Consider the following 1,153,433-nt stretch of genomic DNA (forward strand, 5'->3'; position numbering starts at 1 on the left):
ATTGATTGTGCGCTGCTTGTGCGCTGTCTCTCAAATAAATATATAAAATCTTAAAAAAAATTGGTTCCTTTAGCAACTTTCAAATATACAATATAGTATTGTTAACTATAGTCTCCATGTTGTACATTATATCCACAGGACTTATAACTGGATGTTTGTTTGAACTTTTTGATCACCTCATCCATTCCTCCTTCCCCCCTTTGGCAACCACCAATTCCTTCTCTGTATCCATGAGTTTTTTTTAGATTCCACATATAAGTGAGATCATACAGTATTTATCTTTCTCTGAGTTATTTCACTTAGCATAATGCACACAAGGTCCAGCCATGTTGTTGCAAATGGCAAGATTTCCTTCTTTTTATGGCTAAATAATAGTCCTCTGTGTGTGTGCACATGTCTGTGCATGCGTGCCACATTTTCTTTATCCATTCATCTATTAATGGACACTTAGGTTGTTTCCATGTCTTGGCTATTTTAAGTAATGGTGCAATGAACATGGGGGGGTGGACACAGAGCAGTTTGCAAAAAATCAATTATTCATTCCAACTGCCCAAAGATTCATGTATTTATCATAAATATTACATGAACGTTTCATTTAACTCATTTTTATACTTATTGGTAAACTAGTAAGTTTGCATTTGACAACAAACACAGAAAAGCATTACTCTTTTACTCCAGCTAAAACATCACTGGTGTATAGCGTGCACTTCGGATTGTGCCGGGGACGCCAGAGGAAATGGCCTTGAACAAACTTAACGCTAAACTGAGTAACTTGAGTCTTATCTTGTACAAGTTTCTAGCTCTCTTGTTGAGTTTCCTCTGATGACTACAAGATGCAAGATCCGTTCTAACAGGACTCTCCTGCCGCCCCCCCAACCCCCCGTTGACGTGGGCTACACTCCCCAGAGCCCCCTGCTCTCTTAGCTGCTGTGCCTCCTGGTTTCTTCCTCGCAGAATCTTCCAGAATTGCTCTCTTTCCTGGGCACGCTGGCCAGGGGTGGGGAGGGGTGTTCCAGGCTTCCAAGCCATTCTCCCGGGCCTCAGGTCACTAAGATCCTTCTCGGCTGTCCCTGAAATGCTTCAACCTCCATCAGTTCCTCCTACTCTACTGAGCTCCGGCTTCTGACCGTTTCTCGGGCACTCTTCAGTGGAGGCTGTACTCCTTCCGAGACGCTCGGCTTGGCGGTAGCAGGCTCTGTGAAGCGTGCTGTTCACCGGTCCATTCCGAGACCTCCACTCCAGGCGCTCGGGCTTCCTGGGACGACGCTTGGCCCTTTATTCGCGGACGCGGCGGCTTCACCTGCCTCTCTAAACAGCACACGGAAAACCTCCTCCTCGCTAACCTACAGCTCCGGGAGCAACCCGAAAAGGCATCCGCGGCCTGCGCATGCGGACTCGGCGGCCACCGCACAGACGCCCCGGGGCCTCCTCCCTCCGACCGGCCACGGCCGTTTGGAGCTCCCTGACAGCTCCACGACCAGCGGACGCAGCCTCGTCCCGTGCCTCCACGTTACCCTATCAGAGATGGGGCGGGGCGGCGGCCCCCGCAGCCTATCAACGCGAACCACGACCCCGGCGAGCCCAGTAGGAGAGCGGCCGGGAAGAAGGCGATTGGGCGGCGGCTGCGCTCGGGGCGTAGCGTCGCCCGGGCCCCGCCCACCGCTGCCTTCCTTCGTTGGGCGCCAGCTGCCGCTTAGGCCTGAGCGAGAGCCGACGGCGGGCGGGCGCAGCTGCAGCCTTAGCGCCGGCGGGGCTGGTGGGCCCCGCACCTTCTCTCCCTCTCGCCGCCCGCGCCCTCGGACATGGTGGCCCCCGGCTCTGTGACCAGCCGGCTGGGCTCGGTGTTCCCCTTCCTGCTGGTCTTGGTGGACCTGCAGTACGAAGGTGAGTCCTGTCCTGCCCTGGCCGGGGGAGGTGGGCGCCTGGGCCAGGCCCCCTGGCGCCTCCCCGCCTGCATCCGGGCGCGAGTCTCGGGGCGGCTGGGCGGGAGCCGGGGAGTCCGCGCGGCCCGGCTGGGCCTGAGACCGCCCCTGGGCGGGGGCCGGCACCCGGTTCCGGGTTTGTCTGGGGAAGAGGCGGTGGGACCGGCGGGCCGCCCGGCGGGGACGGACGGGTTCCGAGTGAGGAGCGGGACCGAAGGAGGTCGAGGGGGTGCGGGGGAGCGGGGCACCCGGCAGCGACTCCTAAGAGTCGTGGGACGCGGAGACCGGAGCAGCCGTCGGGTCCCAGCCTTGCTTGGGACCCTCTGTGGACACTTGTCGGTGGTGCTAGAGGAGGCAGTAAAGGTGGCCAAAGGGGAGGCCTCTTTCGCTTTGGAGTTCCGGGGAGGGGGGGGGCAGTGTGTCCGACTGCGCTCAGTGGAGGGGACAGTGTTGACTGTTAAAAGTTGAGTAACCCTCGCATTAGTGTGTATCGTGGATAGAAGTTGTTGGGTTGGTGCGTTAAGGATCGGGTGCTGGAATTCAAGCTCCCGGAGGGCGAGGCACGAAGTTTGTGGTTTTACTACTCCCAGCATGGTGCCCTTCAACTTACGGCTGGCTTTCCTTTTCCGAGTTCTCTGAAAAAAGGTCCCCTTGAAAGGCACGGAACGCTTAAATTAAGCTTGAGTCCTACAGATTGAATTGTTGGCTACTCTAACAGAATAGCAAAAGCAGAGGGCTGTCCCATCATAGATGTCAGCGAGAGCAGTAAGAATTAAAGCTGAAAGTGCCAGTTGAACTAATGCTTCCAGCCTGGGGACTGCAAGAAATACACGAGTGTAATGTCGTATCACATGCACTGATCTGCTTTCATTCCTATGAAAAGGACTAGTTAGTCAAGGGGGTCACGTATTTCAATATGAGACTTAATGTTAGATTTGGAGGGACTGAGGAACCACAGTTGGGAATTGTTTATGGTAAAATCCCCTCAAAATTCCAAACTTAAAAAAAAAAAAGTAGGGCGCCTGGGTGGCTCAGATGGTTAGGCATCTGCCTTCGGCTCAGGTCATGATCCCGGGGTCCTGGGATCGAGTTCCGCATCAGGCTCCCTGCTCCTTGGGGAGCCTGCTTCTCCCTCTGCCTCTCTCTCTCTGTGTGTCTCTCATGAATAAATAAATAAAATCTTTTAAAAAAATAAAAAAGAAATAAAAAGAAATACATTCTCCACATTTTAGGTCTCATTCATGGCAGTGCTAATATTGTTCTCCTGGTGACCCCATATCAGAACATATAATCGTGACAACATTGGGACAAAGAAGTTGTCTAGGTTGCCCTAGACAATCTAGGGAATTGAACTTTGAATGCCCGGACCACTTTAATATGGGCCATGTATTCCAGTTCTCTTGCATTTTCTAATGTTAACACCCTCTCCGCCCAAGTGTCACATTTTGTCCAGTTACGACAAGTGCTTTATTTTGACCACTTAAGAGAAAGTTGCCTATGTTCTGTTTTATGCTTTTTAAGTTATGAAAGTGCACACTTTTATATGACTTGCTTTTCCTACTGGCTTTTGGACTACCTTTTTGGAATGGCTGTTCTGTAGGACTCAGTACTTCATTTCCCTCCTAGAGTATTTTCCATAAGAAAAACTTCATTAGAGAGTTTTTCTGTGTAGAAGGCATTCTCAGAGGAGTGCCAGAGTGCTGTTCTTGAGGAGCATTGCCTGTATGAAGTATCAGGGAACCTGGTACAGGTAGTAGGAAAAAAAGGAAAAAGATGTTAAATTCATTAAAGGTCTTCTGTGTGCCAGGCGTCTTTCTATAAGTGAGCTCTCATTCATGGAGGTATGTGATACTATTTCTACTTTACAGATGAGGGAACTTTAGCTATAATGTCACAGAGCTGTTAAATCCAACAACCATAAGTTAAACTCAGTTATTTGACTCTAAAGTTCATCTTGTGTATCATGTGGGCCCCAGCATTTGTAAGTGGTAGCAGCTGAGAGAAATCAGCATTTTTTTTTTTTTTTTGGTTTGTTTGCCACTGGGGGTAATGAGATGATTTCCTGTCATGTTAATACAGTGGTTCTCAAACTTGAGTGTGTATCAGAATCTTAACTGGAGGGCTTTTTAAAGCAGAGTGCTGGGTTCCCCTCTCAGCATTTCTGGTTCAGTAGGTCTGGGTGGGACCTGAAATTTCACATTTCTAAAAAGTAATCACTGGTGAGAATCACTGGTCTAATAAGTCATATAGAGGAGTAAAGTTAGGTGTCTGCATATACTAGACACTAAATTTGGTGATGAGGATATAAAGGTAAGAAAGAACCTTTGACCTGAATTGACAAACTGTTAACTCCTGTTTTCCAAAGTAAGTTGTGTTTGGTTTCAGTAGCCTCAGAGTTCTCCAGGGGGATATAGGTCTGAGGTTCAGAGGGAGAGGAGATGAAGGAGAAGGGTGTGAGAATAGTGAGTGTGAAACACAGAGTTGCATGCGACAGAGAGGATCACCAGTAATTAGCTTAGTTGGCCTAGTTTTTTTCTGATTTAAAAATATTCGTCTTTGTAGCCCCCCGCCAGGCTTTTCTGTTAATTGTGATCCAAAGAAAGAAGACTATGTAATAGTCTTATGAATTCAAAGATTACGTCTTTTAGCACTGTCTTTCAAAAAGGCCTTTGAAAGAAGTCCAAAGCACTAGGTTAGGAATAGAATTTTTGGAGCAGAAAGAAAACTTTAGTAGTATCTAGTATTCTCATGTTACAGATAACATAGCTATTTTAATTCTTTGCTAATGGTTTGTTCTGTGTGGTGCCTTGAGTAGGAACACAGCCTTTTATCTTTTTTTTCTTCCTTAACATGCTTCCTGGACCCAGTTTTTCTGTATTTCACTGAACTGACCTGACTAAACCATTTATTTGGCCATAGGTAAAGGATAGTTGGAAATCTGTAGGTATAAATGATATTGAAATTTTTATATTCATTTAACCTACTTAAAATACGCTTTGTTTCTCTAGGTTTTTCTGGCATTATTTAAATTTGTAAAGAAACATAAAGTAGGGAAAATGAATGACTTTTAAGTAATTTATACACACTGAGTATTTTAGTAGATGGTCAGATGGCTTCTAGAGTTCTTTTAATGTGATAGGCTATAGATAGTAGTGTAAAAGTTCCAGTTCACTTGACTAGCTAGCATTTGCTGAGCAAGGCCCTGAAATGCAGTAAAATTTTTTCTGTGGGACAGGGGTGGTTGTTCTGAGATGGGATTCCCTGCAGTAATTATTAGGCTTTATTTTCTCATATGAAGTGAATTAATTGTGTTTAAGTTTAATTTATTTTGTCATGGTTTTCCTTTGATTAATGTCCAGCAGTTTATCTTTGTTTATATGGAAATATGGGAACCCAATCACCTGCTCTTTAGAACTAAGACATTTCAACTGTAGATTTATTTTTCTTTCAAGATCTTTAGAAAGCTGGTTTAAAAAAAATGTTTTGTACATCTGATAAGTTTGTGTCATTTGGGGTTCTGGAATATGGGAATCAGCGGAGGCTTACACTGTAGTGCTTTCTGGTGAGATATAGTATTGAACTCATGGTTTTGCCATTGAGTTTACAGACCACTCAAGGGTATAAGACATGCTTTGTGAAGTATGCATGTCCTCTTCCCTCTTCTCAATTTAGATTTATTGGTCCACCTTATAGTCACTCCACTGCAAACATCTTTTAGTTTCCTTGCCCCTGTATTTTGTTTTACTCATGTGGCAAAATTTGACACCTGTGAAACCCAACTTGGCCAACTTGTTTGTTGTACCTCAGAGTTGAACATGGCTGGAGAAAAATGGAAATAACCTTGCTGACTGGTCTCACTGTAAGCATATAATCTCAATTTCAAATGCACACTCAATATTGCCAGCATTCCTACAATTCCCTAATATGTCCATTCCTGAAAAGCAGCATTTCAGACCTTTTCTTTTCCTTAAATCTCCAATGTAACCCCCCCTTTCCTCCCTCTGTACCTACCTCATTCTTTTAGACCTTGTCTTTATTTGAGAAACTGAAAGCCACCACAGGGCAGTTTCCTTTTCTTTCTTCCACTAAAGTCACCAGCCTACCTATATTTATACCCAGTCTGCTACTTTTCTTATATTAAAATGGATAAAGCATCTCTATTCCTGGCAAAATCCAATTCCTATACTTATGCCCCGGATTCCATTTCCTCTCATCTTCTGAAAGTACTGCTCCTAGAGTTAGTGTGTCTCTCCTGGGTCATCACTTTGTTTCTCTCTGTGGGATCTTTAACATCAGCACTCCAACGTGTTGTAGTGTTTCCATCCTAAACTGTTCTTTGATGTCATGTGTCCCTTCAGCTACTGAACTGTGTCTTTGCTTCTGTAGACAGTAGGACTTTGAAGAGCTGCTGATAGTCTCTATTTCCTCATCTTCTGTTCTCTCTTCAACACGTTCCCGCAGGATAACTGCAGAGCCTTACTGTCTGACTCCTGCTTACTTACACCGCTTATCGTAATCTTCCCCTCATCATTAGGCTCTCACCACACCAACTTCTTTAATTTATTTTATATATATATATATATATATTTTTTTTTTTTTAGAGAGGGAGAGAGCAGGGATGGTGTGGGTGGGTTGGGGAGGGGCCTAGAGAGAGAGGGAGAGAGAGAATCTCAAGCAGGCTCCATGCCCAGCACGGAACCTTTTGCAGGGCTCAGTCTCACGACCCCAAGATCATGACAAGAGCCGAAATCAAGGGTCGGATGCTTAGCCGGCTGAGCCATCTGGGCGCCCCCACACCAGCTTCTTTTACTTTCAAGTGCCAACCTCATTTCTGACTGATTCTTGCTGTCCCCACCATCTGGAAAGCCTCACTTGAGGTCTTCAAATGAACATTCATATTTCAGAGAGGCCTATCCTGACACACTGTAAAAAGGACTCTCTTCTTCAGTTAATAGTTTCTGTTTACCTTTTTGAATTTACTTCTTAAAACTTCACATTGTCTGAATTACCACATTTACTTTTCTTTCCTGCCTGTTCTCTCTAGAATATAAGCTTTGTGGAAAGGGCTCTTGTCTCTACCTGAAACACATTGACATGAAGTAGATGTGCAATAAATATTTTTTAAATGGATGAGTGAAGTTGACTATTTAAGCTCGTTTTTTTTTTTTTTTTTTGCATGGACTCTTCTAAACTTATTTTCTAAGTTGAAACTCAAGGGATACTGTCAAAACGTTTGTGTTCACAGTTAACTGAAGCAAAGACAAGTAATGTCCATTGAAATTGAGCAAACCTGGTTACAACAGATTTTATTTTCCTAGTTCACTTAGGAAGATTTTAGTGCATTTAGTTCAGATGTACCGCACAACTACTCAGTCTTTTCTTCCTTTCAATTTGGCTCAACCACTTTTTGGGTCATAGTGACTGGAAAGAGATGTTTAGGGTTTCCGCCTCAGTGTATTTTTATTGAAACTGTTATGTCATCAGTCCTTAGTTGTACTTAGTTGCACTTATTGCTCTTTCTGTGGCCAATTTCCACTTTTTCTGTGTTTTTGCCATGAGACTTCTTTTAGACTCTACCCCATCTTGCTTGAATCTTGGATTCAGATCAGATCTATTTCAAACAGTATTTTGTCTTTTTTGCCTCATGTGCCTTTGTAGGATGACCTTTGTGTTTTCCTCATCCATCACATACTTTTTTTTTAAAGATTTTATTTTTAGTAATCTCTGCACCCAACATGGGGCTCGAACCCACAACCCCAGGATCAGGAGTCACACATTCTATTGACTGAGCCAGCCAGGAGCCCCTCTTGTCCTTCTCATTCTGAGTGCTCCAATCTGAATAACCACACTGGGCTTGCTACCTGCTATGTCACTTGGCCTTAGCTCGAACCTTAGTAATTTGACCACTAGTTCTTGCCTTTTTCATTCTTGTTCTTGAACTCTTGATTGTGACTCTCACCACGTCATATTCTTAACCCCTCATCTTTACATTTTTTTTTTTTTAAGATTTTATTTATTTATATGCCAGAGAGAGAGAGAGCACAGGCAGGGGGAGCAGCAGAGGCAGAGGGAGAAGGAGGCTCCCCACTGAGCAAAGAGCCCAGTGCGGACTCAATCCCAGGATTCTGGGATCATGACCCAAGCCGAAGGCAGACACTTAACCAACTGAGCCACCCAGGTGTCCCTCAACTTTACATTTCTTAAAATTCTTTATTTCTTGCCAAAATATGATGATTCTAACACTAACTTCCTAAAAAGACTTAGCTACTCTACCTTTTTCCTTACACTTTCTGTATATTTTGCTGACCTATGGTTATGCTCATCTAAGGAGAAACTTACTGTTTAATGCCGATTAGGCATGATGTTTGGTTGCTTTATCTCTTAGAAAGTAGGAGACTGCTCTTGTCCCTGTCTCCTAGTATGTGGCAAAGGCATAGAAAAGTACCCATGGCTCAAAATAGGGTTGAGATACTACAGAAACAGCCACAACTTACAAATAATTTTTTCTTTTTACGTATTAATGTCTTTATGAATGTTTGGTAGTATCAGTTTGATTTGATGATTGTTATTATGTACCTTGGATTCTCTTCTTTTTTTTTTTTAAACTTTTACACTAAGTATTTTATTGTATGCCTCTGTCAGTGTATATAAAATAATTACCCTTGTGAAATAGAAATTTATGAAAATTTAGAGAAGTAGATTTAAGGACTGATAAAGGTAGAAGTTTCATGTGGCACCTGTTTAGGGATAAGTTTTTGTACAGGCTTCAAATTTAGTTCTCCTTTGAATATTCACCGGTTCATGAAAAGTGGTTTAGAAAACCATCCAAAGATTCATTTTACTACAAAAAAGAACAGACTTTCTGGGGTCTGAAGGGATTCCTACTTGAAGTTACTCCAGTCAGCAGGGGGTTGTGTTGAATAATCTGCAGACAGAATTGTTTCAAATCTGCAGCTGCCTGGGAAACCTTCAGGTGGTTGAGCCCATGCTGGAGGAACTAAACCAGACATCAATTCTATTGATTGGATGACTTGTGATACTTTTAAGTCAGAAGGAAGATAGGTACACTCACTCAGTGAATATTGAGTGTCCAGTTGTGCAAGGTATTGAACTGGGTGATATAAAGAAGAAAAGATGGTTTCTTCTCTCAAACTCACTTTTTATCTGGATTGGGGTATCAGGGGTTATGAGAGGCTGGCAAACTGTGAAGGTCAATATATTGAGATGGTGGTATTGCAAAGTGAAGTCATGTACTTTTGAGTGTGGTGATGTCATAGGAGCATAGAAGGGGCTTTCGCCACCCTCTCACTGCAGTAGTTAGAGGGGGTCTCACAGAGGAGCCAGCATTTGAGGGCGGAGTCCTGTTGGAGGAGGAGCAATTTCCCAGGGGGCAAGTGGGAAAGGTCTTTTCGTGGAACAGCAAATGCAAACTGATGTGGCATGAGAATATAGTCTGTTCAAGGAAGTACAACCAGTTCATTATGGCCTAGGGGTGTAAAGTAAGAGGTGGAGGAGTGAGGGATGGTGAGGCTGGACCCACATCATGGGATCCGATCATGAAGGGTCTTGTCTGCCTTTAGATCTGAAGGGGTTTAGACTGAATCTAGCCAGTGATGTGAAAATACTGCATAATTTTTATTAGGAGTGCATTTTGGAAGGATTGCTCTGGCAGCAGCATGGGGGCTGGATTTGGTGGAAGGTCAGGGGAAGATCCCAGTTAGGAGGCACACCATCTTTTGCAGGGAGAAAGGAGCCTACACAACAACACTTACACTGCGGCAGAATCTGTTATGGAAATGTGACCGAGATGCACTGAAGGAATAATAATTCTGGATGATTGGGGTAGGCCATGGAAGATTTTCTTAGAGGAAGTTGTATTTACTTACACAATATAAATGGAAATTATATTGGATAAAATTATAACGTAATAAAGATCCGAGTTTTATTCAGAAGGGAGAGAAATCTGGAAACCTCTTTTAATCCTAGAAGGTGAGAGAAATTTAGTTTGAAGAGTAATTTAACTTTTGGGGTGACAGAATGACCTAACGTTTTTGGAGGGCATACCAAATTTTATTTGAAGGACTAGTACAAATGAAATAACTTTAAGTGGATGTTTTGGTACAATTTAGAGAAAAGGTAAAGGTCACCCCTGCATGCATGCCTGGCCTTGGTGACCAAGGAAGTCAGCCCCATGGCTATCAGAAGCCAGCCTAAGGCTTAGCTCTTATTGTCCTGTCTCCCAGGATACACTTACCAAAGCGATACTCTGCCATACCAGATTCCAGGGTCCCCATTCTTTGATGGATTTCACCTGCTCATTCAAGTAATGAATGTCAATGAAGTCACATTAATAGGGGTCATTTTTGTCAGTGACCAGTTGGTGCAGTTCCAGTAGTGACAGATTTATGCTTTTTTTCATGCGTAACATTTGCACACTCCATTGCATTTAGACAGCTCTCCCAGTTAACTATGGTTTGGTTTCTTGATATCCTGAAGAATTTGGGATTTGGCCACCTTGTTGAGCATGTTCCCTCTATTGAGGTTGGTGAAGAAAATATTTGGCAAAGTTCTTCAAAGTCACACCATTGGGGTCAGAGCAGTAAGACATGGGCAGGTAGACATAGGCATAGAGCTCCAGGTTGATCTGGCAGTTGATGGTGTCTCTGATTCCTGGTTATAGTTTTGGCACATCTGTAAGAGGAATGCATAATTGTGATGGGTGGCCAAGAAGGGGTCCTCTGAGGGCACTTTGAGGAGGTGGTAGAGAGCCGGTGGGTTGAGCTCTGGTTCCTTCCAAGCACTGTGAAAGCAGGAAACCACAATGACTCTCAGTGAGGAATGTCTATCTTGAAATAGCTTGATATAACAGTTCAAAGAACATTGCAAATGCATTCTTGCCTCCCACTAAACTTAGGTTCAGATCAACCTTGGAGGTTGCAAACCATTCTGCTGAAATGTTATATTAAATGATGGGTTGCATGAGTGAAGCATCCAGGGCTTAGTAACCGTGGAGCACCTAGCCTGGATTATAGGGGAAAGGATCATGGGCTGTGCTGAAAAGAAAGCTGGACTTTGGAATTGAATTGTTTTGACAGTTACTGTGAGTCTTCCAGCAGGATGAGTTGGAGCCTAGTTTCCTGAGTTATAAGAGTATGAAAGATGTTCACTTTCTATGGTCATTGTGAAAATTAAGTGAAATTATGACACCGAAAGTATCTAGCGCATAATAGGTTCTTAATTCTTTCTGTTACATCTTTCGTGTTAAACGTTTTCATAGTTGGATAAGGAAGGCATTTTGACTAATAGTTTATCTCATACCCAAATTTCTTCCTTCCTCAAGTAATGGAATCCTCTATTCAGTGCGTTGATCTGATCTTTCCTTTGAGAAAATGTGATAGGGAAATGTTTGAAAGCTTATGCTATTTTGACTACCCCCTTCCTACCCCCTGCGTTTTGAGAATACACAGAGTCCCGTCAACGTGCCCCTATAATTACTTGTACCCCCTGTAATAGGCTGAATTGTTCCAGAGTTCATATACAGAGCTTTCATCATTCTTATTTGATTCTCAGTCATTTGCTCGTGTAATTTACCTTGGTTTCTATATACCTGTTTCTCAACATGAGTGATGCACAGATTTTTGTTTTTACACTAGGAACTATAAATGTTTATGGATGGGTAGTTCATATTAGAAATTATATTTAAAAAATGAAAATGAGCTATCTTTAACTTTTTTTTTTTTAAGATTTTATTTATTTATTTGACAGAGAGAGACACAGCGAGAGAGGGAACACAGGCAGGCAGGGGGAGCGGGAGAGGGAGGAGCAGGGAGCCCGATACGGGGCTCCATCCCAGGACCCCGGGATCATGACCTGAGCCGAAAGCAGACGCTTAACGACTGAGCCACCCAGGTACCGCTTTAACTGTTTTAATATCCCCGCCCCTAGTCCCTTAAAGAGATTGAATATAAAACTTTATTATGGAAAATTTGACACATTTACAAAAGGAGGGAATGGTATATGAACCCCCAGGTACCCATCTCCTAGCTTTAACAATTACCAACTCATGACTGATCTTATTTTATCTATACCCATGGATTATTTTGAAACCTATCATACATGCCATCATTTCATTCATAAATATTTTAGAATCTATAAAGGCTAAGTACTGTTTTAAGTGTTAGGATCTATCTCACCTATATTCTCGGCAGTATCTGATTACAGTGCTGTCCCTTTGAACTATAGTTTAACAAAAACATTTGAGGTTGGGTTTTGTTGTTTTGGGGGAATCAAACCATTTTATTGAGATGCTTTGGGGAAAGGTCAAAGGGTAGGAGGACAGTGACATCTGGACCGGAATCTCCCCAGCTTCACAGTCGCTGAAAGGAGGATAGGTTATTTTGCTTTTCTTTCTTGAGTTAATTACCTGCTTAATTGTAAAATATGTCTGTAGTGTTTACAAATATTCTTTTAAGAGTTTTCAGTTGCAAGTGATTATTCAATCAGGATCATCTTTAACAAACACGTTCCTCAGTTCACACTATTAAATTTTTACTGTATTAGTAGTACATTAATACATTTTTACTGGAAAAAAATATAGAATTACATGTTATATATATATTTTATTTTTTAAATTTATTTATTTGACAGAGAGAGAGAGAGCACAAGTAGGCAGAGCAGCAGGCAGAGGGAAAGGGAGAAGCAGGCTCTCTGCTGAGCAGGGAGCCCGATGCGGGGCTTGATCCCAGGACCCTGGGATCATGACCTGAGCCGAAGCCAGCCGCTTAACCGACTGAGCCACCCAGGCACCCGTATATATATATTTTAAAGCATAAAATCAGAGTACATGTACTGTTAGGCAACTTGCTATCCTTAGTTCACACTCCCACACTTCTTTCCATCCTGGCTTGCTTTGAATCTCTTCCACCCTGTGGCCACACAGCCCTGGATGGGATCTTTTTAAAATGTAAATCACATAATGAGTTTCTTGATAAAACCCATTCTAATGACGTCTCTTTTTACTTAGAATAAACTGTAAATTTCTTACCAGGGCCTGAAAGGCCCAGTGTGATCTACCTTGCCTGTATTCTCTGTCCTTCCTGATATGCTTGAGCCTCCTTTTGGTTCCTTGAAGGTGTGTTCCCCCATCATAACACTAAGCCCTTTGCACTTGCTCTGTGCTCCTTGCCTGGTCATATTTTGGCTTGCTGGAGGCATTTGTCATTCAGGATCCTCCCCCCACCCCCCAGCTCCATTGCCTTTTAACTCAAACATTATCTTCTCAGGGGAGACTTATTTGACCCCTTTGTCTATATTAAGTCTTCCTCCTTTCCTCTGGCAGCTTGTCAGGGCATTTAGAAATGGGTTTATCTGTCTTTTTATCCACTGCAAGAGCAGTAAGTGCAAAAATACTTGGTCTGGTTTTTATGAATGCTGCATCTTTTGAAGTTGTAAGAATGTCAATTATATTCATTTTTAGAAATTTTTTTCCTGTTTGTCCCACTTATTTTTTCCCCTTAAATCTCTTATTTGGTGTTAGTTTCTTAAAGATTGATTTTATCATCTTTGTAAATTTCAGAATTGCTCATTGCCAATCTGTGAATACTGATTGTGGGAGAAGACTCATTGCCTGGCTGGAGGCCGGGAAATCCAAGGGTTCCTTCCTTTTCCTTGTGTCAGAGTTTGGAGCACTCAAAGAACCGCATCCACCTCCATGGCACCCTTCCCTCCGGAAGGTGTTTGGATGTGATTTTGCCCACTAACCCTATCCTCTCCTTTCCGTGTGTTTTTTTTTTTGTCCCCTAAAATGTCTGTTTTTCTGATGGCCATCCACTTTTAGAAGTCCCCGCCACCCCCTGGAAAGGTTATGCATGTATTCTTTAAATAACTTCTGTCATTTCTGGAATTTGAGCACGTTGGGAGATAGGCTCGTGTTCTCAGTTGGCTGTCCTGATCTAGTCCCTGTGGTCCACTTCAGAACATTTTTTTTTTAATGTATGAGATTTTTATCTGCTGGTTTTCTCTTTATTGAAGGGATTTAAATTTTTTAAAAAACTTGGTTTGGGAAAATCTTAAAAAGTAGGGAGAATAATATTGTGTACCCTGGTGTACTTTGCCCAGCTTCAAAAATTATCAGCGTATGGCCGATCTTGTTTCACCTGTACTTTCATTTTCCTTTCAAGATTACTTTGAAGTCAGTCCCATTCTTCGTATTATGTATTCTATAAAGACTTCAGTATGTTGCAGAGATGCCAGTGTAATGCTCAGAAGCAGCCTGTCTTCCTGCAGTCACTGCTGGAAACCCTGCTGCCTAGAGCATTCTCACAAATGGCTGAAGCCTGGCGGAATTTCCTCATTGCCTCTTCGGAAAAGACCACCCTATTCATCTCTGTTATGGCCACAGTTTGACACATAGTGTATATTCAGTATCATTTGTTGAATGAAATATAGTCGTTTCTGTAATCTTCATTATGAAAAGCAGGTTATATTTTTGGATATGGTATGGAATTAGGTGGAACTACAGGTGACCTGTCAGAGTAGAACTGGTTTCTGAATCTTTATTGCATAGTGAATTTTCAGAGCAAGAGTCTATATTCTCATTTTAAAAGGGAGAGCAAATGCTTTCCTAGCCCATTGAAAACTCCAACTAATTTCTCTAAGTGTTACCCATACAGTCTTAAATGGTTTAGACATCTTTATGTTGTTGCCCCAGACAAACAGGGCTCTTCAGGACCCTAAGTTTTTGAGGCCATCAAGTTAAGGTTCCCTCCTTGCCTCCCTCCCCTTCTTCCCTTTCTTCCTTGCCTGGAGGGGTCCATCAGGGACCCAGGGAAATAAGATACCGTACAGGAACTAGGAACACTGAAAGCTGAAAAAGCTACTTTGTTCAGTAGGGCAAATAGCAAGATAAAGTGAATTTCTTTCCGCTCTTTGCTGTAGCAGAGGAAAAGAGTTCAGTTGCTTTTGCTGATTAAATGGCAGGCACACATAGTTGCTCTCACATAGTTGCCGTGGGCATCCTGGACTCTTGTTCTTTCTTCACTTGGCTTCCACATCCAGTCGCTGTAAGCCATGTGTAGTCTTCTTTCTCTCTTTTTCTCTGAGCAGTCTGTTCTTCTCTATTTCCATGGCTACTCCACAGTCAGATCACCATCACGTCACCTGGATTATTGTAACATACCTTATGGTTTCCCTCTCCCTCCGGCTATTTATGAGACTTACCTAGCACCTGAAGCGACCCACTCCAGAATAATGAAATCATGACGGAGAGGACAGCTACCCGAAATGTAGGACTTTAATTTCTCTGAAAGCCTCCTTAATTCTCTTACTTATGGGCATTTAAATGCAATGTTCTTTGTGTTTGGAATGTTGGTTTTTTTTCCCTGTTAAGACCTTTTGGTCTTATTGGTGGTATTCCCATTTTTCCTTCAGGTTTCAGGTAAGACCTCAGGAAACCCCCCCTCAGTGTTGTCCAATAGAACTTTCTATGATGATAGGAAATGTTCTGTATTGTTTGCAGTGTTTCCTGTACTATCACTAGCTTTCCAGCACTTAAGCTGTGACTAGTGTGACTGAGAAATTGCATTTTAAATTTCTTTTAACTATAGGTGTTAGGTGCCTTAACTTGTGTCCTTACAGAATCCAGTGTGTGTTCCCCTAACACTATATATTTTCCTAAATTTTTATTATTAAACATTTCACAAAGTTGAAAGAATTTTTTAGTGTACATTCCTGTATCTGTCACCTAGATTCTACCATTAATACAAGTACCATACTTGGTTTTAACACATATCCATCTGGGCCTTTCTCTATCCATCCATTAATTCTTTTTTAAAAATACATTTCAAAATAATACCAGTACTCATTCCCCTAAATACTTTTTTTTTTTTTAAGATTTTATTTTTTTATTTGACAGAGACAACGAGAGAGGAAACACAAGCAGGGGGAGTGGGGGAGGGAGAAGCGGACTCCCCGCTGAGCAGGGAGCCTGATGCAGACCTCCATCCCAGGACCTTGGGATCATAACCTGAGCCAATGGCAGATGCTTAACGACTGAGCCACCCAGGCACTCCTCCCCTAAATACTTTAACATGCATATCATCAACAGCTTTTTTGGATGTAAAGTTTATGTGTAATTGTCCATATTTTAAGTATCTATTTGCTAAGTTTTGATAATTGCACATCCCAGTGTACCCCATACCTCTATCAAAATTAGAACATTATCATCACCCCAGGAGGTTCTCTCTTGCCCCTTCCCAGTGTGTCCTTTCTCTCACTTTCCCAAGAGATGACTGTTCCAAAGATTTTTTTTTTTTTTCTGCAGTGTCCATTTAACACCCTGAATAGCTTAACATCATGCTCACTGTAAAAGAGAAATGCTTGGCTTCTTAGTTTCCATATGCACCCTTCTATACACATTCAATTAAATTTTGTGTTTGATTTTCAGCTAGATCAGCTCTGTGGCTACCCAAAATAGATTGTTTTAGGGCTGCCGTGGAAGCTCATGGAGACTTTGAGCTGAGGGTTCAAGCTAGCAGGTTCTTTCTCTCTGTTAAGTGCTCTAGTACACTTGAAAGACCCCACCCCCCCTGCTCCTGCACCACAGTCCTTACCTTCCTCACTATTGTCATTGGGGTCAAGTGCAGCAGCCTTGGTTTTCCAGTTAGCTTGGTTTTCCAGTTAGCATGTGATTACTGTGCACCACAAATGGTATCGTGATTAATTCTGATTCTAATACCTGCTATGGATTACTGACATCTTATTTCTCATTGACAGTGAGCTCAGCACTGCACTCAAGAGGCTCAAGGGCATGACCAAACCAGTTCTCAAAACCTATCTTTGGGGCGTCTGGGTGGCTCAGTCGGTTAAGCGACTGCCTTCGGCTCAGGTCATGGTCCCAGGGTCCTGGGATCGAGTCCTGCATCGGGCTCGCTGCTCGGCGGGGAGCCTGCTTCTCCCTCTCCCTCTGCCTGCCACTCCCCCTGCTTGTGCTCTCTATCTCTCCGACAAATAAATAAATAAAATCTTTAAAAAAAAACAACAACCCTATCTTTGTGGGTCTGTCTGCTAGGACCACTCCCCAGTGCCAACAGTACATAAGTCTGGGTCCATTCAGGAGACCAAGACCACAGAGTACTTTAAAAGAGGGAAGTTTAATATAAAGAATTGTTAAGTTATGATAGGAGAATAACTATAAAGATGTAAACAAAGCTCTACAGGATATTCCCCAAAGAAGGGCCAACTGAGAGAGGATCCCCCTACTCAAGTCTGGGGTTTAGATTTTATTGGAAAAGTTACAGGTGCAACCTAAAGTTGCTGATAGAAAAATTTGCTGAGTTGCTGGGACTAGAGCTGGTCCACTGTAGCTGAGCAAGCAGGAAATAACCTTCTCAGGTATAGGTGAGCCTAGGTTGGTTGGCCTGTGAGTATGGGAAGTTGGGGTGCTGTTGTGGGCATGCAGCCTGGAGTGTATGATGTCCTCATTGGGAGATAGTGCCCAGTCAAGCCAGCCAGGTTGCTGAGGGACTGGACCTGTGGGCACATGGCTAGGATAGGGCACCACTGGATATCCTCCCATTTGCACCATGCAGCAGGAGCCAGAAAAAAATAAAGACAGCAACAAGATCCAGAAAGCGTCCTTCCTGCAATGCCCCTTTGGTACATTTTACTGTGACAGAGTGTAATATTGTGCTCAGTATAAAGAAGAAATGCTTAAAAACCAGTCCATTTTTAAAGCCAGGTACTGATGGATGAATTGAGAGCAGAGAAAGTAGCACACTGATAATTGTCATAGACAGATCATGTTATTCTACTCAGAATTCCTCAGTAGCTCCCCATTTTACCCAGAGTGAAACCAAAGCCATACAGTCAGGCCCTCATCTTACAGTACTGTCTTCCTGTTGCTCTGGGGTAGCCATCCTGGTCTCCCTGCTGTTTCTGGACATAACCTGCCATGCTCCTGACGTAGGGCCCTTGCACTAGCTGCTCCTTCTTGGAAAGCTCTTTTTCTACGTATCTGCATGGTGAGTTCCTTACTTTCCTTCAAGTAAGTCTTTGCTCAGATGTCAGTTTCTCAGTGAGGCCCACCCTTGACCACCTTGTTTAATACTGAAAGCCCCAGCACTCCTGATGTCCTCACATGGCTTGACTTTTTCCGTGATACTTTTTACCTACCATGCTTTGTAATTTATGTATTTCTAAAGCCTGTCTCCTCCCTCCATAATGTCCAGTGCTATGAGTGGCAGAGGTTTTTGTTTGTTTTGCTCACTTATCCCAAATACCTAGAATAGTGCCCGGTGCATTGTAAATGCTCAATAAATACATGAATATTAGAGTGGACTCGATATACTCATTAAAATGGAATTCTAAGGGAGCCTGGGTGGCTCATTTGGTTAAGCGTCTGTCTTCAGTTCTGGTCGTGATCCTGGGGTGCTGGGATCGAGCCCCCACGTCTGGCTCTCTGCTCAGTGGGGAGCCTGATTCTCCCTCTCCCTCTGCCTGCCACTCCCCCTACTTGTGCTCTCTTTCTGTCAAATAAATACTTTTTTTTAAAAAAGATTTTATTTATTTATTTGACAGAGAGAGACACAGCGAGAGAGGGAACACAAGCAGGGGAAGTGGGAGAGGGAGAAGCAGGCTGCCTGCAGAGCAGGGAGCCTGATGCGGGGCTCGATCCCAGGACTCTGGGATCATGACCTGAGCCGAAGGCAGACGCTCAACCGACTGAGCCACCCAGGCGCCCCAATAAATAAAATCTTTTTTAAAAAATGAAATTCTAGTTTAACAAAGCAATTATGATTTTGTTGTTTGACACATTTTAACTACTCTGTGTTATGCAGTTTCCCTTATATTTTGGAGACTGGTTACATTCTTCTGATTGACCAGGGTGATAAGGCGTATATTTTGGGGTCACTTGTACTTCGTAAAACGAAGCACTGTGCTTTTTTGTTACCTTTTCTATGTCACTCTTTAGCTTCTGTGACTCTTCTTATCTGAGCAGATTCCTGAAGCAGATAACTATACATATATATTTTAAAGATTTTATTTATTTATTTGAGAGATGGGGAGACAGTGCGGATGATTGGGGGGTGGGGCAGAGGGAGAGGAAGAAGCAGATTCCCTGCTGAGCAGGGAGCCCAACACAGGGTGATCCCAGGACCCTAGGATCATTGACCTGAGCTGAAGGCAGATGCTTAACCAACTAAGCCACTCAGGTGCCCCATATTTTTAGCATTTTATTCTTCTGAATTAAATCTTGGTCATGGAAAGTTAACTTATTTTTGTTGTTGTTTTTAGGTGCTGAATGTGGAGTAAATGCAGATGTTGAGAAACATCTTGAATTGGGCAAGAAATTACTTGCAGCTGGACAGCTAGCTGATGCTTTATCTCAGTTTCATGCTGCAGTAGGTTTGTATCTTGGAACCAAAACCCTCAGGGGCCATTCTAGTGAATTATAATTAACAGCTCCTTCTTTGGATAGCATTTAAAATAAACATTATTTGATGTTTAAAGAAAACATTTAAAAATATTTGCAGGATTCTGGGTGAAATAGATTAATAAAATAAATGCACAGCACTTAAATGCATATGTATCTAACACGAGAGAATTATCCAGGTAACTTAAGACTTTTTACTGTAAGTACCAAGAATAATTCAAGGTAATTTTGACAGAAAGCTTTTCTCACTGTATTATATAGTTTTTTGCCCCCCTAGAAGATTTCACTGAAGACGGTTTAATTTTCTTGATGACTTGAGAACATTGGTATAGTTATTTTACTTTGAGGCCTTTGGGGGATCCTGTTGTCCATTGCCTCTTCCGTGTTGGCCAAACTTCCTCCATCTCTTAGGCTGTTCTGTTGCTCACTTGTATTTGTCTGTAGTGTCAGCTGTCTTTGCACCTTTCAGTCTGTTGGGATCGAGAGAAACGAGATGGCCACAATGAATAGGTTCTAAGTGAGGGCTTACAGGATTTTCTTATGAGTCACTGCATACACTTTTGTGCTAGGACTTTTTGACATTGACTTTCTGAATCCTTTTTTAAATTTATACATTCTCACCTTTATTTGGGATGGTTAAGAGTGACAAGTTAACTGCGGGGTAATGAGGTGGGGTTTTTTTGTTTTTTGTATATTTTTACTAAGGTACAGTTCTCACCAGAAAAATTATCATCCTACTCTTATAATTTACTTTGTAAACAGAACATGATTAGATTTTGGTTTGGCAATATTTTTCTTCATGCTGTTTTGAAAACTCAGATTTTTATTACTGATGTTATTAACTCTCTGGAATAATAGGAAACCTAAATTTTAATCTTGGCTATGCCACTTGATAATCCTATGATTATTGGTCAAGTTATGTAAGTAAATTTTGGCTTAAACAAGTTACCTGCATATTCCTAGCAGTTTTCACTGTGCTACCCAAAAAAGGATTTCTTTGTGAAGGTTAGGTTGAGAATAATGTATATAAAGATTTTTTTGAAAATAGGGTACAATCACACATGTAAGGTATGTAGAAATAAAATTTTTATGTCTCTGAAAATTAAGACTTTTAAAAAACAGACTTGATGTGTTAATAGGATTTTCTTAATTATGTGAAGTTTCTATTAGGAAATTTTTTCATTTTGGCTATTAGCTCACCTTGGGAAGTGGTAGGTAATTGGCACAACAATTCACACAAGTTACTTTTCAATAGAGACCATATACCATGTGACCATGTCATTACTGAGGCCACACTTTTCTGGTGATTTGAACTGCCTTCAGTGCTGCAGCATAGTAATGAAAAAAGATTTCCATTATTGTCTTAGATAAAGCAAGTCTTAAAAAAATATTGATTCTTCCCTAGTAGTGCAAGAATATTTGCAGAAACTTATACCTCCTACCTACTTTATACTTTATTATTTGCTTTCTTTACTATCACATTTAGCCGAAACATTAGGGCCATGTAATATTGTTACAGTAGTTTAAAATGACTACCTGTTGTTCTTTAGCTTCAGTGCCATACAAGAATTCTTGAGATGTCTCTTTCCCAAAATACCCAATAAAATATTGTTGTAGTCACCAAAAGATAAATTAGTAAAGCTAGAATATGGTAATTGATTTATGGAATTCATTGAAGGTAGAAAGCGAAGCACTACTGTGTATTCAGAGCTCAGAGCAGTGTCCTTCTGTCTGTCATGATTTGGCGGGTTGCAGCCATTCTCAGATGGTGCCCATGTCATAATTTCTGAGGAGGACCTGTGTAGTTTGGGACATTCATCATTTTAGTTTGTGTAAAACACTGATCATAACTAACTTTAGAAAATAAAGTTTAAATTGTATATGATGACACTATGTGAGAGATAGTGATGGGGGTGGTGTCATGGTCCATTGAATCTCTTATGAGATGTGTATGTGTGTTTATCAGAAAAGAGCTTTGGAGCCTCCATTTCAGTGGTCTCCTTTACCAAACATCAGATTTTATAATGACCCCTCTGGCTGCTTCGGGCAGCGCAGTGAGTTAGTGAGTGCCTCTCCCCAGCAGTGAGCGCATCCTGGCTCCTGCCTGGTAGACCCTGCCAAGGGTGCGCTCACTGCTGCAGGTCGAGGAGCTCTGCTGCAGTGGGGAAATGGCATTCGTGTCTTCACACGTTGCTTTACTTTACACTGACTGTATAAAGAGATCATTAAATGTTTACTCATTTATTATACTTCCCAACTGCTCAGTTTTGTGATGTACTTTATTTCTTTAACTTCTGTGATTAGAAATTGACGGTAGGGTTTGTAATAGAATTTGGCTAGCAGCCTTGTGAGTTATCGACGGATTGTTTTTTATTATAATGCTATAGTTGACATTATTTATGGTTGTGGCACCCTTCCATTTTCATTTTTGAAAAATTACTAGGTGCATTTTGAAAATTGGGCTTGGTATGTTTTATGATTACATTTTTAACACAGTAAAAGGTTTATGTATTAAAACTCAGTAGCAACACAAATGGTTTCTACAGTATGGTACAGATCTATCAGTGATTTGATCTGAAGTTTTTTTGTATCTGGCAAATGAATATTTTTTGGCAGGAGTTTTAAAATTTGGAAGTGATGGAAACATTCTTGATCTCTTGGAAACTGTGATTTAAGGAAGAATGTTGATTACCACTTTCTAATTAGTCTTCTGAAACAGTTGCACTTACCTCCGTGTTTTGAAGCAGACACAAGTTTTGTTTAGAGATTTATCATTAGAGGGACTGCAGTGCAGTGTGAAAAATGCCCTTTTATTCCTGCAGCATGATCTTACGGAGACAGTGAATTCTAGGATCTGAAATCCCTTTTTTGACAGACTTAAAAGAATGTCTTAGCTATCTGTATCTGGCAGGAATGAATGTCTAATGCGGTGGATTAAGTGGTGGGCATTTCTGAAATGATAGGTTTCCCCATTTGCTTGGGAAGGAAATCAGCATCCCATTTATAATTTGCTAAATCAAAAAACAAAATCCATGTCTACATTTATTTGTCACTTAAACATATCATGATGCTTTCTCATCACATTTGTACCTCATTTGTGAAATGGGGATGGGCATTACTAGTCACATCTAGACAGAAGGGAACAAAGAGTACTTAGTAACTTTCCAGACGTCACATTCTAATTCAAAAGATCGTGAACTTCCTAGGGATAGGTAGAATCTTAGTATTATTGTTATTATCATCATTATTATTTGTATTGAAGTATAATTAGCATACAGTGTTATATTAGTTTCCATTGTACAACATTGATTTCACAGTTCTGCACATGATCCAGTGCTCACCACAATACGTGTAGTCATCTGTCCCCATACAGTGTTATACAGTATTGTTGACGATCTCCCCATGCTGTACATTTCATCGCTGACTTATTTACAACATGACTAAGTTTGTGCCTCTTAATCTCCTTTCTCTCTTTTACCCATCTCTTCACACCACCCCCAGAACCACCAGTTCTCTGGATCGAAGAGTCTGTTTTTTTGCTTGTCCTGTTTTTTAGATTCCACATATAAGTGAAGTCATATGGAGGGCGGCTGGCTGGCTCAGGTGGTAGAGCGTGTGACTCCTGATCTTGGGGTTGTAAGTTCACGTTCCATGTTGGGTGTAGAGAGTACTTAAAAATAAAATCTTTAAAAATGAAATAGATGAAGTGGCGCCTGACTGGCTCAGTCAGTGGAGCATGCAACTCTTCATCTTGAGCCCCACATTGGGTGTAGAGATTACTTAAAAAAAAAAAAAATCTTAAAAAAAATAAAATAAGTGAAATCATATGGTATTTGTCTTTTCTGACTTATTTCACTTAGCATAATACCCTCTAGGTCTACCCATGTTGTTGCAATGGCAAGCTCTCATTCTTTTTTATGGCTGAGTAATATTCCTCTGTGTGCGCACTTGTGTGTATCAGCCACCATCTTAAGGATAGGTAGTATCCTATTTAGTCATTATTTTATTTTTTATTTTTTTATAGATTATTTATTTGACAGAGAGAGACACAGTGAGAGAGGGAACACAAGCAGGGGGAGTGGGAGAGGGAGAAGCAGGCTTCCTGCTGAGCAGGGAGCCCGATGTGGGGCTCGATCCCAGGACCCTGGGACCATGACCTGAGCCAAAGGCAGATGCTTAATGACTGAGCCTCCCAGGTGCCCCTTAGTCATTATTTTAATCTCTGGTAGGTACTCAGTAAAAGTTTGACTGAAGAGGTAGAGTTGGGTTAGCTGGGAGCAAGAATAAACATTTTTTGTATCTAGGCAAGGGTGGTGGTCTTTCTGCTTTCCACTGCCACTGTTTACATCATTTATAATTGGCTTTCTGATGTATTTTCTCCAGATAGTAGTTGTGGGTTTTTTTTATTATGGCTAATTTTCTCATATTTGAGTTGTTTGGTAGTTTGAGGATTAGGATGAACTCTCATGTTCATATTTTTTTTTTAAGATTTTATTCATTTATTTGAGAGAGAGAGAGAGAGAGAGAACACAAGTGGGAGGGAGGGCCAGAGGGAGAGGGGGAAGCAGACTCCTCGCTGAGCAGGGATCCTAGGTGCCCTGAGATCATGACCTGAGCTGAAGGCAGACGCTTAACTGACTGAGCCACCCGGGCACCCCTCATGTTCAAATTTCTAATAAACTACTATAACAATTGGAATGACCTGTTTTCAAATGAAATCTAGTATTTCTATATGTAGACTTGTATTTTAAATAATGAACTGTATTGTGTATTGAATGGATAACAGGATAAGTGATTATTTTCAAGGTTATCAGATTTTGTATTATGAGACACTAAGCATGAATTTCTTAAACCAACCCTTGTTCAGTTGCTACTTCATGCACAGTGATAAAGGAATGGACATGATTTCTAGGAACTGTTGGTATTTTAAGATGAAGCTACAGGGACAGCTATTTTGTTTGGCCATTCAGGTGACCCTATACAGCTAAGAACATTGATTCTTGATTCACACGTTGAGCCATTACCATTTGTTTCCTCATTTTTGTAGGTTTATTGTTATAAATTGGGGTTCTAATTCCCACTTCATGTCTTAAAAAATACCTAAAAACTGAAGAATAAAGCAAATGAAAGTGAATGCTCCAGAATTATTTTATATAGACATTTTGAATATATGTATAATCAAATACTTAATACAAAAGCTGTGTCATATATAATCCTCCTTGGAGGTTTTTCTGCATAGACTGAAATGGTCAGTTTTTTCCCAAAGTGAAGTCCAATGCAATTTTTAGTGGAAGTGCCTTCTTGATAAAATGCCCAACGTTAGCACTAAGCATTCTTCTTTTCTTGAAAGAACTAGATACAGAGTTCAAAATAAGCAACATCTGTGTTTGCAAATCCATTGCTAATTTCATGAGAGAATGATCTGAATATCCTTTAAGAGCTATGTCCATTCTCTGGAATCCCCGAGTGGGGTGGCTGGCAGGGAAAAAGGGAGCCATGTGACCAGATGTTTGCTTTGCCTCCTGAATGGAAAGTACTCCAAATGGAAAACTTTCTCGGGCCAGTGAGGTCAGAATCTATGAGCAGCTCCTCTTCCAAAAGCAAGTGACAGCAGAGTCTGCCAGACCCTCCGCACCAGCTCAGGAAGGCTGCTGGGACCAGAGGGCAGGCGATGGAGCAGAGACCTCAGCCCTCACCCTCTTTGGTCCCCTCTGACAAAAACCTCTTCTGGGCGGAACAGAGTGTGGCAACAAACCATTTGCTCTCCAGGTTTACAGACCTGGCTCTGGAAGGAAGACGGACGGGAAGGGAGCCACATTCATCCGGAGGCTGGGAAATGTTTTCCTTGGTCTGTGGCTGGGCTGATGTTGGTGTGTGCTTCCTTCTTGTCCACAGCAGGATGGCACTAGGGAAAGCAAACAAAATAGAAGCCTTTCTCGATGAGAAGGACCCAGGAATTGAGGCCCGAAGCAAGGGAGGAGCTTCTGGGGGAGGGTAGGGGTGAGGAGAGCCTGTGGGGAAGCTGGCTAGCTCCAGGGACCTGCCAAGTATTATTACAGTGTCCTACGGAAATGAGAGAAAGACCAAACAAGCTGTGTCCATTCTGACTTCTAGTCCCTCGCTTGTCCTAGGCAGGTCTCAGTGTTGGCCTTGATTGTGGTGATCAGGAATTTGTTTCCATTTCCTTTTATTTGAGTCCCTTTGGGCCAGGTGATAGGGAGACACGAAAGTGAATTTACTCAAGGAATTTATTTTCTCTAGCTTGAGGTGTATGTATAAATAATGTCAGAGGGAGTGGTAAGTGTTATGGGCATAGTAAGAGAGGTATACTGTATTACAGAATGCTATGGAAATTTAGGGAATGGAAGGTATATTTTCACATGTGTAATCAAATAGGTCATTTAAGCTGTGTCTCAGAGACTGAGTAGGATTTGGACATACGAAGGTGAGAGTGTGTGATGTAAACTCCAGGTCTTAAATCATGTCGTTTCTAGTATTTATTTTTTGCTTAGTGTAAGTAAGTCATGAAAGTACTCCATGTTCATTGTGACACATTTTGGAGTATGTAGATACAGTATAAAGAAGAAAACCCGATCTGTCTGCCCAGGTAACTGCTGTTGACCAGTGGTGAATTTCTTTTTCCGTTCAGAGGCAGTCACTTAAGTGTCAGAAATCCTTAGGTATCAAATCATTCTTATGGCCAGACCCACATGTTTAATTTATTGCACACTCTTAAGTTGAATATGAACTGAACCTAAAAATAATTTATATCATGTATGCTCTAAATGTAGTAACTCTGTTTCTTACTTTTTCTTCAGGCTAATTACAGTCTTTTGTAGGAAATACCCTATATACAGCCGCTGACAGTGCTCTTTTTCCCTTGTTTTCTAAGCAAAATTGACCAGGAAAGAAATTTCAGTGATGCTTATCTGTGGTATATGGGTTGTTTTTGGTTTTTGTTTTAGATTTGAGAAAAAGATTAAGTTTTTTTTAATTAAAATGCCCAGTTCTCTTAGTTTTTCAAAAATATAACTACAATAAAATATGTAGTACAATAAAATGCATATTTCAAAATTTACCATTTTGACCATTTGTGAGTGTATGAAGTTAGTGGCATTCAGCGCATTCACATTGTTGTACAACCCGCAACCCCATCCGTCTCCAGAGCTTTTTCATCATCCCAAACTGAAACTCTGTACCCATCAAGCAATTGTTCCCCATTTCTCTGTCTGCGTTTCTCTCCTTCCCTCTTTTTTCTTTTCTTTTTATAATAGCCATCCTAATGGATGTGAAGTGGTATCTTGGTGTGGTTTTGATTTGCATTTCCCTAATGATTAGTGAAGGTAAACACCTTTTCGTGTGCTTTTGGCCATTTGTACACCTCTTTCATACATGGTGTATAGCCTACTCTCTCCTCCTGTTCCACCTTTGCCCAGCAGTACTTCAGGTAGTTTAACGCCATTAACAACTTCTCAAAACCAGGATTTTGAATGATTATATACTATCCTGCCATACAGATTCCCATTTGTCATGTTTTTCAAATGATAAGACCTTCAGGGGTAGAACTTTCAGAGAGTTTTAGTTGTAAATTTTATAATGATGGAACATCTGTGTGCATAAATAAATGTTTATTTGTTTAAGACACATGGCTGGATTTGGTCAAGAACATATATGTTTCAAAATTGCTTTCTAGAAGGACTGTTTGACAGCACGAGGTTTGCTTCTAATTGTAGGCACTGAGCAGAGTGGAATTAGCTCAAAACCTAACGCGTCCATCTGTTTTCCTTCTTTCAAATATTGTTAATTAGTCCTGCTCTCATTTCCATTCTCCTCCTTTGTCCTAAGATTTGTACCTTTATTTCTTCACTGCCATTTTAGTTGGAATTTGTGAGGGAGCAGAGATTGCACTTTTTTTTTTTTTAAGATTTTATTTATTTGAGAGAGAGTGCGAGTGAGCATGAGCCAGGGGGAGGGGCAGAGGGAGAGGAAGAAGCAGACTCCCCACTGAGCAGGGAGCCCGATGCGGGACTGATGTGGGGCTCTATCCCAGGACCCTGGGATCATGACCTGAGCCGAAGGCAGATGCTTAACCAGCTGAGCCACCCAGTTGCCCCAAGATTGCACATTTACTATGTCAGTTTAATTGGAAGTCTATAATTTTCTAAAGTCCTATGAATAAGGCACAGTCACATTCTCAATCAGTATTTTACTTAAGGAAATTTCAGCAAAGACAAAGACTGAATTGCATACTTACAGAAGTTATGAGTTGAATATAGTTAATATTTTAACCCAGACGTTGGCAAACTTTTTCTTTAAAGAGCCAGATAATGAATTCTTTTCAGATAATGAATATTTAAGCTTTGTAGCCATATAGTCTCTGTGTGCATATTTTTTTATTTTTATTTTTTGGCACCTCTTTAAAAATATAAAAGATACTCTTTTTTTTTTTTTAAAGAATTTATTTATTTGACACAGAGAGAGGGAACACAAGCAGGGGGAGCAGCAGTGGGAGAGTGAGAAGCAGATTCCCCACTGAGCAGGGAGCCTGATGTGGGACTCAATCCCAGGACCCTAGGATCATGACCTGAGCTGCAGGCAGATGCTTAACTGACGGAATCACCCAGGCATCCCATTCCTGTTCTGGCTTTATTTGCAGTGATCTTGCTAGTCAACATGATGCATTATTGATGAAGAAATTCTTTTTTTTTTTTTTAAGACTTTATTTTAGAGAGCACTCAAGCAGGTGCAAGAGAAAGAGCAAGCAGGAGGAGGGGCAGAGAGGGAGGGAGGGAGAAGGGAGAGAATCTCAAGCAGACTCTGTGCTGAGCGCAGAGCCCTATATGGGGCTCAGTCCCACCACCCTGAGATCATGACTGAGCCAAAACCAGGCGTTAGATGCTTAACTGACTGAGCCACATAGGTGCCCCTTCTTAATACCTTTCTTAAGAGAATTGCAAACTCAAGTACTGGTCAGGTTATTTGGGTTTTGAATAAATTACCAAGAGCTAATACTTATTATTTTAATTTTCAGATGGTGACCCAGATAACTATATTGCTTACTATCGGAGAGCTACTGTCTTTTTAGCTATGGGCAAATCAAAAGCAGCACTTCCTGATTTAACTAAAGTGATTGAATTGAAGATGGATTTCACTGCGGTAAGTGCATCTAAACTTCCTTTAAAGGAGAACTTATGGGAATTTGGAAGAGGTAATTTGTCTTTTAAGGTGAGGACCAGCCTGCTAGGCATAGCTGGAGGACGGAGAAAGCAGCTGTGGTGTAGAGGACTGGGCAATAAGAAAAATTCAAAGTTTCTGCAATCAAAGGTCTGTGTGAAAGAGGAACAGCGGGTGCAGCTGCTGATTTTTAGAAGCTTGGCAGTGGTGTTAGCTTTGCGGTTTAGAAAGACCTCTTAATCTCAGGAAACAAACTGAGGGTTGCTGGAGTGGAGGTGAGTGGGAGGGATGGGGTGGCTGGGTGATGGACGTTGGGAAGGGTATGTGCTATGGTGAGCGCTGTGAATTGTGTAAGACTGATGAATCACAGACCTGTACCCCTGAAACAAATAATATATTATGTTAAAAAAAGAAGATAGTAGGAAGGGAAAAATAAAGGGGGGGAAATCAGAGAGGGAGATGAACCATGAGACTGGACTCTGAGAAACAAACTGAGGGTTCTAGAGGGGAGGAGGTGGGGGGATGGGTTAGCCTGGGGATGGGTATTAAAGAGGGCACGTTCTGCATGGAGCACTGGGTGTTATGCACAAACAATGAATCATGGAACACTACATCAAAAACTAATGAAGTAATGTATGGTGATTAACATAACGCAATAACATAAAAAAAAAGCTGTTGAATTAAAAGGCTGTCAGGTGACTGATAATAGTTCCAATTAAGGCTGTAGCAGGAAGAATAAAGAAAAGGAGATAGGTCAGTTAAGCAGTGGTTTGTGGTGAGGACACAGTCATGAATTAGACTGATCCTCCCCTGCATCCAACACAGAAGCTTCAGAAGTGGAGGAATTTATAGTCTAATGGGATATCCTGATGATTGGCAGGTCAGTGTAATGGCTTAAAATAATAGGATAAATTAGATGGTTTCAAAATTAATTTGGTAACTCATTTATTGTTTATATCTTGCCATATTCCAAAAAGGACTAGGGATAACTGATTAGATATGGGTGAATGTTTGGTTTGAAATACTATTTTAGGATGGAATTCCCAAACGTCAGATTTTTTTCTTTAATCTGTTACTTTAACTAGCTAAGCACAACCTTTCACAAAGGTTAAGTAGTTCATTTTCCTAGTATTATAGTAGCTATTAGGTAGTTGAAGTGGCTTTCATTTTGCTTTTTATGTGTGTTGATGCACTTAACAGTGGATTAGGGACATTTTTATGTATTGTAAAAGTTATATATAAGTTTTAGTGGACTATCAATGTGGTTTCTGTCTTATGGTCACATTGGTCATTACAGAATCTTAGAAGAGCAAAGGGTTGTGCAAGCATCACCACTGTCTAGTTCCAGAACACTTTTGTCACCCCCAAAAGAAATCTAGTACCTATTAGCAGCCCCTCCCCATTTATGCCCTGGCCTTTGGCATCCACGTATCTTTCTGTCTGTATGGATTTGCTTATTTGGACACTTCATATAAATGAAATTGTACAGTTTGTGGCCTTTTGTGTCTGATCTTTTTCACTGTGCATATTGTTTTCAAGGTCCATCCATGTTGTAGCATATGTCAACACTTCATTCCTTTTTATGGTTAGATAATATTCCATTGTATGGATAGATCACGTGTGCTTATTGATTTATTAGTTGGTGGGAGTTTGGGTTGTTGCCACTTTTTAGCTATTGCTATGAATATTACATGTACAAGATTTTGTATGGACACCTATTTTCAATTTTGGGGGATATAGCACAAAAAGTATTTTTAAGAAGGCATACTTTAATAAAAGTAATACACATTCAGTGGTTCCAGGAATTGTTCTCAAGAGTCCTTTGTCAAATGGACATTGGAAAAATAAATATTTCATTAATGCTTCATTAGCGCATTTGGTTTTATTCTTTGTGTTTAAAGAAAATTTGGAAATGCATGGTACTCAGAACACTTTTTCTTTTTTCTAGGCAAGATTACAGAGAGGTCACTTACTACTCAAACAAGGAAAACTTGATGAAGCAGAAGATGATTTTAAAAAAGTGGTAAGTTCAGTTTGCATTTGGCTTTATGAAGATGTTGAACATCTTTATGGAGATGAGTGAATATATTGGACTTTTTATAGTAAGACATTTAGCAATAACTTTATAGCTAAAAGGGAAAATCATCTGATTTGTGTATATAAAAATCACAGTTTCTGAATTAATACATAGTGACTGACATGAGGGAATCACTTTAATAGTTGGAAGATAAAATATGTGGAAAGAATGTATAATTTTTTTTAAAAGATTTTATTTATTTATTAGAGAGCATGAGAGAGGAGAGGGTCAGAGGGAGAAGCAGACTCTCACTGAGCAGGGTGCCTGACATGAGGCTTGATTCCAGGACCCTGGGATCCTGACCTGAGCCGAAGGCAGTCACTTAACCAACTGAGCCACTCAGGCGCCCAATAATACATAATTTTAATTCAGTTTATATAGCTCACACGTTCTGCTTTGTTTTCCATGAGAATCTAGAGATGTCAGCTGAACTATTCTAAAAGTGCTTGGGAAACCCTTCATTTGATTTGAAAGGAATAATGAGACATTCTTAAAACAGAATTTTATAATTACCCATATGGCTATTTTACAATGTGTAAAGTGTTTTGGATTTGTTGGGGGATGGTACAGATTACATGTAATTGAAAAATGATTTGGAGAGATAGCCAAAGTCTTCATTCCCTCATGAAGCTTGTTTTAAGACCTGCATTTTTACTCTATCTGGATTTGTTTTTGTAGTGGTCTAGAAAGAGCATATATACAGTGGGCCTTTGAACGAAATGGGTTTGAACTGCACGGGTCCACTTATATGTGGACTGTAGAAGTACTATAAATGTATTTTTTCTTCCTTACGATTTTCTTAATAAAATTTTCTTTTCTGTAGCATACTTTATTGTAAAAATACAGTATATAATACATATAACATTCAAAATATATGTTAATTGACTCTGTTATTGATAAGGCTTCTGGTAAACAGTAGCCTACTAGTAGTTAAGTTTTGGAGGAGTCAAGTTATATGTGGATTTGACTGTATGGGGTGAGTGGTGCCGGTGCCCCTAACCCTAAGGGTCAACTGTATAAACCTCATTGTTCATTATTTGCATTTTTGTACTTTATAAAAATGCTTAGTTATGAGATGATAACCACTATGAATATAAAACTGAAATTTCTACTATTTTCATAACCTTTGTCACAATGCTCAGTCATATGCAGAGAAATCCAAAAAACATTAGACTTAGTTGTATTAAAGTCTAATCAGTAGCTGTCTCATGGTCTCAGTAAAACTGGATGTTCCTTTATGTTTGTCTAATTTTCCTTACTTTTTGGGAAGATGCTTGAAAGCAGGCTGAAGGACAGGTGGTGGGGAGGCCATGGTGTTGGGGTTACCTTTTCCCAGCTCAGTTCTTGTACATAGCAAGTGTTGTGAGAAATTTGTTCAATGGATGGATGAATGATAAAGCATAAGAATGGGTTTCCTTCTTTTTAACAGATGGTTAAATCTATTACTTAGAACTTTTTTCCAATCACAACATTAGAGTAGCCTTTTAGAAATAACACAGTTTAGAATAAAGCTTTAGCAAAAATTAATCCTTACTGGGCAATGGATGTATCCTTTTGGAGAAGTGAGTTCTTGGAACTCTGGGTATGTCTCGATTAATGTCTTTTCTGTGATTGATATTAAAACCTCTCGGAAACAAGAAGGGGGACTTTGATGAGACTTTACACTTTTAGATTGTTTTCTGACAGTCACACTTCCGCTAGTGTATTCTTAAAGCCACCCTTGCTATTATTATTACAGGATTCTTCCATGAGAATGTGCAGCTGTACTGAATGATTTTTTCTTTTTAGTTGAAATTTTTATTGAGATAATTGTAGATTCACATACAGTTGTAATTAATGATACAGAGAGATCCTGTGTACCCTTTACCCAATACCCACTTTTCCCCAATGATAATGTCTTGTAAACCTGTAGTACGATATTACAACCAGGATATTGACATTGATACAATCTACCTGTCTATTCAGTTTTCCTCAGTTTTAGTCGTAGTGTTCACTTCTGTGTGTGTGTTTAATTCAATACCCTTTTTCTTTACACCGCAGTTAACATACTGAGTGCTTCTGTTGCCACAAGGATCCCTCCTGTTGCCCCTTTATAACTACACCCACTTTCCTCACATACTGTTCCGGCCCCTCATCCATAACTTTGGACAACCACTAGTTTGTGATTCATTTCTTAAATTTTGACATTTCAAAATGTTGCATACATGGACTTAAAACATTATATAAACTTTTGGCATTGACTTTTTTTACTCAGTAGAATTCCCTGAAGATTCATCCAGATTGTTGCATATATATCACTTTGCTTGTTTAATTGCTAAGTATTCCATGGTATGTGTATGTCACCTTTTATTTATCCATTCATCAGTGGATGGACCTTTGGATTATTTCTACTTTTTCATTATTATCAAAAAAACTGCGGGGCGCCTGGGTGGCTCAGTCGTTTAGTGTCTGCCTTCGGCTCAGGTCATGATTCTAGGGTTCTGGGATTGAGCCCCACATCGGATTCCCTGCTCAGCAGGAGGCCTGCTTCTCCCTCTCCCACTCCCCCTGCTTGTATTCCTTCTCTCACTGTGTCTCTCTCTGCCAAATAAATAAATAAAATCTTAAAAAAAAAAAACTATGAACATTCTTTTTTCTTTTTCTTTCTTTCTTTTTTTTTTTTTTTTTGCTATGAACATTCTTGTACAGGTTTTAGTGTGAACAGAAGTTTTCATTTTCCTGGGATAAATGCCTAGAAGTACAATTTCTGGGTTGTATCATAATTGTTTAGTTTTAGAATGAACCACCAAATTGCTTTTCAGAGTGACTGTGCCATTTTATGTTCCTCTGCATCCTTGCCAGTATGTAGTTTTGTCACTGTTTTTTGTTTTAGCCATTCGGAGAAGTTTGTAGTGACAGCTCATTGTTTTTTTAATTTGTATTTCCCTAATGTTTAATGATCTATTCTTGTGCTTATTTGTCATCCTTTTTAGTGTAAAGCTGGTTCATGTCTTTTGCCCATGTTCTAATTGGATTGTTTGCTTTTTTACTATTGTGTTTTGGAAGTTCTTCATGTTTTTAAATACTTCATCACATGTGTGGTCTGCAAATGTGCTTGCCCAGACCATGGCTTGTCTTTTCCTCTTCACAGGGTTTGTGAGAGAGCGAATGTTTTTAATTTTGATGATGTCCAATTTATCGGTTTTCTATTTTCTCCTATGTATAGTGTTTTTTGGTGTCCTAAGAACTATTCACCAATCCCTAGGTTCCAAAGTTTTTCTCCTGTGTTTTTTAAATTAAATTAAATTTTATTTAAATTTTTTTTTAAAGATTTTATTTATTTGAGAGAGAGAGAGAGCACATGAGTCGGGGGAGGGTTAGAGGGAGAAGTAGACTCCCCCTGAGCAGGGATCCCGATGCGGGACTCGATCCAGGGACTCCAGGATCATGACCTGAGCCGAAGGCAGTCGCTTAACCAACTGAGCCACCCAGGCGCCCTAAATTTTATTTAATTTTTGAGAGAGAGAGAACATGTGTGCAAATGGCAGGGGAGGGGCAGAGGGAAAGAGAGAGAGAGAGAAAGAGAATCCCTAGTCTGGGTGGCTCAGTTGGTTAAGCGTCTGCCTTCGGCTTGGGTCATGATCCCAGGAAGGGTTCGAGCCCCATGTCAGGCTCCCTGATCAGCCAGAAGCCTGCTTCTCCCTCTCCTCCCTGCTTGTGCTCTCTTTCTTGCTATCTCTTTAATTTTTAGAGATTTGTGATTATAGATGATATATAATAACTTGTTTCCTTTATATGTTTTTACTTAAATGGGCTTTTTGTGGTAGTAAGAGCATTTATCAGTCTATTAGATATAGCAAAGATTTAATCTTACTAATAAAGTGCTATATATACAACCAGGTAAGTATACTCAGCTACATTTTACATAGTGGAATAGAAGTTTGAATATACTTAATCTCTTTTTGGGCTACAGTGAGGATCTTGTTCTTTGTTGTGTGTACAGGTTACTCTGCTGCTGGAGGGTCTCCTGTAAATAAGCATCACCTCAGGTCCATACCAGCTATCATGATCCTAAACAGTGTCTTACATAGTTTAGTTTGTCTTTGAGCGATCACTGACCCCTGCTGTCCCCAGTGCGTTTAGTCGCTTGTTAGTTCAGCGAACACTGAGTGCATATTATTTGCAAGGCAGTGTGGTAGATGTTGGAGAGTTGCTGATGAAGAAAACTAGTCTCTGCCTTGGAAAGATTATACTCGGGTAAGAAATAATCAGGCAAATATGATACCATATAACTAAAGTGTTGTGATTGAGCCCTACAGGAACAGACAGAATGGTCCCCTAACTTGACTGGGATTTGGGGGTCTGGTCAAGAAGGGCTTTCTTAAAGGAGGGGATGTACTGGAAATCTGAATGTTAAGAGGGTGAATGAATCTGTGTTAGCAAAGTGGCTGGGAGGGCCATCCTGTCAGCAGGTAAGCATCCTTGTCACTTAAGAAAATAATGCCTCGAGTATGATGAGAGTAGGAGCTGAGAAAACTGGACAGGGAAGCAGTGGTCTGATTGCAAAGAAGACATATGTAGGCCCAGGAGCTGGGTTTTTTGGTTTTTGTTTTGTTTTTATATGGTCATGGAGGCTTTATGCTGGGAATCAGGGTTTTCTTCCATAAAATCCGGGCTACTCTGGAGAATGGGTTGGAAGAAGACATGAGTGAAAGCAGACAGTCTGATAGTGAAGCTGTTACAGTAAGTAATCCAAGTATGACTTTATGGAGGCCAAAGATTAGGCTAGCGTAGGTGGGGATTGAGAGAAATAGGTAGACATTTAGGAGATTGGATCCAGAGAGATACAATGAATGGGGTAAGGGAGAAGGAAGAATTAGGTATGATGCCCAGGTTTCTGGATTGTTCAGATTGGTTACACGTCCATGAGATAGGAGCTCGGAGAGAAATTATGTAGGGGAGAAGGATGGGTAGAGAAAATACAACTCTCTTATTTCTTTTTCTTTTCTTTTCCTTTCTTTTTTTTTTTTTTTAGAGAGAGAGAGAGAGACTGTGTGTGTGTAGAGCCCCAGAGAGAGAGGGAGAGAGAGAATCTTAAGCAGGCTCCATGCCCCATGCAGACCCTGAACCAGGGCTCGATCTCACAACCCTGAGATCATGACGTGTGCTGAAATCAAGAGGGATGCTTAACCAACTGAGCCACCCAGGCGCCCCTAAAGTTTAATTTCAGTTAACATACAGTGCTAAATTAGTGTCATGTGTACAATATAGTAATTCAGAACTTCCATACATTACTCTGTGTTCATCACCCCAAGTGCAGAAGCTTTTTATTTTGATGTAATTCCAATAGTTTATTTTTTATTTTATTTCCCTTGCCTCAGGAGGCATATCTAGAAAAAAGTTGCTATAGCCAATGGCAGAGGTATTACTGACCGTGCTCTCTTTAAGGACTTTTATGGTTTCAGAGCTCACATTTAGGTCTTTAATCCATCTTGAATTTATTTTTGTGTATGGTGTAAGAAAGTGGTCTGGTTTCATTCTTTTGCATGTGGCTCTCCAGTTTGTTGAAGAGACTCTCTTTTTCCCATCGGATCTTCTGTCTGGCTTTGTCAAAGATTAATTGACCATATGATTGTGGGTGTATTTCTGGGTTTTGTATTGTGTTCCCTTGATCTATGGGTCTGTTTTTTGTGCCTGTACCATACTGGTTTGATTACTACAGCTTTGTAATTAACTTGAAGTCTGGAACTGTGATGCCTCCAGCTTTGCTTTTCTTTTTCAAGATTGCTTTGGCTCTTCGTGGTCTTCTGTGGTTCCATACAAAGGTTAGGATAGTTTGTTCCAGCTCTGTGGAAGATGCTGTTGGTATTTTGAGAGGGATTGCATTAAATGTATAGATTGCTTTGGGTAGTGTAGACGTTTTAACAGTATTTGTTCTTCCAATCCGTGAGCACAGAATGTCTTTCATTTCTTTGTGTCGTCTTTAATTTCTTTCATCCCAGTGTTTTATGGTTTTCAGAGTACAGGTCTTTTACCTCTTTGGTTAGGTTTATTCCTGGGTATCTTACTATTTTTGATGCAGTTGTAAATGGGATTGTTTTCCCAATTTCTCTTTCTGCTGCTTCATTATTGGTGTATAGAAACGCAACAGATTTCTGTAGATTGATTTTGTATCCTGTGACTTTACTGAATTTATCAGTTCTAGCAGCTTTTCGGTGGAGTCTTTTTGGTTTTCTGTGTGTAGTATCATGTCATCTGCAAGTAGTGGAAGTTTTACTTCTTCCTTACTGATTTGGATGCCTTTTATTTCTTTTTGTTGTCTGACTGCTGTGGCTAGGATTTCCAGTGCTATGTTGAGTAGAAGTGTTGAGAGTGGACATCCTTATCTTGTTCTTGACCTTAGAGGAAAGGCTCTCAGTTTTTCCTCATTGAGGATGATGTTAGCTGTGGGTGTTTCATATATGGCCTTTATTATGTTGAAGTATGTTCCCTCTAAACCTACTTTGTTGAGGGTTTTTTTTTTATCATGAATGGATGTTGTACTTTGTCAAATGCTTTTTCTGCATCTATTGAGATGATGATAGGTTCGGCTCCCTCATTCTTATAAAAATCCTGATTCTCAGCAACTCATTTAGTAATTTGTAATCTGTGAATTCTTCCTTCTTATCAACTCCAAGATACTGTAAATGTAGTTTAAACTCCTCTGTTTTTGGTGTTCAGTGTTTTATTTATCTTTTCCTTATTTATCTTTGCTATCCATGCTTTGGGTTTAAATGAAAAGTATTTAGATCGAGGCAGCATTCCATAAGATCCAAATACAATGATCAGTTTAAATGTTTATTTCATATTTTGATATTATTTTGACAAAGCTAGCAACTTGCATTTTTTTGTGGTGAGCAACCATATTATTAGGTAAATATCAGTGCCAGTTCCAATTTAATTTTTAAATCAAGTATAAACCTTTGATAAGATTTTTAAATAAACTCTTCATTGGTAGTTTGTGTTAATTGAAAACAAATCAAACTAACATAAATCCACTATATGCATCAGTATTACTTTTGGCATTGTTTTTTCCATCTTAACCTTTTAGTACAGAAAGGATGCTTGTATTGTCTCAAGATAAGTAAATCAGAAATAACCAGAGTTTTAAAACAATACATATCATGAGCTAGGAAGAAAAGAGAGTAGTACTTTTTGGTTTATTTTATTTTATTTTATTTTATTTTTTAAGATTTTATTTATTTGCCAGAGAGAGAGCGCGCGCGCAAGAGAACACAGCAGGGGGAGGGGCAGAGTGAGAGGGAGAAGCTGACTCCCCACTGAGCAGGGAGCCCGATGCGGGACTCGATCCCAGGACCCTGGGATCATGACCTGAGCCAATGGCAGATGCTTAACTGACTGAGCCACCCAGGCGTCCTGGGAGTAGTACTTTTTAAAGGCAAGAAATAAATTTGGTTATAATTTAATATAAAGATAGCAGTCTGTGCTATAACTCAATACAGTTGCTCTAGTTTTCTTTGAATCAGATGTAATACTGGATCATATACCATAAGTCATCAAATATAAGGAGCCAACAGTTGTAAGACACATTGTTGTTTTATGTCCTATTAAAAGAATAAATGCTGCTGGTTAAATAATGCCTTCTTATTAATATTAATATTTTAACTTAATATTTTTACTTAATAAATTTACTTTGTGCTTATAGAAAGAGCCATTTGAGACTTAGATATACATTTTTATTATCACACTGCTCTATTCATTGCCTTTGTCATGTTAGCTTCTTGGAGACTTTAAACGGTAGTTAAACTCGGTCCGGTCTGTATGGTACCAACAGTGTTAATAACTGGACTGAAGTGGGCCAGACTATTTTTGTGCATATGCAGTCATGTTGATGGGCTAATGGTAAAACTCTATCAATTTTAAGACTCATTCCACTTTGAGAGAAATTGAACTATGCTCTACCACTTTGGTCAGATGTGAGGCAGAGGGGAAGAGGGAGGGATGGGGCTTAAAAGATGTCAGCAGTAAAACAGACTCATAATTACATAAAGAAGAATCTAGCATGACCCTAGGCTTTGTCCTAAATAATAAGAGGAGCCATTGTTTGAACAGGATGGCATGGTGATGGTGGCAATGGGATGGAAATGTGGTGTGGAATTCTGTGTTGGCCTTGTTACTGAGTTGCTGTTAAGATGTCCTGTTGGAGGGCGCCTGGGTGGCTCAGTCGTTAGGCGTCTGCCTTCGCTCAGGTCATGATCCCAGGGTCCTGGGATCGAGTCCCACATCGGGCTCCCTGCTCGGCGGGAAGCCTGCTTCTCCCTCTCCCACTCCCCCTGCTTGTGTTCCCTCTCTCACTGTGTCTCTCTCTGTCAAATAAATGGATAAAATCTTTAAAAAAAAAAGATGTCCTGTTGGAGATGTCAGGTAGGCAGCTTGCATCTTTGGGGTCATTGTACACATAGGAGAGAACAGTTAGGAATGTAGGCTCTGGAAGTGACTTTGAGCCACAGAATCCCCCTGTGTGTAAAAGGAGGATAATCCAAAATGTCCTTTAGGTTTTTTGGTTTAGCTTAGAATAGGGCCTGAAATACAGAAAGCTCTTAGTAAATGTTTTCTCCTGTCATGATTGATCTTCATTACCATCATCCAAAGCAAGATTTCTGGCAAGTTATATAATCATTCAATTTCTTTATCTAAAATTAGAGATCGAACAACCTAGCTCATAGGTTAAGTGAATTAGTATTAAATGAAAAAGAAAAAATAGGCATTCATTTGAGGCATTAAGACATAGATCCTGTTCTTCAGCAGTTTACCCTTTAGTTGGAAGAAATAAGCCCTAAATATGTGAAAAGTTAATAGCACAGAGATATTTATAAAAAGTGACATATAAACTTGTCTAGATAACAAGATAAGATTAAGAATGATACATGAGGGGCGCCTGGGTGGTTCAGTTGTTAAGTATCTGCCTTTGGCTCGGTCAGGATCCCAGGAACCTGGGATTGAGCCCTGTGTCGGGCTCCCTGCTCCACCGGAAGCCTGCTTCTCCCTCTCCCACTCCCCTGCTTGTGTTCCTTCTCTCACTGTGTTTCTCTCTGTCAAATAAATAAATAAAATCTTAAAAGAAAAAAAAGAGAGTGATACATGACTAGAAGTTGGGAGACCCACCCCACTTTTCTCCTGATTAGCTGGTGTGATGTTGGGCAAGTTACCATTTATGAGACTCAGTATTTTCATTTACAAAGTGGGAGTTGGTTGAGCAAGATGATTTCTTAGATTACTTCCTTGTTAAGAGTTTCTTCTTTTTTTTTTTTAAAGATTTTATTTATTTATTTAGTTGACAGAGAGAGACAGAGAGAGACAGCGAGAGAGGGAACACAAGCAGGGGGAGTGGGAGAGGGAGAAGCCAGCTTGCCGCGGAGCAGGGAGCCTGATGTCGGGCTCGATCCCAGGACTCCGGGGTTATGACCCAAGCCAAAGGCAGACGCTTAAGTGACTGAGCCACCCAGGCGCCTCAAGGTTCAGTGACATTCTTGCTCATTTTTCTTATGATGGTGAATCCCTTTAGGGCAGCAGTGCTCAGGATTGGTCTCAGGATCCCATTATACTGTTAAATATTGAGGACTCCAAAGAGCTTTTGTTTATATCAATATTTACAGTACTAGAAGCTAATTTTAGAAATTAAAAAAATACTAATTTAAAAGTAACAAACCCATTATATGATAATATAGATTTTTTTGCATGCAACCTAATTATATTTTCAAAAACAATAAAAAATTTAGGGGTCCCTGGGTGGCTCAGTAGTTAAGTGTCTGCCTTCGGCTCAGAATCCTGGGATTGAGCCCCGTATCCGCATCGGGCTCCCTGCTCCGCGGGAAGCCTGCTTCTCCCTCTCCCACTCCCCCTGCTTGTGTTCCCTCTCTCACTGTCTCTCTCTCTGTCAAATAAATAAAATCTTTTTAAAAAATTAATAAGTGGTATTTTTTACATTTTTGCAAATCTCTTTAATGTCTGGCTTAGTTGAAGACAATCAGGTTCCCAGATCTGATTTATATTTTGGTTGAAGTATTACTGAAGAAAATGTGGCTCACACATTTAAGTGGTTGGAAAAAGGAAGAATGTTTTAATAATCGTTTTTATATAGCTGTGGATATTCTTTGAGGTTATACCAAACTCCAGTAGTTATTCTTGGTTAGTTGCAATGTGGACTCTGAAATCTTATGAGTGAACTTTTAGTACTCTGTCATAATGAAATCCATTGGTTTATCCTGCACTTTGAATGCGTTGTCTTTTATCCATATATACTTTTGTCCCCGCAGACCTCTGAAAGGGTATTAAGGATTCCCAAGGGTCCCTGGATCACACTCCAATTGCTGCTCTAGGGTATATACCTGAGAGGATAATTGCTGCTTTGAAAGTTCCGGGCATTTTTAACCTGGCCAGACAGTTAGGCACTGTCCTGTTAAGTGGTTATCCAAACGTATATTCCCACCAGCGGCGTACGAGGGTTCCATGTGCCCCGTATCTTCAACAACACTTGGTATGAACAGGGTAATTTTTGCTGGCTTGGTTGGTATAAGAAATGCGACTTGACGACTTTTGTGTCTGTTTCTGTTAGATTCTCTTTATCCAACTGTTTCTTTTCTGTCAGTCCACCCTTCTCTTCCTTCCCTCCTGCAACTGATTGAGATTTTTCTTCCTTATTCTGTTCTTTCTGTACTGTTATACATACTGTGTCTTTTTCTCTTAGTCATCACTCAGGAATTTCAACATGCATGCTTAATAAGGTTTATAGGTAATCACTAGCTTCCTCTAGAAAATTACAAGTACCTTAAAACAGTAACTCAATCACCCACCCCTTGACTTGGATACAGTTGCTTTTCAAAAATTGGGTCTTACTTTTTCTCTTTATTGACATTCAAATTAGTTGGTATTATTTTTGTATAGTTCCCTTAACAAAGACTGCAGAAAGAATTTGTGAAGGCAAACTTTAGAAGTCACTGGGGAATGTTCCAATATACCTCAAATATTACATATTTTTCTATGTTATCAATTACTATCAAATGAAAAATGAAATTTGTGCTACTTACCTCTTAAAACCATAATTAAATTTAATAGAGTTGGAAAGATTAATTTCTTGAGCAACAAGCGGTTTGGTGAATGTATTTTATGCCAAAATCTAATTTTATTTTGACCTTGCGTCAAATTAAGCTCTTATTATTCTGAGACTTTTTTTTTTTTTAAGATCTTATTTATTTGAGAGAGAGTACATGGGGTAGAGAAGGGTGGAGGAGCAGAGGGAGAGGGGCAAGCGGACTCTGCACTGAGCACAGAGCCCGAGGCGGGGCTCGATCTCACGACCCTGAGATCACAGCTGAGCCAAAACCATTAGAGTCAGATGCTCAACCGACTGAGCCACCCAGGTGCTATTCTGGGACTTTAATTATGCGAACTTCCATAGAGGGCACCCAGTTTAAGTTGGCTGATATGTAATGCAGTGGGAGGGAAATAAATTGAATAGCCGTTTAAAGTATTGCATTCTGTCCTCATTGTCAATTTATATACTACAGAAAGTTCAAAAAAGGAGCTTGGAATTTTTATTAGCATTTTTTGGAGTACATGCTATGTGTTGCATGAAGTATCTTTTTAATTTCTCAATGACTATTCCTCAGGGTGTAAGCATTATTGATGTAGGAAATGTTGGGGCTCAGAGCCAATGGCCAAGAAAGAATTCTCGAGACATTGGTCCAAAAAAGGTGGTTCTTATTAAAGCATGGCAGTAGGACCCATGGGCAGAAAGCTGCACTGGGGTTGTGATGGGTGACTGATTATATACTTTGAGGTTGGGAGGGGGTTAGGGACAGTACAAACCTCCAAGGTATTTTGGAAACAAGGTTTCCAGGACCTTGAGGGGGCTTGCCATTGTTCCGAAAAGGTCATTTATTACTGTCTAGTGAAATCTTAGTCCTGAGACCCTTTTCAGATATGTATCAGTGGGCCATATACTTGGAGGATGATTGCTAACATGTATCTTGGCAGGGAGGGGGGTTCAGGTAGAGATAAAGGAAGTTGCCAAAGGAATTTTTATATGTTAAAGTAGACTCACAGGATCCTGGGCGTTGGGCTAAGATTGCCTTTTGCCCTTAGCAAAGTATCAACATCGAGGTACTTGAGTTCCTAGAGGAAGGTCACTCTGCTTGTTTCAAGGACTATAAATAGTAAGGAAATTTAGTTTTTTCTTTTGCCTTTGTTTCCCACATCATTATTATCCCGCCCTTTTTGGTGAAGATAATGTAAATAATATACAGATAATAAATGATAAAATCAAGGTTTGGGCTTAGGTTTTTTTTTTTTTTTCCCCATTTAGACTTTGTTTTAAAACATTAATAACACAAAATCTGTTTGGCAATATTCACAATCTAGCCATTGAAAAATAGTAAAACTACTATATTATCTATTGCTGCTAAACAGATTACTCAAAGTTAGCAGCTTAAAGCAACACATAGTTCATGGGGTCAGGAATCGGGGCGGGCTTAGCTGGGTCCTCTGCTTCGGGGCCTCTCCTAGGCCACAGTCAAGGTGTCAGGTAAGCTTGCAGTATTATCTGAAGATTTGGCTGAATGAAACTCATTTCATTGTTGGCAGGATTTAATTCCTCTTGAGCTGTTAGACTTGAGGCCTCTGTCTTTTTCTGAGTGCCGGCTAGAGGCTTCCCTTGGTTCTTTCTTTTGTGGGCCTCTCCATAAAGTATCTCACAGCATGGCGGCTTGCTTCATCACAAGAGATTGCCAGCAAGAGAGAATGAATGCTAGTCAGATGGAAGTCACAGAGTTTTGTACCTAACTAAGGAAGTGACATCCTGTCACCTCTCTCATATTCTGTTTGTTAAAGGGAGTTACCAGCTCTATCCTGTACTCTAGGGGAGGGGATCACACAAAGGTATGAATTCCAGGCGGTGGGGGTCTTTTGGGGCCATCTTAGAAGTCTGCCCACTACAATTATCAACCCATTGTTTTCATGTGAAGTCCCAGAATAGGGGTGTATTTAGATTAGAGAGCAGCTCATCCCTTTTAACAAACCCCCATCCCATAGCTAGTACGGGCTTTTATCCAAAAGCTCAGTGATCACAGTAAATGGTAAGAAATAAGAAATAAATTAATGTCATAGGTAGAGGTTTGTCTGAGAGGGTCAGAAATATGAAACACTAAAGAAAAGAAACATGAAAAAAGGAGAGAGGGAAATGCTAGCAGGGTCCAGTCTCCACATGTACGTATCCTAGGAGGAGTCCCCCACCTGTGGTAAGAGTGAAAATGTTCATCTCCCTTAACTTACTTGGAAACTTCTCAGGGTTATAAGTCCTTAGTTTGTTTTTCAGACTCCTTTCTTACCTCCTTGCAAGAATCCCCTCCTTCTCTCCTAGCTCCCTCTATCCTCAGAGAGGTCCAGAGGACCTGACCTCACTCCCTCTTGCCCATTCCCGTTGTCTGACCACTGAGCGAGGTTGAGCCCTCCATCCTCAACCTCAAGCTTTAGGGCTCTCCCTGCTCTCACCTTCCAACAAGGAAAATCGTGTGGTAGAGATCAGACTCTAAAGTTTGAGGAAAAATGGATGCAAATCCCATCCAGAAGAGGCAGTCTCTAAATCATTCTAATGTATTCTGTTCAAAATGGAGCAGTAATGTACATATAGGAAACAAGTTAATCAACAAATTACCTTTACCCAGAGCAAAGGACCTACACATTTGTCTTTCTTCTGACGTGGTGTGCCAGAAGTGTTCAGGACCATCCTGATGATGACAGAACAGTCATAGGTTAGCATGCCATGGCTTACAGCAACTCCCTTCACCTGGGGAATTCAGTCATGCAGGGACAATTCTCAGAGCAAGCTGAGGTTGCTAATTCCTAGTTACCAGTGAATACTTGGAGCCCTATCCATTCTGTCAAAAGCCAATGGTTAAACAGACAAAACAATACCTAAAGTATCCAAAAACCAAAATGGAGAAATATAGAGCCTCTACTCAGAAATAGTATTCTTGAGGTTTCTCATTTGGAGTGTTCTCTACTACCAGTCAGCTAGTGGGGTGTTTTTTAGCTAAAAAGGGGGAGCAGTATGGTCAGTTGAAGGAGAGACATTTCTAGAAACAATCTACCATTGGCTGCACCTCACCCAAAATAGGAACCTTCCAACTACAATTCCCATCTTTAGTAAGAATATTCGATTTCAGGAATTATTACACAAACTATAATCGCCAGGAAAAAAGTCCCCCTTTGCCCAAGTCAGAGCTTTTTAATGTAGGCACCCAATTTTTCTAAGTCATGAAGCTTAAGATTTTCCATTTGGAGCTAGAAATTATTATTGCTATTTTTTTGTTGTTGTTGTTGGAGCTAGAAATTATTAAGAGTCGCTGTGCCTGAGGCTGGTCTGGGAGTAGGAATGAACTATGAGCAGACACAAGGGATCTTAAAAGGTTGACAGAAATGGTCTAACACTGTGGTAGTGGGTACATACTTGCTAAATATGTTAAAAATCAGAATTGCACACTCAAAATGGATGAGTTTTATGGTATGAATTATACCTTGATAAAGTTATTAAAAAAGAAAATGTGTAGACCTCTTAAAACTCTAAGTCTTCTTAATATAAAGTATTACTCTCTCATTTTTCCCCATAAATTCTTCCTTTCTCATTACACCTTAGCCTCTCTGGTATCAAATCTTCGTCCTATAACCTCTAAAAAACATGCCCTCTCCTCAGTTTCCCTGTTTTTCATTATTTTGGTAAAATTATACTTAAAAATACATATTTAGGAAATAGAGCTAGAAGGCAGAATACACGAAACTCACATGACTCTGCAGAGCTGTACCTAAGAGTGAGGTGAGAGCTCTCCATACTTCGTTCTTCTCTGCTCTTTCGCGTTCCTAAATGTGTTTGTTTGCTTCCTGGTCAGGTTCGGGGGACCCGGGTCTTTTGCCCCCAGCTTCCAGCTTGCGCCTGTGTACTGTCGGCCCGAGTGGAGGCAAAGATGCCCTCCCGCTGGTCAGTGCCAGGGCAAGTCCTGGGAGGAGCCCATGTGGCCAGCGTCTCTTTACCCTTTCCCCCCAGTGAACTTAAGGATTTAAAATGGTCAGATAGTGGTGTGTACTGCAGGTATTAGATTTAAGAGATTAAAAATTTCTCATTAATTTCTCATTCTTACAGCTCAAATCTAACCCAAGTGAAAATGAAGAAAAGGAAGCCCAGTTGCAACTTGTGAAATCTGATGAAATGCAGCGTTTGCGCTCCCAAGCACTTGATGCTTTTGAGAGCTCAGATCATATTGCTGCTATAACCTTCCTTGATAAGATTTTAGAGGTAAGTTTCTCAGACATTGCAGCTGGCAGGCCTGACACACACTGCTTTTTACTCTAAGGCATGTTTATGCACTTTGACATGTTACGTATTACAAGTAAACCTAGACAGGATAAAATCAGATTGGTCTTTGGGCTTTTAGCTCTGACATGAAAAGATGGTGTTTAGATAGAACAAAATTTGGAACTGAAGTTTTCAGTAAATGTACTGAATGTGCTGTGGAGGAGGAGTTACATATTTTTATATATTGATTGCTTTGCTATTTTTGTTTGATTTTACATTTTGTGTTTGGGGGAGAGAACTTGGGGGGTTAGATAATGGGATAAAAGATGAAAGAATTGCTTGAAGGAAAAGAAAAAATAATGTTTGTGGTGAAGAGGAGTGTTGAGAGTCAGTTTCTAGGGAAGAAGCAGATGGAGTTGACAAGATCCAGAGTTCTAGATAGGGAACCTAAGTCTGTAGTTTGCTTGCCTCTGAAGGATTGAATGACACATGGCTTCAGAAGGAAGTCTACTAAAATATTACAGTAGAAGCAATCATAATTCATGTTTATTTATCATTTTCATAGCACTTTGATGTATAGTTTCACTTAATCTTGGCAATGAACTTGGGATGTATGTAGAGTAGGTGCTTCTTTGATGATTTTGTAGAGGAAATCATGTGTGGTCTAGCGGAATTCATGTTTTATTACAGTATTTTGTTAATCCTTTATTAAGGAAATACAAAGTTAAAATTTTTACCTTCCAGTAGCTAAACTCTCCATTTTGACCTAGCTTATTAGTCAAGATATTTAATTAATGTTGACCTAGCTTATTAGTCAAGATATTTAATTAATGTACAGTGTTGATTTTGATATCTTAATATATGTGAAGAGTTGACATGACTTTAGAAAGAACAACTCTGAGAAATATATAAAAGATCCTTCCACAGGCTTTATTGGTGGACTTTTGGGTTTGATTTTATTTATTTATTTATTAAAAAAAACTTTTTAAAAGAGGTTTTATTTATTTATTTGACAGAGAGAGCGAGAGACACAGCTAGAGAGGGACCACAAGCAGGGGGAGTGGGAGAGGGAGAAGCAGGCTTCCTGCTGAGCAGGGAGCCTGATGTGGGGCTCGATCCCAGGACCCTGGGGTCCTGACTTGAGCCGAAGGCAGATGCTCAACAACTGAGCCACCCAGGTGCCCCTGGGCTTAAGTTTTAAAGAATACTAGTCCATTTATGAACGTTGTTGACTTTTTGATAAAGTAGAAATGGTGAAGCCTCAGCCTTCCCACATTGTTTTCCTCTTTTCTTTCTTTTTGTGATATGAGGATTTAATTTCAAAGAGACAACAATTTATAAAAGAATTCTATTTAGTTAGTAGAACAGAAATATTTTGCAGATGTAGAACCTAGATTTTATTTTTTTGAGACTAGAAATTAGAATTGTTAAGTACAAAAATCTGATTATGGAATATTCTTTTCAAAATCAGATATGCTTAACTGGGAACAGCCTTTTAATAGTAATGCCATGTATTCTTATTTTCAAGGTTTTAAAATTTATAATTGAAGGAAGTGGGAAAGGGGCCTCATTAGTATATACTTTATTTAAGATATCCTTGGAGAAATTATTTTGTCACATCTAAATTGTATCAGACTTTTTAATACTGTTTACGAGGTAGAAATCACATTACCTGAAGATGGTTTCATGTTGATAAATATGTAGGCAAAATATGTGGGAGGGAAGCATGAGTATGCATAGTTTACTGTTTCTTAAAGTCTAGTTCTCTTGTTTCTCAAGGTTTGTGTTTGGGATGCAGAACTACGGGAACTTCGAGCTGAATGTTTCATAAAAGAAGGAGAACCTAGGAAAGCGATAAGTGACTTAAAAGCTGCATCAAAGTTGAAGAATGATAATACTGAGGCTTTTTATAAAATTAGCACCCTGTACTATCAACTAGGAGACCATGAGCTGTCCCTCAGGTCAGTTCCATTGACATGCATATCTTATCTTTTTCTTGTTGGCAGTAAGATAATAATCTCATTTTCTTTTTAATTTTAAGTTAAAACTGTGGTTAAGGCTGTTTCTGCGTTCTTCATTTATATATTTTGTGTTATCCCTAAGTTACTCTATTTCCACATAGTTTATTTTCATGAGCTATGCTTATGAAACTAGAGATATTTGCAGAAGCAAAGTGGGGTGTTTTATGTACAACCTACTTAAGTCATTTTAATTTGAATTAATATGTGTGTGTGACAATACCATATGTAAAATGTATGGTAGATTATTAGGTCTGTGTGTTTTGTTTAATTGTTACCAAAAAAATACCTTTTATTGTGATTTCTGTATTTGGTATGGAAAACTACACTCATTGATTATTTTGACTTGGAGTATTTTCCTCTTTTTAAATACATGAGCAGCGAAGTTCGTGAATGTCTTAAACTTGACCAGGATCATAAAAGGTGTTTTGCACACTATAAACAAGTAAAGAAACTGAATAAGCTAATTGAGTCAGCTGAAGAGCTCATCAGAGATGGCAGGTAAGAATACGCTTGTTTGCACTGTACAGCCTCCCTTACACATCTTTTCTGGGCACAAAAAACAGTTGAACTGCTCGCTCTTTTACTCGTTAGCCATTGAGGATAGAATATCCTAGAAAGCACTGGGCCTTGGCAAAACTACTACAACTGTACATTTTTTTAATATGGCAGAATATAAATAATAGTAACTGCATAGTATTCTTACCGGCGGATTTATTTATATTTCACCAAATATTTATTGACTATCTCCTGTGTCAGGCACTGACAGTGTACTAGTGGTGTAGAAATGAATATGACATGGTTTTTGGTCTTAAGCTTCTAGATTAGGGTGGGAGACAGACATAGAAATTGATTATTAAAAGATAATGCGGTATCTAGAGTGATAGAGATGTATACAGAGTATATAGAGATCTTCTTGTGGTGTAGGATTCTGGGCTAACAGCCCTTTTGTTACAGCCCTGAAAAATATTGTACCACTTCTTTGTGACCTCCTTGGTTTCCATTGTCATTCTAATGGTCTTCTCCCTAAAAATAAGGCATTTTCCTCACTGCTTTCAAGGTTTTTTTCTTTGTCTTGAGTGTTCAGAAGTTTAATTGTGGTGTATCTGGGTGTGGATGTCTGTTTTTATCCTGTTTGGAGTTTACTTAGCTTCTGGAACATGTAGGTTTATGTCTTGTCAGATTTGGGAAGTTTCAGCCATTATTTCTTGAGTACTTTTTCAGTCTTCTCTCCTTTCCATCCTAGATTCCAACTGACATAAATGTTGGCTCTTCTGTTACAGCCCCTCATGTCCCTGAGACTCTCCTCATTTTTCTTAGCTCATTTTCTTTCTGATCAGATTTGGTCATTTTTTATCATTCCAATTCACTGATTCTTTTCTCTGTCACCTCCATTCTACTGTTGAAGCACATTCAATGAACTTTCTATTTGGGTTTTTCTATTTTTCAGTTCTAATAAACAGATTCCATTTGGTTATTCTTGTATCTCTTCTGTTACTTTGCCAGGGCTGTCTGTTGCTTTCATTTGCTTTAAGCGTGTTTGTCACTGCTGCTATTTCCATGGCTGCTTTAAGATCTTTGTCAGGTAATTCTAACACCTCTGTCCTTTGAGGGTTGGAAGTGTCTTTTCTCATTCAGTTTGAGATCTTCTTGTTTCTTGGTATGCTGAGTGGTTTTTAATTGAAACCTGGACACTTTGATTTTGTAAGACTTTTTTTTAATTTAAATCTTCCGTTTTGGCTGTTTTTTTCTGACATTGTTCCAGCGAAGCGAGGATGGGCATTGCGTTGTTACTGTCAGGGAGGTAGAAGTTTCCCACTTGACGTTTGTTGATACTTGAGGTGTGGGGCTTCTCACTACTGCTTGGAGCAGGTGAGAGTTTTCGGGACTATTTGTAGCCATGGATGAAAGTCCTGGCTCCCCACTTGGCCTTCTCTGTACCACCTTGGTACAGGTGTGGGCACACCTTGGCAGAGCCTCAGCAGGAAGTCAAGGCTGTCCACTTGACCGGCTGGCATTGGTCGAGGCGGGGTTTTACTCTCTTTCTGTGGTGTTTGGCTGGAGTAGTGCTGTTATTGTCAAAGTTTTCCATCCTGCTAGGCTGCCCTTCCCAGTTTTTTTGGCTTGAGAGAGCAGACTCTTGCTGGGTTTTTGATTTTATTGTCTGCACCCATTGGCATTTCTGGGTTGCTGGCTGCTTTAGCTCCAAATCTGGGGTATAGGAAGAAAAAAAAAATCCAGTAAGTTTACCATAGTATGTTTCCCTCAGGTCCCAAAGTCCCTAGCTGTTGGTTTTGTTTTTTTTTTTTCAAGTTTTACCATCGTTTTAATTAGTGAAACAAAATCAACATAAGTCAAATTATGTGCAACAATGTTTCTAACAGATGTAAGAGGCAAATATGACTTTTATATGACAAAATGTCATACTAGTATTACCATAATAAATTTCCAATAATTTGACAATTATCTTTCAAAAAATTTCCCCCAAATTCTAAGCAAAGTATGCAAATTGGAAGTTAACTCTAAACAGGCATAACTGTCTTCTTATCCAGTTTTGTGTGAAGAGACTGAAGAGTTCAGGTCTGACCAAGATATTGATGGTGAACATGAGAATTCTTCCCACCCCACCTCTAAGCTTCCAGCCCCGCAACTACAGCTACCTGCCCAGACAGGTCAAAAAGAGCAACACAAGTGCCCAATGTAGAATTAACAAGTATATTAGATTTGTATTATCATCTATAGAACTTTATGATTTGTATGCATAAAACATAAAAGCATATCAGCATTAAAAAGAACACAGCATTTGGGATTAATTCAGTCTAAATGTGCCATCCTCAAATGGTCTACCTTCTTCTCTTCTCTCTCTGACTCTTTTCATATTTTTACAAATATGCAATGTCTAGGTATTTTAATTTAATTGTACCTAGTTGGAGGAACTGGGGAAAGTACATCCGTTTCACTTTCTCAGAAGCTAGCTTTTTTTTTTTTTTTAAGTGAAATGCAGTTATTTTCTAATTGAACTTTTTATTTTGAGCTAATTATAGTTTCAAATGTAGTTGTAAGACGTAAAGTGAGGTTTTGTATTCTCTGTACAGTTTCCTACATTTGTTGGACCATCTTGGAAAACTACAGAACAATATCTCAGCTACGATTTTGACATTGATAGCTTCCATGTTAAATGTTATATTTAAGTCTGTGTTTTAATATATCAGCATTTAAATGTGAAGATTGTAATGCATTTTGGGAATAATGTGCCACAATGTTATAAAAATAATATCTTCTGGTTTGCCATTACTAAGGAAAGTAACTTAGTGTATAACATTACTAATACTTTTCACTAGTGTTTTTTTTAAATGCTGAAATAACTTTTATTGTTCTTAGAAAGCTGGGAATTTAAGCAGTTTCCTTCTGCAAGGAACTACATTATACTTAGCTGTGAAGATTGACATTCATTATTTAAAATGGCTTGTAGCTAATGGGCTCTCTTATTTCGTGAAGGTGTGTAGTGACCAAGAAATAAAACCTGATCTCTGTTTTGCTGAAATTGCTTTGTGTGAGTCAGACTTTAACAAGGTGTTTTACTCAGTTTCGAAATTGTGAGCATTTTCCTGTAAAGAAATTCATCACTTTGTTTGGTATTCACAGGTATGCTTTGATTTGTACATACACATTTTCTGTGGTCATGTGTTTTATCTCCCAACTTTTCCTGGCAGAGGTACCTTCTTTGCCACTCTAGATTAATAAGGTAAAAACAGTGTTTGAAGGGACTGGCTCATTCAGGTGAATTGATTAAGTAACATAGTGAAGAGTAGAGGGTCCTTTTCTTTAGCTCTAGGTACTCATCATGATCTGCTCATTCATAGATACTCAGATGCAACCAGCAAATATGAATCTGTCATGAAAACAGAGCCAAGTGTTTCTGAATATACAATTCGTTCAAAAGAAAGGATTTGCCACTGCTTTTCTAAGGTAACAGTTGAATGGTTCCCAGAAATGTAAAAACTTAATATATGGAATAACAACCATAAATCCTTTTCTCACATTTATTTATTATAGGATGAGCAGCCTGTTGAAGCTATTCGAGTATGTTCTGAAGTTTTACAGATGGAACCCGACAATGTGAATGCTCTGAAAGATCGAGCAGAGGCCTATTTAATAGAAGAAATGTATGATGAAGGTAAATCTTTAAGGAATTTGATTTGCAGTATCTAAAAGTTAATGTATATGAAATCAGCACATGTTTAACATCCTTTTGTTTAGAACGAGTTTGCCAGAGTAGCTAGAAATGTTGACAACTGTAGGAAGATGGCAGAGAACTTGAAAATTATTCTTCCTTAGTGGAACTTGAAAGGTATACTGTATGAGGAGAGCGTTCTGCTGTTAAAACCAGTTCAGTGGCATATAAAAATAAAAATTTTAGCCTTATTTGTTGTAGACAAGTTAGAATAGTTGAATAGCAACATAGACAATTTAAGTGTTAGATTTCATATCATCCAGAGGTAATCACTGTTCATCTGGGATTTATATCTTTCAGACTTTTTTTGTGCATGTATATTAGTCTATGTTTTATGCATGTGTATGTATATATATATTCTATGCATATGCATGGTACACGTTACACCTACAACATACAAATATATGTCATATATATGCCTACATATAAAATGATCTCCTGTGACCACTGAGCTGTTGAGTAACATTAGGGTAGTTGCTTATCCTACTTTGTTCAAGTTGAAGTAACAGAGAGAGTTTCCTGTTAGATGTTGTAAGGGCCTTGAATAAACAAGAGCAGTATCCTATTTTTGGAAGAGAACTAAGGCGCATACAGTAATATAAAAAAAAGAATCCTTTCACATTTATTGTTTTGTGACTTTTTCCTGTGACATTATGCTATGAACATTTAAGTATGATGGTTTTTAAAAGAAGTGAGCCTTATAGCCCTTATTGCAAAGTTTTCATTTCAAATCAGGTAAAAGCATTTTAAATTGAAAATGGTAAGAGTATTTTTCTGGTGAAACTTGGCTTGTGGTACTCTTTTTTTTCCCCCCTCCATTTAAGTGCTGAATATTTATATAATAAAACATGCGGCTGTTAATATGTATTAATGTCATGTTAAAGTAATTATATTATGGTAAGTGGTAATCCTGGATAACATTTTAAATGCACTGAGAATGCATCTGGAACAGTGATAATTCAGGTAGGTTTGTGGTACACTTTTTTTTTTTTTTTTTTTGAGAGAGCGAGCATGCAGGTGGGGAGGGGCAGGGGGAGTTGGAGAGAGAGAGAGAGAATCTTAGGCTCCATGCCCAGTGGGGCTCCATCTCACGTTCCTGAGATGGTGACCAGAGCTGAAATCAAGAGTTGGGACACTTAAATGACCGAGCCACCCAGGTGCCTCTCTCTCTTTTTTTTTTTTTTTTTTAAGGCACACTGATCATTCACTTTTTTCCTGTTTTTCACAATTTGAAAAGAATCTTGCTCCTAAGCAGTTTCCTGTGAGTGATGACGGCGCTGGTTACTGTTATTTGTGGGACATTTTGTAGTACAGTCCTTGGTTTGATTGAGGCTTGAAGTGTATGTAATGGAAATGATCTTCAAGAAGATCCTGTTAGCATCCTTTTCTTTTCACTTTTGAGCTACTGTGTCTACTCAGTGAGATTGGCTGTACTCTAGGATTTTTGCATTCCCATTAGTTTTTGGAACTCTTCATCAAAGATACTTTTGTCTTCTGTATTTAAATCCTCAGCTGTAATTGTGAAATTAGAGAATTTGCTGAATATAAAAAGCTTAGCTGTTAAAAGAAGGTTAAATCTTGTAGGCTGCTAAAGATAATTTGAAGATGCTTTTGTAACTTGAATGCTAAACTGACTTGTTTTTTAGGGAAACTTGACAGCTTAATTCTTGAAGAAAAAGATGCTTAGTACTAATTTAATAGAATAGATCTGTCTTCGGAGTCTGTTTTTTCCTTTAAAAATATCTTTTAAATAGGAGTTTATTCTTTGTCTTCGTTGGTATGTTTGGATTATACACTGGGGAATCTTTCTGAATTATTGTTTTAGATAAAATGTTGTTCGAGTCACAAGTATGGCAACTAAGCAACCTCAGGGAGAGATTGAGAATGGGATTGCTAGGGCTCTCAGTTTGGGGGCTGGGGGGTGCCAAGGAGGCCTGTATAACTAACACTGAAGGGTATTACTTGACTTGTTTAGATTTGAGCTGGAGGTTTAGTAAATGAGATAGATGAGTGGTAATCTTACTTAACTAGGCTAAATCATATTTTGAAATCCCGAGCTAAAATATGAGGGCTTTCTATATTCTGTTTACTGGTTTTATCTTTTTTTAAATAAGCAGTTTAAAATGATGATAGGAAGCTAATGAATAAAGAGAAAAAAGGTTTAGGTTAGTGAATAATGGAACATGGAGATTTATTAATTTGGGGATTATGACAGAATTATCAGGAAAGATATTAGGGGATTCCATTCACTAGAAAGTAAGTAAAGTAAGCCTGTTGTTTGAGGATGCCTCTGAGATCATGAAAAATGAAGGAGGCTCTTCAGATCTATACAAGTAATTCTTTTCATAGCTTTTGAGAGGAGCAAACTGACATTGAAGCATTACTAAACAGTAGGTAAAGTTCCTTTGAATATAGGGATGATTCAGGTGTCCTTCTGAGATAAGCAGTTATATTGGCTAGAAGTTAAGCTATGTGAGGACCTGTGTCTATTTTATTAATTGATCCGTCTCTGCTACTTGTGCCTGGCACGTAGCAGGCCCTCATATATTTGCTGAATGAATGAATGTAGTTTATCAAGAAGGGCATAGTGGAAAGAGTATGGGATTTAGAATTAGTCCTGAATTTTAGTCTGACTATACTATTTATTTTATTTTTTATTTTTACTTGTAGGAAAATTCATATAACATAAAATTGGCCATCTTAGCCATTTTTTTAAGTTTTTATTTTTATTTATTATTTACTTATTTTTTAAGGATTTTATTTATTTGTCAGAGAGAAAGAGAGAGCGAGAGCACAAGTAAGGGGAACAACAGGCAGAGGGAGAAGCAGGCTCCCCTGTGAGCAGGGAGCCCGATGCGGGGCTCGATCCCATCATGACCTGAGCCGAAGGCAGACGCTTAACAACTGAGCCACCCAGGCGCCCCCCCCCCCCCAAGTTTTTATTTTAATCACTGGGTGCTCATCGTGACAAGTGCACTCCTTAATCTCCCATCACCTATTTCACTCATCCCCTTTCCCACCTCCCCTCTGGTAACCATCAGTTTGTTCTCTATAGTTAAGAGCCTGAAGGACACCTGGCTGGCTCAGTCGGTAAATCATGTGACTCTTAATCTTGGGGTTGTGAATTTGAGCCCCACTTTGGATGTAGAGATTACTTAAAAAAAAAAAGTGTCAGCTCCTTGATTTGTCTCTTTTTCCTTTTCCTTGTGTTGTTGTATTTCTTAAATTTCAGTGAGTGAAATCATATGGTATTTGCCTTCCTCTGACTGACTCATTTCACTTAGCATTATACTCTCTAGTTCCATCCATGTCATTGCAAATGGCAAGATTTCATTCTTTATTATGGCTGAATAATATTCTATTGCAGATATATACCACATCTTTGTCCATTCATCTGTCCATGGACACTTGGGCTGCTTCCATATCCTGGCTATTGTGAATAATGCTGCTATACACATAGAAGTGCATGTATCCCCTTGAATTAGTGTTTTTGTATTCTTTGGGTAAATATCCAGTAATGCAATTGCTGGATCGTAGGGTAGTTCTAGTTTTAACCTTTTGAGGAACCTCTGTACTGTTTTCCAGAGTGACTGTACCAGTTTGCATTCCCACTAACAGTGTAGGAGGGTTCCTTTTTCTCCACATCCTCACCAACACCTGTTGTTTCTTGTGTTGTTGATTTTAGCCATTCTGACAGCTTTGAGGTGAAGAACTCATTATAGTTTTGATATGCATTTCCCTAATGAGAAGTGGTGATGAGCATCTTTTCAGGTGTCTGTTAGCCATCTGGATGTCTTCTTTGAAGAAATGTCTGTTGATGTCTTCTGCCCATTTTTAAATTGGATTATTTGTTTTTTGGGTGCTGAGTTTTATAAGTTCTTTATATATTTTGGATACTAACCCTTTATTGGATTTGTCATTTACAGATACCTTCTCCCATTCAGTAGGTTACTTTTGAGTTTTGTTGATCCTTTCCTTCATTGTGCAGAAGGTTTTTATTTTGATGTAGCCCCAATAGTTTATTTTTACTTTTGTTTTCCTTGCCTCAGGAGGCATATCTAGAAAAAAGTTGCTATAGCCAATGTCAGAGATATTACTGCCCGTGCTCTCTTTAAGGACTTTAATGGTTTCAGATCTCACATTTAGTTCTTTAACCCATCTTGAATTTATCTTTGTGTATGGTGTAAGAAAGTGGTCTGGTTTAATCTTTTTATTTATTTATTTATTTATTTAAAGATTCTGTTTATTTATTTGACAGAGAGAGACACAGTGAGAGAGGGAACACAAGCAGGGGTAGTGGGAGAGGGAGAAGCAGGCCTCCCGCTGAGCAGGGAGCCCGAGCAGGGCTTGATACCAGGACCCTGGGATCATGACCTGAGCCGAAGGTAGATGCTTAATGACTGAGCCACCCAGGCGCCAGGTTTCATTCTTTTGCACTTGGCTCTCTAGTTTTCCCAACACCATTTGTTGAAGAGACTCTCTTTTTCCCATTGGATCTTCTCTCTGGCTTTGTCAAAGATTAATTGACCATATGATTGTGGGTGTATTTCTGGGTTTTGTATTGTGTTCCCTTGATCTGTGGGTCTGTTTTTGTGCCTGTACCATACTGGTTCGATTACTACAGCTTTGTAATTAACTTGAAGTCTGGAACTGTGATGCCTCCAGCTTTGCTTTTCTTTTTCAAGATTGCTTTGGCTCTTCGTGGTCTTCTGTGGTTCCATACAAAGGTTAAGATAGTTTGTTCCAGCTCTGTGGAAGATGCTGTTGGTATTTTGAGAGGGATTGCATTAAATGTATAGATTGCTTTGGGTAGTGTAGACGTTTTAACAGTATTTGTTCTTCCAATCCGTGAGCACAGAATGTCTTTCATTTCTTTGTGTCGTCTTTAATTTCTTTCATCCCAATGTTTTACGGTTTTCAGAGTACAGGTCTTTTACCTCTTTGGTTAGGTTTATTTCTGGGTATCTTACTATTTTTGATGCAGTTGTAAATGGGATTGTTTTCCCAATTTCTCTTTCTGCTGCTTCATTATTGGTGTATAGAAACGCAACAGATTTCTGTAGATTGATTTTGTATCCTGTGACTTTACTGAATTTATCAGTTCTAGCAGCTTTTCGGTGGAGTCTTTTTGGTTTTCTGTGTGTAGTATCATGTCATCTGCAAGTAGTGGAAGTTTTACTTCTTCCTTACTGATTTGGATGCCTTTTATTTCTTTTTGTTGTCTGACTGCTGTGGCTAGGATTTCCAGTGCTATGTTGAGTAGAAGTGTTGAGAGTGGACATCCTTATCTTGTTCTTGACCTTAGAGGAAAGGCTCTCAGTTTTTCCTCATTGAGGATGATGTTAGCTGTGGGTGTTTCATATATGGCCTTTATTATGTTGAAGTATGTTCCCTCTAAACCTACTTTGTTGAGGGTTTTCTTTTTATCATGAATGGATGTTGTACTTTGTCAAATGCTTTTTCTGCATCTATTGAGATGATCATATGGTTCTTATCCTTTCTCTTATTGATGTGATGTATCATGCTGTGATTTGAACCACACTTGCAACCCAGGAATAGATCCCACTTGATGGTGTTGAATGATCTTTTTAATGTATTGTTGGATTTGGTTTGCTAGTATCTTGTTGAGGATTTTTATATTTATGTTCATCAGAGATATTGGCCGGTAGTTCTGTTTTTTTGTCGTGTTTTTATCTGTTTTGGTATCAGGCAGGGTAATGCTGGCCTCATAGAATGAACTTGAAAGTTTTCCTTGCTTTTCTATTTTTTGGAATACTTTGAGAAGAATAGGTAATAACTCTTCTTTAAATGTTTGGTAGAATTCCCCTGTGAAGACTTCTGGTCCTGGACTTTTTTTTGGGGGAGTTGATTATTGATTCAATTTCTTTGCTGGTAATCCATCTGTTCAAGTTTTCTGTTTCTCCCTGTTTCAGTTTTGGTTGGTTATATGTCTAGGAATTTATTTTTTCTGGGTTGTCCAATTTGTTTCCATATAGTTTTTCATAATATCCTCTTATAACTTTGTATTTTTGTGGTGCTGGTTGTTATTTCTTCTCTCTCATTTGTGGTTTTATTTATTTGCATCCTTTCTCTTTTTTTCTTGATATGTCTGGCTAGAGGTTTATTAATTTTATTGTTTTTTTTTTTTTTTTTTTTCAAAGAACCAGCTCCTGGTTTCATTGCTCTGTTTTATTTTTTTTTTCAGTTTCTATATCATTTATTTCTGCTCTAATCTTTATTCCTTACTTCTGCTAATTTTAGGTTTTGTTTGTTCTTTTTCTAGCTCCTTTAGTTGTAAAGTCAGGCTGTTTGAGATTTTTCTTGCTTCTTGAGGTAGGCCTGTATTGCTATAAACTTCCCTTTTAGAACAGCTTTTGCTCTGTGCAAAGGTTTTGAACTGTTGTGTTTTCATTTTCATTTATTTCCATGTACTTTTAAATTTCTTCTTTTATTTCCTGGTTGACCCATTCATTGTTTAATTGCATGTTATTTAAGTAGCATGTGGTCTTTCCAGATTTTTTCTTGGGGTTGACTTCTAGGTTCATAGTGCTGTGATCAGAAGAGATGCCTGATATGACATCAGCCTTTTTTAAATTTGTTGAGGCTTGTTTTGTGGCCTAATGTATGATCTTTTGTGGGGACGATATTCCATGTGCACTTGAAAAGAATGTGTATTCTTCTTAATGGAATGTTCTTAATATATCTGTTAAATCCAGGGTGCTGGGGTGGCTCAGTCGGTTAAGTGTCTGCCTTCAGCAGCTAGGGTCATGATCCCAGGGTCCTGGGATCCAGCCCCAGGGTGGGCTCTCTGCTCAGCAGGGAGCCTGCTTCTCCCTCTCCCTCTGCCTGCTGCTCCGCCTGCTTGTGTGTTTGTGCCGTCTGTCAAATAAATAAAATCTTAAAAAAATATATATGTATATTATCTGTTAAATCCGTATGTTCCAGTGTGTCATTCAAAGCCATTGTTTCCTTGTTGATTTTCTGTTTAGATGATCTGTACATTGATGTAAGTGGGGTGTTAAAAGTCCTGTACTATTATTGTATTATTATTGATTAGTTCCTTTATGTTTGTTATTAGCTGTTGTATGTATTTGGGTGCTCCTGTGTTGGGTGCATAAATATTTACAATTGTATATGTTCTTGCTGGATTGTTCTCTTTATTATTATTATAGTGTCTTTCTTTGTCTCTTGTTACAGTCTTTGTTTTAAAGTCTAGTTTGTCAGATACAACTATTGCTACTCCAGCTTTCTTTTGATATCCATTTGCGTGATTAATGATTTTTCTGTCTCCTCACTTTCAATCTGCAGGTGTCTTTAGGTCTAAAATGAGGCTCTTGTAGGCAGCATATAGATTGGTCTTGTTTTTTTAATCCATTTTGTCACCCTAGGTCTTTTAATTGGAGTGTTTAATCCACTTACATTCAGTGTAATTATTGATTGATATGTATTTATTGCCATTTTAATTACTTGCTTTGTGATTGTTTCTGAAGATTTTCTGTGATCCTTTCTTGTCTTTCTCTCTTTCATGGCTTGCTGGGGTTTTTTTTAGTGATATATTTGGATTTCTTTCTCTTTATTCTTTGTATATTTATTAGTGGTTTTCGATTTATGGTTACCATTAGATTTGTATATAACCTCTTCTGCATATAGCAATCTCTATTAAGCTGATGGTCATTTAAGTTTAAATCCGTTCTTTTCTCCTCCCCATGTTTTAGGTATATGGTGTCATATTTTATATCCTTTTATTTTGTGAGTTCCTTGACCAATTTTTTACAGAAATATTCATTTTTATTGCTTTTGTGTTTTCTACCTTCATACTGTCACTTTTGGTCTTTCTACTCAGAGTCCCCTTTAATACTTCATGCTGGGTTGGTTTAGTGGTCATGAACTCTAATTTTTGTTTGTTTGGGAAAGTCTGTCTCTCCATCTATACAGATGATAGCCTTGCTGGATAGAGTATTCTTCGATGCAGATTTTTCCCATTTAGCACTTTGAATATGTCATGCCACTCCTTTCTGGCTTGCAAAGGTTTTGCTGAAAAATCCGCTGATGGCCTTATGGGCTTTCCTTTGTATGCAGCTATCTTCTTTTGTCTTGCTGCTTTTAATATTTTTTCTTTATCATGTATATTTGCCATTTTAATTACAATGTATTTGTGTGGATACATTGGTATCTTGGTGTGGATCTTTTGTTGATTTTGTTGGTTCTCTGTGTCTCCTGGATCTGGATGTCTGTTTCCTTCCCCAGATTAGGAAGTTTTCCACTATTATTTCTTCACATAAATTCTCTGTCCCCTCTTCTTTCTTCTTCTGTGACTCCTCTAATATGAACGTTACTACCTTTGATGGAGTCACTGAGTTTCCTAAGTGTATTTTTGTTTTGCGTAATTCTTTTTTTCTCTTTTGTTCAGCTTGATCACTTTCCATTACTCTTCTCTAGGTCATTAATTCCTTCCTCTCCTTTTTCCAGCCTGCTCTTCTTTATATCAGGTGTGTTTCTCATTTTGTTTATTAAGCCCCTTTTCTCTGTTATGTTATTCCTTATCTCTGTGTTAATTATCTCACTGATGTTCTCTGCTCTTTTCTGCAGTCCAGTGAGTAGCCTTATGATCAATCATTGCTTTAAATTCTCCATCAGGCCTGTAACTTAGATCTGTTTCACTTAGATCTGTGGCTGTGGCCTGGTCCTCTTCTTTCATTTGGGAAAGTCTTCTGTCTTCTCATTTGTCTAAGTCTCTGTGCCTGTTTCTCTGTTAGGAAAGTCAGCCCTGTCTCCTGTTCTTGAGGGTGATGGCTTTATGAAGAAGACATGCTGTGGGCCCCTGCCGTGTGCTGTCCCCTGCCCCCCAGGGCCTGGCGCTCCCCGGAGTGTGTCTGGTATGAGCTCTGCTCTTATGTCCTGGCCGCTTTGTCCTTCAGGCCGGTCGTCTGCAGAGGCTCTCTTTGCCTGTCGGGGGCAGTGTGTGGTCCCTGGTCTGAAGACGGCGAGTTTTAACCCCGTGTGCTCTGGTTGGCTTGTAAAACGTGACCTGTTGCTGCTTGGACCAAGGCCTCGAGGTGCACGACTCCCAGAGGGGGAGATGTGGTGCCAGCCAGAGTTTGTGGGGTCTCGGGGAGGCTGCTCACCCTACTGGGACAGAGGCAGGTGTGCCTAGCATGGGTGGTTCTTCTGGAGCACAGCGTTGGGGGGACCTGGTATAAGCATGTTAGGTGGCGAGTGTTGGCGCTGCCGGGTTCCTGCTAGTGGCTCTGTATTTCTGCTGAGCCACGGGGCAGGGAGAGGGCACGGGCCACCAGCGCCTTTGTGCCCCGCATTCTCTCCGGGAACGCGGCCTCTCTGGGACACACTCTGAAATGAGTGAGCAAGCCCCCGGCTGTGTGCCCCAGGCGTCTTCAGACGGGCCATCGCGGTGCTGTGTGCCGGTGGCCGGTTTGCCCCGCACGTTCTCTAGGCACAGCGCCGCGTCTCGCGCTCCTTGGCGCTCCCAGAGCCCAGCAGCCTGAGCCCTACAGCCCCAGGCTTTAAGCACCGCTGGTTGGAAGAACTCACATGGTTTGGGCGCTCTCGCTTTCCCAGCCGATTGTTCTATCAAGCTGCCATTTTTTTCTCTAGGTGCTTTAAACTCTATTTCCATTTCGTTAGGTCCTTCTTTTTTTCCCATATGCTTCTGCTTCCTGGGCTCCTTCTCATTTCATCTGTGCTTCTGTGATCATTTTGGTCTTCTTTTTGAGTATTGACTACTCACGTTTTTATCTCCTCTTTGTCTCTTTGCTGAGTTCTTATTCTGTTTTGTGAGTACCCTTAAAAGAGGTGATTGGATTTTTTTTTTTAAGATTTTATTTATTCATGAGAGACAGAGAGAGAAGCAGAGGGAGAAGCAGGCTCCCCGCCGAGCAGGGAGCCCGATGCGGGACTCGATCCCAGGACCCTGGGATCATGACCCGAGCTGAAGGCAGACGCCCAACCATCTGAGCCACCCAGGCGCCCCGAGGTGATTGGATTTTTAAAAAAATTCATGCCATAATGTCTGCTCAGAATTTTCATGTATTTGGCTTTTGTCCTGATATATGTTCATTAGGTAAGTTTAGGTGCTCTTTTCCTGTTTCAGTTTAAAAATTGGCTTTGAATTGATGCTGTACCATTTTAAAAAAATGACCCTAGAATGACTTGACTTATCCTGCCCTATTTGTGGGAAAGCGCCTTGGCTGTGTGCGTGTGCGCATGCGTGTGTAAGGGAGTGCCAGGCCCGGGGCAGCCTTCTGTGTTTAACAGTTGCGATACTCTCTGCTTCAGTTTCCACAGACATTCTGCCTCCCACTAAAAGGGCCTTTCTCTACGGCCCTGCCCTCTCCGCTTCTCTGAACCAGACCATGTCCAGGAGGTCCTCCGTTGCCAGCCCAGCTCCTCGTCTGCCCACTTCCTTTGCTACACCAAAGGGGGGTAGATCTTTTGCACTTGAGGGTGAACCCCTCACCTTCACAGAGCACATGGTTGCTGGGGGTTCCTGAGATGTGCTGCCCACGGTGATTTGCTCGTCTCTTTGTTCCCCCCTATCTTTTCCCCAGTAAGGCCTCTGCTTTATCTTCACTCTCTGGCTCTGGATTTCATGGTTCTCGTGATATGCAAAGGATAGGGGTTGTCACTCTGGGGTGAGCCCATACACCCGGAAAGTGTATTTTGCTGGCATTTTCTGTGATTTTTTTGCCATTGGGCTTTCTCACTATTTGCTTCCCCCCTCATCTTGGATTCATGGCAGATACTAGCTCATTTTAGCGGGCCTGGTGCAGTTTGTTTTGCATGATATTTTGGATGAGAAGATGAGTGTTCCATGGGCATATTTATACTGGGGTCTGATGTGCTCTTTAAAAGGCTCTCCAAGGCCCCGTACTGAGAACAGACTTTGAGGGAATGAGCATGGAAGCTGGGAGCAGCCGTTCAGGTGTGTTAATGACGGACTGCGGTCCAGTGGTGAGCAGCAGTGCGGTCCTGGGTCTGTTTTGAAGGGCAGCTGACTGGGGATTTGCTCATGGACTGTGCAGTGAAGGAGCCCAGTCATTTGCAGCCATGCACAACTGTCTCTGAAATGCTGCTTTTGCCCTGGGGAGCTGCGGGCGGGCTCTCTGTGGGTAGGACTGGTTCACAGGAAGACTTCCCCTGCGGGCCTTGCCATCTTGCCCAGTTGCCAAAGTGAGCAGCTCCTTACTTACCTGCTGGGGTCCTTTGGTGTATTTAAATTCTGGGTGGAACTGCTTTTCCTTGGTTTGTTCCAGATCCGTTGTGGAGATCTCGAGTGCCCGTGGGCTTCGTTCTGCAGCTCTTCCTGGTCCCAGCAGCCCCCTCCGTGGCCCCTCCGCACACACAGCTGTGATTCAGTCTAGACACTGGTTCTTGGGCCCCCGTGGTGGTGGGGGGGGGGTGCCTTAGCTGCTCCACACCCAAGGGGAGAGCTTTAGTCATCCACAGACTGTCCTGGTGGTTGCCTTTAAGCTGCTCCTGCTAAATGCTGAACTGATGATCCTTGGCCAAAAAGAATGGCTCCCAAATCTGCTAGGGCTTCTACTTGGATGGTGCTTCTCTATACTTAGGTTTATTCATTATTATTAGGATCCTATTTGCTTCCTCTCTTTCAGATTAAGAAAATTTCTGGTCTGCTGTTTTCAGTGCTGCCACAGTTCTATTATTATTTTTATTAATTTTGTCCTTTCAGTGGGGGAGTGGGGTGGAAGGGAGGCACACTCATGCACTTCCCTTGTTTGCATTGTCCCTTCAGAATGAGTGGGGGGAGTATGGAAGAAAAAGTTTTTCTTAGGTTCAGAGGATAGAAAATGAATTGGCTAATACGTAATAGATTTTTTTTTTCAGGGCCTTAATATTTCTGACTTTACTTTTCGTGGATGCTTAATTACAGTATAGGATAAACATAATTGGATGTTACTTAGTTTTTCTTTAAAGATGACTCCTTGGTGGGGCGCCTGGGTGGCTCAGTCGTTAAGCGTCTGCCTTCGGCTCTGGTCATGATCCCAGGGTCCTGGGATCGAGCCCTGCACCGGGCTCCCTGCTCGGCGGGAAGCCTGCTTCTCCCTCTCCCACTCCCCGTGCTTGTGTTCCCTCTCTCGCTGTCTCTCTCTCTGTCAAATAAATAAATAAAATCTTAAAAAAAAAAAAAAAAAAGATGACTCCTTGGAGTGTAGAATCTGAGAAAATATAATTAAAAATGATCTATCTAGTTTATGTCTATGGGAAGTTTTAACATCGCCATATTGTTTCTAATTAAATTACCTACCTGTAATGATGTGAAGTAGGAAACAACCTATAATTTTGTATTTTTTCTGGATTGGGGAAAATGTGTCTACCTTAAATTTTAATAAAAGGGTAGGATATAGAAGACTGCTTTGGGGGAGATACTCTGAACATTTAAGAATGAAAAACATGTTTTAAATGTAGAGTTTGCATAAATAGCAAGATTGCATGTATTGAAACATTTTCCCCTTGTATTACATTCCTTCAAAGTACATTTCCTTACTAGGTTGTGATAATTTAAACCTCACTACTATGATAGTTTTGTGTACTAAATTGGAAAGGTATTTTATGTTGTCACTGTGGGTTGGGTGACTAGTAATGTTTCATATTAATATTTAATATTAATGCATTGAGGCAGGAATTAAGATAAAAGCTTAAAACGTACCCCTCCCTCCCCCCGCCCCCGGACCAGAGGTAGCGTTGGTTCATTTTTCTCTGTAGTGCAGGCTGATTTCAGTCATTCTCCCTTATCTGCAGGGGGTACCTTCCCCCAGTGGATGCCTGAAACTGCTGATCATATCCAACCCGATATATATTGTTTGTTTTTTCTTATACATACATACCCATGATTAACTTATAAATTAGGCATAGTAAGAGATTAATAATAATACTAGAACAATTACAGTATACTGTAATAAAAGTTAGGTGAAAGTGGTCTCTATCAAAATTATCTTATTATGCTGTATTCATCCTTGTTCTTGTGATGGTGGTAAATAAAATGGCTGATGTCTGCGTGATGAGATAAAGTGAAGACATGACCTACGCATTGTGACATGGCATTAGGCTGCTAGTGACCTTCCAGCAGTATGCCAGAAGGATCACGTGCCTTCCTGAATGCCTTCTAGGATTAGCTGTTGCCAAGACAAATCCTCAGACATGTTGTCCAGAGAGAGGTTTTTTGGACTCCAACAGTTCCTTATTTGAGATGTCTGCTTCTCAAGACCACTCCCAGATTTGGTGATTCAGTGGGAGGGCACATAGGACTCAGCACACAGTTGTACCCAGGCTAAGATTTATTCTACTGAAAGGATACAAAGTAACATCAGCAAAGGGAAAAGACACATGGCACAAAATCCAGAGAAAAGCAGGAAGAAGATTCCAAGAGTCTTTCTCTTTGAAATCATAGGACAAGCTGTAATTCCTTAAGACGTGCAAGGTGCTGTCTGCTGGAGAAGCTTGCTAGAGCACCCGTGCCCGGGGCATTCATGAGGGGTTGGTCAGCCAGGCACCTTCTGCCCTGCCAGCACTCAGATTCCCAGAAAGAAAGATGATGTTTAACGTAAACCACGTTGTCTGTACAAACATTGAGGCACAGTGAGCCATTCCTACCAGGAAATGGTGGGAACACTCCTGAAGGCCATCTTCTGATCTGCCAGCCAGGACCAACCTTGCCAGGAGGCCTTTCTAAGGATAACGGTCTCAGGCTTGCTATGTTGACTCTTTTCTACATGACTCTTTTCTACATCAGATATCCTGATGCCTTGTGTTCTAGATAGTCAAGTAAAGTATTCTAAAATAAGGCAAAAACTGTAATATGGATTGTTACCAGACTTCCCATACCAGGACAATGTCATCTGCTTTGATCGATAGCTTAAAAACAGTAGGTTTGTAATAGTTCCTTTTGAAACCCCTAGATGACTTAGACATTCTGATTGCTGATGGTTCTTCTTGCTCCCTTTCTAAGCCTCTGATTCTTCTGAATTGTGGACCTGTAGCTGACCATGCAGATTTTCTTTGCCACGGTCTTATTTTCCTATGTAACGATCAGTTCAGTCGTAGTGATGGAAAGACTGCTTTGTATAAAGTACGGATATGAAGGTGTGGCGGTGGGAAGGTAGGTGAGTAAACAGCAGTGAGTTTTATTGAATGGGAGTAAAAAGCTACCTAAATTCAGCCTTCATTAGGCCTTTTGTAAGTTGGCTAACAAAATCATCACCATCTCCCTTAGGCTCTTAGCAGTAATGGCAAAAGAGTGAAGGGGCTGGGATGGTGATGTGAGTATCAATCTTACGGGATAAGTAGAGTTTATAAATTCCAGTTCCTTTAACAGCATTATCTTAAACGTTTATTTTGACAGCTATTCAGGATTATGAAACTGCGCAGGAACACAATGAAAATGATCAGCAGATTCGGGAAGGTCTAGAGAAGGCACAGAGGCTATTGAAACAGTCGCAGAAACGAGATTATTATAAAATCTTAGGAGTAAAAAGGTGAGTTATTTAAAATTTACATTGTTATTTTTAATCAACTGTTTTAAAGTTTATCATTGCTCTTATTTTTTCTCCTCTGATTCAGTTCCTTGCTTTATATAATTTCAGTCCTGGATTAAACCTAAGCATCTTTTTCACATCGTAACCATCATTTTGTTACAGGTAGATTTCTTTCGACTAGTACTGCAATGATGGGGGAATAAGTAGTTGGTGACAGAGGGATGACACTGTAGCGTGAGTAGGCCCTAGCCTAGATTTTTTGGGAAGGGTAAAGAGGAGTGAGCTTTCTTTTGGTGGGGACAGGAGGGTTTTGGAAAAGCAAACTTCTCTAGGCCAGATTATAAAGTGGTGCTTTGAGAATTAACTTAAAGGCACTGAGATAGACAAAAGCTAGGTAAATTATACAAGATCCACCTTCCCTGAGCAAGGGAACCATCAGTCTTTCAATCAAAAGTCTGAACCAGAACTAAGGAAGCTAACCAGAAGCAAAACAGGAAGTGTGGTTCAGAGTCAGCGTTAGCTCTTAAGACCAAGAATTATATCAGGTAGTTTGGAAATCCAGAACGTTTAAAAATGGGTCTGTGCAGTTCTCTCTCTTAAAAAAAAAAAAATCACCAAGATCAAAAGTAATTTCTTCCCATTGAAATTCGGAAGCCTGACCAGCTTTAATGATCGCCTCGAACCGGACATTAAGCTTTTGGCCTGTGACGACATTGGCACGATTAGGAAAACTAGGCTGCTGATTTGCCAGTGGGATCGTAACTGTCAGTTTTTGGGGGTGGTATGTCTGGCACTTTTTGACTAATGAGCATTAATTTTAATACTGCTCAGAAACGCCAAAAAGCAAGAAATCATTAAAGCATACCGAAAACTAGCACTGCAGTGGCACCCAGATAACTTCCAGAATGAAGAAGAAAAGAAAAAAGCGGAGAAAAAGTTCATTGATATAGCAGCTGCTAAAGAAGTTCTCTCTGATCCAGGTATTGTTTGTCTCTCGAAGTGGCTGAGTCAGTGGTTGGTGACTTACTAGCTCTGTTCCCGGTGTTAGACGTGTGGGGTGGGCAAGCTGCCCCCCAGCCTGGCAGTTCCAGAAGTCCAGTTTCAGGCCTGCCCCTGCCAGACTCAGGGCCCCGTGGGCCTGGCGCAGGGGGACACGAGCAAACACGGAAGCAGGAGGCCTGGTTCGACTCCTCTCTTCTGCACAAGTGACTAGAGCTTGTTGAGTCTCCGCTCGTCCACCTGCGATAGGAAAGCACAACAGTGAGGGGGAGGTCTCAGGTTCTTCCCCCCTCCCCCCCAATGATGAACTCTTCATACCAAACTTGTAGGAGCGTGATTAGGAAACCGGGGTGCCAGGCTGGAATGTACTAGCCTATCCTGTGTTCCCCAGGAATCCTGCCCGAAGTCAAATGTTCATTAGATTTTCCAGTTGCTGGAAATGCTTTTATCATATGCTAAAATAGCCTGGAAAATGAGAGAGAAGGCAAAGAAATTAGGTAATAGTGAACAATGTTGAGAGATTTGCAGAGGGAATTGAATATTAAGCTGATAACTATTCCTTCTGTCTTTCCATGTCAGCAGGAGCTATGACTAGGGCTAGACGAATTCATCAGAAATAGAAGGAAATGACATTTTATGCCCATTTGGCCAATCTTTTTTGAACATCTGCTTATGCTATGGAAGCGAAGCTTTGTGAGCCTCTGTGCTCATTTATGATCCCGCAAGAGAGGTAGAGCCGTACTTACGGAGTAGAGCAGGATGCTCCGTTCTTTTACTCAGCAGCTGAGTGCCGGCCACCCCTTGGTCTGTCCTCCGAGCTCACCCCGTGCACACGGGAGGGGGCGGTCACAGAGGCATCAGGAACTGCAGTTGCCATTACTAAGGGTTCTTTTGTGTTCCGTTGGTTTTTCTTAGCCCCGTTCTTATTTTAAGGATGAAATAGTTCTTTTGGTCTCTGAGGATGTTAGTCTGCTCTCCTGCCCCCCCCCCCCCCCCCCCCCGGACGTGTTCCTCTGTCCCATTAGTCGGCATTAGTGTCGGTCTCATCGGAGACCTTCCTCGGGACTGCTGGGCATGGCAGTCGGGGCGGCCTCCTGAGCTGTACGCCAGGGAACCTTAGTTCTGCTCGGATCGAAGACGGAGGCCCAGAAAGACGCCTGGCGTGTTGGCGAGGTTGGGACTGCATTGCTGGGGCCAGGATGGTGACATGGCTCTTTGAGTGGGACTTTTGGAGGTCTCCTCCACTGCAATTATTTTTTTCCAGAGAAGAATTTCCTTGGGTAGATGCTTGTGAGGTGAGAAGATTCAGGGGGCCTGAATTTCAATGAATTCCCATTGTCAGCCCTGAACGTCAACCCCTTCTCCATGATGGGTCCCCTCTGGGACCTTTCTCCTGAGACCAAACCTCGGGGCTGGGTGGGAACGGGATGTGTATCAGGCACAACCGTTTGGATAAGAGGAGAGGAAGTAGTCCTCCCCTCACCCCCATGCTTAGTCTTAATTTGCTCGTTTCGTTCCTAGAAATGAGGAAGAAGTTTGATGACGGAGAAGATCCGCTGGATGCAGAGAGCCAACAAGGAGGTGGCGGCAACCCTTTCCACAGGAGCTGGAACTCATGGCAGGGGTTCAATCCCTTCAGCTCAGGCGGACCTTTTAGATTTAAATTCCACTTCAATTAAACCAGCTGTTTTTCTGCTCTTCTTCCTTAATTTTTTTTTAAAGATTAAACACAAAGAAACCTTGTTCCGGGATCCTAATGAAAAAGAAAATTCAAATCTTTTAGTTTGTCCCTGACCAAAGAGTTGTTTTAATAGGAAAAATCGTTCTATATCCCTTTTAGACTGGAGGTTGACGGGTGCACGGAGGCAGGGAGGCGAAGACCGGGTGTGTCTCTGACAAAGCAGCCCATGCAGGTGTTTGGAGGGCCTGGAAGAAGGGTCTGCGGTAGGCGCACCTGCGGCAGGGCTCCCGTATGTGTCTGCGCTGGAGCCCGCCGAGACTCTTCTTCCCAGTCTTGCAGAGGGCAGCAGTGCCCACGTGGGCAAGGAGGAGCCAGGAGCTTCATGAGACGGGGTTGTGTTTTAGGATTCTTAAAGAGAATATCAACATTTTGAGTTGTACGTTCTTGGGGACACCTTTGCTTAGGTTCTGGTCAGTCCGGTTGCTTGCAAATACCTGTAAATTACAGAGCCTCGGCCAATCCACATGCATTTCCCTCTCTGCTGGCGTGAGCGTGGCTGTCACAGGAGGAGGGACGGAGCCCATCTTTTAGAAAACTTGCTACCAAATGGTAGTTGCTGTTGCCAGGTGCAGAGTCTGGATGGATGTGAAGCATGTATTTTATGTCGGGTACCTGCGAGAGAACACGGAAGACCACGGACATAGAATTAACCGTAAAAACATATGGGCCCTTTTGTTTAATAACGTGAAACAAATTAAGAGAGACTATGAAACACAGGTTCAGATAATAGAGCAGTGGTGTCACTTAAAACAAGCTTGAAGTGCAGAATGTAGTATTTTAAGAACTGAAGTTGTGAGTTATACAGAATTTCCTGTTAACAGGACTGCCTTAGAAATGTACAACTGCCTCGGTTGACAGAGACAGAATGCCATGTTCCCCACTTTTAATAAAGGCAGTGGGGCAGCAGCTTGTTCATCCTGACCGACCCTCCTGAACCGTAGTCCCTCCGCCCCCCCATGTGGGACTGTCTGAGGTGGGTGCTACACAGGAGACCTGCCCCTTGACCCGACCCTGATGCCTCTGGATGTTTTCCTGCCTAGAAAAAAATACACGTTTACAAATCTAGTCAGCTCTGGCTACATTTCCACCATCGCGATGGCATCTCTTCTTGGGATACCTTCTTACCTTTAAGAAATGAACTTATTCAGTCTTTGTATACTGGATAATTTTTTCCCTAAAAACTGAGTGTTACTTTAATCAAGAACATTAAATATTTATGGAACTATTGATGCTGCATTTAAACTCTGAGAGAATTACTTTAGATAAGAATTACTACCTTCATTCTGGAAAGGTTTTTTTGTTTCGGCCTCAGAGCATTTTGATGAGTATGGGTCTAATATGTTGTTTTTATGAAATCAAGCATTTTAATTTCAGTGGCGGGAGGTGTCCTGACCATGGCAGCCAAGTAAGTGCAGGGCCTTTCCTTCCGCAGTGATCCTGAAACAGACGGGGAGATTTCCTTAAGTGGAGGGGCAAAAATCACATAGTTGAGCTGAGCAAAACGCCTGTGTGCTTTTTGCATCTATTTAGAAGTCTATTTCTTACCAATAAACTTAATGCATTTTGAAAATTAGTGAATAGTTCACAGCTTTCCTTTCGTTTTAAGGTCTCAGAATTCAAGTCAGTGCTGAAAGGATTTCCGAGGGAAATTCAGTTTTGTTTATTCTTTCATCTTAGTAAGCTCATGACTGCATTATATCAGTGATACTGTTTGCCAGCCTGGTTCTTTGGTACATGAGGTCACTGTGACCGTTTTTGCGATCTAGCAATGGCCTCTACCTACTTTTAAAGTAAGAATTTTCACACAAAATCAGAACAAGGAAATATGAAATCACTTGCCTTTCCACGCAGGGAAGACGAGGAGTCGCCCCAAGGAGCCGGAGGGAGTCAGGACGGTGGCGGGCTGGCCGGTGGGCAATGCGTCCGGGTGCTGCCCACACGGCCGTTTGCATGATTCTGTCCGCACTGGTAATGACTCTTAAGTCCTGGTCCTGAAATTTTACCGTGGGTTCAGTTTAGTCACCGTAACTGAAATGCGCAGCTACTTGCTGGTCTTCAGTGAAGAGAGAGGAGCTACGGGGCCAAGTGCCAGCGCCACAGAGAGACTCGAGGAGGACAGTGCAGCCTGTGACTGTGAGCCCCGCGCCGACAGAAGCTGCGTCCCGCCGGCCTGCTGGGCGACGTCCTCACGCTCACACTCCGGAGAGCTCGGGACTGAACATTTGACTTGTTCTTGGCTTCCTTCTACTTGCCAGTCTCCTGGCTCTTGTTTCTGGGGCCTGTAACTGCCCGGTGACCGTGACGGCTGTTTCTGGAAAAGTCAACTCACAAGGCTGCCTAGCCTTCGCTGTAGTAGATTCCTTTCTTAAACTCCTTCCTTCCTTTTTGGTAAGCTCCTGAAATGAAGTAACCCTTGTCTGTACATCGTGGATATTTCCCACAGCAGCAAGTATTAAAACACATCAGCCTATAAACATGAGATGGTTCTAAAAAGAATAAATTTATTGCCCATTTTTGAAACTTTGTGCTTTCTTAGCATGGATAAATGAAAACTGGAAAACGAAAACCAACAGTTTACTACTGTGAATTGGATGGATGTAATGCTAACTTTAAAATATCTTTAGTCAGTATTAAAAATTTATCTTAAATGCCAGTATGAAAACAACTTTCTGGGACTCTGATAATGGAATGTAAAAACTACCCATAGTTGTTTTTTTTTTAAGGGAAAAATACTGACAACCAAGTATGAAAAAAGTTAACAGAATCACAATTTGAAATTGGCAGCATTTCCTATTCATGGTGGAAAATGGAAGACTTCACTTTAAACACAAGAAATTGGTCAGAAGTTGTGACATTTACTGTGGAAAAAATGCATAAGATGGCTTAAGTTAAAACCGGTTCCTCAGTCAGGTTGGGTTAGAGCTGCCTGCCTTAAAGCACAGGGTGCTGGCAACAGGCCTTGCAAAAGCTCTAAGGACCGTGCGTGGTGTGACCTAGAGAAATTCATGCAACTTCGTTGAACGTAGTGGACTTTCCCATATTTATAAAGGGAGGAAGGCAAATGCTAATTTGTCAACAAATAATATCCTTATTCTAAATCAGATCATTCCTTTTGTTAGTAGCAGAGTCTGTTCTGCAATTGCAAATGATATTAATAGGTGGGGATTTTTTTTTTTTTAATGATCGATCTCATTTGCTGAATGATTTAAGAGTACAATTAGCCACTGCGTGGCTTTATGTATAGTGACAGGTGTTGCACTCATCTGTGGTGACCTCTTGCCTGCAGTGGAAAGCAGCTGGAGGAGGAAAAACGTGGAGATGTTTGAGAAGTTAAACTACCACTCCTACTGTAAGGCTGTTACTGGTTCTGAGACAAGACTAATTTAATCCATCTCAGTTTAGTGTTTTAATAAAAACCTGAAAATTAATTGAAATGGATCTCATATGTCTTCAAATATGGGTACTATTTTTATGCCCGTGTATTTTCACATTTAATAAAAATATTTATGGTCAAATCAGTATTTTCTTGCTTTCGATTCATGAGAAGTCTATCTTCCAACTTTGCTTTGCATGTAGTCCAGAGCTGGGGTGACGGGAGGGCGGCCCATGTATGTGGAGCTGAAGGAAAGTCCAAGCACGAAAAGCAGAAATGGTTAAACCTCTTAACCCCAAAAGTCCTAGGACAGCTAGGACTTTAAGTGGACAGTTCTTTGGTTTCAATACTATTAAAATCTAGTATTTAAATTGGCTTTGTTTGAAGCCTTTGGTTTTTATACCATAATTTGCACATTTCTGTAAAAGTCTTTAAAAGGGTTTTGCTTGGGGTGGGGGGAATGCTGTTTATCTCGATCAAAGTTCTTTTTTCTTTTTAAGTAATCTCTACACCCAACATGGGGCTTGAACTCACAACCCCGAGATCAAGAGTCTCATGTTCTACTGACTGAGCCAGCCAGGTGCCCCCGTCACAGATTTCTAACTACAAACCCAAGCAGCTTTCTTCTCAAGTATTCCACACACCCTAAAATTAAAGGACTAAAACACTTATTTAGAACCTTCCCAGAAAGTGCAGTTTCCAAATTCTTAATAATGCTATCTTTGCAATATAGGAGCACTCAGCCTGCGTCTGAGGCTATGAAAATCCCCCCAGGCATGAGGGCTGCCAGAAGAGAGGGAGGGAGGGCAGATCCATTTTCTCTTCCCAGATCCTCAGGACTCTTCCTCACATCTTTCTGTGAAAGATGCTTTAAAGATAGCAAAGGATAGCTCTTCTAAGCGACATTTCACCATGTTAAGTTTTTCTTAGGATTTTATTACCTCTCCCTATCACCTGTTGCAATGTTTTGTTTCCTGTGGTTAAATGCCTTTTATTACCTCAAGTTCATAGGACCTCACGAGAGTGGAAATTGTACAATTTTAGTGCACACAAAACAGCATGTCTTCCTCCTACTGGATGCCCTCTGCTACGCTAACGTGGCGGGGCTGTGGCCTTTACAGCAGGCCAACTTTATGATGGATGCTGTGCGGCGGCGAAGAATGGCATCACCAAATCCCAGATCGGCCTGTCTGTCCCGGTGTCCAAGAGCTGTGGCCCGACAGGCCGCTGTAGAACACACACCCAGCATAAACAGGACCCTCAGGAAACAGTGCAGGCGGAGAGATCCGGAGAGAGCCTCGCCAAGCTCTCCTGGGCAAGTGTTAGCGGATGCCAAAGCCCATGCCGGCACTTTAGGCCCAGAGCACCAAAGCTGTCCACGTGGTTCACAAGCTCCCCTGCAGGACTCTGTGCCTCCCCGCCTCCCCAACCCTCCTGGCTAGCAGGCTTCTCCCACCTCTTCATGCCCAGTGTCACCTCCTGACACTTTCCCTCCATAACCTCTTCATTTGGATATTTATTTAATGCCATTTATGCTGGTCTGGTAAATTCAAAAGGTCACATAGTAGGTACTTAAGTAGTCACTGGATTGGTCCAGGTTTTATGGAGACTTCTATTTTGGCCTTCCTCAGAGGAAGCCTTTTAGAAACATTTTCTGGTAGCCACGGACGGTGGGAAGACAAAGGAAAGGCCACGTGCGGGGGAGCGTTCACGACTTCTGCAGAAAGTCTGTGCTGTTCTGGTCCAGATTCTCCGCCCAATGATGAGTTATGCTGACCTCACAACTCCCCTTCCTCAGCGGGGCTTGTGATGATGCCTTCTCTGCCTTCTCCCCAGTTTCCGAGTAAACATGAGGTTGATCTTTGTCGTTCAAATGTTTTGGTTTTGAACCAGTCTTTCCAAAATTTGAGTAATTTTTATTCCCTCAATTCTAATTAAAAACTTTTCATTTTAAAGTGGAATCATATCAGGTAGGAAACAAGCCTGATACAGTTGGGCATGTCCATGTGATCAAAGAAACATTTTAAAATTCAAGTAATTAAGAACTGTAGGGAACAAGATTATTTCCCAAATCTGGAATCTTAGAACAACGTTGTTAACAGTAACTTTTAAGTCAAGAGGTTCCACTCTGGAATTCTCCAGAGAACAGAAGTTTGTGTTTGATGATCTGAGCTTTATCATCCGCTACAAGACGGGAGCGGCTGTCCCATTTCCAGGATCCCTCCAGACTCGTGAGTAGCGGCAGCCTGGCCCCCACCGCCGGCCGCCCACCGCCGACCGCGCACCGCCGGCCCCGCACCCACGACCGAGCACCCACGACCGCGCACCGCTGGCCGCACCGCGGGCCATGAACCCACGACCAAGCACCGCGGGCCATGCACCCACGACCGCGCACCGCCGGCCCCACACCCACGACCGAGCACCCACGACCAAGCACCCACGACCGCGCACCGCCGGCCGCACCGTGGGCCATGCACCCACGACCGCGCACCGCCGGCCCCGCACCCACGACCGAGCACCCACGACCAAGCACCGCCGGCCCCGCACCCACGACCAAGCACCCACGACCGAGCATCCACGACCAAGCACCGCCGGCCCCGCACCCACGACCAAGCACCCATGACCAAGCACCGCCGGCCCCGCACCCACGACCGAGCACCCACGACCAAGCACCGCCGGCCGCACCGCGAGCCATGCACCCACGACCGAGCACCCACGACCGAGCACCCACGACCAAGCACCGCCGGCCCCGCACCCACGACCAAGCACCCACAACCGTGCACCGCCGGCCCCGCACCCACGACCGAGCACCCACGACCAAGCACCCACGACCGCGCACCGCCGGCCCCGCACCCACGGCCAAGCACCGCCAGGCCACACAGTTTCCTGTAAGCTGAGCTCGGGCTCTCAGAGCCTGGGCCTTCCTGCCGCCCCTCCCTCACTTTGCCATCGACGGTAAGATTTTAACAAATCCCACCGGTTCTTTGGAAGTGAATGGACTGCCTTAAGCCTTCCAAGTCAGGTGAGAGAAGCGGGCAAGACAGGGGTGGGACAGTAGCTTAGACTTTGTGGTCCTGATCCTGATTCCTCGGCGCCTTTCATCGCTGGAGCTGAGACCTGTCCGAGTCCTTTGGTGAATAGTCTTACTTGTTCTAGTGGAAAGTGAAATGTCATTAATTTTTTCCCCCTGCCCCCTAAATGTCACTAACTTCTTGGAGATACAGCAGCAAAGCAGAAAATGGTCTCAGCCACGCTTTAGTCACCGAAGGATACCGAGTCCGTGTCTACCTACTGAAGCCCCTTCTGGGGCAGGGCCAGCAGCCAGGCCGCTTCCCAGGGGCCGGAGTTGGGGCCTGGCTCCCGCTTGTGTCAAACTACATTTTTCCCATCAAAGAAAAGCCTGATTTTATCTATAACTCCAGGCTAAGATGGCCTATGTGTTTTCCAAAGTTCTCTCTCTCTAGAGGCTCCACTGTCCTCTGAACTTGATACCTGGAGCCAAAGGATGGGCACTTCCAAAATCTAACCTTTTGAATGTAAGCTTCCGAGTGGTAGAAGACTGGATGGTCTTCAGTCTCATATTTTGGGTTTACTTTATGCCTAAAGCTTACAGGTCTTTCCATAAGCTCAAAATCTCCTAATTCTTGAATAAACTGTTGACAGTTTCCTTTAAGGAGGGGGAAAGACAAGTGGATTATAACTTCTCATAGAAAGTGTTTCCTTTTTCTTTCAGGATTTGCCTTTTGTTAACGTCTGACAGTGGGCCTGCACCGGGATCCAGAATGGCGCACGCGCCCCAGGCTACGCGTCAGCATTTGCAGCTCAGGGGAGCTGGTGGCTTTCCCTATAAGGGCTGCAGGTCACTTCCCGCCCTGGGCCCCTGAGAAGAGCGGATTTTTGTATCGCACAGCAGTCTATATGCACTTAACGTAGAAATTTAAAAGTGACCCATTTTATAAAAGAATCTGCCTGTAAAGAAGTATCTTATTTATAAATCTGGATTTTTAAAATTTTTTAAATTTATTCTAAGTGGGCTCCACACCCAACATGGGGCTTGAACTCACAATCCTGAGATCAAGAGTCACACGCTCTGCTGACAACCAGCTAGGTGCCCCTTAAATCTGGATTTTTAGATACAAGTTCTCACTCATCTGGAAATGAGACATGGACACTGTGCCCTTTGAATCACAACATACAAACTAGAAGGGGAGCACCAAGACCGTTTACATTATTCTGCAATTTTAGCTTATAGTCCATGAAATAGGAAGTCTGGCATACTGGAGATGGTAGCTAGTCCCGAGCACGGGAATCAGGTGCCTTTGGCTAGCCGATCCTTCTCCCCACAAGATTCTTATGGAAGTGAAATTGAGCTGACAGTAAAGGAAAGCACAGGGCCATCTTACCATCAGGTGGGGATTCTGCCCCAAACCCCATGGCACGCCTCAGTTGACTGGGTCTACACAAGAAGCTTAGAGAGTCTCTTACCTCTCCACAAGCCCAGACAATGGAGGAGTCAGCACCACGGAGCTGGCCACCCCAGGCTAAGTTACCACTCCAGCCTTCCCACAGCATCCTTGAGGATCCTTGGAACTCACTCACAGGAATAATCTAGTTCCATCAGGGCAGGCCACACCTGGAACACTCCATTTTACCACAGAGGGGAACAAGTGACAAAGGGAGAGTGACCAGGAGAGGGAGGGCTCTTGTGACTTCTCACTAGGAATGAAGGAAGCAGCTGGGAACAGGGAGGCTATTTTCAAATACTCTATGGGCTGTGCTGCCGAACAGAGGGCTAGCCCCGTTCCAAAGAGCTCCAGGAACGAGAGAGACCCCAGTAGATAGCTCTGGCTCACTGTGGAGCTCAGATGGACCTGCCTGTCTCCTGGAGCAGACTGCTCCCTGTGGCCTGGCAGGGCTCCCAGGTGTCCCCGGCTCCAGTGGACGGGGCCCGGGAGGGGGCGTGCCGCCGTGGCTGGGGCCAACCTCTGTGAGACATTTCCCACAGCGCACTCGGCAGCAGGTCATAGGGGGCGCTCCGTACACAATCACGATTGCCCGTGCGCAGTCCCGCCCATCGAATCAGCTTCTTCAGGGGATGGGGTTCAAGTGACCCTGAGGTCTCTTCCATTCCCAAGATCCAGATTCTAGAATGGGGGATAGTTTTTGAACATTGACTATTTCTATTCATCTATTATTAATACATAGCAAGAAAACAAACTTCATATGCTTAACTTAGTTTCTATAAAAGTGACTACTTGATACTTCTTTTTATACTCCTTCTTTTAAAAGCATACATACCTCATAAGCCCATGCATATAATTTTGTGAAATAAAAATTAGAAACATTAATACAAATACAGCTCAGAATTGTATATCACTTAAGATAAGTAAACGATTATAGTATAGTATCACACTTCTCTCATTTTAAAGCAAGTTATAAATGGGTTTAAATTTTTTTTATTGTTCAGAGGTAACCATGAGTCCTTTTTCTTTCTTAGAAGAAAAAAACACAAGAGGTTTCTCTAATTTTAAATGCATTTTGCGATTAAAGAAATATGGATGCACAAAGAGGGAATAACACAGACGTAGATGGTCTGATAAATCCCAATGAGGACCAGCTAGTCAGTTATGTTCTTCTACTGGGCAATGTGGCAAAGTATCGCTTTAATGGGTGAAAACCCAGTGTTTCAAGCAATAAAGAAAAAGAAATAATCTAGTTTTAAATACTCGATGGCTGTTTTTTATATAACTTAAACTTATTCAATACATGTATTTTTAAATAATTAATATTATTTAAATTGAAGAATATGTCGCTGATCTTTAATGAAAGTTCCAGAAGTCTTAGCAGTAGTTCCACACTTCCCCAGCAGGTGGCAGATTTCTTGTCATACTTTCCTCTTCTCCTAGAAGCCACTGCTAGAGCTCATCATGAGTCAAAACTGTAGAGGAGGAAAATTTATTTAGTTATTGAAATCTTAAATATCAAATTAGCTTATTAGCATAAATCTCACCAAATTAAGAGATACAGAAAAAGCAGCATAGGTGCTGAGGATCCTTTCATTTGTTTAGTACCTATTTGCTTCCTTATGTGAAATGAGATTAGTTCTTTGTACATTATGGTACTTATTAGATTGTATCACAAGCACTTACATTTTACCACTTAGAGGGGAGTTCTCATGGGTCTAGGAGGGCAAGGACCACATCTTTTTTATCTCTGTTATCTCTATAGCCTAGCACCCTACCTGGCAATGGAAGCCTTGAAAAATACCGATAGGTTACTCACCATGTACAGAGAGCCTATGGTTAACATAATGGAACAACAGAGCAGAAGCCATATGTGGTCCTCTTCTGAGATGGGAGAGACAAGGGCACTCAAACACTGACAGAAGTTGACACAAATGTGAGGATCAGTACTAGCGAAGACTCTTAGACACCAAAATGATTTCTTCTTCTGCATCACTGAGCTGTCACATGCTGGTTTTAAAACTAACATATTTAAAATGACATTTTCAGGCAGAAATGTATTAAAGTACAATTCAGATGCATCCTCTTCTACAATTCGAGATGTTAGACTATGTTTCTCTCTTCACTAAATTCCATTTGAGAGATAATAAAGAAATATAAAAGGGAGTAACAATGAGAATGGGGGAAGTGGTTATGAAACATCTTTGGAGCAGAGTTATGAATGAATTTCTAAAAACTGAAGACAGAACCTGTAGCTGATACAAGAGCATACGGCTGGGAAGAGGAGTTGATTTTCCCGACAGAGGAGAACCTCTTAACAGCAAACACTGGTGGGACGTGAGTGAGAAGGTGAAGCAATAACTGAAACACTGTCAGGAAAATCTGTGCCTCTCGGCTTCCCACTCTCATTCTGTCCATGCATTTCACAGAGAGCTGGTCAGGCTGTTTATTCCAAGACAAAAAGTAGAAGATGATTTTTGAAAAAAAAAAATTGAACAATCTACTTAGAGACAGAGATTGCTTTTCATATGAGTGTCAATGCTATTGAATAAAATGCCCTCATTTTGGCTTTTGGCCAGGCTGGTGTGTAGCATGGACTTTATCTGTTCCATGCCCGTACATCCAGAGAAGTCTGTCAGTTCTGCACATGCTGATGTACCTAGAGCTATTGATTAACCCTCCCACTCGGGGAAGAAGCCTATTGGAAAAACAGACATTTTTAGACAGAGGAAACGCTTGCCAGCTCTCTGTATTGATCAATTTAATCTTTTATTCTTAAAAATATAAAAATAGCCGAGGATCTCCAGGCATTTGAGGAAGACCAATAGCAAAAGAAAAAAGGACCAAATGAACAATCAACATACCCAAAAGAAATAAAGGTAACAAAGAGAACCAAAGAGGTACTTAAGATAATTCTAATATTTTCCAGATTATTCTGAAAATGAAATTCGATGAAACCACAAAACAAGAAGAAACTGAAATTCAAAGGCAGCAGAGAAAAAGATCTGCAAAAATTAAGATGGGATCGCCCCCTTCAAAAAAAAAAAAATCAATAGAAGTAAAAAAAAAAAAAAAAATCCCCTGAACAGAGGAGAAAATTAGGAAATATAAAAAGAAAATATAACTACAGAAATACAAAGGACTGTAAGAGACTACTATGAACAATCATACACCAAGGAACTGGGACAACCTAGAAGAAATGAATAAATTCCTAAAAACATACAACTTACCATGAATATACTGGTTCATGAAGAAACAGAATACCTAAACAAACCAATTACTAGTAAGGAGACTGAATGAGTAATCAAAACCTCCTGAGAAACAAAAGTCCAGGACCAGATGGCTTCACTGGTGAATTCTACCAAACATTTAAGGAATAATTAATACCAATCCTTCTTAAACTTTTCCAAACAATAGATAAGGAAGGAACACATCTGAACTCATTTTATAAGGCCAGCATTAACTTGATCCCCAAACCAGACACTACAAGAAAAGAAAATTACGGACCAATATTCCTGATAAACAAAGATGGAAAAATCCTCAACAAAGTATTAGCAAACCAAATTTAACAATACATTAAAAGGATCACACACCATAATCAAGTGGGATTTTTTTCTAGAGATGCAAGGATGGCTCCACATCCACAAATCAATCAACATGACACACCACATCAACAAAATGAAGGATACAAATATGATCATCTCAATGGATGCAGAAGAAACATTTGAAAAAACTCAACATCCATTTATGATAAAAACTAAGTGGATATAGAGGGGACTCTACCTCAACATAATAAAGGCCATATATGACAAGTCCACAGATAACATCATACTCAATGGCAAAAAGCTAAAAGTTTTCCCCCTGAGATCATGAACAACGTAAGAATGCCTACCCACGCCACTTTTACTCAACATAGTATTGGAAGTACTAGCCATAGCAATTAGGGAAGAAAAAAGGGCATCCAAGTTGAAAAGAAGTAAACTGTCGCTATTTGCAGATGACATGATATTATATATAGGAAACCCTAAAGATTCCACCAAAAAACTGTTAAAACTAATAAATGAATTCAGTAAAGTGGCAGGACACAAAATCAATATACAGAACTCTGTTGTGTTTTTTGTACAGTAATACCAAACTATAAGAAAGAAAAATTAAGAAAGTAATCTATTTACAATTGCATCAAAAATAATACAATACCTAGGAATAAATTTAACCAAGGAGGTGAAAGACCTGTACATTGAAGACTAGGAGATACTGATAAAGACACAAATAAATGGAAAGATACTCCACGATTATGGACTGGAAGGATCATTATTATTAAAATGTCCCTACTATCCTAAGCAATCTACAGGATCAGTGCAATCCGTATCAAAATTCCAACACCATTTTTCACAGAAATAGAACAAACAATCTTAAAACTTATAAAGAACCACAAAAGACCCCAAATAGCCAAAGCAATCTTGAGAAAGAACAAAGCTGGAGGCATCAGGCTCCCCGATTTAAAACTACATCACAAAGCTATAGTAATCAAAACGGTTTGTCACTGGCATAAAAACAGACATACAGTTCACTGGAATAGAATGGAGGGCCAAAAATAAAGTCATACAAATATTGTCAATTAATTTATAACAAAGGAACCAAGACTATGCAATGGGGAAAGTATAGTCTCTTCAATAAATGGTATTGGGAAAACTGGACAGCCGCATGCAAAAGAATGAAACTTTGCTCCATTCTTACACCATACACAAAGATTAACTCAAAATGGATCAAACGGTAAGATCTGAAACCATAAAACTCCAGGACAAAACATAGACAGCAAGCATCTTGAGATCAGTGTTGGCAATATTTTTTGAATTTGCCACCAAAAGCAAAGGCAGCAAAAGCAAGCAAAAGTAAACAAGTAGGACTACATGAAACTAAAAAGCTTCTGCATAGCAAAGAAACCATCAACAAAATGAAAAGGCAACCTATGGCATAGGAAAAAATATTTGCAAATCATATATCTGATAAGGGGTTAATATCCAAACTATATAAAGAACTCATACAACTCAATAGCAAAAAACCAGTCAATCCAATTAAGAAAATGGACAGAGGCTCTGAAGAGACATTTTTCCAAAGATGATATGTAAATGGCCAACAGGTCAACATCACTAATCATCAGGGAGATGAAAATCAAAACCACAATAAGATACCATCTTGTACCTGTTAGAATGGCTATTATCAAAAAGACAAGAAACAACAAGTGTTAGCAAGGATGTGGAGAGAACAAGGAGAACCCTTGTGCACTGCTGAGGGAAATGTAAATTGGTATAGCCACTATGGGAAACATATGGTAGTTCCCCCCCCAAAAATTACAAAAAGAACTACCATATAATCCAGAATTTTACCTCTGGGTATTTATCCAAAGGAAACAAAAACAGTAACCTGAAAAGGTATCTATGTCCTCATGGTCATTGCAGCACTATTTATAATACCCAAGACATGGAAACAACCTAAGTGTCCATTGATGTATGAATGAATGGATAAGGAAAGTGGGGTGTGTGTGTGTGTGTGTGTTTGTGTGTGTATAAAGTGAAATATTATTTGGCCATAAAAAGAAGGAAATCCTGCCATTTGCAAAAGCACGAATGGATCTTGAGGACATTATGCTAAGTGAATGAAGTCAGAAAGAAAAACAAATACTCTATGATCTTGCTTATATGTGGAATCTGAAATAAAACAACACTGAGCTCACAGATACAGAGACTAGATCAGTGGTTGTCAGAGGGGGTGGGGGATGGGCAAAATAGGTTAGGGGGTCAAAAGGCACAAACTTCTAGTTATAAAATAAATGTCATAGAGATATAATGAACAGTGTGGTGACTGTATTTAACAATACTGTATTATATATTTGAAAGTTGCTAAGAGAGACTTTTAAAGTTTTCATCACAAGAAAAAATTTATAACTGTGTAATGAATATTAGACTTATTGTGATCATTTTGCAATACATACCAATAATAAATCATGTTATACACCTGAAACTAATATAACGTTTTATCTGTTAATTATATCTCAACTTAAAAAAAGGAAAAATAAAGAATAATAGGTCATGACCAAGCTGAGTTTAATCCTGGAACACAGGGATGATTCAGTATTAGGAAATATATTAATATAGTTTGACATATTAATAAATCAAATATAAAAACCAGATAGTCACCTCTATTTCTGTTGAAGAAGCAGCCAATCAAATGCAACCCATTCTTTTTATTCTTTTCAAATTCTAGTTAGTTTATATATTGTGCTAAATACAACCCGTTACTGATAAAAACATTTATTAAAATAGAAATCAATGGCTATTTCCTCAACATGATAAATTTTTGTAGTCCAAAGCTATTATCTTACTTAATAGGGAAACACAGAAGGTTGGCCAGGCAAAGTGAGAAAGAGGCCTAGTGCACTACTGTTATTTAACATCATATTAGCAATGTCAGCCAAAGTGATTAGACGAGAAAAAGCAACGTGAGGTATAACGATTAGAAACGAAGAGGAGAAACCATTTTTGTTTGCAGATAATCTTGGGAGGGAAAAAAATCAAGAGAATCAACTTAAATATTACTATAAATGAGAATTCAGTATGATCACAGAAATAAAAATTCATATGCAGAAAATAGTCTTTCTATGTACAAGTAACCACCAGTAAGAAGATACATTGTAAGAGAAAATCCCATTCATAAATAGTAACAAAAAGATGAAATACCTAGGAACAAGCTTAAAAAGATATGTATAAAGCTTAGATGATTAAAATGTTATGATTCTTGACAAACATAAAACTGAACCTGAACATAAAGAATGATGCAACATGTTCTTAAATGGGAAGAACAGTTTTCATGAAGATGTCAATAGTCCCTAACCTAATTAATAAATTTAATGTAATCTTCCCTCCAGCCCCTCACCCCCCAAAAAAACCCTGAAAAATTTTGACCTAGATAAGATGATTCTAAAGCTTATATGGAAAAACGAATAGGAGTACCCGGAAAACAACAACAAAATAGCAATGGGGGGAGAGAAGCCCTACTCAGCATTAAAACATGCTATAAATATTCAATAATTAAAGAAATGTGAAATAGGTACATGTATAGACAGAGATCAATGGAACAGGATAAAAAAATGTGTCAAATGAGAGATAAATAATACAGGAATTTAGTATACGATAAAGGTGGTAACACAAATCTCTGGAATAAACATCACTCATTTTTTTCCAGTGTTGGACAACAATCCTCTAGAAAAAAATGAGCAAAGGAAAAGAATACACAGTTGGAAAACAGAAGAAATTACAAATGGCCCTTAAACATGATAACAGCCTCAACTCCATTGAGGTTAGGAGTTGAACTGTTTCCCTCCAAAATTCATATGGTGGAATCCTAACTTGCAGGACTTCAGAATGTGACCTTATTTGGAAATAGAGTCTTTACAGAGGTAATGAAGTTAAAATGACGCCATTAGGGTACACCCTAATCCAACATGACTGGTGTCCTTGTTGAATGAGGAAATCTGCAGACATATATAGAGAAGACAAGGTAAAGGGAGCCAGAGAGAAAATGGCCACCTACAAGTCAAGACGACTTGGGACAGGTCCTCCCTCACTGCCCTCAAAAGGAACCAACCCTAATGACACCTGGATCTTGGACTTCAAGTTACCAGAACCGTGAGACAAATAATTTCTTTTGTTTAAGCCACCTAGTCTGTGGTACTGTGTTAGAGCAACCCCAGAAAACTAATATAGCTTGCAATAAGAGAAATGCAAAAGTTATAAAATATATACCATAGCCTTAAAAATGATTGCCTCTTTGTGTTTGAGTAAAAGAGGTCTTCCAACTTTATCCTATATACTTCCATGTTGTTTTAATGTTTATAACATACCTTACATTTGTAATTCAAAATTAAGTAAAAAATTCAACAATCTTTCATAAAACTTATTTTTATACAAATATATACATAAACATATACAAACATGCCATTTTTCTTTACGATGGGGTCAATCATATTACAAATATTACTCTATATTTTTAACTTAAAATATTCTGTCAGCAAAACACATTTATCTCAATTCTCTTGAAAGGCTATGCTATAGTTCATTGTTTGTATGTAATGATGTTTATATAATCAATAGTCTATTAATGGATAAATTATTTCTTATTTCTTTTTTTAAAGTAGGCTCCATGCCCAGCATGGAGCCCAACACAGGGCTTGAACTCATGACCCTGAGATCAAGACCTGAGCTGAGTAGATCAAGAGTTGGATGCTTAACCAACTGAGCCACCCAGGTGCCCCATTGGATAAATTAATTCTATCTCACTAAAAACAATGGTAACAATCATGTGTATACATATATCATTTTTTTTAAAGATTTATTTCAGTGAGAGAGAGAGAGAGAGAGAGAGAGTGAGTCTGTGTGTGGGGGGAGGGGCAGAGGGAGAGGAGGAGAGAGAATCTCAAGCAGACTCCTCGCTGAGCATGGAGCCCTATGTGGGGCTTGATCCTGCGGCCCTGACATCATGACCTGAGCTGAAATTAAGAGTCGGCCTAACCGACTGAGCCACCCAAGCACCCTGTCATTTCTCTTTTTTAAATGTAAATTTGTTAAAGTGAATTGCAGAGTCAAAGGGCACACATATTTTAAATTTTTATACATACTGCAGTATTTCCTTAATTTATACAGCTACTGAATGTACGAGTACATGAGAATGCTCACTTGTCATTACCCTTGCTAACACTGGATATTATTAATCCTTTAACTCTTTCTAATAGGATAAGAGAAACATTTCATCTCATGTTCTGTGCATTAAAATTTTTTGAGGTAATTATGTAAAATTTCATTTTTCTCTTCCTTTTACTTTTTTCCTTTTCTCTCCCTTCTCATCTCTTTGCCTTCAAAACAGTTACATCACACCACTTACAGAATCTTCTTCTGCATTGAAATGGTGTCTTAAATTATTTAATTTATTAATTAAAAATACATGAGTGTGTTTTATTTTTTTAAGAAGATTTTATTTATTTTTTGACAGAGACAGCGAGAGAGGGAACACAAGCAGGGGGAGCGGGAGAGGGAGAAGCAGGCTTCCCGCCGAGCAGGGAGCCCGATGTGGGGCTCGATCCCAGGACCCTGGGATCATGACCTGAGCCAAAGGCAGACGCTTAAGGACTGAGCCACCCAGGCAACCCCATGAGTGTGTTTTAAATACTGACCTTCTCAGAAAATAACCACAGTAGTTTTGTTAAGGAATACAGAAAGTCAAGACGAAACACAATTTCATGCTTATGTGAGAAAGTTTATTTATAACATTTTTATGTTTATATTTAACATTTGAACTTCTTGAAAAAATAAAGCTGAGGAAATTAAGAATTTTATTCTGAACCACTGGAAAGAATTATTGTTAAGGATTAATATAACCTGTGAAAGTCTCTAACACGGACTAGAGCTCAGTGCTATTTTTAAAAAAGAGTAAAGAAAAACAGAGAACTAGGCACTGATGAGGGAAGAATTACGAGGCAATCAAGAAGTTTATATCAGCTTTAAAGGCATATTCAACACTTATTTGTTGAAGGTTTATGCTGAGTGATGAAATGCTCAGGTAACCACAGTTTAATCTTGGAAATGGAAGCACGTCGAATCTGTCACGCTCCAGCCCTGACTAAGGCTGCGAGAATCAGGAACACACAGGAAATCCCTATTCTGTAGGAGATTAGTTTAGGAGATAGGAGGTAATATTTCTAGTTACTATGTAAGTCTTTTACTAAATCCCAGGGCTTGGATTTTACCATTTGGGAAATTTGATGTAATCTTAAAGACAAACATTTTTTCTACTTTTATTTTTTACCACTTGTGTCAGGAAGCTAATGCCACAGCACCCGGATCTGTGGTGACATGAACTGAAGTTCTATCCATGGGGGAAGAGATTCTCTATCCATGTTTTTAATTTGGGAGCTTAGTCCATACAAAAAGGAAATCCTTAATAATGTCACAAATTTCTTAAATTCTGATCTAATTTACATTTACATTTAATAAATTCACCAAGAAATGAGTTTGTAATCTATTATAATCTCAGTTAAGGCAACACATGGTTCATACACCACCGCAGAATGATGACTTACTTGCATTTTTCTTCTTGTTCTCAAGATGATCTAACAGTTGTCGGATCTCAGTGTCATACTCCACCCATTCTGGGACAATCCTCGCAGCAGCTTTTAGCTTGGGTTCTTTTGTTTTGGGATTATTGCACTAAAAGTTTAAATAAAGTTTTGTTAATGAAAAACTATTATCCTTGTATGTTAATTATACTTCAATTAAGGAAAGAAGGAAGGGAGGGAGGGAGGGAAGAGGGAAGGAAGGACTGACTGACCATTGTTCAGAAAACATAAAGGAGATGCTTGAGAGCAAACAAAACACATTTTGTAAAAAGCTGAGTCCTAAGTACTAAATATTTAAAGTACTAAAATTAGTTTAACAGGGAAAGGATAAAGTGAAATGACAAATCATACTTTATGTAAGCAAAAAGTGTTTAATGCAAACGCCTCAATCAGAAATTTAAACAAAAATTAATTAAAAACATTCTGATGGTTAACAGTTTGTCAAACAATTCTGCAAACTGTTTTGACAAAAGATCTAATTATATGACCATTTGTAAAAGACCACAGGAGACTACATTAATAAATATTTTCTTATCTTTTCTTTGGACTAAAGTCTGGTTTATATGCTTTATGTTTTCAACAGACAAAAGTATTTTGTTAGCCTTTAGAAATTCCTTGAGTTTCTTTAGGAAAAACATTCATTCCCCTTCTTATGCCTCTGTTCTAATTAGCAACTGTGATGATATTAAAAATCAGTTAACTAGAAAAAAAAATCAGTTAACTGGAACTCATTTGTCAAAATATTGATAGATGTGAAAATTCAGAGTTTATAAATCTCATGTCTAAAAGTATTAACTAGTCTATCTGACAGACACAGTGGGAAACCAGTGGATTCAGATCCTCAGTCACAGTTCCAACTCCACTCTTTCTAGTAGTGAGATCCATACATTTCACCTATATGTCCATGTGTGTTATATGTGTGTGTGTGTGGGGGGGTCTAGTGCTTCATCATAGAGGAGGTAGATAATCTCCAAGGTTCCACTGACACAGGATCCATTTAAACTACTCAGTGAGCAATTGGTCCTACTATGGAGTTCCTTGGGAAAATAAAAGGTTAAAAGGTTAAAAGGCAAAATGTATCATAGGAGAAGGATCTGATTCTGGATGTAGGGGACAGTACAGCTGACAAGGGTCTGCTAATGGGCTGCATGGGAGTTGTGAGGAGAGAGGTCACAGGTGCCCCCAGAGGGTTTGGCTGGAGCCATGTGAAGAATGGAGATGCCACTGACTGAGACATGAAGGACGGTGGGAGGAGCACGAACATCCCCAAGTTCCACAAGCCTCGCCTTCGCTCTCTACAAGGCATTCAGAGAGGGTGCATCTCGAAGCTCGCTCTATGTGACATTCTCTTATAGTTGCCACAGCTTGCTTTCTCCTTAATTCCTTGTGGGAAAGCTATTGGTTATGAGCCATGAACCTGTTATCTTGATCCTTTCCTCACCAAATATTTTCAGTTCATTATGGACTTTTTCGATAGTAATATATTCCTGAAGTAAGTGGGAAAAGAGGATTTTCTTTGCAGAAATTAACGTTACAGACAATATGTTCTATAAAGTGAAGATAATGGAAATATTTTCTTTCATTTTGTGTCAGAAACTGTTAAAAATACTATGTTTTCCTTATTTTTTTTTGTGCTATAATTTTTTTCCCCTATAATCTCTATCAGTGGTACTTAAACAGGGCTATATGCCCCTCAAGGGAGCTCTGACAAGGTCTGGACACATTTTGGGTGTCACTACTCAGGGTGGGGTGGGGGTGGGGTGATACTGCCATCTAGTGGGTAAGGCCAGGGATGCTGCCAAACATCCTACAAAGCGCAGGACGGTCCCCACAATTACGGATTATACGGTCCTAAATGTAAATAATGCCCAGGTTGAGAAACCTGATTATTGAAATGGAGCTGAGACAGTATCATGACATTCATAAATGCTCTCCTTCTCACCTTCAATACCATTAATCATGCTTTCTTCTCTTCATTAGGCCATTTCCTTGGGATTTTTCTGCACTCCCTTAACTTTTTCTCTAAGAAGCTGGCCCAAATTAGCATGTTCTCTCAATGGGAGGGATGGCTAGCTGTCCACCAAAATTTATGCCACCTTTTCTCTATGTAGACCCATCACTAGGAAGTAGCCCATCTGGGAATGCCATTTCTCAGCTCCTCTGACATCTAGATGTGGCCACACAACCAATTCCCACCCAAGGGGCCACGGCTTTTAGGAGTCAGGAAGCATTCCTCACACTTCTTACCTCCCCTCCAGACAACAGAAATATGATGGAAACTACATATGTCATCTTTAATTTTCCAGTAGCCACATATAAAAGGAACAGGTGAAATAAATTTTAATACCGTATTTTATTTAACCAAGTATGTCCAAATTATCAGTCGATACGTAATAAATATAAAAGTTAGTAATATGAGATATTTTTACTTTCTTATTATTGTACCAAGTCTTCAAAATCTGGTATCTTATACTTTACAGCACATCCCAGTTCAGACTAGCAACATTTTAAGTGCTGAATGGACACATGTGGCAAGTGGCCGCCATCCTGGACAGATCAGCTCCAGATAGACATAGATGATGACAGGACCTCAGAGGATGAAGTAGCCCCAGGTGGATGGAGGCTGGTCCCTGAGTCATGATGGACAGGGAAGCTACTCACTGACAGAATACTCACTTAGATCTGTATTCAGGTGAGTGAGAAAACGACTGAAATTTGGGGTTTGTCATAGTTAGCTCATGCTAACTATCTCTAAGTATTAGAGATCCCAAGGAGACCTTCCGTCCCTAATGTACGAGTCACAACCTTTTATATCCCAGCACAACCTTAACAATCTCTTAGGAGTTTCATTCAGTTATGTTCTTGACCTCGCTTTAGAACATTCCCTTGCTTTCTTCTTAACAGTGCCATCTTACTTGTTTCTGCTACATTCTATCACCTTTGACTGCAACCTAACATACCAGCATGCTACTTTTTTTTCTATACATTTCTACACATACCTAGAAAAATGTCTATTTTATTGTCCTTTTTTTGTTCATGCTAATATTTTGACAGCTTATTTTTTACTGAAGATCCTGTAAATAATTATTTAAAACTTAAATTAGCACAAAAAACAAGATGGTCAGAAAAAGAATGACAACATCTCGTAACTACTAAAGACAATAAAGTATTGGAATGTGACTTTGAGACAGCTGGACAATAAATTAGTTTGAACTATTTCATGTTTAGGAGACTTACACTGTGTAGCATAATCTACTTAAAATTAAAATAAAAAAAAATTCTCACAAGGAAGAAAAACAGACATGTATAGGATAATTTAGTAGACACAGAATTATTTCGGTTGTCTTCATTTGGGAAAAATATTGGCAGGGGAACCAAACTGGTTATATATTAAGATGCTAGTTAATCCATGAACACTTCAGGCAGCTCCTGGCCTTTCTTTCAGAAGCCCCTGAAAAGTGCCGAAAAGAGTAACGCAGCAAGCCCGAGATCAGGTCCTTCGAAAGGCCTGCTTGCAAGGATGACCCCTGACTGGCGTCTGAGCACTTGGGTATCAGCAGGGTTCCCACCATCCCTGGTAAGACTGGCTCACAGTGCCTAAACCCTGACAACCCCGTGGTTTATGCTGAACCTGCTTTCCTTTTGGATGTTGGGAATTTTCAGTGTTTTTACGTATTAAGTGCTTGGTCAATGCGACAGGCAAGAGGAGTGCTCGTGCGAGTAGCCCCCCGTAGGAATCCTGGGCCCTGGGTTCCAAACCAGCTGCCCTGGGACACAACACCTCACCAGTGTTGTGGAATTCCTCACAGCTTACGGGGTTAAGCTGCTCCTGTGTGACTGCACAGGGAGAGGGCTCTTGGAAGCTTGCACCTGGCTTGCTCTGCACTTTGCCCCATACACCTCTTCCCTCTGTGGACATGGATTTGTAGCCCCTGGAATACAGCACAGCCATGAGCAGGACAATATCCTGAGTCCTGGGAATCCTCCTAATGATTCCTCAAAGCTGGGGGTGGTCCTGGAGGCCCCTGACACAGCCCCGTACTTGGCCGACCTAAGTAAACAGAATAGTACATAACAGATGAAGCAGCCGGGTGCCACAGGGGTGCCATTCTGTCTATAAGAGAGAAACGATTCTATTGGAACACGTTCACACCTGCCTGCACGCAGAGGACAGCACACACACTCACCAGATCAATGGTTTTGGCTCTCTGTTTGGAGTCATCATCACACCACGTTTCACACCACAACCAGTCTTGAGGAAGAGACTTAATGGCGACTTGGTAAATCATATTATTGGGAAGATCCTATGGAAACAAATGATTTAAACGAGGGCGTACAGAAATTAGTCAGAGGGAACAAGGTTGATGATGTCAATTAGATTAAAAACAGGTTCAAAAACACATTCACAGATCTAAGGTACCAATTTTTAGGCTATTAAATACTTAATATGACCCAATCATCTTGTGTCATGATGAACCTGTGCACTAGAACTACACCCACAGCTGTCCTGGACATCACCCCAGGTGTCAGGGATACAGCGGGAAGCCCAGACACCCACCACCCTACAGCCCCAAACGGACAGCCTCCCTGCCTCTGCCTGCCCCAAAGCAGTGCAACTGGTCACCCGCACCGGGCCTGCTCTTGCCATTGCTGTCAGCCACCACCACACCCTCCAGATTTGGAGGTGACCCTTCATTTCCCTGTTAGGAAACAATGTTCCAGGGATTCTCACATCCCTTCATGCTCCGGGCTTTCTAAGCAAAGACTGCTGGCACCTGAGTTAAAGAAATTTTCTAAGGCTGATGAGCCTCCTAAGTGGCAAGAGAGGTCGGAGTGCTGCCTACAAGCACGTATGTGACCGAGCCCAGTCAAGTCTTGGGAGGAGATGGCCATCCCCGGGTCCACAATGATTCCAGCCTCGTGAGAGACTGTGGAGTAGAACGCCAGCTACGTCAGGCCCAGATTCCTGGCCCACCGAAATTGTGTTATTGCAAGCGGTTATGTTTTCGGGTAAGCCGTTAGGGAGTGATAGATAATGAATATAGGATTGTTGGAGGATTTGGATTTTCCAAATAAAGCTGCTTACAACTATTCATGCACAAATCTTTGTATAGACATAAGCTTTTATTTCCCTTGAAGTAGAGTGACTGGTCATAGGGTAGGTGTAAATTCAAATTCATAAGAAACTGCCAACTGTTTTCCAAAATGGCTACAGCATTTTACCTGCTCATCAGCAGTGTATATAAGTTCTAGTTGCTCTGCATCCTTGTCAACACTTAGTGTGGTCAGTCTTTTTAATATCAAACATTCTAATAGTGTGTGGAACAGTTCATTGTAGTTTTAATTCTCATTTCCCTAATGACTAACGATCTTCAGCATCTTTCCATGGACTTATTGCCACTTGGTCATCATCTTTGGTGAAGGGTCTGTTAAAATCTGATTCTTTTAAATGAGATCGTTTTCTTATTAATGAGTTTTTTTTTTTTAAGATTTTATTTATTTATTTGACAGAGAGAGACACAGCGAGAGAGGGAACACAAGCAGGGGGAGTGGGAGAGGGAGAAGCAGGCTTCCCACTGAGCAGGGAGCCCGATGTGGGGCTCGATCCCAGGACCCTGGGATCATGACCTGAGCCAAAGGCAGACGTTTAACAACTGAGCCACCCAGGTGCCCCTTATTAAGAAGTTTTAAGAGGTCTTTTATATATTTGTCAATTATTTTCTTATGTGAATCATACTTTTAATGGGTCTAGAAAGCATCTGCATAAACAAAGGCCACAGAGATTTATTTTCTCCTGTCTTCTAAAAGTTTTATAGTTTTGGGCGCCTGGGTGGCTCAGTTGGTTAAGCGACTGCCTTCGGTTCAGGTCATGATCCCGGAGTCCTGGGATCGAGTCCCACATCGGGCTCCCGGCTCAGCAGGGAGCCTGCTTCTCCCTCTGACCCTTTCCCCTCTCATGCTGTTTCTCTCTCTCTCTCTCTCTCTCTCAAATAAATAAATAAAATCTTTAAAAAAAATAAAAAAATAAAAGTTTTATAGTTTTACACTTTATCTTTAGATCTATGATGTGTTTTGAGGTAGTTTTTCCATGTGGCATGTGTTATGGATGGGAGTGTTTGTCTTGTACGTGGATGTCTAATTCTTCCAGCACCATTTGTTTAGAAGGCTGTCCTTTCTCCACTGCACTGCCTTCACACCTCTGTCAAAAGTCAACTGTTCACATGTGTGGGTTATTTCTGGAATCTCTATTCCTATTTATGGATTAGAATTATCTATTTTTACACCAAACCACACCGTTTTGATTACAGTGCTTTATATCAAGTCTTGAAATCAGGCAAAACAAGTCTTCAAACTCTGTTCTTCTTCAAAGCTGTTTTGGCTATTTCGGGTCTACTGCATTTCTATATGAACGTAATTTTAAAAATGCTATTAGAAATAGTATCGTCTTTTTAGTTTCAATTTCCAACTGTTGCTAGTAAATAGAAATACAGAACTGATTTTCATATATTGATCTTTTATCTGCAGTACTACTAAATATACTTATTGACTCCATGTAACTTTTTAGTAGATTATAGAGGATTTTCTACATAGATGATTCTGCGGTCTGAAAAAAATTTACTTATTCCTTGCCAATCCAATGCCTTTTATTCTTGCCTTGCTATACTATCTAGTACCTCTACTACAGGCTGAATAGAAATGATGAGTAGATATCTTTTCTTTGTTCCTGATCTTAAGGGGAGAGTATTCAGTATTTCACCATTAAGTATGTTAGCTATAGGTTTTTCATAGGTGTCTTCTTTTTTAAGATTTATTTATTTGAGAGAGAGAGAGAAACAGCGAGCACAATAGGGGGGAAAAGCAGAAGGAGAGGGAGAAAGAATCTGAAGCAGACTCTGCACTGAGCATGGAGCCTAATGTGGGGCTCAATCCCACGACTGCGAGATCATGACCTGAGCCAAAACTAAGAGTTAGATGCTCAACCAACTAAGCCACCCAGGCGCCCCCTCATAGGTGTCCTTGATCAGGCTGAGGAAGTTCCCTTCTTGTCCTAGTTTGCTGAGAGTTTTTATTAGGAATGGATATTGGAATATATCAAATGCTCTTTTGTATTAAGCTGATCATGTGGTTTTTCTTTTTTTTTTTTTTTTTGTCAATATAGTGAATTACACTGACTGGTATTCTATAATGGAACGAACCCAGGGATAAAGTCCATTTAGTTATGATATAGGGTCTTTTTTATATATTGCTGGATTTGGTTTCCTGAGATTTTATTAAGGATTTTTACATCTGTTCACGTGGGATGTTCGTCTATAATTTTCCTTTCTTGTAATGTCTTTGTATGGTCTTAAAGTCAAGGGAATTTTAGCTTTGTAGAATGAGTAGAATTGGTATTATTTCTTTAATGTTTGGTAGAATTCACTAATGAAGGTATCTGGGCATGGAGATTTAAACTAAACTCAGTTTCCTCAACTGACATAGGACTATTCAGACTATTTCATTTTGAGTGCATTTTGGTAGTTTGTGTCTTTTAAGTTGCTGACTAGATTGGACTCTTTCTAACTAACTAGGAACCATAGATTCTTCTGAATTGAAATATACAGATATTTTGTGTATGGGTTTGTCTTTCCTGCTCGCAGAGACTTAGCACCATTATCCAAGGGCTTGTAGAGCTATCCCACTGAGAGAGGATTCCATTTAGTATTGCAGTAGACCAACAGACCTACTTGATAGCAAGGAAAGGAAGCCTGGCAGAGGGCACATGACCAAGAGAGCCCATGGTCCCATCTCATACTACACCACCCAGAAGCTGCTGGCCTGACAAAGCAATAGAATGATTTTTGGAGACAATACCCTGCAAGAGTGGGGTGCAGCATTATATTCTAAATCACCAACCACTATATGGTGCTGTGTCACCACATGGAAGAATGACATGGGTCCAAGGGAGCAAAGTAGAAGTGGTCCTGCTCATCCACATGCCCAGTGACCCGCTTGGGGAAGCTGTGTTTGTTATCCCCATAATTCTGGGAGGTTCATTAGGTTAAGTGACTCTGGAAACTAGTCGGATATGGAGAAAAAAGGTGTTTATCTATTAGGTAAAACAAAATATAAGGCAGTAGCCAGGTGGGATGCAGGACAAAGGGAGTCTGTCTTAAAGATCGGAGACAGAGACATATTTAACTGATGATGGAAGTGAGTAAGAAAAAGGTACAGGAAGTGAGCCAGGGCATGTGGTGGGAGGAAGAGGCCTAAGGATGGAAAAGTGAAGATAAAATATGGTTAGTTTTGAAAATGTTGAGCTGAAAGTGAAAAATTATATGTAAGTCGAGACAGCTGAGATGTCTAATACAAAACTGTACCAAGGGGAGAAAGCGGCTGAAAATGTCAGATTTTGAAGTCTACCAGCAGGGACCTGGAGCAGTCTGGATCCAGGTACTGAAAACGAGTCTATGAACATTATACCTACCTGATCGAGGTTTGAAAGGCTGTTTGGATCTTGACTGAGAGCTTGGTACTGGCCCCGGAGCCTGTCTCCTGCTGCAATTCTCCTGAACTTCTTGAGATCCACCACATACAAGGCGCTGCAAAAGTGAAGAGTCTGTGGTGGCCCATGTTGTTCATGTATTTTTACTTCCCCCCAGTGACGGTCCACAGTAATGGGACTGACTTAGATCTCCCCAGGTCTAATAATAATGGATCCTTTCAAAAGTTTTCTCCCCATGTCCACACTGTTTCCGAGGGGTCTGAAGTTGTTTATAATACTTTAGGATTCATATCCTTGTAGAGTCACCTCAAGTTTTTCCAAGATACCATGAAAGTCATGGCTCTACAAAACAACAGTTTTGAAGACAGTATGCTCATTTTGTTACGTAACAAACCAGTTGATTCTGTAGCGGCGAGGAGCCTCTCACTTGAGTCCTATGACTTGGGTTTAACTGCTGGCTCAGCTATGCACTAACCGTGCAAGCCTGGGGAACTCACATGAGTGCTTCATGCTGTGGTTTCCACATCTGTTAAATGGTGTCCGGATAACAGTATCTCAAAAGGTTGTCATAGAGATTTTATGAGTTAATACATGTAAAGTCTTGTAAGAGTGACTGGCATGCCATAAACACTAACTGGTTGCCATTACTGTCTGATTTCTAAGAAAACTGAGTATTGTGATCCAGTAAGTTATTTAGTTACTAAAAAGTAAGAATACAAATTTTCTTACCTGATATGGTATTTCCTTCTTAAAAGATGTGATGCCCAGTATCCTTTTTTCCAGAAACGATATCCATCCATTTCGGTGCGGCTATCACAAAATGGAGTATACCCATAAGGTGCTCCACCCAGATCGAAATCTCGAAGTTCTTTTAGGTCATGTCTCACAATCTAAATAATTAAAATAGTTTCTCTGATGAAGACTATAAAATAATATTATGTTGTTATAATATAAAAAGCCCTTTTTATGTGAATCTCAAATCATCACCTAATTGTAGAAATAAAGAGAATTGTGTTTTTCTCACAGCTCTTTCAAGTGGTAGGGAGTTTACTAAGTTCCTTTTTCTCTTGTTCTTACAGGTGAACAGAAACCGGGCCGCCTGGGTGGCTCAGGTGGTTAAGCGTCTGCCTTCAGCCCAGGTCATGATCCCGGAGTCCAGGGATAGAGCCCCGAGTTGGGCTCCCTGCTCAGCGGGGAGTCTGCTTCTCTCTCTGCCCCTCCCCCTGCTTGTGCTCTCTCTCTCTCTCTAATAAAATAAAATCTTTAAAAAAAAAAAAGATGAAAAGAAACCTAAAATGTATATGCCTAGTCTATACAACAGTGGTCTTACTCATTAATAAGAATAGTTTATGTCATTTTACTTTTTTTTTTTAAAGATTTTATTTGACAGAGAGAGAATGAGTGGGGGAGGGGCAGAAAGGGAGAGGAACAAGCAGACCCCTTGCCAAGTGCAGAGACCTACACAGAGCTTGATCCCAGGATCCTGAGATCATGACCTGAGCTGAAGTCAGAGCCACCCAGGGGCCCCTTATTACACCACTTTAATCAAGATAGTTTAAACAAAATGTATTTTGGGAAGAAATGAAATATTTCACAAGTACATCACTCTTAGTTTATCAAGATATAGATGAATAATTCAAAATCATTTTATGATAAATCTCTATTATTGTAATATTGGCAAATATTAGTCTGAATGATAAAGAAAACCCTCTTGGTTACCCTCAATGGCTTTAATGAAATAACTAAGTTTTTTTTTTTTTTTTTAGATTTTATTTATTTTAGAGAGAGAGCGAGCACAACAGGGGAAAGGGCAGAGGGGGAGGGAAAGAATCCCAAGCAAACTCCGTGCTGAGCCTGATGCAGGGCTCGATCCCATGACCCTGAAAGCATGACCTGAGCTGAAACCAAGAGTTGGATGCTCAACCAACTGCGCCACCCAGGAGCATTTTTGAACAGATTCAGGCCTGCTGGAAAGTATCACTGTGTAAGTTGCGGGAAGATAGGAGAAATATATTTTATGTTAGATGGTATGTTTGGAAGTGCCTAGTTCATTACCCACATTTGCCTGTTTTCTTAGTTTTTAATTATAATGATTCATATTTATCACTTTGGAAAATACTACAAAAATAATAAAAATTTACAATATAAGTAAATCCTAATATAGGATTTGAAAAATATACTTTTTGTCCTAAATAGAAATTGTACTAACTTGTACACTTAATTTATAGAATGTTACTATTTACATTTTACTGTTCTTAAAAATTCTGTGTATTTTTCAAATATTTTTCCCCATTAATGATTACAAAGGCATGCAAGGGAGGGAAGGGGAAAAGTCATAATTTTTAGATATATAAATTTTGAAAGCTGAGTATTATAATGGCTTTTGGGGGCCAAATTTGGGACTTTTTTTCCCCTTAAGTGGTAGAATGAGGAGGATTTGGCTAATGCCCATGAATACCGTGGGAGGAAGGAAAGATGTCTGTAATCGTTAATTTTTTCAGCAAGAAGAAATAGCTCATTTTAAATAAGCAGCTCATATTCATAGGAACTCAGACAACTACTTTTACTGTGACTAGTATCAGTACTTATTTTTTAATTATCAAAATTAAAAAACTACTATTTCAGAGAGAAAACTGCAATGTCCTAAATAGTGAATGGTACTTCTTGCAATACAACATTTCATTTTCCCCTGGAATTCTGACTTTTTTTTTTTTTAAAGACGCTTTCCTCATGTATGTTGTATATTTTTATGTAGCATGGCAACAAAGATAATAATGAACACCAGCAATATCAGTTGAGTCCCTACACTCAAACAGAAGTGCAGAAAAAGTGTAAGTACTACTAAAAACAACAGTTAATCTCATTACCTGGTCAGCATCAACAAAAATGATTTTGTCCACTGCTAGAGGAAAAAGGACATCGAGGAAAAGAATTTTGTAACCCCAAATAATCCTCTGTTTTTCAGTCTGCTGATGAAGCCAGCTGGGCCATCTATACTGCACTAGTTCATACTGGAATCCATACTCCTCAGCCATGTGAGGAATGACCTCCTAAAAACATACACATACACACAAGTCAAAGAATATGTTCAAGGAAGAGAAAGTAGTTTTTGTTTTAGAGAAAAAAATTAACATTTTAAAAAGCAGAGTTTACTATAAATTGTTACAAATGACTTGGGAAAATGCCTAAACTACTTCTACAACTTATACCTATTAATGAGGAATACGGAAACGCTGACAAATACAAAAATACAAGTATACATGAAACTATATAATCTACTGACATTAAAAAATAGGTACACCATATTGAATAGCAAGTAAAAAAAATGTTCCCCTAGTTTTTACTACCAATGTTTGACTTGAGAAAGCCTGACTATACAAGCAAAAGCGTCTGGATCTTGGAACACCGATGTATCACACAGTTCGTGTATATGTCAACATGCTGGCTGCTCAGACAGACACAATAGGAAGAGGGAGTGCAAAAACCCACAAAATGAGTTGTAAATTGATAAATTAGGTTTTCTACGTGAGTTTCATGTTTGAGATTTATAACCTATTTAATTCAAGAATTAAAAATACAGGGTAGTCATTGTGGTTCTGGATGTTTGGTATTTGGTTCATAGTCTTACAGACTTAGAGTATCTTATTCTGTTTAAAGCAGAGCAGTTAATGAAATGCACTGTTGGCTAAGTTTGGTTCATAACCGAGAGGGAGAGTGGTAAAGGTGGGGGTAGGGAGGGAGATTGGTTAGCAGAGAATTCGCCTTTTCCTCCTCAGTTCTCATTTGTAGCTTGTTGCTGGTTATACACCTAGTTTAATTTTCTTCCTGCTTTTGTAAGAGCAGTGTAGATTTAAATTACGTTCTTTAGTGTAAGCACTGGTTTTATCTGTGAATTGAAACGCTGCAATTATGGCTAGAATGGTTGCTGAGAATCATTGTTTTGATTTCAAAACTAAAAATATATATTAGGAGAAAGCAGAAAAGCTCTCTAATCAGCAAATATGCATTAATATTTTTACTGAGCATGCACTAGGTGCTAGGCACTATTTTAGGGCCTAGGGATACAGAAGTGAACAAAACAAATATAAAATCATGGCCCTCATAAGGCTTACATTTTAGAGGTGGTAGGTAGAAAATAAATGAAAGAGTAAGTCATCTATAGCTCATAGTGCTAGGGGAAAAGTAAAAAGGGGAGGAAAGCAGAGTGAAAAATCAGAAGGGACTGTAACTTCAGACTGTGCAGTCAGGAAAGGATTATTCCCTAAGTAGGTATAATTCATCAAAGATTTGAAGGAAGAGAGATGTTTTGAAAACTGAAGGAAAGGATCTAGGGTACTAGTAATTTCTGTTTAGGACTGCTGGTTTACATAGGTGTTTTAACTTTGTAAAAATTCATCAAAGCTGCACACTTATGATTTGTACACATTGTACTTCACTGAAAAGTTTCAAAAAGATAAACATTTTGAGGGAAAGGAATGAAATTCCCAAAAGAAGAAAAATATTATTTCAGATATGCTATTACTTTTGGCCATGTGGTAGAACAAGAACTTTATGCAGGCACAGCATATATTTCTACTGAATGGTATCACTGCCTGCTAAGAGAATCTTCAGATTGTAGTAGCTCAGTTTATGTAGAAATAATCCCAGCATGTAGTGTTTGCCTAGTAGGATAACATCAAAAATTTGGTAACAAACTAGTATGACTTCTTGTTTGTATTTATAGGTTCTTTTTCAGTTGTTTGTCTTCTGCTAAATGAGCACGCGAGGTGGCACCCTTGGTGGTGGTGGTGGGAGAGGCTGTGACATAGGGTTAAGCACCTGGGCTTTGAGGGCAGGATGCTTGGGATCAGATCTCAGCTATGTTCCTAATTAGCTGTTTGATCTCAGGCCTGGGCTTTCCAGGACAAATCTTGTTCAAAGAAAGGTTGGGCCCTTTGCCCTGCACTCCTGGGAGGTAAACTCTACCCTTGCCCTGTCCTGCCTTGGGCCACACCAAATAGTCTATGCTAACAATGCGACTTACAGCTGGGACTCTGAGCCACAAGGTATCAGCTCAACCTCTGGGGGGCTGTAGGTGAAGGTCAGCCACTGTGACAGTTAGGTGGGTCTATGTGGCCAACCCCCAGTAAAAAGTCTGGACACCAAAGTCTGAGTGAGCTTCCCTAACTGGCAACCCTCCATGTGTATTGTTACATTTACTGGGAGAGATAAGCTCTGTCCGCCAACTCCAACGGGACAGGACAGCTGGAAGCTCTTGGTCCGGTCTCCCCTGCCCTATGCATATGCATCTCTTTGCCTTACTCATTTTAATCTGTATTGTTTTGCTGTAATAAACTGTAACTGGGAGTATAATGGCTATTCTTAGTTCTGTGAGTCCTTCTAGTTAGTCTCTGAACCTAAGGGTGGGCTTGGATACCTTCCAGCTGTATAGGCCGGTTATGTAATTTCTGAGTCTCGGTTTTCTGGGAATAGAACTTTATGAAGAGCAACTAAATAATGTAGGTAAAGCACTTAGCAATGTGCTTGCAATAGGAATAAAAACATGGCTGGCTAGCCTTATTTCTGCTTTTATCACTGGTTTTGGATTAGAAAAAGAGAACTCCTTTGAACTGCTACTGAATGGAGAGCCTAACTTACATGAAATTTGATGAATCTGTCATGAGAATAGGGAGACACATGGTACACTTGGTGGCAGGCGTGTGAGGCTGAGTAAAGGGTAACAGTGGTTGACCATCTGAAAACTTCCCAAGATAAAATGCCTCATTTTAAATGTAGTACCCGAACCACCACCACAGCAATCACCGTGCTGCACAAAGATAAAAGAGCCTCTTTATTCTCAGGACTATCAAACTATTTCCTACGGTACAGTGTTCATATTCTCCAGATACTACTGTTCCAGCCTATCTTTGTAAAATTATGACAGAATCTAAGTCTTTTTATTGACAATCTGTGCATATCTTTCATTGCCAAATTTTATTTAATTATATTATCATGAAATACCACTAATCTTTCTGATTTTGAGTTTAGTTTAAAATAAACCATCTCTTTCTGTCCCTTTAAACACTTCTTTAAATAAAAACAGCACAGAATTTTTCTTTAGATAAAAGAATAGTGAATATCAAAGTTTTAAAAATTGATTAAAAATAGTAATTTCAAGACTCATTCTGAAATTATGTGAACTTACAATGATATAAAGAATTTACTATTCAAACACTGAACCATTCTATAATAAAAAGATTAATGTACTTACTTTAAAAGTTGGTGAGAGATAATTTTTTAGAAACCAGAATTTCACGGGTGTTTTGGTGTTACGTAAAACAGAAAGCATCATAATTCTGTACAAAGGAACGTTAAACCCAGTGAGTTAACGTTAATAGGAGTTCACCCTGCTTTTCCTAAGGCTTTTATTATATATATATATATATATATATATATATATAAAATTAAAGATATTAAGCTTTCACTATGAATTATGGAGAAATAGACTGAGGAACCTTCACAAATTATGGTTCCTCATCAAGTATGTAATGTGTAAGGATATATACATACACACATACACACATATACCATGCAGAATAAACAGATTGCTTTTCATTTCCAATTGATTCTGAAATAATCTTGTTTAGGTGAACTACACTCCAATCTCCACTCTTTTACTACGTCATTAATATCAGGTGTACAAAACTCCAAGAGCTGAAGAACCTGTATTAGTAAATTCATTGGACAGGTCACTTGTCTTGGTATGCTAGGTCTCTGACTAGAGAAGATACAGATGTATCTAAATTTCCATATTAAAATATCAACACATATTCAAGTATTTTTGAGGGATTCTCTGATATCCTTCTATATACAAAGTTAAAAAAATAGCCCTTTGTAGTTTGGAATTTAAGCTTTCCTCCTCTTACTCCACCCATCTTTTTTTATAAAATAAGGAATTTCCTCACCAGAAAAGGGAAATTTACTATATATACTTTTCCTCACATATTATACTGTTATAACATATGTTCATTTCCTAGCCATACAGAACACCAGCATTCTAAATCAATCAAACTCATGAAATGTCACTGTATTTTACTTTTTTAAAAGATTTTACTTATTTGAGAGAGAGCGAGAGAGAGCTTAAGTGGGGAGGAGAGGGAGAAGCAGGCTCCCCATGAGTAGGGAGCCTGAAACGGGGCTCAATCATGATCTGAGCTGAAGGTAGACGCTGAAACAACTGAGCCACCCAGGCGCCCCTCACTGTATTTTAAAAATATACCGCTTGGGGTACCGGGGTAGTGCAGTCGGTTAAGCAGCCAGCTCTTGATTTCAGTGCAGGTCATGATTTTGGGGTCATGGGATCAAGCCCCGCATTGGGCTCCATGCCCAGCCTGAAGCCTGCTTGAGATTCTCTCTTTCCCTCTATGACCCTCCCTCTGCTTGCGCTAAGTGAATAAAATCTTAAAAAATATATATATACTGCTCTTATAATTTTAGGTAATCTCAGGGTCACGAGATCAAGCCCCACGTCTAGTTCCATGCTCAGTGGGGAGTCTGCTTGAGATTCTCTCCCTCTCCGTCTACTCCTCCCCCCACCTGCTCATGCACGCTCGCTCTCTCGCTCTCTCTAATGATCTTTAAAAAGAAAGAAAAAAGCAAGGTGCAGAACAACATAAATTTTGTTACTACTTAAGTAAAAGAAGTTAAAAATGAAGAAAATATATTTGCTTATTTACATATCTTTGGCAAGATATGAAAATAATAGTATTGGTTTCCCATTGGAAGGAGACTGGGTAATAAGAAAACAGGTGGATTTTTTCACCATACATTCTTTTATTCTTCTGAACTTTTGAAATTCTTTTTGAACCATGTATTACTTTTCAAAGCATTAGATGAAAATATATACCTACCTTAAAAAGCGTTCATATAAATGGCCAGAAGCAACTGAAAATATGTTTAGAACATCTGCTTCCTTTTTGTCTTTTTCTTTATTCAAACTTCTTGTGAAACTTGGAATAAGAAAGTAGTGATTGACAGTTTCTTAATATGGATTTACAAATTGTACATACCTAAATACTAAATTTAATATGCAATAAAATTAGGGAGGCCTCTCAAAATAAGCCCCATCTCATATACAAAAGTGACAGAATCTTTTATTTGGGGTATTCATAATGTAAAATTTTTTTTCTTCCTAGGGAAAAATTTTATTCAATTAAAATTTTTATATGCACAGATATTTAGAATGACTAAGATTTGGAACAAAATAAACTTAGAATTCACTACAGATATATTTTGCCAAATAGGAATTGTATGACAGCATTTTTCAAATCTTTTTTTGTAATTTCCCCAATAAGAAAAACACAGTTGATACTCTGAGCTGATTAAACTTAGGATAAAAAAGTGAAAGCATTAAATACTCATGTGACTGGAGGAGTTCCCGTCCCGAAGGTACACCTTCTCCTTTCCTCACACAGCAGTGTCTGCTTCTGGTACCTTCTGTCCAGCTAGTGGCTGTGCTAGAGTTTGATGGTCATCTGTATTCATTCTCGTCTCCACCCTCTGGTTTTAATGGAAACTAATGGACAAATACCCTTTAAAATGCCCCTATTCTGCTTCATTATCCTCTCAAACATACCTACTCTCCAAATGATCTCAAAATGAGGGGGCTTGAGCCCTTCTCAATAACAGTTCAATGCACAAAAAGGAATAGGAACACCATTCTTATCAAACAAGAAGTCAACTACAGAAAGAGGCCTAAACTGGGCACAATCCTAAATGATGGGAGTGCTTCTGATTGGCAAGATAAAATCTGCCTATGTTGTTGAATCTATTTGGCCTAAAGTAAGAATCTATTTCTTACCCTTGATAAAAATGATCACTGGTTCTCCATCATAACTCACAAGAAGCTTAGATCTCTGAAACGGACTCTCAAAGTTCTCTACCATGTGGATCTACAGCACACAGCTTTTGTTTTTGCTCACATAACATCCTTTATACATTTAGTAACAATAACCTGGTATTTGGAGGGGGGCATTCCTCCTCCACTTTCATTCTGTGAGGTCTAGTGCGACAGGCCCTCTCACTGGCTCTGGAGGTAGGCATACGACCCAAGCATGGTCAGAATTACAGTGACCCCCATTTGGGACAAATGGTTAACAACTGGACCTATGAGTCAGCCTGGGACTTTATGGAAAGAACCAATCTCTTCCCACTGGAGATGGTAAACTTTTTCTTCTAAAACTTTATCTGAAAATGAAGGAGGCACAGAGAATAGAACTAAGACATGGAGGAAGAGTTTCTAGACCACATCACCTGAATGCCCAAAGCCGGCATTCAGAGTCCAAAGCTGGACTCTCCACATGCGAGCCAACACAGTCCTGTTTTAACTAATATAGGCCCCAACCTAATTTATAGATTCCCTATTATATTCAATGTTCCAGTGTCTCAGCGAAGCTGGGCTACTTTTTGTTCCTATGAACATACTCAACCTTTTTGACTTCATACCTTCGCTCCATCTCCAACTTCTGAGATCCTATCACTCCTTCAGAGCACATCTTAACCACACACTTGTCTATGGAATCTTTCTGGAGTTTCCTCCTCACTAGAAACGGTCTTTTGCTCCCAGGGTTCACAGAGCACCTTACTCTCAGCTGTCTTACAGTTCTAGTTTCCTGTCCTGTTTTATTAACATTTATGTACCGATCTCATCCCACAAGAGGAGAGGATCTGTGCTTTACTTAGATGTTTACAATCTGCAGGCCTGCCACATACTAGATTCCTGATGGATCTATCGTTATAGGTTAAAACATTCACTAGTAATTACCTTTTAATGGAATCCCACATTCCTTTTTTCTTTTCATCTTTATCAGTAAGGATATCCTCCTTAATTTTGTCTGGTTCTTTTTGCACCTAGATAGCATGGTAAAGGAAAGTCTTAGAACTGTGCAGCTTTAAATATTATGCCACATAGTTAGAAAGTGAAATACACAGGGCAAGGCGACCCCTGTAAATCTAAGACAGGGGCAGTGACAGAGCCAGGGAAGTACATAATAGACACACTCTGGTTTCAATCATCAGGTCAACCTCTTGTTGGTAGTTCTTTTGGTGGTTACCTCCATACTGCTAAATAATGTGCTTATACTTTTAATTACTGATTTATCAACTTCAGACGTTATCTACTAGCATATCTGGAACCACGGGGTTTAGACCTTTTTCATTCTCTGTGATGACAGAGGAGTAAGTCATTTATATCACTCTTCCTCTCTTTGGAAGTTTTGGCAGTAATATCATCATCATTACTGATGGTCTACTGAGGGCCTTTGTAGCTTCAGATAATACATACTTTCTTTTGCTCCAACAACTTCAAGTTTCCCTTGTATACTCTGTAAGATAAGGATACTCATAATATTTCTACCTTTTCCCTCCACCTCCTGCCTTACATTAGCTCAAATTTTACTTTAGCATTCTAAATACAGATAACAACTACATTTACTTTGGTAAAACCTAATTGTAACTTCAGCACTTTGCTATGTTTATTCTACAATTTGAAAGTCAGTAGACAGTGCTTATTGTGACAATGTAAATATTATTCACTGAGAGTCTGCAAGGCCACCAGCACTGGATTACCTCTGTGTAGTGACAGTAACGTGACCACTGTGCCTCTCACGAGAGACTCTTGATATTTCAAATGGATTCTGCTTTCTCACATTCCTCCAAAAGACACTTTTCCTTAGAATTTTATTGCATTTATTTTTTCTTGTGGTGAGATAAATTTCTTCTTTACCATATATCTAATATTTTCCAGTTTATTATTCATGGTCACTGTATGGAATTCCTGTCTTCTTGAAGATATTTTTCTTCGAGCTCAACAATTAACTGCCTAGTTCTTTCAAGGCTTTCTTTGCATTGGTTTTCAGATTAATTTCACAGTTTCTCAAAATACCTATCTTCCTCTTTCTTGGTCTTCACCCTCATTGTGCTGGCAAACACCTTCAAGAAGGGGTGTGTAAAATAATTTTTCTAAATCTTCACTCTTCAGAAAATAACTTTGTCTTTATGTTTAAGAATTTGGCTAAAGAATCCTAGCTTCAAAATAATTCTCAGAACACTAAAGGCTTTGTTTTGCTGTCTTGTAACATCCATCTTGAAAATGAAAAGTCCAATGCTATTGTTGGTGTCATTCTACGGCTGTGACCTGCTTTTCCTCCTTGATAGTTATTAGGATCTCATGGGGGCCATTTTTTACTCATGCTAATCTGTGAGTGAATATATTTCTCTTTTTGACTGATTTTTCTTTTCTTATCTGTGAAATATCTTCCCTCCTCCATTTTCTGTTCTTTCTCTGTGGGAATTCCTATTCATAGGCTGCTGGGGTTGATGGGCTGATCCTTAATGTTATCTTTTCTGCTTTTTTTCTATGTCATTGTGAGAGATGGACAGTGAGGAGATAAAACTGTGTTATTAAAATCAACTGAAAGACCTAGGTGGTTGGGCTGCAGAAGATCTGACGCAGGTAGGGCATGATTATTACCCTTAAAGATTTTGTGGCTATGGTCAAAGAGTTCGACCTGCTCTGTACTACAGACCAACAAGTCAAATTAGAACCAATACCCAGAGTGAAAAAATTCAGCTCAAGAGAACTTAAGCAGGTTTTCAATGGTCAAAATAGCTCAAAGATGGATATGTTCTTTCCTGCCCCCAGCCTGGCAGAAATGGTATTTCTCTCCTGTTTACAGGACGAGGATAAAACTATCTGGAATACTGTTCCTACGGGGCTTGGACCTTAGTATCTTAAGTAGTTGGTCTGGGTTTCATGGGGTTTTTCATCTGAAATGGCCAGAAAGTAATGTATTCAAGGAGAGACTATGTTACTATTGAGAAAGAAAATCAAGGTCAATACAGGAGAAAGAGAATCAAGATAAATGTGAAGCAACATGTATAACTGATCACAGGATAAAGGTGACTAGGAACAGGTTATGATGTGGGATGCAAGGTAAAATTTGGTGATACAGTAGTTTAGAATCCAGGCAATATGTAAGGTGTGAGCTTTGGTAGCCTATTATTATTGGATCTTAGAAATTACAACCACATAGTATTTCCTAGTTATACTTAGAAATTAATTTCTACTTTACCGCATTGTAGATAGAGAATATACTCCGTACGATTTCATTCTTCTGAAATTTACTGAAACTTGCTTTTCAACTAAATGTAAAGCTAATTTTTATCAACATTTCCTGTGTATTTGAAAGACTGCTCATTTGGTGATACTGGGTATTGTGTTCTATGTGTCCAGGTCAGAATTTCTAATCTGTTCACATTTTCTCTATCTCTTGCTTTTTGGTCAGCTTGTTCTATCAGGTATTAAAAATATCCCAGGGGCGCCTGGGTGGCTCAGTCAGTTAAGTGTCTGACTCTTGATTTCAGCTCAGGTCATGATCTCAGAGATTGAGCCCTGCATCAGGCTCCATGCTCAGTGGGGAGTCTGCTTGAGATTCTCTCCCTCTGCCCCTCCCCCCACCATTGCATGTGTGCTCCCTCTCAAATAAAAAAAATTTTAGAAATATCCCAGCATGATAGAAAATTTTAAATTTCTCTTTGTAATTCTATTTCTGCCTCATATATGTAAAATGATCTTCTTTATCTTTAGTAATACTGTCTTGTCTAATTTAATCTCTGGTATTAGTATAGCTATGCAAATTTTCTTTAGCTTAGTATTGGCCTAGAATACTTTTGCCACTCTTGAGTTTTATTTGCATCTTCACCCTAAAGTTGTATTCTTACGTATTAGGTGTTCTTTCTGCAAACAACATATAGTTGTAATTAAAACAAAAACAAACACCCAATATGACAATCTTTGTCTTTTAATTAGAACATATAGTCCATTTACATTTAATGTAATTGAGTTAAATTCTAACTTATTTTGTGCTTCCTTTATATCCCATATATTCTGCTTTCTTTTTTCTTATTCCATTTATATTCATTTGTTTTATTCCATTTTTCGTCTTTATGGCATTATGCTTTCTTTTCATTCTTTTAGTCGTTATCTTAGAAATTAAATTCATATTTGTCCTAAAGTCTAAAAGTAATCATTATCTTTGCTCCAGTCAGTGTAAGAATGTTGTAGGTATTTGAAAAGAACCCTATTTATCTTATGGCTTAAATGCTATTGTTATGTTTTTTAATTCTGTATATTTTTAAAATCCTCCCAAGACTATTGTTTTATATATTCGCTGTTCATAAATTATCCACATATTTACCATTTTCTTCTCTCTTCATTCTTTTAAAACTCAAACATTCCATCTGAGATAATTTTTCTTCTGCCTGAAGTACTTCTTTTAGAACTTCCTTTAGGGTAAGTGTGTTGGTGACAAATGCAGTTTTTTTCATTTGTCTGAAAATACCTTGTTTTATGTTTCCTCTTGAAAGATATCTTTTCAGGGTAAATTATTTTAAGTTGGCAATCCTTTTTTTCATTCAATGCTTTTAAATATCATTCCAGTACCTTCTGGCTTTCATTCTTACTGCTGAGAAATCAATGATCAGACTATCTATAGCTCTTTGAAGGTAATTTTTCCTTTTTTCTGATTACTCTCAAGATTTTTTCCTTTGGTTTTCTGCAGTTTTATCAGAGTATAGGTGTAAATTTTCTTTTAATTATCTTGCTTGGGAATCACTGGACTTCCTGAACATGTAAATTGGTATCTTTCATCAATTCATGAAAATTCTCAGCCATTATTGCTTCAAATATTAAATGTATCTTTTTTTTTTTTTTTGAAGATTTTATTTATCTGACAGAGAGAGACACAGCGAGAGAGGGAACACAAGCAGGGCGAGTGGGAGAGGAAGAAGCAGGCTTCTAAAATATACAGAATTAAAAAGAGGCGCCCCTCTTATTTTTTTTTAATGTGAGTATAGTTGACACACCATGTTACATTTACCTCACACTCTTTCACCTTTGGAACTCCACTTAAAATGATTTTAATTATTCAATACTCACAAAGCGCTTTACAAACTGAACTATCTTATAACAGACATGTAAGGTAGGTTCCATTATTAATCACAATTTATAGATGAAGAAAATGAGATAGAAAGAGGCTAAGCAATCTGTCCAAGGTCACGCAGCTAGAGAGTGGTGGAGCCAGGTTCAGTGCAATCCTGGAATCTTTAATTTCTCAGTCTATTCTCTATGCCTTTTATGCTCTCTGCTGCATTATCCTCTTTTTTGATGTCCCTGTTGCATTAGGAATACTTTTTCTAGTCTATCTTCCAATTCACTAATTCCCTCCTTAGACATGTAAAAGTCATCCATCGAATTCTTAATTGGGGTTATTGTATCATTCAGTTTCAGAAGTTCTACTTTAAAAAAAATCAGATATGAATTTTTTATAGTTTTCTGTTCCCTGCAATTGTTTTCAAGCTTGTCTTTTATTTCTTTAAATATTGTATGAACAGTTGTTTCAGAGTGTCAATAATTCTAATATAGAGAGTGTTTATATGTTTGCTTTCTGTTGTTTCTGCTGGTTTTCTCTATGTATTTGGATACAGTAATCTTATTCCAGAGACGTATAGGAATTTGGCCCTATATATCCTCATCAATCTAGAACTAGTATAGTGCAAATCCAAGGCTCAGAGTTTCCTGGACTACTTGCAGGTAACAAATTTGGGCTAAGACTGTGTGGAATAATTTACTAGGTTCATCCCTACCCTGAAGCTACAGCCAGCTTATTGCTGAAAGGGTCTTCTAATACATTACCCACTTTATATGGGTCCAGGGTTTTACTTTCTGTCCCCATCACCCTGCAAATTAAATCAAAATGATAGTTCAGGTGTACCAGGATGGACAAACGTTCTCAGGACAAGGGAAGATTCTGTGCTTGCTTACTTCATTAGGCTCTTATTTTCCCTTTAATTTTGGTTTTGTAGTTCCTTGTTATCCTTATTATTTTGTTACTGTCAGCTCCTCATTGCTTTTAAGATGTTTCAAAAACACCCAACATTTTTACTAGTTTTAAGTAGATGAGTGGTAAGTTGGTCCAAAGAGATAAATCTGCCATCATTAAAACTCCTCTTCTCTCACTCTCTTCCTTTTTTGGGGGGAGGTGGGGGGTAAAGGAAAGAAACATCACTTTTTCTTTTCAAGGCTAACTTTTAAACCTGTGTTCCTGAGCTCATGTCTAGAGCCTAATTTGGAACACTATCTGGCTGGCTGTGGATACAGCAGATATAACAGACATTCTAACTTAGAAAACGTTGTTCCTTTTCTTTTAACTTCAAGCTCTCTGCCTTCCCTTCATGAACTTAATCCTCTTCTTCCTTTCATGCCAGAATTCCAATATAACATTTTACGTAGTAAAATTGCAAAATTAGTTGTAAAATAATATTAATCAGTTAAGGGCAAAAAAGATAATTCTTAATACTAGGAACAAAACAGCAAGTTTCTGCCTCACACACTTGTACTTCCAGTATTTTGCTCTTGAAGCTGTTTATCACAACAATGACATCTCCCTGGTCTGGTTGAGAGTCAGTTCCTTCATGCCTACAAGCAGAAAAACGTGTAAATGTCCATAATCAGCTCCAGAAAAGACATATAATTATGATGGTATAAATAACAGAATAAATTCATTTTGCAATAAGCATAAACATAAGATCACTGTGTATATTTGCTGTTTCTATAGTCAATTAAGATACACTATAATACACTACAATTTTTTTTTTTAAAGATTTTATTTATTTATTTGAGAGAGAGAGAATGAGAGATGGAGAGCACGAGAGGGAAGAGGGTCAGAGGGAGAAGCAGACTCCCCGCCGAGCAGGGAGCCCGATGCAGGACTCGATCCCGAGACTCCAGGATCATGACCTGAGCCGAAGGCAGTCGCTTAACCAACTGAGCCACCCAGGCGCCCCTACAACTACAATTTTCAAAATTATCCAATTTTAACTTAATACAAATTAAAATTGTACAAAAGCTACTCACTAAATTCAATATTGCCTAATCACTGAGCAAGCTCCAATTATTGCTTATCTTTGCTACTATATACCAAGATTATCACAAAAGTCAAATCTACCATATATCTTTGATATATTACAATAATTAAAATATGAAATGTTTTTGAGACTTTAAAATAAGTTGTTATATATCATAATCTAAGGAATTCTATACCATCCAACAACTTTTCAATATTCAGCAGCCATTTTCAAATACCAAAATTTGAAGTGTACTGTTAAACCTATAAGACTGAAAATGTGTCTATGATGGTCACCTGCATCACTTGAATATTTCTATTTTATATTATAATGTATTTCATTGTCTAATTTTCAAAACTGCTTAATCAAATATGACAGCTCTGACCAATAATTTTTGATACCATTCGATGTATACAAAAATACATAAAATACCGTTAAAAACATTTACAAGAAAGTTGAATTTTGTCAAAGAGGGAATGCAATCAGAGGTCAAATTAGTAGATACTTTGAGTTTAGTCAGATTCACAACACACCTGAATACTTTCCTAAAAGGAAATTCTGAGGGGTTAGAGGACTATGCTGACTATGCCTTTGACCCCCTTTCTTCCAACTCCCCAGCTGAAGTGGTTAAACCAAAGCAGAAGGCATACCCACACCCACCAGTTACCACTAGGAAATAGAAATGGTTCCAACTTATGTACTAGTAATGTCAAATTTCTTAAATTTTTCAAGAGCTTCCAGTCGTAAATGTTGCTCAAGGGCATCAGCAACTTCAGCCATTGAATCCATTGTCTGGCGAGAGCAGGGCAGACCCCCGTCATACACGCTGTAGCTAGACCCACACAAGATCTAAAGCAAACTCCTTCCGTCCAACCAGATGGTAGAGGTAGTAGTGATGAAGACTCTTACTCCATTTCAGGCATCATTTCAAGCACTTTAGAGATGTAGACTCATTTGATCCATATAATCATCCTTTGAGGAGGGTACAATTATTATCCTAGATCCAAACAGCCCAGGTAGCCTGGATCTTCCCAACTGTACTATTTGATCTTCCTAGGTAAAGCTAAGCAACTAAAACTCATTGCATACATGAGTACAGTCAGCAGCTTAAATGAAGGGAACAAGCTAAGCAAGCAAGCAGAAGACATGGACTTCACTTCAGAAAGAATGCAGAAAAAAGGGGAGAATTCAAATAATTTATATACTCAATGAGATTTCAAAGAAGATTGTATCTCAGTAAAAGCCATTTACCTCAAAATGAAAGGATTCACTACATCTCAGGAAGCAATATATTTTTTTATAAAAGGACACATACCTATTTTTCTGGGAATTCTAAATATAAAATATAAAAATCATTTAAATTTTTGTAGAGGAAAAATAAATCACCCTGCTTCTCATTTCTTATCCAAAAGACTAAAAACTTAATTTACACATAAAAACTTTGAAGTGGTTTATATAACTCACCCAACTATTTGATAAATATCTTCAGATTTTCCTTCACGTAATTTCAGTATCCAAGCACCTGGGTTTGCTTTTAATTGAAAATATCCCTTTTAGGATGAGAAAAATATGATGACAGTTATAAGACTAAAAACATCCAATTGCTCAAAAACAATTATACATGAATGACTCAAGAGAGTGTTAACTAGGGGTGCCTGGGTGGCTCAGTCGTTAAGCATCTGCCTTCAGCTCAGGTCATGATCCCAGGGTCCTGGGATCGAGCCCCGCATCGGGCTCCCTGCTCGGCGGGAAGCCTGCTTCTCCCTCTCCCACTCCCCCTGCTTGTGTTCCCTCTCTCGCTATGTCTCTCTGTCAAATAAATAAATAAAATCTTTAAAAAAAAAAGAGAGAGAGTAACTGGAGTGAATAAAATCTATAAATGAATTCCAAAAGGGAGATTCTGCAATACCCTGAATAACACATCATGAAAGTATGATTCCCTTCATTTTTGTTTTATTTAATTACCTTATTTAAGGATTCAATTTTGTTTTCTGGGAGCTGTTCAGCAACAGCAGGACAAAATCGATTTCATCTTATTATTAGGGAAACTTAAGAGGATTTCATCAAAATGTGTAATTAAATACAACTGACTATGTATAATACTTACGAGATTGGCCATCACTATTGTATCAACCACAACAGGTTTGTTTTTTGTGCCCAGTGTAAACTGCAGGCCCCGAGGAGACTGTTCAGTCATTGTATCAAAGCAATGTCCTTCAAGTAGTAGATATTCTAGTTCATATTCTGCTGTAACAGTTCTCTCAATCTGTGGGAAAATAGGTCATTGTTTTGGTATTAGTACTCTCATCATACAAATTTTGTAATAAATAAATGTAATTATTTTAATATCAGCCAATGTATTGTGGGGGCAACGTCAAGTCTTTTATATGAGTGACTTAATAGTTGAATCAATTTCTTAAAGACCAAAACTCATGATGAGTTTTTTTTTTTCCTTTCCCATGACATCAGCTCTACTCCAGCCTCATGATATATGAACTACTATCACAAGCAGGAAAGAGGTCATAAAGTTGTAGTATTTGAAGATCTCTTCAAGGCAGAGTGAGATGGGAAACTCCTCAAAGAATCTGCTTCATTGGTTGTTGCCCTAGAGCTCCTTCAGATCTGGCAAAAAAGCCAACCTATCATCATCCATCATCTTTCTTGTAATTTAAAAAAATTAATGTTTGTGCTCAAAATAGTATATGCTCATCAAAAAAAATTAGCAAATAAAAAATGTGGAAAAGTAGAAAAACAGAAATCACCTACAGACTAAACATTCCTATAAATATCAACACATTGATTTCTTTTTCTCTTTTCCATACATTTTTTTTCTGAAAATGTACAACCTGCTTTTTCATTAATTATAGTTTTCTATGAACATATCCCTGTCTCTACAAAAATCCTTTTGAATGGCTGGGCATTCCAGTTGTTTCCAGCTTTTCCTCTATTGCAAATGTCCTAATATTTTAGAGATAACACTTTTTCTCTACTTCATATGAAAAACATAAGCAAACACAAGAATAAATCCAATGGTAAGTGATTTTTACATAGTTTGGTAATTTTGTTGAACAGACAAGACAGTGATGTTATCTGTATCTTATTTCATTACGAGGTTTTGACAGTTTTTAAATGTGTTTAGGCTATAAAGTATTTGAAAATATTCTATACTGGGTAGCTGTTTTTCTTTGTAATTACCACAGAAATAATTATAACCCCTGTGTATATAGCATTTCTGAGTCCAATTCTTAAGGACAAGAAATAAGTACCTTCTTTGACAACAGTGCTTGTTTCAACTTTAGCTGGGTTCTGAATCAGCTGTTGAACTCTTACTAGCCTAGTAATGAGTTTCATGTACTTCACTGACTCATGTCCCCAGCTCTCACAGCACTGTGCGCATGTGTGGATGGAAACATTCACACGAGACAGTCTCAGAATGTGAGAATATTACAAGTTAGAAAAAAGTTGTAGAGCTCATCTAGTTCAACTCCTTCATTTTAGAGAAGGGAACTATACCCCACAGTGGTCATGAAGCTTACATATTTTTCTTTATAAATTAGATATTAGGGCAGAGCCCAAATATGTTCAATCAGGTTGTGACTAATAAAACCTTTATTTTATATTAATGTGAAACTTTCTCTCATCCCTATAGAATTGTATAACAGACATCAATTCTGTGGATTTACTCAAACCACAACACCAAATAGCCCAATGTGTTTTCCAAAGAGTTCTTTCTAGTGAATATTTAAAGTTTATTGATAATTTCATAAAGGTAATTTAAGTTAAATTCATTCCTATTATCAAGGTTTATTTTTAGCAAGGATGGGAATTTGTGATCTTTTGTGATGTTTACATCTCCTTTATATATTTAATTATCTGTTCTAAATATTAACTGTTGATATGAGGAATGAATTTAATACCTTTCAAGTAGAACTTTGGGTGCATATTAATATCTCTAATAGAAGTGTTTATTGTATTGTTCTGTGGCTAAATAGTAAAGAAGTTAACTTCTTCCTTTAAAAGAAGTGTAAGTTTAATTATAAAGATTATCATTTGGGTTTATTTACAATTATCAATGGTGCTAAAATAGGAGTTTTTTTAAGATTTTATTTATTTATTTATTTGACAGAGAGAGAGAGAGAGAGAGAGAGAGAGAGAGAGAGAGACAGCAAGAGAGGGAACACAAGCAGGGGGAGTGGGAGAGGGAGAAGCAGGCTTCCCGCGGAGCAGGGAGCCCGATGTGGGGCTCGATCCCAGGACCTTGGGATCATGACCTGAGCCGAAGGCAGTCGCTTAACCAACTGAGCCACCCAAGTGCCCCTGAAATAGGAGTTCTTTAACAATTACATTGGCAATGGGTGTCTAAATTACAGCCGACCCTTGAACAGCACGGATTTGAACAGCGCGGGCCCACTTATACGCGAGTTTTTTTTGATACAGGACAGTACTGTAAATGTATTTTCTCTTCTTTACAAGAATTTTCATTATGTCTTCTCTTCTTCAGCTTAAAGAATTTAAAAAATTATTAAGAGTACAATATATAATACATATAACATAAAAAAAGGTATTGATTGCTTATGTTATCAGTAAGACTTCTGTCAACAGTAGGCTATCAGTAGTTAAGTTTTTTGGCGGGGGGTCAAAAATTATATGTGAATTTTTGACTGTTCGACTGTTGGGGGGGTGGTGGGAGGGGTGGGGATGAAGTGAGGTGGGGTGGAGGGTGGTGGGGGTGGAGATGCAGGGGGGTGGGGTGGAGGGGGGCTGGGGCAGAGTGGGGTGGGGGATGCAGAGAAGTGGGGTAGAGGGCGGGTAGGGAGAGCAAGGGTTGGGAAGCAGAGCACCCAGCCTGCAGCTCTGAGTGGGCACTGTTCCCTGCTTTCTACCTTTTCAGGCTGCTTTCTCTGGCCTTGAGTTGTGGGGCAAAACAAGAGCTTGAGACGAAACTGCTCCTTTCAGAATTAAAAACAAGGTATTTCACGGTGTCATTCTAAGTTGCTGTGCATCCATCTCTGTATTCTCTACATTGTTCATCTTAGAGGAGTGCCTGTGAACCAGGGGGCTGAAGCCACAAAGCAGGTGAGAGCATCTAGGAACCTGGGAAACTCGGGAAGCTGAATTTGGAAGTTAGAGCAACTCAAAAATCAAAGGAAAGACTGGATCAGGACCTAGAACCATAAGGAAGACAATCCTGGGAGCAGCCACAGCATGATCACACTCTTGCTGCAGCTACGGGCGCTAAGAATTTTCCCTTTTCCTCTTTCCTGACAGGACTTTCCAGGACCACTTACATCCTTGAGATGAATATTATCAAGGTCACAGTTGCTGTGTACTGTTTCAACCAACCAGCCTTCAGGAGTGATCATGTTGAGGGTTAGAAGGGGTGCTTCAGGGATATCCAAGAATGTTGCCACGGGTCCAGTAATGCCATTAGCCGCTAACACCAGCTCTGGTTCCAGAACAAAACGATAAAAGCTGTCAAAAGAACATAAATAAAAATACATAATGTGACCAAAATTGAGATTTCTTCTGTAAACATGACCAAAAAAAGTCTCACGTTAAAAAAACCAAAACACACTATACTGCAGGAGAGTAAATGCTTATAAACAGTAGACAATCATCTACTATAAGATTATATATATTATATATCCTTGTTAATTATTCCTTGATGAACACGATTAGAATGCCTTTAACATATACTGACTTATGTCAGTTCTGCTAGTTTATGATCTGTATTTGCTCACTGATCCTTCTTCAGATTTGACCATGGCCCATTTTTCAGCCATTTTATTGGATCCTAGCACCACTAATCATATGAAGAGAAATGATAACCACAAAGCAATTAAATGCAAGCAAATTAAAATTCTGGTAAAAGTTCAGTTAAAAACAGGACTGAGTTGAAAACAGCTGCTTATTAACAGAGCTTTAGAGTATTTTGGCCTTATCCCCCAATGAAGAATTAGCTTTATTACTATTAAGAATCATGACTTTCACTATTTGGAGATAGCAGTCAAGGTGTCAGCTGCGCTGTAGTCAGCTCCAGCCCCTCCCCAGTGGAGGGGATCCACATTGAGGCCGGCGCAATGCCCCCCCCCCCCCCAGGGCTGCTGGAAAAAGGACTGCAGCTGGTTACAGCAGCTGTCTGCAGCGTGCCCTCGGGTCCTTGCCACAAGGGCCCCTCCAGCTCGCTTGGTCAGAGAAGCAAGCAAGAAGAGCAAGAGATGGAGAATGCTAGCAAGACACCAGTCACAGCCTTTTATAACCTAGTTGCTGAAGAGACCTTCCATTACTTTCACCTCGTGCTTTCCATGAGAAGCAAATCACTAGCTGCAGCCCAAGCTCAAGGAGAAGCTACAGAGCAGATGAATCCCAGGAGACCATGATCCCTGGCAGCCATGTCCAAAGCTGCCTACTGCAGGCAGGCAGAGTGAAGGAGAAGAGGGTCTGTAAGAGGTGACATGGGAGAGAAGGCAGCCATGAAGAAAATGGACAAAACAAATACTCGGTACCGTCCAATGCAGCGGAAATGTCACTGAGTCGGAAGTATTCCAAGGATGCTGCCAACAGTAACATGTCTGTGATTTAGTAAAAACAATCCAGCAGCAAAGAGGAAGTTAAAGGCAAGCTGCAGGGGGAGGTACGGTGAATGAGAGATGAACGGGGGTATGAGTAATCTGTGAAGAAGCTGTGAAGAGAAAGAATGCAGAAGAGGAGACAAAGTCAGGGCTCCAGGGAGAGGAAATTAAGAGTTTATTTTTCTTTTTAAATTGAGTAACTCTCAGGATGGAAAGAAACAGGCTGGCAGGGAGGTTAAAAACAAAGGGACTATGTGATGAAGGAAGGCTCCAGAACAAGTGGGAAAGCATGGGCTCAAACAGAAAGGGAGGGTTGATGAGAGAGAGCACCCCCTGCCACTGCCTCGGAGGAAGGCTGGACACAGGAGAGATGAGAGACGCAGGAGGAAGCAGCCCATGACCTCTCCCCGCTCTGAGAAGGATGGGGCAGTATACTAAAAAGTAAAGGCCTGCGGATCAATGTGTTATCTTGTTTGCTTGATTGATGCTACTGAGCCAATAATGCTCCTTTGAGTTCACAGTTCCAAACCAGTTTCAGAGTTCTCGCGCTGTGCAGAGTCATTAACCAAAGTATTAAGGGTCATTTCACCGTAGAGAGGTCAAGTTCTTTCCCTCCTAATGGATTATGCTTATGTTCAATATTCCTACTCTTTATTATATAACCCAAAGCTTTATAGAGATACTATGGAGAAGAACTCTACTTATAGGAAGAAAAATTCTCTACTCAGCGAGCTAACAGACCTCTTAGTTAGTGACTAAAATATGATGAGAGCTTTTGTTTGGATTTGGGACATGATAAAATTTGAAATACACAAGATAAATGAGAAGTCGGAGAATAACATGAATGAAACATGAAGACAAGAGTCTCAGGAAAGGAATAAATGTACCCTAGACTTTCATCTAAATTCCCTACATTTCCCATTTTATTGCTTTCCAAGTATTAAAAATATTTGCCATGTTTAAAATATCTGCTCGAGGCAATCCTCTCTGGTATGTTTATCAATTATAACAAATACAATTTTATAAGTAAACAAGGGATTAACTGAATGCAACTTTTCAGTCTTGTGTTTGCATATATTCTTTTAGAGCTACATAATTACATTATACAAAGAAAAGCACATTAACAAGCCCTTTTTCTGCCCCATGACACCTGAAGGATACTGTATATCCCTATCAGTAAAAGTGGCCCAAAATGATACCGATTCTGATCCTGAAAGAGGAGGAAGGGTATATTTCTGTCCCTACTTGAGAGACAATGTTATTTCTTTTCTTTCTTTTTTTTTTTTTTTAAGATTTTATTTGACAGAGAGAGACACACCGAGAGAGGGAACACAAGCAGGGGGAGTGGGAGATGGAGAAGCAGGCTTCCCGCTGAGCAGGAGCCTGACGCGGGGCTTGATTCCAGGACCCCAGGATAATGACCCACGGCGAAGGCAGACGCTCAATGACTGAGCCACCCAGGCGCCCTAAGAGACAATGCTATTTCAATAACACAGTATTAATGTGGAATATCTGCATACAACAATAAACATTTTCTATATTATGGAAAGATTATTCTACACTAATTACATCTCAATACTCCCAAATAATGAGATGATATCCTAAAGATATTATTTTCATAAGTCAGCTCTAAAATATTGAACATATAGCTAAACAGGGGCACCTGGGGGGTTCAGTTGGTTAATCGTCTGCCTTCGGCTCAGGTCATGATCCCAGGGTCCTAGGATCGAGCCCCATGTCAGGCTCCCTGCTCAGTGGGAATCTGCTTCTCCCTCTCCTTCTGCCCTCCCCCCACCCCCCGCTTGTGCTCTCTCTTGCTCTCTCAAATAAATAAAATCTTTACAAACAAAGGAAAATATTGCTAAACCCAAAATGGTTTCATTCAACTTTATTTTCCTCTTGTGTATTTCCAAATAGGTATTCCTAGATCGCATTTTCAAAAATACCCATGGACAAACATAAATCCTTGTAAATTCTGCAATTAGATTAGATCAATTTTACTGCTTAGGTTATTTTAATTTTATATCAATTGAGGTTAGTAAATTATCCTTGATCTTCTGGTCTATTTCAATTAAGCATCTTATGAAGAAAAAACCAAACCCAGTAATTATGGTCCTCTTTTTATTTTTGGTCTTAGCATTTGCAAACCTTTTGAAATGAAATTATGTTCACTTAGACTCACCTCTTTAAAGGGGCTTCTGAAAGCTTACCCCTACAGTTCATGAACAATTTTATCTTCATGTTGATAATCTTGCCAAGTACCTATTAGAAAACAAATTCCCGTATTTGGTATTAAGTAATCTTACTATCTAACATTTATGAAGCATTTACTATGTACCAGGCACTGTGTTCACACTTGATACTCATTATCTCATGTGATCCTCATGACAGCCTTCAGAGGCAGCTACCTTCACATCTGAGACACAGAGAGATGTGGTAATTTGCCCAAGATCACACAGCAAGTCATGGCAGAGGTCAGATTTGAATCCAAACAGCTAATTTCATGGCTCAAGGGTTACGCTGCCTCCCTTTTGCCTAATGTGACTTTCTTTCATGGTATCCAAATTTCTTTAGCATTGACGGACAAAGTAAAGTAATTGCTAGAACCATGACGTGCAAATACAGAGTGGTGGCCTCCCAGAAACAATGGCGAGGGTACCCCCGTCCATTCTGAATTCCACCCACATGGTAGGGATGTAGGAAGTTCCTGGCTACATATGGATGAAAGATTCTCTTTTTATTTCCCTGGGGCGTATGACATAGAAGAGTTATTAATTTTGGAAGTCTCTATCTCTAGGAAGGCAAGTCTGTGCAGATTTGAAAGATATTAGACAACAAAGGACATAGGTAAAGAGAGAAGGGAAAAAACAGGTACATGGAACAGAAAGGACACAGGCTTGAGAAGGAATTAGGACAGAGGATTGAAGAGCTCTGATTCTCATTCTTCACTCTATGTATTTGCTACAATGGAGGTTGCTGAGCCACTGTTTTTCCCAAGTGTTAAATGAGACACTATCTACTTCTAATAAATTAACTTCTGTTTTATAGCATGTTTTCTTTATAGTAAGAAATAATAAATTATGTGAGGTGCTGCGGTGCTCAGGAAGACTGTTATTATTTCCAATCATGTAAACTGAGATCTCATCCCATATTTTATATTTCTGTATAATCTCATATTTCTTATTCCTAAATTCTATCTTTACCTAAAAACTTCAGAGGTAAACAATGTTTTTTTCTGAATAACGACTCTGTAGAAACAGGGTATGTGTAGACTATAATGTATCGTACTAGCTCCACTCCTTACAGGTATGATTACTGATTGCTGTTCTCTAAAGAATAATCTGAGTAATGTGTCTCCAGAAGTTCAAATTTGAAGGTGTACAAATGGTAAAAGAAAGGACGGGGTAAGTAAACCAACTATGGAATTATTTGCCCTGGGTATACACTAAATGAGTGGAATGGCAAAGACTTCCCAAAATTATTTGTCCAATTATAAGAGCTATCGATAATCCCTTTTTCCAGTATGGTTTGGTAGAGCAAACTAATTTGAGAGAAACTGCAGGCTGAAATTTCGCTGGCATGTATACCCATATGACCCAGATTGATCCCTTATAGAGTCCAGCAGACTCAATGTCTAATCACTTTTGCCTGTTTCCAAAAGTGAGGCCAACTGTCAGAGGACAAATGGTTTCCACTTGAGAATGTTTTTTTTTAAATGTGTCTTTAAAAAAACCATGGAGTAATTTCAAATAGGAGTACCCCAAAATTCTGAACATCACTAGAAAAAATACAGATTTCCAGCGTAACTAGCTTATGTGATTTACCCGCTGAAAGCTGCATCACAGTGTGAACCTCTCAAGTTTTCAGTAGAATGAAAAAGCACATGTCCTTTCAGAGTCGGCTAGCTCCCCCCAGTGCTCCTTCTCTCTGCTTTCTCAGTGAATGAATGTTCAGCTTCATGCACAGCTTCTGGCCTCCCTTGTGTCTAGGTGCAGCCGCATGACTTGCTACATTCTGGTCCATGAGATGTGACAGGACGGAGTATGCCATTGTTGCCTCCTTCCTGCTCGCAGAAACAGGAGAGGAGCCTGACGAGTGATCTCAGACCATGAGCTAGGAGGAGTTTCACGAAGATGACTGAACCACCAGACAGAAGTCGCCTGCATCCTCACGCTGTGGACCTGCCTTAGCCACTCCATGCAGCTCACGCTTGGACTGTGAGATGAGAGAAATAAACTCCAGTCTTGAAGCTACTGTTACTGTGGCCAGACTTACTGAACACAACCTTCACTCACCTATTTGGCTATTGTTACTTATTAGATCATCGGCTTCTCCAGAAGCCATTCTTCAGAACTCAAAACAGGATGAAGAGGGGAATTAGGATGAATTAGCTCAAAATGCTATCACAAAATACCACAGACTGGGTGGCTTAAGCAACAGAAATGTATTTATTTTAGATCAAGATGCTGACTGATTTGGTTTCTGATGAGCGCTCTCTGCCTGGCTTGTAGGTAGCCACCATGTTGTGGTGTGCTCCCATGACCTCTTCTTTGTGTGTGTGAGGAGAGAAAGGGATCTCTCTCCCTTCCTCTTCTGTGAGGCTATAAATCCTACTGGATTAGGGCCCAAGCCATAAAACCTCATTTAACCTTAATTACCCTCCCAAAGGCCCCGTTTCCAAATGCAGTCACAGTAGGGGTTAGGGCTCCAACATATCAGGGGAGGCAGGGGACGATAATTAAGTCCACCGCAACACCTAACCTTGGGACTGCCATAACACCCCAGGCACAGCTCTACCATTTCATTTTCTACATTGAAATATGACACGCTAATTAAAAGCTGCACAGAACAAAGCATCAAGAACACAAATACTTGGAAACAGACCTGAAAGATTAATTATAAATTTCAAAATGAAAATATAAAATGATATAGAAAATATATAATAAAAACATTTTATTATCTTACAATCAACAACTGGGCCATCTTCTGTGCTTCTCTTGTCAATGGATCAACAATTGCAATGACATCAAAGAACATGTCATTCTCTTCAGGGTTTATCGTTATTATGCTAGGAAAATAGAAAATAAGATGAGAGATGATCAGTTAAATTTATTTAATTATCTAATAAGTCTTAGTCTCAGCTATACACATTCCTTTTTTTAAGTAATCTCCATATCCAACATGGGGCTCAAACTCACATCCTTGAGATCAAGTCACATGCTCCACCAACTGAACAAGCCAGGCACCCCGAGCTATATGCATTCTTATAAATGGCTTTCTTTTCCTCAAAAAAAAAAAAAAAAAAAAAAATTGCTTTCTTTCTCACTGGATTAAAAAAAATCCTGGTTACTTCACGGATGAAAATGCAAATTTATTTATTTTTAATTCTAAGTTTTTATTTTAATTCCGGTTAGTCAACATATAGTGTAATATTAGTTTCAGGTAGAGAATTGAGAGATAACTTACATACAACGCCTGGTGCTCATCACAGCAAGTGCCCTCCTTAATGTACATCACCTATTTAAACCCATCCCCCCCCCCCCACTTCTACTCTGGAAACCATCAGTGTGTTCTCTATAATTTAGTCTGTCTCTTGGTTTGCCTTTTTTTTTCCCCATGCTATGTTCATCTGTTTCATAAATTCCACATATGAGTGAAATCATACGGTATCTGTCCTTCTCTGACTGCTTTATTTCACTTAGCATAACACCCTCTAGTTCTATCCACATCCTTGCAAATGGCAAGATTTCATTCTTTTTGATGGCTGAGTAACATTCCTGTGTATGTGTGCACGTGTGTACCACTTACAAATCAAGTGACATATGTATATATATATATATCTATATCACTTACAAATCAAAACCACAATGCGATACCACCTCACACCCGTCAGAATGGCTAAAATTAACAACCCAGGAAACAACAGATGTTGGCGAGGATGCAAAGAAAGGGGAACCCTCTTACACCGTAGGTGGGAATGCAAGCTGGTGCAGCCACTCTGGAAAATGCAAATTTAAAAGCCTAATGTTTGTGTTCAATAAATTACAAAACTGGAAAGAATCAGAGAAAATGAAAGATTTTATGAATGAGTGATTTTTAAAAACTCTTCAAAGAACAATACTATTGCAGTGAAAACTCTAATTTTAACCCCCCCAAATTCTCATGGATCATACAATATTAAAAAATAAAGCCAAGATAACTTTTGTGTTTGTTGAATGTATTTTCTCAGATTTGAGAATAAAATTAACTCCTTAGTAGTTTTATTAAATTTAGTATTTAAAAAATGCCAACATATAACAGGAAAGTTCAGGGGAAAAAAGCCCAAATTTATCATACTTACTTTTGACCCCAGTCACCCTCTCCTCTCCTAACCTCCTCCCTTCAGTCTCCTTCCTTGTGTCTTTCACTGAACTGAATTCTAAGTTAGAATATGGAATAGTCTTTACTGAGAAATGTTGGGGAAATTAGTAAAAGCACAGAAAACGCCAGTGGAAGATAATAAATTCGATATTTACTGTAATCAAAAGTTAAAAGTATATATTTGACTAAAAGTACAGAATATTCCAACTGAATTACTATTTTAACACTGTAATACAAGAAGTCAGTTTTTCAAGATGTATGAATTAAATATCTTACATATTACAAAGGGAAAAAGATTTCCAAATCAAAATGTATACCTGTTAAATTACAGGGACATTAGTCTTCTTTGGTGCTCTAGACTTTTTGCAGTGAAGGGATTAATTTTTCAGCAATAAAAGCTAATGTAAAAGTCACTTCAAATATGGGTCCTCCGAGAAAGAAATAAAAGATTTTATTTTATATGCAGTTGACATGATGATTTTGCTAAAATAGGAGGGACAGAATCAGACAACAGGTCCTGCCAGACAACTGCTGCTAGATATTAAAGACTACAAATCAGATGTTTTAAAATTAAAGGGCCTATCTACAATGGTTAATGATGTTAGTGATCTTGGTGAAAATTTCGCAAATTACTTGCATACTTGCAGCATTATTCAAAACTGGTCATTTTCTGCACGCTTTATGAGATGGCGTGGTGGCCAAAGTAGGCACCATTTACTCAGACTGCTGCCAATTCTGTGAGGTTGTATGTATCAGAACCCCAGAGTGCCTATCATCTACCTCTCTGTGCACTGGCAGAGACTCAGGACAATTTTCTGAGCAGAATCCTGAGCCCGTCAGTAGGTATTACATTGATTCACCTAAGAATGGAAGTAGGAGGTCTCTTACCTCACACAATATCAACAAAAAGATGCTAACTCTACTTACACCACCTTTTTAAGGCAATGGATTTGTATTCAGTTGTCAAGAAACTATTGCTGTACTTCATGCCATTAGCCAGGAGGAATAATGTCAGTTACGCTGACAGTCAATAATTATTAAAAGCTTAAGTCAGAGAAAGCCATGAAGGGCAGCTTGAGGTAGGTGCAGTCTGTCAAGTCTTAGAGATAAACTAAGGACATTTCAAACAGGCCAGAGCAATGAGAAGTTGCTACTCAGCCAATATCCTATCCATTCCATGCAGAGTTGTTTTACTGAATTAGATGATCAGTTTTTGTAGAAAGACAGGCCAGACTGTCTATTTTAAAGATGTTGTTGAAAACACTATTCATCCTACAGTATTCCCTCTGTGAAGATTTCTCAGAGAAATTTCTGTGTCCTCCCTCTTCTAAAAACAGTTACATTTCACCTGAACAACTCATTTATTTTCATTTGTGAACTCTGTGAACCGTGTACACCAGAAAACTTACATTAAATTTGGGGTGTGTCATGGCAGGCAGAAAGGCCGGCCACCCCGGCCTTAAAACCTCCTTTCCTGCCTGCCTGCCCTGTGAGCTTCAAGCTCTAGAATCAACAGCCTTAGAGGGACTGCTTCACCAGCTCTCACAACTGTGTAAGGGCAAACCCTACAACAATTCTTGCATAAATAAATCAGTTCTCATCTACACACCCCCATATGCATATGCGTGTGCATGTACGCATACTCACACACATGCACACAACAGCAGCATCTCTGCGGCTCTGACTGAGACCTGACTGGACAGTCCAGCATTGCTAATGTGCTTCTCTCTACTTTTCCTATGGTTCCAACACAAATCAAATCCAACAGTCATTCTTCCTTCATTAAATTAATACCTTCAATTAGGTTATCATTAAGTTTTGCTGGCCTGGATCCTACTTTTAAGGTGGGTATTCACATGTCTCCCCCAAGATTAATGTGAGTTGATTTTATGGTTTAACTTTCAGGTCCAATCTTCTTTCTCTTATTTCCAAGTTTCATTATTTGTCTAACAAATACACATAATAGCTGCAATGCATTAATTATCTATTATATTCAAGGCAGTAGGTCTGAGTCTCATAAAACCCTTGTAGGGTAGGAATCAATACTATATTTTATAGATTAAACTGAAGGAATAAGAGGTCACGGGCTATGGTAACTGGGATTCAAAAACTGGGTGTTTTGGACAAGAAAGTTCATGCTATGTCACACAACCAATGCTGACCTAGATAAACATATCAACATGGGTAAACACATAGAAAAAAAGGCTAAATGCCTAAATTATATCCATGAACGCAGAAAATAGAAAATTACTAACTCTGCATGTTTCAGAAGGCAGGCACTAGATGAGGGTATTATTGTATAAACAGAGAGGCACGCCAATACATACATGCTACATGCCCATTTATAAATACTTATAGCAATGCCCCAGAAATAACAGAAAAAATTGGACAATTGCAGACCACTGTCCCGAAGTCCCATCATACTCTTCCACCTTCCATTTCTATAAAATAAGGCAGTAGGCTTAAAAGCAGTAGATGCATTGACAGATGTGAAAGGTAGAGAAAGTCGAGACTAACCGACAATAAACTATAAAAGATCAAATGTATCAGACATTTAACACAGGCACAAGTTCCAAATGTATCAAAATTCGTAAGTATAATATAGCTTCATGGAACAGTCTAGTGACTAATGTTTACAATGACGATTTTGAGTAATCTGTGTTAAATTATTTCAGCGCATGGTATGCAGAAGTCAAAGATGTTTGTAAGAAGAATTCCAGGAGATGTGTTTAAAAATACAAGTACTGAATCTCAGCTATCTGAAAACAATAAAACTTCCTTTCCAACAGTGCTACTTTCTTTAGAAAGTAATCTTCCCCGAGTTTACTCCTGTGTGTGTGTAAAGACCTCTCTCTAAAGACAGATGTCCTGCGGCTGAAGCCAGTGTTACTGCTGGAGGTACACATGAACAACCTAAGATGGCATCTGCCATAAAACCAGCAAACTTACAAGAGAGTGTCAGCCATTCTGAGTCTGTGCTAAAGTGTTTGTCTCAGTTGAGTTTTATAGGAGCGGTGATTAGAAAAAGATCATATAAGGGGCGCCTGGGTGGCTCAGTCGTAAAGCGTCTGCCTTCGGCTCAGGTCATGATCCCAGGGTCCTGGGATCGAGCCCCGCATTGGGCTCCTTGCTCGGCGGGAAGCCTGCTTCTCCCTCTCCCACTCCCCCTGCTTGTGTTCCCTCTCTCCCTGTCTCTCTCTCTGTCAAATAAATAAATAAAAAATATTAAAAAAAAGATCACATATAATAAAACACGCCTATAGTTTAATTATATGATGTCTGTTTTTTTTCCCAATTCTATGTGGTCCATAATTAAAAACAACAGAAAAGGTTCTCTTCTGGGGACACAGATAATTGTACGTATGTAGACAGAGCTTGGTGAATTTCATTTTGACTATCTTAGAGGAACTGTGTAATATAGTGAAATTACACACTAGCTTATTATCCCAAAACAATATTTCTCTGATGGCTGCTTTCGGAAATCTAATCTTCATGAAATAATAAATTTTTAACCAAAAAGTGTTCCATGGATAAGTTGCACAACTGCTGAATTAACCAAAAATGAACTTTTCACCTTTAAGTAGATCATATCTCTTAACTGTTAATATATTGATGCATACTGAGAATCTCTCCCTATCCCTTCCCAAGAATGCAGTGTTCTCTAAACTTGACCAGAGAACAGTTTTCCTCTCAGAATATATGTGTCAACATCTCAGAGTAGTGTTCCATTGAACACATCTTGGACACGTTATTGTACATGTCTACATTTTATTATTTATTTATTCATTTACGTAATTTCTACACCCAGTGTGGGACTTGAACTCACAACCCTGAGATCAAGAGTCGCATGCTCTTCCGACTGAGCCAGCCAGGCTCCCCCGTGTCTACATTTTATTAATCAGAATTCTTTAGTAACTGAATCTTTTATACGTTGAGAATATAAACGTATTATTTATATATAATGATAATCCCAAGACACTGCAAAAATTCCAAATGATCTTGAACAAGAAAGATAATAAAACAAATTATACTAGATAGAATTTACTTGAAGCTTCAGATCCTTACACATCATCCTTTATTTACTAGAATATATAATTAACTGCAATCTCTTTTCCTAATCTTGTCAAATACGTTTCTTCTCTAACAATTTTTAATTCTACTTTAAATTTTGCTATATTATAAATACAAATGGAAGCCATAATTGAGTATGGGATGCAGTGACAGGAAAAACACAGACATCATGTTCTTACCTGTGATTCTCTCTAAGAAATGTGATATCATGGCGAGATGCACGTTTAGGCAAAGAGGAAAGAAGGGCATCAGCTTTCATAACAAGGTCGCTCATGCTAGATAAACAAGACAATGTGTGAGTTTTTCAGAGAAAGGTCCACATTTCATATCACAATTAATGCCCTGAGAAAAGGAAATTGAATTTGAAATATCTCCAATAGACAAGCTTTATGTAAATAACTTTTCTTCCAAACTTGTTGGAAATTTGTCAGTTTAAAGAGGACTGTTGCTTTAAAAACCAGCCTGCTTTTCCTTATCATTGATATGATCTTTAAACACTTGTAACTGGTGTTCTCAGCAGTGTCCATAAGCATTTGGTGAATCATTCAATTCAAGGCAATATTTGCTGAGTGCTGGTTATGTGTCCAAGCAATGGGGCCCACACAGGAAAGAAAGGGCAGGAAGAACCAAAAAGGGGGAGTTTTTAAAATAATTAAGAAGTCCAGACCATAGAAATGGTTACAAATTAGTTTGAAAACTAATTAAAACCGCATAAAACAAATACCTAGATTACATATAACCAAATTTGAAAATCCATGATGGAGGAAATGTATTATATGTTCATTGATACACTGGGGCAGAAAATGTTGGCTGAACTTTAAGACAAGTTTTTGGAAAGAAAAGGAAAGAGAAAAGAAAAAATAAGCATTTCCATCTTATAAAGAAATTTAGATTCCGAGTGGTTGAGAACCTGTGTCTACTATACCATTTTTCACTGGACTATCAGGTTCTGACATGTAGGACTTTGCTTAATGGCCACTTAATAAACATAAATAAAATGAATGAATTAATCGAAACCAGTCTCTATAATCTCTATTTCTAAACTCCCTCAAAGGTATTTTATCAGCTACATACTCTCTAATATGTAAAGTGGAGGCACAATGCAGGAAATGTGGTCAAACATGCTCCCCATGTTTCAAGGAGACCAGATGCACCGAGAGAAGAAGAAATGAGGAAAAGGAAATTTGGGGCCCAAACAACGTTTTTGTAGATTCTCTGAATATTGTGGTATCCAGGTTGGTTTTTCTCTTTTTGCCAAGAGCTGAAGAGGGGAACAGGCACGAGAAGCTCCACGCCTCCTGTCTGAGGAGTGGGGACCTCTCTGAGAGCCGAGCAAGCAGTAAGCACTCTGCAACAGGAACATGCACCATGTGCTCCTGGGGGTGTTTCCAGGGACTCCGCCTTCTGCATCCAGAGTCTACCTTCCTAAGTCGCCAACTCTTGGAAAGCATGAAAACAAGGCCGCGGATCTTAAGCATATGTTCATATTAAAGCAACTATGAATTTATTCAACCACAGCACGACTTGTTTAGCATTGTGTGTGTGCATGTGACAACTTCAGACAATTAGAGGGGATGTTCTTATAGTTTAATGTTAGTGGTTTTTATTGTTTGGATGGTCGTTTTGGTCTGAAATGCACCTTTAAAAGTAGCTGAAATAGCTTCTCAAGCCTACTTAAAACTGTATTTTTTACCAAATAAGGTTAAAAAATTAGCTCTGAAATGTTAACAATATAGTCACAAAATCTAAAAACTACTGAATTATATACTTTCCAACATATACTAGGACCTAAATTATTTAACTAAAAATTATAACTTTTTTCTTTTTAAAGCTTTAAGTTTTACTCCACTTGAAAATAACTGTGGATTTTTTTTTTTTAAGATTTTATTTATTTATTTGACACAGAGAGAGAGAGTACAAGCAGGGGGAGTGGCAGGCAGAGGGAGAGGGAGAAGCAGGCTCCCTGAGGAGCAGGGAGCCCGATATGGGGCCCGATCCCAGGGCCCCGGGATCATGACCTGAGCCAAAGGCAGACGCTTAACCAACTGAGTCACCCAGGTGCCCTGAAAATAACTGTGGGTATTATCTCTTTACTGTAGAAAAGCCCTTACTTTATGACTTATTTATAATTTTCTATAGTAACATCATTTCCTAGCTGATGAATTACTTCCTAAATGACAGATTAAGTAAGGACATCCATTTCATCTTCATCAGAATTCTGTATTCAAGACTAAGAATCAGAACTTTGAGTTCTGGCAGGAACCACCGCAAAGCCTAGCTGTATGCTACAAGATGCAGTGGTACTCTGAAGTAAAGAACAGAAAAAGATGTAACAGAAAAACATTAACCCAAAAGAACACTGATGTGGCTTAAATATAAGATGCCACAGACTTTAAGACAAAATGAATACTAGGAAAGGAGTAATTCATATAATGATAAAAGGAACAATTCACTAGAAACGTAACAGTTCTAAATCAGGGTATATATGACTATAGCTCAAAATATTTAAACAAAAATTAGCAAAGTTATAAGAATTAAATGATAGATCCATAATTCTAGCAGTGTTTTAACAAACTTCTTTTAGTAACTGACAGATAAAACAAGGTATTCAGTATTTCGATGGCTGGGGGAAAAAACAGCATGTTCAATATAATAGACATGTATAAAATCTTCCACATAATTAGAGAATATGCCTTTAAAAAAATCAAGCATGAGACAATGGTAAGAATGAACCCTGTCTCACAAAATTCAGAGAAATAAATGCTAAATAACTGGTTCATACACCATGTTCGCTAATCACAGTCCAAAACAAACTGGAAATCACACACTGTGCCCTTTAAAAAATTTAAAGCACATCTTATTCATTTATTTATTTGATAAATATTTCCTGGGTACCTAACAAGATCTAGGCAGAATTCTATATAGAGAAGATAAAAACAATAAAATGGACCACGAATTTTGCCTTGATGAAGCCGACAATTTTAAACATTTTAAAACATCCTAAAAAATAAATGTTAAAAAATCAAAACAGAAATTTGAACATATTAGCACTGAATCATAATGAAATATTTATATTTTAAAACTTATGTGATACAACTAAGTAAGTGTTTAGAGAGATGCTTTAAGCTGGTAATTTAAGGATATATAAGGAAAAAATGTGATATTAATAAGCTATGAATTCAACTTGAGAAGTTTATAAAAGAAAATGGATTAAAGAGAAATAACAAAGAACTGAAACTGATAAAAACAAAACAAAAACAATTGGGAGGTTGCCATGTCCTATATCCACATATATGAAAACTAAAAAAATAAATTAGTAAAGTAGTAAGTCTAGTTAAAAAATAGATATATCTTTCACTAAATTAAGCAAACTAAGATAAGAGAGAGGCCAACATAAATGAGATGTTTAAAAGCTGGAAGCTAAGGAACAAAGCTGTTAAAATTCACAAATGACAGGAGTGTCTAATATTAGAAAAAATGTTACAAAAATTGAGAGTCAAGCAAGGAATATCGATATAGAACCTAATATTGTTCCTGTAATTTAGCATTAAACAATCTGAAAATGTAATTTAAAATACACCATTTACAATATGAACTAAAAGCATAAAGTACAAGGGAATAAATCCAAAAATGCATGTGTAAGACCTCATGGGAAATAAATGGAAGCTTCACTGAAGAACCCAAAAGGAACACTAAGTAAGTGTATGTAACTATCTACCTACATATTCTCATATATATGTTTATATATAAATCATATACCACAATTATATACCACATACATCAGTTATATACCTGTTATTTTACATATATTAAATTGTATATACTGTATTATACATTTATATAGCTATATACAAATACATGTCTATATTTAATAGATGGGTAATTTAATATTATATAAAGATGGCAATTCTCCTTAAACTAATCTATAAACTCAAACAAATTCCCACAAAAATTCCAGGAACATTTTTTACGGAACTTGTTATGCTGGTCCTAATCGTATTTATACAGAAAAACAAGTAGCCAAAACCAGTCAACATAATTTTGAAGAAGAGGCAGAAGAGAGAATTTCTGCTCTCCAGTATCACAATTTATCATAAAGCTGTGGTAACTGGAGTGTGGGACTCGCACGAGACAGTATACCAGTGGAACAAAGACCCAAGAAGAATTAAAGATATAAACGAGTAAAAAATGAAAAATTGAAAAATTTTAGAGGAAAATAAAGGAGAATATCCTAATGAACTCAGGCTAGAGAAAACTCTTATACATCCCACACACACAGACACACACACTTGTGTGCGCAGACCACAGACAAACTATGAAGGAAAAATCCTGATAATACTTTGATATTGAAATTAAAAACGTCTATGTATCTGGTAAAAAATTACAATAAAAAAGTAAATAGCCATGTCACAAACTGTAATATAATACATGAGGCACATATAATTGATAAAGATTAGTATACAGAATCACAGAAAATATTTATATATCATTAAAAGAAGAAAATAACCCGATAGCTAAGCAAAAGACATGTATGAGTATTTTATGGAAGAGAAAACATGAATGAAAATAATTGTATGAAAACTCAACTTTACTAAAAGTCAAAGAAAAGCAAATTAAAAAAGACACAATTTCACATCCACCAGATAGAAAAAATTAACAAGTTGGATAACACCAAGTATTGGTAAGAACTTGGGAAAACAGAACTTTCACATTTCTAGTGGAAGTGTTAATTATCGCAACTATTTTAAAGGACAGAATTTAACAGTATCTGGTAAAGCAGAGGACATGCATACCCTACAACCCAATGGTAACACTCCTGTGCTCTAGAGAAACTCACATTGCACAAGGAGACATTTATTTATTTATTTAAAAGATTTATTTATTTGACAGAGAGAGAGAGAGAGAGAGAGAGAGAGAGAGAGAGAGAGAGAGCGCGCGCGCGCGCACAAGCAGGGGGAGCAGCAGGCAGAGGGAGAGGGAGAAGCAGGCTCTCTGCTGAGCAAGGAGCCCGATGCGGGGCTAGAGCCCAATGCAGGGCTTGATCCCAGGACACTGGGATCATGACCTGAGCTGAAGGCAGCCACTTAACTGACTGAGTCACCCAGGCGCCCTGCACAAGGAAACATTTAAAGCTGGTTCATTATAGCATTTCTGTAACAGTAAAAAACTAAAGCCAAGTTAACCGTATCTCAGTATTGGACTTTATAAATGAACTACAGTATATTCATTAAATGAAACACTAAAAAGGAACTAAAATGAAGAAACCAGCTCTACATACATGAACGTAGATAAAGCTCCAGCAGAAGTTGCAAAGGAGCCTACAGTAAATAGCATTTCTCTATAAAAGTCAGGCATTCAACACATCAACACTGATCATGGATATTCACACAAGAAGCAAAAGCATAAACACAAATATGGAATCATGCAGACAACACTTAGGAAGATGGTTACCACTCAGGGAGGATGGAGACTGGCTGGGTGGGTAAGAAACAGAGGACAGGAAGATCCAAGGCAAATAAAACTATTAACATCTATGGTTTGGTGATGGTGAGTATATGGATGCTTTTCGTTATTTAAATATTCTCCACATATCTCTTATTATATCTTATGTACATATTTGAAACATTTTCTAATCTTAAAAAGAAAAAATAAGATGCAAAATTGCACCCCCCCAAATGAATTGCTCTTATGATTTTAAATACTTACTTCTTTGAGCTGATTTCCATATTTTCAACAATGCCTTTAATTTTCTCTACTAGATTAGTAAATGTTATTTTTTCCAAGAAGTAAAAATCTTCTGTATAGAAATTTTCATCTAAAGGTCCTAAGAACTTAAAATGAAAATAGTTTTATTGTATACCTTCTAGAGGATACCAGTTTGAGACAAATATTTTCTCATCAGATATTTAAGCAAAAACCGATTACAGATTAAACAGATGGTGGCTATCAGTCCCACCATTTACTGAATCTACTGGGAAACAAAGAAGAGAAAAATGTTTCTCACTTATGATATTACAAATAACATCTGCATAAACACCAAAATCAAACTGACAAAATAAAAAAGGAGTAAATTATTTCCATTTGGAAGTTTTACTTTGAAACATAATGCTTCCAAAAGCCAAAGGCTTTCCATCCTAAGGTAAATTATGAAAGCAAGTGTCTATATTTTATAAATCTTTTATTTTCAATTTGCTTTTCTATTCACCTATAAATTGTGGTCTACACTATGTCGATACAAATTAGTACATAAGCAAGGCACAAAAGAGCCAAAAACAAGAGACAAATCACATAATTACTTAAACATACCAACCCATCTTCATCGAACTGATGCTGTATAGCGGTTTGGAGCCCAGCAAGGTCATGCAGGTCAGCTTTAAACCAGTAACTCTAGAGGGGCAAGGTGCCAAACTGCCACGTACCCAACTTCGTAGGATGGCTATTCCATCACAGTGACCACCAATTCGACTACCATTAGCACTCCTTAAGGGAACTAGTATGTAGAGTCATCATATTATGAACAGAAGCCCTATGTGGAAGGTGAGCCTGACATAGTCTTAGACATGCACTAAACAACGACACTTAATGACAAACAACTGGAAAGTATATTGTCCAGAGTATTTTTTTTTCTTGGTAAAAAGACCAGAATGAATGGTTGTAGCAGACTTTCTCACTTGCCCTTCCTTCATCAGCATTAGAAAATTAGTATTTTCTAAAAATTGATAAAGTTCTTGAATCTCTTCTCATTTGCACATACCACAGATGATATGAGCTGGGATGTCAGCATTCCAGCTGGACAAATACCATGTTTCACTTTAAACATAAAACACGGGCTCTTAAAGATGCAAAAAATGGGCACAATAAAACCAAAAGTACATATATAAACATTTAATTGCCTTAAGATTTGGTACTCCTTTTAAGATACTTTGAAAGCACTTTCAATGTTGTATTTATGGACTATGACTAGCAGAGGCCTGAAAAAGAACTGAATTTTATCTATACTACCTCTAGTGATTGTAGCACTTTTGTTAATAACTAAGAAAAAGGAAATATAATCTCAAATTCTTTTAAGGGGTTAATTAGATTGGCTATCTTTACTGATTAAATCCACCAGAGAACTGGTTCTATTTCACTTACGTAAGAACAGTGGGAAACAGCTGGGAGAAACTTGATTCTTTTGTGTCTTAATTCTTCTACTTAAAGTTGAACATAATATTTGTGGAATAAGGTAACTTAAATAGTATAAAATTCACATAATGTCCAAGTTGGGAAAAAGGAACATTGAACTTGGAAATCCTGTAAAAACACAATTAAACTGGTGCCTACCCAACCTATCCATCTTCTTTACAACACTTTGGAAATGTGATTTTTCAGTTATACAGAATAACTGTTGTAAGAGAAATGCATTACCTCCTTTGACAGCTCATTAATATTTTAGAAAACTCAAAGTGTTCATCCATATACTGAGCTAAAAATCTCTCTACACTCATGGGGGTCTCAGCAACTGGCCTTGATTCTATTCTCTCATCAAGTGTAATGCAAATCAAGACTACAAAATATATCCATTACTTATGACAGTCTTCAAATACTTAAAGAGAAAACAGGAATATTTATTGAAAATTTACTGCCTGTGGCTGTTTTATGTGCTTTAGGTTTAAAAGTATATTTAATCTCTGATGACTCTGTAAAATAGACTATCATCATTCCCTCTGTCCAAATGACTTTTCCAAACCAAGTCTCATAGAGGTCATATAATTAATGGTGCAACTGGAATTTGAATCCAGACTTGTTTGGCTAAGAAAAAGGCCTTGCTTGTTTCTCTACCCTCTGCTACCCCTCGTCTTTCACCAATTTGTAAACATGTAAATTAATAACAGTAAATTTATTGTAATTATAGTAACAGTTATTTAGCATTTTATTTAATACTAAAAATATATAATTTTTTAATTCTTCAGCATATAGTAAGAAAGTATAGATGATTGCTGCCCCCCAGTTTTAATCATTACATTAAACAATTTGACTTTGAGTCTATACCAATTCTAACAAACATTTGGACAGGTTCAGAATGAAGACTGATTCTAAAATGTCAGATTTCAAGCACTGAACTATGTGTTTCAGAGTTGTAACTATCTGCTACAATTGCTGTGATTATTGTGCTTTCTAAGCATTACTCTGAGACAGAGTAATAAGCTAAGTATTAAATGACAGCTCATAAACCACAGTACTTCTTTTCAGATATACTTTTCAATTTGAATCACCGTTCCATAAATAAAAAATGATAAAATTATAATTTTTCTATGAACACAAAAGTCAACATAATTTGACTTAATATCCATCTCCATCCCCAACCTCTCCCCCGAATTCAACTCATACGTTCAATTGCCAACCCAGCAAGCTTCGGTGGAGGTCCAGACCTGACCACTGAACTCTTCCTACATGCAGAACGAACTCTCTTTCCCTTTCCACTCCTCCTCAACAACCCCACTCTGTCTGCAGACTTCCTCACCTTAATATAGGGCAACTCCATTCTGCCAGTTACACAGTTCTCTCACATCCCACATCAAGTCTGTCAGCAATTCCTGTTCACTCTTCCTCCAAAATATATCCCACAGCCACTCCTCACTACCTCCACGAGAGCCATTCTGGTCCAAGCCACCAGCCTCTCTCCCCTGGAATACTGAAATAGCTCCCAACTGGCTTCCTGATCCCCTACAGTTTATTCTCAACATAACAGCCACTAGAGATTCAAATAAAACATAAGTCAGATGTCAGTCCTCTGTCCAGAACTATGTGCTTCATGACTCATTCAGCATAAAGCAGGAGTTCCTAAATGGTCTATAAAACCCTACATCATCTGGTAGGAAGCTACTTCTCGGAGCTTCTCTTCAGACCACTCTCTTTGTACCTGCTATTCCTAGAACGTACAGCAATCATCTCACCTTGGGACCTTTACCCTTACTTTCCCTCTATCTAGAACATTCTTCTTCCAGATATTCCACATGGCGTGCTCCCTCACCTCCTCTGGTTCTCTCCAAATGACACCTTATCAATAAGGATGCTATTTGTTCTCTGTTGCTGCCCACCAAAATATAAACTTCATGAAAACATGTTTGTTCACTACTATACTCTTGGAACCTAGAAGAATGTTTGGTTCACAGCTGGTGCAAAATTAAGATCTGAATTTTTTTTTTTTAAGATTTTATTTAGAGAGAGAGGGAGAACTCAAGCAGATCCCGAGCTGAGCGTGGAGCCTGACACGGGGCTCAACCTCAGGACCCTGGGATTATGACCTGAGCGGAAATCAGGAGTTGGAGGCTTAACTGATGGAGCCACCCAGGTGCCCTTAGATCTGATTACTTTTGTAAATTTCAAGGAAAATGAGGAGAAACCATTATTCTAGGAAAAATAAACATAACTATAACTAACATTTGTTATCACTAATATTGATAACGTATAAATTACATTAAACAATGACAAAGAAAACATAGGGGAGCTTTTTCATAATGTATTACCAAAAGGCAAGGTACTAGATACATCAGGTGTAATTTTTTACTCTTTATCCCTTAAAATGCCAGACAGAGCCAAAGATAGCCACATACTATAAAACTGTTCTAAAAAGCTACATTTCTTCCCAAAGCAACTGTTAAAAAGAAAAAGCAATGCAATTTCTGGGCTTCCACATACCTCACTATCAAATTCACAAATACCTTGTATTACTGTTATAAGACAACTGTTGTCTCTGATTTGTAAAACAGCACTGCACAAAGATGAACCTTTAGGAGCTAACGCAATTAGCTTGAAAACCGCTACACTGAAGCAGATATATTTGATCTGGGAAGTCTTGCAAATATGAGTCCCTCACTATTCTCTAATTCCTAGTGTTTATAGATTCAAGTAAGAAAGAATAGCATAATTTTAAGGGAAAATGATATGGTAATAAAACATTAGTGAAATGCAGAAAACAGGGAGCTGGGTTGCTCAGTCAGTTAAGCGTCTGCCTTCGGCTCAGGTTGTGATCCCAGGGTCCTGGGATTGAGCCCCACGTTGTGGGGCTCCCTGCTCAGCAGGGAGCCTGCTTCTCCCTCTTCCTCTTCCCCTCCCACCCCTCTGCTCATGAATGCACTCTCTCTCTCAAATAAAACCTTAAAAAAATGTAGAAAACAAAGAAAACGTTAAGAGTGTATTATAGCTTGGAAGACAATTTAGGTACATATAATTTGGTAGTTCAAGCAAAGGTATGTCAAACACATTGCATTAGTTGATATCTTAATAAATCTAAGCACCAGATTCAATTTTTTAAAACTTAAATCATTCCTGAGAAATAAAACCAGATTCTCATACTCAAAAAATAAGTAGATCTCATCATGAATTCTGTGGTTCTATAAAGATTCTCCAATTAATGAGAATAATGTTTCTGATGTACCAAGAGAAAAAAGTGATATAAAATTTTATATACATATATATATATATATATAAATAATAGGATTACAATTATATATTTTTACAAACCAGACATGGCTATGTAGAGTAGAAAAAAAGGGTTAGAAGATAAAACAATAAACTATTAATAAATTTTATTAGGAGGGTAGGAGTAAGAGTGACTTTTCTTATAGATTTTAATGATTACATTAATAACTATTACTTTATACCTCAAAAATAACAATTCAATACTTTTGGAAGTTAACAATTGTAGAGAAAAGCTATAAGAAGAAAAAAGTGTCGGGGGCGCCTGGGTGGCTCAGATGGTTGGGCATCTGCCTTCAGCTCAGGTCATGATCCCAGGGTCCTGGGATCAGTCCCGCATCGGGCTCCCTGCTAGGCGGGGAGCCTGATTCTCCCTCTGCCTCTCTCTCTCTCTCTCTCTGACTCTCATGAATAAATAAAACTTAAAAAAAAAAAGAAGAAAAAAGTGTCACAACGTACTTTCTACCCCCACAGCAACAGCGGTTCTCAGTCTCAGTGTTGTAGTGGATACTAAGTTGTTTGTTCTAACACTTGTATTAGAGCAAAACAAAAGTTATCCCCATGAGGCATTCTTACCCACCACATTCAATGTTGCCGTCACTGGGGGGATGCGGTAGTGTGCCCTTTCATTCATGCTGAGACCTGTGTGGTGTGTCTAGCGTAGGAGCCCAGTCCTCTGCAAGTGCTGCAGCTGGTGTGTTGTGATAGAAACAAATTTGAGACCCCTCTATCATAGGTCCATGAGAAAAGTGAACAACTGCTTTTTCTACTTACTTTCCCATTGCTGACAATACCTATTTCTCCAGGATGCAATTTAAGTACATCTTGACAGAACAGCTGATGAGTTTGGAAAATATTCACTCCAACAGTGTTATATTTTTTCTCAAAAGCATTCTTATCCATCCCCTAAAGCATAGATTAAGAAGGATGTAATTAGTAAGAGAAAATATATTAAATCATTTTCTTAAAGCCTGCTTTAATGTATTAATGCAAAATTTGAAATTATTCTAAATCATGATTTTTCAAAGTACTATTTTCTTCTGCAACACTAAAAAAGAATATTTCTTTGCCAAGTCAATTACAGTATCTGTACATCTTGTTACAAAAGATATCATATGCCATTCATTTTTTGAAAATTTCAGGTGGATTATTGATTAGTAATATGCTAGGGGGCATCAACGTAAATAAAATTTAACATTAAAGAAATGAAACAAATGTTTATAAAATTCTGAACTCAGTACCCCCATTTGGTACACTTGGTAAAAACAACTGTCTAAAATAGAAATACCCTATCTCACCTCATTCTACCAAACTCACAAAACCAATTTAGTAATAATGCATTTTATTTCTGAAATACACAAGTAATCCTTGGTTAAAGTAAACAAATATATGAACATTCACAGAAAATAAACCACGAATAGGTTCTTCACATCTTCACACTAAGACACATTTCTCCCTATCAGTACTTATCAAACTTTAATGTGCTATCACCTGGTGCCTTGTTAAAATGTAGTTCCTACTTTGGAAGATCCAGGGTGAGGCCTTAAATGTTGAATTTCTAACAGGTTCTTGGGTGTTCCCACGATGGTAGGAATGTTCCACTGCACTGTCCAATATGGCAGCCACAGCCATGGATGGTCACTGAGCACTTAACACGTGACTGGGGCACAGAATTTAAATTATTTATTTAATTAAAAAAATTTATTATGTTCAGTTAGCCAGCATATAGTACATCATTAGTTTTTGATGTAGTGCTCAACGATTCATTAGTTGTGTATAACACCCAGTGCTCATCACCACACATGCCAGAATTTAAATTTTAACTTAATTTTAAATTTTAAAGAACCACATTTAGCTAGTGGATACAGTAGTGGACAGTGCGGCCTTAGATCCTGCTTACTTCCAAAATCTCCATCTCAGTCATCCTGTCTCTGACCACAAGCTCCTGAATTTCCAGCTCATGCAACCTAGTGTCACCAGACCAACCATTACCCAACGCTTTCAGTCCTCCGCCCCACCACTTATTTACTGCCCATTGTACCTCCCATAATTTTCCTCCTATATGAATTACACCACAAAGTCCCTTACCACAACAAAAACCTTCCATGCTTAGCCCTTGAATGCTTCCCTGAATTCATATTCACTTGGCAAATCCCCAACTCTGTTTAAACACAACTCTGCTTCCTCTGCAACTAGAACCAAACTGTTAATGCAGCTAGAGAAAAACATGCAACTAATACTGATCTCATTTTCAATTTGGGTCACTAACATCCAGTGGGCCCTCAGAGACCTTCCCATGCTCATATATTTAATTCATTTGCTCACTCTCAGAATAATAAAAAATATGTGGCATTTTCTCCTCTTTCCTCAAACCTCTAATAATACCTACTCTTACTCTAATACTTGGCAATGACCGGAATTTCTTTTGAAAATGAATATAATTAGAAGTACTTCATCCTGCTGTCACCAAATAAATCTACCCTTCTGCAACTGTGCCCATACATTCTGCCTTCCTTCTGGTTAAAACAGATGAACAGTTCTTTAAGACCAACAGTTAACACTTGTCCATTGGACCCTGGCACCTCTTCTCTACTCAAGAACTTTGCTCCTAACTCTGCTCCCCTCTCCCTGTATCATCCTTTCTCATTGTTTGGATGGACTGTGTCCATTAGCATACAAAACAGTGACATCTCCCCAGCTGAGAAATTCTTGACCTCAAGTCCTGTTCTAAATACAAAATATTTCTGTTTGTGGTAAAATTAAAGTTTCTTAAAAGAGCTACCTATACTATCTCTATTTCTTGATTTCCCATTCTCTCTTCAATCTAGCTTACTTTTATACCTACTACTACACTGAAACAATTCTCATCAGTGACCACCTTAACAAGTAAATGGTCAATTATGAAGCCTAATTTCAGGAACGTCTGGCATAGTTGATCATTCCCTCCTTGAAATATTTTCTCCGACTGACTTTCAGGACACTACACACTCCTGGTTATCTTCCTAACTCGTTGGCTGCTCCATCTGTCTCCTTTACTGGATCATCCTTTTCCTGCATACTTCTACATGTTGGAATGTTCCAGGGCTCTGGTTTCAGCCTCTTCTCTCACCCAACTCACTCCTGCGGTATCTGATCTAGTTTCTTGGCTTTAAATTATATAGAATATTGGTAACTCTCAAAGTGTCTGACTCTAAAAATGCCCCAACAACCCTGAAATCATTTCTACACTAACTCAACTGTCAATCCAACATCTCCACTTGAATGTCCAACAGGAATTTCCAACATGTACAGACTTAATTCTTGATCCCTTATGTGTCCAAATCTTCTCTTCATCTAGACTTCCCCATCTCAAAAAAAGACAACACCATCAACTCAAGCCACTCAAGCTAAAATTTAAGGATATTACATTTTGTGTCACATACAATTGATCAGCTAATCCTGTTGACTAGAGTTGTAACAAATATTATGTGCCAACTGCCTCACTATCTCTACCACCAGTACCTAGTCCAAGACACCATTATCTCTTGCCTGGATTACTGCAATAGCATTCTAACTGTTCATCTTATTTCCACTCTTGTCTGCCTGCTACCAAATCTTCACATGGCATCCAGAGTCATCTTTTTAAAGATTATTCACTTCCTCAAGATTCCTCAATGGTTTCCCATTATACTCAGGAAAGACTTCAGTTCCTTACCATGACCGATAGGTGCTTGAGCTAACTGGGTTCTGTTCCTGACCCCATCTCCTTGTACTCTCCATGTCACTGTCTCTATTTGGCTCATAATGATCTTCTGCCTATACCTCAAACCTGGAAAGCTGATCGCTGTAGCAGTCCCTTAGACTTACTGTGCTCCTGAATTTGGTACATTCTTCTCGCAGATTTTCCATGGCTTGATTTCTCATTTCGGACCTCTGCTTAAATGTAAACTCTTTAGAGATGCCTTCCTTGACGGCTCCAGCTAAAAGAGCATCCCTCAAACTGTCTACACTCTTCTTTCTTTGTATTGTTCTAGTACCATTCAGTTTGTCTCTCTTTCCTACTATCATGCAAGCTTCACGAAAGCAGGGACTCAATAAAATCTGCCTTGTTCACAAGTGTATCTCCACCGTCTGGCAGACAATCAGAAAATATTTTTGAAAGGATTAATGAATCTTCCTTCTTGAGGATCATTTTCCATCTTTAGAATTTCCCTCATACTGGATCCCTTCAGGGAAATACCTGAGTATTATTTACATAATCCTTTAACTCCCGTTCTTCATTTAAGTACACGTGCTAACCAGAATGCCATCAACTTCAAGGATCACAAAGTGGTAGTAGTAATATTTGGTTTGCTAAAAGCCTTGACGCAAAGCCATATCATTTAATATTTATCTTTTCTTGTATGAAGGAATGTTTATTATGCCCAACTGATTATACTTATTTATTGATTTTTTCAGGAACATGGTAACACTGGCTTATACTTCTTAAATATGCAACAGATACTTATTATTCCAAACAAATAGCTACTGACCTCAGTAAGAAATGTTTTAATTTTTTCTCCGGAGTAAATAGCTGTAGCAGTTTCTTCCCTTGCCAATTTCCTGAGAAAGTTTCTCAAAAAGCTGTTTTTCTGTGTAAGAAAAGCTGCCAAAACTCCTCTAGAAATAGCTGTGTTCTCTTCATTTATTTTTGAAGTAGGATTATAAATAACCCCCAACCGACTATGAACACTTGTTTTCTGCAAAACACATTTATAGGTGAAAAAGATCAGTATCTCGTGTATCTTTGTACAGCTGAATTTTTTTCTTTCTCATCAAGTTTGTTCAGTTTACCACACAGCATCTTTCACTGTAGATGATTTACCACACAACATCTTTCTATGTGGACTGTCCTGAATGTGCAGCTACTAACATAGCCTAAAAACAGCCATTATAGTAACTCTAAGAGCTTCACCTCTTTGTATAAAGAGTGTTTTAGAATGCAGTGTGGTTTAACCTCTTTTTGTGTGTGAAATAACACATATAAAACAAGACACAAAACGTAAGTGTAGAACCCAATGAAATTAGCCCATAAAACTATAACTCAGGTGGAGAAACAGAGCACTGTAGGCAACCCAAACTCATCTCTCATATACCCTGCCTGTTACTACACCTTCCCACTTTTCTAGAAACAACCACCACCCTGTTATTTATTGGTTGTATCATTCTTGCTTCTTTCTGGTTTATCACCTAAGTTTCATTGTTAAACATTTAATCTATTTTGAACTTCATATAAATATAATCCTACAGTGTGTATTCTTTCCTGCTCTGTTTCCACTTAACATATTGATTGTGAGATTTATCAACATTGTTTTGTGTGGCTGTAGTACTTTATTTTTTAGGACTGTACAGAATTCCAGGATATGAATATACTCTATTTTATCCGTTCTACGGATGCTGGGCATTTGAATTTTTTTTTCATTTTGGTACTCTACAAACAGAGCAAGAAGAATACAGCATCAGCCATGAAATCTTCTTGCCAGAACATGTTGAAGCTGAATCTAATTAAGCTTTAGACATAACTTCCAGTACAGAGGAGATATAAGGGCTAAAGAACAAGTTAAAAATACTACAAGAAAAAAAAAAATCAGTGAAATTCAGAATGTGGGATTTTTCTACAAAGCAACTAGCTTGGTCTCTTTAAAAAGTCACCAGACAAAATGTGGATGTTACTGTTTTACAAGAAAAGAAACTAATGAAATTTAATAATGCAATGCATTGTGGGAAAAATGTTTGGGTCCTGGTTTGAAAAAAGAAAAGGCATCTTTGTGGGAACAATTTAATGAAGACTTAGTACTAACAATGTGAGAGTGGTATTGCAGTTACATAGAAGAATATCCTAATTCTTGGAAAATTCATGTTGAAGTATTAAGGGATGATATATGCTGATTTCTACAACTTTTTTTTTTTTTTTAAGATTTCATTTATTTATTTGACAGAGAGAGACACAGCGAGAGAGGGAACACAAGCAGGGGGAGTGGGAGAGGGAGAAGCAGGCTTCCTGCCGAGCAGGGAGCCTGATGCAGGACTTGATCCCAGAACCCTGGGATCATGACCTGAGCCGAAGGCAGATGCCCAATGACTGAGCCACCCAGGCGCCCCTGATTTCTACAACTTACTTTAAAATTATCTAGACCATTCCTGCCCTTCCCCCCACAAACATAATTAAATAAAGCAAATATGGCAAGATGTTAACAATTTATAGAATCTAGGTGTTAGGTATGTAAGTGTTCATTACATCAGTCTTTTGAACTTTGTGTAGTTTTGAAAGAAAATATGGTCTCCAAAAAACAGACCCAGAGAGCCATAAGGAGAGGCCCCAGTAAGATAAAGGCAGAAGTTGAAAACAAGCTGGCTAAAATGAAATGAAAATGAGAGAGGCTGAAAATATAATACTGGAAAGAGTGAAACTCAGAACTGAGTAATTCAATTAATGAACTAGATTAGGAGTCAGCAAATTACAGCCTGTGGGTGAAACCCCATCTGGAGCCTATTCTTATATGGTCCTCCAGGCAAGAAAATGTTCACTGAAATGATAGAGCTGCCAGAGGTCTAACAGAATCAGAGAGAGAGACAGATGAAAAGAGCTGTCCTGGGATCACACTCATCCCCAAGGGTCTGTAAAACTGCATATATTCTACACTGGCCCCACTTAGGAAAATGAGAATGGGGCATGGGACACACTTGAAGGCATTCCCTGAATAAACACTGCTGAATAAAAAGCTACTCTGAGGGCGCCTGGGTGGCTCAGTTGGCTAAGCATCTGCCTTTGGCTCAGGTCATGATCCCAGGGTTCTGGGATCGAGTCCCGCATCGGGCTCCCTGCTCAGTGGGAAGTCTGCTTCTCCCTCTACACCCTTCCCCTCTGTTCGTGATCTCTCTCTTGCTCTCTCTCCGAAGTAAATAAATAAAACCTTAAAAAAAGAGAAAAAGCTACTTTGACCAGGCAACTCCGAGGAAGGCAGGTTTAAAAATAATTATTAAATCTATTCTGGGCAGTCTGGAAGACTTCATGCCAAAGGTTGGATCTTCTCAGGAGCAATGAGAAAGAGAAATTCCAAGACACTATTCCATGGGTGAATATGGGGCAAAATCATAAAATACCTGAACTGGGAAAGTAGCCTTTAAGTCAAGTACACATCCAACAGTAAAGGGTGAACACCTAACCACTTATGGGGACTTAAGCACAAACTTTGAGCGATAACTGGCTTTTGCTGACTCAGAGGCAGTCTCTAGGAAACCAAGATAAAAGATAAAAACAAGGAAAAAAGTCTAAGCAAGAACATCAGAGATAAACAATGAGAGGGAAACAGACTTAGCTCAGTCACGTCACTAAACAAACGAATGATCAAACAACGGGTAACCCTGGGGATGAGGTGATATTGGTATCCATATGTGCTCTGTATTATCTAAAATGTTTGGTTTTCAATAAAAAATTATGAGACAAGCAGTTAAACAGTAGAGTATGATTTATGCAAAGGAAAAATACCAAGCAGTAGAAACTATCTTTGAGGGGCCTTAGATAATGGACTTAACAAACATATAAATATGTTCAAAGAATTAAAGGGAATCATGTTTAAAGAATTAAAGGAGAGTATGGTAATAATAGTTATTACACGGAGAATAATAACAAAGAGATAGAAATTATAAAAAAGAACCAAATGGAAATTCTGGAGTTGAAAAGTAAAATAACTGAAATGAAAAATTCATTCAGAGGGGTTCAACACATTTGAGTTGGCAGAAGGAAGAATCACTGAGTTTAAAGATAAATCCATAGAACTAGAATCTAAAAAACAGAATGTAAAAAGAATGAACAAAAATGAATAGATCCTCAGAGAAATGTGGTACACCACTGTAACTACTGGGAAAAGGCAGTCTGTCAGCTTCGCAAAGAACACGCCACCAGAAATTCTTGAGAAAGAGAAGGAAGAAGTGACGTACTCCACAGATCCCAAACACCCCTTTTTGGAATGTGCTGGTCTGAAGACCACTTAAAGAAGGCCACAGTGCGTTCTGAGATTATCTAACATGACATGAAAATTCTCCTAATGTTATATTTTGTTTAAAATGTATTAACTATTTTTGATGTGGTAGAGCACCTCCAAGATGGCCCCTAGTAATCCCCACTTCTTTGTACTCATGCTTTGTACTCACTCAGCTGAGTCACTCCTGAATTTTTAAACCCCAGACACTGGGAAAAAGAAATGTTTGTTGTTTTAAGCCACTAAGTTATGGGGTAATTTGTTATCAGCAATAGATTTACACTTAGCTAATACAAAACAATTTCATAAAATATTTTGGTTTATGTTTCTTAGATGTTTATAATCTAAACAGATTTTTATGCTCCCATAGAAACAGAGAAAGTTATAAGAGTTTCTTGGTTTTTCTTACAGAGAATGACATTTGGGAGGGGGAGAGAATTTTAAACAGGCTCCACACCCAGCACAGAGCCCAACCAGGACTCAATCTCATGAACCCTAGGTCATGACCTGAGCTGAAATCAAGAGTCAGATGCTTAACTGACTGAGCCACCCATGTGCTCTATATAGAAATGTATCTTACTGAAGTATATTGGTTTGTAATCTTCTAGTAACAAAAAAATTAAGGTTGATTTAAAAGGCTTAAAATACTCTTCAGTGAGATAAATTTTTTCTTAAATAGAGAAATAAAGTGCTGCCTGATAATGTGATGAAAAATTGCTATTACGAATTGCTATTGGTAAAAAGCAGATTTGGGGTCATCGATGTAATGGTAGGGTCTAGAACCATTCACTCTGATTTAATAGCCTATTTATAACGGCCAAATCTTACTTTTGGCTGCTACAACAAAGTAACCACAAACAGGGTGGCAACAACAGAACTGAAATTTCCTACAGTTCTGGAGACTGGAAACCTGAGATCAGGTGCTAGCCTGGTCAGATTCTGGTGAGGACCCTCTTCCGGGTTACAGACTATTGATTTGTCCTTGTATCTACAGAAGATGGAAAGAAAGTGAGCAAGGCTCTCTGACCTCTTCTTACAAGGGCGCTAATCCGATTCATGAGGGCTCTACCTCATGATCTAATTAATTACCTCCTCAAGGTCCCACTTCCAAATACCATCACACTGCAGATTAGAGTTGAACACAGGAATTTTGAGGGGGAGTTCCTGTCTTAAGTTTCCTTAGCAACAACTTGAGGTACTTAAAATATTACTATGGAGGGGAATAAAGATTTAATGCATGTTCTTCATTTGGCTTTCTCAGAATTAACAAAAAATTAAAATTTTTGTAGTAAGACTATCTAAATACTCACCAGGAACTTTAATGCATTAAACAGTAGTTTTCGCCCAGATGGTTTGTCAAAATCAGCAATAATCCAGAGAGTAACTGAAGAAATTACATCATCCTCTGAAAGTTTCAAATAGTTTAGTCAAACTACCTCTTTTAAAAATCAAACCAAAAGCAGGGAACATTTCTAGTTAACAACATACATTAAAAAGTATTAAAATATTAAACTTAATTTTTAAAAATACGCAAATATTGCTAAAGATTATATACACATGCACATACACTGACATGCATATAAAAATACTAGGAGAGTGTTCTATAGGTTTATAGAAACTCAGATGCCAAAAAGAAAGAATAGTCCCTATGGGACATATCTGTGGAATACTTTTATTAGTAGACAAAAATTGTATTATGCTTATTATGTTTTCAATGTTGGCAAGCAAAACTATCTTCCAGCTGCAGCTACATTCTTTTTAAACTGACACTTATACCCCACTATATGTAAAACTAGATACAATAAAGCTATCAGTAGATATTAAAAACAGCAATATTTTATTAGCTTACAATTCATTTACTTTAAAATGTCTGGCTATCATTAACTTGGTCTAATCCACATCACCTTGTGCCATCAACAGCAATACAATTATTTTCTTCAGAAAAATTTGAAAATTTGGAAGACTTAAAGAGAAACAATTTTTAATTCTGAAGTCAGTTAAATGGGTTTAATTTCACCTAGGCTCAGCATCTGTCACCTGAAATAACACTTTTCTAGCCATCATTAAAACCAAAATAAAAAATAGAAAAATTAGTCCCTCTGATCACATGACCTACTTAAAACAAGTGCAAAAAATCTGCTATACCAAAAACTTACTCCTGAATAGAAGTGAGGCTTACAGTTACTACCATACTCAGTAATATGTATACAACATTATATAAAAACTGTAACAAAAAGGTTAACATTGAGTCCACATTGAAGCAACTTAAGAGTAAGGCAGTAGTGGTACATTCTTTTCAAAGAAGAAAAGTAAAGAATTTTAATGCCTCTTTAACGCCAGCACTTTTACCATCATAGTAAATTAAGAAATATTTCAGAAGTGCTAAGTAAATTTCTCACAACTCCATTATTTTACACATTTACATAATTGCAAGAAAGAGGAAAGTAGGTATTTCTCAGTTAATATTCTTTTAAATTGTTAGAGATTTAACAAAGGGCATTAATTATAGGCTAACTTACTCTGATATCCAGAGACAATTTTCGAAATACATCCCAGAACCTGATAAATAGATTTCTCCTATTTTTTATTCCCTGTTTCTGTTTCCTTTTCTCTTCACTAAACATAGTCAGGACCTTACTCTGCCATAACACAGAATTGCATTATATTTTATTATTTGTTGGATTTCTTGGAGACAGACCACTTTATGAACATAAAATCAAGGATCTGTTAGAAAATAATTCTGCAGCGATGTGGTCCAAACTTGACCCCACAGCATTCTAAAAAACTGGCTGTGTGGCCCCTGTTTAAAACTCTCATATATAAAAATATACCCCTTACTACACAGTTCATCCTATCTTGAGATCACTCTCACTGTTAGATGACTGCTTTATAACCTGAGATAAAAAGCAGCCTTCTCTTATCTTACGTGTATCGGCTCTCATTTTTCTCTCTAAAGCAAAGATGGTCAAACAAAGCAAAACGAAACAAAACCAACCAAACTCTACCTTTGTCTATCTGAATAAGTCACTGTCCTCTAATAAACTTGCGGACGGACCCACTGCAGACTCCCCTGTCCAGGCTAAATCCTATATCGGTCTCCCCTCCTGTTATAATCCTCAACATAAGCAAAAATCCAGATGTTGTTTAATCAGAGTGTGGAACTACTCTCCTCTGATCTGGGAATTATACTCTTACTCATGCAGTATAAAGTATCAGTTAACACAGTCCTGAAAGGGTTTTACCACCTTCTTAAAAAGGTGAAAAATGGAATAGCTTGCTTTTGAGAAAAGGCAAAAAACCAAGATGAATCCCTGTGCATATATGATCCAGTAGGGTCAAAGGCAGTTTCTCAGCACAATGCTTATATCCTAACAAACTACAGACTCTCTCAAAAACCAGACCCCTAGTCAAATAGCAACATACAAATTCATTATGCAACCACTTTACTAAAATCACAAATTTTGCTACTTTAGGAATAAAGTCAGGAAAATAAATGCTTATTACCTTCTTGGGTTAAATAATACATGTTCTCTGCTATTACAGCACTCTTATCTTGTGAATCCAAGAAAAAGAATGTAGAGAAATCTTCAACATCAGCAGTTACTGAAAATTTTCATATTGAATGTTAAATAACCAATAAAACATTCACAACTCAATAAACATTTGTAGAAAGTATATGGAAGGATTATTTTACCTGATGTGGATATTAAATTAAGGTACTGCCATTCTGTGTGCAAAATCAAAGGATTTACACGGGGTACAACATTATTCTTTTCCATAAGGAAATCAATGACATTTGTTTGATCATTTAATGTGCCCTACAACAACAAAAATATTACTTAGGTAATCTAGGCAATTTATATGTATATATTTTAAAGTTTTGCACAGAATACACTTAACAACTACTTCATCTAAAATAATAAATAAATAATGTAGGCAATTAGGATTCATACAATAAATTTTACAACAAATTTGCCTGTAAAAATTTGAATTTTCTTTCCAATAAAGCAGTTTTTGATTCAGTTATGCACAGGTAAACTTAATTAACTAATTACTACTTTTAAAGACACTGCTAAGTGATCAGGATGGAAATTTTTGCCATGAAAAGATGTTTTAATACAAAAAAATCACTTTTAGACATCATTTACCATGCATTTTTCTCATAAATGCTTACCTACCATGAAAACTTCCTTCTGTAAATTTATGGTTGCATCCATCATTCTGTGAAGAACACTTGTTTCCAGCTCCTCAATATTCAGCTGTTCGAGCTCAAAGGGTTCTCCATTATAAAGGGCTTGAGGCAAAGGACCCAGGCCAGTCATCTTATAAAAGTTTGCTCCTTCCTATTTAATTCAAAAATGCCAGAGAGTTAAACTGAATATGGCTGTCTGGAAAAGAAATGCATATGAAAAACAAGGGACAGACACTGCCACATTTTTATATGCCACAGAAAAAAATGTGAACTTTGCTGATTTCACTTGTCCTTTCCAAACATTTTTTAAAGGAAAGTAATTTACCCACATAAAGCAAGAATCAGGTAGCTTTTTCTGTAAAGGGACAGCTAGTACCCATTTCAGACTTTGTAGGCCATCCAGACTCTGTCTCAACGATGCACTTCTGATGCTGTCGTCCAGCTGTGATACCCAACACCTGGATGCATACCCACCGCTAGGTCCCAAGAAAACTGTGTATGTGAAGGCAGGCAGTGGGCGGGCAGGATTTGCTGACCCTTGTATAGAGTGTAACATTTAAAAAAAAACCCAAAACACCATTTACCTGTATCAGAGAGTCATTCATCCCGCATTCACCTGTTTAATAAACATCTGAATTCATGCCATCGGCATGAGGCTAGACACTGAATACAGAGCTGAAAGTCTGCCCTCAAGCGGTTCACACAGACACAAAATAGATGTATGCGCGCGATTCTCTGGGAGCCAAGAAGAAACATCTAGCCAAGCTTGAGTAAGGAGAGGAAGGGATCAGAGAAGCCTCTGGGAAGGAGTGGCATGGAAAGTCTTAAAGGATGAGTAAACGTTTGCCAGGAAGATAAAGTGGAAAAAGATATTCCAGGTGAAGTGAGAAAGCATAGCAAGGAATGGAGGAGAAGAGAGAATACAGCATATTTAGGCAATGGCCAGTAATTTTGTGTGTCTACAGTGGGCAGAGTTACATATGTGGGTGTGGTCAGATACAGGGGCAGAGACCAGATCCTGAAGGTGCTCAACATCTGGATTTTATTTTGTGAGTGATAAAGTGTGACTAAACAATTCATTTGCTATTCAAAACTATGTATTATTATAATTATTATTGCCAACATTCTCACAATTATTCTGTGAAGCTAAGTACTACCATCACATCCATTTCACAGATGATGACATATGACCTCCAGCACCACCCAGCTACTGCGTTTTATTTAAATTTTTTTTATTTTTCATGTTTTTATTTAAATTCTAGTTAGGTAACAGTTAACTGTAATATTAGTTTCTGGTGTAGAATTTAGTGATTTGTCACTTACATACAACACCCAGTGCTCATCACAAGTGCCCTCCTTAAAGCCCATCACCCAGTTAACCCATTCCCCTGCCCACCTCCTCTCCAGCAACCCTGTTTGTTCTGTTGAGAGTCTGTTTCCTGGTTTGCCTCTTTTCTACTCCCATGTTCATCTGTTTTGTTTCTTAAATTCCACATGTGAAATCATATGGCATTTGTCTTTCTCTGACTTACTTCACTTAGCATAATTGCTCTAGCTCCATCCACATCGTTGCAAATGCAAGACTTCATTCTTTTTTATGGCTGAGTAATATTCCATTGTGTGTGTGTGTGTGTGTGTGTGTGTGTGTGTGTGTGTATAAAATATATATATATACACCACATCTTCAGTCGATGAACATTTGGGCTCTTTCCATAATATGGCTATTGTTGATAAAACTGCTATAAACATTGGGGTGCATGTATTCCTTCCAATCAGTATTTTTGTATCCTTTGGGGTAAATACCCAGTAATGCAATTGCTGGATCGTATGGTAGCTCTATTTTCAACTTTTTGAGGACCCTCCATACAGTTTTCCAGAGTGGCTGCACCAGCTTGCATTCCCACCAACAGTGTAGGACGGTTCCCCTTTCTCCGCATCCCCAACACCTGTTTTTTTCTTGTGTTGCTACTACATTTTAGAAACAAAATTTGTACTTAGAGCTCTCTGACCAAGAGTCTGAACCCTTAATCACTATTATCTCTGCAATTATTGGGCACTTACGGTATATTAGGCTTATGAATGCATATAAATAAAATGCAAATTCTAACCTTTAATGTAGATGGGTACATTAAAAACAAGTGTGAATAGAGCATCCAGGGCTACCAAGGAGGGCATGGTCAGTTCCATCTAGGAAAAGGGCAAATAATGGTAAGTAATATGATCAGATTTGCTTATTTTAAAAAAGACCACAGTGGCAATGGTGAGAAAGAAGGGCATGGGAGAGTGTGCCCTGGGAATGTTGGTGAGGGACTCCTGCACTAGTGTGGGAAAGAAAAAGCAAGGGCCAAACAGAAATTCATGGTAATGCGCAAGGGGAGAATGAGGAAGTTTCTGAAACGTTCAGCTGGCAGGATGGACAGAACCTAACAACGTACTGTTTGGGATGGTATGAGAGAAGCAGGATGAGCATGAGACTTCTAGCATCAGTGGCCAGGGTGAATGACGATGCTACCCTCTAGGATAGGGCATAAAGAAGAAAAAAATGTTTGGGGTCCCAAGGAAGATGATGGGCTTGGTTTCGGATTCTTTTAAGATGCTTACGGGCAAGCCCCAGGTAGCTAGCTGCATACACGGGTATAGACCCAAGAAAGAGGTCTCTGCTAGAAATACAGGCCCTCTTCTGATTTACTCTGTGATTTCTAATTAGGCAACCTGTCCATTCCAAAAGCTTTAATTACAACAATTACAATTTAATTGTACAACAATTTAATTACAATTTAAATACCACAAATAAGCCAATGACACTGAATTTTATAATTTTAGCCCTGTTAGACTGAGTTCCTAAACAGGGGCTTAATACCTAATCTAACTGCAGCTTCAGTCTCCCTCAGAAATGTAGTCTTAACCCATCAGTCAGGAGTTTTTCCATCAGATCAGTACCAATGAGTCCACCACATGGGCCCTCTCCATCCCCCAAAGAAAGATGAGGTAGTCTGCCTGGTAAGACCCTTGCTTTTCCCCTAAGGGAAAGCCACCTTGACCAAAACAATCCCTTTTTTTAAAATTTATTTTATTAACATATAATGTATTGTTTCAGGGGTATAGGTCTGTGATTCATCAGTCTTACACAATTCACAGCGCTCACCATAGCACTTACCCTCCCCAGTGTCCATCACCCAGCCACCCCATCCCTCCCACCCCCCACCACTCTAGAAACACTCAGTTTGTTTCCTGAGATAAAGAGTCTCTTAGGGTTTGTCTTTTGCTAATAACATTCCTGCCCCACCCTCTGATAAAACCTTCCACTTGGTTTAACTCCTCAGTGAATCCCTCTATTTGCTAGACGGGATGCCGTCCTAGTCATGAATCATTTTAAAAAGCCAGTTAGATCTTTAAAACTTACTGGGTTGAATTTTTGTAAGGGGAAGCGTGTACTCACACACTTAAAAAAAACGGAACTTAATATTTCTGAGGAGTGTTCAGTATCCTTAATCTTTACAAAGATCCTTAAAATTTGTAACTTTAGTAGACAATGACTGCAGACACCTTAAAATAGTAACACCACAAAAATACTCATTTCACTACTTAACTCTTTAAAAGTGGGTTTCTGATTAAATATGGTAGATTTATCCACACATGTGCTCATCTCTCCTCTCCTCACACATTTCACTGAAGTGAGAATATAATAATAGAAAATATGAGCCCACAAGGGTCAAGAAAAAACAGGAGAAAAGATAAAAAGCAGGTAAGCAAAGTAAAAAGGGAAGTCACATCTGTTTAGACAGAAGAGAACGTGAACATTTTTCAGCATCCCTGGAGACATTCGGTGCCCCAGAGGGAGGATGAGAGCAGAGTGCCCAAATGGCCGAGAGTCTGCACACAGGGTAGTTGTGTCTCAACGCTGCAAAGCCACAGTGTCCTGCTTTTCTTACTCTCTGCAGAAACTGAATCACAAAGGCTAGCTTGGGTGACAGCAGGCGGAGAAAGGGGATGGAGACCAGGCAGGAGATTAAAGGAGAGTGCCCATCCTTCACACCCAGGCGGTGACCACATCTGTTCCCGCACATATCCTGTGCCCTCACCTTCGACACCTGCACCCTCTCCACCCTCTCGTCTGCCACATGTACTCCTTCTAAGAGCAAAATAAATAATTCTTATTTGAAGAATCTGCTTTAATCGAGAAAGTCAGCTCAGCTCCCCGAGTGAGGCTCACCAACTCATAAGAACCATGTATTTGTCATCAGCTTTTTAGGGTTTCATACTGACATGTGGAAAGATAACCAGATATCATAAGACATTTGACAAATGCTTCAAACACAAAAGAGAGAAATCAAAATGAAGAAAAAAAGGGAAGATGTAGAGGGCAGAGGTAATGCAGGGAGAAGAACACATCACAAAATTAACACTCTTAGATAAAAAATATATATATATATATATTGTGTCCATGAAAGAAAAACTGAATGCTATAAAAAAGGAATAGAAGAAAGATCTCCAGAGAATTTTTAAAAATTGAATGAAAAGGACAAAGGAATACAAAAAGAAGAAAAAGCAAACAGAGACTCAACTGAAAAGATTCAGAAAGGACAGAAAAAAATGAAGGAAAACATTAGAGAAATAAAGAAATTCCCAGAATTGATGGACATAAATCTCCAGTAGAAGGAGCTCACCAAATACCCAATACACTGATTGAAAGAGGATCAATACAAAGACATACCGTCATGAAATTTCCAAACACCAGGGAGGAAAAGATTCTAAAAGCTTTCAAACTGGATAAATACATAATTAAATAAAGCAGAAAGACAAAGGAATTAAAATCAGAATGATAACACTGGTCTCCGTAGCCTACTAGAAGACAGGAGATAGTAAAGACAGCCTCCAAAACTTGGAAGAAAAAGGATCATCCAGTCCAACTACCAATAAGATGGAAATGTAGCATAAGATTTTTAACCATAAAAGAGTTAAAGTATTTTTTCTATCATGCATGTTTACCTGGGAGAGGAGTAAAATCAGAAATAAATCATAAATAAATAGGAAAGGCATAGTACTCACAAAACCAGAGATAAAGCAGAGACCTGTAAAATGAAGTGGCAAAGGCAGACCCAGAAAGGAAGGAAGCTGTATTCATTTGTCCAAAACATGACCAGTTCACTTTAGAGAAAGAGTGGGCATGGCTACGGAAGAGCATTCTAGGGGCTGGTGTGAATGAAGAAGGTGCTTGTTTGTTAATTGCTGTGTTTATTTGTAAGAAAATTTCTGGATAGGTTATCTGTCCTACCTACTATCTGGATACATTTGCAATAAAGAAGAATACTATGGAAAATGGGTAATAAAAAATGAAGTAATTCTTAAAGTTAAAAAAAAACCAAGTTGCTACAGTATTTGATTTACTAAGCAAGGAATATTTAAAAAGTCACACACACTAAATATTCACTTAACCAAAATGTGTTAAAAACAGACCTGATAATCAGCTGGTTTGCACTGGACAGGCTTTACCACTTCTTGAGGTATTGAAATATATCTGTACCAGTTGGTAAATAGCTGCTGTCCTGGGATGGTGATTGCCCATGAGAAGCACCTTGACCTCTTTCCCAGACCCTCAAGGTCAACACGATTCAGCCACTACAGGGTGACCGTCAGCACAAGGGCCTAAAGACTCCACTCCAGCTCTGGGATCTGCTTCCGGTTGACTCTCCGACTGGCTGCTCTTGAAGCCACAACATTTTTTTAAATATTTTAAGTAATGCCCCTGGACTTGGAGAGACCAAGTGAAGGTAGGGAGGTAGAAGAGAGCTCAAGCCCCAGTCACTATAACAGGAACTCAGCAAATATATCTAAAACTTAAGACTTGCAAATACAAAACTGGAGGAATACAAAAGAGTAAGACCCCTTTTCTTGAAGTATAGTCCAGCTGGAGACGACATTTATATCCACATATGGTATGAAAGGCAAGAAAGGCAATTAATGGGAAACAATACTATTGGGTTGTGAATTCCAATATTTGATGGTAACATGGTGTTATTCAGATGACATTTTTATGGCATCTGATAATAAGTATCATGTTTTGGCTCTGTAATATCTCAAATTCACTTGTATCACAGCAGACATTACTGTTATATTTACCTACAACAGACACGAGTAAATGAATCCATTTCTTTCCATATACAAGTTAGATTATGAATAATATTTTAAACTTTTTAATATATTACACTGAAATAAACAGCTTCAATATTTCTTGCCAGCTGTTCTTAGGAATGTATTTTATTTTAATGCACTTAACAGCCTCAGGTACACAGGTGTTATAAAAGGCTTTAAATACCATAACTGATTTGAACCAGAGAAGGGTTCTTAAGAAACAAAGCACACACAACTTAGTAAAAAATCAGTAAGTAGTATCAGACTCATTTTAAAAAAGGGCAAATCAATCAGAAAAAAATTTTTACTCTCCCATAAGAAGTGGTTCTTAGTATCACCATTATGCATCTATCGGTCATGCTTAATAGATACGATTCTTGCACAAGCGTCAGTCCCTAAGGAAAGTAAAGTCTGAATAGAAATTGTGCTCTACCAGTGAGTAGCAAGCAGAGAAGAGCCCACTTCTATTAAAAAAGAAGAAAGAAAAAGAAAAGCACAGCATGTAAGGTCTAAGTATGGAATTACTTCCAGGACTCCTATCATTATCACTCACCATCAGCTGATATTAAAACCCAAATGGTGCAACCTTTTGCTTTCAACCTGTGCAAATAGGATCCTTAATATTTAAAAACTCACTGTTTTTCTATTCCATGAGTTTATATAGTCACTACAGGAAATTTGTGTTCCTTCTCCCCATAAGAGTACCTGAAGAGTACGCATAAAAAATAATTTTCTTTCTAAATTTCCTTAGCTTGTGATTATTTTATTATAAGAGATGCCTCCATGCAACTTTGGCCCCAAAAGAAAGTTCATCTTGGTTGCTTTTTAGTTTTGTTTTTCATCATATGAAAATATAGTAATGAAAAATATCAATGAAACTCATTCTCAGGTTAGAAATTATCATTTGGAAAACATTCTTACAGAACTAAAAATAATCCCTAATTCCTACCACACCGGCTTTTCAATTGCACTGGGACCCCCAGACCTCTGGCTTCCTGGCTTCGCTTCCGTTTCTAAGCAGCCTACACATGCCCCAGAGGTCTCCTCACAGGCTTTGGGCTTCTTATGCCAATGCCACATCCAGCTCCTAACATTTCAGCCTCACAGCACTTTATCCAGCTATCTTCCTTCATTCATATGCCTGATATTTTGGACTTTCTTTAAAAAGAAAGAGATTGATGCTCCTGTAAATTTATGGTAGGCAACTCCAGCAGTAATTTGGCATCATAGCCATTTTTATATATGGCTTCACCATACCGCCTTTCCTAGCCCCCAGAGCAGCAATTTCTAAAACCTCACTGCTCTCGTGAAGTTCCATCCTACAACATAACCTTCGTTCTCAGATGGCCCTGCCTCCTCAGTCATGTCACTCAGGAGATGTTTACTGACGACACACTATGTTCCAGTCGCTGGGCCCTGGGCCTGCAAGACCCAGCAGGAGACATGATCCCTGCTCCCAGGGAGGATGCAGTCCAGGGAGAAGGTAGGTAATGAACAGCCCACTGTAACCAGCATTATGCAGGAGTGTGCAGTATTAGCATGTGATGTTAGCACGAGCAACTTAATCTCAGGTGGAGGGTTAGGAAAGGCTTCCCAGAAGTTCTTCCCAAAGTGTTACTTTTCCCCCAAAGTAACATTAAAGCCAGGAGCTACAGAGAAGCACACACAGGCTAGAAGAGAAGGGAGGCAGAGTGCATGAACCAATGGTGGGAAAAAGCACATGAAGGCCCTCTGGTGAGAAGTAGGAACCCACTCGGGAACCTGAACTAGTCTCCCTGCGCAAGAACAAAAGAGCAAGGAAAAGAGTCATGAGAGGTGAGACTAAGGAGTTAAACAGGGGCTGAGTCAGGTGGGACATTACAAAGCCAATGATCCTGACCTTCAATGGTTAGCATGGAGACAGGACCAGATCTGCGGTCTAAAAGCTCTTATAAAATGCAAGAACCCATCTAAAACACTTGAAATCTGTATGGGCATGAGAAATTCAGCCCCAGTGATGCTCCATCTTCCCAAGTTTGGTTCTTGTCCTAGCATTTATCTAAAAAGCCAGCTTTCCATTTCTTCTTAAGAAAGTACAAATTACATTCTTTAAAATTCTACATTCAGGGCACCTGGGTGGCTCCGTAGGTTAAGCGTCTGCCTTTGGCTCAGGTCATGATCTTGGGGTCCTGGGATCGAGCCCCACATCGGCTCCCTGCTCAGCGTAGAGCCTGCTTCTCCCTCTCCCTCTGACCCTCCTCCCCACTTGTGCTCTCTCTCTGCCTCAAATTAAAAAAAGAGTCTACATTCAAGTTTCCTATCCTGTAAATCCTGACAATTCTCGTCTCATACTTTTCGAAAGGTTAATAATGGCAATTTGAGTACTCGTATACAACTTGCATCATTCAGAGGTGTTAAATTTCCCTTCTTTCTGAGGGTCTAAAACCCAAATCATGAGTTAACTATATTGAGATCATTTATTCATGAGATTATAGTGAAAGTTTCTTGGATCATATTTTTGAAAATCTGCATTTCAACTTACCTTTCTGTCATTATCATATTTAGAATGAACTCCCAAAATATCCCAAATATTAGCATCTGGAAATAGATTTAGGAGAACACTCTTCACATTGTCTACAGTGAGCATATTGTCATTCTTCACTTTTTGGTACATCTGTAGAAATAAAGATCTTATAATTAATTTTCATCTTATGGCAATAGTTTTCTTTCTTTCCCTGAGTGTGCAGGTTTATATAAAATAAAAATATACTTTATACTTTGTAAGTTCTAAGTATACCACATATGTACATATATAAACATGTCCCCCACCCACACAGATAAATCATTTTAACCACACAATAGATCATCTCCCAATAAAAATGGTTTTGTGAATATTCTGTAGCTTTCAAAATACCAGAACAAATTTATGTTATGTTCCATTTTGATCAAACTAGACACTGTGATTCCTGGCAAAATAATGGCTCCCTTTATTTTTCTTTAAGATTTTATTTATTCACTTGAGAGAGAGAAAGCACAAGCAGGGGGAGAGGGAGAAGCAGGCTACCTGCTGAGCAGTCTCCAGTGTGGGGCTCGATCCCAGGACCCTGGGATCATGACCTGAGCTGAAGGCAGATGCTTAACCATCTGAGCCACCAAGGTGTCCCAGCTCCTTTCATTTAAAAAGGTATATGTAAAATATATTTTTAAAAGATTTTATTTACTTATTTGAGAGAGAGAGAGACAGAGATAGTGACAGAGAGCACAAGCGGGAGGTGCGGCAGGCAGAGGGAGAAGCAGGCTCCTCGTTGAGCAGGGAGCCGGAAAGACATGGAGCCCAATCCCAGGACCCCGGGATCATGACCTGAACCAAAGGCAGACACCCAACTGACTGAGCCACCCAGGCACCCCTATATAAAATATTTTAAATGGCTTATTTCAGAAAGGCTTTATTTTCATTCCTGATTGCTCTCCAGTAAAGACCTTAACTAGGTTTCCTCTGTACCTCCGTTCTCCCCGCCCCCCACTCAGATGTTGTAAGCACAGTGGCATGATATAAACTGTAGCTCCTTTATTTTCTTGCTTCATTTCTCCCTCATTATAGATCCTCTACTATGCCCCAGGATCTCTGCTAGGCATGGGGTAAGGGACAGCTCTGCATCAGGAGAGAAGGCATCTCTGAGCAGATGCCTCAGCTGAGACATAAATATGAACACTGAGTTAGCATTAAGGCATTCTGGGGGAAAACTTCCCAAGCAGAAGAAACTTGTACTTACAAACACCATCAAGTACCATTTTGATATACAGGTATCTCTCACTTCTCAAAAGATCATGTTAGGCTATTTTTCTTTTAAGAGAGTGACATCAGTATCTGTTTTCACTAACCAAAAGAAATCCAAAGAGGATTTTCATTTTTATGAAAAACGGTAGAAAGTGAAAATAGCATTTAGTGTTTGTTTTGCAGTGTGACTGGCCCCGCCAGCCTCCTTCCCCAGGAACTACAACTCGGGATCCAGAGCTTGAACCGTGTCTGTGAACATCTGTGCTTTCTTTCAATTTATTCTGTGCATATCATTAGCAAGATGTGTCCTAAGATGTCAGAAAAGCCTAAAAGAGGTTATTTTTTGGTTCTGGAGAATGCTCAAAATTTTTTCCATATCAACTGAAGATTACTGCTTTTTTACACCATTTGGGTTTGTTACAGAAGTTTCACAGGAATGCTCTACTCAGAAGCGGGGGAAACCTGCATCAGTTAAGAATGTTATTTTGAAGATGCCTGGGTAGCTCAGTTTGTTAAACATCTGCCTCTGGCTCAGGTCATGATCCCAGGGTCCTGGGATTGAGCCCCAGGAGGGACTCCCTGCTCAGCAGGGAGGCTGCTTCTCCCTCTCCCTCTGCTTGTGCGTGCGCACGCACACACACACACACACACACACACACTCTCTCTCTCTAATGTCAATTAAGTTTTTTTAAAAAAAAAAGAATGTTGAGTCCCCCATTATTGCCAGAGACAGTCCTCATATGAGGCCTGACGGAAGCCCCACACTATTCCTCATGATAACCTTTTCCTTTTCTTACTGTAAACCTAGTGACCTATTCCTTGAAGAAAAGGCTCAGGTCTATAATTAGGTCCCACAGTTTAATTTTACAAGCTTCTCAATTTATAGGCAAGTTTCCTCCTCATAATCAAGCCGAGCATGCTATGATCTTAGTAACTAAAAAAACAAAAAGCAAAAATTTTAGCCTTCTGTAAAACATAAATAAGGATTAGAAAAAATGAGATCTTGAATAAGGCAAAAATTATATATGAAAAGTTACTGATATTAGTCATCTTACAAATTAGTCATTTTCAAATAGTAGATATTCTTAAGCTATCTCAGGCAGCTAGAATGTCTAGCATAAGCCACTTAGATATATAATGATTCAATCTTCTTATACATTTTACAAATTTTAAAACTGTTACATACCTTGGTAAGCAAAAATAGCAATCTGGGGTCTTTACTTCTTCATATAAATTTTATTTTTCTCTTTTTTAGCTTCATTAAGGCATAACTGACAAATAACACAGCAATACATTTAAAGTGTAGAACACGATGGCTTGATAAATGCACACCGTGTGAGGGGACTCCCACCATTGAATTAACTAATATATCCAGCACCTCACACATATTTTTCTTCCTTTTTTGGTGAGAACATTAAAATTCTACTCTTAGCAAATTTCAATTATACAGTACAGCATTATCAACCAGTCCCCATGCTGTACATAAGATCTCCAGAGCTTACTCCTTTTTTTTTTTTTTTTTAAGATTTTATTTATTTGACAAGAGAGAGAGACACAGCGAGAGAGGGAACACAAGCAGGGGGAGTGGGAGAGGGAGAAGCAGGCTTCCCGCTGAGCAGGGAGTTCGATGCGGGGCTCCATCCCAGGACCCTGGGACCATGATCTGAGCCAAAGGCAGACGCTTAACGACTGAGGCACCCAGGTGACCCAACTTATTCCTCTCATAATCGGAAGTTTGTACCTTTGACCAACATTTCCCCATTTCACCCACCCCCCTGACCAATCACTTTTCTACTGTTTCTAAGAGTTCAGCCTTTTTAGAGTCCACATACACGTGATATTATACAGTATTCATCCTTCTTTGTCTGATATATTTCACTTCGCCTTATGCTTTCCAGGTTCATCCATGTTGTCACAAATGGCAGGATTTCCTTCTTTTTAAAGGGTGAATGACATTCTGAGGTATGTATACATACACACCACACATTTTCTTTGTCCATCCACCGATGGATACAAAGTCATTTCCATACCTTGGCGATTGTGAATACTGCTGCAGTAAACATGGGAGTACAGATAACTCTTTGAGATACTGATTTCGTTTATTTCATTTCCTTTGGAAACAGCTGAAATGGGGTTGCTGGTTCATACTGTCATCCTATTTTAAATTTCTTGAGGAAGCTCCAGATTGTTTTCCATAATGGCTATACCAGTTACATTCTCAGAGGGTTCCCTTTTCTCTACAGCGTGCCAGCATTTGTCATCTTGATTGTCTGGTAACAAACCCCCCTATAGGTGTGAGGTGACAGCTCACTGTCGGTTTTGATTTGCATTTCCCTGATGATTAATCAAGTTGAGCACCTTTTCATATACCTGCTGGTCATCTGTAGGTCTTCTCTGGAAAAATGTCCATTCAGATCTATTGCCCATTTTTTAATTGGGTTACTTTTTTTTGCTATTGAGTTATATGTATTCCTTATGTATTTTGGACATTAACTCCTTACTGAATAGGTAGTTTGCAAATATGTTCTCCTGTTCCACAGTTGCCATTTCATTGCATTGATGGTTTCCTTTGCTGTGCAGACACATTTTATTTTGATATAAATCCCCTGTTTATTTTTGCTTTTGTTGCCTTTGATTTTGTCATCAAATCCAAAAAAATCATCACTAAGATCAATGTCAAGGAGCTTACCCCGTGTTTTCTTTCAGGAAACAGTTTCAGGTCTTCAACTTTTTAATCCATTTTGAGTTGACCTTTGTGTATGGTATAAGATAGGGATCCAGTTTCATCATTTTGCTTGTGGATATCCAGTTGTGCCAATTTACTACAATCTACTCCCTCCGAAGGCTAACTTTATGTTGACAAAATATTGAATTTTAAGTTCCAAAATAGATCTATTTAATCCTCTGTTCCTTTGTACAATTACTGTCATATGTATTATATCTATGTTAAAATTTGTTTTATTTAAACTTGTGCAATTTAAATGCAATAGGATATATTCTTATAGCCTTTTGTATGTATCCATATATTTACATTTTATTTACAGCTACCATTTCATTTCTTTCTGTGAGTGTGAGTTACCATCTGGTGTCACTTCCTCTCAGCCTGAAGGATTTCCTTTAGTATTTCTTTTGACGCAGCAAGAATTCTCTCCATCTCTACCTGTGAATATTTTTATTTCGATCTTTTTGCAAGGATCATAGTTCATGTTAGCTCTTGTTCAACTTTTGAAAACCAACTTCTTTCATGTATTTTGTCCAGTTTTATACTTGCTTACTGTGAGATGGTTAATCTGTTGTCAATTACCCCATCATAGACAAATGTTGAAGGCTTAAAGTACTTCTGCATTCTCAAACATGCATTCAACAAATATTCATCAAGTACATAACATACATTTTTTTAAATCTTTTTTTTTTTTAAGATTTTATTTATGTGACAGAGAGAGAGAGAGAGACAGTGAGAGAGGGAACACAAGCAGGGGGAGTGGGAGAGGGAGAAGCAGGCCCCCCCGCTGAACAGGGAGCCTGAAGTGGGGCTCGATCCCAGGACCCTGGGATCATGACCTGAGCTGAAGGCAGATGCTTAATGACTGAGCTACCCAGGCGCCCAACATTTTTTTAAATCTCAATCTTGCAAGGTAGGAAGAGAAAATTAAATTAGTAAGTTCGCATAGCCACTCTGGAGAGCTGAGATACACAGTCTGATTATTTTACCATATAAATACTGTACCTCCTCTATAATTCTCTATCACATGTCAAAAATTTTCATATACTTATAAATTTTGATCTTCTACTACATTCCTCTTTCTCCTGATACCATATTTTCAAATTACCTAACTTAGATACAATAATTTGTTCATTGAAATGAAAAAATATTAAAGAGATTTTATAATTCACATATTTTACTAAAAGACTAGATTTTGCTCAAATTATTCTAAATTAGTAAAGCTAAGTCATCTGAAGGATACAATACAATACACTCCCAATAGGATGTTAGCTCAATCATGTTTTGGTTTTCTATGGGCTACAAAAATTTTAGGGTTGAAGCATACATAGTCTAAATAACCGCCAACATTTGCACACTTCAGACCCTGGTGGATTCTAGTATGCTATAAATATTCCTTCCTCACACATTTTTCCCTCTCTTTCCTCTAATTGCTTAGTACAACTTGTAGGCTATAGCACATATTTAATACTTTCATGCTGCGCTGTATGGAAACCTATGGTTTCAAGTATAATTTGGTCTTCCAAGATATTACAGTATTACGCTAAACATCACAGTAGATAATTCAAAAGGCCAGTGATTGCGAAGTATGAATTCACATGCAAATTTATGTCTGATACAAAGCACTTCCAGAATAGAGAGTCAATAGAGAGAATTAAGATAACTTAGATAAGGAGAATTTCAAAAGGTCTTCAAGGTTCTTAGTTTTGACTATCATACTGATCCTTTCACAATAAGGTGGCCAGACTTCAATAAAAGCTATGTCAGTCTAAGCCCCTTATAAATTCTTACACCAATCAGTTAATAAAAGTAATAGCCTGAGATACAAAAGTGACACGTAATCCACAGCACTATTTTACAGAACAAAGTGTATCCCCAAGTCACTGAGGCTCTGGTAGTTTCTGCGCGGCAGGACACTGAGTTCATGAGGTATTCAGTGGTTTTCCCAGGAGCTATGGAAGCAGGGCAGGGAGTATACAGGGCTTTGGTAATTTCACACGCTCACTTTGAAGAACCATTCCTTGTTATAATAGTGGGTGAAAGCGAAAAGACCAATGAATTTTAAAATGAACAAAAGCTAGTTTTTCAGCTATGGTTTGACTTTCTTAATAACAATACAGTTCTTTAATACATCTGTTTCCAAAATGGGCCATAATAGTTTCAAAACTTCGATTATGAAATAATCTTCCCATTTCTTATTGTTCTTTAAGTTCTTGCCAGTTTCAAACTTTTTTTTTTATACAATCTCTTTGTCAAATTCAGTACCCATCCTGCTATTTCTACCTAATTTGCTGTCATGAAGTGATCTCCTTCTCCTCTGAAATTCTCTAGGAAGGGTCTGCATACCTTGTCATTTAGAATATTTAAGTTTGCAGTAATCTTTTTTATTCATGATTTTTTCAAGACCTGGTTCAGGAATCCTTCCCTGACTCATCATTTTCTCTGAGTATGTTTTCCTCTAAACTTAAATATACAATTTAAATTCCATTAGCAGCTGGAGGAACTCAAGCAAATTCATCTATCTATTTTGGCAGAGTGTCAGTTGCCTAATTTATAAAATGGGGAAAATATGTATTTCAGTTGGGAGTTGCAAGAATCACATTCATCGTCTGTATTAATCCCCATGATTGTTTTTTATAAACTTTGAAAGATAAAAATAATAAATGATAATAATTACAATGCAGAAAAACCCACTGTACAGTCTAAAGAAATTATACCTAGTGCACTCACTTGTACTATGGAAATAAACGCCTGTGATACATCATGTTCTTCTGCAATATAGTTGAAAGCTCGCCAGAGAGCAACGCCAACGTCATCCGCTCCATCAACTTCATCATCTGTGTTAACAATGAACACAAAACCAATTCTGGGAAAAGAAGGTGAATAAGGAATGTCACAACTACCCCTTGAATCACAGTCAACACGATTTTTCAACATTACTAGACTATAACATCTAGATGGACAGAATGTGTTAACTGGGGGGAAGAGGGAGTATTAGATTTGAAAAGGTTTGATTCGTAATGTCTAGTCACCAACATCCGTCTACCTAATGGATTCCTCCAAACTGTCAAACTCTCTCTGGTGATATCAAATGACCATGTTTTTCCAGAAAAATAAAGGGAAAGTATATTCTTAACACAACCTCAGGGAAATGGATCCATCTTTAAGCACCCAAAGTGATCAGATCACTCTCTCAGGAAATGAACAGGGTTAACGAGACTACTAAGCAGCTTTGACTAACAGAGTCTATCATAAAGGTAAATGTTTCATAGCACAATCATGTTGTGTCAGGCGCTAAAGACCACCCACCACTGCTTTGAATTCCACATGAATACTCTGTGCAATACTCTATGGTACAACATGAACATCATGGGATTTCCTTTAGCTGACCGTTTAATGTTATAAATTGACAATTACCTAAGAGGAATTTCATGATAATAGAAAAGTTCAGCAAGTTTTATAAAATCCAAGGTATATTCTTGAGCAGGATCAATAAACAGAACCTAAAAGAAAGTAGATAGTTTATAATCACTATTTTAACATTCTGGAATTTTCATGAAATTCAAGTTTAGTTTCTGTCACTAAAAGTATGAAATTCAAGGTGCAATCTTTTTTAAAAGAAATTTCCGGCAATTCTATTAGCAATATTCGCGCCTCGGATAAACCTCATTGGCTACGATACTGCCACTGCGCAAAGCTAAATTTCCGGCAATTCTAAAGAATTCTATATAAGAAGGAATTTCATAGGTAATGAAGGATTTCTAAAAGCTGCACATCTGAATAATACATGGAATTTAGTATCAGATCACGCATCTTTTTGGAAGCATAGCACAAAGTAAACTTTTAATAACAAGTGAAATACCTTATTCTAAATGTGCATTGGATTGTCTATATACATATATTTTTAAAAGATAGTAATTGAATTTTGAAAAAAATAGCATTAATATAACTGCTTACTCTATACTGCTGTAGGAAATAACATATTCACTTTCTTTGTGGAGAAAAAATAAAGCCCCTGCTAAGTGTTTTCTGCACACTTCACAGTTGTATCAGGTTATTTAATATTATAATAGTGAACTCATATGCATAGATGATAAAGTGATATCCACGTATTTTTCCCTGAAATGTACTAAACTTTAATCTTAATTAGTTCTTTAGAACACAGAAGGAAAAAAAGTTCAATCAAATTCCTTTCAGAAAATGTGAACGTAACTCATCAATTTCACATCGGAACTATAAAAGCACATCTAAATAAGAAGAGGCAGCTTTGCAGCATCGCTGGCTTTGGAGGTCTCGTTGGCCAATGCCACCTCAAGCTTGCTGCATCAGGCAAGTATTTCCCTCTGTATTACACAGACGTCTATTCACCAAGAACAGGCTAATCCAAAAAGAATGCTGATACCTTTATAAAAGATGTATACAAAATGTCATATAAAACTCACCAAATTATGAAAATTACGCCTTACAGAAGGTATAGTTCCAGGGAACACGGGCTTCAGAAGCTCCTGGCAACTTGCAGGCCATGTGACATACAACTCATCATTTTCTAGGTCATTAATCCACTATAGAGAAGAATCCAAAAATCTGTGAATGCTTTAAGCTAATACTTAAGTCATTTTCTTTTTTTTTTTTTTAAGATTTTATTTATTTATTTGACAGAGAGATAGAGAGCACAAGCAGGCAGAGTTACAGGCAGAGGGAGAGGGAGAAGCAGGCTTCCCGCTGAGCAGGGAGCCCAATGCGGGGCTCGATCCCAGGACCCCGGGATCAGGACCTGAGCCGAAGGCAGACGCTCAACCGACTGAGCCACCCAGGCGCCCCACTTAAGTCATTTTCAAAGCCAGTTTTCACTCTTTCAAAGTAAAAATACACAAAGATTTCTATATTTCTGATTAAATATAAGAAGCCAGTTGAATATTCTTTAAATTAAGGAATATATTATGTGCAACAATTTTATATTCCCATGGTCTTTTAGATTAAGCCTGACCCTCCTCCCAGAACTGACTTCTTCTATTCATGTTTTTCATATTAAAAAATAAAATTGTATAGAAATTACTCTCCATAAACCACTTGACAGAGATTAAGTGTTTATCTTGATTATCAGCAGTATAGGAGGCAGTCAGGTCCTCCACCTCCCTTCTCAAATTTTAACCCTTAGACATAAGGAAAATAAAACATGACACTTTGGATGTCTGATTCTAATCAAGAGCTAACGGTTTATACTAGACTAAGCCACCTGCCTGAAAGAATGCTAAGAACTGGGGAAAACATATAATCTACTGTTTAGACGCATGGAGGTAGGGTCAACCAATTATCAAGAGTGAAGGAGTTACAATCCTTGAAGGCAGGAAGGACAGCAGCAGACAAGCTCCATGTTCACCTCAATTCCGTCCCTAGGGATATTTCCCAAATTACAGCTTGGAATAACTCATTCAAACAGCAAGTGACAGTCATATTGGGCTGGAAAGACAGGAGTCAAAATTAGGGTTGCCTAAATGGTAGGAGTTGAAGGGGCGGGGAAATCCAAGAGAGGGGGAAAGTGCAGGAAAGAAACCAACAGTCCTATCTCTCTACAAATTCCTCTCATTTGCTGACTAGGAACCTGCACATACCCATGGCAACACCCTGGCCCCAACACCACCAAAAAAACCAGAAAAAAAAAAAAAACCCACAAAACAAAACCACTACACAGTAAGGAGACAGAAGTTGAAGTCTGAAGTGTTAAGACTTTGGCAAACATTATATTTTAATTTGAGAAACTGACAGGGCTAGCCCCCAGGAGTAAGATACAAAGTGGAAGAGCTCCCACGAAGCCTGGAAACATGCCTCGACAGAGCCACTGAGGTCTGGTACTCAGGCTGCCGCAGCAAACCTGACAAGCATTTGCTTCTGTAACTTTACATAGGCAATTTCAGGCTCTAATCAAAAACTGCCATGCAAAAAAAAAAAAAAAAGGACCAAATACTAAAATGAAAGAGAAAAACCGGACAATACAGAGGGACTTAGACAAGGACTTTAAAATAACTACAATTAATATATATATATATTTTTAAAGAAAAAATAGGGCGCCTGGGTGGCTCAGTTGGTTAAGTGACTGCCTTTGGCTCAGATCATGATCCTGGAGTCCTGGGATCGAGTCCCACATTGGGCTCCCTGCTCAGCGGGGAGTCTGCTTCTCCCTCTGACCCCCTTCCCTCTCATGCTGTCTCTCATTCTCTCTCTCAAAAAAATAAAATCTTTAAAAAAAAAAAATAGATGGAAAATGTTAAGAGAACTAAAAATCCATCATAAGAAGAGCCAAAGGGATATTCTAGATTTTAAAACTCTGTAATTAAGAACTGTAAGAACTTCTAAAGAAGATTTAACTGCAGACTGGACATGGAGGAAGACGGTGATTAGTCACCTGGATGACAGATCAATAGAATGTATATTAACTAAAGTGCACAGAGAAAAGAAATAATGCCAAATCAAAATGAAGGGTAAGAGAGATGCATGACACAGGCACGTGGTCTAGCAAGTGCCGCTCAAAGTCCCGGAGGAGAGGAGAGAGGAGACCAGTGGTGCCCAAGAAACCAGGCGGCCTCTGCAGTGGTCCAGACACGAGGTTCTGGGGAGTGTTTCACCACGTCAGAGGCAGTGGCTTCAGAGAGAAGACTGAAACCGCTTTGCATAGGCCCAGAGACTGAACTGCCCATCTTTTACTCTCAAGTAAATTTATAGAAGCAGCAACAATAACTGGAAGAGTGACCTCACAAAGCTGCATGCACAACTGGCACTGATATTCCAATGATCTATGGCCATTAGTTTTGTTGGCCATAACTCTGGCCTTTGTATCTACTGGGCTACCTACCAAGATACTGAATAAAAGATATTGTCATTAATAGATTAGAACTTATAAGACAATTTCCTCACTGTCCAAGGAGCTACAATAGCTTAGCAAATGGACACAAGATGGGTCATGGTGTTAGAGGATGACTTTCTGAGAGAAGTGAAGAACTTAAAAGACTTAAAATTTACATCTTTTGGGTTTTCTCTAGGGAGTGACATCAGCTAAAATGGCTGAGTAAAGGATTTCAAAACTCCACCCTGACACAAAAGCAACAAGAAATTAGAATATTGGGGGGAACTCAACATTTTAAGAACTATGAAAACTAACCAAAAGCTTGCAGCAACCTTGAGAGTATTTAAGAAAAATGGCTGAATCTCAGTCAGAACCATGAGGTATGTAGTGTGAAAATTGTCCTAGACCCATCTCGTGCTCCCAAGCTTATCAGTAGCCTTGAAAATGACAGCCTGAATTCCAGTATCAATACTGGAGAAAGCAGAACGGACCTCATTCTGACAGAATTTTAATTTTTGTTTGAACTGTCTGGTGACTCCCTAGAAAACCCACTAAAAGGGCTTGTCTTTATCCTGCCTAACTCATAACAGTGTTAGAGCTGCTACCCCGTTTTGTGGAAAACAATTATGGGCAAATGTTTTAGTCGCTCCTGCCTGCAGCAATAGAAAACAGTTGGGACGAAAGCAAAGCAACCAAAATCTAGTGAGGAAAGGTTGGGGAATGAGAGGTTTTGGGAAACAGAACTTTGAGAAGTTCGGACATATTCTTGGGATTCTAAAAGGCCGTGCACAAGCCCAGGGAAGACTGAGAAGCCCCAAGTTCCCTCCTCTGGTTTACTCTGAAGTCTGTGCAAGCGACAAGTGAAGGCTAAGGGGAATGCAAGCTGCCTGGCTGAGGGTCCGACGTGTGCTTCTCCCTCTCCATCTGCCACACACACATAGAGCCCCTGTGCAAGACTGGGATGCTTTTGGGGTCCAGGCATTTAAGTAAAATCTCTGTCTCATACTGAGTAGATGACTAGGTGAACGTAACAGAGACTTCTGTAGCCACACGTAAGAAAGAATACAGGCTTTACAAAATTAGTTCAGAGATGTCACTAAACAAGTAATCAAAACAGCAAACAGCAACAATAAACCCAGGGAAGGTAAGAATCTGACTTTCAGAAGTGCCATACTGTAATATTCGAAATGCCTAGTTTTCAACAAAAAAATTCAGAGGCACTGAAAAATCCTAAAATAAACATAAGAAAAACAATTCTATTTACAATAGCATCCGGAAGGATAAAATACTTAGAAATAGGTTTAACAAGTATGAGACTTGTATACTGAAAGCCACAAAAGCTACATCATTGAAAGATAATAAAGAAGATCTGAATAAATGGAAAGACATCCCATATTCATGGATCAGAAGACTTAATATATTAAAATAGCAACATTCCTTAAATTATCTATGTATTCAATGAAATTTCAATAAAAATTCCAACTTTTTTCCAGAAATGGAAAGCGGATGATGTAATTCATAATGAAAGGCAAGGGTCCTAGGACTGCCAAGATAATCTTGAAAAAGAACAAAGTTGGAGGACTCACAATTCCAAATTTCAGAACTTACTCCAAAGCTACGGTAATCAAATAGTGTGGTGTTTGCATAAGGGGAAGATATAGATCAATGGAACTAAATTGTGAGTCTAGGGATAAACCCAGTATCTGTGGTGAGCTGATTTACATCATTATGGGGCTTGGACGGGAAACTGCTGTTACAGATTATGGGGCTCACTGTCAGTAGCAAGTTACATCCTTAATCTGGATAAAGAATTCCTTTCTTCTGCCTGTGCTAATTGATGTTTATTAGTTTTGAATCTTATCACTGTCATCTTGGTGACAAAAATGAAGAATTAGAATTGTTTTGAGAGAATGACAAATGGCCAGGATGACTTGGGAACTTTAAGGGAATTAAAATGATCATAAGCACCTCAGGAATATGACTACAGCACAGACATCACAGGATAGAAAACAGAAAACTGCAACTAGGGGCAGGGGTAATTTAGGTGGAATATGACCAAAGCCCCCTCCACTGTGGACTGAAAAGGAATTACAATCCAAAGGAGCCAAACATACAATCAGATGGCTGTTTTTACTGACTTAAATGAGATACTAGTGAAACCTGAGGTACCGTGGCAAGGCTAAAAACAGGAAATAAAACTACATAAAATTTAAATTGTGTCTTTTTTTTTTTTTTAAAGATTTTATTTATTTATTTGAGAGAGAGAGAATGAGAGATAGAGAGCACGAGAGGGAAGAGGGTCAGAGGGAGAAGCAGACTCCCTGCCGAGCAGGGAGCCCGATGTGGGACTCGATCCCGGGACTCCAGGATCATGACCTGAGCCGAAGGCAGTCGCTTAACCAACTGAGCCACCCAGGCGCCCTAAATTGTGTCTTCTGATATCTGGGACAGAGAAACCGAGAATGGTTAACCAGGGATGGGAGAATACCCAATGACTCTCTTGAGTTTTTACTCAACTGGTAAGCAAGCAACTTTTAAGAAATAAACTGCCAAGGTTTGTTTTGGGAAGGGTATAAATACAGAGGTCAGAAGTAATGTAATTCAGTTACTCAGCTTTCTCTGTAAAGACAAAAAGTGGAGAGACAGATCCAGGGGGAGAAATAGAATTAAAAGCAAAGTATTGCTTTCATTCTTGAATAGCTCTGTTTTAGCATTAAGATATCCAACAGATTTTCTGAGTGCTTCCTATGTGATAGGACCTGATGGATGTTGAAGATATTTAACAAAGTCCTGGTTTTTGTGGAGCTTACAGTCCACTGGAAGATTATACATAAACTAATAAATGCATAATAAATGCATATCATATTGGGTGGTAGCAAATGCTATGAAGCAAAAATCAAGCTTAAGTGTGAATTAATTTTGCTGTTCTAACAGACCAAGGTGAAAAGAGTGCTCAGAACTCAGGGCTCTGCATTTTGTGCAGTTAATTTTATTTTTTTCAAGTAGGCTCCACGCCCAGTGTGGGGCCCAACACCGGACTTGAACTCATGACCCCGAGATCAAGACCTGAGCTGATATCAAGAATAGGATGCTCAACCGACTGAGCCACCCAGGTGCCCTGTGTCAGTTAATTTTTTTAAAGGAATCTACAGAATAAAGTGTCACAAATAATTATCTACTGAAAGTAGGCACTTTCCAAGTGGAAAAGTAAAAGCATTTAATTAAGACACAGAACTTCCCTTAATAGTATGCAAAAAAAAATATTTAAAAAATTAAGCTATTATTTAGTTTTAACAAGGAATAAAATTCTGATACATGCTACAACATGGATGAACCTTGACAGCAGTAAGCCTAATGAAATACACCAGGCTGAAATGGACAAATAGTGCATAACTCCACTTTTATGAGGCACTTAGAAAAGGCAAATTCATAGGGACAGAAAGTAGAACCGTGGTTACCAGGGAGCTTGAGAGAAGGGAGTGGGGAGTTACTGCTTGATGGGTACAGAGTTTCTGTTTGGAATGATGAAAAGGTTCTGGAAAAATGGATCATGGTGAAGATTTTATGACACTGTGTATGTACTTAATGCCACCATGTCATACACTTAAAAAGGTTAAAAGAGCGTATCTTATATTTTACCTCAATAAAAAATTACTTCCCGACACTCTTAGCGGGAATAGAGAAGAACGACTCCTCAGGCGCCCACGAGCTGGGCCAGAGTCCGAGCCCTCACAGCCCAGCAGTGGTGAAGTGGACCGGGCGTGGGCAATGGGGACAGCAGCAGGGCTGCTCCTCCCTGGTGCTGACGGGCCTCTGCCAACCTGGGGGGACCAGGTAACTTTACGAATGGAGCTGCAAAGTTTCCTTATAGATGCCTTTCTTCTTCAGGGTGGTCTTGAAACTTACGGCCCTCCTTTCCTTACCAGGGCCCATGCTCCCAGTGCTCTTCTACAAATGTTTAAAAGCATAAGGGCTTAAAATAAAAGTCCCAAAGTATTAAGATTACTAACATGGTCATTCCTTTTTCTGATAAAACATTTTTAGAGAACACGTTTGTTAACTGAGCTTAAAGGTATCCAAGTCAAAGTAAAATCCAGCCAATGAGAGAAGATGGTCTAAAGAGCAGGAAAACACAGTAAGGATAGATAAACATTTATAACAACGCACTTAGTGCTCTAGAAAATACAATGGTAACTAATTCAGAACTTATGTAACTTGCCCTGAGTCTCAGGGAATGTACAGCATTTCTTTGGTGCTGTTATCTTTCTGTGATTCTTGGAGGGAGGACCAAATTTGTAGATGGGAAGGCTGGTTGGGTAGGACAAAAGTAACTGTAATAACTGAACATTTCCAAGAAAATCCCTTAAATATTTACATGAGACAATTAGCAAGATGGTCAGAGAGGTTTTTTTTCCCATTTTTTTTTTCTGATCACATAAGTCATACATACCCATTGCTAAAAATTTGGAATTTACAGAAAAGCATGAAAAAAAAACCCCACAACTACCTATTAAACCACATCACCCATTAATAACATTTTATTTCCTCTGGATCTTCTGTCCATCTTTATACATGATAGTATCATGTAAGCCTGTATTTCTTACTTAACATGAGAGCACAGCCATTGTTCCTGGTTGCTGAAGCATGATTATAAGCATGATTCTGAGTCTGAATAAAACACCCGAACACATGGATATACAATTTACAATATTTCTCTGTTATATACTTAACTCATTTCTATTTTGTTTTAAGAATATGCAGCAATGATCATATCTTTGGGAATAAATACTTTCCTCCATTTCCTACTATTTCTTGATGGTACTTTCCAGGGAAATTACTCAGATCAAAATCTATAAACACTGGAAGGATGCCACAGCCACAGCTGCTTCCAAGTCTGCGCCAGTTAATAGTCTGTCCAGGTGTCCTTCTACCCTTCTGCATTTCCTCAGTTAAGCTGTAGTTTTTATTATTGGTTATTAAGATTATTACATAAAGATATTATCAAGGTATCTGAATTTTTATGTTATTATGAATAAATCACCATGTTTTCCAGATGGTTTTTGGAAATACAGCTTTTGACCTGCTTACTGTCACTTCAAACCCATTTTACTAAGGTCTTATTAATTAAAATGCTGTTTTGGGGGAGTTTTAGTTATATAATCTGCCAGGTAATACTTTTATTATCTCATTTCTAATAGTTATACTTTTTTACACTGTTAAATCATGATGATATGGACATATTTATATTGATTGTGCTGTAATTAGAATGTTCTCAGAGTTTCATTGTTACAAATTATGTTTTATGTTGGTTTGAAATATTTACTTATTTTGTTCAAAGAATATTTGTTTATTGAATACCTACTAAAACCAAGGACATAATGGTGAGAAAAAAATGGATAAAATTCCTACTTTCAAGAAGTTTATATAGTCTAGTAAGAAACAAAGACATCAAAGAATCATAGGACAAATTTATAAAATTATAATAATTCACTGTGCAAAGTGTATGGAAGGACTGGTAGTTCTGTAACATAATAAATATGTATATATACAAACACACACATGTGTGTATGTGGGGGGGTAGAAAGGGTTAACTCAGCGGGCCAGCTTGCTTGCACCTTGTACATTCCCTGGAAGGGCCTGTTTCTGTGACAAAGGTTCTCTAGGTTGGCTTCTGAGAACTCACTCTTGAAATGTTCTGATACCGTTCCTCCCATGCTGAGGGTCCTGCTGCATGCTGTAGAGGTTTGTATGGAGTTTCTGTGAACATGAGGATGAATACCCGCTTTTCCTTGGAGGGTCTGGAGCTTCAGTGACTGAGATCAGTCACACAGGCATTACATTCCCACATGACAGACTCCTTTTCGAACCCTGAACTCCCGGGTCAGGCTAGCCCGGCATGGATTGTCACACATGAAATCAAGCATGTTGTCTATGACTCCATGAGGAGCAGCTTCTTGGAAACTCCCGCCTGGTTTCCTCTGGCCTTTGCCTCATGCTCTCTCTCCCTCTGCTGCTCTAATAGCTTGTAATGGAGAGTCTAACAACTGTGAGGCTTCCTGAGTCCCTTTAGCGTATCACTGAGCCTGAAGCTGATCCTGGGGCTCCTCAATACAATGCCTATAATGAAAACATCTTCTAATCTGGGTAACTGAGGTCAGCTTCTCTCAGGAAGTACTGCTTGGAGCAAAGCCTGAAGGAAGAGTGGGAGTCGACTGGATAAAGAGGGGAAGCATTGCTTCCCTGGCAAGAGAGAGAAGGGAAAGTGGTGAAAGGAGTACTTCACAGTCTAAGAAACGAAAGGAGGGAGAAGGCCACTGACAGCCTCACAGGCCACACTGAGGATGGCACAGCACCCTCGCTGCAAGCGGGGTGAGGTGAGCAGAATCCCAATTTCCGCAGGTGGTAGCACAGACCAGACGCTTGGAGGCCCCTGTAAGCTGGCCAGGCAAGGTTCTCACGGTAGTAGGCTGTGTTCTTACATGCCTCAGATTTAACTATTTGATGTTTTGTTGCTGTTGCTCATGGGGTTACTTGGTTGTTCGTGTTTGTTTGTTTTTTTTTTAAAGCTGGAAAGGATCCTGAAGGGGTGAGTTCTTGAGAAGAAATGCAGAGAACAGGAAGAAGGGGAGAAAAGATATGAGAATGAGAGGGGGATGAGTCCGTATTTTCACTTTTCTTCTGAGTTCTGCAACCTCTTTCAAAATGCTTAAATTTATTTGAAAGCCTGCCAATATTTGGTTTTATATTAAGTCTTAAATCTAAAGGTTTTAAAAACAAGGAATTACACGAGCACTTACCATTACAGAAGAATGCCTAATATCTAATGCATAGGTAGGGTCCAAAACATGTGAGTTTAATTTTAAAAATTTGCTAATATCTTCTTTGTTGATCCCAAGATTACGGAGGCCATTCATCATTTTTCCTTCTAGTTTCAGCATATCCAAAAGACTTTTAAAGAAAAAAAATAAGTTTTATTTTGATTCGCCAAATTAAAAAAAAAACCTTTAAAGTTTATAGTTTTCTTAAAGCATCAGAAACGAATTCCACTGGTATTTTTATTAACAGCAGGAAAAAATATTATTAAACTCATTAACAAACAAGACAAGGAGTTCTAATTAGTTACCTAGGGTAAACTCATGTTGACTTTCTGTGTGTGGTGACAAAATCTTATTATTTAAAAGGTAAGGAAACAAGGTATATTTATTACATTCTTTAGCAAAGAAGTGAAGATATGCTCACCCCTGAGTGAGCCAAAAATGAAGGGGAAAATATCCTAGGTCACTATTTTGGTAAATCTACTATTAAAACAAGGTAAGCTCAAATAGGACCTAAAATATAAAATTTTAGCACAGAAAAAGCCATTAAAGCATGAAAGTTCACATCTGTTTGAAATACATATAAAAATTTCTAATCATATATATAATACTCTGAGAGCTCTTAAACATGACAGAAAATACCACTGCTAAAAAATAACAACATCAATAAATAACCCTACTGGCAAAAAGTCTGGGCACTTTGAGTCTTTAAACGCCTACTGATCAAGCTCACACATGTGCAGGTAAGTGCCACGTTCTTTCCTAACACAGTGCCTCTCACAACCCCTCAGGAAGTCCCAAGTGGTGCAGGTGAGGCCCAGACAGGTGGTCTCTCACCCAGGTCCCGCAGCTGGTGCACAGAGTGGGGATATGAAAGTTGTGGGAAGACAGTGCCTCCCTGTAGCTGTAAAGATAAGGCTTTACCAATTGTGGTAAAGCGTACTTATGTTTGAAAAGGTAAAACTTTACCAGGCAAGGAAGAACTTTATTACTTTTTGAAACCAAGTGTTAAAATTCATATTTATAATATTTAACCTAACTGCTTCCTTAAAAAAATCCAATCATGGAAATCACTTTGCTTTTCAGAAATGAACAGAATCAGAATAAAGCAATATATGGATTTTAGTATACCACTCTCAGGGAGGTCTATAGAGATCCACACATTTTTATTTTTAAAGATTTTATTTTATTTAGGAGCACGTGGGTGGCTCAGTCAATTAAGCATCTGCCTTCGGCTCATCTCCCTCTCCCTCTGTCTGCAACTCCCCTTGCCTGTGCTCTATCAAATGAATAAATAAATCCTAAAAAAAAAAAAAAGATTTTACTTATTTGAGAGGGAGAGAGACAGAGATAGCAAGAGAGTAGGAGCGGGGAGGAAAGGGAGAATCGCATGGGCTCCATCCCAGGACCCTGGGATCATGACCCGAGCCAGAGGCAGACGCTTAACCCACTGAGCCACCCAGGCGCCCCTAGAGATCTATATTTAAAAAGTAAAGATCTAACATCTGAACTCTTACAAAAGCAGTTTTGTTTTGTTTTTTTTTTTAAGTATTTCAAGTTGGCCTGGAGGACTTAGCTCTGAACATCTGCATCCTAAGGAGTTCTGACCACTATTTACAGAGCACACTTTTTAGCCTCCCCTCCAATCTATTAGAGGATGAGTGTGGTAAAGAGAGCGCTAGCTTAGATACCACAAATCACCCTTCTAATAATAAGATTTAGTCTGGCTGTAACGCTACTTCATGTGTGGCTTCTTGAAGTTCTTAACCTCTTTGGTCTAAATTCTCTTATTTGTGAAATAAGAATTCTGGATTGCATTGCCAATGTTTTCTCCATTTTTAAAATTTTATGATGCTTACCGATCAGACACTTTCTTGGGGCAACAGAACTGTAATAGTCCCCATAGCTTTTGTATCTACCATCTTTGTAATCTCAACCTAGTTTCCAAGGAAAACCATCAAGAGAAAGACCAGATTGAGTTACAGGGTACACTGGAAAGAGCATGAAGTTTTAAATCCTGCTACTATTTGTCAGCTATGTCCCTATCTTTGTGTGACATTTGAGTCTTCATTTCCCTGTCTAAAAAAGAGAAGGGTGGTAATCACTTTATAAGGCATTAAGATTAAATTAATTCCCTACTGGGCACACAGTTGCCCTCAATAAGCATGTTTCTTCCTTGCTCTTTTCAAATCTTGAATTTTGGCTACCAATTAAAAAAAAAAGGTTCTTTAAATGTGCTAGGTCTGTTTATCAGGAAAACTCCTTATATTTCTGGAGTTTGAAACAATTAATATAATTTATCATGCTTCTCTTTTAAATAGTTACTATCTTTAGATTTGCTCAGAGCCCTTTACCAGCTTCTCCTGCACTAGAGAGGAAACCTGGTTGCACAATCTGCCCCTTGCCCACCTGTGTGACCTCAGCTTCTTCCGGCTCCTCCTCACTCCATAGCCCGGCCACAGGAGTGGATTTTCTTTTTCTCAAATGTGCCACTGTTTGCAGAACCCCCACCCCCCACTTTGCCTGATCTGTCCTTTAAGTGTTAGCTTAAATGATCACTTCCTTGAAGAAATCGGACATTTCTACTGTCCCTATGTTCCATCAAGAACTAGTTTAAATCTCTGGAGTTAGATACTCCCAGAGCACTGCAATTTATCTTTTGTAAACTTACTGCACTATCATTACATATTTACTATCAGTTATCCCACTAGACCACTTATTTCTGTCTTCTTCATCACTACACCCCCAATATCTACCAGTTTCTATAGCATAGTAGGCACTCAGATATTCACTGGATTGAATTTTAATATTGATTTTATAATACCGAATTTTAATGTTACATGCATTCCAAATACATATTTTATCAAGAGCCCCAAAGGATTCTGAGCCAGACAACTTCATTAAGATACAGAGAAAAACCACCCAAGTAGGGATATCAAGACACCTTTCTTATGTCTTTCTTTCTGGTAGGTATACTGTGGGGACACGGCTCAAGCAGAACAGGATGGCTATCAAAATGATTAACATCCACTTTGTACCAGTTTGTCTGCTCAAATCCGTGGTTGAGGTGATTGCTTAGAGAAAAAGATGTGTCAGTGGCTCTAAGGTAGAGATGTGAGACACCATTTATGGACCTCCTCAAATTTACTCAGCCCTACCTGCCTTCCTCCCTGGCCCTGGCCTTCTGCTGCTAACCTCCCCGGGAGATGAGAGCCAAACTTGGACCAGGCCTTGGCTCAACCAGTGCCGACCGGCTGGGCCCACCAAGGCTCGGGCCCCTCCCACTACTTCCAGCGTCCGAAGGCAAGGACCGCATCAGTCCTCTATGACCCACAATGCAGGGAGAGATGGGCAGTGTAGGAAAGAAGCGTAAAATAATTCCTCACTCCCGTTCTTTCCCCAAACGGGTAATTCTGCAATACTAGTCACAGGGGACCTCTCTCTGGATCTAGGATATAACCTCAGGAACATGACATTTTCCTTCCTTCTCCTCTTTCCTGAATCATTGTCTTCCAGGATCCACACTGATTTTATTCTCCATGTTCTGATTTCTTTCTGGGAATTATTTTGTGCTAAAAATGTCAGAAGATATAAACATCCTCACATCTTTTCTTGTCCTCCTTGAAGGGCCTTAGAGGAGATGCAGCTAGTGATCACATCAGTGAGGAACAGAATGTGTCACAAGTTGCACAGATCACTACCCACAAGCTGGAGGAGCTAAGGTGGATCTATTTCCTGAATAACCTGCAGCCTTTCTAAATAACTGGGCAAAGTGTTCCTGCTATGAAAACCTTCCCAAAATCTACCCACCACTTACTCCCTCTCTTAAACCTGTTTTCACCATTCCTGAGCACAGATGGAATTTCTGTCCTGCTGAGGCTTGCAGGCCAGCAGCTAACAACCGCTCTACTCCTGCTGTGGATAGTGCTTACCCTATGTACCTTAGCTATCATTTTCCCCAAGGATCCAACTAAATAAAGAGAAAGCCTCATTTGAGCTACTGTATTTCTCAGTCTTTCGTACATTTTCCTACTCTTCCCAAACTGGTAAGAAAAGGAAATAAACATTTAATCAATTGAAGTTCAATGGAAGTATATCCAATTGAATTAAAATTGAATATCTGAACTAAAGTATTGTGTTTACTAAGTTTATCTTATAAATACGAATTTTTAAAGTAGTTTTATGCTGCTCTACAAAAGTAAAATAAATCCAGTCTGTTTTTTCTTCTATTTGGCTCATGACTAATTTGTGGATCAATGCTCATGACAAATACAAGACTTTCTAATTTTGCCCTACAGCATTTTTTTAAAAGATTTTACTGGGGGGGAGACACATGAGCAGTGGGAGGCACAGAGGGAGAGGAAGAAGCAGGCTCCAGGCTCGCTGCTGAGCAGGAAGAGAACATGGGGCTCGATCCCAGGACCCCGAAATCCGGACCTGAGCCAAAGGCAGACACTTAACTGAATGAGCCACCCAAGTGCCCCTGCTCTACAGCATTTTTGAAGATTTTTTTTTTTGACCTACAAAAACAGACAACACCCTGAACTCTACAATTTCAAATTTCCTTTCTGACAAATACAAGTACTTTAAACTCTTTGTTAATTCCATTCTTCTGGGAAAATGTCCTATGTTCCTTTCAATTCCTTTCTGGAGGGTAGAGTCCCTGGCTGCTCAGTGCAGTCCCATGGAACTTAACTGCTAAAGGACAGACCTACTAAAGAAAGACAGTTTCCAAAAATACAAGTACAGGCGCAAGGTTTAGAAACTTCAGTTTTCACATCTGAGCAAATGTCTCCAAGGTCTCTCCCAGGTCTGCATTCTAAGACACTTGAGAGTATTCTAGCAAAATAACAGAAATGTTTTGCACAAAAACATGTCTTTGCTTTACCTTTAAAGTGATTATTTGCATTTTGGCAAATACTAAATTCAGGACGATATTTTCCCTTATATAAATCATAGTTTATATTAATATAAACTAATATACAGTTTTGTATTAGTAATTTAATACTTACCTAAAAGGATCATAAGCACTCATATCAACACGAAGTCCATTTATGAACAGACAAGCATCACCTGGCTGAATTTCAAATCTCTCATGAAGACCCTTGAAATAGAGCAGGGTAATAGTTAACCAAGTCATAGAACAACAGCGCGATCTATGCCAGGAGTCGGTAAACTTTCTATAGAGTTATACAGTAAATATTTTAGGCTTTGCTGGCCATATCATCTCTGTTGCAACCACTCAGCTCTGTTCTGTAGCACAGAAGCAGCCACACACAACACGTAAACAAACGGGCATGACTGTGCTCCAACAGAACTTGTATTTATGAAGAGGTAGCAGGCCGGATTCGGCCTATACGTGGCTAGTAGCCTGCCCACCCCTAAGCTAAGTGATGGAAATCTCATGATAGGTTAGACACACAAATACCTGAATATTTTGATTCTGCAATAGATATTAAAGTTCTAATTCTAGGGCACTTACCTAATACATCTTACACCGTGTGTGTGTATGTAGGCGCATACATACTTAGAATTTGATCGTTGCCACACTCCTAGTCTTTAATATCCCAAGACTCAAAACTTTGGTGTATTTGTAAATATCTGTTGGAGATCACTCTAAATTCATAAAGGTGAAACACATAATGCAGTGTTTCAATGTTCATCTTTTTTTCATTCAGTAAATGTTCCCTGAGCACCTGCTTTGAGCTAGAAACCAATCCAGGCACTAGGGCAGTAACAAATGTAAAGAATGTAATGTTCTTGCCAGTACAGAATAGTTGTTAAGATAGTGGTGAGGCGGTCATATCAACTTTAAATCCTAGTCTTGCTATTTAGTCATGGTAAGAGTTGGACAAAGTTACTTTGCTTCCATATGTCTCCATTTCCTCATCTGGAAAATGGAGTACTTACTTCTATCTCACAGGTAATAAAGTATAAATGTGATATATATCTGTGTCTGGTCACATAGGCAGCACTCACAAGTGAAGCTTTTATTATCATTATTATTAGGGCAGGCAAATTCATTTAAAAGGAAAAACAACTTCAAAACAGTACATTTCAGTGATGCCACATGGTAACTGACCTAACAGAGGTTAGTATAAATTATTCTAGAAAGGCACATGAAGCAACTAACAAGAAGAGATTCAGAGAAGGTTTGGCAGAGGTGAATTTTTCTGTATGTTATCACTCACTGCAACAGTTTACATAAAGAGGAGAGAAGGAACTAAATTTGTAACAGGACAGAAAATATTTCCACTTGATTTATACAGAATACTAGCAAGAGGTTAAACTCTAACATGAGAAGATTCATAGGTGAAACTCTGATTTATCTTTATCTCTATGCCTTTCTATCAAACACTTATTCTAAGAAATCTGCATTCTAACTTCAAAATCTACAGATGCCTAATGAACTCATCGCTTATTTTTCCAAAACTTGCACTGAACCCTCATACGCATTATGTCAAGCTCTCTCCAGCACTTCATTCATTTTAGGCATCTCAATAAGAAGAAGAAAGCACATCAAGCACACAGATCTATACTAAATTGCAATTCCCTCCAGAATGTTCATGTTGGCTGCAGTGCCTTGAACAAAGATAGTCAAAACAGGGTAACCAATTGAACTCAGTGGATCTGACTGCTTAAATATTGTCAGTCTACTGGAGACTGCTGCTGACAAATTCTTTCTCATTCCCCTCAGAGGAGTAAGCCTTAGTTCCTGGAAAATTACCCTGAGTGTATGATTTAAGGCAGATTTTTGCAAATCAAGAGGTTAAGACTTCAGTTTCCGGCAATATGATTAACAAGAGATCCTGAAATCCTACTAAAAAAAATGCTAGATTAGTTTAAATAATCTATTAAAATAATAGATTAAAATATTAATAATGTCCTCTAAATAGATGCTTTAGTTTTTAAAAGTAAAGACTCCGTTTAAGGGCAGAGAAGAAGTAGGAATATGAGTCCAAGGATAGAGGCCAACACTGAAGGCCTTGTCCCTAGGAAATCTCAAGCTTCCTCAGTGGCCTAAAGCTTGGGGCTTAGAGGGCTGATCTCAGAAGGACGGGAGGCGAAGCTTTGGGCCCACTCATGGCAGGGAGGAGCGTAAGAGATATCCTATGCACACAAATGAGTCTTAAACTCACAGTGAAAGGTGGCCTAGAAAACAAATTGCCCCGCAGAAACAGCATAGAAGCTTGCTGGTCTCACCTTGGTTCTTGGTGAGGGAAGAACAGGTTTTCTTTCTTTGTTTCTTTCAAGATTTTATTTATTTATGTGAGAGAGAGAGAGAGCACGCACAAGCAGGAGAGGCAGAGGGAGAGGGAGAAGCAGACTCCCCCCTGAGCTGGGAGTCCGATGCGGGACTTGATCCCAGGACCGAGATCATGACCTGAGCCAAAGGCAGACGCTTAACCATCTGAGCCACCCAGGCGCCCCAAGAACAGGTTTTCAATAAGAATTCATGACCTCTTTCATCTTCAAAAGAGCTTGAGGCTGATTTCACATTATTTTTAAGGTCCAAAAAATATACACAGACCTTTTATTTGAAGTGGAGTTAAGTTGGGAGGGCTCTTTGGCTTTGAGCAGAAACAAACATAAATTCCCAATGAGACACAGAACTTCATTCAAAAAAAGAGGGACTACATTGCAACATATCCCCCTTTAACAACCGAAGTAGCTGGGCCATTACCTGAAGCTAAAAAATTCCAACTGAGTGGGGATCTCAAGAAGACTGGTTTGAGCTTTCTAATGGTAAATTTTTTTATATATTTGTCTGGAGGCCCTTAAGCTGAAACTGCACCCATCCTGAATTTAAAAATTGAAGTCAGATATATCTTAATGTAGGAGATGTCCTTTTGTTGTTTGTTTTTTCTCCAGGCTGAGTGATGAGAGAAGATAAAATTAAAAAAAAAAAAAAAAAAACATGTTCTACAGAAGAACTTTTGGAAAGGATATTCTAATATAGGGATTTTCTTTAGAATTCTAAAATATTCATATCTTTTAAGTAATTAGTTCACATAATTAGAAAAAGTGTGAGCTTTTATTTGGATTAGGTATAATCCTTTACTTGGATTTTGTATTTAAATACCTGCATTTGGTTTATTACATAATTATGAAATTGAAAGAATGTTTCACAACTACTGAAGTAAAAAAAAAAAAAAAGTTACCAGATTACCCTCTCACATCTCCATTTTATTCCCCTAAACAAAAAAGTGTTATGGAATTACAGTAAACAAAAACACATACACATTGGACTGACATTTAAAATCACCAAAAGTAGGGGCACCTGGGTGGCTCAGTCATTAAGCATCTGCCTTCAGCTCAGGTCATGATCCCAGAGTCCTGGGATTGAGTCCCACATCGGGCTCCCTGCTCCTCGGGAAGCCGGCTTCTCCCTCTCCCTCTCCCACTCCCCCTGCTTGTGTTCCCTCGCTGTGTCTCTGTCAAATAAATAGAAAAAAATTTTTTAAAAAAATAAAATCACCAAAAGTAGATTCTGACCAATATCTGATTAAAATAACAATTCTGAACTTCAAAGGGAAATTTGCTGTATTTTGGAGTGAAAGCAGTTCCCTCCTGAATAAAACCAAACCCAAATTCACTTATATAACTTCAGCATGGTCATATCTTCTGAATAATCTCTGCATGAGTTCAAAGTCAAACCATAAAAAAACCTATACACAAAGAATTCTCATGCTCATTCAAGCACCTTTCACCCTGTCTCACAGCCCCTCTTGGTGGCCCAAAGAGGTGATTGGGGTGTTCTCCCCAGTTTCTTATTCATCCTTCTGGTATTCCTTTATGCAAACACTAACACATACAAATAAATATCTTGTTTTCCCTGTTTTCTTTCACAAAAAAAGAGAGACTTGCTAACTAAGGGCACTATCAAACTTTTGAATTCGTAAAATCTGGTGTCTCAGTTTAACTCTGATCTGTATTTCTTATTATGAGTGAAGACAGATCATCTTATTACATATTAAAGACCACTATTATTTCTTTTTCGTATGTAAAACTTTTATTTATGTGTTGTATGGGAATTGTACTCTTTGTTGTGGATGGATGAGATGCCACAGCAGTGATCTATGTCCAGGGTGTTGGTGGGCCCAGTCCATGCTCAGGAACACTGAAGGGACACCCCAGGATTCCTGGTCTTCCAGTCACCACCACCCTCTCCTCCAAGGTTGGAACTCCAGGTTTTTTTTTTTTTAGGTACCACTCACACTCATATCCTACGTGGTTGTGGGTAACATGGACTTCTAGTCCGATCGCATTTAGCCAAGATTAATAACATGAAATCCATGACCGTCTTTGTCTTTCTCCCGGCATGCTCCGAGAGAGACGGCTAACCAAGATGACCATATACACTATAATTATTTATTTTACTGATTAAATTCAGATTTCTTGCTCTGAACGCAAAGCTATGTCAAAATTATTTCACTGACTCCAAATGGAGGAGAGATGGAGAAGGTGAGGCAGCAGTGGCCCCGGGGACCCTGACCGGACTGGAGCAGCTGGGGGCCACCACAGATGAAGAGTGACAGGGCATGATGGCGCTAATGGGCTGTTGCTGGCGCGCACGTGGGGCAGGTCCCTACTGCTCTTTTAATGTTTCAGAGTATTCCTGGCTAGAATTCCTTGCCTATCTTTTTCACATGAATTTTTAGATTCGTCAAGTATCAGAAAAAAAGAAACTCTTGGTATTTTTGTTAGGTTCTGATTACATCTATAAATTAATTTAGAAGTGACTTTGTTTATTCTTCCAACATAAGAACGCCCATGGGGCGCCTGGGTGGCTCAGTCGTTGAGCGTCTGCCTCGGGCCCAGGACATGGTCCCGGGTCCTGGGATTGAGCCCCGCATCGGGCTCCCCGCTCCGCGGGAGGCTTGCTTCTCCCTCTCGCACTTCCCCTGCTTGTGTTCCCTATCTCACTGTCTCTCTCTGTCAAATAAATAAAATCTTAAAAAAAAAAAAAAAGGGCGCCTGGGTGGCTCAGTCGTTAAGCGTCTGCCTTCAGCTCAGGTCATGATCCCAGGGTCCTAGGATCGAGCCCCGCATCGGGCTCCCTGCTCTGCGGGAAGCCTGCTTCTCCCTCTCCCACTCCCCCTGCTTGTGTTCCTGCTCTTGCTATGTCTCTCTCTGTCAAATAAATAAGATCTTAAAAAAAAAAAAAGAACACCCACAAGGAGTGTTTCAAATTCTTCCTTATATAGGCTTTATACACTTGTTAAGTTTATTACTAGATGCTGTTTCTTTTGCTATTATGAGTCTTTTTCTTTTCTTAAATCTTCCAACTAGCTGTCTACAATACATGGAGCCTATTGGATTTTATATATATATATATATATATATATATATCGTGTAACCTATTACCTTTTGTTGTGGACTAAGGCATGTCCCTCTCCAAATTCAAATACTGCAACTCTAACCCCCATGGCGACTATATTTAGAGACGGGGACTTTAGGGATGTAAATAGGGTGAAATGAGGCCATGAGGGTGGTATACTTCATATGCATAGAGGAAAGGCCATGGGAAGACACAGTGAGAAGGTGGCTGTCTATGAGCCAGGAAGAGCCCTCACCAGAAACAGAATCTGCCAAAACCACCATCTGGTTAGGCTCCCAACCTATGAGAAAATAACTTTTTTTTGCAGCGACCCAGGTCACAGCAGCCTGAGCAGACTAGTACCCCTTTCTATCTCTGGCTTTTGGCTTTTTTAGCGATTTTTTTTTTTAAAGATTTATTTGAGAGAGAGTGAATGAGAGAGAGAGAGAGTACATGAGAGGGGGGAGGGTCAGAGGGAGAAGCAGGCTCCTTTGCTGAGCAGGGAGCCTGATGTGGGACTCGATCCCGGGATTCCGGGATCATGACCCGAGCCGAAGGCAGTCGCCCAACCAACTGAGCCACCCAGGCGCCCTTTAGCGATTCTTTTACACCTCATTTTCCCCCAATGTTTACACTTCAACATATTTCTCTTGAAAAATAACATTGGCTAAGAGCTAATACAATAATAAGTTACAATGACAATAATGAGCCTCATTGTCTTGTTCCTGATTTTGGTGAAAATGCCCCTAGTACTTTTCCACTAGTAAGATACTGGTTTTTAAGCCAAGATATACACAAATACACATGCACACACTTTTAATCATGTTTTAAAAAAGTATCACTGATTCCCATATGAAGTTTTTTTTAATTAATTTTTTTACAATCAGGAATAGGTCTTGAATTGTGTAAAATGCTTTTCCACCTCTATAGAGATAATCATGCTACTTTACAACTAATATCTTTTTTTTTTTCCAAGCTCTGTTATTTATTCATCTTCCACTCAGTCTAAAAAGCCATAAACTTTGCACTGATGGATGTAAATCGTCTCAATTAGTTCCAATTGTGTGCTAGCAAATGTGAACTCTCTGCAGTTTAATAATCAGAAAACCTTGGAACTCGGATGGGAGTGAAGTCAGGGTAAGAAAAGGGGGTGCTGCTTGAGACAAACTGAGGGTTCTAGAGGGGAGGGGGTGGGGGGATGGGTAAGCCTGGTGATGGGTATTAAAGAGGGCACATACTGAATGGAGCACTGGATGTTATACCCAAACAATGAGTCATGGAACACTACATCAAAAACTAATGATGTAATGCATCATGATTAATATAATAAAATAAAATAAAAAAGAAGAAGGGCTGTAAGTTTACCCTGAAGAATGGAAGATTCAAGGACTCACAAGAGCTGTCTTCAAATTTATGAAGGCTGACACAGGCATGGGGCTAGCCATGTTTTCACAGACCCCACAGGTTGGTGCCCTGACCCGTGGGAGAAAGATTTTGTCCCAATGAAATGAATTTTCTAATGCTAAGAGCTTCTCAAATGGGACCAGTCTCTCAGGAGGAAATAAATTTCCCTTTATTTCAGATGTTCAGAATAAGCTGGTTCATGCATGACATGGAGGTACAAGGTGGAGGGTTGAGTATCATGTGTCTGTTTGAGAATGTATGTGGGTGTGTGGCCATGTATGGGTTATTCAGAAAATGGGGGTTTAAAGGATGACCTTCTAGGATTCCTGTGACCCTAGGTGGCTGTAATAATTGTCACAGGCAAATTATTTCTCCAAGTCCTCCTTTTTAACGTATCTAGTACATCCAGGGGTGCCTGGGTGGCTCAGTTGGTTAAGCGACTGCCTTCGGCTCAGGTCATGATCCTGGAGTCCCGGGATCGAGTCCCACATCGGGCTCCCTGCTCAGCAGGGAGTCTGCTTCTCCCTCTGACCCTCTTCCCTCTCGTGCTCTCTCTCAATCTCTAATAAATAAATAAAATCTTTAAAAAAAAACGTATCTAGTACATCCAATCCAGTGCATCCATGGATTCATTTTATTTTTTAATAACCAGTGAGTGCATATGGATAGAAAGAGGCTAGCCTGGGGTTTAGATGTCGGTTTATCCTGATCACTGCCATTACTAGTGGTGTGACCTCTGGCAACTACAACTAATATCTTAATGTTGTTATAATATGAATAGATGTCTTAATATTGAACCATCCTTGCATTCCTCAAACTTCATTTAATTATGATAAATTTTGCCGCTGTCTTTTAATGCATTAATTTTTAGTGTGTATTAATTTCTTCTGCTTTCTTTTGATTATTGCTCTTTTCTTTTTTTTTTTTTTTAAAGATTTTGTCAGAGAGAGAGAGAGAGAGAGAGCACGCGCATAAGCAGGGGGAGCAGCAAAGAGAGAAGCAGGCCCCCTGCTGAGCAAGGAGCCTGACATGGGGCGTAGTCCCAGGACCCTGGGATCATGGCCTGAGCTGAAGGCAGACACTTAACTGACCAAGCCAGGCATCCCATTTTCCTAACCTTTTAGGTCTGGTATTAATTCCTTTATTTTTATTCTTTCATTTTTACTGATGTAAGATTTTAAGGCTTTTCTCTGAACTTTGTTTTGTGCCCCAAAGATTCTAATAGCTTGTGTTTTTAAACATCATTAAGAAATACTGCAGTTTTGGGGCACCTGGGTGGCTCAGTTGGTTAAGTGTCTGACTCGATCTGAGGCCTTGATCTCAAGGTCGGTAGTTCAGGCCCTGTGCTGGGTATGGAGCCTACTTATAAAAAAATACTGCAATTTTGAAGTGTGTTTTGTTTTTCCTTCTACTTAAGAGTAAATAGAGTTTTAATTTCTTGGTAAATAAGCCCTTTCTCCTGATTTTGTTATCAACTTCTAGTTTGACTGCATTGGAATGAGAGAATTCTTTTCTATCGTATCTACTTTCTAGATTTTTTTTTTTTTTTTTTGCCATTTACTCCATAAAAACTTGAGAAGAGGTATATTTTCTCTATTATCAGGATACAAAATCTATTATATATCTAGAAGATTTATCACATTGATAATGTTGCTTGGTTGTCAATTACTTATTTTTTGACTACATCAGTCTTAGGTAAATTCTGCTTTTCCTTCCATCCCTAGTAGTTTCTGTTTTATGAATGTTGCTACAGTGCTTTGATGTATAGCCACTAATACCTGCTATATTTTATTAGTATTATACAGGGCCCTTTTTTGCTCATTAATATTTTTAGGCCTGAATTTGGCTTTATAAGGTATTAAGATCACTACCCCTGCAACACAGCATTTGCTTGGTTCACCTTTGCCCCAACTTTAATTTTTAACATTTCTGAATTAGTTTAAGAGTTTTTATTTCACATACATTTATCTGCCCAATGATTCAAACTGAAAACTTTTCTAATGTTAAGCTTATCTACATTTATTGATATGACAGAGGTTAGCCTCAATGGTCATTCTTTCCTGCTGCATTTACTCTTCCTAGATGTAATTTTTTTTAAGAGATTTTATTTATTTATTTTGAGGGAGAGAGGGAAAGAGAGAATGCAAGCGAGGGAAGGGGCAGAGGCAGAGAATCTCAAGCAGACTCTGTACTGAGCGTGGTGAGTGAGGCGGTGCTCAATCTCACAAGTCTGAGATCATGACCGGACCTCAACTCAAGAGTCAGACACTTAACCGACTAAGCCACCCAGGTGCCCTGTCTTTCTAGATGTTTTTTTTTTTTAATGTCATTCACAAATGGTTTGGTCTGTGTGTATTTCTTTTTTTTTAGGTTCTTTTCCTCCTTGGGTAGATTAGACTTTTGCTCCACTAGTTACTATTACACATGTATCATCATGTAATACGCTCAGTCATCTCTTCTTTAAATGGTATCTAATGATCCTATTACAAAAAATAATAGTCAGTTGCTGACCTCTTCCCGCCGCCTCCCCTACTGCACGGCCCAACCTCACTCAATAGTTTTCTACTCTTTAGTGGTTAACTATGTACTTTTAATATGTTTAGGCTTTGAAGCATTGCTTGACTTTTCAGCTTTAATCCAATTCGCTGATTCCCAAGTATCGAAGGTAGGGCAATCAGCAAGTTTGTTCTATTTTCTACCTCCCTCACTACCTGTATTCGTGGCAATATTGTATCATGTCAGAGCAGGTGCTATTTACATACTACACGATAACTCCTTCCCTGAGGTTTGGCAGTTATTCTGCCGAAGAATCTTCAGTTAGCCCTTGGTTGGAAGAAATTCCTCAGAAGGCACTCTTTCCTTAAGCTCTTGTTGTTCAACGTTTTTGTAGCCTAGATATGCATATCTACCTGAAAGTCAGGTTGAAGGACAGTTTTTCTTTCCAGGAGTACCCCTTAGGTAGAACTTCACTATCTCCTGGGGTTGAATACTGTTTTTGAAAATCTGATGCCAATCAGATTTTCTTTCCTTATAATCCTTATTGCTAAATGTACAAATAATTCCTTTTTTCCCAAAGCCTTTGTTTTGATGATTCCTAGTCAATTTTCCCAGTTACACAGTATACCCTTTTAATAATGTGGGTTCAAGTCTTTTATTTCAGAAAATTGTCTAATTACAGTTTTAAACATTTGCTCTGTCCATTTCAGAGACTCCACTATAGGAATGTTGGATTTCCTTTACCTGCCTTTTACTTATCATTTTTCTTGAATCCTTTCTATTTCTGTTTTAATTTCTTTGCATTTCTTAATTCTATCCACTATGTCTTCTACTGTGTTTTTTATAAGGTCAGTTCTCCTTTGTGCCATTTGTAATTTTGATTGTCATTTATGAAATGGTTACTTTCAAGATCTTTGTAAAGTGCTTCCAGCTCTGGTTTCACACACTCTGGTGATCTGAGCATCACCCCCTCTTCTCGGCCCATCTTTGCTGTGAGTCACTGTCATTCGGCATTATGTGTTGCTTCTCAGTTTCATTAGCTTTTCAAGCACATGTCTGAATGTCGTGTTGCAATCTTTCTCTGCTTACTGAAGTTTCTTCATCTATAGTATAGTTTTGCTCCTCCTCTCCCCCTTTACAGTGAGATCGTTAGATGGATTTAGTAGTTCTACCTTTCTGATTAAGCATATCTGAATTACTTAGATTTTCTTGGAGTAAAAGAAGCAAAATTAGCCTTCCAGGTTTCTGGCCTGAAGTTTCCTTATAGAGATCAGCAGTTTAAGCTGGGTCACCCAATGTAGACAGTCTTCCTTAGATTCTCCAACATTAACCCGGCTCAAAGGCTCTGATCACCAGGCACTTGATCTCTTCACTTTGCCACCAGAGGATGCTGCCCTTATCTCCTGGATGAGCTGTCCCCTTGAACTGGCCAGGTTTTCTTACATCTGCCACTTCCGTGCACTTCACACGACTCCTCTCTCCACCTCCCTCAGCAGACGTGTCCTCTCCTGTTTTAGTCCCACCTGCCCGTAGTGTTCCGACTCAGAGTAGAGTCCTCTCCTCTGACGGTGAGTGCTTGCTGATGCTCTCTGGGGCTGTCATTCTGGGACCCCCTCCATGTTCCACTCTTCCCTCCACGCGACTGTGGCTTTATACTTCAGTTCCACTGGTGCTGGACATTTCCCCCCACACACAAAATTTAGAGTTTTAGGTTTTTGCCTTCTGCTAGTTTTGCTGAAAATGTTGTTTCATTCTTCCTGTTGCTATGTTTGATTTTTAGGAGAATAAATAGGACTATTTTGAATTGGGCTGCAGCCATATTCCTATTGGAACCAATCACTATATTCTTAACAAAATGTCAGCTTAGGCCAGCTTTAACTCAAAATATGACTAAATAAAATTAACCAAAGCCAGCCTCCCTACCTAAGTTGATAATAAAATGCTGAATTATACAAATAATAAAGATACTACAATTTAAAAGATTCAAATAATTCCTAAAGAATGTGGAGATATAGCAAATACTAGGATTGACAGATAATGTTAATCCTAGATAATGTAAATGAAAGATCTTTTTAAATGTGATATTAGAATTAACTCTTTCTGTAATAATTCTAACCTTAAAACTTGTTGCTTTAACTACATTTCCATTATTTCTGCCATCTTGCAGTTGTATATGTTTACAAAATATGCTCACAGAGGATTCTAATCTGAACCATATAATTACATTTTACAGGAGAGGTTTAAAGAAGATGACTTCCTCAAAGCTAGTACCAGGGGCGCCTGGGTGGCTCAGATGGTTAAGCATCTGCCTTCGGCTCAGGTCATGATCCTAGGGTCCTGGGATCGAGCCCCACATCAGCAGGGAGCCCCGCTTCTCCCTCTCCCTCAACTGTTCCCTCTGCTTGTGCTCTCTCGCTCTGTCAAATAAATAAATAAAATCTTTAAAAAAAAAAAAAAAAAAAAGCTAGTACCAGGAACTAAACCCAGAACTTCTGCCTGTTCTTTCTTATTTCCATAGCTACTTTATTCCTTCAGTTCTTCTAATAGCCCTAAAATCATGGTTTCATAGAGCAACAGAAATTATTCTGAGTTTCTTTCAAACATAGAAACATTGTTTTATAGTTTCAAGAGCATAAGATAAAATGCAATTTAACAAATGGAAAAGGAATGTATGAAATTTAACATATTTGATGATATTACTGTAACCAAGTTCTTAATATAAAGAACTCCCAAATCTCAGTGGCTTACTAAAGGAAACATTTACTTCTTGCTCATATCATATATTCACACCTTCAGGTCATCTTCACTTCTACTCCAGGGCCTTTTTCATTTCAGGCGCCAGACCAGGCGAGCAGCCTCTATGTGGGACATGCCTCATGAAAGCAGAAGCAACAAGGCAACTGAACCACAAAGCATCTGCTTGCACAGATGTGGGTATCTGCTCATTTTATATTAGCTAAAGTGACATGGCATCAATCAACATCAGAGGGAAAAGAGTGGCTGTGAACAATAACATAATCCATCTCAATATTTCATGTTTTCCCTCTGCAAAATATCAACCAATGATCTTAAATTTTTAAACAGCCTTTCCCCCTATGACTTTCTATCTACTAGCAATATCAAATCTTTGGTCATAAAGTACTATAGGGAAAATAACACTGTCTCTCCCCACTTTTCTAGCTAGCTACTGTCTACTTCTTGAGTCATCTCTTGCCCTCCTAGAGGGAAATGAGACCACCTATGTCATTACAGCTCAACTACTGGGACTGAGAATGGAGATCACTTGAGCCAATATCACTTAACTATTACAGGAAATTCTTGTCCAGGAAGATAAAGTTATAGATGATTAAATAACCATTTGCTTCAGGAAGTTCTTGCAAACAAATTGTTCCAGGCAAATCTGGAATATATGTGCAAAACAGTCTGGTTTGCAAATCTGAACAGTTACCTAATCTGGGCAAAGAGTTTGCTTGTAAGTTGGCTCATCAAAACCATCACTTTTGTGTTGACCGATCCTAAACTACTATGTTACAAACTCCACGCAATCCCAAATAATTCCCTCCACCTTGAAAGACCCAATCAAACCTCTTGAACAGAAGCTCTAGAACCTATAAATAATCTACCATAACATCCTTCATTTGAGAGTAAGATTCTACCATGGTATTGTTCTCCCTTACTTCAGTAAGTGATTAAACTCAGCGTTGCTTTATCAACAGGTTTTCCTGTTGGTTTTCACAGAGGAGCTGACAGTCTACATTAGACTCCTCCTACCCCACCTGGTTTTATTAAATGCATTTCTCTAAATTTTGTATGTTGTTCTTCTGGAAATAGGAGTCAGTCAAGAATTTTGAGAAAAAACAAAAGTAGATCAAATTTCTTAATCTCCCCAAATATCTTTGTTTTCTCATTACCTGGCAAGATGTTTGGCCCTTGAACAAATTCTAAGTGCTTATGAGATTGATCTGAAATGAACTATGTATCAGAGCATAAATTCTGGTTCTTTTACCAACTCTATGACCTAACAGAAATCACTGGATCTCATTTTATAAATTGGGGTATTAATAACTGCTATAATACACACATAATTTATAAAACTACCTGTTGCTAAGCATTGACTATATTACAGATAACATTTAAACATTGACCAGTTTTTAATTCAACAAATATTTCTGAGGGAAAGCACCACACCAGGCACCATACTCATTCAAGCCTCCAGATTCAGAGTTTCCTGATTTCCTCAATTCTATCACCTTCCACTTCCACTCTGCTTCAGCAACCAGCTTTGGCTGTTACCCTATGATTAGGCCATCGCACTGGTCTACCTGTGAAATTTTCCAGTGCAATGATCTGGTCTTCAGTCCTTCCAATGACCTCTCTTTCATCCCCACTATATTGTTCTTTAACCTCATGAAGTCCTCCAGCCTTTCGACCCTAAGTCACCACTTGGAGCAATGCTCGGATGACCAGAACACCCACTCGGGACTTTTAAATGAGCACAAAAATATACTGGATGAAGCCACTGATACTCTGGCATCCTTTGTTTTTCCTCCCTTTTCTTCGCTACTCTCTCTTCTTTTCCTACTGCAGGTATGTTATTCAAACAAAATTCACTGGAAATACAGCAACTTTCATTAGAAAACAATCCATTCTGTTCCAAGAAGGGTAACAGCAATTAGGAAAATTACAGAAAGGAGTAATACTACAACTAGTTTTGGAGGATAAGCAATAATTTGTTAGGTGGTCAGTGAGGCAAGAATACCCCATACAGGGATGCTGTATGACGGCTCTCAACACCCAGCCTCCAGCCACGGACTAGGCATCTACTTCTTCACTATTACTGTTGGAGTTGTTGGTCGCCATCAGGAGAGCTGACATCTATTGAGAGCTCTGTCTCCATGGGACAGGCACTGTTGGCTGGCTAAGCTAACCCACCTCTCCTCAGCTTGCCTCAATTACAAGAACACGAGTTTTCTAGCCTCCCTTGCAGCAATAGATAGCTTCATGACAAAATTCTGGCCAACATGATGGAAGTAGTCAGCTGAAGTGTTCCAGGAAGGCTTTAGAGAGGATACATGTGGCTAATACCATCCTCCTGCCTCTTTCAGCTTTGAATACAAATAAGAAGCCTAGAGCTGTGGGAGCCACTCTGCAGCCACAGAAGGAGAAAATCTGTAACCACCTACTCTGAGACTTTTTTACGTGAGAAAAACAAACTCCTAGTGTTCAGGGCCCTGTGCATCTGGTTCTATTTCTTAAAGCCAAGGCAGTCCTATGTCATTAAGCTGGGCAGTGTTCTAAGCACTTCACAAATACTACACAGCTAGGGTCATTTGGGTTCTTAAGGTAATTTAAGAGACCACTTGGCAGAATCTTATCAAACTACTGATCAACTGTGCCCTATATGACATATGATTCTAATAATGTTCCTGTGGTCCAAACCTGACTCGGGCCTCACAAGCTTTTAAAGCAAAACCAATTATGAGAAACAGAATCGTTAACTCATAGCTTTATTCTTTATCCTATAAAGAAAACCATACTACGTGGGCAGAAGATCTGGAGTACAGGGTGCATGAAGAAGTAAGATATATGTCAGGAAAGATTGGCTAGGATCACAGACTGTAAGCTATATAGAGTAGACAATCTAAAAATGGAAAAACCTGAACTGTTTTAACAATCAAAAAAGCACAAATTATCATTTTCTTTTTTGCATGAAAATTGGAGATCCAAAGTCTAAAATAGTGATATTAGTGTAGTAAATTAAAAAAAAAAATTCAAACAAACCTTTTGATTTTCCTGTATTTCCTCCCTCATAAGTTGATTTACAGCAATTCTGGTCAGAGATCTGGGAAAATAAATACTGATACAATTAATTTTTTCTTAAATATTTAAGACTAATCTGTAATTCAGTGTAATATAATACTCTGGATAAGAACCTAAAATCTCGAAATGCTTCATAACCGAAAAGTATACATTTCCATGCAGCCTATTTGACAACTGGTACAATGGCTTTCATTTGACAAGGGTGTTTGATGCAGGTGGATTACAGACTGTCAAGAGTTCATGCACACTCTGGGTGATGTATGGAGTTGCTGAATCACTGTACTACACACCTGAAACTAATATAATACTGTTTGTTAATTACACTGGAATTAAAATAAAAACTTAATTTTAAAAAAGGGCTCATGTGTACTAACTGTATGCATTAAGTACTGTCAGAACTTGTTTACTACTAGATACTTATTTTTCAAATATACTTGACTGAAAATGCTATTTTGTGCTATTTGGCCCGTACAGAGAAATTTTGTATGAAATTACCAATATCATCAAATGTGTCAATGCAAACGGGCAATTTTCAGAATACCTGGACATAAAGATTTTGGTTAACCTGGGACCTCTACCAGAGCATGTAAGTTCTAAACGACTAATAAAACTGATTTCATGTATTCACTCTTGAATATCCCCTATAACTTAAAGACAGAGAAGATTTTTTTTAACAAGTCTATTAACTACATTTATTTGACTTGATAACTCCTAGCAAAATTAGTTACATATTTGTCAATTTTATGCAAATAAAATTATTGAAAAATTAAAAGATTGATAATGTAAAGTTCAGCTTTAAAGGAAGGGAAAAATGAAGGGGGGCAATCAGACGGGGAGATGAACCATGAGAGACGATGGACTCTGGGAAACAAACTGAGGGTTTTAGAGGGTAGGGGAGTGGGGGGATACGTTAGCTCAGTGATGGATATTAAGGAGGGCACGTACTGCATGGAGCACTGGGTGTTATACGCAAACAATGAATCAGGGAACACTACATCAAAAACTAATGATGTACCGTATGGTGACTAACATAACATAATAAAAAAAAATAAAGTAAAACACAAGCAGAAAGGGGTATCTTAAAACAACCCACAATAAGTATGCATTATCTCCTAAAATTTGGCAGCATTTGAGAGAAATTACATTAGATAATTTGATAATGCAAATTTTTCATTCATTTAGCGAATATTTTATCATTTATTGATTGTCTATCGAGTGGCTTTACAGATATGCTCAAGCCTATAAATTAGCCACTGAGCAGTGTTACCATAGTTTGCAATTTTTTTTAATGATCAACCACAAACTAAGAGCAGAGTTTAGCAACAGAACCCTGGATTACAACTGACTTACTGTCAACAGAGTGAATAAACGGTCTTCTTAAAACTAGAGTTATTTCACTTAATTTGCATTTGACCTAGTAATTTCAGAAACAGCAGTGCAGCTAAACATTTATGCACATATGCATATTTCTGTTCTAATATATAAATACTGACTTCTCAAATTCTTGAGTGTTTAAACTAAAATGAACACAAAGAGTCACATCAATACATTAATTCTTAATCTGTAAATAAGTTGACAAACCCCTCTATTTCAGGGTCCCCTGGAAAGGTTCTTGTTATCTTGTGGCCAACTCTGTACTACTTATTTATCTTACAAAGGAAAGAATATCTAGATGTAAATTCAGTAATCTGCAGGGTGGACAAATGTACAACCTAGTGTCTGAGACACACAGAGGCACAGCAATCCCCCACAGGCGGAGAGGGCTGTGACCACGGCAGGAATGCTCTCCCCTTCAGGAAAAACAGGGCTGCACTTGTCACGGGCTCTGTATCTTCAAGATAAGCTAACTTATTTTCACTGGTTGCTTATAATTGTAGATCCTGTCATTCCTAACCAGACTACAAATGCATAAGAGTTTTGTTATTTCGTAGAAATACTGATTACTTTTAGACATGCAAATGTATTATCTATTGAACTGCAAGATATGTTTAATGTAAAATCTGTATTTCTGGAAGAAGTTCGATTAGGTATCCTACTGGAAAAAAAGTAAATATTCCATAAGTAAGACATTACTACCTGTTTAGAATCTGAAAGGGTAAGAACATGATCTAGCCATACTCTGGGCATAAATCTATTTAGAATAACACTTTTCATCGCCCCCTACCTAGAAAAGAGAAAAATTACTCCCTCATTATTCATTCCTTAAACAAGTTTACCATATCTGGATTACCATACCACTGTTTATGTTTAAACAATTTTAATAAATTATTTTTCCTTTCTATTTGCCTCTAATTCAGGAATTCTATCTTGCAGTACACACACACGTATACACAACCCAATACTCTCCTCTGATAAGAAAACAACATGCATATGATGAAGAAATATCCTGAGTTCATTAACACTGTATCTATTAGAATTGATATCACCATGTTAAAATGAAATCAGCTATTTTCATAAAATTTATTTAATGGAAAAAGTTCTGGCTATAAATCAAAGTAATAAGCTTTAACATACCTGGCTTTTATGGGGAAGTTCTGTGAAATGTCTTTCATTAATTTTACAGCATCATAAACTGGAGTGGACATTATTTGAGAAGCTGCCTGAAAACTAAGATCTGGAAAAAAAAATTAAGCAATCTAGCATAGTATCAGATCTTTATCAACATCACCATGTAATTTAAATAATTTAGTCAACACTTCTTGCCATGTATGTATATATAGATATTAACACTCTTATATTTTAACATTCTTCAAAAGTTTTAAATGGAAGGCTATCACTTATGTCCAAATAAGGTAAGCTTTACACTTTCATGAAGGACTAATTATCATTTAATACCTATTGTTTTCCACAAATTACAGTATAGCTTCAAAAAGATACAGGGAAAGAAATGTTGATGCAAAACTATTTTTTCTAAGGTTGAAGAAAACATGAAACAAAAGCTTTGGTAAGAATAACAAAAGGAAAAAAGAGCTTTGAGGAGCCAATTCTGGAAAGAACTTTAAAATCCAATGTGTCCAACTGAGTAAATATCAAACACTCACTTTCTCTTTCAACATGTTTTAACTTTATACCACAATGAAAATAAAATCCTAAACTTGGTATTTTCCTCGATACTACAGTTCTATGGAAAGCAAACTGTGGCTTATGTGGTCAGTCTCCAGTACGTCGTAAGTAGTCATTTTTCTTAGTCTCCTTTACTTTGTCAAGATTCAGAAAAGATTTTAAAGCTGAGTTCTGTTCATTACGGAACAGTGAAACATATTGTTTCTCTTTAACATTTCACCACGGGTAGAAACCTAGCTTACCATATGCTAGCAAAATAACCAGTTTAGCATAACAAGGCTAATTTTGTTTCCACGTTCTCAGGGTAGTGAATTGGGTTGGAGTCAAAGCTTAGGAAGAGAGGTTCTTAGCACAGCTTCCCATGGGATGGAGAGCCTAACAACCAAGGTTCAAATTCCACCTATCACTTTCTAGCTGAGTAACTTTAAATAGCATTTCCTCAACCAGCTTCAGCAAGTTTCCAGCTCCAGCAATGCAGTGAAATTGTCAGTGCTCAGTACTATCTCCTGACTGCCAAACGCAATAGCCATTTCTCAATGCTTATCTCACTAAGATCCTTCTGCAAGGGGATCACTTCCTGCAAAGAAGTACTGACTTTCTATTCAATAAATGGTGCTGCGAAAACTGGACATTCACATGCAAAAGAATGAAAATGGACCCCTATCTTACACAATACACAAAAATCAACTCAAAATGGGTTAGACTTAAATTTAAGACCTAAATCCATAAGATCCTGAAAGAAAACATAGGAATAAGCTCCTTGACATTAGTTTTAGCAATGATTTTTTGGATTTGACACCAAAACCAAAGGCAGCAAAGTGAAAATGAACAAGTGGGACTATATCATACTACAAACCTTCTACACAGCAAGGAAATCAACAAAATGAAAAAGCAAGCTACAGAACGGGAGAAAATATTTGCAAATCATCTGATAAGGGGTTAATAACAAAAATATACAAGGAACTCCTGTAAACTGGTATAGCCACTATGGAAAACATTATGGGGATTCCTCAAGAAAGTAAAACTAAAATCACCATGTGATCCAGCAATCCCACTTCTGCATATGTATCCAAAGGAAATGAAATCAGTATCTCAAAGAGCTATCTGTACTCCCATGTTCACTGCAGCAGTATTCACAGCAGACAGGATGGAAACAACCTAAATGTCCACGGATGAGTGACGGTTAGAGAAAATGTGGTACATACATATAGTGGAATATTATTCAGCATTAAATAGAATAGAAATTTTGCCATTTGTAACAACATGGTGAACCTGGAGGACATTATGCTAAGTGAAAACAGCCAGACAGAGAAAGACAAATACTGCACAGTATCACTTATATGTAAAATCTAAAAAAAAAAAAAAAAGTCAAACTCACACAGAGTAGAAAAGTAGCTGCCTGGGACTGGATAGAGGAAAGATGGAGAGGTTGGGAAAAGGGCATACATTTTCAGCTATAAGATGAAGAGGGGATGAGAATCTAACATATACCAGGGTGACAAGAGTTGGTATCACTGTACTGCATAATTGAAATTTGCTAAGGGAGTAGAGAGTAAATGTTCTCACTAAAAAAAGTACCTGATACACAAGGAGGTGCTCACTATTGATGAATGAATGAATAGTAAAATTACAAGATCCTTTATGTTGTTTCTCATTCTATTGTTATTAAAGGCATTTATAAGTAATACAATTTTTAACTGATGTGTATATTTAGGGATATACATATTTTTAGGTGAGAAAACTTAGTCATTGCTTACATGACTGAATGGTGTAACAACTTATAAAAGAGGAAGGTGTATGATCAAAGATCTTGCCTGACAGTATTTGGCTATACAACATTATACTCAAAAAGGCACAATGCTAGGCAGAAGAAAGAATTTAGACTTTATAATGACACAGATCTGCTCATTTTAGGTATCCCTGATTTGTGCTTTATCAGATTTGTGAACTTAGATTCATTATTTTAAGTGTCCATTTCTTAATTTCCTCATCTGGAAAAGTGGAATATATAACTCATATGAGTTTTTAAAAAAGTAATTAGGATAATGTATATAAATAGCCTAACATTTTGCCAGATAGAGTGTTGGCTAATTTTTTTTTTTTTTTAAGATTTTATTTATTTGACAGAGAGAGACAGCGAAAGAGGGAACACAAGCAGGGGGAGTGGGAGAGGGAGAAGCAGGCTCTTGGCCGAGCAGGGAGCCCAACGCAGGGCTTAATCCCAGGACCCTGGGATCATGACCTGAGCCGAAGGCAGACGCTTGACGACTGAGCCACCCAGGCGCCCCTCTGGTTTTCAAAATTTTTATGTTTACTAAGATCCTTTGAAGATATGCAGGGTCTATTTTAGCTCAGTTTATCTTCAGAATCCAGTGTTTTCCAAAATGTCAGTTGGAACCCATTAGTTAGTAGTGAAATCAGATGGATAGGTAATATGAAGTTATTTTTCTAATGAAAATAGGGTAGGAAAAAAAGTTTGTCAGATTGAATAAAATGTAGTAAACATACACATTGTATGCAGAAGCTTTTTTTACTTTTCTTTTTTTTAGTTTTGAGCATATCTATGCATTCTTACATCATACACTTGTATATGGGTCTTGAGGTAAAATAGGTTTCCTACTGTAGCTCTCAGCCAAAAATTATGAAACCATGGATGTACAGACATGGCTGACCTGTAGTAGATATACAATAAATATTTGGTAAATCAATAAAAAAGTAAAAAAGATAGTGCTTACATTCTGTCTTGGAAATCTACTTTGTTTAGCTTCTGTAATGTGCTCCTCCACTTCTTCACGGGCTGTACTTTCCACCTTTCCACATGTGGATGAGCACCACAGCGCCCGCCCTCGTGTACCAACTGGTCACTCTACACCACCAGTCAGCTCCCCCTCCTTTGTAAGCCTTTGTGCTAAGATGTTCAGCTCTTTCAATCTTCTCCTTTTAGCTTACAGACTTTATGCTCTCACCCCATGACTGGACCCTGTCATCTGAATATGTCACAGTCACTTTAAGCAATCCTTTTAACATCAGTCTCGTTATTCCTGAACTCCACCTTCAACCCTGAAACATACTGACATGTTTTATATTCTCCCTATTCAGGCTCAAAGCTGGAAATCTTCAAGCCATCTTTGACTCCTTTCATCTCCTCAGTATTTGCTCAATCCAGCCTTCCTTTCTATGCTGTCTACCAGTGACAGCACAATCTCTCACCACGGGATTTCAAAGATGTCTTAATGGAGTTCCTGGTTCTGGTTCATCCAAATCTATCTTAACATAGTCATTAGCCAGATCCATTAAAACTAAGCTGACTGAGCACATCCTCTGTTTATAAGCCTTCAAAGCACCCCATCACCTCCAATTATCGCCTACAATTATATTTTCTAAATTATGGGTTCCTTGGAGAACATTTTGAAGGAAAAAGTAGAATGCTGTTTGCCTGAAACAGATGGAGAAACTGGAGAGCAGTGGGCAGTGACTGTTAATGGGTATGTTACTTTCCTTTCCGGGTGATGAAAATTACTCTAAAATTGACTGCGGTGACAGTTAAACTCAAAATATACTAAAACCCATCAGATGGTACATTTTAAAGAGATGAACTGTATAGTATGTTATCTCAATAAGCTGTTAACAGAAAGTTGATGGGAGATGTGATAAAGTTATGGATTACACAGCAAAATGATGTTCCCATGAATGACTAAAAATTACAAGTAATAAAAAAGAAAATTAAAAATCGAAAAGAACTTACAGTTCAAACTAAATTCTGATCACAAGATATCTGCTTACGGGAGGTCAGCACAAGGCTGTTCTAAGCTAACACTGAAATATGCAATGGTCTATTAAACTCAAAATTTTAAACAGAAGAAAACTAGTATGATTTAGTTCTGTTTTCCTGACTGACTAGTCAATGTTATAGATTCCTTGAAATGTGATTTAATACTTGAGATGAACCTACAAGATAAATCAGTGTATACTTTAAAAATGATTAGATATCAAAAACTACACTTTGTATAATTTAAACTCTTACAAACATAAAAACATGCTTTGCTTGATGGATAACCTTTTAATTAAATATCAATTTCCACAAAAATTCACATCAGTAATTATTATCTATGAAATAATTTATATCATGTTATATAAAAGCTTATTTATCAGAACAGAGATCAGTTACCAAAATGCTACATTAAAGTAGACCAAAATACTATACCTTGTAGTTCCCAGACTTTCAAAGGCGTCATTTCTTTGTTACTCTCAATCAGGTATTTTTGGAATGCTGTCAGATTATCTCTAAGATCTGAATACCTTTCTCTACATTAGAATATGAAGTAATGTTAATTATCATCACAAGTTATACAAGCAGTATATTTTTTAAATTAACCCTTTCAAATAATTAGACACAAACTGTTCACCAAGATAATACATCATGAGGCAACTATGCCTGCAGAGCTTAAAAATAATGAGAGCTGTGTATGTGCACTTTTTTCAATATATAAAACAAAACAAAACAAAACCTGAAGGGATAGACTCTCGATTGTTAACATGCTAACATTACCTAAAAGGGACCCAAGGGTGAGGGCAGAATTATTAGCTTTCATGCTCTATACTTTTTAACATTTTATAAATTACAGTATTGCTTTTATAATTTAAAACAAAACTATTTTATAAAGAAAACACGAATGCTTCCTATACACTTTTGCCTGACGTTAAACACATCTAGGTATCTTTTTTGAGAGTGCCAAATAATAATGTAATAGGAATGACATTTTACTATACATAGGATCTCAACTGTGGCTTCTTTCTTCTAACTCTTACGAAATCAAGACATGGTGCCATTTTAGATTTTAAATAGTATTCTCTCTTAAAAAAAACTTTACTTCCAACACAACTTACAAAACATATATTTTCAACAGTAAAAAGATTTTAAAAAGTGAAATAAAAAATATACAGAACCATATACACAGAAATGCATTAATCTTATATTTAACAATAAACATAGTGTCGATATCATGCAATTTTATTACAGGGACCAGGTTTTAAAAAAACAAATCAAGACTGACTACAACTGTTCTTACAGTCAAGTGAAAAAGCACCAGAACTTCTCCTAAAAGGAAATTCACTACAAATTAAATTAACCCCTTTCTCAAATATTTTTTTTTTGAAGATTTAATTTATTTTCCTGGTAGGGAGAGTGAGAGAGCACAAGCAGGGGGTGCAGCAGGCAGAGGGAGAGGGAGAAGCAGGCTCCCCGCTGAGCAAGAAGCCTGATGTGGGGCTCGATTCCAGGACCCTGGGATCATGACCCGAGCGGAAGGCAGACGCTTAACTGACTGAGCCACCCAGGGGCCCCTCAAATATTTTAAATCACAGAATATTAAGTTTATAAGAGCCATTATTGTTTTTCATATTTAACCATAATCTTAACAATTTTCACTGCTGAATTTATGTAACTCAGACAAAAATACATTATTCATATAATATCTCAAAGCAAAGGGTTTTGCCTCAATCGAGTAACTGTGTAAGAACTAATTTTGAGTACTTCCTCTCTTAAAAAACTAATATCCCAGGGCTCCAAAAGCTTCTTGTATGTTGTGCAATTTATTCCAATGGAAAGTTACGTTTAAAAAAGAATTAAGAAAAAAAGAACAGAATTGTGGATTCCAAGATGTTGAGACAACTGACAATGAAATAAAAATGTATTGTTATCTACTAAATAAATACCTTACTTAGAATAAATCTGTTTTGGGAGCCTGGGTGGCTCAGATGGTTAAGCGTCTGCCTTCGGCTCAGGTCATGATCCCAGGGTCCTGGGATCGAGTCCCGCATCGGGCTCCCTGCCCGGCGGGAAGCCTGCTTCTCCCTCTGCTTCTCTCTCTCTGTCTCTCATGAATAAATAAATAAAATCTTTAAAAGAAAAAAAGAATCAATCTGTTTTATGCATTAACTTCTTAAGGCCACTAGTATGCCACTGGACCGATATACTTTAGAAATATAACTCCGTCATCTGTATAAATTAGTAGTCTCCAAAAACGTTCCCTTGCTCTGTAACAATATCTGCTCACCAGGAGAACTGATCTTAGTGTCCTTTATAAATACTTAGAATACCAGGCAAAAATTAAAGCTATTAATAAAAACTGTCCTTTACCTTTAATTAATTTTGCCTTTGTAATGAAACCACACACTTTCCCTTTTGTAAATGAGGGAAAGCACATATAAAACAGCAACCCCATTCATGAGGACTCAGAGGGCACTTACCAACCTGTTCCTGGTCTTCAATCAGTGATGCAGGAAAAAAAGGGCGGCCACAACTTTAATTTTTGAATGGTTACTTATCCATGTATATGAAATTAAGACCAGATGTTAAAAGGTTTTTACTATGGCACTCCACACACAGAATATTAAGAAATTAAGAAAATAAATTTCTTAATTAAGAAAATAAATATTTTCTCTTCTTCTGAGGCACAAAAATTTTGATTATTTCATGCTAATGACCCAAAACTAGCCATGATTTTTCTAATCCGGTAGATCTGTAAGAGATTCTATAATGTTTCTTTGACAAAGATAACTTTGATCATTTCCAATTCTTATTTTTCTAATCATACTCATCGTACTATGAAATTCATGATTATTTTTCCATTGTGTTTTGCATTAACCATGTATTACTTCTATAATAAATAAAACCAATTACAGGTATATTTAAAGAACATGAAACATAGGCCAGCATAGCATACTGAGCTCCTTTAAGGACAAAATTAAGAGCACAGCAATGCAACTTCATTTCAATTCAGACTCACTTCAGTTTCTGGAAGAGAAATCCTTGAACTTCATTTGTCTCAATTTCATCCTCTACAGTAGTATTGGTCACTGCTGTTTTGAAAACAAAAACATTTTCAGACTGGGAAAGGAAGAGGTCATCAAAAATTAGAACGCAAACTTAAATTCTTTTTGTTTTACATTTTTTTCTTTCACAGACCAGCTCACTGATACACACGCACGCACACACTTGTATTTCTGAGTGTGCTCTGTTTTTAAACAGGCTTGGGTCATTAAATATTTAACCAATGCTTTACATATTACTTCACAGTCATGTTCTATTTTAGAACCGGAATCATAAACCAAAGTGGTTGCAACAAATCCTTTAGCTCTTAAGCCAGGCAGGAGCTCCAAGCCCTAATAAATATAGGCATGCTTACCTATTTCCAGTGCCTTTAAAGACCATCAAGAAATCTTTAGAAAGACACCAAAACTCATGGTCTCAAAGAGTAAGGATACAACATATTACCATTATTTCCCTTCCCCTTTCCTTCTCCTCTACTCACCAAACAATTATAACATACAGGGTGGCAAATGGTCTATGTGCAGGGTACTTGGGATCACAAGAACTTGTTATGTCTTAGAGCATGGGGCTGCTCTCAGAGTGTGCCTGGGCCCCTCCAGTACCCTCCCGCCCTCTCTCCTGAAGGCCCGCATCCCCTGGACTACAGCTAAAAGCCCTGCGTGCTCTGATCCAGTTTCCTTCTCCTCCCTTTTATTTCTTCATCAGGCCAACATTTATTGGCTGCCTGCTATGCTGTTTCCTGTAAGATACACACCAGGAAGAAGAGAGACAGAAAAGACACAAACTCCACTTGGTAGAAAGGAGAGAGACAAATAGACAATTTTAATACAGTATGTAAACCTTCTATGAAATAAAGCATAGAATATATGGGATATAGAGAAGAGAAAACCACCCTTGACAGAGCAAAAAGACAGTCAGCCATCTCAGAGGTACTGACAGGAGTTTTAAAAGATGAGTAGGCCTTTGATGAAAGAAAAGGGGGGCAAAGGAGGAAGGTTTCAGGCAGCAGGAACAGCATATGCTAAGGGATAAAAGTACTCTATAGAGGTTATGAAGGCTTAGCATGGAGCCAAACATGGAGGTATCCAGGCAACAGAAAATTATTCTGTATAGTAGTTTAGTGTTGCAGAACCAGAGGGTATAAATGAGAGGCTGAGGGAGAGTGATAAGGCGGAAAGAGGCTGGAGTATGAAAAGCTTTCTTTGTAATGCTACAGTACTAGAATTTATGAGGGGGGGTTATGGGGAGCCTCTGAGGGATTTTAACCAGTGGAGTCACAAAGTCAGATTTTCATCATAAGGAATTCAACCCAAAAGCACTGTGAAGAACACTGATTCATCTATTTTGGGGGGTAAGGAGGACTTGGGGCACAGAAGGCCAAAGATCAGAGAGAAGGCCAGTTAGAAATCTGATGTATAGAGGGGAAAAAACAGAACTGAATTAAAGGAGTGGTGACTAAAATGGAGAAAAGATCTATTCCACACATATGTTTAGAGGGTGACAACAGAATTTAGTGTGTAATGTGTAATACAGATCATTCATGTGATCACCTGACTTTTAAATTTTTTTGTCTGACTTTTTAAGGAAAATTCCACAAGCCCAAGGATAGCTAGAAAATGCCTTCTGTTACTATCATGACTATTAATAAGATACTAAAACATCGTAAAGCTACATATAAGCTACATAGAAATACATAAAATATGAATATTACTACTTGCACAATACTTTTCCAGCACTCTAACTGATAGGACTTAACAGTAATACAGATCTTTATTTGAAGCACAATCAGGAGGACTGGCCAGAGCTAGGTCTGTGATCAGAGCAGGGCCTCCAGGACCAGATCCTGAATAGATAGAGTTGAAGCAGAAGCCACATCTGAGAGCATATAAAAGAATGAACTAAAAACGCTTAACCAGGGGTGCCTGAGTGGCTCAGGTGGTTGGACATCTGACTCTTGATTTCAGCTCAGGTCATGGTCTCAGGGTCCCGGGACTGAGCCCCATGTGAGGCTCCACACTCAGCCCGGAGTCTGCTTGAGATTCTCTCCCTCTCCCCCTGCTTGCGCATGCATGTGCTCTTTCTCAAATAAATAAATAAATCTTAAAAAAACTCAACCAAGAATCAGGTATAAGTAAATTTTGGATGATTCAGGTAATAAAAGATTTTCATAAGAATCTGAAAACTACTTTAGCTTCTTCAGGTCTCTAGAGTCCTTTATCTAGAGCATGCAGCTTAGTGCACAACCAGAGATATGAGTTTGTAGATCACAGATCTAATCAAATCTACTTCATCTAAACGAGCAATTCACAGGCCTCTCTCACTCTCCTTCAAGTGCAGCATTATCATGCTAACTTCATTATAAATATGTGAGACAAAGCTTCCTAAGACCGCGTGTTGCCAATGACTTTCAGACTGACTGAGACACTGACTCCTTTAGAGGCCCCCTACCCCCACCCCCAGTCCCACCCTCACTCGGCCCCCAGCCCCTGACTGGCTGGGTACCCCTTTAGATACCCCCCTACCCCCAGCCCCACCTCCAGACCGGGCTGGCTGGCCATATCTGGCTGTCACGACAGCCATGACCAGCCTCATCTACTGCCTCAGACTGCCTTGCATAGGTTACCATTTTTTATATGTTGCTGAAAATGGTTGGGAAGCCACGGGATAAAGCAAAACAAGATGCTTTTTCCAATTTTTAAAGAAGTTTTTGAGAGCACAATATTAAACATATTTCTTTCAGATTAATATCAAATTCTAAACTAAGGAGAAACAGGTCTACCCTATCTCCAGCCTCAAATTAACATGTGTAAGACTATAGTCATTAAATATTTTTGAAAAAGTATTTAAGCCTCCAAATTTTTATTCTACTCAAGTACAGAGAGTAAACTTACTTTTAACTTGGGTATCATCCAAAGTTTTGTATTCTGTACTTTTAATCGCCAGCTCCACACCGTAGCCAGATAGGTACATTTTCTGTGAGACTGGTTTCTGTTCCAATACATTTAGATTTTAAAAAAGAGAAAATATTTAGTCAAACATCTTTTAAATTCAGGATGTTTGTGTATTAGGACATTAGGGTAAATTTACTAATTTTTTAAAGATTTTATTTATTTGTCAGAGAGAGAGAGCAGAAGCAGCAGAGGGAGTGGCAGGTAGAGGGAGAAGAAGGCTTCCCGCTGAGCAGGGAGCCCGATGCGGCACTTGATCCCAGGACCCTGAGATCATGACCTGAGCCAAAGGCAGATGCTTAACCGACTGAGCCACCCAGGCACCCTTACTAATATTGACTTTTTTAAATCACTGTGGAATATTATTATTTAGGGTACATTTATATTCTCTCTCAATAGTATATCAAGGACCCAGAATTTGCTTGATTACCACTTCTTTACTTTCTAAAAGCCTTGTCATGGCTCTAATGTTTTAATTGCTCTTTTACAAAGAAAAAATACCTCATCTTTTTGTGTTATACTATGGTAACTTCCCCATTTCTCCTATGAATTAACAGAGGCTCCAATACAATCAAGTTTCAATAAAACTGTACTCCTTTCAGTGAACTACACAGGATTTGCTAATGCAGCAAATGCTATTCATTTGCTAGTTATCGAGATGTAGGACAGCTAGAGTGTTGCCAAAAGGGATACTACTCTTTAGTAGCAAAAGACACCAAAAAATGCACCATCTTGAACACCCTGATTAAATTTTTATTCACATTTCTCAATGATTAGAATATACCAAATGCCACAAATCAACATCTACTCTTGCAACAATAGGCAAAAGTTGTCTAAAGTGGAGTTGTCTGAAGTACTGATGATCGGAATTTTAATACCTAATCTTCCCCTTTCTGTAAAGGGCAAACACAAAATGTACTTGTAGAGATTACCCCATCAAGGAAGAGAACTCACCATTTTTTCAAAAGGTAAGCAAGCTGGATGAATATACATAACATTTTTAGAAGATGTCTAAAGTTCTTTCTAGCTTCCAGATGGAAATTCTTATCAATTTTGCTACAGTCATCATCATTTGGCACATTCTTTCACAGCTTAGGAAACTAGTTTAACCTAGTGCCCAGCAAACTCCCTAGAACATGCTGTGCATCTCTCTTACTCAAGTTTGCAAGGGGGCAGTTTTGCAATCCTACACATGATAGAGGAAGAGGTGGAGATCAGAGGGAAGGAGAACCTCAATAGTTTTTTTTTTTTCCTTTTATTCTCTTCTTTCCTCCCTAACTCCCCCACCCCCAACCTTAAAATTAAGTATATGACTAGAGGGACTATTCCTAGGCTGTTCTATTTCCAAATAAGATGATATACGAATGAGTTTCAGATATGCAGAGAAATATTTAACACCGCCGCCCACATGAAAATGTAATTTGCTAATTTCTCAGGCACATGCTATACTGAAAGATAGCACGAGGGAACTGAGTTGTTTATAATTATGGTCATCTGAAAAAGTTGAAAATATTTTAAAGAGTTTTCAATTTCATACAGCTCAATTTAAAAATGCATTTGACTTTCCACCAAAAAGACAATCAGCTGGTAGAGAAGCAAATTGAAGCTCCAAGTCTACATATTTTGTTATAGTTCATAAAAGAAATGCAATTTCACATAACCAATTTCCATTATCAATTCTGAAATATTATTAGCTCCTCAGGAATAAAGATATATGCTTATTAAATTCATATTTACTGTCTCCATTTGAAAATGTATTAATATAAAATGTGAACTGTAGTCTAATAAGTTTAGATTTGCAAACCAAAAATGCTCATAGACTAAACTGGTGAGAAGAATCTTTCTTCATTTTTCTATTTCTTCTCTCCCCACAAAAAGGCATCTGTTCCAAAGGCAGCATAAATATGTCCATTTTATTAGAATTACATGTTGACTAGATTTAAAATATAACTACTTTGAGTGTACGATATATCGTTCATTAAAATAAAGGCTCTAATTTGATGTGACAAAGTGCCCAGATAGTTGGCTAGTATGATTTCATAGTACATTTAATGGTCACATTCTCCAAAAAATAACCTGGGACACTGATTCTTGACAGATGAGCATACCCCCCTGTAGGGCACATTAGAATCACTTGGGGGACATTTTTTAAAAAGATAAACAATAATTTGATCTCCCACTTCCATTCCTACTGATATAATTGACATAAACACTGTATTAGTTTAAGGTGTATGATATAATGATTTGATAGAGACAATATGAAATGATTACCACAGTAAGTTTAGTTAATATCCATACCTCAGTATTTTTTCTTGTGATAAGTACTCTTAAGATCTATTCTCTTAGCAACGTTCAAAAACAATATTAAGTATAGTCGCCCCAGAATTTATAACTGGAAGTCTGTACTTTCCAAACCACCTTCACCCATTATCACCACCTCCCGTTTTCTAGAGTCTGTTTTTTTTAGGTTCCACATGTAAGTGACATCATTACAGTATTTGTCTTTCTCTATCTATTTCAATTAACATAATGCCCTCAAAGCTCCATCCATTTTGTCACAAATGGCAGGATTTCTTTCCTTTTTAAGGATGAATATTATTCCACTGTATACATACACCACATTTTCTTTATCCATTCATCCACTGCTGAACACAGGGGTTGTTCCCATGTCTTCAATATGGTAGGTAATGCTGCAACGAACATGGGACGACAGATATCTTTTCAAGTTAGTGTTTTGTTTCCTTTGGATATACACCTAGAAGCAGAAATATAGGATCATATGGTGGTTCTTTTTAAAAATTTGTGAGGAACCTCCATACCGCTTTCCGTAGTGGCTGTAGCAATTTACACTCTCATCAACAGTGCAAAAATATTCCCTTTTCTCCACATCCTCTCACCCTTGTCTTTTTGATAACAGTAATTCTAACAAGTGTGAGGTGGTATCTCATTGTAGTTTCTATTTATGTTTCCTGGTTAGTGATGCTGAATGCCTTTTTATGTACATGCTGGTCATTTGTATGTCTCCTTTGGAAGAATATCTATTCAGATCCTTTGCCCATTTTTTTCATCAGACTGTTTTGTTTTTTTTACTATTGAGTTGTATGAGGTCCTTATATATTTCAGATATTAACCCCTTATCAGATATATGATTTACAAATAGTTTCTCCCATTCCATACACCGCCTTTGATTTTGTTAATGGTTTCCTTTGCTGTGCAGAGGCTTTTTAGTTTGTTGTAGTCCTACTTTATTTTTTCCTTTTATTTTTGATTTTATTGCACTTTATTTTTGCCTTTGTTGTCTTTGCTTTTGGTGTCAAATCCAAAAAAATCACTGCCAAGACCATTGTCCAAGGGGCTTTTTCCTTAGGTTTTCTTCTAGGAGTTTCATGGTTCCATATTTTATGTTTAAATCTTTAATCCAAGTTAATTTTTGTGACTATTGTAAGATAGGGGGGCTAGTTCCATTCTTTTGCATGTACTTATCCAATTTCTCCAGCACCATTTAAATGAGTATGCTTGGCTCCCTTGTTGAATATTAGTTGACCATATATGCATGGGTTTATTTCTTGGCTCTCCGTTCCACTGATCCATATATTTTTATGCCAATACCACACTGTTTTATTACTACAGCTTTGTAACACAGTTTGAAATCAGGAGGCATGATGCCTCTAGCTTTGTCCTTTGTCAAGATTGCTTTAGATTTTAAAGCTTTGCAATTAAAATATATTTGTGTAGAACAGACATCTATATCATTGGAACAGAATAGAGTCTAAAAACAATGCCTATATGAAAACTTGGTATATGATGGCTTAGAATAACTGTTCAATAAATTATGTGGGGACCAATAATTTTCCATATGGAAAAACTAGAATTGTATCTCTACCTTGCAGCATATTCAAATACATTCCAGATGAATTAAAAATCAAAACTTAAAAAATAGCATTTTCATTCTCACAAGAAACTACAGGAGATTGTCCTTATGATGTCGTGAAGCGAACCACTGAAGTTGGATAAATCTGACATCACAATTATTACTTGCACTGAACCAAAGATGTCATAATTTGTTTTAATACCAGAAGACCAGAAATACTATGGAAGATGTTTGCAAAGTATAGAAGAAAAGATTAGTATTCAAAACATATTTTTTAAAATCTACAGATAAGAAAAAGAGAAGCCCAAATAATCCAATATAAAAACAGGTAAAGAATATGGATAGGCAATTAGCAAGTATATCTGTGATGCTTTATTATCTTAAACATTAATACGCAAATCACTAATATTTCAAAATAAAACACTCTTTCCATGTTGGGAATATAGTGGTAAAATAAGCAAAGTGCGGGGCACCTGGGTGGCTCAGTCGTTAAGCATCTGCCTTTGGCTCAGGTCATGATCCCAGGGTCCTGGGATCGAGTCCTGCATCGGGCTCCCTGCTCCGCAGGAAGCCTGCTTCTCCCTCTCCCACTCCCCCTGCTTGTGTTCCCTCTCTCACTCCCTCTGTCAAATAAATTTAAAAAATCTTAAAAAAAAAAAAAAGCAAAGTGCTTCTCTAATGGTCATTCTAGTTTGTGTGAGTTTGGTTGCATGGGGTGGGAGGAATGGTGTGCAGGTACGAAAGAAATAAAACGAGATACGGCAATGGGTCCTCGAATCACTAAACCAGAATACTATAGCAAGAGTGTGACAGCAATGAGAGGTTGCGAGAGTGGGAACACACCATAGTTGATCAGAAACTTCAATAAAACTGTACTCAGCTGTCTAAGAAATAGTTAACAGCATTCCTATACCATGCTTCACACTTTGAACTAATATATACTATGAGTCTATCAATTAAATTAGATTTCCTCATCAGAATACATTTTCATTACAAATAATTGTATTTATGGGGCGCCTGGGCAGCTCACTTAAGCGTCTGCCTTGGGCTCAGGTCATGATCCGGGGGTCCTGGGATGGAGCCCCGCATCAGGCTCTCTGCTCAGCAGGGAGCCTGCTTCTCACTTTCCTCCCTGCTCATGCTCTCTCTTGCTATCTCTCTCTCTCTCTAATAAAATCTTTAAAAATAATAATAATTGTATTTAAAGGGGTGCCTGGATGGCTCAGTTGGCTAATCATCTGACTCTCCATTTCAGCTTTGGTCATGACGTCAGGCTCTGTGCTGAGCATGGCGTCTGCTTAAGATTCTCTCTCCCTCTGCCTTTACTCCTTTTCGCCCATGCTCACACTCTCTCCCTCTCTCTCAAAAAACAAACTATATTTATGAATCCTAGCAAATATTATATACATATGGGTTTTTTTTATCCAAGTTTTAAATCTGTTTCAGATTTAAGAAGAAAGGAGCCTGAAGAGAAAGGAATATCAACAATATACAGAATCCCCATATATTTTTCCACATAAAATTCACATTTGATAGGTGTGTTAATTTAAAAAAATCTTCAAATAATTGTTCAGGTGGAAATTATGTAAAACCCAGTAAGGAAATTATCAAACATAATTTTTATAGACCAAATAATCTTGGATAAAACCATACCTGAATATAATGCCGAAGAACATACAGAATTTCCCCATTTTGAGCTTTATTGGACAATACTTTGTGAAATTTACTAAATGCTCTGGTACCAATTTCAGCATAGAGTATGGTCACCGGTAAGTTCTCTTTGTTTGTAGGAAATTTATGATCGTCTTTAAACAGATAAGGTCTGGGCCTAAAATGGAAACAAAACACAAACATTTATTTATTTATAAAGATTTTAAGTAATCTCTACACAAAACGTGGGGCTCAAACTCACAACCCCAAGATCAAGAGTTGCATGCTCTGCTGACGGAGCCAGATGGCTGCTGCAAAACACAAACTTTTAAAGAGCTCGAAGAACATACTGAAAAAATACCATGACCTTTTAGAATTTCTACTTACCAAACAACTTACAGGAAAAAAAAATACACATACATACACACATGTATATACACATATACGTACATATATATACATATACACACATCCATGTATATATATTTTTATATATATGATCACAGAAAAAGAGTTTGAACTTCCTGTGGTGAATTTTCATCCTGTGTACAGGTTAACGTAGTAATTTCTGTGGGAGAATTGAAAAATGTAAAGACAACATACCTACAAAATAACTTTCCTTACACACAAAACAATATAACATCTAAGAATGTAACACTGAAAATTTTATAGCTATATGTCAGTGAGTAAGAATCCACATTTAGTATATGAAATCTGAGGGAATCAATAGAAAATGACTTCTATTCAAGACAGAAATCTGGTTAACCCAAAATTGTATATTACAAATATTTTTAATGAACAAGGTTTATTATCTTTAAATAACATATAATGGCAATATATTTTTCAATGAAAAATTTTTTTCTTCAATTTGGAAAGGTCTAATTTTTCATAGCTCACATTTCCTGAAAATGGGTTCCAAATAATTAAAAAACAAAAGCATGCTATCATACAAAGATTATCAGTACTTAATATGAACAACTCATGAAATCCTCAAGGATAATCAAAGAACCAGAGAAGTCCTATGGTCTGGCCCTATTGTAAACTTTGATACCTTCTTATTTGCCAGGCACTGTGCTAGATTCTTTATACATATCAGTACAGTCTCTTTTCCCAACAATTCCTTTAGATAGTTACCATCATTTAAACTTTTAAGGTTCCTGAAGCTCAGACAAGTTAAATATCCAGGACAAGATCAAACAAAGCCAGGATTTCAACTCCTGTCTATGGAATCCTAGACCCACATCTTTTAACAATTTACATAGGTAGAAAGAAAAACGAGATAACAAAGTTAATAATAACAAAGGTGTTGAGAAATAAATTTTATTTAGTGAATTCAGATATCTACAACCTTTTAATCATTTACTATCTTTAAATAACAAATATGAAAAAAAGGCGAGAGGGACAGGGACATGAATAACACTACAGCATACTCGTGAAAAGACTGTGGGGTTTGAAAGTAGGCAGAATTGGATTCAAGTTCTAGTTTATTTACTTACTAGCTATGTGACTCTGAGCCAGTGATTTGATCTCTCTTGGGCCTATTCCTTTTTCTGTTCAAGAGAAGGTATTCTCACTACCTGGTAGGAGTGTCCTAAAGATTTACCAAAATGACTTGCAAATCGCCTAGCAGAGCATAAAGCACATGCTTGATGTTCAAGAATCATTCTTCTCTCATTCTTGCAAACCTCCCCTTATTTTAACTATTGATCACGAGTACTGTCAAGGAAAAAAGGAATAAAATGTTGGATGGTAGACCACCATTAATGATCAAAGTAGGGAGGGTGCCTGCGTGGCTCAGTCGCTTAAGCATCTGCCTTCGGCTCAGGTCATGATCCCAGAGTCCCAGGATCAAGTCCCACATCAGGCTCATTGCTGGGGGTGGGGTGGGGATCTGCTTCTCCCTCTGGCCCTCACCCCCTCTCTCTCTCTCAAATAAGTATTTTTTTTTAAATGATGAAAAGTAGGGGGTATTTATCTATGTAATTATGACTATATATACCTTATTTCCAAAAGGATACACAAGAACTTGATAGCATTGGTTGACTCTGGGGAGAAGTTCTGAAAGTCTGGAGTAAAAAAGAATCCTATAATTTGATGTATGCATGCATTGTATTGTTTTAATTTTTAATGTTTAAACTTAATGCATCGGGAACATGTCCTTTTGGTGTAAATTAACATAAAATTCATTAAAAAATTAAAGGGACAAATTCTACACTCAGATGAACATACTGAATTGTTAGTTCACTTTCTACTGAACCCCTCGGGTTTCATATACTAGATGTGTATAGGATTCTTTTTTACTTACTGACATAACCATAAAATTTTACAGCATGTTTATATTACAGTCTATCTTATTATGTTTATTATATTGTTTTATGTGTAAGTTACTTTGTAGGCATATTTTCTTTACATTTTTTTAATTCTCCCACAGTAGTTAATTTAACCTGCACAAGGTAAGGAAAAAAAATTCTCATAAAGTTTAAAATGAAATGGAATCTTTTTTATCAAGAAGTAGGATTTTAAATATGAAAAATTCAAAAATAATATTCTATTACTTATTTGAGCTAAATAGGAACGATAAAATGGTTTGGTGATAACCACTGTTATTTTAGAGAAACATTTCTAGAATATTCATGATAAACTTAGACTTTCTACAATAAACTATGGTAAATAACATAACTAATTTTTCAGTTTTCTGATATGGCTGGGAAATTGTACATGTATAAATTATATCTTCTAAGAGAGAAATTCAAATTTCTATTTTAATTACAGAACAAGGCTTACCAATGAAATAAGTTAACTATTACATTTAAAAACTGGCTAAACTACTTTTTTTTTTTACACTTTATTTATTTGACAGAGAGAGACACAGCGAGAGAGGGAACACAAGCAGAGGGAAGTGGGAGAGGGAGAAGCAGACTTTCCGCGGAGCAGGGAGCCCGATGCGGGGCTCGATCCCAGGACCCTGGGATCATGACCTGAGCTAAAGGCAGACGCTTAATGACTGAGCCACCCAGGCACCCTGGCTAAATTACTGTTGTTCCTGGTTATTGACTTACTTTAAATCAAAATCACTCAAGTGCTCAATACTTCTAACAGAATAATGAAAACTTCCACTAATTACTTGGCTTCAAATGTGTTTTATTTCTGGACAGTAACATGGAATACTGTGTTTGTTTCAGGTTTATAAGATTACATGAGTTTAAGTACCTTTACAGTGATTTATGGTTTGGCTGTCATAGTAAGTATGCACACTCACCCATCTTACTTTAATAAATTTCTTTTGAAATTTTACATTTTTTTTTTTTTTTTTTAAGATTTTGAGAGAGAGAGTATGAGCAGGGAGGGGGATGGTGGCAGTGGGAGAGGGAGAAGCAGACTCCTCACTGAGCAGGGAGCCCGATGCGGGGCTTGATCCCAGGACCCTGGGATCATGACCTGAGCCGAAGGCAGATGCTTAACTGACTGAGCCACCCAGGTGCCCTATCATCCACTTTCATTAATTTAACATAAGATAAGATTTTAAAAATATTACTGTCAATGTTTGGATATTTGAAACATGAAACAAACAAAATTTTATCAGCCCCAAGTAAGAGCTGAGTTCACAATTAATCTCTTCTGCAACAGGTGAAGAGACAAGAATGTGCAAAACAAGAGAAATAGAATTAGTCGCCATTCTTCATAGGATCCTATTAATAAACACTAAAGAATGCTGAAAGCATACTTCATTTAAAAAGTAAAAAGGAATCAAACCAGATGAAATTATTAAAATCATTTCAGTGGTGCAGTCATTAAGCATCTGCCTTCGGCTCAGGTCATGATCCAGGGTCCTGGGATCGAGCCCCGCATCGGGCTCCCTGCTCAGCGGGAAGCTGGCTTCTCCCTCTCCCACTCCCCCTGCTTGTGTTTCCTCTCTCGCTCGGTCTGTCAAATAAATAAATAAAATCTTTAAAAAAATAAAATCATTTCATTAATTTTAATTGATACCTTGGAACTTAAATGGCACTAAGTCAAATGGATTATTAAAATTACTGATTTTTATCAAATCAGTACTGCAGAAGTACATTTCAGAATTTATACAGGATATCTTACATTTTAATATTGTCTGAAAGAAGATGTTTTCAAATAATTTATTATTGCTAGTAATCGGGAAGGCTAATGAAACAATGCTAGTAGATAAATCTTTAAGTGGAAAATAAAAGGAACAATTACAAGAAAGGGGATAGATTTTCCAGAGACAAAGGTCTCCTGAGTGTAGACCCCCCCCCCCTCCAAATTCACATATAAATATGCAGACTGGCACACCTTCATCTTGATGATGCAAACTTGCGTACTTCTGGGCCGGGAGCAGCCTCAGGTGAGGCGGCATGAAGACGGGGACTGCAGCTACCAGGTGCGAGTGAAACAGTTTTGGAACTGGAGTGCCATGTGCCACTTTCGGGGTTTCCGTCTGTATTTGGGGAAAGCAGGCACAGAATGCTTTCCACTGGGGACAGGGCTTACATTTTGGGCCTGTTTATTGTCCCCAGGGAATATCTACAGTGACAGCAAAGATCAGGTAGGTATAAGCTCCCCTGTACAGATTTTAAGGGATAACAGACTGACGTCCGACTACAACCCATCTGTCTGACATAGGACATACTCGTCCCCCTAGGACTTATTCACAGTCGGCTGAATCTGGGACCCTGTGGGCACGGTCGAGGCTAATCCTGCAGATGGAGCTCATCCTGCTGCTTGGAGTCCTGTTGAGAGTAGCCGTCATTAAAGGCTTCCTGAGACAGCAGAATGGCTGATGAGGAGCACAGTCACAGAAATTTTGAGTTTGGTCAAGAATTTGTCAGGCCCAGGGATGGGCTATTGGGAGAGGCCTTCTGCCAGAGCCACTGACTGTTTTTCTGGGGACATCAAGACTATGATAGGCCAGGGGCACCTGGGTGGCTCAGTCCGTTAAGCGTCTGCCTTCGGCTCGGGTTGTGATCCCGGGGTCCTGGGATCGAGCCCCCCATCCGGCTCCCTGCTCGGCTGAGAGCCTGCTTCTCCCTCTCCCTCTGCTGCTCCCCCTGCTTGTGTTCTCTCTCTCTCTCCCTGTCAAATAGATAAAATCTTAAAAAAAAAAAAAAAAAAAAAGACTATGATAGGCCATTTCTCAGGGTTTGCAGCAAGAGATTTTGAGGGGTATGTTAAGGTGTCCCTCTGGCACAAACAGCAGGTTGCTTACTACTTGTTACAAGTCCTAGGGTCCCCAGGCTCCATGTCCCCCAGCTGTGATGCAATCCCAACTGCTCGTGTAGTATTCTTGTGGGCCCACTTTCATGCCTGGGGAATGCAGAGCCATAGGAACTAGTGCAAGCAGGCTAACGCTCACACTGCTCGTGGCCACAAAGAGTATCGTTCTTTGCTTCTGACCCCAGAGCCTCTTGTCTTCTGCCAGAATCCATGAAACAAAGGCAAGCTTATTAGCTTGTAGGTAGGACAAAATCAATTCCCCAGCCTGAGAGAAGCTATATATAGTATTTAGGTTAATACTTTTTTTTTTTCCTTTTGTGAACTTTAGGCACATAATCCTTGGTTTATAACCTATGGATATTTGTCCATAGTGGTTTTTTTTTTCTTTTGTAAGCAAATAACTTATGTATTTGCATATATATTTACAGTAACAAATATTTTAATTTTTTCCCTCTACAGATGTTCCTCGTTCCTAAATTTTCTTCAGTTTTTATTTTTTTTCATGTTTTCCAGGTTAGATTTTTAGTTTTTTTTCTTTAAAGAAATTACTGATTAGAACAGAAAAGAACAATTCTATTACCCTTTACGTTCGTATTATTTTCTTTTCCCTTCCTTTTTTTAAAATCCTAACACATGTAGGGCATCAAAGCTGTCTTTCTTTTCTATGTGGTATTTTCACCATCCCAATTTCCAAAAAAATATTCCTTAATAGTTTTATTTCCTTGTTGGGGGCGGGGGAGCAAGTAATACTAATTTAGGATGGCGATGACTACAGTCACATTCTCCCAAATAATCACATATTTACATATATAATATCTGTCAAGTTTTAGGGCAGATCCAGAGCACAGATCTTTAAACAGGAGGTAGGGAAGAGACAAATGATTCTACCTTTTTTTTTGGCTAGAAAGTTCTTGTGTTTGAAGTAGCAAGGGATTAGGTTTTAAGTGGTAAGCAGCTTGACTTCAGACTAAAAGAATGGGCCTAACGCTGTGTACATTTACAGAAATAACAGACTGGCAGATGGGCGGCCGCAATTTATGTCCACAGCGTACAGCCCCAAAGAGTGTGCCTTTACTCTGCCAGCTGGTGGTCTTCCAAGTGGCCGACCAGACGGGCAGCAGGCCACTGGCAACAGTCCGAGAGTCAGCGTAAATGTACCAACTTTCACCAAGGCGTCAGAGACTAGGCACGAATAGGAGCACTGCCTTGAATTTTGCCCGCTGACTGCAGTGACCACATCTGCCTTCGGTGTTACACAGCTGTGGCCCGACTGAGCAGTAACAGGACCCTGAAGATACCACCAGCTTTAACTTAGCTGAACGTAACAGTAACGCAGCCCAGGCATTAAGGGAAACCACTGTGGACTGAGGGCCCCAATGAGCCAGAAACTTTACCTGAGGTAGTGGAATAGGGCGCAGGGTTTGTCCCAAAGGGTAGCTACCACTTTTCCATGTCAATCTAAGATCATGATAAGGCAAAACAACTATGCACTTGAATATACCATTTTCAATTGACCAGAGACACTTGTTGGGTCCCTCTGTCTTGTTAGTCATTGAATCCTATTTGACCTATGCCAAAATGTAAAACATCAAATGTTAGAGTCACAAGGCTTCCCTGGGTTAGGCCGTCAGTTTCAGTAAGAGCTGAAGAGCCCCTACAAGCTGTGTTTTTAAAAAGGAGTATACTTGATGTCCGAGTCACGCAGGTGGCACTGTTGTACTCGAAACTGCCTCTGGGTATTCCAGCCGCCACTCAGACTGTAACTAAAGTTGGGATGGGATTCTGGCCCAACTTTCTCCTCCTGAGATTCTACGCTGTTCACCTGGGAACAGATGGGACATGTGGCAGTCTCCCCGGAGACTTCGTGAGCATTCACAGCATTCACAGTATAAACAGAAATAGTATCCGTGCCAAACGTAATTCAGTCAGGGAAGCCAAAATAATAAAACTTCATCGAATTGGTCTAGAGATCATTTTAAACCCTTGCCCATCAGGAACACCTTCCAAACGCCATCAGTTGAGTTTGGGTGCCTTTTCCTGTAGGAACATATATCAAGGACCTTTGACTGGGTTATCAGAAAACTGCTCTCACCCAGCCAGGAGCAGAGAGTACAAAATGGCAGGGGGAGAGAGAGGAGAGCAGTAGGGAAAAGTTTTAAGTGTTGAGTTTTTGTTTTCCTCCAACCACGTGGCCCTTGTTCTTCCTCTTCCGGAAAGCCATGTGTCCGTCAACATCTCACCCTTGTTTCTAAAACTGTCAAGAACTGTTAAAGATCTAAGGTTTGACTTTACCCTACGTACAAAACATAAAGTTAGGTTTTTATCATTTCCTGGTGGTGGGGGTGGGATGGGCAAAATATGGACCTAAATGGATACTACATAAATAGTGGGTATACCTTGTAGCTGAGGAACACTATACTTGGGGAACCACTGTTTTATAGCAAGCAGTAAACAAGCCTGCTCTTCTTTCCAAAGGGAAAAATCACCTCATTCCTCTAGGTTGCCTGATACAAACACAACCCTGAGAAAGGTCTCAGGTAAAGAGCAGTCAGGGTCTTCCACTTTCTATTCATCAGACCAAGAACATGCAAGGCTCACAGGGTCCACTGCAGATGGCCTCTCCCAAAAGCTTGATGTTAACCTCCTTTTAATCTTAATTTTATATTTAATACTTAAATATTCAATATTTAAGAAAATTATAAAGTCAGACATCAAAAATTAATAATTTTAAGTGTCATCAAAATTGTTTTAAAAATGCACTAGGAAAAGAAAAAAAATGCACAAGGGCTGACAATTTCACAGTTAGTCTATTAACGCTATACAGGGGAAAAAAGCTATAAAGGAATTGAAGATCTTGCCATTTGTGACGACATGGATGGATCTAGGGGGTGTTATGTTAAGTGAAATAAGAGAAAGAAAGACAAATGTCATATGATTTCACTTATATGTGAAATCTAAAAAGCAAAATAAATGAATAAAAAAAAAACTGATAAATACAGATAACAAACTGGTGGTTCCCAGAGAAGGGCAGGGGATGGGCAAAATAGGTGAAGGGGATTAAGGAGGTACAGACTTCTCGTTATAAAATAAGTCACAGAGATTAAAAAAAAAAAAAGTACAGCATAAAGAATAAAGCCAATAATACTGTAATAATGTTGTATGGTGACAGAGGATAACCACACTTACCATGGCGAGCACTGCAGAAAGAATTGTTGAATTACTATGTTGTGCACTTGAAATGAATATAACGTTGTATATCAACTATACTTAATAAAAGTTCAATGCAGACACCCCTAAAACACAGCAGAGGGTATTTTTCACAGAAGCTTAATGAATCTAAAACTTGCATAAAAGTATTAAAACACCCAATTCAGACTCCTTTGAGAAATAAATTGCTGTATTTAAAAAAAGGAATTGATAATTTCTATGATATACTTTTCTATGACATATATATGTACAAGAACAGAATTTACAGAAATAACATGGTTGCCTAATTCACTATATGAAGCTAAAATGACAGTTTTAAAAAGATAGCATTTATAATAGCTAATCTCATCTATTAAAATAGAAGCATGAATCTTAAAACATAGGCAATCTTAATTTAACAGAAATTAAGATATCCCACACCATTAACAAATGCAAAGATGGTACAATATTTTAATATACATTACCATAATACACAGTATGTCCAATGAAAAAAACTTTGTATTCATCTCAATAAATTGGTAACTTATTTCTAATTTTAAAAACATAAGATTACAAAACTTTAACATTTTAAAAGGTATGAACAAAAAAAGAAGGTATAAACAGAAGACATACCATGTCATCTGTTGAGACATTCAATATAATAAAGACTTAAATTGTTCTTAATCAACAGGTTTAATGTAATTCTAATTAAAATCCTACCGAGGCTTTCTAGAGAGGCAATTTGGCAGGAGAAAAAGGACTCTAATGTTAATTTGAAAGCATCAATAACCTCAAAGAGCTAAAACAATTTGGAGGAAATAAAGCAGCAATGAAATTGTACTGTGAGATATCAGAATATATTATAAAACAATAAATACTAAAATAGCATGGCACTGCTACAAGAAACAGTTAATGTACAGGACAGCTATGAAATAGAGCGTAACATAATATGATGAATATATAGTCAACCAGTCACCTGAAGGGAAAACGATCTGACTGGATCCTTACCTTTGATAACAATAACTTAACATGGATTAAAAGTTTACAGTAAAATGAAAGGAAAAACTTTAGGAAAACTACTGGAAAATAATAGTTAAGATCTCTCAGGTTTGGGGAAAAAACTAAGTATAAGAACACACACATAAAAGAAAATTTGGGCTACATAAAATTAGAGTCTTCTGTATATTAAAAATAATATAAAATGCAAGAAAATATTTTAAAAGGTTTACAACAAAGAAAGTACTGATACGAATTACTAAGTATATATTACTGTTTAATACATAAAGCACTCTTTCAAAATTAGAGAAACAACTTTAAAACTTTCTAAAGTATAAATAAATCAGACAGTAAAACATATACTGGTACTAATAAATTAATAATTTCCTTTTGACTGCCCATCCATATCCATTTGTATTAAATACTTGGAAGAAGTAAAGTTTTTAATAATAAATTATAACAAAGCAACTCTGTACTCTGTATTACTGTATTATTAATTTTTTATTCCCAAGTTATACATTCAGTTTATATTTAAAGAGACAGAGTCCAAATAAATGCAGTTTTGCTTATTTGAAAAAACAATCTATGATTATATAAAACATATTTAATGTATTTTATGGTATTTTGTTATAATTTATATTCTAAAATCAAAAGCTAATGAGATAAAATATTGAAAATACTTGCATATTTTAGAAAAGGACTTGAACTACCAGCTCAGAGAGATTCAGTTTTTCAATACAGAGTACATTAAGAAGCAATATCTTCATTATTAAAAATTTTTATTATAAGAAATTTCTGCTATTTCAACCCTCATCTCTTTTTATAAACCATGTCTTTCACTATAGGTTATCATGAACTTACCTTGAAGTAGCCTTCTTCAGCAGCTTTTTAAGTTCATTAATTTTACAGGTGTGTTTTTTATGGATAACCACAAATGCATCACAGCCATCTGGCGGGGGCTCATCAGCTGCAATCTAAGATTTCAAAGATTATATTTAGCTACAGTAGTTGATAATTACAACATGATCTTTAAAACTCACATATTCCTTTGATTAAAATAACTCATCAACTACTATTAAGCTATTGCTCTAATTAAAGTAAAAAATATCTATACGCAGGCAGAATCAAATACTTGAACAAACTCAACTTTATAGTAGGGACATGCTTCAAAGTCATTGAAAATTGCCATTAAAAAAGAAAAAAATGCCTTCAAATTAAAATTTTAATTATAGTTAATTTCAATAATCATCTGTTCTCATAATTTCCTTATTCCAAATAACTATAAAATTATATAATGTATTCAATTATAATCGATTAACAATAATACAATCAATGACAGGCTATGGAAGCAGGTATAAGTCTATAGGGTTTTTTTTCCCCAAAGATTTTGTCAGAGAGAAAGCGAGTGAGCGAGACAGAGCACGTGCAAGCGCACAAGCAGGAACTACTTTTACATACCTGTTGAAACATCTGAATAGTTGGTGAGTATGCCCTTATAGAGAAAGCAAACTTTAAGAGATTGATATGTAAATTGTCTAAGAATTGTCCAGCTTTCTTCAGGATTAAGTTGTAATGAGAATAAGCTGATTCTATTAAAAAAAATTCAAGAGAAAAGGATGTTATTTTCATTTTCAACACATTGGCACAACTCTACTGTAAAGCTAACTTAATATCCTCAAATTTTAACTTTGGTTATGGGTGGTGTTGGAGAAAAATGGAAAATCAAGATCTGGCTTACTAACTTCATTTGGATATTCCAGTGAAGTACAATCAAGTGACAGGAGTCCAGGTGAAAATAATCCTGCCATTAAAATCTATTTGGAAGATGCCAGCATATCAGATTAATTCACTCAAAGGCCGTGGGATTATAATACAAGGATAAGATGCAGGGCCTACCTACAATTTAAAAGGAGACTAAGAACAGCACAAAAAAAAATATGACTTAAATTTTAAATGACACATATAAATTCTACTCAGATTTAGTACACATAGCCAAAAGCAATTAGTGTGTCCAGAATGCTTTAGAAGACAGAATTTGAAGCAGACCTTAAAGCATACGAGAAACGTCTTCTTGTATACGACAAATAACCTGAACTGCTGTTTCCCTCCTCTAAACCCATCTGCAAAGGTCCTGAACAACCAAAGAGGATGAATCCTAGAGTGTAAGAACTCCTGGACACCCCTGGGGAGATGGAGATCATGTGGCTGGGAGAGGGACCGCAGAATGGAAGCCAAGAGTTGAAGAGGGCCTGGTGACACTCATGGGGTAAGCAGGGAAAGAACCATCTATTTTTGCCCTTTCCTCTTGTCGGCACCACCTGGGGTGTAATATCACCTGCACTGTTGTCCCTGTGCCAGCCAGAGGTGGCAGGGTAACAGCACAACAGCTCTGGAGCGAGCTGACATAGGCCCTGGAAGCTGGCCCCCGGAAGCCTGCCCCTGGACATTCTCTGCTCATTTCCTCGCTCTTTTACTCCCTGGTACTAAGTTACCAACTGACAGAAGAAACTTCCATTAAAAGAGCAGAGTTAAAGTAGACTCAGATCTTTACCTCACCCACAGATCACAGTTCCTGGATGTGAAAAGGGAGGACGAAAGGGATGTGTAACTATAGACACGCTCCTGTGGGGGGTGGGGGGGAGGGTGCTGCATGGAAGGAGAAACTTTGGGGGTGCTGGGGGAGACTGGACCGTTTGCTGACTGCTACAGTGTCTACTACTTGTTCAAAAGGTGCTGGGCTCTTGACCCTTGGCTCCTCTCCTTACTACAACCCATTCATTCAGGTGTCATCTGGCCCTCTATGGGGCCCTGTGGGACTCGGGGCTCAGGGAACCAGCACAGATATGTGGGCATGGTGGGTGCTGCATTTTCTTTGAGTAATAAAGTCCTCCATCTCTCATCCAGGGGTTTCAGGTCTTCTGTGAGCATCCATGAAACTAATCTGTTAGCTTGGAAATGGTAAAAATCTGAGATCCTTCACAGTACTTGACAGATCTGACAACAGAGATGGAATGCTGACAGATACACAGATTTTTGGAGGAGAAAAGACCCAGCCTCATGGGTCAATTGAGAGAATTTGAAGGAAGTCCTTATAAATTGATAGTGAACATACTGATAAAATTGTATGGTCAGACAATCAATGGTCCTTCACTTTGTTGCCTATTATTGAAAAGAAAATAAGGAAGAGGTTACAGATCAAGAACTGGGCAGTAGCTTCAAACGCATTTACCCAAATGAGGTCTTAGTTGTTAACTCCCTTCATGCGAGTGGACTTCCCCACCAGTGGTTCTGTCAGCTTCAAGTCCAACCCATGGTGACAAGTACAAAGACCTATTTTGGATTAGGACAGTTTGACCTTCAGACAAGAGCTACGGACATGCATACCTACACGAAGTGAAAAAGGAAGGAAATCTGTTACCACTATAGACAGAAGGCCGGAAAGTCATTAGAACTTCGGATCGCCTGGCAGAGGAGAGGACGGAGTACATAATGCAGAATTACAACCAACTTACGATTCAACAATTCCTACAGTCTATCATGCCAACCTTAGATCCTTTCAAACAGGACAGTAAAAAGCCTCAAAAGTTACTGTAACGGGTCATGGCTGAGAAGAGAGAGCTGTAGTCCACTTGGGAGATTTCCCTTGGTCAGTTAGAAAGTCTTTCAAGTTCTATCCAGGACTCTCATGTCTCATGTTTTATGTTTGATCCTTGAAACTGTGGGAAGCTAAGTTTTTAGCTTGCAAGTAGGATAAAAACAACAACTCCAGCCCCTTTACAGTTCTTGATAAAAAGCTCAAGAATGAGAGAACTAAAAAACAGGGGGATATGCAAACCATTCTGAAAGAACTAAGGAGAGAACAAGAAAGTATACCAGAAAATATAGACTAAACTGAGGTAACACAAAAGTAAAAAGAATCAGGGAAAACAGAAATAGAGAATATGCAGGGAAGATGTGAAGAAAGTGAAACAGAAATAAAAAGAATAGGAGAAGATGAAAAAGATTTAAAAGTAAATGACAGATCCAGAAGTCCGGCAAAGGGGATCTACGATATGTATAATTGTATCCCTAATGCAGAAAATGAAAATAGAAGAGAATGAACAGAGAACTCTCCAGAATTAAAAGGAACAGTGAGTCTACATATCTAAGAATGAAGACTCAGAATGGTTAGCACTGCAGTATTTTCTAGTAAAACTAAGGGACTCTAAAGTTAAAAATCTGAAGTATATAATTCATGCATACACAGTCCTGTATGTGAGGAACTCAAGGCCATTATTCCTAGGAGTTGTTCATGAGGCATCAACTAGGGAGCAAGCTTTACCTAACCAAGAAATAACTGGAAGAACTATAGCATAAAGTTTGATGGTGAGCTCTGAATATACTTAACTATGGAAACAAGACCAAATGAAGTAGCTGAGATTTACAGAAGACATGTAAATGCTGCACGCCCCAGTGATGCAGAAAAGCATACCACTGACTAACCTGCAACAAAGGGGAAATTAAGTGAAAAGTAAAGTAAGCTCGGTGATTCCCCATAAATGTTAGCTGGGAATAAAAGAATATCACTGAAGCCAACAAAGCAAGCAGTAGAAGCTCATATATACTTAAGAACACAAAGATGAAAACTAAGAATAGTGGTGACCCAAATCAGATGGTGATGAGGATCACTAGTTATCTCGTTACTGCCTCTAGGGGACCAAGAGACCATACCCACAGAGAGAAGAGGCTACCAATGGGCCTTCACACGCCACTCCCCTGGTACGAAATGCAGAAGGGTAATAAGCAGTGCATGTTCAGCCAACTCCTATTCAGCAAACCTCAGCTTAAGAGTCATTTGTTTTGGAAAGAGTTTTCCCTGACTCCCAGTCCAGATCCTGTTATACACGCTGACAGGTCCATACCATCTCTAGATCAAGTCTCAAAACTAATGAAAAATTATTTGTAAATTTGTTAATGCTGTCCCTCCCATTAAGCTATAAGCTGTGAAGGCAGGAATCTTTTCTAGGCTTTCAGTTGTACCTTTCTGCTCCTGGTACACCAAATCAGTCTTCAATACATTTCTGGAATTAATGTTTAAGAAATGTATAGGTCTCTTCCATCTAGGCTGTAAGACATTCCTAATGCAGTAATTTTAAAGAGTTATATAGAATAGGTGTATGCTCACTTTTTTTTTTTAAGATTTTATTTATTTAACAGAGAGAGACACAGCGAGAGAGGGAACACAAGCAGGGGGAGTGGGAGAGGGAGAAGCAGGCTTCCTGCAGAGCAGGGAGCCCGATGCAGGGCTTGATCCCAGGACCCTGGGATCATGACCTAAGCCGAAGGCAGATGCTTAACCGACTTAGCCACCCAGGCGCCCCATCATTCCCTCCTACTTTTTTTTTTCCCCCTCCTACTTCTTAAACTATAGATAATTTCTCAGGAAGTTATGGTGAGTTTCCCTCCAGAATAAAAAAATAATGTATGTAAGACTTACCTTCAATAGTAAAAGCACAGATCAGACAAGAGATTTCATCTTAAAAACTGATCTTAAAAAAGATGTAATAGCTACAGGGCCAACAAAAAAATAGCCAGAATTAGTGTAATAGCCTAAGACTGTATCAGTCAAAAAGGGATCAGTTATCCATGAAAATAGAGTCAACAGAAACAAATATGAGTCATGCCTGACAACAGACATCAAATTTTGTCACCGGTCACTGTTAAGGTCTCTAATGTAGAGATGGATGTAGGGTTCAGGGGTTTAGGTTCTATAATTTAGGCTTAACTTGCAAGATCACCTCAATCACAAGATGGATGCACTGAACTATTTTAGCTGATGTTTTAAAATAATTCAATTCAGGGGCACCTGGGTGGCTTAGTCAGTTAAACATCCAACTCTTGATTCCAGCTCAGGTCATGATCTGAGGGTCATGAGACCAAGCCCCACATGAGGCTCTGCACTGGATGTGGAACCTGCCTGGGATTCTCTCTCTCCCTCTCCCCCTGTTCACTTGAGCTCTCTATAAATAAATTAGATCAAAATAAAAATAAAATAAAACTCAATCCAGGCTCACCCACTAACCTACCAATAAGGACTTTGCCCTTTCAGTATCTTTCCATTTTCTTCAGCCTCAGGTTTTACTTGATTTTTGCCTACTGGCATTTAATATACATAAATCACTCTCACCTTCATGGGGGAAAAAAAGCAGCAGCCTCCAGTCTGCTACTAATTCATCTTATTTGCTTCACAATCTTTTTTTTTTTTTCCTTCAGGTGTAGAATTTAGTGATTCAACACTTACATACAATAGCCGGTGCCCATCACAAGTGCCCTCCTTAATGCCCATCACCCATTTAACCAATCCCCACCAACCTCCCCTCTGGTAACCATCAGCGTGTTCTCTATAATCAAGAGTCTGTTTCTTGGTTTTCCTCCTCCCCCACCCCATGTTCATTTGTATCTTAATTCCACACAGTGAAATCATATGGTATTTGTCTTTCTTTGACTTATTTCACTTAGCTCCATTCAGGTCATTGAAAATGTCAAGATTTCATTCTTTTTTATGGCTGAATAATTTTCCACTGTGTGTGTGTATGTGTGTATACACACACACCACATTACTTCTTTATCCATTATCAGTTGATGGACATTTGGGCTTTTTCCATAATTTGGTTATTGTTGATAGTGCCGCTATAAACATAGGGGTGCATGTAACCCTTCAAATTGGTATTTTTGTATCCTTTGGGTGAGTATCCAATAGTACAACTGCTGGGTCATAGGGTAGTTCTAGTTTTAACTTTTTGAGGAAACTCCATACTGTTTTCCAGAGGGGCTAAACCAGCTTGCATTCCCACCAACAGTGTGGGAGGGTTCCCCTTTCTCCACATCCTCGCCAACACCTGTTGTTTCTTGTGTCATTAATTTTAGCCATTCTGACTGGAGGTGACAACTCATCGTAGTTTTGATTTGTATTTTCCTGATAATGAGGGATGATGAGCATCTTTTCATGCTTCACAGTCCATCCTGAAGGACTTAATACCTTTCTCTGCTTCCAACCTCGACTCATACCTCACCCTACCATAGTTTTGATAACTATACCAGTAAAACTGCTAGCTAAATCACCAATAATTTTTCTGTTGTTAAAACCTTAATATTTGATCTGTCTATAGTATTTGATAACATCCATCACTTACCACTCAATATTCCCTGGCTTTCAGGACATCACACTTTGTAGGTTTTCACCTGCCTCTATGGGTACTCCTAAGTCTCTATTGTGTGTTCTTCCTTTGGTTAGTTCTTAAACATTGATGTTCTTCAGGGTTCTGTCATTGGGACCTGTTTTCTTCTCATTCTATACCCCCTCCCTATAACTTCAATTACCCTCTTAGTGCTGATAACTCCCAAATCCTACCCCTTAGCCTAGATTTTTACCACCTAAATCTCCCACGCATATATCAGCTTACAGAATATCTTCACTTGGATATTCAATAAGCATTTCAAATGTGACACATCCAAACTGCAATCATCCTTCTATCCAAACCCAGTTCTCAGTTATAAGCAACTGAGTTAGAAATGTCATAACATTTTCCAAAAATCTTTCCATTAAAATATGTAAGCAACTTTACTTGTGTAAAAACCATTAAAATCTTCCAAGGATTTTAAGAATGAATTTCTTCTATGTGGAGCACATGGGGAAGTAAAAGTAAACAGGGACTCTGGAATTAGGTAAACCTTGGTTGACATTTCTAACTCACCACACAAAACTCATAGGTTAGCTAATATCATGCCACTTAATCTTGAAGCATCAATAACTACATAACTCCATAGCAGAACCATATAAAATGGTAGAAAAACCAGGCAATTCAATGTTTAAATGGTCTTAATTTGCTGACACATAATATAAAGTGTTCTCACCAAATGGCATGAAACTAGCACCTGAGTTCAAAGTTAAATCTTCAACATTTACAACTTTTTTAGGCAAGTAGATCACCAGAATTATTCTTCAGGAAAGAGTATTTACAGGGTTTCATGGAGATTCAACAACCTAAAAAATTACACGTAACTGAGGATTTAAAATGTTTCCTCTAGGATAATCTTGAAGTAAATTCAGTAAGTCTGACAGTCGACATATTTAACTGCTCCTATACAGCATCCTCTCCTACACCTAACAGTATCAGTGATGATGCAGCATATGCATTTGACCCTTGCCATTATAAATAATTTTAATGGAATTCTATTTTCAGTGTTAGTAATTCTTATTTAATAGAATTTCTTTTAGGTTCAACCCTGAAGTACATACCTCCTATTTTATATGCTTGAAGTAGAGCTTAGGTATTCCTGAGCTTATATTTCAACTTGTTAATAATCATCTGCCATCAGATTGTCCAGACATGTCATTTCATTTAGGGAAAATACGTGGACACATCTAAGCAACTAAAGAGTTCAAAATTTGTAAGAGTAATTTTTGAGAATAGCACTGAATGAGACTATAAAGTATGTACCAAGAACTAAAGATTTGGGAAAGCTACATTTAGGATTTTAGGTGAGAGCCACAAAAGTTGGTGGATTTTTTTTTAACTGTGAGAACCTTACATATTAACCTAGCCTTTTTTATCACAAATACCAAAACTAAAATTATCAGGACAAATACAAAGCCAACCAACAACAGTTTCCCATCAATTTGCAAGTCGACTTTAAGTGGTCAAAATTCCTCTGCTCTTCTGCCTTCCCTATACCTGGCTCCCTCTGCTATCGTCCACACTGAACTCCAACACTCACCACGAGAAAGGCCGTCCTGCTCTCTCTGAAGTACTGACCAGGTGCCCTTTTTTATGCACTTCCTTGTCAGTGCGGCCCATGAAGCTCTCTTACTACCTTAGAGCACAGCTGGCCCTTCCGCTTTCCCCTTCACAGTATTGTGGGGCCCAGGGAGCACTGATCACATTTATTCACCTTTGTATTCCCAGTATCTACAGCAGTGCACAGTATGACTCAAATAATGATAATTAAATAATGAGGCTTTTCAGTAAAAGTTTTTTTTTAAAGAGCAAATTACTTGTTTTGAAAACATTTCAGTTTAAAATATCATGAAAGGCATGTCTGCTCTATTTTTTTTTAACCTATCTCATGAAATCCTAAAATTGCTCAACTTCAAGGCCACCTGAGCCAAATGGAGTCCAGTAAATGAACACTTAAAATAATCAAAACTGTTGTTTCGGTAACATTTACATTCAAGAACAAAATCAAACTAATCACCACAGTAAGTTGTCTCTAAACTATTTAATCTCCATAGTTAAGAAGTTCTCCCCATGTCTACAAGGCTAAAGAAATCCCCCTCGAGGGATTCCATGTTAATACTTATTCTATTCTCTGTAGAGACAGAAAAATAACCTTTCTTTATAATAATTAATAATTAACCTTTTAGCCTCTGCTGCTAAAACCCCATTTCAGTATCTTTAATCTACTGACCTTCTCTCAGAAACATATTAACAAACACTTGTTCATTCTAAAGATATATGCATATATACAGATATGTAATATGTATTCATATATATTTAAAAAGGAGGAATGACTAACTGCATCTTCTAGATAGTGAAATGAAAACACACAGTTTACCTGATTTGTTAAGGGCAAGTATTAAAAAAATCTCTTTAAAAGAATTTTGGCAAAAAAACCCAAAAAAACAAAAAACAACACTACTAGATGCAAAACTAATACTATTTCAAATAAATCTAGGTAAAAGAAAGCCATAATTCAACAATTTCTAGTTCTCTTTGATATAATGCAATCTGCAAACACTGGTAATTATGTGAGAGTTCTTATAATAAAGTATTAAACCTTTATTTTTTGGAAATGGATGCTTAGAATAATTTTCATTAAAACATCTTTTCAAACTTAATATTCAGATTTACTAACCCAATTAAGCATTTACACTTCACCCTTAACATTAAAAACAATAAACATATCTAATGTATGCACATAAATACAAATTTTTTAAGTTATAGTATTCACATCACCTACCTGTTTGCTTATAAATTGCTAATTCTTGTACAGTTTCCAAAAACTGCCAAAATTTTTCATTACTTTCTTCTGCCATAAATTCACTATTAAAATAAAAGTAATCAGTTAATAGACAGAAAGGAAAAATGAAATGCAATGAGAAACTACACCTTAAAACCAAATTATAACTTAGGGTTAAAACAAAAACCTCCAAAAATTAAAGTGACTGATTTCCGTTTACCATGATGCAGAAAGAGAACAAATTAATGATTCTTACATGAGATATCATTCCCAACTTACAAGCATATACTGGTGACTAGAAAAGATAGCTTGAGAAATTACTTCTGGCTTTTCCTCATTAGTAGCTATAACTAAAAAATGGATATTTTGTTTCTATACTATATAACAGTATAGTTAACATACAGTGTTATATTAGTTTCAGGTGTACACTGTAGTGATTCAACAATTCCATACATCGCCCAGTGCTCATCACAAGTGCACTCCTTAATCCCTATCACCTATTTCACCCATCCCATCTTCTCTCTGGTAACCACCAGTTTGTTCTCTATAGTTAAGAGTCTGTTTCTTGGTTTGTGTCTTTTTCCCTTTGCTCATTTGTTTCCTAAATTCTACATGAGTGAAATCATATGGTTTTTGTCTTTCTTTGACTTATTTCACTTAGCATTATACTCTCTAGCTCCATCAATGTCATTGCAAATTACTGAGAATTATAATTTAACAGTAATGGAGTGTTATATAAAGGTTAAAAAAAAAAAGAGACTGCCTATGTTTCACAAACAAAAATTGGTTTTATAAACATTTTTTAAAAATGTTATTGGGGTGCCTGAGTGGCTCAGTTGTTTGGGTGTCCAACTCTTGATTTTGGCTCAGGTCATGATCTCAGGGTCCTGGGATCAAGCCCGGCACTGGGCTCCACGCTGGGTGTGGTGGAGCCTACTTGGGATTCTCTCTCCCTCTGCCCCTCCGCCCCCACTCTCTCCCACGCACTCTCAAAATATAATATTTTTATTTAGCTCTTATTTGTGTAGACAATTTTATTATTTAAAACAGAAAACACCTTAATGAAAAAATTAATAGGAAGTTGGTGAATCGAATTAGGTCTTTGGCCTTGAAGCCCACCTTGATTTTTCCAGAGTGTAGGTCAGAAAAAATGACCAAAGCCATTTAAAACCTTAGGAGATAATGGGAAAAAAATAAATAAAAAAAGAAAACCTTTGGAAATAATTAAGTTAGAGGTTATTCAGTCCTATACAAAACAAAGTGCAAGACACCCAAAGGCAAGTAGATCCAACTATTTTTTTTTTTAAAGATTTTATTTATTTATCTGACAGAGAGAGACACAGCGAGAGAGGGAACACAAGCAGGGGGAGTGGGAGAGGGAGAAGCAGGCTTCCCGCTGAGCAGGGAGCCCGATGCCAGGGCTCCATCCCAGGACCCCGGGATCATGACCTGAGCCGAAGGCAGATGCTTAACGACTGAGCCACCCAGGCGCCCCGAGATCCAACTATTTAAACTAGAAAGGAAACAGCCATCAAACAGATGGTACAGATTTATCACCCATCTTATCTTTCTCTCTAGTCTCGGTAAATTTAAACTAATGCTTAATAAAAATGGAAGGTATGAGGACATCCACGACACATGTAAAGTAATTCTTGTGAGTCTGGTCACTAAAAGGCAAAAGGAGGAGAGAGAAACTGGTTTATCCACATAAATATGACAAGCACAGGCACTGAAAGCAATGCATAAACAACTCTTGCTATTAATGGTGTCCAACTCAATGGCATTTAAAAAAAAAAAAGAGGGGGGAGAGAGAGAGAAGCTAAAAGCAGAAGAAACAATGGGATAAACAGGGTGTGACCTGAAAAGGTCAAGGATGATACAAAATCTTAAGCAAAGCAGGGAGCAACACTTCATACCTAACCAACTTGACAACACCTACAGACACGCTCATATACTGTGCAACCACAGGCAAAACTTTCATATGCCAGAATTTACACATTTAGGTATGATCCTTCCAAGTGTTCACCTTGAGAATGTATTTTCACACTTATTCCCTCAATATACCACTACTCTCAGCACTTTTGGAACTCTTCTGGAATTTACTTTCAGGGGCAATTTGCCAGTAACATTAATTTTAAAAGAGGAAATAAATATCCTTGAGAGATCATCTAAATCAGTTCCTCACCTAAAGTTTAAAAAGGTATGAAAGACACAAAAAACTGGCATTTCCAATTTGTTCACTTGTTTTAAACAATACTTAGCTCCAAATAAGTGTTTCCCAAAAAAGTTCTACCACAGAGGAAAAAAGTGATGTGCACAGAAGATAGGTTTATATGTATGAAAGAGCATGACAGTAGTTATAAGTGAAATTCCAAAAATTATTTTCATCAAAAGCAACACCAGGGGAATAAAATACACTTTTGATGTAGAAGTTATGTTATAAAAATTTAGCCTCATCAGTCTATAATTATCCCTAGCAAATAGTTCTAAATTATAAATTTCTTTAGGTAGGGGACATACCTCATTCATCTTTGCTCCCTACACAGTGCCCATCATAGGGCCATGCACCACTAGATAAAAGCTGTAGTGGGAAAGACTTTATGTAACAAAGGACTTGCTTACAATTTATATTTGTTCACAGGTAAGTGCATGAGAGAACACTAAGCATCCCATCTGGATAATGCCATCAGGACACCAGTTTCCACAGGTCAAGTATATTGTAGAGGTAATTCTGATGGTGGTCTGGAGAAGACAGTACCTAATACAAGGTCCCTTCCGGTGAATCAACATTATTGGGCACCTACTTCTTTTGCACTTGAGAGTACTGAGCCTTGGGAAAACAAGTACGACTAAGAAATACTCTTGGGCCCCTGGGTGGCTCAGGCAGTTGGGCGTCTGACTTGATTTTGGCTCAGGTCATAATCTCAGGGTTGTGAGATCGAGTCCCTCATCAGGCTCTGCACTCAGCAGGGAGTCTGCTTGAGAGTATCTCTCCCTCTCCTCTGCCCCTCCCACTCATGCTCTCTCTCTCAAATAAATCTTTAAAAAAGACTCTTATTGCTTCTACCAAGCAAATACTTATTACTAATACTTACTGAGCACCTATATTTGTACACTGTGCCTTGGCAAAGTAAATATAAATAAGAAATAATCTTATCCCTTGAAGCTCACATTTTAGCAGCAGAGGTTAGCATACATACCTTGCAATAAGAATTATTACAGAAGTATTGACCAAATGCTATGAGAACATACTAGAAAGACATTAGTTTTATCAGGGGATAGGATAAGCCAAAGAGAAAGTAATATGGTAGGTCCATAAATAAGGTGGCAGTGAAGAAAAGACTGTAGCAGAGTATTATATTGCCTTCCTAGGGCTACTATATCAAATTACTACAAACGTAGTGGCTTAAAACAAGAGAAATTTATTCTCACAGTTCTAGAGGCCAAAAGTCTAAATTCCTGGTGTCAGGGCTAACACAACAAGTTCCAGAAGTCAGGATCTAGATTTATCTTTTTTGGGCGGGCCACCATTCAAGCCACTATAGTCCACCCTGGGCTCCCCAGAATCCACATCTGTCTCACATACAAAATGCATATGCCCTATCTCAACAACCCCCAATATAATCTCAACCCATTAGAGCATCATCTCTAAGCCAAAAGTACATGGAAATATCCCCAGAAGTCTCACATCTCATCAAGTAAATCATTTAAGCCAGGTACAAGTGAGACACTGGGCATGCTCATCCTGGGGCAAAATTCTTCTCCATATGTGGACCTGTGAACTAGAAAACAAGTTGTCTGCTTCCAAAATGCAGTGTTGAGACAGGCAATCCAAATTCCAAAGACAGACATTCCAACAGGGAAAAATTAGAAAGAATGAAGGAGTTACCAGTCCCATACGAGTTCGAAACACAGCAGAACAAATTCTATGAGATTTCAAGCCCTGAAGGGTTTCATAACCCTCAGTGGCTTATTGCTCTACTCGCCATGCCGCTTGCCATGGCTCTGCCCTCAGTCTCATCATTCGCTTCTCTTGAACGGTAGCACGTGTTTGCAGCCAAGTGCTGTACCAGCCAATCTCCTGCCTATGGAATTTTGAAAGTCTGACAGCCCCGTCTCATTTCATCCTGTCTCTGTCTCTTTTGCTATGAGCTGGCAATGTTTCTGCTGATACAACATAATAAAAATTCTTGTGAGTCTCTTGTAGGTCTCACGAGGGTCATGCCATTACAGAAAAACCCTCCACAGATCATTCCTGCATAAGCCCACCTCTATTCCTGGCTTCTGCTGTGATGGTTGAGTGGATCCATGAGTCAGATGCCAAACCTAATTAGAAAAAGACTGTCCAGCCCTTTATGTGGTCTTCTTTCCAGAGCATGCATTCCCAACACTGAGTTTCCTCATTTCAACACTCTTTGCAATCTGGACAGGTGGAGAAGCTCCCAAGTTATAAAGTCCTGCCTTCCTTTTTCCTTAACAGCTCCTTCTTCAGTTTCTCTTTCCTCTTGTATTTTACTATAAACAAGGAGAAACCAGGAGACACTTTTACTGCTTTGTTGGAAATCTCCTTAGTTAGCTACCCAAGTTCATCACTTACAAGTTCTGTTTTCCACACAACTATAGAATCCAATTCAGCCAGTTTTCTGCCACTATAAAACAAGGATCATCTTTGTTTCCAATAACAGGTCCCTCATTTCCTTCTGAACTCTTACTAGCAGTACCTTTAATTTTCTTATTTCTACTAACATTCTACTCATGAGGACGTATTTCCTACGACAAAAGCTTCATCCCGATCACACTCCCTGCTTTCCTCTAAGTCCTTAGCAAAATCACCTTTAATGTCCCTATTTCTGCCAACAGCCTCCTTAAGGCAACCTAGGCTTTTTACCGTATTTCTCAAAACTCTTCCAGCTTTTGCTTGACTTACCAGCTACTTCCACATTTTTAGCTATTTGTTACAGCAGCACTCCACATTAAGTTATCAGGTCTGGACTGGTTTCCTAGGGCTGCTGTTAACAAATTACCAAAAACTTGGTAACCTAAAGCAACAGAAACTTATTGCTTCACAGTTCCGGAGGCCAGAAGTCCAAAATCAAGGTAGTGGTGTGGCTACACACCCTCCAAAGAATCTAGGGGAGAATCTTTCCTTGCCTCTTCAAGCTTATGGAGGATACAAGTGTTCCTTGGCTTATGGCTACATCAATCCAATCTCTGCCTCTGTTCACATATGGCCTTTTTCTCTTCTGTCTCTTATAAGGACATTGGACTTAGCACCCATCCAGATCAAGATCCTTAATTACATCTGTAAAAATCCTTTTTCCAAATAAGGTAACATTCATGGGTTCTAGCAGTTAGGATGGAGACATCTTTTTGGGAGCTGCCATTCTCCCATTACAAGTGATTAGGTTGGTACATCACATAGGGGCTAGATTGTGAAGGACCGTAAGGAGCATCTACAAAAGTTCCAGTTCTAAGACTCAAGGGAAATACAAATCAGGACACTGCAACTACAAATCTAAGACTGGAAAAAGTTAGACTGAGTTGGAAGAAGTATGGAATCAGATCCGTGCAAACTCTGGGAGAAACGGGGGAAGAGACAGAGGAAGAGGGCACATGTTAGGCTATAATACTTTATTCAATAAAACTACTTTATTACACCTGATAGCATAAAATACAATGGATTATAACATACTATGGACAATTATGTACCAACAAATCAGACAACCTAAAAGAAATATTCTCTACAAAATGGGATTCCAAACATCAAAATGCTTTGAGCTCCCCACCCTACTCCTGCTTTTGGGACCCCGGTTGTTTTGTGTTTAAAAACTATGGTCCCTCTTCATCCACATTTCTAAATAAATGCACCAACGTAACCAAAAGTAACTTAGAACTGCAATGGCCATTATTTGATCTCCCCTAACACTTTTCTCAAAGCTGAACTGGGCAGCCATGACTCTGAAATTGTCAAAGCTGTGTGGGATGCCTATTTGGATTGATATTTTGAAGTTTTCAAAGGTTATCAGAAATCTAAAATTGCCTCAGCAAAATACGATTTCTAGATTAGCTGAGGCAAACAATTACAAAGACACAAAAGTTTCTGCGGTCTCTCCTTCCCTCCTGCTGTCTTGTCTCAGGATGCGTGGCAGCCACCTTGCCTGCACACTGCACCTCCCATGCCATCATCCTCCTTCCCCTCCGTAATGCCTGCACCTCCTCTATACCCTCATTTCCCTCTTCTTATTCTCTAGCTAAAATTACTTCCCCACCCCACACTTCCCACTCCCTTCTTTCCTGAACCCATTAAAACCTTCCCCTTAAAGTTAAGTCTTCTGAGGATCTAAATAAACCCCAAATTCATTATGTTCCCTGGACTAAGGCTGAATTGTGAGCCACAGAGAGTTTCCTAAAGTGACTGAGGACCTCGATAGGTTTGCTGAAGAATTTAGCACAGCTGTTCCAACTTAGCAGCCTGGTTTCTCAGATTTATATCCATTCGTCCACATGCTTGTTGGTGAGGGTCAGGCCAAACACTGGATAAAATTACTCCAATGAGAAGATCCTGAAAGGGATTTAGAAAAACAGACACCTAGCTTTTGGCAAGATGCTGAAACACTTGGTGGAAATCTCCACTGAGTTAAGTACAGTAGCTTTTCCTAAGCCTGCTGATTGCAACAAAATTTAGGCTGGCACACAAAAGCCTTGTGAACCCATTCATGACTATTACAATCAACTCCAAATTGTTTTTATATTCTGGTGTTCCTTTAGATGCTGAATCTACCTAGGTAGCATTTAATTCTATGTTTATTAATAGGTTCTCATTTAGTTAAAAGGACCCGGGTTGAATGGGAAACTATGTCTACTCCAGATTTAGTCAATTAGGCAGACTAGCTTGCTCAGATCCTAGAAGTGTCACCGCCCTCCAAAAAAAGACCGATAAAATTCTTAAAATTCTTCATTTTCATCTCCAGCAAATGAAGGCCCCTGAACAAAACCAAAAACCTACTAGTTTTTACTATTTGCAAAGAGCCAGGACATTGGGGAAAAAAGCTGTTACTGGGTTAGGAGCTCCTGGCACCTTCAGCCCCCTAGCCAGTATTTCCAGAGTCCTCCTAATTCCCAAGAACAGGGCTCCAAGGAACTACAGAGGCTCTTCCCAGTCTTCCCTCTTAATCGATCAGAGAAACCACTCTCCAGATTGGGAATGAATCTCTGTCCTTATTGACACCAGAGCAACACTTGGTGCTCAACCCCACTACCATGAAGCAGCCCCTGCTCTGGAGCACTAAAGTGTGGGGTCTCCAATAAACCTCAACAGGTTCCTATCTTTGAATCTACTCCCTTTTGTCTAAGCACTCTGATACACATACCTTTCTCCTTAGTTGCTCTGCCACTCTTCATTTATTGGGCTGAGAGTTCTTAGAAAAATACACCAGAATTCCTTTCTCCTAAAAGGGGAAATAATTCTAGAATCTGACCGTAGTAATCAAAATAGGCAGCCAGGTAAATTAAATGACCCTTTGACATCTTTTATTTGCTCTGACTCTGACAGCACTACAGCTGAGTCTGAGGACACTGATCATTTGCGCTATTGGGTCCATCCTCTATGGACAAGATCTTCAACTAATATTGGCAGAATCCACAGTGTGCCTCCCATCAAGACTCAAATAGATTCCTCAAAACTTCTCCCTAGAATTAATGAATATCCTATAAAGAAGCCTTTCAAGGCATCAAGCACTATAATAGAAGATTACAAAGCTCAAGGCCTCATTATCCCTATTATGTGCCTATTTTACCTATGAGGAAATCCAATGGCCAAGGATGGAGGTTTGTCCAGGACCTCTGAGCAATAAATGACACTGTTATCCCTCAGGACTCTGCTGTTCCTAATCCATACACTGATATCCATTCCCACTGGAGCCAAATTTTTCACTGTAATTGATCTACACAATGCATTCTTTAGTATTCCAGTTGATAAAGATAGCCAGTATCTTTTTGCTTTCACTTAGGAAGAATGGAAATACACCTGGACAGCAATGCCCCCCAGTTTCAGAGTCTTTCTTTTCACAAACCTGAGAAGCTGATTTGGATGTTAAGTTTTTTACAGGCTCTACTTGGTTACAATACCTAGATGATTTGCTTCTCTGTTCTCCTTCTCAAACCTCTTCATAGGAAGACAGAAACCACCTGTTAAAACTTTTGGCATTAAAGGGAAATAAACACTCCAAAGAAAAACTTCTCTTTGCTCAAACTCAGGTTTGATACTTAGGGCATCTGCCCTCAGAAAAAGGACATTTGGATCCAGGGAGATTTCATGGCATTCTGAACTTTCCAAAAACCTAAAAATAAGGCCAATTATGAGGTTTTCTTGAACTGGCTAGCTACTGTCAAAACTGGATTCCAGGGGCGCCCGGGTGGATCAGTCGGTTAGGCATCTGCTTTTGGCTCGGGTCAGGATCCCAGGATCAAGCCCCAGGTCGGGCTCCTTGCTCAGCGGGGAGTCTGCTTCTCCCTCTTCCTCTGACTGCTGCTCCCCCTGCTTGTGCTCTAATAAATGAATAAAATCTTAAAAAAAAAAAAAACTGGATTCCAAATTTCTCTTATGGCTCAATCTCTAAATGTTTTACTAAAAAAGGTAAAACCTCACCCTATTATTTGGAAAGATCAGGAAGACATGTCTTTGCATATGAGAGAAGGGAATACCCTTGGGAGTACTCACCCAAAAACATAGGGACCCATAGGGTATTACAGTCAACAATTAGACCCAATGACACAGGGTTATCACCCTGGCCTCAGAAACATTCCTGATGAAATCATCATGGGATCCCTTTTAACCACCCTTGTATTTTGGCTAAGGGCAAAACTGCAAACATTTATACTGATAGCAGGTATGCCTTTGGGGTAGCTCATGACTTTGGATTACGGAAACAAAGTTTTCTTACCTCCAATAGGGCTAAAATTAAAAATGGCTCTTATGTCCAAAATTTGTTAGATGCCACACTTTTGCTGGCTGCTCTGGCTGTTATTATGGCTCCTGAGCATTCCACACTCAACTCCCTGGAGGCCAAAGGAAACCATCTCATTGATATTTCTACCCAAAACACTGCTCTCAAAGAAACCAATAATGTGTCATGGTCCAAAGAGATGTTCTGCCAAATGATAATTCAGAAGGACCACTAGGAGATACCCAACAATCGGGCCACCTGGGTGGCTCAGTCAGTTAAGTGTCTGCCTTCGGCTTGGGTCATGATCTCGTGGTCCTGGTATCGAGCCCCACATCAGGCTCCCTGCTGAGTAGGGAGTCTGCCTCTCCCCTCTGCGTGTATGCATTCTCTTGCTCTCTCAAATAAATAATCTTAAAAAAAAAAAAAGAGATGCCCAACAAATTGCCCCAGAGGGGTAAAAACAATATTGGAAACCTAATAATTGTTGGTTGGTTCAATAAAAAAGACAGAACTCTGGTTTGGACCAAAAACAATCTGGCACTACCAGAAATCTTCAAGTTCCGACTACTTACCACTATACGCGCATTAAACCATTGTGGTCTACTGACACAAGATAATATTCATGAACCAATACTGGTGGGGACATATTAATGAGGTTGCAAGAAGTGCCTACCTCACTTGCCCCACCTGTCAAAAACACAATCCAGGGAAACCTGTTTGTGCAGATGGATTTCACAGCGCTTTCCAATCGCATGGATAGAAACAAGTTTCAGTAATGGTCCATGTTTTCTCACTGGACTGAAGCTTTCCCTTACAGAGAGGCCGCTGTTCTTACTTGGCTAAAAATTGTTAGAAAAAGTGATCCCCACCTGGGGAACCCTCTCAAACTTCATAGTGATTGGGAACCCATTTTAATGATCAGCTGCTTTGACGTCTGTGCTGTTTGCCCAATTTTACGACAGTGTCACGGTGCAGATCATCCTCGATCCTCAGAGTTAGTTGAACATACTAACACTATTAAGACTCAATTGGCAAAATTTGTAGAGATCCTCCAAATACCTTCGCCGAAAGCACTGCCACTGGTTCTTCTAAATCTCAGATCCACCCCTTTGAAACTCAGACTCTCACCCCTTTTTTTTTTTTTAAAGATTTTTATTTATTTAAGAGAGAGAGAGAGTGAGAAACAGCATGAGAGGAGAGAGGGTCAGAGGGAGAAGCAGGCTCCTCCATGCGGGGCTCTATCCCAGGACTCCGGGATCATGACCTGAGCCGAAGGCAGTCGCTCAACCGAGCCACCCAGGCGCCCAGACTCTCACCCTCTGAGATGGTCACAGAGGTCCAATGCACTTGGCCCCTACAGCTCCTCTGACCCACAGTAGATAAAAGGAGATATACTTCAATATTGTTAATAGCCTAATTACTTCTATGAAAAATAACTGTGCTTTGGTAGAGTGATCTTTTTCATTGCCAGGAGACAATGACCTTAAGCATCACATCTTGCAAACTGGAGATTTCACCTACAGAAAAAGGCACCTCCAGAAAGACTATCCAATCTCGCTGGAAAGGCTCTTACCAGGAACTGCTAATCTTTGTGGCACCAAACTCCAAGGGACAGGCTCTTGGATTCACGTGACACATCTAGAGAAATCACCAAACCCTGACTGGACCTGTACACCATGTGGGGACCCGCAAGCAAAGGTTTCCTCGAATGAAAGTAGACCACATCTGACGGTAGAGCTTTCTCAGCTTGCGGGGACCAGGCCTGTATACCTTTCCTGCACCGTTTGCTTCTACTATCTCCTTCTTAGAAAGGAAATGCTCCCGTGCATTTCCCAAGCCCTTGTAAAAGTGAGAAAAACCTCTTGATTACGGCCTTTCAGCAACAGCCTCATCATGATCCCATGACAAATTAAATTTTCACTTGCTTTTTCTGAAGGGTTAGAAGGCTCAGAATTTACAAATGTCTTTCATCTGCACTATTATCTGATTCTGAATTCTTATTCAAATTCATGGTTTTTGAATTTGCAACCTTACAGGCTATATTACTGGATAACATCTGTTTTCAAATGGTTCTTTTGAGATAATACTGTTTTAATACACCTGTGAAGTTTTGCTATTTTTGCAAAAAGTTCATTAGTTATTGCCTCATGTTTATACCTGCATGGATCTCTCAAATGCACGTGGTGAATTCTTTCAGTTTGCTCTTACAGTAGTCACTATTTTGCCTTCATGGCTACTTTATGTGGGGACTTCCAGGAAGCACACGACTCTAGGTTTGCTTCCATAGGGAGAACTTTTCTCCCTTAAGTCGAAATAAGTGCCAATAAATACCTTCAGCTGGAAACTTTCTGACCTAGGGGCCCCGTTTAGAACCATAATACAATTTGGAAGTTATGTTACTTCTTGTTTTTGTATAATTTTTTGTATTTAGTTGCCTGTCAAACTTTTATAAAAATGATGTACTCAATTAGGAGAGGATCTCCAATACTTACTGTCTTGAAATCATACAGACTTTAGGTGGTTAGGAGGGAGAACTCTGAGGCATTTCCTTTCCTTGTTACTCAAATGTGGCTTTCAGTGGCTTCCACCCCCCGTGTACTTTCCATCAATGTAGGACAAGACAATCAGGAAAGATCCTTTCTGGCAGAGGGACAAAACCACTAAATATGAAAAACCTTTTGGTCAGTGATGCTTTCAAGGAAAGATTTTGACCAAAAGGGTGAAATGTAAAAATTATTAAACAGAAACCTCACTAAAGTGGACTGGGGATGGAGAAGGGGTCCCTGTACCACTCCATGTCAATTACAGAAAGAACTGTCAATTAGACTCCTAACAGAAAATTTTCAACAGGAATCATCAATTATAGGCCTAATAGAGAAAGACGTATTTTGCATTTCCTACAAGAAACTGACTAGTCCTGCAACTCAGCCAAAGAGAAACTGTCATCATACTGGCTCTGGCTTTTCTCCAAAGACTTTTGTTCAAAACAACTCCTCCAAACTTTCTCAATCTCCATAAAATAATGTTCCTCTCCTTTGTTTGACTTGCCTATGGCTTTGCCATAGTTTGATGGTTCCTAACTGCAATTCTGTATTATTCCCAAATAAGTCCATTTTTGCTGGTAAAATAACTTATTTTTAAGGTTAACTGGTACACTTTGTTATAAAACAAGTCATGGGTACCTAATGTATAGGATGGTGACTACAGTTAATTGTACTGCATAATTGAAAATTACAAAGAGATGTTAAAAGTTCTCAACATGAGAAAAAAACTTGTACCTATGTTAGGTGATGGATGTTAACTAGACTTACGGCTCTTATCATTTCACAATATATACTGATTATTACACCTGAAACTAGTATGTAATGTTAATTATATCTCAAAAAACTGTGTTAGTATCTTAAATAGGCAATGTAGTGTCAGGTGATACTCTTCTTAGGACCATAAGCTGTTTCTTTGGCGAACTGACAAAACTGGCGTTAAAAATTCATGCTACCAAAGAAAGGAACTTTCAGATTTTGTTTAACTTCTAGAATACTAAGCAAAATCCAACAGCTATAGGTTTTGTTTCTGCAAAGTGATATCTTAGGAACTAATTTCAGTGGAGGACCTCGGGAAACTGCCTTCTCCGCAGGAAGCCTAGAAGCCAAGCCTATCAATGGTGTAGCTATGAAACTAGGGGCTTCCAATACCGTTTCCTAAAAAGAACTGCCTGCATCAAACGCCACACGCCAGCTCCCGTTCATCCTTTTCCGTAAACGCTAATGAAATCCAAGAGTTAAAGGCCCTGAAGTTTGGAAAACCGTGGGTGGGGCAAAGTAGGAACTGCGGGTGAGTGCCGCGCACGGGGTCGCAGGGGATGTGGTGATGCTCCGGCGCCCAGCACGAGGACGCCTGCAGCGGCGGTGCAAGGAGCTGGAGGGCCGGCCGCCGGCTGGACGGGGTCCGAGGGGCCTGCAGGGACCGGCGCGTCCACAGCCCCGCCGCCCCTGCCTCCGCGCTGGGCTCGGCAGAGGGGCCGGGCCGCACCCACCTGGCCTCCAGCAGCAGCGGGGTCTCGGGCCACTTCGCGGCCAAGTGGGCCGTCACCGCCTTGGACGCCGAGGCCGTCCGAGCGCCGAGCAGCGAGAAGCACAGCGCCGTGGAGCCCAGGAGCAGCCGCACCACGTCCGCGGCCCTTGCCATGGCGCGGAGAGGGAAACGCGAGCCCCTCTGACCCGACGCCCACAGCCCGCAGCCGTCACGGTACAGCCGGCTCCTCCCGTCGCGCGGCCGCCCACTTCCGGTGGGGGGAGCTCAAGTCCGTTACTCGGAGCCCGGGGCCTGGCGGGCAGCGAGCGCATGCGCGTCCCGCTCCGGCGCCGTCCTGGGAGCCCCCCGGGGCTGAGTCCTGGAGCCACGTAGGTGCGGGTGGTGCTGGAACGAACCTGGGCGTGGCCGATACTCCGGCGGGTCTGCGATCTCGGCCTCCTGTTCTCGGGCAGAGGATGTGGGACACGGGGAGGGGAGGCTGGCTCCCGGAGACCGAACTGGGATTGCCGCCGACTAAGGCGGGGTGGAGATGCCAAAATTTGGAAGCAAAGGCAGGAACTGTTGTGGATTTTATCCACGTTTACACAGGCGGAAAATAAGGCTCATCGAGGTTCAGTTGTCTACTTTATGGGCTTCTAAATTGCATATTAGAATCATCTGGTAGGGCTTTGAGAGAGCCTGATGCCCAATAGTATTTAACCCACCCCGCCCTTCCCCCCGCCCCCGCCCCCGTGATCAAGAGGGCGGTCAGGTTTGGAAACCAGTGACATCACCTGGAGGGCTTGTTAAAACACTGGGTGTTGGGGGGGCATCTGGGTGGCTCAATCTGTTAAGGGTCTGCCTTCGGCTCAGGTCATGATCCTGGGGTCCTAGGATGGAGCCCCAAGTCAGGCTCCCTGCTCAGTGGGGAGCCTGCTTCCAGCTTGTGCTCTTTCTCTCCCTGTCAAATAAATAAATAAATAAATAAAATCTTTAAAAAAACAACACTGGTTGTTGGGCCTCATCCTAGTGTTTCTGATTGAGTAGATCTGTGTGTGTGTGTGTGTGTTGGGTATGGGGAGGGAGCAAGAATTTGCGTTTCACAGCTATCACGTTCCCAGGCGATACTGATACTGCGGGCTGGAAATCCCGCTTTTAGCCTTTGGACTCAAACGTGGTCCACAAGGTAGCAGCAGCATTATCCATGAGCTCATTAGAAATGCAGAATCTCAGGCCCCACCCTGGACCTACTTAATCGGAATCACCAGGTTAACAGGAACCCCAGGTGGTACTGTGCACATTAAAGTTTCAGAGGATCTGGTTTAGAGGGTGACAGGTGAAAAATGCTTGGGAAAATGATAGTAGCTTATGTCGTTATCGGCCCAAATCACACAGCTTTGACTGAGTCTTGATTTAAACCAAGGACCGTCTGACCCGAAAGCTCCTGCATTTACTACATCAGGCTCAAAGACAAAACCTTGCAACAGAGTTAAGTGGTTTTCCAGTACATATGATTCATCAAATCAAAACATTCAGTTTTATTTAACTGGGCAGAGGTGGAGCCTCGAGATTCTGGCTCCTAGTCAGGAATGATTCTTTTTCTCTTCAGAAGGCTGTTAATTTATTATAAATATTAAAATATATGGTAAAGAGAAGCAGTAGCTGGGAAAAGTATTTGAGAATGCACTGATCCATTCCTTTTTTCCAGTTACTCCCCTGCCTCATAAGGAATCTGGATCTCTTGAAGCTGCTGCTCTTTTTTTTTTTTTTTTTTCATTTCCCTTCATTTGCTTAGTATATGCCTTTCCTTAGAAGACCTTGCTCTGGAAATTCTACTCAGGTGTCACCTTCTAAGTTTAGCCTTCATTCCCGATTTTTCCTACTTGATAAGATCTATCCCTCCTTCAAATTCCCATAAGCTCTTTATTTTCTGGATCATATATCCTTTGTAATTCTCACTTTAGAATTTGAATACAGTACTTATTTCTCCTATTAGAGATGGTGTTTTCCCTCAGGACTCATGCCTTACTTATCTTTAGCATCCGTTGCAATACCTAGCACAATACATGTTATTGGGGCTCAATAAATATTGAACAGTCCTTTTTTTTTTTTTTTTGGGTAAGTAGGCAGAAAGCTAAGGCAGATGAGTAAGGAGCTTCATTTCTATCCACAGAACGTAATGGAAATATATATTATGAATCTTCCACAACTATTTGCTTTAATTAACTCCTCATGTCCACTTATTCTTGGACTGAAATTTTGACTGAAATTGTAAGATGAAGGAAGTAAGATATTTACAGTGAATGTCTTCAGTGAAAGCATATCTGATGTTTGCAAATTTTTAAGAAATGACTTGTGGCATGAAGAGTCACAAAATACACTATTAAAGGACACTACTAAAATATATATTTATATATATTCCAGTATATTTGAGTTCACAGTGGGGAGGAATGCTACATTTCTCTTTTAAAGAATGAAATTAGGGGCGCCTGGGTGGCTCAGTTGGTTAGGCGACTGCCTTCGGCTCAGGTCATGATCCTGGAGTCCCAGGATCGAGTCCCGCATCGGGCTCCCTGCTCAGCGGGGAGTCTGCTTCTCCCTCTGACCCACTTCCCTCTCGTGCTCTCTCTCATTCTCTCTCTCTCAAATAAATAAATAAAATCTTTAAAAAAAAATAAAGAAAGAATGAAATTAATCTAATCCAGGGTCATTTATTTACATAATTATTATACATTTTAGCTTACATAGTATTTTCCTAGAAATTTAAGTGGGTTTGAAATATTCCTTAGACTGACCATCTTTGGGCTTGTTTCCTCATCTGCAGAACAAAAGAATAGGAGTAGGTGATATGTAATCACTGGAGGAGTCATCAAGAGACCTACTAGTTGACCTCAGAGCTGGACTCGGGCAATGGGACTCCTTACTCTCTCTTCTGTCCTTGGAATGTAAGCTCTGCCCACCGTTCCCACATCAGGAGCCGCTTCAAGGAAGCAGCCTTCAGAGAGAAATATTATTGAGACCATCTGCTCTGTATAGGAGACTGAACTCTGGTAAAGCCTCAGTATAAACTCTTAAGCTTCTGGCAGTTGGGTGCACAGATCTACTTGTCTTGCAGTTGTCCCAAACAAGCCTTGTAAGAAAGTTCCTTTCCTTCTTAAAACGGACACCTACCAATGTGGAGTGGTCTGCTTCTTTCTTCGATTTCTCCTTGCCCTCTGAGTATGGCAGCCAGTTTCAAAGTTCACCAAGGGAGCTCTCAAGGTTGAGAGCCAACATTGAAGTCTCTTCTATATGTCATTTCTACGTACAGATAGAAATATTAAAATGCAAAACTTGAATAACTCAGAGAAGGTCACTCAAGTTAGTGGAGCAGCAAAGCATTCTAACATTCATTATCAATAACCCTTTGGCACAGATTGGCTATGAAGTGAATGTAGTTCAGGGACACAATTGTACTTGAATAGTTTTTAGCAAAATGTTATTCAAAGTTATTCACATCAGGGTAATATGAATGAAAATTGATGATGATAGCAGTTTTCATTGTATGTGGAAGAAGTGATTAATGAGTGCTTCATAATAAGAATATTGTGTTTAATAACATAAATCATCTTGAATTTTTTTTAGGTAGGTACAGCATGGACTATATTTATTTAATGAAAATAGTGGTGCCATGTGAGGATAAAGTTACTACCAAATTATTATGTAATATAATAAAACTTTAATTTTCTCTACCTAAAGAAGTCTCACAGCTGAAATGGCTTTTAAAAAATATTACCCTATAGGTCTTCCAGATTTCCTTTACTATAACAAAGACACCTTTCTCATTTTTTTAAAAAAGATTTATTATTTGAGAGAGAGAAAGAGTGCAAGTAGGAGGAGGGGCAGAGGGAGAGAAGCAGACTCCCCACTGAGCACAGAGCCTGACGCTGGGCTCAATCTCATGACCCTGAGATCATGACCTGAGCTGAAATTAAGAGTTGGACACTTAACCCACTGAGCCACCCAGGTGCCCCACTCTTTTCTCATTTTTTATTTGAATATCTTAAGTACAAGAAAATGTCCTACTCTTCATTTCAGTTGGGAAGAATTTGTAGACTTATTTAATTTGTTATATTTCTACTCCCTAGGCAAGATTATACTAAAATCATAATCAAATGAGTTATTGTTAAGTGTCAGTAAGTTTGATTTTTATAATTTTGCATATTTTATTTAACATATATTACAAATGCCTCACAAATTTCTAACTCCAGGTATGTTTGAGGAAATTTTTTACTGTAGTGTATTTACTACAGTGACTTTCAAATACCAAATTAAGTATATGAAATAGATAATCTTTTAATCAATTGGGATGATATAAGAACTTGACATCTACTATTTAACAACATCCTTTTATACTTACATACATGGTCAATATTTTATAATTATGCATTCAAGTTTGCTAAGTCACTATTCTATTGTTTCTATTATTTTGTTTTGTTTCTTTCACAAAACACATAGGATTGTTTCTTTCACAAAACACCTGGGTGGCTCAGTCATTAAGCGTCTGCCTTTGGCTCAGGTCATGATCTCAGGGTCCTGAGATCGAGCCCCGCATTGGGCTCCTTGCTCAGTGGGAGGCCTGCTTTTCTGTCTCCCACTCCCCCTGATTGTGTTCCCTCTCTTGCTGTGTCTCTGTCAAATAAATAAATAAAATCTTAAAAAAAAAATACACATAGGATTGAAACATGTTGGTATCAGACAAACATGTATCCTGTTTTTACATCTTCTAGGAGAGGTTAGTACAGTTATGTGCACCAACTCATCAATTTATTCAAAATATATTGTTTATCATCTATGGGAAGCTGACTGTATCATATGTTGGGGAAGAATACCGAGGTGAATAAAATGGTTAATGTCTTCGAAGGGTTTATGGTGTAGTGAAACATAACAACATATACCAATAAATTACTACAGAGAAAAGTCACTAAAATTCTATGGAAGTCAGAAGAAGATACTTTTTTTAAAAGCTATTATTTATTTGAGAGAGGGAGGGTGTGTGCAGGGGGCAGGGCAGGGGGAGAGAATACTCAAGCCGACTCCTGGCTGAGTGCAGAGCCTGACGGGGGGCTCAAGCCCAGGGCCCTGAGATCATGATCATGACCTGAGCTGAAATCAAGAGCAGGACACTTAACCAACTGAGCCCCTCAGGCACCTCCAGAAGAAGATACTTGTTCAGAAACCTTGTTGAACAAATACACAAATAAAAAGCTTTAGTAAATTTTATCAGTCAAATTATTTCACGGATGTAAATCTAGAACTTTGAGAAGCTGCACAAATCCTTTCAATCCCTAGGGAAGCATCTGAGTCTACATCATGAATATGAACAACACAAATCGGCATTTGTAGAGTAGCTGCTTCACATTTATGTCATGAAATGTGGTCTCAAACCCTAAGTGACTTTGTCACCTGGTTGGGAGGGTAGTACAGTACATAAAAGGTAGATTATAATGAGGAGTTTTATGTGAGAAGATCTAGAGGACTGGTATGTGACAATAAACATGACAGGAATTAAAGGAGGAGACGGTCTCAAGAAACGCCTCACAGAATAGGTGGGGTGACTACAGGCTGAAGGAAGTAGGGATGACCAGTCTGCCATTGTCACATGAATGCAGCCACAGACAATATGTAAACAAATGGATGTGGATATGCTCCAACAAGCTTTATTTAGGGACATATGAAAATCTCCTATTGTCACATACCATGAACTATTCATTTTCTTTTGCCTTTTTTTAAATTTAAAAATGGAGGGGTGCCTGGCTGGCTCAGTCAGAGGAACATGCGACTCTTGATCTTGAGGTCGTGTGCTCAGGCCCCATGATGGGTGTAGAGATTACTTACAAATAAGTCGATAAAACTTTAAAAAATAAAATAAAATTTTAAAATGTAAAACCATTCCTAACTCACAAGCTATACGTATTCGGCCCATGGGCCCTAGAAGACCAAACTTTGCTCTGAAGGAAGTTTTGCAGGAAACTTATACAAGAATTATTTATAGAATTATTGTTTATGATAAAAAAAACTGGATATAGCTGAAATGTCTATTGAAATACAGTGACAAAATGTGGCTTACTCGTTCAATGGAATACTAAACAGCAGTGACAATAAATGAGTCACAGATATGTAGATAAACGTGGATGAACCTCAGAAACACAGTACCAGTGAAAAAGCAAGTCAAAATACATACTCTACGATTCTATTACACAGGGTACAAGGACAGGTAGACTTAACAATATAACCTTTAGAGATACATGCAAACTCTAATGAAAGCAAGGGAATAACTAACACAAAAATTCAGCATATTGATTATCTCTGAGTTAGAAAAAGAAGATGAGATCGAAGATGGGTCTTCAAAGATATTAATAGTCTACTTCTTAAGAAAGGTGGTATAAGTGCACGATTTCACTTGTGTGTGACATAGTTCCTAATGTTTACAAAGTGGAATAAAAAGTCACAAAACAAATTATGTCGAGGTCTTAAAAAATGATGCTTCTCCATTGCCTACAGAATTAAATTGAAATTCCTTACGTATATACTGCTTGACACACTTTTAGATTTTAAATGCTTAATTGAATACTGGCCACGGCTTCTTCATTTCCGGGAAGAGGCTCCACTGGTGTTCTAAGTCCTGTTATGCTGTTTAGAAATCTTCTCTCCAACAGGGCCTGTTAGAGTCAGTTAAGCATCTGCCTTCAGCTCAGGTCATGATCTCAGGGTTGTGGTATCTAGCCCCACATCAGGCTGTCCGCTCAGTGGGGAGCCTGCTTCTCCGTCTGCCCCTAACCCTACTTGTGCTCTCTCTCTCTCAAATAAATAAATAAAATCTTTAAAAAAAAATAGAAATCTCCTCTGCTAGCGTATGTCAGTTTTAAGAGAATCTTTCTATAAATATTTTCTTTTTCCTACATTAAAAAAAACTTTTTTGTTTAACACTCTGACCCCATTATACCCATGACATATGGGTTTGTCCTCAACCTCATTATCATGTTCCTTATTTTTTAAAATTACTTTTCATTTCCAGGTTTTCCAAGGCCTTTGGTGTACTCTTTTATGTGGATGTTGTACCTTTTAGCTAGAATTCACTTTCGTTATTTTTCGCCTGGTCTGACAGCAAAGCCCCTATCTTTTCTATTCTGCCAAGATGTAGAACAAGGTCTTCGTCCACATGGCTCTCTAGTCCTTGCATGGGGTTCAGCTTATAGTAAGTGCTTAACAAATATTTATTGAATATCAAATGATGAATAGAATAGAATAGAATTGTAACTTCTCTAGAATATTTGGGTTTTCTTTTTCTTTTTAGTGTTTTCAGTGGAAAGAATGTACAAAATGACTCAAAAGCAATGAAGTTAATTTTTTAATGACACATTTCAGAATTTACCTATTTTTTATTTTTTTTTTTGAGATTATCTTCTTTTTTTTTTCGAGAGAGAATGCATGCAGGGGTGGGGAGGGGCAGAGGAAGAGGGAGAGAGAATCTGAAGCAGGCTCTGCGCCCAGCGTGGAGCCCAACGTGGGGCTCAATCCCACAACCCTGAGATCATGACCTGAGCTGAAATCAAGAGTTAAATGCTTAAATGACTGAGCCACCCAGGCACCCCCAGAATTTACCTATTTAAACAATATCCCAGGAAGTCCTTTTTCAGGGAATAGGCATTTTATCAGATGTTACAAGTGGCGAAAGTATTTTTACATCGTGGTTAAATGTGTATAACAAAAAATTTACCATCTCAACCATTTTTAAGTATACAGACCAGTAGTATTAAGTATATTCACATTATTGTACAACCAACTTCCAGGACTTTTTCATCTTGCAAAACTGAAACTCTATATCCATTTAACAACAACTCCCCAATTCTCCCTCCTACCAGCCCCTGGCAACCACCCACTCTACTTTCTGTCTTTGTGAATGTGAGTGCTCCAGATACCTCATATAAGTGGAATCATGTGGTATTTGTCTTTTTGTGACTGACTTAGCATAATGTCCTCATATGCTAAGGTTCATGCATGCTACAGCATATGTCAGAATTTCTTTCCTTTTTATGGCTGAATAATACTCTATTTTATGTACACACCACACTTTGTCCTTTCTTCTACTGGTGGGCACTTGTGTTCTTCCATCTGTTGGCTGTTGTAAATAGTGCTGCTATGAACAAAGTATCTCTTGGTGTCCCTGCTTTCAATTCTTTAGTATTAAAATCAGAAGTGGAATTACTGGATCATATGGAAATTCTACTTAAAGTTTCTTGAGGAATTGCCATATTGTTTTCCATAGTGGTTGTGCCATTTCACATTCCCACCAACAGTGCACAAAAATTTCTTTTTCTTTTTCTTTCTTTCTTTTTTTTTTTTTTATGAGTCATCCTGATAGGGGTGAGGTGATATCTCATTGTGGTCTTGATTTTATGTCCCTAACTGGTCAAAGTATTTTTGAAAAACAAGTTTTGGAACTACTTTCAGACCTAATTTATGAGCTATTCAAGTAAATAATTTCTATAAGTTATGTGAGTACAAGATGTTCTTCTTTGTTGTTGTTTTTTTGCCAATACTTAACTCAGATTATCTCTCAACATATCACTTGAGAGATTTAGTAATTCAAAGGGATACATGTGCCCCAGTGTTTATTACAGCACTATTTACAGTAGCCAAATTATGGAAGCAGCCCAAGTATCCATCAATAGATGATGGTATACACGGATAAAGAAGATGTGGTATATATATTTATATATATATACCACATATATATACACCACATATATATATATATAAAATGGAGTATTATTCAGCCATAAGAAAGAATGAAATCTTATCATTTGCAACAACATGGATGGAGCTAGAGAGTATTATGCTAAGCAAAATAAGTCACAGAAAGACAAATACCATATGATTTCACTCATGTGGAATTTAAGAAACAAAACAAAGGAGCAAAGGAAGAGAAAAAAGGGAGAGAAGCACACAAACCAGGAAAGACTCTTAACTATAGAGAACACACTGGTGGTTACCAGAGGGGATGTGGGTGGGGGATGTGTGAAACAGGTGATGGGGATTATGGAGCACACTTATCATGATGAGCACTGAGTAATGCATACAATTGTTGAATCACTACATTGTACCCCTGAAACTAATATAACACTGTATGTTAATGATACTGGAATTAAAATGAAAAACTTCTTAAAAATTAAAAAAAAAGAGAGAGATTGAGTTAGGCTGACATGATCAACACCCCCAAAAAGAGTAGTCTGACCTAGGGAAAGATTATATTTTTTTCTCATGAAACTGTAAAAAAGCAGCCTGAAACTACTTATAACAACTCAAAGGTGCCCAATCTTTTGTGCCTTTCTGTTTTGCCATCTTTAATGTGTGGATTTTAACCTCAGGTTACAGATCACTCCTATATCCCTAGTCATCATCTCTAGATTCCCAGCAGGAGGAAGAGGAAAGAGAAAGGATAATAGGCAAAACCTGGGTGTCTATAGAGTGGGCTCCACTTAATAAACTTTCCCAGAAGCCTGTCCTCTGACCTCATTAACTAGTTCTTTGCCACCTGGCCACGCCTTGCATGAGGAGTCGGGGAAATGTACTTTTATACCAGGCATATTTCCCCTATCTCTCCCAGCAAAATTAGGATTCTGTTGCTGAGGAATCAGGGAGTGATGTGGATTGTGTAGACAACTGGCTGTGTTTGCTGCACCCACGGAATCGCTCTGCTCTCAGTGTTTTATTTTAAGGCAAAGAATTAGCCTGGAAACAAGAGCGGGTGACATTCCAGAAGCCAGAGGACAATTTGTAAGGCAACATCAGGACAAGGATTATACGCCATAACGTAAATATCTTGTAGCCCTATTATAAGTACCATAATTTGTTTAATTGGTTGAAGAATCACTTGAAAGTCAAAATGCAGTACGTTAAGAAGTGCCTTTATTTCAAAACTACTGTAATTCAAAAGTAGCAAAATATCAAAATTTTGTGGCGATTGTTGTCTTGAATCTGTTATATTTGCAGCTGCAAACGCTAAAAATCGCTTTGTCTAAAATTAGTTGTGTCAAGTATCATGAGCCAAGAAAATTTACGTCATTTGTATAATTTTGGTTTAAAAAAATCCTCCTGATCCAGCAACTGATATTAATATAATCAAATAACAATTTGTTTCATTTCAAAAGCCAGAACTTGATTATTCTTGCCTAGCTAAAAAAGAAAGCCAGGGAAATTCACTCTTCCCGCTTACCTTCTCGTCTGCTTCTGAGTGCATATTTCAGCTCTAGAATTAGGAAGGGGGGATTCTAGACAAGAAAGAGGCATGAAGGCTGTTGAAGTAGCACATCAAATAGGGAATTTATTTCTTGTGTATACTGTGTCGGATGGAGATCCTGAGTAGGGCAGAGAGATGAAAGGGAGGGGAGGTTTTACAACGTCAGCAGACTTGGAAAATCTTTTTATTTATTTTCCTTTTTGTGCCCATTCCACTGTGGGGTCCAGTATCATTTTGTTTTCTCTTCCCTCTTCTCCTTTCCCCTTCCACGGTTAATCTGATCTCATTCATTTTTAATTTAGTGTGAATGCATTTCCGAACCTAAGCTAGAGTTGCCAGAGTCCTATTTGCAGGAGTGGCTCTGTCTGTTCAAGGGTCATTCACTTCTCCCAGCTGCAACTACCCTAGAAGTAAAAGGGACATGGACATGACCCAAGGGGGCGCAGGATACGCGGCTTAACAAGGCTCCTGCTTTATCCATCCTTGGCTTCTATACTCTTTTCCACGTAGTTCAGACTTCTCTCCTCACAGCAACCCCTTTAGCTCTGTGATCCTGCTGCCTCCCTCCCACTGAACAACCACTCACTGGACTAGCCCTTTGGTCTCATGCCCCAGAGAGTTTTTATTTTGAATCATTTGGTATCCAGAACATCTGGGGATGCACGTGGATGTACTTCTCAGAAGCGTCATAGTGGGGCTAGGCAATAGGTAAAAACAGATCAGAGGGTACATTATGACCAGGTGGGCAACCTCAGTCATGTGCAGCAAAATTTCCTGGCAGTTGGTTGCTGGGGAGCTGGATTCAGGACTAAGACATTTTAGTGTATTGTGTTCATATATTAACATATGTGACTCTAATTATGAAGATTAACCTGCCAGTGTGGGCACTTCATGGATACCCAAAAAACAACAAAGAGAGGATAAGAACTCTAAGAACAATGGCACTGACTTAGGTGAACGTCTCATTGTTTTTCTACTTCATTGTAATGCATCACAGGAAGCATATGTAAAACTACATTAAATCAAATAATGTATATAAACAATGCCTCGTGTATGCCTAGTACATGGTAGGCACATGAAAAGGCAAATCTATTACTAAATTATATTATTATGTTATACACTTGTCACGTTGTTATTATATTATAATGCAATATATCATTTTTTCATCACTAGGTGCTTTATGAGATTATCTTTGTTTCTTATTATTATAACGTTCATGTTCATGTAGCAGAATTTTCTGTTCATACATTTCCTAAACTGGTGGGAATATTTGTGTGGATTTTTATTAAGTGCTATTGGAAATTATAAGTCATATCTTCACCCAAATTTTGTGTTCCAAGTTTCTATAATTTAAAATGTCAGAACGATTTCTGCCATGGACTCAGAAGGTATTTCTCTGCCTCCCCGTGTCTCTGCTGTTTTGTCTGGATTTATAGTTAAGCATTTGGCTTTCATTTTTATCTCTAATTCAGCCAGGCTGCAAGAGTTGAATAGTAATACCAGCTGGCATAGAGTTGAGCCTGCCTCAGCATATTGATGATAGTGACACCAAAATGTCTCTCTGTCTCACGAAACTGCCTCACACAGGCATTAAACAAGTGTGGTGACAAAGGGGATTAGACAGGACTCATCCCCTAAAGTGGATGAATGATTGCCCATTGAAGAGAGAATGTTTACTGTGAGGTGGTACATTATCATCATGATATGAAACAAATCAGTAGATCCCAGCTCCCCATAATACATATAAGAATGAGTATGTGACTTTCTGCTGGTCATTGAAGACTAACTACTGGGACCAGAATACTTTGGTTCTGAATGTGATTTAAAAAAAAAAAACAACAAAACTCACCATGATGAAGACATTTAGAAAACATTAAAGCTGTTGCTCAGTCCTGATAGGGTGATGACTGGCTTATCAATTATGTTTTTATTTAACTTTGTAATTGAAGAAAAACATATATACGGGAAAGTGTCCATACACTTAAACAATTCAATGAATTTCATATACCTACCACACACATGGAACCTCCATCCAGATAAAAAAGATGGTACATATCGACAATACTCCTCCTGCCTCCTAGCAGTCATCACCCACAGCCTCCTCCCCAGAGCTAACCACTAGCCTGAATTCTTATACAATGAATTAGTTTTATTTAATTTTGAACTATACTTCTATGCTACCTTTGAGAGTGGTTTAAAGTGAGGGAGTGTATTATCAGACAAATGTGATAAAAAGATTATTCTACACCAATATGAAGAGTAAACATGAGCCCACAGAGGCCACATAAGAAATGATTGAAATAGTTCAGATAAGAGAGAGCGAGTCAGTAGAGTAGGGCTGTTGAGTTTTTGATGTACCTACCATATGGCAAGGAGATGGGTAACATTCAAGATATTAGGAAGTCAGAATGCAAAATATCTGTTGGTTGAATGTATGAGGAAAGGACACATTAAAGAAATAAGGGTGTGGGGCACCTGGCTGGCTCAGCTGGAAGAGCATGCTACTCTTGATCTCGGGGTCATGAGTTCAAGCCCCACGTTGGGTGTAGAGATAACATACATATATACATAACTTAAAAAAAAAAGGAAATAAAGGTGTGGTGATGACTCCCAGGACTCTGGCTTGGGCAAGTAGGTGAACATGATGGACATTTACTGAACTAGGAGAATTGATGAGTTTTAGTGAATTTGAGGCACTTGTAAGGAATCTAGATAGAGATAATTAGATAGTTGGATACATGGGTCTGGACTCAAAATATGGATTTTTTTGAAGAAGGTTAAAATAAAATAAGGTATTTCAAAGCACTCTGGAAATTATAAAGTGCTCTGTAGACCACTATTAGCTATTACTTTTTGTTGACTCAGTTTAAAAAGACCCTGATAGTGATATCCAACTAGTCCATGATTAATTGCTGGAAGAAAAACATCATTTGTGGTTTTTGTGGCAGTAAAAGAAGACATTAGCATTTTGTCACTGATAACAATGGCATCATGCCAGTCTTTGAAGCCATTTCAGCCAGGACTCATGAGAAATTATTCACCTAAAGTTTAACTGTGTGGCAATTCAATGCTATAAGAAAGGAAGGTTAATATATTTTTTAAAATGGTTACTATTAATTATGGCATTAAAAATGCCTTTAGTTGGGTGACTGGTTAAAACTGAGGAACCTTCTGTAGTCCAGGGTGGCAAGCCCTGTGATCAAGAAAAGTTCTTTGCTGGGGCACCTGGCTGGTCAGTCGGTAGAGCAGGTGAGTCTTTTTTTTTTTTATGTTATGTTAATCACCATACAGTACATCATTAGTTTTAGATGTAGTGTTCCATGATTCGTTGTTTGTGTATAACACCCAGTGCTCCACGCAGAACGTGCCCTCTTTAATACCCATCCCCAGGCTAACCCATCCCCCCACCCTCCTCCCCTCTAGAACCCTCAGTTTGTTTTTCAGAGTGCATAGTCTCTCATGGTTCATCTCCCCCTCTGATTGAGCAGGTGAGTCTTGATCTCGGGGTTGTGAGATTACTTAAAACAAAGAGATTACTTAAAAACAAAATCTTCAAAAAGAAAAGAAGGAAAAGTTGCTATGACATTGTCATCACCTTCATTTTCAGATCCCCGTGATTCACCTCGGAACCAGGGAAGCACCAGTAAGAAAGTTGCATAGTTCTTGAGTTTCAAGTTCGTGGGACTCCATTGAAAAGACCTGAAAAGGCTCTGTGAGGACATCACTGGATGTTTTAGACAAGCACCATGTCTTTAAAATTCGTGAGGAGGTTATTCTTCCTCTTGCAAGAGAGTGTGGCCCCTTGATGCTTTCGTAAGTATGGAACCAAGACAAGGTAGAAGAAGTATCCACCAACGGATGAATGGATAGAGTAGATGTGGTATATACATACAATGGAATGTTATTCAGCCTTGAGAAAGAAGGAAATCTTGCCATTTCCTGCAAAAAGGATGGATCATGAGGGCATTACGCTAAGTGAGATAAGGCAAACAGAGAAAGGCAATAGAAACGTGGTTGCCAGTGGCTGGAGGCGGGGGCAGTGGTAAATAGAGTTGGTAAAAGGGTAGAAACTTTCAGCTAAAAGATGAACAGGGTCTGAGGATCTAATGTGTACCATGGTGACTATGGTTGATAACATTGAAATTTACTAAGAGAATGGGACTTAAATGTTCTCATACACACCAAAAAGATAAATAGGTGAGGTGATGGATGTGTTAATTAAGTAGCTGGGGGGAGTCCTTTTACAATGGATTCATGTATCAAATCACCATTATGTACACTTTAAATATCTTACAATTCTTTTTTTTTAATTTTATTTATTTGAGAGAGTAAGAGAGCAAGTGCACAAGCAGGGGGAGTGGCAGGCAGAGGGAGAGGGAGAAGCAGACTTCCTGCTGAGCAGGGCGCCCGATGTGGGGCTCGATCCCAGGACCCTGAGATCATGACCTCAGCTGAAGGCAGATGCTTAACTGACTGAGCCACTCAGGCACCCCTGAATATCTTACAAGTCTGTATGTTGATTATACCTCAATAAAACTGAAATAAAAGAAAATGGGGGGGGGAGAAGACCAAAAAAGGAGAACAAATTTGAAGAGGAGTAATAAACTGAACAAGAGAAATCATGGCTTCCTTCCACCAGTCAGAATACATATTCACGGGCGCCTGGGTGGCTCAGTGGGTTAAGCGACTGCCTTCGGCTCAGGTCATGATCCCGGAGTCCCAGGATCGAGTCCCACATCGGGCTCCCTGCTCAGCAGGGAGTCTGCTTCTCCCTCTGACCCTCTTCTCTCTCGTGCTCTCTATCTCTCATTCTCTCTCTCTCAAATAAATAAATAAAATCTTTAAAAAAAAAAAAAAAAAAAGAATACATATTCACCAGTCACTATGCGGAGTGTTGGGGCTATCAAGTATACATATGTGTTTTCTTTCAGGGTTCTTACAGGCGGGTGAAGAGACAAACCTGTAAACAATGATCACGCAAAAGTGTTAATTATGGTCATGGAGATATAAACAACACACAATGGGAGAATAGGGGAAGAGGGCCCCTAACACTCCCCGTAACAAATACTTCACGGAAAAAGTGGTATGAAATAAGAGTAGAGGCATGAGTTGGAATTCAAATAGGTCAGAAAGCTCGAAGAGCCTTCCACTAGCCAAACTGACAATAGCCTGAAATAAAAGATGACAGTAATTAATTATAGTACACTGAGGAAAAAATATCCCTAGATCCATAGTGATATTCAAGAAAGAGGGCAGATGGAGGGATTGTAATGGAAGGGGGTGGGAGAAAGAGAGCGATAAGTATAGAGACAAATGATAACACCTGAAAGTCATCATTTGAAATCCCCAATGTAATGCTTGATTCAGATATGACTCACGAATAGATGCTAAAACCCCTGGGTAAAATGATTTTGGAGACTGTGATACTTGAACAGGACCAAAGTATCACCCCAGAGTTGACTTATTCATTACAAAAGTAAAATTGTATCTTTACAAGAGAATGATCTGGGGACACTGCCTTAACAGAGGACCAAGTGTACTGTCCCTTGGAGTGAGACAAGGTGATGGCAGCCGTCTTCTGATGAGAGGCAGTGAGATGCACCCAACATCACTTATGAAGTATTTTTGGCTAAAATGCGAAACCCGAATCTATTCAAACCTCTAAGCTTAACTTCTACTTTAGAGGAAATACAGGGAAGAGAGGAACAAGTTAAACATTACGAGAAACTGGGAAAAATTCAGAATGTGCAGTCCTTCTACAATAAAACTGCGGCCTGATCTTTTTGTAGGTTAATGTCTTAGGGAAGAAAGTGGTGGTACCGTCCTAGATTAAGAGAGATTCAAGAAACCTAACATCACAATGCAGTGTGTGAGCCTTGACTGGATCCCTGTTTGGAAAAACAAAAACCAAACCAAATAGCTACTAAGGACATTTTGGGGGAAAACTGGGAGGAAATCTGAATAGAAACTGGATATTCAGTTGTGTTGTAGAATTGTTAATTGTCTTTTTTTTGTTGTTGTTTAGAGTTGTTAATTTTCTTAGTTGTGATAAGAAACTGGTTACCCGGGAGAATGGACTTATTCTTAGGAGATGCACGGAGTTTAAGATGTCTGTGACACACTGTCCAATGATTCAACCAAAGAGATGTATATATTTGGCAACCATGTTAACAGCCTTCTTCACGATGGCCCAGGGGATTCTGTGTCAGATCTGTGGCTTGCTTCCTGAGCTTAGCGTCACAGACTCTTGGTGACGGCCTGTTCCGCCTGGCCCGACAACAGATCTTTTGGGGCCTCAGACCGACGTGAATGTGGCCTGTATTACTATATGACAAGATGGTCTGAAGTCCCTCCGAGAGCTGCCTGTTATTGTCTGAGTCCATTCCTGGCTCCAGTTCTGTGTCCACTATGTGACAGTAGGATGCTTCACTTGTCACCACAGAGCATTGTGTCCCAACAGATACCCTCAGACTTTCTGCACTTACTGTAGGAGACAGTGCTTTTCTTGACTTTCTGTAGATGGCTCTCTCATGCCATGTTTAAGTGGAGACTACATCAGACTGAAGCAAAAAGAAGCAGGAACGTTTTTCTCCATTTGCAGCTGTTCCAGAGGGCTTGGGAAAGATGTATCTCCCAGGTTCTAGTATTACACTCAGCTTTAACCAAATGGGGACTGGCAGTCCTACCCCTATTACAATGAAGTCCTCCTGTGTTTTAAGTGCAGTGGAACAAAAACCAAAAACACACTAATAACTAAAACCAAAACATTATCAGGCAATCAGGATATTTGATGCATGCTTTGGGAAATACAATAAACCGCACTCTGATTATAGCATTTCAACATCGGTAGACTAAAGAGTATGAATTGAATACTTTCTTCTCAAAAACACTGAGTCTGTGTAACAGCTCATCATTTTTTTTGATTTCAAACAGAACGTTTAAGTTACGGTCATTCAATCGTTGAGTCTATGCAATCCCTCGTATTGAGTGTAACTATGGTGAACATGTAAAAATTATTTTTCAGTAATGCAAATGAACATCTTATATCTTTTCCCACTAATTTGAATATGTAAAATTTTCAACTCAGTTGATTTACATGGGGTCATAATTATAAAATGTCGAAGAAACAGTTTTAAAATCAATGCAAAATGTAAAAGGCACACATGAATGAATATGTATAAAAAAACTGCAGCCACAAGCTATTGGACATATAATTAAAATGGATTTATTGCTGTTGGCTTTGATTTTCTCCCTCTCTGTTATTGAATCATTATGGGGATCCCTTGAGTTCAATTATAATTACACACATACACATTATAATGTTTCACATATATAAAGTACATATATAGTCTTTAAAGCTGAACTAATATAATAATATATATGCAAATTTAAATGTGTAAAATTCACGTAATTAAAAATTATGATTCCCTAAGCAGCATTAACATACAGGTAGTTATGAATCACTGCATTGTACATTAAATTTATATCACAATACATCTCTCTGGCAAGGTGGATTTATTGGTGTATGTGTGAATTCCTTAAATTTCATAACTTACATTCTTAAAGGATTAGGCATAGATTTCCATGTTTAACAATTTTATTCTATATTTGAAGGCTTTCTCTGTGTCCTGCACAGGGTCCCCTCCTAAGCAAAGTGGCCCTAGAGGACTGCTTAAGGGTAAGTGGCTTAGGGACATTTCACGCCCCTCTTCCAGTGGCCACAGGTGAGGTAATGGGGGGGGTGGGCGTCCTACCAAGTTTTCCCCAATGTGTAGACTTGTCAAAGCCCCGAGTGGGGATCAGAATTAAGGGCTTTGCACAAGAGAGGAGTCGGTCACTCATTAGAATAATCATGTTCTCTCACTGATTGTGAATGTGGGATTCAGAGAAGCTGAGCAGTTGGTAGATGGAACAAAGTCATTAAAAAATGAAAATAAAGATGCTGAAGCATGTCAGTAGGGAATACTGCAACAAAGACTCATAAAATCTGGTTCCCTGAGGGGGGGCAGCAAGGTAAGCTGGTTGCTGAAGCTGATCCCAAACACCCTTGTAGGTCAGACTCGTTGTGGATTGAATTGTGTCCCTGCAAAAGATACGCTGGAGTCCTCACCCCGGTACCCGTGACTGTGACCTTATTTGGAAATTGGGTCTTTGCAGATGTACTCAAGGTAGGATGAGGTCATTAGGGTAGGCCCTAAGCTAATAGGATGGGTGTCCTTATAAGAGGAGAACATCATGTGAAGACAGAGACTGACAGGGAGGAGGTCATGTGATTGCAGGGGCAGAGACTGAGGGAGGCAGCGGCAAGCTGAAAGTGCCAAGAATTGCCAGCAAACGACCCGAAGCTAAGAAGAGGTAAGGAAGGACTCTCTCTTACAAGTTGCGGACACCTTGGGTTCTTCTGACTTCTACCTCCCAGAGGCATGAGATGATGCGCTTCTGTTGTTTTAAGCCACTCAGTTTGTGCTACTTTGACAACACAGCCCTAGGAAGCAAATCACTCATGCAGACCAAGTTTCCTGCTCCCCCACCAGGACCGGCTGTCTGACTTCCGAATTCCAAGATGGCTGAGCTTCACACGCTCCCTATTTCTATCTAATGTGAAGTGAGCTGATTTATGTTCCTCGCCACCAAAATATCAGTATCAGTTGGAACCAGGAGGGGTGCAGTAGGCACATAGGAAATGAAGGACATGTGGAATTGGTTACGGTGATGAGGTCATATTGTCCATGAAGTGCTGGTTGCCTGCACTTTGTGGTGATGGAAAAATTAATTAAGCCACACCTAGTTGTCTCGAGACACCCAGGTAATATATCCATCAAAAGCAAGTCTTTGAGGGCTTTTGTAACTCTAAAGACTAGATCCAAAGGCCTGTCGGGTTGTAGGGTCAGCTGAAATCCCGATTGGTCCATACTTCCACATAAAGATTTAAGATATTGGGGTGCCTGGGTGGCTCAATCAGTTAAGCATCTGACTCTTGATTTGAGCTCAGGTCATGATCTTGGGGTTGTGGGATTGAGCCTCCCGTTGGGCTCCTCGCTGAGCATGGAAACTACTTGGGGTTCTCTCCCTCTCTCTCTGCCCCTCCCTCCCTGCTCACACATGCTCTCTCTCTCCCCACTTTCTCTCTTGAAAAAAAAAAGAGATTTAAGACCTAGATGGCAGCATTTGGAATCCAAATAATGAGCAAATCTGAGAAATAAGAGAAGTTAAGTGACATGCTCAAGGTCATACCAATGCTATGTTATGTGCATTTTATTGCATATAAATAAATAGTAAATAAGTAAAAGCACTCGGCTTATTATGAGTCAGGCAAAAGAAAAAGTAAAGAAAGTTAACTGTATGAAGTGAAAAAAGGATGCATTGAGGATTGTATGTGGGAAAATTTAAGGCTGAATTTGGAACAAGATATGTGCCAAAGGCCTCATATTCTCCACTCAGTGTAATCTGTTGGCCCAATGAAGGGCTTGTCCCTACAGAAGTTTTATTATTTTAAAATAAGTGTTTTGCTGAAATGTCCCTCTAGAGAGTGGAACAAAAAAATTTTAGGATAATCTAATCTTTATGATCTTTGCAGAATAGGTAAAAAATGAAGAGTATCTTACTGCATCTAATACTTTGGAAATATTCATGATATCTTTGGGAGAAATAAAATTATAAAAGACATAAGGATATAATGATACTTCTTTGCTTTAACATTTTAAGTAAATTAAGAACTCGCAGAATTTAGTTCCATACTGTTTACCTGATATATGCAGTCAGTTTCCTCAGGAGAATCTAACTTTTCTAGCCTATATATATATATACATATCTTACATATCTCTGGTGTCAGTCATTCCTTAAATGGAGGATACAAAATAAAGGTGGAAACCTTCAGTGTTGTCACTTACTGTCTTGGTCTCATTCTCTAAGTGATTGAATAGAATTGAATATTAAACCTAATTTTGCTTCTTGTTTAAGGAAAAGAGAAGATAAAGGATCCTCTGGTTTTCTTTCTTTTTTTTTTTTTTTTTTTAGCATTTTATTTTTAAGTAATCTCTCTACCCAACGTGTGGCTTGAACTCACAACCCGGGATCAAGAGTTGCGTGCTCGTGAATTGTGCAAGACTGTTGAATCACAGATCTGTACCTCTGAAACAAATAATGCAATATATGTTAAGAAAAAAAAAAAAGAAGATAGCAGGAGGGGAAGAATGAAGCGGGGGAATCGGAGGGGGAAACGAACCGTGAGGGACAATGGACTCTGAGAAACGAACTGAGGGTTCTAGAGGGGAGGGGGGTGGGGGGTTGGGTTAGCCTGGTGATGGGTATTAAAGAGGGCACGTTCTGCGTGGAGCACTGGGTGTTATGCACAAACAATGAATCATGGAACACTACATCAAAAACTAATGAGTAATGTATGGTGATTAACATAACAATAAAAAATTAAAAGAAAAAAAAAGTTGCGCGCTCTACTGACTGAGCCAGCCAGGCGCCCTGGTTTTCTTTTGGTAGAATACAAATCTTGCCAACCTCTAACCTCACTCCTTTGCCCCCATATCTAGAGCCAACAAACAAGCCAGCAAACACAAATACTCAGACTAAAAGCTTCTGTGCTTCTTGCGCATCTTCCAACATTACACAGGGATTAGTCCCAACCCAGAAAGGAGTTTTTCCCTCTTCACTAAGGAAATGTAAATTTTGGCCATGCTAACTGGTCAAAGACAGGGGAGAGAGAGAAAAAGGAGAACAGACATTTATCAAAGGACAACCCTTCTAACCTGTTCAATCCCACTGAGTTATACAGAGGACTATCTCCATGTTACAGAAGCGAAGATGTTTATTTACTCAATCAAGACCACTCAGCCAGGGGCACCTGGGTGGCTCAGATGGTTAAGCGTCTGCCTTTGGCTCAGGTCATGATCCCAGGGTCCTGGGATCGAGCCCCGCAGAGCAGGGAGCCTGCTTCTCCCTCTCCCTCTCTCTCTCCCCCTGCTCGTGCTCTCTCTCTCTCTCTCTCTGTATCTCTGTGTCTCAAATGAATAAAAATAAATAAATTAAAAAAAAAAAGACCACTCAGCCAGTGGCAGACCCATTCTGATTCCAAGCCAGGTGCTTTTTCTCATACATCACCCAGACTCTCCTATTAAGAGAATATTTGTTCATGGTTAAAGTGGTTTTTGCTTCACACTTTCTACAAATACCCTGTTGTCTTCAGATCTTGCAATAGTTCAGATCCCTTTTCTTAGGATAGTGCATGCACACATTCACTATAAGTCATAAAAGTGATAGCAGTCTGCTAATTGGTGAGTCCCAAATTCCTAGGTGTCTTTGATATTCTTCATTAGTCCACTTTTGCCAAGGAACGCCTCTTTAGGCATAGAGGCTGGATGATTCATGTTTGAAACCATGATGATAACAAATAATGATAAAGGACCCACTAAGCTGTCTAAAATTTGATATTATATAAAGCACCCTCTTTAAATTTGGAAAATCCATATTTCCAAATGGATGTGTAAATTCTTTAGTAAGCTGATCTTAGAAAAGGCTATAGACCATTATTTAATCACCAAATATAATGCACACTTTGCTATTTTAATTTCGCCATTTCTACTTTCTCTTTTACTTATTAATCAAAACTATTCTGTTTCTTGGCTTGGAGGAGATGATGCTAACAAAATGTACTGTAATTGTTTAGAAGTGATTTTCTCCAGAGATCCAGGAAGCTTAAGTAGTTGAGTTTCCTATTACTTTCTGCCCCCTGGGCTTTACATTAGTTCTGCACTGACTTTCTTGTCTTGTGTATTTGTAAGAGTAAACGATTAGGTAGGAGAGGCTCCAGGGGACTGTTCTTGGCAGTAGCAGGTTGTGCTTAACTGCCTTCTACTTGCATGCACCTGATGCTGTCGGTTATTAACAGAGTTTGTGGGAATCAATGGCTACAATATCTCTTTGCTTAATAGGTGCGCGAAAAGGAAGAAAAGATGTAATAACATTTATCTGCAGGTGCATCTGATGGTCTTAATCCAAGAAACAGAATTTTGGAGAGTTGTTGACAGCTGTTTTACTTGTTCTGTGTTTTCATTGCACAGGTTGAGGCATGAATATTCAAAACATGGTCTGCCTGACTATGCCACCCCTGGGAAAAATCATCAAGAAGGCGTGTATGTGGTGGAGAGCAAGGATCGGGGAAGGTTATTGCAAATGGAGTCGTAGGAGGAAGGCATAAACCCACCAGAATGACGGTACAATCAGTAGAGGATTTTAAAAAAGGAAAATGTGATACCAGCGTTGAAGTCATAATACCCAGGGATGCTGTTGGATACTTGGAGGACGCTGATGACCTCCAATCCATCTACACAGTCTGAACCCTAGAGGTTAAATGAAGTTTTGCGACTGTTCAGAGAAAATTTAAAGTGTTAAGTTTTTGCATGCTAGTCCTATCATGTTTCTAGAGAAGAAACTACTCACCTTCCTTTTCTTCCTTTTTTCTTTTTCTTCTCCATCTCTTCCTTTCTCTCTTCCCCTTATCTTCCTCTTTCTCTTTTTTCTCAAGCTACTAGGCTTTCTTTGCTGCTGTGTGGGAAGAAACATTGGAGAAAACAAAAGCCAGATGGCTCTCCATGACGAAAAGGGAAGGGAATGTTCAGAAGGAAAAAAACCTAGTTGAGAGATTGGGGGCTGGAGGGGTGGTGGCCAGCAGGGGGAGAGGGAAGGGGAGGCGAGGTTTAGGTTGGGAAGGTCGGCAGAAGTGTGGAGCCAAATGGCACATGGGACTTCTGGAGAAGAGGAAATGGATAATAAAGATTTGTTGCTATGGGATGCATAATGTAATCCTTACATCTCTATTCCCAACCAAATCCTGGAAAAGGTCAGGTGTGTGTGTGTGTGTGTGTGTGTGTGTGTGCGCGCGTGCGCGCGCGTGTGCACACTATCTGTTATATCAAAACACGTGGCAAGCATTAGGTAAGAACAGAGCTGACCCACTAAGACCCAAAGAAGCAGCAGAGTGAAAAAAAGTATTGAAAAATAGGAATCACTTCCTTTACCGTCCTGTAAATTATCTCCTACAGCCTAATGAAACTACTCACTGCTTCCTGAACTTCTTGCCCCTCCTTACTTCTGCACTTTTGTGCTTGCACTAGCTCAGCCTTAATATCCTCTACCACTTCCGTTCCACTGGCTGTCCAAATCCTACCAATCTTCCACAGTCTAAATGTCATCTTTCCCTTACAGCCTTCTCTGACTCCCTGGCTGGAAATGATTTTCTCTTTGATTCTTGTTCTTGCATTTTGTTTGCAGCTCTTTCAAGTTCCTCATCATCCGCTGCCTTGTATGACAGTCACACAGGCAGGTCTCTCTGGCTGAGAGAGTGTGAGCTCCTGCTACGAAGATAACCTATGTTATTATCCCTGTGTTCCACCTAGACCCCGGGTCAGTACACTTAGCAGATACTCAATCAGCATCGATGGGGGCAATGCATGCCTGGCTCATCAGATAGAGGTGTTTTGTTTTGTTTTTACCTGCATTGTCTCTTATAATTCATGGAGTTTTTTTTTAAAAAGCAATTTTGCAGGTAAAATTCCTGCCCGTGGCACAACACTGAAAGGTAAATTGGTAATAACAAATTGCAACAGTTGATATAGTTCTAAAACAAGCAAGTTGGAAAAGTAATCAAGCAATTCTTTAAAAGATACTACTTGTATTCCAGTAACTATAGTATAATAGATGCCCATCCATTTGGGAAACGTATTTACAAAATAAAACTGTGTGGAAGTGAAAAGCAGCAAAACTGTCATTCTAAAGATTTTTATACAAATGGAAGGGGATCCATGCTGTTACCCATCTTTGTCTTAAATTAAAAGAATTGTAAAATGCAAATTATTTTAGAATCAGAAAATGTAAGTAACCTGAAGTGATAGAGGTAATTTTCATCCTTCGCTGTGGAAAGAATGGATGCTTACGGCAGTACACATTTCTCAGTTTTCATATTGTCCCTGTGCTTGCTGGCAATAAGGAAGAAGAGAAATTCTGATTTGAGAATCTACTTGGAAGAAATAATAGGAACCCAGAAAAAATGAAGGAAAAATAGCCATATAAATCAACATAGATTGATTTAAAAAAACACACACAAACAATGATTAGTGAAAAAGGAAATCACAGAAGAATACATGCAGGGTGAGTCTCCTTACATACAGTTTAAAAAGCCAGGATGAGTCTCCTTACATACAGTTTAAAAAGCCAGGATGAGTCTCCTTACATAAAGTTAAAAAAGCCGATAAAACAAGACAATATGCTGTTGAGAGATAGATGAATAATGTTAACACATAAGGAAAATAGGAAATGTTAGTGCAAAATATAAGAAATGAATTTAAGGGGCGTCTGGGTGGCTCAGTCAGTTAAGTGCTGAACTCTTGATTTCGGCTCAGGTCATAATTTCAGGGTTGAAAGATTGAGCGCTACGTTGGACTAGCGCTGGGCATGGAGTCTCTCTGCCCCCTCCCCGCTCTAAAAACAAGAGTCTCTCTGCCCCTCCCCTTCTAAAAACAAAAAAAAGAAGTGAACTTTATATCTCTTTAAAGAAATGAAAGGAAAAGGAAGTCTAGGAGGGATGAGAGGGTCTCCAAAGATACAAATAATATTTTATTTCTTGAGCTGGGTGGTAGATTTTAAAAACTGTACCTATATGTTACATCACTTTTATGTATGTGATATAATTAACGTTGACAAAGGAATATCTACTGTAACTTCACAGTCCTGCTGCAAAACTGGTATATAAACAGCAGCTTGGTAGAGAGTTATGTCAAGGGTGATGCAAAACTAGCAGATAGACTATTTGAGGCTATCATTTTTTGTCAAAGTGTTTAGGCAAGATATTTTTAAATAAAGCATACTGGAATATTTTATGGAATAAAACAAACCATTTGCATGAAATTTCCAAGATAAAATGCAAGTGTTGCCAAGGAAGTTGCTGTTTGCAGTGAGCCATTTTAGGTGTGACCCCAAACCATTGTCTTCCAAAGTAATGTATGGTGTATGGAAAGAATCTTGGAAGCTCCAAGGAGTCAAGGAGAGGCGTTTGGCCTGAGCCACCAGGGAGAGTAGACTCATGCCTGATCTCAGAACACAGCAAAGGGGGACTTATAAATATAACCCTCTAGCATATGGTGTTAGACAAGCTTGTTTCCTTTTTGCTATTTTAGAGAACACTGAGCAAATTCCTTTCCAGATCTTTGCTGAAATAGCTATTATGTTTGGTGCCCCCTAGAGGTTGTTGGGGATATAGTAATAAATTAGTCTAGCTCACCAGGGACGTTTGTACTAAGCCACTTTTAGAAGAGTGAGTGAGGGATTCTGGAGAGATTATAAGGGCAGAGAACACACACAATAGGCTATCAGAAAAGAAAAGGAGGCTTTAGGACACAACGAACAGGCATCCCTAAAACGCTGGAAGACTTTACTAACTTCCTTTGTCCACATACAAACTGAGTTGTCTCTTGTCAAAAAGGGGAAGTCAGTTTTCCTAATATATGGACATCAAGAAAGAGTAAAAGTTGTCTCTTGAGACAAGCAGGATGAGAATATTAAGAAAGTCTAGATTCCTTCATTCAGCAAATATTTACCGCGTGTCCATTATGTGCCAGGCACTATGATCGTCAATGGAGTGACAGTGATGAGCAAAAGCATTGTCACTGGCCTTTGGGACATATATTGGTAAAAAAGATGGAAATTAATCAAGTGACATACCAATACATGTATAACTGAAGATCGCTAAAATGTTATGGAATGAAAGCACATGTTGCTGGAAAGGAAGTGTTATATAACAGAAGGATTAGATATATCGGAGGAATATATCAGGAAGAACTTCTCTAAAAAAGTGACATTTGAACGAACATCTGATGGATGAGTAGAAATGAACTAGTTGAAATGTGGGAAGGATGTTGTGCTCTAGGACAGAAACAGTATATGCAAAGGTCCTGAGGCAGGATGCAATATTCATGGCATATTCTAGAAATTAAAAGACTAGTGTGACTATAGGCAAAGAATGAGAGGGGCAAGGTGAGCATGAAAAGGCTTTGAGGTCCATGCTAAAGATTTAAGTCGTTATCTTAAAGGCATGAAAAACCAGGGATGTATTGTAAAGAGGGGAGGGGTGCCTGGGTGGCACAGTTGGTTAAGCATCCAACTCTTGGTTTCGGCTCAGGTGGTGATCTCCGGGTTGTGGGAGAGAGCCCTGCATCAGGCTCGGTGTTCAGTGCTCAGTCCGCTTGGGATTCTCTCTCCCTCTCCCTTTGCCTCTCCCCACTGCTCCCTCTCTCTCTTATAAATAAATAAATAAACCCTTAAAAAAATAAAGAGGGGAATAGTATGGTCAGATACATGAAAAGAGGGGCACCTGGGTGGCTCAGTCATTAAGCGTCTGCCTTCGGCTCAGGTCATGATCCCGGGGTCCCGGGATCGAGCCCCGCATTGGGCTCCCTGCTCCGCGGGGGGCCTGCTTCTCCCTCTCTCACTTCCCCTGCTTGTGTTCCCTCTCTCACTTTGTCTCTCTCTGTCAAATAAATAAATAAAATCTTAAAAAAAAGGTACATGAAAAGAATATTATGACTTTAGAGTGTAGAATGAGTTGAAAGATGTGGAAAGAGGGAGACCAGTTGGAATTGTGAGTCAAAGCCGTGGATAATGGTACTTTAGATTATCATCCTAATAGAAAGAAAAATGTTCTAAGAAGTATTCAGAAGGTAAAAATCTGCAGGACTTGAAAAAAAATGGGATATCAGAGGTAAGGAAGAAGACTTGTCAGGGATGACGCTCAGATTTCTGGCTTAAGATAGTTTTGCCATTGGCTTGGGGTACACATAAAGGAAAGATCATGAATTTGGTTATGCACATGTTGAGTTGGAGTCTTAAGGAAGCAACCAAATAGAAGTATTGAGAAGACAAGTTAGCTACAGCTGGAGCTGAAGAGGGGTCAGAAAGTCACTGGTGTACAGGCAGTAGATTAATGCTAGGGCACAGGTGACGCTTTTGGCAGAGGGGGTTTACAGTGAGAAGAGAGGAGGGAGTGGTCATAGAGCTCAAATCACCTCTGGAAATTGTGCACAACCCAGCCTTTATAGCTCCAGTGAAGGAGACGGCACAGGAAAATGAGAAAGACTCAAGTAAAAATCATTCATTCACTCATTCAGTTACACAAGAATCACCTACCGAGTGTCATTGAACTAGGTTCTAGAATTAATCTAAAGAAGAGGAAGGCATAGACTCTGCCCTGAGTAGCCCATAAGCCCATAATCCAGGGGGGAATCAGCTCCCAGTATCCAGCTTCTCAATTTGATGAACACAATATGGGGCCATGGAGAAATTCATGCCCCATCCTCACAGAAACAATCACCCCTTCTTGCTGATCTCTACCACAAACAAGGCTATCACATTGACTCTTTGGGGAATCACCAGTCCACTGGGCAATTAACACCCAGTTGGAGAAGCCTGGGGCTTTTATATGCAAGAAGGGACAGTCCAGAACAGGGTCAAATGGGGAAAAATCTCAATCTTTTGTTTAGAGCAGTGGTCTTCAATCTTGGCTTGGAATCACAGGGGGAATTTAAAACATTCCAAGGCCCATATCCTGATTTTATTGGTCTGGGAAAAGTCTGATATGAGGATTTTCTGAGCTCCCAAGATGATTCTGTTGTTCATCCCAGGTTGAGAATCTCTGGCTTTGAGCAATCAAAACTTAAAAGACTCATCCTCCATGTCCCTACCAGCTTTTTCTTCATGTGCTTACCTGGAACAGACCTGTGATTGTCAATCAAATCTGAGCCTAGCTCACCTACTAATCTTGAGTCCTGTTTATCAGGTAAAACTGATTCTATCATAAGTCTTTATTCTTAGCAAAGCCCATAGCTACAATCTAAGTTTTTCCCCCAGTAATAACGACAACAACAACAACAACAACAACAACAACAATAATGATAGCAATTTATTACACTCCTGCCCTTGGCCTCAATCCAAAACTACATACTTTATATACTCTGGAAGTTAGGAAATTTATGCCCCTTTTACCACCTAGGAACAGTCAAGCAAAGTTTGTGCACAGGGTTTGGGAGAGTTTTAGGGGCTCAGAAATGGGGAAAAAGCAAGGAACCGAATTTGGTCATTTCCCAAATGTGATTCATGATCAGATTAGCTGCAACCCCACTTTGATGCTAGTCACTGCTGTGATAGTCATCTCCTGGTCTCTATCAGACAGGGAACACGAGCTCCTGAAAGCTCACATTTTAGATAAGTTTCAAATGCCCTCAACCTTGGAGAAGAGAGAGGGTTCTTGACTTTTGATACAAACTTTTACACTCAGCTACTTTGAGTTTGACATTCCCCAACAATGAGTCCTTAAACACCTGTGGCAATAGACATCCTCACTTCTGTGGGGGCTCACCAGCTAGAGACCATGAGCATAACACCTATAGTAAAACAAAGATGATTGTATTGCTCGTTGCAGCTAAGGAGACCACACACCATGAACAACAATGACTTGTCTTGAGTTATGAGGGGTTTATTATAAGATTTGGGCATATGTAAAGTAATTTTGGGGAGGGTTCAAAGGAGCAAAGGAATGGATTGGGTTCTGTCAGAAAGCAGGACGATTCGGTGATTGGGTATCTTACTACATTTTATCTAGAGAACAGGAGAAATAGAGGGGAGCTGTAGTCATCATTGGGAAAGGAACACTTGTCATTCATATTTTCTGGGAGAAGGAGACATTAGGTTATTTTGCGGTTGCAAAATGTCTCTGGTTTGACTTCTGTTCAGACGTGTTTATGGAGTGGTCTTGTTGTCTTGTTCATAATCGTGGAGGGTCTTCACCTGATACTGATATTATGTGAAGCTCTTTATATTCAACAGGAAAACACCATGGCCTAGCCAGTATAGACTTGGCCAGCTACCAGCTGACAGGTTGTCAGGGCCCGTTGGGGGTTACCAGACATGTTGGGGTCAGGGTAGGGATGACAAAATGGTCAATGATAACTCAGGGATGAGGAATGGGATGGAAGTTAGGAAACAGAAACAGAAAAAACTAATTTAAGCAGACATAATATGTCTGCCACCTTTGTTCAGCTCGGGTCCATCAATCATTCTAAGAAATCAGCTATTCGTTCTCCAAAACGAATTTGTACTTAAGTGGGGCACAAGAAAAACTCTTGTCCTAAATAGTGTATTTCTTTCTTCCTCCTCTCTTTCTTATTCCTTCCTTCCATAACTTAATTGATTAATCTAAACCATCCACCCAACAAATAACCAGCCAATATTTTATTACGTACCAGGCACTGGGCCAGTGTATTAGTTTTCTATTGCAACACAACAAATAACCATTAACATAGTGGCCTAAAAAGATAGTCTGTGGGTCATAGTTCTGTCGGTCATAGGTCCAGGCTTCTCATGGCTGGGATCTCCACTCAGAGTCTCACCATGCTAAAACCAATGAATCAGATGGTCATTTCCTGTCTGGGGGTGCTGAGGAAGAATCTGCTTCCAAGTGCGTTCCGATTTTGGCAGAATTCATTTTCTTGAGGCTGTGTGATTGAGGTCTTGGTCAGGGGCTGCTTTTAGCTCCCGGAGCCTGCTGGAAGTTCCTTGCCAGGTTGTCCCCATGGACAGTTCACAACGTGATTATTCTCCCGGGTCAGCAGGAATGACTCTCTCTGACTTCTTCCTCTTCAACCAGCTGGAGAAGACGTTCTGCCTTTAAAGAACTCAGGTCAAACCAGGATCATTTCCTTTTTACCATATAACCAGCCAGAATCACAGCTCTGCCCACATTCAACAGAATGGGATTATACAAGGGGTTGGGGTCACTGGGAGTGACCTTGGAATTCTGCCTACCTCAGCTGGATGAATACAGATATCAATAATCAATAGCGCCTGCCCACAAGGAATTCGCAGTCTCGTTTCAGAGTCAGTCATACAGACATAATTTAAATACATAGTATGGTATTAGCGCTGCGTGATTGTAGTGAGGTGGAAGAGAGAAAGGAATAGTTAACTTTACCTGCAATAGATGGATATGGAGTGTCCAAATCGATTTATAGAAGAGGAGATATCTCAGTGGAGTGTGGGAGGGCAAACTGGATCATGAGGTGGACAGGGTGCAGAAAAGCATTCCTTTTTTTTTTTTTTTTAAAGATTATTTATTTATTTGACAGAGAGAGAGAGAGAGAACAAGTAGGCAGAGAGGCAGGCAGAGGGAGAGGGAGAAGCAGGCTCCCTGCTGAGCAGGGAGCCCGATGTGGGGCTCGCTCGATCCCAGGACGCTGGGATCATGACCTGAGGACCTGAGGGGAAGGCAGCCGCTTAACCTACTGAGCCACCCAGGCGCCCTTAGAGAAGAAGCATTCCTGACGGAAGGTCGCCAGGACTAGAAAGTATATGAGTGTGTGTGTGTGCTGTGCACACATGTGCATACACATGTGTGTAGTGGGGACGTATAGGTCTTTGCCACTGGAATGTAGTAGAGTAGAAAGAGGAAGCTGATAGTAGAGTCTAGACTGATAACATACACAGAAAAGTGGTTAAACAGCAGCTGGTAAAGCAGACCCAGGGAAGAGCAGTGGTCAAAGACCCAGTGTTCGTTTTAATTCTCCACGAACAAACCTCCCCAGCCCACTCCTCCATGAGTGGTGCACCTGATTTGTACAAGTAGCCATCATGTGACGCACAAGACCATTTTATCTTGCTCTGCCATTTTGCACTTTTAGCAAATAGAACGTCCCACAACAAAGACCCAGAAAGACATGTTCCAATTTCCCTTTTTCCAGGGAAACGAGATGTTTTTGCATTTGCTACATTAGGACAACACCTTAGTGCTGGACACTTAAATGATGTATCATTGCCTCATAAAATCACAAGAACAACATTTGACTAACAATAGTTGGGAGGAATTAGCATTAAATGCTTGAGAGCAATTCACAGGAAAGAATGATCAGTAGACAGCTATACTCCACGGAGGGAGGAAAAATGAAAGAGCAACAGTTTCAAAATGACTTTTTGTGCAAAAACATATATTGAATTTGGGTGTCTGAACACAATTAAGAATTTGTTGGATTAAAAAACATGCATTTCATTTCACAGCATGATTTTAAAAATGAGTACTTACATTAATTAATTGAATAAAAATGGATACGCATTTCTGGGGTTGTGTGTAGGATCTTGACTTGGGTCTGGGTAGGCAGCTTTACAGCTACATTAAAGTTGTTTTTTTACATTTAGAATATGCTTTCTTGATAAAATAGAAAGCGAGAACAATAATGAGCAGAACAGAAAGCTTTAAGAAAATGCTCTGAGGACAGTAAGTGTTTACTGCCTAATTCCTTGAGGGGAAAAAAAGGAAATAATTACAAAATTTGGAAGACAATAAGATTCTATATAGTAAGCATTAGAAGGTAGCAAAAATAATTTTGTCTGGTAGCTCATATACTTCCATGGCAAGGTGACCAGTCTTTTTGATAAGTGAATACATATATTCATATATGTAAGAGAATTTTGCTTTTGTATGGTATAATTCCTCAGACCATAAGAACATCGGTTGAAATCTTAGCAAAAGGTCATGCTAAAAAGACTATCATCAATAGTAGGAACACAGTTGAATGATTTGCTGAGGGGGGTCAGTGCTTGCTTCACCTTAGAAGGCATGAGTGAGAGCTGTCAGGGATTTGTGATTAGGCACAAGTTAGCAAGGGACTTTGTGGAACTCATTTGGCAATCCAAAATGGGAGCGGATATATTGCTTAACTTATTCAAAGAACATTTATTCAGATGCCTATTAAGTGGAAAGGACTGGGCTTTAAAAAGGAAGAGTCGGAAATTAAAGTCTGCCCTCAGGGAGCTTTCAGATCACCTGTCTTTCTTTCTTGTTGGAAAATGCCATCCCTACTGGAGCAAAGAACAGCTACTTACGCTGTCTCTCAGAACCTGCTTTGGATATTTGATTTCTTATAAAGATAGATCTCTCTCTCTCTCTCTACCTATCTATTGAGAGACAGAGATTGAGAGTGAGATAGAGATGTTGAAAGGAAGGATAAAATTCATTGCCCGTGTGGAGCATTGCATCCTGATTTATCATATGAAACATTAGAAAAGAAAAAATAGTCTTTACAAAATATACTTGTACCTAGACCTACCTACCTTCCCTCCTTTCTTTCTTCCTCTCTTTCTCTCTCTCTCTCTTTCTTTCTTTCTCTCTCTTTCTTTCTTTCTCTCTTCCTTTCTGATTTATTTATTTGAGAGAGAGAGATTGAGAGCAAGCATGAGTTGGGGGGGGCAGAGGGAGAGGGAGAGAATCTCAAGCAGACTCCATGCTGAGTGCGGAGCCCAAGGGGGCGGGGAGGGCTTGACTTCACCCTGAGATCATGGCCTGGGCCGAAATCAAGAGTTGGATGCTTAACTGACTGAGCCATTCAGGCGCCCTTAGATTTTTCTTTCTAGAGCTAATAATAAAACTAAGGTTATCTGTCTAACTACAGAAAAATGAAAGTCTATTTTTAAAGTCCGCTACCTTAAAATGAAATGTAAATGTTTTGAAGCTCAAACCCATTTGAAAAATGCAAACATTTTGATTTGCTGAGAGAACTAGTAATTATCTACATTGATTTTTCACTCCCAGTCCTTCAGCCATTTCTTCTCCCATATTAATGGCATTGCCATCCATGTAGCTTCCCAACTTTGGACACTTGGAGTCATTTTTAACTTCTTCCCTTCCTGCTGCTTCACACGTAGTCACTGGATCTTACTGATTCTACTTCTGGAATATTTCTCAAATTTTTACTCTTTTGTTCTACTGCCATTTCTTTGCGTGCATGTGTTTGTGTTCTCATTTCTTTCTTGTACCATAATTGCTTATTTAGTCTTTCACAGATTTTTTTCAACAAATATTTATAGAGCACTTACTGCTATGTGTTACCTATGTTATTAAAACCACCACCATTTTATCTCCTGTTGTAGCTGAGCTCCAGATCCCATAAACTGCTCTTTATCTGCCATCTCCATTTGGCTGTCTCATTAGTATTTCACACTTAACTTATCCAAAGCAGAACTCGGAGTTCACCCTTCCTGAATCCTCAGACTTCAAATTTCTTTTGCTTTTATTTTCCCCTTTTCAAAAAGTAAATAGAACTGTCAGCCTTCCAGTAGCTCAAATGACAAACCTCAGAACCATCTTTGATTCATCCCTTGTTTACTCCCCATGTCCAATCTTTCAGGAAGTCCTATTGATTTGGCTTCCAACATCTATCTTGATGGAATAGATCTCTCCATCTCTGAATCAGAGCATCTGGTTCAAGTCCAAGTATGTCACTTACTAGCTATGTGACCTTGAGTAATTAATGTCTGAGAGTCTTGGTTTCAAATGCAAAACCAGATTTTTAAAGAAAAAAAAGGTGTCATCAAAAAAAAAAATCTAAAAGTGTGGCTTTTCCTGTCAAGAGCCAAAGCCTCACTGAATGAGGAAATGTGTACTGATTTGGCCTTTGTATCTCCCCCAAACTGATTTATTTTGACAGGAGGAGAAAGAAAGAGGAATATTTAGATTCTCAATGGAAGTGATTCTAATGAATGGGGTGTGTGTGTCTTTACTGGCCTTTATTTGGTGGGGGCAATGCTAGAATTGTCTTGCATTAATGTGACTTCCTAATATTCTACTATGTTCAGAAATCAGATTAACTCTGATGTGTAGTAGGATTTCAAGATAGAGGGTACATTTTTTTGAGATATTTTGCATAATAGAGAAGTATTTTGACCCGACACTTAAAAAAACCTACCTCATTTATGAGAATATCATATTTCCCTGTTTTCTTCAATCCCAATGTCCATCTGGATCATTTGTCTTGGTGTGTGATCTTTGCTTCATTTAGGGTTATTCCCCTCTTTTTCTTATCATATCTATGTATTTATAAGCCAGGTCTATTTTTTTTTTAAATTTTATTTATTTATTTGACAGAGCAACAGAGCGAGAGAGCACAAGCAGAGGGAGCTGCAGAGGGAGAGGGAGAAGCAGGCTCCCCACTGAGCAGGGAGCCAGATTAGGGAGCTTGGGGCTCCCTGCGGTGCTCAGGGCTCTATCCCAAGACCCTGATATCATGACCTGAGCTGAAGGCAGCCGCTTAACTGACTGTACCATGCAGGCGCCCCAAGGAGGTCTATTCTTAATTATCCTACCACCATTTTTAATTCTAGCATCCACTAACACCTTTTGCTCTTTCAGTTTCTTCTTGGAAGGGATGGCCTCCAATCTCACTTCTTTTATATCCAAACAAGATAGTTAAGAGACACAATGTTGTCTTATGTTGTCTCCTGTAGTTGGGTCTGAGCATTTACACAGTGTTCTAGTATTAATTCTTTTAAAAAATATCTCCTTCACTTACAATTGAGGCATTTTATATTAATTTTGCAAAATTGTGTGTAGGTAGGTTCTATTTTCTACGACGTTTAAATTGGGACTTTTAAGAGGGACCATTTCAAATATTTGTTCAACAAGTGCTGGGTCTGATGGAGTTGAAAACCACTGATTTAGATGCAAAAGTGCTCCAGAGAAAAGGCCAGAGAAGAGCTGACGGAGTTGGCCGACTGAAAGGGCCTCAGTTCATCTGAGGAAGTGTAGATTGTACAGACCGGGGCTGTGATGGTTGGGGTTATAAATGGCAGCAGAGGACCCGCAGGAGTCAAGCTCTACTCGTGAGTCCAGGTGAGACTAGCCACACACTGCAGGGGGGGCTGTGGGAGCAGGAAACTCCCCACAGACCGCATCTCCTTCAACCAATGTGAATATGTTACATAAGCTCCCTTAGCTCAGCTCACCCCACTTGAAGGCAAAGAGAACAAGGAGAGGAGACACATGAACTTGAATATTTACGCCAAAGAGATAGAGGTTAACTGAGAAGTGGTGAGCTAACTTAAGTTGGATACTTTTAAAATCCTCCAGTGGCTTCCCATTTCCTTCCCAGTAGATTTCTTATAGTGGCCAACAAGCCTGATGGGACCCGCCTCCCATCATCCCTCTAACTTCTTTCCTACTATTTCACCCTGCTGGCATTTACACTCTTGAGGGCAAAAACTATTGTCTTTCATGTTCGCTAAAGTATGCCAAGTACCTAAAAGCACTTAGTACGTAGTAGTAACTCCATAAATATTTTTGGATTAAATGTATGGATCCTATTGTCCTTATTTATTATTTATTTTTCCACTGTTAGGATGTAAGTCACACGAAGGCAGGGTCCTTTTTGGTCTTGTTTAATATACGGTAAACGCTTAACAAGTTTTTTTTTTTTAAGACTTTATTTATTTATTTATTTTGAGAGAGAGAGAGAGAGAGAGCACACAAGAGGAACAGAGGAAGAGGGAGAAGCAGACTCCCTGTTGAGCAGGGAGCCCAATGCAGGGCTGGATCCCAGGACCCTGAGATCATGACCTGAGCCGAAGGCAGATGCTTAACTGACAGCCACCCAGGCACCCCAATGCTTAACAAGTTCTTATTGGAAGACATATATGAATACCTACTATGAAAAAGTTATTGCCTCTGCTTACGCTATACTGAGTTAATGAATACATTATACACACAGGTGGCATAGCGTGTATCCATCACTCATAGGCAGCTATCTATGGTGGATAAAGAGTGTTATACAATAAGGCAAAGAATGAATTGTTCATATAAATAGTACTTTATGGGAAGCAGAGTATGTAGGGATATGGTTGCCCCAAAGTTACAATCATGTAGTGAACTGGAATACACTCTGTATATAACACTATTTTTTCTGCAGTTTGCCCTGTCTATGCAAACTCTTCTACTCAACTTCCTCAGGAAAAAAAAAAAAAAGCCGCCGCTTTGCTGCTTATTTGCAAAACTGCTTACCCTGGGGGGCTTTTTTTTTTTTTTTTTGGTTTGTTTACAAAAATGGAGAAAAGTCATTTCAGTGTATAGGAGTACTTTGTGTTCTTGAAGGAGAGATTCATGCTGCCAATGACTTACATAATCTGTTTTGTTTTTCATGTGTATTGAAGGGCATTCGCATCTATATATTCCTGTGTGCAAATGTAGGGGATTCAAAACTATTCTCTGTGATTGTTTGGATTGTTAATCTCTCCAGGGTTTCCTCAACATTCTCCAAGGCAGTTTCTGGCACCAAAGGGAAAATGGAGAAGTTGAGATGCAATTTTATCTCCCAATTGAACTTGATTAAATGGGGACTGTTCTAATCAAAAGTTTGAATCCTAGGGGAGTGCAGCGTTGTTAACGGGTTTGAGAATATTCAAGAAGAATAGGGAAGAAGAGTACTAAAGTCACGGTGGAGAAGGAAGCAGGCAAGAAAATAATTGTAGTAAAGCTTATTAAGGCATAAAATTAGGTGAACAAATTGTTTCACAGATAGTGCTAAGCTCATTGCTAGACTGGCAAAGGAAGTGGAAGAAAGCTCTTTGAAAACATTATTTTTATTATTTTAATAATTTGTGTAGGATTCATAGTAGCTGCAATCTGTTAGCCAGAAACAGTTACCAGCTGGTGTCATCATGGAGTAAATGTAGCAGGCTGAATGCAAACATGTTTTTCCTTTTACCTGGAGAGCATTCAATTTTACAAAGTTTCTATTCATTTCCACCTGAATGTGAGGTCCGCCCTTGTAGATAAGGAAACCTGTTTATTGAGCGATTTAAGCGCTTCGATTAGGTTCACACCAAGTTCCACAACTGTAATAGGGAGACCACACCTGGGACAGGTGGTGTTTACACAACTAATATTACCTCTCATTAAAAATGCATACTTGGGGGGCGACTGGGTGGCTCAGTCGGTTAAGCATCCAACTCTTGATTTCAGCTGAGGTCATGATCTCAGGGTCCCGGGAGGGAGCCCCTCATCAAGAGTGGGGAATCTGGGATTCTCTCTCTCCCTCTGCCCCTCCTCACTGTGCTTTCTCTAATAAAAATAATAAATCTTTAAAAAAAAGGAATACGTGGGTACATGCTTGAATTGTCTAATTGCTTGATTCTATGCATTGCTTTCCTTGTGGTTACCTTCAGGAAATGGTGGCACTCCATTAGTTATTTTACTGAAAGCAAAAGCAGATTTCTGGGATAATGTACTTTGAAAAGGGTTAAAGTGCACTTATTTATGGAAATATACATTTTGTTAGTAACGTAACTGTGATATTTGTTTGTTAATCGTATTGTCTTCTGAAATTCTCCTAAATAATGTCTTTTAACAATGACATAATCATGTTAAGAGTGTTACTGTTTTTCCCCTGTTTATCTGGAAACTGACAGAGTAGGTGCCAAAATACTGCAGGATGTAGAGATCACTCAGCTTTGCCTATAAAGCCAGAGGGAGAGGGAAAATAATTTAATTGTTCTTTTGCAATTCCATTGCCCCTTCCTGCCTCTTGACTCAAAGGGTCTCAAGAGGAGAGAGAGGAAATTATGGGCTCTTTTGCAGATGTTCATGGGGTTTCTTCAATGGCGATTTGAATGTATGTCGGGGATGTTAGTGGTTGCTAATCCTGGCTCTGCTTTCTCCTGGTTGTCCTTAGTTCCATCTCCTCATCTCTGAAATGGGATATTATACTTCTCTTATCTCCTTAGAATGTTGTTCTGAGGAGCAAATGAGATAACATCTAGAAAGTGCTTTCCACCCTATAAATTGCCGAAGCACTCACGTTATACATTTGGGTAGCTAACAAGGTTATACTTATCCATGTGATATCAAGCGACTTTATAGGAAATGAGAAACGTCTCAAATAAAGTAATATAAAAAAGTATAATGAATTTCTACTTGGTAAAGCAACGTGTATATTTTTAAAATAAGTAATATCATTAACCAGATGCATTCAGGAAGTGATCTTTGAGTTTTATTTTTATTTTTTTGTCCTATCACAATTTCTTGCTTTGGAGAGTAGTGTGATGCCATTAATAGGATTTTAAACTTCAAGTGAGAGAAAAATAAATAGATTAAGTAAGCTCTAAAGAAGTTGATTCATCTTGCTCAACACCTTTTTTACTAAATATAAGCTCATACAGTATCAGGAAGGGCACTGTTTGTGGTTGTTTATAGAGTTGAAAAGACGAAAGGAAGCAGAGGCAGGGAAGCTTTGTTGAGAAAAATCCCACCTGTCTAGAACAATAAAAATAACTTCCTATGGGAAAGAGTTAGCATCCCTGAAAGAGATCTGGATCTTAACTGATGGCTTGAAGGGGACAGTCTGACAAATGGAAGAGACCAGTACAGTGTCTCAGGAAAAGACAAGTACCGCACAGATCCATAAAGAGGCCCGGTGGGAAGGTTGACTGCTCTGAAGGCATGAGATGCCAGAGTAGCCAGGAGGGACATGATGACCTTGGCAAGGGGATCAAATTGCATTGTTTCCCTCTTCAACACACTGCCACTCTCCACTTGGGTCAAGCAAGTACAGGGATTGTGAAGGGGCAGTTACTGCCATTTGTTGGTACATCCATTCATTACCTGAAAAACAGAAACCATTATTAAACAAAGATTTGATTCTCAGGTAAATGCAAACTTTAGATGTTTGAAAAAGAAAGTTCAAAAAATCTGCACATAAACAAGAGCTTATTTAGCTTATGAAATAGAGGTAAGTGTAGGTCTCTTCATCCACATGGGGGGGTAAGGGGTGAGTCTTGCACATTTCAAAATTCAGGATGCATTTTAAGAGGTGACCCACATCCACATGGGGGGGGGTAAGGGGTGAGTCTTGCACACCTCAAAATTCAGGATGAATTTTAAGAGGTGACCCCTAAGCTCCTCTTGCATTGGAAGTACTGCATGGTTGTGGGCTGGTGGGTATGGTCCTGGAAGAAATGAAGTGTGCGTTCAACAAAGACCCTGATAGCAGGTGCCTTAATGGCTCATGGATGGATGCCGATTGAATAAAATTGTAGAGTTGGACACACGAAGTTTTTAGTTAAGGAGAGACCGGAATAAAACTTGGGCAACAGTTAGAATGTCTTGGGTGGGAATTAAAAGCAGTCTGGAGCCAGTTTCCCCAGCCAGCTCGAGTGCAGTCCTGTCTAGAGTCTGCCCAGCGGTGTGCGAGTGTTATCCTTGCACAGAGGCCGGCCAGATTTGCGTCCATCCTCAGAAGGAGAAAGCTGCGGATGTAAAGGTCTCGGATCCGTGCCGGCGACGCTCTCCTCGGGGCCTCTCTCCTTGCTCCGCCTTTGCTTCTCTCCCAAATATCTCCTCGCTCTAGGCTGAAGGGATTCCCACCCCCTCAGCTGCCTTCTCCGAGCCCCGCGGAGCAGCGGACTCCTCCCCTGGAAACTCCTCCGGGGCTGGGGAAGGCTTTGGCGCATGCTCCGTACCTAGGGCAGGTTTTTGCTGCGGGTAGCAGGGCTCCTGTCACACCGGCTGGCGGGTTGTGGCGGTGCCAGCCAGTGTTTGCGAGTGTGCCTGCGTGCCCGCGCCTGGGCGGACCGACCCGGAGCAGCAGTGCGACTCTTCCCGGGGACGCGGCTCCGCACAGACGCCTCGCGGGCAGCCGCCGCGGGGGCTCCTCTGCAAACTTGCGGCGGGCGCCGTCGGCCCTCGCGGCTCCCGCGCCCAGCGACCTGAGGGCAAAGGCGCCGACCGGGTGCGCGTTCCGGGCGCGGTGCCCGCGGCCGGCCGAGGCGGCGGGGCCGGGCCGCGCCCTCGCCTTTGGCCCGCGCCCTGGCGAGCCTCATGCAGCCCCCGCGCTCGCGGCCGCAGCCGCCCGGCTGCCCCGGGCAGGTGCAGGACCCGAGCCGCGCTCCCCAGCGCCTGAGCGCCTGAGCGCCGGCGGCGGGATGCCCCGCGTGGCTTGAGAGCGCGCGCCGCGCCCTGGCCGGAGCGGGGAGCGGGCCAAGCCGGGCGCCCCCGGGAGCGCAGGGCGCCCCACGCCGCAGCCGTAGCCGCGCGCGCCGGCGCCCGCCTCCCCGCTCGGCTCGCAGGCCCTGACGCTGCCAGCCGGGGAGTGCCGGAGTGCCGCGGGGCCGCCAGCCAGCCGCACGCCTCGGCGTCAGGGGCATGGAGGAGCGGCGGGCTCGGAGCCGCGCCCCGGAGTCCCCGAAACTTCCGAGCGGGCGCCAGTCCGCGCCGCTGCCGCCGCCGCTTCTTCGCCTGCCGGCCTGAGAGCGGGACCATGGATGAAAGGTTCAACAAGTGGCTGCTGACGCCGGTGCTCACTCTCCTCTTCGTGGTCATCATGTACCAGTACGTGTCCCCCTCCTGTACTAGCTCCTGCGCCAACTTCGGGGAGCAGCCCCGCGCGGGGGAGGCCGGCCAGCCGGCCGCCCCGAGTCCCGCCCGCAGGGCACAGGCGCCGCCGGAGGAGTGGGAGCGGCGGCCCCAGTTGCCCCCGCCACCCCGGGGGCCGCCCGAGGGGCCTCGGGGGGCCGCGGCGCCAGAGGACGAGGACGAGGAGCTCGGGGAGCCGGAGGAGGAAGAAGAGGAGGAGGAAGAGGAGCCGGACCCCGAGGCCCCCGAGAACGGCTCTCTGCCCCGGTTCGTGCCGCGCTTTAACTTCACCCTGAAGGACCTGACCCGCTTCGTGGATTTCAATATCAAAGGGCGCGACGTGATCGTGTTCCTGCACATCCAGAAGACCGGGGGCACCACGTTCGGCCGGCACCTGGTGAAGAACATCCGGCTGGAGCAGCCGTGTAGCTGCAAAGCCGGCCAGAAGAAGTGCACCTGTCACCGGCCGGGCAAGAAGGAGACGTGGCTTTTCTCCCGCTTCTCCACCGGCTGGAGCTGCGGGCTGCACGCCGACTGGACGGAGCTCACCAACTGCGTGCCGGCTATCATGGAGAAGAAGGACTGTCCCCGCAACCACAGCCACACCAGGTACTGTCTCCGGCCCCCTCTCGCTTCCTGCCGCCTCCCCGCCCCTCTCCCCTCGGCCCCTACCCTGGGCGGCCCTGCGCTGCCTGAGCGTGCGGGTGGTTCCCTGGCGTCTTCCAGCGATTGGGGCAGAGGCTTCGGGAGTGGAGTAGGGAACCGCTGGATAGCGCCCTGGTCTTGAACTCACTCCTCCCCTCTCCCCTCCCCTTCCTTCTCCCCGCCGCTTCCCGATACCCCCTTTCACCTTCAAAGGTGTCCCGATCAGTCGTGTGTATTCTTCCTTGTGCCTAGGACGGCGTGGCCTGCCGCCCACCGTGCAATGCGGAGGAGGCCTGGGTTAGACTAGCGAGGTCGGATCTTGTACCTAAATTGTGTGAGTGGAAACCCAAACCCGGTAAAAGGCAGGAGGAACTGGGCATGGAGAGGCAGGGCAGGCGTTTTCCAGGCATGCTGAAGCCAGAGGCGAGTCTAATCCCTCTATAAGTGGCTCTTGGGAGGCTCCTCGCTAGCTCAGGAAACAATCCTCTTGGTGTGTCTTTGAAGACACACTTTCAAATTCCCGCTGTACCTCGATAACCCTAATTCTGGAGGTGGTCTTTGTTGCTGAGCAATGCCAGGATTTGGACTCATGCTGTTCTCAGCAAGATTTCCACTCTCCCCCAGACCAATCCATCAACACATTCCAGAAGTACTTGTTAAACGCCTACTGTGGGCCGGGCAACGTGCTACGGGGACAGAAAGATAAAATAAGGAAAATCCCTTCCTTTCAGGTTAGGTGGTTTTCTCTCCCCCCCCCCCCACTTTTAAATAGTAATAATGCTGAGAATTAGGAAAGTTTGAAATCTTAATAGCCAATGAAACTGCTTACATTATTAACATCCTTTGAGAGAGGCATGAGCTTAAGAATTTGGTTGAATGTTCTTTCTGCCCACTGCAATTTGAAGATTAATCTGACATGCTTACTCAAGGGACTAAAATATTAAAAGCTTGGAACACTAGTTTATTGAAGTTTTTATCTCAAAGGTTTCAAACAATTTGGTGTAAGGAAACAGGAATTTAAAAACTCAAGCTCAATATGTTGATATCAGATAGCTTTTGCATTTGACATTATGGAAAGACTTCATTTACTGGAAGCTACCCGGATTCTGAATTCACCACCACTGAAGCATCTAATTCTACTTCATTTCTCCAAGAATGAGCAAAATTTCATTATGGGATTTTTTACTCTGGCAGTTTTTCAAATACTTTCTCTCCTCCCTGCTCCTTTCCCTGTTTAATGGAAATTGGTTAGAATAGGAAACTGGTTGGACTTGGAATGAAGGCATTAGGCTCCTTCCTTAGCATATTTTAAGGACCTTTTACTTTTAAAAATTTCTAATCCTGTAGTGTTTTAGACCCTGCTCCTCTGTTTTAGCTTAAAATAGTTTTTCAATTAATTATTACTTTCAAACTTCCTAACAGACGAGACTATTATTTCAATGAAAGACAAGCTTTGCTGCATCTCACCCCAAATTGTACCTTTTGTGTTTCAGCCTTTACCTATTAATTACTGACTGACCCCAAGGACTTTGCTACTCTGATTCCTAGCTTCCATTTCAATAAAACTAGAGACTTTGATTATCACAGAGGAACATCGACTCTACAGTAGGGATGGGCATTTTATTCTATCAATATATGTATAAAAGTCTCAGTGGATAGATGAAGAGTTTTGGAGAAACTAGAGATTATGGAACCTGAAAATAATTGGATTTTTGCTTAGTGATGAAGTGTTCTTCTGCCACAGACCCTACACGGATTAAGCCGTAAGGTCTCACTCCTATAGGAAATACTCAGTATCTCTCTACTCTGTGATGTGGGAAAATTCCACCTTGGCTATTTGAACATACGGTTTCTACTGTCAAATGCTTTTTTCTGTTTAGTGATGGACCATGAACATTTATTTCTCTTTGAATCACAAGTTATCAGATAATCACCCTGCACTGGGTTGCTTTTTTTTTTTTTTTTTTTTAGTTTTTTAATTTTCACGGTAGGTTTCTTTTTGGGGGGGTGGTTACCACTCTATAATTCCTTTTCCTTTTCTTCTTCACCTTCTCTCCCCTTCTTGGTATTCTAAATTACTTCTTTTGTTCTAGATGTTTTAGGAAGGAATGGTTGTGGGTTATGTGAGGCACCCTGCATCGAAAGTTATAGGAAAAAAGTTGAAGGGATGTCCGGTAGCATCTTCCTCACAGAGAAGATTGAATTACTGGTCTGTCATTGGAATGCCTGTGTACCGCATTCTACAGTCAACTAGATTAGCCTGGATAATGGAGGGTACATTTCCAGAAAGCAAAATGGCAGATAATCTATTGCTACATAATGGGACCAAGGTTCTTCAAATAGGGCTGACTCTAAGCAAACTCAAGAAGTAGATCATGTTGATTTTAGTTCCCTAGTCTTTTTCCTTTTGGTCCTCTTGAGGGTCCCTCTCCCCATTTCTCACAGGGATTAGTGCCTTTGTAAGTCATGTAGTGAGCAAGAGCAAGGATTCTGGATTCAGATAGATATGGCTCCTGTGTAACCAAGAGTGGCCCTTACTAGCTATGTAACCAGGAGTAGGTTACTCCTTCTGAGCCTCAGATTCTTTATCTTTAAAGCACAGGTAGTAATTAGGACTTCTCTTATAGAGGTGTTGTGAGAACTAAATGAACAAATGTGTGCAAAATGCTCACCGCAGTGTCTACATATAGTGTAATGTGCTGGAATATAGTACTTTGCAGGTATATAGTAATAGTTAACATTAGTTGTTAGTTGTAATAACACTGTTTTCCTGAGTCAAGGCCTTCTTTCATGAAAGGATCTGAGGTCAGTTCCTTAGAGCAGCGCATTGTAAATGGGTCACCTTATTTTATAGAGATGCTATTTTGTGATTACTTGTATTGAGACAGAATTCAAATTTAAGAAATAAATGGAAAATTATGGACATCTGAGCATCAATCAATGCAGGGGACCTGATGGAAGACAGGGACACAATATAATTGGGTATATATTCTGTTGGTGATGGAACAAGCAAACAAAAACCAACCTGTCTGGGATGGTGTGAGCAAGTGGGAATATTGAGTACCAAAGGCAGAAGTGGGAAGCCAACTCTGAAAGGAGATGCATGGTTTAGATGAAGGAGCCATCATATGGACTATATGGACCCAGGAAGGGACAAGGCTCTGGGGCTGGCAGTTTGGATTCAGCACAGAGGGCTTTTTTGAGCACAGAGATTAGTTAGAGTAAAATAGGAAGCAAATCAGAAGGTGGCACATATGAATGACCTCTTTGATCCTATCACTGATGATTTCTTCTCGTTCTATTTCTTTTGCTCTCCCCCGCAACTATCTTTTTGGTAGGTTATTCTTATTATTCTTGTGCTGCCTTCTTTATTACTGTTTTTCCTTTTATCTGCATGTTCAGGTCCTTAGAAGACTATTCTTTACCATTGTTGAGTATGGATAGAATCATAGCATTTTATGGCTAAAAAAGACTGAAGAAGTAATCAAGTCCTATAAAATATCTGGCAAAGGAGCAATTTAATTCTAAGGAAGTGAAATGATGTATCTAAGGTTTCTTCAGGGAACTTGAATCTTTATTTTAGTAAGTTGTATTTGATGTTTTGCCTGTTGTTTTCTTCTATACTTCTATATACTTCTATAAAAGTATAGTGGAGAGTGTTTTAAGCACTTATTATGTGCCAGGTACTGTGATAGTTCTGACAATACAGTTTTGAATAGTGTCAGTCCTATGGAGCTTAGGCTATTAGGAAAGAAAGACCTTGATCTTCTTTGGTAGGTGAGTATCACTCTCATTCTTAAATAATGGTAGAAAGAGATTTCTTTAAAAGATTTATTTATTTTAGAGAGAGAGAAAGAGAGAGTGAGAGCATGTGTGGGGGGAGGGGCAGGAGAGCATCTCCAGTAGACTCCACACTGAATGCTGAGCCCCATGTGGGGCTTGATCCCATGACCCATGAGATCATGACCTGAGGCAAAAGCAAGAGTGGGCCACTCAACCAGCTAAGCCACCCAGGCGCCCCATTGCTGGAAGGAGATTCTATTCACACCTTTTGTAGGGGGGGGCGTAGTGATTTTTCCCTTTTATGACCTGTTTTCTTTTGGTTCTAGTAGACTAGTTGGAATCTTATGAATATTGTAGTAGATAGGACCTTCTGTGTTGCCAATGATACAACCCTAACTCAGTTCAGCCAGGGGGGAATTATTGGCTTAATAACCAGAGCATAGGAAACATAGGGGTGGAGTTGGTTCTAAGAACGCCTGGAACTGGAGGTCTGGGGTCTTTCTCCCCATATTCCTTTGGATATTGACCTCATCAGATTGGCTAATTCCATGAAATGGGTAAATGGCTATCATATCTAATAGCTCCACAGGCCAAGCAGGTAGCAAGCTTTCTCCATGTTCCAATTTAAAATCTTGGGGAATGACTCTGATTAGTCCAGCTTGGAACTTGTGACTATCCTTTCTGCCAGTCCATGTGGCCAGGGCGATGAGGTTTTCGGACCCACCTGGTATCACAGTACCATCCGTGGAACTGGTGTGTGTGTGTGTGTGTGTGTGTGTGTGTATGTGTGTGTGTGATGATAAGAAGGGGACCTCACACAGATACAGCTCCCACATAGACCATCGGGTTCTGAATAGTCTTTCTAGTTGTGTCAGTTATATGTGTAAATGAATAAAAAATAAACTTTCAGATCTCCCCTTTGCATTCTTGCATGTAGGAACATTTTCAAGTCAAGCTATAGCTCCAGTTTACTTGCAGCAGCTGGAAACCATGTCATATGAGGAATAATTTGAAGGAACCGGAAGTATGTAATATGGAGGTGGAAAAATTAAGGAAAGATGTAAAAATTGCCTTCTAATAGTCAAAGGAAGAAGGTGTGGAAAATGGAGGAAGCTTGCTCTGTATTTCTCCAAAGGATGGAACTAGGGTACATGGGGTACCAGTGGTAGGATAAGGTTTCAACTCACAGTAAGAAAGAACTTCTTAAAATTTGTAGCTGTCTAGGCGCCTGGGTGGCTCAGTCAGTTGAGCATCTGCCTTTGGCTCAGGTCATGATCCCAGGGGCCTGGGATCGAGCCCCACGTTGGCTCCTGGTTCAGTGGAAAGTCGGCTTGTCCCTCTGTTCCCCACCCCCCGCTAGTGTTCTCTCTCTCTCTCAAATAAATAAATAAATAAAATCTTTAAAAAAATTGTAGCTGTCTAAAATGAGAATGAACTCTTTTGTGCAGCGGCATACTACCTAACAGTGAAAACTTTAAATGTGGCTGATCAACCACTGATGTTGTGAAAGCAGTTCCTCCCCAGGAAGGGCTGAACTTGTATGGCCTTCTATTTTAAGTTTCTGTGTTCTAATCTAAGCTGAATTCAGGGTATCTTTCTTTGTCCCTTTCCTGCCCCATGCAGAGAAAATAAAACCGGAGGAAAAAAAAAAAACCCAAAATGCTTACAAATGAACTACTCATTTCTCAAACATTTGTAGATATTTCTACCAAGGAAACTTTTGGTAGAGCACGGTCTGATGGTATAGACTGTTGTATTCGTTCAGGGCTAAAAGCAATGGATAGGTCCTGTGTCCTAGAACGTTGCTTCTTCATAATAAGTATAAAAAGGTAAGCTGAGAAATATAACTTCCACCGGAAGCCGTTACCACTTTGAAACATCATCTGGGTATTGCTTTTTCCTGTGGACAGCAGGCTAAAATATATAAGGAGGCTACAGAGTTCTGTTTCAGACTGCCTAGAATATTATGGCCCATACTGCTTTCTAAAGCATAATCTTTTTGATGTCTCTTCTAATTAGAAATGTTGAACTGTGAAGAAGGTTAATTTTCACCATCGGGTTTGTGTGCTGTGTGAAACCAAGGAGATAAGAGATTGTTCTGTCTATATGCCATATCCACTTATATGTTCATTACAGAGTCTCTGAAAGTATTGCTTCTGGTCCAAACCACCAATATTTGCTATAAATCAGAAGGAGGCTGAATTAAACCCATTCCATTTTTTTTTTTTTTTTTTTGAGTTGTGAAGATAAAACTGGAACCAGTAAATGGTGATCGATGATTTATTTTTCTGCCTTTTTTGTGCTGGTTACCTTGGGATGTTGGCAAGGGTTGATTTTTTTTTTTAGAGAAATACAAATGCTCATGTGATAATTGGAAGCTAGGTAAATTTAGCCTCTAACAATGTGGATTGGCTTAATCTTAGACTCTTACTTTATTATTCCCCAAAGCTAATTATTATCATCTCATTTTTACTAAGGACAATCAGAAGCTTATGGCATTTGAAAGTTACTTATGCTTGATAAGGAATTAAACAGGTTTAATTGAGACTGCCAAATCTTAATGCGATTTTAAGGCTCATGAAATAAATTATTGAGCCAAGAAATAGGTTTAGTATTAAAACAGTTAAATGGGGAACCCAAATTAATATTTTCCAGCAATCAATTTTCTTGTTTTTGAGTTTGTTAAATTATGGATATCATATATAAATTCTCTGTTGATTTTAATGGGCCAATATAACTTTATTTAAATTATAGCTAAGCATTTAACTGCATTTGGGAAGTGTACTGGACAGTTAACTTAGACAGTGTTATTTGTTTATATCTCCTGTAGCACTTATAGTTGCTCAGTAAAACCCATGTAAAGTTCCCAAGCACAGAGACCGACCTATAAAAAATGCTCAACACATGTCATCTAAAAATCTGTCATATTCTAGTTTACCTTGTAAAAATGTCAGCATAACTTGACCAGATTGTAGTTTTTTATGGAATGATCCAATGTTTTATGTCACGACTCTCTTATTTCAGGTGAAAATTCTAATCATTAGTAATTGCCTTCCATAATTAGCAAGATGTCAACTGCCCTGATTCTCTAGAGGAGGAGTAAAAGTCAGGACAGAGGCCAGGACTTATTGGACCAGTCTAGAAGGTTTTTCCCAGCAGACAGTATGCTACAAGTCAGGAATTCCTTTGGGTACAAGGTTAATCTCATTCATTCTCAGTTAAGGAAAAAAAAAAATCAGCCTAACTAGAGAGAATGGGCTCCCTGATGTAGGTTGGGAGGCTGAGAAAAGCCTAAACAATGTGGCCTGGATTATTACTGATCAAAGTCAGACAGTTGAGGTAGTTGTGGTTGGAGATTGTGATATTGAAGAGCATTGGAAGGAGACCCTTTATTAGGAAAAATGTCCTCAAGGGAAATTGGAAGAAATCAATGACAAAGTTAGCCACTGAAAATCACTGGAAATTGTGCTGATGCCCAGTTTGTGAGTGTCATTTGGGTGATGTTTACAAGCATGGGCTGTGACGTCAAATGAGCTGGATTTTTTTTTTTAATTTAGAATATGTAAGTCTTTCTTTTTTTTTAAATTTAAATTCAAGTTAGTTAACATATAGTGTAGTATTACTTTCAGGAATAGAATTCAGTGATTCATCTCTTACATACAACACCCATCCCAACAAGTGCCCTCCTGAATACCCATCCCCCATCTAGCCCATTCCCCCCACCCATCTCCCGGGCTCAGCCTCTTACTTCCTGATAACCCTGAAGTCAGTTACCTGTTCTGTACTTTGATTTCCTTCTCCGGAAAATGGGAGGAATAGTGGTACTACCCCTGGTGAGTGCCAAGAGTGCACAGAGCCTGACCCGTGTAAGAGTTAGCCATTATTTTGTTCTCATGGGGCTTGTCTTACACAGCCATGCTGTTGTGCGTAAAAAATAAAACGATGAGAGGCAACCTGTACCATCCTTTTTGAAGCTGGAACTTCTCATCCCGAGTGATGCAAAAATGAATTGCAAGCCATGATGCAAAAGAGAAGCCATAAATGGTAAAAGTGAATGTTAATTCGTAAGCCACCGTGGACACTCAGTGGGCACTTAATGAACACTGTTGAATGGAAACTTGCCTTCTTTCTTCAGCATATAATTTTATTTTTTTATGGGAAATTAATGGAACAGCGGCAGAAATGTTTAAAACACACACAATTAAATTCATAAATGGAGCAATCCTGCAGTGAAATTGAATTAGTTGCCTGTGGGCACATAAATATTTGCAGTTCGTTGCAATTATTAATATCTTACCATGCTTTTATTGGTAAGTACTGTACCATTTGTTGTCAGAACCTTGCATTTAACACCGTGTGTTCATGGTTACTGCTGCATTCTAGTTTCTTTAAAAACATAAGAGGGTAGAAATGCTAACGTCCTTGCTGTCCTCCAGATTTATCTGTTAGATTTTGCAGAGTATTTCTTCCGAAGGAATCAAGGTTATGGAAATGTGACTGTAAACCTGGATGATAGCTTCCATATTTTGGGGACTCTAATTATGAACTTGTAGAATTTTATAGGTTTGCTTAAAAAGTGAAAACACAGACCTAGAGAGAAGGGTACACGTGACTTTGAACATATATAGGTGGTAACTTGACCTGTGTGTGGAAGTCTGAAGGAAACATCTGTGGAGTACAGTGAAAAACAAGGTGACATGCCCCGGGAAGAGAGACCAGACACTGATCATGTGGAGTGTAAATTAGCAGGATGCTACCGAGGAGGGAAAGCAGAAGGACAAAAGTAGTCAAGGTGAAGAATGAAATCCTAAAAACCTGAAATCCAAAAGAATATTGAAAGTGGAGGTCAGCAATTTATCTCGTATGCATGGTTGTCTCGTTAGTGCCTTAATGGGGAGTCCTCCTCTACTTAGGTGGCTGTCTGCCTCGGAAAGCTGCTGGGGTTCTTTGATTTACTTACATGTTCTTCTTCTGTATCACGGGGGGCTGTATCAGTCAGCCGCCTGGCAGCAAACAGAGGCCCACTCTGGGACAATGATGGGGCTATTATAGAGGGATGGACTGGTTAAGGTCTAACACTGGACCTGGGGCTCCTTGTCGATCCTAACAAGGGGAAATTCTTATTTCTGAGCCTGAAGTGGCAGAGGGAAAAAAACCCTGTTGTCAGCATCCGTTGTCCACTGGGGCCTGACAGGAGCTACAGTCTCACAGGTAGGAAGGGCTGCCCCATGGGAGCTGCTTGCAGAAAGCAGCCTTACCCCCCCCACCCGCCGCCAGAAATACGGAGTCGAGGCAGAGGGGAGGGGTGGGGAGGAAATCTCTCGATCACTTTCTCCTCCCACCTGTCCTCCGTCTCCATCCATCGTCTTCCACTGGCCGAAGCCACCTGGAAGCTGAATGGCAGGAGAGCTACCTGATACAGTGCATGTGCTTTCCCAAGGCAGAGAAAGGCAGAGAAAGGCAGAGAATGGATTTGGGTTTGGGGTGGGTGGGGGTGGGATGAAAATGGAGAATAACATGCACAGTGCCTTTAAATAGCTTGAAATTTCTTCTCATCCACCTTATGAATGTCCCATTCGGTTCTACAAACGAGACCAATATCCATTCCTTTAATACCTGGACCACATGTTTTCTGTATGGACCATTAGTCTCCACCTTAAGAATGGTGAATGCAGCAAAGGACATTCGACAGCAGAACAGTCACCATAGACAAGGGACTTTTGACCGAATAGTAGAAATGATGCTAACTTGGGGTGTTTTGTCACCATGGTAGCCCAGAATCAGCTGGTAACACATTTGGGCAGTTATAGCTGTATGATGATGCATAGTGGACAACACACATTTTATATTATATCTATGTGGGGTATTTTATGAATTTGAAGTCATATAGCAATATTAGTTAAGACAGGACAAGATCGTTTGCAAAACGGGCTGTGGTTTGCAAAAGCATGCTTGTGAGATGAGCTGCTTCCTGTTGCTTAGATTTTCTTCCAAGAATATTAAGAACGTTAAAAGTAATATGAATGTGGCTTTCAGTCTCTGAAGGTAAAAGGTGAGGAAAGAAAAAAATTGTATCGGATTTGAAACTATTTTAATGTTTTTGGTTTTAATTTTAAGACTTTTGAAACACTATTTCCATATTTGTCTTGGGGGAGATATGACAGCTTGATGTTCTACGTATGTGCAACTCTCTGCAAAACCTTAGGTAGGTGGAATCGCCAAACATTAGATACTGAAAAATAGTTGAAGGTGACATCTGAGAAAACTCAAGTAAGAACTGTCAAGTCACTGCTTTAATTCCAAGAGTCAAAATGTCATGAGTAAAACACTATTCAATGTAAGCATTTGTAGGTGACGAAAACGATATTCAGCCCAGTATTTGTTCCTACTACATCTGTTGAGCTTGGTGCATTATGTGTTAAGTTCATTTCTTTTTTTTTTTAATTTTTAAAAAAGATTTTGTTTATTTATTTGAGAGAGGGAGAGAGTGAGAAAGCTTGTGTTCACGAGCGGGGGTAAGGGCAGAGGGAAAGGGAGAAGAAGCAGACTCCCTGCTGAGCACAGAGCCCATTGCGGGGCTTGATGTGGGGCCTGATCCCAGGACCCTAAGATCATGACCTGAGGGAAAGTCAGATGCTTAATGGACTGAGCCACTTAGGCGCCCCTCCCCAAGTTCATTTCTTCCATCCCTAGGAGGGAATTCCCGGGAACAGTACCATCCATGAAGAATTCACCCACCTCTGACCTCTTTTTGACAGCTTCCCCTACCACACAACACCCTTTTTTTGTTCTCTGGCACCCCATCATGTGACCTTAAACATGAGGATCATCTTCAGGCCCTTGCATCTGTATGAAAGTTACTTGCCATGATAAAATTGCCTTAGGAAATTTTTTCTGCTGGGTATGAGAGTTATTAGCTCTAAGGAGCCTGCACTCCATTCTACTGAATTTAAGTCCAGTTAACTTAAAGATTCCAAGAGAGGTGTTAGAGAAGTTTTTCTTTCCCACATAGCTTCATCGAGTTTGTCATTCTGCCTTCCGTACACTTGATGAAAGAGGTGGATTAATGGATAGTTCTATTTCTAATGTTTCTATTAAGAAACAGTTCTATCAATACTTCTCTTGATAAATAAATATCAAAAGTATTGTGTATAAAAACGCCGGACAACATGAAGGAACTCAGGTACAGTGGAGCTGTCAAATTTATTATCTGATGTGTATTTAATCTAAAAATATTTGTCAGCTCATGGCCCATTCTTTGTCTTTTAAATTCAGACTTAAGCCTGCAGCACCACCGCAGATAAATTTCTTTGCTTTGAAAGTTTTATTCTCCAAGTTCCCTATGTGTGCTATAAAGAATAATTAATGTAATGAAAAAATCAATATTGTGTATAAATTATTTAGACTTTACTATCATTGTAATTTTCTCTTGAACACCTATTGATCGGCGACAATTCATTTGTTAATTTCTTCCCAATAAGATATTCATTGTATTAGGTCTGTAGTAGTGCTGTCCCTGCACCTTCAAAAATAAGTCATGAATTACTGATGATACATGGAGCAAGTTAACCTACTAGTGAGTGCCGTGAGGTGGAAAACTGGCGGAGGGGAGTCATTTGAAATGTGGAAAGCCTATGTAGTCAGACAGCTGCTAATAACTAAATGAGTGGACTCTCATTTGCAGGGTATTAATTTGCACTTTAAAATTTTATGTTAGTGTATTTTTCCAGGTACAAGAATATCATCCCATTGGCAGTAGCATTTTCTAGATCTAGTAAAATAGGCAAAGAACCTATGTTCTGAAACGCAACTGGGGGTTCAAATCCTAACTCTTATTACTTATTATTATGTGACCTGGCACGAATTGTGTAAGTTCTCCAGGCCTCATTTTTTTTGGTCAGTAAGACAGTGATAAAAATATTCCTATTTGGGGCGTGCCTGGGTGGCTCAATCAGTTGAGCGTCTGCCTTTGGCTCAGGTCATGATCTTAGGGTCCTGGGATCAAACCCCACATCTGGCTCCCTGCTCAGCAGGGAGTCTGCTTCTCCCTCTCCCACTCCTGGTCCCTCTCCCCCTGCTCATGCTTTCTCTCTCTCTCTCTCTCTCTCTCTCTCTGAAATAAATAAAATCTTAAAACAAAAAACAGTAAACATTCCTATTTGAGGTTAGTGTTCGTTCGAGACCTCGGGAGCTTCCTGGGTGAAATCTGAAACACCCCTGTACATGGAGGGCAAAGAAAGACTGAAGGAAGAGACAGCCACTCTGGACTGGTAGGTGGGAGGTTGGACGAGCAAGGGAACTTACCTCTGAGGATTGTCTTGGGCAGCCCCAACATGAGTAGCTCTCTGCACCTGCCTGCCAGAGTCTAAAAAGTTTATATAGAGATCTTAACTGAATTCAGTCCAGGCGGTCTCAAGACTTTCCTATCTCAAGGCTGTGTCCTCAAGACTGCTTCTGGCATGGGGATGTAGGCAGAAAGTGCATTCCAAGGACAGGGGAGCAGCGGAGAGAAGCCTCCGAGTGCCTGAGTCCAGCTTGTACCTGGTCAACCAGTGGTCATGTCCTCTAGATGACTTCCTCCAACAGTCTGCAATGATGATCACGTGAGTTAATGCACACACACATTTATAGGTGTGTGTGTTTCTTTTTTAAGTTAATTTTTAAATCCACAATTCTTTTGTTTTGGGGGGGGATGAGGAATAATCTTCTTAACTATCTGTAACAGTGCTCTGAATGCATAGGTTATTAAATGCTGCTTCGATAGTTGTCCACTGAATTTCTTCAGAGGAGTAGGAACAATCTGAGACGTTTTGGAAACCCAAAGAGGTTTGACTCCAAGGAATCAAACTGCCAAAAATTCATGGCAGAGAGAACTATTGTGTCAGCTTATTTGGACCAGGGAGGCATCTAGATTTGCGATTAAGCGACCACGGTTTGAGTCTAGGCTTCTTCATGGACTTGTTTACTTATTTATTGTGTAGCCTACCTGCCAATGTGTAATTTTCCTGAAGCTAGTGACTTATTTTGTTTCCCTCTGCATCCTCAGTGCCTAGAATAGTGTCTGGTCATAATGGCTATCAAATAAATGTGGGCTGAATAAATGAAAGGAAGAAAACAAGCATAAATAAATTTACTAATTTATTGGACAATTTGGATAAGAATATGTGTCTTGTCTTCCTTTTTGGACTTGTTGGAGGTTAAGGAAATGCCAGTGAAAGCACTTTGTAAAGGATAAAGTACTATACAAATTTAAATTTACATTGACGGTGAGAAGCCTTTTGATATAGAATGGAAAAGGAAGGAAAGTTGGATTTTAGAAATGCAATGAATATACAATTCAGCTTTTACAGAGAGTTTAAAAAATCAGGAATTACAAAGATGCATTTGAAAAATATGCAAAATACACATTCAGCTCAACAACTTGTTAGAGTAATGAGCATTTTCCTTTAAAACAGGACATAATATATCATAAAAGGCTTATCGAAATGCTTAAGTTTTTCTCCTTAGACCATCAGGAAACCTTGATTTGGCACAGATCAAGTTATAAAAGTTTTGTATTTTTTTCCCCAATGCTTTACCCCTTTGAGGAAGCTCTCCTAAAACTGGTATTTTTAATTTAATATTCATGACTTTATCATTATTTTCATATGACAGCTGTAAATTATGGCTTTTGGTTAATATGTCCTGAAAGTGAGCTGAGAATGGAACTCATTTTCATTTAAGCTGATTTAGCATGTGATAATCCACTGAGCTGTTCTCTACATGCTTTTGAAGCTAATTACAGAGAGAGCAAAAAGTTACCTTAGAAGAGAAAATAAAATCTAAAATCAAGAGTGTGCATTATAATAAAGATCTATCAGCAGAAGAACTTTGCTTAGTAATGAGCTGGTTTTCATACATGAGGCGTGCCTGGTCACTTCTAGGAGGGTGTATACATTTGCCTGGGTACAGATCTAAAGTACACAAAGCAACTGAGCTGGGCTGGAGTCTTGGAAGAAGTTCAGTAAGCTGATGGAAAACCACAGTTACAAAAGTAATGACCGGCAGTAGGAGGGGATTCAGAAGATTATTTATTGAGCTCTATGTTAACAGCAATAGCCTAAGGCATGGAGAAGCATCCCCATTTTACAGATGAAGAATCTGAGTATATTTATTAGGATCCTATCAGCTGCTTTTAGCAAAAACTCCAATTCAAATTGGCTTAATAGTAAGACATTTAAAATCGTATAACCAGTCCAGAGAGAACTGGTTGATTCTGTCTTGAGAGCATTTTCCAAATCCAATAAAGCAAAGAGGCAAAGAACCTAAGTTTTGGAGCCCAGCTGTGGGTTTAAATCCTGACTTTACCACTTATTGCTATGTGACCTTGCACAGATTACAAGAATTCTTTAGGTCTCAGTTTCTCAATCTGTAAAACAGTGATAAAAAGATTCCTACCTGGGATTAGTGTTGAGGATCATGAGTTAATGCCCACAGACATTTAGAGGAATACCTGAAACATAATAAATATTCCTTAAATGGTAGCTATTGCTATTTTACAGAGGACTCAGGTGTTTTTTTTCACACCTTTACCCTGTACCTTAACCTTGATGACTTGGCCCTTAGGCTGCCTCCCTCCTGGTTGGTTGCAAGGAGGCTGCAGCTGTTCAGCCAGAATTTCCTGGCCAAAGGGCCAGTATTTAGAGCAGAAAGGGTCACGTTCCCATCCCTAAGCCCATCAGGGGCAATGGGAATGGGACCTCCAGGATTTGTCCCTGAAGATGGGGATAGGACAACCCTCCCGCGAATCACGAGTAGATAGCAGAACAAAATCAAGTCTCTATGAGTGAGGGAAAGGGGGGATGGATGCTGGAGAGCCTACCAATAGAATCTCCGTCCTGTCTTAGAGAGACACGTGTAAAACTGTAAATTTGTAAATTGTAAAACTAGACTTCAAATCCAGGCTTCACTTCTAAGTTCTGGGCTGCCGATTATTCTAAAAAAAAAAAAAAAAGTTGCTTTTCTACAATCAGTCAAAGATTACTCATTGATTTTTTTCATTCATTTCTTTGTTGGTTTAGTGAACTTCGACATACATTTATTGAGTGTCTACTACATATCAATCACATGCAGTGCACTTTGGGGGAAATCACAGGATGAAGAAATAGTAATTATTGCTGACACATTTTAATTGCTTACTTTAGGCTAAGTGCTTTATTATGTAAGTACTTGCATTAAGTATTATCATCTTCATTGTACAGATGAGAAAATGAGGTTCAGGAATGTTCAGTGACTTATCCATGGTTGCAGAATTAATCATTGGTGGAGCAGCAAGGTATTTTAACCCAGGTATATCTGATTTCAGAACCATGTCTTTTTTTTTTTTTTTATTTGAGCAGAGGGTAGGAAAGACTTTATTATTTTTTATTCAGGTATACTTAACATGCAGTGTTATATTAGTTTCAGGTGTATAATATAATGATTCAACAATACACTACTCTGTGCTCATCAAGGTAAGTGCTCATCCTCCATGCAGGACCATACCTCTTAATATCTTGACTGTGCTGATATTGTGTAGATATGGCTGCTGTCTAGGCAGGTAGGAAGAATACCAACAGGAGCAAGGCGGGACCAAGGTAGAGCTACGTGGGTTGTTAAAATAACCATGTTTTCTAGTTTTTGTATTTCATGCTTTGACAGCTGGGGCCTTACTGACCCTGGAGGGATTGCCCCTCCCAGAATTAGCTAATTCCTACAGATAAAGTACGGACCAAGTACAGACCAAGTATGGACCAAGTACGGACCGTGACTTTGAGCATGTCTTTCACATGCAAACCAACGAATGAATTCAGAGCCCATTTCCCCAACCATTTCCTTATCAAGCTCTTCTACTCCAGGCCACTGCCCCCGCCCCCCCATCACCTGAGGGCCAGGTACTAGACAGTTTCGCAGAGCCACTATACCCCAGAGCCCGCAGCAATTACTGCAACTAGCCTGTCCTAAACTGGCTTACCCCGCCTCCCTTGTTCCTGCCCTCAGAAACCACAATAAAGGCTCGTCCAAGCTTTCCTCCTTGCTTCCTCTGCCACCTGACATCGGTGCTTTCCCCTGCGGTCTGCTGTGGCATGCTAGGGGTCTGTGAGTATAGAAAACGCCTTCCTTCATGACAGTCATTTCTGTGTCTGCTTTTCTTACCAAACATGATTAAAACAAATCCCCAAGTATCCATAACACAGCTATCAAGAATGGAACTCAAATATAGGACAAGGAATCTGGTTAATCAAAACCACAAAAGTGGTAAAGTCAGTTCAGAAGCAGAGTAAAAACCAGTCCCAAGGTCAAGCTGGGACTGGGTCCTGGATTAGACTAATCAGTGCTCTCACATCCATAGTCAGGACTGGGCATTGGTTGCAGAGGTTGGAGTGGGACCAAGTCTTCAAGTCAGACGGTTCTGAGCTATAGGAGGACAGGAATATAAGAGGTTGGAGGGAGGAAAGGGAAGGGCTATAGAAGCTGTGACATCAAGTGATCCCTTATAATTTAAACAATGTTGTGGAAACATCGACTGGTTGACAAGAGTGATGTAATAATACTTTATTTCATTTAATTTTTTAAAGTTTTTAATTCCAGTTAACATGCGGTGTGATACTAGTTTCAGGTACACAATATAGTGATTCAGCAGTTCCGTGCATCACTCAGTGCTCATCAGGACAAGTGCCCTCCTTCATCCCCATCCCCTATTTCACCCATTCCCCCCCAGCCACCTCCCCTCTGGTAACCATCAGCCTGTTCTCTAGAGTTAAGAGTCTGTTTCTTGGTTTGTCTCTCTTTCCCTCTCTCTCCTCTCTCTTCTTTCCTTTGCTTATTTTGTTTCTTAAATTCCACATACAATTGAAATCATATGGTATTTGTCTTTCTCTGACTGACTTATTTCACTTAGCATTATACACTCTAGCTCCATCCATGTTGTTGCAAATGGCAAGATTTCATTCCTTTTTTGTGACTGAATAATATTCCATTGTGTGTGTATGTGCATGTGTGTACGTGTGAGCACCACATCTTCTTTATTCATTCATCTATCTTTGGACACTTAGGCTGCTTCCATATCTTGGCTATTGTAAATAATGCTGCTATGAACATAGGTGTTTGTGTATCCCTTTGAATTAAGAGTTTTTGTTATTTAATTTAGTTTTGAAGTGGTTTTATTTCTGTAGCTAGCTGGCTAGATTGATTGATTGATTCATGATTGTATGTAGCCCAATACTGGGCACTGTGCAGGACAGAGACTGGGGAGAAGACCTGGTCCTGGCTCTCAAGAGGTGAAATCACGGTTTTGGAAGGCATAGACAAAATGACTTGGAAATATTTACTTCATAACATTTAAGTCAATTCATGGTATTATATTCAGAATTACATATAAAATGTCTGGAGCCCAGGGTGGGGCTTGAACTCATGATCCTGAGATCAAGACCTGAGCTGAGATCAAGAGTCGGATGCTCAACTGACTGAACCACCCAGGCGCCCCAATATATAAAGTTTCTAAAGAACATGTGCATAAGGAAGAGTATGAATATCTTCAGTAATAAACAGGCACATAATAGAGGGTTTGTATTGGCTGAGGAGAGGGTGATATTGGGATGGATGTAGGGTAGTTTATAGGGGGCTCTAAATATATACTGGACTGAGGAGATTATTTTTTATTCAGTATCCCATTTAGAATTACCTTAAGTTTTTTTTTTTAAAGATTTTATTTTTAAGTAATCTCTACACCCAATGTGGGGCTTGAACTCATGACCTTGAGAAAAGAATCGCATACTCTACCAATTGAGCTAGCCAGGTGCCCCTAGAATTACCTCAAGTTCTGAAACAGTGATGGTCTTACAAATCTGTCCGCAAATTCTCTGATACTTGTGCCCAGGATTGACTTCAGTGACTTAATTCTAATGAATAGAACACAACCAAAGGAATGAGATGCCACTTCAGATGTTAGGTTATAAAAGGACCATGGCTTCTGTATTGTTCTCTCTCCTTCTCTCTCTCTCCAGCCCCACTTTACCCCCGCGCCCCAACCCACCACCTCTCATTGCTTGCCCTGGGTAAAGTTGTGTCTGAGCACCCTATGGAGAGGCTTATATGGCAAGGAGCTGAAACCTCCTGCCCACAGCAGTGTGAGCGAGCTTGGCAGGGAATCCTCCAAGCCCCTGTCTAGTCTTCAGAGACTACAACCTTGCAAGAGACCCTGAGCCATGTTTGAATGCTAACGGGAATGATAAAGCAAAGACAGGTGATTGTAGGAGCGATGTTTTAAAGACAATGACAGATGATCCAATCACAGAACACAAGATCTCATCTATCTTCTTCTCTTTTTAACAGAAATGAAGGCAGAGTATTTGAGTATAGATACAGGAAGGTTGGTGAACTTATAGTTGAAAGATGAGGTCGTTCTAATCCGACAGCATCTCTTTTCTCTATGAAGTACAAAGCAAGGTCATTAGCTGAGAGTGGGGCAGAGAGGAAGGAATGTTGGAAACTTGAGGAGAGCAGAGAAGGTGTAAATAATGATCTCAGAAGTTGGGAAAACAAATTTCCTAGGAAGTAAGCTGTCTGGCAGTATTCAGGTCTGTTTTGAGAACTGTGATTATAAATTTGAAACCAGTCCCATCGGCAACGTTCTGTGATTTTCTTCAGCAACAATAGGCTGCTCTGGTGGAAGCATGGAGTAAGTGCATGGGGTATTAACCAGGGTTGAGGTTTTGCCAGTGGAGGAATAGGAGAGTTATGTTTGCAAGGAGGCATTTATAGCGCCTTGTTAATCAAAAGCAGAATGGTTAGGAGATATGTGAAGATATAGAGTGGTAGGGTCAATGGTGTGTGTTAGGGTTGATAACGTAGGTCTGCCTAGGGAGCCGTAGGAGGGAAGCTGGACTGTGGTGGAAGTGTGCTGGACCGTAGGAGATGATGGTCAGAGAACAGGGTGTGTGAGGTTGACATGCTGGAATGGGTGCTGTAACTTGCGTGATCTATGTGAATAGGGGCTGAGCTGGGGCAAGAAGTGATCCCTGGAGTTAAGAAGGTCAAAGAACGCCAGGGACAAGACGTTGGATGGATTATTCATGGGAATGTTGAAGTCAAGAATGATGATAAATGTGGAGTTGAAGAGGAAAGTAAGGAGCCTGGTGCTGGGGGTCGGGAAGTCAGTGGTGACAAAGAATGACCTGTACTCCAGAAGGGCGTGGGCATGCTATTCCTCAAGTCAGGCTTCTATGGTTTGAGAAGCCAAGAAGGAAAGGGACAAAGGAGAGAAGGAAGCAGAACATAGAAATAAAATAAAGAAGAAGTAGCAATAGGAAGTTAAAGAAGGAGATAACAGAATGTGAATATCGCCCTGTGGAAAAGGGCAAAAGCCTTCTGTCCTCCAATATCCCATTAGGGGTATAGGGACTCCCATGTAAGGAGGATGACTTCCACTATCTTTATATTTATCACTCAATCACAGTTATCAAGACACGGTTTTGTTCAACATTCTCTCTTTATGAAAGCAGTAATGGGAATAATATTTGTAAAATTTTTTGTCTAAGAGCATTTAGAAATTTTAAGCCTTGGTATCAAAGGGACCGAGATTCTGTTATCTGCGGACTTCCCTTGTGAGGGACAGCTCTGTCCCTGTATTACCAGATACATGACATTTTCCAGTGGACAGATGACCTCACAGGAAATAAGATCTTGAATATTGGCTGTGAGCTGGGCCCCAGAATCTGGAAACAGTGACTCAGCAGATCATATGTCAGTATGTGAGTAGGTAGGTTTCTGAGAAATAAAGGTTTCTCAAGGAGACAGCTCTCATTTGTAAAGGAGGGTTAGACTGGTTCAAACCACTTGTGGTTTTCATGAGCTGGACTGGGAGAAGGATGCGTTAGGGGATAATTATTATGATTTCCAAAAGATTATGCATTGCTTATATGTGGAAGGGGCCTCATTCATAGATGGATTGGGCTGTGTTTTGTCTAAAGCTTGATACTTTCCACATTGGGAGAGCTACTTGCATTTATTCAGAATCTGATATCCTCTTCTGTTCTGGAGAAGGGCTGAAGGCAGTATAATAAATTATACTGGTGTTCATGACTTTGAGGTATCAGGAAGGTCAGGAGGGACCAGGGACCAAGGAAGGGTTTTGGAATGAAGATCCAACAGTGGCCCAAGAGATGTAGACTAGAAAGGTACACATGGAGGGTGGGCGCACAACTAGTATTCAAGTCCTTATACTTCAAGTTGAGTAATAGAACAAGTTGGGGCATGCAGAGGTGGCTAAGGCTCTGCTGATAAAAAAAAAGTTCTCTTTTTGGATGGGAGAGAACAATCTGTTCAACTAAGATCCAGTGTGAGTAGGTTGGAAGTGCTAGTTGCCGGCTAGGTGCTGGCAATATAAGGTGACTCAGACATCGTCCCTGTTCTCAAGGACCTTACAGACAGACTTAGCACTGGACAGTTTCATGATTGTACCAAGGGATGTGCTGGGACAGGTAAAGTAGGGGTGTGGTAAGGAGAGAGGCGTGGTCTGTGAGGACAGGAAAGACATCCTAGAGGAAACAGAGTAACTAGAAAGGGCGATCAGAACTTAGGATAAGTGGCTAATTTTGCTAAGGGTGTGGTAAAGACCTCAGAAGTTATAATCCAGGAACCATGCACGAGTTACTTAACCTTGTCAGGGGACTCCTCCAAAATCATTTTTCACCATTTCTCACCCATGTGGGTACCGGATGTGTCTCCATGACATGCTGTTTGCTGCACTTTGACCAGTTATTAAGTTGTATCATAAGTGATTTTATTACTAAAAATATCAGAAGTACCAAAGTTTATGAAAAATGATTATATTTTTCTTTTAAATTAAAGAGGACTCAAGGTGACCTGTGGGATCCCTCTCACGTTCTATGATGCTTTCTTTACAGTGTGTCCTGAAGGAAAAGGTTGATTACCTTGTTTTTAGCATATATAATTAGGAACAGATGAACAATACTATTCCATTGTCATATAGCTTAATTACTTGTGAGTGTGCTTATTAAAGTACATAACCTTCCTAGGCTAACTGCCTACCTCCAAAGACAATTTGAGGTGGATTACAGAATTCAAATAGGACAATTAAAAATACAAGTAAAACAAAAACCAATTAAAAGGAAAAGAAAGATATGTGTGCCAGGCATCTAAGTTTAATTCATTTGTGCAGTTAAACATGAACTTAAGCTTTTAATATCTTGGCTGCTAAGACAAAAAAAATAAAATAGTTAGAGAGCCTTTGTCATTGGGTTAAGTTTATCTCAGGAAAAAAAATGGACAACTTGTTTTTTCTGACCTCTGGAAGGAATTTATTGCTTAAAGGGACATGGGATGACATCATGAACAATGTTTTCATGATAGTTTTGCCAGAGATACAGAAACATTCTTCAAAGGGCTGTTACTTACATCAATTCTATCAAACAGAGATTTTGGTGTATCACTAATAAGTGACGGAAGAATATAATGAAAAAAAACTCATTTACCATAGTGACAAAGATATAAAATACTTAGGAATGAGCTTTATTAGAGGATCACTGTGACCCACATAAATGAATGTACAGCACTTCCCTGGAGATACACTCGAAGCATGAATGGACAGAGAAATGTTTCCTGAATGGAAGAATGAATATTGTAAAGATTGTAAACTTTTAGTAAGTTAATTTGTAAGTTTTAAAATTAAAAAACTCTGCGAGACTCTTTCTTGACAAAATCATTCTAAAACATTCTGAAAAAAAAAAAATCACAGGATACCAGAAATAGTACTAAAGAAAAGTGATGAGGTGAAGTTAGTCCCGTATACACACACACACGTTAGAAACAATAATTCATACTATATATATTGATGTGTAGCTAGGAGAAGGAAAAATAGGACTTAAATAGGATGAAAAGCTCCAGAAATTGATATAATTGTTTTTGTGAATTGAATGTGGGATGTAGTAGTTACCAAAGAACAATAGGGAAAAAAATACTCACTTTATAACCAGGTTCCCAACAAACTTTAGAAACACAGCAAACTCTTTAACTCTATGTCTCATATTATACAATAAACTATGTTTCAGATGAACTGAATAGTTAAACATAAAGGTTAATATAAGCTTGAGGATGATATAATATTGGGCATATCTGAGCACCTTGGCAAGAGGGATCCCTTCCAAAATATGAAGAGATAAAAGAAAGCACAAGAAAAAGCCTGAGAGATTTATCTGTATTAAAAATGTGAAATGTGTATCATGAAAGCAACACAAGTGAGGTGAAAGGGGAAGGGAGAGCAGAGTTGCGTGGGTATGGGTCGGCAGGCATACCAGAGATGCACAACTCCACTGTTAGATTAGATGACATTCCTGATTTATTTAATGAAGGATGCAGGGTTTTATTGGGATGAGAAGGTCACACAGAGCTGGAGCAGATGCAGTGGGTCTCCCCACCTCTTCTGTCTGTGGAACTTCTAGTGAGGTGAGTGCATTAGCTCTGTGCCATGGTGCTGTCCCCCTTGGGGTGGGGTCCCTTCCCATCTGAGAAGCTCAAGTCTTATTGCCCCCTCAGCTCTTTTATACTTAGGGCTTAAATCACCATCCAGGGTTCAATCACACAAAAATAGATTCACTTAGATTGAGGGAGATGTTTGCACAACAGATCAGGCTCTCCTGGTTATTGAGCCAAACTCAACCTCTTCAAGGTCACTGCTTCATCTATGGGCAGAAAGTGGACTCAGAGGCCCTTTGTCACCGAGCAGCATCTTCGCTTCTTGCTTTCCAGGACCTTAGAGTGCTCACTCCCCAGTAAACAGACTGAGGAAAAGCATTTGAAGTATGACAGGAAGGGGTTAATGACTTTCTTTCTTTTTTTTTTTAAGATTTTATTTATTTATTTGACAGAGAGAGACACAGCGAGAGAGAGAACACAAGCAGGGGGAGTGGGAGAGGGAGAAGCAGGCTTCCCGCGGAGCAGGGAGCCCGATGCGGGGCTCGATCCCAGGGCCCTGGGATCATGACCCGAGCCGAAGGCAGACTCCTAATGACTGAGCCACCAGGAACCCCGGTTAATGACTTTCTTAAAGGCATTCAAACTGGTAGAGAAACTATTACATTCTCAATAGATAATAGGACAAAACCATGTACAGAGAATTTTCTCATTAAGAACTTCAGTTAGTAGGTAAACAACTAGGAAAATATTAACCTCATCAGTAAGCAGTGCAACTAAAATATAAATTAAAAAACCCCCGTAACTTATACCTACTAAATTAGTAAACATTAAAAAATATACGCATAATATCCAGTGCTCATGAAATTGTAGTGAAACAGGTTCATTGGCGAGTTTGCAACCTTCCATTGCTGATTTTTGGAAAATAATCTGACTATATATCAGGAATTAAAAAACTAGTCATGGATATTTGTACTAGGAATCTCCACTTCGGGAATTTATCTTAAGGAAGTCATTCAAGAGAAGGAGAAAACCTCTACTGACATAGTTCTTCCACCATTATTTAGAATGGCAAAGAAATGGAAAACCAAGGAGTATCTAGGGAATTGGATGGTAGGGGAATGGTAGGTTAGGTTAAGCTATGGTACAACAAATCAATGGAATATTTTGTCCCCAGTAAAATAATTATGAAGATCAGTGTATTACGAAATTTTGAGACATTGTTAAATTAAAGAAGACACAAGATAGTATCTATTCAGGGATCAGCTTTGTATCTCTCCTATAAAGTTTTACAAGGGACTATAATAAAACAAAAAAAGAATTTTGTGAAAAGGTGGGTAATTTTAGTTTTATTTCTAAATTTATTAAAAGTGGCATGGAGTAGTGGTTAAAAATGTGGATCCTTAAATTGCTGGGTACATTTACAAGTTCTACTTACTACCTGTAGAGAAAGTTACTTACCATTTTTGTGCCTCAGTTTGCTCTTCTGTAACATGGGGATAATCATAGTGCCTAATTATAGAATTGTGAAGATTATGTGTTAATATTTCTAAAGTACTTAGAAAAGTACCTGGTACATATAAAACACTATGTCAGTATTAGCAGTTAGTATAATGTTGATTCTGATAAGATATAAAAGGGTGTAAAACCCCCCAAATGAACAAAACTTTATTCTCACAAGACATCATCATCCAAGGCTTAGTAAATGGACATTGACTTCTCATAAGTCCTGTAGAGAGCAAAGCTATTGCCACTGGACCATGATTTCCTTTAATACAAGGACTCCAGTTGTACCCATTTCTACAACATGCTGGTTCATGGTAGGCAATCAGTAATTTTTTTTTTTGACTCATTAGTCAAGCTATATGGCTTTTTGATGATCTGTTTATTAGTTAGCCAGGGTTTAGGGAACCACAGCAGTTGTTCCTCCTTGACTTGTGACTGCCTGAGGCCTTACCTCCCACCCTCCATCTACATGTCTCTGTTCAGTGCACTAGTTTTGCAGGACTCTTTTCAGGTGTGGAGGTTGGATCAGGAGCTCTTGCATAGCACAGACACAGAACCTGTATCTGTTATAGCACTTCTCATATTATAATTATATTTTTGCATTCGTTGGAGCTCACCTACTTCCAAGCGACAGAAGCCAATCTAATTAGCTCACACCAGAAGCGATGTTTATTTCAGATACCGGCAGGCCACAACAATATCTCTGGAAAGTAGTCAGTAGAACAACAGATGTTTGGAAGAGCCTTAAGAATCTGGTCAAATTCCGGAACTGGGCAGCAGGAATGCATGACTACATACTCTCTTCATTCATTGGCTTCTTTTACACTGGTGCTATCTAGCTCACTTCTAATAGGCCTAATCATGCATTTTCTGGCTGAAAAATCTGACTGGCCTGCCTTACCTGATCCAACTCGGCGGGGGGGGGGGGGGGGGGCGGTGGTGGGAAGGAGTATTGTGGTGCTGAAGTGCCCGGGGCTGTCTCCTGATGAGTCAAGATGTAGCCTGTTGTTCTTGAGAAGGGAATAGCAGCATGGCGGACTCCCCAAAACATGTTAGTGTAGAGCAGTCTCCCTTCCCCTCTTGATTCCCAAACCATAAATTTTTCAAAGGCAGATGAGTATCTCATTCATCTATGTATTCTAGGCAACTGGCCTGGTGTCAGGCATGCAGAAAATGCTCAATATACATTTATTGAACTGAGCTTTCTAAATTGCAGTAAATTTTCCAATGAATGTCTGCAAACCACTATTTTAGACCGTTGATTAAAGAGGAGGGCTGGAAAGGTGCAGGTGGCAGAACTACTACCCTGCTGTGATTTTGTGGGTACCTGAATTGTATTCTCACTGTTCTACTTGTGCAGAGAGGCTCAGGGGACTTGAAGGTACGTAAAACTGTATGTAAGGACTGATGGGAGTTAATATGAAGTCATGGGAAAAGCATGAGTTTTGGAGAATACTAATTAATTTTGACCCTCAGGTTTATCATTTATTATATACATGAACTTGAGAACATCCCTAACTTCTCTGAGCCTCAGTTTACTCATCTGTAAAATGAGGTAGAGAATTTAACCCATGTTTTTTAGGATTGAGTATTAAATGAGATTGTGAAATGCTGTTTTTAGGATGCAGTAGGTATTAGTAATGTAATTCCCTTCCCTTTCTCTCTCCTTGCTTTTTACCTCTTTAAGTGCTTTGAGAGTTATTCTGAATGGAGTCCTAAGAGTCCTGATTTTTGTAGCATGAAAGAGACTGTTTGGGCCTGAATATTTCATAAGACAAGAACTTCCAGGAAAATGCTAAATGGATTAACATTGTAAGATGCCCCCTGTGGTTTAAACATATCAAAATAATAGCAGAAGAATTACAAAAATCATAATAAGCATCACAAAGGGAAAATAACCTTTGAAAATAATAAATGAAAATTTAAAGTAAAAAACCAGATCTCATTGTGAAAGTATTTTAACACCGAAGAGGAAGAACATATTTGTAGGACCAGGCTTTTGCACTGGTAGAGGTGGGAAACAAATATCAAGAATCACAAAGAGATAAGATTGAATGATGATATCCACTTGAGAAAGTAGAGAAGAAGACATAATATTTATAAAAATATGCAGTGATGATGAATGACTGCAGTACATGTAAATGCTACAGAAATACCAGAAAACAAGATAGGCTGCAAAGCATAGGTTTAGAGCACCTGACTAAAGATTTATATTAGTTGTAAACTGTAATGCTAAATGATTGAATTAAAAACATGTAATAGCCTGCATGAATACAGAAAATAGATTGAGATAAATCTGTGAAGAATAGGGACCCTATTATGGGTTGGATTGTGTACCCCACCAAAATTCATATATTGAAGTCCTAACCCTGATACCTCAGAATGTGATTGTATTTGGAGATGGAGACTTTAAAGAGGCGATTAAGGTTAAGTGAAGTCATTGGAGTGGGCTCTAATCCAATATGACTGGGATCCTTATAAGAAGCAGAGATTGGGACACAGACACGCTGACACCTTGATCTTGAACATCTGGCCTTCAGAACCATGGGGAAATACATTTTTGTTGTTTAATTCACTTAGTCTGTGGTACTTTGTTATGGCAGCCCTGGAAAACCAATACAGGCACCAAAAATGTTGGAGAATCAACATGAAAACCACAGGAAGGAAGGAAGTAGAGACTTCTATCTATCTATCTATCTATCTATCTATCTATCTATCTATCTATCTATCTTTTTTAAAGATTTTATTTATTTGAGAGAGAGAGAGAATGAGAGAGAGAGCATGAGAGGGGGGAGGGTCAGAGGGAGAAGCAGACTCCCTGCTGAGCAGGGAGCCCGATGTGGGACTCGATCCCGGGACTCCAGGATCATGACCTGAGCCAAAGGCAGTAGCTTAACCAACTGAGCCACAAAAAAGGCACTCCTTTTTTTTTTTTTTAAGAAGATTTTATTTATTTATTTGAGAGAGAGAGAGAGCATGAGCATGAGCGGAATCGGGGGGGGGAGAGCCATGGGGAGAAGCAGATTCGGAGAGGGAGCCTGACTTGGGGCCTGATCATGAGATCATGACCTGAGTGGAAGGCAGACGCTTAACTGATTGAGCCACCCAGGTGCCTCAGGAAGTAGAGACTTCTAACCTAGAAAAGGAGAAATTAAAAAAAAAAAAAAAAGAAAAGGAGAAATTATAAAAGTAGAATTAGGAAAAATGTTGAAATTCTTTCAATCAGTAGTTAACAATGTTAGGGATGCTTGCTGCAGGACTATGAGTGGGAAAAAATATGAACGACTAGATGAATAACTGATGTTACTAAATGCATACATGATTATGTATATAGAAAACCCTAAGAAATCAAATAAAACTATTATAGTAACAGAGTTCTGCAAAATTATAAAACATAAAATATATCCCTAGCCTCTAGTGCTTCATGCACCTATAAAATGTCATAAAAATCAATCTCTTTATAAATAGTAAAATAGCATTAAATAATTGCCAATTAATTTAATGCAGGATATGAAAGCTATTTAAAGGAATTTAAAATAATGGGAGAAAAACTGGAAAAAGAATAATTTTTTTAAATACAACTGGGAAAAAGAGAGTAGTATTTTACTCCAGAATGATCTTACTAAGTATGGAAATGATTTTAGTATCTCTTTATTAAATGAAATGAAATATAATAGATATTGGTGCACTTTATAAATTATAAAGATTTGGATGCTAGATATTGTCTTATTACTAGAGTTAAGGATAGCAAAATTGAGACTCAGGAATTTTAGGGGAAAGTATATTTTAAGATGGTCTAAAATACTTAAGGATTGAGATCAACAAAGAATGCCTGGTTGCTCAGTGATCAATCATTTTGACCCTTGATTTAATGAAATTTGCACTGGATCGCTTCCATTCTCTACTATAGAGTAGGATTAATCTCAAAGACTGTGGAACCAGAGGGCTCCTTCATCTCTTATCTGAGTGTCCTTGGGCAGTTATGTAATCTTCTGCTCAATTTTCACTCTGTAAAATGGGGCTAAGGTTGTTATGAGGACTAATGAGTCCTGAAATACTGCATAAAGATTAAAATTACTTTTGCAGATGGTTTTCAGCATTAAATAGAATAGCAAAAATAAATAAAAAAGTAAAAAGAAAATCTTCCACCATAGGGGACTATTAAAGACTGAATTGTGGCGGCGCCTGGGTGGCTCAGCCAGTTGAGTGTCTGTCTTTTGCTTAGGTCATGATCCTGGGGTCTTGGGATGAAGCCCCAATGTCCCGCTCCCTGCTCTGGGAGGGAGCCTGCTTCTCCCTCTCCCTCTACCCCCCACTCATGCTTGCTCTCTCTCTCTAGTGCTCTCTCTCTCTCTCTCAAATAAATAAATAAAATCTTTAAGAAAAAATAAAGACTGAATTGTGTCCTCTCTACTGGAAAATATGTTGGAGTATTAATTCCTAGGACCTCAGAATGTGACTTTAGTTGGAAAGAATGTGGTTACAGGTGTAATTAGTTTAAGATGAGATCATACTAGAGTCAGGTGGGCCCCCTAATCCAATATAGCTGGTGTCCTTGTGGGAGGATGGCCATGTGAATGAAAACAGAGAGACACACATGACAACAAAGGCAAAGATTGGAGTTACAGAGCTACAAGCAAAGGAACGCCCAATACCCAAACACCAGAAGCTACAAGGAGGGCAAGGAACAATTTTCCCTACAGATTTCAGAGGGAGCAAGGCTCTGCTGACACTTTGGTTTCAGATTCCTGGCCTCCAGGACTGTGAGAGAATAAATTTCTGTTGTTTTTAAGCCACCCCAATTTGCGGTACTTTATTACAAGAGCCCTAGGAAATGAATTCAAGAACTATGCAGTTTTTGTGGAATTTAAGGCATATTTTTGAATATTTTAAGAATATGAAAAATGCTCACAATATATTAATCATTGAAAAATCAGTGTATAAAATATTCTGTATACTCTGACTCCTATTATCTAAAAATACATAAATGTATGTATATATATTCCTCCATTTTTTTCCTATGCATTATATTGTTAAAACTGGTTTCCTCTGGTTAGGGGCATTTTGGACAACTTTTATTTCCTTCATTATATTTTTCTGAATTTTTCAAATTTTGTCAGGACACAAAAATCTATAAATGTTATCTTTTTTGAAGAAAAATGTATTTTACTTGGTACTGTCTTCCTGTGATTTAGATACCTGTGTTCTTCATGAAAAGCACACAATAATAAGCATTTTTTTTCCAATTTAAATTTCTATGCATGGAGCTCAGCAGAACCATTACCAGCTCTGGCACACAAGGGACCTAACATGGACAAATCAGTTAGTTGTGTAAAATATGGAAGGCTGACATATCTAATGGACATATATCATAAAAGCATTAGAAAGTTATACATCAAGACTCATAGCAGTAAAGCCTTACCTGGAAACTGGATAAGGTTTGGGATAAATATAGGAAGTTCCAAAGCTAATGGAGCTCCATTGACCTATAGTGAAATTATCTGGCCTGGGCTGGATGGGAAAAGTGACTAATAAACCTTGGGCACCAAGAATTTCATTACCCAAATCTCAGACCTCCTAAAATAGATGCTGTTAAAACTGGTCACAGAGGATTTAGATTCGTTTGCACGCCTCTCCAAGGAATATTTTAAATTATTTTTAAGTATATTCCCAACTATGCTAGGGTTTTAAAAATGCTTTCATTTCCCTTTAGGTTTTAAAAATATGCAATTTCAGAGTTGCTGATTTACTAATACTTTGACTTTACATGTATTTAATTTAGCTGAATTAAGATATACCCAAGCAGGTAGATTCGTGGGCTTCTTGGTACAGTTTATTAGAGGCTTATTAAAGGGTCAAGCAAATGTAGAGTAAAGCTAGGATTATTTGAAGTGAGGTCACTCTGAGAGGTGTAGAATGGAGATGTCTGCAGAAAATGCATTCTCTTATTGCTATATTTGATTATAATGTGTGTTGACACCTTGTGGCCATTCTTCCTTCTGGGCAGCTAGAATGACTCTGATGCCACTGAGGAGTGGAGAAAGCAAACGGGGCAGCAAATGACCACAAGTGCTAATAGCCCAGGCCAGTTCATAACAGCCACTGAAAGAGTGAGCTCAAATTCCTGCCAGCCCAAGGTCTCTTCCAGTAGCAATGGTTATGAGTGAGACATGACAGACTCATGAACACTTGGCTTATTTTTATTGGTTCTGGTCACTCTATTTGGAGGAGCAGCTGGCTTTGGGCCCCCAAAGTTTTCCAGCTGCTGGACTCTCTGAAACATCTCTTGTTTACTACCTAATCCCTTTCCCAAATGAACTCAGTCTTTGTTTGGTACTTAAGCCCTCCTAAAATCCATCCCAACCTTGATGACGAACCTCTAAGACTCCATGTTACTCCATAGCGATTACTTACTTTTGCTTTATATACTGTGATTTTTATCCTTTATAATGTCATTAGCATGAGAAGAGAGTCTCAATACCATGGAAATGAGGAGTCATGTCTGTACAACCCGCTGTCACCCAAAATTTTCTTCCCTTTGTGTATACTAACTTATACTCTTTCTTTTTCGATAGCTGAAAAATGTAAAGCATTTCCTATCATCTGATTCCAAGAGGTTTACATGCTGGTAATTTCTTTAATCATCAGAATAATCCTTTCAAATATGGTTACTAATATTTTATTACTATTATTATCCCTATTTTGCAGATGAAGAAATAGAGGCACAGAGAAAATTTGCCTGAGGTCACAAAGATAGGAAATGGTGGAGCCAGGATTTGATTTCAGGAGTGCATGTACTTACTTATATGCATTTGCATTTGATCTCAAAATCTCAGACACTTAGCTATATGCATTTGCTTCTTCCCAGTTATGTCTTTTCAGTTATATCTTTAGTTATCACAAGACAACATTCAAAGGCATGTTCTTCTAAATCTATTATGGTGGTGTATTTCTATTAATGTAATCTCATGATTATATTTTGCAAACCCTCTAAAGAAAGGCTCATGGACAAAATTAAGATGCCCCAATCATATGGTTTACTAAATCAATTTAAAATATATAATAAGAATCAAGAGGAGAAATATGGGGTAATTTAAGGCAATTAGGATAGTGTGCAGATGGGTGAAAGGAAACCCACTACTTAAATTCTGAGGTATACAATGTTCATCTATCTTGCCTCTTTCCTGAATCACCCTCCAAATTGGTGGTGTGGTTAAGAGGATGAGAGTGGGGTTTGAGGAAGAAGTCCCAACGGACAGATGGAGGGTGTCTGGGGGGACACACTTGCTCTATCAAGGAGAGGCAAGGGCAAGTACACCTGCCAGTAACTTTAGCTTGCTAATTAGCCTGCCTAACATCTTTGGGTTTTATTTGTGTTCTTTTGGAGAAGAACACTTCTTCAGCCAGAGTTGAACCACATTAAAAAGCTGATTTAAGGATAACATGGTCGTCGCTCGAGAATGGTGTGATTTACCTTAAGACTTAGTCTTTCTCAACCTTCTTCTTCTTCTTTTTTAATATTGATTTATTAATTTGGGGGGGGGGGAGAGCACACAAGCAGGAAGGGCAGAGAGAGAGAGAGAGAGAATCCTAAGCAGACTCCACACTAAGCACAGAGCCTGACGCAGGGCTTAATCTCACGATGCTGAGATCATGACCTGGGCCAAAACCCCGTCGGATGCTCAACTGACTGCACCACTCAGGCACCCCTTTTCTCAACCTTCTAACTGAAAAGTAATATCCTTGCTCATTCCATCATACATTCCATTTATTCCATCTTTAACATGTCTTACAGGTTACTAACTTCCTATTTATATTTAACACATCATCTGCCTATGTCTCACAAGCTACTCTTTATACTTAATGCATCCTAAGAATTTTGCCTTTTTTCTTAAGCTATTAGTTTACTTCTTATCTATGTGTAACAATTTTTTTGAGTTCTGTACATTCTGTTTGTTTTGCTTGCCTATTTTAGAATAATTGAGTGTTCTTAAATGATAGAGCAAGCATATATTACTCAAGTGAAATAGATTTCTTCACCTACCGTCAACTGGTGAGTAAAAAGTATTCGGATCGAACAGAGTGAGCATTGGACAAATGGTCTTGTGATTGGGGGACTTTGGGTGAAAGTATCAGAAAAGGTTTTGGAAAAGGAGAATTGGAGCCAATGCTCAGGCTTTTCACATTGTTTAGTTTGTTTTGAACTGCTTCATGTCAACTATAAGAATATTTTGTCACCCTTACAGAGATATAAATAACTGTCAAAGAAATTTCTCATCTAGTTTCCATTACTGAGGAAAACCATTCCTGGAAATTTGGCATTGAGTATGACTAGAGTACATGTAAATTCTCTTCCCTTGAAGGGGTCTGGAATTATCAACTAGGGTTTATTGCCAAAGGAATTTTGGCATGATATTATTTGTGAAAAGAGCAGGGCTCTTGTGGTTATGATTGTCTTTATACTCAGCTATCTCTTGATTTTCATGAGTGAAGGATGCAGATAAAAGATGTAAAAACCTTTTCGAAGCTTGTTCCAGAAAGCTAGTTTGCTGAGAATTCAAAATAGTGTAGATAAAGATCCTCTATTGGGCCTCCCTCTTGGGAACATTATAGGAAAGGACCACCTGGTTGTTTTTCGAAAATTAAAAGTGCAGAGCTTATTGAAATGTTAGTTGTTGTATGCATGGGCCAGTTAGGAGGTTTGGCTGATAGCATAAGGTTAAGCCTGTTGAAGATCATGGATTTAAGTTCTCCTTTTTGTCATATAGGGACTGAATCATCGCAGATATTAAAAAGAAAAGAAAGTAAAACATTCAGGAGCTTTCCTTAATAGTTTTTTGAAGTGGGGCTTATTGCTCTCTTGATGGCAGTTTCTAGCCCGTTGTTCCAATGCATTGCTAGGAATAGTGATTTTAGGTGTGAAATTATTAACCATCTCAAGAGGGTCATCCTTTAGGACAAGGAGACCATTGGGGACTTGAGTGGAAGAACTGATTCCAGGCATTAAAGGTGGCTAGGGACAAAATTATTTAGCCAAGCTTCTTTGGCAGGCCAGGCCCACCAGTCTACTTCCTTATTTTGGCACTCCTCATTCCTTATTTAATTGAATAGATGTGAAATAAATAACTAAAATAAGATAAAAGGAAAAAAAATAGGTACTGCTTTTTTCACTTTCAGTAATGGAAGATATAAGCAACTTTGACCTAAAAAGCCTGTAAGCATCTAAAGTCAGTGAGAATGGATAATTCTTTGGTATGGTGTTTGGAATTACCTTGGATTTCTACTCTTGAGCTAGGGGCCCATGGGTTGCCTGCTGGGGCATAACTGGACAGACACACATTTTGCTAATCCAGTGAGTCATCCACATTAAAACGTGTTGTATATAAGCAGTTTCCTCATCTAAGCACTCTTGACTTAATGACTGGCTATTAAGGATCCTTGCTTTTGATGACCGATTACAAATAAGTAGTGGTAGGTAGTATAGAGTGATGATAAGTAACACAACTTATAATAGGTTTTATGTACAGTATGTTATCAATGATACTGCATTGCAGAATATCATTTAGACTGATCAATGTAGTGATGTGCCAAATTCATAGAGGATATTTCACTGCATCATATTCTGCCATATGTAAGAAGGTGGGAGAAAACATTATAGGATAACTTGAGAAATTATTATTAGGATTTGAAATTAAGTGTGGAGCTGGCAATTTTAAGTAGAGGTCTAGTGCCTATCTGGATCACTATTAGAAATGAGATTTCTGAATATTTATTTCTAATTTCTGTTGCATCTACTCCAACAGTGTTTGAGGTGGCATGCAATTAAAAATTCCACAAAAATCTATTATATCAAGGATAAAGAGCAAGATATAAATAATGAAGAAAGGTTTGGTTTTAATAGAAAAACCCAGGTTAAGCGTAGTTACTATAATTGGGGAAAATATTTGTTTCCATGTTTATTGGAGTCGAGATCCAAATGGAAATGTAATGAGTTAAATAACTCTTCTTGTTTAAAAGTAGGGAATATACTAGTGAGTTGGGAGAAAACTTTCATCTGGCACCAAATTCTAAGAAGAATTTATTGCATTGATCTTAAGGAGCATTAAGCTTCATAAACCAATCTCAATTCCAGTTCCATCTTATTTGCTTAACTTTATTAACCCATTGCTCCATCTCTCTTACTTACCTTAAATTTATTCCATCATGCTATATTTTTATAACTTTGCAAACTACCCAAATCCGTCGTAGGATAAAGGTGCAGTGTAAACAAAGTAAAATAAGCAAGGTGATGGTACAGCCTTCAATTGCAGTTTTTATAACATATGTGACCTCACTTAATATGGTCATTTATAACCGACTCGATAAAATTACACAAGTAACAGCATGTGGTCACAGTTCTGTTGGGACATTTTAGCCAGTGCCCATGGCTATTTAATTTTAGTTCTGTAAGTGCATGTGCTTCCTTCCTGATGTCTCAAAATTTCACTTCCACTATACCTGTTTGTTGACTTCAAGCAGACCGTTAATCTCTTAGCCTCTCTTTTTTCTCTGCAACTACCAATCAGTCCCCTCTTGACCTCTATTCCTTTCCAGCTGACTAGGGGCCATGTCGTTCATCGTTCAAGCTCTTCCTTCACCAGCACCTTTAGCCGTGCTACACGTATCCTTCTGCTGCACTTCACTTTGCAAAATCTGGAATGGGGTTGGTGCTACAGTTTGCTTCCTCTCACCTGACCCTGTCTGCTGAACCCTGTTGGGGCGCTGGGGTGGCTCAGTCAGTTGAGTGTCTGGCTCTTGACTTCTGCTCAGGTTGTGGTCTCTGGGTCATGGGATCGAGCCCTGTGTCGGGCTCTGTGCTCAGCATGGAGTTGGCTTGTTCCTCTCCCTCCCCTAGCTTGCCCTTGCGTGCTCTCTCTCTTAACTAACTAACTAACTAACTAACTAACTAACTAACTAACTAACTAAATGTCTTAAAACAAAAAAACAAAAACAAACTACACAACTGTGCAGGCTGTTGTCATAACATTATCATGGAATTCTGGCCCGTCCGAGCCTCTAGGCCATCTTTATACTTGTTCTCTCATTAGTCATGAACTCAAAGTTTGACCTCTGCAGGCTCTCCCTTCAACCTCTATCCTACTTTGTTTTCTTCTGCTTCGAGAAAATTGGGTCCATCAAGGTTATTTCTTCCCACTTCCACCTAAAAATTTAACTGCGTCTCACCCACCTTTACCCTATTTTTTCTCCAGTTAAAGACAATGAAATGTCTGGCTCTCCATTTAATAGCAGTCTACCCACCCAAGTCCTTGCTTTGGCCTCCCAACTCCTCTGTGCACTTGCTCCACCAACAGGGACCCTTCTTGAACCGGCCACCCCCGAAGCCCCAATATTTCCTTTCTTTGAAAGGATCTTAAGTGTCTCTCTTCCTTAAAACATGAATAACAACAACAGCTCTTGGCTGAGCGGAAGTCTCACTCTATTCTGGTGCATTCCAACTTCTTTATGCTTCTGCACTTGCTTTCAGTCTTCTTACTATGTTTCTACTCCTCAGTGTACTGCAGGTGGATTTCAGCCTCTGCTACTCTAGTAAAATTGCCCTTGCTAAGGTTGCTGGTGATATCTACTATGCTAACTCCAATAAATACTTGCTATCCTTCTGTGTGATTAATTACTTGTTGAAGCTATCTGTTAAAGTTATCAGGTTTTCCCGATTCTTCTTCTGTCTCTCTGACTATTCCCTTTTTGGTTTTTCCAGAGTTCTCTTTTTCCTTCAGATGCCCTTTAAATGTTGGTGTTATTTAGATGCATGCCCTTAGTTCTGCTCTTATCCTTGACACTTTCCTTGGAGGATTTTACACTTCTTTGTGGTTTCATCAACCCCTTGTGTGCTTGTTGACTGATGGAGAAGCTGAGTCAGGCCACCTTGACGTGCAGTGTTCTGGTGATTTGGACTGTTCTAGAGTGAGAGCATGGGGAAGCAAGAGGTGGTGACCCAGCTAGCATCTTCCTGGAGGTTTTGAAGTAGGTTCCCCACACCTGCTGCAGCAGAATCATTTAAATACATTTACCCAGCCTCATCCCTGAGTTTCCAAGTCAGTATGTTTGGGGTTGGGCCTGGGAACCTGTATTGTCAAAAAGTTCCTGAGTTGCTTCTGATGCACATTTATTGAGTGCTTACTGTATATCAGGTACTGTGCTCTGTTAGGAAAACCAACATTTTATTATGGAAATTAAAGTCTTATCTGTGTTCTCTAGTTAAAGGTAAGCTTTCTGGCTGCAGGAAAACCCAAAGGCAGGATCAGAGCTTTCTACTGGGTATTTACCCCAAAGATACAAATGTAGGGATCCGAAGGGGTATGTGCACCCTGATGTTTATAGCAGCAATGTCCACAATAGCCAAACTGTGGAAAGAGCCAAGATGTCCATCGACAGATGAATGGATAAAGAAGATGTAGTATATATATATAATGGAATATTATGCAGCCATCAAAAGGAATGAAGTCTTGCCATTTGCAATGATGTGGATACAACTGGAGAGTGTTATGCTGAGCGAAATAAGTCAATCAGAGAAAGACATGTATCATATGACCTCACTGATATGAGGAATTCTTAATCTCAGGAAACAAACTGAGGGTTGCTGGACTGGTGGGGGGTGGGAGGGATGGGGCAGCTGGGTGATAGACATTGGGGAGGGTATGTGCTATGGTGAGCGCTGTGAATTGTGCAAGACTGTTGAATCACAGATCTGTACCTCTGAGAGAAATAATACATTATATGTTAAAAAAAAAAAAGAAGAAGAAGATAGCAGGAAGGGAAGAATGAAGGGGGGAATCGGAGGGGGAGATGAACCGTGAGAAAAGATGGACTCTGAGAAACAAACTGAGGGTTCTAGAGGGGAGGGGGGTGGGAGGATGGGTTAGCCTGGTGATGGGTATTAAAGAGGGCACGTTCTGCATGGAGCACTGGGTGTTATACGCAAATAATGAATCATGGAACACTACATCAAAAACTAATGATGTATGGTGATTAACATAATATAATAATAAAAAATAAAAGCAGATTTGAATGTTCTTATAACTAGTAAAGTTTTTTTTTTTAAAGATTTTATTTTTTATTTATTTATTTGAGAGAGAGAGAGAATGAGAGATAGAAAGCACGAGAGGGAAGAGGGTCAGAGGGAGAAGCAGACTCCCCGCTGAGCAGGGAGCCCGATGTGGGACTTGATCCCGGGACTCCAGGATCATGACCTGAGCTGAAGGCAGTCGCTTAACCAACTGAGCCACCCAGGCGCCCATAACTAGTAAAGTTGATTAATTATTAGGTTCTGTCTCATGAAGAGCTAGCAGTGTGGTGGCCCAGAATATTTTGGGGATTTTCTGGTTTTCTGTCCCAGAGATGTCCTCTCATGGACAGTCTCTGACTTTGGGCCGTGCTGTATCGTGATGCGTTCATGGTGTGTTAGCCTTGAAGTGTGTCCTGAAATAACCAGATGGAAGAAGTTATTGCTATAATCCAGATGTCAGCTGAGGTGCTTCTCTCTGCCTGGTTTCTCCAGAAGAGTGCTCAATGGTTTTACCTCACACGGGTGCAAAGCTCAGCTTTTTCAAGTTCCCAAAGCCCCCATTTCCTTTTGTTGATTTCCTGGAGATTGGGGGGTTCAGAGATTGGGGGGAAATTATCTTATACCAGACAGCCTTTCTATGTCTCCAAGTTCTCTCCTTTCCCTGCTTCTTTTCCTTCTCTGTCCTCCCCTCATCCCCATTCCCTCTCTCTGCTAGAAGCTACACACATTCTCCTCCTGATTTGATGTAGAGAGCTTAATAATGGTCATTTTAAAATTTAAATGTACTTGGGATGTTTTCCTTCATTCTAAAAGGTTTATCAAAGTATTTATTTTTTTTATCTTCTTCCTCAGAGGAATTCTGGAAATAAATTTTTTTCTGTCTTACTTTTAAGATGTCTTCTTCAAAACTGTTTCTTAAACATGACAGTTTCGGTGGTTGTTATAGGCAATATTGTGAGTGGTTTTTCTGGCCATGATTGTTCAGTTTCTGAAAGAAGACCATTTCTTGCTTCTTAAGGAGGATTTTATGGCAGGCAAGTATGCATACAGATAATCTAATAACTAAATTACAGAGGGTGGAAATAGCAGCATAGTTTTGCGTGACATAATTTGGAGTTTGATTTGTCGAAACATGGTCTGTTATGATTCTTGTAGTGATATTACAATAAACTCATTGAAAGTCCTTGGGATCAGTATCTTTGTTAGTTTGCATAGAACCAGGAATGGCTGGGAACCAAGAATCAGAGTTATTTTGGAGCAATTCATCTGATCTTTAAAAAATTCATCTGAATTATTATCTTGAGTAGTAGTAATGGTCATATGTAAATAGTACGTATTATGGCTTGAATCGTATCTCCCTCAAATTCATATATTGCAGTTCTAACACTCAGAATGTGACCTTATTTGGAGATGGTCTTTTCCAAGAATGGCCTTTTCCCCATGAGCCCGAAGACAGCCATCTCCAAGCCAACAGGCGAGGGCTGGGACAGATCCTTCCTCACAGGCCTCAGCAGGAACCAGCCCTACCGACACCTTGACCTCACTCAGACTCCTAGCCTAGAGAATGTGACATAATGTACATTTCTGTTGCTGAAGCCCCCCAATGTGTGGTACTCTGTTATGGCAGCCCTAACAAACTAGTACAGTGTGTTTTATTTTATTTTTTATTTTTTTTTAAAGACTTTACTTATTTATTTGACAGAGAGAGACACAGCGAGAGAGGGAACGCAGGCAGGGGGAGTGGGAGAGGGAGAAGCAGGCTTCCCGCTGAGCAGGGAGTCCAATGCGGGGCTTGATCCCAGGACCCTGGGATCATGACCTGAGCCGAAGGCAGACGCTTAACGACTGAGCCACCCAGGTGCCCCGGTACAGTATGTTTTAAATTGCAGTTCCTTATGCAGAATGTCAGACTGACTAATCTAGCTCCACGGTTTGAGGGGACAATAATAGCAAAGAGTTTGAAAAATATTTCCACCAAAAATGAAGGCTATACAATTTTGGGGAGAAGGATGGTAACTTTTTAGTAAACGCAACAACTTATCCTAGGGTTTTCCAAATGTTATTTGTTAGTGAGCTTTTTAAAAAAGAATTTTATTTTTAAATTATTTTTATTTATTTTTAAAGATTTTCTTTATTTATTTGAGAGAAAGAGAGAGAACACAAGTGGTGCGGAGGGGCAGAGGGCAGAGGGGCAAGCAGACTCCCTCCTGAGCAGGGAGCCCAGTGCAGGGCTCCATCCCAGGACCCCAGGATCATCACCTGAGCCGAAGCCCACCCAGTCACCCCTTAAAAAGGAATTTTAAAGGAGGTAATAGCAGAACTGAGCTGCTTTGATTGGAAAAGCATGTGTGTGCCTGGGAACTCTTCCCCTCTTGATGTCACCTACCCCTTTAGGTGGCCTGGAACCCTGGGCCTTTTAAGAGACAGTGGGAATACTCTTGGCAACTAATTTGAATTGACCCAGAAGGAACCATTCCTGAGGGGTTAATTAGGCTCTTTGCGTGGATTAGGATTTGCTACCATTGAAGCAAGTTTTATTGTCCTCTAGGCAAAATATCATTTCTGGGAAAGTCATTAATGATGTATGCTGTCACAGGGAGGGGTTACCAGATCCCAGTTGGGGAAGGCTTTAGGGTCCATGAAACATGGGGTGGATCCCATGGGGAGGAATAAGTTATCTAACCAATCATTGTGAACTTGTCTTTCCTTAATTCCTTTTTCTTGAAGTAATGCCAAGAGCAACTATATCCCCAAATCTGCATTCATTATTGGCCCCATTGGTTAAGCCTTGGGCTTTTCAGTGAGCTCTGTAGTATTGCATTAAAAACTGCTTTATAAAAGGATTTACATTTAATGAATTTCTCTGCAGTTTTCTCTGAGCTCTTTATCCTAGCCTATCTAGTCTGGAACTTCCTCCTTCAATTACCACTGCTCTCAGATTTCCAACTTCCTCCTCTCTGATGCCTCACTCTCTGTAGTTATTGGAAATGTTCAAGCCTTTCCCGGCTTCCCAATCCCTGAAACACACTCCTGTGGCCCCACAGCCTCTCTCAGCTGCGTGCATTTTTAAAAACCATGCCCTCACTTCCCTCTTCCTCCCTGCAAGCAAGGCATTTGAGGGCCAGTGGATGTCAGGGCTTGGGTGAGCATCTGTCATGAGAAGTGTGCTGTTTTGATCTTCCTAGGCTCTCATCAGCTCGATACCTCAGCTTTCCATTAAAACCATCTTGATATCCTTTGCCAGGAAGTGTTAAGTCTTGGGCTAATCTGCAGGGGATCTGCCACGTTTGCACCAAACTCTAAACAAGTTCTTAACTGCATCTAAGAGAAGCATATATCTTACTTTACTATTTAAAGAACCTCTTCTATTCATTTAAACTGTTTTAGTGTATCCTCCTTTAGACTGTTTATCTTGGTTTATGAGCCCAATTAACGCTTAGGATATTTTCCCTTTCAGATTATAAAAACGTTCCTGGTTTAACTTAAAAAATCTTTTTGCCATTTGCTTTTGTTATTCTTTTACTTTCTGTCATATTAATTTATTATTATAATTTTATTTATTTTACTGCAGAAAGAATACTTAACATGAGTTCTCCCCTCTTAAAATGTTAAGTGTCTAATACACGATTGTTGACCATAGTTACAGTATTTCATTGCAAATCTCTAGAGCTTGTTCATCTTGTTTGACCGAAACTATGCCTGTTGACTAGAACCTTCCATTTTCCCCTCCCCCAGTCCCCAGAAACCCTGTTCCACTCGTGGAGTCTATGAATCTTTCTATTTTAAATACCTCATATAAGTGACGCACGCAGCATTTGTCTTTCTGTGATTGCCTTATTTCACTCAGCATGATGTCTTCAAGGTTCGTCCATAATGTCACACACTGCAGAATTTCCTTTTTTTTTTTTTAAAATTCTGAATAGTATTCCATTGTGTGTATATATACATATATTTATGTACAACACACACATGCCAGTTTCTTCATTCATTTGTCTATGGATGGATGTTTATGTTGTTTCCACACCTTGGCTGTCTTGCTATTGTGAATTATGCTGCAATGAACATAGGAGTGCCAATCTGTCTTTGAGATCCTGGTTTCAGTTCTTTTGGACAAATACCCAGAAGTGGGATTGGCAGATCATATGCTAGTTCTATTTTTAATTTTTTTGAGGAAACTTCAGACTGTTGTTTTCCATAGCGGCTGCACCATTTTGCATTCCCACCAGCAGTGTGCAAGTATTCCAGTTTCTCTACATCCTTGCCAACACTTTTTTGTTTTATTATAATAACCACCATACTGACACTTGTGAGGTGACATCTCATTGTGGTTTTGATTTGCACGTCCTTGATGATGAGTGACATTGAGCATTTTTCCATGTATGTCTCAGCTTATAGTTTTATATATTTTTAATGTTTGACTTTCTCTTTCTAATTCTTTTAATATTCTATATAATAATTATTCTTTTTCACTTGTCTTACTTCTTACCCCCTCTTTTTTTTTTTTTTTTTTTTTGGTGCCCTGGTTTTACCTTCATTTATCTTCCATTAATTTTCTATCCTTGATATTTTTTCCTTTGGGTCTTTTTTTTCTGATTATTATTTTTCACCCATTTAAGTTTTAGCCGTGTAATCCTTTTTCTCTTTATTTCTGAGGTTTTGGTTTCATCTTTTTTATAGGTTTTAAATTTACTAATTCTTTGCATTGTAATCTCCCACACACTTTCATGTTATTTATCTATTTCTTATTTTCCTATTACAGTCTATTCCTTTAACTTCTTCAATTATTATTTTTTAAGATTACAGGCCCTAAGCATTTTGCTGGGCTTGAAAATTGCAAAAAATTCTTCTCAGTAATCATGGAGTTTGGATGTTTTTCTCCTGCCTGTCCTTAACAGTTGTTCCTTTGAGTTTGTAGACTATCTCTTCATTTCCCTTCAATGTTGGCTCTCCAAGAAAAATAGTATCATCACTGATACCTGCAGAGTTGCGTATGATATATTTCTTATCCAAGACTGATAGTGGTGCTCTTTATGGAAGAGGCACATTTTATATTAGAATTGGTAAGCTTTTCTCTCCATGTGTCCCATATCGACCAACTGTTTATTAGGAGCTGGATATTCTCACAGCTGTTCTCTCTGACACCAGCACTGGGACCATCAAGTTGTTCACCAGAGTGCCACATTACTCAAAGAAGAGGTCAGCAGGGGAAGGCCACCTCTGAGGCCTGGCTTTGCTGAGGAAACTTCCAGTGAGACCACCAGAGACATGCTTCTGAAATCTGCTGTCTCCATCTGATTTATATGTTGAGTTGGACCTAGCACCTCTCTTGTTAGTTAATGAGAGAATTCCTGGCTGAAACTCTCTTCTTCCTTCATCTCACACTTTGGGGAATAACGTTGGCTGTGATTATCATCAACAGGCTTCCTTTTCTTTTCTTTTCTTTCTTTCTTTTTTTTAAACATCAAATAGAAGTATTGGATGAATGAAAGTATACTTTAAAAATAGAAAGGTAAGGTAACTTAAAAATTGTGCTATATTGAGGAAGAGTTGAGGGAATTGTTCAGTCTAATTATAACAGGAACTGAAAGGAAATTTGCTTGCTATTGGCAGATATCCCTAGAGCTGTCATGGAAGAGGGGGTTGCTAACTAGGGCAGAACTAGTTGCAATGGGTGGAATTTATAGGGAGCCAGCTTTGACTGTGTTTATGGAAGAAAAACAATTCAAATATGAAAACTGTTTAGCTCCAAAATGTGCTGCTTCAAAGTGGACCATGATAGGCCTATTTTATTTATTTATTTATTTATTTATTTAATGATTTCATCCATTTATGGGGGGGAGGGGCAGAGGGAGAGGGTGAAAGAGAATCTCAAGCCGACTCCGTGCTGAGCACGGAGGCTGACATGGGGCTCAGTCTCATGAGCCTGAGATCATGACCTGAGCCAAAGTCAAGAGTCGGGTGCTTAACTGGCTGAGCCACCCAGGCGCCCTGAGAATTTTTTTTGAAAGGTTTTATTTTTTTTTTAAGTAATCTCTACACCAAATGGGGTTCTGGAACTCACAACCCTGAGATCAAGAGTGACATGCTCTACCAACTGAGCCAGCCAGGTGCCCCATGCAATAAGAGAATGTTTAAAAATTATTTTCATAAGCTTTATGAGGCATGGTTGACATTCAGTAACTGTGAATATTTAAAATTTATAAAATTCAATACATTTTGATACGTTTTACTATGAAACTCTCCACAACCAAAATAATGAACATATCTGTCATCTCCAAAAGTTTTCTTGTGCCCCTTTTAAATTTTTTCTCCTGCCCTGTCTTTCCTCTCCATCAGCAATCACTGGTTAGCTTTACTATGTAGGTTAGTTTGCATTTTGTACAGTTTTAGTAAGAAGATATTAAAATAAGTTATGGTACATTTATTTTATGTTAAAATTAAAATGATCCTTTTGAAAAATTTTTTGTTAAAGATTTTATTTGAGAGAGAGAGAGAGAGAGAGAGAGAGCACACAAACGGGGTGGGGGAGGGGCAGAGAGAGAGGGAGAAGCTGACTTCCTGCTGAGGAGTCAGTCCAGTGCAGGACTCGATCCCGGGACCCTGAGATCATGACCTGAGCCAAAGTCAAGAGTTGGATGCTTTTAACCTGCTGAGCCACCCAGGCGCCCCAACTTTTGAAGAATATTTAATTATAGGGAAAGTACTTATGATATAATGTCAGGTAAAAAGTGATTTATAGAAATCTAAATATAGAATAATCTTAAATTTACACACACGAAGTATCTTTAACATGAATAGAAAAAAGATGAAGGAAACCTATTAAAATGATAGGGTTATTTCTAGGTATGTGGGATTATGGGTGATTTTATTTAATTTATACTATTTTCTGTTTTCTAAATTTAGTATAATCAGAATACATTATTTTATAATCAGAAAAAAATCAATCTGTGACCTAGGTGATCTGCATCGACAATGAACTCTTTATATAATGCATTTCTACTTGGCTGAGGAAACTTTCACTTGGGGATTTTAAGTGTAAATAGTAAAGAACATGTTCTCTGTGCTAAAGGAAAAATTCTGATAAAGAAGCATTTCTTTTTCCTGGAAATATTTGGAGTGCCTTGGATATTAATGTAATTTCTCTGAGTAATCATGTTAATAACTATGGTATGTAAAATAATTCCTACAGTATCTGACTGCTTATCCTCTTGGAACTGAACTGAAAGCATTAAATGAGCTCTCTTGGTAATGAAGGTCACAAATCAAAAGAAAGAATACATGAAAAAAGGATTAGAACAAAAAGAGCTGAAGCCATAACTCTATATCCCTGTTATTATGAATCCTATAATTTGACAAATGTCAGTGGGTAAAAAATGGCACTTAATGAATTAAGGATGAGCTGCTGTTCCCTATTGTCTGTTGGGAATAAAAACTTTTTTCCTGAAATACTGGAAGATTCAGCAAAAAAGCACATATAAATTTAAATAATTTGTTAATAAAAAAAAGTCTAAAAAAATAAAAAAATAAAATAATTTGTTAGATGTAAGCAATTTTTTTAAATAAATAATGTTCATAGAAAAGAGTAATTTTTCTTCTTGAGTTTTGCATGGGGCTCACAGCATGTATAACATAAACAAGAATTTACAAAGTGTATGTATTTATTTTTACTTCTTGACTTAACAGAATAGTAATTTCCTAGCATGTGTTAGTAGGACTCTGCTCAATGCTATGAGAAATACAAAAATGAGCAAGTAGTGCCACAGTTCATAAGCCACATAAAGTTTAGTACATTTTTTAGGTGTGGCACTGGGGCCTTAAATCAAGTATCTATTTTGAGCCTGGAGAAATGAATATTTTCAAGTCTTACCATGACGATATTGGGAGAAAACGAAAGTGACAGCATAGATCAATGTATTCTCAATTGCCGTTCAAATTAGTGCTTAGGTCATTTAAAAAGATTGTATTTTATAAAAAAATATGTGAAAATAATCATATTTTTTTCCTCATTTATTTTTGGTAGTATTGTTATTTCCCACTTTTGGATAGGTCATTCTCCTGGAAATCACTTTTTCTAAATAAGTAATAATTTATTATTTTGCATCCAAATACCAGGATTAGTGTAGGGAAAACGAGATTGATCGGAAAGAATCTGGGATCAAGTCAGTACTTCGTAAGGCAGTGATTTAAGTCCTCAACCAGAGGGTAAACCCATGATGTTAACATGCAATAAAATATTCACAAGGACACAGCTGATTCCTCACACAATGAGAAGGCTGTATCTTGCACTTCCATTTATCTGTGGCAAAAAGGTGTATGAATTGTGCTTCAGACAACTCTGAAACCCATGTCCGTGTCTTATCACTCTATTGTTCTAGAAGTTTATAAATGCGGCAAATACATATGTCAGTGACAATGGCATGTCATCAAAGTATAATTAATACAATTAAACATTTTATCCTTCCTTTATGCTTATAGCCTGTTTTTCTTCACACATCCTCCCACTTATTAAAGTGAATTCATTTTCAGAGATGCATTAGAAAATCTAGAAACAGTAATAGGGGATTTCAGTAATGTCTTTAAAAAAGATATTTCAAAGTTAAAATGCTGATGCTTTCTGAGAGCTTAATTATATTTAAAAATAAATGAAACTCTGATGACTTCCATCTTTCACCTCCCCCACCTTTTCTCTAATATAAATGCTATTTCATAGAAAACTCCTTAAGTAGAACTTGACATCTTTTAAAATCATTCACTATCATAACATAGTGTAGTCTACAAATGTTTTTCACTTCATTTGAAATGTCTCTATGGGTGAACACAGATCCTACTGATAGCAGAGATTGAACACGTTGCATAATGAAGCTAATATCCCTATAAAATAAAATAATGAGTTTCAAAATTTACAGAGCTCCAGAAAAACTTTTTCGCAGATCGAAACAAAACTTGGAGTAAAAATAGTGATACGTGAATGTTCCTTAACCACTTTATATTTAGGCAAGTGACCCAATATATATATATATATTAACAGGCAGGGTAATTTCAAGAATAACCTTAAATACTTGTTTACTGCAATTATTTAAATTGAAGAGATATCTAAAAATAGTATACTTTAAGTACTTGAGATCATTTTTCACTGTTAAAAAACGAATGCGGTTTACTGAAAAAATACTAAGGACTGTTCTTTGTAATTGAAAATAAATTATTTTCCCTTTCTAGGCACACACTAAGCAAACCATTTAATTCAGTTGACTCTTGATTGTTTGGGAGATGGTTACCCAAGTTTGTAGATTATTCAGACCTTCTGTGTCTCTTCTTCTCGGGCTGCTATTTACCTCCTGTTCATATGAGTGCTTACCAGCATCTTGATGGCACTGGATGATAGAGGGGAATCACACTAAGAAACAGAAGTGAGATGAGTCAGTGTTTTCCTTATTAATGTTAGGAAAATGTTTTGCCCGAAAGCTGTTAGTTAAAATCAAGTTGTCAATGTACTGTTGATTTTAATTTATGGGATGTGTGTCTTGCACGAATTTAGGGAATCCTAAACTTAATTGAAAACAAAGGCAGCATGATATAGTGAAAAGCTTTGAAATCAGACACAGTGGAGTTCAAATCCCAGCCCTGCCATTACTACCCATATGACTTGGGCAAAGATAGTTTAATTTATTAGCTTCTCTTTCTTCATCAGTTCGTGGAGGATAAAATATCTGTCATACAGAGTTTTATGGGAATGAATAATGATTTATGTTAAAATCTGTTATATAGTGTATTTACACCTTGTACTTGAGCCTGTCTCTCAGTTTATTAGAACATATTCAATACCAGAGACCCATTACTTGATTATTTTAAGATTTCTAAGATTCTGATAACTATGAAGAGCAGTTATCAGAAATATCAGTGGTCAAAGGTTTATTGTATGAATGGAATGATGCATTATTCACATAATTCTGTGAAGCTGGTTATTCTGTCATAGAAAAGCACTTACCACTTTATTTAAATCCTAAGGGTTTCCATCAGAATTAGGAGACCAGCACAGGAGAGAAAGGTGAAAGTGAGAACTCTGGAGACATGTTTTTCTTCAGGTTGTGTTCACTATCGAATAGTCATGTATAAAAAGATCTCAATTTATGTCCTTTATGGACTAGCTGTGATCCTGAAGTTGCTTACAAATAAAATGCTTTCTAAAAAGTAGAAATATAAATAGATTAGAAAACCCTGATGTTCAAAGAAATCGGATGGAAACTCCAGATAGATGCTCCCTGATATATTTTTAGATTTCTTCAAAAATACATTATAAATCATGTCATGGGGATCACGTCTCATTCTTCTCATTCCTGCCTGGCTCTGCTTCCCAGGGCTCTCATGCTAGCCTTGGACAAAAGCAGTTTTATAAAGTAATTGATACCCAGGTGTAGTCACCATATGCATAAGTCTCTTGGAAAATTGTTTTTCAAGTAAGTTATGGTTTATTTAAAGTTGTTTTTAAAAATTCAGAGAACATAAGGCTTAGTGCCTTTAATAAGGAAACCGTTACATTTGCTAGTGTTGAATTATTAAATGGAGTTGAATCATGAATCAGGTGGCATGTGGCATTGACTAGGAGAATCAAGCTGCAAAAGAAGGTGGCTGTACCATTTGTTGTTAACAACACCAGGAAAGTTCATTATATCTTCCAGATGTGGAATTGAGATGCTAAGAGATGCAGCAAAGCCAACAAAGTGACCAAGTATGGTTGAGGGACATTTTATTTTACTTTACTTTTTTAAAGATTTATGTATTTATTTGAGAGAGAGGGAGGGAGAGAGGGAGAGCATGTTTGCCCGCAATCACGTGCATCGTGGCGGGGGGCAGAGGGAGAGGGAAAGAGAATCCCAAGCAGACTTCTGCTGAGCTCAGAGGCCAAGGCGGGCTCAACCTCAGGACCCTGAGATTATGATCTGAGCTGAAACCCAGAGTTGGTCGCTTAACTGGCTGCACCACCCAGGTGCCCCAAGTTGAGGGACATTTTAAAAGCCAAACTTTCATTTTCTCAGATTTCTGTACTTACTCCCACATATTTTAATTGAAAAAAAGGGCAAATGTGTTTTGTCATTCCTGATAGTGATCAGTGAAGCACATAATGAAGGATTAACTTAATTACTAATCACTGTGGGGAATGTCATTCATAAGAAATCTACTTTCATTACTAAGTTCAGGCTGTGTTTTTCCCATTTTACTCTGTATTTTTTTAGACTACTCAGAATCACTCATCAACAGTTAATCTGCCCTTCGACCAGTTTATTAACTATCTCTGACAGATGTTGCCAGGTTTCAGCTGTCTTGATAAGTCATGATGAGATTGAAGACAAACAAACCATCATCCTAAGTGTGTATTGGACACAACTATTTAATGAGAGAATCATAGCACAGTGAGTGGATTAAAGGCAAAAGAGTATATGTGGAACATGGTTGCAGAAACACCTCTGGGTAGGGTCTGGGGAGAGAGAGAGCAAAAAGAGGTGAGATTATGTTGGTATTTATAGCTCCTCTTGACCTTTGGCCTGTCTACTAGAGCTCTTTCTTTAATGAACATTTCATTTAAATAAGAAAATACATTTAAAGATTGGTTGTCTTTGTGTAAACTTCAAAGAAGTGAAAACAGCAATCTAAAGAAAATGGATTTCCAGAAAGTCGACTTCATTAAGCTTAAAGAAATGATAGAAAAGGATCTCTAAGTGGAAGGATCCACGCGCACTGGCTTGCTTCTTAGAACAGCCCTTGAAAGGGTGGCAAGAGGATGAAGAGAAGAGGGCGGAACCTTTGTAACTACACAGACCTGCGGATTTGGAATGGCCAACAGAGTAGAGATTAGAAAAGAGTATTGCACTAGAAATAGGGAAATAGGGCATATCAGTGATGGCAGATGAGGGTAAAACCAGGAAATGAATGGTGAATAGAATGTGAAATGCACCAAAAATGACAAGAAAATATTCTTTAGGTCTGTATGAGATGAAAGGAAGACTGAAAAAGCACTTCTTCTCTGTTAGATGCAAAGAAAAAGAGAATTGGTACCAAAAAAAGAAAAAAAAAGCAGAATCCTGTTGTTCTTTAAGAAAATTTAGCCTTTGTGATAAAATGTAGTGTATTAATTTGGAAAGTGGAATAGGAAACAAGGTGGTTGAAGAGTAGGGACACAAATTAGACTTGGCAGGGAATTGATCAAAATCACTTAAATAAACAGATCCCAACGACTTTCAAATTAGAATGCCAATTATTGATGATTCCAGCTCCAAAGTGCTAAAAATAACACCTTTTTTTTTGTTACAGTAGAAAAATGTTCTTAGTGATTTCTAGATGACTGTGAACTGCTAGTGCCTGCTTCATTATGCTTTATGTCAAAGGACACAGAAATGAAAGTTTATTTTTTTATTATGAAAGTAGTTCATGATCATTTTTTTGAAAATGCCTTCATTTTTATAGCTTTTTTTCCTTTACAACCACAGTCATGTGACTCCCATTTTCCTGTATCAGGATGTGAGGGGGGAAAAGCTCACGTCGTTTTAAAATAACTTGCATTCGTGGTAAGAGGTGTAGGTCTGTCTAGGTGAGGAAAGCCCATCTCTGTGTCCCAAACCTGGCAGGGCATCAGGGAGGAGTGGAGCAAAAGCAGTACCCCATGTCGGCACCCTAGTCGTATTTTTGAAAAGCAAATCTCTTATTTGGGTCAATTAAAGAATATATAATGTATGCTATTTTTTTAAAAAAAATCATCTACTCCTCACCATAAAGACAGCTTTTTATTACGTCCAGATAGAATACAATGTACAACTTTATATATGTATATATATAATATTTATTTATTTATTTTTAAGTTGTGAAAGTAGCTTTATTTTATTATGTTATGTCAGTCACCATACATTACATCATTAGTTTTTGCTGTAGCGTTCCATGATTCACTGTTTGCGTATAACACCCAGTGCTCCATGCAGTACGTGCCCTCCTTAGTACCCATCACCAGGCTAACCCATCCCCCACCCCCTCCCCTCTAGAACCCTCAGTTTGTCTCTCAGAGTCCATCGTCTCTCGTGGTTCGTCTCCCCCTCCGATTTCCCCCCCTTCATTTTTCCCTTCCTTCTCCTGATGTCCTCCGTGCTATTCCTCATGTTCCACAAATAAGTGAAACCATATGATAACTGACTTTCTCTGCTTGACTTATTTCACTTAGCATCATCTCCTCCAGTCCCATCCATGTTGGTGCAAAAGTTGGGTATTCATCCTTTCTGATGGCTGAGTAATATTCCATTGTACATACAGACCGCATCTTTTTTATCCATTCATATTTATTGATTTTAGAGAGAGAGAGTGAGCACCAGCAGAGGGAGGGGTAGAGGGAGAGGGTTAGAATCCTCAGGCAGACTCCTGAGCACAGAGCCCGATGCGGGGCTTGATCCTAGGACCCTGAGATTATGATCTGAGCTGAAGTCAAGAGTCAGGCACTTGATTAACTGACTGAGCCACCCAAGCACCCTGTACTACTTTATATTTTATAGTTACAGGGATTTGAAGAATCTGGCACATTTCCATGAAGATTTGCAAAGATTATTCACCAGTAGCTAAATAATGCTTATACATGCAATTTAATGTGTATTTTCTCTTAAGATGTCTGAGAATGACTGAATCAATCCTGTGGAGATTAAGACATGTTATCTGAAGATAACTAATTCTTTGAAGACTTCTGATTACTGACATCTGACAACTAGTTTCACTAGCAGCCAAACTGGTAGAATTTCAATGGTGTATTTTGAGTTTTAAAAAAATTAGCTGGTAAAACAAATAGATTTCTGGTGAAGGTCTACACTTTGAACCTAAGGAAATAATACGAAGATAAAAAAAAAGATACGTGTAGGAAATTTCCATCACAATTATGTCCATCACAAAATTATGATGGGACTAGAAGCAATATTAATGGCCACCACCATGGAAATGGTTAAAATAGTATTTCAGTTATATATTGTGTAGTCAGCACATGTGTATTACTTACATGTGTATCCATGACTGTGTACCAGTAGAAGTATTAATTGAGAAAAACAATATAAATTATGTGTACACCATAATTAAAGTTTTATAAAAATATGCATGGAAGAAAAAACTTGAAGGAAAAGCCTAAAGAATGGTAGCAACTATTACCTAATAGAGGTGATATCATAAATCTTTTCCCCTTTGTACAGTCTCCAAATTTTCTTTGCTATAGTTAAATTTTATACAAAATATTTTATGAAATAAAAATAGAGATTCTCTCCTCATTGAGCTTCACTATTGAGCTTCACTATTGAGCAAATATATTCTTGTCTTGTGGACAAGTTTATCTTGGTCTCTAGGGCAAAAATTGAATACTTAAGTAGGTATTAATTAGCCCTAGATTTGGTACAAGGGGAGGATGAAGATGTCAGAGGTTAATACAAATTTTGATTGGGATAATTTATACAATGAAAATTCATGTCCATGCTATTCTGGCCAGTTTTTCTTTGAAAAAAGGCTAAGGACTTTTTTTTTAAAGGCTAAGAATGGCAGTAATTTTTAATAATGAAAAACTGATAATAGAAAAAAGATTTCTGTATATACCAAGTACTTCTATCTTCCATGGCCAACAACATAAGTACAGTTATTTTATCTTAGTCTGTAATTTATCATACTATTTTTCTGTCAAAATAAATGAAATAGGATTCCGTTTAATCTTCCAAAAATGTTTCCCTGAATAAAAAGAGAGGAATTATAAACATGCTGCATTGTTGGCTGAATAAGTCAGAGTCATGAAAACTTATTTTTAAGCTCACCGGGGACCTCCTTTTAGTCAAACCCCAAAGTTACTTTTTTGGTGACTGTTATGGACTGAAAATTTTTGCCCTGCCCCCCAAGGCAGAATTCCTAAGTTGGAGCCCAGCTCCCAGTGTGGCTATATTTGCAGATGGGGGCTCCAAGGAAGTAACTAAGTTTAAATGAGGCGTAGGGTGGACCCCTGATCTAATAGTATTAGTGTGCTTTTAAAGGAAGACACAAGAGAGCTCAAACCCTTCCTCCCTGTGTTCACACACTGATCTCTTTGGTGAGAGCTCTCCAAACACCAACCCTGCTGGCGCCTTGTTCTTGGACTTTCAGATTCCAGACTCTGAGAAAGTAAATTTCTGTTGCTTAAGCCGCCTAGTCTGTGGTATTTTGATATAGCAGCCTGAGCAGACTAAGACAGTGACCTCCGAAAGCATCAGGCTTTAGAGAGAGGGAGAGAGCACAAGCAGGGGGAGAGGCAGAGGTAGAGGGAGAGGGAGAGAAAGAATCTCAAGCAGGCTCCACGCTATGTGGGGCTCGATCTCACAACCCTGAGATCATGACCTGAGCTGAAACCAAGAGTCAGACACTCAACTGTCTGAGCCACCCAGGTGCCCTGTGATTTTCCTTTTATTTCTCTCTTCTCACAATATGGACTCTTCTAACCATCTGTGAAATATCTAATATTTATTGGGTTTTATTATATAGGCAGGACTATTCTAAGCACTCTATAGGTATTAATTCACTATAGAATCACGGAAGCCCTTTGAGATAGGTAGGGCCATCTTCCTCATTTTACAGTCAGGTAAATTGAGGCACGGAGAGTTTAAGTGACTTGCCTAAATCACATAGTGAATGGCAGACCTGGGATTGGAACCCAGCAGCCTGGTTTCAGAGCATGAGTGCTTTACAACTGTACCCTTCTGTTTCTTAGAGTGACCCTCAGTGTAAACAGTGGCTGAAAACCCAAAGGTGGCTTGGTGAGGACAAGCATTGCAATGTGAAATTTATTTTATTTTATTTTTTTAAAGATTTTATTTATTTATCTGAGAGAGAATGAGGGAGAAAGAGAGCATGAGAGGGGAGAGGGTCAGAGGGAGAAGCAGACTCCCCGCCGAGCAAGGAGCCCGACGCGGGACTTGATCCCAGGACTCCAGGATCATGACCTGAGCCGAAGGCAGTTGTCTAACCAACTGAGCCACCCAGGCACTCACAATGTGAAATTTAAAGAGGGAAATGTGCATGGCTCTTTGATTAAATGGCATGATAGAAGGGTATGTTTCAGAACATCTTGAAGACCAATAGGATTGAATATGACTTATTATAACTGAATTTCAGAAGAGTAGAGCCAAGTTCCTGGTGATAGTCTCAGGCAAGATCCTGCAGATTTAGGGCAGCATTGGCCATGTTGAGACAGAAGAGTTGACTTTGAGAATACATTTACTCTGTTCCTCTAACTGGGAGATGTTGGGTTTGTTTCTGAACTTCAGGTCCTGAGCTTCATTTCCTCATCTGTAAGGCCATAACTCTGCTCTACCTCATATATAACTCATTCAGTGATTAAATGAAACAAGGGATGAAGGCTCTTAGTAGGGTGCATAGCATAAATGCATGCAGAGGATAGGATTGCTGTTCCCTTATGGTAACAATGGTGATTGACCAGGAACCATATGTCAGTGAGCAGAAAGCAGTAACCTTCAGGCAGGTCAGTTTTTCCTGAGAAAATTACTTCAGGTCATTCCACCATATGGCAAGGGACTAACATTTATTATCTGGGTAACCTTGGGCAATTATTAACCCTCTCTGAACCTTAGTTTATTGATCTGTTAAACAAGGATAGTGACATTTACTTTGATGAAGATTAAAATGTGATAATAATGGTTTTAATTGCTGACCTACTTTCTCATTTCTTTAGTAGTTGATGCCATTTAGTAAATGTTATTACTGGAAAAATCTTTAGCTATGATTTTTCCAGTTTTCACTTTTTAAAAAATATATTATTTTTTTATTTTAGAGAGAGAGAGAGAAGGTGAGCAGGGGGAGGGTCAGATGGAGAGGGAGAGAGAGAATCTCAAGCAAGCTCCACACCCAGCATGGAGCCCAAAATGGGCTCATTCCCATGACCCCGAGATCATGATCTGAGCCAAAATCAAGAGTCAGATGCTCAACCGACTGAGCCACCCAGGTGCCCCTCCAGTTTTCACTTTTATGGCCATCTTACTTGGGACTCAGTTTCTTCTTCCTGGCCTTCAATGGGGTAATGAAATTATTGATATTTTAACTCCCAAAGTTTAGAAATTAGGGGTAGTTTATCAGAGAAATTGTATCCTGAAAAATAACAAAGGGGAAGAAAAGTTTTATAAAACAAAATGTAGGCTGGCAGGAAGAGATATTTCTGTTGGTTTAAAATGAGGCAAAACTGAGGAGGTATAGGCATCAGCATTGACATTTCAAAAAGCAACGAAGTATTTGCCCAGGGACCTGTGAGATAATTTGTCATTTTGGACTTTTAAAGTAGGATTTAAGAAAGCAGAAGTGAGCAGTTGGCTGACTTGCAAAACTGATAGGTGTTCTCAAGAGAATCTGTTTTCTTTGTTCAGTGGAAGCGACCTTCTCCCTACAGGAACCTGAAAGGGTTGTATATTGTGATAACGTATTTATATCAGGAGGAAAAAAAATTAAAATGTTAATTACGTGTGTGTGTGTGTGTGTGTGTGTGTGTGTGTGTGTGTGTCTTACATAATGAATTATCAGTGTTGAAAGGGATTCCGAAAAATCACTTAGCATAAACCCTTACCTCTGAACAGGATTGTATACAAAGCTGACCAGACAGATGGATCAGTTAAATAAAACAGACATTTTTGAAGACCTACAATGAGCCTGGCACTTGTTCGGTGTTACATGAGGTAGAATGGAGAATATAAGCCAGTCCCTTTCTTTAAGGAAAGTTGAAGATGAGCACAGGAATGAGGAGGGACAGGCCCGTACAGAGTTACCATGGTATCAGTGTGGTAAATATTGTAAATTACTGGTATGTACAAAGTGCTTTGGGAGCACTGAGGAGGAACTGAATATTCTTAGGAAGAGTAGAGAAAGCTTCACAAAGACAGTGGAAATCTGAAGGTTAAGGGCTCTATCAAGTGAAGGAAACAATATATATAAAGGCATGAAAGCCATGGGTCTTCCAGGTGAGGACTCTGGTGCACCGCCATGATGACCTGGCTGCATTCAAGAAGTCAGAGGAGGTGGGGCTGCAGAATAAGTTTGGGAAGGGATTTCAAAATGGCAGGGTGATTTTCATTTGGGAGATGGAATGGATCTAAGGGCAAAAAAGGAATGGGTTTGAGGAGAAAAAGCTAACATGGCTTTGAGTATTTTGATGCGGCACGTCCTGGGAATATACTGGGAAGAGTAGAGCAAGAAGAAAAATCAGAAGCTTGAACTCCTGGAAGGAAGGGCCAAGGAAGAGACCTGTGAGTAGGACAGAGAAAGAAGGAAGGCTTGCAGAGGAACAGTCATAGAGGTAGGGAGAGAACCAGGAAAGTTTAGCATTGACGAATCCCAGAGAGAACATCGGAGTGGAAGAGGCAGTATTAGCAGAAGTTGGGGAGAGATCAAGTAGGGCGAGGACCGAGAGACTAGTAATTAGAGGGTCACCGGGACCATTGCTGAGAATGATTTCAGAGAAGTGAGCCAGGCTGCTTTGAGAGGACAGTGGGTGGGAGGTGAGGGAGTAAAGGCAGAATGTCAGGAGTCATTAAATGCATATACTATACAAAAGAAAAAGAAAATAATCCATTTTTAAGGAAGCCAAAGCTACAGATAGAAGATCTTAAGTTCATTCTGTTAGGTTGAACCACTTTACCATTTGTAGTCTACAAAAATAGCAATTTCATACAGTTCAGCATGATGATAATGTCAAACTTATGAGAATATCTGACCAAATATATTCTTCCAGTGGACACTAATGGGGGTCAGTGTCCATAGTGGGGAGGAGCCAGGACTATGACACCAGAAAGGACTAGGAGCTATTCCTACCTCCCTCTCTTCTTAGCTGCATGACCTTGGACATATTATTTCATATCTCTGAGCCCCAGTTCTCATTTTTAAAATGCGGCAGTGATAGTACCTAATTCATGGTATTTTTATGAGGAGTAAATGAGATAATTTACGTAGCTCTTAGTAACATGCCTGGCGTGTAGTAAACACTCAATAAATAGCAAATGAAATGAATAATAAGAGAAATAATAACTTAAAATCTATATATTTATGTGAGGTTTTAGTTCGTAGGAGAGGGTATTGCATGTAATGAAAATGCTGAATTGGTAGAAATTAACATACACTAAATCTGGTGATGTTTATAGCTTTTTAAAGTTCTTCTGAACAGGTTAAATTAACATGGTTGCCCTGGGCACCTAGAAATGGTTATGCTGTGCTGACCAGTGTGTGGAAGCTACTTTGTTTATAATATTAGTTATGTTCTAGAAGTTCTTAGTATTGAGTGAATGGATGAAACAGAACTCTGTAGGTTATTTAAAGGTTGGTTTTTTTCACTACATTATTGTGAGGGTGGTTTCCTTTATGTAAAGAGATCCAAGTTGTCCCATTTGTATATTTCTGATCATGGATGCTTCCTATTATATAGGAGTAAAAAGAAAGGTGGCGATTTATTTCAAGAAGCCCTAAATTCTGCTACCAGGTTCCCTTCCCCTGTGACCAGGAGTTCATTTAACTTCCATTTACTCTGGTTTATCTATTGGAAATGAGAGTAATAACAGCTTTTCTTACAGCTCGAGGCTGTTCTGAGGACAAATAAGGGAAGATGGGGTATTTAAGCATTTATTTAGCCAAGACACTTTTATTTATTCTCTGATAAACACTCTATCTGGTTTCTCCTCTCAGAGGGGATATAATCTAGTGGTGTAGACAGATACACGGGCAGTTGCACTTTAGGGTGGTAAATACAATGAAAGAGGCATGCAGGCATGCGAGAGAGCCCAGAAGACTGGGCTATGACTGTGGGCTTTTTTAGAAAGGGAGGTGGTACTTGGGGCTGGTACACATTCAGAATGTTAAAAAGAAGAAATTTATTTTTCCTCCAGTCTAAAGCTATGATACGGAATCCTAGTTGGAATGTCTTCACTTCCTTCAGTTCCTTAATTCCTTGAATTTAATTTTATAAATATATATTTGCTAAATAGCATTTCTAGTCACTGAAATAAGGGTCACCTTTCATTTTAAAAAGGTTCTTGAGTGCCTGTTATATGCTGACCATTGTGCTAGGTGCTGCTTGAAATAAGGAAAGAAATACTGAGAAACTTTTGTTCTCAAGAAGTTGTGGCCTAGATGGGGATTATTATTATCATTTTTTTTTTTTTTCCAGAGAGAGACTGGGGAGGGGAGGGGCAGAGGGAGAGGGAGAGAGAGAATGTTAAGCAAGCTCCATGTCCAGCATGGAACTGACGCAGGGCTTGATCCCATGACCCTGTGATGACCTGAGCTTAAATCAAGAGTTGGACACTTAACCAAACCAACTTGACCTTTTTAAAAAAAGATTTATTTATTTATTTTAGAGAGAGAGTGGGGTAGGGGCAGAGGTAGAGGGAGAGAGAGACTCCTGAAGAAGACTCCCCACTGAACTTGGAGCGCAAGGTGGGGCTTGATCTCATGACCCTGAGGTCATGACCTGAGCTGAAATCAAGAGCTGGCTGCTTACCTGATGAGCCACCTAGGCGCCCCTAGTTGGGAATTCTAATGCATTATTAATACAGAATGAGATAAGTACACTGATAGGGATATGGGTACTATCTTAGGTAGGTCCTGATCATGAAACGTCCATAACATATGGAAAGTTTCATAGAGGAGATAGCAGGATTTTATCTGGATCTTGGCAAGTGAATGGGACATGGAAGTGAAGTGAAACCACAGCAAAAGCAGGGAAATGTGAAATTGCATAGATTCTCTGAGTAGTTGGGATGGTTAGAGGGTGGTGATTATGAAGAGATGGAGTGGGGAGGTAAGTTAGAAAAGGATATGGGGCTAAAATTAGGGGTTTTACCTTATATGGTCTTTGCTAAGATTCCTACTCTAGAGTACTATTTTCTCTTGAGAGTGAAGGATCTAGAAGCACATTTTACAACACTTTTTTTTTTTTAATTGAAGTAGGCTTTAGGTAGAAAAATAACAATGAACGCAAACATTGGGTTCTTAGAAGAGCTGTTAAAGATGGCAGTGGTTGCCATGTGACTTGAAAGGCTGGGGAGGAGAGATGGGTTAGGAGGTTATTGTCAAACTCCCCCAAACAGGTGATAAAAACCTTTAGTTCAAGACTGATGGAGATATATTGAAATCTCCTCTTCCCATACAAAACTCAGACAAATATGTAAAAGAGAAGATTATAAAACCAAAAAATGCATATCTCTGGTTGAAGGAAAAAGCAGATGGGTTTAAGCGTAATAGCACAAGGGAAAATTTTCTCACATGAAAGAGAAAGCCAGTAGGGAATTACAAAGGGCACCATCATTAAAGAGATCAAAATCACTTAACACACGTAGGGATTTGCTCCCAAGGAAATAGAGACAATAGAATAGTCTGAAAAAGACTTTAAAATGAGAATATTTAGTATCTTCAGGGTGATAAATATCTCCACATTTATAAGACCAAAGCAAGTGTTATAAGAAACCTTGGAAATAATAAAATTCTTAAAATGAAAACATAGCCAATAGGCTAAATAACAGCCTAGAAACATCTGAGTAGTAAACCTGTGATTTGGAAGCTCAACCTAAGGAATTTCCCTGGAATGCAGCAGAGATAAAGATGTGGAAGAAATGATAGAAAATTTTAGAGATGTGGAGAATGGATTCATAAATTCCAACATCCATTTAATGATATGACAGAAGGTAAAAAGACAAAAGGGGTCTTTTTTGGAGTATTGGGAACATAAAAGAAGGAATTGAATTGTTGAATCAAATGGTTGAGCATGTGCAAACCTCAGGGCACTTGTCAAATGTTTGGATATAGAGTGTGAAGATGAGTGAAGAGGATCCTAAGAAGGTAAATAAGTAGGGATGGTGCTACTGAATACAGGAAGAAAAAGAAAGTTGTGGGCAAAGAATTTCAGTTGGTTTTGGACCTTTTGGTTTGGAAATGCAAGAAAAATGGCTATATGGACCTTTTTATCCAGTACTAGAATTTTACGTCTGGAAGCTCAGAGGAGAGGTAGGGAATAGATCACAGAGGTAGTATTTGAAGGAATTCAAATGCATAATATAATGGAAAATAAGATAGAATGTGGTATAAAGAATTCTGTTTGACTTATGATTGTTGTACTATGTGGCTTAGCTTTATCAAATCAAAGTTGATTGCGATACAAAGAGTTCTCACCCATTAAAAATTTATCACAGTTAAGATGAAAGGCATTGCATTTTGTTATCTGGCAGTTCTTTTTCAAATTTCGTGTTGGGATTATGTTGTTTAGTTTATGTTTGATATGCTAATTAACCATTATGTCTGATTATTATTAATGTTTTTCATGTAAAATGTAATAAGACTTTTTTGTCCTACCACACCCCCTTCCCAAAAGAAATGCATAATAAAATCATCATAGCTACTAAATTACTCACCCAAGAGGTCCCCCAAGTGATCTGATGTTAATATATATAAAACCTTATTTTGGGATCTGATCTCAAACTTCTAATAAGACTAGAATCATCACAGTCACCAGTTCTTAAGAAAGGAGGAGAGGTATTGATTTTATAGAGTTGCTCTTTTGTATTTGGAGTAGCTTGTTGCTTTCATAGGGCAGTGGGCATATAAGCACGATATTTTTTTTCTGTGCCATTTTCCATGCATTTTGGTATGTAAGTCTTTCTGAGATAATTTTTTTTAAACCATCCCAGTATGCAGTATTTTCCTTGGTAGGCACCAAGGAAATTTATTTGGTATTGAACTATAGTGCTCTGTTCAGAAAATGCCATCGAAATAATGGTAGAGGATTAATTTGTAATGATATTTAATGTACCCATGCCTTAATAAAAATCCTCTTTCTCCCCCCAGGCTAGGAATATATCATTATTAAACTACTCCTGCATGACATGATATACTTAGATCATTCTGTTGTGGCAAATTCTTCTCAGCAGAAGTTCTGAATCTTCCAGTGCTGACAGTTCTTTATTCAAAAGTGTAGTTGCTAACAGGGTTCTTTTTAGGAGAAGAGTGTAGATATATTACCCATGAATTCTTAAATATGTATAAAACTGGGAAAAAATTTTATGGTTGTGTTGGCAGATATATGATTTGCATTCTGGGGAATGCAATTCTCAGTCCCCCAGTGGTGCTCCAGGAATGGTTCCTGGTGCTTTATTGGAGCTGTGCAGATACCATAGCAGTGAGGAGTTGTCCCCTGGTCTTGGGGAAGAGTCACTGCAAATGGGAGTAGGCTTTCTGCTCAGCCTTGTTTTGTGAGTGCAGAGAGCATCTATGAGAAATAGCCTGCTCATCTGCTTCTTTGTCACACACACACACACACCCAACTGTGTTTTATCTGTATATAAAACATTTTCTTCAAACAGGGCTTGCACACTTTCATGCATGGATAGGCTTAAGGATTTGCAGTAAAATGCTGCTTTCACGATTCTCTACTTCTACATTGGTTCTTTTCTAAAACTGCTTGAGAAACTGTCTGCTTTGCACATTTCTTCCCTCACTTTACAAATAAAGGCCTACTCTTCACTGATCTGAAGTGTTAATATGGTATATTTGTCCCAGGATTAGAAATACCTCATGCACCAAAAAAAGATATGCTGATAAATATGAGTTTTGGAGGAGAGCTCCTTTAATGATTAATCAAGGAAACTTAAACCTGGTAAGTTTCTTGCCTTTCGGTATCTTACATCTATCTCTGATAAGGATGAAGCTGAGCCTTGCAGCGGAAGTTAATGGTGCCAGTTCTTTTAAAACTAACATCTATGTTTTCCAGGACTCACAGAGTTTTAAAGATACATCGGATAAGACTGCAAATACATATTTCATGTGGTTCCTTTTGGATTCAGCGCAGTTTTCAATATGATAGTTAAAATCTATTTTACCAAAGCATGTCACGAAATACTGCTTTCTGTTAAAGTTGATCTCCATCTTATTTTGTCTCATAAAATATTTAACATTTCGTATCTTCTATTAACAAAAAATTAACTTTTAAAATTTAAAACTTTGGGCTGACAAGTAAAAAATATGGAAAGGGAGTGCGTATATATTTTAGGAGGAGTGTGAGCACAGTATTTTGAATAACACTGAAAAAAGGCCTCCTTGAAACATCACCTGGGATCGTCCAAAGGCCTCTGTTGGCCCCTTATTTCTACCAGCTTACCTCTTTAGGTGCAGTACACATGCTGCTTTTAAAGCCCCATGGTTTACCCAGTGTGCCCTGTGGGATGGCTTGACCAGGAGGACTTCTGAAGCTCACTACTAGTTTCCAGAAGGCAGTGTCAGAGGGCGGGTTTCCAGGAGACGCTAGGTTCATTTCAGAGCTTCCCTTCTGTAGTGCCAAATGCCATAAAAGGCATGGGATTAGTTAACCCTGCTAGTTGTGCTGTGGTAACAACTGATACCAATATTTCAGTGGCTCATGACTGCCAAAATGTATTTCTTGTTCGTGGTGCATGTGCACGCAGTGGGTCAGCTGTGATTGTGTTCCTGTTGTCTTCACTTGAGAGTTCAGGTAGATGGATTGGCTTCTGTGTGGGGAAGAGGGAACTGGGCAAACTCTATGCTAGATCCCACAGCTTTGGCCTAGAAGTGGCATATCTCTTCAGCTTACTTTTCATTGGCCAGAGCAAGTCCCTGGGCCAAACCCGGTATCAGGGGTGTAGGTGAGGAATATGGTGGTCCTCTCTCAGGGAGGAGCAGTGAATATTGTCAAAGCCAAATTTACATTGGTCAAAGTTAAAGAGGCAAGGAAGACTTGATTCAAGGACACTGCAATAGAAGAGAGAGACCTGAACAGAGTCTGCTCTCAACTCTACTGAAACAAAGGGCAGGGGAGGTTTTAAGAGCTGGAGTGGAGGGTGGGGGTGGGGGTCATTGGCCATTGACCATTGGTCATTGGTCACAATGACCCCTGTGTTTGCTATTTGGCCTTCCCAAAAGGAAAAGTAAATTTTCTCATATCTTCATGATAGGAGGTAGTTTTAAAATTTGGAGCAAGGCACCCACCTAAGTTAGGTTCCTACTCTCTACCCTCCCACAGAGATGGGAACTAGGAGCCCTCTCTTCTTTGATGATGACATTTCAAAGAGGTGGCTCCCAGATCCTTGAGAAACCATCCCTGGGTTGCAAAACTGGCAAAAGAATTTTAAAAAGGTTTACACATCTCAGAGGGGGCAGAGATAGAATTTACAGCTATAAATTTTTAAAATAAATGCTTCTCAGATATGGCAGGTCAGGGGCCTAGAGTCAGAAAGAAACCTGCGTAGAGTTCGGTCAAGCTGAGGGGAACTTTAAGGACATTTTGGTCAATATTGAAGAACAATAATGCAGTCTGCCACAGGGTAGAGGTATGTGTGTGTGATTTGCTTGATGCCAGCAACAGAAACCAACGCTGGCTGCCTTACGTGGAAAAATGCCTTTGTGAAGACTATTGGACTATTGGGGTGTGGGGAGGGCACAAAACAGATGGGAGCTGAAGAACCAGATTTGAAAAACATACACCACAGGTCCTGACAGACAGTCCCTCATCTTTTGGCAGGGGCGGTATGGTCAGAACTTTGTCACTGCTAGACAAAAATGTGGCTGCCACTAGACACTTCTGCAGCTGCAGTGAATAAAGGCTGGCCATGCCTTCAATTTTGCTCCAGTCAGAGTCTGGGCTGGAATATCTGACTGGTAGAGCCAAGACCACACACCTTGGATCATTAGGAGGACATTATCTCTCTTACACACCCGTGCCCTGGCCCCTGGCGGGTCGGGGAGTGGATGAGCTCCAACTTTGGCTTTGGTAATAGGAAGTGGGGGTCATGAGTTCCAGCAAGACTGAACATAACTAGAATTAACCTCTTACCTACCCATCCAAAGAGAAGGTTGGATAGACAAAGCAAAACAAGACAAAACAAAGAAGTAGCATGCAACCACTAATGTTCACTACTAAAGGATGGAGTGGTTGTGGAGAAAGTTGTAGCAATTGCTTATCTGAGATCTCCTCTGTGGGACCCTTTGATGGCCCTCAATGTTCTGACTACCCAATTCCTGTTGTAACTGCCCAGCTCTCGTTGTAGGGCTCTGAGTGGCTTAATAGTTGGAAACTCCCTGTCCTCTAAGCTCCATGTGGTAAGATGGGGTGTGTGGACAGGCAAGGCTCTCGAAACCCTTCATGTCTATCAGTTAGGAATATGAAAATCTCTCTTAACATAGTATAGATTTCCTAACTTAGTTCCTTCAAAGGAGAGGCAAGGGGGCAGTTGCAAAAACTAGGGTTCAGGACCCTGCCCCTATCTCTCTGAGCTCCAGGTTCCCATCAGATTAAAGGAGTTTTCATGCATCTTTTGCAGGGAGTTTTGGAGAATGTATCAGATAAAGTCTGTAGAGTATACAGAGCTGGCACATTAATATGGTAGCTATTATTAGGAAAAGGGACATCTTTGACTCATCTACTTTCCCCTCTGCCAGACTGATTTTGCCACAGCCTCTCACAGTTCCAGTATTTGTTCAGGAGGAAGGACACAAGTCTATTTTTGAATTGGCTTCTGGGGGCTGCAGAGTGCCATGTGCTCTCACTCTATCTTTCCTTATAGCCTGAGGATCTCCCGTGCGACTCGCCTGGCCTAAATCAAACAGAGTCAGAAGAGGCCTGATGTTGTGCAGAACAGATTGGAGCATTTCTGCCAGGCTTCTGGGTCATTTACTGAGCCTCAGTGCTTTGCAAACATGAAGCATTTTGAGGAAGGGTTTATTAGACAATCCTTACTATGTCCTCACCTTAATGCTGCATTAATTAATTCTCCCGAATCATGCAAGTACCCAAGTGTTTCAGGATTAGGTAATTAATTGAAATGTTTTATGCAAGTGTCATGCATGTGAGTATGTGAAGATTTTTATGGAAATTATTATTATTATTATTTTTAAGATTTTATTTATTTATTTGACACAGAGAGAGAGAGAGACAGCTAGAGAGGGAACACAAGCAGGGGGAGCGGCAGGCAGAGGGAGAAGCAGGCTCCCTGCTGAGCAAGGAGCCTGATGTGGGACTCGATCCCGGGATTCTGGCATCATGACCTGAGCCAAAGGCAGACACTTAACCGACTGAGCCACGCAGGTGTCCCTTTTTATGGATATCTCTGTGGGTATCTCTGATATATAAATATAATGTGCGTGCATGTGCGTGTGTGTGTGTGTGTGTGTGTGTGTGTGTGTGTGTGAAATGCTTGATGATGATTAAGATTTTATTGGTTGTGGGCTTAGATTATAAAGCTGGAAGTTAATCTGAGAATTTTTCCAAGTGTTGTTGAAACTTAGCACCATTTTTTTTTTCCGTTTTAAAGAGTGACTGTCTTACAAAATCGAACAAATCAGAAGATTTTATTGGCAGTAATATTGTTTCTTAAACTCTGGTTGCCTTGGTTACTCTTGGAATATTAAAACAATCTGGGCCTTTAGACATTTGAGGACTAGTCTCCTATTTATTTTGGGCCCACGATAGTGCTAATTAAGCAATCCGTGGGGCATGTGAGGAGGAAATGTATGTGCTATCTAGGGGGAAAGATGGCTGTGGCAGCCCGAAGTTTGGATAATTTCTGAGCCCCCAAGGAAAACAGCATCATTGATATGGAGGATCATTATCTTTAAGCCCCCTTTGTGACCTTTTCTGGATGTTTCTGGTGCACAAAGGCACATCCCTGATCAGTTATTTGAAGTTACTATTTTGGAATAGAGAGCAGGGAGAATCTATGGATCCTAATCCATCTCTGTTACTTTTTTCTTTAGTTATTGTTCTCCACCCCACCCCTTTCTCAGAGGTAAGCAGTGCTGAAAGTGGCAAGGGTCCCAGGGCCCTTCTGAAGAGGGAGCGGCTCTCCCATGTTTGTGTATGACCTGCTGTTGGATCAGGCACTCTGATAGGCTGCAACCCTATCCTAGAATCAGAATGTCACTCTTCAGATGAAACGTACAAGTTTGCTGAGCTCAGCCCACATTTTCTGGATCCAGTGACCGATGATCAGATCAGATTTCAATTCTGAGTTCCTGATTTCCAGAGTGGTGTTTTCCTCTCTTTCTGGTTTCGACTGAGGACAATCCCAATCCCACCTTTTCCATGTAAATCGAAGTCCCGTATTTAAATAACACTGCTGTAGGAAAATTGTTCGGTAGTGTTGGAATTTTTGACGTTGTCTTGGAAGAGTTATGGAATCACAGAGTGGAAAGGAACCTTGAGCAAATATGTCATCATCATGCCACCTCCAGGCTCCAATGGGAGTGTTTTTAATACCACACATGCTCTCTGCAGATCTCGTCCCAACGATGAGCTCTCAAGATGTGTGTGGACACAGTGTGAGGAGAGCAGGGCTCAGAAGCAAGGGTGTTTGTCCAAATAAGCCCATTTTGCTCATTTAGCTTATTTCTCTTAGCCTACCTGGTGAAAATGCTTGCCTATAGTAGTGCTGAAGCATGGAAGCATGGCTAGGGGAACAATGAGATCTAGCTTATGATAAAAACGAAGTTACCTGATTCGTATTTTAGAGTCTCCGCTTGTGGTGTTTCAGGACCATCACATGATCCAACTAACTCCAGTGTTTAACGGATTAGCAGTTAATTGATGTTGAGAGTAAGCAACACAAGAAAGAGGAAGGGAATGATCATGCTTCCTGTGTACTGTGTTCTGTCTGTCCATCACTTACTGTCGATATCATCATCACCATCTTACAGATGAGGACAGTGGGAGTCAGGAAGGTTCTGTGCCCTTCTCAAGGGGACACAGTTAATCAATGGGGATGCTAGCATTTGAATCTGGCCTGCTGCCTCCAACAGAAGAGAAAACTAAGTGGAGAAGAGCAACTCGATATGGTTGCAGTTCAGCCTACTTACACTTACTTCCTCTTGCCTAAAAATAAGCCATTTCATGTGATCTTGGTAGAGCTTCTCCTGCTGGAGCAAAGATGCAGCCAAGGAATTTCCTTATGTCTGCAGTTCTCCTGAAGTTTAAAAATGGTGGGAGAATGTGTGTGTGTGTGTGTGTGTGTGTGTGTGTGCGCGCGTGCGTGTGTGCGTGCGTGTGTTTAAGGCTAGCAACTGGAGGAAAGCTGATGAGTAAGGAGAAATTGAAGACACAGATTGATAAAGGCCTCGTTGGGACTGTCAGGGGGAACTCAGTGCTGTGGAGGAGGGAAATGGGGATGAGGAGCCAGTGAACCCACTTAACTGTGTAACTGATAAACACAGAAGTGGTAGAAATGCTTCCGTATTTCGGAAGCCTAAAAGAATGCAACATGATGAAGTGGGCAGTTGACAGACAGCATGTGAGGCCTCGGCATAGCACAGAAACTAGGCGGAGGGAAATGAGTTGAATCTGAAAATAGGAATGAGAGATTAAGCAAGGGGCTTATTTAGTATGCAGGCATATGCACCTGCGCGTGGTCCAATGAGATTCTATTAAAATCATTAAAAACAGAAAAAGATTGGAAAAGATTTAATGTCAGGACAGGCTGTGGCAAGGGAGATGTTCAGTATATCTACATATAGATTAGATGAGTATCTTTTAATGAAGAAACGTAGACCTTAGATTTTTGGTTAAGACCACTAAATCACCTAGTTTTAGGATCGGCTTATGACAGGAAATGTGCAGATATCAAATTAAAAAGCCAATATTATATCTATTAAGATGAAACCTTAGAGAAGGTGGTTGAGGGCAAAATACCAATGACAGGAAGTGCTGAATTTCCAGCTTTCTTACCAGCCTCCTTCCTCTGCCTTCCTCCATTGACCCCTTCCCATGTCCCGCCTCTTGCATCTGTCCTGCACAGGGTAGCTTCACGGTTCAGAGTTGACATGGTGTGTTCAAAATGCCTTTCCTTCCTTTCTTTGGCCACAGGGAAGCAGGGCCCAAGCTGCGGGTGTTGTTCCCATGGGATCAAACACCCTCCGAGAACTGTATCTCACACTGGGCTTCCACATCCGAGGAGCTTGCTTAAGCCCCTCTGGTTGCAGGAATATCTCTTCTTTGACGATATTCTTCTCTCAGTGGGCCTCCAGGACATCTCCCAATATATCAGGATGTCTTGGCCGGTTATATGAGTTTTGTTTTCTGCGATCATGTGATCATGTGGTTTGTCTCTAGCTTATCCAGCAGAGGTTTCCAAACCTCATTGATTCATGCAGCCCTTAGTTTTCAGTAATTTTTTTCCCTGGGGCCCCAAGGCATAAACCAAACAAATAAACTTAATGGTTCTGCTTATTAAGTGGTTAGGTTCAGACAGTTTAATGAATATTTATGTTCGAACTATTGTAACTGTTAAAAAAAGTTCACACACGGAGGTTGAAAGCAGAACTATTTTAATTCTTCCAGATGGAATGTGCGTACCTGTTGAGCACTGTGCCACTTCACGGACCCTGATATCAGACTGGACAGCATCACTCTCGTTTTCTGTTCCACACTGGTCTTCATGTAATACTTGTGTTTTCTCACGTCAACTGCCCCAAACCCAGCTTTGTAAAGAGACGACATCATCAAAGGTGTATAATGCAATCTCACGTTGAAAGTTGAAACCGTGAACTGTCTCGACTAGTAGCTCATGCAGTGTCTGTCAGATGGTGCTAGTTTTCCTCAAAAATTCAAAATATCTCGTGGTGCCCTGTGAGTTCACTGTAGTGCCCTGGAGTGCATACTTTGAGAACAACCACGTGGCTTTTTGTTTCACTAACTGACCGATTTAGCATAGAGTTCACTTATTAGTTTCCTTTTACTTAATTGCCCTCCACATTATGCTCTACTTTGATTTTATAACAAACATTTGTTACTGCTTTTTACTAGGAACATAGTAACATTTTTATCTGTGTTTATAAATTATTATTATTTGTAATCACTATTATATGTGTTTATTTTAAACTTCCTTGAAATAGTCACTGTGGAGTTCTGTCCACAGATGGCTCAGGTACATCATCTTGCTTCTCATTGTTTGTTTGTTTGTTCATTTATTTATTGACAGAGAGAGAGATAGCGAGAGAGGGAACACAAGTGGGGGTGGGGTGGGGGAGGGAGAAGCAGGCCTCCCGCCGAGCAGGGAGCCCGACGTGGGCCTAGATCCCAGGACCCTGGGATCATGACCTGAGCTGAAGGCAGGTGGCTAACGACTGAGCCACCCAGGTGCCCCTTGCTTCTCATTGTTAAGAGAAGGTCTAAGTGATGAAAAGGAGAAAGCAGAAGGACACAACATTCTTTTTCCTCATCTCTAGAGATATTGCTCCTCTTGTCTTTTAATATTAGGTGAAAAATAGAAAGTATCAACTCAATAGATGCAGATGATTTCATTAGGTGCTTACTTTTTGCCCAAGCACCAAATGTTTTATATACATTATCTCACTTTAATCTTTGAGCAGTGTTCTACATTCAACCATTCATTCTAGAAACATTTATTGAACAGGTGCTATGTGCTAAGCGTTGTTTTAGGGGCTGCAGATAGAGATGTGAAAAAAAAACAAACAGGTGGAGCTCTATCCTCGAAAACCTTGCAGTCTAGGTTCACCTGGTGGCTCAGTTGGTTGTGTCCAACTCTTGATTTCAGCTCAGGTTGTGATCTCAGGGTCGTGAGACTGAGCCCTGCGGCGGGCTCTACGCTTAGCGTGAGTCGGCTTGCGATTCTCTCTCTCCCTCTGCCCCTCCCCCTCCCCTCTAAAAATAAATAAAATCTTTATTTGCCATTTAGTATGGGAGACAGGTAGTAAACAAAGAATAGGTATAATAGAGTGATAGCACACAAAAAGAAATGCCATGATTAAGAAAAGGAGATCAGACAAAGGGGAAAGAGAATGATGAAGATGTCATTTTAGATACGGTGGTCGGGATGTAAGTCTGTGAAACGAATGCTATTATCTCCATTTTGTGGAGGAAGAAACCGAGTCTCACAGAGGTTAAGTGACTTGTCCACCGTAGCACAGTTACAAAGACCTTAGCTGGGATTCAGATCACCCTAATCGAGGAATTAATGCAATGCAACCAAGAGTCTTGAATTAATTCAAGGATAAAGTTATTAACATATTTGTCAAAGTACGTGAGTTGAATATTATCGTGTCTGAGTAGCTGAAATGTTCTAACGTTAATTCCCATCTATAAAATACTTGAGAACTACCGAACGATCAGTCTCATTTATATACTTATCAAGGAGATAAAACCTATTATCACAAGGGTGGAATTATTAAATACACAAACAAACATTGTCCAGTGTGATAGAACAAAATGGTTTCTTTGAGGACAAACAAGACTTTGTTAGAGGTAGATTTTCAGGTTGGGAAAAAAATGGCATTTGGAGGACAATAATATTTATCGAGTTCAAGAAAGAGAGATCATTTTCTTGGTAATTGTTGGCAGGTAAATAAGAGAAAAATCTATTGGGAATTGCATTTCACATTAAACAACCTCATTTCACTTTCTGTGAAAGAAAAGTAAAATATTCCTCTCACCTGAGTTTTATGAACAGAAAAGGGATCATAGAATAAAGACAACGTATAATGGATAGTAATGTACTTTAATTATTATTATTATGACCAGTTCAATGGAAAAAAGAACAAGAGAGTGATGGACAGAAGAAGGAGGCTGAGGAAGCTCCAAGGAGGAATGTGTTAGCTGTAAGTAAGTCATGCTTGTCACACTGTGTTTTGGACATCAGAGTAAATTATCACCTGTTAACATTACTTTTGGAAGGTTTTCAGCAGATAAGAATAGTGTTCAGTTCCTCAGTGCTCTGGGAAACATCTTGCAAGTGAAAGCCTATCAATACCAGCTCACATTTCTTTATTCATTCTCTTATTTTATATTTAATTAAAATATTATTATGAAAAAATTCTAGGTAGGCGTGAAAACGATTTCACAATGCCAGTACCACCCCCAGAGGCAATCACTTCCATATTTCTCTGTTTATACATTAAAATATGAGATAGGTAGATAATTAGATACACACACATAAACATTAACAGGTTACTCATCTATCCCGTGATCAATCAACGTATTTGTTGGACACCAATCACGAAAGAGCAGTTTATTTCACACTTCCTCCAGGGGGTATTTCACTCTTGTTCTCTCATTTTCTCACATTTTTAAGCAGTTTATTCTTATTTTATGAGTGCAGTATCCTCTTGATTCCCTCTGAGGATACCAGTTAGGTTTTTAAGCTATTTTCACTTTCTCTGGAGTCAGTTTCTAATATTCATGCCTCGCAGACTTCTTGCATTGTTTTTTGCTTCCAGAATTTTTGGTGACATATATTTCTCTGTTTACATTTTAAAATGAAGGGCTCCCCACTTGTAGGAAATGACAAAAGTATGGAAACATATATGACCAAAGTTACTGTTTATACCACTATTTGTAGTAGTAAAGGATTGGAAAAAACCCACATGCCCATCAATTGGGGGACTGTTTGAATCAACTGTGGAACATCTTCAGAAGGGAGTTTTGTGGTGCTGTAAAAAAGATATTAGAAAGATGATCTATCTATCTATCTATCTCTCTATCTATCTGAGGCGTGATCTACGGGATATAATGTTAAGTAGAAAAAAAGGTAAGGTGGCGAAAAGTGTATATAGTATGATAGCATTTACTGAGAAAGGGGAGATATAAATATAATATATACACATGTACTTATATTTTAGGACATAGAAGGATAAACATGAAATTTAAAAAAGGTGAGCTTTTGGGGAGGGAGGGAATTGAATTATGCTATTTTGTCAATTTGCCTTTGGAACCATGTACATATTTTACATAATTACAATACAAAGTTGAATTTTAAAGCATAATCCCCTCAAGTCAGTAGTAAAATAAAATAGGTAATTCTGATTGTATATTCCTTTGGCAATGTAACCACACAGGGATGAACCATCCCAAGTGATTTAAAACACAGTCATCTGCACATCCTTAGAAGGATGTGCCCCCAAGGATGAAAATAATTGCAAAAAAATCTCAAACCGTTTTTAGCAATTATATCATTGAAATCAGACTGTTTGTGTGATATACAATAAAGAAAACTAGTAATTATGTTGGTGCTATTGAGGACTGGGATTTTTGGCATGGAGGATGGATGTTAAGAGATATAAGATCAATGAGATTAAGCTAAAGCTCTGTGGTCCCAGTTCTGAATTGGAAGTGTCGTTATGAACTCATGAGGTATTTCGTGTATATGTACGTGCATGTATTTATGTTACCACATGCATGCACATATATATGTATGTTTGTGTGTAATACTACCTTTCTCCACCAAAAAAACTGCAGAAACAGTGACCAACTCAGTAGCAATGAATACCCCTAGCACTAGGTTCTTGTTTCTAGATATCATCTTTAAATGAAAGAATAATAATACAATGAAAGGACTTCTTAAAAAAATGGCTGATTCCTGGTCAGAGGTAAGAAGTATACAGAATGAACTGACAGTATTTTGGTATTCTAGAGAGCAAGGAAGATGTCAAAGATGGGTAGGGTCATGTCAAAAGGACTCAGGAGCCAACTCGTATGGGCTCCTGCTGGATAAAGCTGGAACAGTTTACATATCAAAAAGAATAACTGCAATGAATTTCAACATATCGAATATGTTTAAACCCATGGATTCCTAATAAACAACTCCCCCCCAACTATCCCAAAACTCATGGATCACTTTTATAAGATACAAAACTCAATTTTTTAAAAAAATTGGTGAATAAAGGGAAAAATTAGTATTTATCTTGCCTTTCTTATATGCCCGAGAATAATCAAATATTTGATGAGATGGAACTTATCTTTATAGGAGTATTCCAGATAATAAATGAAGAAGGAATGATTGAATGAGAGTATCATCTTTATGCAACCCTAATGAATTACTTGATTTAGGCAGTGATTATCGATATCAACTTTGTAAAAAGAGAGACAGCCAGATATTATGTCCCTCCTGATGGAAGTATACACGCTATATTTGAAGTGGTATTGCCCTCGACTCCCCAAATTGAACCAGTATCAGACCAAGCTTTCAATAAATCTATCCATGTACAAGAAATGTGGATGGTAGAGGAATTATGTTAAGTGATGCTATGGAGAGGCAGTCAGTAAAATCTAGACTTTGAGACACTCTCCTGAACAATGTGATTTCTTCAACAAATTAAGTTGCAGGGAAGAGAAAAGAGGCAGAAAGAAAATCTATAGACTCTAAGAAATCAAGAAACTTACCAACCAGTCATAATGTATGTTCACTGTTTTGGTACTGATTCAAATAAACAAATGGTAATTTTAAAAAGATCATTTATAGGATAAATCAAGTATATGAACAGTGAATGATGATATCAAGGAATTGTTGATTTTGGGGGGCTGGGACTTAGTTATTAGGGTTATGGTTTGAAAGGGGGCATATTTGTCTTTTAGAGAAATATACCTAATTAATTTATTTATTTATTTTTAAAGATTTTATTTATTTGACAGAGAGAGACACAGTGAGAGAGGGAACACAAGCAGGAGGAGTGGGAGAGGGAGAAGCAGGCTTCCCGCGGAGCAGGGAGCCCGATGCGGGGCTCGATCCCAGGGTACTGGGACCATGACCTGAGCCGAAGGCAGATGCTTAACGACTGAGCCACCCAGGTGCCCCAGAAACATACCTAATTTAATGATGGAGTAGTATAACATCTGGGAATTTCTAAACAATTTTGTGGATTGGGGAAGTAAATTAGGGTATGTAAAGATCAAGACTGGCCATGAATTAATACTTTTGAAGCTGGGTGTTGGGCACATAGGGATGTCTATCTTTGTATATGTTTGGAATTTTCCATAATTAAAAGCACAGAAGAATAAAGAATGAAAAACCAGTTTGGATAGGAAATAGGTAGCCAGCATGTATTTCTTTGGTGATTCAGTGGAACTTTTTAGCTGTAAGACTTCTTTCCTGTAAGGAGGGCTGACTTTGAGCTCCACATACTTAGGTGGGGGAGTTCTAACTGACAGATTTCTCTTGAGGGTGGGCAAGATATGCACTGCTTGTTCAAGTGCAAAAAGAAAGAGGGCTTCTCTTTGGGAGTACCCACCCCTGCTCCAGATTTATATCTGTCTTGGTAAATTCTTTGCAGAGCAGATCTTAAGTTTCATTTCAGAGTAAATGTCCTGGCTGTCAGTCTCTACGAGGGTGGGGAGTGTTCCAAAAATATGTCTTTGAGGAAGTTAGCCTGATTACCATTATGTAGCCCACTGAGGACACATTTACAGGTAGGAGTAGAGAAGATGGACGGTTGGAATTCTCTTCTGGGAAAAGATGCTATTGCCTCATGAAGTACATGTCTGACGAGGTTAAAACTAGAGCCTGATCTTTCATGTAGATTTCTAATAGTTATTGACCAGGTTTTGTATAGAGGACTATGTTGAAAGCTGACATATATTGGCTTTAGGCCAAATACTATGAAATGGAGAGACTGGTTCACACTAAGGAAATGAATGAGTCTTTCAGTGGATGAAGTTAATGGATTAATAAAATAAAACAGTGCAGAGACTGTCAGATTTTTTACTTAGTTAAGTCAGGAGACAGGCTTGAGCAGTGAAATTTCCAGATTGGGAAATGACAAACTCGATTGAGTAGTAAAATATTAGTGGACAGAAAAGGGAGAGTTGAGTGTGACTGAGCCCTGGGCAAAGTGTCTTTAAAATAAGAGATACAGACTGTATCTGTAATTGTATTAATCCCATTTAAACCGGGTTCTTTAACCACACTACGGGGATTGCACTGTGGAAGGCTATTGTTAACTCTGTGTTCTGCAAAAACATGGGCTAACTCATGCATCAGTGACCAAACTCTTTATCTTTCTCCTTCTCCCTGCTGCAAACTAGCATCATCTTTATTTAGCATCTGTTTTTTTCTTTTCTCCTATTGAAGTTCCTGGTAATGCTGTCTTTGCACTCCTTGTGCTCATAATCTCGAAGGCATTATTTATCCAAGGCATTCATTCAACACACATTTATCAGTGCCTACATCCACCAGGCTCTGTCCTAGGTGCTGGGGATACTGTGGTGAATGAGATGATGGTGGTGGTCCTGGCATTCGTGGGGTTAAGAGTCTAGCAGAGATCACTCCCGGCCCCCCTTCTCTCCCTAGGGCTAATGTACGGGGTCAATCCAGTTTCTCTCACCATTATCACCTTTTCCTTGGCATCTCTAAAATCATCCTCAGCACAGTCTGTCTTAGATTATAGTTATGTGTCTATCACTTCCATTGGGTTAGGAACAGAATTCATTTCTTATGTATTTTTCTTTCCCACCTTCTAAACCCTTATAAGTTTTATGTTTTCTGGTTTCAAAATGCAATTATGTGATTTCTGAACGACACACACACACACACACACACACACACACTAGCCAACTTACAAAACCTCTTTGTGTGCAGTGGTGAGGGACTTTAAAGCAGATGACCAGATGCCTTACACAGCACCATGCCTCTCTCAGCGGCAGCTTGACGCCTTCCTCCATATTTGCCAGCTTCCTACCAGGAGGAGAGTGAAAATTACATCTGCCTCCCTTCTCTGATATTGTTATTGTTAGAACTCTTCCACCTCAATTACAGTTTTGGGGGGTGCTTTTGAAAATAAAAAAGTAGCTTATATTCATAAAATTTCAGGGGTTCCTCCCAGAGAAATAGAAATAATGAGCGGCTAATAAATATTTATAAAAACTTTTCAACTATTCTTAGTGATATCAATAGAATTCAAAACCGGGAGAGTAATTGCTGTATAGTAAGCATCTGACATAGAAACAATAAGAATGATTGAGTACTTACAGGTACCTGGCACTGAGCCAAGTCTTTTATATGGAGTAACTTACTTAGTCCTCACAATTGTATGAGGTAGGTATCTTTCCTATCTCTGTTCTACTGCGGATTAAGACCCTGACGCTTGAAGACATTACATAATTTGTTCATAACTATCAAGTGGTAAATACGAGGTTTGGACTAATCATAATTGTATGGAAGTATCAAATAGAAAGCTTCCTTGCTTGCTTTTCCCTCCCTCCCTCCCTCTCCCTTTCTCTCCCTCTTTCTCTTTCTTTCTTTTGTGGATAGCTTATAAGATGGTGTGGTGTTATGGACAGTTCATTTACCATGACATACTTAATTTTTAAAAAAGAATACAGTGCTTCAGGGCACCGGGGTGGCTCAGTCAGTTGAGCATCCAGCTCTTGATTTCACTTTCAGGTCATGCTCTCAGGGTCATGGGATCGAGCCCTGCATTGCTCCATGCTCACCAGGGAGTCTGCTTGAGATTCTTTCTCTCCCTCTGCCCCTCCCCTCAAATAAATAAATAAATCTTCTAAAAAATAGTATTCTGCTTCAGATACTAATATTAATGTCCTAGTATCACATGCTTTTATTATTAGTAAACAGTGGTCACCGAGTGAACTTCAGTTGTTGAATTTTACTCTGCGTGTAGTAGAGAAATACGTTGTTGTCTTATTACATAAATTACTCAATGCAATTGAATTTAGAGATTTTATTTTCTGTAATTCATAGCACTATATTTAAAAAAAATTCCCCAACTCTAAATTCGTGGTATATTACAGAACTTTTTTTTTTTTAACTTGCAACTGTGAGAAACTTTGGAGGCATATTTTCTCAGAAGAGGAGCAATTGGTCTTTGAATGTATGCCCATTTATGTTTCTTGCTGCAAGTCATTTACATTTACATGTTTCACTTATTGAGTCGTGCTTCTAAAATGTCAGATGCAATTATTATAGTCCGCAATGACTGGAAAAACTTCCCTCTAAATATTTCCCTCGGGAAAGAAGAGATTTCTTCTGCCTTGTTTGAGCTCAGTAGCCAGAAGCTTCCAGGTTATCTCACTGTCCTCTGGCCTCTTACAGACCTCCTTCTCCATCAGAGTTGCATACGGTCTGCTTTTTCAGAACCTCTTGCTGGAAATCCCTCTTGTGAAGCTACACGGGAGGCGTGATACGCTCTGGAAGGCTGATCTACACGGAGATGCTCACTTCCATGTCAGGACTCTTGTAGTCACCAAGACCTTCCTAGAACAGAATTCATATCTCCGAACTCCACCCGTTGAAAATTGTCTCTAGACTGAAACAGAGCCTCTGGATTTATATCTGTATCTCTGTGGACTTCTACTTGATGATTCTTTTACCCAGTAGTTATTTTTTACTTAATAATACCTTATAGGTTTACTAATTTCTGATTTTAAAAGCACTCCACACCTACCCTCTTTTGTTTTGTCTGCTCCATAAGCCTAGGACTTAGGAAAAGAACTATTATTAGAAGAGGAACTGCAGCTGGGAAGAAGTTTGGGGACTCATAGAATGACATGGCTAGTTGGCAAAAGGATCAAAACATCAGCTTTGAATTTGTGATTATTGGTCCCCACCTCTTGAGACTAGACCATGCTGCTCATGTAGCACATTTTCAAAATAGCACGCTTCATAAATTGGTCAGTTCAATTAATTTGAGTTTCTGACACTTTGTTGTATTGCTGACCCTTGGCTTTTCCTAAAATGATGTTGAACCCTGCAATTCATTATGACTTCCAGGGCACAGCGATTGCAGGAGCTGCTAAAAGTATGCTGGGACATAAAGGCAATGTCTTAATGATTTAAGACAAGAATCCTTTATTCCTGAAATAATTCTGTTCACTGATGTGATCAGGGAGCTCAATTTCAGTTTGACAAAGGTTTCAAAATAGAACTTCATGAGGGGTAACTGCAATTAGATATTCATGGGTAATATTCTCAAGTTTGTGAAGTAGAATGTTAATGAAGGGGAGTACTGATTTTATTTTAGCTTAATTATACTACATTTGCTGTTATATCTGCTGTAGATTGTAAAGACCTTGATATTATTACTTTGCCTTCTCTTCTTGTTCAGGACCTGTTGTGCTTTAAGGCATAGAACTCTTTAGAATCTGTAGCAGACATAACATTAAATGTAATATACCCATTGTGAGTAAGCAGATAAAATCCTTAACAAAATTTCTTGTACTTAGTTGCAAAATAATGTCATTGTCTTTACCTTCTTATACCGGAAGGTTCTTGTCTGAACTATGGATCTCTGTGAGATTAGGAATCAAATACATAGAATAGCAGAAAAATAGCCAACCCATCATGCCACCCTAAATTATTAGCTTCCTTTTCAGAGTCTTCTGCAATTTCTTTCTTTATCCAGTATTTGGAGATTAAGAATTTCCATTTTGTGGGGGGTAGCTGTTGTCAATAAGCTCCTCCTGGGTGAATTCAAGAAGTGATAGAAGTGATAGAAATTGTTTGAGAGCTGATGCCAGATAGTAGCAGAGACTCACATGAGACATGGCCCTGTTGTTTTTCTGTTACCAAATGTTGTGGATAATAACAATCATTTTGATAACCTCCATTTTCTTGAAAAATGATTGAATTGAAAATATAAGCTTGGAAATTACAGAGTGCTATGTGAAAGCTTTGTGGGGAAAACTTGTATAGAAGTTGATTTTTCTTCACCTTTGCTATTGTCTCGGTCCGGCTTCATGTTCCGTGAGGGGGAGGCTAAAGCAAATCCTGTGGGTTTCCACAGGGTCGCGCCCCAGTGCCAGTGACCCAAGAAACTTGGATGTTTCAGGGTGGGAAAGTCTTTGGATGATCTTCGCTTTACTCACTATGTCTTAGGGGAAATTGCTGTGGGTACCTGGGGGTGTTTATCAATTTTCCTCCCTGGTCCTAAGAGTTACAAACTAACCCCATCCTCTTTCAGTTATTGCCCCATGAGAGAGCTTTGCCGAGCACAGGTCTTCTCTGCCTCTTTCAGTGTGAGGCCTGGATAGACCTTGATTCAGGTTCCATTAGTCCTTCCTTGGCCCCCTCGTAAAAATATCCTCTTCTCAAGGGAATTCGGACACCTGCTACAACATGGATGAATCTTGAGGATATTATGCTCAGTGAAATGAGCCAGACACAAAAGAATACTGTGTGATTCCATTTCTGTGAGTTTCCTAGAACAATCAGATTCATAGGGACAGAGAGTAGAATGGTGGTCTCCAGGGGTTGGGAAGAGGTGGGGGATGGGGAGTTACCACTTAATGAGGACAGAGTTTCAATTTCGCAAGGTGAAGAGAGTTCTAGAGATGGGTGGTGATGATGGTTGCATGACATTGCAAAAGCATTTAATGCCACTGAACTGTGACGCTTAAAAATTGTCAAGATGGTAAAATGTGTTACGTGTATTTTATGAGAAACAATTTCAAAAATCTTCTATCATGCCATTTATTATGTCCAGATTTTCTTGTCTCAACTAGATAATCTCACCTTTTCTAATTGTTACCTATAAAACGTTCACCCGGTACTCAGATGTAGGATTTGTATCCTCCCTTTCCCTCATCCCATACAACCAGTCCATTCCCGAGTCCAGGTGATTTTACTCTCAAAGTATATCTCCATTCTGTATGCTGATTTTGGTCTCTACCACAATGAGTTTAGGCTAGACTACCATCCTCTCTCCCCTGGACTCCTGCGGCACCCTCCTCACGGGTCTCCAACTATGTCTTTCCAGCCTTTTTTTTGCTGTTCCTTCTACATGAAATGTTCTTCCTCCATTATTTCACTAGGCTGGCCTTCTCTTCTTTCAGATCTTCCTGGGAAGGTCCCATCATGCAGAGCACTTCTCATCGTCTGTTCTAACAGGTCCTTCTTCCCTCCCCTTCCATGCTGGCCTCAGGGATTCTCTCTCCGCTCCCTACTTATTTTCTTCAGGACACTTACCATCATGGCCTTTTCTTGTTTACTTGGTTGATTATTGACTATCTTTTCGAGGAGAATACAACCTCCATGAGGTTAGGGATCTCATCTCCTCTGCTAAACCCACAGAACCCAGAGAACATGGTAGATATTCAGTGAATTTATTGAGTGAATGAACAAAAATATATAGTTGTACATTTCTCACTTTCACAGTTTAAAAATAACAAAGTTTTAGATATATTACATAGTTCACTATGATATTGTAAAAGACGGGTTGGAAGAAATTGTATATTTATAGTTTGTTTTGAAGGTATTTAACATATATGATAAGGAGTGCACTTGTCATGATGAGCACAGGGTGATGTATGGAACTGTTGAACCACTATATTGTACACCTGAAACTAATATAGCACTGTATGTTAACTCACTGGAATTTAAATAAAAAATCAAAAAGTCAAAAATATCTATGATCTTAATAGCTAATAGTACAAATGAGGAATTGTGCTTTAAGACAAGTGAGCTAGGATCAGCTGGTCACCAATTTGGATATTGCAGAATGCTGTCTGTCATATGAACACACTGAGTTTCTTAGTGTGAAATTGGGATAACAATAACTATTGGGGGTGCCTGGGTGGATCACCTGCTTGAGCATCCAACTCTTGGTTTCAGCTCAGGTCATGATCTTGGGGTCATGGGATCGAGCCCCGCGTGAGGCTCTGCGCTCAGTGCAGAGTCTGCTCATCCCTCTCTGTCTGCTCTCCCCCCCCCCGCTTGCACGCACTCTCTCTCTCTCACTCTCTCTTTCTCAAATAAATAAATAAAATCTTTAAAAAACAATAATACCTGTCCCATCCATTTAGAGTAGTTAGAAAGATTATGTTTTTTTTTTTTTAATTTCTTATTTGTAGAGTGCTTTAACATTTACAAAGTGTTTTCTTATTTATGCCTCCAAACAACCCGGTGAAGTAGGTATGCTTGTTTGTCTTTTATAGAAGAGGATCTTGATTTCTGATATTCTAGAGCTAGTTAGTGAGGGGCAAAGGTGCAATCAGACTGAGGCCATTGGCTGTGAATTTGTTATTTTGTCTTCGCTGCAGCAGCTGCCTGCTCACTGTACCACAGCCGAGGGACAGAGACCATTCTGAACATTCTACAATGCTACAGAAAACATCTATTCTTACTGTTACAACTTTTAACCTTGCTGAGTTTCACCTATATAAGTTTGCTGCATTTTCTTACATATTAATTGATTAAGCACCTGGGCGGTATACAAAAACACGTAAATCTATGCTGCACATAAAATTTTCAGTAGCACTTGTTCATTCCCCAAATGTTTTATTTTGCTTGAATTTAGAGGTGGTGAAAATAAAGGCACTTGAAATTATTTAGCTTTCTGGATTTGACTCTGTATCTCTGTTTGCTTTTGCTGATCATGCTTTTGGTCATGTGAGGGTATTTGCCATGTGATGTTTGCTTTTGGAAGCACTTGTTCACACATATAGAGTCCATCTGCTCTTCCCAAATTGGGCAGAGGGGATGCTAAAAAAAGCGGAGCCGGTCTAAATGGAGTCATATACAGTATGGATGTGTGTGTGTACTTACATGTGTGTCTATGTCTATGTGTGTGTGTGTGTGTTTTATGTGTGTGAATGGCATGTGTGTATATGTATATAATGTGCACACACACAAATACACATATATGCATGCATGCACACGTGTACATGTATATGTGTTTATGGAATTTTTTTCCTTTTGACAATGAGCAGACAGTCTGGCTATTTTTCTTGAGGCATCACCTTTCATATGTGCACTGTAAACAAACAAGGCTCTTTAAAGTGTGTTCCCTTTGTGCAAAAAGAAAGAAGAAAAGGAAATTGGTTCAGAGCACTAAGAATACCTGCCCCATTGTTTACGTTCCACGCTATAGGGAAGGTGGAGCTTTGGGGATTTCATTAGAATGTGCCCTACTCAGTCTCCTCAACCACAGGAATCCTGAAGGAGACAGTGTATGTGATTGTGGGCAATGACTGAATGGTTCTTTGGCCTGTCTCTAGTGACCTTTCTCCTGCTGAGCCTTACGGCCCACGTACACAAGTCTAAACTTTGACTTGACATTATTATGCACCTGCTGGGTGTTATGTGGATGGGTCTTGAAAGTTTGATGTGATTCTAACTAATGTCCGGATGTCTTCTCACTAAGGAGACCTTTGTGTGTGGGTATAAAACACCCCAGGACTTAAGCCTTATCTAAAGATATTTGAAAATCTAAGTAAAATCTGTACATCAGGGTCACTACTTTTTATTATTTTTGACTCTGTGGGCGAATGTGTAAAACACTTCTCTGAGGGAAGCTATGCTTTTTTTTTTTCCACCCTGAATGTTCCTTCAAGTATCTATTTCTAATCAGACTCTATGATATATAAGCCTCTTTTCCTTGTTTTAGTTCTATGTGTGGATACTCATAACTCTCAGCGTCTGTTCTTCACCTTTACTCACAGCGGATCAGGGGAGCATCTTTTATTTTATTGTCCTTCAGGGGCAGAGGTGATGCCATGAGGGTGGATGGGTGGATGTAATCGAAGAGGCCACTTTGATGAACAGTTTTGGTGATGTAATTTGCTATGAAAACTGTTTCTTGGTTTGTGGCACAGGGCTTTCTGAGCTATGATAGATCTGATTTACTTCCATTCCCACAATCTGTCTACCACCGTCGCTTCCAGGGAGGCATCTCAACATGTTCTCTAGCTACATGGAGTGGCAGCGGCTGCTTATCGGCATTTTGCTGGGAAAAGCACACTCTTTGAGCTCATGCTTCAGCGTGCCTTTAAAGTGCTTTTCTGCTGTCTTTTGTACTTACCTGAATTTGTTCACCTTGAGGCAACCTTTGCGATATCACATTTCTAGCCCCAGTCTGGTAGAGTAAATATACTGCTGAGAACACCATTTCCAAGCCGATCAAATGATTTATAACATAAATAGCTGTCATTTACTGAGCACCGGCTAAGTGTTAGCCACCTCACCAATGCCATCTCATTATTCTTCACCAGAAATAGAAGGCATGATCCCCATTTTTCAGATGAGGAAATCAAGATTCAGGGTGTCGGTTTGCTCAAGATTCCCAGTTAGTAAGTGGGAGAGTCAGTGCAGGACCAATGTCTCTCTGATTCCAAAGCCCAAGTGTTCTGTGATGTGACCATAGTGCTCCACCTTGGGCTGTATCACAGGCTCTGGCACTTGATTTTGGCTCTCTGACTCTCCTTAATGAAGTATGACTCAGTGATTCTTATGACCAGTATTCAGGACTCTAGTTATGGTAGATCTCTACCACCTCGATGCATTGTGGATTTGACACCTTGATCTGCAGATCAGTGCCATGTTGGTGTTCCTTACTGTCTTCCAGCCTGACGAAGGACATGTTGACTTTTCTGATTATGGCTGGCGACTTCTTTATCCGTCAGGCTGCTGTCTAAGAGCTTGCTCCCCAGGTAGCAGAATTTAGTGACAGTTTCTCTTCGTTGATAACGGACACCTGTAAACTGAGTTTCCATTATCCAAAGCAAAGATTGGTATCTCTGCTGATCTGCCTTGGGCAACAACCAACTTTTAGGCATTCAAGTTGTAATAATTTCATTTGTAAAGTGCTGCTGGTGATACACGGAATTACTTAGGTATACGGTATTAAAAACAGGTATATTCCTGTTTTCTGGTGTGCCCCCTTTTCTGTATCAGCACTGGCTCATGGGAATGGCATCTGTTCAGATCTCTGGGTTGGTCACTGAAATCCTGTCAAAAGTGATACTTACCATATATTCTATTTCATTTAACAAACTTTAGAGAACCTGACATACTGTTGTATATAGGGCTATGGATTGAGTAAGTGTGATGCTCATAGTAACTTTTAGATAAAGTTGAATATTAGTCTTCACTATAATTTACATATAACATTGTTTCTGTTTCAAAATCAAAGTAAAATTTCTAGAAAATTAAGTAAAACCTTAGCCAAATTTTTAAATCTTTTCCGAGTCATTCTCCTTGTCAGTAAAACAGAGATAACACACATGCTTCTTATTTAGACATTGTCAATGCAAGGAAATATGTATAAAGTGCCTTGTACAGTGTCTGGCATATTATTATTGCTCTAAATGGCATTTCTCTTCCTCTATAAACTGTGAATCCTGCAAAGTAATCCTTAGCCCATTTTCTTTGTATGTTGACTTTATCATTATAGTTATCAATATGTAATTTCTATTGTATCAGATGACTGCATTTAGGAGACTTATTGTCCTTTAATTGTCATTAAAGAATATGGATGTGAGAGTCTAGGTTACTTTTTATGCTAATTTAAAAGCTTTCTCCCAATATAACTAGTTTATATTTTAATTTTTGATACACATGTTAATATCCATATTGTCACATCATAAAAAAATATGTAGCTATAGCCAGCAAGGATAAACTTCTTAATACAGGTATTTATATTGTCTTACTTGAGGGACTCATTTTGATCAAGCAAGAATGGAAAAAATGTATTTCAGTTCATTTTTCTTCACCTATAATTTTCTATAAATAAAATTCCATGACTTGATTAAATCCATAGGAATTATAGGACTGTAAAGGAAATGAAAATTGATTATTTTTATTATCATTACTTTAATTTTAATGTTCCTTTATGTTTATAGTTTTATTGAGTTTTCTTTCAGAGGAACTTAAGAACTATAGGCTTAAAACTGAAAACATTCAAGACAGAGGTAGTGAGTGGGGGGGCTGAATCCAGGTTGTCAAAGTAGACCAGACAGGTCATAATACAGTCTGTAATAGCAAATTCAATCAAATCTCACTGGATAGTGAATATAAATTCCTGGATTATTCATCCTTTAGTTTTCAGTTGGACATATGCCATTATGTAAGGTGTAAATCACGTCCTTGTGGCTCGAACTCCCTTCTAGGAAGGGTTGTAGGGTTGTCTCTCGAGAGTTGTTTGGTATGGAATTTGTCTAGGAAGACCTTGTCTTTGAGGTCTGCACTCCCTTACTTTCATCCCAGAGGCATTCAGTGTCTTCTGGGGATCCAAAAATCCATCAACTTCTGCAGCAGTGATAACCCTCACATCTTGGTGGCTAACACTAGCAAAGATGTGTTTCTTGCTCCTGTTACTTGTGGCTGTGGTGGATTGCCTGTGGGTCTGTATATCATACCATCTGGATGTCCAGGCTGCTGAATTACTGTGGGTCTGTTCCGCTTGTGTTATCATTCTGGAACACAGACCAAAAGGAGCAGCTCCTATCTGGGACAGCTCCTGGCAGGGAGAGTGAACCCAGGAAGCTGAATTGAGTACATAACTGGATTTAAAGCCATGACCCGATGTGATGTACCTCGTGTCTGCTCACACGCCATTGGCTGAAGCAAATCACATGGCCAATCTCACAGGGCAGGGGTAGGTCAGGGGCAAGAGGGGAAAGTGGATACTTGTGAGCAGTGATGCAGTCCACCCCACAATGACACAGATCTTCTGGACCCTAGACGTTAAGAGATAAATTAGGTGATAAAAATTTATAACATATTGTGAATTCCTTCAGTTGGCATTTATTGAACCATGCAGTAGACTGTAAGTGTTAAAAAGATAAATGGTCCAAACTTGATGTCCAAATGAAACTTATACAGCGTTTTATAGGATCAGATGTGTGTGCAAGTAACTGTAACATATCCATCCATTCATTTGTTGATTTGTGCAATAAATATTTATTAAGTATTTACTGTGTGCCAGGTACTGTTCTAGGTGCTGGCTCCCTTGCCTTCTTTGCTTTGCTCTCTGCCTGGTCATTTTCCTTCAATCCCCAGGCTTCAGTTCCCATCTGTAGATGGATGACTGAATCCGTTCTCAGACACAGACTCTGTTCTGAGCTGCATATTAAGTACCTTCTAGATGGTAACTATGCTTTTATTGGTAATACCCGTCTTGTACCTCATGTCAAAAATTGAACTCTTTGTGGGTCCCAAGCTTCCTGTCCTTTCCCACCCATTCATGCACTCACTTATTTAGTCATTAATTTATTCATTCAGCACATATTTACCGAGTACTTACCATATACTAGGTGCTGCTTGAGCTGTTGGAGATTCAGCAGTGAACAAAGCAAGCTTCTCACTTTCATAAGAGCGTACACTTAGAAGTGGGGAGATAGCAGTTAACAGGTGGTAAATAACAAAGAAACTAAGTGCAGATAATGAGAAGTACTATAAAATAAAAATTTAAAAAAGCCGACTGTGTTGTCAAGGAAGGTCTCTTGAGGAGGTGGCATTTCCGGAGGAACCTGATGGACAAGAAGGAACCAGCAATGTGAATCTGGAGAATGTCTACTTCGGGTACAGGGAGCAGTTGGTGACAAGAGGTGAAGGTGGGGACAAACTTGAGGTATGTAGGGGAGTGCAGCAGGGCAGTCTGGTGAGTGACCCTGGGCTAGGTGGGGCTGGAGAGGTGGCCGGACCCAGACACGATGGGCTTTGAAGGCTGCAGTAGATGTGGTGCAAGGGTGATGAGAAGCCATTGGAGTGGCCTTGCCATCAAGCCAGAAGCCTAAGCCTCATTCTTGATTCCTCTTCTTCATTCCTGTATCCAATTTATGTCTATGACTTTCTCTCTCCCGAAAACTTCTCAGGTCTGTCCACCTCACTACCTCCTACTGCCCTTCCTCCCCAGTCCATGCTGTCATCGTTCAGGGTGGCTTCTGGCTGGTCTTTCTGCTTCTAGACTTGCCCACTTCCAGCCTGGTCTCCATCTCACTGCCAGAGTCATCTTCCCAAAATGCAACTTTGTTCAAGTCAGTCTCAGCATAAAGACATTTGGTACTTCCAATCGCCCTATGCTCCGGCGCCCACCCTGCGTGCACGTGCGTGCGCGCGTGCACACACACACACACACACACACACACACACACACACACGCTAATCTTTCAGCCCTGATGCACTGCAGACCTGTCATCCTCTGAAGGACCAGTTTCCCTCCATGACAAGGCACACTTAGTCCCTGTGCATTCTCTTCCTTCTGTTCCCATTCCCACAGTTGAATGACTTCAGGTCACCTTCCAGGTCCTAGTGTAAGTTTTCCTGACAGCTCTGCCTGGGTTCGTCCCCTGTCTTCTGTGCCCTCACTGTCCCCTGTGTGTTTTCTTCCCATCGTCACATCCTTCCACAGTGTACTCATCTGTCTGCCCATCAGAGAGAGTGTGAGCTCCGTCTTACTCCCTTTATTTCCTGAAGGGCTTAGCACATGCCCAGAACTAGTAGAGGTTAAAAAAAATTTGTTGATTGAACAAATGAATATATATATATAATTTGAGCAGCCAAAAATGTGACTATTTCGTAGAGCACCTTCTATTTGTAAATAGAAGATGCGCTACAAAAGCTAACCGAGTTAGATAAAGCTGGGGGACATGAGTCATTTCTTGTAACAAAAATAGGAGTAGGTGAATGGAAAGAAAAAGGGAGCATCCCTTCAAGATAGTGAGCAAAGGTAACTCAGGGTGGCAGAGAGATTATTGAGCCTGGGGTCAGAATACCAGAGTTGAATCTTTAATATGATTCACTGTGTAACTTTGGTCGAGTAACTTACCCAGCACATTCTCAGGAGCCAGAGAACTGAGTTCAAATCTGGCCCTGGCACTTTCTAATTATGATCTTGGGCAAATTACTTATCCTCTGGAGAATGGGGAAGCCATTGGTATCCACCTTGTAGATAAAATCCTTGTGAGGATTTTTTTTTTTTAAATCCAGCTTACTTGAGGTATAATTGACAAATAAAATGGTAAGATTAATTTAAAGTATACATCATGGTGATCTGATATATATGTATACATTGTATAAAGAGTCTCCTCATCTAGTTAATGAACGCATTCATCACCTCACATGTTTATTTATCTTTTTAATTTTGGGGGGTGGAAATATTGAAATCCTACTCTCAGCAAATTTTCAATTATACAATATAGTGACCATGTTTTGCATTAGGTCAGACCTTACTCATCTTAGAGTTGAAAATATATACCCTTTTACCTGCCTCTCCCTGTTTCCCCTACCCCAGCCCCTGGCAGCTTCTTTTCTACTCTCTGTCCTACGAATCTGACTTTCCCCCCAGCTTCCACATAGAAATGATACCCTGCAGGGGAGCCTGGGTGGCTCAGTCGGTGAGGTGACCCATTCTTGATTTCAGCTCAGGATGTGATCTCAGGGCCATGAGATCGAGCCCTGCATTGGGCTCCATGCTCAGCGAGGAGTCTGCATGAGATTCTCTCTCTCCCTCTCCCTCTGCCCCTACCTCTGTTCTCTCTCTTTCTCATTAAAAAAATCAATCTTAAAAAAAAAAAATGATACCGTGCAGGATTATCTTTCTCTGGCTTATTTCAGTCAGCATTGCTTTCAGGATTAAATGACATAAGGAGTGCTTACAGAAGTGCCTGATAAATATTACTACTGTTATCATCAGTACTAAAATAGAGATAGGAATATTTTCACTAAGAGTTATAATGTTGACCAAGTATGATGATTTTTAAAAGGCAGTATTGATAGCAAGTTAGTATAAAAATATATTCATTTAGAATGAGTGTAATGGTAGGAAGAAGTGAAAAATAGGACAATGTGTGGCAAGGTTGAAGGAAAGAGTTTTTGCGTTCTCTCAGAAGTATTGTGGTGCTCAGGAGTCTTTCGAGAGGTCTCTGAGCATCCTTCTGCGTCCTTCAGGGCTGCTTCACTCCTCTCTCCAGCAGATCACAGAAATGCCAAGTCCATTACCTATTCCATGCCAGCCCTATCTCTAGCCCTTCCTCTGGTGCTCTCATACCTTTCGCTGCAGGCTTCTGTTTAGAGCCACAGGACAGAAATCAAGGTTGCAACGGTCCATAGATCTCTCTTCTTAGGTTTTGGGAGAGATCAGATGAACCCAAAGAATTTTCCGACCTTTACCCTGTTCCTGACCAAACTGCTCATGCATCTATGAGTAGACTCATCCACTCAAAGCTCAAGGAAATCAGAAGGAACTTGGCCTGACAGTTCAATTCCATTCAGCCATCATTTTCACACTCCTATAGGGGACTTCATTCTATGTCTTGCCGATATCATTAAGGGAGTGTAAATAAACTATGGGGAGTGAGTGGTTGAGTAAAGACAGAGGATAAGAAACATGAAGGGAGTTTTGGTGTCAATTTTGTCAGAGAGGTGTGACTCTGGTGACAGGGAATCGGAGAATAAACACAAGTGCTGGACTCTTGGAAAGGCAATTGATTCGAGGAGGTTGGAGGCTGTGTTGTGGATGTCATAAACCTTTAGGATGATACTGATTATGGGTATGCTCTTCCAGACTGGAGATAGTTCAGACTGTAAAAAGAAGTCAGAGGAGAGAGAGAGGGAGTGGGAGAGAGAGAGAGGTAAGGGAGGCTGAAAGCGGTAATGACCTAGCCTCTGGTTTCGAGCTGGCAGGTGCTTGGGTAGTATTTGAGTGTGCATTGTGTAAGTGCACAGGGCATTTAGCAAAAGGGGTAGTGAAGTTTCTTCTGGGATTTCATTAAGCCCCTCTCTAGCCATCTTATTATTTTGGAAATTGAATAAACTCTTTCAGGACACCAGAGCTAATTAATACACTTGGTAATCTGCGACTTCATTAAGTGGAACTCCTTGAGGATCCCGTGAAGCTTCAAAACGTGCGTTCTAGGAATAATTGTGTTGCTTTTCAGTAATAATAACCGTAGATGGGAGCTGTTGGACATTTCTAATGTGCGAGGCACTGTGCTCGGAGGTTTATCTAATTCTCTGTGAATCTGCACAGCCATCCTGGGGGGACGATTGTCCCCAGCCCGTTCTCAAACCCTTTGGACCCCTTATTGGCTGCCATTTCACATATTGCAACTGTGTCCCTGGTGTCCTCATCTCATTATCTATATAATATTGTAGAATGAAGAGGACCCACAAATCTACTCACAGGAAATGTGTCGCCTAAACCTGATTGCCGTGAAGCCAACCCAAAAGTCGATGTGAAAGACATGCAACACACTTGACAATATTTAGTCCTGGTCTCTGAATTTTCAAAATATTTTCTTTGATGCATGTTGTCAGTTTTCACCCCAGGGAAATACGGAGGTCTCTCTTTTCTAGGCTTTGCTTTTTATTTAGAAAATTCATCTTATTATGTTCCTCTTCTTTTTATTACCTTTAGCCTCTCGTGCAATGGTTATCTATCATTCCTATTAGGTAAATTGATCCCATTTCCAAACTTTAATTAGCATTTTGTTATTGATTAAACTTAGAGCATGTGCTATTCATGGAATTAATGAGAATATTATGTGTAATGGTTATTTTAAAAGGCATTTTTATTGATTTCAGATACAAAGCCATTATATCCTTCAAGAGAGCAGTATGTTGTGGGGAGGGGGGAAGTGATGCCTTCGCTGTTACTAGTTCAAGATTTGTCTGCTAGTTTCAAGGATTTTCTTTTTGAAATGTCAAAACTAAAAAGGGAAACAAAAATAACATTAACAGACCCACGTATGAAATTATATTATTTGAGGATGTCAAATTGGAAGATGGAATATGTTTTTTTGCAGACTTCCCTGCTTCCTGAAAATAACAGTGAATAACAGAGACAATCTTTAATGCCATCTTTGAGCTTTTGCTTGATAAAAAGAAATGCTGTGGAGCTTTGAAGGTTTTTTTTTTTTTTAAACAACAACAACAAAAAAAAACCCAACCCTTTGCAGAAATAGTTTATCCTTTCCAGAGCATCTTCTTGTCTCCGTGCATAAGTGCACTCCCAGTGGCATGCTTAATCCATCTTCACAGCCCTACATATCTTCAAGTATGTGCATAAATTCTGTCAGGAAGGAACTACGACCTCGTTGTGAGTAACTGCAGGCAGCGCCGAGCGTGGGGCTCTATTGCTTGATGTAAAACATAGCCTTGGATGATCACTCTCTATGTTGTTCATGAGGGTTATGAGGTTGGATGGGAGCTCCTCGCCCTGGTGGCTGCCATCACCGAGGATCTGTTGCAGAGCCCGTGCCCAAGGAAAGCGTTGCTTTCTGGAAATGGTCACCCACACCCCCCATCACCCCAGGTGTTCAGAATCAGCTTAAAGTCATTTCACCCATCTCTGCCTCAGTTTCCTCCTTTGCCAAAGGGGGGTATTATCGTGTCCCCACCATAAATTCGTTATGTGATGAAATGAAATAGAGCACCCAGAACTTCTCCAGCACCGTGTGGCACATTGTGAAGAAATATGCTCTCGGTAAATGGGAGTTTAAGGCAATTTTTGTCTTGGTTCTTCAAAATAGGCCTGAGTTCATCAATCTCAGGAACCACATGATTTCTTTCTATTTTAGATCTGCTTTTACTGGTGTGCTTTTTCCTGAAGTACAAGGCATAATTTTGTACTCTTCTGGTATGTTCCTGAGAGCACAGATGTGAGTGAACGTGAAGAGCGATTTAGTGTGAAGTGTCACGCTGGGTCAGCCTGTTAACTGCTTCCCCTCTGCAGTGCCTGTAAGAGGGTGGGGCAGCCACACAGGATGGCTGGAGCCAGTCTCCCGTAGAAGTGCCTGCCTTCCAGCCTCCTATTCAGATCTCTCCTCTTAGCGGGTCTCTGCCATCCTTGTCCCTGTCACTCTGGTGGTTTCTTAGCTGCTCTGTCCCTCTCAGTCTCCCCTCCTTGGATTGTGACCCCTGTCTGTTGTTGCCTGTTGGGTTTCTGATTGGCATCTCTTTAAATGCCTCCCCTCAGGATATCCCTTCAGCTCTCTACTATCTGGAAAGTAAATCAGACAGGAAGGGGGGAGGTGCTGTGTTGACTAAAATCCTCACAAGAGCCCTAATACTGTAGGCATTTATTATCCTCTTGTGCAGTTGATGCTCTAAACAGCATAGAGAGAATAAATAACTTCCCAAGGCCATAGGACTAATTCATGATTTTCAGGGTCTTGAGGACCATGGTTGAAGATGGTTGGTGACTTTGGTAACTGTGCAGGGAATTAGGAAGACAGCAGTGTACCTGCTCACCCTATGGCATGGTAGTGCCAGTGGGGGCAAAGCTCTCGTAGGCAGGCGTCAGGGATCTCAGAGGGATCTTTGCAAGAGGATCATGAGTGAAACACAGCTCCACAGATGAGGCAGATGCAGCTGGTTTCCACCCCGTAATCATTTCTCCTTCTGTCTTTCTTTCAGGATCCCGATACTTAGCTACCCCTTTTGCCATGGGACACAGACAGCTTTTTCAGCGTACTTTGCTGCTAGGTATGGCCATGTAGCAATTCTGGTTGGTGGGTCATAAATTACGTGTCGGTGAGGCTTTTGAGACTCGTGCATCCTCAGTAGGATGCCTTTTTCTGTTCTGACTTCCCTTCTCCTGGCCTACGACTCAGACAGGATGACCTTGAGGGTGGAAGCCATGTGCTAGCAAATTGTTTCCCTGATGACACCACGAAGCTGTCACACCAGACCGGAACTGCCTCTTGGGACTATGTTACATAAGAAAGAAAAAAAAACTTCTTTTTCGTCACCAAGTGTGTACAAGAAACACAGTTAAGTCTGTGTTATGTCTACAGTTAAGGAAATTAGCATTTAGAAGAAAACTATAAAAATATAAGATGGGAGAGAAAAGGCACAGGGGGCAGTGTAAACAGGCATGAAGGGCCAAACAAACAGCAGAGAATCTGCCCAAGGATGCAGTTGTCCTGAGGAAAGGACAGAGGAGCTCTTGGTGTTCTAGAATCCAAGGTATAATGGGGATAGGTGAGCCGGCTTTCTGTATCAGCCACCACTGGGTCCAAGATCTAGGAATCAACTCTGGGCTAGTGGCTCGCCCATTCATTGTCTGACCCCCTTCAATCATGAGGCCACTGAGAGTGACAGCAGTGGACCCAGCATTGGGAAGCGCCGACCACATGTGCAAACAACCTACCTTTTGGGCGAAGGACCACGTGGCTTATATTTGCTCATTGCTACCAACCACCACTGCAGTGGACCCTGGGAAAAATCAAACCCCAGCTTTCCCGCCATAGCTGCTGGGCCTCTGGCATGGGCCACAGTTGAGTCCTTTCCAGCCTTATCGTTCATTGCTCCCAAACAGTATGGGGCTAAATTGATTCATGCTCCGCATGCCTGATTTATTTTGGTCAATGCTACAGACCCAAGGCCCTCCGGTCATGCATCACACCCAAACTATTATCTTCATGACCAACCGTCCACTCTTCTCTCTTCCTGTTCTTTTTACAGCTCCAAATATTTTCCCATCTTCTTGACTTGAATTGAAACCTGGCTGGTCCCCAAGGCTGTGGCTTCTCCCATAGTCCTCTCAATGGTCAGCTGTCAGTCTTCTCACAACCTTTGTTTCTCAGGGTTATGAAATGCCTTCCTTGCTCTGAAATGCAACTTTCTGACCAGTGTGTCTACACCATCCTGAGGCTGACGTTGCTGGCTCTATTCCTCTTTCTCCCTGTGACCTCCGGGTGGATCTATGTGATTCCTGGAGGACTGGTTCATTGGCAGTGATCTACATATATTGAATAAGTAGATGATAGGAATTTTCTTTGGCTTGTAGGGCTAAACTAAAGCTAAATGCTAACAAGGTATAAATTAATTTGCTTTATTGAGTTAAAATGGGACTTTAGCAACATGAAATTGTGTTCTCCGTGTATACAGCTGAACAATTATGGTGAAGGCGAGGTTTTGTATATAGGGTATAGATTGCTTTACTTAAAAAAGGAATGACCATAGAGGATCTCTTGATAGTTACATATCTCGATTATATTATTTATAAAATTAATTATAAGGTCATCGGATAGGAATGAGTGGGCTATTATGTGGCCAGGTACCTAGTCAGCATTAATTCATTTTAATAATTGAGTATTAGCTATAAAGAAATGAGAACCATTAAACATCTATTGATTTTTTGGGAGTTCTGATTTCTGCATCACTTCTGTGTATACAATTTCATTTTTAATTTTAGAAGTTAGACTATAACTTGTTCTAAGACAAGACTCAGGCTCTGGCAAATTAGAATATGCTTTATTTTAAAATTTGAAAATAGAAGGTAGGCCTACCAGGATACAACCCATTGGTAATCTTATTTATATTTGGTAAGAAAAGCCTAGGAAAGCCTTTTAGCCAGTGTCGGAGTCAAAAGACAGGCAGATTCTGGTTTCATGTGATTGTTTCAATAGTTTGCTAGCAGCCCCAATGAATACAAGATTAAAATTAAACTTTCTCAGAATAACAGACTGCTATGCCCTTTCCAGGAGTGGAAAAAAAAATATTTCTGACGCTGATAATGAATGACATCTATGTATCTCAGGTCTCCAGGTAATAACCACAGACCATGTTTAGTTCTGTGCTGTCTGTATGATGGTAACTTTCATTCATTCCTAGCCTGATCCCACCTTCCCCTTTTTGTGTGTGTTCTAGTGTTACCCATGGGCCTATTAGGACAAAGCCCAGGTCAGAAAACTTGTGGCTGTGAGTTCATGGCAGGTGGCCACGGTATTCTGCCTGGTTATCTCTGAGATTAGAGACACAGTTGATAAATGCCAGCCTGCCAAGCATTTATTACCACATCCCAGCTGTGTGTGGGGCTGGGTGTGCATCCCTCGGATGGCTGTATGCGGATGCACCTGTTTCACTCTGAGCTCTGGCATGTCTCAGAATTTCTGATGATAGTGGCTAAATAGATGGAGCTATTTGGGGCCTGATGGAAGGGGCAAAATTCCTTGCCTAAAAGGAAGCTTGGCCTGCAAAATGGATCATCAGAAATTCAGATGAGAGCATATCTGCTTTCCAATTAGTTTCCATTTCAAATTTGTAAATCCCTCGCATGGTGGAAACCATCCTAGATGAGGCTGGTTGGAATAATGATATCTTACACCCCAGGTTTCTGTGACTAATATTGGTCTTTACTTGTGAAATCCACAGGAAATTTAACAAAATAGGAAATTTTAGAAATTGATATAGAAAGTGAAAATCCATCATTTTTATGGAGAGTTGTGTTTTGGTGCCATTGCACAAATGATGTTACATTAATTTTTAATTCCTACTGCATAATTTATCTTCCAGTGCTCAAGGTACACAGCTCTATGAACCATATAATATGTTGGTGATAACACTATTCTTAGAGTGTAAGCCTCAGATGTGACTGGAAAGATACCAAGAAATGACCCGATGACTCTCTATATCACTTGCTTTTATAGCCCTCAGCAAGCACCATATGGAAACTACATGAAGGCATTTCATGAAATTGATGAGGGTGGATATTTAATACTTACTAGGTAATAAGAGCAGCATAGTTTCATTATAAAATAGATTTCCATGTATATATTTGAACTTGTTCAGTGTAAATGCACAAAAATACTTGTATGTATATGTGTATACACACACACACACACACACACACACACACACACACACACACACACACACACACACACTCTACAGTGGCTATAAAGATTTTGTCCCCTGAATCCTGTTTTTAATGTCTTTTAAAAAATGAATTGATCTGACACCAATGAAGGGGAAATGTATTTTTCTTATTCGGGTACTTCTCACATCCGTTTGAAATTCCTGATCGAAGGTTTGAATGCTTTCTAGCTACCCCTCTGCAGTCTACTTCCTCTTCATGTAACTGCAGTGATTCCATCAAATGCCTTAGTCTTTACTTCCTACCCTAATCGTCTATGGCCATTCACACTGCTGTACCCTCACAAAGTGGAAATGCAGGTCATATCCTTCATCCCATCCCACCTTGCTGACCACCCTGAGACATGCTGTGTGTCAGGATCCCCTGTACAACCCTAGGACATTGAACCAGAACAGCCAGTCCCCTCCCAGGTTTCCCCAAGAAGGCGGGCGACTCTCTTTCCATCATGTCTATGGTCCCCAGGACCCTCAAGGACTTTTCACGTCTCAAAATTTTAGGAACCGATCTCAAAACCAGTTTTCAAAAGCAGAAAATAATTTACACGAGGAATTAAGGAAGTGATAAATGTAAGCTCAAATATTTCTATTTCAAAGTGTTCTCCTGTTGGTAAACTTTCTAATGTTGAATGTCCTTCACCTAACCTGTGGTTATTAGGAAGAGAAGGGTTTTTTTCTTATAATCTTCCTGGGAGACCCACTTTTCTGCTAGCCACTGTTAGGTCGGGGTCAGTTCTGTCATTTTCGGCATGTCCTGAGGTGTCATCTTGGGTCCCCACAGTATGCAGCGGTCGCCTGCTCACATACCCATAGCGTGAGCAGAAGTTAAGGAGAACAAATGTTGTCTTTCTATATTTTTTCCTTCTATGACACCAACTTCCTCTCCCGTTTATGTCATCATCATTATTGTTGTTATTCTATTTTTATTATTATGGTTATTGTTTGGCTGGCAAGACAAACTTCTGTCCTTTGGGCTTATGCAGACCTTACCACCATCAGTTCCCAGCCAGTCCTGTCTCCCCCACTCACTCCACCCCAAACCACAGTCTACCGCACCCCTGGAGTCGGGTCAGCTGTGATCACCCCAAGTGACTGCACCACGGCCACAATTCTCAGCCTGCTCTCTCCTTTTTACATAAACAGATGTGTAACAGGTGTGTGGAATCCCAGTTCAGTTCTTTCCAGGACTGAATTAGATGCTCCAATTTTTAGAGAACAGAGTTACGTACTGTCTAAATGTCTTTTACATTGTGAGAATGTTGAAACTCTTTAAATATATTGTTTTCTCTTATTTCATTAGATACTTTATTACTCCAAAAATCTTTATTTTCTTCTCTTCTCAGAAAAAGAAAGATAATAGAAAGGATGCTATTTTCTTGGGGAAGTATGGCACCATAAGTGGCTGTCTTTATATTGTGTTTGTAGGAAACTTAAAATTTTACATTCTTCGGGTTGTATGGAAGTCACCTAAATGTCTACACAGTGCGGTGATATACTGCTGCTTTTCTTCCACTTACCCTCTCTTTGTCAAGAAAACACAAAGCCTTTTATAAATATTAACTCTCAACAACCCCAGAGTACAAGATAAATGGCAGCTGGAAAGAAAGTTACAGGATGGATAGATGATTTTCTGGACATCATAGAGGACACCAGAAACAAGAAAGGTCTGTTAATTTCACTATTTCTCAAACGAGGGTATTTTCTGATTAGGATGAGTCTCCTTATTTGTATATATTCCTCTAACTGGAAAACTTACATCAAGAGGAACTTTTATCCAACGGGGCACTTGCTGTCAGGCGCACTAATAGGAAAATACCTCTAGGGTAAAAATTAAAGGAAAGCTTTTTGTAGAATTTTAAAAATATTATAAAAAGAGGAATTGAATTGAAATATTGGCATCGGTTTTAATGCCTGGGTATTATAGCAGTGCATATAAGAAAACATGATTTCTTTATCATTACATATGCTAGGCACATTGTAGGTACTCAATATATATGTCATTGCTTTGAAAGTTTCTATGAAAGCCTATTTCCATTGTGGATTACTTGCCTGCAGTTTAAAAGTTGAAGTCACATTTCACTTAGTTTCTTCAAAAGATGTGTATTAACAGGGTCTGATGAATCTCAGTGCACATCTCTTTCAATAACAATGTCTTCCTACAAAATTTGAGAAAATTAGAAAATTCTCTGGGTCTGTTTGTAGAGCTAGTCCACATGTATTCAAGTTATATAAATGTAGTCAATGTTATATTTTCAAAGAAAAACAAAATATATTCAGGGTTGAATTCGGGTCTCAAATGCTAATTACTTTCTGGAGTTCAGATTATTTTATTCAAGGGAATATTTTATAATATAATGTAATATAAATATCATAAAATATTTTATTTCCTTGAATAAAATAATCTTGCCTTTTTCGGGGGGCAAACAGGGCAAGAAGTTTGGAAGCAGGAGGACCGGGGGAAAGTGTACTGCAAAATAGACGTGATACAGGTTTGCTATTTCAGTGGTGAAGAATTCTATTCCCGAACATGGCCAACTTACATGTTCAAATAATAGTATTTCATTTTTCATTGCTCTATATAGTAAGTGACTAGATTAACTATTGAAAATATATCTTCTTTCTCCAGAATCCAAAGAGAGAAGAAAATTTCACCAGCTAAATTTATTAACTTGCACTGCTAAAGCAGATGGTATGATAGGAAAATATTGATTTTTCTATACTGACAGCGCAGCTGATAACTTATTTTTGGTTTGACTTAATGTATAAACTGTGAGTTAGGTCAAGGGATTTTTATGCTATTTTGTACTGGCTTATCTTGGACTTTACAAATCCAAATATTGACTTTTCAAGGGAAAAAAATTTAATTTAACCCATTGGGGTTTTCACAAGACAGCCACAGATTTCCCTTAAAATTTGGCCTCCTTGGGCAAGCACTTGTCATCTATTTCCCATCATGTAGCCATAAAAAGGGCACCATTCAGGAGGGGAAGATAGCCTGGCTGTGTCCACACATATTACTCTTTTTTGTGGTCCCTGTGTTCCTTTGCTGTCTGAATTTGCTGGGGATAAATTCTTAACTATTTGTTCTGTCCATACCTAAAGATTCTGCATTATGCTTCTGCGGGGTCTCCTTTTTTTCTGTCTGTGACATGGCAGTTGAGGTGAAGACCAAGGTAAGTGAATGAATGTTCCCCACTCTGTGGTTTATAACTGACTCCCGCTTCAGGGCAGGACGTTTTGATGTCTATGAATGGTGAATCTCAGTGCATCTGTCTCACTCACAAACAGTGCCCCTCTACAAAAGAAGGCAAACTTAGGAAGATCCCAGGAGTCACTTTTGTATGTGGACCTATACCTATGTGTTTAGGCTACATACATTTAAGTCATTTTCAGAGATAAGCAAAATACATTAATTTTTGCAAGTGGATCCCAAATGCTAAGTTTGGATATTTTGGTAATGGAATAATATTATAGAGCATGTGTGTCATGGACCTCTGTGTCTTTATTTCATTGATGACACTTACTTCCATTAGTGGGGTTCTTTTATTCTCTATTTTTTTATTATGAAATATTTTTTTTACCTATATAAAAGGACAGAGATTAATGTAAAAATATCCTTAAATCCCCGGTCCAAGGAAAAAAACCCTAACAAATACAGTTGAAGATCCCTGTGGATTCTGCCAGATCTTTAACCTTTCTCCTAGATGCAAACCTAACATAAGGGTAGTGTGATCTTTTTCTGCATGTTTGTATACTTTTACTATGGGTCCCTGCATATCTAAACAAAAAAATGAGATGATAATTTTGCATATTTAAAAAACTATGTAAAAGGCACGATGACACCTGCTACGCTTTCACAGTCTGCTTTTTAGCTTAACATTGTTTTTGGAGATTGAGTACATTAATATGTATAGATGTGGTTTATTCTTGTTGCACTATACTTTTGCATTGTATGAATTTATCTAATCCAATTTTATTTATCCTTCCTCTTGTTGATGGGCATTTTGATTTTCCCAATATAGGCCGTTCATCGATGAAGTCTACATTTCCACACGCCCACATCTGAGATTTTTCTCTAGGGCATCTACCTAGGAGTGGAATTCCTGGGTTGTAGGGCATACGTATCTTTCACTTTACTAGATATTGCCAAATTGCTCTCCAATTTATGCTTGCATCGGCAGTGTATAAGATTTCTAGTTGCTCTATATCCTTGCTAGCAGTGGTATAGTCAGATTTAAAATTTTAATTTTAGTTGTCAGTCTGGTGCATACAAAACAGGATCTCATATGTTTTTATATTTTTATTTATTTTTTTAATTTAGAGAGAGAGCACACACGTGAGCAGTGGGAGTGGAAGGGGGAGAGGGAGGGAGAGAATCCCAAGCAGGCTCCATACCCAGCATGGAGCCTGACGCAGGGCTCGATCTCACAATGCTGAGATCGTGACCTGAGCTGAAATCAAGTGTTGGACGCTTAACCAACTGAGCCACTTAGGTGTTTCGGTATCTTGGATTTTTTATTCACTTTTCCCTGATAACTAATAAGGTTAATCATCTTTTCATATCATTATTGGTCATTTAAGTTTTTTCTTCCATTGAGTTATTTTTTTATAGGCTTTGCTTTTTTTTGGTGGTTTTCTTAGTTCAGGTTGCTGTAACAAATATACCATAGACTGAATGACTTATAAACCATGGAAATTTATTTCTCAGAGTTCTGGAGCCTGGAAGTCTGAGATCAGGGTGCCACATGCTTGGGTTCTGGTGAAGGCCCTCTTCCAGGTTGCAGATGGCTAACTTCTGGTATCCTTACCTGATGGAGAGAGAGGGAGGGAGCTCTCTGAGGTCCCTTCTTTTATTTATTTTATTGTTTTATTTTTTTCCAAGAGGGAGTGGGGGTAGTGATAGAAGGAGAGGGAGCGAGATAAAATCTTAATAAGGCTCCACGCCCAGCAAGGAGCTTGACCTGGGGCTCCATCTAATGATGCTGCAATCATGACCTGAGCCAAAATCAAGAGTCAGATGCTTAACTGACTGAACCACCCAGGTGCCCCTGCTCTGAGGTCCCTTTTTAAGGACCTTTATAATTCCATTTATAAGGACTCCGCCCTGGTGAGCTAATTACCGTCTAAAGGCTCCACCTCCTAATACTGTCACATGGGGCATGAGGATTTCAATGTATGAATTAGGTGGGAAGGCAACAGCATTTTGTCCATAACAGTGGTGATATTTCTTATTGTTTTGTAAGAATGCTTTATATATTCTGGGTTCTAATCCTTTGTTACATGTATGGCAAAGATCTTTTTCCTAATCTGTGACTTCTCTATTCATTTTTTAAAAATCATGTCTTTGGTTGAACTGTAATTTTTACATTTCATTGATCTGTTTCACCAATTTTTTTCCTTTTAGTTTCTTGTTTAAGATATCATTCCCTAACTTCAGGTCATTAAGAAACTCTCCTAGAGTTTTACTGTCTGCCTTTTCATTTTTGTGGTTTGTATTTTCGTGGCTACATTCTACTTTTATAGTCTCATAAACATGTCACTAGTGGATAAGTCTGCACCAGTCAGACCAGGATCCAGAATTCCTCCTGTAGACCATTTCTATGTGACCTCCACTCATACTCAGCATTTTTGTGAGCTAGTCAATTTTGCAGGAGTTCCTTTGGGTGAGTGGGATCCAGGTGAGTGAGGAGGAATTACATGGAGGTACAGTTGCTCACGTATCCCACCAAGCCCCCAGGAAGTATAATCTCACCTCATCTCTGACTATTTCTTTCTTGGGGAGTAGCCCTTCCATGGCGTTCTATTTCCTCCAAACACCTGGAGTTCGGGTAAATAAAATTTCTCATCTCATTACAATGATTTTTTAAAAGCCTTTATTACTTGTAAAGTCTGGATTAACTGGAAAGCCTCTAAGGGTGGGCTGCCTATCCCCCCAGAATGATTATTTTAATGGAGTTCATTAAATACCATGAATGTACATCATTGAGGGCCCAAAATTGGTAGAAATTTACCTGGGGCTGGAGCCGTGAGTATGAGTAGCTAACCTTGTGACCTGAACATCTCTTCAGTTAGCATAATTAGGAGATCTACAGATCATAGAAATATCTATCTCTAAAATTTTAAAAAGGAAATCAAGCAAGGAGTTGTATTATTTGAAAGTAAATGAAGATGACCATTATAACTTTATGAGCAAAATTAGGGATTTGAGGCTGAGACCATTGAAATACAACTGAATTCTCAGAAAAAGAGAAACATGCTGTTTAGCGTGGGAGCTGAGCAGCAGCTGAGAAGGTGCCAGCCTACGTGTAGTTTGTCCAGCGAATCGTTTCTAATCCCCACGCCTTCCCTCACCTTGACTTCTCCTCCAGACCCATTGTCCCGGGGTGGGGAGCAGGTGTTCAGAGATGTAGGAAGGTTTCCAGGTGGGGCGAGGTTGGTGCTAAAGGCAGCTTGCTTCTCACAGCCTTCGTATCTCAGTCCAAATGCCTGCATCACAACAACAGGTTCAAACTATCATGGACCTGCTTTGTCCAATTTACGACGTGGCATATAAGCAACATTCCCCCAAAAGGCAGGAGGCTATTTTTGTGATGTGTCACATGTCTGTCTGTGGCTTTCAGAGCACCCAGTGATTAGTAATTCCTGGTTGCTAATGGGTAATGAGACAGAGCTCGGATAGCTTGGGGAGAGAATCATTGGTCATCCCATTAAGTTGAATTCGAGATGAGAACTGCCAATGGCAGTGGATGTAGCCAAACAATCGTATGGAGAAATGTTACCCTTCCTGAGTGTTGCCAGATGGAATCACTTCTTGGTGATATGAAGTTGCGTGTAGTCTCCTACAGTAATGTGAGAAAGGAATGTGAAAGAAGACTTAATGGAATGCTATAAGATGGGAGTTTAAAATTTGTTTTTTATTTAAAATGTTCTATGACTTTACATTTTTCATTGTGAAAAGTACCTTTTGGACTTTTGTCTTTTTTTTTTTTTTTTTAATTTAAATTCAGGATGCCTGGGTGGCTCAGTCAGTTCAGTGTCTGCCTTTGGCCCAGGTCATGATCCCAAAGTCCTGGGATCAAGTCCCACATTGGGCTTCCTGTTTAGCGGGGAGCCTGCTTCTCCCTCTCCTTCTGCTGCTCCCCCTGCTTGTGCACTCGCTCTCTCTGACAAATAAATAAAAAAAATTTATAAAAAATTAAAAAAATTTAATTAAAGTAATATCTGCTTATTTTAGTAGGTTTAGGAAAGCAAAGAATTAATGTGCACTGTCATGATTAGGACATGGGCTATGATTTCTCAGTCTCTGGCTTTGTGTTTTTGGGTGTATTATGTAGACCTCTCTCTGATGAGTTTTTCATCTTTTTTAATGGGGTTAATAATCTGTACCCACAGGGTTGTTGTGAGGGTTAACTGAGATGACTGCTGGCCTTAACAGTTGGTACCTATTGTGATTATCGGCCTCTTTATGGGAGGTAGGATAGCAGTGTGGTTAAGAGCATCTTCTAGAGTAGACTGCCTAGGCTCAGATCCCATTCCTGCCACTTCCTAGCAGTATATCCTTTGACAAATTCCTTAATTTCTCAGTTCCTCTGTTTTCTCATCCATAAAATGGGGATAATAATAGTTTTTAATCATAGGTTTGTTCTGAGAACTACATAAATTCACATACATAAACAACATAAAATAAAACCTACTATGTACATAATAAGTAAATGTTAATTGTTACCATTGTGCAAGTTCTGCGCAGTCAGTGCTGACTTCTAGCATATTTTGTGTTGCATATACATTTTTTGTTCTGCTTTGTCACACGTGTAAGTAGTCCTTTTAATGACTACATAATATTCCATGGAATGGGCACTCTGTGATTCCCTGAGCCTCAATATTGGCCTCTTAAATTTCTTTCTTTCCCCCCCGATACATAATAGAGAAATATCATTGTGCATACCATTTGTTGAAAATTCTGATGCTTTCCCCAAAGTAGAGATTCATCTTAATTTTTACAGCATTTCACACATACAAAGAAGTATGGAAGGTACTACAAGACACCACAACCAGATTCATACAAACTAACGTGTTACTGTATTTACTTTTGATTTACTCTTTGCTGAGAAATGATGTCATCATGGGGTGGGCAGGGGTAAGAGGTGGTGGTGGGGGGGATGTAATCTGGCATACAGCTCCTCTTAGAAGCACTGAAGGCTGTCTCCGTCAGCAGCAAATAATATCAGATAGCACCCCTCCCTCCTACCACAGAGGTGACCTCTTACTGTACATTATCCTGGCCTAAGCGTGGGGCGTCTGCGGCTTCTGGTTTTCTCTGAGCACACCAAGACAGGTTGACATTTCAGAGGGACTTTGACTAAAAACAAAGGGAAAACAAAAGGGGAAGGAACATACAGGAAGCATAGCAGTCTAATTTTCTGTTAGCACTGGTCTTGCTTTGCCTACCCTCCGCACTCCTGCCCCCTCGGCCCTGACTCCCCTGGTCCCCATAGCCCACAGAGTCGTCTGTGTCTCCACCCTGGTTTCTCTCTAACTCCAGACCCCGCCTGCAACTCCAGGATGCATTTCTGAACCTTGTTTGTCACATTCCCTGAGTGCCTGTCCTCTCCTGCCGTGGGGCCATTGTGGGAAGTCAGGGAGCAAAAGGGAAGCCCGCAGTGTTCCTAGGGTCAGTATAGGCGAAGCTGATTTTGAACATCATATCTAGTCTAAGAGCAAGGAATCTGAAATCACAAAGAAAGGGATAGAAGACAATGAGCCTTTATTGAATGATTCCCTGTACAAGGTGTTTTGCATATAATCTAATTTACATCTTTCTCTAACTGCAAGATAGGGTTTATTTTTCTCACATTAATTAATGGATGAGAAAACTGAATCTTGCATAATTAAAGTGCTATGCTTAAGATCATCATTGCCCATTTATGATATAACTGAGTCTGCTTTATTTTTTTAAGATTTTATTTATTTACTTGAGAGAGAGCGAGCGAGCACGAGCAAGGGGAGGGGCAGAGGGAGAAGCAGGCTGAGCTGAGGAGGGAGCCCAACGTGGGGCTCGATCCCAGGACCCTGAGATCATGATCTGAGCCAAAGGCAGACGTTTAACCCACTGAGCCACCCAGATGCCCTGTGCATTCTGTACTGTTAGTAACTACGTTACAAACACTGCAGAGCAGCAGTATGTGTGTGTGTTTGTGTGTGTGATTATATGTGTGTGTGTGTGTGCATTTCTTTGCCTATCATATTTCTGCTGTATTTCCAGCACATAGAATAATGCCCAGCACGAAGTAGGTGTTTAATAAATAGTAGCTGAATGAATGAATAAATTTATACAAGTCAAGGTCCCAGTGTAAAAGATATGAAGGAGACGGTACTCTAAAATTAAAATAATTCAAGATGAATTTATTGATAAAATGATTCACTATAGAGATACAGGATAGAAGACCCACGGTTAATCCAGTTTCGGGACTGGAAGCAGCCACAGTCTTTACATTTCTGTGTCCACAGAGAGAAGGGACTGGGGTGGGGGGCAGAGTAGCGGAAGTTCCCAGAAGCAGGGGAGAGAGTTGTGTAGAGCAGACCGCTTTGAGAAGACTCTCAGGTGAGGGACACAGCAGCTAGAGGGAGCCCTGTAAAGAGGAAGCCAGAAGAATAAATACCCAGGCCCCACTCTCCTCCCCCACCAACTCTTGTCTCCTGCCAGGGCTCCCCACCCATCTGCCAAACCCAAGCAGAAGCCAAGGAGCAGGGGGCGCCTCACTGTGGTCTATACAGTTGAGCCTTAGGGCCGTCAGCAGGGAGGACAGGGGTGGAGAGAAGACCTGGAAGGGCCAAGGGATGAGATCTGCTGCAGAATGACTGTCTATGATGTCTTCCTCTTTCTAGGAATCTGGCTATTTCCAGAACTTCACATTTCCTGTAGGAACACACCAGTTACCAAACGTCAAATACCCAAGTCACGTAGAGCCATGTGGGGAGAAGGCAAGCATGAGGGATATGTTTAAAGCTTACATCAGGAACTGGCCAGAGATGGAGACTGTAAGGAAGGAATGTGGCCTCGCCCCACTTCATTAAGAAGGCATCTGTTAAAAGACTGGGGTTTAAGGAGTATTTTTGTCTTGTGCTATCTGATATTATTTGCTGCTATCTGTCACTAAACAGATGGGCTTTCCTGGTCCTGAACCAAGCCTGGATGTGCACCATTCTTTCTTCATGGTGGCTTTGCCTGCTCTTGGCAGGGGCAGTCTTTATTACTGCTTTTGTCTTTCCCTCCAGTCCCTAGCTCACACGGCTTGTTGGTGGACATTTTCAGTCAAGAACTGAGAGCTGTTGCTCACAGTTGGGTCTGGTGTGCCAGTTTTTTTTTCCCCGGAAAGGCACCAATGGCTCCCTCAACCATCCCCTTCTAGAGCTGCATCTTTTCACATGGGACAACTGTGACACCTGGAAAGTTCCTGTACATCTTCCTCTTGGATAATTAAGACCTTTACTATAGGTATATGCTTCTAGAACTTCACTCACTCAAGGAGCTTACCTGGCTCCCAGATCATCTTATTCTCATTCACCCCTGCCCGAGGTTCCTATCTTAGACAACTGCCCTGTTAAATTCTTGGCATTTTTCTTTCCTTCTCTTTTGTCCATTTTCCCTTCCAATATAGTTTTATCAGTCTTGTGAAGGTATTTTAAATGTGCAACATCCTCTACATAGTATGAATCAATTGCTGTAAGTCGTAGAGGTTGCATTTCATGAGAACAATATTATGTGGTGATTTTGTCCTGTGACTGTTTTGAGCCTCCTACTTTCAGCATGGCATGTTGATAAAAGAATTTGAATGGTGGAGGTAGGCGGACCTGAGCTCACGTGACCATAGGTACTGAAACTCTAGTAGCATCATTCGTTCATTTGTTGATTCATTCCAAGAACATTTATTGAGTGCTTCCTGATATGAATATCAGGTACTTTTTTAAGCTCTGGCAAAATGGAGATAGACAAAGCTGACTGCAGGTGCCTTTATGAGGTGGTGAAAATAGTGTCTCCTGGAGGGTGGTGCTTAGGATGAGATAAGATGGGGTATGTAAAGTGACCAACAGAGAATTTGGTACATAGTAGTTGTTTATTAAACTGTATTTGTCATTCTTTCCCTGCAGATAATAAACTTGATATTAGACACATTTTTAAGAATTTTGTGAAGGATCATCTGGAGGAAAAATATTTTTGAAAGGCCTTTTTAAGTAGACAAATTTAAAGCATCATTAAAGCTTTAAATTTTCTGATTTGTTTCCTTGGCTTTTAAGTTGTGAGAAAAGACACCTTTTTTTAAGGGTGTAAGGTAGAGCAGGTGTATCTCACAGTCATCTTAAGTCATTTTCCTTTTTTTCTGCCACTTACAGACCTTTAATTAGAAATTGTGGTGATTTTCCTTTTCTCGAAACTATCAGCTTATTTGAGCTAGTTAGGTTCTTTGTGATGATCTGTTTCATATGGACACTTTACCTTAAAAAACTTTTCAAAAACATTTTTTAATAGATTTTATTCATTCATTCAGAGCATGAGCAGGGGTAGGCGCAGAGAAAGAGGGAGAGAGAGAATCTCAAGCAGACTCCCTGCTGAGCGTGGAGCCCAACAGAGGGCTCGATCTCATGATCCTGAAATCATGACCTGAGCCAAAGTTAAGAGTCAGATGCTTCATTGACTGAGTCACCCAGGTGCTCCATCTTAAAAACAAAACAAAACAAAAACACTTTAACTTCTTTTCCTGATAATGGCTTTATATCCCCTAATAAATCTGTGACATTTTATCTGGCCCAGGGCTTCTGTAAATTCACATATTAGATAGCTAAGCCATATGATATAAAATTTTAAGTCTGTTCCATTGGCTTCGTGAATTTAATTATGTAATTGTTGAAATTAATGTGGTTTGCCAATGTCATGATTTTCTCATTTTTTTTGCCTCAGGACTGAAGCATCCTGTTTGGGGTAAATGTACAGATAATGAAACCATGACAGTCTACTACAAAATACTAATCTCATTCAGAAAGTAAATATCAAAAAATATTCTTAAAGCCATAATACTACTGGAGCACAGATGAACATTTGTTTTGCCAACTCCTTTAAAATATTTTACTTGCCTATTAATGGTGTTTGGAAGCTGGCAAAAAAAATTTGAGGAGGCCTTCTATCCTTAGGTGGCTAACAGAAACTCGGTACACAACATATTTAACAATAGCACATTTTCTGACTGAATTAATAATTTAAATATCAACCAGTTCACACTTTGAGCCCTACTATTGATAACTTTTAATTTATGAAAGATATCTGAGCATGCTGAGTATTGTCTGCTTGCCTCCTGAGATCCACTTCCCATCCTTCTCCACCTGCTTTGTTTCATTTTGTATTAGTTGGCTTACGCTGCTATAACAAAATAAAGTAGACCAGGTGATGTAAACGACAGATTTGTTTTCTCACAGTTCAGAAGGTGGGAAAGTTCAGGATCTGGGTCCAGCTGGGGTGGGTGTCTGATGAAGGCTCTTTTCCTGAGTTGTCCTTGGCAGCCTTCTTATTGTAGACTCACGTGGCCTCTTCTTGGTGTGTGTATATGTGTGTGTATGTGTGTGTGTGTGTGTGTGTGCGTGCACACGTGCGTGCACATGTATGTCTATAATACTCCTCCTGCCCTCCCCCAACCATAAAACAAAACAACAAAACAAAACCATTTTTATTTTATATTTATTTGGTTATTTAGGCATGGAGCCCAATATGAGGCTTAGACTCATGACTCTGAGATCAAGACCTGAGCTGAAATCAAAAGTTGGATGCTTAACCAACTGAGCCATCCATGCACCCCTTAAAACATTTTTTTAATGGGGAAAACAGGTGATGCTTTGTCGATGGGGAATAGGTTTGTATCACCCTTACCTTTTTGATTGGTTAGAAAGCAGTTAGGGCTAGGAGAAGTCTTTTTGGGAAATAATAATCAAATTACCTCTATCTGTGTGGGGCAAATAATATTACTCAAATCACTGTGAGGTGATCACCACTCCTCAAATTGTCACTTATTTATTTGCTTCATTGCTTATGGCTTATTCCCATCTGTAGAATTCAAGCTAATGATTGTGATTGTCTTAAATACTACAGTGTTCCAGGCACGAAGAACAATGCCCATGGTAGCTTCCAATAAATACTTGTTGAGTGATTTTTGTTATCCAAATTCTGTTGAACTGTAATAGAATAGAGAGTGGAGAGGCAGGATTTGGGGGGAATGAACTCAAGTTAATGTCCTAAATAAAGTCCATTCAGCAGGCAGCAAACAGAGAGGAAAAACATGGTACAGACGGCAAGGAAGTGGTATGGGTAAACTGATGGCCTCCAGAGTCACTAGCAAGGTGAAAAGTGGTTCCCAAAAGCTCATAGATCAGAGGGAAAGAGGCCATTGACACTTGGCGTCCTGGAACTCTGACAGTTGGAATGTCTATTAGCATGTTGTAAGATGTAAGCTACCTGGCAGATTATGCGGACTGAGGTGCTAAGATACAAAAATGAATAAGATATAGTCCCTGACATTGGGTTATTTGTCTCTTTAGCATGGATGACTGAAAGAAATGATTACATTCTCCCCTTCAAAATGGAAAAAAATCAATCAACTTCAGTTATAACATGAAATTTTCTTTTTGGATGATAAATTAAGTGCTATTTTAAGTTTTATAATTGATTCTAAATGATTGAACAATAAACTGTAGTGTGTTGACTTGAATTTTGCTCATGTTCTGAAATACAGCTGGTGAAATTGACAATACGATTGGATAAAATCAAGGTTATTTTTCCGTGGGTAACCATAAAATACCAATCTCAATTCTTTATTATTTTTTTTTAACTTCATAAGACAATCTAGAGATGCTGGAGTAAATATGATTTTCCTCCTAGCCACTTTATGATGTAACAGGGAATACAATGATTTCCTTTCTAAAAAGGTACAAATCATATAAGCCAGCAAAAGTTAAGGCCTTGAAATGGACTTTAATAATTTCCAGGCCTGAGAAGATGCTACAGATGTCTGTGTGGAAAGGTGATGAGAAACATTTCTTATGGGTCCACATCACCTTCATTTTCCCTAGGCTGAAGATTAATCACAGAGGAAATTCAAGAATGTAGTAAAGCTCAGAGAAAACCAGAGGCAAAATTGCAAGGTCAATTTCCAAGCAAGGAGCTAACAAGATCAGTGAAAGCTAACATGAGTCCCTAACTTTCTTTAATGAAAATTGCCCACTGAACTCATACCAGGTAAATGGGCTTAGTTGCTCTACCTGGTTCTTGAAGGATTTTGCTTCTTGAGCACTACCCTTTAAACAGGAGCATATTATTCAGGCCTAACAACTAGTAGTTGCTCCAATAGCCGAATCAGTAATGGAATAATCAAAAATAAACATATTTACAGAGAATTATTGTGTGTGTGTTAGTGAATTTTAGAGGAATAAACAGGGAGTTAACACTTGGGATCACTAAGCCATTAATTTCTTAGATTTCCATTCCTTTTTTCTTATAAACTAATTTTTCATTTATCTGAAAGCATGTTTTAGCTCACACATTTTAAGGATAAGCTTCTTTTCCTTTTTTTTTTTTTTATGGAGGGGATGACTCTTCTTGCAGCTTGTGTATGTGTATTCCAGTGGCATTTATGGATATCAACTTGGTAAAAGATGTCAAACCAGGAACTTCGTTGCACTGTTATATCTGGAAACTGCAAAACTGAAGATGTTATGTGTTTTGGTTTAGAAATGGAGTATAGCCGGGGAGCCTGGGTGGCTCAGTCATTAAGCGTCTACCTTCAGCTCAGGTCATGGTCCCAGGGTCCTGGGATCGAGCCCCGCATCGGGCTCCCTGCTCGGCGGGAAGCCTGCTTCTCCCTCTCCCACACTCCCCCTGCTTGTGTTCCCTCTCTCGCTGTGTCTCTCTCTGTCAAATAAATAAATAAAAATCTTAAAAAAAAAAAAAAAGGAATGGAGTATAGCCATGTACTATGTCCTAGTATTTGTTGATGATTTGTAAGATGAATTTGTGGGCTAAGTAACCATGCTTGTTTTAGAATATTTTATTTCATCAAAGCAGAAAAAGTAGTATTTTATTTTCTGCTTTGAATTTTCAGTATTAGTATGTCAGTTGTGTAATCCAATCAGGACAAGAATGGATCAGTCAGGAGCAAAGTTGGAGGAGGGACGTAGAGATGGGTAGGATAATGAGTCACCCTTATTTTGCAGTAGGATATGTGATAGTGGCTATTTAGCAAATGGCCCGTTGCTGGGGTGATAACACGTAGGCATTCTTGTTACACTGACAGCACAGCCTCCAACACTAGAGCAAGACAACCTCTTCCAATGCCCTTTGCAATATGGTTGCCCCCACAGTTGCTCAAACCCGCCATTAATGGCATTCAGCTAATTTCCACATTGGTGTTGGCAGGGTTGAGGTACACAGAGTATCTTTCCAATGTCCCAGTCTGGGCCTGAACCCAAGAATCATTTCTAGTACTGACATTCATGGATGGGACCAGAGCAATTGCGTTGGGAACAGATTACCTATACTTTGTGGTGACACAAAATAACCCCTTGGAAGTTCTTTCTGGAATAGATGCAGGGGAAAAAAACCTTTCTGTTTTTCATTTTTTAGGTTATTCCTTGATTTGTGTCTAACTTGGGGAGGGTAAGAGAAAGAAGAAAATTGCTTAGATGTTGCAATAACATATACACTACAGTTTTTGGCAATAACTACAAAACTGACCCTAATAGTTGCTACCATTAAAGGTCAAAAAGGCTATCCTTGGATATCTAGTTGAGAAACTCCAATTTCTCCCTCTAAACTATGGCAATTGCTTTCAGACGGAAGCTAGTTCTTTACAGAAGCTCAAACAGAATATTCCAATTACTTCCATTCTTCCCTTGCCGCCTCTCTCTTCTGCATCCTACCCCTTCCCCCATCTCTTCCTTTCCCCTCTCCTCTCCTCCCCCCTCTCCTCTTTTCCCTTAGCAGAGCGCAAATTAACTGAATATATATGGGCATGACTCAGCCCTGTAGCAGCAAGTTGTCCATCCTAGTGACACACATAACTCCTTTTGCATGTTACCTATGGGTTTTTAAGATGTTCTAATTTCTATGTTAGAATATTAGCCTCTATGGCGCTTTCAGTTATTCTGTGGTTCTTAAGGCTAATGATTGCAAATGGGACTCCAGAGCCCTATCACTGTGAGCACTGCTGGTTTGGACAGGGAAGATAAAATCTTCAAGCTTGCACCAAATTCTAACATGAGAATGAATTTGAGATTAGGAGTTTGGCACCTATTAGAAATTAACAAAACAGCCTTGCATTTTTATATATATATTCATAGTCCTGTGTTCTAGACAGAATATGAATTATCTTTGTTTTAGGATAGGTGAGTATAGGGTTAGAGAAGAAAGTCAGTGCTTGGCCCAAGTTTACAGGCCAGCTAATTGTTTCCTGATTCCCTCGACCAGAGATCTTTGTACGAGTTTCTTTTGGTAAGAATCTTACAGTCTCTTAAAATGAATGTCCTCTCCATCATCCATTACTTAGATTTCTTGTAGGCTGTTCTTAAATAATTTGGGCAGACTTTTATGTTTGTTTAAGGGCAGCATGTTTGCATTGTTACTGAGAGCGTGTTTAATTTTTCCAAAGGGTAATTGAATTATTCTGAAGTTGAATGCTTGGTTTATGCACAGCAATATATTAGCTTGTAAGTTGGCAATTGAGGGAGTCACTAAGAATAAAACATTTCCTCCAAGCATCATAGTATTTTGGTAGCTTAAAATGTAAATTTTAATCACAGACATCCTTTGTAGACAATAGACTTAATTGGTCGTCTATACCTGACAGGTATACCCATATGCCTGACCATTTGAGAAGTAAATGTGCATCAAACTGAGTTTGGCCTAATTAAGTTATCCAGGGGACATAAGTGTGTAGAAATGCTGGTGTTATTACAGATCGCCTACGCTAGGAGGTGCAAACAATGAGTTATTCTGGGAATATTCCTTTTGGAAACCTCTTCATGAATTGTCAAATAATTTCCGAAGCCCATAAATTAAGAAAGAGCAGACTTCAATATTCTGAGTCATGTTTCTTCCCAAAGTGGAACATTTTTACTGGAAATAAACATCATACTTTAAAATATTTTTTTTCACTGCATAGATGGGATTATTTTAGATAATTACACTGAATGTGTCCCTCTTTTATTTTTTTAATGGAAGGGACTATACTGGAAAAGGCAAAGCAGTGTATCTTAAAGTTCTTGTATATCCATCCCTACCTGCATCAGGATGTACCTGGTATAACATTCCGTTTTAATAACTATAATTTCCTGTTTTTATTATTTTTTATTATATATAATTTTTCTACTTCCCTGTTTTTAATAAGTGATCAGTTTACAACCAGTTTGCTACTTTTCTTTCCTATGGTCTCTTTCTCTGGCACTGCTGTTTACCCAGATTTTTTGGTTTTCATGTATGTATTTTCTCTTTGCTATCAACTAAAATTGATGATTACTAAGTATCTTCAGGTTTAAGGAAGAAGAGAAAAATGTACTTCAACCAGGGGAAAAATAAAAGAGAAGCCTAGAAGAGCAAGGAGACTTTGTAGAAAAGTGGATTATAAGCATGGAATCATTTATTATGGTGAGTCCTGGGCAATATGGTAGGAAATTTGGTTTATGGTCTTGCCGTGACCTAGCTAATCTTTGGTAAATAAGTGCTTTTTGAATTGCGTCTCTGGGCCTCTGTACTTCCCTCAGTCGTAGGGGGCAGAACTAAGCAAAGATATGGCCAGAAGTGTCCCTTTAGTGTAGAATGACGAGCTTTGGAGAGGGCATAGTGCTCTTAAAAATGGTTTGATAGACTAACTTAAAGATTTAGAGCATTTAAAAATAACTATCATATGGTTCCACTTATTTGTGGAACGTAAGGAATAGCACAGAGGACATCAGGAGAAGGAAGGGAAAAAATGAAGGGGGGGAAATCGGAGGGAGAGACGAACCACGAGAGACGATGGACCCTGAGAAACAATCTGACGGTTTCAGAGGGGAGGAGGGTGGGGGGAGGGGGTAACAGGGTGATGGGTATTAAGGAGGGCACATGTTGTGAGGAGCACTGGGTGTTATATGCAAACAATGAATCATGGAACACCACACCAAAAACTAATGACGTAATGTATGATGACTAACATAATAAAAAAATAAAAATAAATAAAAATAACTAATAGCAGGATTTATATATATTTCAAAGGAGAAATACCTTGAACAGTTTCAGGATTTAGATGGGGAAATTAAGACCCGACGTGGTCTTTTGTCTTGTCTTTGCTGTTGTTTATATTTTTGTCAAAAAAATGTGAACTCTCTTTTAAACACAAACCATTTAAATGGGACAACACACTCTGTAGTTATAAGCTCTGTCATGTATAGTGTAATGTTTTTCTGTTTAACAAAATATAATGGCACGGTTATGTCCTTGGAGGCCTTAATCTAGGTTAGAGGCCTTGGTGTGAATGCACGTAAATGGCACTTACATACGGTAAAATGAAATGTTAAACCAAGATATGAGAGGATATTTTTGTCAGTTACATTACAGGCAAAGCATTTTAGTGGTGGATGTTATTGATAGGGGCCAGCTCATCTGACATCATCCACATCAGTCTGCTGATCCTTAGACCATCAGGAGCTTCATGATGCTCCATGGTGACTTTTATCGAGTTAGTGTTCTGCATAAATATATTTATGGTATTGAAAATTGTGCCCAGTTAAATCCATGGTTGTTGGGAGTAGTCACTCTATCTTGATGAGCTAGAACTACTTTTAGCCAACCTCTTTGAAAGAGTAAGCCCTAAAACATTGATTTTGCAGGATTCCATCTTTTGTGTGTCCCGTGCAAAAGTCAAAATATGGTCTGACTTTTTCAGCGTGGTTGTTCTTAACATAGGAGATATGTCCCTTCTCATCAACCTACTATATTTACTACCATCTTGGGGATAACTATTTACCCATCTTTTGCTCTAAAAATAGGCACTTAACAGTGTTTGTGGAGATCCAGCAGAACAACAGTAATCAATTTGATCCGGCCTCTAAAACAGGTGTCATTTTGATAAACGGTCCTAATTAAGCTGAGATCTCAGGTAGGAAGCCAATGGAGTTAATGCATTGGCACCTGTAGGGCCAGGGGGGCGCAAGTACAGATGTTACAGTGAGGTAAAGGCGGCGCTTTATTCACTTAGTCAAGTCTCCCAAGTTTTGCATCTCTCATCATTTCATCAAAATAGCTCTGTGTTGTGACACCACTGGCTTCAGCTTTCATCTGCTCACAGTGTTGCAGGAGGCGAGGCAGCTGTGGAAGTCTCAGCTCTTTTAGGTCGTTTTTTACTGATCCCTATCCCGTAGTGAGAGACAAGTGCATAAAAATGATTAATTAGACAAGAAGCCTCATTGTTTCCAATCCATGATTCATATTCCTTCTGCACAACATGGGTTTAAACTGCTGGAAACGAGGCTCTTTTATGTCTTCTTACATTAATTTCGGTGGAGATGGTCTAGGTAAAGAGTGTGCAGGATGCCTGCACTGTGTATTGCTTTGTGTCTAGAGAGACTGTCAGTGCAAAATGATACAGGGACATGACCTTCTCTCCTGGATTAGCGATACTTTGTGATCTCTTATTATCAGATTATGCCATGGACGGCTCTGAAATTGGGTTCTCCAACAGAAGACTTGTGATTTTCTTCTTCATTTTTTTCTACCTACTCATTTTTAAGTGTGTTTTTTTTTTTTTCTTTCTCTTCTTGGCGGGGAGGTATTTTAGGTGAATATTTCAATAGTCTCTGTGAACTTCATTCAGTTGCTTCAATTTATCAGCCAACTTTCTGTAAAGGATTGAATAGTAAGTATTTCCAGCTTTGTGGGCCATATGGTCTCCATTGCAACTACTACATTGCAGTTGGGATGTGGAAGCAGCCACAGACAATGCACACAAGAATAAGTGTGGCTGTGTTTCCACGTAACTGTATAGAGGCTGAAATTTGAATTTAACATAATTTCCTCATGCCATGAATATTCTTCTTCTTTTCTCTTTTTTTCTTTTGCAACCAATTAGAAATGTAAAAAATATTCTTAGCTCCAGGGCCATAGAAGAATAAGCAGTGGGCTGGTTTTGGCCAGTGGGCCACAGTTTGCTAATCCCCATCTAATGCATTTCATGAAATTCTGGGCTATGTAATTAGTGCTGTGTTTAGTGTTAGAGTAGACACACAGAAAATATTAAGTGTTGTCTCTGCCTTCAGGAGTTTTTCATTCAGATGGAGAAAAAGTCAACTGCATAAAGACATCAGTATTAGAAACCAGATTGTAATTAAATGCTAAAACCTAAACCATACTAGTTCCCTAGCTAGCCCAGAGAGAAGGAAGAGGGACCCGGGGAGAGGGAGGGATGAACTTATTTCTCATAGCTCTGGAGGCCAAGATCAAAGTGCTGGCAGATTCAGTTTCTGGTGAGAGGCCTTTTCTTGACTTGCAGACAATCATCTTCTTAGTATCCTCACATGGCAAAGAGAGGGGGAGAGAGAGAGAGATATCTGGTGTCCCTTCTAATAAGATCATTAATCCCATCATGAGGGCCCCACCCTATGACCTTATCTACATCTAATTACCTCCCAAGGACCCCATTTCCAAATACCATCACATTGGGGGCTAGGGCTTCATTCAACATATGAATTTGGGGGGGGCACATTTCAGTGCATAACAGCTGGGTACTGGAAATACAAATAATAGAATAGAACATAATCACAGCTTTCTAAGGGATCATCGTCTCAAGGGGAGACCCCATTTTAGGCTCTTAGTACATTGGAATGATAAGTACTGAAATAAAGGAACATAAAATTTGCAAGGGGGAACACAGGAGAGGTGCTTACTTCTGCCTGGGGGCTTGGGAATGGAAATGATTCATAGAGGGGGCAACATTTGGGCTGATCTCAAAGGATGAGTACAAATGAACAAGGTGGGAGAGAACAGTCTCTGCAGCAGGGGCAGAGTTGGGAAATCATAAGGTATGTTCAGGAAATACAAGTCACTCAACATGGCTAGAGCATGAGAAGAACATGTTGGGTTGGCAGGAAAAGAGTCTAAGAAGGTATCAGAGCTTAGGATTTTGAAAGGTCTTTCAGGTCACGTTAAGGAGTTTGAGCTTTACCCTATGAGTAATAGTGAGTTGTTGAAGGATTCTGAGTGGAGTAGGGATATGACCATGTTGGTCATCTATTTGGGCACAGTGTAGAAGATGGACTGGAGTGGGTATCAGGCTAAAGCAGGGAGACCAGTTAAGAATCCATTGTCTTAACCCATATGAAGTGATACAAAGTTAAATAGACTGTGGGAATGAGAATGAATAGGGTAGCAGGAGGGTATGGGAGAGTCTTAGAAAACTTACAAAGTACTGGTTTGGAAACTGGATAGATGATGTGCTCATCAATACCCCGTCAGATCTGGATCAGTGAATTGATTTGGTGGGAAAGCAAAATTCAGTTTTTGGAGACGTTTCATGTGTAATTGTAATTGTCCAAGTGTAATTGTCCAGCCCTCTGGGTGAAATATGAGTCTGGAGATGCACACTTTGGGAATCAATCAACATGAAGTTATAGTTGAAGCATTTAGACCTGAGAAAATGTGCAGGGAGGGTGAGTCATGTAGAAGATGAGGTCCAAGGAAAGAACTTTGCTGGAGGCCAACATCCAGGGAAGAGCAGAGGAGCTACAGGGAAGCCAAGGGAAGATGGGGCAGGGACAGAGGAATGGAGGCATGAATATAGGTGTCTTCTAAGAAACAGAATTAAAGAGAATGACAAAGTAGAGCTTGTCATGAGAAGCTTTGTAAAAGGTAGGCAGTATCTGAGCATGTTTATAGGCTGAGACAGTGGAGCCCATCAGAGTGAAGACCGATAGGTTCTTGACAATGCAGAGGAAGGGGAAAATTCCTGGAGCAAGATGCTGAAGGGATTAGGAGGGAGAGGAGGGCTTGCCTTGGATAGGAGGGGAATCCAACATGAACAGCAAGAGATGAAGATACTTGTGGAGATTGACAGACTTAGGGGTTGAAGATGAAGAAGCTGAGGGAGCTCCCACCTCATGACCTACCTCTTGTCTATAAAGGAAGAAATAAGACTCCCTACTTCAGGTGAAGTGGAAAAAGAGGTGTAAAGAAAAAGGTGGAAGTAGCCAATTAGGAGAGTGGATAGGGTACTGTCCAGTGAAGCTCCTATAGCTTCTATATAGCGTGTACGTGTGTGTGTGCGCGTGTGTGTGTTGTTGCGGGGGAATTGGACAAAAGGGCAGGTGGGGCCTGGGCTGTGCTTCTCAACCTTTAATGTACTTGTCCATCATTTTGGGTTCTTGTTAATATGGAGATTTTGATTCATTAGGTCTGGGGTGGGGCTTCATATCCTGAATTTCTAACAAGCTGGTAAATCCCAGGTGATGCTGATGTCACATGTCATATCACCAAACTTTGAGTAGCAAGACACCAGGGCATTTTCTAGAAGCTGTTGCATATACTCACTGTTTTTAATTAAATTGTGTGTTTACATGGGGGAAAGACTTTGATGAAGAGTGCTGATACAGAAAGGGGGGTTAAGGACTCCTGAAGCTAGCCTTAGCCCCTTGGCCCATTATAAAGGGCAAATAAAAGCTGTTTTCTCCCCTGAAGTTGGAAATCAAAACATTGATGATACCAGAATGAATGATTGTGTGCTGTTTCCAGCAGTGTTTGTTTTCTTGGGTGTAAGTGGGGTGAACATGGATAGTTGGACCAAAGGGGTGTGGTAGGACTCTCTAAGAAGTATGTCATGTTGATCTAATACTGATTTGGAAAAAGGTAGAGCTCATGGTCTGGGGAGGGAGGTTTAAGGTGTAAGGGTGAGAAAACAGAATGTCAGGAGGTTGTGTTCCGAGAGAGTGAGTTCATAGTCTGATGATGGAGGTCAGGTAGAGCGGGAGATGACCGTGGCTGTTGGAGCTGGTTGCGAAGAGTATTCAGATGGATGTAGACTTGAGGACAGGAGAAAGACAGATGCCAAAGCCTGCCTCCATTGTTGGAGTGATTATAGGATCATAATCTCCAGGTAAGGAAGAGGTTGATGATGTGATAGGCTGATGCCATGAGCCTCTGAGAAATGTGATAAAGAGTGGAAAAGTAATGGTTTAGAAATGCAGACAAAATGCTATGCAAGAATGCTTGTGTATGGAGTGTGTGAGGGTGAGCAGTTTCCTCGAGAGAGGGCTACAAGTAGAAAATGAATCCTTAGAAAATCAGGATCTAGATAGGGTAGGGAAGAATCTGAGAATTTTTGCATTTTTTAAAAAGATTTATTTATTTATTTGAGAGAGAGTGTGTGCGAGCAGGGGGTGGGCAGGGGCCGAGGGAGAGGGAGAGAGAGAATCTCAAACAGACTCCCTGCTGAGCACAGAGCCCATTGTGGGGCTTGATCCCAGGACCCAGAGATCATGACCTGAGCCAAAATCGAGAGTTGGCTGCTTAACTGACTGAGCCACGCAGGTGCCCTTGAATCTGAGCATTCTGAGAAGAGCTTGAGAATACAGGGGTAGAGTTGGGGGGAAAATGGGGACTGGCAGGGCTGTTTCCAGCGAGCCCAGAGAATGGAATTGGAGGGGATTGGCTGTAGAAGGGGCTGGGAGGAAGGAATAACAATGGGAGAAAATGGTTGGTACCTAAGGTGATCCCCCTTGGGCAGTGCTGAAAGATGAGAACAAGGAGAAGGGCAGAGATACTGTTGACCAGTCTTGGGTTCTGGCTGAGGCTTGGGTAAAAGAGGTTTTTACAAGGCTATGGGCAAACCTGTTCCTGGGGAGAATGTGTTGGGGATTTAGGCTCAGTATCTTTCATACTTTGTGTGGTCTTGTCAGCCAAAAAAAGGTCTGCTTATTTTATGCATACCAAATAAGATGTTAAGGGATTCATTCCATAATTTTGATAAGCATGTTATGCATTCTTTTTGAATGACAGTGCAGAACAATTGCTTGATTGATATTATCTCTTTTCCCTTATTAAAACATTGGACTTTTTTTAGATAATGTATTTTCCTCTAATTGTGTGGAAATATTTGTTTCCTACAAATTAGAAAACAGAAAATTACAGTAGAAAGGAGTTCTAACTTCCTTCCCTAAGTGGGACCACTATCAGGCTACCAAGAGTAGAATTTCCATCCAGAAAAAGGCCCTTTTCCTTTTGAAGCTATATAACATAGCACATGCAAAAAGACTTGTCATGTCTATCAGAATGGATAGGATATTACAATATTGCAATATTGGTTTTTTTGTTCTTTTATTCCTTTAGTTTTGTGTAGTAACTGTTACTGTCCTATTGAAAGCAATAGCCAGTGGGAAATGTAATTTTGAACTTGACAAATACAGAGCATTCATTTTATTATAGAGAGTTTGAAATACCTAAGAAAGAAACTATAGTTTGAAGAGCTCCAGCAATATAAATCTGAAATGGAAAGAGATACAGTGATGAAGACTGGAAAAGATACCTAATAAATCAAAATGAAACCAGTTATGAGGAAGAGGGAAAACACAGTAGGAAATTGGGAAAATAATAAGAGATAATGAAACACAGTAGAAAAATATGAAATGATAGCAATTTGTATTTGCCTGGAAGCTCTAATCCAGAAATTAAATTTGATAGGAGTGAAGGCTTAGGAGAGGCTGGGAAGCAAGCTGATAATGACTTGGTTCTAGGAGGTTAGGGATGGGGTCTGAGCAAGTCTGTAAATAGGAAGTAAAAATTGTGAAGGAATTTAAATTTAATCTAGGGAGCTTGGGGGAAATTCTGTGTAAAGGATTGACATGGTCAAATGAGAGCAGGGAAGATAATCAGCATTCAGAATACAGGAGCAGAAAGAAAGGCATCTTAGGGAAAGCGTGTGCAGTGAATGTTTCTTGTTGCATGTTGGAACAGGTGCACCTTGGCACATCAGCACATCCAGGTTCTGGAAAGGTCTGAACAAGACCTTTTCTTTTGGGTCCTCATTTTATCATCTATTAAAAGGGCAGAAAGAAAGGAAACAGAGACTATACCCAACCTTGGCAAAGTCCGAGGGAAATCTTTAGTGCTACTTATACAAACATTTTTTGGAAGATAATTGGATGATATATCTCAAAAACCTTAAGATGATCCACTTCCTGTGACTAAATAATAGTACTTCAAGGCACTTATTATAGGTAATAATAATTAGAGATTCTTCAAAGATTTATGCCTATGGATGTTCACTCTAGCATTTTTTATAATACCCCAAATTTGGAAACCACCTAGACCTAGAACAATAGCACATTGCTTAAATAAGTCTCAGTTGATTTATCGATGTCATAAGATGCATTTATTAAGATCATGTTGAGGAAGAATATCTAATATTGGAAAATCTTTATGATACATTGCTAAGTGGAAAATAAGCAGTTTCACAGGTAGTTGTACAATATGGGAAAATGTATATGTCTGAATGTATGGGTAGATACTGGATAGTCTCTCATTACTTATGGTTACTTATAGAAAAATGTATATTAGAGGACTATCTGGAAATCTGGCTTATAAGAGGTCCTGTGATCGAGCTGCAAGATAACAGGGATTTGTACTAGGTAGAGTAGGCAGTCAACTGGTGTTTGAAGGTAGGCTTCTTTCTAGTCCCATCAAGCAGAACTTTTTTCCACTTAAAGCCTGAGTGCCTCAAATGTAGGACAGGCTGCTTTGGGGCCAAACACAGAGTCAGGAAAGAGAAGGCCACGTACTGGTTCCAGCAGGAGTAAGATGGGATCATCCTTCATGGCAGATAAATTGTTTCTATCCAAAAGACTAAAAAAAAAAAAAAAAATGTAGGAAATAAATTATAAAACTATGGAGAGGCACGGTTGTTTTTCCCCTTGTTCGCTCTTAATCTTTTCAGACCAATTCCTCCCTACATCAAAAACCCTTTGAGTGTTACATCAAATAGTTATAGCACCTTCACCCTCAAATCCCAAGGTCATCTGCTGATCTTCTGGTCATCTTTCTTCATTCATTGAAGATTTTAGCCCCTAGTGCATAGTGTTAGTCCCTTCCCTGAACCCTGTCATTAGTCTCCTCTCAGGGGTGATAACACCCATCCACTCTTCCAGCTTTGTTCCTCTACCTTCTCAAACAATCATCTTTTCTACTTTCCCCTCCTCCCAAACCATTCCCACTGTTCATTCATCACCTCCAGCACCCTCTCTTCATTTTTCTCATTTTCATTTTTCTCAGCTGGGAGTCCATGGTTGTCTAGTATAGTAGCTCCATTAAAATATTCAACTCTCTTACCTTTCTTCTTCTGTTATTTATTTCTAGAAAAACTCTGACACTGAATTTGTCCTTTACTGTTTCTTTGCCAGCACCCAAGCAGCTGAATATTCCTAGAAAAAAAACAACACATACAAGAAGGCTGCCTGGTTTAATTTTAAATGCATGATCACAAACCTAAAAATTGCGATCCCACCATATTTCCCCAGTAGACTCACTTTTCCACCTCCTGTAATGACTATTTCCTGTCATCTGCTCTCCTCAAATCACTCAGACCTCTTCTTCCTACCTCTCTAGTAGCTGGTGACCTTTCTTTTGTCACTGAGAGGATGGAAACCATCAGGAAGATATTATTTGTCTTCTCATTACCAAATCTGTAAACCCACTTGCATTATTATTCTTCCCTCTTAGTACAACTGGGGAAATATCCTTCCTCCTCCAACCAAGCCCGTTCTCGATTCCATCCTACTTTCTGCCTTCTGCAGGACTTCCTTCTCTCACTTACCCCTTCCCTTCTCCCTGGATCACTGATCTCTTCCTCACTACCAGATCAGGGTGTAAAAACAAACTTACCAGCTCTGGCCTGTATTTCTAACATTTGCTCCTTTCCTGTTTTAGTAATTCCCCTCCTTGAAATCAGAAGGAAATGCTAATGCTTTCCTTCTGATGCTGTTTTTCACCCCAACATTCAGTTGTAACTGCTCTTATTAAGGCCACAAATGACCTTCACTTGGTCTAATTCACTGGTCACATCTTTGTTCTTTTTGTTTTCAGACTTCACTCAGCACTAGACTCACTTGGCCACTCCTTTTTGTTTTTTCAAAAATATTTATTTATTTATATTTATTTGGTGGGGGGGGGCAGAGGGAGAGACAGAATCCAAGCAGACTCCCCGCTGATCAAGGCAGGGCTTGATCCCAGGACCCTGAGATCATGACCTGAGCTGAAATCAAGAGTCAGATGCTTAACCGACTGAGCCACCCAGGCACCCTGATCACTCTTTCTTGAAACATCTCATTTTGACTTCTTCAACCTCAGACTCTCCTGGTTTATTCTTATCTCACTTCATAGTTTTTCATTTCTCTGCCTCAGAATCTTGGTATTCCTGTCAACTAAATCTGAACCTTGCCCCAACCCCACACTGTCTCTCTAAATAGGTCTTACTCTCTACCCATGAATCTCATGTGGTCTCCAACTGCCATGTTGATACCTCCAGTTGATTGTCTTATAGGCTTATCAAGCTTATTTCCAAAAATTGAAACTTGGATTCCATCCTCCACATCTCTTCCTGTTTTATTCTTCCCCATGTCAGTGAAGACTACCACCATCTTCTCAGTTGTTTGAAAAAGGACACTGGGAGTTAGCCTTAATTCATCCCTTTCACTTCTCACATCCAATTTACCACCAAAATCATTAGATCTCAAAACCTTCTCCTACTGTCCATTTTTATCATCAACATCCTAAGCAACACCACATGGCCCCTTACTTGGACAACTGCTATAGCCTCCTCAGTTTCCCTTCTCCAGTCTTTCCACCTTCCATCCACTCGTCAGCCAAAAGTGCCTTCTTTTTTTAAGTTAAATCTGATTTTGCCACTTAGATGCTCTATGGGTTCCTTACGACAATTCACAAGGCTCTTTTTTGGAATTTGCTTTTTATTTTTATTGTTTAAAAATTTAGTTCCAGTATAATTAACATACTGTGTTACATTAGTTTCAGGTGTACAATATAGTGGTTCAACAATTCTATGTATTACTCAGTGCTCATCATGATAAGGGTACTTTTAATCCCCATTGCCTATTTCACCCATCTCCCACTCACTTCCCCTCTGGCAACCACCAGTTCTCTGTGGTGAAGAGTTGCCTACAAGGCTCTTTTGTCTATCATTGCATTTGTGCCTCTCTCCCCTTTGCTACTGAGGTGCCATTCTTTAGGTTTCCAGATTAAATGTAGTTAATTCCAAGAGGTTTCCTCAACCTTATGATAAGAGGAGATCTTCTCTCCATCACTAATCTCTAGCACAGAACCATTTTAGTTTTCTTTACAACATTTATGATCTCAAATTATGTATATTTATATGTTTATTGCATTTCCTCAGCTAGGTTGGAGGCCCCTGAAGTCAAAGTTCAAGTCTCTGATCACTGTTTTACCCCAGTACCTAGCACAGTGCTTATGCATCGTAGAGAGCGTGTTTTCAATAGATATCTGTGAAATGAACAAACAGATGAATATTTGCCGAGTGTTGATTTTGTTTGATGCTGATGTGAAGAGAAAGTATAAAAATGACCTGGGTTGAAAGATGATTATCGTGGTGCCTGGGTGACACAGGACAAGTGGGAAGGATTGGCAGCACAGTATAGGGAAATGGGAAATCCAACAGCAAGGTTTAGAACTTGAAAAATGACAAAATGATTATATCTTTGTGGGAATGAGGTTATAGGACAGTGGAACGATCTGAGGAAAGAATGCTAGGAGCTCAGGATTCTCTACATTTTGTAGGAGATCTTCTACTTAAAAAAATCTCTTCAGGCAACCTGCCTCAAAAGTAGAATTTATGAAAGTACTCAGGATGGAATACAGAGTAGAAACCCCGGAGATAATAAAGCTGAGAAAGTGTGCAGATAATGGGTCCTCAGTATTTATATTCGTACTAGTAAGTACATGAATGCAGACCATGGAAATGGTTAATAGGAAGTTTAATTATTTTCATGACTGATGCTTATTGATTATTGAAGAATTCCCTTGGTGATTGTCTTATGCTTTAGAGTGTTGATATGAAAGACATCTCTTCATCTGGCTACACAGATGAAATCAATCATTTAACAGCAATTGGCTTATCATATTGCACTACTTTATATGAAAGATGCTATCTATAAAGGCAATTGTAATGGGTGGCTTAATAAGGCAAACACTTTTAGAGAATACAATTTAACTGGGTTCATAGCAAGTACAGTACTTTTTGCAATGCACTCATTTGTTTTATTAAAGACAATTATACATTTGTTTTTGCTAATTTTTACTGTACAAAAGAAATTTGAAATACTTAATAGTCAATTACTGTGAGCAGGCAGATAAAAATAATGAATGTTATCACACAAAGAGTTTATATATAAGAAGCAAGGCAAACACAAATATGGTATGCAGAAATTTGTCAGAAATTAATAACTTCTATTTTAAACCTCTTCAGAACCTCCGGGGAATGAGACCCTTAAAATTAACATAACTCCTACCTGGGTTCCTGTTGATGACTGACATGATTCTATCTAATTGGAATGCTGGTAAAAGCTACAGTGTCCTTTCATAAGAGCTGGCTTTTTCCCTAAGAGCACCTTTAACACAATAGACAAGCAAACTCTTGGTGCTTAGGTCTCTATATTTAGTTGCTTTGGAGTATTTGATGCTTTTATGAGTCATCAGGAAGGAACTCTGAACTTGCTTTCAAGTGATAATGGAGAATGATATATTTCAAACAAATTTTGTGTTAGAGAATGATAAATATACTGATAATAAAATTATGATTATGTATTAATAAGAATGTTTTCTTAAACAGCAACTATTCGTTTATGTATCATTTATAATATTTCAAGTTCAGTACTATGTATATAAGATATATATGGTCCTGGCAGTACAAAGTTGATAGTCTCAAGGTCAAATGAAACATTAAACAGGTTGCTCCAGTGACACAGGATATGTCCTGTGATAGAGGAATTAAGAGTACCACAGGAGCATTTATCTGTGAGGTCCTAACCTAATTTGGGGATCGGGGAAGGCTTCCTAGAGGTAAGAACAGTTAAACTAATCCTCTCATTTAAGAAGAAAGTAGGCAAAGGGGGCAGAGGAAAAAGCATATATGTATGTAGGAGCCTCTGAAAAATGGAAGAAAGCCCAGAATGGCTGGAGCTTATTGTGTTAAGAAAAGTGGCAGAGATGTGTCCAGGAGAAGGGCTGAGACCAGATTTGGATTGCCTTGTGAGTCATAATACAGAGTTTGTACTTTATTCTAAATGCTGGGACACCACTAAAGATTTTAAGGAGATTCAGAACATGATCCAATTTTATTTTATCCTTTTAACCACTCTCTGTACTGTGGAGAATGGGTGGGAAGGAAATAAGACTGGGGTACAGGGAGATGAGTGAATGAGGTTGTTAAAATGGCATTGCAGGCAAGAAAGTATGGGCCACGGCAGGGGGTAGAGAAAAATAGATGGATTCAGGAAATGTTTGAGTAAGGATGCCCACTAGGTTGGTAGATAGGTGGTTTTGAGTCTTAGGAGAGTGGACTGACCTGATATATATTAGAGAGTTATCAGCACTTAGACATTTGGTAATTGATGTCATGGGAATCAGTGAAAGTCCTATAGCCGTGGTCTTCAAATTGATGTACCTGTACTTCTGGGGATACATAAAGACTCCAAGGTTTATGTGGGCACACAAATAATTTTAAAGAAATCCAACTGCTAGGCTCTCAACTTTCGTATGTTGTCTTTCTAAGATCAGTACTCCTGAGGATCCTTCTGTGGTCAAGTAGATTCTTCTTCCCCACCTTTCCTTTCACAGAGTTCTTTTCCCATTGGCAAAAGAAGGGCAGACCTGCAATTTAGTCCTACTTGACATGGTGCCTTTGTGGGCCCCACACAAAACAATAACATTTATACAGAGAAAATGCATGACCCAAATGGGTAATATATCCTTTTGTAACTCAGGTATCTTCTCTTTTCTTTTCTTTTCTTTTTTTCTTTTCTTTTCTTTTCTTTTCTTCTCTCTTTCTTTCTTTCTTTCTTTCTTTCTTTCTTTCTTTCTTTCTTTCTTTCTTTCTTTCTTTCTCTCTCTCTCTCTCTCTCTCTCTCTCCCTCCCTCCCTCCCTCCCTCCCTCCCTCCCTTCCTTCCTTCCTTCCTTCCTTCCTTCCTTCTTTCTTCTTTCTCTTCCTTCCTTCCTTTTCTTTCTTTTGTATTCTATGAAATGAAAAGAATGCTTAATAGAACTGTCAGCTAATAGATCGTTAAAAATACTATGTGATTCTAGATTACTATTTGATTTTTAGCATACAATCAGAAGGAGTTAAATAATTGAGTGATGTTCCTATAATAAAACTCTTTCCATTTCTATCTACCTAGTATGTAGGAAATGTTTTAGGCACAAAAAATTAAAAACAGGAGTAAACCTGATGCAGAACATTGTTCCATTCTGGCAATATGTTATATTATCCATGGACCCACAAATTAATCGAAAAAGTAAAAACCACCTTAATTAATTAACAGTTCCATCTAAATTCTGTTTTATATAATTAATAAATATCTGTCAAATACAAAATATGTTACATTGTGTTTATCAATTGGATATGATGGTAATTTAATGAGAACTCAATCCAGAAGAAAAATGTTATCACTTAGAAACGTATGGTCCCAGGCGATTAAAAAAAATAAAATTTATCGACATATTTTTTTTCAGAGATGTAGGATAAGGTGATCAATAAAAGACTTCCAAGCATAAAATATATTACATTGGGTTGAAATTTTGTTGGAGAAGTAGAACAGATTTATGAGTTCCAAGAGAAAAAGGAATGATGTAATATTTTCTAATGTTAAAGAAGAGCTTATTCGTGTATTGTTTTTTAATTAGATGAAGGTGGGAATGAAATCCCTATAGTGATTTTATGCGTTTTAAACGTTGGACATGTTTAAAAGAATGAAGTAATGCTTATATTTTTAAATGTTGTTACAGAATTTACAAAATGGAGGGAATTATATCCTTTGCCAATGATATCCTATATGAAGTTATATGGTAATTTTTGGATGTCAACTTGAAAGTGTTAGAGGGGTGTTTCAAAATCATTTTAGTGAGCCTGAGGACCACCAGTCTAGGGAGGGACATAGGCTGAAGCAAGAAAAGGGCATAGATTCAGTCCCTAGAAGCATCATTATTCAAGGATCCTTCTCCCTTCACCCGTGTACAAGAAAGGGAAGCAAGAAAGGTCTTGCTGGTTGTAAGTTTGTAGGTTGTCTCTGTGGGACTGGAGATTAGACCATCAGTGAGATGAGGAAGGATGGGGGAGGATGGCCAAAGAGAGCATAGTGTTTGGACTGACTGTTGTGGAGAGCGGGAACTTCACCTGATGGCTAAGAAGCTGATCTCAAGGTTGGCTGACCATGACCATAGAGTGATACCAATCTGTTTGGTATGTGATGTTCTTCAAGCACTTCTTGGCAGAAAATTCTTTTTATTTTTGTAAAGATTTTATTTATTTATTTGAGAGAGACAGGGTGAGTGAGAGACAGAGACTATGAGCAGGGGGGAGGAGCAGAGGGAGAGGGAGAAGCAGACTGCCCGCTGAGCAGGGAGCCCTACATGGGGCTCTATCCCAGGACCCCGGGATCATGACTTGAGCCAAAGGCAGACACTTAACTGACTGAGCCCTCCAAGCACCCCTTGGCAGAAAATTCTTGAAGTCAATAGATAACTTGGCATTATGAAAAATACTAGAAATTCATAATATTAGGGGACTGTGGGAGATAATCAGAGGCAGAAATGCTAAGTCATTTATACAAGGTTACCTTTGGCAGATAGAATCTCAGCTTCTCACTTTTTTCACTGAAGGTTTTATAAACTTACCTTGTACTTCTCTATGGTATCTCTTACAGTGAGTATGCTTATAAAGTGTGTCAGAAGTGAGAGGAGAAGTTAGAAAAAGGGTATATGTGTGCCCTTCTGTGTGACCCCAAAACTTGGTCTCAACCTAAGTATCCAGACCCCCAAATGCACTTCCTGGCCAATGTCCTCTCTGCCTCTAGAATTTTACATTCCAGTTCTCACCTGGAACATGCCTACTTCCCAGTTCCACCTGTCCAAGTGCTCTGGGTCCATTAAAGGCCAGCCCCTCCCTGAATATTCCCAACTTCACTTGTACTGACCATCTCTATCAGCAGAAGGAAAAGAATAACCCTGAATGTGAATTACACATGTAATTCTTATTTTTCACCTAGGTACATTTACAAAACTAAAAAGAAACAGTTGAAATTCATTTTAATGTTTTTTATTTTATATCCAAGATATTATCACTTTAATGTGTGATCAATACAAAATTATTAATGAGATATTCTATCTATTTTATGTAAGTGTTCAAAGTCAAGTGTGTATTTGACATTTATAGCACATTTCAATTCAGACTGGTCACATTTCAAGGGCTAATTGCCATATGTAGCTAGTGGCTACCATGTCGGACAGTGAAAATTTACATGACAAATACTAGATACTAGTACTAAAAATTCCATTTTGATTTGCTGATTATTTCAGGGTTTGGTTTTGTTTTGTTTTGTTTTGTGTGTGTGTGTGTGTGTGTTTTAGCAGACCTTAAAATCCTTAAGGGCAAGGATTATATTTGAAACTTCTTTGATATTTATAAGGTGAAATATGCTCAATGCTATGGCTGAAGATGAATATGAATATACGATGGCTGACTCATTGTTCAGTCATGGTAAGATAAAATGATCTACTACATTTGTTGAATTATTTTGACTAATGAAACTTTTTGTTAAACCACCTTGATGATACCAGTCTTTTGACTGGCCCTTTGGGAGTAAGGTTGCTCTTTTTGGAACAACAAAGCAGTCAGAGTTTTAAATAATTGACAAGTCTGCTAATAGCTGCTGCTTGTGTGATTAGACCATCATTTAAATTTGTGAGCATCCCGAGGGTGGGACTGTGGTCAGTCCCAGCTGCTTTTATTTTAAGTACAAATATCTTTACGCACAAATTAATAGTTGTTTGGAAGGCATTAGATGCTCTTTAAAAGAAATTATGAGTTTAAAATTTCCCTGGAGTGCTCGTAGAGTTGGTTAATATTATCATACTTCTATTTGACTTATCTGAAAACCTAGGTTGAAAGTAAATTGCCTTAGCCATTCCAACTGGTCTCTTAGAAACTTTTAGCTTTTTTTAGGGGGGCGGAGAGGAGGGGGTTTGCGGAGATTCTGAAAATGTCATTATCTCTTTCTGATAAGCCTTTATGTTGAAAGTGGTGGCCTTCAGGATAAACAAAGTGGAAAAACGGCCCTTGAGAATCTTAATTTGTTCAAATTAAAATGAACATAGGAAGATAATAAAGCTGTTTTAAAAAGCTGGTCTGAACTTTAGCACGGTATTTTAACCATTCCTTTGGGGGGAATGACATCACTTTTAGTTCAGGGTCAATGAAAACGCAGTAATTATTCAGAGTTGCAGGATTTTTTTTCTAGTTTCCACCATTGTGAATGCAATGATATGAATTTGATAGTGCAAATTCTGGAACGGCCACTCTATGGCATTAGAAAACCTCCAGGGTGTCCTGGGTAGGGAGGAGGGTTGACAGAGTGATTATGTTGTTCTAATGACTTTATGCTAAAATAAATTTATCATATCAAAATCAGTTTTGTAATAGATATCCTTGTATCAATTGCAGAATGGAGGTCTTTTGCATGAAAGGAGGTTTTTTTTTCTCTGTAATTATGACCACTATGTTAAAGCAATCAAGAAGGTGTGCTAATTTACTTCTAACTGATGCAGTTGATTTCCTAAAAGCTTTACGGGAATAGGCGATGTCATTGTGATGAATCAGAAATGCTTAATTCTATCACCATACAAAGCAAATTGAGTTGTTATGCATTCCACCTATTTTGGTATTAATCAAAGGAGGAAAAAACCAACTGTATTCTTCCTCTGATTCTAGGTAACTTGCAGATGGGAAGAGGATTATGTAAGCTAGTTTTAAACTATCACCAGAAGACATTGAATTGAAATTTGAAGCCTCTGGTGCTAATTATTGAGGTGTATTCTGCTAGTGACTTAAGTCTATGGGTGGCTCATAACGGAAGTCTGCCAAATATGATCTATTTTGTACATAGACAATGAACTGTTGTCAGTGCTCCCTCAAGGGGGATCTGGATATATTGTATTTTCTTTTTAAGGTTGGTGTAACTGTGTTTGAAAATAAAATTGTTGTTGCTGCTAATTCCTGTTAACTTTAAATGTTACTCACTGTCTATGTTAGGAAGTCACAGCATGTATTGAATATTAATTTTAATCTCTTCCAGCAATAGTGAAATTTTACTTCATAACTCACTTAGATGAGTGTGATCAGCTACAGTGGCACTAATTTTGTGTGCTGTTGCTAAATCATCTCAGATGATGGAAATCAGGCTTCCAGGGCTGATTTGGAATCAACAGATGATGTCACAAACAATGAGGTTATTCTTGAACTCCCTAGTGTTGGCCCCTCAGTCATCATGTCTGGTTTGGACTTTGCCACTTACACAGGATTCAGAGAATTGAGTCAGAGAAGAGTGCAAGAGGTATGGTATTAAGACAACAACCCCAGGGTCTTCACTAGATGTAACTCAATTATTTTTCCATTTTGAGTCTTTCACCAATTCAGGATAGCTGAATTGTTCAGAATTTCTTGATCTGGAAATTCTGTCAGTTCAGAATTTCCTTAGTCAGCTCTTGGCTTCCACTTTCTCACAGGTTCCAACTAATTTGGAGGGACCTTGCAGATGCCAAGGCATGAAGGTCCACACAGATGCTCTTTCTGGTCCCTTATGTGTTGGTCTCCACAGCTTGCTGCAGACCTTCCTTGTTCTGAGGACACGGTCTGCAGGATCTCCCACGGAGCTGCTTCCTTCCCATCTGGTACTCCTGGGCTTGTTGAAGGTGTCTACAACCATGCAAACTGCAGCAGCCTCTTGGTAACTTGGGGAAATAGCATATTCTTCTTCCAGATAAGTTTCTTGCCCATGCTCCATCCTTGGCCTTTTAGTTGCAAAAGTCAGGAATTTGCCTCTTTGGTTCTTCTCTGGGCTCAAAACTCCCAAATGCCTGTCTCCTAGACTGCAGTGACCAGGGAGTGAGGGAGTTTTCTGGTCAAATAGGAAACACAGAGGGAAAAATGAGTTAATATGTTAAATCAGTTGATATGTTAAAAGCATTATTCTCTACAAGAACAAACAAACTGAATAGAGTTTGGGAAATGTCAAAAAGTAGGACTGATCAGTCTGAGTAAAAGAAATCTGTTTAAAGTACTACTGTTATCTGTATTTATACTAAATATATATGTACTGATTATATACATAATGAGTTCACTGTATATGTAAAATGTGTTATATATAACTAATATGTAAATAAAATACAGGATAGTTATGTAATGTACACCATACAATACAATAGTACATACATATACGAATGACTATTTTGTTTGGCTTATGCTCACCAGCTAGTTACTTACTGTTCGAGCTGTTGCCATACCTTAAAGATCAGTAATCTAGTGCAGTAATTTATTTTAACAATGAGGGAACAGAGACCCGTAACTAGCATGACATCACACAGCAAATGAAGCCCATCAGAATGTGAAACCAGGTCCTCTGACTTGCTCGGAATTCTTTGCTTGTTTCCTCCCTCCCTGCCTGAGAATGATAGTATCTTGCAATTGAAGAAAATTAGGTTAGCTCTCCGGATGAACTTTTTGAGGCTGATAGGTCGAAACATTAAAATACATTATCAAGGACATTTGCAGTGGTTATTTTAAAAAATGGTTAGGCAGCTACCTTTTTGCTCTGGCCTGGGGGCAGTCCTGTGGAATCAGGGAAGATACGACTTACTGAAGTCGATTTTTAGATGATATGATTTTAAGGCAGATACTTCAAAAAAGGTTTACAAATATAGACTTGATCGAAATATTTACCGCAGGGTCTGTCCCTATGGCTTCTCTGAATTTACTGTGTTATTTCCTGTGTGTGTGTGTGCACATGTGTGTAGGAAACATCAGTTTGCCCTTTCCAGCAAATGTAAGGATTTTTCAAGATGTTTAAAAACAGAAGAGTGAAACTGTCTTCAGATCCCTAGAGAAGATTGGACTGCATAGAACTTTAGCTTCTTCCTTGCAATGGAATGGATTTCTATTGGGAGAGGATTTATAACTTTATGGGCCAGATAGTGTAAAAGATGTGACAGGTTTCAAAACTAATTTTTCAGTGGGACTATTTCTTGGGAATGGTAATTGATTTTGCTTAGTGTCTGCTAAAAACAAACCTGGAAGACTGTTGCATTAAAAAAAGAAAAAGGTTAAAGCAAAGTATTCACGTTTTTGTGAGGATGTGTGGAGATTTAGACAGATTTTGGAGAGATTATTTTGTATTTCATTTCTCCCTGATGAAGAGAGCTACATTTTGGAAAGCCAATGAGACATTTCCTTTTCCTCTGGTAATATTTAAAATCTTAGCTTTCAAGAAAGATCTTCCAGAAGAACTTTTCTTTCCCAGACTATACCCCAGTGTATAATCCAGTCCTTGGGTCTTTTTCTTTTGGTGGCAGTGTGTCTATTTAGACACACTTTGTGTGTGTCTATTTAGACACGATTTTTGATAGGGGAAACACCTGTTTGAATGCAACCTCTCTTTCCCTCCCTCCCTCCCAGCTTTCCTCCCTCCTTGCCCTTCTGCTTTGTAGGGAATGACTTTGAGCTGCCAAAATCAAATAACATGAAAACATAGCAGAGCCCATTTTCCCCTAGCTTTATTTAGATATAGTTGACATATAACATTGTGTAAGTTTAAGGTGTACAACGGGATGATTTGATGCACATGTATACTGCAACATGATTATTGCTAAAAGGTTAGTTAACACATCCATCACTTTACATAATTACCTGGTGTGTGTGTGTGTGTTGAGAACATTGAAGATCTGCTCTCTTACAACTTCCAAGTATTTACTACAGTATTGTTAACTGTAGTTGCCATGCTGTAACTGAGATCCCCAGGACTTATATGTCTTATAACTTGGAAATCTGTACCCTTTGACCAACATCTCCCCATTCTCCATCCTCCAGCCCCTGCCAACCACCATTCTACTGTTGCTATGAATTTGGCTTCTCCGAGTCTACATATAAGTGAGATCATACAGTTTTTGTCTCTCTGTCTGACTTATTGCACTTAGCATAAAGCCCTCAAGTTCATCCATGTTGTTGCAAATGGCAAGATTTCCTTTCTTTTTTATGGTGGAATAATATTCCATTGTGTGTGTGTGTGTGTGTGTTTGTGTGTGTGTGTGTGTGTGTGTGTGTGTGTGACATTTTCTTCATCCATTCATCGGTAACAAAGGCTATTTTTAATATGGTTGAATGTGAGAATCTAAAGTACATACTTTTAATGAATTTGAGAATTTCAAGTACATACTGCAGAGCACAGTTTCATATATTAGTATATTCAGCTAACCTGAGGGCACTTTTAATTTTATGTAATCTCTTAAGGTTATAATAATAGGGTTAGTTGTGGGGGCGCCTGGGTGGCTCAGATCTTTAAGTGTCTGCCTTCGGCTCAGGTTATGATCCCAGGGTCCTGGGATCGAGCCCCACATTGGGCTCCTGGCTCAGCGGGAAGCCTGCTTCTCCCTCTCCCTCTGCCTCTTCCACTGCTCATGCTCTGTTTGTATCTCTGCGTCTCAGATGAATAAAAAAAAAATAGGGTTAGTTGTGTTTCCAATATACCTTCCAGCTGGGTTCTCACTCTGTGTCAGTTCTGTAACATTAATCCCTTAGAGACAGAAACTAAAATTTGGATTTAATTTAGAATTAATGTAATGTGGGAATATATTAATATAATGTGAGAATAATTCCCTATGGTCTGTTTTTCTTTTAAAATATACAGGTGTATATAAACTCTCATTATTCAAATATTTTTCATAAGGATTTATAGGCACTTTTATCCAAAAGTCACTGGGTGAATCAGCATCTCACCATAATCAATATGCATAGGCGTATAATAAAAAGGTTTGTTGCTATTGAAATCAGGCAAGAGGATATAGAGTGAATGGGATGCAGCCTTCAGCCTGTGCTCAAGTTGTTTGAAAGTGTTTACATAGTCCCTGATGATCTTCCTCATGCTTTGCCCTGAGCATTTGGTCCTTCCTGCATCTTAGTTCCTTTCTGCCAGAATCTGGGAGAACTTCCAATTTAGGCCGAGTTTACATAGGATCTTTAGTATCTCTAACATATTATGGCATTGTTTACTTATATGTTTTTTGCACATGTAAAAGGAAAATATTCCCATTTGGTACTGCAAGGAAGGACTCCACGTATATCTGTGTGCAGATATACCCTCCATATGCTTCATTAGGTATTAAAGAATTAGGTAATTGGTGTTTCGATTATTTAATTTATATCATTCAGAAATCCTGGGTGGATTTGGATTGCTATATAGATGTTTATAAAGTGTTTTATTGATATTTGGGGAAACTGGATGGGTGGATGAATTGGGAACCTATTAATTTTCCCCATTAAAATCATAGAGCAACAGGGTCCCACCACCTGAAAATTGCTACGTAACATACTTGCAGAAAAAGATTGAATTCAGGTGAGGAATGCCTGTCTTTCTTCTCTGAGCACATGCATGCACATATAATTCCTGTAGGAGCTGATACAATGTGGCTACCTGTTCTATCAACCAATACTCCTCCGACTTTTGGTGCATTTCTTGACAGTTTTCTAGATTGCTGGCTCTGTCTTCTGAAGGGTCTTTGTCCTCTGGTCTTCTCTTTCCTCCCTCCGCTGAAGGCCATTTTTGTTCTCCTTTCTCTGCTAAACTCTTCATCTCAAACACTGTTCTCTCCCTCAGCCTCCTGTCCCTCATTTTCAACTAGCTGCTCGTCTACCTTTGTGTCCCAGTGCCACTTCCGATGTCACCGAACAGGGAGGGCCCCAGAGATCCATCTTGAGAGGCAGTGGGCTTTGGCTAGGAAAATGCCCTGTAAGCCAGTCAATGCTACAAATTGGGACCCTGAGAAAAAAGGTTGACAGAAAACAAGGTGAGAAATGGTAGTTGAATGATCCTGGATACATCATGACCAGAAATTTGTGGTTAGAAGGGAAGGTAGGGGCAGGGGAAGGAGTGGGAAGAGGGAGGAAGGAGAGGTAAGGGAGAAAGTGGCCAGAAAACTTACAGAGAAGTAGAAACAGAGTTGGCAGAAAGGGCCAATGGACTTTATAAGGACAGGTTGCTTTGATAATCAAATTTAGGTTGTTGATATTTTTTGCAATATAAATGTCTTCATATCTCCAGTACAATCTACTGCGTTCACAACAGCCTTCCATGGGTGACTTTTTCCACGTCAAAATCTAGAGACAATTAGAATAGAGCAGCGTAATTCACAACAGCCCAAAGGTGGAAGCAGTCCAGATATATATCAACAGATGAATGCGTAAGCAAAATAGAGTATATCCATACAATGGAATATTATTCAGCCTTATAAAGGGATGAAATTCTTGTATCTGCTACCTGATGAATCTTGAGGACATTATACTAAGTGAAAGAAGCCAGACACAAAGGGAAAAATATTGTATGGTTCAACTTATGTGAGGTACCTAAAGTAGTCAAATCTATAGAGACATAATATAGATTAGAGGTTATCAGGAGGTAGAAGGAGGGTGAAATGTGGAATTATTGTTTAAGGAGTACGGATGTTTGAGGAGTTCAGTTTGGGATAATGGAAATGTTCTTGAGGTGCATGGTGGGGATGGTTGTACAGCAGTGTCAATGTTCTTAAGGCCATTGAACTATACACTTGAGAATGGTTAAAATGGTAAATTTTTATGCTATGAGTATTTTACCACAATAAGTTTCTTTTTTAAAAAATGTGGAGATGAGGTGCCTGGGTGGCTCAGTCAGTTAAGTGTCTGCCTTCTGCTCAGGTCATGATGTCAGGGTCCTGAGACTGAGCCTTGCGTTGGGCTCCCTGCTCAGTGGGGAATCTGCTTCTCCTTCTGCCCCCCCTGCTTGTGCTCTCTCTCACATGTTCTCTCTCTCAAATAAATAAATAAAAGCTTTAAAAAAATGTGGAGATTGAGGCTGTGTGCCACGCCTGCACAGTTTGTGCAGGATGGAAGATGATCTAGAAACAGAATAGCTTCAGCAGAGGTTGGGTTATAGAATCAGAGAGAGGGAAAAAAACCCATAAAACCCCTGTAGTGGGTTGAATGGTGGCCCCCTAAAAGATGTGTCTGTGTCCTAACCCCTGGAACCTGTGAATTTGACCTTATTTGAAATAAAAAGGGTCTTTCCAGATGTAATTAAATTTGGATCTCAAGATGAGATCACCCTGGATTACCCAAGTGGGCCCCCAATCTAATGACAGGTATCTTTATAAGAGACAGAGGAGAAGAAACAGAACAACAGGAGAAGACCATGTAAAGATACAGGCTGAGATTGGAGTGATGCCAAGCAGTGCCTAGAGCCACCAGAAGCTGGAAGAGGCAAGCAAGAATCCTTCTCTAGAGCCTTCAGAGGTACATGGCCCTGCCAACACCTTGCTTCTGAACTTCCAGCCTCCAGAACTGTGAGAGAATACATTTCTGTGTTTTAAGCCACCAAGTTTCTGGTAATTTGTATGGAGCTCTAGGAAACTAATACAACCTCTATCTCCTCCATGCTCTGGAAAATCTGACTAGTCACTGGCAGTTCTAAGAGCTCCCACTGCAGAGAAGATTGACTTGTAGCCTATTCCATCAGCATCCTGAAGGCGTCTCTACTGACTTCTAGGTTATAGAAAAATAGAACCACTCTTACTAGGTCTGATTCATGTTCACAAAAACCCAAAGAAGGTAGGCATCATGATGCATGTTTTTAGATGGGGAAACTGAGGCGCCCCCCCCGCCCAGTGTTTATCATAGTGTGTGTGAACTGTGGACCGTGTGCATGAGAATTACCTGTGGTGTTTGCTGGAATGCAGTTTCCTGGACCCTGTCCAAGAACGAGTGAATCAGAAACTATAGGCATATGCTCCAGGAATCTGCATTTTGTGTGATCATCTTTCTGTAATACTCATGCATATTGGATTTTGAGAATCATTGCTCTAAGTAGCAATTTGCTCGATGTGTAGTGGCTGGTAAAAGGTGCAGTGAAGGTTTGAATTCAGCTCTTGTTGTCTAGACAGCATTTGTCCTTTCCAACAGAAACCAGTCAACTTTTTTTTTTTAAAATTTTTTTAAAGATTTTATTTATTTATTAGAGAGAGAGAGAGCGAGCGAGCACGGGAGGGGCAGAGGGAGAGGAAGAAAAAGAGGCAAAGAAGCAGACTCCCCATTGAGTGGGGAACCCGGTGAGGGGCTTGATCCCAGGACCCTGACATCATGACCTGAGCAGAAGGCAGACGCTTAGCTGACTGAGCCACCCAGGGGCCCCTCGTTTTTCTTTTCACTCTAAATTCCTTTAAGGATTCAGTGGCACCAGTGAATAAATTATTTGCTTTCTAAATATTCAATAGCTAATATTATCTACTCTTTTGGTCCCACATCAAAATGATGATAGTATAGCTAATTGCATGTGTGTCCATTTCCCTGCGATCATGAACTGTTCCATGATGGGGCTGCGTTCAATTTATCCTTGTATCTGTGGTCTCTAGGGCAGGGCCTTGCATAAAGAAGGCATTGCATGCTGAAAAAGCCTAACCATTCTTTCATTACAAAAGAAATATGTGCTTATTATTAAAATTTCAAACAATTGCCCAAGTGTAGAAAGTGCAAAGAGTGAGTGTTGCCCTTAATTCCAACATTTGGAATGTATCCTTTCATTCTGTGGGTGTATACAGATTATTATAAATTATATTATAAATAATATATTATTATAAACATAGTTTTTCCACAAAAGGGCATATTGCTCTGTAACATACTTTTTCTTTTTAACAAATACATCATGGACAGCTCCTCTTGATTAGTGCCTCATTATCTACCTTATTATTTCCAAAAAGCATGGCCATTTAAAAGGACAATTTGTTGTTAATCTTCATACTTCTTGTCAGAAGAGCTCAAATGGGATCAGCTGAAGAAAGTGATGTCCTTTTAGGCCTGTAAGGTATAAAGGTGTCGAAAAGCTCAAAGGATGGACAGACTCCAGAGAGAAGCTTAGAAACTGTCTAGCTTAGAGGAACCAAAGAAAGGAGACTTTTTGCCTCAAAGGAAAAGAATTTGCTTTAGAAGAAGGAACTTCAAGTTGTTCCAGAAAAGAGAAGGCTGTATGTTCTGAAAACCCGGAAAAAAAAGCTGACGAGGTTGATTCCTGACCTTGTAGCTTTCTCCGTAGCAGTGAATAGAAAGCCAACATTCAGCGAGAATTATAAGTGGATTTCAGCTGCTTAAAAACCAATTGCGAAAGAGCGAATCAAAGTAAAAATGGCCCAAGTTAGGTTGGAAAAGATTCTATTTTTCTTACTTTTGGAAATATTCTTAACTTTTGGACTCTTTTTTAAAATTTATTCCACAAGCAATTAATATCTGCCACTTCTCACGAACAAGGCCAGGCATGAAGACTCAGAGAAGGCAATCTCCACCCACAGTGAGTTAAGTTAGGTCTGTGGGACCTCCCCTACCACAGGCTTACTGTGAGAGCAAACAGTTTTCATTTTATCCTATTTTATTGCCGAATGTCTTTCTGAAAACAAGGGTGGAAATCAGGTATAAGAACTGAGTTAACACAGACTGGCTGGTTAATAGTATGGAGTTGCGGAGAGACAACCCCATGGAAGTGAAAATGTTATAAAATCCCTAATGATGGCATCCAAGCATGGTATATGGGCCCTAGGTTTTTCTTTGTAAATTCTGCAATGTCTATATGATTGTCAGTGGCACTAAAAGCCATGTTAAGCCTTAAATATATGTAATGTGAATTTATTTTAAAACTAATTTCCTACCTTGGGTTTTAGGTTTCTGAACTTACTTGGGTTGACTTGAGGAGTTGGAAAAAAAGTATTTAAACAGCGGGTGGGCTTTCTGGTGGTAATTTTTCAGGGGACTCAGCAGGCAGGTTTGATGCTGACTTTCATGGGACTGACCAACTTCCATACAAAATTTGTTCAGAAGAGTTGAAACTAGCCTTTGTCTTTCTTCCCTTGATAAGAAATCTGTAGAAAACTTCATCCATATCAACAGCCCTGACGATTTCCGAGTCTCTTTTTGCATCCAGATCACTTAAATCCTTTTCTGATATTGATTCTTAATCTACAAATTTATGAATCTCTCCATTTTCTCTACCCCCACTTCAATTATAGACACAGGGTTTTGACCCCAGTCCATCATTTCATGTATGTCCCTGAAGAATTGCTATTTCCTTCACAAATAAACTCACCATTGACCAGCTCATGTCCCATGAGCTTTTGCTGTCTTGCTTTTGGTATTCTTGATGATAATTTGCATTTCCTAAATTGTATTAGCACCAGTATTAACATTTTCAATTTTCTTTCTTCCACTGTGTTGTATAAAAACAGGAAAGAAAAGGCAATTAAATATTCAAATATTTACACAAATGCTGGTGTGCAGACAATGTCGTGCCCTCAGGTCATACTTTAGCCTGGGGTTTCATGAGCCGAGATGGGCACACAGAATTGGTCCTAGAGAGGGAAGGGGGTTTCATTACATAATAAATGCAAGTAAAGTTTGTGTGAACCTCCAACACTCTTGTCATGTGTATATTAAAACATTCTGTCATCTCAAGAGCGTGGTGGGAATGGGAGCTAAAAATTCCATGTTATTTCAACAGTGTCCGGATTAATTTACTTTCTCAGTTCAACAGTGACCTCCGAGCCTGTTTTTCTTTTTCTGAAAAGAGGGTCCTGATGCTTATCTCACAGTGTTTCTGTGGTTACTGTGAGGATTAACTAGCTGCATGGTGGGGGCCAGCAATGTAACTTCTGTCTCTTATCCAGTGGATGGCGCATACCTGGAGGACAGGGGCCAACGTCTCGTCTTGCATGCCTTTATGGGGCTTTGTACAGGTTGTTACATAGGGATGAAGCATTTTAAAAAAATTTGTTAATCTTTCTCTGGGATGTGGAAGGCGATTTAGCCATTGGGTTTTAGATGAAGGGTTGTGAAACAGATGTGGCAAGTTTGGACATTTTCAGAGAAGCCATATATGCTAATCTGCGGAGATCATTCTTGCCTGGATGTATTAAGAGTTACCACCAATGCTTGGTTGTCCGTGGTGAGGGTTCCAGCATATGTTATCACCCAGATTGGTATGCCTTTGAGAGCGAAAGAGCTGCTCTGTATATTTGCACTTGAATCACAGTTGAAATCTGGAATTCTCCCAGGCAAACAGAGATCAATGGTCACCCTATTAAGGGTTGACGTTCTGCATTTGGGATCTGATTGAATTTAAGGTGGAGCATTTCTCAAAAGGGCTTCCTGTTTCTGTTGAATTAATACCATAACCACATTCTAAGCATGAGTGGACTTCTTCCTGAGGATGGCCTTTCTCAAAATGTTAGGGATCCTTCTGGAGACAGGTGTTTGGCACTGCTTGACCTTAATTGAGCAATGGTACCGGGACCTTGAGATTAATGGGTTTATCAGGAGATCATAGGATTCCCCTCCCTTAATTCTGATACCTCCGGCCCCAGAAGAACCTTCCCATCTACCTACTGTGTATCCACTGGAGATTTTAATTAGTCTTGCAGTAGCACTTGGAATATAAAGCTGTATGATCCAAACTCAATGATTATTCACATATTACTTGCAGTTTTCTAATGACCCATGCTGACATTCCTTTCTAGGATTGCTCTATGGATTATCAAATTTATCTGAGAGACAGATTAGCCTGGTACTTAGAATCAAGACTCTTGCTGCCAGATGGCCTGGATTTGAACCCTTGCTTTACCCACGTCGATTTTGTGACCCTTGACAAGTTATTTAATTTTTTTCCCTTCAATTTCATTAGTAATATGAAGATAGTAATAATACCTACCTCCTAGCAATGTTGCAAGGATTAAATGAATTAATACTTGTGAGATGCGTATCACAGTGTGTGATGCTTAGCAAGAACTATGCAAATGTAAGTAAAAAAATATAAATAAAACTTCTACATATAATTGGGTATTGGTGATATTAAGCTTGAAATGCTCATCACCATAAATATGGAACTAAAGGAAAGAACAGAAGAAAACGTGAGGGCTATGAGGGCTTACAGATAGCACTGGGCTGCTAGAGAGAAGAGTAGGAAGTACATTCTTCAGGAGATTTAAAGATGGAAATCTCTGTGTTACCAGAGCTAGTATTTTATTTGGGTATCATGAACCTGAGAGACAAACATGATTTTTCCCTTGCTTTCTTCTTTGAGCACTGTTGAGTTTTTCTGGGGTGCACTACAATCATTTTAGTCATTTTTAATATTATCATCACTATCATCAATATTTTGATAATTGTATAAAATATTAAATTCCATTTGATTTTGGCAGTTCACTATATTATTTAAAATAGTGGTCCAGCCTCAGGACTTAGAGGTTCTGAAATGGTAGTTTCTTACTGAAGTCTGGATGAGACCTCAGTGGATTCGCTTATGTCTACTGTTGAGTTTTCTGAATGAAACAGAAAAATGGAAACATTCATAGAGCTGATGGCCCAGCAGCTGGCAATGACAGCTTCTATATCCTGCTTAGAGTGGTCTGAGAATCACTGCTTCAGAGTGATGTGAACAAGGTCATCTTATTATCCAGGTCCCAGTTCTCATGTCAGAAGTAAAAAAAAAAAAAAAAAAAAAAATTAACAACAAAGAATCCAAGAAGCTTAAACATTAGAAAAATACAAAGACACAGAGGAAAGGGGTTTTGAATTTGATAGACTTGTATCCAAATTTTGACTCTGGGATCATTTGTATGACCCTCAAGAATTTGTTAAGCTCTCAGATCCTAACTGTGAAATGGGATTAACACTCCCTCATATAGTCAGAGTAAGGATTAAATGAGATCATATATGTCAAAGCAGCTTTTCTTAGTGGCACTCGGTACAGGCAATTTCCTTCTCCCTACCATTTACTAGACTGTTTCTTGGTCTTAGAGATCATGCCTTTACATTTGTATATCCCCAGCACCCAACACAGTGTCTGACGTATAGTAGAGATTGAATGATATTTATTCAATATGGCCTGAATAATGGTCTAATTAAATCCATTCATTCATCAACCAGTAATTAAGGAACCAATCTTCGTCAGTTACTATGCTAAGAAGTTGAGAAACAGATGAACCTGGCATAGTTCCCTCCTCATAGGGGCTTATGGACGGAAAGGAGAATATACCTGATAATGAGTGCATTGTAAAGTCTGTACAAGGCACTATGGCTGCACAAATGAGGAAGTGCCTCACTCTAATTGGGGAAGTCTGGGAAGGCCTTACAGAAGAAGCGATTTTAAGCTAAATCCACTCAGCGGATGTAGTGAGGGGAAGGGCACTCTTCATAAGGGGAATTACCTGTACAAGCCCTCAGGGGGAGGGGAGCACGTGCGTGATCTGGAACTACAAGTGTTTGCACATATCTGGGGAGCAGTGTGCGTGTATGTGTGGGGGTGCTGGTGAAGGAGGGGCTTCGTGGAATCTGGGGTGGAAAGCTAGGCAGGGGTGTGAATCATGACTGGTCTTGAAAGATTTGTTCAGGCCCTTGAACTTTATCGTAAAGGTGATGGAGAGGCTTCAGAGGATTTTAAGCAAGGATGGACAGGACTGATGTAAATAGGGCCCCCTGGCTGCCACATGGAGGGGCAACTAGGTGACTATTGTGGTATTCCAAGTGAGACAGAGGGGGACATGGGAGCACACAGTGGCTCTGGGAAGACCAGTGGCATAGATTCAAAGGGACTTTGGGACTGATTAGATGTAAAATCTAGAGAAATCCAGTCCTGCTTTGAGTTGTATCAGTAGAGTTTCTTCTGTATTTTAAGAACCATAGAAAATAGTTTGTATTGTCATTACATTTTCTGGCTTAACTATAAAGATAGTGTTTTTAATATCTGAAAGCCACCACTCTCGTCCGTCATCCTTTTAAATTTTTCTTTGGTTCTTTCTAGCTCATGTCCTTACAAACAATTAGCTTCGAGCATTTAATTTTGGATTTTTCCATTGGTCTTCTCCCTTTTCTACCTGCAACTGATTAATTGGGGGGAAAAAGAAACCAGTGATTAGCATCTCTGTCAGAGAGGAGCCATAAAGAGCAGGAGTAAAATTTTGTTTATTGTTTATATTAGTTCCAATTAAATTTATATTACAATATGAAGTTTAAACCGATGACTATATCAAACCATGATTTGGATGCATAGCAGTATTTTCCATAAAATTGTTTTCTTGGTTGTGCCCTCACTTGGTGGTGAGTTTCCATCTGAGTTCTGTAGATACACAAAATGAGTTAAGAATCTGAGCCTTTCATGTATTGTATCTTTGTTACTACCACCACAAACAAAGCAAAGTGTTCAATACTCCACTGTATGTGACTATTGTTTGATGTCCTTGCTTAAATCATTTGGTTGCTACTTTGCTAGGTTCCAAGCTCGAATGGCCTTTTAAATATTTTCTTTCCATTGAGCAAATTTTCTTTATAGTGTAGCCTGTTTGCCTTTTATTTTAATCCCCTTTTACAATGGCTGACTTCCTGGGTTTTGGAGTAAAAGCCAAACGGGATTTATTTGTAAGAACAGAAATTCATATATTTGGGGATTTTTTTTTGAGGATTATTCAACTTAACAAATCCAATACTTTCAAAATGTCTTTGAGTTGCACCCTGAAAATTTTATATGTAGTTTCACAGAAATTCATTAGCAAAAAAATAGAACGGGAATTGATTAGTAGTTGGAAAGTACATGCACTTTAAAGCAGTCCAGTTTTGCCGGTATAGAGTGGTATGCACGGTAGGCTTCCAGTTGTTGAGCTGTAATCAGTTATAGTAAAGCACCAATTGAAAAAGGGGATATGGAGCTGTGAATGAAAGAAGAAAATTGGCTGTATGCTGCTGTTTTTAGTTTTTAAAGTGTTAGCAAATATCCTTGATGATCTTATTTTCAGTATTAAATGTCTATGAATACAAGAAAACACAGGGAGGGTGAGGAAGCAGCATGGTGAAATGGAAGAGGCACAGGGAACATGTTTTCCTCAGCTCGGGCAGGTGGATGGGTTTGCGTGAGTCACTCGACCTGCTTAGGTCTTTACCTTTCTATATCTACAAAGTTGGGAGATTGAAACATTTGAACTTTGGCGTCTTTAAAATGGGATTCTTCAAAGCTTGGAAAGTTGTGTGAAGATAGAAATACGTGGAGGCTGCAGATCTATAGGGAAACTGGTCCCTGTTTTTTTTTTTTTTTTGACATTGAAATATCAAAATAGAGGAATTTTGTGGTCCCAGTCTAATCTTCTTCAGCCAGGTCTAGTGAATGTGTTAGGGATTTACAGCAGGTACCACGCAGGTCACCTGAACCAAGTTTCTCATAGAAGAAACTGATCGGAGAATCAGCTGTATTTATAAAGGTACAATGAGACCTGGAATCATTTTAAACATGCAAAGATTTATCCCTTGTGGTGTTTACCTGGGATGAATGAAAGTTGTCAGAACGGTGAATGGTAACTGTCATTCAGGAATTAAAAATAACTTTTTTTTAAGAGAGGGAGAGAGAGGGTGGGGGAGGGGCAGAGGGAAAGAGAGAACCCTGAGATAAATGACCTGAGCCAAAATCATGAGTCAGACACTTAACCCACTGAGCCACCCAGGCGCCCCAGGAATGTTTGTTGAGAAGTTAGATGGCAACAACATCACGACGAGGTACTTTTGTTCCCAGAACACTGAGAAGGACCATGTAACTACATATTTGACTCCCCTGAAATGAAGATAAGGTTCAAAGAGATAGTTATTAGCAGGTGAAAAATATAAAGAAAAATGAGGTGAAAGAAAGTGAATATTTCCTATTAAAAAAAAACCCAAACAAACTGTTAAGGCAGAGGAAACTTTTGTCCTAGTCTGGACTTTTTGGCTGAATAGTCACAGGTGATTAAGTGCCTGGATAAGTCTGAAACCCATGAAGAGCCTAGGTGGATATTTCTGGCCCCTGTAACTTATGTGTCTGAAGATAGCATGTGCTTTTTTGGGGGAAAATCAAAGAAATTATGATCAAACCTTGATTGTAATTGTTCCTTTACACAGTAAATGATTTGATTCTTTTTTTTTTTTTAAGATTTTACTTATTTATTTATTTGTCAGAGAGAGAGAGACAGAGAGCAAGCGCAAGCAGGGGGAGCAGCAGGCAGAGGGAGAAGCAGGCTCCCCGCTGAGCAGGGAGCCCGATGCGGGACTCGATCCCAGGACCCTGGGATCATGACATGAGCCACAGATAGACGCTTAACAGACTGAGCCACTCAGGCGTCCCAAATGATTGGAGTCTTAACCTGATTTAATGAAATGAAAAACCAGGCAGCAAAGAATACAAGAGTAAGATTCTCTGTGAACAGTCTTCACAAACAGCATGCTCAGTTATGTATCCATCTCCCTATTCTGGGTTTATCATGACAGAAATTTACCCTTATCCAACCCATCCGACTCCTATGTCATGCACCTGCCAGAGAGCTGGAAGGGTTCCTTTCTCTTCAACTTTCAAGAGAGGGTACCATTTTGTTTTTTTCATGTTATGTGCAATGTGCTTTGATTATTTATTTTTATTTAAGTATAATTACCACACAGTGGCAGCATAATACCCTCTAGGTCCATCCATGTTGTTGCAAATGGCGAGATCTCATTCTTTTTTATGGCTGAGTAATATTCATGCTTGAATTGCTTCCATATCTTGGCTATTGTAAATAATGCTGCAATAAACATAGGGCGCATATATCGTTTCAAATTAGTGCTTTTCATTTTCTTTGGGATTACTGGATCATATGGTAATTCTATTTTTAATTTTTTGAATAATCTCCATACTGTTTTCCACAGTGGCTGTACCAGTTTGCATTCCCACCAACAGTGCACAAGGTTCCTTTTTTTCTGCATCCTTGCCAACACTTGTCATTTCTTATGTTTTTGAATTTAGCCATTATGACAGGCATAAAGTGACACCTCATTGTGGTTTTAACTTACATTTCCCTGATGGTTAGTGATGTTGAAGATCTTTTCATGTGTCTGTTGGCCATCTATGTATCTTCTTTGGAAAAATGTCTATTCAGGTCCTTTGCCCATTTTTAAATCGGATTATTGGTTTTTTTGGTATTGAGTTGTATAAGTGCTTTATATATTTTAGATATTAACCCCTTATCAGATATACCATTTGCAAATATCTTCTCCCATCCAGTAGTTTGCTTTTTTGTTTTGTTGATGGTTTCCTTTGCCATGCAGAAGCTTTTTATTTTGGTGTAGTCTGAATAGTTTAATTCTACTTTTATTTCCCTTGCCCAGAGGAGATATATCTAGAAAAATGTTTCTACAGCTAATGTCAAAGAAATTACTATCTTTGTCTTCTTGTAGGAATTTTATGGTTTCAGGTCTCACACTTAGATCTTTAATCCATATTGAGTTTATTTTTGTGTAAATGTAAGAAAGTGGTCCAGTTTTATTCTTTTGCATGTAGCTCGTCCCAAATAATACCTAGGAATAAACTTAACCAAGGAGATAAAACACCTGTACTCTGAAAACTATAAAACACTGAATAAAGAAATCGGAGATGACACAAATGGAAAGACATTCCATGCTCATGGATTGGAGGAAACAATATTGTTAAAATGTCCAAAGTATCCAAAGAAATCTACAGATTTAAGGTAATCCATATCAAAATATCAACATTTTTCACAGAACTAGAACAAATAATCCTAAAACTGGTATGGTGTCACAAAAGACCCGAAATAGCCAAAACACTCTTGAGAAAGAAGAACAAAGCTGGAGGTATCACAATCCCAGATTTCAAGATATACTACAAAGCTGTAGTAATCAAAACAGTGTGGTACTGGCACAAGAATAGACACATAGATCAACAGAACAGAACAGAGTCCAGAAATATACCCACATTTATATGGTTAATTAATCTACCATAAAGGAAGCAAGAATATACAATGGAGAAAAGACAGTCTCTTCAACAAATGGCATTGGGAAAACGACAGCCACATAGAAAAAGAAAGGATACCTTTTGAAATGAACTTGAACTAATGAGAATTGAAATCTGTACTTAATTAAAAATGAGTCACATGATATTATCAAATATTATTTATTTAAGCATTTCAGTATAAAAAGCTTTATTTTTATTTACTTTTTAAAGATTTTTTTATTTATTCTTTTGAGAGACAGAGAGAAAGAGCACAAGCTAGGGGGAGGGTCAGAGAGAGAGGGAGAAGCAGACTTTCTGCTAAGCAAGGAGCCTGATGCAGGACTCGATCCCAGGACCCCGGGATCATGGCCTGAGCTGAAGGTAGATGCTTAACCAGCTAAGCCACCCAGGCACCCTGAAGATCTTTTTATTTTTTTGTTCTCTCCCTGTATTTATTTACGTTATTAAATACGAGCACCTAACCAGTGATTCTTAACCTCCTTTGTACCTTGGGCCTCTTTGTTGGTCTGTTGAAGCCTATGGATGACTTCTCAGAATAATGTTTGTAGGTGTATAAAATAAGAGAAAATATGTAGGATTACAAAAAAGTCATTTGCATTAAAACCCTATTTTCAAAGTTGTACAAAATAGGTGACTATAGTTAAGAATATTGTATTGCATACTTGAGAATTGCTAAGACAGTAGATGGTTAAAGTTCTCATCACAAGAAAAGAATTTTGTAACTGTGTGTGGTGACAGATGTGAACTAGACTTACTGTGGTGATCGTTTCACAGTATATACAAATACTGAATCATGTTGTACACCTGAAACTAATGTGGTGTTATATGTCAGTTATACCTCAATAAAAATACAAGTTTTAAAAATCATTTTTTTAAATTAATAAAAAGTTTATAAACAAAAAAAATTGTACCAAATAAAACTGTGATATGGGGTTGGTGTCTTAAGTGCCGTGAGTTTTGATTTTGAAGTAAAGATGAATGTAATTGGTTTTGTGAGACAGCTGTTGCAACCTAATGTGATACGAAAACATATGTGAATTCTATTGGCAACACAGTCACAGGATTGACTAATACTGTGATGATACGTTGTCTACATTCATAATTGAAGGAAATGGTAAATTTTCACTGAAGGTAGAGAAAATAAAGATGCAGGGTTTTGTTTTGTTTTTCCTATCCCAATAATGGATTCCTTGGGTTTTCTCCTTGAAGGTTCCAGGATCCCAGGTTTAGAACCATAGCTAGAATGTTTTCCTGGTCTGTACCCTATAATTAACTTAACATTCACAGAGGAAGGAAAAATGGATATAAATGCCTACATTAATATAATACGTGGAAAATAAAGTAATCCTGTAATATTTATTATAATTGGAATACTAGATACTGATAGAAAATATTGATGTATTTGGAAATTTATTATTATTAAATTATTAAAAAGCTGTGGACAAACTTCCAGAAAATGAGGGATTTCTTAAGTATTTAATGAATCACAAAAGATTCGGTATAGATTATAGGTGGTAGGAGCTAAGATTCAGGCATTTGTTACATGGAGTCAACTATTGGCTTATAAAAACCAGATCTGGACAAGAACAGAGCAGCCCCTGGCCCAGGTCTAGGTCTGGATATTTCTTCTCACTTACAGTGTTATTTTGATTAATACTTTCCCAGGGGGAAAAACATCTTTGACAAAGAGCTTCTAGTTGGTGAGGGGTTGGGGAATTCCCTATGGAGACAGCCACAGGTCTGGACTCAGGGTGGGATGAGAACCATTTCATGGCCCACCTCCTGGGGCTAGGAGCCAGCCAGGATGGGAGATACACCTCCATTTTCCTCCCTACCCCTAGACGGATGAGAATGTTTGGGAGTTAGTGGCTTCATCTGGGTGGTCAGATGGGGTGCAGTTGGGTGGACACAAACCCATGCCTATGATAATTTTTTTTTTTGTTTTAATCTCAAATAATGCAGTTTCTCCTGGTGAAGAATATGAAGAGTCCATCTACCACATTCATACAGATATCACTATGGCTCCCCTAACTGGCTGTGTCAATCGGAAGAGGTGTAGAAGTTAGCAGATAGGTGAAATCTCCAGGATAATGATCATGGAAGGAGAGGTGTCTTTTGTTCAAGTAGAGCCATCTTTAACTAGCTTTCACTGAAAGGTGTTTCTAAGGCTGCACAACAAATTGTCAGCTTCTCCCTAGCTACATAAAATCCTCAAATTTCTAGGGAAGGGTTCTGACTAGTCCTGGCTTGTCCACACTTAAGGGGCAATTCACACAGCACATGGACCACAGGAAATTAGATTATTTATATTTCTGGTACCACCAAACAATGAACAACCTGGTCTGTTTTTAAAGACTCCCTGACTCTCATGGATGGCTGTAAACAGAAAGTAAACTCATCTACTCTGAGTTCAAACCTTTGGAACTCTTAATACAAGCCCCTTTCTCAGCTTTACAGTACAGGGAGGTAAGCTCTGGGGAGATGAGAGGCTTTACAGTTCCCCAAAGCCACCCAGGGTCACTGTGGGTTATTTCGAAAAGGTGAGGGTATAAGGCTTAGTTTGTACAGCTTTTTAGAAATTATTTGCAAGTGTTACAAGTTGACATTTCAAAATGCTGAAATTTGAAAATAACTTTTAAAAAGTTCTAATTAAGCAGTAATAAGTGGGAATTGACATTTTCTACCGTTCACTGAGAAGCTACCCAGCTAATAACCCCTTCTTTTCAAATTTTTAACCCAAAGCCATTATATAGATATAAAATGACGTTGTGGTGCTATGTAGGAAATTGGGGGTCTTAGCATCTAGCCTACTTCCCCTCCCTCTTAGTTCCCCGGCAAAGCACTATTGATATCTCCCTACACAGAAAAAGAGTTTGCTGTTCCTTGGAAATTTTGAATAGAAATTAACTTTATTTAAGCAATCCTAATTTAATTAATATACTACAACATTATTGACTCTAATTCATTTAGAATCCCTTGAAACACTCCAGCTACTTTTATAGTATGCAAAGTGAAAATTTGTACTTAAGAATTTTAAGATGTATAGACACATAGGCTGATCCAAAAATAGCAAATCTTAATGAAGGAGTGATTTAGGATTATGGTGATACAGACATGCTTTGTTAGAGGAAGAGATCAAGGGACAGGACCAGAATGATCTTCCTCAAGTTTTTGCCAGGACAGAGCCAGTTTATGCTTGATGTCATAGTACTTTCATTTTCAAAACGCATCCTCATTTGGTTAATGAAGTAGCTGGTCATCCTGTTTAATTGTCCAGTGAATTCCATGGTTTCTCAAGATATGGAAAATGAATGAAGTAGAATCAAAACATTTGGCTTCAAATCTCTACTAACTGAGGAAGGTTAGGCAGTTGGCTTAATTTCTCTGTGGCTTTTTCTTTATGTCTAAAATGGAGATAACAATCCCTAACTCACAGAATAGCCCGGATGTTTGCATAACAACCATGGATGCAAGAGCACCACAGTAATGCTTGGCCAGTGGTAGACGCAAGGTATTTTAGTTTGATTGGTCTGAATATATAGCCTCTTACTGGGACTCAGGGTACTTATATGTTGATTCATCATATAAGAGGTTCTGGGGAAAATAGAGGTCATTAATTATTCTTCCTTGGACACAGTTCCGGTTGTTTTAATTGACAGGACTTAAAAATGGGAGACCCAAGTTTGAAGTCTGCCACTCTCTCTCTGCTTTGACCATGGGCACATCACTTGGATTTCTAAGATCTCTCTTACTTTCCATAGTTGTGAGAATTGGCTAGAGTGGATACACAATAGTGAACACATTTGACTTCAGATTTTGATTAGACATTCATTCATTCAACAAATATTTATTGAATGTCTATTCAGTAAGGGCCTGTATGCCTGTATGAATACATCCCAGTGACTGATAAATCAAAAGCAGACAAAAGAAATATGGTGCCTGCCCCAAAGGAATTGCCAGTCTGGCTGTCCTGTGATATTTTCTACGTAGTCCTGATAGACAGGCATCTCTTTTCTTACAACAGGAAAGAATATTTTAGATTTCTTCACCTAATCCTATATAACAATTTCTAAATCTTTAAATCTAACTAAACCTCCTCTGGTTTCAACTTGAGCATATTCCTTTCTGTTTTTTCACAGCAGGAAAGGAGAAAATCTGTTCTTCAGACTACATGAATCTTTTATGTTATTAAAAATCTGTCAGACTTTTTCAGAGCACTCTAAAAGTGTGATACCATGTGGTAACCTTAAGTACCATAATGAACTCAACTATTAGGTTGCATTTTTTTCACTTTCTTCATGGTAATACAAACTGTTTTGTAAAGTTTTAGGGTTTTGTGAATGCTATACTGTAACATTTGCAAGGTGGTTCCATTTAGGGTGGGAAATTCTTTTAGATGGATCAAGAATTACGTGTGTGTTGAGGAGGGTACTGGGGCCACATTGTCCCTGCTGGGAGATTGGTTACTTTTATGATGAAAATGTGGGGACCATACTGATAGGAAGGAATGGATATGAAACATATTCTGGGTATTTAGGTCATGAAAGAGCCCCAAAAAGGAATTGGTTTATCAAGGGACAGGCTGGGAGTGGAGAAAGAATCAGGCTTTAAGACAGATAACTAGGTATAGCTGACCTCCCACCATTGACTCAGGAACACAGTCTGGTTGCCTTTGGCTGCATTCTGATGAATCTTGCTGGGAGGAAGGGATTGTGGTGCAGAGCCAGAGACCAACAAGGCTTATCAGGTGGTTCTCCAAGTGGCTGAAGTAGTTGAATAGAGCAGAGGGTTAGGCTCAACAAAAGATAAAATCTAACGTAACTACATTTTGAACTGCCAACAATTACATATATTTATCAGACTGCAAAGGACATCAGATCATCTTGCTTATCCTCTTGCTTCCTGGCAAAATTGCACATTAATGATTCTGGATGGAGGTGTGAATCACATATCAAATGACTTTAAAATGAAAGCTCAGCCAGAGCTAAAGACAACTTTCCTTTGGGTTTAGTGCATCCTATATTATTTTGTCAATTCCATCTTGGTAATACTTCAAGGAAATGGCCACAATTTTTCTACTACAGGTTATTTAAATAATGGCAGAGATGTACATTTCTGAACAGGCAGGAACAAATGGTTCTTGGAAAGCAGCACAATGATCCCCCCACCCTGCCTCTGGGTTTACAAGATGTCCATGCTTCTCAGCTGTATGCATGACGCAGCCACATTTTATGTGAGGAATAGGTTCATAAAGACTTTGCATTTTTCAAAACTCACATAATTCAACACTAATTTTCTTATTGTAATAAATTTTAATGCAGGGGATGCATTCCCAGACCTCATAAATCTACCACACTGTAGTGTAATTTTACTTTTAAATATACTTTTTATGTGTATCAAATAACGTAAAAATAACACATGAATAAGTAAACTATAAAACCTTGACCCTTTTCATAGCTATTTATGTAATTTCACTCCATGGCTTTTGATTTGGGGTGGGTGGCACATTTCACAGCATCACAATTCAATACATTTTGGGATATTGTATGGGATATGAACACAATTATAAATTATAATAGTACTGGATGTTAAAATAACAGTACAGTAGTCACAGAAGCATTCAGGATGTTCCCAGGCTATAAAGCCAAATGTGGTTCATGGGATACTTTCATTTCTGATATTTCTGCTTATCAGCCAAAGTACTGCTGCCTTGTAGGAGTGAGAGATGCTGTCTGTGGTCAACCTACTTGGCTGTCAGCTTTGAAGGGATGTGATTTGTGGATGGTTTTCAAAGTGTGTGTGTGTGTGTGTGTGTGTGTGTAGGGTTGTATTATATAATGTATAAGATGTAGCATGTCCAGTAGTGGCTATTATGATTATTGATGTAGTTTTAGAAAGGATTTCTTTGTATTCTTGCACCAAAATATCTGACATATGTTGTTATATTAACTTATATTAGTATACACTGAATTTTGTCCCCCTTCCCCAATAGTCACATGTTGAAGTCCTAACCCCCTTGTGACTGTATTGGAGATAAGAAATAAGGCCTTTAAAGAGGTGATGAAGATTAAATATGGTCATGAGGGGAATGCCATGATCCAACAGATCTGCTGGTGTCCTTATAAAAGAGGAAGCGATACCAGAGATCTCTCTACCAGAGAGCTCTCTCTCTACACATGTGCACGAAGAAGAGGTCATGTGAGCATAGGGTGAGAAGGCTGCTGCCTACAAGTCATGAGAAGAAGCCTCAAAATGGAACCTACTTTCCAGCACCTTGATCTTGGACTTCCCAACCTCCAGAAATGTGAGAAACACATTTCTGTTGTTTGAGTACCCCTTGTCTGTGGTATTTTGTCATGGCAACTGGAGCAGACGATACACACATCATCTTTTAACACTGAATATGTTTAAATTATTTCAGGTTTGGTTTTTCTCACTCATAGTGCATATACACAGTAAATGTGTGTATTTCACTTAAGACCTATTATTTTTGTTTAATTTAAAAAAGTTGGATTATACATTTTATCTTTATTTCTGGAGAAGGTCATGGAAACAGATGGTTGGGTGCAGTTGACTTGTAGGAACCTATACAGAAGCTGTCTCAGAAAAATCTCCTAGTCTCATGGGAACTGCCACTGCTGATCCTAGGGATTCTTAAGAACTAGACTTTTGTCCATGAGTCTGCCCACAACCTCCCCAGAGATGTCAAAATCCCCTGAAGACTTCTGTCATGGGATGGCTCTAACCTAGTACCATGCTAGGAAGGGCATCCTGAAGAGGCTGGTTTCTGTGTTCTCCTCTGCAAGGCAGAGTATCTGTAGAAGGGAGCAGAGATGATAACAGGTTGGTCATAGACAGTCTATCTCTCTTGCCTACTAACATATCACCAGCACCTAGAATATTCTCTTGTGCCTAGGAGGTGCTCAGTGTATGTTGATTAAATGATTGAAGCCCAGGTGTTGAAAGTATATAACACAGCCATGACAAAGAGTTATTGACTTTAAAGCAAAGGATTTATTTGGACACCTTACTCAGTTATCTTCACCTGCTACGTGGAGCATTTAGTTAAGCCAACGTATGAAATAGTATTCTGAAAGTTAACGTATAATTTTGGTGCTTGGAATTTAAAATGTATTTCTGACTATAAATGGTGGGGAGGTCCCTAGACTGGTCCATAAAAGCCCATTTCACTCATAATATTGCTGAAATATAGCACTTATAATGTAGTAGCTCACCACCTTATAGAATATTCTGCAAAAAAAAAATATACTTCAAGTTCCAGTTCTGATGCCAGATCTACAGTTTCTGCTTTTGCATGTCTGGCAACAATGGTACAAATTCCTCCCCACCCCCCACCCCCAATTCCTGTCCAGGCTTTAAGCAACAGGAATAGGAACATCTTGATGTAGTTTCAGCCTTAGTTTTAACAGGGCAACTTAAGTTCTGAGTGCCCTAGTAGCAGGAGATAGAAAATTCTGGATGGGGGAGGGAGTTCCAGTAGCTATAATGAAAAAGTCAATTCTATGTAAAGGATATTGCAAGCGCTTTATATTAGGATTTTCTGTATTATGCTTATTTAATTAAGATCAGAGTTTTCATTGCATAAGGATATAAGCTATAGAGTTAAAATTAAATTAGGAGAATAAGCTATATTAAATTTGCATAGAGATTTTCCTTAGAGGTCTTACCAGGTGAGTGAACCATACCCTGGGGATATTAACTCTAGCAGTTCTTAAAGGAATCACTTAGTAAATTACTAGTACAATGAACTAAAAGATACTCTAAAGAATATTAAAATTGCTGTAAGTTTCTGGGGGCAGGGATCATGTCTTAATCATTGCATTATCCTTTACGAGTTAGCACTTTATTTAACAAACAGGCAACCAATGAATGTCAAATGAAACGATGCAGGTTGTCAAAGAGATAAATTTATAAAAGGAAACATAAACTAAAATAATCTAATCTTCATCTAAGGACCCACATAATAGTCCATTAGAAAAAAAATGAGTAAGATAGATTTACAAATAGGAAAACCAAGACACAATAAGAGAGAGTTAGAATTTGGAAGTCATGAGTACTGTTCACCAAATAATTTGACTTCTTGGCCCCTTGCAATGAGGTGGAGCTGTGAGTAACTCTGGCCAGTGAGTTGTGAGGAGACATGAGACATCTAGATGATGCTTCTAATTTGGAGCATTTTCATTGCCAGTTTAAGACACCTAGAACTCTCTTTTCCTTCTACTATGTGGAATGGCAGTGTTCCAGATAGTGACCATCCTATCAGCCTGGGCCTCCCGTGACGAATGGGTAAGGTAAGTGAGAAATAGATAGTGTGATCATGTAATTTTTCATTCAAACCAGATCACTTCTGAGACTCAGAGGAGCCTGTACTAATAACTTGGCCAAGATGAGAGGCATAAACCACAACTGTCCTGAGCAAATAGGGACATACGGTCATTTAGAGCTAACTCTTTTTTGTTTTATTCTACTGAGCGTGGAGTTGTTTGTTACTGCAGTGTAACCTCCAGACCGATACATGGAGTCCATGCCAGGGCTAGAACTGACATTCTCTTTTTTGATTCATTGCCTGAAAATGAGTGTGTATGTATCATTTGGATTGCACATGACAGAAACTCACCTCAAACTTATTGAGAGAAACAAAGGGATTTGGCAGTGCTTGGAATCCAAGAAAGGTTAAAAAATAAAACACTGGGAGGGTACAGATGGAGCTGAGCCTCAGGCAAAGCCCAAGCCGTGGGATGGGACTGAATGCTGCCAGCCCCTTTGCCTCCACCTTCTGTCTCTACTCCTCTCTGTGTGGAGGCCTCATTGCTTCTCACTAAAGCCAAATTTCTTCTGCAGGGGCTCAAATTATGGCCACCAGCAGCTCCTAAATTCTAAGTCTGATTGCTTCTGTCATCAAGAAAGACAGACTTACAGATGTTCTTTGAATCCGATTTCAAAAATCCCAGGCAAGGATTTCTGTTTGGCTCAGTTTTGGAAAGGTGTCAACCTCTTAACCAACCAGCCGAGGCCTGGAGGTTGAGTCAGTTAGGACCAAGGCAGTGTCCCTGGAAACTATACTGGGATAGGGGGTGGAGCAGCTTCAAGAAGAATAGGATACTTAACAAGACAAAAACCCTAGGTGTTTATTTCACATGTCCTCATGGATATGGGCAGACATCCTTAATAAGGTACTTGCTTAGAGGTTTTCTGGAGTAACTGTTGGAATTTATAAAAATTTATAACATTCAACCCCTCCCCTACCCCCTGTATTTTCTTTTGTGATTCCTTTTGGATAAAAGCCTCACATTTGAAAATAGCTGGGTGAAAAAATGATGAGTTATGGGGCCAAGAGACTGAGTAAAGCTAACTGACCCACCTGAGCATTGAACCAGAAATTCTGTTCTCTGTAGAATTATATTCTAATCAACTGAGCTGAGCTGTGGGAACATTAATGACATAATGACATTCAAAGTGACTTTTTAAAGCTGACCATAAACTTCCATTATCTGCAATTAGCTAACTTAGTCCTTTAAAACACACACACACACACACACACACACACACACACACACACACACAAACTAGAGAGACTACATCATATTAAACCTGCCTTTGAAGGTTAGACTGTGGGGTTTATGATTCAGTTATAGGCTCCAACACTGGGTTCTTTCCCTATTGTGCTTTCTCCTGCCTCACCTGAGTCTGGTGTCTCACATACTTTCAATGTAAATTTGGGGGATATAGTTCCAACAAGGTTACCAGCCAAACTTGCCTACAGCTCTGAAGGTACCTATGATTAAGCGCTGTGTGGTGATGAAAATAATTGCTTTAATTAGCCATTAAGCAGGCTTCAGGGTCAAGACAATGGGTTTCTTTCTCTGTTTGATTTAGTAGAAGTTAATGATTTTTTTATTATCTTTACCCCCTGCTTCAGAATTATTTACTTAGCACATGGAAGGCAACAGATATTTGTTATTATAAAATCAATTTCATGCCTGACTAGACCATCTCTTCCACCTTTGTCATTACTCTTTGAGCTTTGGGTATTATCTTGGGCTCATTTATGTTGATACAACTATATGGCAATGGACTCTACCGATAGTTATTTGGGGAATTTGTGTCATACAGTAACAGGCAGTGCGTTTTCATTCTCATTCTTAGAGAATTTCCATGTCTTTATTTTTCTCCACTTCTACTGAAATTTCTAATCAATGGAATAATGTTTCTACAGTAGAAGTTTTAGATCATACTTTTCCTAGTTAGCTAGATGATGTTAAGAATGGATTATGTATCTGGAGTAAAAATTCAATCTGTAGAAGGACTGAAACACATATCCATAAGCTATTGTTTTGGTGAAAAGCATTCTTCTCTGAAATCTTTGTTTACTGAAGTTGTGTTCCTTTGTCTTACCTAGCTTTTATGTAAGGCTCAAGGTGACAATCGTGGCTTTTCTGAAATGTCAGTAGCTGTGAAGTTGAATAATCTAAATGCCACCAACATTCTTTTTTTTTTTTTTTTTTTTTTTTGTCGTCGTGGTGATGCTTCTGAATTAATTCCGAAACATACATACAATTAGGGCTGCAAAATCCCTCAGGCCTGTTAATCACAAGCTGGACATAGTCTTGTGGTTGTGGGGTAGGAAAGAGTTGGCCTAGTTCTGTTAGGATTAGCCCACTGTTGCCATCATGCCTTGCTGTTCCTAATTGTGCCTTGATAGTCTCATGCCTGCCCTCAGTTGCTGGCAGGACCCAGAACACTATCCTGACTGGTACCCTGCTTCCGACAGGACAGTTATCTGGACCCATAATGCCACTTTCTGATCCCACTGCCTAATCTTTCCCACTGATTAGCTCTGACCTTCAACACCCTGCAAACATTTATTGAGCATGTATCCAAACCTGGCTGGGAGCACTTCCTGGCTCTGTGAGGCTCAGCAAGTTGCAAACATTCTGAACCTTACTTTCTACATTTAGAAAATGGAACTAATATAAATATTCACCTTACCTACTGCACAGTTGTTGTGAGGATTCAATACAGTAAAGCATGTGAAAATATCTTTTCTAAGTTGCTGTATAGAGGTTAGTTATTTCATTTCATGGGAGGTTTCTGTTGAAGAATAATCTCTGTAATCTCCATTAGTTGATTTCTCCTAGAAAGTTCTAAACTGGTCTTGTAGTTTAACATTGGCATAAGTTATATAGAAGGTTTCTGTGCTTTTAAGCATATCAGAATCATCTGGAGTGCTCTATAGAGGTAGATTTCTGGGTCCCATGCCCAGAGAGTCTGGTTTTAGGTTTGTCTGGAGGACTGGGGAGCATGTGTTTTGAATAAGCACTATGGATTAGTTTCCAGTGGCTGCTATAACAAGGTACCACAAAATGGGTGTTTTGAACAACAGAAATTTATTGTCTCACAGTCTGATGGCTCGAAGTTCAAGATCAAGGTGTTGGCAGGGCTGGTTCCTAATGAGAGCTGTGAGGGAGAATCTGTTCAGGCCTCTCTTCTAGTTTCTGGTGCTTTGTTGGCAGGCTCTGATGTTACTTGGCTGTAGATCTATCACCCTAATCTCTGTCTTCATGTTCACATGGTGTCCTCCCTATGTATGCCTGTCTCCAAATTTCCTCTTTTTATAAGGACATGGTCATATTGGATTAGGGCCCATCCTACTGACATCCTCTTAACTTGATTATCGGCAAAGACCCTATTTCCTACTGACATCATCTTAACTTGATCAACTGCAAAGACCCTATTTCCAAATAATGTTACCTTCTGGGGTACTGGCAGACTTCAGTATATGAACTTTGGACTTCAATATGTAACTGGGGGGACACACAGTTCCACCTATAACATGCCCTAAGTGATTCTGATCCAGATGTGGGTTGTATTCCATTTCGAGAAACACTGGAGAGGAGACTGCAGATTAAGCAAGAGAATGAGGGGCTAGGGCCTGCCCAGTGCTGTGCTTTCTTTATATTTGAGAGAAGCAGTTGAAATGGCATGAAGTGTGGTATGTAGTGTGTCTGGAGAAGAATGCCCCTATAACTAATGGTAGGTGTACAGAGACCTTGGGGATTGCTTCCGAGTAACTTTGGAGGAGATATTACTAACACTCCTGTTAAAAGTAGAAAGCTGTTGGGCCATATCCTCAACCCCGAAATGGGGCTGTGATCCTTTGAAACCTAGCTCAGAGTCCACACTCGAAATCTCAGCTTACTTGGATAGTTCTTCTGAATTATTTGGTAATTCCTCCCACAGACCCATGTTTACTCTAGAACCTGGGGCCACAGTACCTAGGTGTAGACCTTTCCAAAATATTATCTCTCTTCAGAGACGGACTGGTCATGAATACATGGTGACCCATCTAGGGCTTTTCTCATGACATCAGTTATCACCTTACCTGAGCTAAACCTGTGGGAGGGCGTTCTAGAAGATACCTGAAATAAACAAGAGTGCCTCACTCCCAGCTGGTAAGTATTTGGAGAGCACTGCTTTATAATTTGTAATTGATAATGAGTTTACATTTTAGCTCTAATATTGCTGGGCATATTTTCAGGCATATTTCCAATAAAATTAAAAAAGAATATGTATGGGTACTGTGGTCTAATATTTGAAAGTATTCAGGATTTTTTTTTCTTAATGTACCTCCTTATCACCTGTGGCTCTGCCTGGGCCAGGTAACTAGAGCCTTCTAGCCCCATGCCTCAGGAGAGGGCTGTTATAGATGAGGGGAGGTGACACATAGGCATTGGAACATCATGGCAGACATAATTGAGAGACTTGCCCTAAATGTATGAAAGAAACAACCGATTTGCAAAAGTGCATTATGATATAAAACAAAGTTTTGTTTTGTTTTTTTAAAGAGATGTAGGTCCTATAGAGTGTGAAGGGAATTGGGGAAAAATCAAGGTAGATGGGGGCAACTCTCCATGAGAAGGGTTCCCATCCTCTTACCTGTTTCCTTAGGTCAAATCATAATTCAAGATCCAAAGATAATCATTTTTATTTTTTATGTCCATATTTACATTTTACTTTTACTTTATTTTTATGTCCATATTTTGTGGTTTATTTATAATTGTACATTTTGTGTTTTACTTAACAACATTTGATGGCTGTTTTCCATGTCATGATATTCTTCATGTTTTAATGCCTAAAAAATAGAGCAGGTAGTAGCTATACTCTAATTACGTTGTGAGTCACACCTGTGTATTGCAGTGATTGTAATGAAGCTACACAATGAAGGGAAAGACCTAGGGATACATTTGTAAGGGAGGGATTACCTATGAGTCTTTACCTTCTTCCCTACTCTTGTTGGACACACACTGCCAAGGGAGTAGGTTTATTCACCTACCCAGTTCTCTGTCTTTGATCCCCATTGACCCTTACAACCAGAAAGGATGAAATGCCCACTTAAAGGTCCAATCCTGCTTCAGACTAGGACAGATTTCACCACTCTTGCCAAAGCTTCTGTTTTGATATAGTCAAATAACCGTTTCTCCTTCTGGAATGCTCTCCTGACATTTTTCTGCCTATTCAAACACTCTCTCTTCATATTTCCAGGCCCCACACAAGTTTGACCTGCCCAGTGAAAGCTTCCTTAATGAGCTTTCCCCTGAAGTTCTGGTTGAATTTTATCCTCTGTTTATTTTACCTCATCTGCTGTATTGTTAAATTAGTTGCAATCAGGAATCGTGTGTTTTCCTTTTGGGTATTTCTTACCATTTCTATTATAATGTGGAATCTCTAGTTGGCAAATACCATCTTTTAAAAATGGAAGTCTTTGGAAAGGTGACATTTTCCAAAAGTCCCTGGAAAAGAGTGATGGTTACGAATATTGTACAAATTAAATGGAATATATGCATTCATTAAAACCATAACTGTGGTGATTATATATCAACATGAAAATGTCACAAATTCTATTTAATTTTAAGTGAAGAAAATAGAAGATGAAATTATATTTATATTACAATTACAGCTATGGGAAAACATGAATAAAGGCTGGGAGAGAATGTAAATATAAAGACAGCTACATTTAGGTGATAGATCAGTGGGTGAATTGCTTTCTTTTAATACTAGAATACTATTTTTACAATAATTGGGAAACAAAGAGCAATAGTTCAGACTGTGGTCAGCTCTGGAAAAAAGTAGTCAGTTTCTGGGAATGAACAATGAAATGAATTACATAGACACTTCAAGAGCTTTCAGTGCATAAACTAATTCAGATAGTTTGGTGCTTTTAATTTTTATCTAAACAATAATGAATATTCACTTAATACTGGAGATAATTTAAAGACATGGTTACCATGTCTTAGGAGATCCACCTTGGAATCCTGCCATTTATATAATAAGCATCAATTTCACTCCTCCCCCCTCCCCCCGCACAAAAGTAGAATTGCCAGGAGGATTATCTGGAATTCAAGACCTACACTGAACTTCTTTTGTTCAAAATCTACATCTTTTGGCGGCTCTCATATTTTGTTTGCATGAAAGAAACAGTTCTGGTGTTTGAATCATCATGTCCTTTTCCCACATAACAATGTCATGTGGGGTTTTCATCAGGGAAGAAAAGGCAGCATACCGGAGAAGATTTAGCTATGATTATCTCGTCATCTCTTTTCATTTGCTGTGCCACTGGCAAAACTTTTAAAGAAGGTTCAGCAAGATGATTGGCACTCGGTAAGTGGTTGATATTGAATAGGAAAAGCCAAGAGCTAATTTGAAGTCTTTATATAATGTTCTTTGTTTAAAAAAAATGAAGAGAAAAAATCCAAAATTAGAATACTAAGAACCAGAGCAGTCTTGCACCATACTGTTATAATTGGCTGTTGCTCATGAGAAGAATCAATAATTTCTTTTGAAGTTTCACATCAACTGCTTAATTTTATCAAGTCTTATAATTAATCAGCTGTGAACAAAATGAATCAGCTGTAATTTTAACCTTAGGTTTTTAAAAAAATAGCTACAGTGCTATAAGTAATAGGTTATCTAACCTTATTCAAAACCTTATAAATGATTTAGCTGTATTTTGGAGGAACTGCAACTTATCAATTTACTCCTGAATTTCAGCAATCGTGTTTTCAATACCTTTTCAGAACACAGTTATTGAAATGTTAATGTAATTTTGTGTTCTTCAGGTATTTTACCTGTTTTATTTTAACCACTGAGTAATAATATAGGAGTACCTAGTGTATTTCCAACACTGTGCCAGGTACCACGGAGGCAAAGAAGTGAGTCAAAACCAGCATAAGGGATGGATCTTATTCTCAAAGACTTCTCATATAAATGAAGGAACAGACGGACATACATGAAAATATCAAGAATAACAGACTTTCAGTGTCATCTAAACTGATTATAGATCAAGTAATTTCAGAAAAGTAGGAAAGCTTGAGTAGTCTGAGCTCCCTGGAGGACATGGAACTTGGGTGGAGATTTGAAGTGTCGTGTGGCTGAGTCTACTGCTTTTCTCTAAGATCTGTTCTTCCCTTCTTAGATAGGAGTAGAGTTTAGCTGAATCTGCTAAATGTTGCACCTCTCAGTCTTCTTGCATCTATGCGTGATCAAGTTCTGTAGAGTGGATTGTAAGTAGAACTGTGTGTAGCTTCTAGATCATGCCATTATAGCAGGAAGGATGTCTGCCCCTTTTACTTTGAAAGCTATTTATTTATTTATTTATTTATTTATTTATTTATTTATTTGAGAGAGCGGTTGCAAGCACAAGCAGGGGGAGGGCCAGAGGGAGAGAGAGAAAGAAGCAGACTCCCCGCTGAGCAGGGAGTCCGATGCGGGGCTCGGGATCATGACCTGAGCTGAAGGCAGACCCTTAACCGACTGAGGCACTCAGGTACCCCCTGCCTCTTATTACTTTTGTCCATCTTACTGGGTGGGACACAGAAAAGACAGCTAGAAGCTGGAGCAACCCTCTTGGGCCCCCCAGGATACTGGAGTCATGTGAATATGGCAGATAACAAAATCAAAGGAGCTATAGCCCCTGTCAACCCCATCAAACAGAGTTGTTATGCCAGCTAAGAATTTTATACATAAGAGAAATAAACTAACATCTGGCTAAAGCCATTGTTATTTTGAGTGTCCTTCTTACAGCCAACTCTATATCCCAATATAAATGGATAGAATATAGATCAGCAGAAGAGTGGAGGGAAACATTTCATAGAAGGAACTAGCTGGAACAGAAGCGCTGGATAGGAATGATTCTCTCCCTCAGAGTGTCTCCAGCTTAAAGAGTGAGTAGAGTTATAGTTACGACTTATTTAACTTCATCTGGTCAAAGAATACACTTTGTATGATTTGGATCCTTTAAAATTTATGGAGACTTGCTTTATGTCCTAACATATGGTCTGTCCTGAAGAATGTTTCTTGTGGCCTTGGAAAGAATATGTATTCTGCTGTTGTTGTGTGGAATGTTCTATAGATTTCTGTTTGGTCTAGTTTATCGTATTGTTCAAAATTTTCTGTTTATCTTTTGTCTACTTGTTCTCGCCATTATTTGAAAGTAGGATATGGAAACCATCAGCTAGTGTTCTTGCATTGTCTATTTCTCCCTTCATTTCTGTCAGTTTTTGCTTCATTTATTTTGGGGTTCTATTGCTCACATAGGTTTATAATTTCTTATAGTTTTATATATTATAATTTCTCATAATTTTGTATATTTTCTTGAAGGATTGACTTTTTTGTCATTATAAAATATCCTATTTGTCTCTAGTAACAATTTTTGCCTTAAAAATCTATTTTATCTGTTATTATGTAGTCATTCCTGCTTTCTTTTGATGTAAAGCCCACCGTATCAGTATTATATTAAGTGACTGAACACTCCCATTAAAGGCAGAGAATATTTTTAGTCTTTAGTTTTCTATATGTGTTGTCATTTTTGTTTCCATCTTTCTCCATTACTGCCTCCTTTGCCTTAAGTAGATATTTTCTAGAGTGCCATTTTAATTCCCTTGTCATTTCTTCTACTATGTGTTTTTCCATATATTTTTGAATTGATTTTTAGTGGGTGCCCTGGGGATTACAATTAATACCATAATTTATAACCCTCTAGTTTGGATTAATACCAACTTAATTTCAGTATTGTAAAACAACTTTACTCCTATATAGTCCTGTTTTTCCCTCTCTCCTTTACAGAGGTTTTTACTCTGGCATTTTTGCTTAAGTCACTCTGGCATCCACCTTTATGGCTTTTTATAGGTATTAGTTGTTATTGTTTGGGCATTTTTAACGTGATTTTTCACAAATTATTTGAAAGCTCAGTGGGGAAGTTTTACTTTTGCTCTTAGAGTTATATTGGCCCAGAACATGTCATGCTGGTAGTCTGTTATACTTGGGAATACCATATTTGGATTCATGGTTAACATATTTACAAAAATTAAATTCTTATTGTTGACAAATACATGATTTATTGACATTCACATATCATTATTTAACTAATGCTTATATAGTGATTAATATGGGTATTTACTATTCGAACCACTTTATAAATATTGATGTATTTAATTTCGATAACCTTGTGAGAAGAGTGCCATTATTAGCCTCATTTTGAACTGAGGAAACAAAGTCACAGATGGGCTAAGACAGTTGCCAATGTTCGTATAAATAGTGAGTGGCAGAAATAGAATTCAGATCCAGGCAGCAGGCTCCAGTTTTTGCCTTTAGTCATTACGCTTCCTCTCCCAAGGCTTATATTAATGATTATATTTAATTCATTTATTCTAATATTTGTTGAGCATATATATACCATATGCTAGTTACTGTGCATTTGGAGATATAGTCTCTACCGTCACAGAGTTTATAATTGAGCGGCAGGAGAGTATAAACGTTAGACAAAAATTATACAAATTAAGAGTGATACCAAGGGTAAGTTTCAGGGTGTTTGAGAGCACCCTTAAAGTGTCATGAGGAAAACGTCATCTTATTTAGAGGGACCAGAAAAGGTTTGTTTCAAAAGGTAAATGGCAAATTGAGAACTAAAAGCTGAGTAGGATTTATCTGGACCCTACCCAGGCCATCCCTGCCAATGAATTCTACTGCTTCTGTTAGTTGCCAGTCTTTCTTCCCTGCTTTGTTCTCCTTTCTTCTTTCTTGCCTTCTTTATCTCATAACTCCTCTTTGGTCTTTGGAATATCATATAAAAGGGTAGTCATTGGCATTCAATCACTATGTTTCTTTCATTCTGCGTTGGGCATAATTTGGCAGTGGTTGGAAATTTTTAATTGTGTCTGCAGTTGTTTGGTGCTGAGGGATTTCTTCTCCATGTCACCTCATAAAATCATATTTTTGTGCTACTTTAACTTAATTTTTAAAGATTACTCATATTTAATTTTTATAAGAGATCCAATACATTTTGGAAAATGTTTATGGCAGGGAATCACAACTCCCTAAAGTGTTGTGAATTTTTGCCTTTGTGGCTTTAATTGTAGGTGGACATAGCTTCCGAGCTTTGTCAGTTCTTTGCCTTGGTGCCCTCAATCAGTAGTTTGGCAACATATTACACTGGCAGGTTCTTATTGTCTGTCAACACAAAGCTTGTTTTGTGCACAGTATCAGCTCCAGGATGGTTCTGCAAAGGTGATGCGTCACTGAAATTTTCTTTTTTGACATGTCTCTTACCTGGTGGTTAATGGCTACGATGAAATATTTGTTCTTCAAGAAATGAACCATTTTTTTCTTGGCCATATAGTCTAGTTTTTGATGATGTATTTGCCAAAAGATTGCCAAAAGGGAAACCTTCCTTTTTTTTCTGTTCATTTAAAAAATATCTACCATTTCTCCATTTTAGGTTTATTATTCCTATCAGTGAAGTGATGTGAAACGGCAGTCTATCAGGCATTCTATTGTAAACCGATTGATTGATTACCCGCCGCATGAGGGACTCTGTGTAGATAAAGAAGAGATGACAAATTCAGGATGTGTTCTATCCAACAACAAATGAAATAGAAAAGTAGATTTCTCCTAAATTGTTTGAACAATCAGAGAGTTGTGGGAGAGTATATATTTTGTAATCAATATAAAGTGAATTATGTTTTTGTCTGTCTTGTATCACATAACACAGAACCTGCTGGGTGTATTTTCAGCCAGAGAGTAATCTAGAGGATAGGTCTAATGTAGTTTATCTTAAAAGAGGTTTTGTGGCCTAAACAAAATTTCTGCAGGGGTACTTCAGTATGATAGTCATTTCCTGAAATAATAAGCTAATACTGAGATATAATAATGGGTCCATGTGACTGACATTCCAGAGAGATGAACCACACATATTCAGATGTCATATCTTTATAAAACAAATGGTGGTTTTGATATAAGTTTCAAACCAAAGTAACAAGAACAGGTGTTTGAATTGTAGGTATTGGTTTCTGATAGTGTTGCCTCTCTTAAGGGCAGCTCTATTTAGCATATTCTAGCACAACAATAGTACAACAATATGAACAATAGGAACTCCAACAGTGGTTAATGCCTTGATCTTTGGGATGGGAAAAAACCCAGCCAATTTCTCATAAATCTGAGTATTGCTGTAGTGAGGAATAAAAACAAATGTGCATGCTTTTTTTTCAGTTCCAACAAAAGAGAAAAGGTAAAATTGTAATAAGAGTGATTTAGAGACCCATGAAGAGAAAGACCAGTAGGAATATCACTCTAGCACTACAACAGAATTTTGAGGGCCACTGTGGAATTTTTGTCCTGGTGGCTTTAAAAATAGCATAGTGTCACCAGTCTGAAGTAGTTAAATTGACTGCATTCAGAAGTATTACCAGACATCGTAAAATTACTATAATTATTTTTACCCCCCTGAGACTTGGATTCTAGTTCTTATAGTTAGTAGTTAGTTATGTATTTTAATAAATGGAAAACAGGGGAGGTACCTGGGTGGCTCAGTGGGTTGAGTGGCCCACTCTTGATTCCAGCTTAGGTCATGATCTCAGGGTCCTGGGATTGAGTCTGGTGTCGGGCTCCACGCTCTGTGGGGAGTCTGCTTGAGATTTTCCCTCTCCCTCTGCCCCTCCCCCCAACTCATGCTTGCTCTCTCTTCTCTCTCTCTCTCAAATAAATAAATAAATCTTTTAAAAAATGGAAAACAGGGGAGTTCTATTGGATTCTCTTCAAGGTTACCTTACTTAGAGCTGTGAGTTCTTTTGGACTTCCCTCGTGTAGCATTCAGTAATTACGGTCATGTTATTTTGCATAGCTCTCTATTGTTCTCATGGAAATTAAGTTCATATCTAATCAATGCCACAGGAGAAGCTTAAGAAAATTTGCAATAAGAATCTTCCAGTGGGTCTACTTGGTGACATGGCTGGATGTGGGACCTCTGGTTGTGATAATACTTGGGTGAAATTCTAAAATTCTGTCATAGTTGGGAAAATAATACAATCAATTTTATGAGTATTTTTGAAAGGTTAACCTCTGCTGTATTCTAATTTCCCAATTATTCTCCATAACTCTTCCAAACTTTTCAAAATGCCTTCATAGCTTGTGTCTACTTTGGTCTGCAAAAATGGGAATACAGTATGCCATGACTTCTCACTTTGGGGCCAGTCATGCATAGGTGTGGGATAAGCTAGATAGGGGTGGAAGGAAGGATGAGATGACTCTTCTGGAGTCAGTATCCCCTGGGAGAAAGAGAAAGTCAGTGGTCAGGAAGCGTAGCCAAGGTCAAGTGGCTGGAAGAAGTCTAGCTGACCATAAATTTGGCAGAAGCACAAACCAAGAGCCGGTGAAGGTTGATATCCAAGAAGTCAGGACATAGTGGAGTAGGTGAAGATCAGGGAAGATATTTCAGGAGATACATTTGTGCCTAATGAATGTGGGGTCCACGTGTTTAAAAAATCTTGGTTTGCTTAGTTAACCAGTGAGGAATGCATGGGCATTTGTGGGGTGAGCTAACTTACCCAAGGTTTTCTTCCCCAATCAGTGGGATGCCAAGAATCAAACCTATAAGTTTGAGTATGTTATCTGTTTAGTTTCTCCTCTACTTCTCATTGTCAGGATTAGGGTGCTCTATGGATGTTAAAGAATATGTGAATTCTCATATAAAGTTTTAATGAGAAGCATGTCGTCCATGGTTTGAAGATTCACTTTCTCATCAGGCACCAGACATGAGATTAAGTCTGTGACACAATATGCAGGTTAGGATCATGAAAACCTGAGGCTGCATATTTGCACACTCAGGTTGCTTTCCTTTCAAGTGGAGTGTTAGAATTTACGGTTTAGACAGAGTGTTGTTGTGAGCATGAATTTTTAAAATATGTCATTGTTTAATGCAAAATTGCAAATAAGGAACACATGCCTGCTTACCTGAGGGCATCATTGTTGGCTGGAAAATCCATTCACTCCACATCTGTCCCTAGTTCCAAAAGTCCCTGATGGATAACCTGGCTCAGCATCTCTTGAATATCTCTTCCTCTCTGTGCTCCAAGCATCTGCGGCCCCAGACTTACCATTTCCTTCTCATGTTTCAGAGAGATGTTGGTGATGCAGGGTGGGTTTTTTTTTTCTTCGACGAAAAATGCAAACAAATGCTCAATCTCATCAGTTTATTTATGTATTTGTTATTTGTTACCTTTCTACTCTTAAGTAATAAAGCATTTTTTAGTACCCATCTGGATTATTTCATTGTTCTTCTTGCTTAGTCATTCCCTACAAGGCTGCTAAGTCAGTCCTTTTCAATTCTCTATATACTTGGCCTATGCAAAAGCTGTAATTTTATGTCTACAAAACATTATTTTTATTCTAGTTGAGGTTATGTTTCCTCCCTTTTGAAAATGTTTATTATGCAATATTGGAATATACAGAATATATGTAGCATAATAACAGGAACACCTGTGAATCCACACTTTCAATTATGAACTAGGATGATACTTATTGAGTCTTACCTTGTCCTCCTTTCCTATCTGGTCTCTCCCTCTTCTGCCCCCAGAGGTACACAATGCCCTAAATTGCTTTTTAATTTATACTTTTAATCACATAAGTCTGAATCTCTAAACAATATGCCATTTAGTTTTGTTAACTTTGTGATCTTAAAATGGGTATGAGGTATACAATTTTCTATGATTTGCTTCTTTTGAGACAAAATTATGTTTCTAAGAAATTTCTGTGATTTGCTCCTTAAAGAGCAGTGCTTTTTAAACTTCAACGTGCACACAAATCACCTTGGGAGCTTATTAAGATCTGGGTTTTTTGATTCAGGACATCCAAAGTAGGACCTGAGGCTCTGCATTTCTGTTAGGCTCTCAGATGTTGCTCATGTTGCTGGTTTGTGTCACACTTTGACCAGCAAAGTTATGGAGGGCACAGATTATTTACAATTAATGGATGGTGCCTGACTCGAAGATAGTTTATTAAGCTCAGGCATGCCTTCCTGAAAAATACACATTTTCATTACATTTATTTCTTCCCCTAAACCTTAGTGGAAAGATGGAGATTAAGAGAAGAATTATGGGACTGGCTCCCTTTGACCTAAGAGCAAGGATGAGCGATGCCCTTGGCTGAAACCCACTTGGTTAATATTAAACTGGCTTTCCCCCTGCAGATGCATTTGTATCCTAGTTTCTGTAGAGAGAATGCTGGTCTCTCTTTTTTTTTTTAGAAAACTGGGATGTTCGGGCAACGATAATGTATGTCGGCTATGGATATCTTTCTATATGGGGTCTCTAGGACTGAATGTATATTTTCACTTTCTTTGTCTTGCACTTCATCACTTCATGAACCTTTGGCTTTGGGAAGTTTCTAATAGTGTGAGATAACCTGGAAGAAATGGGCAGGAAGCTGTGTGACAGAACTTTGGGCATCTCTTCAGTCTGACTCAGCTGAAAGATGGGCAGCTCTGATATATATGATTTATCATCCTGTGTTCCCCAGCGCATACATTTCAAGGCACCCCTGGCCCTCCAGATCCTCTTAAAGAAACACTACTATACAGCAATCTTTTTGCTTTCAGAGAGACTAAAAGATACTTGTTAGTATTATTTATTCTACTTCTGAATTCAGTGTTAGAGTCTGAAACTACAATCAACTTCCACTTTACGAAGAGCAATTTTGCCTTTGAGAAAATGGAAAATGTGGCCACATATTACACGTTATTTAATAAAGTGGGATAGAAGAGGGAATTGAGCTCTTTGGTTCTAATACTTGTCTGCCTTAGTGAGAGAAATTAGTGTTCTAAGGAGTAAGTCATGAATTCTTTCACCCACTATTTACCATTACTCTAAATAATGATGAATTTGATAGGTGTGTTGTGTATTTGAGAGTCTTCGAGGCTTGTCTGGAGATAGAAGTACTGACGTTTAATTAAAGGACAAAGTGTCTTTTCATTACAAATGACAGGAACTCAGATGATTTTAAGCTGGAAGAGGAATTTCTGTGCTCATATGACTGGCAAATTCTTATGGTTTTCTAGCGTCAGTCTAGGGATAAATCAAGGGCTTAATGAAGTTACCAACTGTCTCTCTGCAGTTCAGTTCTGTTTTCCTTGGTGTGCCCAAGGGAGTGGTCAAGTTAGTCACCTGCAGCCTGAGGCTGATGTCATCTATTAAGTAGCAATCTGGGAGAGCAGAGTGGCTGCTTTTTGGGTAGCTTAACTAGTTAGTTTGCCCCTCTTATCCTTTATTTTAACCTCTCTCTTTTCTCCTTCAGCTGTTTAACTTAATCTTTTAACTCTTCAGTCGATCTCATTGAGAATGTCCTATTTCCTTCTCTAATGTTTCCCCTCTCTTTCTCTCTGTGCCTAAGATGATTAGAAAGCTCTGGGTGTGTGTCTGAGGGTGAGATGGGGTTTGTTGATGTAGCCATTTAAAATAATATAATATTTAACATCATGTAAAAATGTTCACAATACATTAAATAGAAAAGCAGATCCTAAAATAGCTATAGACTGTGGTATCTTTTAAAACACCTATGGGTAGAATATCTAGATATATAGGCATAATAATATATGGGTAATAGCAAAGATATTCAATAGGACATACTCTAAAGAGTTAACATGATTATAACTAAGTCAATTCCAAAACTTTAGCTTAGTATCCTTAAGTCTTTTCTCCTGGGTAGTTCGTTCGTACTCCCAAAAGAAGGCTCCTTCACTCACCTGGTAGGAGATTTGCTTGTATGTGCAAATATATTTGCTTATACATCCATTACCTTGGAAGCTGAGTAGAGCGGGAGACTGGGAGCTCTAACACTGGGTATGCAAACTTTCATTTAGTGCTCCTGAGTTCGGGATGGGACACATGCCTGCCCTTATGCGTGAGGAGAGATGCTGTGTGTGTGTGTGTGTGTGTGACTGTGTGTTGTGAGGAGTTGCCAGGCTGAGCGTGAGAAGCAGAGAAAGAGAGATGGGAGAGAAATCCCCCGGTGAGCTTCTTCTCTGGAAGACCTCGGGACACAAAGAGATCTCTGTTGCCAAGGCACAAAACAGTAGAAATTGACTCCAACAGTCATATTCCCTAACCCCCAGTGTTTTCTCATAAAAGTAAATCAGATGAGCTTCTCTATAACATCCTACAAGTCCCTGTCTAATTCCTAATTAAAATTTTAAATGAATCTTTTTTTTTTATTAAGGTATACTTCCAAATGTTTAACATCTATGAAATAAATCTGAGTTACCTCATTTCAAGATGACTCAACCATAAAAATATACAGGAAAATTTAATCTAATACCTTGAAATATTTTAATATTTGGCTATTTTAAGGACTTTAAGGAGCATTTTCTCTTTAGAGATATTTTAAGATCTTTAAAGAGTATTATCCACATATAGCTCTATATAAGTCGTTACGTAATATCAAGCTATATGCAGGGAGTAACTTAGCAGAAATTTCAAAATGGAATAATACCTAACATCAAATTTAAGGTGACTTTGGTGATTTATTTTTCTTTTCAGGGAATTTAAGAGTCAGGGCTGAAAATCATTACGGTATTTTTTATGCTCACCTTATGCAGGGATGACTATACTCTTCTTAATTCTTCTTGCCATTCATTCATATGTTAGATATTGACACAAAATGGCATTAGTCCACAGGTGTTGGGGGCTGCATTCCTCTTCCTTCTTAGCTCTTGTCCCCTCTCCCTCCTTCCTCTTTATTCTTTAATTCTTTACTTTCCTAGTGAAAAATAACGAACATTTATTTAATGTGTACTAGGTGCCAGGCTCTGTTTAAATGCTTTACGTACACTAGATTGTTTAATCATCATGCCAGTCTTCCGAGGAATGATGGTTTTCTCCTTTTTTCAGAAGTTGAGGCTGAAGCTTCAGAGTGTAAGCAATTAGAAAGTTGAAAGCTTCAAGTGTCATGCTGCCCAGGTTCTCAAAATGTAGCCGCTGGAACTGCAGCAACGTCAGCATCATTTGGGAACTTGTTAGAAATGATGATTCTTAGGCATCACCCTGGATTTACAGAATGAGAAACTGGCGGGGGGGGGGGGGGGAGGGCGCCCACCAGTCCGCATGCTTTAGCAAGTCTGAGGAGTGATTTTGACCCATGCTGATATCTGAGAAGCATTCATTCCATTCTTCTCTGAACTCTGTGTGAAAATTACCTTCTCTATTGTTGACCTTTCCCTTTGGTATAAATGTACTCCTATGAATTTGCTCTTGTAGGGTGTGTCACATTTTATTTTACCTCTTAATATATTGCTGAAAACTCTTGGTTTAAAAAGGTTTCTTATAGTTTATTCTAGGGATTATTTTTTTTTTAATTTTGTATTTTAAACTAGGCTACTCAAAATGTTACCAGGTAGAATCCAGCAATGCAATCATGTATTAAAAAATACGCACTATGACCAACTAGGTTTAATTCTAGGAAGATAAGGATGGATCGGGTATCCAGAAAATTATTAATATAATTTCCTGCATCAACAAACTAAATGAGAAGAATTCATACATTCATTGAAAAAGTTGTTGACAAATTTATCAGCCATCCCTAATAAAAAAAAAAATTAAGCCAAAGAGGAATAAAAGGAAAACACTACATTACGACAAAGACTATTTACTAAGACCAATAGCAAACATCATCCCAAGTTCAGCCTAAATAATAAAACACTAAATTTATAGCAACTGAAGTCAGGATAGAAAAATAGATGTCTTCTATTGCTGTTATTTACTATTGTTTTGTTGGTTGAAGTAAATGCAAAAAGTCAAAACAGAAAATACAGAAAATAGAATAATAGCTATAAATATTTTTAAAAGTAAGGTTATTGAGTTATTTTTGAAGATATTTCTTCTATAGCTAGAAACCCCAAGGTATGTTAGTAAAGTGACTAGAATTGATAAGGGAACTTTATAGAGAGCCTGGTTATTAAAAAAATATATTAAGGGGTACCTGGCTGGCTCATTCAGTGGAGCATGGGACTCTGATCTCCGAGTTGTGAGTTCGAGGCCCACATTGGGTGTAGAGATTACTTAAAAATAGAATCTTAGAAAAAGAGAGAAAAATATTAAATTATTTATATTATTAATAGCCATTTAAAAATGGAAATAGCAAAGATTTCTCAGTCTTGGGAATTACAAAAACCATAAAGTACTTAGGTATAATTTTTAAAAAGGAAGTCACATAATCCATATAAATGAAATTACAAAGTAGTATTGAAAGATATAAAACAAGACATAAAGAAGAGAACTAATATCCTATTCAGAATAATATATAAACTCAGCGCAATTTCATTTAAAATTTCAAATGACTTTTGGAATTTAATGAAAAATTCGAGGTTAGGAAAAGTCAGTGTCTGAGAAAAAATTAAAATATGAAAAAGAGGAATAATGAAGAGCCCTTTTTCTTACCAAATACCAAAACACCAGAAAGCAACTGTAATAACAAGTATATTATTGGGACTAAAGGAGTAAACTAGGACAAGTGCTCTGAAATAGTTCTCAGTATATATGGAAACTTAATATATGATAAAACCAACATTTTATTTCACTATGAAAATGATGATTTATTTAATAAATTGTTCTCACACATCTGGAAATCACAGTAAATGGCTATCTACTACATACATAAAATTAATTTCAGTTGAGTAAAAGACTTAACTTTAAAAATAGAATTCTAGAAGAAAATTAATTGTTCATGTGGTAACACATAGGTTGTGGAGACCTTTCTAACAAAGACAAGAAATCCAGAAGCTATTAAAGAACTTTTGGCTGCACAGCAATGAAAATTTAGAGGATGGCAGGTGCTACAAACACAACAGACAGATAATAGCTTGAGAAGTTATTTCCAATGTATATGATAATGTAAACATCATCATCATCATCATTGTCATCATCATCATCATCATCATCATCAAAGAAGTCTGACAAGTTGATGGCTCCCTTGGCCCACCTTCCCAAGAAAGTAGAGTCTGAGGCAGGATTAAAGTGCTAATGCTTTATTTATGGGGAGGAGCAAACCCAGGTTACAAGGGTGAGGATTAAAGGAAGGGAAACAAGGGAAGATGTGCTGTGATCCAAAGTGATGTGTTACTGCTGCTCAAGACACAGTAAGACACAGCAAGTTTTTAGCAGGTGTATCACTCAGCATATGGAGCTTCTCAGATGAGCTGCAAAGACAACTCAGCTTTAGAGGAGTCCATGGGAGGGAGGCTGGAGGGGAAAAATCTGCCTAGTTCCCTTCTGTGTCTTCTTTCCTATTGGCCAAAGCTTACCCAATGGGCAATTAGTTTTTCAAGTGTGTCATGAGACCAATTTAATGGCTCTATGTGCCAATTCTCATGTCCCTCACTGTTTTATTCGAGTCTGAAAGTAACAAAGCAATCAAAAACTCTGAACATACAGCTGGTCAGCCCAGTACAACAATGACCAAGGGGGAATGGCCTGACACATGCGGGACTGGTGACCACCTGGAACCCAGTGGTGTTAGTGGGGTCTAAGAGACAGATAGTATAACAATGGGGATCTGAGGAGCAAAAGATTTGTATCCAATACAATAGCAGAAAGATATAAAAAAGCATTTCAAAGAAGTTCAAATCTAAATGGGCGATAAGACAAGGTGATTGACCTCAGTAAATATATTATTCAAAGCATCTGCCGCGGTAAGAGTTAAGAATTGCCCAAACCTTGGAGTTATTCCAATGATGCATGGATTAGGAGGAACTAGCCTTTCATTGGCCTCCCTGCTTCTTTCTATTCTCCCTTCAATGAATCTATTCTCACTATAGCAGCCAGAGCAATCCCATTACAATAGAAATAAGGGCACTTTATTTTTGTGCTCAAAACTCACCTCAGAAAGTTAAAAATAGAGCTACGTTACAACCCAGCAATTGCACTACTCTGTATTTATCCAGAGGTTACAAACATAGTGATTCGAAGAGGCACATGCACCCCAGTGTTTATAGCAGCAATGTCCACAATAGCCAAACTATGGAAAGAGCCCAGATGTCCATCGATGAATGGATAAAGAAGATGTGAGATACATACACATATACATATGTATGTCTCCACAACCTATATTCTTTTTGATGGCTCTATCTATCTATCTATCTATCTAATGGAATATTACTCAGCCATCAAAAACAATGAAATCTTGCCATTTGCAACAACATACATGGAGCTAGGTGGTATTATGCTAACGTAGGGGAAGGGAATGAAAAATAAAATGAGATGAAAATTGAAAGGGAGGCAAACCATAAGAGACACTGAACTCTAGGAAACAAACTGAGGGTTGCTGGAGCGTAGGTGGGTGAGGGGATGTGGTGATGGGCATTAAGGAGGGCACTTGATGTAATGAGCACACTTAGAGATGGGGAACTTGGGTGGCTTAGTCAATTAGAAACAAAACAAAAATGCCAAAATTCACTGTGGCTTCCTATCTTCCTTAGTGAATAAGTTAAAGTCCTTGAGATAACTTGTAAATCCCCATGTGACATGGTTTGTTACCTCTCTGATCACATCTTCTACCACAATCCCTTTGTTTTTTTAGCTCTAGTCATTGTTCCTCCCACAGGCCAAGAGTATTCTATCCCAGGGCCTTGGCACTTGCCCTTTCCCTGGCTGTTTGGCTTGTTCCTTTCCTGTCTCATCACTTACGCAAAAGGCACCTTTGCAGTAAAGCTTTTACTGACCACCCTTTAAAAAATTTTCAAATTCCTACCCATGACCTTTTATATCCCTCTACCCTGCTGATTTTTAAAAAATTTCTAACATTTATCAATATAACATTCTGCATTTTTTACTTACTGGATTTTGTTTATTGTCTGTTTCTCTTATTGAATGTGGGCACTATGAGGGCCTGTATGTTTCATTCACTACTGTATCCCTAGGCCTAGAACAGTCTCTGACATATAATAGATGCTCAATAAGTGTTTGTTCGTCAAATGAATACATGGTCATGATACAAGAGTCAGGTCTGAGTGCTGCCAGTCTTAGTCTTATTTAGCGTTGCTGGGGAGGGTTGGTGGTGGCGGGAGGAATTTGAAAGAGGCACTCCTGACTTCTTGGCATCGCTGGTGTGGGCCCTACTTTGAGATATGACAGGAACTGTTGACTTCTTGAGTGTGGATTAGGTAATAAGGGAAATTGATGTGTTGGGGGGGAAGACAGAGGAATCTCATTGGGAAAATGAAGTGATTGGGATTTAATTTGATAATAAACTTTTGTTTTTAATAAAACTTGATGGTCCTGACAAGTGAATAAGATAAATGCCTTTATTCAAAAACTTACATTCTCAGAAGGGAAAAACTTTTCTTGATCTAATGATATGAAGAGCTCCTGAAATATTGTTTTGTGCTATGACAGAGCTTTCTGTCAATGACTTAAAACTGGAAAGAGAAGGGCAGCTTGCAAAACCAAACCAAAACCATGACTGATTTTGAAAAGCTCAGGATTCTAATCAAATGAAGTCAGTGTAAAATAATGAACTAATTCACCATCCAGGAAGATGCCAATGATTGTTTTTGTTTTGTTTTGTTTTGTTTGGCAAAAAGCACATTCTTGTTCATACCATCGAGTATTTATTGAGTAGATACTCTTTGACTCATTTGTCAAACTGGTGTTCCATGGAAAGCAATATTGCAAGATGCTAAGAGCTGGACAGCAAAAAATTTCCTCTGATTAACTATGTTTAGAAAACCTTGACTTCTGAGATTATAAATGTCTAAGAGGGGCTTTGAAATATAATTTCCATATAATGGAATAATTTTATTATCAGACACTTGTTAACTTACTTGAGAATGATATTCTATACAAGCCAATTTAGGACCATTCTACCTAAAAGACAGTAGTCGTCTGGTTATTTTATTTTAGCAAGGTAGGTTTTGGTATAGTCGTTTTAATTTTAATTCTCCTCCAAGCAATAGAGTGATTCATCATGGATTTGGGGGGCTGTGTGTGTTTAAATGTTTGTTACTAAAGTAGCTATTTAAATTAAAAGTGCTTTATTAGAGCCAAACCACTTTTGATTATTCAGGATATTTTTTAATCTATGGAAAGAAATGGATGTATTTCCAATTCTTAATTCTAGTTAAAATTTTATTAAAAGGACAAAATTGTAATAATACATAGTACTTCAGCAAAATGAACAGTCCACTTGACAAATACTTATTGAGCTTGCCACCGTGCCAGGGACTATATAGGCAACTGGGGTGTAGGAGAGAGAAAATCTCTGTCCCCAAGGTGAATTCCTTCTAATGCAGAACTCATCTTGATGAGTAAATAGCAAGATTATTAGAATAACTTTAATCTTCTTCCTAATTATTAACTATAAAAGAAAAACAATTTTTCTGTTTTGTTCCATTTCAAATGATTCCAAATTTTAGACTGAAGATTCTAAATTACTTAAAATGTGTCTTAGACATAATAGTTTATGCTAGTTTATTAGTTGCTGCTTTTATATGCTGTCTTATCACATCTTAATTTTCAAGTCACAGGCTTATTTTATGACTAATGGATGATGACCTTCAGTGATAATGAACCCTGTAGTTTCTCTTTAAAACTGAGAGACTGTAGGGATATTAAGATGGTATGACAGTCTTCCTCGTCAATCAAGATTTATAGTATTAACAAAAGATATTATGGAACAATAGTGCCTTGAAATAGGGCAAGAACAACTTGTAGAATTATTAAACAGTTGGGTTCAGTTAGGAGCTTAAGGACTCATTATATCTCGGGATTTTATTTAACAGTTATTTGATATTCCTTCAGAAAAAAATTGCAACTCTAATAACAGTTTCTGAAGCTCAGGGCTATTGATGGTCTTTCACTTCAGCGTTGGTGCATTTATTTATTTATTATTTTTTTATTTTTGAGAGAGAGAGGGTGGGGAGGGGCAGAGGGAGAGGGGGAGAGAGAATCTTAAGCAGGAGACTCCACACCTAGTGTAGAGCCCAACGTGGGGCTTGATCTCATGACCCTGAGCTGAAATCAAGTCGGACCCTTATCGGACTGAGCCATCCAGGCGCCCCCAGCATTGGTGCTTTTAGAGCTTGTCAGTAATCTTAGACTTTATTTTTGAAGCTCCGAGCAAGGGTCATTGGTAGATTTCAACACTTAATATATCCAGCTTACCTTTTCAGGAACCCCCTTCAGGTACAGAGAGAGCATGATATGCCTGATGTATGTTATAAAGTAATATCTGAACATGGCTGAAGTTACTATAATATCGGGGTTCCCAAATAATACCTTAAGTTAAAGGAAAACAAAACAAAATCCGTCACTTTCTTGTCCCAGTGGGTGGAGTTAACCTAAATAGAACACTATAGATGGGTGAAGAAATTGGTGGCAATTGTGTTCAGATGAGAGTTTGCAAAAAGACACTGCAATTATAACCTCATATTTTTATATAAAATAGGCTAAACAAGGTTTTTCATTCTGTGACCATTTGTAGGGTAAGTTACTTTTTAGATACTTAAAAAGTACTGTATGTTTTAGGTCGTAAAGTGTGGATGTTGGTAATGAAAGTGTTTTTTTCCCCTGAATGAGGAGTGTGTATTTATATAAGTATATTTATAAATATAAATGTAGAATGAAAGCATGTGATAGAAACCCCGCCTGGTCCTTAACAGCATCACTGTGATTCTCTGAAATTTAAATTTTCCTTTGTTAGTTGTATGAATAGAACGAAAGTCATCTTAAAGGATCCATAGCAAGAAACAAAAGGATTGGATTTTTATAATCAGTTGTTTTTTTTTTTTTTAATAAATAGTATGTGGTTAAAACCAGGGTCGGGGAAGCAATCACCAGAGGGTGATCAATGGACAGGCTTTACACTCCAGCTGTTTCACCAGATGGCCATTGGCAGGTATTTTTGTACCTTTTAAACAGGTTACATGTAATAGTGTGAAAATACTTCCATTTAAACCTTACTAACTTGATAATATCTCAAATGTTTTCCTTTTCAACCTTTTTAACAGAGGTGAGATATCTTTAGTACTTGATAGGTTATTAATGCTCACTTAAGTTATTAGATTTTTTTTTTACAAAGAAAAATATTCAATATCAGAACACAGAGGCGCTTTCCTTTTTTTTTTTCCTCCCAAGTATCACTGTGATTTAGAAGTGGTTGCTGAGAAGTCATGTTAACATAACAACAGTTGATGCAGTTGCAAATCTCTCCGTTTTAAAGGCTCAGGATTTTCCCCAGGGAGCAATCTTGGCCTGTCCATGCAGATGTTGAGCTCTCTTTAAAAAAAAAGATAGTGCTGACTGAGCCTGATACAGATGTTCTCACATTGCCCAGCACTTTGATTAACCTCTTATGAAGTATCTGCCTACAGAAATCTGGATTAGTATGTTCCCATGTGTCTTATTAAAAGCCTGCCAGGCTTTATTGAACATGGTGTTTATACTTTTTGTTCTATGGACAGTTTTGGTGTCTCATAAGTATAAAATGGAAAGCGTTAGCCTCCACTAACAAGGATGTCTGATGCTGACTTGACTTTGAAATGGAAACCTTCATGGTTTGATTAGCAGATTGTTATTACAGAATAACTGTAGTAACGCAGATAGGAGGGGCTCTGATTTTCCATAAACAAGTTGCTAGTGGAGGCCCTAATTTTACTTCCTTTGGAGCTATTATCAGATTGTTGGGTTTGGGTTTCCAAGCGTGTGCCATACTCTCCTCTAGACCTGAGCCCTCGATGTAGGAGCCACTAGCCAAATGTAGTTATTTAAATTTAAATTTAAATGAAAATGAAATATAATTCAAAATTCAGTTTCTTAGTCACACTGGCTTCATTTCCAATGCTCCGTAGCTACATGAGGCAAGTGATTACTGTATTGGATAACACAGACTTAGAACATGTCCATTATAGCAGAAAATCCTACTGGACAGCATTGGTCTGATCTTAATTTTATTTTTTAAAATATTGCATTTATTTGAGGTAGAGAGAAAGAGAGAGAGAACACGTGGGGGGAGTGGCAGGCAGAGGGAGAAGCAGGCTCCCCACTGAGCAGGGAGCCGCACGCAGGGCTCTATTCCAGCATCCTGGCTGGGATCATGACCTGAGCTGAAGGCAGACTCTAAACCAACTGAGCCACCCAGGCACCCCCTGGTCTGAGCTTTAAATACTTGAGTGACCGATATGCTATGGGGGTTCCCGTTTATTTGCTACATTCTTTTTTTTTTTTTTAAGATTTTATTTATTTATTTGACAGAGAGAGACACAGTGAGGGAGGGAACACAAGTAGGGGGAGTGGGAGAGGGTCTGCCGAGCAGGGAGCCTGATGCGGGGCTCCATGCCAGGACCCTGGAATCATGACCTGAGCCGAAGGCAGACGCTTAACGACTGAGTCACCCAGGCACCCCTATCTTCTACGTTCTTAAAAAGATTTCTTCAATGGGCTTGTGATTCATTAAAATTTATAGTATTAATGAGCTGGGAGCCTGATGCCGGGCTCGATCCCAGGACCCTGGGATCATGACCTGAGCCACCCAGACGCCCCTATCTTCTATGTTCTTAAAAAGATTTCTTGGGCGCCTGGGTGGCTCAGATGGTTGGGCGTCTGCCTTCGGCTCAGGTCATGATCCCAGGGTCCTGGGATCGAGTCCCACATCGGGCTCCCTGCTCCTTGGGAGCCTGCTTCTCCCTCTGCTTCTCTCTCTCTCTCTCTGTCTCTCATGAATAAATAAATAAAATCTTAAAAAAAAAAGATTTCTTCAATGGGCTTGTGATTCCTTAAAATTTATAGTATTAAAATCAAAAGCATCATCTTTTCCCCAGAGGAATGATCAGTTCCTATTCTTTCTAGCTTAACGTTTCAATCTTTGGGTGATAGTTTATACTTAGAGATTTTAGAATAGATTCTTGGAATAGCTAATTTTTTTCAGAGACTTGGATAACCCTTAGGAAGAGACTCCTGAGAAATAGATGGTGGATGGCGTATCCCTGAACTGTAGAACTATGGGAGAAAAGCTGACACAAAATTGAGTGTTTAGAAAATACCAATTATTTTCCAGGCTATTTAACTTATTTTATTTTAATTTATTCTTTTATTTAAAAGAATAAAATAATTTTTTTCTTTATATAGCTGTTAGAGTAACTTTCAGTGGATAAGATCATGATTACTTTACCCTGAAACTCCCCCCCCTTTTATTTTTTTGCCTATTTTGAGTGAATGGGTTCAAATATTTTCCAGTTTTCCAACTTGCATCTCTTGTAATATGAAATATCTTTTCAAATGACATAGTTTCATTCAGGTGTTTTACAAGGAATGCTTGTGTTAATTTTGTTGGATCTGCCCTTCTCTGTACTCGAAATTGACTATGCTCTGGTTTATTAATCAATCGGATATCCTCATCTCTCTCTTAGTTTATTGGATTGGACTGCAAACTGGTTTTGTCATCTCCAGTTTATCTCCTCTCCTCAATGCTGCTTCTAGCATTGTCTTCTGAAAATGCACCTTGGATTGTGTTCTGTTCTAGTCTCATGGCTTGCTGTATCAGAGCCAGAGACCTTTTGTTCAATGGCTTGTCACAGCCTGGCTCCCATCTCCCTCTAACTATATTTCCAACAACACCCCCCCTTTTTAAAAATATTTTATTTATTTATTTATTTATTTATTTATTTATTTATTTGAGAGAGAGAGAGAGAGAGAGAGAGTGCACATGAGAAGGGGGAGGGTCACAGGGAGGAGCAGACTCCCTGCTGAGCAGGGAGCCTGATACGGGACTCGATCCCAGGACTCCAGGATTATGACCTGAGCCAAAGGCAGTCGCTCAACCAACTGAGCCACCCAGGCGCCCCAGCCCCCCCGTTTTAACTTCCCTCTTATTTTATAACATATTTCTAATAAATCCATAAGCCTTCATAACCAACTTTCGCTTTCTGCATAAATTCCCAGCCTCACCTCTATCTACTTGCTCTCTGCAAGGACCATTTCATTTTATTGTAAGAATTGAGGTGGTTTTTGTGACTTCCCACTTTTCTCTTTCTAGATTTCTCTATATTTCCCCTATGTTCTTTTTCTTCCACCCTTCTTAGAGGAAGAAATACCGCTTCCATTCAAATACCTCAACTAAAGCCAAACTCTGAATCCTTACTCAGAAAACTTCAGTGGTTTCCACTGTAGAGGGTAGATTCAAGTGGATAAAGCTCTTTCCTTGATGTTCAAAGCACACCACGATATGGCCCAAACCCACTTTGCCAGTGTTGTCCTCAGGGTGTCCCCTCCTTCAGTGCTCCGTGCAAATGGGACTAATTCTCTGTGCTTTGCTTTGCTTACTCCCTTGCCTTGCCTAATGCTCTTTCTTCTAAATGTCATGTTCCTCTCTCTTCTCTGTAATGATTTTGGGCATCCAGACAAAAGCTGTGTCCCAGATGAAGACATTTCTGATTCCCCCAGTGTGCAATGCTCATGCCTCATCTGCACTCCTAGGACATTTTATCATCACTTCTGCTGGCATCCATAAGCTCCATACCAGAGGAGGAGCTTCTTGGTAATAATTTATTGCTGATTTGGCTTTTCCTTGTCCCCACAATGCCTACCACACAATCTTGTATTTAGGACATGCTCAAAAAATGGGTGATGGGTATTCAGGAGGGTACTTGTTGTGATGAACATGGGGTGTTATATGTAAGTGATGAATTACTAAATTCTGCACCTGAAACTAATATTACACTGTGTGTCAACCAACTGGAATTTAAATAAAACATGAAATTAAAACAAAAAATAAATTAAAATAACAGTTTAAAAAATGTTTTGAATGAATAAATGAATGGAATCAATTATTTTCAAGCCTCAACATTTTCATTAAACATTATGTACAAAGCTACACCTATTTTAGATGAAAATTTCTTAGAGAACCTATTTACTTGGCTGTTCATTAATGAACTCTGGATTAGGATGGGGAGTGATTAATTTCTTATTTTAGCTGATTGGATATGATGTGTTTAGAGAGGTTCTGAAATGCTCAAGTTGGTTAGATTTAAACATAGGGCGATACCTTGCTTAATAGGGGTTGTTTCATAGATTCCTCTTTGGTGTGCTTAAACACCAAGATGTCAGGATTTTTGATGAGGTAAGCAGAGGTGTGTTTACACTTATGAGACTGTGGTGTTGTATGTGCACACGCAGAGCACATAATGCATAGGGGAAGGCAGTGGAGAGATGGGAAATGGGAAAGGACGAGAAACTATTTACAAGTTTTGAGAAGGTTTGATGCTAAGATGGAGTATTCAAAGTGAGTTTACTCCTTAGGCTCCTTGACAGAGAATATTGGCTCTAAGATTCAGCACACAGGCTTGTATTTGTTCATTTTACTGAGGGTCCTCTAAGGCTGAGCACCTTGCCCTCTTCTTGTGCACCTTCTTTGAATCCAGAGACATCTCTAATCATCTGCTACCTAAATCAAGATAAAGTAGCACCCAGATTGTTCTACAGCAATTGCAAAATTTTTTTTTATTACCGAGCTCCATTTCAACTTTATAGATATTAGTTGACCTGTCACAAGGAACGAGGTTATCATGCTTGACCTTTGTATCCTCTGCCTATTTTAAGGGCAGGAACTAACAGCTCAGCAGAAGTGAAGCCGAGCACCTATTTTTGTCATGGCAACTTTCACTTCTGCCAAACACCTGGAATTAAGTGGAAGAGCTTTCATACTGCAGGGGAAAAAATATGAAGATTAGCAACACTATTGGAGATGAGAGAAAAACAATATTGCAACCTTTTCAACCTGTAAATTCAGTAGTGGTATCACAAGATTGCATGGCAATGGATATTGTAGTTTACTGATGATGGGGATATAAGTTGATCAATCCGCTCAGAAGGGCAATCTAGCAATGTGTATCAAAAGCCACAAAATTAAAACAACAAAAACAACAACTGTCCTTCATGCTTTTTGACTTCACAATTCCTTTTCTAAAAATTTGCCATAGGGAAGTAATCAGATTGTTGTACACAGATCTATGCACAAGGAGATCCATTGTCTACTTATTTATAATAGCATAGCAACTTGAAAGAAATGTCTGGTGTTAAGGGACAGATTAAATAACTTATGGCATATGCAGCTGATGATAAAATTACGTAGCCTTTTAAAAGTATACTCTTGAAGATTATTTAAGGATGTAAGTAAATGCTTTTGAAAAGTTGTTAAATAGATAAATGGCTCACAAAATTGCATAGGTGGTATGATACTTTGCAAGAAAATGCCTATATAATATGAAAAAAAGAAATTTATACATGAAATTTATACATAATGACTACAAGGGTAAGTAGCAAAATGTTAACAGTAGCTATCTCAGCGTCATGAGATTAGAGGGGACTTTTGCTTTCTTCTTGATTAATTTATTTGGAAATCTTCAGTGGAATGCTTATGTATTTTACAAAAGACAATAATTGGTATGTAATACTTTTGATTACAAGACAGTTGCTAAGCTAGATAATTTATAGTGTTAACTCTGGCTCTAAGGGTCTAATAATCCCATGATTTTATCTTAGAACATGGTTTGTTTGGCAAACTACAGCCTTCAGATCTAAATCTGGCCTGCTACCTGATTTTGCAGATGAGGTTTTATTGAAACACGGTCTTGCCCATCCATTTACATATTACTTCTGGCTATTTTCATGCTATAATGGTAGAACCGAGTAGTTGTGATAGAGACCTTATGTCCCACAAAAGCTAAAATATTTATTATCTGGCCCTTTACAGAAAAATGTTTTCTGACCTCTATTCTAGAATGTTGAGTTGGAACTTTCCATCCCTTAAAAAGCTTGCTAATTCGGTTAAAATATAATTTAATATTGTAATTTCAGGTAAATTTTGATGCCTCAAATTCTGTAAAGATGTGTACTTTATTTAAATAATTTTGTGAATATTAAATTCACAGGACCAGGAAAGAGCCAGATTCAGCTTGACTCTCTTATTGAAGAATCAGAGAAGTTTAGACATGTGGGTCTTCTCTCATCCTTCTGTGCCCTGACCTTAGGGGCTGCAAACTGTGATTTCCAGTCTAGTTTTGTGGAGAGGAAAAGGGGCTATGTTTGCTTTTTTGCCAAGTGGTTAGCCCATTATCCAGCTGAAGGTGAAATGCTGTCTGCATTTCAATAACATGCACTTATTGCTTGAGGCCCTCTTTGGGCTTCTGTGGAGGGTGCCTGAAGAGCTCCTGACCTTGAGGAACAGGAACAAAATGGAGAGGGAAGCACGTTCTGGATTAAGGAGAGAATCAAAGTACCTGTAAGGCACCGGAAGGCTATCTGAGAACTGAGGAAATATGATGGTCTGGGGGAAGTTGAAACAGTGAAGGTGAAGTACATGATAAATCTGTGAAAGAATTCAGTGGTTTTATACTTACTTGGCCATGATTTTTTTCTCACTTTGTTTTATAATATTTTAACAGATTCTTTCTTTTTTAAGATTTTATTTATTTATATGAAAGAGAAGAGAGAAAGAAGGCATGAGCATGAGGGGGGTGCAGGGGAAGGGAAAGGGACTAGCACACTCCCTGTTGAGCAGGGAGCCCTGTGTGGGGCTTGATCCCAGGACCCTGAGATCATGACCTGAGCCAAAGTCAGATGCTTAACCAACTGAGCCACCCAGACGCCCCTATTTTATCAGATTCTAATGAATAGAACTAGGAAGATTTTGCTTAAAAATGTCATTTGCAGCTTTTGAAGATATTCAACTTTGAATAGTAATTTTCTGCCTCATATGGATTCCATTCTGATTGACCCTCCTATTACTATGTAGTCATAAGAGGAGTTATATTCGTTGGTGGCTTATTTTGAGGGTGGAGTTGCATCTCCTCCAGAATAAATAGCAAAGAGCGCTAGAGTCTCCCCTGCTTCTAAATATTTTCTTCAAGTGGACATTGATTTGATTAAAATGTGATTGGATACAAGGAGCATGACATTATTTGTTATACATTAGTGTCAGGGTCTCCTCAAGTGACTGTCTAATGGCATCTGCCCTAGTTAATGATGATGATTGGAGGTGGAGGGTTGATTGTTCTGGAGCTGGGGTGTCTTTAGAGGGTACGGTGAACTCCTTGATTACCTGGGGAAGATGACAGAGAATAACATACACAGTTGGGAAGACTTCCAAGCTCAACTACATGAGAGTCATTATTTGGTGTTTGTTTTTGTTTTTTAATTTTTTTATTAACATATAATGTCTTATTTGTTTCAGAGGTACAGGTCTGTGATTCATCAGTCTTACGCAATCCACAGCGCTCACCATAGCACATACCCTCCCCAATGTCCATCACCCAGCCACCCCATCCCTCCCACGTGCCTCCACTCCAGCAGCCCTCCGTTTGTTTCCTGAGATGAAGAGTCTCTTAGGGTTTGTCTCCCTCTCTGGTTTCGTCTTGTTTCATTTTTGATGTTTTTCTAATGATTTTCCTGTCCTGAGTTTTCCATATTTCCATCCTTTCACATTTATTGAATTATCAAAGAGATCGGAGCTATCTAATAATTCCTCCGAAAGTAATTCCCATGTCTAGATTGTGGGCATTGTGTACCTGGATCTTACTATGGCTGGAAAGCCTAAGGGCTTTTGTATTTGGAAACAAAATTATGGGAACACTATTGACAACAATAAACTTGGTTGTCAAATAATATGATTCACATTTGCTTGATATATTTATAAATATTTCTGAAAAATCCATACTTATCCCTGAAGTAAACATTTAGTTTTAAGGTACTTCATGAATGTTTTAATTTTTATATTTGATAGATAATATATTTTGATAGCAAGTTTTTGTTGACATGCGAAGAACACTTAAAATGCATCATTTATAGAGTTTCCTAACTTGTATTCTTTATTCTTCTCATCAAATTTTAGACAGCTCTGTATTTTCACGAATTATACAATTTATGCTGTGGGATCTGTATAGATTCTACTGTGTAGCTATACATATTGCATCCAGAATTTCTCCTATATATGAAAATGAAAATAATGTAAGTTCTTTTACATTACTATATTTGTATAAAAAATATGTAACTGATTTTAGGATCTAATACTGGGTCCTGTGGAAATCATTAATAGTTTAGTATCTTTAGTGATTATTACAAATAAAGGTAATGATTAGCGATCTGTACTGCAATCTACATGTATCCCATTAAACATATGTAATATAACTTAGACATAAATAATTAGTTCAAGATTGGTTTGTTACTTGCCCTGCTGTGAATTGTTATCTGGCTCATGGTTAACTATTCCCTCTTAGTGAAAATGAATCCACATTATTTTTGCTTATATGACCTCTATGAAGGTGAGTTAAATACTGTTTCTCTTAGAACAGAAGAGCTAGTTAGTAGTTTATTGTTTCAGGAGAACCGGACGAGTCCTGTTGACTGAGTCTGTTTCTCCATGTGCTTGCTCTGCACATAGGCTCTGCCTGCTCCACTGTGTAAGTCAATAGCTCCTTTTTGTGTTCCAGGATTTCCATCAGGAAGTGTTTAACCCCATAAATAAGGTCTTCGCTTTTAAGAAAAAAATACATTTCCCTCCCTATAAAACTGGATTCTAGAGGATAAGAAATCTTGACTTTAACAAATAATGTATGTCACCCTCATCATTTGTACCAAACAGCTTTTGAAAGTGCCTTATCTGGAACTGGTCCTAGGTTGGGTGCAAAGTAGACGGGCAGCATTGATTCAAATAAATACAAGGAAGATGCAGACAGCTCAATCAATGTTAAAATAAAAAATGCGTGTGTCAGATAGATGATTTAATAGCATTATAACCCTCAGGGGAATAATTATATAGGAAAGGGTGGTAGTAAGTGGTAGGAAGCCATAAAATTTGTTAGTCTTCTATATTCAATTAGTGTGGAGAGGCTTTAAGAAAGAGGAAGGATTTTAAGATATGCTTCAATGAAAGAAAGTGCTCTTTCTAATAACATATTTTGGATAGGAAATTACTCTTTCAATATTTTGCCTGCATTCATAATCTTGGGCAATTATTTAGACATGTAGACATAGTGAATCTTCAAAACTAAAGGAGCAATATCTCTACATTTCTGCAAATAGGAGTAATTATTACCTGTGGTTTCCTGGAAACATTGGAAAAAACTTATCTTGCTGGAGGTTGGTTAATATCCTAATTGTGGACATTTGGAGACACTATAGACAGGGTTTTTAAAATAGTACTTTTTTTGCTTTTTACACGTGTGTGATGAGTCTGTTAAAAAAAAGAAACTACCAAGGTATACTTATTAATATAATACCTTAGATATGTTTGAGATTATTCCTGAGGATGTGGTGTCCATTAATTTTGTTCCTCTGACTGATTTATTATGACATAGGAAATATTTTAATTTATTGTATTTTGAGTTATTCAAAATTTCTATAATAAGATAACTCCTTCAATGTCCAGTGTTGATATTATGAATCTGAATTTGTGATACAGAATGGGATTTAATAAAATAAAATTTTATTATCACCAAGAACAAACTCCTACTTCATATACATATTTTCTTAATATGCTTTATACGTGCTACTGCAAGAATGCTGTAATTTGCTTTTTGAAATTACAGCTCTTCACGATGAGAGGGAAGCTTGGTTTGATTAATTATGCTTACAAGCTGTTAGAGAGGGGGGAGAAAAGAAAACGGTTTTGACTTCAGTTTTTGCATAATTGCGGCTTTTTGGATTTACATTACTTCCATCAGTTGTTGAGAAATGAAGAACTAATTTATTTTAAAGAAAAGAGATAAGATGAAGAATTGAGGGCATCAACACCGAGAAGTAATGACATTTAACTACTACTTTAATATGGTGATCAGTAAGATGAGAGAAAGCATTTATTAAAATGTTAGTGTTGTACTTTATAGATATTTTTCAGTCTTTAAGAAAATAGTTATTCTTATATTTAGCAGACTGATTCCTTAGATGATTTTCATTTTACTTAACTGACAACATTAGGTGTTACATTAAAAGCAACACAATCGATTCCCTATATATTGCTTCATTGAAAGCATTTGTGATAATCTTCGAATTTGGTATTCATTATCCTACTAGGATGGTAATTGAGATTCATTTCAGTTCTTCTTAGTCAAATAATTATAATTAGACCGAAAATATTTATTGCTGGTACCAAGACAGTGCTGTAGATTGAAGCCATTAGGAAAACAGAAAATATAAGGCACCTGAGTTGTAGACAGTTTAAAAATTAAATCTAAAAGTCATTAAAATAATCAACATTGTTTCCTCTTCTCTGTCTGTAATTAATTAGTAGGTATCGCGTCAGGCAGCAGACTTACGTAAAAGACAGGGCAAGACGCTTAAATACTGTTACTGACTCTGGGAAATTAGAGGCTAAGGTAACTCCTGAGGTGCCATTTTCATTCTTGTTACCAGTTCCATTCCTTTCCATTCCATTCTTATTCCCTTCTTGCTGTACTCTCTTAAGTCTGGAAGCCAGCAAGAACCCCTCTCAACAGCCATGTGTGGTTAAGATTAGCTTGTTCTTTTCAAGTTCACAGCTTCATAAATATGCATGCTATTCTGGGAAGCAAAGATTCTGTCCATGACAATTTGCTGTCTTGTGGCATGCATGATATGTCTCTTACAATGGGGAAATTGCATACACATGTTGACTGAAGAGAGTTTCACTGATAGGAAATTAAGGAATTTCCTGGGAAGATTAGGAAAATTCACCTTTGTCTAGAGGGAAAGAAAGAAAAATTATATTTGGGCATGTTTCTCCTATATTTGTACAAAATATTTACACAGTCTTCCACTATAGGAAAACTAAAATATTTTCTAAGTGAGTTTTCTGATCAAACATGCACTTGGCATAGTTTGCAAATATTTATTTTTCTCAAGTTTTATTCTAAAATTGTTCTGGTGCTGTGATGCCATAGCACTTTGATCTACTCTTAACTTCTCATTTATGACTTTCTGGTTTTATTATTTGTTTTTCTTACATAGTCATACATTTCTGAAGGAGACTGCATTGATTTTAGCATCTGCTTGATTCCATGCTGAGCATGACACATAGCGCTCAGTAAGTACTGTTTAATTGAAAGATGATAGACAACACTAGTGATGCTCAAAATGACTGGACACGTCATTTTTAACTGTGATAAAAATGTCAATGTAACATTTTTAGAGACTGGTGCTAACTTATCTTTTAAAAATATTTCTTTGAATTCCCATTGTAAGTAAAGTTAGTTTCTTTAGCAGCAAAATTTTCACATATACCTGGATACTTAAATCAAGTTCTGTAGTCCACTGGAGTTCCATAGATGGGTTTAATATTGATATAAATTCTTTGAGATAGTTTACACACATGCATGTGAGTTTTTCTGGAGAGAAGATCAAAGCTTTTATTAGATTCTCAAAGAAGTCCTTGACTTGAGATTAAAAATGACTGAGTTAAAGAGTAGTTATTTTGGTGAAAAGTCCAGATTTCATTAGTTATCACATGTTCTTTCTGTGCTTTATCATTTGAATTAAATTTTGATTAAAAAAATGAAATAAGAACATATGTTCCTATTCAACACTGTATTTGATATTTTCAAATTTACAAATGCATTAATGTCCTTATTTTTAACTATCCTAAGAGACTTTAAATGAGAGGAATATTGGTAGAAAAAAATCAATAGTTAAACTATTAGGTGGAAAAGTAGGTTACAAAACATATATAGATGAATAAATTATATTAACTTTGCTATTTTCATTCAAATTGTTTTATTGTCTGTTTTAGTTTACTTGTTGCTGTTGTTGTGTGTCATCACTTAGTTACTGAAAGATCTCTGTTAAAAATTTTCTAAAATTATAATGAATCTTTTAAATTCTCCTCTTAGTTCAGTCAAATATTGCTTTATTTATTTGGACTTTATGTTATTAGCTTTATACAACTTTACAATTATTACTTCTTTGAGGATTCAATCTTAGCATTATGTACTTCTTTTTCACTACAAGTCCTTATTGCCTTCAAATGTAAACACATTTTAAGTTAATGTAAGTTTAATATCACTTTCCTTTTGGGTAATGTTTGCTTATAGACTGCTTATAGACTGCTCTTCATCTCGGTTAGTGGGAACTGGCAAGTACTTTAGGATAGTTGCTGGGTTGAGAGCCTGCTTATCACCTTGGATTCTTGTTCTTGCTTTCTATTATCTTCTTGGGATTTACTTCATTTTCTTATTGTCTTACAAGCCCAGACATGCATGAGAATGGATTTTTTTTTTTTTTTTTTTTTTTTTACAGAGAGAAAGAGAGAGAGAGAGAGAGACAGAGAGAGAGGGAACACAAGTGGGGTGGCGGGGAGAAGCAGGCTTTCTGCAGAGCAGGGAGCCTGATGCGGGGCTCGATCCCAGGACCCTGGGACCATGACCCAAGCCGAAGGCAGATGCTTAACAACTGAGCCACCCAGGTGCCCCGAGAATGGATTTTTTTAAAAAATAATTTTATCCATCATTTTAAGGAAGTTTATTTTATCTTCTATCTTGTGAGAAACAGAAATTCTCCTCCATGGTCTGCCTATTTAGATCCTTATCATTCTTAAATGCTCTAGAGATACCTCTTTAGAGAACTCTTTTGTCAGACAAAATTAATCATCCATTCCTCTGGATTTCCCCATATTATTTATAATTCCACTTAACACTGATTTCATTCGACCATAGTCAATTCTCATTTATATATCTTAGCTCATGCAACTCTTCATGCAACTCTTGCGCCCAACAATGTGTTCCCTCTTTCTGCCCATTTTCCAAAATGCCATAAATTCTTTGTAAGTCTAGCGTAAATTTCATGTCCTGCCTGATGGTTTCAGATATCCTACCCCTCACTGATGTATTCCATTTCTGAACCCCTACTGCTTTCTTACCTAACGTCACAGAAATAACACCTTGTGGTTCATAGTCTTTCCTTGTTCTCTTGTGCTCATCTTGTGATTATCTCAAGTACTGTCCATCATCTTATCCGAATTTTATGATGTTCCCAGATAGAAACCAGGAAGAGGTTAATATATTCTTGTTCTATCACACCCAGATGTCAGCTGGAGTCTCCTTGTCTCTTTAATTGTAGGTAAGTTGACTTGAACTACCACTGCACACTGAGCATGTGTCCTCTCTGAGCCTTTGGGTCTTTTCCAGGCTGGAGTAAAAGCATGGTTCTCAAGGTTACCTCTGTCTCCAGTCTCCTGTTGTCATAGGCTTATCTGTTTATGGGTCATTTTATATGCCATGCTTGCTATTTGTGTTCTCCCCACATCAACTCAGATATGAAATTCAGTCTCTTAATTTCCACAAGAAAACCTACTCACCCATGCAGCTCTTGTCTATAATACACTTTACTAAGCTTCTAGGAAATAGGTATCCAGCAATGCAAGTAAACTTAACTTTATTATTTTCCATATCTTTTCTTAAAAATCACCCATCTATCCTATCATCAGGAATCATGTTCATGAATACCTTTACCCCAAACATTGCTCCAACCTTACCTCAACTTCCTGGCTTCTCTCTTTTCCCCAACTCTTCTCCTAATACCCTCAATTTTTAAAAATGATTTCTAATTTTAAGTATTAGAAAAAAATTTCCCTTCACTTTGGCAGATCCACACTCCCAGGTTCTCATGATGAATCCATCAAGTAACCCATCAAGGTATTTTCCTAAATCCAAATCTCTAGGGCAGCTGTTCATTGACTCCTGTCCTAACTCAAGAATATCTTCTTCCAGCAGCTCAAAACTAACTCTCTTATAAACCCTCTTTTAGCAATGTGGTCACTAGGACGTAAGAACCCAGGTGGCAAGATGCAGCTGGTGTTAGCTATTTCTGGTGGTGTGATGGAGCAGGAGAAAAGAACTATATAACATTTTTTTTTTTTTAGCGTGTTGGGGTTTTTTTTCTAGTTTTCCCCATCTCTTTATTTCTCTCACTCTTTTATTTATCTATTTATTTTTGCTGTAGTGTTCCATGATTCATTGTTTGCATATAACATCCAGTACTCCATTCAATACGTGCCCTCTTTAATACCCATCACCAGGTATTTATTACTTGGCTCTACCTATTTTCCGAACCTGGTGCTGTACCTTTTGTTTTTTTCATAAAGATTTTTTATTTATTTATTTTTGGGAGAGAGAGAGAGAGAGAGAGCACATGCTGTCGGCACCAGGGCCTGCAAGTGCTCAAGCAGGGGGGAGGGGCAGAGGGAGAAGCAGGCTCCCCGCTGAGCAGGGTATACCTTTTGTTTTGTTCTAAGCATTCCAATATAAGAAAAACTGAAATAGCTCTACAAAAAATGGCTTACTTTTTCTTGGAGGGGGCTTGTGAGGGTGGGGTGCAGGGGAAGAGGAAGAATGAGAGAGAGGGAGAACTATATATTTCACATCTTTGAAATCATGGATCTCAACATTGATGGGTTCAACAGACTGGGCCCTTTCATCTAATGCTTATTCTATTTCAAAGAGGCAGATCAGTCTATATGTCTTTGAAGGGGGTAGGTATTTTGTGTGAAAAACAAACCAACGTCATGAACAGTAGCTACACTCATCGACATGGATGAATTTAAAAAAACATATTTTCTCAGAAGAAAAAAGAGCATTATTTCATTTAAATAAAGTATAAAAAACAGGTAAAGCCAAACTATGAATTGCTTTAGGTTGTATACAAAAGTAGTAAAAGTAATTTGAGGATGTATTGGGATGTCCTACTTATTGGTCTGAAAGTCAGGTGCAAGTATTTTATTTAATTACTGTTCTTCATACGGTAGCATTTATATATTTTCATACACTCTTTTGTATGCGTGTTATATTTCAAAGTATAAGTACAAAAATTAGAAAAGAAAAACAAAAAACGAATAAAATACATCAACAGTACACCCATATCACAAAGCAGAATGTTCCAGAAACTGTATTTCCGAAGTCTGCATTAGATCTATCTGTGGATGAACAAATCTTATCTAAATGTATTTGACCTTGGGAAAAAAAATAAAGTACAATTGGTACTAAACAAAAACTCTTTCTTCTTGCTGAATATATCAGCTGTAGAGGAGAAAATCAGTGACTCATATCATACAACACCCAGTGTCTGCACAAAGGATTTAGATTAATTATTCTTGGGAGGTTCAGACATATTTCTCTAAGATCTTGACAACCAATATTGGTTGGTTATGACCCAAGCCATTACTAAGAAACGGAAAGAAACAGACCATCATCATTTCTGTGGAAATAGAAAAGTTTAAATATAGCCAATTTATAGTTGCAGAATAAATAAGAATAAACATAACACATTATTTAACTTGATACTTAGGGATCTGTTATTTGAGGTGCAAGAATCTGCTTTTATTTACATTCAGAACAATCACTGCCACTGTTTACACTCAGGTTTTTAGATAGAATCCTCTTTCAGAGATTAAAAAGGAAAAAAAAAATCCAACAAATCTTTCTATACAAAATGTGTCAAAGCTCACGAGGAAATTAAAGCTTTATATAACATAGAGTGCAGTTTCCCCATTTGTATGCATTAATTTCTGTACTTTTTACTTGATTCTCCTTGTCACCCAATATAACAAATGAAAATGCCATTTTGTTTTTAAAAGACTGTTTGTGTTAATCATACAATTATATGTATTTTCACAGACTTAGTATCTTTCAGCTGAGGTCGTATTCCTCTGCATTTTCAATAGCAAGCTTGCGAGTACTTTGAATAGGTAAAATAGATACCCAAGAGAGATGTGACTTTTTCCAAGTCATATATGAAGTCAGTGGGTTTTCTTTATAATAAGGCCATGTTCCCTTTTTTCCTTTTGTAAGAAAAACAGGAGTTGACACCACTGTGGAGCAAGCCAGTCATACGTTAGTGCTTGGCTTCTTTCCAGAACCCTGGAGTGTTCACTTCTGGTTGTATTTTTTAAATTATCATTATTGTGGTAATATTTACAGTTTGTATTGAACAAATATTTGCAGCACATATTTAAGTGCTGTTTTGTTTTCTTAAATCAGTATTTGTGGACCACTACAGGTATAAGATTACCCATACACACACACACACACACACACACACACAGTCATGTGGGTATGTGTAGTGTTTGTGGGTGTATATGATTGCAAATGTGTGAAAGACTCTTTTTAAGAAAGAACCAAAAAAGAACAGTCAAATAAAGAAAAAATAACCCCATAATTTCCCTAAATTCCAAGCTATCCCAAGGTGCTCATCTCCATTGCCTCATTGGATTTTCTCCAAATACAACTTATTTATCATATATTTGGAATATCTGGGAGGAAGTGTAGTTCTATCGATGGAGAGGGTCTTTGTCCATCCAAAACCATAAGGCCACCCTTCAGGGGAGAAGCCCGCTCTTCTGGAGTTACCATTTGGCCTCTTCTCTCCTAAATGATGAGAAAATTGCAAGTCACATCCAGTTTGTTAGTTTTATTTCAATTATGATAATTTTAGCTGAAAGCTAAATTAGAGCTTAATTTTAGTCACAGCCAGCAGGAGCAGATGCTACTTTTCTGGCTTCTGGACATTTCTTCTCCTCATAGGAACAAACACGCCCACCCCCTTTCTCTTTTTTCCCAACTTTCTGTATTATATATAAAGTAACATGGAAAAAATGGACGGGCATTCTTGAATCACAGAGAATTACTCTTTAGATGTTGCTCACCTGTTAAGTCCAAGTTCTAATGATGACATTCAGAGAAAAAACAGTTTTTTGGCACATAGATATTCATAAAGGAAAATGTTAATTCTGGCTTAATATCTGGACTTAGCTTTCTAAAATAATAGTTTTATTGAGATATAATTAATCTATCATACATTTCATCCATTTAAAGTGTATAACTCAGTGGTTTTTAGCATATTCATAGGATCATACATCCATCACCACAATTAATTTTAGAACATTTTCATTAACCCAGAAAGAATCCCCTTGCTATTAGCAGTTGCAACCTTCCCCAGGCCCTGACAATCACCGGTCTACTTTGTGTCTCTCTGGATTTGCCAATTTTGAACATTTTATATTAAAGAGATAAAAATATACATATAATCTTTTGTAACTGGCTTCTTTGATTTATCAGTGTTTCCAGGGTTCATCCGTGTTACAGCATATACTGATACTTCATTTTATTGTCAAATAATATTCCTCAGTTATGCGCCACAGTTTGTTTTTCCATTCATTCGGTTGATGGAGATTTCAAGTGTTTCCATGTTTCGGCTCTTTATGAATAATGCTAGCATGAACGTTTATGTAGAAGTTTTTGCCTGAGTGTTTGTTGTCGTGACCCTTGGGAATATACCTAAGGTTGGAATTGCTGAGCCACATGGCAATGGTATTTTAACCTTCTGAGGAACTGCCAGTCTGTTTCCCAAAGCTGTTGCACCCTTTTTTGGTTGCTCTTTGTCCTTTGCTTTTCATTGGGTTTTTGTTACTGAGCCGTGCTGGAATAAAACTCTTATACTTAGCTCAACGTGACGGTGTCAACACCAGAGCCAATAAGGATCAAACTTGTTAGGACTTCTGCAGGTGCATCTTAAAGAATTGGTTATATATAAGCATTTGAGAGAGGTCTTTCTATAGCTCTTTGCTAGGAGTCAGAAAATTTACCAATACCAGAGCTCTCTGAACACTGGAAAAACAAGATCGCCGCCCTAGAAATTGCTTTTCTTTGTTCTCTGAGGACATTAGGCCTGGTTTTGGTTTCTGATGAGGTTCGCTCTGAGTGCTTCCTGGATGGTGGGCTTTTCACTTCTCAAATGACTCCTTTTAAAATAGAAAAGAGGGAGAGAGAGAATCTATCAGAGAACCTCTGACATACCGTCTTGGTGCTGTTTACTGGGGGGTTAATGTGCAGCTTCCTGGGGAATTCTGCTCCCTTTGACCTGAAAAGTCATTTGCGTGCCTAAGGGAACACTTGGGTATTTTACTCACAGTTTTCTTAGCAAGATGCTTGTCTTATGTTCTTCCCCTTTTGATTCTGAAAGTGGTGTTTACTTTTCATTCACAGCTCCCAGTACATATGAATGTGTTTCTTGACCCAAAATTGAACCGTTGGAGGAAGAGATCCCAAGCCTTCACAATGCCTCGTGTTCTGTTGTCTCCCACCCTGAAGTTTGCATTGAGATGTGAGAGCATTCTAATAAGTTTTACTCACTCTTCACATTGGGCATCACAGTGTTGTTATGGAAATAGAGTGTGTTGAGGCATAAGTATGTACAGAAAGCTGACAAAGGAACACAGAAGGTTTGAAAATGAGCTTTGTTATCTTTGAGATTGAGTTGAGAGTCACCATAATGCTGATTCCCACTTAAAATTTTCTCTGACCTCAGAGTGTGTATTTATTTATTTTTATTCAGGACCGCATTTCAGCTGACTTCACCTGAAGCAGCCACCAGCCCCACCATGGCCCAGGGGCCGGCTGAACAGCTTTGGGCTGGTTCTCAACATCCCAGGGTCAGAGAAGAGCAAGGATGCTGGGATCCCGATTTCCTGTCACGCATGGGATCTTGAATCCACATGTCGTCTAGAGCTTGTGGTGCCTTGCTGAGCTTGCTTCATTGTGCTGCTGCCTCTGTTTTAAGGCCCATCATGCCTGGTCCCGACCAGACGGACATCTGCCTCACACCCTTGACTATTATAATGTGGGATTTCTGACCCCTTCCTAGGGCTGGTGTATGCAGCAAGGTTGATGTCTTGGGTCCAGGTCCTACCCCTTTTATGATTACTCCTCGTCATCCCTTCCTGGCTATGATGAATAATCGGTATACTTTTCTTTGACTCTGTCTAGTAAATTCAACTTTTAAAAAATGTAACATAGGGTTGTCTTCTTTTGGCTTTCTTACTTAATGCAAGATAATACTAAGGAAAAAAATATTCTCTAATCCCTCTGTTTTGAATCTCATGCTCTTTGACTAAATTACTCATGAGCTCTCCATCATGTTGAAAGCGTCTCCCTATCCTCAGCTCATTCTTCCTCAATATCTGTGAGGATGATCCTTTCTATATTCTTGCCTCTAATTTCCTTTATCACCACTCCTCCTCTGATGATGATGATGATTTTTCCCTCCAGTTTTCCCCAGCTGGTCCAGTCTAGATCTTATTATTACTATTAACTTCAGCTCTTCCACATCTTTATTTCAGGAGTCTCATTCTCTGACTACCATGTCCTATGTTTCTCACTTATTTTCTCTGGAACATAACTCTAGGAATTCTTCAACTTCTCTGTAACTACAATCCACATTGACCACCATGTTTTCATTGTTTCTAACCTCCTCATGCCCTACTTCCCTCCATACTCTGTGTAAATTCCAGTCAGTCATTGTATTCTTTCTTTTGCCTTTGATCTCAATGTCCTGCTCCTGTGTCACTTCACTGGTAATGCTACAGTCCTCAGTAGATTCTATTCTCTGCATCCGTACCGATGCAGGTGAATGGGGCCAGGGAAAAATAGGCAATCAGGCTGATAAGTTTCACTTTCAGTCGTGACCATGAACCTCAAATGCACGTGTACCGTGCTTCCCTAGTCCATTCAATTTGCACTTTCCTAGGCTATTTCGTCCCTTTTCCCCCTCAAAACTCCTAATACCTCTTCTCCCATTTTCATTCTCAGCTGACAACTTTATTTCTACTTCCCTGAAAAAAAAAAAAAAAAAGGCAATCAGAAAAGAACTTCCGGACTCCCATTATCTCATTGATCTATTCGCATACTCTGCCTTTATAACAACTACCATAGACAAACCTTTTAGCCCCTGTAGCAAGCCAGTCCCTCAACCTATTTAGTCATTTCTACTGCTTTGTCTATTCAGGAACTCCAAAAATTTCCCCTTTTCTGAATTGCCTCAGCTATTTTCCCTCTCTATTTGACCATCCCCATCAACATATAAAAATGCTATTTATTTCCCCTATGAAAAAAAAAAGAAACCCTCCCTTGACTCACCGTGTCTTTCAAGATTTCGCTGTTCTTTTTCTCCTTTTCACTTTACAACAAAACTCCTGAAAAGAGGGTCTGAAATTACTGCCTCCATCCCCCTCTTTCCATCCTTTCATGAAGCCTTTATAATCAGGTTTTGTTTTATTAAAAAACAAAATTCACGCAAACAATGAACCATGGAGCACTACATTAAAAAAACTAATGAGGTACTGTATGGTGACTAACATAATAAAAAAAATAAAAAAATAAAAAAACAAACAAAACCAAAATTCAGCCAAGTAAATTTTAAAGATTGAACTGGCTTTACTAAACGATTCATGAATTGGGCAGCATCCCAACTAGCAACTAGAAAGGAGCTTCATCGAACTGCAGAAAAGGAAAGATTTTTAAAGGTAGAGAGGGAGCAGGAAAAAGGAAATTATTAGCAAAGAATCCATTGTTTTAGTCAAGGTTGCCCTCTTAAGGGGAATGGAAGGGGCCTATCAGTAAATTTCCTAGGGCTGACCAGGAAATTCCCATTGTGACTGGTTGAAGGTTACATTCCAGGGAGGTTGAAACTGCAGTTAGGTTATGTATTAAGTCTTGGTTTACTGACTTGGGGCCTTAACCTAAGTGGCTCCATAGTGGCTCTGTGGTTTTCTTGTTAACAGTTCCTACCACCCCATTGAAATTGCTTCGTTCAGGCTATTGAGGACCTCTGTGTAGCTAGATTATTGCAGTCAATTGCCAGTTATCTTGCCCTATCAGCACCCTCGACACAATCCATCGCGTCCGCCATTTTGAAACACTGTCTTCACTTGGCTTCTGGGTTACCAATACTAGCCTGGCTTTCCTCCTGCCTCACAGCTGATTCTTCTCAGTCTCCCTTGCTAATCTCTGTTTACCTCTCTAACCTCCTTTTGTTGGCACATCACAAGTCTCAGTCCTTGGACCTCTCCTCTATTTCCACCACTGGCGGTCTTATCTGGGCTCATGACTCTGAATACCATATATATTTTCCACTTCCAAAGCTGCACCGCCAGACAGCACATCTCCCATCATTCTGCGTCTATCTAATTGCATATGTAGCATCTTCTCTTGGATAACTGCGAGATGATCTTGGTTTAACACATCCAAAACAAACATCTGGACTTCCCTCCAAATCTGCTCTTCCCACCATCTTCCCTTGCTTCATAAACAGAAACTCTTATCTTCCAGTTGCTCAGGCTAAAAGTCTGGAGTCATCTTCAAGCTCCTTTTCTTTCTGAATTTCTCACATTCAATCTTTAAGCCAATCTTTATGCCTATCTACCTTCCAAATGTATCCAGGATATGACTTCTTCTCACAACCCTACCCCCTAGTTGAAGCCAAGAGCTTCCTAGCTGGTCTCACCAAGTCCGCTTTTGCTTCCCTAAAATTTATTCTCAGCATAGCAGCCGTAGTATAACAGAGCATGGCGCTCTTTTGCTCAAGGTCTTCTGGTGGCCCCTTCACTCTGTGTCAGCCACACTGGCCTACTTGTTGTTCCTGGAACACAAACTCTCTTCAGGGCCTTTGCTCTTCCTATTTCTTCTGCCTGGAGGGTTTTTTCCCATATCTTCTTCCCTTCTTTGTTCAGCATCATCTTCCCTGAAGAGCCTATTTAAAGTTGCAATCTGCTGCCTTCTGGTACTTTCTATTTTCCTTCCTTCTTTATTTTGTACAGCATATATAACCATCTAACATGCTATATATTTTACATCTTATTTTGTTTATTTTCTGTCCTTTCGCCCAGCAAAAAAAATAGTCTTCATAAGGGACTTTTGTCCATTTCATTCAGTGCCGACAACAGTGCCTGGCATAATAAGAACTCAATAAATATTTGCCATATGAATACCATGTGGATTTAAATTGGACCTTCTTTCTTATTATAACCTACCTCTTTCCACAAACTGCATGAGGTGACGAGTCTCCCTTAAATGAGCCACACTGAGAAACTGAAGGGTACTTTAACAGTCCTACGTGCCTCTGCACTAGCCATGAAGATTTATAGCAATAGTGGGTAGAAAGCTAGACTCCCGGAGAAAACTTACAGAGGCAGCTGTTTAGCACAAATAGGCGGACGGAAGTTGCAGAAAATCCTTCTCCAGACGTCCTCAAAAGCTTTATTATGTGGCTAACAGCTTCACGGATAGAGTTGATGGCCTCATAGATAGCTCTAGGATAGGGGTGTAAATTACCCTTTTCCTTAATTGTAGAGGATTAAAGAATTCTAAGGGAAGTGATTACCAATGCTACAGGATTTCATGATATTTAGTTAGTACCTCTAATGGGTTGCATTGTGTCCTCCTCCCAAAAGATACATTGGGGTCCTATTCCCTAGTACCTGTGAATGTCACCTTAATTTGGAAATACGTTTTTTTGCAGGTGGTCAGGTTCAGATAAGGTCATTAGGGTGGATCATAATCCGATAAGGACCGGGCCCTTAAAGAAAGGAGAAATTTGGACACAGAGACACACATAGAGGGAAGACAATGTGAAGACACAGAGATAACATCCTCTGCGAGCCAAGGAATGGCTGAGGCTACCAGAAGCTAGAAGAGAGGCATAGACCAGTTACTTCCTCAGTCCTCAGGAGGAGCTAACCCTGCCAACACCTTTGTTTCAGGTTTCTAGGCACCAGAACGGTGGCACAATAAATTTCTGTTGTTTGAACCACCCCGTTTGTGTTACTTTGTTATGGCAGCCTTAGGAAACCAATATACTACCTTATTTTAATTTTATGATTATGTGTGGGTTGGGCATATTATTTTAGATTTTAATTATCTGGAGAAAAGTTTCATTTATTTCTTATTTCCTAGTAAAATTGTGCTATGTATGGTAATATTCTCAGACACTTAATGAAAAGAAGTATAATTTTACTATTTTTTTAATGTGTCATTTAGAGGGAGACTTCACAAATAAAAGGACAGATTATGTTTATTTAATGCTAGACTTTAAGAAGTATTTTTGATAAATACTGCTTTACAAATGCAATTTATATGAGTGATACCCCTTCAGAATTTTCTGAGGTTAAGGTAATATTTTTACATAATCTTAAATATTTAACATTAACTATTGGCACTATGAATGGAGTCTGGGAGTAAGGGTTATTCTTTGAGGTGCTAAAATTGGCCATTTAAATTGGTTGAGAAAGTTTTTAAGACATTTGAAATTCATTTAAATTGACAGACTTTAATGTTAGGAAAAAGTGGCTTTGTATGTTAAAATCTTTTCCCTCCTGTATTCATTATGCATTTTAAGATATGGTAATATATACACAAACTATATTTTTAAAATACTTAATTTAGTTTGAAATTATTATAAGAAAAGAAAGATCTAAGAAGAGATCAGTGGCTTAAAATTCTATAGTGATAATGAACTTGGAGAGAACCTTGTAGCTAAGTGAATTATAGACTTAAGACAGTGGGAAAACTACTCACATAATGATGTTGAATATCATCCAATTTGCTCTATTTATGAAGATCCATAATTTTAAACATATCTGAGATATTTGATTACTTTCTTTCATGTTTCAGGTTTCTTGCCCCCAGATTTCATATCATAGTTTTAAATTTTGTTACACTTAAAGATACATGGCAGTTTTGTACAATCCATAAAAGTACTGAAGGTCTGAGTATATATGGCTCTTGTAGGCCTTGTAAATTTTGGATCTTAGTTGTAGCTCTATTTTACTACCAAGTAACTGGTGACCTTGAGAAAGTCTCTACACCTTTTTGATTTCATTTTTGTCGTCTATAAAACTCTAACAATCTGTTTAATTTGCCTCTTGACAGTCTTTGTGGAGCCTGACAAAGTTTAGATAAGTGATTCTTTCTCCTGAGAATTTAGAGTTGTGGCCCCGTTTGAAATGTTCTCTTGGTTTAGGTGGGCGTTCTGTCTTGCTCTGCTACCAGCTTTCATTTCCTTTAATCATTAGGGACCCTCTTTGGACATCTCATTTGAAAAAGTACTGCTCAATCTGGAAGAATCTGGAGAATGCCAGTATAATTTAAGGGCCTGCAATGGAACAAAATTGAAGGCACTTGACATTTTCTACAGGGGATTGCTTAGTATCGAAAATATGCATTGACTTGTGTAGTGCCCATTGATGTGTTCTGTCAGCATCACATGGGTAAACACTTGTTTGACATCTACTCGAGGAAAGCAAATGGCAATGCGGTCACATTGCTGGGGCTTATTTTAGGTCATAGGTTGATATTTAGGACCTTAACTGCACTAATGTCATCTGAGTCAGACAAAGATTCTGTGTTTGTGATTCAGGGTAGTGGGTGCCTAGAATATTTGTGTCCTTTCTTGGCAGATCATTTACCTATTGTCAGGACCTGTGGTAAGGGTCGGGTGCAAGCAAAGGAAAGGTGACTAGCAGGAGGGAGGCATTCTGGGTGCCAAGTTTCTCCTCTCTTTTTGGAGGTCTGCGGTGCTGGATGTCCTGAGGGTTTTGGAGAAGCCTGTACCTTTCCCCAGGAGCTGACAAGCTTTTGGAGTAACAGTAGTTCTGGGATTTGCAGGAGACATTGGCAGGGGCGGAAGCCCTCGTTGTGTCCAAAGCGAAAGAATACCGTGTGTCACCAAAAACAAATTCTGTAAGATATAGATTTGGGGGGTAGGTGCTTTAAAAGGCTTTTGATGGCAGGACATAGCACACTGACCCTTGGATAGATGAAGGCAGCACTCATTGTTGCCTACAGCTCCCAATTGGAGCAGGCTGACAAGCAGGGCTAACCAGGGGGTTGTTCCCAGGGACAGGGTAACAGCAAGCCAGAGCTGCAGGGGACAGCTTATGTATGGCAAGTGGATGGTGTTAGCTCGGTTTCATGGGTTCTCTGTGGATCTGATAACTTGAATAATTCAGTGGGCTCTGGGGCATAGGGTCTGTTCCTAGTTTTCTGTTACCTGGCCCTGGGGCCATTAGGATAGATGCATTGTAGCCCAAGGTGTGAGAGCCCGATAAGGGAAATGGTTGAGGTATAGACTTAATCAGCTGGGCAAGAAGAGTTGACTGACCTCTATCCAGAGTCAAAAAACTGGATCAAGACCGTAATTAAAAAAACAAACTAACTACGTTAGGTATAAATTCTGTGTAGCTATTCAACTACCTAGCTGATGCTTCTTGACTCTGCCTTGGGTTGGTGAATGGCAGGGGAAGACTAATATGAAAGAAACTCAAAGACCTTAGAGAGCACCCCCAAAAACTTCTGTGCAAATTGGGCCACGTGTGGCTGTTGGGCATCTTGATGTTCCTTGGAGGCTGAGCATCTTGTTGACAGGGAGGGTGTTGGTTGTTGCTAATTGGGGGTGGCTTGTGACGGAGATGTCGTGTACCTATCGAAGGACATCCCCACAGCTGGGAGAGCCTTGGGACTATGCCAATGGTAAGGTAAAAACCATATTCAGGGTAAGCTGTCGCAGGAACACTTGAAGGTTGAAAGGGGTTGAGAAGTCTTTGGAGTCACCCAGGCCTGTTCTCGACCAAGAAGGTGTCCCAAGTGGAGGGGTATTTACCATACATGTCGTGCCAGCCATTCAGTGGTTTGAACGAACCTCAGTGATTAGCCCAGGTCATACTGTGGCCCCAGTGACTTGACTACTGGCTTTGCCAACTGAGCAGCACAATAGCTTGTCCTAATAGCTCCAGCCTCCTTTTCATCCCCTGTGTCTTTGGCTCTCTGGTACCTCCCTTAATAGGGCTCTACTCACTGCCCACAGCAGCAGTCTTCTAGTTATAGCTGCGGAGAAGGTTTCCATGGCAATTCTAACTCCTGGAACGGGGTATCTGGGAGGGGGCAGTTTGGGCAGGCCCACATGGCCCCAGTGGACTAAGTTGCTGCCTATGGAATGTAGTTTTATAAATCAGATGGGAATTGGTGTAATGCTCCTCTCTGGAGTTATTTCCCCCAGCCTTTAGGGTCCTCTTTGATAGGATACTAATGGCTTGCATAATTTCCTCCTTTGTGTTTTCAAAAGATGTATAGAAAACAAAGAAAAATACTCCTTGTGTATGTGTGTCAGTGGTAGAATAATCTCTTCTTTGATCGGGTTTATGATGTCTTATAGACTTGGCCTTTCTTTAGATTATTGGTGCCTGGGAAGTAATAAACCTAAGTGTCTGACACTTTAAAACACTGTGAGTTCTGGTAATTTTATTGCCATTTTTCTTACTTATTTATGCTTTAAGTGTTATAAATTATTGCTCCCCCAAGCATCTGGTAATAAGCTAAAAATTTTGACTAACCGGTAGTGATATATTTTTGGCTATTAGTCACATTTTCATAATTATTTTTATGTTGAAATACTCTAATTTGTTTTTTATTGTATTTAAATATGTGCTTTTTAAAAAGACTAGTTCTATAAGATTTATATCACAAAAGTAATTCCCCTCCATTTTCTGTGCATCTGATGCCCACTCTGCGGAGACAAGTACTTTGAATTCTTTCAGCTATTTTTATTATTTGCCTCCATGTTTCTAATAACATGATTTTTCACTTTTAGATTATTATTTACTGACCTATTGGTTGTTTATGGGCTGGATTGTGTCCTTCAAAATTTTGTGTATTGAAGCCCTCTCACCCCAGCACTTAAGAATGTGACTGTGTTTCAAGAAAGCCTTCAAGGAGGTAAATTAAAATGAGGCCATTAGGGTAGGCCCTCATCAAAACTGAGTGGTATCCTTAGAACTAGAGAAGATTAGGACATGACCATGCATAGGAGGAAGGTCATATGAAGACATCGGAAGAAGATGGTCATCTATAAGCCAAGGAGAGAGGCTTCTGAATGAAACCAATCCGGCTGACATCTTAATCTGAGATTCCTAGCCTCCAGAATGCAGGGGAGATACATTTCTGTTGTTTGGGTTCCCCATACTGTGGTGTTTGTTATGGCAGCCTGAGTAGAAAACACACTTCTCCCGTGTGCCTTCTGTCCTGTTACCACCGCACTTACAACACTCTCACACCAGGTCCGTCAGCTTTTTCCCATCCAAGAATTCTCTGTGACAGTAGCTGGGTGTCCTACAATTCCGTTCAATTCTGACACAGGTTAAATTAGCACTGACCCCGCAGATTAAGGACTCAGTCCCATGAGACTGCTCCCCACTTAAGATACCAATTTCAAGCAGGAGGTCCCCAGATTACTCAACTTCTCTCTGACTTGGCTATGAATTGGGGGTTCTCATGACCCCCCTCCTTAGAATCGATTATTTGCTAGGACATCTCACAGAACTAAAGGGAAGCAAATGCATTTACCAGTTTATTATATAATAAAGGATATGATAAGTGATACAGGTAAACAGCCAAATGAAGAGGTACATAGGGCAAGGTATGGAAGAGTCCTGAGTACAGAAGCTTTTGTCTCATTGGAGTGGGGTGCACCATCCTCCCAGCATATGGATGTGTTCACCAACCCAGAAGCTCTCTGAATCTTGTTACTTTTGGAATTTTTATGGAGACTTCATCCTATAGGTGTGTCCATGTCCCAGTCCTGGATGATAGGGGGCGGGGTGGAAAGTTCTAAGCTTCTTATCATGGTGTGGTCTTTCTGGTGATCAGCCCCTGTCTTGAAGCTTTTCACTAGCCCACCAAGAGTCACCTCATCAGAACAAAAGACACTCCTATTACCCAGGAACTTCCAAGGGATTTGGGGGCACTGTGTCAGGAACCAGAGTCAAAGCCCAAATGTTAGAACAAAAGATGCTCCTAGTGCTCTTATCAGTTAGGAAATTATAAAGATTTTAGGAGCTCTGGCAGGAACCAAGGGCAAGAGGCCAATATATGTATTTCCTATGATTTCACACAGCTCTAGCAAATTAATAATACAGTGGTATGAAAGAAAGATAAAATGTTTTGCTTTCTTAAGCCCCGATAGCTCCATCCTGAATTTATATACACCAACATCTGAAGTTATTATATCCTTGTATTAATAAATCAATCTTTGGGATTGTAATATTATAAAAACTATTACTTACAGGTCAGCCAAGAAATATATCATCATTACATAAACTTTTTGTTCTTCCTGAAATTAATAATTGTCTCATTCTCATTTGGTCAGTTTTCTCTGACCAGTTACTACTGTTAAATAATGGATTCTGATGGAAGTATGAATCTCTTCTCAGTACATCCAAACACATGAAGTAATTAATCAGTTGAGCCACCCAGGTGCCCCCCAAAACATACTGTCTTTGTCTAGGGCCTGAAATTGTTTAAAACACCAAATTCTCTCCCTAATGCAAGAAGAGTTGGATGCTTAATAAGAGATGAAATGGAGCAGTGAACTTGAGGATCTCCCAAGTCCCTCTGCTGGAGCATTTGGATCTGCAAGGTGATCAGGCCTGAGGGGAAAGAAGGAATTATCAGTGGTGCATCCCTGCCCAATGTTATGGTTTCGAATTTCATCAAAGTAGAGGTCTTTAAAATGAAAGCCAAATGATGGTCAGGCCCCCAAAAGCCTGTGGCGGGAAGACGGGAATTCCCAGAAGCAAAAATTATTTAAGAATCAAGCAGATTGGGAGTTTATTAAATAATTGAAGAAGTGGGTTGCCAAAGAAATTCAAACCAGTGAATTAGAGCCTAAAATTGTTCATCTCCTATCATAATCCTCAGGCCACTACCCCCTCTCAATTTGAACTAGCAGTGGGTTACTATTGTTATTCAAAACTTGAGAAAGGGCTTCTTATTATCTCCTGTGTGGATTTGGAGAACAGTGGAAAGGAAGATGCTGCTTGTGGGTATAAGCAAAGACCTTGGAAGACAAAGGATCAAGAAAATCCCCTAGAACAGAAATGAGGTTGATAAGTTTGCTGATGAAGAACCTATTCATGTCCAGAGAGGAGTCCTGGCTCTTTCTGTCCTGCTGAGTATGATTTGTAATGTCAACCAGGGAGCTCTGTGCAATGTTTTCAGGGTTATTTTTTCTGAATTAGGTTTTTCTTTTTAGCTTAAAAAAATTGCTGTTATTGGGTCCTTATTGACTATTGTATGTTAGGTATGTTGGAAATAGATAATTTATCGTTTAGATGTATGTTGCCGAATCAGGGAATCCTCCCAGATTCTGAGAAGTGAACAAGGTGTCACCCAGAGGTCCTGAACTTGGAGCTGGTTGCAGAAATGAATTCAATGTATGAAAACAAGAGCAGCACAATCCACAAGGCACCTTACATGCTAGGAGCAGTTGGTGGTTGATTCAGGGCAGAAAATTTGGAGATGGATGGACCTAGTGCAAACCTGAGCTCTGGCATCTACATTGTGTACCCTTGGGCACGTTGACCTATCTAAACTGCCTTTTTTTCTTTTCTCTCTCTTTTTTTTAAAGAATTTATTTGTTTATTAGAGAGAGAGAAAGAGAGTGAGTAAGCCCACAGAGGGGGAGGAAGAAGCAGACTCCCCGCTGAGCAGGGAGCCTGACCTGGGCCTGGAACCCAGGACCCCAGGATCATGACTTGAGCCAAAAGCAGATGCTTAACTGACTGAGCCACCCAGGCACCCCTAAATTGCCTATTTGTCAAATATAAAGTAGGAATGAAAATAATCCCTACATTGTAGATTGATGCAAAGATCACGGCGGGGGGCGTGGGGTTAGTGTATGTGAAGTATGTAGCAGAGTACCTGGTGTGGAAGGAGTACACTGTCTGTGTTAGCTGTGTTGATCCCGATTCTGATGATGGTCATGCTGCAGAGACAGACATGCTACTGAGCTAGGTACTGAGATGTGCGGAAATAGGTCGCATGGCTGGGGTCCTTGGAATCGGTCTGAGGTTTCCTTAACTTGTCAACACTTTTCCCATGGGGTCATTTCATTTGCGTGTCAGTTTCTCTTATCAAACCCTGTACTGCACCTCCCCATCACAATTCATTTTATAATTCTAGTCTCATGGCTGAACACAGTGTTGTTTAATAGATGCTCAGTAAATGTTTTTAAGTGAATATATGTTTATACATATATGTGTGTGTATATATATATATTTATGTATATATACTTATCACTAATTCTTTTCTTAAGTCAATATTTGTACACACACAGACTTATATTTTAGAGAAATGTTGGATGTTTTATTCTCAGACATAATGGCTAAACTAACAAAGAAAGTCTTTGAAGTTCCATCTTTTCTGGTTGTATGAAGAAAAATCAGCCATTTAGTACCACGTAGGCTTCTCCAGTGTTGTGGGGAAAATGGTATTCTTTTTCTGTGGAATAAAAATAATCTATAAAATATCTTTTCAGTTTAGATCTGTGTGTGTGGTATTTGGCCAGTGTTCAAAATGGGAAGAGAAAAAACTGATCTATTGCTTTCAAAAACATTTACTATGTTTAAACAGTAGTTTAAAATATTAATGGTGTCAATTTCTAGATTGTTTCAATGTATAGATTAAAACAAAAAAATAAAATTTAATCCATTAGGGGCGCCTGGGTGGCTCAGTCATTAAGTGTCTGCCTTCGGCTCAGGTCATGATCCCAGGGTCCTGGGATCGAGCCCCACATCGGGCTCCCTGCTCAGCAGGAGGTCTGCTTCTCCCTCTCCCACTCCCCCTGCTTGTGTTCCCTCTCTTGCTGTCTCTCTCTCTCTGTCAAATAAATAAATAAAATCTTTAAAAAAAAAAAAATTTAATCCATTAAAAAATCACACTACTTTAAACTCGAGGCATGCTTTTGCCTATTAGGAATGGCTCTTATTTCTTTTTGTAGGGCCAGTTTTTCCTTCAGCGTGGCATCTTGCAAGATGAAGCAATTTATAATATATATAAAATGAAGCAATTTATAAATATACGCATGTATATGTAGATAGTTTTCAAATATATCAGATGCAGCCCATATATAAATTTATTATATTTTAGAAATTACATTGTGTACAGATTCCTTTCCACAAAGAGACCATTCTAACAAGTTCTTTATGGTGCTTTTAAAACCGAGATATTCTTATTCTGGGGATATACGGCAATATGCCAGGGGTATTGCATAACCCTAGGGTAAATATGACATTTGGCATACCTACCTGGGGTGTCACTTCTGCTGGATTTTTTTCTCTTTTTTTTGGAGATACACAAGGTTGAGAAATGGAGGTTGGGGGGCTAAGTTAAGGATTTATTAAATGTCAATTAAAACACTTTTTAAATGAAAAAGTAGATATATTATGGAATTGTATAAAAATTCTTACGGAGTTTTTAAAACTAAAAACTGAGACTTTGAGAATATGTCGATTTGGGCTCCCAAGCTCTGTGGGATGCCTCTTCCTGCTCCTTTACCATTACTGCAAAATTTTTTATAAACTTTGCTAAAAGATAATTATTTAGGATGTTTATTTGAATTACCACATGTAGAGGTGATTTGCAATTTACATATCCTCAGTGGATATAAGATGCCTAAATCAAGGGTTCATGTGTAACATCCTGAAATTGAATGCAACCATATGTGAATATGTACTTGGTACCCTCTCTCCACCATCAAACCTTCCTTTTATCTAAAAGGAATTATGTACTGATAGAAGAACTTTCTTATTCTTCAGCATCAATGACAACCAGACTCAGTCTTTCACCCCAAAAAGATCCATGATTTTCATCAGATTCATGAAGGTATCTATGGTGAAAATAGTATTAAGAACTTACTGATTTAAATTTTTTTTTAAAAAGTTTGTCATTCACAGATTGAGGAATCTGTGGGCAAATGGTCACTTTCCAAATTTGGACTCTTACGATTTGAGACTCAATGGCAATTTGTATTTCTTTGCATATTATTTGTTATATTTATTTGTTTGCCACATCTTCTTACTCTAGACTATGAATTTCATGAAAGGTAAGGACGGTGTCCTATTAGCTTTAAAGGCTAAGCATCTGACAGTATGCCTGGCTCAGTAGTAGGTGTTGAGTGGAACTGAATAACAAACATTCATAAAGCTCCCACGAAGCATTGCCCTTGTAACCAATTGAACATTCTGTTGCACATTAGTTTGAACTTAAATGATTCAATTATCATGTTTACTTGCTAATGTCATCCTATCAATTGTATTTTAGAGTTGGATGTTTTGAAGAATAGCTTCTCTTTAACAAGACAGAATCCAGACAAAGCAATAATCTGTCTTTACTCAACCCAGACTTAATATGTTAATTCTGATTTAATTTAATTTTCTTCTGCTCATGGCACTGAAATTTTCAAATGGTTCATTTGGTGCTTAATTATCAGCTAAAAATTTTACCCTATCTAGAGAGAAGCCATGCTGTGTCAAGTGCAGATAATTTATCTGGGCACAATTCTGTTCTTCTCACTATTGTTGGGCTTTGTGTTATTCAAGAAGAAATGCTTCCATTTGTGATTCTAGTTTAGAGATAACTGATATATTTCAGAAAGCATTTCTAAATTTCTGGGGAAAATGCCATGTCTTCAGATTCTATGTCTGTATTCTGTACTTAATATTGTACCGTTTCTCTCTTCTCTTAAAGGGACTTGTCATAACTGCCAAACTGCCAAAGGGTCATGGCATTTTCCTTTCATCCGAAGGAAGTTGTGTACTAAAAGAAGGGGTTTCGGGGCGCCTGGGTGGCTCAGTCGTTAAGCATCTGCCTTCGGCTCAGGCCATCATCCCGGGGTCCTGGGATCGAGCCCCATGTTGGGCTCCCTGCTCTGCGGGAAGCCTGCTTCTCCCTCTCCCACTCCCCCTGCTTGTGTTTCTGCTCTCGCTATGTCCCTCTCTGTCAAATAAATAAATAAAATCTTTAAAAAAAAATAAAAGAAGGGGTTTCTTATTCTTCAGCATCGATGACAGCCACACTCAACAGTCTGTTCCTTTGCTGCTTGAGAGATGTGCTATCTTGCTTTTCCTCACCCTTCCTGTACATTTCCTATTGCTGCTGTAACAAAATACTACAGGCTTAATGGCTTAAAACAAAACAAATGTGTAATCTAGAGGTCCGAAGTCCAACACTTTTCTCACTGGGCTAAAATCAAGGTGCTGACAAGACTGCATTCTTTTCTTAAGGCTCCAGGGGAGGATCTATTTTCTTGTTTTTCCAGCTTCTAGAAACTGCCCACGTTCCTTGGCTTGTGGCCCCCTCCATCTTCAAAGCCAGCAATGGAAGATCCAGTCCTCTGCATCACACTGACCTCCTCTTATGACTCTCTCTTTACCTTTAAGGACCCCCGTGATTACACTGGGTCCACCTACATAATGCAGGATAATTTCTGTTTTAAGGTCAGCTGATTAGCAACCTTAATTCTGCTTTGCCACATCACACGACACATTCATAGGTTTTGGAGATAAGACATTGACATTTTGGGTGGGAAGTGGGGGCAAGGTAATTTTTCTCATGATCACACCTCTCGTTAACTTTTCCTTCTCTTTAAACTTTTAATTATCCTTCCATACCCCTCATTTCCTCTGTGTTACTCCTTATTCATAGTACCCCTTATTCATCCATTTATTATGTTGCATTTACTCTTACTTTCTTTAACATACACTATATGCCTGTGTGTGTGTGTGTGTGTGTGTGTGTGTGTGTGTGTGTGTGCAGGTTCCAGCGGAAGCCTTTTAAAAATATTACTACTTTATAAGAGCTCTATAAGCTTGTCCTAAGATAGGCACCATTTTCATCCTCGTTTTACAGATGAGGAAATTGGGGCTCAGAGAAAATAGTAATTTGTCTCATTCTTCAGCAATCAATATAATCCTTCCTTATTCATACATTTTACTTTTGATTAAAAGAAAAACAACTAAAGAAATAATCAGGAGGGAAGAGATACTTACCTGAATGTCTTCTGTGAGGGAGAGGTAAAATTGTCATCTTTTCCTAGATCGAGTCTCAAAACTGAGAGGACTTGCCCAAGGTCAAACAACTATATTGGAACACCAAAGCTTATGATCTTTGTGTCATAGGACAGTGTCTTGCCCAATGAATATTTATAGATTTGGGTATGCATTGCCATTGTTCTTTCTCTTTGTTACTGATTGGCTGGTTTTTAAACATAGTGAGTGTGTGTATTGCATTTTGGTATGTGTTTATTGAATTTGTATTCACTCTTGTGGTAGTTAGTAGCATATCCCAACCCTGAACTGCCGTTTACTACAAAGAAGTGTTCAGTTTGTATTTCAGTTCCTCCTTTTTATGTTATTTTCATACTGGATGTTTCTGTTTAATGAAGGTCATTGCTTGTGAACAGTGTCATTGGTCTTCTGGAACACCAGTCTAAGAATCAGTATGATGAGCCAGCTGATTGAAGTATTATAAGAACTCCTGTTTTTCCCATAGATAGATGAGGAATTTCATTTTAATTAATTAATTAATTAATTAATTATTTATTTTTAAGATTTTTTTTTTTATTTAGAGAGAGCATATGAGCAGGGGAGGGGCAGAGGGAGAGGGAAAGGGAGAGAATCTTGAGCAGGCCCCACGCTGAGCACAGAGCCCGAAGTGGGGCTCGATCCCACGACCCCAAGTTCATGACCTGAGCCGAAATCAAGAGTCAGATGCTTAACCAACTGAGCTACCCAGGTGCCCCTAGATGAGGAATTTGATGACATGATCTTTTGGCTTTTTCCTTTATTGTTTTCTTGTCCACATGTAAATATTAAGGACAGACAGGAAATTCTTTTTCAATTGTTTGAGGATCAGATTTGAACAAAAGTAATGGAATACAGGTATATTTTCTAGTAAAGTTATCTTCAGGTTTTATATTGAAACTTTTGGGTTAGTAATAATCTCATCCCACAGCATGGATTAAGGTAGCAGTTTAGAAACATACTAGAATGAGGGGTGCTGAGAGACATTTTGCTGTTTTGTTTTAGAGATATATTTGCATTGAAGTAGGCAACCTTTGGAGGAACTCTTCCTTAAAGTGAGCTCATAGTGCCTTGTTTTTCATAAGGCTATCATCAATCCTTGAAAAATGTAATTACTTAGAAAACAAAATAGAGCTTCTAGCAATTTACCTGAAATATTCCTATTCATATTGTTGTTTCAGAGCATTGTTGTTTTCAGGTTAGACAGGTTTTTTTCTTGTGCATGTTTGTCTTATGACTAGATTAATTTTTAAGTGTGTGTGTGTGTGTGTGTGTGTGTGTGTGTGTGTGTGTGTGTATCTGTTTGTGTGTATATCTAGTGCCCAGTAATATTTATTGGAGCAGCATGAGGATATTATATTGCTAATGGATCTCAAAAACCACTAGATGTGCAAGAATTTTATTTGGCCGGTAGAATTCCTTTCCACCACACCCATATTTACCATTCTCATTTCCTACTCTTTCCTTCATGTGTACTAGAGGACAGTATTTACCATAGTGTTCAACCAAGTATATTTGATTCCTTATCTATGATAAAATCCTTTGTTGGAACCAGCTGAGCTTTGAGCATACTAAATATTACTTATAAAAATAAAACCAAGAAAAAACAGGTACTATAATTCTGTGTTCATATATTCTTGCGAGGGGATTGGAAATGTGCTAAAACTTGAGCACATTTTACCCTCATCAGTGACACTGACCATTAGTCAGCAGGTAAGGCAGACAGCCTGTTATATGCCACCCCTCACACCCTTAATCCCAGCCTCTGGGCATTAATGGGCCTTGTGTAATCCCCTTCCCTTGAGTAACTTTCTTCTGACATACAGAATATGGTAACATTGGAGAAATGTCACTTCCATGATTAGGTTACAAGAGATTGTGACTTCTGTCTTGATAGTGGACTCTATTGGCTTTTCTGCTTGTATGCTTTGGTGAAGCAAGCTGTCACATTGGAGAGGTCCCTGTGGCAAGGAAAGGGAGGGAGGGTGGGTTCCAGCGGACAACGAGCAAGGAACTGAATCCTGCAAACAGCTACATAAGCTTCAAGTGGGACCTTCTTAAGTCAGGGCTACAGCTGAGACCCCAGCATTAACACCTTCATTACAGCCTGTGGGAGATCCTGAAGATCCTATGGATTAATAAGCCTCATTGTTTTAAGCTGCTTTAAGTTTTGTGCTAATTTGTTATGTAGAAATAGACAGTTGATATAGCCTGCTTCCCTGGATTTATCTGCCCAAGCTTCCATTCTGTCGTGAAATGTACGATGACATTGCCAACAAAAGCGTGTCATGGTTGACCATTCATCTCAACCATATTCATGCCTCATTATGTTCTTTTGCTGCCTTTATTTTCACCTAAGACCCAGGCTTGATGAAATTATCATTGTTTCATCAGCCATCGTTCAGAAAATTGCCTTTTATAAATCAAACCAGTTGCCTGACAAAAGCATTCCTGTTACCTGTTACAACTTTGCAATTTGGGAGAATTTTTAAATTTTATACTATGGGATCCCCTAACATTTGGAATCTATAGTAAATCCCTTCCTTCTGACTGGATCACAGTTAACATTAATAGAAATTAATAATATAATCAGAAAGGATGCTAGCCAGGGAGACCATGTTGCTTTTGGACTTAGAATTCAGAGGAATGGAATATATTACACAATTCTGTGATTAGGAAAAATTCCACTCCTATCCTCTGTCACCTTTTGCTAGATCTCTTTGTTCCCAGTCACTTTTTAGGTCTCAACTGAATGATACCCTCTCCAGATACTTTGGCGGACTCCCTCCTTCACTTTTCTCTTCCCACCATGAGTAAACTGGGCGCCAGCACTCTGTTCTTTCCATTCCAGAGTTCTTACACTGAAAAGCTATCATTTAATTATTGTTATCTCCCAGTAGGCTTCAGGCCCATTAGGGCAAGGAGTATAAATCTCTTATCCATCCAGTATCTCTAGCACCTAGCGTCCTCTTTGGTATAGAGTAAGCACTCAGTACGTATGTCATTGCAGAAATAAATAAATTTAAATGTCAATAAAATGCAATCAGAGCAGTCTTACCAATGGAGTCAGCAAAAATGTGGGAGATGGTGCTTGCCCCAGAAAATCTACAGGTCGTGGAAAACTACTGACACTTGCTTTTGTGGAAGCATTCTAGCAAGCACCCTATCAGAAAATTTAAGAATGTTGGGTATAGATTGTGCAAAAGAGAAAGCCATCCAGGGAGGTGTAACATTCAAAATCCATTAGAGTCAGGTGGAGGACCTATTGTAGTTCCAGTTACTCAGCATCTGGAGGTGTTGGCTAGTCAAATAACAGTGAAAGCTGTGGGTTGTATCATATTTAGCGGGTCTGAGGGAATGTGCCTCCAAGTACATCAGCATTTGAAATAGTGCTAATCAATGATTAACCATGTAAGATGAAACCTAACTCTGACTGTGACATAATTGGCCAATATGCCTTCCATAGCTCTTTCCCCCAAAGAACTATTTGTCAAGGTTACTGAAACCAATATGTGTACTTGTGGATTCAGTGAAACATCACTAACTGTTAGGCTGTGAAATGTCCCTCAAAGAGCGACTGCAGCTTGTCTTCACTGGATTGCAGGAATGTATTTTGCCACCCGGAGAACAGCCAGGGCAGTTAGAACTGCCCAGCTTCAGAAAGGTATCAACTGATTTCCCAAGGCACTCTTCAGAGTGGTGGGCACTTCTGGGAAAAGCCAATGTCCCGATGTCTAGATCCCTTCAGGCCACACATGTTCTTGAAGATTGGACTTAATTGCTCAAAGAGGAATACAAGCGAAGGAAAGCCTGATAACTAATCAAAGTGTTCTTAGTCACACGTGGCAGTGGGTTTATGTTGCAGATGAAAGCCAGGGATGCTTTTTTTTTTTAAAGTTTTAATTTAAATTCCATTTAGTTAACATACAGTGTAATATTAGTTTCAGGTGTACAATTTAGTGATTCAACACTTAGACCCAACATCCGGTGCTCATCACATGCTTTGAATACAGATCCAACATCCGGTGCTCATCACATGCTTTGAATACAGACAACCTACAGGAAAAGAAATTCAACAAATTTAGAGCTTACAAAAAATTAAAATTTCATGACCATTTGTATCCTGGAACAATCTGTCCTTCACTGATTGTTATGTTGCCCATAAACAGAAATTTATAAACTTAAACAGAAGATTTGATTCCTCTTCGGTCAAATGTTTGACTTTAATTTTCTCCTGAATTTGCAATAATCTTAAAGCATTAGTACAATTTTCAGTGAACATTTTCTGAGTTATTAATGGGGTTTGGACTGCTGAGTTAAAAAGTAGAACAATGGGTTCTTAGGTTTTCAGCTTTTTTTCCATGATTTGAAATACACAAATCAAGTGTGTTTGTGGTGTTCTATATTATATTTCTAAGGAAGGTGTTCCAGTGGTGGTGTTCTGTTTGTTTGTTTTAGGATCATATTGTTCTTTGGTTAAGTTTATTTCTCTCCCTTTCCAAACAACTCTCCCCAAAAGTGCTGCATAACATTTTCAAAAATTTAAATAAAATGTCACAACACCTTCTGAAAAAGGAAATATCCAGGGGTATCATATTTCAACACCATGAAGATTGAGATTCATTCCACTTCTGAAAGTATATTGATGGTGTAGCTTGGTGCAAGTTTTAGCTTGCCAGTCATCTTTCTTTAAAGCAAGTTTATTTTTCAAATATGTGTTGTTGAACTTTATTGCAGCATAAGACAAAAATTTAAACCACCATGTCCATATCACTTCAGCAGAAGTAAAAGAGGAAGAGAAAAATTTACAAAGAAAATTTAGTTTAGTTAATGCCATGACATTGATATGTTTGTTAAGCAGACTAAGGAGAATCTATTCATTTGAAAACCAAATAATGTTGGTGTAAAAGTTGACTGGAGTTGTGATTGGGGTTCAGAAAATCAACAAAGTATATATTTTAAAGGAAACCATTTAACCCCAGCTCAGATGGTACAGGAAGTGAAGATAAAACCCTTCTTAGTTGTTGACTAAGGTGCTACAATAAATCTTATACTGTGCTTCGGAGGAGATTAGTTGGGTATTTGAAAAGAATATTCTGTCATGTCCTAAGCGAAGACCCCAAATCTTCAGAGTCCCGACGATCACAGATTTCCTCGCCCAGATTAGTCTTTCTTGTTCTTGCCATTATTCATGTCAATCCTATAGCTATCACTGAGTCAGGCTGCTGAAATTAGTATTGAAATGAATCCAGTTTCCCAAGTCTATTGTTTTTCATCATGCTCATAACAGATGTTAAGACTTGAAAAGGTTTGAGCTGAACACGTCGGTGGTTCCAAGTTAAGCACAGAAAAAGCCAGCTTACATGTTACTGTCACGGTCTGTACTCTCGTAAATCCTATAATGTTTGGTGTGAGATGATTCTGCTAGTGTTGATCAAACCTGCTTATCAATGTGGCATTGTGATAAGACTTTGGAAAGTCTTGGCATAACATTTGCCTGGGAAGCACAGAAGAGGGTCTTCTCAAGCAGAAATATCATTTATATGCAAGATGATGTTTTTGGAATTAGAATAGGGAAAATGTGGGGTCTCCAGCTTGAAACTTCTATGTTCATTTGCTTTCTGTATGAAGTGCAAGATGTTCTTCTGTTAGACATTGGTAAGGGGAAAATTGACACTAAACAATTCTAGGCAATAATGAACTTTTTATTTGCCTAGGTGTTATTTTGGCTTTCCTTTCCTTCACATGGATATAATAATGAAATTGAAAATCCTTGGAGGGTGTTTTAGCACCTGCTAATGTATTCTCTTAGTGCAGCACAATGAAGAGAGAGGGTTTGCAAGCTTCTAACATTATTAAAAATCAATTTACCAGTTACCCTGTAGTGTTCTCATTTTCCTGGGTCTCAAAGATGTTCCTCATTGCTTCCTCCCTGTCCTGTTTTATCCGGAAATTGTTTTCAACTTAAATATTTCAGAAATTGCATTACTTTGGAAAGTTATTAATAGGAAAATTTATTTGGGAAGATTTTTTTTTCCTCAGCAATCTCCAGATATTGCTCCCTTTTATGTTAACCCTTTTCCTGAGAAACATGTTTTTATTTATTTCTGTAGTTCTGATTTCTACTTCCCGTGGGTTAGGAAGATAATCAGATCTCTTGGTTAGAGGTCAAGTAGGATTAAGGAGAGCAAGTGAAAGATTGTGAACTGTGACAATGACTAGCATCTTTTAATCATTTTTTTTTACATTTTTTATTCATATTACTAAGAACTTGAAAGCAAGGTTTGATTTGATATAATTTTAAAAATTAATTATTAATATTTCTATTAAAATGAGATGTTATAAAATAAAAATGTTAACCATTTCAACACAACTGGGGAAGCTGGCAGTCTTTAACTGCAAGAATGTTCAGAATAATGGGGGCGCCTGGGTGGCTCAGTTGGCTGAGCGTCTGACTTCAGCTCAAGTCGTGATCTCAGGGTCCTGGGATGGAGCCCCTCATCCTGCTCTGAGCTCAGCAGGGAGTCTGCTTCTCCCTCTCCCTCTGCCTCTCTCCCGGCTCATGTTATCTCTCTCAAATAAATAAATAAATAAATACTTTTAAAAAAAGAATGTTCAAAATAATGGAAGAAATCAAACTGATAAATATTAAGGGCTTATAATATCTTTTGCCATAATACATTTTTAGCACTAATATTTATTACTTCAGCCAATGCAATTAAAAAATAATAGCTATAAAATAATAGTAGCTATAAAGAAAAAGCTATAAAAAGGAAAATATAGGGCAATGTTATTATTTGTAGATGATATGATTACCTACCTGAGAAATCCAAAACTATCAATTGTCTAGCTCCTAGAAAAACGACAAAATTCAGCAAGTTGGCTGAATTCAGCAAATTAATAGATTAATAGCATTACAATTGATAGTATCAGCACAATTTAGGGAATAAAAGAGAAGGAAATATAATAGCAACAAAAATTATATGAGAAATGTACCAGGCATAGATGAACAAGACTTACAATATCTACTGGGCTGGCTTGCTTTTTCTTTTCTTTTCTCTTTTCTCTTTTTTCTTTTCTTTTCTTTCTTTCTTTCTTTTCTTTCTTTCTTTCTTTCTTTCTTTCTTTCTTTCTTTCTTTCTTTCTTTCTTTCTTTCTTAAATCTTGATTCAGTGGAAAGACAGAAGTTTTACTTGGATAAGAGTGTTCAATATTGTGAAGAGGTCAGCTCTCTATAAATGAGTCTATAAATTCAGTGCTTTCCCAATAAAATTGCCAATAGGAAGATGTATTAGTTATATATCACTGCATAACAAATTAACCCAAATTTAGTGACTTAGACCAACAATAAGGGGTTATTAATTCACACGGTTTCTGTGTGTCAGGAATTTGGGGGCAGTTTAGGTGGATGGTTTTGGGTTGGAGTCTCTTATGAAGTTGTCGGCAAGACTGCAGTCATGTGCAGGCATGACTTGGGCTGGAAGATCGCTAAAATGATTTGTTCTCATGACCACAGTTGTTGTTAAGAAGCCTCAGTTCCTCCCATGTGAGTCTCTCCGGAGGCTGCTTAAGTGTTTTCAAAACATGGCAGTCACTTCTCCCAGAGCGAGTGATCCAAGAGAGGATAATGTGGAAGAAGCAATGTCTTTTATGACCTAGTTTTGAATGTCACACACTGTTACTTCTGCAGGATACTATTGGCCACACAGATCAGCCTTAGTTAAAGTGAGAGGAGACTACCTAAGGGCAGGAATTCTAGGAGTCATGGATCACTGGGGAACATCTTGGAGGCTGGCTACTACAGAAGGTTAGAATACGGGGAAGTCAATCCTGATAGTCATATAAAGAAATGAAAATCTGAGAATAGCCAGGAAATCTTTTGGAAAGAGAAAAGTTAACATTTATTTAAAAATTACTCTTTACCAGATACAATTATAACCATTCTGTATGAATTATATCAGTTACACCTCCTTATATCCCTACAGGGTGTTTTTATTATTATTATTATCCCTATTACAGATGAGGAAATAGAGGCACAGAATATGTAACTTCGCCAAGGTCTTACAGTAAGTGGCAGAAGCAGGATTTGAACCCAGGCAAGTGTGGCTCTAGAGCTCAAGTCCTTAAGTCTTAAGTGGAAAGGGCAGGTGTGCCTCCGACACCCAGCACATGTTTCAATCTACCTTAATAAAAATAGTTCTGGGATAGAAACAGAGAGAGAAATTAATGGAACCAAACAGAGACATAGGTTCAACTCCATCGGAGAATTTTATGGAATGTGGGTGACATTTCAAAGTAGTGCTGAAAGTTCAGTAAATGGTATTGTGATAGCTTGGCTAGTCATTTGGGAAAACAAAGCTAGCTATAATCATTCTTTATTTTAAACCTCCATGGATAAAGTACTGTGATATAAAAATATGAGGGGTACCTGGGTGGCTCAGTTGGTTAAGCTTGATTTCGGCTCAGGTCATGGTCTCAGGGTTGTGAGATCGAGCCCCATTTCAGGCTCTGTGCTGGGCATGGAGCCTGCGTAGGATTCTCTCTCTCTCTCTGCTCCTCTCCCTCTAAAATAAATAAATAAGTCTTTAAAATGTTATCAAAATTTTTAATAACCAGTAGGGAAAATTCTCTCTTTTCTTTTTTAAGTAGGCTCCATGACCAAGTGAGGCTTGAACTCAAGACCCTGAAATCAAGAGTCGCATGCTCTACTGACTGAACCAGCCAGGTGCCCCAGGAAAACTCTCTTAATCAGTAAATCATATAAAAAGACAGCGATTATTTTGACTACATATGCAAAACATGCCATAAGCAATCAAAAGATAAACAACAAACTAGGGAAAAAGATATGCCTTCTCTTATGCAACTGACAAAGCTCTAATTTCCTCTTTAAAATGAGTTCTTATAAAATGGTAAAGGAAAGACATATAATTCAATGAAAAATCACAAAGATAGTGGCTGACAAAAAATATAAAGTATTCATAAACAAGAAAAATGCTCATCCTCCTGTTTAAAGAAATTAAACTTAATTTTCACTTATCACATTGGGCTATGGCAGAGATTAAAATTTTGCTACTTTTTAGTATCACTAAGGATGTAGGGGAAGAGATAACTTGTATGCACTACGGACAATATCTCTCAGATTAAAAGCCACTCTGATCTTTCGACCTAGTATTTTTATTATTAGATATTTATTCTAAATGGGTGCTCCCATCTGTGTCCATGCACACTTATGTTTATTGCACCATGGCTGGAAATGGTAAAAAACAAGCAAATAAAGGTTTTTTACCAGGTTATAGCTACCTGGTAAAACCCCAAAAAACTAGGCATGTATCTGTTAAAGAGGGTTAGCTACCTGGGATGTGCTGATAGGAAATGAAAAGTTCCTCAGATTCCATATGGGGAACTAGGTAAATGCAGAACACTGGCTGTTATAAATTCCCCTTTCTTTAGCAACAACAACAACAACAAAGGATTTAGCCACACTTACATTTAAGAATTTGAAATTTCTGGAATTCCTTTCTCAAGAAGCTGTGAAAGTGGATGGTTTTGAAGAGGGACAGATAGTCTTGAGTAGAAGGAAAACATGATTTCATTATATTTCATCTTAAACTTTTTGACTTCCTTTTGTCATGTGTCTGAATTGCTTTTATAATAAAAATTAATTAATAATTAAAAGTGTAGGCTGTAGTTAGGGTTTGGTTTTATGATACATGGTCTGAAACTCCATATATCACTGAGTTTTATGTCTGGTTCCTCTGAAAAATTAAATGTTACCATATATTAGGTGAAAACAACAAATAATAATATGTATTATTCTTGCAACAATGTGAAATCTATAGAGGTGACTTAAAATAGACAAGGTGATTTAGAGCTTGTGAGATTCTGGGTAATTTTCAATTTTTAATACCACTTTATCATTAGCATTAGAAGTTTTACTTAAAGTACCCTGAAATAAACCCTACTAAAATGGAATTATAGAACTACTTGCTTTCAAATACACAATCATATTGTATGTCCATATTTCTAAGTATACTAGCCCAGACTATTGTGATTTAAGCTATTTTCAAATGATCACTAACTTACCCATGTACCTAAACCATGTAAATTGTTCCTCATAGAAAATATCAAAATCCACTTAAAGTGAGAGTTCAATGAAAAATTTAAGCAACTCCACAAAAAACTAAAGTAAGAATGTGTCCACCTTTAGGAATTGGCATGAAGTACATTTAACTGGCTAAATTTGGACAATTTGAACATCAAAAAAGAATAAATATGATAAGGGATTATAACACATTAAATAAAAAATAAAAGCATGAGTCTATAGTGGTATATATGTACATTTGTATATGTGTACCTATATATGTATAGAGAGATCCCTTTTCAGAAGAACCCCTTTATTAGAAGATCCTTTTATTAAAAGAATGCTAATAATTATGGAAGAAGAGATAAAATAAGAAAATCACAGTTTTGCAACCCCCAATTCAATATTCAATCCATCAAGGATCATCAGTCAATACTAACCCTTTTGGAGAAAGGTGGTTGGGAACAGGATATTCACATGGTCTCAGAGTATCTCCTTGCAGATTACTTATGTTCTTATAAAGTGAAAAATTTTGTAACTGTACAGTGCAGGTCACCTTATTCATGTGATCAAACTTAGTACCACCAGTAGTAGAACAATCTGATATTACATGTCTCCTGATCTGATGTAATATCACCTAGGTAATATTCTTGCCAAATATGTTAAACTGAATCTAATCATAGGGGACCAATCAGACAAACCCAGAAAGTGGGGTATTGTGACAGACAGCTGGACTAGATTTAATAATAATAATAATAATAATAATAATAATAATAATGACGTGAAACACACACACAAGAGCAGAGGGAATATTTAAATTAAAAAGAATTAGGGGCACCTGGGTGGTACAGTGGTTAAGTGCCCGATTCTTGGTTTCAGCTCAGGTCATGATCTCAGGGTCCTGGGATCAAGCCCATGTTGGGCTCTGTGCTCAGTGTAGAGTCTGCTTGGGATTCTCTCTCTCCCTCTCCCTCTGCCCCTCCTGCTCATCCTGTCTCTCTCTCTCAAGTAAATAAATAAATAAATAAAATCTTAAAAAAATGAAAGAGGAGGCAAAGAGCATTTATATACCAGAAATTTATAAGTGTTTGACTCAGAGATGAAAATATTATTAGAAACACTATCTATGTAAGAGTGTATATTACTTAAATAAAAGTGATAGTATGAATAATTAGGCTATTAATAGCTAATGAGTTGATTATCCCAGTTTGGAAAGTGCTTTGATATACAATATTTGATGTGGTGCCCCTGTGAGTAGTAAGGGACACACTTTTATCCCCATATTGCAAAGGAGGAAGTTGGGGCTAAGAGTAATTACATGACATGACTCATCAGTGGAAGACAATGAATCCAGCCCAGTCTCCTGGGGCCTTACTTTATCACAAGGCTCTGCTGATCCTACTAAAGAAATGTTTTTGGCTTCTTTTAAATCACTTTATTTTCTTTTATTCTGAATAACATGTAATAGAAAAAAAATAAGAAGATATTAAAGATTTCTTTCAAAAACCTGTTAGGGGACACTAAGATGGTTTCATTCTCCCATGTCTGAGTTTGGGTCATAATTCACATGATTTTAAAGTAACACCGAACTAGCCTTTTCCCACCTGACAGCATCAACTCTCTGAAAAAAATGCAAGGGTGAATTACTCATCTCATCTCAGGGAAGTGCTGAACACAGCGGGCTGCTCCCTTGTTTTGGATGTAGAGTTTCTTGCCTTGAGAAGAGGTTTGAGGAAGTAACCTTTAAGTCTGACTGACAAGATTCCATGAGAAGCTGGAAGCAAGTGGAAAACATAAAAAACGCTAACCAGCAAACGATAGCAAAACCCAGTTCCTCCAAGCCAAAGTGGATGCTGTAAAGTCTGGCTAACTAATGCATCTTCCTTGCTCATTAGAGACACACTCAAGTATGTAGGTGTTCAGGGTCTCGCCGCTCTGGTTTGAAAACATTGGAAGTTTATTTTCCTGATTTTCTAGGTCAGCAGTTCTCAACATGTGTCTCCTAGACCAATGGCTTTAGGATCACTCAGGGAAACTCGTTAAAAATGCAAATGGACCAGTAACTCTAGGGGTGGGGCCCCACAGTCTGGTTGTAACAGCCTTCCAGGTGAACCTGGGTGCAGCTTAAGTCTGAGAACCACTGTGTTGGGAATCGGGAGAGGAGTTACATAGGCAGTCTGTTGGGAGAGTCATATTCGAGGAAGGCATGAATGGAATCGAGCCATTGTGTTTGGGGATCACTTAATGTGGGGAATTACCTGCCCAACCCATATTACTGTGGTGATAATGCAGTATGGTGATTTTATTTTACAAATAAGTAAATAACTAAAGTAAATAATGTTTTATAAAGATTTCTACCAAAATAGTTACAATTTTCAAAAATTGTTTTTGAATGTAACTTATTTACAAAAAATCGATTTCATCCTTGGGTTAGAATATATTGTATTCATTGGGCTTCATTTAGTTTGTTAGCTGTTTAGACAAAATAGGCTAAACTTCTGTAAGACCTAGGCCCAATAAAAGTTTATTTCTGGCTACTTACCATCCAAGGTGGGTATTCCTGAGCCATAGGAGGCTCTCCTGCACTCAGTGATTCAGAAACCAGGCTCCTTCCATTTCGTGACTCTCTGTGTCAGCCCCAGTGCCCTGCTCTCCTTTGCGTCCCACTGGTGGAAGGGAGAGAGAGTGGAGGAGGCACACATGCTTATTCAAATGCTTAGCTCATGGGCATTTATGCAAGTGAAATGAAAATGCATGTGCATTCAAAAACTTGCTTATAGCGGCTTTATTACTCATAATAGCCCAGCCTTGGTACCAAACCACATGTCCTTCAGTGGGTTAATAGTTAAACAGTGATATATCCATACTGTGGGATACTACTCAGCAATAAAAAGCAATAAACTATTGATATATGCAACACATTTGATGAATCTCAAAGGCATTATGCAGAGTGAAAACAGCTGATCCCAAAAGATTACATACTGTATGATTCCATTATACGGCATTCTTGAAACAGCAGAATTGTAGATGTGGAGAACAGATTAGTGGTTGGCAGGGGTTAAGGATGAGAGGGAGGTTGTGACTATAAAGGTGCAGCGTGGGTGACAGAACAGCGTGGGTGGCTTGATTGGGGTGGTGCCGTTACCACAGCATGAAGCTACCTAGAGGACAAAATTCCATAGAAAGACACACACACACACACACACACACACACACACACACACACACACACACACACGAGTGCTTGTAAAATATGAATGCACTCTATGGATTATACCAACGTCAATTTCCTCTTTTTAATATTACATTAGAGTTATACAGGATGTTACCAGTAGGAAACGCTGGGTGAAGGGGGCGTGGACTCCTTGTACACCTTTTCTGGCAACTTCCTGTGAATCTAGAGTTATTTTGAAATTAAAAAGTTTAAAGGAAAGGAACTTGACCCAGTGGTGATACCCATCATTCCCTTATTTAAGAAGTATCAGTTGTACTGTCTCTCTTTTTCTGCTCTGTGCTGGCCACTGGGAGTCATGGGTCAAAAATGAATGATCTATAAATAAGGAGTTCAAAATCGTGCCTGTTATATTATTCTGTTTATATTATATGGCTCTCCTTGTGAAAACACTGTCCACTGTAACACGTACTATGCACCATATAGTTGTTATTGTTTCTGAAACTATTTTAAACTGTTTAATGAGGAAGATGAAGGAGAGGCCATGAGTATGAAATGTGAGTATTTTCAAGTTTGGTACCTTTATCAGGGTAGGAACTATGATTTCCTTCTAAGAAATATGGTCGTTGTGTATACCGAAGAAAAAGCAGATATTTCAGGAAGAAATTTGGGATTCTTCTGTTCTGATTTCATGACTTAACTAGCTAATTTCATCTTGGGTGAGTCAAAAGCCCTGAATCTAAATTTGCATTAAATTTAAAATTGGAGTCATAAGACTACCTCACAGAGTTGTGGTCATATTAAATGAGATAAATTACAAAGACAACCTTTGATAACACTAAGGCATTCTAAAGAGTTATTTAAAATGATCATATCTACCATTGAATTAGTTCTCCTTTTCTGGGTGGAGAGACTAAGGTTAGGAGGATACTGGATTTTGTCATACAGTTGAGTATCTTTGAATCCTTTTCAGGTACATGTAAATCAAAAACATTTTTTTATATTCTTATAATTTATTACATTTATGCATCACTTGGGGGACCTGAGGCCTGATAAGATTCTAGGACCCATGTCCAGAAATTCTTCAGTGGGTCTAGAGTACTGATTCTCAATCTTGAATGCACATCAGAATCTTCCAGGAAGTTTTAAAAATTCCCCATCCCCAGGCTGCACCCCAGACCCATTGTATCAGAATCCTGGGGATGAGACTCAAGCATGAGTGTCCTGCATAACTCTGATGAGAGTACTTTAAGAACCATCCCTTAAGAAATATGGCTTTAAAGAATAAGTTGGTAAACTAAGCTGTGAATGCTTACAATTTGCATTTTACTGTTGTATCAGGAAGATACTTGTCATAACATAGATCAGTAGCAATATTTAAAAATATTTTTGTAAAAAAATCTGAAGTAAAACAAGTATCTTATTTCTTTATGGTAAGACTTTATATAACTCTAAGATGATATTCTTAGACAATGGTACTGTTATAAAAACAATACTTATTGAAAAATGAATGATACAAGGATGAGTAGTTTTTTATTATGTTAATCACCATACATTACATCATTAGTTTTTGATGTAGTGTTCCATGATTCATTGTTTGCGTATAACACCCAGTGCTCCATTCAGTACGTGCCCTCTTTAATACCCATCAGCAGGCTAACCCATCCCCCCACCCCCTCCCCTCTAGAACCCTCAGTTTGTTTCTCAGAGTCCATAGTCTCTCATGGTTCATCTCCCCCTCCGATTTCCCCCCTTCACTTTTCCCTTCCTACTCTCTTCTTTTTTTTTTTTTAACATACAATGTATTATTTGTTTCAGAGGTACAGGTCTGTGATTCAACAGTCTTACACAATTCACAGCACTGACCATAGCACATACCCTCCCCAGTGTCTATCACCCAGCCACCCCATCCCTCCCACCCCCCACCACTCCAGCAAAAACTCTGTTTATTTCCTGAGATTAAGAATTCCTCATATCAGTGAGATCATATGATACATGTCTTTCTCTGATTGACTTATTTTGCTCAGCATAATACCCTCCAGTTCCATCCACGTCGTTGCAAATGGCAAGATTTCATTCCTTTTGATGGCTGCATAATATTCCATATATATATATATATATGTATATATATATATACACACACACACACACACACACACACACACACACACACACCACATCTTCTTTATCCATTCATCTCTTGATGGACATCTTGGCTCTTTCCCTAGTTTGGCTATTGTGGACATTGCTGCTATAAACATCGGGGTGCATGTACCCCTTCGGATCCCTACATTTGTATCTTTGGGGTAAATACTCAGTAGTGCAATTGCTGGGTCATAGGGTAGCTCTATTTTCAACCTTTTGAGGAACCTCCATACTGTTTTCCAGAGTGGCTGCACCAGCTTGCATTCCCACCAACAGTGCAGGAGGGTTCCCCTTTCTCTGCATCCCTGCCAACATCTGTCGTTTCCTGACTTGTTAATTTTAGCCATTCTGACTGGTGTGCGGTGGTATCTCATTGAGGTTTTGATTTGGATTTCCCTGATGCCAAGCGATGTTGAGGAGTTTTTCATGTGTCGGCCATTTGGATGTCTTCTTTGCAGAAATGTCTGTTCATGTCTTCTGCCCATTTCTTGATTGGATCATTTGTTCTTTGGGTGTTGAGTTTGATAAGTTCTTTATAGATTTTGGATACTAGTATTTTTAAATCTTAATTACAGGATGATAGGTTTCAAATTTATTTTTGTAAATCTGATGTTTGCGTGTTTTGTTTCCTGTGCATAACATGTTTAATTAAATATTAAGTAAATTAAATATTAAAATTAATAATTAAAAAGATCCACACTTTACTCAAACCATAGTTATTGACTGCGATGCTGGTACAGTCTTACTATGCTTATTGCTTATTTTCTGAGATAAACTTCTAATTTTTTGCTTCTCAGTTCTTACTGGCTCTTTTAAGACTGGTTCACCTCCTAGGTGTTAATAAAGATGAAATCGAAAGGGATGTGAATGTGATAATGTGAGAGCTTTCTTGCAAAATGTAAGAACAAAAACACATGTTTCTCATTATTATTGTTGTTGCAAACAACTCAGATTGTTGTAGAGCTCAATTACATGGAAGTCGCAGAGGAGGAGTGGCTCGCAATATCCAGCTTGATTGGCTGGGCTTGTCTTGAGATTCAGTGTGTTTTATAACCTAATCCCTTTCTCTTCTGGCCACTTCCCTCTTTTTTTCCTTCTGAGGACTCTTCTGACTATACCCCACCAAGCAGGGCTCAGTGTCCATGTTTCTATTGATAATTCAATGCAAACTCATTTCATGATTTTTAGTACCCCCTCCCTCCACCTGTAAATGTTTGAGATCAAAGAGGGAGTTCACAGAGCACAATAATTTAGTCCGAAGAGCCTCCAAAATTTCTTACATCTTGCTCAACATTCCCTATGGTTGTTCACCTTCTCACCACCTCCAGCCCCAGCCCAGCCCCGCCCACATTGCTGGCTACTTCGTTTTTGTTTTCCTCAGACATTCTACGGTTTTCTCTCCTTTATTAGGCACAATAGTTACTAAATTCAGGTCCTGCTTCTACACTTGCAGGCTGAATCCTATTACCCACTCCAAAATAAAGGGCTCTCCTGGCATGGTCCACCCTATTTGAATGGAAGAATAGAATTTTCAGAACTCAGTAATCATAGAACAGCTGCTTTGTATATAAATGCCTATTATATTAAGCCTTTACTGTATTTGAAGAAGACATGTTTTCCATCCAGCTGGTAGACATGTTCAATGAAAAAAGGACTTCTCACATCATAAGCATTAATCCAGGCTCTAGCCAGCAAGCTTGATATTTGGAGCTTTTAAAAAACCATAATTTTCTTCTTTATTTTAAATTACATGGTATAATTCAGGATCTACAGTATAATTCTTCATTTTAACAGAAGCATAATAAAACAGAGTAAAAATTCTATTTTTTGCTTCCATATTTATGCATTTCCTCTTAGTCAACTATCAGTTATTTAGAATTTGTGTGTTGGGGACTATTCCATTTTCCTCTTTCTGTTTTGAGTTTAGACAAAACATTGTGGATCCTCCAGGGAAATGAAAGGAGCCTAAATTCAAGTGAGTGAGTTTTATGATATTGTAAGGGTTGCATAAATGATCACGAGCAGGACACATTGAACTGTTAACACACATGCCAGTGTTTATTATTACTAACACTCCAAGTCTTTGCAAATTTCCTAATGCTTATTTCTTGGTGTAAATGCATAAGGACACGTTTTGCCTTCAGGATACCTTTATCTTAATATCGCTGGGATCTGGGGGAGACATACAGTCCCATCACAGCGTAGTGTGTATGGTCTTAGGATTAAGTTTGTAAGCAAAAATTGGTGGCTCCTTGAGGTTGTGTGTTAGAGAGGGAGCATGGGAGGGGGGTGTGTGCACCCATAATCATGGAAGGATGGTATGGATCCAGTGCCTTTCAGCATGGTTATCCCTTCCCTTAAAGTAAAAACCAAATCCTCCAGAGGGTTAGTGGGGGCTAAGCCTCCTGCAGCATATTAGAGAGAGGAACCAAAGGTGCTTTGGGCCAAACTACCAAGCGACAACTGGTTGACTCCCTGTCAGAACAAACTGCAGGAGAGGCATGCAGAAGGCTTTTTGGTTATTGAATCAAAAGATCACCCCCTCCTTCCCCAGTTTTCTGCATGGTGAAGCAGAAAGCAGATGCCCCAACATACCCAATTGCCTTAGGTATTGTTAACAGCTGTCTGATTAGTTCATGGGAGTGTCATCTGGGATCCCACGATATGGCCACCATTTGAACTGCCCTGCCACCTTTCTGGGTACAGCCCAGGGAAAGAAGATGTTGCAAGTTCTATTTTTAATCTGTGCTCCTTCTAGCAAGCCGTGCACATTTGTCAGTCCCTCCCTGGCCTCTGTCATCTGGGCAGCGGTTGCACAAAAAGACTGATGAGCTCCAGGAAGAGGCTGTTAGACACCTCTTTGGGGTGATTTCTAGGGCTTGACTGCACTTCAATAAGTACAAAGTGGAGCCAAGGATATAAGGCAGGGAGGGTTCCTCCCACCCACTCAAGAAAGGGAGGGAAACATGATGAAGCTTTATGTAATATTTGCCTGGAGAAAATGTGTGAGGAGAACACTGGTGACTATTTTTAGAATGAGATCTTAAAACGTACTCTTTCCACCACTTGTGCTTAGTTTTAGTAAAAGTTGGGTGAAATTTCCTGACAGTATGGTTATATTGGTGACTTAGTGGTTGGTTTCAAGCTTGGGCTTTCCACTCAGCCAGTCACTTCTCTCTGGCCTCAGTTTCTCAACAGATAATAGGAGGTTTGATCTAGATCAGTGATTTGTCACCCTGGCTGCATGTTAGAATCATCTGGCAAATGCTGGAGGCAAACTCCAAAGAAAACAAACATACAAACTGATGACAGGTGTCCTGCCCCGTAAATTTTGATTTATTGAATCTCAGGCAGGATCAAGGCAGTGCTCTTTTAAAAAAATCTCTACCACCCCGAGTGATTCTAATGTACAGCTAGGGTTGAAAGTCGGAGGTCTATAGTTAAAGTTATTTTTAGCAGTAGTATTTTCTGTTCATTTGCAATTTTTCTTTCTTCCCTTAGAACAGTGACATTTCATCAGTTCCTTTGTTTATTCCGACTTCTACTTTAAGAAATTTCCTATGTAATAGTTGTAATATATGAAACATTTATGTAATGTGTATAAGTTTTGAGCATAACAATAATGTGAAAATCCGTGAACATATTATCCAACTTAAGAACTAGAAGTGTTACCCTAACTATTGAACTTGCTTATGTTTTCCTCTAAAATCTCCTGTCTCCTGATTTCCTCAAGGGTTATCAGTGTTAAGGATTTTACCTTCATTTTTGCTGTTTTTAATATATTTATTGCTTTATGCCTGTGTACCAGACAATATGCTATTTAGTTTTGCTGAATTTTGAACATTATAAAAATAATACTGTGCTCTATGTTATCTTATCCAATTTGTTTTTTTTCACTTAATATTATTTCCAAGTCTTTCCTGATGTACATAGCTGTATTTCATTCATTGTCATTGCTCTGTAATATTTTATTTGTGCAAACAAAGCACAGTATGATTTAGTCATCCTCCTGACAATGGAAAGCGGGTTACATGTTACTCTAGTCCATATGATGAACACATGCTGTTGCAAGCCTTCAGGGTTTTTAGTTTTTTGTTCTGTTTTTGGCCAATCTAATGTGAATAAATTGTTATTTCATGGTAATCTCAATTGACATTTCCCTGATTACTAAACATCTCTCAACATGTTTATTTCCTATTTGAGTTTTCATTTCCACGAAAGACAGTTCAGGTTTTTCGCCCATTTTTCTAATGGTTGTTTTTATTTCCTTATCAACATGTAATACTTCTTTATACATTTCTGGTATTAATGCCTAGCAAGCCATATATGTGGAAATATCAATTTTATGTGTTGCAAAGATCACTCTATGATGTCTTGATGGGAAATGATTAATTTTAACATGGTCAAAACTATCAATCTTTTCTTTTTATAACTATGCTTTTGTAGCTCTTGTAAGAGCTTGTTCTGTACCCAGATGTCCTATCCAGCCGTCTTGCTAAAATTCATTCATTCTACAAATTTGTAGATATTTGGGGTATTTCCTGTATAGATGGTCATATCATTTGCAATTATGACAGTTTTCTCTCTCTTTTTTTCAGTCCTGTATTTTCTTCTTATTTTGTGATGCTTTTTGGATTTCTGGTGCAATGTTAGTGGAAGTGGTGACAGATGGTATTGTTTCCTTGTTGCCAATTTCAAAGGAAATGCTCCTAACATTCTACTGATGAAGCTTGATATTTGCTACAGTTTTGAGAGATGCTTCCTATTAAATTAGGGAAATCCATTTCCATTTCTAGTTTGCTAAGAGTTCTTTCTTTGTTGATCAGGCGTATCAATTTGTCATGTTCATAAAATATGTTGACTATGTTTTATCACTTTACCTCTTGGCTATGATATAAACCAAAAGCCTATATACTTTACGTTACTACAGCATTCCTAAGACCTGGAACAGTGCCTGGTACTTAGTAGTTTCAAGAAATACTTGTTGGGTGACTGACTGATGGTTGTGCATAATTCAGCAGTGTTTGCAATGATGCAATATTTGCATCAAAAATATCTAGGACTTGCGTCTGACTGTAGTTCTGTGTCATTTATTAGAATAATATAAGAATCAGTCCAGACCTTCAAAACTTGCAAAATACTTAAGTAATTATATAGTGTATCAATTCAGTGAAATTTATACAGAAATTAAAATACAAAGACCATTATAGACACAGTGAAAATGCTTATGATGTAGTGTTTAGTGGGGAAGGACAGTGAAACATCATGTGTTCAGTTTAAGTACAGCAATGTAAATATATGGGCAAAGAGTCAACAGGAGTATACTAAAATGAAAATGCCTGTTAGATGATTAAACACCTAATGATTTGTCTCGATCTTCTGGTCAAAACTTTCTTTAATGTTTCAATAATGCTTTTGTAGTCATTAAGAAAAAAAGCAGAGGGGCGCCTGGGTGGCTCAGTCAGTTAAGTGTCTGCCTTCGGCTCAGGTCATGATCTCGGGGTCCTGGGATTGAGCCCCACGTCGGGCTCCCTGCTCAGTAAGGAGTCTGCCCCTTCTCCCTCTTCGTGCCATTTCCCCTGCTTGTGCTGTCACTCTCTCTCAAATAAATAAATAAAATCTTAAAAAAAAAAAGAAAAATAGCAGAAAATTGCTGTATTAATTTGCTAGGACTATGTGCTGGCTTAAAACAAGAGAATTTATTCTGTCATGGTTCTGAAGGCTGGAAGTCCAAAATCAAGGCATTGGCAGAGCTGTGTCCCCTCTGAAATGCTTGCCTTCTGCAGCTTCTTGTGGCTCCAGGCATTCCTTGGCTTTTGGCTGCATCATTCCCACCTCTGCCTCCATCCTCCCAAGGCCTTCTCTTCTTTCCATACTTTTTCCTCCGTGAATCTCTTATAAGGATACTTGTCAGTGGATTTAGATCCTTTTTTAAAATAAGATCACACTCATGTTAGGTTCCTGGAGGTTAGGATGTGGACATATTATTCTGAGGGCCACCAATCACCCCCCTAGAAACATCTATCTTGGTGTAACTAAAGTACATGACCTTCAAATATTCCAATATTTGGAGACTATGCAGAGTGTACACTTAAATTGAATAGCACTATATACACATTTTTAAGAAACATACTTTAAAAAGGGATTTGGGCTATGTATTATTTTTATTAAAAGAATTGTTGCTTAAATAATTTATAAATCTAACATTGGAATGAAGCCTCCTGAAGGGTAAGCTTTCTATTTTCTCTGTCTCATTGCTTGCTTTCCTCACCAGTTTGAAAAGAGGGCCATTTAGACAAATATGTGACTTAAGGAGATGTAAGGGGACGCTTTTATGTGAAGCTGTGAGTGTTAAGCAAAATCTTCTTCAAGCATTCTCTGCTTATTTCAATCATGTCTGTTCTCATCAATTTGATTGAAATAAGTGGCTGGGTTTTTCCCAATGTAATCCCAGGGGTATACAAATCATGGTTTGCCTGACACACTGATAGCGGCATTAAAAACACTGCTGTGTCTGACTATCACAATTTCCATGTTGCATTTATCCTATTTTGTCATGATGTTAGTTTAAATCTGCTTTCCTTCTCTCTTATAGGATTCTAACCTTGTTAATCATGCTCTGCATTCAGGGAGAACAAAATGATTCTGTTTGTTATAGGGAGCATTAATTATAAAGTTACTTGGTCTAGCTTCTTGCCCCCAAACAGGTAAACACCTTGACTAGAGCACTCAAAGCTCTCTTTCCAGAAATAGAGGGCCTGTCATAACCCTTATTAGTCTATTCCTCAAGTAAGGATCCTATCGTGTGTCCTGATATTATCATATTATTATTGTACTCTCTATAGTATTTTTATTGGTGTGTGTTGATCAGTTAAAAAAAAGAATGGAGAAGGGTTGCCATTGGGAAGAGAATCCCGAACTAATTGACAATCAATAATTGGAAATTTTTTTGCTAATATTGAAATTTAAAGGTTATTTTTAGTGTGTTTTTATACATTTATTTTATCTCTCTGGCAAACTTTATGTCTTTTCCAACTTTAGCTGTTGGTATCTGCTACTTGAGGCTATTTCACCTGTGGGGTTCCCCATTCTCTGAAATTTCATCAGATTTTTCTGTCTTGTGGCACTTCCTGAGTCTTCATCCCTGTCTATTTCTGTAGATCCTTTAAGAAAGAGTAATTCATGAGGGCCTTAAAGGCATTCCTCCCATGGGCATGCAGTACCGCTCTTTGGTTCTTTTTCATTTCCATCTTCTGAGAAAAGTTTGAGTGGCTTTCTTTAGCTGCTAGATGTTTGCAATGCACGGGGTCTGGTAGAAAGCCATTAGAGTCTTAAGTGGTAAAAATTGTAAGCCTGCAGGTGTCATGAAAAGGTCACTAGACATCAGGGAACCCAGAATTCTGACTCCCCTCCCCACTGGGTCTTCATGGTTCTATGAAACAAGGGGTAGAATAGATAATCCATCAGTTTCCCTCCAATTCTAAAATTTTATTATTATTTTTTTCTTTGAATTCACTAGCAGGCTCAGATAGACAGCATTAATTTTATGTATCAACCAAGTTACAAGGAACTTTACTTATCTTTATCATTTCTAAGTCTTTCATGTCACACAAGGAAGATCTGCCTTCACTCACCTCTCTAGCTGCATCATAGGCCACCCTCCTTGCTAACAACACTCTAGCCACACTGGCACTCCTTGAACATAGAAAGCTCTTTATTGCTTCAGGCTCTTTGCATTTGCACTTCCCTCTGCTCAGCACATGGTTCTTCAGTTCTTCCCTTGCTTTGTTTCTTCTCATTGTTCAAGACTTAGCAAAAATGCCACCTCAGTAAGCGTTGCCTGGCCTCTCTACACAGACCTAAACTCTCATCCACTCACCTCTGACTCCTAGTTGCTTCCCATCACTTTGCTTATTTTCTTTTTTTTTTATAGCTTTTATCATGATCTGTAATGAGACTTCTTTTCTTTTTTTTTTAAGATTTATTTATTTATTTATTTATTTATTTATTTGACAGAGGGAACACAAGCAGGGGGAGTGGGAGAGGTAGAAGCAGGCTTCCCGCGGAGCTGGGAGCCCAATGTGAGGCTCGATCCCAGGACCCTGGGATCATGACCTGAGCCAAAGGCAGACGCTCAACATCCGAGCCACCCAAGCGCCCCCTTATTTTCTTTTTTATTGTCTACTTCCACTCTGCATCCCAGCATAAAAGTACTTTGAGGGTAGCAAAGATTGCTAGAAGATCTCTGGGTTATTTCTGCTGTATCCCAGTGCCTAGAAGGGTATATAGATACATGTCCAAAAAAAAAAAAATCTTTGAATGAATGAATCTTCCTGAGTGGATCACATTGCTCTTCAATAAAACACATTTAATAAATTATCATGATCACTCTAAGAATCTCTATATTCAAGTCTGTGACCTGGGTCAGTGTGTATAGCAGGGTGCTTATTTTGGTTCTCAAGTATTTGTCTTTGTTGCTGATTAATATCTCTCAACATGAGATAAAAGCCAATTAATATGTGCCACCAAAACTCTAGAAAATTGTAATATACCAACTACACTTGACCTTGAAAGAAAATTGATTGCTGGTATTTACTTGATGTGGAAAATATATCCTATGGACTTAAACAACTTAGACGTTCCTGGTGTTTTGTTTTGTTTTTTTTTTTTATGAATATTACTGTTTGTGACACTAACATCTAATTAGTGATGCCAGAGGCCCTGGGAAGATAAAAGCTTCCCTGTGTATATCTTTTTAAGGCCATATTTCAATGATAATTTCAGCCAACACTTCTCTTTGGATTTATTTACATATTTTGTATTCAGTATTTTGAGTTCCTGGCATTTCCTTTCCTTAATAATCTGTTTCCTGAGCTTTGCAAGTCAGGCAATATGGTAACTATGCCCCCAGAAGCATAAGGAACCCTGAATGATCAACATAATCTAAGCTTCCACCAAGTAGGTGATGTGACTTGAGTCGAAGAGCAGACGGAGTGAAAAAGGGGGGATAATAATATCCTAGGGACTAAGCTAAATAAAGAAAAATAAACTTGCCATCATGGCTTAACTAAGATATAAGTATATTTTATCTTTTATAGAACATATGTGCAAATATGCCACAAGTACCATTTGTGCTTTTTATGGATTGATATCAAAAATTGCTTTTGGATTATTAACTACAGATGCTGATTTGTTACTGTAAACTCATTTAAGAGGCTTTTGGTAAATAGACAAATGCTTAGGAGCCATTGTGTTATTCTTCGTGTCAAGCAGACAGAAAAGTATTCAATCTAGAGATAAATCTGGTCTTTAGTGTTGTATTTGCATGACATGGTGTGTCATGATCTGAAAATGGATTGTGATGTTTAGAAAAAATTGTATTGCTTCAAAAATGTCCATTCCTGGTAACATGACAGAGCCTGACATACCAGGGATTGAATCCTTGATCTGCCTTTTACCAGCATCTACAACATGTATTGATTATGACATTATTTATGATCTCCAGCAAGTTCCTTCGCTTTTATGAAGCTCCTCATCTGTAAACTGGAGTGAATAATACCAACATCACAGAATTATTTTCAGGATGTTTTGAGAAATATTGTAAATTTCTGGAGTATAGTGTAGACTCAGTAAGTGCTTATTTATTCCCTCTTTTCTGTTCTCCGTTTCCCTAGAAATGTGGCTTTTGAAAGTTAAGGGGTATTTTTTTTTTAAGAAAATGTAGCTTAACTCTAAAAGCAATCCTCCCCACACACATATAATTATTCGTGGTAGTTCTCAAGTATTTTTGCTGTATTTAATAAATTTAATGTAATTTAATGTCTCCTAGACACAACATTATGAGCACTAACAATTCGTAGGAATTTACAAAAGAAATAAAAACAGTAGTTCTTGAGATGTTCTTTCTAAGTAAAAAAGCTACAATTCCTACAATGGCTGTAAAATATCTGTAAAATAATGAACCAAATGGTACATTAAGTCACAGGCTTAGCATACAGGTGCTGACATCTGTGCTGTTTCCATCTGGTACACAACTTCAGTCAAAACAATTTAAGCACTGTTATAAAAAGAACAAGGAAATTAAATTACTGTAACAACAACAACAAAAAACGACACCATTGAAGAGGGAGAGAAAATCTAGGATAGGTATACAAAGCAACATCTTACAGGACCAGAATTAGTCAAAATCAGACAAATGCTTTATTATAGAATAACCTGCAACTTGGGTCAACAGAAAGGGAGATACAATGAAATGCCTGGTAGAATTTTCCCTCTTTTACAATTGGGAAATCTCCAAAGGAAGCCTATTTTACTTTATTTGCTGAGTTTTGATGGGATTAATAGAATAAATTGCCATTTCTTTTTTTTTCTTTTTTTCAAGTTTTTATTTAAGTTCCAGTTAGTTAACATATAGTGTAATATTATTTTCAGGTGCAGAATTTAGTGATTATCACTTATAAACAACACCCAGTGCTCATCACAAGTACTGTCTTTAATATCAATCACCTCCCCTCCAGGCTAAATTGTCATTTATAAAGTTAGTCTTACTCATGTTATTTTACAGAACTAGGAAAGTAGATAACAGAGAACCCCAAATCATGTTTTCACAAATGAGGTGAAGAAAATCATTGAAGACTGGACTTCAGGCATCATAACAATGTGCTGGGTGCTGGGCATAGAGCCGTGAATGAAACACCATCCCTGCCCTCTTCCGTCTTGTGGTCTGGTGGGAATTACCTGTGGCTGTTACTCTGAATCCCACAGCAAGGACCCCTCCCCTAATTGGGTCCTCATTTCAGTAATATCTGACCTAGTATCCGGCAGGGTGGTGAGGGCTTCCATGAGGTTTGTAGGGGGCCTTTTAGGAAAGCAATCCTAGAAGAATTCATTATGCATGTAGGCAACCCATCCATCAATTTCCCTCACCGTTCCTGAGAGTTGTCCCATTCAGTGAATTTGCCTCCCTTCTGTTCGAACCATCCATTGCCAAGGCCACTTCCTGAATCTCATTAGTGTCCCTCTGGGCCAACTGCACATTATTCTTTACATGAGGACCCTTATTTGAGGGGCAGGTGGGGGCTTAAATCCAGCCTTGGTTACGTTTCCCCAGGTGTGGCTAGCACAAGGCTATGTTTGCTCACAGACTGGAGCACCTTCTAATTTGCCTGAAGGAGTTTCCCACTCACCAAGCTGTGCCTAGAGGTGTACTTCTACATAAAATATGGTGACTTTTCCAAAGTTTTACAGAAATACTCTATGAACTGGCAGTATCCCTGCTGGTTTGTACAAGTCCCAAACTTGACTAATAACCTGTCTTCCTTAGTAGCATCTCCAGCTTGTCCATCTCCAGAGCTTGAATTCTGGAAGTTAATTTGCCTTTCACTCTTCCCAATCTTACCACAACTCTCTTCATCCTGCTTTGCCTAACTACTGAATCACCAAGTCTTATTGATTGAGTGTGTCAATATTGAACCTCTTCAGTGTTTTTCTTACCATCCTCCTTCCATCCTGTACTCTTCTTCAATCCTGCATAAACTTTCTTCTGGATTATGGTAACAGATTTTCTTGACTACAGCCTCCTTCTCCTGAAATCCTTCTCCACATCACTGAAAATAGTCTTGCAAAAATCTTAAATTTAGGTTTGCTATTAAAACTGACTTCACATTTTCTGAAACAATATTTTTCCAAGTATAGTTGATAAAACCCATGAATTAGACAGGACCTGATAAAAATGTAGACTCCTTAGCCACATCCCAGATCTACTGAATTACAACCTCTGGTGTGAGATATGTGTGAGGTTTACTGGGATCTAGGATCTGCATTTTAATAACCTTCCTAGGGGATCTTACAAACTTAGATTTGAGAAATGGGTTAAATATTGCTTCGAATGAGACTGTGCTTTATCATAAAGTTTCTTGCAAGGAAGATTTCTAGAATTTTGGACATAGCCTAGTACATAAAAGAACATTTTTTTTTTTTTTCGGAGCAGAGAATCAAGAGGGAAGAAAAAATACTCTAACACTGTTTAATGTTAGAATAATAGGATATTTGTGGTTTCTGTAAAACCATGTCTTATATAAAAATGCTTTTGACAAAGAGGTTTTTTACGAAGGCAGAAATGTTTGATGAATGGCTACTGAGCACTATTTTCTGTGAGGAGTTCACTGCTTCGTAGAAGTTCTGTTTCAACGCTGATCATCAAAAGTTTCTGTTGGTTGATGGCATGTACACGGGACGTGTGTTTGTGTTCATAAACAACATACGAATTGTGTAACAGATATTAGTTCCAAAGTATCACACTTTTTAAAAAAGATGACAAGTTTTTTAAAAAAATTATTTTTAGGGAACTACTTTATTACTTAGTATGAAAACCATAAATTCTGTTCCAAACATCTGTCAGAATGTTCAGAAAAAAATCTAGCCTCTAAATGAAGAACTAGTTTTGGACAAAAATAAAGTAGCTTCTAACATCTTGACATTTTTTTAGAAATAAGTGGTTCCTTGCTTGGCCTTATTTATTTTATATTCATTTGTTGGCTCATTTTCAAAACCATTGAGGGACTGAGCTAGATTTTGGTGATATAAAAAAGAAATGAGTAAAACCTGGTCACTAATCATAAGCAGATCATAGTCTAGATTGGGGAGAAAGATATGGACACAATGAAGTTAGACTGAGATGTTCAGCAGGCAGATGGATGCATAAAAGCTGGATTCAAGAAATCTGAGGAGAGCTTGCTTGAGCTAGACATATTATTGTGTATAATTATATCTGTGTTTGAAAATGAGTATCGCATAGAAAAAAGGGAGGACCTAAAATATACTAAGCTGTTTTAAAATATTTAATAAAAATGGTGACTCTGGAGGATAATAATATCTGGATTGTGTACTCCTTTTCGCTAACCATGCTTGAGGCAAGTCTTTCCTTCAGTTTGTACACTCAGTAGACACCACTATTTACTTAGTGGTGGTGACAAATCAGACAGACTTTGTAAACAAAACTTTGTACTCATAAACTTACACTTTTCAACTCTATTCATCTGGTGGCAGAGTGTTTCTATAAAATCCATTTACCAGGGCACCTGGTGGCTCGGTTGGTTAGGTGACTGCATTCAGCTCAGGTCATGATCCTGGAGTTCCAGGATCGAGTCCCGCGTCGGGCTCCCAGCTCAGCGGGGAGTCTGCTTCTCCCTTTGACCCTCTCCCCTCTCATGTTCTCTCTCACTCTCTCTCTCAAATAAATAAATAAATAAATAAATAAATAAATAAATAAATAAATAAAATCTTTAAGGAAAAAAGTCCATTTACCAGAGGACTCATCCATTGGAAAGCCAGTAGTTCTTTTGGTAGTGGGGTTTGGCTGTGGCAGGCTATGAGATCTCAGCTCCAGCACCCTCTAGTTGAATGATCAACTTCTTTGTGCTTCAGCCTCATTGTCTGTAAAATGGTAAGAATAATGGTACCTACCTCACAGGATAGTTGTGAGACTTAAATGAGGTAATCCATGTAAAGACCTCGGCACAGAATGTGGCACATAGAAATTTTCTCCTAAGTGCGGACTGTCATCATGTGGTGGGGATAGCTCTGGGGACTGGAATAGCAGAGGTTGTGGGGTCAGAAAGTTTGGCTTGGAACATCCTCTCCGCTGAATGCTTGCTCTATGTTTTGATCACCTCCTCTTCACCCTTTTGGTGAGTGGAGGGATCTTTTGCCCAGGGTTATTGGGATGGCCAAATACAGGACACCTGCCACTAGATACACAAGATGGAGAGCAGTTTTTTATTTTATTTTATTTATTTTATTTATTATTTTTAAGATTTTATTATTTATTCATGAGAGACAGAGAGAGAGAGAGGCAGAGGGAGAGAGAGGCAGAGGGAGAAGCAGGCTCCCCGCCGAGCAGGGAGCCCGATGCAGGACTCGATCCCAGGACCCTGGGATCATGACCTGAGCTGAAGGCAGATGCTTAACCATCTGAGCCACCCAGGCGCCTTGGAGAGCAGTTTTTTGGCTACATGTGCTCACAGCCTGAGGAGGAGGACAGTGTACCATGCAGGGTCACACTGGATTTCACTCAAGAACAGAATGAACAACCAGGAGCTGTGGGTGGCAGGCTTTGTAGTATCAAGTGGGCAGAGTGTTTCCTTGTTCTTGTGGGAGGATGTGATTGGCTTGTATGAATAATTTTGTGGGCTGACAGGGACCTAAACCCTGCTACTCAGGGAGAAGCAAAAACTGGGCTTGGTCCCTTTAATGAGGAGGGCTGTTAGGCTAGAACACTTTTTCAATGGATGCAGTGTAGGGAGGGGGACTTATAGTGAGGCCATTCAAGGCCCACCGATTTTACCAGATGTCAAGGCAGCACATAATGTTGAACCTTCATTACAGGTCGTACCTCACACTCTGATGCTGAAAAGTTCACTTTCATCCTATTGCAACTATGCTTCTTCCTCTGTAAACAAGGTATGACTTAAAACGAATGTCTTACTAACTGCATATTCCACAAATATGCAGTGTTATTAAATAAGCTGTTACTGAATATGATTTAGAAACTGTGGCCTGTATTTTGACTGTAATGTCCTGAAAAAAATATCTTAGTAAACTCTATTGCAAAAGTCAAGGTCTTTCTTAACATCCTTACTAAAACTTCTTTCTTTCTTTTAGAGTCAAAGACTATGTTTCCATATAGAAAATTAATGAGTTTTAGTAAGATTTGTGACAATGTAACTAACATAACTGTCAAACTTAGTCATATCACTTTAGTAATTGAAGCCCAAGGGCCATGCACTTCTAGTAAAGGGTGAACATAATAAAATTTGCCTTGTAGATCGCATACATCAGTTAATGTTTCTGGCTGATCATGCTATTTTACTTCTCAGATCAATATTTGCATTTGACAAATAATGTCAAAGTTATGAAGAACTATATAATTAAGGACATTTTTCTCTTTCCTTATTTACTTCCCTTAATCCAGGATTAATCTATAATTAACTTTGTTCAGTACATTACATTCATGGGAATGAATAGTCAGATGAAAATGAAAGAATGCCTATGTATATTTACATTTTTTTTTTTTTTTTTTGCGGGGCACCTGAGTGGCTCAGTCATTTGAGCATCCAACTCTTGGTTTTGGCTCAGGTCATGATCTCATGGGTAGTGAGATGGAGCCCTGCGTCGGGCTCCACACTCAGTAGGGAGTCTGCTTGGAGTCTTTCCCTGTGCCCCTCTCCCAACTCATGCGTGCTCTCTCTCTCTCTCTCTCTCTCTCTCTCTCAAATAAATAAATCTTATTTTTTTTTCTGTGTGTTTGTGTGTGAGTGTGTATAAAGTATATCCTTGTTGAATCTAAAGCATATCCTTGACTAGGTGTGAAAAGCCAACAATCCACCTCCATACCGTGATGTATATTTTTATCTATTAATTTATATGGGGCTAAGAGGTCTAATGTAGAAAAAAAAAAGGATCAATGATTGAGATTCAGTCATACAAATTGAGATTCAGCTACATAGAGGCAAGGCTGGGAGGCAGTAGATGCTGTGAGGATGGGAGAGAAGAACTCAAGAGAACCCAACTACAAAAGAGATTACAAGGATTCATCCTTGGAGAATCATTTCTGGAACAACAAGGCACACTGGCAGAGGAATCAGCAGCTCAGAGCGAGCTGTGTTTCTGGGTGAGCTATGAGGTTGTTGATTGATCTTGCTGTTTGCCAGTTTGTGTCTGAACCGAGGGATGAACACTCTTGGTGTCAAACCCAAAAGGGTGAAATCCTGGGGGGCCAAATAGTTCAAGGAGTGGAGAACACAGAGGAAAGGGAGCAGATCCCAGTTGGGCCAGAGGTGAATACAAAGTGGTTGAGAGCAGTGAGCTGGTTTCAGGGTGAATGTTGGTGGAGGATAGTGTCAGAGGGAGATCAGAGGTCTGGATGAGGGACCCGAGCCTGTGGGAGCCCTGAGCCTCATGAGGCAGGTCATTACAGCCTGAGAGAGCATCAGCAATCTGGGGTGGAGTTTCTATACCCTAGAGTGGCCTGGGAAGAAACACTGAAAAAAGGAAGGGTCCAGGGCAGATGGTGGCTCACTGCAGTGCAGAGGTGGCACTGAGGTAGTTCCTGGGGGACGAGAGCCCTGACCTCATGGGAGACACCTCTTGAGAACTCTCTAAGCTACCAGAGGCAGAAGCAAGCCATGAAAGGTAGAGGCTATTTGAGACCCTGAAGTTATATTTGTGGAAAAGGTCCTCTGCCTGAGCCATAGTTGGGTCTATTAATATAATATCATATGATGTTACAATGAGGTGTCCTTAGTCTTTCAGCCCGTGACTACAAATAATGTTATATTTATTTTATTTTATCTTATTTTATTATTTTTTAGAAAGAGTTGGGGGAGGGGCAGAGGGAGATGGAGAGAGAGAATATCAAGCAGGCTCCATCCATGTCCAGAGTGTGAGCCCGACATGGGGCTTGATCTCACAACCTTGAGATCATGACCTGAGCCAAAATCAAGAGTGAGACGCTTAACCCGCTTAACTGACTGCACTACCCAGACACCTCACATTATATTTATTTTAATATTCAAATGAGAACTCTGAGTTCCTGCCTTACTTGCAGTAAATGTAATTTTGCTTCTCCTCAGGAACTCCCCCTATCTTATGTCCAAGACTGTCAAGGGTGGCTACTGAAAACCAAAGGCCAGTCCTCCTTGGTCTTGTCTTCTCCTAAGTCCAGGCAGTTAGGGAGTATTGCTTCCTTTGCCAGTGAGAGTTTTTGCTATTGCTGAGCAGCCCCATTGGCTGCTGTGGTTGTGGCAGTGGGTGGGAATGTTTCTTCCCTTCCCTGGTGTTGCCCAGCTGGAGGTGTTCCTCTTTCTTATGGTGAATTTGATGAGGGGCTTCTCTGACTTGGCCTTAGGGCTAACTCAATGAGGTTCAGTAACATTGAGCATCAGAGAAAAGGCTTTGAGTTCTCAATACTTGCCATCCCAGAACACCCCTAAGCTGCAAATGTGTACAACCCCTTTTTAACAACCTCTAATCTGTATATACCAATGGCTGTAGGCAAGGAACAAAGTGATTCCATCCACTTACTAACTCAAGCTTAGATTCTAGTTAAGCTTGTCATGTTGTATATCCCAAAGATAAAACATTGGAAACTTGCTTTGGATTTATGTAATTAAAAAGAGCTCTTAAAGTGTTCTTTTCAGATTAAAAGAAGGTTTCCCTAAGGAGGACTTCTAGTTTCATAATAGAATATGTGTTGGGGCGTCTAGGTGGCTCAGTTGGTTAAGTGCCAGACTCTTGATTGTGGCCCAGTTCATGATCTCAGGGTCGTGAGATTGAGCCCTGCATCTGGCTCTGCGCTCAGCATGGGGTCTGCTTGTCCCTCTCTCTCTGCTTCTATCCCCCCTCCACCCGACTCTTTCTCTCAAATAAATAAATACATAAATAAATAAATAAATATCTTTAAAAAAATGTATGGGTGTCAATATTTGTCAAAAGACATTTCACTGACTTAAAAAAACATCTTTCCCTGTCCTGGCAACTCTTTCATGTACATAAGGCCTCAGTTAACATCCCTCTTTGCTAACTTGTTCACACTGCAGCATAGTATTGGTTGTAGGAATATGTTAAACTCACAGTACACGTTGGTCGTAATTCTAGCTCTTCCCCAGATAGATAGCACTGTGAGAAAGTGGATAAAGCACTCCCTGGCTTAGAAGACAGAAGACCCTGGATGGACTGGATCTCTACCACTTACAAGCTGTGTGATTACAAAGAAGTTACTTAATCTCTATGGATATTTATAGATGAGAGGGACTTGGGCAATGGTCCTCAAATTTAGTCTTTTGAAAATTTTTGTCCATTTCTTAATCTGTAAGTGTATAGTAATGCTATCTTTGGTCATAGGATTATTGTTCTATGTAGTGAAGTACAATTAATACTAATGACAATTATAGTATAACAAGAATTATTTTTTGGATGTTTACTATTTTTCAGATACTGTAATTTGCATGTTACCTTTTTTTAAAAAAAAGATTTATTTATTTGTCGGGGGAGGATGGGTGGGAGGAGGGGCAGAGGGAGAGGGGAGAGAAAAATCCCAAGCAGACTCCATGCTGAGTGGAGAGCCCAACGTGGGGCTCAGTTCCAGGACCCTGAGATCAGGAACTGAGCCGAAATCAAGAGTCAGATACTTAACCAACTATGCCACCTGGGTGCCCCTGAATGAGTTATCTTATTTAATTAAGGTGTGTATAAGGTGTATATTAGTATATCCATTTTATACTTGTTAACTGACCTGTCCAAATCATTTACCTAGTCAGTAGCAGATAAACCCAGGTCTATATGGCTCTTATTATGTACATATATTGCGTGCAGAAAAATACACAAACCAGTGTTCGAGCATAACTGGTCTGTAAGGAAACTGAAATCTAAACAAAAATGAATTAGATAATAAGAAAAAAGAGAAAATAAGAAAAAAAGAGAAAAAAGGAATAAATTGTATAGAAAAGAAAAAAAATCATGGGAGAAAAGGCCCTGGAAAACTTCTTTTTTTTTTTTTTAAGATTCTATTTATTTATTTGACAAAGGGAGAGAGAGAGCACAAGGAGGCAGACAGGCAGGCAGTGGGAAAGGGAGAAGCAGGCTCCCTGCTGAGCACAGAGCCCGATGCGGGGCTCGATCCCAGGGTGCCGGCATCATGACCTGAGCCTAAGGCAGACGCTTAACGGACTGAGCCACCCAGGCGCCCCTGGAAAACTTCTTTATAGTGACACAAATTGACCAAATACCTTCAGGGAAAAAGCAACAAGATTGATTTGTGTGAATAAATATTGATTTGACAGGAAGTTAGACAAACTAATGATGTGAGTGAGTATATCTGCAGTATTTTAAACAAAGCAGCCCCAAAAGCAATCTGGGAAGAAAACTGTGGCTGTAGACAGTTACCGATATAACTTCGTCCCACTAACATACTCTCACCTCTGAAATAACATGGAGAATGACACCTTCCCCTGAAGTAAGCTCTCTTTCTAGATGTTTCCCTGTCTCTCGGCCTCCATGTTAGAAATCTCACAAGCATTTTGACCTCCTTCTCTCCTTTGAATCCTGTTTGTCACTTTCCTTTTTATTTTGTGTGGATGCTGGGCGTTAATGTTGATCCAGGTAGACAATCATTTCTGGAAGCTTGCTGTTTATCGAGGGTGACTTGTTGCTGAGGCTTTGAATCCTGTGAGAACAATCCTAGCCAGTGTGGGATCTTGCTTTGGTCAAACTCTAATGGAATCAGAGCATCATCAGGAGAGATGAAAGGGTCTGCCTTAAGGTTTTAGGGGAGGAAGATGAGAGAAATAATCATAAAGAATTCACATCCGTGTAAGCAGTCCACCCACAATCTGTCTTTCCTACTGGTTCTTGGAATTGTCTTTGTCTTTTCATTCCTCTGCTTCTGTGAAGCCAAAGCTTTTCTTTCAAATGTCCCCTTTGGTTATTATGAGAGACTGTTCTAATCGGCCTTCAAATCATTCCTTTTTTAGTGCTTTCTGCCAAGTGCTGACATATTTATTTCCTGACATATGAAGTCATTGTTTTACTTTTAAGTCAAAGACTGTCCTGTATTCTGTGTCCCTGCTCTTTTTCCAAGTCAAGGCCAAGTTCCTCATTTGACAATCCAAGGGTCTCCATCAGTTGTGCATGCTTTCCCTCTTCACAGATCTTAGCCTCCGTCCCCTCACTTCTCAGTGCCAGCCATCCTCCTAATCTCGTCCCATCTGACTCATTATTTCTCTCCCCGCAACTATTTATTTCTCTGAGATTCACCAAAGCCACATTTGCTTTATCTCTCTTCATGGGTGTGTGTTTATTTATAGATTTGTTTTTTCACTGAACCATTTGAGACTAAGTTGCAGACATGATACGTTACCCCTAAATACTTCAGCTACATCTCTTAAAAATAAGGATGTTCTCCTGCACAACCATTATCACATCCAGTAATTCAGCAATGATTCAGTAATATCTAAAATGCAGTCCATATTCACATTTCTGTGATTTTGGGGGAAGAAGTTCCGTACAGCTGTTTTTCCCCTCTCTAGGATATAATTAAGGAATTGAATTGCATTAGATTGTTATGTTTCTTTAGTATCCTTTAATCTAGAACACTCCTGCATGTTTTATCTTTTGTGACATTTGTATTTTTGAAGTGTTTTGTAAGATGTCCTTCTATTTGTATTTGTCTATTTGTATTTGTCTTACGATTATGTCCTGGTTAAACGTTTTAGCAAAAATCCTATATAGGTGATATTGATTTGTTACTTTCTTTACTTTTTCCTTATGTCATTCTCTTAGCTTGAAAGTTCTTTCACTTCCATTTCATTATTGCAAACCCTATATTCCCTTCAGTTCAATTCAGAAAATTGTTATGTGATCCTTGCACTGTGCCAGGTGATCTGGACATGTAAAGGAAGAGAAGAGTCTCCTTTCAGGGCAGCCCTATGATCCACATCCTCCAAGAAATCTTCTCTGATTAACCCTGCTTAACAGTGATCTTATCTTTCCTGAATTTCTATAGCACTATAGTCTATAAACTGTAAGCTTACTTTGATTAATAATATTTGGCCTTATAAGATGCTGTAATTTTCTTAATGTATGTGAATGTATTGAGTAAGTCTTGTTCAGTAAGACTCTTAAGTTCCCTTATGGCTGATGTGTGTCTTTTACCATTTTTTCTCATTTGTTAAAGAACTCAGCACTGTGGTAGACCAAAGGCAAGTGCTTAAGAAACATTTCTGAGTTGATTCTGTTTTTGTGATGCCTTTTTTGTTTTAAAGTCTTTTGCTTCATTTTCAAATGAAGGTAATTCTTGATAGTCTTCTGCATTGAAAAGAAGCTGTGGCATAGGTAATACATTAATATATAGCTTTGGACTGCATTAGGTGACCTTTGAAAAATCATCCTTTTACATCATCCTTATTATGTTTGTCTAAGACCATGATCAGTTTGTGTTCCTTGAGTATAAACTTGAACACTGTCGAAAGATAACCAGAGGTGTGTTGAGTGATTCAGATTTTTAAATTAACCATGGGTGATCTTCAAAGCAAATAATCCACACCTGCAAAAGTAATCATTTAAACGCTTTGTCCACATATAAGATAAAATGGCTGAACCATTATGCTATTCTGTATAGGAATCGCTCTTCTCATGGAGCTGTTTATCATCCATCTGTGCATGTTGGTTAAAACATTTTCTTTTGGAAATCAAAAAGATGGCTCAGAATGCAGAGAATTATAATACCGTCAAAATCCATGTTGAATAGAATCCACTGAGGAGGCTGGTATTTTATAAAGGGTGCTTAAATTTTGCATTGTACTTTATTATTTTCCATTGGGGAAAAACATGTTGACAGTCATGGACCAACTGGATTACTTCAGCTACCCCAAGATCCCAATTATTGCGTGAATCAATCAATTACTAAAAGTAAAGCTTTCATGTGTTGCTGCTGGTTTGTTTATTCATTTATTTATTTATTTTGGATCCATCAATGCACAGGAGTTTTGCATGACGCTCTCAACAGGGACTTTCGCAAAGCCTGTCTTTTGTCCCACATTGTGCATCAGGAGCCATTTGCAGGTAACTGTGCCAGGTCATTTGATTGCTGGCCATCTGGTGTAGCCTTGGCCTCTGAGTCTTAGAGCCATGGAGCCCCCAGCAGTGGATTTACCACCCATTCTGGTATAGAACAATCATTTGGCCAACTTTGATGGCTTTTAAGCTGTCAAGTGCCCTCTGGTATGCCTTGACTGCCGTGGATTCATCTGTGGTTTGTTTGCTGGTAAATAAACCTCAAGGTATTTAATCATATACTTTTGGTCACATCCAAGTTAGGATGTGTTACATTTGCGTTTATGGAGTTTAATTATAGAGCAAGTGTGAAAGACTTCTATATGGATACCCAGAATGAATCAAAATAGCCATGTTGAGTTAATGCGAGTAAAAGTTAGACATGGTTTTAAGAGCAGTGAGTCCATGGATTGTAATTAGAAGAGTTTAATATTCACAAGGGTGGTGTGATATAGTTTCTGAAGGGTTGCCATCACATTTTTGCCTGAGAAATATATTCTTCATGAATATGCGCCAAGGCAATATTAATTTGCTAAATGAGATGGTAGTTATAAGGAATAATTAACTAAAATGATTTCAGAGGTTTCTGCAAACAAAACAGGTCATGTAAATAAACCTTCAAATTCAAATGGGCCCATTGGTTTAGAGCTCATGAAAATGTGATCATACTTAAAATCTGACAATAGTAAAGGAAAAAATGTCACTCATCCTATACTTTTTGAAAGTTTATGAAACTTCTTACCACTGGCTACACCTCCTGTTCCCTACCCCCCACCCCACCCCCGTTTTACTGAGATGTAATTGACATATATCCCTGTATGAGTTTCGGGTGTACAGCATGAAGGTTTGACCTACATATATTGTGAAATAATTGCCACAATAAGTTTGTTTAACAGGCAGCATCTCATAAAGATACCATAAAAATAAACGGGAAAAAAAGAAAAAATGTTCTTTTTCTTGTAGTGAGAACTTCTAGGATTTACTTTGTTAACTTTCCTGTATATCATAGCGCAGTGATAACTACTGTCATTAAGTTATGCATTCCATCCTTACTACTTATTTATCTTATAACTGGAAGTTTGTGAGTTTGTGCCTTTGACCACCTTCTTCCAATCTCTGCCCTTCTCCCCCTTCACCTCTGGTAACCACAAGTCTGATCTCTTTTTCTAATTGCCTACATCCTTAAGCTAACAGCTGGGAAAGATTTGTGGAAATCCTATTGATTTGTTAAATACTCAATCAACTTATAAGTTAGAAATAAATGTGTATGCCAGATTGATATAAATAACAGTTATTTTAAAAACCTGTCCCAATGTGTATCTATATATTTCTTCTCTGTATGAAACCCATTGATATGCAGGCCTGGCATTTAAAAAATTGAGGCATTTATCTGTAAGGTAATTAGTGCATTCCAGTCCTCTAAACTCACCTTTCCTCTACAAAAAGCACTATATATTGGAATATGAGTATATAACATTTAAGCTCTTAATTAGCACAGTGGATGAAAGACTGTAAGAAATGGATGGATTCTTATAAACCCTCTAGCTGAAATCTTTATTTTATAGATGAGAAGACTCAGGACCAGATAGCGCGCTGGAGGGACCAAGATGTTAACAGTGACAGAGTCAATGTTTGCGCTCTGCTTTCCTCTCTCTCTGGTCATTATTCTTTTCACGTTCCAAGAGAAAACAGAACATTCAAAATAACTTAATGCTGACTGAGGACCAACTCAGCAAGGAGACAGACTGTCACTTTTGAACTGGGCTTGAAATTTCTTGCTTCCTACACTTTTTTTGTAGTGTCAATGACAGTATCTCTCCAGGGCTGAAACGAGTTATTTTTCTTTGCCATTTTAATTTCAATAAAATGTAAAAGTGTCTTTAATATACAAACTAAGCCTTTTAATTTAAAATTATCTTTAATTTTAGTATCATTCGAAATATTGCATAGGATATTTAATTCAGCCCAATAAGCATGAACTGAATGATCTTCTTCCATGAGAGGCTCATAATTCACATCTAAGGACTCTTAGATGTTAAAAAAGTCTTTGTAGATCCTTAAAAGTACCATGTGGTATGCTTAGATCATTCTTCCAGTCTTCAACAAACTCTTCCCTTTCTCTCATCCACCACACTCAATCTGTCACCAAACTTGGTTGACTTTTACCTCTTCTGTATGTGCCTAATGCCTGCTCTCCTCCTTACCTTTTCCCCGTAACTGCGCTGATTCAGATTGTATCGCTTCTGGGATGACTTTTGCAACAGCCTCCTGTCTCTTACCTCTTCTCTTAATCAGCTTTCTTAACATACACGTTTAACAAGTTAAATTGAGCCAGCCAGAGCTTAAACAGGCCGAGATTTCTTCATAGTGGATGAGGTCAGTACGTTAGCATCTCAAATACTAGTAACCGTTTCTAGCCTGTGATGCCAGAAAATTACTTAATAACGGACGTAATGGTGAGGCAGGAATGACCACAGTCCTATGTCATATGAAAATTTTTATAAGGTATCAATTTTAAAGATTAGGCAAATATGGAAACACTGGAGTATTCTTTTAAAAAATATTCTCCTCCAAAAAAAATATATTTTTTTTCCACCTCTCTTGGCAGATTGTAACCTCTGTGTTCTCTTAGCTTCCTCTCTCAAATATATATGTGCTGAGGAAGCCGGGTAAACCAGATGTCTGGTTGTAGCTGTGGCTCCTTTACTGCTTAAATTTCTTCAAGGCTGTTCTTGTGGCCCTTAATGCCTACTGAGAAGAGTGCTTCCGTTGGAGACAGGCTTAGTCAGTTTTCCCAATTTGTTCCAGAATAGAATGGCCACAGCTGGTAATCAAGAGTTCAGTAGTATTTAGGGCTCTAACACTTCTTGGGATAAGGGGTAGGCCACTTTTTTAGGCTCTAGTCAGGGACTAAGCTTCTCTTTCAATCTTTTTTTTTCTTTTTTTTACTGAAAAGTTTTTATTTCCAAGATCAAATATTACAAGACATTTATATGTATTTATAAAAAATGGAGCAGTTGAATTTATAGATCAGAGATTTCCTTGAGTTTGGTCCCTCTCTCAGCATGGTGAGCTGCTGTCTTCAAAAGACTTAGCCAACTCCCCTCCCTCCCCTACCTGATATATCTGTAGATACACATATTCTCTTTCAGTCTTAAGCCTTACCCTGTTTTCATGTTGACTCTCTCGATAGGATAGGGCCTTTTATATCTTTTGTAGTTTTGGTTTAAAATCAGCATAGTATCATTTTTTTAAAGGTACACCTAAAGTTTGATAAATTAACTTTAGAGGTGACATGGTTCATATCTGGTAGCAATATGGTTTGTATGAAATATGTAATCCTTATTGTGTGGGACATTAAGAAAGGCATGAATGTAGCTTTTTGCCTTATTGTTAACAAAACACTCTGAGCTCTTTGTTACAAAGAGCTCAGAGTGTGGTCCTGTTATTTGAATTTTCCCTACCTTATGGTACGTTGTTTAGCACTATGATAGAGAGTAGTTAAGAATACTGCAGATTCAAAATCATTTTTGTACAAAGTGAGGCTTAGATCTTTTAAAGAAAAAAATATACACAAAGGTGAGAGAACTGTAATATCAAACACTCAGAATCATTCAGTTTTATGTACTATGTGAAAAGTAATTGATATGTTTATTTTATTTTATTGACTATAGAAAAACAAGTGGTGAAGGTGGCTAAAACATTAAAATATTGCTGCCTCTATATTTGCACTAAGAAGATCTTCTTGTTAAGTTTTCATTTATTAATTTTTGCTTTGTGGTCTTCTTGAAAGGAAAGCTTTTGGCTAATACGCTTATATTATTTGGAAGAGTTCTGTGTGCTCTAAAGGATGTTGGAAAGACTCTTTCTTTTCCAGCATCTGAGTTAAAAGATAAATTGTTTTTGTAATAATAATAGTATTGTAAAAAATGTTTATGGTATTTCTGGAGAACAACAAAGAGCGGTGTCTAATACAGTATTCCAGCGCAGTTTCTAGCAAGTGTAATTGTTCCTATTTTGTAAAAAAACAAACTATGTTAAGTCAAATTTATCATTAATAGCCGACTAAACTCTACTCTCAATTTTAAGTAAGTGGTCTAGTGCTAAGTCGGCTGTTGCAATATGAATATATTTTCTCTCTCTCAGACCCCATGTGGTTCTTTCTTCCCAGCGTGTCCTGTATGTACTTGGTTCCAGGCACGCTGTCTTGAGCATACCAAACACTAGATGAACATACAGTAAAGGAGGGCGAGTAAGGGGTAAAAGGAGGGAGAGAGGGAAGAAGGAGGGAAGAAGGGAAGGAAAAAGGAAGGAAGAAAAGTAGGGAAGAGTCAAGGAAGGGAGGAAAGAGTGGAAGGACCTGCGCCTTACTAGCTCTGAGGACATTTGCCTGAGCTGCTGTTTTCTTATTTGTAAAATGGGGGAAATGATACTTAACCTTCTGTGGTTAATCAGGGATTACCTGAGAGAACAGTTGTAGAATGTATAGTATGGTTAATTACTTTCTTTTTAATTCTTTCTTTGAAAAATTCTGTACTTCCTCCAGAGATCTTCCCAAGCCCAGTTTGTAAATCCCAAGACCTCAGCATATAGATACATAGGTTACACTACACTAAATTGAATTTTAATATTCTCTCGATGGCTTCCTTTTGATCTTTCACTAGGTCTGTGTGGTGTGCTAGGGAACAATTTCCTACCTCTTGATCATTGACATCCTATTGGTAGCTTGAAATTGGCCATAGAAATTGCCAAACCTATTTTTCCCTCAGCTGTTGTTGAACATTTACCAGCATAGCACTGTCCTATAGAGGCCCTTGGGTATGGGTAATGGGTACCCCATTGCTATCCCCTATGAGAAGTCAACACTTACAGATGGTGGCAACATTGATTTGATTAGTAACAATTTTAGAAATGAAAAACAAGTGTATGGCAAAGATAAGCCAAGGAATTCAAGGAGAAATATATAGTCATCTCTGGTCTCAGAAATAACTGCCTTTTTCGACTAGACAATTAACAATATAGGTATCTAATTTTTAAGCATGTAGATTATAGATTTATTAAGGATGACTTACCTTATGTAATATTCTGTAATGTTCTTACTATATGATTAAATATTTCTGAATATCTTGTTTTTTCTTTGATCCACTCATTCTTTTGAGTAATCCATTTTTGGCTAACTTAATACTTTACATTTTAACAAAGGCTAACTTGAACATTCTTATCAGGCAGATAAGCAGTGTATGTCTTTGACCCGTCAACATGAATTGTTAAAAAAAATGTATTTTACATTTCAATTTATTGGTGGATAAGAGTTTTATTTCTTCTCCTACAGAAGGATAGATGGAATATTTTTTCCTCTTTATTCCTCAAGAGCCTTTTAAGCATAGAAAAGTAGTGGACTGATTAGTAAAAAATTCTAGAAATTCCTTGCCAATTTAAAAAAACCCCACAAATAAGACATAAAAAAAACCCATTAAACTTATCATCCTTACCTATACTTTCATATGTGTAATACCTCAGCATTTACGCAGCACTTATAACTGAACAGCAATGATACCATTTATTAAGCACTTACAGGTGTCAGTTTTTGAGTGAAGCGCTGCACATATCCATTATGTATGTATGTATTTTATCTTCACAACAACCTTAGGAGATTTCTAGATGAAGTATCATAATCTTTCCCATCTTACAGATGAGAAAACTGAGTCTCAAGGTTATTATGATCTGCTGAGTAATCTAGTTACTAGATTTGCAAAACTCCTAGACATTCCCTTTGCTGCTGTACAGAGTTCTGAGCAGGCCCTGCTTTTTTCTAGCTGTGTGGACTTGTGCAAGCCACTTAACCTATCTTTGCTCATTTTACTTACTGTAAGATGAGGATAATAACCCCACTTTACAGATTTATTATGACTGTTAAAAGTCATAACAGGTGTGTAGTGGCCACTGCTTAGAAGTGCTGAACAGAGGCTTTGTACTGTTATTCTTGTCATGGCGACTATTACAAGATGTTTTCCAACAGTAACCTTCCATTCTCATTTTACTTCTTAACTTTCCATTAAAAAATATATTTTAATTGACTGACGGAACTTAGGTGCCTGTAGTAACACAGTTGTTTCACATTTTACATTGTTGAAACACACCCTAAGGTGACCCTCAGTGAGTCATGCCTTTGTATAATCCACCCCCTTGAATGGTGGGTGGAAGTTGTAACTTACTTCCAGCAAATAAGATTTGGCAAAGTGATCAGATGTCCCTCCAGCTGGCCGTTCAGCATCATGGACAGACTGTGATGTTGTGAGAGACCAAAGAAGAAGGCCACATGGCATGCAGACAGCCTCTAGGAGCTGATGGTGGCCACCAGATGACACCCAGCAAGTAGGATAGCAACCTCAGGAATGGGGTATTCCCATACCACATGAGCTTGGAAGAGGACCTCAAGCCCTAGAAATGAATGCAGCCTGGCTGACCCCATAATTATAGCCTTGTGAGAACCTGAGCAGAACACCAATATGCTGTGCCCAAACTCCTGACACCCCCAAATTACCAAATAATAAATGTCTTTTTTTTTAAGCCACATTTATTACCACATTTGTGGTACTTTATTGTACAGCTGTAGGTAACTGATAGATGATGCATCAATTTCTGAATACCTGTCTAACTCTGACCCATTTTTGCCACATTGGTATTAGACATTAAGGTATATCTTAAATTTAATTTGTAATTAGAGCAAAATACAAGCTAGTTTTTTAGGTTTTTAAAGGTCCATTAATAATTTTTAATTATCAACAAATTTAAAATGTAAGTGTGATTACAGAGCTAAAACAAACCCTTTTAGACTCACAGTGATGTTAGAGTTTCTCTAACCCTTTTATTTTATAAATAAGAAAATTGAATCACCTTTACACTACATTCCATTGCTTCTGTGAATTATGAAATTCTCACTGAGATTTTTCTGACCTCACTAAATGAGATTTCCAACAAGGTTTCAAAGGATGTTGAAACGACATTCCTTATATTTTTTATTTATAGGAGGGAAGAAATGCCTAAAGTTGTACTGTACAAAGAAAATACTTTAATGTTAACAAGAGCCCTACCCATTATGGAAGATCACTGATAGTTGCCAGAGTGGAGACAGGACTAGAGGTATCCAAGAGTCATCCATGTCCACTGGCTGGTGCCAACAGTCATGCTCTTCCTCTTCTCATGGGCTATCAGTGGGTTGGCTTCTGATTTAAGATTGGGTGACCCAAATTTAATAAGCTTACTTGTGTGTCTACTGTAGAGAATGCAGTATTTAGTTAAGTCATTGACTCATGATGCCTATAGAAGAGGTAAACACTCTGCATCTTCCCATTTAAGGTCTTTCCTCAGTGATCTGGCCTAATTTACTGCTTCAGTTCTGTGACACTCTGCTCCAGGACTCAAACTTTCTTTTCAAGGGAGACTGGTCTTGTCATTTCCACCTTTGGGTTTTGGGCACGCAACTCACTACAAGTTTGAACTCTGCTTTTCCTTCAGAGGGAAGTTCAAATCTTCCATCTCTTCAATGGGGGCTGCCTCTGCCCATCTCAACACACTGGGATAGTACTGAAATCACACACGCACACACCCGCACGTGCGCACACACGCACACACATGCACACACACGCTCATCCTCGTGGCTCCCTAAACAGACTGTAAATTCTTTGAGTTGAGCAGAGTGTCATATACCAACTTTCATCCCCTGCAGTATCTAGTAATGTGTGTTGATAAGTATTAATTTGATGTTTGTTAACTAATTAATAATTGTTAGTGGGTGATGGACATAATTAGAGGGATGATAAACAGGAACTTATCACAATTGATGGGAACTAGGGATTTGGTAAAGGCTGTAATTGGAGACCTAATAACAGGAGCATATTGGTAAAGGGGTACTGGTGAACAGGAGGCCACCAAGGAGGAGTGACAAGAGAAGAGGCGTTGAAACTGTGGCAGAGGGAAGCTCCCCACAATGGCGTAAGGCTGTGTGGTTTGGGGATTGGGGGTGTAGGATCATTCTTTGACTAGGAGCAGAAAAATATGTTGTAGTTTGTACAGGATATTTTCCTCTTGTCCACGTCGTGTCACTATAATGTCCTTGACTTATACTTCATCACGATTTCAGAGCATTTTCTTTTCTTCCTCCTAAGAGTAAACTTAAACCCTGGTTTCCAGACCCAGAGTGTTAATTTGAAGATAATGAAGATAGACAGTATAGAGAGCTAAAATCTAGAAAAAAGTTTTTTTAAGGCGTACCTTTCTGGAATGAAATGATATGAATGTGAAACTGAGTATCTCTAATTTAAAATGTGTTGATTATTGCATGTTTAATTTAAGCAGGGATTGGGAAGACATGGAAGTAATTAAGTGGTGTGGAGACCAGCTGAGGAGACACAAGAAGCTACACTCTCCTTTAACTGTGCATCTTGTAACAGAAGACTTTCCTTTTCTTTTGTATTTATGGTTTTTTCTTCATTTCCTTAATTGAAAAGATCTATCTTTGTTACTATGGAATATCATTCTGGTTTTAACTCCAACTTGTAGGGGTCATTTGACACAGTGTCTGACCTTCTAAGCCCTCCAAGTTGGGTGTTGATCCAGACTTAATAAGCATCCTTTTTTTAAAAAAAGATTTATTTATTTAAGAGAGAGAGAGAGAGAGAGAGAGAGAGAGAGAGGGAGGGCATGGGGGGAGGGGCAGAGGGAGGAAAGAGAAACTCAAGCAGACTCCATGTGCAGTGGAGAGCCCAATGCGAGTCTTGATCCCAAGACCCTGAGATTATGACCTGAGCCAAAACCAAAAGTCTGATGCTTACACAACTGCACCATCCAGGTGCCCCAGCATCCTTTGTTTTTTCATAATCCAAGTCACAGTTCAACATGCCAGTGGTAGCAGGTCCCAGGTCCCTGGTTCCCTTGCTGGATGTCCCTTAGTAAATTGATAGCTCTCCCAGAGCTGAACACAACCTGTTCTGCTTGTAAGGATTGGAAGTGCCTGAGTGCACTCAATGAATCTTGGTAAAAACTATCCCTTCTCACTTTCATAGAGCTTTATTTGTTGAGTGTTACAGTTGTCATGAGCATACACATTCATGAGTCAGAAATACTCTTTAACACCCTTTTTATTTACTGTGTCAACTTGTGTAATAATAATTCAGTAATTTGTGAGTTAAAGAGCTCATCAGCCCAAGCTCTCCGAACTACTTGGGACTCTTTAAAGTTGATATATGTTTAACTTACTGTCTATATAAGAGACAGATGGATGCACAAGCTATGAGACCTTGGGTCAAGTTATTTAGCTTCTTAGATTTTCATCTATCTAATGAGGACAATACTAACATTCACCTCATAAGATTGTTAGGAGGATTTAGTGAGATAACATACATAAATTGCTTAGAACAGCCTGGAATATATGCATAGCATACACATTTTAGTTGTTGGGTGGTCTGAAATGGTCAGTGTTAATGTGACCATTCTTGGTACTGTATTTGTTAACTGAGGCATAATTTACATGCAATAAAAATGCACAATTTTAATTGTGCAGGTTTTTTTTTTTACTTTTGACATCCATGTACGCTTACATAATTTATACTTCAACTAAGATATCGAACATTTATGTCACCCCAGAAAGTTACTTGTGCCACTTTGCAATCAATCCCCTGTCTCCCAGAGGGAAAAAAAAGATTCTGATTTCTGTCACCAATGCTTAGTTTTGCCTGTTCTAGAACTCCAAATGGGTGAATTCGTAGAATATGTACTCTTTTGTGTCTAGCCTCTTTTCTGCAACATATTTTTGACCTTCACTTATGTTGTTGCAGGTGTCAGTGTGATCCTTTTCCTTGCTAAGGGGTATCCTATTACATGAATATACAATTTGTTTATCCAGTCTCCTTTGGTATATTTCCAGTTTGGGGGTTCTTATGAATGAAACTGCAGTGCATATTCTTATATACATCTTTTTGTGGATATATGTTTTCGTTTCTCTTGGGTAACACCTAAGAGTAGAATCGCTAAGTCAGTAGGTAGGCACGTGTTAGCTGTTTTGTTTGTTTTGTTTTGTTTTGTTTTAGAGAGGCGGAGAAGAAGGGCAGAGAGAGAGAAAATCCTAAGCAGGCTCCACACTCAGCACGGAGCCTGATGTGGAGCTCGATGTCATGACTCTGAGATCATGACCTGAGCAAAATCAAAAGTCAGACATGTAACCGAATGAGCCACCCAGGCAGCCCGGCATGTTTTTGCTTTTTAAGAAGCTGTCCAACAGTTTCCCAAATGGTTTTGCCATTTCTGTATTCTTACCAGCGGTGTATGAGATTTCCAGTTGCTCCATGTTCACACTGATTTCAGCCATTCTAGTGGGTGTAAGAGGATCTCATAGTTTTCATTTCCATTTCCCTGTTGACTAATGATGAGGAGCTTCTTTTCACGGGCTTACTGGCCATTTGCATATCTTCCTTTGTGAAGTGTGTGTTCAGATATTTTGCGAATTTGTAATTGGTTCGTTTGTTTTTATTATTGATTGTGTTTATGCGATTTCAATACTTATTAACAAATTCTTTGTGTACGTACAGGACATTTACTATGTATTTATTCCATTTGTCAAAGGAAGGAAATCACTGCTAGAGTGGTTTACTTGTCCTCAAATAGACTCAGTAAAGTATCAATACCTTTGTTTTAGAGTTTCACACCAAAACCAGAGCCAAAGCAGGTGTTGCTACCATCTGAGAGTGATAATCATTTGCAGATGCTACATATGGTATTTCTACTAACTCAGATCCTACATTATGTAGTTCTCTACATTTTTACACTTTTGTGACTTAATCATTTCCTTCCTACACTTGTTTTAATTGGTCTCTTCAAGGAAACAAAATCCCTTTGAGAATATGAGGATAATTAGTTTCTATGAATTGGGTATATGCAACAAATTTTTTTTAGGTAAGGGGAGCACATGTCTTTTTTGGGGGGGAGACATTGCCTTCTATGTACAATAATGTAGCTGTGAAATTTGAATGCTTTCATTAGCTTATAACAGGGTCATTATAGTAGTGACAGCTAAGAAATGTTAATACGTACTTAGAAAATGTGTTTGTTAATGGTTCTCAGGCAAAGACTGTGACAGAGCTGCCCTTAATTCCATAAACATAAGGCGTATTAATCCCTTTAGTTGACAGGTGCTTAAACGGGCAGATTGGATGAGTAATTGGGTTGTTCTCCTAATCCTTAGCTTTGAATATAAATGAGAAATATCTCGATATTTTTATTTGTCTTCAGTAATGTCTTCTAATTGATTTATTTTAAAGTGAACTGTTTCTGTAGAAGGGTGATTTCTTTTAGCATCTGTTGTTCATAGGACAGGGGTTACAATTATAAAACATTTCTAAAGGAACATACCTTTTAACACTCAACTGTGTTTCTAGGACTGAGGAAGTCATCCTCCAATTATTTCTTTTTTGTTTTTGTTTTTTAGTTTTGTTAAAAAACATTCAGATAATTCAGGAAATAGGGGTTTGGGAGTGGTGGTGATAAAAAAGAGGGAAGTCATGGGGTGGGAGTTGGGGGTCAATTATTTCATTTTAAATAACGTTATTTTCGGGGAAAAACAACTCTTCCCTAGGAATAAGATGAATTCCTTTGGAGGCTGCTCTATGCCTTATATGCCCCCAGGACACAGTTTAGTTATACTCTGTGACCCCAAAATTTTAAGATAGTTTCCAAAAGAGTCTGATGTGCTCTCAGGAGGCAGTGCTTGTCCTGGAAAGACCTGGCTCAATATTCCTTTTCACTTGACGACAAGGAGAGAAATTACTTAACATTTTAAAGAGTGGGCTGGTATATTTTTGAACCTTTTGTTGCAGACTCTCATCTGTCAGCATGATGAAGGATTGGGGAAAAATTTTAGAGTAAGTAAGAATTGTGGCATGAGAGACATTTTGTGGAGCATATAGGAAGCAGTTTGGAAGGAAAAGGTGGGGCCGGCTTCAGTGCCAAATCAGGCTAACAAGCCAAGAAGCTCGCAAAAGGTCAGTACCTTAGCAGCAATGGGGTAGCCAACCCCTCACACCAAAGCCAACGTGAGTCAGGGAAGGACAGTGAAATGCTGGCGAGTGAGGTCAGGTAATGGAATATAGTATATCCAGAGAGACCCAAGGGCAGAAAACATCTGAGTAGCCCAAATTTTGTTTTGTATTTTTTCCCCCAAGTTTAAGTGTCTTTCTATATTTTGCATCCATATACACCACCCTTAGTACAAACATTTGAAAATTTAGTTCATAAAGACATGTAAATTTTTAGTTGGTTAGTATTTGTTATGTTAACAAATGTTGACGTTTTATTTTAGGGGGTGGTGAAAAATATGAAGGTATTACTATATGTAGAAATATGATGTTACCATGTTTGGTCATGGTTGATGGGAACTCCTAGAAGGAAGGATCCATATCTCTTCATTTCTGTACCTTCTGGATCTAACATCACGCTTTGCTTCTAGTAGATTACACAAGGAACATCAATTAATGGAATAAAATCAGATTTATGAGATTTCTACCAGACTTGGGTACTTCTTAATAATGATCTTTTTTGATGGGATGTGACAAACCCCTTTTCTTAAATTGTGTGTACATCCAACAGTGTTGCTACATTTTTTACCTCCTTTGCTGATATAAATTACCTTCCTAATGCAGAAAAAGATTACCTATGGCATAGCAAATCAAGAATCTTTGGAATGATATTTTCCGTTGGTGTTAAAGGCCTGGAACACAGAAAGGGACACGTTTGGAAGAACAATGGGATTTCAGAGGATTATTTACATTTTCTTGCAAGTGCCTTTGGTATGGTGTTTAATTACTTTCTTTTTTTTTTAGAGAAACAGCAGGTATTTATTTTAACACATCCTAGAAAAAGAAATAAAATTAGCACTGCAAAGACATAGGTGCAGTGATATTATTTCTTAGGATGAAACCAAAGCCGGTACAAATTAGATTAAATACTAAAATAAGAATAGTACAGATAAGGAAGGTGAAATATAAATATTAACATTTATAAACAATATATTATACCATGTTGTAGATGTTTATAATCCAGAAAACGGTTAGGACAAGTATGATACCTATAAAACCAGATACCAGTTTAGATAGCATAACTATGACTGCCGATGCTCTCCTTGAGCCACATCCTGGAGGAGGAGCCAGGACATCCGGTCTTTTTTTTTTTTTTTTAATTATTATACCTTTATGTTGTTCTTTTTTTTTAATTTTTATTAACATATAATGTATTATTTGTTTCAGGGGTACAGGTCTGTGATTCATCAGTCTTACACAATTCACAGCGCTCACCATAGCACATACCCTCCCTCCCCAGGGTCCAGCACAAGGCCACCCCATTCCTCCCACCCCCCTCCAATCCAGCAACCCTCAGTTTCTTTCCTGAGATTAAGAGTCTCTTATCGTTTGTCTCCTTATCTGGTTTCATCTTGTTTCATTTTTCCCTCCCTTCCCCTAGGATCCTCTGCCTTCTTTCTCAAATTCCTCATATCAGTAAAATCATATGATACTTGTCTTTCTCTGATTGACTTATTTCACTTAGCATAATACTCTCTAGTTCCCTCCACGTTGTTACAAATGGCAAGATTTCATTTTTGATGGCTGCATAATATTCCTGTGTGTGTGTGTGTGTGTGTGTGTGTGTGTGTGTGTGTGTGTGTGTATACACACATCTTCTTTATCCATTCATCTGCTGATGGACATCTAGGCTCTTTTCATAATTTAGCTATTGTGAACATTGCTGCTATAAACATTGGGGAGCAGGTGCCCCTTCAGATCACTACATTTGTATCTTTGGGGTAAACACCCAGTAGTGCAATTGCTGGGTTATAGGGTAGCTCTATTTTCAACTTTTTGAGGAACCTCTGGATTGTTTTCCAGAGTGGCTGCACCAGCTTGCATTCCCACCAACAGTGTAGGAGTGTTCCGCTTTCTCCGCATCCTCGCCCAACATCTGTTGTTTCCTGACTTGTTAATTTTAGCCATTCTGACTGGTGTGAGATGGTATCCCACTGAGGTTTTGATTTGGATTTCCCTGATGCCGAGCGATGTTGAGTACTTTTTCATGTGTCTGTTGACCATTTGGATGTCTTCTTTGCAGAAATGTCTGTTCATGTCTTCTGCGCATTTCTTGATTGGATTATTTGTTTGAGTTATTTGAGTTTGGTAAGTTCTTTACAGATTTTGGATACTAGCCCTTTATCTGATATGTCATTTGCAAATCTCTTCTCCCATTCTGTCAGTTGTCTTTTGGTTTTGTTGACTGTTTCTTTTGCCGTGCAAAAGTTTTTATCTTGATGAAGTCCCAATGGTTCATTTTTGCCCTTGCTTCCCTTGCCTTTGGTGATGTTTCTAGGAAGAAGTTGCTCCGGATGAGGTCGAAGACGTTGCCGCCTGTGTTCTCCTCAAGGATTTTGAGGGATTCCTGTCTCACATTTAGGTCTTTCATACATTTTGAGTCTATTCTTGTATGTGGTGTAAGGAAACGGTCGAGTTACATTCTTCTGCCTGTGGCTGTCCAATTTTCTCAACACCATTTGTTGAAGAGACTGTCTTTTTTTTTCCATTGGCCATTCTTTCCTGCTTTGTCAAAGATTAGTTGACCATAGAGTTGAGGGTCCATTTCTGGGCTCTCTATTCTGTTCCATTGATCTATGTGTCTGTTTTTGTGCCAGTACCATACTGTATTGATGATGACAGCTTTGTAATAGTGCTTAAAGTCTGGAATTGTGATGCCACCAGCTTTGCTTTGCTTTTTCAACACTCCTCTGGCTATTTGAGGTCTATTCTGGTTCCATACAAATTTTAGGATTATTTGTTCCATTTCTTTGAAAAACGTTGATGGTATTTTGATAGGGATTGCATTAAATGTGTAGATTGCTCTAAGTAGCACAGATATTGTCACAATATTTGTTCTTCCAATCTATGAGCATGGAATGTTTTTCCATTTCTTTGTGTCTTCCTCAATTTCTTTCATGAGTACTCTATAGTTTTCTGAGTACAGATTCTTTGCCTCTTTGGTTAGAGTTATTCCTAGGTATCTTATGGTTTTGGGTGCAATTGTAAATGGGATCGACTCCTTAATTTCTCTTTCTTCTGTCTTGTTGTTGGTGTATATAAATGCAACTGATTTGTGTGCATTGATTTTATATCCTGCCACTTTACTGAATTCCTGTATGAGTTCTAGCAGTTTTGGGGTGGAGTCTTTTGGGTTTTCCACCTAAAGTATCATAGCATCTGCAAAGAGTGAGAGTTTGACTTCTTCACTGATTCGGATGCTTTTTGTTTCTTTTTGTTGTCTGATTGCTGAGGCTAGGACTTCTAGTACTATGTGGAATAGCAGTGGTGATAGTGGACATCCCTGCCGTGCTCCTGATCTTAGGGGAAAAGCTCTCAGTTTCTCCCCATTGAGAATAATATTTGCTGTGGGTTTTTCATAGATGGCTTTTATGATATTGAGGTATGTACCCTCTATCCCTACACTGTGAAGAGTTTTATCAAGAAAGGATGCTGTACTTTGTCAAATGCTTTTTCTGCATCTATTGAGAGAATAAGATGGTTCTTGTTCTTTCTTTTATTAAGGTATTGTATCACATTGACTGATTTGAGGATGTTAAACCGACCTTGCAGCCCAGGAATAAATCCCACTTGGTTGTGGTGAACAATCCTTTTAATGTACTGTTGGATCGTATTGGCTAGTATTTTGGTGAGATTTTTTGCATTCATGTTTATCAGGGATATTGGTCTGTAGTTCTTCTTTTTGATGGTGTCTTTGTCTGGTTTTGGGATCAAGGTAATGTTGGCCTCATAAAATCAGTTTGGAAATTTTCCTTCCGTTTCTATTTTTTGGAACAGTTTCAGAAGAATAGGTATTAATTCTTCTTTAAATGTTTGGTAGAATTCGCCTGGGAAGCCATCTGGCCCTGGGCTCCTGTTTGTTGGGAGATTTTTGATGACTGATTCAATTTCCTTACTGGTTATGGATCTGTTCAGGTTTTCTATTTCTTCCTGGTTCAGTTTTGGTAGTTTATATGTCTCTAGAAATGCATCCATTTCTTTAAGATTTTTTAATTTGCAGGCATATAGTTGCTCATATGTTCTTATAATTGTTTGTATTTCTTTGGTGTTGGTTGTGATCTCTCCTCTTTCATTCATGATTTTATTAATTTGGTTCCTTTCTCTTTTCTTTTTGATAAGTCTGGCCAGGGGTTTATCAATCTTATTAATTCTTTCAAAGAACCAGCTCCTAGTTTTGTTGATCTGTTCTACTGTTCTTTTGGTTTCTATTTCATCGATTGCTGCTCTGATCTTTATTATTTCTCTTCTCCTGCTGAGTTTAGGCTTTATTTGCTGTTCTTTCTCCAGCTTCTTTAGGTGTAGGGTTAGGTTGTATATATGAGGCTTTCTTGTTTCTTGAGAAAGGTTTGTATTGCTATATACTTTCCTCTTAGGACCGCCTTTGCTGCAACCCAAAGATTTTGAACAGTTGTGTTTTCATTTTCATTGGTTTCCATACATTTTATTAATTCTTCTTTAATTTCTTGGTTGACCCATTCATTCTTTAGTAGGATGCTCTTTAGCCTCCATGTATTTGAGTTCTTTCCGATTTTTCTCTTGTGATTGAGTTCTAGTTTCAAAGCATTGTGGTCCAAAAATATGCAGGGAATGATCCCAGTCTTTTGGTACAGTTGAGACCTCATTTGTTACCCAGGATGTGATCTATTCTGGAGAATGTTCCATGTGCACTAGAGAAGAATGTGTATTCTGTTGCTTTGGGATGGAATGTTCTGAATATACCTGTGAAGTCCATTCTGGTCCAGTGTGTCATTTAAAGCCTTTATTTCCTTGTTGATCTTTTGCTTAGATGATCTGTCCATTTCAGTGAGGGGGGTGTTAATGTCCCCTACTATTATTATATTATTGTTGATGTGTTTCTTTGATTTTGTTATTAATTGCCTTATATAATTGGCTGCTCCCATGTTAGGGGCATAGATATTTACAATTGTTAGATCTTCTTGTCGGATAGATCCTTTAAGTATGATGTAGTGTCCTTTCCCATCTCTTTTTATAGTCTTTGGTTTAAAATCTAATTTGTCTGATATAAGGATCACCACCCCAGCTTTCTTTTGATGTCCGTTAGCATGGTAAATGGTTTTCCACCCGCTCACTTTCAATCTGGAGGTGTCTTTGGGTCTAAAATGAGTCTCTTGCAGACAGCATATTGATGGGTCTTTTTTTTAATCCAGTGTTGTACCCTGTGTCTTTTGATTGGGGCATTTAGCCCATTTACATTCAGGGTAACTATTTAAAGATATGAATTTAGTGCCATTGTATTGCCTGTAAGGTGACTGTTACTGTATATTGTCTCTATTCCTTTCTGGTCTATGTTACTTTTAGGCTCTCTCTTTGCTTAGAGGACCCCTTTCAATATTTCTTGTAGGGCTGGTTTGATCTTCGCAAATTCTTTCAGTTTTTGTTGGTCCTGGAAGCTTTTTATCTCTCCTTCTATTTTCAATGACAGCCTAGCTGGATATAGTGTTCTTGACTGCGTATTTTTCTCTTTTAGTGCTCTGAAGATATCATGCCAGTCCTTTCTGGCCTGCCAGGTCTCTGTGGATAGGTCTGCTGCCAATCCAATGTTTCTACCATTGTAGGTTACAGACCTCTTGTCCCGAGCTGCTTTCAGGATTTTCCCTTTGTCCCTGAGATTTGTGAGTTTTACTATTGGATGTCAGGGTGTTGACCTATTTTTATTGATTTTGAGGGGTGTTCTCTGCACCTCCTGGATTTTGATTCCTGTTTCCTTCCCCAAATTAGGGAAGTTCTCTGCTATAATTTGCTGCAATATACTTTCTACCCCTCTCTCTCTTTCTTCTTCTTCTGGGATCCCAATTATTCTAATATTGTTTCGTCTCTTGGTATCACTTATCTCTTGAATTCTCCCCTGGTGATCCAATAGTTGTTTATCTTTTTCTCAGCTTCTTTATTCTTCATCATTTGGTCTTCTATATCACTAATTCTCTCTTCTGCCTCAATTATCCTAGCAGTTAGAGCCTCCATTTTTGATTGCACTAATTAATAGCCTTTTTGACTTCGACTTGGTGAGATTTAGTTTTTTATTTCTCCAGAAAGGGTTTCTCTAGTGTCTTCCATGCTAGTATCTTTATAATTGTCATTCTGAACTCTAGTTCCAACATCTTACTAATGTCCGTATTCATTAGGTCCCTGGCAGTCGGTACTGCCTCTTATTCTTTTTTTTTGAGCTGAGTTTTTCTGTCTTGTCATTTTGTCCAGAGAAGAATAGATGAATGAGAGAACAAAATGCTAAAAGGGTAACAATGACCTCAGAAAAATATACACTAAACAAATCAGAAGAGACCCAAAACTGGGGGGAAAAGAAAGGAAAGAAAGAATATGATCAGGCTGGTGAATAGAACAGAGCCACACACTAGATTTTGGGTGTATTTTGGTCTGTTAGAAGAAACTGCCCCTCAAAATTTTAAAGAAAGAAAAGGTTATATATATATACAAAAATAAAGGTAAATACAATGAAGGGGTGGAATATGACTGTAAAGATGAAAATTAAAAAAGATTTTAAAAAGGGAATTGATAAGAAGTTGGTTGAAAAAACATGAAAAAAAATTTTAAAAAAGGAGAGAATGTCATCAGGCAGGAGACTAGGACAAAGTCAGACACTAGATTTAGGGTATATTTTGGTCTGTTAGAAGAAACTATATCCCAAAATTTTAAAGAAAGAAAAATATACATACAAAAAATAAGGTTAAATACAATGAGGGGATATAATATGACCGTAAAAATGAAAATTAAAAAAGATTTTTAAAAAGGAATTTATAAGATGTTGGTGAAAAAGGAAAGAAGAAAAGTGAAAAAAAATAGAAATACAAAAAAATAGAGAAAATTTTAAAAATTAACTTTGAAAGACTAAAGAATCATGGGAAAAAGCCGTGAATTCTATGTGCTGTATTCCCCTAGCACTGGGGTTTTGCCATTCTCATTGATCGGTAAACTTGGTCTCGGCTGGATGTTCTTGTTGATCTGTGGGAACAGCCTGTTGCAGAGATTCTCAAATGTCTTTGCCAGAGGCGGAATTGCCCCGCCCTTGCCCTGTCCAGGCTAAGTAATCTGCTGGGGTTTGCTCTCAGGAGCTTTTGTTCCCTGCAAGCTCTCCGCACAGCGTTGGAGGACGAGAGTGAAAATGGTGGCCTCCCAATCTCCGCCCGGAGGAGCCGAGAACTCAGGGCCCCGCTCCTCAGTGCACCCCCAGAGAAAAGCAGTCAGTCACTCCCGTCTCCCCTGTCTCCGGCCACACTCCGTGCTCACCTGGCTTGTGACTGAGCGTTTCTATCTCTGGCACCCGACCCTGTGTGGAGTCTCCAAACCCAGCAGATCCCTGCGGTGGGCTCCCACGCTGCTCCTCCCTGGGGAGGAAGGGGAGTCTCCCCGGATCTGCCACTTGTTGGGTCCCTGCTGGAGGAGCAGTGGCCTGACTGTGCCGCGGATCACGGTTTATGGCAACCCTGAGCTGAGAGCCCGCGCCTCGGCTCCGTCTCTGCAGCCGGCTTCCCCGCTCCGATACCCGGGAGCTCTGCCGCAGTCAGGCACCCCCGGTCTTTCTGTGACCCCGAGGGTCCTGAGACCACACTGTCCCACGAGGTTTCCATCCCCTGCTTGGCCACTGGAGCGACGTCCCTCAGCGGAGCCAACTTCTAAAAGTTCCGATTTTGTGCTCCACGGCTCTAGCACTTGTCAGAAGCGGCCGACGGAGGCCCCCTTCCCCGCCGTCTCTCCTCCCGAATATCGCCTCGGATTCACTTCTCCGCACGTCCTACCTTCCAGAAAGTGGTCGCTTTTCTGTTCAGAGAGTTGTTGCTATTCTTTTCTTCGATCTCCTGTTGAGTTTGTAGGTGTTCAGAATGGTTTGACTCTATGTAGCTGAATTCCTGGGACCAGACGAAATTAAGGTCTCCTAATCCTCCGCCATCTTGCTCCTCCCTGTTTAATTACTTTTTAGAGATTCAAATTAGAAACTCTTTATAGCTGAGATTTAGACCACTTTACTTTTCCAACAAGAAAGGGAACCTTCGAACTTTGGAAACTTAGAACTATAGAAAAGAAAATTCTCTTTTGTTCCCTAGACTGGGATTTTATTCACTTTTCAGCTACGTGGTTAATTTAGTTTCCTTGGAAATTTGTTATCCTTTTTGCCCTAGGTGCCACAACTTTTTAAGGAGCTGGAATACTAATGGCATTAAACTGTTGTGTTTATTTTGGATTAGTTCAGTTTAATTACAGTCTTTTCTAATCGGTTTTATATTTTTACTCAGACATTAATCTGGTATCACACACAAGATAATTATGACAGCTTCTTAATATAAAAAAAAAATCAACTAGCACTTCAAAGAGTATAGGACATTGTACCATAATTCTTAGGCTCAGTGATATCGAGTTCTTCCTTCTCAAACCCTGGTGAATACCACCATAACTATTCCTGTACATTTTGCTTAGCTTCATGAAATCATGGTACTTACTTGGCTTTCACATCTGAAAATATCCACACTCTCCACTAATAATAACTGGAACACTAGAGTGCCATGTGTATCCATCTTGCATTGGAACTTTGGAATTAGCAGAATGTTTTGTCTGTCATTTGCATTTCATGACCAGGGCGCAGTTCAACCCAGACAAATCTTATGGGGAGGTAGGAACTGGCTCTGTATTCATTCTCAATTTTCTTTGGAATGACTTGATTTTTTAAAATGCAGCTAGTGTTCTTTTTAGGCAACAGGAATTGTGAACTGTAAAAGAGCAACATCGACAACTTATTTAAGCATAGCATGTCTTCATGCCCTCGGGGGGTGGGTAGAATGTACATCTTTGAGTTAGATAAAGGTACGTGTCAGGGGTTTAGAATCTTCAGTTGGCAGAAGTTACTCTAAATAGCCTTTTGATTTGGCAGAGGCTATCCTCTTTTGCGGGATGTTGTGGAGACATCTCTTCCTCTATTGACTCATTAGGTCAACATTCATTAAACATTTTCTGCAGACAAGATACACATACAACTGTACCTTTGAAACATGGTATTCTTATTTCAGTGGGAGCTTCTACATATTTGTATTAACATTCTACAGTGTAGTCATTTACCAAAAATTGCATTTTTCTTATCGATTTTAAATCCAGGGAATGTCTTTGAAATGAATATATTTGTTAATATCGAAACTTAATGCAATAATTTGTTAATATTGAAACTTAAAATATTCTTTGTGAAATTTTAAGCTTAAAAGGAGAGAACTACTTATATGTTTCTATCAATTTCATCTGATACACTACTTATCTCTTAGGTGATAAAGCCTGTATGTATGTTTACTTCCACAGGCAGTATACATACTGGTTAAGATGTTAAACTTGGCTTTTGGATAGATTGGGACCATATTTTTCTCAGCTCTTCACTGCCTGTTTAAATTTAAGCAGCTTTTTGTTTGTTTTTTGTTTGTTTTGTTTTTACTGATGAAATGGGAACCATGATAATAGTCACCTTATAGAATTGTAATGATAAAATGAGCAAGACCCTGTGAAGGGCCCCATATTGAGTACATATTAGAGGCTCAATAGATGTTCATCTTTTATATCCCATACCTGGGACAGTATGTTGCCCATGCTCAAAATTACTTATTGAATAAACAAGTCAGTGCATTGAAGTTCTGAAAACAAAATTGATTCTGAAACACCTGGCTGGGTAGATTGTATTCACTTTGGTAATCTGTTACACATATCCCTGAGTAAAGTGCTAATTACTTGCATCAGTGAATAAGATTTTTGATGGCCTAGCAAGATCATGAGACTGCGCTAGGTGCTGTGAGACATACAAATAAAAGAAGAAATTGTCCTTGTCCATAAGGAATTTACATTATAATTACATATGGGGGATAAGACCTGAACATTTGAAAAGTTTAAGGATAATATTGAATTTAAGTAACAAGTGAAATGATAAAAGAAAATAAGTCTCTAGTAAGTAATAGAGATAATAAAAATCTTAGGTGTGAATTAGAATTTCAAGTCTCTGGATTTAGGGAAGATTGTTACAACTCAAAACTTTAATATTGAGACTATTTGGGATTTTTAGCAGTTTTTAATACTGATAATGGTAAGTATGTCCTAGTCTCCCCCCAATATTCATATTTCAAAGTAGATAGTGTAAATATAAATTGTAATATTGATGCTTCACCACATGAGGACCAACACGGCCAACAGTTGGATATACAAAAATGGATGAAAAATATTCCCCAATCTTGTAGCACATTGCACAAACATACATGTAGCTATGGTATGACATGCAATATGATAAGGCCATTCAACTAACATATCCTAGATGAGGAAAGAAACTGAGTGTCGGGGCACCTGGGTGGCTCGGTTGGGCGATTGCCTTCGGCTCAGGTCATGATCCTGGAGTCCCGCATGGGGCTCCCTGCTCAGCAGGGAGTCTGCTTCTCCCTCTGACCCTCCTCCCTCTCATGCTCTCTATCATTCTCTGTCTCTCTCAATAAATAAATAAAAATCTTTAATAAAAGAGAAAAGAAACTGAGTGTCATTTGTAGGTGCTCACTATTTTTTTTTTAAAGATTTTATTTATTTATTTGGCAGAGAGAAACACAGTGAGAGAGGGAACACAAGCAGGGGGAGTGGGAGAGGGAGAAGCAGGCTTCCTGCCGAGCAGGGAGCCTGACGTGGGGCTCAATCCTAGGACCCCGGGATCATGACCTGAGCCAAAGGCAGACGCTTAACGACTGAGCCACCCAGGCGCCGCCCCCCTTTTTTAAAGATTTTACTTGTAGGTGCTCACCATTGAAGGTAATGGTTTGCCAAGAATGCAAAGGTGAAAATGATATAGCCCTGACTTTGAGGAGGAGGGAGTCTAAAGGGAGTCTAAAGTAACAGGCATACAGATAAACACAATATCCAGACTAAAATGCCCTAATCGAATTTTGTACGAATGCTCCAGGAGGCCAGAGGGATGTGCCACTTGAGCGGATATAAAAGAAGAATGAAGAGAATCATCAAGAGGGTTCTGAGTAAACAATAATGGCCTCTAGTGGGGAAATCAGGGGAAACTTCATGAAGGAGGTTTTTGACTTGAATATGGAAGGGAAATTATCTCAGTGAATTCTCCAATATTGGTTCATATCTGCTATGTACAGCATCAGGTCTGTGTGGGGAATACTGTGCAAAATATTCCGTGCTTATATTCAGCCCCTAACATTGTATCCAATCATAGCAGGAGCTAATAAATATTTCATTGAATAAATAAATACTGCATTTACATTGTGCACTAACAGAAGAGGCAGGGGTTAGAAAAATGCTGAATAGCACCCCTATTTCTCATTTATCTTTGTATCCCCTACAGGGCCTAATACAGTGTCTTGCACATTGTAGGTGCTGAAATATTTGTTAGATTTATGACCATTGGGTGGGGGTGGGGGGGTACTGATAATTAGGCTTATGTAGTAAGTAAACATGTCAGAGTTCTCCCGTGGCTGATGTGTCAGAGCATATGGTAAATTTCAAAATGTGTTTGTCATTGTGGTACTGGCCCAAGATGAGATACAGATCAATTAAAAAAATGAATAAATAAAACAATAAATAGGAACTTCTGTTTATTGAGTGCTCCCAAGTTTACATGTGCTGTGATAACCATTTCATATAAATCATCCCTAATCTTTAAAATGATCTGCAAGTAGATCCAAGTCTGTTTTGTGGGTAATGGAATCAGACATCAAGAAGTGAACTGATGCATTCAAGGACACAAAATCAGTAAGACCTGAAAATGAGTCTAGAAACGGAAAGCTCCTGAAAGGAGCTATTACACAACAGAAAATAGGCTATGATCATGTGGTCTTAAAAGAAGTACAAAAATAGAGAGATTTATTCAATAAATAGGAATAAGGTCTTAATTTTAGTGGAAAAAGAGTTCCATTTCTACCTGAAATAGTACTTCAGGGTGAATGCCAAATGGAGTACAGAGTTAAATGTAAAAAAAAAAAGAGAGAGAGAAAGAATAAAGAATAAAGAAATTATAAATGTACCATAAGGTTGATATTTTCCTCATATGTGTAGGTAGAAAGACATTCTGAATAGAAAAAGGAGCAACAATGAAAATAATGATGGATTTGACTACACAAATATGTATGGTTCCATAAATCAAAAGAATAAAAGAATACCATGCACAAAGTTGAAAAGCAAATGGTAAATTGTAAAAAACACATAAAATATGCATCAAGATATTAAGATCCATGATATAATAATAAAATATAATACAGTATAATATAATACAGCATAATATAAAAATGTCTTACAAGTAAGAAAAAGATAAACTTCCCATTTAAAAATGGGCAGAAGAAATGAAGAAGCAGTCTTCCAAAGAAGTACACATAAATAAGCATGTAGAAACATGTACGATCAAACTGATACTCAAGAGGTAAAATTTAAAGCCATAATGAGATGCCTCATATTATCTATCAAGTTGATAATGATTTAAAAAACAAACAAAACCTTTGTCCTGGGGAGAAGTTCTGGGAAAAAAACCACAACCCTCTAATATACTGTTTGGGTATTTGTTGATAATGTAACCTCCAGCTGTGAAAAACTGAAAACAAATCTATAATAGAGAAGTGCTAAATTATTGTTTGTTAATCATAATTATTGTTAGCCAAATTATCCCAATTATATCCAGTGGAATATTAGTTAACCACAGTTATAATTTTTAATTATACGAGAAGTGCCTTATATTAAATAAATCGCACATACATAAAGGATAATATCACTTTGTTAAAATAGGAATATAGATAAATAGAAAGATTGGAAGCAATACATTTAAATGGTAACCATGGTGGTCTAACTTTGGAAGATCATATTTTCCAAATTCACTGTAATTAAGGAATGGTAGGAGAATAAAGCAATAATTCTTTTTTAAAAAGTAGTGAGAGATTTTCAGCTACACAGTTTGAAGTTTACTGTGAAGCTTGGTGCTCATAGCTAGTAATGGGGATATTGCATTTCCAGAGTAAAGTCCTTCAACCCCGCTATCAGAGAATACACAAGTGTATTAGGTGATTTGTAAATGTAAATGTCAAATGTGATAGAAACAACAGGACTAGGTGAGAAATGAAGGGGGGGTGTGTGTGAGGAAGAAATAGAGTGACCTGAAGTTTCGGGGTTAGGGCACAGGGGAATGAAGGAGCTCTTTATACAGACAGGAGAAACCATCTGGGACGCAGAGAAGGGTGGTGGTATGCACAGTGCATGTATGAGGCATGTCTAAGAAGGGAGGGCCAGGAGTGCACTGAAAATGTCTTTGGGGCCCCAGAAGAAGATCTAGATTGGAGATAAAGATTCTAAGTCAAGGGCAGGAATGAGATCACATCCTGGGAGAGTTTTTGTGAAGAAAAGAGGGTGGCTGAGATAATGGCGGGCAATGTTGAGATTTAGAAGATGCTCAGAAAGATGCTCAGGTGCAGGGGTGCCTGGGTCGCTCAGTTGGTTAAGCATCTGACTCCTGATTTGGGCTCAGGTCATGATCTCAGGGTCGTGGGATCAACCCCCAAATCAGGTCCTTGCTCAGCTTGGAGTCTGCTTGTCCCTCTCCCTCTGCTCCTCCCCCCCCCCGCCCCCCCTCAAATAAATAAATAAATAAAATCTTTAAAAAAAACACACACACACAGAAAGATGGTCAGGTGCAATGTCCAGACAGCTAAGAGGAGAATCAAGAGAAGCTATTCTAGAATCATAAAAAAGAGAATTTCTGCAATAAGAGAGTGTGAAAAGCCACAGAGAAGATTAGTGAGAAAGATATTGGATGGTTTTGATTGGATCTCTTTCTTTCAGTAATTTACAGGATTTCAATAGAAACGTCTGCAACTCAGTTTGAAATGGTTTTTATAGGGAATAAATCCCATTAAAACCTGCAGATTTCCATTTTGAAATATGTTTTTACATATGTAATATATACACATGCATAGCAATGTAAATATAAGCCTTAGGCATAGTGTTGGATCAGTATTTATGGAATGAACAATTGAACAAAAGTAGAAAAGAAGGAATATAAAGGGACCCCTTGGGCACTATCCCCTCTTCCTACCGTTTTCCAAATCAGTCTGGCCCTCTGTTACTTCCTGTCTGCTCCTGAGGGTGGAAATGGACCGCCTTTGTTTCAGTCACAGAGAACATGACCATCATAACAACGTAGATGCATGGACACATGGCTGTGTTATCTGAGCCCTCTCTCATTGGAAAGGCCTTTTGGGAGGGGTGCTTTCTGTGTTTTACTGTCATTTTCAGCTGGCATTGTTTTTGATTAGAATTTGGGATTCCACCCTCAGACTCAATATTGTTGCACCTCTTCATGAATATTATTCATTGGTTTGTCCGAGTGTTTCTTAAATTTATGAATAATAGTACCTTGAACACATCTGAAAATAATCTAGAAATCAAGTGAGAGGGGGTCACAGTGTAGAGTTTAATTGGTTAAAGCACACAATGTTATCTTTAGAAGAGCAGAAAATACACCGGTACCACTGTGGCATGAAGGATAATATTAGTAAATGTGGCCAGAGAAGAAACTGGGGTAAAAGAGATAGGAAACCAATGCATTATCTTATGTAATATCTCTTAAGAATTTTCAGGTTATCCATTAATTCTTGCAGAATATTAACAGGAGAACTTATAGAGGATATTGTGGCAAAACTTAATTTTTAGAAGAAAACTTTACTATTTGATTTCAGCAGCATCAAAATATCTGCTGCATGTTAGATTTTGTTTTGCTTTTCAAATCCTCCTTGAATTTGCTTAGAAAGGTGGCAGTTGTGCAAATAATATAATATTCGGTGACTATTGAAGGCTTGACTATGTATCATGTGATAATTGTTATGATTTGTGTTTTGGGTCTCTATCTATCTCCTAAGATTTGCAAACATTATCAGTCTTGAACTTACCAGCTGATGATGCCTAATATAATTGTCCTGTGAATAATTTTGATTACCACTGCTCTCTTGCATTTATCTTACCAAGATCCATGGTGGAGTTCCTTTCTTCCTCCAGCTTTTTGATGAGATGAAGAGTAGATCGTTGGAGCTTAGGTTTCAATTATGAATGCATATCATGTCTGCAATTATGTTAAACACAAGCAACAAAGTATTACATAAATTAAACTGGACAATAGCCAAATTTCTTTCAGAGGATGGCAAAGTCAAAACTGAGAAAGAGGCTTTCAGTGCCTCTTCAAACCCATATGGTGAGTTTTGCTGATTTTGTTACAGTTCTAAAATTCTTAACTAATGGCCTTGTCTAGTCGTGTCTTTAAGAAAGAAGGTATTCTAATAATGCACTTTAGGAGATAAATTAAAAAATAAAATAGAATTTTCACATAGATCAGCCCTGCAGAGAGAAAATTTATTTCATTGTGGTTTACCAAGTATTAAATAAAACTGTTGAGTTTTAGTGGTTTTTATTCATATTGCTCCTTAGCTGATTAGAATAATGGAATTAGGGACTTTGAAGAGATCTTAATATCATTTAGCCTGACCTTTTAATTTATATATGCAAAATACGTGGAGTCCAAAGAGGTATATTTACTCAAAGCCAAATTTTAGCTAGCTTTGTGATTTCAACTTCAACTCAGGTTCCTAGATTTATATTCTAGTTCTCTTGCTCAACATAGTGCTATTTCTTGCTAAATAAATATGGGCTTGTTTTCATTTTGGACAAAATTGACACGTAGGTGTTTTAAAAACGGTGGATTTTATAAGAAATGATGGAGCCTTTCTTAGGACACTATGATATTTGAGCAAGAAATTAAAGTCGCTGGCCCTTTAAAAAAGAAAGTACCACCACCAAAACATGTCTTGAGGGTTCAGCATATTTTATTTTCCTAAATTTAGCCTTCTTAGTTATAATAATTAACTCCTCAAAAAGATAGATTTAAAAATAGGGTATTTTCCACATAACTGAAAAAATTCAGCCTAGGATATTGCTGTCTTAGAATTATGGTTCTTTAGGGAATGGAATGACCTGCTCAACCATTCTGAATCTTCTCACTGTGTAACATTAATCAGAAAATTACAGTTCCTGAGGGAACTTGTCTGGGAACATGATGTTCAGTACAGATGGGATGGGAGCAGATGAGGAGCAGGAGGGAGGTAGAGTCATCTTACTCCTTCACCCGGGAAATCTCAGGCATCCGTGAGGAGCCCCTAAGTCGTGTTGATGAAGAGGACACAGTGTAACACAACTCTTAAGCCTCCTCTAGCCCAGTGATGCACTTCCATTATCCTCTTGCTAAGCTATAACAGTTTTCATTGCCTTTTGGTGGGAAGAAAAAATAAAGTGCTCTGCTTTTATTTGGAAAGAGGGGCACACCATTTCCTCACTCTGTCTTTGCTGGTTCTGCCTAATGAAGCAGCTTCGGCACCACGTGACTGGAATAGCCAGAGTTGGGGAAATAAGACCAGCTTGCGTATTGGCACGGAAGACCTTTGATTGGCTTTAGAAAATAATGGTTGATGTTCTCTGTGGATCTTGCAAGGAAATCTTACTGAAAAAGACATGTTTCATTTATGCCACTTCCTTCTGTTCCTGGCAGCCCTGCAAATGGTCTGGAACAGGTGGGCATACCAATAAGCAAAGAATGTGCTTTATAGCCTGTCATCCTCCACTTATCTTATTTTGATGAAGATATATAAAGGGAGGATCACATTTGTACTTGATCTTGTGTTAGTAATCTGTAAAGCACTAACAAAATAAAAGGTACAATTTCTCTTTGGTAAGTTAGTTGACTATTAAAATTGAGAATAATTTTCTTGCAGTTTCACAGTACAGTTTTTCATTGATGGCAGTCATCATTTGGGGCAGGAAAGGGAGAAGCAGTCTATCAAAAACAGATAAAGAAAAGCCCCCCCCACAGCCTGCTGTTTCTGCTATTTTGGATGATCGAGCTTGTGCGCAAATGAAATCATGACAGATTCATTTATATGAAATGGCCATTGCTGATCTCCTTGCCAGAAATGAGATTGCTTTTTTATTTAGGAGATTTGCAGAGCAGTCCTTAGCTTTTTTAGTTAGTGGCAAAATGGCACCTGGCCAGACTGCCTCTTCTCGTTCAGTTGGTGTTGCCAGTATCTTGGGATGCAGGCATTAAAATGTATTTGTAGTCAACTGAAAGAAGAACGTTTCCATTTAAGTTTTTTAATTATTTGCATAGTTGGGTTGGGGGATTCCCCAGTTAGCCCGCTACGAAGATTAATAGCTGCAATGGTATCAATTTTGCAGTCAATGAGCATAGAGTTATGAAGAAAAAGACGACAACACAACCAACCTATGGATGATTTTTCATTAATGGTATTTACTATTATTGATCATGTCAGACATGCTTTAAGTATTTTCATTGTTGGTTGTACAGGCCAAATTTATTGAGCAACCGAACTCAATAAATTGACTGATTGGAGAACATAAAGGTATTTGGTAGCCACAAAGAAGAATCCTTTAGAACACTAAACTAGCCAAGCGTGTTTTTGGATAACTCATTTACCAATTTCCATTGTCCCCTAGAGAGCCTGCCTGCTTGCTTATCATAGGCTAACCTTCTTGCTGCCAGCACACATTCAGAAATTCTTAGCAAAGACAAAGGATTTAGAAGAATTATTATCAGATAAGTGAGTATATTTTGCAGTTTTATTTTTCAGTTTGCTTCTGTTCCCTTTTCTTACTGGTGTTAGCTCTTGGTGTGTTCAGTGGATGAATATATTTATTCATTTATTAGACTCCGCTACTTACAAGGTACCCATGTTAGGAGCTAGGGGTTCAGAGCAAAATTAACAAAGATCCCTGCCCCATTGAGCTCACATTTTAATGCATTGCTCTACTTCATAGCCAGTTGAGGGAGAGAAATCAGTGAAGATAAACACATCAAGTTTGACTACTGATGAAGCTGATTGGAGAATGTGGCTTTGAACTTAGCAGCCCAGAGGGGTTTGCTAATTAATATTTTACTCCTTTTACTAGACTTTAAGGTTCATGAGAGATGAAGCCATATCGGTTTTGTTGACCACCAGCTATATAGAGCCAACATGGTGAAAAGTAATACATCATATAAGTTTTAATATATATATGTATAGATGTATTTTATGTTCATATAAATATATTTATATATGTATATATAGTCAATTTTACCTTATACATAATTTTACATATGGACTATATATATATATATATAGAGAGAGAGAGAGAGGGAGAGTCTTCTCGTTATTTGTGGTAGTTGTGTTCTGTGAAGTTGCTGTGAACACTGAATTAGTGAATACTAATTACTCCTAGGGGAAATGCAAGTTTAGATTCCTGCAAGCCTCTGGTCACACAGCAGTTTCAAATGATCAATACACAGCCTTGTTTTATGTATGTTTCTGTTTAAAGACACATATTTAATATCTGTTGTTTGATTCATTAACATTGAACTCATGGCCAAGTGCGCTGTAACTTCTGCCTGAAAGGAAGTTTATCTACCAAGTGTATTTTCTCCATAAGGCACATCCCAGCCTTCTTGCACTTAGGAACACCAGACAGCACTTGTGCTCTACACTTGGGGACCATTTTAAGCAGCAAAATTACCAAGAAAAAGCACAAAAATGTAAAAAAACATGGCACTAAATAGAGCATGATAAAGACACTTGTTTGCACCATGAGAGCTGGAACAAGAAGGCAGAGCAGAGTGTTGCCTTGTTCAACCTCAGTTGGGAATGTGCCCGTTGGGCAACTCAGAATTGTTGCTGCTCTGAGCACGTGGTCTGAAAGATCACAAAGGCGCTATGAGTGTTGATTTTGGTGTTAACAAATACATTTTAGCAAGTGGGTGATTTTGCACATATGGAATCTGCAAATAATGAGGATTTGCTTTATATGTAGATACAGATTAAATTACACCTTCTGTTTTTCTCAGTGAGTTCTGAGCTGTGGATTTAGCTCTGGACCAGTTGCAATTCAAAGCTGGGAATGCAGTTTCCGGCTCAGGGCAGGGAGGTGAGATAGGCCCCTCTCCCCAAGGGCTGGGCTCTGCAAGCCAGACCTCCTCTCTCTGCCTTTAGCCCGGTAGGCATCGGAAGAGATGGGATGGTGCAATGACTCTGTCAGCCCCAGTGTGCCTCCCGACCGTGTCCCGGGGATGGTGAATACTGAGCTGGAGAAGAAATGGCTGGAACAGAGGACACAGACAGCGATGCGTGTGCGGAAACACAGGGAAAGCAGCTGTCAGAACTCCACCAGGCGGCAGCATGGCCTCGCTCTCTGTTTTGGGCCAGATTCCTGTTTCTGGGCTGTAACTCCAGGCTTTGCTGAGTCACTGCACACTTAGAAGCCTGCCAGCCCTGGCTTCCTGAAGACCACATCCTTCCCAGCTGACTGGCTGTCCTTTCAAGGACACGGGACCTGACCCATTGGCCTGGGAGCCTAAAGTTCAGCACCAATGCATGGAGGCCCCCCCTAAATACCTTTTTTGATTAACTGTCTTCAGGCTTTTTACTGATTTTTAATTTAGACTTTTTTCAAGTATCGGTTGAATAGGGGGATGCCTAAAAATTCCTTTATTGAGGAGGAAAAAAACCCTTTCATTCTGAAATACAGCAGCAAGGAAAAGATCACAAAAATATTCATTTGTAACAATTTAGTTTGAATGCTTTTCCATTAAAATGCAATTAGTCAACAAATGCATGTTATTAATTACGAGTTTCTTTTCTATTTTGATGTGAAACCATCATTCAGACATCTGTAGCAAAAGAACACCTTAATATACTGAAAAGTGTAGGGAGAAAATGGAACAGCCAATTAAAAAAAAAAAAGTAAATTTCACCGGTTTGCATTTGGTGGGGCCTGGACAGAAAATATAACTGAGTCCTGGGGCATAGTATTTACTAAAGCATCATCTCTGCTTGGTGTGATATTTTGATGACGATGATAGATAAGTAGAGAGAGAGGCAGGTAAATAGACGAATTTGTATGAGAACGTGTTTTAGTTTCTTACAGCTGCCATAACAAACTACCACAAACCGGGTGGCTTAAAACAATAGAAGTTTATTGTTATACAGATCTGGAGTCTAGACGTCCATGCTCCCCCTGAAACATGTAGGGGAGAATCCTTCCTTGCCGATTTTAGATTCTGGTGGTTGCCAACAATCCTTGGCTTTTCTTGACTCATAGAGACATTATTCTAACCTCTCTGCCTTTACTGTCGCCTGGCAGTCTTTTGCCCCACATGTCTCTGTGTCCACCTGGCATCTCCCACTTCTTCTGACACCAGTTATTTTGGAATAGGGCCCATTCTAATGATCTCAACTTGATGACATCTTCGAAGACCCTATTTCCAAATAAGGCATACTCCCAGGTCCCAGGAGTTAGGACTTCAACATATCTTTTTGAAGATAAGATTCAGACCCATCACAGCGGGGTGGGGGGACGATTTTCATCATCCATGAAAATCTTGGAATTAACTTTGGGGTGCAACCTTACAATCACAGATTGTCTCTGGGCTTCTCCAATTCTGTCCTGCTCGGGTGTTCCTCAAATTCTCGAGCCAGCAATAGCTGCCATCTGCGTGCCCTGGAGTCATGTATTCTCACCAACTGCATTCTGGCGAGATGGGGGAACAGTGTTGGGAATTACCTGATGAGCACCTGGATTTCTATGAAGGGATTTCCAATACATCTTTGAGGAATAAGAGGTCACGTTTTTTGTGTTTGGAAGCATCCCCGTGTTATATCTACTTTCCTGAAGATCTTTATACATTTCCCTCTTCCTTATCCTCCATCCTTTGTGCCATACAGTTTCTCTGTCAGATTCACGGTTGGCTGAATCTGAATGCACTGTAATGTAACACGCAGAAGGACTCTAGTGGGTGAGAAATTTTCATTTGAAAAATTTATCTTACATGGCTTTACTATTTTGCCAGTGTGGTGAATATATGGGAAAGAGCTATCTTTAGATCAACCAATACACTTATTAAATATTAAAAACAGCTCATAATTGATGATCAAATATGTATGAATATTGGATTTATGACTGTTTTATCACAACAGTGCCCATGTTTGCATTTTTCGTGCCTCCTTATGTTACGTACACTGATAGAGGAGGTCTTTATAACCTAGGTATTTTGTGCTTTTTACTTATAAGCATGTTTTTCATTTGGTTTGGGAAACAGTTCTGCATAGTCAGGGGGTAGTATAGTTATTCCAACTTTGTCTGTAAGGAATAAAATTGAGAGAGTGTGAACTGAGGTTCACCCCCTTAGGGAATGAGAATTTGTTTTTTTGTTTTATTTATTTATTCATTCATTCGAGAGGGTGGGAGAAGGGCAGAGGGAGAGAGAATCTTAAGCAGGCTCCATATCTGGTGTGGAGCTCGACATGGGGCTTAATCTCATGATCCTCAGATCATGACCTGAGCTGAAATCAAGAGCCAGACGCTTAACCGACTGAGCCATTCAGGCACCTTGAGAATGTGTTTTGAATCTTGTTCTCTTAGCTCCAGTTTGGCCTTCTTTCCTACCCCACTATCACTTTCTTTGCAACTTAACCTTTGTTTTTCTCCCACTTTTTAGAAAATTTAGCCACATCTGATTTACTCTTTGTGATGCTTTATTGAGAATTTCTGACCAATACTAGACTCCATTATGTTGACTCCACTGGAGGTTATTTGCAGTGGAAATCAGAGTTGCAGAAGACAGCTAGTCACAAACATTAATATTGATCACCACTGATTTATTAAAACCCCATCTCTTTAGTTGTTGCACAGAGGCGCCCCTTGTGTAGGTTGGCTGTAAAATTAAGATTGTTTTATCATTATCGATAGATGAGAAGAGGGATTAATAAAATATTAAGTCATTCATTCATTCACGACTTTGTCTCTCCTCTAAGGAGAACTTTAGGGTATTGTCAATACCTCAAATTCTCAGGGAAGGGAAAAGGACTGTACTGCTATATAGTCTGTTTTAGTTGGATTGAAAATCTGATCATAATACTCCCTTATTTAAAATATTTCCATTTTACTCAAGATGAAAACCAAGATCCTCCTTAGCGTGGTATTGAAGGCACTTTATGATCTGACCTCTGCTATACTCAATGACATGCAGTCACCTGAATGCACCATTTTCCTTCTCACCTTGGAACATGCTGTTCCTTCTATCTGGAAAGACCTCTTTGCCTGATTCACCAGTCATCTGCAATCATCTCCTTCGGTTCTGTTTTAGTAATCTTTAGTAAAGGTGTTCCTAACGAAACAAGGAGAATTGATGTCTTCCACCTCCATGTTCCCAAAGTATTTTGCACACACCTCTAGTAAAAGAGTCAATGTATTGTTTATTTCTATACAGATTTTTCCATAGTAGATTGCAAGCTCTTTGAGGTCAAGGAATAACATTTTCTCATTGTCATATGTCTAGTTTATAAATCCAGGTATTGGTTGAGTGCCCCCCTATGGCACATAGATACATAAATGTTTATTAAATGAATGCATGCTTTCATGCCTGGGCTCATTTTCTCCACAATTTGGTTTTTCATATTTTTATATAATTGTTTTATCATTCGTGAAATAATTATCACCTCCTTCTGAATATATTGCATGTTTCATGCTTCCCTGAGTAATTCTGTTTCATTTTAGCACTATTTATCATAGAAGTGTTTTTGTAATTAAAACAAAATCACAACACCCTGGATATAGACTCTTTGTCGTGCACTTTCCGCCAGAGAGTGCGATGGCAGGCTGTGCCTTACGCTCCTGGCCAGACTACATTAGCACACAGCCTGCACACTCTCTCAGCCAATGAGCCCACTGCACTATTCTGAGTTGAGTGGGTTCTGCAACACATGTAGTTTGGTCTGGAGTGTTCTCTCTCTTTGTCACACAATTTGTACTTTGGCAAACATCTCTGCAGAGCAACAGTGTCCTTTTTGATGTTGAAATGTGGGTTTTATAGTGGCTTAAAAGTCCTCCAAGTAACGTCCTAGGAAACAGAGGATAATCTTTATCAGGAAATTAGGGATTGGTAGAAGTCCCTTCACATTATGGAGGACATATATACATCACTGTGGACTGCGGAGGATGTTCAACAGAGGATTGGAATCTAGAAGAAACTATGGTGGAAGGTGTGTCATGATTCCAGGTGACTTTGAGGAGGATGAAGGAGCAATTGTCACTGTGTGATGCATCTCCACTGGGGACAAAGATATGACTTCAGGTCATGTGAATCGCACTGGAGCTAATTCTCTTAGGGCTCCGATCAGGAATGCACCTCCCATCCCCCCATCCTCATTCCTATTCTTAAAATGAGATGTGTATTTACTCTTAGAGTTAAATGCAAGATAGCAAGGCATGTGATAGAAAGGATTCAAAATAACAAATTAGCGAGAGGTAATAAAAAAATAAATACTCCCATTTATCTTTTCCTTTTTAAAGCATGTTTTCTCCTTTTTTCTTGCTTTTTAAAGCATTTGGCCCTCCCACCTAGCTTATATAATACTATCATAACATTGTAAGTAATATATCTGTAAGGTGGACATTAAAGGAGGCATGCATATTTAAAAGTGAATAGCACTAAAATGAAACAAATACATAATTGAAACAAAAGTCTTCAGTGGACAATAGAGAAATTGCAACGATTTTTCCTTTCTTATTTTTCAGGACTCTGTATAGTTTCCCAAGGTTTATTGGATTTTGGGAAAGTGGTCCTCCAAATAGAATCCATGAATCTGCAAACCCTGCTTTCTTTAAGGATGAAGGTTCCATCTTCATTCTAACTCTGATATTTCACTTTGCATCAAAATGGACTATTCATTCATGGACAGTCACTCAGTTTTTCAGATTCATTCATTCACTCATTCCAGAATTTTTTAGAGAATGTCTTGGCACTGTTCTGGGTCCTGGGTCCAAAAAAAAAAAAAAGTCCCTTTCCTCAGTGAATTTATTTTCTAGCAGGGAGGACAGGAAACAAGCAAATAAACAGCACATGCTCTCAGGGAATGAAAAGCAAGTGAGAAATAAAATGGGTCAGTTGCCTGGAGAGAATGCTCCAGGGGTGGGATAAGGGTGAGTCTGAGATGCGGTGGATGGCCGAGGCCTCTGGGGACGTGACATCTGAGCACCTGGATGAAGTGAGAGTACCAGCCATTTGAAATTCTTCAGGAAAGCACCGCAGGCAGAAGGAACAGCAAGTGCAAAGGCTCTTTGATGGGGGCCCACGTGGCAAGTGTGAAGCCATTATGACTGGAGCAGAATGAAGGCTGGATCTTGTTGGCCACTGTAAGGATTTTATATTTTATTCTCCCCTACAATGGTACACTTCAGAAGACGAATCTGACATACGTTTGACTGGCTGCTGTGTCGAGAATAGACTACAGGGGGTGAATAACGTGAAGTTAAGGAGGCCAATTAGGAGGCTACTCTGTAGTACTGCACAGTAACACAGACTTACTTCATTCCCCAAACATGTGACAGTATCTTGGCTGCAATAATCCAAATTATTCACATGCATTAAGTACTCTAAGCCTGTTATTCCAATTTTACACTTCATGAAGACTGGATTCAAAACTACCGCAGGGACAGTCATGTTCATATCACATGGGTCTGTTTCCTACAAAGCATCATCGTTCTCCAGCGAGATCAGTATTATGAAATTCAATTACAATGACCACATTTATTAAAGATAAATTTTTTCCCACCGTTGACATTCTCTGACCAATGAATTCTGGCAGTGGAATCTTTCCAATTAAAATTAAGACATTTTGATTTATATTCAATTTGTACTCTTATTTTGATAAAACGGAGTTCAACCAATTCTTGTTTAGTAATTATACCTGTAAATGCTTTCGATTAATTGGTTTCCAAACACAAAACAATAAAATTGTTTAATAAATTAAGAGAATGATACTCTCTAACATTATTTGCTAGCATTCCATTTAGTAATACAGTACACATTCAATGGGCACACCCTCATGTTCTTTTGACAAACATTCTTTTCCACAATGAATTTGAAATAAACCCTGCAGTGATAAACATAATAAAACAAACTTATAATATATGCCTGTCCGGAAGATGATGCCTCTCACTTTGTTTTCATTGAGCAATACGCAAGATTGCTGCTAATAACCTACTCTACAAATCAAAATAATGCACAAGTGGGTTATGTAATTCTGGAATATTATTGTGGTTGCATTGTCGTTTGGCTGGTGTGAGCTACCCACGTGAGGCAGGCGAGTGGCGGGTCTGAGCACCTGCTCTGGTGGGAGAGCCCACAGAAGACAGAGGTCAGGCTCTGCCTTTTAAGAAGCATGTGTCTTTGGTAAAGGACCTACTGAAGCCTCTTGTTTCTCGGCCAAATGGAATAAACATGGTACCAGCCTGTTAAGATCATTGAGAGGATTAAATAGCTAATATGTTTAAAGCACTAGAACAGCAAACATGGCAAGCACCAAATAAATGGGAGCTTTTAATACTATATCCTGCAGTTTGCTGCCCGCAGCCTGGAAGAACTTTGCTGTTCTTCTTTTGAGTGAAACTTCCTATAGAAATCTCTCTTTGGCATATATGAGAAAGATCTGCCGAGTCCATATTTGGCTTTTCAAAGACAAAATGTGTGCCATAGGAATTCACACACAGGTTTTCATTACTAAAAAAAAAAAAAAAAAAAAGTCAGTTAAGAATTGGTTTGTGCCTTTCCTGGGGCTTGCTCTTTTTTCCTAGTTTTTTTCTTATATCTAAAAAAATGAAAGATCAATCATTAGCATTTGTAAATCATGCGTATGTAAAATCGCTCTTTACGTGTGTACACACACACGCGTGTGTGTGTAAATACAGTTGGGGACCTCTAACCCCATTGAGTTTCCAAAGCCCTCTACAAACAAATTGGGAGGGACAGTAAATAAGCATTCTCTAAAAACCCCAGACAGCCGATTTGCAGGTGCAATTTGGTATCTGGGCCAATTACCAGAATGTAATGTTATTTGGTATATATATCACAAATGGTGGTTTCCGGGGCTTCTCAATTTGTTAGATATTAGAAAATATAGCTTTTCTCTATAGGTAGGTGAGTTCTATTCTTTTATTGTATATGCCTTTCCTGAGCTTGCTCTATTATTCACAGCTTTGCGGTTGGTGCTATGGATGTTTCAAAGGCTCTAGAAAAAGAAGTCTGCCCCTGAGAAACCCAAGGGAGATGAAGGAGATCTTCATATTGTAACTCAAAATATGGAATTGCCATTTTTGTAGGACAAATATTGACAGTTCTGTATGATTCACCCTAAATTGTATTTTTTCAAAAGCTAAAATACAAAGGTGGCCCCCTCACTCCAAGGCCCAACAGTGAGGAGGCGCTGTCCCTCAGGCAGGGAGCTTGTCAACCTGTCACAGCTGTGTAATTATGTAAAGCTAATAAGTTCATAACTTCATTTCAGGGTTACTATTGTTTGCATTGCCTCTATTTGTGTTTTTAGACTCCAGCTCATAAACCCTATAATTAGGAAGAAGTATCAAAGTGCCTACTTACACACTTTTTATTTGTTTTCTAGGGTTGTAATTGTCTGTAAGTGCTTGCCTGGCTCACAACTCAGCAGGCAGAATGGTTTCCCAATCCCCACATCGCAGCCTTTCTTGATGGTGCTTTCTGTTTCATTCCTCACCTTGAAGCTATTCAGTTTTCTCCCAGCTTTAATTCCACTCAAAAGTAGGAAAATGTTTATTTTCAATTAGAGTTTTACATAGCTTGATAGTTTCCCTTTGCCATTTTAAAGGGACCAGAGGAAATTAAAATCAAAGACAGTAAGTCATTCGACTTCTACTAGTCAAAAGATTGCTCCTAGATTCCTCTCTGTCTCGAAAGAGTTTTGAGATTTATCTCTTAAGTCAACTGCCTCTAAATTCTTGGCACACATGCAATTGGCTGAGGGCAGCCCTTCTAAAGCTGGTCCCTGTTCTCCATGTGTCTTCGGAAGAATTTCTACTTCTCTTGTTGTTCCCATAAAGAAAATGTTGCACAAGTCAGATTTAATTGATTTGATGATATGTGCTTACTCCCAAACAAATGAGAGATATGATTGTCCTGTCCTTAGGAAGGTTTTAGTTCTGTTCTGTGGGACTCTAACACTGATAAGCTGGTAGAGTTCTCTACATATTGAATCCTCTGGGGAGATTTTTTAAAATCCTGAGATCAGGTTGAACCCTAAAACAATGACATCAGGGTCTTGACTGGGGTGGGATCAGGGCCTCCTGAATTTTTAAAGCTCTTCAGGTGATTCCAGTGTGCAGCCAAGAATGGGAGCCTCAAAGGCAGAACAGATATAATTGGATGAATGTTTAGTTGGTGGAGAGGCCAGTAGAACGAGCGTGTGCATTGGATTTAAATGGACTTAAGTCTGAAATTCAGGCATCATATTTGTTATGTGACCTTGAATGAGTTACTTAAATATTTTTGAGCTTGTCTCATCAGCTGTCACATTTTATGGATGACAGTGTTGTGAGGATTAAGTGCTTGGGTCTATCATCCAGTAGATCTCAATGAATAGTAGCTCCTTCCTTCTCTCCTGCTTTCTTTAATAGTTTATTTCAGAGGATACGCCAGTGTTTAAATATGTGGTTTTTCTCTTCTAGTGGTTATTTATTGGTTCATTTATTTTATTTATTTACATTTTTATTATATTATCTATTGTTTTATAATATATATATTTAGAACAGAGAATATTTGTAATATTCATTTATATTATGATCTGTTATTTATTGCTAGGTATTTATTATTTAGTTTTTGTTTGGAAACAGTCTTGGGTTTCCCAAAGTATTGCAAAGGTAGAACTAAGAGTTTCCATGGACCCTTTGCCCAGCTTTCCCTAATGTCAACATTTTGCATAACAGTAATACTTTCATCAAAATGAAGAGATCAGCATTGGTACACGGCTATTAATTAAGAATAGACTTTCTTATGAATTCACCAGTTTTCCACTAAGGCTCTGTTCCTGTCCCAGGATTCAATTCGGGATCTCCCACTGCATTTAGTTTTCATATTTGCTTAGTTTCTTCCATTCTGTGACAGTTCTTGGTCTTTTCTTGCCTTCATGCCTTTGACACGTGGAAGAGTACTGGTCAGTTATTTTGAAGAATGCCTCACGATTTAGGATTGTCTCACACCTACTTCTGGATAGAGTTGATGTCTTTTTGGCATGAATCCCACAGAAGGGATGTGACCTTTTCAGGGTAGGGGATTTTCAGTATGTGTGGAATTCTTTACATAATTAATAATATAGTTTGTGAAATGAGACTTTTGGGGAGTTGTGCTGGTTTCCCAGTGCTGCCATAATAAGTACCACAGACTGGGCGACTTCAACAGCAGAGACTGATTTTCTCACCATTCTGGAGGCCAGAAGGCTGAGATCAAGGTGTTGGCAGGATTGGTTTCTTTTGAGGCCTCTCTCCTTGACCTATAGGTGACTGGTCTTTTTATTGTGTCTTCACAAGGTCTTAATTCTGTGCATATGTCTGTGTTCTAATCCCTTTTTATAGGGACACCAGTCCCATTGGTTTAGAGCCCACCCCAATGACTTCATTTAGACTTAATTACCTTTAAATGCCCTAATTCCAAACACAGTCACATTGTGAGGAACTGGTGGTTAGGGCTTTAACATATGGATTGGGGGAGCACAATTTAGCATATAACAGGTGCCTCTCGAGTAGATACATACACTGTAACAGAAGAGGCAAAGGATTTTATCAGGATGGCAAATGATCTGCACTGCTCCTTGACAAACAGAGCAGCTTCTTGGCACATTGGAGAAAATGGCCCCGGAAAACATCATGAAACTCAATGAGGACAAAATGCTCAGTCGGGGGAACCAAGCTGCTTAAGCATTAAATAGAAGACAGTTGGTTAAAGAACATGACGGGAGTGGGGGAAGGGTCGGTCCTTGGGGTTAAAAATGACTCCCCCAAAACCCGTGTGCCAGTATTCCAGCTGTAAAAGTCAACACAATATGGGGATGCTGCAGGATATTTAAGGGTACAGAAATCTTTTTAAGGAAACGTCGAAAAGGGCTTATTCAGCCAAAAGAAGAAATCGCTGATGGAGGATTTAATTATCTCCAAGTTCTGTATGTGAGGGAGTTCTTAAACCGAGGACAGTGACCAGCTGTTTCCAAACTTTACAAGAACAGATTTCAAGTAAACAGGCTTAAATGAATGAGGTTTAGAATGGGATAAAAATTTCCTGTTGGAAACAATGGCTAAATACCAGAAAGGTTACAGTTGGAAGAAACATGATATTGTAAAAAAGAATAGCGATGGCGGAGGTAGATACGTTGGTTTTAAATACCAACTCTACCATTCAGCTGTGTGATCTTAGACAATGAACTTAACCCCTATGATAACACTACTGGCCTCATTATTTTTAAGGACTGAATGAGCTACTGGAAGCCATTTTCGCAGAGTTACTGACATCAATTGAGCAGGTTGAGATGGGAACTTGCCACTCAGTAATTGTTAATTTGATTGTTACTTACTTTCCTGTAAAATTTCATTTCTTAGATGTGTCTAAAGAGTACATTGTTCTCTGCTCAACCTGAACTGGTATATATGGTACCATTTGAAGTCCAGGGAAATGATATTTCCAGTCCTCTTTAGCTCGAAGACTTTACATTTTCTATCACAAAGTGGTTTGGGGGCTGAAATTCCTAACCCTCAAAGAATCCAGATAAAGCAGAGATATGCTGTAGGTTCAGTGGAAAATTATAGGGACTAGGTAGACTCTTTTTGCTGTCAGAATAATGCAGGGCTTGTGTTTGGGGAAAAGCACAAATTATTTGACAAATCATAGTTTATAAAATTCAGCTATGGTTAACCACTGTGCATTACTGGATTTCACAGAAATATTTTTCTATTGTCAATTTAAACCCCTTAGTAGATAACAAACCCTGACAGAAAGGCATGGTAAAATCTCGGGGCTCATTCATAGAATCCAAATTGGCGTTGATCACTATGCTTCCGCAATTTGATGTGGTGTGCCTGCTGGGTATGCCCTCTCTCTCTCTCTGAGACAACATTGCCGCCAGTGTCTTTGCGTCGCTGTGGATGTTAGCAGCTTTGGGCTCTAATTTGGGGTATTACCCTTTTTAGTTTGAGGAAATCTCCCAGTCTTTAAATTTCCCATCTATGAAATTGGAATAACCCTAATTTCTGGCTTCAGAGGAGTTTATTTTAAATGGAATGCAGATGTCTCCCGGGTCTCACCAGCATGGAGAATACAAAGGGTGTCACACTGAAGTTAAGTTCAAATCCAGCTACTAGGCGACCTCTCTCCCTTCTGGGTTCTTCAAGGTCACCTCCTTTGGCTAATATTGTTTCCAGGACAGTGCCTCCGAGAACTTCTGATGGCAGACTGGGCCCTGGCTGGCCCTTTGCCCCACTGCAGACAGCTGACTTCACCGTTGCCGTGATGGCAGCCTCCACCCCAAGTATCTGCTTGTGGTGGCACCTGCCCTCTGTGCTAGTCTCAGAGGGCCCTACTCTTCTCTTTACCACCTCAGACTTGCAGTTATTACCTACAGCACAAGCTCAGAGATGGCCCCGGGGGGAACGCACTACCCAGACCAACTTGCCATTGGCCACTAACTCTGGCTCCACTCATAGGTTAGAACCTTCTTCAGCCCTTCCAGCTGAGCTGCTTCCCTGCTCAGGCAAATAAGGTTTCCCTGCTTGACCAGAGGTTGTGCTTTTGCCAGCACTACCCTGCCCATTTTCATCTTTCAGAGGCATATTTCCTCCACTCTTTATGTCTGCCCTTGAGATAGATTCCTTCGGGTCCAGGCCCAAGAAAACAATATCAAGAGAATTTTCCTCTTCCCAGCTTAGTCCCACCCTCCAGGTCTTGCTGTCTCAGTCTCCAAGGTGACTGAGAGTGAGAATGTCCAGTTCCTTTAGATCCTACCCTCTATTCATAGGGCTGTGGCTTTAATTTTTCCCCAAAAAACACAGTCACTCTCTAGAAAGCTGTAGTCTTAAAATACTACACCTCTTTCTCATGTGTTCTCCCTTCTAAATTACAAGGACAAAAGACAAGTCCTTTAATTTAGACATTTCTGGGTGTCTGTGGATTTCATTTTTATACACCATCCTAGGTTGGACTTGTAGGCTGCACTTTGTCAAGCCTGGTCTAGTTCTTTTTCAAAGATCTTCTGTCATCTGAATGTTTTCAGGCTCTGCTTACCTATGAGCAGACAGCTTAAATAAAACATACACTTGCCCACAAGAACGAGCAATGGTTGGCATGCAATATTTCTCCAATTAGAAGATCATGTTCGGAGATGCAAGTCTTGCCTATTACATAATCATCTCCCGCAGACCAACTTAGTTCCTCAAAGCTCCAGCTTCTCAAACTTTCCACTGTACAGTATGTTCTTTGTTTTATATTTGCATAACTCAGTGGTCGACGCTTGTGTCTTTCCCAGAACAAAGGCGTGGTCGGCACTAAGTACATGTCACTCATCCTACTTCATCCCTCCATGGTACATGCTTTGAAATTAGTGGGGTTTTTTTCCCTCTGAAGATTCCAGGTTCTAGTCATGCTACCCAGAAGGGGGTGTTGCTCTACCCCCTCCCCAGCACATGGCCTAAAAATAGGATCTTCTATTTTGTTTTGCCTTTTTTTCCTTTACGTTTGGAACGTAAACATTTGTCAAAACGATACCTACCCTACGTTATCCCTACCTTGGGCCTAATAGTGTGCTCTCTTATGTAAGAATTAATAGATTCACAAAGTCCTTCAAAATTGTGGCTAATGAAGCCTGTAGAAATATGCAAATTGCCTTAGTGGGCATAGATTACATTTACTACATATTTTAAATTGATGACCTAATTCTGAGAAACTTTATTGTATTATATTTAATGATGTATGTCATCTCATCTTTAACAAAAAATGAGAAATTTTATTTTTTCTCTTATCCCTCTGTTCTTTCCTTTTAAATAATATCTTCTCTAGTATACTGTTAATAAAGGAAAAAAAGCATTATACTGAATTATGGTTCATTGGCTAAAAGGGGCTCCATATTATTTGAATTATTTACTGTTTTGTAGCATTAGCATTCTCTTCTGAATTTAAAAGTTTATTTGTAATGCAGTAATATTATAATCAGAGTTATTCTGAAAAAGCTAATGGAGCTAGAAAATAAAAGTTTTCCAGGCCTCAATCAGGATGAAATCATCAGTTTCTTCATGGTAGATGTTCTTTCACAAAAGGTCAGCAAACTCATCTTCATTCTTATAAAATGTGGGCAGAAATGAGAAGAAAGTGAGAGGACAAAAATGAGAGAATCAAAATTACTTATTATATCTCTATGCAGTGATAATGACTTTATTACTATGTTGCATATGTGCTTTGACATTCTAAATGAGCTGTATGAAATTAATACCAATAAAACTACAAAGACAATTATGGGCAATTGTATAAAATAAAAGGTCTTTAAGCTCTTTTTAAAATATTGAAAATCATAAGTGAAGAGAACATGGCAATTTTCCCTCCTCTTTTTGACTTTAAATCCTAAGTAGGCTTATTTAGCTAACAAATAGTAAATGAGAAAAATGAAGCTGGGGACTAGCCAAAGCTGCAGATTATTTAAATTTGTTCCTTTTTTAAAAAGCATTTCCCACTGATTTTCTGTTCTGTGTTTTTATTTGAGGTAAAATGATTGGGTAATAGTAAAGGTCTCAGCTCTGATAAAAAAGAGCCTATAACAAAAGTTGTACTTGGTGTTCTGGGTCCTCACCTGAGCGAGGGTGATATCTTTATAGGGTGGAGAAGGTCATCTGAATACTGCTGTATTTTTCAAGGCTAGGCGAGTATGCCTATGACTACATTTTGACCAGAAAGATTACCTGGTGAATTTTTCAAAGAATCCTATGATTACCAACCGTTATGGGCTGCGTCATTCCTCCCCCTCCCAGGTCATATGTTGAAGTTCTAACATCAGGTGCTTCAGAGCATGACTGTATTTGAAGATAGTCTTTAAAGAAGTGATTAAATTAAAATGAAGTCATTAGGGTGGGCCTTATCCAATATGACTGGTGTCCTTGAAAGAAGGGAAAATTTGAACACACAGACATCCACAGAGGGAAGAGGACGTGAAGGTACAGGTTGAAGGTATCCATCTGCAAAGCCAAGGAGAGAGGTCTCAGAAGAAACCAACCCTACCAATGCCTTGAACTTGGCCTTTCCACCTCTTCAAGTGTGGGAAAGTAAATTCTTATTGTTTAAGCTACTCAGACTGTGGGACTTCGTATGGCAGCTCTAGCAAACTCATACACCACCCAGGTGTTTTCTTCTTATTTTGCTGCATGTCAGCCCTCATTATCACCTGATTGCTTCAGCTCTCTGCCTTCCTTGAGCAGTGGCTGCCTCAGCCTTGGGCTTAGGTGTCCAGATGGCTTTCTCAAGCACCCTTGCTCTCCAGTCAGATGACTGATTGACTTCCTAATACAGGTCAGGTTCACAGCCTTGAAGACTGACTATTCTGAAGGGTGCCAGGCGTGTAACAGATGCATCCATATCACAATCCCTTTTTGCTGCTGGTGGCTTTCCTCTAATCTTGCCAGGTCTTGACCTTGCCAGCTCTACAGAAATCCATGATTTTCTCCCCAAGCTTCTCACACTTTCTTTGGAGTTCTCTTGTTTTGGTTTTGTTTGCTTTTTGGGCGGTGATCTGATCCCTAGATAGGATTAACTCTACTTTGATTGTCTTTATGGGGACTGCACATGTACTTCTCATACTCCAATTTGTACACCAGTATTTTTGGTTCATGTTTAATATTTCCTGTGAGATTGTTTATGCCTTGACTAATTCTCATCGTAAATTATGAGGAGGTTGATTGAAAGAATCTCGTTTTGATGCCTTCTTGCTTGATCAAATAATACCTGTTTGTACGTACAACTGAGCTGTTTGTCTTGACAGACCACACCCTTGTTGTCTGCCTGATTTGAATTTTTTGCCTTTCGCTCTAGGTAAATTCTCAAACCTACCCTCTTATTTCCTTTCTTCAAAGGGTGTCAGTACTTGATGCTAAACTGCCCCTTGAAGCACTTCGGCAGTTTTAAAAGTGAACATTCACAATGTGACTGGTTATATTTGAGCAATAGCTCATGTGGTTTAAGAAGAAAATGGCAAAAATGGGGTCCCTTAGCCATAACGTCCCCTCATTCCCCTCCATTTTCCCCAAACTTGACCATATTGTTTTGCATGTTTTATGTTTTTTCTTCTATGAATTATGGAAGCGTCTCATTCCTTTTCTAGGTGAAGCTCCCTCTGGAGTCTTATCTGTATTCTTCATGATTCTGGTTTTGCATAGACGCTTCTACATGAAATGCCTCATCTCTCCTGTTGACCTGACACACTGCCCATCCTGCAAGCCTCAGCTCCAACTTTCCTTCTTTGAAAGGAAAGGCCTTCTCAGACTCCTGAGGACTCATCAGTGCTCCTTTCCTTGTGGGTCCTCTTCAGTCGGACATACAGCCATGAAAACAAATAACTTAGGGTAACTGTCTCTATCCCCATTAATCTAGAACCCCTTGAGGACAGGAAGTGACAAACACAGTGCTAGGGGGTTCTCAGACATTGCTTAAGGGAACCATTGGAGAATTCCCTCATTCCCTAGTTCCCTCAGTCCTACTTCTAAGCAGGGTCCTTTCTTTAAACCTGTAAACAAGCTCTAGTTTTATCACAAAAGAGAGAGAGAGAGAAGAAAAAGAAAAGAAGGAAGGAAAACCTCCTTTGTTTGGTCTTCCCCTAAGCCACCATGAAATTCTCCAGTGGTCAGACTTAAAAAAATCATGAATTCTCTACACTTTATTTCTCATTCATTTCCCGATCCACTAAATCTGTCTTTAACTGTCTCAACTTTCCTGGCATTGCTCTTGTGAAGGTGGAGTGAATTCTGAAGTGTCTTCTCAGGTCTTGTTTGGCTGATCTGTTCATAGGAAGGGGCTCTGAGTTGACCTCTTCTTCCAATCTTGAATCTCTTTGGCTGCTACAGTGTTCTTTCCTAATTCCTTTATCCTCAGTCTCTTTGGATACCTCTTCTTCTGCCTTAAGCTAGAATCCAGAACACCCAAATCCTAATCCATGGCTCTTCCTACTACATTACTCTGCTTTACAATTTCTCTAGGACAAAGTCCTTTGTTTTTATCAAAAAGCCTTACCACCAAATTATCTTATGAGATATTTGATCAGTCCAGTGGAAGGGAAGTAGAAGGTTGATATTATCATCTCCTGGTCTAAGTTTGTGACTCCCCTGTCTTGCAAGATTTTGGAGTTTAGTTGTTCAAATTGTAATGTATTTATTTGTACTTTTATATAAGTCTGTATTTTTTTTTTTATTTTCTTAAAGCTTTTATTTATTTATTTGAGAGAAAGAGATGGAGAGGGAGAGAGAGAGGGTGGGGAGAGAGAGAGCATGAGTGGGGAGGAGAGGGAGAAGCAGGCTCCCCATGAGCAGGGAGCTTGATGCAGGACTCAATCCCAGGACCCTGGGGTCATGACCTGAGCCGAAGGCAGACGCTTAACCGACTCAGTCACCCAGGTGCCCCTAAATCTGTATTTTTAAATCACATTTCACATTTACAGCAATGTCCACTATATCATGTTGTGTTTACTGTATATAGTTTTCAGTGTCATTCTCTTATGATTAAAAAACATAAAATACATATTATTGGCTGAGTTATTTTTCCTTAAATTCATATGTTGGAGCCATCACCCCCAGTACCTTAGAATGTGACATATTTGGAGATAGGATCTTTAAAGAGCTTATTAAGGCAAAATGAGCCTCTAGGATGGGTCTTAATTCCATCAGACTGGTGTCCTTCTACGAAGAGGACATTTGGACACACACAGGGATACAATGGATATGTGCACAGGGGAAGGACCATCTGAGGACACAGCAAGAAGGCGGCCATCTGCAAGCCAAGGAGAGAAGCCTCAGGAGAAACCAGGGTGCCCGTAAGTTGATTTTGGACTTCCAACCCCCAGAACTGTGACAAAATAAGTTTCTGTAGTGTAAGCCCCCAGTCTGTCCTATTTTGTTGTGGCAGCCTGAGCAGACTCACACAAACTTGTAGCAAAAGCAAACACTCAAATATATTTATTGATAAAGTTCCAAGTGGAGAATATTAAAGGGGGGTAATAAAGGCCGCCTTTTCTTTTCCACTTTTGTCTTTTAACCCTTCCTATTATCCTCACAGATTTACTGTGGAGATAGACCTCAGGGCAGTGGTCTAGAAGGCCATGGTAGTTACCAAATATGTCATCAGAATGTTCCTCAAACAACTTACGATACCTGTGGTTCATTCCATCTTTGTCCCTTTACTAACCTATTCTTAGTTTGGCTTGTTGAACGCTAGTCGAGTGCTGAGTTTACCAACTCAAGATTCCTTCTCACTCCTTCACGCATTTCTAAATCTGGGCCATTCTGCATGACCTTAATTTTCGCTCCTTCCTGGAGATTGTCCTGATTCCCCCAGTCTACACTGATCCCTTCCCTCTCTATCCACAGTTCCTTGCTGTTCGTGTAATTCACTGAGGTTGCTTCCTCGTTGCTGAATGCCATTATCAGCTGTTTTCATTGTTTAGCCTCTTCAATATTTTGTCTTCCTTGTCTTAAAGGAATTTTCTATTTCCTGGATGCAGGGAAAGTGCTATCACTTCTCTTACTTCCATCCTTCCCAACCATCTCTGCTTTGCCCCCATCCCAGATGGGCTTATGTACCACTGAACACATGAGGATGCTTAATTATTGAATTAAATTAAGAGGATTTGACCATACTTTTTTCCCCCCTACGATTTATTTATTTACTTGGGAGAGAGAGAGAGTGAGAGAGCATGAGCGGGAGGGGCAGAGGGAAAGGGAGAGAGAATCTCAAGCCGACCCCACACTGAATGGGACTCAATGTCACAACCCTGAGATCACGACCTGAGCTGAAACCATGAGTCAGTCGCTTAACCGACAGCACCACCCATGCACCCCGGATTTGACAATTCTGATTCCTCATGACTGTTTGGGGTGGAAACCACCAGAATAAGTGTTGGTAGGAACTGTCAACATTTGTTTTCTGAAATAAAGAGAATGTCTGAATGCAAAGAGATTTATCATGCTAGATGAAGTCTTTGCCTTCTTTTGTTTGATATATTTTTGCTGTAGTGAGTTCATGATATGCCAGGGAACAGAGAACTGCTATTGACAGTTTGATACAGCTGATGAAAAGACCCTTGAATTATTTAAGGGGAACTTTTGTTTCCCCAGTAACTCTGCTGGGGATACTTCTCATGTTAAAAAGTATGAGGCTTGGTCTCTCTTCTAATTTTTCTTTCTTGCTTGTGTAAATGCACAATAAATTCCTTTGACGGTCCGAGGCACAGACAGATGTTATTGGAAATCTCCAACCTGTCTTCGGGAGGAATAACACTTTTAACAGTGAACTCACCGGGGGACACTCTGTTATGATGTCATGACTTTTTACTCTTTACAAACGTCAGCAACATTCATCTTTTAAGAGTTTCACTGCTCTAAATATATATTTCTTGCCACTTGTTCATTCATTCAGTATATACTCCGCTGTGTCAAGGGACTGATGTCTGTTTTCAGTTCCAGCTGCTTCTTCTGTCTCAGTACACTCCATTCGTTGTATAACAATTTGATTTCTTTCCTCCTCCACCGTTGGTATATAAAACAAGAGCATTTTGTAGGTTTAATATATACATAAATTTTAACCATATTCTGACAAAAATCTCAGACCGTGACTTAGGATTTCATTAAGCTGTTTATTCTCATATGAAGTTCTTATTTTACAGATAAGGTCCAGAAAGGTGAATCAACTTATTTAAGGTCTCATAGCTGATTAGAGATGGAATGAGGATCCACATCCAGGTCTCCTAACTTCTAGTCTTGTTTTTTCTTTCCTCTCTCTCTTTTTCTAATTTGGCTCCTGTTTGACCGGTATTAGCTCCTAGTGGGCTCCTTGGGCATTCTAATGTTATTCACATTTCTTAAGCAGAGGAGTTGGCTTACCACGAATGGCACTTCAATAAAAATGTATTGACTCCATTGAAAGACCTTGCAAGTGTTTCAGACCAGTGCTGCCTGTAGCTGGGTGACGTTAATGAAGCTTCTTGAGAATCTTAAGAAAGCATCTGTATGGCTGGGTGGTTCAGAATTCTGAGGCCTTTCCTGGTTTGAAATATGATATATGTGGCCTCTACAGCAGTGGAAGCCGCAGTGGTTTGAACTAAAGAACGTTAGCAAGACTATATAGCCTTAAAGGCCATCAGAAGAAGGGGTTGGAAATGAGCAATGAAGCCGCAAACAGGGACCATTAAGTAGATTAATTAATCCTTTCACCACCACCCGCTTTTCTCCAATGCTTATTACTAGGTAGATGAAAATAGAGAGTGAACTTAACAAAAAATTGAACACACTTTTTTTTTGGGAGGGAGATAACCCAGAAAACAAATGGAGGGGTGGTTTTGCCACAAAGTAAAGCTTTCCACGTGGTAGGACTTGGGGAGCCATTGGCTCAGTGACTGTTCCTCACAGGCTCACCCTAAAGTGGAGTTTTCCAGTTGGCGAGGCTTACCCATGAACACAGAGGCCCCATTGTTATTATAAATGAACAACAGAGAAGCCCAAGATAGCTGAGGAAGGTCTTCAAATTAGAGAAAGACCTACGAAAATTATAAGAAAACGGACCCTACAGGAAGCAGGTAATTTAGAGTTCAGAACATGTGGAAAATGAAAAAGTTATAATTGGTCTCCTCACAGAGATTTAAGATGTTACACCCATAAAAGTAAGAATATACTGTGAAAGTGAATAATCAGAGAATGCGAAAGAGCTCCTGAAAATAAAAAATATATATATTATTAATATACAAAATACAGTAGGCGATTTGGAAGTTACATTTTAGGAGGCCTGTAAGAATAGAGAATGAAAAGACAAGAAACATGAGATAAAGGTAAAGGACATAGAATTCAATCTGAAATATCCAGTGTTCAGCTAAGAAGAATTTCAGGAAAAATAATTGATGGGAATCCATTTCGTATAATATAAGAAAGGTTCCAGAGTTAAAGCTTGTCACAGATTTTCACATTGCAAATAGGGCTGAGTAGAGGAACAATGACATTTAAAAATTTTAGGCATCAAGGTTAACAGAGAGAATTAAACTTATTACCTAAAAGAAAACATATCCAATTTTCTTCCCACTGCTCATTAGCACACTGGATCCTAGAAGTCAATGGAACATTCACTTTCAAATCTGAAAGAAAAGATTTTTGGTCAAAATTCTATATTCTGATAAATTATCAATCAGGAAGCCAGGATGAAGTCGTTTTCAGACATGTACTCTTAGGAAGTTACTTGATGATGCACATCAGCAAAAAGAAGGTGAGACTTTTTTTAAAAGGTATGGGTTTTGGGGCACCTGGGTGGCTCAGTTGGTTGAAATCCGACTCTTGATTTTGTTCAGGTCATGATTTCAGGGTCATGGGATCGAGCCCCTTGTCAGGCTCCATGCTAAAGATTCTCTCTCCCCCTCTCCTTCTGCTCTCCCCCCCCAACTCTCTCTCTCTCTCTCTAAATAAAATCTTTTTTTAAAAAAGGTGTGGGTTTCAAAAAGCAATGCATCCAAGGGAGGTGAAAAAATTAAAGGATGACATTTCTGTAGCACACCCCAGGAGATCAGATGGGAGAAGAGAAAAGAAGATCTGAAGGAGGGCGGTTCTGGGAAAACAATGGATTCAATATACTAAAGAGTACAAGGAACATAAGAAAAATATTTGAGAATATAATAAGAAATAGACCATAAAATTAAATTTGAAATTCTAAGAAAAAAATTTAATGAGAAAATCATGGTTCAAATATGAAACAACAGCCCAAGTTAGATTAGGACATATTGTGCTTCGAGAAGATGGAAAAATTTTCAATCAACAGAAAGAATGGGTAAACTGGATGATATTAGGGACAAGGTGAGAAATTATACATCCAACAAGAAGAAAGAAAGGAAACCAATATGAGGAAGCCTTGTGTAAATGTGAAGCACACTAAAATGTTGGCAGATTTTGAGCAATCATAGACTTAAAAAAGAATCATTCTTTGAATGTTTTCCTTCAAAAGTCACAGAGCACAATAGGGGAACCATAATACCAATTTCTATTTAAGATTGTATTGTTTATTTGTTGGTTTATTTATTCTTACTAGAACATAAGCACTGTGTTAGTCTGATTGACCACTCTGTCTCCAGTTTCTAGAAGAGTGTCCAGGTCATAATAAGTATGCTGTTGGAATGGAGAAGTAAACAGTTTCCCCATGGTTCTTTTTTTTTTTTTCAAAGATTTTATTTATTTATTTTGAGAGAGAGAGAGAGAGAGCACAAGCAGGGGGAGCTGCAGAGAGAGAGGGAGCTGCAGACTCCCCACTGAGCAGGGAGCCCGATGTGAGACTCGATCCCTGGACCCTGGGATCATGACTTGAACTGAAGCCAGATGCTTAACCGACTGAGCCACCCGGGTGCTTCCTCCCCACTGTTCTAATAAGTGTCCTTTCCTAGAGTACACTGTACTAGAAAGTGTTCAATTTCTGGAGTTGATCTGTAGGCAAGGAATTAATCCTAGTTATAGGACAGAATATAACTGTTATATTTCTTGATATTGTTGGTCCTGATAATGTAAAAGTAATGATCATCACAAGATTACACTTATATAGTAGATACTATGCTCCTGACACTGCTCCAAGTATTTATATGTATAAACTCATTTACCCCTTACTCTGAACTGCTTGCACTGTTATTATTCCCGTATTAATGGTTTTCATTTATTGCTGGAAGAAGCTGAAGAGAGAGGTGGAGAAAAGTATGGAATGTGGGGCAGGAGCTTCTTTTTACTTTAGATGCTCCTGGACTACTTGCTTTTTAAATCAAATCACTTTGGTCAAAATTTAAAACCAAATTACCTAATGCAGTGGGTACACAGGGTTGAGGTGTATAAAGGGGAGCACTATATAATTTGAAGCAGTTAGCCCTTATGGCTTCTTGGAAATGACCAGAGCCCGTATCACACAGCATGTGGATTTCAAAGCACTAACCAGTTATTCTGCAATGGGTCCTGGTGTGGGAACAAGCCAAAAAGGAAGTAATGAAGACTCACCCCCGCCCCACTAATGGACATTGCCTGTTTAATGAAAATTGACTGAAAGCATTGAGGTCTCACTCTTGTTTTTGTGAGCTGAGCAAGATTTGAACATCAAGAATAGCCCAATAATGAAGTGATTCATCTCAATTTCTTAAGACTAAAATCTTGAAATTTTTATTTTCATATAGAACACAAATGGGTGTGTATGTAATTGACATTTCACATGATGCTTTCTGGGTTCAGTGTGATCCGTAGATGATAGGGTTTCTTACGTAGGAATCTATTTAGTGGAGTTCACCTTTTTATAGGCAATAGAAGGATTTGAACATGATCAAGTATACAATTATATGGTATATAAAACAGATACAGTGACTGTGCTATTTATATGTGACATCTCTCTGGATAGTGATGTGAGACAAGGCTTCATCTGCTAGTTTCTTATAAATAGACTGAGAGGATGGCATCTGCTGAAACAGCATTTTTAGTTTCTTTTCCCCCTCCTTTTCAAACTGCACTTGAAGCTCGTAAACACATTCTTTGAAGATCAGAAGATTTAGAGCATACTATACCCCGTCTAAACTACAGCATAATCTAAATGTAAGGAGAAGTTGTTAAAAAAATGGGGGTATCAAATGTAGTGAATGACCGCAGTGTAGTTAGGGGTTGATTGTAGAGTCAGAAATGAATTACCCTGCATTAGAGATGCTGGATGCTACAATAGGTTGTGGAAATTGGAAAGAAATAGGTAAAAATAATAGGTCAAACCTATTACACTGGCCTTTCTTCGGCGTAATTTTGTGCTGAAAAGCACTGAACCAGATATCACCCAGTGTTTACTGAAGAAGAAAACACTGAAGCTATTACTTTTTTTATGAAATAAAACAATCAGTTGGGCAAAAAGTGTGTCAGAGGCATGCTTGACATCGGTATTGGTAACCTGAGTATATGACAGCCAACTATGTTTGTCCGTTTATAGGTAATATTTATATATATATATTTTTTAAGTACTTTGAAGTCTTATAGATTATGGTTTATTAAACCTAAAATGCCTTCTTGAGAGAGCAAATAAAATCCATTATTACCAAAACATTACCAGAAAAGACTTCAAATAAGCCCCATGAGAGTACACTGTACTATACATTTTCCTCCATTCCACTTTGGTAGAAGTAATAAAAAAAATATAATGTTAAACTTTTTGAAATAAAAATATTTTATTTATGGAATCTGTGCAAGATGGCTGTCAGTCTTAATATCTATATCTTTTTATAAAAGAGGAGCTCCAAAGTAAGTTAATTTTTTTTTTTTTTTATGTGTAGGATTTCTTTGTAGACCGGTGAACTGGGGCTGAATTTAATCAGCAGCATCTTACTGTGCATATTGACCTATCCAACAATAACACCTTCAAATATGTATGCTTTTCTGTGACTGTTTAATAGTGAAAGAATTCTCTACCTCTGAGAAGACTGGTGTGGGGTTGTAAGAGAGTATTTTCCTCCCTTTATTAATGATAAGGGAACATGATTGACAAGGTCTGTGGTGTGACCTCCCTCTTAAAAAAAGAAAACTTGGCACCCCCTAAGGGCCTTGAACTGGGCTTCATTGTTCCTATTCCAGAAGTTTCTTCCCCCCTTTTTTTTTTTTTTTTTTTTGCTGAATTCAGACACAGGTTTGGTAGTGGAAAAGAGAAAGCATGTTGATAGGTCCAGGAGAGCTGTGGGGGTGAGATCCATTAGTTGAAAATGGAATGTTCTTGATGAATTCCTATTTTCAGAGACAGCCAACACTGGCGTGGACGTTAGGGTGCACCAGGACAATGCCCTTGTTCCACGAATGTGAAGAAACTGAGGGCCAGAAAGGCAAGCAGTTTGCCCTCCAAATGTGGTCCTTCTGCCTTCCTTAGTTTGGTTCCTGGGACTAGCATCCGCCTTATTATCCAGTCAGAAATCTGGAATTCCTTCCTTGCCACACCGTTTCTTCTAGGTGTTCCCAGCTTGTCCATTTCCTCACCACAGCCCTCAATATATGGTTCCCAGATAAGGACACTCAGGAAAGCATCAACATCTACGTTAGTCTCACTCAACAACTTTACCCACTGAGGCATTTCGGGAGGTAGAGCTCACTGACATGGCAGGGTATCAGCTGTTGTGTGCTCTCCATTCATAACTGTCCCAAGCCAGTCACTCACTACCTCCAACCCTTCTTCCTCCTTCATTCTTCCCTTTTGCGTCTCGAGTCTCAGCTCCCAGAAGGCCTACCCTTGTGTACTCTCTCCAGAAGCGTTTACTTCATTTCCCTCCTATATAGGCTGAGGAGGTGGTGCTCTTCCTCCTGAGGATGCAGTGGGGTTTTGCCACTGAGGAGACGCTTCAGGTAGTTTTTCTTGGTACAGTAAATGCAGCTGGGTGAAGCCAGGCTACTACTCTGCCCTCCTCCCTTAATCTTTAGTTCTGATCTAAAAACTTGAGGATTGTGCAGTTTGTTTTCTCTCTTGGCACAGAACTTCTGGGTTACTTTTAAAAACCAACCCGCGAAGCATAACATTTTACAGTCTTAAATTCTAGGCTTCTTGCACAGACCCACGTAACCCACGTAGCCCTTAAATAATCAACTGTTGTCATCGTCTTCATATGTGCCATCAAAATGTCTCTTTCCAGTGCAATTATGATTGTATTTTTCCCTTGCCTAAAATTTTTCAGTGTTTTTTAAAATTTTTTTAAATTTTAAATTTTTTATTTATTTTTATTATCAATGTTGTTTTTTTTTTAATCACCTACATGGAAGGCCAGAATATCTTAGAATGGCACCCAGTGCTTGTTCCATTCTGCCTCTGATTTAACTTTCAGTCTCCTGAACACAGCTTTTTTTTTTTTTTTCCCCCTTCTGGATATTTCCAATGTCTATTGTGGTGCCTCAGAAATACTAAGAAATAAAATCGTATCCACCCAGAACCACTTGTGCTTCTAATGAATCGTGTTCTCTTTTGCCACTGTGCCTTTTCCCTTCATCTAAGGCTCCTGTAGTTTCTCTCTCTCCCCATCCACTTGACTTTCTAGATTCAACTCTAGAGAGCGCCTCCTGGGGAGCCTTCCCACCCAATGCCCAAACCCTCCCTAGCAGAAGGCCTTTCTTCTTTACTTCTGTAGCTCTAATGTAGCACTTAGGTTGTATTACAATTAAGTTTAATTGCCTGTCTCCATTAGACTATGAAAATATTTGTTTTGTTCGTCTTTATATGTCATGCCTAGAACTTTAGCAGACATAGATTGAGCATAATGTTTGGATGAGGTATAATTTTATGTCTCCCCCCACCCCCACTTTTGGAATGAATGGCTATAGTCTGGAAACCTTTAGACTGGTTTGAGGGCTAAATATGAACTATTGTCCAAAGTGGCTCCTCTCTTCTCTCCCATCCCAGGAAGAGACTGCTAATGTTCTTTATGACCTCAACCATGCCAACCTTGGAGAAATAAAATTATGTCTCTGCCACAAGTCTGCATGATTCCAGTTCTTGTAGAGTTCCTATAAGAGAGGATGCCTCATGTGACTCAGTCTTAAATCTACCTCATGGACAGTGACTCCACTGTTACCAAATAATACTACTAAACAGATCTCTTTACATACACATATACATGTATTTATCTTGAGAAGATTATACTTCCGTGCATGTGTACGTGTATGCATATATTGACCTATATCTACCCACCTACCTATGTACCTACCTATGTTTAATCCCTCAGAAGGCTGTACCAATCTAGATGTTCTTTACTAAAGACAATGCAGGTATAGTGGGCTATCTAACTATTTATCACAATAGACTTATTACTTAGGAACATGTTCAAAGACATTGAAAAATGTTGGGGGCTTTTGTTGCCTTTCTCCCATATAGAAAGAGATCATAGAATTTGAAAGTGAGAATTTTCTACAGATAAAAGGTGTTATGCATTAACATTATATATCTTGCTAAAACTCTAATTGGACTTATGAAAACCACAGATCAGGTATATAGCTTCGATTTTTTAAAACACTTAATGGAGCTGCCCCAGGTTCGCAAGTGATTTTTATTCCTGTTCTTTCCCCGTGCTTATGCCTTCTGCTCCCAACGACTCAACCAGTCCTTCCACTAGTGGCGCTTGCCTTGCTCTGATTCCAAACAAGTGTTTTGCTCAGAAACTCAGTCTCCGAGAGATGGGTAGTTCTAATAAATGAGTTGGTTCGAAGAAAATCATTTTTTCGGTGGGTGTACGATTGGCTTTTTATCAGTTTTATGAGCCTTTTTGATGGACTGTTACTTTCTTGTTTTCCCAGTGGTATTTGCCCTGGGAACTTTTATGATTTGTTTTGAGACTTATTTAAAAACTTCTCTATTCATCTCAACAGAACATTGGTATTTGTGAAATATCTCACCAAGTTGACTCTTTATAAAATTATTGTTGAGATCTGCTTATTTTTAGGAAAGATGTCTTTAAGCATTTTGTGTTGGCTAGAGACCCCTGTTTGCCTACCTCTATGCTTTTTTTCTTTTCCCCCCTGGCTGGATTGGAATAACTATTAAGTATTTTTTCCATACCCTGGAGACTGGCCATCTATCTTTCATTCTTCAGTATAAATATTTACCAGTCCCACAATAAGTTGAGATGATTGTCTTGAGCATACAAATTGCCCCAGAGGTTTCTGGCTAACTAGTCCTCAGGAACGGTGCTTCTGATTAATACAAAATTATGCTCAGGCCATATTTTTCTCTGCTGAGGGAGAGGCAGTGACTATATGTGCTCATTATGAAGTAGATGTGGCTGAAAGTGCAGTTGTAGTCTGTCACAGAGCATTTGGCATCTCTGCTAAGAGGTGAAATTATGCTGTTGGCAAAACAGTCTGGGTGGGTATCAACTGCACTGGCGCTAGACAAACACTAGCCTGTGGCTTGTGAAGTCATAATGGGGACTCTTCAAACCTCCATGTGAAGATACCCTCTGGAACCAACAAGCCAGTTCTTGCCACATATCGCTTCCCGGCCTTTTGGCTAAGATCAAGTGTAGCCAGTTTTTGCCACATCAGAACACCAACCAATATTATGGAGGCAGATTTAGTCTCCTCTGGTTGCAGCTATACTTTTGTAATTTTATTTGTTTTTTTTTTTCTTGTTTCAGAAGACATTATTTCCTACAACATATTAAAAAAAATCCCCTGACATTAGAGGAGAAAAAAAGAAGGGATAGATGGCAGTCACATTACCCATTTTTCTACAATTAAAAACACTAAAACCCTCGATGATGTTCACATAGGTAACATAACTTCATCCTTAACAAAAAGCCAAAATATGCTTTTATTGTGAATTTCCAGTATCAGAAAGGATCATTTTTCACACTCGTGTTTCTTTCTTTCTTTCTTCTTTTTTTTTTTTAAAGATTTTATTTGACAGACACAGCAAGAGCAGGAACACAAGCAGGGGGAGTGGGAGAGGGAGAAGCAGGCCTCCCGCCGAGCAGGGAGCACAATGTGGGGCTTGCTCCCAGGACCCTGGGATGGTGACCTGAGCTGAAGGCAGACGCTTAACGACTGAGCCACCCAGGTGCCCCTGTGTTTCCTTCTGCTGAGTCTGTGGTCATATCATCCAGCCCCGAGTGTCTAGAAAATGTAAAAAATGCCTCATCTTCGCTTTCCAAGCAATAGTATTGGTTTAATTTAGATGCTGCACTTCAGAATTTTAGCTAAATATTGAAGTTTGAATTCTCAGCTCAAGTTCATTAGTAGTGATTAGCTAACACAAATGCATCTCTGATTTATGCATGTCTAAAAATGATTTTGAAAAGCTGTCTTGTGCAGGGTTGATTGTTATTGTGCACAGTTTTGTCCTTCTAAGAATTAGGCTGTCTTCTTCCAACACTCCCATCAAGTAGGCCACCTTTGGGAAATGACACTGGCAGACTGCGGGTACTCTGCAAATTAATATTATAGATACAGTTCTAGAAATTGAGGAGACTGACATTTTTGTGATAATGAGAGGTTGGGACTAAATTTACAGAAAGGCAAATTTATACTAGGAGTGTTTTTTTTTAAAGAGACTGTAAATTTTCTAAACGAATTTCTGACATTTTGAAATGTTTTGACAGTGCTTCATTTGTATAAAGCTTTATGTGTAGCAGCCTCATTGACTTGTTTCTGTTTAGTCTGGTTTTTATGTGATCATTTTTACCTCTGTTGAATTGGTGAAAAATAATTTAACTTTTTTTCTAGGCTCTAGCTGGCACAAGAAAACTCTGAATCCAGAGAGGGATTTTTCTATGGCCTAATTTGTGCATTGCGATGAGCATAAAATTTGCATCTAGTTTTATTTTTCACTCTCTTTACTGGTATTTATGTAATGCAAAATTAAATGTTGCAGAGCGTTAATTAACCAAGGAGAACCATAATCATCATCAGAATCTATATAGTAAACCTGTGAAATTCATAGAGGCTCAGAACTTGAGGGTAAATAGCCATCTTTTGGAACCATATCATTGAGTTTGTACTCCAACCAAATGACACAGCTAAGCAGTAGAAACCCAAGTGTTGAAGGAGACATTTTTCCATACTCCAGAGAATTATAAAGGTTTCCCGTTCTCCCTTCAAAAGACTGAAAAAAAAGCAGTCATAGGAAAATGATTGAACTTAATATTCATATTTTGTGGGCAGCCAGGAAATTAATATGGGGAAATAAAAAACTTGATTTTTAATGTCATTACAATTTTATTTTTTAAATGAGTTTTAAGGTTTTCTTAGTTTACTGAAGATGTCTTAATTTTATTTGAATTATGAGCTCTTCTAATTCTATCAGGAATCAAAAAAGGAATCTAATGTCTTAAAATAATATACATTTTTCTAATGTACAATAAAAGGAATTATTAGATTACTTGGGGCAATATGACTGCCTCCAAGGTCTTGGGAAAGTTCTTTTCTAGCTGACTAGTTAGTCTTTCGCCATCAGAACTACCTATATGGGGGATCCGCCATCTGCGGTGGAACCGCCGCCGAGATGCAGATTTTCGTGAAAACCCTTACGGGGAAGACCATTACTCTCGAGGTTGAACCCTTGGATACAATAGAAAATGTAAAGGCCAAGATTCAGAATCAAGAAGGAATTCCTCCTGATCAGCAGAGACTGATCTTGCCTGGCAAGCAACTGGAAGATGGACGCACTTTGTCTGACTACAACATTCAAAAGGAGTCCACTCTTCATCTTGTGTTGAGACTTTGTGGTGGTGCTAAGAAAAGGAAGAAGAAGTCTAATACCACTCCCAAGAAGAATAAGCATAAGAGAAAGAAGGTTAAACTGGCCTTCCTGAAATACTATAAGGTGGATGAGAATGGCAAAATCAGTCGCCTTCGTCGGGAGTGCACTTCAGATGAGTGTGGTGCTGGAGTTTTCATGGCTAGCCACTTCGACAGGTATTATTGTGGCAAATGTTGTCTGACTTATTGCTTCAACAAACCAGAAGACAAGTAATTGTATATGGGTTAATAATAAAAGACATGAAATAACAACAACAACAAAAAGAACTACCTATATGGGGATAAGACATATTCCTATATTTTTTTTCTAGGGAGATGGAGAATCCATAGCAACTTTCTACCCTGCTGTCTGGGAGGATAGTCTTACCCTTCCAGGGATTATTCCTTTTTTTTTTTAAAGATTTTTTTTTTTTTTTATCCATTCATGAGAGACAGAGAGAGAGATGCAGAGGCAGAGGGAGAAGCAGGCTCCCCATGGAGCAGGGAGTCCAATACTGGACTCGATCCCAGGACCCTGGGATCATGGCCTGAGCCGAAGGCAGACACTTAACCAACTGAGCCACCCAGGCGTCCCCTTCCAGGGATTACTCTTAAAGGAATGATATTTTACTCTACTTGCACACCAACAAGTTAGCGTGCCACAGTTTGGATGCTGGCAAAAGACATAAGACTCCTGGGTCCCAGACAAAAGACTCACTCATGGCACCACAGATGGTGGGAGCTTCGTGCTTGCCTTTGTTCCCCTTCTTCCCTATTCTCTCCCTTATCCCCAAGTCCCATGGGAGTGATGAGGAATAGCCCAGCTAGATGTTGTGCATCCAGTGGATTTGTGGCACAGCTGAGGACCCCTAAGTATAGGAAACCCAGTATTTTATAATGGACTGTGTGCAACCTGACCAATCCATGCCCTGGAGAGAGACACTATCTTGATATTGTAGGATTGTTTGCCATACAAAAACTCCTGAAAAGTGAGGGCAGAACAAAAGCTGATACAAGATGTGCAGAAACACCTTGGGGATTTGTCTTTCAATGGTGCTGAGTGAAAATGACCGGGCTCTGCCTCAAGCCACTTCTCCACGAATAGCATAATCTGCAGCAGTATGTGGAGGTAGAAGAAAACCGATTCTAGCATATTTTTATTGCAGCCACAAGTCATCTCATTAGATGTTGGTGACTTTGCTCATTTGGAAGGCTGCCTAAGTCATCACACACCTGGAAATCAACAACAGGAAGCTAGGATTGCATCCCAGAACCCCCGGTACATAAAACTTCTTCTTACCCCTATCTCTGAGTAGTCTAGAAAATTTAAATATTTCTCGACCAACTTTTGCTGGTTATAGTTCAGTCAGCCTTAACTGAAACATTGATAAAGAAAACAGTGTCTGTCATAAGGGTAACTGTACTCCCCTTTCTGGGACTCCTTCCCTTAATTTTACTCTCCCTATTTTGCCCTGTTAGATATTAATTGTAAGGAATTGTATAAGATCCTTGAGAGAAGTTAATAGAAAAGGGGAAGCATTTCTCCCTTCCTTCCATACTAGCTCATCCTTAGCCTTCTAAGCTCAAGGTGTCTACTCTCTTGTAGTGTTGGCTCTTTGGCAAGTAAATGCTGTTAAGCATTGAATGTGTTACACTGGGTCCTTTTGTGGGGTCTGTGGATCAGAGTCTGGAGATTAGGGCATGTGTTAGGAAGTAAATATGCCTAAGCTCTGGGCCACTAAGAAAACCATAGTAGGCCTGTGTTGATGTAAGGTGGAAGTGTTCACCAGCCACAAGAGGCTAAGATTTGAAACCTTTGCCTTTTAATTTTTTTTTAATTAAAAAAAAATTTTTTTTAAGATTCTACTCATTTGTTTGAGAAAGAGAATGAGAGAGAGAGAGCACAAGTGGCCTGGGCGGAGCAGAGGGAGAAGGAGAAGCAGGCTCCCCACTGAGCAGGGAACCTATGGTGGGGCTCCATCCCAGGACTCCAGGATCGTGCCCTGAGCCCAAGGCAGACGCTTAACCGACTGAGCCACCCAGGCGCCTCTACCTTTGCCTTTTTAATCAGAGCTACTGGGTATGAGAGCTACTGTATGTGATAGCAGACACTGACTTTGGGGGTAATTTAATGAAAAGTGTAGTATTATGAAAATCTGATTTTGCTGTGTAAACCTACCATTAATTTTTGTCATTTGTGTGAACGACTTAGCATTTATCCCTAATTACCATGCAGCACAATGATTATTCATAATACTAAATTATGTGTCAGATCAATGTTTTTAAGTTGCATTGATTATAACACTAAAATATGCTCATGTGTGATGCTCCATCTTCTTTCGGATGGTCATCTACTAAACTATCAGGGCTTTCTTCTTACAACTTAAAACATTTGGGTTTTTTTTTTTTTTTTAATGAATGGAGAGACTCTTTTGCATTAGAAGAGATAAGTCTGCAGCCAGTTTGACTGTGGGTCACTTATGGGCAATAGAATCCTCATATCTTGAGGACAGTGGTAGGAATAGCAGGAGCACCAGCATTTTAGACTTTGAGTCTAGTAGGTACTTATCTAGTTCTCTTCTTGTTTTATTTCTGCCACTTGTCTTATTACTGAGGAATGATATTATTGAATTCTAAACAATATGATATCTACCTTCAGGCCAACCAAGCAGAGGCATATGCAATATCTCTGATATGCCAAAATAAATTGAAGTTCAGGAATTAGCTGTGTCGGTGTAGGGGTGTGAGGGATAGGTGATATAAATTCCTCCTTTTCCTACTTCATGGATGAGGACTCAGCTTTCTCCTCTACACTTTTGTCTGTCAGTCTGACTTGCTTTCAACACTGTGTATTAACCAAGACCACTTTGCTTTAAACTTTATTCATTTGCATGATGTTAGAATGAAGTAAAACAGAGCAAGACATCTTAACGGGATAAGAGGATCCCCAGTAAGTATTAGCTCTATAAATAATGTTTTCCTCACCTCAAGGGGGTTGCTTGAACATCGGTCTATCAAACACGGATAGAATATCTGCTGTGTAGGCAACACATTTGTGTTCCTAGCCCTTGATAGATGACGTTTAAAAGAAATTAATTGCTTATAAGGTTTGAACTTGAATGACTACTTTTAGTACATTTAGTATTGTTTTTGAAATGATATTTTAGTGATTAGATAATTTATAACTTTGTCTTTATTGTAAACCAGAGTGAACTGTTTATCCACAGTCAAGTGATCCTCCTGGATTTAAGGTCGGTTTAAAACTCGTTAATGCTGGGGTTTATAATGGAAACAGAAAGCCTGTACTTATGTGAAACAGAACTAACCAGGCCAGTGGAACTATTGTAAAACAATATCTTTTAAATGCTGATGATTAGACCTTAGCCTCTTGAGTGAAATATAGCCTCTCAGTTGTTCTTGGCAGAATGATGAAGCTGTGTTATCTTTTGTGGAAGATCCAACCTCTCTTTTTATTACAGATATGTTTAGTTGGACTCTGAGGCTTCATTGGAATACAAAAACTTGGCTCTTGTAGGTAAATTTTTGAAAGAACAAATTTATTTTCTGTCTTATTATCTGGGTGTGGTGAGATGAACACAGTAAGTATACCACGTATAAAGTGACAATGTTTTGATCCTTTTGTCATAATTACCGCTGTGGAAAACTGAAGACGACTAGATTCAGTTAGCTGGATAATCAGCATTTTGACCCTTTGTTGCAAATCATTTCTGTTGTGTAAAAATGAGGATAAATGGGTTAATCAGACCATGTGTTATCCACTTGTAATCTGTTTTCAGATGAGGCAGAGTGGTCCCCTGTATCCAGCTTTGAACGTCCAACAGCTCTCTACTCCAGTTACACAAATTAGTGATGTGTAAAGTCATGTTCCTAAGTGATAAGCAAGCGCATTTTTCTTCGTGATGTGTTATGTATTATTTAATCTTAGTTATATATTCTGTAATATATGTGTCTATTATGTGTATTATCTACTACTATACATATCCTTAACTTTGTCAGTTCTGATAGTCTGAGATTTTGGGTTCCTAGGGGACAATTTTACTTCTGTCTAATTTATTTTAAAGTCATCTGAGAAACTGACTTACGTAATTAGAGACTCGGCGAAAGCTTTTTTCCCCTCAGTGATGGTGGTATTTAAACTGAGATTTTCTTGTTCTAATCTGTTTTTCCCTACAACTTTGTTTATATGAAATTATAAAACTTTACTTATATTTATATCTAATTTTTTTGGCACAAGTCATGGGTTTGACTATGCAGTCCTGACTTTGTAAAATTTTTTCAATTTCAGATTAAAGATTTGGTTTGCTGTCTGGAGGTTTTATTTTTTATTTTTTTGAAAGTGTCGTCATTGTACATATTTATAGTAATTGCATATTTATGAAATAAATTAATCTCTTTGAATTTTTTTTTTTTTTTTTTTTTTGGTGCAGTGTTCCATGATTCATTGTTTGTTCATAACACCCAGTGCTCCATGCAGAACGTGCCCTCCTCAATACCCATCACCAGGCAATCTCTTTGAATTTTTACCATAGCAATCCTTACTTAGTACATGCAAATCATTTTTAATCTCTGGAATTTATAATTGAAATATTTTAATAAAAGAGCAAAATAATAAGCAAAAAATGTTGATGTGTATAACATTAAATTCTATCAGTTACATGGAAGCTGATTACAATTAGTTTAATGACCCTGGTTAGAATTCCTCCTCTTATTTTGTCCTTGCTCTGAAATGTATTTCAGAGGTCAAACACTTAGTTATCCTCTTAGCCGAAATTTCTATCATTTGAATATGGCCAGATTGGCATTTATCTTTAAAACACTTATTGGAAACAGCCTAAATTGAAAAAATGCTTAATGTCACAAGCTTCATCATCCCAAGATGGGCCTCTTTAAAAGAATCTCAAACCTCAAACAATATGAAGTGATTTCCCTTAACTTATAAGGTAGCTGGTAGCTCGGGCAGTAGAAAGAGAAAATGGTTATTTGCTTGGTGACAGTGTGGCAGTTACATAAATTTGATGTACAAAGTGAACACATAAATAGTATTTCAGAAACAGAATCATCTGAGTCCCTGTTGATTATAGTATAGGTGCTAGACATTTTAATGGAATTGTTTCTTAATTACCGAACTCTCTTTGATAGCCATGAAAAAAAATTGGATTGGACAGTATTGATTCCAAGCACTTCTGTTCCTCTTTAGGGATATTCTGAGCTGGCAAAACACATACGGATGGGCAGACAAGACTGCTTAGTTTGCCCTGTGCTGAATTTGATCAATAGGAACCTATTTCTGTATCGAGGAGAAGTAGCTCTGTTAATTTAGCCCTGGAAATCTCATCATTAGATACTCTTGAGTAATAAGATTTAAAATATTTTAGTTAAGATAAAAATTGCATGTTGGCATTTCTCACAGTAAAATTTATTTTTCTTTTAAACATGTCAAGTGTTTCTTTGAGTTGTTTTTTTCCTCCATAAGAAGGCTAAGAGGGCATTCACTAGTAGATAATACCCCTATTGCACCCTATTTTGCTAGCTAAAAGAATTTTTTTTCTGTAGTACAGCATTTTCTACTTTAAGTATTCCACATATAAAGTGACTGTATAATCACTGTTTTGATCCTTTGGTTATAATTACTGCTGTGTAAAACTAAACAAGACTAGATTCAGTTAGCTGTATCAGTCAGCATTTTGACCCCTTTTTTATAAATCATTTAGGAACTGGGGGAAAATAGAATAATAAAAACAGAACCATTTTGGCTAATAGCATGGTAGTGCTTTTTCTTTTATCATTATCTGGGTTAACACAACTCCTGCTTTGTATTCTATGTTCTCTTACTGTGATATTACTTTTATTCATTCAAAAAATATTTACCGAGCCTTAGTATGCTCAAGGGTAACTGGTTGATAACTTGGAATCAAGAATACACTGCATATTAGGAATGCCAAATTTTATTTTCTATTTTAAGCATTTATACATACAATAGCATTTGCAGTAACAAAATTATATAAGGTGTATGGATTGGCTGTGTGACGTCTGATTTCGGTTATTTCCATCTCACAACAAAGCACCCAAAGCAGGTTTTCTTTGATGTTTACTCCTCAGTCCTTCTAATGGAGCCATTTTTCTGAGTGCTAAAATAAAGTTCACACTCACTCAAAGAAGTAGGAAGTAATCGAGAAGGGGCAAAGCCTTGGCAAGCAGCACATTTCAGACTCAAGGTGCTCTGGCTCTGATTTGACTTTCTTTTATATCATTTGGAATAGGTTCTAAGAGACTGTCCTGCCCAATCTGTTACATTTGTCAGGTTCTCAAGACAAAAAAAAAAAAAAAATCTTTGAATTGCAGTTTGAGATTTGAAATTCCCGGATCATATTTCCATTTCCTGCTATATGTATTCTGAGGGAGCTGGGATATTATTAAAACCATCAGGGAAGTGGAGACTGCAGTAGACACTGATAAAAATGAAGCAGTTTGTAAGAAAGAGGTGATGTAAAAAGAGGGAGACAATTCGGATTGCATTTGGTCTTGACAGGAGAGACCCTGCAAGCTGGTGGTAGGCGTTCTCCTGAAATTATATTCATGCTCATTTGAATTTTATTAAATTTTATCATAAATAAGGAAGAAAAAAATAAATTCCTCAAGGAGTCATCAAAACAAACAAGAAAAATACATACGTTTTATCTTGTTCCGAACCAGAATACCTGCATAACCTCAAAAAAGGGATGTCAAGGTCATCATTGAGTTACTTATAAAGGAGGTCATCTTGGTCATTGCATTGGATAAGTCCTACAAACTGTGAGAATCGTACGTATTTCAGGGCAGAGTATAAAGCAATAAGGAGAGGGCGCCTGGGTGGCTCAGTTGGTTGAGCAACTGCCTTCGGCTGAGGTCATGATCCTCTAGTCCCTGGATCGAGTCCCGCATCGGGCTCCCTGCTCGGCAGGGAGTCTGCTTCTCCCTCTGACCCTCTTCCCTCTCGTGCTCTCTATCTCTCTCTCAAATAAATAAATAAAATCTTAAAAAAAATAAAGCAATAAGGAGAATACTGAGTATATCTGGAAATACAGGTACGATGCCAACTAGGTCAGCCTATATCTCTGATATCAGGACTAAGCATGCAGTTTTGGAATAATGGTGGACTCTGCTATTTATACTGTTGTAGTGTTGCAATGTGTTCACTCTTACATATTCACTGGGATTCAGGAGTGACTTTAATTGCGTTCTTGTTTTCAGCAATTCTTGGTACGATTGCATAGTATGTTCCTTTCCTAGCTTTGGGCACACAAATGGCTGTAACTTTTCCCCCAAGAACGATGCCTTCCAAGCTGGAAAGGGATTGATCAGTGTTCACATTTGCTTTTGCAACTTAAAAATGATAAATTGAATAATGGCATAATTAAGATCTGCTTTAATTAACTGGTTACAGTGTGTGCATGTATTTGTAAACTACCTTTTAAAATTCAGTGTTTAAAAGTTGCAGGAGTGATTTGAAGTTTGACCTGAGAAACATTTTGAAAGGTTATTTGCTTGATTCTCTTTGTAACTGTAATGATGATTAATGACCATATTGGTTTACTTTAAATACTTTTCGAGTAGCTAAATTCACTATATTGCAATTATTAAAAGCAAGAGTCTCATTAAATTCTTCTACTTGGAGATCAAGATAAGGCCAAAATATTATACATGACATAACAGCAAAAACATAATTTTGTGAGAGTATTGCTTTCCCCAGGATTGGACCATTGTTCTGTGTGTTTTTAACCCAGCCACTGTGCCATTATCAGTATATGGGAGCAGAAAGCAGACCCGACAATGGACAGAGAATTCTGGCTTCAGACTATCAGACATTTACCAGGAGTTTAAACAAACTAAAGGAGTTGAACTGTGAAAGTAATTTGTTTGTTTGGAATTCTACTTGTTATTTAAGTTTGTGGATGGTTTTATATATAGGAAAGAAATTTCTTTTAATTTGGTAACAAACCTTCATTCCGGAGCACTTTCCTTCTCAGGGCTCATATTTTTTGTAAGACCCTGTAATGTTTTGTAAACATGTATTTAGCTGGTTTATATTTTCTGAGCTCTGGGGTTTGGGAAACACTGATGTTTTCAGACTTTGACCTCAGCAGGGTCACGCAGGCATTGGCCTGGTCCATACAGGCTTTAAGACTAGATGCTTGGTTATTGCAGATGCATTTGTCTTTCTTCAGAGAACTATGTGTGCTTCGGTATTGATTTTTTTACATCTTTATACTTAGCAGTATGGGAGGTAATGTTAGGCCATTTTTACGTCTTTATACTTAGCAGTATGGGAGGTCATTACTTCACATAACAGTGGCTTTAAGAACTAGACAGCTCATATGACTCTAAATTCAATTTGCAGGTAGTTTTCACTTAAGGAAAGAGGTCTGGCAGCATGCCTGCTCGGCACAGGGCTACTTGAATCCCCTCTCTTTCAGTGGTGAGGTCAGAGCATCTTGTCAAGAAGTGTAACTTATGTTCAAATAATGTATGTGAGCTGGACATCTACTGCCAAAAACAAGCTGCCTGGGGGCAGAAACAAGAAAAGCATCATAAGTGCTATTGAACAACTCACTGTAGGCTTTTAATTATCTGAGATTTACTTAAGCAGCTCCACAAAATGGGAGAAACACCCAATTAAATGACAGTAAATTTACTTTGCTGCAGAATTCAATAATTTACATCTTGGTTTCCCTGCATTGCATTAATTACCGATTTGGTAGCAGATTAGAAAGCATCTGGGTAAAATTTAACCTACGTATATTCAAATCAACTACCGTGATTGATTTATCTGTATTTTTATTCACTCATTTATTCAGTATATTTATGTGCTAGTCACTGGGGAGAAGAAGACATATAAACAGATATATACAGCTCCTGTCCTTCAAAAGCTGACCATTCAGCAAGAGTGATAAACATTTAAGTAAAAATTATCATGTACGGGATATCCATTTCTGTCAGTGTGAAAGACCACCTGATCAAATATAGGTGAAAATGTATTTAAAAATGTTTTTTAAATGCATTGCTGACTGAACACAAAATGAAGCAGAGGAAATTAAAGCTGAAGCAAAAGTTGGAATTCTGCAAGGTGGATGAATTACAAAATTGGCTTTCACCCTGAGGGATTTCTGCCAAATCCATGAGACCTTGAACCTTCACATCAGGCCAAGTGACTCTGCCAGATAGCTGGGGAATGGGTAATGCCTATGTTACAGAAAGTCCTTCTGAGAAGAAGGAAGAGGGAGCAGTCTCAAACTTATTATATGAGGCAAGCAAAACGTTGGAGACAAGGAAGCACATAGATTAGAAGAGAGAAAAATTATAGGCTACTCTTCTCATAAATATAGTTGCAAATATCTAGTTAAAGTTGTAGCACATGAAATCCAGACACATCTAAAAACAATAGTCTATAATGTTATTTCAGTAATGCAAAGTTTATTTTATATTAGGAAATTGGTTAATGTAACATATTACCCAAACCCGTGGAGTTTGGTAAAACTTTAAAACTCCCAGTGGAGTTTTAAACTAAATTTGATAAATTTCAGCATCTATTTATGACTTAGAATAATTCTTGGTAACTAGGAGGGTAATGAAATTTCATTATTCAAGTAAAAGGAACTTACACAAAACCTACAGCAAACATCCACCTAAGGTGAAATGCTGAAAGCACTCTTTTTACAATCAAGAACAAGGTAAGAATACAGACTATCACCACTTCTATTCAATGTTACTGGAAGTGTTATCCAATGTAATAAGACAAAAAAAAAATAATTGAAAGGCAGAAACAAAATTGTCATTGTTCAAAGGTTATCTATGTAGGAAACTCAAAAGATCTATAAATGAAATACTGAAGTTAACAAGACAGTTTATAGCAAATTGCTGGATGTAAAATCAAGACATAAAAGTAAGTTGCATTTCTCTATATGAACACCCAGGAAGTCAGTGTAACAATGTATGTAGAGTAACAAGAAATAAATCTAATAAAAATTTTGTAATATTACATTCCTATTTGAATAATGTGTGAGGTTAGAACTAGGGAACTAATATAGAATATCATAAATTATATTGCAAAAGATAAAATCTAAATAAATGGAGAATGATATCATTCTTCTAGTTAGGAAGATGTTAATTTTTCCCAGGTTGGTTCATGCCAGTTTAATAGGGTAGTATGTATTTGTGTAACTAGATAAACTTAAAATTTTTTTGTTTGAAAAAGGAAAGTGCAAAGATTACCAAAGACACCCATGAAGAACAGTAAGGTGAGGCAACCTCTTTCAAATAATCCAGCTTAGTTAACTTTATATTTCAATTTTGCCAGTTTACAGGGTTGGCTATGTAGGACTATGGGGTGAAATATAGAGCACCCCACCTAACTCAGGCATATAAGAAAACTTTATCAAGGTAGCATTGCAGAAAGGGATAAATGTAAATGGTGATAAGGCAACTGATTAATTAAACATATGATAGGATTGAAATTGGATTCCTGTCTTCCTCCAAGAAGTAAATTAAAGTGATTAAACTTTTAGAAGTGAAAGAAAAATATAAAATGTTTAGAAGAAAATGTAGGATTATATTTTTATGACCACAGGGTAGAAAAAGATTTCTTAAACAAAGACACAAACAATGCAAGACACAAAAATGCAAAACCATTAAGTAGGGATTCAATTTTACCATATTAAAATTGAGATATTCTTTATCAGAAGATACTGTAAACAGTGAAAAGACAAAATGCAAAAACATCAAAGTAGCAAAATGTACAACTGGCAAATAACTAGTATCCGGATAAAAGAACTTTCTCAAAAAATTAGAAAAAGAAAAAAAGAGAAAAGAAGAGGAAATTGAAAGACTAACAAACATATGACAGGATGTGCAATAACACTATTTTTCTGGGAAATGAAAATTAAAAACGTGAGATAGCATTACCTACCCACCAAAGCTCCCAAACTAAAAAGTGTCATGAGATTGTGACTGCAGTGAGAACCCTAATTCACTTTTGGGATTTCTTAGTAACTTTAAACACTTACACTTTCATGATTCTAAATACAACTTTGTAATATACATCTTAGAGAAATGCTTGCACACTCTTGTACAAAAATGCTCATAGCATCACGCTTTGTAAGAGCTACTCTTGAGAGATAAGAGTAGAGCATATAGTTGTATATTATTCCACGGAAAGAGAGGAACCACTTTCCTAGTTATGAAGTAGTCTCAGTAGAATTTGATCACCTGCTGGAAGGTAGAGTAACAGAAAGTGAGAGCAGTAGAGTGATTTCTACTTCTAATTTGGCCAGTGATCTCAATAGTGGTGCCATTGATCATGGTACTTTTTCTAATTATTGCCATATATTTTTTAATTTTAAAAGCAGAGATGGCCAGAGAAGTGCTTCTTACCTCTCTCAATTTAAAAACAGCACATAGTTATCCATCGTGTCCATAGTAAATTCAGACAAGACATTGCACATACACACTGTGCACACACACATATGCGCACACACCCACACAAATATACGCAGAGAAACTCAAATGGCAAAGCAGATTGAAAAAGATGCTCCAATTCAATAGATATCAGTGTTAAAACTATATATACCCACCAGATTGGCAAAAACTAAAAAGTTGGAAAACACTAAATGTTAGGTTGTACACAGAGACTCTCATCTACTTCTATTGGGAGTAGAAACTGGAATAAATACTCTGGAAAACACTTTGATATTACCTAGTAAATTTGAACTTGCCCATAACTCGTGAACCTAAAAAATTCATTATTAGGTAGAAACCCTAGAGAACGTTTGCATATTTTCACCAGGAAACTTGCATAAAATTATTTTTAGTGGAAAACATAGAAATACCCCAGATAGCCACTGACAACAGAATCAAAATATACATGGGGGGTTACTCATTCAATGGGATACTACAGAGCAATGAAAATAACTGAAAAGAAATGACACACATCATGTATCATTTTTTAAATTGGAAACAATTATTTGATGGGAGGGTGCACTAGGTATAAAAGCTTCCCGGTCATAGAAGAAAAGGGTGGTGTTAACTGAGTGGAATTTGATTTTTTCATATTTCTTAGCAAGAAATGTTAGGGCAAGAAAGCTAAAAAAAAATATAGTGTCCCTGGAAGCCAGTTTCCTTTGTTTTAATTATTTTGCCTTTATGTATATGTTTGTAGTCTGTTCTTCCTGACTCCTATTTACAAGTTGAATGGGGGACAAACTTATTGGACTCAGAGTAAAATTGGAGTTTTCTGAATTTTTAGCTTTTTCCCCCTTAACTTGACATCACACCCTACTTTTCATTTTGGGTGGAGAAAGAGGTATGATCTGGGTAAATATTAGGGGATCTGTCTAGGGGCTTGTTTGCACATCAGTGGCAGTACTTACCAGTTTTTCTTCTATCTCGAAGTCTACCATGCTTGCTTGAATTCAGTGTGTCACATGCATAGATCTTGTTGTTGTTTATGATAATTTTCAAAATACGATTATACTTTCCAACTCTCCTTGTGTTTTATCTGCCTTTAAATGGGAAGGTCTCTCGGAGCCCCTAGGCGGCTCAGTCAGTTAAGTGTCTGCCTTCAGCTCAGGTCATGATCTCAGGGTCTTGGGATTAATCCCTGCATCGGGCTCTGCTCAGTGGAGAGTCTGTTTCTCCCTCTCCCTCTGATCGCCTTCCCACTCGTGCTCTCTTTCTGTCTCAAATATATACATAAAATCTTTTTTAAAAAAATGGGATGGTCTCAAACATCTCCATTTGATATGATGTTGAAAGAAAAAGATGGCAGGACAACTCACAGGAGCGCCATATTAGCAGCTGTAACCATCTTCTGCTTAAATCTGTCCTTAGTCCTGTTTTTCTTTAATTAGTCTCATAGGAAAAGAGAAGCAAGATCATGCTGCAAAATGGGATATTTTTGGAATTCTCATTATTCTTTTATAATTGTGCCCCTGGTCATTTTTTATCTTTACCTCAGTAGAGTTTCTAATAAAAACCAGAGGCTAGATAGATTTAATTTATTGAGCATCTACCATGTACAAGGTATTGTTTGGACTACACAAATATACAGGGCCTGCACCTTTCTTCAAGGAACCTATAATTCAAAGGGACAGAAAGCCATGTTAATGATAATAAGTCATTGTAAATAATGTGGCAGTGAACATGGATGCACAGATATCTCTTTGAGGTATTGAGTTCATTTCCTTTGGGTATATACCCAGAAGTGAGATTGCTGCATTACTTGGTAGTTCTATTTTAATGTTTTGGAAACTCCATATTGTTTTTCATAATGGCTAATACAAATTTACATTCCCACCAACAGTGTATAAAGGTTCCCTTTTCTCCACATCCTCACCAAGACCAATATTTATTATGTTATCTTTTTGAAAATAGCCATTCAAAGGTGTGAAGTGGTATCTCATTTTGGTTTTGATTTGTATTTCCCTGATGATTAGTGATGTTGAGCATCTTTTCACATACCTGTTGGCCATCTGTCTGTCTTAGGAAAAATGTCTGTTCAAGTCCTTTGTCATTTTTAAATTGGGTTGTTTGGGGGGTTTTTTGCTATATATTTTGGATATATATTTTGAATTAATTGTTTATTAGATATTAGGTTTGCAAATATTTTCTCTTATGGTTGCCTTTTCATTTTGCTGATTGTAATTTTTGCTGTGCAGAAGCTTTTTAGTTTAATGTAGTCCTGCTTGTTCATTTTTGCTTGTTCTGCCTAAACTTTTGGTGCCATTACAGCATTATTCACAATAGCCAAGATATGGAGACAACTAAGTGTCCATTGTCAGATGAACAGATAAAGAAATTATGGTATATATATGGGAATATTATTCAGCCTTGAGAGAGAAAGAGATCCTAACATTTGCAACAATATAGATGAACCTGGAGGGCTTTGTGCTAGGTGAAATAAGCCAGACACAGAAAGAAAAATGCTGCATGATCTCACTTATGTGTATAATCTGAAAAAGTTGAATACATAGAAGCACAGGGTAGAATAGTGGTTACTGAGGGTGAGGAGGTAGGGAAAATGGAGAGATGTTGGTCAAAGGATACAGCTACAGAGGATCCAGTTATGTAGGAAGGTTGCTGTTATAGAAAATGATTAAGTCTAGGGATTTAATGTACAGAGGATGACTATAGTTAATAATCTGCATTATATACTGGAAATTAGCTGAGAGAAGATTTCAGGTTCTCTTACCACATAAGCACAAAAAAGGTAACCGTGTGAGATGGAAATGTTATTTAGTTTGACTGTACTAATCATTTCACTATGTATATGTGTATCAGAATATCATGTTGTACACTTTAAATATGTACAATATTTATTGAAAATAATTGTTATAAGGATAAGCAATACCAACCACAGAATTAATTTGAGCATTTCCTAGATGATAAGCAGTCTCCATATGTTAACTCACCTTGTCTTCCTAAACAACTACATCACATGGGTACTATTTGGCACCATTTTGCAGATGATGAAATTGAGACAGGGAAGTCAAATCATGTGCCCAAACTCATATAACTACTACAAGGTGCAGTCAGAAGTTAAAAAAAGAACAAAAACAGGTAGCCCAATTGAAGACCCACTTTTTTGTACCCACCGCACACATGTCATTTAAGTTCACTGCAAAATAAAGCCAAGAACAAGGTTGGCGCAAGGGCTAGGTATGGATTGAGAACAGCACTAATCATGTTGAGGTTCCACCTGAAACCCAGGAATTTGGAACTGACTTCATTAAAGACTCATTCCTGGAGTGGTGTATTTAGTGTTATTCAGTCCTGTATTTCTTTATGTTGACACCCAAGGGTTGTGTCTTCCTGATGATTAAAACTTCTGTTTTCTTGAAACATACCTTATTGTTGACTTTTCCCAGCAGCTATTTGCATTTTAAAATGTCAGAGATTGCTGCACATGATCCTAAATGAGAACTTCAAGCCTCAAGTTTAGGAAAATGACAAATGAGGCTTAGAAACAAATGTATAAACAATGTATGCCATGATGCGCTAGGCATCTCGAATGGGCATTTTTCCTTATAAATTATGAGAAGGCCCAGAAAGCCAGAATTGGATGTCTTTATATTGAAATAAGTGTGGATAAGAACACAGAAATTGAACTGAAGGAACATTTATTTGGTTACGTGGTCATTTAATTGAATGCTTTTGTGTGGTCATTTGAATTTTATTTTTTAAAAGGCTACACACACACACACACACACACACACACACACACACACACACACACACACACAATGCGATCAATCACATCTCCTTGTCCCGCAAGGAATACAAGGAAATGGAAGGAAAAAGGCATGCCAACACAAGGCTGTGTCTGAGTGGCCCTTCCTATAGCATGTGTCAGTCCACTCAACACACATGCTGGGGCAAGGGGTGATCAGAAACAACAAGGAAAATCTAAGTAAATATACTAAGGAGCCCTGTTTGCAGAGGCTATGGAAACTATAATTGAGAATTTTAGGTGTTTTTAAGAAGTAAAAATATGTATCTTTGGCATTACATGTAAAATATAACCCTTCACAGGAAGATACAACCTGACTGATCTCCTCTCTTTGGTCCAAGACCTGAAAAAGACGATTTCGATTCCTTTTCCACATTGATCTCCTTCAAGTAAGCTAGTAAATAATTTCAGCACCATTGTTTTCTTCTTGTTTATTCATGTCTTTTACTGGAGAAAAGAAATATTTGCTAATGGAAGAAACAAAGCAAAATATTTACACCATGCTGTGCCTTTCTTTTTGACAAGGGCAGTTGTGGTAAGGAAGCTTTCTCTCTCATAAAATTGTTTACACGAAACAGTGGGAAAGAGCTAAAGAATAACAGTTTCCTTTAGCAGCTGGAGGTTGTCTGAATAGAGTCTTCTATTCCCATGCATGTTTTGTAATGCAGATGTCTTTGAAAATGGTCTTGCCAGTGCACCTTAAATACATTTTAGAATTATTTTACCATGAAATTAGTTTTCTCCATCATTGGCTTAGTTGAATCCCTTTTTTTTTTTTTTTTTTTTTGATCAATGCTGGGACATTAAAAATAAAGCCCTGGCTGCACATGCTATTTTTGTAAGTTCCTATCAAAAATCCATCCTGCAGCAGGCCAGTGTACTTTCAGAGTCAGGTCATTATTGCAGCAAGGCTACTTAGAATCCTGCTCCTCCACCTCTCACCCTGAGGCTTAGTTTTCCACTTCTGCCCCAGCCACTGGCCTGCATTTTTATGTTTATTAAGCAAATACAGAAGGAGAGGAATTTCAGGAGAAAAAGCAGCATTGAACTGTATTGTAACTGAATGAGTCTTATCTAAATTGATGATTCAGATTGGTAATTCAGAAACCATTCTTGGAGACTAGCTGGTGGTGATGACGTTGGTAGAGGTGATGGTGCTGATGGTGATGTAGATGGTGGTAAGAATGGTAGTGGAGATGGTTTACTGCTGGTGATGATGGTGGTGATGATGATGGTGATGGTGGTGGTGATGGTATGATGGTGGTGGTGGTGATGGTGATATAGATGCTAGTAGAAATGGTAATGGAGATGGTTTACTGCTGGTGATGATGGTGATGGTGATGGTGGTGATGGTGGTGGTGGTGGTGGTGGTGATGGTATGATAGTGGTTGTGGTGATAGTGATGGTGGTGTTGGTCATAATGGTAGTGATGGTGGTGGTGGGTAGGGGCATAGCAATGGCTTACAAACATCCCAAGTAAGTTTCTAGGAAATGTAATTGGTGCAACACTTTACTTCTATGCTCTGCTCATTTCACAAGTGTTCTCTTTCTCTGCTAATATTTTCCTGTGTCTAAAAATACAACTAATTTCAGTAGGACTAGTCTTTATTGGATATACTGCATACATATAGAAGTTTCTTCAAAGTCAACAAAATTCATTTTCAATTATTTGTTTGGTATGTATTCAGTACCCTTGAGAAATGAAGAGTTGTGAAAAAGGAAACCAATCCTGTAAATTTAGTAGAGTTAGAAATCTCCTCATATTCACTTTTCCAATTGCTATTATACCTGAGATCATTGTCTCTGTGTCATTGCTAGTTGTTACATTATTTTTTCATTCCATACTTTGAACTATGAATCTATTACAGAAAGAGCATTTTGGTGAGGCATTGAGCATGAATAAGTTAGGAATAGTAATTAGTTTTCAGGCACTCCATTGAGGATGGCAATGCATTTTTCCCCAAAATAATTTCCTCCCAAGCAGTTGGTCTATAATAAACTTGCATATTCTGAGTAGACTGTCTTTATCTTCTTGACACATTATTTCCTAATTTCATTGTACCATTCCTTCTGTTCATCTAGCCCTTTCTAGATGTATCAGCCAATATTCCCATGTCTGGGATGTAAAGCTTTTTCCAATTAGACAACAAACAACTTTTCAATTCCATCCCACATATCCCTCTACCTAAACCCTGCCTCTTTCATAGATATGGTTCTGGAAAGTATTGTAAGAGTTGTCTTCCCTTGTTTCTACTTCCCACTCTTCTCTTCAACCCACTGCAGTCTGGCTTCTGTCTTGACCACTCCTCAAAATTCCTCCCAATATTAGCCAGTGGCCTTTTTTTGGCTCAACTGAGAGGCCATTTCTTAGATTCTTACTGGCCACCTAGATGGCATTTGACCTTACCAATTACACCCTCTCCCATAAACTATTCGACTGATATTCAGCTTAAATATAAGTTCCTCCAAGATGACTTTCTGGACCCCTCCATGTGTGGGAAAGTACCCTCCTAACATCTGCGTTTCCAGCATAACTTAGAAATTGTTCGAAAATGTCTATCTTTCCTGTTTCTTTGTACCCCTCATGCCTTGCACATATACGGCACAAAATAGTCACAATTTTCCTCAAGTTTCTTTTGGTTTGAAGTGACAGATCTTTTCTCAAGCTTAAGCAGGTGGAGAATTTATTATTGTGATTCAGAGTCACATTTTGGGTCAAAAGGCAGGAAGTGCAACTAGGCCTTGTGAGGACTGAGAATAAGAGAGACAGCTATGGAAACCAAGGCAATTTATCTTGGATGTCCTCTGCCCTCCGAAGCCAAATAACTACTAGCTTCTGCTGTTTTCTGTGGTTTGGCCCCATTGTTTTCCCTGTCCCTCCTCTGACATCGTCACTTCCTGTCCTCAATGCTGAGGGAGCAGGAAGGAGTGGTAGAGACATGGTGTTCCCTGAGGGGGCGTGGGCTGCTCACTGAGGAGAGGATAGGAGTGGTGCAGGCGCTCCAGCATAGGTCTGTTTCAGTGCTCATTTAAAGAATGTGGCAAAAAATGGCAAAAAGACAGTCTCTTCAACAAATGGTGTTGGGAAAATTGGACAGCCACATGCAGAAGAATGAAACTAGACCATTTCCTTACACCACACACAAAAATAGACTCCAAATGGTTGAAAGACCTAAACGTGAGACAGGAGTCCATCAAAATCCTAAAGGAGGACACAGGTAGCAACCTCTTCAACCTCAGCCGCAGCAACTTCTTCCTAGAAACATCGCCAAAGGCAAGGGAAGCAAGGGCAAAAATGAACTATTGGGATTTCATCAAGATAAAAAGCTTTTGCACAGCAAAAGAAACAGTCCACAAAACCAAAAGACAACCGACAGAATGCAAATGACATATCAGATAAAGGGCTAATATCCAAAATCTATAAAGAACTTATCAAACTCAACACCCAAAAGAACAAATAATCCAATCAAGAAATGGGCAGAAGACAAGAACAGACATTTTTCCAAAGAAGACATCCAAATGGCCAACAGACACATGAAAAAGTGCTGAACATCGCTCGGCATCAGGGAAATCCAAATCAAAACCTCAATGAGATACCACCTCACACCAGTCAGAATGGCTAAAATTAACAAGTCAGGAAACGACAGATGTTAGCGGGGATGTGGAGAAAGGAAAACAGTATGGAGGTTCCTCAAACAGTTGAAAATAGAGCTACCATATGATCCAGCAATTGCACTACTGGGTATTTACCACAAAGATACAAATGTAGGGATCCGAAGGGGTACGTGCACCCCGATGTTTATAGCAGCAATGTCCACAATAGCCAAACTGTGGAAAGAGCCAAGATGTCCATCGACAGATGAATGGATAAAGAAGGTGTGGTATATATACACAATGGAATATTATGCAGCCATCAAAAGGAATGAGATCTTGCCATTTGCAATGACATGGATGGAACTGGAGGGTGTTATGCTGAGTGAAATAAGTCAATCAGAGAAAGACATGTATCATATGACCTCATTGATATGAGGAATTCTTAATCTCAGGAAACAAACTGAGTGTTGCTGGAGTGGTGGGGGTGGGAGGGATGGGGTGGCTGGGTGATAGACATTGGGGAGGGTATGTGCTATGGTGAGCGCTGTGAATTGTGCAAGACTGTTGAATCACAGATCTGTACTTCTGAAACAAATAATGCAACATATGTTAAGAAAAAAGAAAAAGAAGAAGATAGCAGGAGGGGAAGAATGAAGGGGAGTAAGTCAGAGGGGGAGACGAACCAGGAGAGATGATGGACTCTGAAAAACAAACTGAGGGTTCTAGAGGGGAGGAGGGTAGGGGGATGGGTTAGCCTGGTGATGGGTATTAAAGAGGGCACATTCTGCATGGAGCACTGGGTGTTATGCACAAACAATGAATCATGGAACACTACATCAAAAACTAATGATGTAATATATGGTGATTAACATAACAATAAAAAATTAAAAAAAAAAGAATGCGGCAAAAGATTGAGTATGTATTTCTCAGTATTTTCCCATTCCTTTAAGCAATCTAAACTCCCCAAACACCACTATTTCCCACCAACAAGATGATTTTATCCAGGATACTTTCCACATTCCTCTGCACTTTCCTTATTCCCACGCTGGGCTGTATAGCCCTTATCAAAAGGGCTATTTTTATCTGAAGTGTGTGTTCCTTATGGAGTCTGAGTGGACCATCATCTTATTATTTTGGTTAAAAAAGTGGAGAGAGGGGAGCCTGGGTGGCTCAGTCGAGTAAGCATCAGACTCCTGGTTTCATCTCAGGTCATGATCTCAGGGTCATATGATCGAGCTCCTCATGCTCAGTGGGGGTGGGGGGCTGCTTGAGATTCTCTCCCTCTGCCCCTCCTCCTACTTGCACCCTCTCTCTCTTTTTCTCTCTCTAAAACAAATAGATAAATCTTAAAAAAAAGTAGAGAGAATGAGCTCAGTACTTATGTCAGTCAGTTATTGCTACAACAAGGCAGAGTAATAAACGATGGCCCAAGTCTCAGGGGCTCACAAGGAATGCATTTATTTTTCTTGCTCATGGTTCTGTAGGAGCTGAGGTCTGGCTGATTTGGTTGGGTGTGGTGGAATCAGGTTTGGGTCTGTTCATTTTAGGACATGGGCTGAAAAGACCGAGGCGACCGGGGGTTTGCTCCTCCCAGGCAGAATCCTGAGCAGAAATGTGGGGTGTTTCTTTGGGCCTGGGCACAGAAGGGGCAGTTGTCCTATTGTTTAAAGCCAGACACAGCGGCGCCTGGGTGGCTCTCAGTAGGTTAAGCGCCCAACTCTTGGTTTCGGCTCAGGTCATGATCTCAGGGTCGTGGGATTGAGCGTGCGTCAGGCTCTGCGTTCAGTGGGGAGTTCGCTTGAGATTCTCTTCCTCTCCCTCCGCCCCTCCCCCACTCATTCTTGCACTCTCACTCTCTCTGTCTCTAAATAATTCTTTTAAAAAAACAACAAAGCCAGAGACAGGGCAAGCTCAACCACCACAGTCCTTAGATGCCTAATGATTTCAATGAATTTTTAGTTTTTAAGGTAGAGTTCAAGTTCCTTAGCCAGGTGTGCTAGATTGCTGGGTCTCTAACTGCCTCTGGCTGATGTCTGGAGCCTCACTTCTCTTTCATTGGCCCTTCAATTTGTTGAACCTGTCCTTTTGTTTCATACCTTCTCCCATTGCTGTTCTTTTGGACTTTCCTTCCATTCTCTGTCTAGCTAACTTCTCCTTAACCTTGAAAATAAGGTCAAGAAAAGACTTCCTCCCAGAAGCCCTCCGTGATTCCATTAAACTGACATTAATGCCCCTCCACTGCGCTTCTTAGCATCTCGTGTTTACCTTTATCATTGAATGTATCCCTCGGTGCCTCATTGTTGCCTTAACTCTCTGTTCCTCCAGACAGAGCTGAAAGGGCTTGAGGCAGTTATTCCAGGGCTATGGTAACACTTTAGTTGACAGGCATCCCCAGGAACTAGTGCAGCGCCTGACACTTAGAGGCGCTCAATCAATGTTTGTAAAAGGAAAGAATGACAAGGTGAGAGGCTGGAAGGAAGGGAGGGAGGGAGGGAGGACAGAAAGAAGCAAGGAAAGGTGGTAGCCAGTTACCTGTGGGACAGGTCATTCACTGGGTGCAACCAGTAAGCTTAGGCTAGGAGTAATTAAGAGATGCTAGACCTTAACCCGTATACCATTGTATACCATTGTTAGCCCAGTTTTCTAGGCAGTGTTCTTACATGACCCGCATCTAGGCAATTAGTACTGGATACACATGCTCAAATCATACGTCCCTTTCCAAAGCCAAGTTTGTGCCCTTCCCACTTCCCTGCGATTCCTTAGGCTTCTACCTTGCCTAGCGGTGTCTGCATGAATGTGGGCAGGCTTCATTACACAGGAGCACTCTTGTTATTGACTGATATGTAGTTAAGTGCACAGCCTTGTGTAGCCCCTGTAGAATGCTAATAAGGAAACGGGGACTTGGTTGTTATTTCGGTCATTTTCCTTTTGATGAAACGAAGGGCAATGAAGGTGGCCCGGGTTGAGTTCCCCCTTATTCCAGGCAAGTATCAAAAAGAGTTTATCGTTATCTGAGCTTCTCCAGAGCCCAAGTGACTGCGTGACACATCATGGTAAATAACTTCTTGAAAAAGTATATGCTGACTTGTTTTAGAATGCGTGTGCTGTTTAAAAATAGGTAGGGAGTTTGACACACACCTGATCGCCTCAGAGATGGAATCCGAAGCGTCTGGCATTGCAGCCTCTTCCGGGAAGGTTCCCATCAGCTCACCTCTTGTCTCCAGCTGCTCAGCGGCAGTTAGGTTACAGAGGTGGCATCCAATTACTCAGAATATCTGCCCCTGCTCTTGGCAGGGACTTAAACTTCCCGGCGTTGGTGGATGATGGATGGCACTTTTTGTAAAATGTGATTTCTCTAGAATACTAGGAGGTTGAATCTGAAAGAGGGTAGGTCTTGGTTCCCATAGGACAGCAGATCTGAGATGGTGGCCAGATAAAGTCAAGAGGCCATTGAGTGAGGGCCATGGTGTGACTTCTTCAGACTCCAGTGAGGACAGCTTGCTCATGAACATGCTGGCTGCCATTTACTAAGAAAGAATCTCATTTTTCCTCAGTGTGCATTTCTTTCCAGTATGTTGCTGTACCCGGTGGAATGGAAAGGGCCTGGCCAAGTGTTGTGAGCATCCCACGTTGTTGCGTGGCCTCCCTGCAAACTACAAAGAGTAGAAAGTTGCAGAAATGGCTGTCAACATACAATAGGCAGTGAAAATCAATGAGAGGAAAATGGTCCATTTTTGCTTCATTGATTTTCCTGGTCAATGAATCCTCTTCATTTGATGTACCCCCCCTTCGGTGTTTTTTCCCCTGTTGGGCACATCTTAATGTTAGTGCTCTGCATCAGGCACAGAACTGAGAGTGACGGGTTCCTTGAATCATAGAAGGCTCTTAGTGATGGCAACATGGTAGGTTTGAAGGAGAGCTCGGGGAGATGACACCAAAGCTTGGGGAATGTGATGCTTGCTCCTGATGTTGGAGAGAGTATCTGATGCAGGGGGCTGCTGGAGGGGGCTGATGGCATTAGGATTGAGTAGCTTAGCTTAGAGACTGTGGTGATTGTGTCCAAATGGATAAGAAATATTTAAAAGGCAATAAAGGACGGTGACAGATCCCATAGATGAAGAACAAGTGTAGGGCCCTGGGAAGTGAGTGGTGCCAAATTTGTGTGGGCCTAATGATAGGATTTCAGAGGTACCCTTTTGCCAAACACAGTTACGGCATCGATGTTTCTGTGTGAATGTAAAGAAAAAAAGAGCATTTGGTTTCCAGTGATATAAGTTGAACGTAGTAAGTTAATCATGTTTTCAGTCACCACACTAAGTAGAAGAATAACTTGGCTATCCTGGAGAAAAATCAGAAACCCAGAAATCATGACCTCTCTGGAATGTTTGCCCCAGGGAGTCCTGTTCACATTAAAGCAGAAAAGATCAAAAGAAAATTTTAGTAACCCTCAACAATTACTATCTCAAGCTAGAGACTTGTTTTAGTTATTCCTTTCAAATACGCATTGGATGGTTCTTCATATTTTTAATTTTCAGGTGAAACTAAGGCACAGAACATTTTTTTAAAAACTTGTGTACATCAGATAGAAGCTAAATACAATGCTTGGTCGAGAGCTCAAAACCCTAAACATTGAGTCTGTTGATTGGCTATTGAAACTTATTACCTTGTAGGGAAGCAGTTGACAGAGGACTTTCCCCAAGTAGAAAAACCAAGATTCAAGTCTAAATTGCAACTCTCTTCTCACCAGTGAAGCTATGTTTTTGTTCTTAAATAGACCTTTTGTATCTTGCATTTGGAACATCCTGCTCCAGTATTTAACACCAAAGTGTCCTGAACATTCTTGGGTTTAGAACATTTTCAATTCTCTGAGCTATCCTTACTCTTCAGCCTTCTACTTTTTTGACCGGAAAGGTGGGCAATTAATTAAAAGCCTGCTCTCTCTGGTCTAAGCAATGCCTTTTGATGGGACAGTATGTACTTACGTAGCTTCTGGGCACATGAAACAGGGATGACAGGAGGTTGATAGCAGTTTTTAAGACAGGTTCCATGAATGCACGTTTTCCTTCCAGCCTTGGGCAACAATACAAACATAATAGCTTAGTTGCTTGATAATAAATATGTAGTGTGTTCCTTCAGCTAGTCGTCCCAAGTTTTCTTTTATTTCCCTGGAAACCTTTTCCTGCTCTTTGACCATCAGCAGTCCGTGAAGTCACACGTGGGCAGATGCTATTTAGCTACAATATAGCTCTGAGAAAATAGCAGCGTTACCTATCAACCAGCTTTCCAGAGAGAAAATGAAGTCTTGGACTATTCTAAATTTGTTTTGCTAATGGTATGAACTAGTTAATTAGGGACTTTACTCATCCAACAATGGTCACAGAAAAAAAAAATATGAGATGAAATCATTATAACTTTGTCCTTTGGTAAACCTGTTAAGACACAAAGACATCTGTGGTCGTATTCCAAAATGAAGATTTCGGAGTTGAAATGGAACTTATGATAATTAGCTTACCTACATTTAAAAATCTTCATCCAAAAATGGCCAAAAGGAGGAAGGGCAGGAAGAACCATGAAATAAAACATAACTCACCTGCTGAGATGCACAGTGATCTTGGCAACTGGTAGATTTTTACTTGAAGAAAACAAACACCATCTGAAAATAAGAGGGAACTATCCTTTTGTTGGAAGGGATGGATGGTGCTTCTTCATAGCTGGTGAAAGCTCTTAAATTTAAGGAATAAAGCTGACAAACATGAGAAAAAGAGGCAGTTTTCATCTTTGCTGGAGACTGAACACTCCTAGAACACAGATAATTAGGTTAATTTCCTCTGTAACTGCTCAGGATTCCTTGACAAATCCAGTGATGGGTTGACCAAGAAGACAAGGAACTAAGACGTGAATCATTCCATGAGACTGTTTAGTACCTGTGGTGACATTAGATTTTGTGAATGTTGCCAAATGCGGCTCACTGGGATGGGGTATATTTGTGGTGTAGTATCTTGGATCAAACTTTAATCATCAGAAAGGGAAATCTATTCATGCTGTTAATGATGGGAAACCAGTCTCTGAGGAAGAGTTCCTATCAAAGGATGGTGAAGTAGAGCTTATAAGGACACCACCTTGATTTGATGGTGTCCTTGAGTTCCCCTAAATAATTCAGAGCAATTCACACATACTGAGGGTTGGAGTAAGTTGTAAGGAGGAATTTCCTGAAAGGGCTGTTTAATATTGGACATGAGTTAATGAGGAGAGCTAGTAACTTCGTGTGTGTGTGTGTGTGTGTGTGTGTGTGTGTGTGTGTGTGTGTGTATTTAAATCAATTCTTTTTAGTAAAACATTGGTCATATAGCATTTCTTTCCATGTCCTCATGAGGACCCAGAGTCTAATAGAGGCCAGTTTTCCCTCACACACCATGGGAAGGCCAGTCTTTAGAATTCTTGACCAACATCCTGCCCACAATAGTATTGCCTCATTTAGTTTATACAGAAGGCTGTGGGGAGTAGGGGAGAAATAGGGGAAGAAGAAAAAGGTATAAACTGACTTTTCATTTTGGTCATCAGATCTCGGTAGTAATGAGAACCTCAAGTTATACAAAAGGAAGTTAAGAAATCACCATGTCATTTAATCTGTGACCATGCTCTTGCTACACTGACACCCATGAGATTTTTAGGTGAAAAAGATAAATGCATTTATGTATTGACAGGTTCAGGTTCTCCGAGTAGTACAACGAACGTTTCTGCATGCATGCCCTCACATCTGGTTCAATCCAAAGAGTGGCTAATTTTCATGACTAAAATGCAGGTCTCATATATGCCCCAGACCGAATTCTGTGCTACCAACGTGCTATGTGATCCATTAACAACAGCAATACCACCAAAATAGAAACCCTTCCTTCTGCCTGGGTCCTGAGACAGCCTGAGTATGGAAGGGACTGGCTTTTCCTCCAAGAAAGTTTATTCTCATCGCTATGCCCAGCAGTTTGTAACTAATTAATTCTTGTTTAGAGAAAGAAATAGCACCTCGTTCAACGCCCCAGGCCTATATCTGTGGGCACTCGATCAGGGTGTGTGTCCAGTAAATGACTGATGTGGGCTCTGGAACACCTGGAATTAAGACTTAGTATTTTCAGTGAGGATAGATTGCTCTGTCTCATTTGTGTTCATTAACAGCCTGCTTCTTCTTGGCCAGGAATATAAAAAGGGAAATGTGCAGAGAGGAGTCTCAAGGATGACAAGAGTAGAGAACGTGAAGAGGGCAGGGAGGAATGGCAGGAGTCCTAAGAGGCAAACAAGGAAGGAACTTTGGGAGTAGCTTAAACATTAATGTATTGGGGAAAATATAAAGGATGAGGAGGACAGAGAAGCTGGTGGGGGAGGAGAGTAGAAGTCCATTATCCCCCATGTAGTTCCCTAGACTCATTTCTCCTCTAATTCTTTACTCTTTGTTCCTGCTTGAAATGGAAGCTGATCTCACTTTCAAGTAAAGTGCATTTCCATTGCTGCCATCAGACTAGTTTTTATATGATCAATAATAATAAGAACAAGAATAATATTATACCTACCATTTATATGTAGCATTTGCTTTGTGCCTCTCATTCTGTGGCTGCTTTATGTTCACAAGTCCAATTTTTACAACTCTCTAATGGAGGTGCGATTACTCCCCTTTCACAAATGGAGATTTGGGGGCTGAGAAAGATTGGGTTATTTGCCTGGGGTCACACAGTTTCCAAGTGGTAGAGGAATACTTTAAAGCCAAACTGATCATACTTTAAGTCATTTCTCTTTCCTTTGGTTCTGTGCCTGAGCTAACTGAGAAGGGAATGGTCACAGAGAAGGGAAGCTGGGTGAGAGGGGTCTGGGATTTAAGCATTCATTTGACAAATACTTGTTAAAAGGTCTGTTGTGTTCTAGGCCCTTCAGGGAGCTCTCACTCTAGCAGAGGAGTGTCAAGGAAACAGGCGGTTGTATGTCCTGAAGAAGTGACCAGGAGTGAGCAGAGGTTGACTCTGAAACACTCCATTCAGCCTTAAGAAGTCAAAAAAGTTCAGGTGTTGCCTGAACAGGTTCTTGAGGAATCAGTCTAGAGAAAGTTGAGTAAGATGGACAACAGTGTTCTAGGAAGATGGAATAATGAGTCTGTACCTTGGTAATTCCAGGGACATGAGATGTTTATAGGATTGAAACATGGAGAGTGGGATGTCCAGAGATGAGGGTCGAGAGGTAACCAGAGGGCCTTGAGAACTATGGAAAGGAATTTGCGTTTTATTCTCAGAGCAGTCGGTGACATTGAATGGTTTTAGGTAGAGAAACATAAGGCTCCAGTTTGCACTTGAGAATGATGACTCTCGGTATACAGGAAATGGGTTGGGATGGATCAAGCCAAGAAGCAGGAAGGCTTTTTCCACTGATACAGGTAGGAGGGATGTAACCTGATTTAAGGTAGGTGCAGTGGTTAGAATTATTTGGATCTGAGAAATATTGATGAGATGGAATTAAGAGAACTTGATGATTAATAATATAGATGTTGGGACTGAGTCAGATAGAACCAAGTTACACTGCCTATAAAAAAACCAGCACCTGAATCTCTGTAGTATAACAAAAGCTTATTCCTCTCTCATGCAGAGTCCACGTAGGTCCAATTCTCTTTCAGGCAATTATCCTGCATGCTCTGTGATCTAGTTGCTTCAACCTGTGTTAGCTCTTTCTCCACACAAGAACTGCTCTGCCATCACCTCGATGAGGGAGAAGATGACTTGGAGTGTGTGTGTGAGCTTTTCACCGCCTCAGCCCAGAAGTGACCCTCTTTATTCTGCTTCCATCTCATTGGCTAGAATTAGTCACATGGGCCCACCCAACGGCAAGAACTCACTAGTATCGTCTACCACCAGGACTAGCAAGTTCTGCGCTTTAAGAATTATAAGAATGTATGTAGGGACGTGCGGGTGGCCTAGTCAGTTGAGCAACTGACTCTTGGTTTTGGCTCAGGTCGTGGTCTCATGGGTGGTGGGATCGAGCTGCACGTCAGGCTCTGCACTCAGTGAGGAGTCTGCTTGAGATTCTCTCCCGCTGCCCCTCCTCCCACTCACTGTCTCTGATTTTCAATAAATAAATTTAAAGATTTTAAATAAATCTTTAAAAAGAAAAAAGAATGTATGTATGTGTGTGGAGAGCAGAGAGTCTATCCAGTGTGTGTGGCAGCAGATTAACTTCCCAAGTTTTGGGCCGATTCATGAAATGGGGAAGGGCATGCAGGTCTTGGTGGCTTTTATGGATTTGGCTGCTTTGTCCTGAAGACAATCAATGTTTATTAGAGTGTCTATTTGCATATCACTAGGTCCTTTAGGCTTCTGCAGCTTTCCCTCACTACTCCCCACCCCAATTCCTGCCCACCTTCTGCCATCTTGGCATAAGTGGTTATAAATGCTTTATGGGGAAGTTTCCTGCAGTACTGGGAAGTGACTCACCAGAAATCCTCACCTTTGTGTGGAGGGACCCAGACTGTGGGTTAATCTGAGTGTGGTCTCAGTGTCTTCTGGAGCCCACAGTGCCAGGTGCTTATGAAATGTGTACATGCACTTGAAAATGGCAGTGTGCTGAAGAGAAACTAGGTAGGATTCGGACACCTTTGATTTAGATTAAGTCCTAACCATAAACAAGATTGATTAATGACAAAAATATCTGCTCCATCTAAAAACCTTTATTCTCTGTTTTATAACATGGGATTTAGGGTTTTAATAGGGAATGAGAAAATTTTTACTCTCTCAGCATAATAAATTTCAGGATCTGAATAATTAACCACCAAGTGTATCATGGACATCTTCAGCTTATGCTTTAGACACCAATTTAGTCAAAGTCAGACAAACTTTCTGAGACCCAAGAGCCCCTGATTTAGAATTCTTGTCAAGGCTTGTTGAGAAGAGTTTATGATGCAAAGTGAGAAATTAAAACATGTGTTTGTTGATTACAAAGAGCCGTCACAACAAGAACTGTGCTTCCTACTTTTCCTCCTGCGTAAGCAGAGGGAAGTGGTGCATTTTTAGAGAGGGATACAGGGTTCTCTTTTCTCTGGGGTGGGCCCATCCTAGGGGCCCTGCATTCCTAGCCTGCAGGAAACATTTGTAGAATGAGTCAAGAGTAGAAACACAGGACTTAAGGATTTCTGCTTTTCCGGCAGCAGATCTGCAGGCTCACACTCTGCCAACTGCCCTCCGCACGTGCATGCCACGGACAGAAACACTGTGTAGATCCATCCTGCTCCTCACGCACTGGGTCTAGGATTTTGCATCCTCTCTGAGCCTCGGGTGATCAAAACGAGGATGGTGATCCCTGCTCCGCCCGTCTCACAGGCTTGATGTGAGGTGGGGTAAAGTCATGTGTGCAAAGTGCTTTGGAAACTGGAAGACAACTTAAAAGGAACTCTGAAGGGAAACGAATTATTTTTCAGAGTTCTCCTTCTCTGGCCATAGTACTCCCACCTGCCTCTCCTTTGCTTCTTTCTTCCCTTCTTTGTTCTCTCCGCGTCCCACTTGTCTCTTCTTCACAACATGCTGGCTTCCTCGCTCTCAGATCTCCGCCCTCTGTTCTTCATCAACCCACCAGATAAAAGAATACAAGTGGGGAAAACCTGTTGCTACAGCTGAAAGGCTCAGCAAAATGCTCTTTTCTCTTTCTCCCTTCTTGTCCTCAAGTATATTATTCACAGCCCCTCTGCATACTGTGGATGCTTTATAAATATTCCTATTCATAATAACCCACAAAGTTCCCTCTTTCTACACCGGCGATGATATTTACCAATAACCTATAACACTGATCTTCGGGGTCCTTTCTCCAGGGTAAATGCAGGTTCATTATTTTGGCCTGTCAATCTGCTTTCTTTGCCATACCTCCCAGTAGAGACTGATGGGGAGGCTGGTTATGAGACTGCGATCATTAGCTTTCAAATCTGGCTCCTTGAAACCAAAGAGAATGTATTTTCTGCTCATGTGACAATATTTTTCAATATCTTAGGATTCACATTCCTACTCTTGTATTTTCCATAAAGCTCAGCTTGGATATAGCACTGTCCATCCTGCAGGGACTAACTTTATTTGGTCTCTTCGGCAGTGCTTTTAGAAGCCCATAACAATCAAATGATTTGATTAAGGTCATTTCCTAGGCTGAGGCAGCTTAATCTGTCTAGATCCCAAGCCGCATTCAAAATGACTTTCCTTCAGTCCCATATAGCAATGGTCTTTCCCCAGTTCAAGCTCAATCAAACATTAAATATAAGGAAATAGGTAAAATAGGAATCTATAGGAAAGTATAAAACTAAACAGAGATTAGTCTGCATGGCTATGTTCCTTTTGGTTATTGATATCATTATGTTCCAAAAGAAATCCTAGGAAAAACTGTTAAATAGAAAAAACTTACAGTCATGGTCGTGCCTTCAGTACTGATTACCTTTTTCTGGCTTCTCTGATGTCCGCCAACAAATGTTCTTTTTTCCCCTGGTGTTACTTTTAATGCACCATACATACTTAAAGAGGTTCTTAATCCATCAACAGATTTGATATAAACAGTGTTTATAGATCACTTACACTGTACCAGATACTAGCTATGGAAGATCCCATTAATAAGCAAAAGCAGATGCAGTTTCCATCTTCATGGCACATATAGTCATTAATGAGATAATCATACTCACGGAAGTATAAAGGCAAACTGAGATCTTCTGAAGGAAAACTTCTGAAGGAAAGGAATATGGTTTTATGAATGCATTTCAGCCCAGGAAATGACCAGATTTTGAGAGCATGGCAATCAGGGAAGTGATCCTAGAGATGGGAAGAGTGAGTAGGGATTACCCAGATGAAAGATGGAGCTGATAAGGAGAGTATTCCACACAAAGGGAATAGCAGGTGCAAAGGCCCAGTGGTGAAAACTGAAGAACTGAAAGGAGGACCGTGTGTTTGGAACTCAGAGATCAAGGGGGCAGTGGTTTGGGATGAGGTGGGAGACGTAGACAAAGCCAAGACACCTGAGGCCGTATAGACCATCTATGCACGGTCATGTGAAGTGGCTATAGTATTTTCAGTAAAAATTAAAACATAATCAGATTTTTATTTTTAAAAGAGGTGTTCAGCTTCATAGTAAAGAAGTGATAAAATACACTCCCAGAATTAGGAAATATATGGAGAAATTTGGAGTATATGGTTCTTTGGCTTACTGTTAGCACTCATTACATTATATTACTGTGTATCTTTGTGGGCTATTTGTCTGACTCAAGAGATGAGCATTCTTAAGAGGAGAATATTTTTGTCTTGTTTCTTTTTATACATTAGTCCCGAACACAGTGCCTGGAACATATTGGGTGCACATGAAATTGTTTCTGGGTAAATGGATGGAGGGAGAGATATGAACAAAAATGAACGTTAATGTTATGAACACATATGGGATTGTACTGATCTAGTTCATACAGTCTGAGTTACCTCAGAGCTCTCCAATTCTTTTTAGAAATCTATGTATTTCCTTGTTGATTCTCTATACAGTAGGAAACCTTGAATATACAGTTAGAGCATAGAGTGACTAATATCGGTGGCTGGGGAGTCTCCAACTGATCTATGACATTCTCTCTCTCTTTTTTTTTTTAATTTACTTATTTGACAGAGACACAGCGAGAGAGGGAACACAAGCAGGAGGAGTGGGAGAGGGAGAAGCAGGCTTCCTGCGGAGCAGGGAGCCCGATGCGGGGCTCGGTCCCAGGACCCTGGGATCACGACCTGAGCCGAAGGCAGACGCTCAACGACTGAGCCACCCAGGCGCCCCTATGACATTCTCAGCTACAAAGGCAATAGAGTGGGATGACTGTATTTGGGAGCAACAATGCCATTGGGCCAGACTTTACAAATAGGTAAAATTTTTGGTTTAGAGAATGTAAAATCTGGCAAAAGTTGAATAAAGGGATGGGATCACTGGGAACTTTAAGAGGTGAGACATTATTTAAAAAGGATCCATACAGGGGCGCCTGGGTGGCTCAGTCGGTTAAGCGACTGCCTTCGGCTCAGGTCATGGTCCTGGAGTCCCGGGATCGAGTCCCGCATCGGGCTCCCTGCTCAGCGGGGAGTCTGCTTCTCCCTCGGACCCTCCCCCCTCTCATGCTCTCTATCTCATTCTCTCTCTCAAATAAATAAATAAAATCTTTAAAAAAAAAAAAAAGGATCCATATAAGGTGACTAAGGATAAGGTGGATAAAGTTAGACCCTATTCCGTCATGGTCAGTGTGTTGTTAAATATCTCAAATCCAGCGTTGGCATTTTGTTTTGTTTTGTTTGTTCTTAAAGGGAGACCTGACTTCTTTTGTGCGGGTTCTCCTGTCCACCTCCCCCAAACAAAATAAAATGGTTAAGAAAATGGAAAAAAATAAGAAAACCCTAATAGAGCTGTGTTATTTAGAAAAGTAAAATTGCATAGGGTTGTTTGAGGTTTCCTAGAGCACATGTTGTTGGCTTGGGGTTGTGAGCCATTGCCTTAGAGGCTTGATAGGTGACTGATAAATAATCTTAGAAAATATTGGATGCCTAAATTTCATTTCTAAGTGTGATATCCCTGTAAAGTAAACAGACAACAATTGAATTTTAACAGGGACTGATGTTTCTGGGTGGAGCTGGTGTCAGAAGATCCTACTGGTGATCTCAAAATTCAGAATTCATGGATGATCTCTAGTTTATATGATATTTATTTATATGATTTATATGACATTTATATGATATGAACATTTATATGGTATGAACATCACATTCCTATAGAATATTAGATATTAAAGGATAGGGGCTATGCTTAGTGTCTTTATGTTATAGTTCCCAGCACTGGCTCCTAGAATATTTTACAGATACAATCAATATTTTTTAAAAGCAGAGCAAATAATTAGATCCTGGGTCACATTTAAGACCATTCACATTTGGCTTATAATCCCTTTTCAATGTGGTTTTAAACATGACTGCAGAGTTTCTGCAGCTGAGGGCATATAAACTGATACCATGAGGCATGTTCAATGTTTTCTGTATTGCCAAGTTATGTTTAAAATGTGAGACTGGTTATGTACATCTATCATTGTGAGTAGATGCAGCTGTACCACCCAAGAGTGTCTGGTGTGAGAGATCAACCACATTATAAGCAAATTAACTTGAGTTTACTTGGCAGAAAAAAACAAAAACAAAAACAAAACGACTTAACTGAATAAATCCACATAATCAGATGCTTTCTGTATGGGAGGAGTATGATTTTCTTTGCAAAATGTTTCATTTTTATTGTTACCCATACTTTAGTTTTACCCAAAATGATCCTTTCTGTTGTTCTTTCTCCCCCCTTCCGCTTCCTTTCTTTGGATGTGTGTGGACCCCGTGAACTTGACTCCTTCTCTCCCATGACAGGTAAGAAAGGACAATTTTGCTGCTTATATATTCTTCCATGCTTCAGTTATATTTAGTGAGAAACATCACTTGTCTGTTCCACTGCTGTACTTTAATATGCTGAGAATATGCTCCTAAACTTGAAAACTGATACCTTTTAGAATGCCTCTGAGATGAAACCTTTAAATTATTGATGATATATGCTGCATGTTGTTATTTAGATCATGTGTTGGTATTTGTGTATCAAGGCGTTTTAGTAAGAAGGATGGGTTCCTGAAAATCAGACTGTAAATTGATTCATCCTTCCCCGTTGACTCCTGTCGTTAACTTGTGATGGGCAGTGCTGCCTTATGTTTTCAAAGCTGAGCTTCCTTTGTTCTCTAGCTTCATGGCCATCAAGTAGTTGGCTATTTATAAAGATCAGGAAAATGCACTTGGTGAGTAAGGACATGACCATGAAGCCTTTCGTCAATCAAATCATCTTTGATATTATAAATAATCACTACCATCTGTGTGGTACTTTTTTTTTAAGTGGAACATATATGTAATTAAAATAATATTCTTGGTCACTCTGAATGGTCCCACATCAATTTTACTTTTGATATAAGTGAATATGTTTTATATCACTCCCCCAAAATTTTAGAATCCTTAAAAAGCATTTTTTTTAACTTCTTGAGGAAAATAGATTAAAAAAATTTCAAGAACGTGTGCATAATAGTACTATATGTCTAAGACAGCCTGTGTACTCTTTGGGGTATATGTGTCTTATATACTGAGGAGGCAGATTAGCAATATATGGTAATCCTCAGAAGTAGTCATGAGAAATAATACATGATATTACAATGGGCATGTTAACCAAGCCATTCCGTTAGGTTCTCTAAGATATATCTTTATAGTATTGAAGTGAGAGGAAATAGCATTTCTAGCGTCTATTAGCTTTCTTCCCCAAAGAACTGCCTTTGAAGTTATGATTTAATATTACATTTCCAGCTTTTAACCAGGCTTTTTATAGCAAAATGACTATGTACAGAACAAACTACAGTTAGTAAATAGCTCTTCATGTTACTTGATGGCTCTTAATTCATCAAGACACACAATAAACTTACAAGATTTTGTGCCAGGAATTTTTTTTTTTCTGTATATAGACACATGTCTCTTTTTTTCTCAAATTAGGAAAAAAATAAAACAAAATGGATTTCTGTTTTTTACTGCCAACTATGAAACTTAGAATTAAGTTTTGTTTTTGACTATAGTACCTAGTTTATCGTAGTTCCTGGTGAAATTCTTTTTTTTTTTTTTTCAGTATCTTTCCATGTTTTCTAAAAACACCCTCTATTTTAAGAGCACTGCTTATGTTGTGTTATTATGCTATTTACTAACTGTAGTTTGTTCTGTGTGTAGTCATTGTTGTAACATTGTGAGTCTCTGTATTTAGTCAACATTATAAATGATAAGTAATATTAGTATGGACCATAATAAGACCTAACATTCTTTAAGAGTTTCCCAAGTACCACACCCTGGCGTTAACTTGTTTAAATCACACGTGGGTACTCCTGTGCTTTGTATCTGTTTGGAGCAGGTTTTGTTGACGTTTGGGGGAAAGAGTACATTTATATCATAGCATATCAGATAATACTATTCTTAAAGTATCCCCCTCCATATAGCTCAGGCAGTCTTTTTTCTCCCTTCTCACCTCTGTCCCTTCCTTCCTATGTATAAATATAAATTTTCACTCTGTTTTCTTATGTACAGCAAATCCGCTCCATTTGGCCCTTCCACATATACTCAACTCTGAGCCTTCCCTTGCATATTAAAGAAACCTGGAGATGCATTAAATAGGGAGAAGTATTACATTTCTGAGAATTTGGTCTTTCCGTTACATTGGCAGTAATTCTAATCAATGGTACCAATTCTTTTAAAACATAACCTGGACTTGGCAGCAGCTGAACTTAATTCAATAGGAAAACATACATCATTAGTTCAATCCCAGAATCTTAAGTCTAGAACTGTTCCATGTTTGTGACATACAAGAGAAGAAGGACATCTGACATGTGTTTTCATGGTAGAATCCGAACGAAGAAAGTAGAATGTGTGCACCCTAATATAAACCTCAGAGCGTGAACTGAAGTCTGAATTGTCACAGGGAGTTCAACCATAGACAAATATTTCCAATGTGTTTTTAAGGGTCGTACATAGAAATAAACGTGTGAGGCAGAATTTTAGGGATATTAAAATGAATAAAATGAAAACAGTATTACAATGCTGAAAGATTTATGAGATGACTATTTTGCATTGGCCAGACGAAGAATGCATTTAAAATATTAATATGGGTACATATTACAGTACTGAAATGCTGAGGATATTTAAATGACATGGTTATAGACTCTGTCTTTCTGAGGACCAAAGAACTACATTTCATGGCTATGATATCACTTGAGAGACATATTTTATTGGCTCCCCTGTATCATCTGATCTATAAATAGAACTCCCTAAAATACCTACAGAGTGGTAACCTTAACGCTACATCAAAAACTAAGGATGTAATGTGTGGTGATTAACATACCATAATAAAATAAAATAAAAAAAAAATAGGTTTCTTCACAGCATTTATAGGCTAGTAAGCAAACTTGTAGCTAACCCTATGCTCCTGTTCCTATTATTGTGTTAATACAGGCAAAATTGCTTCAAATTTGGGGTCATGTTGTGCTATTTGTTGTCTTAGCAATCAGTATGGAATCACAGCTGGACAGCGTGGGTGAGCCACCCACGGTGAACCGTACAAGGACCCTTATTGCTATTGTGTAGTTAGGACATGAGTGTGTGGCTTGTGACTGCTTGTGAGCTAATTCTGAACACTTATCCTAATGACTTCCTTGATAATCAAGCTGGGGTTACCATAGGGTATAGGTTAGTTCTTAACATAATTTACCTTCTTGGGCCAGTTCTGATGAAGACCCATGTTAATCTGAATATTATACTTCAGCTAATTAAGTTCAAAGAGATTCCATTTATTTGAGTAAATTATCCCATTATCTTTGCTAACTAAATGCATTTTGAAAAGCTTAAAAAAAAAAAAAAGTTGACCATTGCTGGAAGTTATTTCTGAAACCATATGCATGCCATCTGGTATTTATCCTCATGGTTATTGTTTCAGTATTCTGTGGTAGGCCGGAGGGACTCAGGGACACATTTCATACCACCATTAATAAAAGAACAGGAAAAGTGGAGAGATACTTTGTTTTCAAAGGGTAGAAGGGGATTTTCCTGTCACATGGTTATTACTGAATTCACAATTATATTAATGAGCATAAAATATCCAGAACAGTGCAGATGTATGGTTATGAGACTTTGGCAGGGGTATGGTAGAAGTGAGGGTTCCCAGTGGTCTGCCCCTGAATGTGCCATCTTTCGTAAATGGATAATCTGCTATCACCTGCCTGCATCCTCAGCTTGCATACTTATAGGCCTGTGGGCCCCACCGGGCCAGTTATGGTGGTAAGTTATGCTCTAGCTTTTAGCAATATTTCCTGCTAGGCAATCTATAAACACATACCCTCTTCCAGTCTCAGCAGTATGCTAAACTCTTCAGTGAGACCATGGTCATGATACACCTTTGCTCATTTGGCCTCATTTCCAGATCTCTCAATTCCAGCCACTCTTGCTGAAAAGTGTGTCTCAGGGATCTCCTGGACAACTTTGGTATCGCTTGCTTCTTGTTTCCCATCCAGAGCATGAATTCATTGTACAATAGGAATCATAATTAATGTTGATCAATAAATCCTTCCACCGGACTTCCCCAGCTATTCTCCTTCCCCAGGTAATCAATATGAACATGATGAAGTTTTAGAGTATATGTGAGGTTCAGTGGTGTGAGGTCCGGAGCCGACAACCAAGAAAATTCTTGAGACGTCTTTGGTGCAAAATGGTGGTTTATTGAAGTACGGGACAGGACCTGTGGGCAGCAAGAGCTGCGGCACTAGGGTGGGGAGGGGTGGCTGATTATTTACCGTGCGGTTGGGGCAGATAAGGAAATGGGAGGTTTCAAAAGGATTTTCATATGCTAAAGAGGTCCCACAAGATGCTGGAGGCCTTGCCATTGTCAAGTTCAGGTTGTTTACCCCTCTAGTAAGGCATTAACATTAAGATACTTGGGAACTTCCTGGAGGAACGGTACACTCTGCCCGCTTCAATTATCTTTCAATGGGCTGCAGGTTATAAGGGCATTTAATTGTACCTACGTTTCCTTCTGGAAGCTAGGTTATTGATGGTAGGAATGCTTTGTTCTTGTAGATTGCTAAAACATTTGTAAATGAGGGAGTCTCCTGTCTTGCAGGATTGTGATCTCTACAAGTTAACTATTTGTTTTTCCTTTCCTTAGCTTTAGGGCAGCCAGGAGTGCCTGCGGAATGTCACATATATCCCTGTGGTGGCGGGGGGTGGCGGGGGGGGGGGGGGGGGCGGGGTGTCAGCTTCTGCTTTGTACTCGGCTTGCCTTCTGTTCCCTCATCAAACACATACACACCTTCCATTTCCTTAGAGTCATGCCTCATTTTGACTGCTGCCCAAGGATTGGCTGTAGCGCTCAGCGTTCTCCCCAAGCTATGTCTCATCTTGTCTTCCTTTCTTGTCTGTGCCTCCTTTGGAGGTACTTGGTACATAGTTGTTCCCAGCACATCAAAATTGAGTCCACTTGAATAAAAAAATCTCTAAATACAACATCCCCTTCCAGCACTGGAAATCTCACACCTCTCTGATAGTTGCAACTGGACACTCCTGTACTCCTCTGCTTCCCGTGTCATTAGTGTGTGATCCATAGAGACTTGATGGCCCATTGTTAGTTAATATGTCCTATTTAGCAAGCATTTATTTGTGTCAGTCTGGCTACCCAATATCGTGAAGGTATGCTCATGAGAATGAACGTTACTGTCTTGTTGGGTCATTCCTGGCGATCTTTACAGTACCTTCAAAGGTATCATCATCCCCAGTGTTTTTTTTTTCTCCCATGTGTGACAGAAACACTATTAAAGTTTTATTTTCTAAGTCTATACCCAACAGAAAAATTAAAAGCTAGTGTAAGAATTAAGTGGGTAGATCTAGTCTCAACCCAAATTTTGTTACTGGGGCTCCAACTTGGCTCCAACTTGTGACTCTTCTAAAAGGTGTATTTACGTACTAGAGGACGAGAACTCCTGATTTTTCTTTTCCTCTCTTACCTGCAGATTGTAGGTAGGTCAGGTTGCTTTTGTTATTGGGGTCCTGCTCAGTATAGCCGCTGTGTCGCAAGTCCTATTTCCAAACGCTGTCATTATGTTGGTTAGTCCACACTCCCTAGAGATTTGGTTCATTCTTACGGCCTTTCTGCTAAATCCACACTTTCTCCAGGCATTCACACTCTTTCTGTGGCAACTGGACAGAATCTCAGTTCTTTCAATCGCCTTAAGAGAGATTAGCCTCTCACTTTGCTTCAAAACATGTTCTTTTAAGGAACGTGCGCCAGATGTCAAGAAGCTGGGATTAGGGCTAATGTGTGATACTCTTCTATGTCACAGGTATGTCTTCCTCCTTGGTCTTGACTTGGTCCTATGTTAGAGTGAATACCCTTCAATTCCTCCTTAGGAAGTTTGAGGATTTTGCCTTTTGGGGCATTCTGTCTCTCTCTTCTAAGGGAGGTTCCCTTAATGACTGTAGGCATCCCTCTATTCATCCTTCTCAAAGTTTCCCTCAAGGATTTGAAAATAATTCTCTGACACCTCTCTTAATAGACTATTAAAAAACAAAAACAAAAACAACCAGAATAGAGCATTTGGCTATGTGTATACCTAGTAATAATCATCATTGAGGTTTTAGAATGTTTTTCAGGGTTTAAAGTGACTCATTATTGCATTTATTCTTCACAACCATTCTCAAGATCAATGTTACCATATTCCTTTGTGACAATATGTGGCACAGTTGAGGGTGTTGGCACTCATCAGCTCAAATAAATTTTGGTTTTAGTCCTAGTGTCTACAGATAGATGATCAGTCCCAAAATACCTTCACCATTTCTAACAGGGAAATTTAATTTTTTTGAAGGATGGCCTTTGCTGAGATCCTAATACATATATGTGGGCATATAACTGAGTTTGAACTCCTCCATGACTTTTAAGCACAAATTAAAATTGATTTGAGTCTTCTTATATATTGACAAGAAGTACAGTAGCTTCCCTTTTGGGGATCCTCCCTCTCTTAAAATTTCCGTGAAACCTGAAGGCTTATCCGATCCAAATGGGGGCTGGAAGGTCAGTTCAATTTCCATCATAAGAGGGGAGAGATTGAATCCTCTTCAGTTTGCTAATGCTGTTGCTTGAGGCTGCCAAGTTTGGTGGCTGTTGACAAAATCATGCTCCCTGCTCTGACAGATGCTGCTAATTCATGTCTCCACACGGGCCAGGGGCACTCAGCCAATGTTGACTTTTGAGCGAGGACATGATTGCTCAGAACCATGCTCCGAAAAAGTTGCCCTTCACTTGGCTTCCCAAGGTCATCGTTCGTGCCGTTCAGTTCACTTAGTCCCTTTCCAGACCTGGAATCACCGTTTTCTAACTGCCCCTGGAGACCTGTACCGAGAGATTGGGCAACTTTTCTCTTTTTGTTCTTAGAACACAGAAGGTTTCACTGTACCCATTTCCCAGACAGTTCCCCATTCTGAGGGAGGTTCCCTTAAATGACTGTAGGCATCCCTCTATTCATCCTTCTCAAAGTTTCCCTCAAGGATTTCAAAATAATTCTCTGAAATCTCTCTTAATAGAACATTAAAACAAACAAACAAACAAAAAAACCCGAATAGAGCATTTGGCTATGTATATACCTAGTAATAATCATCATTTTTGTTTTAGAATGTTTTTCAGGGTTTAAAGTGGCTCATTATTGCATTTATTCTTCACAACCATTCTCAAGATCAATGTTACCATATTCCTTTGTGACAATATGTGGCACAGTTGAGGGTGTTGGGCACTCATCAGCTCAAATAAATGAATGTTACCCTCTTGACCTTTATAATGATGGGGAAAAGTTAATATCTTAACTTATGAACTGAACTGCATGTTTCCTCAATAGCAAAATATTAATTATACTATGATTTTGCTTTGCCAAGGAGCTCTGAAAAAAGAATAAGTTTTCTTAATCTTTTTTTTTTTTTTTGTGGTCATGTCTTTTTAACTCCAAATGACATGTGCTGGAAATTAGAGTAGAATGATAAAAAGATAAAGGCAAGTATAGAAAGTTATGAGATGTATGATTTATTAAAGAATGAATGTCAGTATCTCCCATTTTGAAACAAATATAAGAATTATTATTATAATTTTTCAGAATGGCTAAGTGAATTACTGAAGATCTCATGGTCCTGCTTAAAAGCCATCAGTTCAGGGTCAGAATTCAAACATACTGTCCTTACTGTCTGGACAAGTCTCTCCACTGTGCCCGTGCCTCTCCATCTTTGTGATGTATCAGAATAACCTCAGGAAACTTTTAGGATTAAAGGTGCCTGGAACTGCCACATATTTAGTAAATCACAATCTATGAAGATAGGTATGGTCCAGGAATCAGTGCTTTTGTCAAGCTCTACTGGAAATTTTGCGACATCATTCTGGAATCACCAAAAATACACACACACACACACACACACACACACACACACACACACACACGAGGGGAAGTGATAAGAAAAGAGAAATGCTTTGGAGTACATGGCCCAGCACATATACTGGAGGAACTCCATTAGTATGGGTATTAACAAAGGGGCAATGGGACGACTGCTCTCTTGCTGCTGGTCTCACTAATAATCTATGCTTCAACGTAACGAGTATTGTTGGGAGACCTTTCTTCGAGATGTCTCTTTGGTACATGCTTCAGGAACATAGCAATATGAAGAATAACTAGAAATATTTTTGCCCCAAGGACAAATCGAGTTTGACCACATATGGTGGGTGTTTCCGGTTGCTTTACTCCGATACTCCATCCTCTCCATTTCTCCCGTCCTCACTCCTTCTTTGTCTCCCCTCACCGACCTGCTACTTCACTTCTCTTATTCTGTGTTGACATCTTTTTCATTCCTCCTGACTGACATTATACTGTTTCCTTTTTCACAATCACCCTGAAGGAGATTTTTATGTTTTCTCCCACATCCCATTTACAACACCCAGTTCTTGTTAAAGGGATTCAAGAATTTATTGGTGCAGAATTCGTTAATGGAATGAGATTCCCTCTCTTCTAGTACTAGCTGAGGATACTATGTATGAGGATTTTTGTTTTGAGGGCGGTTGCCACTGGTAAGAAATATCCCTCCCCTTTTGTGTTTATTTTTATTTTTGGCTAGTTAGCCATTCCCCTATTGTCAATATTTTATTAATTGTCTTCATTACGACAGAGAACCTTAACTCTGCCATTACCTCCTTGGAATTTTAACAGTGCCTTAAACACTGAGCAGTTGCAGTTTTCCATCTTAGGTGGAAAGAGTTGATGAGGAAAATAGCCACAGAATAAGTGGGGAGATTGTTTTTGTTTTGTTGATGGCTTCTTTTAGTCACTTCTTTAGTCTTGCTCGAGCTAAGATTACTAAGAGCTTAATGAAAGAGCATATTGCCTCTTTACTTAAAGAGCCATTTAATGAAGACTCTAATATCATCCCAGCCCGGGGCTGTGGGAATGTAATTGATATGACTTCATAGGACCACATATTGGTAGTCGTGTAAATGTGTGGCCAAGACCTAAATCTTAGTATTTTTGAATCCAAGTCTTTGCATACCACTGATACTAGATTTGTGAGAAATATAAATATAGAACAAAGCATGCTTTTTCTGTTGTAACTCATTAAGGTTTGGACTTACTCTCATGTACCTGCTACCCTTATGAATAGGCCTGTGGTTCCCTTCAGCATGACGCCTGGACGCAAGGCAAGCATGAGCAGCCTGTCCTGAGTCCAAGACATCCTTGGCTGAATTTCCCTGGGTAATTGGGATGTTCAGGGGTCATAGGTGGAGGCAGAAGCACTCATAGTGGGAGGTGGCATCAGGACTGCTTTGCTGTTTGGGCCACATTAGAAGAAGATGGTAGAAGAAAGGGCAGTGACCCAAAGATCACTCACCAAAGCCAAGAGTTCCAAGGACAGGGCTGTGCTCCAATCCATTTCCACCTAAAATCCTTTTTATCCCATTCCTGAAAGCTCCACCCCTGACTCCAGTGGCCACATTCTATTCCTGGTACTTATTTTATCTTTGTCTTTGGGCAAATTTCATTCTTCTTTGAAATGGAGTGAAGACCATGGGGACAGAACATCTGAAGTTCCTAGAAATCATTCTGCTCTGGGAACTTGTTTCCGAAGATGGCCACCATCAACTCCTCCCAACTTGTCTGCATTTGGCTGCTTTATCTATCAAGAGGTGGAGTCTTTATTTCCTGTCCTTGAATGATGGGCTAGCCTTCTAACAGGCTTGAACCAGTATAATTCAGCAGATGTGACATTCTCGGTCTTCTTTTCTCTTGGAAGCTAGCTGTCAAGTAAGAGGTGACAACTTGAGACCAGAATGCCTACATGAGTCTAAGGGAGAGGCCATGTGGGAAGAGGAAGACCTGCCCCACCACCTCTCTCTGACTTGTCCAGCCACCACGGTTGAAATGCCAGACATGTGAATGAAAATGAACTGGGTTGTTCATTTTCTGCTCCATGTGGTGCCTCCTAATGTTGATGGTCTCAATAGATTTGCCTATTCTGGACATTGCATATATTTGGAATCATACAATACGTGATCTTTTGTGACTGGTTTCTTTCATTTAGCAACCATTTTGTGGGTTTTGAAGGTCTCTGCATGTTGTAGCATATATCAGTACTTCATTCCTTTTTATTGCCTAACAGCATTCCACTGTATGGATGTACTGTAGTTTGTTTATTCATTCATTAGTTGATGGACATTTGGGTTGTTTCTGCATTTTGGCTATTATGAGTAATGCTGCTGTGAACATTCATGGACAAGTTTTTGTATGGATGCATGTTTTCAATTTTCTTGGGTATACACTTGTGAATGGAATGACTTCTGTTTTAAAAGTATCACTTTTGTCTGCTATGTTGAGAATAGACTGAAGGGGGTCAAATGTAAAGGTTATTGTGCCAATCCAGATGTGAGAAGATGGCGACTGCAGGTTTTTGACCGATGACAAATCCTGGGATATGACTGAGCTTTGGACCCTGGTGACAGTCACTGCTCAGGATAGTGCCATCACAACATGTCAACATATCAACAAGTCTGCCTGCCATCCTGAAAATGGCATGAAAAGCCCCACATTTAATGTGTTAGCACTCTGTGGCATATGTTTTCTAGAGAGAGTTTCTATTCATAGATCTAATGATATTGTACTGGATCAACATGGAATTTATTAAAAACAACTGTCCGATAATATAAGAGCCATAAAGCATAACTGTAGTAGCTTGCAAAGTATAAGCTTGTGGCCATATTATTTAAATGCTTTCACCAATTGTAGGCTTCCTCAGCTGTGAAATGCATTGCAATTTATGACTCTTGGCAATCTCAATTTCTCTTTGGTAGAATGAAAGTTTGGGAGAAAGGACTTGTGGGAAGAGATGGCTAGGGAGAGAAAAAAATAGATCCCACACATCTGACTCTAACATGTCTTCTGGAGGTGATGAGAGAGAGAGAGAGAGGGAGGGGTGTCACAACCCACATCTGTCCAGTTCTGATGCCCACGGTTGATAACATCCTTGGCACGCTGGGCTTCTGCTGTGGTTTAGAACCTAATGGTCTGTTTGCTTAACAGAGGAGTTTCTATTCTTTGAGCACCCACAGTACACAAAATTGGTTTCTAAATAAGGGAAGGTGGCATTAAATGTATCGAGTGCCTACTAGTGTGTATATTTTTACATGTTAACCTTCATTATACTCTCTGAGCAGATGCTGTGGCTAACAGAATGGATTCTGGAGTCAAACTGCCTGGCTTCCAATTCCGGCTCCTGCCATTTATTAACTGCTGATTCAGGGCATGTTATGTAACTGTGCTGAACTTGTTTCCTTACCTGTAAATGGGGATAATACTGATAACCTACCACCTAGGGCAGGTGTGAGGATTAATATATGCAAAGCATTTAAAGCAGAGCCTGGCCCATAGTGAGTCTTCAATGGCACCAGTGTGAACTGAGTTCTGCCAGAGAGCCTGGCTCATCTCCTTTCATCTTACACGCTGCCTCTTTGCAACCCATATAAGAACAATACATCACACATGATTTATTACTTTCCCAATTTATCTGTTACACTTCTGGTATGCTAAGAAATCCTGATGAATGTAGGGACCTAAAGTCCTCTAAAGCATCACATGAGTCTAGTTGAATTTGTTGGTTGATTAGGATTTGAGCCAATTTGTGAACTTGACCTTTGACACACACCACAAAACTTTTGTAGTCTAGCGTACAATCGTAACGGTGAATGAAGCAAAATTTCATGGAAAACGAGACTTAATTTATGTTGCTTCTGATATTCCTGCTTACATTTGTTCTACCCTTTTCTTTTCTCCTTAGACTTATAACCAAATATAAGGACCATAAATCATGACTGTTTGTTAAGACCCTGTGTGATAGATATCTAACTTTTCCCCTCAAGAAAAGCTGGAATAATAAATAACAGTGTTCTAGCAACTCTCAGGTACCCTAACCTCACTGTGTAGACTGCAGTATTCAGTTAGCCTGCTGTTCCTGACCAGATTGGAGATTTATTTTAGGTGTTATCTGAAATGCCAATTTCTGGTATCTTGCAGTTTCATGGTTCTGGGCACCTAGCAGGCACTCAGTAAATATCAGTTGATTGATTGATTTGACTTCCACAGCTTTCTGGTTAGTAAAGTGCCAGCATATCCTGCCTCGTCCATGTGTGTGCACATTCATATCACATTATTTTCTTTCATTTGTCAGTTTTGGACACTCTAAATGGGAATAGATCACAAATTTCGACATATAGAGGGAAATGGTTCAATGTACTGGTTCCCTCCTGACATTTTCTCACAAATGAGCTTTTTTACTATTATTATTTAAAGAACCTATTTATTAGCAAGCAGGGACAGACAGCTTGCTCTGGAAGTTAGGTGCAGCCCTTGCTCTCCATTCTTTTTAGGGTCTGCAACCATGACCTTGCCAGAAAGAGTCCCTGGAGTTAGATATACAATATCCCAAAGTAAGGATTTTGTAGAAGTTCCTGTAGGTGGCTTTATGCAACCAGAGGTCTTCCAGTGCCAGGTCTGCCTTGCCCCTCAGAGTGTAGGTTATAGGCTTCAGTAGTTCTTATAGCTTGTTCTTTCAAGAATGGGAATATTTCTAAGATATTTAGTCAGACCACATATCTTGAACATACCCTAATGCAGGTGAACAAACCATGAATTTCACCAATGAAAACCCATTTCGGGCATTCATTATACTAATGAGCAAAACTTCTGGTGTTGATTGAAATGCAGATAACAGAGTCTTCTCTATAGGGTTGGTGGATTTGGTATGAGTTCCCTGGATTGGGAATTCCTGATTAGGTCAATTGACTATAACTTGGTTGTAACTCAACTAAATTATATACATGCTATCTACCCACTAATCTCTGCTATTCACAAAAGAACTTTTTATTTTATTTTATTTTATTTAAGATTTTATTTATTTATTTGACAGAGAGAGACACAGCGAGAGAGGGAACACAAGCAGAGGGAGTGGGAGAGGGAGAAGCAGGCTTCCTGCAGAGCAGGGAGCCCGATGCGACGCCCGATCCCAGGACCCTGGGATCACGACCTGAGCCGAAGGCAGATGATTAACGACTGAGCCACCCAGGCACCCAAGAACTTTCTATTTTAAATGTGCTGTTATTAAGCTTCATTTTTGCCACTGTGTGTGTGTGATAATCGGAACCCCTCCTGTGTTTATAAAGCTTGTTTTCTAAATGCTTGGATTGCATAAAATGAAAAGAAAGACAATTGGAAAGCTGCTTTTTCTCCTTCTTCTTCTTTAAATGCCCAGAATACTCCTCTAGGATGTTCACAAGGGAGTGAACTGACACCTATTTGGATCAGCATCTGCCACACAAGGAGGGTCAGGGCAGTGCCGCTACTGGCATTTAGCTAGGAAGGTAACATGAATACATGGAAAACGACTAGAGAACAGCACACTAAAGTGTGTATAATGAAAGGATATGAGAGTGTAGATGACACAGAAGTAGTGGGAGATCCCTGTGACCTGACATACCCCAGGAATAGCTTAAGGTGGAGGTGAGTGTAACAGAAAGGGTAGGATTTATAAATGAAAGAACATGGGGAAAGCATTCTAGATTGATGGGATAAGAGATCATCATGGGGTGAGGGTGGACATGTGGGAGCATGGTGCGTTTCTAGAACAACAAAGAAACCAGTCTGAGTGGGGTAGTAGGGTAGAGGGGTTTGGGCTAATAATAATAGTTCATATTTACTGAGCACTTATTATGTGCCATGTGATATGCTAAGTACTTTATATCTATGAATACATTTAATGATTCCAAAATCTTTGTGAAGTAGGTGCTGCTGTTATTCCTGCTTTACAGAAAATGAACTAAGGTATGGTGAAGTGAAGTAACTTGCCCAGGGATCATACAGCTGGTAAGGGACAGATGTGGGATTTGAATCCAGGCACCGGACTCCAAACATTGCAACACTCACATCTGTAACAACTGTACCATTTTGCCTCTCTGGTGGCCACTGTCTGGGGTAGCTGGTGTATTGTGGGGAGTCTTGGGTACTGCAGATGTTTGAAGCCGATTCTGATCAGGTGTTAGCAATTGCTTAGCTATGAATGTTGGTAGCAGAATTAAGTAAGGCTTAGAATGTAGATAGGAAAAGGAGACCTTGAGTGACACCCAATGACACTTAGTGGCACCCTTGCTCTCCATTCCTTCAACCTAGTCCTAAAGAACCTAACGTAATTAAATAGGACCTTTCCCCTTAGAAAATGAGGCTCTCTCTCTCAATCTCTGTCTCTCTCTCTCTCTTTTTTTTGGCTTTCAATGTATTTCTTATGAGCATGTTGTGATTTAACACAACTTCAAAGAAGTTCAGTAGGTGATAGAATAACTTACAAAAGTGTTAGAAATGTATAAAATTCTGTTGCATAATTCCTACACAACAGGAATAAAGTAATACTAGAATTTCAAGGTGAAACTGAGAAATGTAAAAATAAAATTCAAAATAATAAAAAACCCAAAGTCCAGCTTTCCTGCCTGACACTTTGGGGAAATATTACCCCAATGAGACAACTCTGACCCACAGTACTATATTATATACTCAAAGACTAAATTTTGGTGACATCCTCCCTATGAGGATGTAAATAATGCTTATTCAACAAGATGGAAACATTTCCAAATTTTTCTAAGTGATCTCCCAAAGCAGCTGAAAATATCTTTAACGTGGAACAAATTTATTCCTTTGTAATTGCTATTTTACATCCCGTGTAATCACATGGGAGAATTCCCAAAAGATTGGCAGGCTACAGTTTAAATCCATCAAAAACATGCGAGAAAATATGAACAGGCAGGCTTCCATTAAAATGAAAAAGCGCTAATAAGTACAGCAAGTAGGTCACGAAGTGAATGCCTTTGTAGGACAGCAATGAACCTTCTTAGGTGGAGTTCTATATTTGGAAAATATTTCTAAGACTTCTCAAAGTATAACCCAGGCTGGAAGTTGGAATAGTGACAGGTTAGGTGTGTTGCCCCACTGTGCCGTGGGGCTACCCAATTCACACATGTCTTTAGGCCACACATCACCTCACAGTCCTGTCCATCACCCAGAGAATACTGACTTCTGCAAAGCACTCGGAAAACCCATCAGTGAATTGAGGGAAATACATTGGCAGGAAGATACTTACTTTAACTTCATCTGTTCTAAAAATACATTGCAAATGAAGACAACTTCACAGGGGTAGACCTCTAGTTATTCGATGAAGAAATTGTGCGGGCTTTTAAAAAATGCTGTCATAAGCCCAAAGAGAATGCATACATAGAAGTACGTCTCTCTTGCTTACTCCCAATACAAAATATATGTCACATCAAGAAATCGAACTAAGGAAAAGAGAGAAAAATGGTCTGTGCATGCTTTTTCTGCAAAGGGCTTCTGTAAGATTTTTCCTGGGCTAGTGTTTTTAACTGAGTGTTTTTTAAATGTAAAAGCTGCTGGTTCAGGCTCTGTCTGATATGAATGGTTGCGAGTTTCACTTTGCCACTGTGTGGGACGTGGTGCACAAAATCAATATTTCTGTTTCTTTAGCTGCTCTGCCATTGTGTGATCTTGAGGAAGTTTCTTATTCTTTTTTTTTCCGTATTTTTTTTATTATTATGTTATGTTAATCACCATACATTACATCATTAGTTTTTGATGTAGTGTTCCACGATTCATTGTTTGCATTTAACACGCAGTGCTCCATGCAGAACGTGCCCTCTTTAATACCCATCACCAGGCTAACCCATCCCCCCACCCCCCTCCCCTCTAGAACCCTCAGTTTGTTTCTCAGAGTCCATCGTCTCTCATGGTTCGTCTCCCCCTCCGATTTCCCCTCCTTCATTCTTCCACTCCTGCTTCTTATTCTTCTTAGGTCTCAGTTTACCCGCCTCTAATAAGAAGCTAAATAATGCAGGATTTTTTTGGTAAGATTTGAATAATGATGCCTGAAGAAGCATTTGATTCGGGATTCGAAACCTCTGTATCATTGGCGGTGATAATAATAGTACTAGCTTGGATTCACAGAACTTTTCTTCCAAAGGCTCTAACCACTTTTACATTATTCTTCCATTTGCCCTCAAAATACTCTGTCAAGGTAAGAATGAGGAAGGATCAGCTTCCTTATTTTGCAGATGAAAAAATGAGGCAGAGAGATGGTGGAATGAGTACTAATTTTCAAAGACAGTATTTCTGATTCCAGGAGGTTTTCCTGATTTTAAAATGGCACATGTATTTCTACTACATGTTCTATATGAGCAGAGAAGCGTCCCACGAAGGCTGCCTCTACAAGTTGTGTATGTCATTCATTCATTCCTTAAATCGGATAAGAAATCTTTCTTTGCAGTGACCCCTTATTTTCCTATTGGAATGCTGCCCTTCCATTTAGATGGTGATCATTATTTCAGTGCTCAATGCCATAAGGGAATGGAGAGATCCATGTCATTCCTGCCCCCTGTGAAACTGATTACATTGCCATAGTCCTGAATAAGCACTTGTAGGTTACGTACACATATCATTATGCTGCCATGCAGGTTATCCATATGCTGGCATCACAGTTTTCTGATGACTTCCCCCTGTAACAGTGTGTAACTGAAAACCAATCATTCCTCTCCCGAGAACATCATAATTTCTGCTGCCGAAATGGAAATTGACAGAAGGAGTTAGATACAGCTGTACCTGATCGTCGAGGGATAAATTATTTTGTGTAATTGTTAGAGCCTGGCTAAGACCTAATGGAATGAACATGTTGTTTTCCACACCCGTGGGTATGGATCGTCCTAGCAAATATTGTGTGCTTGGAGTTAAAGATGTGGGAGTCTGTCAGCCTGTTGACAATGAGAAAAATTAATTTGAACTGCTGATAAGGAAGAAAAACATACCCAATGAATTAAGTTTAATAGACTGAAAAAAAAATAGGTTTCTCCCTACTGTTTCCATGTGGGAATATGTCAGACTTCATTTAACTCAAATAACTAAGGATATCAGAGACTGTTACACTGCAACTTTCGTTGGAGAATTCTGGGTGGCAATTTGGTGCATCCATCATGGGCACTATTTTGGTTAACCTTACCTTTTCATGTAAAATGTAATGATGTGTGTCCTGAGCAGAATGGAGCGTGGTTGGCTGTCAATGACAAATCTGACATTGTTTCCATTCACTGTATCCTGTGGTTTTGCCTTTCTAGTCATGAATAGTGGAAGAAGGTCAGACCCTAGCTGGGCCGAGACTTTCTGAGATCCTAAGAAGACAGATCTCATCTCTGGAGGAGGAAGGAAGTTTTTGCAACCAGGAACTCACTCAGAATAACATGTTTGCTCTCAGTTGTCTGCAATTAATATGTGGTCCTGGGAAATCTTGGCACACAGACCTTGGTTTCCTTGCCCTGTATCTCTACTGACTTGTGTCACCCAGCAGCTAATCAGCACGGTTCCTGCCATAGTCCCCACGTACTCACTATTTTCCTCACATTTAATTTGCAATAACTTTATGGTTCCTCTAAAGAAGTTACAAGCATCCTAAAATTTAAACAATTAAAAAAAGACAAGGAAAATGAACAGAAACTTTCAAGTGTAATCATCACTAACATTGGATGAGCATTATTCCAGATGTTGCCCTAAGCAGATAGTTACATGGTTAGGTTTTACATCATTGAGGTTTATCGCATTTACCTGTTGCTGGGTAGCGTCCATCCCAGTGGTTTCGTGATCATAATGGGCATTTAAAGGAATGGAATTCTCAGCTCAAGCCCTCCTACCTCTGGTCTTGCATTTTTAGTTTTGCTTTGATTTATTCCATAATTGGCTGGATCCCTTAGCAGTGGCCATCTCCCCACCCCCATCATTTTGAACTTCCATTCTAGAAGCTGGGTTAATCCTGCTCCTCAGTTCATGGGACACAGTCTCTCGTTTTTAAAAAAAATTATTATGATAATTATTTTGTTATTGTTGTTGTTATTTATTCTTTTAGTCCCCAGTTTCCTTTTCCTGACACTAACCTATAGACAATCATTCTGGTGTGTTTGATGAATATCCCATGTGTTTGATGAATGAGTTTGCTTCCTTATAAAACACGTAGTGTTGTATTTTTACATAAATGACACTGTGCTAAGGAATTCATTGAATTTCTTCTTCACTCAACATGGTATTTTTAGGTTTTATCCATGTTCCTGTGTGTATAATTCGTGGCTTTTCTTTTCTTTTCTTTTTAAAGATTTATTTATTTTTTTGAGAGGGAGAGAGAAAGAGTGATTGGGGGAGGGGCAGAGAGAGTCCCAAGCAGACTCTGTGCTGGGCATGGAGCCTGGCACGGGGCTCAGTCCCACCACCCCCAGATCATGACCTGAGCCAAAACCAAGAGTCAGATGCTCAACCGACTGCACCATCCAGGCACCCCTAGTTCGTGGCTTTTATCTCTGTAAAGCATTATGTGTAATTTATTGTCCAAAATGGAACACTGTTGAGGCTAAAACACTGTATTCATAATTACACCAGGACCTAAGCATACACTGGGGCTGACCCAGGCCCCTGAGGTTCACGGTCACCTTATCCATAGTGTACATTTTCCACATTTTATATTTTCAGGGCTGTATTCATGGAAACTTAGGTTGAGTTCAACTTCCTGCCACCACTAACCACACTGAAATGGATAACCACACTGAAATGGACACACACACTTGTATGTGTCCTCATGCAACCATGTGAGAATTTCCTGGAAATTTATTACCTAGGTGTTGCTGGGTCAGAGGTGTACCTATGATTAATTTGTCTAACTAGCCAGTTTGCACTCCAGAATGACTGCTGCTGTGTAAACTTTATTAGGAAATGGGGATCCTCAGATTCCCACACCCCTCCAAATGCTGACACGAGGCAGCTCTCTAGTTTTGGGCAATCTGATGCTTTAGAGTAATAGCTCAATGCTATTTGAATGTGAATTTCTCTAACTACTAATGAGCTTGAGCTTGCTAGCCTTTGAGTTTCTTCCTCCGTTGAATGGCCTGTACATATACAGAGCCTGTTTTTTTTTTTTTTTTTTTTATTGGGTTTCTTGCTTCAGTTTGTTTGATTTTGACTTGCAGGCATTCTAGATAAGATATCCTTGCTGGTGTTAGATTGCAGGCATCTCTCAGTTCTCTCATTTTATTGTTGTTGTCATTAACTTTGCACATGGTGTCCTTAAACAGAAACTGTTATTTTTATTCAATCAAATCCATCTATGTTGCTTTATCTAAAATGTGCTTTGAGGCTTATATTTAAGAAGTCCTTCTGTATTCCTAGGCTACAACAATCTTCCCCTACATCATTTAGTATTAACTTTATTGTTTTAATTCCCACATTTTCTGAGATATGCTTTTCTATACACTATTATATGGGCATATAGTTTTATTTTTCTCTTCCTAGTAAGTCAATTTTCCTAGCATTACTTTTTATGCAGACTACTATTTGTCAACTGAGTTAAGGTATGAACTTCAGCATATAAAAAGATAAGATTACCTAGCCTCTTTTTCTTGTTCCAGTATCATATGGCATTTATTACTGTAAGTTTGTTTTAATATTTTTAAATTAAAAATTCGTTTGTTTTAAAACTTTTAAATCTCTTTGGGCAAGTCCTCTGTCTTTGCTTTTCTTTTGTGGTGTTGAGCTGGCTATTGGAACTTTTATTTAAATTGTAAAATAAGTTTTAGATTGAGTTTATCTAAATTCAGCTGGAATTCTGATTTTGGTTGCACTGAATTTTAGATTGAAGAGGGAAGGACTGATTTACTATTAAGTGTTCCCACCCAAGAGTTTAAACCATCCATCTGTTATGTCTTCTTTAAGTCCTTCAGGAGATTTACATTTTTTCTTATACAAGGGACTTGCGAATTATTTAAAAATTCCTAGACAACTCTGTATGTCTATTGTTAATGCAAATGCTATCTTAATTCTTAGCTATATTTTCCAGTAGTTCATTGTTGTAGAAAAATGCTGCTGTTCTTATAAGTGGATCTCGTATCTGTCAACCTCATGAAACCCTCTTATTAGTTCTAGTCGTTTGTTGATTCTATAGGTTTTTCTTTGTGGGCAATTACATTGTCTATAAATAATAATGATCGTGTTTTCTCTTTCATTTTTATGATCTTTAACCTCTCCTATTGTACTTAAAGTGTGCACCAATCTTTCTCTAAGGAAGCAGGGATTGTGCTGCTCCCCAGTAGTTGGAAGAAAGCTTCATGAAGTTGCGTTCCCTTCATTCTTGCAAGCTTGAGAATATCTTTCTGTTAACTCTAATTGGATGATTCTAAAATTATGGTAAAACCTTTTGTTTCCCTTGAAATTCTGTGGCCTGCTGCAGGGTGACATCACAGTATGTGTTGCTGTGGGTAAATCTGAGACCAAACTATAATTTTCCCCGTTTACATGCCTCTTCCTTCCCCCTCCCCCACCTTTATTGGATATCCATAGCCTCTCTCTCCTTATCCTTGAAATTCAGTGACTTTCCACAACACATTCTGGCTTTGATCTTTCTGTGCATTTTTTTTTTCCTGGGATAAGATCTAAAGATTCAAGTCTTTATTTTAGGAAAGTTTTTTTCCTATTATTTCACTGAACATTTTTTTCATTTACTTGTTTTTTGTTTGTTTGTTAACCTGTTCTCTACTTTCTAAATACCAATAATACTCATTTAGCGTTTTCTTTGTTTTCATGCCTCTCCTCACTGCCATAAGCATTTAATTTCCCTTTATGTTTTGTGTGATATTCACTGTTATCCTCACTTTTTTATGTGTGTTAATTCTAATTTTTATAACTTTTTATATGCCTTTCCCTTTCACTTCTTGTCTGAGCTCTGCCAGCTTACTTTTCATTTCCTTATGGTGTCTTAAATATTCTTTGAACTCTTGAATCTCTTTCTGGAGCTTTTTTTCTTTAGAGCCATCATGCTGTCAATAATTTCTTTGAGGCAGCAGAGAAGTCTCTCAACTTCACCTCTGGATATTGTTCCCTTGGATATTGGTGCCTCTTATAATATATTTTCCCCGGGTGCCTTTGCTTGAGTTCCTTTGCTTTTCTCTTCTCCTACTAGATTTTATGCATAATTGGGCTACTGGATCTTTTTAGAGGATTACTTACGTAGCAATGGGGACAGCTACTAACTGAAAGAAAGCCCATAAATACAACGAAGGCAGGGTGTTTGGGGAGCTGAAACAGTCTGAAACCCCTTATACTCAATCTCACTGGGGACGGGTCTCTCGATTGGGAGTTCAGAAGGTTGCTAAGGCTCAGGGTCGGACGTCTTACTGTCACCATGTGGCTCTTGTATTTCTGTCTCCTTCATTCCCTCCACTTTGTCGGCCACGGTCTCTCTGAGAAGAAGATAGATGGTAAATAGTAGAAATAGATGAGTGGCATGTTTCTCTCTCTCAGCAATCTCTCCCTGATTCTAATTGTGAATCACAGTATCATCACCGACTCTTCTGGCCCGTGACCATGACTCTAGATCTCATCACTCTGATCCAAGGATCTCTAATTTTTTTTTTCAAGATCCTATAGGTAAATTGGAAAACATCTGTGTCCTGCCTGGGTTCAGAGGAAGTATACACCAGTTCTCAGGTGGTTCCCCCTGCAACTAGGTCTGGGCTCCACATTATATAGTGGATGCATTCATAAAGTCTAGTGGATACTTTATACAAAGTACACTTGTGTAAGTAAGGACACATTGATGCGAAACTGTCAAGAATTATTCATCGTCATATTTGCTGAGCGTTTGTTCATTACAGGTTAGTACAATGGTTCTCAAACATTTTATCTGTGGCCCATGCTCTCAGGTTCTACTTTCCAGTGGAAAAATAACTAAAAAGAAAACAATACAATGATGAAGTAGGAACAAATGTGAAGTGTTATGTTTGCATCTTCAGTTCAAGAGTGAGGAATTGGATGGTTTATATTTGAATCATAGCCCATATGGGCAAATAGGAGACAACTGAGATTAGATGACACCAGCCTGAATTCAGCTGATAAGAGTGCAGCAGTGTAGAATTTACTGGATTTAGGTCCTATATTGAAGGTAGAGCCAGTAGGATTTGGTGATAAATTCAATGTGAGTTATAAAACATTGGAGAGCTTTTCCTTGGCCTGATCATCGGAATGAATGGTGATGCAGTTTACCATAGGTCACTGTTATGGACTGAATTGTATCTGCCCCCAAAATTAATATACTAACTCTCAGCATGACTCAATTTGGAGATAGGGCTTTTAGGAGATAATTAAGGTTAAATGAGATCTTAAGGGTGGGGTTCTGATCTGGTGGCCTTATAAAAATGGAAAGAGAGAGCTCTCTCTATACCGTACAAAGAAGAGGTCATGTGAACACACCACCGTATCGTGGTGTTGACAAGCGAGAAGAGGCCTCAGAAGGAAACCAACCTTGCCAGCACCTTATTTGGACTTCCAGCCTCCAGAACTATGAGAAATACATGTCTGTTTTTAAGCCACCCAGGACCCCTAACCCATGGTATGTTGTTATGGGAGCTCAAGCACCCTAATACAGGAACCCTGAGTGAAATACCTTTATTTAGTTCCTTAGTTCCTTAGTTATTTTGAGGTGGTGTTATTAATCAGAGTTCAGTTTTTGACAAGTTAAATTTGAGATTCTATTAGACATGCAAGTGGTGTTGTCTGGTAACAAGCAGTTCAGGGGAGAAGTGTTAATAATGATGAAAGTAAACTAACAGTAATTTGTAATAAAAAGCCTCAAATAGCAGTTGAAAGTCAGAGCTACCTCAAGGCAACTCCGATTTTGCACTAAAAACAAAGTGTTCTGTCTGAAATTGGAAAGAATTCGATCTATCTTTATGTGCATCTTCGCCTTGGAGGAAGGAGCTTTGCAGTTGGTGTGGGAGCCAGCCGCCTTGCTATGCTCCTTCACCGGAGTCCGAGTTAACTGTAGGGATAATATAATTTTCTATAATAATAATTTTCTATTATGCATACCAAATATTGGTAAACTTGAATAAGTCACTAACATGCAGCTCAAATAAAAATAAGATCTGTTGCGTTTCTTATAATTCAAGAAGGCAATTACATTTATCAAATCAGTATGCAGCTCACCAGGAAGGCTCTCTCGGTCCAAATTGTGGGGAAGCATCGAGCTGGTGAGGCCCTTGCTAGCAGTAGGCCTGAGGGGTTGGCCTCATTTACCTGTTAGTAGAGTCGCTCCTGCCTTATTCATTCTACACATGCTGAGCACATTCATGTTTCAGGCCTTTATATATGCTAGAATGCCTTTCCCCTGCTCTTGTATTTGCAAATTCTTAGGCATCTTCCTACCTTCACCTTAAATGTCTGCCTTCTCTAAGAGACTGTCCAGTCTCCCTACAGTAAATGGAGGCTCTGGTCTGCAAATTCTTATTTCAACTTTGTGCCAAGTTCCATTTTAGTCGTTACTATATTACATCATTATAGTATACTCTATTGTTTGTCTAGGTGATTATGAAGATAGCCACAGCATTAATATTTATATCATACTTACTATGGGGCTGACTCTACCCTATTTAGTTAACCTATACTTCTCATTTGTATATTTTGACATCTATTGAGCACTTACTAGGTGCTCAGTTAATACTCTATTAAATAGCAAAACATTTTCCATCCCTGAAATATTTTGCTGAAATTTAAATGTTCTTAAATTTGCATAATTTTTTGAAGAAGGATTTTTTTTTTTTAAGATTTTACTTATTTATTTGACAGAGAGAGAGACAGTGAAAGAGGGAACACAGCAGGGGGAGTGGGAGAGGAGAAGCAGACTCCCCACTGAGCAGGGAGCCCGATGTGGGGCTCGATTCCAGGACCCTGGGACCATGACCTGAGCCGAAGGCAGACACTTAACGACTGAGCCATGCAGGTGCCCCTTGAATAAGGATTTAATATGTGTTTTCAGTTTTGTTTTCTATGCAGAGGGAAAAATAATGGAAGAACCCTTATTGGTCCAGAGCAATCGTTTGCATTAGAACCTTAATGAGCACACTGAAAAGAATTGCGTTTATTCTATTCTAGGGGTATTGACACCCTAAATAACTTTCAAAGCTATTAGTGTTAACTTTAGCTACTGCCACAATAATGCAGTGTGACAAACTGTCCTAAAATCTAGTGGCATGCAACAGTAAGCATTTTTTGGTCACAGATGGATCTGTGGGGTGTTAGGGATTCAGTGATCAGATGTGGGCTTAGCTCGTCTTCGCTCAAAGCCATGGTGAGGTACAGGTCAGCTCCACATCTTTCTCGTTCTTTTGTGACCAGCAGGCTACCAGAGATATGCTCTTTTTGTGGCCATGGTTGGAAGCTCTCAGAGGGGCAAGAGGACTTGCTCAGAACTGACATATCACTTCCACCTGTGTCCCATTAACCAAAGCGACTATTATGGCCAACCCGACAACAGTGAGGCAGAGAAGAATATGGCCCTAATTTGGGTTCTGGGACCAAATTCCAAATGTGTGGGGGTGGATGGGTTTTTTTCTCCACACAGTCAAGCAATGCTCTGGACACAAGCTGGGTGTCCTAACAATTCACATCAATTCTGACACTATCTATGTGATCCCACAGGTGAAGGGTTCATTTGAACAAGACTTCTTTCCCCTGTCACGTGCATGTTTTCAGTCATCAGTCACAAGCCCGGGCTGTTACCTGTGTTTCTGATCAACTGGCTACAAATGAGAGGTTCCCACAACCCTTTCCTTGGGTTCCATTAATTTGCTAAAATGGCTCACAGAACTCAGAGAAACACTTTACTTGCTAGATCACCAGTTTATTATAAGAGAATATAACTCAGGAATGGCCAGATGGAAGAGCTGTGTAGGGCAAGGTATGGGGAAGGAGTGTGGAGCGGCCATGCCCACTCCAGGGTGCCACTCTCCCAGCACCCCTACCTGTCCACCAACCCGGAAGCTGTGTGAACCCAGTCCTTTTGGATTTTTATGGAGGTTTCACTACATAGGCATGATTGGTTAAATCATTGACAGTTGGAAATCCATCAAACCTCCAGCCCCTCTCTCCTTCCCAGAGGCCAGGGAGTGGGGCTGAAAGTTCCAACCCTCTAATCACTTGATTGGCTCCTCTGGAGGCCTGTCCCCATCCAAAGGTGGGCTCTCAAGTCACCTCATTAACATAACAAAAGACACCTTTGTTGCTCTCTTTCCTTAGGAAAATTCCAGGGTTTTAGGAACTTTTTGCCAGAAATGGGGACATAGACCCAATGTATATTTCTTATTATAAATCATGATATCACAGCCTCCTGTGGAGGTTAGGGTTGGGGACCAGGAAGGGGGGTCAGTAATCAAATCGGTCACATTGGGCTTTTAAGTTTTACTTGACGAAGAAGCTAAGATAATTGCAGTGGCCCATGCACCTTTATTAAACTCTGGTTTTCTTCTGCTCATTTTGGGTTTCCTTGAAATGCTTCCTTTTCCATGGAGGCAACACTATCTCCTAAGCAGATTTTTATTAAAAGAAAAGCAATGGTACCTAGACCATTTTGAATTTCTTTTTCGTTAAGATCATTCAAATGTTAATTAAATATATCTTATATGAGTGGAGGGCATGACTGCAAATTAATTCTTATTCCCCTTTTTATGGGAAGCAGTTGGAATGGTACTAGTTAATTTAGTTGCTTAGAGCATGATATTCATTAAAGCAGTACTATTTATTTGATCTGTGTAGTATGTGAGGTATGTTACATAGCAACTTTGAAATTATTTATAAAAAAAATAGTCAGAGAATATTACGCCATATTCACCACCTGTCCTTTTTCCCCCTTGGGTGGTAAATAAAAAATCAGCAAACGTTCTTTTTTATTACTTGCTTGGTATAAGTAGTTATTTATCTTAAATGAGTAGTTAACCACATATTTCAGTTGTAGGAATTCAGATGTCTGGATTAAGACAGCAGTAATTTAATTATTCATCTATATTATGTCCCTAGTAAAGGCAACTGTCAAGTGAGAAGGAAGTGTCTAACAGCATTTTTGAACTTCTTATTTATTCGGGTACATTTCATAATGCCTATCCTTCGTTCAAAGTCATCTTACAGTTTTCAGGTTGTTTTATGAAGCAGCATTCATGCTAAAATCATTCCACTTATTTCTAAAAAGGACAGATTTCTATGTTCTGGAACATTATCTCTATCCTTTCTAGGTACAAGCCTTTAGAAAACATTTATTTTCACATTTTGGCTGAAAATGACTTTAGAATAGATAGAGAGTTTATGATCCAAATATGTGCATTCTGTTTTATTTTTTTATTGGTAAGTTGTCTAAAATGACAGAACACTTGTTTAAAAGCTATTTACTTAGCACAAGGTAATAGAGTTCATTCTCCCTGGCTTTCAGAAGACGTGTTCCTAGTGGGCAGGATAGAGAAATGCCTAGAGAATCCTCTGGGTCTAAAGCATGGTTAATGCTGCAATTGAATCACTTTGTTAATGACTGGTGGTCTCAGTTCCAATTGACTCCAGCATTTTCCTAATTGGTTGGTAGGTAATTGGTATAGTGTTTGATAATCTGTCTGCTAGAGAAGAACTATGGCTTTACTCAGTGACCTGTATACTTCCCCTAAATTATAGGAGAGAGATGGGCTATTTTGGGATAGGTCTTGTTTCTGTGCTTTGAATGAATGTGTCTAAACTGAACTCTTGGGTGCACTGACCCACCACTGGGAGACAGAGGAGCAAATGAATGAATATTTCTGGGCATGTCCTGCCCGGTAGACATTTATTAGGTTCCAATGATGGGACTGGTAATGAACTGACCACTTAAGAGTATATGAAGATGAGTAACAGATAGCTCTGCCCTTAGGCAGTTTAAACTTACTTGGAGAGACAATGTTTATTGGTCCATTTATAGCTTAGGAGACAATATGGTATAATGACTATAAACGCAAGTCAGTCCAAATGAGTTTATATCCCACTTACGTGATTTATTAGCTGTGAAACTTTAAACAGATTACTTAACCTTGCTGTGCCTGCATTTCCTCCTGTATAAGTAGGCAAAATAATAGCACTTACCCCATTAAGTTGTTTGAAAATGAAGTTCCTGGTTCTGCTGGTGATAATCTCTGTAACGCAAAATTATAAACATATATACTTATATCTTGACTTGGAAAATTTAAATGTTACTTTTTGACCTCTTAATATGAAAAGTGAAGGATTACTTGGTTTCCCCCAGCCTTTCTTCCCTTTACTTCACTAAACTAAGAACTGCTTTAATATCACATTTAGTAATTTTATTGACTACATTTTAATAATCAATTTGAAACTCCATTGCTTGTTGTTCCATTAACTTTAGGCAATATTTCACGATTCCTCACCACAAAAGCTGAAGGAAATGATATCATTACCTTTCTCCACCCCTTCCTCTAACTCCCAAATTCTGTTAGCGCTACCATTATTTTCATATCATCTAGGTTTATAAAATTTACCCCTTCTTCTGAAACCATCATTTAAATATTTTATTTTGTCTGTCAGTACTAAATTATTATAATTTATTAATTATATATTAAATAATATATTAAACTATATTATGATTATGGAAATGTGGCTTATTGAAGAATCAAATGGTGATTGATCCTGGAATCAATCAGAAAATCAATCAATCAATCAGAAGTATGGAAACTGATACCTCTAGTCTTATACTATCCAGGAGAGAACATTTCAGGCTTCAAGATGAAATGCTTGTTTTTGAACATTAAAAGTTCAAAAACATGCTACATTTTATTTCATTTCTTAAGACTTCCTTGATTAACTTTAAATTATTTTTATTATTTTTTTATTTTGGGGGCCTCTCTAATTCCCCTCTTTTTCCCTTACACTTTTTCTTATTACTAAGGTTAAAAATAACACTAGTTCATCCATGTATCTATCATCTATCTATCTGTCTATCTACCTATCACCTATCATCTTCCTGAGTCTCCTTTATATCTTCTTTTTAAAGATTTATTTATTTGAGAGAGAGAGTGTGCAAGTACACATGCGCACAAGGGGGGGTGTGTGGGGGAGGGACAGAGGGAAAGAATCTCAAGCAGGATCACCAATGAACAGGGAGATCAAGGCAGTGCTTGACCTCAGGACCCTGAGGTCATGACCTGAGCCAAAATCAAGTGTCAGACGCTTAACCGACTGAGCCACCCAGGTGCCCCTGAGTCTACTTTGTATCTTAAGATATTCTCTTAAAGCCTGCCCACTTCCTCCCAATGTGGATAGGATTCTTTCTAGGTCTGCAGCCCAACATCAGGCAGGAAACAACTTCTACTGATATCGGGGTCGTGTCTTATATTTCCAGGGATCCCTGTTCTTACTTTTCTTTATAGTTTTTTGGTTTCTTTTACTATGTTCTTATCTTTATTCAACAGGTACTTTTTGAGCACACTATGTGCCACGTACTTTTGATGCGTTTGTGTATAAAGAAGACAAAATCCCTGTCTTTGTGCAGGTTTCCTTGAAGCCAGGAAAACAGAAAATAAACAAAAAAAAATAGGTAAACTAATTCACATGTTTAGCAGGTGATGAGTGAGTGATATAGGAAAACAATAGACAATGTAGATCAGGGTAAAGGAGACCAGCACGGTTGGTGAGGGGCTCGGTTACAATTTGTTTTTCTTTTAAATTAACAAACTTTATATTTTAGAGTAGTTTTAGGATTATAGAAAAACTGAGCAGAAAGTACAGAGAGTTCCCATGTACTACCTCCCACTGACAGTTTCTCTTACTATCATTATCTTGCATTAGTGTGGTTACACTAATTTGTTACAATTGATGAATGAATATTTATACATTATTATAAGCTAAAGTCCACAGTTTACATTAGGGGTCATTCTTTCTATTGAACCTTCTGTGGATTTTGACAAACATGTAATGTCCTGTATCCATCATTATGGTACACATCAAGTAGTTTCACTGTTCCCCAGTACCCTGTGCTCCATCTATTTATCCCTCCATCCCTTGTCCCAAACCCCAGTGATTACTGATCATTTTACTGTCTCTACTGTTTTGCCTTATCCAGAATGCCATAAAATTGGAATCATGTGGACTTGCTTCTTTCAGTTAGAAATATGCATTTTAAGATTCCTCCATGTCTTTTTGTGGCTTAATAGCTCATTTCTTTTTATTGAGGGTTAAAATTGTTAATAAGCCAAGCAACACAGGTTGCTTTGTTGGAGCACACACTCTGGTAACTTCTTATGAAAGGGTTCCTGGGAGGGAGATTTTCTGAGTCCTTGAATGCTTGAGCATGTCAGTGTTTTATCCTCACATAACTGAAAATTTGGGTTGGCACAGCACTCTAGGACAATGGAATGTCCCCTCAGTGTTTTGAATGCATTGTTCCATTGCCTTTTAGAATCTAGGATTGGTAATGAGAAGTCTAACACTCATAACTTTGTAGATAATCTTCATGTTTTATTTTTCCTCTGGACACTTAGGATTTTCTGCTAATCTTCATTGTTCTGAAATTTCACAAGGATGTGCCCCAGAGCTGAATTTTTTATTTTCATTCTGGTCTTAAAATTTTTCTTCTATTATTTATTTGATTATATATTTCCCTCCATGTTGTTTGTTCTCTCATTTTGGAACTCCTATTGGTTCAATATGGACTCCCCTGAATTGAATCTTTTTCTCCCTTAAATTTTATTTCATGTCTTCTGTCTCCTTCTGTTTCAAAGCTACAAAATATTTTAAATTTTGTTTCATGTCTTCTGTCTCCTTCTGTTTCTATGCTACAAAATATTCTAAAAATAATTTGTCTTTATTTGAATTTTTATTTTGCTAATTATATAATTATAATTATAAAAGATAATTATATTCTTTTTTTCACATAGCATTCTTCTTCATAGCATCCTATTTTATGGTGACAATATCTTCTTAAATGGCTACAAGAATAATAATTCATTTTTTGAAAGTTGTGTTTTGTTCTTTGAATTATGTTTCTTTCAGCATGACTTAAATTTAGAGTGTTTGGGTGTGAAATAGGCTAGCAAGTTGACCCTCAGTCCCTCTATCTACTCACACCAGTTTGTCACAGGCAAATTATTTAATTTTTGTTTAAAAAGAGAGGTCTTTCGTTTGTTTTGCCTTGAGGTGAATTTTGATCTGCTCGTTGCTAGGGACTGGTCTATTTCTTAATTACCCACCTCAATATCTGTTTCATTCTCCACCCGTCCTGGTTACCACCAGTGGACTCTGAACTTTGTGGCCACTGTGAGCCTTCATCAGGAGAATTGCTCCTACTTCCAGAACCAACAGGGCTCACCAGCTACTGAAAATATACTGAGACAAAAGCTTTGAACATTTTCTTAATGTTTCAGGTTATATGCGCGCGCACATACACACACACCCTAAACTTAATTTGGGGTCTTAAAAATCTGTTTAACTATCAGTTATTTCAGATGTAATCTGTGACTTTGAATGAACTTCACTTGGAATTATTAGGTGCCTAGTTAGAATGGTTTTGTGTCATTATCAATTTTCTTTTGTAATGTGCCTATTAGTTTTAAGTGTGATGAAAGTCAGTAAATGACAAGCCTAAACATGAATTTGCTTGTTCTATAACTATGTATTGTGTAAATCATGAACCAGGCATTGTGTTAGGCTCTGGTGACAAAGCAATGGAAGACATCATTCTGATCTTGAGGATTTTGCACTTTAGTCAACGAGGCGGACAAGTAGATCTACAATGATAGTGCTATGTATGCATTAATCTAGAGGTTTCCAGGACACAGGGACACATCATTAGGTAAACCAGGGGCAGGGGAAAGGCTTTTACTAAGTCGCTGAGTTGAATTTGGAGACTTTTTGGACTTGGCTTGGAAAGGGGAAGACACAGTATATTCTGGGCAAATGGCATGGCTCAATGAAAGAAGAGAGAGGTTCCTGACCTGGAGAACGTGTTTGGTGTGGTGAAAGAGTGTGATGCAGATGGAGGATGGAGATGAAGGTGAATGAGGAACCAGGGAGGACACAGCTGCTCACCCATAATGAGCCCGTGTGATGTGCTGATGAGCTCAGAATTTCTCTGGAGGATGAAGTGCACGAGTGAAGGATTCTAAAATAAGTGAGTGTCATGATCAGAATTGCATTTTAGAAAGGTTACTCTGGATGCTCTGTGGAAACTTAGAATTATTCCCTTGGATCTTTGTGGTGCTGTGGGGGATGTATTTTATTTCTGCTGAGATCCAGCAGTGATAGTTAAGGGCTGGGCTGCCTGCTTACCGCCTCCTTCTAATCCTCTCCAAATTAGGAGGTATTAGTGAACATTCTCAGCACACTGAGAATTTCTAGGCATCAGAGCTATAGTGGTGAATAAGACAAAGTCCTAGCTCTCATGGAGAATATATTTTGGTGGGCGTGGGAGATGATCAACAGGTAAGCAAATAAATGCCTGATGGAATTCTGGTTAGTGATGAGTCATGTGAAGAACTGGGGCAGGGTAAGGACTAGAGAATTTCCTGAGGCTCTGCTGAAGAAGATGAAGCCCCACATGGGTAGGGGGATTGGGGAAAGCATCTTGGAGGGGATATCACTTCAAGAGAAATGAAGTGATAAGGAGAAGCTGGCTAGGTGAACATTGCGGGTAGGAGCATCACCAACAGAAGGAACCGCAAATACAGAGCTCGCCACCCCTGAGGCAGAAACAAGTTCAGTGTGTTCAAGAAATGGCAAGAAAGCCAGTGTGGCGGGGGCAGAGTGAGGTGGGTAGTAGTAAGGAGGTGGGGTTGTTCTGAAAGTCTGCTGTGCAGACCCCTGGGGATCTCAAGACCTTTCGGGGGCATCTGCAAGGTCAAAACTATTTTACTGTGTTAATATTTGCACTCCTGATGGAAGGGTGGTGGTGGGGCCCTAGTGCTCATCTAGGCGGGGCACCAAACTGTACTAGTCACTGTATTCTTCATTGCCATTCAGGACCAGTACGCATAATGCCGGGTTCACTTTAAGATTGACCTTGCTAAAGCAGTCTAATTATTAATTGCATTAAATCTTGAGCTGTGAGTACACATCTCTTTAACAGTCTTTCTAATGACATGGGAAGTACATATTGAGCAATTCTGCTGCAAGCCCAAATCTGATGGTCATCCCAAGGAAAAGCACTGGCACAATTGATTGTGAGCCCACCTGACAGTGTTTTTGATGGAACATCATTTTCTTTTATTTGAAGTAATGTCTTACACATTATGGTTATTCAGACTCAGGTATTTGGCAGAAATGTTCTCAAAAATGAACCTATCACTTCGAAAGTGAGTCTGGCACTTCAAGGGAAACAAATGACATTACTTGTTGCTAATGATAACATTTGAGCTCTCAAGAGAAAATCAGGATTTTTGGAAGACCTGTATCAGCCTTCATGAGCTTGACAGTTGCCAAGTACTGATGAGATTGGTGGTAATATTAACATATGTAATTTTTAAATACTGTTTAAGGAAATATGTTAACATTTGACAGTTCTGCATACCCATTGAACTAATGACCAATACACAATGTCAGAAATCATGCCTGAATTAAGATTCATTCACATTGCAAGACAGAGCAATGTATCTTACCGCAATACCTTTAAGTGTTTATTGATAAAGCTTCAGATTCCACATTGCAACTCATGAAGACACTACCACTTGTCAAGTTTGCATGTAGTACCAAAGAAAAATATCCACAATTATCTAAAAGTGACTTGACAATATTCCTGTTGTTTCCAACTACATATTAGTGAAAGGCAAATTTTCTCATATGCGTCCACCAAAATAACATATCAAAACAGATCATGTACAGAACAGATATTATAATTTAACTGTCTTATTGATAATTTGTCCCCATATTGTTATTGGTCTCACACCTTTCCCAGCCCTGCTTGAAACATTAGTATCATACTATCATCCCCATTTTTTTTTTTTTTTTTTAGAGAGGGAGAGAGGGGAGTTGGAAGGGGGGGGGTAGACTTTTAAGCAGACTACACACCCAGCGGGGAGCCCAACACGGGGCTCAGTCTCACTACTCTGAGATCATGACCTGAGCCGAAATCAAGAGTCCGATGCTTAACTGACTCAACCACCCAGGCATCCCACTATTATCCCCATTTTTAAAGACATAACCAGCGAGTGCTTCTAAAAGCTTAAGGATCATTAGAATCACCTGGGGTTTTGTTAAAATGCAAATTCTGATTTAGTAGCTCTGATGAGTCTGTGTTTCTAACACGTTTCACATGCATCCTATGCTGCTGGTCCATGGGCCATTCTGAGTAGCAGGGGTTTAGAGCACTCCTCATGGCTTATCAACACCTCACCTTCAGAGCAGCATTCAATGCTGATCAGAAACCGTCCAGTCTATATTGCTAGCCACATCTCAACACTTTCTCCCTCCACTCATCCTCCTCTCTGCCCTCATCATTGTTCTAGTCACTCTCCTAATAAACAGTGAATTTATTTGCGCCAAGTAAAATTTTGCACACCCTCTATCCTCCACCGTGTCCACACAGTCAGGCTTTGAGAGATTCAAATTCTCTTGGCCTTGTGGCAAATTGATATTTGGGAAAAAAAAGGATTTTCCTTGGATTTAGCCATATTCTACAGCCACGTTTTGGACATACCGCAAAAGATTTGATTCTTTTCCAACTCATCACTATAAGATCACTATATGCTCAAGGAAGGGGAATGGTCTGGGAACATCTCACTGCTGACTGGGTGTTAGCATAAATTTCAATTCATGATAATTACGTTAAGCCTTGAACTGTTTCTTACATTTATTGCTCTTTCAGTGAAGGTCAGCAAGGCAGAGGATGGACGGTGATCCATTAGTGCTGTTGTAGCTAGGACGATCCTTCTGGCTATGACAGGGTCATTGGCCAATCTGTGGTCATCTTTAGAGCAAGCATTATGGAAATGCCAGCTTCCCTGAGGTGCAAGTATTTTGGCAACAAGATGCTTTTGAGCAGGGAAAGTAGCACAGTGGTCTGGGGTCATCATGGAAGTTGAAAAAAAACCATACACTGAGAAACCCAAGGGACTTTCAGAACCTGGGGGGGCTGCTGCAGAGATCCCTCCCCTCTCAGACACACGAGAATAAAAAAGCAATGTGTGGTTGTTGAAAGTGCACTTGGGTGGGAATTACAAAGCTTGGTTCTTGTCTTGTATCCTAAGTCTTGTGAACTTGAGCCCATCACCAAACATCTGTGAAACTCAGTTTCCTCATCTGTGAAATGGAGGTTTTATTTGCCTGACTTGCGGACCTGGGGTGTCGTGAAGGCTAGGTGGGACAAGAAACGTCACTCCCATTTTGTATCTCATCGAGTCACTTACTTTTTATGAAAGCCACCAGAAATGGCATCATTGGTATGTCCACTCATCCATGTTGGGGTGATGTGTGTAATAAATAATTCATGCTGCACCTCTCCCTGGTCCTTTCCCCTTTGAGAAATAAACACCACTGTCAGCAGTTTCGTTACCCTGAAAGCTGGGGAGAAGAACACACCATGGACTGGAGGCCAATTATGTGATTCTTTCTCTTTTTCTCCTGAATACAACAGACCCACCTCCAAAAGCCGGTGAAGTAGACATGGAAATGCAGGCCGTTCCAGACATGGCAGCCCCATACTGTCCCACAGAGGTAGGATCTGCCTCAGCTGGATCCAAACAGTAGCTTCATGGTGAGGTCACCCCTTTTCTGACTGTTAAGAAGACTGATAGCTGGTCCCCAAGACTTTTGAGAGAGGGTAATTGCTATCTGATGCATCACAAGTGGGTAACTGATGGAGGGAAAAAAATGGTTTCCTCTACACATACATTATTCCATCCTGGCACCTGAAACTTTGATATCAGCGGTCTTCTTCCAATGAGAAATAGAAGGGTTGAAGAAATAGAAGGGTTAAAGAGCTTAAGAAATGTGCTCAAGTTCCTTCCGCCAGTGTGGATATGCAAGGGCGCTGCCATCTCTCGGCTCCTCAGTGATGCAGAAGGTGTGAGGTCTGTGGCTTCTCTCAGCAAATATATTTCAGGGCGATGCAGGTGGTTGGCAAGGAGTCAGTTCAAAAGGAGAGTGTTGATGGAGGACTCGGATGTTCTAAAAAAGACTCCAGGCAAGGTGAGAAAATGCTTGGTGTGAACTTCTGGAAGTAAAAGAGTACAGAGAACAGGCAGGTCTGAGCTTGGGAGCTGGGCTGGAAGGGGACCCCTGGTGCGAGGGTAACAGAGGACCTTTCCTAATATGGCAATGACCCAGATTTTATACTTAACACCACTGACTGGGGAAAAGAATAAGCATCGACCTCACACTCTTGCCACTTCTGCTTGTCTCTTGAGACAGTCCTCTTCTGTGTTCCCCCAAAGTGGAGGCCTTTTCCAGGCGGCAGTCGGCAAGCAGCCTTTCTAGGCAGGAGGTTAAAAGCTCTAACATTAAGAGGCATACTTAATGTGATTTTCTGCTTCATTCTCCTTTAAAGATAAACTGGGAAGCTAAAGGGGCGCTTGGGTGGCTCAGTCTTTAAGCGTCTGCCTTCGGCTCAGGTCGTGATCCCAGGGTCCTGGGATCGAGCCCCGCATTGGGCTCCCTGCTCAGCGGGGAGTCTGCTTCTCCCTCTCCCACTCCCCCTGCTTGTGTTCCCTCTCTCGCTGTGTCTCTCTCTGGCAAATAAATAAATAAAATCTTTAAAAAAACAAACAAACAAACAAAAAACTGGGAAGCTAAAGTGTCAATGTCTGGAGCTTCCTTCTCCATGTAATTGGATGCTGTTGTTTGCATTTGAAATGGGAGCCAAGTGAAGTGAACCTAAAAGACTTCTTAAATGGTGCTTTGATTCTTCAGGGGAGTGGGGACGTAGAGACAGGTGAGTTATTTGGCGCTTCCTAAGAAAATCCCCCGCCGTTGTCGAGCCCTCCATGTGTATTTACTTAAAAACAAGTTCCCCATTCCTCAGAGTTTCAAAAATGATCCTGCATATTATTGACAAATAATAATTTAATGGACAGCCTGATTAGATGGGCACAATGAATTAGCTATCGGTCTGACAGCCATGTAAGCATTATGTTCTGTATCTGTTTACTCAGCACTAGGTGAAATGCAGAAGTCTATTGAAAATCAGATTTCCATGCTGCTTTGTCAAAGCAAATTTAATCACAGCCAGAACATGTGGCATCCATCATTTCCACTTCAGAAGGCATCAACGGGGACGGATCAGCAACAAGGAGCCCGGCTGCCATGGCTGTCCTCCACTCACAGGAAAATTAAATTTAACTATAGATCCTTGATAAATGAGGCCGCCGAAGCCATCAAACATGATGACGAAGTGCTCAGTATTAAAGTAATCCCCAGAGGCTCCCAAACTGGAAAGAAGCACAGTCTCATTTGATCTGGCCTTGAGGTCTTTGCTCACATTCACACCTCTGCTCTGGACAGATAAATATAGGCTTTAGCACATGGCCCCAGGGATCCAGAGATTATTTTTCTAGAAATCTATATACTTGGTCTTGGCTTTTCCAGAAGTTTTTGCCAGAGCTCTCCCAGTCACTTAGCCAATCTGTCTTTTCCTTATATACCTTTGTCTTTCTCATCATTCTTCACGCCATCAGGCATTGATCATCCAGGCCCCAGAATGACTCTTGGATCTTGATTGCTTTTAAAATGCTCCTTCTCTACCATCCCACACTAATTCCCCCAGGCTCCAAATTATAGGAAATAAGGCTCTAGATATAATTTTGGGGGGAATGCCAAGACTGTGAGCTGTTTGAGGGCAAGGACCATATGTTATTGATTTTCTTTATTCCTAGAATTTAGAAATTAGCATATGGCACATAGAGTTGGCTCAGTTAGTGTCTATTGAATGAACGAGTAAATGGGTGATCATGATACTCAGCTGAATATTCTGATCATAGGATTAAGAGTTATGTATTTCTGATTGTGAGCCAGATGTATATGCTCACTCTATTAGTAAATATCTCAAGGATAATAATATACCTCCCTCTTTGAAATTCATGGTTTTTAAAAAGATTTTATCTATCTATCTATTTATTTATTTATTTAGAGAGAGAGAGAGTGTGTGTGTGTGTGAACAAGGGGAGGGGCAGAGGGAGAGGGAGAGAGAAAATCTGAAGCAGACTCTGCACTGCATGGAGCCCCATGTGTGGCTCCATCTCATGACCCTGAGATCATGACCTGAACTGAAATCAAGAGTCAGACGGTCAACTGAGTCACCCAGGTGCCCCTAAAATTCAGTTTTGATTAACTGACTAGCTAATCAAACTGACCTCATATGCCTCCATTTTCTCATGCTTGAAATAATGTATTTAACCGTATCTCTCCCATGTGGATGTTAAGAGATTTACATGCAATAAATTATTGACGTTGGATAGCATGGGGCCTGCCCCATAAGCAAAGTAGCAATATAATTAGTTGCAACATAGTCACAGTCATCATCATCATGGTTGTCACTGCTTACATGATTTTTGCTCAGCATCAGTCTTGGCGTTGTAGAGGAGGCAAGAGACATCAAATTTGTTCTTTTTGCTGAAGGAATTTCTAAGGGCCTGGGATGACAAGAAAAAAGACACACATACAGGAACAATATACCAGGGAAATGCAGCAAAGACCATAAAAGCAAAGACTTAAAAGTAGGACCTGCTTGGGTATGTATGGAGAAATCTGATGTGGTGGGAAAGTATCTAGGTCTTTGAGGCCAAGTCATCGTAGCACAGAGTCCTGAATGACGTGGGGGATGGAGGTCCACCTGGGAGTGGACCCCAGGGATATTAAGTAGACTAGTCCAACTTGACTAGAAGGTTTGATTGGGGGTGAAAATTAAATTCTGTAGGTGTGGGTGGAGCTAAATTCTGGACAATCTTGAAAGCTAGGTAGGATTTAGACTTGTGGCTTGATACATGTGCCTAGAAATCCATTTTGAATTCTTTAGCAGGAAGTCACATGTAAAAGTGAGGTTCTTGGAAGAGTAATTAATATGGCCTGGGATGAGAGGCCGGGATGGGAGAGATGAGTGAAGCAGTGTTCTGCAGCAATCCCATAGGAGTTAAGGGGAGATGAGTAAAGGACAAGCATGAGTGTCTTTCTGCATCTCTCAGAGGAAGAATCTGTGGGTTTGGGCAACTCTTCACTTTCCATTGCCAGTCAAGGAGAATCACATCACTGGTGAAGAGCAAACTTTTTCATGATGCCAGTAAGAGAAGGGCAGGCTTTAAACTGATTGACTTGCTGGGATCATTTTAAGTGTTAGTAATTGAGAATATCTCTACAGCCTGAGAGCACTCTGACATGGAGGTATATTTATAACTCTTCTTAACCTCATCAAATGTCAATTTAAAAACTTATATAGTCAATAATCAAGCACATTTTAGCTTCCCTGAAAAAATTATATTGCACACTTAAGCATACCCCTGCACTTAAATCTCCAACATGAAGTATTCAAAAGGAGGAGCTGGGACTAAGTAAGTGTACTGTCTACCTTCTTAACAGATTTACACAGAAATTTTTCAAACTTGTTATGAAATTGTTAAAGCATTTTCCTGGTGTCTCTTGGAAACACTTAGAAGCTTTGGCAGAAATCGTTGTCTTTGGTCTAATCACATATTTCCAAAGGCAGTTTACAAACATGTTATTTTTCTATTTGCTAATTATATTTATTTGATACACCAATCACTTAATAGCCTCTGGCTGCATTTACAAATAGTATTGAAAAAGCTCCTGCTGTTACACTTATAATTTATTATAGACAACATAAAAACAAGATGCTCTCTCTCCACATGAATAACACACACAGGGATACTTAGAAAAAAACTGTACAGACCCTGAATGATCATATATAAAGGGCATTCTTAGCTGAGGGCATTAGTTTCTAGACAGCTGGAGATTGTGGCTCTTGTCCATCTGTCCTTAGGGAGAGGAGAGGCAAAGCGATGCCTAGAATGCTGACCTTGGTTGGCCAAAGAAGGTGGAAAACTATGGCCCTTGAGAGACTGGTTGGTGCTTGCCATCTTCTTTTTGGAACAATCTGAGTTAGCCAGGTAGAATGTGGTCCTAGGAGCTCTCGAAGAGTCTGTGATGAGGAATACTTTCTTCCTGGATGATTATTCAAAAAAGAGAAGAAAAATTGTCAGAAAGTGTGGGAAGCTACCTCGGCTGTGTGGTTTCAGAAGGATCAGTAGGCCAATAGTCTACTTTTTTGGGAGAGATTCTCCCATCTACCTGTGTACTTGATGGTCTTCCCTTTTGGACTCTTCTCATTTAAGAAATCATTCTTTAAATGTTTAGTAGGGCCTTAGCTCTGTGTATGATGTGAAAAGCCATTGAGAAGCTCATACTCTTGTAGTTAGACTTCTCTCTTGCCTCCAAGACACGAGGAGGACTCTACAATGGGCCAAGATTGAAAAGGGGTCCCCATTCCTCATTACATCTACTTCCATGTTCATCTTATATTGGGCATTTTATATTTCTGTGCTGGTCCCCCATTCAAAACAGTCATTCTATTACTTGTGTACATTTATTTCTTTCGCTGGAGATCGTAAGATCAAAAACATCTCTGAGGACAAGGGACATATTTCATACACTCCTGTATTATCAACTTCCCTAATGACTAGCAGCGTGCCATTCACATAACTAAATGTTAATTGTAATGCAACAGAAAACAGTTGTCTTAGCTTGGATCAGTTAATTTTATTAACATGTCTCAAAAAGCAAGGGTACTAACAAATAAACCAACGCCAGGACAGATGAAGTTTTGATGGTAGGTTGAATGTCAGAAGTCTGTTTTCTAAAGGAGAGTGAGGGAGAGTCTGCCTCTGTTGGCAGAGGCTTATGGTGAGACACAACTTCAGCGTGGCACGAGGTGCGGGTGGGTCATGGTGCTTTCAAAGGGGAAGGTAGGCACCAGAAAGCATGGAGGAGAGAGAGAGATTCTTCCTTCAACCCCACAGTTCTGCAGAAGCCCTGGTGTATGTACCTTAAAGGTGATGTTCCACAGCTAATGGATGCAGATGAAGTGGATGCTCATGCAAGTGGGTTGCTTACACTGTATACTTCAAGATACGATGAACCAAACACTAATCACAGCTTGAGGTGCCTTGTCTTACGTGTTATCAAAACATTTTAAAGGAACTTGGCTACAGACTCCAAGTAAGTAATATGATTTATGTCAAATGAGATGCTGTTTTATTATTCTAGCAGAACATGTGAATAATTTATGAAGTAATTCTAATCATACTTTGAGGAAAAATAGAGACGATGGTTATGCCCCTCTCTTGCCTTATATGTTAATTATAGAGATCTTTTGCATTGTGCATTTATTAACAATTTGGAAGGAAAATAGTTTTGTTTTAAAATATTGGGAGATATCCTAATGAAATATTTGGGAATTGACTTTAGCAATATTTACATCGTATCAAGAGTTCAAGACTTAAATTAGGAAAAATCTTATTTCTAAATTTTTACCAATTCTGCTTTTTCAGTGGGGTTTTTTATACCAGTTTTACCATTTCTTGGTGAGGTTAGGTTACAGAGGACTTAGGTCAGAGGAGATCCTAAATCTCCAACTGGTCTATAAGTTCTCTTTGGGCAGGTCCCTTGTTCGGTTTTTGTATGATCTCAGCCTTTTTGCATGATCTCAGCATTTTTCCTGCCCCGGTGCCCCTGTAGGTTGTGATGTCATTGTACCGCAGGCATAAAAGTGGTCCACTCCAGGGGCGCCTGGGTGGTCAGTCGTTAAGCATCTGCCTTTGGCTCAGGTCATGATCCCAGGGTCCTAGGATCGAGCCCTGCATTGGGCTCCCTGCTCAGCGGGAAGCCTGCTTCTCCCTTCTCCCTGCCACTCCCCCTGCTTGTGTTCCCTCTCTCTCTATCAAATAAATAAATAAAATATTAAAAAAAAAAAAGTGGTCCACTCCTCCAGGTTTGCTCAGCACAGTATTTCTCAACAGAGAATGATACCCAGGCCATCTAGAAAAGAGTGGTTGGTACAAAGTAGGTGCTTTTCACTTTGGGCAGACATCTTGCAAGATAGGGAAATTATAGATGTAGGAACAGTCCTTCTCAGTTTATGCCCTGTGCTAGTATTCATTGTTTAACTAGTTTTCTCTATAAATTTTAATCTGGGCTCAGATTTGTGTCTATCATATGACTACGACATCCAGCTCAACCAAAGCATCTGCAGGACTCAATTTGAGTGCTCAAGTGAAGGTCTGTTTATCTTCAAGTGGTTCTTCATTGTTTCCATTCTGTTTTAATGTATTCCTGCAATTGAAAAGGAAGCCCTCTACTGGATAATTGGCTGATTAATAACAGGTGTTAAGTCCCCTCACGTAAGCAGGGCCAGGCTCAGAAAGCCACAGTGGTTCCCTTTTGTATCTCGATACATCCACTTGCTCTCCCAGTTCCCTAAATAATATCCTCAACTACTGTTCTGATTTTGCATTTCCCACTTCCCTTATGGCCTATACCATAAACGTGCTTGGTATTTTCCTGTAGTCCAGGGGCTGGATCTTTCCTAAATGAGAATACCTTCTTGATTCCTTCTCTGTCATGGTTTCTTTGCTGGAAAACTAGAGCAGAGTGTTGGGTAGAGGTCATTGACAGGCCTGGCAAGAGGGCAGTGGCTCTCAACTAAAACCCAGTGTCTATGGAGAATGCCTTTATGGTGATGCAACACTGAGAACTTTGGGATGACCGGGCAGAATTCTGAAATTTCCTGGCACGTTGGGTCTTGCCGTGTGGGGAGCATTGCTCTAGACCATCATACATAATGGATTCTTTGGCAAGTTCATCCTGATTGCGTCTCTTCCCCATACTTTCCAATATATGCTTTGTATTTATTTCTTCTAAGCCACTTTCCAAAATAAGGTCTACCTTTCCCCGAATGCCCATTCGGAGGTCTTTATAGCACTTGGTGGATAGCAAACTGATTGCATCTGCAAGATTTCCCAAATATTTATCATGTGCTGTCAGTTCAGACATTCTTTCTTTTTCTTTTTCTTTTTTTAATTTGCCCCTTCCCTAAATGTTTGATTCATTTTATCTGCTAAATTATAAGCACGTGAAGGGCAAGAAACATTTAGGGACATTTTCTGACCTCCTGTATCTACCTCAATATCCCCAGATCCTCCTCAGCCAAAGGGACCTTGTCAGCATTGTTTAAATTTGGTTAATGGATTCCTCATGGAGGATAATCTCTTACATTGATGTTTTAAGCTGTGCCATTAATTACTAACTAACATGCTCTTGTAACTTAATGCCATTTCCTTCCCTTCACTCTGCAAACCATTTTTGTTCTAAAATAAATCTCATGAAGGAATCACTTCTCTTTGCTTAGCTTGGGACATCTAAATTAGCCCTAGGCATTCCTATTTAATTCTGGTTCTGAGTACCTTATGGAATGAGATTTGGCATGGGGTCCTCCACAGGGAGCTGTCAGCTGCAAGGGCCAGGATGGATGATGCACTTAGAGAGTGTAGAGGAAGAGTGACCTCAGGAACAGATTAATCCATATCTATGCACAGATATATGTCAGACACATCTTCCTGAGAGCTCTGATACACAAAACCCGAAAAGCTTAGAGCTGAAGAGGATTTTAGAGGACATGTAGTCCAATCTCAACCTTTTATCCAGTAGTAGACAGAGACCCAGAAAGAGGTAGCAACTTCCCCTAATCACAGAGCCAATCAGGGGACACCCTGGTATTGCAGCCCAGGCCTCCTGGCTCCTGAGAATGTGCACCAGTTTGAGTGCTTAAGAATTTCTGTTCTCCGTGCTGATTTTAGGGCTTAGCGCATAAGGAGATCAGGGAGTTAACTAGCAAAATTGAAATGCCTGTAATAAATTAACAATGTATAGTGCCTGGGAGCTATGATTACAGGTGCTGTAAAAATGCAAAATGTAATGAGAATGATAACTTTACTGAGAAGCTTCTGAAAATGGGCTGATATGATGCCTGCCCAGGGCCAGATGGGAGGTGTCTCCTCAAATCAACCTGTGCTGTATGACCTCCTGGAATCTTGAGGAATGTTAGCCCATTAGCATTAGCTATGGCTTGCAACCATGATGCCCAAAATATAGTCACCTAGGGGCCCAACACAGTAAGTATTTTCATCAGGGCTAAATTATTCATGGAGTGATTTTGTTGGTAGACTACAACTCATTGTATCCTTTGATTTAGAGGCAGTTCCACAATTTACTAACTGCTCTTCTTATGTCAACCGCGTAACACAATGTGAGTAAAGTTTGACATCGTGCTCATTTCCTGAGAGTTTTTTGTTTTTACATTTTTGTTTTTACAGTTTGTTTTTACATTTGTTTTACATTTTTTCTCAGTATTATTGAATCAAAATATTTTTTACTTCCTGTGGATTAGTTATGGATATCCTTGGACCTGAAACCTTTTTGATTCAAGGATCCCCGGGGGCAAAAAAACCTCAGGAACAAATAGTTAACAAATTATGTTTGAACAATTACATGAGAAAACAATGGTTCCTGGCTCATTAAGAACAAGACATGACAAAGATACTTCCTTATATTTGTAGATAGGATTACTGGCCTGGCAGATGAAGGGAAAAACCATTAACCATAGAAACAGTATTTCTTTATTTCATTAAGATACCCAGCAGCTTTTCTGCTGGTATGGGTATATAGGCCTGTGGTGAGTACGGAGAGATGGGAAGGCATGATAATAGAGTCACATGCACCCTTTGATTGAACGCCTATCTATAAGTGTTAGATTCATGTCACCTTAAAGATCCATTTGGGGTTTTTGTTCATGATTATGCAAATGCATAATTAAAGTAACAGCCTCCCACTTTTGAAAGAGTCTATCTCTTCTTAAGAAGAGAAGTATTCGGGAAGGCAGAACTTGATCTCATATTGCCAATGCAGTTAGGGGCTTTTCCTTCATTTCTGATCCCTTTCTGACACCTCCTGACCACAGTCCCCTATATGTGCTATTTCTTCCTTCACACGAACTTCAGCAGCGTGGTAAGTGTGGAAGTGGCTGCATTCACCTTTCTCAATCTTTAATGGAGATTTTCTCTCAGGGACGTAGTCTAGGTCCTTGCTCTGCCACTTTGAAGTCCTCTGCCTTTCAACACATCATTACAGTCACACATGGTAATTGAGAGCCTCTCTGGCCACCGTTATAGGACATATGAGAAAAAAAACAAGATGGCAATTCGTGCTCAAATGAGATTTACATTCTGATGGTAGGAGAGAGACAATTAAAAGTAATCAAATAAACAGATGCTTTCAGATAGCAATTAGTGCTATGAAGAAAAAGACACTATAGTTTTTAATTCTTCACACGCCTATATCCATATCTTCACACATTCGTGGTGGACTCCCTTCAGGACTCACAGACAGGACTCTATTTCTCTCCCCATTTCCCCTCCAGATAGTCTGGGACACAGCATCCCCAGCAGCATTAATGGACACCCGATTTATTTAGTCTAGATCAATCTGCTGGGAGACTTTAGCCACGCTCCTCTGCCAGGGCTCGTTGGTCCCAGGTCTTGCCAGCGTGTAGTACAAGAGCTCTCCTCATTTTGGTCATCAACCACTGGGTGATCACTGAACCGAATTAGGCTCTCAACTCCAAGAACAATTCTCAGAGACAGGACAGTCAAAGCACATGTTGAGGAAGAGAAGCATAATCATCATAGCTGCCCCTACCCACAGCAGAGAGATCATGAACAACTTCATGAACCTTAACTGATTTGCAGATCTTTGCTCTTTACACTGAAATCTATAGGAATACCAAAAAAAAAAAAAAAAAAAAAAAAAATGGAACCATTACAGGACCCACTACTCCATATGGACCATCTCTTAGCTATATAAATATTGAGCAAACACTTTGCAATTAATGTATTTTTGCTTGAATCTGGGGCCAAGCCAATTTCTTGACTGGAACATCTTCCTATAATCTTCATGTGAACAGAATCAGTTTCAGGATCAATTTTTCTTCTGTCCAAGTAACACTTCAGAAAAGTGGGAGTGAATTGTGCTTCAATCACACATCGAAAACACACTTCTGAGTTACGTGTAAGACACAAACTATGAAGGATGGCAAGTAAGTTTTAAAGCATGTCTTCATATGAGATATTCTAAGAAGAAATGTTGAACAGGCCAAAGCCAAAAATAGATGACAGAATCAAAATTTTTTCATAATAGGAAGGAATCATGGGTTTCAGCCATGGATATGAAATATGACAAGACGAGATTAAATGCAAGGTACTGAATTCTAAACCTTATCCGTACTAGCTCAGGGTTGGAAAGACCTGAAGTGACTCTCTAACAGTTGAGGTGAAAAAAAGACCTTGAGGGGTTCCGGGAGATCACGAGCTTACCCAGTGTCTACAATGTGGCATGGCCACAAAAGGGCAAGTGGCCAGAACAAGGGAAGATATAGATCCACGGACATCTGCACTGGTAAGCTGCAATCTGGAATATTCTGTTGAATTTGGACACTCTCTCACTCACAGAGATATTTACAAACCACAGAGCATTCAAAATAGGTTGACTCCAATGGAAGGGCATCTGAAAACTGTAATAAACTGTTTTTGGAACTAAGGAATTAAACACAGAGAGAAGGCTTGTAGTAGACATGATAAGTTTCTTTAAATATTTATATGGGTAGCATATGGAAGAATGAGTAGATAGAACTGATGTCAGGCAGATGGGACTTCTAGAATAATCTAATAGTGGAACAAGTTCCCAAATAAAGTGGTCAGTGCTTTCTCACAGAAAATGAGCAAGTAAGAGCTTGAACAAATCTGCAAAATGTAAATCACTGTTAGTTATCTTGGTTTTAGTTATTATTATGATCTTCAAGACAACTCATTGTCAGTCTTCCTCTTCGAACCATACTATGGAAACATCCAAAATATGTTAATAGTTTCCAGCTTTGAGTCCATCTTTCTACCTTCCTGTGCATGCATCACGTTTGCATCACCTTCCACAGTACCATCTTGCTGGTGGATGGCTGAGGGAATGTGGTAAGTCGTCCCCTGCTGGCTAGGAACTCTTCCCAGGAGTGAGTTGGGCACTCAGAGAAAATCTGGCTCATTCGACTATTTAAAAATGAACCTCCTTAGAAATTTACATCTGTATTGCTTTGAAATGAAGCTTGTACTAGAAGAAGTTTAGGGAAATTATAACAATAAAGAAACTACTTTCAAAATTGGTATTCTAGAGAGAATCAAATGGATCTTTGTTAATTAAAAAAGGGAAAATGCACTCCTTGCCTAGTGAATATATAACAGACATATTGGAGAACATCTCTGTATACTGCTAAGGCTTGCTGGCATAATTTATGCAGCCTGTGTCAGCCATGAGAAAGTTGTGGTAGCTTCTGTGCAAGACTGAAATTTGTTTTTCTTTTGAATCAATTCTTGCTCAAATTTCTGCTACTTATTTGGATTGTGAGTTTGATATCTCCACTTATTGTGCTCATGTTCTCCTATGTAAGAATGGAGCAATTATTTCAATTTACCTCATCAAACCATTGTGAGCAGACTTCTCAGCTGAACATAGTCAAGAGAAATTAAATGGCATCTTACAAATGATGCTGGCATATTTACTATTCTGTACTCCCTTCATAGCCAAAACTACTCTTTTGAAAAGCTTAGGAGATATTTTAGAGCTGATCTCAAATTACACTCAAACCCACATCAATAATCATGGGAAAGAGGGAAGTGGTATAACGCAATACTCTACTTCTGATGGAGAGCAGACTGTTAGTATCTTAAGAGTGGTCAGTATAGTTTGTGTTGAACTTTTATTTCTCTCATAAACTTCACAACATGGGATCAAATCCTCATGAGGAAATAATAGTTCCTATTTGTCTTTCAGGGAGTTCTTTGAAATGTTAAAAAGAGTTCAGAATTGGTTTATTACCTGTGTTCTTATGGTTCATATAAAGATATATGAGTTCACTTATTTTCATCTTTACTCGTGAGAAATTTAAAAACAGAAGTTCCAAGTAGAAAAATCCAAGACCTACTTTAAGAACCACCTGATATGGAAAGTAAGTATCGAGAACGGGTAGAACATTAGCTGGAATTCAGAAAGTAGGAAGAACTATGCACAATTATCTGCTGAACTCTATACTCTGTGAAGATAGGCATGTCCGTATTATTCCGGTATCTCCAGGGCATCCTGCAGTGCCTGGCACATTGTAGGTACTCAATAAATACTTGTCGAATTTGCTAACATCATAAATTGCAGGGTGAATTAGAAATGGAACAGCCTTATAGGGTGGTCTCTGAATTTATTCTTCAAGTTATTTAACAGGGGGGATTTAAATTCCATGTTACAGCTTTGCCTATAATAATCTTAAAATACTTTAATGTGGTAAATCTTAATCTAGACTGTATATTTGCTTCACCTGGGACATTTGAAAAAATCTCAGTGCTCCAGACTGCCCCCCCTAAACCAATTAAAACAAACCCTCTGGGGGTGGAACCCAGGTATCAGAATTTTCTCACACCCTCCAGGAAATTCTAGTATGCAGCCAAGTTTGAAGACCATCATACCAGTATGGTGCACATGTGTGTGCAAATGTGTGCATGTGTGTAAGGGAATTTAAGCTCCATGTTGTGAGTTTCACCAGATACCATTTCTGTCCTGTGGCAAGGGCAGGGATTGGGGGCGTGGAGGGGAAAACTTGTACCACACTGCAGAAAATACATAAATATGAATGGAAAAAGTTGGTGCGATAAATCATATCACTATTAATTATGTCGTGGCCTGTTTTTATGTTCACTCTTCTTTATAAATGAGATGAAATAGCTTTACAATGTGCCTAACATCGTTTTAAAGTGCCACATAAATTCACTCCTGTTTTTATGGGGTTGAAAAATTTTAACACAAAAATAATTTGCCTAGCTTGAGGAATTTGCATAAAACCATCGTGGGGTGTGTTAAAAATTACTCTTCCTCCCTTTAATGTAAGAACACAAGACAGGATGGAGGATAGATTTCATTCTTATGGTGCCCCAGGTGAATCTCACATTTGCATATTAAAGATTCAATTTCAAATAAACTCCCAAGTCACAATGGGCACTTACCCTACAATACATATTTCAGCATCAGCCTGGGATCATGTAAGGAAGATTCCTAGAGGGCTAGCAGTGTCCACAGTCATCCAGCCACGTGGCCCTTATGTACTCTGTTGTAATAGTAGGAGGAGAATCCGATCTGGGTAGCCTACCACTGATGCCAGAGAGAAAACAGTAAATTACAGAAATGGGAAGCTATAGTGATTTGGATTTCACTTCTTAAAGCCTTGTGGCATCATTGTCCCTGGCAACAGTTGGGCTTTTTATGGGAGTTAGGTGAAAACTTGCTAATATTAACAAGCACCATGGGAACAGAAGGGAAGTGAGGAAATACTGGGGAGAGCTCCTCTCAGTAGGGTACAATATTTTCTAGAAGAAATTAACCTGGAGAGAACACCTCGGGGGGATATAGGGTATGGGTGAAGGTTAAGGTAAGCTCAGATATGGCTCAGGCAGCTATTAACATCAGGATGTTAAGTTGGTACCAAAATCAGCTCGTAGCAAATCCACCAGCTGATTCTAGCATCTCTTTCCTCCTTTCTGGGTTTGCCCAGCCACTCAGACTAATATTTCTCTCCTTAAAGGGCATTGGAGACAGAGAGATATCAGTAGATATCTTTCATCAGGGAGAAATTAGAGAAACTCCGTTAATGTGATATTTATTACTTTCTTAGTATTGCTTTTGAAACTTAAACACAATAGAATTATTTTCCTTAAGATTATCCTTAGTGGTTCCCTTGGTGTCAAGAAAGTGAAAGCCAGAGAAAGAGACAGAATTCAACTTAAGTATTTTAATGCATTCTGTCCTTTATACAGTCTTAATGCTCTATCTGCCACCGTGATTGTGTTTTGCCTCATCTTCGTTTGTCGTCTGAGTTGCTTGGGGTTTGGCCAGTGTATCTATGAGTAGTGTGTTTACCTGCTGAAATGGGAAAGGTTCCAGTTTTAGGTCTTAGGGTTGCTTGGTTTGTAGTTTATTTTTGGCTTAAAGGACTTACAGTATCATGGGTGTTTTAAGGCCTGAGAATCCTTTTTTTAATCCTAGAGATTTGCTTAAAAGATGAAGCTGTCACAGGGGCACCCATGGAAGGCATAACAATTCCCTTCCACTGTAAAGCTTTATTTTAGGAGAAATGCAGAAAAATGCAAAAGTCTCAAAATTGTAATGTCTAGAGGAGGACAAATCCAGTCCTCTTCCATTTTGTTTAATGATTCTGTTTTACTTGAAGTGTGGCTCCCCCTTTCCACCTTGGCCAACTTAATTGGTAACTCAAAATATTTTCCAGTTCTTATGATTCAAAATTGTGTTTGTATGGAGGAGCCCAGTCTTCTTCAGCATGTGACCGGACCCAGGGCCCCTGGACTCTTCCTCCTCTAGAAGGTTATACACTGCATCCAGACACATCTTCCTAAAAAATTATACTAATTATATCCCACCCCTCTCAAAGACATCCGATGATGTGGAAACCTGCAGGAATCAACCTCGCGGCTCCAGTGTAGCCATTCCGTCTTCTACTCTACAATGCCCCAGTTAGAACTCTCCTCCTATAAACTGACCCATCCACTGTCAACCAAAAACGTCTTATACTCTCTTGATTTTTCATGCTTCCTCATGATATTCCTCCTTGGTTATTACTTCCTGTACTAGTCAGGTTCTCTAGAGAAACAGAACCAATAGGAGATCTCTCTTTCTCTCACTCTCTCTTATAAGGAATCAGCTCACATGATTATGGGGGCTGGCAAGTTCAAAGTCTACACAGCTAATATTCGAGCTGAAGCCCAAAGCTGCTGTAGAACCAGGAGGAGTTGAAATTCAGTGCGCAGGCTGTCAGGCAGGAGAAATCTTTCTCTTAATTGGGGGAGGCTCATCACTGTATTCTGTTTAGATCTTCAACTAATTGGATGAGACCCACTCACAAGAGGGAGGGCAACCTCTTTACTCAGTCTACTGATTTAAATGTTAACCTCATCCAAAATACCCTTACAGAAACATCCAGAATAATGTTTGACTACATAAATATCTGAGCACCCTGTGGCCCAATGAAGTTGACACGGAAAATTAGCAATCACCCTTTCCTACAACATTTGAAGACAGTTATTATTATTCCCCTTGATACACAGCTCTTCAACCTAAACATCCCAGATCTTCAGTCATTCCTCATACAGCTGAGTTTGAGGTGCCAGTGTCCTGGTTGTGCTCCTGTGAATCACAATGCACCTTGTTCCCCGCTGTCCCTCATCCCCACAGTCCATTCCCCAAGGAGGAGGGTTGTTTCTTCTCCTCCATTTCTCCAAGGGTGACCAGACCTCACTTGTCATTTCGGTTTTATTCTTCTGAAGCACTCAGTGGAAATTATTCCTGGGTGTGCACACAAAATAAAGAATCTCCACAAGCCACCACAAGCCACCATTTCTTTGTTGGTTGGATGTGTGTGTTAATTTATTTGTTTTTCTCAATACACGGTTGAGGTAGTTTATCAGACGGGGGCGGGGGGGGGAATGGTGGCATGAGGAATTTCTGATGCTGGCTTTTTCAGAGTATAGGAGATTAGAATATTAAATCCTCACTGAGTCGAGGAACAGCTGTGGCTCTCATTTGATTCCAGGCTTAGAGAGAAATCGTCAAACTGTGTTTCTGGAAGTAATCAAAAACACTAGTATTTGAAAAGAAAACTCTTAATTGAACTTTGTAAATGATATAGTAAAAGATCCTCTAGCCTTGATTAAGTAATTATAAAAAATCAACATCAGTCCGATAGTAATTTTTCACTTAGATGACTTGCAGAAGCATTGTTTTTCTCTAGGTAACAACAGTTTATAAGGAAACCTGAGGAAAATCCTGATGATGTCCGCAGCACTCTTCAGCTTTCCTTATCAGCTATACCAGAACGTTGGTGGGTTGAGAGCACGCCATGTTCTGTCATGCTTCCATGCCTTGACACATGCTGTTCTGTCTGCCTGGATCACCCTCTCATGCCTGGCATGATAACACTTCGTCCCAAAGGTGCTTCAGCCAAACAGTGGCTCCTAGGAGAGGCCTTCTCTGGCGTCTGCAGGCTGACTTAAGGCATTCCATCCAGGCCGTGTGCATTGTGCTCTATTCCTCTGTTACCTCACTTACCATGTTGTGTGTTGGTGTGTTTCCACATTGGTCTTTCTACAGCACCTTGGGAAGCACCACACACACACGCATACTTATGAATACTGCTGCCACTGGACATTCCATGTTGAGCAGCAGAGCCTGGCTTCTACCCTCCTGGAGGTTCAAGCCTGATGTGAACCCAAGTCTTGGCATCTTTGTAAATATCAGTGCTTATGAAATCAACAAATAAAAACCAACTCCCCATAGGCTCCTCAATGATAGGGACAGTATCTTATGGGTTGTTTTGTTTTCTTGTTGTTGTTGTTTTGCATCTCCAGAACTTAGCATAATAAACAACACACACCAGGTACTCAGTAATTATGTGTTGAGTGAAAGAAAGAATGATTAATTTAAGTAATTTCATTGTTGACTTTCAATTTTATATGAGCAAGTAGCCTTTCAGAGAAACCTCATTTAAAGGTTTATGTTAACTTCTTTTCATAAATGCTGTTTTGAAGCTGATAATTTTAGGGGTAATGAAAATTCAAAAGTCAGGTCGTCTCCCAGGAGAACAAGTTGGAATCATACGACACTTTTTACTAGCACAGGATAGTTAGACAATTCTAATCATAGTTTCAGTAATTATAAAATTATTAATATCAACTGCCAGTTATATTTAGACTTTCAAGGTAGAATTTAACCTTTAACTCTGTCCAAATCTGTCATGTAAACAAGCTAAATTAACTATCCTTTGAGATCAAAAACTAATATCGTACAAGGATTTACTCAGGGTGTTCTGGTTCTTTGAAGCTTCCTGGAAACCAAATTCAAATTCAAGACAATTAAATGTTAATAAATTTCTAGTGATCAGAGAGACAAATACAAGGAGGATTAATATTCTTTCTCATGCTTAGAGATGGGCTCTCAAAGTGATAAAGTAAGATGTTACCTTTGAAAGTGACACCTTAAATTACAATGCTTGGGTATCCTTATATGGGGAGTGAATGGGCAATTTTTTTTTTTTTTGACTATTGAGTAGGTGCTAAGTTTGGTGAGCTCCCTTGAGAGGGTCATAGTAGGAATAAAAATGTATTCGTTCATTGAACGAATACATTTACTGAAAAACCACCATGCGTCAGGCACTATTCTTGATAATGGGATTATGGCCATAAACAAGGAACACAAAATCTTGTCCTGGGGAGTTTACTGCTGAGGCAGAAGGAGATGCAAATGCAGAGGAAAACAAATGCCAAATAATTACAAAATGAAGACATAATAACTTGTGTATACTCAAGAGAGCATTCTTTTTCACAATTCGTATTTTGACGTTTCTTTGGGAAGGGATTTAGCTGGAGCCTTGAGTTGGGGATTTACCTGTAAATATTTACTCTGCATGAGCAGTTTGCCCAGAGCACGGGAGCCCACAGCCCACCATTTCCCTACTGCTCAGCTCACACATCTCCACCCCCAGGATCACATTTTCTCACTTTAGAAAATAAAGCTAATGTAGGAAATATCCAATCTCAGCTCTCTGCCAGCTCTGTATTGACCTTGTATGTTCAGCTCTGTAATTTTAAGACTTCATAAATATAAAAAAATACTTTTTATCTTCAGTTTGGCTTTAATTTCTCTTCTCTGTGAGAACTGTAAACTTGCCAACTTTAAAGTTAGTTGAGCTATTTATTCTGAGCTGTAGGAATACAGAACAAGTCAGTTGTTATTTTTTTTAAAGTTAGAGCAATCTTAACTGATATGCTACGGAAAAAAGTTTATTGCATGCATTAAAAATGAAATTTGGTTTATTTCAATGGTTTGGAGCAATCCAAAGTGCATGTATTTATTGCTTATACCTATTATAGGAGTACAGAGGCTTATGATATTTTCAATGTCTTTGCTCTTAAAAATGTTTAACTTTTTTGAAGTATGTTCCTTTGTATTTTTCTGACCACAGTCTTACAGGGTTACCTGAGGTCAGATGCAACTAGAGGGAGGGGATCCTGACTGTTCTGAAGGGGACATGGTGTTCGTGTTGTATGTTTCTGGGTTCTCTATAGCTGGCCTTTCACCAACTTGTTATATCTGTGGTCAGTGCCAGGTCAATAGAGCAAGAAGGGTCAGAGAGCAAGAGTCCAGGGCTCTAATCCCAGACCTTCCCATCTGGGCACCATGAGCCCTGTGGACATACATCTAGCTGCTTGCTCTTCGAACAAATGTAATGGGGCTGCCAAAGTAGATGTCTGGGCCAGCAAGAGCCAACACAGGACAGACTGCAAACTGAGGACCCATAGGGGCTCTGGGACAAGTGGCTGGAGCACTTTTTCAGGAGTCAGGTACTTGGTATCAAGAGCTACTTCAGCAGGTAGAGGACACCTGGCTAAGGTTCAAGTGTAGGAGTTTATACTGGAAGAAGTGTGAGGGTGGCTCTGAGAAACACAAACTAGAATCATAGAGGGGACAGGGAAGATTAGTAAGCCATAGCCATAGCACAAAGCAAAAGAATACAGCTGCCAGACTGGAGTATCAGGTGGAAGAAGAGTTAAGCCCAGTTATAGTGGCTGAAATAAAGATTCTGAGCAGAACTTGGAGCAGGCACCCTTGGAGTCTAGCAGGGGTTTGAGTTGTCCAGCAGCAGGGACAGGGGTAACATAAGGTCTGAGAAAGGATAACCTGACATTAGGCATCAGCGGGTCCCCCCTGAGGTGTGGACACTGGGGTCACTGAAGATATTGGACGTCATGAAACTCAAAGTATATTTGCAGGGGTCCGTTGTAACTCCCACACGTGCCATGTATTTATGTTATCCCCTGTCAGTATGGATCGGGATCTCTCTATTCCTTGGTTTTAATAGCACTTCTTCCCTCTTCCTGGGAACTCAAATGTCCTTTGTTTCAAAATTCAACATGTGCATACTGAGCATCTACTATGTAAAGGCCATGTGCTGGATGCTGCGAGGGTCACAGTGGTCAGTAAGGCATGATTTCCATCTCAAGATGCTGACACTATGGTGGAGAGGTACGACAATGGTACAGATGAAGACAAGTCAAGGTTCTGTATCATAGATGCATTATGAGTGGTCTAGAATGCCACAGTAGTCAGGGGCAGAAAAAGAGCTTCCCGGGAATGTTCCCAGTAAGTGTAGATGAAGGGGATAAGACTGAGGAAAGAGCAGGGGTACAGACAGGAAAGCATTTTTTAGGCTTGTTGGTATTTAGGACAACAAAGAAACAAAAGGTGAGCATGGAAAGGCATGCCTACATTTTGGTACGTGTCAGATTAATTCTACTAAATTACGTTGAAGCTTTGTGTGGTAGTTCCAGAGCCTTATTGAATATTTTATGCATAAGATTAATAGAAATCAAGGAGGTGCTTAGTTTTACCCAGACTGAATTAAATGGAGACTTAAAAGGCCATGTCACAAAGCATATGCATTTGTGACATCATCATAAAGTACCCATGATGGTAACAGTTTGGTGACAGAGAGAAAAGAATCAAAGGCAGCTATGGATTTGAATTTGATCGACTCAGAGAATATTGGCACAATGAATAGCATTAGGGAAATTAGAAAAAGGAGTTGGCCCTTTGTGTTTGTGTGTGCGTGTGTGCACGCACATGTGTGTGGGTGCGTGTGCTTACGTGCCGAGGCTAGGTAATGAATGCTGATGACAGTAATACAAATAGGTTGATTAGGCAGCTAGCTGGAAATGGATATCAACATGTTGGGGTAATTAGAGTATGGTGCCACAGCTCAGGAAATATGTTAGGGATTAAAACAGAAGAGAGGTCAGAACCTCAGGGTTCATCTTCATTTAAGGGACGGAAGAAAAATGAGGAACAAAAGAAAGAAACAGAGAAAGGACCATTCAGAATAGATGAGAAACAGTAAGTATAAGTGTCACCAGACCAAGAGATGACAGCTTCATGGAGAAGGTGTCATATCTTGCTCTCCCTAAAATATATGTATTTATGACTTAAACATGTTTGGATAAATTAACGACAGTGGGATATAGATAGAACAGTAAAAGTCAACAGATGAGTAAGAAGTATCATAGCCAAACAAGTACATATATCCATTAATATCCGTTTTTAGTATGGGAACAGTTGAAAAATAGCTAACAGAAATCCCCTGTCTTTGCTATAACAAAGCCAGTCTTCACTGTACAAGTAACGTTCTATTTGGGTTCTCTGCTGGAGTCTGGGCACAATCTCCTTATATGTGGGCCTCTGGTCAAGGAAGGAAGCTAAAAGATGGCAGTAAAGCCCATTTCATCAGCTTCTGGGCACAGAGGCCCCCCCCCCCCCTTCAGCAGCCCACACCCTCCTCCAGGGCATAATCCTGCATCACCGTCCCAACATCCCTGAGGCACTTTCCGTCACAGCTAGGAAAAGGCCCTGTGCGATTTCATGGAGTGCAGTGGTTGAAAAATGTTACAATCTGCAGAATAAAGTGAGATGCTCTGTGGATATTTGTGAATGAAGAGTATTAGACTTAATTCTCCTTCGGTTCTTTTTTTTTTTTCTTCTACTCTTTTGAATACCAGTGGAAACAGGGCCAGTGGTCAAATGGTTCATGAAGAAAAAATGGGCTGAGTGAAAACTTTCCAGAAAACATATGCCTTAGGTTGGAGTCAAATATGATATTTTTAAAGAAAACAATGAAATAAGATAGAGATTTATAGGTGAGAGTAAAATCATAGCCTTACCGCAGAGTTCACTAGACCTATTGGAAACTCTACAGGGGCATTGTATTATGTTATCAGAGCTTCTCTACCCGTGATCTTGGTGTTAGCAAACATGGCTTCCATTCTGTACAAATTACTTGGGGACATATGTAAATACCACTTCTATATTTAGATTCTCACGTTAGGTTCTGCCTAGATCTCCGTGAACAATTTGTTATTAGAAAATTTATGATCTGTAATTTGTAGACATGTCAAAAAATACAGCAAAAGGAATTAATAAAGTCACTTTAAACAGATGGTTCTTTATTTAAAAAAAAAAGTCCTGAATGGAATACAGTGCACTGAACTGGAGTGAGATGTGGGAGACAATACATTCTTGTCTGAAAATCTTCACAGATGTCAATGACAATAAATGCCAGACAGAGACAATAAATTCTAGATTTTTTAGTGGGAAAATTGCATCAAACAATTTATTTTCCCAGGATCTCAGCCACCTTAAGTTAGCACCATATATTATTAGGTGTTGGTCTCCGTGTGTGTGAATTAAGGAGAAATGGCAAATTTCAGAAGGGTCTAAAGGGTGAGATGGCTCTATGCTTTTGCCCTTTGAATCTAAACCATTCTTAGTACAATGGAAATGAATTTTTGGTCAACCCACTACTGGCCATGTGCCTTTCCTAGGCTATTCAAACATTTGGAGAGAGGTACACCTGGGTTTTCCCTAGTATGAGGGTAGGAGGGGCTGGGTTGCTCATAAAATAATCGGACTGCCTTAGGCTTTCATGCCCCTATATTTATAATGCTTAAAAAAAAAAAAACTGGACTTGGGGGAAAGAGACTTTGAATTTATTGCTAGTTTTTGTACTAACTAGGCATGTAGCTAGGTAGTGTGAGTTGTGGCTCCCATTTCCTTAACTTTAAAATAAAGTTCCTTTCCAGAATAAGCAATATATTTTTTAGGCTTTACCCTCATTCTAATGAATCCATTCCTAGAAATTGATATCTAAATGGGCATCTTTGGTTCTTCAGAATCACCCTCAGATTTGGCCAGAACTCATTATCCCTAAATTTGTCAATTGGAATTACTCTTTGACCATTAAAAAAAAAAAAATCCTGCTTCGGTGTACTTTTGGGCTAACTGAGAAAATGATTTGCTTTGAAAATACGACTGTATTTTAATCCTGGTTGATGAGGCTTGATTTGACTATAAGCAATACAGGTAAAGCAGTTTTCATCCTAATTCTGATACCAACACTCTTGTATTTTTCCACACCGTCCACTTTTTTTTTTTAATTTAAATTCAACTAGCCAACATATAGTACATCATTAGTTTCAGATGTACAGTTCAGTAATTCATCAGTTATGTATAACCCCCAGTGCTCATCACATCATGTGCCCTCCTTAATGCCCATCACCCAGTTACCCCATCCCCCCCACCCCCCCTCCCCTCCAACAACCCTCAGTTTGTTTCCTATAGTTAAGAGTCTCTCATGGCCAAACCATCCACTTCTATGAGAACAGTGAACAATGGTAACTACATCCCAGGCACAGTTGAGTCATTCCTCCTAAAAATGACAGTAAAGCAGTTTCCAACGCTAAAAGTGACATTAATGGTATATAATAATGGCTCAGGATATTTTGAAGGCACTCATTTTTGTTGGCAGCAGCAGCTACGGCTCAGTTCCATCATTGGGTATGCTGAGACGAGATAGCGTTATATCTGATGTCATGTCCAATTTCTTAAACTTCTTCATCCAGGTGATTTATAGGTCATCTTTAAACTTGAGATGGATTCACCAACAATAAGGGTCTAGAAACAGTCAGTCCGGCCATTCATAAGTCATATTTTCTCCTAAAATCCAGATTCAATGAATGTTTATATAATACCAGATTATTTTCACAGGTATAATCTCATCATACCTTTGCACCTGCCCTGGGAGGTAGATCCTCTTGTACCAGTTTCTGTAGATGCAGATGTACTCAGGGAGGTTGAAGGTCATATGGCCACCCGTGGTGCAGCCCGTTCTGAATAGGTTCCAACTGCAGAGCTCGTACTGAAGGGCTTCGGCTGTTAGGGACTGTGTGGGAAAGGCAGCTGCTGATGAACAAGCTGAAGTGGCATTGCTCATGAGTAAGGGGGGCAGGGACTAGCATAAGGAAAACCTTAAATGATGCCACACTGAAATGGAAGCTCAGCAAACTCTGCAGCCAGCTCTCCCAGAACCTCTCTGAACTTGCAGTGAAAGGGCATGCCTCATAAGCCCGATGTGTGGAAAAGATGGCTGGGAGAACTTAGTGTCTTTCAACCACCATCACCCACCGTAAGTGATCCCTCAACCATCTTGGGAGATGAGCGAAGAGCCGTGTCTACGTTGTGTTCTTACCATCCCCAGCTCTTAGCGAACTGATACGCTGAGCTGGTATGTCCACACCACAGCACGCTCAGGTGGTGTTTACCCTCAACACACATGTCCTTTTGTTGAGTAATTCAGTATGTTCAGTGCCCACTGTACCTCTCGGCTGCCTTTGACCACCAGCTCTGACTAGGAATACAAAAGCACGGAGTAAGGGCGCAGACCCTGGAGTCAGACAGCCAGGATTTGAATCTCAGCTCTGTCACCTACTGGCTGTGTGACCTTCGATAAGATACTTAACGTTTCTGTCCCTCAATTTTCTCTTCTGTAAAATGGGGACAGTAACAACAATAGCTATCTCATAGGGTTAGGGGGAGGATTAATAACTACATACATGTTCTCTCTGCTTTGGGCCATACAGTCATTGTCCACAAGCTGATACCTATATATGCGTAGGCATCATTAGTTTCCTTGAAATCCCTTTCTGATTTCCCTCAGCCTTTTGCTTTGTCTCTTTTCCTCTCTCTTTACAATGCTCTTGTTTCCTGTTTTATAGATGAGCATGCCATCAAGTCCATTCTCTCCTGACCGTACCTCCAACAATCTCGTCTTTGAAAAGAAAGACTACATCCACAACTCTAATTGTCATGGAGGTTCTGACAATACTCTGACTGAGATGCATAGTAAATAGGTCGCTTTGAGAGCTCACTGTGTGCCAAGGTCTGTGAGAGGTCCTCCGACGCACTCTTTTATTGCTTTCTCAATAGGCAAGCATGTTATTATTTCGATATTAAGAAGAGAAAGGGAAGTTTCAGAGAGATTTACTAACTCGCCTTAAGTCTCACAGCAGGGAGATAACAGTTATCGCCGCCTGCTGCCTGCTGTGCGTAAGAGGTTCATTTTTCACAAACCATTTACAGATTCATTTACAAAGCGGGTAATAATGTTCTGGAGAATTGGGGCAGTATGGTGAGTGCCAGGTAAGGGGAAAATTTTAACTTAAAAAAAAAAAAGATAGCCCTAGTACAAAAAAGCCTGGAACCAGTTCCAAGTTCTGGCTTGGAATTCTTTTTTTCTTTTCTTTTCTTTTTTTTTTTTTAAAACTATTTATGCTCTCTGTCATCTCAGGCAAGTCAAGTCGGGGTACTCTTTTTGGTCCTCATTTTCGGCATCTGAAAAACAGGAATCATAGTATCGTTGAGGTGAGAGTTTAAAAATGGAAACAGACATTAAAATCACCTGTAGATTTTATATCACAATATAAATGTAAGTTTTATTAATCTGATTATTTGTTTTCCAGACCAGTAGGGTTCCACATGTAATCTTAGATGCAGATTGGGGAATATTAATTAACTGTCAGGCAAGATGCGTTAGGAATGCCTGATAAAATTTTGGCCAGGCAAAAATGAGGAATGGTGGGCTTGTGCTTTTCAAAAACTGTGTTCTGACTTTAGGAGGCAGCTCTGTTAGCATCAAACTGAATTTTGGGGTCATTTTGACCAAGTTCTAAGTGAGAATATATATAGCGAATTAAATTTTATTGGTCAATAAAACTATGTGTCATTCCACTCCTTTATTTCACAACCTATTTATTGCACTGATAACTAACTGGTTTTTGAAGATTTCCACCCTAATGAAACTAGACCAGAGGAAGACATGTGTAGATTATATCTTTGGGTCACTTAATGGGTCAGGAAAAGGGGGTGTAGCTGTCTCTTTAATCAGCAGACCTCAGGCTTGTTTCAATGAGAATAACCCAGGTGCTGATCACCTTAATGACAACACTATTTTAAAAAGCATCTTAAACACATTATACTGTAGATTATTCTATTTTTTTTTCCCCTAATGGAGCTGTCCTTGAAGGACCATTATGCCATTCCTTTCAGATGTTTAATAAAGCACGAGATTATAATGATCATGCTTAAGAATAGGTTTTGTGCAACTGGGTATTGCAATATAGCAATCTTCTGTTAAATCACTGAGATGCTAAAATGTATCTTTAGAGGAGTGGTGATGGGCTTTTATTAAATTGCTCCAATCAGTATTCCCTATGATCATTCATACCATTTTATTTTTAATTATTATCATCCTAATCAAAAAGCATGTATTCAAAATTCCTTTGTGCTTATTCCTGAGTTGAGATCTGGGAGAGTTTCAGCCAGGCCCTCCACAAGCTTATAGTTCATCGGAAACAACCCTGAAGCTTATCTAACCTCTTAAACGAAGGGCGGACACATTATTTATTGTAGAAAGTGTTGGTGTGGGGGGTTGAGTGTGGGCTTCTGAATGTGCTGGTTTGGGTTCGAAGACATGCATTTAATCTACTAGTGACCCTGCATTGGACGTGTTACCTAATCACCTCTGAGCAAAACAGTTACCTTGTGAGAAATAAGATTTGTGAAACAGCTGTGTTTCACTGTGTCTATGCACCAGGCAGAGGAACTGTGTGACTGGAATGAGCATCTTACACCCAGAAGCAAGGAACCCGGGGCACTCCTTGCAGCAGGTGGTGGTGGGGCAGAGGTCAGGGTGCAAGAGGAGCCTTGTTTGTGGTTCACCAAAGGCTAGGGAAGCAGAGAGAGAAAGCAGCAAACACTGAGATCAGGGATCCAGATAGAAACTCTCAGGTTTCGGAGATCTGGTTAAGAGAAAGCAGAGCTGGTTCCTGGAAGTAGGGCTAGACAGAACAATGGAGTCAACCAGAAGAAACAGCAAAAGAGTCTCAGGATGGAAAGCAAGTTAGCAGTTCAACCAGTAAAATATTTTCTTTTGACCTCGATTTAATTTTTCTAATAAATCAAACTTCTAGTCATCTCATACAGAATTTTAATAAGAAGGATCCCATGACATAGGTCTGACAGTGGCTCAGGCAAGGCTGGATTGTTTCAGACCCGTTCCTGATTAAATGGGGAAACCTATCACACTTATGTCTATTTCAGAGGAATGAAAAAAAACCTTAAAAAGAAATCAAACCCCAGGTGTCTTCGATGGTGACAGAGCAACAGCATTTGTTTTGCTTTGAAAGTTATTATTTTTTTTTGATCCTTGCTCTTTTAGAATGAACACCCATTAGTCTTAAACATTTTTTTTGAAGCTGCCCCATCTTCAGATATGTATTTTTATGCTTGAAGAATTCTCATAGCAGTAGGGAAAAAACATTTCAGGTTACATTTGAGAGGAAGAATTTAAAGCATATAAGAAAGGGAAGGGAAGGCTGGTCACAATCCACAGGCCTTAGTGGCAGAAGCTTTAGTGGATATACAGGGATGGGGCCTATGATTGTTCCAGAGAAGCCCAGAAATAGTCACTCCACATAGAGCTGCTCAAAGGTTTGGAAAATGTGCCCTGCTCTTTAGTGTAGCATCCTAGCTTGATCATGACACCCAATTTAATGATCAGGATCTGCCACATAGCGTGAAAGGAGGGATTCGAAGGAGCTTAATTGTGCACCTGTTAAGTACAATGTATTGTACTGTCTCCGTTACCTGGATTGTGTCTCTCTGTCAGTCTTCATGGAGTCCCTATGAAGTATGTATTATCATACCCTTCTCTCATAAAGTTGTGTGACTTGCTAATATCCATGTTTTGGGGAGGCATGCCTGATGCCAAAATTCATCACCTTCCTTTATGATACAGCCTCCTTCTGGGTTGATGGGCTTTTGGAAGAGAATTGAGCCCAAAGAGCCTCTCATGCACACCTCTCCACCCGATCCCCTCCCACTGCTTTGGCCCCAAGTCTGAGGTCTGTGCTCTATCAGTATGGTCAGCCTGTGTGCAAACACTGTCTTGACTTTTCTCCTGCCTCTCTTTGTTGCCCTGCAGATAACAGGAAATAACAGAATTGGCTATAGCCCTCTTCAGATATAAATGATAATGATACGTATCTAGTTTATGAGCTTACTCATTCTTCACCACCCAAAAATAGGAAAAAGAAACTACTTTGTTGTTCCTTGCCATTGAAAATGAACTAACGAGTTCAGCCAGTGGTGTGAACTGCATTTTGAGATGTTCTGGAGAACATGAGTAATTGGGCAATTTAGCACAGTACTTCTGGCTGATGCATTTTGTAGAACTTTTCTTCTACCTATTCAGGAACTCTTTGTTTGGGGAAAAACTCAGAGGGCATGCAGCTTATGTGTTTTTAAGTGAAGATAGTACATACTTGCTATTCTTTTGTCTTATAAAATTACTTGAGACTATTTTTTTCCCCTTTGTGTTGAACTGCTATAATCTGTCTTGGAAAGTACTTTTAAAATACCAAAGATGAAGTTCTGTTTCCTTCACAGATCACTGGGTGCTTTGCCATAGCACCTTGCATAATGAATGTCTCATTGGCATACTGCTTAAGCATCATTTAGTCACACAACCAGAAGAAATTCCCTCTTTGACTAGGAGTGACTCTTTAAAACCATAGCAATAAACACAGGAAAATAAAAGAAGAAGAAAGCACAAGGTCATGAGAATTTATGTGGAGATCTTTTCTCCACGAAATGATCTGGGCAAATCTAGAATAAAGAGCTCTTAATTAAATTTACAGAAATGATAGACTGTCTCATTAAACTGAATCTTCCCTCATCCCCATCCCTAGTTTTAAAACAAGCAGGATATTCCTCATTACTCGAAATAAATACTCAATTGCCTTCTGGGATAGTGCTCAAACATATCAAGACTAGAACAAACAAAAAAATCCAAATTATTTAAAGTACTCGTAATAACAAAATTCATACTAAATTCATGGAAAATGCTCATTTTCCATATGCATTTGCAGAATAAAAGCATTCTTCCCACCTGCCTCTTTGGCAAGAGAAGAAATCAGAAGTGCTATGGTGGATGGTATATTAGAGGGACGAGGTCAGAGGCCATGGCAACATTCCTGGGGCAGCTATATGCAGACTAGCATGTATGAGAGGGCATAAGTTCATACGTATGACAGACCCACTTCATACATGAAGAGGATCTTAATCATGGAGGGCTCAGGACCTCTAGTTGACATAGTGAGTTGGGCACATACATTTACATCCTCTTTCATTCCAAAACCCTTATTAAATGAGACTAAAGGAAAGCAGGAATTGTGGTTCCTCCAGCTTGGTTCTTCTTTCTCAAGATTGCTTTGTCAATTCAGGGTCTTTTGTGGTACCATACAAATTTTAGGGTTGTTTTTTCTATTTCAATGGGAAATGGCATTGGAATTGTGGTAGCAATTTTATTGAATCTGTAGATTGCTTTGGGTAGTATGGACATTTTAACAGTGTTAATTCTTCTGACCCATGAACATAAGGTATCTTTCCATTTATTTGTGTCTTCTTCAGTTACTTTCATCAGTGTCATATAGTATTCAGTGTACAGATCTTTCACCTCCTCAGTTAAATTTATTACTAAGTATTTTATCTTTTTGCTGCTATTGTAAATGGAATTGTTTTCTTAATTTCTTTTTCAGGTAGTTCATTGTTAGTGTATAGGCACAGGACTAATTTTCATATATTGGTTTTGTATCCTGCAACCTGCTGAATTTATTAGTTCTAAGAGTTTTTTTGGTAGAATCTTCAGGGTTTTCTATGTATAAGATTGATCATGTGAGTTTAACTTCTTCCTTTTTGATTTGGATGCCTTTTATTTCTTTATTACACAACTACAGTAATCAAAGCAGTAAGGCATTAGTGTAAAATCAGGCACACAGACCAATGAAAAAGAATAGAAAGCCTAGAAATAAATCCACACATAAATGGTCAACTAATCTTTATCAATGGTGACAAGATACACAATGGGGAAAGAATAGTTTCTTCAAAATGGGGAAACTGGATAGACTCATGCAAAAAAATGAAATTGGACTCATGCTATACACAAAAATTAACTCAAAATGAGGTACAGATGTAAATTAAGACCTGAAATCATAAAACTACTAGAAGAAGACAGGGAAAAATCTCCTTGACATTGGCAATGATTTTTTTTTTTTTTTTGGATATAGCAACAAAAGGAAAAATAGATAAATGGGACTACATCAAACTGAAAAACTTCTTCACAGTGAAGGAAATCATCAACAGAATGAAAGGGCAACCCACAGAATGAGAGAAACTACAAACCATGTATCTGATAAAGGCTTAATATCCAAAATATGTAAGGAACTCCTATAAAGAGCAAAAACCGAAAAACAAAACTCAAGTAACCTGACTAAAGAATGGTCTTCGTTCTTCATAGGACCTTCACAGACATTTCCCCCCCCCAAAAGACATACAAATGGCCAACAGGTATATGAAAAGCTGCTCAGCATTACTAATCATCAGTGAAATGCAAATCAAAACCACAATGAGATATCACCTTATACTTCTTAGGGTGGCTATTATCAAAAAGATAAGAGATAACAAGTCTTGGTCAGGGTGTGGAGTTTCCTTTTGGGAACATTTATATACTGTTGGTGGGAATGTAAATGGGCACAGCCATTTTGGAAAACAGTTTGGAGGTTTCTCAAAAATGCAAATTCAAACTTCCATATGGTTCAATAATACTTTTGGGTATATAGGCGAAGGAAATGAAATCAGTGTCTTTTAGAGATATCTCCATTTCTATGTGAGGCACTGGATGTGTGAACTTACTTGATTGTGCAAATCATTTCACAATATATATAGGTAGATTAAGTCATCACATTGTACCCCTTTAAGAAATCACATTGAGGCGGTCTCCACCGGTTGGGGGAAAGTAACACTGCTGCTGCACCATGGCGTCGGTCGGGACCCTCGCCTTTGATGAATATGGGCCCCCTTTCCTCATCATCAAGGATCAGGATTGAAAATCTCGTCTTATGGGACTTGAGGCTCTTAAGTCTCATATCATGGTGGCAAAGGCTGTAGCAAATACAATGAGAATATCACTTGGACCAAATGGACTTGATAAAATGATGGTGGACAAGGATGGCGATGTGACAGTGACAAATGACGGTGCCACCATTCTAAATATGATGGACGTGGATCACCAGATTGCCAAGCTGTTGGTGGAGCTGTCCAAATCACAGGACGATGAAATTGGAGATGGGACCATGGGGGTGGTTGTCCTGGCTGGCGCCCTGCTGGAGGAAGCTGAGCAGCTGCTGGACCACGGCATTCACTCCATCAGGATCGCTGATGGCTATGAACAGGCCGCCCGCATCGCTATCGAGCACCTGGACAAGATCAGCGATAGTGTCCTCGTTGACGTAAAGGACACTGAGCCCCTGATTCAGACCGCAAAGACCACGCTGGGCTTCAAAGTGGTTAACAGCTGTCACCGGTAGATGGCCGAGATTGCCGTGAATGCTGTCCTCACCGTAGCGGACATGCAGCGCAGAGACGTGGACTTCGAGCTCATCAAGGTGGAAGGCAAAGTGGGCGTACGGCTGGAGGACACTAAACTTATTAAGGGCGCGATCGTGGACAAGGATTTCAGTCACCCACAGATGCCAAAACAAGTAGAAAATGCTAAGATTGCAATCTTCATGTGTCCATTTGAACCACCAAAACCAAAGACCAGGCATAAGCTGGACGTGACCTCTGTTGAAGATTATAAAGCCCTTCAGGAATACAAAAAGGAGAAGTTCGAAGAGATGATTCAGCAAATTAAAGAAACGGGAGCTAACCTAGCTATTTGCCAGTGGGGCTTCGATGATGAAGCAAACCATTTACTTCTTCAGAATAACCTACCTGCGGTTCGCTGGGTAGGAGGACCTGAAATAGAGCTGATCGCCATTGCGACGGGAGGCCGGGTCGTACTGTGGTTCTCAGAGCTTACCTCTGACACGGTGGGCTTTGCTGGTCTTGTAAAAGAGATCTCCTTTGGGACCACTAAGGACAAAATACTGGTCATCGAGCAGTGTAAGAACTCCAGGGCTGTGACCATTTTCATCAGAGGAGGAAATAAGATGATCATCGAGGAAGCGAAACGATCCCTTCACGATGCTCTGTGTGTCATCCAGAACCTCATCTGCGGTAACCGTGTGGTGTACGGAGGAGGTGCCACTGAGATCGCTTGTGCTCTGGCAGTGAGCCAGGAGGCCGACAAGTGCCAGACCTTGGAGCAGTACGCCTGTGGGCTTTTGCCGATGTGCTGGAGGTCACCCCCATGGCTCTTTCTGAAAACAGCGGCATGAATCCCATCCAGACTATGACCGAAGTCAGAGCCAGACAAGTAAAGGAGATGAACCCCGCTCTGGGGATTTGACTGTTTGCACAAGGGTACAAATGATATGAAGCAGCAGCATGTCATAGAAACTTTGATTGGCAAAAAGCAACAGATCTCTCTTGCAACACAAATGGTTAGAATGATTTTGAAGATTGATGACATCCGGAAGCCTGGAGAATCTGAAGAATAAGGAAAAACTTGAGAATAAAATGTAGTAGTAAGACCCACTGCTGTGACCGAATAAAGGGATGTCTCATGATGCAAAAAAATAAATAAATAAATAAATAAAAAATCACATTGAACTCCCTAAATATATACACAATTTTAATTTTTCTACCATACCTCAGTAAAACTGGAAAAAAAGAAAATGAGGGTAAAGGGATAAAGAGGCATCAACCCACAAGAACCAACATATGTATGAAAAAACTTAGAAAGTCATATGAAATAGAAAATATTCCAATAGAAAAATGAGCAAACAGAGCACATAGGCATCCTTTACAAAGAGAAAGGCTTATTGTGGCTAAGGAACATACAAGAGAAAGTGTTCAAGTTTAATCTCATTGGGAATCTGGGAAGTGCAAATGAATTAAAAAAACGTGCCATTTCTCACCCACCAGAATGGTAAAAATTAAAATGTCTTATCATATCATGTGTTTATGGAGAGTTCAGTGAAACAAAACTCTCATATACAGCTGGTGGGATTTAGTACAGCCATTTTGGAAGATAATTTGGCAGCATTTAGGAAAATGAGAAATGTGCATATCCTATGACCCAGAAGGAATTCTGCTACTAGGTCTCCAGCACAGAGAAACTGTCAGTAATATGCTCCAGGAGGCATGTATGTGAGTGTTACTACCACATTGGAAATATGAGGTAAGGACCTGATTAGATATTCGGTGATATAGTCATACTATGGTGTTTTTTAAAAAGAGAATACTGCCACTTGACTCTGGGAATCTTTACATTCAAATGCCTGGATATTATGATTACTATTTCATCACATACTCCATTTTTAGACTCTAATATAATACCATTTCAAAACCAGGTCATATCTGAGAATAGTGGGTTTGGGAATGAATTGTATATACCATATGTGATATATGATATATTTTAACTATAGCCACTATGATTATGTTTTGGATTATGCTATGTTTATCTTGCTGAAATTTTATTCTAGATGTCTCAGGTAGTCCTTGGTTTTTATCCACTGCAATCTGAAATGCATTCTGCATTGCTGAGCTTTAGTTACTTCAAGAACAAGGTCACTGTAGCCTACAATAATGGATTCATTTAAAAAAAATCATCCTTAAGCATGGAATTTATAAGTATGGAATTTGTCCTGTTCTACCAGTAAGAATGAGGCAATACTGTCTAACTGTACCTGGAGATTCAGCTCTCATGGAGAGTGTTTCTGTCCTGATTTAAGGTTCTGAAACAGATATACTTGATTTTCTGTATTAGTCATGATTCCGCGATGAAAGACAGAAGGGATTTTCCTTTACACTTCTTTCATTCTATGACTAACAGTCCCTAGCATCATACTGGACTTCTAGGCATTCAGTAGCTACTTGCCAAACTACCTTAATAATGTGACAGAAAGGAGGAGATGCTTAGCTAAGTTGTTGGCTGTTTGCTTGGAGGAAAATGATGACATCATCCCAGCAGATTGGAAGTTATGAGTCCGATCTTTGTATTCTCCATTGTGCCATTGTACCAAGACAGCCATCTTTTTCCAAATCTGAAGAACAAGCTGACACCCAGGAGGGCAGGGCCAAGAGATGGAAAGAACCTGGGTCCTTGATGATACCTTTCACTTGCCCATCCCCACCCTGCATATCCTATTATATGAGGTAATACTTGCATGAGGTTAGACTTTCTATTACTTGAGGCCAGAAACACCAAAAGGGATACAATTTTTAAATAAACTGACTTTGTAACTAACCAAAAATGCTTAAAAAAAATTGTATATGCTTTTATCAGACTGCCAACCTTTTCCTCTGAGTGAGGAGTAAGAGCAGGGAAAACAATCAACCTTAGAAATAGAGATGATTGAATGTTCATTGAAAGGAAATAAAGATGAACTGTTCTAGTCCTTTCATTTAAGTTGAGAACTTTAGGCCCAGAGAAATACAGTCCTTGCTCATGGTCATTTAGTAAGTTGGTGGCATGTCAGGAAAATATCTCAGGGCTGGATCAACCACTTCATATTGTCTCTATATGTGTTAGTGTCAAAGAGAGAATATTTAGTGAGAGAGGATACTGAGGTCTTATTAACTCAGTAGATGCCATTTCTGAGTGGTCATCAATGCCTGCCCACCTAAAACTTCACAAGATCCTTTTTCAAATGTATCATTAACTTGAAGAGATTGTATAAAATTGAGGCATTATTATTTTATGTTTCATTTTGTAGGAATTTGCAGTGTCAACACTTCCAGTGTTGTTTATAAATAATTAATAATTATAGGCACTTTAGGGAGTTGAGAATAGTTTTTAAGCAATAAATACGCCTCTGGTTTGGTTTACTTCCTTTCTGATTAATGCACAGTCTGTAACACTTGTTCATTTCATCCTGTTTTAATTGTGAAATGTCTTAGCCTTAATTTTTGCTCTCAGTTTTTATACAGTACAATCTCTTTACTCATACTTCTTTGCCTAGTTAATGTTTAATGTCATTTGTACTTTTACACCTCTGAATATTAACCCACAGACAGGTTTTTCAGTGGTATAAATGATAGCTCCTATCAAAAGTCCTGGTGGAATTAATATCCCAGATTAATGTGAGGCTGAAATCTAAGTGGACAGCCCATTAAAAAAAAGTAAACAAAGATCCATGCACTCTGGTTTGCAGCATAAATGAAAGGTCAGGGAGTTGAGACTTGGGGGTCAATGCATTATGTTTAGAAGGGTTTTCATGACACATAAATCTGGCTACCCATTAGATCCTGATTATCTATTGGCCACGTTCACTCTGGTTCAGTCAATTAGCATTTATAGAGTACCTACTCTATGCCCATCAGTGTGCAAGACACTGGGAAGCATATCGGCAAGGTTAAGTGTGAGGGGCAGGTGTCGAAAGAGTAGCAGAAATGTTACAAGGAATAACACAACAACCCAAGCCATGAAGAATGTGCCATCTAATGGGTGAGAGGTAGCTAATCAAGCAATTCCAGCACATTATGGTCAGTGTCATAATAATGGTTTGACCAGCGTACTTTTGAATACAGAGGAGTGCACATGTACTCAGGGCTTCTCTGGGAGGTGACGTATAATCTGGGTCTTTAAAAATTAGTAGATTCCCACCGGTGGAGAAGAAAAAGGAGAAAGGGGCTTTACAGATGACGAAGTATCATTTGCCAAGGAATAGTGTAAGCAAACTGTTGCTGAAGCAACCAGGAGTTAAGTAGCTAAGGAGGCCTGGGGTGGAGGCTATATACATGGTGAGAAATCAAGCTGAAACATCTTGATGATAAAGGACTGAGAGAGTGATGTCAGGAAGGCTCATTTAACCCACTCACAGCATTATTGAAAGCTCAAGGCCTCTTTCCTCCTCTGGAGGCATGTTGGTCCTCTCCCGTGTCGATCAGCGATTAATGGATCTGGTCATCCTAATCTGTGGTCACAAGGCAGTCCTACATGTACACACACTTCAGTCGGTATCAGAGATGATGTGGTTTTGTAGTGTTGTTGTTGGGGTCCAGAGCCAACGGCCAAGAAAGAATTCTTGAGACATCCTTGGTGCAAAAAAGGTGGTTTTATTAAAGCAAGGGGACATGACCTGTGGGCAGACAGCTGCTGCACTGGGGTTGTGAGGGGTGGCTGATTATATACTTGGGAGGTGTGGGCGGTAAGGACAAAGGGAGAGTGCCAAAACGACTTTCATATGCTAAAGAGGACATGCAAGATATTGAAGACCGGGCTCTCCTCAAGATAAGGTTGTTTGTTTTTCCCTCTAGCAAGGCATTAACGTTTAGATAGTTGGGAGCTTCCTGGAGGAACCTTACGCTTCCCCTCTCTTAAGTACTGTACTTATCAATGGGCGGCAGGTGATAAAGAAATTTAATTTTATTTACATTCCCTCCTGGCTTTGTTTCCCACATCACTAGGAATGTGATGGCTGATATTAGAGCTCCAGGAAATCGAGTCTACAGAGTCTCTGGAAGTTAGGCTATTGATAAGAATGCTCTTTCCTTATAAATCACGAGGACATTTGTAAACCGAGGGAGACTCTTGTCCTGTAGGACTGGGATCTCTTATCAGCTAACGGTTTGTCTTTCCCTTCCTTTGGTTTTAGGGCAGCCAGAAGTGCCTGCGGAAGGTTACACATGGGGAGATGCAGGGTGTTGCTAGCTTGTGCTTTGCCCTCAGCTTGCCTTCTGCTCCCTCATCAATATAGAAAGGCTAAGAGGTGACATTTTACTACTAAAAACTTCAAACGGAGCCATAAGATCATATCTGTATCAACATGAGTAGGCCAATCATAAACATAATATTGTCACACACACAAGATAAGGTGAAAGATTCTACAGTTGAACAAGTGCATGTTTATTTTGGCTTCCTCTTTCGTAATAAGTTGACAGCACAAAAATTTTTTTTTTCCTTATCCTGCATGTGTTTCTTCATTTAACAAATTAATCTCCAAGATTCTTTCTTTGGGTGTCTCTGCTATGCTTGCCAAAGAGAGGCTCACAGTAGCTGTTGCCTGAGAAGAGATTATCCATAGGTTTAGCTCTTGGTAATGTTAATGGTAGATAAGGAGCTACCATTTTCCCCTGCTGTTACAGTAACTAAGGGATAGTTGACTTAGTTTCCTTTATCAAATAAATTTATGCTCATCTCATACCAACAAGGATTTAAGGTAGTGAACACAGGTACTGATCCACAAAACAATGAAAACAGCCCACTGAAAGGCAATCAGAGTCCCTGAAATCCAGTGAAGTGAAGCCTCAACTGCACCTAATGTGGATTTAGTACCTTTCTCCCTGAGGTCAGAGTACACAGAAAGCCATAGAAATGTAGACCCTGGAGGTCTTGGGCAAGTCTTGTCACGGCTGTGTACCCTCAGGGCACAGAGCTCTCTTAGGGTACAAATTAGAAAATACATGTGGACTCCCTTTGAGTAATAGAAATGAATTATTCTTACTATCTTTATCACTTCTTATAGTAATAACAGCATTAGTACCATGAGACTTTTTGATAATTTAACTAGAAATAGTCTAATTTTTACCTCTCTACTCCCTGTAGGGAAGAGTTTTCCATGTGAGGTTTGGAATAAAAAAGATTCAATGGCACATTTTTAATGTGCTAAAGCATTTTCAAATGCTTTCTGATGCCATTTGCATATAAACAGTTTATCTGCTAATTACAGATGAGTTATTCAGTTATTAAAATAAGCCCCACAGGACTTATATTTGGCAGTATTTAAGTGAGTTACTTTTACTTACTTCGAAATAATTGATTTGTATTTCTTCAAAAGTATTTCATTTTAGACTTTGTTTTTTCACCAACGCACTTGCCCCCATTTTGTACTCCATTCCTCCCAAATAGTCTGAATCAATGAAGCTTTAGTGTAGTAAGCTCAGCCAGTGCTTGACACAACTCTTAATTCTAAAGCCTGTGATTTGTTGATGCTGTCTGGGTTCCTGTTTGCCCATGACGAACTGATGCATTAAAGACACATGAACAATATCCTAAAACAATGGTTGTTTATCCATTCTAATTGCAAGGAGCAATAATAGACACATCATATAACACCGAATAATCAAAAAAATCATCTGTATCAGATTTTGGAGTGTGGTGTTTGCATTTATATTTAATATGATTATCTTATTCAATGAAGAATTCCTTTTCAATGTTACAGTGAAGCCTCACCCTGAAAACACAAGTCAAGGACAAGATGCAAAGGAAAGAATCCTAGGCTAGTTGGATATATGGGGTTCTAGTCCCGTTCCTGCCGTCAGCTAGCTGCGTTGACGTGGAGGGAGCCATAGCGCCTCTCTGGACCTCCCTTTGCTCATAGATATTCAGATGAGATTGAAAGCGAAAATCTCTTAGAGTCATTTTTCAATTCTGTCTCTTGCTCAATATCCCCCAGTCCATTCTTTTTTTTTTTTTTAAAGATTTTATTTATTTATTTGACAGAGAGAGACACAGCAAGAGAGGGAACACAAGCAGGGGGAGTGGGAGAAGGAGAAGCAGGCTTCCCGCGGAGCGGGGAGCCCGATGCGGGGCTCGATCCCAGGACCCTGGGATCACAACCTGAGCCGAAGGCAGACGCTTAATGACTGAGCCACCCAGGCGCCCCTCTCCCAGTCCATTCTTGATGGGAATAGTGTTTTTATATCCCTGAACAAAGAGCCCTTCAAACCTCTCCCAGACTTTCTTAGAATAGATAGAATATTTAGCCTTTCATTTAAACAAACAGAGAAACTAACAACAAGCAAGATGTCAGTAGGGCAAGTAATTAGCTAAACTAATTCAAGAAGTATCAATATTTCTTCTGAAGCAGGAAATCCAAGTTTCAGCCCTTTGACCTTGAGCAAGTCATTGTATGTGGTTTTCTTGGTGGTATTTCTAGAGTGACAGGTCTTAGACACTGATTAAGATCCTCTTCCAAGTGCTAATTTGATATATGATTCTATGCAAATGATATCAGTAAGTCATGTGCTGTGATATGAACAATATAATCTCCCTTGGATAATTAAGGGCTGCTATCTTATATTTGAGTTGATCATTAATTTCTCTGTTTACTGATTTTTTTATATTTTCTTTGATTTTTTTATTCACTATATGATATCTTATGATTTAATCTAATCAGAAACTAGTGTTCATATATATATATATATATATATTGCTCCAAAGATTCAATTGCTTGAGCAAAGTTTTTTTTCTCTGTTAGTGAATAAACATCTTCCAAGCCATATATTACCTATATATTTATATATAAATTTACATATATGTTAAATAACAATACAATTCATATTTCACAGAGCATATCAACACATGAGCTTCTCCTAAGAGATTTGTCTATCATGTTATTTTCACTTTCACTGGCTATAATGAAAGTGACTAAAAAAAAAGTGGCTAAGCCATGCATGTTCGCTATTTTATTCAGTCCTTTGAAGTGTGTGTGTGTGTGTGTGTGTGTGTGTGCGCGCGCGCGCGTGCACATGCATGTGCGTGTGTGCCTGTGTGAAATGGTTGTACCTAATGGATGAGTTCTCGGCAGTAAGCCCATTTAAAATTTGTCATGCCTCATGATCCTGACAGCACATCAAGAGGAGCTGATTTAGGAAAACACAGATTGTTTGCTAATCCCTACTGTGAGTGGATTTCTTACTAATTATTTTTTGACTTTGAACCTTTTAAAAATATTCTCTAAAGGTAATTATTGTATGGAAAGAAATTTTTTTTTTTGATTGAGGAAATACTGCTTTTCCGACCAATTTGAATCTTATTTTTTTAAGGTGTACAATTAAAGTAAATTATTTAAAACTCACTGCGTTTTTACCAGTTTACCAGTTTAAATAGATTTTGGTATCTGGTCACAAAGTTAATTTTTTTCCTTAGGATTCAGGTTTCTCATCTACTCCCTTGTGCTTTAATAGATACATACAAACCCAGAGAATGCTTTATTTCCTCATTTCAAGCTTTTAACATTTAAATAATCAGCCTTCTTAAAATGATAGAAAATTGGATCTTTGAGTTTAATAATCTCATAAGAAGTAAGGGCAAAATGAAATTTTTAGTTTTTATTGGTCATAGAATCAAATATATCTACGGAATAAAATGAGATAATGTGGTTTAATACAGGGGCTTTATTAAATTACTTTAAACAGAACTTTAAAAGAGCTTTTCCAGTTTCTATTTCTTATGTGCTATTTTTTAAAATAGTTGATGTCAGGAAAAATGACTAGTTTCAAACCATACTAGTGTACCATTCAGAGAAGGAATAAATTCAGGCCCACTTTTCTCTTTCCATGCTGATTAGATCGTGGTATAGTCATTTCATGCACCACCTACTTTCTGAGTGCTTCTGGAAGCTAGTAGAGGTGGTAAGGAAGACTCTTGTCCTCAGGGAGCTGACAGTCGTCTTGGTGAGAAAAGGCAAGGTCCTAGGAAACACCTACAGAATATCTGCATTTTTAACTTTCAGTAAGAAAATCCAGGTAATGAACAGTGTTGATGAGATTGTACAGAAAATCTCTTAAATAGGGAATCAACAGAAAGACAAAATAATCAGAACGGTGGAAGAGAAATGTGGATTCAACCTCTGGTGGCTATTGGAGGTGAAGTAACAGGGAACAAAAGGAGATTGCTGGGGCTGTTGGCCTAATCCAGAATTTGGACTCAGTGGAGAACAAAAAGAACTTTTGGAGGTCTCTGATGCTCACTATGGAGGCATCTGAATGTGATCCAGTGTCAGATCCCATCCAAGTCCCCAAAACAGGCGAGGACATACATGCTCTGTCTAAAGAAGGAAGTTTCTACTCAACTCCAGCTGTGGTGGTAGCCAGGAGTCGATGAAGATCTGGTGTGGCCGGATCTTCAGATCCTTCAAATGCAGCCAGATCCCCAGATTTTAAAGGAAATGCTCCTAATTATAAATGTTTACTCTTCTTCACTATTGTGTGAGCCAAATTAAAGATACCTGCTGGCTTGATACAGCCTAAGAATGACCCGTCTACAACTCCCAGGGTAAGGAAATTGGCAAGGTTTAAACCTGAGAGTGACATAATGATAATCGTGAATAAGAGGGAGGATCTGGGCAACCATGCAAGAAATGAGCAGGAATCAGATCCAGACAAAAATGGGTCTCTAGAAACTGGAATGGAGGATCTAACTTAAGAGGAATTGCAAAAGAATTGACAGAATTTGGAAATGTTATTAGTTCACAGATGAAAATTAAGCCATGAAAGGAGCCTACCCCAAGGTTTTGAACTTGGGGGTCCAGGTCGATGGGGACAGAAAACAGCTTAGGGCGAATGAAAACCAATTTGTTATATATTTTCCTGCTTTCATTAGATTTTAAACTAACGAGAGGGAGACATAAATGTCAAAATTGATTAGGGACTTAATTGATCTCCTATATAAACACTATCTATTTGAACACATCCTTCTTCTACATATAGAAACTATTCATACAGAACCTTTTATTTTTGAATTTGAGGAATGTAGCAGTTGGCTCATTTTTCAAACACACATTATTCTGTGTTTACCTATGCAGATATTCATCCATCCGTGCATGCATAGGGTTGCCAGATTTTGCAAATAAAAAATATAGGATGCCCAGCTGAATTTGGATTTCAGATGAACAACAAATAATTTTTGTATAAGTGTATCCCAAATATTGCATGGGGCATACTTACACAAAAAACTATTACTTGTTTCTCTGAAATGCAAATTTAGCTTGCCATCCTGTATTTTATTTGGCAACTCTGTGCATTCACCATCTTGTTTCTCTTGGATTGAGTCTTCTTTCTCACTCCATTGGTTCCTCTTTGGATCTTCTACAAGCCATTCTTTACAGAACAGGCTGGTTGATTTTTAAAAAATGTGATTATGGTCATCTCCTTGCTTAAAACTTTTTAGGGCCCTCCCTTTGTACTTAGAATAAAATTCAAACTCCTTACCCTGCCTTGCAAGGCCCTAAATGATCTAGTCCAGCCCCCACCCCCCACCCAACCTGTTCCTGCGTGTACAGTCATCTGCCCAGACTCATCTTGAATACACCGTCCCTCCCCCTGGCTAAGGTCAACCCTCTATCCTTCATTTTCTTCAAACCACTGACACTGATTTGCACCTTAGGGCTTTGACACTTGCTATTCCCTTGCCTTGGAATCTTCTTTCTCCAACACTTTGCTCACCCCTCTCTATCGTCATTCAGGTCTTAGCTCTAATGGGACCTCCTCAGAGAGGCTTTCTCTGGTCAGTCTATCAAGTACAGTTTCTCAGCCTCAGAACTATTGACAATTTGGGTTAGACAATTCTTTGTGAGAATGGGTTGTCTTGTGCATTGTAAGGTTAGTTTGGCAGCATCCTTGGCCTCTTCCCACTAGGTGCCTTCAGTTGTGACAATTAAAAAGGTCTCATCAAATGTCCTCAGAGGCAAAATCACCCCTGGTTGAGGACCACTGAAGCAACCAGCCCCCTTCCACTTTTTTTTCTATCATATGATCCTATTTTCCTAACTGCACTCTCTGCAGTTTTTCTATTTGCATTTATGTGTTACTTGTTTATCATCTCTTTCTCTCTCACTAGAAGGGAAATAATGTATGCAAGATTTGATCTGTTTTACTCACCTCTCTATCTTTATTGTCCAGACCATGCCTGGCACATAAAGGTGCTCAATAAACATTTATTGACTATATGGCAGATACATTCAGATGACCTTTATTGAAGAGTTAGCATGCCCCATGCACTGTTAGGTTTAGATGGAATAACAATGAACAGAACATTATGCCTGGTCTCTCGGCTCTGATCTCTTATACTGAAGCTCCGTCATGAACTCCAGGTTACATGTAGTAAGAATGACAGGCTCCTACAGGCTTACTGTCACCTTACGTAAGGTCCATGGAAGCGAACCTTGCCACAGTGCTTGGATCAGTTCCATACAACAAAGAATTAGCCTGCCCCAATGAGAACATGGTCCCTGAGAGAAACACTGGCTTGAGCCATTCAGCACTCACCAGCTGGTGAGAATGTCACTGGGCACATACCATGGAGGAAAGTTGGGGAAAGGAGTTTCAACCAATTAAAATTAGGTTACTCACCAGAAGGAGGAATGTCCAGTGCTCGGGAGAAATAACACATGTCTCCTATAACAGGGTAGAGGTACCAAAGAGAAGTTAATGAAGACTTTCTTGGAATATGGAGATTGGAGAATTTTTTAAAATATTTTTTATGCTTTATTTTTTTATTATGTTCAATTAGCCATCATATGGTATAGTACATCATTAGTTTTGGATGTAGTGTTCAATGATGCGTTAGTTGCGTATAACACCCGGTGCTCATCACAACACATGCCCTCCTTAATACCCATCACCCGGTTACCCCACCCCCCCACCTCCCTCCCTTCTGTAACCCTCAGTTTGTTTCCTGGAGCCCAGAGTCTTTCGTGGTTTGTCTCCCTCTCTGATTTCTTCCCATTCAGTTTTCCCTCTCTTCACCAATGGTCCTCCGCACTATTCCTTACATTCCACATATAAGTGAAACCATAGAATTGTCTTTCTCTGCTTGACTTATTTCACTTAGCATAATCGCCTCCAGTTCCGTGCATTTTGATGCAAATGGTAGGTATTCATCCTTTCTGATGGCTGAGTAATATTCCATCATATAATGAAGCACATCTTCTTTATCCATTCATCTATTGAAAGACATCTCAAATAAATAAAATCTTTAAAAAAAAGGGGGGGGTGCGCCTGGGTGGCTCAGTCGTTAAGCGTCTGTCTTCGGCTCAGGTCATGATCCTGGGGTCCTGGGATCGAGCCCCGCATCAGGCTCCCTGCTCAGCAGGGAACCTGCTTCTCCCCTTCCCACTCCCCTTGCTTGTGTTTCCTCTCTCTCTGTGTCTCTTTCTGTCAAATAAATAAATAAAATCTTTAAAAAAAAAAATCCTAAGTGTGCTACTCAGTACTTTTTCACAATAGGAATCTACCCATATAACAACCTCCCAGATCAGAAAATAGATCAGGAAATCCCAGCACCCCCAGAGAGCCCCCTTCTGTTTCAGTGCCTGTTCCCCACTTTTCCACCAGAGAACTTGTGTATGCCGAGTCCCATCATCACAGAATGATTTTGTCAACCTTTGAAGTTTATATATATGGAATTATATAGTACATGCTTTTGTGTTAGCCTTCTTTCGCTCAGCTTTGTGTTTGTGACATTCACTCAGGTTGTTCCGGTAACTTGTTCCTCGAGCTTCATTTCCTACATCATACCACTGTATCAATATGTCACAATTTATTTATTGATTCTATATGGGTTTGAGCTTTTTCAGATAGTGCTTCTATGAGTATTCATATTTGTGTCTTTTGTAGGTATGAGTCTGCATTTCTGTTGGGTATATAATGAGGAGTGGAATTGCTGGCCCGTCGAGTATATGTATGTTCAGCTGTAATAGACACTACCAAACACCCTCCCATAGTGATTGATTCAATTTACTTGCATGAGGGTTCCTTTTGCTCTACAGGAGAAAATAATTTTTTAAAAAGGCAGTAACTTATAAGATCAGGATATGATGAAAAAAAAATGTGGCCTTAAGAGAAACACTGCCTACTCTGTAATAATTTTATGTATGCTTGGCATACTTAAGCGTTTATAACAAAGCTGATCACTCCCTTTTGTGAAATTTTACCCGTGTGCCCACTTGACCCTCCTTCAGACCAGATAATGATGGCAAGGATCTACTGAGTCTAGGAAATTCAAATTATCCCCAGAATATTGGGGATATGGGAGTAACTTCCTCTGTAAGTGTATAGTGTTCCTTTAACTAAATCATAAAAATCATTGCTGTGTTATATGAAAAGTTTATGAGGTCACATGAATGCTTGCTTACTGTGCATATGGTAAGAGCTGTGCATTTCAAGTTAAATATAGGAGCAGTTCTGGCTGTAAAGAAGTAGTTTAAGAAATCAAGAGAACTATAAATGACCATCTGCTCTCTTCTCCATTTTTATTTGCTGAATTAACCCAGTGCAATATTTTAATGAATAATTGGTTGGGATTCCATCTGCTCGTTAATTTTTTTCACACTATACAATAATCCATCATTTTTACCGAGTGGAAACAATTTGCTACTTTGTAAAAATATTTTTAAAAATAAAGGCAGTGGGTGTAATTCAACTTTCCATTAATTTCAAGTATATTTTAGAGATGGAGATACTGAGAGCATCATTAGGGTCAGGGTGCTGGGAAAAGAATTTCAGTTCTTTGGGATGACGCTGCACATTAGGTGGTGTGTATCCTTGTTTCATTAGATATGTATGTTTGGGCTTATTTGAAAAGAACAAAAAGAGGACCTTTCTCCACATGACCAAAGGTTGCGGAGATGTAAATGGCATCAGTGATAATGAACACTTTGGCAGAAGAGTATGAAGATTAGTTCTTTAAAAATAATGCAAAGCATATGTCACTATCAGAATGGAGCTTCTGGTATTCCGATTCTGTACTCAATGCTATGCATCTAAAACAAGTTGAGCACGTTGATGTGTGTGTTTGCGTGCGTGTGCATGGGTGCACGTTTAAATTAATTAATTAAATTAACTTCCATTTCATTTAAGTGCATTTTTAATTTGTTTCTGTTTTCTTGCATCTGTCCTTTTATTTCTCTTAAGTTGGCATGGCACATTATATGCATTATATGCTTTTGGGCCATTTAAGGTTCACGTGTCTGGGAGCAGATGTCAGTTTAATGGCATCTTTAATGCCTGCTGTGCCACTTCCATAAGTAGATTCACTGAAACAGGGTTTGGCCAGAGGGTTTTCAACTGACATTTGGAGAATTGAAGAGTGAGGTGAGAGGTGGAGAAGAAAAGGGAAAAGGCTTTAAAATATTCCGGTATTGATGATTTTTAAGATTTCTACATAATTTACCAAATATTTTCTCTTCTGGTGGTTTTCCAGCTCAGTCGGTTTTAAATAATTTATCAACAGATTTTTAAAAGCCTCCATTCCAGTTCTTATAGGTTCTGGGACCTGCGGGTATTCTTACCTATCAGTAGAGATATATTATTCCCTCTAAAGATAAGGGGTATGTTGTGCAGAGAGTATGGAAAATGATTGCTAACAGGGTTCCTATGGATTACCGGAGGCTAGCCTACATTAATATTACTTTGACATAATCACTAAATTCTGGAGAATATGACGATGCACTAATCATCATGTCTAAAAGAAATGAACCATCTTAGAGACACATATTTTAATCCCATCAGATTTCACTTGTATCTTCTTTCTATCAGATTGGAAGAATTAAAGCTGTAGCTTTTTATTTACTCCTTAGAGTTTGTCTATGAAATATTACACACTTATATTTTCGTAAGACTCTTGGGCCCCATACATTTGTTCGTAGGAGCTCCCATACCCAATTTTTTCCTATATTACTAACCAGAAGATCTGGTAAAACTAGCATTATTCCATCCCAATACATAAAGAAAATGATATACTGGGAATTTGGGGGGTTTTTTTTGAGAGAGAGACAGTTCCATTAAAATTTAAAGACCAAGCAAAAAAGAGAGTCAGAAAAATTAAACTAGTTGATGTTTTAAATATTCTAATATAAGAAGTTAAGGATTTCTGTTTGGTTGTATATGAATATAAAAATGTCTGGACAGATAGCACCAAGGTGTAGAGAGGTTTTCTCTGTGGATTATATACCTTGGAGGAATTTTATTTTTCATTTTTTACATCCTTGTAAAATTTAGTTTCAAAACAGACTATATGGACATCTTTGTGAACGAGTGTTCAGAGAGATGACACTTCAAAATGTTTCTATGAGCTACAAAACATAAATAATAAATGAGTGTTTATTGACCACAATCTGTTACTGTTATAAACTGAGGCATGCATACAATGCGTGTTTTATAGTGGGGAACCGGCTCTATTGTGACAACACCAGGACCAGAACTCAGCTGACACTTGTTCCAAATAGGTGCCAGTATATTCATCAGTAAGTCCTCTCAGATGGAGTCAAGATCATAGAAACATTTTCTTTAATTACGAAGTAGGACTGTAACAGGGGAAAAGTCATTATATTCTGGGAAAATTTACCCGTGAATTTATGGAAATAATCCTATTCAACCATACTTTCATTTGAAATAGACAGCACATTAATATTTCTAATACAATGTGATGATGGAAAATGAACTAGGAGGGGCGATATAGCCTTCCTCTTGAATCTTGAAGAAAATATACACCATAGAAGCCATTTGCCTTTCTCTCTTGCTGAGTGATTAGGGAGGCTCCAGGAGAGCAGTTACCATGCTGTTCTCCACCAGCCCATCCCTAGTGACACCACAGGCACATAGGAAGCTCTCAGGAAATAGATTGTAACATACAGATATGACTCTGTACATGGATTCTGGCATCAGGTAGCCTGGGTTCAAATCCCAGCTCCAAATGTTAATGACTTCTGTAGCCTTGGGGCAATTACATAATCTCTGTAAACTTCAATTTAAGCATGTGGGGATAATATTAGCTATCTTCTGGGCTATTGTAAAAATTAAGATTTTTGTATATAAAATGTTCAGTTCTATGCCCAGCTGAGTTTGTGCTCAATTAATGGTAACTATTTCATCTAATAAGGTTGGTGATCTTCCTGCCCCCACATAAAATTATTTTTAAGCAAAAATTTGGGATGGAAAGGGAGGTTTATGCACCAGTATAAAAAAAATGGAAAAGGATTTCTGAGACTCCATTATTGATTCCCAGTGTCCCTTGTATGATTTATTCTAATCAGCACCTGGAAGAGTTGGGGACTGGTGTTATTCCCTTATGTAATCAGTCAGTTGTTAGCTAATTTATAAGTTAATGTCGGGTTCTTCCTTTGTTCTTTTGCCTTAATTGTATACCTTGGTGTCCAGAAAAGGGAAATAGCACGAGAAGCTTGAAATCCCTTGGAGAGTAGAGTATGTTTATCAAAATCCATAAAGAATGTTCGATTATACAATCTCTTCCAATGAAAAGGACTGTGCTGATTATCATGTTAATTAGAATACCTTCCACTCTACTGAAATGTTGTATACAATCAATGTTTTACTTCCCTGTGTCTCTAAGCACATAATTTGTACTTTTCTGAAGTGGGAGAGACAGATAGTACCAAATCTTTGTGTTACAGCTGGTTCCCCAGAGAAGCTTGTAGCTGTGCTGAAAAGAAAAAGAAAAAAGAAAAACTTAAGGCAGATTGCCTGAACTATATACTGGGATATCACAGAAAAAAATTTACACTTTATCATGTGAAGCTCAAGAGTATTACCTTCATGATCAGCCAAAGAAATGTATCAGGCTGAAAACAAACACAAAAAAACCAGAGACACATCCATCTTCCCTTTCCATTTTCCTTTCCTTTCCTTTCCTTTCCTTTCCTTTCCTTTCTACCTATCAGCATTTTATAAACAAAGAAAAAATTTTAATTCAATGTTTATTTGATGAAATAAAAAATAGCAAAATTATGAAATCAACATAGTTTGAAGAGAGCACTTGCTTGTTTTCATATCAAAAGACATTGTAAGTGATACTCATATTAATTTCATTTCAACAAAAACTTGAATGTTTTTCTTAATGCAAGTGGTGTGTTAAGAACTGTGGACCTATTGACATAAATAAGAAATGATCTCTACCTTCAAAGAGCATTCGGTCTACTCAAAACAGGATTATAACTACATAAAGTAATTTAAGGTGAAATGAAGTACGTATGACAAGAGTGAGGAGCCCAAAGCCTTCTTCCAAGAAATATCAGAGAAGGCTTCATTGGAGAAGTGGAATTTTGAGTTAATCCCTGAAAGATTGAGTAACCTTTTCTAAGGCACCTAAGAGGAGGAAATGCTTCCAGGAGAGAGAAGATCATGAAAAAGTCATCACACTGTGAAGGTTTGGGGACCAGTGATGGGTGGTGTGGAGTGTGGCTGGAGCAGAAAGAGCATGGACAAAATGGATGGAGACACAACCACAATGGTAGCCAGCAGGACCTTGAGTCCAATGCCCAGAGGACTGGACCTACTTTACAAAGTAAGCAGGGCTCACTGGAGATTCCTGAGGGGGAAATGATCTGACCTGTGTCAGAGAAAACTTTCCCTTAGTTTGCACATCTACATTGATAGCGACTTCATCATTGCAGAGGCTTGGACCCAAAACCTTGGAGTTACCTGGGACTCCTCTCTCTCTCCCTGCTTCTCCCAGGTGGGAAATCCTGGGGACTATACCTAGAAACTAACCAGGGACTGGCCACATCTGATGTTCTTCTCTGCTACCATCTTCATCGAAGACAGACCGTTTCTCACCTAGACTGTTGTTTGCTTGCTCACTGATCTTCTTGTTTTACTCTGGGCTCCCCACCTCAGAGTCTCTACATAGCAGACACAGTTGTCCTTTTACCACAAAAACCCAATAACATTAATCTTCCATTCTAAATCCTCCAGTGGTTTCTCACCTCGTGCTCATTAAAACGTGTGGTCCTGCCCATGACCTGCAAGGCCCTGTGGGATTTACGGTCATCCCCTCCTTATCCCTGGTTTTGCTCAGTTGTGCTTTTTAAGGTTTCAGTTACCTGCAGTCCAGAGTAGGAGAGCAATGTCATTCCCTCTCACTTCATCTCCTCATGCAGGCATTTTATCATCTCACATCATCACAAGAAGAAGGGTGAGCACGGGACAACGAGATATCTTGAGAGAGAGAGAGACTACATTCACACAACTTTTATTACAGTATATTGTTATAATTATTGTTCTGTTTTATTATTAGTTATTGTTGTCCATCTCTTACTGTGCCTAATTTATAAATTAAACTTATCATACATATGTATGCATAGGGAAAACATGGCATATATAGGGGTTGGTACTATTTGTGGTTTCAGTCATCCACTGGGGGTCTTGGACCATATTTCCCGTGGAAGGTGGGGGGCTACTGTCCTCTCTCAGTTCTGCTCTGACCTGGCCTCTGGCCAGTCTCCTGCCCCTTTATTCCCTGTGATTCTTTCAGTGCTCCAAGCATAAGATAGCAGTGGCCGACACCCTCTGTTCCCTCTGCCTCCAAAATCTGTCATAGCAGTTGTCCCCAGATGACCTATCCTATAGGGATGCCATTTTGTGTCTGTCTCTTTTTTGGTAGAATTGAAGCACCTTGAAATTTTGTCAAATGCTCACATCATACATGTGTGCCAGGCACTCCTAAAAGAACTTTCCAAATACTAATTCATCGAATTCTCATAGCCGTACAACATAGGTAGTAGTATTCCCATTTTCTAGACTAGGAGATTGCAGCACAGAGAGGTTCAGTCAATTACATAAGCTTTCACAGCTCCTACGTAGTGGAGCTGAGTCTCAAACTCAGGGAGTCAACCATCTTCACCATCACTTCTGTCTTTCGAAGGCAGAGACTTCATTTTGTTCACTGTTATGCTGCTTCCCTGGTACCTAGGATGTGGCCTGGCTCGGTATTTAATGAATAAATAAACTTTGGCTTTATTGATTTGAGGTGGTGGTACATCATTTCTTTCTTGAGAGAGAGAGAGTGTGTTCAGAAACCAGTGGAAAAAACAGGAAGATAAAAATCAGAAAGTTTATTTTTGTTCAATCACCAAATACTGTTTCTTTTGAGAGTATCACTTAAGTTGCTTTTTTTAAGCTGTAATTTTTTTTATCAGCCTGCATGGTTCCATTTTCCATTAAAACACTGTTATTGTAAACTCAGCAGTAAATACTAAATATTAAATACTTGACTGCTTTTCTATGATCACGTGCTGAGTTGAGTAAATTAATCAAAAGAAAGCTTGTCTCTAAAAGTTCCTCCTTTTAATTGCACTGTGGGAAATAGTCAATAAAAAGATATTTGATGAGGAATGTTAGCCTCATCAAACTAAGCAAGCTTATATTGATTATGGCAAGTGCCAAGCACTGTGCTGTGAATATAAAGACCTTTATGATGTCCCTACATCTATGGAGTCCACTCTCTGGTCTGAGAGATAGACTAGTAAATACATAAGTACAAAAATGATCACTTGGGTACAACAGGAGCATAGATCTGTATGTTTGGAGAATTGGGTAGAGCGGGAAAGGTGACAAGAAAGGCTCGGTGGAGGTGAGGGAGTTAGGTGAGCATTTGCAAGGCTGACTTGGTGGGGGCTACTTAGGGGCAGGGGGTATTGGTGGCAATGGTGGGTAGAGGGCTTTCCAGATAGAGAAAAATGCAAGACTAATGGAAACTTACCATATTGTGAATCTTTGTTCAAGTTGGTCTTTCATGGTGAGAAAGCCTATTAATTTGTGAAAAACCAATTTCTTATTAATTCTATAAACTGCCCCAAGAATATTGAAGGTTCAGAATTGCATATGTATAAAAATTGCTGACAGGAAATAAAATAATGTGCTATCATTTTATAGGTGGTTTAAAATGTATTCCCATTTAATTGTGAAAATGCAAAATTATGGTCTTATTTAACTCCTTCTTAGAATTAGCATGTTGGTGCAGTTCTTGAAAGCAGCCAAATTTCTACAAATGCTGTTAACTTCTGGCTAAACTTCAGGTTTGTTTCTATCTCAGATACATTTTTGTAATAAGATTATTCATAACACTCACGATATATCTTTTTTTTTTAAGATTTATTTATTTATTTTAGAGAGCACACACCTGAGCTGGGGGAGGGTCAGAGAGAGAGGGAGAGAGAGAATCTCAAGCCAACTCCCTGCTGAGTGCTACACGGGGCTCTGTCTCTCAACCTTGAGATCATGACCTGAACCAAAACCAAGAGTTGGATGCTCAACTGACTGAGCCACCCAGGTGCCCCCAATATGTCTTTAAAATGTATCCAATCAGGGGCACCTGGGTGGCTCAGTCATTAAGCATCTGCCTTCGGCTCAGGTCATGATCCCAGGGTCCTGGGATCAAGCTCCTCATCAGGCTCCCTGTTCGGCAGGAAGCCTGCTTCTCCCTCTCCCACTCCCCCTGCTTGTGTTCCCTCTCTTGCTGTGTCTTTCTCTGTCAAAGGAATAAAATCTTAAAAAAATAAAATAAAATGTGTCCGATTAGTTTATTTGTGGGTACAACTTGGCATAGATACTTTGTGGTATTCCATGCATTTTCAGCAAGACACCTAGGTTTTTCTTTAAGAAACTTTCATATAACAACGTCTTAGGTTTTATGATCTTGAAAATTCCTTATATCTGCACCATGCTTTATAGTTTACAAAGACTGTTGCTTTAAGTTTACTACTTTGTATCAGTTGCTTCTAGCAATAGTTCTTTGAGTTAGCAAAGGCCTGGTGGTCCAGAATTCCATGTACAAATTTCTGCTTCTCTTCTACTTGATCTTCAAATGTCCGGATGCAATGCACTCAGATAGCTGTTGAGAACATGTAATTCCAAAGAAGATGTCAGGGCACCAGGTAAGATCATTGATCAAGGGGCACAGTGAGAGCGATGCAGCTGGACAGTGAGTCATGTGACCAGGGATTCTATCAATCTTGGCTCTTTCTTCACCCGGATGTGAATCCTGGACATATCACTACACTTCTCTGTGTCTCGATAAATCATATCTGAAAGTGAGTTGGAAGGGAAGGGACTAAATCATGTCCAAGGTTCCTTTTAGTTCAAAGTTTTGAGACTTGATGTGACTGTGAAAGTCAATGAAGCAGAATAAACACAACTGTTAGAAGAATCTGTTAGAGGATTTTAGTGAAGCATGGTTTTAAGATGTGATACCAGTGAAGTACATTTGGACAAGTCATCATAGGCATTTTGCAAATGGGCAACATTCCTCATATGGAATGTACTGGAAGTTGGTTTCATATTAACATAGGCACTTTCTGACATATATGACTTGAAGCTTACTTTGGTAAGGCAGTTGCACCATTTAAGTGATCTGCTTCTGTTACAAATTTATGATTTCCCTTAATTATACTAAATAAAAATTTTCTAACAACTTTAAGACAGGATCAAAAGAATTACTTCCAGATATTGCAGATTAATAGAAACACTGTTGATACTGGCAAGGAAATGTTTGTGTTTTCTGGGTTTTCATTTCTTTGTTTTGTTTTTTTTTTTTGGTTTGGTGGGGTGTTTTTGGTTAAACAGTATTTTTTAAACCATCTGCCTATGATATGTGTAGTGAAAATAAATTTATAGAAATGGCATCAAAGCCATTTTTAGAAAGCAAGAATGGTATCAAATGTTGATATTATAAACATATTTATTTTCTTACAGAATTTCTTGTAAATGAAGGTGCCTGTAGCCCATAATTGTTGGGAATTCATTGTTTTCTTGTATTCTGGTCCATAAACTAGGTAATTGACTGGAGGTCAGAGCTAAGATTTATTGTCACCCTTGGTACATTTTCTAGGAAGATGCAGAACTTTCTTGCATATCATGTTAGATCAAAGGCTAAATTTTATCATTAGTACTTCAGAAAATCTGTGGTTCTTTTTCCAAAATCTGTACTTCCACTTGGAAAAACTCTAAATTTCTTTTCATTCTCACTATTCTTTAAACAATTCCTACACAGATGCCAATGCAAGCAAACCCTGCCTATGAACCTCTGTTCTTCAAAGTAGAAAGTGTTATTCTAACCAGGGCCCATAGTCACAATATATAGGTACATATATATTTTTTAGAAATTAGTCTGTTTTTCAATACAAAGATCACTATGTGAGAAAAGTATGGCTCTCCGAACATCCATTTTTATAACTTCCATGGAATTAGCAGAGGAAAAGCTCCATGAAGCCAAAGCTCAAATTATTTCTCTCTCTGACATGACTTACTGATAGTTGTATGAATAATTCTACTTTCTTTCTTCCAGTAAAGTAGACAAAGAAAATAATGTAGTCAACTAATTCTTTGAAGGCTGGATCAGTATCTTATTAATTTGTGTATCTTTGGCACCTAGTAGGTGTCAGTAATTCTTTGTTGAGTAAACAAAGTGTCTCATAGGCTTTCAACCCAAGGGCAAAATATACAGGATGCTTACTACAGAATAATTCATGAGATGCTAGCGACCAAAAGGGTCATTTTTTCTTTCCGTAAACATGTTCAAGAGACATAAGAGTTCAGAGTGAACTGAAGACTTTCAAATCTTAATATACTTAGTGCTGGCATCTTAAAATAATTTATGGATGTGACTTTTGTAGTATGTCATAGAGATAATTTGTCTACAATCATTTCATAAGTATCACTGAATAGCTGTCTTGTAATAAAAGTCCATCATTATTATATTGAATCAGGCTTAAATACAGAATGTAAGTTGTACTCTATTGTAGAATGCATTTAAATACCTTGATTAAATCCTACTAACTCAATTTCAAATGACCTTTCATGCCCTTAGTCTCTTAGTATTTTTTTTCCACCCCTACATGGTGATTGTCTTTCCTTGACTTCTTACCATATTCATTGATTTTACTTTTCTGTTAGTTTGAAGAAAAATTAGGTTATTTATATGAGTTTATGTTCTCTACAATTAGTTAACGATTTTAAATCGGGCTATGGTGAAGCTAATTTAAATACACTGAGTTTATCATGGTCGAATTGTGTTTTAGGAACCAGTCTGTACGTCCAACATAATCCTTTACTAAGGTTTTTCCTTTTCGGTATCTTTTGGATTTCAGCCACTGTTAATCCAGCCTAAGGCTTTCATGAAGGGCTGGGGTTAGCTCCGTTTTAGCTGAGTCGGTAAAAGTAAACCTGAATGGTAGTAGTTGCAGTTTTACCAGAGGAAAACAACAGATGCACGGAATGCTCCATGTCTGAAAGTATGGTCCAGGACCAGTAGCATCGACGTCAGCTGGCAGAGTCCCAGGCCCCGCCCACACCTACTGTGGGAGAATTCCTGGACGTGGCAGCCGTCCATCTGTGGCTTCCCAAGCCCTCCAGATGACTCTTAATTCATGCTCAAATCTTCCCTTGATGTGGAGAATTCTCTGGGGCCTAAAGCACCTAAGAATACCAGCCCATCTCAAGGAGGTCCAGGCAATACAACCCAAACCTTCATCAGTATAAACTGAAATTCAACAGTGTACATGGGTTTCAATGTAGATAAACTTGAGCTTACATCCCAAGGAATGGATTGGTAACTCCTCATCCAGGGTAACCCATGTAAGCATCAGGTTTGTCATCTGAAGAATAATGTACACCTTGCTTGGCTGTCATAAGGATTAGAATGATCTGTAAAAAGCAAGACCCAGAGATGCTTTTACCACATTGCAAATGAGGTTTAAATATGAGGCCTTCACTTAAGTCCCTTCTAGGTAATATTAAGTTCTGAACCGAATTTTGTTTTGTTTTGTTTTGTTTAAGTTTGTATTCTTTTCTTTTTAAAAAAATATTTTATTTATTTATTTGACACCGAGAGAGAGAGAGAGAGAGAGAGAGAGAGAGCGCACAAGCAGGGGGAGCTGCAGAGGGAGAGGAAGAAGCAGACTCCCTGCTGAGCAGGGAGCTTGATGTGGGGTTCCATTCCAGGACCCTGGGATCATGACCTGAGCCAAAGGCAGATGCTCAACTGACTGAGCCACCCAGGCACCCCAAAGTTTGTATTCTTTTCTTAAGGAGGACACTCAAGTTGGCTTAGCTTCAGAACCCACAGAATCCCTCTGTGCACTCCTGCCTTAGTACAATGCTTGGCATGGTCCTGAGGCTTAGGAAGTGGCAGTTCTTTGAGTACTGAGTCTACTCCCTATTCCGCCATTTTCTACATATGAGCCCTGAATTCTGTCATCTACATATGAGCCCTGAATTTTATTCTGGAATGACTTCCCAGCATAGAACATAAGCCAGGTGATGGATGCATAGTACACATTTCTGGATGCCAATGAGTTTGAAATGTGTTTAGAAAACAAAACTTAAGTATGGAGGGGTGTCGACTCTCACAAAGCAAGAGTCTGCTTGCTTGTCAGGTCAGGCGAACATTGCAGCCACTCCATTTATATTTATCTAATACATGGCAAGCAAAGAGTATGGACAGTTGAGTTTTTAAAAAAAAAATTTTTTTTTGAGATCACAACCTTTTTAAACTAATGTAAAGTTGCTTAAGATTCAAATGACAGTTCTCTGAGAGTCAGATTATATTCTTTGCCCTCTCTTTGACAATGATTATAGTAATTGAACAGAATATAGGCTTCTCCGTTGAAGTGTATGAATGTAGACACTTAGGTTATATTTCCAAAGTAGCATGTATAGACTTAGCCATGTCTCCTTGTAATACTGATGGTGTCATGAAAAAAGTGTTTTTTTGCTCACTGGCTTGAAAATGTATCCCAACGACATTAATGCAGGTATCCTTCAGCATCATCAGTGATCCCATTTCTCTCTACTTCTTTTCGATTAATTTCCTTCCAGAATGTAGAGTTATCTGAGCAGTGATTGTGTGGTGTGTGTGTGTGTGTGTGTGTGTGTGTATGTTTTAATGATAGTAGTGCTAGCATTTTCAGTATTTATCAAATGCTGACTGAATCTTTTTGGTTGAAGAGTTGGTTAGGAAAATGGCTGTCAGGCTCACTCACCACCATAGTAACCGAATTTTAATACCTTCTGGGGATACAGACATTTATGTAATCTAACTCTGTGGTACTGAGGTACAGTGTATGTAGTGTATTTATGATTGAACAGAAAGTTTCAAACAGCAGCCTGTGAAATTGGATTTTAGATGTAATGTACCATAAATAAGTGCTATAAAGATTGCCTTTAATGCTATAAATCAGATTTTATTGGTTTCAGCTATCTCATTCTGGTTATTGTATTACCCACAAAATCAGAGGAAATCAAGGAGCTGGAATATTTTTTATTTTAATATCCCATATTCTACAGTAATGGCACATGCACCCTTACAGCTTCCTTTTTGGGTAGGTTGGACAAAGTTGACAGGTGGCAGGCCCTGGCAACATATCAGTAGCAGGATCAATGTAAACAACCAAACTTTGGGACTTGAAACCTTTTAAAATTTCCTGTCTGTGAAATATACAAGGGAGGTAAATTGGCAGATCCCTTTCCTTTCTGAGAAGCTGGTTGTCATGTTCTTTGTGCAAGGCTGACACCTGTAAAGATTGGCAGGTGAGATGTGCTTTGCATCTTTGCCAGGTGGATGGAGTTTGGTGATGAAGCTATCCACTGTGGATGAGGGTACCCGTGCATGACCTGAGTTATTTAAAGCACCCCAAACTGTTGCTATAAAAGAAAGTGGTGTCCTCAAACAATCTCTCAATGTTCCATTTAGAATCAGCCCTTCCCTCACCCCCGCCCCCCGCCCCCACCACGGACACTTTGATGTTTTTTATTCAGTATGGTTTAGTCAAGAAAATCAACATATTGGCATTTTAAAAAACACTTAGAAGAGCATACACATGGACTGGTAGAGCCCAGGAAGCTATAGTAATTTAAAGGTGAACTAGTTAGGACTAGAACAGTTTTCAAGCTATTAAAAATGCAACTGTTCTTGGTTTATATGTAGGTTTCCTTAGCCTTTACTTACATAAGTACCCCACATTCAAGACACTCTGACACTCAGGCGTTATGGGTACGACTTTCATTGTTCAAGGTCAAAGCCATAGGACCCGCGAAGAAGGCAAGAGGAGCAGCAGGGGTTTCTTGAAACTGTGGATATCAGAGAGCTACATCTTCACTGTGCTTCACTTTTTATTTTTACTGCAGCATTACGCCAGATATTTCTTATTAGTTCCCCCACCTGAAAACCATTCTTAGCCATCAGAGAAGGCACGAAAATGCTGTGCTTTGTCTTGATTCCAAAGAAATCTAATTCCCCCAAATGCTTAAATAATCTTGAACCTGCTGGTGACAAAAGCTACAGATAACATTAATACTACTAATATTATGCCAATCTGAGTTCAGCAATTATTATTTTTTTTCCAAAATAGGAAATCTTCTTGATGCCACCTTTACTCGCTGCGAACTAAGCCGGAAGAACTAAGGGGATTATGTTGATCAGGGCTTGACATTTATGATTGCCAGTTCTCTGCTGAAAATACAGCCCAGGAGCTCAGCCCTATCCCTGGGAGGCAGCTGGATCCCAGAGTGTGCTTTGGCACCTGTTTTAGGCTGCACTCAATTTTCTGGGAGCTCCAAGGGCCGCCTGCACTGAACAAGAAACTGTCTCTGTCTGGAAGCGTACATGTAGTTGTGGCGGGGCGGGGAGGGGGGAGCTTTTACTTTAAGGACCTCTGTTGCTAGTTCCATGCTCTTAATGGAACAAAGGGAACTTCTCTTTCTCCAAAACTAGCCTTCTCCCAGAAGCTATCATCAATGAAAACCCTCCCTATTTAGTTACAGACCAACCAAATCATCCTATCATTTGTCTCTTTTGTATTCCTCTCTATATGACTCTCTTTAGGCAAATGCTAAAAATATAATTTTATATTTTGGTTTATTTGGTTTGCTTTCCCTTGCCTCCTGGCCTAGCCTAGTTGGCCTAAGATCACCAGAAATGAGCTTTTATTCAGCAAAGTCAGGTTTATCGTGCCATTGCAGTGAGAGAGACCCTCACCAGGAAAACTGTGGGGCATCTCACCAAAGGAAAGCATAGGGGTTATTATAGGATTGTGGGGGATAATGGAGTTGAGGTTAAATTTAAATAAAGCAGTGTTTGGATAGGCTCAAAGCAGAGCAGGGCTGTGTGCAAAGGGTTTAACATCAAGTCTGGACTGTGAAGTGGATCTAAAGTCCTGTTTCCTTGGAAACTACAAAGTTAAGACACACGTATAATGTAGTGTCCTGAAACCCCTTATTGGAAGCTCGGCACCAAGATTGGAAATTGAGGCTGCCTCTGGGTCAAAGTGGCATAGATCCTCTAGGTGAGAGTGGGATGTTTCATTTTTACTGATACAATGTCAAAAAAACAAAGTTTTTGATAGTTAATGATTTTAGAACAAAGTATCTAAGTGCATAAAACAACAGTAGTCATCCAAGGATGTTTGTTGAGACACTTTACATCTGTAGTATGTACTTGGGAGAAGTATGGTTTCCTGTTAACTTTCAGCTGGCTTTATCTGTATCTATTTTTCTAGACGTTGCCCGTAGGGGTATATTTTTTTACTTTCTCAATTTAACTATTTTTTATTTTCTTACTCCCCATGTCAGTTAGAAAAACTTAATTTGCAAAGAAAAAAATACTCAACACAAATAGGGTTAAATAATTAAGAAAATATATGGACTAACAACAGAAGAGTTGAGGAATTGAAAGGGCTTAGGTAAGGTTTGATCAAGCACCTTTTGAAAACCACTAAATGTCTTATTTTTTTCTCTTCCCATCGCTCTCCATATTGTCTGCTTTGCCCACATCTTATAGCTTCTTTTGGAACTCATAATGATACTGGTCTTTATATTATAACCTTTATGACTCTTTCTTTCATATTTTATACTTTTTTCTCAGTCCTGCTTTCTTAATAATTTTATCCTTTCTGTATTTCGGTTTATGAAATAGGTCATATTTAGCTATTAATCTGTCTCTTGGGTTTTGTATTTCAGTTATTTTATTTCTAGAAATTCCAGGTGGTTATTTTTCAAGGCTGCCTGACTTTGTGATAGTGCTCATTCCTTTTAGATATTTTCAACTTCTTCTTTTATGTCCTCAATCATTTTTGAATATACTTAACTTTTATTCTGTATCTCATAGTTCTTTTATCTGAAATCTATTTGGAGATCCATTCTTATTTATCTGTTGACTTTTACCTGATGGATTTTTTTCCCTGTGTTGTTGTTGTTTTGGTTTGGTTTGGTTTGTTTTTTTTTGGTAACTTGGGATTGTGAACTTATGTCTTTTGGGGTTTTATTCAGTGGAATCCTTTACAGCCTGGGTTCAGCATTAGAGTGGGGCTGGGTATGGGAGTCAGGAATATACTGGCAGAGAATATTCTATGTTAAATATCAGGTTGTAGGTTCCTAATCATGTTGTAGTAAAGATTCAGACTCCAAATCTATGTGAGAGCATACTTGGGAATATATTCTCAGGGAAACTTTTATTCACCCGGACCCCAGTATATCTGTGTGTGTGTGTGTGTGTGTGCATGTGTGTGTGTGTATAGGTGAGGTCATATATTTATTTAATCCACCATTTTTCAAAAGATTGGACCTTAAACTGTATGTATGGTCCCACTGGCACATCATATGGGTTGTAAATAACTTAACTCTGTTAGCCCCATTGCTCTATGATTATAATGTGAAGTCCTTAATTTTAGAATAGTCTAATTTATCAATATTTTCCTATTTTTGAGATTACAAATATTACTCTGTAGCAATTTTGCAAAGATATTCTCCTATATTGTCTGTTAGTATGCCTAGATTTGATTTTTTGTGAATGATGTGACATAGGGAATCCAACTTTTTTTTTTTTTTAGTTTTTGGTATAGTGTTCAGTGATTCATTAGTTGCATATAACACCCAGTGCTCATCACATCACGTGCCCTCCTTTTTTTTTTTTAAAGGTTTTATTTATTTATTTGACAGAGAGAGACACAGTGAGAGAGGGAACACAAACAGGGAGAGTGGGAGAGGGAGAAGCAGGCTCCCTGCTGAGCAGGGAGCCCAATGTGGGGCTCCATCCCAGGACCCTGGGATCATGACCTGAGCCGAAGGCAGACGCTTAACGACTGAGCCACCCAGGCGCCCCATCACGTGCCCTCCTTAATGCCCATCACCCTAAACAATGGATTTAATTGCACTAATGATTATATGACTATTTATGCTTTCTAATTTTTCTTGAGCCAATTCTGATAAGTTGTATGTTCTAAAAGTTTACCCATTTCGTCTGTGCTTTCAAATGTCTTGGTATAAATTTGTTTATAATAACCTTTCATTATGATTTAAATCTCTTCTACATCTGAAGCTATGCCTTCTTTCTCATTCCAATTACTTTTCATTTGTACTCTTTCTCCTTTTTAAAATTAATATTACCAGCAGTTTTCCTATTCAGTTGATATTTTCAAAGAATTGACTTGGCATTTTGATCCTTTCTATTGTATGTCTGTTTTCTCATTCTTTATGGATTGCTCTTCATTAATTCTTACATCATGCTTTATTTGGATTTATACTGTTCTTTTTCTGTTTAAGTTTGGTACTTAACTCATTTATTTAAAGATTTTATCCTTCTTCATACATTCATATAGATGTATAAATTTCCTTCAGAACTTATTAGCTGAACTTATTAGCTGAATCACACAAGTGTTAATATGTAGTTATTGTACTTATCATTCAGCAGTTCATTAAAAAGTTTTCCATCATGATTTTTCTATGATTCATGTATTTTTCAGAAACATATGCTTTTTTAAAATTTCCAAATATATAGTTCTTGTTCTACATACCTTTTGTTTTTTATTTTTAACCTAATTACTATTTATAGAATACCATCTACTTGATACCAGTCTTTTGAAAAGTATTGAGATGTACTTTGTGGCCTCTCATGTGGACAGTTTTCATAAGTAGTTCACATGTTCTTAAATGGAAGGTAAATTCTGAAGTTGTTTGGTTCAGTGTTCTGTATTACATATATCCATTTAAATCATGTATGCTGTTCAGAACTTCATCTCATGCTGGCTTTTTTTTTGCTAGATCTATCAATTTATTAAATGTTTTATCATTATGAGGAGATCTTATTTTTCTCTGCTCACACTTTTTCCCCCTCAAAGTCTATTCTTTTTGTGTTGTTTTGGGTTAGTATTTGACTTAACTGATCCCTTTGCATCCTTATTTGTTCAGAATGGGTGTGTATGTATGTATGTTTGTGTGTCTGCATATATATATATCTATGTATATATTTCCATATATATATATATGTGCATGTATGTGCATGTGTGAACTCTAATAATCTTTTAAAAAATTCTGGATAGATTATTTCATTGGAACTTTATTTTACCTTTTTTTTTAATTTATGTCTGCTTTGTTATTCAATTTTTTCTAATTTCTTGCTTTCTTTTGAATTTTACCTCTGTACTCATTTAAAAAAATTTACTCTTTATGCCTCTTTTTAGTGGTTACTATGGATAATTTAACATCCTTAAATTGGCACAGCTTAAAATTAATCATAGCTTTACTCTCATCCCAAATGATATAAAAACCTTAGAATGCTTTAGCTTTATCACTACCCTCCCAACTTATATGCTATATTGTCCATTTATTATGTTCTATATTTTTTTAACCTTCACAAATTAAACTGTTTTATACATCAGTATTTGTATTTACCATATATTTACTGATACCATTGCTCAGAATCCCATCTTGCATTTTAGGTCTGTCTAGATTTCTTTCTTTCTGAGTCATATCCTTTAGAGTTTTGGCTAGGGATAGTCTGTATATGATGAAAACTTGCAAGTTTTACTTTTCTGAAAATGTCCTTATTTTGCCCTTGTTCTTGTAAAGTTAGTTATACTGGGTGTGAAATGCTAGGGTGATGATTGCTTTGTCTCAGTGTATTGTACTCTGTCTTCTAATGTCCGAGAAGTCAGTCATCAGTATAATTGTTCCTTTATAAATGATAGCCCTTTTTTTCCCTCTGATGCTCTCAAAAATCTGTTCTTTATTTTCGTTGATATATATTTGTACTTTCAATATGTCTAGGTGTGGATTTCTTTTTATTATTTAGTATGCTTGGAAATCATTAAGCTTTCTGGATATGAGTTTAGTATCTTTTAAAAATTATTGAAAACATTACTTATCTTTTCCCAACATTTCCTTTTAATTTTATTCATTATGAATAAATGAAACTATGAAACTCCATGTAGATATCCTTCAAATTTTCTCAGCCTATCCTATCTTTTTATCTTTTTTCTATTTTTAATATTTTTCTCTCTGGGTTGATTATTTCAGATTTATCTCCAGGATCATTAATACTCTCTTCAGCTGTGTTGAATCTCCTAATTTATCCTACCGCATTTTAAATTTGATTTCAAAAATTAATAGATCCAATGTATACTTTTTAGAAGTGGATTGGTTTTAAAAGTATCTTAATTTTTCATGTTTTTGAATCTTTTATTTCTTGGAGCATGTTAAATTTTTTTTATATTAAGAGGATTATGTATTCAATATTTGAGATCTTTGCAGATTATTTTGTCATCTCCCATTCTCAGTGTGTTGTTTCTTGTGTGTGTTGTGATCCTTTTTATTGTGATTTCCTTGTTTTTCTTAGAATTACCTGTGAGAACTAGTAGAGCTCCACCACCGTCCTTTAGAGAAAGGATGTCCAGGATTAATACCAATCTGGCTGCACATTTAAATATTTTCTATGCTTGTGGTTTTTCTACATACAGAAAGCACAAATGTGGGCCAGAAATCCCAGATTGTCCGTAAAGATTGATTCGTGATTACAAATTCTCAGGGAGATTTATTTTTCCTCATACTTAGTATCAAGTTTATGGTCGGCAAGTTCCCTTACTCTCCTTTCCTGATGGTTAGGATTATTTATTATTTACTCTTCCATTTTGGAATCTTAGCTCTACGTAGAGCTCTGTTAAGTTCCTCACTCTAACCCAACCTTGGCTCTTAATCTCTTACTGCCTCCTATGCCCTAACAATCCATCAAAATAGAGAGTCGAGGTCACACAATTGGGCCAATTCCCTTAGGACAGCTGAGGCTTTGATGCTGGCTTACCTCTCTGGGACTGGCTTTTATTTCATTTTGGAGATTCAGTTTATCTGGGATTCCTTTTTTTCTCATGAGCTCCAGGATGGCTTTAAAGAGCTATGCTTTAAAAAAGATTTTATTTAATCATTTGGGGAGCTTTCAAAGGGAAACAGAAAATTTAGCCTGCCATACTTTCAGAAATGGGAAGCTCCCCCCAAATGGGCTTTTTCTATGGCACTTGTTGGAATAGGGATATGAATGAAATTTACTTTATTGCGTTTGACATTTTTTTTTTGGAAATGAGGCTCACCATTATAATTAGAAATCAATGGTTTTCAGTACTCTTAAATGTAAAATCAAGGCAGAAACATTCTAAATGTGAGAGTACAAATGCATATGGGATAGAGATTCTTGCTAATTTCCTACCAGGAAATAAAGGTATATAGAACTGGGTTGTAATCAAATGAGCTGTGAGGTGGAGGTGATATTTCAGACAGTCCTCTCTGGTTTCAAGGGCAAGATAAAGCATATACAAAACAGCTCCTTTTCCCCCTGAACTTCTCCTCAGAGTAGTTTTATTCTGGCGTAGATTATGGGCTTTTTCTCTCCTTTGTGCCTGGTTATCACCTACCCATTCTTCTCTGTTTCTAAAAATAAAACAGCACCCGTGGCCCTGTTTAGATCAAAGGGCACAGCAATAATAAATGTTTTTATCATGAAATAACAGCAATGAATACTGTCAATTTCATTCACAAAAGGCTGGTAACATAAGACACTGACTTTGTCCAAGAGTCGTACATTTAATGAGGTAAACAAGAATGTTCTAAGAGTAAACAACGTTGTTTGTGTGGAAAAAGAAATAGCCATTTGTTCTATTTTTCTTTTTCTCTGCACCAACCCATACTGCCAGTCATTCTGTTGGGAGATTCTGTTACCATCAGGGACTGGTTTTCAGCCCCAGTCCATAGCATCTTACCTACTGATATCCCCAACATGTTGCAAAATTCTTAAAAATAATTAGATTTTAACTGCAGTATACTTTGGTTGTATGTCATATTTTATTTTTTTTAAAGATTTTTATTTATTTATTTGACAGAGAGAGCGAGAGAGCACAAGCAGGGAGAACAGTAGAGGGAGAGGGAGAAGCAGGTTCCCCGCCAAGCAGGGAGCCCGATGCGGGGCTCGATCCCAGGACCCTGGGATCACGACCTGAGCCGAAGGCAGACGCTTAACCATCTGAGCCACCCAGGGGCCCCTATGTCATATTTTAAAAACACCAACTAAAGGTTTTCTCCAGATATCTCCAGATAATACTGCAAATTCCTCAAAAAGCCAATTAATTTCTAAATTGACTTTGGTAAAGATGTCATATATTTCTTAAACATTTCTTGCAATGATAGGATGTCAGAATCAGTGCTCGGGGCCTCATGAAAGTCTCCTTGAAAGAAAGCCAAGGGAGTGTGAGTGCCAAAGCAGAGTGGGAAGGGTTGCCATTTGGCCAGCCCAGTGGAGACCTATCTGGAAATACATGAAAGTTAGAGCTCCGACTAGTTGAGATAGGAGTGAGTTGGCTGTTTCCTCATTTGAACGTAATGGAGAGCTTTCCTAATTCAAGAATATCAATAGTGGGGGGAGCCCCAGAATATCAGCTAATATAACTTGATTTCTGAACATCAAACATGGCTTGCTTTCTGCAATTCAGTCTTTTTAAATGCCTTTGCAAAGCAGTTGCAAAGCACCAACCCTTGGAAACACAGAGAATTTAGGCTACCAGTAAGGATTTGGATGTATGTCGGTGGAAGAAGATGGGCTTGCTGCTTTTGTTCTTTACTCACTGCCTGGTGAGCCCAGAGAACAGTATATAACATACACAGGATCCCTGCCCTTAGCAGCTTCCATACTGAAAGCGAATCACTGGTTTTCAGCAGCAATACCATTTCTTTTTATTGTTAGTGTTGGCGAGGGAACTTTGATAGTTCAGGCTGTACACTACACTAAGGATTAAGGAAAACATTTCCTCTGTCCATATGGCGTGTCATCTGAATACGCCAGGCAAGACATTAGTAGATATAAAAATCTGGGAATACGCGATTGGGAGAGGGGCATGTTTACAGTGAAATCGGCCAGGTCATTTGTTTGGATTTCTCCTCTCACTGTGCTGCAAGCCACACTTGTAATCAGAACCTCTCCTAATTCTTTTCTTCTTCTTTCATCTTGCTTTCCTGTCACTCTTCTAACAGTGGAAGCCGTAGGCTTGGCAGTGTGCTCCTTCCCCGTGGTGAGTCAAACATGGAGGAGCGGATTTCGGTACCATTCCTTGGATCAGTCGGCATGCATGTGCACACTGGCCAGCAACCAGTGTTTCTCAGACTTCCAGAGAGAAAGGCAGGAATATATAGTGAAGACATATGTAGAGACACAACAGGGAAAGCAGAAATGAAGAGCAGCCACAGCAAGCAAAAGAACTCTCAGCTTGGTTCAGGGACAAACAGCACACGGTGCTGTTTGCCAAAGTATAAAACTTTCAGTCTCAGGGACTGAATTAGTGACTGAAATCTTTGCTGAGCACTGATGGGGTGAATATAGTATGCTTCAAAGGCATCCGAGAGAGAGAGAGAGAGTATCTAGAAAAACTTTAAAATGGAAGAAAACATGGAAAGTCCATTAGTCTGTTGCTTCAACTCAAGGAGGAGGGCATGCGAGCCCAGAGATGTCTTAGTGGGCTTAGTTCTAGGCACTGAGCTGGGCAATGAAAGAGCTAGGGCTGCAACTTGGATCTCATGGCATCGAGTTCTCAACGTTTCCAAACACAGACCTGTGGCCCTAAATATACATGAAATGTGGAAGTGGGTCCTGTTTGTACAAGTGATGAAGGGAGTTTGTCCCTGGATTCTGCATCTCCACCTTAGCACTTGCCTCATCTCTCATGGCTAATATGCAGGATGGCAAGGCATATGGAGACGAAAAGTCAGTAAGAAAAGGACAGAATGACTTATTCTGTGTCACCAATACTAAGGAAGAGTTTATAAGGCTAGAGATTGGGCTCCTCTGAAACTCAGCCTTCACCCAACAAATCAAGTCTCATTCTGTATTTCCTAAGGTGACAGAGTCTCTGGAGATTTGGTGTCATTCATTCATTCATTCATTCATTCTTTCATGTATAAAGTAAGCAATATATAGGAGTGTCTTTACTATAGAAAAGGTCTTCAAAGACTATTTGATTGCCAAAGTTATTCACATTACTTTATGATGACTTTACCACAATGTGGTATTGAAACTGTTTTCTGCCTTTTCTATGAGAATCTTTACCGCCGAGCCTCTAGGATTTCACCCTATCTTTGTCGCACACGGAAGTCTCATCACCTTCAGAGGCACCTGCCCCCCCCAACCCACCAAATGGTATTTTTCCCCAAAGATTCCCAGCTACTGTTTTTTTCTCTTCTAACAAGTTCTTCGTGGGGAATCTCATCCACTCTCAAGGATTATTTTGACTCCTATAAATTTTGGAGGCACCTAATATAATCTTAATCTCTCACTTTTCTCTGAGCTTCAAGCTCACGTAACCCAAGGCCCAGTGAGTACCTCAGGCCACTCACTCTCCAGCACAATATCCTTCCCATTCTGCCTTGTCAATGTTTCTTGCATAGCCTCTCTCCCAGGCCTAATAAAACTGCCCTAACACAGGCTCCCCTGGCCTTTCACCAAAATGATTAAAATTGTTCCCCAGTTGGGCTCCTTGTTTTCTGTCTTGCACAAATAAAATCCATATCCTTTATTAAATTCCCAATTCAAACTGTTTAAAACACAGATACGAGCCTGTTTTCTCAGTGTTGAAATTATTCAATGTCTATCTTTCTAAAAATTTATAAGATTAAAAAGAAGATCCTTGGTTAGTTGGACATTGCCCACGTCTCCAGTTTTCATGGCCTGCTCTTCTCAGCCTGGCCCTTGAGATTTGCAGGGCAGACCACATGCTGTTCCCTGCCCTCTTGCCTTTGAGCATGCTAGTGCCCATGCCTGGAACTCCCTGTCCTCCCTGCTCATTCCTGACGTAACTCCTACTTGTTCCAGGATTCAGCTCTGGCACAGTCCTCTCCCAGCGGTCTTCTTGACTATACCACCAGGATTACACACACATCTGTTGTATTCGCTTGGCACCCTGGTCATACTCTACATAACCTCGACTCACATTGTGCGTGAAATGTTATGCTTAAGCATCCATGTCCTGATTAGACTCTAAGTTCCTCAAGGTGTAGAAGTATGCAGCCCCATTGTATCCCTGGGCAGAGGTGCAGTGCCTCACACAGAGTAGGGAGAGAATAAATTTTTCTTGACCTCATTGCCAGACCCCATGCTGCATGCCAGCAATATGGAGATGCACACTACGTTGGCCCTGCCTCAGGGAGCCCATGTTGGACAGTGGGAGACTTAGGTACCTGGTAAGTACCATCCCCACACAATAGGATGTGAGATGCACACAGGAAGTGGAAACCCCCAACTCAGTCTGAGGAAGGAGAGCCGAGAGAAGGGTCAGAAAATATTCCTCCGTGAGATGAACCTTCAGCTCTTTTCTTCACTTACCCTCTTCTGCACTTTTACTTCTTCAATTAAGGGCACACAATCCCTTCAAAATCTGACCAGAGGAGCATAGGACTACTTCATCAACAAGCTGATGAGATCCTGAGCTTTCCCTGGGAGCTGTTGCTTTCATCTGGCTTCTGCAAGTATTTAAGCCAAGGAGAAAGTACACTTGTGTTTGCCAGGGACTTGCAAAATGTGCTCCTGACTGGCAAAAACAAAGAGCTTTAAAAAGTGGGGAAATTGTACTGCAAGCACTGCCATCTGATAATAGCAAACAGGCTCACGTTTGTCCAGAAACTGGTAGAAAGGCACCTACTAAATAGTAAGTATGTGGCGGATAAGAGAACTAAGCGCCAGGATTGCCAAATGTCACTTGTAGATATGCACTCCACACCTACTGACTTTGGATGAAGTTGCCTACACGGAGCTGAGGGAGGATTTGGCTCCAAGTGTGCAGTTTGGCCACGGCTGCAGCTCTGACTGTTGAGAAAACAGCAGCTTGCAATTGGAGGTATGGTCTGGGCACATCAACTGGATTTCTCGTCCTATGTCTCAGGCTCCCTCGTGCCTGGAGCACAACGCAAGCCATTTTATTTACTTTCAGGGCTGTGTGGTGCCAGACGTGCAGCAGCCCAGCCCCGACGGGGAGCTCAGCGTATTTTTCCAAGAGTCCCCATTGCTCCAATCTCAGAATGGAGTTGACACAAATCTAATGAAATGAAAGAGCTCTCTTCCCTGAATCCCAGAAAGCGGTGGCATTTGGAAAATTGTGTTCTAAATGAGTTGACAAGGGCAGGAGCTCAGTAGAAGCTAGCTATGAATCTATATATATTTGAAGATTTCGACTCACCTCCCTTCTCTCTGCTGTTTGAAGATAAATCATGTTCAGGTTTAGGGAGTTTAGTTTAAATATCATGCATGTACACCTGAGGATTCTTTTCAAAAAAGGAAAAGTAGAAGGAAAAAGGAGAGCTTTAAGAGACATGTTGGTAATGGACAATAAAATAAAATATAGAAATTTAAAAATGAATGAAAGTGGTTTCCTTAATCAAGGAAATTTCTATCCTTAGAAATTAGAAGAAGAAACAACTTTGGCGAATCATATGACTATGGACTCAAAATTTACTGGTGCCTGAGGAATTCAGAGGTTATTATTACCACTACTATGACCTTATATAACTCTGTGTTAACTTGAATTTTATTAATGAGAGAGGGGCCCAGCTGAGACTGCTTTTATGCCAGATATGAAAAATATTCAGCTAACCAGATTGGTATGATAAACAATGTTGGAAGCGTGGAGAAGTGGTCTATATAAGGAACATTTGTGAAGCACCTGCTATTTTGTGCTTTACACTGTGTGGACACAGAACTATTCCTTGCCACAAGCATGATGGAATTGGAAAATTGTAGCACACATTTGTGGAACAAATATAAATTAACTTTGAGGTCTTGGACAGATTACTTAATCTCTCTTTTCTTCAGTTTCCTTGTCTAGAAAATGGGAATAGTTGCCTCAAAAGCTTGTTCTGTCAATTAATTATGGTAACATCATGCCTGGGATGTTGTGAGTCATACCATGAACTTGTGTTACTATTAAGGCAGGAGAATTAAAGTACTACATCAAAGCAGGTAATAAATGGTGATTAAGAGCAAGGCCTTAGAAGTTACATGGTCCCTATTTCAAACATGTATTGACTACTCACCAGGTGCCAGGCATTAGCTACATGCTGCTTATTCAGTGGTGAACAAAAGTGTGAGCCCTCTGCTCTTATGGAGTAAATAGCTTTGGTGAAGGAGAATAAACAAGTAAACAAACAATAATGGTACCCAAAATGGTAGTTCCTTCTCTCAGAGTTTCTGGTTTTGTTCAAAGCCTGGGTTGAAATCCCAAACGTCTCTGTGTGTCCATGGTGACTGAGAAGGGTGCCTTGTAGTGGGTAGATACAGAGACGCTCCTGTGGTATGGTCTTAGGAAGCCACAGAGACGCTCCTATGGTATGGTCTTAGGAAGCCACTTAGGATTGTCAGGGAAAGAGAGGTGGCTGTGGCCCTCATGTCTTGCTGATAGCTCTGATCACTTATGGAGGGAATGCCTTATTTTGTGGCTTCAACGAGGAAACACTTGCAGCTTGTTTATTCCTTAGCGTGACCAACCACCCTGGCTTCCCGAGGGCTGAAAGAATTTCCAGTACTTGGAACTATCAGTGTTAACCCTGGGAAAGTCTCAGGCAAACAAAGACAGATTGTTCACACTACTTATGTTATCCACTTGTCCATTGTCAGATCCAGAAATATATAATTTCACCTTGTGAAAAGTTCTATAAAGAAAGAGAATAGGATGCTATAAGAGTGAATTGCAAGAGGGACCTTGTGTAGACTGGGTGGGAATTATCTCTGATGAGGCAGCATTTAAGCTGAGACCTCCAGACATGAGTAGGGCCTTAAGTTTAGCTCCTTTGTTTCTTATGAATTGTTCCATCTTAGGGAAGTCATATAACCCTTGCTACTGTAGTTTCTTCATCTGTAGGAAGTGGATAATCATCATACCTAATCATGCTTCTTGAACCCAATCATATCATACTTCAATATTTTTGAGAATTAACTAAAATAAATCATGTAAATCACTTAAAAGTTTACCTGGCTGTTGGTTTTTGATTCATTCCATTTTAGTAAAATAGACTTAAATTAATGAGACTTGTTTTATGGCCTGACATATGGTATATACCGGAGAATGTTCCATGTGCACTTGATAAGAATATATATTCTGTTGTGGAGTGTTGAATAAATGTCTGTAAGGTCTAGTTGTCTTATAGTGTTGTTCAAGATTTGTATTTTTTGTTGTTCATCTGTTAATTCTTTTATCCATTTTTGAAAGTGGGTTGTTGAAATTTTCATCTATTATTGTTGAATTGTCTATTTCTTTAATTCTGTCAGGTTTTTTTTAGAATTTTTTTAAAGATTTTTTTTTTTTTTCAGAGAGAGACAGCAAGAGAGGGAACACAAGCAGGGGGAGTGGGAGAGGGAGAAGCAGGCTTCCCAGTGAGCAGGGAGCATGACGCGGGGCTCGATCCCAGGACCCTGGGATCATGACCTGAGCCAAAGGCAGATGATTAATGACTGAGCCACCCAGGCACCCCTAATTCTGTCAGTTTTTGCTGCAAGTATTTTGGGATGCTATTGTTAGGTACATATATGTTTATAATTGCTGTATCTTCTTGATGGATTGACTCTTTTATCATTGTAAAATGTCTGCATTTCTAGTAATAATTTTGGTTTTAATGTGTATTTTGTCTAATATTCGTATAACCACTGCAATTTTCTTTTGGTTTCTATTTGCATGATACATCTTTTTACTACCAATCTATTTGTGTCTTGAAAGTGTGTCTATTGCAAGCAGCATATAATTGGATTATATATTTTTCTGAATTGGATTGTTCAGTTCATTTACATTAAATGAAATTACTGATAAAGTAAAATATACATCTGCTGTTTTGCTATTTGTTTTCTATATGTCTTCTGTCTTTAATGTTTCATCCATTACAGTCTTCTTTTGTGTAATATGGGTATTTTCTAGTGTTATTTTCAATATAATTTCAGTAGTATACAAATCTTTGCTCTTATGTAGCTCCATTTCCTCCCCCTCTTTGTGCTACTATTGTCATGGAAATATCTTTATCCACTGTGTGTCCATCAACACATATTTACAAGTGTTATTTGTGCAGTTGTCTTTTAAATCACATAGGAGAAAAAATGAGTTACAAGTGAATAAACAAAAAGCTGACACCATGTTTTATATTTACCTGTATTGTTACCATTACCAGTGCTTTTTATGACTTTATGTAAATTCGAGTTATTGTCTAGTGTCAACTTTTTTTTTCAACCTGAAGGGCTTCCTTCAGTGTCTCTTGTGGGGCAGAAAAGCAAGCAAATAAATTCTCTCAGTTTTTATCTTAAATTCTACTTCATCTCTGAAGGATAGTGTTGCTAGATAGAGAATTCTTGGTTGACGGTCTTTTTTCTTTTAGCATTTTGATTATATCATATCACCACTTTCTGGCCTCCCTGATATCTGATGAGAAATCAGCTTGTTAGTTAGTCTTATTGAGGATCCTTTGTGTATGATATGTTGCTTCTCTCTTGATTCTTTCAAGATTCTTTCTTTGCCCTGGGCTTTCAACGATTTGAGTATGAAGTGTCTAGCTGTGGATCTTTTTGAGTTTATCTCACCTGGAGTTTCTTTTTGAGTTGATTGGATATATAGATTGATGGTTTTCTTTAAATTGGGAAGTTTCAGCCATTAATTCCTCAAATATTCTTTCTGCCCCTTTCTCCTGCTCTCTTCTCTTCCTCTGGGGCTTTCATTATGCATATGTTAATCTACTTAATGCCCTGAGGCTATATTCATTTTCCTTTATTCTTTTTTCTCTCTGTTCTCTAGACTAAATTATTTCAATTGACCTATCTTCGAGCTCACTAAATTTTTTTGAAATCATTTTATTTCTGAAATGTACATGTATATGAGTTGGTGATAGTCCTAGACACCACTTCCCCAAAACTCAACATCACACACACACACACACACACCACCCCTTCTCTGATACCTTTTGTATCATGAAGTGCAGATTATGTTTATTATTATTATTACTTGTATATCTAGTATAATTGACACAGAATGTTACACCAGTTTTAGGTGTACAACATAGTGATTCAACAGGTTTATACATGTGCTCACCACAAGTATGGCTGCCATGTCCCCATAGAACACTATCACATTGCCACTGATTATATTCCCTTTGCTGTACCTTTTATTCCTGTGATTTATTCATTCCATAACTGGAGGCCTGTACCTCCCACTCCCCTTCACCCATTTTACCCATCCCCTCACACCCCCTTCCCCACCAGCAGCTCTCAGTTTGTTCTCTGTATTTATAGGTCTGATTCTGTTTTTTGTTTGTCTCTCTATTTGTTTTGATTTTTATATTCCACATGTAAGTGAAATCATATAGTATTTGTCTTTCTCTGACTTATTTCACTTAGCATAATACACCCATAGATCTATCCATCTTGTTGCAAATGGCAAGACCTTGTCCTTTTATGTGGCTAATATTCCTTTGTATATGTGTACCACAGCTTCTTTATCCATTCATCTATCCATAAACACTTGGGTTGGTTCCACATCTTGGCTATTGTAAATAATGCTGCAATAAACATAGGAGTGCAGATATCTTTTCAAATTAGTGCTTTTGGTTTTTCTTTGGTGGGGGGTACATACCCAGTAAAAGCTCACTAATTTTTTATTCTGCCTGCTCAAATCTTATGTTGACCTCCTGTAGTCAGTTTCACATTTCCTTTATTATACTTTTAATCTCCAGAACTCCTATTTGGTTTCCTTTTATAATTTCTACCTTATAGAAGGTAGATTATATCTTTGGTGACCATTCTTTGACCATATTTAAAATAGCTAATTTTAAAGTTATTGTCTAAGTCCTAACATTTGGCTTGCCTCAGGGACAGTTTCTATTGATTGCTTTTTTTCCTGTGTGTCTATGGGCCATAACTTCTTGTTTCTTTATATGTCTCCTGCTTTTTGTTGAAAACTGAACATTTTAGCTAATATAATGTGGCAATCCTGGAAATCAGATTCTTCCTCCTCCCCAGGGTTGCTATTGGTGTTTGTTGTTTTTTAGTGACTTTTCTGAACAAATTCTGTAAACTCTGAATTCTTTTTTGTGTATGACCACTGAAGTCTCTGCTCAGGTCTCTTAATGGTCAGCTGATAATTGGATAGAGAGTTCCTTAAATGCCTGGAACTAATTAGTCCCCCAGTTTTTGCCAGGAGCTCTATGTATGTACTGGGGAACACCTTCAACATTCAGCTAGGCTACTTCTTCTTAATCTTCATTTTCTGCTTGCAGAGAATGTCAAGTTTAGCAAGAGGTTACAGTTTCTTAGGTCTTCCTGAACATGCACACAGTCCTGGCCATATACACTACACATGCACATGGGCCTCAAGATTACTAGGAATATGTTGGGGATTTTCAAAGCCTCCTAATGGACATCTCATTCCCCATCTTTTCCTTTTAAGCTTTTGCTTAGTCCATTGTGTGAATTATTGCCCACGGCCTCAGGTGGCTGCAGTGTTAAACAGTTGCCTCTGATTTTTTTTTTTTTTTTTTTTTTTTGGAGGGGGGCAAACACCCTTGGGACAAAGGCTTTTCACACTAAATGAGCTGTAAATCATGTCATATAAAGATAGCCATGCAAATAGGGTCTTCTGAGGAACCTCTAGACAGGTCAAATAATGACCAATTCTCTAGGAATGGGGCTTTGAAGAAGCTCCAGCTCCATTCTGCCCCTTGGGAAGGCTGCTTGACTACTGGTTTTAACAGTAACAGTGGCTGTTACTGGCTGTATTTATAGGTCTGTTTTCAAGAGTGCTGTAAATTTAGGGGTGGGGGGTGGAAATAGGGCAAGTTAAAACACCAGGAAGCTTGCTCTATGAATTGCTACAAACCTTCTGCTAATATTCAGTTATAAAGAAGTAAATTCTGATAATATTTGCCAGCGTTCTCATTGCTTTTATGGAAGAGAGACTTTTTTTGGAGCTTACCAACATTTTCATGGATGCGACCTCTCATTATTGAGTGATTCAGTAAATGGTGTTTATTTATTGTTATCAGTTAGCAGAAGAACCTCATGAGATGAACATCATTCTCATATTAGAAATAATAATGAAGCAAAAAGGAAGCAAAATATTTGGGGTCTTCCACCTCCTTTGGCTTCACTTTCCCCATTTCATCAGCCAGTATGGCTCCCCCATCAAAGTGGCATCCTCAGGAAGAGATTTGATATTAGTCAATTTTGTCAGATTAATCAATTATATAGATTTCAGGTCATATGTTTCTTCTCCCAGGAAACTGTGTACTGAGTCAAAGCATGTCTTTATTCTCTTAAAGGAATTTGAAGCATCAGTTAGAAAAGTGGAATTTTGTTTTTAAGGCAGGGAAGCCCTTGAGATGCCTGAAATAGCATTATATGGGCAGGAGACCTTAGTCTTGTTAGTGGGTCCAGTTTGGAGTCCAACTCCACCCGTGGGCATGGAGATCAGCCAGGGCTCCTGTGAGATGATTAGGGTACTGCCTCAGGGGTGTGGAGTGAAGGGAGTAGAAATAGCCTGGAAAACCGAATGACATTCATGGGGGGATGTAGTAAGGACTGGCTTCATAACATGCAGCTGACAAACTCAAAATTGGATGTGAAAATCAATAGCAGAAACCCATGGCTGTACCTTAGGATCAGAAATGTCCTAGGAGCATCTTACTCAGAAAACCAAAATTGTCAAACCCTCTTTCTTGTTCTCTTGTTGGTATAGCAAATAGACAAACAATGTTTCAGAAAACAAATCTCTGGAAATGATTTTCTTCCATAAATGGCAATTATACGAAGGATGATCTCAAAGAAGACTCTATTTTAGGTGGAGGAAATATTCTATCTCATAACCTGGACCAATCCTGTACCAGAAATACTAACTGTTCAAATTCCAGTATGTGTACTGTGGTCACTAGAGATGAACCATGCAAAGATCCAGAAATCTAAGACTTGAGAAACATTTTTTAAAAGATATGTATTGTTTAATAGGGTTAGAGCATCATCAGAGCATCTGAGCAAGGATTGCCCCAGTAGTGCTTCTCACTGCTAGCAAATATTCTCACAGTGCTTGGGAAGCAGGCGTGCCAAACTGGGAAATTCAGCATCATCTCAGATACAAACTAGAGCCAGCTGTGTCTTTGCCACCTTTTCTATCTTTATTTTTTTGCTTTGCATTGTTTTGCTTTGGGAGAAGAGGGAGCAAAAGCCTGCTGTGAATCTAGTGTTTACTTGTAGTGACATAGACCTATAGGATCATATGACTTCATAAATAGTTTTATGAATGAGAAGAGTGAAGCCCAAGGGGTTTGAGTGACTAATAGAATTCAGAAAAATCAGAGAGCTGGACTTAACCCATACCTGTGATTCCTTTTGGCCAGTGCTTGTTCCATTTTCCTGCTCTACCTTACATAATACATTTGGGTGAAATGAGGTGATAGAGCCTGAACATGCATGGAAATCTCTGTGTGTTTGACCTTATTATGTGCACTTTGGTTACAGGATTCATACTACCTGAAAAAAAAAAATCAATTGCATATAATAGAGAACATCACTTAGTGTGGACCCTCTGTCGACACCAATACAATCTGTGTTGAATGATACTCTTTTAGTTCATAAATAAATATATTTAAGAATGATGACTCACCTTGATTGTTGATTTGTTGGAATTAACTCCAATTCAGGCAAAAGAACTTGGACCCCATTTACCAGATTACAGGGAACGAAATACTGTGCAAATTGCTAAGAGAAGTTCTGGGTCTGTTGAAAATGCAAATAGTTTATTAATAATTTGGTAGTTTATTTCCCCTCTAGCTCAGTTTGCTCATGGTCTGCTTGAAACTAAGTGACCTTTCAGATCTCTTCAAAATCCAAGATGCTTGATTGGATGCCGTTGCAAAAAAGATTTGTTACTAATAGTCAAGATGAAATTCAACAGACTCAGAAAGATGACCTCATAGCTGACAGTACTTAGGATTTTCAATGATAAAGAGGAAGACACAGAAGGACCGGTATTAAAATCTCCTGTTTAGAGGGTTAAAAAATAAGTAATGTAGCATATTATGCATTGTGATTATAAATTGCTGAATTGGCATTTGCTGTGACAAGAGTCTCCAATTTATTGGATGCATGTCATTGGAATTTGCCCTTTCTTTTATGTGTCTTTCCATGATGAATGCCAGTGCTGGGAAATGAAGAGCTCTTACCCTTTTCATACTTTGCTGAATGCTGGTGAACTTGCCAATTGATGCTTCTATAATTTTTGCTTCAAGGTCACCTGGGGGGACAGAGTCATCCAAACAAGGTCACTGACTATGTTGAAAGCTAATAGTTGTTTCTTGAAAAGAAAAGTCATGGAAAAATTAGGACATTGCAGAAATAATTACTAAAGATGGAAAATGGATCAAGAGAATATTTTCTTTCAATAATGAAATTCACTTACAATACAATGTGATAAATAGTGCCTGGACAACTAAGGTCATTTGGTCTGCTCTGAGTAATTCAATTAGGAGAAATCTCAAAGCGCTAAGTGCATGGTAGGTGGGAGCTGTAAAAGCACTGGACTGTTAATAATTTGAGACTTTCTCATCCCTTTATGTGGATGAAAGTGGATCAATTATGTGAACATGCAGGTCTCCGTATTGTCCTCATTTTGTCTATGGGTCCTGAGGGAGATTGCACCAGGACCCCAAACAGTGAGACAGAGCTTTGCCTTTTGGAAGAGGTTCATTGTCTTCAATGTGATTTTCAATCCAGGAAAAATGCAATAACTGTTTTTTTTTTTTTTTTTCAAGTCATAATTTCAATGTCCTGAGAACAAAGAGCTCTTTTGACTCAGAGTGGCTCCTAAGAACTAGGACGAACATTCAACTGCAATTTGGGGAAACTTGTAATATGATAGCAAGCTTGGGCTGGCCAAGCTTTCCTGAGAGTGCAGACCCAATGAGCATGTGGGTTAGGCTTTTAGTGCATTTTCCACTAAGGAACCCTTAGATTTAGTAGGCTTCTCTCTACCATCCAGCAGACCCTGGGGGTGGACTCTAAATTTAATTTAGCCCAAGGCAAATCTGCTAACAGTGTTCATGTTTTTCAAATGGAAAAATTAGAATACATGATTTGACAATCATAAATACATTTCTGAGGACAATGAAATTGTCCCCCAAAATTCTAGAAATGTGATCAGCACACATATGAACTGCACTTCAAAGGTACATAGAACTTTTAAAAAGTTGTATCAAGTATCCGATTGTTATAACATATATCTAGTTAATCCATAGCATGACTTGTATCTAAATGACTATGAATTAACTACACTCTTTTGATTCTGTTCTTCATCAGTGAAGCTAAGTTGCACACAAAAAAGCAAACTGTCTAGACACCACTGTTTCCTAATGGCTTTTCTTAGTATTAATCAGTGTAGCAGGGCTCTTGGCTGTTAAGTGCAATGCCTTGTGCCAAGTGTCAATTGACTTAAAAATGTTTTTTGAACATGTCTGAAAAACCACATTGATTATTTGGAAAATCTAAATGGTGTATGTGTTGGAGTATGCAGATCTCCTGATGACATTTTATTTTAAGGAGAGCTGAAAGTGGTTAAAATTATTTGTAAACAAGTTCATACTAAAATTCTTGTATAGATATGGAAAAGAATTTGTTGTGCCCAATCTCTCCGGGGCTAAAAGAAAAAATTCTTATCTGAGTCTGGTATACGCTTTCACCTACCAGGGAAAAAGTAGGAAAAAAGGAAAGAAGAAATACTTTACAACAGTAGCAAAATGATCCTAGTTTATAAAACCATTCTGGAAATTACCTTCTTGCTCTTCTTTCTTCACTTGGAAATCTCTTGAGTCCCTCTAATATGGACATTTAGCCACATCTTGCCTTCAGTTTTCTCCTGTTTATCACAATTTGTCCTCTGAAGATTTCATCCTTTCCTATGACTTTGTTTCCTCCCTAGAGCTGATTTCTCAAATCAAAAACTTAATAAGTTTTTGTTTTGGGTCTTAGTCCTATATTGCCATCAGCCACTAAAATGCAGTGACTTCAAATTGGTAGCCCCAAATCGGAGGTGTTGGGAACATATACACCAGAGAAATTGGCAAAATCTACAAATTCCACTCCCCTCCCCTGAAGTCAGTTGTTTAATATTTACCAGTGCACAATTAGCTGGCACTTCAAACACAACATGTATAACATAGAATTTGTTTATTAAACCAGCCATCTTTCACCACACTCAGATTATCTCTTGTTGCCTTATTCCACCCAGTTTCTTAATGTTGATTGCCTCTGGACCCAGTCCTTGGTCCTCTTCTTTTCTCTACCTCATCTGTACTCGCTCCTTTGGTAATTTCATCCTGTCCCATGGTTTTATGTAGATTATATGCTGAGCATACCCCCAGTTACGTCTCCATCTCAGACCTCTCTGCAGACCCCTACATAACATCGCCTATTGAACATGGCGAACTCGGCTAGCTAATAGACATCTTGAGCTTGACATGCACTGAACTGCATGCACACATCTGCTCCAACCTCAGTTCCCTCTCTCTTAGTTTATAGCAACTCTATCTTTCTAGTTGTCCAGGCCAAAAAAGCAAAAACAACAACAAAAAAAACCAAAAACCCTTTGACTCATCCTTGACTCCTGTCTTTCTTTCAGTTTGTCAGGAGGAAATCCCATTGGTTTCACTATGAAAATATATCCTGCTCACTTCTGACCACATCCTTTGCTGGATCCAGGTGTGACCATTGTCTTGTCTCACTTGGATTCCTGCTGTGCCCTTCAGGGATCTCCCTGTTCTATCCTTGCTCCTTTATATTTTCCTCAATGCACCCTCAGCATATTTCCCTTAAAAATGTAAGTCAGATCATGTTATTCTTTGAATCAAATGCTCCAGTGGCTCCTATTTTACTCAGAGGGAAAGCCGAAGTCCTAATGATGGCCTGTAAATGCCTTCAAGATTTACGCCAGATTTACTGTGATTTCATTTCCTGTTCTACCCCCTCTTGCTTACCCTGAAGTAGGTATACTGCCATTCTTGTTGTTCATTGAACTTGCCACATATGCTCCTGTTACTCCTTCTGCCTGGAATATTTTCCCCCCCAGATACAAGCATGGCTAATGTCTTCCATCTCCTTCATGGCTTTGCTCATATCACCTCTCTTCAATGAAGTCAGCCCTGACAACCTTATTCGATATAGCATCCTGCCCCACCTCTTCCCTCAGTGCTCATACCCCCATACCCTGCTCTACTTTTTCCACAACACTTAACATCTTCAAACATGCTACATCATTTCTACTTTTATGATACCTATTGTTTATTTGTCTCCCCCACCTAGAAGTTACATGAGAGCAGGGCTGTTGGCCGTTTGCTTCCCTGATTTATGTAGATCATGAAGAGCTATGACTGGCATGCAGTGGGAAACTGTATAAATACCTAGGAATGAATGATCTGCCTTGGAAGACAATTCGTCTTTGACATTTATTTCCTTTCCATTTTCAATCTATACTGAAATCCGACCTTTTCTAAGTCCTTCCTTGGTGGCTTTTCCTCTAAAGTGCTCAAAGAATAGGATAGGTTCTAAACGAGTGGGCCACCTTTAGGGTTTTGGTCTAGAAGCCGAGGCTGGCATGAGGGCTATGTTTATCTGAAATAATCAGGTACAGAAGGAGTACAAGAATGAGTGCTGAATATCAAATCGGGAAGCAGAACTTACTTTAAGTCCAAGAGGCATGTGGAGCTTGCCTGGAAACAGGTAACAGAGCTAAAGGGTCAGAAGACTGGACTACAAGGATGGCGCAGCAGGGGAAGCCAGGTGTGAAGACCGCAACAACAGCCATAAGTAGGCCTATGGGTGCATTCCTATCAGCCTGCAAACCCTGCTATATGTGGGTGGGTCGTCTGATAACGCTGTAATAGTGGTAGATGGTTCTGTCTTTCCGATGTTTCTTCCATTCATTCTGTCCTTCACGTTCCTACTATTACCTCAATCCCGGCAAACGTGAGTTGGTGGTACAGGAACAGCCTGTTTTGTGTGAGCACAGCTCTCTAACCCAACATTTACTAAATACCAGATTCATTTTCCAGATCACAGTGTCGATTCTGTCCCTCCTTCCTTTTAAAATTCTTTCGCATCTCCTCATTGGCTACTGGATAAGGGCCTGCCTTGTTAGTCTAGACTTCAAGGTTTGACCGCAACCTAGATTTTGAAACTTCTCTTTGCCTTACTTCTCTATAATCAATCATGTATTCATTCATTCAACAAATTTTTATTGACCCATAGTATGCGCCAGGAGTGAGCAAATTTTCTTATCATACTTACACCATTCCCTAAGTCTACATTAGATGTTCTTCTTTCTTTTTTTTTTAAAGATTTTATTTATTTATTTGAGAGAGAGAGAATGAGAGATAGCACGAGAGGGAAGAGGGTCAGAGGGAGAAGCAGACTCCCCGCTGAGCAGGGAGCCCGATGCGGGACTCGATCCCGGGACTCCAGGATCATGACCTGAGCCGAAGGCAGTCGCTTCACCAACTGAGCCACCCAGGCGCCTTTCCTAATGCGATCCTGTTTTCCTGGAACGTTCTTTTTCATCACATTTCTGACTATAGAAATCATATTTATCTTTTAATACGTAGTTAAAATGCCTTGTCTTCCACATTATCGGCCCTGACCAGATCCCATAATGGCCCCATCTTCTGATACAGACTTAACACGGCATCCACACCAATGGATAATCTTGTGCCTCCTGTTACCGCTGGCTTGGCTCCCTTGCTGCACCCTCCTCTCCGGATAAGTGAAATCTACTTGTTATCCCTGAGCATGCCATACCCTCCTTACCTCAGGCTCACATTCTTCTCTTGGCTCGTAGAACTCTTACTCCTTCTTCAGCAGTTAAAATGAGTTCAAAAGCATCTTCTTCAAGAAACATTTCTGTCTCCTTCCCACCCTCGGATCAGGTCCTAACAATCCCTCCTCCCTTTGGACGTTCTCAGCATCTGGCTTTGTGTGCACTGAGGTACCTGTTTCATACGTTTTGTATTCATTGGATTATTGACATGCCTTTTCCCTCATGTGGCTTGAAGCTCATTTGGACCACAGGAACCATATTCTCTTTGGTTCTCTATCCCCACAGTATGTAGCCCAATTCTCTGTTCATAAGAAAGCCTTCAGTAAGTGTGGAATGAAGGAATGCAGGATGTGGAATGAATATTTGACTTTATATGTTAATAGTCAAGACAAATATCAGATATGTAAAAGTTTAATACCTGATACTTGGTCTCAGGTATATAGTCTCACACATATAAACTGCATTAAATTCTATTATATATAATGCAGTCACATAATACCTTCTCTCTCTCTCTCTCTATATATATATATATATATACACATGTCTGTGCATGTATAAAATATACCGTAGTAAGTTCCTACTATATATCTGTTCTGTGTGTATGTGTACAGTAGATATATGTGTGTGTGTGTGTGTATACACTTGTAGGTATATATATAATACTGTATTAAATCTCTACCATTTTGTATAATACAGTCATATAGTACAGTCTTTCTGTAGAGATACATATAGAAACACATCTCTCTCTATACACACACGTAAGCATGTATGTATATATATAAAATTTGGTATGCAATCCCTAGTACATAATAGAAATGTAGTGCCATTGCCTTCCCTTGGGCTAAATGTATCGCGAAAGCTCAATAGTTTACTAACAGGAAGTACAGGTCAGAGCATCATGGTCTCATGGCTGTCTAGTGCAGGACATGGGCCACGTGTGTGAAAGTGGTGACCTGGGTACTTCTTGGCACAGGGAACATGCTGTGAGCTGTGAGAGCATCTCATAAGCTTCCCGATGGGGTCAGAAACAATGGTGCTTTTCCAGTTCCTGACCTTGTCCCTTTATCGTACACGTTCTGGCACATGTCTGTCAGGCCAACCCTCTCAATAGTTCCTGACTCTCTTTTCATCTCAGGGAGCGATCGTCTCTCCAAGAAGAGGTTAGGCCTTCTGGAACACTGGCAAAGTAGTGCCAGGGCATGCTAGATGACTCTTCTGTGTGAAGAAAGGATTTCCCTGAGTGTAAATCCATCCGTCCACCTGACCCCCATTCAAACATAGATGATTCACTCCCTGCCAGTCACCACATCAGTGAATCCCCATCTGCAGTCTGAGGCCCAGGAACAGATGCACAAACACACGTTTTCTCTCCTTCCCACCCTCCTCTCCTTTCCTTCCCTTTCTGTCTGCCCACCTCTCTCTTGCCTTCTGGTTCCTTAAGATATGGCTCTGCTTTGATGTACTTTGTACACACAATAAAACATTCTGATGGTTAAAATAACCGTTGTCACCTTCTATTGAATTGTTGATATGTAGGCTTATGGATTGAAAGCATCTCACCTATTTGTTCTTGTTTGTACAGTGCATTAGAAATATTTTTTGTATGCTTCTTTGGAAGAAAGATGGAATTCAAACAGATAATTAGCAATCTGTGAATTATGCCTCTAGTCTTTGAAGACCTTTGTGGGCTATGGGTTCTGAAAATATTGCTGCAGTCAGCAATAGGACTCTTGATTACTCTAAAACTGAATTTAAAAAGGCATTGCTGGCCATGTTTGATCTCATATTTGGTAGCTCTTTAGAAATGCCATAAAAACAAGCAGCACTGCTAGAGGAAGTGAGGGGGATTTTCTTATGGTATCACAAAGTTCAAATCACATCATAATAATCATCAATGGATTGACAACCAAATTCTCATGGTTGACGGCTCTGCAAGAAAATAAAACTGCTTTTGAAAAGACATATATATATTTTTTTAAACGTCAGTACTATTTGGGGTCTGGTGTTTGTTAAAATCTTTTCTGAGGTAAACATGAAGGCAGGAGATCCTCACTTCATTACTCATCCTGGTCTTGAACCAAGAAGTTTGGAAGGACCCAACTGTCTATTCATGGAGCATGACTGATTGTTAGCTTCCACCCCTTCCCAAAGAAACTGAGGCTGAACTGTAGGCAATGTATAAAATCTTTAGAAACTTTTGCGTTTAAAATCACCACCTGCAAAAAATAAATATTCTGATTGAAGCAAAGGAAATCTATAGTGAACCAGACCCTCTGTGGTCCATTTTTATTTATTTATTTATTTTTTTAAATTTAAGGGGAAAGTAGTTTTATTTTTTTTAAAGATTTTATTTATTTATTTGAGAGAGAGAATGAGAGAGAGAGAGAGAGAGAGAACACATGAGAGGAGGGAGGGTCAGAGGGAGAAGCAGACTCCCTGCTGAGCAGGGAGCCTGATGCGGGACTTGATCCAGGGACTCCAGGATCATGACCTGAGCCGAAGGCAGTCGCTTCACCAACTGAGCCACCCAGGCGCCCTCTATGGTCCATTTTTAATTATGAATGTAAGAACACATTCCATCTTTATCTCTTTTACACATACCAGATGTGCCTGTTCCTCAAGCCATCATTATTAGGAAACAGCCTGGAGTTAACGTGTCTGAAGCGATTATTTAATTTGACAAGGGCAATATCAATTTCTCCCCTCAAGAGTTTACATTACAAAATGTTGAAGAAGGAACTTCTTGGTTGAGTTGGCTGGCTTACCAGCAATTTTTGTTATTTTAAAGGTGTTTATAAGTGAGGTAATAGCTCACCTGAGCCCCTAGGACACTGTTAAATTTATATTTTCTCTCTGCCAATATCTGTAAGGGGAGAGTAAAATGAGCATCTTAGTTCCTTACTGTATGCTTTTCAATGCAACTGGTCGTCCACCTTCCTTGAGGGGGCTAAATCAGGGGACATTGCAGATGTGTTAAAAAATGTGCTTCAAAGTCTAGTTCAATAGGGAATACCAAAGTGTTTAGAACACACAAGATTACCGCTGATCTCCAGGAGGGTGAATGCATTAGAAAATATCATTACTGATGTTCAAAACATCATTGAGTTCTTACTTGAAACTTGTAAACAGGCTGCAAAATGAAGGCTTGCTGATTTTTGTTTAGGTTTTCTTCATTTGTATCTATCCCAAAATAGTTAGTCTTCTTGGAAGTCTATAAAAACAACAACAACAACTAGTCCTTTCGTTTACAGGATTGTTCGAAGACCGTCTGTTATACCAGTAATGAGCTGTCTCCAGGAAGAAAATACTGATTGTATGCACTGAAGAGTATCATTGCTAGTGCTGAGAAAAACCAGGCATTGTGGATGAAGAGTAAAATGAAACTCTACCAAACACACACAGATCTTGTCCCTCCCATACGTGCCGCATGCACATTTTGGTCCTGGAAACTGGGTGAGGATGGCTGGGAAAGAAAGAGAGAGACAGACAATTTGATGATAGAAAGTAAAGATGTGTCTTCTAACACTTGTTTACTTGTCAGCCTTCTATCATGCTGTTCAGGGCTCTCTACAGATTCTGGAAGGAGATCCAACATCTCAAGAACAAAGAAGTGGGCTGAGCATAGTTCATGCTAGTAAAAGATGTCACTCATTTTCATTGTTATTATGATTACCACAATTACAATTCAGAATCTGTGGTTGCCAAGAGGAAATTAGATAATGTATAAAACATAGCAATAGATATAATCCCCTCCAGAGCTTCCAATTTAGACTCCTATTTCTGTGCCTTTGTTCATAACCTGAGAGAATTATGAAGATCATCTTCGGTCTACGTTTGAAAAAGCATTATTTAAAAATAACTCGTGATTTTTAAAAAGGCAGGAAAAATAAATTATAGCAATGGGACTAGATGCCAGGTATAGTTAAAAGTTGTATGCTGAGTTGAGCAGAGCCGACCGCTAATGCAATTAGTAATTTATTCTCCATTAATGCTTTCCATCCATGATTTCTTGGGATACTTTACAATATCCCAATTATATCACACACCCTTTCATTTGTTATAGGGAAACCTCATTTTATTCCTATCACAAATCAGAAGTTCAGATCTGTAAATTATTAGATAGTGAACTGATCTTCAAAAGATAGACCAAAAATACATTGTTGGAACTCATTCTCAATCCTATTTCAAACTTCTACTCAATTTGGGACTAGAATAAAGATCAAGAACCTAAATGAAACCTAAGTATGATGGTATGGAAGAGGTGTGTTTGGGGCCAAGGCTCTGGGCTTAAAATAGGGGCTACCATAAAGCTTTCTTCTTTTGGCCAGCGCTCCACTCTGAGCCATTCCATAGTAGAATGGGAGAAAGAGGGGCAAAAGAGGGATGCTGGTTGGGTCCTTAAACAAACTGGCTATACTGAGAAACTAGGGCTGATGTGCCTGAGTTCCAAGATTTAGGTGGGTTCTAAATCTTAAATCTCATAGCAAACTGACTGGATTTATGTATATTATACCTAAAACAATGTCATTATTGCTCTAAAGCCATATTTGGGATGCCTCTCCACTGGATGCTGGTTGTCAAAACCTAGATGTGTTAGAGCCAAATGGATTACTCGGACTTCCTTTAATTTGTGTGTGTGTGTGTTTGTGTGTGTGTGTAAGAGAGAGAGAGAATGCATGTATCTCTATGGCTGTGTTTTTGTTTTTGTTTTTTGTTTTTTTTTCTGGAACATGCCTCACATAGCAAAGCAAGAAAAGAAGAAAGGTAAAATTCAGCCAGCTCTAATATTTATTCAGTACAAGCAAAAAGAGATACTCTTTTCTTATTTTTATTTATTGCAAAGCAAAATTATAAAAATAATAAGGATAATTTTAGAAAGAGAAAGACATCTAGAACTCATTCACTTTTAAGAGGAAACAAGAAGGGACTGGAACAAGAATGCAAAAGTGTATCTTGTCATCGTTGTTTCAAAAGAAATTTTGGGGGAAGGGGTGCCTGCGTGGCTCAGTCGTTAAGCATCTGCCTTCGGCTCAGGTCATGATCCCAGGGTCCTGGGATCGAGCCCTGCATCGGGCTCCCTGCTCCGCGGGAAGCCTACTTCTCCCTCTCCCACTCCCCCTGCTTGTCTTCACTTTCTCACTGTCTCTCTCTCTTTGTCAAATAAATAAATAAAATCTTAAAAAAAAAAAAAAGAACAAAGAAAAAGAAATTTTGGGGGAAGTCTAAAGAGTGCTTTGCTGTGAGTGCTGGTGGTTTAGAGATGCTATTGGCAACTTTTGCAGAAGGAACTTTTGTGAAGAAGCCGCCTGGCTGTGGTCATGTTGACACCAGAAGTGTTCAGTGGAGTCTTTCAGAATTGTGCATGGCAGTAGACGTGGAAAAAGAAGTGGAGAGAGAGGGATGGAAGCGCGTCTGTTCTAAAACCCCGTTTTAACACGTGCAAATTCAGTATTCAAAGTTACCATCCAGACAATTGTGAAGAAGAAGGGGCACACCATGACCAGTAGTGGAACTCAGGCTTTAATAAAATGATTAAGAGGCATTGGCTATAAAGAAGCACATCAAAACTGAAGCAACATCTGACTTTGCAGTTGCATGCAACTGTCACCCACATCAAGATTAAGAACATTCCTGGCATTCTAGAATGTTCAGTTGTACACTTCCCCCTAGAGGTAGTAATGATTTTTTTACTCTATCACCATTGATTAATTATGCCTTATTACTGATGTTCATAAAAATGAAATAACACTGTGTGAACTTTTTGTGTGTGTCTGGTGCCTCAACATGATGTCTTACGAGATTTATTCACATTATTTTATGTATTGTTAACTTGTTTAATTTTTAATGTTGTCTACTAATCTATTTTATGTCACAATTTCTTTATCTGTTCTTCCATTAATAAACATTTGGGTTGTTTCCAATTTCTGGCTATTATGAATGAGAATTCTCTAAACATTCCCATACATGTCTTTTGATGGATATATACACTTGTTTCTCTTAGGACTATGCCTAGGAGTGTGATTGCTGGATCATAGGGTTATAATGGCAAAGAGTTTTTCAAATTTGCTTGCACCAGTTTGGCTTCCTCAAGGAAGATATGAATGTTCAAGTTTCTCCACATTCTTGCCAACAAGTGATATTATCAGTCTTCTGGATTTAGCTATGCTAAAAGGAATGTTTAATTTTCATTTCATTAATGATTAATTATATTGGTTTTTGCTACTTTGTTATGTGGATATTCTTTTTTATATAGTGCCTGTATGTTGTATATTTGTCCAATTTAAAAAGTAGGTTTGTGGGGTACCTGGGTGACTCAGTCGGTTGAGCATCTGACTCTTGATTTAGGCTCAGGTCATGATCTCAGGGTCATGAGATCAAGCCCTCATTGGGTTCCGTGCTGGGTGTGGAGTCTCCTTGGGATTCTATCTCTCCCTCTCCCTCTCCCCCTCCCCCTCCTTCAACAAAAGTAGGTTTAACTTTTTCTTACAAGTTTGTAGGAGTTTCTGAGATATACTAAACTAAGCGTTGTGTTGGATATTTGTATTATAAATATCTTCTCTTCCTCTTGGATTATTTTTCATTCCTGGTATCTTTTGATAAATTAGTTCTTTAATGAGCTATAATTTATCAGTTTTTATTTGATATATATTGCTTTTACATACTAATTAAGAAATTATTTTCTACCCTAAGGTATGAACATATTCTGTTTTCTTCGGCTCGGGTCATGATCCCAGGGTCCTGGGATCGAAAAAAAAATTTTTTTTTTTCACATTTGGTTTTTTGGACCATTTCATGTTAGTTTTTATTTATTTAATTTTATTTTTTTAAAGATTTTATTTATTTATTTGAGAGAGAGAGAATGAGAGATAGAGAGCACGAGAGGGAAGATGGTCAGAGGGAGAAGCAGACTCCCGGCTGAGCAGGGAGCCCGATGTGGGACTCGATCCCAGGACTCCAGGATCATGACCTGAGCCGAAGGCAGTCGCTTAACCAACTGAGCCATCCAGGCACCCCTCATGTTAGTTTTTAAATATGGTGTGAAATAATGAGGCAAAGGTCTTTTTTTTCCTCATATAGATACTCAATTTCTCTAGAGCCATTTCTTGAAAATAATTTTTTTCCTACTGAATTTTAGTGGCATCTTTGTCAAATCAATTGACTGTATATGTGTGCATCTATTTCTGGACTGCCTATTCTGTATATGCATAGTCTTTTGCAAATTTCTTTTCCACTTAGTATATTATGGTTATATTTTTATGATAATAAATATTCAACATAATGCCTTTTTAATGAATAGACAGGATTTAATTTATAGATGCACTAAAATTTACTTAATCCCCATGGCTTATGAATTCACTTATTAAATTTATTTTCTCTCTTATGTATACTGAATCATTATGAATCTTTATTCCATACAAAAGCTGTAAGAATATCAAGACAAGTAAATTTTTAATGAAGAGAAGCTCTGTTATATACTGTGAAGTACATTAACATAGCATCAAAAGAACTGAATTTCAATGAAGATTCTGCCATTTTACTTGGTCTCATCTATAATTTGGGCACAATAACACCTACCTCTCAGAATTATAACAGAATATAGCATATTAATGGACATGGAATGCTTTGAAAATTATAAATTATTATAAAAACATCTTTCCTTATTGATAAATAATAAAAGCTTAACAAGCATAATATCATTTTAGCTTATTTGACAAACATAAAGTCATTTGAGCTTGTTCATGAGGAAATGAGCCTTACCTGGGACAAGACTCTAATTTAGAAGAGACCTCCAATCTTCAGTAACTTCAGTAACTTTAAATTATAGTAACCTTTTAAACATTAAGTACGTGTCTTAGTTCCAAAATTGGAGCCATCCTAAATCTGTAATTGTTAGGTTAATCAAATAAATGATTTCAAAGTTTCAAGAAGTACTTCCGCTGTGTTCCTTGTCATCACCTGATGAGGCATGGCAGGCAGACTTACTCGCCTAGGTTGCAAAAATCAATGAAGGTGTCTCAGACATAAATTCAAAGACCTGGGAAAATGATGAGAATAAAACAGCCCATAAATTTACTATGGTTGGAGTCAGATAATTATGCATTGCTTGGACACTAGCAGTTTCAGCAATGACATTGCAAAAGGATGGTCCTCCTAGACATTTTAGAATGGTCTGCAGGAGACATGATGACCTTGACATCTCAGACTTCCCAAAGTAGAGAGCAACAAAGATGTGTCCGCCTTTGCTCATTCCAAGGTGTTGCTCCTCACACTTAGCTCCTTGGATAGTTCTCAGGCCTACATTCCTGAGCTTCAGGGAAATATGGATTTATTCAGAGCACTAGTCCCAGTCCTGTGACATTTTAGTTGACACAGTGTCCTGCTTGTTGCATGTTAGCCAGTGGAAATAATAACCTAAATGACATGGAAACAGTGCATTTCCTAAAAATTGAAAGACTGGAATTGGATGCAATTCTATTCATAGTGAATGCAATCTATCATTACAAATGTTTTGAAAGCACAGACTTTGGAAAGAGAGTACGTGTTATTGGTGGGCAAGGAGAAGATAAAATGTCCACAATAAGCTGCTAAAAAGAAGCAATGAGTCATTACCTGTAGGTGCAGGGTCCAACAGAGTCATGAAAGTTGAGGGTAAATGTCACATACCTGTTTTGTTGGCATATCAGTCACTGATCTGGTTCACAGTTTTGTGAACAATAAGAAAAAAGTGCACCTTCCTTTAGTTTTAGGAGAAGGACTGTTATGACATGAATAGTGAAACATTCTTTAAATTTTCCGTGTATCCTTAGAACTAATAGGGTATCTGAAATCATCAAAACCATAGTAAAAGAAGATAAAGTGACTGAGAAACTAAAAATCATGTGTTCTCCCAGAATAGTTAAACATTTAATTCCAAATTGCAGAGATAACCTAAAAGGAAAGCTATCCAAAATTTCCAGAGAATAGGGTGTTAAAACTTCTTTATCTCATTACCTATTCTCACAACTCTTTGGTTAAGGTGGAGGGTGTCTTCATTAACTTTGTAATTTAAATCCTTGGCATGCTAATTAATGAGGAAAAAAAGTCACAGCTTCTTTGGTGTTTTGTGGTACCTATGTACTGTCTAGAAGAAATGCAACTTAGATGCAGACACAAAGAGCTTGAGAGTAAAAGGGTTGGAAAAAGATTCACTGTGAAACAGTAACCATAACGGATCTGGAGTAGCTATATTAATATCAAAAAAAGTAAACCTCAATATAATAAATATCATTAGAAACAAAGAAAGACATTTCATAATGTTAAAAGGGTCAACGTGTTAGAAAGATATAATCATTATAAATGTATACACACCTAATAATAGAGACCTCCAATACTTAAAGCAAAAATAACAGATTTGAAAGGAGAAATACACAGTTAAAAAATGGTTGGAGTTTTCAGTACTGCACTCCAGTAATCAATATGACATAACAGAAAATCAGCAAAGGTATAAGAGACTGAACAACATTACCAACCAGTGTTACTTAACTGATATTGTAGCACATTTCACTCAAGAACTATAGAACACATATTTTTGGAATGGAATATTCTACAGGATAGACTGTATGCTGGCCCATGCAATAATTCTCAGTACGATTTTTAAAAATCGAAATCAGGCAAAGTGTATTTTCTGACCACAACAAAATTAGATATCCGCAACAGAAAGAAATATGTGCCAAATATTGGGGTACTAATATACTTCTAAATAACCCATGGGTCAAAGGAGAAACCAAAAAGGGAATAAAAAATTATTTTGAGTTGAATGAAAACTAAAACAAAGCAGGTAGAAACTATGGAATGCAATTAAAGCAATGCTTACAGGGAAATTTATAACTCTAGATGCTTATAACACCAAAGAAGAAGGTTTCCAATCCCAATAACCTAAGCTTCCATCTTAAAAAAGAAATAGAAAAAGAAAAGCAAACTAAATCCAGAATAAGCAGAAGGAAGGGAATAATAAAGATTAAAGTAGAAAACTGTGTGTTTACAAACTACTGAAATGGACTCAAGAAGAAATAGAAAGTCAGAAAAGATGAGTAAGTAATTACAATTAAATTACAAGTAATTTAATTAGTAATTTAAAATCTTCCCACAAACAAAAGTCCTGCCTCTCATGTCCTCAATAGTGCATTCTATCAAATGCCTAAAGTGATAACAATTTTTACAAACTCATAAAATAGATGAAAAGAGAACACTTCTCATCTCATTTTTTTTTCAGGCCAGAATTTCTCTGATACCAAAGACAGACAAAAGCATCGCAAGAAAAGAAAACTATAGATGGATATCCCTCAAAAATATAGATGCAAAACTCCTCAACAAAATATTAGCAAAACAAATTCAGTGGCATATCAAAAGGATTCTATACCATGAGTGTGTGAGATTTGCCTTAGGAGGGCATACTTGGTGTTACGGCTGAAAACCAACTAATTGAATAACTGTATTAAGAGAATAAAGAACAGAAACAACATGGCTATCTCAAAAGACACACAAAACACATTTGGTATATACATTTCTGGTCAGGGATATACATTTACTTTGGAAAATATTTGGGAGTTTCCTAAAAAGTTGAATATATCCTCACCACACAGTCTTGTAGTGCCAACTTCCACTTCTAGGAATCTACACAAGAGAAGTAAAAAAATATGTACACACAAAGAATTGTATGTGAATGTTTACAGCAGCACCATTCATAATAGTCCCCAACTGGAAGCAACCCAAATGCCTATGAATTTCAAAATGTGGTGTATCCATATAATTAAATGCTATTCAGCAACAAAAAAGGAACAAAATACTGGTACATGCTACTGCATGGATGAACCACAAAAACATTACCCTAAGTGAAAGAAGCCACACAAAAACACAAATCTCTATAATATTACATTCCATTTATATGAGATGTCCAGAAAAGGCAAATTTCCTGAGACAGAGAGGAGATCAATGGTTGCCTGTGTTCAGATGTTGAAGCAGGATTGAGGACAGACTCGGGAATTTTTTGGAGTGATAGAAATGGTTGAAAACTGACTTGTGAGGGTTGCCAACTCTGGAAATTCATAAAAATCATTTAATTCTACGAATGCAGTGGGTGAATTTTATGGTATGTGAATTATACCTTAAAAATGATATTAAAAAGTCTTAGTATTTTCATCTGTAAAAAAGTGGATATACACATTGTGTGTGTGTGTGTGTGTGTGTGTGTGTGTGTGTGTGTAAGAAATGAGATAATTTATAGAAACAACTCTATAGTGTTTGACAGGAACAGTGAGTCCACGTTTGTTATCATCATCCTTCTCCTCATCTTTATACTGAATCTAAACATCAGTCTTCAAGACTGTAGTTTTGAACTGGGCCGCAGAAAATACTATCCAAGCTGGTACAGATTGGTAACATTCAAAATTCATGGTCTCTAACTGGCTGAATGCTTTGATGCCTCCTGGCAGTTCTCTGGCTCTCACTCTGAACCTTCTATTCTTCTCACAAAGCTCTTCAAAACCCCATCTCCGTCCTGCCACCTCCTACTTCGCGGAGAATAGCATATCTATGAAGGGATCCTTTGAAAATATTTGTGCATCTCCAGTGATCTTTCCATCTTCTTTCTCCCAGTGTCAGAATTGCCCCTTCTCCTTTTCTTGGGCCGTTCTTGCTTATGCCCCGGATGAAGTCCTTTGACTTCCTCAGAGACCTTATCAGCATTCTGCCATTAATAAACAAAATCAAAAATATTTGCCAATCCAAAGCTCCTTTTCATTCTTTGTTTATCCATTCATGCCTTCACCGATGTATCCAACAAATTTTCATTGGATGCCTACATTGTGCCAAATACCTTCCCAAGGATAAAAGACATGATGGTCAGCAAGAGAGAAATGGCCCTTGCTTTCATGAGCTTATACAGTTCAGTAGAAACAGTAGTTAAAAATAGTTAGAAGAGGGCGAGGGCGCCTGGGTGGTTCAGTCAGTTAAGCATCTGCCTTCGGCTCAGGTCATGATCCCAGGGTCCTGGGATTGAGCCCCGTGTCTGGGCTCCCTGCTCCGCGGGGAGCCTGCTTCTCCTTCTCCCTCTGCCGCTCCCCCCTGTTTGTGTTCTCTCTCTCAAATAAATAAATAAAATCTTTAAATAAAGTAAAAATAGTTAGGAGACTAATTATTAATAAGTACAACAAAGGAAAAATATGGGAATACTGAGAGAATATATAGTGGAAGCTCCAGGGATAGATCGCTGAGAGTTATATTTAAAATGAATTGTGAAGTATGAACAGGATTTAACAGGCAGTTGGAGATGTTGGACAGGGGGGTAGGGAAAGGAATTCCCAGCAGAGGGACCAACATGTACAAATGTCTTGAAGCCAAATATAGGAGTATTGCTTGGGTTTGGGACTAGAGAGGCATAATTTGGGTCCCAGCTCTGCCACTGACTAAGCGTCATGATGGGGTCACAAGCTATGAGTGACAGAGCCCATCTGAAGATCTAAGAGCACAGTAGTCTTACTATCCTGCATGAATAACTTCTTACTTTTCATACATTATCTCACCTAGTCCCCACAGTAACTCTAGGTATTATTACCTTCACTTTGAAATGTGGGATCAAAGATTCATAGGGCTTGATTCGCTCAAGGACACTGACTAGTAAGTGTAAACACAGGCCTTACTAAGTCTTTTGGAATAAGTTATGTTACGGTGATTTGGGCATACAGCAGGAGCTCGACATGATTTCTTTTTTACCTATTTCTTTCTTTTGCCCTTTCCTTTGACATCAGAGAACCATCATCAATTCACTGAAATACATTACATTCATGCTGATTTTTTTCTGGTATTCTTTTCTTTCCATTATCTTTGTTAGATTAAGGTTGTGCTACTATTAAACAGGGATATGGTTAATTTTTACGTGGCTGAGTGTGTTTTCTTTTTCTCCTTATGATCGCTACTGTTTAAAATCTCAGTTAGAAGGGCACGGCAATATTTTTGAGCTTCAGCTTCCTTATTTCTGTAACACAAGGGGTTTGATCTAGAGAGTAAGTATGGTCATTTCCATCTCTAATAAGCTGTGAATGTATCTTTCTGGACTTATGTGTAACATTCGGAATTTTACTTCTTTATCAAATAGTAGTTACACTTTATGCCTTCACAAGAATAAGTAGATGAAAGTCATTCATATAACTATTTCATCTTGTTTCAAGATATAGAATTTGTAGATAGGATGAAGCATCTAGTTAGGTGACATTTTTATATAGAATAAATTTATGAGCCAAAACATTTGAAGTTTACACTGTAAGACATTTAAAGTGTCTTAAAGGATAATATCAATACATTTTAATTATACAATGTCATCCGTGATGAATTACACCAGTATATTTGCCAATTTTTTGTTATGTAGGATGTCATTTAATCATGGAATCAGAAACATCTTTCTCATGCTAAGATAGATGGTCTTTTAAGCCAAGATAAACAACAGATTTCCATTTGTATTTGTTTTATTTATGATACTCACAAGATACTATGACTATGGATTGTGCATAGAGTAATTTATATTTTGCTAATGCCAAGGTCTATAAACAGTATTGAATATGAAGTAAAAGTACATTTGTAAGCCCGTATTTAAACACAGAAATAGATAACCAAAAGTAGCCACCACTTCAGGTAGATTTTTCTATTCTCTTAATATCTAACTTTAACTTGTAACAAATGTTCTGAAAGGGTCAGTATCCAATTAAACTCTTGTACTAAATGTTGAATGCAGAAGCAGTTGCTTCTTTACAGAAAATATGCCTTCTGGAAACTTCTAAAATGCATGTCATCTTTTGAGTATAAAAAAGCACATTTGTTATCCTAGTTCAGAGATAATTGCTTGGCATTAGGTTGGTTGGGACGTAAATTTTACTCGTTTGTCAGCTAGTGTGTCAACTTCCTAAACTCCATCTCCATCTGCCCCTCCAGTGACAAGCCGAATATCACTCTGCCTTCCGCCAAAATGATAATGACTCGTAAATGTAAATTTCATTGAAATCACACGTGTGGAAACATTTATTAACTTTTCTTTCTTTTTTTTTTTAAAGAATAGAGAAATCAGACGAGTTGATCCTGGTTCAGTAACATTATATAAAAAAATCCCTTCCAAACTAATTTGCTTTTCTTGTTACAATGGTGTAAACATATTATTGGTTTCCTCCCCCCTCTTTTTTTTTTTTTTTTCCAGAATTGTACATGCATTCGGCTGTCAGGGCTTTAGATATAATAGTGTCATGGAAGAGGTACTTACTATGCCTTCCTCTAGGTTGGGGGAGAGAGGTAGGGAGACTAGCCACCTGCATATGCCCTTATGCCAGGATTCTTGTTTCTAAGCCCAGAAGCCACAATTTAACACCACAGACGGTGACTCTAGGGAAATGTCTTTAATAAAAATGGCTGTTATTTTCAAAGTACCGACTGCTTTTGTTTTTTTCCTAATGTTCACCAAGTCCTAACTATTTGCCATGCTCTGTTTTAAGCTATTTGAACATATTAACTCCTTTTAATCCTCACAAGAACGCTTTGAGATAGATACCGTTATGATGCCCATTTTGCAGATGAGAAAACCAAGGCACAGAGAGGTCTCTCACACACACTCACGCGTAGCTGGTGAGAGGTGAAGCCAGGATTTGAACCCAGGCAGTCTGGTCGAGTGGAACCTACCCTTTTATACACGACATGTTGGTTTTGTGTTTGTTTACCTTTTAGCATACTGTCTTAGTCCTGAGAAGAACCTAATCACGCAGAGTGAGAAAACTGATGATCAAAAAGTTTAGACAATGTCCTTGAGTGTACACAGCTAATGGAATTAAGTGGCAAAGCGATGCCTACTTGACACTAAGGCACATGCTCAGAATGCGTTCTGACATCCTAAGAAGCGCCACCCTCTGGCCCATTCCCTGCAGGGCATGGCGCTGCTAAAGGGGGCAGGGTAGGAAAACCTCTCAGTGTTACTGCCCCTGCATCCCATCCTATGCCTGGAAAAATCCTCTCTGGGGGCTGCTGAACTGGCCGGTGCACGCTCAGTGCTTTGGCCCACCAGTTCTGGGGAAAAGGGAAGGCAGAAATGGGAGGTGAGCACACAAGTGTAACTCGCCCCTCCTCCCCTGCGCCTTTTTTTTTTTTTTTTTGGTATTAGGTACATTTGGTATTATGTACATTCAACCTGTTCATCCAGCCTTTAAAAAAAAGAAAAGAAAAGAAAGGCAATGTAGTTTTCTTATAAAGATACGAGATCCTGGCACATTAGTCTTACATTTACCCTTGAGGATAAGAATTCTTGCTGATAAGGAGTGAGCTATAAAATATGGATACGGTGTCTCAAGTATTTAAGGATAAAGTGATAAACATGCAGATGGGGCCATTAATGAACATTAATTGCTTTAAATTATGTTTTATTGTGCAGTGGGTAAATTGGAAAGTACACATTTGCATTGGTAATAGAAAATTAATTTAAATGCTTCAGGAAGCAAAATATCACCTGATGTGCTAAAACCTGTTATTTGTGGTAGACTTAAAAGAAAACTGGAAGGGCACTGTGTATTAAGATAAAATAAATAAAATAAAATAAAACTGTATTAAACAATGCTGGAGGCACACACATGTGTAAATACCTCCTTAGGTGTAAACCCTAGCCAGCTACTGAGTTTGCTTAGGCCAAGAAAGGGCCCAGATGGCAGCTGGTTTAATGTTACGTTGTTTACTGCACTGTGTCGCTAAAGCGTGGTGGTAATGTAATGGTGTACTGTAAATCTAGGAGTTATATGGGCCCTCAGGAGGTCATTGGATCCTTCCTCCTCCCTCTAGGGAAGACATGTCTTGAAATCTTCCAGAACAGATTGTTACCAACCCACATCTTATAAGTGCTCAGAGGGATGATGTGGCTCCCCTTCCTCAGTGGCCCATTTCTTCATGCACCTCGTAGTCTCTCCAGCAATGGTTTAAACCTCTGTTTTCTTATTTTATTTCTGAACAGCTGGATATAAGATTTGGTGGCTCTTCAACTTTCCTATACTTGGATATACTTTTCATCTCTTGACCACTTAAAAAAATTTTTTTTTAAAATATTTGTATTGTTTTGCCCTGGATCCTGCTCTGAAAGGGATAGTATTTAAAAATGTTAAAATTTCTTGGGCGCCTGGGTGGCTCAGTTGGTTAAGCGGCTGCCTTTGGCTCAGGTCATGATCCCAGAGTCCTAGGATCAAGTCCCGCATCGGGCTCCTTGCTCAGCAGGGAGCCCGCTTCTCCCTCTGCCTGCCATTCCCCCTGCTTATGCTCTCTCTCTCTCTCACTCTCTCTGTGTCAAATAAATAAATAACATCTTTTAAATAAAAAAATGTTAAAATTTCTCTAGCAACTGGAGGAAATTGTCATCAGAGTTGTCATACTGACTTAGCCAGTGGTGCTGGTGTTCCTTAAGACCGGGAAGAGTGAGAGAGACGTGGGTCTGGGAGACAGAGCAAGGAACTGAGGATTAAGTAGCAGAGAATACACTGATGTGGGGTTGAGGGGACAAAATGAGGCTAGAGACTTTCATGTGAGAGCCATCAGTTCATAGATTATTTTCAAAACGGTGGGATGGAATGAACTAACTGAAGGAGTAGATATAGAAAGTGAAGTTACATATAAAAAGAACCGAGCCTTGAGCCTCGGGGCACTTTGGCATTTTGAGGTCTGAAAAGAGAGGGATGAACCTGCAAAAAAGACCCCAAAGAAGTGAGGCCAGAGATGAATGGAAAAATTAGGAGAATGTGGTGTCCTGGAAACCAAATAAAGAAATGCTTTAAGAGGATGGGAGTGGCCAGCTGTGTTTGATGCTGCTGGGAGGTCAAATGACAGAAGGTCCTTGTTGACCTTGGCAAAGTCATTTTTAGTGGTGTAATAGGGACAAAGTCTGTTTGAGGTAGATTCAAGAGACAATGGCAGATGAAAAGCACAGCTAGGTGAATACAGACATCCTTTTCAGGGAGTTTAATAGAAAGGGAAATAGAGAGCAGGATGGCAGCAGAAGGGAATGTGAGGTCAAGAGTGAATGTTTTTCAGGGATGAGATCTACCAGCAAGAATGTATACTCGTGGGAACGATTCCGTAGAAGAGAGAAATGATGATGCTGGAGAGAAAGGAAATGCCAGGGAGGGGATGGTATCCAGTGCACACGAGTGGAGTATTTTGACCCTACATCTATCCAGGATAGTTCATCTATGCTTATCAGATGGAAGCTAGATGTATGAATAAAGATGGAGGCGGTTTAGAGATTGGGCTCATTGAATAATATATTGAACTCTTTATTGATATTTGAATCAGGTTTGTTTCAGGTAATCAAATATTTTCTTAGTTCTTTGAATAATCCATTGGCCCTTGGTAGAGGGCCCGCTGCGCCAAATGGATAATGAACAGCTAACATAAAAAGAATGTGTTGTGGTGTTTGTGCAGGCAAAGATCTTATAAGTGCTTTTTGCCAGGCATAGCTGTGCTCCCTGGGGTCCACCCCTGATGCTCCTTGGCCATACCAGCCCATACCTGGGATCAGACCTCCCAGTGCAAACAAGAACAAGCTCTGAAGTTTAACAGGGTTTTCCTGAACACTTAGAGAAAATGAAGGCAATTTTAAGCTCCACATAAAACAAAATATAGCAAAAGAAAGGAAACATAATTCCTTTCTGGATTGTCTGTGAACAATACATAGTGACAGTAAAGTAAATATTGACTCACCATTTGGCGGGATGGGAAATGTGTGTAAGCGGTACAAGAGAGTAAAAGCTTTACATTCTACACTATGGAGCCAACACATAATATTTACAATGAAAATTACTTAACAGAAGTATAAACATGGTATTCAGAAATGTGGGCATAAATGACAAGGAAAAATATTTGAAAGTGGCTACTGTGGAAGAGCAACTATTACAGATGGGGCTGGTGGGGCAGGGAGTGCTGATTTCACTGTAAGTTACGTAATACTCTAACTGTTAAAACTATTATTTTCTTTTTGTTTTTACTTTATTTTTTTAAGGATTTTATTTATTTATTTGATATATATATATAGAGAGAGAGAGAGAGAGAGATTGAGTGAGAGAGAGAGAAAATGCATGAGTCTGGGGAGATGGAGAAGCAGACTCCCCACTGAGCAGGGAGCCCAATGAGGGGCTTGATCCCAGGACCCAAGATCATGACCTGAGCTGAAGGCAGATGCTTAACCAACTGAGCCACCCAGGCACCCCTATTATTTTGTTTTTACCATCCCAGGTATGGGATGGTATGGCCAAGGAGCATCAGTGGTGGACCCCAGGGAGCACAGCTATGCCTGGCAAAAAGCACTTATAAGATCTTTAGATTTTACTTCGATAAAAATATTTTAAGACTGAATAAATTATAACAGCATTAACGGCTGAATTGTGCCTGTCCCAAAATTTATATGCTGAGGTTCTGAACCACATTACTTTAGAATATGACGCTATTTGGAGACAGGTTGTTTAAAGAGTGATTAAATTAAAATGAGGCCATGAGGGTGGAGCCCAATTCAAGAAGCCTGGTATCCTTAGAAGAGGAAATTTGGACACAAGACAGAAGGAAGGCCATGTGAAGACACAGGCAGAAGACACCATCTACAGGCCAAGGAGAGAGGCCTCAGAAGAAACTAACTCTGCCAGCATCTTTGACTCAGACTTCCAGCTTCCAGACTTCCAGACAAAAGAAATGTCTGTCGTTTAAGCCCCCCAGTCGGTGGTACTTTGTTATGGCAGCCCTAGGAAACTAATACGCTTGGGAACTCCTTTATGGCAGTTGCCCTATGGAGGACATGGATCCAGGACCCATCCTGGTGATTAAGTATCGATTCAGCCGAAGGCATTTGCCACTGTCAGTCCTCTGGGGGACAGGGTAACTTCTGGTGCAGGAAATGAGCAGTCTTGAAATACATAAGGCCAGCATCTTCAAGTTTGTCTCTGCTTTGCCTTCACATTACGTTCTCCTCTGTGTGTGTTAGTTTTCCCTCTGCCTCTCTCTTATAAGGGTACTTATGGTTGCTTTTAGGGCCCACTGGGATAATCCAGAATAATCTCCCCATCCCAAGAGCCTTAACTTAATCACATTTGCAAGAACCCTTTTTCCAAATTTACCATTCCCCAGATTAGGAACTGATATCTTTGGGTAACCATTGTTCAGCCATCTAGAGGAGGTAGCTAGTATTGTATTGCTCAAAGCTAATATCTTCCCTTCTGAAATTTCAAAATGATGTGTTTTGGTGTTAGTTTCTGTCAATCATTTGCTTTGTAGGCACTTTGTGAGCAATTTAATCTGGAAACTTATGTCCTTTATCTCAGGGATATTTTCTTTATTGATTCTTTGAACTTTTTTCTCCTATGTCTTCCCAGTCTTCGTCAAGAGTTCTTACCTGTCAGTTTTGCAACCTCCTGGTTCTTCCAGGTGAATTCTGTGGTGACTTAGGTTTTCTCTTGTCTTTTCTGGTCCTTGAACTTTCTGCTCCAGTTCCTGGGAGCTTTCACCTTAGATCCTCTAAACATCCTATCGATATTTTAAATAAATAAAATACTAACTACCTCCTCTAGATGGCTAAACAATGGCTACCCAAAGATATCAGTTGCTAATCTGGGGAATGGTAAATTTGGAAAAAGCGATCTTGCAAATGTGATTAAGTTAAGGCTCTTGGGATGGGGAGATTATTTATATTTCTGATATTAAAATTTTATTAATTTCATTAAAATTTTAATATCTAAGAATAGTGTTCCTGACTTTCATTACATCCAATTCTTGTTTCATAGCCACAATATTTTCTCAGCTCCGAGGATTTTTTTAATAATTTTTTTAACTTTCCATATCATTTTTTTTTCTCCCAAGGGCTTTAAAAATTCAGTTTGTTTGTTTTTACCTCCCTCACTTCTGTGGGAAGATTTCTTCAATGCCTGGATGTTTGCTCAAACTTAGTAGTGAAGTAATGCACACTTATAAGGTGATTACAGTGAGTCTGGTCTTTGGATGGGTGACCTCCGACCTCCAAGTGTCTGTTTCTATACCTGTTTTTTCCCTTTAGGTGGTCTTTGCTCTTAGAGAGAAACCCTCTAACTTTTTTTGGGGGGGGCGTGTGAGCCAAGCTGCTAGTATTGTGGGAGCTGAGTGGGGAAGGGGGCCAGCTTTTCACCACATATGAGCAGACTTTCACTTAGTCCTCCATGGCCCTTAAATGGACTTGTTGTTCCTGAGTTCACGGGCTCTGATTTAGTCTCAGCAGAGAGTCAACATTCCTTCTTTAAGATGGGGAAAAGCCATTGAAACACATCACACCTCCAACTTCTGAGTCTTGTCCCATTTAGCAGGGGCTCAGCTGCTCACTTCTTCTTGGCCTGGCCCCGTCCCCTCCCCAGTCATCCCTCCCTCACACACAGATGTGCAGGGCAGCTCTGCTCTCAGAACTTGTGCTGATATTCTTGCTTGCCACGGTGTCCTTTTCCATTCCCAAAAGAAATGTCCTTGTGCATTTATGCCCTTTTTTATTCCTTTACTATTTTTCAAAAATTTTTTAAAAATCATGTTTCAGGAGTAAACAGAGATGCATGCCTGGATTCGACTTACCATGTTTAAGCTTACTCTGAAATAACAGTAAATTTAGCACCCAAGTAATCCATTCTAGCTTTAGCTCTGCCATGCCTAGCCTTCTTCCAGAATAGCATGAAGAGAAATTCAGACTTGCATGTCTTATCTTTGGGAAGCTAATACTTGGACAAGAATATAAAAAACAAACAAAACCAACACACACACACACACACACACACACACACACCTAGTATAAATTATAATTTTAAGTATAAGTTTGATTTTATAAATTAGAGCTCCCTTAAACTAAAGCTAAATCTAGATTTGAAAAAATGTATTTTCTAATTTCGAGAGGGAATCATTCTTCACTCTTTTCTAAATATATATAAAATCTCTTTTTCTATTATATACTTTCTATTTATATACTCCCGTTATATATTCAGTTTCCAACTCTAAAAGATATATTTTCTATCTCATTCTAAAGAAAGAGCATTTTGAGTATTTCATTGAGTGTAGGGCTTCCTCAAGAATAAAATGGTAAAATGGGCAGGAACTTTCTCATATTTGCAGAACGAAAGGTCCCACTTTTTAGAAGAGGAAAAATACATTTTTTTTCCAACTCCAAAAAACAGTTTTTCCAGTTTCAAAAACAATGTAAGATCAATTCTCTCCTGGACATCTAGTTATATAAAAGTGTTTTAAGAAAGCATTGCTCATCATCAGGAAAATGCAAATCAAAACCACTATGATAAATCATTTCACAACTGTTAGAATGGTTATCATCGAAAAGACAAGAGATAAGTATTGGTGAGAAAAGGGAACCCTTGTGCACGGTTGGTGGAAGTGTAAATTGGTGAAGCCATTATGGACAATAGTATGGAGGTTCCTCAAAAAGTCAAAAATAAAACTACCATATGACCCAGCAGTCCCACTTCTGGGTATATGTCCAAAGGAAATGAAAACAGGATTTCAAAGAGATATTAGCATTCCTGTGGTCATCGAAGCATTATTAACAGGCAAGATATGGAAACAATCTAAGTGTCTGTCAATGGATGAATGGATAGAATTATGGTATATATATAAGGGACTATTATTCAGAATGAGAAAAAAGGAAATCCTGGTGTTTGCAACAACATAGATGGACTTTGAGAGCATTGTACTAAGTGAAATAAGCCAGACAGAGGAAGATAAACATTGCATGGTATCACTTATATGTAGAACTAAAAAAAAAAAGTCAAACTCATATGACAAGAGAGTAGAAGCATGGTGGCCAGAGACTGGGGGATGGAAGAAGTAGGGAGAGGTTGGTAAAAGGGTACAAACTTTCGGCTATAGCGTAAATAGGGTCTGAGGATCTAATGTATATCATGGTGACTAGAGTTGACATCATTGTGTTGTATAATTAAAAATCACTAAAAGAATAGAACTTAAATATTCTCACCAGAAAGAAGGGAAGGAAGGAAGGAAGGAAGGGAGGGAGGGAGGGAGGGAGGGAGGGAGGGAGGGAGGGAGGAAGAGAGAAAGGAAGAAAAAGAAAGAAGAAAGAAAAAAGAAAGAAAGAGGGAGGGAGAGAGGAAGGAAGGAAGGAAGGATGGAAGGAAGGAAGGAAGGAGAACAAGGAATGAGACAGGAGAGATTATTATAAGACTAAACGAAGATTGGAATCAGATTTGGAAATCAGTCTGAAGCAGCTTAAAGGACTAACTTACCTGTCCAGTTTTCACGAACAGACCACATGGTTTCTCCCTATACTGTCACTTTTTTCTGTACCTTCTTTAGATTTTGACTATGAATCCACTGTACCCAGCAGTGCAAGTGCTGGGATGAGCCACCCTGGTTGGGTAGCTCATTATAATTGTCCCATTGCCCGGAGAGCTGTGCTCTCAGCACCATATAGGATCAGTCAGCCTTCGATGAGTTACCCTGGTGTCACTTGCTAATCCCTGGTCCAGCCAGAGCCACCTGCGCAACACAGGGGACCCAGGGCTGCTTCTTGGCACAGAGCTCTGTATTAGTTGGCTCAGGCTGTCGTAACAAAGTACCACAGGCTGGCAACAGTCAGAGTTGCTTGAACCAGAAGCCAACTCTCAGGGCGTAAACACCATCACCTACATGCCCAATGCAATGTTCAGCCCCATTACAGTTCCATTAAGCAGGTGTATTTTGACTGAATTGAATGCAGTCGAATTGTCCAAGATTGGAATGCCTCGTATCAATTACAGGTAGTACCAGGCTCAATAAATTTCCCTGACAAATTGCTTTATGATTTTCATTCTATCCCAGGAGACAAAGGCAACTATTGTTTTTTTAAAGTCGCCATTCCCAGGTTGTAGTTGTCTCCCTTAAAGTTTTTGAGGTCTAAGTCATAATTTTCTAAATTATTTATGATTGTGTTCTTCAGAAAAGACCAAGAAAAGTTGGCAAGTCTTGTGAAGTCAAGATAAATGACACCTTGTGCTCTCTTTCATCTGTAAGATCCATTTCTCTGTCAAAGGAGTAATTTAGATGGCTGTGATTTGTTCCTCAAAAAGTTATCTTGATTTTGCCAGCACCCTCTTCTTGGGCGTGGTGGTCAGCAGGTTGTATTTGTTCGAACATCTCTCTGAGTAAACTCGAAACAGCACAAGGGGCAAGGTCGTAGTCAGTAAAGCAAAGTTGGCTTTATATTTGCCTTTCGTCAAATACTGCTCTGAGGTAGAGCGTGGGTCACCTCTGTGGGTGGTTAGGGTGGTTTTCAAATTAAAAGAAAAAGTTGTTTGCCACATCCCTGGGTCTTAGATTACAGTAAATAGAGGTAAAGCACAAGAACCTCTATGTGGTTGTCTCTTGGATGAAAGCAGGTTATTTGGATTGGTTTGCATTTGGTAGGGTATACTTTTCTCTACCAGTAAAGACGAAATAAAATGTATGACAAGAAATAATCATTAAAAAAGGAGGTAAGTGAGTCAGATTTCTGTTGATTATATTTTGGTGGGCTTTGTGTTCCCCCCACAGCATATGTGATGTATCTGGCTGGATCAAAAACCTCTCCATTAAACAGGATGTGAATGCCTCTTCTTCCTACAATTGTCATAAGTGTTTCTTGGCATTTTAAATTCCAGTAAGGCGTCTGTGTGCGTGCATGTGTGTGCGTATGTGTGTGTGTGTGTGTGTGTGTGTGTGTGTGTGTATACAGTTGACTCTTGAACAACGTGGGGGTTCGGCCCCACATTGGGCTCCATGCTGAGTGTGGAGCCTACTTAAAAAAAATAAAAGTCCAAATATAAGTGGACCCATGAAATAAAAATCTGTGTTGTCCAAGGGTCAACTCTGTATATACATAAATATATATGTATGTATATACATCAGACATTTTTTGTCATTTAAGAAAAATTAAAGTGAAAGAGAAGGTTACATGTCATTTTCTTTCCCTGTGCTGTATTTCTTTTTTAAAGAGATTTGTTTTCAGGATATTATTAGCAGCTCTGTGCCTATATCACTTTGCACTCAATTTTCTTATATATCTTATGACATTGTGTTGTAAATATTTGATTACATCTCTCTTCTCTCCTCAAGAACTTGAGTCATGCTAGATTCACATAAACCTCATTTCAAATTTAAGTGAATATTGTACTTGATCAAAACGTTTATTTATTGTTTCATTCTGAGTTCTTTAATGTGGAGAAATATTTTTAGGACTTAGGCCTATACTATTTGGTAATACTCCTATTTGTAATACATCGTTGTAGTATTCTGATGAAGAAAAATCAGTTAAAAGCGAGATTGGCTATCTGACCTCAAAAGCAATACGAAGAAGTCACAATGATATTAGAGTTGTTTTGATTCAGATTTCAAATTATCTCATTAACTGTGCACCTATTAACCACCACACTGTGCACTTCGTTATTTATTTGTTTTTCTTAACAATTCAGCTATTTGTGCAGCCTGCGCAGCCTTTGGCAAAAGGAACAAAGAATGCAGAATTTCAAACAGGTGCTTTTGCTACCCATAAAACGATTTATTAAAATGTCAACCCTGAACTCACCCTCCTGAGTGTGGAGATGATAGGAAAATTGCATCAATTTCCTCGAATGGTCATAGAAAAAAGGGGTCACTCCTGTACGGACCAGAGGAGGCAGCTCCCTGGCTCTGCTTTCTTCATCATCACGCCCTCGGCCCTCAGGCTGGCCTCAGCCCTCAGGCTGGCCTCAGCAAAGTTCTCCTGTGCTTGTTATTTCCTTTCCACACGGAGATGCAGAATCTGCAGATACCATCCTGTTTCCCTGGATGGGGCCGGGACTTCTCTTGGGGTCCTGAGCATCTTAGTAGTAGCTGCAGGACGCCAGCATCCCAGCGTCTTCATATGACAGTCAAAAGTTGACTGATGACTGAACTAGTTAATTAATTAGTTAATGATGAGAAACATGAGCATCGCTTCGAAAGCCCACTGCAGCATCCCTGCCTGCCTCACCGCGAAAGCCTGGACCAGGGAATCCTCCCTACCCCGCACACCAGTGACTACACAGATACTTAACGTGAGAGGATCGCACAGCCAGATGCACATGTGCATATTTGGATGCCTTTATCTGGGAGCTTTATCCCCCCTACTCCATCCCTTCCGTCACCCACACCCACATCAGCGTTCAAACCCCAGCCCACCTGAGCAATTGCTGCAAGGCAGAGCCAAAGACACTTCCCCCTTAGCCTTTGTTGCTGCTTCCCAGTCTTTGTCGGGCGCTTCCTTTTTATTTTCCTACGAGGACTCACTCGAAATGCTGCTGTTTCTTAGCTTTCTGCCCCCACAGACACCTTCTTTTTGGGAGGTCACCCACTGGTTACTGTGGCAACCACACTGCATACAGCAGATTGTTTCTGCCATTTCTTTCTTTGAGCTAGAAATCACACATTCATTCATCAAACATTTAAGGATCTGGTATGGACTTAAGATACAATAATGGGATCAAAAGGTCCAAGAGAACAGGTCCCGGCCTTGAGAACATTATAGAATCTGTCGGGAGAATTTGGGCATAATAAGAAACAGTGTGCCCGGGACCCCAGAGGCCCTATTCCAAACCGAAAAGCAGAAGGGGTAGAAGCATGGCAAAGGAGTGCAAGTGGGGGGAAAGGGATACAGCTCTGGGTTGTAAGGGAAGAGGCTCTGAGCCCATCCAGCACAAGGCTCCAGGACAGCCTTGTCCCCTGGAGATGCCAGTGTGTATGGATGGGAGATTTGCTAGGAAAAACCTTGTACACATCCTCTAGCATCTCTTTCTGGACCCAAGCAGGCTACCACACAGTCCTTGGTCACTGCGTGGTATCCATGAATCTTGTCACCTCATTATTGCATGAGTCAGCCACACCGTCCCCTAACCCAAACGTTATCACATTGCATTAGAACCCCTGCAGTATGGATACCCGTAGCCAGGCACTCCTCCCATACCTTTATAGGCTGTATGAGATGGCAGGACTCTGCTGAAAGGGTAGGGAGAATGAGTTCAGATTAAATGTTATTAGAAGCCAGGCTTAGTTCATCCCCTACCCAGGGATGAGCTAAGACACCTCAGTGCACTCCAATCTAGGGGCACAGGGGAGAGGACACTTCCATTACACAAGTACAGTGAAATGTGTTTCCACAGAGGTGTAGACAGTATGCTAGGACAGCTGAGGAAGATTCTAGCACCACCATTTTCCTAAGAGATTAGACCAAAGCTCTTGGTCATGTCTGCATGGGTCCCCACGGCCAACTTGTGAAGACTGTTACACTAGAGGGTTGACCTACCATCTTGGTGCAACTGTCCCCTCCTTCAAACCTGGGTGTAATTTTCTACCTGCTACAGGGATATTTAAACTTCCAGTAGACTTTATACTTCAGAAAAGTCATTTCTAGAATCCCAGCCATGATAAGAAATAATAGAGAAGTGCTGGGAGCACATAGGTAGGTGGTAGGGGATGGAGAGCGTGATGGCTTTAGAGCTACATAAACATGATTTGGAATATAGGTTTCACCACTTGTTAGCTACATGACTTGGGATAAAGTATTTAAGTTTTCTGGGCCTCAGTTTTTAAATCTTTAATAATGGGAGGAAATTACTCACCATCATTAGGTTGTTTTTCCTAAAAGTCACCAAAATGTGCCATATAGGTAGCTGCTGACTTCGCTTAGTTGAGATAGTGGCTCTGCTTATATGGGTTTTCCACAATTTTGGCTCCAATAAGAATAATAACACTTGATCATATAAATTTTGTTTAGATGTGTTATATGTATGAATGGTAGAAATGAAACTAGTCCCCCCCCCCAAATAAGCTTTCCGCTGATCAAGATAAGAATGACACCTGTTTTCAACCAATCCCCTCTGTCAAATCTGGGAAAACAGGGTAGCCTGTGCTTTTTATTTCATCCTCATAGTCAAATACTTGATAATACTTTCTCTCCACCTAGGCTTCCTTTGCTCTAGGTTCTTGTGAGCTCTTAGTTTCTGTTATTCTGCCTGCTGCCCACCACAAGCCATTCTCCCTCCTGCTGCTAGTAGACTTATTTTCCAAAAAAGCAGAACTGATCATATCACTAACCATATTACACCCTTCATTGGCCTTATTGCCCTAGATTCAAGTCCATACTTCTTGGATGGGCATGCAAGGCCCTCGATTAACCTAGATTCTTTTTAGTATCATCCATGTTCCACCATGGACTAGGTGCTGCTAATGAATTAATTTTCTAATATGTTTTCTTCACAGTAGACTACTTCTTCAAAGAAAATCCAATTTAAAGGCTGATATGAAAATGAATGAAACAGGCTGTTTCAGTTGAGTTCTGGGTATGGGGGTGGGACCTTCATACCCATTCCCTTCCTTTGCTTTCTCCTGCACTGAGAGATTCTGTGTCACCCATGTTTTAAACCACTCCAAGTCTGAACTTGCTGAACATGTTGGTCATTTACTGACTAGTTCTGGTTGTGTCATGCTTCATCTAGAAACCTCTTTTCCTCCTTTCTCTTCTACAGGGTCCCTGTGAAAAATACCTCCTCTTCCTTTGGTATTCAGTTCAACTTCAAAATTCACCCCCATCCCCACCACCACCCCATGCAAAGCCTGTGCTGACTACTTGGGCAAAATCAAGGGGCTGTTGATATGTAATTGCTTGGATATATTCTTATTTATCCCATAGACTGAGCTGCTGGAGACACCAGTGAAATGCATTATTTGTCTTTGTGTGTGGACCATCGTGGGAGTCTCATAAATAAATAAAACAAAATTCATAAACATATTCATTATTTTCTTCTCCAAAAACATTAATACACAGAGCTCAGTCTGGATAATATGGGTACATGTCACCATGCAGACGTATATGTATTTGTAAATGAATATATGACCTCTTTCTATTTACAAATACATTTTAAACTTCCTGAAATTGTGTTTGTGCACAAATACTTAGGTGGCATAGTAGCAACTTTTTAAAGCATGCAATCTTCATATCATTTATTTTCTCTTCATACTTACCATGCTCAGTAAAACCTTGCCTTCTGAAAGTGAATGTTTTATTCCTCTTCTGTTTCGTCCATCCTTTGTTCCTGTGTAGTTAGGTTTAAAGATTTGTAGAACCACAGTGATTCGGTGGTATATGTGGAATTCTCAGGAGAACGCCAGCTGTAAATTGGATAAATGAGGACAATGATTTTGACTCCAGAGGTCACCAGTGACCCTTAAAGAACTGAATGCAGTGCACTGCACATAGACCCTAGAGCCGTGGTACCTGGATTTTAGATCCGATACAAAAGAGACTTCATAATAGCAAATTTTGTTCATTAAGATAAAGTGCTTAAAGTGAATTCATGGTGGAAAGCTCATTAAAGGCCAATAAAGAAAGAGGCTCTAGTATTGATATTTTTAAATAAATGATGGGTTTATTTCTTTTGTCCTGATCATAATGCAACCCTGCATTAGTTGATCGATTTTTTCCCCATGTCTTTTGTTACTACCAAATGAAAATAATTCCAGAAAAGCACCTTATTAGCATTATTAAAAAAAAAATCCTTGACACACTTTCAGAAGCAACTTTATATTCTCTCATTCCTTTTTATAAGCCTGCAATTAAATTACTTTCAGGGATTCTATGGGAGGCTTTTCCCTGCATGCATGGAATGGAAGTGATTTCATGAAGGTTTGTTTCATGCAGCTAAGGTTTATTTACATCACTTGTGCTCTCCTCTGTGCCATGTATATTTAAAGTGTCTGCTTATCCTTCTTAACACTGACGGTGCATTATTGAGGGGAGCATATAATATATCGTTTACGATATTTAAATGTCAAACACTTGTTCGTCCAGCTATATATAACTGCTCCCATTAAATATGTCTTATCTGTGCCTCAGTTGGAAATGTCAATTAAAGTAGGAATCCAATCTCATTAGAAAAGCTCAGTGACAATGCCATGATATCTACATTTATCTGTCAAATTGTGTTTCTCCCCCACATTTTGATGTTTTAATTAAAACTTGGTATGCCTTGGTGGAATTTTTACTGATGGAGACAATCCTCTAAAGCAGTCTCCTTTTCCTCCTTAATGTTCATTAAGACATTGTGGAATCTTGAATACTAGGGGTGTTATTTCATCATTGGTATAGTACATTCATAATTCATCTATTGTTGTCATTTTGGTCCAAGCAAGTGCTAGCAAAAGCAGAGGGGAAACAAGTTTGGTAGCCATTTGTACTAATAGGTGTTGGTTAATTTGGCTAAGTCATTGCATTGTTGTGAAACAATCTTCAGTCTTTGGGAAATACTCTCATCATCTGTTTAATTTCTGTTGGTGTTATTGGGCTATTGTTTGCTTGCCCAAGAAAGAGTCTTATGTTTTTCGGTAAGGGGAAAATCTTCAGTAATGATAATAACAACAAAACCTAAACAATTCCTAAGTCATTTAGCATAACAGAACACAATTACTACTATTTTCAGTTGTATAAAAATTGGTATAAGAATTACCAACCATGGAGAATCTGAAAACAAGTGAAATGTGCATGGATGGATTTGAAGGCTATGTTTGTTTTTTTTAAAAGTAAGTAGGCATTTCTGTTCCTCATTACTATGCATACCTCTCTGATTGGAATGATCTTTGTGTACTGGGGAATCAGAAAGGTTATGTTGACCGCTAAGTCACTTTTTGCAAGTCCGCTGATATTTACTCATATAGAAATAGTTGAGCAGTTTAATTCTGGAGAAAGTAAATTCAGGTGGCACAGGTTAAACACTGAATTTACACATACATTTGTTGCCCCAATAACTAAACTATTTTGGTCAGAGTAAACATTTCTATATTTTTTGTCATATAATTTCTAGGAACCTGGGTAAAATAATTATCTTTTCTGTTCATCTCTCTTTTGTATTTTGATTTTTTTTTAAGTGTGCTTTTTCACTGGTTTCTATGTGGATGCTCCAAAAGGTAGTCTGTTTTAAAATACATTTCCGTGTATCCAGAACCACCAAGGGCGGGGGCTAAAGGAGATGTCTAATTTTTGAACTGTTTTAAGTAGCTGAATTAAATGTCGGCATTAATATTTGATACCATCCACCACTTTTGAAATGAAGTCTTCATTTGCAGTCAGAAACGTAAGTGGCATCAGGACCAGGAGGTGTATGTGTATAATTAGAAGCTTCTTGAAAACTCCAGCCTAAGAACAAAGTTCTCAGTTTGCACATATGGGGGTGTGAGGGCGGTGTGTGATGAGGGCCAGTTGACTCTAGAAATAAATTCTTTTGCCACAGTAGCCTGTTGCTTGATAAAGGACAAAACTTTGAATGCCTCCTGGATTTCAAGTATTCTCATTGTGTTGTCACCTGCACTTAAATATCCTTTCATATTCTTGACACTTGAACTGACAGCCCTAACCTGTTATCACTTGGTAGTGCAGCTCCATGACATGAAACGTACAGCTAATTACAATGCACTTCACAGTGGTAGATGACAGCAGGAATGCCCTCAGAAGACCCAACCAAGCAAGAAGTTACTAGGTGCATTTGAAAGCTGCTTGCCAAGGCAGTCATAGTAGACAAATGCTCTGTGCATGTGCGTATGTATGTGTGCGTGTGTGTGTGTACACGTACATACATATATACACATCCACAAGCAACCTGCACGGCATTTTTATTTGGTTCTTTAGCCTTCAGCAAAGACATACGGGTGAAAAAAAATGACCAATACATAAAAGGAGTATTCAGCACACAGCACACGGAAGCGATCTACTTGGCCGGGGCTGGTTCTCCTAATCTGACAGTCTTCTATTTTTAATGGTTAAGTATCATCTCACTGTTATTCTCTCGGCCACGATTCCAAAACCAACCAATGAAAAGTGGTAATGCGCGTCAGACCAATCATTTTGGCACTAAGGAGACCAGAAATTGATGATTTTACTTAAGTCCAAAGGATCGTATGCAGATGGTTTCTTACTCTTATTCCTTCATCCTTGCTTTTGCTTTTTTGTCATGAAAAAGAGGGAAATAGGGTGGCTGGTGGTGGTTGTCGAAGGAGTGTTAATTCCTATACAACGAGCACAGAGATTGTGTTTTGTGCTTTACTCAAGTTTATCTCACACACACACGTTCATGTTTCCAATCAGTCATTGATGCAGTGGGCTCCATACTACCACGGGCAGAATGTGTGTTAAGATACAATGAAGAGAATAAACACGACAGGAATTCACTAATTCGATTAACATATGCTGAGCATCCACAATATTTAAGGCACCATGCAGTTGAGATCTTCCATTCTGTAGGAATGTGACATGCATGAATCATGTCCCCCCACCTAACCGTCTATCCATCCCTTAAAAAGGAAGAGAAATCGAATTAGACGTCCAATAGATAAAATAGCATCTCTTATACACAGATACCCCATGGGAAAGATCACAACAACCGCATTTCATTTCCATTTTCCCTCCTCTGCCCAGAATAACTCCCCAGAACTTCCGAGGAGCTGAGAAATGTGGTCTACATCCATGTCTCCCCACCAGATCGTAAGGACCAGAGAGGAACTCAGAGAATGAGATGTGCATTTTAAGTGCTCAGTTAATGACAGTGGCAGACGAAATTGCAGGTATATAGATAGCATCGGGGTTATATTTTAAAAGTGAAAATAATTTCATTTTTGGAGTGTACAACTGTACTCACCTAAGTTATTACTTTCCCATTGGAAAAGTAACCCATCATTAAAATTTCATACAAGGAAGAAGGCGTTTGCCTGCAGTTACACACAACCCATCATCACACTTTCTCATTACCATACACATCTCCTCCAATTTGGGGTCTCATTTTCCTTCAGATGCAGCTTGAAAAGCTTCCTCTTTGCCTATTTATTCAAGCAAATGATGACCTTTTGAGCCAAGAAAATAACTGTCACAAGTGGAAAGATATTTTTATTGATGTGAAGACCAGATTGTGGTTTAGCCCACAGCAATGCATTTATTCCCCTTTAATAATTATGGTTTATTACCTGTGTAAATAGTGCTAAAATGGTGCTGAGTACATACAGCTCAGAGGCCAGAAGCCATCTAAAAAATGTCTTGAGTTATTGTAGTTTCTTACTGAAGGCAAGGTAACTGAACCTCTTCGGGTTTAATGTGCTATCCTAGGTTGGCTGGGCACATCTGAGAAGGGTTGATGGTCATTTTTTTTTATTGCTGTTGTTGTTGTTTTAATTTAGTACATCTAATAACTTCCATTCCTAACACACTGAATGCACAAGACAGCCCCTTCCATCAAGAAGCTTGTGATCTGTGCAACTAAATAATAAAATAGAAAAGGTTCCTTGATAAAGCAAGCACGCTTACAGTCAAGGAAAGTTAAAATGCCATATGTTTGTTCCAATCCTCTAATCGCTGTCCCTATGTAAAATTATAGCTCTGGAGCTTGATTTTTCCATTGTGGAAACAGACTTAGAAGTTAACTCTATCTAACACTGGTGTTGAGGAATGGGATTCATGGCCATATGGCCATAAATACATTTTATTTGGCATCTATTGTCTATAGTTACTTTTTACACTATTCCCCGTTGTGGAGTCCAATGCATGTGATAATCAGATATATTAAAATGTGGATTTTGGTATTTAATATTCACGAGAGATAAACGTGCAATTTAATTTATGCATACTTGCTGCTCCCTTTCCTCCAGGCTCTCTTTTCTCCTTTTCGTGAAAGAAACACTGAGCAAGTATCAAATAGATTCAGAAACAGCCAAAAGAAACTTTATTTTTTTTATAAATATGATGGTAAAAATGTTCATTTTGTGAATATTTTTAGTATAACAATTACACAAAATAATTCTGTTTAAAGAATAATCTGTGCAGGGAGACAAATTTACACCCTCCACCCCCAGTGAATACATTATTTTTATCCATCGTAGAATATGTGTTTGGTTTCAAGGCAGGCTATTAAAAGTTTCCTTAGGGTGGGAACTTCTGAGTTTGGGGTGGGTTTTCATGCTCTAACACATGGTGTCTTCTTTTTTTGTGTGTGTGTGATTTGGTCACAGTTGGATGAAAGTCAATTACTTTGAATTTGGGCAACTTATGTTTGTAACACATCTAGACGGGGTGCATTTAAAGAATGACTACAATATGCAGAATGTCTCTAAACATGCCCACAGTTGAGCTCACTTTGGTATTTGAGATTTGTAGGAAATGAAGGGCAGAAATGATTATATATTTCCAACTCATGTATCAGCCAATCTCTGAAAAATCTGAAGCACTTTCCATCTCCAAAAAGATCCAGTAGCGTGCATGTCAATCCAAGAGGCAGTTCACAGGATGAGCTGGCGGTATCTAAATATTATCCCCGAGGAGGAGGGTGGGCAGGCCCAGTGGTGGCACTGGGAAAAGAGTAGTAAAAGCGGTGTGTGTGTGTGTGTGTGTGTGTGTGTGTGTGTGTGTGTGTGTGTAGACATCTAGGGTTGAGACCCTCTGTTTTTTTAGGGACATGGACAATAAATGAAGAGGAAAAAGCCAGTGAGGCACAATGACTGGCATAGTGCAATGTCTCACAAAAAATTGGCTAAGACAATGAATGAGACAGTCAAACACTGCTTGAGTCCTTATTTGGACCATTTGGATACTAGATCTGTGAAAGGAACTGACTTTGTCCAGTGCAAATCTTATCAACCAAAACCTTTCAAACTTCCGCCTGGTGCTACTGAGCTAGGCCGTTGGGAGCGTGGCTGGATGTTGTGCTTTTATGCACAAATAAAATTTGTTTTTATTTTTTAATGGATTTTTGTGATTTGTGATTTATGTGATTTCACCCAGCTGGTGGAATGAAGAGGTAGGATTAGTTTAGTGTGGATCCAAAAGATGCTAGATCAAAGGCGCTTTCTTCCTTCTGTTTTTAGTTGCTGCCCCCACATTTTCAGGGCTTGAAGGACACTACTGAAGGAATAATAGAGAAGAAACACTCACTCGATAGAGAAGTCTATTCTAACCTGATCAGCTGTCAGATTTACAACCTCTGAATTTAAGTGTGTTTTTGTTCATGAGTTTTTTCTTGAACTTATGAATCTGTCAGTTGTGTAGGAACTCCCCTCTTCGGTGACCTGTTTAGTGTGATGAAATAGATTTATAATCTTCGTTAAATAAGCTGCCCATCACCATGCAAAGGGTCCCACTCGTCCCTGGCATATATCTTTTGTCTAGCCACTGTGGTCGGCTTATGACAGACCAAGGATGCTTTGCCAATTCTTACTTACCCAAGGACTCCCCAATTTAAGCATCCTTCCACTGCCACCTGTTTATCTGAATCTGACTTAGGCTTTAAAATCCAGGTGAAATTAGGGCATCTAGGTGGCTCAGTCTGTTAAGCATCTGACTCTTGATTTCGGCTCAGGTCATGGACTCAGGGTTGTGAAATCGAGCCCCGCACTGGGCTCCACACTGGGTGTGAAGCCTGCTTAAGATTCTCTCCCTCTCACTCTGTCTCTGCCCCTCTCCCCCGCACTCACACACACTCTCTCTCTCAAGAATAAAATAAAAAATAAAAATAAAATAAAATCCAGCTGAAATCTTGTCCTCGAAGTCTTTCTCATCACCCTAGTCCGAGGAGTCACCGTTTATAAAGCACCTGATCTCTGCACACCTGTCCTAGGTCCTTGTACTTCCTGCGAGAAAGCCAGTGATGAAACAATGTAGGGCAGTGCTATTGCTGTGTGCTTCACCTCTGAGTCCTGGTGTCATACTGTGTAAAATGGGGATCATCAAAATACAGTCTTTTACAACCCTTCGGTATTGCTCTGAGGGTTACATAAAATGGCATCCATAAGGGTCAGCTCAGCACACGTAGTCGGCACCAAGCAAGTGTTTATCACTGCCAGTCCTCATAGGGGTCCAGGAAGGTAGGCATCACTGATCTCTTTGGCCGCTAGTAACTGTTGGAACTGGAATTTAGAATCAGATTTGTGGGACAATAAAATCCAGGCTCCTCTTTGTTTCTCATGTCTTTCCCTCATCTAAGTTCCTAAAATACTGATCTCTAGCAAATTCAGCTTTGTTATAAACTATATTCTGGTGTAGTTTATGTACATGCCTTATATCCCCAACTGTATTGCCACTGACGTAATGACAGGCACAATTTTGTGGTTTATACTTATAAAAGGGTCTCCAAGAAGTGGGTTAATTGTTGTTTAGTCATCAGGATCATCAGTTGTATTCATGGGTTTGTGTTTTGTTTTGTTTGTTTGTTTTGTACTTGATTGTGTGGTTGGTTGCTATGTAGAAATTACTATGCCTACTTATGTATGAAGGAAATACAGTACAAATTTTGGCTCATCTTCCTCCGAGAAAGAGGAAGACTGCTTCCTTGGTTATTCTTTCTTTACTCAGCATCCTAAAGTTTGTCAATCAGTGTTCGTTGAGAAATACACTATTAACTTCGAATGATACTGGCCACAGGCACCTCCTTTTTTATGATAATATGCAGCATCCTGTTTTGATTTTGTATCAATATCAAGAATTTAGTTATATTATAGACCGGTTGCCAAGTTGAAGATTCACAGGAGAGGGGGTATTAGCAGGGGAAATTGGCCCATTTTGAGAAAGGCCCTAGAGGTCCTTTAATTGCTCATGTTTTGAATTATAATGAAGAAAACCATGATGGACACCATGGACAGAGATCACCTCGTAGTCGCTGAGCATTGCTACATGACAGATTTGAGATTTGACTCAGTCCTTACCAAGGGAGCTTCATACCATCCCATGGATTAGATATAACAGCGTAAATGAATCTTCAAATTAAGCAAAAGAGAAACTTAAAGGGAAAAAAACTATCTTTAAAAAAAAAAACTGGAAACAAAGAATCGATAGACTCCAAACCTTAGGCAAAAGTACACAGATACTTGAGCATTTGGTTTCATTACTCAGGTTATCATTTATATGCAGACATGGTATGCTGTGTGTGATTTACTATTCAAAATGCAATCAAGTCATCTTTGTTTGATAGATTGGTATTTTGAGTTTTCATAACAAAAGCTTTTTAGACACTGTTGCCTGACTCCCTTCCGACTTCGCATTTGAAACCAGATAATAGGCTATCTTATAAATGCAACATAGATATCTCTAGTGTGCTCCCTAAGACCTTCATGGATCATCAGAAATGAAAGTCCTCTCTTATGCCAGGAGGGAATACTGAGGAAATACTCTTGGCTCTGCATCTTGTGATGCTTACCTCTATTTAAGTAGGCAGAGATTACCCTCTAAGCAGTGGCAAGGACTTCTGAAATTATTGAAACACATTTTTGGATCACTTCTCAAAGTGCCTCTGTGCAGAGACCATTACTCTGCATGAAAACTCCCCAGGGATAGGGAAATAAGAAAATGCATTTCGAACACATGGGAAGGGCTCGTCCCTTGTGGAATGAATGCCTGCAAGAGATATGAAGAAAAAAATCTGACTATGGTTTTTATTCTTCGTATTGCCACTCTTCAGCTATGGTAGGTTTCAGATTTTTCAACTTCCAAGTTGGAAATGAATGCCTCCCTAAGAGATTATTATAGGAAAGCGCAAAATGTAGTCTAACACAGTCCTGGGCACACAGCAGGTCCTCTATAATTACCGGTTTCCTCTCTGTCCCATGAAGAATACATCACATTGGTTGACCCTTACTGTGTCTGCCCAACAGCAAATACTACATCAGAAAGTAATACATCAACACACATGACTAGTAGTCTTTAATGGATCTGCTTCCTTTCACATCTCAGCAAAATGTTTATTTCAAATTAATGTGTCCTGACATAAGGAGGGGGTGTTTTCAGCCAAAATATTTAATTTGCAGCTGTCTCATAACTGATAAGTTGTCAGAGGGCTGTGTGTCAATGATTGCTCTGGCGACAGGCTACTGAAGATGAAGGATCGGAAGGGGGTGTTAAACGTGGGACTCGTAGTCACCTTCCGCCTGGCTCTGCCCTTGCTCACTTGAACTCCATAGGCTCACAACTGGCTGGCCAGTGAAGGAACCCTGCTGTATCTTTTCTTCCTACTGGTAGTCCTAGAGAGAGAAGAGAAGGAAGAGGCAATCGGTTGGAAGTGACATAAGCATGATTCCAGTTTTTGACTCCGTAAACTGGCAAAACTGGCCTCACACCTTTTGAGTTGGCCAGCCAGCTCAGGCAGCTCTGCTTTGCATTCCTTTCTTACTTTTCTTTTTCCTTTCCTGTTCTCTCCCTTTTGCACTCTTTATTTCTTTTCTCTTGCCTCTTCCATTTCTCATCCCGTATCGTTGGAACGACCTGATCCACCAAGTCAGCACAGAGACGATTTTAAAGAAAAACAGCAAATTTGGTGGATGTGTGTCCTAACGACATTAACTCCTACTTGAGTATCCGCTCTTAACTAACTTTTCATCAAGGGACTGTTTCATCTCATTTAGCTCTTACCCTAATTCATCACCACCATTAGCTAAGGCATTAATATTCCGACTTGACAGAAGTAAAAACGGATGGCAGAAGTCAAAGGATGCGTCCTCAAAGTCACTCAAAGACGTGCAAGTTAAGAAGCAGCATTCGGATTCGGGGGAGTTTACCTCCACCTCCCTACCTGAGCTAATCATGTCTCGTGTGACGAAGAGAAAGACTAACACTTACAGGGCAGAAGATTGATCATTCAGTAATCAGCTAAAAATTGAAATTTTCGGATTCATTCAAACAACAAATATTTCCAGGAAAGAAATACCTTCTTCCTGTCTGGAGGATCATTTAGCCTTGGGGGCCTGGCCGATTTCATAGTATATTCAAGGACACTTGCCACTATTACGACAGCTACAGCTTCCCGAATCTGTGGGGAACTCTAATCACAGATTATTTTCAGGGAGCTTGTGCAAATCCTGAAGATGGAAATAATTAAACCCCATTAAGATTCCATACTGAATGATTCAGTAGCAACTATTTCTATATGAATATTAATAAGATTTCATGGAATAACAGATGTTCATTTTTCACTTCTTTTTCTTGCATAGCTATTATTGGTCAAATTATGAAACAGAAAGGTATATTTTTTCCATTCACTTATTTACTAATTTTGGGCTCCTATTAATTCTTTTGTGTCTTAAGTTATCTGTTGTTTTGTATGCAGAATTATGCAAATCCAATTACTACTCTCAAAAATTACTGTGTAGGAGAAAATACGTTGTTGTCAGACTGCTGCATTTTCTGATGTGCTAGTTGAGGGACGTGGTATGGTGTGTATTTTACCAAGCTTGTGCTGGAATTTTTGCTTGGAAAGGCCATTTATGGCCAGATGATAATTCCCATCAGAAAAATTAAGTTTCCTACTCAGGTACAATGACTCCCTAGTATGATGTCCACCTACAATCTTAATTTACAATTTCATTTTGGTTCTCTAAGATGAAATTTACCCTTCATCTAGTACCTCACTTTTATGTAGATAAGGCTGTTTTCTCTATGCTACAGGTGGCAGATAAGAAAGCTTATTGTTCTGCTTCACCTGTTTTTAATAAAAATGTGAAAACAGATTATTCCAACTTCATCATTGAATATAGGACAACCTTCTCTAAGGCCAAATATATGTGACTTTGTTCTTCCATTTAAAAAATTTTAGCCAGATTTTGGCGCCTGGGTGGCTCAGTCGGTTAAGCATCTGCCTTTGGCTCAGGTCATGATCCCAGGGTTCCCAGGATGGGGTGGGGGGTGGGGGAACCCCTGCTCAGCACGGAGTCTGCTTCTCCCTCTCCCTCTCCCTCTGCCCCTTCCCCCTGCTCCTGCTCTCTCTCTCTCTCTCAAAGTAAATAAATAAAATCTTTAAAAAAAAATTAGCCAGATTCTTTAGAGTTGCATTGGAGTTACTGCATAATCCAAAGTATTTCAGCTATTTATTCTTGTGGTAAAATGATGATTGGCTATAAGCATAAATTGGAGGAAATTAGGCAGAGTTAGTTGGAGACCATTCCTCACAAAGGTTAACGCCAGAAAGGACTGCTTTCATATTCACATTCTCAACCTCTGAACATCTTTCATTTGGAAATTGGCTCTCGCCAATTTCCAGTCTCTCACAGAGACTCATCTTTAAATTAAAGTTACACCGGCCCAGATTTGACCCTTGCTACACATTCACTGCTGCCCTCAGCAACCATTTATAACCTACAGATCTGAAACTCTGAAAGCAACTAAGCTTAAGCAGTAATATCCTTCTGTCTGCAGACAGTCATGTCTTCTTTCCCTATTCACAGTTTTTAAACCTTATAGAGAAAAAAAAAAAACTTGTATATCAAAATAAGGAATCCATACACACACTCACATGCATACATGCCTGCACAGAAATACAGACATGTAGAAGCTCTGGGTTGGAAGTATCCTGAAAAATATTTTGGTTCAAAGTCCCAGCTGTTTCGGGGCGCCTGGGTGGCTCAGTTGGTTAAGCGTCTGCCTTCGGCTCAGGTCACGATCCTGGAGTCCCGGGATAGAGCCTGTGTCAGGTTCCCTGCTCAGCAGGGAGTCTGCTTCTCCCTCTGTCCCTCACCCCACTTGTGCTCTCTCTCTCTCAAATAAAATCTTTAAAAAAAAAAGTCCCAGCATCCCAGCTGTTTGATGTTTGAGAACACCCATTTCATCTAAAGATACTATTATACTATATACTATTATCATGTTTTAAAAAATATTTTTTATTATTTTTAATTTTTAAAATGTAACCTTCTTTCTTAGGTTGGCCAGGAAAAAATAATCACTCTCTTTAGATTCTACTCATTGGCCCTAGTTTACTTCTTTGAGACAAAATATTGAAGACTGTTTTCATGTACCACGTGCATCTCCTCTAGGTCAGCCCTCCCTAGTTCTTCTGAATATGGGACATCTTCAGATTCTTTCCTTTGTCACGGGCAGTCCCATTTGAAGGTGTTCCGGTTCCATGGCCCTTCAAAAAGTTTGACAGCCACTCTCACACACCGCAGGCAGGAATGAGAAATAGGCATAGAATTCCTGAGGACAATTTGGCAATATGCAACTAAAGTTTTTAAAATGTACTTACTCTTTGATGCATCAATTCCTCTTAGAGGAATTTAGTGTAAAGAAAGCCTTATACCAGTTAGAATGGCAAAAATTAACAAGACAGGAAACAACAAATGTTGGTGAGGATGTGGAGAATGGGGAACCCTCCTACACTGTTGGTGGGAATGCAAGCTGGTGCAGCCACCCTGGAAAACAGTATGGAGGTTCCTCAAAAAGTTGAAAATAGAGCTACCATATGATCCAGCAATTGCCCTACTGGGTATTTACCCCAAAGATACAGACATAGTGAAAAGAAGGGGCACATGCACCCCAATATTTATAGCAGCAATGTCCACAATAGCCAAACTATGAATGGATAAAGATGTGGTTCATATATACAATGGGATATTACTCAGCCATCAGAAAGGATGAATACCTACCATTTGCATCAAAATGAATGGAACTGGAGGGGATTATACTAAGTGAAATAAGTCAAGCAGAGAAAGACAATTATATGGTTTCACTCATATGTGGAATGTAAGGAATAGCGGAGAGGGCCACTGGGGAAGGGAGGGAAAACTGAATGGGAAGAAATCAGAGAGGGAGACAAACCACGAAAGACTCTGGACTCCAGGAAACAAACTGAGGGTTACAGAAGGGAGGGAGGTGGGGGGGTGGGGTAACCGGGTGATGGGTATTAAGGAGGGCATGTGTTGTGATGAGCACTGGGTGTTATACGCAACTAATGCATCATTGAACGCTACATCAAAAACTAATGATGTACTATATGTTGGCTAATTGAACATATAAAAAATAAAAAAAGAAAGATTCAGATTTACAAGGTTGATACACAGTGATGTACAACGCAACATTAATAATAGTAATGATAGATAATAATCATGAAAACCTGGTAAAACCTAAATAATAAGGGAATTCAATAATCGCAGGCTTCTGACACCAAATGGTAGACTGAGAATTTATGTTCAGGTCTTCTTCCTTCACTATCGTTTATTGAAATGTAGTAGGATAAATTCATAACGGTAAGGAGAACTATACACGGAGAGGAGTCTCTGAGTGGAGGAAAGAATTTAACACTTTTTAAAAATGTATCAGTCAGGGTCCAATCAGAGAAATAGGAGATATATAGTAAGAGATTTATTGCAGAGAATCTGCTTACAGGACTGTGGTGTCTCACTGGGTAGGTGTGCAATCCACCGTCCAGGCTCAGGAAGGGTAGACTGGATCTCAGGTATGAGCTGAAGCAGCTGTCAATAGGTAGATAAGCTCGTTTCTCAAGGAAGCCTCAACTCTGCCCTAAGGTCTTTGGATTAATTGAAGCAGGCGTACTCAGATTAGCTGGGATAATCTCCCTCATTTAAAGTCAACTGACTGGGGACTTTTAATTTCATCTACAAATACCTTCACAGCAGCTGCTAGATTAGCCTTTGATTGCACAACTGGGACCAGCATATGTAATACACTGACAGGATCAGGGGCAGGGGAGGGACCTGATGAGCTTGACAGAACCCCAGGGACGGGTTTTAGGGCAGACTGGGAAGTGAGGTGGAAGAGTGGATGCCTACTGAAGGTCAGACGATCTCTCATCTTTCTTCCTAGACATACAACTAACCTTTAAACCAGAGCAAAAAATGGGAGAGTTTTTCTCAAAGGAAGCAGAACTAACACTTGGGAAGAATGAGACAGCCAAGGTGGGCACTGCCAGATGAGAGCGAAGCCTGCCGCAGTGAGCGTGTAGAAGAGGCACCTAGCCTGGCAATGAGCTCAGGGTCGGCCCGCACTAAAATGAAACAGTGAGCAAGTGCAGTCCACACACGCAGACACAGCTCTCAGGCTGCCCCTCTGTTTTCTCTTCCTTAAATATAAATGGCCAACCAGAATCCTCAGACACTTGAGGAAGAAGACAGCAGTTTTTAAAAAAAGAAATAGGGAGACCTGGGTGGCTCCGTCAGTTAAGTGTCTGCCTTCAGCTCAGGTCATGATCTCAGGGTCCTGGGATTGAGTCCTGAGTCGATTGAGTCCTGAGTCCGGCTCCCTGCTCAGAGGGGAGTCTCCTTCTCGCTCTCCCTCTGCCGCTCCCCCTGCTTGTGTTCTCTCTCTCTCTAGCAAATAAATAAAATCTTAAAAAAAAAGAGCACATGGAAAAACTGCCCCAGAAAAAGAAAATTCAAGAACAAGATGTTATGAACAAGAGAAAGAGACAAAAAAAGTATTGTAAGATATATATATGTAATGTGTGTGTGTGTGTGTGTGAGAGAGAGAGAGAGAGAGAGAGAGAGAGAAAGAGAGAGAGAAAAGAAGGAAAAAAAAAACCCAAATAGTAAAATTTTAACAGTAGGAAAATATGAGAAAATATTACAGACATTGAAATCAATCTCTGCCCTTGAACATATGACAATTAAAAGTCCCACTAAACAAAAAGAGAAAATATAGCAGGAGAAACTAACGACAATGCAAAAAAATTTTGAGAACTAAGGAGAGGCAAGATCCTTCCAATTGAAAGTTTTCACTGGGTGTTGAAGAGGATGAAGGAGGTGACACCCACAGACAGACACATTGATGTAAACTTCTAGAACACCAAGAGGAAAGAGACTATCCCTAAAAATTCCCAGATAGAAATTTTTAAAATCACAGGTAAACTCTGTGGATGCCTGGGTGGTTCAGCTGGTTAAGCGTCTGCCTTTAACTCAGGTCATGATTAGCTCAGGGTCCTGGGATCGAGCCCCAGGTCCCACACTGGGCTCCCTGCTCAGCGAGGAGTCTGTTTCTCTGCCCCTCCTCTGGTTTGTGCTCTCTCTCTTGCTCGCTCACTCTCTCTCATAAATAAATAAAATCTTAAAAAATTTAAAAAACCCACAAAACTACAGGTAAACTCTGAAGGAGTTTGAAGACAATGGTACAATGTCTTTAAATTTAAACTATAAGGGAAAATAGTTTTGATCATGAATTCTACTAGCTAATGGTTACCTTTGCATGGTGAATTGCTGGGTTATTTTAGTTTTGGAGCATTTTTATATTATACCTCTGATATTCTCCAGAGACTGGTATAATATGTTTTTATATATTTTTAAGTGTGCATCACAGAAACAAACACAAAAGACCATACGTAGTATAATCGGCGCTTAACAGTGCAAGTTTGTTACATAACTCATTTAAAATACTTTATTTCTACTGAGCAGTGAACTGAGATTGCATTAGCCTCTTTGGTGACAGTAGTTTTTGCTGGATCCTTTTGAATGCATTGGCAGTCTAAGCCCCTAAACTATTTTTCATTTGTATGTCCCTAAGGCATATCTCCCTTGCTCAGGATCTCAGCATTTATTTCTTATTTGTTTGTTGGTAGCAATGTCCAAGGGTTTGCATTATCCCTTTTCAATTTTTTGTATTCTGGTAGCCCATCATGTACGTTGTCACCATTTTTGTGGATGCTGCTTTTTATCTTAATATATGAAACCTAAACTAATAAATCTGTTAGTCCTAAAGCGAAAAGAAAAGGCTTGAATCCTTTGCTTTTCATCTTATGGTATCTGGGTCTGTGTAGGAGAGGAGGAAGAATTATCCAATGTAAGGAATAAGAGGCCTTAATTCCTCCTGGTTCCAAAGGGACTGCTTGTCGCACTGGAAAAGGTCATTTGCAAAATTGTTTCCTTTTGGCCCAAAATAGATGACACACTTCCCCTGGAGCAAATGATTCACCCTCGTTTCATTGGGTTTAATCATTAGGCTAGATAATGACTTAATAGTGTAAACTCCTCACTCCTGTGAGGCAAGGACATTGGGACATCCGGGTCTCATTTAGTTCACCCAAAGAAACAGTGGGGATAGTGGAAATTCATGTCCTGCGATGACCTGGTCACAACTTTAGGGTGAATGGTTTATCCACAGAGTTGTTTTGATCGTCATAATAAGCAGAACAATTTTATTTGGGCTGATTTTGGAGAGAAGAAAAATGGTGGATAATAATCAGCTATTTTAAATAGTTGGGTTGACCTATCAATCAAAATTACCATCTAACAAAAGAAGTACTATACTTACCAAAGTCATAACATTTCTATCCAGACAACTGGCATGGCGTATTATTAAAACCAGCCTTTCACTTTGTTTTCATTTCTTCTAAGACACTATGCACAATTTGAGACAGGTGAAATGTTAATTACTGGTCTGGAGATGGAGAGAATGACTAATCGAATAATGTGGTAGCTCACTGAGATTCTACATTATGTATAGACAATTCCTAATCATGGCGTTTAAGAATAAAAATAGAAGAGGCTGGATTTTAAATAACTATTGAAAGTGGTTAAATATACATACTTAACTTGCCTTAGACTCTTTTTCTTCTGGGCACAAAAATAAAATTTAACACTATCGAACTCACAAAGGTGGGAAGAAAAGACAATCAAAATTTAATACTCAGAACACTTTACTGGATCCTGGGCACTTGGTGGACTTAAAAAAGTGTCCCCATAACCAAAGTGTTTATCACTGAATGAGGAGGACAAGAAAGATGCAAGAATTACCTATAAAGAAAGGGAGGTGAAAAAACAATGCACAGAAAATGGATGTCAGGACAGGCTTGATCAAGGTGATCATTGGACATCACGGGCAGATGGAGGGAGAGAGGGTGTGAAGAGGCAGAGGATGAGAGGAGCATGTATGGCTATGCAAATATCTATGGGATTAAATATTTAGGTGAAGTCAGTTGGAGGCAATATTGGTTGTTTGTTCCATTTTTTTTTTTTTTAAGATTTTATTTATTTATTTGACACAGAGAGAGAGACAGAGAGAGAGAGCACAAGCAGGTGGAGTGGCAGGCAGAGGGAGAGGGAGAAGCAGGCTCCAGGAGAAGCAGGCTCCCTGAGAAGCAGGGAGCCTGATGCGGGGCTCGATCCCAGGACCCTGGGATCACGACCTGAGCCGAAGGCAGTGGCTTAACCAACTGAGCCACCCAGGCGCCCCTGTTTGTTCCATTTTAGATGTGGGGAGGAAACACAGAGGTAGAAAACACCATTAAAGAACATGCAATCCATTCCTCATAGGTCGAAGCTGTCTGCAGTCGTCCCAGTAAGATAATACAGAAGCAATCTGGTTTATCTGTAGAGACTTCCCTGCTTTTCAGAGAAACCATTCTGGTGGTTCCATTGTTTAAAGAAGCCCTCTGGGGACAATATTTCTGGGTAGTCCATTGGCACTTTTTAAAGGAAATCTCAGTGAGTATTTAATGAATACCCAATTCAGTGCATATACCCAATGAGTACACCAATGAACCCAATCAATAATATTACTCAATAGAATATATTCCTACCTTACTTTTAAAGTAACTCTTAAAGCACCTGTCGTTTTCTGGTGCATCCTAATTAAAAATGGAAAATGAAAAAGTGCTGGGGTGCAATGATGATTGCCCCCTCCTTTCTTGATGATACCACTTGGGCATCAACACAACTGTATCAAATCTTCTGCCCATGTCTCTATTGAAAACCTACAAAACAAATCTCTTGCTTCTGTATACAGAAAAAAGAAATGTTGAGGAACTCCATCTTTTCATTTCAGAAAATACACCAGAGAAATAAAACTAATATAATTGGATCTCTTTAAAGAGTTTTTAAATATCCTCCATGAAATACCATGAGTATTCAAGTTCACAAGGTGTATTGGCTGGATCTGGAGCAAAGCAAATGAAAGGGGGAAGAGTAAGTGACCTGGGCAAGTCAATTAAACCTCAGTTTCCAGAGCAGAAATAATACCCTATAAGTGTTTTTATAAAAGTTAACAAAACATAAGGTGCTATTATTATTGTTATTTTCTGCTCTGTAACTTTGAGCTAGCTCATCCAACTAGTCCAAGGCTTCTTTGTTTAATAATATGATTGAATATAGGCTCTCCAAGGCCTAGTCTCTTCCAGGTTTTAAACATTCATGTATCTTGGACATATTTGCTCTCCAAATTTCTTCCATTAATGATAAAATCAAACTAAAACTGGGCATAACTTCTGTTATCAGGAAGAGTTTCTGCTTCCAAATAGCAAACTATGTGTATCTATGAGATGGCTTCCACTAAAGATGAACTTTTCTAAATGATCTATTGAACTGGCATTACCCATCAATTGATACTTTTACTTAAGCTTGCTTAGGAACTGTATTTAACAAATGGCACCGAGAACTTCTAGCGTCAACCCGTGAAGCGGCTCCACTCCTCTGCGTTTGTTAAGGTTGTAAGAAGAGTAACCAACCTGTCATTTTCTGGTGCATCCTAATTAAAAATGGAAAATGAAAATAATGTTGTGCTCTCATCAGAGGCACTTAGCCTGATTGAGCACTTGCTTTTTGTTCAGCATAAAATTGCTGCAAATATTTTCACATGTCTAAAGTGGGGATAACAAAGAAAATGCAGCAAATTCACAGGCATTGATGTTACCACTACTTATTGACAATCTCTGTATTATGCTTGTTTGCTGGATTTGTTGGGATTACTGATTTCACTAGTGCTTAACAAAGGGTACTAGCTATCTTCCGTTATAAAAGAATTTGTGTTAAACGTGTTGGTATTAGTCATTGCTCTCAAAATAGTTCTAAGTAGGCACTTCTGATTGGCCCCAAATATCTCAGGCAACTCTACAACCTTCCTTAGAACAAATAGAGATGGTATCAGCCCACATCAAGCCCTGTCTCCAGTCAACGTTACACAGATCAGATGGGATTCTGTTGTGACGTTCTCCAGAATAAATCCCAACCTGGAAGTCTTTTGGTTCTCCATACACAATCTGGATCTAATCTGGATCATTTGTAGGACTCATTCCCCAATTAGCTTGCTGAGGGCAAACATTAGCAGTTAGATCAGTTAGGTTGATATGGATGCTTCAAGTGGGAAGATAATTAAAGATTAATAAGTTATAATTTGGTCACGAACAAAGACCAGAAATGACAAGTATTGAATCTATCTAGAAGCAGTATGCCTGAGATTCTATATTGGAATGAAGATGTTTCTCTTGTGCTGAGTTCTCCGGAGCCTGGGCTGAAGAGCAGGGTGAGGGAGAGGCCAGATCCAGGCCATCTGAAGAGTCAACTTCTTGGGGCTTAGCAGAGAGGGAGCCAGGTATGAGGGAGCAGGATGGAAACTAGGAAAACTGGGACACCAGCCACAGGGAGATTTGAGTCTACAGGGGACTAGAAGAGTGAGAAATTCCCTCAAGTTCCTAAATGTCTGAAACTGCAAATAAGCTTAGTGGGTAACCTGAGGTCTCTACCAGGGATGAGAAAGGACCTATTAAGGGTCCAAATGGCCCGGGATCCCTTGGGTGTGCTATCTAGTCTCTTCTGAGACACTGTACAACTAATTTTAAGAGATTCTATTAGGGCATTTTTTAAAATAGGCTTTATATTTTTTTAGAGCGATTTTAGGTTCACAGCAAAATTGAGCAGAAAGTACAGAGATTTCCCATATACCCTCTGCCCCACCACACACACACACACAGCCTCCTCCACCCTCAGCGTCCCCCACCAGCATGGTACATTCATTACAACCAATGACCCTACAATGGTGTGTCGTTACCCCCAAAGTCCAGTTTATGTTAAAGTTCACTCTTGATGATTCTGTGAGTTTGGATGAATGTATTAATGTCAATACCCACCATTATTGTATCATACAGAAGTTTCACTTCCCTAAAAAACCCCCTGCTCTGCCTGTTCATCCCTCCTTTTCCCTTAACTTTAGGACTTTTAAAATTGCCTCTGAACCAGTATAAGAATCACTTTCAGAAAGGTAAGAACAGCCAAAAGAATGAGTCAGATGAACTCTTCTGTTAATGGGATTCTTAGTCACATTCTTCCACATGATACCATTTGGTACATTTTAGCATAGTTGCCTTCCTGAGAGTGTTTACATCAGATGTTACATAAGGATGCTGCAAAAAGACACTGGAGCTCACTGGGCCACCCCAGCTGCTCAGTGTTCCACCCTCACACCCAGACTCTGATGGCCTTTCCACCAGCCCACTTGTGATACTCGAAGGCAGGTGGCTTCTGGCTCAAGCCTCCGAGTCCAGCCATGACTCACATCCTCAGGGAGCTGCTGTGTTCATTCTTCCCCCAAAGCAAGTCATTGCCTGTGGTGCACAAGAAACCTAACAGACAGGCAGGAAAGCAGCCTGCTCAGGCTCCAGAACTTCCCCCAGGCCTCGACCTATCCACAGTCTTGGCACTCAGCACACCTGCACAGGCGACAGAGGTCTCATGGAATCTCCAGCTGTAGGTCCCATCATCAGACTCTTGCTTATCTCACCCAAAGGACAATGACAGGGACAGATACTTCTCACTGGTCCTTTACCCTCTTTTCTTCTTTCCCCTCTAGATATATGGCTTGTTCTTTCCCTCCTGTATCTGGCTTGTTCTCGACTTTTAGATTGTAAGCCCAGGCTCACCTAGGAGTCTTTTCTTTCAGCATAATCCATTGCCTCCTTTCTTTGAGGCACTTCCTGCAAAATATATTAATCTCGAATTGTCTTTATTATTCTTTACAAATAAGGAGACTGACTTCTTTTTAGTATCTCCATCCCCTAAGAGCAGCAAGGAAATAGGTATGTTCTCTTTGCCCAGGATCAGATGCACGGAAAATGAGCAGGCAGCCCCCAGAAGCTGTGTTTGGGGTCATGTGTTATACACCGAGATGGACTGAGGAGCAGGCAGGGCTGTTAGTAGCCTGGGTCTCTGAACAGAAAGGCATGGAAAAAAAATCTCTGGAAGCTAAGACATCACTGGAAATGAAACAGCAAGGAATCTGCATTTTCAAGTCTCCGCATGGCATCGTGATGGATCCCGACAGGCCTGCGCCCCGGAGTTTACACGAGGGCCCCTGCAGCATACTGGCCGTGGTTTGTGGTGGCGGGGCCTCCTTCTGCTTTCTACATGCGCTGGGAGCCGACGCACTGACATTTTCTTCTTGGCACTATGTGTGCTCAGTTCATGTAGGGATGCCCTGACAATCCCAGGGCTCATGTACATGTAGGAAAAATGTAGGAAGGTTCTAGGATTTGTTGATTTCTCTCTCTTCTTCTTTTCCCCCATAGGGAGCCAAGCTAAGCATGCAGTGAGAAACAAAGGAAAAGTATTCACTGTCAGTCCTCTGAATGAAAAGAAGTTACTAGTGAACCATCTCAGGACTTGCATTGATCATTAATGATCTAAATGAAGAACTAGAGTGCGTGAGGGTTGCTGATGGCATAATCAGCGCCCGTCAATAAGAGTTGCAAAGGAATAAGGGCATTCCAGATGGGGCGGAAAGTTAGGAAATCTAATGAAATAACTCCTGGGGATATTGGATTTGTGAACCCTTCAGGCAGTCTTCAGAAAAACACTAAGTGCTGGTGTCATGAGTTCAAGAAAACAGCAGCCAGAAATCATTCTGGGGCTCTTGTTTACATGTTCACTACTTCACAGTATGTTTGTGGAAAATGAATAAACACGGCACTCAGAAGCCACTTTACTTTTTTTGCCATAATTATCTGAGAGCAACTAATGACTTCGGATTAGGTTTCTGAGAAACATGAGACCATGTGCAAGTCTGGACCTCATGTTTTAGCGTGTAACGTGGAATTACGGAATTTTCAGCATGTGCATTCCGACTTTGCAAGGCACGGGCAGGCCGGGTTTAGAATGCATCATTCTCCTCCTCTCCTCTCTGTCAGATGAATTGTCTCAACGAGGAAGGTCAGGAAAATATTGATGCATGATATCAGTAATATTCAGTTTGCTTAACACATCCTTCCCTTGCTTCCTCATTGCCCATTCTACTCTCTTCTCTCTTCCCCTTCCTCGTTTGGTCCCTGCTGTCCCCACACACATAGGTCAGGCTTTTATTTAACTAAGCAGCCCTTATGCACAGCCTTAAGCCCGATTCTCTCCAAGGAGATGTGGGTCTCCAGAGCAAGAAGGGCCCAGGGGTGAGGGATCCCAGGATCCTGGGCAGACCAGACCAGTTTGAGCTGGAGGAATGTGATTGTTTCTTTCAACTCCTCTGTGAGGCAGCTGTCTAGGACAACAAATTAAGGGAGGAGATGCAAAATGATAGGCCTGTCAATGCAGGACAAGGGAATAGAAAGGCAGCATCACAAAGTAGATGCTTTTCAGTGGTTGATAGGATGGGGGGAAAGGATAGGAGAAAAAAATGACGTGTGGCTACCCCTCCCCCCATTCCTAAGCACCATTTCCCCACTGCCCCACCCCCATAGCATCTCCCTCTCACGTTCTGTCTTTCTCACACTCACACACACAAGCACACATGCACATGACTCCGGTTTCTCTCAGTGTAGGAATTCTTACTCGTCTGTACATCCCTGGAGGCTTTCCCATGGACAAGTGCTGTGGAATGAATGTTTGCCCTTCCCCAAAATGCATGTGTTGAAGCCCTAATCTTCAGTGTGATGGTATTTGGAAGAGAAGATTTTGAAGGTAATTAGGCCATGAGTGTTAAACCCTCAAGTATGGAATTAGTGCCCTTATAAGAGCCAGAAGAGACATGATTTCATGCAAGGATATAGCAAGGAGGTGGCCGTCTGTAAACTAGGAAAAGGGTCCTCACCAAAACCGTGACCATGCTGGAGACCGATCTCAAGACTTTCAGCCTCCACAGTTGTGAGAAATAAATGTTTGTTGTTGAAGCCACCCGGTCTATGGTATTTGTTATAGCAGCCTGAGCAAAGACTGTAAGCAATCAATAAGTGTCAAGTAGATTACTCAAGGTGAAGCATTTTAAGGTAGTGTTTAATTTTAATATCTATGTAAAGTGGTAAATCAAAATAGCTCCATCTTCCTTATGATGATTACCATTTTGTAACTTGGAAAAGATGTAAAGAAAATATTTCATAATTCAAACAAAAGGCTCCGAGCAACAGAGCCATATTTGGACTTGAGTCTCCAGTCCCTGTCCCTAACTGCAGCTCTGTGCTGCTTCTCAGTCCTTGCAGAGGTAAGGGAAGGTACAGGAGCTGACACAGGTCTGGTGCATAGTAAGTAATCACTTGGTGGTATTAATGTCTATTGCAATGACTATTACTCTAATTTTCTCTGCTACATGTAATTAGTCTACTCAATATATAATTCAAGATTTGGAAAAAGGCTAAAAAGATAGCCAAAGGAAATAGGATGAAGTATTAAGCAGTGTAATTTAACCAGGAGTTTAGAAATGAAAGCATAGTGCAGACCCCAGCCTTGAGCTGGCCACAGTCACTTGGGGGTCTGACTCAGAAGAGTTGTGCCCAAAGGCAGCTGGCTTTGGGTCACCCCGAGCCCCTCACCCACCAGGAAGGTGTTCTTCCTGAACATAGCCCACCCAGAGATGGTTGCTTCAGACGTTTCTCAGGTAAACATAAGTAACAATGGACATTCTCTCTGTAAGCAAAAGCACAGACTCCTCTTTCATTGGTAATTCAACAAATATTTATTAAATACCTACTAAGCCAGGCATAGTCCTCACCCCCAGCCTCCTCTTGCTACCAAGAAAAGTGGGCTGACCCCACTGCGGTGGGATGCACATCATCACTTCTGCCTCCTGCTAGCAGCTGCCTCTGAGGCAATGTCTCACCAATCCAAGCTGAGAGACCCTGTGTGCAGGGAAATGCTTCTCCAGTGGAGAAGGGAGCCTCATGGAAAATTCTGAATGGAAGCAGAATCTCCTGCTGCCCTGGGAAACCAGGCTAGATGGACAGTCTCTGCCCTTGAAGATGAAGCAAGAAGCACCTGGGTGGCTCAGTCATTGAGCATCTGCCTTCGGCTCAGGTCATGATCCCAGGGTCCTGGGATGGAGCCCCACATCGGGCTCCCTGCTCAACGGGAGGCCTGCTTTCCCTGCTTGTGTCCCCCACTTCCCCTGCTTGTGTTCCCTTTGTCACTGTCTCTCTCTGTCAAATAAATAAATAAAATCTTAACGACAACAAAAAAAGAAGATGATGTGAGAGGTATCCCAGAGTGAAGTTAGCCAGCTGGACCTGAAGGAACCATGCTGGTATCAGAATAGAACATTTTTCTCAGACTTCTCAATGATTCCATAAATACCTTGACTGGTCTTTTGCTAGTCTTACTGACAAATATGTACCTTTTGTCCTAAGTCTGAACCTGCTTGTGCATAACCTGCCTCTTGCAAAGGGAGGTGAGCAACCTGTGTTCCATACTTAGCTTTGGCATCTTCGATCTTGACCTGCCACTGGCCAGCAACCTCAGCCTGACCTGTCTCCCCTGCCAGCCGACCACATGTCAGCTCAGCCTGAATGACCCACCCTTCTCAGAACCTGACCAGCCAGGACACCCAGCAGTCATATAATTATGTGGTGAAAATAAAATAACCAAGCACTCTAATGATACATAATGCATAAATGCCTAAATATATGTATAATTTATTAATAAAGTAATATGTGGTAATGAAATAATAATAAGAAATAAAGAAAGAAGCATTTTAACATGGAGAGGAATCATTTTTTATGTGGGAAGTATATAAATTTATTAAGTAATTCTCTGTAGGAAAATACAGTATGAGCAATTATGACAAGATGGTCCTTAGCTACTCTGTCTTCATTCTCTTTGGCTTTTGTCACTTCATGTCCTTCTATGAACCTCTTAGTTTCTACTTTGCATATGTATGTTTTTTCTTCTAGCCTCTAAGGATGTCTCCTTAGTAAGCCACCATCCAAAGCATCAATTAAGCACCTGCTTATCCATAGGAATTTTTCAGGGACTGCCTTCCCACATATTTTCTATTTATGTGTCATTGCGTGTCTCTCATTTCAGACTTTCCATGTGTTTCCCAATCTATTTTGTGCCACACTCTCTCTGTGGGTTATTCTTTATATCTCTGTGTTTATTTATACCTCCACCTGTGATTCTATCATCCAGATTGTGGTCAACCTGAATTGTTTTATAATTTCTGGTACAACTTCTATCAAGAATGACATCAAATTTAATTGTATAGATTGAGTAGATCAGTTAGTATTCTATCTGTGAAGTTAAGATGTCTTACTATGATTCTCTGCCCCCACAGAATATAAAACATACGAGTTGTGTAGAACTCTAGTTTTCTGGAATAACAGATGGCTTGCTCTATCATGGGATATTTGTCCAAAGATACATAAGCTAGGAATGAATGGTTTGATTTCATTTCTTGTCTATTGTGTAAACCAGTCCTGATTTTCTTCACTTCACTCAGTGACCTATAGCTCAGTGATCACATAAGGGCTGCCTAGACTAATGAAAAATGACTCAGTTGAACTGAATTGAACTAGGGTGAATGGTAGAGAGAATTAGATAGAGTTTTAAGGCATGAACACTAATGAACACTGAGAGATACAGATTCATCTTTCTTGACACCAGTATCTGTAGGTACTTCCTGGTGTGATAGCCTCCTAAGAACTTGGAACAAAAATAAAGCAGGGAACAGATGGATTGGGCATCACTTGATGATTTAGGGCTATGGAATTTTAAGTTTCATGCTGATAGACTCTGTTATAGTGGAAATCCATGTGCTGAACTCATTGAGATATCAGGCTCACCCATGCAAAACCATACGGTCTCTACTCTTCCAGGGTAGGGGTTGAGGTGTGTTGTGTGGCCAGATAGCAAACAAATGAATGAACTAGCCTCCAGAACTGCAACTAGATGCTTTGGGAATGTCAAATAGCCATTTTACCAGAATAAGGATTATTGGCTTACCATCCAAATCAATCAAGATGACTTCATTTCATATGTTGATAGGCAACTGTTGGGTAGCTCCCAAATGTCCCCCACAGTGTCCTGATGCTCTTTAGCCAATAAAGACTTTCCAGGAATCTGACACAAATTCTAGTTCTATGACACCTTCTCCCTCCCCAGACACCCAGTGCATTTAAAGGATTCAATAGGTGTGATTCTTTCATTCAAACAATACAATGGAAATGTAAGTGATTCTAAAGGGAGAAGAGAACAGAAATAGAAACCAAGGACTGTGCAAACTGAATCAAATGAGATTTTTTAAAAACAATCAATCTTCAAAGCTTATTTTCAGAAGAAATTGTCTTCAAAATGACTCCTACTGAGTAACATAAAATGAAAATCCTTTGAGGATATAAAAAGGTTGCACCAGCTTTCCTTGTTTGGTACCACAACTTTACTATTGTGAAATGTCATCTTTTTCTGTGCTAAATTTTCTTGGCCTTTTTTTCGTGTGATGTTAATGGGATATTTTCAAAATTCCACATCTGTCCCAAGCTACAAAGAAGTATTTATAACCATAAGCTTGTAGGCTTGCTTGTTATAAGAGTTTTAAATATGGACTCTAAATATTCTACATCTTTCAAAACCATTGATCGCCATTGATCAAATAGGACTAAACTGCTTTTGAGTCTCTTTGGATCCCTTGCATAAATACATATTGAGGGGCTGTTTTAAATGTCCATTAGATCCTAACGTTTCTCTTTAGAGCCATTACCATTTATCATATGACTGTAAATATAGATTCAGGGATGTTTAAAACACACATTATTTACCTGGCAAGGCTTAATGGCTCCAAAAGATGCATTAGAGTCCATTTATAACTCCTCTCCAAGAATAGATCCTGAACACCTCCCATATATGAATTTTATTTTATACCAAGGGAGGAGATAATGCTACTGAGTAATTTACCCAATGTTTCAAATAAAATATATTTTCCAAGGCATGTGCGTTCAACAGTTTTGTTACTCTTTGTAAAAGTAATTTGCTTTCAGTGGTGCTTTGGTAGAGGCTGCCAGCCATGGTTTTATTGAAAGCACTTTTTTCTTCTAATAGTGCCGCAAAAGAAAAACAAAAATTCTTTACCTTTATTTTTTCTTTATTTAAGTCTTTTTTATTGAAGAATAGTTGGCATATAATACTGAATTAGTTTCAGGTATACAACGTAGTGGTGGTTTGATACATATATATGTTACAAAATGGTCACCACAATAAGTCCAGTAACCATTTGTGAACCTACAAAATTGTTACAATATTATTGTATTATAATTTATAATTTACTCATAATGAGCATTATTTATAATTATAGTATATTGTATTATATTCCCTATGCTGTACATTATTACATGCCTGTATCTTATTTATTTTATAACTGGAAGATTATAATCCACTTTGCTTCTTTTGCCCACCTACCCCCTCCCCTCTGGCAACTATCAGTTCTCTGTATCTGTGAGTCTGTTTCTGTTTCATTCTGTTTTGTCTTTTAGATTCCACATGGAAGTGAAATCATATGGTATTTGTCTTTGTCTGACTTATTTCACTTAGCATAATACCCTCTAGGTCCATCCATATTGTCACAACTGGCAAGATTTCATTCCTTTTTATGGCTGAGTAATATTACATTGTGTATATACCACATATTCTTTATCCATTCATCTATTGGTGGAAACTTAGGTCGCTATAAATAATGCTGAGATGAACATAGACTGTACATATCTTTTCAAATTAGTGTTTTGGTTTTTTTCAGATAAATAGCTGTAAGTGGAATTGCTGGATTGTATGTTAGTTCTATTTTTCATTTTTTGAGGAACCTCCGTACTGTTTTTCATAGTGGCTGCCCCAATTTACTCTCTGCCTTTAGAGTAAACATGATTAGATTTTCTATTTTTACTAACATTTATTGTTTTGAAGTTCATCTATATTATGGTTAAAACAAATATTCCAGAAGACCTGGTGATGAAACATAGTGATTACTGGAACAGGACGAAAAGCCTCGTGACTTCCTCCACATGTATGGAACCTTGGTAGGCAGAGTAGCATATAAACCAGTGTGGAAAAAAATGGGCTAGCCAATAAATGATACCAGGATAATTGGTTATACATGAGGACCAAATTAGACCCTTCCCTTACCCTGGGCCCTAAATAGCTCCATGTGGATTAAAAAATTAAATGTGAAAATGGAAAACATTAAAATTTTTAGAAGAAAGCATCAGAGAATATTTTGGGTAGGAAGAGATTTAAGGTGCAAAACCCACAAAGTTAAGAGAAAAAAATAGATAAATCAGGCTATCTTTAAATGTATAACATCTCTGTAAAAATGTGTACCAAGTGGAAAGACCATCTAGGAAAAAGATATTTGTAACGTATATTACAACAGAGGATTAGTAGCCCGAGCATATAGATAACTTCCACATATTACCAAGGAAAACCAAATAACAGAATTGAAAATTGGGTAAAGGGTAGGAGTTAGGATAATCATAAAGGAGGAAACCCAAGTGTCCAGCAAACATATGGAAAGGTGCTTTCTCTTCCAGGATGATCAGGTAAAGGCATAATAGTCCAGAGGAATGCCATTTTACCTCATCGAGTATGCAGAATTGAAATGTTTGGAATGCCAAGAGTTGGAGATTGTGGGGCCACAGGAACACTCACGCATTGCTGGTGGGAATTTTAATTGGCCTCACTACCTTAGATGTATGAATAATATTGAAGGTGTGCATTCCTGACTCTCTAGCAACTTGCTGCTAGCTACATAGCCTAGAACAACCTTTGTACCTCTGTATTAATACGCAAGTAGATGGCTAAGGATACTCATGATTGTTTATAATAGTGAAGATCTAGAAATAGTCCAGCTGTCCATTAATTGGAGTTGTGGAGTAGTCATTAAATACAAATAGCATTTTGCTAAATATACTAATAGCAAAAACAAACAGACATCCTGAGTGGAGTAGAGCTACATATGTCAACATGAATAAGTTTCAAAGAAAGAAGGTTGAGGAAAAATTAACAAACTGGTCATTTAAATTTTAAAAACATGCAAAATAATACTTGATGTGCTATGGATTTATACATATGAAGGGGAAAACAAAACATTCAAGGCGATGAAACACTGACCCCAAGCCAGTCCTTAACTCTGGGGAGACAGATGAGAGAGTTACGTTGGGTTCTTCAATTGTATTTTACTTTTGCTTTTTCAACATTTTTCAAATTAGAAAAAATCTGGGGCATATATGGGAAAATACTAAATTTGACAAAGTTGGGTGTATTTGGATGTTTATTATGTCATTATCCTATCTTTTTAAAATTCTTGAAATATTTCCCACTTAAAACAATTACACATCAGTTTCCTTCCCGACTCCCTTCCATTCCATGTAGAACTTCCCAGAGGCAATCCTTATTAACCACCTGTTTCTTCTAGTAGTTATTGCTCCATCTTTATCTTGTTAAGGTAGAAATCTAATTGAAACATTATCTGTTTCTCATGATGAAAGCTAATGATTGTCTTCACTTATACCACATCCTATCTTCCCTCCACATTTTTGAGACATAGTTACATCAAGATTTTTAGTTCCCTTATTGATCATATTGAGTTTTAGGAAACATGATATACTTAAATCTTAATTTCTTGTGCCATCAGTGAGAGTGTTTCCTACTCCTCTGCTTTCTAAGACAGGCCCTTCTTACTGTTTTCCCTCCCCTTCCCCCTCTGAGACTTTTTGTTTTGTGCTTTGACATTATTCAGGTTGATAACATCTACATTCTGCTCTGTAATCATAATTAAATCTTTTGTGCTTTGTCTCTGAGCTAATTCTAAAGGATCAAAATCAATAAGGAATATTTATGTTATTGTGATTATTTAATGTGATTTAAAACAGATCCTAGCAGTGTATCATGGTTTTATTACTTTTCTCATAAGTGCTTTTGTTTTTTCTGGAAGTTTTAATTGTCTTTATTTCTTGAATTAGCTACCATTATTATTTTCTGAGTTGTTCAAAAATCCCATAAGCATTCCATTTGAGAGGCTGATATGATTAGAAAAGTTTTTTTTTTTCTTTTCTTTTTTTAAGTAGAAGTGAATCCGGGCAGATAACTAAAATAGCCTACTAGCCTACTAAGTACAATGTAATTTCTGTCTCTAGCAATAACCAAGAGGGTATACATAACTGATCTAGACTCGCTACCAAACAGTTCTCCTATTTCATGTCATTAAGTAACTAATTTCAACTAATATTTTAATTAATATAAAATGCCAGCAATGATGTCTATCTGTCTGTCTACCACCTACCTATCTCTCTGTGTTAGTTCTGTGTTGCTACATAACAAATGATCACAAACTTTGCTAATAACTCTGTAGTTTCAAAGTCTGGTTGACCCAGGTGGGTTCTTAGGGTCTCACAAGACCAAAATCAGCGTGTTAGCTGGGCTATGTAGAGGCTCTGAGAATGAATCTGCTTCCAAACTCATTCACATGGTCAACAGAATTCCATTACTAGTCGTTTTAGGAATGAAGTCCCATTTCATTGCCGGTGTCATCTGATGGTTGCTGTCTGCTCCTGGTAGCCACCCAAATTTTTCTAATTTGAAAAATGTTTACATAAATGTAAACATTTATGTTTACATGGCTGGCTCCATCTTCAAACTTGGAATCTCTGACTTCTAAACTGCTACCAGTTGAAGAAAGCTCTCTGCTTTGAGGAGCACCTGTGATTAGATCAAGCCCATCTGGGGCTTTAATTACATATGCAAAATCCCTTCAAAGCATCACCTAGATTAGTGCTTGATTGAATAACTAGGGTAGGAAAATCTTGGGGGTTAAGGGTATCTTTAGAATTTTGCCCACAACTCTATCACCTTCCTTCCTTCACCTACCTATCCACCTACCTACACCTAATCTACCTATCATCTGGCTGGCTGGCTAGCCATCCATCTTTCTAAATATATGCCCATCTCTATGCCATTTTATTTCTGGTTTTGTTCCAGAAAGGATACAAGTTAGTTTTTGGACTTAGAGAAGACAGCATGCAGTAAAAGTAAAGTTAAAAGAAAAAAAATGCACAAAGATAGCAAATGCTCTTGACCCCTCCATCAGTGTAGGTAAGTGGGCCCAAGTAAAGGAGCAAACATCAGCCACAGAGGTAGTGAACTACATCAGACTGTAATGGAAGAATGCCTGGTATCACTTTCCTCTATCTAGATGAGCTAGCAGCAGATCCAAAGTCTAAAATGTGAAGCTCTGATGGGAAATTGTGTGAAAGCTAGGCAGCACAAAAACCTCTAGCCTTTGTGTCTGGGATGCCAGTAAACATCCAGGAGTAATTTGTAAGCAGTGTACATTGATTAATTTTTTTAATCCTTTTATCCAAAAACATGCAGTCAAGAAAGAAGGATACGTTTATAGAGTAGGGACATTTGTGTGGCAGATCATGATTCTGCTGTCCACCTGTATGAAAGCATCTCTTGATAATGCATACCAGGGACTGGTGTTTAGGTAGACAAATGGAGAGCATATAGGCCCTTCTAGAATTGATAGATTTTGCACTTAGAAGAAGCAGGATCTGGGAAGAATAAGTGTCTTGTCCCAAGTAAATGTGAAGTACCATACTGCTATGCTTTTTTCAGTTTTTTCTTTTTTTTTTAAGATTTTATTTTATTTTATTTATTTGAGAGAGAGAGAGAGCACGATCAGGGGGAGGAGCAGAGTGAGAGGGCGAAGCAGACTCCCTGCTGAGCAGGGATCCCAACTTGCAGGGGCTTGATCCCAGGACCCTGAGATCATGACCTGAGCCAAAGGCAGACGCTTAACTGACTGAGCCACCCAGGCGCCACCCCCCCCAGTTTTTTTCTTCCTGATACTGTTGGAAGTCTACAGCATCCTATATGCTTTCACATAGAGAATGATACTTAATCCACACACAAGCCCTTGTGAATGTGTATCCTCATTCCTGTCATGCAGAGGAATAAAAAAGAAAGAGATAAGGAAATGGAAATATAACCTGCATTGCATGGCTGTTAGTTACTAAGTACTGTACCAGGTGCCTTTCGTGTTTAATTTTATTTATTCCTCACAACTCCACTTCACAGGTGGGGAAATCAACACTCAAAAATGAGACAGAACTTGCCTGGTGTCAAGCTAGACTTGGTGAACTTGGACTGAACCCTGGTGTGTGTCCTCAAGAACTTCTCTGATGGGAGGGCAGCTTGGAGATTCCCAGAGAGGTGCTTTAGAGGTTCCATATATGTAGGGGAAATTTTCATTTTTTAATGCATCATTTAGCTGTATGTTAAAAATATAATAAAATACACTCAGCAGTGTGATATTCCAAATTTTAACACATTAGAGATTGCATATATGACTCCTGCCTGCCCTGCAAAATAAAATGATAGTAACAAACCTGCTCTACCAGGGTCCCCTGTCTCAGACTCTTCTCCATAGTCCTTAGCACCTCCCTGTTCCAAGCCTCTAATGCACAGGCAACCAATCAGCCGATTGTGAGATTTCCTGAATCCTCAGCCTGGGTCAGCATCCCAGCTACACTCACATAGCACCTTTTACAATGATAGTTAAACAATAATTTGTGTAATTAATTTCATTTAATGTCTATCTTCCCTGCCAGATTTAAATTGCACAGGGTGACAGAGATAGTTTCTCACCACTGTATCTCTAGCGGTGACTTATTGAATCTATAAATAAATGCCAGGTTAAATCATTTTTGTACAGACCTCAGATCAAAGCTTTCCTTCCACCTCTATTTAATTGAAGAGCACGCTGATATTACAAGACATGCTGTCATGCTGTTAAGGAACTGTTACCAACCGTGACTCCTTTTCAGTATGAATCAAAATTTCTTTTTATATTATGAAACCAACAACGAAAAAACGGGAGGGTTGGCAAAAAAAAAAAAAAATTGGATATTAACTTCCTAACTACCAATCTCAAATATGGGGGCTCATGAAAATAGCTATATTGTTTGGTGATTGACTATATAAAATAAAGATTATAAATTTGAAATTATGACATATATCTAGCTTCCTAAAACACCTCTTTAATCTGTTTTATATAGAAAGTGTAAGATTTAATTTGAAACAGAACTGAATAACTACTGATGTAACTTTCAAAAAAATAATGCTGGGCATAGAAGAGGGCCTAATTAAAATCTAATATAAGAGAATGAATGAATGAATAGAGGAATGAATGAATGCTCAGCTTGGTGTTAGAGACTGGATGTTTGTGTACCCTCTAAAATTCCCATGTTGAAACCCTACCCTCCCTAATGTGCTGCCATTGGGAGGTGGGGCCTTTGGGAGGTCAGGGTCAGATGAGCCTGTGAGGGTGGGGCCCTCATGAACGGGATTGGCGTCCTTATCAGGGTCAGGAGAGCTAGCTTCCTCTCTGCTCGCTGCCACATGAGGATACCATGAGAAGTCAGCAGTCTGCAACCCAGAAGAGGCCCCCCACGAGACCTGCCCATGCTGACATCTGATCTTGAACTTCCAGCCTCCAGAACTGTGAGAAATAAATTTGTATGCTTTGTAAGCTCCCCTGTCATAGTACCTTGTTATCGTGGCTCATACAGATTAAGACATTTGATAAATGCCTACATCAGCCATTGTGGCCACTGTTTTCCACTTTATTCATCACCATGTTCCTCCTTTTACTTTGTATCCCCTTCTCTCTTCCCAGTTACATCTTTCCTTCAGTGATGAAGCTTTATAAAGCTTTTATAAAGAAGCTTGTTCCTTTAGAGATAGCCTCAGCGTGTCCCATGCAAATTTCTCTTCAAAATCTACTTTAAAAGGGCAACTAAGAAGCTCCTACTTCAAGAAGCCAGAAAATGTGAGACCACAAACCTTCCTTTTAGTTTAAAGACAACAGAAAAAGCAACAGAGGCCCTTTTATTTTATGAGGTTTTTTTGTTGTTTTGTTTTTGTTTTTTTGGTAATGTTTGTGTTTTGACTTTTAAAATTATTAGGATTTTCATAAATATTTGAACCCTGTGGAAATAATCTCATCAACATTCTATTTCTAGGACTATAAAGCAATTACAAGCTTGAAAGTGCTATTTTATTGTAATAAAAAGGAGAGTATCGGTGATATGTGGTTTGTGGTTTATTAAAGCCAGCTTGCTTAGACTTTAAAATGAGTAATTGCCAGCATAATTACTGTTTTACATTATGTGATCTGCACGCAGCTGTTTCAGTGAATCCGTCTTTCTACAGGTTTATGGTGCTCTTGCTTGCAGGACTAAAGAAAATGTACTTAAATAATTTAGCACCTCTGCCGTTACCTATAACTGTGAATCTGCCTTCCACAAAGTTGTCCTAGAGATTCTTTGAGTCAAGCCCAGACAAGAAAACCCACACACTCCTGGATGCCTGAGAGCCCAGTCTCCCAACACGCTCTCTCTGTCTTCCTCCTGTCTGCTGAGAACTCCCAAGGTCCCAGGCAGCCACATCTCTCCCTGGCCTCAAGGGGGCACTCTCTTGCGCTCGCTGAGGACGTGTTGGCACCTTGCAGGTGTGTGTCTTCCCAGCGCCACATGCCAAGACGTTGGTTTGGCTCACCTGTCCTTTCCCACTGCTCCTCCTTCCTACCTTCCTCTTTAAGTCCCCCAAACACTGGAGGCAGTGATAAAAGAAGTCACTCAGCTTCTGGAAGCGACCTAAATATTTTCTTTCTCTAAACCCCTCTACCGTGTATCGGTTCTAAGACCCTGTTGTCACACATGTGTACTTACTGTAGAATTTGTTTTGTTCTTGCACTTTTCTCTCCAAAAAATAGATCACAGGCTCCACGAGTCCATGGCTATCTTCTTCCCTTTTGTATTGCTCATAGCTACTTGCCTATCTGTAGTAGGTGGTAATGAACTACACAGAGACTATAACCCTGCAGGCTGCCTCTGCTGGGCCTGAAGCAGCTCCTGAAAGGCCCCCGGAGTGGGGGCTGGGGGGAGGGAATCAAGCCGGGAGAGGCACGTGCCTGCTCTCCTTCCTTCCCTGGGTTTGGTACTAGCATTCTTTTTTTTCTCTTGGAGTTTATGGGGGTCAGGGGGAAAAAATGAACGGACAGAGAGCTTTTTAATGACATGCTAGTTGTCTTCTGTGTTCTCTCGAATTTCTTTTTAGGCGAGCTAACGTAGCTCCTTAGTTATGGTTAGCCTCACTGATGAAGCCCCCGAGGGCCTGCTTTGGTTTCTATTTCAGAATCTCCTGCTTTCCTCCCCATCCTGAAATGGTAAAACGGCAACGCGTACTGTGAACAGAAGTCTCTTCTGTTGATGAGAAGCAACATGGAAATAAAGATTTTCTTCTTTTGTTTATAATCCTCATATCTTCATAGGCCTCTAGCTCCTCAGACGATGACATAGATGTGCCTGGTAGTATTTTGAAGTTTGCTGCTCACTTAGGAAATAGTGTTTTATGTCATTCACATCGCACGTTTAAGGGTGTCATTAAAAGAACAATTCACATTAGCACATTTTCCTGTTCTCTCTTCGTTGCGTATCTTTGTAAGAGCTCAATGAAAGAGTATGTAATGATAACCACTGCGGGAACTGAAGAAAAATCATACAATTTGTACAAAGACACATGGTGAGCAGATAGTCGAGACCTAGAAACTGTGAATTAACGAGCAGACTCGGCAGCAAAGTTTTAAATTCTTCAAAACCCTTTCACACTGATTGCCTCTGTACTGAGGCTAATGATAATTCCTCTCCAAGAACAAGGTGTTTATGTGTTTTTATGGTGCATATCACCTGAGTGCGAGGTGCTTAGATGTATTATTTTAGAACAAGACACAGCATTTTTATGTCTTTATCTACTTAATGACCTCATATTTGCCTCTGCGGGTGATTTGTGTTCCAGTCAGGAGTCTTCAGGGATTAACCACACATGAAGTGTTGTCTCTGAGGAAGATTCTTCTATAACCAAATTAAGCCAAGCTAATTAGAATGTTCGCATAAATCACAATATTTGTCTGATAATAATAATGTCTAAGAAATTTATAGTCAAGGTAAATTTACAGACACATTCTCTTAATGGAAGAAAACACACCTCAGGTACTGACTTACTGAGCTAAAGGCAAAGGAGTGCATCGGGGCCTGGGCTGTAAGGATGTATTACATACTGATAGGAACTTCTTACGTCATCCCCGTGCACTTCACGGGTATTACCTTAGTTGGTTTTTTCAGTCTTAGGAGGATTTTTATATAGTCTACATTACCTTATCTGAACCCTTGGAGTCAGATGTATTTCTTAAACAAAAGGTTTCAGACTTGTAATGGTAATATTATACATGTATCACTTATTACATAGCATCTGGGGGATGCACAGGAGGTCCCTGTGGCCAAGCTCATTGATATTGCTGCAGTGAAGCTCATGAATAGTCACACGAAAGAAGCTAAATAATAAATTTGAAGACTCTCATAGCAGTTTAGATCAGGTTTTGCCAATAAATGATTTAGGGGAAAAAACCGGTTTTCAGAGAGTGGGGATTTGGCATATAAGTAAGGTGATCGTGAAGCTATACAAAATATATGTCAAAGACCCAGTTTTCCACTAACAAAAGCCAAAAATGTTCCACAGACATCATTTATTAATTTCTCATAAAAACCCCCAAATTATCAATACCCTGTCCTGTTTTTCATAAAATTTTAATCATTCTGCTTGGGCCTCCTGCCTTCTTTTTGCATTCACATTTATATTCTTCTCAAGAATCTTTACCCTGGGATCATGACTCTTAAATTTCCCATTTTTAATAGTGAAAGGAATATATGCTGTGGAGCCAGACAGATCTAGATTTTAATCCTACTGTGACTTTCTGTAATATACTTGACTCTTGATACCTCATTTTATTCACCTCTAAAGTGGAAATAATAATATTTCTCTTATAGGGTTTGCGAGGATTAAATATATATATGTATAATATATATTACATATACACATACATAAGATATACATATATACACGTTATATGTATATATATCTATGTATATGCATAAAATATGTATATACATATATGCATATAATAGATACATATATAATATATAATACATATATAATATGCATGTGTATATAATAATATTTTATATATATATATGTTTAGCCTAAAGGCGTTTTTGGCAGACACTGCTAATTGTGTACCCAGTGTGCCTGTTCTCTTTTTGGTTACTGGCAGAACCTTAATTCTGCGCTCGTAGCCACTATAAAGGCTGACTGCCTCTCCCAGCCTTCCTTGAAGCTGGGTATGTCTGTGACACACAATCACTGCCAGTGAAATGAAATGAAAGCGGAAGTTCTGGACAGCACCTTCCAGGAAACAGCAGTGTGCACCCCTTGTTCTTTTCCCTTTGTTCCTTCCTCCACCCTGTAGGCCTTACAAGGTGCTCCAGCCGACATCCCTGGACCATGTTGGAGGACCCCCCCCCCCCTCCGCCGCCGCCGCCGCCCGGGGAGGGCAGCATAGTGAGCAGAAGACAGCCTGGCACTGGGAGCAGGTGGGTGGAGCTGGCCTCCCAGCCCTGCACCGCCTACTTCCGGATTTCCTGCAGGAGACAGAGAAGCCAGCGTCCATCTTGTTCCGCCACGGCTCTCGTGGGTATTCTGATGCTTACAGACGAACCTGATTCTAACTGACAAAGCTTTCAGGAAATGTTGGTTCTCCCAAGCTAACCTCACAATCTGCCCTTCATCAGTACCCAGAACCTTCCAGTTGGGGCTTCCTGGTTCATTGCTCCAGGCGTTCCCAGACCGGCTCGTCCCCATCCCTCTCCGGGTGCTGGCTTCTTCCTTTTCATGCTTCCACATGATCTTGACTTGCCCAGCAGTCTGTTTGTAAGGCATTTTTCATGACATTTCTGTTTTACCCTACCTTCATTTCCTCCAGCCTCTTAAAGAGCTTTTTAATGGTCTCATCTTCAATCCCTTTAATTTCTGTTTTATGATTCTAGAAATCTTTTCATGTTTCATTGTGAAATACTTTATTAGGCGTCCTCTTTTTGCCTCCTCTCTTCCAAGTTCTTCATCACGTCTTTGCGTGCTTTCTTTCTTTCGTGGTGTTACTTTTCCATTTTAGAACAAGTTGCCTCTCCATTGCTTTATTCTCCCCTTGGGATCAGACTGGCTTCTTCCCAGAAGGCATACAGTTTCAGAAGCAAAGTTCATGTATTCCTCACAGTGCTCTAGTGCTCGTTATAGTAACCGTTGTGTACACTTAAAACACACAAAATAGAAGTCTATATTGAATGGGTACACAAAAATGTAGAGAAAGTGAGAAAAACGCACTGAGTAGATACATGTCAACTTTGATAGTGATTACTTCTGTGGAGACAGGGAGGGAAATGGGGTCTTTGGTTACATCTGTAACTTTTTAAGCAGCTTTATTGATGTATAATTCACATACAACAAACTATATGCATATCAAGCGTACAACATGATCAATTTTGACATATGTATACACCATGAAACCACAATCAAGATCGTGAGCAGATCCATCAACCCCCAAATTCTCTTTGTTCCCTTTTGTAATTCCTTCCATCGGCTCCCCTTCTCACCCTCATGCAGGCAAACACTGACCTACTCTGTGCCTAGAGATTAGTTTTCATTTTTGAGAATGTTATGCAAATGAAATCATAAAATACATACTCTTTTTTTTTTTTTTTTTTGGTCTGGCTTCTTTCACTGAGTATAATTGTTTTGAGTTTCATCCATAATTTGTGTGCATCAATAGTTTATTCATTTAGTGCTGAGTAGTAGTTCACTGTATAGATTACCATAATTTGTTTATCCATTCAGCTATTGGTGAACAATTTGGTTGTTTCCAGTTTGGGGATATTATAAATAAAACTGCTGGGAATATTTTATGTGAACATGCCCTGAATAAATATTTGTTTTTATTTCTCTTGAATAAAAACCTAAGAGTGGCATGACTGGGTCATACAGTAGGCACATGTTTAACTTTTTCAGAAACTATTGAACTGTCTTCCAAAGCAGGTGTATTACTGTGTGTTCTTAGTACCAGGGCAGTGTAGGCTCTGATAGGTGTGCAGTGGTATCTGACTGTGGGTTTGATTTGCATTTCCCTAACAACTAATGATGTTGAGTATCTTTTTATATGCTTATTTGCTATTTATATATCACCTTTAGTAAAGTATCTCTTCAAATCTTTTGCTTACTTTTTGCTGTTATTTGACTTTTTATTATTGACTCTTGCGAGCTCTTTATATATTCTGTATATAAACCCTTAGTCAGGTACGTGATTTTCTAAGATTTTCTCCCAGTATTTGGCTTGTTTTTTAACTGTCTGAGCAGTATCTGGAAGAGCAGAATCATTTAATTTTGAATAAGTAAAATTTATCATTATATTCATTTATGAATTATGATTTTGGTGTATTAAATGTGAAATTATCACCTAACCTATGCCACAAAGATTTTCTCATCTGCTTTTTCTATTAGTTTCTAAATTCGGGGTTTTACACTTAGAATTATGATCCATTTGATGTTAATTTTTATGTAGGTACAAGATATGGATAAAAGTTAAAAATCTCTTGCCGAGGGATATCCGGTGTATTTCAGCACCATTTGCTGATCAGCTAATTCTTCATTGAATTTCCTGTGTGTGTCTATGTGTGTCTCTGTGTGTGTGTGTGCGTGTGCGTGCGTGTGTGTATAATAAGAAAAAGGGAGAGTGGGCGCCTGGGTGGCTCAGATGGTTAAGCATCTGCCTTTGGCTCAGGTCATGATCCCGGGGTCCTGGGATCGAGTCCTGCATCGGGCACCCTGCTCCTTGGGAGCCTGCTTCTCCCTCTGCTTCTCTCTCTCTCTCTCTCTCTCTCTCCCTCTCTCTCTCTCCTCCTCTGTCTCTCATGAATAAATAAATAAAATCTTTAAAAAAAAAGAAAAAGGGAGAGATTTCTGACTCTCTGTTTTGTTCTGTTGACATATTTTTCTATCTTAATGCCAGTACTCCACTGTCTTGTTTATTGTAGCTTTATAATAAGTCTTTAGCTCGGGAAAAGTTTTCTTATTATTTAGGTCAGTTGCATTTCCATATACAGTTTAGAATAGCTTTAATATTTCTACAAAAATGCCTGCTGGGATTTTTTTTAAGTTTTTTTTTAAGATTTTATTTATTTATTTTGAGAGAGAGAGATAGCATGAGCCGGGGCGGGGGGGTGGGGTGGGGAGAAGCAGGCTCCCCGCTGAGCAGGGAGCTGGATGTGGGACTCGATCCCAAGACCCTAGGATCATGACCTGAGACAAAGGCAGATGCCACCCTAGTGCCCCTGGGAATTTTTTAAATTTCTCTTTAAATTCTAGTTAGTTAACATACAGTGTAATATTAGTTTTGAATGTACAATGTAGTGATTCGACACTTCCGTGCAACACCTGGTGCTCATCACAAGTGCACTCCTTAATCCCCATCACCTATTTCACCTATACCACCCCCCCAACCTCCTGTCTGGTAACCATTAGTTTGTTCTCTATAGTTAAGAGTTTGTTTCTTGGTTAGCCTCTCTCTCTCTCTCTCTCTCTCTCTCTCTCTCTCTCTCCCTTTTTTCCCTTTGCTCATTTGTTTGTTTCTTTAATTACACACAGGAGTGAAATCATATGGTATTTGTCTTTCTCTGACTGACTTATTTCACTTAGCATAATACTCTCTAGGTCCATTTATGTTGTTGCATATAGCAAGATTTCATTCTTTTTTATGGCTGAGTAATATTCCATTTAAGTTTGGAATACAAATTTATATACCACATCTTCTTTATCCATTCATCAGTCAATGGACACTTGGGCTGTTTAGAACTACCCTATGATGCAGCAATTGCACTCCTAGGTTATTTACCCAAAGAATACAAAAATACTAATTGAAAGGGATACATGCACCCTGATGTTTATAGTAGCATTATCTACAATAGCTTGCTCGGATGATTTTTGAAATTATTTTAAATCTATAGATCAGTTGGGGGAGAACTGAAATCTTAAAAATATTGATTCTTCCTATCCATGAATGGGGTATAACTTTCCATTAAATTTTTTTCATAAATGTTTTATAGTTTTCAATGTAATGGTCTTGCACATCTTTGGCTAGATTTATGGCCAAGTATTTAATATTTTGATATTATAAATAATACTGTTTTTAAATTTAAAATCCTCAGTGTTACTAACATATAAATAGCAATGAATTTTTAAATATTTATCTTTTATCATGAGATCTTGCTGAACTCAATTATTTTTTTGTAGCTTTCCTTCTAGATTCCATTGGATCTATTGGCAAATCCATTGGATTTTCTTCATAGAGAATAATGTCATCTGGAATAAAGAAAATTTTACTTCTTAATTCCTGTATATCAATCCATATTGCCCTCTAGTATCATTTTCCTTATGCCTGAAAGACTTCCTTTAACATTTCTTTGAGTGAGGGTTTTTGGTGATGAATTATTTCACCTTTAGTATGACTGAAAGAATGTTTTACCTTTATTTTTGAACTATATTTTCACTGTAGCCAGTTTTTATTTTCTTTTAGTACTTTAGGGTTTTTGTTCCATTTTATTCTCATTTGTGTTGCTTGCAAAGAGAAATCCACAGTCACTGTTTTCTTTTCACTCTCTGTTATATGTATTTTTCTCTGATTGCTTTTAAGATTTCCTCTTTATCACTTTTTTTGAGCAACTGGATCATGATGTGCTTTGGTGTAGTTTTCTTCATTTGTGTGTGTGTGTGTGTGTGTGTGTGTGTGTGTGTGTGTGTGTTTTCCTGGCAGGGTTTTCTTGTTTTTTTTTGAGCTTCTTGGATCAGTGTGTTTAAAGTTTCAACTAATATTTCCTCAAATATAATTTTAGTTTCTCCTTCTACAGTTACATATATGTTATGCCTCTTGAAGTTGTCTGATATCTCACGGATATTCTTATTAAGAAAAAAGTCATTCCTTCTTTGTTTCATTTGGATAGTTTCTATTGCTATATATTCCAATTCACTAATCCTTTCTTCTGCAATCTCTGTGGTTAATTCTATCCAGTACACACTTTTATCTCATAAATTGCTTTTATGTCTAAAAGTTGATTTTGAATCATTTATATATTTTCAATGTCTCTACTAAAATCTTGAACATGTTAAATGCAGTTATAATAACTATTTTAGTATCCTTATCTGCTAATTCTAATATCTGGGTCAGTATTGGGTCTGTTTTGATTGACTTTTCTTCTCATTTTGGGTGGTATTTTCTCACTCCTTTGCATGTCTGATTATTTTTGAGTGGCTTCCAGGCATTGCAATTTTACTTGTTGGGTGCTGGATATTTTTTTTTTTAAGATTTTATTTATTTATTTGAGAGAGAGAGAGAGAGAGAGCGTGAGCACAAGTGGGGAGAGGGGCAGAAAGAGAGAGAGAGAGAGAAACAGACTCCCCACTGAGCAGGGAACCTGACGTGGGGCTTGATCCCAAGACCCTGGGATCATGACCTGAGCTAAAGGCAGCCACTCAACCGATTGAACCACCCAGGTGTCCCTGAATATTTTATATTCTTATAAATATTCTTAAACCTTTTACTTGGATGCAGTTAAGTTACTTGGAAATAGATTCTTTTAGGTCTTGCATATAAATGTTTTTTGGGGGAGGGGGGCAGACAATAGTACTTTACTCAATAACCTGTGAATTTTGAGATTATCTTGTGTTTGACTTATAGAAACAGTCACAATTCCCAGCCCTGAATGAGAAGCCAAGTCCTATGCCATCTAATTTTTTTGGTAGTTCTTTCCTTGGTCTTGGGTAGTTACCTTACATGTATGTGCTTTTGGATAATTTCCTCACATATATTGTCCAGCTATACTGATTATAATTGCCCAGTTTCTTGTCTGTCTCCTCCATGGATTACAAATTCTTGAAAACAAGGACAGTACCCATAACACACTGCCTGGCAAAATGTATTCACTCAATAAATACTTGTTCAATAAATGAGTAAAATAAAGTAAGAAGGACAATGATATAAATACTGTAAATACAAGATAGATAATCAAAGTTTACTTTTAATATCAAAGGTGAGAGAGATTACTTTCAGCCAGTGCTCAGTAAATATTTATTGAATGAGAAAAGAAGCCTGTATCGTATTCATTTACCTAATGTGTGTCAGACCTGTCTATAATTCAGGTTCCAAGTCATCTAGGTAGGGGAGGGTACTTTTCATGGCATCATTCATTCTTCTTAAAATATAGATAAGAGATACCCTAGCAGTGAGATTAAACATAACTCAAAAGTGCCTTAAATATTAACAAAGAAAATGTCCTTTTTCCCCCCTAATATTTAAAATTATCTTCTCCTGAAAGGAGAGGCCACCTACCTACTGTTTGAGTATTTTTCTAAATGTTACAGTCTACAAAGTATAAATATAATAGTGAGTCATTTTCAGTGTTATAAGGTCAGTGTTCTCAGCTTCTTTTTTTGTTACCATTCTCATAGTCTAACAAGCTCAAATGTTGAAAGGCTTTAGCTGGGAACCTAGTGACTGTGGCAGCTTCCCACAATTAAGATTTTAATTGATCACCCCTGGTCCAATACATGAAAAATTATCACATTCAAGGGAAAAAGACAATTTTTTTTCTGGGTCTTGTTAAAAGAAGTGCTCTCTAAAAATGGAGTCAGTTATTTTTATGTCATAATATTGTTATGGAACATAAAAGAGCTAATATGTGCAAAGGGCTTGGCATATTGTAGTTGCTAAGTAAAAGCTAGTTCTACTTTTAAAAAAGGCACTTTTTACCATTCATCTTACAACCAAACTATGAATCAGAGTGGTAATGGTAATGGAAATTACCTCCTTTATTTGGTGGAGGTGGGAAAGAGAGAGAGAGCAAAAGAGCCAGATGGTTGCTTAATATCAAATTGTGAATTTTCATGCTTAGGTGAGTAATACATGACTTACCAAGCACTGTGAATCGTCTGTGAGAACATACACATGGTGCCTGAAGAGCAGGGCTTAAAGCCTCCTTTCATTGTCTAATCCAGGGAAAAACTTAAATAATAAAATTAGTATATCAGAAAGTGGGGGAAAGAGGTTTCTAGTTTCGGTGGTTAATGACAGGGCCCATGCTGGGCGTGGGTTGTAGGGAGATCTGTCCTCTAGAGTAATAAGAAGAACACCCACTTAGGTTGGACTTCCAACCTCCAGAAATGCTTTGAAACAAACAGCCTTCACTGACTAAAAAAAGTAGTTCTATTCTTGCATGATCTCAGCTGATAGGGATACAGAAAGAAGCTCTGCCTTCAAAGGAGTAGAGAGAAGGCATGGACCATCCTACACTCTGAACTACAAAAACCAAGAAGATGGAGCAGAAACTGGATGGCATAAGATGCTTAATTCAGTAAACTCTTTCCGTCTTGACTTCTGTTTCACTACCTGTTTTGAGGGGCTTTAAAGATGATTTATACTTTCTATCTTCAAAACATCACAAAATATTTTTAGTTCATTTGGTTAGCAATTGGTTTTCCAGCTTCCTCTTCATTTTCTGTGTATATAACACCTTGGTATCTCCAGCTTTTATTGTTTTACTGCTTTATTTCACCTCTGGTACATGTTCAATCCAATTGGCATGCATTTATTTTTTGAATCTTTATTCTTTATATAGAATGTGGAGATTTTTAATGAACTTCATGCAGTAAGATCTTTTCTGTATGCTTAACCTTTATTTCTTGCTGTTATTAGCCTTTGTACATAATATTATCTCTCTGTTTTCACTGGTGTGCTTGACAATTCCCTATTTAGTATCATCTGGAAATTTCATTAATGTACGTCTTCTTCCAGATCATTAATAAAGTTGTACCTCAAACTGAACCTGACATTTATTCCCATGGCTCCCTTCTGGTCATCTCCTTACAGCTCAACACATTGCCCTTCATCATAGTATTTTTTTTTTTTTTTGAGGATTTGCCAGCCACTTTCCAGTCCTCCAGATATTGCTCATATCCAATCATTTAAAATTAATTTTGTGATCGGTGTTTCAGAATCTAGCAAAGTGCCTTTCTTATAATAAGCACTAGATAAACATTAGTAGAACAAAATTGGGTCACCAGATCAGCCATTTGCTTTTGTGTGTTTAGCAACCCCACCCCTACCAAAACCAAAACAGAATGAAACAAACAAGCCAACCAAAATCGTAAGTCTTTTTTTGTGACAGACTTATTAAAACAGCTGTTTGCTATTTTCTCTACTTTTGAATATTAAGGATGCTACGTTTCTTCTGGTAGTTTAGAAACTATCTTAATCCAGATGCTGATATAAACAAGAAGCAATGAAGATATCCAAATACTATATGTATTCTATAGCAACTTTAATATTAATCAGGTGCCTTTATAACCCTACCAAAGTCCTAGGAAGATTTGAGAGATCTTATAATAAATTGATATTTAGTGTAAGACAGTACCTATTGACAGGGTTATAAGAAAGAACACAAAGAGAAGGAAAAGAAGGAAGCCTATTTTAAAAGTCTTTCTAATCTATGCCAAGAGTGGCAGAAGAGAGAAGAGAGGAGGGTCCAAGTTTAGAAGTCAGAATAGGGTTGAATTCTGACACTTCTACTCATTAGCTAAATGGCTTCAGCAGGCTGCCTAACCCCTTTCAGCCCTCAGTCTCATTGTCAGCGATAGGGGGATGAAAATATTTAACCACATGAGGGTTTGTGAATGTCACAGTAAGTCAGGCCCTAGGAAAACTCTTGGCCAGCGATGGGCTCTAGGCATCCTTCTGCCACCTTTTCCTAATCTCAGGAAATAGCTCCTTCTACCCCATTGCTCAGGCCAGAAGTTCAGAAGACACCTGTGATTGGCTTCCTCTTTCACCTCCATATCCCCCAATAGCAAGCCTTGTTGCCATTTCTCAAGAATACCTCCGTTCCACCCACTGCCACCTCAGTACCTTGCCCCAGGGTTCCTGCAATGGACTATGACTCCCTGTTTCAACTGAGCCCTCTTCCAGTTCACTGCCTACAAAACCATCAGATTTAACCTCTTCAAGTGCAAACCAGGTCTTGCCACTCCGTTGCTGGCCCCTTGCAGGGACGTCTCTCTGATTAGATATAAAATCCAGCCCCTTTGCTTACTCATGATCTGGCCCCTGCCCTCAGACCACATGCTCCACGTGGACAGGGACCAGTCTGTCATTGCAACACATACTGGGCAGTCTCGAACACACAGGAGGCCCTCACAAATACTTGCTGGGTGAAGGAAATACCCTGCACTATTGCGACAAGGGAAAGGAAACACTTTTCTCCTAGCTTGGTCACAGACTCTCTTCCTATGTCAATGTTCTAAAATAGATTGCTCAAAGATGTTTAGCTGTGACAAATGGTAAAACTATGATTGCTCCTATATTGTCCCCACCTCTGTTACCCAGGCCCTGACATTTAATAATCATTGAGTATTTAAGAATGCAGTTCTTATAGATTAAAGCAACTATTTGTTAAAGAGGAGGGGACTGAAATTAAAATGGAGAACCTTTTGATGAACATTATATTCAAATCATTAGAATTTCACATAGATGTAATTGCTCCCTCAGAAATAGATTATATATACACAGCATTTTAAATGACATTTTTACATTGTTAAAGCACAGTTGATTATAAATTATGAGTATTTTAAACCAGGCATGTTTCCTCTCCATCAATCAGTGTTATCACGACCATCTTTTTAATAAGATTATTTGCCAATGCAAAACTAAAATGAGCAATGCCTGAAGCAGCATTAAGGCAGAGAATGATCAAGTGACAGCTTCCCCCCCCCCCCCCCCCGCCCCTGCATTTGATTCTCTCGCCAGGACATGTGTCTGGAGAAATTTGTTTTCCTTCATTCACACACCCCAGTGTAGCTTCTGCTAATGGGTATTTTTTTTTTTTTTTCAGATGAGGACTCATGAGTGCCTCTAAGCTTTGAGGTGCTAATCATTAGCAGTTAAGTAGCATCTCAGAGAGCAAACTCTGGCATTCTCCCCAAAAACTGAAAGTTGAGATGCTGCAGGGCTATTTTGGATGCTGGATTTTGACATTTATACTCATTCAAACCACAGGATCTCACAGGAGATGCAAAGACATCCCAGGCAGATGCAGACAAAATAAAGATTGGCCACTATATTGACCAGATGAATTTGAATCCAGAGTAAATCTAGACAGAGAATGGTACTTTATAAAGATACAGAGTATAGCTCACAATGGAGCTCTCCCACTGTGGAGACCTAATCACCAAATAATACTGCATTGAGATCATTATGGAAATCATCACAAAAATAAATTTTATAAAAATTGTCACTATAGAAGAAATATAAGGCAAAATTGGAGACTTTAAGTTATTTATTAAGGTTATCAATAGACCAAATGGGCAAAAAAATAATTAAGGGCACAGAAAACCTAACTAAGAATAAGATGGATTTCATTTATATAACTATATCAGACCCACTATCCTGAAGACAGAGAATACCTTTTTTTTTTTTAGGTATTCAAGAAATGTTTGCAAAAAATAACATATTGGCCATCAATAAAACTTCAGCAAATTCACCAAAGCTGGAATAGGACCAAAAACATTCTTTGATCAAACGTAATAAAATGAGAAATTTCAAAATATAGCTATTTTAAAAAACATAGCCACATGGAGATTTTAAAATTTTTCTCCTTAACTGTTTTTGAGACAATAAGAAAATCAAAACGCAAACTGTAATATGTCTAGGAGAGCTTGATGAAAGTGTGATATGCCAGAATGTCTAGCATGCATCTAGTCATGCTCAAAGAAAATCATGGCGCTAAATAATTCACCAGTAAACAGGAAAAAAATTTAAACCTCTAACTAAGAAAAGCAAAGAAGGGTGCCTAGGTGGCTCAGTCTGTTAGAGTCTGCCTTTAGCTCAGGTCACGATCTCAAGGTCCTGGGATCTGCCCCATGCTGGGCTCCCTGCTCAGTGGGGAGTCTCCTTGTCCCTCTCCCTCTGCGCCTCCCCCCAATGGTGCTCTCTCTCGCTCTCAAAAAAAAAAAAAAGGGCAAAGAAATACTGGATAGAGACAGATTTTCATGAATGGGAAAATTGAAAAAGTATAGAACTAATAAATAAGTCTAAAAGCTGGTTAACAGAAAAAAAGAAATTATTAGCTGACTTAATCATAGAAAAGAGGATAAAGCAAAATACAAAAAATTGACAGTGAGTGCCAATGCAGTAGAAATTTAAAAAATCATGACATTGTTTTGCTCAGCTCTATACAAACAATAAAGATTATGGATGAACAGGTGAATTTGTAGGGAATTACAGAATATATCGAAAATGTATACAGACCAACTTTTCTATAAGAGAGATAATTTCAAAGCGCAATTCTACTGATAGCTTAGATAAGAGAGAGGTCCAATGCTGTTCAGACTGCTTCAGAGTATAGAAGAAAGGGCGACACTTTCTGTGTTATTTTAGTCATACCATCATCTCTGGAGGAGAATCTGTTTCTTTGCCTTTCCAGTTTCTCCAGGCCTTCATTTTTGGCTGGTGACCCCTTCTGTCTTCAAAGCCAGCAACTATACCCCTTTGCCCTCTGTTTTTCTGACATCTCTTCACATCCCCTTTTCTGATCTCCTGCCTCCCTCCTTCGGTTATAAGGACTCCTGTGATTACATGGGGCCCACCTGCATAATCCAGGATACACTCCCCATTTTAAGATCCTTAAATTAATCACCCAGTCCTCCTTGCCATGTAAGGTAGTATAGTCACAGGTTCTATGGATTAGGATATGGGCATCTTTGGCAAGGCCACCTTTCTGCCTCTCACACCATATTGGCAAACGTTAGCATATTTAATAGCATCATATATCGGATGAAGGTGGTCAACAGGCATTCTTAGACAATGCTGGGGGTTGGTAAAACCTTTATGCACAGCCATTTGGATTATTCATAAGATTAGAATTGCACTTCTAAGAATTTCTCTTTCCAGTTCTCCTAGACAAGGTGTAGATGATTATATATCCAAGGATACCCACTGCAGCATTTTTGTAACATTATGGGATTGGGGAAAATAAATCATCACCAAAAAAGGACTGATTAAATATGCTATGGTACACTGATAAAATGGAATATACTGCAGCCTTTTGTGAAAGATGCTTTTCTCTTTGTATTGAAATGGGAAAAAAATTGCCAAGAGGCTGATCATATGTCATTGTTTATGAGAGGCCCATTGTTTATGAGGTAATTTGGGGGGGTTTGCTCTGGTTTTTGTCTTTTTTTGTTTGTTTGTTTTTTTACATTTTGAAATCAGGATGTGTCTTTCAAATAATGACCTGTCATTTTTAAATGGTAGAATATGTTTTTTCCTTCATAGGAGTGAAATAATGATGTTTTCTGGTTAGTGAGAACTTAAATATGATGGAATTCTGTAGTTAAGTGGAAAAAAAGTTCAAATTAACATGTAACTGTATCATATGTGCAACCAAATAATTATGTGTAACACACATACAGTTTCCTTCTTTATTAGATCGTTACCATCAGCATTCAAAAAAGCTTTTTATTTCTCTATTAAAAAAAAAAACCCAAATCTCCTTTTGATCACATTTTCTCTGTCTAGTTAATACCTCTTTTCTTGACTTTCTTTCACAGCAAAACTCCTCAAGAGACTTAATCTATACTCATTTTCTCCAGTTTCTCTTTGGCTTCTTACTCCTTAAATCCATTCTCATTTGTTTTGGTCCCACTTCGTCAGTATTACCATTGACCTTTATCTTGATAAATCATTCAGCAGCATTAGACACAAATTGTCATGCCTCCTCCTTGAAATCTTTTTCTTCCCTTGGATTCCAGGACACCTCACACTGGGTTTCCTCATCCCCACTGCAGTCCCTCCTAGGTCTTTTTGCTTTTTCCTCATGGTTTTCACCACTGTGACAGGACTGACAGGACCCCAGGCCTCCCTCCTTGTTCCCTTTCTCTCCTCCATCTGAGTTCACTCTTGTGGGGTCTCTTCCAAACTCAGAGTTTCAAAGAGCATCTATTTGCCTTTGACTCTCAAATTTTTATGTCCCGCTCACATTTATTCCGATTTCATGTATCCAAATGTATCCAAATGTCGCTTAGCATATCTAATTTTGGTATCTAATGGGCATCTCAAGTTTAGGCTATCTAAGACTGAACCTCCCAACGTTCCCCCCAAACCTGTTTCCTCTTCAGTCTTCCTATCTCGGGTGTGACAGTTTTGATCTTTTAGTTGGCTGGCTAAAATCCTTAGAGTCCCTTGCAGCCCACATTCAAGTCTTAGTCTGTTCTTGTTGCTTCTGCCCTCAAAGTATGTCCAGAGTCTGGCCAGTTTCTGGTCCCCTCTACTGCTGCCATCTTGGTCCAAGTCACCAGTCAGTCTTTGGCCTGTGTTACTACACTGTCCTGCTTAGCGTTCTACCAACTCTTGCTTCTCTTTGGGCTGCCCTCTACAAGATATCCAGACATCCGGCCAAAATGGAATTCAGACGGTGCTACTTCTTGCTCAAAATCCTCCAATGCTCTCTATTTCCTTCAGAACAAAAGCCAGCCTTATTATAGTGACAAATCGCAGGCTGATTTGGTCCATTATGGACCTGGACTTCACTTCCCACTATTTGCTCCCAAACTCACTCTTCCTGGATGCCCTTCCCTGGTATCCACAGAACTTACTACCTCTCCTCCTCCAAGTCTGCTCAAATGTCACTTTGTCGATGAAGTTTTTTTTCTGACCACTCTTAAATTTTGCCACCTATTTCTACACCTTCCAAAGATTCCCTACCACAATTTGTTGTTTGAATTTTCTCCATAATACTTACCGTCTTCTACTAGACTACAAAATTAGCATATTTTTCTTATCTATTGCCTGTCTCCCCACCCTAGAATGTAGACTACTTGAAGGAAAGGAAAATTGACTTACTTGCTCACTGATGTATATACACCATATTCAGTGCTCGACACATATTGAATGGTAAATACATATTTGTTGAAAGGGTTATTAATTCCTTATATGGGCACAGCATACTTCTAGAAGGATGCACAGTGAATGAGGACAGAGGCTTCTCTATAGAGGGGAAGTGGATTTCTGGGGGACAAATAGGCAAGGGAAACATTTATTATTCTACACATTTTGATCTTTTAATTTTATGCTATTTATATATTTAAAACAATAAAATAGATCATTTACAAACAATGAAAAAAATATTAGGTAAAGGCTTTGTCTCAGCTGGGAGTTGGGGCAGAGTAACAGATTTTGAACCGAGAATGTGAAATAGCCCATACCCATTCGAGGTCCCCCAACACTCTTTGCTCTGGACATGTCTCTGTTAATCATATGGTAATTTAATGTACGTCAGTAAGGAGGAGTGTTGGTGATATTCTCCATCATTAGATCATTCTTTCTCATTCCATTAACTCACCTCCCCTCTGGTAACTGTTGTCCACACTTAGAGTCTCTTTTCGGTTTGTCTCTTTGTTCATTTGTTTTGTTTCTTACATTCCACATAAGAGTGAAATCATATTGTCTTTCTCTGACTTATTTTGCTTAGCATTATACTCTCTAGCTCCATCCATATTGTTACAAACGGCAAGATTTCATTCTTTTTTATGGCTGAATAATATTCCATTGTATATACCACTTCTTTATCCATTCATCTATAGATGGACACTTGGGCTGCTTCCATAATTTGGCTATGATGAGTAATGCTGCAATAGACACAGGGGGGCATCTCTCTCTTTGAATTAGTGTTTTCCACTGATACTTTTTTTTTTTTAAGAGAACTTGCAGAAAAGTAGTGTCCAGAGAGACAGGGCTCTTGAGATCAGAGTCAGGGATTAGCTCTGAGCTGCAACAAGATTCTGTCTCCAAGGGGAGACAGAGGCCAGTCTTAGGACAGCAGACAAATAGCTGCTCACAAAGGGATTTGACTCAGTGTGTCTGGCAACCAGACGGAGACAGAAACAATACTTGATTAAACAAGTGCCAGATACTAACCAGCATGCTATTGTGGGAAGTTAGAAATAGCAGTTACGATGTTGCTAAGCAAAGGCACTTTGTTAGCATTAAGCATTTTCCCTTTGGACTGAAATATAAGCCCAGAAGGAGAAACAATCCGTTCTTTATTATTTTTAAAAGTAGCTTTCTGTCTGGAAAACAATTTACTGCCCACCAGAAATGTGCCTTCTTTTAGAAAAGTGTATAATTGGCTGCCATTTGACATTATGTGGCATTATTAAAGTCTTGCAATTCTCCTAATGTACTTTTTTTTTCTTGCCACTGAGCAACATTTTCACAATTCCAGATTCACTTCCCGTCCTACCTGGCGTAATCTATTTTGAGAGCTTTTCAGCCAGAGATGATTTTGAAAGAGTTAGGTTCTTGGTACAACTTTATAGAATTAAATGAGTCAGACTGATATAAAGATAAAATGTATTATTACTTTGGATTAATTTTTATTCTGCAAACCACACTAGGACGGCCTTGTCAACTAACATCGGAACTACTTGTCTATGGAAATGTAGACCTCTACCTGCTCCCCCGCCCCCATTCTAGAGCAGCTATCTACCTCACTGTGGCAAACATTTATGGGTCACCATTATGCCCAGAATTCACAGGACAGACCAGGCAAGTGTGGTCATGCTTCATCTTCATCTGAAAGAGTGCTGCTCGTTGACAATGCAAACCTCCAGGCTTCCCCCATGACCGTCAACTTCCCCATGATTCTGCGGCTCACTTAGGTTTGAGAACTACCGAGCGAGGGGATGAAAACAGATAGAAGACCATGTCTTTGTTCCTTTGAAATGCACCCCTTGCATAGAAAGCAATTCGGTTTTATTCATCAAGCAATATAGAGGCACTTGGCAAAGAATACACTTGAGTACATGGCTGGCTGAACGAACGAATTCAGCGCAGACCAAGTATGGGAGCAGAATGGGTATACTTGCTTCTTTCCTATGCTCCTCTGCCTTCTTTGTAATTCTTTGGTTTCACAAGGTTAGCAAAACATGTCACATCTCTTTAGAGAAGATTGGGCCTCGCCACCTTTGAAGCTATACCAGCACAATGCTGTTAAAAAATACAAAGTGCTTCACTTAGTCTCAGCAGATCCTAGTTACTAGATATGGCTACTAGAGACTAGAAATAGATCGTGACACGTCCTAACCAGCAGCGGGGGGGGGGGTGGAATTTAAAAATTTGAATTAAAAAATGTGGCCAAAAAGGAGAAAAAAAGTAAAAAGAGGTAATATCAGAAAAAATAGGAACAACAAAATAAAATGATTAGAAATAATTCCAAATCTATTAATAATCTCAAAAGGCATAAGAGGGCCAAACCCTCTAGTATAAAGTACAGAGATATTAGTTTGAATAAAAGAAAACCGAAATTCAGCTCTGTTCTCTTTACAAGCGACACACATAAAATGACAGAGCTAAAACATAAGGACAGTGAAAGATTGAAAGTGAAAGGAGGAATGAGATACCACCTCACACCCGTCAGAGTGGCTAAAATTAACAAGTCAGGAAACGACAGATGTTGGCGGGGATGTGGAGAAAGGGGAACCCTCCTACACGGTTGGCGGGAATGCAAGCTGGTGCAACCACTCTGGAAAACAGTATGGCGGTTCCTCAAACAGTTGAAAATAGAGCTACCATATGATCCAGCAATTGCACTACTGGGTATTTACCACAAAGATACAAATGTCGGGATCCGAAGGGGTACGTGCACCCCGATGTTTATAGCAGCAATGTCCACAATAGCCAAACTGTGGAAAGAGCCAAGATGTCCATCGACAGATGAATGGATAAAGAAGGTGTGGTATATATACACAATGGAATATTATGCAGCCATCAAAAGGAATGAGATCTTGCCATTTGCAACGACGTGGATGGAACTGGAGGGTGTTATGCTGAGTGAAATAAGTCAACCAGAGAAAGACATGTATCATATGACCTCACTGATATGAGGAATTCTTATCTCAGGAAACAAACTGAGTGTTGCTGGAGTGGTGGGGGGTGGGAGGGAGGGGGTGGCTGGGTGATAGACATTGGGTAGGGTATGTGCTATGGTGAGCACTGTGAATTGTACAAGACTGATGAATCACGGATTTGTACTTCTGAAACAAAAAATGCAATATATGTTAAGAAAAAAAGAAGAAGAAGAAGATAGGGGAAGAATGAAGGGGAGTAAGTCAGAGGGGGAGACGAACCATTAGAGACGATAGACTCTGAAAAACAAACTGAGGGTTCTAGAGGGGAGGGGGGTGGGGGGATGGGTTAGCCTGGTGATGGGTATTAAAGAGGGCACATTCTGCGTAGAGCACTGGGTGTTACGCACAAACAATGAATCATGGAACACTACATCAAAAACTAATGACGTAATGTATGGTGATTAACATAACAGTAAAAAATTATTTAAAAAAAAAAGAAAGTGAAAGGAGGAAAAAAGATATACCAGGCAAATTTTAATGATAAATGTACTTGAGGCCACTGCAGTCATATTATTCTGTTCCCTGTAGCTGTAAGATTTCTAGCTCCTGCACATTTTAAAGGAACAAGAACACATAATTAAATACCTCGGTTTCAGGTGCATGATAATTCAGCTGAATATTCAGGTTTGTTTTAAATTCTGAGCTCATGTTCCCCCCTAGAAAATGCCAATTTCTGAGTTTATTTTCATAAAAGAGTTATATTCCTATGATTAGAGATCTTTATTTCATTTTCTTATTAAAATGCTATAGATGAAGACACATTCTATATGAAACATGTTTCCATAGGAAATTGCACCCTCTTTTGCTATTGCTCATGGACTTGAGTCGTTGCGAGGCTGTGAGCTAAGTGCCGCAGACGTTAACTGATGGGAGGCTAAGGACTGGCAACTTGCCCAGTGGAGTCCAGTTCAGACTGCCAACATTGGGGTGGAGAGAGACTCTTTGCAGGAAAGTATGGAGGTTCCCCTCTAACATTTGTGGTATCCTCCAAGCTTTATAGAGAAATGTGGCTTTTGTTTGTTTGTTTTTGTTTTTTAAGTGGTAATACCTTTCCACATATGGCTGCAGTCATGTGTATGAGAGCTCCAAAGGGACCTCCAATCTTTCCATGCTTCACTGCCAACCTTGGATGATCAGGTCTGATTTTACTAATCCTGGGGGACATGGTGGGTCTCCTTCCAGTCAAACCAGTGGTTAAATTATGCTGTCTCAAGTCATTGTTTGTTCTGAGTTATTCATCCAGAGTGTCTCAAAAGAAAGTCATTTCATGTGGAAAAAGTGAGGGCAAAAAAAAAATTAAGAGGTTAAAAATTCATGCTTTAAAAATATTGAGGATATTGAACATTCGCTTGGACTGTCCCTGTATTGACTTGCCCCTGCCTCTTCGACAGTCTTGGCACTGAACATGTGTATTGGGAGGGAAAGCTTCTGAGGTGACCCAACTTTCCCTGGAGAACACGGCCATTAAACATCCTCTATTCTTCTCTTGTAGGAGTGCTCCATACTGTGAGTAAAATCCCATAATGACGGTGGAAATCCTGCTTAGTGAATAACTGATCTTTCTATTCTTTTTGAAGTGGGGAAATGGGGGCATGTTTCTTTATAGTTTTTCTGGGGCTCTTAGTCCTTGTACTGTATGAAATAAACCCAAAACACAGCTTGTGGTCTTTCCTTTGTTAGTTTGACAATGAAGGTGTTGTGAATCAGGACATTTCAAGACAGCTCTCTGTTGTAATATACATTAGGGGGTAGGGACTAATTTTTGAAGATTTATCAATCTGGTGCTTGAAGAGGCATATCACAGGAAACATTTTGTACCTTACAACTCTTTCCTGCCTATGATTTATTGGACCATGGCACTATAAATCATGCTTTCTGATTCCCTCTTCTCTTTCTGAAATAAGTGACTCATTCTGTAGGATCAAGCCTGTTCTTTTTCTTTTTCTTCTTTTTTTTTTTCATTTTCACTGAAAACCTTTTTTCATCTGTGCCAACCATGTATATGTCATTTTTCCTGGTAATTCTCCCATGTTCTGGGAATGCCCATTTAAGGAATATTTCTGTAAAAGTCATATATCATCTAGGAAATGCAAAAGTAAAAAAATTTAAAATATTTGAGTCCTTAAGAAAATGCATAGGTTTCAGTATATAAGCTACATTATTGCCTGGAAACATGGTACAAATGAAATTTTATCTTATTTTGATTTTTTCCTCCTCTTTCCATAAAGACTGTAATTTTCACTGGGCTTGGAAAATATGAATTCAGATTATCAATCAGATCGTAAGCAATGTTTACTTTCTTAAGCCAAACTTCTAGAAAACCGTAAGGAAAATAATCATATTTTTTACAACACCACAGGTAAACAGCAAACATATTTAGAAACTAGATTTTAAAGCGAATGACAGGGCAAATCAATAACTCCCCCATGGAGGGAAGAAATGATTTTCCATTCAGGATATCAAACAAGACTAACATGATTTTAATGGCTGAAAAAGCGGGCTCCCCAATTGCACTTGTGTGAGGGGGAGGTTAAGGATTGGCAGTTGCTCATATAAATCAAGTCTGGTAAGAACCGTATGAATAAGTGTTTGACATTTTCAGTTGGAAAGGAGCAGCTTGTCTTCAGTTCTCAGAAGTCTTCCCCTTGTGACAATCATCTTTTTTCCTCTTTTGATGAACCAGGTTTTTAATACCAGCTTCACATAAGCAAATGCACTGTAGTCCAGAGGGCAGAAGTTTCTGAGGTGGCAAGGTAGCCAAGAGGAAAGGGGAAAATGTGACCATATTTGTCCATCAAAACCAAATCTGCTGCCTCTGTGTTTGCCAGCACATGTTATCTAAGCTCTTTCTGCTCACTTGTGCTATGTTTCACAATTCCCAAATCCAAAGAAGCAGGGAGAAGGTGGTGACATATAAATCAGATTGCTTTCTACTTGACGTCAACTTCGCAGAGGATTCGAGTTTTTTATAGATCAAATGTCTTAAGTGGAAATTACTCGTTGAACAACTACTAACTCAACATTTATTGTTGAAGGCCTACTAAGTGCCCAGAAAATTATGTGATTCATATCCAAGAGAAGATATGTTGCCTCATAGTACAAAAGATCACTCAAAACATCTGAGTTCTCCTCCTATCTCTACCACTAGTAATATGACCACTACAGATCACCCAATCTCTTGGCCTTTATGAAAATGAGGAAATTTAAATAAATAGATTCTAATGTACCTTCCAGTTCAAACACGATAGCGTCAGTGAACTTAACTGAACCTACATACCAACCTCTAGAAGAGGAAGTAAGAGGAGACCAAAAGGCATAAAGTAAATAAATAAAGTGCAAAACAATGGGAGTGACAAAACATGCTAGGATTTAAGGCAGTGCCCAACCAAGGTGTAAAAGTGGTGACTTCTCATTTCAATAGACATACATGACTCCATGTCCATTTAAAAGAGATGAACCCAATCTCTTTCTTTGCGAGCTATGTGTCAGAGTAGAGCAGGGAGACATTTATGCTTTGGCAGTGCACCAAAACTCATGAAAGTAACCTTAACAGGGTCACAGTTTCCTGGGTGAGCTGGCTTTGGCATGCAGGAAGAAGGCAAGACCCTCTCTTTGCGGAGGGCAGAGAATTTCCAGGATGGGCCAATTACACTTAATATTTATTCAGTATCTCAGAACTCATTTTAGTGCATTACATGTGTGAGGTCTCTGGCTCGCCCCTCTCTAGAGGTGGTTTGACATTGCCCCTGAAACGTCCTACTTTGACTCCAATCATGTTCCCGTAGCCATCTGGCTGCTGGCCATGATGCAGAAGCACATTCCCTCTGGGACTCTGCTTCTACTCATTTGGCCCTGTTCCTGCTGCCTTGCTTTCATCTGCCCACTTTTCCGTTGCTGCAGAAAGACAAGCCCAGGCAATGCGTCGTAGCAGCAATTTCTGGGTGAACTGCCTTTCCCCACTGGCATCAATAATCAGCTCTTGTGAAAAAACAAAGCAGGCATCAGTAGGGAGTCAGTCCCCCAGTCTTAGGACTAGACGCAAGAAATGCATTTGACTCTTCAAAGATGCAAAACACTTCACTTGACAATTATCCAGCCCCACTCCCACTTTAAAGAGAGAATGTATTTTCTAGCCAAGACTGAGGGAAAGTAAGGGGACTAATCCAGGCACTTTTATATAATTACGTATCTAATCTTCTTAATAACCTTTAACATTATTTGATATAATTCCAATTTTGCAATGAGGAATTGAAGGTTTAAAAGGTTAAGTAACCTGCCTAAGGTCAAAGACTTAGTATGTGACTAGAATTGGATTAAAACCCTTGAACTAAAAGTTCTATTTTTTTTCCACCAGCCTATCGCTTTTTGCAAGTACATAGAATAGCAATTACCTTAGTTCCTCTCAAATTCTAAAGATCAAAGAAAGGATAGTAAGGGAAGGATGTAGATACACAAGGAAAGTAGAATGGAGTAACTATTTTCGGCTAACGAGTTTAAACTGGTTACTTCCAATGCTTTAGGTAGAATAAAGAAAATCATAAGTGCTTCCTCTGTGATATTGGGCTTCTATCTTTTTTGAATATCAAGAATAACAAGATTTTGGCTTCTGTATTAATCTCACATGAAATCATGAGGCATTGCTGTAAATGTTTGGTTCATGAATATGAATGATCATTTTTTATAAAAATATAACATTTAAACACTTGCTCTATAATTAAATGTTATTTTGAAGATTTTCCATTTCCAAGGTTAAGATTTCCCCTGAAACTCTAATCTAATTAATGGTGTTCTATCATTTGATTTATAAAGTGAGGAACTCACCTATAAGAGAGTCAGACTTCCGGTCCTGCAAGGTCTAACTTCATTGATAAAAAGCAAACAGCCAGTGAACATCACTGAAGACTGTAAGGTTCTCATGCCACTGATTCTTGCCATGGTACCAATAGATGTTTTTGGCTTTATGTCAGTTGTTTGTCAAGGAATTATAATAATATTTTTCAGAAAGATTTGCTGTGACTTCCATTATACTGAAAGACTATTTTTTCCCCAACCTCCCTACCATCTGTTTTGATTCTACATTGGAAAATCTCCCTCGTGTTCCATCCAGAAGCGCTAAGTGAAATCAATATGGCAACAGCAGATTGCTGATACATTCCAGCTTTTAAGTGGGATGTTGTTATGATTAACAGTGGCCCAGCTCTTTACCTCTCTATTATCCCAGTGCTATCTCAGAACATTTCGGTAGCTCATCACATTCAATTAATTCTATATGCTTCCTAAACATGAAGCATAAGGCTAAAAGAAATGTGAAGAAAAAAAGATCAATTATATTTAGCTTTCGGCAGGATTAGAATGATATGGTTTTCCCTTTTTGTCTATTTTGGTTAAAGACTGATCAATATATAAGAATACCATGTGTTTTAAAATAGGGGCAATGAAAATCATTAACAAGATATATTATTTTACATGCCATATGTTTAGCTAGAAATCATATTGAACACTTGAGCTTTTTTCAATATTACTATCCCAAATAAGAAAAAAAATTTTCAACTTTTATAACTCCGAATTATATTATGCAATCTGTCACTGTTGATTTTTCATAATCTAGCCACTAATAAATATGTGTATCTCTGCAATTAAGAGCACTTGGGTTATTAAGGATAGCATTTTACAGGTGCGCAGTTCTGGATACTGACAAGGATCCAAGGGTGTTTGAAGTAGATTGAGACTCAGAGCCACTGGAGATGCTATAACCAAAAAATGGTGATGCTAGCCTGTTGTGTGAATTCTTCACATACGGAAGCCTCTAAGGAACAGGGTAGATATTGGGAAGATATATTCAGGAGGTATTTGATTACAAGATTTGGAAATTTTGACTAATGCAAAAAACAAAGTCATTATCTCATATAAAAGGGAAGGCTTGAAGCGTATCTCACTTCACACAAGATGCAGGGCATTTTTCGTGATCCATCCCTCATCGTCGCTTGTCTCTTTCACTCTTGTGTTTGCTTCATCCTCTGCTGTTGCAAACAAGTGTTCTCCATATGGCAAGAAAGATGGCCATGGGCATCCCCAGGTTTCCAACTGCTTTGTTTAGCAGAGTTTAAAGAGAACTTGTGTCTTACAAAGCCCACATACAACTTCCAGGACAAGATTTTTGTAACCCTGGTTGGATCTTGCATCCTCTCCTGGACCCATCACCAAGGATGGAGGAATGGGGCCCCAACGCTTGTTTGAGCGGGCTTGGGTCAGGGCTGTGCACCCCTGCGATCCCGGAGTACAGGGTGTTCTGAAACGGTGATTTAATTGATACAGAGGAAAAACTTTTGATCCTAGCCAATTAATTAATCATGGCTATGTGGGACTAATCAGTCTAACTCATGTACTTATATTTAGCTACCTGGAGCTAATCTAGTTTGCAAATGTCTCACATGCAGTCCTTATATACTCTTTTGTGTGCCTTCTTTTACATAAATGTTTTGCCTGGTCTCATTCGTTACAGTGTCGATATCCAAGCTTCATTAAGTGACCGTGTCCTTCCTATAGCTCTACCTGCCTTATAGTAGAAACTTAAAAACGTTTGCGAAATGTGCAGGGGCATGCTAATCTTCTCTGTATAATTTTAGATTTTAGAATATGTGGTAGGAATATAAATTGGTACAGCCACTGTGGAAAACAGTATGGAGATTCCTCAAAATATTAAAAATAGGAATACCATATGATCCAGTCATTCCACTATTGTGTATTTACCCAAAGGAAAAAAACCACTATTTCAAAAAGATATATGCGCCCCTATGCAGCAGTGTTTACAATAGTCAAATATGGAAGCAACCTAAGTGTTCATCAAGAGGCAAATGGATAAGGAAGATGTGGTGTGTATACACACATACATATGTATGAAACAGAATATTACACAGCCATACAAACAGATGAGATCATGCCATTTGCAACAACATGCATGGACCTAGAGGGTATTATGCTAAGTGAAATATGTCAGATTGAGAAAGACAAATGCCATATGATTTCACTTGCAAGTAGAATATTAAAAAAAGTAAACAAACAAAAGGCAGGATCAGACCTATAAATACAGAGGACAAACTGATATTTGTCGGGGGGGAGGGTAAGAGGTTGGACAATATGGATGAAGGGGAGTGGGAGATACAGGCTTCCAGTTATGGAATGAACAAGTCAAGGAACTAAAAGACACAGCAGAGGGAATATAGTCAATGATATTTTGGTAGTGATGTATGGGGACAGATGGCAGCCACACTTATGGTGAGCACAGCATAATGCATAAATTTGTTGAATCACTATGTTGTACACCTGAAACTAACATATCATGTGTGTCAACTGGACCCAAATTTTTAAAAAAAGTTTGTGAAATGAATAATAATCATGCTTTTTCTTACTTTTGTGGAGAAACCAGTAGAGTTTGATTGGCACTAACCGTTCTGTCACAGTATGAGTTCTTGCCATTTTGTCTTCTTCTGCGTTGGCGTTCAGTACACTCCCTCAAATTCCTGGCCTCTCCCCCTCCCTGCCTCTCCTATTACCTCTAAGTTTAGGAAATAAATAACCCAGACATTTAAATACTTTTAGCTCCACAGATCTTTGGAATTCCCTCCCACTGCCCACATTCTCTCCCTGCTATCTTAGTCTCGTACTGAGATAGAAAATTATTAGTTGATTCTGCAGCTGCTTGGGGACTTATTCAAACTCGCATAAAATGAGTAACTGACAAGTGTTTGGTTTTTTTCCTAATACCACTGCATATATGCTCTGTGTTCAATACAAATAAATTAATTCTTTATTTTGCCTTAAATTGGTGATTTCAGTGGAATACTATGCAACTAATTAAATACTATTGTTGAAGATGATAAGAAGTCAAGATATTTTTTCACATGTTAAATGAAAATAAGCACAATATAGACAGTTTAATAAATCTTGTCATATATATATAATGATATGTAATTACACACACACATATATACACATGTAAATGCATATGTATATTAACTAATTCGCCAATACACTGCTAGATACTTTGTTAGCATTTTATTTAGGATTCTTGCACTTAATAGGTGAGATTAATTTTAGATCATGTGTATATGTGTATGTGTGTGTGCATGAGAGCTCTCCTTGTCCAGTTTTGGAGTCAATATTACATAAGCATTGTAGAATGAGTGTGAAATTTTCCATCTTTTCTAAACTCTGGAATAGTTTAAGTAAGATAGCTGTTTTGCATTGCCTTGGGTTTTTTTGGTATTCATCTGTAAAATTATCTGGGTTGGTAGTCCCAAATTAGGTATAGACGTTTGCCTAAGTATTAATTTTGTCTTTGATCATTCATCCACTGAACTATTTTAAATCTTTATTCAATTTTGGTAATTTATATTTTTATTTAAAATTGTCCCTTTCATGTATATTTTAAAATGTACTTGCATAAGGTTGTGCAGAGTACTCTCTTATAATTTTTCTTTTTTTTAAAAAGATTTTTATTTATTTATTTGAGAGAGAGAGAGAGACAGAGAGTATGCATGGGGGTGAAGGGCAGAGGGAGAGGGAGAAGCAGACTCTCTGCTGAGCAGGGAGCCCAATGTGGGGCTCGATCCCAGGACCCCGGGATCATGACCTGAGCCAAAGGCAGACGCTTAACTGATTGAGCCACCCAGGCGCCCCTCTTTGCATCTATAGTAATGCCACGTTTCTATTATTTGTATTTCCCTCTTTTTATCAGATTGGTCAAAATTCTGTATATTTCACACTTGTTTACTTAGCTCTCTTGTCTTTTAGTTTTCTAGTTTTCTGCTTTTATCTTTCATCCTCTCCATTCTCTTTAGCTTTATATCGCCACATTTATTATTTAACTCATAATATTCCTAAATATCATAATCCAGAGTATAAACTGATAAACCGATTTATCAATTACCCTAATCCACGGGCATGAGGATAAATCAAACTTAAAATTCTTGGCAGTCAGTATACTATTCTATAATGAAATCAAAGAAGATATTATTTTGTGTAAAAAATTTTTAGTAACTGCAAAATCTCCCACAAGTGTTTTGCCTCTAATAAATGCCATGACTTTAACAGGAAGACAGTTGAAATGATCAGAAGTTCTCAATTCCTTCATTTACACATTTAAATTATCCTGGTACCATTAGAGAGACCTTATGGCAGTTACCACATATTTCAAGGCTGGCAGTTGATTAAAAAAAAAAAAAAAAGTCACAAAGTGATGGTGACATGGCCCAACTAAAATTACTATCCTTTGAAAGTTGCTGCTATACCATTCTATTTCACTCTGCACAAATCCCAAGGAAAACCAGCAGTTATAAGAAATGCTGCATTTTCACTCCTGTAGCCTCCAGTGGCCTAGGACCAGTGGCCTTCACACTGGGTCCAGTCCTAGACCACCACTTCCTTACTGGGTGGACTTGACAAGCCACAGCCTTGTCTGTCTGTCTTTAATCGTGAAGTGAAGACAAAGGCATGGCCACGTACTTCATCCCAATAACTCATTCATGGTATCATTACATCAACAGGAGTGTTATTGTTAATGAGACAATGCTTTTAAAATTCTTTTTATGTCTTTGACCAAGCAAAAATAAAAACAAAGAAGAAGCTATTTTTAAAAGAAGAAATGCTCCACTGGCCTTGGACTCAAATCTGAGTCCGACCCCTCTGCTTTCTGTTGAGAGGACGCAATTCACCATGAAGACATTCAAGGAAGCCTGGAAGCTTTGCCCAACAGGAGGAGGCCAGCCATGGCATAGTGTATGATGAAATATCATCAGTGTCCTTTAAAATTTTGTCAACCTGAGTTGAAATGTAGGTGAAGATTTTAAAATATAAGAAAGAAACATGTCAATAGCATTTTAATGTTAAAGAGAAAAGAGCTTAATTTTTTTGTGTTTAGAAAAAATTAGAGGCTCATTGAAACACCTTCAAACAACACAGAAAAATGTAAAATTAAACCTGCTATTTTCTCACACACAGAATGAAACATAATCTCGCTATGCCCTTTCCAGACGTCTGTGTATATGTTGTCTATATTTGAATTAAGGGAATCACACAACTGTTTTGTCCCTCATCATATGTTGTGAACATTATCTCAGATTTTTAAATAATCTTTAAAATAAAATGGGTACAGGTGACCTGCTGTTGTGGTTTGAGCGGTGCCCCTCTTCCCAAAATATGTCCACTTGGAACCTATGAGTAGGACCTTATTTGGAAAAGGGGTCTTTGCAGCCATAATTGAGTTACAGATTTGAGATGAAATCATTGTAGACTACGGGCCATGAATCCAGCTTTGTCATTATATGAGAATGGAGAGGGAATTTAAAAGCGCAGATGAGAGGGCCAGTGAGAAGAGACAGAGAACGGAGACGTGCAGCCACCAGAAGCTGGAAGAGGCAAGGGACAGAACAGGGCATTGAAGTAATCATAGCTAATGCAACGATTTTTTAAAATTCAAATTCAATTAGCCAACAAATAGTACATCATTAGTTTCAGGTGTAATGCAACGATTTTATTGAATATCATGTTTAAAAGAACAAAAGCTGATTTCCCGGTTAGAGATACATATTGTATGCATATTGTATACTGTATCCTCCCTTTTTAAGAAGGTTATGTTCTATGCATCTACATGGAGTACACATTATATTATATATATATATATAAGAAATATACACACAATCTAAGGTGTGTATCTATATATAGAATTATTCTGAATTACAGAAATATAGCATCATTTGCATAACTTGCATATAGAAAAATTTTGAAGCAAATAAGTTAAAAACAAAGAATCATAAGCTGACCAATAAATTTAAGGGCAGGATTGTTACCAGTACTGTTAAGCTACCTGAGTGGTCTTCCTGCTCCCACATAACCCTGAAATGTAGCTACTCTCTGACTTTTTAAAATCATTTCTTGTTTTTAAAAGTTCTAAAAATATGTATGTTTTCCTAAATACTGTACTGTTTTTCTTTTGAGTTTACATAATGGTATTACACTCAATGTAGTCATTTTAGAGATGCTTTAATGAACATTTCTAAGATTTATCCACATGTTACCTTCATTTGCGTATGTATTTTTTTCTGTGGATGGACTTTGGAGCTATTTGAAGCATTTTGCTAATAGTTGTTGTTTACAACATGCTTGTGCATGTACCATTGTATACAGGACTTGCAGATTCTCAGGGTGTGCCCATGTTTGGGGTACAGGGTAGTGTCAAATTGCTTTCCAATGGGTTGACAGCAATTAACACTTCCTCGGGCAGTGTAAGGAACTTTTCTGCTGTTCCACATACTCTCCAAAACTTGATAGTGTAAGGCTCCTTTATTTTGCCAAACTAGTGAGTGTAAAATGGGATCCAGTTATGATCTTATTTTGCATTTCTCTGATTAATAACTCAGCTGAGCATTTTGAATCATTTATGTTCTCCACTATGTGAGATGTTTATTCACATCTTTTGCTCATTTTTCTACTGAATCATTTGTCTTTTTCATATTGGCATTTAGGATTTCTGCACATATTTCAGATACCTTATCAATTATATATGTTGTAAATATTTTTTTCTCCTTTGTAGCTTATCTTTCACCATCTTTAGAATATCTCTTAATGACACAAGTTCTTAAATGAATGTTATTAAAGTTTTCTATTAATACCCTTGTTTATTTGTTTGTGCCTTTTAAAAATGCTTTCCCACCCACAGTGGGACAAAGATACTTTCCTGTATTTTCTTCTTAAAGCTTTAAAAGGTTTACTTTTTATACTTAAAACATGTAGAATTGATTTTTGTGAATGGGGTGAGAGGTAGTGTTCAAATTTCATTTCTTGGGGTGCCTGGGTGGCTCAGTAGGTTAAGCGTCTGCCTTCAGCTCAGGTCATGATCCTCAGGTCTCAGGATCGAGTCCCATGTCAGGCCCCCTGCTCAGCAGACAGTCTGCTTCTCCCTCTGCCCTTCACCTTGCTTGTGCTCTCTCTCTCTCAAATAATAAAAATCTTAAAAAAATAAAAAAGCAAATTTCATTTCTTTCCTCATGTCACCAACCAATTGTCCCAGAGCATCTTCTTAGAGAGGCATCTCTGTTCTTAGAGATTTGTGTTGCTATCTGTGTCATAAATCATCTATCTGGTCTCTCTATTCAGTTTCACTGGAGTTTGTTTTGTTTTATATATCTCTGTAATTATCCTACAGCGTTTTCATTGCTATTGCCTTCAATTGGTCTTGTGGGGCAAGTCTTTGCAACTGTTTATCTTTTTCAATAGTTTGTATTGCCATTTTGCTTTTTAGTACACATTTAGAATCACCTAAGTAAGTTGCTTTAAAAAAGAATGGGGTATGGATCTTTAGATAAATTTGGAGAGAATTGTATCTTATGATAGTGAGTCTTCCTATCTCTGAATATGTTCTATCTCTTCGTTTAGTTAGGACTTCAGTGTCTTTCAATAAGGTTGTAAAATTGTTCCCATAATGGCCTACATCTTTAGTTAGATTTCTGGATGCTATAAATTTCTATTGTTATTTTAAATGATATCTTTTTTAAAAAAATACTTTTTCTCAATCGTCACTAATGGCATATAGATTAAATATATTGATCTTATTTCTAGACAGACTGCTAACTTAATATCTCTAATTATTTTGGATTTTTTGTGGGGATAATTATATCATCTGTGATGACATTTTTTGTTTTTCCCATTCCAATTCTTATATTTTAAAATTTGGTTTCCATGTGTTACTACATAAATAAGAACCTTGAATACAACCTGCATAGAAGCAGACAGTGGCCATACTTCTCTTGCTCTTGATTTTAAAGTGATTGCTTCTAACATTTTACTGTTAGGAATGTTTTTGATCTAGATTTTTGGAGCTACTCTTTTTTTTTTTTTTTTTGGAACTACTTTTAATTAGGTTCAGGGCGTTCCCTTTTATTTCTAGCTTACCAATGATATTTATCATGAGTAACTCAATTTTATCACAGATTTTTCTTCATCTTTTAAGAGAATATATGACTTTTTCTTTCTTTTTTTTGCTTATCAATGTGGTGAATTGTATTGAAAGACTTCTACCAAAACCACCTTTGCAATTTGGGGAATTTTTAAGTGATGAATGGTATTAAATATTGTCATTATTTTTTTCATCTATCAAGGTGATCATATACTATTTCTCCTTCATTTAAAAAGATAGAGAATTATATTGATTCATTTTCAAATGGTAAACAAATCTTCCATTCCCTGACAAACCATATTTGCTCATGGTATATTATCTTTTTTTATATATCAGGGATTCACTCTCACTTGTATGTGAAGTCTAAAACACACAGAACAGCAACAACAAAAACAAACCCATAGAAAAAGATGAGATTGGGGGTTACCAAAGGTTGGGGGATGGAGGAAGGTGGTCAAAAGATACAAACTTCACCTTGTAAGATAACTAAGGCCTAGGAGATGGCATGCATGATGACTGTAGTTAACGGTGCCAAAGAGCTAACGGGAAGGTGGTTAAGACAGTAGATCCTAAGAGTTCTCACCCCAAGGAAAAACAATTTTTTTGTTCCTTTTTTATCATATCTGTATGAGAGGCTGGGTGCTAAATAACTAAAATGATAGCGGTGATCATTTCACAATATGTGTGAGTCAAGCTATTTTGTGGTACACCTTGAACTTAAACAGTGATGTATGTCAATTGTATCTCAATAAAACTGGAAGAAAATGAAGTCTGTATATATGTAGTGCATATATATGTAAGCTAATGAGATTGAAGTCACATTGCTTGCAATTTCAATGCATAGGTAGTTAGGTATATGCCCTCAAATGAGAGTGGAGGAGGTGCTAAAATCGTTCTAAATATTGACAGTGGTGAGGACACAAATTCTAAACTTTCACACTGGATTTGCTCAGCACAGAGAGGGAGGGTGGTGTTTGCCCGCATGCCCATCTCTGTCCTAGGTGATGTCTGTGGATTTCCAGCTGGAGCCTTACTCTCTCTGCTTCAGGTTATCCTTGCCACGCTGGGAATAAAACTAACAAAAGATTATTCACTGGCTCAGCGTCCTCACCCAAGACTGCTTCCTTTTGGGAGAATAAAGTATATTTATTTGAAGGCCAACCTGTGCTTTAACCACTCAAATCACTGACTCTAAATATTAATTAACGCTTACTAAATCTGTCCTGTGAGAACTGAACATTTTAAAAGGCTCTGCAAAGCTGACAGGTGTTGTGTCTTTCTTACGTGTCCTTATTCCTTCTGTCATTCTTTCTTGTCTAACGTGGACCTCCTCCACCCGTGGCTTGTAGTCCGCCATCTTTCCATTTCCGTCCTATACATTTCAGAAACAATAAAGAAAAAAAACCAAAACGAACAAACAAAAAGAACCACACCACACAGACACTGGTACTGATGTTTTCTCCCCATCGGGTCTTTGTCCCAGTGACAGTTTAGCTCTTTTTGAGACAAATGGCTCACGTGTAGGAGACTCTTTGGAAATGAAGTGAGTGCGGGTACAGGGCATGAGCAAGGAACACGGAGAAAAAAACGTGGCCTACTAAAAAGTTTCTCAAGCCAGTTAATTTTACAAAGACTAGTTTTAAATTTGACATAAGCATATATAGAAAATGAGGCCGCATGGTCTAGTGGTTGAGAGACCCAGACCAGCTGTTTTCATTCCCCAGCTTCGCCGTGAGGAACCGCCAGGCTGGGACAAGATTCTTCATCTCCTTTGGCATCAGCTTCCTCCTCTATAAGTTGGACATAAGAACAGTACCTACCTCCTAACATTGTTGAGTAAAAGCCTTACCATTTGTAAAGTGCTAAGAATAGCGTTGGATATATAGCAAGCACTGTATAGTTTCCTAAATAGATGAAACTAAAAGAGTGGATGGGGAAAAAAATGGATAAGAAAGTAACACACAGGTCATATTACAACAATGTGCTTTTGGAAGATAATTACTCTAAAGTAACCTTGAAGTTAGAAAATAAGCATATTTTCTGGCATGCAGAAAAATAGTAGAAGTGAAAGAAATTACAATAACTTGCAATTATACCTCCAGAATCATAATCATTTGAACCTTAATTAAGAAGAGTTCAGGTTATTCTTAATTCAACGTTTACTCACATTTACTTCTTTAGATTCTGCAGACTTCCTCACACAGTCCTGCTCCTTCTTTAAATATCGTAAGGCTCTTTCTCTTGAGTACACGAACAACACTAATTTTAGCTCCAATTGTTATATTTTCAAAGAAGCTAAAAAAAGCATTAAGCCTGAGTGTTTTCAAAGAACGATTCTATAACAAGACATGAGGCTGTGGTTAGAAAGTGATTGGTCTTATTAACTGAGGAGAGAAGTATGGCCTGATAGAGAAGGAAAAAGGGAACAAGCGACGATGATATCTTACACTTTTCATCTTACGCTTCCCCAAGCACCTGAAACCAAGTCTCATTACCATTTCTTGAAGCCGACGAAGCAAGTGAGATAGCCAGTTATGTGTGCTTCCCAAGGTCGTACTCCAACTTGCTAACATAGCGATAAAAATCCAATATACTTGATTAGTGTCCGCCGCCCACTCAACCTCCCAGCATTGATTCTGAGCTTGATGTGCGAGGGAGATGGGCAGGATGATTTTCTCGGTCTTTCCAACCTCGCCATCTTACTCAGTGGCTCCCCTTTTGTTCAGCCTTGATTGCATCTCAACAAGCTTTCCTTCACACCATGTCCGTTCAGGCAGAATTCCCTCTGGTTGAGGGGTCAGAATGAGGAGCATGTTCCCTGGCTGGTCTCGGGGACCACTTTGGCTCTTTGTCACCCTTTGTGCACCTTGTGGGGCAGAATTTAAGTCCTCACAAATGTGTTTGTGTGTTTTAGGTCTTTGTTTCCTTGATCGCTTTCTCTGGGAATGCCTGTCATGTTCGCAGATGGTTTCAAAAGGTCTTGAGGATTTCGTTAATTTTTTTTCCTTTTTTTTTTATTATGTTCAGTTAGCCAGCATATAGTACATCGGATTTCATTAGTTTTGAATGAGTTTTGTCTTTTTTTAACTCGAGTTTTAACCCCTTGGCCAGGACTTTAAACCCAGTTGAAGAGAAAGATCTAGAAAGGGCCTCCGACCTGTCTCCGACAGGTAGCCACTAGCCATATGAGCCTACTGAAATTGAAGTTGGAACTTAAAGTAACCAAAATTTAAAATTCATCTCTCAGTTGCACTAGCCATATTTCAAACACACAGTAGCCAACGCATTATCTTTCTCAGCTTCCGCCTCAATCTATTCATCTCTAGAGTGGAAAGACTGCATTAGGTGAATCTAAGAGCCCTCCTGCACCGGCATTTAGTAATTTTTCCAGGAGATGACTGTAAGATCCCTCTGGCACTAACATTCTGTGATTTTTTTTTTTCCGGCATTTTTCTTGGGTTTGGCAATAGTGCCTTGGGTTCCATGAGCAGTGGCTCGCTTGCTCACTCTCTTCATCAAGCAAAGTGTACCTTTCTTCTATTCACCTTGTATGTTGGAACCAAAGGCTTGACAAAGAATACAGTAATGTATTCAGTAAAAGCTTTGTGTACTAAATATAGCCTCCGAGTTTTAAAGAGCTTTTTTTTTCTTTTATGAGTGTAGGCAGCTGTTTCACCATGAAACAGGTCTCAGAAAGAGAGGAAGACACATTCTATTTTGAGATAAAAGCTTCATCTGAGATGTAGAAATGACACTGTAATAAATGCTATTATAGTTAATGAAATCAGGGTAGCAAGTGATTTTTGTTTGATTGTATGAGGCAAATTCTTCCAAATTTCCAGGTACACATTCTGAGCATAAGCCAGCAGTAGATCCTATCTATCGTCAATCAGTCAGAACTACAAGTTGGTCTCTGTTCCTTTCCTTTTTTTTTTTTTTTTTTTTTTTTTGGAGCCCGGAGGTTTTAAGAAAAATATATGTTAAAATCACAGAGACTAGAATTTCCTTTCTTTTCCTGCTACCTACATGAAAGAGCAGCAATTAATTATCCAATGGGAAACATTTATGAACCTCAGTTTACAAACGAAAATCATATAACACAAAAGTTCTGTTTATATCCCTTTGAAAAGTAAATGTGACAGTATGGTGTTAATCTGAATCTTTAAAAGGGGAATTTTAAAACCTCGAAGGCGGCAAATTTCCAAAGTGCTGATTATATGTGCTAATTGTCTTTTGCTTGTTATTTCAGTCCCTTCACTAGGAAGATTCTTAGCATATGTCTATTGCTCCACTACTTTCTTCAGGCAGAAACTCCCGTGGGTAGAGTTGCCTGACAAAATCATTAAGTAGAAGTTTTATGAGCCTAGGTGGGATAACATTTGGAGATGACTGATTACACGATTGCAGCTAATTGTTTGTGGGACTTGGAAAGTCTCTAACATCTTTAAGGGGAATCCTTCCGCTTGTAATCCATCAAAAGAATTGCAGCTTTCTCTAAGGATAAGCTTCCTTTGGGGTGTCACCGAGAAATATTTCCAAGGTAACCTTGCACCAGCTTTGGTCTTTTTTTTTTTTTTATTTTCTGATGAAAATAATCCCCCCTTTGTCACCAAAATACAATTTATGACCACAAGGCCCTCCCCTGCTAGGATGTTTGCCCTTCGACAAGATTATTTGAGACCTCTTCCAGTTGCATGCCAGAAATTATGTGCTAACTTTGTCTCCTTAGATCCCTACTGATGTAGATACTTAGCACACAGGTGTAACTCACTCCAGCAGTAGCTTGCTTTTTTTAAAATTAATTGTTATGAATAACATACATACATTTGTTTGTTTGTTTATTTATTTATTTTTATGATGGTAAGGACACTTAACAAGAGATACCCTCTTAACAAATGTTTAAGCATTCAATACAATATTGCTAATTACAGGCACAGTGTGGTACAGCTTTTGAGCTGAGACGATCCACGAATGAAGTGCCTTAGGCATTTGTAACTTTAGTGTATTTTTATGCAGAGTATAATTATTCCCCTATTTTTTTTTTACCATCTATTCATTAAAGGCTTCGAGCGACTTTCCTGAGTTATCGTTAATAAATAACCGTTAACTGTTGCTTGCGTTCCTGGCATCCTCAGCCCGACGGCAAAGTCCTATCCATGCTCTTCTCATTTCACATCTGCTACAGCTCCTTGCTAATTATGTACCAAGCATCCAACAAAGATTTCAACAATTCATTCAACAAACAATCCCCACAGACTCCTCTATGTGGTACACTGTGACTAGCACAGCACTATGACTAACACTGCACCCCGCCCTAAGGCTTAAGAAAATGAAGATCATCTGTGTCTCTGTCTATTTGACCAAAGCTCTGTCTGCTCGTTCTCATTACCGTTACTCTGGGAAAATATGTGATATTGAGCAGTTATGAAACAATGGCTTTCCTGGGGGTGGGGTGGGAGTTGTAAAAACACAAACTGTTAAGAAGATGTGGTATATATATATATATATATATATATATATATATATATATATACACACAATGGAATCTTATGCAGCCGTCAAAAGGAATGAATTCTTGCCATTTGCAATGACGTGGATGGAACTGGAGGGTATTATGCTGAGCAAAATAAGTCAATCAGAGACAGACATGTATCATGTGACCTCACTGATACGAGGAATTCTTAATCTCAGGAAACAAACTGAGGGTTGCTGGAGTGGTGGGGGGTGGGAGGGATGGGGCGGCTGGGTGATAGACACTGGGGAGGGTATGTGCTATGGTGAGCGCTGTGAATTGTGTAAGACTGTTGAATCACAGACCTGTGCCTCTGAAACAAATAATACATTATATGTTAAAAAAGAAGAAGAAGATAGCAGGAAGGGGAAAATGAAGGGGGGGGAATCGGAGGGGGAGACAAACCATGAGAGACTATGGACTCTGAGAAACAAACTGAGGGTTCTAGAGGGGAGGGGGGTGGGGGGATGGGTTAGCCTGGTGATGGGTATTAAAGAGGGCACGTACTGCATGGAGCACTGGGTGTTATACGCAAACAATGAATCATGGAACCCTGCATCAAAAACTAATGATGTAATGTATGGTGTTTAACATAACATAATAAAATTAAAAATTAAAAAAACCCACAAACTGTTGCCCATTTGTAACCTGTTACACACGTTGTGTGAGGCTTCCATATCAAGCTGATGAAATCTTAAATTGCGAACCTGAAATAAAGCTGGGTGTGAGCACACTGTGGCAAACGTGGATTTTGATAAAATTTCTGCCCATTGGAAGTCTGGGTGGTATTCAGTGGTAAATGGTGGCTGAAGCCATGTGAAATGGGTCGGGGTGGAGAAATTATGGATCTCAGGTTGCGGCATGAAGCCAGCCACATTCACATATTAACAAAACCTCCATCAGCCCAGAAATTAAGGCAAAGCAGGCAAGAAACTGTACACACCCTGAGCTAGAAGTAAAAAAAGAAAAGCATCAGATACACAACTTTATTGAATAGATAGCCCTCACCCAGGCCTGGCTTAGAACCAAGGATACCTAGAGTCCTTGGAAGGGGCTTCCAAGGAGCTAGTATTAAAAATGAGGCAACATCAGGGCACCTGGGTGGCTCAGTTCGTTGGGCGTCTGCCTTCAACTCAGGTCATAATCCCAGGGTTCCGGGATTGAGCCCCGCATCGGGCTTCTTGCTGGGCAGGGAGCCTGCTTCTCCCTCTCCCTCTGCCTGCCACTCCCCCTGCTTGTGCTCTGTGTGTGTGTGTGTGTGTGTGTCAAATAAATAAATAAAATCATTTTAAAATTTTTAAAAAATTAAAAAAACGAGGCAACATCCTTGTTCTTCTGCCTCAGTTAGAAGCCTTAATATTTTTCTCTCCCATTTTAGCCAAGAAGGATGAGCCCAGGGACTGGAAAGGAAAACCTCTCCAAGGTCACTTCGTACCTTGTTTTCTTTTCTCTCTTCTCACTCGGGCAGACAGAGTAGAGTCTTAGATTCTCATCCTCTTCTCCGACAGCTTGAGAAGGCTGTCATGATTTTTCCAATCACTAGCTTCGACACCCTCTCTGTGTTTCCCTTGCCGATGCTTGCAAGGTAGGTCACACTTGCTCGGCATGCAGACACCACTCTTGACTGCCTTTGAGACAACAGATTAAGGGCAAGGGGGAATGAACACTGCCTATGCAAAATGGAGCACGCTCAGTGTCACTGCCTCAGCCAGTTGATCATGTAGGAACGTAATTGCCAACAGTGATGTGGGGCCTGAATTTTGCAGGCAATACAGTTAAGTAGATACATAAGCCTTTCATAGCAAATGAGCACAAACTCCGACCATGTCACTTTTGTATTCTTATCTGGCATTTTCTTCCTTTCTCCTCAGACACAGTTGTTTGAGGGAATAGAATTTTAATATGAATACTCAAACTCTGTTTCTTGTAGTCTGACTGAAGTGTGATTAAACTCAGAAGAAAATGAATTATTTCTTGCCACGTAGGCCACAATGCAGGAGAGGGACAAAAAGACTCTTAATACCACTCTACTTTTTTGGATCCCATGAGCATGTCCGTCATAAAAGGCAATATCAAACTCTTCCAATGCTTTCCAAGCAACGCCATGGATCCTGTGGACCATTTATATAAAATCTAAAATGCCAGCGATCACATTATGAAGTCTCTGGCAGCTGCTTGATTATACCCACTTTGTTCACAGCACAATATTGAGTCAAGAAAAACTCTAGACCAATAATTCACAAACTTCAGTGAGCAAACACATCACCTGCAGAGCTTGTAAACACAGATTCCCAGGCTCCCCTCCAGCAATTTAGTAGATTGACAATGGGAAGGACCTGAGAATTTTCAGCCGTAACAAACTCTGAGGGCGTGCTGATGCTGCTGGTCCGTGAGCACTGGTCCTGCCGAACTCCTCACAATCGGGTACCTGACTTAACACACACACACACACACTCTCTCTCTTTCTCTCTCTCCCTCTCACACAGACACACCCTCTCCCCCACACACACACTCTCACGCACACACACTCTCTCACACACACATGCATACTCACACACTCACATACACTCTCTCACACACAGGCACGGTCACACACACACTCTCTCTCTCTCTCACACACACACGCACACGAGTCTGCCTTTATTTAAGGCGGGGCATTTGGTAGGTTCATTTCAGCACAGAGTGGTAACACATCTTCTTTACAAGACATTTAACTGCCTTCAAGGAAATAGCAGAGAGAGTTAGAGGCCATTAGGATAGACCGTTGAGAACATCCCTGACTTTAAAACCCACACAGAGAAGAAGCCGTTAATGCAGACATCCATTCTGCACTTACTAGGAACACAGTATTGCTGACACATGGCTTTAGAAGGACCATTTAAAACCTGTAGTCAATTGGTAATTATTAATATTTATTACTGCTCTGATGAAACCCCCAGCATATATTTACTTTCTAAAGGCTGGTAATAAAATCAGATAAACTGATAAACAATTAGTCATTTGGGGGACTTTCTCCCTGTTTAATTTGTTTCTCACTCCTATCCTCTCCCTCTGTGTAATATATGTGTATGTATATTATGTATCATGTGCATATGTATAGATAGATAATAGAGACAGATGCTTATATAGTTTTGAAGAGAATATATATAGGATATATATTTTAAATATGGTTTTGAATGCAATTCTGTAATATTATATAAGTTTATATATTCTAGTTTTGCCAGCTAAGTTATGACGGAGAAATAAATTATCCTCTCTACTCTACCCCTTTCTTATTTGGAACAACACAATTATATCATTAAGTTAATTATGCCAGCAATTATAAAGGATCTAGTTATTTAGGAATAGTTATTCACAATGAATTGTTCCTTAATGCCTGTACACATGGATTGGTTTGATGGGAGAGAGGGAAGTCTGTAGGTCAGTACAATATTTCTTGTTGCATTTTGCTGTCAGAAGCTTTCACTCCTGCCCTTGAAGGGCTGAGAAGTACTGGATAAACCACATTATGCCGGTCCTTATCTTTCTTATGGGTATTAAGGACAGATATTCTCATTAACTCTCAGCCTGTGAATTATGGGCCAGCCATTTACTGTACAGAATAATAAATTGTCCAGAACTACGTGTGCACACAGCTATTGGCTCTAAATATTGGCTTTCCTTCCCAATGCAGTTCAGTTGTTTGTAGAAGCCAAACTGGAACTCCAGTAGATGAACTTATTAATTGAAAATGGTTCCTGGTTGTGTTTTTTTTGTCATTTAGCAATTCTCAAACAATTTCTCTTTAGTGTCATTTTAATGCTGGCTTAGTCTTAATTTTTTTAAATGACGAGACACTTAGCTATAAGTCGAACTTAACACTTTCCTGTTTTCCTTACACACCTGCCTTACAGAGTAAGGGATTCTGGATTGAACATTATATTTACTTCATAGGAGTCGTGGTTTTATAAGGCAACAATTTGCTTGCCACACTATGTAAAAAACTAATGCAAAACAAAGAGTGCGTGATTTTCTTGGTGTGGATGAAATAGGAGATATTAGGGGAAAAAAACCGAGTAGATTCTGTGGCACAGTGAGTACTCAACAGATTGGTATTGAATTATGGATTGATTGATTATTGTGTCATAATGGTCAGGAGTTAATAGAAGTTTGAAACAGTACTCACTTGTATCAAGCTTCAGTTAGGATCTGAGGTCATCAGTTAGGGAGCTTTTCTGCAGGTGTTCTGGTCGCGCTGTCAAGAGTAGACTGGATGAGATGACATGTGCTTGGTCAGTATGTCTCGGAAAGGAAGGCCGTGCTGTAGATGGTAGTGAATCCATTGGCAGAATGGCTGGTTAGATCAGCAAGTTCCAAGGATACATGGACGCCCCACTTTTCGAAAGTCTGCATTACGAAAAGACTTACATGGGTACGTGTCTTCATTAACCAAAAGAAATCCGAAGAGGATTTTCACTTTTACAAAAAAAAGGCCAAACAGGAAAATAGGTTTTGGTGAGCATCTATGGAGGCAGCACGCCCTCTGAGAAGAGCCCCCAGCATGGCGCCACCTGGCTCCTTCCCTGGGAACCACACTCCGCATCTGGGCATCCAGCCGCCAGAGCTTTGAACTTCAGTCTGTGAGCATCTGTGCTTTATGTTGACTTATTTTGTACATCCATTAGCAAGATATGCACTACAGTATCAGAAAAGCTTAAGAGGGGTGATTTTTCAGATCTAGGAATGCTTAAAAATTTTCCTGTGAAAATTAGTGGTAATTGCTTCTTCATTTCAGGCCATTTTCACTTATGAAAGTTTTCATAGGAACATACTACTTTCAGATAGCGAGGGCAACTTGTTTATTGAAAGCAGGGTTCAGCTTTTGAAAGAATTCAAGAAACCTAGGTAAGCATTCTAATGAGGTAATCACTCAACTATTCACAGAAGTATAAGATAAGCAGACCAAAAACGGCTGAGGGGTTCAGGGAGTAGAAACCTAATGATTCCAGCCCCAAATCCCAGAGAGCATATGTGCATTTTAGGAATGTTGCAATAAACAAATGTTCATCGCTTCCTCTATCAAGGTGCCAAGCCTCCCGAGATGCTGGCATCTTTGTCTTGTTACACAGACGGCATTCCATCCTCTCTCATGCAGTTAGAGAAGATCTTGACATGATTGCTTTTGAAACTCATAACCCCAACTTGACTAACAAAAGTCCTCAAGAGATTAAGCATCAACCTTAGACAAGACTACCAGGAAGTACAATTTATATAATTTATCTAGTGTGTGTGTGTGTGTGTGTGTGTGTGTGGATGGCAAGGAGACCATCTTGCCCTTAACTTCTGCTTCCAACAAGGATGGGCAATGAACAGCAACAATGAAGTACTAACTAGGAAATACCACAAGTCTATAGGGTACAATCATGACCAAGTTTAGGCTTCTTGTTCTTTCTTTGTTGTATTTTTGTTGCTCTTTTGTATCTGGTGAAGTCTTTATTGTTTGTTTTATTTCATGGTGTTTCAGCTTTGCTTTGCTAAGGGATTGCAAGGGAAGACCATTGGGTTCCTGCATTAGCCAGAGTTGTATATGGACAGTAGCACACATCTGCAGCCAAGATACAGGTGCAGGCCACTCTCCTCAAGGTGAGAGGGACCCAAGATGGAAGTGAAATTCAGCAAGGCTGTCAGAATTGGTGCTATTTAGACCAGCTGCTGCTGGCCCCCTACCCATCCCCAATTTCTGGAGATTCACCAGCCAGAGGTAAAGGTTTGCTTTATATTAATGGGATTTGTGAGATGCCTAATTCCAGCGCATATCAGAAACATGGATGGTAGATTCCAGTGCTATTCTGTACTCTAAGCAAACACAGTTAAAGAAAAACAAGGAGAGCAAATAATATGTTTATCAGAGGAAGAAAATGGACCTCAGACCAAAAAAAAAAAAAAAAAAAAAAAAAGCCGTGTGGTTGTTAAGCCATGGTCATCAAACATTCAGCATATTATAATATAAAAATATTTATAATAAATAGAAATAGAAATCAAAGATTCTGTGTTGGAGTTAAATATTGAAAAATGGTCTTCAGGGCACAGGTATGAGGAAATAAAATGATATTTATTAAGCATCTTCCGTGGGCCATGCATGGTGCCAGAAAGCAGCAAGTTATATAGGTGTGTCATTAAATTATATAGATACATTGATATTTATGAATGGCCATGGAATGTACATTCAGTAAGAAGAGCATCCTTCCAAGTTATGGTTGGCAAAAGCATGGTCCTCCCCCCCGAAAGTAGACTGCGGTCTCAAATGCTATCTTGAGAAGTTTGGAGTTTGTTCTATAGGATCGGAAGAGGTTTGGATGAAAATTCCTTTTGCGGGAAGGGATATAGAATTCACTTTGTGGGAATTTGTTCTATGGGAATAGAATGTTACTGGAACTTTCTGGGGTAGCCAACAACTATATCAAAGTTGCATATTGGAAAGATTGTTCTGACAATAATGTGAAAATGTATCTGAGCGTATGGGTCATTTTGGAAGAAGACAGTGAATTGAGGGCTTGGACATTTTGAGTGTGAGGAGCTAGCAGAACATCCATGCAAAGATAAATGTAATCCTTGTTGAAAATGCAGGAGGGGCAGAGAAGAGCGATAAAAATGTACAGTAGTAGAGTGCTCCACTCACAGGGTAGAAGTGAATGTGAGGGCAGATCCACGAACACGGGTCATATAACACACGGTTCTTTGATGCAGGGGCTTGCCCCAAGATCAAGCAGGTGTATTTGCTTTATTTGAAACCTCTGATCTTACTTACACTGTTTTGTTTTTTTTCTTGGAAGGACATTTAAATCCTTGTCTGGCTCACCAAGACTGCAATTCAAGTTGAGGTATGGGGAAGAAGCCAAGATGAATCATAAACTACAGGCCTCAATAACCTATTGTCCAATCCCAGAATGGAAATGTGGTTATTGGAATGTATTGCTGAATAACATGATTGATTTTAAAAGCCTGTGCTTGGAGCAGGAGACTAAGGCAAAGAATTAGAACCGTGAGATCAGGAAGCAGAGTGGGCAGAGGGCAAGCATGGAGATTGGTCTCAGTGGCAGGCATGGAGCACAATTCCTAAGCCAGGGCTGAGATCTGGAACTCTAGCAGTTAGAACTGAGGGAGAATGGATATACCAAGTGGAAGAAGTAAGTAAGTATCTAGGAAGAGAAAGTGGATAGTAGAGATTAAGGATCCATGCAGAGGACCAACCGCACACGCAGAAAGCAGCAGTTGATACTGTTGACACTGTATGCCAAGTATTTGCTTCAGCTCAAGTTAGGGGCGATTACCCTGCATTGGTAAGAACCAGCAGCCTTAGTTGGACAGCCCAAGTCTTATAGAAAGAGATAAATAGGAGGCAAAGCGCTGGAGAGGGCAGTTCTTGACACATTCATTCCAGATCAGAACTCCATTTCCTGGAATAAGAGAGAACGAATCTTCCCTGATTCCTTCCCTGTCTCGTGAGTCCAGAGCTGCAGGTTTTGACCTTGGGGTGGGAGGCACTTTCAGAATGGAGCAAATGCTAGAGACCCACTCCTCACAGAACTGCAGAGGCTCACGAACCCTCAAATATTTCCCATCATTATAGCAGTTCACAGACTCCTCTCAGCCTGAGAACACTAGTGCAGGATGAGAAGTCAGCTCTTCTGTAGCACATCCTAGCTTCTCTGGGGAAAAGTCAAAGGCTCTGCCTCCCTATCTTAGTGTATGGATGGCAGACAGAAGACAGAGTGGGGTGGAGCTGTGTCCTTGCCTTCCGAGTGTTCTAGCTGCACATCTATGTATGGGAGAGCTCATTCTGGCAGAGGGACAATCCTAACTGGGAAGTGGGGGGAAGGAAGAGATATTCATCACAGCATGATAAAACAGTAGCAGTAGCAACCACAACAACTACCACGAAGCCCTGCAGGTCTGTTAACTACCAGCCAGCATAGGATGCACTTTACCTTGCTATATAAACATTATTACAGCTAACTTACTGATAAGGAAATAGTCTGGAAGGAGTTTTGGCTTAGCCTGAGGTCGAGAGCTAGGTCTGCCTCACTACGAGGAATTCTTCCTTCCATACCTACAATCCCACATCTTGCTTGTGGAGGCAGTCTCTTCTCTCTGCACCTTACAGAGCAAAAATTTATCTTAACACGTGAGAGTTTTGCCAAGCTAAATAAAGGCTGCCATGAGTGCATAAACGCCTGAGAATTAGGAAAAGGCACTCCTTCCTCCAGGTGGATGCAGCCCAATACCAGGACACACAGCTGTGCAAGTGAAGCATGGGCCAGATTTCAGCCCCCTTATCTCTTGGCCAGATGCCCTTGTGCAGTGAACAACCTACCCAACTGTGCATAGCAGCCTTGAGCCAAATTCTCCAAAATGCTATCAGAGGTGAAGAGCCAAGGACAAAGCTTTGTTCTCAGGAAAAAGCTGTATTGTATTCACAACAGTTTCTCAGCGATCTTGATATTCAGTAGCTGTATCTTCTTAAACAAATTGCTCTGGAAGTTTACTCTTTTGAAAAAGCATACACTATAAAAATGGAAAGATAAAACTCTCAACAGGAAACCAGAGAAGATCATAACTCTGCTGCAGTTCAGCAAATGAAAATATATCAATAATGAGATGAAACCCAATTCAAAACAACTTATGTTGTCTTTGGGTCTCAAAAATAATCTTTCCCATTATTAGGGAAAACGTGAAACTTTTTTTCATTTCTCGCCATTCCAAATCTTGTTTTCAAGAGATGATCATGTTTAGCTAAAATTGCTTCCACTTAGCTATTATAGTGGAATGACAAATACGTTATTGTTGGTGTTTATTGGCATTATTATTAGTCAGTTGTCAAACCTTGAAGGAAAAATCACGAACTAAAACCCTGAAAAAGTAATCTTATTTTCATAAATATGTTCCCAAATAATTATCTCGTGTCCAATATTCACATAGCTTTAATTTAAACTTCTCATGTGAAACAAGAATGGTTGTAGATAACTTAGAAATCTGTTAGGGAAATAAATAGAAATTTAAGGTGTATTTCTTGATATATTAGCATCCATATTGCTTGTGAACTTTCAAGCTTGTCTCGCTACACTGTTTGTTTTTCTAGAGTCTGATGCTTTTCTTTGGAGAACACAATCAATTTACCAATCTAGCCCTGATGCTGCCTCAAGTTTCCCCTCGTTATATATGTTGATGTTCAAGCAAAGAAAGCCATTGAATTATTTAAGAAACTGAAGGCAGTAAAATTATCCCGGAGTTAAGGATTGCCAGTTTTCTCCATATTCTCCAAAACGGTTGCCACAAACATGTCACATCATTGCGAGGAAAAATGAATTTCCTTTATTCCTATCCAGCTTTAGTGTCTTTCCTTGCACATGGATGTGTGGCCATGGGTTGCTGAGTGGCCACTGGCCAACTCTAAAATGGTGGACATAAAAGGGGGATTTGGAATTTGGGAAGCTTTATTGAATAAGGCTAATCTGATAATTCACTTAAAATCACTCCTTCTAAGTGGAGGGAGGAGGAACCCTCTAAATACCTCAATACTAAAATTGCTGGGTCCCTATGGTGAAGGGAGAAAAAGAAAATGCACAGAAACTATCTATGGTAGGAAAGATAAACTCTGAGAAAGGTCAGAAATTCTCCTCTTGAAGAACAGGCAGAAACATTAGACCCAGAATAATTTATAAGTAAGCTGAGTAAATTATTTCAAACCATGTGCTCAAATGAGGACAAAGTGGAACACATTATTTGTTGAAGGAACAAAGAGGCTTAGGAACTAAGAGTCGTAGGTGGATATGTGGATATAATGCAAAAATATAAAAACAGAATGGATGGCATGAATGAGTGCTTACTCTCAATGCACAAAGGCTGTGGGTTGGAATCACTTCTTTCTTAGGAACCAGTGGCTATAGCTAGTCTTTGGGGTCCTGACCTGGTCTGATTTGTCTCCATAAAGGGTATGACTCTGCGTTCCTAACCTCCCGTCCCATTTGGGCATCAGCACTCTACCAGCTGAACATCACGAAAGCAGGCTGAAGTTTTCATTTTTTATCCAATATTTTAGTGTCCTACAGGCTGTAGCAATCTCTGACATGTTCTACCTTGTCTTCATTTCTTTCTCTGGGTTTGAAATTCAAAACAGTTTCTATTTTTTCTATTAGGATATTGTGAATCCCACAACCCATTACCATCACCATGCCCTGTAACTATGGGGTATTAGACACATAAAAGGTATTTATTCTCTCTTGTGAAAGGATGAAGAATCTTTGAGGGGTTTGGGCAATGATATTTTAGTTTACGGGCAGGCTGGAGACACTGAGTCTTTGCAAAGCAATTTGAGACAATATAAAACAATTCCTTTTGCTGGGGGATTAGCAGCACAGTGTTCGGCCATGAGAACTCAAATAGGAAGAGGAGACGTGATTAAACAGAGCCCGGGAGCAATGTGCAGAACTTTGCATCACAAGATCACATTAAAGCTGTTATTGACTGGATTAAGAAGAGGGTGCCTTAAAAAAAATCATCATATTTGTTGTGTCACTGATCTTCACTCTGAACTCCCACCATGCAACACCTCAGCACTTAATAATGAGCTCGATGACCACATCCCAAAGAAAGAAAGAGTCAGTCGAAAAAGCAGAGGAGAGCCGGGCCCATGAGGCCTCCTAAACCTTAATATTTTCAAGCTCTCCTTGCTGTAGTCCTTTGATTCATCACTAATGGGAGATTGGAGACTGAGGCCAAAATTCACTTCCTGCTGAGAAGAAAGGAGCTTTGATATGAATAAATAAGTGGCATATTTATTTGTATTGATATCTGCTTTATCTCCTAATGAGGATCTGGGGAAAGATTAATAATGGTGGTAATGAAAACCCTTCGGAAATGAATATGACCTGCTTAACTGACCTGTCTGGGGAAAGTCGGTGCTTTGGGATGTGGAGTTAAGCAGATGTAGCACAGGGCAGGAGAAAAGGGAAGGAGCTGCAATCTGCTCTTCAGGAAATGAGCTTTCAGGATCTGTAACTTTTTAAATTTTTACCTGTTTGTTTATTTATTTTGCCAAAATGACGTCGAGCATTATTTTGTCATGCTAAACTATAGTACCATATATACACCTACCTTCAACGTTGTAGGACAACATTCAGCTAATGCACAATAATGTTGTTCTTGCTCACGGACAGATAAAGTAACTTGGCTTTGCTTAGAAAACAGTGGAGAATAGATTTCTATTTCAAACAACTGATTAGTGGACTAAAAAACATTGTTCAAAATGCATTGTGTAGATGTTACACATTATCCTCAAGGAATCATAAATTAGGTGCCTCAAATTGAACATGAAAACTAGAACTTTATCAACTGACTGAATTTGTTAGACTTGATTCTCTAATTCTATTGTACCCTCTATCAAGCCTATCCTCAAGGAAGTGATAGAAATAGTGTTCATGCAATGAAACCATAAAATTTGCCTAATAAAAAGATAACAAGGGGGCACCTGGGTGGCTCAGTTGGTTAAGCGACTGCCTTCAGCTCAGGTCATGATCCTGGAGTCCCGGGATCGAGTCCCGTATCGGGCTCCCTGCTCAGCGGGGAGTCTGCTTCTCCCTCTGACCCTATCCCCTCTCATGTGCTCTCTCTCTCTCTCTCTCTCATTCTCTCTCTCAAATAAATAAATAAAATCTTTTAAAAAAAAGATAACAAGGATTGAATGCTTTTGATATAGAGTACAGTATTTGGGAAAGCTCTTTTGTATATCGGGGTTGTGACTCCGGAAAGAGCCTCCCAGAAATTTGTCGGTGGTTGAAGCAGTTTGCAAGAGAGATGGGTGCTCACTTATGCCAGTGAGAAAGACTATGCTTTTGATCAGCATGGGCTTCATTATGGAATTTAGAACCATAATGGGTCTTAAAAATAATCTAATCCATAGCCAATGAAGTAACCACCGAGATCCATGATAGTCATGTTTTCGTGTGCTGCAAAGCTCAGTCCCCTGAAATTGGTTCAACCTAATTCAATCAGTTGTGATCTACCAACACAGCTGCTTCATATGGTTCACCCAAAATGAATCTGAGCTGTGAGTGGGCAAAGAGAGCAGAAACCAGAGGCTTTGACCATGCTAGTGCATGAGGACTTGCTCAGGTTTTCCTTCCAAGGTCACACAGAGTTCAACGAAAGATAGAATGGCAGAAAAAAGAGACAGAAGCTCACACTAACAGAAAAGCAATAAAGGGGTACACATACACAGAGAGAGACACACATAGAGAGAAGGGAAGCTCATATCTTATTGAGCACCTTCTATAACCTGCACAATTCTCCACACACACACACACACACACACACACACACACACACACACACACGTGTACATTTCTCACAGAAGTATTGCTCGGTAGGTATTATTCCCCTTTGGCATATGCAGAAACCAAGATTCAGGGTTAAAAGAATTTTCCAAAGGTCCCTTTGATAGCATAGACCAGATCATGGCTGCTCCCTTGCTTAAAGAAGCAAAAAACAACCACAAAAACCAATGGCTGCCCATTGCAATGAAAATCAGCCAGATTGTATACCATGGTCTTTTGAGGCTCCATGATGCGGCAGCCTCTCTGTCTCCTCCCAGCACTCCAGCCACACTGACATCTTTACTGTTCTTCGAATGCACCAGACTTTCGCCCCTCTGCTCCCTCGCACTCACTGCTCCCTACAGCAAAAACGCCTCTTTTCCCAGGGCTCTGCATGGATGGTTCATGGTCATCCTACAGGTCTCAATGTCCCTTCACTCTTCTCTAGCTCATCACCCTGCTTATTTTCTGGGTAGCGCTTAACAGTCTATAACCATTTTATTTATCTATTATCATGTTCATCTGCTTACTGTTTGAATTCATCATGAGATTTTAAGTGTCTTGTTGTCAAAACATCTATTTCATTTGCCCTTCTATTCCTAGAACCCAGCACATACCTAGCATATAGTAGGTAACTAATAATTAAATAAATTTGGGAGGCAAGAATTCAAATTATGATTTGCCCCCAAAGCATGTGTTCCTTCCATTAGACTGGAAGGATCTCCTATTGGTGGTTGCACAGATGAATGGAGAATGACACACAGGGACAAAATGCACACACACACACACACACACACACTCACACACACACAAAACCACACACACTTGCATGAGAAAACTACAAACTTAGGAAAGTTTGACATGTGATCAAAAAAGACTTTTAAAAATTTATATAAAGTAAAATTGACTTTTTTAAAAATTTAAATCCAATTAACCAATGTATGGTACATCATTAGTTTTTGATATACTATTCAGTGATTCATTAGTTGCATGTAACACCCAGTGCTCATCACATCACGTGCCCGCCTTATTGCCCATCGCCCAGTTACCCCCCCACCTCCCTTTCTGCAACCCTCAGTTTGTTTACCGAAGTCAGGTGTCTCATAGGGTTTGTTTTCCTCTCTTATTTCTTTCCCTTCAGTTTTCCCTTCCTTCCCCTATGCTCCTCTGCACTGTTCCTTATTTTCCACATATGAGTGAAACCATATGATAACTGTCTTTCTCTGCTTGACTTACTCCACTTGGCATAATACCCTCCAGTTAAAATTGACTTTTTTTAAGATGTACAATTCTGTGAGTTTTAGCACGCGTATAGATTCTTGTAACCATCTCCACAGTCAGAGCAGAGAACAATTTCAAAGCTGTTACATAGTTTAAGTGGAACCTTTCCCCTAATCCAACCCCTGGTAACCACTGATCTCTTCTCTGCCACTGGAGTTTGACCTTTTCAGAATGGCATAAAAGAATCATATAGTATATAACTTTTTGAAATGGACTTTTATTCATTTAGCATAACTCCCTTGAGAACCATCCAATTTGTTGTGTGTATTGTTACGTGTCTTCATTAAGTAATCATTCGTTGTATGGGTGTACCACAGTTTATCTGTTCACCTGTTGGTGGACATTTGGGTTGTTTCCAAAAATGTACAGTTATGGATCCAACAGCTGTACATCGTGTACAAGTTTCTGCGCGAACATAAGTTTTTATGTCTCCAGGGTGAATGTGTAGGCATGGGATGGCTGGGTCAGTCCATTCTTACCACAGGAGTGGTATATGCATGTTTAGCTTAGTAAGAAACTGCCAAAATGTTTCCCAGATTGGCTGTGCCATTTTGCATTCTGAGCAGCAGTGCATGAAAGTGAGAGATGCTCCCCATCCTTACCAGCTCTTGGCATTATCATTTATGTATGCATGGATGTACATGTGAATGTACTTACTCGTTTTAGCCATTCTAGTATGTGTTTAATGGTATCTCATTTGGCTTGAATTTGTATTTCTTTGTCTTTTCATGTGTTTATTTTCATCTCTATATTATTTTACCAAAATGTCTGTTCAGATATTTTGCCCATTTTAAAAATTGAGGTTTTTGTCTTATAATTGTATGATAGGAGTCTTTTATATATTTTGTAATTGGGTTTTTTTTTTTGTATGGCATGTAATTTGCAAATATTTTCTCCAGCCTGTAGCTTATCTATTCATTCTCTTGGCAGTGTTGTTTGCACTGTCAAAAATTTTCAATTTTGATGATATCCAATTTATCCATTTTTTTTCTTTCATGGATTGTGCCTTTGGTGTCATTTCTGAGAACTCTTTGCTTAACCCAACGTCAAGAAGGTTTTCACCTATGTTTTCTTCTGTATGTTTTCTCAGTTTATGTTTTATATTTAGGTTAATGATCCATTTTTAATTAATTTTTGTATAAGAAATCAAGTTTAGGTCAAGGTTCTTTTTTTTCTTTTTTTCTTTTCATGTCTTTTGTTTACTTTTTTTTTTTTTTTGGTCTATGGATTTCCAATTGCTCTAGTACCATTTGTTTTTTGTTGTTGTTTTTTTAAAGATTTATTTATTTTAGAGAGAAAGCATGCAAGTTGGGGGAGGGGCAGAGGGAGGGACTCCCAAGCAGACTCCCTGCCGAGCACAGAGCCTGAAGCAGGGCTCAATCTTATGACCCATGAGATCATGACCTGAGCTGAAATCATGAATAGGATGCTCAACCAACTGAGCTACCTAGGCACCCCTCCAGTAGCATTTGTTGAAAACACTATTCTTCCTCCATTGAATTGCTTTTGTGCCTTTGTCAAAAATCAGTTTAGCATACTTGTGTGGGTCTATTTCTGGGTTCTCTGTTCTGTTCCACAACCTGCATGTCTACCCAAATTACTTAACAGGGAAATGTCAACATCTGTCTAGATTCAGATCCACCTATGCCTGGCTTGGTGGTGAGCTCAGGAGATCATACACAGCTTTATGAGATCACTTTCTTTGGCACCTCATCTCTAGGATCTCCCTTATACATTCTTGCTTCCAAGGGCACCCCTTCATGGCACGCTGGGGAGAAACCCAGGACTTAATTTGGCTTCTTTGTCATAAACTCCCTGTAACTGCATCCACCTCTGGGGCCAAGTAGCAAAATAAAAGCAATAGGGATCCCTCCCCCATGCCCTCAGGACCGCAGTTCTTCTGGTCAGAGGGAAAGGTTACCCCCTGTCAGAGTTTTAGGCTCTTACCTAAACCATAAGATTGTCTGGAAGCTTGGACAAGAGAAAACAACAAAAAAACAAAACAAAACAGATTTCTCACCACTCTCTCTGACCCACAGCACAGGGGTTTCTTTCCCACTCCTCAAACAATAAAAAGAGGACTTCCATTGGATATTTTTCTGTCTCTAACTGGTGTGCCATTCCAGGTGTTTTAGACGGCTTTTGAGTCCATGCCAGGAGAACCAGAGGCAAGATCATTAGGAAAGTTCCCACCGATTTGATGGTATGTCAAGATCGGTCTTCCTTCCCCAATGTGCCTGTTATCATTTATTTTCCTGAATCCTCAAATAGTTGTTCCATGTATTCTATCAAAGGTTTTGAGTTGTATTTAGTAGGAGACACAGGGTAAGGTCTGCTTAACCCATCTTAACCAGTGCTGGAACCTCAAGAAAGACTTTTTAAAATTGTGCCATGTTTTCCAACTCTAGGCAGAACTATAACCAACAAGTCAGATTAGCTAAAAATGGGCTCTGAAACCAGTAACAAGGGTTATGGTTTCTAATCCTAAGCAAAAGAAGGCAAGCAAACGATCAGCTTTGGTAGGAATTCTGAGTTGTAAATTTTCCTACTCTGATCATCTCATCTTTTTTAGAAAAGTGTCAGACTGAGCAGTGGAAAGAAACATCGTAAGTCCCTCTTCAGTGATAAGTGCTGCTGCAGTCTGGCCACTCAGCGGGCAAGTACTTCTGTGTTTTAAGATTCATGGATTAGGGGCGCCTGGGTGGTGCAGTTGGTTAAGCATCCGACTCTTGGTTTCGGTTCAGGTCATGATCTAAGGGTCTTGAGATCAAGCCCTGTATCTGGCTCCATGCTCAGCAAGGAGTCGGCTTAAGACTCTCTCTCTCTTTCTCTCTGCCCCTCCCACCCTCTCTCTCTCAAAAAAATAAATCTTTTTTATTATAAGCTTGTTTCCTGGAAACTAATTCTATAACCAGATTCTAAGACACACACACACACACACACACACACACACACACACACCTCTTGTACACTATATGCCCTACTTATTTATAAATATTGTTGCAAGTGAAAGAAAAACTTAAAATCAGTCCCAAGAGCTAACTCAATATTTAATTTTAGGAAATCTTGAAAAGTAACTCAGGATTCAGATTCAACTGGCATTTATAGAGTCCTGACTACATGTTTCCATATATAACTAAAATCATTTGGTATTTGTCTTTCTCTGTCTGACTTATTTCACTGGGCATAATACCTTCTAGGTCTATTTGTGTTGTTGCAAATGACAAGATTTCATTCTTTTTTTTATGGCTGAGCAATAATCTGTTGCATATATACACAACATCTTCTCAATACATTCATCTATCGATGGACACTTAGGTTGCTTCTATATCCTGCCTATTGGAAATAATGCTGCAATGAACATAGGGGTGCATATATCTCTTCAAATTGGTATTTTCGTTTTCTTTGGATAAATACCAAGACGTGGAAATGCTGGAAAGTACCTTAGTTCTAGTTTTAATTTTGTAATACTGTTTTCCAGAGTGGCTCCACCAGATTACATTCCCACCAGCAGCACACGAGGGTTTCCCTTTCTCCACATCCTCACCAACACTGGTTTTTCTTTTCTTTTCTTTTCTTTCTTTTTTTTTTTTTTTTTTTTGGTCTTTTCGATACTAGCCCATGTGACAGGTGTGAGGTGATATCTCAGTGTGGTTTTGACTTGCATGTCCCTGATGATGAGTGATGTTGAGCATCTTTTCACGTGTCGGCCATCTGTATGTCTTCTTTGGGAAAATGTCTATTAAAATCCTTTGCCTTCTTAAAAAAATATATAGTTGTTTGTTTTTGAGATTAACCTATGGAAGTTCTTTATATCTTTTGGGTATTAACCCCTTATTGAATGTATGATTTGCAAATACCCTCTCTTCTCCCATTCAGTAGCTTGTCTTTTCATTGTGTTGATTGTTTCCTTCACAGTGCAAGAGCTTTTCAGTTTGACGTAATCCCATTTTTTTTTTTATTTTAGCGTTTGTTGCCCCTACTATCCTTTAACCTCTGACCTTTGGTTTTTTGGCATCTTGCATGCTAATATTACATTCTTTATGATCAATAGTAAACATCCAATAAGCACCAGATTAGGCACCAAGTGAGTCATGGCCAAGTGTATAATGTGTCATCACCATCTGCCAGTCTTATAGCCACAGCAAGAACTATTTGTTGATTATCTTTTTTTTCTTTAAAGATTTTATTTATTTATTTGACACAGAGAGACACAGCGAGAGAGGGAACACAGCAGGGGGAGCGGGAGAGGGAGAAGCAGGCTTCCCGCGGAGCAGGCAGCCCGACGTGGGGCTCGATCCCAGGACCCTGGGATCACAACCTGAGCCGAAAGCAGACTCCTAACAACTGAGCCACCCAGGCGCCCCTATTTGTTGATTATCTTTGGTCTCTTTGACCCAGATGCAGCTTCGGGAACCTTCTCAGTACAGCGGTCCGGGCAGCCACATCAAACCCTTCGAACTTGACACACGGGATAAGGTTTAGTTGCCCTAACTATGTCAGGCTATAAAAGGTAATACTGAGTATAATCTGGGAAAACAACACCTGTTTGCATTCTTATGTTAAAAACCTTTATTTTGTATGGCACGGTGGATCAGGAAAGAGTGTCTTGATCCTGACCATGACCACCTCTTTGTCTGTCCTTCTCTTTCAGCTGCTTTTATCTCATATTTCATGCCATTCTTTAGTAACAGCGTGCATTTTAGAGCCCGGACATACTGCTACAGATAATTGTTTCAAATTAATGAGAATGCCCTGTAAGTCCTTGGGAGGCGTTTGCCTGTCTACTTTTTATCAACATAATGGTTTTATGAGGCAAAATAATATAGTTATTATTTCCCTGTGTCTTAATATATATTTATCTATCAACAGCACACACACATACTATACCATATATATGTTAATGTGTAGGCATCACAAACATCATCCTACATCTCAAGTGAAAAATGAAGGGTCAGTCAACCAAAAATTCAAGCAAATGGAAAAATTAATAATTATCTTTTGTGGGCGAGGAGATTAGATGTTCTGTTTTTCTAGCCCTTAATAGTCTTTGTGAAAACAGTTTGCCCACAGTTTCACAGCAGGATTTAAATGAATGTTCAGTGATGGATTTACACATGCGAGCTGTGAAATGGAAATACACATTGATCCTGAATTTGAAACACAAACCATGGTTCAGATGGTTCCCTGGAAGCTTACAGCCCTGGCCTGTTTTGACATTTTGGGAGAAAAGAAATTTTGAATTGGCCATGTATGTTCCCCTCTGGGGTTCCATGGAGCCCTTCCTACATTTGTTAGCGTGGTCTTTAATTTTTGTGCGGTTACCCTATGAAATTGTTGATCTGTTTAGCTCCCTGGCCCCCCGTGTTTGGCGAGAGGCTCTAAAATAGTTCCATATTTGGCTTTAGGCATTAACCTAGAGACCGGGATGTTGCTTTGTCCATATGAGCATAGATTGCCAATTGAGAGGAAATTTTATAATCTGTATTTTGGCCTGGACCAAGAGACCTTGGTTCCATGTTCACTTTTCCAGAAGCAAAGAGGACTGTTTACCTTGGGCATAACATTTCAGGTGCAGTAAGGGCCGCACTTCCCATCTGAGCTGGCATGGCTTTATTTATCCAGAGAGATTTTGCTCTGTGGCAGCCTGGCAGTTTGACTGGAAATTTTTGATTCTCCATTATCATGCCTCTTGTAATGAGAAACTTGCAGTGACATATGTTTATTAATCTTAGTTAAAAGACACCTGCCCAGATGGTTTATACCTGGAAAACACTTGCAGTCATCAATCCTTCTCTAATCAACAAGTTTTCCTTCCCTCCTGGCGCCACACCAATTTGTCGAGATGACCAAGAATTGCTTCCTTTTGGTCATGCGTGGTCCGTGCAGGGTGAGTTAGAAGGATGGAGGGAAATAAAAAGAGATCACTTCGTCTGAGAAGTAAGTGAGTTTGTGTCTTGCTGACATACCCTAGTAGCCCCAGCCTTGGCTTGAAGGATCCATTTCACGTCATTCTTGACCTTACAGTCTGAGAGTCGCGGCAAGGAAGTACCCTCTGTGTGCCATCCCACTCCAGCAGGCTGCATGAGGAGGTACAGCTGTGCACCCAGGGCCCTAATCGCCAGTTCCCAGGGTGGCAGTGGGGAGGAGAAGACATGGAAGCGAGGGCTGTTTTGTGATTGCAGAGGCTCGCCTGGTCATTCCAGCATCCCCTGTCCTTGTTTCCCTAGAAACCCCTGGGTGTTTGTTGCTGGCCACAGAGGCCAGACTTCTCTAAACAGGAACATTATTCTGGGGTGAAATTAGCCAATGGGATATTAAACTGATCCCATATGATGGTGAGCAGACCGGGTAGTTGAGAGACAGAGAATAAGTAGCAATCATCTGTGAAATACAAAACAGCCCAGACATCAGAGAAGGAGAGGTGGTGAGTTGTGTGCCCGCCAAAGATAACATGATAGTTCCCTGAATCCCATTATGTCAAAAGGGGATTTACTGGATTTTTACCTCATGCTTCCTTCCAGTGTGTGGGCAGGAGAATTGCAGTGTGCGCCTTGATAATTTAAACAACCGTCATTAGGCAATGCACATTGGGCGTCTAATTAAATCTCTCATACTGCAGGATCACAACAACACTTTGTCATCCGGAGATCTTTACGGTCTGCTCCATACCATAGCAAGCAAAGATACATAAATCTGCAGTCAATTCTCAGAAGACCGGAGTGCTAGGAATTTATTTCCACTACAATGCTCTAGGACTTCTATGCTAGTTTGAAGTAATCCCTTGAGAGGGAATAAGGGTATGATTATGGTTCTAAGAATTCCTTCCTTCATAAAATATTGTTTAAAGATAATAATGCATTTCATTTTAGTTTTTCATCATCACCCAAATGTTTTCTTATTGATTGAATATGACGTGCTAAGAAGGATTGGAATCCTCGAGGAAGATTTAGGTGTGCATTTACCTGACTACTTTTGTTTCTACTAATTTTGCAATTAGGACAGTTTCCACTAAGCCAAATGGCAATGGCCACTGGTTTTGTTTTCTTGAGACCAGACACTTCAGTGTCATTCCTTATGTACAATTCCTTTATTTCAATCCCTGATGATAGATTAAACAGTAAAACTTTTGGACACTCATCTTCTTTGTGAAAATGTAAAGCCCTGAACTTATAATTAGGCACATGAGTTCTATGTGTGTGCAAAACTGTCTGATACATACTCCTCTGTGCAGATAACAATTCCAGGAAACTGTGTAATAAAAGGTGGGCTCTGACTCCAGAAATTTGCAATCTATAAAAAATAGACATATTTTAACAATGGGAAGTCTTTCCAACATTTAGATTTCCTGAATATTTATGGCCAACCCTCCAAAAAGAATGTATTTTAAGATATCTCTACATAACTTCAGCGTTCTGAAAACAAAAATGAATCTTCTGTTTGACAAATTACTTTGACTGCAAATAAGGTACGTGACCAAGTGTGTATTTTTTTCTCCCTTATTTCTTCAGCTGATAAGTAGACTTATATTACTGAATTCTGGTGTTGATTTCTGATAAGAACTTGAAAGGCGAAGAAAGGAAACAGCCTACGTTGTGGCAGATTTTGGTCACCGTACCATCCTCTGGAAAAAAAATAAACTAGGTGAAGAGTGTTGTTTCAGACCACAATTCTTGATTTGATGTATAAGGTCATCAGATGAAACATGAAATAGAGATGGGCTTTCTAACCAGCTGTGTATTTTGGTTCCAGCTGACTGACAGTACAAAGAAAATGTGTCAGTCATGAATATTAAGTTTCTTTCTAGCATTTTTCTTCCAGATGGAAGCCACATGCTCATCGTAGCAATGCTTCTTCCAGCTGATGAATTTTCTTATTTATATTTTTGGCAAAGCATATTGATCTTCATCTGTGATTTCCACCTTAGTATCCTACTGTGTGGCTTTAAAAAATGATCTGCTTAGTTTCTTTTAAAACACCCCACCTCCAAAACAAACCTATTTATATCAGAGTCATTCCTGCACAAGTCCTTTTCTTATCACTCAAACCCTTTACTCTTTCCGATCCTCCTTATTATTTTTGGAAGTGCATGTTAATAAACCTACCTTTCTAACTGACTGATGACATTATTACCTCCTCTTGTCATTACAATGCTATAATGATATTAATAATCAATTTTAATATTGAACTCTACTATTTCTAATGTTGTCTTTGTGCCAGGTATTTGAAATACGCTTGATATTCATTATGGCTCTTAAATTCTTCCAACAGCTTTCTCTAAGCTAAGTATTATTATTTCCATCCTACAGTTGAGATGACTCAAGACAAAAGAGGTTAAGTAACTTCCCCAAGGCCACATAGCTAATAAGTGGCAGATGCAGCATTTGAAGCTAGTCTCTGAATCCCAATCTCATTCTCTTAACTGCTAAGCCATCAAAATTGTATAAACTTGATGATGCTGATACTCCTTCATTAATACCTGCTTTATATTTTTCAAACAAAAATCCAATAAGACTTAACTATTAAAAATGTGCTTAAAAGTTGTGCTCTGACTCATTCCAATTTCTGACTTTTTTTGCAAATTACTTTTAGCCTGGCCCCCAGAGAGCCCAAAGAGAATTAGATCTAAAGGGAAGGGTTTTATGTTGGGAGACCAGTTTTCATTGAACAGGTCTTTTCATGACTCTTATCCCCATGGCAACAAGCATCTGACTGAATTCTCCTTTGCAGTCTCCACCAAATGGTAAGGAGCAGCGCTTCCTCGAGGGGCTGCTGCTCATTGGGATGAGGCACAGTCCAGCACGATGGCACTCGCTGGGCTTGTCCAGCTGTGGTCTTTCCTCTCTGACGTATCTGTTGATGGCTTTGAGATGGTGGGAAGGAAAAAGGCAACACAAACGCAAATTACCATCATCATGATCCTTGATGTTACCATTAGTATTGATAGAAGATCTGTTTCTAATCTGTCTGTTACCTTCCTGAAGCATTAAGATTCATTTATTTTAAGTGGCAGTCATCACATCTAATTTACCTGGCATTTATTCAGCCTTTAGTTTGTCTAAGTCAATCACTGAAAATGAAATCTTGCCTTTTGATTTGTTGCTGGCCCTTATTTGAATGGGAAAAGGAAAACGTCACATTTGAATATTTCAAGGCTCGTCATATTTCCCTTTTCCACATGACAGCAATAAACAGATCTTGGCAAAACCTCAGACGCAAAAGAAATTTTTAAAATGAACCATACTGTCACTTCTTTTGACTGATATGGCAATAAACCAATAATTCAAAGGATCACTGAACATCTAGACTTCTAAAACAGGAGAGCAGTTCAGACTATTGGTATAAGACAGCAACATTCAGCTTAATGAAGTTTCAAAGGGTAACTTTTTAAAGAAAACTCATATTTTTGGAATGTCAGTGATGATTGGCTGAGAGAAAATGTAATAGAGTGAGAAGACATGAGCCTTAGAGATGGAGAAGCAATCTCAAACACTCTCTAATTCTGAAACCTTGGATACATTAGTTAAATTCGCCAAGATTTGGTTTCCTTAGTAATGAGAGAGAAGTAATAATTGGCAGCTTGCTGGGTTAATATAAGAAGTTACAGAAGGGAAGGGGGTGGAGGATGGGGTAACCGGGTGATGGGTATTAAGGAGGGCATGTGTTATGATGAGCACTGGGTGTTATACACAACCAATGAATCGTTGAACACTACATCAAAAACTAATGATGTACTGTATGTTGGCTAACTAAACATAATACAAAAGTAAATAAATAAAAATAAAAATAAAAAACATCTTTCCTTTTTGCAGAGAGTACTAAAAAAATAAAGTAGCAATGTCAATAGAAATACGTGAGCCACATGTGTAATTTTAAATTTTCTAGTAGCCACATTAAAAAGAAACTGGTGAAATTAATTTTAATGATATATTTTATTTAGCCCAATATATCCAAAATATTATCATTTCAGACCATATAATCGACATAAAAATATGCATTATTTCACATTTTTTCTGAAAGTCTTTGAAATTGAATGTGAATTTTGCACTTAGAGCACATCACTAGACACATTTCAAGGGCTTACCAGCTACCTGTGGCTAGTGGTTGCTTACTATATATATAACAATACACCTGTCTGAAAGATTACCTCAGGAATCAAGGATTAAGCATATTATGACAATTATAAAAACAAACACTAGATGATCTAAAAAAATGGAAACTAGACATGTAATATTTTCACCTAGTTGTTGAGCTTTTGTATTAAATTGATGTTTTTACTAAATACCCAGTAAAGAAGAAGAAGTATATAAGAATACAAAGAAATGCCCCGTCATATGATAGTTGTTCAAGAAACTGGCTACTGCTGTTTTTCTCTCACTGTTATTTTCTGATGAGTCATGATCATTATTACCTGCCCATTAGGAGATCCGAGTGGGTGAAAATTCTTCAGTAGGGGACCACTTTCCACATATAAAAGTGGAGTCTAAGGTCCCTGACTACAATTTGCCAGACATTCAACTATGCAAATCAATAGGCTGAGGACATCTGCAACTTTTCAAAGCCCTCATGTTTTTTAAAAAATCCATTTATGACATGTAAAGGGTTGGCCTCCAAGAGAAGACAATCAGAAAATGAGATCCAGTTGAATGAGCCTTTTAATTATATTTATTGACCCTTCAACTGGAAATCACCCAGTACGAAGGCATGGATGCACAAGGGAGATTTGAGGCTCCACTTTTAATGGAAGTGAACTACTGCAGGGGGAAAGCAGAGAGCACAGATGTTGCAAGCCAGGCTGCACCGACATGGCACCATCCGATTGCAACACTGTCCAGTAAACAGGGTCCCGCTCGAAGTTCTGATCTAAGCACCTCATTGCAGAATTGGCAAGCTGCAACCCCCCTAAAGCGATCCCAGCTGAGAAGGGAACAAAGGCCGAGAGAATAAACAATCTGGTTAATTGAGTTTGAATGATAGAATTGCAACGAGGGACCAATAAAAGGTACAATAAGAAGGATGTTTAAAAATTCTAATAAACCTTGAAGAGATAGTGGTGTAGGAGCTCTCACAATAACAACAGCAAACAGCAATGAAATCAGAGCATATAAACTAGGAATCTAAGAGTGTGGTTATGAGAAACAGTTTTTTTTTTTAAATTTCTGTTTCTATGACTTCAATTTTTTACAATTAACTTTAAGAGGGATTCTAAAGTTAACATGCACTCTGTAAGAATTTGCCTGTCATACGTGACCTTGAGGAAGTCACTTCATCTCTCTGAGTATCAGCGTCCTTGTTTGTAACATGAGGATAACAATACTTATCTTGTCAAGTTGGAGTAAGGGTAAGAGGTTTTATAGATAAAATAAAATAGGGCTCCCAGGGCCGCTGTAACACAATACCAGAGACTGGGTGGCTTAACCAACAGAAATTGATTTCCTCACAGTTCTGGAGGCTGGAAGTCCAAGATCAAGGTGTTGGCAGGGTTGGTTTCCTCTGAGGTTTCTCTTCTTGGCTTGCAGATGGCCACCTTCTCCCTGTTTCCTCACATGGTCCCTCCTCCATGTGCATGCACCCCTGGTGTCTCTGTGTATGTCCAAATTCCCTCTTTTTATAGGGACACCAGTCAGAGTGGATGAGAGCCCACCCTAATGGCCTCATTTTAACTTAATCACTGCCATAAAGGCCTTATCTCCAAATACAGTCACATTCTGAGATACTAGGCTTACGTCATCAACATAAATTTGAGGGGGGGACATGATTCAACCAACAGCAGTATATAGAGAGAGTAGAGTTTAAGATAACTGTCCCAAAGTAGGCACTCAATAAGTAATAGCCCTTATTAGTATCAGGGATATTATTATTGTTATTCTCATATAATTTGATTTTCATATCAAATATGTTAGATACACATTACCATAATAATTTTATACATAGGTAGGGAAACTAAAGTGCAGAGAAGTTAAAATCTTGGCCCAATCTTACATAAGGTATGCCAATTTTAAAGCTGGGAGTGCACCTCATTTCTTCCGACCCCAAACTGTTTTCTTTCCACCACATTGTGCTGCCACAAAGTAGTTGGACAATTGTCAGAGAATTATTTTCCTGTTAAATTCAAGACTATCCTGTCCCAAGGCATGTATCCTGCATCTATGCCAAAGAAGCTATTCATCCAAGCAGCTCAGGGTCTGAGCAATTAGAATGTTCTCTAATTAAGCCAAATTCTACTCTTCCTTTTTCAGAATTTGCAGATTTTAACCTAAGGTCAAAACTTTGAAATCTAGAACAAGGGAAATGTGTAACACTTTTCCATCTCTGGGAAGTTCTATCTTTTGACTTTTATATCTTGTTTTCCATTGTCCAAGATGGAAGCCAACAGACAGAAATCCACTCATCTTCCAAATCCACCAAAATCCCTGCGTCTGTCTACATACAACCATACCTCCCATCTAATTATAATGAACAAAGTTTCCCAGCTCCTACCTAAGGCCAGATGTCTCATTGTTGTGTCTTCTTCTCGAGAATATCACTTCACTCTTGGGATCATCCCCCTTCTCTCTCTCTGCTCTGTCAGTTTCTGCTCTAGCATCACTTACCTTAAAAGAAAGAAAGGAAAAAACACCTCTGGGGGCCCACTGCTGGGGGCCCACCACTGGGGGCCCACTGCCCCATTTCATTTTAAACTGCTCTAGTAAAATAGAAAAGGTACATATAGTCATTGTTTCCAGTTTTGCAGTCCTCATATACCACTCAGCCATTCCCACCATGTCTCATCATTGTCCTCCATGGAAATCCATATGTTCACTTTTCTGTTCTTATACTCCTTGGTCTCTTAGCATCATTGAGCACTGTTGTCCACTCCAGGCTTCATGAACATTTTCTTCTCTTGGCTTCAGGGTCTCAATATTCAATTTCTTCTTGCCCTACTTATCATCACTGGATATTCTATCTCAATCTCATTGTTTGATCCTTTTCTGTCCATCTCAAGGACCTGAAACCTTGAGTTTTCCTCAGATCCTAGATTTCTAAGGGATCCACCCCTCAGATTCTGGGTTCCTAGGAGATCTGAAAAAAATACCAATATTTTTGCGCTTAATCGTGGATTAGGTGTAAAAAAAAAAAAAGCTTTAAATTCTCTACTCAGCTGTCGTCCGATATACCATATGTCTTTCTAGTTTTATTTATCCTGCTGCTTGAATGGTGTTTATTTTCTCACTTGATTTGTTTCCTATTTGAAAACAGCTGTCAGAGTTGCCTTTAGAATGTATGCGTGCTTGTATTTCAGATATTTATTGAGTACACTTTGCATGTGTTCTCTTACATAATCTTTACAAGGGCCCTAGGAAATAGTGGTTATTATTCCTTTATTGACAGAAACTTGAAGCTTAGAGAGTTTAAGTGACTTATCCAAGTTCACACAGTCGATGGCAAAGTCAGGCTTGAACCCACGTCTGACTCTATTGCTGTTGCTCTTCATAAAAGTGCAGGGTTACATTTAGCATTTCTAGAGTGAACAGGAATTTGGGGTCATTTGTTTTGGATTTGTAGAGTGCCTTTGACTGCAAGCAACAGAGAACTCAGTTCACCTGGAATAAATAATGGGCTTTATCATCTTCATGAAAGGAACTCCAGAGCTGTATCATAGTAAGATCAGTAGCTCAGAATATCATCAAGGGTCCAAGTTGCCTCCAGCTCTCATTTTGCTGTCCTCTCTGTTGGCTTCATCTAAAGGCAGTTTTTCCTTATAACTGTAAGATGGCTGAAGGAGTTATAGAAGCACATCAAAGTACAACATCATCCAGCAATAGAAAAGGAGATATTTCTGAAATACCTGATATTTCAGAAATATCTGACTTATGAAATGTACCAGGAAGGAAAACTTTCAGAAACCCTCCAGTAGACATGTCTTCACATCTCACTGACTACCTACCCATCTGTGAACTCCCCACCTTGGCAACCATTGCTAATGGCTGAGATTTATCAGGACCTCCTGATTCCTGGGGAAGGAGAGAGGATTGGAAACCAGAAGAAAATCAAGGCTTGGACATTATGAAAGAAAGGAAGATGACTACTGTGTAGACAACCAAGAGGGTCTACTCCATATCTCAAGGAGTCTTTCAAGCACAATATCTGCAACTGCCCACCTGTGTTTGTGTATATTCCATTTTGGAAGCCATTTTCCCTTAAAAAAAAACACAAAACCCTGGGGTGCGTGGGTGGCTCAGTCATTAAGCATCTGCCTTCGGCTCAGGTCCTGATCCCAGGATCCTGGGATCGAGCCCCGCATCAGGCTCCCTGCTCCATGGGAAGCCTGCTTCTTCCTCTCCCACTCCCCCTGCTTGTGTTCCCTCTCTCACTGTCTCTCTCTGTGTCAAATAAATAAATAAAATCTTTAAAAAAAACAAAAACAAAACCTTTCTTTGTTAAGAACAACTTTTCAGCTGTTCTCCATACATACCTTTTTTTTCTAAAAGTCTAATTAGCTACTTGGTTGTCAAGAGCTTTAAATAAAACATGCTTCCTCTGGAACCAGGAATGGTTACTTATCCATCATTTTGGTCTGTGACTGTTCTGTGTAAAATTTCCAATTTTTCAAAACGCACCGGTCTGCAAAGGGATTGAACACATTCCCAAACCATCCAGAGGCTCATGCAATTTTAAAGATTGTCCTTAGAAACACGTTGTCTGAGCTACATAATCTCTGATCATAACTAACAATTTGAACACCTTCCAGTGACGTTCCCTTGTTAATAGTATCTGTGACTCAGATGCCCTGTGCTGGTCTCACCTCATTCTTATTTATAGAATGTTCACATTTTCAAATACTTTCCCCTTGGTCTTTCCTTCAGCTCTAAAGTGAACCATAGTTTCAAGTGGCATTATAAAGCCTCCCTAAAAAGTACCTCGCCATTCTGCATATCCAGTTTTGCTGCAGACCAAATCTTTCCTCAGTTCACACATCACTACATAATCTCTCTCTCATTCAAAAACATGGAAACTGACAATGACTCTCCCACCCTGACTCTTCATTCTACTTTAGGACACAGCCTTTCATGTCAAGAGGGCTTTTTACGACGGATTCCAATCTCTTCCCAACATTCTGGCTGTCAGTTACCCATGGGATAGAATGAATGGCCTCATCCCCCTCCCTACCCCAGGAAAGGCTGGACAAGAGTTTGATGACAAGAGCCAACACTTTGTGTCACACTCATCCAGCATCCTTCAAATCCTCTTAGCATGTACTCCCTATAGTTGTTAATCCTCAAGAATTTGATAAAGTGAAAATAACAATACTTCTCATCTTGCAGAGTTGACAATTAACTAATTAGCCAATTAACTCATTGAGCCAGATTTCTCCCAGTAAGTTAAGGGCTTTGGAGGTATATTAATCCTTGAAGGCCACTGGAGCAACATTTGCAGCTAATGGGCCCATATCCCTAACTTACTACCAGGGAGGGACTAGGGTATTGTTAGGGAATAGGAGTCATTAATCCTCACTGTGCCCAGAGGGGCAGGTAAGAATGACTTTGCACAAATTGATGAGAAAATGTGTTTCATTTTGTTTTTCGCTTTTAAGACAAAAAATAGACTCTGAGTTAAAAGCCAAGATTGGAACTCAACATTTTCTGGCAAACAGGCTCTATTGAAATTTGAAATCTTGCCAGAATTTGTTTATTTCTTTATAGTTTGAGATCCAGTACTGAGAGTGGATAGGCAAGAAATTTTGTGCTGGGGCATGGGTAATTCTATCACTGGAGTTTTTGACAACAGCAGAGGAAAATTAGGATTCCTTTTCGCTCTATAGTCTGCTTAAATGAGCGCTTATTAAGTCATGTGGAATGTTAACTCTAGAAGGTGTTCATGCTTTGAGTTGGGGGGGAACGTACAAAAAAAAAAGAAAAAAGACCTTTTCACCGTGGTTCCTGGTCTGTAGAACTGAGAAGACTGTGGCCGTTAAGTGGGCTCTGCCCTCAAAAGGCTGCAGCTTATCTGAAGGAAAACTATTGAGGACCCATCTCTCCCTCTGACTGTAGCAGGAGGCTGGACACGCCTGTTTGCATATCCTGGGCACCTGGCATTGCTCAAAGGGTTGCACCTGAAACACGGGCTTAGCAGCTTGAAGACTGAGCCGTAGAACAGTTGCCTGTGTTGGTATTCCTGGTGGGGTTTCCGGTTCTCTCGTGCCAAGGCAAATGGTGTGGAGTCAAATTACCAAACGGAGAAAATAGGGGTGTAAAGCCAGAGGTTGGGGTCGTCGTGTGGGAATGGAAAGATATTCAGCTGAAGTGATCAGAAGAGAGAAAAGTCAGTCTCTGTAGAGGAATGGAGGGCAGATGGCAGCCCCAAGTGTCCTTTATGTGGCTTCTGAGCCATGTGGTATAAAGAGGGAGGAGGGAAGTGTCTTGAGCGTTTAAGGGTAGAGCCTGGGGCTTACAAATGTATTTATACACTTATGTTCGTTACACATACAAAGCCATAAATCTTCAAGGGCTCTGTGTCTGGCTGCTCCCTCTTACCCCCACAGATTAATCACAGCTACCTTTGGGAATAAGAAGAAATCGACTTTTTCTTTCTTTAAAAATAATATTAAAACCCCTGCTCCTAACAGTTCGCTATGCGATATGTAGGTTACCTAGGCAGTACACAACACCCCAGGAAGCCTTTCTTTCTTTCCAGCTGTTGTGGTCTGTCCTCTCTGGGTCCGTCCTTCCCTCGATGAAGTTTCTGTACCAAATAAGAAGGAAAGCTTTTATTTCAACAATAAGCAGCATGGAACGTGGCAGAAAGCACATCAAACTCTTTGACGGGACTGCGTAGGAATTCAGCCAAAGAGAAGTTTCAGTGGCCTAGACAAAATAGGGCCAGAGCTAAGCTTTAAAACACAAGAATTCTTTCTGCTTTGCTACTTTGAGTTCAAGTCATTCCACTTCCCTGTGATCTATCTTTGCCCTTTGAAAACTAATGTTCGTACGTATGTGCATATTGATAACTCACTTGGTCCCACAAAGATTGTAAGCCAGTGTCTAATAGTATGAACAAAAAAGTACTTAGAAATGGGTAAAATGAGAAAAATGAGAGAAAAAAAGAAATGTGTAAATGAGAAAAATGGTTCAAGGAAAAAGTAAGAGTAAGAAAAATTAGGATGAAGTTAAGGTTACTTTGTCCTTAAAGTAACTTCACTTGGGAGAGGTGGTCAGGAACGTGCTTTGGCATCTTTCAGTCATTAATGCCAAGAGGTTAATATGACAGTGATGCTGGTGACAAACAGTCAGTACTTACTAATTACTTACCATGCACCAAGCACTATGCTAACCAAGCATTTTATTGGTGTTATCCCATTTTATATTGTCCCAAACTTTCTGAAGTAGAGAGTATTATTGTCCTCATCTTTCCAATAAGGAAACAAGACTTGACAATATGATAAAAATAAACAGATTTCCAAAGGAAGTAAAATATGGAGCCTAGTATTGCTCCATGGGTCACTAACAAGAAGTCACAATGCAATGTAGGGACCAGTACCCTCAAAAATAGTTTTCTGGTGAATCTTACTGAGTTAAGAAGCACTGGAAAGACTATTCAGTTGCTACAATGTTACATTTATATCCAGGTGAAGTTTGCTAATGAAATTCTAGAAGCCATACAACTTCGTTCCAGGTATGTGGGCCTCTACTGCTACAGTCTAACCCAAGGATCTATTTTAGGGTATCTAGAGGACTGAGTAGTTCTATCTTCAAAGCAATGTTCCACAAATTCTACTTCAGAGTGTTTATTAAGTATTTATGCTCCCTGAAAAATACCCGGAATTGTAGATGTCTATACCGCTCATTAAATACAGCCCATAGCTAGAAGAGGGATTGACTCCATCTTATAAATGGGGTGGAGACTAGCAAGGACACATAAGCAAACAGGTCACTATAAATTCACCCAGAGTATGTCCATGGGTAGAACCAAAACCCTTCTCATAAAGCATTTTTGAAGTGTTTCCACGTCCCAGAATAATGAATAATCAAAGTTCAATTAATTTATGTATTCAGGCACTCATGGAAACGTTATTGAGATGTGCCAGGTATCAGAGGCATTATGGAGACAAAACATCCAGCCGCTCTCATCACTGAGCATATGATCTACTAATAGAGACTGATAATTAAATAAGCCATTAACATGAAGCACAGTAGAACCATAATCAGATAGATTTGTGGTGTAGGGCAGCACCCATCACAGGTAACTACTTTCTTTTGGGAGCAAGTGAAAGACTTTCTGAGGACATGGTATTTAAGTTGAAATTGAAAAGAATATTAGGATGGAGTCACATATAACCACAATAATTCTGGATTGGGGAAAAAAACATATTAAAGCAAGTATTACAAACTCCTTACCTGGATCACTTAAGCAAAAAAAAAATCAGCACCAGTAAAGCACTCACTGCACCTTCCATCTTCCTGGTTATCAGACTGTCAAGTGTAGTTTTGGTTTTTTTTTAAGATTTTTAAAAATGTATTTATTTGACAGAGAGATAGAGAGCACAAGTAGGCAGAGTGGCAGGCAGAGGGAGAGGGAGAAGCAGGCTCTCCGCTGAGCAGGGAGCCCAATGCGGGACTCGATCCCAGGACCCTGGGATCATGACCTGAGCCAAAGACAGACATGTAACCTACTGACCCACTCGGGTGCCCCTGTCAAGTGTAGTCTTAATGAACTGGATGGATTGATGTACATATAGGATAAAATAACCATGAATCCGTTGAATGTTGACTATTCAATTGCAGTTTATAATTGTTCAATGATGTTCTTAGATTTGGACAGATTCTAGGATGTCTAAGCTTTTTCTAAGCTTCTATTTGCCAAATCTGTATCTTCACCTGATACAACTGCCTACTAGATCCCCTCTTATGTAGACTTCCCTGCAGGAGGAATATCATAGAGGTTGAGAGCAAGGGTTCTGGTTCAGAAATATCTGGGTTCATCTGCTCCTTATTAGCTGTGTGACCTTATGCAAATGATTTCGACTCCCTCCAGCTTGATTTCTAAGCCTCTGGAAAGTATGAATGCCAATCATTTGGCATTTGTTAAGCATCAATTGTGCAGAATAAGTGAACTCCAGCACATGAAAAAATGAACACAGTACTTGGCACACGGCAAGCACTCAAGAAGATGATGGTTGATATTCCAATTATGTCAGAAACTGAACTCTATCTTCCCCCATCTATCTTCCTAAAGTCCTCATTGAGTCCTGATCCTCCTATTATGGGTTAAATTATGTCCCCTCAAATTCATATGTTGAAATCCTAATCCCCAGTACCTCAGAACATGACTTGTTGGGACATAGATTTTTTGCAGATGTGATTAGCTAAAATGAGATCATCCTGGGGTAGGGTGGGCTCCTAATTCAATGTAACTGCTGTCCCTATAAAAAGGGGGAATTTGGACAGAGACACACACATGGAAAGTGTCATGTGAACTGAAGGCAGAGATTGGGGTGATGCATCTACAAGCCAAGAAACACCACAGATAGCCAGCAGAACACCAGAAGCTGGGGGAGAACCTGGACCAGATCCTCCCCCAGCACCTTCAGAGGGAGCAGAGCCTGGCCAACATCTTGATCTGGGACTTCTGGCCTCCAAATTGCCAGCCAATAGATTTCTGTCATTTGAGCCTCCCAGTCTGGTACTTTGTTATGCCAAACCTAGAAAACTAATCCGGCACCCCCCCATTCCCAAGAGGCAACCTGACCCTCTCCCTCTTCTGTCAACCACCCCATCCAGTGACCATGTTCAACCATCCTTGGCTCTTTCATCCTGTACCTTAGCTGATGTCCGTCCCCTCCTTCCAAGTGCATTTGGCCGAGGCCTAGCTCAGCTCACACAGATGGATCAATCAGGATTCAATCAGGGAAGTAAACCACTCTGCATATTAAGGGATTTGTTGTAGGAATAAAAACTTTCACAACTGTGAGAGAAGCTAGGAAAGGTGAAGATCTGAAAAGGAGAACTTTAAAATCAAAGGAAAATCACTGACCAGTCTTGGAGTGGCTGAATGGGTAGAAGCTCCCAAGGAGATCCTGAAGGAAGGCACAAGCAGTTGCACAGTGGGGCCATGAGGTGGTTGGTGACCTTCAGGTGTAATTCTGCCTCAAGTCCAACTCCAAACCTCACATCATTTGCTTTGCAGAACTCTAACCTGGCCCATCTAGAGAAAGGGATTCTGAGCAATGTCGCTCCCAAAGTGACAATAAAACATATAGCTAGAGCTGTAACAAATTATCACACACTTGGTGACTAAAAATGACAGAAATGTATTCTCTCGCAGATCTAGAGGCCAGATATCTGAAATCAGTATCAGTAGGCCCAAACCAAGGTGTTAGCTGGGCCACCCTCCTTCTAGAGGCTCTAGGGGAGACTATGCTCCTTGCCTCTCCAAGCATCTGGTGGCTGTGGGCATTCCTTGCCCTGTGACTGTGTCACACTACATTGTGATTTTCGGCTTACATCTGTGTCTCTCCCATGAAAATCTGGGCTCTTCACGCGTGTTGACCTGTTGATTTCTGCCTTAACCGCTCAGTTTCGCCCATAGTAGATAAGAAGTCAGTGTTTGGAGAACTCTCTCTGGTCATGGGCTATATCAATTAGTATTATACTCCCTGATGTACCAGTCAGTGAGCCACTTCATTATTTCTACAGGCTTCCTATACCTCCTCTTCCCCCCAGATTCCCTTTCTGCCTAAGTCAGCTAGAGTTGGCTTCTCTTGACTCTCCAGCCAAAATGCTGGAAAGTTTTAGAAATATCAATTGCATCCTAAATCAAAACAATATCCCTTTAACAGTTTTGGTGAAAGAAGCTTTATTTTGTTTAAGAATATTATACTGTACATTGTTTAGCAAATTTCTGTAGGCCTCAACCCATTTCTTCATCTGTAAAATTGGGATACTTTCTCTTAGGGTCATTTTGAACATAGAATGAATTATTCAACCAGTACTTGTTGGATGCTTATTTTTTGTCAGTCACTGTCCTATGTGTTTGGGATGCATGTAAAACATGAGAAAACATCAAGTGAGTGTTTGATAAAATATGAGTGCTTGATAAAACCAACAACTAAGGTTATCGTATTTGAAATGATTGTCGTAAGAATTAAACTGGGTAAACAAAGAGTTCAAAGCTCTAATGTACAGTGGTACAAAATGAAAGTATGGTAAGACAGATGCCATATTTTAAATGTAATTTAGAAAAGTAATCAATGCCTACATGTACTATTAAACATCTATTATGTGCTCTTAACTGTGGTAGATTGGGTGAATGATTTCCAAAAAGACAATTTCTGGTCTCAGAAGAAATAAGACACATGTACGTGAAATAATCACTTAAAATATGTTTGGATTTGGTGTGCCTGGGTGGCTCAGTCGTTAAGCGTCTGCCTTCGGCTCAGGTCATGATCCCAGGGTCCTGAGATCGAGCCCTGCATTGGGCTCCCTGCTCCGCGGGAAGCCTGCTTCTCCCTCTCCCACTCCCCCTGCTTGTGTTCCCTCTCTCGCTGTGTCTCTCCCTGTCAAATGAATAAATAAAATCTTTAAAAAAATATGTTTGGATTCGGCCATGCCAAATAAACAAAACAACAAATACAAGTTCTAAGTGAAGGGAAAAAGACCCCGCTGTCATCCAGCTGGGCTCTGTGGGAAAAGCAACAAAGGAGGTATCTGAGCTCAGCCTTGAGTACTGATAGAATCTGAAAAAATACTTCTGCTGGTCATGAATGCTGTTTCCTGATATTTTTCCCATTTGAGCTTCTGAGGGGGTTGTAATCCTGATTTCACTGTGGCTGGGTGGGACCACGTGACTAGTTCTAATGAATGAGTGGAGAACAAAAGTGACATGTGTTACTTGCCGGTCAAAGCACTTAACCGCCCATGTGAGTCTCCCCGAGCTCTCTTCCTCCCCTGGCATGGCAAGCAACTGTGCTGAACATGACTACTTCGCCTGCTGACTCTGTAGTGTGTACGATGAGGCCAGCTCCATGCTAACTCCTGAGAGGCACCTGACTGGCGCAAAAAGGAATAAGCCTTTGTTGGTTTGGGCCACTGAGAATTAGGGGTTGTTTTGTTACTGCATATAATCAAACCTATTCTTACTGATTCGGCACGTGTGGGAGAAAAGGCAAAAGAGGAAGCATAGTTACGGAATCTTAAGTAGACTCTTAAGTAGGTCAACACCTTGAAAAAACTTAATTTTGAAAGGAAGTACATTCTATAAAAAGGCAAAGGAGCCCAGATTATGAATTTTGCATGTCAGAGTAAGAAGTGGGGACTTCTTTTGGGAGCCTGGTGCTGGTTTTGAGAAGAGGCTCGCTGTGAGAAGTTAATGTGATGATTCATATTTGAATGGTCCATGGGCATTCAAGGAGGGAGTCCAGCCAGGCTTCTGCAGAGTGCAGATTGGATGGGAGAAGACTTTTCCTAAACTGGGAGCATTCCTCTCTTTTAAATCACACACACATGAAAAAGGCGACCAATTTCTGGAAGGTAGGACGTGCAGAGAGGTGAATCCGAGGCAGTATTTGGGAAGATAGACGGCAGGAGAGGGAGCTACTGGCAAGTGACAGAGCAGCGGAGCACAAAATCGGAACTTTTAGGAGCCTGCTCCACTGAGGACGTGGCTCCAGTGGCTGAGTGCAGGGTGGGACCCTCCTGGGGACAGTGTGGTCTCAGGACCCGCGGGGTCACAGGAAAACTGGGGGTGACTGAGTGTGGCAGAGCTCCCAGGAATCAGAGCGGGGATGCCGGCTGCAGAGACGGAGGCAAGGAGTGGGCTCTCAGCTCGGGGTTGCCATAAGCCGTGATCCTCGGCACAGTCGGGCCACTGCTCTTCCAGCAGGGACCCAACAAGCGGCAGATCGGAGGAGACTCCCTTTCCTCCTTCCGGGTGGAGCGGCGCGGGAGCGCACCACAGGGATCTGCTGGGTTTGGAGACTCCACACAGGGTTGTGTGCCAGAGATAGAAATGCTCGGTCACAGGCTGGGTGAGCATGGAGTGCGGCTGGAAATCAGGGAGATGGGAGTGATTGACTGCTTTTCCCTGGGGGTGCACTGAAGAGGGGGCCCCAAGTTCTTGACTCCTCCGGGGCGGAGATTGGGAGGCCGCCATTTTCACTCTCGTCCTCCAAAGCTGAACAGAAAGCTTGCAGGGAACAAAAGCTCCCAAGAGCAAACCTGAGCAGATTACTTAGCCCAGCCCCCGGCAAAGACATCTGAGAACCACGGCAACAGGGCTGTCCCCCAGAAAATCAGCAAGAACAGCCCACCAAGACCAAATTTACCGATCAATGAGAATGGCAGAACTCCAGCGCTAGGGGAATACTGCACACAGAATTCATGGCTTTTTTCCCCATGATTCTTTAGTCTTACAAAGTTAATTTTTTAAATTTTCTTTTTATATTTTTTAAAATTTTTCTTTTTCCCTTTTTCAACCAACATCTTATCAATTCCTTTTTTAAAAATCTTTTTTTATTTTTCATTTTTAGAGTCATATTCTATCCCTTCATTGCAGTTAACCTTATGTTTGGTACATATATAAGTTGTTCTCTCTTTAAAATTTTGGGATACAGTTTCTTCGACAGACCAAAATATACCCTAAATCTGTATGGCTTTGTCCTCGTCTCCTGCTTGATCACATTCTCTTCCCCTTTTTTTTTTTTAATCCTCTTCTTTCTTTTTTCAACCAACCTCTTATCTTTTAAATTCCTTTTATAAAATCTTTTATAATTTTCATCTTTACAGTCATATTCCATCCCTTCATCGTATTTACCCTTATTTTTGTACATTTATAAGTTTTTCTTTCTTTAAAATTTTGGGAGGCAGTTCCTTCTAACAGACCAAAATGTGCCCAAAATCTAGTGTGTGGCACTGATCTATTCACCAGCCTGATCATATTTGATCATGTTCTTTTTTTTTTCTTTTTTCTTTCCTTCCCTTTCTTTTCCCTCGGTTTCAGGTCTCTTCTGATTTGTTTAGTGTATATTTTTCTGGGGTCATTGTTACCCTTTTAGCATTTTGTTCTCTCATTCTCTGGACAAAATGACAAGACGGAAAAACTCACCTGAAAGAAAAGAACAAGAGGCAGTACCGACTGCCAGGGACCTAATCAATACGGACATTAGTAAGATGTTGGAACTAGAGTTCAGAATGACGATTATAAAGATACTACCTGGGCTTGAAAAAAGCATGGAAGATACTAGAGAAACCCTTTCTGGAGAAATAAAAGAACTAAAATCTAACCAAGTCGAAATAAAAAAGGCTATTAATGAGGTGCAATCAAAAATGGAAGCTCTAACTGCTAGGATAAATGAGGCAGAAGAGAGAATTAGTGATATAGAAGACCAAATGATGGAGAATAAAGAAGCTGAGGAAAAGAGAGATAAACAACTACTGGATCACGAGGGCAGAATTCGAGAGATAAGTGATACCATAAAAGGAAACAATACTAGAATAACTGGGATCCCAGAAGAAGAAGAAAGAGAGGGGGGCAGAAGGTGTATTGGAGCAAATTACAGCAGAGAACTTCCCAATTTGGGGAAGGAAACAGGCATCAAAATCCAGGAGGCACAGAGAACCCCTCTCAAAATCAATAAAAATAGGTCAACACCCCAACATCTAATAGTAAAACTTACAAGTCTCAGAGACAAAGAGAAAATCCTGAAAGCAGCTCAGGACAAGAGGTCTGTAATCTACAATGGTAGAAACATTAGATTGGCAACAGACTTATCCACAGAGACCTGGCAGGCCAGAAAGGACTGGCATGATATAGTCAGAGCACGAAATGAGAAAAATATGCAGTCAAGAATACTATATCCAGCTAGGCTGTCATTGAAAATAGGAGCGATAAAAACTTCCAGGACAAACAAAAACTAAAAGAATTTGCAAACACGAAACCAGCCCTAAAGAAATATTGAAAGGGGTCCTCTAAGCAAAGGGAGAGCCTAAAAGTAACATACCAGAAAGGAACACAGACAATATACAGTCACAGTCACCTTACAGGCAATACAATGGCACTAAGTTCATATTTTTCAATAGTTACCCTGAATGTAAATGGGCTAAATGCCCCAATCAAAAGACACAGAGTATTAGATTGGATAAAAAAACAAGTCCCATTGATATGCTGTCTGCAAGAGACTCATTTTAGACCCAAAGACACCTCCAGATTGAAAGTGAGGGGTGGAAAACCATTCCCCATGCTTATGGACATCAAAAGAAAGCTGGGGTGGCAATCCTTATATCAGACAAATTAGATTTTAAACCAAAGACTTTAATAAGAGATGAGGAAGGACACTATATCCTACTTAAAGTGTCTACCCAACAAGAGGATCTAGCAATTGTAAATATCTATGCCCCTAACATGGAAGCAGCCAATTATATAAGCCAATTAATAACAAAATCAAAGAAACACATTGACAATAATACAATAATAGTAGGGGATATTAACACCCCCTTCATGAAATGGACAGATCATCTAAGCAAAAGATCAACAAGGAAATAGACTTTAAATGACACAGTGGACCAAATGGACTTCACAGATATATTCAGAACAATCCACCCCAAAGCAACAGATTACACATTCTTCTCTAGTGCCCATGGAACATTCTCCAGAATAGATCACATCCTAGGTCACAAATCAGGTCTCAACCAGTACCAAAAGACTGGGATCATTCCCTGCATATTTTGGGACCACAGTGCTTTGAAACTAGAACTCAATCACAAGAGGAAAATTGGAAAGAACTCAAATACATGGAGGCTAAAGAGCATCCTACTAAAGAATGAATGGGTCAATCACGAAATTAAAGAATTCAACCAGGAAATTAAAGAAGAATTAAAAAATTCATGGAAATAAATTAAAATGAAAACATAACTGTTCAAAATCTTCAGGATGCAGCAAAGGCGGTCCTAAGAGGAAAGTATATAGCAATAGAAGACTTTCTCAAGAAACCAGAAAGGTCTCAGATACACAACCTAACCCTACACCTAAAGGAGCTGGAGAAAGAACAGCAAACAAAGCCTAAACCCAGCAGGAAAAGAGAAATAGTAAAGATCAGAGCAGAAATCAATGAAATAGAAACCAAAAGAACAGTAGAACAGGTCAACGAAACTAGGAGCTGGTTCTTTGAAAGAATTAGTAAGATTGATAAACCCCTGGCCAGACTTATCAAAAAGAGAAGAGAAATGACCCAAATAAATAAAATCATGAATGAAAGAGGAGAGATCACAACCAACACCAAGAAATACAAACAATTATAAGAACATATTATGAGCAACTCTATGCCAGCAAATTAGATAATCTGGAAAAAATGGATGCATTCCTAGAAATGTATAAACTATCAAAACTGAACCAGGAAGAAATAGAAAACCTGAACAGACTGATAACCACTAAGGAAATTGAAGCAGTCATCAAAAATCTCCCAAAATACAGGAGCCCAGGGCCAGATGGCTTCCCAGGGGAATTCTACCAAACATTTAAAGAAGAATTAATACCTATTCTTCTGAAACTGTTCCAAAAAATAGAAAAGGAAGGAAAACTTCCAAACTCATTTTATAAGGCCAGCATTACCTTGATCCCAAAATCAGACAAAGACCCCATCAAAAAAGAGAATTACAGGCCAATATATCCCTGATGAACATGGATGCAAAAATTCTCACCAAAATACTAGCCAATACGATCCAACAGTATATTAAAAGGATTATTCACCACGCCCAAGTGGGATTTATTCCTGGGCTGCAAGGTTGGTTCAACATCTGCAAATCAATCAGTGTGATACAATACATTAATAAAAGAAAGAACAAGAACCATATGATCCTCTCAATAGATGCAGAAAAAATTTGACAAAGTACAACATCCTTTCGTGATTAAAACTCTTCAGAGTGTAGGGATAGAGGGTCCATACCTCACTATCATAAAAGCCATCTATGAAAAACCCACAGTGAATATCATTCTCAATGGGGAAAAACTGAGAGCTTTCCCCCTAAGGTCAGGAACGCGGCAGGGATGTCCACTATCACCACTGCTATTCAACATAGTACTAGAAGTCCTAGCCACAGCAATCAGACAACAAAAAGAAATCAAAGGCATCCAAATTAGCAAAGAAGAATTCAAACTCTCACTCTTTGCAGATGATATGATACTTTAGGTGGAAAACCCAAAAGACTCTACCCCAAAACTGCTAGAACTCGTACAGGAAATCAGTAAAGTGACAGGTTATAAAATCAGTGCACACAAATCAGTTGCATTTATATACACCAACAACAAGACAGATGAAAGAGAAATTAAGGAGTCGATCCCATTTACAATTGCACCCAAAACCATAAGATACCTACGAATAACTCTAACCAAAGAGGCAAAGAATCTGCACTCAGAAAACTATAAAGTACTCATGAAAGAAATTGAGGAAGACACAAAGAAATGGAAAAACGTTCCATGCTCATGGATTGGAAGAACAAATATTGTGAAGATGTCAATGCTACTTAGAGCAATCTACACGTTTAATGCAATCCCTATCAAAATACCATCAACTTTTTTCAAAGAAATGGAACAAATAATCCTAAAATTTGTATGGAACCAGAAAAGACCCCGAATAGCCAGAGGAATGTTGAAAAAGAAAAGCAAAGCTGGTGGCATCAGAATTCCGGACTTCCAGCTCTATTACAAAGCTGTCATCATCAAGACAGTAGGGTACTGGCACAAAAACAGACACATAGATCAATGGAACAGAATAGAGAGCCCAAAAATGAACCCTCAACTCTATGGTCAACTAATCTTCGACAAAGCAGGAAAGAATGGCCAATGGAAAAAAGACAATCTCTTCAACAAATGGTGTTGGGAAAATTGGACAGCCACATGCAGAAGAATGAAACTGGACCATTTCCTTACACCACACACAAAAATAGACTCAAAACGGTTGAAAGACTTCAATGCGAGACAGGAGTCCATCAAAATCCTAAAGGAGAACACATGCAGCAACCTCTTAGACCTCAGCCACAGCAACTTCTTCCTAGAAACATTGCCAAAGGCAAGGGAAGCCAGGGCAAAAATGAAGTATTGGGATTTCATCAAGATAAAAAGCTTTTGCACAGCAAAAGAAACAGTCCACAAAACCAAAAGACAACCAACAGTATGGGAGAAGAGATTTGCAAATGACATATCAGATAAAGGGCAGGTATCCAAAATCTATAAAGAACTAATTAAACTCAACACCCAAAGAACAAATAATCCAATCAAAAAATGGGGAGAAGACATGAACAGACATTTTTCCAAAGAAGATATCCAAATGGTCAACAGACACATGAAAACGTGTTCAACATCGCTCGGCATCAGGGAAATCCAAATCAAAACCTCAGTGAGATACCACCTCACACCAGTCAAAATGGCTAAAATGAACACAAGTCAGGAAATGACAGATGTTGGCAAGGATGCAGAGAAAGGGGAACCCTCCTACACTTTTGGTGGGAATGCAAGCTGGTGCAGCCACTCTGGAAGACAGTATGGAGGTTCCTCAAAAAGTTGAAAATAGAGCTACTGTACGACCCACCAATTGCACTACTGGGTATTTACCCCAAAGATATAAATGTAGGGATCTGAAGGGGTACGTGCACCCCAATGTTTATAGCAGCAACGTCCACAATAGCCAAACTATGGAAAGAGTGAAGATGTCCATCAACAGATGAATGGATAAAGAAGATGTGGTATATATATGGAATATTATGCAGCCATCAAAACACCCAAAACCTTGCCATTTGCAATGACATGGCTGGAGCTGGAGGGTATTATGCTAAGCGAAATAAGTCAGTCAGAGAAAGACATGTGTCATATGACCTCACTGATGTGAGGAATTCTTAATCTCAGGAAACAAACTGAGGGTTGCTGGAGTGGTGGGGGGTGGGAGGGATGGGGTGGCTGGGTGATAGACATTGCGGAGGGTATGTGCTATGGTGAGCACTGTGAATTGTGTAAGACTGATGAATTACAGACCTGTACCTCTGAAACAAATAATACGTTATATGTTAAAAAAAGAAAAAAAGAAAATAGTAGGAAGGGAAAAATGAAGGAGGGGGGGAAATCGGAGGGGGAGACGAACCATGACAGACTATGGACTCTGAGAGACAAACTGAGGGTTCTAGAGGGGAGGGGCGTGGGGGAATGGGTTAGCCTGGTGATGGGTAGTAAAGAGGGCACTGGGTGTTTTACACAAACAATGAATCATGGAACACTACATCAAAACTAATGATGTATGGTGATTAACATAACATAATAAAATAAAATAAAATAAATAAATCACACACACACACAAAGAACAAAACAAAATACATGCTAATCTGAGCAGAATTTATAGATCCACCTCTAACCATTTGAGCTATTGGCTTAATATTTTAGACTCAAGGAAAAAGCTCTTGGACCTCTGATTTTGCATTCATCACGCTTGAGTAATGGTCCTTGTTAGGCCTGTAATAATGTCCTCTTTTTTTTTAAAGTGAAGCCTAGTAATAAAATTTTTATTGTAATCCGATGCTAACATGATTCTTCCTAACTAAGAATTATGTTTGGTGGATTTAAGCAACCCCAGAAAATATTCAGGCTAAGAATTTAGAAAAAGATACATTTGGTGAAAAGAACACCCTTATGGATGAATGTTTTAGGAGAATTTCCTAAGAATATGCTATTCCTTATTCTGTCTTGTCTTTTACTTTTAAATTTAAAACTAGTAGTTTTCAACTTTTAATTACTTTATGAGTCACCTGGTGACACATTAAAAAAAATGCAGAATCCTCAGATCTGCTTCAGAGAGATTCTAATTCAGCATAGATAAGGGAGGAGCAATATTAAGGACTAAATATTTATATACAGCCCCCAAATTTATATGTTGAAACATAACCCCCAATGTAGTGGTAATAGGAGGTGGGCCTTTGGAGCTGATTAGGTCATGAAGGTGGAGCCCTCGTGAATGGGATTTGTACCCTTATAAGAAGAGACAGCAGAGAACTCTCTCATCTCTTTCACCCTGTGAGGACACAACAAGAAGACAGCCATCTATGAACCAGGAAGACGGTCCTCACCAGACACTGAATCCAACTTCCCAGACTCCAGAACTCTGGGAAATAAATGCTTATGTTTAAGCCACCCCGTCTGTGGTATTTTTACTATGGCTGCCTGAATGGACTAAGACAGGGGCTAGGAACCTACACATTAAGAAGTAGCTCAAATCATGTATGCAAGGGGTCTGCAGACCACACTTGGTGGGACACAGTACTGGCCCTGATCTAGACTTTGTGAAGTAAGGGCTGTGTTTTAATTATCTTGATATCCATGGCACTAATTATGAATCCTAGCACATTCAAGGAAGCAATGAATAAGGCTTATAGACACTGACTTCACAGTTAAGCAGGCCTGGATTTACATGCTGGCTCTAGCACTTATTAGTTCTGGGACAGAGGTTGTAACCTCTCTAAACCTGGTGTGGTCTTCTGAAAGTTGAAGATAATGATGCCTTCCTCCCTGAGGAATATGGAGCTTACATGAGGTCATGTTTCCATAGAGCCTGTGACAGTGCCTGAGGCCAGAGATTGGAATGAGATCTTGGTACTATTAGGATGGTATTATGGCCAACACACAAGAATGCTACAGTTAGGATTCCTGACCAGGGAAGAAATGCCAAGTAGGAATCAAAGTTCTTCTTGATTAAGGACTGAGATGGCATCCAACACCTTGCAAGGCTAAAATCAGGTCAAAGCTGATTTGGAGAATGTGATATAGATCTAGAGGCTGCAGTGAGACATCATGGCTCCCCCCCAATGAAGGAAGCATGTACAGGGTGGTTTCACCAAGATGGCTTCCTTTGAAGGTCTGCTAACCCTTCTTATCAGGAAAGCATGGCTTCATCACGTTCTGGACTCAAACCAATTGATTAGAAATCCCTCTCCCTCCTTCAGTGAGGGAGACAAAGACGTGGAAAAGAAAAGGAGGAAGATCTATTTTCTCCCCTCACCAGGCACATGGAAGTGCTCCATGAAAAGTATTTGTGTAGGTTGTTTTCATTTTATTATTATTATTTTATTATTATTATTATTATTATTATTATTATTATTATTATCCTAAAACATAGTGAATGATGAGAATAGCTGACCTTCATTTAATGCTTATTATGTGATAGGCTCTGTGCCAAGATTTTTCCATATTGTGTCTCACTAAATCCTCAAAGGAAACCCTATGAGCTTGGTACTATTTTTATCACCATTTAGAAACAAGGAAAGTAAAGCTCAGAAAGGTTAACTAATTTGTTCAAGTAAGTGGTGTCACAGCTTGGATTCTGTCTAATGAGCAAGTCTTAGGACAATTCTAAAAACGGATTAATTGTGAAGTTGAAATAGAGGGAAATATAAGCTGCCCTGACTTTGGGGAATTGGCTTGGGTGTGTTTTGGGGTGAGGGAATCTGCTTTGCCTTTACCTAATGGAAAACTGTCCATGAAACACAAAACAAAATAACAACAAAAGCGTAGCAAAAGAGCTTAGGCAATTTTTCTATTACTTGTGTTAGTCAAAAATGAGAAATCACCATTCAAGTTTTCCTGCAGCTTAATTATAGGCCTCTGTGCTGTGAACAATACACTAAGTACTAATAATAGGGGCCATCCAAAACAAATTCTCTAGAGACCTCCCAACTCAATTGGGTCTGTTTAGGACAAGTGATAAGGAAACAATGTTCTGTATGAAGGAGCAGCAGGCCCCTAGACAGTGTGAGTCTTTTTCCTTGTTAATGAAGCAAAATGAACATTCTTAGTGGTGTAAAACCAACAGCAGAAATGAAAAGCCATTCTTGTTATTTACCTTGGGGCTGCAAAGGAAATCTCTTCAGCATGTTAGCTAGGAAGTGATAAGGCATCATCAAGAGACCCTGCCCTGCTCTGCTTTGGCAGAGAGGAATCCAAAAGAAAGAGTCCTATTTTTAAAGGGCTTTTCTCCTTCTGATATGATTTGAGCCCTGTTCCTAAATCATCTTAGAATCAGAATAGCAATTCTTTTTTACCCACTTGGCTGGAGTGTTAAAGAATCGTTGGAAAATGTTCAATAAATGTCTGGAGCTCTATGTAAATAGGAAAAGTACAGTTATTTGTAAAAAGAATACCAAAGAAAAAGCTTAATATTATTCAACTTTTTTTTTATATTAGGAAGCAAATACATTTGTTACAATGTACCAAAGGGTGGAATTACTTCATAAACTAGAACATACAGTGGCTGCAACACAGTAGGTATGTAAGTATCTGTGGATTGAGTTAATGAATAAAAAACATGAATAGGAGTCCCATTAAAAATAAATTAGAAAGTCGAACACATATAATAAATAACCATTTGTACCTACCACTGTAATTTAGTCTATTTATACCCAAAGAAAGCCTTGTTTAAAATATGAAGAATATCAAAGCTTGAAATCCAAGAGGGAAGTGTAGGAGAACCAAGAATATCTGGGTCCCACGCCCGAGTCACAGCCAAGCTAGAAGATTCTGTTTCTATTAGATCAGAAAGAATATGCTCAGAATAGACTTTGGTCATTGGGGAATCTTGGTCAGAGAGTGTATGTGCTTGGTTGGGGGGGGGGCGGGGGCGGGAGGGGGCAGTAAGTTCTACCAGGTGGGCTGGGATCATACTGTCAGAATCAGGGTCTGGAGGTTGGATAGGCAAGGGAGCACATATCCTTCCCCAGGTCTTCTATGCACTGAGAGAACTTCATTCCTTTTCAAGGTCACCTTTGGCTCGGATGGCCTGAATTCAGTGGCATTCCAATCCTAGCTCGGCTAAAGAGGTCAGCCCCTTGTCCTGGATTGCCCCAATCCACCACCCACACAAGATGTTTGTTTGTATACCAGACATTACTGATGGCTTGGGGTGGCAAGGAGGGCTTACCGTACAGAATCACAAGAGATCAATTTAAGAGTTAATATTAGTCATCTCTTTTCTGCAAATCTTTTCAACCACCCTGCCACCAGAACTTCCTGCTGGCCAATATTTCCCTGCAAACCTCTACCATGAGGCCTCCACTAAGCTAGAACAGTTCTTTTCCTAAGAAGAATTTGGAAGTTGAATCTTAAAATTAACCTTTCCGCATTTTTTTTTCTTCCTCACTGGCACATAAGAACAATGACGTTTGCATAGACGGGCAGTTTGCCTGCTAATAGTTGTCAGCTTGCTAACCTTTTATTCTTCAAGCCTGGAGATAATCAGTTACTCCCAACTATTAGGTGAATCTCTGCTCATTATAAAGTTGTCAGCCAATCAATGTATAATTCTAATCCTAATTACTATGTGTGGAGGGTTTTCCTACTCCACCAAGTAGTTCTCTGATACCAGCTGGGTGTCCTACAATTCAACTCCATTCTGACACCATCTACCTGGATAAAGTATCAGATCCCACAGGTTAAGGGCTCAGTCCTACAAGACTGCCTTCCCCACCTCCCCACCACCTCTTCAGACACCAGTTGCAAGCCCAAGCTGTTAACCTTAACCTTTGCTTCTGAGCAACTGGCTGCAAATCAGTTTCCCTCCACCTCCTCCTTGGGTTTAATTAGTTTGACAGAAAGGCTCCCAGAACTCAGAGAAATATTTTACTTACTAGATCACCAGTTTATTATAAAAGGATATGACTCAGGAACAGTCAGGTGTAAGAGATGCATAGGGCAAGGTATGGGGAAAGGGTACGAAGCTTCTATGTTCTAAGTAGCCACTCTCCACATATCTCCTCATATTCACCAACCTGGAAGCTCTCAGAAACCGGTCCTTTTTTTAATTTTTTTAATGGTGGTTTCATTACACAGGGTTTTGATTGATTAAATCCTTGTCCATTGGCGATCGAACTCTTCCTTCCTGAGGGGTCAGGTCTGATACTGAAGGTCCAGATGGAACTACTCACATGGTTGGTTCAACCCTGGCAACCATCTCCCATCCTTAGGTTACCTAGGGGCTTTCCAGCAATCACCTAATTAACATAACAAAAGACAACTTTATGGGCTCAGCACTTCAGGAAATTCCAAGGGTTTAGGAGCTCTGTGCCAGGAACTAGATGAACACCAAATACATATTTCTTATTATAAATCACAATATCACACATGGTGTCTTTTCTCCTTCTGAATATGAGGAATGAACACCAAATACATATTTCTTATTATAAATCACAATATCACACATGGTGTCTTTTCTCCTTCTGAATATGTTTAAAAATGAACACAAACCCCTCTTAAGCATTGATATTGGATATATTTTTGATACCCTGACTTAGGATTTGCTGGAAGGTTTCATGTTTTCAGTTGACTCCTGCAGATTTGAACCTGAAGGAATATGGTATAGGGTTATCAGCTTCTTATCTTCAGATTTTCTTAGGACTCAGGACCTGCTTCCTTCTGGTCTTCTCTGATCATAGTACCTGTGAGATCAGCCTTGCCTGTTCTCTAATCAGATATCTGGCCTGGCACAGGAACTACATATAAAGCCCTTGGTTCTGAAGTTAGTTGATCATCAAGATAAATTTGCAATTTACTTCCAGAAAAATAGTAGCATATGTGTATTTCCGCTATCCCAGGATGTGACAAGAAGAAAGAAAAGCAAAACTAGGAAAGAAAAAGGTATGCGGTGGACTCTACATCTGACTTTAGGAGAACCTCTCTCATGTCATTTCAACTGAATGCAAGGGTGGGAAAAGGCATCAATGTGCATCTCTCCTTCTTGAGAAGGGTATACTCCATTATGCACTCTATCACTGATGGTGTCACTGTGCAATAGGGAATAAGACCCTGGACCACAGCCTCTTTACTGGTGTGCCACTTCTACTCCTGCCCCTGCTATGTAGGGGCTCAGCAAGTATTTGTTACTCAATGAATAAAAGTTTATTACTTTCTCTCTCTCCAAGAGTTGTGTTGGCACTCCATCATGGAAAATGGGGACATTAAGGCACATTTAGTTCCCTTTGTTCCCCCTCAAGTCACACCACCCTCAACATCTATTGGCCTTACCTTCATTTTGTAAGGCTTTTGTGAATATTTTCATTCTGGCCTTCAATGAAACATAGGCTTCGGAACTTGTTCTGTAAGATTCTAAAAATTAAAAATTAAAAAACCTACAGTAAACAACATGCCTAATGTGACCATGTAAATATTCACAGAGTGTGATTGAACTCACAAAAAAAGAAATGTACACGGGTTCCTCCAAATCACACCAAGTCAAATGGATTCTCCTTTCATGCATTCTATTTAGTCCTTAAAATATTACCATGTTTTAGTTTGCTTCACATCTTGTGACTTTCTCTTTCAGCTTTTTGTTTTTCCTGGAATTGTCAATTGTCTTTCTTTTATCTAATGGAGAGAAGAATTCTATGCATCTTTCATCATTATTGTCTAAAATATACGATCTATGAATACTGGTATTGTTGAAAGGAAACCACTTTTCTCTCACTTCATCTCTCACTTTCCTCCTCTTGGAGATATCTGAGTTGTCATCTTAGTAAATCTTTCCCTTGTAGACTGTTAATTCACTGTCTTAGATCCCACCTCTTTTTCATGGATTTCTTTTTACTTATGTTGGGATGTTTTCTAGAATATAGAATTTCCTTTCTAGAGAGTGTGAAAGAGGTAGACTTCCTGATTTTATTCTACGCTTAATTGATAGTTTGACTAGGTAGAAAATTCCACCTTTAAAAGTCATTTTCCTTCAGAATTTTGAAGTCACTGATCCAATATTTCTAGCATTCAGAATTCTGATAAGAAAATTGTTAGCAATTTAATTTTTATTTTATCCCATCTCTTTTTAGATCCCTCCTCTCTGGAAGCTTTTGGTCATTTCTCTTTATCTTTGGGGCTCTAAGATTTCATTTACATTCCTTGAATTTCACAGGACTTTTCAATTTGAAAATTCATGTTTTTTTAGGCTTAGGAAATACTCTACTTTTACTTTCATTATTTCTTCCTGTAGTTTCTTGTTTTTTTCTTTACTCTCTCTTGGCAGTTTTTTCTAGACAGGTATTAGACCTATAGTATCGATTTCCTTGTCCCTTAATTCCTCATATTTTCCACATCTGCTCCCTCCCCATCTGCCAGGTTTCCTGGATCCTATCACTTATTCCATCTAATGATTTTTTTCAGGTCAAACACATATATGAATATAAATTAATTTCTAAAAACTCTTTCATGTTCTTTTTCCTACTATCCCATTCTTATTTAATGGATTCAATAACTTTCCAGGATAGTCAGAATAATACCTTTTGTTTATTAAATTGCCTATTTCTCCCAGGCAATTATTCTGTTTATTCATTTTTTTCCCTCCAATGTTTAGTAAACCTTAATTGTCCATCCATATTTATAGAGAAAAACTAGGCTTATTAATGTGGGTAGCTAGTGTGGCTTTCCTCTGCCATTGTGTTCTTCTATTTCTCTAATAAATATCTCCCCTCCATTAGTTTTCCAGGGCTGCTGTAGCTAAAGTACCAAAAACTATATGGCTAAAACAACAGAAATGTATCGTTTCACAGTTCTGGACTCCAGAAGCCTAAAACAAGATGTTGGCAAGGTTGATTCCTTCTAGTTGTGTGAGGGAGAATCTGTTCCAGGCCTTTCTCCTAGCTTCTGGTATGTTCAGACATTCCTTGGCTTATAGATTGTCATCTTCTCCTTGTGTCTTCACATTGTCTTCCCTTTTCACATTGTCTCTGTGTTCAAATGTCCTCTTTACAAGGACACCAGCCATAATGGATTAGCCATACTGAAGACACTAATGACCTCATCTTAACTTGATTCTTTACAAAGACCTGATTTCCAAATAAGGTCACATTCACAAGTACTGGGGGTTAGGATTTCAACATCTTTTGGGGCAACATAATTAAATCATAACACTTCTCAATGGGAGATCAGTGATGGGTTTTGAGTTGATTAGTGAAGACAAGCAGTTGAGCTCGTGAATTCTAACTTGAGAAAGATTTGTCCTGCAAAACCTCAGCCCCAACCCCAGCCCATCATGGCAGATCATTTAGTCATTTAATTTCTTTAGAAAGCAGGTTTTAACATGGTCAGATATGTTGCAATGGATATTCTATGAGAGGGGAAGTGTTGTGGACAAAGTGTTCCCTTATTTTCTCAAAAACACCAACCTTTGCTATCTTGATCAATTTGGGCTATTATAATAAGATACCATAGACTAGGTGGCTTAAACAACAGGAATTTATTTCTCGCAGTTCTGGAGGCTGGAAAGTTCAAGACCAGGGTGCACATTTGGTGTCTGGTAAGACCTTCTTCCTGATTTGCAAAGAGATGTCTTCTTGTTGTATCCTTCTATGGTAAAGAGGGCAAGCGCTGGTTATCATTTCCTTCTTATGAGAGCACTAATCCCATCATGGGGGCTCCACTCCCTGATCTCTGCTAAACCTAGTCACCTTCCAAAAGCCCTGCCTTCTCATTGGGGGTTACAGTTTCAACATGTGAATTTGGCGGGGGCGGGGGGGGGACACAAACACAATCTATAACATTTGCCCTCTGCTGAGAGGTGGGAAATTCCATCTCTTTATAACCTTGAGTGATTTTAAGTATATAGATCAAAATATATTTCAAAATATATACTTAATCTTGACTAGATGTGCTTTGTCCAAAAACAAAATGCCCTGGGATCAGTTAAGGGTATGTTTCTACCTCCTTACTGCTTGACCTCCTCCTTCACAAGGTCTGCCTCAGTCCTAGTTGCCTTCTGGAAGGGGAGGGCTCTGAGTCAAAACCAAGCTGAGGGCCCTCATGTATACACCTACCTAAGTCCTAGATTAAACTTCAATCCCAGGTCATGGCCAGAATGTTTTAACAAGCGATGTCCCATGAGAAGGTCAACTTTCTGAGGTTGTCTGAATGAAAGTATTCTGGGATAGATGTGAGACAACACAAAAGTAACATGCAAAGTGATGAAGAGAAAGGATTTGAATGGAATTCTGGATTAGAACTGAAAAAAATATGATCTCTTAGGACGCACATTTGAAATTAAAAAAAAAAGATTTAGGCAAATTAAGAGGGACTACTGCTACCTAAACTGGAAATTCAACTTGGGGAACCACTGAAATGCAAATCAAAACCACGAGGAGATATCTTCTTATACCTGTCAGAATGGCTAGAATCAAAAAGACAAGAAATAATAAGTGTTGGTGAGGTTGTGGAGAAAAAGAAACCCTCACACACTGTTGGTGGGAATATAAATTGGTACAGCCACTGTGGAAAACAGTATGGAGTTTCCTCAAAAAACTAAAAATAGAACTACTCTACTATCCAGCAATTCCACTACTGGATATTTACCCAAAGAAAATGAAAACACTAATTCAGAAAGACATAGACACCCCTATGTTTATTGCAGCATTATTTACAATAGCCAAGATACGGAAGCAGCCCAAGTGTCCATTGTTAGATGAATGGCTAAAGAAGATGTGTGAGATATGTATATCATTGAGATTGTGAGATATATATTCATATATATATATCTTATAATGAAATATTACTCAACCATAAAAAAGGATGAGATCTTGCCACTTGTGACAATGTGGATGAACCTAGAGGGTATAATGCTAAGTGAAATAAGTCATAGAAAGACAAATACCATACAATTTCACTTATATGTGAAATATAAAAAAAAGAACTAATAAGCAAAAACCAGAACAGACTCATAAATACAAAGAAAAAACTGGTAGAGATGGATGAAATAGATGAAAGGGATTGAGAGGTACAAGTTTCTAGTTATAAAATAAATAAGTCATGGGGTGAAAAAGCATATGGAATATAGTCATTAATATTGTGGTAACTTTGTGTGGTGGCAGACAGTAACTCCACTTATGCTGAGCATTTCACAATGTGTATAAATGTTGAATCACTATGTTATACACATGAAACTAATATAATACAATTCATCCTTGAACAACAAATTCACTGATAGCTGGATTTTTTAAAATAAATGGATGGACAGTCCTGTAAATGAATTTTCTGTTTCTTATGATTTTCCTAAGAACATTTTATTTTCTCCAGCTTACTTTATGGTAAAAATACAGTATATCATACATATGACAAGCAAAGTATGTGTTCATCACCTGTTTATGGTATCAGTAGGGCTTCTGGTTAACAGTAAACTATTAGTCAAGTTTTGGGGGAGTCAAAAGTTATAAACAGATTTTCGACTGTGCCAAGGGTGGGCGCCCCTAACCCCTGCGCTGTTCAAGGGTCAACTGTATTGTATGTCATTTAAACTTCAATTTAAAAAAACTTGGGGAACCACTAACTCTAAAGAGTGTTAGTTAAAAATGTACACACTTTACACAAGGTTCAGTTCAATTTGCCTTTGTGGCGTATGCCAAGCAGTGTAGGATTTCATGAGAGAGAATTTGTTTTTCCATAGCACATCTCTTGGGTGCCTGAGTCAAAGGCACAACACTGGCCTTTCCTGAACCAGGGACTTCCTCTATGATAATTCTGAATTTCAGAAAAAAAATGAATGTGTGGAAACTCTGATCAGGAGGGACAATTGAGCTGTCCTAGCTGGTGTCCCCCTCCTCCCTCAATCCTCTTTGTGTTGCCAGTTCTAGAGAAGGTCCACATCCCCAAAATGCCGTGGAAATACTCCTGCCCTATGCTAGTAAAGCTGTTACCAATCCTTACCCTTCACTGGGACTATGTCACCATTAGAGAAAAGGCAATTATCAAAAGCCATTTCATATCAAAGCTCAGAGGGGTTTCCTGAGTTTGTACAAAGATGATTTTGATATTTTAATGAATCTGACAGAATGTTTTGGGAGCACTTCTATTCTCTTCCCATTTTTGCCTGAGGTAGGGGTGATAGGTGCTATTCTCTTCTGCCAGAGCTTTGGAGAAAGCGGACTTTCCAGTTTGTCCTTATTTGCTGAAACCTCCTTTTCTGCCCACGTACCACAATAGATTCTACCCCTGTCTTCTGGCTTAACGGAGAATTAAAGTACCCTCCTTCATTGCAAGCGTCTTTTGTGGTGTAGGCTGCAAACATCAACGCCATAAAGCTCTCAGCATGAGCCAAAAACCTCCAGGACTAATGTAGCAACTTCTCCCCTGGCCCCAGGAAAGGGTCACTGCTTTTTAACTTTTGTGTTATCAGCCTCCTTGGCTGTTTTGGGGGTGCATGATGTGGTGGAAGGAGGCAGACAGCCTTTAAAATGCATTGGAGGTCAATGTATTCCATTATATACACAATGCTTCAAATTCAGTTTTAACCTTTGATGGAATGTGCAGTGTTGGGATTTTTTATGCTAGAGCAGACACGGGAAATCACAGGTGCAACTCATTTTGTTTTTGTTTGTTTTTTTTTTTTTTTGACTTATAATCACTGCAGGCCCCTAGAATTTTTATAGGAAATTCTCTCTTTAACTTGAGTATAAAGTGTCAGAAGTCTGTAGCTTGTCTCTGTAATGGACATTAATAGGTAATATTGATTTGTGGAAATTAATTAGTAGAAAAACAGTTTTCAGCCCTTCCCTAGTGTTTGGAAAGATTTGAGAGCCCTCTTGTGGCCGTAATAAACCGAAACTGAAAGCTGATGAAACGCTTTTAGCTGGGTTTTGTGTTGATTTTTTTTTTCTTTCTCTCTTTTTGGTTACATTTGTTTGCCTGCGTTATGGTTTTGAATCGCTTTTCATTGGAGATTAACATCAGCATATTTCACATCATGTCAGTGGAAGACTCAGGGATGGGAGCGGTGTCAATTTTTAAAAGACAGACTACTCCTTTTTTTCCCTGATTATTAAACCCAGATTCTTACCACCAAGAGAAATAACAAATGCAGAGGAGGTATGTTGAGCGAAGTTCACAGAGCAAGGACATTACAGTTGCATTCTTCTTCTTTTTTTTTTTTTATCTTAAGGGATGCATCCTCTTATTTTTAATCCAGGTATTGACTGCAACAAAGGTAACGCTAACTCTAGCAGCCCCAAGCTACATTTATTTTGAACGTCTTAAAGATTATTTTCCCTGATTTACATATAGCAGAGTAAAGTGGGAAAATAAATGTCCTTATTTGAGTGTTTTTAAATCTCTAAGAAATGCACGTTGAAAGCTATTACCTCTCGGATGCTTCAATCACGCCTGAAGAAATATATTTGCAACTTAAGGTCACTGTGCTCCACACTTGAATTGATGAAGGGAGCACCCAAGGCAAAGTTTAGACAGAACGAATTGATTTTTTTTTCCTGGGAGACTTAAATTATCATGCATATATTTTTCTCAATTTCTGTCATTGCTTTATTAATTAGGCAAAATTACAGCAGAGCTTTAGAGCCCACTGCAGCTGGAAGACCCCATGGAGTGTCCACGTGATAAGCTGGGCTTCTAGAAGGAGCTCAGGCTGTTATTGTGAATAAGCGGATTTTGAAGAGTACCTGATGAGGGCTCCGTGTTACTTCCAGCATAATTTGGTTTCTCCTAGATTAGTTTGTGGAGTGACAATGGCATCCAGTCACAAATGAATCACTAGCCCTGCCTATTGTTCCTAACACAGAGGAAAATGTCATGTACGTGCATAGAAGAAGGAAAAGAGAAGAAGAAATGAGAGCAGAACCCCCTGATGTTTGGACCTAGATAGGACATGGGAGAGTTAAAGATGGTGTCTGGTCTGTTTCCCTTTCAATGCTCAGGTGTAATTAGCAGGAGCGGCAGTTACATTGCCTGGTCCGGACTGAGAGAGGTAACACTGGCTGGGAGGAGAGGTGATGCTGGCCAGGAGGGGAGGCTGAGCGGCAATCATTTTGTTCTGTAAGAGCAGTGGCATATTTCCGGCTCTAACTCCATCTCTCTTGGTCTTTGTTAATATGGAACTTTGGCAGTGTTCGAGATCCTTTAAAGAGTATGCATAAAAGGCTTACAAGGGTTGTATAAAGGGACCCAGGTTCCATCTTGAATAAGCTCCGGCTGGCCAAAAAGTAGATAATTTGAACATCAAGTAAGTATAATGACTGCAATGTATTGAAACTCACTGTGGTTAGATTCACAAGCTAATAATGATATAAAAACAAACAAAGGACATCAACATAAAGCTCCCCCGGGGGATTCTAGGAAAGCGGTCTATGATTTTGAAAACCAGGAAATAACATGAGTAAACATTCATCTACCTTTCCTCCCTACAGTTACTATACCTTGGGGGATCAAATAGTGGATAAGGGGAAGTTTCTCCTTATAGAAGCGTTGCAGCTAACAAATGAAGCAGAAATGATGGAATTAGAAGATCACCATCTTGCAATCCTTTAATGATCACCTCTTAATGATCTACTGGCATCACAGAAAGAGAGACCACCATGCATTATGTGCCTCCAGATTGAGGTCCACAACACTGCTTCCTTAGAAATACCAGTCTATTATTTCAGAATGATTTTTTTTCCTACAACTTTAACTATTACCTGAAGGTATATCCATATTCTGGCATTTCTGGCTGTTTCATCTGGGTCCCCCTTTTCCGTGCGTTTCAAGGAGAAAATGAGCTAATACGCAAATCAATGAAAACTCCAAGCTATAGAATAATGTGCAAATTCCATGGTTTCTTTCCAACTTGACTAAGTTGAAGCAAAACACAACAGTGTGGGATCATCAGAGAAGGCTACATAGTCAATGCCTTGGGGCATTGACTGACGCCACAAGACCTTTACATCCCAACATGTAATTACATCCTGTTACATCCACAAGACCATTACATTCCAAGAACCTAGCACAGTGTTTGGCATGAAAGACATAATCAAAAACTATTTTTAAATCAACAAAGCAATGAATAGAGTGGCTGGAGAAGAAGAGAAAGAGAAGTCTCACTGCCTCTGTCTCTGAGTTCTTTTACCTCCGGAGGGATCATCCTTTCGTATCCCCAGGTGTCAGTCTCCTCATTGGTAAAATTCTGCTATGATATTGTCTTTTCCTGATGATCAAATGAAATAAAGGATGAGGCAAGTATTTTGAAAACTGTAAGCATGTTCACAAATAGGAAAGCATTCTCATTTTTTTTTTTGTTATTAACACAGCTTGTTTAATACTTAAAACGTCACCGTTTTGGGGTTGTTTCTGAGGCTCTGATAATCACGGAGGAAGGACAGTTATTGAAGGTGAGGGTGTGCGTGCATGTGGAGGTGCTGCTATGCATCACATTATTCAGGCAACTCTATGAAGTAAGCATCTATACCCTGGCTATTTCGATGAGGAAACCAGGGCTCCCAGAGGTCATGTCAGCTAACCAGGTCACATGAAGAGTGAGGTGGATCCAAAATTGAAATCCAGATCTTTCCGACTTCAAACCTATTCTCTTTCCACTGCACCTTAAGTGAAGTTTCCAGCATGCTTGAAAGTATGTGCTCTTGCCATGTCCAAATGAGTAGAACTTGACTTGCATTTTCTCGAATCTGCTCTTCCGAAATAAAAGCCAACTGCGGGATTCAGCAACCTCCTTTGAACACACGTCTGAGATTTCATAGCATTGTGTTCAAAAAAAGACTTATTTTAAAGCCAAAAAGAGAATTATGGCATTGCATGAGCTCTGGCTTATCTGAATTCTCTTGGGCCGCAATTTCCAACCATCCATTATTGTCCTGAGCTTACTACAGTTTTTGGCTTCTAGATTCCTCAGGAGTGTTAAAAAGGGAGGCAGCTGCCCTGCAGTCTTTCCCACTAGTCTCTGTAGCTCAAGTGCAAATCTGTTATGCAGTTTCGTGTGCGTGCTGAGGTCAGGAGAATTGTTTCTGAAGTGCTAAGCTGTGACTATGTAGAGGACCCTCTGGACCCATATACTCCAGAGGTTGAGAGAAGCCCTCTGCCCTCCCCAACCCTACAGTGTGCTGCCTCACCCTCATTTCCTGCTGCCCACCCCACCCCACCCCCAGGTAACCACAAACCCCTCACCCCAAGATGCTCATTTTGCTTCTAGAGCTTTGAATTCAACAAAGCCTGGACCACTGTAGCATTAAGTCACAAACTGCATCTCTAAGACAGCGTGACTCCTACAAGAAGACCATCAGAACTCTCTTTATGAGATCTTTGTGAAATTACAGACATCATCTAAAAGCCTGTGAAACTCAAAGGGTTATTTTGTTGACTAAATTGGTTAATGCAAGTACAGCACTTAATAATTGTATCGGGACATAGATGACACTCAATAAATGTTAGCCATTATACTGCTATTAATACCAATTTTTGTTCCACTTGGAACTTTGCATGTTTTAAGTTAGCTTGCTCCTTCATCATTGCTTGAGGGATGAGCTCCAAGTCACTCTTTCTTTGAGAACTGGCAAGGAATGGAATCAAGTGGGGATCTCTCGGGTATTTCGTGAAATATCCTAAAATGATTGCCAAGTCCTGATAGCAGAATCTAGGAAAATCCTAACTCAGAAGAATCTTTTATGGAACAGCACAGCAAAATCTGGACAGAGATGACTTTTTTTTTAAGTTCCTGAGATATTTTAGGAAAATCTATATCAAAGCTGTCAGATATAAACCTAAATATTGAAGCACATGCCTTGCTCTTAAACGTCCTGATTTACTTCTTTTCCTTTCCAAATTGGCTAGAGCAAAACAATTGCAATGGAAACACCTCGTTGCTTCTACCCTGTGTAATTCTCACATTTGTTAAAAGCAGCGTCTGGGAAATTAGCTAAGAAGAGAGCCCAGCTGAACACGCGTGGCCCTGATAACACAATCTGAGTGTTCTATCTGGTGTTCTGCTTTGCCCGGCTGGGATCAGAGCTGCAAGTGAGACGGAATTGGGGCTTATCTCACTCTGGGGCGGCTCCAGGCTTCAGGCGGATGCCCACATGCATAAACGACAGCTCTGCAGAGCAGAGAGCCTTGAGCCGCAGAAATCCCAGCAAGGCAGCGCAAAGCAGGGCGCCTCTGAACCAAATAATCACGGAAGTCCCTGAATAATGCATGAGAGCAGGACCCTCCCTGGCACATTTGGAACTGTACTGCAAGGAACTGTACTCAGCAAGATAGCAAAAGCCAGGCCCTGGAACATGCACCCCCTGAAATTTATTCTTGCAACAACCACTTGGGGGAAAGTGAAAGCCAGTATGACAACCACCTGAAAATCGTGGCATTTTAGTGAGTCTGGGGCTCCTAGGGTTCATGTCAGTATAAAGCAGCAACGTGATAGGATTTAAAATTTTATCTTATTGATAAATGCTACCTCTTCCTCCAGGAAGGTTGGAGGGTGGGCTGATTGTCGCTGCGAAATGACCAGTATGATTCAGAAGCCGCTTATTTCACATTTTGGTTTGGTTGTTTTGGTAGGCTGTGCGGCTTCCCATAATTAAAGTTAGTTGACATCTAAAAATTGCAGAAACGCTGCCTCTCGGGAGGCTGTTTCTTGGAGAACTGGCCCTGATATAATCGGTGAGGAAGCTCCATCTTTCTGATCCAGATGTTGGCTTTCATATAGCTGCAGTAGTGATGAGTGGGATTTGATGCCACAAATGTCTTGTCTCTCGTTTGATAGTCCAGCTTCTCATTAAGTACAAAATAAACAAATCTTTTTGGAAGACTGTTCTTACACCACCGTGTCACAGCCCTCCCCCCCGCTCCCCCCCCCCCCGGGCGGTCCTTGATCATACGTCTTAGATTGCTGTTCTTGGCAGGGCACCTGCCCGGTCCAATCGGGAGGGAGGAGAGCCAGGAGCCTGCTGCATAGCCCTGCCTCATGTCCAGGTAGCCTCCTGATGACAGGCCCCACCGAATGGCCCTGTCCTCTCCTATGCTAATGATGGTCAGCTATAGTTTGGCATTATGACTGTGAAATGGGGGCAATTCTCTTGACTCGAAATTCTACTCCCAGCAATTTAGTCCTTGCATAAATATTTATGGTTTAGGAGAGTCACCAGATTATTGTTTACAGTGTCCTCCTTCAAACAGAATCAGCCTAATTGTCCCAAACTGGGAGATTAGTCACATAAATTATGGTACATCTATAACTGGAATATTATACTCTTAGAGAAGAACATTAAATAAAACAGAAAAAGTGCTCACTCTGTAGTTTTGACTTACAAATACAGGTTAAAAATAAAATGTTCCTTTATGATCTCAAATCTCTAAAGGAAGAAATAGGTATTTAACTGTGGTTATCTCGGACTGGAGTGATTATAATTTTAATGTTTTTTTCTTTCTTGGTGTTCTGCATTGCTCATATTTTCCATAGTGACAATGTATTGTGTTTCTAACTGGGGGGAGAGGGAAATCACAGATTTAAAAAAAAAAAAAAGCCAGACCAACTACATCTAAAAGTATTCTCCCTCTAAAGTTATCAGGTATGCCGGCAAAAAAAGGAACGAGAAGCGTCTCTCCTCCTGAGGGAAGCACTGCGGGCTATGAGCATTCCTTCCCCCTCTATCTTAGCGATTGAAAAGAGTCAAGATCTCAGGGTAGTACATAAAATAAAAATGCCTTTGCTAGAAGGGTCTGGCTGCTTTGTAAGTGGCTGGGAGGGGGGAGTGGCGGCCGCGTGGGGCTGGGGGATGCGTGGCTTCTGTTTGAAGTAAGATAACCACCCACGTTTGCATGTCTCCATTTTCTCATCACAATACTGGACATCCTTAGAAGCAGTCGCTCTGACACACACCATTATCAGACGCCGAAAGTTCTTTATTACCATACTTAACAATCATAGTTCCCAATTTCCCATTTGCTTAGAACATCATTCTTAAATTCGTTAATTTGTTTTCAAGGCTTGAATAAGAGACCTTTTCATCACCGTGTCAAAGGGCAGCCTGATTGCCAAGCTCTAACTGCCACATTGCCCCCTATCAGATACAGGATAGCGCCGATAATACTCTACAGAGATAATGAAGAATGGGTAGCCCATAATGAGTGTGAGGCTCTAAAGAGAGTCAAGAAATTAATTCCAACCTGAGCATTTGGAAAATGACTCCAGCACACAGTACAGCGGGGCAGAGGGGGAGCTAAGTTTCACTCTTTGAAAATGCACACATCAGCTTGTGTTTAAGATGTACACCGTTAAATGTCTGAACTACTCCATGGGAGGACCAAAGATCTCCATCAGATGACCCCCAAGTCTACCTTACAACTGCTCACAATGTTCTTTGTGAGATACTGAGCTTTAGCAAAACTTGATTATCTAGGGAAAACTCCATGGAAATTCTGCGGGGCAAGAGGAAGGTGGAGAAATTGATTATTTCCCATACATTTCACAAGGTCTAGGCTAAAAGAAACCATTAGCCTGGACAACTTTTGTTGGTTAAGGCAGCAAGTTCAGTTTCCTGGGGACATGACTATCAGAATCCCTAAAATAGTAGCTGATAAAATATTTATTCATTCCACAAACACTGAACAACAGACCATCCCTGTTGTATAAGGTCATGCATCATATGCTCTGGGGGATAATGACTAAGGCATGAGGCCTGTTCAAGGGATAGGACAGTCACCAGTCACTGCAATAGAGATAAAACACGAGTGGCACAGGTTTCAGGGGAATAGAAATCCCTTCCTCAAAGGACATCACAGAAGGTTGGCTGGAGGAGTTTCTACTTGAGCCGGTTTTTCTGAGTGCACAGAACCGTGGACCTTGATGATACTAAACTTTGTTGCTTGATTTAACGAGGGTTAGACTAGTGGTGGAAGGAATACACTTTTTACATGTCCCTTGTGAGCGTGGCGTTTTGTAGGCTCTTCCAGATGTGTTTTCATTGGCTAGGCAAGTGATAACCTCATAAAAGTGAATCTTTTTTGAATCACCACAGGCAGGGTGATTCCAGAGACATGCACTCCTCATTCCACCATTTTGACGAACATACTAGCTCTGTCTTCTTTTTTTTTTTTTTAAGATTTTATTTATTTGACAGAGCACAAGCAGAGGGAGAGAGAGGGAGAAGCAGGCTCCCTGCTGAGCAAGGAGCCTGATGTGGGACTCGATCCCAGGACCCTGGGATCATGACCCGGGCCGAAGGCAGCCGCTTAACCGACTGAGCCACCCAGGCGTCCCCTAGCTCTGTCTTCTTTCACTGAGGAATTGAGAAGGAAGGATTAGGTAGAAGGAAAGAAGAAAATACAGAGGAGGAAAAGGTAGTTTGGAGAAAGCTGGCAATGCGGAAATGGGGAGGGAACAATGACACATGGGTGCATGATATGAATCTGTCCCTGATTTCTTTGTTGTTAATACCAGTGGTTCTGGGCTCTTCCCCACTGGCCCTTCACCACAGCTACCAAATGTCTGTCCTGGCTCTGCCTACTTTGTCCATCCTGAACCCTGTTGCCTAATGATCAAATCAACACTTTTCCCATTTTAGCAATTGACAGTTGTTCAGAGCCCATGACTCCTTGGGGCCAGCATGCTCTTCTCACGTATGCCCTCCTACCATCCATTCATTTATTAAGCAGACATTTTGTGAAATGCACAACATGAACTTCCTGGTCTAATTAGACCACTCTGCTCTCTGTACATTCTTAACTCTTCTCTTCAGTGTTGCTTGTCCACTCCTTACCTCCGTAGCTTGCTACCCAGTGTCTTTTTCTAATCTACCATCCTTACACCCACAATACCTGAGGGCATTTTATTCTTTTTTTTTTTTTTTAATGTTCTCCACATTTGCTAGAGCAGATCCTTACACATAACAAGCCCTCGAGAAGCATGTGTTAATTCAATGGCTTGCTAATTAAAGAAATGAGCAATTATACAATAAACTGCTTGGTGAAATACAGGTTCTTGAAGCAGTAGGGAAGAAAACTAGTAAACTTAACATTTTTAAAAAGCCACCTCATCGCTCCTAATTACCTGTTGTTTGAAACACTCTACTTTTTACCCAAAATCTGTGTTGAGTGTCTCCTTCTCTGCGTGTGGACCATCACAATCAAATGATGGATACGTTCGTAGATTATGTCTCTTTCTACTCTTTTCACACATTTTAGACAGTCAAAAATAATATCAGATCAGTTTTAGGAAAGGACAGAAAGTATTTATCAAAGGCAAAATTGGGGGCACCTGGGTGGCTTAGTCATTAAGGGTCTGCCTTCAGCTCAGGTCATGATCCCAGGGTCCTGGGATCGAGCCCTGCATCGGGCTCCTTGCTCAGCAGGAAGCCTGCTTCTCCCTCTCCCACTCCCCCTGCTTGTGTTCCCTCTCTTGCTGTGTCTCTCTCTGTCAAATAAATAAATAAAATCTTTTAAAAAAAAGGCAAAAGTAACCTTAGTCATTAAAATACATTTATCTTCTATGATGATCATCTCTTTCATGGAGCATTGGGTGTTGAACTTCTGCCATGAGTATGACTTTGGGTGAAGTGTTCTGGGACCTGAGGCCTGAGTCCAGGTTTCAAAGAGGAGATTTAAGGGTAGAGGTGACCAAGACATTCACATGGAAGTTAAAAGTGCAGCAAGCGATGTAGTAAAACCCTCGAGACTGGAAAAGTCAGGCAAGATGGATAGGAGGCTTGAGTTGGGCCCCAAAAGACCAGGAAGTTTTTCGCAGGAGGCAGATGAGCAAAGGACAAGGCAAAGACGAAGGGAAGGCGGTCATGCCTCTGTGCTGCATTCAGAATTGCACGACATGATTACTTCACAGCAGAGCAAGACGCTGAAGCAGCCGTGAAAAAGTGTGTGTTCTGTGCCTCTGAACTTGAGGACGCCGCGATGGCCCCTATGATCATTATCTGTTAAAACGATCATTGAACTAACCAAGGTGCCCTGTTCCCTAATCCTCCTGAGTACACGTGTATTTGCCATCATTACCTTAGGGCCCCAAGAATGACAATTCTAAAGAGCTGCAATTGCCTTACAGACGCCCTTAAATGAATTCACCCAAACTCTCAGTGAAGGAAGTGGCAAACAGCTGACCTGCTGATAGAACACTGTCACCGACAAATAAAGTTATCTGTCTTGGAGATTGCTCTGGTCCCGGGAGATTGGTAGAACATTCCCTTAACATGGTAGTTAGCATTTCTTTCACTGCACCAAAATCCCTGAGTGCTGGCGATCCCCTTGAGGGCAACGTGTTAGTAATCTCTGAGTCCCCGATGCCTCCCCCGGGTGTTTGGCAAACACGATGTTCGATTAACGTTTGCAGAATTAACAGATCCCTTTGCTGGAGAGCTCCTTGTCCTTCTCTGTTTTGTTTTACCGTCCATTGTGCTGTTGAACAAGTAAAGCCTAAAAAGGGAAACTTGCAAATTCCAGTGGTACAGAACCCTCTAAGATTTCTCCCTAGAAACTGAATTGGGTGTTTGGAGAGCAGAAGAAAATGAGTTCGCCTTGTTTTGGAGATTCAAAAACTGGAACAAAGCTCGTGTACAACCACCACCAATGACGTAGCCATCATTTCAATACTGATCTTTGCAGTTTTTTATCTGAAAGTAGAGAAGCAAATGAAAAAAGAAAAAAATAGAAATGAGAAAAGGTGATTCCATGGATCAATTTTACGTGTTTTTGCTTTCTCCAATAGTTGAGTGCTCTTCAACCCTGTTGGCTTATTTTTCCTATTTTTCTAACTTTCTATTTTGCCCCCTTGGCAGGATTTAAACAAATAAACAAAACATACATGAGAATATGTCTGACTAAAGCAATACCCAAATGCTATATGAGCCACTCCATTCCAGAACCACGAGATGGGACGGGTTTGTACTTCATCAATATAAATGTCCCACCAGTACATTTTTGTGTCTTGATGTCAGAGTTTTATTTACAAATTGATCTCTTATCAATTCAATCTCCAGTCATTCAACTGGCTGGTAGACCTTGCAGACATTTGGGACTTATTTTACTCATGTAAGCATCACCCTATGATTTGGCTAGTCATTGTTAAGTGCAATGTTAAATTGAATGACGTTAAATTTGAAACCAATACCATTTTAAGCCACACCAGCTTCAGTCAGCTTTGAGACAAATTTAAGTTTCCAATGGAATGAAAGCCCCAGGAAGTCTATGGCCAATTTTTCCCGAGTGAGACAAAAGCCACTAAGCTTCCACGAATAGGTTCCAGGTAAACCCTTACATCATAAACCATTGTAATTCTTGCCCCTAAGATCCTTCAGCTCTTATGATTATTTTAAAAATCAGGATCGTTTCTAAATCTGAGACACACGAATGAGGTTGAGACTTATCCATTGACCATCATCATCTTTTTTCCTTAAATCCTCTTTTTGTGTTACCTGTTTTGCCCAATTATAGGAAGATTATAAATGTCCCATTTGTGACTCCAGGTAAAGATCTCTCTGATTTAAATTCTTCTGTCTGGATGTGTTTGGCAGCCTTAACCCACCTGAGTTACATCACTATCATCATTCTTGTGTTTCTATATTTATTATGCACTTGCTTGGTGAAATAAAAATCAGTCTCTGCTTGTAAAATTGAAACATGGACAAGTCCTGACATAGGACCAAAGCAAGATTAATAAATGACCTGTCATATAATATTCAACCATAGTAACAGCCACTCCAAACAAAACTTTCCCGTCGACATTTCCTTGTGGAGCCCAGAAGCTGTGTCAGTCCTTTTCTGCCCTCCCTACTGACCTTTCAGGAAATTTCCTTCCACTGATGAAATTGTCATTCCGTCACTACAAAAAACAGAGTAATGTAAAATGATGATTGGCAAAGGCAAGGGCTCAGGCTGGCCTGTCTGTGGCCATCTCAGCACGTTCCTCTTTCTAATTTAAGGAGAAGCTAGCGTTTCTTAAGATACTGTAGTTCTCTTAGCACATTTCAAAACGGTCTGGCTAGGCATTCAAAAGAACCGAATATAGCAAATGTAGAGTTTTGAATATTATAGTTCATTGATTCCTTTTTTTAAAAAGCAGCATAAAAAAGCACTACACCCTTAAAGCCCTTCTGTTGGTCATTGCTTTTACTGGGTATTAATTTCTTTTAAAAGTCAGTTTCGCTTGGCCAAGGGAAGCCCCGTGTTCCTTTCACAGCTCTTTAGGATCATGTGTCTGCTCAGGGGACCCCCTCTGCTCAGGGGTCCCTCCTGTGACAGTGGTGGGTGGGCAGCCTGTTCCGTAGGCAGGCTGTTCAAATTAGGAGAAGGATTTTGCTCATTTTAAATCAACAGTTACTTTCCTCTAATGCTTTGTGTTGTGTCTTTACCTGTCGACTTTTCCAACTCTCTTCTTGCCTCTCTACACTTTTCTTGCCCCTTGAAACCAAAAGCACCCTGATCTTTACTGGATCATCCTGAAGCTAACCATTTAAAAATATATATATATTTCTTTTCAAGGTTCCATTTGATGCCATTAGCTAAGACCTGTGATTACAATAACCACAGCACCTGACAATAGGCATTCAATACATATTAATTATATTTTTGTTTTTAAAATATCAATATTGTGCACAGGAAAGCACAGAGGCATTAAAATCAATAGACCTAGACTCCATTGCAGTTCACGTATTAATTTGTCCTAGGATCTTGGGCTATATTTTCACCTTTCTCAGTCTCTATGTTCTCAGCTTAAAAAAAAAAAAAAAGTAATAATAAAGCCCATTTGACAAAACTGTGCTGAGGATTATCAGTGCTAGTATCATAAAGCACCTATCACAGTTCCCAGTACGTAGTAGGTGCTCAATAAATATCGGTCTCCACACACAACACATCTTCCCCCAACCCCACCTACCTTGTAAGCCAGAACAGCAGTGTAAACAGAAAAGACTAAGGAGGCTTGGCTTCTAGCTTTGCCCTTTTTAGTCCCAAAACCTTGGATAAATCACTTCACCTCCTCACATGTTTCCTTATCACATAGTCCCACATCTGCTACAAATAAAGTATTGGCTGGGGAGTAACTTTCAAAAATCTTGGCGTGTTCTCTTATTGTAAGGTATTATTTCCAGTAGCAATTTATCAATGAATAAACTGCTGAATGAATGAATTGCCCATTGCCCCCACCGCCTCCCTCCCCACACTGGAGCAGGGAAGAAAAATCAACAAATGGTGTTGAAAACCAGTCCACGCATGTTTATGAAAACACGCATATATGGGGGCATTTGCCTGATAGGTGCAAATGCAGGCAACTGCTCTCACCCGAACATTTGGCAGAAGAACCCGTTGACTCAGTGCTGCTATAAACACTATGGAGGTTCAGAATCCCAGCGCTGTCATTGTCAAAGGCTGACACTCTTCCTTCTCATTTCTTCCAGGAATTTCTATTACATCACCATGTTACGGGACCCGGTGTCGCGCTACCTGAGCGAGTGGAAACACGTCCAGAGAGGGGCCACGTGGAAAACCTCCCTCCACATGTGTGATGGGAGAAGCCCCACCCCCGATGAGCTGCCCACCTGCTACCCCGGGGATGACTGGTCTGGGGTCAGCTTGCGGGAGTTCATGGACTGCACCTACAACCTGGCCAACAACCGCCAGGTGCGCATGCTGGCCGACCTCAGCCTGGTGGGCTGCTACAACTTGACTTTCATGAATGAGAGCGAGAGAAACACCATCCTGCTGCAGAGCGCGAAGAACAACCTGAAGAACATGGCCTTCTTTGGGCTTACGGAATTCCAGAGGAAGACACAGTTTCTCTTTGAGAGGACATTCAACCTCAAGTTCATCTCCCCCTTCACGCAGTTCAACATCACGCGGGCTTCCAACGTGGACATCAACGAGGGCGCCCGCCAGCGCATCGAGGAGCTCAACTTCCTGGACATGCAGCTTTACGAGTACGCAAAAGACCTCTTCCAGCAGCGCTACCACCACACCAAGCAGCTAGAGCACCAGAGGGACCGGCAAAAGAGGCGGGAGGAGCGCAGGCTGCAGCGGGAGCATAGGGGCCACCGGTGGCCCAAAGAGGATGGGAACACAGAGGGGGCGGTCACTGAGGACTACAATAGCCAGGTGGTGAGATGGTGACCCCCTGCCCTCTCCTTCCTCAGGAGGGGGAGGATGAGCAGGTGCACTGACCTTCTGTGGCGTTGGTTACCTTGGAGGATGATGGGCCGTTCTAAGGACATCTGGCTGTATGTGGCTTGATTTGGACACCTGCTTCCTCTTTGTCTTCATCCTTATCCAGCTGGAGATGACCTGTCTTCTTCTTTTTTTTTTCCTCGACTTTTTTCCATCCATGACATTAAGTAGGGTAGGAATGCATCCAACAGAGACGTCCTTAGGAGGTCAAGGAGGGAAGTACCAGAAAGGAAACTGTTCTTGAAGACATCCTTTGCAGTACCATGGGAACCCACAGAGGCACACATGAAAAGCCAAATTATGGCTTGGATGTTCTGCTGAAACTGGTCTGTTTCACACTGTCTCTGTAATGGAAATATTGGTTCTGTCCAGAGAGAGAGAGAGAGAGAAAGAGAGAGAGAGAAGTCCCTTTCAGGCCTTAGATGAAGTTTAATGCCAACCCTCACTTGAATGTTGGCTCTCATCTTGAACCCTGTTTGAATGTGGTTTAAATCATAAGTCACAGTGTTTTGTTGTTGCAGTTGTTTTTAAACAAGATTACCCTGCTATTGACCATCGCTCAAGACTTACACCCCACAAAGCCCCTGCATCTTAGCAGGGAGCCATGCTTCCTCCCCCATCTTTAAGGGACCAGCTAGTGGAATCGGGACAGGTGTGCCTGGCCCCTGAGAAATGAACATTGGTAGGGGCATTTAGGAGAAAATGTGCTTATTAACTAAGACCTAAGGAGATTACACGTTACCGATTTTATTTTCATTCAAAAAGAATTGACTAATAAATTAAGGGGCGGGGGGAAGCAGGAGGATAACTATATGATGTCTCACATTTCCAAACGAGCTACAGAACTTTTAGCTTTTTTTCTGGGATATTTCTGTTTTACCTCTTTGGAGCAGTCATCTTTGATATGGTACTGCCAAGTTTGAAATTCTGTTATCACAGAGACAAGCAAGTTTAAAAAGAATTTGGCCCGAAGATTAGGAGTTTAGCAGGCCCGTATGCAAAAGATCTTCAGGGTCACTAAATAAGTAACTGCTTTAGGCCAGGAGACGCGGAACTCAATGGGCCGGTTGTCCAAGAGTTGAGACAGACTCTACCTCCCAACACCTTGAATATCTCCAGCCTCGTGACTTTCTTCTCCCCCACTTGATCTTTGCCTGTGGTTCGGCCGTGGCTGCAGCTCGGGCTGGAGGACAGGAAAAGGTGCCTCATTGCCAATTGCGTCTTATTTTCAATTTTTCCCAGTCACGACTACAAGAACACAAAGTCTGTCGAATCATCAGGGGAGAAGTATGGAAAAGGGAAGAAAAAAGCCTTGCCTGGCATTCAGGAGCGGGATCAGAGTGGGTAGAAAGTTTCACAACATCGATCTGATCAATCCTATCAAGGAGCTCAAGGCAAAATGAGTGAAACCCCTAAATCAGATTGAAAAGCCTATTTCATTGATATCTAGCATGTTTGATGTTTAAACCAGCCTTACATAAGCCACATTGCAGCCTCCAGAATACTCTCGCTGGGGTTGAGAGTCCATCAACCCACAAGCATTCATGGAGTGCAGGCCTGTAGAGAGGGGAGCCCAGGGTCTCCATCAGAGAGAGATTTGGAGAAGCAGCTTCAATTCTTCTCTCATTACCCTTGGCTTCATCTGTCACGTGAGGGAAGGCATTATTGGGGACCTCCCTTGTGTCACTTATGTGGGAGGCCCTCTTCATACCTTAAATCTATTCACAACAAGGTAGATAATATTAAGCCCAGTTACGTAGATAAGAAAATTGAAACCCACAGACAATAGGCAGCTTCCTTGTGGATTGTATGCTAGGTCTGGCCGACTGCAGAGTGCAAGCTCTTTTGACTCCATCCTGTTTTTCATGTGGGACAAAAGCTTCCTGCCAGTCATGCAAGAAGCCAGCTATAAGAGTCCAGAAGGCTTTGCCGCTGACCCATGTGTGGGGCACAACTCTGATGACCTTGAGCCGGCCGTGACCCAGAGCCATGCTGCCCTGGGTGAGTCCAGCCCTCTCCACCTCCCTGACCCACCAGCAAGCTGAGAGATTGATGATTTCTTAGGCACTTGTACTTTTTGAGACCTCTATGTTAAAGGGACCAAATCAATATTGCTTGTTAGTGGGTAGAAATTAGACTCACAAAATATTAGCGTTTCCCTTATCACTGATTTGTTCCTGAGGTTGAGAGGGAAGAGAATACAGCCACTATTCATGAGCAGCTTTCTCTCTCTCTCTCTCTTTGCATTTTGATGTTAGGATCTAATGTTCTGCCTAGAATGGCAGAACTGCAAATTGTCCTTCAGCCAGCCACTGTGACACACACACACACGCACGCACGCACGCACACGCGCACACACAATAACAATCCAGTGTTTCGTCATGTGGAAAATCAAAACAAGTTAGAAAGCATTTGGGTTGTTTTAAACTCACTTCAAATTTTTTGGCAGGGAATTCATGCATAGCTGAGACTTGGAGGCAGCCTCTGCTAACTTCACACTGCTCCTTAGGCATCTCGGGATTTATATCAAAAGACTTTCCTCAGCCTGCCACTGAAGGCATGATGTATGGTGCTCCACTTGAGACCAGATATCAGGATGTTCACAGGAGAAACCATCTCTTTGTGTTGGCCCGAGGCCAGTGCTGAGCAAATTAAAAAGACCGACGCGGGCTTCCTCCCTCATATCATTTCATTCTAAAGCAGCACGCTTGTCATATCCCTGGGGTCCTATGTTGATAGAAATGAAGAAGTAGGGACACAGTTTGTTCTTCAAAAATTGACTGCACACCTACATGCTGAGTGACGCTCAGAGGAGGGATGCCAACAGAAGACATCTGGGGCTTGGGATCCATGGGGAGTCAGCAGCTTTGAGATCCAAAACCCAATCAATTCCAGATACATTGGTGTTAAGAGCCCAAGAGGAGGGGGAAAAATTTCTCCAGGGACTTCCACATCCTACTGACCCCTACAACTCCCAGGTAGACATTCCTTCCCTTATCTTGACAAGGGCAGCCCCAGATTGGGATGGGGTGACCTTGTGTGCATGTTTGTATGTGTGTTTAAATTACCATCGTGGACATACCATCTCTTCTGTCTCCTTTTAACCTTTTGGCAGCCTATTCTTGGGAACCAGAGAAAACCTGCCCTGAGAATTCTTTGGATACTCCTAATAACTAATAACATTAGTAATCAGTGTTGGGCAACAGCTAAGGATATCATGTGTGCTATGGTTTCTTATCATCTCAAGGAGGTAACTTTTTCATAGTTTAATCAAGGGTTTAAAATATGAGGACTTGTTCAAAAGTCTGAGTAGAGATAGTATTTATATGGGGAAGAAAGTCTACCAGAAGGAGACCTGGCAAGGAGACAAGCATAGATCATTAAAAAACAAACATTCAGTCCATAGGATAGGATTCCCATTTGGCTACTTTAAGAGAGAAACTCAAAATAATAGTGACTTCAATGAGATCAAAAGCCGTTGTCCTCTCATTTAAAAGGCAAACTTGTTGGATAGCTCTGGTGAGTGACATTAAAGAAGTCCAGGCCCCCTTCTGTTGCTCTTTCATACTAACATGTGCCTTCCAACTCGTGGTCCAAAGTGACTGCTGAGGCTCCTGCCATCTCATTTGTATTTCAGACAACCGAGAGGATGGGGAAGGAAGTTGCAGATATCACTTCCACTTACATCTCATGGGCTAGAACCTAGTCATTAGCTACAAGTAAATGCAAAGGAGGCCAGGAAATGTCTTCATTATTGGTTGCCATGTGCCTTGATAAACAGGGGGGGAGGGTTCTATTATTAAAGAAACAATGTAAAAATTAATACTGATAAAACTATCAGTCTCTGACACAAAAGGGAATTGAAAAATATTTCAAGTGCTTTTCACAGTTATCTATTTCATCATACGTTTTGCAAAGGAGAAGATTAAAATTCATAGCTTTGTATAGTACTTAATGTTTTCAAAACATTTGTACATTTAGGATCCCGTTTGATCTTCACTACTTTCTCATGTGTTAGATACATAGGACCTCTATTCATTATCCCACCTGGTAGTTTCCAGTGGAGCTTCAGGGATGTGAAAAGATTTCTCAGTTTGAGTTTATCAACAAGAAAGTTGCTCAGAGCCCCCAGTCTTGACTTCATAGCCTTCCGTATGACTTTATGCTGCTCAGCATCAGTATCAGGATTGGGAATTGCAAGGATATGAAATCTAAGTCTTTACTGATTTATATCTTTCCTTACCTTCTTGTAGAACTGCAGTGACATAGAAGAGGCCAAGGAGACTGGTAGAGTTGGCTCACTACCCCTGCCTCCAGTGAGGAATCATCTTGTTAGGAGTGAAATGTCCAAGAGATGGGCAGCGTTTCAGGGGAAACTGTAAAGCACAGAAGCTCCAACACCTCACGCTGGCTGTTCACCCCAGCCAATCCGAAACTGATTCAAGATGAAGGCTGAGGGAATGTGCTCACAACTCCTTAGGGAAGCTCAGTGTCAGAAATATCTCGAATCAGTACCAGCCTGAATAGTGAGATGTAAGGGATGATCAATAGAACCCCTGCTCAAAAAAAAAAAAAAAAAAAAAAAAAAACTCCCTTCCTCCCTACTTCTTCTCCAGGTCTCTGGAATTTTATCAGCAACTTACTGCTTTGGTTCTTAAAGGTTTTCTTTGGTGTTAAATGAGTCCCTGTGCACCCTGCTCATTTGCCGGAGAGAGGAAGTGCAGGAGTTGCTGTCTTAGGCTAACATCTTCACACAGTTTATCAGATTCCTCTCCCACCATGACCTCTAGCTGAGAAGAAAGTCCTGTATAATGGGATCATGCAAGGGTGGGGGTTAGAATGTGTAGGGGAAAGTAGAGAGGAAAGTAGGGCTCCTAAAAGGGAAGCAGGTCTTTCAAAGGTGGAAAGATGAGGAATTAAATATGTGTCAGGAAATCCCGAAAAACAAAAAAATGACATACAGTTTCTGTCCTCGAGAACAAGGGCAGACTGGAGACATGTGGACTGTAATTCTTTGGGCCATTTTAAGGAGCTGACAAGGGCATGAGGCTCAGGAAACAGGACCAGAGCATTGGCAGCATTTTAGGGACTGAAGTAAAGGCTGAATGAGTTGGTGGGTTCGGATCCAAGGGAAAGCTGGACTGAGGCAAAGGGTACCCCAGTCTGATCACAGCTGTGTCTCCAAGGCTTTCCTTTCTTGTAATTAGTGTGCCTCCACTGGTCATCAAAACTTCAGCTGAACGTCTTCCGGCTGGGTCTCAGGGCTGGCTGAGTCTGAGGACTCTCCCCCACCCCCCACCAGCCACGGCACCTCTGGGGAGCATGCAGCCTTTCCTTCGCCAAGTCACCTCCTTTAGTCCCTTCCTCCATTTTCTATGAGACATTATCCTGCTATGCTCTCACCATATTCACCTGGACACTTCCGAACTAATTCCCTAAAACTTTGAATGAGCCCTTCTGGGCAAGTGGGCAGGTTCTGAGACCTGTGTGTTTTGTAGCCTCATGGATGGAACGGACGTGGACCCATCACACTGCACACTGACAGAACCAACCTTCCTTGCAGAAGTGCTGAGACTTCCAGACGACTGGCCTTGCCATGAACACCAGCAACATCTGTAAGACAAAAGCCCCAGGACTTCCAGGCAAGGACTCGAGGTAACCTAACAGAACTCCCCATCTGAGAACGCCAAAGCACAGATGTTTCTTAAGCCTGTGTTCTAAGTTGTCTATGGAAAAGACTGCAACAGTCATCCTTTGACGTGTTACACGTTCTGCTGCTCTGTGGGAACTCATCAAAGGGCCAGATGTCAGTGCTGAAAAACCTCAGTTCTTGCCGGGGAACACCGTGTTCTAAGGAAGCAGAGTTTGTGTGATTTAGTTATCGCCATTATTTGCCTTCCACCAACCTCTTACGTTTCTAATTTCTTATGTTTTAATCCTTTTTGTTTGTTTGTTTGTTTGTTTTGCGTGTGTTTTTGTCCCCCCGGAAGTACTTTCTGGGCTCTTTTGCATTCTTTTTCATTTAATGTATCAAAGATGAAACATGTTGGAAAGAAAAATCTAGACTTTTATCTGGTGCCCCACTTTAGATGTAAAGATAGTTATTCAATAGATAGTAAATTATTTCACCTACGAGATATTTCCTTTTGTTTCTGTGCAATAATATGTATGAACTCGGGTACTAGGAGATTGTATTGTGACATTATCAACCCTTATTGCTATTTAAAAAACGATAGTTTGTAGAACTGAGGATCTCCATTGATGTGAAGCACAATTTAATGAATAAGTTAACATATTAAACTGTTGTGATGTCAAGAACAATTGTTTTCCCCCGTGATTTTCTTAGACATTTTTGCAAAATGAGAGAAGTTGGTCAAACACTTTAAGGGATTTATGGAAATTGAATCCTCGGGATCAGCTTTGTCAAACTCTAAAAAAAATCCATGCTTTGGATACAAATGTGGCTATTGGATGTGAAGCTTCAGAAACATAAAGGACAAAGAAAATATAGATTGAAACAATTTAAAATCTCCGAGGCCAGGGAGGATTTCACAGGCTCTCAAACACATAAGCTTCTAGAACGGTGCTTTTCAGTGGCCCTCCTTGTTTTTCGCGCACCTTGGCACATTGAAATTCACTTTGAAAGGTGGGAAAGAAGCCTGGAGAGGAAGGGGGTGGTGGGAGACAAAGCGGGAACTGAAGCAAAGCTGTCTGGCACTGACTCGAAAAGAAAGAAAAGAGCAAAGGAAGGAAAAGAGGGAGAGAGGGGACGGGGAGACAGGGAGACAAAATGGAAGCAAAAAAATACAACAATGGCAACTGCTGTGGGTCTCTCCACAATTTCAAAGTGTAGGGTTGGTCCACATCGATTTTTAAATCAATACCTAGTTCCTATAACAAATGCAAAGAAAGAGAAAATTAGTTTCTAGGAGAGAAAAGTCCCTTCATTCAAAAATCCCTTGAATGGTGGGTGCCTTTTATCATTTTCTGTTTGTTCTGTAGAAGTGGGATTTGTGGATTCCTTCCTTGCTTATAGGTTCGTGAGATTTAAAGCCTTAGAAAAATGTCATTTGACCATGTCCCTCTGACTCATGGGAATCATAGGCAAAGTCACCTTGACTCCAGAGCAATTGCAGTGGCCTTAGGAGAGGCTCCAAAGACAATAGAAGTTAAAGCCAAACACACGAGCACGCATGCGCATGCGCACCCCTACCCCAACCCCCTGCCCCCCGCACAGACGTTTTGCGGGCTTCTGTCTTCCAAGAAAAAAAAAAACAAACATAAGTTGAGAGAACTAAGAAACACTGAAGATTTACTTCTTTCCCCCATTCACCATGAAAATAGTGTTCAAGATAAGACTGGAAATGTCAAAAATATTATTGAAAATCTGCTCTCAATATAGTAAGGTTTCCCTTTCACAGATCAGTTTTCATACAAAATAAATTTGAAAAATAATAGAATCTAATTTAGCATAATTATGTCTTTTATATATGATGTTAATTTTTATGATTACAAAGTAATATGTGACCTTAGATCATTTGAAAAAATGTGAGAAGAAATGCATGTATAAAAGAGCCATATCCTGACATGATTTTGATCTATTTTCTTTCATTTTTTTATGTATTGGCAATTAGAGTAAAATTTTAAGTAACAAATGTTTTAGCGATTTAGAATCAGACAATCTATATAATGGAAATACATATTTTAACCTCTTAATGCCCATTCTTGGAAACACAATTTTAATAGCTGCATGTAATTCTACCGTTCTGATATTTTGGGGGCATTCTTTTCATTTTCAATATTCCCACTGATGTAACTGACACTGAAATGAATATATTTGTACGTAAGTAGCATCTCCGTGAGTGTCTCTGTATACTGGTGGGAGAGAGGATAGTGGACCCTTGATTGTATCTCCCCAACAACTGAGAAAGAAAAAATCTTCAAGATTGTCAAAATTGCATGCATGCAATGAATTGTGGAAAAAATCAAAATGAAAATTATCGACTCAAGGAAAAATACCTATATCTCTCCAGAACCACCTTTCTGGCCCTGGATGGAAGCGCTCATTCCCCAAGAGGCTGGGGAGTGTGGCTGCTGACTGAGAGCTGTCATCTGAGGCTCTCTCGAGGACGTGCCAACCCCCAGGTCATGCCACCTGTCGAGGCCAGTTCATCTCGAGTGACGTGGCTGGGGAGGCCAAGGCCAGGACTTTTAAGTGGGGACTTCTCAGCTCCAAAGCACTCTGTAGGGTCAGCTAAGGATTTCACTGTAATGCGCCTTTCTGCCTCTGCCACCCCTGCTCTCCCCCCCGCCCCGCACCCCCAGGTTGTTCCCAGTCAATTTTCCGCACACACGCCGCCACCGCAGACTCTGCTCTCCCGGCACCGAGATTTGCCCACGCTCTAGCCTCCGGGGCTCTGTTCTAGCTCCCGTCTTCTTTGGAGCTCAGCTGTTTTGAAGAGTTATTCTGGCATATTTTGTCCAACATTTCTACTTGTTTATGGTTGAAAGAGGAATCTGTGTTAGCTCAGTCTGACAAGTTTCTAGAAACAAGTCTGTTCTTAAATTTTTCAATCTCCTTCGCTTCTCTATTTCCATCGCTTTTTCATTATTCACCGCTTCATCACGTTCTATTTTGAAACTCCGGATTTTCACAAATAAACTTTCACTCCCTTTCTGCTTTGGGGGGTTCTCCTCTGTGTTTGCTCAGCCCTTTCATAAACCTCTCTGTTGTAGTCATTCTCTTTAATCATATTTTTTTCTTTTCTGATTAATGCTTATATTTTACTTTATCATTCCACTTCTTAATTTTCAAGTATTAATCTTACATTTAGGCTTGCATTTTTCATCTTAACTTTTTTTATTTATAGTTTTTTTCATTGGTCTAATTTTTTATCTTTTATTTCAAATCCCACCAATTTCATCTAACTTGTACTGCTTCAATTTTCTCCAAAAGTTTATTTCAGTTTGTCATTATTGGTTGTAACTCACCCTTTCCTTTACTTTGAAACAAACTTATTTATTCCTATTGTCATTGATCAACATGTTGTGCTCAGATAAATCTGCCTGCATAGTTTCTGCTTTCAAAACTCTACCGAGGTTCCTTTGGGGCTTTATTTTTTTTTTTAAGGTTTTATTTATTTATTTCAGAGAGAGAGCATGAGCTGGGGGAGTGGGGGGCAGGGGAAGAGGGAGAAGCAGGCTCCCCAGTGAGCAGGGAGCCTGACAAAGGGCTCAATCCCAGGACCCTGAGATCATGACCTGAGCTAAAGGCAGACACTTAACCGACTGAGCCACTCAGGCGCCCCACCTTTGGGGCTTTATAAGTGATCAGTTTTTGTAAAATTTTATGGATATCGAAAAAGGAAGTGTATTGCATTATCAATTACACACACACACACACACACACACACACACACACACAAAGTATACATATGTAATACATATATATCCTGGTCAATACATAGATATCCTGGTATATAATCAAGTGATTACTATATATGTGTATATATAATTATATGTATATTATATATGTATACTCTGTGTATGTATTTATATTATATAGAGATATCTCTACTGTATACATGTATATGTCTGTGTGTCTGTATGTGTATATATATATAAATTATCAAAGACAGAGTGCATACTAAAATGTGTGTATCATTTCATAACAGTTTTTAGCTTATATAGTTTGGTGATTTGTTATTTAGTATTTATGACTTCCATATTCTTTATTGATGAGGCTACCATTTTCAATATAAAATGACCCCTTTTGTATCATTTCATAATACTTTTTGCCTTCAATTCTACTTTCATTGTAATATTGTTTTCAACTTTTTGTAATTTGCAATTAACATGTGGTTTATTTTTTCTTCACATAATTTGAGTCATGGTCTTAATTTGAAAAGTGTTATAATTTATAGATTATAGTCTTCTGCATTTTATGATTTCTATTACTTATGCTTCTTTTCTGTTTCATTTTCTGTTGTTTTGATAGGCTATAATTTCTTTGGAATCAGTGGCAAGAATGCAATCATAGTTACTTGGCTTCCCTTGTGTAATTTGAAGATATCCACATTTATGTAAATGCAAGCATTTATAGGTTTCCCTTATCCTACTTCCAAGTGTTTATTTAATACCTGAAGTAACAGCCCTGGATTAGAAATAATCTGGGAGTTTAGATTCACATTGTCACTGCTGTTGTCATATCGTCATTAGAGTTAGCATTGTAATTCTATCAAAAGGAGATGGGAGAGTGAAAATTAGGCAAAGTGTTAGTTCTGTCCTAAACTGGAAATACTGAGTTACTTTCAAAGCCAAACTCTCCACACTTCTGGCTGAGGCTTGCATGTATCTGATAATTTAAATTATTTAAACAGTGTTGCATGTGAAATAAGAAGATAGGACAATAAGGAGGACATTAGGACCTCACAGATTGGTGTTTGAAAGCCATGGGGATAGCTAGCTTTCTGGATGTCATCAGTTCCTGTTAATAATATGTTTGCTCAGTGAGAAAAATTAAAAAAAAATTAAAGGAGTGAAAATTTTATCAGGACTCTAGAAATGCAATTGTCCTCAAGTTTAATTTATTACTAACTAAACCCATCCTAGTATACATAAAAGGGGGATTTGAAATGACCTTCTGTAGGAGGTAGCAAGGTTTTTGGTTTTTTTTTTTTTCAATTTAAGAATATAATTTAAAATATTCCTGAATGAAAACACTGGCAATCTTAATATCAAGGTAGTAGTTATTGAATGAATAGAACATAAAGAATTAGTTTCTAAAAAGGTAGAGCCTTCACAACTCCATGTGGCTCACTTTATCTGGGGCACAGCCAGATGCTAATGCCCTCCCCCCCAATCTCTCTACCTACAGGCGTGGGATGACAAGAAGTCATTAACTCTTTGCAAATCAGGGCATCACTCCCAGGAGCTCTGCCAGGAAGTCTGCCAGTTAAGTTTTTTTAAACAGAAGCATATATATTACTGTTTTAAGAAGTCACTGCTGACGGTTAGTAGTCCCATGTGCAGCTGCAAGTCACAGTCAATAATCCCGCCGCCACTCCCTTGCTGCTCCCCATGTGGAAGGTGGACCAGCAGCCCAGGTAGTAAGCTCCGTCACAGCTGAAGAGCCACGAACCCCATCTCATATCATTTTATTTGCTCTCTGGGAGAGGAAGCCATCCCTAGATAAGAGTCTGAACTTTAGAAAAGGTGCATGAGACATTCAGCATCAGACTATTACGTTGCACATTTATCAATTTTACTCAAAGTCATTGCAGCAAGCTTTCGTTAAATTTCAACGGACCCAAAACTCAGATTGGCAACCTTGTGTCCCCCTTAATAATTTCTATGATTGGGTTGAAGACCAGTAGAGATTCCATAATATCTTTACCACCTTCTAAATCTGCAGATTGAGGACAATTTAACTTTTTTCAATGTCCCTTTCCTTCCTTTTTATTGTTCCTTCATCTTTCCATTTTAAGAAATGTTCACTAAGCTTTCTAAGAGGCAGACATGATGCTAGATGCTAAAGTTAAAAGAATAGGGTGCATCTGATGTTTTCAGCAATCTCTTCAGCACTCACAGGCCAAATGACAGGTATGCTGGAAAAGGCTCTAACCTTGCCCCCAGCCGTACCTCCGGAAACGTCTCCAGTCTCCCAGCCATCTAGACCTGCACGTGCCACCTTTCTTGTCCTGGGTTGTACACATTTTATTCTGGATCAGTGTTTGCTCTGTTCTCAGACACCGTTAGCCTGGACAGTCTTCCCTCCTCTTGTGCCGTGACCTACAACCACAGAGGAGCTCTGCCTCATCCCATGCCCGGCTCAGCACCCTGGCATCCAGCCCACACACAGGGCTGGGCTTCTGGCTGCCCAGGATTGAAGGGCAGGGGCATCCTTGGCCCCCTTTGATCCTAAATCCTAGACATAAGATCTTGAGGGTCAGGGACAACTTCTGCCTGTTCACCATTGTTTAAAAACAATGATGGTGGCACATAGTAAAAAGTATATATTTGATGAATGAATTAGATGGAAAAATCAATGAGAGAGTGAATCCAACTTGTCCTCTTGGGCAAGCTAAGCAAATCCCATAGTGACCACAATGGCCCACGTTCTGATGAGTCCCAAATAGACAGTGCCCTCTAGATCCCTATCTCCCTATCTTTAGTGAACTACTGACCACCTACACCTAAATGTTTCCCACTCATCCCTCAATTCAAATTATATGAAATGAAACTTACCTGCTCCTTTTCCATCTGAAATAATCTGTGCCTCCTGCCTTACACCCCACTCAGTCATCAACCGTGCAGCTTACAGGGTGGGGTCACTCGAGGTAGAAGGCCAACTCACCCTCAATTCCTCTAACCATTTTTGGTGACCCTGTCTCCAGCATCCATCCCCTGCTCTTCATTTCCACAACCACAGCCCTGGTTTAGACCTTCTTCTGTCTCATCCAGTCTGCCAATAGGAGCTTCTTATGCCCATTTTCACCTTCACAGCCACGCGCTGAGGCATTACAACTTTTTTCTAATTAGGAAATTGAGTTATCAGAGAAAGTAAATAATAACCACCGAATGGATACATAGTTGAGAAATATTGGAACTAGGATTTGAGATCAGCTTTGCTTCGACCCAAAGCCCATGTTCTACTATGAAATAATTGTTCTCCCAGCCTCCAAACTCTTTTATCTCAGCCTGACTCTACTTTTTCAAAGACCTGGTCATATCACTTCCCTGTTCAACCTTCCCAACGGTGAGCAATTGACCTTAGGATCAAGTAAACACTGTAGCACGGCCTTTAGGGCCTACCAACCTCCCCCCCGAACGCATACACACTCTCCCATGTCATTGTGCTCTTTACTAAATCTTTCTTCTCCTCTAGTTACGTAGAATTTCTGGAGAATTCCACCAAATGGTCTTGAGGGGGGGGGAATACCTTAAGGGGATTAATGGGTGAGTAAGGATGGAGTTGATGAAGAAGATAAGGGAACAAGTTAAAGGACAGCAGAGACCTACACATTCTTCAGGTGCAGGGACTTAAAAAGCAAGATAACCATTTTGTCTGAGTAGACAGCTTTTATTCTACCCCCAACACAGAAAGCAGAGCAAAAACTGGAATTCTCTAGTGAAAGAGAATTCTTTGGTGAGCTCTACACGCTAGAATGACAATAGTTGAAAAGATCGAGTCGCTATGTGAAGCCATGAGTTACCCAAAGGGGGCCACGTTTCTGACTTTGCCCAAGGAGAAGTTCCTGTGCACTTCTCTTCAGTCATAACAAGACGGGGACCCCTGGGGACACATCTTGTCCTACTTCTACTGCTTAAGCCAGTCTTTGCAGGATAGACCCTAAGTACATATTAGCAACTTCAAAAAATAATAATAAAGGCAATCTGCCAAATTCCCGAAGTTGGTAACAAAGAAGAAAGGATATAATTATACTTGGCACCATTTTAATATTATATAATAAATATAATTATGTTACATTACAAATTATAATAACTTAATTCTGTGAAGACGGGTAATCCTAACTTAACATCTGGTTAACCAAACTATTTGTATTTTCCATGATACTGCTATCTTTGGATTCTTTTGTCCAAATAAGTGGAAGTTTATCATGCAGTGATAGCTTTTAGTGTGAGTTCGGCTTTTTAGTTTGTTTTCCTGCTTTAGGACTCACAATCTTGTTAGCATGTAGTTCCCTGGACTGTCTACGGATTTCTTTGATGAAAGCTTCAAGGTAAATTGGTTTGCTTTACCTCCTGAGACGGTAATTTAGATAGACAAGAAGAATCAGACTCTTGAACACTTTCATTGGCCTTTCATGATCAAATCTTCCTGTAAACAATCAGAAATAGGTGACAGTGGCTGATTAACCCCTTGCCGGCCAAAAGAAACCTATTTTAGACTTGGGATCTGCCCATCTCCAACCTAACTCTACTGTTACCTCCCAGAATGCCCAATCATGAGGCCATCCCCACATTTTCAGGACTAGGGGCAACATTCTAATAGAGGCCCTGGCCCGCTACCCCTCCTGCTCCATCTCCCACTCCCATTCCACCCCACACTGTGAAGAGGATGGTGTCAAGTTAGCGGACACCTCAGGCCAAAAGTCCCAGCTATGGCCAGCTCTACCCACCACTAACCCCCATGGATGGACTCCTACCAGGCCAGGTTGGACCTTGGGAAGAGGCTTATGCTGTTGGGGGTTGTTTGGCTGGGGAATTCTGGGGTGCTGGACACCTGGAACATGGAGTAGAAGGAGGGAGGGTCACAGACTTCAAATGGACACATCCCTCCTGGCTCTGCAGAATCCTCCTTTACAGGGTGGGGCATGACTGTCAGAGGCCCAAAGTAGGTCCTTTAAGCAAAGGGGCCCCCATTGCCTGGGCCCCAGGGTGGTTCTGCCAATCAGAGTTCATGCTCAGATGCTCTGTCTTCTTCATCTCTGTATCTCCAGGCTCTGAATATGTAGTCAGTATATAAATGTTAGATAAAGGTAATTGACCACAAATCCCTGAGTCAGGTCATGTCTCAAGGACTTCTCTGATAACATCTGAACACAGAGATGGATCAGACTGTTTTCCTGCCCACGAAAGGTAGGAGGGGCCAGCATGGAGAGAGGGACACATACGCTGCTGTTGGTCAGTGGCTGGTGTGACAGATTCTGTGGCACACCTGTCCTAGTAATAAGTCAGCCTCTCCTGAGGCTCAGGCGGGGGACAGGTAGTCTCATCCAAGCAGGAGGGGCTGGCCCTCAAAGGGGCACCTCTCCTGCATAATCACCTGTGCATCAGCTGCATGACCCTCCCAAGAGGCCAGTGTGGTCCTGTTGTGCCTTAGCTCCTGGAACCTGCAGAAGCAAGTCACAGCTGAGCACACCATTAGCTGTTGTCAGGGGTGTGGAAATATCTACTCACTCTATAGTCTCTGCTCTGGCTCCAGTTCCAATTGTCCTATTTCACATAAAGTTTAGAGCAGATCCTGCCCCAAATCTTCCTAGAAGTAGAGGAAGTATGAAGTCTGAGTATGTAAGTCAATATAGCTGATGTTTCTCTGTATGGAACAAGTTACATAAGCTGGAAGGAGAAGCTTTGTGTTGTTATTTTTTTTGTTTTTTTGTTTTTTTGCAAACAAATGAATTACAGGATGAAGATGCCGTGTACATGCAGATAGAGAGGGCGAAGTCGCGTGGCCTGTCCAAAGAGAGCCACAGTCCCAGGGGAACTCCGTCACTGGGTCCTTTACTCGCCCCCCACCCCCACCCCAGCCATCTTCTGTTTTAGCAATTCCGAACACTTTTGAAGTTCTATTTCTGCTGCTCTGGGGCGGGGGGGGGGGACATGTGACCCTTTATCACTAGTGAGTTACTTTGTTCTGGCTTTTTTTCAGCAAACAAACCAAAAAAATGGGATCTTTGAATGCCTTGCTATTGCAGACCATCAGCGTTTGCATGTGGCTTTGAACCCCCTCTGAGACTGGAATGGTAACCTATGGTAAGAGGCCAGACGTGGGAACACAGCCCATAGAGCTTCTCCTTGGGCAGTTGCTAATATATTAACTTTCACTTCAGGATTTAAACATGTTATTGATTGCCAAGCGCAAACATCACCTCCTAACTTGTCTCTTCCAAAGCAAATACTACAGTGGATATCTTTGCTTTGTCTCTGCTTTCAAAAAAGAGCATTAAGAGGGGTCCACAATCCTCCATCTATATCAACAATCACTAGCCAGGGTGAGTAGCCCACTAACAGACTCTGCTTATTTCAAGAGCACTGAGGAGTTGAGACAAGGAGCAGCGGGGTCAATGGTAGACTGTAACTGTTCACCAATGCCCGTGCCCCTCCCTCGGCGAGGGTTATGGGCTTCCGTGCCCTGGTGAACTCAGGCATGGTCAGTGAAATGGGAGTGGAGTGAAATGGGTCACTTCTGAGCCAGTGCTTTAGGATAAAACAAATGCTTCAGCTTGATTGCCCTTCCTCTGGCCCAGCAGTTAGCAATGCTCCAAGGGGCAGCTCTTCCATCAGCCTGGGTCGCAGGGTGCAGATGATTACAGGGGTGACTTAGTGGGCAGAACCCCAACTGACCTGGGATGGGCAATCTGCATGAAGGAGAAAGAAACCTTTGTTATTTTAAACCGCTGAGATTTTCATAATTTATCCGGAGATTCAGAGTCCAATGTGGGTTATTTCCAGAAAATGGAGAGTGTGTCCCAGCTTTTCCTCAGAATATTTAGGCTTTAGTTCTGCCTCTTCCTAAAGCTTAGATTTTTAGCCAAGTGAAACTACTTTGTGAATCTCTGCCCAGACTATCAACCTCACAGGGTCATTGGAAAGAACAAAATCGAGGTAGCGAGATGCCTCTGCTTTACAGAGATAGGTATTAGCAACAATGAGGGTCTCCTCCAACCTGAAAGAGCCAGATTTAGGGTTCTTTAGCTCTCTGGGTCCTTCCAAAGACTCTCCTTTGTTAGGGCCAGTGGGGGAGGGAGTGATGTCCACTTCACATCTGACAACTGAGGGTCTGTTGAGGATTGATGGTGGGAAATTGGCAAAGAAAGAGAAGGAATGGCTCCTGTTCTTAGGGTGCTGGCCCCTGGAAGAAATAACACAAGATGCCCAAGAAAGGTCTTTGGGACACCTTCGATCTAACAGCGGGTAGGGCTGAGCGTGGGCCACTGGAAACGGGTCCTATGAACTAGAAGGGGCAGGTTGCAAACGAGATGGCAGACAGGAGTGAAGTCCATCAGGGCAGGCGTTGAGACACAAGGAGGTGAGAAGGAAAGGTGCCAATTTCTACTTGTGTGATCTGTGTGCCTGGCGTACATTCCCTCTCCCCCCCCCCCCCCGGCCTTATACAGACACACATCACCTCACACAGCACTTGATGAGGTCATTGTCATTGTCTTTATGGTTTTCAGTGAGAAAACAGACTCCAGAATGAGGATCCCACTGCAGGCCTGAGTGGCTGCCGAGCCCGTGTCTCTTCTCCCCACCCCCCACGCTCTTGCCTTTTTGAGAACTGTTCCAAGAGGTGCATCCCATCAGCCGTGGACCTGGAAGTGCCCGTGGCATATTCCATTAAAGCCTGTGCCCTCTCTCCTTCCCTCCCAAATTAGGTGGTTAAATTTTCTCTTCACAGGGCCTTTGGCAGCTTCCACTGCCTGCAGGGCCTAATTGAGCAGGAGTCTCCCGGGGGCTCCGCTCGGCTATTTCCTGATGAGCAAGGGGAGAAGAGAGCAGAGAATGCAACCATTCTCATTAAAGAGGGACCCCCATTTGTCACGCCTCTTATCGGCATCATCACTATTTTAATTAATCATCTTCACTATTGGGCCTGCAAATAATTGTTCTCGGTACTGTTCGAACCACTTGCATGGATACCTTTAAAGGCGCAGCCTTCCGCCTCCATCAGCCATTGCTAATTAGAGCAGGAGAAGCGGTAACTCTGTCTTCAGAAGGCCTGCAAGTCAGGTAGGATGCAGACCTCATTAGCCCAGGGAAGATTACAAGCCCTGCTGTTATTATCCAGACCCCGGTCTCTCTTCTGAAAGTCACTGCTTGCTAAGAGGGAGTGTTGATCTGATGTAGATTTTTGCCCAGCAGAGCCAAGTTACAAGATAATTTCTTATTCTCGCAATAGGATGAGATAGCGTTTACTATGTGAAGAGTAATTTTCCAGTTAGCAGGTGAAAAGGCAAAGAAAAAAAGAAAAAGAAAACCTCCCCTAAGTCTGACTGTGAAAAAAGACCATAGCAAAGGGGTCCAGCAAAGAAAGCTACACTGCAACTCAGGACGATGGAGGTAAAGACTCTCCCGGGACTGGTTCTAGAAAAGAAGCCGCAGTGGGAGGGAGGAGTCCACTGACGTTTCGGCTCTGTGGAGGGCCCCACGGCCGAGAGCAAGGCGGGCGAGTTCTATGAAGACAGGTGTAATAAGGGAGCAGCATTGCACACCTGCTTTCAGACCCTCATGAAAGGAGAAACAGGTGTGGCTAATACATGGTCACCAGCAATTTCAATCTCACCAGTGACTTGTCATAGGTCCAGATTTCTGGAGCACGGTATAGCCACGCCTTTCTCTGTGGTATTCATTTATGGATTTATCTGGGAGCCTGCGGAAAAGCAGCAGGGGCTCCTGACGCTGCCCCTCTGTGACTAGAGATGTCCTAAGTCGAGTTGTGGGGATCTCTCGGACCTGGTTTCTTCATAGATACTCTTCCTTCTGAGAGACTGAGGATACAAACGGACGATGGCGGCCAGACCATATATAAAAATGAGACTCTGACCCACAATCTGCAGCAACCAGCCGGTTATCTACGCTAAGCCATCCAGAAGGCCAGTCCGACCACTGTCTTTATCAACAACCCAGGTAACCAAACAATAATCCCTATAACAACTGGCCCCGAATGGCCAGGACTTGATAAATAAGCTCCAGATTTCCTAATTTTTGTCCTCACTTCTAACTGGGGGCCGAGCACAGAAAGCCTCGTGTGCATCCCTAACCAGTCACACAGGACTACGGGGTCTAGTTAGCCCCGCCTCCAGCCTCCCCAGGCCAGCACGCTCTGATCAGGGCACCCCCGACCCACCCACCCCAGCCTGCCCCTTTCCTCTGTGAAGCTCTCCCATCCTCTGCTTGCCTTTGAGTCTCTGCCAAACTCGAATGATGGTCAGCGTCTCCCTTGCTCCCGCCAGCTCTGCATAAGTAGCCTCCACTTTTCTCATTTGGTTGGTCTTCATCTATTCCTACACTTGTCCTTCTGTTCTCTGCCCCAGTGCTTCATGAGGCCTCCTTTTTTAGCTTTTCTTCCATGTCAGAGACACATGTTTGGTAACCACGCAGGTTCATTATGTAAGATCCTTCATTTCTTCTCCTCCAGAACCATCCCAGGTTATCCTACGTTAATCGGCGTATTAGTTTTCTGTTGTGTAAGAATTTATCCCAGATGTTAGCACCTTACGTTTTTTGTGGGTCAGGAATCTGGGCATGGATGAGCTGGGTGCCCCTGCCCCCAGTCTGTCACAAGGCTGCCATCAAAGTCTCCCCTGGGGTGTAGTTATCCCAAAGCTCACCTGAAGCAGGGTCTGTTTCCAAGCTCCCTCCATAGCGACAGGCAGGCTTCAGTTACTTATGGACTGGTGGACTCTGGGCCTCAGCTTCTCCTGAGCTGTCGGCTAGAGGCCACCCCTGGTTCTCATTCCTCAACCTTCCCCATAGGGCAGCTCCCAGGATGGCAGCTGGCTTCATCAAAGTGAGCAGGTGGGGTGAGGAAGGGCCAGCAAGATGAAGTCACCCTCTTTAATGATCTAATGTTAGTAGTGACCTCTCATCACTTTGGCCACCTTCTGTTCGTTAGAAGCAAGTCACTGTCCAGCCAACGACCAAAGCAGAGATGACACAGCAGGCATGCAAGGGATTTCAAGGCCCACTCAGGGATTTTTCTGGGGATCCTTGCTATATGCTTTAAAAAATGCAAAGACAATTTATAAAGGTGCTTATGAACTTATGCAAAGACAAAATTCACAGGTAATGCAGTCTGCTTGGAGAGGGTGGCTGATCTGAGGAGGCTGGGAAATTTCTCACAGCCCACACTACTCTCCTCCACCCATCCCCAACATCCGTGCTCCTCCTGCTGGACGATTTTTATCTCCGAGGCTCTCCTGGTGCTTAAATTTAGAGATAGGAACACTATGTACTGTAAAAATCAGTATCCTTGGCAAAATCTAGAAGTCTTACTTTAAAATTAGCATCAATATCCAAAAGCACTAGCTGTTTCCACAACTTCCTGTCCATGTCCTCCTTCCCAAGTGGCAGAGCGAAACTGCTTCTGGTCTTCTAATGATCGTTCATCCGAAGGTCAGTGACATCTCCAGATCCACAAGCCAAAGCCAAAGTCGTCCTCTCTCCTGCCAGGAATCTGACTGCTACTCTGTGTCTCCATCATATGCCGATCACACGAAATACATTGAATTTGTCTCCAAAATCTGTGGCGTGTTCCTCCAAAACTTCTCTCACAGACCCAGTCTTGGTCATAATCCTTGTCTGTTGCTTGGCTTGTTGTAGTTGGCTTCCGCCTTTACTCCAGGTGAAAACCAAGTAATGCCTTTGCACATGATTTCTAGAATGAGACCAAGATCCTCAATTTCTGTCTTTCCTTCGTGCCCCATATCCACCCTTCTAACAATTCAAAAGACATCAAGAATTCTACCATTTTATACCACCTCCACTGCTTCTACCCAGACCCAAGCTGCCATCAGCTTGTTCCTGGATCATTGCAGTAGTCTTCTGTCTGGTTTGCCCTCAGCTCCTGCATGCTGTTTTCATCATGGCAATCAGAGTGACACATCTTTAAAGAAAAATCAGATCATATCATACCTCTCCTCAAACCCTCCAGTGGTTTTCTTTCTCACTCAGAAGAAAAGCCAAAAATCCGTGAGAAAGCCTAGAGAGCCCTTCACAGTCAGCTCTCCCTTCTCTCTGCCTACTGTTATTGCTGGGTGGACTGGGGAGAACCCCAGCGCTGAGACCTCCATTCAGCCCATCCCTGGGATGTCACTGGAGGCTCTGGGTCTCACGGTCAGAAAGAATTCACGGATAGACCAGATATAACTGCTGAGTGTTGCAAATAGGAAAGTTTATTAAAGTGAGTATGCTCTTAAGAAGTGAGAGTCCGTGAACTCAAGGGAGAAGTTGCACCTGGAGGTTGGGTCTCTATCTCTTATTGACAGTTGTTAACTAGTGGGTGGAATGTTTATTACTTGGGGAGGGGATTTTTTTTGAGAGCAGGGTTTCACACCTTTTCTCCCTTACTTGGTCAGGGTCTCCCGCCTTCTTTGTCTTGGGCCGGTCCAGTTGGATCCGTCCCCTTGGAGCTTTGTTTCGGGAGAGCTGCCAGGACAGGCCTCTTGACTTTCCTGATAGCTGACACTAGCTCCCGCTTTGCTGGCCTCCAAGCATCCCATTAAAACCTAACTAACTGCCCACTCTAACACTATTGCTGTGTTAACCTCATCTCCTACACCCTTTCCCATCTCCCTCCTGCCATGCTGGCCTCCTCTCTGTCCCTCAGAGGCCCCAGGCAAAGTCCATGCTCAGGGCCTTTCTGTTTGCTTCCCCCTCTAACTGGAATACTCTCCCCTATTTGGCTCCCACCCTCGCCTTCTTTGGGGCAAGGATCAAGTGTCACCTTCCGAGCAAAGACTCCTCCAGCCAGAAGCACTCTCATGGGCCCTCCCTATTCCTCTCCTCAGTCTTATGTCTCTCCTTGGCATTTATTATCATCTGACATCCCACATATTTCATTTGTCTTTTCATTTTCTACCCTCTGCTAGAACATAAACTCAAAAGGAAAGGCATTTTGAAAAATTAGTTTGTAACAGATGATCGCCAGAACTTAAGACGCTGCCTGGCACCCAACAGGTACTTGATACACAGTGGTCGAATGAATAAGCAAAACATACAAGGGGACCAAAAGAAACCCTTAGCAATCAGCTCTTACCACACCTTGTCACAGACTTATGTTGTTGTGTAATTGCCCTGCCTCCAAAGAGTCACAATTAAAATATGTGTACACATACATGTAGACATATATTCCTTTGCTTTTGTTATTGTTTTTTTTTCCTGTAATGTGCTCTCAGTGAACAAACTCCTATTCATCCTTCAAAACCCAGCTTATAAGTCTTCCCTTGCTGTACATTTCCCCTTTCTTCCTGTCAACTCTATTTACTTGCTCCTTTGTCTCCCCCATCACAATGTTTTGTGCAAACCTCTATCATATCCCTATCTCATGCTATTACTCTTACTGTCCATCTGTCTGTCCTGGCTTCTTCATCTTTGTGACTGCTGCAGCACCCAACCCAAAAGCTAAGGCTTTTTGTAGACCAGGCGTGCAATAAGCATATGTTGCATCCTCCATGACATTGAGTATGGGGGAGAAAGGGGCTTGACAGGCTGTTTCTTATATGCTGAGTATATCTGACAGGACCAAACACAACACTAGGCACAGAAATAATAGGCTTCAGAAGTACTTAGAGAAACACTAATCCAGTGTTTCCCAAACTTGCCTATAAAAAAATCACCTGGAAACTTGTCAAAAATGCAGATTCCTAGGATCTACCCCAGACCTACCAAATCAGAATCTCCAGGGGAGAATCCAGAAGACCTATATCATTAACAAATAGCACCTGTGGGAATCTTCTGACCACACAAGTTTTCTGAAACCCTGGATAAATTCACTGCAACTCACGCTGGGGCCAAATGCTTATATGAACTGATTTTTGTTCTGTTGCTTCACGTATTTGCTTTAGGTATTTGGCTGGAGGATGAAAAGTTTTCCTGACACCATTCAATCTTGATTCCTCCCTTAAAAATTCTGGACCACTGCTCTGAGCTGGCAGGAGCCGAAGCACGGTGGAGCAAAGAACCACAGGGTTTCCTTAATGTTTTCTCACGGATTCAGGAGTTAACTTTCAGAGACTTGTCTTCTGTTGGCCTCAGTTCACCCATCTGTAAAATGAATATGATGCTACCTCCTCACAGGGGTATTGGAAGATTTAATTATATTTTGAAATTCTTCACATCTGTCAGAGCAAAGACGTGCAAGGTCTGATTACAAACAGTGAGCTAGTATTCCTGGGTTATCATGCCACTAATGTCATGTCTGCATTTAAAATCACAGAATAAAGAGCCCCTTGGCTTTCATTTTAAATAGGTCCCTCTCCTCTTGCTTGCCATGTGTGCTGGGGCCCTACCTCGGAGCCCCTTTTAGGCAAAGGGGTCTCAACCGTGGCATTTCTTGGTCTGTCACTGCTGGAGTCTCTTGTGGGTCAGCGAAGCCAAGCCCTGATCTGCCCACTGACATCTGGACAAGCTCCCCAGCCTGTGACCTCGCTTGCAAAATGGAGCAATATTAACTCCAAAGGGCTGTCAGTGAGGGTAAGAGAATGGGAACTGGATCAATGGTCATTTTTTTTTTTTAAGATTTTATTTTTCATTTATTTGAGAGAGAGAGGGCGTGAGCAAGGAGGAGGATCAGAGGGAGAGGGAGAAGCAGGCTCCCCACTGAGCAGGGAGCCCCACATTAGGGCTCAATCCCAGGAACCTGAGATCATGACCTGAGCCAAAGGCAGACGCTTAACCGACTGAGCCACCCAGGTGCCCCTCAGTGGTAATTGTTTTTTTAAGAGCAAAAGAATGATAAGAGTCTAAAGACTGAGTAGTGAGAGGGGAAAGTTTTGCTGCTAAGGAACCCACTTCTGTACAGGGTATAGGTTTCCAGGGATGACATGTGGTGGAAGAGAAATGCAGTGAGTCCTTAAAAGCTGAAGGACCCGGAAGGGTCTCTTCCCATATCAAGAAAGCCAAGTCCCTGCATGCTGCTAACAGGAGGGGGTTATCTGAGCTCCTTCCTTAGGTAAGCAATGGGTGGCTGGAAGTTGTTCAGGGGTGTGGGGCTGTACTCTGCTGCCCCGCTGCACATGGGAGCTGCTTGAGTCGGGATTTGCTTCCCCGTGACTAGATGGCCAGGTTGGGGCTTACTGATCTTATGATGCTGATCATTCATAATACTGTCCAACATAACAAATCATCTTCCTTGTGTCTTTTCACCTTCCTTCTCGGCGTTCCTCGTAGCTCCTGTCTCATCCCATTAGATTGCCCTCATCTGCCCTTACCCCTGAGGGCTACGAGCATTACAATATAACTCCATTTTCAGGAGTCAATATTATGTCTCTCTCTTCAAGGTCCAGGGCCCACCCACCCAACCAGAAAAATTTGCCGAGCTAATGACCTAATGGGTAAGGATACTTCTATGGCCTTCTATAGGTGATGTTGTCCCTCTCGGTGACTTTCCAGAATGAATTTGCAAGCTGACTGGTAGACTGGGGGATTAACAGAGGAGGGAGATGTTTGAGGATGGGCCATCTTTTGGCAACCCTTCAACCACACCTCCTGGGGAGCAGCCTATCTCCCCTTAACTGTAAGAGTAAGATGCTTGCATTAGTCGGATTCTCCAGAGAAACAGAACCAATAGGGAAGTCTGTCTATATAGATAGAAAGAGAGAGAGAGAGAGAGTGAGATCTTGCAAGGAATTGGCTCATGCCATTGGGGCCTGGCTAGCAAGTCCAACATTTGTAGGGCAGGCGGGCAAGCGGGAGACAGGTAAGAATTGATGTTGCAATCCTGAGTCCAAAAGCTGCAGGGCAGCAGGCTAGAAACTCAGGCAGGGTTTCTATGTTGCAACTTAGAATTTCTTCTTTTTCTGTTTCTACAATAACAAATATATGTTCAGGTTTTCACCAATCCCGGTGCAGAACTCCTAAAACCCTTGAAGTTTCTGAAAGGATGAAAGCATAAAGGTGTCTTTTGTTATGTTAATGACACAGCATTTGAATGCCCCTAGGTCAACTAAGGGTGAGGGCTTGTCACCAGACAACCAAGTGAGTAGAGGGTTGGAACTTTCAGTCCCGCTACCTGATTGCTGGGGAAGGTGGAGGGGCTGGAGACTGAGGTCAATCACCAATCAGTCTAGTTAATCAGTCTGGGTATTGAAACTTCTGTAAACATAGAAGAGGACAGGGTCTGGAGAGCTTCAGGGTTGGTGGACACGAGGGGCTTTGGAAACAGCAGTGTGCTCCAAGAGAGCACGGAAGCTCTTCTGGGACTGAATCCCTAACCTGTGGGATCTGATGTTATCTTCAGGTAGAGAGTGTCAGAACTGAGAACTGAGTTGAGCTGTAGGACATCTGGTTGGCGTCGCAGGGAATGGCGTTGGAAAACGCACATTGGAACTGGTGTCAGGAACTGTATCTACTAATTTAAATGTTAATCGTATCTAGAAAAATACCACAGCAACACCTCGATTGGTCTCAGACCAAACAGCTGGGCACCGTAGGCTAGCCAAGTAGACATAAAATTACCCATCACCATGCTCAATTCTCTTCTCATGCCGCCATCCTACAGGGGTAAAAACCAATTGTTTCCCCTTCTTTCCTCTGAATTGCGGAGCCTCTGCTTCTAATAAGGCAGAATGTGATAGCAAGAGCAAGTATGCAAACAGACGGAGGAGGCAATGAGGGGCAATTTAGCGTGTATGCAAAGCTATTGTTATTTCCAGAGTTATTCCAAGTCACTTTTTAAAATATGAGCTTTTTTTTTTTTTTTTAATTCTCAAATCCAGATGAGATGTGGGCAGACTTTGGCACACAGTGAAAGTACTGCTCACGAAGCATCTAGCCCAACTCCTTGATAGGTAATGGCACCACCTAGCCTGGAGAAGAACAATTCTCTTATCTTCTCAGACCAGCTGGCTCATGGTGTTCTCCAGGCAATAGATCAGAGAGAATTATTTCCCGCCAGCTCTCCGCTTCCACCCAGCAACCCAAGGGCCTTCCTACCTCCCTGCTGCCTTGCTCCTTTCGCTCACTCCACAGCCAGTGTTCAAGATGGGCAGTGTGGGATTTCTGGCCGGTGTGAGGGGCTGTGGGTGTATAGCCCCATTTTGCAGATGGAAATATGAAACATGGTGCTGAATTGCTCTTCACTGACAGAGCCAGAAACAGCAGCTACAATAATCGTTGGTCTCCCCACTGATCCGTGCCTCAGGCCAGGCTGTGAAACTAACTCAGAGCCAACCTCAATTCCAGTTCGCAGCCATCCAGGCCATAACCAGCACTTCACTATTGGGCTCACAGCACTTGGTTACTTTTGGGCTGTCTGGGTGTAAATGGCGAAGGTGAGGAGGAGGAGGAAGGTGATGATGATGATACCACGTATTGACTTAATGGCTTTGGAAGCTATGTGTGCAAACTATGCATGTACCTCCATTAGTAAAATTAAGGTTGATTTACCCGATTTTGAGTTTGCCACATTAAAAATCTGTTTGACACAATCTTTGACTTCAGACTTAAAGGATCTTGAAGCCAGAGTGTGAAGTCACTATTCATGCAGGTGACTCACGCTATCACACATCAGCTTCACTATATGCGGAAAATACCTGACCCTAAAGGGAAAGTAGGGAATGCAGAATTTCACGGATATTTGCTCCCTGATTGGATATAGGGAATGCTAAAGTTGGGAAACCAATGCCAATAAATAAACAAGTGGAAATGACAACAATCACAAGTGTACTTTCGGAGCTGTCCTAGCTACTGTCACATATAGTTTGTCAGGAAGCTGACCGCCATCTTGTGCCTTTTCTCACAGAAAGACTTTCTTGTAACTCTCATTTATTGTAGGACTTTTCCCTGTGAAAACACCCATTCCGCTTCTTTTGAGAGTTCACATAGGAAAATAGATTTCCTTTTACCAAAGACACTGCTTTAGAGTTATCTTTACTGGAATGCACGTATTCTGCTAAGTGATTGATACTGAGGTATCTTGGTGGGCCCAGAAATTAATTTCCTTTATGTTTCATGGGCCTTGCACACTGGTTCCCGCTGTTGACTGTTACTCATACATCATTCCCTCCAATTGTGAACCCTGCTTGAGAAAACCTGGCTGGAGAAAACATAAAAGTAGATCAATCATAATATTTATACCTCCTGGGATGGAACCCATTCCATTTTCCTGGCCCACAAATACAGTATTAAATTAACTTTCCTTTAATTTATCAAACACAAGGCATTTATTCATTTATGCACTTGACAAATATTTATTGAGTGCCTACTACATATCAGACCACTGTTGAAGTGGCCAGAGATGAGAGCAACAAATCTTACAGTCAAGTATACTTGTCTTCATGGAACTTACATTCTAATAACACACACACACACACACACACACACACACACACACACAGCACACATGTGCTTGGTTCATTTAGATGTGAATAGATTATAACCAAATGTTAAGACTTGACGGGTTGAATTATTTAGCACACTTATTTGTTAACTTCCATAGCATAAATAATTTTTAGTAAAATTTTTTAGTGTTTTTTATGGTGAGTGCTTTTTATGTCCTGCTTAAAAATTATTTTTGCCTTAACCACAGTCCTAAAGAGATTTTTTTCATTTATGGTAAAAACTTTTACTACTTACATCTACAATTTACCTGGCATTAATTTTTGTATATAGTATCAGTACAATTTCAGGTCAAAATTCATTGTTTCCCCACTTGGATATTTTGCAATGATAATTTTTTGAGGAAAATTAAAAAGATAACTAGGAGAGGCAGCAAAATATATTAATATTTAATAAGAAAAATAGCCGACACTTTACCACTTATTATGTGCAAATACTGCCCACCACATTTTACATATGCCACTCATTTTATGTACTACAGCTTAGATACTTACTATTATTATGATCCCTCTTTCAAAGATTACAAAACTGAAGCTCAGAGAGGTCAAGCAATTTGTCTGAAGTCACACAGCTAATAAGCAGCAAAGCAAACATTTGAACTCAGGCATTCTGGCTTTGGAACCAACTCCCTTAACCACAAGGCAATCTCACCTCTTAATAAATCTGACATCATTTGCAGTCAGTTATACACGTGGGGTTATAATGTCTAAATTTGGACATCTTATTTACATGCTGCAAATTATATGACTTTAGACAAGTCATGTACTAAAGGAACAAAGCGGAGTTGTAGGAGATAAGCTCTGCTTATCTTCCCACCACCCTCTCCTTTTGCCCTGATTTTGGTGCCTCTTGCTTACGTTTTAGGCAGACAGAACTGATCTGAGGACAGTTTTTCTCTAATTTTAAGGAGCATGCCACTGTCTTAGTGTTCAGGACACGAGGCATGCTAAAAATGAAGCATTTATGTCCCCTTTCCCATTATGTCCCTCTCTCGCAGCAGTGGCCACGATGCAACCAGGAGCCCGAGCACGGTTTCCATATCAACTTTGTTTGTTTCTGTGGCTTGAAGCCAGCCCTTTAAAATCAATTTCGCTTGCCCTTGACTCCAGTGGTTGAATTTCCATTTGATTTCTTTTTCTTATTCTTTCTTTCTTTTATCTTAATCCTGGCTTCCATGCAAGACATGGGAGGAGAAAGAAAGAAAGGGGCCCCAACCTTCCAATACGGATCCACCAGTAGGCCGTAAGGTTATCAGAGCCCCACACACGGAGACCGGGGACGGCAGTCACCGTGGCCTCGGGGCGGGGTTGCCGTGACTTCCCTCCGTAGCAACACACATAAGCAAAGAGAGGGACCCGAGAAGTAAGTTTGTGGTTTGGGGCTTTTTGAGGGAGGGCATCATCATCAGGAGATGGAATCCACAAACCAACCTGGTGAGGAAAGTACAATCTGTCCTTCACAAGCAATTAATCAGCCTGCCTCCTATGGAAGCAATGCAAATGTTGGAGGCGACCATACTGTAATACAGCTCTACTTAGGTTCCCAATCCAGTAGCCCATATGACTAAATGGTTTATAAATAGAACTTTAGATGTGGAAAACAGAAGCACAATGCATAAATCATGACTGACTGAGTTCGATTTAATTAAAAGTCATTTGAGGTGGTGCTGGGGGAGCTGCCTCAGCTCCGGCACCTGGGGAGGGCACTGTTCGTCCTAATTTTGAAGTAGAAACTTCAAAATGCAATTGTGCTGCTGGAAAGAAAAAAAAAAAAAATCCCTGTGCTAAGTGGCGCGGGCTGGGAGAAGCCCTTGTGGGCTTCCAGGAACTACCTGTATCCTGAGGGGGAAAAGCAATACCCAGAACAAATTTTTCAGAAAAAAAAAAATTGGGAATTTTAAACTTCTTTTTGTAGTTAGAGGTTGGAAGGTATTTCAAGACCCTGGCATTTCTGTGGTTCCTGGACTCTCACTTCTTTAAACCCCTTAGGGAAGGAAGGCCATTTGAAAATATCTTGGATTCTGCTTTGACTCAGCCTCTTGGCATTCATGTGACCTTGAGAAGGTCATTAACGGCTCTTTCACTGACGTATAAGCTTCTCAAAGGCAGGGGCATGTGTTGGTCAACATAATCTCTAGCAGTGGCCACTCAGATTTTTGTTTAGTGAAAGAGGGAATGAAGGAAGAATGAAAGAGAGATGCCTGGGTGGCTCAGTCGGTGAAGCGTCTGCCTTCAGCTCAGGTCCTGATCTCAGGGTCCTGGGATCCAGGCCTGCATTAGGCTCCATGCTCAGCAGGGAGTCTGCTCCTCCCTCTGCCACTCCCCCCATTTGTGCTTGCTCTCTCTAGCGCGCGCTCTCTCTCTCACACAAATAATAAAATCCTACAAAAAAAAAAAAAAAAAAGGAAAGAAAGGAAGAACGAAAGAGGTAAGCTGCCTTTCAGTCTTACTAGTCTATGTTTCTACATTCAAAAATATCTTACAATGACCAGTTCAGGAACAGGCTAACCTCGGTCCTACACTCAAGCCGATGGTTTGATTTGCCCCATCATGCTTTAGAATCGCAACCACATGGTGATAATGAAATGACTGACTTTATGTTTATTTTCCTATTCTTTCAAAATTGTGTAGTAACAATGTCGCCACTTACCTGGCAGATCCCATTGCCCTGTGTCTCCCATGCCAGGGACTCCAGCTTCTTCTTATCTTTCCTTACCAACATCACAAACGTGATGGAAGTGTTTTGTTTTGTTTTCTCCTCGAGGCTTTCCAAAGAGGAGCCAACTAGATGAGGTAAGAGGATAGCACACCATGAAATGATTTCCAGTGGTCTGAGCTGGTAAGCCCCAACACAAGCATGCAGGGAAAGCAACTGCAGAACATACTGGCAAAACACACTCATAAAATGGCTCCGCCCCAGAGAGTTAGCAGAAAGGATACACTGCAGGGTCTTTGGAAGTTCTTAGAACCAAAGGATGCTATGGGAAGCAGTGGCAACAGCAGTGTTGGTGAAATGGGGTTGCACTTGAAATTCAAACAACCTGGGGGTCGGGCATTGCCCTCCTGTGAAGTCACAACTCCGCGTGTAACTTTTGACCCTCCAAAAACTTTACTACTAATAGCCAACTGTTGACTCGAAGCCCTACCGATAACAAAAACATGTGATCAACACGTATTTTGTGTGTCATAGGTATTGTATACTGCATTTTCTTAAAAGATTTTATTTATTTTTATTTGAGAGAGAGTGAGCGCAAGCAAGCACAAGCAGGGGAGGGGCAGAGGGAGAAGCAGACTCCCTGCTGAGCAGGGAGCCCAACTCGGGGTTGATCCCAGGACCCTGGGATCATGACCTGAGCCAAAGGCAGACACCTAACCTACTGAACCACCCAGGCGCCCCTATATACTGTATTCTTACCATAAAGTAAGCTGGAGAAAAGAAAATATTATCAAGAAAAATCATAAGGAAGAGAAAATACATTTATAGTACTGTCTTGTATTTACCGAGAAACATCCACATAGAAGAGCACCCACGCAGTTCAAACCCATGCTGTTCAAGGGTCAACTGTTTATTAAACCTCATATATTTTATTTTATTTTTTTAAAGATTTTATTTATTTATTTGAGAGAGAGAGAGAATGAGAGATAGAAAGCACGAGAGGGAAGAGGGTCAGAGGGTCAGAGGGAGAAGCAGACTCCCTGCTCAGCAGGGAGCCCGATGCGAGACTCGATCCCAGGACTCCAGGATCATGACCTGAGCCGAAGGCAGTCGCTTAACCAACTGAGCCACCCAGGCGCCCTAAACCTCATATATTTTAGTTTAGAGAAATTGGCCATCACTCTGCTGTGTGCAGCACCGCGTCCAGGTGCCTGGAATGCACACTCTAACTTCCTAGCAGCTCCTCCTTGCCTTCTGCATCCCCTTCCCTGACCACCACCACCAGCCACATTCTACCCAAGGTTCTGAATCCACTTTCAGAACAATCGGACATTGTTCAGAGAACAACCCCCAGGTTGTTCGAATTTTGAGTGTAACCCCATTTCACCAACGCTGCTCTTGCCACTGCTTCCCATAGCATCCTTTGGTTCTAAGAACTTCCAAAGACCCTGCAGTGTATCCTTTCTGCTAACTCTCTGGGGAGGAGCCATTTTATGAGTGTGTTTTGCCAGTATGTTCTGCAGTTGCTTTCCCTGAGAAAATGGAAGTAACTGGGTTGACTCTGGATTTAGGGAGAAAAGGGTATTTTTGCTTTAGTGATTGCATTCCTTTCTTGCATTACCCCATTCTCGTTCTCCTGTCCCCCCTCCCAGAGGCTGACAGTGTCCAAGTCTTCCATAGCCTGCCTGGGGTGACAGAATCACGGCCAGGTGCAGAGTGGCAGGTGGTGTCCCTTGCCCCCCTCTCCCCCCCCAGACCTCCAGCAACTAGCAACTGGCTGCTTGTCAAACACATTTCTCCAGCCCCTCTCCAGCTCCATCTCAGAGAGCCAGCCTCAGATAAAGCAGCTCCCAATTTATTTTGAAGACAGAATTAAGTTAAATTAATTGGTTTCTGAATGATAAATTTATTATTTGAAGGGCAGAAATTCTGTGGCAGCAAGACTGATATACCCATAGGCATTGACAGGAGGTTATCTGGTGCATGAAAAGGCCTCCACAGGCAAATATATTCTGCCCAGTCCACATCTCATTCTCTCTCTCTCTCTCTCTCTCTCTCTCACACACACACACACACACACACACACACACACACACACACGGATATATTGCTAAGGAACAAGTACATTTTTACTGAGTCTGAGACATATTACCCTACAGGTATTTCAATCTAAGTGCTTTGCATTGATATGCCTTATATATCCAATGCTCTGCTAGGCACTGGGCTTTGGCAGGACTAGAACAGTGAGACCAACAGCATAAATAAGCCGAGCCAGCAGAGAAGAAGGAGTTCTGCCTAAGGACACTGGGCAGGCTTCTCAGGGGAGGTAACACTTAAGGTGAGCCTTAAGAATGAGTCTGATTAATCACCTTGAAGAAGTACAATACTATAGCAGGAGAATTTACTGGTCTACTTGACAAGCCTGTCACTATCTGGTGTCACTTCTCAGAGCCCCAGTTAAAGGCACGTAAGATACATGACATTTACCGGGGGGATGAAATTGAGAGTTCAGGGTGGTTGTTTGGGGCCCTTCTGGGATGTGGGGCAGGTGGAGAAAGCAAGTGAGCTTGATAGTGAGAAAGAGACTTCCTCCTAACCCACCCACAGCCTTGGTGCAATAGAAGGAGGAGGGAAAAGTCTTCAAAGCTACTTCACGTATGTCCTTGGGCTGAGCTCTATAGAAACATACTTATTTTATTTTATTTTATTATGTTATGTTAGTCACCATACAATACCTCATTAGTTTTTGATGTGGTGATCCACGATCCATTGTTTTTGTATAACACCCAGTGCTCCATGCAATACATACCCTCCTTAATACCCATCACTGGGCTAACCCATCCCCCCACCCCCGTCCCCTCTAAAACCCTGTTTGTTTCTCAGAGTCCATAGTCTCTCGTGGTTCATCTCTCCCTCCGATTTCCTCCCCTTCAGTTTTCCCTTCCTTCTCCTAATGTCCTCCATGCTCTTCCTTATGTTCCACAAATAAGTGAAACCATATGATAATTGACTTTCTCTGCTTGACTTATTTCACTTAGCATCATCTCCTCCAGTCCCATCCATGTTGATGTAAAAGTTGGGTATTCATCTTTTCTGATGGCTGAGTAATATTCCATTGTATGTATGGACCACATCTTCTTTATCCATTCGTCTGTTGAAGGGCATCTCGGCTCTTTCCACAGTTTGGCTATTGCAGACATGGCTGCTATGAACATTGGGGTGCATATGGCCCTTCTTTTCACTACATCTGTATCTTTGGGGTAAATACCCAGGAGTGCAATTGCTGGGTCATAAGGTAGCTCTATTTTTAATTTTTTGAGGCACCTCCACACTGTTTTCCAAAGTGGCTGTACCAACTTGCATTCCCACCAACAGTGTAAGAGGGTTCCCCTTTCTCCACAACCTCTCCAACGTTTGTTGTTTCTTTCCCTGTCCATTTTTGCCATTCTAACTGGTGTAAGGTGGTATCTCAGTGTGGTTTTGATTTGAATTTCCCTGATGGCTAATGATGATGAAAACTTTTTCATGTGTCTGTTAGCCATTTGTATGTCTTCTTCAGAGAAGTGTCTTTTCATGTCTTCTGCCCACTTTTTGACTTGATTATTTGTTTTTTGGGTGTTGAGTTTGATAAGTTCTTTATGTTACAAAGCTCGAATGCTTCTAAAGGAACAAGCCCAAATCATTCTGAATAGAATTATGACCTACGTTACTTTATTTTTTTGAAAAAAAATTGAGGGGAAACTCACATAGAATAAAATTAACCATTTTAAAAAGAACAGTTCAATGGCATTTCGTACATTCACAATATGGTGCAACCACCACCTCTGTCTAGTTCCAAAAGATTTTCATCATCCAAAAGGAAGCCTCATGCCTATTAAACAGTTCATCCCCAGTCTGTTCTTCCCCAAACTCCAGGCAACCACCGAACTGCTTTCTGTCTCTATGGATTTACCTATTCTGAATATTTCATGTAAACAGAATCATACAATATGCAACCTTTTATGTCTGGGTTCTTTCACTCAGTATAATGTGTTTGAGTTTCATCCATGTTGTGCCATATATCAGTACTTCATTCCTTTTTATGGCTAAATAAATTGCATTAATTTTATATACCACACTTTATTTATCCATTCATCCATAGATGGACATTGAGGTTGTTCCTACCTTTTGGCTGTTGCAAATTACGCTGCTATAAACATGCATGTACATACATTTGTTTGAATACCTGTTTTCAGTTCTTTTGGGTACATACCTAGGAGTAACATTTCTGGGTCATATGATAATTCTATGTTTAACTTGTTGAGGAGGCATCAAAATGCTTTCCACAACAGCTGCCCCATTTGACATTCCCATCAGCAATGTACAAGGATCCCAAAGTCTCCATATCCTTGCCAACGCTTATTGTTTTCTGGATTTTTTGTTTTGCTTTATTATAGCCATCCTAACAAATGAGAAGTGGTATCTCACCGTAGTTTTGATTTGCATTTCCCTGATGACTATGTTGAGCATCTTTTTATATGCTTGATCGCCATTCAGATAGCTTTTTCAGAGAAATGTCTAATGAAGTCCTTTGTCCATTTTAAAAATTGGGTTATCTTTTTATTGTTGAGTTGTAATGGTTCTTTATATATTCTTCATACTAGACCCTTATCAAAACTATGATTTGCAAATATTTTCTCGCATTGTATAGGTTGTCTTTTCAGCTACTTGGTAGTATCCTGTGATGTGCAAACGTTTTTAATTTTGATCAAGTACAATTAATCTATTTTTTTCCCTTTGTTTCTTGTGCTTTTGGTGTCACAGCTAAGAATCTGTTGCCAAATCCAAGGTCATGAAGATTTACCCCTGTGTTTTCCTCTAAGAGTTTTATAGTTTCAGCTCTTCTATTTAGCTTGTCACTCCATTTTGAGTTAACTTTTATATATATTGTGAGGCAACAGTCCAACTTAATTCTTTGCCATGTGGGTATTCCGTTATCCTGGCACAATTTGTTGAAGAGACTATTTTTTTTCTCCGTTGAATGGTCTTGGCACCCTTGTCAAAAATCAATTGGCCATGGCCGTATGGGTTTATTTCTGCACTCTCAATGCTCACACACCTTTCTTTTTATAGAACTTTCATGGTGAAGATTTCAGTTGCAGTAAGTTCCATTTTGTTCATTTCTCTTGATTACAAGACTTTTGAGAGATTTCTGGGCCATGCATGTAATCATACTCTCATCTTTCCTCTCTCATTCACTAAAGATTTCTTGGCTTCTTTTCTACTGTACTACCCAACAGCAGAGTAACTCCTGAAGACAAAAAAAATTTTTCGAGTAGTTTTTAAATAATAAATGTGGCCATTGTGACGATGTAGCACTTACAGGGCTAGTCAAGGATGAATGGAGGCCCTCACACATTCTTCCACCTGTTCTCTTGCGTTCCCTTGATGAGTAGCCATTTATTGGAACTTAGATTATTCAACTTCCAAACTCTTCTCCTGACAAGGTTTTATTCTTATGAAATGTCCCTTCTGTAACTTTCCTTTTAAATTTACTCCACCTGTGACATTCTGGGTCTGGCTCCACATTTGTAGTTTTTTTGGCCCAAGCCTTCTGAATGATTATTTACCTGTTGAAATATTTACATTGATTCTTTGAGGCCACAGCTGCTCCTGGCAGAATTACCTCTTAACCCCCACAGGCCAGTCTCTGAACTTTTCCAATTGAAAAGGTCAGGCAGTTATGGGTACTGATAATTTTTAATTTTGTAACCTCTGTAGAAAGCTGAAGGGGGCAGACTTGAACAAATAAATTAGTGTGAGCTGGCCACAAATTTACTGCAAACAGCCATGGGAGGAAAGAAGAGGCATTTGAACTCCAGTAAATACAGAGGGGTACTGGGTGTTCTTATGACAACATCAAGCTGTGCCATCACGTGGACTGGAAGAAGTTTGGGTTATTAATCCCTTAAATATCCTGCAGGCCTTGCCCAGTTAAGAGCTCTCAGCTGAGGTTCACTCAGTTTATTCTGATCCAGAGATTATTTACTGATTTATGATGTCTCAGAAATACAAATGTTGGAACGTCCATAGAGACCCTGTTTTCTGTAGGATGTTCAAGAGCTTTGCAGTCAAAAAGCTTCTAGGCTTTTTGACCACGAAGAAGCTTTCATGGGAATTTTGTCTTTCATCTGAAGCCACTTCCTGGTACTGCTACAAAATAGGGAAACATGTCCATGTTATCTCCTAAAGATATGGGGATAGCACTCAGTCACTATAGTTCTGGTATCCTTTCTATGGACAGTGGAGAGGGAACCCAAGGCACCCCAGCTCTATGAGGAGTGGGAACAAGACCTCTTTCAAATCAGACATTTTCTGTTGGTCTTGGGAAGAAATTTGATTCTTTTGCATTCCCTACATTTAGTCTCTTGAGATTCACAGGACAAATTATAGTAAAAGAACTTTGTCATGTAAGTGTCACAGAGGAAGTCACAGAACGCCCAGACTACTATTTCTAATGTATCTAGACTCAAGAAATAGAGAGTTGGATGGGGCGCCTGGGTGGCTCAGTTGGTTAAGCGACTGCCTTCAGCTCAGGTCATGATCCTGGAGTCCCGGGATTGAGTCCCGTGTCGGGCTTCCTGCTCAGCGGGGAGTCTGCTTCTCCCTCTGACCCTCTTCCCTCTCGTGCTCTCTATCTCTCATTCTCTCTCTCTCAAGTAAATAAATAAAAAATCTTTAAAAAAAAAAAGAAATAGAGAGTTGGAGAATGCCTTTTGGTATTTCTTCAACTCCCTTCTATTTCCCTCCTTTTATAAAATCAGGCTTCCCTCCCTATACCTTTCTGCTCTAAAGAAGTTTCCATATGGGCTTGACCTTCTCGTGGGTTATCCCACACTTACCTCTACCTATTTCCTAAAACAATTGCCTTCTTTGAATTTCAAAACATCAGTATCTTCTACTTCTCCTCTTACTTCTCTGATTACTTTATCTCAGTCTTTCACTGATTTCTTGTCTTTTGGCCCAGAAGTCAAAAGTTATGAGCTTCATTTTCTCTTCTTCTCACCCAGTGTATTCCTTCTGGATGACTCCATCTTGGCCCCTGGTTTTAGTTAGCACCTATATTCTGAGGTCTCTCAATTCAGTAGTTCTCACCTGCCCCCAAAACTCCAGGCACATTTCCAACTGCCTTTTGGACACCACCACAGGAATACCTTATAAAATATTCATGCTAGTACTTAGTATATCTACAACATACTCTCCTGAAAACTTTCTTCTTATTCTCTGTATCTTACCTTGGTTAAAAATAGTCACCTATATTACTACTTTCTCTCAGATCCCAAGTTTGAACATCCTGTTAATTGAACTTCCAAAATATTATCTCACATTTCCTACCTATTTCCACTATCATTGCTCCACTGAAGGCCACAGCAGTCCCACAGTGATATAACCATAGCCTTTAGGCTCTGTGAGGACAGGAATTTTTGTCCATTTTGTTCACTGTCTAGTGTCAGCATTTAACATAGTACCTGGAACATTTTAGCGACTTATAAGTATTTGTTGAATAAATGAAAAAAATCTATTCCTATATTCTCTCCCCTTTAACTCATGCTATACAACCATCAGAATTAACCAAACAAAGACATAATCATATCGTCACTTCTTCTGAACCTTTCTATGGTTGCCTCCCATTTGCTACAGAATGAAGGCCGCCATGTCTAATTGAAACACTCAAGACCTTTCACAGAGTGTCCTCAGTTTAATTCTGAGATCTCATCTCCTACCACTATTTTCCAGGACCCTACCACTAGATGGACTAGATTATTCCCATGCCTTTGATGTATATTCCCATCTCTTTGACTTTGCTCCTTCTGGGCTCTCTGCCAGAAATATATCTCCCTCCTTTGTATCTGGTATGGGATGGTCTTTTATCTATGGTCCTTTGAATGGTCAACTTTGAAAAAACCAAGAATTAATAACAGGCAAATAAAGTTAACATAATGAGAACTTTAGGGTATAATTAAAGGTTAAGAAGAGACATAAAGGCTGTCATTCTGAATCTCTATCTTTAAAAATAACCCTTCTAGCTTCCTGCACTCTTAGACCCAAAATTCTTCACATCCGCCTCCTGACCAACCCAAAGCAGAAATAAAGGGAAGAGCAAACAGAATGACTCACACACACATCTAAGGTTTCTGAGACTGGGGAGAAACAGTGAGGAAGGGCTAACAAGAGAGTGGTGGAGATCAAGACTCCAAGGGTTGGAGGGAGTTAAAGAAAGTCCACATGCTGATGGAGGCACCAGGGTGGTGGGGACAAAGAGACCATGGGCCAGGACAAGCATTAGGCATGAATGCATGATAATATTTGCAATATTTGCCCAGCTCTGTGCTGGGCATTCTACCACTAAGAACTGAAAGCAAATGCATGACCTTTTCTGGAGTGTGTGTGTGTGTGTGTGTGTGTGTGTGTGTGTGTGTGTGTGTACCCCACTGTGGATCGTGCAGAGGATGGAGAATAGATCATCACCTCTCCCAACCCCTAGAAGTCACCTGCAGGCATTTGAGATCGTTAACCATAGACTACGAGAATGGAAGAGAGCAAAGCAGGGCGTTAAGCCAACCATCTAACCAGAAACACTGATTTCACTGACTGTTCCTGGAAGCCCTCACCACCAGCCCCCAAGGAACAGATGCTGGTGACTCAGTTACACGCCTATCAGTTTCCTTCTCAAACTTCATCAAGCGTTGCTTCCCCAGACAGAATTGAGGCTTCTGCTGTCTTTCATGGGCCTCTCAGTTCTGCTCAGCTAGTCCTGTCTTCTCAACTGGAGCCTGAGTTCACCAAGAGCAAAGCTGTTGACATTGCCTCCCTATCCTCCCTCGGGGTCTTGCACTCTGTGGCCACGCAATAAATATTATCGACTTGGCTTCCGCAGATGCTGTCACTGAGGCCCAAAGCAGCTAACTGGTTTTCCCAGTGCTCCACGACTTGTCAGTGGCTAAGCCGGAATGGGATAGCAGTTTTTTCTTTCCAACAGAAAACTCACTGTTTTTAGTCTGAAAATATCATTCCTTGGCATACATTTGCATAGGAAAGGAATTACAGAATGTGCACTGTGGTTATTTTCTTCAACTACATTATAGTCCAAAGTGGCACTTTTCAAATGGAAGGCAGCCTCATCCACAAACAAACACAGGCCTCAGAATCAGAGGGACCCTCTCATGAGGAGCTTGCTGCAAGTCCATTCACTTCCCCAGCTCCCTTTCCTCCTCTGTGGACAGAGGACACCAGTGAGCATGCCCCAGGGACGCTGCGGGACTAAAGAAGACAGAGGGAGCTCCAGACAGCTACTTAGCTCTTTCTCAAGTGTCTCTTTTGGGTAACAGCTGTATCAACTATTCATTGGCTCTCTATTTTTTTTTACAACATGAAAATTTACTCAAAATAAAAATCACACCAAATGACAAAATAGGAAAGCAAAAATCTACCTCAAACATCACAAAAATCCAGAAAAAAAATCCCCACAATATTTATATTAATCCCTGACATACCTTTATCATACCTGTCCCTACATATTTTGTTTACATACTTAACAGTTTTTTTATTATGGCAAAAGATATACGACACAAAATTTGCCATTTTAACTGTCCTTAAGTGTACAATTTAGTGGCATTAATTATAATCACAGTGCTGTATAACCATCATGACTAGTAGTTTCTACCATGTTTTCATCTTTCCAAACAGAGACTGTAGACAGTAAGCCGCAGTACCTCCCCATTCTCCTCTCTCCCTGATTGCTAATCTACTACCAGTCGGCCAATTCTAGGTAAATGGAATCATTCAATATTTGTCCATTTGTGCCTGGCTTATTCACTTAGCATAATGTTCTCAAGTTTCATCCATGTTGTAGCCTCTGTCAGCCCTTCATCCCTTTCAAAGGCTGAGTAATATTGCACTGCCTGTATGCACGCATTTTGCTTACCCACTTATCTGTTGATGGACATAGGTTGTTTCTGCCTCTTAACTATTGTGAAGAATGCTGCAGTGAGCATACATGCAAAAATCTGTGAGTCCCTGATTGCAGTTCTCTTGCGTGTACACCTAGGAGTGCAATCGCTGGGTGAGGTGGTAATTCTGAATTTACCTTTTCGAGGAACCGCAGAACTGTTTCCACGGCAGCCATACCAGGTTACATCCTCACCAACAATATGCAAATGTCCCGATGTCTCCACATCCTCACCCACACTTGTTACTTTCCATCTTTTGTATTATAGCCTTTCTAGTACGTGTGTTCCCTCTATCTTATTTGTGGGCTGGAGGGATTTTGAGATTTACTTCTTCTTCCCTGGATATCCTTATTTTTTGCCTAGATGATCAATTCCTTAATTAGAGATTCATTCCTTTGGTTTGATATTTCTCACTTTCTATTAAAATGCTGAGAGCAGAAGCATCTTGAGTCTTTTTGGTTATTTGCAGCACAGGACAGTTCCTGTCCTGTGGGCAGTTGTAAAGCAGCTGGGACTGCTTGCAGACACTTAGTAGGCGCTGACTGCCAGAAAACAAGCTCTTCTTCGGGCTACCTGTGTCATTCTGTCCACATCACCATCATTCTCCTGGAGCCCAGGGTTTGCAGGGATGCTCCTTACATCCACCTACTTCACTCTCCCATATAATTAGGCAAAGTCCCAGAAGCCCTCCCTTTACCAACCCCGCCCCCCCCCCACCCCTGCCGCCACCACCGAGCCCGTTGTTTCTGCTCCACTGCCTGCATTCTGGTTGATACCTTGAGCCACTTCACAGCTGAACAACTTCGATACCCTCAACTAGAGCTGCTTCCACTGTCCCCCCGGTCAACCCCACCAATGACCATGACTCGATCCCTATGTGCTAGGTATTCCAAATGAAGTGATCCAAGGCACCTCCTTGTTGGCAGAAAGTTCTCTCAGTTTGATCCATGCTTATGGTCTTAGGAAGATCAACCCTACCTTCCCCGTTCTCTGACCTGAGGCCTCCTGTTCTCTCTCATGTTAGAGCCGGTGCGCGCAGAGCATTTACAAAGCACCAGGCACTCCCGTGGCCACCTGGCCCCTGCCCCTTGCAGCCTTTGCTTCTGTAGATTTGTAAACGCCTGAGAGAGCTGTTCATCTACAGCACCATGTGAACACTAGCCCCTTGAGCTGTGCAGCACCAAGGCCCAGAATGGGCTACCTTCTCTCACTTTCAAGCTTTGGCGCGATGTTTCCCTCTGCCCCAGATTCCCTATTTCAAACCTTTTCACCCCATTTTCCTGGTACTCCTCCCTATTTGATGGCCTCCACCTGGGGGGGGGGGGAATTTAAAACCCTTATGGAAAGCCCCAACTGGATGCCCCCACCCCACCCCACCGCTCTGTGCTCCAATGCTTACCTGATTATAGTGCTTTTCACACTATTTTGCTTTCATTGACCTGTCAGCCCTTCTAGAATGTGAGCTCCCCCAGGGCGAGAATTGAAGCCCCCCCCCCCCCCCGCCACTAGTGATTGACACTTAGTGGGTATTGTATACATGTCTGATGAACCAGAGCATGGAATGGCCAATCATCTACCAGTCTTATGTAAGGTCTTCCTGGAAGTTCATTTTACCCCATGTTATTTCCCTCAAATCTGTTCCTTCTGTCATCAAATGCTTACTAGGCTTTTCTTCAATGAGCCAGGCACTGGTTTAGACCCTGGAACTATAGCAGAGACTAAGAAACAAGAACCACTGATGTTGCAGAGTTCTAACTGTAGTTAGGGAGTGGGAGAGGGTATGCGGAGAGGCAGAAAAGAAACGAACAAAGAAAATACATGGCATGACTAACAGATCCATCGGCAATAACACATACGTCTAAAAATTCAAATAGAGCTCTGAGACAGAATATGAAGACGGAGGGAGGGAAAATATCGGGGTATGAGGCTCTGTGGTAGAACGTGGGGGATCAGAACAGGAGGTGTGGGGCATCAGAAGAGACTGGGCGCTCTCCCTGGGGATGGAGGAGAGGAAGGCCAGGGAAATGAACAAGAGGCCAGGTACCGAAGACAGTACTGAAGTCTGGCCCTGGCTCTAGCCTTTGGGGCGGGGGGAGAAAGGAAGTGGGGCACCTGTGGAAGAAGGACCATGGGGTTGTTACCATGGGACTCGGGAAGCTAGCTGGGAAGAAGCTGCTCCTCCGGAATGTGGTTACTCCATGATAACTCTGACCTACTGCTTTCCTGCTGCAGAAGGAAAAGAACATGTGGTATAACTTTTCATTGGTAAGGGTAGTAGTGTGGGAAGACTGTCTTCCACGCAATGTGACATCCATAGTTCTTTAACTTGAACTATGGAATTAAAATTACTTATGTGGGGTGCCTCAGTCAGTTAAGCATCTGCCTTCGGCTCAGATCATGATCCCAGGGTCCTGGCGTCAAGTTCCACATTGGGGCTCCCTGCTCAGCTGGAAGTCTACTTCTTCCTCTACCCCTCGCCCCTGCTCATGATCTCTCTCTTTCTCTGATGCTTTCTCTCTCTCAAATAAATAAATAAAAATCTTTAAAAAATAAATAAAATAAAATTTCTTATGTCAAAATAATCGCTCTCAGATGCTCTTCCAGAACAAGACTGTGAGCCATTTGAAAACAGGGCAGAGCTTTCCTTCTCTCCTTCCCACTCCAAGACAAGGCCTAGGACAGGGCAGACTAACAGACAAGATAAGCCCAGAATGAGAAGAACAATTTGTTATTAGGACTTTTCTTAGAAATACCTTGCCTCTCTGTTTTCCTTTTATACTTGAGACTCTAATTTTCTAATTTATTATAATTTTTTATTATAAATGCATTTTCTTTATATGTAGAATGCTCAGAAAATAGAGAAAATATGTAAATTTCTCCAGCTCACACAACCTGAAAAACGATTAACAGTAGTAATTCCTATTTCACTGGTTCTTTCTCTTCCTAATGCAAATTCTCAAACCCCTAACCAATTATTGTCCACTCCATCCTCTTATTTCTAGATTAGGAACCCAAGAAGGGGCCAGGGGATGATGCTCATAATTTAGTTTGGCCCATCATTTCTAGCTTTTGACCCATTTCCCTTCCACATCTGGCCATACTCAGTGATATCAGCTGCTTACAAAACTAAATGAGTGGACCCCAAACTCTTCTTTTTTTTTTTTAGATTTATTTATTTATTTGAGAGAGAGAGAGAGAGAGCAAGTGGGGGGAAGGGCACCCAGAGAGGGAGAGAGAGAATCTCAAGCAGACTCCATGCTGAGTGCAGAGTCTGATGCGGGGTTTGATCTGATGACCCTGAGATCATGACCTGAGCGGAAACCAAGAGTCAGTCGCTCAACCGACTGAGCCACCCAGGTGCCCCCCGCCCTGCCCCCGGCTCTTTACATGACCACTCAGACTCCCCTCCCTAAGGACTTGGAGCTCTCTAGTCCTCTAAGTTGCCAAAGGATGCCCAGTGCAACTAACGCTCTGAGGTTTCATGCAGATAATGAGGAAAACAAGCTCCACCCCCACCCCCAGCCAGACCTTCTGACTGAGGGCCTAGCACACTGGCAAAGGACTTCTTGTCTTCTCACTGTGGCCCTCTCTCCCTTGGCCTGAGTCTTATAGCCAAAGAATGGGTCTTTAGAGGTCACTTATTACCCCTTTGGTGCCTAAGCTCTGGGGCTTCTTCCATGAGACCATTGATCTGAATACAATCTGAACTTGCTCAGCCCATGCCACCCTACCCCAGCCCACTCCACCCCACCCCACCCCACCATGCTCAAACATCTTCAAATCCCAACAGCTGGACACACTGTATGCCAGACTTTGGCACCCAGCTACAAATACGAAGGAGGCAAGTGACAAATCATCATACCAAGATGATAATTTTAACATTTTAATGTTTTTCTTCCCTTCCAGTGTTTTTTTGCACATTGATTACAAACTTGGAACTATGTGGTGTAAGTGTGATATTGGCTCTTTTCTTTTTAAAATCTTAGGTACCAGAGCAGTGAATTTATTATGCCTTTCAGTTATAGAGCATTTCATCATTGAACATCAATCTGAGCAAGGTCCTTTTCTATTGTAATTATAAATTAGGAATAGTAATAATGATATTTATTATTCCCTTCTAATAGAGATGCTTCCCTACTGATTTCTATATACCCACCTCTTCTTGAAAAATATGCTGCATTGTTTCATATATGTGTTATTTAATATTCATTTGTACTAAAATCTCATTCTGTTCTAACTTTTTTCACTCAACCCTTTGTTTTTCAGATTTATTGATGTACACATAATCTAAATTTTGTCATTTCATAGTGTGCATTTACTACATTTTGCTCATTCCTTCCCCAGTGTTGAACACTTGGATTGTTCTAACTTCTTGCTGCCACAGTCAATATTATGACAAATGTCTTTTCCATGTTCCTGTAGGGACCTGTGTAAGAATGTCTCTGTGATATATGTCCAGGAGTGCGTGGAATTATTGGGTCCTGGGTCCTCACAGAGGAAACGTCTCTAGGTACCGCCATATTGCTTTCCAGTGTTGGTCAAGTTCCCATGTTCCCATATACTAAGTGACATTTTGTATTATATACTCCTAATTTTTGCTATTTTGAGGCTGTAAATCAGTTTCTCATTCTTATTCATATTTGTATTTGTCTCATTGCTCTGGTGTTTCAACACTTTTTCATCAACTTGTGTACCTTCTTCTTCTTTGGAATGTCAGCTTTGCCCATTTATCCTATCTTTGCACTTGACATTACACCTTGAATATTTTCTGATACCGTCCATGAACATTATTTATAATGTTATTATTTATGATCTTGTTTTTGTTATAAGTAATACTATATAATGTTATTTATAATATTCCACAACATGCCATATCTTGGTTAATCATTGTTCTTTTATTAGACCTTTAAGTCGTTTCCAATTTTTACTAACTGTGATAAGCATCTCTGCACATAAAATTTTCTCTACATGTGAGATTATTTCCTTTGGACCATGTCATGGAAAGATAATGACTGATTCAAAGGACATTTGAAGTTACTCAGTATTTATTGCCCAATCTCTTCCCTAAAAGCTTACAGCATTTGCAGTTCCATTTACAGTGTATAAGAGTGCTTGCCTTACCATACACTCACGAATACTTTCCAAATCATCACCAACCTGAGACATGAAGTCTACCTTTAAATTGTTCACTAGTGACACCTGAGCCTATTTAATGTAGATTAGAGATTTGCATTTCTTCTTTTGTAAATTTGCTGTTTGTGCTTCTTGCCTAGTTTTTTCCAGGCTATTTGTAGTATACTGTTGATTCACAAGAGCTCTTTATAAGAATAGTTTTTATGTCATTTTGCCTCCCGTGTCTATGGCATGTGGAGAACGTTCTTATAAAAAGAACCGTCTTATGAAAAGATGGAAGTTGTTTGGCGCTTGTCTTCTGTGGGTGTCTAAGAACATTGGTTTGCCAGAGCACTGCTGGACATCTATGAGAGCAAAAAAAAAACAGCTGTAGGCATGGGAGGGACAGAACCATGCAGGCTTGTTGCCCCGTCTCTAGTCTCCCCAGGAAGGACTGACTATTGCCTCTCCGCAATCTGAATGAACTGAATCTCAGTTCATTTGCCTTACCACTGCCCATGTTTGCATCTCACTGACTGAGGAATTTAGGAGACTCATTGACAACAGAAGGCCCAGAGCCTTTGAGGTAAAGCTGGCATAATGAGGATTCAATAAATTTGAACTTTAGGACAAAGGCTATCCAGGCAAAGGCAACATTTTCTTAATTCTGGTTTTAATGTGAGTTACACGTTGTTGCATTGTACGCAGTCTCCAAATCAGATCTGTTCTACCATAGACCTCTTTGTAATTCTCGAGTAGTTAATAACACAGTACCTTGTTCTGTGTCATGTCAAATCTTGCTGCAAGCCGGTGCATTAACCTCCGGAGAAGGATTGAAACTGTGATCAGGGCTCTCGCTTGTGGTTAAGGCTGGACATATGTAAGGCTAATCGGAGAACCATGTAGCTGTCATGCTGCAAGGAGCACCGAAATCCTGCCTGATCGTATTTTACTTCAGGGGTAGCTTATCCTTTCTCCTGAGAGATGAGGGTACTCATTTAGCTTCTACCTGTTTGCCAAACGGCTGCAGAAGCTCTATCTCATCTAAGTAACACTTGACGCTTGATTTTTGTCAAATCTTCAGCTTGGGTAAATGTCTGCTCAGTCCCAAGCCCTTCTTTCTTGGATACAAAGTGCAGGACCTATACACAAGAGCCTCTGGAAACTTCAAAAAGATCAATGTTTGCTGTTGGGCAGGAAGCCACTGGGCAATAATGAGTCATTTTCCCTACTGAGTGCATTTCTTTCTATTAGCCAAGGGAAGATATTCACATGCTCTAAAAAGCTAGACGAGATACTCATCTATCTAATTTTTTTAAAGATTTTATTATTTATTTGACAGAGACACAGCGAGAGAGCGAGCACAAGCAGGGGGGAGTGGGAGAGGGAGAAGCAGGCTTCCCGCTGAGCAGGGAGCCCGATGCGGGGCTCGATCCCAGGACCCTGGGACCATGACCTGAGCCGAAGGCAGACGCTTAACGACTGAGCCACCCAGGCGCCCCTCATCTATCTTATTTATCTGAGTCTGATTCACACTCATCCTGTTCCTTTTATGCCATAGCTTCAAGTTCTTGATCCTGTTACTGCATGTTTTCATAGATGGGGAGGAGGAGGCATTTCTTTAGAATATTTTTAAGGGTGCCTGGGTGGCTCAGTCAGTTAAGCGTCTGCCTTCAGCTCAGGTCATGATCTCGGGGTCCTGGGATCGAGCCCCACATCAGGCTCCCTGCTCAGTGGGGAGTCTGCTTCTCCCTCTCACTGCCCCCTGCTCGTGCACTCTTTTCCAAATAAATAAATAAATAAAGCTTTTAAAAAATAAAATATTTTTAAACTATAGAGATATACAATAAAAATGCACAGATTTTAAATGCAGTTTGAGGAGTTTTGGCAAATGCATATATCTGAGGAACAACTACTTCTATCAAGATATAGAACATTTCCATCAGCCTAGAAACCTCCTTCCTGCCCTTTCTCTTCTCAGGCCCTGCTCCCCTTCTGATTGTAAGAAGCAGAAATTGATTTTCTTTGTTCTAGAACATCATATAAATAGAATTAATTACATAGTATAAATCATTTTGTACCTGGTTTCTTCACTTTGCTTAGCAGTAGTCATGTAAAAATACCATAATTTGTTTATCTAGTAAATTCTTGATGGACATTTGGGTCATTTCCAGGTTTTGCTTATGATATCGTATTTGTGGTGGTATGTTTTAATCAGCACATAAAATCCAACTAGAAAAGACTGATGAACAGAACTACTTCAAGATTACAAATTTCTATTTATCAAAAGTCATATTAAGAGAGGGAAATGTGCGGCACCTGGGTATCAGTTAAGCATCTGCTTTTGGCTCAGGTCATCACACAGGGGTCCTGGGATCTAGCCCACCGATGGGCTCCCTGCTCAGCGGGGAGTCTGCTTCTCCCTCTCCCTCTACCCCTCCTGTGCCCCTCCCGCACCCTCCTGCCCCCGTGTACTCTTGCATGCTCTCTCTCTCAAATAAATAAATAAAATCTCCCCCCCCAAAAAAAAACAAAAGGGAAAAGCAAGCTGCAGAGTGAGAGGAGATAGGTGCAATAATGCAAAGAACTACCACAAAAAACTGCTATGACATTTCATTTTTTCTGAGTAAATATCTAGGAACAGAATTCCTATGTCCTATATTAGGTCCACATAGGCTTTAAATGATAATGTTAGCTATATGATTTTTGTACATGTCCTTTATCATACGGAGGAAATTTTCTCCCTCCTTAGTGTTCTGAGAGTTTTTTTAAAAAACTATAAATTGGTCTTAAATTTTGCTAAATGTTCTTCTGTACCTGTCGAGCTGATAATGCGACTTTATTCCTTTATTCTAAGTAATGTGGTTAATCAACTAGGTCATTTTGTAATATACCTGTATATATTATTGACTATCACGTGCCAAAATTTTATTAATACATTTTTAATCTGTGTTCAGGAGAAATATTGGTCTGTAGTTTCCTTGTAATGGCTTTGTCAGGTTTTACAGAGTGATACTAGCCCCATTTTCTTTGCAGGAAGGTTTTTCACTGTGAATTTAATTTCTATAATAGATACAAATCTATTTAGGTTGCCTTCTTGAATAAACTTTGGTAGCCAATGATTTTCAAGGAATGTGTTCATTTTATATAAGTTGCCAAATTTATTGCCACAAAATCATTCATATTATTCCCATATTATCATTTTAATAAATGCACTATGAGTAGAAAGGCCCCACTCTAACTCCTGATATTGGTAATTTGTGGGTTTTTTCCAGTGTTTTTTTTTTCCTAGCTATCTTGGTCAATCTGACTAGAGATTTATCTTTTTTTTTTTTTAATCTTCTCCAAGACCCAGCTTTTGGTTTTATTGATTTTTAAAATTGGTTTCTATTTTATTAGTCTTTCTTCTTATGCTTTTTATTTCATTATTTCTGCTTGTTTGATTTTAATTTGTTCCTCTTTTAGACTCTAGAGTGGAAGCTTAGGTTTGATTTGAGACCTTCTTCCCCTTCTAATATTAGTGTTTAGGGCTATTTCCCTCTAAACACTGCTTTAGCTTCATCCCAATATGTTTGATATAACATGTTTTCATTTCTACTCACTTCAAAATAATTTCTAATTCTTCATGTGATTTTTTTTTTGATGTATGGATTATTTAGAAATATGTTGTTTAGTGTCCAAATATTTAATGAATTTCCACATATCTTTCTGTTACTGATTTAAATTTCATTCTATTGTGATCAGATAACATATTTTATATCATTTAGAACTTTTCAATATCCTCTCAAACAGTATATGGCCTAACTTAGTAAATGCCCCAGGTATATTTGCAAAAATATATTTATTTTACTGCTGCTAGGTAGAGTGTTCTACCAGTATCAGTTGGGTCAAGTTGGTCTTCTATCCTTCTGTGTACATGTTCCATCAACAGTTGAGAGAAAGATTAAAATATTCTATATAATTCTAGATGTATCTATTTCTCCTTTCACTTCTAACAGTTTTACTTTGTGTATTTTAAATTTTTGTTATTAAGTTCATAAAGATTTCTGATTACTGTTGGGAGAGAAGTGACCGGGGATTGCTTACATTTCTGTGCATTTTCTCAACAGAGGAGAATTAGTAACAGTTTGTTGGTTTTTGTTGTTCTTATTTTATTTTTTTCCCCTAGCTGTCTTGTTCAGGTTTCCAAGCAAATAGACCTGGAAAATAGAAATGTTGTTCTTCAGAGGAGTGGCCAAATTGGTTTCCCGACCAAGATAATAGAGATTATGTCTCTAAGACAAAGGTTGGACATATTTCTTGCAGCCCCTTTAGAAGATCAGAATTTCCTAACCCTGGAGTTATTTAGTTGCAGCACAAACCCACAGTGTGAGTAGCTTCCAACTGGGCCATTCCACATTGCTTTTATTTTGCTTTCATTTTTTTAAAGATATTTCTGCTGGGTATAGAATTTTATGTTGGTAGTTCTCCCCTTCCAGATGTTAAAAATATTTCTGTACTGCTTTTTGCTTGTATTATTTCTGAGCCTGCTGTCACTCTTAACTTTGCTCTGTGTACATAATGTTTCTTTTCTGCTCTCGTGGTTGCTTTAAATTTTTTTTTCTCATTAACATTAGCTTTAAATTAACAGTAGTTGATTATGATCTGCCACGGTATAATTTCTTTTGTTTCTTCTGCTTGAATTCTTTGAGCTTCTTGGAAAATTAGGGGCCATTATTTCTTCAAATATTTGTTCTTCCTCAACTTCTCCTTGCAGGATTCTTGTTGCCTGTGTGATAAGCTACTTAAAGTTGCCCCACAACTCCCTGATACTGCTCTTATTTTGTGTGTTTTGTTCTGTGCATTTGATCTTGAATTGTTTCTATTGCTGTGTCTTCAAGTTCACTAATATTGTCTTCTACAGGTAGAAGCTGTTACTAATTCTCACCATGTGTTTTGTTTTTTTTTTTATCTCGGATTATATAGTTTTTATTTATAGAACTTCAACTTGAGTCTTTTAAACATATTTCCCAAGTCTCTTCTTATTATGTGCATGTTTTCCTCTACTTTCTTGAACATATACTTTATGCTTACACTAGCTTTTATAATGTCATTTTCTACTCATTTTACCACCGATGTCTGCATTAGTTTGCTTGGGCTGCCTTAACAAAGTACCACAAAATAAGTGACTTAAACAATAGAAATGTATTATCTCACAGCTCTAAAAGCTAGAAGTCTAAAATCAAGGTGTCAGCAGGATTGGTTCCTTTTTGAGGACTATGAAGGAAAAATCTGTTCCAGGACTCTCTTCTTGGCTTGAAGATGGTAATCATCTGTGTTTCTTCACATCATCTTTCTTCATGTCTTCAGATTTTCCTTTTTATAAGAGCAGTCATATTAGGTTAGAAACCACCCTAATAACCTCATCTTACCTAATTATATCTGCAATGATCCTGTGTCCATATAGCCTCACATTCTGAGGTACTGAGGGTTAGGACTTCAACATATGAATTTGGGCAGGGGGACACAATTCAACTTATAACAGTATGATTTCTGGATCTTTTCTATTGATTTATTTTTGTTCTTGTTATAGGTTAAACTTCCTGCTTTTTTGCATGCTTATTAATTTTTGGTTGGATGTCAGATGTTTAAATTTAACATTATGATTTGCTGGAGAATTACGAATTCCCTTAAATAATGTGGGGATTTGTTCAGTGATACATTTAAGTTACTTGGAAATAATTTGATCTTTGTTTATGTTTTCTTTTAACCATTTTTAGATAAGTTCAGAACAAGTTTTATTCCGGTTCTTATTTGCCCAGCATTATATTCGATGATCCAGGTATTAAGAAGTCTTTCCATTCTGGCTAGTGGGAAACAAACTATTTTTGGCCCTATGTGATCACCGGGGACGGGTCCCATCTGATCCTTCCAGCTCTTTGTTCCTGGCCTCATGTAGATCTCTCATGCATGCACTGGCCAGTACCCAGCTGAAGATTCAAAGGGAATCCTCTGCAGATTTCCAGAGAACTCTTTCTCTCTCCCTCTCTATAAACAGACACATAGATAGATAGATAGATAGATAGATAGATAGATAGATAGATAGGTAGATAAATAGATAGATAAATATATGGAGATCTCCTCTCCATTACTCCTCCCTATCAATTCTAGCTACTTTGAACTCTCCAAACTCTGTCTCTGTCTCTTTAACTTAGGGATTCTGCTGGGGCTCTCCCTGCATTACACCCTATGAATGATCTCAAAGCAGTAAACTGGAGCCATCTTGAGTCTCATTTTGTTTTGTGTCCTTCTCCCACAGATAACTTTCCTGTGCTGCCCATTATCCAATATCTGGAAACATTTTTTCCTATATTTTTCCCCTTTTAATGTTTTTCTAAGATTAATCGGGTCCCTCTTACTCCACTCTGGTGAAAGTAGAAGTCTTCAAATTTGATTTTATATTTTCATCCCACACTTATTGAATGGCTACTATATGCCAGGTGCTGCTATAAATGCAGGGGATTCATCAGTGAACAAGAGCAGATAAAACTCCCAAAGAACATATAACGTGGAAAAATCAAGCCATAGAAACAAACACATCAACAAGTCGATGTGCTACAAAGCAAATCAAGGCATGAAAGTTTATAGGGAGTGCCGTGGTGGAAAGAGATTGTAATTTAAAATACAGTGAACAGAGGAGACACCACTGAAAGGGAATCATCACAGCAAAGATCTCAGGAGGCAGATAGCCAGTCATGGAGCTATTTGGAGGGTACACTTGGACTGAAGGAAGAGGAAGTGCAGAGGCCCTGAGGCAGGAGCATGCCGGAAGTGTGTGAACAATGACAAGGAGGTAGATGTGGCAAGGGTGGACAATGAAGGAGCAGCAGCAGGGGAGGAGGTCAGAGTGGTTATGGCTGGAGGTGGGGAGGCTGCTCTTTAAGATCTTGAAGCTCATTATCAGCCTTTTGTTATGAATTATACACAGGAGTGAAAAGTTACCATTTCTCCTTTAGTAGGATCCCCTTAACTATTGTATTAAGAATACAAAGTGAAGGTGCCAGGGCAGATGTTAGGAAGCTTTTCAAATAATCCAGGCAAAATATGATGGTGATTAGACCCAAAGGAGTTGCAGAGGGGGTGGTGGAAAGTAACTAGATTTGGGGTATATTCTGCTGGAAGAGTTGGCAGAATTTGTTATTATTAGGTTATAGACTCAAGCAGTCTCCCCTCCCTCTCAGGAGGCTCAATCTTACCTTGAATTATTACAAAGAGAAGAATTATAAGGCCATACTCTTCATGTTATTTTACTATGCTAGCTTAAAACCCTCTAGGATTGTCCAGAGACTTCCTTCAGAGACGGTGACAGAAGCAGCCTTGAATGTGCTTCTCCTAGCAGCATAAATCTGTCACTGTCTTCATTTTCATTACACACAGATCCCAGTAAGTCTGTCTCGTAGGGCTTTTGACTACCGAGAACAGTAGGAGGATTCTTTTTTGAAATCAATGTGCAAATGAAGATGAATTTATATTTTCTTCCAAATTTTACCTTGAGTATGCATTGTAAACACCTAGGTAGTATTTTAAAACTGTCAACAAAATATGTCCCTAAAAGCTATCCACATATTCTATCTTTGGGGGACCTTTCTGATTTTTTTGAACTTATCTGCATTTGAGAGTATTTGGTGGGGGTTTCAAAATGATCAGTGTGCTGCCTCTGGTTTTGCTATTTAAGTTGAATATGGCTAAGTTGAATATTTCTGGAGGCATGATCCACTCATTTTATTTAATGGACATTTATTGAACAACTACTATATCCCAATCCCTGTGCTATGTGCTCTGAACCAGGGCTATTTCTTTTCCATAGTTTGCAAAGTCCTAGTCTTCAAGGAATTTATGAATGTGTATGCAATTGTAACACACAATGTGGTGAAGTTAGAAATACTGGCAGGAACCTGTTTGGTGAGAAAATGGAGGACTTCTTCTATCAGCTCTGGGGGTGAGTTTCCTAGTTGAGGAGCTGGTAGTGCAGGGAGAAAGGAGTGAAGAGTGAGTGGATGTTTCCTGCAGCAGCAGCAACAGACATAACGGCTGTAAAGTGAGAGAAATCACAGTGCACTGGGGATTTGCAAGCGCTTCAGAAAGATTGGAGCTTTCCATTAGGATACTCAGCAGTGATGCTGAGGAGTCCAGCACAGGGCAGATTGTGAAACTCCAGGGCTAAGGAGTTTGCATTTTAATTGTAGAGCAAGGAAAGCATTGAACATCTCTTTTGCACTGTGGTATTGCACTGTGAAAGGTCACTCTGGCTGTGCTGTGGAGAATGGACTAGAATCCTGTAAGATCAAAGCACGGAGACTTGTCCATAGGCTGCTGTGGTAGTCTGGAAAAATGACGCCCCCAACCTGAATAAGCCACTGCGAGAAGCAGAATTAAAAAAATAAGAGAGAATCTAAACAATATGTGTGGTGAGGTGTGATGTATGGGAAAGGAAAGAGTGAAGAAGAATCCAAGACTTAAACACTAGGTAAAACTATAGTACTGTTGATTAAGATATTGGGCATAGAGAACTAGATTTGGATTGTCTGTAATGAATTCAGATTGGAACAAACAAGAGTTTGAGGTGGCTGGGGTTATCCACCTGAAGATGTCTGCAGGTAATTAGACATGTGGAGCTCAGGAGAACCACTGGAGCTTGAAGTATATTTGAAAGTTATAGCCTAGAGGGGCGCCTGGGGGGCTCAGTTGGTTAAGTGGCTGCCTTGGGCTCAGGTCATGATCTCAGAGTCCTGGGATCAACGAACCCTGACTTGGGGTGGGGGTGGGGGGGAGGTCCCTGCTCAGCAGGGAGTCTGTTTCTCCTTCTGCCCCACCCCCCTGCTCATGCTCTCTTTCTCTCAAATACATAAATAAAATCTGAAAAAAAAAAAAAGAAAGTTATAGCATACAGATGGTTATTGGAGTTCGGTGGTAAAAGAGATCACAGGAGGAGGGAGTCTAGAGGGTTGAGAGTGGGACCCTGAAAAGAGCTGACATATTAAGGACCTGCCAAAGAAAGAAGAGCCAACAAAGGTGACTGTGTTGTAGCAGCAAATGAGGTAGGGAGAAACCCAGACAACATGGCGTCAGGAGAATGAGGAGCTGGGGAAGCTGAAACAGGTGAGCCTTTCCAGAAGTCGGGGGTAGGTTAGTGTTAAAGCCAATGTTAAGCCATGATGAACAGTCAGGTAAGACGCAGCCAGAGCAGCCCATAGCAGAAGGAAGGCATCCACGGTTCTCAGCAAGAGCTGTGTCAGTGAAGCACTGAGGGTGAAAGCCACACTACAGGGCGAACAGGAGACCGCACACGGAGGGAGTGGATGGAGGCGGTGATGGAAAACAGGGCGCAGGTCCAAGCCTGAAGTGGGATGTGAGGGCCAGGGAAAGCTTTTCTGGTTGCAGCTGGTTCTTCAGAAGGGAGAGAAGTGAATTTGTTTAAAGGCCGATTAGGAGGGTCGATATAAAAGGAGCAACGGCACCTAATGAAGAGAGGTGCTTCTAGGGGAGGCAGGAATTGTTGGTCTCCAAAACATCTGTGGAGGGAGTAGCCACATGGAAGAGAAAGGTACTTCTGGAAAGATCAGCATGGAGACCTGTTATGGATTGAACTGTGTCTCCCTAAAATTCATAAGTTGAAGTCCTAGCCCCAAGTACCTCCAAAATGTGACATTACTTGGAAATAGGTCCTTGCAGATGTAATTAGTTAAGATGAGGTCATACTGGACATGGTGGACCTCTAATCCAATATGTCTGATTTCCTTACAGGAAAAAATTTTGGCAGAGACGCACACGTACAGGGAGGATGCCATGTGAAGATGAAGGCAGAAATCACGGGGAGGCTGCAGATGCTGTCAAACCACCGGGCGTTAGGGGAAAAGCCTGGAACAGGTTCTTCACTAGCACCTTCAGAAGGAGCCCCCCCTTGATCTTGGACTTCTGGCCTCCAGCACCGTGAAACAATACATTTCTGTTATTCAAGCCATCTAGTTTGTGCTACTTTGTTACAGCAGCACGAGCTGACTAATGGGTACCAGCCACGCTAAGTTTATATGTGACAGAAGTCAAGGGGGTTCTGATTTGGTGGTTGTTCCTTGCACTATGACTTTGGACTCAAGGTCATCTTTGGGGAGTCCACGTGGGAGGTGGCATGGGGTGCTTGGAGACTTGTGGAGAAGACCTGAAATAGCCACTCTGAACAACGGAAGGCAGCAATCTAAAAGGAGATATAACGTGACAGGACAGTACTCAGACCCCAGCTGAGTTTGGATCTCCATCATTTCCAGCGTTTTTTGTTTGTTTTTTTTTAAATAGCTCAGCCCCGTGTGATTATTTGGGGAATACATTTTCTACCACGGAAGTCAAAGCTAACTATTTTTCTCTGCCCTGCCTGCCTTTTCCTGGGCCCTAAGCCCTCAGCAAAGGTACAAAGTAATAAAACTACTTTATTCATAGGAAAGGTCATTAAAATTACTGAGCAGGCCGCTTGCCCATGTGACTCACATTCTTCTACCACCAAGACCTAAATCCCTGGGGTTTAGCCGATAAAACCCATGACTAAAAAATGTTTTTGTCTTTCATCATCACCTTTCTCAGAGATTTGGTGGCTCTGAGCTGTACTCTGTAGCTGAAATGTCTCCTCAAGGCATTTTTTCTTCGCCCTTACATTCCAGCTGTCTTTAGAGGCTTGTATTCTCCTCCCATGAATATGAATCAGGCCTCCTCAGGGTCTGTAACGAACCAGTCCTGAGGAAGTGCAGTAACGTGGCTGATGGAGGAAAAGTGCCCACGGAAAACCTTGCCAAGGGGACATTTTTGTTTTCCGCACGAAGCATCGATTTCTTGAGGTAAAGTACGGCAACTTGCGTGAATCACGTGAAACTCATGTGAAATACAACAGAGAAGATGAGACTTGGATTTTTATGAAATTTGCATTAGTCCTACTGCTACGGAAGCCAGTTGTGTTTTAGACCCTATCCTCTGAGTAAGCAGCTAAATTCAAAGCCTGCCAGAGAAGGTGAGGAGTTTCTAAGAGATACGGCAGGAGCAGAATTGCAACTTCTGGGCAAGATTCATTAGGAAAATGGAGAAGAATGGAGCCTGGGTGGACCCGGGAGGAGACAGAACTAGAGGAATGGTCAAAGCAGGACTCAAGCAGTTGTGGGCTAACAATCTGGGTTGGCCTCGGGAAGTTCAGGGGGACGCCCGTGACACCGCCCCCATGAGTACCCTCCCCACCCCGAAGAAGTCAGCAGCTCAGACCCTGCCAGTGAAGCCTGGCTGCCTGAGCTCCAGGCTCCTTAGGAAGCCCTCCAATTTGGAAGGCACTTCGAGATAGATTTGGAGTCGAATTTACCTCGGCTCCTACAGAAGCAGTTCCGAGTCCAGAGCAGGATTTACTCCCAGCTGCCCTATGTCAAAGGTTTCTCCTTTTAAGGCGAGAAGGGGAAGCGGTAATCTCGATTCTCACTCTTTATCAGGGACTTCTGTGCCTGTACACATGCCTCAAACCTGGAGCATTCCACCTTATTCAACTGCGCTCTCACTGAACTCTAGTTGGATATTAACGATGAGACCTCAGAGTCACAAAGGTGAAAACATGGAATAACAAAGCTGCAGCAAAATTTGGAGATGATGTACCCCATCTCCTCCACCCCACTCCCTCTCTCCATATGCACGACCCCCGACATGATCAGCATCATCATTTCATTGAAATGAAAATACCAACTGAAACCCAGGGCTTAAATAACTTGATCATATGGTTTATTAGTGGTCAAATAGGTATTAAGCCTGAATACTTTGATTCTGTATTCAGAGATCTTTCCCCTGCACCACTCAAAAGGGCCCTGAGCCTAAAGACCACCCATCAGAAAGAAGGGCCCACTGGAGTAGACTCAGTAAACCCTGATAACACAAAAGCAGCTCTGATCTGCATATTCAGAGGCATAAGAAAATGATTCATAATGGCCTCTTCTAATCTAGTCAATTTCTATTAAGAAGTATTTAATACGATGGATATCATTTTATCTATACTTCATAATTTATTTCAAAGCCCTCTCTTCCACTAGATTTCATTTAATTCTTCCCCTCCAAAAAAAAAAAAAAAAAAAAAACTTGTAAGAAAGAGAAAGAAAAGTTTGGTATGATGATCTCCCTTCAGAGATGAGAAAAATCAAGGTCAGAGGAGAGTGATAGACCCAAGTTCACAAGGTTAATAATAATCATTAGTGCTGTGACTGGATCAGAGCCTTTTGCTAATTTCTAGCCAATTGTTAAGTTCCCACTATATGTCAGGACCTATACCAGAGCCAGAGGCATTTGATATGTAGCTAGAAGATGTTGGATTTCAAGGACCTGGAAGCCTGGTGGGTAGTTAGATAAGCAAACAAGTGAATTATGTTCAGTAAAAAGAAAATTATTAACTTGCGTCTACCAAAGAAGTCATCTAATAACTACTATGAGCCTCCCTTCCCTCGTCTGCAATAATAACTCCTTTGCAGGGTTGTGCAGAAGAGATGTAATGCTATTTTAAAATTTCATTTTACTGAGTACAATATTACAAGGCAGCTCAAAGAGCAAGCACAAGATGCCAACATTTGGGGGCAGAGAGGGAGAGTTCTGGACAAAACAGAAATTTGTTTCCCTGAACTTAGAAGAACCGACTGCCCACGGATTCCTACAATGCCTCTAAGCCCCTGTAATCTTTAGGGGTAGGGACCAAAGCCTGCAGAGTGCCTCCACACAGTATAATAGATCTTGGAGAGATCTATTCTAATTTGAAATTTGCTCACATGCTGAATGAATAATAATAAATTGCTGACTTTCTCTGATTCTGGGCCCCTGAAGGGTAGAAAAGCATAATTATCCCAATAAATAACATGGCATTATAAGTCAATGATGGGATGGCATCTTCCTGGCAGCTAGACTGTAATCGTGTGAATTCAGACCTTGAGTTTGCCAAGGTGCTTGTTACTGCATGGTTACCGTGGGCTTATTATATTCTTTTGGTCTTGAAAATGGCTGTCTCTGCAGCTGAATTCGTTAGGTAAACAGCTGAGGTAATTGATAGTGTGAATACCATTTCATTTCCTGCTGCTTTAAAAGAATTTGCTCTGAGCTGGAGGAAAATGACCAGTTCTGCCATTGTTGAGTTCTGGCCAGTTTTCCTTAGGAGCCTGTCAGCCTGAGTGTCTGCAAGATGTGTTTTTCCCTTGAAGAGCTCAGAATATGGGAGGACCTTATTAGCTCCTCTCTTTCTCATGGCAGGGCTGGAGATCAAGGTCAGATCTCATTGGGCTCTGAAGAGTTTTACAGAGAGTTTCCCTGTCCTCCTTGGAAAGCCTTGGCGATGCCAGAAGGATCAGTGGATTACTGACCAGAAAGAAGAAAAATAAACTATTTTACTGCTGTCAGCCCCAAGCCTGAGATTTCTAAATGTGGAAGGAAAGGTATCACGGTTTTGTGGAGCTTAAAGCGTATTCAGTTTGGGAAATGATGTTCTTTGAGGAAAAGAGAGGGATATGAAATCTTACTTAATGGAAACAAAGACTTTTTCCCCAAGTTAATTCATAAGTTTGAAGCAATTCCAATAAAAATCTCAGAAGGACTTGTTTAACTTGACAAAATTATTCTATGGTGTATCAAAAGAAAAGATAAAATAGTAGTCAAATTTTACATAATCAAAATAGTAAGATGTGACTTACACCTGCAGCAAATAAAATATACTACCAAGTAGCGGTGGGCCTAGAACAGACACACTTATCAGTGGAAACGAACAACCCAAATGAAAAGAAACCCAAATTCACATGGGAAATGCAGTGCAAAATAACATTATTTTATATCACAAATGGCTATCAACAACTTTTGCCTTCTTGGGTAAAGAGATTGGGAGGGACAGCAACAGAGCAAGTATAATTCATGTCATTGGGGAACAAAATAGCTATGATTAACTGTTGAATAGCACAGAATGCCTGGAATGGAACTTTGAGAGTTCCATTTTTTTCTTCTGTTTCCGCCCCCCCCTTTATTGCAGTGAAAGGGGCATTTTAATAATGATACAAAAGGCAAGTTACATAAATGGAAAGGTTGCTCAGTCTACAAAAAAAAAAAAGGAAACATCTGAATTTCCATTAAAAAATAATTAAAAAGTACATATTAAACTAGGGAAAATATTTATAATGTATATTATAAAGAATTTATGTCCCTAGCACACAAAGAGTCTAACAAAACTAAAAGGGAAAGATAAATACTCCGATGTCTTAAATGGACAACCTCGAGAGGTAGTCACGTACAACACACAAAAATACAGAAACACCAATATTCACACAAACAAGTGTGTTAACGTCACAAAGCTATATCAAGGAAAGCTACAGTGACATTTTTGCTTATGGAATTGGCAAGCTTAAAATATAACTTTTAATAATCACTGTTGAGGAAGCAGCAAAATGCACGTCTGATAGAAACATAAATAGATACATTTATGGGTAGCAAAATCTTGGAAATTGGGAAAATGTTGATACCTTTTAGCCTAGTGAGTTCTCTGCTTGGCATTTATCCTGTGGAAATTATTATAGATATTGACAAAGATTGACATGTAAGCATTTTATACATTGTATTCATAATTTAGAAACAATAAAGACATCTATAATATGGGACTGGCTGTGTAGCAGGAGCATACAATGCAAAACTATGCGTCTTTTGAAAAGCACAGTGGAGAAGGATATTTAATGATATGGAAAATACTCTTTAGTAAATTACTTGGAAAAAAGTTTACTTGCCTACACAATAACAATGATTTTTCACTTGGTGGTAAGATTGCTGTGATTTCTTTTCCCCTCTTTTTTATGCTTTCTTATACTTTCTAAAATTTCAACAATGAACATTTGATGAGTTGTAAATTTAGAGGCCATGATATTCTTATTTCTTCTCTAGAAACCTAGCAGAAAAATCCAAAGCATGTTATAGTATGAGCTTCGAGTGACCATCTATTCATTTCATTATGGTGCCAGTGGGGATTTGTGTCCGCCTACAGCAATTCCTTATTCTTCCTGTAGAAAACCACCCCTGCCATACTTGTGCTCAGTTCCCAGGACTACAGGGTGCTTCCGGTAGAGACTATTCCAATCGTACCTTCTAGGGTAGACGTAGGCCTATGACCTAGGCCTGGACCATCAGAGCATCCTTTCTTCTGGCTAGGTGGTTGGATCATGGAGAAGCAGGTGACATAAGTGAGTCCATCAGATCCTATCGGGATAGTCCCAGAGTTTTTGCCTACATGGCCAGAAAGATTTCTTTCTTTTTTTTTTTTTTTTTTTGTGCCATTGGACTTTAGACCCAGGAACTGTCTCCAGCAGCCATTCCCCAACCAAAAAAAAAATTTAGTTAAGGGAGAAAATAATTTAAAAAACAGTACTTCTAACCACTTCGGGCTGGTTTTGAGTTGGTTTCTATCACTTGCACATGAAAGAGACCTAATCAACACAGAGCTCAAAGAGCTCACAATCACTCAAAAATGCACCAGGGAAACTTTTAAGGACTGGGATCAAGTGTCCAAAGTCAGAACAACTCACCTTTTCCTCTTCTGAGCTGAAACATCCAACCTAGCTAAAGGGACTCAACAGCTTTCCTAAACTGTCTCCACTTAACCAGTTCTCATATAAATAAGGAGTACTTACAAAAATTACCAGAGACTTCCAAAGCTCCCTATGCCACTGCTTGAAAAGCACATACTTCATTCAGATAAACCCTCCAGGGATGGGGCCAGTGGGCTTGCTGAAAATGGATAACTTGCAATGTTTCTTGCTAATCACATCTATAACCTAGACCAGTGCTTTCTGAATTATAATGCATTACTAGTAAGGGTTCTACCAGGAAAGCAAAACCACATTGAGTAATAAAGAGTAAGGGGTTGACTACAGGAATTGAACCTATTATAATTATGGGATGAGCTGGGAAGTGAGGTCCAGTAAGTGGAACCAGGGAATCAGAAAGGTCACTAAGGAAACTTCCTGAAGCTTCAGCATGTGTGAACGAGTCGGAGCTTTCAGGGAAATCTCGGAAGCCAGTGGGAAGAAGGGATGCTGATGTCTATGGAAGGCTGTTGCTGCTGGGTCCGGAGGTGGCCTTGGAGTTCCTTTCAGTAGTAGGGCTGACAGTGGAGAGAAGAGCTGGAGATGGAGGTGGAGAGAGCAGGGAAAAGCGCAGACCCAGCCACATGTTTGTGGGGAGAGCGGCAGCCAGGAGGGCCCTTCGAGCAGGACGCACCCTAATTTGGGGCCATTTTATCCAAACTGACACCGTTATAAAACCACCACAGATGTGTATACAATCCATCTAGGGAATCTGTTAAAAATGTAGATTCTGAGGCAGGAGTTCTGGGTGACAGGTGCTCCTGGCCCAGACTGCACTTTCAATAGCAGGCCTTGGTCCCTTGGATGAAAATGAAAAAAAAAAAAAAAAAAAAAAAGGCACAATAATGAGGGTCAGTATGAGGGAGGCTGCTCTTACCAGCTTCACTTTATTTCTTTTTAAAATAATAAATAGCACCTAAGCAGCCCTCACGAGAAAGCAGAAAATTGGCTCGCTTGTGATGATCAAAGGATCATTTTTAAAACTTTCTTAATCTTTGGCTTAGTAGTACATTAAAGGAGACTAAGGAGACCCCTGGGGCCTACTTGAGACTGGATATTTGGGCTTCTCTTTGATCCGAATGGCCCTTCGCCACCTGGCATTACACACATCCCCGGTAGGGTGCTGGTCTCCATCTTTCCTCCTTGGATCAAGAGCAAAAAGGCCAAATTCAGAAACCTCCTGTTAGCACAGAAAGGAGATATTTTTTGTGCATTTCATCAACTTGCTGCTTTATGAAGAGCTGTCCCAGATTTTGATTTGTGGAGCCCATGACCAAGTAACAAATTAGGGCGCAGAGATCTCATTATATAAGAGATGAGTTATGGGAGCAATAAGCACGTGTAAATAGCATTTACATATTTAATGATCATTTTATTCTATGGCAATTTTGCATTCAATATTCAAAAATTATGTTCTCTTTACTCATGTAAAAGCCTTTTGTCAAGTGCATTATTATTCCGGGAAAAGAAACTCTATTATGCCATTATATGACATGTGATGGCATTTAGACTCTCATTTCTATGTCAGTCACCTGGAAGTCCTCACCTCAGCCCACCTTCGGGGGTCACCTTTTCCTGTAATAGTGAGATGGGGTGGCTGGAGCTTCGCTCCCCCCCAAGGAACAACCCTGGTTCCCAGTTTCTCCATCCCCCACCCGCCACAGGCCAAGGAGTTTCAAGGGCTTTTCTTTCTTCTTATCTCCTCTTGCTTCTGTGTTTTATTTCAGTTTCATTCCATTTTCCCCGAAGTTCACGGTCTCTGACTATTCATTTCACTCCTCTTTCACCCCACTAGCAACCCAAACGCAGAATGCTAACTAACCCTGTTTGGTTTCGTGGTACTTTGCTTTCAAAACACCACTTGCAAAAGCCACTCGTGTTGAGAGAGATTTTTATTGACGAATTTGGTGGTGGAGTGAGGGAGCGTGAGGCTGTAAATGCACAAAGCAGCACGCCGCAGGTAACTTTAGACAGGGCACCAGCCAGGCTCCCCGAGCCCCAAAGGCACTGGTCCTGTTTTCCACCCCCCCTATAGCATTCTCTCTTGTGCCCATTCTCCAGCAGGGCATTCCATGCCTCATGGCAACGTCCTGAAACTCACAGCTTCTCCCACTTTCCAAGGCAGCGCAACGTGGCTCCCTCTGGTTTGCCCTGATTATCCAGGCCACGATGGGTGCTCACTCACTCCAACCAAAAGGACCCACCAAGGTATCTCCCTACAAACCCAAAACATTTCTCCACCCTCGTAGAAAGGAATCCTGCTACCACCTGATAGACCAACAATAGTTGGGTTTTTTTGCAGGGTGGAGGGTGGTGGTTCTGCTACGTTCTCCTCTTGGCAAAATCTTTGCAGCCCCCATAAGGGTATCTACTCCTCAAATTTTCACCCTGAAGTAATGTGTGGGGAGGGAGGAAAGAAACACATTGTTCATGTGGGGAATCTGAATAGTTGTTTGCGCTGATCCCCAAGAGAAAATGGTTTATATACATCAAACAGTGTAAGTGCATCATCCATATTTTGTAGACCAGAAGCCCTGGTTGTATTTCACCCTAACAAACCCTCGGGGGCTCGGAGGCAGAAGTCTCCCTGCACTGGGGCATTTGAAGTTCTGTGCCCAAGGCATTGATCCAGTATAGGGCCTCCTGGCTTTTCTGTCTCAGAGGCTGGCCACTGTTGCAGCAGACCGTTGGTGTGTTCTTGCCCTGTTTCAACACCCTCCTTTCCAGTTTCTGCCACTCCCAAGACAAGCCCCAGACTGGGGTTGCAGGCAGTCTGCTTCAAGGGGGATCCTTCTTCAGTCCAGTGGGGATCCTTTTCCAGATCAGTCTGAAGCCTTCCACTATCAAAAAATAGTATTATTTCTTTAAGAAATTCTGTGACTATAGATGTTGGGTTATACCTTATCATCCGAGCAATTTGCTGGTTAACTCCCTTCCTTGGAGTGTAACGAGGCATGCATGTTCACATGCATGTTCTCAAACAGCATCCTTTGCAAAGCTGGAAGACCGATTTCAGAGGAGTATTCAAGTGTCCAGCTCAGGGTTGGGACTAAGTTATAGCAAGTTAGGGGTTTCAGACACAAAACTGGAGGGGGCACCAAACACTTCAGTGATCAAGATAAGTAAAGCTTCTGGTACATACTATTTAGTGCAATATATTAAAAAATCAAAATGAACCCAAAACTCCATGATGAACATAATACCAAAGTTTTAAATGAAGACAGACTCAGTATCACTGGTTTTTTCCTTTGCCTCAGGCTCTAGTAGGGTTAGGCACACAGCTGTGACTGATTCTGTTTTTATTTAAAATGTTGGTATTTTGTTGATCACAGATTTTTATTTTTGCTTCCATTTTGGCTTCTTCAAATATGGCATTTAAATAGTATTTATCTTGATTTACAGAGTTTTTTGGTGTCCTAGGCGTGCACCATGCTCCCCTCGCCCTAGTCCAGGCTCTGGCCTTACCTTCCTTTTGGGCAAAACTCAAGGGGTAGCCCAGCCCAGGCCCTGCCCATTTGAACTTTCGAGCCTTATGCTGGAATACTCTTTCCTTAAGGTTCGAGAGCAATAGTAATGTGTGGCATCGAGGCAAACTGAAACATTGGACGTGCCAGTTCTCCCCAGAGGACCACTCTGCACGGTCTCCCACATGCTGACGTTACGAGTTCTCTCTCTCATCTCCAGGATGCTTTAGTAGCCGTCTTTCCATCACCAAGGCAAACGAAGGAGCCTAGCTATTCAAAACGTGTTATTTCACGAAGAGGAATTTGACAAACAGTTTTTAAGTAAGCATTTCCTCTTTTCTCGCTAGGGCACGTTAATTTAGCAAAAGATTGTGCCTGGCCACTAGTGACAGGTGCTAGTAATAACAAAGATCAGTACAACTCACACCTGGCCTTCAGGAGCTGATTCTCTCTCTCCGTGGTCCTCATCAGACCTTGCCAAGGTCTCACCCCGGACCCTAGGAAACTGAATCTCTGGGGGTGGTGCCTGGGCATCTGTACTATAAGTAAGGTCCTCGGTTGATTCCGAAGCACAGCAGGGACTGAAATTCGCTCTTACAGCTGAAGAGCAAACACAAATACTTGCCAAAGAATAAAGTGCACCATAACAAAAGGCAAAGTGGAATGGGAGAAAAGTGGAAGGAACATTAGTTCTGCCTGGAGGGGTTGGGAAGGTTCTCATAGAGGATGTGACATTCGAGTGAGACCTTGAAAGATGAAAAGAAATTGCTCACTACCCCGCTAGACTATGAACACCGCAGAAGTGTTTATTTAGTTCTGGCGGAGGGAAGGGACTGCGGGAGTCACAATCAGAAATGACCCACAGCTTGTTCAACAGGACACCAGTCCTACAGAATGCCTCTGTGAGTGTGTGTGTGTGTGTGAGTGTGTGGGGGGGGTGGGGGAGGGAAGGAGAGGGAGATGGGGCTGGCAGAGGGGATGGAATCTGTGGCCTGAGGTGTCTTGAAAAGGCTCCATATTTATTTCACTTCTCAGAATTTCATGTTCTATATTGGCATTTTGAACGTCAGAGGGGGCCCACAGTAATGTTTTTGAGAGCAAATGGATTTAACATTCATTTGGGCAACAATACTTTTTTATTGTTTTGCTTTGTATCGTTACCATGGAATGCCTTAACATCCTAGACCTAACTAGTATACCATGAAACACACCTGCAAAGGGGTTCCCTTCCCGGATACCAGGGACTCCTGATTGCTTCTCTGCAGAGCAGTTGTTCCAGAATTAGACTCCACAGCAGTCATGATTTGACAAATAACAACAAACAGAGACCAACCAAATTTCCGCCAGTAACTGCTAATAAATACTTTTTATTTTTGCATTTTTTCTCATCATGGTCCATATAAATACATTTGAAAATTTGTAATCATTATATAGGTGATATTTCATGTTCTTCTTTTCTCACTCAAATTTAACTGCAAATCTCTCTTCTTACTGTTCCATGATTTTAATGGTTAATGTTGTTATTGACTCACTAAGGAAATGGCATAGTTTATATCGCACTCCCCTTGTGTGACACAAAGGTTCATCTTAGTAGTTCTGCAATTATGAATAATTTTGCTGCAAAGAACAGGTAAAACTATATTTTCTTCTCTAGAATTATTTCTGTGGAATAAATTCCCTGCAGGGTGATAACACAGTTATGGGATCTGTGGTATTATCCTAATGGACATATTTGGTCTTGATGGAATTAGTAAGTTTGCATCTCTGGAGTGAAGCTAAAGAATGGGTGAAAAAGAGTTGTCAAGCGGCCTTCTACGTGATTTACTGAAATCAGACTTCCCAATGGGCGGACTCACAATACAGAAAGACCCTCATACTCAGAGCGAATAGGGCCTTTACAACACTTTTTCTTTTTCTTTTTTAAAGATTTTATTTATTTATTTGACAGAGAGAGACAGCGAGAGAAGGAACACGAGCTGGGGGAGTGGGAGAGGGAGAAGCAGGCTTCCCGCGGAGCAGGAGCCCGACGCGGGGCTTGATCCCAGGACCCTGGGATCATGACCCAAGCTGAAGGCAGAGGCCTAACAACTGAGCCACTCAGGCGCCCCATACAACACTTTTTCTTTTACTCTTGTGTCTATAGAGACAGAAAGGTGCATATTTGAAACATAATTCTCGGACAACCTGACAACCTCCGTTTTTGCTTTCTCCTGGTCTCTTTGACCACAGGAGCCCTTCTGTTCCTGGCAGCGTGGCACTTATAAGCTGCTCCCCACTCTCCAACTCTGGAACTGGAGATAAATGCCAATTTGGAATCCATCTTTTAAATAGGGAACTGCCTGTAGCTGAAAGGCTTTAGCATTCTTAGATCTACAGTTATGAATTCCAGATCTCAACACCCCAAAGAATTAAAAAAAAACAGAAAAAAATATATATTTCCTCGTGAAAATTTATCTCAACAGAGTGTAGGTACATGCATCTGGCTACCATTACACTTTGAGCTTGGGTTGCCAGTAAGAAAATTTACAAGAACAGTAATCTTTTCAGTGGTTCTTTTGATCCTCTGGAGTTGGTAAAAAGTGATGCATTCTGGCTTTTAATTCTGAAACTGAGCAGAAGGGTCATGATTCTACACTTTCCCCACTCTGGAATGCTGATTTTCCATAGTCTGAATCAATGTTTTAAAAGAGTTACAAGTTCAGGCTTTGCTCATCCATTTGGTTCCAATGATTGCATACCCCTCCCATTTAGGGATTCAGTGACAACTCAGTTCTTTCCTGAAACTTCTGGTTGAATCAGGACTTTAGAGGTAGGATAAAAACTTCAGTGTGGTCCACTAGGGCTACAAGAATATCTCAACTCCCGTGGCCACAAAGGGGACATTGAGTAGAAGAGTACCATGTGTATTTCAAGAGTTTCAAGACTTTTGTAGTCTTGTGGGTTTATCTGTTTTGTTTGTGTCTTTATCCTTCTGGAGAACCTTCTGATCAAAATGACACTACTGAACAGACAACATGCACAGACTGAAGTAGAAAAGGAAGGAAAAACTCTAAACTGAGTATTTCAGGTGAATGAAAATATAACTTAATTAAAATAATTGGAAACATACTCTTTACAAAACATCAAATAGGATAACAACAAAACAAAGTTGGAAAAATGGAAGAGAAAATATAAACAATTTAGACAATCAAGTTAGACATCAACATCTAACTAAAAATGCCTTCAAGAAAGGAATAAGAGAGGGCTGCCTGGGTGGCTCAGACAGTTGAGTGTCTGACTTGATCTCAGCTCAGGTCTTGATCTCAGGGTTGTGAGTTTGAGCCCTGGGAGTCTAGTTTAAAAAAATAAAAATAAAAAAGGAAGGAATAACAATGTGGCTCAGTCGGTTAGGCATCTGCCTTCAACTCAGATCATGATCCCAGGGTCCTGAGATCGAGTCCCACATTGGGCTCCCTGATGAGCAGGGAGTCTGCTTCTCCCTCTGCCTTCAGCTCCTGCTTGTGCTCTGTCTCTCTCTGACAAATAAATAAAATCTTTTGAAAAAAAAGAATAACAGCGAAAATGGAGAAGTTATCAATGAAATATGGTAGATTTCTGAGAAATGAAGAAAATGAGTACCCAACATAATTAAAGCAAGGACGGCAACATGAAGCTATATTTTTGCCAAATGTCAAAACATCCCAGTGTAATGAAATGTCCCTAAATGTTCCAGGGATAAAAAGCAAATGGTAAGGAGTCAGGAGGGCTTTAGACTCCTCAATGCTACCATTATAAGCTTAGCCAATAGTGGAGCATCACCTTCTAAGTTGAAATGCGAAATCATTTTCAATCCAGAATTCCATACCCATCACGTGATCAGTAAAGTATGAGGAAGGAGTATAAAAGGAGTTTTAATTTCCCTCTCAGGCCCCTCATTTTAGAAAGCTGCAGGAAGATGTTTTTGGCAAAAGAGGCCAGCAGCTGGATGATCACTAAGAAAGCAGGGCAGCTGTGCCCTCACTGGACTGATAGATTCTCGGTGATGGGTTCTGAGGCAGCAAGAGCCCATGCTCTCTGAGCCAGATCTGTGACGTGTTTTCGGACTGTTGCCATTTTACCATGAGCACTGGTGGTGCTAGCATCCTAGAAATGAGAGCCGTAGAACTTGAGAACCAGAGGGAACCTTCAAGATTTTGCTAGTCATCTTCCTTATTTTAAACCCAGCTTAGAGTAATGAAGTAAAGAGGAAAACCCAACCACAGAGAACTGTTTGGTGGCAGAACCAAGGGAAAATCTGACTCTTGGACTCCCTCTGGTGCTCTGTTTCTGTTTAATGCCCTCTCCACTTTAAGGGCTTAAAGGTTTTTCTGACCCCATCCTTGTGAAAATTCATCTCAACAGAGTATAGGTACATGCATCTGTACCCTTGCCTGTCTCCCATATCCCTAGATCCCTATCCTTAGGAAAGTATTTACAAACCACATAATATAAATACCCTTCTAGAAAACAATTTCAAACTACACCTTGAAGAGGTGAAAAAATGTTTCAATGATGGTTGAGCTATGATTACTAGTTGACCTGGGTCTATGGTTTCTTTTCCCATGGTCAGAACATGGGGCCTTCCTTAGAACAAAGCCCCAGGAAAGCCTCCTCCAAGCTCACACATATTTTATCCAATTTGGAATTTGCTCCTAGAAATTAGCATAGGTTCATAAGAGGTGGGATGTTGAAATTTCTGACTTTCCATCAGGCTGCTAATTAAATTATTTTCATCATGATCCATGCTGGCAGCTTTTTTTTATGGTATAGAATCATAAGCGGGCAACTGAGCCAAAGCAGAATATAGTGGTCACAATGGGACACATGGTCTAAAAAGAATTGTCTATGTCATTAGAATCTGAGTGGGCACTAACCCAATTTCACATGCATACCAAATTGTGGCCCAATATCTTTGGACCTCAATCTGCCATCTGGCAGCAAATACCTCCGCCACAGACTAAATGATGTTGAATTATGCAATTGTAGGTATATTCTTCAATGTAAACTCCTGCCATGACTTGAAATGCAAATACCCCCAGATTTGAAATCTGGCAATAGATCAGTGGGAAGGATAGATTTTGTGGAGGATGGGGAGTTGGACAGAGGCTCTTGTCTGTGTCCCTCAAATCAAACTCTGTATTTGCCTATTTGCTCTGCTTGCTTGTAAGATTTACACTGATAAGGAAACAGAACCAAAACCTCTTACTGTGACACATCCAAATAACCTAACCCTGTGATAGGGATCAAAAGGAGTTCAGGTGGATTTGTACTCCACAGGTATAATATTTGCCTTGTCTGATTTGTCACTGTGCACAAACATTGGCTATTACTTTTATGGCCAGTAGAAGGGCAGAAGCTAAAGCTCTGGCAGAGAGTAAATAACATATTCCACAGTGACGGAAGAAGACATTAAAAGGCTTATAAGCAAGGAGTCGCTGTGTCCGGAGCCCATCCTTGTGATTTACAGCATTAATGCTTGCTGCACACAGCCCCTCCCTGTAATTGGAGGCTGGCCTTTCTTAAAATGGGGAAATTGTGGTAGTTTTACAGGCTTTATTGGGGTCTATTGTGTGTGAAAATGCACATTTGAAAGAGAGAGACCTGGAAAAATGGCACTTCTGGCCCACTGCACTCAAGAGTGTGTTTATTGGCACATATGGTCCGTGACCCCTGCCTTTGAGGCAGCCCTGTGGAGGGCCCAGGGGACTGCAAGGACCAATTCAGACTCCTCATGCCAGATTCAGAGTCCAGTCTCTGCATGCTCCACAAATACCACCAAATACCACATAACAGGCCTGCCCACTCACCACGGCCCCCCTCCCCCTGGAGCTCTAACTGGGTTTGTCTAACCACTAAGTTCAGGTATGAGAGGGGCCCCACCTCAGCATTCTGCAGGGGTCCAAGGATTCTGGGAATGTGTGTGCATGGTGGAGTTGAGAGGTAACATAATAGCAATATACCAAACAATGGTCTAGAAACTTCACGTGCATGGAAGTGTTCAATTTTTACAATAATACTACAAGGCATACACTATCTCAGTGGAGGAAACAGAGCATAGATGGACAGAGCTAGGAAATGGGTGGCAGAGTCAGCATTCAAACTCAAGTAGTCCAACTTCAGAATCTGGGGTGGATCAAAGGCATGTGGCGTTGATACCCCATTGCTCCGCCAAAAGCCAGCTGGTTCCCGCTGTCCAGGCAGATGATGATGACTTGGTAGTTCACTAGCAAGGACTGATTCAGCAGTTCTAGAAACTTGAACACATTTTACCTGGCACACTCTACAGGCATCACTCAGGCAATGGCCCCAAATGCGAACCACTCTTATCTGGGGTGCGAGTTTCCAATCTCTCCTCACTTAGGCTCCGCATCCGCTCCCCTTCATCATCTAATATTAAAGCCCTTGTCTCCCTTTCCATGTCACTCATCTAAGGACCTGGGATAAAGAGACAAGGGAGCCCCTGATGGCCCAACAGCTGGCCAGGCACTCACAGCCAGGCCTCAATATTCTCTTGTTGAACACAATCCATCTCACAGGCCACCACCGTCAGAGGAGACAATGAAGGGCAGTAAAACTAAGACTAGTCCATGATCCTGTCAAAGCACAGACAAAACCAGGGTCCCTGCACCACCCACAAAAATGGCCAAATGTCTCTATTTTTGGGTTCCTGGACCCAGTTCCAGTGAGACGGGGGAACAGTCCAACAATCCCTGGACACCCTGCTGTCCCAGAATTCAACTCAATCATGACACCATCCCATGGAGACAGCACTAGATGCCACAGGCTCAGGGCTCCGCCACACAAGACCACCCTCCACTTCAGATGACACAAGCCCAGGGTGTCACCACTGCTTCCGACCAATCAGCTACAGATAGGAGGTTCCAACTACCCCCTCCCTGGGGACAATTCAGGATGCCACTCAGTGAGCTGTAGATAGTAAGGAAATTTAATAATTTTTCTTCTACCTTTGTTTCCCACATCACCACCACTTAGCTAGGAAAAGCAGATGAGTCTTGTGATTCGTTAGAAAAACCAAACAGATGTGACTGCATTTGTTTTCCACTCTTGTGTAGTGACTGGTGTGGATTACATTTCCACTCAACCATGTATTTAATAAACATTTTTAACTTCTTCAATTTTTGGGACATTTAGCCTAGTAAGGGAGAATGTGGTGATGAGTATCAGGTTTTGCAAAGAAAAATTAAATATTCAGACATTCCCCTGTGGACTTTTTAAGTATCAATATCTAGATTTATCAGCTGTACCTAATATTTTTAAGGCACTTCATGAAGTTATTTGTAGGTATAAACCCCATATTACAATACCGTATAAGAAATATCATGATATAAGTGAACCCAGACAACTAAGGAGCACAGAGGAAGAGAATTTTGTTGACATGAATAAGCTAAGGATAGACCATTCCTAGATAAGGTGATGCTCTTGCAGTTAAGTAGTCATGAGCCAGGCATGTGATCTACAAGGTATTCCAAGTAGAGAAAGCCACTTTGGTAAAGGAAAAGAGGTCAGGCTCCTTATGAGAAATTTCTATAGATCAGTTTGACTCCCTTCAGAAAACTTCCCAAAGCCTCAGGCTGAGTTAGTGTGTTTCTGCTATTAGAAAGTATGTGATATATTTATATGCCAGTATATTTTCTATGCATTTGTTTCTTGTACTAGAGGGAATGTTCTGGAGCGTTCCTGATACCAATATCGTAAGTGAGACCAAGAAGAGGGCTTTCGTGTCAGATAGAACTGGCAATGACATGTATATCATGCAACTTAGACAAGCATCTGGCAGCACAATGCAGGTCCTCAGAAATGTTTTTGAATGAATATATAAAGTCATTTAACCTTTTTGAACTTTAGTTTCCTTGTGTATAAAATAAAGACAATACCTACGTGGAAGAAGAGAGATCACTGAGGGGCTGATGGAGTAATCTAGAGAAGTAATGATGTTGGCTTTCCTTTGGGTAGTAGCGTTCGAAATGGAGAGAAGCAGCTTGATTTAGGATGTGTTCTGCAAGAAAAATTTTCAGAGCCTTCTAATGAGTTCAATATGATGGGCAAGGGAAAAGGAGATTCCATCTTGTTTTTGACTTTCGGTTACAAGTGTCACTTACTGATGGAAGAAAGACTGGGGGATATATTGTGAAGGAAAGATACTTAGTAACCATTTAGACATAAGAGTCTGGCATTTAAAAGATCTGCATATTCACAAATGTGAGACTTTTTTTTCTCTTTAATTTTTTTATTGTTATGTTAATCACCATACATTGCATCATTAGTTTTTGATGTAGGGTTCCATGATTCATTGTTTGTGCATAAAACCCAGTGCTCCACGCAGAACATGCCCTCTTTAATACCCATCACCAGGCTAACCCATCCCCCCACCCCCTCCCCTCTAGAACCCTCAGTTTGTTTTTCAGAGTCCATCGTCTCTCATGGTTCGTCTCCCCCTCCGATTTCCCCCTCTTCATTCTTCCCCTCCTGCTATCTTCTGCTTCTTCTTTTTTTTTCTTAACATATATTGCATTATTTGTTTCACAGGTACAGATCTGTGATTCAACAGTCTTGCACAATTCACAGCGCTCACCATAGCACATACCCTCCCCAATGTCTAACACCCAGCCACCCCCTCCCTCCCACCCCCCACCACTCCATTAACCCTCAGTTTGTTTCCTGAGATTAAGAATTCCTCATATCAGTGAGGTCATATGATACATGTCTTTCTCTGATTGACTTATTTCACTCAGCATAACACCCTCCAGTTCCATCCATGTCGTTGCAAATGGCAAGATCTCATTCCTTTTGATGGCTGCATAATATTCCATTGTGTATATATAACACATCTTCTTTATCCATTCATCTGTCGATGGACATCTTGGCTCTTTCCACAGTTTGGCTATTCTGGACATTGCTGCTATAAACATCGGGGTGCACGTACCCCTTCAGATCCCTACATTTGTATCTTTGGGGTAAATACCCAGTAGTGCCAATGCTGGATCGTATGGTAGCTCTATTTTCAACTTTTTGAGGAACCTCCATACTGTCTTCCAGAGGGGTTGCACCAGCTTGCATTCCCACCAACAGTGTAGGAGGGTTCCCCTTTCTCCACATCCCCGCCAACATCTGTCATTTCCTGACTTGTTAATTTTAATTCTGACTGGTGTGAGGTGGTATCTCATTGAGGTTTTGATTTGGATTTCCCTGATGCCGAGCGATGTTGAGCACTTTTTCATGTGTCGGTTGGCCATTTGGATGTCTTCTTTGGAAAAATATCTGTTCATGTCTTCTGCCCATTTCTTGATTGGATTATTTGTTCTTTGGGTGTTGAGTTTGATAAGTTCTTTATAGATTTTGGATACTAGCCCTTTATCTGATATGTCATTTGCAAATATTTCCTCCCATTCCGTCGGTTGTCTTTTGGTTTTGTGGACTGTTTCTTTTGCCGAGCAAAAGCTTTTTATCTTGATGAAATCCCAATAGTTCATTTTTGCCCTTGCTTCCCTTGTCTTTGGCGATGTTTCTAGGAAGAAGTTGCTGCGGCTGAGGTCGAAGAGGTTGCTGCCTGTGTTCTCCTTTGGGATTTTGATGGACTCCTATCTCACATCTAGGTCTTTCAACCATTTGGAGTTTATTTTTGTGTGTGGTGTAAGGAAATGGTCCAGTTTCATTCTTCTGCATGTGGCTGTCCAATTTTCCCAACACCATTTGTTGAAGAGACTGTCTTTTTTCCATTGGACATTCTCTCCTGCTTTGTCAAAGATTAGTTGGCCATAGAGTTGAGGGTCCATTTCTGGGCTCTCTATTCTGTTCCATTGATCTATGTGTCTGTTTTTGTGCCAGTACCATACTGTCTTGATGATGACAGCTTTGCAATAGAGCTGGAAGTCCGGAATTGGGATGCCGCCAGCTTTGCTTTTCTTTTTCAACATTCCTCTGGCTATTTGGGGTCTCTTCTGGTTCCATACAAATTTTAGGATTATTTGTTCCATTTCCTTGAAAAAAGTGGATGGTATTTTGATGGGGATTGCATTGAATGTGTAGATTGCTCTAGATAGCATTGACATCTTCACAATGTTTCTTCTTCCAATCCATGAGCATGGAATGTTTTTCCATTTCTTTGTGTCTTCCTCAATTTCTTTCATGAGTATTTTATAGTTTTCTGAGTACAGATCCTTTGCCTCTTTGGTTAGATTTATTCCTAGGTATCTTATGGTTTTGGGTGCAATTGTAAATGGGATCGACTCTTTAATTTGTCTCTCTTCTGTCTTGTTGTTGGTGTATAGGAATGCCACTGATTTCTGTGCATTGATTTTATATCCTGCCACTTTACTGAATTCCTGTATGAGTTCTAGCAGTTTTGGGGTGGAGTCTTTTGGATTTTCCACATAAAGTATCATATCATCTGAAAAGCATGAGAGTTTGACTTCCTCCTTGCCGATTTGGGTGCCTTTGATTTCTTTTTGTTGTCTGATTGCTGTGGCTAGGACTTCTAATACTATGTTGAATAGCAGTGGTGATAGTGGACATCCCTGCTGTGTTCCTGACCTTAGCGGAAAAGCTCTCAGTTTTTCCCCATTGAGAATGACATTCGCTGTAGGTTTTTCATAGATGGCTTTTATGATATTGAGGTATGTACCCTCTATCCCTATACTCTGAAGAGTTTTGATCAAGAAAGGATGCTGTACTTTGTCAAATGCTTTTTCTGCATCTATTGAGAGGATCATATGATTCTTGTTCTTTCTTTTGTTAATGTGTTGTATCGCGTTGAATGATTTGCGGACGTTGAACCAAACTTGCAGCCCAGGGATAAATCCCACTTGGTCATGATGAATAATCCTTTTAATGTACTGTTGGATCCTATTGGCTGGTATTTTGGTGAGAATTTTTGCATCCATGTTCATCAAGGATATTGGTCTGTAATTATCCTTTTTGATGGGGTCTTTGTCTGGTTTTGGGATCAAGGTAATGGTGGCCTCATAAAATGAGTTTGGAAGTTTTCCTTCCATTTCTATTTTTAGGAACAGTTTCAGGAGAATAGGTATTAATTCTTCTTTAAATGTTTGATAGAATTCCCCTGGGGAGCCATCTGGCCCTGGGCTTTTGTTTGTTGGGAGATTTTTGATGACTGCTTCAGTTTCCTTGGTGGTTATAGGTCTGTTCAGGTTTTCTATTTCTTCCTGGTTCAATTTTGGTAGTCGATACATCTCTAGGAATGCATCCATTTCTTCCAGGTTATCTAATTTGCTGGCATAGAGTTGCTCATAATATGTTCTTATAATTGTTTGTATTTCTTTGGAGTTGGTTGTGATCTCTCCTCTTTCATTCATGATTTTGTTGATTTGGGTCATTTCTCTTTTCTTTTTGATAAGTCTGGCCAGGGGTTTATCAATCTTGTTAATTCTTTCAAAGAACCAGCTCCTAGTTTCATTGATCTGTTCTACTGTTCTTTTGGTTTCTAGTTCATTGATTTCTGCTCCGATCTTTATTATTTCTCTTCTCCTGCTGGGTTTAGGCTTTATTTGCTGTTTTTTCTCTAGCTCCTTTAGGTGTAGGGTTAGGTTGTGTATTTGAGAACTTTCTCTTAAGAAAGGCTTGTATTGCTATATACTTTCCTCTCGGGACTGCCTTTGCTCCATCCCAAAGATTTTGAACAGTTGTGTTTTCATTTTCATTGGTTTCCATGAATTTTTTAAATTCTTCTTTAATTTCCTGGTTGGCCCATTCATTCTTTAGTAGGATGCTCTTTAGCCTCCATGTATTTGAGTTCTTTCGGACTTTCCTCTTGTGATTGAGTTCTAGTTTCAAAGCATTGTGGTCTGAAAATATGCAGGGAATGATCCCAATCTTTTGGTACTGGTTGAGACCTGATTTGTGACCTAGGATGTGATCTATTCTGGAGAATGTTCCATGGGCACTAGAGAAGAATGTGTATTCCGTTGCTTTGGGATGGAATGTTCTGAATATGTCTGTGAAGTCCATTTGGTCCAGTGTGTCATTTAAAGTCTTTATCTCCTTGTTGATCTTTTGCTTAGATGATCTGTCCATTTCATGAAGGGGGTGTTGAAGTCCCCCACTATTATTGTATTGTTGTCAATGTGTTTCTTTGCTTTTGTTATTAATTGCCTTATATAATTGGCTGCTCCCATGTTAGGGGCATAGATATTTACAATTGTTAGATCTTCTTGTTGGATAGACCCTTTACGTAGGATATAGTGTCCTTCCTCATCTCTTATTACAGTCTTTGTTTTAAAATCTAATTTGTCTGATATAAGGATTGCCACCCCAGCTTTCTTTTGGTGTCCATTAGCATGGTAAATGGTTTTCCACCCCTTCACTTTCAATGTGGGGGTGTCTTTGGGTCTAAAATGAGTCTCTTGCAGACAGCATATCAATGGGTCTTGTTTTTTAATCCAATCTCTTAGCCTGTATCTTTTGATTGGGGCATTTAGCCCATTTACATTCAGGGTAACTATTGAAAGATATGAATTTAGTGCCATTGTATTGCCTGTAAGGTGACTGTTACTGTATATTGTCTGTATTCCTTTCTGGTCTATGCTGCTTTTAGGCTCTCTCTTTGCTTAGAGGACCCCTTTCAATATTTCTTGGAGGGCTGCTTTCGTGTTTGCAAATTCCTTTAGTTTTTGTTTCTCCTGGAAGCTTTTTGTCTCTCCTTCAGTTTTCAATGACAGCCTAGCTGGATATAGTATTCTTGGCTGCATATTTTTCTCGTTTAGTGCTCTGAAGATATCATGCCAGTCCTTTCTGGCCTGCCAGGTCTCTGTGGATAGGTCTGTTGCCAGTCTAATGTTTCTACCATTATAGGTTACATATCTCTTCTCCCGAGCTGCTTTCAGTATTTTCTCTTTGTCTCTGAGACTTGTAAGTTTTACTATTAGATGTTGGGGTGTTGATCTATTTTTATTGATTTTGAGAGGGGTTCTCTGTGCCTCCTGGATTTTGATGCCTGTTTCCTTCCCCACATTAGGTAAGTTCTCTGCTATAATTTGCTCCAATATACCTTCTGCCCCTCTCTCTCTTTCTTCTTCTTCTGGGATCCCAATTATTCTAATGTCGTTTCATCTTATCGTATTGCTTATCTCTCGAATTCTGCCCTCGTGATCCAGTAGTTGTTTATCTCTCTTTTTCTCAGCTTCTTTATTTTCCATCATTTGGTCTTCTATATTGCTGATTCTCTCTTCTGCCTCATTTATCCTAGCAGTTAGTGCCCCCATTTTTTATTACACCTCATGAATAGCCTTTTTGATTTCGACTTGGTCAGATTTTAGTTCTTTTATTTCTCCAGAAAGGGTTTCTCTAATAACTTCCATGCTTTTTTCAAGCCCAGCTAGTATCTTTAAAGTCATGATTCTGAACTCTAGGTCTGACGTTGCACTAATGTCCATATTGAGTAGGTCTCTGGCAGACGGTACTACCTCTTGTTCTTTTTGTTGAGGTGATTTTTTTTTCATCTTGTCATTTTGTCCAGAGGAGAATAGATGAATGAGAGAACAATATGCTAACAGGTTAACAACGTCCCCAGAAAATATACTCTAATCAAATCAGAAAAGACCTGAAACCAGGGGAAAAGAAAGGGAAAGAAAGAAAAAAGAAAGAGAGAAAAAAAAGAAAAAGACAAAAACGAACAAAAACAGAACAAAACAAAAAAAAAACAGAATATGATCAAATATGATCAGGCTGGTGCATAGATCAGTGCCACACACTAGATTTTGGGTGTATTTTGGTCTGTTAGAAGAAAGTGCCTCCTAAAATTTTAAAGAAAGAAAGACATATATGTACAAAATAAGGATTGATACGATGAAGGGATGGAATATGACTGTAAAGATGAAAATTACAAAAAATTTTAAAAAGGGAATTGATAAGAAGATGTTTGAAAAAAGAAAGAAGAGGATTAAAAACAAAGGAAAGAAAGAAAGAAAAAAAGGGGGAGAGAATGTGATCAGGCAGGAGACTAGAACATAGCCATACGTTAGAGATTTAGGGTATATTTTGATATGTTAGAAGAAATTGTATCTCAAAATTTTAAAGAGAGAACAACTTATATATATATGCCAAAAATAAGGGTAACTACTATGAAGGGATAGAATATGACTCTAAAAATGAAAAATAAAAATGTTTTTTTAAAAAAGGGGATTGATAAGATGTTGGTTGAAAAAGGGAAAAAGAAAAATAAAAAAGTTAAAAAATTAACTTTGAAAAACTAATGAATCATGGTACAAAAGCCATGAATTCTATGTGCAGTATTCCCCTAGCGCTGGAGTTCTCCCGTTCTCCTTGATCGGTAAACTTGGTCTTGGCTTGCTGGCTGTTCGTGCTGATCTTCTGGGGGAGGGGCCTGTTGCCGTGGTTCCCAAATGTCTTTGCCGGAGGCGGAATTGCCCCGCCCTTGTCGTCCGGGCTAAGCAAGCTGCTCCGGTTTGCTCTCGGGAGCTTTTGTTCCCTGCAAGCTCCCGGTGCAGCTTTGGAGGACCAGGGTGAAAATGGTGGCCTCCCAATCTCCACCCGGAGGAGCCGAGAACTCGGGGCCCCACTCCTCAGTGCGCCCCCAGAGAAAAGCAGTCAGTCACTCCCGTCTCCCCGGTCTCCGGCCGCACTCCGTGCTCACCCGGCCTGTGACCGAGCGTTTCTATCTCTGGCACCCAACCCCGTGTGGAGTCTCCAAACCCAGCAGATCCCTGCGGTGCGCTCCCGCGCCACTCCTCCCTGGGGAGGAAGGGGAGTCCCCCCGGCTCTGCCGCTTGTTGGGTCCCTGCTGGAGGAGCAGTGGCCCGACTGTCACCGATCACAGTTTATGGCCACCCCGAGCTGAGAGCCCGCGCCTCGGCTCCGTCTCTGCAGCCGGCTTCCCCGCTCCGATACCTGGGAGCTCTGCTGCACTCAGGTACCCCCGGTCTTCCTGTGACCCCGAGGGTCCTGAGACCACACTGTCCCGCAAGGGTTCCACCCCCCGCTTAGCCACCGCAGCGACGTCCCTCCGCGGAGCCGACTTCTAAAAGGTCCGATTTTGTGCTCCGTGGCTCTAGCACTTGCCATAAGCGGCCGACGGAGGCCCCCTCCCCCGCCGTCTATCCTCCCGAATATCGCCTCGGATTCACTTCTCCGCACGTCCTACCTTCCAGTAAGTGGTCACTTTTCTGTTCAGAGAGTTGTTGCTACTCTCCTCTTCGATCTCCTGTTGAGTTCGTAGGTGTTCAGAATGGTTTGATCCCCATCCAGCTGAATTCCTGAGACCAGATGAAATCCAGGTCTCCTACTCCTCCGCCATCTTGCTCTGCCCCCCCCCCAAATGTGAGACTTTTTATCCAATAAATGACATTGAAAAGAGATGTTTGACACTACCTAGGGAGAGTATGGTTGGGAGGAGAAGGAGTCCCAGACATATCCCTGGGAACATTCCAACATTCAAGGGCCAAGCTGAAGAGCAAGAGTCAACAAAGGAGACTAAGAAGGAGTGGACCTGGGCGCGCCTGGGTGGCTCAGTCGGTTAAGCATCTGCCTTTGGCTCAGGTCATGATCCCAGGGTCCTGGGATTGAGCCCCACATTGGGGTCCCTGCTCAGCGGGGAATCTGCTTCTCCCTCTCCCTCTGCCTGCTGCTCCCCCTGCTTGTGTTCCCTTTCTATCAAATAAATAAAATCTTGAAAAAAAAGAATGAGTGGCCACAATGAAGTAAGAGGGAAATCAGGAAGGTGTGATATCACAGAAGCCAAGGGGGAAAAGCATTTGAAGAAGGAGGGAATGTCTGGCTGCATCAACTCCTACTTGGAAATTGGGTAAGGCAAAAAGAAAAAAAAGAGTACAGCAAAGTCGGGGTCATTAGGGATTGTAATGAGCAGTGTTAGTGGAGTCCCAGTGTGTAGAAAGGCAAGAACTCTGGACAACTCTTTCAATAGTGTTTGCTTGGGGAGGTACAGAAGATTAATAAATTGGTAGATTGTCAAGAGAGGATCCTGTGGTTCTGTCTTATATTGTATTAAAGATTGGAGGCACTTTTGTTTCACATTAGAATGATCTGGCACAAAGAGGAAACTAATGATGCAGGAGAAAGAAGGGTTACTTACATGATGATGTTCTTGAGAAGGAGAGAGATGGTTGACATGTGGTCCACAGACACAGAGATAGTGTATTCATTACCCTTGAAGGGAAAGGGGAGAGCTTAGGTTCACGGTGAACTTAGTGGACGGAAAGGGAAGGAATTCCTATTTCGTTGTTTCTAATTTCTCTGAGAACTCCAGAGCAACGTCATTTGTCGGGAGGGAAGGGGGAGGAAGGGAAGCAAGATGTTTGAGTAGAGAGAGCAATGTGTTAAAAAGTCATTTTAGGGAATGGGAAAGAGACCGCTAGGGATCTATAATAAGATTAGCAAGCAGCATTGTATGCCCATTTGAAATGTATGAACATGAATTAAAGTGAGACAGACACATGAAATTATGTGCTTTGCTAAGCCAATGTTTGGCTACTCAGCTACAGGAATGGAAGAAGTGGATATTTGGTTCCTCCAGTATTGGTATTGACCAGGCTGGTAGAGAGCAAGGGAATTAAAGGTGTTTGCAAAGAAGGTGGGAACAGTAGGGGCATGGTGGGTAGGACCGGGTAAATATCTGGTAAATGAATGAATGACTTAGGACAGTGAAAAATTTCAAAGTGGAAATATACATCCTTATTGGGTTACTAATGAACTCTGTATCAATTTGCCTTTTCTTCTGCCATTGCTACCAAATGTGGGCAGTCTATACCCGGTGGCCTGACACTTGGGGTCTCAACTGCCCCCTCACAGCATGTGTTTGGGAAAGATGCACATGGCGTCTGGATGGCTTGGAGTAACCAAGGAGACCAAAAAGATTCCTGCAAAAACCTTGAGTGACATTTTCAGGGATATAATCCTAGCTTCTTCCTAAGATGACTATATAAATTATAGGTTTGCTGGCTCAGAAAGCCCATCACTAAAAGGTCTCGGAGCCAGAGTGTGGGAGTTGGGGAATAAGGAAGGTAAGATACAAAATAGAGAGAAGGAATCTGCGAGTTGTCTCTCCTGCTTTCTGAGCCCACAGACAGAGAGAAGTCGATCTGCGGCTCCTCACAGGTTCTCCGTCTTCTTCCCTGTCCCAGGGCCCAGGAACACTGGGTTACCTACAGCTCTCTTTTTGAAAACACCTTCTGGTGTGAAACACGTGAGACTCCAGATTCTTGTCTATTCTAAAAATCCGTAATGCCTTCTGTAATCATCAGGAGGCTTTCATTACTCTCAACTGATCATTTTGTTTTCCTTCCCCAAAAATGCCTCTTTGTTGTTATTTCAAATACCCTTCTGCAGACAGGATGCTCGCAAATAAAAATAGCAAACACACAGACACCTGTGTCTCTGTTTAGAAGCATCATGAGTGAGAGGAGGGTGCCCGTTGCCTGGGGCCCCTTTTGATTCCACTTAGCCTGACTACTGAACTGGCAAGCGCAGGTAACAGCTTTCTCCCAGAGTCTCTGAGCACCATGACTTTGGAATGACGACTCTGCTTGGAGGGCTCAGAGCTGCCACACAAATGCATTTGCTGTTCCTGAGGAAATGGTATGTGAAGTGGGTTTTTTTGAGTCCAAGAAAGAGAAGGCTAACAGGTGCTTTAATTTCCAGGCTGCCAGGATGTGAAAGTGTGGGTTGTTTTTCCCCCTCTTAGAATGGTAGCTTGCATACAATGAAAGGTGACGTCTTCAATGTAAGGCAAGAAGTCCTCCCATTGGACGCAACCCAACCCTAACCTTTAGTCTTGTGGCAACTCTCCAGCGTGCTACCTGATGCAGGAAACAAAGGCAGAAGAAAAATTATTAAATTTCCTCACTATCTAGAGCCCACTGATAAGTTCTTGAAACAGGCAGAGTGACATTCCTCTAGGGACTCAATTGCCGCAATGTTGACACTCTGCTAAGGGCAAAAGGCAATCCAACCCCCACCCCCGGATCCTGTGAGTCTACTTTAACATACAAAAATTCCTTTAGAAATTTCCTCTATCTACCACCCCCCCCAAGATACGTGTTGGCCATCATCCCCCAAGCATAAGGCCCGCCGATATACATCTGAAGGATCTCATGACAAAGGTTTTATTAGACGGTAATAAATGACCTTTTCCCAACAACAGCTAGTCCCCTCAAGGTCCTGGAAACCTTGCTTCCAAAATTCCTTAGAGGCTTACGCTATCCCTAACCCCCTCCCAACTTGAAAGTATATAATGGGCCACTCCTCATGACCCCGTTGCAGCTCTTTCTGCCCATGGGTCTTGTCCCCGTGCTTTAATAAAACCACCTGTTTGCACCAAAGACATCTCAGGAATTCTCTCTTGGCCCAACGGCTTTGAACCCTAACGTTTTCCTACATCACTACCCAGTAGATTTGCAATGTCTCTGTCTCTGGATATAGCATCCATGTGCTCCGTAAACTTAGCCCTTCACCTTTCTGAGCACAGGGAGTAGGGCCTCTTCCCAAGTCGCAGTCCGATGTGCTTGTCCACCCTTTGGAAATGAATGTCCCCCTCGGTCCATCCAGCATGACCTGCGCGTCCTCTTCTGGAAGAGGGAGATGGGGTGGGACGTATATTTATGGAACACCCTGTATTCAGCACCACGGATGAGAACAGCGATTCTGAGGCCGGAAGTCATTTGCTCAAGGGCTCTAGCCCGTCTGACTCCAGACACCAGCATCACCACCCTGCCGCGCATTTCTGAAGCCTTGAAAATTCGCCCGCTCTTGTTTCACAGAGACGCTCTCTGCCTGGCCTGTTTGTTCCAGTTTGATGGCAGCTTTATTTAGGTAATAATCAAAGAGCCCTGCTGTTTTATGAGGCGGTAATCCAAGCCCTGTGGGGGTAACTATTCTTTTAGGTTGAGTGGTTGATCCCTCTGATAAAAAGAGGTAGATTATTGTTCTGGAAATCCTTTTTGAAAGTCTTCCTTTCATTCTTGCATTAGATAAAGACACTTGCATATTCACTTCTCGCCGAGGCCTCAGAGGGATCCCCAAGCTGAGATGAGTAAGACCAGCGGCCCAGCAGAGACCAGACACGGGGACTGTTCTTCCTTCACTGTTGGCTGAGATTTGAGGAAATCACCTGCGGTTGTTGAGAATGGCTCCTTTTCCTTTTATTTGAACTTTTAAAGGGGTTACAGGGCCATCAACTGCCCCATTTGGGGGGCAGGGGTACTGTCCCAACTTTTAGCACCAAAAATCCTGCATTCCAGAAAACCCCAGTCCTGAGCAAACCAAGATGGTTAGTAACCCTAGCTAAAACTTCAGCTCGGGGCAAGGGGGGGGGGCGGGGGGGGGCGGCGCCTGGGTGGCTCAGTTGGTTAAGTGTCCAACTCTTGATTTTGGCTCAGATCATGATCTCAGGTTCATGAGGTGGAGCTCTGTGTTGAGCTCCGTGCTGAATGTGGAGCCTGCTGGAGATTCTCTTTCTCCCTCTGCCTGCCCCCCCCACCCTCTAAAAACAAAAACAAAACAAACCAAAAAAATCTCAGCTGGAAGAAAGAATAGAAAGATAGAAAGGAGTGGGAAGCAGGAACTAAAGCTTTATTTGTTAAAAAGTAGTTTACCATCCTAATGACATTTGAAGCCACTTTCATATTTTTTCCTGGTGACAGAACTGGATCTTTTGAAGGCCTAGGAAGACAACCTAGAAATCCATAAAATAGTAAAACGTGGAACATCAATCACTAAGAAAACAAGACAGCCTTAGAAATTAGGAAAGTAGATGTATATTATAACCATGTTGAATAATTTCTAAGATTGGAGCAAAAAAAGAAAAGAAATATCTAAATCTTTTGCACATGTTTACGATTTATGGAAGGGTAGTGTATTCGTTTCTTATTGCCATGAATCCATGTTATTACAAACAATGATTAGAACAATGCACGTTTATTATCTCGCAGTTTCTGTGTGCTAAGAGTCAGGGAATGGCTTGGTTGGTTTCTTTCTAAGGGTACGGTCACAGTGACAGGCAGACACATGGGCATGGGAATGTCCTAGGAATCTACCTGGAAAGCAAATGGCTATTAACATCTCATAAATTCCCCAAGTGGTCCACAGACCAGCAACACTGGCGCAACACCTTGGAGCTTTTGGGGAATGCAGTTTTTCTTCCCACCCCAGACCTACTGAATCAGAATCTGCATTTTAAAGATTCAAATGTAGGACCCCTGGCTGGCTCAGCTAGTAGAGCATGCAACTCTTGATCTCAGGGTTGTGAGTTCAAACCCCACATTGGGTGTAGCGATCATTTCTAAAAAGAGAATAAATAAATAACTAAAATAAAAGATTTGAATGCATTCCAAGTTGGGAAGTTTTGAACTAGAGTACCATGCATACCCAGAAAAACTCACCCACATCATCCAGGAACTATCTACACAGGAAAGCTTATCGCAGTATTGTTTATAGTGGCAAAAACAATAAAAAAAAACCTGGAAAAAATAAAACTAACTGATCATCCATAGGGGATTGAAAAATAAGTATATTTATTTTTGCATACTATATTGCATAGTATATTGCAGTATATTTATCAAAGGAACACTCTAAGAAGTTAAAATGAACAAACTATAGCCACATCTATCATGGATATAGAGAGACGTGGATATATGGATAAATCCCCCAAAGATAACAAAAACAAAAACAACCAAGTTCCATGAAGGAATGTACAATATAAGCTCATTCAAGTAAAATTCAAAGACTTGGACTGTGGACTCATATGTGGGTAAGTAAGCATCAGAATGACAAACACCAGGGGCGCCTGGGTGGTTTAGTCGGTTAAGCATCTGCCTGCAGCTCAGGTCATGATCCCAGGGTCCTGGGATCAAACCTCAAGTCAGGCTCCCTGCTCAGTGGGGAGTCTGCTTCTCCCTCTCTCCCTGCTCTTGCTCCTGCTTTCTCTCTCTCTCACTCTCTCTTGTGGGTGTGCACTCTCTCTCTAATAAATAAATAAAATCTTAAAAAAAAAAGAATGATAAACACCAAATTCAAGACAGTGGGCTTCATCTGGAGGATCTTCTATGTGCATGCTTCATGCTGGGCAGTGGATACATAGATGTTTGTGACATTTTCCTTGTCTTTTTTTATATACTCAAAATATTTCATCATAAAAAAGAAACAAATGCTTAGCTTTTCCAGAGGACACAAAATTCTCCTTCAGAATGTGGGTACTGATTTCTAATCCCACAAGCAGTGAATGGGGTCCCCATTACCCTGCATTCCGCCCATTCGCTGTTGGTCAGACTTCTAATTTTTGGCCAATCTGTTAGGCAGGTGTGAAATGGCATGATACTGCTGATTAATCTGCTTTTCTCCCTTTATAAGTGGGATGTGCTTATTGACCATCAGCTTTCCTGTTCTGTGAGAGCACCTTCGCATCCCTTGCACATTTTCCTGTTTATTTGTTTTTCCTTATTGATTTGTAAGAAAGACCAATTAAGAGCACTAGGAATGCAAGTTGATGTCCTTTTTCTGTTTGAGTTGCAAGTAACTCTCAAGCTGGAGAGAGCACAGGCCAATGGGAGATGTATAGCAGGATTCTCGATACAAACTGGGTCCCTCCTTAGGTTACCCCTCAATATCTGACAGTTTCAAGGGCATGTCACTCTTCCTGCCTTTAAAAATATAATTAAAAAATCAATTAATCAACTAGATATATAGGATTAACAACTCTTTACATGGTTTTCCATGGTAAGCTTATTTTATCTTGCAAAGTTTCCCAATAATGTTTATTTTTGCTGCTGATGTTAGAGGGAAAAGAAAGAAATAACAGTGACATAAATTAGCAAAATTCAAGATTTTCCCAGACAGCTAAATTTGTATTCACCTTTTTTTTTTTTGACTTTAAGAAAATGACAATCTCTGGAAATTACTTAATGGAAGAAATTCTTTTTTGTGTGTGATATAGTTCTTGTGTAGCTGTCACTGTTTATACCTGAAAAGAGAGACACATCTTCTTATTTAAACGGAGGGGAATCAATTTCTTTAGAATGCTGGAAAATCCTTGTGCTTAAACAATTACGAAATCTCATCTATGTGATGGATGTTCCTTAGAAAATTTTTGGTTGCAGCCCAAAGAGAGCCGTACTTCCGTTTATAATGGGAAAGGTAGTATCACCTTGGTGAGTGAGACCTATTTCTTCAAGGAATAATGGGCTTTCTCTCAGACCCAGGGTGTGAATGGGATTTGTAAGCATCGCAAAACAGAAACCCCACAGACATGTGTGACATTGCTCAAATCTGAGGTCTAACCTTGTCTCCAGGACTGGCTGTCTTGCTCCAAGATTTCAGATATGTCTAAAGCCTTCAAGGACCATAGATCACTAGATCAGTCATTCTCATCCTCCAATACTGACCAGTGAGGCTTTGGTTTTGTTTGTTTATTGGTTTGTTTTGGTATCAGTATGAGTTCATGGGTTTAAACATATTTGCTGTGTGTTCTGGAATGAACGTATATGCTGCCCCCCCCACGGCCCCCCCAATTCACATGTTGAAATCCTACCCACTCTTGCGATGGTATTAGGAGGTGGAGCCCATGGGAGATAATTAGCACTAGATAAGGTCATGAGGGTGGGGCCCTCATGAATGACATTAGTGTCCTTTTAGACTCAGGAGAGAGCTTGCATCCTCTCTGGTCTCCTCCCTGTGAGGCACAGAGAAGTCGGTGGTCTGCAACCCAGGGGACAGTTCTCACCAGACCTGCTCACACTGGTACACTGGTTTCGGACTTTGAGCCTCCAAAGGTGTGAGACATTTCCGTTGTTTATAAGCCACCTGGCCTATGGTATTTCTGCTAGAGTAGCCCAAACATACTAAGACATTGTGTTTGAATCCATTGTTCTCACTAATGGTCAAATTTCCTCATCTTTGGCCAGGAGGAACTAATTCAGATAGGCTCTTTCGGTGCAAAAAGACAGTCCAGGCTCATTTTGTACATACTCTGGCCTAAGACCCAAGATAACTTCTTTCTCCCAAGATCCCTGTTTCCTTTCACTATTTATGGATGACATTCTGGGCACTAATGGTATCATGGCAAATGGGTCGGTCATTGTTTCTAAACTTTCCAGTGCAGATAGCAGAAAATAATGTATTTTTTCTTAAATAAAAAATACAGCATAAATTTATAGTAATGCTTGTGATTCAAATTCAGGCCTATAAAGTTTTCATGTAACCTCATTGATCTAATACTTATATCTTCTTTCAATTCTTCTGGAAAGCTCACATAATTACTTGTTTGATATTGTTCCTAAAACATATGGAAAAACAACAGCATCATTATATTAACATTTCCTCCAACAGAATGATTGCTGAAGACAGCTTAAGGATTTTTTCACAGTGCTTTTTTCCTCAAGGTCTATCCCACAAGGGTCAGACAATCAATTTATTGTTTTTTAAAGTCACTTGGAATAACTCTTCTCTGTGTGGTTTTGTCTCCAAATAGATATATAGCTAAGGTCATCCATTTAATTTTACTTTCAATTTTAACTAATTACCTTTTCATTTATTTAAACGCGGCTGAAATAATTTACATGGCTCCAACGTAAAATCTACAATACGGGGTGTATTCCAACAGACTCGTTGTCTCTTGCTCCTCTTAAATCAGTCTGAACCTGGCACTCATTATGGTCTTTTCAAAAGGCAGAACTTGTCACCCCTGCCTCCCACCCTTTGTGCTCAAAAACATTTACTCACTGCTCCAACCACTTTCCTATGGTCAGCTGAGCTCTGCAGGAGTGAGCCCTGGCCTACCTCTCCAACCTCATTCCCCACACTTACTTCTGATGCTCCAAATAAAACAGAATTGACTCAGAGCCTTGGAAGTACCAAAATCAGTGGCACTTTTGAGTTTTTATCAATTTCATTCCCTCGGTCTGAAACCCTCCCATTGTCCACATTCTGTGTGTGAGTCTGTCTAGCCCCTACTCACCCTCTGGTGTTAGGCTATTCTTCTGCCTTCTTCAGCCTCTGCCGGGACCAGAGTCCCCTTGAGTGTGCCCGTGGCATTCCACATATGCAATACCCAACACCCTGTTATATAAGTGCCTGCCAGTGTGTCTGCATGTTCCACTGAAACATAAGCTATGTTAGGAGAGGGATTTTGTCCATTTGGTTCACCATTTTATCCCCAGAGCTGAAAACCTTTTCTGAATCTAGAGCCTCCACTCGTTCACGTGGTTTCTTCGTGAGTAGCCAGGGGTTTTTGTGCAGTCTACACATTGCACAATCATACATGGCAGACCTGCCTGGCACAAAGTATTTGCTCATTAAATATCTGGTGAATTAATTTTAATCATCTTTAGTTTTCATATTTACTTATTAATAGCTTTATTGCTGATCCTCTTTTCCTTTAAAAATTTTCTTTTAACTCTTTTAGAGCATCCTTGAACAGTTGCTGTGAAGATGATTGAACTACCATTTTCCAAACAAGAAGCTTGGGCTTCCAATATCACTTCATTTGGGAAGGCACGCAACTCACTCCTCCTCACCAAGAGGTTTTACCTGGTCTACCAAAAGAGGGCATGTGCTTTTTATTTGAAACTTGACTCTACCATCAGTTCTTTGAAGGAATAAGTGGCTAGTTTAGGAGAGGACACATTTGGAATCATTACTGTTTGTTTCGCAGACAGCAGGCCCCAAATTTCATCTACCCCAAAGCTTAGAGGGATCTGGAAGCATTGAAGTTTATGATCACCACCAGGCAGTTTTGCCCTCATTGTCCCTTTCATGAAAGCACATCTTTGTGGCTAATCCACGTCGTGGAACTCAGAACCACCTCCTTCCCCAGAATGCCCAAGTGGTGCTCTGCCTCACCCCGGGGGAAGACCCTCTCCACAGGCGGAGAACCTTTGGAATAGTCAAGGAAGTAAGCCATTTGAGCACAAAGCCTTTTTTCTCCCATGGTGTGGGAGAAAAAGTGGCCAAAAGGCCACTTTTGTCATAACTAAAGTTCTTCAAAATACCAAGATGTTTATTTTGAATGCTCCCTCCTTCATTCCATCTCAACGTAGCCCTGCACTATGATGAGAGTGCAATGCCCCACCCAGCCAGAGACTAGGGACAGAGCAGTTCTGCTGTCAGCCCCTGGCTGGGCCTGTTTTAGACCCTCTCTGGACGACACTTCAAATCTGGAGAGATGGCGCTGATGAAGTATTTTTAGAACTGTGTTCAAAGAACAGGAAGAAAGAATGTGTCATAGGAAAAGAATCTGGACTTAAATCTGTATCCTCTTCAAGAATTCTTTCTGAGGCTCGTTGGATTGCTTCCTGAAATATTTATGTGAGCAAATATCTTGACTTACCAAAAGAAAGTCTGGGATGACATAGTCAAACAAACTCGTCTCTAAAAGGAGATAAAAGCTCCCAGTGGAAACTGAGGTGGCCAGCTGCCATTCAACATTTAGATCTGTTAACAGCAGTAAGTAAATATTAGTGAAAGCAATTTTTTCATTGACTCCAAGAACTGGGTAAATACATGATCATGGAAATAATTCTCCATAGAGCAGAGTTAAAAATGTGTGTTGCAAAGACAGAGGACAACTGTTTCACGGGGTGCCTAAAGCAGGAACAAGCCTCTGAGGTTCTCCAGGAAATTCACTTTTCCTTTTCTGTACTTAGCTGTTTTTTTTTTTAATTTAAAATAGCTTTATTAAAGTATCATCAGCATACAATAAACTACACATATTTAATGTATATAATTTGATGAGTTTGAACATATGTATATACCCAAGAAACCATCACCACAATCAAGGTAAGAGACATACCCAACACTTCCAAAGTTGGCTTCTGTCCCTTTGGGGATTTTGGCGGGGGGAGTGTGGAGTAAGAATACTTAACCTGAGAACTACACTTTTAAAGTTTTAAGTGCATAATACATACTGGTGACTTAGGTGCTATGTTGGACATCAGATCTCTAGAAGTATCTTGCATGACTGAAACTTTAGACCAATTGAAAAACTCCTCATTTTCCCCTCTCCCTGGTCCCTGATAACCACCGTTCTAATCTGTGCATCGAGTTTATTAGTTTAGGTACTTCATGTAAGTGGAATCATACAGTATGTGTCCTTCTATGACTGGCTTATGTCACTTAGTAAAATGTCCTCCAGGTTCATTCACATTGTCACAGGTGGCTGTATTTCCTTTATTTTTAAGACTGACTAATATTCCACATTTTCTTTATCCATTCATCTGTCGATGACCATTTTTGGTTGTTTCCATAACTTGGCTGTTGTGGATAGTGCGGCCATGACATGGGAGCACATATATCACTTAGAGATCCTGATTTCAATACTGTGAGGTGTATGCCTAGGAGTGGGATTGCTGGATCATATGGTATTTACATGTTTAATTTTTTGAGGAAATTCCATACTGTTTTCTATAGTGGCTGCACCATTTTACATTCCCCAAAACAGTGTATTAGGGTTCCCTTTTCTCCACATCCTTACCAACACTTGTCTTTTTTTTTTTTTTTAAATAAAAGGCATCCTAACTGGTGTGGGGGGTGATATCTCATTGTGTTTTTGCTTTGCAATTCCCAGATAATGAGTGATATTGAGCATCTTTTCATTGGCCATTTGTATGTCTTCTTTGGGAAAATGTCCATTTTTAAATTGGGTTCCTTGTTTTTTGCTATTGACTTTATGAGTTCTTTACATATTTTGGATAATAACACATTACGAGCTATATGGCTTGCAAGAATTTTCTCTCATTCTCTTATTCCATCGATTGGCTTTTCATTATGTTCATTGTTTTCGTTGCGGTACAAAACTTTTTAGTTTGAGGTAGTCCCATTTGCCTATTTTTGCTTTTGTTGCTTGTGGTTTTGGTGTCACATGCAAGAAATCATTGCCATAACCAATATTTAAAAAGATTTTTCCCTATATTTTCTCCTAGGATTTTTGTAGTTATGTTTAAGTCTTTAATCCATTTTGAGTTCTATGTATGGTGTAAAATAAAGGTCTAATTTCATTCTTTTCCATTTGGATATCCAGTTTTTCTAACACCATTTCATAAAGACACCATCCTGTTTCACTGTTTATTCTTGGCACTCTTGTCAAAGGTCTATTGACTGTATATGTGTGGGTTTATTTCTGGGCTTTCTATTATGTTCCATTAATTTTGTGTCTATTTTTATGCCAGCACCATACACACCTATTTTATTACTATAGCTTTGTAATATAAATTGAAATCATTTGCAGTGGCATCAAAGAGACTAAATACTTTGGAATAAATTTAACCAAGGAGGAAAAAGATCTATACACTGAGAACTATAAAACATTGATGAAAGAAATTGAAGAAGACACAAATGAATGGAAAGATATCTCATATAAATGGATTGGGGAAATCAATAGTGTTAAAACGTCCAAGCTAACCCTGCCCCGAAATCTACAGAATCGGTGCAATCCCTATCAAAATGTTTACCGCATTTTTCATAAAAAAAGAAAAAGCAATCCTAAAATTCATATGGAATCACAAAATACCCCGATAGATAAAGCAATTTTGAAGAAGAAAAACAAAGCTGTAGTCATCACACTTCCTGATTTCATTCTACATCTTTTAATTGGAGAGCTGTATCCATTTATGTTCAGAGGAATTATTGCAAAGTAAGGACTTAGTATGACCATTCTGTTAGGTTTTTTTCTGTCTGAATTGTGGTTCTCTCATCCCCCTCTCTTTCCCTCTCCTGACATCTTCCTTTGTCATTTGTTGACATTTTTCATGTAGTGATATGCTTTGATTCCTTTCTCTCTTTTTCTTTTGTAAATCTACTATAGGTATTTTCTTTGTAGTTACCATGAAGCTTACATAAAACGTCTTGTAGTTATAACTGTTTATTTTAAGGTGGTAACATCTTCAATTGCATACAAAATCTCTACATGTTGGCCCTTCCCCTTGATGTTATTGATGTCATACTTACATCTTTTTTTTTAAGGTGAAGTACTGATGTTATTGATGTCATACTTACATCTTTTTGTTATGTTATTGATGTCATACCTACATCTTTTTTTTATGTTACTGATATCATACTTATATCTTTTTTTTAAGTGTAGTTCAAACACAGTGTCACATTCATTTCAGGTGGACAACATAGTGATTCAACAAGTCTGTACGTTATGCTGTGTTCACCACAAGCCTAGCCACCATCTGTCACTGTAAGACACTATTATAATACCATTGACCATATTCCCTATGCTGTCCCTTTTAGTCTGCATACTTACATCTTTTATACTGTATATCCATTGGCAAATATCTGTATTTGTAGTTATTCTTGATACTTTTATCTTTTTTAATTTTTGTATCAAGGTTAAAAGTGGTTTACGTACCTCCATTATAGTATTTCATATGTATCCATATTTTGGTGTCTACCAGTGAGGGTGATCTAAAGAGGAAATTGAAAACAAAGACGGCCAATAAAGAAATGAAAACTGGTAACAATGGAAGTGAAATTTAAATCAAACATAAAAGGAATTATAGAAACAATAGTTGGACACAGGAATGTTGATTCTGCCTCCATTTGAGAGACTGGATGTGCAGCAAGGGGAACTTATTGAAAGTGAACTTATCAGCATAAATGAGGAAAGTGGTTGTAATAAAAAGATAAATATGTCCCAGAGGAAGCAAAGCTGGCAAAAAAACTTTTCATGGACGGAATTCTCAGAGGTGTTTCATGACATTGAGGGCACAAAGAACACAGTGTTGAAAGCAGATCCAAGTTTAGAAAGGAGGATAACAATTCAACAAGGCGTAGGAAAGAGGCTTACTCCATGGTCTCAGTTCTACGAGAAGAAAGTAAGCACTCTTCAAACTGCTCTTCGTATATTTTTTACAAAGAAAACACTTTCAGTCTCAATGTTTCTGACATTTTACGACTGACATAAGGGAGCTTTTAATGTTTCAACATAAATTTTTAAAGACCAAGGAACAATCATGATTTTTTCCTATTGATTATTCAAATCACTTTGCATGGTTTCAGCAGCTATCTGCAAAGTGAGGACTACTTGTATCTCAAGGAATCTCAAAAGCTAGTGAGTGAATAGTAAATGGGCTTCAACTATAAAACCCAAACTGAGATGATTCAAAATGTTGGGCATCTTTTTTCAATGTATGTCAGGGAAAAGCTTTAAGGCTCTTTAGCTGGCTTATGAGTCCCACGGGGAAAAGCTAAAGGCATGAGACCAGGCAGGTGCAAGAAGAGGAGTAGCTCTGGAGAACCAAGAACCGGAACTAAATGCTGGCTCTTTCGCTCATCTCTTCTCCAGTCTTGAGCACTCATTCACTGACACTTTTGCCTCATCTGTAAAATGAGGATGGTAAAACCCACAGAACAGGATAGTTCTGTGTAGTAAAAAAATGTGGGTATATACATATGAAAAACTATGGTGAAGAGTGCTTAGCAGACACTGGGGACCCACAAGCTGTTGCCATATTTTCTATAACCGCAAAAAGAATCAAAACGTAAGTTATAAAAGTAAACCTCCAGTGGAGGCGGGAGAGCCCTTTCCCACCCAAGAAGGACAGGAAGCTACCATTTATTACAGGCTTAGTCAATGTCAGGGATTTTGACAGAGAAGATCTCAGTCAGTACAACAGCATTAGCAAGGTGAACAGAGAACACTTCCAAAGGCAGCCTGCTGATTTTGATGACTCTGAACTTTCTAGCACAGAACATTGCCAGCTCTGGGTGATTATGGTTAGGCCAGTAGCTAGGTTAATCTATGGGGCATCTTGGATTTTCTATTAAAAATTACAGGTATTCCTGGGGCGCCTGGGTGGCTTAGTGGATTAAGCGTCCGACTCTTGGTTTCGGCTCAGGACATGATCTCAGGGCCGTGAGATTGAACCCCACGTATGGCTCCATGCTCAGTGCAGAGTCTGCTTGTCCCTCTCCCTCTGCCCCTCCCCCTGGTCCCTCTCTGTCTCGCCCTCAAATAAATAAATACGATTTTTTAAAAAATTACAGGTATCCCAGAAAAAAATTTTAAACTCTACAGTTTCTTTTCACATCTAATTATTTGCCTGACTCCACATTCATAGAAAATGTACCTTAGCTTCTCTGCCTCTCATTTTGTTTGAATATACTACAAGGAGAATCAAATTGTAAGAACTAGTATTATTATGTGTTTACATATAATGAGGCTATCTCCATGTTCGCACAGATGGTATAGAATAACTAAACATCATTACAACCAGTTCTTGTAAATGTGGAGCATCTCTACTAGTTTCTTTGATCTCTATCAATAAAATATTGTTATTTTGATAGTCATTTTTATAAGAAAGTTTTATGCTACGCTAGAAATTCGCTAGAATCATAAATTGTTCATGTTTCTTTCAGAGGAGAGTGGGGAGAAAGGTTTTGATGGTGAGAATGTCCTCTCCTAGAGGTTGAATACACAGATTTGGGTAGATCATTAGCTGGGTTAGCTGGGATCTGAGAAAGGTGTAGATGCAGAATCGGCCTTAGAAAGAGCCCTGGGCCCTGTTTGTCTCTTCTTCTCACTTCCTGTCATTCCTCCACACACTTTTCCTTTAACTCTCCTGAGTTAACAGTCCATGTACCTACGGTATCATGTTCGGACTTGCCTCTGTACCTCAAAGCGATGTAATAGTCCAAGAAAAAGATACGGCAGCCATGGTCGTAGCAGAGTGGATGGACGGTATGATTCGTAGAGAACTGAAAGATCCAGGGGAGCAGATCCTGGTACCTGTGCTCCCCACCGAAACACTTCACTATGACATAAAGACCCTTTGCTGTCTGCCCCTCCATCTGTCTGCCTATTGTTCTCTTCCACAGCCCTAGGAACGGTGAACTTCAGGCACCCTCCATGCCCTACAGATTGCTGCTTGTTCTATATTCCCCTCCAGGTGGCTCTACTTGCCTGGCTGTGCTTTCCTCCCCCGTCTTGCCTCCTTCATTTCCCAGAGCAAGTATTGCCAAACATGAGCTTTCCTAAGAGAATTAAAGCGCTTTTGCCTCGTTGTTCAAAATACTCTTTAATATATTTCAGTTATGATATAACTGGGTAAAAAGAATAGTATTATTTTGTTGTTGGCACCAGATTTCCTGTTAGGAAAAGAACTATTTTTATTTAGGAAAATACACTGAAAAGCTGCAGCTAACAGAAAATAAGCCCTCAAGAGAAAGCAGAAACACGACAGAGACAGATGAAAGAACTGTGACCCACAAAAAGCAATATGGAGCTGGGAGAGAAGGGAGGGCAGAGAGCTTGGGGGATGGGCTGAAGAGATCAAGAGAATGGGGTGGCAGTTGGGAATGTACATCACCAGACGAAGCAGAGACGTTTACAAAAAAAAGGATCTAATATTCAATTTAAATTCATCTCCCATGTGGTCATGAGATGCAATACCCCCGTGCTGTTAGTCCCACTTACCTCCAGTGAAAACCTCCTCTGTGACACCATGACGTGAGTGGAACTTTTGGAGTGTGAAGGAGACAGATCTGTGACCCATCGTGTGACCAAGACTGAGAGAAAGGCACAGAGATCAGAGAAAAAAGAATTCTGAAGAAACTGGGTCACCAGAGTTGGCAAGGAAATTTTTTAAAAAAGCAATAGAAATAGAAATACCATCCTTCCCCCATTCCAAATCCCTGCCCGAACCATATACCCCACGTGAACCGTATACCAGTTATTTTCCCCACCTGTAAAATGAGAGGGAGAAACTAGGTGGTCCCTCAGGGCCCCTCCAGCCTTAATATTCTTTGAATCTAAATTTTCCACTGAGCTTGGGGAAACTAATAAAAGTTATGTCCTATTGTAGAAAAATATTTGGTGCTCTGAATTAACTTGATTAGGCACTGGAGATGACACAGATAATGACAGTCGTTTAACACCTAGGTGAGGGAGAAAAAAAGCAAATCAAGAGAAGTATTCTCATGGCACCAAACAATGGCTTGTTCCGATTCTTCTGGCACTTGTATAGCGTCTGCTCTAAAAATTACAATGTGTTTTGAAATTACTACTTGAGTGCATACACAATGTGTGTCATACATTTATGTAATTATGTTATTAAAATGAAGTTTCCAGTATCTGTGGATACAAACATGCCAACATAAGCAAAAATATCAAATGCCCCATTCTCTCCAAACCCAGCAATTAAAGATGGTCAACATAGGCTGTCAAGTAGCGATTGACGCTGAGGGCTTAGTCCAATCAATTGATTAAAATGCAATTATTTGGGGGCACCTGGGTGGCTCAGTCGTTAAGCGTCTGCCTACGGCTCAGGTCATGATCCCAGGGTCCTGGGATCGAGTCCCATATTGGGCTCCTTGCTCCACGGGAAGCCTGCTTCTCCCTCTCCCACTCCCCCTGCTTCTGTTCCCTCTCTGGCTGTGTTTCTCTCTGTCAAATAAATAAATAAAATCTTTAAAATGCAATTATTTGGAAGGAAAATATTAAATTGTTCTCGTTTGTCTGCCAGAGACAATTATCTGATTGTGTTTAAGTAACAACAGTCCCAGAGAGCTATCACGTGGAAGAACAAGCATGGGTTTGTCAGTCCTACCCTATTTCAGTGATGACAGGTCTGTCTGTTTTGCAATGGAGACACTGATACAACGGGAGAGAAGACACTGTTGTAATTTCTCAACTGAGCAGATATTGATGTTATAAAGTCAGTTTGCCATTAGTCATATTTTAACTGGATGAGTATAGAACCAGCGGGGTCTTGCACAGAGTTCCTTAGGAACCATTATAAAATATTTGGCATTAGGAGTAGAAGCCCATAAAATCTGGAAATAGCCTGGGTTCAAGTGCTGACTCCAGCACCTGTTGGTTGGATGATCTTAGTTGCTATCCATACTTCAGTTTATTCTTACGTGAAACGGAGCTCTATGTAATGGCTCCTAACTCTTGGGCTTGTAGCTGGGATTCAGTGAATGAAGACAGATGAAGTATGGACAACCATGACTAGTGCATAGCAAGCACCATATTAATGCAAACTGTCACTTTGGTTCGAAGATTTTGTCATAAGGAGAGATGGAGAAAGAGTATTAATTAAGAAAAAGGTACCCCTATGGGGGTAAAAATAAAGGATTTAAAGACAATATGATGTAATGGTAGGATGGATACCAGTCATCTGGGTAAACAGATGGGAAGAAGCTACTGTGTATTTCTTGCCTACTTGATTCCAGACACTGGGCTAGGCACATTACCTGTGGTAACTTACACCGGCTTCCCAACATTCCTGGAAATAGTTATTATTCTCTCTGCCTTACAGGTGAAGGGATGGAGGGCTCACATCCTAGTAAGTAGGCAGTCATGATCATAATCAGGTCTGCAGACTCCAGCCCTAGGGTCTTGGCGCTGTAGGGTGGCGCAGTCCTCTGATGGCACGGAGGTTGGGGCCACTAAGGCCAACTGTCTGAAGCAGAAGTCTTTAAACTCTTTGGTCTCAGGACCGTTCTCACTCATAAAGAAGTACTGAGGACTTCAAAGAGCTTTGATTCGCATGGATTATATCTATCAATGTGATACTAGATATTAAAGCTAAAAAAATTTTAAATTTTTAACTTAAAAATGACAATAAACCTATCACATGTTAATGTAAATAATGCATATTTCTGAAAAATAACTATACTGACCACAGCAGAAAATATTTGTGAAAAAAGCGGCCCTGTTTTATGGTTTTTTGAAACCTCCTTAATGTCTAAAGAATTATCTGAAAGCAATGATTAGAAAATTTCAGGTGGATGCTCAAATAAACATGGTAAGCAAAATGCTTGAATTCATATGATTGGACTAAATATAACACTTATATTTTAAAGTCTTCTACCTTGGTGGGGAGAAGTATGGGAATAGGCAAACTATGCCAATACAGTGACTCATGGGCACTCCTTCAATCTTTCCTGGTTGAGGAGTTTCATTAGGTTCGAACAAAGTCCTGGAGTTCTAAATTAAGTTCCACTTAAAAATGACTAATGGGAGGGAAACTTACCTTCGGAGAAAGTTCCAACAATGTGTGATGGATATCTGTCTTATGAAAGTTTCTGGACTGCTTGACGAGAACAAATTGTCTACAGTCATAAGTATGAGGAAAAGTCTGGAAAAGGAAGAAGATGTGGGAGTAAGATGAAGGCAGAGATGAGACGTGCTGAGTTGGTGACACCAGTTGTCTGAACTTGTTTTCTGATTGCCCCAAACGACTCCTTCCAGGTGACTAGGGATCTAGACATTTCTGGCATGTTCTAATATGAAGAACATTGTTGAGATCTGTTTCCTTAGAATTAACTATTTGAGATATTACTGTATATTTTAAGATACACAATTGGTATGAAACTGTGCAGAGATATGGGTATTTATTTACTGCTCATTCTTTTATGAGGGCATTCTTCTTAACCTGTGCAAGGGTCCATGAGTTGGTACGGGACACCTGAACTACAAGGGTTTACAGGTTACTACCTTTCATTCACACAAGTGCTAGTAGACAATAAAGTGATAATATAATATAATATAATATAATATAATATAATAACAGACAATAAAAATGCTAGCAGTTTATTTATTAGAGAAACAGTCTGGCTAGTGGTTAAAACTGTAGACCTCGAGACAGATTCCTTGAGGTCAATTCCATTTCCACTGTTTATTACTCCCGTGACCTTGGGTGAGTTCCTTAATCTCTCTGTGCTTCAGTGCCATCTATAAAATGGGGATAATAATAGTAATTTCTAATTTGTAGAGTCACCATAAGGATTAAATGAGTTAATATATGCAAAGTGCTTAGAACCGAGCACTCTAAAGAATTTGCTGTCATTATCATAATCATAACCATTATCATTATTCTATGGTCTGATGGTTCCTCTTAACTCTGATTTGAAATGTCTCCACTGTCGTACATGCCAAGCAAGCACACAGTAAAGACTCAAGCATAAAGACTGCCTTTTCAGGAGAAAACTTAATCCTCAAAATTTCTGCTCACATGGGATGCTTCTGACACTCAAGGGAATTTTAGATGAGATTCCACTGAATTCTTTGGTCTGGAAAGCCTACCTGTTGCTAGAGATGAGAGTCTCTTCCAAAAGCTTCTCCGCACTTCACCTATGTTTCCATCCCTAAAGACAAAAGATAAGAGCCGTTTCCATGTTGAAATATTACCGACATATGCTCTATTATAACGTGTTATCTCCTTTGTTTCATTTTTCATTCTCCTTTTCCTTTCCATTCTGCCACAAGCCCCATGTAACCAAATAACTCACGAGATTAACTTTTTATTCTTTCTCGACAATTTCTCCTTTAACTACCATTTCCCTGCAGATTTAAAACAAATGATTATCTTTTGGAATAAACCAAACTTCCCTCAGCATCTCCTCTCCAGCCCACACCCTTTGCCCCATTCTTCCCCAGGCAGGTGCAGCCTCAGGACACATCCTCATCTTCCTGATGCATCAATACTTATTAAGAGTTTGCTTATAGCTCACGCTGATTTCGGCAACCTTGGGATGCTTTGTATCTCAGCAGACACAGAAGGAATGTAGTTGGCAAATGAAGTCATAGCATGACTTAGCAATTCATTTTTATCGCAAAGCAGGATTCCAAAGCTGATATGCATTTCTTACATTCTGGGGAAAGACCCACAGACCCAAGATGAACACCACCACCACCTCCAACCCCTCCCACCAGCATCAGTGCAAACAAGGACCATAAACCAACCAGAGGAAGGATTCCTAGCTCAGTGATCATTGCTTTACATCCAAGTGAGTTCAGTGCACAATCAGATTCCTAAAACAGATGATCCTACTGTTTCCCAAAAAAAATCTCCACACACTAGACTCCCACCTCTTTTGTTTCAGGGGTCCCTTGGAAGCTTCCAAGCACAATGAATTAGGAAAGTATCGGTTTTATAAACCAATAGTGCTGTAATGTTTAATAGCCACTTTCTGGATGAAAACCACTGATATCTACGGGCTAATCTAAATTGTAAGGTAGGTGAGAAATTGTTTCACATCAGTGGGAAAATGAGCCCATGTACTAATTTTGTCTATTTAATTCATATTCCAAAAGGAGGATCGTATTTTATAGAAAGAGATTGTATTTTTAAAATGCATCCTCACTTCGCCTTTCCCAGCTGTCTTTGGCTAAGATAGCATTTTAAGCTTTTCATTTTTTCAGATATTGAGGGTTTTTCTCTGAGGCACTTTTATTTCTCATAAGGTTTTCTATGCCCTCTAGTGGTTGTTTTGTTTCTGGCGTTTGAGGCAAGGTAACGTGAAATTAAGGAGCAAAATTTTGCCTGAGGGGAATGAAGGAGAGCCTGCTGTGCACTCATTGTAGTATTTGAAGTGGTTTGGGGAGCGCCTTCAGAGAGAAGGAAATTCTAGAATGGCCTCACCTCATGTTCCACAAAGACAGGAACAAACTTCCAATTTATTTTTTCCAACCTCTTCTGTGCTCCCCAACACAGGGTGTGTAAAATTCTGCCTCTCTTAGACTGCATTTGATAGTTTATTGTAAGAATTGGTTATTTCAGTTTGAAAGTTGACAGGGAGGAGCCTATTTCTGTCCTTAAATCCTGGCTGCTGGGGAAGGAGCATTGAAATTCACTCCTCTGAGAAATGGAAAATGAATTGTGTCCGTCTTTAAGGCACCTGAGTACAACCATATGGCATTTTGTAGGGCTCTTCTTCCCATTTTCAAGTCCAGTGCACGAGGTAGGAACCAGGCTCTTCTCATGCTCGGGCTTTCAAAAAGCCAAGGTGATTTGAAAAATCTGTTCTGAGAGGTAACATCTGTGGCCGTGTGTGTGGTCAGAGGCAGATTTATTTTGCTAGAGCCTTCAGGCCCTCAGTGTGCCTTCTGTAAATTCAGATCCCTCGTAATTATTGGAAATGACACCAGCTCTTCTTAATTAACCCCTCTGACATAAACAGAAGGTGTGCTTCTTCGGCTCTCTCCTCCCTTTTTCCCCGGGACTCAGAAGATTGAAATGACAGGGTGGAATTGTTCAGTCTGGCATTTCACGTCAATCTGAGAAGATGCTAGCCATTGCTTATCCAGCGATAGAAGAAAGGGTCACTTCTAAATAGGTAGACTGGTGCAAGAGGCAGTGTAAGAAGTCACAAATATGTCCAGTGTAACTGAGGTGTGACCACCATCTTTTCCGTAATTCTTCCATTGTATTTTCAAAAGTACTGTGTTAAATGTTTATATCGTGAAATAGATCTCTCTCTCTCTCACACACACACATATTCACACAGTTTACTATTGAATAATGAGAAAACAAGACCTCCATACCCACTACCCCTATGAGGCAACGGCAGTCTGTTTTTACAAATTAGCTTGTGAATGTTTTTTCCTGACAGTGCTGTAAGGGAATTCACTTCGCTCCATCTCCTCGCTGATACTTTGTGTTGTCCAACCTTTAAACACTTAACCAATCTGCTGGGTGTGAAATGGTAGCTCTCTGCTCTCCAATTTTGCATTTCTCTGAATTCCAACGAGTTCAAGCAGCTTTGCACATATCTGCTGGCCATTCGTGCTACTTCTGGGAAATAGCTCTCAATGTATTTTTCTTATTGTTTTTACTGAATTATCTCTTTTGTTCACTTGTAAGGACTTTTTTGTGTATTCTGGATACGTAGGGTCAGCTGTTTCTATAGCAAATATCTTCCAAGACAGCCTTTCAACACATTTGAGACTTGTCTTTTGCTCTCTTTACGGTGCATTTTGATGAATAGAAGCTCTTCACTTTTATTATGTGGTTGAATTTATCCATTTATTTATGCTTTGTAACTTTTGTGACTTGTTTAAGAATCCTTTCCTTTTCAGATTTTTAAAGATAGACTCCTTTGCCTTCTAAAGTGGTTACTGTATTACCTTTCATATCTGTGGTGAGGAAAGCTGGCTGCCTGCAGGCTCCCCCTAACTCATGCCCTGCTCCCTCTCCGAGGGTAATTACTGTGGGGAAGTAGCTGCTTAGTCGGCAATTAGTTAATTCATCTTTGCATGGAGATGGAGCTGTATGACCTGCTCTTGACCATGGAATATGTGTAGACGTGATGTGACACTAATAGGCGTGCGTGCCTTCTCTCTTTCCTCATCCCCAAAGATGCAAGGACTCTGGGATACTGGGATTTGGTGAAGCCACAGATGGAAGGAACAAAGATGCTTGAATCCCTGCACGCAGGTAAATAGCCTGCCAGCCAGGAACACCTATGTTGTGCAGTCGCTTGAGCCAAAAAAGGACATGTGTTGTATTAACCACTACATTCGGGACCTATTTTGTTCCATCAGCTACCATTACCCTAACCAGTTTGGAACCGTATCTTGAAGTCAGACACCCCCTTAACAAATTGTAACATTTGTAGCATTGACCTATTATAGTTGGGTGGGGGGCAGCAAGGAAAACAATAAAGCAAGACAGAAATACAGAGAGTTCCATTCCGTGGTAGCATAAAGCTTTGCCTGCTGTAAGTTTGAAAGTGTATCTGGTGCCTAGTAGATGTGAAGATCTGCAAGCAGTAGTTGGAAGGAGCTAGAAATGTTAGTGTGTTGCTTTCTGTTCACTGCTTATGGGCAAAGAAGGTGAGTCCCAGTAAGTAGTGGTTGGCTCAAGAACAGAGATGGAAAGTTATGGAGAGAGTCCAGAAACTTGGACTTGGCAAAACTGTTTCTGCACTCTAAACCAGGATTAAAAGTTGGAATGAGGGGTGCCTGGGTGGCTCGGTTAGTTAAGCCTCTGACTCTTGGTTTTGGCTCAGGTCATGATCTCATGGGTTGTGAGATCGAGTCCCGAGTTGGGCTTCTGGCTCAGTGCAGAGTCTGTGTGAGATTCTTTCCCTCTGCCCCTCCCCCTGCTCTCTCTCTCTCTCAAATAAATAAATAAATAATCTTTTTTAAAAAGTTAGAATAAAAAGGACTTTGAACAGTGAAGGTCCAGTAGGAGTTCTTAGTTACATGAAGGGATTAGGCCCTGTGGCAGAGATCGCATTAAGGTTATTTCTTTCCAACCCAAGGTTATTTTATGGCATAGCCTCAAGATACCTGTTACTGCATTGAGTCAACCATGGGAGGTGGGGAGTAGAAAGCAAAGATATGCATCAGAGAATTCTATCCAGGGGAGAATTAATATGGTTATTCATACATGGGATTTACTGGAAGCAAAGAGTTGAAGAATCTAGTAAGTATCTGTGGGAATGATCTTGCTAAATCAACTGAAGTCTGGTTTTAAAAAAGCCCTTGACTGTAATGTGGCTCGCATGCCTCCAGACTTGCCCCTGTAGGAAGTTGGCAGTGAAAACAGCTTTCTCAACGAGGACTTATTCCTCCAGCCCGTTTCAGCTGGCACCTTAGGGCAGTGGTTCTCCCAAAGCGTGGTCCCCAAACCAACAGCTTCACCATTGCCCAGGAACCTGTTAGAAATGTAAATTACCCAGATTCACTGAATCAGAAATTCTAGGGATGGTGCCTAGCAATTTGTACTGCAGTAAGCCCTCCGGGGGATTCTGATGCTTGCTAAAGCTTGAAACCCTTGCCTCAGAGGAGAAACAATCAGGAAAAATGTCCTGGACGGTGGGGAACGGTGGAAAGGAAGTTTCTTCTAGAGAACAGAATTGAGCCTAATCAAGGTAAAGAACGCCACAGCCAGGGGAGAGAGTCTTCCCAATGCCTGCATGGCAGGATTCCAACATTACCATGACGATTGTCTTCTTTCTTTCCCTTTTTCTGAAGGAGCTTTTTTTACATTGATATTATCTTTAATTTATTCTGTTTCTATGTATTGGAGTGGGGATGGCTGTCAGATAACAAGTCTTTTAATTCCTAAATAGCCAGATAATGAGGATCTACAACCAGACCATTTGGAGAGAAGCAAGACCAGTTACTGCTGATGGAATGTGAGAAAGGTGGTTAAGAAGAAACCTCCCAGGCCCTGAGCAGCAGAGGCTTCATGAGATGAAAGGCCATCGGGTCCCTGAATCACTGTGTGGACACAAGCGACCTTCTGACCAAGAACATCCACACCGATTTTTTTTTTTTTTTAGTGAGTAATAAACTTCTATTGTTTTGAGACGATTTCTAGTTCTATTTCTTTCATCATTATAATGATGTTACATTTTTTATTTTTCCATAGGTTAGTAAGTTGCTTTGTGTCTTAGATGTGTCTCTTTAAAAGAGCATACACTATATTAAATGAAAGTGTAGTCTGAAAGTCTTGTGTTTTTAACTGGGATATTTAGTTTTTTCACTTTTATTTAATTACTAACATATTTGTATTGATTTTTCCACCTTATTTTATGGCTTTCGTTTGTCCCACATGTCTGTTTCTTTTTCTCTCTCCTTTTTTGGCTTCATTAGGATAAATTGATAATTATTTATTTGTTTGTTTATTTACTGGCTGGCTGACTTCCTTATCTTTTATAACTCCCAGGTGAACAGAATTAGATCCATCATAATCCTTGGTTTATGACAGATTTTCATCACTGTGTGTGTGTGTGTGTGTGTGTGTGTGTGTGTGTGTGTGTGTTTTAGAGGGGTGGGGAAGGGCAGAAGGAAAGGGAGAAAGAGAATCTTAAGCAGGCTCAATGCCCAGTGCAGAGCCCAAAGTGGGGCTCAATGCAGGGCTCGATCTCAGGATCCTGAGATCATGACCTGAGCCAAAATCAAGAGTTGGACGCTTAACTCACTGAGCCACCCGGGTGCCCCTTCTTGACTGCTCTATGCAAAGCCTTCTTCTGTATGATCCATTTATTTGCTTGTTAAGCAGTACAAAAAACACTAATGACCTAATCGCACAACTGTTTTTGCTTTTTTCCCCATTTTCTTTTCCATCTCCTTCTGAAAATCTACTCGTGTATATGCGGGGCTTCTCAGTCTTGACTCCAGATTCCTTTCTTACTTTTCATTTTCTTTTTTCTTTGGGTTGCATTCCAGATAGTTTTTTTTCTCTTACCTCATTTCCAATTAATTAATTTTCCTTTTGCTGTGTCCAGTCTCTTGTTTTACCAGTCCATTAATATTTGTTTATTTCTAGGAGTCTGTTTTTCTAAATTTACTCAATCATCTTATAGTCTCATTTTCATCACTCCTCTTCTCAAAGCTTTCTTAAATTTTTAAACAAAATATACATTCTATTTTACAACCCATGCCTGATATTTCTCACATAGGAAGCCTTTTGACAATATGATTCTTCTATCCTCCAACTCTGATGTATTTCACCCATTGTGCCTTTTTGTTGGCATTTCTTGTGATTTCTTTTTAAATGTGTTTCTCATTTTCCTTGGAAACTTTACCACTAGGAACTCTTGGAGACCTAGATTAAAGCTGTGTCCCCTCAGAGAGGCCTCTCATATGCTCTGCCAGTTGCCTGGTGGTACTACCCATCTGGAAATCACTTTAAATGCAATTCTCCTCTTGAACTTCAATTTTAGTGTGCAGATAACAACAAATTTACATGAGGGCTTGATACTGTCTATGATTTCTGAGGGACAGATTTGTTTTCCTTCTATCCAGTGTCAAAATAAATGCAGACTATTTCATATGCCTCTCCCTACTGCTCTGTAGCCTTATTTATCATTCTTCCTAACATGGAGAGTAGAGCCCATTAACGTGCAGAGTTTTGCAAGATCTCCTATTGGAATCTCTACTTTTTTGAGTTTCCTACATCATGTCCTACCTCGTATAGTTAGGATGTATCATTCAAGACACTTCTAAGAATAGAAGTGGGTGCTATTAATAATTAGACCAGGGCAACAGACATTGACTAATGCTGTCTTTAGAGGGGAGACAGGTGGGGGGATGGGTTAGCTCGATGATGGGTATTAAAGAGGGCACGTTCTGCATGGAGCTCTGGGTGTTATACACAAACAATGAATCATGGAACACTACATCAAAAATAAATAAATAAATAAATCTATCTTAAAAAAAATAACTAACGCTGTCCTGGGTAAACCAGGATATACGATCACCCTAATTATCCCAACACAGATAGCAAAACTTAGGCTCAAAATGCCAGATACTATTTGGAAAATTACTGCTTTTGCTGTTTGCTGACTTCTATTTTCCCATCTTTATATGTATTTTTACCCTTTGTGGATTCTTTAGTTTCCTACCAGCTCAGTGAGCATTTTTTACAGGTGTTTATGAAAATATTTTGTTTAGCCATTTTTTGTTGTTTCCAACTGGAAGGTCGTGCAGTAGATTTAATTTAGCATGTTATCAGCAACAACATTCTTCTCCCTCATCTTCAAAGGCAATACAAAGACTCACTTTAATCATGAATTTTCCGTATCCAGAAACTGGTCAAGTAAGAACTGGGATCATAAGCAGATATTTCTTATTCTAAGAGGGGCTCATTTTTGTTGTTGTTCCATATATCATACCTTTTAGCACATTTCTAGGAGCTGGAGACACAAGTAAATGTGACTATGAATTAGAGAAATTAAAATCTCACCAGCAACCAAAAGGACACAGGGGCATGGAAGATTGGTAATACAAATCCTGTGCAATAAAGTGCTCCAGATGCTTCAGGAATAGGAAAGAGAAGTTGTAGGCTGGCTATCCTAGGCTGGATGGTTGGAGAGAGGTTCTCAAAGGCTAAACTTTAGGGGCACATGGGTGGCAGAGTCGGCTGAGCATCCAACTCTTGGTTTCAACTTAGGTCATGATGTTGGGGTCCTGGGATAGAGCCCAGCAAGGGTGCCATGCTCAGGGTAGAGTCTGCTTGAGATTCTAGCTCCCTCTCCCTCTGCTCCTCCCGCTCGTGCTCTCTCTCTCTCTCTCTCTCTCTCAAATAAATAAATAAATAAATCTTAAAAAAAATAAGCTAAACTTTAGCAGTGCTTTTGTGAATGGTTAAAAGTTGAATAGGGGCCTTAATATTGGCCTTGTTTTAATTCCTTAATATGAATAATATCTGGGTTTAGAGGGGGAAAATAGCACTATTATTTAAACTTTTAAATGGACTATGTGAATCAGAAGATGTTTTGCAAGAGGAAGGTAATTTGTTATTTGATACAGAGAGCATCATTTGTGGTGCATATATAGATTTTTTTTTTTTTTTTTGCTTTCCTGGTGTAAGATTCAGATATTTATAATGTTGCCTCTCATAATGGGATAATACTAAATATTTAATACCAAATATTGTGGTATTGTTGATCTCCTAGGTGGATTTAAACAGCTAAATGGGGCATTTAACCATGTACAATTAGCACCCTAAGATATTTCTGTGGATTTGCCATTTAGAACACCCTTTAGAGTTATTGGTGAGAGAGATTTAGATAATTATATATGTTCCTGAAATAATCCCTTTGGGATTGAGCTCTTCAGAACACAACAAGAATAATGATAAACTAGGATGCAAAATGAATTGGATAAACATTTCACTGAGATTTGGTAAGTAAATGCAGCATAGCATGAATAATCAGCCTAAAAGGTACATATGAATAATGCCGCTGGTTTGCAAGATTGCAATATCTTTGAAAGTGTTCTTGCTTACCACGAAGGGCTCTGTCTTCAGGGGGGTAGCACAATGGCATCGAGGTTTACAAGATGCTGGTGTGAGTTAACCTGAATAGAGTTAAAACTGATATTGAGTCCTAAACATGCATTCTTCCATTCTAGAAATCCCTGTACTCAACGAGCAACAATATAAATGAAGAATAAAGATTTTATGTATCTATGCTTTATTTTTTAAATGTTTGTGGAAGGTATTGTGATTAATCCAAAAAAAACGCATCATTTAGAAACATTAAGGTAGTGTTAGTGAGCATTTCTAGAAAGAAAAACAATGTGTTCAGGCTATGAGCATATTTTCAAATCACAGAAAACAAATTCTATGCTATTATGTAATCACATAACATCTACTCTTATATTATTCCATATCTAACCATAGAGACAAAATAAGAATAAGGAAATAGAGCAAATCCAAGAAACTCAGTGGTTTAGGTGCACTTAAAAGAAATCCCACTTTCCTAAAACCTCTGAAATGCTCACAAAACAGAGAACGCTTCACCTGCACTGAAATCAGGCAATCACCCTGGCATCCTGTGACCAGCCTCTTAGACTTTCTTCTAGTTATCAAACAGTTAGAATACATTGAAAGGATGTGCCAGGAGAACTCTCAACTCCCCAGTGCAAAGTACGTGCCAAGTTGTGGGTCATTAGTGAAGGGCATGTGGACTAACCCCACTCATCTCCCCCAGCTCAGTATCCAAGAGCTCTTTGTTGTTCTTTGAACGGTCATTCTTTTAGATTCTCCGGGTCTATTTCAAAGATGTCTCAGAGAGTATTAATTTAAAGGTTTTTTGAAATCTTCTTACGCTCGCTGCAGTGTTTCTGTTTCCCAGTGTGCTTTTTTCCTGTTTGTTCATTTTGGAGTCCCCGATTCTACCAGAGGCTTTCATTGCTTGCCTTGTTATGTGTGGCTGTCCCCTCGTTCTGAAGAGTAAGGCACTAAGAAGTGGGTTGACAAGGGGGTCAACTAGTGGGCAGCACCACGGGTGAGCAGGCTGAGCTCTGCCCCAACTGTTAGCATCTAGAATTTTCTCTCCTTTTATGTAAGTCAGGAGAGTGTAGTGGTTCTGCACGTGGGCTTTGAAGTCAGATTACCTGGGTGCATGAAGAAAACAGAGAAAGAAAACGGAGCCCTGCACATCACTAGTGTTAATTAGTTATATTGCTTATTGGCATATTTTTATTTCCATAGAGAAGAATGTGCCAATATTCTGCTAGGAAATGCAAACATGAGTTTCCAGTGGTATCACAGCCACATGTTTCTATCAGATATTTTGGACCTTCAGTTTTATCTGTTGTCCCTGAGAATCTTCCTGTTCAACATCCCCAGAATGAAAGGTTTTGAATTCTGGTGTGGAAAAGGGTCAGTCATTGGTTTGCAGAGGAGAGGGGGGAGTATCTGGAGATGCTGTTGTTTCTTCTTCAGGCTTTAAATCAAACTCCTTGCTGTCAGCCCCACTTACAACCCTCTCCGAGAAGTAGCTGGTAGCTCTAACCCCTGAGTATTTTGTAGTTAGGTGGACTACATTAGCGTGCTCCTGGATTCTCTGCATGACCAGCTTTGTTTTCATCTGGCTTCACCATTCAGCCATGGGCTTTCAGTTTCTAAATTGTCTAACATCTTTATAGTTATGTTCCTGTTGTTATTTTAGTGTCATTTGAGGAGAGGAGATGAGTGGTTTCACCTCCATGTTTAAATTAAAATCTCCCACAGTTTAGAAGAGTGAACAGTGGAGAGGGTTCATGGGAGAGGCAGGAAGCATCCCCCATGGATGCCACTCCCTCACGTGGCACAGATTATAGTGGACCAGAAGGGAGCCGCTCCCGCACTATTAGCAACAATAGGACTAAACAACACATATGGTCCAATGTCATCAGGCTGGGACCATAGACAGAGCAATACAGTGAGCCCCACAGTCACCCCTGATCTCTGTCGGGGCATAATTTCCTAACTGTGGTGCAGAGATCAGAAGTCTCGGCAGAGGACAGCGGTCCCATGGTCCCACTGAGCTAAGGAGATGGAGGCCAGAGTTTGGCATTGCCGAAGCATCTGAAATATTTGGAGCAGAGCACCAAGGATGACAAAATCATGGGGAGCATAAGGGCCAAAATATATAAAGAGTCCCTGTGATTCCTGGGCCAAGGGCTGTGTTTGCAGGGCGAGATCTCTTGAGATTGACCAACAAGAGGCTGCTAAGGCATCGGAGAAACTAGTGTTCGAGCAGTGCTAGGGAACATTGCCATTCTGACCCAGCCAGGGAAGAAAAATGTCACTCACTAACCAACTAATAACTAATTTCACTGAGACAGCAGAAAACTGTATCTTAGTAGTAAAGAACATGCCCCAAAGTAAGGTCGATTCTAAACATGCTTTGGGGAAAAAAAAGCCTAAAACCAAGTCTGGACAAGACCAGAGGAGAAACAGATTTGGTATTTGGGGTCCAGCTGGATTAGAAGGGTGTGGAAAACATCCTGGGCTTTTCACAAATGTGTTTTTTAAAAAATTATAAAACCAAGTCAACACAATTTTAAAGTGATTAGCAAGTAATTGATGTGTCTATGAGAGAAATAATAGAATCTAGAGTCTCCACAATGATGTATTCATTATGTCTTATATTCAGTAAAGAAAAAAAAAGATTAGACATGCAAAACAGAAAAATGTGTCTCACAGCCAAGAAAAGAAAAGCAATTAGAAATTAGCCTTGGGGCACCTAGGTGGCTCAGTCAGTTAAGCATTTGACTCTTGATTTTGGCTGAGGTCATGATCTCAGGGTCATGAGATTGAGCCCAGAGTTGGGGTCCGTGCTCGGCGTGGAGTCTGCTTGTCCCTCTCCCTCTGCTCCTCCTCCCACTTGTGCACACTCTTGCTCTCTCTCTCTCTCAAATAAATAAACAAAAACCTTAAAAAAAAAGAAACTAACCTCAAGGTCACTTTACATTGTTACTATTGTTATGTTAGTCAGTTGGTCTTTAAAAAACCATTGTGGGGGCGCCTGGGTGGCTTAGTCGTTAAGCGTCTGCCTTCGGCTCAGGTCATGATGCTGGGGTCCTGGGATCGAGTCCCGCATCGGGCTCCCTGCTCAGCAGGGAGCCTGCTTCTCCCTCTCCCTCTGTCTGCCTCTCTGCCTACTTGTTCTCTCTCTCTCTCTGTCAAATAAATAAAATCTTTAAAAAAAATAATAAAGTAATCTCTAGGGCCGCCTGGGTGGCTCAGTCGTTGAGCGTCTGCCTTCGGCTCGGGTCATGATCCCAGGTCCTGGGATCGAGCCCCGCATCGGGCTCCCTGCTCAGCAGGAAGCCTGCTTCTCCCTCTCCCACTCCCCCTGCTTGTGTTCCCTCTCTCGCTGTGTCTCTCTCCATCAAATAAATAAATAAAATCTTTAAAAAAATAAAAATAAAAAACCATTGTGGTCAGCTACATGACAGCCTTCCAAACATATCCTGGTCCCAATCCCAGGGACCTGTATATATGCTACATTATGCAGAAAAAGGGACCTGGAGGATGTGATTCATTTATGGGTTTTGAGATGAGATTATCCTGAGTTATCTGAGTGGGCCCGATGTAATTGCAAGAGTTACAATAAAAGGAAAGCAGGAGAATCAGAGTCAGACAGAGGAGGTGGACAGCTAGAAGCAGAGGTCAGAGAGATTCCAAGATGTTGTGCTGCTGGCTTTGAAGATGGAAGGAGGGGCCATGAGTCAAGGAATGCAGGTGGCAGGCATCTAGAATCTGGGAAATGCAAGGAAATGGCTTCCCATCTAGAACCTCCAGAAGTAAGGCAGGACTTCTGACCTCCGAAAGAAAGTAAAGTTGTGTTGTCTTAAGCCCCTAAATTTGTCGTAATATGTTACAGCATCCAGAGGAAAGTAATGCAAACCAGATGCTAGATTTAACAGGCAAAGATGTTAAAGGAGCTATTTAAATACGTTTAAAGAGTTAGTTAAAGGAAAGTGATATATTTAGTGAATGAGGGGAAACTTCAGAAGAAAAGTGGAATTCAATAGAAATTTTACAACTGAAAAGATTTTAAAATAGCTGAAATAAAAAACCTCTCAGGGGAGCCCCTTTGATTCCTTTCAAATGCAATTTCTGTCATTCAAGTGAAGATTAATGGACATGAAAGGAGATAAGATCACATGACCAATGAACATGGGTAAAATGGCGGGCAATTGAAGCAGACCCAATGGTTATATGATACTGTAGTAAACAGACAAAGACTAAAATAACTAATTATTCAGTTCTAGAAAATATAGGGAAAGGAACAAAATAGATCCAAAGACCAAACAAACAAACAAAAAAAACTTCACAGGAGTGGTAGAATAAAGATAACCAAAAGTCCATTGCATAAATTAAAAAAATACAATATCTGAAATTAGGCATTCAATGCATGAGTTTCATAGCAGATCATATACAGTACAAGCCGGGATTAATGAAAGATAAATAGAAAATATTCAGATAGAAGCATGGAGAGGGAAATAGAATTGCAAGAAAACAGATCAATGTGCATAATAATTTATTTTCTTCCTAGGAACTCAGTCACAGAAAGGGCTCTACCCCTTCAGGGATTTTTGCATTGCTGACCTTGTATCCTTTGATATCATCTGGACTCATTGTGTTTTTTGTTGTTGTTGTTTTTAAAGATTTTATTTATTTATTTTGAGAGAGAGAGAGAATGAGAGAGAGAGAGCTTGAGGGGGGGAGGGTCAGAGGGAGAAGCAGACTCCCTGCTGAGCAAGGAGCCTGATGCAGGACTCGATCCAGGGACTCCAGGATCATGACCTGAGCCCAAGGCAGTCGCTTAACCAACTGAGCCACCCAGGCGCCCTCATCTGGACTCATTGTATAGCATCAGGTAGATTATATCAAACGGTGTTGCTGGGTAGAGTTTTAAGAATAAAATTAGAACTGGAAGTGAACATTTAGCTTCAAGTGCTATATGGCCTTGTAACTACTAACGTCCTGTTCTCAGAGCTTTCTAGGGGAAAGTTAAACTGCCCTGCCCTGGTCCAAGAGGACACACAAAGACACAAAGGTGGGTTTCTAGAAGCATGGCAGCAGTAAGGCAAGCTCCTTCCCCAAGGGTACAGCTCTAACCCTGTGGATCATAAGCATGGCTGTTAACCCCAAAGAGTTAAAGAACAGAAATATGGCTGATGTAGAAAGAAAATGCTGCCAACACTTACACTCCCGTGGAGAGAGCACTGGAGGGGCAGCTTGCCGATCTCTTTTCATCCCTTACCTGTGCCTTCCCAAAGAAGGAGGAGGAGCTCAGTTTGATCAGTGGGTCTGCGCTCAGAGTGGATGGGTAAATGACAGTTGATGGGCCAAAGATCTTAACAGAAAAGCAGTAATGAACAAAAGCAGAAGAGTGTTCGAATTTTAAAATTCACCATTGTGAAAGCCCTAGTGGGTCCAGACAAAAATTAGCAATGACTGATAAACTATGAAGGGCAAAGGAGTTTGGAGATCTTTATGAGATGAGCATTAGGCTGATAGATCCTGAAACCCCTGCTCAGTCGTTCAATGGAGGGCAGTGAGACATAGAAGCTCCTGAGGCAGAGTACTGTTGTGGTGGAAGGAAATCAAAGGAGGAAGCAGAGGTTGGGGGCGGGGGTGGGGAGAGGGAGAAGAGAGAGGGAAGGAAGGAGAGAAGGTGACAGGAAAGAATCTGCATCTAATCTAACCTCCAGCTCTGCCTTCCAATTTCCACCAAATACAGGGCATGGAGGGACATGACAAACAGCAAAATGGAATTAAGACAGGCAAACCCACAATCAGGAAAATGCCACAGGACAAATGACGCAATTTCTGCAGTAAATAGATGATAATAAATAAAGGAAACAGGAACTCTAATAGATTAACAGAAATTTTTTTTAACGATTTTATTTATTTATTTGAGAGAGAGAGCACGAGAGGGGGGAGGGTCCGAGGGAGAAGCAGACTCCCCGCCGAGCAGGGAGCCCGACGCGGGACTCGATCCCGGGACTCCAGGATCATGACCTGAGCCCAAGGCGGTCGCCCAACCGACGGAGCCACCCAGGTGCCCTAGAATTAACAGAAATTTATTAGACCTCCCAACCACATGTGATGCATGGGCCTTGTTTGGACCCTAATTTGAAAACAAAACAAAACAAAACAAAAACAAACCCAACTGTAAAAAGACATGTTTGAGGTAACCAAGGGAAAGAAAATATAAGGATTAGGTATTAGATACTATTAAGAAATAATTTTTTATTTTGTGTTGGTTTTCTGTTTTTTGAAAGAGATCAATGTTGAAGCACTTGTGGGTGAAACTACTGTGTTTTCTAGGATTTGCTTTTAAATATTCTAGCAAAAAAGTGTGGAAAGGCATAAATGAGACAAGGATAGGATGTTAATTACTGGTGAAACGTGGGGTCGTTTTGATACTTTCTCTTATCCCTGACCATTTAAATTTCCATGACATACAGATAAAAACAAAGTGGAGGGGTTCCTGTGTCTCCAAAATTTGGAACAGATTTTTCCAGATTCCCTGCCCTCACGTGCAATGGGCCTAACTTGAACTCGGAGTCCTTACCGCGGTGAACAGCCCCAGCACCTCCCTCTCTGGCAGAGAGTCAGAACTCTGCTCTTTTGTCCTCATACTTTCTTGGCCTACAACTACAAGGCAAGGTCATTCAGGTCCCATTTTAGTCTCGGAAGTATCATCAATCTCTTTTTTTGGCTTCCATTCCAAACACAATTAGCCCAGAACTCTTTACTTTGGAAGATAAAACTCACCCTTTGAATCCAATTTAGCTTGGATCTTTGTGACCATATTCTATGCGCAGAACCCCGGAGGGCAGACAGTCATCTGCGCCTGACCCCAAACTGCAGGGAGCAGGTCAGGTATAAGAGAATGACAATACAGCTGAATAAGGGAAGGTAGTTTGAGGATAAAGGAAAATTATGCATGTTCCCAAACTAAGATCGTTTATCCAGGGTAATAGAAAGATTAAAAATTTGAGAGAGTGGGATTACGTGTCAGAGCAAGGTCCCTAAGAGAGCAGAAGAAGGACCAAAGATGCAGCAGAAGAATTAGTATCAGAAAGAGAACCGGTTTATTGTTCTGAACATGGGTGTGAAGAAGGAAAAGGAAAAAAAAAAAAAAAGATTCTACAGGGACAAGTTGAGACAGACATAAGGGAGGTTGAGGTGGCTTTTTTCCGGTGGGCAAAATCTTTGAAATAAGAAAGGAGAGAGACCGAGGGAAAGGAAACGGGTTTGTGTCCAGGGTTAGAACAACAAGAGCTATGGTATATAGGCTAACTAACCTGGCCACACTTTGGTGAGGGCCCCGGAGCTGGACTGGGCATTTGGGAGACGGGAGAGGAGAGTGACCCAACCTCCAGGTTTCCAGTGGACCTCGGGATGCTGCCCCCTGCTGTGCAGTCAGCATACGTGAGCAAGTTGAGCTCTCCAGTCAAACGGCTCATTCCTTATGCTATCGAAAGGCCCCAAAGAGGATGGCTCAGAAGGCAGGTGGTGAAGACAGCGCCATCATCCAGAAACGTCCATGTGCAGAGCCACTGCCTCCCCCCCACACCCCCCTGCATGCTTGGCACAGGTTCCCCACCAACGTCCTCATTTAGGTCTAATGTTCTAGAAGCACCTGAAAGTCACAAAGCATTCCCATGGTACTCATTCTTCTGTTTCAACCATCTATTCCAACCTTATTCTAAAACTGATTCTTAAAATTATTTTTTGCTGCCTAAACACAGAGAACACAAGCTTCATTTAAATAGAATAATGGTAAAGCTGCGTTTATTTATTTATTTATTTATTTGAGAGAGAGAATGAGAGAGAGAGAGAGCATGAGGGGGGGAGGGTCAGAGGGAGAAGCAGACTCCCCGCCGAGCAGGGAGCCCGATGTGGGACTCGATCCCGGGACTCCAGGATCATGACCTGAGCTGAAGGCAGTCGCTTAACCAACTGAGCCACCCAGGCCCCCATAAAGCTGCGTTTTCACAGAAAAATGTCACCAGCTTATTCAGTGATTTTAAATTAGTTTACTAATCGTATCAACACATTGACTAAGGTTTTAGATATCCAGACTAGGCATTTTCTCAAATATTTATACTTAGTGATAATTAAGCACACACATAACTCAAAAATAGTCTTAGCTGTTATAATAAATAGATAACATATTTTCAAGAGAGTCACAAAAGAGAAAGGTATCTAAAGAGAACTGGTGTTTCCTGGGATAATTTTCCACAGAAATCCAAACACTGTTAGATTTTACTTAATACCCGATATATACGTGACATTTCAAAGTACTTCTGTTCCCCCAAAAGAGGCCCCTCCTCCCTTTCCTGGGATGTGTTGACAATTACTAATACAACTTGATAATTTTTCTCACTTCAGTAACAACTTCTAAAAATATCTACACCAATAAAGACAAAATGCCTCCAATACCTTGCAGGTATGTCAGTCATCTGCGTAGACATCTTTGAATTGTCTCAAGTGTATTGTATCAGTTGGCTTGAATCTAAACTGATGAAAGCCTAGCGAGAAACACAGTTTAATGATCTCAAGGCAAAGTTTGAAGGAAAAAAAAGTCTTAAAGACATGAAATGAAAACAAAGAGAATACTGAAAAAGAGACAAATAATGCCTTGGATAGTCTAAGGGTTAAATACGGACAGGCCCGAGTGTGAAGGAGCACATGAAACCAAGGGCGAGAAGAGTGTCTTTCTTCAGTCTTGGCACCTAACTTAACTGGGGCAAGTGGGTGAACTTTCGATTTTATAAAACTCCTGAAACTCGTAGTTTTATTTATACAGAGTAAGTTGGTGAGACTAGATATCCTAGATTTTTCAAGATGTCCCTGAGTTCCAAAAGTTTCAATTCCACATGTGAATCCTCTCCTGATAGGTGTGTATCCCCTTCTTACATCGACCCTAGGGAAGATCTCAATAAATGGGTTGCACAGAATTCCTGGTGGCCCTGTCCTGGCTTTGGCACGTAATTACCTGAACATACAATATTTACTGAGAGCCATCGAGGGAGCTATTCTGGACTTCTGAGAAGTTCAAGTCTCAGCAGGCTCTTCTTGGTTGACTAGCTGAAGTATGTCAAGGGTTGTTTGAGTAACTGATTTTTTTTTGCTTGCTCTAGGTCCACACTTGCATTGCATCTCACCATCGAGCAGATGGCCTGCTGAAAGTTGTCACTGACCACCACGTACAGTAGTAGGTTACCGAAGGTGTTCAGGGCAGCCAAGGGTCTAGAAACGATGTAAGCTTCATGGATCTGATTCTCAACAGAGCAGCTGATTGAAAGCAGGCGAGATTCGATCCGGATGACCCTCAAGATGTGGAAGGGTAAAAAACATATATAAAACACGAGGAGTAGCAGGATGGTTAGCCTTCTAGCTTTCTGCTTCAGGCAGCTGTGATTGTGAGGGCCTTGGGTTAGGGTGTAGATGATCGTCGTATAGCAAAGTGTCACTATCACCAGGGGAAGGCAGAAAGTAGTGGCCGTCAAAATTAGATTGTACCATTTGATGGTGGCGAGGTCATCCGAACTGGTGAGGTCAAGGCAGGTAGATCTGTTGTTCCCGGTGGTTGAGGTGATCAGGAAGGTCATAGGAACAACGGCCACCAGTGAAATGATCCACACCGCAGCGCAGGCCACCACGGCCCATCGAGTTTTGTGGATGGAAAAGCAGCTCAGGGGGTGAATGATCACAAAGTACCGGAAGATGCTAAAGCAGGTGAGGCAGAGGATGCTGCTGTACAGGTTGAAATGGAATCCGAAGCGGATAAACTTGCACATGAAATCCCCAAAGATCCAGTTTTCGTCGCTGGCATAGTAGTGAATCAGGAAAGGGAAGCTGGTCAGATAGAGCAGGTCTGTGCAAGCCAGGTTCAGCATGATGACGGTGCTGCCTTTCCAGGGCCGCATTTTGAAAATGTAAGTGGAAATTGCTACTGCATTCCCTGGAAAGCCCACCAGGAAGATGATGCTATAAATAACAGGGAGGTAGTGCCTCTTGAGTGGGATTTTTTCATCAGTGCAATTTCCGAATGGCGCTGCATAATCGGGGAAGTCAGAGGCATTTGCAAAACTGTCTGGTGGCTCATTCATGGCTGTCTTTCATCTTGCAGGAAAACAAGAGTTCGGCTTGGCAGTTCAAATCGGCTTCAAAATAACTCGCTGATAAAGGAAAACAGAAAACATTAATGATGGGGTAATGAAAACAATGATCTTCTTTTAAATGAAAATTGCTCTAAGATCCTAAATTCGCCACTTCTTTCTCTTTAATCTTCAAGAGACCCTGTGGAGAAGAGATTGAATTTCTAGGAAAACTATTGTGAGGCAAGACATCTAATAATAATATAAAAGTTAAATTACCACCAGAATGAAAATGAAGGGCTGGAAAAAACAACTGCGCTTAGCTGTGGAAAACAATTTGGCAAGGTTGCCGTTTGGGGAAGCCGTAGGGTGTCACCATTAGAGACTTCACCAAAGACCCGCCATTACTCAAGCGCGAGGCACTTCACCATCGTGTTACCTCTAAACCTCACAAGATACTGAGAAATGTTCCTTACTTTCTCTATTTTACAGAAGAAACAAACACTGAGGGAGGTTTCGCAACCTGTCCCTGGTAAGGCATCTAGGGGCAAAGCCGGGGTTCAGACCTGTGTTAGTCGGATTTAGAAGCCATCCTCTATTCTGCCTTACTTCACTGTGCTGTCTCTCCATCTGGATTCCCCCAAATACATGATGGAACATGAAATGGGAAGGCAGGAAAAGACAGAATACCGGCCATTTTTAAAATGTAGATTTCATGCCTTGCACCATCACCTGGATGGTAGATTTCATTTTCAAATGTCAGCTCTTCCAACCTATTTTACTAGCTAACATAATTTGTTCATGGGAGGGCATGTGTGTCTGCCAGGGGAAGAAGAGCAGCAGATTCATGCAGCGTTAAGAGCTTTGGGCTCTGTCGCCAGCCTGCCTGACCTTGATTCTCAGTTTAGCCGCTGAGAACTTGGATGTCCCTAAGCACCTTGCTGAAGCCCCCCAGGGCTAGGAGCAGTGGGATTTTCACTTCCTTCTTCTTACTTATCAGTGTTTTCTAAAATTTTGTCAGTGAATTTCTGCAATGAGAAAAGCATGAAGATTATTTAGAAGAAGAATTACTTACAATTAGCTTTTCATTCAGATGTAAATAGATGCTGGTAAAATGCATCCACTTACACATTTATGGAGTGCCCACTGTGTATTAATTAGGCACTCCGCCAGCTCTTAGAGATACAAAATGAATAACACACACAGATGTACAAGCCACTATCACAGTCTACTGGGGGAGATGGACATGGACATAATTTTAACGAAATATAACCCTACCACATGGAGCTCTCAATATATTTTTTTAAAAAGCAAGAAAAGCACTTGGAACACTACTGGGCGTGTGATAAGTGCTCAATAAATGTTGGGTAGTTGTTAATCACTAAGTCCTTTGATAGATGAACGGCACGAAGCTACCGAGATCGCAAAGAAGGACGGGAATACCTACCTGGAGAACGGGGGAGGACACTAGAGGAAGGTCATTAGGAAGGAACATTTCAGCTGAAGGTAGCAATAGGCAGGGAAAGGCATTCCAGGCAAAGGGAATAACGTGTGCAAAGCCACTGACATAGGAAGACTTCAGAAGGTTCAGGGGAGCTCTAAGTAGCTCAGTGTAGCGGCTACATTAGGGAGCAGTGGGAGATGCAGCTGGAAAGAAAAAGTAGCTGATAATGAAAATAATAGCGCTTCCTGTGGACAAAGCTCTACTACTCTAAGTGTCTTACGTGTATAAATTCATTCAATCCTCACAGCAACCTGACGGGGTAGTTCTGTGATCACTCCCATTTTACAGAGGAAACTGAGGCATGAAGAAGCAGTGATTTGCTCAAGGTCACCCTGCTAGTCAGGAGTGAACCAAGATACAGACTAGGGCAGTCTGTGTGCAGAGCAAGGCTGCCCCTCACAATACAAAGGCAAGAATTGAACTAAGTGCCCTAAAATAACAAGGCTGAATTAGACTTTATCCCAGAAGGGCTAAGTAAATCAAACATCATAAATTGTGTGATGCAGGGCTAAATTGTCAATGATAATGGTACTCAGCTCTTTGGGTTGAGAGAGGTTAAATAAGTTGATACGTTAATGTACATAAAGTGTTTTGAAGGATGCCTGGCACATACTAACTGCTATATCATTGTCTGCCATCATTATTACTATTACCTGGTATCAAAATCTACACTTTCACGCTTTCCCTCAGTGTAGTAAGGAGGTATATTTCAGACTGGCCCAACTTAACTAATCTGAAACTGATAGAATCTTCCCCTGTTCATTGGCCTTGAACATACTCCTCCAGCTCACACTTCCGGTGCAGATCAGGATGCCTTTAAACATTTATGACTTTTATTCCATATGAATTGGGGAAAGACTAGCCTAAGGATGTGAAACATGCCACCGGGCAGCCATTAGGATCGTCCGGGGGAGAGGCCAGTACTCATTGGGATGTGTATTACAGACGGAAAGCAAATGTTTCTCTCCTTGTCAAGTTAATTTACTCTCACTGGACACAATATTCCTCGAACTATTACCTACACAGTACGGGAGGTAATAGGAGTCAGGTCCTGCTGACCAGCAAGGGTGCTCTGAGCCCAGGAAACTGCAGCGGAGAGCTTTTTCCTCGGCCAGATTCTTTAAATGGGCTCATGGGCAGGTATTTAAACCCGAAAGCAAGGGGTCATGGTCAAAGAGTCCCTGAGGCAGCACTTCCAGAAGTCACTTTTTAATAAGTGCTGATTCAAGGCCACACTGTTTGTCTGTCAACTCCCTGAAAGCAGAAACATAGAATCACCTCATACCCCAAGGGCCGACTCGGAGAAAGTGCTCAGTATATGCTTGCTTAAAAAAAAAAAAAAAAGAACTCAGCAACATCAGCAGAATTTTACCTTAGGCTGAAGGGTTAATGAAGTGGCAAATATTATTTTTTAAAAAGTTTGCTTCTTTAACCACTTTTAAAGCAAGAAGCACAATTATAATTTCTGTTACTGCCAAATAGCCCCCTGGCCCTGGTATGGGGCCATTTTTAATAATAATCATATCAGGAAAAGACAGGTTGTAGGTAGAAATAACCACCTTACTGTTTTGAAAAACAACAGTTCAACTGGGGATTTAATGAAGACCGACTGACCCATTGTAAGGGAGAAGGGGTTGGCTAAGAAATTTAACCCCTCTTCCATAAGCTTCAGCAAAAGAATGGTTGAGTTTACAAAATATGGGTCAACTTTAGAGCAATGGATAGAACTGGGCAGGGATGTGAGTGAAGTAGAATGAGGCAGGTTCCAGAGTCCTGTGAAATTCACTACCACCACCCAGATGTCCACAAAGGACTCATTTGCATTCAAAAGGACAGTAAAGAAAAATGTGATGTGTCCCCTATTTTTTGCTACAACAGTGGATCTCAATCATAGGAAGGTTATAGACCACCTAGAACTAACCGACTCTTCATAAACTAGCAATAATGATCTATTAAGTTTCAACATAACGAAATACATATATTTGAACTAAACTAGATAACACACAAATAAAAGCAAGCGCCAATGATTTGGGATATTTTTATAAGGAAAAAACCACATCATTTGGCTTTATCTTTTTCTCTGAAATTGGGAAAAGAATGTGATTATTTGAGGCTAGTTGCAGGACATCAGTGTTTGGAAACACACAGCTTGGGGACCGCTATCCTAAATGCCAACTTGCCCATGAACCTCACAGACTGGGATACCAACTTGCCCATGAACCTCACAGACTGCAGATAGGGAAGATATGAACAGAAATAGCATCTATTCAAGTAGCAGCATATACTACGGTATGTCCATGGCACACTCTTGCCCATTTGGTGGGAACAAGTAGGATTAATGATGAAATGCGATTTTTCTAGGGTATCTGTTAATTTTGTAGTAAGCTCCAAACCCAACTTCCCAGACCCCACCCCGTCAGTGTTCTCTTCCCTCTGGACTCACACCCTAGGTTTTTCTGGTGCTATTCCAAGGCTGAGTTAACATTCATTCTTTCCTCTTCTCAAGCTGCTATGGACCAGGGACATAGAAACTTGTAACCCTGCACCTCTCACATTCCTTCAGAGTCCCCGGAAACTGCAGCTCGGGCTGCGATTGGTTATCAAGAAGAACCGTAGATAGACATTTCATTCACAAAGATCCATCTTCGTTTCCTCCTCTACATATCTGTAAACTGATTTGATTTCGTACTGGTGGAAGACAGACCAATTCTTACTCCAGGCAAATTTGAGAGGCGCATGAATGTTGTCCTCCCAGAATTCGAAGGAATTCCTCTCCCTAACCCTTCCCTCAATCCCAGTTTTCAAATAAGAATCTGCCCCTCAGTCACCCTAAAGACTGTTAGTACTTGCCATGTTGATGGGACCCAAAGCTATGGTTTTAGCTATTTGATCTTTAAATAAAGTCTATGGAAGCCCTCCTGGGAAAAATACATGTACGGGCACACAGAAATTTTACATACCATTTGGAGATTTAGAGACAGTACTAAACTTGTTCATTAAATCCATAGTGACAAAACAAGACAAAAGAAAGAAAGAAAGAAAGAAAGAAAGAGAAAAAGAAAGAGAGAAAGAGAGAAAGAAAGAAAGAAAGAAAGAAAGAGAAAGAGAAAGAGAGAAAGAGAAAGAAAGAAAGAAAGAAAGAAAGAAAGAAAGAAAGAAAGAAAGAAAGAAAGAAAGAAAGAAAGAAAGAAAGAAAGAAAGAAAGAAAGAAAGAAAGAAAGAAAGAAAGAAAGAAAGAAAGAAAAAGAAAAAGGCATGGGGGGGTGTTCCTTTACTTGTTGGGAAGACTGTGGGGCAGTGTCTTTGGACCTTTGCTAACACCAGGAAGATGCAGTAAGAGCTAAGAATGTATCCAGAAGTCAGAATCAATCAGTGTCAGAGATGAATGCTGCCTGTCCCCAAAGTACCCCCACCCCCCAAAGACACCCATGCTTGGTCCTGAAAAAGGCACAAGATGGGATTGACAGTCCGGAACTTTTTCAGGCCTCCCTGAGATAAACCTCTGGCCATCTTAGGCTCTCCTTTTCCCTGCGGGGATGCGGGGATTTCCTGCTGCCTCCGAGAGAACCAGGGGCCCCTGATCTGTCCGCGCCCCTATCCTGCCGCAGAGACGTGCCCGGGGCTCTGCTGCCCAGGCTCAGGGCGCCCCGCGTCCCTCCCGGATCAGCGCCGGATCCCCGCACCCGGCCCCCGCCGGCCCTCCCGCAGCTCCCGGATCCGATCTCCGCTCACCTGGCGCCTGGTGCGCGGCCCCCGTGTGCCCCGCGTGGCCGTCGGAGCGCGGCTGCGCGCTGGCGGCGGGACAGTCGGAGCCGAGGCCGCGCGCACCGCCCCTGCCCCTCCCACCCCTCTGAGCCCTGCGGCAGGTGCATGCTCCTGGTCCCGCCCCTGCAGACAGCCCGCGGCATCCTCCCTCGCCCGCTTTGGAGGCCGACCAGGGGCAGCAACTTCCACTCCGGGAGAGCTCTGGACATCCTCCATGCCGGCTGGTCGCGAGCCTGCACAAAGGGAGTATTTGCAGAGGTGGGCTCTTGCCCCAGGAAGGTTGGGGGTCCTCTTGCCTGGCTCCAGAACTATCGGCACCATCGCCTGCTTGCCCACAGTTCAGGGCCTTTTATCTAGCTTGGAGTGGAAGCGACTTCAATCTGACCCTCTAAATTAAAGACTTCCACTGAAGTGTCTTTTCACTGTATCCAATTACAGGCCTGTCCTCCACTACTCTGCAAAGTCGTTTAAAAATAGTTTGTAACTGTGTAAGAAGAGCATTTGTCTGGATCTCCAGATGTAGGTCGAAGCCCTCTTGCCATGGGACTTGGGAACAGCCTCTTCCCTGCTCTGAAACTCAGCCGCATCATCCAAGATAACAGGGCTCTGAGTCATTGGACTCTACGGTCTCTTCCAGCAGTAAAGAAGACTTCCGTGTATTGCTGAAAAGGAGATGAGTGGAGAAAGTGCCTTTCATGCTCTGTTGTGAAAGAGCATAGAATGCCCCTCTGCATTTCCATGTTGGTGGACAGTATCACGACCAGTCCATCCTGTGGACATGCAGGCCTGCTTGAGCAAGAATGGCAAACCAGGCATTCCAGAGCCCGAGTGAGAAGACTCTCCCCTAGCTGATGGTTGGGACAGTAGGTTTTTAAATTTTATGCTTATTATTATTATTATTTGGGTCCCAGCCTTTCCAGGGAAATACCTTGCATTAGGAGAAAAATTATTCTCCAGTTTTACTGTTTTTAATCACTTCCTCAATCTCTCATTTGGAACTATTTGACCCTATTTTGTGCCAATCCACCCACACATTCATTCATCAGACACTTGCTGCTTGGTTATTCTATATAATCAAGGCACTGAGGAGATAAGGAGGAATAAGACATGATCTCTAACTTCTAGGAACACATGTCCTAGAAAAAAATAAACGATTAATGTAAAAAGTGATTAATGTTGACACTGGTAAATTAGGGTGCTAGAACGTGCATAATCCAGGCATAAGAGAAGGAGAGATCAGAAAAAGCTTCCTGGAGTAAAAAGACATTTGAACATTTTTCCATGATGAGCAGGATTTCCAGGTAAAGAGGAAAATGGCTGAAAGAGATTATTGAAAGTGTTAAGTCCTAAAATCTTAAATGTGCAAGGAACATTTTAAATTATCCAGTTCTGGGAATATAAAATGGTGCAGCCACTATAAAAAACAGTATAATGGTTCCTCAAAAAATTAAAAATAAAATTACCATGTGATCCAGTAATTCTACTTCTGGGTAAATACCCCAAAGAATTGAAAGTAGAGATTCAAAGAGATATTTCTACACCTATGTTCATAGCAACATTATTCACAATAACCAAAATGTGGAAGCAACCCAAATGTGGTCTGTACAGATAATGGAATATAATTCAGCTTTAGAAAGGAAGGAGCTTCTGACACAGGCTGCGACATACATGGATGAACCTTGAGGACATGATGGTAAGTGAAAAAAAGCCAATCACAAAAGGATAAATACTGTGTGGTTTTGCTTGTATGAGATCCTTAGACTAGTCACATTCATGGAGACAGAAAATAGCCATCACTTTATCAGAAAACAGTATCCCATAACCTAACACTCTAAATCTATTTTTTAAAATTTTTTTAAAAAGATTTTATTTATTTATTTATTTGACCCAGAGAGAGCTAGAGAGAGAAAGAGACAGAGAGCAAGCACAAGCAGGGGGAGCAGCAGGCAGGAAAGAAGCAGGCTCCCCGCTGAGCAAGGAGCAAGGAGCGACATGGGGCTCAATCCCAGGACCCTGGGATCATGACCTGAGCCAAAGGCAGACGCTTAACGACTGAGCCACCCAGGCACCCCATAACCTGACACTCTAAATTGGTCCATCAACAAGTTGATTATTATGAGCTGTCTTTTCTTTTAATATTTACCTGTAAATACAACTTCTTACTACAATTCAAAATTATCACCTATAAGGTAGGCATTTGCAGGAAAAAAATACTAACCAATATAGATCTTAATCATTCTCCGAATAAAAAGAATGACAATTTACATATCTTTAAAACAACTTGCATTAGAAAATGATGTCACTAATTTAGACCATGTTTAAGCTTCAAATTTAGGTCTTTTAGTAACCCAAGTCAAAGACATAGAGGGTGAAATTCAACTTCCATTTAAAATTGGTCTCTTGCCCAGATTCAGAAATGCACTTTCTTCTTTTAAATAAGCACTTGATAGAACAGGATTCCAGCACTTACGTTCACGGCTCTGTGAGCAAGACAGGTGCCACCAGCAATGTGCTGCAATCGATCCTTCGAAGCAGAGGATGGGACTTAGCTTCATGAAGATCTGGATACCCAGAATGTCTCCAGTTAAGAAACACTGACATCTTGGGGCTCCTGGGTGGCTCAGTTGGTTAAGCAGCTGCCTTTGGCTCAGGTCATGATCCCGGGGTCCTGGGATCGAGTCCTGCATCTGGCTCTCTGCTCAGCGGGGAGCCTGCTTCTCCTTCTCCTTCTGCCTTCTGGTGCTCTCTTTCTCTCTCTCTCTCTCTGTCAAATAAATAAAATAAATAAAATCTTGAAAAAAAAGAAAAGAAGCACTGACATCTTAAAGGCCCATGCTCCAAAAAGCTCTGAGAAACTCTGTGGAGAAGGCAGATTCAAGTAGCATTCTCCAAAGAGCCATTAATTACTGAGTTGGGGGCTGGCAGGGGGAAGGAGTAACACATGAGTTCTCGTCTTAGCTCTTACTCAGTTGAGTGAGAAAGGGACAAATGGTTGGTGACAATAGAGACCATCCCGTTTCTTTCTCCCCTGGTTATCCTGATCCAAACATCAATGATCATGTTTCCAGATAGTGTTTCAACTATGGTTGAATGTATCATTCCTGACCATTTGTATTAACCATGTGTTTTCTTTTCCATAGTCTGATGCTTTGACATTTGGGGCTTTGCTGACCTGAAAGACCGTCTCTCAGGGTTAGCCAATTTCTGGAGAGAGTAAACTCACCAGAGAGTGTATTTTCAAATGCACACCAGTCAGCCCAGAGCTCATAACACCAACCACCTCCTTTAGCAGGCTCTCACACTCTGGGCCACTATCCCTTGCTCCAATCATCCCAAAACAGGCACCAGACAAAGAGGGACAGCCCCTATGATTCAGAGCCTGCTGAAATTATTCCAACTAGCCAGTCCTAAGTCCGCTTCCTCTGCCTTGCCTGTTCCTTCCCATGAGAAACTACAATAAAGTTCCCTCTCTCCTTCTGTCTCTTGGCCAACCCCAGCACTTGCCTGCGTGTCCTAACCCCTGGTGTGGCCTCCTCCCTCCTCTTGGGATCTGTGAGCATAACACACTATCTTCTCAATCATCTCCTGATCTGTTGACCTTGCCATACCTGAATAATAACAAACCTTTATAGCCTTGTCAGACTTTTTTGTAACTTCAGCCACAATATATCTCTTGGTATGATAGCAGTATTCTCATGAGATTGTCTTGATTTGAAAAAAAAAAAAGGTTACCTTGTTTTCTAATGCCTTTAAAATGGATTGCTCGGTGAAAATGCACTGTTTAAAAAAAGCAAGGTTTTGACCCATGCTCTCCTAGGCAACAAATTCAATTTTTGAGATGCCTTCTAGATTCTTGCAATATTTCTCTGATGAAGAAGACTTTATGTTATAGTGGACAGAACCCCAGAAGTTCGAAGCCTGAATTTTAGTGTTTAGAAAGCAACTCAGTTAGCTGGGAAAAGAAATTCCCTTTTTAGGCTTCCATCTAGGAAAAGCAGAGACTGGACCAGACACTTTCTATGGCTAGTTCCAGATTAAATGGATTTTAGTCGTGAAAACCTAGGAAAAGCTCAGAGCTTTGTTTCTTAGAAAAGTAGGTATGTTATTGCTATGCCAACATGAGTCATCTGCTGTGCTTCTATGTGAACGTCGTTTGATGATTTTTACGTTTTCAAATGATGTTTTGTTGTAAACACTTCTTTGAAAAAGAGGCTTTTCTGGGAAGTATGTGACTGTTGGGAAAGAGATCGATTAGATTGACTATCTTTAGATCCAATCCCAGTAGAATCTGGAAGATGAGTAGCTGCATAACAGAGTGCTCTGGGGGGATAAAGAGTCAGGCAGTTAGTACAGCTCTACTGTTGAGCCAGAGAGAAGGATAGGATTGCCACTCTGTTCAGGAGGAGTTTTAATGTGAGGTATGGTGACCAGTGGAAGCAGGGAGAAATGGAGATTGGAGACAAAGAAAAGGTGGTATAGCAAAGTCAGAGAAGAAGCAACGGCATCATCAAGAATTGAGCCCTTTCCCTCTCCTGAGCCCCGTATCCCATCTTCCTGACCATACTAACTCCTCTATGACCCAGAAAGACATTACAAGACTTAGAGATAAGACAAGGCCTAATAAAACACTAACTACTTTATGAGTCTCTTTGCCCAGAAGTACTTTTTTTTTTTTTTTCTGGATACTTGCTGTACTTGTAGTCTGTACCATATTATCCAGCATTTATTCATTTTTAAACTCATTTTTAAATTGTTTACTAAGTTTAATAAACTGTAATTGTTTTATTAACTTGAGTCTTGCCTAAGTCAACAGGATTGTCTCCATGTTGTTGGAGGGGACTTTATAGTCTCCTCCTTGGATCTTAAACAGCATGTTACACAGATACATAGCAAGCAATAACAATTGCCTATTGTTTTGGTTATTACTATAACCATGAATCTGATTCCTCATTTGACCTTGATCAACACTAAGTTCTTTAGGTTTCTAGTTACAAGTTGAGACCAAACAGTTTCCCACTGGTGTCCGGTCAATCAGTTGAGCATATGAAAACAACAGAGGGAGAGAGTGGCCAAGAATTGAACAGAATGCAAACTAAGCTGAAAGATTGAATGGGGCGATGAGGAACTCACCGGGGACCGGAGAACCACTGTAGTCACATGCCAGGGGGTGCCCCTGGTTTGTGCAATGCGCAGAAGAGTAGAACAGGAGGAGAGAAATAAGAGTGGAGTTTGAAGACTGACATGTTTAAAGGAGAAGTCTTTATTTATTCTTTCTTTAGGCTAAAGGTAACCTAAGCATTAGTGTAGACTGAGGAAAATTTAAAAAGCCAAAGGAGAAGAAAAGTTTGGAGAAAGATAATTAACGGATAGGAGATATAATCACGATGGGGAGGTATTTCTCAGCAAATAATAAATGTGTTTGAATCCTGGCTCCTACCCTTACAAGCTGCATAACTTCTCTCTTTAACCCTCATTTTGTTCATTTTGCCAAACTGGAATAACATGATTGTTGTAAGACCTAAATGAGATAATAGATAGAAGTCATTAGCACAGCGTAAGCTTTCATAAAATAGTAGCTATTATTAAGTCAGGAGCACAGATAGAAAGGAGAAAGGCCACCCATTCCTCTGAGATGGAAAAGGGGGATAGGGGAAGATCTGCATGAACTTGAGGTGGAATTCCATCATTTCTGAGTCCAGGGATTCTCAACTATGGTGGAATATCAGAATCGAGGGGGGAGCTTTCAGAAATACTAGAATGCCAGCATTCAGAAATGCTTTCCTCCTACCCCAGACCAATTAAATCAGACACTCTGAAGGTGGGCATGACTATTGGTATTTTTTTAAAAGCTCTCCAGGTTCACCATACAAAGTTGAAAACGATTAGGATAAATTTCGTTTCTCGAGTTTGACTATACATTTTTGAAGTAAATATTTCAAAAATTTTAAAGAATGTTGATGGCAGCCATGGAAGAATCTCAGAAACACTGCATTGAGGGGCGCCTGGGTGGCTCCGCCAGTTAGGTGTCTGCCTTTGGCTCAGGTCATGATCTAGGGGTCCTGGGATCGAGCCCTGTGTGGGGTTCCCTGCTCAGCGGGGAGTCTGCTTCTCCCTCTCTCTCTCTCTGCTCCTCTTCCATCCTCCCCCCCACTCATGTTCTCTCTCTCTCTCTCAAATAAATAAATAAATCTTTAAAAACAAAAAACAACAAAAAAATTATATCGAGCAAAAGAAGCCAGAAACAAAGAGACTCACTTTGTATGATACCATTGTGATTCCACTGAGATCAAGCAGAAAAAAAAAAAAAATCTATGAGGATAAGAGTTAGAATAGTGTTTGCTTCTGGGAGGGGAGAAGCGTTGGCCAGAATGGACAATCGAAAACCTTCTAGGTTGATGTAAATGTCCTGTATCTTGACTTGGGTGTTGGTTACTGAGCTAAATACGTTTGCTCAAACTCATTGAACTGTATACTTAAAATCTGTGAATTTTACTGCATGTATTTATACCTATATATCTAACTACACAGGCATTGGGGAGCCATTAAGAATGGTTGAGTAGGGAAGCGTAAAGCATAATAAAAGTTATTTTAAATGTGTTTAGCACCTTATTATCCACTAGTTTTTCTGTTGAGCAGGCATTTAGTTCAAATCCTTATTAGTAAGTTTCTACTACGTAAAAGGGATGTCCCAGGAAACTGTTGGGAGAAAGGAACCAACTTACTGTTTTCAGTTTAGAGATTTAATCTTTCATATGCTTATATTATTTAGATATCCTCGTATATAGTATATATTATATGTTGGTTATTTGTTCAGCTTTTCATCTTCTGGCGTTTCCATCAGTGGTTAAGATTTTAGTTCCTCGTTTTGTTCCTTGGACCTTTGAAAGGATGGAAAGAACGTTGGGGCAGAATCATGTGGTTCCTTAAGCTATCGTCTTGTTTTATGAAAGATAAGTAGATTCAGGGGCCAGTGCCAAGTCTCTTGCCAAGAAGAGGAAACTTAAGGATACCAGCATAGCGCACAAACACGATCTTTGTCTTTACATCTACGAAGGAACGCCCCACCCACCCACCTGTGCACACACACCCAGAGACTCAGCATATAGAACTCCCCTCACGCTCTGTCCTTCCCCGAGGCCCCCACAACACAACGTGTGGCTTTTGTGAGTCCCAGTTGCACTACTAACAACCAGCGCAAGATGGTCAGTGTGAAGCAAGTAGCAGAAATTGGTCCCAGCACTGCTTTACCTTCTGTAGTCCCCACCTTTTCCCCTTTGCCCTGTGTATGGAACACTAATCACACTTACACCCTAAAGGAAGTTTAGAGATTCAAATTCTTGTTGTTTGTTTGCGTGTTCTATAGCAGCCAATGGTGATTGCATTAACTTCACCCCACACTAAAAAAAAATAATTCGTTACCAGAGATTCCATTCCCTTCCTACCTCCGTTCATATTTCTCCTGTCTCACTAGACTCTTTAGGGAACATTAGGCCACCATGAGCTGTTGAAATTCATCTCGCTCCGGGCTAGTGTCATGTCACTTTTCCCTCCCAGCAACCACGCTGAGCAACATCATCTTATTTTCTTTGTCAGGCTTCTGCGTTTGAATTAAAATGCACACAGAACAGGCTTCCATCATTTCTTTATTACAGCATTTTCAATTTCTTCCTTTTGACCTTTTGATATTGCTTTCATGATTATTTTTTTCTAGGGCCCTGTTGACACAACAGACCGCTGGACTAACCTATTAACCTTTTGAAAAATCAAAGTTGAAATCTGATTTGAGTGAGAAACCCAAAATAGTTTTCAACTAGCCTGGGCTTTATGAACAATAAGCCAGACACGTTCATCTCCGTGGTGAACGGGCTCTGCACGTGGAGAAGCTGCCCAGCAAGAGGAGTTTAAAATGAAATGGGATGTAAAGATAGCATCGGGTTTAATCTTAGAGTGGCTCATCTTAGTCCTCACTTTTAGCAAAAAAGAAAAACACACGTGATTTAACTCAAGAAGTGTTTCTTCCTTTCTCCGACTTTGCATAGACGGTCCTCGGGAGTCTCTGCCCCGTCCACCATGCGCACGGATGTACGATTGCCAGGTGAAATCAGTAAGCTCTTTCTGTTTCCTCCCTTCCAAATTATACAGACTGATATTTCATGAAATTGGGGGGGAAATTTTTTGAATCCCCTTTCATTGTACAGCCTGCTTTAACCCCAATTGTGAGTTTAACTGTATCTGGACTTTAGTGACATTCTCGCAGCTGCGCAGTGATAGTCGATGAGACAGGCATGCCCCGTTTGGTTAAAGGTCTCCACTTTGAGAACAAATGCCTCACTCATCTCTATCCCATCTTCAAAAGCAGTCTGTGCCTGGCCTTTGCCAACCCCTCTCACCCCCCTGTCCACGTGAAACATACCGATCACTGGTCCTGTGTGGTTTTACATGGCTTTTGAGTCTCCAGGGCAGACCTTTCTGTTTTACTATATTTTTAACTAGGGGCAAAGGGATCACCAGAATCTTAAAGTGATATTCTTTGAATAGATACACCCATATTTGGTGATTTTATTGCATATTTATTTGAAAAGGAAATAATGCCACTCCCTTCACTCATAATTGCTTTCAAACCTGCTTTTTTGCTTTATTTAGGGTTTGTTCATTCTGCAGTGACGCCATCTGGGCGGGGCAGGGGCGGGGCGGGGCGGGGGGTGGGGCTAGGAGCCCGTGAAGCTCCAGGCCAGGGCCAGAAGCCTCCCCTGCTGAGAAGCAACCTTGCAGAGCAATTATGACCAAAGAGCAACTCCAGGGAAGCCTTCTTATCATCTGTGCACCTTGTGGCTTCAGCCACTTGCCCTTTGAAGGCTGAGCTTTTGAGCGCTGTTCCTTCCTGACATTGTCACCTGAAGGGGACATTGACAGCAGGCTGTTTTTTTTTTGCATGACAGACCTGTGCACTTATGAGGCCTTGAGCAGGGTCAGCTATATCATTTGCAGGGTCCGTTACAGAATGAAAATGTGGGGCTTCTTGTCTAAAAAGGAGAGTGCTCACTTAGGCAGCACATATACCTACTGACATTGGGACGATACAGAGAAGATTAGCACGGCCCCTGCACCACTATGCCGCACAAATTTGTGAGGTGTTCCGTAAAAAAATAAAAGGAGAAAAAAATGCCTTTAAAGCTATTAAAATATAAAGCTTTTTCCTTTCTTCTGAGGTCTCCTTTTGATTTATCATGGTATTTGGGCTTTTTTATTTGCTATTTAATGTCATTCTAAATCAAGAAAAATCAACATTTGAAATGATTAACATGAAATTTGCCATTCATCTTTATGTGGTGCAATACCAGCGTTAAATGCAAATAGAGGAGCATTCAACTCATATATAGCACCCTTGGAATGACACAAGCCATATTTCGAAGCTCATACGTGTAGTGCACAAAACGAACTCAGCTTTTCATAGCACACATTCCACCGACTCTATTTTCATTTTACTGAAGAGTAAGGAAAGGCTGAAAGGAAAAGAAACCAATGCCGTATCTTCTCCTTTCTTTCTGTCATCATTTTCAGTATCATTGGCCGGTTCAAGAAAGTAACACAAGTAAAAAAAAATGGTGGGACAGGGCTCCTTGCTCGTCAGTGTTCATTAGACGGCCATTGTCTTCCTCTGGGGCTGAAGCACGTTCTGGTTTAAACAGAAGGCGTGGCCCAGAGGGGTTGTCAATGACCCCTCTTACCCAGTCACAGACCCAACATGCTGTACTTGCTTGGAGTCACTGAACTGCCACGCCTCATGGGTCCACCAGAATGCTTGGCTGTTTGTAAATGCCATTTGTAAATCAGGCCGCAAGGAACAGCATTGCACTCGCATATGGCGTGGAACTTCTCTGTTCACACACGTGCTCCATTGTCCTATCCTCTTTCCCTTATAAAACACAAGCCCGAAGAAAGCATTCTTAAGAATTTCAAGACAGCAACCACGAGGGACCCTTTGGATCATGGGCTCAGGGCTACTGCCTAGGCTGCACATCCCCGAAGTCAGCCCTGGCCTTGAATTAGGAAATGACTTGTTTGACCGACTCCGGTTCAACCGTGGAAAGGTTATCAAAGTCAAGAATATTTTCAGAAGCATCAATTAGGAAGAGACTTTTAAGTTGCTATTTCTTATGTGTGTAGACCACCAGAGATATCAAAATCTGGGTATCTTTGAATGGGTTCTACCACCTCTGGTTCCCTGTTCTATGCCACAAAATAATTTTATAAACTGTGAAGGAGACGGATTACCTCTGGCTTCTGGTAGAGCTTCAATCTCTGAATGGCTACAGACACATAAGCTCCTCTTCTTGAGGCTCCAGGTTGCAGAGCCACCCCCTGTTATTCATTCTGGGTCATTCCTTCTCAGGGCCTTGACTGATGATGTCTTTTGGACATGGCATGTGTGATGTATTAAAGGCTTTGATTCTGGGTGGACCTTATCTGCAGCGGCTGACCCTCCATCCACGAAGGGACAATATGTAGACAGTGAGGCCTTGAGAGACAAAAAAGGGACTGTGGAAAAAAGACCTTTGCGCAAAGGAGTCATATAATCATCCCACAGCATTTTGTACACATGCTCACACACACACACACACACACACACACATACGCAGAGGCAGGGCCCTGAGGGAACAGTTACACAGATTTCTTCCTCAAGGACTGACAGAGCGAGCTATCCGTTCGGAACTGACATTTTTAAAGTTGGCTCTATGCACAATTCAAGCTTTTGTCTTATGAAATTACTGACGACAGGGAGGAGACTCGGGCTTTGCAAATAATGTTTTCCTCAGATATATCAGGACAGTAGCCAACCACGCCCTACATCTTTCACTTCTCTCAGAGAGTGAACCTGTTGCATATTAATAGAAATCACCATGGGGATGCCTGCTCACGTTTTTCTAGTGAGCCGCCCCCAGGCTGCGTCCTCACAGTTTTCTCCTTGTGTCCTGTGGAGAGCTTCGGAAACACACCCTCACCCCTGTGGCATGGTCCTGCGAGCAAGGAATGAGAGCCCGTCTGTTGCACGCAGGGGCCTGATGTGCCGGACTGCACAGTCAGAACAGCGGCGACCATCCTTCCTCTCCTTGTCCTTGGGCACTGACCTCAGCCCTGCGTGTCTGCAGGGCTCAACAAAGACCAGTTTGGACCTGCCTCTGCTCTTGCTCTCAGTCTCTCTCTGCGACCTAGCCTTCGGCCACAGTAGTGTGCCAAGAGGCATTGTGCCTGAAGCCGACTGAGTGGGGTGGTAGGGCTGAGTCTAGAACACTGTAGACGGGCGGGATGTCCTTGTGCCCTTGAGGAGCCTCTCCAGGCACCCAGAACTCACCCAGAGGTAATCTATCTCCTTCACAGTTTATAAGCAACCAAAGCAAGCACAGGGCAGCCGCTGTCTTTGAAATAATAAAAACCACAGTTCAGAGTTTGGCTTTGCCTATTTCTAACCAGATAACCGTAGACCAGTTACTTAATTCTGGAGGCTTTTGTTTTCTCCATAGTCAGAGACAAGAGTACCTCCTTGCCTACAACACAGTTTAGAGACTGAACAAGGTTTAAAACTGCCCGTACGATAAGACACCATAAGAAAGCTGTTAAAGTCTGTTGCAACGTCAGGCATTACTACCAGGTACCTAATCCTGTGCCAAGCAGCGTGGAATAAAAGGTAACTAAGCCTGCATGCTTATCTGAAATCAGCTCACAATCTGGCTGGGAGGCAAGGCTCTATATGTGGTACAAATACACTCTTTTAGATCTCCACATTATGTATTGCTGATAACAAAGAACACTCTGTCTAGAAAGTTGAGTCTATGATTATTTCCATTGTACATATGAGGTAATGAGACGCAATGATACCACATACCATTTGAAGGTCACATGCATAACTGCAGGAAAACGGCAAACCCAAAATATGAAACCTATGAAGTCTAAGTTCAGACTCCAAACTTCACCTTGACACCATGCCATGTCCTTTTATTGGTATTAAATATTTAGTACAGGCAATAAATGTTATGGAAGTTATGGAAGAGATCAATATGATAATCCTCTCAAAGACCCTATGTATCGTTCCCTCAGAGCCCTACTTTTAGCTTTGTGATAAGCTACACAAATAGCCTAACCATAAAAACGAAGCCTTCTTAATGTGCTCTCCTTCTGAAAGTTCTCAAAATCTGTCAGCTCAGTTAAAATATGGAGCTTTTGATGAAGGCTTTTATGGGATGCTCAGACCTGAGCTTCTGATGCTGGCGGATAGGGGGTCTTCAGGAAATGGCCAAGGATGTCCCATAGATACCAGAGCTCTGCTCACACGGGCGGCGAATTCTGCCGACGAACACCATCTTTACTCGTATATTTTATTTATTTTATTTTTTTAAAAGATTTTATTTATTTACTTATTTGACAGAGAGAGACACAGCGAGAGAGGGAACACAAGCAGGGGGCGTGGGAGAGGGAGAAGCAGGCTTCCTGCAGAGGAGGGAGCCCGATGCTGGGCTCGATCCCAGGACCCTGGGATCACGACCTGAGTTGAAGGCAGACGCTTAACGACCGAGCCACCCAGACGCCTCTACTCGTATATTTTATTAGGACTGCTTCATTGTGCCCTCTTACTTAAAAGTACTGAACTGTAGCCTCGTTCCTTTGAAACAATATTGGTCCCAGAATAGAACTGAATAGTATTTCTGGCTCTTGAGGGAGTCAAAAGTGTATGTCAGATTATAAAGAACAATTTGATCACACCAACGTAGCACAATCAAAAAAAAAAAAAACAAAAAAGAGGTCTTAGTGAGAAGGCTGATCTGGAACAGAATACGACAAACTTAAGAGCCACCCCATATTCCTTCTTCAAATATCTGGGAGAACTCACTGGTTCCTGAAACTCACTGGTTCACCTACGTCTTTTGATTCCTCTTTCTGAAACTAATAAAATCTTGATGTGACTATTCCTAATTCTAACCCTGCTAACGACTATCTTGTCTTCATTTTGGCTCTGTCTCCCCACACGGCCCCATGAAACATAGAAGCCATATTCTGAGGGCTTGGAAGAGCAATGCTAAAACTCCAGAGATCTCTTGCTACCAGAAAATGGGGTATTTTTCCCTGAATGGCTTTTTTTTATGAGTTTTCTTCCTGAGTTTTCATTTAATGTTAAGTGTTGACGAGTGGTCTATTCAATCAGGCTCCCAGCACACTTTATTGAACACTAATCCTGTGCAGCTGAACTTGGTGTTCGAGTGACCCCTTACTGATGGCCATTTACCAGTAGAGATTTTAGAGATCTCTTGGAGATCTGTGCCTTTGGCAGAGTGCTCCCTTGGAACCAGGCATCCCAGTGGGAGGACTCCCAATCAAACGATTTCAGAGCACTTTCTTCGGTGAGTTTCTAAAAGATGGAGAACAAGTGGACATTGAACAGTTAGCCAGGGATGTGGTCAGGGAACCCATGGCGGCCAGCAGAAGCCAGACACCCTACAGCTGCAGCCACATGATGCATGCTGAGTTTCAGATGCTTGTGCTCCATTAAGAACAAGCTTTGGACTAAGGCAAGCCTTTTAAGGATCTCAGGAGGAACCCGAGATCAGCCCCAGGATGACCTAAATGCCAGTGTTTTCTGGAAGTTCTAAACACAGTGAGATGCAGAAGGATCATCACACATGCAATTATTTGTCACAATTGGCCTCCCCTATTAGGCTATAAGTCTGTGTCTTGTTTGTCACTCTTTGCCCTGTGTCTAGTCCAGGCTCTGGCATATGGTAGCCATTCAGCAAGCTGGACTTATTTCAGGTGTTGTATGTCTTTAGGGACCAAGCTACAGGATCTGACCTGGCAAGGCATCCTCAGGACCCAACCATTGCCCTATAATATACACAGTATATTAGCAAACCCCAATGTTTCATGCCACCCCTCTCCTTGGGGCCAACTCTTGTGAGTTCTGAGCATGAACCTGCCTCAGGAAAACAGAGATGAATCTCTATTTCTGGAGCCTCCTTCAAGTTGAGCAAACTTGGTCCAGCTGTCTCTTAGACTGAGTCCCAATTTGTTTTCATTTTAAAATGTAGGTTATTAACCTAAATGGAAGAGAACAAAGCAGAGGACCAGTGACCCCGAGTTTTGTGGGAAATGTGCTGTGAGTCTGAGAGCAATAAAAATTTCCAACCCAGACAAGTTAGAGGCAGCAGAGGTATTTTCTCGAAGAACTAAAGCAGCCCCATGATTTCGGTGTTGGCATTGTTGATGTTTCCTATAGAACATTCTTTTCATTTTAAATTGGCTGCTCTGTTTTTCACCTCAAGTTCAATTTGTTAGGAGGGAGGTTGAAAAGATTAAGGATTTAAGTTAATTTGGGTATTTGGGGGAGTTACTGCAAACGTAGCATCTTTTCACTGGATGGATATGTGGGGGTGACACCTGGGTCCTCCCCACCTCCAGATGCTGGGGCTTTAAATTGTCATGAGAATTGACATTTTATCATGCTGCTGTGTCTCCAAAAGAAAGGTGGGCATGCCATAAATTCCCTCAGAAAATCAGGCAACTTTTCCTTTGTTTCAACTCATGTGGAAAATATTAAACATATGAAGAGATATCGTAAGTGGTGGGATTTTTCCGCGTGTAGGAAGCTAAGCCAACTATATGCATTTCACATATAACCTCCCAACAGCTCAATTGAGGCCCCATTGTATTATTCTCCATCTTATATGAGCAGAAATGAGCATCATAGAAGTTTTTTGGCTTCTCCAAGTTCTCCCAGGCTGTACCTGTTATTAGTTTAGTACCTCTGAGCTCCACACAGTGTTCTTTATTCTGCTTAGTGAAGTGGGGACTCCGAGAACCTCATTTCTCCTCACCTTCCCATAGGTGGTCCCAAAGGGAGGCTGTGGGCTGCAAGAGGAAGAAAAGACAAAAGAAAGGACTGCCATAAACTACCACAGATTGGGTGACTGACAACAGAAGCCTACCCACTCTTGGTTCTGGATCTTAACAGTCTGAAACCAAAGTGTCAGCAGGACCATGCTCTCTCTGACGGTGGTAGAAGAGAATCTGTTCCAAGCCTTTGTCTTGGCATCTGGTGTTTCTGGCAGTCCTTGTAGTTGCATCATCCCAAGTCCACATGGCCATCTCCCCTCCGTGTGTCTGTCTTCACATGGCTCTCTCTCTGTGTGTCTGACTCTGTGTCTCTCCTTTTCCTAGAAGGACACCAGTCACATTGGATTAAGGACCCCACCATACTCCACTATGGCCTTATCTAATCCTACATCTTAATTACATCTGCAAAAACCCTCTTTCCAAAGGAAGTCATATTCACAAGTACTAAGGGTCAGGACTTCAGTATATCTCTGGGGGAATGAACTCTACCCACACAGGACCATTCTTTTTCTCTGTTTTGGTTCTCCCTGTGACAGCCACTCACAAGGCAGCTGTGGTCCCAGCAGAGTTCATCACACTGGCTGGGGCTCTTGGGCTTCAGAGGCAGGTCGTCTCCAGTGACTTAACCTCTCTGAGGTGCCTCTACCCACACTGACCACTCCTTCGGCCCAGAAGTCTGAATCTCATCTCTGAAGGGCGCTCCACAACATTTCCAAATCCCTTCCTTGTACTCTGTTCCCTCAGCTGTGATGTTTGTAACTGCCGTCTGCCATTGTTGCCCCTCTTAAACCTTGAAGTACTTTTTTTTTTTTAAGATTTTATTTATTTGAGAGAGAGAGAATGAGCGGAGTGAGGGGCAGAGGGAGAGGGAGAAGCAGACTCCCCACTGAGCAGGGAGCCTGATGCAGGGCTTAATCCCAGGACCCTGAGATCATGACCTGAGCCGAAGGCAGAGGCTTAACCGACTGAGCCACCCAGGCACCCCGTGAAGTTCTTTTTTTACTCCTTCTTGTAGTTAATCACCTTTTATCCAGTGAACAATTCTTTCTATCAAATTCTCTCTGTTAAAATATTGATCTCCTGACTGGACCTTGCTACGTGGGGTGTGGACTGGGAAGGAACTCGTACTTCAGGCATCGTGGTGTTGGGTTTACACAGCTGAGCTGTCTTGGGAGAAAGCACTGGAACTTTGACCAGGCCTCACCTTTGCACTGTTCCTGTGACATGACATGGATGAAAGTCCCCCATCCTCGCTAATTTTGAAGCCAGAATAGTTCAAATAAACTGAAGAATCTTCTGGTCTTTAAATGTCTACAAGCAGTGAAGAGGACCACTGACGTCCCTCTTCTATGTACCCCCAGCAATCCACTGCCTGGTCGTCACGAGGGCTGTTTGCAGGTACCCCATTTTCATCTTCTATGCAGGAACATGGTAGCATGGCTCCTGCCTACCTCTTTTGAAGTTAACTGTGGCCGTGACTTCCTTGGACCAATGAAATGTGAAAGGAGTGGCCTCTGTCATTTTCAAGTAAAGCTTAAGGAGCCAATGCCGAAGGGCATCTTCCCCCGTCCTGTCAATCATGGAAGTGCATGTCAAAGCAGAACTTCCGTCAGGGCCTGTCCCTGGGTGACTACAATGAGCAGGGCACCCAGCTACCCCGAGCTGCACATGAAGCATGATGGGGGAATGAATGTTTGGTGGACCATTTGTTCTGGCAGCATACGGAGCCTGTCCTGATTAGTACACACAGACTCCTGTGTCCAGGGGCAATCTCTCAGCTCATACATTTTTTAATAGTTTATATTCATTTGCCTCCTGGGACATTGTGCTTCCCTGATATTCCTTCACCCTCATTGGTTTCTCTTTTTTTGCAGTTTTGCTGGATCCTTCTGCCATTCTGTCCTGCAAACGCTGAAATGCGCCAGGGCTCACTCCAGTCATCTCTTCTCTACCCACACTCTCTCCCTAGAAAAATCCCATTCAGTCCCACAGAATTAATTCACATCTGTCCGGAAATTGACCCTCGTTACCAAACGCCTATAATGAACTACCTATTAATTGTCTCCATCACGATGTCTCATGGACCACTCTACATTCCAGACACCCAACAGAAATTCTGATTCTGCAGCACGCCTGCAAAATCTTCTCCATCTCACTCTCATACCATCCAACTGCTCAGACCTCAAACACCAAACTCATGATTCTACTCTTTCTACTGCCTCTCCCAGGTGCCCGCCCAACCCACCAGTAGTTGGCTCCAATTCCAAAATGCTTACCAAATCGGATCGTTGATTGCCACTCCACCCACCTGCATCTGAGCCCCTCCTCTGACATCTAGTAGGCTTCCACAACCTCTTAATCAGTGTTTCTGTTTTCACTCCTAGTCTCCAACATCCACATTACAGACAGCAGTCATCATGTTCTTTTTAAAATATGAATTATGTGATATTGCTCTCCTCCTTCAGAAACCACCAATGGCTTTCTGCTACACCTAGAATAAAATCAACTTTCTGTAGGAAGAGTAAATTATGAACCCCACACTTGCTCATTCAAAAAATGTAGCTGAAGCTGGAAGCCATGTGTCTCCCTTCAGAGTTTAATAAGAAATCTAGAAAGAATGGAAAGAAGACAAACTATTCAACCAGCATCACCTGTTGCTAGGTAAATAAGAGGAAAATGTAGCTAATATATATACATACTAGTTGCCCACAAATGTAAGTGATGTCTCTGCTTATTCTTTGGTCTTCCAGGGTGAGCATCCATCTATTTGCTGAGGAGGTCAAAGAGCTCACCTATTATCCTGAAAGGGTCCTTAACAGTGCCAGGACTCTGTTGAAATGTGTCCTTGAGACTAAAAATGTCTGCTATAAGAAATCACATTTGTAAGATCATTTTGTTGTTAAAAAAAAAAAAAAAAGCTATGTTCGTTCACCTGAAGTTGTTAACTGATTTTGTCATGGGAGATGGATTTTGCCCACTAGTCTTGTATCATTATTTTACTCTGACCTCTCTCCTCTATCTCTAGGGAGACCTCATGTAAAAGGACTATAGAAGATTCTTTTAAACCTAGGAAGAACTCTAAGAAACATTTCTTCCTTGTAATAATTTGTAAGTAATAATAAATTCTCTTAAAATAAGCTGGCATCAAAACACATTATTTTGTGTCCCAATCTTTCTCAGTATCCCATGACTTGGCTCACAAGGCCGTGTGGGATTGGACCATCATCTACCTCATTTGCTACCTCCATGCACTCTGGCCTTGTTGATGTTTCTAGACCACAGCAAGCTCATTTCAAATGTAGGCCCTTTAGGTTTGTTGATCATTCTGTTTGGAATTCATTTTGCCTGATCTTCCCATGACTCTCAGTACTCAACAGGTGGTTTTGGTTCAAATGCCACCTCCTTCAAGAAGTCTTCCCATATCATTCTATCTAACCTTCCCCCTTACCCCCAGGCCCATCGAATCTCCCATTACCTTGCTTCTTTTCTTTATTTTATTTATTACATGAAACTGTGTTATTTGTTATTTATTTATTTGTCTTCTCCCATTAGCATCCAAATCCCATAAAAGCAAGGACCTCCTCTGTCTTATTCGTCAGTTTCTCCCTCACATCATGAACTTAGTGTCATCTATAATGGATCATATAAAAGATTGTGGAAGGAATGAGTAAATGTTTATAACTTCAAAAGCATTTTAACAGATAGTAATAGCAGTCTTACATTACATATCTAGGTGAATTGAGGCCAAGGACAATTTTATAATAGGAAAATCGCCTGGTTCAGGCAATATTTTAGCATGCATCTTCTGCAGGCTACAGCTGTAAGTTGGTTTAGCTGATGTGCATGTTTTACAAAAAAAGACCGCTTGAAAATCATCTGCATTGAATGAATTAGCAAGAACTCAACCCACACTTTCCGGGTTGGTAGGTGATCCTTGCTGCTGCTGTACATTATGGATGTTAGACTGAGCTGGTGTAGGACATACATGCAGTTTATTGAAATAATTAGGGTTCCTTAAAACCTTCCTGCTACAAAACCTCTCAGGATGTCTGTCTGCAGATCAAGAACTGTATCTGAATAAAATCTGATAGATGCAGAAGGTTGTGGTCTCACCCACTGGCTTTAGTTGGGTCAGCAGCTCTGACTCAGGGTGTGGACAAGGATTCACACCTTCAACTGGACCAGGGTTGAGTAAAGGACACATAAACCCAGGCTGGTGTTAGGCCCCTGGATATGGATGCATGAGTCAGACTCTAAGCAACTAGTTGTAGGGAACATTGGGATAAACCTTCCATATGAGAATTCGTGTTGCTTGTTCTCACTAGTAGAGATTCAAAGATGGCTGCATGGAATAGTACAAAGAACACTTGATTTCTATTTTTGTAGAAGACCGTGAAGATTATCCGTTCTTCAAAAAGCTGGTGGGAGGGTGCCTGGGTGGCTCAGGTCACGATCTCAGGGTCCTAGGATCGAGTCCCACATCGGGCGGGCTCCATGGAGTCTGCTTGAGATTTTCTCTCTCCCTCTGCCCCTCCCTGTGCTGGCACTTCCTCTCTCTCTCAAATAAATAAATAAATCTTTAAAAAAATTAAAAAGAAAAGCTTCATGGGATGCACCTGTACAAACTTTTTGGCAGGTGTTTTTGGTCATTAGGACAATATTTAAAATGGTCTTTCAGCCCATTTGTATTTTCTGTTTTGATTTCTTGCTGTGTCATTAAAACATCATTTTTGCTAGAAATTTATCTTTTTCATTGAGGTTTTCAAGGTTATGGTAATTTAGTTATATAAGCTATACACATAATATATAGATAATACTCTATATATTATATATGTTTTTATATACACACATATATCATATATGTAAAATACTCTAGGGGTATGTGTGTATATATCACATGGGTATTATATATGTATTGTATATATTTAAAGTTATGTATAAGAGGTAGAATTACATAGTATTTTAGTTATTTCTCTCTTTTGATCCTATTTGTTATAGAGCTGTATCTGCCCTCAATCTAACAGCTCACTCCTGGCATCTGCAGGCTGGGCAGAACGCGCCAGGGAACTGATGACCTGTGCTTAGCCGAGCATTCCATCTGGGGTTATTTTTGCTTGCTTTTTAAAAAGTTTTGCCAACTGTTCCATTTTTACTAGCCTTTGCTATATACCCTCCAGATCAAAAAAGACCATTTCCAATGGACGAAGCCGTGACTGCTGGAGAGTTTTGATGCTCGGGCTTGCCGTCACTAATGGGCCCTGCCTGCAGATACCTGCCTCTTTTTCCAATTTGAAAGTGACTTTAATTAGAACCTGACAACAAATTCACATACTTCAGTATTTCACCAGGAAATTCTTTACAAATTGATTAAAATCATTTCATATGTAAAGCAAAAAAATAGCAAAACACCAAGAACTTGACTTCTATGCTTTTCTGCAAATATTGTGCACATTGGAGTAATCAAAGTGTTTTTTTGATAGGCTGTCTCTCTCTCTCTCTCTCTTTTTTAAACCTGAAACAGACTTAAAGTCACTTTAGTATAAATTGGCATCACTGTTTTTCCTCTTATATCAGTTTAATATTTCAAAGTAATTCTGAAAATGACCTGAATCATTCCATTAGATAAAATGGAGACATGGAATTCTGCTAACTTTATTCATGCGTATGTTTAATAAAAATACCAAAAAAAGAAACATTACCTACACTGTTGACTTTTCTAAAAAGTGTTGACAAGACACTGCTGTTTCCCTGTGAGTCTGTGTACCCCCAACATAGCTCTGCCACCAAGGTATGTGCATCTCTGTTTTATTTTATTTTTTAAAAAAGACTTATTTATTTATTTTTGAGAGCGAGAGGGAGGGAGAGTGCGCATTCACACGCACTTGCAGAAGGAGAGAGAAACCTAAGCCAACTCCGCACCGAGCGCAAAGCCCAACGCGGGGCTCCATCTCATGACCCCAAGATCACGACCTGAGCCAAAACCAAAAGTCGGTGGTCTAACCCCAATGAACCTCTGTTTTAAAACAATGAGGATGTGTAGACTAAATCTGTACTAACCTTGGGTGACTGTTATTGTGGTAATAGTTCTCAATGTGTTGTTGTTTTTTTCCCCTCTTACTGTAGGGGACAAAATATTCTAATCAATTCTTAATTCATGCCATGTTTCAATTCTCAAAACACTACTGCGGTGGTTTTTGGTATTAGGTGAAGTTTCCATTAATGTGATTCAAATGATGCCCTTTAACATAGGCTGGTCTTGAGGATGTGTTTGTATTGAAGATAAGATTTAATATCTGTTCAACTTGAGAATATAAAGCTACTTTAAAATTATAAAAAGCATTCACTTGGAATTCTAAAAGAAACAGAACTCTGTCTTCATGCACAAACATGACTTTCTATTTTTTCTCTTGATCTTTTTCAGTATATCCACTGGTCAGTAAAAAGAAAACAATTTGTAAAACTTTTAAAACAGCAAAAAATTTTTCTAGTTTTACATTTGCAAGAAGGTTTGTGAATTTTAGGATTGCCTGGCAGACTCATTTTGTTTTCATGTTGCTTCAGATGATATACGTAACATTTCTGGAGTTCTTTATTTTCTTTATTTCACCCACACATGTTCTCCAGATAATCCGGATTGCTATGAAACAGTTGATAACACTATTTAAATAAGATAATAGTACTTAAAACTCATAGAGTCCTTACTATGTCTTAGGGACCATGCCAAGCCCTTGCACATATTAGCTCATTTAATCCTCATGACAATGCTATGAGGTAAGTATTATTATTTTTATCCCTACTTTGTAGATAAGAAAACTGAGCCACAGAGAAATGCAGTTGCTTGCCCAAGGTGATAGCTGTTACTTCGCACAGCTGGGATTCGAATCCAGACTCCACAGCTCTAGGAGTCCACACGTCTAATCAGGAATTCTACATCACCATAGTTGAGTGTGATACAGGTTTGTTGTTCATTTGTTTGTTTTGTGTCTTTCTAGAACTGGAAATGGACATTTGCTCTACATGGTACCAAAGCAGCTGGTAAATTAATATTTTTCAATTTTAAGTAATCTTAGAAATGTGGGACCCTCTGGGCAATTCCCTGAGTTGTTCACGCATTTTGGTTAGAATCTCCTATAGTTACTGAGATAGTGAATAGCATATGCTAGACAGTAAAAATATACAACACTTTAAAAATAAAATGATTATGGTCAGTCAGGGATTAGATCTGTTCTTATTGGTCAGTGCTGTCTTGACCTGACTCTGTAGAGTTTCATAAACTCTGAAAGAAAAGGGGAAAAAAAACAAAAAAAAAAGCTGTGGCTGGAAGTGTTTCCCTTTACCAGCAGATGTCACTGTTGCCTCTCAGCAGGAATGTTTAGCATCCACAGGAGATAAACATGATGGAGAATGTGAGAGTTATTTTACTAAAATCTCTGAAAATCACTGGGTACAACCATGTTGCTTTGGCATGAAGACAAAGAATTATGCAAGAGAGAGAGAGAGAGAGCATATCTCCCCACTTCTACAGAGAACAGAGAGGGTTTCAGACAACCTGATACCTCAGGGAGGCTGAGGAATGTGGGGGGAAGGAGCTCCTCTGCAGTCAGGGCAGAATCATTCTCATCCCAGTTAGCCAGCAGGGCTCAACCAGAGCGTGAGCGCTAGAAGATAGCCAGAGCCGCAGGATGGGAGTGAATAGAACTTGTTTGCGTGCACATGCGAGGCACATTCTAGTAATGCCTAGAAATAACTGGGAGAGAATTTGCAGAGGCTGAAGACCTTCAGGGCAGGTGGGACCAAAAGCAATGGAAATGAGACTCACACAAAGGCATTCTGAGCATCTATCTCTGCTGGGTCTGGGAATGCAGATGTAACAGGGCATGGACAGCTCTGGACCCTGCCTTCACCCTAAAGGCAGAAGGAATGCACCAAACAACCCTGGCAAACCAGAAAAATACTGCTGTGACCTTTGTACACTTTTTCCCCCCTAAAAAAAAAAAAATCCTACTACTTTAGAAAGTTGCCATGATCACTGCTGTCAGCAATATCAAGGTAAAATCATTAATTATTTTTATGATTCCATAAGCAAGTGATAGGATACTTGTTAATTATAATTGTCTTTAGAGGCATCAATTATTTGGATTTTTAAAAATAACTCTTCCTTGGAAGTGTTAACATATTCTAGTAAATTCTGTTTCCTAAGGTAGTCAGGAAATATATTCCACCTAAATTTCAAGATGTCGTCATGGAGCACTTTTCCAAGACCAATCAGTACACTTTTCTAACTTGGTCCTATGATTTCAGAAGCTCCTTTGACAATAAGGATATGACATCAACCTTTGCTTCTGGATATGGGCTATGTTTTGGTCAAAGTGGTTGGCAGTAGGAAGACACCTAGAGGGTGACCCTCACTGGTAGGAGGGGAACAAAGAATACTCTTCAATTTAAACTGATATTCAGAATCATATCTCTTAATTCCTAGGTCACAAATCGTTGAAACTGCATGGTGAACCCATACATTCCAACTGCCTAAAGAATGTTACTATTTGGAAGTCTCCAGGCATCTTGAACTCATAGGGTTACCAGATGTATCAAGTAAAAATACAGAATTCCCAGTTAAAAGTGAATTTCAGATAAAAAGGAATACTTTTTTAGTAAAAAAGTATTATACAAAGATACTATATATACTAAAGCTGCTATATGTGCTATATACCGAGGTACTAAAAGTATGCACATTCCCTAAGTATGCCTGTTTTTATATTGTGGATTCAATTTGCTAATATTATGTTAAGGATTTTCACTTGTCACTTCTTGAGGGATATTGGCTTATAATTTTTCTGTTCTGTAAAATCTTTTTTTTTTTTTTTAGGTTTTGGTAGCTAAGTGATGGTGGCCTCGTAAAATGAGTTAGAATGTGTTCCTCCTCTTCTATTTTCTATAAGAGTTTGTACAGAATTGCTGTGATTTCATCTTTAACTGTGTGATAGAATTCACCAGTGAAACTACTTGAAGTTTTCTTTGTGGGAAAGTTATTGATGGCAAATTCAATCTCCTAAATCAAATTTTCTATTTATTTTGCATCAGGTTTGGGAAATTTTATTTTTCGTTGGAGTTTATTAAATCTATTGGCATGAAGTTATTCATACTATTCCCTTTTTCTATCTTTTTAGTATTGTACGATCTGTAGTGAGATGCACTTTCATTCTTGATATTTATCATTTTTGTTTTTTTCTTTTTTCCTGAGTACTACTATTTATCAATTTTATTAATCTTTTCAAAGAACTGTCTTCTGGTTTTAATTTTCTCTATTGTCGCCCTTTTCCTTTTTTCAATGATTTCTGCTCTTATTTTTACTATTTCATATCTAATCCTTCAGATTTAAGATGCTATTTTGGGGGTACCCAGGTGGCTCAGTTGGTTAAGTGTCCAACTCTTTTTTTAAAAGACTTTATTTATTTGAGAGAGAGAGAGAGAACGAGCTGGGGGGAGAGGCAGGGGAAGAAGCAGACTTCCCACTGAGTTGTGAGCCAGACATGGGGCTTGGTCTCAGGACCTGGAGATCATGACCTGAGCTGGAAGCAGACACCCAAACATCTGAGCCACCCAGGCACCCCTAAGTGTCCAACTCTTGATCTCAGGTCTCAATCTCAGGGTCATGAGTTCAGGCCCCAATTTGGGCTCCATGCTAGGCACGGAGCCTACATTAAAAAAAATAATAATAAAGATGCTATTTTGTTTCCAGCTTTGTAAGGTGCATTGAAATCATTGATTTGAAATTTATCTCCTTTTCTAATATAAGCATTGACCCCCTAGTGCTATGTTAGCTATATACCTCAATTTTCGATATACTATCTTTTTATCATTATTCAAAACGTGTGCCAATTTCCTTTGAGATTTCTTCCTTGACCAGTGGATTCCAAATATTTGGGTTTTAAATAAACATATACTATTGTCATTTATTTTTAACTTAGTTGCATACCCTGTAATATTATGAAATGCTTTAGGATTTATTTAATGGACCAGCACATTGTCTCTCTTGGCAAACATTTTATGTGCTCTGGAAAAGATTCAATGTTCTGCTGTTGTGAGTGTAAGGCAAGATGAGTAATGTTGTTAAAATCTTCCATATCTTTTCCAATTTTTTGCCTGGTTCTACCACGTTCTGAGAGGGGGGTGTTAAGTCTCGAATTTTGATCGTATGTTCTCTATTCTCCTTTTAGTCTTGTCGATTTTTGCTTCATGTATTCTGAAGCTCCGTTATTGGGCATATACGTTCATGTTCTTCTGATGAAATGACTCTATCATTATGCCATCTCTCTGTGTACCTCTGGCAATACTTGTCTGGAAGTCAGACCAGCTTTCTTATTCTTAAATTTTCCAAGGTACAGCTTTCTCCCCTCCTTTTTCCTTCTGACCTACCTGTGTCCATTTCAGTTATACCTTTGATGACTGAGAAAATGAGCACTGTGATCCGTGGACCCACTGAGAGCTGGTCTGGACCAGAACTCCATTTATCAAGCTACCCAGATGTTCTCACTCCAACAGGGGCCACAGCGATGCTTCCTGTCTGATCAATATCACCCTGTCCTTTCCCCAAGGAACCTGTGCCGTTTACAAAGGCATCCATACAGCAGGAGAGGGGAACACCTGGACATCTCTAGACTACAGGATCTTGCAAGAATGACTTTGTCTACTTTTCTAAACTCATGTGGCCACTCACCCCTGAGACACTGTCCTCCAGCCACACTGACATCAGTCATAAGGCTGTCTTTTGTGGGGTAGTGCCCTGCTGCCTGGCTCCTTCACCTTGCTCGTCCTGTACCGGGATCTCCTTTCTTAAGCCCTACCTCACTGGTGTGTTTTGTTCATACGCATATACATACGTACGTTTAGCTGTCAGTGTTTTTATTGAATTGAGCAAAAAAAAAAAGAAAGAAAGAAAGAAAAAATCACAGCCCAGCTTTCCTTTGTTTTTTTATTTTTAATTTAACGGGCTGCCAAATTTTTGGTTTCTTTTTCAGGTTTCTTGCTTCTTTCATCAGGTCTACAAACAATTATTTGAAGTCTCAATCCTGTTTCCGGAAGGTTCGTGCATAAACGGAGGCTAGTCTGCTCCCTAGTGTCAGGCCCTGCGATGCCCGCAGAGGCTGAGTATTTGTGCAGAGGATTTTTGAGGCCACCGTCACCAACTGGCCAAGGCAGACTGTGAAAGTGCTGTGTGCTCCAATCACACTCCAGGAGCCCCACTCCACATCACATCTTCACTCTACACAGAGAAGACTCGCACGTCCCTCTCTATCCATACCTGAACTTATTTGTTTATACAAAGTCTTGATTACCTCTGGGGTGAAAAAATGAAATGGAAAACGTTTTTAAAAAATAACTTTCGTAACAGCTTTGGTCTCAAGGAGGTCTGTCCCATGAAACCATCATCCTAGAGAGGTTTTGACACTTATTTTAACATTTATTATTAATAAAATAATAACATATAAAAATATTTTGATAATAGCCCTTATTCATGTTTCCAAACTGCACAAGAAATCGTTTGAGGTCGACATTTTTTCTTCTGTGTTATGATCATTTCTGTGGTCTAATCACTGTCTTTGGATCTGGCACCAACCCACTTTCCAGCATATCTCCAATCTGATGAAGGTTTTAAATGGGGAGTCTAAGGGGGCAGAGGGGCCTCCCTTCTCAAATAAGTTTTTCAATATAGCTCTAATGCTTGGCTCATCCTGAGAAAGCATAAAGACCTCAGCATCTTCCCTCCCTCCTAAAGATTCACAGCTGCCATACAGAAAGAGTTTCCTTCCAAGCTATATAGTCTGTTTTGTATGACAAAACAATCATTTCCGTTTTCTTTTTTAAATACAAACTTGTGCTGTTGCCTTGCCTACCCCTAACCTCCCCATTGCCACAACCAAGGCATATCACTCATCCTGCATTAACTACAGATATCTTGTCCTTTGCTGATCTCAGAAGATTCTATGAATGGATCTGAGCAAAACATAATCTGCACATTCTCAGGTATCATGAACGATCTGCATCTCAAAGCCTGATGTCTTTCTCAAAGAAATATTTCATTTTCATGCTACTTTTATTTTTATTTAGTATATAGTGATCAATGAGCATGGTGGACACATTACTACAGCCTTTGCAATTGATCTACCAGATGGTGCCTGCCCCCACGTTCTTTCCGTCACTACCCTTGAAGCGAGGTGAGGCCCAGGGAGAACGAAGATTGAGGGGTGCCTGATTTGCACAGTAGTTGGTCAGTGCCAAAGAGGTGAGAATTTAAAACTTTTTTAGTCATGTACATGGCCACCAATGTAGAAATTTCATGTAAGTCAGGGATTCAGCTTTTGAGAAGGTGAAAGCTTCAAATACTCCAAAACTCAGCTAGTTAATTCCTACGTTTTCAAAAAAAAAAAAAAAAAAAAAAAAGGAGACATCTTTTGGGGGAGAAGGAGAATGGAAAAAAAAACCAAACCAAACTTGTAGAGGAGTTATTTAAGATAACCTTTTGAACTTTATATTCCAAATTGCACTCTGCTTGAAGTATTAATCTTAGCCCACTGAAAATTGGAAATGCTACAGCTAGGCGAGGTCATTCATAATTATTGTGTGTGTGTATGTGTGTGTGGGGGGGGTATAGCAGATGCAGGTGAGGGGTCTGATGGAAGGGTGATGATTTGGACAAAAAATTTTAGGTTAAATCAGTGAAAATAAATATTTCCGGTATGGATTTCAGTGCTTTATGCCTAATGGTTCATGCTATAGCCACAAGGTGGGGACATAACACAATCTTCCTTGTCCGATGTGGCTGACACGTAGAAAACTCAAAAAAAAAAAAAAAAAGCAGTTTTTAAAGCCAGGTGACTCTGCTTCTAGGCTCATGAGAGGTTCCTCCCTGTTTTCCCTTAGAATTTAATAGTAATTTTGACCCTATATCGGATACAGAAAATATGCTTGTCAAAGAATGCAAATATTTTTGAAAGTCGCTTGCTTTTAAAAATAATTTGCACAACATGGCAACCAAAACTTGCTCCCCTGACTTAACCCAGATGGAGGACATAGGATCCCGGAGTCACTGGGTCCTAGATGAAGCCTGGTGTATGGACTTAGAAGCTTTAGCCTCTGGTCAGCATTCTCGTGTTAGCCAACTCATTCTACCAAAGTGGTTCTCTCTTCTTTCCTTCCATATTTTTGAGTGAACTTCTCATCTTTTCTATTTGGGTTTAATCAAAGAGCTTTTCAGAATACTGAATTTCAGCATTTCGAATAAGGATGTACCAATTTCTCTTTACCATGGTGACTTTTCAGAGGTAACAATCTAGAATATACTGACATCTATTCTAACCTTTTAGACTATCAAGACGTATGTGTTATATCTATGAAATATCTCCATACAGATAAAGTTGCAGATACAGAGTTATCCCCATTCCGTACATATAAATCCAATACGTAAACATGCACTCAGTCCTCATGCAAAGTTATATAAACAATATTTACTGATAAATTCATCTCTATATAGGTATGAAAGATAAACTGCATCTTCACATGAATAGTTACATGTAGCTATGAATAAGAATATGTGTGTGTACATATGTGCCTGGCAATTTTTGTCCATATTTATAGGTAACTTTCTACAGCAAACTTCACATTTATCTGACTGCTCAAAACATTTGTAACTGGATATCCTCTAAGCATCCTGTTTACAATTGAACTCATTACCACATCCTCACCCCCAGTCTCTTCTTATTCCCCTGTCTCAATGGATGGTCCTATAAGCCATCCAGGGATTGCCCAGGGATCTTGATGCCTTCCTATCCTTCACCTTGATCCTACAATCAATCACAAAGTCTGATGGACTGTCTTCCAAATATTTCTCAATCCCACCCCCTTCTCTTGTCCTTCCATAAAGTGGGCCTTCCACCTGTCCCCTGGCCTCCTTTGAACCCGTTCCTGACATGGCCATCAGCCTCACATATGTGGTCCTGTCTCTACCCTAGTTAAACTTTCAGTGTTGTCCCCACCCCACTGCCCAGATATTCTGGGCACTTCTAAGGACCTACAAGGCTCTGAATTACAGAGCTGATCAGGTATTTTTATTCCTTAGCCTTTGCTTATACTGTGTTTTCCATGAGGAAAACCTGCCTTGATGATTCACCTTTAAATTACATTCAACTTTAAAATATATATTAAATGATAATTTAAAATAAGGATATATTCTATGTGCATATATTTTCATTATATATATATATATATCTGTAAAAATTTAGGTATGTAATAACCGAATCTATATTAATAGGGTCATGAAGCAAAACTGCTGCTTGACCCTGGTGATAATTCAACACTGCTACATATGCTCATTCATTTGTTCAACAAATATTTACTGAATTCTCACTACATGAGAGATGCTTGGGAGACATTATTAAATAAAATGGGTAAAAATTCCTGGCCTGGTAAAGCTTAACTTCTGGAATATAGAACATTTATTCCTTGTCTTTAAAAAAATCCATTTCTGAATCTTTTAAAAGTGAATAGATCTTGGGTGCCTGGGTGGCTCAGTTGGTCTGCCTTCGGCTCAGGTCGTGATCCCAGGGTCCTGGGATCGAACCCCGCATTGGGCTTTCTGCTGAGCAGGGAGACTGCTTCTCCCTCTCCCTCTGCCTGCTGCTCCCCCCTGCTTGTACACTCTCTCTCTCTGTCAAAAATAAATAAAATCTTTAAAAAAAAAGTGACTAGATCTTAAGAAATTTTATATTATGAAATTGAAACTCTCAATATTTGCCGAAATCTGGAGTAGTGTTACTAAACAAATTATTTGCTCCGAAGGTAATTTTTGTTTCTAATCTATTTTCAGAACATTTTAATTAATTGGCTTGTATATATTCAAACATATCACATACTCAGTATTCACCAGCTAAGGAAAGCCTTTATGTGTATATCACACAGGATTAGATTCAGTAGTGTGTGATAGAAGACAGAAATAACTTTGACCTAGAAAAGATAGTTTATTTTTCTCTCATGTGAAAAGGACTCTGGAGGCAGCCGGTCCAGGGCTGATGCAGCAGTACTGTTGTTCCTGAATTAGATAGCCCCTGTACCCAGTCAAGGGTTTGAGCCAATTCTCTTATGGCATATAAAGAGGAGCTGTGATAAAAATGATCCCCTGTTGGAATTATACCTTTCAGGTGTCTGGTCAACCAGTAGGCAGTGGGGATTAGCTTGAAGACTTGCACGTCATTTGCTCCAGAGCTATGGATTATAGAAGAGTCTTTGACGATAGTGGCTATATTTTGGTGACTATGAGGTCTGAGAATAGTTCCTTTTCTTTAAAGACTGTTTAATGGAAAATAATGCAGTTAAGAGCATGGACTATGTTTTATCAAGATTTCTTCGATTCATAACAATTCTTTCAGATAGACTATAACCCGCCAGAAGACAGGGATCATGCGCTGTTCAGTTTTTGCATTTACAGGATCTTCTAGCACAAGATCCTGCATGGTCCTGCTCTAGTTCACCTCTCCAGCTTCATCCCATCATACTCCACCCTTCCCTCCATCACCTTTCACTTGAGATTCTTGGAAAGAGCACATGGCCTTTAGTATTGGAGAAACTTCTAGCTTTCAGAGAAAAGTCATGCAGGTATTGACTCTCAGGGGTCCCCAAACAAAAGCAGTTGGGTCCCTGAACTACAATGGTCCTTCACCCATTTCCCTTCCTCCTTTTCCATCAGGAAAGCACCTTATTAAAAAGGTGACACAGATGAAGAAAAGTCCAAGAATCTTACAAACAGATAGCCCCTGGGCATCATTGAGCCTCTATTCCACGTGCCCTGTTATGTAAGAAAAATCCTAATTTTTGTATTCTTGTTTGTGGATAGTCTGAGTGTATTCCTAACGATAATCCAACATCTGCTTATTGAGAATTACAGAGGAAAAAGAGACAATAGAAGGGAGGGTATTACAAAAAAGTTCCAGAACAGAAGGACAGAGGTTTGCAGATTGAAAGAGGTCATTAAATACCTAAAACTCTGAAGAAAATTAGAACTTAATAAGATACATCATCAAAAATTTCAGAACACTAGGTATATTTCAAAAAAAATTTAAAACTAACAGAGAGGAAAAGAAAATCAGTTACATTCAAAACTTTAGGAAGTGTAATGGCGTTTGTCTTCTTCACAACACTGAAAACTAGAACACAAGGAAACCATGCCTTCAATGAACACTTGTGGAGGAAACTATTTCTACAATACAATTCTATATCAGCCAACCTGGAAAACAAGTGTCAAGGTGAACAATATTATTTTCCTGTATTCATGGTCTCATAAGGTTTACTTCTTGTGCACCTTTCTCAGGAAACTCCAGGTGGAAGGGAACAAAAGCAAGGGAGTGTACTCAGAGAAAAGACCTGGGATCCAAGGAAGAGAGTCTTTGGGAGAGAGAGGCAAATGGCGCTCACCAATAAGGTAATGGTAAGTCCCCGGAGGAGAGCTGGTCAACAGATCTGAGCATAGCTCTTCCATCCTGGAGCAGGACAACAGAGGTCGCCAAGAGGGATGCCCCCAAAGCAAAAGCAGTGGTGTTTAGCTAGAGGAATTGTACTGTTTTCCTGGAGAGTTTAAAGAAAAATTCGTTGGACAGACATGGCCAACTCAGCAAACAAAAAATAAGGTAAGGCAGGGTTAATGACAGGAAAACAGAAAGATGTGCAAGCAGAAAAGTGTCATGATTGCACAATGTGGTTCCCTTGTGAATATTTATGAGTCGTAATAATAGAAACTATGAATATTGACTTAATGAAGAATTGTGGTATTTTGGGAAAATGGAGAGAGAGGTGGTAGAGGACTAGATTCTCATCTATTATTATGAGAACCCATAGATACCTAAATCTACGAATTGAACAAATAACATGATGACACTGTATCTTCAAACATGATGTAAGTTCCTGTAAAAATGGCTTAAAGATTTTTAAACGAAAGGACAGAAGATCTCTATTTTTCCTCATTGGAAATTTTAACTTTCAAGAGCATGTGCATGTTTTATTTTGCTACTAATTAAACTATTATTTATCTATAAATAATTGAGGAAAGCATGAAAACAGATCTTCTTGAGATGCAATAAAGAAAACTGTAAAAGCAAAAATTATTGTTTCCATGGTTTTTGAGCAAATATTTCTGTATGGTTTGAAATGGACCTGCTAAAACCCACTACAGAAACTAGGTGTTTTAAAACATGAGAAAGGTTTCTGACAGGGGAATTTAAGCATTGGAAGAGAAGAATTTGCTAGAAAAACCTAAGAAATCTACTAATCTGTACAGTAAGTTTTCAATCAGTTCATGCCCTTCCCTTCTTTGGAATAACAAAATTATAAACTCTGAATTAAAGAAAAACTTTCAATGAAGGGATGATCTTTACTTTTTAATAGCTTTTTTAGTGATTTGGCCATAATAATTTTATAAATTTTGTGAGCCCTCAATTGAAATACTATTTTTCGGGAGGAAAGGCTCCTCATGAAAATTTGACTATGGTCCTGGAATATACAGATCATTTTTACAATAAAATTATATTGACACTATGAGTTTCTGATAAATCTTATGACCATATTTTCAAATAAATTGTATTTTAAAGGGATTGAATATATATGTGTTGCATGCACATATGTGGGTGATGGGGTGAATATATACGTGAACAAACAAAATTATTTCTAAAGTTCTTTCAACTTTAACGAAGTGAAAGACCTCTAGATAAATATACCAGGGTATGGCACCATGCAAGTAAGAATTTTTCTTGTACAAAGTTTTTGCTTTGAATCAATTTATGTAGCTCCCTGCCCCCCTCCATTCCCCTTCTTCTCTTGCTTCTTTCTTTTTATCCCCATGCAAAGTCAAATGTTAACTCTGCATAAAGGGTATGTTGAATAATAGGTTCATGCATATAGCAACAGTATTAATTACCTTAGCTAATCACCTTAATAAAGCCTGGGTTGATAATCCTAGTTAACTATCTCTGAAAAGCAATTTCTTGTTCAAAATAACCTTTATTAGGATACATTTTCAAAATTCAGATTCCCCTAAATATAGTCCTATTTAAGAGTTTTGTATCTCTGCAAGACTTGGCCCCTCATCTGGAAGAGTTTTCTTCCTAGTCCACAGAGCAAATTTTAATCATCTTTTAAATGGCTTTGGCATCAACTCATCTGACATTAGATGAACGCTCTTAACAACTTCCATGCCTTAGCTTTTCATATTAAGCAGCATGTCCCTTGCTCTGCAAAATGCCCACTGCACCTCTTGGGCAGCCCTCTTCTGGGGTGTTCTTCAGCACTCCATCTGGCTTCTCCCATCATTTTAGGCTGTACTCACCAAGAATCACTTCGAACCACTTGTGCCAGTGGTGTGTGTCATAATCGTGCAATTCAATTCAAGCTTACACAAACCAGGAAAATGTGCATGGGCAAAAGATATATTTCTCTGAAAATTAATTTGAACACTCTGTTGAAAAGACTTGGTGAAGGTAAGTCTTCAAAAATACCAAAAAAAAAAAAAAAAAGGCAAAACAAAAAAACCCACCATGTAAAAACGAATAGGCAAAACAAGTGTGAAAATTTGAGAAAACAATGAAATATCTAGAGGGATAGGGTACTTCAGAAGAACCTTTTTTGGCTCACTGCTCTGTAATACATTGAAACTGGAAATCACTGAAGATTCATTATAAAGGTGTTTTGCGCCAGCCCCAAATTTTATCTAAAAGTTCTAATATTTACACACTCTTAGGGATCAGTGTTGTGACTTATAATTTGTAGATTTGTCTGCCTTAAATCAGGGGATAGAATTAGAACGTAAGTGTATGTGATTTTATTTTAATGGAAAAAACTAACGGCATGATTGCACAATTACTTCTTAAATGGGGCACTATTTACCAGGGGAAGGACTTCCACAGCAAGCACCTACTTGCAGAAATTTGCACCACAGTCAGCCCTCAGCAGGCCTCCAGCACATGTTCAGCAAGGATATAACCTCACAGTCATGCAAGTGCCTTTTAATGAATTTCTCTGTACAAAAGATGAGTCAGAGAAACAATTCACGGCTAGTGGGGAGGGGGGGGGCTTAAGCTGTGATTCTTCATATGTTGCTGGGTTCCTGCTCACACTTAACACTTTAATCCTGTAATAACAGACTGGAATAGACATAAGGATTCCTCAGAACAGCTTGCACTTTTAACAAGTTTTATTCGGCTCCAGAGCTCTTTATTCTCACCCAGCAGAAAAATTAATGAAAAGTCATATATGAAGCCATAATCAATATCTTTGATACTTTCATCTTAGAGATCTAGATGCTCCTCCCCAACTCTGTGATGGAATCTGATTTTTGTCTCCAGGATTTGTTGCCCAAATGGTTACAGTTGTCCACATGTCTCCAACTATATCTGCTCTGTCATCTGGCTTAAACGTCAGTCTTTGATGTTTCTGTGCTATCCACCGATGTCAAGATTTCTTTAGCAGATGGTGGAGTTTCACACTTCGTTTCTCAATATAACTGGAGCAGATATCTGGGTAACATGCAGCCTTCATTTACTAAAAGTATAGCCACCTTATTGTTTTTCTTGAGAAATCTAAAAATACAGAAAAGTACAAATAGCATATATCAAGTATCCATGAACTTCCACCTAGCATTAAATGTTAATATTTTTGACACATTTGATTCCTTTTTTTAAAAAAAGTAAACATAATAAAGCATGATGGATAAAACTGAAGCCACTTGTTCTCAATTCCTAGTCTGAACTCTCTTTCTCCAAAGCTGGCCCTGGTCATGAATTGTGTGCATTATTTTCTAGCGTATCAAAAAATTACACACACACATTTACTTCTGGGAGCATAAAAGAGCATTGATTTATATGTTTTTTAATTCATGTAAATGACATATTATTCTGTATTTTTTATACAAAATTACATACTTTGAGACCTATTTATATAGAGGTATGTATTAAATCCCTTCCGGTGACTATATGGTATTCTATTCAATCAATACTCCACAATTTATCCATTCATTCAATATTGATGGACTATTAGATGGCTCCTAATTTTTTACCATCATAACATTCTGTAATTGTTTATTTCTTTTTGCACATGGGCAAGTTTCTCTAGATGTGTGGTCCACAGACTGGCCATAGTCCATGGCAAGATAAGGAAGTCTATAACAGAGCAGTCCAACTATGTCACAAAGCACAATCTGCAGTTCGCATTTCACAGCAAGACTTTTTTAAGGAAGGCAGTGATGCTCGGATTTACATTCTGGTACAAGCTCTTCATCTAATCATGGATTGGGTGGTACTGCTCCAGATCACACATAAAAGTGAAATTTCTGGGTCAGAGAGTATGTGACTTTTTCATTTTACTATGTACTCCTAAAGTCCTTTCCACAGTGATTGTCCCAATTGACTCATGCATAGTATCTGAAAAGTCTCATTTTTTCCATTCTTTCCATTCTTACCCACTTTTTGAAAATATTTATCATAGTTTTATTGAGATATAATTCACAAACCATGCAACTCACCCATTTACATGATACAAGTCAATGGTTTTTACTATATTCACAGAATGGTATTTACTATATTCATTTTACTATATTCACACAGGTTTTTACTATATATGTGCATCTACCACCATAATCAATTTTATAACATTTTCCTTGCCACTCCCCCCAAACCCCTTACCCTTTTGCTATCGCTACTACCCCCCCCCACCTTCCCATTCCCCCATTCCGAGGCAACCACCAATCTATCTTCTGTCTTTACAGATTTTTCTATTCTGGACATTTCACATACACAGAATCATACACAGTCTGCATAATCCATACTGACTCCTTTCACTTAGCATATTTTCAAGATTCATTCATGTCGCAGCATGTATCATTACTTCATTCCTTTATTCCTTTTTATTATCAAATAACATTTCCACTGGGGGTGCAGCAAGAGGGCCACGCCAGGCCCGGAGTCCAGGTGTAGGGCATGCCCCCCCTTCCCTCCTCCATACAGCGCAGAGGCCCAGCACACCACCACCCCCATCCCTCCTTCCCGCTGCACCCGCCCCTAGAGGCAAACAGCACCTGACCAGCCAACAGCGCCACACTGAACTGGAGGACCCCCCCGGGGGGGGGCGGGGTCGGACCCTGGGGAACCTGGAGTCCGAGAGAGCCCTCTTCCAACTCAGGGTGGTCAGGTCAGCCGTGCTGCAATATCGGGGCCACACGGAGGCTGTACGGCACTCCGGAATTGCTCAACAAACTGCACCTGGCCCGATTTCTTCCGGGAGATGACCTGCGACTTCGCCATCTGCTCACCCCTGGTGCCCTGGGGGTGCTGAGCACGTGGGCTGCGCGTGCGCACCGGGCGAGCGGCCGCGGTGCACGCGTCTTCCGGGCTTCGCGCACGTGACCTGGCGGCGTGGTCGGGGGGAGTTTCAAGTTCAAGGGCCAGGAGGCAGGAGCGTGCGTGACGACGGAGGGGAGGGGCTCGCGGCAGTCGCCTCACCGAGCCTGTGGCGGGCACCCACCGGTCATGCTCAGTGCGCTCTGAAGGTTAGCTGGGGCCCTGGACACAGCATGGGCGGTGCCCTTGAGGCTCGAAGTGCTGGGAGGCTGCGGGGGGCGGGGGGGGGGTCACTGCAGGTCGCGACTGCCGGCAGCTGGTCGCACTCCTCTGGAACCTTCGACCCACCCCCCAGCAGACCTGTCCATATTGGCGGCTGTCTTCCTGGGGACGGGGCTGGGTCAGGGTGCCGCCAGCTTCCTGACTTCTGACCTCATCTGTTCTACCCTGAAAACAGGATTTAGGCTGGGTTTCGGGGCAGCTCTTTGCATTTCTCCGGAGCGTGGCTGTGTCCGGACCCGGGTCTTTCGTGGGTAGCTTAGGGACCTGCCCCCGCCCCGGGGAGTGTCATTTCTCTGACAACATAGACCCTAGTTCCAATAACAGACTAAAGAAACACTTAAAAAGGAAGACACTTAAAAAGAAACACTTAAAAAGGAAAGAGCTTTATTGAGATATAATATCCCGTACAGTTCACCTATTTGAAGTGTAGAATTGAGTAGTTTTTAGTATATTCACAGATGGGCAACCATTACCACAATTTTAGAACATTTTCCTCATCTCAAAAAGAAACCCCATACCCTTTAGCTATCATCCCCCCATGCCCCCCCATCCCTTCCCCCCCGCCTCAGCCCAAAGCAACTGTTAGTCTACTTTTCTGTCTCTACAGGTTTCCCTATTCTGGACTTTCATATGAACAGACTCATACACTGTGTGGTCTTTTGTGACTGGCCTTTTTCATTTGGCATAGTATTTTCAAGGTTCATCCAAGTCATAGCATATAATTACTTCATTCGTTTTTATGGCCAAATCCATTGCATGAATATGCCGTATTTTGTTTATTCATTCGTCCATTGGTGGACATTTGGATTGTTTCCATCTTTTGACTATTACAGAAACACTACTGTGAACATTAGCATTTGATGGGTATACTGCGTTTTATTTATTCATTAGTTGATGGATAGTTAGGTCGTTTCTACTTTCTTGCAGTTATGAATAATGCTGCTATGAGCATTGTGTACAAGATTTTGTGTGAACGTATGTTTTCATGTCCCTTGGGTGTATCTCAAGGAACAAACGGAATTGCTGGGTTGTGTGATAAGGTTGTATTTATCCTTTTGGGGAACTGGCAGACTGTTTTCCAAAGACTGTACGCCATTTATGTTCCTGCAAGCAGTGCACAAGTCATGAGTGTGTAAGTTTTGTTCTGCTTTCTCCACATCCTTAGCAATCCTTGTTATTAACTTTCTTATTATATCCATCCTGGAGTGTGTAAAGTGGTATTTCAGTGTGGTTTTGATTTGCTTTTTCCTAATGACTAGTAATGCTGAGCATCTGTTGATGTGTTTATTGGCCGTTTGTCTGTATCTTCTTTAGAGAAATGGCTATTCAAATCCTTTACCCATTCTTTAATTGGGTTATTTGTCTTTTTATTATTGAGTCATAGGAGTTCTTTATATACTCTAAATACAAATCCCTTATCAGATACAGGCTTTGCAATTTTTTCCCAATTAGTGTGTTCTATTGATGTTTTTATAATTGTAAATGAGGTATAATATACATAAGTACAGATCAACTAATATATAAAAATTTAATATATAAAAACTGGCATGTGTGTTATATATGTGTGCATTTATACGTGTATATGTGTATATCTACTCTATAAGCATATATGGCCTGCTAATATATATTTTTGGATTTGATTTTCTAATATTTTCTTAAAGCTTTCGTGACTGTTTTCATGGGGAATATTGGTCTGCCCAGTTTCCGTTTCTTATAAGCTCTTTGGGTTTGTGCCAGCCTCCTATAAAGTGGCTGTTTTTTCTCAAGAGCCTGTGAAGGTTTGGTATCATTTATTCCTTAAATGACTGATAGAATTCAACAGTGAAGCCATCTGGACCTGGTATCTTTCTGTGGCAAGAATTTGATTTTAAAGTGCTTCTGTATTAGATGCTGGGCTTGGTGGGCTTTCTATTGTCAAGTTCTGGGTTTTGTTATCTTCCTACAAACAACGTTGGACTTTAAGAAGGTGCTTGAGTTACTTGTGGACCAGCTGGTGAGTTTGAGGCTGACTTTTGTGTTTTGTTCCGGTGGGGTTCCAGCAGTCTTTATCTAAATCTAGCTGAGGCCCGCCCCAAAAGCTGGACTCTGGTGTCCTTATGGAATGCCTGGGCGTGCAGCAGGAGCTTTCCCCTCGGGCTGGTTGGATCTGGAAGTTCTCTCATCCTCTGTGAGCTCTGAGATTGGATCTGAAGCTGAAAGCTCCCTGGAGGTTCTTTGGCCAGTTCTCAGGGTTTCCTACACATGCAAAACTTACTCTTCAGCCTCAGACTGAAGGGAAACCCTCCTCACTGTTGCGGAGTTCCTACTCCCTGTAGCACTTTCTTCTCCATTACTCTGCCCCACAGATTCCAGATGCTTCATCGGTCCCCAACACCAGTTTCTGTTGCCTTGCCTCTGGGAGATCACTGTGCTCTAGGTGAGGTCCCCCTGTCTGCACTGTTGTGCAGAAAGTCTCACGAAGAAAGCTGAGGCTCACCTTGTTTGTGTCCCTAATCTCGGGGATCACCGTCCTGCCCTGCCTGTTGTCCAATATCTGAACGTAGTTGTTTATTTTGTCTTTATCTCTGTTTATGGTGGGAAGGGAAGTTCATTTCTGGTTACTCCGTTATGGCTGAAGTGGAAGTGTCCACGTAAAAGTCCAAATTAATAAGAATACCAGCCTTTATCCATTCTTTCCCCCCTCGGAACTCCTGCTTGAGGTAGTGGGGGGCTCTTGTTCAGTCCAGTTCAGGACTGATTTCTGTCTTATTACCTGAGATAAGAGCGGGAAATGTGCTCATTGCCTGTCCGCAGTGCCTTTCGCTCCTGAGGTGGATCTTTTTCTGTCGCCCCATCTCTCCACTACAAAATGATCTTTAGTAATAGGCATGAAAGAAAACGAGTATGTTTCACGTGTGAATTACGATTTTCACTTGCCAAACAAAAATATTACACCCTTCGGTGAGCCCTCTGCTTCCCATAGTTTTACACTCCAAATAGAAGGCCCAAGAAATCACACAATTTATATAATTAAAATAATAGTTTTGTTTCTTTGACTTTATAATCATTTGTACTGTCATTGCTTGTATATAATTTACCGTTTAAGAACAGGAATGTGTCCGACCACTGTGGTGGGTGACACAAGCAAGCTCAGAATTTCCAAACCATTACAAACTTACCCTTGAAAAAAATCCTGTGTAGCGAATTCCACGTGTTGATGGCTTAACTGCATAACTCAGAGCTCTCTGAATTATGTAAAATGCAATATTTATTAAAGGACAGGTAATTAAAGCATACATATATATAAAATTAACTCCAAGGGGGACTATTTTTTTTTTCACAAGAGAACATTTTATCACTGGGGTTAGAATTTCAGACACTTGGTGATAATATGAAGCAGACTAACTTGTAGCTATTTGTTTTATTGTTTTTTTTTAATTTTATCTAAATTCATGTTAGCATATAGTGTATTATTAGTTTCAGGGGAGAGTTTAGTGATTCATCAGTTGCATATAACACCCAGTGCTCATCACAGCAAGTGCCCTTCTTGATGCCCATCCCCCAGCTACCCCATCCCCCATCCCCCTCCTCTCCAGCAACCCTCCGTTTGTTTCCTAGAGTTAAGAGTCCCTTATGGTTTGCCTCCCTCTCTGTTTTTATCTTATTTTATTTTCCTTCCCTTCCCCTATGTTCATCTGTTTTGTTTCTTAAATTCCACATATGAGTGAAATCATATGGTGTTTGTCTTTCTCTGACTGACTTATTTTGGTTAGCATAATACCCTCTAGTTCCATCCAGGTAGTTGCAAATGGCAAGATTTCATTCTTTTTGATGGCTGAATAATATTCTATTATATACATATGCATATGCCCCACATCTTTATCCATTCATCTGTTGATGGACACCTGAGCTCTTTCTGTAGTTTGGCTATTGTAGACATTGCTGCTATAAACATTGGGGTGCAGGTGCCCATTCAAATCACCATGTTTGTATCCTTTGGATAAATACCTAGAATTGCAATTGCTGGTTCATAGGGTAGCTCTATTTTTAACTTTGAGGAACTCCGTGAGAGGGTTCCCCTTTCTCCGCATCCTCACCAACATCTGTTGTTTCCTGACTTGTTAATTTTAGCCATTCTGACAGGTGTGAGGTGGTATCTCAGTGTGGTTTTGATTTGCATTTCCCTGATGATGAGTGATGTTGAGCCTTTTTTCATGTCTGTTTTTAAAACTGACTACAAAAAATAGAATAAAATAAAATAAAATAAAACTGACCCTAGGCAGTTCACTTCCTTATCTGCCTTCACTCTGGGTGCACCACTTCCACCACCACCCCCTTGATATGCCATCTTCAGCAGCCCTGTGTGGTGCCCCTCGCTGAGGAAGCACTGTGGTCATTACAGCCCCATAGTTTGAACCCATGCAGTCCAATCTAGGCTCTGCCCATCTCTGAGACTTCTCTGTGGCCCATGACTCTCCGTAGCCTTCAGTCCAGCGGAGGTTCTTCAGGGTGTTAGGAGTGGGGGCAGATTATCTCTTTTGCTTCCACACAAAAGTAGGCTCAGCTCTCAGTATCCAGCTTCTTAGTGACATAGCTCTCACTTACACACATACACACACACACGTACATACACACACACATGGCTGGATCAGAGGGGATCTACCCTGTTGGAAATATTTTATTTAGCATTATTATATTCATTTATATTCAAAGTGTTTTGTGTTTATGTTTATATTCAAAGTGATTGGCATATTGGTTTCTTTTTTTTTTTTTTTTTTTGTAAAAATTGCCTTGTTTTGGTATCAGTAATGTGTCGTCGAATGAGTTGGAAATTTTCTAGCTCTCTGTGTTATAAAACAACCTAAATATAGAAACTCTGCTTCTTGAGGTTTTAGACTTCACCAATGAAATCCTCTGGCTTGGAGCTTTTTGGTGGGAGGAATATTTGACTAAAATTTTGTAATAAAATAAAAATAAATTTAGCTTTTGTTTACACATGCCACACTAGAGAATTCAATTAATGCAGAAAAGGCAAAGATGAAGGTTAAAATACTCAGATTCCATCATCCATGAATAATTATTAACATTTGGATTTTCATAAAAGCAGAGTCATGTATTTTTCAATGAAAAGTATTAAATGTAATTTATCTGAATTTAATAGAAGGAAGATAAGCTGAAGTAAAACCAGAAAGATCCCTTAACCTTCACGTAAATATTTCTTCATTCCGTGAGATATTTCTCAACAAAAGATCCCTCTAAAATTGAGAAGAGAGACTAAATAAAACCTTGAGAACGTAGACTCATTGTGTCTCACTCACTATATAGTATAATATTAGGCAGTATCAGCTGATTACCTGCGGGGCTACATAAGTGCATTAGTAATTTTGTCCTTCCTCTTATCGTCAAATATATATTTTCTGTAACCATAATTCTCAAAGTTGTTTAGTATTTGTTTTATATATATAAACAGCATATGTATATATGATATGCGTATGATAAATTCTGTTTTCACTGCCGCTAGAGTCTCTTCATTTCTTAGTTCTTTGCTTTACATCATCTCTGGATTTTTGTCATCAAATAATTTGCTGACGAGGGTTCATACTGCATTTTGTATGTGTGCCTGAGCATTTCCTTTCTACTAGAAAGCAGGGCCGGCTTCATTGGTGTGCAGCCTGTGCTACTGCCCTGGGTCTGGCATTCAGAAGGACCCCACGCATGGTTTTGTGTTCTGTTGTCACAGTCTTAAAATTCTTAATGTTCTTTTAAATAAGGGGCCCCACATTTTCATTTTGCTTTGGGACCGCCCCCCCCCCAATTATGTAGCTGGTTGGGCTTCAAAGACAAGGTATTTGCAGATACTAGTTCTGAGTCACTCTTTCCTTCAGAACATGGCACCAAGGTCTTCTGGCATTCACCATCACCGGAGAGAGTTGGAGGCCAGCCTGACAGCTTTCTCCATTTAGGGCATATGATATCGCCGCCCGAATGCCTGAAGAAATCCTTCATCTTTGAAGTTCAGCCACTTCACCAGGATATGCCTCTGTGTTAAGCTTTCTATATTACAGTTTTTTGGAACAGTTATGCTCCTGCTTCAGTCTGCAGATTTGTTTCAGAGAATGATCCTTATATAATACATTTAGGTTTTTTTTTTTTTTTTTTTAGAAAGTAAGAGGCCGACCTGGACCTCCATCTGCTCTTTATTAAGTTGCTCTCCCGTTGGACCTCAAACCTCCAGCCACAACCCTGAAGAGGAGGCTCAGAACCTCTTCCTCCAGGAGCAAGGGGAGAGATCCCTTAAAAAAGCAAAACAAAGCCAACCCTGACCCCAAATCCCTTTCCAACGAATTATGGTAAAACTGCTTGAAAAAGCTGTCTGTTACTACTGATCCCAGCTTTGGAGTGGTGGTGGCTTCCTGAGGCTGCTAATCTCTTGGCTCAACAGCACCCATCTGTCATTACAAGTTTTCCATCACATGTGTAACCAATTTCTTGCACTAAATCCCCTACCCCTTGTTGCAAAGACTTAGAGTGGTTTCTGTTTCCTTGGTTGACTCCTGACTGATAGATACATGGGTGAATATTTTAGTAATATCCAGTAGATTGCACTTCTTATTTGTGTTGTTGAAACCTTGTGTATCTTTTCTGATAGCTTTTTTGTTTGCCTGGTCTATCAATTACTCAGGAATTGAAACGGTTTTCATTGTGTTGGCCGGCTTGTCCATTTCTCCTTATAATTCTGTCATTTGTATTATTTATTAATATTATTCATTATTTAAATTTTATTAATATGTATCATTCAATGCATACAAGATTAAAATTGTTACATTTTTCCACTTGGAACTGGAAGGCAACTCTTGCTTTATGAATTGCATGAGCCCTTCCAAGTTTAAGTGGCCAGAGGGCTTCAGTGGGGAAAGTGTGGTTTTAGTATGCACATTTCTTTTCTGCGTGTAATATTTTTCTTTCTCTGGTTTCTGTGCCCTTCTGTTCCAGTATGTTTTTTCTTCCAAACATTGTTCAGACTTTCTGGTTCTCTAGTTTCACACTTTTTCCCCAACAAGGTGATAGATGTATATTCTTTTTCAGTGTGCGTGCGTGTGTCGGACACACATATATATATCTCCATTTTGATGGAAGGAATAAGGTAGCTTTATAGGTTTTTCCTTCCCTCGACTGTTGTTATGGTATTGAAATGGTCTGTTTTAAAGCAATGGCTGCTAAAATCGTCATGGCTTAGTCTCTTTGGAAAAGTAATTCTTTGATAACTTCATTTTTTAATAGTTCTTCTTTCTCCAGGTTTCCTGTTTTTTCTCAAGTCATTGTAATAGTTTATGTTTTCTATAAAACTGAGCTTTTATCAAGATTGTCAAATCTGCTAGCATTATTTTATTTTAATTCTAATTTAACTTAAACAATTTAAAACTCCTCCTTAGTTTGATTTTTCTTTTGCCTAGCTAAAGAGAGCCAATGGTTTATTACATTGATTGTCACCTTTATTCTTTTACAAATAAATAAATATTTTTTTCTGCTTTTAAAAAAGTTTTTATTTAAATTCCGATTAATATACAGTGTAATATTAGTCTCAGGTGTACAATATAGTGATTCAATACTTCCATACAATACCCATCATCAGAGCAAGTGCCCTCCTTCATCCCCATCACCTATTTCACCCATTTCCCCCACCCACCTCCCCTCTGGTAACCATCATTTTATTCTTTATGGTTAGGAGTGTGTGTCTTGGTTTGCCTCTCTCTCTTTGTTTTTCCCCTTTGCTTGTTTTGTTTCTTAATTCCACATATGGTATTTGTCTTTCTCTGACTTATTTCACTGACCATAATACCCTCTAGCTCCATCCATGTCATTGCAAATGGCAAGATTTCATTCCCTTTTATGGCTAAATAATATTCCATTGTATATATATATATACCACATCTTCTTTATCCATTCATCAATTGAGCTGTTTCCATAATTTGGCTATTGTAGATAATGCTGCTATGAACATTGGGGTGCATGTATTCCTTTGAATTAGTATTTTTGTATTCTTTGGGTAAATAACTAGTAGTGCGGTTGCTGGATTGCAGGGTAGTTCTAGTTTGAACTTTTTTGCAGAACCTCCATAGTGTTTTCCAGAGTGGCTGCACAAGTTTGCATTCCTGCTAGCAGTGTAAGGGGGTTCCCCTTTCTCCCCCTCCTCGCCAACACCTGTTGTTTCTTGTGTTGTTGATGTTAGCTATTCTTATGGGTGTGAAGTGATATCTCATTGTAGTTTTGATTTGTATTTCCCTGATGATGAATGATATTGAGCATGTTTTCATGTGTCTCTTGGCTGTCTGTATTTCTTCTTTGGAAAAATGACTATTCATGTCTTCTGCCCATTTTTTAACTGGCTTAGTCATTTTTAGGGTGTTGAGTTTTACGAGTTTTTATATATTTTGGATACCCTTTATCAGATATGTCATTTCCAAATATCTGCTCCCATTTTGTAGACTGCCTTTTAGTTTCCTTCACTGTACAGAAGCTTTTTATTTTGATGTAGTTCCAGTAGTTTATTTTTGCTTTGTTTCCTTTGCCTCAGGAGACATATCTAGAAAGAAGTTGCCACAGCCAATGTGTTCTCCTCTAGGATTTTTATGGCTTCATATCTCACATTTAGGTCTTTAATCCATTTTGAATTTATTTTTGTGTATGGTGTAAGAAAGTGGTCCAGTTTCATTCTTTTTCATGTTGCTGTCCAATTTTCCCAACACCATTTGTTGAAGAGACTTTTTCCCATTGAATAAAAACTGTCAACAAAGTAGGACTAGAGGGAACATACCTCAACATAATAAAAGCCATATATACAAAACCAAGAGCTAATATCATCCTCAGTGGGGAAAAACTGAGAGCGTTTCCTCCACAGTCAGGAACAAGACAGGGATGTCCATCTCACCACTGTTATTTAACAATAGAACTGGAAGTCCTAGCCTCAACAGTCAGACAACAAAAAGCAATAAAAGGCATCCAGATCAGCAAGGAAGAAGTAAAACTTCCACTCTTTGCAGATGACATGATACTATATATAGAAAACCCAAAAGGCTCCACCAAAAAACTGCTAGAATTGATGAACTCAGTAAAGCCACAGGATACAAAATCAACGTACAGAAATGTGTTGCATTTCTATATACCAATAATGAAGCAGCAGAAAGAGAAATTAAGGCATCAATCCCATTTACAATTATACCAAAACAATAAGATACCCAGGATTAAACCTAACCAAAGAGGTGAAAGAGCTATACTCTGAAAACAATAGAATACTTATGAAAGAAATTGAAGACGACACAAAGAAATGGGTGAAAAAAAATCCATGCTCATAGATTGGAAGAACAAATATTGTTAAAATGTTTGTACTACCCAGAGCAATCTACACATTTAATGCAGTTCCTATCAAAATACCATCAGCATCTTTCACAGAGCTGGAAGAAACTATCCTAAAATGTGTACGGAACCACAAAAGACCCCGAGTAGCCAATGTGATCTTGAAAAAGAAGAGCAAAGCTGGAGACATCACAGTTCTGGACTTCAAGTTATATTACAAAGCTATAGTGATCAAAACAGTATGGTATTCACATAAAAATAGACACACAGAGCAATGGAAGAAGATAGAAAACCCAGAAAGGAATCCACAATTATATGGTCAATTAATCTTTGACAAAGCAGGAAAGAATATCCAATGGGAAAGATAGCCTTTTATAAATAAATAAGTAATTTAAAATTCAATTTTATTCAACACATTTTTATTAATAACACATCACTATGTTTCATTTAAAAAATACAAGATGCATAGAAAAAAAAGTTAATACTTTTCTCCCCATTCCACCCATTACTGCCCTGAGATAATGCTAACAGCCTGACATTATATTTCCACTCTGTTCTGCATGCTTGGGGAAGCACAAAGACACACTTACCCAGGAGTTTGCTTGCTTTTTGTTTTTACAAAAAAGAGATACACTATACACATCACTCTCTAACTTCTTATTTTCAATAGTTAGATATATTGAACACCCTTTCAAGGTAGTAAGCTTTTTGAGGCATGAGTTATAGTGCTATTGGCCAAGTTCAACGTCAATGAATCAATAATATATATTAAACAAGGTGTCCTTAAACGGAAATACACATAAAACATGGTCATGTATTAATCCATTGACAGAAATGTGACCAGAGGCTCACAGGAGCCTAACCTTATGTTTCTTCCTGGAGCAATGAATGAGTATTCACTAATTCAGAGTTCATGCTGACTTTATAAAACATAACTCCCATGAAAAACAAGAATCCACTGTGTTCCAGACAGGTGCAGATTTTGAGAACAAATGCTTGGCAGTCAAACCATTTTTAACTATATTCACACAAAATAGATAAAATAAGGTCTGGCAAGTTACTTTAGTCACACACACACACACACACATACACACACACACACTCATACACACTCATACTCCACACTCCCCAACTGGTAACCCAATTGGTACTTTCTTTAAAGATTTTATTTATTTATTTGACAGGGAGAAAGAATGCACAAGCATGGGGAGCGGCAGAGGGAGAGGGAGAAGCAGCCTCCTCTCTGAGCAGGGAACCTGATGCGGGGCTCAATCCCAAGACCCTGAGATCATGACCTGAGCCGAGGGCAGACGCTTAACCGACTGAGCCACCCAGGTGCCCCCAAATTGGTGCTTTAATATTAGCTGGGAACCATCATTGTCTCTGTCCTACTAGACCAGTGCTGGAGGAAGAGGTCTGGGCTACTGGAGGCATATTTCCAGTTGAAGCTGTGAGGGCAATTGTCTTAGAATCTGTAAGTTGTTAAAGATATCTTTTTAAATGTCTTTGTTTTCTGCAAATAGTCATCCAAAGTGGATCCATTTAATGAATTATTCTTTCTATTTTATTAATACTGAAAGTAAAGCACAAATAATCAAGAAGGATATTTTGAGATCTGTTAGGCTACACACACACACACACACACACACACACACACACACACACACGGCAAGTAATCCAAATCAACGCAGAACGAAAATGATCACTTTTGGAGTAGGAAGAGATTCTTATCCACGGTCTCATGAACATTGCACTAATAGTCGTTATTAAGAATCCGAACCCAAGTCCTGTGTTTTCTTTTGAATGTGTATGTCTCTTATTACTTTAGGCAGCATTTAACGAGAGCTGGGGAAAAATGAGTATTTCATTATTTCTGCAAAATGTAAATACAGCAGTCACTGAAGCATCCCCTGGTTAGTTCAAAATGTGGGTGCTCTCATCTAAATAATACTAACTATAAAGAAGTGATGGATAACTCTTCAAACTATAAACGTAAGCTAGGTTTGGGGTTTATTTTTATGCCTAGACTTTTCCTCTGCTGTTAGAAGAGTCAGAGTCTCAGTTTAGATTTATCAGACATATATAGAGTGCATGCTAACTATTAATTATGGAAGAGAATTTAATTAAGACTACGTGGATGGTCCTCCGCAAGCCAGGCCCAGCCTTGAATCCCTTTACCACCCTTCTCCTCTCTTCTGGTTGCTTTCACCTCTTACCCCCTTGCTCTGTCTGCCTCCTACCACCCAAATCTCAAGGACTCCTGGGTTCCCCTTGTCCTTAAATTATCTGGATCGTCTTCCTTCCAAATCCTGTCTACTTCCTAGAGCATCCCAAGAACCAGCTGAAAATGTTTTCTCCCTTTCTTGACTTCTAACTTATACTGATAATTCATCCTATACATTTTATTTTAAAGAATAATGTTTCCCTTTATGTGTGTGTATATTTAATATACCTGTGTAATCACCTACGTAAGATCTGCCTACCCAGGAAGAGTTTTTGAGAACAGCCTTCTTGTCATCTTGTTTTTTTCTTCTGTTAGCCTGAGCATTAAAGCACATAAGTTTTCAACTGTGTCATGTGTGAAATACAATAAGAATGGTATTTCTTAAAGGCTGTAACTACAGGGGCGCCTGGGTGGCTCCAACGGTTGTGTCTGCCTTCAGCTCGGGTCATGATCCCAGGGTCCTGGGATCCAGCCCTGCATCCTCCCTGCTCAGCGGGGAGCCTGCTTCTCCCTCTCCCTCTGCCCCTCCCCCTGCTCATGCTCTCTTACTCTCTCTTAAATAAATAAAATATTTTAAAAAACTCAGCTCTAACTACAAATCAAGTATGGGAGAATTAGGCTAAAGGTGCAGGGAGATTTTCCCAGGAGGAAGCTGAGAATAAAACGAAGGGTGAAAGAAGAATTTTACTTAAATTATTTGAAAATACTAATGATGTGATTCCTTTCGTAATCATCTGTCCCAGGTTTCCTACTCACACCCTACACTGCAGCCAAACTACACATTTCCCCAAATACTGTTTCCTTCATCTGTGCCTTTGCATGGCCTTGGGCCTTTGCATAGTCTACTGCGCTGGGTTTGAATTCTGGTTGCACTACTTAAGGGCTGCGTCACCTGTCCACAATCTCGTTTGCTTCTCTGACAAACAATGATGATCATGGTACCTGTAGCCTAGAATTTCTGGAACTCTCAAGTGATAGTAATCATGCCAGGTACCCCCACCTCTGCCATCCTTTAAAGCAGTATTTATCAAACCATAGTAGACAATCATTGGGTTGTGAAATAAACTTCAGGGATTCCAATCATGATTTCTGGTTAAGCGAACCAAGTACAGCAGAGTAGAGTAGGACTCAGCAGACTGCACTGGCCCATAATAAGTGAAAATACTGCTTTGCAGACATTTTATTTCATATATATGAGTATGTGTCCTACACTGTGACATGAAATGTATTTCTCAAGGAAGGTTCTGGAAAAAACACAGTTTGAAAAACACTTTTGCCATCAGTTTAAATTGCATGTCATTCGTGAAACCTTTCCAGATTCTGTGACCCAGACACAAACTTTCTTCCTTTGACCTTGGACTCCTGCCTGGCAGCCACATTCTCTGAGGCTTCAGAGTTGCTTCTGTAAGTATATCATTTTTACAACGGGTTCTGAAGCTCTTTGAGCATCTAGAACGGGCCTTGTTTATCTCTACATACTTAGCAGGGCTCTTAGCATATTTTTTTTGCACATTATTAATACTAAATACATATTTTGTTAATAAATGACTTTTACCCACATTTAATTCTGGAGGTGATACATTTTACAAAGAAAGCCTGGAAGAGAAACTAGATCCAAATATTCAGGAATTTAACTTCAGTCAGAGGAAAAAAACCCTATCTATATCTCTTTATTTGTTTTAATGAGGAATGCCTTCTCCTTAGCAAAATATTTCCAAATTCTTGAAAGGGGCTTGTGTTATTAGATAAGGTATTTCCCTCTTAATCTATGTAGGATGGGACTTCTTAAACTGGATGTAATGGGTGAGTTTTCAGAGTACATAAACTCTCTGAAATTATAAAATCTGTTATATGTATGCGTGCATGCACACACACACACACACACACACACCCTGGAGTGTAAGAGTCCAAAACTTTATTTCTCAAGGGGGTGTTCCATGATCCAAGAAACCCCAAATATAAGTCTCTGTGTGATATGTCCCCATCAGTAAAGAAGAATTTCCCAACTATCTGCATTTTCCGTTAGCCTCAACCCACTTTCCTTTTATCTTAGGAATCATCCAGAGAGGGTTAATGATCCAGAGTCTCTCCCTGGTCCAAAGAGCACCCTCTGCTATTACATTAGGTACAGAGGGAGGCACTGGGACTCTTTCAAGCCATTAGGAAATCATTTAGTCACTGATCTCCTCTGTCCTGCTCCCTCTAGTAATCTCTTACTGGTTTTCCACAGCAATAAATCACCTGTTTGCTCAGCATCTTGACAGTTCTTGGAATATGTGACCGTCATGCCTATCCGCCTTCCTCTGGCGTTACAGAATCCCGGTGGGTGGTACGGGGCATCACTGATGCTCAGTTTGCTTTTGGCCTTTCGGCTTGATAAGGGATGAGCACAAGGAAGGCCACTGCAATTAATGGTTATTTGGGACCTCCCACCTAATGGGCTCCCTAGGCTGGGGAGCAGGGGTCACTGGGCCCCCAATTTGGAGATTAATGCATCCAGTGTTTAAGTGGAATGTGATATCTGCACGTTTGTTTGCAGCTATGCCTTCTAACTTCCCCCACCAATGGGACCTCTTCCAACACATTTCCCCAAAATAAGCAGGAGTGCCCAGATAGCCATCAGGGGAATGGTAAACACTCTGGATATTTAAACAGCTCTTGCCCTTCACCTTGAAGCTCATCCTCTCTCTTTCATACTAATTCCCACCATTAAAACTGACCTTGCTTTCCAGAAATGAGATGCCAGGGCCCCGGGGAGCCTGACCTAAGATTTAGAAACCAGGTAAAGATTTCCAGCCAGCCAAAGAGGAGCACAGACAAATTACCCTCTGATCTCTCTGGGCAAAGCGTGCCACCTCTGTAGGGCAACATGGTGATTGGATTTCAGTGCTTCTCCAGAGCTGTCCTACAGGCAGTCAGCTTCAAGGACAGTGGTCCAGGTTGGTTGCTAGCTCGGGGAGGCTGGCCTCTCCCAGCAGCTATAACCTGGGCGGGGGTGGTGGGGGGTGGTGGAGGGAAGCACCATCCTGGTAGCTTAAAGTAACAGTTGATTCTTGATTTTTTTTTTTTTTCTCTCCTGCATGGAATCTAAAAGCCTGCAACATTAATCTCTTCAAATGCAACTCCCCCTCTGCCCTAATTGAGCACTTATCTTATGGGCAAACAGCTTAGCGGTGAAATCAAATCACTTAAAAGGTGACTCTTTTTGGAGGACAGCATCTTAGGCCAGTAGTGATCTCCATTATCCATTATGCACTTAAAGTGCAGTTTTCTGTTCTTGGCTGAGTTTCCATTTTTTCCCCACTCCCGTTACACTTCATACTGTTTGGCTTTCCACAGCAGGAGCCATGGTGCATCTGAACTTGGAGTCAGGCCTCTCCTCTTCCCTTCACAAGAGCCCCCTTGCTCCTGGATAAGCAGGATATTAATTCTTCACACGGCCCGACGAACTGAAAACACGGGAGGTGGAGGCCATTATGAATTCCCCTTCACCAGCGGGCAGTTTCCAACATTGTGTCTGCCAGGACTCTGATTTTTCATACAAACTGGAAAGGTTTTAAATCTGCACCCCAATTCTCAGCCCTTGGCAGCAAGGAGTCTTGTCTCTCTCGTGGTCGGATGGCCATTCTAATCGATGACCACAGGGCTGGTGCTGTGGCTGATTACACTTCCGCCTGACCTGGAAATATCAGGGATAGTGGTACAACGAGATACCTTTTGCAGATACCTGTTATCCCTGTTTTCCAGCTCTTAGTAGGCTTGTTTTTTTGCTCTTTGTGTAGGGGGTGATGACCAACGCTTGACGTTGGGAAGTGTGCGATCCTCCATCACCACCGCCCTGTTAGCCTCCAGGCCTGCATTGGCAGAGCTGGGAGGAGCCCGGAGCCTTAGGCTCCTACCTCCCATCCCGTCCCTCCCCCACCCTCAGCCTCACAAAGAGCAGGACGGCCTGGGGACTAGTCCCATCTGTCCACCACAGGAGCCCAGAGACCGCCATGTCCTTCTTCAACGCTGGACCCTCATGCCCATGAGACCCTCTGATCTGACCCCATCACAGACCCCTCCCCTCCACGGTGCCCTCTGAACAGCCTGCTCAGTAGTAGAAGCCGCTGTGCCCTCAGTCTCTTGTTCTAAGGAGATGTGACTCAATCTCCACCGAGGACAACATGCTCCTGGCAGCCCCTGCTGGCAGTTTCCTCCCTCTCAGCCCTCAAGGTTCTGACCCTGGGCTTCTCACTGTCCTTTCAGAACATTCTCCCCCTTCATCTTCAAGGCTTATGTGGAAGACTCTACCACCAAGCCCTCCGCCTGGATGGTCTCCTTGCTCAGTGACCCCAGGGCCCTCCTCTTTCACAGGAAATTGTAGTTTGGAGCCCACAAGTCAAGCCCTGCCGTAGTTCTTGGTGAGAGAACAGACCAGCTTCCCAGCTCTCTGCTGTGTCAGCTCTCTGGCTTCCTCTTCACCTGTAACTGTGTCCCCCGCCCCCTCCTAGCCCTCTGCCCCCATGGCCATACCTTGCACCTTCCCATTACGACACATACCACCTCTCCCCCACCTCGGTTTATCAACCCCACTTGGAGACCTCCACCTCTTGTTGTTTGCCAGATCCCTCCCTCCTACCCCCCAACCCAAGAACTTCTCCCATCCCACCGGAATTTGCAACCCACTGAGCCTCTGACCTCTCCACTCCCCCCACCTGCTCACGGCGTCACGGACCTCCTTGCCCAGTTTCGCTCCCAAGGCCATCATAGATGCTTTGCACAAACCCATAGTGCCTTCTCTGTCTCCCTTCGCCATGGTCGTTTGGGAAAGCCCGGTCCCTGCATTAATCCAACTTCCTGCCTTCTCATCACCTGCACTGCAGCATCTGGCTGTGGCTGGAGGAAAGCATAAAACCATGTTTCATGCCACCCTCTCTCCATGATGCTAACCTTGAGTGTGCCCTCAGGCCCCCCCCAGCTACTTGTAGTTCACTCTCCCACTCTCCTGGTCTACTGCTGTTTCGTGTCTTTTCTTTTTCCAGACTTCCACTACTTTGTCTCATCCTCACTCCTATCAGATAACCCTAATTCCTGTTTCACTGCAAATTAGAAGCAGGCAGAAGAGAAATTTCATGTGTCCTCCATCAACCTGCCTGAAGCCACCTTGTACTCTGCCTTGCCTCCTACTCCCAAGCCAGGACCCACTCCCTCTTGGTTCTCCTGCTACCTCTCTCATCCCTTCTTCTTTGTTTGCTTTGTTTCTCCTCATCTTCCAGAGCTCTGAACCTTGGAGTGCCCCCAAGGTTCTGTCCTCAGTTCTTTTTTCTGTCCATATGCACCTGCTTGGTGCATCCAGTCCATATGCACCTGCTTGGTGCATCCCGTCCTGTGGCTTTAAAAACCACCTGCATCTGTATCTGTAGTCTGGACCCCTTCCTGAATGTAAGGCTCAGGTGTGCACCTGCGTGCTCAGCATTGCCACAATGGATGTCTAATAAGCATTTCCCAGCTAACGAGTCCACATTGGAACCTATAGTTTTCTCAAGTTAGAAAGTAAGGCTGATCTTCCTACATTTTTTTTTTTACCATCTTGGCAAATTGTTAACTATCCTTCTAATTTCTTAGGAAAAAAACCCTAGGATCATGAAACTCCTGATTCATATCTCTTCTCCTAGCCACCCATTTTCAGTTCATTAGGAAATCATCCTCTTACCATCAAAATATTTCCCGGATATGTCTACTCACTTCCTACACATTGACTCCTGCCACCCAGCGTTTAGACCAGTGCCCACCGTGTGGACAGGGTTCCATGACTGTGTGTTGAATACTGAAGGCCTTGAGACCATGCAGAACGGATAACTTATAATTTTATAGATTAAAAAAATTGAAGTGACATGACATCATCAGACTTTTCACAGAGGTTGTTGTGGAGGCAGAGGTGAGAGAACCCAGCGATGGGTTTTACTGTATTAGAGACTTGTCTCCACAGCAGTCTCGTGGCCTGCTTATTTGCACTTCTTTCTCAACAAAGCAAGAAGTTCACATTCTTCCCTACCCCCCTTTACACATAATGTTTATTTTTAAATATAGTATATCATTCATTGATGGCTTAGGTGGCCCGGTAGGAATTGTAGAAAATTTGGAATGTGAAACCTTGTTTACAAAATTGCAACTTTATTTTTGACAACTTGTGGTAGTTCCAAATATGTAACTGTTTATTTTCTCATTCTTTACAACCACTTCCTTCTACATGCTCAATCCTTCAAGATGATCAATCAGATGCTTAACAGCATTGACACCCACAAAGGATAGCCCTGGGTGTTTTCAATGTCAGACTGGAGCATATTTCAGTCTGATAATACTGGTGATCACAAAAATGAGTTTGATTGCCCTGTTGGACATTAAATGGTTTTGTCTCCAACTCAGAAAATTATTTCAATATGTTGTCTTGCCTGGTGAATTTTATAACCACTGTTCCCCTAATTCTTGTTTCAACCGGCTTTACCTTTTTACTTGTTCCCTCATGTTGAGTTATATAAATCTAACTTGTATGTTTGTCCTGTATTTATCTGAGAGTCTTGCTTTTAAGTAGTTTGTATTGTGACCAAGTACATAACATACCTGGTTATGTTGCTTTTGCTTGTTTGTAAATATTTCTTATTGATGTGTAGTGCAGAGTTGAACTTTATATAAATGGTACCATACTGTATTTTTGGGGTATCTGGTTTATTTTGTCAACACCTTTCTGAGATTTATTCAGGTGTTGTGTACCGCAGTGATGTATTCACTCATTGCCTTAGAGTATTCCACAGAATGAACATAACGCACTTTATCTACCCACTTTACTCCTCACGGACATTTGAGTTGTTTCCAGTTTGGGATTATTATGAATATCGTCGCTTTGAAGATTTTTGTTAATGTCTTTTTTGGTATATATGTAAGCATGTGTAGGAGTGGAATTGCTGTGTTCTAGAGCGTGCCTGTGTTTAGCTTTGCCAGATACTGCTAAAAAGCACTGCATCCCTTTATATCCCCATGCATAGTGTACATGAATTAATTACTATTGTTCCACATTTTCACCAACTCTTGGTGATGTCAGGTTGTTCAATTATTATAGCCCATCTGCTAGGTATATAGTGGTATCTTGTTTGAGATTTAACTTGCATTTTCCTGATGGCTCATGATGTTGAATAACTTTTAGTATGTTTGATGGCCTTCTGGATATCCGTTTTTGGTGAGATGCCTGTTCAAATCTTTTGTCCATGTTTTGTTTGAATCGTCTGTGCATTTCTTATTAGTGTGTAGAAGTGGTTTAAATATTGTGGATATGAGTTCCTTGTCCTTGAAAATAATCATTTTCTTGTTGTAGTCCTCTCTAAATGATGTCTTTAGAGGAACAGAAGTTTTCAATTTATTGGTCTTTGACTTTATTATTAGTGCTTTTTTGTGTACTGTTAAAGAAGTCTTTGCCTATCTCAAAATCCTAAAAATGTTCTCCCGTATTATCTTTTAGAAGCTTTATTGTTTTCTCTCTCACCGTTAAGTCAGTCTTCAGTCTATCTGAGATTGACTACTTGATATTTGAGTGTAATATATATATACAAGTTCAGTGTGTGATACTGATAACTTTGGAGTGTTGGACATCTAAAGGAGAAAGTCCTAAATATCACATGTACAAAGACTATGCCAATAGATACAAAAACATCTCCTCAATTTAGGGCAAGACATCTGTTAATTCAGTGGTTTGGTATCATGTTGACCAACTAAATGAATGATATTTTGACTAAAATCGTTCAGTTTTAATTTGATTTTGGCATTGTGGAAACATAGCAACGGGATTGAACGTGAAAGTCTACTTAGAAGAAGAGAATGATCTTGAAATTGGCTTCTGGCCCAGACCTAATTATTCCCAAGATATACCTGTTAACAAAATTAGGCTTGATTTCCTTAGTCACCTCTTGTTATCATTATAAATTCATCATTTTCCTGGCAGGGGCTGATTTGGGTCCGTTAGGTTTCCTCTGGCTTTAATAGTCAGTGACTCCAGCTTCTCTCAGTTCCAGGCAAACCAACTGATTCTTATAAAAATTAAAGTATAAATAGGTTTAAAATGACCACAGGCCACAACAGATAATTTTAGATTTTGTGAAGGAGGCAAGATAATTTTTTAAGGTCCTTTTAGCTCTAAGAGTTGATGTGCGTATGAGTATGCATGATACTAATAGATATATTTACAGACATACACATACATGCATTCACAGACACACAACACATTTTTGTGTCTATATAAAATCCTAAGCATTTATCTATTAGCAAACAAAAATTTCTGGGGAAGAATCAAGTTACTTTCTTATTTATTTAACCTAACCATTACTAATGTAGCCTAACATTTCCTAAACTCTAGAGAGCAACCATCTATAATCCTGTCACTCAGATACTACCAATTTTATCATTTTAGGGGTATTTCTTATCAGTCTTTTTAAAATCTCTAATGGAGAAATATGTTAAGTAGAGAAAAATGTCTAAAATATTTTTTCTACCAGTTATCAAATTTTGCAAAAATTGAGAAGTAGCATTGGGATGATTTAACTTAAAATATAGGTCATGAAACGTACTAAAAAAAAAATTTCACTTTGTTAGTGTTTGAGGGTGGGGGTGGAGCATCTCAGGGAGATTTGTGGTTGTTTTCCAGAACAGTTGATATTAAGGCCAAAAACAACTGCCAATCAGGCGAGTCAGACCAGAGTAGTTAGATATGCCATGGCCCAAGCAAGCAACAGTGTCTTCAGACATGGGCCCCAAATAAAAATCCTGGATGGAGGTGGCAGCCCTTGGAACCAAGAAGATTCCTGATTGGACAGCTCATGCAGCAGCTCCCAAGCAGGAGGGATTTATTTAGTCAATGGCCATCAAAGCTTCTCCTGAGAGTCTAAAGGCTACATGGGAGCTGCTTAGTTGTAGATCACTGAATTCGTTAAAATATTACTAACAGTCCATATTTTAATTCTTGTTAGTTTCCTCTCCCCTCTCATCACTGAATTGCCCTGATGGCACTCTTAATACCAGTAATTTATAAAATAAAGAGTCCTAAATATTTGGGAATGGACTTGGCATTAGTCTCTCCATCCTCTGCCCCCAACTCTCTAATCTTGGTCCCAAAATAGCCAACTTGGACAATGGGGGCACGTGTTCCTAGGATGGAAGTTAAATGGGATGTCCATGACTTCTCTTTCTTAGACTATGTCTGAGCTCCACTGTTAGACTTAAAATTTACATGGGGAGTCTGCATCCATCTTTGGCTGGTAGCATCATGAGAATAAACAAGGTATCTTTTTGTATATGAGGATTCTTCAGAGAAACAATACACACACATACACACACACACGAGAGAGAGAGAGAGAGAGAGAGAGAGAGAGAGATTATAAAGTATTGGCTCCGGGGGTTATGGAAGCTGATGTGCCATCTGCAAGCTGAAGACCCAGGAAAACCAATGGTAAAGGAAGGCCTGAGAGCCAGAGAACCAATGGTATAGATGCCAATCCAAGTCTGCAGATCTGAGAACCAAGAGTGCCAAGAGCAGGAGATCAAGGTCCCAGCTCAAAAGTCAGGCAACTTTCCTGCACCTTTTTGTTCGATTTAGCCCCTCAATGGATTGGATGATCTTGATCCACGTTGGGTCTTTTTGTGAGATTTTTTTTCTTACTAGTTTAATTTCTTCACTGGTTATAGGATTGTTCAGGGTTCTTTTTGAGCCAGTGTTTGTAGTTGAAGCCCTTTCTATGAATTTGTGTATTTCATCTCAATTGTCATATTTGGAGTATAAAATTATAATATTCTTTTATGATCTTTTGCAATGTCTGAGGGCTCTGTAGTGCTATTAGTTGTGCTTCGTCTCCTTTTTTTTTTTTTTTTCTGGTTTTGGAGTCAGCGTCATCAAAGATTTAGCAGTTATGTAAGGCTTTTTTCAAAGATGAATAATTGCTGGGTTTCATTGCTCCTTTCTGTTGCATATTTGTTTTTATCTTTATCTCTTTATCTTTATTTATCTTAATTTTATTATCTACTTTCCTTCAGTCTTATGGGCTTATTTGTCTATTACTTTTCCAGGTTTTGAGTTGAATACTTAGCTTACTAATTTGCAGCCTTTCATCACTTCTAACACACTTATTTCAAGACTATACGTTTCTCTAAGTGATGCTTCAACACATCCTTCTCTACATTTCTAGCGTTTTATTGTTGTTGTATTTAGATCTATCTTTTGTTTAAAAAAAAAAAAACCCACAAATGGTTGTATTTTGTTTTGTTTTCATCCACACTGACAGTAGTCAGTCAAGTAATCCATTTGTGTATACATTAACAACTACTGATATATTGGGATCAAATCTACCATCTGATTTTGTGTTTTCTAGTTGTCTAACCTCTTCCATGCTTTCTCGTCTCCTTTCTTGACTTCTTTTGGGCTGATTTTTTTTTTTTTTGAGCATTTCATATTTTTCTTCTACTTATTTGTAATTACATATCCTGCTTTTATTCTTTATTTTTAATTTGGAAATTGAAATGTAGGTTAATTTATCAAGTCTAATGTTAATTAATACTTTTATCCTCATCTTGAGCAATAGAGAGATCTTTTAAAAATTCTACCATTAATAAACCTCCTTTTATCTTTTGTCAATATTTTAATTATAAACTTTTTTAAATTCCAAAAAACATTGATTTAAAAAGTTTTTTACACTCAAACTCATTTAGAGTTACCTGTATATTTCCCACTTCCTTTGCTTTTTATCCCTTCTTATATTTCAGATCTTCCATCTGGAATCATTTCTTCTACCTAAACTATATGTTTTAGAATTTCCTTTAATGCAGTGCTGGTGGTGAGTGCTTTCAGTTTTTATTTGACTGAAAATATCTTTTAAGACTCAGATGAAATAAAGATATTTTCAGTGAGTTTGGCATTCTAGCTTGCTAGTTATTTTTTATTTTTATTTTTTTAATTTAATTTTATTATGTTATGTTAATCACCATAAAATACATCATTAGTTTTTGATGTAGTGATCCACGATTCATTGTGCTATTTTTTAAAATGTACGTTGTAAATATCATTCCATGGACTTTTAGATACTATTATTTATGTTGAGAAGTCAGCTGTCAGTATACGGTAGCTTTTTAAGGATACTCTATTCTGTCTGCTCTCACTTTGATTTTCGTCACTTTCTCCATAATTTGTCTAGGTGTGGATTTCTTCTTCTCTATCTTGCTTGAGATTCATTGGCTTCATGGGATCTGTGGACTGGTGCCCTTTACCATGTCTGGGAAGCTCTCAGTTATCACATCTTTAAATAATGATTATGTCTCATTTCTTCTGTCTTTTTCTCTTGGGACTGTGATTTCACATATGTTACATATTCCTGCTCTGTCTCATATCACTCATGCTCTTTTATGTAACTTCCATTCTTTCTTCTGTGTCTTCAGCTTGCATGTTTCTATTGACCTGTTTGCCTATTCATCAATCCTGTCTTCACCAAGTCTCATCTGCTATTAAGTGATGCCTCTGTCCCATTCAATTTAGTTTCTCCCTCTTGGATTCTAATATATATCTATATACTATATGTATAGATATTATATTATTATTACATAATTATATAATATATAAAAACATAGATATATATTCTAATTATATATGTATGTATAAAGCTTAATATAGATATTAAGCTTTTTCATTCTGTGTTCCATGGTTCTCATTCTGTCTTCTATATTATTCCCAGTTTTGTTTACAACTTTGTGCTATACTCTGGATAATTTATTTTAATTTATCTTCCATTTTAGTAATTCTCCCTTTTGGTGTTTATAATCTGATGTTAAAGCCATCAATTATTTCTAAGTAGGTTAATTTCTTTTTAATTTCTAGAACTTCTGTCTGGTTATTTTTCAAATGCACAATGGGACTTTTTTATAGTTTTCTGTTTCTGCAGGTATCTTTAAGCTTATCTGGTATTTCTTTATGCATAGTCTAGTTTTATAGTCTATGTCTAATATTGTCAATATATGAAGCCTTTGGAGGTATTTTATTTTGCTGGTTTTGTTCATGAAGACTAATTTTCTTGGGTATCTGGTTACCTTTGGCTGTGTATTACATTGCATGTGAAAAATTATTTGTCGGAATTACTTAAAGCATGTACAGGTGCTTCCCTCCAGAAAGAATTTACTTTTACTTCTCCAAAGTGCCTGGGGTCACTGTAATTCCATGACCTCCTTAAACCAAATTCCAGGCTTTGCATTACCTGTATAACCAAAGGATTTGAAACTGTTATGAAATTCCCCATGAACTTTGCCATTTTGATTTGTCCTAACCTTTGAGTGCATGGCTATTTGAAGTCTCAGCAACTTTTTGGGAGGGATGGTGGAGAGAATTGGCTGCAGAGAGTTTCTTATAGCATGCCCCATCTTGGACAGACTCTGGGATTTTTTTTCAATCTCCTCTCACTTAGAATCCTATCAAAAATAAGATTCTAATATATTGGGATACCAAATCTTCAAGGCAAAAAAGACTACTGTGCTTTCTTAACTTTTGTGGTCCTCATTTATTTATTATTTATTTAGGACTTTTAGTAATATACTTTAAAAATCCATCCATTTTTTTTAACTCCTGAAAGTAGCAGAAAGCTATATGAAACATTCTTTTTTCCTTATAATGTTGAATAAAACTTGGATGTCTTTTGGGATAAAATTTAAATTTCCAAGAACTTTTAAGATAAAACAAAAGACTTAAAACATATTTTTTGTTCATTGCAGATCACTTGATATTCTACCCCTGGTCAGAACCTCTTCTTCATCTTCTGCCAATTACCCTCCTACTCACTATGTATACACAGATGCATACAAATATACTTATTTTCTGTTACTGTTTTTCTCTGGGAAAATGTATGAAAAGCACTGTCTTATTTTGTTTATATTATATCTCTTGGATCTATTCTCTTTGCTTTTTATATTTTTCATATAGTCATTACTTGTGGGTTTTGTTTTGTTGTTTTTTTGCTCTAGGAGGATTTCTCAAGCTGTTTTATCTAATTTCTTGATTTACTATTCATTCTTTTCTTTAGAGCCTCCACTATATTTGTCATTTTTAGTATAACAATTTCCCTCTGAAAGTAATCTTCACTGCTTTCAATTTTTTCCTTTTTCATTTATATAATATCTTAGGGAATCATATTGAGACTATAAATTAGATTTGAAAAACAGTTTTCTCTTGGATTTTGCTTGGTGCATAATCTGTTTCATCACAGAACGTTTCATCTGATAACTCAGATGCATGTACTTCTTTTGAACTACAGGATTTTTTTTTTCTTGTATAGTATGTTCTTTGTTTTGTTATCCTTTCAGATGCTTATGTACATCCAGTATGTGGAGCTCAAATAAGTTGTCTTCAAAATGTATTTATTGAATATATATTTATATATTCACATCTTTATACCCTTAAAGGGGAACAGGAAAAATCTATCTCCCTCCCTCCCTATCTTCCTTTTGCCTTCATAGAGTTTCATCTACCTGTTAAAAGAGTTGTGCAGGAGAGAATTCTCTGCTTATTGAGGAGTTTCTTACCTGTGTTTGCCACTGCACTGCTCACATTAGGAGTCCCTACAACTCAATGAGCACTTGATCCATCCTCACATTCTCTGGAGTTATGAAAACCAGTTTTCTTCCCCCAAACTACAAGCCAGTTTTTGCTCACACTGAACATTTTTGGTAATATCTCACAAAGGCCACTCCTAAAGAATATTTCCCCTGTTCGCCCCACCCATGTTCTCTGTAAAGTGCTGCCCTTCCCTCTGGTTCCCCTCTGGGAAGTCCAGTAGAATCTCTTCTCTGTGTTTAGTCCTTCCCCCAAAGGCAGGAAGAGCCGAGGGCTTTGGTTTTCAGCTTCAAAAATTCTTGAGGCAAGAAAATAGTAAGGGCTTTGCTATGTGCTTGAAATTGGAGAATTAAAATATACACGGAGTAAAATACAACTTAATAGCTCCTGAAAGGTACCTTGCTGGAAGGTATCTGATTACCAAAATAGAGCAAGTAGAGGTCATGTTTAAGTAAATATTGCTTGAAAGAAAAAAAAGAAGAAAAGAAACACAAGGAAAGAAAGTCACTTATTCCTTTCCTTCGGGAAGCTCTTTGGCCAGTGTTGGGCCTGGAACTGTTTTATTTAGCCTGTTAATAGAAATCAAAGCAAATGAGCACATAGTTATTTTTCAACTACACAGGCTAAGAAGATGAAGAAAACACTTTTCACTAAATGTGTGAGTCAAGTTTGTCACCATGACGACATTAGCTTGATGGCATCAGCAACTCAAGGAGTCACGAATGGGTTTTGCTTACTGCATAGGTGTCTAAGTTATGATACAATAATAAAATCAGATGACTGGACTGGAAGTCAGGGATCATCTCTATATTTTTGAACATTTCAGTGGGAATTTGGGAAGATTCAGAGTGCAGTAGTGAATCAAATTCCTAATGTGGCTATGCTATCGTTACTAAAAACTGTAGGAGATAAGGTGATCCCTGGGACAGACTGCAATACTTGACCGTGCTGACAGACTCCGGCACGCTCCTGACGTACTGGGCTGGAGCTCTCAAGTACAGATCACGGTATTATGTTACTACCTTGTATTGAAGTTAAAGAGAAATCTTCCTAAAGAATTGTTTGAACATTTGTATAGTTTAGGATACTCCTATAGAAGTACAAGAGGAAATAGATGCTTTAATCTTAATACCATGGCCAAAACTAACGTTACCCATCCATGAGATAGAAGAGAAAAAGTTAAACTAACTCAAAACCGGGTGCATCTCTTTTCATCTTCGGCATGCCATCTTAGATAGCTTTATCAAGTAAGTTGGACGAATTGAGATGGTGGGCCCCTAGATTATTTTCAAGTGGTAGTGTGCTACTTTGGGCTTCTTAATGTGTAATTGAAAAGCATAAGAAGCTCAGTTTGCCACATCGTTAATTGGCAACTGCCAATTCAACCTTGTAGAGCTGAAAATTTTTGACTACTAAGAGAAACTGCTGGTACCCCATGCCTGATGAAGCGGACATATGTCTCTGAAACACAGGCTCCCCCATCCAGATATTGAACCCTTACAAGTGTGAATAATCACTGACATTTACATAACTATTATATCATCAACTTGATGATTAGAAAACTTAATGGAGTAATATGAGCGTTTCAGTTAATAATAATAACTGACATTTACTGAATGCTTTATAAGAGCTGCACACTGTGGTACATCACATATTTTTTCCCCCTCATTTAAGCCTTATAAACCTCATGATCCATTTTACAGAGGAGACTGAGGCTTCAAAAGCTTAGGGAATTTACCTTAAGTCTTATAGTGAGCACATATCAAAGCAGGGATTTGAACCAAATTTTTCTGATTCTAAAGTTGGTGTCCTTTTCAATTAAGCCATGTTGCCTCATGTATGAACAATCTGTGTAGGCTCTCTTTTTCTCTAGGATACAGTTGACCCTTGAACAACGTGGGGGTTAGGGGTGCTGATGACCACACAGTTGAAAATCCATGTATACATTTTGACTTTCCCCAAACTTAACTGCTAACAGCCTGCTTTTGACCGGAAGCCTGATGGTTAACATAATCAATTGATTAACACCATTTTGTCTGTTATACGTATTATGTGCTGTATTCTTACAATGAAGTAAACTAGAGAAAAAAAAGTGTTATTAATAAAATTAAAGAGACGAGAAAATACACTTACAGCACTGTCCTGTGTTTATCCAAAAAATTTATGTACAAGTGGACCCATGCAGTTCAAACCCATGTTGTTCAGGGTCAGCTTTATTTACATTTGGGTTTCTGATTTTCTTACCTTGAAGTGGATGCTTAAAAGGAGTCACAGTCGGTGCATAAGGACTTTTCACACAATCTCATAATCTATCATACCTCCCCTTAAGTAAAGATGGGTCAACTTCACACTATGTGTAAGGAAAATATTGGGCATATTTTGGTGTAAAGTATACAACAAACCTGTAATGATTTTGAACATGTGAGTACAAATTGATGGATGCTGTGAGTTTTAAGTGCTGCCAGAGTTATCTTTTGAGCAAGATAACTGATTCAATAATATTTACCTTTCAACAACTGTAACTGTGCCTCAGGAGAAAATAAAGCAATGAGAGATATTCCCTGACTTGTATGCAAGAGCCGAGCAGCCATGGAGAAGAGAAACTGTCTAGGATCAAGTGGTGTGTTAGAAACATTTTTGTACTGTCTTGTGAGACTTGACTAATAAACTTCCAGGAATTTTGTGAGCAAGGTGTGAAATGTAGCTGTTATTAAAAATTAAACTATAGAGTCTTGCAATTAAATTACATTAAAAGCAAAGTGATAAATACTCAGCAACAGTTCCTAATTATTTTGTTGCAGTTTGGTATTATCTCCCTTCTTGCAGTTGTTCCATTGTATCTGTATGGTGGAAATTGATCTAGTGCTCTGATACTACATATCTCTTCCCAACTTTGCATTCAGTCATGCTGCATGAGTGTTCTGAAATTGACCACAGTGGGAGTATTTCCATCAGACAAATTGGCAAACCCTACATGTCAAGGCTTGATTGATTGTTTTGCTGATTGCCTAGGCAAGTTTTGGCAAACTGAAGCCAGTCAGCCAAATTCAGCCTAAGGTCTGTTTTCATAAAGTTTTATTGGAAAACAGCCATGCCCATTTATTAATGTGTTGTCTGTAGCTGTCTTTTTTTTTTTTTTTTTTTTTTTTTTTTACAACAGCAGAGTTGAGTCGTTGCTGAGAGCAACCCTCTGTCCCACAAATCCTAAAATATTTACTATCTGGCCCTTTACAGAAAATGTCCTCCAGCCCCAGAATCTAGACTTCTTAGGAAACTGACAGGGAAAATATTTGATAAGACAGGTTAAACATAGAAGGACATCGTATGTATAGACATTGCATTGTGGCTAGCATGAAAACTTGTAAAAATCTTCCAGGATTCAGGGGTGCCTGGGTGGCTCAGTTGTTAAGTGTCTGCCTTCGGCTCAGGTCATGATCCCAGGACTCTGGGATGGAGCCCCGCATCGGGCTCCCTGCTCAGCAGGAAGCCTGCTTCTCTGTCTCCCACTCCCCCTGCTTGTGTTCCATCTTTTGCTGTGTCTCTCTGTCAAATAAATAAATAAAATCTTTTAAAGAAAATCTTCCAGGATTCAAAAACAATTATCCAATTCAGCAAAAGAGTTGCTCACGTGGCGGACAAATGGGTGAAGTTCCCATATCTGTGTGTAGAGCTGAAGTCTGAAGTGGAAGTTTCATTTTAGTGAAAATCATTTGTTTGAGACGGAGAAATATTTTAACAGTACGCAGTATATCAGATTTAATGACAATAAATGTATTAAGGAAAGAATCAGCAGACTGGAATGAAATTTTATCAAATCATGATTGAATTGCAATAGTAGATTGCCCACAGATGCAAGAGTTTGGGGAAAATCGCTGAAAGCGTTCTGTGAGAATCAATTGGCTATATAAAATTTATAATAAAAGTACTGTACACTTTATTATATGTAAATGATGTGCTACATATTCTTAATATCAGTAAAATTAACAATAGACTTATGCACTTACCCATCTCTGATTTTCCCCACGAAACCAGTTGTTAAACTTTTACCAGCATACCACGAAGCAGGCTGGCACCAGCATGTAACAGCTCTTTGCTGCAGTGATGTTAGGAGACCCAACTTGTCATGAATTATTTCCCTTGTAGACCAAACCAAGCAAATCAAAATGGAACAGTAGGCAGTAGTAAATTGAACAGTAATAAAATTGGCCAGGGCAATAGACAAGCCTTGGTCCCCAAGGAGTCATAAGCATCATATCCTTCACAGCTACATCCAACTGAAGGAGCACCTGGTGTGATTTACCTTGAGACCAAGGTAAGTAAACTCGGGAGTCAGGTGGTGGCTACCTGTGTTGATTAGGAAATGAAAACAGATGCTCTTACGAACACCTCCACAGGCTGAGGGATTTACACAGCTTTCCTTTTTGTTCATGTCACCGTTCAGTATGGTTTGGGGATTGGAAGTATTGGCCCTGCTCAAGCAGAGACCCAGGCTCCTTCCATTGAGGGGCCTCGTCATCACCAGGGGACTCAGAGTCCTCGTGGGGTGTCTGGTATCTGGTTGGCCCTTGAGGAGAGCGCATGGTGGTTTCAGCAGGTGACATTTCCAGTCCACATCTATTTAGCCAGAATTGAGGTGGCAGGGGAGAGTGGGGAGAGGTGGCCTTCTCACGTGCCTGGGAGGGACATGAAATAGGAATTTGTGGACACACGGTGTGACTACTGCCCCTACTTCCCTCTTTCCCTTCTTGGCCTGGCAGGACAGTTCACCTTTTACAGCGCGTGCCAGTGAGGGTACCTGATTTTGTTGAACTACATGGTAAACTTGAAACAGCTTGGGTCCACTAGTTGTTAGTCATCCATCACAGACCTGCAGGCTTGCAGATGGCCCCCAGGTGTTCTGGTATAGGCATGTTGCTGGAAGACTCTGTGCAGGGGATGAACTAGGAAATTGAAAGGATTTTCTGGTTCTGATAGGATTTCTTCCTACTTTGGTTTTACAACATAACTACTCAAAGAACTTGGCCAGTTAACGCATATATCTTTAGGTCAGTGCCTTCCTTTATGTCATTGCAATCTCTTGGGTTTTTTTTCCCCCAAAACTTTATATGAGGGAGGGTGAGGGCTAAAGAGAAGTGTTAGCCAAGGTGTATGAAGTGTAAAGAACGCTAAGGAGATGTCCCAGATAGACACTGAAAAGATTCTAATTGCATTTTTACAATTGCAAAGACAAATGCTCAACAGTGTGAATTCGTGGTGATGTGCTTGCGTGTGAGTATTTTGTGTCCCTGTGTGTGGGGGTGAGTGGGAGTGACTTGCAGAACTCTGTTTCTGGAGCACGATTCTATGGGCAGCACAATAGGCTTGTGCTTCTGGAACGATGTCAAGCAAGCAGGCCACCTTCCCCTTCTCAACCTGGGTGCCAATAGTGACATATATGTGAGGGAGGTGCTTCCACATGCTTCTTCCCATCTGCTCGCTAGGCTTTGTGAACAGAATGGAGATGCTGAGAGGCACGACAAAGCCAGAGCCACTGCTGTCAGTTGGCCCAAGGACACCTGCCCTCATGGTGTTTGACACAACCTGGCTCATCTATGCTTTCATGAGAGCAGTCCAGGGCTGTCCACTTTAGGAGCTGCACATGCCCTAAAGGACTATTTGTCATAAGTTTTTCTCCTTAGTAAAGCAAAGAGGCCATGAAAAGATGGAGACAGTTGAGAATCCAGAAACCGGAGTGTAAGCAATATCTAGCATGCAGTGAGGGTCCACGTTAACCCCTTGTTTCTTAGCCATGGGAAGGCTCCCACCTGTGGAGTCCCTGCCTGTGATCCTCTTGTGGGTCTCTCCTAGTGTGATCCTGCCATCTGTCATGCAGAGTATTCTGGGAGAGACCTTCCTATTCCTGTAACCTGCGGAGGAATGACAGATGAATGTGGGGGCAGGGAAAACACACAGCCCCCTCTCTGAGTGGGCTTGTGTGACTTCAAGGGAAGCAGAGCTCCCTGCACATGAGCTTTAGAAAGGAATATACTCCCAATGTCAAGGGTTTCATCTTCCCAACTATGTCTCTGTTTCCCATCTAACTTTTTTCCTGACATATATTTTTTGGTAAAAGGGGAGAATTCTGTTCTAAAAAAAAAAAAAGGAAAGAAAAAGAAAAGAAAAAATTGGAAGTAGGGGTGGGAGAGAACCTGACTACAAAAGAGCAGCACAGAAGAATTTTGGGGGTGTGAGAACTGTTCTGTGTCTTGATTTTGGTGATGACTACATGACTCCATGCATTTATCAAATCTCACAGAATGCTACGCTAACAAAGGGACATCTGCTGTTTACAGAGTATAAAGTACATTTATAAAAAGTTTCAGACACGTCACTAACCTTTGTAGCTCCCTTTATGAAAAGGATAATAATATCAACTAGAGGGACCAGAAAACATTTATTAAAATGTACTGAATGGTCCTGCTCCATCCAATATGGCAGCCCCTAGTTGCATGTGGCTATAGAGTACTTGAAATGGACAATCAAGTTGAGATGTGCTATCTGTGTAAAATATACACCAGATCTCAAAGATTTCATGCAAAAAAGGTAAATAGCTCATAAAGAATTTTTATATATTACATGTTGAGGTGGTAGTATTTTGGATATATATTGTTGAATAAAATATACTATTAAAATTAATTTCATCAGTTTATTTATTTATTTTTAAAGACTTGATTTGTTTAGGGCACCTGGGTGGCTCAGTTGGTTAAGCGTCTGCCTTCGGCTCAGGTCACGATTTTGGAATCCCATGATCGAGTCCTGCATTGGGGGGGGGGTCCCCTGCTCAGCAGGGAGTCTGTTTCTCCCTCTGATCCTCCCCCCTCTCATGCTCTCGCTCTCTCATTCTCTCTCAAATAAATAAAATCTAAAAAAAAAAAAAGCAGAAACCATGTCTCTAAAAAAAAAAGACTTGATATTTTTATTTGAGAGAGAGAGAGAGAGAGAGAATGAGAGTGCATGCATGAGTGGAAGGAGAGGGCTATATAGTTGTGGGCCTGAAGTTGAGAAACACTGATACACATTTGTTAATCTGTTCATTGATATAGCATTGATAACCTACCATGTATAATTCACTATGTTAATTTTTCTTCTAAGTAATCTCTACACCCAACATGGGGCTCAAACTCACGACCCTGAGATCAAGAGTCCCATGCTCTACTGACTGAACCGGTCAGGCACCCCACTATGCTAAATATTTTGAGGAAGATAAAAGTACTTTATCCACAAAAAAAGTAACAATATGGTCCCATATCTACAAAGATAAAGTAGATACGGATCTTGAATTCACCATATTTATAGAGCTAAGACATTTGTTTGAAACAGAATAAGTAATCAATAATGTCACAATAAGATAATGTAAGAACAGATGGTGAAGAGTAATAAGTGAACTATGGATGATTTCACACCTATTTCTTTGTTTCCAAAAGCTGACATGATATTTCTACTTGGATATCAACACAGCTAAAATTTAACTCATCAGCTTTCCCTATAACGAACTATCCTCTAAGTATACCATCATTATTTTAATCTCTTAGGTTAGAAAATTGGGAGATAGTTTTGACTATCTCTGCTGGCTTCTCCATCTCTTGTCAGGGTTTTTAAAACTTTCTCTAACTTAGGGGCGCCTGGATGGCTCAGTTGGTTAAGTGGCCGGCTCTTGATTTTGGCTCAGGTCATGATCTCAGGGTCCTGAGATTGAGCCCTGCCTCAGGCTCTGCACTCAGCAAGGAGTCTACTTGAGGATTCTCTCTCCCCCTCTCCCTCCGCCCCTCCCCCCAGTTGCACGTGCGCACACACGTTCTCTAAAATAAGTAAATATATCTTTTAAAAAAATTATCTAATTTAGTCAACCTAAATAATTTTGTTTCCTCTTCTTCTTTTCCAACTGTGGGTAAACAATTTTAGGGGGCGTACCAGTGAATTAAAAAGTATAAATATATAATATGGTGCCAATATATCATCTAGTGGAGGGAGTATGTGATCTCTTGAAATGCCAAAAAAAGATGACTACCACACAGGTTGAACTTAAGTGGCAGATAAATAGTAGAGATGAATGTTTAGAAATTCTGAGGAAAATAAGATAAATATAAAAATATGGCTTCTGTGAACAATTTGCTTGTTATTCTAGTCATGATTTCTCATAATTCTATTACTGAAATAGTTTCCTCTGCCTTCTGTTCTAAACCCCTAGATATCATTTTTGGTTTCATTTTCCTCAAACATTTCTTTTATCGTGATATTTCTCCTGCTCCAAAGTCCATAATGACTTCTTCTTCCCTAAGGTATTAAATACTTGGCAGTTTGACCCAACTCCACCTTTATTTCCCACGATCCCCCATCATGCAAGCACCACACCAGCCCGGTGGGCCCATTCACACAGCCTTGCCTCCATGTGTTTGTGGGGCACTCCTTTGCTGATACTAAGGCAAGCCATCTTTCCGGACCGTCCAGCCTCCTTGAAGTTTTCCTCACCACGCTAGGGCACACTGTTTCCCATCTTTGGATTAATTTGCACTCATAATAGACCCTACCCAACACAATATTCTTATTCTCTGGACGTTGCATCCATAATCAACACCATCCAACACGAAATGTGCTCATTCTATGGGAAGAAAGAAGCCCTGCTCTGGTGTCCTTCCAGTTCAATTAAATAGTCCCTAGGAGATACTCAGTACTCCCTAGCCTCTGTGCTGCTCAAAGAGAGAAGCATTGATATTGTGCCTTTGGAGAAGTATTACTATGATTCTTATATGAAAGAGAAAAAAGGTGTGTAACCGATTCCTTTAAGCAAGCAGATCAAATAGTCCTTCCACATGAATGTTGCATTTCAATATCATTAACTTGAAAACTACACACATAGTCTAATTTTTAAGCTTCACTGGTTCTCCTTTTTAAAGGATTTCTTGGAGAGCCTGTGGCACATTCTTTTAATGTATTCAAAGGTTATAAATCTTAATTCTGTGAAGGTGAACTTGCGTTTCCAAACTGGCATTTAGAGCCATGTCAGAGGATTCAGATGGGGGAAGACGTGTGGTATCATAAAGGGTCTAAAAAAAGGATGTGAGTGGAGTCAAGAGACTCACCTTTTCTATTGACATTGGTTTTAAATAAATGCTGGAGTGTTGCTTCTCAGAGGGAAGAGCCTGCACAGGGGGGCCTCACTGACATCACTAAGTCAAGATTTCTATGGGTATCTGTATCTACCCTGTTGGCTGCTTTGTGCTTCTCTCCAAATTTCCTTCACCGTTAAAGCACACCTTCAGGCAAGAAAAATGAGCGATTTACACCAGCCAGGAAAGCCCTGCTCAATCCAGGGCAGCCATGATAATGGACTGAATGGGTGGGGGTTGAGCGCCGGGTGCAGCCCTGTTCAGGTTTTCATTGGCAAGTTTTAGGATGTAGTGACTGCTCAGTGAAGCTAAAGAATGGTAAACAGTGGTAATCAAGACTAGAGAGGTAGAAGCTCTGTTGTGAAAGTGGAGCTACCTTTGCTGGGGAGAATGAGACTGTGTGCGTGTGTGCGTGTACGTGTGTGTCGATGGGTAGAACAGGGGGACTCAGAGATGGGCCTCAGAGATAAATTGCCTATGATGTCAAGTACCAACGTTTAGATTTCTAGCACTGTGCATATTCAGTCCCCATTCATCAAGCTCCCAGCACAGTTGGCTGCTTTGGCATATAATATAATAAATTGGGTTTTATGTACTATGAGGCATCCAGTCTTTTTTGAGCATTGACCAAACTTACAATCTGGTACATAGGTCTCAAATGGAGGGCAACAGGTACTTTTATTGTGTAGACTTTTCTTATCACATATTATTTCTTTTAAGACTCACAGTGGCTTTCTGAGGTAAATACAGTTGTCCTCATTCCACAACAGGGGGAAGTAATCTTGGAGACTTTTAAGGATTTTGATCAAGGTCAGGCACGTAGTGAATGTTTGAATGGAAGGGAGGACAGCAAGGGGCAACTCCAGGCCCCTGGGCCTTCTAGAAGATTCTAAATCCAAATATGTGAGTCTTCCTGAAAAAATCTGCTGATGTACTCTTAGCAGGGTTATATATTTCTGCTGAGTCATTTTCAGGATGATGACCTTCTGCTTTGATGGACTGCCAGGATTCAAAAGTTCTTTGAATTAGGGGCTCCTTTCATCCTGTTGAACATTATCAATCCTGGACTGGTGATCCTTCCTTGTTTTCTAAGCTCTAAATGAGAGAGAACAATGCAGTCACATTTTGATATTCTGTAGCTTTTCTCTGCTTAGTCATGCCACTAAGCACCTTTTTGTGTGAGAGGCAACATATAAGCTATTTGCTGAGCGCATGAAAATAGGCTTATTTTCCTCCTCTCCATTTATAAAGCATTTTCACATGTAACATCTAATTTTATTTTGCCTTGGCAAAAGAGATGGTGCTGAGGCCAAACGTTTCCACAGGCGTGGTTAATCAAGGTTACTCCTTTTAAGTCATTATTACTTATCTTTGCACTAAAGGACAGGCATGAAAGAGAAATGTCTTTAATAACTTATGGATAGGGCAGGCAAGGAAGCATAAACATGCTGTCCTAAACCAGGGCTTCTCAAGCTGCTTCAGATCACCCAAGGGTGCTTGTTAGACATTCTAGGCTCCTGTCCTGAACCGACTAATCTCAGTCTCTGAAGGCAAAACCTGGGAATCTGCATTATTTTAAACAGCTGTCCTGTGAATCTTTTATATAATATTTTGTATTATGATTGCCCAGCCAAAGGTCTTAAGATGGAGGTCACTGTGCAAAACAGTGCCTTGCTGTCCTTCTGGCACTGTTTTCCATGATCTGCGATATTCCCCTCACTGAGACCCAGGTAGGTGACTGTTCTGCCAGACCTCCTGGAAGACTTAATTAAAATTAAAAAATTGATTCTTAGGCTACTTGGAGTGCAACTATCTTTCTGAAGCTGCTGTGGTCTCTGATCCATTCACCACAGTCTGAGAACTAACACTGGCAATGATTTTGGGTTATTTTTAATTAGAATTTTTTTCATTCATTATCTAAAATTAACATGACTAGATTGCTTCAGAAAATGGAAACACTTGGATTTGGAAGGAAAAAGTGAAATCTTTAATCACTGGGACATTGATACACTCTCCATTTTTGCATTAGGTTTCATCAGGGAAATAAAATGAAACACATTGAGCTTCGTGACACCGGAAGAGTGAGTGTGGCCAAATTTGGTTACCGAGCAAAGCCAATAGGTGAAGTGGTGTAGGGCGAAGCAAAAAGTTCTCAAATAGGGCACTCCATTAGTTAAAGAGATTTGGGCTTCTGAGAAACATAAATAGCCTGACCCATTTGGTTAACTAGACAACAAAATGGTTGTTGTCTAGGATGGAGCAGTGAGACTTATGTGCCCTAAGTCTAAGACTTGAATATTCAAAACACAGAAAAAGGCATGCATACCAGTGTGCTTTATCTTCACTGTAAATCGGCACCAGGGATTCTTAACCTCTGCCCTCCTGACATTTGGGGCTGAATGTTCTTTGCTGTGAGGAGCCGTTTTGTGCATTGTTAAAATGTTCAGCAGCATTTCTGGCCTCCACCCACTAGATGGCAGTGGCTAGATCCCCAGTTGCCGTCACCAAAATTGTCTCCAGACATCCCCACATATCCTCAGGAGGAAAATCACTTACAGTTGAGAACGATTGAACTACATGCATGAGTTTCTTTAATTTTAACTTATGCAATCACACACACACACACACACACACACACACACACACAAATTAAACTGAAGGAACTCTTTAAGATATGCTTTAAAATAACTCGAAATAAATTTATTTAAATATTTGAAAAACACTCCAAAACTCTATCAAGATCAAAGATGTAGAAGGGTGAAACATTCCGATTTTGTGTATAATGGAACAACCTCTGTTATGAGGTGACATGGATTTATATCAGTGGTAAATGAAGGCTCAAACTGTTAATATTGGCAGGAAGATTAGTTTAGGCAGTTTAGATTTCCTTCCACCCAAGCAATAGGGACAGGCTTTTGATATGCAAAATAGACTCTGGTATTATCAGAAGAATGGAAAGGGCAGGCAGAAGAACATGCAGTCTCGCCATTTTAAATGTGTTCTCTTGTCATTCAAATGTAGGAATCTCCGAAAACATATTGGGTCATCCTGAACTTAACCTCTGGGTAGACCCAGGTGTCTATGCCAGGACTTATCTCCTGGATGCCCGTTCTCACTCGATTCCCCAAATCGGTGGAACAAGGGACTGGATCCATGCCATGTCTCACTCCCTCTCAGTTAAGGAGCATGTGAACTGAGACTTCTCTAGGTCCCAAGGCTTCAAGTGGTGGCCAAGAAATAAACTTCAGGGAGAATAAGATCTTGATGGGCTCCGGGACAAGGGGCCCGGAGGAATGGAAACCTGTAAGCACCAAGGCCTCCCACTGGTGAAACCTCTTGAGGAATATTCTTCAAAACATTTTCGTTATTATTATGTAGGTAATAAATGCCCATTTTAGGACCTCCAAGGATTTAAAGGAAAAAGTTGAAAGACAATCCAATTATCTTTCTTTTCTGTGTAGTGTTACCATCTATGTGGTATAAATTCTTTAGGTTCACTTAACTTTTAACTTTTATATAAATGGTATATAATTTTTTTTTTACAATTTGGTGTTTTCAATCCACATTGTTTTTTTTTAAGATTTATTTGAGAGAGAGAGAAAGAGAGAGCATGAGCTAGTGGGGGTAGGGGTGGAGAGAGAGAGAGAGAGGGAGAGGGAGAAAAATCTCAGGCTGACTCCCCACTGAACATGGAGCCCAATGCAGGGCTCGATCCCACGACCCAGAGATCATGCCCTGAGCCAAAACCTAGTGTTGATGCTTAACCAACTGAGCCACCCAGGCGCCCCCACCTTAAGTTTTAAGATTCAGCTGTGTTGATGCTTGTAACTGTCATTTGTTTTCACTGGTGTTTAATATTCTACTATAAGAATATATCACATTTGGGCACCTGGGTGGCTCAGTTGTTAAGCATCTGCCTTTGGCTCAGGTCATGATCCCAGGGTCCTGGGATCGAGTCCCACATCGGGCTCCCTGCTCGTCAGGAAGCCTGCTTCTCCCTCTCCCACTCCCCCTGCTTGTGTTCCTGCTCTCACTGTGTCTCTCTCTGTCAAAGAAATAAATAAAATCTTTTAAAAAAATAAAAGAATATATCACATTTGTTTATTCATTCTACTGTTGATTTTAGTTGGTGGTTTTGTTGCCTATTACAGATGAGGCATCTATGACTATTTTTATGTATCACTTGTGGAAAATGTTCACGAGTTCTTCTTACTTCTCACATGTGAGGGTGAAAATCCTGGACTTGGGGGATGTATGTTTCCAAATGTCTAGATAATGCCAGATTGTTTTCCAGAATGTTTGTACCATTAAGCTCTTGCCCGCTCACCGTCCTTACCAACACTTGAAATTGATGGGTATTTTAATATTTGCCAATGTGATAGTATGAAAAATTAGTTCATTGTGGTTTTAATTTACATTTCCATGATTATTAGAAAGTTTAAAATCTTTCCATGTTTATTTAGGTATTTATGTTCCCCTTTGGTAATTTTTTGGCCCGTTTTATGTTTCATTATTTACGTTTTTCTTATTGATTCATGTGTGTGGTTTTTTTTTTTTTTAATATTCTGGATATAAATTCTTTTTCCAGTTCCATAAATGTTTGTGTATATGTGCCAGTTAGTAATTTGTCTTTTTATTCTGTAGAGATTTTTGATGAACAATAGTTCTTAATTCTAATGTAGTCAGTTTTACCCATATTACCCATCTTAATTCTAATGTAGCCAATTTTATCCATGCTTTATGCTTTCTTACCTGTTTTAAGAAATTCCACTCTCCCTTGAGGTGTTAAACTACTATCCTGTATTTTCTTCTAGAAGTTTTAAAGTTTTGCCTTTTACTGATAGGTCCTTAAACCACCTTAAAGTGATTTCTATGAATGGTATGAGATACACAACAAACTCCATTTTTTCCATATGGATGTCTAATTGCCCAGTGTCATTTATGGGAATATTTATTATTTCTACACTGATGAGTCCTCAAGTGGACAGCTTTTGAAGCTGGAAAAGCATGCCCTCCCTTAGTCAGATTGCAAAAGGCATCCCATTCGGATGAGCCAATTAGCAAACATGTGTTCTTCTAAGCATATCTGTTAGAACAAGATATCCCTTCCTCCCAGAAGATGGTGCCTTGACAGGCACATGACCTGCTCTACTTGGGCTGGTCCTCAGTTCCACTTGAGCTAGCTGCCCTCTAGGAAGTTGCCTTGTTCTGTTGTATTGATCCGTGTGTATATCTCCATACCACTAGCGCATCAGCTTAATTTTATAGCTTTGTAATAAGTCTTAATATTTCAGAGGGCAGATCTCCCCAGCTGTTCTTCTTCAGTTGTCGCAGCTTCTCTTGACCCTTTTATTTCCACATAAATGCTTGAATCAGAGTATCAAGTTCAATGAAAAAATCCCGTTTGTGATTTGGTGGGAACGGCATTGAATTCATAGACCAAAAAGGGAGGAATTTAAATCTTTTCATTATTAAATCTTCTTACCCGTGAATACAGATGTGTCATCATTCTTTCAATTTAGTTTCATATTTTTTCCTTAATCTTTACTTTGTCAGACTTCTAAGATCCTTAGTACTTTTGCTGTCTTAAATTTTGTTAAATTATTTTAATTTCATTTTCTAATTCTTGGTTGCTAGTGTCTGGAAATATTTTTTTTGCTCTTCATATCGATTTGGTATTTGGTAAATTTGCTAAACTCTTATTCTAATTATTCACGTATAATTTTGGTGGGGTTCTTTATGGACAGTCTTACTATCGACAGATTGCTATAGATTTGTTCTTTTCTTCCCAATTCTTATGATTCCTTTTTATTTTATGTTTTTGCTATACTAACTAGTTATTGCAGACACTGACTACCTGGGAACCCACAGCTGAACTACATTTCCCAGTGTCCCTTGTGATTAGGAGGTCCATATGAGTAAATTCTAGCTAAGGTAATGTGAGCAGAAGGAAAGCATGCTCCTTAAAGAGCTGCCCATTAAAACCTCCCAGGCATGATGCTCTTGTTTGTTCCCCTTCTGCTAACTTGATACACATGAATGTGTCAACTATCAAAGCTAAGTATGAAAGACGGAAGAAGCCATGATGTGAAAGGAGTCTCAGTCCCTAAGTCAACACAAAGAGAAGAGCTGCCCACCAATCTAGAACACCTAAGTAGCACTTTATTTGAACAAGATATGAGCCTCTACTATATCTTCTCCACCATACATTTTGGAGGTTTTTGGTTTTTTTGTTCTGTTTTGTTTTGTTTTTTAATGCTAGTTTTACCTGCGGGTATATACTGGGAATTCTAGTACGGAGTAAATTAGAAGTGGTGATAATGAGCACCCCTGTTGTCTTTGACTTAAAAAAAAAAAAAAAAAACTTTTCAAGTTTTACCACAGAATTAGATGTTTACCGTAGCACTTTGTTTTCCTAATTTGCTAAGTGTTTGTACATGAATTGTAGATTTTTGTCGGTGCCTTTTCTGAGTATATGTGGATGCCTAGTCTCTTTTCTACATTTAACCCTTTAATACACTTAGAAGTTGTTTTGGCCAGCACTTTTACGTAAAGATCCAAATTTATCTTTCCCTACCAGCTACCTGTAGGAATAAGGATTAGATTTGGCTGCATACAGCAGGGAACCCGAAATAGCTATGACTTGAACAAGATGGAACTCTTATTTCTTCATCATTGAAAAAAGTGTTCAGAGCTAGGCAGTCCAGCCCCCTCCGGCAGCTTCCTCATCCCTGGGAGTACGGGTTTCTTACTCCATTGTGTTCTGCCATTCTAGTACATGACTCCCAGCTTGAAGGTCCCCTTCTGGCTTGCATAGATACTGAGGCTCAGCCATCGTTTCCATACTCCGGCCGAGAAAAGAAGGTAGGGATGATGGGGTTGGGGAGGATGGAACAAGAGTCCACTTGTGGCTGCGACAGCTCCCTTCAGCAGTGCTCCTCAAAACACCACACAGCATTTCCACTCATACGTCATTGGGTAGGATTACACTGAGGCCCACTGCTGGACATAAAGCTGGGAAATATAACCTGCTGGTGAGACACATAACCACTCCTAAAAAATTGAGTCTGTGCCACCAAGAAAGAAGGGAAGACTGAAAGTTGGGTAGCAGCTAGTGACTTCTGCCTCACGAACTAAATATCCTAATTTTAACAATTGGTGAATAAGACTTTCCCTATTGTCTTATAATGCTTTTTTTATTTACTTACGTTTGATATATCATGAACCTCTAAGGTGCTCTTCTGTTTCAGTAATCTATCTGTATATTTTTTTAGTAGTTGCATTTTGACTTATTTGTTATCATTTATTCTACGCTTTTCCTTGTTTGGGGGGGTGCTGGTGGTAATCCATCAACATCAACTTCCTTTTTCATTCTTTTTCTTTGCTATTTTCACCTGTGGATTTTTCTCCATACTCTAGGATTATTTTGATAAATTGCAAAGAAAACTCCTAGATTTTAGCATTGGATTTTGGCAAAAGTCCTCAAATCATCACAAAATTAAGTCTTCCCATCCAAAAATAGAGTAGGTTTCTCCATTTATTTAAGTCTTAGCATCATATGTACATAAAAGTCTTATATAATTTTGATGTAACATTATTTCTATATATGTAATGGGTTTTTTGATATTATGAAGGGTTTTATTCCTTATATTTTAAATTATTTGTGATATATGTAAAAAACAAATGGATTTTTAGAAATTTGCTTAATATCCATTCATTTTACTGTCTCTCCATGATTTATTTTGGACGATTTGTATATTCTGCAAGTAATTATAATTTTTCCTCTTTCTCAACGATTATTTTAAGTTTCATGAATTAATGTATTGGCCATATCTTCCAGAATACTGTTAATTAATCATGATGCTAGTGTGCTCATTATTCGTGGACCTGATGTTAATAGTAATTGGTCTAGTTTGTACTATTACATATGCCTGTTGTTCTGAGGTGAATATTCTTTTTATTTTTGAGAAATGTCCTTCTGGTCCTCTTTTAAAAAAAATTATTTATTTTTAGTAATCTCTACACCCAGCGTGGGGCTTGAACTCACAATCCCTGAGATCTAGAGTCACATGCTCTAACAACTGAGCCAACCAGGCGCCCCCCCCTTCGTACTTTTTTAAAGAAGGAATGGACATTGAACAATATTTATTGAATGCCTTTTCAGTATTTAGTATTTTTTATCTGACATTAATATAATGGGCTATACCTATGTATAGACACATATAGATCTTTTTTTAAACTATGATGACATTTTTGGTTGTAGTGACTTATTAGTCTACTACATTTTAAGTTTTAATTTCCTAGCTTTTTGTGGGACTTTTGCAGGAGCTTTTGAGCTATCAGTTATTTTTGATCAATAGTTACATTTGTGTGTGAGAGAGAAGGGGGAGGGGAAGGATGGAGAGAGAGAGATGTGTCAGGAGTTTTTAACAGATTATTCTGGCTTCATGAAATGAATTGTTCTTAGATCTAAGAATGCATTTCATAAAGCAAAAAAGGGAGCAACACAGCGCACTCCATGTGCTTTGTCTCTCCTGAGGCATGTCTCCAGCTTGGATAACAGACATCCTCCCCTGCCCTTGGTCCAGCCTGGGTGAGGACCCAGAGGCTTGGTCGGGAGGAAAGTGACTGACAGGAACCCAGCTACCAGTATTCGCACAAAGTCTCCTCCGCCCAGCAAGTGAGCAGGTGTCTGTAGGACAGCTGCAATTAAATTCTGTGGCGGTGGAGAGGTGGGCCTCACCTGTGCAGCCCCAATTAATGAGAATGGACCTCAGTGGGGGTGGCCCTGCTCCCCTGCACTGGGGAGTCACTGATAGTGCAGATTCCAGTTGCTGCCCTTGCCAGAACTCCGGTTTTTATCCCCTTCCCAGGCTGCCTTCCTGAGCTTCTGTCCTCCAGCATCATCCAGCTGGTCCAGGTTCCTGCCGCCTTCCCCCTGCTCATGCTCAGCGAACTTGTCTAATGCCATCAGCTCTTCACTTACACACAGCACTTCCTAGGAGCCTTTTCGGCCTCTCAGAGTCAGGCTTCAAATCTGTGCTCATGTGCTAGGTATTATGCTCTATTCACTGGATTGTGCTGCTTCCAATCAGACTGTTTCTCTGTGTCCCTCTCTAGATAGAAAGCCTGATGCAGGGAGGAGACACATCCGCTGGTCTTTGTCCCGACGTCCTCGGTGCCTGGCCGAGTGCACAGCCCAAGGTAGGAATTTGATGACTATTCTTTGAATGAATGAACGAGTCAACAGATGCGCGCATAACAGTTCTTCTCCAGTTAGGAGCAGACTGAGCCTCAGATCTTTTGGAAACACCAACAAGTGGCCTCTCAGAACCCAGAGAACAGCAGACTGCCATGTGGCCAGTGTCACATGCAGACTGCTCTCCATCAGCTGTCCTTCACATCTGGGATTAATCAGCCGAAAGAGAAGTCTTCTGTTTTCTTACCTGAGAAATTGTTAAAATTGCCTGCTGCCTTGACTAGGCTAAATCAGATCTTGCTCTGCGTGCCAGCGATGGGTTACAGGTGTGACATCGGTGCCTTCCGTGAGGAGGCCTGGGGCAGTTGGACTCTCGGCCCCACGCTGCTGGTCCTGAGCACCCTCATCCGCTCTCCCGCTGTGTCACCCAGGCGTTCGTGTGGGACATCTGCGACGGTCTGAACAGGCTTCCGAGCACTGATGGCCACCAGGCTGGCGGACTGGCCTGTGGTAGGAATGCTTCTCTTTAGCCATTACGAGTTCTTAGGTAGATATGTCTTCAGGTGGGAAGGCAAAGGAAGCACCCTATTTTCAGGCTCTGCAGAACTTCGTGGCAGTCCTGTCGCCCCCGGAGTCCTGGCATTTCTCCCAACTTATAAAAGACGGAAAGGGGAGTGCGTGATCATAGTAGTGGTAATAGTGGGAGTAACGGTAACAGGCAAGGAGCAGGGGTGGGAGTGGCCGTGACAGCAGTAGTGGTCATCATATTCTCAAGGCAAAGAGTCGGATGGAAGGAAATGTCTAATCTGCCATTTTTCATATGTGGGCCGCCAAGGCGCCAGGGGGCAATAGCTGGAAGCAATCAGCTACAAAGAAAGAATTTCTTTAAAATCTAGTACCTTATCTTTAAAACCCACGCAGGGTTACTTGCTACTTCCTAACATGTCAGTGTCCTCCGTTCTTCCTCCCCTCCCCACAGAGTAAAAACTGTGAGTTATAAATAAGCTCCCGGAACATGGGTCAAGTTCATCCTGGGGCTTTAAGAACACCCTGTCTCACCCCCTCACTTCCGAGCACCCTGGGAGGGGGGCGCTGCTCGGTCCTGGGCAGTTTCTTTGCTGCTCCTGGTGGGATGAGATGAAACACAAACCACAGAAGTTCCACGTTAATAAGGAAAACAGTGGACGGGACTGAAAAATACCCAACCAACAAAAGACCAGATTGAAACGTTCACTTTTTTTTTTTTTTAAGGGAAAAAGAGTAGAAGTTTTCTCTAAGCTGGGATGATAGCATTCAGGGCTTGCAGCTGGACCTCCCAGTATCTCCCCATAATTCCAGAACGGCTGGGAATCTTGTTCTAACAGCATTGCAGTCTGTCAGTGGTCCATCACTGTTTATCATACTCACATTCAATTACATTTGGCATGTGCTCTCAGTCTGGAAATTCTGCCAGATACCGTCTCCAACTGCAACTTGGCTGCCTCTAAAGAGGTTTGATCAGTGTTTGATCGGTATTTTATCATCAGTTCAGGGGTGAACATGGCTTGGGCCTCCTGAGATAGTGTGCGGTATAATGTTTCCATGAGACAGGAATAGCTCTCCGGGCGCCATGTTCGGAGGCAGAGCTCCGGAAAAGGCACTAATATATTTTTGGCACTAGACCTGACTTTCTTAGCTGGGAATGTAATAATCAGGCTGAACGCTAACTTTCTGGTGGCTGCCCTGGTTCTGTGTTGACTCAGCTTTCCTAATGCCTTCCTGCCGGTGTATGAAAGGTACCATCCGGAGCCCCGGGAAAAGATGCTTGGTCCCGCTCTATTGGTTTGCTTTGGGTTCTGTTTTATTGCTTTTAAAAAAAATTGTTTCTAGAGAACTATCCTTATTTGGACAAATGGCTCAGGTTGTCATCCATAAAATAAGAGAATAGGATCCCATAATCTCTAGGGTGCCTTCCAGTGTTCGTGATTTTGGATTTTGAAATTTTCTGTCAAATTGTCTGAGAGGTGGAGATGCTTCCTGGCCCCGTGTGGAAAAAGAGATCCTTAAACTATTTTACGACCTGAAGATTCCAGTGAACTAGAACAATGTCCTAAATCAGTATCCAAACTAGACTGGACTGAGATGTCCACCCTCTTCAGACCAGAAAGAACCAAACTGAAGCTCCTGAGGATTGATGCAGGCTGAAAGAAAGTATGCCTGAAGTAAATAGTGGCAACAAACAGAACAACACCAACAAAATATGGGGCAGAAGGAAACTTCTGGAAGCTGTGGATATGTTTATGACATTGATTGTGATGATGGCTTCACAGGTATATACTTATCTCCAAACACATCAAGTTGTATACATTAAATACCAACAGCTTTTTGTATGTCCATCATACCTCAATAAAACAGTTTTATTAAAAATACAAAAGGTAAATGGAGAATATAAAAATGTTTCTCATGGACTGATGGGCATTAGATGCACCTGCTCAGGTTGTAGTATTCCTTTCTCTGCAACATAAACTGTATCTTGGACAGGCAAGGCTGACTCTGGTGCATTTCACCGCTGGTCACATTTGCAAAGCTTGAAGGCTTGATTGGAAAACACAACTCTAAGCCTCTGACATAATTTGGAGGAAGGCAGAAGCCAGGTAGCCTCTGGAGAATATGGCAGGGGACCTGGTGTGCTTGGGACTGCAGAGGAAGGGTGCAGTTGTCTCCCAGTAATTATGCTTGATGAGAAATGCATGGTCCCCTGGGGGAGATGACCCCAAAGTCCATTTCTATGCAACAAGAGCAACTAGTAACAAAGGCTTGTATTCAGAATGTGAGAGCTGAAAGGGAACTCAGAGTTTACCTCATTCAACCCCTCATTCCAAAAATGAAGAGCACCAAGACCCAACACGACTGGGGTATGTATTTGGTCCAGCTCCCACAGCTAATTAACAGCACAGCCAGGTGTAGGAACTTGGAATCCCCGCGTCGGAAAGGCCCCTAATTCAAAACCGGGCCGGGGCTCTCCGCAGCTATGTTTCCCTCGGTAACGGACCCAGTCTCCCCTGAGCCTCAGGTTCCAAGTCTACACAAAACAGGAGCGATCCCCCTGCCTTTTAGGGGTCCCGCGCAGACCCCTAATTCAGGGACATCGCTTGGTGCCTTCTGCGCTGCGAGGGCACTCGCTGTCTCGCGGCCCTCCCGTTCTCTCATCACAGGTTTAGTGGAAGCGCCGTGAAGTCAGTGATGTCCTTTTCTCCGACGTGCTCTGGCTGCAGTCGGCTGTTGCGTAAGCTGCTGGATCAGGACACGGGTCCCCCGGGAGCTGGCGCGCTGTGACCAGACAGGCTGGCGCGGGCTGCGCGTTCCGTCCAGCAGAGGGCAGCAGAGCTCGGCTGGGCGCTCCTCCGCAGCGGCGCGGGCCTGCCCGAGCCATTGCGTGGCCCTTCGCGAAAGGCCGAAGGAGCCGCGCCGGCCGCGTGCGCTTTTCCAGGGCAAGCAGTTTTCCTGTCTCCTTGCAGTGAGGACACAGTGTTTTGGCTCATAGGTGCCTAGGTTCTTTGCTTTTTGTTTTTCTCTCAGTGATTGCTTGGTTCGATTTGGTTTTGTCTGGTGGGGTAATCATGACATTTACTAAACGTGTCCCTACCCCCCCCCCCGCCCCCCGCACCAGGCACCGTCCTGGGCACCTGACCTGCAGTGTCGCAGCCATTCCCGATGTAGAGGTGACGACTGTGTTATTCACATAAGTTGAGGAACGGGTAACAGACAAAGGCTCTTTCTAAAAAAGGGGAGGAGGTATTTTATTTTACTGTTGTCTGTCCAATATATTAGACATTTATTAGGTGTTCCATAGGAGTTAGGCATTTTTATAAATGCAGGGGAACAGGAAACAATAAAGAACAGGGCAATGCTTTTTCTTGATTTTGAAGATTTTTTCCTCCTCTAAGCAACTAATTTGGAAGGAGGTGGGGCTTGTGAGCAATGGGAATCCCAGGCCCCATCTCAGATCCGCTGGATCGGACTCTGTAGCTTCACAAACTACCCCACGGGAGTCTTGTGCCCTTTCAAGTGAGAAGCAAGGCCCAGAGGACAGCCAGTAGCTGCCTTCAAATATTTAGAGGGCCAATTATTTGAGAGTGTGTATTTGTTTTGCTTTGCTCTGAAAGGCAGGTTTGGATTTCATTAATGTAAGCCACAAGAGAAGGAGGCTTGCAAATCCTTAAAGAGCGGGGGATTTGGAGTTGGACCTCATCCCAAACTTCACTAGCTCCCTCCCGACTAGTCACCCAGGTGGGTGAAGCTGGAGAAGCCCAGCTAAACCGTTTCTCTCATGTCCTTCCTCATCTATAAAAAAGGGAGATCTTGCTATCTAAACAACTAAAACTTTTTTAATTCATTCAGATAATGATTCTGAAAGAGATCTGTGCTCATTAAGATACGGTACAAATGTCAGTCATGACTCTCCCCAGCTGCAGTAGCCTTCCTCGTGAGGTGAGCGCGTGTCCGCATGACCTGGGGGACAGAGTGAAAGGCCGTATGGAAGTATTTGTGGGGCTCTCAAGAGCTTCCTTATGGCTGGAGCTTGCGGTGCACATGGGGACGGGTGTGCTTGTGTGTGTGTGATGAGAAGCTGGGTGGGAGCGCCAATGGCTAAATGAGGCCTAGAACCCAGAAGTTGGCTCCTTTCGTGTTTATTGTGTCACGAGTAAGAGCCACATCTCCCCGTTCCCCACTCCTCAAACTCTTGGCTCCTGAGAACTCATGTTAGGTGGCGTTTGGTTCGTTAGGAGCCTTACCAACAACCCAAACCCTTCGAGTTAACTACATGCAGGAAAAGGCAGTCTGTTTACTGTTTCTTGCTGCTTCTGCATCCACCCAATTAGGAGCAAGCGGAAACAATGCGGAGAAGAGCCAGCCCGTAACTCGGTTGTGACCGCTGCAGCCCAAAGCTGCACTTGTCTTCTCTGCGCCATGCTATTAAGTGAGAAGGAAATGCCTCTTCTGGAAGGTGTGTGCCAGGCCTGGGAAGCCGGAGGCCCTCGGCCTGGGGGTCCTCCCCTTGGAGGGCAGCAGAGGGCACCCGAGGGAGGAGAACAGGCCTGGGGGCTGCACGCCGTGGGCCCTCCTGGAGGGCTTGTGCAGTGACCGAGTGGAAGGGTGACCCAAGAGCAGACACTCAGCCATCAGCTCGTTTTCATCCCTGTGCCCTTCCACCCACGCGCCCAAGACAGACACAGAACTTCTGCTAGCTTGGAATAGGTTGGGCCTTCTTTAGGCCTTCGAGCTGACTTGAAGAGCCTCTCTCCGACACTGAGGAAAGGGCATCATCCCGAGACCCCTGGTCTGTCACCTTCTGAGAATGCTCCTTAGCCCCACATATCACATTTTCCTCTGGTTGCTGTCTGCTCTTGGATACACGCATCAGGCTCAACCCCACAGGGACCCTGTGTCTGACCTGTCTGGTTTTTAAATCACCTAGTACTTTGTCTCCCAAGGTGGAGAGCTGGAGTGGGGGCAGCGTGGCTTGGGCCAGTGAGGATGGAGCCGAGTGCCGGCCATCTTTGGTTATCATCCAGGTCGAGACAACGTGGTCAGCTCTTTTGAGGCCTGTTTTGCTGATTCAGACCGTGTGTTCCTAAATCAGAGCAAGCCTGCCCCTCTCTCCTTCCCTTCACACCTCTACCCTTCCCTCCCCTCTCCTCCAGCCCCTCTGCGTTGAGTCTTTGTGGTATCCAGGAATTCCTCCAGATGCTCTGTGTTCCAGAAACAGGCGACGTCCAGTTCATTCAGGGGAGGCAGGAATTCAGTACCGTTTGCTTGTCACCACTTTTGCCCTACATAAATACATTCAAGGGTATTTTTGTCCTTTCCATTTGAGTTTCCACCTGAAAAACGGATGCCCATCCCTTCACATTGTTGACAGTTCCATGTGGCTTTTAAATTTCTTCCTCTCTCTCGGATTTTCTCATTATTTATTTATTTATTTATTTATTTATTTCTGGAGCATGGTGTGATAAATGGAGTGTGGAATTTGGAATCAGGATGTCTGCTTGTGAGTTCTGGCCTTGCCCCTGGCTAGCTGGCCCACCCTGAAGACATTACTCACCCTCCGTGAGCCTCGGTTTCCCCATCAGCAAGCAGAGACCTTGCCAAACTCCCACGAACTGGGCTTCATCCCTTTATTGTGTCCTTCCATTTGCTTCCTCTAATGTTCTCTTCTTTTCTCTCCTCAAAACTGGCATTTTGGAAACTGTTGCTGTTAAAATGAGTACTTGCCTTTTAAAAATCTTCAAGTTGCTAAGCAGCATCTATCCCCCCCCCCCCTTTTATGCAGCCTGGTTGCCATAGTATCATCTGAGCATGGTAACAAGAAGCAAAGAGCAGTCATTTTTTTGCTAAATAGGGTTGGGCAGACAGATAAACACGCTGAAATGTTTCCTTACAACCCATCTGGAAAAAGTGGGAAAACTCCTTCATAGTACACCGCTCGGATTCGTTAATCAGCCACCACCTGGATTTCCCGTTCACTTACAGCTCTTCAGCACACCTGTAACTCCCTGGATGTCATAGAAGCCCCTGGCACAGTGCTGCCTACGGAAGCGTTTAGAGGGGAGCTGCCACTGCTACTCCCTTATTTGTAGCTACGTAGGGCTAAATGCAGACTCAGATCCTTCTCAGATGGTTGCTAAATATAGAACATGAAGCGTGAATCACGTTTGCGACTAAAGGTACTAGTGTCGTAGCAGGTTTGGAGAAGATACAGCAACGTCATCAAAGTGACATCAAAGGGTGCTCTTAAAAAATAGAAAAGGTTAACAAAGATAGAAAATAAAGAGCCGACTTGGAATCTAACATGTGCTTAAGAAATATGAATCCTGGACTCCTGTTCTTTCAGCTGGAGGTCACAAGGTCAGGCACTTGATTACCAAGGATGTAAACAGAAACCCAGCCAGAAGTGAGTTTTCCCCTTTGGCCCATGAAGTCCTGGATGGTCAAGTTTCCATAGACAGGATACACAGGGGCAGCTTGATTGGTGGTTAAGACATTGCAGTATTTCCATAGTGGTTGGTGTTTCCCCTCGCTCCCAGAGCATCCTCCTGCTGCCCAGCCACCCGTGCTCCAGCTCCGGGACTCTCCAGGCCTCCCCACCATCCAGCATTTCGGGGGTTAATGCTGGCACACAAGGGTCTCTAGGAACAGAAGCCAGCATTGTGCTGATTGGTCAGTGTCCCTATTATACTTGTTAACTATTTGGAGTATCAGCTCTTAAAGCTTTCCTTCAGACCTTTTTCTAAATAATAAAGTCAGTGTTTTCTTGAGAAAGCGAAACGTACTCCTGGAGAGTAAGCTATCCCGGAAATACGCCGCCGTCTAGGAAACTCGGGCCTGCACTCAGCCTTCTTGGGGAAGACATCGCCTTTGAACTTGGGTCACAGGAATGAGGTGAACAAACCCCATTGTTGCCTGCACTCTCATGCTTGGTGGCCCAATGACAATGACACACAATTGTCAGGCAGCTGGTGAAAATAGGAAGTGCACTGTCTGCCCCCCTCCCCCCCCCCCCAGTGCTGTGTGTGTTGACTGTCTGAGCTGGTCCCTACATCTTAAACACATATGGCTCAGAAAGACTTAGAGAGGGCCTTTCAGGCAAAGGCAGGCTTGTCCCAGACCCATTCAAAGAAATCAACTTCTCCCTCAAAATGGAACACTTCCTCCCATTGGGTTGTAGGGCCTTTCTTATTCTGCATGTGATAGCTTCCACTCTTCCTAAATCTCACTGGAAGCTACTTCAGAGTTAATGACATGTCTTGCCAGAAGAGTCTTAGGACCCAGGAAGGAAGCAGAAGAGATTTTCCAATCTTGGCTTCAGTTAGGAGGGAACCACAGACATCACAGATGGACGGTATCCATCCGGACCCTCTCAGAAAGAACTTCTGCTGTGTCACTCAGTTACTTGACCCAGAGCTTGCTGACCCTTGCTCTAGGAAAGTTCTCTGGGATGCCTAAGGAATGTGTTGTCAGAGCCCATTTTTCTTCTGTTTGGAGTCCAACAGAAGCAGAAGTTAGCTGTCAGAATGACCTGTATGCTGGTCCTTCTGAGCCCCAGCTTTCTTGGCTCTCCCAACTCCTTCCTTTATTTGGCGTCCTTGGCAAAGTGAGAAAGGGCCCCTGCTCCATGTGGGAGCAGTGACTGCCACATGGCCCTTTTCATATTGACTCTCGGATCCCTTGTGTATGGCTGTGTCTCTGACTACTTAACAAAGGTGTGTTTTCCAAGCAGAAGGCCTCCCTCTTTCTGGATTCTATAGACTTCCACACGGTCCCCACACCCCTTGACCATGCTCAGAAGGCCATTGGTCAGAGCCTCACGGGGCCTTGGCAGTTTTGCTGGCTACATTGTCTTTGGATTAAGTTCCAGTGGTATGCTAACAAGTGTTTCATAACCAGCTGTCTGAGGAAAAAAAAGAAAAGGCCCCGATTCGTGTGGCATTTGCCAGTTTCTACGGTGTAAATACTCCCACCGTGGCCAATTTTGAGCTGCTAACATGAAGCCCCTGAATGCAGAGTTAGGGAAAGATGTGCCCACTTCTTCCTTGCAAGCTGGCACATACAGGCTGGCTCCAGCCCGTCATGGAAGTAATCCCCTTTTCAGGGGAATATGACCATTGATCTTTTTTTCATGTCCCATTCTGTATCTTGTTTCTGTCTAACATCTAATTCTGTCCGCCATACCGATCCTTTAAGTCAGTGGTTTCCAAACTGTTTTCTGGCCAAAGGTCTTTATGTTTATATCAATAAATAAAGTACTTAAAAGCAATGGCCAGCCTGAATGAGGGATTGGGAAGGGTTTTAGGCCCCATACTATCCTATAGTTATGGGGACCACTCCTTTTAGTGTTTTTGATGATTGGAAACAATCAGAATTATATGGAAAATATTACATAGTTCTTGACATATGGTTGTTTTCTTGAACTCTTTGGAATAGATTTGAAATGAGCAATGTTTTTGGTCCACTTGGAACCACTTGTAAAGCCCATTGCTTTTGGCTAGGAGGGGCTCTCAGGAGCCCTGTTAATCAACATACCGATAATGACCTCCTGAGCTGTAGGACAGGCCATTGCAGTGGGAGCCCCTGCTCCACCAAGATGCCTAATTTAAGTGTTTGTCTGCAGCTCTGAATGTTCTCTGGCTTCAGCTGTCTACCCAAAACTGAGAGCTATGAGTCACACCACTTAACTGGCTTGCGGGTTTTCAGGCCTGCTTTTTTCTCAGTCAATACCTTTTCTCTGTCTCTTGTTTTCTCTCTCTCCAGGTTTTCTCACAAAATTATTTCATGTAATTTAGATAACCCTAGAAGATTCTTTTGTGTAATTCCTTTCCAACAGAGTGATTCCATTTTTATTAATCTGTCCTACGATGTAGATCATAACTTCATGGGGATGTATCATTCGATCATAATGGATTCATGATTTGAGCTGACGAACTCTTTTTGTTTTGATGGGAGAAATAGGTTTGGAATTGCCTGAGATTTCAGGAATCAAGTTGTTAATAAAGAAATAATTCTGAATCGAGAAAGGAGCCTGTGAAGACAGAAGAGAAATCATAGGAAGGTTCTCTCTATTTGTAAACCCTACATGTCTCTCTGACAGTCCCGGCGTAATGTAGGATTGAAAGGTTCTTCTAGCTCCTTTTCTTCCTGGCCATACTTTTAGATCTGAAAGCAGCAGTGAGTTGTAAGTGTGACAGAGAAATGCTCCAAACTGTGTTCTGTCAGGCCAAGTGGCGGATGGAAATGGCAATCCCATCACCTGTGCTGCATGCAAGTACAAAAGCTCGACTTTCAGATAAAGCAAACAACGTGAAGTGCTGATAGTTGGATTTCAGACATCAAAGGTGGTGAGGGAATAAGACTAGAAGACATCCAGTGTCACATGTGTAGGTTATCATTACTTCCGTCTGCGAGTAAAATCTATCCTGTTGGTCCACAGGAATGGGGAAGACCAACCTGACCCACATCCCCATCTTCAGTAAATTACTGAGCCTCTCCATTTAGACATCCTAATGGCTTCACCTTGAACAGACACAAACAGAACAACTCAAATCCAGCTTCTAAGCTGTGTTCAAGTAGGGTATAGCAGTAGTACCAGTCACAGGGTTACCCAGACCACGAACCAGGGAGTCCTGCTTGGTCTCTTTCCCCTCCCTACTATTCACTGAGTTACGAACTTCCTTTTAAGTGGCTCGAGTTTCTACCTCTTTCCTTCTAGTTCCAACATCACTGCCATACTTCAGGCTATTCTAATTTTTGCCTCGTCTGAAATAATTTCTTTATTCATAAGACCCTCTCAATAACTATCAGTTGAATGTCTGGGTTGCTATAGAGTTTTCCTCCTAACTTGCCTGCCCCTTAGTTGTGTTTTCTGTCTCCCATTTATGCTCCACACTCCAGTGAAAGTTCTTTAAAAAAAAAAAAAAAAAAGATTTTATTTATTTATTTTGAGAGAGAGCGAGCAGGGGGAGGGAAAGAAGGAAAGGGAGAGGGAGAGAAAGAATCTCAAGCAGACCCCATGCTGAGCGCCGAGCCCCATGCAGGGCTTGATCTCATGACCCTGAGATCATGACCTGAGCTGAAATCAAGGCACCCCTCCAGTGAAAGTTCTAAACAGAACGTGGGTTGTGTCGCTTCTGGAGGTCATCACATTGCACTTGCTGTGTTCCCCCATGTGGCTTGTCTCTCCCTGTGTGGTCCCACACACTCATCAAGCCATCCTTCCATTCGGCTGTGTCTGTGGAGTCTACTGGACTTTGCTTCCCAGCATCAGTCTTACCCAGACCGCCTTACCAAGTTTCTGGGTCAGTCTTACCAACTCATTTCAGGATCACATCTCCACCAGCCAGTGGGATAGTATTAGTGTTTAGATCTTGTGTTGGATCACCTCTATCCCCCTTCTGTGTTCTCCCAGAGTCCCATGGGCTATGAAATGTGGAAACTACATTTCCCAAAAGCTTTTTCAGCTTAGATTGTCCCAAAGGGAAAATCTCAAGTGAGATTTGAAAGTAGAGAAGAAGTTGACATCAACGTTGTTCCTGTAGCAGCAGCGGGAAGCTTTGGAGGCCTTGACCATGGCTTCCAGGAGGCCTTCTGCGGTCACCTGTCACAGGCATCTGAAATCACTGGCTAGAGTTTCCCACAATTCCTGCACGTCCTCATTCCCTAAACTCTAAAAGCAGCTTTCACTGACCTCTCTTCACCTTGTCTCCCAAGGGTTTTGCAAACCCTTAATGCCCTGCATGGAATCTTGTCTTCCAGAAATATCTGGAGTAGTTTCTCTTCTCCTGATCAAACCTTGATGAACACAGATCAGAAGCCAACGATCTGGAAATGAGTTGAAGCCAAGCCTCAGACACTGAATTGTAATCTGAATCTTCTGTAAGAATACAATGCCTGCAGTAGATCTCAGCCCACTTGGCTCAGACCCTGGTACCTTTCCTAAACTTTGCTGGATGATCATCATCTCAAGAAACTCACTGCGGCCCCTTATCTACTCCATCTCTTGGACTTGTGCTCCAAACTAAACCACCTCTCTGGAACCACAGGGCTGCCAACACCCAAATTTGATATTTGTTTCTGCCTGGAAACTTCTGCTTTCATTCTATATTTACGTTTTGGCTCCAACCAATGTTGGTTGACCATTGACTTCTTGCCCCAATTCTCCAGGTGACAAATCATACAGCCAAGTTTGCTCCCATGGCCTGGGTCCTACCTCATCCCTGTTTTGTTTCCTTTGTTCCACTGCTTACCTAGTTTTGAAGACCCATCATGTCCCTTAGTTGAGCCTGTCATGATTATAGTCTGAAGCTAATGATGTATCAAATGCTTAGAAGTATGGCATTTTTCTATCCCTGTCATTCCACTTCATGTCCTTGTTGTATCCAACTTCAAGTTAGGGTATAACTCACAAATACAAAAGGAAGTCTCGAGGATCCTAATGAACAGACATTATGTTATTTAACATAGAAGCATAAACCAGTTCGTCTGGTCAGAACTATTCATCACATATCTTCATATTGCTCAAGTCACCTGCCCTTTTCCCCCTACCTATCACATTAGGGTAACTTATTTTACCTTTTCCTCATGGATACTACTTGCTGTCCCAAAGAATCTGTTACTTCATATTCAGGTAACAGAACGTACACTTATACTCTGCTTTTGAATTAGCCCTCTATAGTTTTTATGTGCTGCTGAAAGAGTTCTTTCTTTCCTCTGGCACACTGTCTGCTTTTCCTCTGTGGAAAATTTTTGTAACCACATGTGTACATTTAGTACTACAGACTCTTCTTTAAGAGGTAATTTATGGAAAACCAATCCGTGTGCATTATGAGTGCCAATGTTATAAGTCCGTGTAATCATATAATTTCAGAGTGTGTTTCAGCCAGAAAACAGGGAAGTCAGTCTTTGGTGTGCCTGCACGATCCTCATGTCCATATTCGTAAGGGAATACTTCATATAAAACAATCATGGCAGCAATTGTTCTACCTGCCTCTACTCTTATTATTTGAGTGGAGAAAGAATTTCGGTTAAAAATTAGATGTGGACACACTACCTATTCTTCTTGGAAATCTTTTAAAAGAGATTCCACCCACCTATCACATTGTTCTGGAGGATGAGTCATGAGCACTGCAATGCCATAAAAGGAAGATTCTAACACATTTACTCATAGACCGCCTGGCTGGACAGCTCTGTCAGGCTCCAGCCCTGTAACAGTGATGTGCACGCTCACGGGCACAACCATGGCACGTCTTAAGTATCTGCCTTCATTTGGGGGCTTCAGCCTTTCCCCCTCTCTCTTGCCATCAAGTCTTGCTTCATCCAGTTTCCAGAATCCAACCGCCCTGCTTTCCAATGGGGGTTTCCATGACAACTTCTGTTTGTGGTGGTGTTGACTCCAGCGCTCCATTTCATCTCTCCTTTGTGGCACTGAGCTCTTCTCTCCTAAACATCCCTGGTTCTTCTCTGTTCTTCTATTGTGCTTGACTTTGACCCCAGCCTCTCTGAGTTCAATTTACATATTGATGAGTTTTGTTCTCAGATAAACCAGAGAGAATCATAATTAAAGTCATGGTTTTAAACCCTGCCCACCACAGAGAACTAGGTCAGATCAAGAGTCTCCTGCGTTGTACAAGTGGTGGCCCTTAATTTTCTGCCCTGGAAAATAAGGATTAAATAAGAAAAGGAAATCCAACCCCACCCTCAATAAACACAGACACTTCTAAAGTTGGTCACCTTTCAAACTAATTCTACATGTTTAATCAATTAAAAACTCATTTAAGATCATGTCTCTCTCTCTCTCTCTCTCTCTCTCTCTCTCTCTCTTTTTTTTTTCAGATGCATTCCCTGATAGGGAATGTCTATTAGTCATTCACTTCTTAGTATAAAGTGACATCATCATTCAGCAACAAATTGGCAGTCCGGATAAAGGTAGGAGATTGAGATTGAGATCAAGAAGAGGGGTCATTTTTAAAGGTAAGAGGCAGGCAGGCAAATTCTGTAGGGAAACATTCTAAGAACAAAAAGATCCCAGAGCCTGAGGATATGAGATAGCACTTTGTATGAGCTGGTAGTGCCATTGATGAAGGGAGGTAGGAGGGCAGAATGACCTTTTTGCTGGTTTCTTCAGTACACCGTTGGCAGCACCTGCCACAGAACACCGTGAGCCCTTTCACCCTTTGCCGTTGGCGTGTTGTGGTAGGTTGCGGTGCCTCTGCGTGTGAGGTCCTTCTTCACCAGAAGCAATTGAAATCCCACTTAAATTCTTTTTTTTTTTAAAGATTTTATTTTATTATTTATTTGAGAGAGAGAGAATGAGAGATAGCACGAGAGGGAAGAGGGTCAGAGGGAGAAGCAGACTCCCCGCAGAGCAGGGAGCCTGATGCGGGACTCGATCCTGGGACTCCAGGATCATGACCTGAGCTGAAGGCAGTTGCTTAACCAACTGAGCCACCCAGGCGCCCAAAATCCCGCTTAAATTCTTAAAGGCATAGCAGACACATAAATGCAGCATATCACACTCCACTTAGAACACAGGCTCTGCTCCTTCCTCATTCTCGCCGTCTTTTTCCTCTCTACTTTAATCTCTTCACTGAAAGGGCTCATTAAGAATCATTCCTACCAAGTTCTGTTGGTTGCTTCACCATTTGGAAGCATGTAGTTAATGACAAACATAAAAAGGAGAAATGGACACCAATTCTACAGAGTCACAGAGGAGAAATAAATCGTTTGAAATCTTTAAAACACCAAGCATCTTTATATACTGGAGAGCAGAAATGTTCTGGACTTAGCAAGGCCTGAGTGTGGGTCCTTACCCTGCCTCCTCTCTAGCCAGATGCTCTCAATGCCTTACTTAACCTTTTGGAGCCTGAGTTTACTCACAGAAGGGGGAATAAAAATATCTCCCTCTTAGGGTTTTGAAGATTATGAGATAAAGTTTGTAATGTGTCTGGCAGAGGGTTAAACCAAATTCCATTTCAATAAAGGATTTCATATATATATATATATATGAGATATATATATACATATATATACACACACACACATATATATATACACACACACAAAGATATTTTTAGTTTTCTTGAGCTCTTGTTCAAAAAACTTTCAATATTCATCTAAAAATTCATCTAACAAAATAATTACTGAATGACTAATATGTGCCAACTAGTATAAGATTTGATATAATTTCTTTTTATGGATTTTTGAGGATGTGACTTTAGACTTATTTTGAAACCAAATTTTTGGAACAGAGTCACCTTTATTAGACTCATGATGTCTGTGCTCTTGTTGGCTGGTTTGGAATTCTGTGCTTGCTTACTGTATTTAAAAAAAAAAAAGAGTCATGATTCATCTTATAGTCCAAATTCTCTGGAGAGTCCTCAAACCCATTCATTTCAATACAGTCAGTATTTATGTGCTACTTCCTATGTGCAGAGGGCAGTGCTAGAAGCTGGGAGTAGTTAAGGAAGAATAAAATACTGTTCTGTTTCAAGGAACAGTAAATATGGCTGACAGCCAAAGCATCAGGCAAATGACTGAGAGAGAACACAGTGAAATGAATGCAGTGAGCAAATGATATGAGAAATGTGGGGAGAGAGGTTCATTCTGGCTGGGGGCACCAGTTAGTGGATGAGGTAGCATTTGTACATGGCCTTAAAGAATGAGCAGGATCTGACCTGGGAAGACAGGAAGATAAAGAGACCTGGGTAGGAAAAGAGAGTTGAGCATCTAGGTTACCATATTCAGGGAGACAATGAACTTGGCTAAAGTTATAGCTTTGGAAGCATGGAATAACTCTTTTATAGCTGGAAGGGACCCTAGAATCCAATCCACTCATTTTAGCAGCATTTGTTAAAGGGGATTATGGGGAATTTATTTAGGAAAATATGTTGGATTAATTCGTGAAGAACCTGGAATGTCAGTGGAAAAGTCTGGACTTCCTACCACAGGTAATGGATATTTCTGGGGGTTTCTGAGTAGTAGAATTGAATGTATTTGCAGCCCTTACTCTAATTCTACAGCTCTTTTGGATAAGTGTTTGGAAAGCTTGTTAAAACATTTATTGTTGCCCCCCACCCCAGAGTTTCTGGTTCAGTAGGGGTCCAAGAATCTGCATTTCTAACAGGTTCCCCAGCTGATGCTGATGCTGCTGGTCTGGAGAACCATTGTTCTCACAACAGAACAATGTACTATTGGTTCTCAGCTCTGGAAGCCCATTCAAATCATCAGAGGAGCTTTTAAAAATTCCTGAGGTGTGTGCCCTACTCCAGACCAGAGGATGAGCTGCTGGTAATTTTTAAAACCTCGCATGTGATTATCTCAGGTCAGCACTTCTCAAGTTTGGTTATGCATATGAATCACTTAGGAATGTCAGCAGCAGATCCCTTTTTCCACAGATCTGGGTTGAGGTTTGAGATGATGCATTTCTCATGAGCTCCCAGAAGATGTTAATGCCGTGCTGGTCAGTGGACTGCACTTGGAATAGCTAGCCTCTAGATTCTATTTTATCTTCCTCTTTCTCACTTTTCTCTCTAAGCTTTCATTCAGTGGTTGATTCAGTCTCTCTTTTCTGCTCCAAGTGCTGTGGAATGACATGCCGTTCCCAAATCCCTATTGGTATTGTGCCTAAGGAAAAAAACCAAAGAGGGATGGGGTGAAGAACCCTGGGTTTGGTCAGCAGCTGAGCCGTCCTGGAGATGAGACTCTGGGCAAACTCTGGCTTGGTGGCATGAAGCCTGGCGCAGTGCAGGTAAGTATGAGCCAGCAGCCCAGACCTGGATGTGTCCATCTGAAGCCTTCTGTCCCCACCAACTGCTGCGCTTGGCAGGCCACCCACATGCCTCATGCTCTGCCTGCTTCGCTGCTCTTCCTTACACACTCCTGAGCTCCGCTTGCCCACCCTCTCCCAGCAACTGGCTCTTTTGCACGAATTACTCTTTGTTATGAGCATAATTCCCAGAGAGAGAATAAGAAGCTTTCTGGCATATCTATTAATCACGAAGGGGTTTGAAAGCTGGGAATAAGGAAAGGGAGAAAAGAGACATACATATAAACTAAATGGAAAATGCCCATTTGAGATGAAAATTCTCTGACTCTCTGACGCCCCCCCCCACCCTGCTCCCATTAGGACTTACATTCCTATAGTTACCTTAAATGCCTTCCTCCCTTTTCTGTGTGTGTGGGGGGGGGGGCAGAAGGGCAGGGGGTGGGGGGAGTTTTTCCCCTTTGATTTTCCTCAGTGAATTCTGACAATGATTTGAAATGCTCTTGGCTAGAAAACTATACTTGGAGGAATAAAAATGAAAACATTCCAAGGCTGTAAGGCGAATCTCCTCCTCTTACAACCTTGGGTAGATCGACACTAGGACACCCAAATTATGTCACTTAAAGGACGATATCTGAGCACAAGCCACGGCTGTGCCGTCACTGCACAAAGAAAGAAAACATCAATTGTTTTTGCTAAGCTGTGTTTATATTAACAAAAGCCTCTGGAAGAGTTTAGCCATTGAAATTTTTCTTCCTGGGACCTTGAAACATTACCACTTAGGAGCGGAACTGATGGTTTATTTACTGATTATATGTGAGTGAGGAGATTTTTGCAAGGGTTCCAAGAGCGACTTCCGAATGGACATGAACGCAGATAACATGCGAAGAGTTTGGGGAATTCAGGCCAATTGTGGTACTTTGTGATACTCACAAATTTGGGTCACTCTCTCAATTAGTTTAGCTCCTCATCTGTGTGAGTACAGAAACAAAAGCTACTTGGAGCCCTTGCGGGTTGGCAGAGCATCTTAAAATACCCTCCTAAAGAGGCAGTGCTGTAAATTCAAAACAGACTTCCAAAATAAACTCAGCAGGGCAGCGCTCTGGGAGTTTGCAGCGCCAGCCCCCCACCCCAAACCTCCCCCCCACCGCCCCGTCCCCAGTTCTGGATGCTTGAGACTTCAGTACCATTGAGCATTAGTCTCCTTCGATGAGCCCCGGCTCCTCCTGGGAGGAATCAATCATTCTGAAGCACAGTCAAGATCTCCGCCATTCCAGATGCAAGCTTTCTCGAACCCTCCTGTTAGTCATTATCCCCGTCTCCCTCGCGGTGGGGGGGGGAATCAGAGGTACTTAACGTGCTTGCACATGCGTGTGCGTGTGAAGGCCAAGCATTTGACAGAGGGAGTCGGGTCAGGACTTTCTTCTCGGAAGTTGCCTGGGACGTGTGTGATGTACAGTAACAGATAGGATTCTCTCAGAACTGAATCCAAATTCCGTCCTGTTGGTCTCAGCCATTTCTGCCACCAGAGCAAAACTTGTATGGTTTCGAGCATACGTACAGATCATCTGTTGTGCTTTAAAGTGGGTGTTTTTTTTTAAAGGAGCTAATTTGGTTGTGCAATACCATCAAGAGGAGCCACTTGTAAATTATATTTAGGTGTGTGTATGTTCTTTCACTTGCAGTGATGATGAATCATATCCATCTTCATTTTGTTATGTAACTCCACACTCAGAAGAAGGGTTCCAAGACTCTGCTGTGCAGAGAAGCCCCTAGCCCTCCACACGCCAGCCAGCAGAAGGGCCTCTGCGCCTCTCTCTGCCTGGCCTGGCCTTTCGGTGGCGAAGAGGATGGAGTGACCAACTCACCTGGTTTGCCTGGGAGTCTCCTGGTTTTAAATGAAAGTCCTGTTTCAGGAACTACACCCCCACCCCCCTTCGTCCCAGGCCAACTGGGATTGCTGGTCACCCTCACAGCTCCGGCTGTTGGACCGTTTCTGGACTCAGGTGTGGTCGTTAGCCCTGGGTCCTGGGTTCGACACTGGCCTTCCCTCTCCAGCAGGAAATCAAAAAGCTTCTATGCCCTGGAGTTAGGGGACGGGTTTGGGGCACAACGAGGTCAGCTCTGGGTCATGAGAGAGTTCTTCTCCAAGTTACTTCTTCTGGATTGCAGAGAAAGGCAGTAACCTCGGCTTTTTGACCAGGTTTATGTTCTCCCTAGAAGGATATTACATATACTTCAGGGACATAAAAGTTATGCACTGTAATTAGGATGCGTAGAAAGTTCATTTTTCTATAGCTGAATTGAATTTCCTCATGAGCCTTCCTCTGATGGAGGGGAACATTTTGCCTTTTGAGGATTGTTCAGCTCAAGACTAGACTTTTTCAGGTGAAACTCTTGGTCTAAATTCAATCTGTTGAAGATCCTGTTCTAGTCTTTTGTGTTTTCTTCTGCCCTGGGAAGTCAGGGTAAACGTGTGCCACTGGCCTTCAGCGGGGATGTCTGGTCGGAGTCCTCTGTTCTGGCTCATCCTGGACTGGCCCACACAGTTGGGGCCACTGCGCGTAGTCAGGGTGGCTGGCCCCTGCCCAGAGTCCCCCTGCAACCCCAATCATGGGTTCATGACTCCTTCTTAGCCTGCCCCAGACCTCCGCAGCCCACTGACCCTCTCAGCCTCTCAGCTGTCTGTCCTTACACTTAACAGAGAAGAGTCAGTGAACATATCTCAGGCGCTCTTCACCGCAACATGCAAGGCCATCCTGTTGGCTCAGAGCATAATGCAAAGTGTTCCAAACCATCCAGGGTTTCAGTCCGTTGGTGGGCACGAGCCCCGAGGGTCACAGATTCCTTCTTAACCTCTTTGGTGTTTCTAACCTCTTACCAGGCTCCTCTCTCCAACAGTTTCAACTGTGGGATGGGGCTGGACCCAAGCTACTCAGGGATATTGACCCGATTCTAATGCTCGTCTGTGCAACACTTTTCTTAGTTCAAGCCCCAGCCCTTTCTATGCAGAGGAAACTGCTTATGTCATGCTTACATAATGTCCTAGGTACTTCTCTGTTCTAGGCTTATTGTAAAAATTTTGCAGTCTGAGTCCTACAGGCTTGACCTTCCAATCTTCCAAATGAAATGCTTTTCAAAACAAAACCAGCTCTTTCTTTTTCTTTCCCTTTCCTCTCCTTTGTTCTCCTTCCTTCTCCCCACTCCCCTCGTCTTCCCTCCTCTCTCTCTCTGTCTCTTGCTGTCTGTCTCTCTCCCTCTTTCCCTCATCCTATCTCTTGCAAATCTAATGTGCTTGGGCATTTGAGCAGTTATTACTCTCTGTGTACTCATTAAAGTAAAAACAACTGTCATAACAAATCAGCCCCTAAACTTCAAGGGCTTAAGTAATGGAAGTTTGATTCCCACTTTTGAAACAGTTTGATACAAGTGAGTAGTGGGGTATTCTGCTCCACGTGGGCATTCAAAGACCCAGGAATTCTGTCATCTTCAGCACAGAGTTTCTACAAGAAGGTGAAGAAGGCACATCCACCTGTCTTGGGGGGGACACATATCACTAGAGTTCATATTCAGTTGGGGAAAACTAGTCATATGTCCCCACCTAGATGCAAGGGAGCCTGGGGAATGTAGTCCTCACCTGTGTAATCACTTCCCAGCCACCGTCCTACCTAGGAATTGTCCTTCTATGTGCTGACTTCTGTGGACCTCTAGAATGCACTGTGCTGGGCATTTGGCAGAAGGATGATTAAGACATGGCCTTTACCCTCAAGGAGCTTACCTTAAATATTGATGAGCTCTTAACCTTTCCATACTGTTCTTTGCTGTCTGGAGCAATAAGATTTAGCCTTTTGGCTTGTCTTTGTTGATGTGAAAGATAATTAATACAGAGTGTGGGGGTGGGGGGACAGAATCAGCTAATAACCAAATTTAAAACTGAGAGAGGTCTTGGAGGTCATCTGCACAATAACTTTTGCCCCCAGGTAAGAAAGCGTGAGACCTAGGGAATTGAAATGACTTGCCCAAGTTTTCCTAGCCGATTATGCCAGAACCAAGTCAGAAACCTGCTCTTCCCATCTTTCAGTTCTAAACACTTTTCAGTATATCAGGATCTTTCTGATAACCATGCAATGTATAAGAGTTTATGAGCTCACAGATTTTTAAAAATGTGTTCAGGCAAGTGGGACTGCAGCTGACTGCAGTTTCCCAGTGTGGTGCTGTTTGTTGCTCATACAGTCAGCATTTGCCATGATACCTACAGAACATACGTGGATCATTGCCTCATTGGGAAACTATGGTGCCTCTTTGGAGTATTGTCTTTATATCCACCTTGGATTCTCTTGCATTCAGCCGCACTTCAGCTCACATTCCCAAAAACTCAACCTTGCCCCAGGTAATGTCTACCAGGTTTAATTTGTTCAACTGATGGTCTGATGGGTCTCAGATACTTGAACAACATTTCGTTTCAATATACACTGCTCTTTACCCTGTACCCAGAGCCACTGGCCATATCTATAAATTAGTTTAGCTTGTATTTAAAAGCGTAATTATTGTGACCTCTCCCCAAAGACCCAAATACATTAGCCTAAATGGCCACGTCGAGTATGATCTGTCAGTGTAGTTGGATTGGCATTGTCAGCTTTTACTCAGAGATATAACGAGGGGTTGAGGGGTTCTGAGAGTTAATCCTGCCCTACAGGGTCTCTGGGCAAGAGGCATACCCGGTATGCAGTGTAATATTTTCCTTAATGGAGATTTCCTTTGATGGAGATTCTCCGGACCTGAAAATTTTTAACTTTAGAAACTCAGACTCAGCGTATACGTCTCAGATACACACTGACCTGTGAGGCTGGCAGTCGGCCTATTTCTGAAGATTCCAAATCTCCATTCTCGAGAACTGGGAGTAGCGGAGATATGTCAGAGTAAAGTGGGGGGGACAGTTTACCAATATTTCAGGGTAAGCTCCTTGAGAATAAATGCCATGTCTTCATTGTCTCTTTTTTCCCAGTCCCCCAGACTGGGGCTATTAAGTGAATTCTGCTTCTGTTCACAATGGGTCTGGCAACTGTGACTCTGGAACAGCTTAGTTTTAGGTTCTGAAACTAAGGAGAACATGTACATACCACGCCACTATGAAGCTACTCTTCCCAGACAGTAGATCTTCTCTGAACCAGAGCAGATTACAGGAGAATTTCTAGATCAGACTAGTTCTGGGACTTTGGAGTAAACACACACTCACACACACACAGCCCATAAACAACTAGCAAAAGCTAGAAAGTCTATAATCAGTTTCCCAGTATGTAGATGTCTGTGCTGCTGTTTATGTAGCTAAGTTAAAATTCCCTGGAGAGAGAGAGAGAGAGAGAGAGAGAGAGAGAGAGATAGATAGATAGATAGATAGATTCATTCATTCATTCATTCATTCATTCATTCCCTGGAGCATCTCAGACTCTTCTGCAGTCTAAAACCATGCACTTAGCTGTTCAGCAGGAAGAAACAGCGGGATGGGAACCTTAATTTCTTAATATATAAACACAATTAAGTTTTCCTACAGTCCTAGACTTGGATATTTTAGTACAACTAAGTAATTACCTACGTTGCCTCAGAAAGCTACTAGGACACCATTTTACCTTCTATAGACATTTTTTTCAACTATGCTGAAAGAGCCAAATTTCTCCTCATTTGACCAAAAAAGAAAAAAAAAAAAAACCCAAACAAACAAAAAGCCATTCCATGTGGCTGGAATCAGTCTAGATGAGATTTTTACCAAGAGCAAAAATACCTTGTATGTGTACCAAAAACAGTTGGAAAGAAATGGCTATGTTTTTCTGCACCAATATCCGCAGACTAATGGCTTTCCAGTCTGTTAGTTGGCATTGTTCTTTTTAGGGTGTATTGTCAGAAGGGCCCAATTTAAACTGGCTCAAGAAACGTGTCCTTTCTTTTGGATTCTAAATCTGAATGTCTAGTTTAGGTTCTTGCCCTTTCTCTTGCTGACTTTTGATGACTTCATCCAACTGTTCACTCAGTTACTCAGCTGAGACTTATTGAGAACTTACAATATGTAGGGCACTGTGATGGGCATTAGGAATTCAAAGATGAATAAATCATGGGCTTTACAGTTAAAGAGCTTAGCTTAATGTCTGGTGGAGACAATTATGTTATCAGATTGTAGTCATAGTGGGAGAGTGACCAAGTTCACTTAGGATGGCATGTGGTACTGCTCTATTGCACACCTCCAGAAGGATCATGTATGTGATTTGCTATGTGAATCGTGGCCCTTAGGGTACAATATGAGTGATAGCCTGGAGATGTGCAACATGGCTGTTCTGGGAAGAGTCACTAAAAGTCTTCACAGAGGATGAGACACTTGAGTTGAGCCTTGAAATGATGAGTATGTAGACAAAACATCAAAAGACATTGCAGGGAATGACCCAGGCAATGGGGTAAAATATGGATAAGGTAAATGGACAAGAGGAGGTGTGGTAGGAGATGAGGTTCTATAAGGAGATGGAAGCCAGAAAAGAAGTGTCTTGCATGCCATATCAAGGAGTTTGAAATGCATCCAATTAGTGCTGGAGAGTCTTTAAATATGATGGTGACTTGCATTTTTGAAAGTTCACCTTGGAAGTAATGTGGAAGATAGATTTGTATAAGGAAAGGGTGGAGGGTTGGGCTGGAGGATAGGGAAATAAGTTAGGGGGCTATTGAAATAGCCCAGCAGAGAAGTGATGGACATCTGACTTATGGTGATAAAGTGCACAATGATTCAAGACATTTAAGAAATGAAATCCATAGGTCATAGGTCATAGGTCTAGGTGGCTACTAAGAAGTAAGGGATAAGCAAAGAGAATTGCTGGGGATGAAAGCCAGGTGAGTAAATCATAAATTATTTAACCAGGATAGGGGACCTAGGGAGGTGACTTTGGGTCCAAGGATGACTTTGGTTTGGGGACATGCTGAGTTGGAAGTTGGGACCACAAGGAGGGCTGCAGAGATAGGTCTGGGGTTGAGGAGCGATGTCTCGGGCCACAGCCATTTAGAGCCATCAGTGTTTAGTGTGTGGTAGGAAATATTCTCCTAAAATCCTAATTTCTCCCTTCTCTCCACTCTAAAATGACCTCTGATGAACTTTCCTGGTGATTTAACTTCTTCAAAGCCATCACTTGGAATCTAGTCAGTCTTAGCCGTCAGATTGAATTACCACTTACATGGCTCTCTACTTGATTATTACAACTCCAGGTCCCTTCCTGAGGTTTCTCCGCTCCTCTGTTTCCCTGATTGCTTCTAGTTGAAGAGTTGAGTAGACTTTCTCTTGGGCACTGGTCCAGTACAATGCAGTGAAAATGTTGTAAGACTGATTCCTTGCTCTACCACTTTCAAGCCATGTGGTCTTGTGCAAATTATTAAACTTCTCTGAACCTCAGTTTACTTATTTCTCCAAGAGACTGTAATAATAACGTGAGTACGATGTTTTCTGAAGTTTAAATAAGACAGAGTGCAATAATGTTTGGGATGCCACATCAGTAGAAGCTCAACAGACATTAAATTTGTTCATTCATCAGTTTTGTAAATCGGAATCTATTTGAGTTGGAAGAAATCTCTCATTTAACTCTATCTCATTGGAGGTAGGAGAACTGGACTCTGGAAAATGGTAATGACTTGACCAAGTTTACATAGCCAGCAGTCTTTGACACTCTTTGGACTCCATACACTCAGGTTTAACCCCAGGTCATGCTCCTTTCTTCCAGCTTGTTTTGGAAGTGTCTCTGACTCCCTGTATTACCACCACTTTATTGGGCTTCCTCTGGAAAGATAGGAAAATGAAGGCTATATTAGCTTTCTTTCACTGCATAACAAATCATCACAAACATAGTGGCTTTAAAAAAGTGCATATCTATTATCTCACCATTTCTGCAGGTGAGAACTCCCACCACAGCTTAGCTGGGTCCTTTGCTCAGAGTCTCACAAGGCTAAAATCAAGATGTTGGCCAGGCTGTGTTCTCATCTGGAGGCTCAAATAGGGAATGATTCACCTGTAAGCTCACTTGGGTTGCTGGCAGAATTCATCTCCTTATTGGTGTAGGACTGAGGTGCCCATTTGCTTGCTGACTGTCAGCTGGGGTCCACTCATGGTTGATGCCATCTGGCCGTCTCACAACATAGCACCTTACTTCTTCAAAGCCAACAGGAAAGAGTCTCTAGCTCCCATCACTTTGCCATTTTCCATTAGTTAGAAGCAAGTTCAGGTCCTGCTCATGCCTGAGGGGAGGGTATTACATAGGGCAAGATACCAGGGGATGGAGATCATGGGGCCATCTTAGAATTCTGCTCTCTGCAGATACCATGGTGAGTTTCATTGTGAGGGTGTCACAGAGCACAGCCAGGTTGGCCCTCAGCATTTTCTAATCACAACCAACGCGTTGCACTGCTTTGGGGGGAGCTGGATCTACAAGGGCTCTGGAATGACTGTGGGAGCCCAACTCAAGGTGTCCTCAGGAGACCCTGTCAGGCCCATAGTGACACCATAGGGTAGAGTGGTGCCAGTGCCACTAGGAGGAAAAAATATGTGTGTGTGCACATGTGTGTGTGTGTGTGTGTGTGTGTGTGTTTGTGTGTGTGACAGAGGAGAGCCTTCCTGGGAGCACATCAAGAGATAATGCCTGCCATTCTGGCATTTTCTGAAGTGGCTTCTTCCTGAATTGTTGGTACACTCTGTGACATGAGTCATGCTGTCTCTTTATTAAAAATCCATCTTCTCCAGCTGAGGCAAAGCAAATATTTACCCATATCTAATTCTGGTCCTAGCTATGGCAAATATCTGCACCTTCTCCATGGAACTGTCCAAACTCACTTGGCATGGCTAAAGGGAGGAAGATGTTCTGTTTTTCCTCAATCCTTCTGGGGACTGAAAACCCAGATCTCAATCTCTGGGCCCTTGCCTGGAGTGAATCCTGCCCACCACCACCTGACAAGTCATCTTGGAAGCCTGTTTTCACCATGCTGTGGCTCTTCCTGCCTGAATCTACACACCTCCTCTTTTCCTTTAAGATCTACTGAGCTTTGTAACTCCTTCATTCACCACTTCTTTCCCTTACATCTGGTAATTCCCCACTGCTACTCAACACCCAGGACGTGTTCCACCTGAACACTGCCAGCCACCATGTCTACTAGTGTGGTTCTACCATCCCCCTCCCATTGCACCCAAAGCCCCCTCCTTATACTAACATCTCTTAGAAGTATGGCAGTCTTCTAAACCCCACCTCAGACCTCCCTGCCTCCCTGACTGTCCTGTGAGCATTAATCAGCACCAACTTTGACCTCGAGAAGCACTTGCTAATGGAAGCTAGTGCCTATTTTAGGCTATTTATTATGTTCTGTGTTACAATTATTTCATGGGAGTGTGTCTTGTTTTTCTGGTGAGATTATAAATCTCTTGAAGACAAGATTGACATTTTCCCACTTTTTCTTTTTCTCTCTCTTTCCTTTTCCTGCTGTTTATAGAGTTTGGGGTATAGAGCTAGATGGACCTGCATTTAAATCTCAGCTCCAGCACTTTTTACCCATGTGAAACCTCTGTGGTATTCATTTTTCTCATGTTCAAATGAGGATAATAGCTACCTCTTCAGTTGTTTTGAGAACTCACTGAAATAGCACATGTGAAGAAACTAGTATAAGTATACGTGCCTGGCACATACTAAGTGTTCAACTAATGAAAGTTATGATAGAGTACTTAATTGCCATTCGTGAGCATTTCTGTTCAATCCAGCAAGAAATATTTGAGCACCTTCTGTGAACCCGATACTGTGCATAGGTGATGGAGGGATGTCAGGAAGCCAAACAACCATTTTCTCATGTACTGCGGAGGCTTTTAAGGCTTCTAGGAGTTTGTGGACTGACCTGAGGCCCTAGAAGAAACCAAAGTAGATAGTTATTATTTCTAAAAATTGATGAGAATTCCCTCATAGTGGTGTCATTTTTTTAAGGCCCTTTCAGTGTATAGTGTATACCCATTAGTATCTGCGATGAGAGTGGCCAAGGGCTCCCAGCGGCAGGGTGTTTCCTGCTTTCTCCCCCTCCATGCAGTCCCTGTTAACACATTGGAAACTAATGGAGGCTGCCCCCAAAAAACCGATGACCACAGGGCACTGGTTTGATGAGTTGTTGATGAGATGAAAGACGGAGTGTCTTCCCATGCTGCCTGTGGGTGGAGATGGGTAGGAAGAGGGTCTGATCACCAGCAGCAGCCTCCCCTAGCCCCCCAACTTGTTCCCCTCCCCACAGGTGTCATTCATGCTTGTCGGAGGGCCTGGGGAAATGTCTCGTGCTGCGGATCCCTTCTAAAGCTCCTGGGAGCCCCGCACCCCAGTCTCAGGTTGGTCACTGAGTGTGGAGTGTCTAATAACTGTCTCCTAAGTTGAGTGTCTCCTTTTTTCCGGCAGCTGATGCCCCAGTTGGAGGGGATCAACCATCCTGCTAAGATTCTGCTGCACTAGAAGTTAAAAATGGAACTTGGGAAAACTGTCTTAAAACTGAAGTGTAAATGTCTATCTGGGTTATTTTGCTTGAATACGAACTTTTAGAGGAATTCAAGGCTTTCTCTGCTCCCTTTTGTGGGTGGCTCAATAAAATAGGAAACCTTGCACATTAATTCCTGTCAGAGTAAAATTGCAAGTGGTAGAATTCATTGGTTTTCCCTTTTACAGAATGCAGAGTGCTTTGATTATTGAAATGAAATACCGCATTATGAATGTCCCAAAGGACCATGAGGTTTCTTGTCTGAGAAGCGCCCGCTGAGCTGGTTGTGGTAGAGGGGAGCGCGAATGCTTCAGAGGAGGGGGAAGGCATTCCATTATGGGCCTGACTCCCTGAGTGTCCCACGGTGGATGCATCAGTATTTCTGCACAGCATTGCGTGATGTTCTGTTTCTCCGCCCTTGACTTGGCTGATTACTAGATCCATTGATGTCAGTTTGTGCCATAAACCACCCATTAAACCATATTGCCCTCAGGCCTGCTGAGTTCAGGTCGCATCCCCTAGGGAGCATGGAGGTGGAGAGAGAGCTCTGGGCCCCTTGAGTTCTGTCCACCCTGTGGCCACAAGGAATCTGCAATCTCAGAAGACTCCGAACCTGTGGCATTGAGGGGAAGGATGATTTCCATGTTAGTTGCTCTGCTCTCCTTCCCTGACCCATCCTTGGGGAATTTTGCACCAATGTTCTTGATCCCCATACAGCCACTGCTTCTGACGGCTTTCCCTCACCCTCGACTCTCTCAAAAAGTCTCCTGTGAATGTTTAATGAAAAATATAGGACAAGAAAATAGCTCCTTAGCTCAGTGCAGGATTTAGCCATAGTAGCGACCTCTGTCTGTCACGCCCTTACTGTGGGTCTGGCACTGTGCTAAACATTGTTCACACCCTGATTTGCCCGGAAACCCTCCTAGGGAAGTGGCCTTATTATTGGTAGTTCCTGTTGAGGAAGGAGGGTCCAGCAATGTTAAATTAGGTATCCCAGGACAGAGTCAGACAATGAGAGCTGGAGTGTCCTGGTTTTAGAGTCTAAACTCTCAGGTCCCATGATAGATCACTCTACGAGTTTAAAGAAAAAGTTTCCCCAAATTCCTATCTTTATTTTGTCTCTTCCTCTCTTCCTTTCACCTGAAATTTCTACTCCTCTGCGTTCTCTTTGCTGCTTACTGCCCTCCGCCCTCCCATCAAACCAAAGAGCAGCTGATATTAAGTTCGTTTGTTCTTAAATATAACTGTGTCTTGGCACCCGAGGTGCTGAGAGTCTATGAATACTTAGAGCTGTCATTTATTGCTGTCAGTCATGTGGGCTTATTTCGGGCGAAGCACAGGAAGGCTTGCCGGTGGGCAGCGCGTTCCGAGGTTTGGGTGTTAAGGATGGGGTTTTGCCAGAACCGTGTAGCTCAGATTACCACACCTTAACTACCAATCCGTTTTTGCATCATGAGCCATGGGACAGCATGTGGCTTCTGCTGCAGTTTGCTCAGAGGCTTCATTTACAATGAAGACGTTGCACCAAAACTGTTGGAACAAGGGTTTTATCCAACTTCCAGCACACGGGAGACAGAGGGCTTAGGCACAAAGGGACGCGACTCAAGGGGCCAGTTAATTAGACAAACCCAGGAGGTGGGCATTCCCAGGGCCCCTGCTCATCTCTTCTGCTACCTGCTTCAATAACGTTAAAATAAAACTGCAGAGGTAGGAGATGTGGAGGAAGCCTGCAAGAGTCAAGGAGCATAGAGACACGTAACGACCACGTGCAATTAATTTGCGGACGTTGATTGGGTCCTGCTTTGAATAAATGAGTCCTAAAACACATGTGGGGGACAGTTGTGGGAAATCTGAATATGGAACGAGGACTGTCAGATTTGCAGGTACTGTTGTTGATCTGGGTAGATGCAGTTGGGGATGGTGGTTATAGAGGAAACTGTCCTTAGTTTTTAGAGATGCTACTGAGGTCTTCAGGAGGAAAAGGTCATGAAACTTACTTTAAATACTACATCAAAAAATAATAAAGTAAATGTGGCAAAATGTTAATAATTGTTCGTTTTTGGTAGTGGGTCTGTGGTGTTCATTATACTATGCTATGGTGACTGATAAATCTAATGAAATGGAAAATTACCACCTTGGTTTAGCGGTGTAAATGCAACGTAGTGATTTATAAAACCTATTTACGGGGTAATTGCCGTGTATACAATGGCCATTAAGCCTATTGTGAATATGTCAGATTCATTTTGGTGAGTCTTTTTGAGTCCCAAGCCACTGTGCTCAAGTGCACTGGGAAGGCTGTTGTACATGGCTGTTTTACGTGTGTACGGGTGGCTCCAATGGTGTGCTCCAGCTTAAGAAGCACATAGAAGGAAGCCTGTCTGAGGTTCTGAGGACCCCCAGAGCCAGGGGGCCCATGGGCCTCCACTGGGCAGATCTGGGAGGCTGCCCAGCCAATGAGGCGCCCAGGGTAAGCCCCTGCAGAGCAAGGCTGGGAGGATGGAGGCCGTCCTCCCTCCGCTTCTCTTTCATCCCCTCCTCTGGCCCCTCACCTCCCGTTTCTGCCTGCGGCTCTTAACGTAAGTCCATCCAGGCTGGACCCATTCTCTGGCTCCTCTTACCCGTGCGCGGAGTCTCTTGCTTAGCATGTTTCCTGCTAAATTTTTCCAAGTCAGCGCCACTTCCTGACATCTTCCGCCATTTCACCTGTCCTTTCTTGAAGCTTTTCTTGTTGAACTTTTATGACTCCTCCTGTTTTTACTCTGCTTAAGGATTCATCATAACAACTTTGTTTTTCCCAGTCGCATCTGCCTCTTCGTAGAGGGCTGGCGACGCAGAGTCACTCCCAAACGCGTACGCACACACCTTTGGTGAGTGTCAAATTTGAAATTGTTCATGTGCTAAGTGACACGTAGGAACATGCTTAGAATTGTTCATCAAAGTCGGACTATGTGCTTAGCATTTGGAGCATGTCGCTGAGTTTCATTTTTGTTGGCTGTCAGAATCTTTTCCTCCCAGTGGTAAGAGAAGCTCGAACTCACCTTCCCCTATTGCTGAATTCTCTAGTTGTTTCCCTTATGTTGCATCCTGGTTTGTTTGGGGTAATTTAGGTTTTGAGCATTCTTCTCTTGTTAGTCTCTAATGCCTTTTCTAAATTGAAATTCTTCCTTCAGGGAGCCAAGAGCTCTGATGTTTCTAAATTTACATCTGGGTAACAGATTTGCCAGAGTTGGAATACTGGGGAACAAATTCAGTGTTTCAGAAATTTTACAAGAGTTACATTCCGCAAGGTCTCATCCAGTGAGTTTCGTCATCAGGGACAGATGGTCTACTTTAAGGATGATCAGGAAGTTTCAGAAACATGACATAATGTTTATCTCTCTTAACATTTTTCTTTTTGGTTTGGCTTCTGAGAAACACTCTGTGTGCCCATCTTACTCTTTCTCTGTCTTTGGCAGATTCCAGTAGAAATAATGTCCAGAAAGGCTTTTGCATTGTTTTTTTTATACACAGAATATATTTGCTTCTGATAATATATTGGCTATACTTTTCCATCTTTAGATCATAGAAACTCTGTTTTTTTCTCTTATGAAAAATAATATGCTTTATTTAGGAACAAGCAGATAAACCATAAGCTCTCTGGGAAAGACTGTTATAGGAGAAGAACCCAAAGGTAATCATTTTGACCCTAAGTTGTGATCAAAATCATTCTTTATACCTGCCCTACATCTGACATTTAGACACAGTGCTAGCAGCAGAATCTCATGAGCTTGCTCCTAGGGTGGCATTTAATAGGATGGGTCTGATGACATGATGTATGTTCAGTGATTAAATAAAAAAAATCTGAAATGCAAATCAATTTTAAAAACCATCTTCCTAAGAGTAGGAAGATGCCCAAACCCAACCATGTCAGTTCCTTTCAGAAAGCAGTATTTACTTAGAGGCAATAAGGCATGGTAGAATTCTTTAAATTGTTGTGTATGCTGAATATTCTTTATTTAAAAGTAGCACATGTATTTTTTTTCCTCCTGTCTCGAAATGTAAGTATATTATGCCTACAATTTGTTTGAAGCATCTGTGCCTGCTACAATTTACACACACTGTCGTCACTCCTCCCTTGCATTCTATAGATCCTTTAATAGAGTTCAGAGTCCTCAAAGCTTGGGGGTGAGGTGGGGTAGGGAGAGCGTGTACTCCTAGGAGTACAGAATGACTCACCTTCTCTGTGTCATGAGTCACTCCGGTGCAGAGCTGAGTTGTTAGCTACTACATGGCCTGTGGCTGTTTGTTTGCTCTGGAGGCAGACGGAGAGCAGGCTTTCACAGAGCGGGAAGAGCTATGCCCCAGGAATGATGGAGCGTTCCCTCCAACAGTGGCAGCCAGAGCCAGGTCACCTTTTCTCCTGGGGATTTACATCTCTGCGTATTTGGCTTCCTAAAATAAGGCCCTGCCAACACTGGTCACCTAAGGAACTAAGCCAAAGAGAAGGTTGATTTGCAAAACAAACAAACAAAAAAATTAAGTAACAACTCTACATAGAGGGGTAAAAAGGAAGCAAAACAAAAGAGGTGGAAGCCCAAGGGATGCTAGCCTTCTCATTTAATGAGAATTAATGCATGTGATTATTGTACTATTTATTATTAATTGTATACAAAACGGTAGAAAGTGGTTGCCTTAATAAGAAACTTTAGTAAAAGTAAGATATTGATAATTCTGCATTTCTTTATTTATTAATTGATAATACTTGATTTCCTACAAAGAAGGGAACGTGGCTCATCTTATCGAAATAAGATATTCACCTCTGGCCACTGGGTGTTATGCACAAACAATGAATCATGGAACACCACATCAAAAATTAATGATGTAATGTATGGTGATTAACATAACAATAAAAAAATTTAAAGAAAAAAATAAAAATAAAAGGGAGGGAGAGAATGAAGATTAAATAAATATCACAATCATCAATCATAAACTTTAAAAGTACCATGCCTATAAAAAAAAAAAGATACTCACCTCTAGCTTCTCAATTGTAAATAGAATCATGAAATATTGAATGCAGGGGCCTTGTCTCTAGGCCCTTAATTTTTTTTAATTAATTAATTAATTAACTTATTTATTTTTAGAATGCATCTTTCAACTAACATCTTTTTAAAAAAATTTTATTAACATATAGTGTATTATTAGTTTCAGAAGTAGAAGTTAGTGACTCATCAGTTGCATATAACATCCAGGGCTCATTATATAACGTGCCCTCCTTAATACCTATCACCTAGTTGCCCCATCCCCCCACCACCTCCCCTCCAGCAGCCCTCAGTTTGTTTCCTAGAGTTAAGGGTCTCTTATGGTCTGTCTCCCTCCCTGTTTTCATCTTATTTTATTTTTCCTTTAAAAACAACTCCCACCCCAACTGTGTATTGGAAAGTGTCTGTAAGTACCGTGAAAACTCACACATTTTCAGGTCTCAGTTCCTCAAAACCTGGAGTTGAATAAGCCAGACATACCGCCCATGAACTTGAAATAGTCATGGACTGTCTCAGCCTGGGTCATGGGTGCCCCCGTATCTGCATCGCTCTGTACCCTCTGCTTTCCTGTGAGTATCTCCTCCCTGCCTGACCTCCGTGTCAGCTTCCTGCCCTCCATCTTGGAACTCACAACTCGAAGGGACACTCCTCAGGGAATTGAAACATGTTTACTTACCCTAAGGGGGAAATCTGGGATATATCTTGTGGCCCAAGGAATACGACTAACATGCAGCTTTGGAAAATTTAGTTTTGTTTCTGTGTCACAAAATTTTCTAGTTTGCCTTGAGAAAAATCAGAGCTGTTCCTTGGGGAAAAATGAGAAGGTGGTAAATCTTGGTTTTGGTCCTGGTTTCCCAAGAATTACCAGCTACCTCCTCTTAAGACCAAGGACTCTTCACTTCCCCCATACTGCCTCGTCCAGATTTATGGTATCAAGTAACCCTGCAATACCATGGTAATTGATGATGGTTTTAAAAAAATTAATATTGCTCATGGAACACTACACCAAAACAAATGATGTAATATATGGTGATTAACATAACAATAAAAAATTAAAAAAAATTAATATTGCACCTCCCAGGTAACATTTTTTATTGGTTCTTCTGAAAGCTAAAAAAAAAAACAAAAAAAAAAACACACAAAAGAACCTTAGTTCTCAAAAGAACAATTGTCTAGTTGTAAAATTGTGTCAATGTAGTGAACGTTGGGGGAGACATTTGAGAAGCTTTCTTTGTCTTTTATCATCTCATCGACGCGGCCATTTACATGTAACCACTCCCAAGCCAGCCCAATTTGTCTCTGATCATACGACGTAGCCCATAGCTGATCCGGGCCATGGCACTCCAGGTAACACAAAAAAGTTTCTGAAGAATCTTCCTGCTGTCAATACCTCACAAATTCCTCCATGTTCCCATGCCATTGAGTGCTACCCAGGAAAGAGGTCTAAGATGCAAAACTGCACATGACTTTCAGCCAGTTGGGGAATAGGAGCTGGTAGAGTAGACATATTGGCTTCTGGTTTACTGGTCCCCAGTGCTATCTGACTAAGCGGATGAAGTGAGTAACATTTATATTCAAATAATATGTACTTGCTCTTCTTCAGCTCTTGGTACTGTTTTATTGATAGGTAAGGTTTGGCTTTACCTTAGAGATTTCCTTATAATTCTGCAATCCAGCTATTTCCTTGGATTCATTATAACTATAATCGATACTACATAACCACCCTTATATTTTTGCATTGTGCCTTTATTATGTATTTATTAAGTATAGTGGGAATGGTTTTGCCCTGACTTATTTTAGGGCAGCTAAGTGATGGTTATGGAGAAAGAGTTTAAATGATTATTAATGTGAAGCGGTGTAGAATGGGAAAAGGGAGAGCGTGCTCCATGTGAGCCTTAAGCAGCACGGCTTTATCATCAACAGTGGAAAAGACCAGTGTCTGTCAGGACTGTCCCTTTCAGGGAGGGAGGGGCCCAACCAGGGCCTGACACAGCCTTCTCTTCTGCGTAGAGGCCTGTCATCCTGTTACACCAGGGATTATGCATAAAACCATGACACTCCCCTCTCCGCATGTTAAGTGATACTTCCCATGACTATTGTTGGTGCTTCTACCACAGGATGGGCTGAAGAAGGGGAGGGAATCGGGAAGGACCTCAACCAGGGACAAATAAGGGGGAAGAGGAACAGGGCTGGAGGGAAAGAAAATTAGAAGCTGAGGAGTGGGAGGAATCTTGAATAGATCTGCACAGTTTACTTAATGAGTGGTACTCATTGGGGGCATTTCCATAAGTTTGTACTTTCTAACTCACAGGCACCTGGTAGAAGTGCACTTCACCCACCTAAAGTGTGTCCGTATAACTTGCTTTGGCAATGAAATAGGAGGCAGGTTATATGTCTTTCATGTCTAGGTGGAAGCTTCTGGAGACAGTGTGTGCCCCCCCCCCCCATTCTCTTTTCGTTCTAGCAACATTTGAGAAAATGGATGCTCCATCAGCTGGATCCCCAGATGACTAACATGAGCAGAGCCCCTGTCAAACTGCAACGGACATGTGGAATGACTGAGAAATAAACTTGAAGCTTGAAGCACTTGAGACTTGGGGGATGTTTGTTACTGCCATGTAGCCTAGCCTAGCCTGACTGATATGGAAGGAGTAAGCAGAAGCTGGGAAAAGACCAAAAGCAAACATAATACAAAAAAAAGTAAAAGAATTAAAGATGAAGAAAAAGGGGGAAAAAGAGAGATCAAGGAAGATATGGGGAAAAGGAGTGAGCAAAAAAAAAAAAATGTAAGAGAGAAGAGAAAGAATAGAGGATGGCAAGAAGAAAGAGAAAGGGGGAAAGTGGCAAAGGAAGAAGAACCAAGGTGATCAAGGGCATGGCTGCCCAGGATATCTGGGGTAATAACTCGCTGCGCAAAGTGAGTGTGTGGGTCTTGATATTACTCTGCATGTTCCTTTATTTCATAAGTGGTTGCTAGCTAGTATCTTTGTAGTTTTGCCTCTAATCTGTATATTTAAGATTGGTATTATTTTTACATGGAAACCAACTAAAACACATGGGCATGAGATGGTGTTTGGGACCAGCCAGTATAGCTACATTATCAAATAATAGTTTGTTGGAGGAAAGAGCTGGACAAATCATCCAATTCTGGGTTCTTCAGACCATCTTCCCAAGCCTTACCTTGGGAAGCCCCAAGGTAAGGCTTCCATGTAGCTATCTCATGGGTTACTTGGACCAAACAATTGAACTGCCTTGGTTTTCCCCAGGGCAGTTGCACTTTTACCTGATGT

At 39.8% G+C, this 1,153,433-nt stretch overlaps 4 protein-coding genes, 1 long non-coding RNA gene, 1 other non-coding gene and 4 pseudogenes across 6 annotated transcripts; 6 read left to right on the forward strand and 4 right to left on the reverse strand.

Moving 5' to 3' along the window:
- Nucleotides 1-1,674: 1,674 nt before the first annotated feature.
- On the forward strand, nucleotides 1,675-72,949 carry DNAJC3 (DnaJ heat shock protein family (Hsp40) member C3). Its single transcript, XM_028112077.2, has 12 exons — nucleotides 1,675-1,884; nucleotides 19,215-19,325; nucleotides 28,385-28,509; nucleotides 30,476-30,550; nucleotides 45,777-45,929; nucleotides 47,709-47,890; nucleotides 48,329-48,448; nucleotides 51,811-51,916; nucleotides 52,004-52,124; nucleotides 66,559-66,691; nucleotides 67,523-67,671; nucleotides 69,212-72,949. The coding sequence occupies exons 1-12, from the start codon at nucleotides 1,803-1,805 to the stop codon at nucleotides 69,367-69,369; spliced, it is 1,515 nt and encodes a 504-aa protein (XP_027967878.1). The 5' UTR covers nucleotides 1,675-1,802; the 3' UTR covers nucleotides 69,370-72,949.
- On the reverse strand, nucleotides 66,678-68,659 carry LOC148164777 (uncharacterized). Its single transcript, XR_015767916.1, has 3 exons — nucleotides 68,437-68,659; nucleotides 68,009-68,155; nucleotides 66,678-67,930 (listed from the first exon to the last, which is right to left on the reverse strand). It is a non-coding gene; the product is annotated as an uncharacterized LOC148164777 (long non-coding RNA).
- A 5,375-nt stretch (nucleotides 72,950-78,324) lies between the features above and the next one.
- UGGT2 (UDP-glucose glycoprotein glucosyltransferase 2) lies at nucleotides 78,325-248,724 on the reverse strand. The gene is made up of 39 exons (XM_028112040.2): nucleotides 248,573-248,724; nucleotides 235,595-235,677; nucleotides 227,054-227,184; nucleotides 226,457-226,569; nucleotides 216,191-216,365; nucleotides 210,610-210,706; nucleotides 207,675-207,747; nucleotides 205,091-205,191; nucleotides 200,338-200,437; nucleotides 197,785-197,845; nucleotides 182,795-182,886; nucleotides 177,765-177,915; nucleotides 168,569-168,688; nucleotides 167,544-167,629; nucleotides 166,857-166,992; nucleotides 160,169-160,300; nucleotides 151,502-151,666; nucleotides 151,018-151,141; nucleotides 150,828-150,926; nucleotides 148,634-148,728; nucleotides 143,835-144,041; nucleotides 140,098-140,229; nucleotides 134,569-134,693; nucleotides 129,042-129,137; nucleotides 123,397-123,499; nucleotides 120,614-120,693; nucleotides 117,148-117,331; nucleotides 113,967-114,125; nucleotides 113,324-113,409; nucleotides 111,347-111,431; nucleotides 105,720-105,805; nucleotides 103,807-103,905; nucleotides 102,168-102,252; nucleotides 98,785-98,967; nucleotides 96,647-96,807; nucleotides 95,900-96,014; nucleotides 91,623-91,739; nucleotides 87,400-87,526; nucleotides 78,325-78,742 (listed from the first exon to the last, which is right to left on the reverse strand). The coding sequence occupies exons 1-39, from the start codon at nucleotides 248,722-248,724 to the stop codon at nucleotides 78,720-78,722; spliced, it is 4,539 nt and encodes a 1,512-aa protein (XP_027967841.1). The 3' UTR covers nucleotides 78,325-78,719.
- LOC114215892 (U4 spliceosomal RNA) lies at nucleotides 167,668-167,825 on the reverse strand (annotated as a pseudogene).
- Nucleotides 248,725-288,960: 40,236 nt separating the features above from the next.
- Nucleotides 288,961-915,681, forward strand: HS6ST3 (heparan sulfate 6-O-sulfotransferase 3). The gene is made up of 2 exons (XM_028112039.2): nucleotides 288,961-289,664; nucleotides 914,973-915,681. The coding sequence occupies exons 1-2, from the start codon at nucleotides 288,961-288,963 to the stop codon at nucleotides 915,679-915,681; spliced, it is 1,413 nt and encodes a 470-aa protein (XP_027967840.1).
- Nucleotides 599,145-599,627, forward strand: LOC114215833 (ubiquitin-ribosomal protein eS31 fusion protein pseudogene; annotated as a pseudogene).
- Nucleotides 697,260-698,952, forward strand: LOC114215832 (T-complex protein 1 subunit epsilon pseudogene; annotated as a pseudogene).
- On the forward strand, nucleotides 755,888-756,986 carry LOC114215838 (ubiquitin-conjugating enzyme E2 variant 3 pseudogene; annotated as a pseudogene).
- Nucleotides 915,682-1,031,997: 116,316 nt separating the features above from the next.
- Nucleotides 1,031,998-1,033,012, reverse strand: OXGR1 (oxoglutarate receptor 1). Its single transcript, XM_028112009.1, is given in 2 exon segments — nucleotides 1,031,998-1,032,027; nucleotides 1,032,029-1,033,012. Coding segments are annotated over 2 exon segments (1,014 nt in total).
- Nucleotides 1,033,013-1,047,304: 14,292 nt separating this feature from the next.
- Nucleotides 1,047,305-1,047,415, forward strand: LOC114215900 (U6 spliceosomal RNA). The gene has a single exon (XR_003610655.1). It is a non-coding gene; the product is annotated as a U6 spliceosomal RNA (small nuclear RNA).
- The last annotated feature ends 106,018 nt before the right edge of the window (nucleotides 1,047,416-1,153,433 follow it).

This window comes from Eumetopias jubatus, unplaced genomic scaffold (genome assembly GCF_037043125.1).
Source record: "Eumetopias jubatus isolate StellerSeaLion01/CBP00866 unplaced genomic scaffold, mEumJub1_p1.0 scaffold_3, whole genome shotgun sequence".
NCBI classification, from domain to species: Eukaryota; Metazoa; Chordata; class Mammalia; order Carnivora; family Otariidae; genus Eumetopias; species Eumetopias jubatus.

What these genes read in the sequence shown, in the direction of transcription:
- DNAJC3 (XM_028112077.2), top strand. Translation starts at nt 1,803, where the DNA reads ATGGTGGCCCCCGGCTCTGTGACCAGCCGGCTGGGCTCGGTGTTCCCC. An exon ending in TGAAGATGGATTTCACTGCG is followed by an intron (nt 28,510 to 30,475) that starts GTAAGTGCATCT and finishes TCTTTTTTCTAG; the next exon opens with GCAAGATTACAGAGAGGTCA. An exon ending in AGAAGAAATGTATGATGAAG is followed by an intron (nt 52,125 to 66,558) that starts GTAAATCTTTAA and finishes TTATTTTGACAG; the next exon opens with CTATTCAGGATTATGAAACT.
- UGGT2 (XM_028112040.2), bottom strand. Translation starts at nt 248,724, where the DNA reads ATGGCAAGGGCCGCGGACGTGGTGCGGCTGCTCCTGGGCTCCACGGCG. An exon ending in AAATACAGGAAAATCAAAAG is followed by an intron (nt 182,887 to 197,784) that starts GTTTGTTTGAAT and finishes CTCTATTTCAAG; the next exon opens with GGTCTTCATGAGAGATTTGA. An exon ending in ATGTGGGATTCCATTAAAAG is followed by an intron (nt 103,906 to 105,719) that starts GTAATTACTAGT and finishes TCTTATTCCAAG; the next exon opens with TTTCACAAGAAGTTTGAATA.
- HS6ST3 (XM_028112039.2), top strand. Translation starts at nt 288,961, where the DNA reads ATGGATGAAAGGTTCAACAAGTGGCTGCTGACGCCGGTGCTCACTCTC. An exon ending in CGCAACCACAGCCACACCAG is followed by an intron (nt 289,665 to 914,972) that starts GTACTGTCTCCG and finishes CATTTCTTCCAG; the next exon opens with GAATTTCTATTACATCACCA.